General features: G+C 45.5%; 2 protein-coding genes and 1 long non-coding RNA gene across 25 annotated transcripts in view; 2 read left to right on the top strand and 1 right to left on the bottom strand.

The window, feature by feature from the left end:
* Positions 1–3,077, top strand: part of SYNCRIP (synaptotagmin binding cytoplasmic RNA interacting protein) — a 509,168-nt gene extending 506,091 nt beyond the window's left edge. For all 19 annotated transcript variants that reach the window (XM_085611064.1, XM_085611075.1, XM_085611073.1 and 16 more), the window contains one exon: positions 1–3,077. This exon is cut by the window's left edge. The gene's annotated coding sequence lies outside the window, so the exon portion shown is untranslated.
* Positions 3,078–113,105: 110,028 nt separating this feature from the next.
* On the bottom strand, positions 113,106–114,094 carry LOC146817558 (uncharacterized). The gene is made up of 3 exons (XR_014962551.1): positions 114,033–114,094; positions 113,860–113,921; positions 113,106–113,397 (listed from the first exon to the last, which is right to left on the bottom strand). It is a non-coding gene; the product is annotated as an uncharacterized LOC146817558 (long non-coding RNA).
* Positions 114,095–298,006: 183,912 nt separating this feature from the next.
* SNX14 (sorting nexin 14) lies at positions 298,007–907,686 on the top strand. Of its 5 annotated transcripts, none has more exons than XM_085611046.1 (29): positions 298,007–298,284; positions 362,020–362,140; positions 363,961–364,037; positions 364,125–364,203; positions 399,239–399,282; positions 477,730–477,817; positions 482,397–482,481; positions 488,068–488,224; positions 508,367–508,442; positions 529,526–529,570; positions 529,864–529,944; positions 530,118–530,232; positions 534,091–534,246; positions 542,516–542,640; positions 548,769–548,827; positions 550,000–550,023; positions 558,886–559,021; positions 572,695–572,881; positions 611,236–611,319; positions 611,506–611,606; positions 612,376–612,487; positions 690,958–690,998; positions 744,429–744,548; positions 773,352–773,475; positions 774,041–774,205; positions 788,895–788,990; positions 855,660–855,751; positions 885,870–885,926; positions 907,432–907,686. In XM_085611046.1, exons 1-29 carry the CDS (start codon positions 298,118–298,120, stop codon positions 907,471–907,473), a joined length of 2,856 nt encoding a protein of 951 aa, XP_085467172.1. In that variant the 5' UTR covers positions 298,007–298,117; the 3' UTR covers positions 907,474–907,686. The 5 variants fall into 5 exon arrangements, with proteins under 5 accessions (XP_085467172.1, XP_085467173.1, XP_085467171.1 ...); XM_085611047.1 differs by having other exon boundaries at positions 549,997–550,023; positions 907,435–907,686; XM_085611045.1 differs by having other exon boundaries at positions 549,997–550,023.
* Positions 907,687–1,007,769: the final 100,083 nt, after the last annotated feature.

Genomic DNA, 1,007,769 nt, shown 5'->3' with positions numbered 1-1,007,769 from the left:
AGTAGCAGAGGATTGAACTATACCCTTACTGTACTGTACATAGAAAATCTTTGTAGATAAAAGCAGGGCTTGTTTTATGTTCTATGAGGAAATTACTATTAAATATACCAAATGAAACACTCTTAGTTGCCTTTAGTTTCAGAGGCTCACATAACTTCCTCATAGTCTTATTAACTGGCCTTGCTTTTGTCGTATTTTGTGGCTGAAAAGGCAGCCTTGCTTCTTCAGATATTGTAGTTATTTGGATGTATAATAGTTTAGCAAGATGTTACTTTTGTAAAACATCAGATGTTCAAAAAGTGCATCGGCAACTTGTACTAAATACTGCAGTGTCCCTTTTATAAAGGTCAGACTTAAACTGACAATTGTACAGTGGAGCCTGACATTTGGATATTTGAAGTTTTTCATAATTCATAGATAATGGCATATGGCTGTAGTTTAGCTTTTTAGGTAAAATATAAGATATGTTTTCATTAGTGCATTCTTACTGCTGATCACTAAAGTGTTCAGCATTCCATTTCTTATGCAGATCATGATAACCTGTAGAGTAGGGTACAATCATTTTGTGGTATGTTTTTAATTTTTGAAGCACCTTGATAAACCGTGAGTGTTCAGTGGTTAAATGTCCTTTATTGAAACATCCTTAACAAAAAATGAGCGTGGAAACTTTGTCTTCTGCCTCATTTGCCCCTCCCAATGCTCCCTAAGGGATACTGCAGTTAATCTACATACTCAATAGGCACCACAATGAAACCAGATCTATTATTGCCTAATAAGGTTTTATACACACTAGTTTCCCCAGTAAATACACATTTTAACCAGGAAAATAAATGGCATATGTTTAAAATGCTCATGACAAACAATCATTTTGCATTCCTGCAAATAAAATTGTTTTATACTGTAAGCTGGAGGCGAGTGTAACTTATTTTTGTAATAAAGTTTTTATTTTTTTTTATGTGTCATTAATATAAATGTGTGTTGGTGCAAAGATGGTTTGGTTTAAAAACTTAGTATCACACATTTGAACATGTTTACTTGTATTTACATAACTTAGTATAGTGGTTGCCAATAGCCTGTCTGTGTTTACATAATTGTGTCCATGTATCTACATAGATATATATGTATATCTATATAGATATGTTGATATAGCCTAATAAACCATTTTAGTATGTTGTGTCAATTTCTGGGACAGCTGGGATTTAAAGTGCAACTTAAAATACCAAGTTATAATTCAAATGTTTGTAAATGTAACAATGCTGGTTTTTGCGGTTTCATCAAAATCAACAGACTGAATAAATTACAGGTGAAGTTGATGAATTCAATATTCAGGGAGATGGTTCTCCATTTACTTTTCCAATAATATTATATGGCTTTTGTCCTTTAGCTGCAAGCTGGACCTAATTTAATGAAAAAATAGATTTCTAAACTTCAATATTCTATCTGACGTCTCAACCATAAATGGCTACATTAGGGTTGCATGTTTTTAAAGAAAACCATGGTTTCTTTAAATTTGTCTTGCATTTGATAAACAATGCCCTTGTCCTCTTGATAAGTGATATTGGCATACCAAACTTCAGTTCTCTTGCTTAGAAAACATTAATATTTTCGAGTTAGAACATTCTTTGAAGCCTTTTTCGCGCATTTTCTAGCTGCATTCCATATACTTAGCCTAACCTCGTGAACAAATGCATTAGGAAAAGTGAGCGAAAAAGGCAAATTTTAAGTTGTTTAGTAATCTACAACAAAATAAAAGAATACAAAGATTTTTTTTAAACATTTCTGAGCGAATATGGACTTTCCAATTAAAGTTGTTTAATTGGTGAATTTGGTCTTTGTTTTCAGGGCCTCACTGGAGCTTTTTCTGTGCATGAAAATGTGACTATTAAGCAGGTTGTCTACCTAAAATTTCCAGGAGATATTTGCTTAGTGTAAATTATACAAAATTGTCTAGATTTTTTCTTCTAGTTAAGCAAGCGGACTGCTTCATGGATTGATTTGGTAAGGCGTAGAAACCACATTGTATTAACCTGTAATCTTATTGTCGCACGGGAACAGATTGACTACTTCAGACTGGATCACCATTTCAAAAATAGGTCCATCTTGGCCATGATACTTTGAAATCAGCCTTCTGTTGATTGTTTCACATATTTGATAAGGGTCTGCTTTGATAGATTGAGATTGATGTTAGTTTCCATTGTAGCAAATTATGTTGAGTTTAGGGTATTGGACACCTGAATAATTTGAATGTAATTTCTTCCTGTGCCTATTGCCATATGTCTTACATTTAAAACAATACTGTACTGCAACAAAATGGTTCCAAGCCATACATTTGAAAAACATAGCAGAAATCTAGAGGTGTTATTCCTTGCAGGATATTGTATTGGGATAAAATGTCTCTTGAATAGGTTTTTAAGTGGAGGATGATTTTGTCTAAGCTGATTTGGTGAAACTAGTGGGCAGCATAATCTGAGCACCAATGCCCTTAGTGACTCAATTATAAATATCATGTTTTATTTTAAAAAAAAGTTACATTATCTTGTAATTGGCATTTTAAATTTTACTTTTGTTGTGTTTTCTGGCATGTTTGGTTAACTGCTTGACAAAAAAAAGCATGTCACCAACACCATATAAAATTCTTGTAGTTATTCTGAAGGTAAAATGCTGGAGTGTTACATTGTATTAATCTGAAAATGAAAAGTTTAAGATATAAAATTGAAGAAAAAAGATTTGTCATTGTATTACAATTAATAGTATTTAGTGTGTTTAGATATTGTCTCAACTCCTCCCTCACCTAAAACATTTGATGTTTTCTTGGTTGTGGAAGCTTGGATAGATTGTTTAAAACGAAAAAGAAAATAGAGCGTCTGTATCAAACCTGAGGACTGTTGGCATAACTTCTGTCACATTGTTATTCAACTTGCCATTTAACAGTGGGACATCTTTGGGAAGGTAGTGTACAGATAAATTGAGGGAATCCAATTTTGGGACTGCACCAGTAAATGCATTTTACTGGACATGAACTATCCAGCATTTTTTTTAAATATGTGTACAAAAATAAAGCTATTTACAAAATAAAATACAACCTTATGTGTATATATGTACAGATGACTCATTCAAGAAAAGGGCATGCAAGGTTTGTTATGAATTTCTCAACATTTTATCGAAAAACAGATGTTCTGTTATCAGCAGCAGTTTGGCAATTTGAAGATCTCTTTTCCAATAAATTGAATTTTGCAAACATGTTTCATACTTAGCTATTTTCAAAATATTATTAGTTAAGTCAAAGAATTGCTTATTCAATGTGAATGAGAGAGGTGCCCCCACACACAGATTAACTGTAGTATGGTTGTAATTCCATTGAAGAATTCTAGTAAATGAATGAGTTGGGAAAGGTCAACAAAATCGAAGTTGACATTGTGGGAACCTAATAAAACTGTCAAGTTCTTTCATTTCATTTTTGTTTTGGTTTAGTTGACAAAGAGGGTTTTTATTGAGTCATTCTACTATATTGTATAGATTTTTCTAGCAGGACTGAATGGAATTTTCCAAGATCTACTTACTATTATTTGTAGAGTGTCCTCATGAAATCTGGTAACCTACAACTTGATTGTGCGGTAATGGCTCCCATATCTCTGTGAATCACTCTTGGTCCCACCTGGACTTAGTACTTAAATCCCCCTTAAGCCAGATTTGAAGGCAAGCTTCCACAGCCATTTTTTTTTATTTTTTGTTCCCCTCTATGTTTTTCCTGATGTTTGTAGGAAACCAGCTCCTCACTGTCAGTTCTAGCCACCCTAAAGTTACTCACTGGTTGCCACCTTGTGGTTATATTTGTTTAATAATGATTTGATGTTGACCTCAATTTAAGGTCTGCAAACCACATTACAAAGTTAGAATAGCAAACACTGACCACAGGGTGTCTGGCATTGAGCCCAGTCCCAAAACTGCCACCATCGAGCGCTGGCTAACACCGAGCCATGGCCTCAGAGTAGAGGGGAGACTCAGCCAGACTTTAAAGATGCCCATTGTCCTCAGAGCCAAAGTCTTCATCAGCACCCAAGCCATCATGTATTGAAGCAGTTTGTCCCCAAGCATGTTGCCTCAAAATCGAGGAATGCCCTAGCTTCTAGAAGCTTTAGCACAAACTGGATGAGAGACAAGAAAAATTGTGTTTGAAGCATGTGTGCTGTAGATACACATGCTTTGCATACTCCTGCCATCTAGTGTTGGGTCCGGATGTTTGCAAGTTGTTTTTGCTTCGAAGAAGTCTTTCCTAGTCACGAGGTAAAGTGACTCCTCCTTTTGGTGATAGTGCACATGGTCATCGACTCCATTGTAGATTGCTTTTTCCTGCCATCGGGTTCGGACGTGAATTGCTGCACTCCGGTTCGAATCCGTTCTTCGGGTTACCTTCGACACGCAATCCTCTCTACCCTCAACGGTATTGTTTCCGTATGCGTTTCCCACTTCTCCGCGTATCGTTCAACATCTGATTTGACTCTTGATCTGAAGGCTTCTTGGACAGCCTTCGAGGTCTAACAGCGCTCGTGCAGCTCTCCGTTGATGGATCGGACTCTGTTTAAATTCTCTCCTCGGTGCCATGCAAAGTATCCACGCACCTTCTCTCACGAAGTGTGCAACTTGTCTTCAGAGCACAAGAAAGAAGACTGGGACGCTTGCACATCGTTCCGATCAGAGAAGACTCTTTGCGATCGTCGGGGTTGATGTCGTGAGATGCAGTTTCAAAGCATCGAAGACATGCCAGGCATCAGCGGCAGGAGAGGAGGAAGCCTTCTCCGAAGCAAGACTCGGACTCGGAGCTAAAGATAGACCTCAATGCCAAAGAACTGCTGCAGGGACAAGGTGACATGAGTACTGAAGACCCCTTGCCCCCACAAAAATATGGTAAAAAAACACATGGCTTCAACACCACCTCTGCCTCCTGGCCAAGGTCGGCACCGAGACAGCGTTTCTGAGACTCCGCCTTCGGGCCAGGCACTGAAACTACCAGTCAAGCTTTCCGGATCGGTACGAAGTCCACGAAAAGCCTCCTCGGAGCTGAAAGCCTCCGGTTCGAATTGCAAGTCCTGCTCGAAGCGGATATCCTCCATTCCGAAAGTCAAGCAGCCTTCGTAGACGATGGCCAGGTATAAACTGGGGTGGCATGGTAAGCAAAAGAATGATGGATTTAACCCAGATCTCTTGACCGGTGGTGAATGTTTTGATTTGTTCTGCATTCCATCCATCAATTGTCTTTTGCTCTACGGAGCCGAAAGGTCAGCCTCTGTCGCCACCGAAAACTTCGGCGCTGTAGACTTTCGTGCCGAAACAGAGACCCCTTCGAATCCGAAATTGGACACTATGGCATTACCACCCGATCCGAAGCAAAAGAGGCTTCATATTAACTCTGACACTGGCCCTATTCACATAAAGCTACCTCAAACGCAAGATTCAAGAAGAGGAAACTTACTAAATCCCCTTGAAGAAAGACTGTGGCTACTAGTCCTTTTCATATACCATCGCCTCCACCACCACCTGAGAATCCTTTGCAAATTACACTTCAGGGTTCTCCTCAATCTCGTATGACGATGATCATGCAGATGAGGGAATGGATATTCCAACCGATCCGTGGACGAATTGCACAGTGGATCCCCCAGGTGATACTGATTAAGACCTTTACCCAGCCAAACCATCTCCTCTAGACGACTATGCATCACACCAAGAACTCATTGCCAGGGCTGCCCATTACCATGGGGTAGAGATCTACAAAGAATTACTAGAATATTTTTTGTTTGAGACTTTAGCATCCACACACAGGTCATCACAATCACTTCCAATGCTTAAAGGCATGATGCGACATGCTGATGAGATTTTTAAAGACCCAGTCAGAGCACGCATCTTAACTACTAGAGTGGACAAAAAATATAAGGCCTCGCCTACAGACCCCATTTTTATCAAGAGACAAGTTCCATTAGATTCCCTAGTCGTATACAATGCTCGTAAGAGCAAATTCTCAAACATCAGGGGATGCTCCTCGGCCAGATAAAGAATCAAAACAAATTGATGCTTCTGGCAAGCGCATAGCTTCTCAGGCAGCAAATCAATGACGCATTGCAAATACCCAAGGCCTTTTAGTTAGATATGACGGAGCACACTGGTACGAAATGGAGCTATTGCTCCAATATCTCTCAAACGAGCATAAGGCTAAAGCACAAGACTTAGTAAAGGGGTTTCCAATTCCTCTATTCGTTGTGCTCTAGATGCAGCAGACACCGCAGCTAGAGAGGTTACCAGTAGCATCCTCCTTAGGAGACATGCTTGGTTAAGGATTTCAGGTTTTAAACCGGATGTCCAACAATCCATCCTTACTACACCATTTGATAAGGAACACCTATTTTGCCCTAGCGCTGACAAGACGTTAGAAAAAATGAAAAAGGACACTGAAGTTGCGACATCTATAGGAGCGCTTCAGACAGCATCCCAGAGAGGTTCCTTTTGTTTGTCCTCGTACCAAAGCGGGTCAAAAACCACACCCCCATATCAAAATACCTCAGCTTACAGAAGTAACAACCAGTCCTCTTCTCCCCCCCCCCCCGCCCCCCCACCCCCCTCCCCCCCGATTATACCACACTTGTCGGGGGAACACTTAAAACAATTCCTCCCCATTTGGCAGTCCATAACATCAGACAAATGGGTGTTTGGAATTATCCAACATGGTTATTGCCTGGAGCTTACCAGCAATCCCCCAAACATTCCACCTCGATCTCACAAGTTATCTACAGAACACATACACTTGCTAAAACAAGAGGTGCAATCACTTTTACTAAAAGGAGCTATAAGGCCAGTTCCAATACAGTACCAGGACTCAGGGGTTTATTCTCTCTACTTTCGTATCCCCAAAAAGGATGGTTACTTAAGACCTGTTTTGGATCTGAGAGAGCTAATCCATTACATACTGTCAGAGCACTTCAAGTCCTCCCACTTTTACAAAAAAGCAGAGTTTGTCTACTCTAGACCTAAGGACGCTTATTTTCATGTTCCAATTCATCCAGCTCATCGCAAATATCTCAGATTTGTGATAGAGGTAAGCACTATCAGTTCAAGGTGCTTCCCTTCGGAGGGACTACAGCGCCCAGAGTTTTTACCAAATGCCTGGCAGTAGTCACTGCTCATCTCAGAAGACAACAAATTCATGTCTTCCCATACCTAGACGACTGGCTCATCAAAGCCAGCACTCACCAAAACTGTCTGCGGGACACACAGATCGCAATAGATCTACTTCATCGACTGGGCTTCATCATCAATGTACAAAAGTCTCACCTGTATCCCTCACATATGCAGTCTTACCTAGGAGCCACTCTAGACACAGTCAAAGCTCCTGCCTCCCAATGTAGCCAGAATACACAATATTCAAGCTGCCATTCAACCGTTTCAGCCCAACCTACCAGCCATAGTGTTCATGCAACTACTGGGAATGATGGCGTCTTGCATAGCAATTGTACCCCATGCTAGGCTTCACATGCGCCCCCTACAAGAGTGCTTAGCACGTCAGTGGAATCAATCACAGGGTCTATTAACCGGTCTAGTGTTGGTCGACGGCCGTACACATCGCTCACTGCAGTGGTGGAACCCACAAAACTTATCAGCAGGCTGGCTTTTCATAGACCCTGTTCCACAGATCGTACTCACAGCAGACTCTTCTCTAACAGGTTGGGGGGCTCATCTCAAAGATCACACAATACAAGGCTTGTGGAGCAACAAGCACAAGACTCTCCACATCAATTATCTGGAGCTCTTAGCTGTCTTCCTAGCACTAAAAGCTTTTTAGACTCAACTTGTAGACAAAACGGTCCTTGTCCGGACAGACAATATGACAGCAATGTATTCTGTGCAGAAGCAAGGGGGGACACACACTCTCCCAACTGTCAACACTCGCTCAAGCCATTTGGAATCACATTTATCTCATGGCAGAACATCTACCAGGAGCAAACAATCAAATTGCCGATCTCCTTAGCAGAAGAAGGCAACTAATTCACGAGTGGGAACTTCACCCCCAGGTTCTCCTTCTGTATTTCCATCAGTGGGTATTTCCACAAATAGACATATTTGCCACAGCCGAAAATGCTAAATGCCCAAACTTCTGCTCCAGGTACCCACACCTGCAATCAAAGGGCAATGCCCTATTTACAAATCCTTCAGAATAAATATAGCGCGAATAAGACCCTTGCGGGTATCAGAGCGCTTTACAGGGCATATATAGGTGATAAACATGTACACAAAAATACTATAAGTTATGTTATTACAACAGTGGTAACTATTACAGAGTAGCAGATTTCTACAAGAATGTATAAAATAGTTCAAGTGAATTTGGCCAAGAGAATCGATTTCACTTCTTTTTAGGTCGAGCCTAGCGCAGCGTGCATGCGTTGCTCTAGGAAAAGGACCTCTTGAAATCACTCGGGGCTTACCACACGCTTGTGTGTTTTTTTTTTTTTGTTTGTTTTTTTTTTTGCTCACACGCTATTGGCCTTTGCGTGCATCTTTCTAAAAAAAAAAAAAAAGACAACACGCAATTGGGCTAGGTTAGGTGCATGTCCCACCTTTGTATTCGCCTACGGCTTGCAAGAGCGAGCATCAGCTCCATCTGTTTCCAATTCTCGCGCCCGCGTCTCGCAGTCGCATTATTTGGAAAGAAATGGCGGTCGCGTTGGCCCTGGCTTTTTTTTCTTTTCCTTTGAGGGCGATTGTGGGCTGTCTCCGCCAGGCTCTACTGTCCCAGGATGAGTCAACTCACATAGTACCCCAACACAACCCCTCGCTCTGTTGTCACATGCCCGACCTTCGAAATCTTTCAGCTACACGATGACCTGGCAAAAGTTAAGACCACAAACAACTAGAAGATGGTCCTTCCAAAATAACTACCCTGTAGCCCAGTCAATTCTCCCAAAACTGTACCCAAAAAGTCCTGGGGGAGGGCTGCAAGTGCCTTGAGAGCCAGGAGAAATGTTCACATTTATTCCACTCGCCATCAAATGGATTCACAACCTCTTAAATGTCACTGGGGCAACATGCTTGCATTAATGAGGCCGGGGCAGCTGACAATTTGTTATACACTGTTGCTTACTTCATGTCCTGCCGCCAATGATTTTTTCTTACCTGGAATCGGATGGGTCCTTGTCCTTGCACCCTATTCTCTCTTGCCTGGCAGCGCAGTGGGTAGCCGCAGGGGCTCCCTTCCCTCCTGGGAAACAGGTATCTTAGGTTCTTGGTTGACTTTCCGGGGCACCATGCAGCGTCCCCTGCTAATGGCTGCTGCCTGCTACCACAAGCTCAGAAGGAGGCGAAGACCCGGCTCACTTCCTCCTCCTTCTCAATGAACCCCTCCTATCCCTGCATCCTTCTGTCTCCATCCCCCCATTCGAACACACCCATCTCTGTCCTCCCTCCCCCCCCCCCCCCCACCCTTCTGCCCAGCCCTCTCCATCACCATAGCCAGGGTAGCAGTTGTGCACATTATGCCGTCCAACACCTTGCTGTGCAAGTCGTAGGGACTTGCATGACATATGTTACTTTGCTGCACATATATTGTCAAACTCCTAGAAGAAGATAGTGCAGTATCATTTCATTTTTATATATTGCTGATAACCATATAGACAGCACAGCACACAGAAGGACTAAACTGTTTAGCAGATCTCAAGTCAAACTTATTTTAAATTATTGTAAAAACGCAGCAAAAGGAGGAGGAGCCTAGCGCGCAACCAAGATGGCCGCGTAGGTGCGAGGCTCCCGTGGACCTCCGCGACCTCCTGAATAAATCCTGGAAATATCCTGTCCTTGTTAAGGGGACTGTGTCGGGGAACCCGAGCTGAGGCATTACCCGTTTTTTGGGCTCGAATCGGACCCCGAACACCGGTGGGAACATCGCCTGAAGATTGCGGCCTTCTCCTCGCCGGCCCCCCGGATTGGAGTAGTGGCGTGATCTGGGGACAAGGTGAATAACAGCGGCGAGCGGGGCTGGGCGACTCGCGTACCCCGCACTTTCACTTTCGCTTTTGCGCCCTCCTTGCTCTCTGGCGAGGTCGGGCTGCGGAGCGGGGTGCGGTGGTGTTGCCTTGTCCCGGTGCCCAGCTGACCCGCCTGCGGTGGATCGACCCGCAGCTCTGTGGTCGCCCCCCCTTGACACCCGTGATCTGGTGTGACGGCCCGTTTGGAGATCTTGGCGCGACGGTGGAAGGGCCAGCATGGCCACCAAACAAGATGGCGACCGGGCGAAGGTGAAGACGACCCGCCGTGGTACGGCGCACCAGGCCAATAGTATGGACCGCTACACGCTCCAAAGGGGTTCTCCGGAGACAACGCGGTCATCCCCGGTGGGCCCGACGGAGGCACCCGCCCATCCAGTGGATCTAACCCTCCGGGACGTCATGGGCGCCATCGCTGAACTGAAGGCCTCAGTGGACCAGCGTTTTGACACCTTGTCGCAGAAAATTGACTCGGTCCTGGTGGATGTGGGACTTGTGAGGGCGGACTTGTCAAAAACGAATGACCGAGTCGACTCCCTGACCCACACCACAACGAGCCTCACGACTGACGTGGTGGCCCTCCAGAAGGAGGTGCGCCGGCTTGGCCAGGCGAGCGCCCTGATGGACCGGCGACTGGAGGATTCTGAGGGTCGCGCCCGGAGGAATAATATCCGCATTATTGGTGTGCCGGAGGGACGTGAGGCGGAGGCGGCGGACCTCTTCGTGGAAGACTTGATCCTGACCCACCTCCAGCCCCGGGGGCTGAGTAAGTTTTTTGCGGTGGAACGTGCCCACCGCGTCCCCGGGGGCCGCCCTAAGACCGGTGCCCCGCCACGGCCCCTTATTGCCCGAATCTTTAATTTTCGGGACCGAGATGCCATCCTCCAGACCTCCAGGCAACAGGGACCGGTCAGGTTGGACAACATGGACGTCAACTTCTACCCAGACTTTACTCCGGCGGTCCAGAAGCAGCGGCAGAGCTTTATTGGCGTCAAACGTCGTTTAAGGGACCTAAATCTTAAGTACTCAATGCTCTTCCCGGCTAAGCTGCGGGTGGAGGTGGATGGTCGCACGCACTTCTTCGACCGGCCCGAGGCGGCTGGGGACTGGTTGGACGCCTTGCCTGGGGATCGGGGCCGGGGGGGTGGGGGGAGCGCGGCTGGCGAGGAGGGCCCGCTGGATCAGAATTGAGGGATGATTGTATTGCCTTGCTCGGGACATTGTTCCTTCACCACATACTGCTTCTGTAGGTTCCCCTCCCATGGAGGTCGTGTGGGGCCTGCTGGGGGCTTCCCTCCTCCTCTGGGGGACTAGTTAGTATTTAGCTATGGGGCGACAGGCACACTGCACTTTGGGGGGGCTGTCTGGGCTCATGCAGGGGTGCAGGGAGGGGGGAGTTTTGTTGGGACCGGGGGGTGGGGGGGGTGTGTTGTTTGTTTGTACCGCAAGGCAATCCTGCAGCTGTTTTGTTGTCTTTAGACTGCTCGGTGGGGGACGACCGATTGTTTCGACGTATGATGGGGGGTAGGGACTTGACGGTGTTGTCATGGAATGTTAACGGTCTGGGGGATAGGATTAAGCGTGGTGTGGTCCTGCAGTATATAAAACGTATTTCACCAGATGTTGTCTTTCTGCAAGAGACGCACCTTATAGGTAACACCTTTCATGCAATGAATCGGAGGGGATATCGTTTGGCGGCCCACTCTGGCTTCACCTCGGGCTCGCGGGGGGTGGGTATTATGATTAGGAACTCGCTCCCGCTGGAGATTGATGAGGTGCACCACGATGAGAGGGGACGTTACACTGCTCTGGCGGGACGTATGGAGGGTAGAGTGTTCAGTTTTGTGTCGGTGTACGTCCCGCCTGGGCTACAGGCCACTACATTTGCGGACCTGGGGCGCCTCCTTCTGGAACTTCCGAGTGGCCTCTTGGTGGTGGGAGGGGACTTTAATGCGGTTGTATCTGGATCTATGGATCGCCATCCCCCTAGGGACCTCCCTCGGGCACAGGCGTGGCTGCCAGGCCTGTTAGACACACTGGGCCTGGTGGATTGTTGGCGCCTAAAGCATCCCGTATTGCAACAATACACCTTCCACTCGGGGGCCCATGGCAGTCTCTCGCGGCTTGATTACATCCTTGTCCCAGCGGCCCATGCGGGGAGGGTGGGGGAGGTGCGCCATCTGGCACGGGGTATTTCAGACCACTCCCCATTGTTGTTGCATTTCGATGTCATCCCGAGGGGGGATGGCAGGGTGGCCCCGATTAACGCCTGGTATCTGCGCGACCCCTCCATTCGTGCAGACTTGATCACATCCTTGCAGCGCTATTTCGAGGAGAATGAGGGGTCGGTCCCATCTGCCCTCTCCCTATGGGAGGCTTTCAAAGTGGTTCTTAGAGGGGAGGCCCTCTCCTTTATTGCCAATGCCCGGCGGCGCGAGCGGGAGGAGGTGACCCGGGTGGAGGCCGAGATTGCGGAATTGGAGGGTGACCTGGAGAACGGGGTAACAGACGCCAAGTTACATGTTCTGCAGTTAAAGCAGGCGGCCTACCGGGCCCTCGTCACGGAGGCGGCCAGGGGCCTTGGTAGAGAGCAGCAGGGGCGCTTGTACGATGTGGGTGATAAGGCCGGTAAATTGATTGCGTGGTTGGATAAGAGAGAGAGAGCGAGCCGAGTGGTGCCTTTGATTGAGAGTGTGGATGGTGCGTGTGCCACGGAGCCGGAAGCCATTGTCTCCTGTTTCGCGGATTATTTCCGCGGAGTCTACTCCCCTGTTTCTTCCTGTTCGGAAGCGGACTCCGTTGCCCTGCTTCAGGATATTGCACTCCCCTCCCTTACGGCGGAAGACAGAGACTCGCTGGACGTCCCCCCCACCTCGGACGAAATTGCCTCAGCTATTCGCTCGATTTCATCTGGCAAGGCCATGGGCCCCAATGGCATTCCCATTGAGCTATATAAGCTACGCCCGGATGTGCTGGCGCCCCACCTGCGTGCGATGTTCCTCGCGGCTCACTCGCAGGGCTCCCTCCCGCCGGACCAGCGTTTGGCTACAATTGTGGTGATCCATAAGGAGGGAAAGCCCCGTGAACGGGTCACATCCTATCGGCCGATTTCGCTTTTGAACGCGGAGCCCAAAATCCTCGCCAAGGTGTTGGCTAACCGGTTGGTTGGCGTGGTGGGCGATTTGGTCCACCAAGACCAATCGGGCTTTATCCCGCACCGCAACACGGCGCTTAATCTACGGCGCTTGCACGGCGTGCTTGCGCGTGTTCCATTTGTGCGGGAGCCAGCCATCTTGGCGTCCTTGGACGCCACCATGGCGTTTGATACGCTCGAATGGCCATATCTCTGGGCGATGCTCGCGAAGTTTGGGTTCGGCCCGGGTTTCATCAGCTGGGTCAAATTACTATATTCGGGCCCAATGGCGCAGGTGGTGGTGAACGGGCGTGTGTCGACCCCGTTCGCGCTGGGACGGGGCACGCGACAGGGTTGTCCCCTGTCGCCTCTTCTGTTTGCCCTGGCCCTGGAGCCCCTGGCGGAGTGGCTGCGGTGGCACCCTTCCATCCGGGGTCTCCGCTGGACCCCCGAGCACGAGGACCGTGTGTCCCTCTACGCGGACGATATCCTTTTGTATCTCGCCTCCCCGCGCAAGTCCCTGATCGTCCTAGTTGATGTGCTGCGCTCCTTCGGTCGCAACTCAGGCCTAGTCATTAACTGGGCGAAATCCTGTGTCTACGTACTCTCCGGGGAGGCTCCGGTCCTGCCGCGGGACTGCCCGATCCAGATTGCCTCCCAGGGTTTCCGGTACTTGGGTATATATATCACTCTTGACCCGGAGGCCCGCTATGAGCGGAATCTCCTGCCCCCTCTCCAGCGTTTGAGGGAGGATGTGGTGCGCTGGCGGCGTCTCCCGCTCTCGCCGCTCGGTCGAGCGGCCTTGTTTAAAATGATGTCCTTGCCGCGCTTCCTCTATGCCCTCCAGAACAATATGGACATGGTCCCGGCAAGCTACTTTCGTGAGGTGGAGGGCCTTCAGCGGCGCCTGTTCTGGGACGGGAGGCCGCGTATTGCTCTGGCTAAACTGACGCTCCCGTGGTACGATGGAGGGGTCGCCCTCCCGGACATTAAACGGTATTACTGGGCCTCCCAGCTAGCTGCAATTAATCATGGCCTTTACGGGCCCGCCCTGAACCCGGCATTCGAGATGGACAAGATGCTCCTTCCCGGTGGCGATTACAATCGAGCACTGTACTCTGGCGCGCCCGACTCCCGTCTGACGGGACCGACGCGTGTCATGGTGCGGGTTTGGCACGCGGCAAATGCAGCTATGGGGTGGAAGGACCGTTTGACCCGGGCGTCTCCACTGTATGCCTCCGAGAGGCTGGGCTCCCTGTGGACATCAAAGGGCTTCGAGAAGTGGGACACGATCGGAATCAGCACAGTGGGGGATCTCTGGACGAGGGGGGGATTCAAAACTTTTGAGACGCTGCAGGCGGAGTTCCAGCTGCAGGGCAGTGAGTACTTTCGGTACCTACAAGTCCGCCATGCGCTGGGCTCCGTCTTCCCGGATGTTGCATCCATTCCGGAGTCTTCCCCCCTGGAGGACAGAGTGCTAGATGGCCATGTCCCGGACAGCACGATCTCCCTCATATATAAGAAGCTGATTAATGATAGATCGTGCCTGTTGACTAGTCTGCGCGAAGCTTGGGTGGCCGACGGGCTGGAGCTGGACGACGAGGATTGGATGTCCGCGGTGGCCTCTCCAAAAGAGGTGGCCATCCCGGCTCGCCTTCGTTTCGTCCAGCTCAAGATCCTTCACCGGGTCTACGTGACGGGGCCACGGCTTCTACGTATGGGTTATGCCGTGGACGGACTGTGTAAGCGTGGCTGTGGTGCGTTGGCGACTTTTATGCATATACTGTGGGAGTGCCCGAAGGTGGAGCGATTCTGGCGTGGTGTGCATGAGGTCCTGCGTGTGGTCACGCGTGTAGCGCTGCTGCCTGAAGCGAGGAGGTGCTTGTTGAATGTATGGGAACCGAATGACTATTTGGCTCCGCAGACGCGGTGGGTGACTCTGGGATACATGATAGCGAAACGTGATATTGCTCAATTGTGGGGATCCCAGAGGCCCCCTGCGGTGTCGGCCTGGAAAGAGCACATGGATTGGTGTATGTTCCGTGAAAAGGTGGTGTATGTGGCGAGGGGTAAGCCTGGGGCGTGGGTGAAACTCTGGGGCCCCTGGAACGCCTACCGTGGGGGCATTTGTGAGCCGCCACAGCTGCCGGCTGCCTCGCCTGCTCCGTCTCCCTAGCTGGACCCCCTTGCTCGGCCGCGGGCACGCGGCCCCCCAGTCCCTGATCTCCTCCCATCCCCCTCTTCAGATCTTTCCTGCCACTCTGGATCCCCCACTATGGAGCAAGTGTTGTCACCTTGAATCTTGGGTTGCCTTGCGGTTGTGGTTTTTGTTGTTGTTGTTAGTCTTTAAAATGAAACCGTATTCTGTGGCAGGACGCCGTGAGGCCTGCACCGTTGATTACTCCTGTGTTTCTATTGTGCACCGCTGAGAGACTTTTACTGTCTGTGTGTACTATATTTGTGATGCTCTAGCGGCCGGCCGTGCGGTTGTAGGCCCATAACTGTAACCTTTTTATGGATGTAATAAACGGTTTCAAAAAAAAAAAAAAAAAAAAACGCAGCAAAAAAATAAAACTCTTTCCTGCACCTAGATAAAGTCCTCACTAAACTAAATATGTAAATTTTAAAAAAGTAACGGCACACTAGAAGCCGCTAAACTACATTTTGGACGTTGGTGTCCGGAAGAGAGCAGTAAATCTATTTATGTTGACTTGCATGTAGTACGAGAACATCTGCACATGCGTTCTACGAAGACTAACCCCGTGGCGGAGATGACGTACGCAACCCGAAAGCATTTCTGACCAGACTAGTTGTACCGTGAGTGGAATAGGATGGCGGACCCGGCGCAATGGAACCACTTGTGGGTAGGAACAGAGACCGGTATCTTACAGACCAGTAGTTAGTTACGTCATTACCGATCTATGTTGTGGCTGCAGCCAATCCTGCGCTTGGAATGCACACAGAAGGAGTTGGCACAGTTCAACTATTGTATTTGTATAGAGCTTACGCCAACTGACCAGAGTCTTGAAGCATTTTTAGGCAAACTCTGTTTTAGTTGTTAGTCTTTTATAATATATTAACGCCATCACACTTTGTCGATAGTTCTCCTCCAAATTGGTTATAATAGTGAGCGTTGTTGCATTGGTCACTGGTGATTAACTGTGTGCAGTGACGTGGTGTATCTGATGCAACATGAGCAAGTTGTAGAATGTTTATACAGCAGAGCTTAAAGACATAAGCAAAGTCAATATCTCTGGCTAAACACTTATAAGGTCCCAAAGGCAAGACCTATTGGCTATGCCAATGCTTGTTTGAAAGATGCCACGGCTGGGTTCTGTCTTGTTTCTGGGGGTAAGGCATGCCAAATCCTGGGGCCATTCCTGAGAAGGTACGGTTATATATTTTCTCCTTAGTAAATCCTTGTGGTTTCAGTAGAAGATTATAGGAACTCCTAGTGGTTCTGTTACCACCCGATAGTACCAATTTCTCCGCTAGGTATCTCGGGGTTTTGTCATGGAACGCCTTGTGTGTCATACAGGCGATTTTCAGATGGATTCTGCCTCAAAAGGTAGCCAGTTGAGTGCACGAAGGTCCGGGGAGATATGACGGGTTCTTTTGATGAGTCTGGCAGATATGTTGATTGAAGCTCTTATTCTTAGCGATTTAGCAGAGTCGATAATGAGAGGTTGACCGTCGAGTGCTGTTGGGTGCTTCGTCCACTCGCGGAAGATGGTTTGGCTGCGGGGAGCGATTAAGATGACTTCTGTTTTGAGGGTGTTTAGTTTTAATTGTTTTTTGGCCGACCAGGTCTTCGTTTTTTGGAGCGTTGAATTGAGGTACTTGATGTCTAGTGAGTGGACCTTAATGTAGAGTTGTGTGTAGTCTGCGTACATGTGATAGTGGACATTTGAGGAGTTGAGGCGCTCAGTGAGTGGTTCCATAAACAAATTGAAGAGTGTCAGGGAGAGGGAAGATCTCTGGGGTAATTAAGTGACTGGAGTGGGCTTGGATAAAGATTGTTTGATCTTGAATCTTTGTGTTCTGTTTTGGAGGAAGAAAGTGAACCAGTTTAGAGCCGTACCAGATAGTCCCATTCTATGTTTCAAGAGGTCTAGTAAGTTGTCACCCTATGGATGAACTGGTCAGGGATATTTGCCTATGGTTTTCCGTCTCACTTTCACATTCCATGGGTGGTTTGGAAGCTAAGGCAAGCATCCCTCAAACTAATTCTGCTGGCTCCCACTTGGGCTCGACAACCATGGTACACTGCTCTGTTGGAGCTGTCACTAGTTCCACATCAAAAACTACGCCTGAACTAGTCTTCTCACACAGAACCATAGAGAAATCAGACATCCAAATCCCAAAGAACTGAATTTAGCGATTTAGCTCCTGAAGTCGTAGTTTGGGTACTTAAATTTACCACCAGAGTGTATGAGTATTCTAAAAGAAGCAAGAAAACCTACCACCAGAGCTTGCTATGCTGCAAAATGAAAAATATTTTCAGTATATTGTAATAACAAAATCAATCATTTTGACGCTTCTATGCTAAACATTATTGTTACATTTTCAACAAACAGGACTGGCCTACACGTCTATTCGTTTTCACCTTTCAGCGGTAGCTGCGTACTTACAAGATAGGCAACATATGTAACTATTCAGAGTTCCAATAATCAAGGCCTTATTTACGAAAGGTTTAAAAGGGGTAATGCCACCAAGGATTCCTCCTGCACCTGTCTGGAATCTCAACATTGTCCTCACAAGGCTGATGGGTCCACCTTCTGAACCATTACACAAATACCTTTTACAGTTTCTCTCATGGAAAGTCCCTTTCCTCATTGCTATCACATCACTGAGGAGAGTTGGTGAGCTACAGGCATTAATGCTAGAAGATTTCATCTACACAAAGACAGAATTGTTCTCTGCACCAATCCCAAATTCCTTCCCAAGGTAGTTTCTGCTTTTCATATAAATCAATCGGTTGAGTTATCAGTTTTCTTTCCTAAACCTGGTTCCGTAGCAGAATGCGCTCTTCACACGCTAGACGTTAAAAGAGCTTTATTTTACTACATAGATAGAATAAAAGACTTTCACAAAACAGCTATTGGTAGCATATGCTCCACCTCAAAAAGGCAATCCTATCTCTAAATCTGGTATTGCGAGATGGATTGGTAAAAGCATTCAAACACGCTATGCTAAAGCCAAAAGGACTATGACTATACCCCTAGAGCGCATTGCTCTCGCAAAATGGGGGATTCTGTTGCCTTTTTAGGTAACATCACTCTAGCTGGTATATGTAAAGCAGCTACATGGTCTACACCACACACATTTACCAAACATTATTGTGTAGATGTGTTAGCACGAAAACAAGGTAATGTAGGCCAAGCAGTACTTAAAACACTATTCCAACAACTGCAACGGCTACAGGTTAGCCACCACCTTGGGAGAATGCTGCTTTATAGTCTATGTAAAACATGTGTTTCTACAGCACACATCCCTCAAACGGATAATGTTACCTACCCAGTAAGCATCTGTTCTTGGCATGTAAAGCTGTAGATTCACATGCACCCACCCACCTCCGCGGGTACCTGTAGTTGTTGCAGTTCTTTATTATACATTTATACGCATGGACATCTCTATACTACACTTACTCCGTTCTCACCCTCTTGAGGGAAAACAATCAAATAATGTAGTTGATGTCCATTGGACTATCACCGAAAGGAGTCGCCGCCTTACCTTGTGACTAGGAAAGACTTAATAGAAGAAAAACAACTTGCAAACATCCAGACCCAACTCTAGATGGCAGGAGTATGCAAAGTATGTGAATCTACAGCTCTACATGCCAAGAACAGATGCTTACTGGGAAAGTAACATTATCCTTTCCACTAAAATTCGGACAATTGCAGCATCAGACAAGGTTCTGCCTCAAAAGCACAAGCTTGCCATGTGGATTCCAACCATCGGACACTAATGTGCCCCTCTTGCCTACCAAGATGTCTGATGACAAATCTCCTCCTCCATCATCATCATCATCACGACCACCTCTACCATCACCTTCCACCTCTGCTATCCTTTCTCCTCGAAGTTCCTGGGAGTCTTAGACACCTGAAGTCTTTATTCATCAGCTAAGGATTTTGCCTCAGGTTACCTCTGTGCTTTAGGAGACCCTTGGGAGGATTACGATGTGGATCTTCCCTCACATTCTGAATATGAACACATTCCCTGTCAGGGCCTCGCCCCCAGATGACACTACAGTGTACCACAGTAGCATCCATTGCGACTCAACCTTCCATAAAGCGAATATATATATACCACCCTTGAGAAAGCGGACTTCCTGCTGGAGAGACTCTCTAAAACAGAGCGGTTTGTTCCGTACTTCTCAAAGGGATGATTAAATCCACTCCTGTCCTATTTAAAGAGAAAGTCAAATCTCGCATAGTTATGCCACACATTGAGAATGTACAAACCTGCATCCTCTGACCCACGCTACATCAGAGGTCATGTCCCACCTGACTCCCTAGTGCTCATCGCTGCTAGAAAGAGCAACAGCCCAGGCCCCCGGGAATAATCTGCTTTCTGACAAGGAGACTAATTGGTTCAATGCTGGTGGGAAGAGAATGGTGGTAGATGTGGCCATCCATTGGCACATCGCTGACTCTATAGGCCCCCTTTTTAGAAAAAATAGAGCCCACTGGGAGAAGATTGATGGGCTCTTGACGCACCTCCCTGTGCAGCACCGGGGGAGGGAGCTGGTTGAGTAAGGCAAAACCATCTCTAATGCCAACCTTGGGTGTAATACTTTGGATCCGGCTGATAGTGCCAAAAGTCTAAAAAGGCAGTGAGACCACCATTGCGATGGGTACCTTGCTTGTCCCTTCCAGCAGGGCTTCCTTTTGAAGGCACCAGTCCAGAGGGGGGGCTCAAAAGCTACTTCCCCAGAACCTACCCACTCCTACCAGAGGCAGATTGTAGAGGTTTTGTGCAAGGCTCCTTTAGAGGAAACCGCTACAGAAGCACCCCCACAAATAGAGACCTCGCTAGACAGTCGTAAAGATTCTAGATGGGCCAGGCATGCCTTTTTAAAGCGCTTCCTCGGTATTGTTGCAATTGAGGGAGGGAAAGAATAGTACTGTGGCATGCCAAGGTCACTAAAGAATTTGCTTACATACGCTATCCATTTGATCTTTCGGGCTTTATCAAGCGATATACAATCCTCAATAAATTCCCGGCAAAGTGTTGTTTCATTGGTTGATCATATGCGGTGCCACAAGAGAAGGGGTTGAATCTTTATCAAATCTGTTATGCATGTCAAACCTGTTTCCAGGTGGCATGCGTAGGTCGAAGTCCCCTGCGGGACTCAGAGAAGAAATCTTAAAAAACGGTTCTCTACCCTTCGCAGTTCCTCAACCTTGGTAAAACCCCATACCCCAGCCCCGTATATTGCACTAGAGACACATTTTGCTCTATATATCTCAAGGAGTTCAACAATGGGACGACTACCTAACTTGTTTGCGAAGTTAACCACAGCAGCTGTTGTCCTCTTGAAGGTAAGTTGCCTAGATTCAATAGCAGGCTTCCAAGAAGATTTGTGGTAAAAAACTACGCCCAAGTAGGGATAGGTTGTAGTGCGCTCTAATTTCTGGGTTTCAATATACATGGGCTTCATATTCTTCGCCCTTAGCCCTGCAGACATGACAAACGTCTTTTTGATGTTTATCTTTAGGTCAAGATTGGCCATAAAAGTGTGGTACTTTGCTAGGGCGCGCTGCAACTCCATGGGGGTACGAGCTAGAATTACGTCGTCCGCGTAGAGTAGAATCGGTATTGGGCGCTTATTTATAGTGGGGAGGTCCTGGGACCCCGAAACCATGGCTTTTTCCAGGCCATTGGTATACAGGTTAAATAAAAAAGATGCGAGGACACAACCCTGCCTTACCCCACGTTCCACTCTAAACGACTTTGCTAACTCACCCCCCACACCAAATCTGACTCTAGCTGTGGCATCTGAGTATAATTCACGCAGAAATGTTAAGAGAGCTCTCGATACCCAGGTCTTCTAAACTGGCCCACAAGTTAGTGTGATTAACGCAATCAAATGCCGCTGAGAGGTCAACGTATGCCATATAGAGTGCCCCCCCCCCCCCTTTGCGTTTACATATTTACCAATTAGTAGCGATAGATTAAGCGCTTGCTCTATAGTACCCAAACCCTCGCGAATCCCACCCTGTAGGTCAGACAGAACTTTGTCTGATGCCCACTGCTGAAGTCGATCTAAGATAACGCGACCGGCCACTTTCCCCAACGAGTCCAGCAAGGAGATAGGCCGGTAGCAGGATGGTGACTCGAGGTCCCCTTTTTTTAAATATAGGAACAAGAATAGATTAGGACCATGAGTCAATAAGACCCACATCACATGATGCCTGAAGGACCCTAGTTACGATTGGGGACCAGAGTTCCATATTCGATTTAAAGAAGTCAATTGGAACCCCGTCAGGGCCTGGGGCCTTACCAGTTTTACTGGCCTTCAAAGCCAGTTCCACTTCCTTGTGTGTTATGTAGATAGGCATGGGAAAGGGAGTTAGGTTTGGCTCAGAAAGGGGCGATTGAGTTGCGGATGGAGGGAAGCTGAATATCTGCTCAAAATAGTCAACCCACACCTGTTCGTCAATCGCAACATGAAGGCTAGGATTCACCGTAGAATCTGCTAGAAAGGGTGATTTCACAACCTTCCAGAAAACAGCACTATCCCCCATGGAACATGAAGTATGTAATTGAGTCCAGAGATCTTTTTTCGACGTTTTTTTCCTAGTTTTTTGTACCTGTTTGTACTTCTTCCTAAGAGCAGCAATTTCCGTGGGAGTTCTATCCTTTTTATTTAGTGCTACTTTTAAGTTCTGATAGGCTTTCGTACAAGCACTATCGAACCATCCCTTCCTTCTAGAATTACCTGTTTTTGTGTGGACAAAGAGGATTTCGCTAATTGATGTATTCAGTAACAGAAAACTGGCCATAATTTCCTCACTAGTAGCATCTAAGTCAAGACATTTATCAAGAGCTGGGAATATCAGTTTTTGTGAAACCAAGGGGGGTGGCCCAGCCCAGCCTCTGTCCCGGCACCACCTGCGCGCGTCACACGACGCGGGGGCTCCGCTCTGATTTATGCGCCAACGGGTGTGGTGAGGGCGGGGGCGGCTTCCTCCGCTAAGGATCCTGGGTCTTGTGGTCCTCTACCCCACGCTGGCCGCGCTGTGTTGTTGTGGGCTGCGGCGGCGTGAGGGAACCAGGGCAGTTACCGGCAAGGCGAGGGAAACGGCAAGAAAAATATCCCCACAGGCAGGTTTTCTGTGCTCCCGCTCCACCAGGGCTCCGATCTGATTTGCGCGGTGAGGGCGGGGCGGCTTCCGCCGCTAAGGATTCTGGGTCTTGTGGTCCTCTACCCCACGCTGGCCGCGCTGTGTTGTTGTGGGCTGCGGCGGCGTGAGGGAACCAGAGCAGTTACCGGCAAGGCGAGGTAAAAGGAAACGGCAAGAAAAATATCCCCACAGGCAGGTTTTCTGTGCTCCCAGTAGTTTGAAGACACCTTCAGAGTAGCCCGCAGCCTTGAGTCCATTTTTAAATAAGGACAGGGTCAAGCTTTCCTTTTAAAATTAAGGGAAGGCTGTTTATTTTACACTTTTATCAGGCTGCAGATAGCAGGGCCCGATAATGATCAGTGCTCAGTCAGTTTTATGACCTAGGCTGGGTCCCAGAGGTGAAGAATTGACTCACTGAGGTTTTTAACTCATCAATAAGTCCTTGTCAACTCCTTATTTGAGTGTGAAACCAAAATGGTGTTTCTGAATGTTTTTAAGTAGACAAATATTCAAATGAAAAGTTACCTTAATTAAGTTAATTATTTATTTCAATTTTCTCCCATTACAAAGTGTTACATGTACAAACAGCAGGCCTATTGCTCCTAGTGGCCAGTAGACACTACCATATTTAGAACTGAAAAAGGGTATATCCAGTGCTAAAAGTACATATGACACAGGCTCTCAGACACCCATACACACTTATATCTCATTCATAGGTACACATGTTGATAAATCTGAAAAGACCACACTCAGTGACACACATGGCAGCCCTGTCATCGTGCTCTTGCTCCATGTATTTTGTCCTAACTATAGTATCTTGCTCTGTGGACATTAGGCTTAAAGTCGATGAAACTGGGCGGGGTGGTTGTCTGGTAGCAATGCGCGGGTTGCTTAGCCTTCAGTAGCTCATGATGATTTACATGTATCTGGAGTAGGTCTCAATACAGAAAAGGCTCTAGACCCCTGCCCTACAGAGACTGGCTGATCAAGAGCCCAAGTAGATAAGAATGCCTTGCTCATACCCGGGCTATGGTCTCCTACAGAACCTTGGGTTCACAGTGAGTGCAACAATATCTCACTTGGAACCTTTTCAAGTCCAAACCTTTTTAAGGGTATTCCTCAACGTACTCTTGGTGCAATGCTGCCCTCAGTGAGTGAAGGTGTTCCATCATCTTCTGCCTCCTTGTTTCAGCCACTCCGTTAGCTCCCAATCCTCACTGTTATTCTCCTGTAATGAATGATGGCCTCATAGTGCCCATGGCAAGCTTTATGTGCACCTGCTTCAGAAATGCCTTTCAAGCCAGTGATCACAAGCATAAGGTCTAGTGTTGGTACACCCATCGATCTCTGCAGTGGTGGGACAGTACAAGCAGTTTGCTGGGCAGGCCTTCTGTAGACCCAGTTCTGCAAGTGACTGTCACCACGGGGAATGCACCTCAATGGAATTACTTTCCTAGGTCAGTGGACGCCTCCATATCTGAGGTCTTTGAATCAGCCACTTAGAGCGGTTAGCTGTTCATCTAGCACTCAAATATTTTCTTGTACATATTCAAAGCAAGGTAGTCCTGGTATGTCCAGACATGACTGCAATATTCTATCTTCAGAAACTAGGAACACGCACACCTCACCGCCCCAGCCTCACCACCCCAGCTCAACAAATCTGGCATTGGGAAATCCATCACCAGGTTCACCTAAGAGCACAGTACCTTCCAGGGGTGGGCAATGACTGACCTGCTCAGCAGGATTCAGCAATAAGTCCACGAGTGGGATCTCCACCCACCCGTCCTGATCCCTTACTTTTGGAGGAAGGGCAACCCAAACATAGACCTTTTCACTGTGGCAGAAAACGCGAAATGCTAAAACTTTGATGCCTGGTTTCCACACCCCCCTGCCTGTGGGCAGTGATCAATGGGAAAAATAGATAATGGATCTTTGCCTATGCTTTTCCACCTTTCTCACTGATTTCCTACATGGTCATGAGGTTGAGGCAAACATCCCTCATCCTGGGGGCTCCAACGTGGACCAGACCACCATGGTTCTCAACCTTACTCGATATGTTGATTGTCCCGCATCAGAATCTCCCCAACAGCTGTTGGTTCTCACTTAAAACCATGACAAGGTCAGGCACCCAGACCCCCAGCAGCTCAACCTAGAAGTTTGGCGGCTGAGATCCTAGAGTTTGGTGTCCTTGGTTTGCCGCAGGAGTGCATGGACACATACCAAGAAGCCTGTAGGCCCACCAGGCGCACCTGCTATGCTGCTAAGTGGAAGTGTTTCGTTCACTATTGCACCCCAAACATCAACCTGCTCTCAGTTCAGAATGTGTTACCCCCTACATTTGAAAGTCGGGAGGGTTTACGCCTTGGCACCAGTCTGGCCTCACCTTGCCACCATTACTGCATATATGCAGAACAGAGAACATTCTTTCCTCTTCAAAATCCAATATCAAAGCATTCATGTGGGGCCTTAAGTTTGTAATTCCACTAAGTGTGCTCCCAGTACCAGTCTGGAACCTCACCATTGTCCTTACTAGAATGAGGCCCCCTTTTGAGCCACTACATACATGTCCTCTGCAGTTACTTTCTTGGACAGTTGCCTTCCTAATAGCAGTCACATCATTCAGGTGCACCAGTGAGTTGCAGCCCTTCACACTTAACCTTTTGTTTTTTCCACAAGAGCAAAATAATTCTTGGAACCAGTCCTGTTTTTCCCAAAGTGGTCTCCCCTTTACACCTTAATCTATTGAGCTCCCAGTCTATTTCCCTCGACCTGGCTCAGCAGCTGAAGACCACCCCACACTCTTGACAGTAGGCTTGCTATTTTGTAGTACACAGATTCAACCACTCTTCTCCCGGCCGCATGAATGCTGTCCCATTTCAAAGGCAGGACATGCCAGCAGGATCATCCAATGCATCCAGACTTGTTATGCTAAATCTAAAAGAACCATTCCTTCCCACATCAGGCCACACTCCACCTGCAAATGTGGCATCACTATGGCATTAGTAAAGCTGCCACATGGTCCACTTCACGCACTAGCAAAACTGGGCCTCTGGTCAATAGACTTGCTTTCTCCCCAGCAGCTCCGCCGGCTGTGACACCGCTGCTGACCTCCAAGACCCCCAGTAGATGTTCGAGGCTGCCCAGGCCCTGCTGATGGTGCCCCTTCTTTGTTCTATGCCCATCTTCAGTTAATTGTGCCTGCACTTTATCCTGCTCGTTTTTTATTCATTATTGCCTGTTTACTGTTATTGCTGTGCCCGCTCTCTATTTGCCTGTCTTTAGTTACCATTGCCTGCTTACTGTGATAATTGTGCCCTCGCTTAGTTTTTAGTTACTGTTGCCTGCGTATTGTATTTATTGTGCCCGCCTGTTTGTCCCTGTTGGTGTGCCCTGCCCATTCCTCCCCGCCGCTGCTGCCCCTATGGCCCCTCTGACTTCCGGTTACCGCCTCCCAGCTGCACGTCCCTCCCCCCTCCTCTTTTTAATGGGGGCCGCTGCGCAGTTGTGCAGCGGGTGCGCAGTTGGCGTGCCAAAGGCAAGCCCGTCTGCGTCCGTCAGTGACCAGCGCCAGAGACCCTGGCCCATCCACTGCGACGAAGCATCCGCCCTCCTCGCACTCAACCCAAGAAGAAACAACGATGGTCAGCAGTCCACACTGAACTCTACCCACGGCCAGACCTTCACCACTGCCCCGGCCGCCAACACCACCGACGCCTTAAAATGCATCCTCCTCAACGTACGCTCCTTGCACAGACATGCCGTGGAGATCTGGAACCTCCTGGACTCACTCTCACCCAATGTCTCCTTCACGGAAACCTGGACCAACGCCTCCTCCGCCCCTGCCAACGCGATCTAACTGATAAAAGATCCAGAGGAAGGACCACTCCAACCACCCGGGAGGCGGCCTCGCCATCACACACAAAAGCTCACTGCCTCACCACCTCCAGCAAAACCTTCCCCGCCGCTGAACACCTGCACTTCCAGGTCTAGACCAGCCCCAACTCCACACTCCGCAGCACCCTCGCCTACAGATTCCCTGGCCCACGGGCCCTCTTCGCGGACACCATCACGACCTCGTCCCACGCCATCATCACCATGGACTACATACTCATCGGAGACCTAAACTTCCACCTCGACAACCCCAGCGACCCTAACTCCACCACCCTCCATGACAACCTCGTCAGCATCGGACTGAAACAACTCGTTACCACAGATCCACAAAGCAGGACACACCCTCGACCCCATCTTGGCAGGAGGAAACCACGTCCACTTCAGACACCACGCAACCCCCATGGACCGACCACCACTGCTTACACTTCCTTGTGGGCAAACCAAAGCTACCCAAACCTGCTCCGCACCCCTCGCGAAGAAACCGTAGCAGAGTCACCGAGGAGCAACTCAACTCCAACCTCAATCGCACAACCCCCACCGCAGCAACGGATGCCAATCTTGCAGCCAGGAAATTCCACACATGGATCTCCAACTGCACAGACAAGCTTGCCCCGCCACGCAACCCCTACAAACAGTGCCCCAGGAAAGCCGCCTGGTTTACCACCGACCTCCAAGAAGCCAGACACACCTGCAGACGCCTGGAGAAGAACTGGAGAAACACCAAGACACCTGAAAACTACACCAGCTACAAGGACGCCATGACAAAACACCACCAACACATTAGAACCACCAAAAGGACCTTCACAACAATATCCTCGCCAACTCCAGCAACTCCAAGGAACTCTTCAACGTCATCCAGGAATTCACCATGCCCTGCAGCGAAACCACGGACATTACCCCCTGCTAGGACCTCTGCCACAAGCTCGAATCCTACTTCCACCTGAAGATCAAAAACCTCTGCGACAATATCCATGACAACACGCCCGACTCCACAGCCATCCCGACCGCCGTCAACACCAGCCAACCCACCATATCCTTCTGGACACTGATCACGACCAAAGAGACAGCCTCAACCATGAAAGGCATCCACTCAGGGGCCCCCACAGACCACTGCCCACCACACAAATACCAGAGAGCAGCCTCCACCATTGCACCTGAACTACACCGCTCCATCAACACCACCTTTTGAGACCGGCACCTTCCCCGACGACTGGAAATGCGCAGAAGTCTGGCCCCTTCTCAAGAAGCCCTCAGTAGACCGGTCGGACCTGAAGAACTACCTGCCCATCTCGTTCCTCCCCTTTGCGGCGAAAGTTGCGTAGAAGACCTAACAAGGTTCATCGACTAAAACGCCATCCTCAACCCTTCCCAGTCTGGATTCCGCAGCAACCACAGCACCCAGACTGCCCTACTAGCCGCCACAGACTATATCTGCACCTTCCTAGACCAAGGCCACACCGCAGCCCTGATTCTACTTGACCTGTCAGCAGCATTTGACACAGTCTCACACTCACAGCCAGACTACACATCGCTGGCATACAAGAAACCACCCTCGACTGGATCTGGTGGTTCATCACCGGCTGAAGACAAAGGGGCAGACTGCCACCCTTCCTCTCCGAACCCACGAAAATTAACTGCATAGTCTCACAGGGATCATTGCTCAGCCCAACCATCTTCAACAGCTACATGCCCTCCTCTCCGCCATCGTCCGTCAGCACGGCCTCAATATTGTACCCTACGTGGACGACACCCAGCTTATCCTCTCCCTCACCAAGGACCCCACCACCACCAGACTCAACTTCCATGAAGGAGTGCAGGATGTCGCAGCCTGGATGACCAACAGCTGCCTAAAGCTCAACTTAGAGAAGATAGAACTCCACGGAACCACCCCATCGGCATGGAACACCTGGTGGCTCACTGCTCCTCTGACCCCAACAGACCACACCAGAAACCGCGGCATCATACCCCACTCCTCCCTCTCCGTGAACCGTCAGGTCAACGCCGTCGCCTCCAGCTGCTTCAACACCCTCTGCCTCCTCCGTAACACCTTCACGGATCCCCTTCGAGTCAAGAAAGACAGTCACCCACGCACATCACCAGCAGGTTGGACTAAGGAAACTCCTTCTACCCCGGCATAAACAACTCTCCTCGGCAAGCTCCAGACGATACATAAAACAGACGCCAGACTAGTCCTCGGTGTCCCTCGACACGAGCACATCAGCCACCATCTATGAAAGCTCCACTGGCTCCCCATCGAGAAGTCACCTTCAAGATACTCATCCATGCCTACAAATGCCTACAGAACACCGGACCCCAATACCTCAACAACAGAATCACCCTCCACGTACCCAACAGTCTCTTGTGGAAGCCGATGGGGCAGACAGGAGGGACTCCAAAGGAGGCCTGAACCGAAGCGTGTGAGCCGGAGGATCAAAAACACCATCCCCAACCGGGTATTGAAGAGTGCCTATGAATTGGAGGTCCTGAGATGGAATGAGGTGGGACTTGCTAAGATTGACAAGGAACCCATCGGTCTCAAAACAATTTCGCACCACATCCTGCTGGGCCTTAAGAAAAGACGAGGAAGAAATTGGACAGTCATCAAGGTAGGGAAACTAAAGCACCCTTGTGCATGCAACAGAGCCACCAGGGGAGCCAGGACCTTCGTGAACAACCGAGTGGTGGAGGCCAAACCAAAACGGAGGACACAAATTTGCAAATGTTGTCCCAGGGCAAAGAACTGCAAATACCTCTGGAAGATAGGATGCACAGGAATATGGAAATAAGCATCCAAAAGGTCCAAGGATATCAGAAAGGCCTCAGGAGAGACAAGGGGCAGAATCTTTTGGAAACTCATCATCTTGAATCTCTAGTAAGGCACATAGGTATTCACGGACTTGAAATCCAGAACATGGCTGATCCCCCGTCCCCGATACCTTCTGTACCATTAACATCAGAGATTAGCAACCCTTAGCCAACTTGTTCACCGGACCATGAATGATGGCACCCTTCTGGAGAAGTTCCAAGATCCACTGCCTTAAACCCAGCAGTTTCAGAGGATTCCGAGGAGTCTGGGTTGGGACGAAAGGATCTGAAGGCCGAGAGAAGAAGTCGATAGAATAACCTTTGTCCACCAAGCGAAAAACCAAGGAATCTGTGACGTCGCTTGTCCAAGCGGAAGAATAGGGTCCAATTCGACCACCCACCGAGACCATCAGGATTTTGGTGTGGAATTGGCAAGGACAGCTCCCGCAAGCTGGTGCCAGGACTTGGAGAAGGGGGTGCCACGTCCACAACCCCTCCCACAAAAGGGCTGGGGGCACTGTTCCCATTGAGGTGCGCGCGCGCACCTCTTAACGTGAGCGTGCACTGCCGTATGTGCAGCGCGCACTCACACAGGACATCCCGCAAGACGGTCGCGCCGCTGCTTGAAAAAAGCGAGCGGCACGAAAATGCGTCACTTCCTGGATGTGGTGATGTACCGGAGGAGAGTCGGGACTCGGGAGTGCATATAAGGAGGGCTTGCGGCTGTTGGCACTTGTGGGGCAGATCGTGGACTTTTGTTTAAGTATTCATGTTAATCACAGCTCCTAAAGGGGCTGTGATTAACATGAATACTTAAACAAAAGCCCTCAACCTTCCCCGCACCGCGCTTTACAAACCAAAAACACAGCGTGTACTTTCTGGCAGGACACGCTGTGTTTTTAAACTTGATCTACTCTTTTGTTTGTAAAGCGCGGTTGCGAGAGAGATTGTGGGCTTTTGTTTAAGTATTCATGTTAATCGCAGCTCGTGAAGAGACTGATTAACATGAATACTTAAACAAAAGCCCACAATCTACCCCGCACCGCGCCTTACAAACGTCAAGCAGAGCAGGCAGAACACCGGCACCAAGGCATCAAAGTCTTTTTATGCAACTTCTTTTCTTTGGCCACTGACTTTTTAGCTTTTTATTGCGAAATAGGAAAGTGGTTAATATTACTCCAGCTTTCTTAACACTGGTGTATTGCAACATCAACTCATGGGGAGATGTTTTTGCTTTTGCAAACACATGTCGCCCTTTAAACTTGATGTTAGGAGGTGTATGCAGTACTTCACAGTTCACATAGGAGACATAATCAAATTGGCACAAGGTGTAAGGACAGTGAACCAGAGAGCCATGTTTTTTCTTTTTATTTAGAGAGGAAAGGACCGACTGGGGGAGAGGTGAGTGAGAGGCAAGAGAGGGTGTTGCAATAGAAGACTATGGTGTATTTGTATTCTTAGCAAGACTTCACATAGACATTATTTGGGCTGCTTCATGTTTGGTGGGGGCCCATTTGTCCTCCACTTCCCTATCTGTCTCCCCTTGAAACTGTCACCAGAGGACTTTGCGTTATATAGCTGTTATGATCACTTGTGTAGCATTTTGTTTTTGAAAAGGGGTGGGGGGTATTTTTGAATGGGATGTCAGTGATGAGGTAACCTTTTTGGTGCTTGTGTGGGAGGATTGCCTACAGGGAGGCGCTTCCAAGGTTTTTTCCATATAAAATCCCAGCCTGGCCCGTGTAATCTTGTGTGCAGGTGAGGTGCTAAAGTATTTCAGCTTTCATTTTCTTTGTTCACCTGAAAAGGTCAGTTATATACCCTGTCTTCCCTCCCCCTCAGGGGGGGAAAGCAATAACCATCTCAGGTGACCGGAATACTGTTTTCTTGCTAGTGGGTAAAGGCATCTCCAGCTAGCATGAGCAAATGCGTACAGATTGTGGGGTTAGTCAACATGCCCCGTTCCCTTTTTAATGTAGACTTGAAAGATTGGTTAGAATTTGTCCCAGAATTTTCAGATGCTTGATTTTGAAGATGGTTTTAAGGCCTCTCAGTAATTGGTGATCTAAAATTCATTCCTGGTTGTATTGATGCTCTTTGTAATGGTGCTCTTTAGTTAGTTAGTAAACCTCATAGCTGTGAATTCTACAAAATAATGTATTTGGATGAATTTAGCACTGGTAAAGCACCACTACGCTTAGATAGGGCTGCAAATTCAGATTGGTAGGAGTGTCACAAAAGGCCATTCAGTGTGATTGACACACAAAACGGGAAAGATATTGAAAGGCTTTTCAATTCGCTAATACGAAGTTATCAAGCCCCTTAGGATGGTAACCTGTACAGCTCTGAGGAAATAATCAGTGCATATTCAAAACAAGAGAATGTCCTCAAAAAGTACTTTAAAGTTAGCTGTTATCTATACTGAATGTTCATGCAGTATCCTTACTGAAATACCTGAATGTTATGTAGCACAAGTGGCCACATTCCCATGTGCAAATCTAGGGGCGTATGAAGTAGAAGCAGAAGTGTGTGACAGGTAGGCCCATGGTGGCAAGTGCTCGCTACTCTAAGACATGCTCCTTATTGCGGTCTCTATGAAATGATGTGGCTTAGGATAATGACGTTCCTGGTGGTGATCATCTTGCTTAACAAAAAGAACATCCCGTTGTTTGCCCATTTTTGTGTGATTCTAGGGAGACCGGATGTCCCAGATTTGCTGGGCAGTCCTGTTTTTCACCATATTTCCTAGCTTTCAGATCAAGTCCGCTGAATACAGGGGGAGAAAAGCTTCACTGTTTAGTTCCAGTGCATGATTAGTTAGCAGCACTTAGCAGAAAGCCATTTAATCGGACGTATCCATGTTAGAATGACCAAATGTTAAAAACCAAAAACTGGGACAGTTAGCAAACCTAGAAGAACTACTACACTTTTACATTATCTGTGGGGCACAAAATGACAGCACACATCAACACAGACAATGAGGCACTACGGAACTAAATTATAGGGAACTTTTGAACGAAGCCGCATGGGTATTACTTAAAGCGTGCTCTAAGAAGAGCTGCAAACTCGTCCTGCCTTAGAGCACATAAAAAACTGCTTCTCCATATCTTCAGTCGATCTTCTCCCCAAAAAACAGATTTGAGATACATTTCTCAAAATTTGCTGGGACAGCTGGTGAAAAATCCAGGACGCCTGGTCACCATTAATCTATTGGTATTTATATAGCACAAGCTTAGACAAAAAGGCAGCAGAGTGCTGTACTGCAGCAAAAACAAGTCAACAAGCCAAAGGTGAGGTAGCTGGGTTCTAGGAGCAGAAGTATACTATTACTTCATTGAGATGTAGTGTTCTTAAAGAGTCAGTCCTTCAACTATTTCTTACATTTGTGTAGTGTTTGGGGAAGTCCTGATGGATTTACTCTTCTTAGCATCCAGCCTGATGGTGTTCTGGCTTTAGATAAGCCAAGAGTGATACGGCATGGTGTGTTTTTCTGCTAGATAAGCGATCATGATGCCGTTGTAAATGGTGCAGCTGATTTTGAAAGTGGTGTGGACCGGCAAAGGGGGCCAACGGAGTTCCATAAGGATGGGGTGATAAGATCATATTTCTTTAAGCACTGGATGGGACAGGCTGTGGTGTGTAGAATGCCCTTAACAGGAGTCTATGTGGAGTCTGGGGGAGCAGAAGTAGTGAAACATGTCAAATTCAAGCATGGATTTTATGAATGGACTCCAAGAGAATCATATTTTATTTGTGTTTTACTAAAAAAGGCTTTTTGAATAGAAAGGATTAATCAATAAAATAAGTAGCTTTATGTAATAATCCTAGCTCCCAGCTGAAACGCATTGTATGTTGTAAAGAGTATGCCAGAAGGGTTTTTGGATTAGGTGGTTTGGCGCTGCACACGTGCGCTGTCTCGTTCCTGGCGCACATAGACATAATTGCAGTGCACAGAGACCCTCCACTGCCGCAAACAGAGGAAAAAAGTTAGAGGGAACATTGGCTGGGAGGACCCCTTTCCAGAAGAGGGGGGATTCCCAAATGCTTGCCGATAACCAAACCTCCGACCTCTCACTGCAGGCAGCAGAGTCAGGAGCTTACGATCCTCCACTCATATCTTCAGCAGATCCTCCAGTTGAAGGCCAAACAACTTGGCCCCATCAAAGGGCAAACGTGACAGGAGAGACTTCTGGGAGGCCTCCACCTTCCACAACCTCATCCAGATGTTTCGCCAAGCAGAAACAATGGAACCAGAAATGGCCGCCGCAGTGGACCAAGAATCAAATGTAATGTCTGAAGAAGCGCACCTGCAAATCCATAAAAGTCAGACATGAATTGACATCCTCCCCTTGCTGAAGGTCCTCTTAAGGCCTAAAAATCATGCAGGAGCGATTGAATCATATACGAGACATGCACCAGCCCTGATGGAAAAGTTAGCAGTGGAGAAAGCCCGCTTGGCAGTACTGTCCACCTTCTTATCAACCGTATTGCTAGAAGAGGCCACCTCTGAGATGATGGAACCACTGGAAGCCAGACCCACCATCGGAGAGTCCAACTTCACTTGAGGGGGGAACTCTGTATGAAGAGGGTACTTTGCGAGGAACTGAGGAAACCCAGCCTTCTCGACATCAGACCATTACCTGGATAAAAGCCACTGGATGGCCTTATGGATGGGAACAGCATCAGGCTGCTTCCAGGGGTACTGAGAGAAATAACCCTCCTCCTCCTCATCCAGAGGAACCACAGTTTGAAAGGCCAAATTGTTCTTCAATTGAGTCATCACTACTTCAACTCTGTGCCCTTAACAAAGCGTCCCCGCTGTTCCTCATCTGAACCATCAGTCTTGGTCAGGCTGCGAAGAAACTCTGGTAACTAGGCACTTGCCCTTCCCGACCCACAAAAGCAGAATCCACTGCCTTATTGATCATGGCCTGAAGGACATCAAGATCCATGCCCACATGCTGCTAGGAGGAAGCAGGTTCAGTCTCCGATCCAGAGGAATGGTGCTTACGCTTCTCAGAGCGTTTAACCTCCATGGCCGCCCACAAAAACACAACTGCCGACATGGAAGAAGAACAAACCTTAAATACACGCAAGAGACACCGTTGCCAAGCAACCGGCACTGCCCCCATGATGCGGCACGCCGAAGACTGAATTCCCACACCCATAACCTCCCCAGGGAACCACATAACGAGAAGTAAAAGCCTGGAGGACTGCTATTAAGGTAAACCGCAGGCAGGTAGACCCTTGTCCAAGAAGCGGAAATGTCCAGGCGCCGGGTGTGAGAGCCGAGATGCACAACCGCCATAAGCAGTGACCACGGCTCCTGACCACTAAAGCGCAGGAGCCACGCATGGACAAAACACACCACCGCCGCTCCTCAGTCGCTCAGCGCAGGAGTGGTGGTGAAAATATAAAGCATAAAAAAATATGAAAGCACACCGCCGCTCTCAAACGCTCTGCGCGGGAGCGGAGGGAAGGGGGGGGGGGGAAGAGAAAAAATGCTGCACCAACGCCCAGTGCGGGAGCGGCGGCCCACTTGGGCCTCTGCGTTCTACCTTGACCGCACAAAAGAATTCCAGGTGGATACCCAACTCTTCATACGGTACGTTGGTGCCAAAAAAGGGAAGGCCCTGCAGAAACAAACTATTGACCAATGAACTGTTCTATGCAAAAACATCTGCTACGCATAGGCCAAAAAGCAACCAGCTCAATGCTTGCGGGTTCATTCTACCAGAGCCAAAGCTGCGACTACTGCATTAGTGAAGCCAGACTGTGAAGGGCTAACTGGAATCACTCATGTTCTTTAGAAGAGCCCTCACTCACCAACCTAGTTGGTGACCTGCTTCATCATTGGGCTCCCACCAGAGAGGCCAAGTGCCTCTCCGGTGTGCAACGACGCCTGACTACAGCGGAGCAGTTTTTTTTTATTTCTGTGAGAAGTGCTAGTGATGGTGCAAAAAGATAAAATTGCCTTTACTAGTCCAAAAGGATTTTTAATGGTGGAATAGTAAGGCAAGATTAAAATGTGTAGTGGATGTTAAGACGGAGTAAATTGGTCAGTCACATCCTAAGTGAAAATGAGGTCTACATGTTTCAGCCTCCAAATGCTTATCTCTAGGCTTTCTTCTGGACCAGGGTCCACGGCGGTATGCCCTCGCTAAGGTGCACCCTAACCAGTGGCCTCAAATAGAAACGAGTTACTCACCGTTCACAACTGACTCCTTCAGGACCTCTGAATGCGTGAATGACTAAGGAAAAAAAGACAAATAGGCAGACAGACAAGAGACATGACCATTCACATGTATATTGTCTAGTATTAGGTCAAAATATGAGTCACTGTTCATGCTATCGGGTGCAGGGGTGCCTTTTGGGGTCGGATTTTCCTAGCAGCTCCAGATCGCGGTTAGGGGGGGCCTTTTGGATTTAGGCTGCCGGTGTCTGCTGGAGGCCTGAGGCAGGTCTGGGGTCACCGGTTCAGAATCACTGGGGTGACCTACTCGTGGCATTTGCCCACTCAAACTCAGGCTGTGGACAGCGGGTGCCGATTGGGGCGTAATTCAGTCTCCGGCTGCTGCCAGAGGTTGCAGTTGAACAAATCTGGTGTTCACGGGAGGAACAGTCATTAGAAGTGAAGACAGGCAGGTCCTCTGGGGTTTTGGAGGTTGCTGGCTGCAGGGCACACTGGGATTTTGCAGAAGCAGGTTCGAGGGGAGACAGGCCAGTAGGGCCGGGGCTCAAGTCAGTGGGCATCTTCCTCTTGTTAGCTGGCTGCACAGCTGGTCAGAACTTCTTCTTTTCTTCTTGTCAGCCTGGATCTGAGGATGCCAGGTTCAGGGTGCCCCTAAATACTAGATTTAGGGGTGTTACATGTAGGTAGAGGGCAGGGACCAATGGAACCTTTCCCTGGGGTGGGTACACCCCGTATTATGCCACCCTCCAGTGGGAGGGGGGCATGAGCCTGTCCCTGGTTGGTTGGGTCCCCCCATCCTCAAGATGGCGGGGACTGAGTTGTGCTTCACCTCGCCTCCCCCACTTGTGGGGTGGAGTGGGCAGAGGTGGGCACACCTCTCTCCCTCACTTGTTTTTCCCGCCGGTTCTCCTGCCCAACGTGAGGCTCAGAACCAGTGGGGACCAGTTGCTGAAAAGCGGCAAGTGGTCTGGGAAGCTGACAAAGGCAGCATGCCTTTGAAGCTTCCCCTTTGTGAACCCTGCCCATCCTGGGGGAGGAGACTTGGCACCTCGTCCCAGGATGTGCATTGTTTCAGGCCCCCAAGAGGCACATGCTCTCGACCCAGGGGTCCAGAAACATGTCTGATGATGGCAGCCTAAGCAGGCACTCAGTCTGGACACTAGTGGTGGGTTAGTTTTCAGGGGGCATCTCATTAAATCCCATACTGGCATCAGTGTGGGTTTAATGTGCTGAGAAGTTTGATACCAAACTTCTCAGTTTTCAGTGTTGCCATTATGGTGCTGTGGAGTTCGTAATGACAAGCGCCCAGCACCATATACTCTTTATGGCAGCACTGCACTATCAATGTCTAAGAATGGACTTAGACACTGTAGGGGCACAGGGCTCATGCACCTGTACCCTCACCACTGGTATAGTGCACCCAACTAGAGGGGTGACTGATCTATGCCAGGGCAGTGGGTTGTAGGCATGGCACGGATGTGTGCCATGTCGACTCTTCACTTTGTTCTGCACTAAAACACGCATCCTGCAAAGGCAGTGTGTGAGTGTAGTGGTACAGGACCTCCAAGGGTGGCGCGATAAGTGCTGCACCCCTTAAAAGCCTTCTGTGGTCGCATTGCCCTGGGTACCAGTTGTACCATTTACCGGGGGCTGACCTGTGGCCAGAGATTCCATTTGAGTTTCGTTTTGGGGAACGAACACCGGCCCTGGGAACGTGATTGGCAGGAACCCAGGGCACACCAAGTAAAAGTGCATCAGTAGAGGAAGTGGTTTGAAAGTTGCAGGGCCTATTCTGTCATACATCCTTCTGTCCAGGTCAGTCCCTTTGGGGAGCTGGCCTACCTCAACAGTTTCAGGACCTAATTCTCAATGCTCCTTTCCTAGCTCTTTAGTGTCTTCACCCCATCATTTTAGTTTAAGTTCAGAGGTCTCTACCTCTGCAAATTCTAACTTAGCTAGGGCAAAGCCCAGCTTACCCACAGAGGTTACCCACAGTTTGAGCAACCCCATTATGACCAATAGGGTCAGGGGGCCTAACTTGCTATTTAGCAGGGGGCTATGCCACCATGCCAAGGACAGTGCTGCAATGAAGGCTAACACTCAGCAGAGGCAACTGACAGCTGTCAGTGCCCAGCACCACACCTTTAGCTCCTTACTGGTAAGTGAAGGGGCTACCTTACAGGCTTCTTTGGGTTCTGGTTGCCTGTCTGCTGTTTTAGGGTAGGGGGTCACTACACTGGGTAGTGAACACCCTTCTTCCACCCTCTGTTCTGCCAGCTGAGGAGCCACCAACTCAGGCTGGACAGTTGCCTGACTAGTCAGGTCTTTTTGTTGGCATGGGGGGGGGGGGGCTTCACCAGTGCCAATTTTGGAGTTCTCCCTTACTGGGATAGAATCACCCTGGCCCACTGGAAATGTAGGTAACTGTTGCCCACCTTTCCTACACTGTTTATTTATTTTCTTTTGGGGCTTAGCTGCACTAACTGCAGGTTGAGCCCCCCAGATTTCTTGGGTGAGGTCTGGCATTGGACTACCACCCCTCTTTAACTCAGACCAACCTCTGTGTGATCATTCCCCAGCCAGGAGACAAAGGGGGAGGTTTTTACTGACTATCACCTTTCACCATCTAAGGGACCCATCTACTTCTAGGAGCATTATAGCCATAGGCCTAAGAGTGACACCCCCTGGGACAGTCCTTATGTTTTTTTGTTTCCGCTGGGACATGCTGGCATAGGAGTACCAACCTGTCATGCACCACAGTGTGACTGGCACAGGTATCTCTCGGGGCAGTGGCTGGGATTTCATTCACCGGTAGGTGGTGGAAGTGTCTACATCCCCCTCTGGAATTTCCAGGGCAACTTTTAGGCCCATTTTCTAGTTGAAGGCTAGGAGGACTTCCTCATCTGAGGAACCATCCTCCAAAGCTACACTGGCAACCTCTGGAGCTACACTAGTAACCCCGGGAGCTGCACTAAGGGCTTTGTTTTTAGGACAGCTAGGGTCCTTGCTGTGGTGTCCTGCATTTTGACAGTTGTGACACCATACTCTGGGATCCCAATTCTTACCTTGGTACCCTGTTTTAGTTTGGGAGGTGTCTTTGGACCCACCCTCCTGGACAGGTGTTTGAGGGGCTAACTGGGACTCCTCACTTCTATCTTTAAGGGGTTTACAGTCTTTCCTCTGGGGAGGCTTTGTAGCCCCTTTCTTTTGGTCACCCCCAGTGGACATCCTAGTTACCCTTGTTTTGACCCAGTACTCTGCCTACCTCCAGTGGATGTCCTAGTTACCCTTGTTTTGACCCAGTGGTCTGCTTTCTTTCCCAATTCTTGGGGGGGAAAGTGGACCTAGGTCTACCAGGTACTGATGCAACTTTTCATCAATGCAATTACTTAATGTGTTCCTTCATAAACAGGTTGTAAACTCCATTAAAGTCATGCACATTGTTTCCAGTTAACCAGCCACCTAGTGTTTTTACTGAGTAGTCTACAAAATCAATCCAGGACTGGTTTTGCGTTTTATGAGCCCCCTGAATATAATTCCGTACTCCTCAGTTGTGAGTCCAAATCCCTCAATCAGAGTTCTCTTCATGAGGTCATAAGACCCAGCATCTGCCCCAGAAAGGGTCAGGAGTCTGTCTCTGCAGTTACCAGAGAACAGTTCCCAAAGGAGTGTCCCCCAGAAAGTTTTCTTCACCCTTCTGGCCTCACAAGCCCTCTCAAAGGCTGTGAACTGCTTGGGGATATCACCCTCCTCATATTTAGGGACAATCCCTTTGGGAATTTTGGGATCATAAGATTGCTCTCTATCCTTATTATTTTGATTGCAGCCACCACTGATGGGTGCTAAATCCATCTCCTTTCTCTAGAGCCAGGAGTCTGGTCTCTAAATCCAGTCTTTTGGTTAACCTTGCTAAAAAGCTGTCCTCCTCATTGAGGCAGTCCTCATCAGAACCTGGGCCACCTGTGTGGCCTCTGTCCCCAGAGGTTGACTCTTGGAAGTAAGGGTACAGAGTTCCTTTCTTCCCTAGGAAGTGGTGTTGGTGGGCACCTATCTCCATCCTCCTCGCCTCCTTCTCCCTCTGACTGGTCATCACCATTTTCAGAGGGGTGGACCTTTGCATACTCAGCCAACAGCTCCTGGAGCTTTTGTTTGGTTGGATGGGGACCCATTGGTATGTTTTTAATTTTACTTAAGGACCTTACTTCCTTGAAAGATAAGTGAAGGTAAGGGGTGAGGTCAAGCTCCTCAACCATGTCCTGTATGTCGTTATGGTTATCTTAACTAGTTGCTGGGTTATTTTGAGACATTAGAACAAAAAAAGTTCTAACCCCTCTACCCTTGATTTCAGTGACTTTTTTTATTTTCTAAAATTCTAAAGGGTCTTAAGCAAGGCCCTAACAAGACTTTTAGTAGTTTTTGCAAGAATGGCAATTTTAAATTGCTTTTAGAATTCTGATTTTTTTCAGAGTTCTGTCATGTGATCAGGTGGTAACCAAGTAGTCCAACAAATGCAAGTTGTATATCCCACCGCTGATCCTCCGATGTAGGAAACGGTCTATATATACTACACCAAAATTAGGTATAGTGTGTATAGAGTCTAGGTGACTCCAGAGGTAGGCAGAGGTTAAAGTTAGATAGATCCTTACTCTCTATTTGTAGTAGAGTGGTCGAGCAGTAAGGCAGTATCGGAGGACAGTGTTAAGCATTTGATGTACACAGTCAGCAAATGAATTCACACACTCAAGGACTGAACTCGAGGTCAATTGTTTTTGTATAAAAAATATACTGTTTTATTTTTAGAACCAAGCAAGCCTGGCACAGGTAAGCATTAAATACTTTACAGTAATAAGTTGTTTATTGTAGAACAGTTTGAAAATACAATAGAAATTGCACTTTGATTTACAGGGGATGCAGTAGGTTGCAGTACTTAGCAAAAACAGAAATGAATAGGCTTTTTCAGTAAATTACAGCCAAGTTACTTTTTAGGTTACTTTTAACTCCGTGCTGGATACCTAGGTTTAGCACTGAGACATTTCCTGCAAACAGGTAAGTAAATAAGTTTTGGTTATTCGTGCGATTTTTAAAGAATAGTTTTAGATTTCAAAACTCCACCCTTAAACTTTTTGGCAGAAAATTGTCAATGTTATCCCATGGAGCGAAACAAGGTTATCAGTTCACAGGTCAGTTATGGACTGTGGGAGTTAAGGTTCTGGGGTTAGACTCGGGGGGGGGGGGGGGGGGGGGCACCCAAGGGTCAGTGACGCACTCTTGTTACACCCAGGGCGGCCGGGTGCAAAGTGTTGAGGCGCAATGTTATCCAATGGGTGATATGTTGACTCCGGTTGGTGGCTGCTGGGAAGCAGGCCACTGGGTGGTGGGAGCAAAGCTCCTGGACGTTAGCCCAGGGCAAATAGGGAAACAAAGTAGCACCAAAGGTGCACCCTCCGCCGCACTAGGGCGGCAGGGTGCTGTTTTGAGGTCAGGTGCCATGTTTCCAATGGAGAACCTCCGGTTTGCAAAAGCACTGCAGGCTGGGAGACAAAGGACTTCTGAGTGCGACCACCACTTTGAGAGGTACGTTGGGAAGTTAGGGGTTGGTTAGGCACCGTCTGTTTGGGCACTCAAGGCTTTGGGGCGTCGGGTGCAGGGGTGCCTTTTGGGGTAGGATCTTACCAGCTCCGGGTAGCGGTTAGGGGGGGCCTTTAGGATTTAGGCTGCAGGCGTCGGCTGGAAGCTTGAGGCAGGTCAGGGGTTGCCAGATCTAGGTTCAGGATTGCTGGGGCGACCTCGTGGGGTTTGCCCGCTCGGGCCGTGGACGGAGGGTGTTAAGTGGGGCGGATTTGCGGTCTCCGGCTGCTGCTAGAGGTTGCAGTTGAACAAATCAGGTGTTCACGGGAGAAGCAGTCTTTGGAAGTGAAGACGGGCGGGTCTTACGGGGTTTTTGAGGTTGCTGGCTGCAGGACACACTGGGATTTCGCAGGAGCAGGTTTGAGGGGAGACAGGCCGGTAGGGCTGGGGCCAAGTCAGTGGATGTCTTCCTCTTGTTAGCTGGCTGCATGGCTGTTCTGTTCTTCTTTTCTTGTTGTCAGGCTGGATCTGAATGGTCAGGGTGCTGTGGAAATATGGATTTTTATGATCAGTTATGTCCCCTATCTTGGACCCCAACGGTTTCATGTATAAATCACAAGTACATGTATGTTCCCTCCAGTTCCAGTTATGAAGACGCAAACACATGTGCGTCCACCGTCAACATGTCCTCTTTCAGATCCGCCATGAATGGGCCGGATATTCTATTCCTAAGTATGAAAGGCCACCGGCTTTATATGGTTCATTTATCCCATTTTACAGTCCAGGCGAGTAGGCCCTGATTCTGCCATTAAGCCTTTCCCTGCCTTCTGCCTCTGAAAGCTCCAGTCTGAGCTCGCATCTGTATCCATGAACTTTGTCCTACTCCCTGCGCGGCTAACGGTGCCTGACTCGACCTGTCTGCTTGCCAAAAACTATTTCACCTTCGAGATTATCTGCTCCGCTCCCCATCCAATGCATTCCTGTCTAGTAGTTTAAGTAAACATTCTTCCAGCTACCGAGCAAAAGGCCCGGCTCCTCTGTCTTTATGCAAGTGATTCATAGCCCTGTTACTATGGAAGATTTCTGCCCTCGCATCTAGTGTAGACACTTAGACGCTTGTACACGCACTCACAGTCAGTATAGAATAGATTTTGTTCGAAAGACCTTTCTTTTTGGATAACATAGTTCTTTAAACATAGGATGTTAGATATGATTTGGGATTAGGTTGACTTGACCCCCCAGACTTCTGTCTCCACATGTAGAACTAAATGTCAAGTCCCCTTCACCCCCTAGTTGCACGTCAATCACACGTCATGCTGCTGCGCGCGCATCTCTGCCAAGTATTTCTGCTGACATTGCGAAATTCTTTCATGGTGCCACCTACTTGTGACATCATACCTAATGACGTTCTTTAGTTACGCCCAGTTACACCCACTTTAGTTACGCATGTATGTTTTATCTTTGTTATCAATTGTTACGCCTCCTGCATCTGTTTCACTGTAATTCCTATTGTATAAAAATGATTACCTGTCAATAAAGTATGGTCCTTCACTTCCTGAACCTTCGTGGTGATGGAATATGGAGTCCATCAATTCGAATTGATTTTGGAATAAAGCCCGTTCCGAACCTCTAATACCACGGATTCTGCCTCTTATTTTACTGAGCTGCTATTATAGATTTTCCGCATCAAATTAAGTACCGGTAATTAAATTATTTACCACATATATGGCGCCCGAACAGGGACCTTTCTCATCTCACGCGCCGGAGGTGCGTTGCAGGCCCGGTCTCCTGTCACAGCTGGACGGACAACAACGCGTACCAACAGGATTTCCTGTATCTCCCTCCTGCCGAGCGGGGGTAACTGAGGCTGCGATCAACACCCAGACGAGGCGGTGAGAAGTGCGAAGTATCCCGACCAGAGCCTAGCTGAGAGAGCAAGATCCGAGGTATACAGAGGCCCACCAGTTTCCGAAGTTTCGAGTCGAGTCCAGTCCGGTTCAAGTCCAGTTCAGTTCAGTTCCGAGGCCTTCCGTTTCGAGCTACCCGGTGAGTACCATTGTCGGGGAGGCGTTCTGACGTGCACATAGTTTGTGCCGGTCAAGACGGGTTTGGGTACACAAATCCGGTCTGCACTGTTTCAGCAGTGTATCTGTACTGTTTAGCAGTATATCAAGTATGTCTAGTATATAATTCAGAATTACCGAGTATTATGCTTAGTGACTAGTTCCCTAAATGGCCATCATTGTTGTTCATTAAATGTTAAATGTTAAAATGTTTTTAAATACGTTCTGCATATTGTGGTGTGAATGACTGTTCATTATTGTATTTTGTTGTATTAAACGTGTTCAAAATTAGGTATCAGATCAGTTCTCAATATGCCGCTCTTTTCGAAATTAAGACAGATCAAAACTAGAAAAGGGGTACTCGAAGAAGCTGTTCCCATTCCTCCTAGGGACACTCCAGGGTACTTCATGTATCATAAACATGGCCTAGACGCCATATTATTTCTTGATTTATGGGTAGACTACACCAAGGAATTACCAGAAAGTCCGAGGTGGCCCGCAGCTGGGACCTGGGATGCAGATTGCATCATGAAAGTAGAGGAAGAATTATGGAAAAAGAAAGCTAGACAGTCACAGAAAGATGCCATTGAATTATGGCGTAAAGAATCATATAGACGTACAGAAAAAGCGCTCAGACAGGAAGAGAAAAGTAAGGAGAATTCAAATAAAGTTCGAGAAAATCTATTAATTGAAGAAGGTACTCGAGTAAAATCAGAACAAATAGACAGACAAAGAAATGCCCTTATGAATGGTATGTATCCTCTTCTGGCCGAAGGGTTACCTAAGGCTACTCCGGAGATACCAAAAGACTTGCCACCCCCATTGTTTCCGATAAAAGCTCATCCCAAAGGGCATCCCAGAACCGCAGAAGATGTTTTCCTTTCCTCTTATTTAGACGACGCAGCTCCCGAGTATGCTAATACTGCACCACATAGACCGCCTGCCGAGGGGGTTCAACGCCAAGACCCTCCTCCGTCTGTACCTCCGCAACAGCAAACTCCGACACAAGTTCCGGCAAGCACATCTGTATCCACACCTATGGTTGCTATATCACGTTCAACGAATCCTTTCACATCCAGCACCCCAGGTGGTGCTACAGGAGGTACATCAAACATTTTTTCCACGCCACCCAGAGTAAATAAACTTTCCTTTCAAGAATTAGCCCACCAACGTACGCCCAAACTAGTAACTCCCAACACGCTCAAGGAACTTCTAATAGATTGTAGATATGACCCTGTGCCCGGAAAAGGGGACGAAATGCTGCTGGCATCATTACGTATCCGACGAGCTGCAATATATTTAGGGAGGCTACCAGGAATGACTACACATTTAGAAAATATATATCACTTTGTCCAGTCAGGGCGAGATTCTGAGAGTATTAACAGAGCCATGGAGTACCAGAAAGTGGAAATACAGGGGGAACTGTTACGTTTCCTCATAAACTGTGTGATCAGAAATCAAGACCGACCAGGGGTAAATCCGGAAGAAATGCAAATTCTTACCACATGGAGTCGGAATATATCAGAGGGGAGACATGATAAACGATCATGTATAGTAGCTATGTGCCGCAAGATCCGCAAAGAAGTCGAACGAATACACGAAGAAAGATTAGCAGTAGACGAGCCTGAACAAACCGAGGAGGAGGAAGAATTAGAACTGCCCACAGGACAGTTAGAAACCATGGCCTATGTAGGTAGAGGAAGATCTTGCAATAATACTAGATGCTTTACTGATCCGATACGTCCGATACGTCCAGATAATAGCAGAAATTTCCAAACCCCTATAATAAATATAAGGTCCCCCGAACATTCGTTCCAAGCCGCTGACAAATTACTCCGAGAACGAAGGGGTTATCATATACTCGATTCTATGGACGAACAAGAATTAGCCAGGTCAGCCGTTCATTGGGTTGATAGTCCCGGAAAATATAGTGATGATACATTAGCGCACACGTTTTTGAACCTCGCCCCAGATGAACAGCGTTTAGCTGGTATCTATATGATTCAACAACTCCTTATATTATATAAAAGCCAACACTCCGATCCTGGTCCATTACCTGATATATTGACTGAATTACTCACGAATAAATGGAGAGGTTCAGGTATTGAGTTAATTAGAGAAATACTAGAATCCAGAAAGCAGTACATTCTTTTTGTATGCCCCGAACATGTCTCACTGCCCATCAAGGAAAGAACGACGTATTATATGGATAGACAGAATCCCTTACGCGAAGTCCACCCGATAAAAGGTGAGGACAATCAGTTTAAACGTGTATTTGTATATACACCTATATCTAAAATAGAACTATTAGAAATGAAGAAAGTGGTACCCAGTCATGACAAAGACCCAGCGGGTTTCCACCGTGAAATTAAAGATATGTTACTCATGGGAGAATATACCTACCCCGACATTATGACAATATTGAAGGTATTAATGCCTGCGGGCATTTACGAAAAACTCAAGGAAAAGGATTGGGAGGTGGGAGACCAGAAGATAGATTGGACAGCATTAGAAAACGAAGAAAAAGCTCGAGGTCCAGGTTCAGGGCTTGGGGAAAAGACCAAAACACTACCAGGTTTACTAGTACAGGTACTGCCACGTTTATTAACTACGAAAAAGGAAGACTGGGGTGCAATCTCAGCCTGTAAACAAAAGCACGATGAGGACACTAGTGATTTCTATGCCCGATTCGAAAAATGTTTTGGTATAAATAGTGGAATAAAAGCAAGTAGCGAATCGTATCCACATCTGTTTGTGACAAAATTTGTTGAAAATTCCTTGCCCCAAGTTAAGAATAGAGTATTGAAATTCGAGAGTACCTGGCAAGGTAACACTCCGTCACAAATGTTACAAATGCTACAGTACCATCACAATAGAATTAGAGAGGAACAAGAACATGAACAAAGACGCATGAAAGACACGAAAATGAAAATGCTAGTTTCCCAGACAGTTCCAGCTGACGGTCATAAAAAGGGTATGACACAGTCCAGTGTCTCAGCAGGTCCTGTAAAAGGGACATGCAACTATTGTAAACAGCCAGGTCATTATGTACACGATTGTCCAGTTTTAAAACATAATATCGCCATAGGGAATACAAAAGAAAGACCACGGCCACTTAGACAGGATCAGAACCAACAAGGAGCTCCGCAGCATGCACAGTCCATGCCAGCTCCGCAACAGTCTATGTCAGCTCCACCACCGCAGCCTATTGCTGCCACACAAACAACGACACAACAGATGTACCAGACCGCACAGTATGACTATCCTGATTATCAACGATACTCATGAAACAGCCTAGAGAGGGAAGTTGGCTTACCCCTTATCGAGGTCCCTGTAGATCAAGAAGGACCTTATGTACACAGTGAACTATTTGGCCAAGATAGAAAATTTTTACTTGATACAGGGGCAAGCCGAACAACAATAAAACGTAGTGAAGTTCCAGGGGCACCCCTCTCAGGCTCACAGAATATTTCCCTTGGCTTTTCAGGAAAACCTATCATTAACGAAGTATCACAGCCTCTTCCACTTACGATTGGTCCCTTGACACGAACTACAGATTTATTGCTTACTAAATCATGTCCAGAAAACCTGTTAGGCATAAAAACATTGAAAGCTCTAGGAGCTATAATATGTTGTTCTCCGGAAGGAGTAAGATTGTTTTTACGTGATTTCAAAGGGCACTACGTGTCCCGAGACATGGATCACCGACTGCAGACTTTACCCACACGTTTATTGGCACAAGGCCCTACAGATGTTGGTTGTATGAACATTACACCATATCGAGTCACACTAAAGACAGGAGTGGTACTACCACGAATGCGACAATACAAGTTACCCCCAGATGCTGTAGTGGCTTTACTGCAAATCATTGACGAGCTCATTACCCAAGGAGTGGTTGTGGAAACCGACTCCAATGTATGTAATTCACCGATAATTCCGATTCTTAAACGAACTGACCCAAAAGCCCCGCCAGTATATCGATTGGTTATTGATCTGCGCGAATTAAATAAATGTATTGTACCACAATACCCCGTAGTCCCAGACATTTCTTCATTACTGACAGCCATTGATTCCGAAGCAACATTCTTTACTGTAATTGATCTCAAGAATGCCTTTTTCAGCGTCCCAATAGATCCGGAAAGCCAATACTTGTTCGGATTTAGTTTAAATGGACGAAGCTTTAAATTCACACGCGCACCTCAAGGATTCACAGAAAGCCCCAGCATCTATAGCCAAGCACTAAAACGAGAACTTGACAGTATCCACATGCCAGTCAACACTGCCCTGCTTCAATATGTCGATGATCTGCTGATCACCGCTAGAAGCGAACCTGAATGTGAAAAAGCCTCACTGACGGTTTTACAATTTTTGGCCGAAAAGGGGCACAAGGTGTCCCCTTCTAAGCTGCAATTCTGTGTCCAGCGAGTTGTTTACCTTGGGCACTCGCTGTCCAAGGAGGGAAGGCAGCTTACACCCGATCGCATCCAGTTAATTACTAACATGCCAATACCCAAGACACAAAAGGAGGTGCGGGCTTTTATAGGCCTCACTTCATATTGTAGGCAGTGGATCCCTCAGTATGCATTTCTAGCAAAACCACTTATTCAGTTGACAACGCAGGAGGCAGCCACATCGACTGTCCTCCCTTGGACTCAGGAACATACACAAGCTTTTGAAAGCCTAAAGAAAGCTTTATGTCAAGCACCTGTTTTAGCAACACCATGTTACAATAAACAGTTTACACTCTTTGTTACAGAACGCAAAGGTACTGCCTTGTCAGTACTCACACAGGAACAAGCGGGATCACACAAACCATGTGCTTATTTTTCTAGTACATTAGATCCCGTAGCTCAGGCTCTGCCTGCGTGCCTGAAATCAGTGGCAGCAACAGCTTTAGCAATCAGACAAAGCGATGCCATAGTGTTAGGACACCAATTGACAGTACAAGTACCACATGCAGTAGAGGTTCTCTTGAACCGCACACAAACACAACACTTGACTATAGCAAGACTCACTGGTTACGAATTAACATTGTTTCAGCCACACATAGAAATCAGACGTTGTAGTACATTGAATCCTGCCACACTGTTACCAGTAAACGGAACAGACCCACTAGCACATGATTGTATTGAAGTTATTACTATCACGACGAAACCCAGACAAGACTTGACAGACGTCCCATTGTCAGACCCAGACCTGACGTTGTATGTAGATGGTTCATGTATGAGAACAAGTACAGGAGAGCTAGTGGCCGCTTACGCAGTCACAACAGACACTGAAGTCATTGAAACAAATTGCATAAATACCTTGTCAGCTCAAGCAGCAGAGCTCATCGCTCTGACACAAGCCTGTATTCAAGCTACGAATAAAAAAGTCAACATATACACTGATTCACGTTATGCATTCGGAGTTGTACATGACTTCGGCGTGCTGTGGCGAGAGAGAGGTTATTTCACTTCTCACGGTGCTCACATTCAGCACGGACCCCTCATTCATGCCTTATTAGATGCAATACATCTACCCACTGCAATATCAATTATGAAATGTAAAGCTCATACGAAAGTTACTGATATCATTTCCCAAGGCAATGATCTAGCTGACAGAACAGCTAAACAGACTGCTCAAACTCACACATCTGACATGACAAAGACAATAGTCCCGACACCAACACATTGCATGATGGTTAAGGATCCCGCTCTTGACGTAATTGACATACAGACACATGCTACACCAGAGGAAATAAAGAAATGGACTGAATTAGGAGGGATCCAAACGGATCAAGGATGGATGACGAAGGAAAAATCTGTATGGTTCCTTCCTGATTCAATGGTCCAAGTTATCATTAATACTGTACATAGTCCAGCGCACCTAGGAGAAAAAGCTATGCTAGACAGCATTCAACACATTTGGTTCAACAAACATTTACGAGCAGCAGCTAAACAAAAAGTTCGTACCTGTATGATCTGTTGTCAGTTTAACCCAGGTAAAAGCATTCCCGTAGAACAAGGTGGATTTCAGCCTCCTGATCACCCTTTTGAAGTCCTCCAGATGGATTATATCCAGATGGAACGATGTCGAGGATTCAAATATGTTCTCGTAGTTGTCTGTGCTCTTTCCCGTTGGACAGAGGCATACCCGGTTTCAGATTACACTGCCCCGACTACTGCCAAACAGTTGGTTCGAGAATTCTTCCCACGGTACGGTTTACCACGTGTTGTCTACTCAGATAACGGCCAGCCGTTCTCATCCGAACTAATGAAACACGTTTCACTTTTGTTAGGCTATCAGTGGAGATTTCACTGTGTCCGACACCCCGAGGCAGCAGGTCTCGTGGAACGACATAATCAAACCCTGAAAATTAGATTGTCCAAAATATGTAGAGAGAAAGGTGTCGACTGGGTAGTAGCCTTACCAGTTGCACTCTTTTACATGAGAATGGTAGCGCACTCTCGAACAGGGCTATCCCCTTATGAGGTGATCTTCGGTAGACCACCAAATATGTGGGGGACGCCTATACCACGCAAAATAACTGATGTTGACTGTAATATGCTGACAGATTACCTGGCTTCCTTGATGTCTGCACTACAATCTTGTCGTTCACAGGTAGCTGCAGCCTTTCCCGACAACACCGAGGTGAAACCCCATGACGTAATTCCCGGGGACCTGGTGTTAGTGAGGAACTTTGACCGGAAGTCTCAGCTGGATCCTAGGTGGAAATCGCCTCAACTCGTACTGTTAACCACGAGGACAGCCGTGAAGATCGAAGGTCGCAAAGGCTGGATACATTCAAGTCATATCAAGAAATTTCATGGACTACCGTCCGATGTAAACGACACACCTCGCGTGTCTTCACCGATTGACTCAAAGCTTCCTTTGGTTGAACCGAGTAATCAGGAACAATATAAACTAAAACTAAGGTCTAATAAGTCAGACAATTTGATTGTTTAAGTCCTCTCCAAGGTGAATCGGTCGAATTTGTCTCTGACATGAATCCCTTTGACCTGAATAGAGAAAGAAACCGAAGGATGCAGTTGAAACAACATGCGTACTGTAAATCACTGCGTAGTCATTGCACAGTGACGTTATTAATTTTGTTTTTCTTAAGTCTTTTAATAATCGCTGCAAGTATATTGTTGCACATATATTATCCTATTTCTAAACATGTTTACAATGTTACTGCTGAACATTCTTTTAGTGAATTACCGCTGCATGAGTTGTCCTATAGATTTGCGCTGCGCAATAACACTTTCATTAGTATGTTACATCATTCCCATCAGGCTAGCAATGCTACAAATTGTTGGATATGTGGCCGACTCCCTCCCTATCAGAACTATAAGGGAATTCTGCCTCTCTTTCCATATCCGTTCACACACAATGGCTCCTGTGGAGCATGGTTTAGTTTAATTAATTCCCTAGATTCGAATTCTGCAGTTTATCAAGACAACTGGGTATGGGGAAACCTGAACTTAGTTTTGCTTAAAGTCTGCTACCCTAACAAGGAGGGACTTCCCAAAAGAACAGGAACTGATCTAGAAAATGAAGTATATGGATTAGGGAATTTCACGCTTAATCTCATGATCCTGAATGTCGAATCCGAAGCTGCACCAATTTTGCCCGCTATGTCAGTATTTCCAGTTAAAGGTGAATTATGTGTAAGAAAGAATGGTTCCATACATATGGGCCATAGTAGATGCACCACTGTAATAGAATTCAGTGATCAAGGCAAGTCTACATTTAGAGCTTCTCGCCATTCCTACTTCATATGTGGTCAGACTGCATATATACGTTTGCCTCTAGATTGGGATGGTACCTGCTACATCGGATTCCTTTTGCCACCTGTTTTCCTAGCTCCTCCTGATTATCACAGAAATACTCATTTAGTACACAATAGAGAACGGAGAGATCTCCCAATAGTCGACTACACTGAGACAGCATGGGAAAAATACACAGATTTCAATAAAGGTCTCTTTCCCTATATAGGTACAGTTACCAATAGTAAGCTGATACGTAGATTAACCAGAACCCTTGAAGCAGTAGTGAACGAAACTATTTCCGCCTTAGGCAATTTAACAGAAGAGCAGTCTGCTATGCGGATTGTTGTGCTTCAAAATCGTCTTGTCCTTGACGTCATCCTGGCCGATAGGGGCGGAGCTTGTAGGGTCATCGGATCAAGTTGTTGCATTTTCATACCAGAAAATTCGCCATCTGTATATAAAGCCATAACTCGCCTTCATAAGATTGTAAGCCAGATACACCAGAATCCAGGCACCTGGACTTGGTCCGGTTGGTTTTGGAGTGTATTATCTACCTTTGGATGGAGGGTCCTATCCTTCCTAGGTATTGGTTTTCTCATACTATTCAGTTGCTGCTTATGCCTACAATGTGGACCAGCGATTTGTGGTCTGTGTGCCACATCGTGTATTCCACCATCAAGATTTCATTCATCCCGGAAGAAGAAAGAAGAACAAATGATGCTATATGAACAGATCAACGGATTGATGAAGATTGATATCTCTTAAGGGCAAGTAGGGGACAAGGAGGGAATGTGGAAATATGGATTTTTATGATCAGTTATGTCCCCTATCTTGGACCCCAACGGTTTCATGTATAAATCACAAGTACATGTATGTTCCCTCCAGTTCCAGTTATGAAGACGCAAACACATATGCGTCCACCGTCAACATGTCCTCTTTCAGATCCGCCATGAATGGGCCGGATATTCTATTCCTAAGTATGAAAGGCCACCGGCTTTATATGGTTCATTTATCCCATTTTACAGACCAGGCGAGTAGGCCCTGATTCTGCCATTAAGCCTTTCCCTGCCTTCTGCCTCTGAAAGCTCCAGTCTGAGCTCGCATCTGTATCCATGAACTTTGTCCTACTCCCTGCGCGGCTAACGGTGCCTGACTCGACCTGTCTGCTTGCCAAAAACTGTATTTCACCTTCGAGATTATCTGCTCCGCTCCCCATCCAATGCATTCCTGTCTAGTAGTTTAAGTAAACATTCTTCCAGCTACCGAGCAAAAGGCCCGGCTCCTCTGTCTTTATGCAAGTAATTCATAGCCCTGTTACTATGGAAGATTTCTGCCCTCGCATCTAGTGTAGACACTTAGACGCTTGTACACGCACTCACAGTCAGTATAGAATAGATTTTGTTCGAAAGACCTTTCTTTTTGGATAACATAGTTCTTTAAACATAGGATGTTAGATATGATTTGGGATTAGGTTGACTTGACCCCCCAGACTTCTGTCTCCACATGTAGAACTAAATGTCAAGTCCCCTTCACCCCCTAGTTGCACGTCAATCACACGTCATGCTGCTGCGCGCGCATCTCTGCCAAGTATTTCTGCTGACATTGCGAAATTCTTTCATGGTGCCACCTACTTGTGACATCATACCTAATGACGTTCTTTAGTTACGCCCAGTTACACCCACTTTAGTTACGCATGTATGTTTTATCTTTGTTATCAATTGTTACGCCTCCTGCATCTGTTTCACTGTAATGCCTATTGTATAAAAATGATTACCTGTCAATAAAGTATGGTCCTTCACTTCCTGAACCTTCGTGGTGATGGAATATGGAGTCCATCAATTCGAATTGATTTTGGAATAAAGCCCGTTCCGAACCTCTAATACCACGGATTCTGCCTCTTATTTTACTGAGCTATTATTATAGATTTTCCGCATCAAATTAAGTACCGGTAATTAAATTATTTACCACAGTGCCCCAAATACTAGATTTAGGCTTGTTACAGTTAGGTAGAGGGCAGGGACCAATGGGTCCCTTCCCTGGGGTGTGTACATCCCCCTATTATGCCACCCTCCATTGGGAGGGTGGCATGAGCCTGTCCCTGCCTGGTTTTTGATCCCCCCCATCCTCAAGATGGGGACTCGGAGTTGTGCTTCACCTTGCCTCCCCCACCTGAGGGGTGGAGTTGGCAGAGGTGGGCACACCTCTCTCCCTCGCTGGCTTTTCCTGCCGGTTTTCCCACCCAAAGTGGGGGGCCGAACCATTGGGGACCAGTTGTTGAAAGCAGCAAGTGGTCTGGGGAAGCTCACAAAGGCTGAATCCCTTTGATGCTTCCCCTTCGTGAACCCTGCCCAGCCTGTGGGAGGAGACTTGGCACCTCCTCTCAGGATGTGCATTGTTTCAGGCCCCCCGAGAGCAGCAGGCTCTCAACCCAGAGGTCCAGAAACATGTCTGTTGATGGCAGCCTAAGCAGCCACTCAGTCAGGACACTAGAGGTAGGTTAGTTTTCATGGGGCATCTCTGAGATGCCCTGTGTGCATTTTTCATTAGTGGCATCAGTGTGGGTTTAATGTGCTGAGAAGTTTGATACCAAACTTCTCAGTTTTCAGTGTAGCCATTATGGTGCTGTGGAGTTCGTAATGACAAACTCCCCAACACCATATACTCTTAATGGCAGCACTGCACTTACAATGTCTAAGAATGGACTTGTTGCGGTCCAGGGCTCATGCACCTGTACCCTCACCAGTGGTATAGTGCACCCAGCTAGAGGGGTGACTCATCTATGCCAGGGCAGTGGGTTATAGGCATGGCACACAGATGTGTGCCATGTCGACGCTTCACTTTGTTCTGCACCAAAACACGCAGCCTGCGAAGGCAGTGTGTGAGTTTAGTGGTACAGGACCTCTAAGGGTGGCACCATAAGTGCTGCAGCCTTTAGAGACCTTCTCTGGTCACAGGACCCTGGGTACCTGTGGTACCATTTACCAGGGGCTGACCTGTGGCCAGAGATGCCAATTGGGTTCAGTTTTGGGTAAAGAACTCGGGCCCTGCAAACCTAATTGGCAGGGACCCAGGGCGCACCAAGTAAAAGTGCATCAGTAGTCGGGCAAAAAGTGTGGGGGGGTTACTGCAACAGAAACCCACTTTCCTACGCTTCTTATTTGCTTGAAGATGCATTTTGTCTCAAGTGGAGTTTAGGCCTCCTATACACCTTTCAGCTAATACCACTCCAGTCCAGAGTTCTCAAAGATCAGGAACGACCGGGCTCAATTCATTCTTGAGGCTCTGGACTGAGTACGAAGAGTCTGGTATCCTGAGCTGTTACGCATGGCAATCGGTCCTCCGATCAGGCTGCCCCTTCGGGAGGATTGTGTGTCACTGCAGCAGGGGAGGGTTCTCCCCTCGAACTTGTCAAAGCTCTGTATTCTGGCGTGGAGATTGAGCAGCGACAGTTGACAGCTTTCAACATTCTGTCTGAAGTCTGCAATGTTATTCTGGCATCCAGACGTTCCTCGATACACTGTACACCTGCCGTTGGGGGCAAGTTTGTGGCATAGTGTGCAGAAAAGCAGATTGACTACCTTTCTGCTTCCCTTTCTCAAGTTTTTCTCTTTCAATTACCTAAGGAATCTGTGGTTAGAACTCTATCAGATGAACAAGTTACTTTCAGTAATGCCTTTTCTGATGGATACATCTGCCTGTGGATTCCTCACCTTCTCTAGTATTGAATCTTTCATAGATTCACATGCTTGTATCTTCCCCGCAGTAAAAAGAAAAAACTGCATAGATTTTTTTTAATTGACATGTTTTTATTAGGGTTTTTTCATGTAATGCATTACAAGTAATAATCATCATTATTATCGTAAGTTATTGTACTACGGCACAACATAACATTAGGGATCTATAAGGAAGTTAGCGTGTGTGTGTGCTGTAGTCCGTCAGTGGCTAAGATCTCCCGTGGTGTCTTGAGAGGCTCGTCTTCCCAGTGGTCGGCTCCATCTGGCCCCCATGTATGTCGTCCTGGTCGTGTCTACATTTTCGGCCTCGGTCGGGGGACGGTTGCCCCTTCCTATCGAGGTCCGAGCTGCGGTCCCCTCCTTCCTGGATTCCCTGTCATGTCATGTAACTACAAACAACGGTGTTGAGACCGCTAACTGGGGTTCTTGCTGCCTACGGGGCGGCTTGAACAGGGCCCTTGAGTAGGGGAGGGGTCTCGTAACTGGGTAGAGTAGGGGAGGGAGGGAGGTGATGGGGGAAGCGTGGGGGGAAGAGGGAGTGTGGGGGCGGCAGACGAGAGAATCTCGTGGTGGATTGGGTATGGACTGGTGGTAGGTGTGTGTGGCGTGCCCCGGGTTTCCCTGGGTGGGGGGCGGCGGGTCCGCTACTTGACATTAGGCGGGGGGGGTCGGGTTCATACGTGCCCTCGCGTCTAGGCATGTTGTCTGCCTTATGGGTTGCCTGTGTCTCTTGTCGCATCGGGGCCGTCGGGGAGGGCCACTGGGGCGCGGAATGGGTTAGGTCTGGGGTTTCCCCCGTTGCTCCTGTTTGCTTAAAAAGGATGAGGAGCTGAGCCCACTCCATAGATATCGGGTGTTTGCGGGCGCCGTTCGCCTCCTCCTCTCGCAGTAGCTCCTCCTCTGCTGCACCCCACTTGAGCACCGCGCCCACCTATGCCTGGCTGGAGGGCCCTGCTGGGGCCCTCCAATACATCGCGACGTTCCTCTTCGCGAGGAGGAGGGCCAAGGAAATAAACTTCCCGGATACCTTCGCGGATTTTCTCCTCGGGGACATCCCCAATGCGCATTCCTCCCATGTGGTGGCGGGCGGGAGTTCGGTCGTTGCTTGAAGGGCTTGGTGTACTCCCCCCCCCCCCCCCCCCCCCAGAAACATTGTATGGACGGGCAGGCCCAGAACATATGTTTGAAATCGGCATCTACCTGGTGGCATCGGGGACATTCGAATCGCGTATCGGGGTAAAATCGGTGGAGCCTGTCCGGGGTGAGGTATGCCCGGTGTAGGATATTAAATTGGATATTTTTAAAACGCGCGTTCCTGGACACCTTTTTAGGAGATTCCAGGGCTTTGCGCCATTCCGCGTCGTTGAATACTCTGCCGGCGTCGTTTTCCCATGTTTCTCTGAGTTTGTCTAGGGAGACTTCTGTGAGCTCCTGAATCGCTTTATATAGCCAGGTGATGAGGTGGTTGCCCGCCCCCATCCGTAGCACTGTGTGCAGCACTGGGTGCGTCGGTGGTTCCCCATCGCGTGTATGCCAGAATTGGCCGCTACTCTCCAGCAGCTGTCTGTGTTTCAAGAACTGCCCCTGGGGGAGGTCATGCCACTCCACCAGCTGTCCGTACGTCCGCAGTTGTCCTTCTTGGAACAGCGCCTCCATCTCAGTGACCCCGTGATCCGTCCACACCCGGAGGGCCTCCACGGTGTAGTATCCGCTCCGTCGGGGGAAGCCCACAAGGGGGAGCAGAGGGGAATATATTGGCTGGCCCCTCGACATGCGGTGTATCCGCATCATGCATCTGCGGGCTATAGCAACCTGGAGCGGGTGTGTACGTGCCGGTTTGGAGCCCGGCATGAGCAGTCGGCGGATCATCGGTAGAGGAAGTTTGCCGCCCTCCGTGATCGTCTCCCCCACATGTCGTTCCGCCGCCCAGTGTGACAGCCACTGGAGCTGCGCCGCGAGAAAATACGATTCAAAGGATGGCGCTCCCAGGCCGCCTGCGGTCGTGGGGAGGTACAGTGTACGCAGCGCCACTCGGTGGCGGCCGCCCCCCCCAAATTAGGGTTGTCAGCAACACGTCTAGTTCCCGGAAGAAGGAACGTGGCGGTATGATGGGGAGATTCGCGAAGTAGTAGAGCATCCTTGGGACCATGATCATTTTTGCCAGAGCGACGCGCCCTATGGGGGCTAGCGGCAATGTCTTCTAAAACCCTACCGCCGAACGCAGACCCGTCAGCGCTCTTCGGTGGTTCCCCTCAAAGAGGTCACTGGGGGAGTGATATAGGCGTACCCCTAAGTATCTGGGGGCCGTCCCGTCCCATCGTAGCGCCCGATCGCCCAACGTGATCTCTAGGGGTTCCGTGCGGGCGCTCAAAGGGAAAATGGACGATTTCTCCCAGTTGACCTGGAGTCCCGAGAGTTCCCCGTATTCTCGCAGCGTTGCCCAAATGGGCGTGAGGTCGGCCGAGATACCACGGACATATATCAAGAGGTCGTCCGCATATAGTGACACACAGTGGGTAACGTCCGCTATGGGTATCCCCCATGCGTCCCCTTCCCGTCGTAGTCGTATTGCCAGAGGCTCCATTGCTAGGGCGAAAAGGAGAGGAGAGAGGGGGCATCCCTGCCTGGTTCCACGGGTCACCGGAAACGGCGCCGATATGAGTTTACCGAGTCGCACTCTGGAGGTGAGGCTGTTGTACAGCAGCCGGGTGTAGGCCAGCAGCGTGGGCCCCACACCCACGAGCCGCAGAACCTCAAAGAGGTACGGCCACAGCAGGGTATCGAACGCCTTCTCCAGGTCCAGGACCAGACATGCCGCCCGGGGATATCGTTCTTTCGTCTGATCCTGAATGTGGAAGAGGCGACGCAGATTATGTGAGGTGTTTCGCCGGGGAACGAATCCACACTGGTCCGTGTGGACCAGTGCGGGTAGAATTTGGCTATAACGATCCGCTAAGATTTTCCCGAGGATCTTGCAGTCCGTGTTCAAAAGTGTTATCGGCCGATAGGACGCCGGGAGCTCGGGGTCTCTATATGGCTTCAAGAAGGTCACTAATATCGACGTCCGCATCGAGTCCGGGAGCATTTGGCGGGTCACCGCCTCTTCGTATATGGAGACCAGCCGCGGTGCTAAGAGCATCGCGAACGTGTGGTAGTACTCGACCGGGAATCCATCCACGCCCGGCGCCTCCCCGCGTGCCAGAGCTTTGATCGCTTGTTTTACATCGACCGGTTGGAGTTTCTTGTTGAGGTCTTTTCCGATCTCGGGGAGGATCCGGGGTAGGGTCAAGCCATCCAGGAATCCGGTAAGGTCTCCCGAGGGCTCGACCCGTGGGGAGCGGTACAGGGTCGCGTAGTACGTGCGGAAGACGTGTAGGATATCCGTCTGTGTATTTTTGAGTTGCCCGTCCTGGGCCCGGAGTTCAGTGATTGGGCGTGACACTGTGTCTTGCTTGGCTAGCCAAGCCAGCAGCGATCCCGCCCTATTCCCCTCTTTGTGTGTCCGAGCTGCATATGCTCGAAAGTAATATTTGCGCAGATCTCGCATCGCCGAGGCATGGGAGGATTTGGCTGCTGATAGTTGCGCCTCGGTGGCGGCTCCTTGGTCTACTCGCCTTGAGAGTTCCGCGAGCCGGGTCTCCGTCCCCTGTAGTGTCCTATCTAACATTCTTCTGACCCCCACTACTTGTTGAATGCAGTGGCCTCTGGCGCTTACTTTGAACGCATCCCATTCAAACGATCGTGCGGTCGCCGTGTTATCATTTCGTCTAAAGTGGCCTTGCATAAATTCCTCTAGGCTTTGGCGGAATACCGGGTCTGTCAGGCATTCTCGGGGCATCCTCCACGTTGGGATTGGGGGGTGAGGGGGTGTCCATCTGAGGACCGCCGTGTGCGCGTCGTGATCCGACACTACTCTGCCTAGGTAGTCCGACTCTTGTACCGAGGATAGGAGCGACGCGGAACATAGGAATCTGTCTAATCGGACCCTCAGATCGTGTGGGATCTAGTGAAAGGAGTATAGCTTCGTGGTGGGATGGCGTGCTCTCCAAATGTCGGTCAGTCCCCATCTGTCTGCCCAGTTGCGTAGGTCCGCGGCTTGTTTGTATGCCGGCGAGTGGGCCTGTGGCGGGTGTGAACGGTCGAGGTGTGGATCCAGGGTGCAATTGAAATCCCCTCCCAGGAGCCATGGGACCGATGTGGGGGGGGCCAATGTGTGGGTGAGCTTGCCCCAGAAACTCTCCTGCTCTGTGTTAGGGGCATATATACTCCCTATCAGTAGTTGTCGGCCCTCTAGCAGTCCCGTCAGTAGTGCATAGCGGCCCTTTTTATCCACAAGTCTGTTTTGCTCTTTAAAGGGTACCCCCGGTCTGATCCAGACGAGCGCACCCCTAGCGAACGCTGAGTAGGTCGTGGCACAGATGATGCCTCGCCATTTTCTCTGTAGTCGGTCCGCCTCTCCTGCCGTCAGATGTGTTTCTTGTAAGAGTGCTATCTGGGCCTTTTGTCGTTTGATGTAGGCATAGACGGAATAACGCTTGCGGGCTGTATGCATCCCCCGAACATTAAGTGTCAGGAATTTTATGTCCGTGTTGGGAGAGTTGTGGGATATGTTGTGGGAGGTCATGTGTGTACGTCCTTGTAATAGTGTGGGCCCTTCGGCCGTCTCCCCCGGTCGCGCGTCCACCACCCACCATCCGTCTGTGTATTGCCTCGTCTGCGAAGGTTATCTTGCCCGCTCTGGGAATGACAGGGAAGGAACATAGGGGATAAGGAAATGAACCGTAACAAGGGTGGGAAACAGTCCCGATGCTGGGGGCACATCGTGCGAAGCGATGCGCCCAAACTGGTTGCCTTGGCGTAACTTTAGTTCGTAAGCGCGGGGGTGGTGAACCTAGTGGCTGCCGATTCCTGCTCCGGCTGTCATCCGTAAATTATTGAAGTCTATACATGTCCTGCCCAGTGTCTGGCCTCGTGGTTATACTGTTCCTCGTGGTCTGCCGGGCTGGTCGTGCTTGTTTTGTCGCCGACCCGATCCGTGTGTCCCTCGTTAGATGAGCGTGTCCGCGGTCTGGGGGGTCACCACAGGGGGTGTCACCGAGCCCCCTCGTGATCCTGGCGTTGCGCTCTTTTCGTCATCTGAGCTAAAGATGTGAGGGCCTCGCTCCGAGTCCGAGCCCCTATCCTGGGGACTCAGGGTGGCCACCGCCTGGAGCGCCCTCCGTCGCTCCGCGATTATCTGAGCGAGGTCCGGCGAGCTGGCGGTGGTAGTTCCTGTTTGTCGGTTAAGCGGTGTGGAGGACGCCCCACGGGTCCGGATAGGCGAGGGCCGGGCCATCTCCGAGTTGTCGTGTGTGCTGCTCCGCCCAGACTGCCGCGGCGTCCGGGTCCGTGAAGAAGTGTCCCACCCCCATAGATGATCTTGAGGCGGGCCGGGAAAAGGAGCGCATATTGTATGTTCTGCGAGCGCAGGGTACGCTTCACTGCCAGGAAGGTGGCCCGTTGCTGCTGGACTGCACGGGAGTAGTCCGGGAACAGCATAACTTGTTTGTCTTCCAGCTGTAGCCGTCCCCGCTGTCTGGCTGCCCGTAGGATAGCGTCTCGGTCCTGATAATGGAGGAGTTTAAGCAAGAAGGGGCGAGGGGGCATACCCGGTTGCGGTCTGCGAGCCGGCACTCTGTAAGCCCTTTCCACGGAGAAGAACGCGGTGAGTGCGTCTGCGGGTGTGAACGTGGCTATCCAGTCCGTGATGTATTTGACCGGATTGGGCCCTTCAATGCCTTCCGGCAGGTTCATGATTCGGATGTTGCTTCGCCTGGATCGCCCTTCCAAATCATCGGTCTTAGTCTCCAATACCTTTACCCTAGCAAGTAGGTCCTGGAGCGTGGTGTCGTGCTTTTGCACCTGCGGTTCCAGTGTTTGGAGAGCGTGCGCGTTGTGCGTCACTTTGTCCGCCAGTTTTCTGTGGTCGTCGCGAAGGAGGCCCAGGTCCGATGACAGCTCGCCGAATTTCCCTTCTAGTGCCACTCGTGATTGTTCTATGGCTGCCAGGACCTGGTCCAGTTTTCTTGACATGGGGTCATCTTTGACTGACTCCATGGCGTGGGGGGGTCTCGCCGGTGTCGACTCGGTGGTCCTAGTCTGATGAGAGGCCGGCGGCATCCCCGCCGTTTTTTGACGGCCCATCGGGGGAGGGGTCCTTTCGCGTCTGTGAACACGTCCACTCACCGATGCTCACACACTGGTTCGTCCGGTAGGTCTGCTCTTCTCGCCGTCGTGGCACGTCAGGCGGCTATCCCCATCGGGTCACGTCTCACCGTCTCATCGGGAAGTGCACTACCCGTGGTCCTTCTATCCTCGACTCGGTCACGGGGCTGGTGTATGGGGCGCTGCGATCCCGCAGCACCCGCTGATCCCGCTTCTAGGGCGGAGATGTGCGTGCCGTCCTCCTCTGTCTCCAGGTGTTACAACCAGGCCCGTCGAGTCCGTTGGGCCTCTTGAATTCAGGGCCACATGCTGCACGCACCCCCCGATCTGCCAGTCCCGTGGAGTTCGCGCGGCCCGCTCGACAGGACCAGTCCAGTGCCGGCACACGGTCGGGGCGCCCCTCTCTCCCCCGTTGGTGTCCCAGTCTGAGGTTTCCCGATAGGGTCGTGGTTGGGGTCCCTCGTCGTGAGTTCGCTATGCCGGGCCACCCCTCGCACCCCCGTCCAGCGCTGCACCAGCTCCCTCCCTTATATAGGACGCTGGGAGGGGGGGGGGGCCTTGGAGTCTCTCTGGTGTCCGCGTCCCGCTCGGGGCTCACCTGCTAAGTGGGTCGTCCCGTCCGGTCGTCCTCGTCCTGGCTCGAATCCCGCCTGGTATCCTCCGGTCACCGCCACTGGGGGGAAGGGCAGGGGGGTCAACGCCGCCTCTCTCTCACGGAGCCGCTGGGGCCCCCAGATCGACCCTCCGGGTCCCGCTCCTGCCTCGGTGGCGCTGCGCACCCTCTCGGGTGGTCGCGGTCTCCGGTCAGGCTACACACCTCGGCGCAGTACACCCCTCTTGTCGCCGTTACGCTCCGCTCCTTCCGCCATCTTGTGTGTAACCCGTCCGAGGTCACACATGGAGCCTCTAGCGTCGTTCCAGCCTTGACCGCGTGGAGTCGCAGCTGGTCCGGTGGGTCGCCGCTGTTATTGTACACTGTGCGTTTCGCTGCAGGGTCAATGGACGTCCGGGTAGGCAGGGTCGATGGTAGTATGGATCGCCGAGTACCTTCTATCCACTGCCGCAGGGGGGAAGGGCAGGGAGAGCAGCGTTCTCCTGTCACCCCGCTCCCGGAGCCTCCGTGTCTCGCTCCTGCTTCAGCGCCGCAGTGCACCTCCACGGGCGGTCGCGACCCCCAGCCAGGTCACATACATCGTCTGGGACACTCCGGCTCCCTCCTTTCCTCACCGCTGCGCTCCGCTCCGTCCGCCATCTTGTGTGCAGCTTGTTCGCGGTCACACACAGAGCCTTCAGCGCCGTCCCAGCTTCGATCTCGGGGATCCGGAGATCGTCAGGTGTGTCGCTGCTGCGGTCGGATTCAGTGCGCTTCGTTGCGGGGCCGATGGATGCCCGGGGCAGGTAGGAATAAGTGTTTTACGGGCCGCCGAGCAGGAGCCTTAGGAAGAGGAGTCCGCCATCTTGGCTGGCTCGGCCACCTGCCGAAAAAACTGCATAGATACCATAGATAAGCATAGACTTTGGTAGCCCAGTACCATCTTTATGTGGTCCAAATGCCAGCCAATGAGACGCCAGCCCTGAGACTACACTCCCCAGCAGAGCCAACATACCTCAGATTCCCAACTGCCGTCGTGTGAGAAGGAGTCTCCCTGAGCTTTGCTCAGTTTGTTCCTTTGAACTTTTGACCTGTAGTTACAGCATTTCCTCTGGAACGGAGGTATTGTTTTTTCTTCAAGCATTCTTCAAAAAGTCTGAAGGCTCTAAAAAGAGGCTTTTCAGATCCTGTAGGTCTTGTGGGAAGGCCAGGTTGTTCTCCGAGGACCCCCACAAGGATTGTTTATACTGCCTCTATCCAAAGCACGTCCCTAAGGAGTGCAAATATTGTAGTTCTTTTTCAGCTAAGACACTTAAGAATAGAGAGGCACTTTGCTATTGTGGCTCCAAAAGAAAAAGGCCACATAGGATTCTGAGGATATGACTAAGGCTCACTCTTCAAAACTCAAAGGAGGAGCTTATGAGGCGCAATCTGTGAGAAAGTGGCTCTGTATATACTGTTCCTTAATAGGTACAGGGTGTACAGAGTCCACAGTCCCCAAGGGTTTGACAGAGGCTAAAGTTAGATATAACCTTACTCTCAAGTGGTAGCTTGGTCGAGCAGTAAGGCAGTATCAGAGGACAGTGTAAAGCATTTGTTGTACACACAGTCAGCAAATGGTCTCACACACTGAAGAACTGAACTCTAGGCCAAAAAATATATGCTTGTTGTATTTTAGAACCAACACTTGGCATTAAAATATACTTTCTCAGAATGAGATGCTTTATATAAATACTTTTGCAATATGCAATTGACTTTTGTGAACAGTTACAAGTGGCTGCAATAGGCAACACTATTTTAAACACAACAATGCATTGAGCTCAATGGAAATTTCAAGTTATTTGCAACAGATTACTTTAAGGATTACTTTTGGAATTCCAGGACTGGATCCTAGATCCAGTCCTGGGTCAGCACTTGGAATCAAGTGAAAAAAGTCGACTTAATTACTGTGATTTTTAGACAATATTTTGCTATTTTAAAAGTTGACACTTTGAAAATATTTCATAGAAAACAGTCAATGATTCCCTATGGAAGAAAATTCAAGTTGCAGGTACAGTATGTTCTCGTTACTTTTGTAATCCAGTACTGGGTACCTAGACTCAGTACTGGGACCTTTATCCAAAACAGGTAAGTAATTACGTTTTCAGATATTATACGATTTTTAAAGAATATTTAAAGATTACAGAAATTGACACTTGGAAGTAATTTCACAGAAAAACAGTCAATGATTTCCTATGGGAGAAAATTGGGTTACTGGTAATACAGTTGTAAGTATTTTTCAGAGTCAGTGCCGGGCACCAAGATCCAGCACTGGGAGCTCACCTAAGAGCAGGTGAGTATTTACGTTTTCGTTACTCGGCTGATTTTTGGTGAATATTTTAAGATTTGAAAAGTCCACACTTAGAAGAAATTTCAGGAAAAAGCCAGTCAATGTTACCCTATGAAGAAAATAGAGTTATTGGTTTAAAGGTAAGTACTCGACTGGCAGAGTTGAGGTTCTGGGCATAGACTCAGGAGTCCCCCAGGGTCAGGTAGGTACAGTTGGTTCACCCTCGGCGACTCTGGGGCGGCCGGGTGCAGAGAGAGTTAGGCCCAATGTTATCCTATGAGGGATAGGGGGGCCTTGGTTGGTGGCTGCTGACTAGCAAGCCACGCGGCTGTGGGAGCTGGGCTCATGGTCACTTACTCAGGGCAAGTGGGGAAGTAGGTAGGTGTAGAGGTTGCACTGCTAGGGCCACTCGGGTGGCTAGGTGCAGGGTGCTTTTGAGCCTTCGGGCGCTCAATTGATTTCAATGGGAAATCTCCGGTTTAGAAAAAGACTGCAAGCTCGGGGACGAGGATTCTTCAGGTGCCACCATCACTTCGAGAGGTAAGTTGGGTAGTTGGAGGATAGGTAGGTACCCCGGGATTGGGCACAGGGGGCCGCGGGGCACCGCGTTCAGGGGTGCCTTTTGGTGTCCGGAAATCTTACCCTCTGTTGATCGCGGTAGGGGGGAGGCACCTTGTTCTAAGGCTGCAGGCTTCTTCAGGAGTGTCGAGGGAGGTCCTTGGGTGCCGGACTCGGGGTCACATTCGCCGTGGGGTCGTCCTCGTGGTCTTTGTTCACGCCGGCACTGGCCAGGCTTGGCTGGTGCAGAGTGTGCTGGGTTCGCGGTGCCGGGCTGCTGCCAGGGATTAGAGGTAGGTTTTGAGTAGAGCCTCTACTCATGGGAGTCCCAGGGGCTTAGAGCCAAAAGGTAGCCAGGTCCTCCGGGGTTTGTGAGGTTGCTGGCCACAAGAGATGCCGGGTTGGAGCAGGTGCGAGGGTCGACAGGCCGGTAGGGCTGGGGCCAAAGCAGTTGGTGTCTTCCTCTTCTTAGCAGCTGCAGGGCAGGTCTTCTTTCTTCATGCTCTTCTTTGTATTTCGGAATCTGGGGAAGGAAGGTTCAGGGTGCCCCTAAATACCAGATTTAGGGGCGTTACAGGTAGGGGAAGGGCAGGGACCAATGGGTCCCTGTCCTGGGGTGGGTACACTCCCGATCCTGCCTCTCTCCTGTGGGAGGGGGGCAGTAGCCTAGTCCTGATAGGGTAGGGTTCCCTATCTTCAAGATGGCGTTAGCACGGAGATGTGCTTCACCTCGCCTCCCCCACCTGAGGGGTGGGGTTGGCAGGCTGGAATATCCCCTGTCCTTATTTGGGGTTTCCGGCTAAGCTTCCCTCCAGAGTGGGGGGTTGCAGTGGCCTGGGGAAGCTCACAGAGGCGGCATGCCTTTGAAGCTTCCCCCTGCCCATCCTGGGGGAGGAGATTTAGCACCTCACCTAGGATGTGCATTGTTGCAGGCCCAGGAGAGCAGGGGCTCTCCCACCAGGGGTCCAGCAACGTGTCTGCTGTGTGGCAGCCTGGGCAGCCTCAGAGCAGACGTGGATTGTAGGTTAGGTTTAAGGAGGCATCTCCAAGATGCCCTCTGGGGTGCATGGTACATTAAACCCACACTGATGCCAGTGTGGGATTTAATGTGCTGAGAAGTTTGATACCAAACTTCAGTCTTGCCATTATGGTGCTGTGGAGCTCGTGTTTGATGAGCTCTCAGCACCATGTACTCTTAAATGGCAGCACTGCACTTACAGTGCTCAGGAATGGACCTGGGTACTGTAGGGGCACAGGGCTCCTGCTCCTGTGCCCACACCATTGGCATAAGGCACCCAGCTAGAGGGGTGGCTGATGTATGCCATGGCAGTGTAGGTGATGGGCATGGCACCCAGGGATGTGTGCCATGTCGACTTTGTTTTGTCTTGCACCCAGGCACCCAGCCTGCAAAGGCAGTGTGTGTGTGCAAGAGGTGTGGAAAATGTTATGTTGATAAGACAAAGTCCTTTCGAAAGACAAGTCGGCTGTTAATAGCGTTTGCTGGTCCCAGGAAAGGTTTGTCTTTATCAAGGACTAGCATATCCAGATGGATAACCTCAGCCATTACTTTGTGTCACATGAAAGCTGGAAGTCCTGTACACTTGACGGTTCAAGCTCACTCAACCAGAAAAATGGCGACTTCAGCTGCATTGTTTGCGAGAGTATCGCTTCCGGATATTTGCAGAGCGGCAATATGGAAGAATGTCTACATGTTTACCACGCACTACTGTCTGGACACAGCTTGGAAAGCAGATTCAGCAGTGGGACAAGCCGTGCTACGTCATCTGTTTCATTAAGGTATTTACCTGACTATGTTTTCTCTTAAAAATGGTTTCTTGTTTCATGCGAATATCTTTTTCTCAAATGCTACATTGAGTAGCTTTTTACTATGTCATTGAAATTTGCCTAATATATGGTGTTATAATCCATGTCGATGCATTCAATCTTTCTATCTTCTAGAGGATATTTAATAGCCTCAGAAACAGGAAGCAGAGCCTGAGAGAAAAAGGTGCTTTCCTGGAAACACTTACTTGTAAGCTTACTGCTTTCTATTCTGATACAAGCATGTGTATCTATGAAAGATTTAATACGGGAGAAGAAACAAGTTTTACCTTACACTATGATTCTCCAGTATTGTCTAATTTCATAGATTCACATGCGACGCGCCTGCCTCCCCGTTTCTCAGGTAGGCCACTTTTTATCTCGGATTACTTCCTTGGCTCTCACTCGGAGCTGGAAATCTGAGGTATGGTGGCTCTGCTGGGGAGTGTGATCTCAGGGCTGGTGTCTCATTGGCTAGCATTTGGACCACATGATGATGGTACTGGGCCACCAAAGTCTTTGCCTATTTGTGGTATCTAGGCAGTTTTTTCTTTTTACTGCTATGTATTTCCTTTACCGTGAGACTCCAACCATGACGGGGAAGATACAAGCATGTGAATCAATGAAAGATATCAATACTGGAGAACCATGATGTACAGGTAAGTAACTTGTTGCTTTTGAATTAGCCCAATGCTCAGCATTCCACTGAAACTTTTCTCCTACGCTGTCCCACGTCGACGAGGACGTCACAATGGAACGGCTCCACAAGCAAGACTCCACGTGACGTCATCTGAGTCATCAGAAGACCTCATCGGCATGCTAACGTTGGTTCCCTTTTTTCTGCGCCTTCGACTCATAATGGTTTTTCCCCAGGCTCTCCATTTCTGGGAGTTTTTGTTGATGTTATCGCAACTTTGTAGCCGTTGAAGATGACTACTCCGTGCAAGTCTGGTTTCAAGCCATGCAGAGAATGTGGGGGCCAGATGTCCATCACTGACCCCCATGAAAATTGTTTATGGTGTCTCTTTTCGGACCATGACGTCTGGACATGCACTTCGTGCAAGCGCGTGAATCTAATGGCGCTGAAGGAGATGGAGACCAAATTATTCATGACCAAGGCCAAAAAGCAGAAGAGAGGTCGCAGGAGGTCACAGACCTGCTGGGAGTCGACGACTCCACACACTTTGAGGTCATCTAAAAAACACAAGAAGCTGTGCCATGGTTCTCTTCGAAGGATGTGGCTCTGGAGTCCCAGACATCTTCGCAGAGATGAGATCTCTCCTACTCCTTCACCCGGGGTGGATCCGGCTCTGAGAGATGCAACACCTCCACCGTTGCTGAAGTCAAACACTCCACCTCTGGGGTCTCCGGCGCTGCAACTGGAGCTGAATTTGGTGCCTCCTCAAACTGCTCCAGAGCTTGTGGTACCTGATCCGGCATATACTGCTTTCCCCGCTCTGGGATTGGATCCATTGCATTTTTTAAATGCGATGTTTGGCTTGTTTGCCAGAGCTGCGAACCCTACTGGTGCGCCTGTTGGCCCCATGGATCCGTTGGCATTTTTCCTGCAAAGTTTGCCACCCTAACTTTCCTGAGGCATGGCTCATTCGTTTCGTGCCTATGGCTCCAGGGAGTTGGCCTCTTCCAACACCGAGATTTTCTACGCCATTGCAGTCCTTGGAGGGATGAGCTCCTCTAGATGGTTCATTCCCGGCGCCGCCTGGTTCTGAACCAGCACCGACTTGACTGGCTTTGATTCCTGTTCCTGTGGACCTCTCTTGATGCCAATCCCAAGGTCTCTAGCATTACTGATGCCGGTTCCAAGGATGAGATCCTATAGCGGAGTTGAGATCTAATATTCTTACGGAGGTGCTGCATTCCCCTTACTCTGTTTCAGAACCTTTGCTTCCCTTCAAGAAGGCGTTGACAGAGCCCATTCTGGATGTCTGGCAGACGCCAATGTCCACTCCAGCCGGTTCTTGGACTATTGCAAGGAGGTACAAGGTGGCTCTGGGGGATCCTGCATTTCTGTCCACCCATCCTTCACTGGAGAGCTTTGGTGTCCAGGCTTCGTGCTCTTCAAGCCAAGTGTAAGTGCAATGGTGATGAAATTGTCTGTGGCAACTAGGAGACATGCATGGTTGCATGGTTCAGGATTCTCACTTGATGGCCAGGCTACTTTGCTGGATTTGCCTTTCGATGGATCTTGCCTATTCTGCTAAAGCGGATTTGGCGCTGCGGCACTTTAAGGACAGCAAAGCCACAGTGAGGTCTTTAGTACTTCAAACTCAACCCAGGAGCTTTGGACAGTTCTGTACGTTTTGTGGCTTTGGAAGAAAATTGTCCTTTTGTGCCAGGCAAATCCTTTTTCCAGGTTCTACAGGGGAAAAAGGGCAGAGGTCGTCTGCGGGGTGTGGCACAACATTAAGTAGTCTGCTCTTCTGCCCCTCCAGCTGGTGAGGCAGGGAAGCAGCTTAAGCTCCACCATCCTAGAGCATACTTGTCCCGTAGGAGGACGGGTGCCCCATTTTCACCAGCATAGGAGGTCTGTTACTACAGATCTCTGGATTATAACATCGCAGAGAATGGGTATTCCCTACCCTTCTAGGACTGGTGCCCTCTCAGCGCAGCCTGTTTATAGGGGCAGTACTGAATACTACTGTAACTCGTGTCTTCCCGCCTCTACAGAGGATTCAAGACATTTCCGCTATGATTCCACTGAATGGAGTGGCTGTTCCAGTCCTGAAAGTCTTACGCCTGCTCGGTTTGTTTGCTTCCTGCATACTGTTGGTCAACCATGCACGCGGGCATATGAGTGCCCTCCAGTAGTGCCTGTGCAGCCCGTGGTTTCAATACAACGGGGATCTCGAAGAGGTGGTCAGAATCTCCAGAGACACTGCAGTGGATCTGCTATGGTGGAGTGTTTCAGGCAACCTGTCTCAAGTGAAGCAGTTTCAACCTCATTCTCCAGTGGCCACCGAAATAACGGATGCCTCCACACTAGAGTTGGGAGCCCATCTAGGGGAACTGGAGGTCCAAAGTCTCCAGAGGAAACATTGCTTCACATCACTCTTCTGTTAATTGCGGGCAATATGTTTGGCTCTCAAGGCCTTCCTCCCTTCCCTTCGCAGTCAGTTGGTTTAGGTACTAACGCACAACACTACCGCGATGTGGTACAGAGTAGGTTGTATCTTCTCTGCAGAGAGGCTCTGTGACTGTGGTCCAGGGATCAGGACCATCAGATTTACTAAATCGCAAATCTGGCCGTAGAACTGAATGTGCATGCGGACAGTCTGTCGGCAGTATTTGGATGATCACAAGTAGCCTCTACATCTAGCGGTGGTCCTTCACATTTTCAGGATGTGGGGGTTATCTCAGTTGGACCTGTTTGCCACTCACAAGAATGTGCACTGCCTGGCATTCTGTAGTCGCCACAGAAAAAGTGGTAAAGTGCACGCCGGTTTCTTCAAACGTTCCTTGAACTCTTAAAATCCAATTGGCCGCACTCTGCTCGTCCTACCAGCATGTTACCCCAAGGAATTGTGGTCCATGTAGTGGTGACGGCGATTACGCCTGTGCCAAAAGTATTCGAAGAAAGTGTCGCATTAGCCATCCCTGGACACGTGTTTCGAGGTAGTTGCCTCTCGTCAGCAGGGAGTAGGTGTGTGGGGTTGCCGCGTAGACTGCCAAAAAAGTATTCTCAGGTAAAGTACCACTCATGGCGCGCAGGTGCTGATCCGGGGCTCGTCAGCCCAATGGCTCAAGGGAGCCTTAATACAAAAAATCCAATTGGCCGCACTCTGCTCGTCCTACCAGCATGTTACCCCAAGTTACTGTGGTCCATGTAGTGGCGACGGCGATTACGCCTGTGCCAAAAGTATTCGAAGGAAGTAAGTGTCGCATTAGCAATCCCTGGACACGTGTTTCGAGGTAGTTGCCTCTCGTCATTTTCATTTTAAACTTTAGGCATAGGCGTACCCGCCGACGCTACTTCATGGATCACAATGCTTTGGGGTAACACGCTGGTAGGACGAGCAGAGTGCGGCCAATCGGATTTTTGTTTATATTCAGGCTCCCTTGAGCCGGTGGGGCTGACGAGCCCATGGCTACGCACCTGCGCGCCTTGAGTGGTACTTTACCTGAGAATATTTTTTGGCAGCCTACGCAGCAACCCTACACACACACCTACTCCCTGCTGACGAGAGGCAACTACCTCGAAACACGTGTCCAGGGATGGCTAACGCGACACTCATTTTCATTTTAAACTTTTGGCATAGGCGTACCCGCCGACGCTACTTCATGGACCACAATGCTTTGGGGTAACACGCTGGTAGGACGAGCAGAGTGCGGCCAACCGGATTTTTGTTCCTTGAACTCTTATTGCAATTCTTTCACTTGTGTGTGCAGCCTGGAAGCACGATCTGCCCTAGTATCACGCATTAAGAACACAACAAAGCTGAAGTGAAGTAACCCTCCTTTCCAGATGCACAGCTTGGGCCGTTATTCATAACCAATATACCACACTTTTGTCCACATTCGATAAACTTTATTCCATGTACTCCAATCTTTCATATTTCTCATTTCTTTTGTCTTGTCACATGTGAGGTCCTTATGTATTTCAATGTTTCTGCTGCGACCGATATGCCAATCCAGGCCTTTTTCTGAGGCATGAAGCATACATAAATATTCCTCGGTCAGTTGATCTTTGATACCCAATGCATTTCAGACTCTTTTTAGTCCTTTGTCAGGGGTCACTACAAGTTTAAAAGAATACCATTAGATTAAATGTTCAGAACTGTGTACATTCACATTAAAAAAAAAATACACAAACTAATTCATGCCTTGTTTTGCAACTATCCCTTAATCAGCGTTTTTTCCTCTAAGCGCAAAACTGCACACTGTAACTGTGTCCAAACCAGCCTCTCCCGACCAGCATAGCCATCCCCATTTCACCAACACATTCTTATGTAAAACCACCAGTAAATGTTTCCCATCAACTCATGTTCTATGTTACTCCAAATTGACCAATGCCCATAATGAAAACATCAGCTTTCTCCCATACCTTGATCGTCTGTTACAATGTAATCGGTTCTCCATTTTATCTCTCCTTCCATGAAAGCAGTTTTCTCCTCCCTCCTACCGTTTCTCTTGCCACTTATTTACTGTGTCCCCACCCCTTAGGTCGTCCAATCATGTTCAACTCCGCTTATTCAAATCCCCGACCTACAAAAATACCACACCCATAATCCCCTGCTTCAAACACCTCCTTACTCCCAACTGGTTGTCTAGCCACTAATTTCCGATTACATTTATTCACTCGCTGTTGGCAGAAACTCCTAAAGCAACATACTAAAATGCCCCGTTCGAACGCCGATTCTGAACGTGCATTTCTTGCTACAAACATGAACGGTATCTTTACACTGTGTTTTACGATATTCCCAATACACGTTTTCATACAAAATGTGTGCTTATAGTCCAAATAAAAAATCTTCTGTGTCTTTAAACATAGTTCAAGAACTTCTCCTCCTGAGGTCACATGTGACAGATGGTCCTCTTTCACTGATAGTTCTGTGGGTGCAATTTGCCGGCAGGGCAGTCAGTTGATACTTGTCACAGAAAAAAGTGGTCAAGTGCACACCGGTTTCTTCAAACGTTCCTTTCTTGAAATCTTATTGCAATTCTTTCACTTGTGCATGCAGCCTGGAAGCGCGATCTGCCCTAGTATCACGCATTAAGAACACAACAAAGCTGGAGTAAAGTAACCCTCCTTTCCAGATGCACAGCTTGGGCCGTTATCCATAACAAATATACCACACTTTTGTCCACATTAGATTAACTCTGTAGTCGCCAGCCAGTATCTGATGCGAGAGCATTGGGGGACATGTTAGATTGGGGCTCACAGCTTATTTTTGCATTCCCCCCCCAAAACCCATAATTCCTCGAGCTCTGAGGAAGATTTGCCAAGACCGGGTCCAAGTCCTATTGATCGCCCCAGATTTACCACGAAGAGTAAGGTACACAGAGTCCTTTGCCTCTCGTTGCACCCTCTGCTCCATCTCCCTCTCAGGGCAGACCTCCTCTCGCAATTGCAAGTTCTACAACCCTACCTCCAGATCCTGCACCTTCATGCCTGGAGATTGAATGGAGCAACTTAAGTTCCTTCTCTCTCCCACTGGATGTGGTAGACGTTATATTATCAGCCAGAAGACACACCACAAATCTGTATTTTCTGGTAGGTGGGTTAAGTTTGTTAAATGGTGTGGCGAGATATCGATTGATCCTTTACAGGACCATTTATCTAATGTTCTGAGTTTCTCTCTTTCTCTAGCGCAACAGGGTTGTGCAGTAGCTACTGGTAAGGGCTATTTGTCTGCCTTGTCTGCTTTTCTCTGTTTACCAGATCAACCCTTGTTTAAATTTCCCATAGTTATGAGATTAATTAAGGGTCTCATTAATACGTTTCCTCCCTCTTCTTTTATCATGCCTCAGTGGGATTTGAATTTGGTTCTCACATTCTTGATGGGTTCACCCTTTGAACCATTGCATAGTTGTCCCTTGAGGTTTCTAGAATTTATAACTATATTTTTGGTTGCAATCACTTCTGCTAGGAGGGTGAGTGAATTGCAGGCTCTTAGTTCCAAGCCTCTCTTTGTCTTTCCATGCGGATAAGATGGTTCTTAGGACAAGGGCTGCTTTCCTGTCTAAGGTAGTCACTCCTTTCCACTTGTGGCAGTCCCTCTCCTTACCCACTTTCTACCCTACCCCTCACCCTTCTAAGGATGAGGAGAGACTTCATCGCCTGGACCCCAAGGGGGCGGTCAGCTTCTACTTGGACTGAACCAAGGACTCTGGTTGGACGATCAACTCTTCATTTGTTGTGTGTCAAGAAGAAGGGCAAGACTTTCCACAAAAGAACACTGTCTGGGTGGATCATCCTGAGTATCAAGATCTGTTACTCCTCTGCCAAGAAGGAGCCTCCTGAAGGTATTCATGCTCATTCTACCAGAGCGAAGTCTTCTTCTTCAGCTAGAGGTGTTCCTCTGGTAGACGTCTGCAAAGCAGCAATTTGGGCCTTCCTCCACACTTTTGCGAAGCACTATTGCATGGATTTGGAGGTGAGGAGGGATGGCCTTTTTTCTCGTTTTGTGCTGCATGATTTTTTGGTACAAGCAGGCACCCTCCTCTGAGAGCGGGACTGCTTGGGGATTCTTTTCAAAAGAGGAGGAATCCACAGGCAGATGTATCCATCAGAAGAACATGTTACTTACCTTCAATAACACTTTTTCTGTTGGATACAGTATCTGCCTGTGGATTCCTCACTGACCCACCCACCTCCCCATTGCCTGTCAGCTTATACCGAAAAATTATCAATGTATATTTTATGTGATTTACTATTGGAATCATGTGATACTGGTCACTGGGAAATGTCAATTATGAAGAATTTCCAGGTATGGTTGTGTTAGTATACTTGTGAAAATGTTGTCGGTTCACCCGTTCGCCTCAAAGGCACAGATAAAATGGGTGAAACTGACGTCAGCATGCCGATAAGGTCTTATGACTGCAATGACGTTACGCGGTGTTGTGCGGAGCCGTTCCATTGTGACCTCCTCGTCAACGTGGAAGAGCTGAGGAGAAAAGTTTCCGTGGAATGCTGCGCTTTGGGGTGATTCAAATGGTGAGAAATCCCCAGGCAGATACTGTATCCACCAGAAAAAGCATTACCGAACTCAAGTAATTTGTTCATCTGGTAGAGGCTCTAGCTGGCTTCAGGTTATTTACTGACCCACCCATCCTCCCCACTCTGCAAATGGATTTCTAAGTACACTGCTTTCCCCTTTCAGAGACCTAGTTTTCCGCACCAGTGTTCTTTCTGGCTCCGCATGCCTGGCGTGGAAAGTCGTGAAAAACTGTCAGCATGCTGGAGTGGCGCCTATATAGTTACAGCACACGTCACTTCCTGTACAGATAATGCCATATGGAGCCGATCGACGTAGCCTACTGGCACGCAGGGTTACTGCTCACAAAAATAAAATCCTGACCAGTCTGAGTTCTATGTTAAGGAATCTGCTGATAGATGGAGTCTCTACCAAATAAGGTGTTACTGAAGGTCAGTAACCTGTGTTTTGCCACTTCTCATTTTCTTCTACAGGGCTTACTTTTCGGGATCTCCTATTTGCGTTCTTGAGAAGCACTCCGTGAAAGTGTATGTTTTCTAGCAGTGTTCCCAGTGTGCTCCATGTCAAACTGCAGCGGCTTCTAGGCATGAGAGATGGGGTGCCCGCCCTTTAGGTTTTCCCCAGGGTACTGGTGAAACTGAATTCGTATTTTAAGCTAATGCAGGATTGCAATTGCAGTGCTTCTTTGAAGAAAAAAAAACTCACTTGCTCCATTCAGTTGGTTGGCCTAGGGGCTGCCACACTCTCCTCAATCGTACTTCTCCTGTGCACACTGGGGCATGCCCAAAATCTGCCTGCAATGCCAGTACTCTTTGCAAGGCTGATGATCTTACAGCCCTGAGGCCTTTGAGGTTATCAGCTTTGCAAAGACATTGCCTCAAGGACTGATCTTCACCCCCTGATGATGTGGGGGAAAAGTTCGCCCCAAGCGCTTTAGGCTGAAGCCCTGTATCGCCGGTGCCCCACATGCATCAGGGAGTGGAGAGTTTGTGAAAGAGAATTTTATTAAAATGCAAAAGATAAAATAGCCACGTGATATGCTTACATGGAATTTATATTGAATTGACACTACATTTAAAACGTGCAAAATGCTGCATACCTATTGGCACTAGGCTTCAAAATGCCTAAAGCAGCCTTATTTTACTAGTGGCTTAAGCAAATGTGGTAAGATGTGCATAAAATGTTTTTAAATTGACCTTACCCTGACATATTTCTACTGAAAGCTTCACCTAACACTGCAGGATGTTTCTGATAATGTTTTGGAAAGGTTTGCTAGACACACTTTATCGTTGAATAAAATAGTTCACACAAAATACAATGCATGAATAGAAATGTTGACTCAACCTATTTTCCTCATTTTATAATAAAAAGATGTGGTGCTGAATAATATTTTGTTGTAGCTGACGTTTCTATTTCCCATAGTCCAATGTTAGCTAATATACAATTTGCTTTATTAGAAGTTCACAAATGTAGTTCCGCTCATGGGGAAAGATCTAGAATCAAAAGGCCTCACATGTAGACACAATTTTAATATTGTTTCACACTGCATGATAATATTCTGTAGCTTATTGTGTGAGATCGTGGGAAAGGACCAGGAGAATCGGTTCTTTAAATAATACTGAAAGCTGTTTGGCCAACGGATGATACAACCTGCACTGCAACATTTCTTTCGACTCTTTATATTAGTGTGTTCCTAGAGTAGGTTAGTGCATTTTTCCTAACCTTACTCAAGACACTGTCCCCATTTTCCCTCAAGCTGAATGCCAACAGGTCAATGCTAATTTGCCATCCTTTTCAGAACCTGTTTTTGATTGCAGTTTGCTACTGAATGATTATTTTTCCTTATTGCTTGGGATTTTACGGAGTTTCATGAACTGCTCTTAATCAAATTCTGCAGAGATTAATTGAATTCGAGCTTCATGCAGTCTTTCTTTGCCTAAATTTGAATACCTTTATGGGTTCCCCCAAATACAATTTTTCCCCCCATTTATTAAATAGGGATTCTTTCCTTATGGAACGCGCTTGATGTATTATTGATTATTTGATCAAACCATAATTTTATTATCAATTTTGTTAGTTTATCGATCTAATTGAACTTACTGAATAAATGGAATTTACTAAACTCTTAATGAAAATAGAGCTCTTAAAACTTCTACTTAATACTGAAATTTATACATTATTGATTGAACTTAGAATAGCTATTGTAATTATAATTTATGTAATGCATAGTGTAGGAAGCTGGCTCTATGCCAAAGTGAGGTATAGTGTGTACAGATTCCAGGGGAACCCCAAAGGTAGGCAGAGGAAAAAGTAGATGGCACCTAACTCTCTATTTGTGGTAGTGTGGGTGACCGGTAAGGCTTTATTAGAGGGTAGTGTTAATCATTTGTTATAGAAACTCAATCAGCAAATGATTGTCACACACTAAAAGACTGAAATCAGACCAATCTTATTTGTATAAAAAATATTCTTTTAGTTATTTTCTAGAACCAAGCAAGCCTGGCACAGGTAAGTGAGTTATACTTTGCAGTAATACAGTTTGCATTGCAATTGTATATACGCTTTGGTTTGATTACAGTTGAAACAATGGTAATGCAATGCTTTGAAATAAAGTACATATACTTTGTATTGACTTTTCAATAGGATGTCATGGAGATTACTTTACATCTACCTCTGTACAAAGCATGGGCATAATCCATCCTGGATATGACCAAGGCCAGGCATACTGTTTTCCTTGCAGGGACAAAGAGGAAATGCAGAATTTGTTTTTGCAGGGTGGAAAAAGGCCAAAACACGTGCCCACTACTATGTTTGATTATAAAAGGTCAGATGATTGTCAGCCGTGACTCCCAAGTTTTTCACAGCTTCGACTTGCAGGTTGGGAAGAGAGGCTCCTTCTGGTCAGTGGATTTGCAAGCTAAAGTTGTGTCCGAAGATAAGAACCTCTGTCTTTTGTGCTTTGCACTTAAGTTGGTTGTTGCACATCTATTGAGATACTGCAAAAAGACAGTGTTTAATGGCTCCAGGGGCAATTAATTCTTAATAAAATTTTTAAAAAAAGCTGTATGTCACCTGCGTAGGAGATAATCTTCGCCCCAAAGGACTTGACCAATGCCGCTAGTTCGATCATATAGATGTTGATCATCGTTGGGCTGAGGGCCGAGCCTCAGCTCACTCCTACAGAGACTTTCCTAATACCAGAAGAATGGGGGGGCAACCAGACTTCCTGTCCCCTATCTTTCAGAAAAGAATTAATCTACTTTCATGCAGTATCTCTAATGCCTATATCATGTAAGCAAGAGAGCAGCCAGGATTGGGGGACGTTAAAAGCTGTTGACAGATCTAATAATACCAAGACAGCCTTTCCTCCTGTATCCAGAATGTTTCTGATTAGTTCTGAGACTTCCAGGAATTTGGCCCTGAAACCTGTCTGCTGGGATGTAGTAACTCATTCAATTCAATGTAATCCGACAGCTGCCTGTTAACAAACTTTCTAATAGTTTGGAAAGCGCTGGCAACAGAGAAATAGGCCTGTAGTTACCTAGGGTGTGGCCTGTTTCCAACAGTAAGGAAATATGGTGGTAGCAAAAGACTCATTTAGCCGTGAGTTCATCACTGGATTAATGACGTCGACTCCCAAAGCTAAAAGAAAGGGGAGCAGGGGCCCGAGGGGGAGCTTGACTTTAGGCTTAAAATGGCAGCCATAGTCTCTTCCAAAGAGATTGAATTGAAGGAAAATGGAGGGCAAGACACAATATTTGAGCACATGACTGAAATGTAAGAGCCTACTTCCAAAATCCTTGTCACATGCTTAAGCTAGTTTGGGTATCCTGGATTTTAGTATGAAAGAAGGTGACCAGTTGTTCACACCACTTAGTCGAAGGAACCTTACTTCTCAGGTAGTCCAATCTGAGAAGTTTTTCCACAATATTAAAAATGTATTTGGAATTGTTCTCTGCACGCTCAATTCTGTCCTCATCGAATTCCCAGTTAGTGGAGTTGAGCAGAGCCTGATATTTCTTAAGGGCCTGAAGTACTTTAATCTGTCCTGAATGAACATTTTTGCAGTTTTTTTCTCTTGTTTCAGATTATCATTGACCCAGGGACCTGAAATATTGTTTCTTCCTGGCATGCATCTGGATAGGGAAGCCAGCCTTGCTAAAGAGATGCGAATTCAATCATCAACCTCCTGGGCAATTAACTCAATTGACCTCACAAGACTTGCAGGCACATGCATCGAAATTTGCGAATTCTTAATTGCGAAAAATAAGGAATCGCAATTAAAAATGAGCTATCTGGAATGCATGAAGCTACTCGCGAATAAATAGCTAATCGCTATTAATCGCAAAAACGGTAGCGAGGACACAAGCGACTCGCAAAACCACAAAATCTCAATCTCGCTATTTGCGAAATCGCTAATAGCAAAAAGCGTGTCGCATTGGAAGCAGGCTGATGACATCACAACCAGGAAGTCATCCAGTTCATGCTCCATTCAGTGCCCTGAGGAGCTCAGAGGAGGAGGCAGAGTACTGAAGTTGACCTGGAACACTTCCTAATCTGTATCCAGCTACTTTGTCAGACACAGGATGGACAAAACAACATCAGGGGAGAGTGCCACGCCCAGGAAGAGGAAGATTAAGACTGAGTGGGAACTGGAATATCTAATTGAGGAGGTCAGCAGAAACCAAGATAAATTATTTGGCAAATTGTCTCTGAAAGTGCCAGAGGCAGAAAAGAGAAAGATATGGCTGCGCATCAAGGCAAAAGTGAATGCTGTGGGAGTCACACACCGCAGCATTGATGACTTAAAGAAAAGGTGTGCGACCTGAGGATACGTGCCAAAGAGCGCATAGACGAAAGGCTGAAGGAAGCAGGTGCCACAAGAGGGGACCATCGGCTGCACCCACCAACACAGCCCTGGAGGACCTTATTGAGGCGACAATCCAGCCTGAGGCAGTCGTTGGAGTCACACAGCTGGACACATCCGGCGCAGCAAGTACCACACAAGGTAAGATTCATGCAAACGTTAATCCTTTGCGTTATGTATAATCGTGCACATACCCCCAGGCAAATCAGTGTACAGATCAAACTCCAGGCCATATTTCCCCTCATACACTAAATGCATCATGGGAGTTGTCATGTGAGCCAAGTGGGCATTCAAAAGCAACAATGGCAAGCAAAACACACCAACACTGCATGGCAGCCAGTTTTTCTAGTCAGTGATTTAATCTGAGCAAAGTATGACAAATAAACCCAAATGTAGGATTAACCAAAATGAACATACACTGTTTCACATCATAGATGCAGCTGAGGCAGACTCTGAGGGTAGTGACCGCCTCCACATCTCAGACACCTGCTGAGACCGATGTAGACTCCAGTGGCCCCAGCATGCACACCACCACCAAAACGCAGGGCACATGTACCCTCACTGCAGCCAATGGAAGCCGAGCTGACTCAAGCACCCACTACAGGCTCGAGCCAGCCATGTGTTGCAACACCAACTCCACCACAAGCACAGGTCCAACCAGGACAACGGCGCAGGTCCAGGGCCCGTATTGCTGCCCGTGATGAGCAGGCAACAAATGTGTATGGTGGCGTAGAGTCACAGATGTTACGCGTGCAGCGCCTGCAGGGGAGACACATGGGCACAATTAATCAACAGATTTCCATGCTGGCAAAGATCATCGGCACCATGGCAGACAGTGTGCGTGAGCTGACAACAGTGGTTGCTGAGGGTAATTGTCAGACACACTTGAGCCTACAGAAGCTCACCCGGGCGGTGCTTGTAGGACAAAGCAGTAAGCGGAGAAGGCATCGCTAGAGCTTCATCCGCATGTCGGCGAATACAAGGGCCATCAACAAGCTCAGCAACACCACTGCGCTATTGGCACGGTGCTCTGTGGCAGTCCAAATCGATCTTGGACATATCTGTGGGGATGTTGCCAGGGCCTTATGGCAAGTGACCACTGCTGTGGAACACATCCAGTCCAGGTCTGTGAGTGCCATCAACTTGGAAGGGGAGGAGGGCAGTGAGGAGGCATCGAGCCTCAGTAGCCTGTCGGTGCCAGTGACCACTGCCAGGAGGTGCAGTTTGCGCAGCACCACATCCACAGTCACACATCAGGATGATGTTGCAGAGGCAGGCGAAAGGAGGCTGGGGGTACGTGGCAGGAGGCGCTAGCCATGCATATCCTCCTATTCTGTAGTAGGGGATCTCGGTGTATAGTCATAATCATGTGATTAGTCCTGCCCATGTGCGTGGACCCCGGAGCAATCGAAATAGTCTCTTAAGTTGTCCTCTTCTGCAATCCTGCATAGACACTTAAGAGAAAATAAAGACAAATAATGCAGCCTGAAATAAACAAGGCTACTCTGGCCAGTACTTCATCCTGAAGTGAAAAAGGATAGCCAGATAATACTGATTTTTAAACATTTTGCTAAGTTTCACACACAGAGACACTTCCCTTCACAAAAATCCCTTGTCATGATAGAGAGGAAGGGTTGGACAGACAAGCCCCATAGGCTGCTATTATGTGTCTGTAAAAGGATACCGTGCCTTTAAGGAACCCTCCAGAGACCCTCTGTATCCCATGATGCACAGCCAAAGGCTAGTTACTTTCATTTCTTTTTTCCGGCTCCTGCTAGCAGGACCCTGGAGCATTGAGCTCTACCTTTAGTGGTATATCTTCTAATATTTGAGCTTTTTTGATAATTTGAGTGTTTCACTCGACGTCTGAGGCCTTTACCTTGCTTTTGCTGTCTTTTTGGGGCAGTTTAGCCACTTTTTTGACAAGTGCCCAGAATGTGGCAGAAAGAAGGCCAAATCGGACTCTCACAGGGTTTGTATACTCTGTCCTCCTTCATCTCATGTTCCTGACTCCTGTGTCATCTGCAAGTCATTCTACGGGATGACCCTGCGTGACAGGGAGAAGATTTGTCTTCAAAGCCTGGAGCAGAGAAGACAACCGGCTGCAGGTGAGACATCTGGGCATGGAGAGAGCCTTTCCTCTTCCACAACCCATGCGTCTGCCTCTGGGGGGCTCCCCAGTCGAAAGAAAGCTCAGAAACGACGCAGGTCCCGGTCGACTTCGAAGGCATAGACGTCGAGGCCAGGTATGATTACCATATGCTCCCCGTCAACCAAACGACGTCGAAGAACAACGTCGAGGGGAAGGACGTCGAGACCTCGCACAAGGTCGACGTCGCGGACTTCACAGACGATGTCGACGCATCATCGCCGTCTATCTGAGTCCAGGAGACATCGGCGCTCGCCATCAGGGCGACACCGCCGTTCACCAGAAGATCAACGCCGTCGAGGAGAAAGTAGACGTTGAGAGTAAAAGCGACGTCGCAAAGACGGTCGACGTCAAGTAGAAAGTAGACGTCGAGAAGGAGCTCGTCGTCGAGAAGCCTGTCACCCTCTGTAGTCAGCATCTCCACGTCTGGGAGTGCAAGGTCAAGACGGCATCGACTTTCATCGCCCAGGGGCACTGCTTCCAGAGCTTCCTCTTCGAGGCCTGCCCGAAAGCGGAGGAGGGGGATTCATACTTTGGACTCGGAGTACTCCAGTACCTATTCACCAACCAGGTCACCGGAATCAGCTCGGCTTGTGGCTCCTTGTCAGTCGCCGCTGCGACCTAGGATGCCTCCTCCTCCTCTACGTCTGCCGACGCCTCCACCTCCGCCGCTTCCTCGGCCGCCGGCTGCTCCACCTGTGCCAGTGTTCCCGGCGGTGCCAAGAAGGCCAAGATCTCGGTCCCGGCCGAGACATTGCTCTCGTAGCCGGCACCAGTCTTCAACCAGATTACGCCATTGTCACGACCGGTCACGTTCCAGGTATACTAGGGACACGGAGTCCTCTAGTGCAGGAAGATATTCGCCAACTGTCGGATTCCCCACCTCCGAGGGTGTCACCGGTTGATGACATTACCACGTTTCAGGAGGTTCTGGTAAGGGGAGTGACAAAGCTGGGCATTGCACTGTCAGTGCATACCCCGTCCATGTCTGTGATCTTTGAGACGCTACAAAGAAAGCAAATCTCTCGTCCTCTGCTTCCTCTGTTACCCGGTTTGGAGGAACCGGCAATGGAATTGTTCCTGATGCCTGTCTCAGTGAAGTCGGCTCCCTCGAGACTTCAAAAGAAATACAGGCCTCTGGACTCGGACCCTGCATTCCTGCGGGTGGATCCCCCTCCAGATTCCGTCATAGTGGTGGCGGCGAAGAAGAAGCGCGCTACGGCCCCTTCAACCACGGTTCCACCGGACAAGGAAAGCCGTAGACTTGATTCTGCAGGGAGAAAAGTCTGCAGCCACTTCAATGAAGGCAGCGAGCTTGACTGCTCTCTTGGACCGGTATGACCGCTCCTTGTGGGAGTCTCTTCAACAGTTCGTGGAGCTCCTGCCTAGAGACAAACGCGAGGACTTTCAGGAGGTTCTCAATGAGGGTCTGTTGGTCTCCAATCAGATCATCAGTGCGGCGGCGGACACCTCCCTCCTGGCAGCTCATGGATATTGTCATGGCGTGAGACTGCGGCGCCATGCATGGTTGCGTCTCACCTCCCTGAAACCGGAGGCCCAGCAACGCATAGCTAACCTGCAATTCTCTGGTTCCACCCTCTTTGGTTCCCATACGGATGAGGAAATGACTCGTATGAAGGCGGAAGTTGAGACCCTCAAGGCTGTTGGCTTGGAGAAGCCGAAGGAACAGCGTAAGAGTTTCCGCCCCTACCAATGGCGATCATCTTCCCAACAGTTCCAACGCGGACGAGGAAGTCGAGCTGGACAACAGCAGCAGTTTCAGAGACATCAGAGGCAGGGGCAACCAGCAGTCCACATCGGGGAACAAGGACCCCGCTGGTTCTAAGCCCTGAGGGATTACTTCCCCCTCATCTGTTGCCCACTCCGGTGGGGGGGAAGCATTCAAAATTACCTGGCAGAGTGGAGAAAAATAACTCAGGACAATTGGGTGCTGAATATTGTTCGTAGTGGATACTGTCAACGTTTCATCCGTCCTCCTCCATCTATTCCACCAGTTCGTTCACAATACCTGTTGCGCGAACTTCAAGTGGAGGCCGATACCCTGTTAAGAAAAAGGGCGATAGAACTGGTTCCTCCTCCTCAAAGGGGAAAAGGTCTATACTCCAGGTTCTTTCTGGTGCGCAAACAGGACAAAAACGAATTCAGACCTATTCTAGATTTACGGTAAGCAAGCAAATGGATTCGCAGAGAAAAGTTACGGATGCACCAGATTTACCCTCAGCTACATCAAGGGGACTGGCTATGCGCCATAGATCTGCAAGATGCGTACTTCCATGTACCCATTGCAAGGAAGCATCGGAAGTTCCTGCGGTTCCTAGTCTGCTCCAATCACTACCAATATACAGTGCTTCCATTTGGCCTGAAGTCTGCGCCCTGGACTTTTTCAAAGTGCATGGCGGTGGTTGCAGCGCACCTGAGGAAGAACAAGGTGTTCGTCTATCTGTACCTGGACGACTGGCTGATCAATGCGTCCACGTTTCAGGAAGCGCAGCTACATTTCAACAGGACGGCTGTTCTATTGAACCAATTGGGCCTTCACATCAACATGGCAAAGTCTGTCTCGACTCCTGTTCAGTGTCTGCAGTACATGGAAGCCTCCATCGATGCACTCCAGGCAAACGTGTGTCCTTCGGAGGAGCGACGCTTATCGATCCTTCGGAAGGCTCAGAATCTCATGGCTGTTCCTTCGGCGACGGTGAGGACGGTGTCCTCTCTTCTGGGTTCGATGGCCTCTTGCATTTTTCTCACTCCACATGCACACCTCCACATGCAGCCTCTGCTGGAACGTCTGGAGGAACAATGGAACCAGAAACGAGGCAACTGGGAGGACAGGATCCAACTGTCGCAACACGCCGCCCAGTCCCTGAAGTGGTGGTGTTCACCTCATCTCCTCAGAAGAATCCCGTTCCACAAAAAGATATGACTCAAACCATTGTGACAGATGCATCTCTCCACGGCTGGGGAGCGCATTCGGAACACCTTCAAATACAACGGATGTGGTCCCAGACGGAGGACACGTATCACATCAATTTTCTGGAACTCCGAGCAGTTCACTTGGCCCTGAAAGCCTTCCAGCCATCGTTCCACACCAGTTCCCTGCTTGTACAGACTGACAACACTGTAATACCTCAACAAGCAGGGGGGCTCCAGATCGCGCACACTGTCTCGGGAGGCGCAGACTATCTGGTATTGGCTGCTGGCCAGGGGACTTACAATCCCGGTGACTCATCTGCCAGGTGTGCAGAATGCGCAGGCAGACGCGCTCAGCAGGCTTGTTCAAGAAAACCACAAATGGGTCTTAAACGACGAGGTGTTAAGGGGCATATTCGCAAGGTGGGGCACTCCAGACCTCGATCTGTTTGCCATCGCAGAAAACAGCAAATGCAGAGACTTCGCATCCAGGTTTTACCAACCAGGGACGCTGGGGAATGCACTGTGGATCAACTGTTCGAACAGATTTCTCTACGCTTTTCCACCCATTCCCCTGATCCCGGCAGTGTTGATCAAACTGTCCCAGTCCAGGGCCAGGATGATCCTCATTGCTCCGGAATAGCCTCGGCAGTGGTGGTTCACCGACCTTCTACACCGGTCTCTCCTGCCGCATCTTCGACTTCCGTGTTCGGAGGGTAGATGGTGTATCCCAACCTCTCGTCGTTGAGTTTGGCAGCATGGCTCCTGAACTAGTGCAGTATGGACATTTAAATCTGCCTCAGAACTGCATGGAGATATTAAAAGAGGCAAAAAGACCGTCTACAATAACTTCCTATGCATACAAATGGAAGAGATTCTGCATTTGGTGCACGTCTAAGGGTGCAGACCCTACATCCTGCAAGGAGGATGTCATCCTCGCATATTTACTGCATTTAGCTCAATCTGGCCTTAACTTTCCTTCCATTAAGGTTCACCTAGCAGCTTTAACTGCGTATAGGAAATGCCCTTCACAAACTTCCTTTTTCCAAATCCCAGTCATCAACGATTTTCTAGAAGGTGTTTCCTCCCATTAGGCGTCCTTCGCCTCCATGGGAGGTTAATGTGGTGCTGTCTAAACTAATGAAAGAGCCTTTTGAGCCTATTCATAACGCTTCTCTACAGCATCTATCCTGGAAGGCAGTTTTCTTTGTAGCTATAACATCGGCTCGCAGGGTGAGTGAGTTCCAGGCTCTTTGTTGCCAAGAGCCATATACTGTGTTTCATGCATCTAAAGTGGTCATGAGAACTCCCCCAAAGTTTCTTCCTAAGGTTGTGTCCGATTTCCATGTAAATCAAACAATCACGTTGCCCACGTTTTTCCAGCATCCTTCCTCTCCGGCGGAGAGGTCACTTCATTCTCTCGATGTGAGAAGGGTGTTGAAATTCTACTTGGATAAGACTAAGGAGATTCGTAGGTCGGATCAATTATTTGTAAATTATGGATCGGTCAGGACTGGTCTTGCTACCTCTCAACAGTCCATCTCTAGGTGGATTGTGTCCTGTATTCAACGGTGTTACCAGAAAGCTAACAAGACTCTAGGGGGTAATCTACCAGAGGTAAAGCTGCTACAGCGGCTTTGCTGCGCAATGTCCCCATTGCAGACACCTGTCGGGCTGCCATTTGGAAGTCAGTCCATACCTTTGCTAAACACTACTGCCTGGACTCTGATGCCAGGGCAGATGCTCAGGTTGGGCAGGCTTCGCTGAGAAATGTGTTTTCACGGTAGTGATTTTGTCTGTTTCTTCCACCGCTGGGTTTGGTTTGTGGGGATGGGCTTGCCATTCTATTCACATGATTATGACTATACACAGAGATCCCCTACTACAGAAGGAGTAGTTTCTTACCTGTAACTCCAGTTCTGTAGTAGGGGTATCTCTGTTATAGTCATAAGCAACCCGCCCTCCTCCCCGGTGGATGAAATAATATCCTGAATGCAACAGGCCTGGCTTTATACACCTTCAAAAAGTACTGAAAGTAACTACCCTTTGGGCTGTACATCATGGGATACCGAGGGTCTCTGGAGGGTTCCTTAAAGGCACGGTATCCTTTTACAGACACATAATGGCAGCCTATGGGGCTTGTCTGTCCAACCCTTCCTCTCTATCATGACAAGGGATTTTTGTGAAGGGGAGTGTCTCTGTGTGTGAAACTTAGCGTCTCTGTGTGTGAAACTTAGCAAAATGTTTAAAAATCAGTATTATCTGGCTATCCTTTTTCACTTCAGGATGAAGTACTTACCAGAGTAGCTTTGTTTATTTCAGGCTGCATTATTTGTCTTTATTTTCTCTTAAGTGTCTATGCAGGATTGCAGAAGAGGACAACTTAAGAGACTATTTTGATTGCTCCGGGGTCCACACACATGGGCGGGACTATTCACACGATTATGACTATAACAGAGATACCCCTACTACAGAACTGGAGTTACAGGTAAGAAACTACTCCTTTTTGGCCATGGCGGTGTAACCATGGTCAATTACAACGTAGTGATTGCCATCCAGTGCTTTGAACTTTTTCATTTGACTTTATACCTCAATGCAATCAGTCCTAATTTGCACTATTCTCTCAGTTGATTAACATGTGCTCATGTTAATAAAACATTAACGTTCACCATTTAGTTGTTATGGCTCATTATTACCTACCTCAGAAATTATGTGTGATGTGTGCACGTCTCCTTTGCCCTTCTGCAGAGTTCACAACATGTGCTTGTTGGTGTTGTGCGGGTGGTTTCTCGTCCCCATCAGACTCCCTGTCGGACATCTCGATGTGTGTGCCTCTTCTGGTGGCAATGTTGTGCAACATAGTACATGCAGCCATTATCCTGCAGCAGGTCTCTGGACGGTACTTCAATGCTCCACCAGTTTTGTGTAGAATACGAAAGCGACTTTTCAGTATTCCAAATGTGCGCTCAATCGCAGTCTGTGTGGTGATGTGTGCCGCATTGTACCTCTGCTCAAGTGGTGTGGCCGTGTTGAGGTATGGTGTCAAGATATAGTCCCGCACCGCGTATGCGCTGTCACCCACAGGGTGGAAAGCAAAGGGTTACCCACAGTTATGCAATTACATGTGTTTGATGTAGCAAATAGGTATATGTGTGTACCAAGTAGATTTCCCTCCCCAAATCTACCCCTGAGCAGACACCTGTGGATGCCCGTGTGCCGGAATATATAGGAGTCATGGGTGCTTCCTGGAAATTGTGTCACGATGTCCGTTATGATATGCTTAGCATTGCACACAACTTGCACATTAATTGAGTGATAGGATTTCCTGTTCCTGAAGATGTATTCGTTGTCTTCTGGGGGACAGATAGGGACAAGCGTACAGTCCAGTCTATGCATCCGATCACTTGAGGGAATTGTGCTAACTGGTAGAAGTCAAGTTTTGTCTTATTCAATTCCTGTGGGGTTGTGGGGAAGGTGATGTGGGTGTGGACCTTGTCATCATGGCGTCAAGGAAGTTTTTGAAGAAGCGTAAGAGTGAGCTTTGTGATACCGCTACGGCTGCTACCCCCTGGAAACTGCCTGACGCTAGTAGGTGCAGGCAACATAGGACCTGTACATGTGCGGGGATAGCATGGGTCCTACGGGTCTGGTGCTGCAATAGGGGTTCCAATTCTGCAATTAGCTGCATGATCATTGCAAGGTTCAGCCTGTACTTATAGTAGATTTCATCCTAATTTTGGCCCAGCAATGTAATGGGCATTCTGAAAATCCTCTCCTGTGTCATCCTCCTGCGCTGGGCTGCTGCATTGATCCTCATCGGCAGCACGTAGAGGGCTGCCATAGTGAAAGGCTTCAGGGGTCTCCCAAGTCATTTTTAAAGGGTTTCAGATTAGTGGCACCTCTGCTAATTGGTTTTTTTTAAACTTTACCACCTGATTGTGATTCCCCTTATTCTGCAATTGCGAATTTGCGATTTTCTTGTAATTCGCAATTTGCAATTTTTTATTGCGATTCTTTAATTGCTAATCGCTATTTGCGGGTGCCGTTGTAGGTTTCGCTGTTAAGGATTCGCAATGTAGCTTCTCGCTAATTTTGCGGCTGGGTTTTTTGCGAATTTCTTGCATTTGGTATTTTGGTTGCTGCATTGGGAACTGTGGGTCGCTGTCGCAAACGGTCTATTGTACCGATTCGCAGTTTTTGCGAGTTGATTTTGGCTTGATGTATGTGCCAGTTGGTGCTGTCTTTTCCCGAGTGCTCAGCAAGCTGTTCTGAGTTACCTTGAAAAAGGGTCTCATTTGGCCAGGCGTTCGGCAAGCATCAGTGCTTCAAAGTGCGGAAGTAGGTCAACTAAATTGAATCATGTGGTGATCTGTCCATGGTAGTGGAAAAGGGTCTGGCAAGCACCGCACAGTCTTTTGATGGAGAATACATAGATCTATCATATGTCCTCCATTATGAGTGGGTTTGGAGATAAATTGGGAGAGGTCGAATGGAGACATAATGTAATTTAGAGTGGTCATTTCTTTACCAGAATGTCAGTCCCAATTAATGTTGAAATTGCTTAAACTGATGCAATGAGAGATCAGCACAAATCCACACAATACTTCAATTTTAAACAGGTAAGTAAGACCAAATACAGTGGTCCCCAGGTCGAAATCAAATAATATACTAAAGAAATGAATTACAAACTGCGACCGAAGTCGGGACTTGGACCTGAAGACTCAGAAGAGCTGGGGGCACGAGGAAGTAGAATCGTAGCCTGTGGCAGTCACAGTTCCTCTTAGACAGAAAGTAGAGTAAGAGGTGGAAAGGTAAAGTAGTTCTTAGATAATAGTGCTGGGGGACAGTATATCCTTATCGTGGTGACCTCAAATACCATGAAGGATGCCATGCTTAATCATAGGGTGGTGCTCCTCGTCCGGCCGGCGCTGCAATGCCCTACAGGTCCCCCGAAGGGTCACTTTTTCAGGGTTCTTTTGGGTAAAAAAGCCATAAGGGTGAGTGCCAGTATGTGAGGCAATGGTCCTAGTATGAGATTAAAAGATGGCTGGAGGGGTGACTGGTGAGTTTTAATAGAGAATAGCCCCTCTGTTCCCAGTAAAAAACCAAGAGGTTGTGCTGCTTTGAGGTTGATAAAGGCCCTCGGTAGCTAGACAGGTGTCACCCTTATTGGGCATGTCGGAGGTCAGCATGTTTCACGCTTTTAGTGATCTTGGGAGGAGATCCGTAGCGCTTCTTCAGGACCAATAAAAAAGGTGCAGTGAGTAATAGTGTGGTGTGGTGGCCTCTCGATTGAACATAGTGCCACTTTCAGGAGCAGTGTAATCTGGAACGACAAAAAGACATAACAGGAATAGAATACATGTATTTGTACTTGCTCATATTAAACCTAGTAAAGGTAGAGCGAGGAGCAGAGGTCCCCCATTGGTCGACCATGTGCTCGTGTTATTAACCAACTTATGTGAACAATTAGTAAGTCATCAGGTAGTGGGTTGTCATCATCTAGTATGGTGGTGAAGCTTAGTCTGACGGACAAACAAGTAAACAAGCCAGTGTTCGGTTAAAAACCATTATAGATTAATGATTTATAGGCATAGACAAACCTACATGTAAATTAAACAAGTTGTGCCAAGGAGGATAGTCCTGGGCCGGTCACATAGGTAAATCAACCAGATAAAATACCCAACTGGGATGGTAGCGTAGTCTTATATCGCAGTGAACTATGCAAAAACATATAAGTAATCAAGGTAGACCATTGATGGCAAGACCTCAAGTCACTGTGCTCAAATGAGCTAACTGGCGTAGTTAGTGCTTACCTATACAGAAAGGGGAAATTGTCCCATGAGGTACAGCTGAGGGAATCCTCAAAGTCTGCACCTGCACCTTGGAGCACTGTGGCTGGGCCCTGGGAAGACCGGCCTTTATCCTAGTGGCGATTGCTGAGGGAGCCGTTTCCTGGAGCAGAGAGACATTCACCCAGCGGACGGATCACCGGGCTGACTGCAGGGGCTGCACCCGGCTTAGCCCACTGGAAGACGGTGACGCCCGGTGAGTGGGGGCGGGGGCCGGGGTTTGGCTGTCACGTCGGGCAGCAGTTGCGGAGGTCATCGTTCTGGCTTCCTGCCCGCCCCCCCCCCTCCTTTTCCCGGGGCAGCGGCGCACTGACCGCAGTGGCTGAGACGACCTGTTATACCTGGGGCCTGGCTGGTCCGATGGGGTGGTGAGGGCCTGATCGTCTGCTTACTTCGCGCAGCGGGCATCCCAGTTCCTGCTTCCGGCCTGCGCTTCCCCGGCCCCCGCGTTGTAGGTTCCTGGGGCCGGGTGGACCGGAAGCCCTAGTGACTGTGATACGGCAGGGGGTGGTCCTTCTCCGGGCGCCCGCCTGGTGTTGTCATCCTGGGCTAGCCGCCGCCCCCGCCCCAGTGGTCCTCTGGGACAAACAAGTACCAGGCCCCGAGTAGGCTGCACCGCTGGTGTTTGCACCGGGGGAGGCCCGGTTCCCAGGCGCCTGTCTCGGCCTGGTGGAAGTGGAGCGACCCCATTGCTCTCTCTACTGCGACTTCGAGCGGGGGCGTGCGGAGCAGTGCCTCTCTGCTCTTGGCCCCTCTTGGACGCTTTCCTTAGGTTGACTGGTCCACCCTTCTTTAACTCACTACCGGCGGACAGGAACCTTATCATTCTGTGACATCTGGCTGGAGAGCAGGTGGAGGTGAGTTGCAGTCATGCCGCGATGGGGGCGCCTGGCACACAACGTGGGTGACCAGAATGGAAGGCGAATCAGCTGCATTGCTTGAGCAGCGGTGGACCCCGCAAGCTGGCCCCCCCTTCTGCCGCTAACCCTCCTAAAGTGTCTCCCCCAACATCCATTTACCCTTATTTGTAGCCAATGACCTTGAAGGACTCACGCTACATCGCTTGGGGTGCCTGACCACTCTGGGCTGCTGTGGCCTTGTGACCTCCCTTCCTAGACTCTGAGCTCTCGCTGGGGCGAGTTCTGGCATCGATCATGGGGAGAGACCGGACCTCCAAATCTGCGACCGCACCCATGCAAACGAAAATGGACCGGTTCACTACCTCGGACCACGACCCATCTGGCCACGCGGAAGCGCCCCCCCCCCCCCCCCCTCCCCTCCCGGGCAAAGATTTAGCAGGCATCCTACAAGCGATTAGTGCTTCGCAGGCATCGGTGGAGGGGAAGATCGGGACAGTTAAGGTCGATGTGTCCCTTCTTCGACAAGACCTCCGCAACGCCACCGCCTGAATTACAGAGGCTGAATCTCGCATCTCTAGCGCGTAGGATGATATCCACCAGTTAAAAGAACAAGTGGCCAGTCTCCGCTCGTAGGAGTTGCACCGGCGTGCAGAGGATGCGGAAAACAGAGCACGCTGCAACAAACACCGCCTGGTGGAGTTCCCCAAAGGGGTCGAGACAAACCAGGTATCCACCTTCATCGAATCCTGGTTCTCATAATGGATGCCTAAAGGCACCCTTTCTGCGTGGTTCATGGTGGAGAAAGCCCATCGGTCCCTTGTGTGGAAACCACCACCTGGGGCCCCACCTCGTCCCATCATACTGAAAATCTTCAATTTCAAGGACTGGAGCACCATCTTACGCGAGGCACGCTCTCAGGGACCTCAAGTTCCAGAACCACACCATCATGGTTTTCCTTGATTACAACAAGGAAGTGTAGGACCAACGCCGCTCCTACATGGATGTCAAGAAGAAACTGCAGAATCTGGGATTGCAATATTATCTCGAGTTCCCGGCCTGCCTCCGCATAATTTTTCAGGGAAAAACCTTTTTCTTTGACTTACCCCAAGCGGCCTGGACCTGGCTGACGGAGGAGCGCCCCCTCAAACAGCAGCGCCACGTGTCTCCCGAAACTCAGGGTTCTCAGTCCTCAAGACTGCGATCGCCTAAACGACAGCGCCGGAGGCGCACACAATCTCGCAGGAGGCGCTTGTCCCCCACAGACATACCTAGATCGTCGAGCCTGGCTGCTCGCGGCCTCTGTGACTCCTCTAGCCACTCAGACTCTCCTCCCCGCCTCAGGCATCACTCAACTGGCTCCCCATCCAATGCTCCTCCATCACCTGCTCAGCGGGACCTACCGGCTCCTGACTCCAATCTATCCCGTAGCCCAAATCTCTGAAGCTCTTGTGGGTGCTGCCCTGTGTGCGGCCTCCCCAGGGATGTGCCCTCTGCCTCTGCGAGGGCTGGGACCCATGGCAGATCTGTTGTTCTAATTAGTTGTCTTTCTGCTGGTACATTACATATCCGTTTCGATGGAGGGGTCCTCCACGCAACCCAATCCAAGCTTTTTAGTTTGGTTCTTGTTGCTTTTGTTGGGCCGACAGATGCTTCTGCTCGTGAAGTGTAGGGTTGGGGAAGGGGTTGGGTTTGTTTTTTCCTTGGTGGTTGTTCTTTGTTGTTTTGCTACACCAGCTTCTCTGAGGCATGCGGCGAGATCACCTCACGCTATGCACACGGCCCTTCTCGCCAGCGTGTTCCTGCGCCTACCCTGGACCCCACATCTACCAACGGCTCTCCACGGTCTGACCGGCCACTATACTGACCTCCAGCCCCCATGATTGACATACCCCCTCCAAGGGCAGCACTTCTCATTCTATCCTGGAACGTTAATGGTCTCTTGGACCGTCTTAAATGAACGGCTGTCCTGCGCTATGCACAAAGCCTCGGTATAGAGATGCTCCTGCTTCAGGAGATGCACCTGTTGGGTCCCTTTCTAGCACGCTATGGCTAAGATAAAGTTTGGCACTTGGGCTTCGCTCGAGGTTCTCGTGGAGTGGCTATACTATTGAAGCGCACCCTTCCCTTTGTGCTCTCGCAATCCGCAGGGCACGTCTGTGACCATCTGTGGTACAATGTGTGGCACTCCCCTCAACCTCGTGTCCCTATACTCACCCCCTCGATGCTTGCGATGACCCTGAAACACTCCACCACCCTGCTGGCCACCCTACCCCTGGGGTCCACTATTATCGGGGGTGACTTAAACGTGGTTTCTTCTCCACTCCTCGACGCTGCAGGCCCCCCGTCTACCTCCAGGTTGGAGCAAGTGAAACAATTAACAAACTGGGCTGAATCATTGGGCCTCTGCGATGCATGGCGAATCTGGCACCCGCACACTAAACAGTTCACTAATACCTCCGCAGCACACCACATGCAGGCACGCATTGATATAATCTTCATCCCTTCTAATGACTGCACCGCGATCCAAGACGTCCGTATACTCCCCAGGGGTATCTCCGATCATTCCCCGTTGCTCCTTAGCTTGGGGGCTCCCCCACCTCCTCAGCACACCCAACATGGCGGATGAACGCTTAGTTCCTTCAAGACAAGGAATTTAGAAAGCCGTGGGGTCAGAGCTTAATCAGTATTTTCTAACCAATGCTGGATCGGTTCCTTCTCCAGGTACCCTGTGGGAGGCGGGCAAGGCCACTATTTGCGGCTTTGCCAAAGGCCAACTCAAGCATCAGCAATAGGCCCAGCTGCAACAGATCGCTTTGCACGAGGCGCAATCGCTGTACCTCGAACAATCCCCTCTTATTGATGGCGATACTTCCCGCGAACGGCAACTCGCTCACATTCGAGCTGAAATCAAACAGCTGTCACTGGACGCCACCAAGCTCCTTTGGAGATCTTCCGTAGCAAGAGTATATGGCTGGGGCGATTAAAAACGGCACGATTCTTCATAGGCTCGGACGGGTCGATACATTGATCTCTGTTGGCAATGGCCCGCGCCTTTGCTTCCTACTACCGTCAACTATACGTGGCAAGGACCCCAGTACTTTCACTCCTCGAGTTGCTGGATGTGGGCAGTGCTCACCTCCCTCAGCTGGACTCTGCCGCTCAGGACGACCTGGACTGCCCGAAAACTCATGACGAGATTAACAAGACTATTGCTGACACCTCTTCGGGCAAAACCCCTGGCCCGGATGGCCTCTCCCAGGAATACTATGCGGCATACAGCGTGTGCCTCGCTGACCTGTACAATGAGGCTTTGGAGAGTGGCTCCTTCCCTCCCGAGACGGACCTGGCCACCACCGCGGTCCTCCCGAAGTCTCAACTGCCATCTCATCATTGGGCGGACTATCGTCGCATTTCTCTCATAAATACGGAACTTAAACTATATGCTGCAGTTCTCGCCCAGCGACTGACGCCCTACCTTACCACATTGGTCCACCCGGACCAATGCGGATTCATGACCATGCGTGGCACTAGACCCGGTCTCCGGAGGCTTCATCGGGCCCTGGCTCACCGCCAAGTGCTCACTCCCTACTTGGCACTTCTTCTCATCAATTTTGAGAAGGTTTTCGACTCCGTAGACTGGAAGTACCTGGGAGACGTGCTGGCCGCGATGGGTTGTGGTTCTCACTTCCGTCAGCTGGTTGGGGTCCTGTATGCCCAGCCCCAGGTACGTATCTTGGTCAATGGCGTCCTATCCGAAGCCTTCCACATTCAAAGGGGAACGATTCAGGGATGCCCCCTCTCGCCCCTTTTATTCACCTTGGCGATGGAGCCCCTAGCGACCTCGATTCGGTCCGAGAATCGCATTCGGGGATAGGAGTGGCCCAACTCAGAAGTGGACAAGATTACACTCTACACGGATGATGTAATGGTCTTTTTGGCTGAACCCGCCCAATCAGGCCCCCTTTGTCTCCAGATCCTGCAATCCTTCGGGCAAGCCTCCGGCTGAATTCTGGCAAGTCGGTCCTGTTCCCCTTACACTTATCTAGAGATTGCTATGACTGGCAATCTACGATACCACTTTGGCTCCAGTCCTTTAAATACCTAGGGATCTGGGTCGCCCTCCTTCCGGAATTGGGCTGGTCCCTCAATGTTACCCCGCTTGTGAAGAAAGCTAAGGCAACCTCCACAAGTGGCAGACGCTACCCCTGAATCCCTTGGGGAGAGTCGCCTTGTTTAAAATGATGATTCTTCCCAGATTTCTTTACGTTCTCCAGAACACCCCTTCTGTTTTCCGCAGGCTTGGTTTCGGGAGCTGAATACTATGGCCACTAAGGCCCCAGTTGGCTTTGAATCTTTGCTGGATTCCTTCAATCGACGGGGCATGGGGATGACACACTTATATTTGTACTATTTGGCAGCTCGCCTATTGACTATACATGACTGGTTTAATGGGGGCTGGTCTGACCCGGCCTATAGGCTTGAACGGAGTGAGCTCGGTTTGCCCAAAATCTAGTCCCTAATGTACAGGGAATCCATTCCGTCTACCATGCTTGAGGTCACACACTCCGCACTCTTGGCCTGGCGGGCAGCTTTGCGTCATACCCAGTGGACACACAAGCTCACCCAACATACACCTCTATGGCATGGTACATGGCTCCGGGAGGTCAGTGAGCTACAGGGGTTCCGAACGTGGGATCTAATAGGGATCTCGCAGCTCAGGGATGTATGGGCGAGCGGCCACATGCGCTCCTTTCTAGATTTTCAGTCCAGATACTCCCTACACCCAACACAATTTTACAAATATTTGCAACTGCAACACGCCCTCCACGTACACCTATCAGACGACCCTAGGATCCCTGAATACAGTCCTCCCAAGGCGCAGACTATCCTTGGGGCAAGGGGTATTTCCCGCATTTATCGGACATTGGTTAACACCCCGATCTCACTGGACAGACTTAGAGGCCAATGGGAAGAATGGGTGGGTCCCTTGGACAAGGAAGACTGGTATGACGCCCTCATGGCACCCAAGACGATCACTGCATTTGCTAAACTCCGCCTGATCCAACTATACTATCTGCACCCTACCTACTTAACTCCGATACGCCTCCATCGGGCTGTTTTTTATCCGACTGCCACGACCCGGCAGACTTTTTCCATATGGTATGGGCATGCCCCCGACTGGCATGGTTCTGGGGAGACATTGAGGGGAGCTTACAGAAGTCCTGGGGTGGGAGGTCCCCCACAATCCACGACACTCAATTCTCGGGATTACGGGTGGGCTGGACGGGTCCAGGAACGAGAAATTCTTTTTCAACACGGCCATGGTTGTGCCCAAGCGGGACATAGCCGCTTCCTGGGAGCTTCCAACACCGCCTTGCTCCGAGAAATGGCGGAGGGGGTGGACTGGTGTGCGGCACAGGAAAAACCTATGTATGAAGCACAGGGTTGTCCTAAGAAATTTTGCAGAGTGTGGGGCAAGTGGCTGGGTGCTGTGGAGTAACCTAAATTCTGTACACAATGCTTATATTCAACACTACCTTGTGGGGTCAAATGTGCTGTTTTTGCTCTTTCAGTTGGATGTGTCATTATCATCAATATCCACTGCTGGTGTTTGTTCTTTGTCAAAAAATATAAAAATGCTTATAAAAAAAAGACGACTGACAACAAAACATTACTCTGCCATCTCCTCTGCCAGGAAACACCTCCTCATTCGGAGAACACCTCTCCGACCTGATAACTCACTCCTTACTCCGTGACTCCAACAACATAATTCTAGGCGACCTCAATCTACACTGGAATGAGGAAAACAACTCTCTAATCAAAACCTTAAATGATCTTCTAATCAATAACAACCTCCCTGAACACTGCCAGAGGTAACCCACAACAGAGGCTCAATCCTGGATGCCATTATCGCTCAAGCAGATATAGTCTCCATAGACCACACCTTGCCTGTTGACTGATATGATCACCATATCATTCTATTCCACAACAACCAAATGATCGAATGCCAGCCCCATACACAACCTCCCTCCCCCCACCGGACGAGAAATCTAAGTCAGATTCCCCTTGCAGACCTGGAGCAAAGGGTAAGCTCCCTCCTCCCATCCACACTGGTGAGCTCTCAACAGCTGAACTCACCTCTCACTACAACACCACTATGACTTCCATCATGGACCAAATAGCCCCCCTGAAACTAGACATAAATTGCGAAAGAAGACAACTAAGAGCTGCAGAAAGACTCTGGTGAAACAACCTGTCTACAATGCTACAAGCTAGACTCAAATCAGTACGCTGGAAATATAAAACACACATAAAGAATGAAAAAACTTCCTTCTTCTGTAATGCCCTCGGCAACGCCAAAAACCCACCCAAAGAACTCTTCAATCTCATTAGGCAACAAACTTCCAAGCCCCCTTCGACACCAGTTGCAGCCTCTAAAGACCTGGGAGATAACTTGGCCAATTTCTTCAATTACAAAATCCCCACAATGGAACTCTCCTTGGACGTGCCCTGCAGTCCCCCCGACAGTTAATCGCCCCCAAGGACTGAAGATATCACACCCAAGCACCCCCCAAACTTATGGAAATCTTTCAATCCCATCTCTGAAGCAGAAGTCATCAAAATGATTTCCAGCTCCAAACCCTCAGCACACGTCTTGGATCTCATACCTGCCCAACTGGCCATAAAGCTCAAACTTTCCCTAGCCCCGCACTGGACCAAGATTATAAACCACTCCCTGAGTACTGGAGTCATGCTTGATTGTCTCCAAATCGGCCAAGTCACACCTCTACTGAAAAAAAAGGGCTCCGACACAAACTATCTGAATAACTTCAGACCCGTCTCCAACCTCCCTCTCCTAGCGAAAATCCTGGAAAAATGTGTTCTCCAACTTACTCAACACTTTGACAGCACCAACCTTCTAGACCCTCACCAATAGGGTTTCAGAAAACGTTACAGCACAGAGACAGCAATCCTAAATGTAATAGATGATATGCACAAATCTCTTGATACAAGCCAATGCTGCCTACTCATACTCCTGGACCTATCGGCAGCCTTCGACACAGTTGACCTCAAACTACTCATTAAGGCACTTCAAGAAAGGGTTAGAGCGGAAGAGGTGGTCTTATAGTGGTTCACCTCTTTTTTTTACAGAACCGCACCCAAAGAATAAAAATCAAAAAACGCTCGTCGGACCTACTACCCGTTAACAGGGGTGTCCCCCAACTCAGTACTCTCCCCACAACTTTTCAACATCTATATGGAACCCCTTACCACCATACTAAAAAAAAGAAAAGAAAAAAAAAAATTCCCTTCCACCTCTATGCAGACGATACCCAGAACTGGAAACCTCCTCCATTGAAGATATTCAGAGACTGAACGATACTATAACAGAAGTCCAACACTCGTTATCACTTGAAACTAAACCAAGACAAGACGGAAATCCTCATCTCCAGCAAGAAGAACCCCCAAATCACAGAATGGCTAAAAGCTATTGACACACTCCACTACAACCCCACCCTAGCCGATTCTGTAAAATTGTCAGGAATCACTCTGGATCCTAAATTAGACATGAGCACTACAACCCCACCCTAGCCGATTCTGTAAAATTGTCAGGAATCACTCTGGATCCTAAATTAGACATGAGCAAACACATCAAGAACACCGCAAAGAGCGCCTTCCTCAACCTTAAACTACTCAACAAAATAAAACCCTTCATCCCTCCGAACGACCTCAAACAAGCCACTCAATCCCTGGTGCTGTCCAGACTGGACTATGGAAATGCAACCCTCACAGGATCAGCAAAATCTCACCTAGCTCCTCTCAAATCAACTCTAAACGCAGCAGCCTGAATGTTCACCGGAGTAAAGAAATATGAACACCTCACCTGCACTCAGAGCTGAAATGGCTCCCAATCGAAATGCGTGCCAACTTCAGAACTGTCTGCCTCATGCACAAAGCGCTGCACACTGGGAAACCCGCCTACCTGGCCTCCAAACTCCAGAAGGCCGGTCAGACAAGAAGCCTAAGGAGTACAAACACTCTACTCCTTATCCCTCAGAAAACTTGCAAACAAGAAACCGCATCCTGATCCTTCGCAGGAAATGCACCCAAAATCTGGAACTCCATATCAGGACCAACCCCTCCTACTTAAAATTCAAAAGGCATCTCAAAGACCTCCTCCTCAACCAATCTCTTCCATTTGGATAGCTACAGCCTAATTGCCGAAGCCTGCCCACAGCAGCACACAGACACTTTGACATTAAGACATCTACCTCACTCTCCTCATGACTACCTCCTCTATCTCCCCTTTCCCTGATCTAATCTCGCCAAGAGTCATTGTGCTTTTTACGACAACATTATGTGAAGCGTCATGAGTCGTTGTACATATTACTGTGATAACTTATCTTACGAGTGACATTGTGCTCTTTACGACTATATTATGCGATGAGTCATTGTACGTACTAATGTGTTAATGTATCTTATGAGTGACAATGCTGTAAAGCACTCCGATACCTTCTGGTCTGGCTAGCGCTATATAAAACTCTAAAATAAATAAGGTGAAGGTGACCAGGAGGCAGGGAAGAGTAATGACCACCGATGACGAAAGATGCAGGAGTGATGACCATGACATTTTCGCTGCAGCTGTGAACACCAGGTGATGCTGTGGAAGACCAGGAGCGGTTCACGAGCTGACCCACATCAGAATTCGATAACTAGGGGGTGAGTGTTCGGCGGGAGCACCAAAAAGTCTTAGCAGCCGCAAAAGACTGGGTAAACAAAAAAGGTGCAACGTTGGGATCAGCAAGATCCACAGGACTCACCAGGTACAGGAAAGTCAGAGCAGGCCCGAGCAAGCACAGGAATCCCAAGAAGACCCTTAAGAGGACCCACAGGCCAAAGGCACAGAAGTCACAAGAGGACCTCAAACAGCTCACCAAAGATGCAGGCCCACGGTGCAGAAGATGTGGTGAGGATGAAGATCTTAGCAGGAAGAGATGCGGGAGGCTGGAGCTTCTTGTAGCCCGGAGATCTCTGGTGTACAGAGCCAACAAGCCTTGGTAACGGCAAGTTGATGCTGTGCATAGGGGTTTTGTTCCGGTGAGGCATACTAGTCTCAAACTTGCTGAGAGGACAGGTCAGGCCTCGAGGGAGTTGCAGAACCACCACCTGTGTTGATGAGCCTTTCAGAGTCCGTGGCACGTCAGGAGCAGCAGACCAGTCCGCTTTATTGCGGTGCCTGCAGATGCAGGGGAAAGACTCCTTCACTCCGAGGGAGATTCCTTTCAATGTTTTTGATGCCCACAGGTCTGGAGAGGAATCTAGATGAAGCACAGGCACAGATGATGAAGACTTGCAAACAGCGAGACCAGGAGCAGCAGGAGTCTTCCTTGGCGCAGTCTCGGTTCCAAGTGAAGTCCAGCGTGACCTGACAGTCGAAGTTGAAGTGGTTTTGGGTTTGAATCTTGTCCCTCAAAATCTGAAGTTACCCACAGGTAAGCCTTTCATTACCCTAGGGCAAGGGTTGGAACGATTCAAGGGTCCCTCCCAGAGGAGGGCTGGACCGAGAGGGGGATACTTTTATGTCCTTTGTACAGTTTTGAACCAGAGTGGGAGCCCAATGCTCGCTGAACTGGCACAATCAGGGGTATGCAAGAAGGGCACTAAATGTGCCCTCCAAAGCAGTTTGGTGGCAGTGGCAAGTGCCCCCACCCCAATACACGAAGTCCTGTCTTGGAGGTTGTCACACCTCCCTGTGGCAGGGAACCTATTGTTCTACCTTCCTCTGCTCGACCTCAGCTCAGCAGGAGAGCAGAATCGTGTCTGGGGTTGATAGCAGCACTACTTTGCTGGCAGACCCTGGAAGGCTGTTACCGGGAGCACTGGGGGCTTCTCGTAGGAGCCCCCTGGTGCATGGAATCATACCTACAACACCGGTAACAGCAGGTCTGTAGTCACAGTTTGAGTGGTCTCATGTGTGGCATAATGCATTTTGCAGCCGATCGGAGACCCCTGGTATACCTATGCTATGGGTGCCTTAGTATCCTATTCTAGGGACTTAGAAGGGTACACCAGTAGCCAATTGGGAGGGTACCAAAGTACTAACCACTGTCAAATTTAGGGAGGAAGCACAGTGGCTGGGGCCCTGATTATCAGCATCCGAGCCTGCCTTATCATAAAACAGAATAACACCAACAAAAAGTGGGGGTAACTATGAAAGCAGATCCTACCTTCCTACATGCTTGCTTATAAATATTCGCAATGCCCCCTCTGCTGTTAGATCGATTAAGGTTCAGTATCTTATAGCCATTTGTATTACTGGTTTTGATTAAGCTGACAGCCAAGTTTCCGTTCTAAATAGCAATTCTAGCTTCTCATCGCAGAGGATATCCTGCACAAAGACCACATATTGTTTTGTAAGATGCATACATTAATAAGGAATGCTTTTATAAATCATTTACCTTTCATGGGGGGAGAGGTAGAAAGAGGGGGCCTGCTCATATTAAATGTATTCGCCTCAAAACCGCAAAGGGAGCATATGGCGTTATTACGCAGAACGTGCGGGTTCATTTTAGTGAAGCAGGGATTGGAAGAATTAAGGTCTAGCAGATCCCATTTGGGATATGTCCTTCTTACCCATGAATCTTTCGGGACTTGGGCATAGTGGCTGGTGCTGGATGCTAACGAATGCAGACGGCTTACCATAGGTGTGCCAGCGGTTCACCCGCTGTACGCATCCGCTCCCCTGTCCCTATTTTAAGGAAGCAGGGCATCCAGTTCTAACAGGAATAATGAAAACTAGAGAGTGCACTGACTCAAAATGATGCCTCTAGTTGTCCGGGAAGAGTAAAAATGGCTGCCTGGCCAAGGGCACCAAAGTAGCTGCTATGTGAGGGAGCCCCTGAATAAAGTGCTTGGATTTAAAAAACAAAACACAAAACAATGTAAAACACACAAGCAGCCCAAACTATTTTTTTGTGCAAGATTTTAGCGAGTTTTAGCAGCCCACCTCGCCCACCACTAACTGCTCAGGTTACTTTTCGGTCATGTCTGCTTTTTGGCGGTAGCCGGATTAACACATGTTTGTCACCCATTGTGATTCATTTTCTTAAGGAATAAAACCATTTGTTCTCTACTACCCCTTTCTTTATGAACCAACTGGACCTTAATTCGGTCCTAACATTTCTCAAGGGTTCACCATTCAATTCTGTGCACAGGTGGCCACTTCAACTCCTAACTCTCAAGACAGCCTTCTTGGTGGCCATTACATCAGCCAGGAGGGTTAGTGAGGTTCAAGCTTTCAGTTAACCCTCCATACACTAGACTTTACCCCGACAAACCGGTTCTTAAGACACTTACCTCTTTTCTGCCAAAGGTTGTCATTCCCTTTCATGTGGACCTTAGCATCATGCACGTTGCCGGTTTGGTCCTCCAGAATTTTTTGGGTAGAACCAGTCGCAGACCCACCTCCATGGAAGTATTGCTTGGGTGTCTGTTCTAAGATGAGGAACCTGCGGTTAGATGTCTCTATCAGAGGAACAAGCAACTTATCTTCAGTAATGCTGTTTCTGGTAGATGCTTTATCTTACTGCAGATTCCTCATTGACCGTCCCATCCTCCCCCCTCTGCGACATAGGCTCTTCCTTCTCCCTAACATTCTATTCGATTCTGCAACTGGTCACACACACGAACATGGCTATATGTTTTTGACATGGAAATATTTACTAAAGAAACTGATGTCAGCGTGCCAGGGTGGCAACAATGTAGGCACCACACATTTGTCTTCCGATGAAGACAACGCTGGTGCGCAGAGAGACTGCTCAAGGTTTTCCAGATCCAGTCAGACACCTTGGAAATATTCTAAGGTGAGCAATCTGCAGTTGGTTTCTACCAGGAAAAGGGTTACCAAAGGTAAGTAACTTGTGTGTCACCCCTAAGGTAGGCCCTAAAGGCTCAAATGGCAGGATGCATTGTATTTAAAATGTAGGATTGTGTGGTTTGGGGTCTTTCACTATCAAGACATGTAAAACTTAGTCGTGTTTCACTGTTGCAAGCCTAGCTCTCCCATTGACTAATACTAGGTTACCTTATTATACCTAATGAAAGTGATAACTTTGGATTGGGAGCAGATAGAGATATGCTGTTAGCATGCAAAGGGATTGTAATTTAAAACCCTCTTTAATGGGGAAGTTAGATTTTAAACTTACAATTCTAAAAAGAAAATCCACTTTTAGAAAGTTAGCTTTTTCTTGTCCTAACCTTCTGTGTCTTCTGCCAGTTTAATGGGTCACATGACTGTGAATGGCTCTGCTGTTGGGGTTTGTGTATTACTTCCAGACTGTAACTCAAATGGGGCTTAGGTGTGGACAGGATGACTAGGGAGGAGCAGTGACCTCACTTCAAAGGGCTTTGCCTCTTACCCGCACAAAGGAATCGGACACCAGGCCTGACTACCTTTTATCATCCCCAGACAGTTCGGAGTCTTGGAAGGGGAAGAACGTTCCAGAACCGGATGTGGGGGTAGAACAGAGAGTACCCCCCACACACAAAGGCAGGCACAGATATAAATATTTGACCTCTACAGCCACTCGTCAGAACACTCCTGGACCTGTGGAAGTTACAGAAGGACTGTCTTGCTGCTTGAGGACCGCCTTGCTGTCTGAGAAGGAAGACTGCATCTGCTTACCTTTATCCCAGACTAACCCAGAGTGACTCCAAGGGTCAGTTGGCTAGCCTCCTGTTTGAGTTACAGGGACAGAGGATTCCCTGCAACTGCCCAGCTGAGCTACTGCACTGGACCTGCAACTAGACCTGCCTGAACCCTGTTGGCCTCTGCTGAAGCGAGCCCCTGATCCCAAAGGGATGCCTCTCCAGGTCCAAGACGCTTAACGGGCATCAGAGTGCACTCTTCCTCAAGTGAAAAGGTGATATCCTGAATTTCGGTTACCTCACTACAGTGAATTGACCTGTTTGCGTCAAGACACTGCCGCTTGCAACTGCCCACGCATAGCTCCATGGAGAACTGCTCCTTGTGTCGATATCCACTGCCATCGATGACCAGCAACAAGAGAGCTGCACTTCACGCTACAGCAATGACAGCAAATGGTGACTGCCAATGCAAAGCTCCAGCAATGACTGTTCACAACAGCCAACCATCTCTTTGCGCTACAGCAACAATAGACCGTAAGGCATGGCCTGCTCTTCGTGCTACAGCGACGACCATCCGCAATATTCTACTTGCTCTTCGTGGCCTCCTCTACAGTGAACAGAACTCTTCACACTAGACTTTGAAGGTATCTTTTCAACGTAACTAACCTGATCCCTGTATCTGACCTGAACTCCATTGTGGTCGGCCTGAACTTGTGACTTTACCCCAGTCTAGCGTGACCATAAGACTGCAAGTGGCGCTTTGTACTGTTAGGTGCTATATTTAACTTAAACTTTGAAATTGCATATTTTCGACTCTACTGATTGGATTTTTGTTGTTTTGGTATAATTTTATTTATTAAAATTAACTATTTTTTCTAAGCTGGTCTGGGGGTTTTCTTGTGTTGTCACTTGAATACCGTATGTTTGCTGCATAAATGCTTTACACATTGCTTCTAAGTTAAGCCTGACTGCTTTGTGCCAGGTTACCAGAGGTTTAAGCACAGGTGCAGTTAATGACTTTTGGGGTTCACCCTGACAAGAATTGTTGCCTGAGTAGGGTACCTTCAACCAATAACCCAATTTCTTAATCATCCATTGATCAATATCTGTGCAACTGGAATACATTTTTGATGTTCCTATGTCCCTAGGATTTTCCAATTTGATAATTATCTGTGTCATCTGCATAACTGTAAAAAACTATTCCGAAACTGTTGATAAGATTTAGTAGTGGTTTCATGTATGTTGTAAAGGTGAGATGATGGATCCTTGCGGGACTCCTGTTCCTTATGCAGTAAGGATTTGATGAGAAAGGGGGTATGTGAATTGGGTACAATCTGTTCAGAGAAGAGGAAATCCAATTGAGAATGTTGCCAACTGTACCGACTTCTTGCAGTCTAAGAAGTAATGTATCATGGTGTACCTTGTCAAAGCTGCTGAATGATCCAGAAGTAGTAATGCAGCTATACCATATTTCTCAATATGTTTTGAGGTCATCCCACATTGTGATCAAACTGATTCTTTCAATCTGCCTCTCTGGAATCCATTTTGTCAGAGTAGTTGTTTTATTTTCTTAGAATTCTGAGATGTGGGAAAAGGTTGCTTTGTGCACAGGTTTGCTAAGGAATGGAAATAGGAGTCTAGTCTGTAGCGGTTGGTGACTTGGGAGTCCAAATTGTTTTTCATTTGTGGGCATATGTATGCCTTCAATATATCTGGGAATGTTCCTGTGTTTAAGGAGTTACTGATGAAATTTCTAACAGGGCTGTATGCCGATTTCATTGAAGGATATTTTAAAATGTTTGTGGAGGGCAGGAGTCCGGGCATTCCTTTGGGCTGCAAGCTTTTAGCAGGTCTTCAAATTGAGGCTGTAATTTCTTTCATGGATAAAGCAGATGGAGTTTGTGCATCTTTTGTGATTTTTTTTTTTTGTCTTGAGAGTTCTTGGATTTGAGCCATATGCGTTGAAATGTTGATTTGTCCTCTTCATTCATCCAAGAGGCCTTCTTATTTTTGTCTTGTTTTGAAGTTTTTTGTGATTAATATGTCAAAGGCAGAGGTCATCCACTCGGAGATGTTTTAATTAAGTTTATGTTAGAGGTGTGATTCCAGCTCCTACATGTTTAGTGGGTGGTGGGATTTTGTTGATATTTTATTTGGGTTTTTCAATGATAAGGTGATGATCTCTCTATGCGATAGTGTTAAATAGTTATTAGGTCTAGGTTGGAGAAAAGTGCATACAATGTATGATCTAATACGTAGGTAGGTCTAGAGCCATCTGCATGCTGCGAGTTTACTCTAGATACATCTGCATTAGGTTATGGAATATTTTTCAAACCAGAAGTTTAGGTCGCCACCTATGCATATGTTGGACAGTATAGTTGTTAGATCTGATACTGTATCCAAGAAGAAAAAGTTAATTAACTGTGTTAACGATCTTTCTGGTGAATACTTGAAGATTCCTCACCTGTAGAATAATCCCAGGCGTCAGACTGGATCCGGAAACTTCAAAGCTGCCGTGTTGTCAACTGGGGGCACTGGCTCTGTATCAATACTGGAAGTGGTGTCAAATGACTTTGCCAATGCCATTTAGCACCTCGGTGCAACAACACCCATCCATTTTTCCAAGCCTTGGAGGCAAGGGGACAGGCTGACTGATCCCCGCAGTTCCAACAGGTTGATGTGAAGAACCTGTTCTCCCAGAGACCCCTGATCTCCATATCCTCTGGGTGAGTTCTCTGTTCTAAAGTGAGGGTATTCATTACTACTGTAGCACTGTTGAAGGGTGGGTAAAGGCCATACTGCAGCTGAAGTGTGCCTTGTTCACCCATCAAGCCTTTTTCCCCTGCAGCACTGAGAGAGATTATGATGGAATGCGACAGGTCTGCCCGCTATGTAGCCACTGCCTGTGGAGGCAACACTGCAGGGCCCACATGTGTCAAAGGTTGTGCATGACTAGTTGTAGGAATCTAGCTCTATATATACTATATCAAAGTAAGGTATACAGTGCAGTGGATCCCCAGAGGTTTAGCAGAGGCTAAAGTAGGTAATAGCATACTCTCATTTGTGGTAGTGTGGTTGAGCAGTCAGGCTTATCAGAGGGTAGTGTTCAGCATTTGTTGTACACACACAAGCAAGAAATGATGTCACACTCAGACTGAAAAACCTCTAGAATAATTTTACCCCTACAATAGTGAGTTTAAGACTTTTGAAATGCTAAAAGGGACTTAACCAAGGCCCTAGCAAGACATAAAAAAATTAGAAAAAATGTCAATTTAAAAAATGAGTTGAACTAAAGGCAATTTTTGGATTCTAGTCGTGTGAGCAGGTGTTGACCAAGTGGTCCAACAAATCAAAGTTGTAGACCCCACCGCTGATCCACCAATGTAGGAAGCTGGCTCTATATATGCTATACCAAAGTCAAGTCCAGTGGATCCCCAAAGGTATAGCCGAGGCTAAAGTAGTTAATACCTGTTGGACTTTTTTTTTTTTTTTGGCAGGGTCATCACAGAACTTTTTGACTTCCTTCCTGTATTTTTTCTGACCTGTTTATGTTGGTTTTATGACTCTGGGCACTTTATCATTACTATTTTAGAAATGCCACTTTTAGACGTTGGCAGTTCTGTGTGCTTATGAGTCTTTGTGCCCTGCCTGGATGTGTATTCACCCACTGGTTTAGACTGACAGGAGAGAGGGGATGAGCATTCAGTCTAGACACATGGGGGGAGGGTGGGGGAGAGGTTGGATGTGTCCTGCCTTTCTTGGTTGACTCAGCGCTACGCTGAATAGACCTGGTCTGCTTTTCAGTGGTGGGAGGAGTTGCACCTGCACCTGAATAGAGCTGTGCCTACCTTCTACAATGCTGTCTATGCCTCTCCTGTTGTGTGTCTGGGGCCTAGGCTTGGAATGTGAATGGGGGTGTTGTGCATTTCTAAACAGTCTTTTAATTACCCCCCCACACCCCGATCAAGGACCTTTTGACTATAAGTACAGGGGCTGTGACCCCATGATTTTAGACTGCATGGACTTGTAAATAGACGCTGCTGGCTCTACACATTGCACATTGTCAGGAGGAGCTGTTGTGCTGCCAGGAGGAACCACCATGGGACTTTGTTTGCTGTGCTGACCTGCCCACAAGGATCCTGTGTTGTGAATTACTGCCTGCCTTCCTGTGCTGGTTTCCCCCCAGTGCTCTCCAAGGAGTGCTGCTATGCCCCTTGATTATTGCAAACTCTAGCGCCTGGTACAGCGCTTCATCTTGAAGCAACTGGAAACCTTTCTGTGCTTGGCAGTAGGGGAAGATTCACCAGTGTAGTTACTGGGCTGAAGGTATTGGTTGGGACCTCTTATGCTTCTAGAAGCCTCGTGTGCTGGCTCTGTATTCGCAGCCTGCGCTGCTCCAGCTCTAAACTAAACCCCCACCTGATGCTGGGCAAAGCCACTAGCAGGGAGAGCCTGCCGGCAGAGGTGTGGTTGGAAGGAGTCCCCCGGCGTTGCACTGCAACCACCCAGGAAGCATTGCCATGGGCAGAAGCGAGCCCAGCCAGGAAGTCCAGCTCCGCCTGCCTCCGAGCCAAGGGGGGAGTCGCAACACAGGCCGGAGAAAGGAGCTCTGCTCGGCCCCGCCTCAGGACAGACGTGTACAGAGGAGAAAGGGTGCCATTCACCGGCATCAGCCAGGAGGGCTGCGCAGGGAAGAGAGCCGCAATGGACCCTGTCCCGGCCCAGCCTGCCTCGGCTGCACCAAAAGGAAGCCACATGGGGGGCCACGCTTGAGAATACAGGCACCCACAAGGGCCTTAGGCAAGTCCAAGTTTGGGGCGGGGTAGCCCCACAGCCATCAGCTGTACTGCCAAGTCACGGGCAGCTCCATTTGACCCCCGGGCGTGCCAGCACCGCAAGGTCGTGGTGACCAGCCTTGGGAGTGGAGGGCTCCTGCCATGCATGATCAGTGCCGGGTGTCTTCCCTCCTTTGTTTAGGGATACCTGGCACATTGTTACTGGATTGTTGGGACGGGGTGGAACCCGCGAGAATCCACTGCATTCATAGTATAGATGTGCAGATGCTCTGCACCCTATACTCTCCTGGGGGTACTTTGTGATACTTGCGGGTACAAGTGCTGACCCATGAATGTTACTTCTGCATCACATGCCCTGATATTGATATAGGTAATTTCGGACCCTAAACGGGTTTGAATAACAAGACCAATACATGTGTCTGCATAAATATGCACAGTGAAGTGCCGCTTATGAGGTGCTGGTACCATGTGGTAATTCATCTAGCGTTCCCAGAACTGCTCCATGTTTATGCCCTGATGTAAAGATGTATGATGTGGTTATTCCTTGCAATGATAGCATAACAAGTATTCTTTCAGGAACCGCATGATATGTACAGTGTTGGTGTAGGGTGTCTTTGAAACATATGCATCCTATAATGTGTTTCCTGTGTTGAACTGCTTATGCTGTTATGACCATTTCCCAATGGCATAGTGATTTATGATCTATGTGACGTCATGACAAGTGCCTAGTGGCACAGTGATTTATGTGATTGTGGTCTAATGTGTTTTATGAACAATACAAAGGATATTTTTACATAACTTTGTGTGAAGTCTCGTTGTGGTGTGCCTAGTGTGTCACTGGTGGGTGAGTGTGTTGTGCAAACGCTTTTAACATTGCCTCTGGGATAAGCCTGACTGCTCTGCCAATCTACCAAGGTGGTGAGCAGGGGTTATCGTATGTGTGTAACTCCCTTACCCTGACTAGAGTGGTGGGTTCTGCCTGGCTTAGGTGCATACCCTAGCCAACCAGAAATCACATTTCTAACAATGCGTTTCTCTTTTTTGGTAGTGTGGTTAGGCAGTCAGGCTTATCAGAGGGTAGTGTTAAGCATTTGTGGACACACTCAGGCAAGAAATGATGAGTCGCGCTCAGACTGAATCCAAGCCAATTAATTGTTGGTATAAAAAGTTATTTTGTGTTTTATTTCTAGAACCAAGATGTACTTAGTAGCAGGTAATTTAAACTCTTCATACAATGTTACTTTTCAAAAGACAGTTAATACTAGTTTGGTAGGAACATTTAAACTACTTTTCCAGTTCAGAAAACGGTTGGTAAGCTGTTCAAAAACACTTGAAATTACATTTAGAGTACTTTTAGATTACTTTGAGATCACTTCTAGCTTGGCATGAAACACACTTCTAACACAGTTTAAGCAACACTGGACAATGGAAACTGGTTAACTCTGGTGAAGGCACTAAGTTACTTTTTATTGCAGTACAACACAAGAATTTCCAGAGAGAACACACCATTCAGTCCTATGTAGAAAAACTAAGTTTTAAGTTTGCTGGTACGTAAACAGTTTTGGGGTTGGGGTTTTGGAGGGTAGGACCAAATTTCCCCACGGTTTAGGTTGGCACTCAAGGGACACCACCAGCAGCATTAGGGTGGCCGAATGCAGGGTGACTATGTTAGCCAATGGGGCCAAGAGACACCTCAGTTGGGGGACTGCTCACGGGCAGGCCATTCGGTCTAGGTAGCCAAGCTCCATGGCAATAGGGGTCCCAGATTAGCACCAAATCCCTGCCACCAGTGGGGCATGGGCGGCCGGGTGCAGGGTGTTCATGAGGTGTCGGAGCCCAATGCTTTCCTGTGGAGGATGTATGTCACGGAATAGGACTGTTGACTCTTCAGTTTGGTCTGCACCAAAACACTCAGCCTGCAATGGCAGGGTGGGGGTGTTTTGCTGAGGGGTCTCTGAGGGTGACACAGTACATGCTCCAGCCCTCAGAGGCCTTATCTGGTCACAATGCCCTTGGTACCCGGGTTGCCTTTTACAAGGGACCTACATGTGTCCTAGAGTTGTGCCAATTGTGGGTACAAGGTATAGATTTGGCAAAGAACACTGGTACTAGGGCCTGGTTAGAAGGATTTCAGCACACACTCAGTCAAGTTGGCATCAGGCAAAAAGGTAGGGAGGTAACCATGCAAAAAGTGCACTTTCTTATACTTGGTAAATGCAGGATGCTAGCAGACGCAGGATTCTCAGGACTGGAACTGTAGCACTTTGTTGAAATGATTGAACCATTTCCTGTATGTCGGTAATCCTCTGAGGTGGAGGAAATTTATGAAGACGGGTGGTGTCCAATACTGACACTATGAAGTTGAGTCATTTGAAGGGCCTTGGGTGAGGTTGGGGATTGTTGATTGAAAATCCCAGGTTGAACAGCAGAGATACTGCTGGCTGCAGATGGTATAACACCACATCCGATTGCTCAGCTTTGATAAGCCAGCCATCCAGGTACGGGAAATTGGGGATGCATAACCTCCCAAGGTGAGCCGCCAGCACCATCACCACCATGGTAAAGACTTAAGTGGCTGATGTTAAGCCAAAGGGAAGTACTGCAAATTAGGGTGGAACCCATCACAAAGTGCTAATACGTCAGATGCATCCATAGGATGCAAATACGGAAAAACACATCCTGCAAGTCAAGTGACACAATCCAGTCTTTAGATTCCAGTGCCAGCAACACTAGGGCTAGGGTTAGCATCTTAACTTTTCCTTTTTGAGGAAGAAGTCCAGCTCTCTGAGGTCCAGGATTGGACGCAAAATCGCCGTCCTTCTTGGGCACAAGGAAATATCGGAAGTAGCATCCTTGTCCCTGTTCCAGCACTAACTCCACTGCTCCTTTCTGCAGGAGTGCTGCCGCATCTTGCTGAAGCATGGCAAGATGGTCTGAAGTAGGGAAGGAAGACTTGGGTGGGATGCAGGGGGTGGAGTCTGAAGGAAAGAAAGGATGTAACCTCTTTTTGGTTTAAATCTTTTATTGACGTTTCAAAACACACAGAAATCACCAACAAAAGAAATTATCAGCTTCCTGTGGATTCAAAATGAGTGGCCGGGCCCCTTACCACTACGATTGAAATCAAAACTGGAATTGCCCACCCCGAAGATATCATAGGAAGTTCCAACAGGGGTGCCGTCGAACAACAAATTCTAAACCACCCCCACCCCCTCCCCATGTTCCACGTCCATCAGCCCCACTCCTCGTTGTCTCAACAGGTCTTGATCCCTACTCTTCCATCTGCTCATCGGATAAGCGCAGCAAGCGCAGATAGCGAGGGCAGGTGACCTCCCGAAATTCGGAGGACAACAGCGCCAGAAAGGGTTTCCACACTTCCCTGTATTTGGAGCCCTCCCCTGCCAGCGTTAGCATAAGCTTTTCCATGCCGAGGACATGCCATAACCGGTATAACCAGCCCGTGAAAGTAGGAGTGGTGGGGGTGCGCCAGTGAAGAAGTATGTTCTGTGTCGCTGAGCCCAGTGCTATGGCTATCTGTCGACCCCTACGAGATTTAAGCGGGTAGGTCAGAGGATTTGGGAGGCCCAACAGTGTGTACGCCGGGAAGCGCGGTATCGCTGTATTAAAGTGCTTGTCCACCTCATCTAGCACCTGGGACCAATATGGCTGGATGTGCTCACACTCCCAGAGTAAATGGGTCAGGGTGCCTATCTGGTCACATCGCCTCCAACACTTCGCGTCCCTCGTCTGGTCCATAGCATGTAGACGTTCCGGGGGTGTAATACCAATATGTCGCGACCTTTGTGAGTGTGTCGGTGAGTCACATATGGTAGGCTGAATGTCGGGCCCTATAATAAATTCCCTCCCACTCCTTGTGCGTCAAAGTTCTACCCAGCTCCCTCTCCCATCGCGTCCTACCCGGGTGGTAAGTGTGTGCGAATCAAACCTGCATCATCCTATACAGATCGGAGATTAGCTGTTTGTCCGATGTGCGTGTTACAAGCCATCGCTCATACTGGGAAAGTCTTCTATTTGCAAATGGGCGGACCCGCTCGTTGAGCGCCCAGTGCCGAACCTGTAGGTATCGAAGCCGTTCCGCTTCAGGTAGCCCGTATTCCTGCTTAAATTGCTGAAACAGGCGCACACCGTCTGCGTCATGCATGTGATATAGAAAACGGCATCCGGCTGGTTTCCATCTGCCGAAGGCTACCGAATCCATCCCAGGGGCGAACTCCGGATTATCGAACAGGAGAGTAAGCGGGGAGGGGAAGGTAGTGAACTTGTGGGGGACGTTAGCGCGGTCCCATATCTCCAGAAGGACACGGGTGATATAGGAAGCGTAGAGATTAGGGGGCCTATGCTGTTTGCGTAGAAAAGGAATTTCCTGCAGGGGTCTTGCTGCTACCGCCTGATCCTGAAACAGCCAATGTTTCTCCGACTCCTAGCGGCTCCATTCCAACAAGTGACGTAACTGGGTAGCCCGGAAATAGAGCTGAAGGTCCGGAATCCCCGAGTCCCCCATTTTCAGGTGGGAGAGTGGACAACAACCGCTCCATGCGCGGCTTTTGCCCGTTCCAAGTAAACTGGGCAAGCTCTGATTGTGTCTGCTGTATCCATCCGGTAGGCGGGTGCAAGGGGATGGTGCAGAAGAGGTATAGGATCTGCGGCAATAGGGTCATCTTGACCGCCGCAATTTTGCCCAGCCAAGAAAGGGGATAATATTTCCACTGCCTGAGTTCCTGGCGGATCTTCCGGCACAAGGCTGCATAATGTAGAGCCACCACCCTTGGAAGTGTGGGGGCCAACTGAATCCCCAAGTATGGAACGGAGTCCTCTGCCCACTGGACGGGAAGCGAGCTCTGCAAGTACTCTCGGGAGGGTGGAGACAGGGCGACACTAAGGGCTAACGACGTGGCTGCATTCACCTTGAACCCCGCGACCTGCGCGAAGGTATCCAGGTCCTCCAAGCAGGCCCGCAGTGCGTCACGCGGGTTAGTTAAGGATAACTTCAAAACAAAGAGAGAGAGTGTAAAAAATTGAAGGAACCACTCTTAGTCCCCCTGGGTCATCATAATCAAACAACAAAAGTGTCTCCACATAATAAAGTTTTAAAGAGAGGGAAGGAGTCACTCAAAGTGAAAAAAGGAACCCTCACTCACCAACCTGGTTGGTGAAATGCTTCATCATATGGTCCCCACCAGAAATGCCGAATGCATTTCTGGTGTGCTACGACGCTTAAGTATAGCAGAGCGTTTGTATCTTGAAACCTTAAATGAGGTGTAACAAGTGAGAGAGAAAGTGTGATTAAATTGGGGGCCTTTTTTAATCCAAAAATAATTTTTAATTGTGGGCAAAAAGGACAACAGTTAAAATGGGGTGAAGTGGATGTCCCGAACTGGTAATTAATTGACCAGATACATCCTGAAAAAATAGTCAACATGTTTCAGCTTCCATATTAAATTCGTTGAAGCTTTCGTCAGGACCAGAAAACACCACTGCGGTATAAGCACGCTAAGGCTTACCCTAACCTGTGGCGTGAATTTATATGGCAACTCACGGTTATGTGGAGACCTTCAGGAATTTCCCGAAAGCCAATGGAATCTGAAATAGCAAAAACAAAACAAAAAATTTCATTCTAATTGAAATAAATTTAAATGTAATTACATTCAGTATTCTTAAAGTGGATATCCCCAATTTAAATAAAACTCATTTGTCACTACTAGCCTTAATATCAGTCAATAGTATGTATTCATTTGAACCAGATTTCATTCAAAAGATAACACTGAACTTTACAAAAGAACTTCTAAAATTCAATGTCATCAAGCATTGAGGTCAATGTCTAAACGAATATATAATGGGTAAACAACTTGTTTGTCTTGATTACCATAATGTTATGTCAGGCATATTTTTCCTGAACGCATTAGTGACTATAACGCTGGTATAAACAATGATCAAAGAACATGACTTGCTCGGACTACATTGAGAATGCTAGTTCGACAAATGGCAGGCAAAGTAACATACAAACGTGATGCATGAAAAAATCAGGAAGTACACAGGGCTTACATAAAAAATAGAAAAGTTCCGCTCCTTAGGAACTGCTGGGTAGCGGGAGCCTCAATGTAAATCTGAAAGTAATCACAGAGGTATTGGTATTAAGAGACCTCTATGTTTACAGAACCCCCGTTCAAACTCTGCCGATAAACAACAGCACGGTCCCATAGAGAGGAAGTACTCACTCAACAAAGGTTCTACCGCCGGCCGTAAAAACCTACTAGGTCCCTGCAGGCCTGGAGATGGACACTGATTCTTGAAACTGAAAATAAATACTAACGGGTTTTGATTAAACGCGCCAAACCTCCGTGTGCTTCCGGGGCTATGGCATCACATGACCGCTACGTGGTCACGTAATTGCGGATGGCAAAAGGTTAGTTCCTGTTAAAAAAGCTAGAACACTAACTTAGGACTGCGTTCGTGTTTGTGAAACTTTATTTAAAAACAAACCATCGAACCCGACATTCGTTCATAATAATCTCACCTTGCGTAATCATTGATGGTGAATAATTATTTTCTGTTAAAAAAAACCAAGGCACTAAATTGGGACTAAGTTCATGTCTGAAAAACTTTATTTAGACGAATAAATGAACCCAGCAATAGCACAGAAAAATCCCCAAATGATGTACAATTGGAGAAAATATTAAGAAATGTAATAATGATGTTATCAAATATTTATTTTTTTTAAAAAGGGGAGGGGGGTGCAAATTAATTGCTTGCAACCAAACACAGAACCTCACTACAGGCATTATAGGAAATGCTAATAATTAACCCAAAGCCTAATTGGAAGGGGAAAACCAAAGGTGGTATGTATGAAACTTTATTAACACTAAATATGTGTCCCAGCCCACATAGTGTGTCAAACATTCCCGCATCTGGATGTAAAGATTGGTGAATGCGCACTAGATTACAGATTGGTAATGCCTCATCACTGACCCTCATGGAATATTATCATTGAGACCATGAATATGTGTAGACAAACCATAAATCCATCGCTGTTCCTTCTCGAACAGCAGATGCGATGATCAAGTCCCTGATTTTATATGCTCAATGATGGTCCATTGCATGTCATTAGGTGTGTGATTAAACTTCAAGAAATGGTCTGTCAGCTTGGTCGTATTTTTCTTACAGCGGACGTTACTCCGATGTTCACACGTTGCTTGATTTTTCGAGAGGTCATCCCTACATATCTTAAATCACAGGGACATGTGATTAAGTACACCACGTTCACTGTATTGCAATTTGAGTGTGAACGTTTGGTCCAGATTTTTCCAGACTCCAAATCCAAAGTTTTCGTGGCTGTGGTTAAATGACAGACACTGCATGATTCGCAGGGAAAATGTCCTGTAACACGGGGTAGGCCCCAAGAAGACCGGACAGAAGAGTCATCCGTGGTGGGAAGTTTTCTTGGTCTCGTATGTACCAGAGCATCCCTGATGCGTCTTTCTTTCCTAAAAGAGAAAAGGGGTTTCTCCCACTTGATGTTATTGCTCTCCAGGACACGCCAATGTTTCTTATTCGAGTTAGAGACCGCATTGGATGCTATGCTATACGTAGTAACACAGGTAAGAGGAATCTCATCAGTTTGTTTTTGTGTATCCTCTAAAAGGACCTCTCTGTTGATTCCTGGCTCTTTTACAGCTCCTATTAAAAACAATTCTGGATAACCTCTAATCCGCAATTTTTGTGTTAAATCCTTTGATTGTGTGTGGAAATCCTCAACCTAACTACAATTACGCCGTATGCGTAAAAATTGTCCGTAAAGGAGATTTTCTCTTAGAGGTCTCGGATGGAAACTTGAAAAGGTTAACAAGTTGTTTTTTGCTGTTGGTTTGTAGTAAGTCCTTGTAAATAGATGACCTTCTGTCTTAATTACTACAACATCAAGGAATACCATCTCATGTTTGTGGAACGAGTATGTGAAAGTCAAAGTCTGATGACAGGCGTTGATCCAGCCAAAAAACTCCCAACAAAGTATGCTCAGTGCCTTGCCAGATGATCAAAACATCATCTATATATCTCTTCCAGAATATTAAATTGGAAGTGTACGGATTAGTTGGCGCCAGAATGAATTTACATTCAAAATCCTAGACGTACAGCCCAGCCACACTAGGGCAAAGGTACTGCCCATTGATGTACCGGTGGACTGGAGATATAGAGCACCTTTATATTAAAAAAAGTTATCTTTGAGTGCTAATGTTGCGCAATCAATGATGAATTGTTTCGGGGTCTGTAAAACCCAAGGAGTTGCCCCCAATGCTTTGCCAAGGACCCTGATTGTATCGGTGTTGGTGAGTGGTTTAATAAAAAAATCACAATATTTTGACAGAGGCTAAGGATAAGGATAACACATCATCCGCGTAGAGGCTTATGGTATGAACATACCCCCAAACTTGATTCCTGAAACCGCTGGGTTTTGCCTGATCCTTTGGGCGAGAGGTTCCATATAAGCGGCAAAAAGCAGAGGCGACAACGGACACTCGTGCCCCGCTCTATAGGGAAGCTGGAGGACGTGTGGCCATTTACCCGAACCGAAGCCGACGTGAACTTGTAGCAGTTAAAAATGTGGGTGCAAAACTTCTCTCCCAGTCCCATCCGTATCAACACCCGCTCCAGATAGGGCCAGTGGACGCTGTCGAACGCCTTTTCAGCGTCGATCGTGAGCAGCATGTATTCTCCCGTCGCACGTGAGGCCTTTTCCACCGGATGCAAAACACATTTCGTGTTGTCAGGTGTTTGACGCTCTGGGATAAACCCCGCCTGGTCCGGGTCAATAAGACCGGGCATATAGGGTGCTAGCCGGCTGGCCAATATTCCCGTATACAGCTTAAGATCGACGTTCAACAGCGAAATGGGACGGTACGCCCCACAGCGGGTCCGATCTTTCCCCGACTTGGGGATAACTGCTACAAAAGCCCCCAAAAGGTCCGAGGGAATTGCTCCCGCGGCTGAGAAGGAATTGAATAGTTGGGTGAGGAGGGGCGCCAGCAGACAGCAAAACTTCTTCTAAAAAATGGCTGTGAAGCCATCCGGCCCAGGGGCTTTCGCCAGTTTCAACCGGGAGATGGCAGCAATTACCTCCTCCGGGCGAATGTCTCTGTCAAGCTGGTCCGCCTGATACTTGGTCAAGGCTGAGAGCGTGACCGAATCAAGAAAAGCGGCTCCATTATCAGCAGTCAACTGGGAGCCAGCGTACAGGTTAGCATAAAAGTCACGGAATGTCTCAGCTATGTCCCTGTCCTCCGTAACCCACGTGCCATCCTCTTTACAGATCTCACGTACCCCCTGGCGTTTCCAGACCTCCCGTAGCTTATGGGCGAAAAGGCACCCGCACATGTCTTCCCCCCCCCCCTCCCCACCCGCCCCCCCTCCCCCCCCTGGTGTAGTAGGCATGCCGCAATCGCAGGGCAGCGAACTTCGCCCAATCCTGATCGAGAGCCGCAAGTTGCCGCCGTACTGCTTTGAGCTGGCGCCACACTCTGATGTATTTGCTCCAATTCCCTAGTTTACTTCTACGTTCTAAATTATCAGCGGCCGAGATAGCAATAAACTCTCCCCTGAGGACTGTCTTCAGCTCCGCCCACTGTCACTAATGTTGTATCAGTATTGGCATTGTGCGAGAGAAAATCAGTGATGGACCGTCGGAGATGCACTATTACATCGTCCCGGTGTAGCAGAGTGTCCCTAAGGCGCCACACCCTGTCAGGCCGCACTACCGGTGGTAGGGTCAGAGTAGTAAGCACCAGAGCATGGTCGGAAATGGAAGCCACCCCTATCTCAGCCCCTGATGCCATCGCCCTGACCGAAGAGGAGGCCAAGAGGTAATCCAGCCGAGCATATACGTCTTGTGTGCATGAGAATAATAAGAAAATTCCCGGCTATGCGGATGGAAGCTACGCCACAAATCACACAACCCCAAGTCGTGGAGATGGTCAAGTCCCCCCCCCCCTGAACCGCTAGGCCACTAAGATCGCCACCCCCACAGACTTGGTGGAGCCAGAAGAGAAGAGCTGTGTTGGGAACTTTCGAGATCGGAGCCGGTGACAATCTTGAGCCAAGAGGTGAGTTTCTTGGAGGAGACAGATGTCAGCCTGCGTGTTTTCCAAGCACGACAGTATGGCTCTGCGCTTCACTAAGTTATTGAGGCCCCGAACATTGAGAGTTAATTCTTTAAGCGTATGCGGGGCATTCACGTTATCCAGAAAACCCAGGGATCGCAAGGAGGGCAGCGTGTCACGGGAAGGGGGGACGAGCGGTGTGTGCTCCCAGCGCCAAAGAGGCCGCAGCAACCCCTTACAATGATGGATGTGGAACCCTATACCCCCGCCTAACCAAACCATACCCAAAAACCCCAACATCTGAGCAAGGAAAGCCAAAAACAAGTGTCCTCCACCTTCCGGTGAATGGTAGGTCAGTGACGTGGGGTCGAGTACCACAATAGGAAGGCCACCCTCCCGCCGACGGCCGGCATAGGAACCAAGGAACCAAACAGACTGAAAGCTCAGCCGAAATCAGCCAGATGGGGATTTGTTCAGCCCCGCGGAGACAGTCTCTAAAGCTGCTTGCTGGCCCCTGAGTATCTCCGCCACTGGAGGTTTCTTGGCGCGGCGACGACGTCCCTGTTGGCGCCACCCGGGCCTGGTATCCTTTGCGTCCACTGGGGAGCCATCATCTCCGCTGTCCTCCGCCGGTAGCTCCACCCCTAACAGTTTAGCTGCCTCTGACAAAGAGCGTAATTGGTATAGCGTGTTGTCGATGCGGAACACCAGGCGGAAGGGATGGCCCCAACTGTATGGAATGTTGCGCTGCTGAAGATGCGCCGTGATAGGCTTGAAAAGTCTACGTTTATGGAGCGTGAGTGCAGAGAGATCCTGATAGAGGACCGGCGCATGGTCGCGGAATACCACAGGATGTTTTTGACGGGCCTTGCGTAGTATGTCCTCCTTGGTGCGGTAGTCTTGTACGCACACTAAAATGTCGGACGGGAAGGCAGGCGAGGGTCTCGGGGGTCCCAGTCTATGCGCCCGGTCGATCCGCAACTCCGTCTCAGGTGGTCGATCCAATATGTGATTAAAGAGTTCCTTCGTGAAGCTGAACAGATCTTTCGAGTTGTTGGCTATCTTTACTCCGTGTATTCGAATGTTATGGTGCCGAGACTGATTTTCCAGGTCCTCGACATGGGTCTGGAGGTCAACCTGCTGATCATGGATCCGGATAATCTCCTGTTGCAGCGCCGCCAGTTCCGTGTCGCGCCCATCACTTTTGTCTTCTAACGCGGCGCCCCTCTCCCCGATGCCGTCCACATCCCTGCAAACTTCTTTAAGCTCCGCCGTGAAATCCTTCTGGAGGTTTTGAATGTCCGCTCTCAGGGCTGTGAACATGGATACCAGAAAGAACTTGGTGATTTGCTCAGCTCCCTCCGACTGTGCGGGTAGGGGACGGGTCGCACTCGACGCCATGTTGTCCGGCGAGGGGCTGACTTGTACCTTTGCGAACAGTTCCTTCAAGGTCTTGTCTTTACGACCCTTAGGGGGGACCATAGCTTGCCACAGGCCAGGCCAGCGGGAACCACAGTGAGCGATGTCCTCTGGTCCCCAGCTCCTTCCTTCGCCACCGGCTCATCAGAAGAGGAACCACCACCCCACCTGGGCTGCCGTCCAACTCAGGTGCCACGCCGGTCGCAGCCAGCTCCACCACCCCCCGGTCCCCGGCTCCTTGTGATCACCGACTCTCCTCCAGCTCAAATGTCACCAGGGTCCAGAGGAGGGGAGCCCCCTCTAGAGCGGCAACGCGTCCTCCGCCTCCACTCGGTAAGACTTGGCAGTCCCCCCGCCGGTGCTTCGGTGTCTGGCCGCATGCTTGTACCCCCGGGCCCTCAGCCCTCCTCTGCAACCGATGTCGCAGCAGCCTCCAGAGTGCGTCCCTACTCCGTCCGGTGGGTCACCCTCACCTCCGGCTCTCACCGTCGTCTCTCCCAAAGCCCGCCGTAGACCGTTCCACTCGGAGCTTCCGCCACACCCCAGTGTCCAGGCCACACAAAGCAGTCGTCCTCGGGGGCAGTTTAGGCGGTTCTCAAAAAGGTCACGCAGGAGGGTCGTCTAGCCTCACTGCGCGCCAAAAGACAGGGTGTATCCACGGGCGTTGCTCCCTGCGTGCTAGGGTCCGGGGCACTATGGCCTGGCTCAGGTACAGTCGCGAGGCCCCAGGCTCCTCAGCTAGCCACACCCGGCGTTGCCACGCAGCAATCCTCCGGCCACCCTCGGGTCTCCCGGTCCATCCAGAATTCAATGAAGCCTTGCCTCAAGCAAGCTTCCGCTTCCCCGCCAATCTCTAAAATGGCGGCCGTCCCCTCCGATGGTTCGGGTACCAGCCACCTCCGTCTCCACTGTCCCCGCTCACCGCCGAGCCATGGGCATCTAACTGACCGTCAAGGGAATCGCGGGTGGTGCCCCCACTAACCTGGTCGGCAGTGTCAGCAGGCCTCCCTCGGCCTGGCGCCGGACAGTCACCGCTGCTCTGGGAACTCGGCCGCCCCCCCTGCTCTTCGGCTCTGCTCCCTGTCATGAGGCTGCGCCGGACCGGCCACCAGGCCCACCGGCAGCGTCGCTTTCACCAGCAAAGGGCGGGGGCTCAAGGTCCACTGCAGTCTGTCGCACCCGTTCTTCCCGATACCAACGGGCTTCGCCAGGCCTCCTCCCCACCGACTGGGGGACATGATCTCCGCTGCTCCGCCTTCAGGGCCACCAATACCATCACACCGCACTGCTCGGCCCTCTGGTCACTGCAACTGGGGCCACTCATATGTGCCACGGCAAGGTGCTTCCAAGACCCGGGACACCCACCTCTCTGCAGGCCCCGTCTCGGCGGCCGCGAGCTCCGCGCGGCGTCCGTCTCGCAGCCTTCACTCTCCCCTCACGTCGGCCTGATGTCTCCGTTCCGGGTTCTCCGGATCACTGCTGGTCTCTGCAGAGCGTAAGGGGAGCGCCAACCCCATCCGCCGCTGCTGCCAGGCCTTTCCGCCGCCACTTCTACTCTAGGCCCCTGTGAACGAGGCCTCGCTGGGCGCCGCTGCCGCGCGTCAGATCCACTCCGCTGTAGAGCTCAGAAGGCGAGCCCCCCCCCCCCGGCCCCCACTGTCACTCCGGCCGGCCTCCCGTCCGTGTCTGCCCTCCGATGGCTCCCTGGCAGAGAGGTCGGTGAACGCTTATGCGGCCCAGGGGCAGGTGCTATGACAGGCCGCCGGCGGGAGCTCCGAGGCAGCACGTCCTTTCTCCCCGCCATCTTTGCCAAGCCCCTGTAACCTCTTAACTGTCAGAAGGACCCACTGTTCCGAAGTAATGGCCTTTCAAGACGGAAGAAAGGAGGACACTCACTATCTCATTGGCTATAAATAAGGTTGGATAAAATAACTAAGACTGCTTTATTGGGGGAGCAGTGGAGGAGGAGGAGAAGACTACTTGCTGGGGGGTCCATGGCCCTTGCCTCTTGCCTTTGCCCCTGTACTGGTGGACCAGTGGGTTTTGGGGCTGTTGTCGGAGTGTCACTGCCCTTTACCAGAACAGACATAATGCTCGCTATGCACCGGTGTGCAATAGAAGGGAACACTTACTGGAATGACCGGAGTGGCAGGAGGGAGTGAATGCGACAGGTCAGTGCACGCACACATAGGAAATGCGCTCCCTACATTCCAGAGCATGGCCTCCGTTTCCTATCAATCAATCAATCAGGTGACTTGTAAAACGCGACTACATAAGGGTTTCAAGGTGGTGTGGGGGCGGGGACTGCTGATCCGTCAAAAGGCACTGTGGTTCAGTTGAAGAGCCAGGTCTTGAGGTCCTTCCTGAATTGAGGCAGTTACGGTGATTGCCTGAGGTGTGGAGGTAGGCTGTTTCAGGTCCTGGCTGCGAGGTAATAGCAGGATCTTCCTCCTGGTGAGGTCCTGGCTGCGAGGTAATAGCAGGATCTTCCTCCTAGCGAGGTCTTGCTGATATGTAGGACTGCGGCCAGGGTCAGTTGGGTGGAGCGAAGGTGTCTGGTAGGTGTGTGGAAAGCGATTCGGTAGTTGAGGTGTGCGGGTCCCACATTGTGTAGGGCTTTGTAGGAGTGTGTGAGGAGTTTGAAGTTTATTCTTTCGTTGACTGGTAACCAGTGGAGGTCTCAGGTGGCCAGTGATGTGGCTGCAGAGGGGGATATTGAGGATGAATCTAGCGTAGTCATTCTGAATGTTCTGCAGTTTCTTGAGGAGTTTCTGGGTGGTGCTGGCATAGTGTGTTGCCATAGTTGAGTCTGCTGCTGATGAGTGCGTAGGTGTCTTTCTGGACTCAATGGGGTTCCCCTTGAAGATCTTTCAGAGCAGGCATAGCGTGTGGAAGCAGGATGATGAGACAGCATTGATCTGGCAGGTCATGGTGAGCAAGGAGTCATGGATGATGTTGAGGTTTTGTGCATGTCTGTGGTTGGGTCCAAATTCTGTGGGCCACCAGGAGTCGTCCTAGACAGCAGGGTGGAGCCATGGATGAGGACTTCGGTCTTCTCTTAGTTGAGGGTGAGGCAACTTTCCTTCATCCAGGTGGTGACAGCCCTCAATCCATTGTGTAAGTTGTTCTTGGTGACTGTGGGTTCGTAGGTGAGTGAGAGGATCAGCTGGGTGTCATCAGTGTACGAGATTATGTTAAGTCCATGGTTCTAGACGATGGTTGCGAGCGGGGCCATGTTTATGGTGAAGAGTGGGGCTCAGGAAGGAGCTCTGTGGCACTTTGCAGCTGATCTCTGTAGGTTCAAGGTGGAAAGGTGGTAGTCTGACTCTGTGTTCCACCGGTTTTGTCGCAGATGCCGGCGTTTTGGAGTCTTGTTCATAGAGTGCGAGGGAGACCGTGTCGAAGGCGGGCGAGAGGTCCATGAGGATCAGGGCTGCAGTTTAGCCTCGGTCGAGAAGGGTGCAGATGTAGTCTGTGGCTGCGAGGAGGGCGGTCTGTGCTGTGGTTGCTTCAGAAGCCTGATTGGGAGTGGTCCAGGATGTGGTTTGCTTCGATGAACTTGGAAAGTTGGGCATTGATGGCCTTCTTGATTACTTTGGCTGGGAAGTGGAGCAGAGAGATGGTTCTGAAGTTCTTGAGATCCTTCTGGTCTGCAGAGGATTTTTTCAACAAGGGTTTGATCTCTGCATGTTTCCATTCTTCTGTGCAGGTGGCAGAGTTGATGGAGCAGTTGATGGTGCAGCAGAGTTTGAGGGCGATGGAGGTGCTGGCTTTGTTGAAGATGTGGTGCGGGCAGGGGTCTGAGGGTGCTCTGGAGTGGATGCTCTTTATGATCTTGAGGGTTTCGTCAGCAGGGAGGGGAGCTGTGCAGGGTCTGGTGTCGTTGGGTCCGGTGGTTGCGAGTGAAGTGAGAGGGTCTTGGGTGTTGAGACTGTTAAAGCTGTTGTAGAACTCCTATGAGTCTCTGTCCTGGCGTGGGGGTCTTTCCAGGAAGCTATCATCCCGACAGCCGTAATTGGTTCACAAGTCTTAAAGGCATGCCCCTTTCATGGTGTCAGTATTCATCAATGTCCTCTGAATATCGGGAGAAGGTCCGCTTGTTCGTGTGGCAAGCATTTTTATACTGCCGTGTTTCTGCTGAGCCGTTGGTCTTGGTGAACCAATGAAGGGCTGCTGTGTTCCCTGAGGCTAACACTCGCCCCAGCGAGAGTTTCTGGACCTGCTTTGGGTGTTTCCTGCCGAATCTTTTCTGGTCCGGTCTGCATTTCAATGGAGACTTTGAGTAGGAGCTAGATGCTCCTTCTTGTCCTCCGGAACCTGTGGGGGTATTCCTCAACCTGGAGCATCCCTCCCAGACATTTAAGGGCTCACTGCGATGCACCAAACAGCTTCAACACACCTGAGAGGAATCCTCAAACTTGAAGTAGACCCCGGAGCGAAGTGCTGTTTATTCTCATTCTCTTCAGGATTTTTTGGCATGCGCACATAGCTATTTTTTTCTTGTGTTCTTTCTTTTCACCCGAATGTATATATCGGACAGAGGGGTGTATTCTCTGTTTCTGGCTTGACATTTGCTTATGAGCTCTACGATTTAAAGGCAAAGCATATGACATTGAATACTTGCTTGGCCAGAGGGTGAAGCAAGAGTGTTTTCTAGGAGTGAGACTCTGACCACCCTATTTATCACAACCATTAGGTACAACAGTCTCAGGGTGCATTTAGGGGTGTGTGTGTGTGTGTGTGTGTGCACACCTTTTATAGTTCCCACTTCTTTTCTACTGACTACAGGTCGCACCTGTGGAGTTGTCTTTTACTGCTTTTCCTGGAGAAGTATCCAGTTGATTCAGCAAGGGAGACCCTTCCTGGCTGCCGAGGGCCCATAGGCGGCTGCTGTTTTTTTTTTTTTTGCTTTATCCATTCTCCCTTGCCCTTGGGTGCTCTTCATGATGAGTAGTGAAGTCTATTCCTAGGGCAGTACACAGAGGGGAGTGGTTGGACTGTCATCGTCCCCGCTGGCTGAATTTCACAGGTTAGTGCTTGTACTATACAGGTGCCCAACAGAATCAAACAGAGTCTGATGCCTCTGCCAAAAGGAGAAATTAGTCACAAATCTACAGAAGCTAAGAAAGCACCTACGGTCTCTTTGGGGTTGAGGCTGATGAAGACCCAATGAGTGGGCATTTGCCTTCCTTGTTTAAATCTTTCCAGAGCAGCATCCGCTTCTTCCCTAAATAGACCAGTTCTGTCCATGGGCAGGTCCAGAAGATTACATCGCACATCTGAGTAAAAGACCAAGGTCTTGAGCCAGGCGTGGCGTCCGAATGAAAGTGAAGTATTGCTCTTACTTCCAAATCCGATGTAGTTAACCCAGACTTGGTGATGTGCCTTGAAGCATTTAGATCATCATTCAGGACTTCCTGCAAAATTGCCTGCATATCTTCAGGAACATGAGGTATCTTCTGTCGGGCCATGTCCACCAGAGCGTATATGTAGCAGGCTTAAAAGGCAATTCGCATTTAGCAACTTAAGAGCCATACTGTGATCGTAAAATATCTTCTTTCCCCATGCCTCTAACCTTTTAGATTGTTTGTCTGACAGGACTGAGGTAAACGTGCCTTGAGCCTGCCCTGAGGAACAGAATGCCTGAATTATCAAACTCTCCAGAACAAGGTGATTGGGGAAGAAATGACGGGTTGCCAGGAGTGGGGCGATAGTATCTTGCCTGTAGTCGATTACTCAAGGTGCAGAAAACTGCTTCTCCCAGGTTGCTAAGATAGGTTCCATCAAAGCCTCATTAAAAGGCAATAAGGGATCCAGCAGTAGTAGAACCTCAGAGAATATTTGCTTTGAAGGCCACCGAAGGCAATTATTGGTCAAAAACCTCAGCTACTTTCTTATAGAATGGTATGACAGATCCTTTGGGGTAGGTGGTCCAGCAGGAAACTTCATGACTGGATCCAGTGAAGTGTCCAAGCCACTGGCAGGAAACGGTCTAGGACATCATAAATCTAGGGCTATAGTTCTAAGGGGTCAGAGTCTGTACCAAAGAGACTGTGTGTTCTTTCATAATCTTGCTCTTTAATAAACCTTTGGGCTGTTTTTTTTTTTTGTACCTCTTTTGAGGGAGAAACTTTGCCATTGGAGGAGGCAGGGCCGATGGGCGTGGCTCTGGCGAAGGTGTAGGTGCCAGCATAAGCCACAGTGTCAATAGTGGACCAGAGTAGATGTGCACTGCTGTGAAGGCTGAATTAGTTTCTGGTGCAACAGGTCCTGCTCCGTTTTCATGAACATAGAGAGACTGAATTGTGCTCCTGGTCCAGGTGGTGTGCCCGAAGACTGTGAGTCCCTGGAGAAAATGCCAAACATAGCGTTAAGGAACACAGCTGAATCTGGGTGGCCAAGCCGGCTACCATGGCGGCTGCAGCTTGCTAGGGCTCTACGATCGGGCCGGACAACTGACCGACTCCAGGCATTGCTCCCGCATGAAAACGCAACCCTGGGTGTCGGAACGGCCCTGGCATCTACTGCCTTGAGGAGGCGAGGCACTGAGGGGGAGAAGAGCAACAGCGGCGTGGTAAAGCTCTGGATCGGGACTTGGTATCGCAAGATGGTGGCGGGCGGTCCCGGAGGTCCGCGATAGTGCGCCCGGAGGACGGCTGGAACACGGCTATAGTCGGCAAGCTCCCCTGTGAACCCCCATTGAGGCGACAACGGCGCATGAACGACGCTGATGGGTGGCGAAGCTCCGGAGGCTGCTGAAGAGAGCAAACGTCCCCCTACCTGCATTGGCGCGAAGAGAATGGGCGGCCATGACACCAGCAACGCACGCCCCGCGCAGTAACCAGCTCCACGGGTGAGAAGACGAGGCAGAGCGGGCGAGAGACGACGCATTCCCTGTGGGGCGCCTGGAAGCTGCGACATCCGCGGTGAGTGCGGAGCTGCGGGGGGAGCCCTGGTGTGTCTTGATGCTGGGTTGGGACGCCTGACCTTAAGATGGCGCCCGACGGGACATCGTTGTAAGAGCCTGGAGCCCGTAACGGAGGGCAGGGAAAGCCGTCATCAGTGGAGAGTGGCCTGCGCTCTTCCCCTTATCAAGCCTGGGACGCCCCACCCTGCAGGGAGGCTCACATATGGATGGCACCCAGAATCAGACATTAATAAAGGGTCCTACGAGTACAGCCCCACTGGCGATCTATTGAAGGGTGCCGAGTGGCGGAGTGTCTACCAGACCTGCGGCGGCCCGCTTCAAGGGGAGACACGAGGTGGGACGATGCCTCATGTGCTCTGATCACTAATCCCTGAGGTCGACGGACAGCGGACTCCTCGTGGCTCACAGTAGGAAGAAGAATAGCGGAGTGTCTCCTGGACCTGAGGCGGCCTGTGGCAGAGAGCAGAAGTATCCGACGTGGACGCAGATCACTGGTGAGGGCAGGACCGACAACGAGGCGACCCCCATGTCTCACTGGGAGAGAGGGAACCCGCGTCCTCGGCAGACAGGCACGACGCGCTGAAGTACCCCGATCACAGCAATGAGGAAGCCCCGGGGTACCCAACAGACGACGGTTCCCGAGACGGCCCCAGAGAAGCTGCCCAGAGCCCGGACATGGGTGGGCGCGGTGGAAACACAGCCTGACTTCTCGGTCTCCGTCAAGTTGGACCAGGTTCTGGCCGCCATTGAGCATTCCAGAGTCTCAATGGAGGAATGACTCGGGACGCTAGCGACGGACGTCAGCCTTATCCGTAACGACCATCGGAAACTGGTGGATAGAGTGAAGGACGGAGAGAAGAAAATGGAGGACATACAGCCAACGCTCGACAAGCACCAGCAGACTCTCCAGGAGGTGCTGCATCGCCTGACCATCATGGAGGAACGTGCGGACGATTTAGAAGGCCGCTCAAGACGCTGCAACATACGCGTAATAGGGCTACCCGAAGGAATTGAAGGCACGGACCCCCTGCAATACTTGGAGACCTGGGTGAAATCCTTCACTCCGGAAAAGGATCGCTCCGCATTCTTCTCTATGGAAAGAGCCCACAGGGTCCCAGCCCGCAGACCGCCTCCAGGGGCGCCCCCAAGGCCGCTGTTGGCAAAGTTCCTCCACTTCCGGGACAGAGACGCAGTACTACGCGCGGCACGAGTGGCGGGCACCCTGCAGGTCGACAACCAGCACATTATGGTGTTCCCAGAGTATGCAAGAGCAGTTCAACAACAGCGGGCCTCCTTTCTGAATGTAAAACGCCGGCTGCGTGAGAACAATATCCAATACTCCTTGCTTTTCCCAGCTCGTCTCAGGGTGGTCCACGCCGATTCCACTGTGTTTTTCACTAATGCCGCGGAAGCTCAAGATTGGGCGGACCTGCATTGCACACGGCAGTCTAGAGCGGAGATCGCAAGAGACCCACACCCTAAGCCTTCACGATTCGGAAAGCGATCACAGCGGCGCCCACGAGGTGGAGTGAGTGGCAGTGCTCGAGCACGCACCCAGGACTCTCCTGACCTAGAGCAAATAGTGAAAGAACGGAGGGAGGCCCTACAAGCGGTGATCGACTTGCAAGCATCCCCCCTGCCGGACGGCATTGACCGGCCACCGCATATCTTTACCTCAGAGGGGGAGAATGACAGTGACGAAACAGTGTCGGGGGAGGACTCCGTGACGCCCCCCCCCATGGTCACTCCGCAGACGGCGGACCTCATTCTGGATGAACAATCTGGCTCCCGAGCGAAATGAGAGGGGACTTCTGAAACTAACATCGAACTAAGTACACTTTTTCCCCCACCTGCCGAACTTCGACTTCAGTCTTGTTACTTGCTACAGCAGGAGCAATGTCCATTTTCCCTGCTAATGGCCCGATTCGTTTCTGGCCCAGTACGCATGCACCGCCGCCCCCTTCTTATATTGTTGCACCCCCCTTAATTGGGTAAACAGGTTTGGACGCATCGTCCTCGGCGATGGGCTCTAGGCATTGGGAATGTTCCCCGACCCCGTTTGTTCAGTTGCTTGTCCTAGTTCAACACTTTTCCCGCCCCCCACATGGAATGATACGGATCCAGACATCCCCTACTTATGACTACACAGCGTCGGGGGAAACAGACACCCTTAGCCAGCTAACGCGACCGAGATTTGTGCACCTCAATAGGCGTAGCCCCCGCGCATGGCGAGCAGGCGCAAAGACATGACACCTCATACACCACACACTGATGTTACCATCCTCACCCTAAATGTTAGGGGGCTTCACACTCCGCGCAAACGATATGCGGTGTACTCCTATGCAAAGTGTCACAACACCCCGATAGTCTTTTTACAAGAGACGCAACTCATTGCGAAAGAGGTCGGGAAACTACAGTCAAAATGGAGGGGTCTCATATGCGCCACAACCTATTCTGCGTATGCACGAGGGGCGTTGATCTGGGTGCGACCAGGAACTCCCTTCCAGGAGCTTCGGAGGGTGGTCGACAAAGAAGGTAGATATACGCTGCTGGAGGGTCTGTTGGACGGGCAGGTAGTGCTTCTCGGTAGCTTCCATACCATGGGTTCTGGGAGGAGACTATAACTGCACGCTTGACTTGAACCTTGACCGCTCACACCCTCCTCCACCGCACTCCCCGGCGCATAAGCAAACTGATAGATTCCGGGCTTGGATTACACACTGGTCGCTCACCGATGCTTGGCAAATGCGCCACCCCCTGGTCCGATTGTATTCCTTTCACTCCATACCACACAATTTGCGCGTCCGTCTTGACCGCTTTTTATGCTCGGCGACTATATTGCCCAAGATTACCCACACGGACTACTTGGGCAGGATCATATCCGATCACGATGCTCACATTCTCCAGTTACACTGGCGGCCCCCACACCCTGTGGTCCCCACGTGGCGCTTGCCGCGGGACTGTATCGGACCAAGTCTTTCGGCATGATCAGGAGAGTAGCATCCAAGACTAGTGCACATGCAATTCGGGTACAGCGTCATCCAAGTTGGTGGAATGGGATGCGTTTAAGGTGGTGGCCCGGGGAGAGTGCTTGAAGCAAATAACGGGAGATAAACGCGTACTAGAACAGGCTCTCACCACTGCGGAGCACAGCTTGGCGACCCTCACCAAACGGGATGTCACATCCGAAGGAGAGACGTGGAGTATAGCCGAGGCAAAAGCTGCCTATCAAGCTGCCTCCGCAGATTTACGAAAGTACAACTTCCGATCATATGCTACACGGATGCATAGAGAGAGAGACAAGACGGGCACTCTACTGGCGTGGCTGGCCAGGCAGGACATGGACGTCAAGCCCATTACCGAGATACTGGACCCTGGGGGGGTGTTAGTGCGTTCCCAGGCGGGGATTCTTGGGGGTTTTCGCGACTACTATGGAGACATATAGCGACCCTGCCTCTACCCCGCAAACTGTAGTGGATCGATTTCTCGATCCTCTATCTATCCCAACAATCACGAGGACAGAGAGGGAGGCTTTAGCCGCCGTAATAGTCTCTGCGGATGTGACACGGGCCCTGCATGCCCTGGCCCGAAATAAGGCTCCGGGACTGGATGGGTTCCCCTTAGAATATTACACGACATTCGCGGTGCACCTAGTCCCTCAATTGGTAGAGGTGTTCGCGGCAGCGCTGAACAAGGGAGAACTGCCGAAATCCATGCGCGAATCCGTGATTGTGACGTTCCTGAAACCACATAGGGACCCACAGCAAATGGCCTCCTATCGCCCCATATCGCTGTTGTCCGCCGATTGCAAACTCCTCGGGAAGACACTGGCGGATAGATACGTACAAATCATACGCTCCCTGGTCCACCCGGATCAGTGCGGATTTATACCCGGCAGATGCACGTCCCAGAACATACGTCGGGTCTTCCACATTCAGGATCAGGTAAGGGGGATATACCCTCGAGCGGCCTGTCTCATTCTAGATCTTGAGAAGGCCTTTGAGTCCCTCACATGGCAGTTTTTGTTTTCGGTACTGCAGCGAGCAGGCATTGGGCCCACCCTCCTGGCTTATACGCGCCTGCTGTACACCGGGCTGACCTCGCGGGTACGCCTAGGCCGGTACATATCGACGGAGTTTGCGGTTCAGAGGGGCACGCGACAGGGCTGCCCGTTATCCCTCTGCTTTTTGCTCTGGCGGTGGAGCCTCTCGCCATACGACTCCGGCAGAAAGGGGTAAGCTGGGGCATCCCGATAGCAGGCACAATGCATAGTGTTTCCTTATACGCTGATGACTTGCTGATTTATGTGGGGGACATTACGGTCGACCTGACCCCCCTCTGGGAAACTTTGACGGAATTTACCGCAGCCTCGGGACTACGGGTGAATTGGGATAAATCCACGATATATCCGCTGCAGCCGGAACTGCCCCCACAGGAGGTTCGCATGGGGGCTCAGCGGGTGCCCTGGAGCGCGGAGGCCCCCCGACACCTCGGGATCCGTCTTTACCACTCCTCCGCAGATATGTTCGAGGGTAACCACAGCAGGGCATTGGCGAGTATTAGGGCCACGGTCGGATTTTGGAAGAGCCTTCCATTGGCTCCAATTGGGAGAGTGGCATTGGCCAAAATGATCATGGTTCCAAGATTGCTGTATTTCTTTACCAATCTGCCAGTAATCCCGCCCAGAGCCTTTTTTCGGGACCTAGACTCCCTGCTCAGTGCGCTCATTTGGGGGTCCGCCAGACACAGAATAGCCCTGACCAAACTGCAGCTGCCCACCACACAGGGTGGCTTGGGAGCCCCCTCATTCGAGGCCTACTTCTTGGCAGCACAACTGCAATGGCTGTCTCATTGGACGGCAGACAGGTATAATGTGGAAACTCATACCGCAGGACGGATATCGGTTCCGGAGATCCGTCGCCTGCTCCTCCCTGGCACTAAACCAAAATGCACATACCCTCTACAGGTGTCAGTGGCACGCAGGTGCATGCTACGAATACACCGCATGTCTCCGGGGACTCCGTTGTACTCCCCTCTACTCACTCTGGTGGGATGGCCCAAACAGGAACACTACTACACAAATAGCGTGCTTCGCATATGGACATCGTGTGGCTTAAGGAAGGTAGAGTCCCTTTTCGAGGACGGGCAACTAAGAGCGTTCCATAGCCTGGTGGAGGAGTATGAACTTCCCCAGGACAATTCCTGCTTCACCGCCAACTCCTAGATAGCTACCGACCGTACCAGGACCTAACCAAAGGGGAACCGCACACACATCCAGTTATCCACACGATTCTACACATGGGAGCAGGACGCCATCGAACTACATGGCTTTATAAAGCCATACGGGAACTGACTAATAAGCCACTGGAGACCCTCCAAGCCACCTGGGAGGCTGAAATCGGGCGGGTGCTCCATGAGGGGGAGTGGGAGAGAGCTCTGAAGTACCCTAAGAAGGTCTCTAGAAACGCACGCTTTAAAAACATTCAATATTACATCCTGCACAGGGCCTATCTAACACCTGCACGCCTCCAACGATTCTACCCTGACACTCAGTTCCTATGCCCCAGATGTCATGAGCGGAATGCAGACTTCCGACATATGTTTTGGAATTGCTCCGTCATTAAAATTTTCTGGCACCACATTCACACTGCTTTGGGTACCCTCACTGGGCTAACTTGTATGAACACTTGGGAGGCCAGTGCCATAGGCATCTTTCGTGCAGGTAAACAGCACAGGGTGCAGACTCGCTTCCTCTCCCTTGCGGTGCTCTTGGCCAATCGCAGCATCGCCATGCATTGGCGTTCCCCCACTGGTCCACAGTTGGCGGCGTGGGTGGGAGCCACACACAAATGGGCGGTGGCGGAGGAGGAGACATTGCGGGAGGAGGAGGTGAAAGGGACCCGCAAGCACCCTATATCAATGGAATGGGCCATGTTATTATATCAGTTTAGGCAGCTCTCCCCGGGAGCAGACCCAACAGACGACCCACTTACATAGTCAGTCCCGCACACACAGTCACCGACCCTACCCAACTGATTTTTCGGAATCCCGACCACGCGAGCTCATAACAAGCCCTAGCATCTGGTATACTATCGCAGTTCTCGGTCGAACCAACTAGGATAGGCAAACATGAGTAACAGAGGTGACTTACCCACACGACGCTGCATACCCTCACTAGTGTAAATGGATATGTTCTTCCATGCCCGTCCCCTAGTTTATGCCTGTTACACCCCAGTTCCTATGCCATATCTGGAACCCGAGACAACAGGGTCTAAACATGATATCTCTGTACATTGTTTATGCTCCCGATGACGAATCATCAGTATATACAGTTGCTATGTACCATTGCTGGATGTATAATCTGATATGACTATTTGAAAGTTATGTATGATGCACAATGCGTGAAATATGAAAATGGCAATAAAAATAAGTTTAAAAAAAAAAAAAGGAACACAGCTGAATCTGTACCCAGTGCTGGGAACTCTGGAAAAGATGGTGTCGACAGTGATGCTGAAGCCAAAGCTCTGGCATGCATGGAGTAGGTGCCGGTAGCATCTGAAAGGAAGGCGTCGGCGCTGGTGGAGTCGGGTCACAGGTTTGGTCCGGTTGAGGTACAGGCTAAGGGTGGGCTTAGTTCGCGAAGTAGCACTTCGCGAAGCTACGCAAAGTGAAGTTCGCACTACGCAAGCTACGCGTAGCACTTCGCGAACTGCATAGTAACATGTTCGCACTGTGCAAGATGTTGTTATCAATGATTGCACAGTGTGGACAAGCAACCGGCACTGTGCAATCATTGAAAATGGCATCTTGCACAGTGCGAGCTGTAGTTTTCTGCTGCTCGAGTAGATTTTTACTCGAGCGGCAGCTTTCTCAACGCGAACTGGTAGTTTCTCATCGCGAGCGGTCGCGAGCATACGCGACCCCTCGCAATGAGAAACCTGACCTCCTCGCGCTGGGAATATCGCCGGGAGGTTTATTTTCCATGCTCGCGATCGCCAACTTGATGTTGCTGATCGCGAACAAGGAAAAAGTCTCGCCGGGATGTCATTTTGCTTGCTCGCGGTCGCCAACTTGACGTTGAGGACCGCGAGCAAGCAAAAAATGACCGCAGCACTACGCTACGCGTGTTCGCACTGTGCTACGTGCAGTTTGCGTAGCGCGAAGTAGCGCAAACTACGCGAGCGTAGCGTAGTGCTTCGCCCAAGCTTAGTACAGGCATAGAGCAGCCCAGAGCTTGGTCAGATGGCTAACTCCTACTCTCATGATGAAGATCCTGTAGATGTCCAGAGTCGCTTGGAAGACTTACCTCTTCCAGAGTGTTTCTTAAGCTTTTTTTTCTTAGTTCCTTGGAATGGGAGGAAAGGAACGTGGTCTGGAGGTTTGACTGTCTGTCTTCATGGGCCTAAGCCGTAAACAACTTAGCCTCCCTGTAAGATGCTGTGTTGAATAAAAAGGATCACGCAAGGAGGCAGGTTTGCAGGAGAAATCTAGGTTTATTTCTCTTAAAGAAGAACCCATCCACAGCTCCACATCCAGACAAGGCAACAGTCCTGGTCATTTGAAACATTACATTCTATCACCTGGGAGACCAGGAGCAAGTACAGAACATCAACATGTGACATCAGCTGAGAATATGCTGCATGCTGTAGCATACAGCATACCACACGCCTTTCTCTGTTAATAAAGAAAAGATAAAACAATAAAAGATATAAAAACATTTTCACTAGAAAACTTCAAAATCTACTAGAGTACATGCATCGAGACCCAATGACTATACCAAAAACAGTAAGAATGACATTCACGAAACAAAGTCTTTTAAATAGTATGGCCTTTTAACATTCCTCGATGAACAACGTGGAGAACCAGATACAACAACAGTATGTTTACTGTTTACAGATTCATCATCATCACATTTTACCACAATGTACACACAGACTCTGTTCAAATTCCAAACCCTGTTGTCCTGAGTTCTGATAGCATTCTTAAACATCTTTATAACTTGTATGGGTTTCGAAAATTTGACTTTGGCACCAGGTTGCTTGATGACAACTAAGTCACCTACCGATACCTTAGTTTCTTTAGTGGATTTTTTTTTAATCAAAATATGATTTTCTTATAGCTTCTTCTCTTTTGCACCAATCTCGAGGGACATTCCCAGATAAAGAGGGAGAAGCAAAACCTTCAAAGTGTCTTACTCAAGAGGGCTCAACCAAGGTACAGGGAGACCTGCCTCTAAACAGAACAAAAGGCGATTTCCCAGTCGTGCTATGTGGAGTCACCCTATAACTTTCAACCTTTTTTTAAAACTTCTTCCTTCCAATTAAGACAAGCACCCTTAGCCCAAGAGATGGTTTCCTTCAGCACCCTGTTGAAGCTTTCCACCATTCCATTTGTCTCTGGGTGGTACAGAGAACATTTCTTGTGCCTGATGCCACAACTTTCAAGAAAAAATTCCATTTCTCGTGAAACTAATTGACCACCATTATCAGTAAGAATGGTTTCAGGATAACCCTCTTTGGCGATGAGCGATTTCAAGAACTTAACTTGTAAAGTCTCTATATTGGCGGTAAAATGAATTTCGGGCCACCTGGAGAAAAGATCTATAAGAACCAACACAAATATTTGTTGACAATCAGAGTGAATTGGTCCAAGTATATCCAAAGCAACATCCTTCCAAGGGCCTGAAGAAAGTTCTCTTACCACCATGGGCTGAACCCTTGTACATTTTGACTTATCACTCAAGGAACAGACGATGCAATCCCTAATAACTCTCTCAACATGTAAATCCAGTCCTGGCCACCAGTAGGAAGAGAGAAGTCTTTCTTTAGTTCTTGACATTCCAGAATGTGACTTGTGTGCCACGTCAATTAATGTTTGACGAAGTTTAAAAGGAGTAATCAGTCTTGTACCATGCAGAAGAACTCCATCACATACAGACATCTCTTCTTTAATACCCCAAAACTTGCTAGCCTCTTCGGATGCTTGCTTCTTAGAATGCCACTCATTCTGAATGAGAGAAACGGGCTCAGAAAGGACAGGATCAGCAAATAGTTCTATACTCCACTGATGTTCATCTATAATCCCATCTTCAACAACACCCTTGAATCTCATTATCATCATAATCCTCATCTTGTACATCATTTTCAACCTTTTCCACTAGTCTTGACAGAGTATCATCTATACCATTCTCTATGCTAGGAATATATCTTATGTCAAAATCATACTCTTGAAGAGCCATGACTCACTTTGTTATTCTACTAGACACAGATGCTTGTGGTCTGTCCTTATTAAAATTTTAGTACCCCACAAAAATGTTTTGGTTTTTTTTCAGCCCAGAATACAGCCAAGGCCTCCCGTTCAATAACAGAATAACGAGATCAGCATCTTTGAGACAACGAGAAAGAAACATAATAGTCTGCATTCCACCTTCACCTTCTTGCTGAAGAACAGCACCCAAACCTTTAAGGCTGGCATCAGTAGTGATAAAAGTTTTGATCCCTCAAAGACTTAGTTTAAGTTTAGGGGCACTGCTGAGTTTTCCTTTAAAACCTCAAACTCAATGTCACACTCTTTGGACCACTTGAATTCTACTCCTTTCCTCAAGAGAGATCTCATACAAAAACAGTTCTCAGCAAAATCCTCAAATTTATTATAATTTTCAATCGTACCAAAAAACTTCATGAGTTCTTCCCTAGAGCTAGGAGCAGACATGCGAGTGATAGTGTCAACAAGATTAGCCTTAGGAGCAATACCATCACTTGAGACAGTATGTCCTAAATAGTGAATGGAGGAGGTTCCAAATTGACACTTTTCTGCTTTAATAGTGAGGTTTGCCTCACTCAATTTACCCAAAACGCTGATTAGATGATCCTCATGTTCCTTATGATCATTCCCAAACACCAGGATATCGTCTTGGTAGACACATACACCTTAGCACCCCTTAAGAAGAGATTTCCATTACTCGCTGAAAGACGGACGCCGCCGACATCAGGCCAAACGTCATCCTAACAAATCTGAATGTTTCAAAGGGTGTTATAAATGCTGTGTAGTTTCTTGAAGCTTCAGCAAGTTCAATTTGATGAAAAGTCGAAGCTAAATCAATGGTGCTGAAAACTTTAGCTCCTCCTAACAATACTAACAGCTCTGAAATATTAGGTAGGGGATAAAGATCCACCACTACACATTTATTGAGTTGCCTCAAGTCTACACATAGCCGGAGAGATCCATTGGCCTTGCGGGATGCGACTACCGGAGCCAACCAATCCGTCCCTTCCACTTCCTCTATTATACCACCCTTCATAAGTTTCTCCAATTCATCTCTCACCGCCAACAGAACATTTCTGACATTGCAACAAGACTATTGAGAATCAGGACGTAGATGTATGTTAAGGTTAAACCCCTTGAGGCACCCTAGTTCATTTCTAAACACAGTAGGAAAACTTTGTTTGACCTTATTAACAATGTCAAGAGAAGGTTGTTCATAAATTGCATTAACCCTTTATTTGAGTTTTATGGGACAACTACTGCCTGGATCCAACATAACGCCTAAGTCCCCTTGGTGGAACCAGCTTATAACAATGTCCCCTTTTTCAGATACATATATTTTTCCAGAGGTGTACCTGTCCTTGTATTCAATGAGCCCATTAAAGTAACCACGCAATGGAATGGCCTCACCACCATATGCTAAAGGGCGTATCTTAGGCTTCAGAAGGGAGATTTTGTGAGCCAATTTATTTTGATAGAAAATTCTCTAAACAATAGCGAACTTGGCACCAGAGTCGAACAAAACTCTGGTGGATTTGCCTTCAACCATGATGTCATCGAGAGGACAAGACTTGTGTTGTAAGCCTGAATCAACCTGGACAACTATCTGACCTCAGACAAAGTCCTCCAGAATCTGACTGTACACTTTTAACATTCGCAGAGGGAATCTTGGTTCTGCAAACCACAGAAAGATGCCCCTTTTTTTTATACTTGGAACAAATAACATTTAAAGCAGGGCATTTTTTATCATTAGCTAAATGTCCTAATTTGTCACACCTAAAACATTTCTATGCGACAGGTTTCTTTTTTATATTAGCAACAACATCAGGTTTAGACATGGTTTTCAATTCATCTTTGACTACTTGAAATGTAGTTTGCTTATCTAGTTTATCCTTCTTTATGGTGTCAACACACTTAATGGAATGTTCGACCCTTTTTGCCACTTGAATTACTTCCTCCAAAGAGGGTTCATCTCTCAACCACAGCTCTTCACGAATCTTTTCAATATTGCTTCCAAACATGAATTGATCTCTTATTCGCTTATCCAACAAACCTGCAAACTTACAAGAAGAAGCAAGCTTTCTGAGTTGAGTGATGTATGCCTCAATACTTTCGCCTTCATTTTGTGACCTTTTGGCAAATTGATAACTCTACAAAATCGTGATATCTTTAGGCAAGTAGTGCTTGTCCAATTTTTTCATGCATATCTCAAACTCGTTTAAATCTCTCCCCTCTGCATCACTGAGTTCAGGGAGATGGTCAAAAACATCTTGCCCTTCCGATCCTAAACAGTGAAGCAGAAGGGAAGTTCTGCGCTCGGCGCGGAGACTAACCCCACAAACCTTGGCATAGTGCTCAAATACCCTCATCCATTTCTGCCATTTAATTGGTGGTTCCCCAGAAGGAGCTGTAACATTTTGCATGTTAAATGTAAAGTTAAATGATGTAATACACAGAACTGATAAAGGTACAAAATAAGTTACAGAAGTAGCATACTATGTAGAGCGACCTATAAGAAAAGAAGAAAATTGACCACTGTAAAAAAATATTTGCAAACTAGTACTGTGCATGTAAAGCCAGAGAAGTAAAAACAACAGTGTGAGTGTGTCACCGAGAAGGCACACTGATAAAAAAAAAAAATCAGCAAACACAAAATCCCACGATATTACAATTTGTTAAACTAAGATCAAATTAAATGTTACCAAAGTAAGCTTGTAGATATTCTGCCAATGGATTTCTCCCAATGTTGTGTGCGTGTCGCAGAAGAGGCACACAAGAAGAAAACTATGTTCTCCCAATAATGTGTGCGTGTCACAGAAAGGACATGCAAAATGATGAGGCGATATTTGCTAAACGAGGCGCTTAAAATGACCACGATGTGTTCTTAATAGTGTATGCGTGTCACAGAAAGAACACGCAATAAGGAAACAAAAACACAAATATGCACAAATTAAAACTTCCGGTGTGTGCGTGTCACAGAGGTTGACACGCCGCAATCCCATCCAACAATTAGAGCACATAAATGTTTTTAAAGAAAAAAATAACGTGTGTGCCTGTCACAGAAGTTGCAGGCGGACGACTTTTCCAATTGAGGAAAAACACAACCAAGATGGCTTCCGTACGCTGGCCACGTAAGGTTAATTGCGTGACGACGCATTGCTCAGATGCTTGTGTACACTTAGTGAATGCACAGGGAATGGAGGCATGGAGAGTCAATGGAGAGTTCCATACGCCGAGAGAGGATTCTAACGTTGTGGATGAAGAAAGACGCTCATGGAGACTGCACGAGGTGAGACTTGTTTCTTTCCTTATTTTAAAATTAAACAGGAATAGCGAGCATTGTGACAGTAACGGTAGCGCAGCACAACACAAGTCGGGCAGTAAACACCTTCACCGCGGCGCGAATTCCGCCGCGGCGCTGGGGGGGTTTTTAGTGAGCGCGGCGCCGCTGTGCTCATGACGGAACCACGCCGTCATGAGTCACGGGCGAGCTGTGCTCATGACGGAGTGGTTCCGTCACGGCGCCGCCCACTTACGCTACACGCCCGCACAGGCGGGGAAAAGGCGCCGCGTGGGTGGAGCGGCCGCCAACGGCCGCGGCATGACGGAACCACTCCGTCATGAGCACAGCGCGACCGTGGCTCATGACGGAGTGGTTCCGTCATGAGCAGGGAAGGGGTTAACAACAGTCTCTCCTTAAAAATAAACACGCCTTCATGTCAAGCTTTCCAATCCTTAGAAACCGCTTAAAATTAAAGAGGTGCTTGGTATTTTTTATTTATTTATTTTAAATTAAGCAGTAGTAGCAAATTTCACAAGGATGACACTTCTCAATAGCCATAAAAATATGTTTACACACTTGAATATCAACTTCCTCATTAGATTCACAGAGTTTAAAACACGAAGCAATTTTAAAAATGAAATATACGAAGAGGATAAATGCTAGTGCCTCAATGCGACTATGAAGAAAAAATTTGAAATGTTGCACAGGATGCTCAGTTAAGTAGAAGAGCAGCAATGTTAAACATAAATAAGAGAACAGTACCTGGAGTAGATGTACTACCATAAAATTAAAGCAGAAGTTGAAGTACTTGTTGAGGGGAGTGTTGAGTTCTTCTTTTCCTGTTTCTTTTCTTCTCTGCCGACTACGCCAGTGTAAGATCCTGTGTTGAATAAAAAGGATCATGCAAGGAGGCAGGTTTGCAGGAGAAATCCAGGTTTATTTCTCTTAAAGAAGAACCCATCCACAGCTCCACATCCAGACAAGGCAACAGTCCTGCTCATTTGAAACATTACATTCTATCACCTGGGAGACCAGGAGCAAGTACAGAACACCAACATGTGACATCAGCTGAGAATATTCTGCATGCTGTAGCATACAGCATACCACACTCCCTTTCCTAGAGGGCCTTCAGATGCATACTGAGGCATGATTCGCAAGAATGGGATTCATGTTCCAATCCCAAGCACTATGAACATATGGAGTGTGGATCCGTTATGGACATTTGTCCCTCAAGATTTCTACAAGGCTTAAAGCCAAATCGTTCAAGAGGTGAAAAAGTATTGCACTTAGAATAATTTTCTGCGAGGAAAACTCCCAACTCTTAGTAGAAAGCGAGCTCCAGATTTGCATCGAAGGTGCAGAGAAAAGAAAGAACTCTTCTCTGCTCCAAAGTGGGCAATTTCTGGCTTTGGTGACTTAATCAGATCACTTTGTGTTGATATAGAGCCATCTCCCCCTACCAATGACTAGAGAGCGTTGAAGTTTCCAGACCCAGTTTGGCGCCTGGAATTATTCTACATTTGAGGAATCTGCAGGAGGAAGTATCCATCAGAAGGCATCTATAAAGGCTCCGTTGTTGGGTGGAGGTCTGTATTGCAAGAGGAAGTAGCAGTTGAAAGTGGGGCTGGGTTGGCATCTAGCAAGAAGGGCTCCACAACGCTGTGTAGTCACCTCTTCCAACTTAATGATGATGTTCTTAAATGCACTGGCTAGTATGTCTCCTTTCTTCCCTTCTCCGTGTAGTTGGTCGATATCAGGGTAATAGCTTCATACAGTACCGGGTGCCATGTCTTTTCTCAACCAGGTTTCAGTGATGAATAGCATGTCTGGTTCTGAATCAGTCGGGGGATCAAAGGTATTTATTTTTGCTCGTTGAACAGGCGTTCATCAGCAAACAATTTGGATATATGTCTAGGCTCATGTTGGTCTCCTGCGTTAGGCTCTTTGAAAATATTGTATTTATTTTTGCCTGAGATTTGTTCTTCATGTGAATAAGAAGGTAGGAAGTGGTTTTCTGGAATCATGATGGTGTGATTGTTATTCCCTACCCACGCTGTCCTGCTCACGTGGGTTTATTAAAGATATGATAGGTTTTTTTCCTGGGAGGGAGAGTATGACTCGGATTGTGCATTTAAAATTGTTGGTGCAGGATTGTGTTTCGGCGATATGTTAAGCCAGAATTTAGTTCTGTGATTTATTTTTTGTTTGAGAAAAGATGAAGATGAATGACTGAGGGGTGGTGGGGTGGCATAAGAATGCAAGTTTAGTGCTCTAAATTCAGCATTTAATGAAAGTTTTGGATGGGTCGGTTTGTGCGGTGTTGTGTGATTAAAGTGATGTGGAAGGAGATTGTGAGCATGGGGCTTATGAATTCTGGAATGCTGCTGCTTAATCACGCATGGCTCGGAATCTCCGATTTCCATACTGAAGTGCAACAGCGTCTCATACGTCAGACATTTAGACAGCACTTGATGTACTGTTGGTAGAAGAGATGCTTGAAATATAACAAACACTCGTAAAACCATATACGTCTCGCCTGTTTGACCCATTGGCTTTGCTAATTTTTTTCTGATGCTGTGCAGCATCAAAAACAAGCATTTACAATGCAATAGGTCTCGCAATTGTGAGATGTTGAGCTATTGGCATTGTAAATGGCATTGCATTTTATAATTCTAAAAGGCATTGTCATTTTCAATATCAATAAAGTAAAAAAAAAATTAAACAAAGTGCGGTGTCCCTCAAATCGGTGCCGCGGTCCACATTATAGTTAAAAAGCTCAGCATGCATATTTATGAAATATAAATAAAAGGTGAAAGAACGTCGCCATTGTTCCATGAGTGCTGTGGGGCAGACACTTTTATAGCGCTCTATACAGAATGCGGCCTCTATTGTCCAGTGTGGGTGCGCTGCAAATACAAAAAAAGCCAGCCGCCATTGTCTCCATTAGTGAATAAACAAAATAGTGCTCACCCACTTATAACGCAGAGAGTGTAACAAGCTAAATAAAAGGTCCAGTCGTTATGGGAGGTAACAAATACAGGCAAGGCGGTACCAAGGAGGGACTAACAAGCCTATTTACAAATAAGAAGCCAGCATTTATGAAGGACAATGACACAAGCGAATTACAAATATGGGTGGAGAGTGGGAGGGGCTTCCAGTGCATACTCCAAAACAGCATGCCTCACAGAGCATGTGCGCTGTCCTTAGGCTTGACCTAAAAAGCACACTTCTGGATATATATATCTAGCTTTCTGACACATTTGGTGGAATTCTGTTCAGCTGTTGTTTCTGTATCCTCGTCAAATTATTGCTAGTGAAACAGCATTATAAAAAAAGCATTTCGGGATACCCCTTTTTCTTTGTCCCCGCTTGATGTATTATCCCAAAGCGGGGTGGAGGTAGATGAACTTTTTTTCTACAGTTTCGTAAAAGGTGTTATTAGCAAAATAAAAAAACACTCTTCCTAAGGAAAATCTGACTGACTCACGTATAACTATACAGAGGCACACTCTTTTTCTCTCTCTCTCTTATATTTTATTTTTATATCTATAAGTATATGAATAGATAGATATATGTGTGTATTGTCTGTAACGTAAATGTGGAATTAAGAATATTAACTTTTCTTTCCTATATGCACTTACCTCCTCAATACTTTGGTCTTTAGTATTTTGACTACAATATTAAGGTATAACAATATTTTCTACTTGATATTCTTCAGGCTACAACTGGTATCAACTGGTTTCACTTACTGTTTTAATTAGCCAATAGATCTGAGCCAACTGGATTCAATAGAAACATTGGTAACTGGTCAACTTGTATTTGCACTACTGGAAAAAATAAGTAAAGATTATAGGGCCTAAGCATAAAGCCATTTTTGGAGTAAGTAAAGAGCATGTAAGAGAGTACTCTGATAGTACTGCTTCGTGTAATCATGAATCATTTTGTGGATCGATCCCAATGTAATTGCATTTATATAGTGCTTACTACCTCTGACGTGGCGTGGAAGAGCTCTTCGGCAAGTAGCACTTTATTCCGGAACCCAACAAGGATTAGTGGTGAATTTGTATAGCAAAAACATTAAACGAATTTGAGCAGTGGACTTGCGAGTCTGGTATTTGGGTTGAAAAGAATAGTCGAGGGATGTAGAAGAGGGAGGGGTTTGCATTTATATAGCGGTTGGTACCCCTGATGAGGCATCAAAAGGGCTTCTCGTGGAGTGAGAAATGCTGGTCATTTCGTGTTTGTTTAGTACTGCATGGTTGCCTGGCAGTGCAGATCAGGAGGGGTGTGCCTGCCTGTCTCTGATGTTCTAGTGACATTCATGCCTCACCTTTCTCTGCTGAAAGCCCCCAGCCCACTTGTGGCTTTCTGAAGACACACCTGCATCCGGTTGGCCCCATGCGCCCCACGACCTTGCTAATAACCCAATATAAAACACGTTGAGTTTGTGGCGCGCCAAAATTCCTTAAATAAGAGAAGAGGCGGGGGAGAGTGCGAGATAGCGGAAGAGCACACCCTGTGGCCCCATGTTTGGGCAGCGCCGCTACTCTCCTGCGCATTTTCTCTCTGTCTGGATCCCTACGTGGTCTCTGAAGGGTAGGGTATCTAGATTCGAGCTCTAAATGTAGCCCTGACTGCCTGTTGTCCCCTTCCCTCCCACATCCTCCTGCTGTTGTGCCGTTTCTTAGATCACTCCCTGGCATCTGTTGTTGCTCTCAGCTGGGGTTGGACTGTCCCACTGCGGCCGGCCTTTTATCCGAGGGGGGCTGTGGGTAGGTGGTCAAGGAGGGGGTGCAAGGACTGTACTAGCTCCTGGAGGACGCCCCTCACCTGCTGCGAAGATGGAGGTAAAGTGCTTGTCTGTTTCCTCTTAAATGTATTGCGCTGGCCCTTAACTTAAAGCTTGCCTTCCGGTGTTGCAGAGCAGATCTGCAATACTTGTGTTTCTTTTGACACCACCACAAATTCATTGTCTTTGACAACAGTTAACTTGAATAAGATGTAGATGCTATCAGCATCCGAAGGCTAAAAGGCTGAGCCAACACTACTGAGATTTACACAGACCCTTAGATAATTACAGGTTACTTCTGAGTGAGGAAAGCGTGTATAGTGCCTTACCACAAACTGATTCAACTCTATGCGCTGAAGTGCATTAGCGGCCGCGTAGAACTATGTGGACTGGTGCGAGTATGGTGGTCACATGTATCATCTCTCCCACTTTTCCTTTCCTGGGCTTCGCTTTTACATATCATTGTTATCTGGGGTGTTGGTCTCGTTAAAATGAACCAAGACTATAACTCCCAGAATGCACTGATATGTAAATGCAAAGGCCTCAAATGCATAAGTAGTCTCACGGGGACAGAGCCTTCTGGTCCTCCTAGGTGTGAGGACAAGGAGGGCACTTTACTGGTCCCGGAAGAAGACTCACCTAGGTTGCAGGGATGAGGTTTCAGGCGGTTTCTAAGCGCTACTGTTTCGACATCCGGGCTTTGGGGTGGCAGTTGTGTTCGTGTAGCATGTCCCTCGCCTGAAGAACAGTAAAGCTCTTTACACATGAAAGGGTGGACTCGAGGCCCGTTTACAAGCACGCACTGGGTGCCGACGGTAGTGCGGTTAACTGAGAAATGCGATCATTTTACAGCAGGGCATGCGAGATAAAGAGGTCTCTCGATTTCTTTTCTGAATGTCACACTAAGAGGCTAATGTTTTGGGGGCACTAAAACCAAAACGACGTTGACAGCGACGCAGTTAGGTACTTATTAAAGCGCAGTAATAAAAATCGATATTTCTGATGCAACTTTTTAAGGAGTGTTTAGTAGGCTGAGAGCCTGCTGCGGTTATTATTGTATAAGTTGCAAGACTAAGGTCTGAACGTCATAAGGCCTACTCAGCCTTTCATCCTGCTAAGACTGATAATGTGCACTGCCGAGCTGTATAATTACAGCAGGTATTATGTAAACTCCATCAACAATCAGTGTGACGTAAATCGTCACAAGCATTGCAATTGGCCAGATTGTAATAGCTGCATGGGATCACACTTTTATATATAGTGAGGAATTGGGGAACAGAAGCACACCACCATAACGTGATTTGCCTAGGATCACATGATGTGGTTAATTGGAGAAGCAGAAGTCCTCCTTGTGTAATGTTTGGTCATCCTAAGGGGGCAGTGACCACAGTCCACGTGACTCAACATCCACTTTCTTCCTCTGCATATTTTCAAATAATGTTGGGAACATTGTATACTCGTTGTTAAAAAAAAAAAAAAATTCTTGTTGTCTGGCAAAGGTGTGTGGGTCACGGAAAATCTATTTTTTTCAATATCCTCCGAAGAGGGCTTTGTAGCCTGTAAAGCTATCACATTTTCATTTATTTTCAACTATTCCAGTAGCGGGTATCAAAACCTGAAGTATCCGAAAAAAGGGCCACACTTATTAATCCAGGTGCCCCTTTTATGTTTCACACTTTCCTCTGCTTAAGTATTGCTGCAGGAGCTTCCATGTTGATTGACCTACATGTGGCCTTGCTTCTCGCTACCCTGCATCTGTTGGACTGTCAAACATACAGGCTGTACAGTGCTTACATCAAAAATAGTGTACATTACATTTTTCAGAGCAAACAATGCAAAAGTAGGAAAGTAAAAACGCGCATGGCGCAAAGAATGAAAAAGCGTGAAAGTGCGCCTGGCGCATTCAATGTAAGAAAAGCATGAAACCCATTAAAGTAAATAGTGCACACAGACTAAATGAGACGTACGGTGTAACATCGAAAGTAAGAGGGCCAGTCGCCATGGGTGGTATCAAATAAAGACAAGGAGGGACTACCAAGGCAATGAATGAATCAGAAGCCAACATTTAAGTACAAGAACAGACTCCAATTAAACATATGGGCGGAGCTTCAAATACTTAACTCAATACTAAATGCCTCGCAGAGCAGCGCATGCGCGCTGCCCAGGCTCGACCTAAAAAAAGAATAACTGTACAATGGTGTGACAACTGATGCTGGCTGCATTATTCTTTAGGGGCTTGCATCCATCACCAAGCTTTTTTGTTTTCTCCATTTTTTTTGTTTAATTAACCAATCTAAGATGGTGGACGCCACTTAATTCGATACATTTAAAACATATATGATCATCATTAGTGAAAGTGTTTTATGGGTAGTCGAGCAGCCCAGCAAGTGTTGCGCCTCCAAAAAAAAAAAGGCGAAATTAAAACAAATGACAGCGAGGGATAGGAGAAGAAAGGAGAAGCGGGTAGGGATGAGGGAACAATAGAGTTGTGCAAAATCACTGGACTATAAAGCAGCCCAATAGCAAATGGCAGCTTTCTTGTCCCTTGAAAAATGAAAATTAAATTAAAACACTTGTTTCAAGGACCACAATGAGTCGTGGAGCAACAGAGGATTGATGAGGTGTGGGTGAGGGGGAAGCACTATGAGGGCAGATATTTGAAGGGGGTAAGCAACACGAGAAGAGAGTAAGGAAACGCATGCAGTCATTGGAGTGCTTAGTGAAAATTTTTTTTTCCCTAAATGTGCACCATGGAAGGATACAAGTCAGACAATCAAAGAGATATAAAGAAGCTATGCTCCAGGAGAAGGACAAACGCCGGAAAAAAGCAGGTCCTAAAATAAAGTGTGGAAAAGCCAACCAGTGGTTGGGCTCTAAATACACTGTACGTTTTTGGTATAATGCACAAGAGGTGGTAGGCAAGACCTAAAAATTACACTGCCAAGGCCATGGGCATTTTGCAACAACAGAAACCGGGTTTTCATAGTGCACAAACTTGTTTTGCATCTAAAGTGGCAGCCACCTTTCCAAAACAACATCAGCCCCAGCAGTGCTTTGAGGAAGAGCAGCAATAAGCGAAATAAGGACAGCACTCAAGGGGTGGCTTCAGAGGGAATTGTTGTCCCAAGACCAGAGGTGCCCAGGCTAGAGGCACATCTTCCACCAATCACTGACCTCCCGATTAATACCCTGACTTTGGGGAAGCTGGGGTTATATCTCCCACATTAAGGGAACATAAGCTCCGATCAGTAGGTGCTTTCCATCATTGCCCATGGTTACTGCTTGGAATTTCACCTCTCCAAAATCTACTATCACACAACTTCAGCAAGGAATACCGAATGCTACTCTTGGAAGCGATACAACTCCTTCTCAAAGGCGCAATAGAAATTGCACATCAGTGACTTGCTGTGTTTTTTTTCTTGCAACCACAGTGAGCAGTGGAAAGAGTACTGCATGCTAAATCAGTCATGTTGACCATAACCACTCCACTAAGGAAGCAAATCAACTATTCATTGCAGGGGCACAGCCACATATTAGTAACCCTGTTTCGAAAGCTGGGCTTGTGATTTGGATTGCTATGTGCATTCATTTCTGATGGATACTTCTAACCATAGATTCCACTCCTTGTGACAACCCCAGGCACCAGACGTGGAGATTTTCTCAACAATTCCCTCGTGCACCAGTAGGTGGGGTCATGCAGCTCTGCATCTGGTCCGTCCTGCCCTGTAAGTGACATCAGGGCCAGAATATAACTGGCACCTCCATATGTCACGGTCAGTTCCTTTCTTTTCGCCTTCTGACACGGATCCGGAGTTCGCTCCATCGATTTCTGTCATTTGACAGAATATTCTACCTTATTAAAATTTTCCAGAGTGCAAGAGACTTGTCTTCCCCCTCAAACTATGGGAGTCAAACGCTTTAAAGATTGCTCTAAAAAAGATATCAGTGATGGACACGCACAAGGTCTGTCTCTGGGCTCCTCGCATGACTCTTAGATAAATGCACATGAATGAGCCCAAGGGCCACCTGGGACTGCGAGGCCAAACTGTGTAACCAAGCTCCGGGCCAACAGTGTCCAGGCGCCTGGGGCAACAAACTACTCAATATGCCTCCCCCCAACTCTGCAAATCCAATTTAGTTTACTCTCAACAGCACACTGTCACCGGTTTGGTGGCCAGATAAGTTTTTACCTTTATGGGTTGCAAAACATCACACAGATTAGTGCTTCAATCTCACCCCTTTCTGATCACCGCCCCAGACATGCCACCTTCACCACAACAGTTTCCGGAGGACCAATTGTCCATTCTCCAACAAGAGATTTATACTCTCTTCGAGAAGGAAGACTTAGAAAGGGTACCAGCATCGAAGGTCAGGACTGGCTGATACCCTCACTACTTTCTGGTGTCAAAGAAGGACGGATGACTTTGTCCTATTCTAGACCTACGTCCACTGAACTACTTCTTCAAGATGGACAAGTTCAAGTTGCTTGCTTTGAACCAATTTTAGTCTGCCCTTGATCCAGGTGACTGAATGGTGGCATTGGATTTGCAGGATATCAATTTCCACATCTCCCTCCTGCAATCCCACAGACACTACTGCCGGTTTCAGATAGTTTACAAGCACTTTCAGTTCTCTGTGCTCCCTTTTGGCCTCACCAATGCCCCTCAGGTGTTCACAATAGTGTTGATTGTAGTCGCTGTCCATCTTAGGAGGTTGGAAATACCAGTCTTCCTAAACCTCAACAACTGGTTGCTAAAGGCCGACTCACCTCAAACAGTTTTGAATCACTACCATGCGTATGGACTACTTGTTGACATCCCTTGGATTTACCTTCAACAGGCCAAAGTCATACCTGACTCATTAACAGAGGCTCCCTATCATTAGAGCCATCCTGGACACGCTGCTGTTTCAAGCCTTCCCTCCCCCTCAACAAGTCAAGTGTATTTGGGCTATGATCCAGACAATTCGACCCTTGATCTGGGTCTCTGAAATCAGCTCTGAGGGTCTTAGACTTTTGGCCTCCTGCATCCATCTAGTGAACCGTGCCAGGTAGCAAATGTGGACTCTGCAGTAGGATCTGAGTTCTCAATGGAATCAGCACCAAGGGGAACCTCTCAAATTCCATCCAGAGGTCAGAGGAGACTGGTTGCTGAACAGCAACTGGACTGGTGGCAGACACGCCTCTCCCTACCCCACCCAGCCTTCAATCTCCCTTCCAAGTTCTTTAATGTTATTTAGTCAGCCATGTGCCCCTTGACTAAGAACATTCATGGGAGACGCACAGAAAAGTTTGTTTGGTGTTCCTCCTGACATATTCAACCTGTAGAAGCCCAATTGTCTGATGTTCTCTTTTTTCCTGCATATCACTAGTCCAGCATGGCATTGCTGTGCAACTGTTAAAGGTTTTCTAGCTGTCTTAATGACCTTTTACGATTACTTATCTGTGTTCAAATCACCTGTTGTGATGGGTTTTCGAAACGGGTTGACCCATGTATCCCCGCCAAAACTATTTGTGACACCCCACTGGGACCTCAACCTTGTCCTCAAATTTCTGATGTGCACCCCATTAGAGCCAATGCACAGTTGACCTCTGAAGACAGTGTTCCTCAATGCAATCACATCACCTTGTCACATAAGCTAGGTGCAAGTACTCTCTATCCAGTAACCGTACACCACCTTTTTCCTAGACAATGTAGTGCTAATGATTAAGACAGCATTGCTCCAAAAGGTTGTAACACCTTCCTACATGGGGGGGGGGGGGGGGTCTATTTGCCTGTCAGCTTTCTTCACCCCACCTCATTCATCCAAGGAGTGAGAGACTCCACCACCTAGACAAAGAGAGCTTTGAGCTTTTACATTCATCGTACCAAGGAACAACAGATGGACAATCCGCTCTTTGTAGTGTATGGGACAAAGAAGAAAAGAGCTGTGCAGAAAGAACCATCTCCTGAAGGAATGTCTTCCTCCTCCTATCAATCTCTGCTATAGACTGGCCAAGAAGCAACCTCAGGAAGGCCTAAGGGCTCACCAGAGTCAAAGTCTCAACCACCGCACTGGTGCACAGAGTACCTGTTTTGGACATCTGCCAGGCTACAACTTGGGTGTCCGTTCACAAACCAGAACTGTCTGGATAGCCTGGTCTGCAGAATAGGCACTTTGCACATCCAGTCCCGCATGGCTTTCTGGGCCAAACCATTCTAGAAACCCATCACCTGGGGAGGTACTGCTGTATCTATTTACAAGGTAAGAAATCTGCAGTTAGAAGTATCAGAAGAGCAAGTAACTTACCTTGGGTAACACTCCTTCAGGTGTATATTCTGTCTAACTGCAGATTCCTCACTGACCCCCCCTCCTCCCTGTTCTATGCAATGGACTATTTTAGTCAATACTAAAAAGGTTCCAAGTTAAAGATATGCACACTGGCACAATCTGATTCTAAAGGGCTCCGCATCCGACACAGCGGACAGATATCCGAAACAAACTAATGTCGACACGCAGAGGTAGTGGTTACACTGTTGCCCACCCATCACTTATAGGCTGGGACGAACCCAACACAGAGCTCCATGACTTCACATACAGGCAAAAAAGGGAGTTGGTGAGAAAAATCTCCAGATCCAGTCTAGTACATGGGAGTATTCACAAGGTGAGGAATCTGTGGTGTAATGAAATGGGTTCTGCCCAAGCAATTCAGCCAGATTTTTTGCTTTTTGATCACATGGTTTTTGCCCTTTTTACTTTGGGTGATCCTCACAACTGGTGACTCACCTACAGTAAACCCACTGGGAATGGACTGCACGTGTTTCTGCTAGTGTCTGCCTTGTAATAAAAGGCCACTGTGAGGCAGCAAGGGTAAGGGACACTTGACTTGTTATATGTGAGCACGTGCATGTGCACACGTATGTGGGCTGTGGGTGTGAGACTAAGATTGTGTACAGCCCAGTAACCACACAGGGAGCTTGCCGTGGAGGGGCTCTGAAGTGTGGGATATTGATCTGGGGTAGGCCTTATAATGTTAGCGTATACTCTGGGGAAAGTCAGTGTGGTTTTCTATTTTGTCTTAAGTGACACTTTATTATACACATAAGGACAGATGTACGTAAGTGTCACCCAACGTAACACAGCAGCCAATAATGCTGCACTGAGCTGCGTTGCATGACGGGGAGGGAGCAGGAGAGCCCCATATCTACAGAAATATGGCACTTTCCTCCCCTCTCCCTAGCGCCGGCTCACAAATTTCCAAACAAGTTTTATGCTGGAAAGTAAATAATAAAAACATTTTGCACTGGTTTGCGTACCTAATGGGGCACAAAAAACGCAAAATATTTGTAAATCTGGGCCATAGAGGGCAATGTACCTTAGAGTGCAGTTTTGCTTCCCTTTGGCCTACAAAGTCCAGTAACCTATCAAAATGGAGCGGAACATGTGCGCCAAGATCAAATCTGCAAGTTCCAAGAAGGTATCTGTACATGTTATGTGTCATCCAGAACCGTCATGTTTTTCTGGCTCAGCTGAGGATCAGAGCTCAGGCCATTTGTTACCCTGCCGGGCCAAGTTAATTGCGGTGCTCTCCAGCAGCAGGAAAAAAAGGCCTCTGCACACAAAGAGCAATTAACAGTGCTTCACTAAGGAGGAAAGGGGTGCAAAGAAGAATCTGCATCCATCAATTAGCTGTCGCGCTGTACGAGAGATGGAATAGCCCAAGCCCATTGAACAAAGGGGGAGCCCAGATCTCTGGAGCCAACACAGAAGGGGCTCCTCTTTGAAGATGAAGTGGAAAAGGCCCTGGCAGTGATGTCAGCGAGGGGTGGAGCTGAAGCCTCCAGAGGAGATATGACCAGTGACTCTTAGAAGACATCATCTTGAATTTTCCTATCATGATGTGCAGGAGGGTTGGGATAGGGGAGGAGAGGTGATGTGGCACCCTAGGGTGGGCCAGTGGAGCCTGGCTTCCAGAGCTTTCCAACCCTACTTAAAAAGTCTAGCACAAGTAAGGGTGATTTTTGTTGAAGCTGGACACTGGGACTGGACGGCAGCAGCCATGGACAGCTGGAAGGAGGAACCCTCTGATGCCCACCTGGACTAAAGACTCTGCCTACAGTTTAACCCAGGACCAGTTGGTCTCTTCCCAGGACCAGGGAAAGTTGGTCCCCTTGCACCCCCAAGAACTAGTTTGGGGAAGAAATTGACTTCTGCATCAAGGAGGAGAGGAGCACCAGAGAAGAAAAAGGAGAAAGGCTGGCATATGGAGTAGTGGAACCAGCTCCCTGCAAAGTGTGCTACCTTAGAGGCCAGGAGGGCTAGGCAAAAGTCTCCAGGTGTTTAGCGCTCACCACTAGGAGCAAAATGAGCCAAATATCAAGAAAAACGGAACCTGAGATATGTGAAGAAAAAGGATATTAAATTTGACCCTTCCAGAGAGGATACAGAGTGCTGCTGAGCCTTGGAACCCCCCTGGAGTCCGTGCAATGACTAGCTTTAATATTTAACCCCATTGGAGGGAAAGTGCATGGGGCCCCCTCTTCAGAGCTCAAGAGGCCTGGGGATCCCAACTCCTGGACCGGTCTTTATTCCAGGGCGGCCCCGGACTCCATCTCCGGGCCTCTGCCACCAAGACATTGGGGGGTGCACAGTTGCATCCCCCAGAGAAGAAGAGAAAGGGGCCCAGGATCCCAACTCCAGGTGCCTGATGCCAGTGGTGGGAGTGCTGTCACGCTCCCTGGGATGGTATCTCAACTCTGGGCCCCCGCAAAGAAATGGAGAAGGGAAAGTGCTGCCACTGTCCCTGGCAGAAAAAAATATAATCTGAGGGTTCTTGGTCCATTGTCATTTTCAGTATCTCAAGTGCCCTCGAACCTAGACCCCTTCATTGAAGAAAAACAACTGTAACATTCTGAACCGAACACTGTGTCAGGACTGTACACAGCATGTGACTCTGCAGCACTACAAGCTGCATATCAGTTGTTATAGGTGATTAACATTATCCCTACCTTTTTCTAGTTTTAAAATTTGGGGATAAAATTGTGGAGGACTACCCAACACCTTATTCTGTTCCTCCATTAGAAATAGTGATGACATTCTTTCTGAAGTCGTAGCATTAACTCACTGGCTATAAATACTTCAACACCAGTGTTGGACCGGGCCCTTTCTGCAGGGTCAACCCAGATTTTTGCCTTCCTTTGCTGAACCTGTTTTTATTGGCTTTTAGAACTCTGTGCACTTTACTCCTACTAAGCCATGGTAAAGTGCTTGTACTCACACTTGACAACATGGTCAAATTGGCCTACATCTGAACGAGTATTTAATTTATTTGTAAGTCCCTTGTATATGGTACAACATGTTACCCAGAGCCTGTAAATTAAATGCTGCTAATGGGCTGCAGCACCAATTGAGCTACCCAGTAAAGCAGGCCTGTAAAACATGTCTCAGGCCTGCCACTGCAGCCTGTAGTGCGTTTCTAAACTGCCAATTGGGCCTGGCAAAATAAACCTTTTGCCACACCTAAATCTTAATTTTAATACTTATAAGTCTCCCCTAACGTAGGCCATAAGGGCTCATATTCTTCTATTATACATGTCCTGTCAGTGAAACACTCCCGAAGTCTTTTTTCATTTTAGCAGGGCTATCTCTCCCATAGACTAACAATGGGTCACCTTATAAAACTTAATAAGTGATAACTTCAGTTTGGGGATTGATAGAGAAATGCTTCTTCTACTCATGTAATGGTAAAGTCTGATTTTAAGTTACTATTCCGAAAATGCTACTTTTAGAAAGCTTGCATTTTCCTGCCCAAACCAAATGTGCCTTTCTGGCTGTGCAGAGGGTCATAGGACTGTGAATGGTTCTCCTATGGTGTGTTGTGTATTCTTTTCAGACACAGAGACAAAAGTGGCCTGGGTGTAGAGGCATTGGGTCTTCCTGACAGGTTAGCTGGGGAGACACAGAGACAAAAGTGGCCTGAGTGTAGAGGCATTAGGTCTTCCTGACCGGTTAGTTGGGGAGGAATTCTGCCCTGATTACACTTTGAAGGATCCTGCCCGCAGCACATACAAAGGATCCGGACACCAAGCCTGTCCTTGCCTTTCTCACCTTAGACAGTTTGGAGCCAAACCTAGGGGAAAGGGAAAGAACCAACCTGAGCCGGTTTGGAATTAGGCTAGTGATTGCCCCCACACAAAGTCTGGTACTAGGTATAAATGTGGCTACTTCAGAACCTCTCATCAGAACACTCCTGAACCTTTGGAAGATTCAGAAGAAGGACTGCCCTGCTATTTGAAGAAAAAAGACTGGACCTTCTTGCCTTGAACCCATGCTCCCAGAAGTGCCTCCAAGGGACGGTTGGCTGACTACCTGTTTGAGCTACAGGGACACAACAAGCTTCCAGAGGCCTTCCATGCCACTGTCCAGTTGACCAGCACCAACTGGACCTGCCTGAGCCCTGCTGCTGGCCTCTGCTGGAGGACGTCCTGATCTCCAAAATGTGCCCCACAGGTGCTGGATGCTTGGCTATCATCAGTGTACTCTTCCTGAAGTTCAGGTGAAAATCCAGAAGTTTTGGGCTCTTTACAAAGTGAATGGAGCCCTCGCCTTGAACAATGACCGTCTGTGAAATATTCAGTGACAACTGCTCTTCCCGTCAGCCATGACAGTCAACATCAGCAGTGACAGTCTGCTTCGACTGTCAATGCTCAAGTGATGACCAGCTTTTTGCTCTACAATAGCAACTGTCTGAGAAGTCCAACCTGCTCCTCACACCGACAACAATCTCCTCATATTTGACTCCAACATGAAACGCCACCTGCAACTCCTCACGTGGCCTTGGACTTGACAAAGTAAACTCTTTAGCAGGATGAATCTAGTCCCTGTATCTGACCCATGCTCCATCGCCGTTGACCGAAACTTGTGACTTTAACCTGGTCCAGCGAGACCAGATAACTGCTAATGGGTGGCACTTTGTGATTTTTGGTGCTATTTTCACCTGAAACTTTAAAAACTCCTAACTCTGTTCTACGTATTGGATTGTTGTTGTTTTGGCGTCATTGTATTTAACAAAATTAACTCTAGGTTTCTAAATTAATTTGGGATTTTTTTTTGTGTTGTGCTTTCACTTCAATACTATTTGAGGGCTGAATAACCACTTTACACACTGCCTTTAAGTTAAGCATGACTGCTTCTATGCCAAGCTACCAGAGGGTTATGCACAGATTTATTCAGTGACTTTTGTGGATCACCCAGGCTCCCACCCCTCTCAACTAATAACCCAATTTCTTACAACCACAATATTCCTTCCACATGGTTTGACCGCTTTAACCTAGCATATCAGTCATGTTCTTGACATATTGCTGCCCTAAAGGCATGTATGCATTAAACATTTCAGTAGGATTTTAAGTTTTACCCCACTGTATGTGAATTCTTCAAATGACCGAGCAGCAGTAGTAGTATCCAAAAGTATAGTGAGATGCAATATGTTCATATGGTTATGGCTACAGCTGAGCAACTCCCTTCTCGATTGAATTTAGGTTTCAATTAATGTTTCAGCAAGCAATTCCATGCTACTTCAGGATGGAAGCCATACCACTTTTTTTCTCTATTCGCTTTTTCAGCAAAGAGAGCTCAGGGAAGCATAGCAGCTTAACATCGAAGTCATTAGGGGGCTTGCCCAGAGAACTATATACAAGAAAGACTTTATTTACTACTATATTTATTGTTGATGTTGATATAATTGTGGTAAAATATTAGCAGTTTTTTTATGTGAGCTTTGTTTGGTTTTTTAGTTTTGGTAATATGTGAATATTGACAAAATGGATACAGAGTTATTACAATATGAGGATTATTACATTGCAGGTGCAAATGAGGTGAAGCCACATATGAAGCATACAGCAGCAGAACTGTGGTCAAGAAATTTGAAAAATGCTTAGTTTCATGCACATAAGATAAGCCAAACGAATTTTCAAGAAATGAAATTTAAAACAGTCAATAAGGAGGCACGTAATTTTGCTCCAAAAAACACATTTGGTATCGACCAATGACGGTAAATCCAGGATATTTCCTTTTTAACTTTATTCCACAGCCCGGACTACAGTGAGGGGTACCGCTAGCTTGTTTAGAGTTGGTACCCACTTTTGAATATGATCAACCTATAGAGATAAGGAAGGTAGGGTGCTAGGAGTCAAGAGCACAATATATAATACACTCTGCACAATTATTTCCTTCTGTGACCCAGGTGATAATCTATGGCAGTGATTTCTGGGGATGAGTGAAACCTACTCAGGGGGTCCTCATCCGCTTAGAAAATTAAATATTAACAGATTAATAAAGTGTATATAAATAAAGAAGCAAAATGTAAACTAGAAAATGTTAAAATGTTCTGTAAATGTGAAGGAATTTGAAATTGAAGGCTAAAAACTAAGTTAGTATCCTCAGATTAATCGTGAGAGCAGTGCAAGTGCTTCTTTCTGTATTTTTAGTGTATTTGTTTTGCAGTTCAAATCATTAAAAATGCTTAGTCAAGGGTCCAGTAATAATTCTATGGGGGTCCCTGGATTCCAGTAATGATTAAGTGAGGGTCCACAGAAGTCAAAAGGTTAAGAACCACTGATCTATGGGATAAAGAACCCCATTCTGTACATTATACAAATATTGCAAGTCACTGAGGAGTTCCATAACCAGCAGGAATTGTAATATCCTATTAATGTACTGCATTGGGTATGCGATGTAGCTTTTGATCGCCATTTGGACAGATCCACCAGTGGGGGCTCCTCCACCATGTTGGAGGAGCGTCCTACCACTGTTTTTAAGCAGTGCAAATAAAGGAAACATAAAATGATAACTTTGAGTTAACATTTTATGTTTCCGTGCTGCTTGGTGGACAGGGTGGTGCTGCTCTGATCTTGGAGCAGGGCAGGGGAGGAGTGGTTTGCCCACTCCTAAGTGCACATGACTGTTTTTCCGGCCCTCTGGGACCAGCCAAACAGTCATTCCCACTTTCCGTGTTCTCCACGCAGGCTGAATTACAGGCTGTGTGGAGAACATGCCCAGGCACCCATTCCACGACACTCAGACCATTCACAACACTACATTGCATCTTTGTGATTGGTCAGAGGAGTCTGGGTGCTTACCAATCACACTGCTGCATCGCAGTGTTGTGATTAGTCAGGGGAGCTTGGCTGTGGTTCCTGTTCCTAGAGTCCGAAGGAGGAGAGCAGGAGCAGAGACACGGGACCCGCCGGTAAGGCTTTTTTTTTAAATTTACATTGCACCTTCGCCCGCCCTGCCACCTGCGATCTTTCTCGGCTACCACTGAGATCCACCATCTCATTGCAACCAGGACCATCTCCGTTTCTATCAGCGGTAAACTCTTCTCCCACACAGCTACTTTTGTGAGACTGGCAAAAGTAAAAAGGGTGGACCTTGAAAGAGAAATATCTTGATTGTAGCTGACATAAAACAACTAGCTCTCAACAAACATAGAGAACTATGTCTTATAAGAGGGGAACTAGAAACTATGTTAACTAAGGATGAATATATACAAGCATTGAAAGAGGAAAATGGGAATACACAGATATGAGATCAAGGATGCCTTTGTACAATATTATACAGGCCTCTATGAAGCTGAACTCCATGACCCCAAGCTCTAACATGAATTCCTCTATGATGTGAAAGTTTGTTGTGGCCTCTTGCTATCTTATACATTTTCACCACAGTCTTGGTGTTCCATGCTGCTTTGCCACTGAGTGAGGTCATTGTATGGTTGGAATGTTGAGAGTACTTGAGCTTGGATGAGTGGACAGTTGGAGTGAGAAGGGCTGAGCAGCAGGATGCTGCTCTTGGGTGGGGCTTTACTTGTAATCTGATCTAAATATTTTATAACCTACGAGTATTCATCCTTGATTGTAACAAAGATCCTGCCTTTACACTGGAAGAAGTTTATAAATTAGAAGGGCCGATCACGATAGAAGAGGTTAGACAATCAATAAAATTACTCCTGAATAACCAGGCTCCTGGGCCTGATGAGCATTCAATGACATTGTGGTGGACTCATTTGCTAAAGTTTTTTACTCTCATATGGGATCATGGAGTTCAGCTTCATAGAGGAATTATTGCAATCTGGTCAGGCTTCACAGAGCCACTGTTGCCATTTAAAGATGCAGTTACAGACCCTCTTTTGGGCTCTTGGTCAAAGCATTGTTTAGGTCTGCCTGTTAACAGTCAGGTTGCTCAGTGCCATTTCTCTGCACATTGGGACCCTGCCTGCCTTACTCAAAACCCAACACCAGAGAGTATGGTGGTACACACTGTCCACCATCAAAAGTAATCCGAATTCCTTCCCAACTACTCTGATGTTGAATTGAAATGTTTGAAAGGAGGATTTTCTCATTCACAAACCTGGCCCTTAGATCTGTGAATGGCAGCTGCCTCTTAGGCTACTTCTGTCTTGCCAACTGGGACTCTATGGCACACGTTTTACCAGATTTCTAGGCCACCTTCAGCCATCTCTTACCCAGGCTATTCAGGATGGTCGCAATGCGGAAACATTTGTCATCTGCTCTGGACTGGACACAGCTGACTGTTTAGGACATGCGATCAGTAGGTGTGTGGCTCTTAGGCACCATGCCTGTATGAGATCTATGGGCTTCCCCAGACATGCACAGGAATCCTAACTGGACAAGCCATTTGACAGTTCTCGCCTTTTTGGTGCCAAAGCAGACTCTTCCTTGGAACAATTAAAGGACAGCAGCATCACAGTGTGTTCCTTGGGCCTTTCTGCTCCCACAAGACAATCCCACCAACAATGTTACACTCTCCTTGGCTATGGTATAGATTTTTAATGTTGCCAGCGCCAGACTCCTCCTCTAGCCCAACAGGCCTTTCAGCCTTTTCAAGACAAAGACCGCAATTCTCAGAGACAAAGAGGACAGCAGGGACAGTATGCAGCGCAGTCCTCTGCCCCTCTGGTAACCTCAACACTGTTAAATGTGTTTTTGATGGCACACAGCCACCCTGATGGAGGCAGGATCTGATATTTCCTCCTGGGGCGTCAGGCCCACAGACAAGTGGGCCCTCCAAATTGCCCTGTGGCATTCTATTAGTTTCTACTCCGCCGCACCTTCCACCACCTTCAGGGTGGTTAGTCGAGAACCATCTGTCCATCTTGCAGCAGGATCCTGGCCTCAGAAGTAGGAACTGGATGTTAATCCCACTACTTCCTTCTGCTGAAGAAGGATAGAGGCCTTTGTCCTATTTTAGATCTTTGTCCTTTCAACACCTTCCTGTGGAAGGACAAATTCAAGATGTCCATGCTAGTCCATCTTCTCTCGACCCTTTAAACTGAATTGTGACGTTTGACCTGCAGGATGTTTATTTTCACATCCCCATCCTGCAGGCCCACAGACAATACCTTTGGTTCAAGGTGGGCCAAAACCTTTTTCAGTTTGCAGTACTCCCCTTTGGCCTCACCAGTGTCCCTCTGGTGTTTACGAAAGTGATGGGGTGGTCATAGCACACCTTCGGAGGCCGGGGGTACCAGTCTTCACCTACCTCAACAACTGGATGTTGAAGGCGGGCTTCTTCCAGGCAGTCGTCAACCATCCCCTGATGACAGCAAAGCTCCTAGCATCTTTGGGGTTCACTATAAACATGCCATAGTCTCAACTAACTTATTGACAGACGCTCCAGTTTAACTGTTCTGGAATGGTACAATTTTGTACCTTTCCCCCAGAGTGGAGAGTCCATGACATTCAGCCTATGTTCTCGATATTTCAGCCTCCGCTCTGGATCTCATTAAGGATGACTTTGATGGTCCTGGGGTTGTTGGCCTCCTGCATCCTGCTGGAAACTAATACCAGGTGGCACATTTGGACTCTGCCGTGTGACATAAAATCCTTGTGGGTTCAACATCAGGAGAGTCTGTCTCATTACATCCAGATTTCGGAGGAGATGCGAAAGATCTGCAGTGGTGGCGTCTCGACCACGAATGGGTCAGTAACAGTTCCCTTTCTTTATTCCTCTCAGAACTGACATTGGTCATGGATACATCACTTCTGGGTTGGGGAAGTCATCCAGAGAGTGGAGGTCAGAGGCTTGCGGCCTTTGGTAGAGACTCGACTCCACATCTGCCATGTGGTACTACAACAAGCAGGGCGGGGTATGGTGCTTGGGTTCTGTGTCCGAAGGCTCAATTTTTCTGGAAGTGGCTGAACTATCAAGTATTTCCTTGATGCTAAACCACCTGATGGGATCTTTAAACGCCAGGGCAGCCTAGCTTAGCTGCAGACACTTAGCAGATCATAAATAGCAGTTGCACCTGGAGGTGGCACAGGGTGTCTTTCAGCAATGTGGACAATCTTGGCTCAATCTCTTCACCACTGTTGAGAACACATAATGTCTGCACTTTTATGTATTGCAGTTTCTAAATCAGCTCTCTGAGATGTTTTCCCTTCTAGAGCAGAGTTTGAGACTCCTGCATGCCTTCCTGCCAGTGCTTCTTCTGCTCAGAGTTTTGAAGATCAGGAAGAACCAGGCCCAAGTCATACTAATGCCACATAATTGGGCCAGGAGTATATGGTACTCAGATTTTCTGACCATGAGTATCTGTCTTCCAATCCAGCTGCCACTTCCGGAGGATCTTCTGTCCAACAACAGGGCAGGGTGCCACACTCGAGCCTGCACAATTTGCATCTCCCTGATTGGAGATTGAGCAGCTGCAGTTGGTCTTTTGACCTGTCACCTGAAGTGGTCCACTGCAAAATCATTGTCTGCAATTTGGTGGGACAAATTTGTGGATGGTGGTGGCATCTGACAAATTGACACATAAAGCAAAATTGTCTGAAGTTTTGTCGTTTGTTCTCTTCCTAGCCTAGGACTTCATTTGGGCACTGATAAGGGCTACTTATCTGCTATTATGGCTTTTTTGCTGCTATAGGATCAGCCTTCGTTATTTAAATCAACTGTTGTGATCAGAGTTTTGAAAGGTTTGCAACATTTGTTTCTGACAAAACCCTTTCTTATAAACTTAGTTCTAATTTTTTTGATGTGCCCCCAATTTTAAACCAATGCACCATTGCCCATTAAGGCTTTTGGCATTGAAACCATTCTTTCTCATCCTCATAACATCGTCTGGTCATGTGAGTGAGCTGCAGGCTCTTTCTATCAACCCACCTAATGCCATTATCTTCTCAGATAAGTTTGCTTTGAGGACCCAAGCTTCCGGTCTTCCAAAAGTAGTTACTTCTTTTCATGTCAGGCAGGCTTTCGCCCTTCCAACACTCTTTGCCTCACCTCAACCTTCTGTTTAGAAAAGGAATGCAGGTGTAGACCATCTATAAAACTTGATTAGGCTCCGTTTGTTAATGAGGTCCGCTTAGTTGAAGGAACAGAAGGATTAGGGATATAATGTTAAAATATTTTTTGTTGTTCAGCCTGTTGTCAAATATTGTTAGTGTTGTAATAAATGATGCCTGGTCCATGTAGATATTAAGATGGTTGATGTATTCAAGATAGATGTTACAATGTAGAGCCCCACCAGGAGCAGCCTTCCTGCTGCTCATCCCATCTTCCAACTGACTCTCACTCGCCAACATTCCACAGCCACCTCTCAAATCAACATTCCACACCACAGTCACACTGGCTGAGCAGCAGGTATAACAAATCTCCTTTCTTTATAAAAATCACAATGGAACTCTATAAAGAATGACATTTAAACTAATGCACACAAAAGAATGACATTAGAACTAATGCATGCAAAAAAATAGCATTAGAACAATTGCGAGCACATAAGCAATGTAGCAAAGGACTAATGCGAATGCATGAAACTACAGATGGAAACATTTCACGCACAAGAAAAATAAAATTAAACCAGCAAATGAAACACAGTGAAAGGCAAAGAGGACACACATACGCCATCTCCCTTTCTGACCGGACGAAATACGCACACTACCTCACCACAGAACCACAAACCACACCCAGATACCAAAACAAGCTGGCTGGCCAGGCCAACAAGAAAGAAGTAGGGTACCAACTTCAAGGCGCGGTAGGAAACCAACCACACAACAGCAACAAAAACTAAGAACCCCTAGTTAGAGTGGTAAGTGTGGATAACGCTCCACACCAAACATGTCCAACTACACAAATCTACACCCAATCACATGGAAAGGTAGAACAGCAAACACTATTGGTAAAAAACACTCACTCTTCAAAAATATGGCATGCTCTCTGCCCTTCACCCAAACCTGTAGTAAGGGTGTTAACCAAAACTCACAAGTAAAAGCACTCGCACTTCAAAAATCTGGCTTACTCTCTGCCCTTCACCCTAACCACATAGGCAGGGTGGAAAAACCAAAAAAACACTCGCCAAACACCAGGAAATCGGCATACACTCTGCCCTACACCCTTACCCCATAGGTAGGGTGGAACAACCAAAGTAAACCTGCCCTTAACAACTGCAGCAAACCCAAATAAGCAAGAAACGTTTTCACGGCACCATCCCACGACTGCAACTCCACACACAGTACAAAACAAACATCCCGGGATGGGACAGACATAAACTGCACAACACCAAGACATATTAAGGAAGAGATTACCACTCTGAAATATACAACATGGCACTCTTCCAACACAAACTCAGACGTGCCAGTGAAGAAAGTGTAATGCAAACAAACATTGCAACCTCTGGAACCAGAAAAATGAAGTAAGTACCACACCATAGGAAACAATACGAACACACGGTCCGTAAACACAGACTGTGAAAGAGAAAGTCTTGGATGAACATTTCCTCGTCATAGGGAAAGTTTGCATGTACCATTAACACCAGGAAACATGCCCCTTGAAATTCCTTAAAGCGAGACTGTTAAATCACACTAGAACAGGGAGAAAACAAGACATTGAAAATAAGTGGATATGGTAAAACTGAGGAAGGACATGTGAAACACACCGTTGAGCGATGTCTCACCCGAGACCCCTGTAAAGTTTTAAACCTGTACCGCTGTTTAAGTTAGACATAATCCTTTAACATATACAAAGTAATATCCGTCTTATACGGCCCGATTATGTTGTGGCAACGACAAATCGCTAATCGTAAACAAAGTCAGAGCAGGCTGTACCCAAAACAAAGTTATTAATAATGGTCAAATGCATTATACAGATTGCGCACAAGGAAAGACTCGAAGGTAACGCTGAGGAAGAGAAGAGACACTGACGTCTATTCAAGCCAGCCCTTTCTCTCTGAGGAGGAGTGTCACTGGGATGAAAGTGCGAAACGCAAAATATTTTTCGATTAAAATCGGCAGGTGGCTCCAGTCGCGTACGTGCCGCTTCATCACTTTTTAGCCACACCGTAAGAGCGCAGGCTCGGGTTCCAATGTCGCAACCTTTCAAATGCCGCGCTACGGTCTCCTGAAGGTGAAAAGTAACAACAGTTCCAAATGTTGGATATCACATTAGCAACAATTTCCTCACCATGTAGTCTGGATGCCAGCATGCCCTTGGTTTAAGCTCTCCTCCACAGTGACTCAGAGGTTGTAAGTGACACAATCCAATACTGATGGTACCACGGCACATCGATGTTCTTCTTGTGTGCGATAGACTTTTCCAGCACACGTAACATGACAGAGCAGTCAAATTCCCATAACCTGGATGGCAGGAAGGCACATAGATGAATACTGGGAATGACACTGTCCCAAAGCGCCTGTGAGGATGTATAAGGTTTCAGCATGTTATTTTATGAGATTTTATTGAGCGCATAATTCACCCGAAGGTCTCTGCATTAGCCTATCACGGGAAACAGAGAAAGGAGAGGAGGGACGACAGAGAAAAAAAAAGAGACTTAAAACAGCCAGGTTTTGAGCGCCTTACGGAACTTTCTGTGGTCGGCATGCCCTGGCTGTTAGGCTGCTCAGGGGATTAGAACACTGGTGCGGCTAGAGGGCATATTGTCTTCTTCAGCACTACACGTTTCCAAGGATCTTTAAGTTTCTTTCTTCTTTCAGTAGATTCCTCAGCTTTGTTTTATGTAGGTTCAGTTTTGATAGTTTCCTCTCTCAGTCCACTTGCACACGTCGGTCTTGAAAAGGGATTTGGGTCCACTAACTATTCCTGTGACTCTCACAGGACTGATCACTAGGTAATCTGTTTCTCTTTCCCATATTGGTACACTGACCAAGTTATTGATACCAGAGGGTCTATAAAACCTTCTCTCAGCCTGTGTGCTGGCAGAGAAATCTAGAAAATGTATCCTAAGCATCAGATTTTGCCAGTTATTACTAGCAACGGATAACTCATTTGTAATAGTGATGTCCTTCAGTTCAGACAGATGCTCCCTCTCTGCTGTAGATTTATCAGGCACTTGACCAATAAAAAGGTTAATTCCCTATTTTGATTTCGGTTTTGATTCTCTTGCCTTGAATCTGTTCAACAATGGTACTGCCACCTATTCTGAAAGCAGTATATTTTAGGGAAACATTTTTGCTAGGGGGTTTTCCTAACTCCGAGGGTGGGGGTACCTTTCTTTGTAAATGCACATGCTGCATACCCCTTTGAAATACGTTACTCATGGGTGGAGTTTGATCCAGTAGATCCTAAAAGAGAAACGTTTCATACCTACAGGGCATCTGCTAATTATGAACCCTGTCTAGATTTAAAAGTCCGAACATCAAGCATGGTTTGTTGGACAACTATTCCACGTAGTTTAGAATGGGCCCCTTGAGTAAGGAAGTGGCTACCTGGCCCATATTAGCCGCATCAACACCATATTCTGATACAATAAATTAGTCCGCTTCAGACTTAAGACATCCATTAAATCAGTTCGTAAACAGTTATATGTGACTTCCAACAGTTTGTGTTACAATCAAATGCTTCAGGGGCATTTGTGCCTGGACATGCACAACAAGTGCATCCAGCCGAGCAAGCGATGAGTCCACAGACTATTTAAGTTATCATGGACAAAGCGAGACAGTATTTTTTTTTGGATTGCTAATAAAACTAACCACCTAGAGGTGGTCTGTCCCCATATAAAACCAGACGATAAATATAGGATGCTAACACTCTGTTCCGCTTAGTTTGGGACCACCTGTAGAAGAGTGTACTACAAGTGAAACCATCTTTGTGGGTGGCTATACTGCACATGGTATACCCTCATTGGCGGTGATACTGGAGTTACTAAAATAAATAGAGAATGAGCACAGAGCTGCACCAGCTCTTGATTAAGAAATTCAATTAATAGGAAACCGTTTCCTCACTAGTTCTGAATAACATTCAAGGAGAAGCCCCAGTTCTGGGAATATACCAGCAGTTTGCAGCGAATCCTGTTCAAGACCTGAACAGGAGATACCGAAAGTTATTTCATGAGTTTACACCTCTGTGGGATGTGATACTTTAGGTTCTAAAGCCACAAAACAACAACTCCAAGTAAAAACTGCTTAGAGCTCCAGTAAAGTGAAAGCTACACCGGAGTTCAAGAAGAAGCAAAGAGCAAAACTGAAAACAGGACTGGATATCCTCCATCAATGGAGTTCAGTAGGGAGGGGGGGGGGGGGGAATAATTGGCCTATGAGAAAATCAGAAGGCCTGGATCGGTGTCCATAATCTACTAGCCGTACTTCATGTACTGTGCAGGACTCTGGGGACAATAAGTGTACAATGTAATAGTGTTTGGTTCAGATGGAGTAGTCCTACTACATCTGTCCCACGTACTCCTATGTATATACCAGTTTCTGTCAAAAGCTGCTGGGCCATTGCCAAACAGGTCAGATCCCAGACAACATATATTGCCCCATGACTGAACTATGCACTGTGTAGGATATTTATGTCCGAGATTAATGTCTCATTCTAGTTTGAGTGCTGTGAAAGAAAACCTGTCAAAGCTTAGGGATAAGATGGATTTAAGCTCTTTTGTGCTATGGGTGTGCTGGAGACATCCTTGGCACCAGCGCTCAGGTACTAGGAACATGTTCAACACATCTATGGACCCATCTGCGGGGGAAGCACTGATGGTCTCCCAGTAGGCCCCCCCCGCCTTATACCTTCAACAGAGATGGCAGAGGAAGCACTCAGCCACTCCTCAGTGTGATGATGATATCCGTGTCAGATGGCAAGCCGACATCTTCATTACTAACCGGCGACAAGCTGGAAGCAAGTTGTTTCCAGCATGTCAGTGAAGAAGGACCCTTCTGGTAAGTCCTCTTGCCTGGGGGATCGGGCAGGAGGAGAGACACTGGGGGAAAGTAACGCATTTCCTTTCCCTAAGGAAAAGGAAAGTGTTTTTCCTTTCCCCCAGTGTCTCTCTTGTGTGCATCCCTCCTGCATGATCGTGGGTGTGGCCGCGATGGCTCAGCAGGAATTCATGCAAAACAGTGGTTCATGCACACCTAGTTTCTGGTTTATCTTTTGCTTCTTTTTTTCAAACTCATAAAGTTGTGTATGCAGATAGGGTATCGCTCAGTGATCCATGAGCGTGGGTAACCACTGTGGATAGCACCCCACTTGGGAGGGTGTCCCCTCAATGCACAGCGTGATCCTTTGAACTACATTAAATCAATTCAAAGCATATTAGTCTGTTTTCATGAGTTTTCTTTTATTCACTTAGAATGTTATTTTTCATCCGTAACGATTCTGTTAGAAATGGTGGTCTCTGGTTGGCAGTGGATGGCCACTGTCCAAGCAGGGACCCTTCTTTCTAAGTCAGAGTGAATGGCTGCACACCTTTGACAACCCCTGCTCCACCCTGTGGTAACGTAGCACGAGCAGTTAGGCTAATCTCAGAGGCAGTGTGTTAAGCGTTTATGACCATACACAGTAATACAGTGAGGAACACTACAAAGGGACACAACACAGGTAGGTATAAAAAAATAGTTATCTTTATATAGAGGCTTATCACAAGACCAAATAACGAGGAAACCACAATACTGTACAAAAATAATTCTCTCTGGATGCTGCAAAAATAGTTCCACTGGGGAATGCAAAGCTCAGTTCAGGGCAATGGTCTCTGCGACCCTTTTTACTCAGTTCTGAGATGTCAAATAATCCACAAAAAATGCCGCTCCGGCGGGTTAGCGATGTTTTTCCTCACGCTCTTGGTCGCAGCCGCTCGCTAACGGGGGGGTAGCGACAATTTTGGGGCCCGCAACCGGGCAGGGCGATGATCAGGCCAGCGAGCCTTCAGTGGCAGCGATGCGGTGATTTTCTTGACGCTCCGTAGCTGTAGCGATACTTTTTAGGCCCGCAAACGTGCGGGGAGATGATCAGGCCAGCGAGCTCTCAGCGGCAGCGATGCGATGATTTTCTTGACGCTCCTCGGCTTCGGCGGCTCACTAACAGGCCTTAGCGACGAAAATGAAGTCTACTGGCCCTGAGACTTCAGTCAGGGGGCTAGTTCTCTCTCTAGCCCTTGGGTGATTGCAGGTTCAAGATTAAAAAGTTCTCTTACAGCTCCTTTTCCCTCCTTTTTCCAGTCCAATGAAAACTACTGCAGGCCAATCCAGGGAACAGCACACAACACCAGGACAGTCCTCTCCTGCAGCTTTCTTCAGTTCCACGGACAGAGGTTGGTCTTGAGATCCAGGGGCAATACAAATTGTAGGGGTTTCAGCACAGATATTTATACCCCAAAAGTCTTTGTTCTCAGAAGCTACAAGTCACTGAACCCAGCCAGAACCAGTTCTGCCCAGCCCTGGAGCACTTTGTTTACCAGGCTGCATACTTCCTTTCAGAAAGATGGGGTCTGCCCTCAGACGCACAGTGGGAGGTGGAGCCAGCATTCACCTTGCCAGGCACAGCCCTATTCAAGTGCAGGAGCTACCCCTCCCCTCACTCCAAGGCAGATCTCTCTATTCATCCCTGGTCTGACTCAGCCTGCCCTGTCCCTCCAAAACCAGACAGCCTATACACATAACAGCAGAGCACACTGGAAGGCTTATTCAAGAAAATACCTACTTTCTAAAAGTGGTATTTTCAAACACAGAATATAAAAATAGACTTCACTAAAAGATGTATTTTAATATTCTGAGCTCGGGCATACTAAATTCGTTTTTCTACCATGTTCTATGGGTCAGTTAGGACTATAGAATGTAATAGCCAAAACCTCCCATTCTGGCCTATGGAGAACAGGTAGCCTTAACAGTAGTGAAAAACGAAATTGGGTGTAATTCTCTACCAGGACATGCTACATACATCAGAGCATGTCCTACCTTACACATACAATGCACCCTACCATAGGGGTGGCTTACATGATGCCAAGGGAAGGTTCAGGGGCTGGGAAGTGGGTGCACTTCACAGCCAAGATGGCAGTTCTAGACTGCACACAGACACTGCAGTGGCAGATCGGAGACACACTTTACAGGCTGCTTCTGTGGGTGGCGCAAATCAGCGCTGCAAGCCCACCAGCAGCATTTGGTTTACCAGCCCTGGGCACATACAGGCCACATTACTAGGGACTAACAGGTAGACCAAATAAGCCAATCAGGGATACACCAATTCATATGTCATCTTTATACAGGGAGCATCCGTGCTGCGGTACTGAATGGCAGTGGCACAGCGCCCAGAGCATCTATCACCAGAAAAACAGAGGAGGCACAGCAAAACAAATGGAAGGGAGACTCACGCCAATGGTGCCAGGTCTAACAGATTCAAATTGAAAACAATGAAATTAGGAATTCCAAGTTTTGTTCCAAATTAGAAATCCAAATGCATTTCAGGCTGCTGGGAGCCCTTCATCAGGGGAAGTTAATTCCGGTGTACTGATTCATGATGATGATGGGTTGAAAGGTCGTTTCCTTGGTGTAGAAGTTGCTCCCCATGTTCGGGAAAGTATCACACCGTGCATTGAGTGGATACCCTCCCAAGGTGGGGTGCTATCCACAGTCAGCAGGAATTCAGCCACTAGGCCGCCAGGGATTTTTTTTTTGCTAGGGGTGTGATCCCTTTGGCAAGGGTCACTCCCAATTTGCCCCGTGTACGTTTTAGCCATTTTGCTTTTCACCCCCAAGGTGGGCAAATTTGCTGTTTTTTTAGGACAATTTGCCTTCAGGAAGATGAAAACACACTAGACACCATTGATCAAAATGATAATTATGTTTATGGTGAACAACCCCTTGGGCAAGGGTCGCTCCCCTCAAAGGGGCAATTTTCATTTGTTTCTGCCATTTTTTTAGGCCAATCTACAACCGATATGGTAGAAACCCACTAGAAACCAGGGATTGCCTTTTGGCTATGTTTTTGTGGGAAGCAGCTCCTTGGGCAATGGTCGCCCTGCTAACGGGGCATTTTTAGTTAGTTATCACCCTCCCTGAGGTGAGATTGGCTGTTTTTAGGCTGATCTGTCCCCTACAGGGATGGGAACCCACTAAACACCAGGGAATTTACGCCTATCTGTTTTTTGTGGAGAATTGCCCTTGGAAAAAAAGGTCCGCTCCCCTGAAGGAGTGCATTATTTCTTTTGTGTCCACGCACCCTGGGTGAGATTAGTCGTTATTTTTTTAGTCATGGGGAACATGGCGGCCACTAGCTAACTGGCCATGAGCTCGACGGGAAAAGCGTTCCACTTTCTCATGCTGTTGGAGCCCCTTCCCCCCCACCCTTTTCTTTCACGCCTTGGCATTTTTTTTTTTTTTTTTTTTTTTTTTAACCCTACCTGTGGCTGGAACTGATCCCCTAGATGGTGTGGCCGCGTCGCGCATCAGCGGAGATTGAAGTGGGTATCAGCCTGAAGTTCTCCCCAAGGGAGCTGCTCTGGGAGATTACAGCGAGGGAGCTGCACTGCTGCAGAGTGGCTTGTGCGTTGCTGTTCCCGGGGTTTCAACAGTGGAGTCAGCACAGGATGGATGGCAGTTAGAGTGGACTGCCAGCAGCCTGTAGCAGGTTTTTTCGAGGGAACCAGTAGGATTTAGGAGGGAATTCTCCCACAGGAGGTAGGAGAGCCACATATTGTTTCTAATGGTGAGCTGGCAGTGCAAAGGAATGGAGATGTTCCTGGGTAGGCAGGAAAGGAAGTCTGCTGGGTTCTGTGCCCCTTGCCCATGGAGAAGGGCAGTCAGTAAGTAAGTGGATAGTAAAATAACAGGCAAAATCTTTAGGTGTACTTTCCACACTAGAGGTATAACAGCAACAGTATGAGCATGCTCAGGGCCTGAATTCCCCCCTGTTGTAGTGATTCCAGGTGCTAGGGATACCACAAAGGGGCAAAGCACCGTAACCAGACGGTTCACAGATGGGGCCTCAAAAATAAAAGTTAGGAAAATAGCAAAAGTGCCTACAAAGAGCACTCTGGGTAGGGGGAAAATGAGTGGCTCCTTCCCAGGTTAAGGTCAACCCCTCCCTTAAGTCCTTCTATAGAGTCCTTGCTTCCCCGGGCTCTCAAAGTGAAGGGAGACTGGTGGATGTGGGTATTATCAGAAAGTGCACCACTACGGATAGTGTTGCCACGAGTCTGTAATAGATGTGGAAACAATAACAGAGTAGATCGACTCCTGAAATCAATAAAGGACCTACAGATGACTTGAATATTTTAGCCCAGGTCCCCATCTCTAATAGTTTTTTTTTTTATAATTCTTTTTTTATTAAACATTAACTGGTCACAACTTCACACAATCACATACATCAAGTTGTACAGTTATGGAGATATGACAGTTACATTTTATAACGAAAAGAACAAGGGGACCCGTTTTGGTAGCCTAGGGACCTCGGGTAATAACTTATTTTAAAGAACAAAGGTCCTTGGCATAAGAGGAAATAATTCGAATGTTTCAACATAGACTACAATGAGCACTATGGAGGTTCTTCCAATGTCCAGCCGGACAGAGGAATATTTATTCAAGTGAGATAACAGGATGGGCAAAATACAAGGCACAACAAAGATGGCGAACGGCACAGTCCTGTACCGAGCGTTTGGAAAGAAGGTAAAAGTGGTATAGATGCAGGAAGGAAACAACAGGCAAAAAGAGGGGAGAGAGCAAAAGGCGGCTTACATTTACATAATAATACTATGTAAGCTCAAACCAACAAACAACACACTCATTTTGTCACAATGGTTAAATAGTGGTGTTTGTTACATAGGCCTTGTATTTTGCCCATCCTGTTATCTCACTTGAATAAATATTCCATAGTGCTCATTGTAGTCTATGTTGAAACATTCGAATTATTTCCTCTTATGCCAAGGACCTTTGTTCTTTAAAATAAGTTACATTTTATAAAACACCTTTTCTGTGAAACATGATAAGTTATTCTAATTATGGTGATGTTGGATCGTCTTGGGAAGGAAGAACAGGAGGCTCATTTATATACCCACAGTAAGAATTCCATTTGTCCCAAATAGTAGTCCATTTTTTAGGGCAGACACGCGCAACGCAAACGTTTTTTTCTCTGATCATACACCAGTCCATATCCGCCTTCCAAGCTTTAAGTTTCGGCGATGTTGCTGCCCCCCCCCCCCCATAGTCGTGCGATGTTTTTCTTTGCTACCATTTGACCCAGAGTTGCCCATAGTTTATCTTTACTGTTAAGATCTGTGGGTTCCCACACGTTTAAGAGACACCTCTTTGCTTCAGGCCTAATCACGATTTCCAATAATTATAATGATAATAGTCATGTACCTCCTTCCAATATTTCTGGATACACCCACACTCCCATATGATGTGCATAAATGAGCCCTCTAGGCCACACAGTCTCTTAGATTGTCCATTTGTCGCCCTACCCATTTGTGCTAATCTGGGTCCAGAGACATGGACTATATGTAAAAATTTTAGTTGGACAAGGTGTAATCTGGACAAAATCGCCACTTCCCGTGGGGAGGCCTACGCCTCCTGCCACTCCTCATCCTCATCATCCATCTCCAACCCGTCCCTCTCCCATCGCTCCCGTAGTGGTGCAAGAGGATCTGCAGTGTTGTGGATCAGTTTTTTTTTTTTTATAGGTAAGGGAGATTACTTAATCTGGCAGGTAACCATCAAGCAATCTGTCCTCTATTGGAGAGGATTCTGGGGGGGAGGTTCCCTCTGACAGGTTCGATTGGAGGGAGTGTCAGACTTGCAAGTATCTAAAATATTCAGTGTCTGCCAGTTGATGTGTGCGCTGGAGTGAAGCAAAGGCCACCACTGTGCCTGCTTTCCATAGGTCGCCGATTTGTGATAACCCAATGAAGTCCCATTTGTCAAACCCCTTTGACCTCCCCAGGGTGCCCAGTTGTTCTGAGTCCCATAGCGGGGTGGCCAGTGTGAGTTTTCGGTCCCACCTTAAGCTACGGGTCACTGCGTGCCAGACTTGGACTGAGTGCTTTGTTGGTCCCGTTAAAAAGTATCTGCGGGGTTTGGAGTAGAGCGCTCTATGGAAGTTCCCGCCAGGGAGTATCCATCTATCCATTCATTACCCCGGGTCGTCCCTGAGACGATAGGTGCAGTGGTTTATGGCTGCAAGGTGGGCAGCCCAATAGTACTTTCTAATATCTGGAAGCCCTATACCTTCATCATACCACCCAAGTGTGAGTTTGTGTAAAGCAATTCAGGGTCTACCATCCCGCAGCAGTTCTCTCTGGATGCTGTCTATTTCCTTGAAGTACCTAACCGGGACCAGGTCCGGGGAGTTCTGCAGGACATAGAGGAAGCGCAGCAGGGACATCATTTTAAAGAGTGCTGCTCTTCCCAGTAGTGATGGCGGCAACGCCTTCCAGCTCGCAGTATCGCGCTTCAATCTTTGCAGTGGGGTGAGGAGGTTGCGCTCGTAGCGAAGTTTAGCGTCAGAGGTGATAAAGATTCCCAGATACTTAAAGCCTACTTGTGTTATTTGAATAGTGCAAGCTCTAGGTGGGGTGGGAGGATCCCCATGCAGGACATAAAGCAGATACTTGCTCCAGTTGATTTTATACCCAGAGTTTTTCCCAAAGCTCGTAAAAATGTTAAGAACTACATGAAGCAATGTTTTCGGAGAGGCAAGATATAGGAGAATGTCATCAACATACAAAGAGATACGGTCCTCTCACCCCTCCGTCCACTTAAGCCCCCATATCATTGGATCTCTGCGTATCCATGCCACTAACGGTTCCAAGTAGAGAGCGAAGAGCAAGGGCGAGAGTGGACAGCCCTGCCGAGTCCCCCGACCCAGGGTGAATATATCCGACTTCTTGTTGTTAACTACTACTTGTGCCAGAGCGGCTGAGTAGAGGAGCTTTACCCACCCAATGAAGCCGGGGCAGAAGCCCAACTTCTTAAGGACTGCAAATGGGTATGGCCATTCAATAGTATCAACCGCCATTGTGGCATCCAGTGAGACCACAATCGCGTATTCCTGGATCGTGTTCAGTCGTCCCAGCATGCCATGTTACCTACGTAGGTTTAAAGCTGTGTTCCAATGGGGCATGAAGCCAGATTGATCTGGGTGTACCAATTTGCACTTAACCTGAGTCAGCCGGTTTGCTAGTAGCTGAGCTAGGATTTTGGGTTCTGCGTTAAAAACGGAGATGGGTCTATAGGATGAGCATTCGTCTCTCGGTTTACCTTCCTTATGTATAGTGACCAACGTTGCCACCCTCTGGTATCTCTAATAGATTTAACACCCTCGCAGCTATGGATGAGCCTAGCTCAGCAGAGGGGTATCCCCTGCAGGGGATGGATACTGGGAGAGCAGCCGGGGGGCAGCCAGAGGAGTCATTGGCTTCTATCCTATTAGGTTTGAAATAAGAGATGAGAAATAGATTTAAGATATCTGAGAACAATCAGGCAGACATCCAGTCCTCCTGTGTGGTCTTGGCTCAAAAACACGAGGAAGTGGCCTCTCGGACAGGTGCATTGGAGGAAGAGGCGGCATCTATGAGGCAGGACCTAGCAAAAAACACCACTGATTTAAGTTTCCTGGCAAAACAAAACCAGGTAATAAAGGAGGACCCAGAGAGAATTAAAAATCACTCCCCTAGGAACAACCTTAGGCTTTTGAATGCCCCAGAGTCCGCAGAGGTCTCTGACATCAAGGCCATTGTAATTTCACTGTTGCGAGATACAGCTCTGAAAGACAGGTCAGGCATCAATCTTGACACTGAGATTCAGCGGGTACATAGAGATCCCTTCAAAAGGAATCCCCAAAGGCAGCGACCAAGGAAAATACTCATAAACTTTCTTTCATATACTTTGAAAGAGGCGATCCTGACACTAGCTTTAAGGAATGGTCCCTACTTGGTCCGCTCTTACTCTCTTTCCCTTAGATCTGATGTCTTTCGGGCCACTGACCAAAAGCAGTGAGAACTGGGTAAGAGGATGGAGGAGTTGAATAAGCTTGGAGCGAAAACACAATTGAAATATTCAGCTATGCTTTGGAAAATGTGAAACAATCATATGTACAACTATCGATCAGTTGAAGGAGTGGATGGATTCATTGACCTCGCTAAAAAAGGTGTTGCGCCTTGAACTTCATCGGATGGAGGCATGTGGGAGGGGGGTTGGAACTGATATAAATGTAATCAAAATCAAGCGCTCCTCCTGGGGGAAGCTCATTAGGTCTCAAATGCCTAATACTTTTGGGAGGGGTTCCCAGGGAGGGATGGGGGGAGTGGGAATGGTTGGGGAAGGGCACTGGGTGGGGAGCAGTGAGAAAAAAAATACAAAATAAGTCCTCAATATCGCCCAGATATAAGTATGCAATAAGATGGTCTAGAATGTCGCAAGTAGGGTCAGATATTGAATTTAGTGATAACAATGGGGGGGAAATAATATGCTCTCTCTGATCTTATGGAATGTAAGTAGCCTTAGGTCCAAAAGTAGGCAGAGGTTGGCTATGAGGTATCTAGAAGAGAGCCAGGCTCATATCATCCTCTTACAAGAAACCCACCTTTTTTTTTTCTGAGTATCACATATGATTTACAAATCAATAGCACCAGTGGTCAGCATGTTGGAAATAGTACCAAAAGTCATTTGGAAGACATCACGTTCACACGTTGTACCCCAACAATTGAAGAATACCAGCAGCTCACAGAGAATACAACAGTTCTTATAGCAGAAATGAACAAACTGCTATCCCAGGCAGCTAGTAACAATTCCAATAAATGCAATCTAGTGCAATACCCATTTCACCCCCCACCCACAATAACCCTCCCCCACCCTACCTCAACAAAACCATTAACCTAAGTGCCACTCTATGGCAAACTCACCCCGCTGATATACCTGCGGCCGGTGTGTGCCAGGTCTAAGAGCCCCAACAAGGGGCCTGTGTGTTTGGGGGGCAAAATCGAGGGAGGGGGAAAGAGGGGGGGGACAAGGAGTGGGGTAAGAGGGAGAAAAGACATAAGGGGGGCAAGCGGGAGGGATAGGATATAAAACCCAGCCGGCGAGGGGGGAGCACTAGGAAGGCAGAAAATCAATTGTGCCAGTAAGGTGCCTGCCCTATCCGCCTTAGAGTGCGTACACTGTGTATAAGCAGCAAAGTCCAACAGGCGTAGGCGCTCTAACAACTCCGCATATTTAATCCTAGCCGACTGTAACGGTTCTGCACCGTCCGCACCATCCTGAGCCGCTACCTCCAGAGCCTGCAGTTTCCCTTCCAGGTCAGTAATGTCTCTGATCGTTTCCCTCCATGACCCCGCCAGAGTCCCCATGGCAACCCCACGTATCGTCACCTTGAAGGCCTCCCATTCAATAGCCCTGGACGAGGCCGAACCTTCATTTTCCACAAAAAATGTGTCCACAGCTGTAGACAAAGCCTTTTCTTGCATTTTCTGTAGATGTGCCTTGTATAGAGGCTTTTAGAATACAAGTATGTATCTGTGTCGTGAAGAGACTTCTGCTCCCGGGAATGTTTAAGACATTTCTAAAGGTACCCAAGGTTTGTGAAGCCACCTGAAGCGGGTTGAGAGAGTAGCTAAAATACTCCCAGCTTTCAGGAGAAAGCACAGTTGTATAAAAAAAACTATTTTCTTGTCACAGTTTTTACATTCTTCTAAGAAGTAGTGCATTTTCTACATTTTTAAGGTTTCAACCTTCAGTTTATGGTGAAAACAGGCCTAAACCCCATGGGTGATCACAGAAAACTATACAGTTTTTTAATGTAGGCAAAATGTATGGATTCAGCAAGGGATCATTTGTGTAGACCCCCCCCCAAGGTTTTCCCAAAAAGACTAACTGCTGAAATAAAATAATATGAACATTTGTAGGAAAAAAACAGCCATTTGTGGCAACATTTTTATCTGATAGACCCTCTGGTCACAGCAATATAGAGGGTTTATAGGTTCCCCCAAAAAATGAGATACCCAGAGCCAACTACGGAGCTGTACCTTACAATTAATTTTCATTGTGTACCAACTACACAGAAATTCATATGGTAAAATAAAAAAATGAAAAATGAATATGAAGGAAACATTTGTGTTTCTGAAATGTAGACAGGATACTGAGTTTAGGAATAGTGGTTATCTGTACACTTATGAATTTGGGGTTACTCATACTATTATGTGAATCAGATGGTATTTTGCTAAATGTTTTTTTCTTGCACACTGGCTTATGTTTGAAACCACAAAGGCAGGGAAATTCAATTGGTAGTAACAAGTGTTTTACTATTCTGTGTTCCAACATATGTCCCAATAAAAACAGCCATTTGGTGGCTGGGCTTAGAGCCTGCAACACAAAATGCCCTGAAATGCACCTGGATACCAGTGGCGTAACAAAATGTGAGGGGGCCCCCTGCAAGAAATGCTGAAGGGGCTTCCCACACTCACACTAGTAGGGGCTGAGGGGGCCACCTGCAGTATGGGTAATCCTTGGGGCCACCTTGCACCTCAGGGGTTTTGGTACTCCCCTGTTGGATAAATCATATTTCACCCAGCAGAAGTCAATTTTTTTTTCACAATGTGGATAGCAGTGGCGTAACAAAAGACCCCGCAGCCCTCGCTATGCGTGGAGGCTCCGTGCTCCTTGGGGCTCCCTCAGCCTGAGGGGCCCTTAAGTTTTGTTACGTCATTGTTACCCCAGTTGTGGATTTTGGGCCCCAGCTAAGCCGGCACCAAGGTAAACCTAAGAAACCCATTCATTTCTGAAAACTAGACACCCAGGGGAGTCCAAAAGAGCATGACTTATGTGGCTCTCACCAGCATGATCTGAAATGTGCCCTGGCAGGATACGGATTGCCTTAATATTTTCCACCAGGGTTCTAGTCGCATAGATGTAATCCAATCTAGAAAAATTGCCATATTTTTTGTTTGCTCTGAAACGTATATCCCTGTCTAGCCTCCATTATATACCTCCATACATCTACCAAGGCTAAACACAAAGCATATTTTTCAGGGCCTGTCTCACACGAGGGGCATAGGCATGATTCTTTTGACAGGGCCTTTCCAAGATAGGGTCAAAGAGAATGTTAAAATCCCCCTGACAATCATTGGAAATGTAGCCTTTACTAAATTTCACTCCAGATTAGATAAATACTGGGGATCATCAATATTCAGTCCATACAAACTGGCACAAACAAACTCAACATCTCTATATCTCAACATTGCCATAACCCACCTTCCAGTGCTATCTGTTTTTGAAGATTTTATCTCGACCCCAGCTACCCGCCTTATCAGGATGGCCATTCCCTTACAATGCTCTGTTTGGTCAGAAACTACGTAACTTCTCACCCATCTACACTTCAAGTAAAGGGCTCTACTCTCACTAACCATAAGGTGGGATTCGCGGGGGCGTGGTCTGCAGCCCAAGTTGGCAGTCGCATAAGCGACGAGCTCCGGGCCGGGGCAATCTATCCGATAATATATCCGACGCTCCCTACCTTGTCTAGCGGTGGACAGAGAGTGGCTGCCGTGCTTAGTCGGCGGAGCAGTCTTGTTGGAGTTTTCCGGCCTTTCCTGTGGACTGGCGGGGCTGCGAGGGCTGCTTTATCCAGGCAGCGCCCGCGCGAGACCCTGGCTTTGGGCCTGGATTTGGCCATCGGCGCGGATTCCTCATGAGGGTGCTGGAGAGAGGAGGACCCCGGTTGTGACCTGCTACGAAGGGTGATACAGGTACGGCCAGGAGGGAGCTGCAGTGACTGACGCGGGAAGGAGTTCCTCATAAGGGGGGGCCCCGGGCGAGAAGACTGCATAGCGGAACGACGGGGGTCCCTTGCCGGATCTCAGGGGCGCTTCCTGGTCGTGGCAGATTGGGGGCGTGAGGGGGAGTGCTGTATTGGTGCACCCCCTCCCCCACAATCGCTGCAGTGAGAAGGTCGTGGACGGCACTGTGGGTAAGTGCGGAGTCAATCATGGCAGTGGACTGTGGGTTCCTCCCCCCACGCATGGGTTTGGTGCCTCTTCGGCTGGAAGAACTAAACAAGCGGCGTTCATCTGCTAGTCGGAGCCCTGCTGGTCCTTATTGCAGCGGAGGTGCTCTGCCTGGTCCGGTGGCGAATGGAGGGGAGATGCGCTTGGTGATGCATTGAGACTGGCATGCACCGGTGACTGGGGCATACGAAGCGGATATCTGGCTGTGCCAGGGGCGGTTTGAGCTGCTTGGCCTGAATGCTACAGGAGTGGCCTGGGCTCCGGAGCAGGGTCCTAGACGCCGTTTCTGGACTGGGGTGCTAACAGGGGCTCACTGTCCTGCTGGAGTGCGAATACCATAGTCGCGGCACTTGGGTTGCTCCTGCGCACGACCCGGGGGCTTCCTTATCATAGCCTTAGACTGTTGACCCGAGGGGGCCGCATATACGGACACTTGGCGTTGGGCCCTGGCACCCTGCAGACTGTGGGAAAGGGAAAGCCTAGGGTGCCGCCGTGGTCTGGGGGAGCGGGGTCTCTCTCACCGGCATCGGGGCACTCTTCTGCCATGTCCCATCAGGCAGAGGGGGTAGCAGAGACAGACGCGCCCAGAGATAAGCTGGACATGATACTGCGGGAGATTCGTGATTCCCGTTCTGTATTGGAGGCACAACTGGGCATAGTAGGAATGCCGGAGGGGACGGAGGGATCTACGCCTACAGAATATATTGAGAACTGGTTAAAATTGGTCGTGGCCCCCACCGGACTATCTGCACACTTCACAGTTGAAAGGGCGCATCGGGTCCCTACACGTCTCCCAATTCCTGGAGCTAACCCACGTCCTATCCTGGCCAGGATATTAAATTATAGGGATCGGGATCATCTACTGCGGGCAGCACGGGAGCGTGGCCCACTGCAGATCGATAATGCCAACGTTTTAATATTCCCGGATTACACTCTCGCAGTTCAACGAAAAAGATTTTGCTTCATGGAAGTGAAGGCAAGGGCTCGAGCGGTGGGCCTGTCCTTTGCGTTATTGTTTCCTGCAAAACTGAAAATCCTATATGAACAGCGATCCCTGTTTTTCAATACCCCTGATGACGCGTGGGAGTGGCTATACAAGACATTTCCCGATGTACACCCCATGCGGGGCATGGACTCCTCACTGCCCAGATCACGAAGGCGTAAGAAGGGTCCTCGCACACAAAGTTCGATCTCTGACACCTTGGATCCCCAACAGATTCTGGAGGGCAGGCGGGGGCTCTCCGCGCTGCCTCCACTGTGCGTGCCTCTCGTCCTGACATCAGCACTAGCCAGTCTGAAGGTGTGCATACGGACACTGACTCTGATGGCAGCATTGCATTGTTTCCTTCTGCGGCCTCGCGGCTTAGCAATGATCCTCTAGTCTCAGCAGACTCTTAATTGCATGTCTTAGACTTTGTGAGATATGTTTAATCTATTATTGTTTTCCTGTCTGGACAAAAGAGTCGTGTGTTACCTGTGCCCTGCCTGTCAGGCAACGCATCATAGTCCATGAACACTGTCATGACAGGAGGGAACAGATGAGTAAGTCCCTGGCCCGGGCCCCGTACTCCAAGAGCCCAAACAAGATATTGTGGACTATGTACTAGGCCTAAGGTCCAGAATGGCAGAGTGCATGGAAAATGCTTCCAAGAATCTTGAGGCCAGCCAGGAGCTCCAGAAGCACTGGTATGACCAAAGAGCTGCACTGGTGGAGTTCCAACCATGGCAAAAGCTGTGGGTTTTGGAGCCAGTGGCACCAGGACTCTCCAGGACAAATGGAGTGGCCCTTACCCGATCTTAGAAAACAAAAGGGAGGTCATCTACTTGGTTGACCTGGGCACTAGCAGGACCCCAAAAGGGAGATCCAGGTGAGCCTTAAGCTTTTCCACTACAGGGCTGATATCACCATGCTGATGGTGAATGATGAGGATCAGGAGACAGAGAGTGAAACTCTCCCTGACCTCCTCTCTTACAGCCCCAAAGATGGGCCAGTGGATGGAGCTGTCTACTCAGACACCCTCTCTGCCCAACAGCAGGCTGATTGCAAGCAAGTCTTACAACAGTATGCTAAGCTTTTTTTATTTTTTTTTACCCCTGGTCAGACAAACTGGTGTACCCATGATGTGGACACTGGGGACAGTGTACCTGTCAAGAACATTTATCGACAGTCTGATCAAGTCAAAGAAAGCATCAGGGCTGAAGTCAGCTAGATGCTGGAGTTAGGGGTTATTGAACCCTCTGAGAGCCCCTGGGCCAGCCCAGTGGTTCTAGTCCCCAAACCTCATCCACTGGGAGGAAAGAGAGAAATTAGGTTCTGTGTGAACTATAGAGAGCTCAACTCTGACACCAAGACAGATGCTCACTTTATCCTAAGAGCCGATGGATTGATAGATAAATTGGGTGCAGCCAAATTTCTAAGTACCTTTGACTTAACTGCAGGGTACTGGCAGATTGCCATAGCACCAGGAGGAAAAGAAAAGACAGCATTCTCCACACCTGATGGGCATTATCAGTTTACTGATATGCCATTTTGGTTTATAGAATGCCCCCGCCACCTTCCAAAGGTTGGTGAACCAAGTCCTTGCTGGATTGGAATCCTTTAGTGCAGCTTATCTAGATGATATGGCTGCCTTTAGCTCCACCTGGCAGGATCACCTGATTCACCTGGGGAAGGTTTGCAGGGTTTGAAAGCCCTGCAAACTGCAGGCCTAACTATCAAGTTATCCAAATACCAGATAGGGCAGGGAACAGTGGAATACTTGGGCCGCCTTGTTGGTGGAGGCCAAGTGCAACCCTTACAGCCCAAGATCCAGGCCATCCTGGGTTGGGCAGCTCCAACAACCCAGACACAAGTCAGGGCATTCCTTCGCTTGATTGGGTACTACAGGAGGTTTGTGAAGGGATATGGGTCCATTGTGACTCCCCTCACAGAACTCTCCTCCAAGAAGATACCCAAAAAGGTAAACTGGACAGTTAGCTATCAAAAGGCTTTTGACACCCTGAAAGAGGCAATGTGCTCAGCACCAATTGTCAAAGCTTCAGACTATACCAGGCAGTTCATAGTGCAGGCTGGTGCATCTGAGCTAGGGATAGGAGCCGTCCTATCCCAGACAAATGATGAAGGCCAAGACCAACCTGTTGCTTTCATAAGCAGGAGGTTTCTCCCCAGGGAGCAGCGTTGGAGTGCCATTGAGAGGGTGGACTTTGCTGTGGTTTGGTCCCTGAAGAAGCTAAGACCATGCTTGTTTGGTACTCGCTTCCTAGTTCAAACTGACCACAGACCTCTCAAAGGGCTAATGCAGATGAAAGGTGAAAATCCTATACCTTTTTATGGACTTCATAGTGGAACACAGACCTGGGACTGCCCATGCCAATGCAGATGGACTTTCCAGGTTCTTCCACTTAGACAATGAAGACTCTCTAGGGAAAGGTTAGTCTCATCCTCTTTCGTTTGGGAAGCTGGTGTGTGTGAGAAAGTGCCCTCTTTTTGCATGGTCCCCCCCCCCCCACACTTTTTACTAAACTGCTGATGTACTTTGGCTGAGTGTGCCCTGGGTTCCTGACAAACAGGTACCCAGGGCCTATGTTCTTTCCCTAAAACTGCAATAAAAACAAAAACAAATTGGGACTCTTTGGCCACAGGTCAGTCCCTTGTAAATGGTTCCATAGGTACCAAGGGCACTGTGGCCAGGGAAGACCTCTTAGGGCTGCAGAACTTATTGTGCCACCCTTAGAGGCCCTATACCTTTACACACACACTGCCTATGGAGGCAGCATGTTTTGGTGCTGAACGAAGTGAAGAGTCGACATGGCACACATTCCTGTGTGCCATGCCTACAACACACTGCCCTGACATAGTTCAGCCACCCCTCTAGCTGGGCGCACTATACCAGTGGTGAGGATACAGGTGCATGAGCCCTGTACCCCTACAGTGTCTAAGCCAATTCTTAGAAATTGTAAGTGCAGTAATGCCATTAAGAGTAAATGGTGCTGGGGGTTTGTCATTAAGAACTCCACAGCATCATAATTGCTTTACAGAAAACTGGAAAAAGTATGGTACCAAACTTCTCAGCACATTAAACCCACACTGATGCCAGTGTGAGATTTAATGAAAAATTCACTCAGAGGGCATCTTAGAGATGCCCCCTGAAAAACAACCTAACACTAGTGTCCAGGCTGAGTGGCTGCCAGCCAGCTGCCACCACCAGACATGTTCCTGCACCCCAGGATCGAGAGCCTGCCGATCGGAGGGGAGGGGGGGGGGGGGGGTGTAAAACAATGCACATCCTGGGACGAGGTGCCAAGCCTCCCCCCCCAGGATGGGCAGGGTCCACGAAGGGGGGGTTTCAAAGGCTTGCTGCCTTTGTGAGCTACCCCAGCCCTTTGCTACTTCCAGCAACTGGCTCCTACCAGTTCTGACCCCCGGTTTGGGCGGGAGAATCGGCTGTAAAACCAAGTGATGAAGGGAGGTGTGCCCACCTTTGCCAACCCCACCCCTCAAGTGGGGGAGGCGAGGTGAAGCACAACTCTCGGTCCCTGCCATCTTGCAGATGGGGGGGAACCAGCCAACCGGAGTGAGGCATATGCCCCCATCCCGCTGGAGGGTGCCATAATAGGGGGTGTACCCACCCCAAGGAAGGGACCCATTTCCCCCAACCTTTACTTACCTGTAAAGCCCCTAAATTTAGTAACAACCCTGAACCTTGCCTCCTCAGACAAGAATCGACGAGAAGAAGGACCGAAAAAATTGTGTAGAATTAAGAAGAGGAGAATTCCCACTGACTTGGCCCAAACCCTACTGGCCTGTCCCCACCTCGAACCTGCTCCAGCAAAATCACAGTGTGCGCTGCAGCCAGCAACCTCGAGCACTCCGAGGACCTGCCCTACCTTCCAAACTAAAGACTTTGTCTCCTGTGAGCACTGGATTTGCTTAACAACAGACTCTGGCCCCAGCCAAAATCGTTAGTCTGCACCACTCTGCGCCCGAGATTGAGTGGGCCCCCCCACCATGAGGAGTTCTCCCCAGCGATCCTGACCTGAGATCTGGTGATCTCTGACCTGCCTCGACCCTCCAAACTACACCTTTAATTTCTTTCTGGAGGGCCCCCACAACTGCAACCGGAGATGGTAAGAAAACCCAACGCCTAAAGACACCCCTTCACCCGACGGCCCACGCCCTTGGGTGACCCAATCAACAGTGTCCCAGCATCCCCAGGCATCCCAACTTACCTTTCCAACCGGTGGTCACCTCCAGAAGATCGTCGTCCCCGAGTCTGCAGTCTTATTTGCAACCGGAGAATCCCCATTGAAAACAGGGCACCCGAAGCCAAAACAGCCCCCGGTATCCAGCTGCCCCTGTGTTGCTGCAGGCATACCTTGGGTGCTTACTTGGATCCCCCTTTGCCCTGAGCCTAACACCAGGAGCTTTGGTCACGCAACCCTGTGGCCTGCTTGTGAGCAGTCACCAACCGGAGGCCCCCTATCGCCCTTTGGATAACATTGGGCCTCAACACTCTGCAACTGTCCGCCCTAGTGCTGCTGAGGGTGTTCCAAGAGTGCATCCTTGACCATGGGGGAAACCTGGTTCTAACCCCAGAATACCAACACCCACATAATAGCATTTACCTGCAAACTGTTAACTTCATTTTTCTCCGTAGGAATACAGTGACGCTTGAAAATTGTTCTAAGTGTGAAGTTGGTTTGTATGGAACATTGAAAAACGGTCTATGTACTGTAAGTGAATTACTTACCTCTTGTCTTGGAGATGTATCAGTGTGATATCTAGGCATATCACACTGATTAGCAAAAGTAATCTCAAAGTAACATACATGGTAATCTGAAAAGTAATTTCGAAACCTTGACTTACCTGTAATTCAATCAAGTGCATTTGAACCTGCATTCAATTGTAAAACATTGCATAAGATTTTGCAAAGCATTTATTTCACTTACCTGCACCAGGCTTGGCTTGGTTCTAATTAAATAACTAAATAATATTTTTGAAACAAACAAATTGGTCTGAGTTCAGTCTTTGAGTGTGTGACATCATTTGCTGCCTGAGGGTGTACAACAAATGCTTAACACTACCCTTTGATAAAGCCTTACTACTCACTCACACTACCACAGAGAGAAAGGTGCTATCTACGTTTACCTCTTCCCTTCCTACCTTTGGGGTTCCACTGGACTCTGTGTACACTATAACTCATTTTGGTATAGTATTTACAGACTCAGCTTCCTACATAGAGGGAGACAGAGAGACGAGGAAAAACAGTGAAAGGTAGAGAAAACGCAAAATGAAAAAACAGGAGTGAAAAAACAGGTCATGTAAAGAGTAGTGTGGAAAAGAAAAGGGGAGTGATTGGTGAAGGGTAGAGAGTTAAGTGTGGTGTGGAGCAAAAAGAGGAAGGTGAGAGAAATACATGAAATAGAAAAAGAGAGGTGAGGTTGACAAAAGTTGTGAAATGGAGAAAGAGATGATGAGGTAGACAAAATGGGATGAGTTAAATTGGAGACAGTCTTGAGAGAGATGTGTGTGTGTGAGAGAGAAGAGCTGATGACAGAGAAAAATAGGTATAAGCAGAGAAATAGATGAAGACAGAAAGGAGTAAAACATTTAGAGGAATGTAGGAAAGGGAACAGATTTAGAAAGAGAGAAGAGGTGAGGTGAGGTAATGAACTAATGGAGAGGTAAGCGTGAGATGTTTAGTTGTCAGAGAAAGAACAATGGGGTAGAGAGATGTAAGGGAGATTAGAGGTAGGAAGAGAAATGAGATAAACATGAGGGGATGTGGGGGCATATCAAGGGTAATATCGCCGCTTTAGCGGCACTTTTTGCCGCTAAAGCAGTGATATTTTTATCACCCTATCAGCAAGCTGTCGCTAACAGCTTTTCGCAACAGTTTACTGGCAATAGCGCCCCTTGTTAGCACGCCTCCCATCGCATCGCTAATGAGATGCAAAGGAGGCGTGCCTGACAAGACTCCCTTGGGAAAATATCGTTAACCCAGCTTCGTCGTATTGACCAGGAGGGTTAGCGATATTTAAAATCACGTTAAGTATGCCTTAACGCAGGAATTTAACGTCTGTTAAATTCCTGACAAAGGCATACCTAACATGGGGGATGGATTGTGTGGCTAAGACCACAGGCCCTATCATCTAGGATATTGCTAGTTTCCACCATGGAAAACTGTGATATCCCCACTATCTCTGGAATTTTTATTGCCTTGGCGATGCGCGTTGTTGATAACTCGCTAACCGGGCGATAAATTCCAGAGATAGCCGGCGATAAATATGCAAGCACTAAGCACGCTTTGCGATACTTCTTGCCGGACCCTGATAATATGCCCCGTGGTGAGGTAGAGAAGGTATGGTAGTAGAGACATGGAGATAGTGATGTAAAGAGAGTCAGTCTGGGTATCAATATGGTTATGAAAGCAGGCCCTGATTTATGTGCAGCAGACTCTGTTTACAGGCTACAGTCCTGCGTTTTAAGATGATTTCCAAAACTACAGCCCAAAAAAAGGTTTTAAAAAATATGGAAAAATGTGTGAATTTTCCTGTAATCCTTAATAAGTCCTAACAGTTGATACATCTAACTTTGTGACAAATAGCACACACAAATTCCACTTTGTCTTCATTTACTACACAGAAAATCAACCAATATGAAGAAACCTTGTGTGAACCTTTACTCTTTCAGGCCAATTGAGAAGGTCATTAGAATCATGAACTATCAATCAAGTGCACTCAGTTATCTGATCAGCAGGCGTTGCTACCACTTGATATAAAAGAAGAAACTGTCCGTTTGGGCTGTTCCATTCATGTTTGTTGTAAATCATCTTTCTTCTTTCAGAAGATATGTGATGGTCTCAGCTGCTTAAGTTCCAGAAAATTCACCCTAAGATCAAACCCTATGATGCTACTTGTGATCATGTAAAACGTCAAAGGTGCATAAATTGACAGTAAACATTAGAGTCCATGATGCTTCCATCAGGAAAAGAGTGACTAATTATGGTTTTTGTGGAAGGGTGGCCAGAAGAAGACTCCATCTTTCCAAAAAAACATTGCAGCATTGCTTAGTTTTTCAAAACATCAACTGAATAAATGCAAGACTTCTGGAGAAATGCCCTCTGAACATATTCCACCAGATTGGAGTTGTTTGGCTTTAAAGTAAATTGGCATGTTTTTGTTCACTACAAGAACCTCATACCTACTCTCAGCCATGGTGGAGAAGAGGTGATGATCTGGCCTAGTTAGGAGCCACAGTACTTGGATGGCTTACAATAATTGAGACCACCATGACCAATGCAATCTAAAGGAAATTCTGCAACCATATGTCAAACAGGTAATGGTTACAGCAGTCTATCATCAGGACAAAGAATAATAAGGACTTTATCCTTCAAAAATAAGGAGAGAAATCCTCCCCCGCTCCCATCCTGATACTCCCTACGACATTGTCCTGTGTTATTGGAAAGGGCAGTCAAGAAGCTTGATTTGTCATTAACCTTGGTGTGGCAACAGTATTCTACGGATGGTTTTAAGGCGCAGCCTAAGAAGTCCAGCCCAATCCTGGACAATGTCTGGAAAGCAGAATTGGAGTATATGACCAATCCTGCTATCATTTAGGCAGTCATACTTCACCTCAAGAAGACATACAGGGCACCAGACAGAGCTCCACTCAATAATAACTGTTACAGTGCAGATCGGCTTTAAGAACTGTATCCCCCTTAGTTTCAGGACAGCAGATGAGTAAGTTGTATGGCAGCTATACTCATTAAGGCTACACACTCCTTGGACAGGAGAAAGGAGGACAATGCCAAATTCAAAGAGGGAGCTACATGCATCTAGTGCTGGCTTTCACCAGTTGAGAGGAGCAGCAAGGAGGCAAAGTTGGTTTAGGTCTATCTCTTTCAGCCAAGAGGTCAAAGCAAAGATACTGGACATGCCCTTCGAGAACAAACCCTTTTCGGTAAACATGTAGAGGACACATTCCATTCCATAAAAACACACACAGACATGGTGCACTCTCTAGGTGCTCTATAATACAGAAGCCCCCCTTGTCTTCCTTTCATGCATCAAGTCTCTTACAGGGGACGCTATCACCAATATTGTGGACATGGTTGGACAATACTACCCATATAAAGAACCTGGATACAACCATGGTAACTTAATTGAAACAGGTTAAACTATCAAAAAGCATCAGTAAAGAAAAGGTGTGCTTCTGTGTTGCACTCCCAGGATAGGAACAAGAATGCATGACTCCTCAATCCTGCCCCATTACGCTGACTGCTCCCTCCACCCTGTTGATAGGAGAATTGAAAATAATACTTTGGAGTGGGCCAAGATTGCAAGCAACTGATGGGTCCTATAAATAGTGCATTCAGCACACACACTAGAGTTCCTGCAGAAACCACCATGCCACCCTTCCAGGAAGTGTCATCACCTACACCTACATGAGCTCCAGTGAGAGATCCTTCTTCTGCGACTCAAGAGGGAAATCGAGCAGATTTTCAACACCCAGAAGAACCTGTGATTCTATTCCAGGATCTGCATGGTCGAGAGGCAAATAGGAGAATGGAAAGCAATCCTGGATCTGTGTGTCCTTAAAAATGTTTAGAGAAAATAGTCCTTTCGGATGGTTACCCTACAAGAGGTCCTTCAGTTGCTGCAAGAATGTGGGATTTTCTTTTACCTCCCTGGGTGTACAGGATGCCTATCCTACAGGTTCTTGGGATGACATTGTGGAAGTCTCGCGACATTTAAAGCAGGTCGTCTTCTTATGGTTGAGATTCCCTGAAAAAAAATGCAGGATAAGCCTATCAATAGACTGAAGACAGGCTCAGCATGCCAAAGCAACAGATGCCTCAATGGGCGGTTGGGGCTCTAATGGAAAAACTGCCAACAAGAGGGCTGTGGTCGCAGGAAGACAAGTCACTTCATATCAATGGCCTGGAAGGAAAAGTGATCAAGATAGGCCTCCTGGCATTCGTGCCACAAATGTTAAACAGAGTTGTACTCCTCATCAGCACCGACAACACAACTTTGATGGGGCATAAGGTTGTGTACCTTATCAGAGGAGGCACAACAGCTGTGGGACTGGGCCATATCAAACAAGGTGGATGTTGCTGTAGACTACCTGCTAGTCATTCATAAAGATCTTGTGGATGCACTCAGTGTATCATTGTTGAACTGCCATGAATGGGAGCTTCCCCCAGGATCTACTGAGGCATATCTTCAGTAATTGGGGGTCATCCATGCTAGACGTCCATTGGCCCTGGTTGAGTTAATATTGTGGCTGTAAAAGAAATGTAATATAGGTTGAAGATTATGTTTAAGATTTATGCTCCATTTTAATGTGGTTTTAAATGTTATTCAAATAAAAATAGTATTAATAAAGGATATATTTTCTATTGATGGGAATCTGAATGTTTAGATAGATATAAATGATTATTAATATCGATAAGAATAATTCTCAGTGCAGCCCCACCAGTTGTTGTCATATTTGCTTTTGCTCACCAGAGACAGTCTAAAATGTTATTCTATAAGGCTACATTTGGCAGCAATCGCAAGACTCATGAGGCTAGTTCAAGCTCTCTCTTTTACTAGACAATTGTTGAGCAGTTCATGAAGGGACTCTTCAGAGCCTTCCTCCGGTCGACAGGGGTTCTGAACACTGACCTTCGCCTACTAATGCTGTCACAATTCAAACCTGTTCATGGGGCAGACCTCCTTTTGTATTTAACATCAATGAGTATGGTGGGAGGACCGGCGTCAAGCTGTCGTGATTAGAGAATCTTTTTTGCTCTTCACAAAAGACTAGATAACCTTACACGCCAACCCAAAATTCATGCCCACGGTTCCTTCTGATTTTCAACTAAATGAACATGTCATTCTACATTATTTGTGTCTCCAAAACCATCAACAACAGCAAAGAGGGCACTGAATTTACTAGATGGTTGTAAGCGCCTCAGGTTTTACATAGGCCAGAGTAAGAACGTTAGAACAACTAACCAACTCTTTGTCTCTTTTGGGAGCCCAGACACAGGACGACCCATTTTGGAACAGGATACTGGCCATTCACTCTCAACCTGCATACCATTCTGCCAAAATAATGTGAAGTGCCCCTGAGGAGACAGGATTACTGCACATTCCACCAGAAGTATGTCTGTATTAGTTGCACTTTCACACCTGAGTGACGCTACCTGAGATATGCTGAGCAGTAACATGGGCTAGAAGGCATATGTTCATGAAGAACTACTGTCCGGATTTAAAAGCAGCTACAGATGCCTCAGGGGTCAAGCAGTTCAGCATAATCTGTTCCATTAAAGGCGAGTGGTGAGCCTGCTTCTCAGTAGTAAATGTTTATAATATGCTTGCTATTCTGATTCAAGCATGCAAATCTTTGAAATATCCAGTGCTGGAGAAAAAATACTTATTTTCCTGTAACTCCAGTTCTCCCATGCTGATATGGTTGTATTGTATTATAATTGTCTTTATATACTGCTTACTACCCCTAACGAGGCATCAAAGCACTTTTTGGCAAGTAGGACACTACTCCAGAACCCAAAAAGAATTAGTGGTGGATAAGTATAGTGACATTTGAGTTAATTTGAGCGGTGGACTTGTGAGTCTCTTAGTTGGATTGAAAAGGATAATTGAGGGATGGAGGAGGGAGGAGTCTAGAAAGCGTTTTTTGGGAGATCATAGTAGTAAGATGAGGTTTAGGATGAGTATAAGGAGGGATGGAGGAGGGAAGAATCTCTAGAAATGGGTTAGGCAGATCAGAGTAGTAAAACGAGTTTTGGGATGAGTCATAGGAGGGATAGGTGAGGTAAGAATTTAGAAAGGTTGTTTGAGAGATCATGGTATTAAAATCACATTTGAAGTGATCCAAGGAGGCATAGAGGAGGGAAGAGTCTAGAAAGGGGTATTTTGGAGATCATAGTATGAGGTTTGGGATGAGTCAGAGTGGAGGTAGAGGATATATATCGAGAGAGGTATAGGGTGAAATATAGGGTAGTACATTAGAGAGACAATTTGTTTTTTTACAGTAGGAGTAAAGTAATAACTATATAGATACATAAGTATATTTTATTATACATATTCATAGACTCACATGACACTCTCTCGTCCCCTGTCCAAGGCAGACTACATAATCTCACTATACCTCACATTTGTGCCATGAAATCTGAGCTATGGTAGCTTCTAGGAGTTGAGCTCAGCACTTCCACCTCATTGGCTGTAGTATGATTTGTTACAAATTAGGTCAATTTGCCATTAAACGAACACTTGTTGCGACCTATGGCCAGTCTAACACTGTTTGCTATTTAAAAAATACTGGGGGGCTATTGCTAGAGTATGTACTTCTTCAACGGCCCCGTCTGTGGAGGTGTGTATTAAGATCATGGACTGTTGTGGCAAACTGGAAGAACCTATTTATGTGGCATGGGGTTGCCCCCCGCAAATATGAGGCCATATGGAAGAAATAGTGGAGATATCACTGCCTCTAGAGCTAGAAATGGCACCGAAGTACTCTCCTACTATTAAGCTTGGAGGGGAGTGAATGTAGGGTCTGGGTACTATCTGATGCTGTGTTTTCACTGTATGTACATTTTAGAGCAACTGTGTTTGCTACTATTGTTTTCAAACAATTAAAATGTTTCTATAAAAAAAAAAAATAGGGGATTCCCAACCTGAATGTGGAAAATGATTCAAACACGTAAATCTATGAAAGATGTAAATATTGAAGAACTGGAGTTACAGGCAAGTAGCTAGATAACAAGTATGTCAGATTTGGAGCTGAAAATCTCAATGTGAGCAAATCTCTGAGCCACAGGAATGTGTTGTGCCAAGGAGATATCATTACACCATAACTTTTCCCCTCGCACACAGATAATTTCTTACAACATATATGGATGGGAGGGCGGCACTGTAATCTGTGTCCAGGAAGCCTACCATAGAACAGGGATGGCACCTTGATAGTCTGGAGCATTTTTTTCCAGCACTGGAGCCCATGGAGGCGCAGCACCAGGAGTTGTCACAGCTAGAGCTGCCAATCCCCAGGACCATGCTCCAGTTGGGGGTAGGTCCAGTGCATGCAGTAACCGTTATAAACAGATTTCATAGCAGGCAGAAAGCCTTCAACCTGTGCAGGGTAAGTCGATGGATCTAGAAATTCCGGTCTGATTTTTGTCAGTGTCAAGATCTGTTTTGATGACAAAGAAGAACTCAGTATCTGGAAGTGGGGTCAAGACTCCAAACATCACATTAAATGGGACTGTTTCCTCAAGAAGAAGAGTACTTTTCCTTCATATGGTTCCTCTCAAGTGTCTTTGTGGGAAGAGCTTCTGGAACACTGTTTCCTTACAGGAGATTTACCCATGGTGCAAGGGAGAACATTCAAGCATCTCCCTGCAGACTTTAGTCAGAAACACTTTGGACCTGATAGCCTTTGGATGAACAAGTATTGTAGTTTGAGGCATTGTGTTACAACCTGAGACTCCAGATGCAGTTGTCATGTGGATACAAATGTGACCTCTTCTTACAACATCTGTGACAAGGCTTGAAACCTGAAGGTTTTGGAGGATACACTTGAACTAGTCGCTTCTGAAATGCTAGGGAATTTCATTGGTGAGACACCGAGAAAGAGCTCCAGAATCACGGAAAAATAGGAACGGACACTGGCATGCTGACTGTTGCCTAATACACTCTGTTGTTGTCATGCCTGCGGGTAATGTCACTGAGGTCCATATATACAAAGGCATTTTGCATTTCTTAATGGCGCGAATCGCAGTTAGGAAATGCAAAATGACATTTCGGTATGGCCGAAAGGCATTTTCGGTGGTCCAAAATGCAATTTTCAACATATAGAAATCGCATTTCGGTATTCCCTAAATTAGGAATCGCAAACTTGGATTTCCAAATAGCGAATCGCTAACACTAAGTAGAAAGGATTTCCTAATTGCGACTAGTGGCAAAATGGCAATTTCGGAAATGCAATTATCATCAATCTCAATCAGGTGGTTACCAGGTGTAAACTATAAAATGGCAACCAAAATGCTTCCGGCTCTTCAGAATGGCAGCTTTGTATGTCCTGGCAAGGAGGATAAGGATTTTGGCTGGTAGGTCGAGGAGGAGACCGGAAAGGATATTTATGGTGAGGGTCGCCCTTTCTGAACAGACTGAGGACGAGGCCTCTTTTTGACAATGTAGTGGTACAGCATGTTTGACAGGTTTGCAAGGTTTACATAGAACAATTGATGTGCACTTCAATGGGCGAAGGCAGGAGGCCAAAACAATTGTCATGTATCTAATGTCTGGCTGCTTAGACTGCCTAAAACTGGATTTTGCTGGTGTATGAGGATTCTAGGATTACCGTAGTACGCTCCTTGCCCTCAGAGCCCGTGTTTAATGTGGCCGAAGAGTTCAGCCATCTTGAAAATGCTCAAAGTGGGTAGGATTAGCTCCGGTAACCTTTACCCCATTGGTTAGGGCATAGCCAGGAGTTATATCCAATCACTAGCTTGTGCCAGGCATATATGTGGCATCTCCAGACACCCACTTTGGAAAACACCTGGACCTGTGGAAGATCAGAACAGGATGGAACCTACTGTCTGAGCCCTCTCCCTCTTGTACTCAGGACAAAGAAGTGGACTCTAAAGGTCATAAGACTGAGCTCTTGTTAAAACTACAGGGACACATCAAGCTACGAGAGCACTTCTCATTAAACTGCCTGGTGGTAGCTGGACATCGACTGGACCCTGCTGTTGCCTTCTGCCTGCTATTCTGTTAGTCTTTATTTCCCTTCTCTGAGGTCCTGGAGGATGGATATTTAGAAGTTTACTCCCGTGGTGGGTTGGGACTAAAAGCACTAAAGTCAGAAGGTAAAACCTTTGAACAGGATGAACTTGGTTAATGTATCCGAACGACGCTCTATCGTGGTCAGCGTCATATTGTGCCTAGGTCCTGTTCTACTGCGACCATTGACTGTCGTTGGCACACTGTGCTTCTTGGAGCTATTTGTACTTAGAACTTTAGAAATTCATATATCCTGTTCGACTTATTGGATTTTTGTCATTTTGTTTATTAAATTGTACTCTCTTTTTCAAAAGCGTTTTGGGATTTTTAGTGTATAGCATTTCAACTTTACTACTGTTTTAGTACAGTATAAATACCTTACACTGCCTCTAAGTTAAGCCTGTCTGCTGTGTGCCATTGCTACTAGGGGGTTGAGCTCAGGTTACTTTAGTGACTTTAACATAAAGGTTCACCTCGACAAGGGTTGTGGTTATTACTTGGGTTAGGTATTCACCCCATGCAAATAATATCCCAATTTCTTACAACTAGAAAGTTAAATAGACCAAGAGTCCAGTTGCGTGGAATGAGATTTCCACTAATTTATTTAAAGTTTTGTTATGTTTGCATTGTTATCATAAAATCAAAATAAAGAAATTTGGAAAAAAGAATATTTTTCTAGAGAGGACCCTTTGTTGGCAGTTCACAGAGAGGTTTTGGTAGTATACCAAGCTTTGGTTTCATATAGCAGTGTGGTGTTTAGAAGGACAAATTGGAATTTTGAAGGCTGGATCTCCTCAGGCCAGATACGATGACCTGCAGAACTGTGGGGTACGGGAGATGCTGCAGGGTCTCTCCACAGTTACACAGAAATTAACAAACATTGGTGCAGAGGAGTCTGCTCATCAGCCCAAGAAACTTCTCATAGGGTAGTTCATTTGCACCTAAAGAAATATTATCAGCTTCACCATTTCTTCTGAGGTCTGCCTTGAATTCAGGCATGATAGGTCAGCTCTTGGGCTGGTTGATTGGTTCCTATTCAGATATATGTTCAGGGTGCAGACAGACTGAACCGCAGGTTACAGGTCAAGCGGCACATTGGCTTCAAATGTTCAGGAAGACACTAAGGCAGAGCTTGGCAGGACTCACAGTGAGTTTGAGCTTCATTTTTCATGCCCTGTCCCTAGCAGATGGACCAGCAGCCTACTGCCAATCTAGTTCAAAGTCTGGGCTGAACAACGAGTCTGTGATTAGCTTTTTCCCCTCTCTGGACAGGCAGAAGTGCATTTCATCCAATATCAAAAAAACAACTAAAAGGGAGAGATGATATTTCAGGATGTGCAGGTCTGGTCTGTTCTGATCAGTTTTAATTCTTTTCTAAGATTATGAGCGGTCAGGCTAGTGAATGATCAGGGAGAGCAGCTCTGGTAAGAACCCTTGTGTATTCCAGACAAACAGTTTCATGTTGAAGAATGAGTACAGGATGGTTGACCTTGTCAGTTTTTTTTGTGAAAACAAAACCTCAATGTTGCACATCTATACATACAATAATGTGCAGAGTTTGGGGTGGGATATATCGCTGCTGCAGTGAGGAGAAAGGGGGCCCAAAGCACCTGGACGTATCCTAGATATCCAGTAGTCCAGCTCCACCTTCTAAAACTAGCAACGCTACCATCATCCAGCACCCAGCATCTAGAATGCATCTTTTCCTAAACTGTGATTTCTCATTTGGAAATCCCAATTTTGCAATTTCCAAATTAGCAATTTCCTAATTGCGATTACGAATTGGTAAAAATCGTTATTACTGAAATACACTTATGCATACATCTCATTTCGCTATTTGGAAATCACAAAGCCTTAGTTGTGTACATATGGCCCAGCAAGAGCTGCAAGGCATCACTTGGTGGTACTGGAGAGCCGTTGCTGGGGAAAGGTTTTCCAGGCCAGTGTGAAGCCTGCAGAGATAATTCCTATGGTGGGAAATCTGCAGAAAGATGTATCCATCCGAAATCCTAGGCAAGCTAGGTGGATGCTATTCTTTTCAATACTTCAATATATAATTGCATACAGACCAGGAGAAAGAGATGGAAAAGCAGATGCTTTGTTTCAACAGTAAGAACTAGAGAGTCGAGAAAATATTGTTCCTTATTGCCACAGAAACTGCCGCAAAAGATGAATCAGGCTCCAGTGTGCCAAGAGGTAGGTCAAGTAAATGTGACAGAAGTGTTACATGATATGCCCTTTAGCCATCACAACACTTTTATTCCTTCAAGAACATCTGTATATACTTCAGAGATACACAAGGAAGAAGATGTGGCCTTGGTGTCTCGATTGACTTGTTGCAGGATATGTGGGAGAACGCAAGACCCATGATTCAGCCAGACAACGCTTTATTGGCCAGTTTGCAAATAAAACACAGAATTGCAAAAAGGTTGAAATATTGCTTCACAAGTAAAATCTAAACGAAAGAAGCTCACAGATTTTCCTAGTCCATTACCCACTCAAAGTCAGACTTCGCCATCCATCTGTATAGACTGTATTGTAGAACTGCCAAAATCAGTGGACTACACAACTCTTCGAGTATTAGTGGATTATTTAATTAAATATCCATGTTTGGTCCAGCTAAAAAGATTACTATCTTCTCTTGAAATGGTTGCGGTTTTTTCAACAAAATTATCTGCCTTCATGGCCTTCAACAGGTCCTCATTTCAGACTAGAAGCACAGTTTATTTCCATATGTTGGAATCTGTTCTTATCTCATTGTAGTAACTTGCCGGACCAGAATATCAATTAATGTACGTTTATTTCAAATTTCAAATACAGAGACCGCATGAGAGGAACAACTAGTTCTGGCAACTTCTCCCAAACAAATGCCGTTGCGCATATAAACTGCCCCATAGATTCCCATAAAGAACACTGAGACATCATACTAACATTCTAAAACACAACAATGTAACATCATGACCTAGAACACTATATTCTCATTTCCCTCTATTAATTAAAGAACTTCACCTCTTACTGATAACTATTAAAGAAAACTTAACAAAACTCAATAATGTTATGAATACTTAACCAAAAGGACATAGTGTATATTAACTAGCAATTGTACTAAATTACAACTAGCTAAAAATTTTGAAATAAAGAAATTGCTCAAGTTCCATTTCTGAAGACCTGTAAACAGAAAATATAGGCTGCCTCCCTTTTGATTTACGGCATCTTGCATATATTATTAACGAGATCTGATGGGTAATTTTTGTTGTCGGTTGCTTCTACGAACCTGCACCGAACTGTCCATCAACCTACTTTGGTTTTCCATAAGATTGTTATATTCAGAACGTCCTTGATCTGTCAGGATATTCTCAGCAGAACCTAAACAGGTATTTTGCACTTCCACAACTTTATCAACATTCCACCAATTTCGCTTATATACTCTTAACTACATTACCACGTACCTTATCAGTAGTCAATGGCTCAGCATATTTTATCTGTCCTTTTCTTTTATGGACCAGATTTTTTATGCATATTATATCACCTACTTTTGATTGGTGTGTCAAAACTCTCTTTTTTGAGTCTAAATAAGTCTTTTGATTGAGTTGCACTTCTTGAACATTTTGTCTCACCACACTGTCAACATCATTCAACACATCCTGTTTCACCCACTTTGACATCCACCCTGGGCAGATTTTTGAAGAAGGTTTTCTGCCCCTCATTAATTCAAACGGGAAGACTGTCGTGAGGGTTTAAGGGTGCCAGCGGACGTTGCTAAGTTAGCATTAGTTTGTGCTCTGCATCACTGCCATCTTGCCGCTTAGGCACACGACACTACATGCCTTGGTTCCCGTAAACACCTCTGCTCGTGCTGCTTCACATGGGAACTGTCTGCCTTTCACTATTCCGGTTGTACTTTGTGTTCTAGTCTGTACATCGTGTTCAAGGACAGAAAACAACTTCACTGGTTAATCGGCTTTGGTGCGTCCCCACACACATATAGACATAACATGGAACACAGCTGTGCTACTGACTTTTCAGGTGTTTTTAACATGGCACGAGATGGTAGTTAACAACACTTGGGAGAAAACCTTTCCAGAGGAAGAGCTGTGCTTGTCCGGAGATGTAAATCCTATCATCTAAGACTTGAGGTAGGGGGTTCCGCTGTCCAAGCCCAGAGGTCTTCCACTGATATAATAAACATAGCTTGTAGCACGGGGAGGGTGGTAAAGCGCTATAAGGCTTCATCCACTGTCATTATAATATGCTGTCCCCGTTCATATTATATGGAATTGTAACAATGCTGATTATATTGTTTTTATGCATTTCACGTGCTAATGCTAGCACGTGTACTACATTACAGAGCATGTTAGTTTAAATAAACATTTTAAACTATACAGTGTCTCTGGTTACTCACATTGTGAACAAGTATGAGTATCTAAGAGAAAGAGTGTCTTGTTCATACGAATTCTGAGAGGACCTGAGTCGCTTGTTCTAGGATATCCAATCATTGGTAGCTCAGCTGTAGTACGGAGAACGAATGGGATACTATAGCTAGCCGGATAGGGGTTCTGGGCACTGAGGCATGTTTTTGGTACACCACAATACACCGAGGTTCTGGTTTCCTGTGCATAGTTCTGTGTATGTGCAGAATCCCTGCAACATGGTGCACCTAACGTTTGGTCTGGTACTTATTTACGAGGCACTTTAGTAGTTCTCAGTACTTATTCACAATCCCCTCACATCTGTTTCCGGAAAACATTGGTGACGGTTTACCTACCTATATTGTCGCTTTTATAGGTGATTCAAGCTTGAAATTTACAAAAAGGTATCGTTTGTATTTTGAATTACGACCCAACATTGTCTTGCCGCCATTTTCCCTTAGTATTTCCTTTTCAGGTTTCTATATGGAAGTTGACATCTCGGCACACAGCCGCGTGGTGGTCCGGCATCATTTGCAAGCATGTGGGGTGCCGGACGCAGGTGTCAATCTGATCTTTGTGGGCCAAGCCGACCCAGTATACACATATGAGGTGATTTATTCCTGGGTCACGTTTCCAGCAGTTGAAGGGGCAGATAATTTGTGGCATAAATACAGCCATACCGCACTTCCTGCTGTGTATCGGCCATATAGAACTCTCGAAGTTCCGTTGAGGGCATGGCAGCATCGCATTTGGCTTGATGGCTCCCTACCCGTACCACTGACACCTGTCATGTTGGGTCCGTTGTCGATTGATGGGGCCACTTGGCCCGTGTTGGTGGGTTACACGCCGCATCCACGGCATTTAAGATGCGATGTGGCGGCCCTACGTCTCATGCACACTACTCTAATCCGTGTGTATAGGGCATTGGTTCAGTATGTGAACCGCAACATCCAGGCGGTAGCGCCTGGAGTTGCTCAGCAACCAGCTGGTGCAGGCGGTGTTACTATTAGCCCCGCAATGGTTAATTCGGTTATGGGCAAGCCTCCCCCAAATAAGGAAGATTTACCTTATTGGCTTGCTGAGAAATTTGACCAGCTGGAAGCGGTGTTTCCACATACCACTCCGGTGGAGAAGCATCGAATTTTGATAATTAGTTTGCAGAAAGACTTAGTACCTGAAGTCACTGATTGTGAGAGTTGGGGAAAAATAATCGTGGCAGTTTATGCAAAGTGTTTTGGCACACCGTCCATGACGGTACTGCCCTCTGTAATAAAACGTGTTCAAGATGAACACGGACAAGAGGCGGCAGTTAAATTGGGGATGAGGTTAGTTGGAGGGTATGACATGGTTGCTGATCTAATCCTTGCTAATGTTAAGGGGGATGCAGTCAACTTTCAAGTGTCTAATGCTTTGGAGCTTGTCCCAGATATGGACAAGCCCCGCGAATTACCTAAGATTATTGCCCAGGCTTATAAAACAGTTGGGCGTAATAGTTTGGGTGTCAAGTCTTTTGCTAAAGTGCCTGCACAACCGCAGGCGCAACTGACGTCTCAAACTGATCAAGGAGGCCATCCTCAATTCTCGAAAAAGAATTGGATGAATAATAAACAGGGGAAGACACAACAAAAGCAAGGGGGACGGGCATCACCCCCTACACCTTCGATCCCAGAACGCACTTATGAACTGCGTGACCGCGCAAGAATGAAATCTCCTGATCGATTTCAGGTTCCTGATACGCGTTCTCCTCGTTCTTCACTGGAAGCATCATGCTCACATGCCTGTGGAGGTGATAGGAGCACGGTAGAGTTTGAGGTGCCCCGCAGGGACGTGAGTAGCCACGGACAAGTGACGGAAAGGGTAAACAAGAGGATTTCCATTGTCAGCGCCCTCCATTCCAGAAGAAAAAAGTGGCCGCTTTAACTGCGAGGTATGCCACGGAGGGTGAGGACCCAGCTCCGGAATCTAACATGGGCGGTAACGCTGCTAGACAGCGAAGCGAAGGTTACAGTAGTGCGGCAAGCACTGCGTCCATTTATGGAGGCGACAGCAACTGAGACTTTGATTACAGTTGAAACTGCTGACACCCCAGTGGCTCCCCCTGACAGACTATATGAAATGAGTATTCTCATAGAAGGTGACATAAAACGCATAATCAAAGGAGTTTTTTGGGAAAATCTGACTTCTTCGTATGACATCCTGTTAGCGGAGGCAGACTGGCCCCCGCCTATTGTTCTGGCTGCTCCGAGAGGGGAGGAGGTAATCCTCCCTAGTTTTTCACACAGTGTCTCGAAAGAGCATGCGCAATATTTTGCATAACAATGGGCTTCGGTGCTTGTACCGGCTTTATACCGTACTCCGGTGGGATGGGATACAACATCTCACCATGAGATTCCATTGCGGTCCATGCCACAACACAACCCCAATATCCCATCCGAAGGGAACCAAAGGCTCCTGTAGCGGAAATACTCGACTGTTGGACTTGGCCCTTTTTGCAGGGTCATCCCTGAGCTTTTTGCCTTCCTCCTGTATTTTTTCTGACCTGTTGTTGGCTGTTTTATGACTCTGGGTACTTTACCACTGCTGATCAGTGCTAAAGTGCATATGCTCTCCCTATTATAAATTGATGTATGCATTAGTGACTCCATGATTGGCTTGATTGGTTTACTTGTCAGACCCTCGTACAGTGCACTGCGTGTGCCCAGGGCTTGTAACCAATACTGCTGGTGGGCTTGCAGCACTGATTATGCCACCCACCGGAGCAGCTTGTAAAGTGTGTCTCAGGTCTGCCATTGCAGAGCCTGTGTGCAGTCTGGTACTGCCATGCTGACTGGGCGAGTGCACCCCCTTGCCAGTCCCTAAACCTTCCCTTTTATGCATATTAGTCATCCCTATGGTAGGCCCAAGGGCAGGGTGCATTGAAGGTAAAAGGTAGGACATGCCCTGATGTGTGTGGCATGTCCTAATAGTGAATTACAGCGATTTTCGTTTTTCACTATTGCAAGGCTACCTGTTCTCCATAGGCCAGAATGGGCAGTTTGATTATCACATTTCATAATCCTAACTGACTCAGGGAACATGGTAGGAATTCGAGTTTAGTATGCCTGAACTCAGAATGATAATATACATCTTTTAGTGAAGTTGGTTTTAACATTCTGTGTTTGAAAATACCACTGTTAGAAAGTAGGTATTTTCTTGTCTAACCATTCAAACCTGCCTCTGCTAGGGTGTGTATTCCTTGTCTGGAGTTTGAGTGGCAGGGGCTGGGGGATTCCAGGAGACAGGGTGAGTCAGCACAAGGCTGAATAGAGAGATCTGCATCTAGATGGGTGGGAGGGGTTGCACCTGGGACCTGAATAGGGCTGAACTTTCCCTCCACAATGCTGGCTCCACCTCCTGTGGTGTGTCTGATGTCCTTGCCCTGCACTGTGAAAGGAAAGTAGGAGACATGTCAACAAAGTGCTCCAGGACTGACCAGAACTGGTTTGGACAAGGCAAAGGCCTCTCTGCCTTCAGAGAACAAAGAGAAAAGTAGTATAAATATTGGGACCCAGACCCAAGAACTTTAGATCACTTCTGGGAATCAAGACAAACCTTTGCTGAGGAGAAGAACCAGGAAGCTGAAGGAGGAGAATACCCCTATGCTGTGCGTTTGGGGGTTGGCCTGCAGTGGTTGCTTCATTGCCAAAGAGAGGAGAAAAGGACTGAGTGTGCTTTCTATCAACTTGAAGAAGAATCTCCAAGGGCTTGAACTAGAGCTTGCCTCCTGCCTGAAGTCTCAGGGATACAAGACTTCACCAACCAGCTCCCTCCCTGAATTCCCTTGCTGTGAATTGAAGTGCCTGCTGTTGTGCTGGGCCTTCTGAGAGACTGCGTGTCGCTGGGAGCTGGAAGCGTGACGCAACAACGAGAAGCGTGTCGCCTCCGCAGCCACTGTCATCACATCGCCGAGGAAGCAAGCAGCCGCTGTCATCATCGCATCGCCGAAGCGCGGCGCATCGCCGGAAAAGCGGGACGCTGTCACATAGGTCATCGTCGCATCACCGGAGGAGCGCATCGCAGGGCCTGTAGCGGCTCCAAAGTCAATTGAGGCGCTGCACAGCCGTCGGGCGTGCATGCATCGCACCAACGTTGTCGCATCGCAACCAGGACGCCATTTAGTCGCATCGCACCGGAGAAGAGTATCGCATTGAGCTGCCAGCGTGTTGAATCGCACCGGAGAGCAGTAAGACACCGACGCATCAACTCCCCACACAGTAAGGAAGCGGGCATCAACTCCTCTGCGCAGCAGTAAGGAACCGACGCATCCACTCCCCTGCGTGTAAGGAACGGACGCATCACCTTCCCCAGACCCTTTTGTTTTCTTTGCGTTACGCATCTAAGGTACATTGAGAGTAAGGTGTCGCATTTACAACTTGAGAGAACTGAGCTATTTTATAACATTTGAGCGACTATTTTTGAGTATAGTATTGTGGATTTTTGTCGTTTGGACTTGTGTTAAGTCTATATAAAAATACTTATTTTTATAATACAACCTGTGTGGTGTCCATTTGTAGTGTTGTCACTGTATTACTGTATGTGTTCACAAATGCTTTACACACTGCCTCTGAGATAAGCCGGCCTGCTCGTGCCAAGCTACCAAGGGGGTGAGCAGGGGTTATTTTAGGAGTGTAGCCCCTTACCCTGACTAGACACAAGGGTCTCTATTTGTTACAGGTTCCTACCTATGCCAACTAGAGACCCCCAAATCTAACATCGACCAATTGGATTATCAAGGGGTAATTGAGACATGTGTGTCACCTATGAATAGGCTTTCCTGTTTTCAGTTTCTAGTTCTGGTAAATTCTGGTGGGGTTTTTTCAGTGTTTTCAAGTGATTTCAATACTTTAAAAAAACAGTGGTTACACATTTTTGCACCAATAAAAACTACAGAAAGTGTTTTTCCGGTGTTTATGGAACATTTTGCTTTTATTGCTTGCTTTCTGCACTGATAGCATAGGTATATAGACAGTGTAAGTATAGTGTATATGATGTCTAAATAGATTTTTACAAATTAAACTTATTGTAGTACACCATACAATACTTCTTCAGTGAGTCTTTGGTCAAGTGCGCTCTCTCTTTCCTTCCCAAAAGGCCCTCTCAACATTGGCACTTGAGATGTGTAACCCCAAACCAGCCGGTACACAATTTGTTAACTCTGGCTACTGACATAGCTTTCCATGCCAAGAGTGGTTCATTTGAAGATTGCGATTCTCAGGGCAGGTTCTGCAACATTTGCGCTGATCTGGGCACTTGTGCACTCAGAGATATTGAAGGGTCAAAAATGAAGCAACACTTTTGAAACTACGGAAGAAATTCCCCTTTACGGAAGGGATCTAGAATAAATTACCACAGCGAGGTTTCATTGACTTCAATTGCCATTGGTGGTGAGGGACACTTCTATGCATCACTGTAAGCCATTTCTCATACATTGTAAAATAAAAGTTCCTGAATTGCTCTTCACCATTGCTTTGCTTACCAAGTGGCAAGCACTCTAACATGGAACATGTTGCAGGGCCAAAGGCACTAAAGGTGTCACCTAGCCTACTCTCAAGAAGATGTTTCACATCTACACCAATTATGCTGAACAATTGGCAGACAAGGGTGTTTTCAGACTAATCTTTGTTGAACTTTGAAATAACCTTTTTTGCAGAGCATTCCAAGTGACACTGCGTTCCCTGTTTTCCAAAAGTCTGATGTCATGTTTTAACCACTATCCCAGATGCTTGGTGATAGCCCTCTTTTCACATATTCTTGTCACTATACCTTGCATTGAATGTTTAAAGCCTGAGGTGTTGGCAATTCGCCTACTGTCAATACTGACTCACCAGAAATTTGGGGCTGATGTATTAAGGGTTTTTACCTATTCTCTGTAGGTAAATGTGATGACACATATTTTGAAAGATTCTTATGAAACCAGCCATTGTACCCATCAGTGAAAGAATCAAACGCAGCCAAAATATCAAATATGATTTTGATGTTTCCTGATCCTCTACAGTTTATAAAATAATTAAACAAGACCTATAACATGCTTCTAAACCCTGCATCTTTAGACCAAAGTCCACAAAACTAAAAAAAATGAAAGGAAGAAGAAACAATATTTTAGTGGCATCCCTAAACAACAAAACTCAAGCAGAATAATGTTAGCCCAGACTTTCTTACTGCTAGCTTGTATAACAAAATTACATTGTATTGGGCCCTTGAGGAAGAAAAAACATGACTCTTTCCCTCTCTCTTTCCTTTCTTTGAATGGCATTTAGTTTGTGGTTGTGCAGGTGTTTTTTCAGTGTTTATATGTTTTCACTGGTGAGGGCTGTTTCTCCATCAGTGGGGTTTTATCAGTTATTATAGGTTTAAACCTAAAACCGGACAGCCTACCTATGAATAACCCTCTTTTTACAGTAACAAAGCCAGACGGGTCGTACTGCATAATTTTGGATTACCGTCATTTGAACTCTCATTGTCGGATGAATGTGGTACAGAATACCCATAGTTCAGCTCTAGTGGACAGTCTAGTTCGTAAAAAATATAAGACAACGCTGGATATATCCAATGGCTTTTTTAGCCACAATCCGTCCCCCTTGTCAAGTCAGTGGACAGCTTTTACACACGGCGGAAAACAAAAACAGTTAACAAGATTAGCAATGGGCTTTAAACACAGCCCAGGTGTTTTCGCCGCGCGTGTGGTCTCATTGTTAGACACAATCGACCCTGATGCATATTTGTATGTAGATGACATTTATCTCACAGATTACGAGTTATATCTGCATCTTTGTCACGTGGACCACATCATTGTGGAGTTTGCAGACTACGGTTACAAATGTACTTTTGCAAAATCACACATTGCTGAATTTGCAGTGTTTTTCCTGGGCTACAAGCTCAATAATGAGGGACGCGGATTGGCACCGCACTTCCTAGAGAAGTGCGCATGCTTGCGTCCTCCGACAACCCTGAAAAAATTACAATCCTTTCTGGGTTTCTTAAACTTTGGTTGCACTTACGTACCAGAGTATGGCCAGTGTATCAAGCCTCTCTATGCTTTGATACAACCAACATTTGCGAAAGCATGCTGGCTTCCGGAACATACAAATATACTGCACTCTTTGCAGTCTGATTTACTTGATTCTAAACTCTTGCTAACTCGTGAGAACCATACTAACCTGGTGATAAGAATAGTCCCAGGCGCAGTAGGTTTCACACACTTGACGTTTGATGAAGGAGACACAGTTCCTATTGCTTATAAGTCACACTTGTACACTTCAGCAGAACTGCGTTTTTCGTCAGTTGAAAAGGTATTGACGGCAGTCCAGATGGCGATTCTGAAAGAACGCGCCCTGGCTCAAGGAAAACGCATGTTGGTGGTAACACCATATCCTGCTCTGGAAGCAGTGACAAAGGCGAGTGTTCCTAATTCCAAAGCTTTACATCCGCGGTGGATACAATGGGCTACGTCATTCACATCCCCAGATGTCACATTTATCTATGATTCTTTGTTACAGACTCAGGAGTCGTTGCAATATGAATTTGTTCATCCAGCTCCTCTGTCCATGTGCCCGCTCGAGGAATACCATTGTATCATTTACACTGACGGTTCGGCGCAACCGGCGATTGGATCTAAACATTCTTATTCTGCAGCCTATGCGATTGTGGCTGGTTCCATAGTGAACGGCGAGTTTAAGTCCAGTGTGGTCCACACACAGGCACTCGGCGACTGTACCACCCATTTGACTGAGCTGCGTGCTTTGGTGCTCGCACTGAAGTTTGCAGATCCTAATGTGACTACTTTGATTGTAAGCGATTCCTTTTACTGTGTACAATCTTTTAATGAAAATTTATTCTTTTGGTCACAAAATGAATACCGTGATTCCAAAGGCAAAACAATTAAGCATAAGATGCTGTGGGTTCGGGTGGCAGAGCTGAAAGAACGCCTGCCGCTCACACAAGTGATTCATACTCTTGGCCACCAACGTGTAGGAGTACACGCGGTTGGTAACAGCTTAGCTGATGAAGCAGCTAAGTCGGCAGTGGACACGTGCTTAGTAGCAGCAGTTACAAGATCCATGAGTAAGATTGATGATGACATCTTGGCATATATAGCTGCTACAGAAAAGGGAGGTAATTATCCGAAAGGATTCCCTTCCAAATACTGTTATCATTTAAACCCTGATAACGTTCCCTATGTGACAATTAATAACGTTGGCGAGAGGTTGATTCCCAACGCGACACGCAGGCTTACACTGATAATCACAGCACACGAGGGCATGGCCTTGGCGCATGCTGGTGTGTCTGCTACAGTCAGTATCCTGCAATAACGTTACTGGTGGTGTGGCTTATATAAACAAACACGTACTTATGTGCTTTCTTGTGACATTTGCCAGCAAATCAAGCTATTTACTGTGACTCGTCCACCACAAACACCGTTATGCATATCCAATAGACCATTGCTTGTGTTTATTTGGATCACTGTGGTCCATTTTCTTCTGATACTGCCTATAAATTCATCTTAGTTGCAGTTGATTCGTGCATACGTTTTCTATGGATCTGGCCACAACGCAGCGCTGACGTTCGAACTGTAGTCAGGGATTTGCGTGTCTTTGTGGGAATTTTTGCAGTGAGCACCCTACATTCGGACCAGGGTCCGACGTTCGCCTCTAAGGCGTACAAAGAATCCATGCGGTCTTTGGGGGTGCAAGTCAAATTTTCGGCTCCATACCGGCCTGAGGGCAATTCTGTTGTGGAGCGAATGAACCATGACTTAAAGCAATCCTTAACAGCTAAAGTCCTAGGCACTGACAGGAACTGGCTCGCCCATTTGTATAGCGTACAACGTGCACTTAATAATCTCCCTAGAAGACCTCTGGGTGGGCGGACCCCTTACGAATTGCTTTTTGGCATGAAAATGTTTGTGCCAGACCTTGATGGTCTAGACTTGGCGGCTGCAGCCGTCCGTTTTGACGTAGATGAACATTGTGCTGTATTACAGAACCTACAAGACACAAGAGACAGTCTAGCAAAAGAACATTAACCTGCCGCTGCTGATGGTGCACTGCAGATTCCAGTGATCAACTGGCTGCCTAAAATTGGAGAACTGGTCCGAGAGAAGGTGGAGAACAAAAAAGAATTTGGTCCATCATATCGAGCTCCAGTTCCAGTGCTGGGCGTGCAAGGAACTGGTACAGTAATTTTACCACCACTTCCAGGTCGCAAGGACAACAGATACGTCTCAATTCAAAATGTCAAGCTACACCATCTGGCCGATTCTGAATAGTTTGCCTCCGGCTTCATCATATGCCACTATTCCAGGGAATCCTGAGACTGCGTAGAGATGGACTCTGTTGCTATTCCTGTGCTGGCCCTACAATCCTCAGATGTTAATGATGAACAAGAATATACTTACCGGGAGGAGCCTAGCGTGCAACCAAGATAGCCGCGTAGGCTTGTGGCTCCCGAGGGCCTCCGCAACCTCCCACGTCTATCCTGTCATAATCCTGGTTTTCTAGACGGGCTTTTGTCTATGATCTTGCGCTAAGGTGCCACTCGTTTTCCAAATCGAAATCGGACTCCGGGAACCGGACTGGTGGCGATCTGAAGTTTGCGGCCTTCTCCGGCCTTGGTCCCGAACTCGAGTTGGTGAGGTGCCCGGGTGCGAAGTGAACAACAGCGGCATGCCAGTCTGGGCCTGCCCCGGATCCCGTGCTTTCACTTTCGGTTTCAAGTTGATCTGCGGGACTTCGGGTTAGCAGCGCCGAGGACGGAGTGCATGGCCTGCTTCTCGAACTGTAAACGGGCCTATTTCAGTTGGTGGCCCGGATCTCCTGCATTGGTCGCCTGGCCTTCCTCCGGGTGCTGGAGGGTGCTGACCTTGGTGGTCGCTGATGATGGCGGCGAGAGTGGACGGCGACAAGCTGAAACCCAAGTCTACCCGGAGGGGAGCTTATACCCAGGCCAACAACATGGACCGCTATGCGCAGCCAAAGGGATCCCCTAGTGGATCACATAAATCGCCTGAGCGGCCCAAGGAGGCCTCGGGCGCATCGTCCGAATTGACTCTGCTGGATGTCATGGGGGCCATTGAGGAGATGAAGGCGACTGTGAACCAGCAATTTGATACCCTGGCTAATAAATTGGACTTGGTGTTGATTGATGTGAATTTGGTCAGAGCGGACCTGTCCAAAACAAATGACCGGGTCGACTCATTGACTCAAGCCTAACTGTGGATGTGGCCGCTTTGCAGACGGAGGTTGCGGCTCGCCAGTGACCTGACTGATCGTCGCCTTGAGGATTCCGAAAGCAGGGCCAGGCGGAATAATGTCCGTATTATTGGGGTGCCTGAACGATCGGAGGAGTCTGCTGCGGATCTTTTTGTGGAGGATCTAGTGGTGACTCATCTAGCACCCAAGGGACTGAGCAAGTTCTTCGCTGTGGAACGGGCCCACAGGATTCCGGGTGGTGCGCCCAAGGTGGGTGCTCCCCCGCGGCCTATCATTGCCCGACTTTTTAATTTTCGGGATAGAGATGCTATCCTTCAGGCATCGAGGGTGGCTGGGCCATTAAAGTTTGAGAACTCTAATGTTAGCTTTTACCCAGACTTCACGCAAGCGGTTCAAAAGCAACGGTTGGGATTTTTGGCCATCAAACGGCGCTTGAGGGACATGGAGCTGAAATATGCGATGCTATTCCCGGCTAGGCTGCGGGTTGAGTTAGAGGGTTGCTCGCATTTCTTTGACCGGCCAGAGGCGGTTGGAGAGTGGCTGGATGCCCTACCTAGGGGTCGAGGTCGGGAAGGTCGGATGGCGGAGAGCGGAAAGTGCTCGACGGAGTAGGAATAGAACTGGGATCCTGGCTATGGACCGGACTGGTAACGTTTTGCACCTGTGGCTGCACTGGACTCCAGTTTGTAACACTTTGCCCTTTGGTATTTGGAGGTTGCGGGGGGCTTGCTGGGGCCCTTTTCTCCTTCTGGGGTTTTTCTTGTCTTCTTTGTAGTGAGTTTCATATTGGAGCGACAGGCACACTGCACGTTGGGGGGGCTGTTTGGGCTCACGCAGGGGTGCAGGGAGGGGGGAGTTTTGTTGGGGTTGATGGGGTGGGGTTGGGGTTTGTTTGTTTGCATCACAAGGCGGGGTAATGTTTTCTGTTGTGTTATTATGATTGTGCTCTCTGGGAGGGGGATATTTTGTGCCGGGGGGGATGGGGGGGTAAGGGGTTGAGACTTCTTTCATGGAATGTGAATGGGCTGGGGGACAGGATAAAGCGGGGGGTGGTCCTGCAGTTCTTGAAACGTATTTCGCCTGACATTGTGTTTCTGCAGGAGACGCACCTCATAGGGAACTCTTTCCATGCCATGAACAGGCGAGGATATCGCCTTCTGGCCCATTCTGGTTTCACCTCTGGCTCGAGGGGAGTGGGCATTTTAGTTAGGACCTCTCTCCCGTTGGAGGTGGATGAGGTGCTCCACGACGACAGAGGGCGCTACACTGCGCTGGTGGGGAGATGGGAGGGTAAGTTGATTTCGCTGGTTACTGTCTACGTGCCGCCGGGCCTGCAGACGGCCACCTTTGCTGATTTGGGGCGCCTGCTACTTGGGCTTCCGGGGGGGGTTTTGGTCTTGGGGGGGGATTTTAACGCAGTGGTTTCCGGAGTTGAAGATCGACACCCCCTAGGGACCTCCCTCGGGCCCAGAACTGGCTGGGGGGCTTTCTGGATACCCTGGGACTGATAGATTGTTGGTGGTTGAAACACCCTGGACAAGCACCATATACCTTCCACTCCGGGGCCCACGGTAGTCTTTCGAGGCTTGACTATATGCTAGTGCCTGCGGCCCAAGCTGGGATGATTGGGGAAGTGCGACACTTGGCCCGTGGTCTGATCACTCCCCTCTTTTGCTACACTTAGATATCGCCATGGGGGCGGTGGGGAGGGTGGCGCCGATCAACCCCTGGTACCTACGAAACCCCACGATCCGTGCAGACCTGGTTAGGTCCCTGGAACACTATTTTAACGACAACGTCGGGTCGGTGTCTTCCGCCGTCTCCCTTTGGGAGGCCTTTAAGACGGTGCTCCGGGGCCAGGCCCTGTCTCTCATCTCCCATACCAAAAAATGCGAGGCGAAAGAGGTGGTTCGACTAGAAAATGAGATCACCGAGTTAGAGATCGATTTGGAGCAAGGTGTTACGGATTACAGACTGCATGTGCTGGGGCTTAAACAGGCCGACTACAAGGCGCTGGTTACTGAATCTGCTAAGAGTATGAGCAGGGAGCAACAGGGGCGTTTGTACGATATGGGTGATAAGGCGGGGAAGTTGATTGCCTGGTTGGATAAGAAGGAGAGAGCGAGTTGAGTGGTGCCGGTTGTTGAGAGGGTGGATGGTGTGTGTGTGACGGACCCCGGTGATATTGTTGATTGCTTTGCGGAGTATTTTCACGGGGTTTACTCTCCGGTCTCTGAGCGATCGGAGGAAGACTCTCGCCTGCTGCTTAAAGACATTGCTTTGCCATCTCTATCTGATGAGGATAAATTATTGATGGACGCGGCCCCGTCGCCGGATGAGATTGCTTTGGCCATTCGCTCTATTGCTTCTGGCAAGGCCATGGGTCCTAATGGAATTCCCATCGAATTATATAAGTTGCGCCCAGATAAGATTGCGCCGTATCTCCGGGACATGTTCCTTGAGGCACAGGCGGCGGGCTCCCTCCCCCCTGACCAACGTCTTGCTACTATTGTTGTTATCCATAAGGAAGGGCAGCCGCGGGATCGGTGTACTTCTTACAGGCCTATCTCTTTGTTGAACGCGGAGCCCAAAATCCTTGCCAAGGTACTGGCCAATCGCCTGATCCGGGTCGTGGGCGACCTGATTCATCAGGATCAATCCGGTTTTATACCCCATCGCAATACCGCTTTGAACCTGCGGCGACTGCATGGCGTCCTCGCTAGAGCGCCATTCATGCGTGAGCCGGCCATTTTGGCGTCCCTGGACGCTACCATGGCGTTTGACACCTTGGAATGGCCGTATATTTGGGCAGCATTGGCGAAGTTTGGGTTCGGCCCGGGGTTCATCGGTTGGGTGAAATTGCTTTATGATAACCCACTGGCACAGGTGGTGGTCAACGGACGGGTGTCGGCTCCTTTTGTTTTGGGTAGGGGCACGCGACAGGGATGTCCGTTGTCGCCTCTTCTTTTTGCGCTTTGTTTGGAGCCCCTTGCGGAGTGGCTGCGGTGGCACCCTTCGATGCGTGGCCTTAGATGGACGCCGGAGTACGAGGATCGTGTCTCCCTATATGCGGACGATATCCTCTTGTATCTTGCATCTCCGCGCAAATCGCTCGTTGTATTGGTGGATGTGTTGAGCTCCTTTGGTCGCAACTCCGGATTGGTCATTAACTGGGCTAAGTCTTGTGTGTACGTTCTCTCCGGGGAGGCCCCCCCCTTCCGCGGGGGTGCCCTATCCAGGTTGCGCAGTCGGGGTTTAAGTATTTGGGAATCTTTATAACCCTAGACCCGGTGGCCCGGTATGAGCGGAATCTTCTCCCCCCCCTTCAGCGCCTAAGGGCGGATGTGGCGGGTTGGCGGCGGCTGCCGCTCTCGCCGCTTGGCCGGGCGGCGTTGTTCAAAATGATGTCGCTGCCACGCTTTTTGTACGCCCTACAGAACACTGTGGACGTAGTGCCGGCCCGCTATTTTCGGGAGGTGGAGTGTCTTCAGCGTCGATTGTTTTGGGATGGGCGGCCGCGGATCGCTCTTGCCAAACTAACCCTACCGTGGTATGATGGGGGGGTCGCTCTCCCTGAAATTAAACGATATTATTGGGCCTCCCAGTTGGCTGCTGTCAATCACGGGATGTATGGGCCTGCTTTGAACCCGGCTTTTGAGATGGACAAATTCTTATTGCCAAGCGGGGATTATAATCGAGCACTATACTCGGGGTCCCTTGATGCGCGATTGACAGGCCCGACGCGGGTCGCGGTGCAGGTGTGGCATGCAGCCAATGCGGCGATGGGGTGGAGGGATCGCTTGACTCTGGCAACGCCATTGTACGCTTCCCGGCGTTTGGGTTATCTGTGTACTACGAAAGGCTTTGAGAAATGGGATATGATTGGTATCAGCAAGGTAGGGGATCTCTGGACGAAAGGGAAATTTAAGACGTTCGACATGCTGAAAACCGAATATCAGTTGAACGATAGGGAATACTTTCGGTACGCTCAGGTTCATCACGCCTTGTGTTCCGTATTCCCGGACGTTGCGGCTATTCCGGAGTCCTCCCCGTTGGAAGATAGAGTATTGGACGGCTATGTGCCGGATAGCACCATTTTGCTGATTTATAAGAAGCTTATCAATGATCGAATGGGTTTGCTGACCTCATTGCGGGAGACATTGATTGCCGACGGTTTGGAACTTGACGACGAGGATTGGGTGTCAGCGGTGGCCTCCCCGAAAGAGGTGGCTATCCCGGCCCGCTTGCGTTTCGTCCAGCTTAAGATACTTCATAGAGTGTACGTCACGGGGCCTGGTTTGATGCGTATGGGGTATTCGGTGGATGGTCTGTGTAAGCGAGGCTGTGGACTACTGGGGACTTTCCTCCATATCCTGTGGGAGTGTCCGGAGGTGACTCGGTTTTGGTGTAGAGTGCATGCGGTGTTAGAAGAAGTCACGCATGTTGCCTTGTTGCCGGAGGCACGGAGATGTTTGCTGAATGTCTGGGAGCCGACTGATTACAATGTGATGCAGATGCAGTGGGTGACTCTGGGCTATATGGTAGCGAAGCGTGACATTGCACAACTGTGGGGCTCCCAGAGGCCACCAACGGTCTCAGCGTGGAAGGAACACATGGACTGGTGTATGTTCAGAGAGAAAACGGTGTATGTGGCGAGAGGCAAGCCTGGGAAGTGGATTAAGGTGTGGGGTCCCTGGAACTCCTATCGTGGAGGTATTTGCGCCCCGCCCCAGACGCGAGAGATGGATGCTGCTCTGTCTCCCTAGCCCGCGCATTCCTCTATGCTCCTGCGACATGTGCATTTGGTTTCTTCTGCCTGCCCCCCCCCCCTCTTTCTCCCTGGGTTTGTTTACCCCTTCGATACGGGGAGCACATGTTACTACTATTGACCTCCTCTGCCTTGTGTGTGTGATGTTTTTCGTTTTCCTTAAAAATATGAAACCTTTCTTTGCTTGTCTATGGACTGCGGCTGCGGCTGGCTGAGTTGATTGGCACTCCAGTAGCTCTCTTATTGCTTCACCGATGTGGTTGTTAAGAGGTGTCTATGCTTATAGTGTGCATTAGCGGCCGGCCTGTTGGTTGTAGGCCCATACTTGTATGTCTCTGAAACTGTAATAAAGGTTTTTCAAAAAAAAAAAAAAAAGAATATACTTACCCTACAAGTGAATCTTTGCCTGGGTTCAATTCTGCAGCCAGGAACGAGTCACGTTTTCCTTTGACTCTCATTCAACATCGACTTTAACCCCATCAAAATTTGCAATTTTTATCTCCTGGTTTAAACGCACTTAGGGGCATATCAGCAAGGGCCGGCAATAATTATCGCTCAGCACACTTAGAGCGCGGATAATTATCGCTGGCTAACGCTGAATTTTATCGCTGAGATAGCACAATCTGCCAAATGTGCGATTATCGCTGGAAATCCAGCGATAATCGCACAACGTTTGGCGAAAGCTTGCTGATAGGGCAGGGCAGACTCAGCCATGATATCCACCTTCCATTGGATATCATGGCTAAGTCAGACTGAGAGCAAGCGTAAGGAAAGTAGCCATAACCGCGGTTAGCGCTACTTTTCTTATCTGCATGTTAGCGTCCAGCTTGATAATTGGTGAAATGTCGGTTAGCGGCATTTCTCCAGTTAGTTTGGGGCAGAACGCCCACTTTGCATCTCATTAGAGATGCAAAGCTGGGCGTTAAGGGAAAGGGTGTTGAGGCATAGAAACACGCGTTAGCATGTCCATGCTGATAGTGCGATAAAATTATCGCCGCTTTTTGTCCTAAAACGAACGCTATAGCGGCGATAATTTTATCGCCGGCCCTTGCTGATATGCCCCTTATTTGGTTCCCCCATGGATATATATTTGGCTGGTGCTCATTCTTACTTTTCTATTTATGTCCATTGGTTTTGTGACAGTATTTTTTCTTTTGATAAATGGACACTACCTTAAAGAACGCTCTGCTGTACAACTGGTGGATGGAACTTTGGCTCCGCATTCTTCATCGCACATCATAAAGAAGGACCATACTTTCATCAACATTACAGCCTGGCCAGTTATGGATGGAATAGTTTGGGATACAGTCCCATTTCAAATTCATGGTCCGACCGAGATTGTTAATGTTCAAAATGTACTTCGTGTCTCAATGGGTGATGTGGTTAAATATAACATACGTTCGGATGACTGGGATGTGCGGGCAATGCACTATCTGTTTTCAGATTTGAAATATTATGCAGCATTTGATGCTGAAGACTTGTATTTGAATAGTGCAAATTATGCTGACTTGTTTTTCTATCAGCATTATGGCCACCATTATTTGCACAAAGCATCTACTTTTAGAGCTATTGTTAATTACATACAATGGGGACATTGCCCCGTGCCACCGATAGGGAGTTCCAAAACCCTGTTGAATAAATGTACATATTTTACGAGTTTTGATCAGTCGCACCCTGGATCTTACTATTTTAAATTAAATTCTAAATCCAATACAAAGGTTATGCTTACCCACACTAAATTGTTATACTCTGATTCCTTCATCCTTAAATTGGCGGTGGGTGGTTATGATCATTGGAAAGATACAGTTGATTTGAAATCAGTTTGGGGTTCTAAAACCTGGCAGGTGCAAGGCACAGAAGCTTTGTATCGTGCATGTCTTATACCAACACAAATACTGTTTTTAAACAATTCTATCTATCAGACTACTTGTCTGGGTTTAGCTACGGCTAAACAACTGAAGACTCCTGCTTTGCCTTCCATTTCCGTATATCCAGACTGGAATGATACTACCAATTACAAATTTGAGGAGTTGCAGTCTTTATTTACAAATGCAACATTTAATATCTCAAGTCTTGACTCTATGGGGTGGTTGGTTTGGTAGACCAGTGCAGATGCATGCCAAATGCATTTCCATAACAGAGCTCCAGGTTACACACAGGTTAGACCTGATCCACGATTTACAGCAACACATACTGTTACAACGTATTCTGTTGGTAAATTATGTCAAACTTGGTTGCAACACTCTACCTTAGCTTCTGTTAAGCAGCATTTGTCAATGTTTTCGAATGATGCGGATTTATCAGATTTCATAAAAGGCCCGATTGGCCCAAGGCCTAAATGATGGATATACACAGTTTATAATGAAATTTGGAAAATGTCTCAAATTAAAGCCGCTTCACGTTTAAGGGCTATAGACCAAGCTAATCTTGAAAAAGTTCTTGCTGTAGTGGATAACCGTATTAATACCCTTTCTTACAGGATATACACATTGGACAATATTGTTTCTTCTGTTGTTAATATTGTGCAGGATGATGTATCTGTGTTATATCATGGCCAGTACCAATTTCGCTCTATTAGGCAGTTAGCATGGACCTTGCTGACACTTAAAATGGGTCGCGTGCCATGGGACTATGTAAACGCGTCCTCTTTGTTTTTGCCTTTTAATTTGACTGAAAGACAACAGTCTATGTCCATGAAAGATGCCACGTATACCCTTTTACAAATAAAAAAAGTAGACCCTTTACCATTCTCAGTAGCGGAAACAAACACTGCAGTTTGGCTCGTTCACGGGGTTATAACACTGCCGTTCTCCTTATTCAAATTTACATCATGCATGAAACATTTTCCCCTAGGATGCTATGAACCATTAGGAAACTCGTTCCTTCATGAAGTTTGGTCACTCCTCTGCACGTTTAGATGTTTGCGTGATGACACAGAGGTGTATCTGACTGGTGAGTCCTGTGATTCTTCCATTGGACACTCCCAAAAATATACAATTGCATGCGCTTGCAATTTAGAGGTGCCTAATTTGGCGTGCATTTTAAATGGAAAACTCATCCCCTCGATTAAATCAACATTCAAACTGTTGTCTAACGGCAGTTATTTACTTCTGAATAATGAAAAATACTGCGGCATGCTGATAGGCATACCGTAAAATGTGACTGTGTCACAACGTGTAGTTTGCTGCAAAAATGTGCTGTTTCCTCCACCTCGTGGGAGTCCCGATATCTCAATTTGGCCTTCCATTCCGACCTTGAAGGCAGAGTTCGACAAGCTGAGCCGAATAAGAGCTTTATTGTCCCAGAAAGAAGTTTCTCTCACTTCTGCCCGTGAGACCTATGTCCTGCAGGTGGCTAATACAAGAACAGAAGTTCAAGCACTTTTAAACACTGACCTCTCACAATATTTTGGTGAGCTAATATATTCTATCTTCAATGCTTCGTATACAACGGGCTTGGCCCATTTTTTCTAAACTGTGGGATCTGGCCTTGTAACATCTTTTCAAACTGTTTTTGGTGTGATCCCGGCTTTCATTCATTCTATTTTTTCCAGCGTCTTCGGCGGGTTCCCACTAATACTCGCTTTAGCTGCTGGGGTCTTCGTGTTGATCTGCCTACTCTGAAATGGCTGCCCCTCTTGTGTTGGTTCAGAACCCGGGTTGGCTACAGCTGCTTCGTAACCGCATGCTTCAGTGCTACAGTACTTTGCCACTGGCCACTCTAAGCGTGGCTTGTAATCTGTCTTTCCGATTTCCATGGTACACTTGCGTGCAACCAGTTTTCTCATGCTTGGGGTGTCCTTTTCAATGGGCTTTGGATCTCTGCCTCACAAACACAGCGCCTCCTGAACCGGACTTTGCCTTACTGATGAGAACCTTAGTGTCTCATGAGCAGGACTGTTCCGGTATGGGTCTGATGGCCTGTGCAGCTGCGCTCGGAGTGCTAGCTCAGTGGGATATCGGTGCCGCAGCACATGATTTCCTGCAACGGAGTTACATAGAGTAACACGCAAGTTGCCCACCGATGATGCTGGAAGCACCCATCGTTAATGAGCATGTGTGCTCTTTTGAATTGCTTAACTGGATGGCGTCTACTTTTTCAAACAATGACAATGATTTCCTGTTGGAAGCTGTCGCCACTTTTTGCGCTTACACACTGATGGATTGATTAGACCAGGCCACCCAGACATTTTTTTTTTAAATGTTTTTTTCTTTTCTCATTCCATTTCATTATTTGTATTTTTTTGTTTTACTTCCAAAAGAATACTTTTAAAACTAGATGACCTCAAATATCCCACCCTATTGACATTCTTCACTTCCTGGTCGCACAAGCTCTTGTTGCTCGGACTTTTTGAACTCTGTGTTCTAGTTCGATCGCTGTGTGTAGGACTGCCCAAGGGGAGGGTGTTGTGAGGGTTTTAAGGGTGCCAGCGGATGTTGCTAAGTTAGCATTAGTTTGTGCTCTGCATCACCGCCATCTCGCCGCTTATGCACACGACACTACATGCCTTGGTTCCCGTAAACACCTCTGCTTGTGCTGCTTCACATGGGAACTTTCTGTCTTTCACTATTCCGGTGGTGCTCTATGTTCTAGTCTGTACATCGTGTTCAAGGACAGAAAACAACTTCACTGGTTAATCGGCTTTGGTCCATTCCCACACCATATAGACATAACATGGAACATAGCTGCGCTACAGACTTTTCGGGTGTTTTTAATATGGCATGAGATGCAAGTTAACACTTGGGAGAAAACCTTTCCAGAGGAAGAGCTGTGCTTGTCCAGAGATTTAAATCCTATCATCTAAGACTTGAGGTAGGGGGTTCCGCTGTCCAAGCCCAGAGGTCTTCCACTGATATAATAAACATAGCTTGTAGCACGGGGAGGGTGGGAAAGCACTATAAGTCTTCATCCACTGTCATTTTAATATGCTGTTCCCGTTCATATTATATGGAATTGTAACTATGCTGATTATATTGTTTTAATGCATTTCTTTGCTAATGCTAGCACGTGTATTGCATTACAGAGCATGTTAGTTGAAATAAACATTTTAAACTATACAATGTCTCTGGTTACTCACATTGTGAACAAGTATGAGTATCTAAGCGAAAGAGTGTCTTGTTCACACGAATTCTGAGAGGACCTGACTCGCTTGTTCTAGGATATCCATTCATTGGTAGCTCCGCTGTAGTATGGAGAATGAATGGGATACTATAGCTAGCCGGATAGGGGTTCTGGGCACTGAGGCGTGTTTTTGGTACAACACAATACACCGGGGTCCTGGTTTCCTGTGCATAGTTCTGTGTATGTGCAGAATCCCTACAACAAGACCCTTGTAGATGAATGAGGTGTTGTGCGATAATACCATAACATTGATCGTACAGCATGCTGTACTACACACTTGCTTGCCCGTTGAACACAATTACCAAAAACACGGTTCATGCGCTCAACTAAACTGTTTGATTGTAGGTGATCAAATGAACTATTAAAATATTTGATGTCTCCTTGTTGAAGAAACAACTTGAATTCCTCACTGACAAATTGTACACCATTGTCAGATGCAAGAAAAGATGAAAACCCTTCTCGTAAAAACACACCCTTCAAAAAGTCAATAACATTCTTTGACATAAGATCCCCAATAAAACGAACCTCTGGCTATTTTGAATAGTAGTCTATCAACCCTGTCGCAAATCTAGAAGATGTCTGTAAAGCATTAAAAGGGCCAACAAGATCAATTCATACTTACTCCCATGGTTTGGAGGGTAATTCAAACGGTCAAGGGTACAAATCTTTCTCATCGCATTAGAATACCATATTCCACTGAAAGTTCATTAGCAGCTTTCACAAACATTTTAAATGGATAGGGTACATTTTCCACCTTAGGCCACCCCTGCTTTAAAAAATTCATGACTTGAACCAAAGACACATCTTTGCCTAGTTCATTTCTCTATTCAGTCTTACCAATAGCACGCATATATTACAAGTCGAAAGAAGCTATAAAACAATCTTCTTGCTCTTTCTCTTCAGTGATCCATACATCTATTTCTTCAACAAGAAATCTCGATGTTTTTAGTTCCAGAAATATACAAAATCTCAAAGTCATAGTGTAATAATTTGGCAGACAGTCTGAAAATGCAAGGAGTATGATTTTTAATCTGATCTCCTGACGAAATGGATACTAGAGGGCTCTGAGCAGTACACAAAATAAACCAGTTGCCCAGTATTTATGCTGGAATTTCCTAATAGCCCACCAACAGGCTAATAACTCCTTTTCAATTACTGAAAATGTATTTCAACCCCTCTCAGTACTCTAGAGGCATTCTCTGTGTTTTCCACCCAGTCTTTAACATTTTTGGACTGCTCCTAATCCGAAACTGCGATCATCCACTGTGATTGTACACTGCTCCTTGGGATCAAAAGGCTTCAGTATTCTTGACCCACACAATTGAGACTTGATCCACTCAAAAGCTTCCTGACAAGCTTTGTCCCACACAAAAGTCATTCTTTTCTTTGACATGTTGGTCAATGGTTTAACTCTTGCAGCATATTCTGATATGAATCTGAATAAAATTCACAAAGACCAATGAAAGTCTTTGACAGTCTTTTCAAATGGCGGAGCAGCATCAATCATGGCTCTGACTAGTTCAGGTCTTGGCTCCACCCCCTGCTCTGACACTACATGACCTAAATAACTACCTTATCTTGAAAGAACTGCCATTTATAAACTTTCAACACCACACCTTTTTCTTGCATTATACTCACTATCTTGTCTAAAAACTTGTGGCGCTCTTCTCTTGTTTGCCTAAAAAAATCAAAACATTGCCTTGAAATACTGCCACCCCTTTAACATCCTTCTACATCTGATGAATTACTATTTGAAAAACCGCTGCAGCTGACGCCAACCCAAATGGCATTCTACAATATTAAAAGGTTCCTTTGGGTGACACAAATACCATTAGATGTTTTGAGGATGGATTAAGAAAAATCTGATGATATGCCACTGCTAAATCGAACTTTGTAAACTACTTGGAACCTTCAATCATGGTACACAATTCAAGTATCATAGGACGAGGATGTGAATCTATCCAAATATGTTTAATCATGCTTCTTAGATCCACACATAATCTTAAATATTCATTCTTGTAATGTGCCACCACTAGGGGTAACAACCATAAAGAGGATTCAATGGGCTTAATCATCCCTTTATCACACAGCTCTGTGAGTTCTTTCTCCAATTTCTCTCTCATGCTATATGGCACACTTCTCAATTTGTATTTTACTGGGATCACCCCTACTTTTACTTTGATCCGCTGGGTGAATCCTTTAATTGTGGCCAACTGCCCAGTGAAAACTGAAGGAAATTGCTTAACTAGATTTTCTGTGAAATCATCTGATTCTACAACAGATACTTGCTCCTTAGTACATGGTCTCAATACCATTTAGAACAATCCTTGGTTATTAAATAACTGCACATAATCCAAATCCAAAATAAAATAACTTGTCTAACAGAAGTCTACTATCTGGCGTGCCACCCTGCCTAGTGAACAATGTGCAAGTACCTTTAAAAGAACAAAGACACAATGCAAGTAGTACTTTACACAGTAATTTAAATGATAACCAATTACAATACAGGACTTCAGAGCCTATACTTTAGTATACATCTTATAAATACCACATCACAAATATCTATTGAAGGTTGACTGTGTCTTTGTAAGTACATACACAACACACATGCATATGATAAAATAGTTGTTTCTAAAGCTGTGTTCCTTACAGCCACATCGGAAATGTAAATGTAAATTTAAAAAGAAGATTGTGGCACAAACATCTCCTTAAGGCTCACATAACATTAATATATGTGAAGAAATACAATATTAATGTATTATAGGAGTATGGGACTTTTGGGGAAACATTGTTCTTTACAATGTGAACAAATGTAAAATAAAATCTTTCAATTTAAACTGTCCTTACTTTTATGTAAATTAAAATCTGGAAATTTTCCAGTATAACATTTAACCATGTGCAGATGTCACAGCTCTTTCTACATTATGCAGATGTTCACACCTTATTAAGATCTACATATGCCTTAACTCCATTTCCTTTTACATGATTGCAGTTGTACAGCTGAATGGGGCACAGTGGAGTGGTGTAGACTGGAGTGGCGTACATCGTAGTAAAGTAGAATGGAATAGCGTAGACTAGAGTGTATTTGTGTACAGTGGAATACCGTATAGTGGAGTGGCATTGAGTGGAGTGGGGTACCGTGGAGTGGTGTAGGCTGCAGTGGCATACAGTGGAGTAGTGTAGAGTGGAATAGAGTACAAGGGAGTGACGTTGAGTGGAGTGGGATATAGCAGAGTAGGATGGAGTGGAATAGCATAGAGTGGGGTGGCATAAGTGTAGTTGCAGACAGTGGAATAGTGTATAGTGGGATGAGGTATAGTGGAGTGGTGTACAGTAGAGTGGCATTGACTGGAAGAGCTACCAGTGGAGTGGTATAGGGTGGCGTGGCATAGAGTGGACTGGTGTAGAGTGGAGTGGCAATGAGTGGAGTTGTGTACTGTGGAATACTGTAGAGTGACGTGACTTATAGTGGAGTGGCATAGACTCTAGTATTGTAGAATTGAGTGCGGTAGAATGGTGGGGCGTGGAGTGTAATAATATACAGTGGATTGGTGTAGAGTGGAGTGCCGTACAGTAAAGTGGTGTAGAATAGAGTGGCGTACAGTGTATTACCAAAGAGTGGAGTGGTGTATAGTGGAGTGACATAGTGGTGTGCTGTATAGTGGAATAGTGTATAGTGGAGTGGTGTACAGGGGAGGGCTGGGGTGGCATACATTGTAACAGAGGATAGTAGAGTGGCGTACAGTGAAATAGCATAAAGTGGAGCAGCGTACAGTAAAATGGCATGGAGTGGTGTACAGTAGAGTGGGGTGGTGTAGAGTGGCATAGGATGGAGTGGGGTACAGTGAAGTGGAATACAGTGGATTGGTGTAGAGTGGAATAGCATACACTGGAGTGGCGTGGAAAGACATATAGTGGAATGGCGAACAGTGGATTAGTGTAGAGTGGAGTAGCATACAGCAGAGTTGCGTATAGCGGAATAGCATATAGTGGAGTGGTGTAGAGTAGCATGGCATAGATTGGATACCCGTAGACTGGAATAGCATAGAGTGCATTGAGTGCAGTGGCATAGAGCGGAAGGGGCTTAGTGGAGTAGCGTAGAGTGGAGTTGTGTACAGTGGGATAGTGTAGAGTGAAGTGGCACACAATGGAGGGGGTTACAGTGCAGTGGTGTAGACTGGAGTGTTGTAGAATGGAGTGGCATAGAGCATAATAGCATACAGTGGAGTGGTGTAGAGTCGAGTGGCATACAGTAGAGCGGAGTGCCATACATTGGATTAGCGTAGAGTTAAGTGGCATATAGTGGAGTGACGTAGAGTGGAATAGTGTACAGTGCAGTGGCGTACAGGGGAGTGGCATGCTGGATGGCATGCAGTAGAACAGCACACATCAGATTGGTGTACAGTAAAATAGCATAAAAGTGGAGAAGCATAGAGTGGAATAGCGTACAGTGATGTGGGGTAGAGTACAGTGGCATAGAGTAGAATAGCGTGGAGTGGTGTGTAGTTGCATACAGTGGAATATCGCATAGTAGTGTGGCGTAGATTAGAGTGGGGTACAGTGAGGTGGCGTACACTGGAGTGGCGTGAAGTGGTATAGAGTGGAATAGCGTAAAGTGGAGTGGTGTATAGTGGTGTAGAGTGGAGTGGCATACACTGGAATAGCGTATAATACAGTGACGTAGAGTGTAGTTGCGTACGGTGGAGTAGTGTAGAGTGGAGTGGGGTTCAGTGCAGATGCATAAAGTGGAGTGGCATGGAGTGTTGTTGCATACAGTGGAATAGTGTATATTGGAGTGGCGTAGAATTGAGTGGGGTACAGTGGAGTGGCATAGAGTAGAATAGCATAGAGTGGAGTGGTGTAGAATGGAGTGGCACACAGTGGAATGGCGTATAGTGGAGTGGCATAGAGTGTAACAGCATACACTGGAGTGGTGTATAGTGGAGTGGCATGCAGTAGAACGTCATAGAGTGTGGTTGCATACAGTGGATTAATGTAGAGTGGAGTGGCGTATAGTTGAGTGACGTAGGGTGGTGTATCACAGAGTGGAATAATGTACATTGGAGTGGCATACACTGTAGTGGCATACAAGGAAACAACGTACAGTAGAGTGCCGTACCGTGAAATAGCATAGAGTGGACTATCGTACAGTGGTTTCCACCTGTGATAGCAAATACTTGTTCGACTACTAGAAGCGATAGGAGGAAAACCTCGTATCGCTGTAATAGAGGGGATGCGGATGGTAAAAATGGAGAGAAAAGAACAAAACAAAAAAAAAGCGGGGTCTCACCCGTTCTTTTAAATGAGGCCCCTGGTGGGTGGGTAATGTTCCGTGGCCAATCCAATTATGATATTGCGGGGTCTCTGTAGGACTGGGGATCTTAATGTCACATGTAAATTAGGCGCGAAAGGGCACAGAGACGTTTTGCAGCCTAGGGGAGTGCCACCTTCCCGGGTATTGTTTACTAATTGTTTGGGGGGGTTCGAAGCCAACTGAAGTCCGGGGATCGCCACAATCCGGGTCTTTATTTAAATATGCAGGGTGGGCCTCGGCAGTCCCTGAAGCCTCGGTGGTCCTAGGCAGTGCCTTATTTGTTCTGTAATCACACGGGCAGTACTTATGGTGTTATAAAGTGATACACTCATAGAACTCTTGCAGTTGTACAATTACCCAGGCTTCATTTGTCTAATAGTCAGTTAGATTATGTTCGGTAGGTGCACTCTAATATTAAATAATGTTGTCCTTAAAATCTCCTATAAACAGATGATTTTTTACAATAAACAATAGACCAGTGACAGAAAAAGAAGACATATACACTCAGTTATTTATTTGAAAAAATAAGTAACCTTATTAAAACAGAAATAAATAGAAATGTAACTTTAATAGAACAGTATAATAAAAAAAAATGTGGGTTGGTCTCCAGTAGAAGCAGCGTAGGAAATCTGCAAGACAAAAATGAAACATAAGTATGTGTGCTATATGGAAGAGGTAAAGAAAGGTAGTCTGAATGAAAGGACCATAGTGAGAATGGAAGGGGGGGGAGTGGGTGGAAGGGAGAAGGGGAGGGAGAGTCAAAAGAAGAGAGGGAGGAGGAGACAGAGCGTTGGCCTATTGCACCCAGCCCTTAGTGTTTACCCTCCGTCACCCGTTTGTCTAGGACACTGAGGTCTGCGAGAAAGAGTGTGGTTCAGCAAGTCCTTAAAATTAAATACATGAGGCCAGAGATTATGGGACATTATCGCCGCTTTAGCGGCAGGACACTGCCGCTAAAGCGGCGATAAGGGGTTGATAATATGCCCTTGTGAATTCCCTTAGAAGCCCAGGTTCTGGTGTGAACCTGGGCTTCTATGGGAATTTACAAGGGCATATTATCAACCCCTTATCGTTGCTTTAGCGGCAGTTTCCTGTCGCTAAAGTGGTGATAATGTTATCGCCGTTGTTTGATAATATAGTTCTGCATTATTAGCTACGGGAAAATCGCTTGCATGCACCTGTGCACCCAGGGTGCTGCACCCCAACCCCTTCCCCTGCACTGTGCTCAATTGTAGGTCTTGCACACCGAGGCTTCACTGCTCACCTGCCACCACTGATGTGTCCCACGGCGTATTGGTGCAACCTCCTAGTCCGGAGTATGTTTGTCCGATAGACCAGGTCTCCGGTCGAGGACGGTGTCTTGATACCACGATGGAAGGTGTCAGAATGCCAGGGCATCATTGCGGGATCAGCTCCCGCTCCGCCCTTCTTGTGGCAATCAGTGGAATGTCTGAAAAGGCAGAAATAATTTAATGGTGGAAACGCCTGGAGGTAAATGAAGGTTTATTTCAAGCTTGATAGAAAATAGGAGTTGAGTGCATCCTTCGTTTTTCAAGTACGATCTACCAACTGTTAGTAGTAATCGTGGTTCAAAGAGGAGTTGGAGTGCACGAGAATACACAAATTTAAATAATAATATGTTATGCCAACGTTCACATACAAAGGAACAGAGCGCATGCTAGAAGCATAATGTGCGCGTGTAATGCAGTGGCGGGAGCCTGTGTGCATGTAGACTTAGTAAGGAGCTCACTACAGTGTCCTAAAAGCCAATGCCACGTGTCTGTAGGGCAGCGCTGCCCGCTGGCTCAGGCCTACAGTACGGTCCAGCAGGTCCTTAAAATTAGACCGATGTGACTGAATGAGGTCAGAGATCATATCACTACACACGGCAACATCGCTTTTTCGCACGTGCGCACTCAGGGTGATGCATCCCACCCCTCCCGCAGAACCGCCCTCAACAGGTGTCTGTAGGGAAGCGCTGCCCGTAGGTTCAGGCCTACCTTATGGTATAGCAGGTCTTTAAAATAAGACAGAGATGTGACTGAATGAGGTCAAAGATCACATCATAACACATGGCAATATCGCTTGTGCATGCGCAGTCTGGCTGATGCATCCCATCCCTCCCACAGCACCTGCTCTGAAGAGGTGTTTGTAGGGCAGCGCTGCCCACTGGCTCAGGCCTACAGTACAGTCCAGCCCAGCAGGTCTTTAAAATGAGACAGAGATGTGACTGAATGAGGACAAAGATCACATCATAACACATGGCAATATCGTGTGTTCGGACCTGCGCAGCTAGGCTGAAGCACCCCACCCCTCTAGCCGCAGCACGCTCAATTTGAGGCCCTGTGCACCCAGGCCGCTCTGCTTACCTGCTGTCATTGTTGTGTGAGCAAACACTACTAGCAGCAGTGCTCACAATTCAGATGGAGTGTTGATTGCAGGAGTGTGTACACCTCATGGATCCCTTTCGTAGATGACGGACAGTAGGGCTCACAATTTAGAGCGCATGTTGATTGCCAGGATGGAGTACACCTCATGGATCCATTTCTTTTTTTTATTGCGCATTGTGATATGCAAGGTGGATGCGGCAAATCATTTGAGGTAGTGTGGAAGAAGAGGGATGTGTGGCGTCGTGGTTATCCTATTTATACGTACGCAAAGTGGGCTGGGCTTGCGTACGCCAGGCCAGCGTAGGGGTGTGAATAATTATTCCGGGGACTTGGGCGTTGTTCAGTTCCTGCCTGGCCAGGAAGTGTACTTATGTGTGTTTCTTTTGTAGTTTTGACCTCGCAGAGTGTGCAATTTAGATTAGTGTAGCATGTGTCGGGAGGGCGGAAACTATCGGTAATGAGATGGCATGTGATCTAGTATGTGCAGTCTGCCCGTGGCTGATGATGCTCCTTAGAGCCAGCAATACCCAGGCCGAAAGGCAGCACAATAATGTGCAGACACACACACCAGGTTCATCGTGTAACACATTTGTTTTTTGATGGAACGTTTGAGATGCATGGCAATCACACGTGGAAGGCTAATGTACAGAGCATGAATATTGATCAAGATGATCGTTGCATGTTGTGTGTAGTATAAGATATGTGTATACATGAAAACACTTTTCAAAAAAGCTTTCTAAGCAGAAGAGGTGTCTCTCATCAAACACTGTAGAGAGAATGAGTAAAATGGGTGGGGTCGTACAACTGTTACAATGGGAAATGTTATGAACCAATCGAATGCTTTTTTTTAAGGTCACATGGCAATCGCGCACCGAGCGCGCAAGGAGGCCGCACCCGACGCGATTTTGACAAAATATATTATCATAATATAAGTTTATTACAGTTAGAAATATATAAATGTTTAAAATAATTTAGATTTTCGCATGCTCTCATATACTGTTTAAAGTTATTTAGATATACTTTTGAGACAAAAAAAAAGGGAATGGCGTACCCGGCGCGATACTATACATCTGTGACATAATACAGGGCCTGGCAGTGTGTACTCGTCGAATACGCAACGCACAGCAGGCGCAACCCCATGCGTAAATGACGTAACGCGTGGCTTGGTACTGCGTACCCGTCGGATACCAAAGTAGTACCTGGGGTGACTTCATGCGTATATGATGTTACGCAGGACGCGGTGCCACAAACTCGTCGGATACGAAATTCGCATCATTTACGAGTTTAGCAATATGGCGGATAGAATTCGTGTGGTGATGGAGCTTGGTACGCTACCGGTATGGGAGTGCAGTTTTCTCCCCAGTTGTCTGAGTACCTATATGAGTGTCTGTGTGGGTGGCTGAGGGGTGTGCATGGATGGATGAATGAGTGGGTGAGTCAGTGGCAGTATGGGTTAGTGAGTGTGTGAGAGGGGCTTAATGGGTGAGTGAGTGTGCATATGGCTGAGTGGGTGAGTGAGCGAATGAATCAGTGGTATATGGGTGAGTAACTGGGTATGTGAAAGGCAGTATAGGTGAGTGATGGGGTATGTGAGTGATGGTATGGGTGAGTGAGTTAATGTGAGAGTGGGTGTATGGATGATTGTGTGTTTGTGTCAGTGACTGGATAGGTGAGGGAGTACGTGTTAGTATATGTATGAGTAAGTAAGTGTGTGTGTGTAACTGTATGAGTGAGTACATTGCTGTGTGATTGACTGTATGGGTGAGTGAGTAGGTATGTGAATATCTCTATGGGTGACTGAAAGTGTCTGATAGGCTGTATGGGTGTATGAGTGGATATGTCAGTGGCTGTATGAGTGCATGAGTGGGTGTATGAGTGGCTGTGTGGGTGGGTGAGTGAGTGGATTTGTGAGTAGATCTATGAATTAGTGAGTGGGTGTGTAAGCACTGGAATGGGTCTGTGAATGGTTGTGTGGGAGTGGGAGTAGGTGTATGAAAGGTTATATGGGGTGTGAGTGGGTACGTTGGTGATTTTGTAGATGATGTCATCAGTGATGTCATTTCAGATGTCATCAGTGATGTCACTGACCATGCCATGAGTTATGTAATATGTGAGGTCATAAGCAGTGCATTGAAGGGGCGCAGGTTTTAGTTAGTTCATCTAACTATAAATGCTGAATTTCACTGGTTTTGTACGACTGAAATCTGAGCCTAACTATAATGTCCTTGTAACCTTTGGTTTTTTTCAGTCAATTTCTAAGTTTTTTTCTCAACGTAAAGTAAGATGCCCATCGCAATGGACAGTGGGGGTGGGGTTGAACGCAGAGCCTGGCCTGTCATTGTGATGTACCCACCCAAGCTTTCTGCTCCTGTCCCCCTCCTCCTTGCAATCCACTGTCCATGACCCTGATCCCTCATTCCAGCCATGATTGGCTATTGTTCTGCCCTTCCTGCCTGCCCTAAACAGTTAGCTTGCTGCCCCATCCAATTCCGTCCTAACATCTGTTGTCCGCTTCAGCCCCTCCCTCCTGCCCTGCATGGTCCGATGTGCTGCCACTGCCTTCCATTTAGCTTAATGTTCCTGCCCACTCCTCCTGCCCTCCATTCCCCAATTCTAAGCAGCATCGTTATCCTCCTACTTGGCCTCCGTGCTTATCTTGCTGTCCTTCATCTCCTTCCCCCTGCCCTTGCCTTATGTCTGTCGTGTTCGCGGTGTTTGCCGGCGCTCCCGCATCCACACACACAGAAACGATCGGGAGACTCACTTCCTTGTGGAAGTTGGGTCCCGGTCTAGTCCTCACCACGGACATAAGGTCATGGGAAACACTTCCGGGGAAAACGCATATCATCGCGTCTTCCCGCCGACTCACTGCTTCGAATTCTTGCATGATTCCCGAGTTGTGAGGATTGTTTCCGGAGCCCAGCCGCGTCGATCAAGATCCGACTCATCCTGCTGCAGAACCGTTGGGGAAGCCTTCTGTCAGCTCAACGCCGAACATCTAGGCGAGGTATTTCTTCTACTTCGCACCTGGAGCCGTGCAGACACAGGGTTGTTGCGGGGCTTGTCTTTGCTTTCACCGCGCAAGAGCGCCTTAAGGTTGTTTTGTTTTTTCACCGCGCAGGAGCGCCTCATAGTTATTTCGTTAGTACCGCGCAGGAGCGCTTTATAGTTATTTATTTTGCTTCGCGCTGGATGCGCCTTACAGTGGTTTTGCTACGCCTTCTGTAGACCTTCAGAATCCACCGTGCAGGAGCGCTGAAGAATCCTCTAGCTTCACCACAACATACGGGGAGGTGCCCGTCCTTACTTGTTTCCCTAGAGCCGAAGTGCGCCTTCAGAAGTGAGGTACAGTTGGGGGTTATTTGGGAGTGATACCGTGCCCCATCGCGCTTACGCGCTGAGGTGGGACTGAGGACCACAACATACTTCAGGTCGTGCGCTTTTCAGAGGAGCCAAGCGTTACAGCCCCTCGCTTAGACGTTCTTCGCCCTGAGCTGCAAGAGGACTGAAACCCGTAGCCTGTACAGCGCTGGTGAGTCCTCAGAAGAGGAGACACGTGGTTCTTCTTTGTGTGTGGATTACGGGGTGTGGAACAAGAAGTAGTGGGGGTTACTTGCTAACTGGGTCTTTTTCCCTGTCTTCCAGTCACCGTCCAAAGACCCAACACACCGCCTACTGCCTTCCTTCTGGCTCCCTTCCCTGCGTCCATCTCATCCCTGCTGGGTTCTACTGTCCATAAGGGGTAGGTGGGTACAGGGGCGGGCGCTCTTGTCGTCTCTGCGGAATCACTCCACAAGCAGAGGTAAGCATTGTGGGGTACACGACAGAATTCGAAGCCCACGTTTACCATTCCGCCTGGACGACATGGGCGACCCGGAGGTTACGTTAAACGACATAGCCGTTATGCTGGCTGCCATGCAGGCAGAAAACCTCAAATTATGTCAAGACATGACCGCCCTACAGGGCCAGGTGGCGGCTGGGGTCACCAGCCCGTGGGGAACCACCCCTAGTCCTAGGGTCGTGCAGGAAGGCCTTTTGAGACAGCCCACTTTCACCTTTGAGGGGTCCTCCACTACCACCAACCCGAACAGTGCCATTCAAGTCATCGCCCCTCATCCCGTACAGCTGGCACCACCCGAACGCTTCTACGGTGACAGCACCAAGTATGGTATCTTCATCCATCAATGCCACCTTCATTTCATGGCCAGAAACGCTGCCTTTCCTGATGACACGTCCAAGGTAGCCTACATTCTGTCGTACATGGGCGGAGACGCTGCTCAATGGTCCATAGCGCTGGTTGAACATGATGATCCCATGCTACACCACCTGCCAACGTTCAAAGAAGCCATGCGATGTATGTTCGCTCGTCACACCTTTGTGCAAGCAGCGGACAATGAGTTGCTGAACCTAAAGCAGGGCAACCAGGACTTGCTTCATTACATCACCATGTTCAGCAGACTGGTGATTGAGTCCCGCTGGCCTGAGGATAAAAAGGTATCGGTGTTCTATCGGGGACTACGCGATGACCTGAAGGATCTCATCTCGCAATTACCCAACCCACCGGACGAAATTGGCCCCTTCATCGATCTTGTAGTGAAAATGAATTTCCGACTCCAGGAACGAAGATCAGAGAAGGGAAGGGGCAGTGACAACCGGTTCTTGGCCCTTGGGGACAGAGGAATGGACAAAACCAGGGAGGAGCCCGTTCCCCAGGGAGAGGCGACGGAACCCATGCAAATCGGGGGCGTAAGAGGGCCCTTGACTAGTCAAGAACGAGAACGGAGGAGGAAGCAGAACCAATGCCTGTACTGCGGCAAAAGCGGACATTTTGTCAGGGAATGTCCCGTAAAGCCATCAAAACCTCGGGGTCGAAGGCCCTTTGCCCTGCCCATCACCAAGGTCGACCAGAAGGGAAACGAGGTAACCCAGTAGACAAAGGGATCCGTCCTCTGGGTTCTCAATATTGCTCCATAGCGATCCCTGCCGTTTGAGTGGGAGTGGAAGTTTCCTTACAGAATCAGGCGGGCAGAACCTGGCAGGTAACGGCTATGGTGGATTCCGGTGCTACAGGCTGTTTTATAGATGCCGTTTACTCGAGGGCTTTGGGCATGAACAAGGTGTCGAAGGCCCAACCCGAAAACGTTAAGGCTGTTGATGGAACGGACCTGACCTCCGGCCCTATCAGACATCAAACCGAGCTCATGACTATGTCCTTTGCAAATCACCACGCTGAGTCCATCAGCTTTGACGTCATTGACGCTCCTCAATTCAAGGTGATATTGGGTTTACCATGGTTGGTGAAACACAACCCCCGCATTGATTTGGTGACCAGAGTGATACGTTTAGATTCAGAACATTGTTGTGGAACCTGTTACGCTACGGACAACATCCTGGGGGATCGCTCCATACAAGCACGCTCGCTGCCGTTACAAGGTATGGGGGTGGTGTCCCAAGCAGCTATACCAGAGGAATACCTGGACCTAGCCGATGTGTTCGACAAAAAGGGGGCCAACACTCTGCCACCGCATCGGTCATTCGATTGCCGAATAGACCTGATTCCCGGCTCTACGCTGCCATGCAGCACAATATACTCCCTTACAGAGAAAGAGAATCTCCACCTACGGTCATACTTGGACGAGTATCTGGACAACGGGTTCATTCGCCATTCCAGGTCTCTGGTTTCCTCTCCTCTTTTCTTCATGTCGAAGAAGGAGGGTGATTTGAGACCCTGCATTGACTTTCGAGCAATGAACACCATTACTGTAAAAAACCGTTACCCGCTACCATTGATTACCAACCTACTGGAACAGGTGAAAAACGCCTCCATATACACGAAGCTGGACCTGCGGGGTGCTTACCATCTTGTCCGAAAGGGTGACGAATGGAAAACCGCCTTTCGGACGAAGTTTGGTCTGTTCGAATACCAGGTCATGCCTTTCAGACTCTGTAATGCCCCCGCAGCATTCCAGTACTTTATAGACGAGGTGTTGAGGGACTTCATAGACATCTTCTGTGTTGTCTACATAGACGACATCCGGATTTTACCCAGTCCACCGCAGAACACGTACAGCATGTCCGTTCCGTCCTTCAACAACTGAGAAAACACCGTTTGTACGTAAAACTGGAAAAAAGCGCTTTTCATGTCACCTCTGTTGAGTTCCTGGGGCACATCATCACTCCAGCGGGTATCCACATGGACGACAAGAAGGTGGAAGCCATCCTATCGTGGCCTCCTCCAGAATCCGTAAAGGGGGTTCAACGGTTCCTCGGTTTCTCCAACTACTACCGGAGGTTTATCACAGGTTTCTCGGAGATGGTAGCCCCGATTACACGCTTGTTGCGCAAAGGAGTGCCGTTTGGTTGGGATCAGGAAGCTGACAACGCGTTCCGAGAACTAAAGAGACGTTTTACCCTAGCCCCTGTTCTGATGCACCCTGACACCGAACAGCCCTTCGTGGTGGAAGCAGACGCCTCAAAAGACGCCTTAGGGGGGGTCCTCTCCCAACGGAACACCAGCACAGGACTATTACATCCGGTGGCTTTTTATTCCAAGAAACTCCAACCCGCGGAACGCAACTTCACAGTCTCCGACCGGGAACTTCTGGCTATCAAGACCGCGTTCGAGGAATGGCGCCACTTCCTGAAAGACGCAAAACACACGGTAACCATCTACACTGACCACAGGAACCTCCAGTTTCTACGATCAGGGCGTGCCCTCACTGCCCGACAGCTTCGGTGGACCCTGTTCTTCAATGAATACGACTTCGTCATCACGTTTCGCCCCGGGAGGGAAAACGCCAAAGCCGATGCCCTATCACGCCTAGGGGAGTCCGACGAGGAAACTGAACACACCGAGCCAGGTCCCATACTCTCGGAGAACCACTTCCAGGGCGTTGTAACATCCTCAGAGTTTCTGGCTCAGGTGGAAAAGGACACGGAGCAGTCAAACCGGGAAGCTCTGGTGGAAGAACACGATGGGGTAACTTGCGTGGACGGATTGCTGTACCGAGGAGACAGGTTATACCTTCCTGGGTTTTCCAGCCAGCAGAAGGCAGTCAGTCTGTGCCATGATCATGTCTTATCAGGCCACCCCGGCTTCCATAAGACGCTTGAGCTCGTACGGAGACAGTTCTGGTGGCCGTCTATGGTGTCCGACACAAAGAACTATGTAAAGAACTGTACCATTTGTCTTTTGAGTAAAAACAGATCAGAACCCCCGGTTGGTCTTCTGCGTTCCATCCCTGTGCCGCCATACCCGTGGCACACAGTCTCCATGGACTTCGTGGTGGACCTACCCCTCACCAAGACAGGGCATACCACGGTACTCACCGTTGTCGATCACCTATCAAAGATGGCGCATTTCGTGCCCTTGGCAAAGGTACCCACGGCTGCGGAGCTGGCTTTGATATTCGTACAAGAGGTGGTGCGCCTCCATGGCATCCCTTCGATCGTTATAACGGACCGGGGATCGCAATTTGTGTCCCGCTTTTGGAGGGAGGTGTGCAAGATCCTCGACATGGAGGTGCGCTTGTCCTCTGCGTACCACCCCCAGACCGACGGTCAGGCCGAAAGAACGAATCACACCATGGAGCAGTACCTCCGTTGTTTGCTACTAATGGTCGAGAAGGAATGGTCCGAGGTACTCTGGATGGCGGAATACGCCTACAACAACGGCAAACATTCAGCCTTCGGCATGTCTCCCGTCTTTTGTCTCCACGGCCATCACCCCCGCACCTCATCGTGGGAGGTACCCCGGGCCAGCCTGTTGCCGACAGTGCGTGCCTACCACGATGCCCTGTGCAGCCTTTGGCAGCAAGCACGGTTTGAGTTGGCCAAGGCGAAAGACTCGTACAAGACTCATGCTGACGCTCATCGTCAAAAAGAACCAGTGTACAGCGTAGGAGATCAGGTGTGGCTCTCTGTTCGGCATCTCAACGTGCATGGTCCCAAGAAACTGTTACCCCGTTTTGTGGGTCCCTTTATCATAGAAAAAGTGATTAACCGCGTGGCTATGAGGCTCTCTCTGCCTCCGCACATGAGGATCCACCCAGTCTTCCATGTGTGCCTTCTTCAGCTGGTCCGCTCTGGTGGCGCTGTTCTCTCTCCGCCTTCTCCGGTGGTAGTGGAGGATCATGTTGAGTACGAGGTCAGGGCCATCCTGGGGTCCCGTCGTACAAAGGGTAAGCTGTACTACCTGGTGGACTGGAAAGGTTATGGCCCGGACGAGCGGTCTTGGGAGCCTTTTTCTCATTTTCGCCATGCTCCCGTTCTAGTCCGTGCTTTCCATCTGGGTCACCCCTTGAGCCCCCGTCCTGCTGCCTCTTTCTGGGTTTCTGGAGGTACGGGTGGGGGACCTGTTTCGGGGGGGGTGCTGTCGTGTTTGCGGCGTTTGCCGGCGCTCCCGCATCCACACACACAGAAACGATCGGGAGACTCACTTCCGGGTGGAAGTTGGGTCCCGGTCTAGTCCTCACCACGGACGTAAGGTCATGGGAAACACTTCCGGGGAAAACGCATATCATCGCGTCTTCCCGCCGACTCACTGCTTCGAATTCTTGCATGATTCCTGAGTTGTGAGGATTGTTTCCGGAGCCCAGCCGCGTCGATCAAGAGCCGACTCATCCTGCTGCAGAACCGTTGGGGAAGCCTTCTGTCAGCTCGACGCCGAACATCTAGGCGAGGTATTTCTTCTACTTCGCACCTGGAGCTGTGCAGACACAGGGTTGTTGCGGGGCTTGTCTTTGCTTTCACCGCGCAAGAGCGCCTTAAGGTTGTTTTGTTTTTTCACCACGCAGGAGCGCCTCATAGTTATTTTGTTAGTACCGCGCAGGAGCGCCTCATAGTTATTTTGTTAGTACCGCGCAGGAGCGCTTTATAGTTATTTATTTTGCTTCGCGCTGGATGCGCCTTACAGTGGTTTTGCTACACCTTCTGTAGACCTTCAGAATCCACTGCGCAGGAGCGCCGAAGAATCCTCTAGCTTCACCACAACATACGGGGAGGTGCCCGTCCTTACTTGTTTCCCTAGCGCCGAAGTGCGCCTTCAGAAGCGAGGTACAGTTGGGGGTTATTTGGGAGTGACACCGTGCCCCATCGCGCTTACGCGCTGAGGTGGGACTGAGGACCACAACATACTTCAGGTCGTGCGCTTTTCAGAGGAGCCAAGCGTTACAGCCCCTCGCTTAGACGTTCTTCGCCCTGAGCTGCAAGAGGACTGAAACCCGTAGCCTGTACAGCGCTGGTGAGTCCTCAGAAGAGGAGACACGTGGTTCTTCTTTGTGTGTGGATTACGGGGTGTGGAACAAGAGGTAGTGGGGGTTACTTGCTAACTAGGTCTTTTTCCCTGTCTTCCAGTCACCGCCCAAAGACCCAACACACCGCCTACTGCCTTCCTTCTGGCTCCCTTCCCTGCGTCCATCTCATCCCTGCTGGGTTCTACTGTCCATAAGGGGTAGGTGGGTACAGGGGTGGGCGCTCGTCGTCTCTGCGGAATCACTCCACAAGCAGAGGTAAGCATTGTGGGGTACACGACAATGTCTGTGTGCATGCCCTTGCTCCCTCATTTTTGCCTACCATATTCCATGGACCTGCCACCTTCCAATCTACTCTGAGTGTTCTGTTGAGCTGCCACGGCCCCTCCCAACTGCCTAGCATGGTCAGATGGCTGCCGCCTGCCCCTACCACCTCCACCCTGCGTGTCCAAGTTCCATGTCACTATCCCCTCCCACCTTTTCTCCATGGTCCATTTTGCTGCCACTCCTTTCTGCCCTCAATGCTCGGTTAAGCTGCAACTCCTCCTCCTGTCGGTCCTGCATAGTCTGTTGTGAAGTCGCTTCCCCAGCCCTCTTTTCTCTATGTCCAGCCCCTACCCCTCCCTTCTGTCCTCCATGGTCTTTTGTGCATGCCCCTTACCCTCCCTCTTGTCCACCATGGCTGCTGTGCTGTCACTAACCCTCCCACTTGCCATGCATTGCCTTCTGTGCTGCCACAGCCTTTCCCACCTGCCCTGTGAGGACAGCTTGCTGCCCCTGACCCCCTCCCACCTTCCCTCCATTGTCTCTGTGTATGCCATTATAGTCTAACAAGGGGGAACCTCTATACTAGCCTATTCACTTTTGAAAATGATCTAAATAGATTCTACATTACCAAAAGATCCTGCTACATGTCATACAATATCCTCATATAACTTTAAACAAACAATGTATTAGTCTTTTTGAATTTTAGACCACATTTTATTAATCTTTTTTTATAAACATCTTATGTTTAACATCATAACATGTACATATGAAAAAATGAATTTTTCTTTTTTTTAACAATGTAATTGGTTTTACTCACTATATTTTTACTTAGTGTATTAAATTAAAAAAAAGACATCCTAGACATATAAAAACTCATCATTCAAAGGTACTTACATACTCACTCATGCTTCCATTCATACACAAATGTGACTTGGTATCTAAAAAGAGGAAAGACAGATGGAGGAAAGGAGAGGAAAGGACCCTTAATATGGCCTCACAAATGTCGTCCGGTGAGCTAGATCATTCATTTCTCGAAGTCACCGTGATGGGAGATATCAGTCTCTGGTACCACTTTACTGGAAACAAATTCGCGGTCAACGCGCGTTTCAGTGGGAGACCACCCTCTTCAGGACCAACAAGTATTTAAAAAAAAAAAAATATATACAATTATCATTTTATCATGTTAAACATAAGATGTTTATAAAAAAAGATTAATAAAATGTGGTCTAAAATTAAAAAAGACTAATAAATTGTTTGTTTAAAGTTGTATGAGGATATTGTATGACATGTAGCAGGATCTTTTGGTAATGTAGAATCTATTTAGATCATTTTCAAAAGTGAATAGGCTAGTATAGAGGTTCCCCCTTGTTATATTTTACTTTCACTCCCTCCTCTAGGGCCTAACATTAATATAGGGAGTACCTTTTGCCTTCTTTATATGCCATTATAGTCTTACTGTTGCCCTTAATAGTGTGTTTTTCTTCCAGTGCTCATCCCACCTGCCCTCCATGGTCAGCTTGCTCCTGCCCTCTTGCCCAATGTCCTCCGTTTCCATGTGCAGACCCATATCACCTCCCGCCTGCCTTCTTTGGTCCGCTGTCATTCCCCTCCCTCTTGCCCTTCATTGTCCGTTATGCTGCAACTGTCCCTCCTGTCTGTCTGCTATGGTCCGCTTGCTGCTCTTGCCTCTTCCCCTCTGCTCTCTGTTGTCCATGTGCATGGCCCTGTTCCCTCCCTACCTTCCTAATGCTTTCCATGGTCCATTTGCTGCACTGCTGTCCCGCTTGTGATGCAGCGCAAAGGGTCAAATTTTCATAATCTCCCTATGTCATAGATTCGTAATCACAACAACACATCCATACATTCATTCATTGGTGGGGCCCATAACACTAACATGCACTCATCTCATTCGAATCCGTACATAGGAGAAAAAGCGCTGGACACGTGGGTACCTTATTACCTATCAGGAGTAATTTTCTTTACATTATATACATTTTATACACATACCCCTACAGAATCCTGACCTTAACATCAAGGCACTCCACCACTTGGTCGATGGACCAATTAGTTGGACTGGTTGATGGTGAATTAGAACCAGATAAAACACAATTAAAGCCTAGGAAACATTTGATTATTTTCTGTAATAAATTTCTTATTAATTCAATTTTTGTTTATCTAATAATAATTTTCTTTGCATTAGCATTTATGCACTACAGGTCATAGTATAAATTCAGTTTATTTTGAAAGAGAAATCAGACATTTGGTAAATAAGCATAAATTTAGGAGGCGCATTTAATTAATTACCACTTAGCAACCGTCGGCGACTTTCTGAATGAACAGAGAGTTATCCGCAATCTCTGGTACCATATACGGGATAAGCTGTCTGACCCTAGCAAGGATCAAACCCGTCAGATGAAATAACTTCCCGAAAACCAAAGAAACCTAAGGCAAACCATGGAAATCTTCACCAGCTCAATGCAGACCCAACGCCATGAAAGATCAGCCCGATGTCCACCCCCTTTGGCAGATGAGGGTGTTTTATACCCTTTTTCCCCCATTACTTCATGCTAACGTGCAACAATTTAGGGGTAGAGAAATTTTCTGATTGGACAGTTTGGGGTTATCTGAGAGTTTTTCTACAGTTCACAGGGTAAACTGGTTCTCCATGAGACTTGGCATAGGAAGGTGCAATTTGTATAATTTTCTTTTTCTCCCGGGCGAAAGTTGCAAATGTAACATTTAGAATAAGAGAAGACATTTCTCCACAGGTTCTGTATTGTCCCTTCTGCTGTTCACACAGCATCGTCAGTTGGTAGACAAACACGTTCATCCTTGACAAGGAACACGGTGTCACAGATCTGAGGTCCTTTGGAGATCTCCATAGCCATCCAATTCTGCGCAGAAACCATTGCGCTCACATGGTGGCGTTCGCGGTAGAGACTCCATCTTGGGTACTGCGGCCTAGTAGGCCTGAATGCCAACTTAAGCAAAAACAGACATAACAGTAATTAAAATATAGAAATGGAGATTCTAATGTTTAAACCCACACTAATCCCAAAATATTTTAGTATTTCCCTAGCTGTAGCAACATTTAAAGCGAGAATACTCACCATTTGGTAATCCTGAAAGCACAAACAATCACAAAGCAACATAAATCATGCAATTTCCTATTTCACCACAATCTAAAGTTAGTTTGCGTACCATAATTAATTAATTATTCTGCCATGCAATTAGCATTTTAGTCCCACGTGTATCTCGTGTTTATCAAGGTGTAAAAGTTGATTAGTAAGATTTCACTGCAAACCAGTTAGTGCAAGTTAGATTGAGAATGATTACGTAATTAATTTCATGCAATTTAGAGGAGGTCTACAAAATGTTGTTTTACCTGCTCCATCAATCCCCCCTTTGGTGATTTTTAAACATCACCACTAATCACTAAATTTTCTACATTTTTCTACGGAAATGGTTTTATTCAGTCCCACTTGAATTTGTTAGGTTACATCATTGTGTTTCCCATATCGTTCTCTTTTGTTTTCTTGTACATATTATCTTGTAACTCTTCTAGTTCTATGTCTTCTATCTCTCTTTCTCTTATTTCTTTCTCTTTCCTTTTCTTGTTTTCTCTTTTTATTTTATTTTGTATTTTTCTTTTTATGCACACACATCCTAATCTTAATATTAACACTAAAACAATCACAAAAGTCACAGGTATCAGTATTTCCCCCACAAAGGAGCTACCTAGTTTTGTTGATAAATTCTTAATAGTGGAAAAACCCTTACCAAGTTTCTCCCATACACCTTCAACCTCCAGTGGAACAATTTCTTCATGCAAATCAGTTATATTCTTAATATATTTCTTTAAATTCTGACTTTTGTCAGGAATATAAGTGCAACAATGTTGTACTTTCAGCATTCCACAGACTCCTCCCATTATCATCGCTCTCATGGCAAGCATTTCGGTATTTACCATTAAGAACCCTCCAGCTGTGCTTGTTGATAAACGATCCACAACTGTAGACAATTTTCAAATTTTATGTGCATTCAGAGATATTCCAACTGCTGGTATCAGTGCTCCAAAAATATCACCTATAATTTCTGACCAACTTTCCCTCCTTCTCCGTGTTAGTTGCCTACCTATTTCGTGCAAACCGTCATCTCCCCTTTCCACATGAAATATTTTTGGGAAGACCAGGCCTAGGTAACATGTCCCATACCAGTGGTCCGAAAACCTATAATAAGCTCTGTTCCCACAAATGTAGTATATTCCAGGGAATACTGGATCATTTCCTCCTTTAAATCCCCATCCTCCCATGTTTTTATATAAGTCATGGCATTCATTTGCACCTACAAAATAATTATCATATACAGTATTATCTCTACTAATACACTGGCCTAGGGCTGCCTGGTCCTAGACCTTGAGAAGGCATTTGATTGCCTGGAGTGGGGTTACTTGGTAGCGGCACTATTGCACCTTGGGCTAGGCCTCGGGTTTCCACAAATGGCGGCCCTCTTGTACAAGGATCCCATGGTGAGGGTGAGAACAGGGCCATATATATCGGACGCCATTCGGATATGCTGTGGCACCAGGCAGGGGTGTCTGCTCTCACCCCTCCTGTTCGCACTGGCAATAGAACCCCTTGCCGCCACGGTTTGCATGGTGCTGGCCGTTGGAATTCCGTTAGGAGACGCGACACATAAGGTATCGCTTTACGCGGACGATCTGCTGGTCTTTGTCAGGGATGTGGCACACATCCCGGCTGAATTAGAGCGAATTCTACTTGACTTCGCCACTCTCTCGGGCCTCAGAGTGAACGCTGCTAAATCATGCCTCTACGCGTTTCAAGCCGACACCCAAGACCCGAGCTACCATCTTGGAGGTGTACAGGTTAAATGGCAGCCGGACACCTTCCGTTACCTGGGTATCCAGATATATAGACGACCGGTGGACCTCGTGGAGGGCAACTTGGGCAGGGCGGTGACAGCGGTCAGGGCCCAGATGCGGTTTTGGGGCACCCTCCCAGTCACGGGGCGGATTGCCCTGGTCAAAATGGTGATTCTACCCCGGCTCCTGTACTACTTCGCTAATTTGCCCATTTATATCCCGGCTTCCTTCTTCACAACTCTCACACGGTCCCTCCGGGACTTTATATGGGGTAACGCCCGTCATAGAGTCGCGTTGCCTAAGCTACATCTTCCCACTGACCAGGGAGACCTTGTGATGCCGTGTTTTGAGCATTATTACCTGGCCGCACAGCTGCAATGGATAGCCCGGTGGTAAGCCGATAGAGGGCGGGACGATACGGCGACCACGGCGCCCCCCCTCCCTCTGGCTGGTCTCCTCAATCTGTTCCACCCGGCTGCGAAAACGGTCAGGCCTGTGCCCCTCCTTATGGTGGTGGCCTACAAGTGCTACTGGCGCGCTCTTTACCTTACGCGGGTCCGTACCCCTTATGCTCCAGCTATAGCGCTTGAGGGCTCTCCCAGCGGGCTGGGTGTGCTTAGTGCCCTGGAGCTGGCGGACTGGACCGCGGCAGATATACAAACGATGGGGGACCTTTACCGAGATGGTGTCCTCCCGTTTGCCTCTCTGGTGGAGGAGACAGGGCTCCCGCCTGGCCACTTCCTTCGCCACCGGTCCCTGGTGGAGACACTCGCGAATCGATGGGGAGATCTTCGGGAGGAACCAGAGCAGCATCTCATGATACAATACCTTCCTGTGATGGGGCGAGGGAGGCACCTGGTCAGATGGTTTGCGGCTTCCCTGTGCGCACATGTGGCGATCAGCCTGACCCCACTGCGCAGTAAGTGGGAGGCGGATATGGCCCGACCCCTGACTGATAGAGTGGAGCGGAGTGTTGCAGGGTCCGACGAAGATTCCCCGGAACATGCGCTTCCGCCAAATACAATTGTTTATTTTACATAGAGCGTACCTCACGCCCGAATCCATTAACAGATATTTCCATTGTGCAGACGCGGGCTGTCCTCGTTGTGATGCGGGATTGGTCCACATGTTATGGAACTGTGCCACGCTGTGTTTGTACTGGCAGGTGGTACACGAGACACTCTAGGCATGCACAGGGCATGCCATCCCGTTCGAATGGCGCACCTACTTGCTGCATCTTTTCCGCAGGACTCCCTCCACAAAAACCGCCGCCCGGTTTATTGACCTGGGAATGGTGTTGGCGAAGCGACTGCTCACTAAGCGATGGAAAGCGGCTGACCCGCCCCATGCACGCGCGTGGCGGGGATCATTCCTAGTGTGGGCCAAGGCGGAGGGGATGGCTCTTTCACGGGAGGAAATACTGGGCCTCAGGAAGACGCCTATAGCGCATCAGTGGGAGACACTATTGCAGGCCATGGTGAGACCAGGCGAGGGGGTTGGTCTCGATCGCGGGATAAGCACTTCCCTAGAGAGGCCTGATAGTGGGCAGCCCAGGGCTGGGGTGGACAGTGTGGCGATGAGGACATAGTCACGCGGGTGGGGCGCGCAGTGAATAGGACGTTGCCAACTGAGCAGTTACACAGGGGACTTCGGGATGGGGAGGATGGATTGGGGTTCTGAGTTCAGCGATGGGAAAACATGAGTCAGATGCTGCTGGGGCTGTTGTTGTTTCATTTGGGTATCTGATGTTCTACCCCATTATGTCCTGGTTCACTAACTGTTTATGGAATGGCTTCTGGGGAAGGTAGCAGATATGTTGACAGGCTCCGATGGGATGAAAGTTTGTTGGTGGCGAGAAATTGGCAGGCACTTTATGGTTCCCCACAGCCGAAACGCCTCGACTACTGCTTCGAGAGTTGGACATATGCCTGTCTTATGATGCTATGTGTTTCTGTCGGGGTTAATGCCGTGGACATTGTTCATGGTCAACATTGCTCTGGCTTTTATACGTGCTGTAATCCTTGAGAAATGCCAATAAACAGATTATATAAATAAAAATTATCTCTACTAATACACAACTTCCCTTTCTGGGGCCAATCTAAAGCCATTGCTGGATTTGTTTCTCCCTTTATTTGATTTTCCTTCCCAACATCCCAAAATGTGGTTTCCATCTTTTCCCCAGACACCTTCTTTTGCATTTTAACTCTCCTCCACCATGTTTAGGAAAGTTTTCTCTTCTTTTCTTAAACTACAAGAAAGGTTATTCTTAAACACTTCTTCCAAAGTTAATTCTCTTTTTTTCCAGGAAAAATTCACCTAGTATTCTACCAGGAATCACTTTGTTTAGATCAGGAACTACAGGAATCTGTGAGAAAAATGTATCTACATCAGTGTAATAGTATTCTAATTTTCCTGTTTTATAAAACAAACTAGCTAGGACACTACAAGTTACCCATATGTCAAAGGAAGGTGATGATAAGTAACACCTTCTGATACAGATGCAGGTAACTGCATGTAAACATAAGTCTCTAACCTCCATTGTTTTCACATATTCGTACAGTAATTTTGAAAAAACATTATTAGAAAAATAATTTATGGACTTATCTTTGTGAAGTTCGGTTCTATCTACCAGTTTTGTAACATGACTTTCATCAGCCTTTCCACTATTAGTTCCGTTTACTATGTGTTCATCTATATTCTCAAATGTTACTCTAAATGAAATTGTTATTGCTAATATGATCCCGACAAGCATTAGTAATCCTGTACAACAAAAACACATTTTACACCATCTTCGGAAAAATCCACATGTTGGATTTCTATTTTCATTGTTTGCCATTTTGGTAATGATCAATGTCTTTTGACTTAGCCTCTTTTCTTCAACAATTTACCTTTGTCTAAACCTAAGGCTTTTGGTTGCCTACTTGGTTCTTTTATGGTCATGTGTCTTGTCCGGGTTTTAATTCCCTTTGATTTTTCTTTGCCACTCAGTCCATGTATGAATTGTTTTTGTCTTTAGGTTTACAGTCTTTGTTCAGAATTTCCTGATCATCCGTTTCTTCTCTGGTGTCAGACAAGATAACTCTCAGGATTTCCGAATCTTCTTCTCCTTCGTCCACTTTCTGCACAGACACTCTTAGACTTTCTTGGCTATCAGCTTCCTCTTGTATATCAGGAAGTGCCACATACGTCCATTCCGGTGACTTGTACTTCTGGTTCGGTTTCTTTATCCTCTTTGCTCTTTGCAAGTGTTTCTGATCAGTGTCTTCTTGTTTTTCTTGACTAGACACTTCATTCACTTGTTCAGCATTGGCAGATTTTATTCTGGTTAGTCGATATCTCAATCTTTTGATTCTGTTGGGCCAAATGTCTTCTTTCAACTGCCTTTTTAATTTTGTTCCTTTCCCGTTTCGCTCTGTTTTCCAAGCTCTTTTCCTCAAAGTTCTTCCACCTTTGCTTTCTTCTTCACTTTCTTCAGATTCTGTATCTGTTTGAATTTTACTTTCTTTGGATTTAACCTCAAGACTTCAGGTTCACTGTCTGTATCTATCCCTCCTCGTGTGTCTTCCACACGATCTTCCTGCTGACTAACTGTCCCTTTGTCTACCTGCGTGTGTTGTGTCCCTACACATCCTCGGGGTTCTTCCGCAATTATCTCACCCTCACTTTCTGTATCTAATTCCTCACCTTCTATCTCTATGATTTCAGGGGGGATTTATCTTGTGCTTGTACTCGGGATTGCTTCTCCAAAGATTACTTGTTCAGTTTTTCCAGTGTCCTCATTTATTTTTTGTTGTAATCCCACTGGTTCTGTCTCAGATTCAGAACTTGTATCAGAAATTTCAAGGCGTCTTCTTAGTGGTATATTTTCTTGTGCAATATTTTGACTTAAACCCGCTTCTCCTGCTTCTGGGTTTTGTCTTGTTCTCGTTTCTTCTGATTCTGATTCGGAACTGGAATCTGATGCGTCTCGTTGTTCCTCTTCAGATTGATCTTCCGGATTTGGGACTCGAAGAGTGTGACTAGCATGAATCCAGTTCTTCACTCCTGCACACTTCACGCAGTCGTTGTTGTCAGGATCACTTGTCGTGGTCTTCCCCAGCATGGAACCGGGCAATTTCTTCTTCTGTGTACTTTTGTGCGTACCCAATCTCCAGGACTCAAAAGTTATGAGCTGGCTTCTTTTCAAGAGTGGTTGCATCGGGTCCAACCTGATGAAACACAGAATGTACCATATCAGCCAATCCTTTGCAATAATCCAAGACAAAGTCATCAGATATAGGCAGCAGTTTGTTGACAGGAATAAAAACATTTCTCATCCCTCTTTCCGTGATAATTTCATGAGGGCTCAGACCAGTCTTCCTATCAGGAACTGGTCTAATCGTCATGAGAGCTAGAGGCAAGCCAGCTGGCCATTTTAGACCTGTGGACAAACACATTTTTCCCAATCTGTTCTTTATGGTGCCATTTATTTGCTCCACCACTCCAGAAGCCTCTGTTCGGTAGGCACTATGCAGTTTCTGTTGTACATTCAATGCTTCACAAATCAATTTTATAATCTCATTCTGGAAATGTGTTCCTCTATCTGTTTCAATCGTTACCGGGAAACCAAACCTAGGAATGAACTCTCTCAGTAGGAGTTTTGCTACAGTAACTCCATAATTCCTTCGGGTCGGGTAAGCCTCCACCCAACGTGAAAACAGACAGACAATCACCAGTACATATCTTAGCCTGTTACATGAGGGCATTTCAGTAAAATCAAGCTGCATTCGAGTGAAAGGACCTCCCTTCTGTCCTATGGTTCCCAAGCTCACCACAGTTTTCCTTCCTGGATTAAATTGCTGGCATATGAAACATCTCTGACAAAGTCTCTCAGCTATAGGCCGAAACTTTGCATTATACCAGGTCTGTTTAAAATGTCATCCCTACCTATGTGAGCCTGCCCATGGTACATCCGTGCCATGGTAGAGATCATGCTATTAGGCATTACTGGTCTTCCATCACGATAAACCCAAACTCTGTCTGCTTCTCGTGGTGTACATCCTGATTTTATCCACTGTTTCTTTTCCTCTTCCCCTGCCTCTTCCTACAGCTGTCTCACTTCATCCCATGTACTTACGGTGTTAGTGAAAAGCAAGGGACATAAATCCATTTCCATCTCCCTGTTACGATTTAATGAAGTTTGGTTTCGTGCACAATTCTGTGCTAGGTCATTGGCAAACTCATTGCCTGCTGACACGTAGTCAGTTCCCTTTCTGTGAGCGCTACAGTTTATAACAGCGATCTGTTTAGGCAGCTGTATCGCCTCAAGTAATTTCCCAACTATTTCTGCATTTCTGATTGGAGTTCCACTCAACGTCAAGAAACCTTTTTGGGGCTAGATTTTCCCAAAGTCCTGCACCACTCCAAACCCATACTGATTGTCAGTAATTACATTGACTCGCAAATTCTTTCCCAACTTGCATGCTCTAATCAGTGCAAACAACTCAACAACTTGCGCAGATCGTACTCCTCTCAAACAAGATGTTTCCAACACAGTCGCTACAGTACATACAGCGTATGCAGCACTCAAAATCCCTTCTCCAGTTCTTAGGCAAGACCCGTCCACAAACATCACATAGTCACTCTCTTTCAGAGGCACATCTTTTATGTCAGTTTGGTGTAAAAGTCAAGCACTTCCAAACAATCATGATCAACATCATCCTTCACCTCCGCATTCACTGCATCAGGTAGTAATGTCGATGGGTTTACATTAGTGCATCTTACGAGGCTCACATTTGTAGCATCCAAAATCACCTTTTCATATTTAGTTAGACTGCTATGCGTCATGAATTGCGTCTTACTTCTTGTCAAAAGGATCGCCACATCATGGGGAACAAACACTCTCACAGGGTATCCCATTACAATTCCTTCACTTTGTTCTAAGCTTTTACATGTGGCTGCTACGGCTTTCAAACAACCAGGCAACGCTACAGCCACTGGATCCAGTACAGCTGAAAAATATGCAATCGGTCGTCTCAATCTTCCATCTCTGCACTAATACGGACAGAGCACACCCATCTCTCTCACTGCAATATAGCTCGAATTCTTTTTCATTATCAGGCAATCCAAGAGCCGGTGCTTCACATAAGCTGTCTCTCAGTTGTTTAAAGGATTTCATCTCTTCTTTGTTCAGCTCAAGGGGATCTTTCACATCACTCTTTGTCAAACGTACCAATGGTTTTGCGATCAGCGAGAAGTTGATCCACTGTCGACAATATCCCACCATTCCAAGAAACATTCTGATTTCTCTCTGTGTCATTGGTGCTCTCATTCCTTTGATTATTTTGATTCTGTCCATTATTACTTTTCTCAGGCCCTTTTTAATCTTATGACCTAAGTATTGTACTTCTTTCTGACAAAACTGTAGTTTTGATGGGGATACTTTAAGTCCTCTATCGGCCAAATGATTTAACAGTGCAACTGTGACAACCACGCATGCTTCTCGCGTGTTCGATGCCACCAATAGGTCATCGATATATTGCACGAGCACTGAACGTTCGGGCATTTTTTAATCTTCCAGTGACTTCTTTAGAATCTGATTACATTTTGATGGACTTTCTGTATACCCTTGAGGGATACGGCACCATGCCAAAATACGCTGACCGAACCGGAACGCAAAAATTTGTTGGTGATCAGGGTGCAATGGAAAAAAAAGCACCATTCTGCATCATGGGGAATCTGATATAGAATTTCCGAAGGGTTCGGTACAATGGGACAACAAGAAACAACAATTTTATTCACCTTTCTCAAATCCTGTACTATCCTAAAGGTCCCATTTGGCTTTTTCAAATCCATGATCGGAGAGTTACATGGACTACTCATTATCTCTCTAAGAATTCCTTGTTCAATCATTCAGTCTATTACAGGCTTTACTCCTGCAATTATCTCTGGTGTTAATTTATATTGAGGAATGTTCGGGTAATTTACTCCTTCTTTTATAGTTATTTTCACAGGATCTACTCTTTTCATTAATCCAACATCCTCTACTGTGAAATCCCACACTTTGGTTTTCACTGTTTCTTTCAACTCTTAAGGCAATCCTTCCGATCAAATACAACAAATGCCTCAGTAATTTCAGGTTCTAAGTTTGCCATTGTCATTCTATACAGTATGTCTTCACCTGGGGTTTCAAAAGCTATACCATCAGGGGTACAAAAGATGGTGCAATTCATTTTGCACAACAAATCTCTCCCCAACAGATTTACAGGACTAGTGTCGCATACGACAAATCGATGCATATCAGTGAATTTCCCTATTTTAACCTTTACAGGATCAGTAAGATAAGCTTTTATCTGTCTATTTGAGACTCCAACTACTTGGATTGTTTCACCCGAGAGAGGAAGATTTTTCACTTCAGCTGATCTAACAGTTGAACGAGTAGCACCAGTATCCACTAGGAAAGTAATGTTCACTTTGTTCACCTTTCCATCCACAAAGGGTCCTGTCTGGTCTACCTCTAGAGTTGTGCCAAGTACGCACTCCTCTTCCTCTCCTAGGCACCGTCAGTAATTCTCTTCTGACTCACTCTCATCGCGTTGCAGCCAATACTGCGAAACGGCACCAGCGCGCGGTAGCTTTGTTACCTGTTCTTCGGTGTAGAATCCTGTCTCATTACTGTATCTTTCAGGATTTACGTTCTGTGGAAAAGGTGGCTTTGGCACCTGACACTGTTGGGTAACAACCTGCTGCTGTCGTGGCGGTTGGCAACTCACCTCATTCTGCACCTGTGGATTCGATGATGAATTATGACCATTAGCTCTCGGTGGCAATTTACACTCGGATTTCCAATGCTCTAATTTTCCGCAATTATGATATGGCCATTTCTTTTTAGCTTCCTCTATGCTGATCTGTCCTTTTCCCTTTCCGATATTAGGCTTTTGTTTTGCTTGCCCTATTCCATTAGCTTGCTCGATTAACTGGGCTTCTTGTTGCTTGGCTACCTTAACCTGTGCCCACATTGCCTTTTCTTTCAGTTTACGCTGTTTGGCTTCAATTTCATCACTAAAATATTTTGCATGTCGTAACACTTCGTCTATCTTTTTGTTTTGCCAATCTATTGTATGCTGTTTAATCATTTCACTAACCTCAGGCCTTAAACCATAAACAAATCTGCACACAAAATGACTAAATCCTTTTCACTTAATTTCTCATCTCCACTGTATTGTTTAAAAGCCAACCATAACCTTCGTAATACGCATGCACTGATTCTTTAGCCTCCTGGTGAGTTCTGTCAATCTTTACCCAGTCAGTTTCTTTCGGAGGTACTTTATTTTTCAAAAAAGTAATTACCAGATCATATTTTTTCATTACTTCGGGATCGGGGCTCCCGTCTTAGGATCCCTAGGATATTCTTGTGTTGGCCAATCTATTGTAATTTTACATTCTGCCCATAAATCTGCAGGTACAATTATATCAAAAAGACAATTCAGATCAATCCACAATACCTTTGAAAGTTTGACAAATCTTTCTACCTGTCGGTACCATTCAACTGGTTTTTCTCTTAACCTTAGAAAATCATTAGTAAATGGCAAAACACCCTGTCTAGTCCATGGAACATGCACATATCCTCCTCCATGAATTTCTCTCATTGGACATTCTGTTACCACTGGCTCTTTTACTCTCACTGGGAAAGCTAGAGAGGCCTTATCTGTAGTTTCCTCTCTTTTTCTAAACCACCTGCTCTTCCACCGATCCACATCACCCCATTTCCTTAATAATGCAATCAGCTCTTTAATTTGGGTTAGTCTCCCTGCAGTATTCAAGTTTTCAATATCCTTTTCAGAAAAATCTACCCTATATGGCGTCTGTAATGACCTTATCTCAAAATCAATTCCCATTTCACTTGCTGTCTCTTCTAACATATCATGCAAAGTCCTCGCTCTCCAAGTTATGCTCTTGCATAAAACATTAGCTCCTCATCTTGGTAAGCTTTTATTTTTTCAGTTGGAATTGTTCCTACGATTAACTCTTCTAATGTTACTTTTAATTTTGCTACATCTAAAGGTTATGGTTCTGTATCTTTTTTCTGTAAACTTCTTAACCAATCACTTAATTCTTCTGATGTTGGTCCTACAGGGGTTGTCTCCATTCTTATTTTATGTATCATTCTCTCTGGGCTTTCAGTTGCTGATTCTGTTGTCATAGGTGTCTTACTCGCTGGACTTTGATTTACAGTTACATTTTTAGGGATACTTAATCCTGATGTTCCTGCCATAATCTTCCAGTCATTTTCTCCGGAACCACTCCTTTCTTTCTCCTTTTGCATACCGCAATGCTCACTATCTTTTTGTTTGTCAAAAACAGGTATCACTGGTCCTATAGTTACAGGCACGGTCACTGCTTCCATATTCTTAGTTAATTCTCTAATTTTCTCAGTTAATTCCAGGGTAGTTCTAGTTAACTCAGCTGAATTTTCGTTTTCAGTTCTTATGGTCTGTGACATTTCAGAATCTTTAAATGGATTATTTTTCCCCAAATTAGGTGGCATTTGCTCAAAGTTTTTATTCATTACAGTCTCCTTTGCCGGTGCACTCGGCATCACCAACGTAGAATCCTGTTGATATGGAGGTGGGTTTTTATAAAACATGTCTTCCAGCACTTCATCTTCTGATTCACTCATTCCATATCTGTAACCTTTTGGCCCTATGTTATTTCTCTTTTCTGTGCATTTTCTGCCACTCATCTCTCCAGCATTTCTCAGAGGAAACATACCATCAGTCATATTCGCATTTCTCCATCTTCTCATTCTGTCATCATGACTTTCGTGACCACAATTTCTACCAAACATATAATAATATCTTCTCCCACTCCGATGCCTTTCCCTTTCATACATCTCTTCTTCCCATTCAGTTAAAGCCTCGACTTGGGTAGGTCTGGGTTTCCGTTCGAACCTCATCATCCTTTCTCTTAAATTTCGTAATACTGCCAAACTAAAGGAACCATTTTTCGGAAATGCTAGTACTCCATCATCTTTGGTATACCTTGCCCAATTCTCTAACCAAATACATGTATGATAACCATATTTTGCTACCATAAAAGATGCAGGCGATTTTGGTGGAGGAAGCATCTGTCCTTCCCTAGTCACAATCGGCTTATCCTTCTTAAATAGGTCTTTAGTTTTCCCAAACCATGATTTTTTTTCTTTCTCGGGTGGATCGTAGTACATCATCTTTATTTTTCAAAGTTCTTATTCAACTAAGCTTTGCAAATCACTTCCTTCACGGCTTCTCCGTATTCTGTCCAATCCCAGCGCGACTCACACCAACGCACCAATCCTGGGCGTCTACGTCACTCCTGAAAATCACCAATCCCAGCGCGACTCAAACTAACGCACCAATCCTGGGCGTCTACGTCACTCTGGTAATTCTCCACTCCCAGCGCGTCTCACACTAACGCACCAATCAGTGAAAGCTTCGTCTTTCTACAGCTGACCAATCCCAGTGCGGTCTTTCTGACGTCAGCCTTTCTCACTACTCCTGCTCTTGCTGACCCCTCCTTTACAAATTTTTATTGTCAATTTTTTCTTACGTTTTCTTTAATCAAAATCTGTTAGTAACAACATAAAACATCTCCATTGCCTGTTTCGCTAAACCAAAGAGATAGCTTTCTTCATTTACACAAGAATTCTGTCTTTCCAGTAGGCAGCGCTTACCTCTACCCTACCACAGAATTTCCGTTACGCTAATAAAGTAGCACTTCCCTCTACCTTACCCTTCTATCAAGCAAATAGGCAAACTGTTTCTCTGGGGATAAAACACACGTGGAGACTACAATGCTCCTGAGAATTAAGACCAGAGTTTCACAAGAGAACCTATTACTCTGCCACCCATACACATTCACACAGAGATTTCCCTAACATAACACAATTCCGTGTTATCACAATTCTTGAAACCAGGCAATGTTCAATTCAATGTGACTTCTCTTGCCACATAAATCCACTCCCTACTTCCCGGAAGCTTCAAATTTCCGACTACATTTAACGTAGACCATACTCAACATAAAGTGTTAAACATAAATCAATAATCACCAAACCAATGCAATATAACCATCAATCTGCTACCATGAAATCTGATGCAGCGCAAAGGGTCAAATTTTCATAATCTCCCTATGTCATAGATTCGTAATCACAACAACGCATCCATACATTCATTCATTGGTGGGGCCCATAACACCAACATGCACTCGTCTCATTCGAATCCGTACATAGGAGAAAAAGTGCTGGACATGTGGGTACCTTATTACCTATCAGGAGTAATTTTCTTTAAATTATATACATTTTATACACATACCCCTACAGAATCCTGACCTTAACATCAAGGCACTCCACCGCTTGGTCGATGGACCAATTAGTTGGACTGGTTGATGGTGAATTAGAACCAGCTAAAACACAATTAAAGCCTAGGAAACATTTGATTATTTTCTGTAATCAATTAAAGAACCACAAACTCATTTCTTATTAATTCAATTTTTGTTTATCTAATAATAATTTTCTCTGCCTTAGCATTCATGCACTTCAGGTCATAGTATAAATTCAGTTTATTTTGAAAGAGAAATCAGACATTTGGTAAATAAGCATAAATTTAGAAAGTGCATTTAATTAATTACCACTTAGCAAGCGTCGGCGACTTTCTGAATGAACAGCGAGTTATCCGCAATCTCTGGTACCATATCCGGGATAAGCTGTCCGACCCCAGCAAGGATCAAACCCGTCAGATGAAATAACTTCCCCAAAACCAAAGAAACCCAAGGCAAACCATGGAAATCTTCACCAGCTCAATGCAGACCCAACGCCATGAAAGATCAGCCCGATGTCCACCCCCCTTTGGCAGATGAGGGTGTTTTATACCCTTTGTTCCCATTACTTCATGCTAACGTGCAACAATTTAGGGGTAGAGAAATGTTCTGATTAGACAGTTCGGGGTTATCTGAGAGTTTTTCTACAGTTCCCAGGGTAAACTGGTTCTCCATGAGACTTGGCATAGGAAGGCGCAATTTGTATAATTTTCTTTTTCTCCCGGGCGAAAGTTGCAAATGTAACATTTAGAATAAGAGAAGACATTTCTCCACAGGTTCTGTATTGTCCCTTCTGCTGTTCACACAGCATCGTCAGTTGGCAAGGAACACGGTGTCACAGATCTGAGGTCATTTGGAGATCTCCATAGCCATCCACATTAATCCCAATATATTTTAGTATTTCCCTAGCTGTAGCAACTTTTAAAGCGAGAATACTCACCATTTGGTAATCCTGAAAGCGCAAAGAATCACAAAGCAACATAAATCATGCAATTTCCTATTTCATCACAATCTAAAGTTAGTTTGTGTACCATAATTCATTAATTAATTATTCTGCCATGCAATTAGCATTTTAGTCCCACGTGTATCTCGTGTTTATCAAGGTGTAAAAGTTGATTAGTAAGATTTCACTGCAAACCAGTTAGTGTAAGTTAGATTGAGAATTATTACGTAATTAATTTCATGCAATTTAGAGGAGGTACACAAAATTTTGTTTTACCTGCTTCATCACTTGCCCTGTCCGATGTATTGTGCTGCTGCAACCTCTGATGCCTCCCTTTTAAGGTCATGTTTGGTGCCCCTGCCGATCTCCCTCCTGCCCTCTCTTATCCAAGTCTGTGTTGGTATCCCATTCCTCCTGCCTTTCTTGATCCAATGTACCAAACTTGCCAACATTTTGAACTTGGTAAGAGGGAAATGAAAAAAAAACCTTTTTTAATCCAGTTGATCACTTGATTATTTGTTACACCTAAGGGAGAGGATGTGCCGTTACAACCAAAGCTGCAGACTTTGTTACTGGGGAACCAGGTTCGAGTTTTGGCGTCAGCTCGGCATCCTGCGATTCTGGGCAAATCCCTTAATCTCCCCATGCCTAAAACCAAAATGAATGTGTCCCTGTGTAATGTAACTGATGCTCATGTAAAGACCTCCTATACCTTTGGGTCAAGTTCGGGCTATATAAAACTGCAAAAAAATAATTACGCGTTTTGTTCACTTCTGCCATTGGGCTACACTTGCGCTACATTTGGGTGCTATTTGTGCTATTGTGGGCTCTTTTTAGGTCTCGCCTGAGACAGCGCTTACAGCGCTGCTCTGGCGAGAGTTTTAGTAAGCAGGTTTTGGAGGTGCTAACCTAGTGGCTTTTTTCAGGCCTCCAGCTTGCGTTTGCGATGTCGTGCACACGCACAGCTGCTATCCTGGTTTCTAGCATTCCTTTCCTCACATGGCCGGCTTTCCTCCCCCTCTCTCACCCGCTCCTCCCCCTCCCTTACTGCACAGAAGAGTTTCGTGAGATGCTAAGTTCCCGTCTTACTTCTCTTCCTCACGCAAGCAAGCAAAAAGTGCTGTTCAATCACTTTACATGGTACCATAGTACCTTTATTTAGTTACTATTTTTCTTTTATTTACAGACTCTAATCGTAATTCTTTTTAAATGAATTACGCTTGTCCATGCAACGTTTAGCATGAATAAAGCACTTTAGCAGGCATTCCTTTCCTCGCATGGCCGGATTTCCTCCCCCTCTCTCACCTGCTCCTGCTCCTCCCCCTCCCTTACTGCACGGAAGAGTTTCGTGAGATGCTAAGTTCCCCTCTTACTTCTCTTCCTTACGCAAGCAAGAAAAAAGCGCTGTTCAATCACTTTACATGGTACCATAGTACCTTTATTTAGTTACTATTTTTCTTTTATTTACAGACTCTAATCGTAATTCTTTTTAAATAAATTACGCTTGTCCATGCAACGTTTAGCATGAATGAAGCACTTTAACAGGCATTCCTTTCCTCGCATGGCCGGCTTTCCTCCCCCTCTCTCACCTGCTCCTCCCCCTCCCTTACTGCACGGAAGAGTTTCGTGAGATGCTAAGTTCCCCTCTTACTTCTCTTCCTCACGCAAGCAAGAAAAAAGCGCTGTTCAATCACTTTACATGGTACCATAGTACCTTTATTTAGTTACTATTTTTCTTTTATTTACAGACTCTAATCGTAATTCTTTTTAAATAAATTACACTTGTTTTCAATTACACTGGGGGGATTAAGTGATTTGCCCAGGATCACGGCATATCGAGCCAACGCCGAGAGTTGAACCCAGTTCCAGGGTCAGCAGTTCTACCTTAGACGTGCACTCGTGTTAACCCACTAGCCCCTAACCTGCTTGCCGCCATGGTTTTTAACAAGCCCCCCTGCTTTTAAAACACCACCTCATCCTGCTCCCTGCAGTAGCATAACGGAATTTGAGCCCCCCCTAGCAAACTACGGGGTCAGTGGCGGCTTATTTTCCTATCGTGTCAGCGTGTTAGGTTTCACTTTTGTTTTTAATTATTGTGTCAGCACGTTAGGTTTCACTTTCACCGCCGCTAGTCATCCGGTAACCATCACAAGGGACGCGTAAGGGCTCAATTTTCAGCTGCTTCATTTTAAATCTGCATTCCTTGGTCCCTCCCGACGTGCGCAGCCGGGACAGGGGTTTTACAATCTGCGCAATGCCGAGAGCTTGTTGTTTACAGACAACACCCCAGCTGCTTTTGACCCACCACGTCCTTCTCCCTGCTCTGTTGTTTTACCCACCCCCCTGCTTCAGCCAGGCAGTGCTTGTTCTTTTTAAGTCTCCACGCTTAGAAGGTGAGTGTTTCAGCTTGTGTGCGCGTGTTCTTGTGAACATGTGAGTGGAGAACATTCATAAAACGCCTACAACGAAACCAACAGCATCTTGTGACCGTGCTGCATGTTGTTTGTCTGTGCTTGGTTATTTTGCACCTGTGTTTATGTCGCTTGTTGGTGCGTGTCACTGAATGCTCATGTATGTCATTTGCAAGTGCGCTGCCCGTGCTCTGGCCGCATGGTTTGTTTTTAATTAATGGTGTGTTTATCTTAATCTGGGCTCGCAGTGTTGTGTGTGTCTGGTTGCTGTGGTGTATGGGCGCTTCTCTGTATGCATGTTGGTTGTGGGTGCCTGCATGTATGATCTGTTTTGATGTGCCTGTAGAGTCGCCACCCTGCACATGTGCCAATCAGTCAGTATATGTCAGCTAGGCCCCTTGAATTTGCCAGTGCTCGTTCTTCATCTCATCCATCCCCAGCCCTGCAAGCCTTACCGTCGCTGGGCACGGGGCTGAGCCACAAGTACGCGCAGTGCACGTGATCCTGAACGCATCCCATGCCTCAAACCCCAGGGGAGCCAGGCAGAGCGCGCCCTCCTCTATGTCTGTGGTCCCGCGCGTGAAGGAGGGGTCAGTGATGCTGACGAGGGCCCGCGCTATACATCCCTAAGCAGCTGATGCCGCGAGCTGGAACAGGGGTGACTGCTACTCATTTGCACCGAGTAATGGAATTAACCCTTCCGATGTCTATGCTCAGCCGAAGCACTGGTTTTGGATGTCAGTGGGTATCATTTGTATAGCCCCTGTGTGCAGCTGGAGACTCCTACAGAAGGAGCACATAAGGGTGGCCTATCTTAGCATAGCTGCCCCTGGCTGCGTGCTCTCAGTGGGGCAGAACTGCTCCAGTGACAGGGGAGCAACTTTTAAGTTACTGCCCTCAGTTGCATACCTCAAAATGATGGGGCTCCCCTGCAAAATCCAATGACGGACCCCATAAACTTTCGTATCCCACCCAGTGCTACACATAGTAAAACATGTAAATGTTAAGCACCCAGAATAATGTGCTGCATGGCTAAAAACTTATACGGTCCCAAAGGCGAGACCTATTGGCTATGCCTCCGTCCGTAGGAAAGTTACAACGAGCGCTAATGTATTCTTTTTGTAAATCAGACAGACCCAATGTCTGTGTATTTCCTTCCTACATGGACACCCTAATGGTTAGCGGGAGTTTATCCCAGCGAGTACGATTCAGTAAGTGCGAGTCTCGGGTTTCGTGAGGACCGCTGGGGGTCCAATTGAAAACGGTGTAATGATGGTGATGTGGCCGGGAGGACGTCGGGCTTACACATTTTTAAAGATTCGCACATGACTGTCATGACATAATTCATCATGTCTGATAACCCAAGCACTTCCACATAGAAATGATAACAGAACATCAAGGCACAGTTCCCTGAGTCAGCCACAGCATTCAATAAACTGTGTTTTATTGCAGGCAGGAGTCGGTAGGGCAGTAAGGGTGGCAGGCACCCTTGTACAAGCACACAAAATGGACACCCACTCTGCTTGTGGGCTATAAAGAAAAAAACCATAACTACAGTTCAGGTGTCACCTAAGACTCCTGCTACCCGGTGCCACTGCACCTGATGCACCAAATATAGCTCCGCCCCGGCACGTAAGCACTCTCTCTCTAAATCTCTCTCTCTCTCTCTTTTTCTAAATCTCTCTCTCTCTTTCTAAATCTCTCTCTCTTTCTAAATCCCTCTCTCTCTCTAAATCTCTCTCTCTCTCTCTAAATCTCTCTCTCACTCTGGTCGGTTGACATGCTAGCTGTCTATTTGGGAGTAGGACGTTGCTGATACTCAACAGTTACTATGTAAACAAGCATTGGCATAGCCAATAGGTCTCGCTTTTGGGACCTTATAAGTGTTTACCTATGCAACAGTTGATGTTGTTGCACCAAGGATATTGTGCTGCATAACTAAATACTTATAAGGTCCCAAAAGTGAGACCTATTGGCTATGCCAATGCTTGTTGCTGTTGCGTAACAAAACCAGGACTGATGGGCCCACCTGATGTCATAGGCCCAGTTTAAACATATCCTCCATCAGTTACTTGCTTGATGATTTAGTGTTCATAAAATATTAATGCTGTCGAACAATAGAGAGTAAAGGATTCCATGACAGTGCAAGCCTACTCACACTGCCCACCAGCGCATAGCACCCCTATTTCCCTTTTTCAGTCTGATGGGAATGTGCTCATTCAGTTTGTGGCCTCTCTCGCAAGTGTCAGTTTCGTGTCTCTTGTGAGAGTGAGTCTGGCAGGGAGAGGTAGTCCCAACAATAAATGGTGTCTGTAGATTAGCAGATTCACAAGTGGTAGTAACCACACAACCCTACAGTGCCATTTTTTCCAGCTGGGGTTGAGGGAGGGGGTAGAAGTAGCTGCAGCAGCATGGATATGGCTTACTATAAGCAATGATTTTCCAAACTGTGGGTCAGTCTGAGGTCACCGAGAGAGGACAGCAAGCTTTGGGCCTGATGCATAAAAGAAACATGGGTCTGAGCTCTGGTGGGACAGGAACAGACACTACTGCCAATGACTGCTCCCTCTGCCAGTTGGACAGCATGACAAAGGGGGGGTGCTGTTGTGCTGGGTACCCAGAGTATGCTATCAGGTAGCCAGCCGTGCACTCATATTATAATGAATCGATTTCTGCAGACTGTGAAAGCCTCATGGCACAGTTCAGTTATTATGATGGCCTTGTATTGGAATGTGCTGCATATGAAGGCTGTATTGTGGCAGATGTGAAGGGGTTTGCTGTAAAACTATTGTGGGGGAAAAGTATACTGAAAATAAATCTTATCAAAAATATTGTCTGCTGAAAACATAGAATGAAAAAAAGATGTGGCTGCAAAAAAAGCAAAATCGAAAAACGTGCCTTATAATGCATTGGGAACTGGGGCAATTGACACCCTTCTGCTAAAGTAGAAAGGAGCATTTACAGTGAAGTGGGAAACGGGGACTTGTAGAAGGTTTTTAGGATTTTGGGAAGGTTAGTGTTAAGGGGTTAAGTAGGTTGTTTGACAGGGTTCAGGGTTTAATAGCTTTAAGGAGTAGTTAGGGGCTTTTAAGATTTGTCGAAGGATAATGTTAAGGGGTAGTAGGGTTTTTTAGGGTTCAGGTAAAGTCACCTTTAGGGTTTTTTAGGGCTCATTGAAGGGTAAAGTTAAAGGTTAGTAAGGGTTTTTAGGAATCAAGTAGCATTAAGGGGTGGTTCTATGTTTTAAGGGATCAAGGAAAGACAGCATTAAGAGATTATTAAGGTTCAGCGATGGGTAGCATTAAAGGTTTTTTATAATTCATGGTAAAGTAGGGTTGAGGGATAGAAAGGGTTTTAAAGGTTCAGGGAAGGGTAGCTTGAAGGGGTATTCAGGGTTGGTGCTTTCAGAGATTGGTAGTGTAACTTAGTAATAAGCGGTTATCAATGTACAGTTAGATACGTTAAAGAATGCAGTAATAAAAACAACTATAAATGCAAACATTTTGGGATTGTCATAGCTAATAATGAAGTACACGTCAATATGCAGTCATTCTCAACTTTACTTTCAAGACTGATTTGCATATGGCTGGGTTCAAACTGGAATGGCATGGTGAGCAAAAAAACGATGGATGTAGGCACAGATCGCTGCACTGGGGTGAATGTATGACATTGTTCTGCATTCTGTCCATCAACTGTTGTTTTTGCATTTGTCACCCCGAGTGGGACGGGCATGCTCAGACGTGAGTCCCGTGCTCTCCATGCCACTGGAATCAAGCTATCCTGGCTGAAGAGGGGTGGAACCCCGAAACCGGTCCAAGGATGCTTGTTTCCAGTCCAGGGAGGACCTTGCTTGGCAGTTCGGGCTGGACTGTTCCCATGAGGCACAGGGTCAAGACTGATTTGCATATGGCTGGGTTCAAACTGGAATGGCATGGTGAGCAAAAAAACGATGGATTTAGGCCCAGATCTCTGTACTGGGGTGAATGTATGACATTGTTCTGCATTCTGTCCATTAACTGTTGTTTTTGCAGTTGAATTTATCACGTACAGCCTGTGAAGGCCTGCAGCCCACACTGTTTTGGACGTTAAGGCTGGTGGGCACTGTGTGGTGTGATTGAAGGTTGTGGTGTGATGGATATGATGACGTGGGAGCTACATTGCAGTCGAAGAGAAGACATCTTTTTTGTTTTTTAGACTTTTATATAGCGCAAACTAGACTCGAGGATATCGGGTATCAGAGTGCTTTACATGAGCACCCGTTTTGTTATAGATGGACACATTCATCCTTGACAAGGCAAACAGTATTGGATGTAGAGACACAGAATTGGGTATTGTGTATGTGACATATGTGCTTAATTTGAGCCAGTGGTTTACGGTGCTCGGCACCACCAGTCATTTGTCAACAACAGCACTTATGACAGCTGCGCAGTGGCGCTGTTTGTGTAATTTATAGATGAGCAGAACAGTAGCTGTTAATGTACATTTAATTCTTATTGCTTTGTGAGCCTCAAATAATGTGAATTGACACACTTGTAGCAGTGTGATGGTTTGAAGTTGTACAGGTACTGTCATTGGCAGCATTGGCACGGCCAATGAGTAGTACAAGCTGCAGTGGCCTCCCGACAAGGGCCCTGGGACTTACCTTTTTTACAAATTAGGTACTGCTGATGGGCATGGTGTAAAGAGATAGCTGCATGGCAGTTTGGTCTGACTCTCAAAGATGGAGCAGTACGGACGCGGACATACTCTGGGTACTTTAGGCTGACCTTTATACATTGTTTTGCCACGGGCACATGCCAGGGCAATGCATACACATTACTTTGCCAAAGCTCACATGTAGGCGACATAAGGGGCGGACCTAAAACTAAAGGTAAAGTACCTAAAATGTGGTAATCATAATTGTATTTATAAAGCACATTCTACCCCTGACGGGGCATCAAAGTGCTTTTCGGCGAGTAGCACGCTACTGCAGAACCCAACAAGCATTTGCAATGCAATAGGTCTCGCAGTTGTGAGAGAGTGAGCTCTTGGCATTGTAAATGGTAATGCCTTTTATTTATGTGTTGGTTTTTAAAACATAAATAAAAGGCATTGTAATTTACAATGCCAATAGCTTAAACTCTCGTAAATGCGAGAACTATTGCATTGTAAATGCTTGTTTCTCTGGTGACCATCTTCGGAGACTTATTTGTAATGAAGCTCCCTAATTTCATGATTTACTGCAGTGTCCTCAGTAGAAATTTTTTCCAGTTTTCTACTTTGATTCCATCAAGATGGCGTTCAAATGTGCCACACCTTTGGCAAAAAATACAGAATGTTAGCACTCTAGTTGCTCATTAGAACACTATAGTAAATCTGCTGATCACCAGGGAGTTACTTGGCAGTCTGGTGTTGAAAATGTATGTTTCAGTCTACATGTCAGAATGTTTTAATGAAATAGAAGAGGAATATATTTGTGAACTCACTCAAAATGTGTCCTAATTTTTCTTTCTACAGCACTAACCATAATATCTATGACAAACTGACCCCCCCCCCCTCATTTTGTTCCTTTCGAAATTAAATGTTTTAGGTTTTACCAGTTTGATTCAATCAACATGACCTCAGGTGTGCCATACTTTTGTCATAAATAACAGCTTTAGCACTCTAGTTGTTCTTTGGAACACTCTAGGAGGCTTCAGTAGAACGCATGGGAATCAACTGTCAGACTTCATTTTCATATGGCTGAGAAAGATATCATGAATTTACAGCAAATATGCTCTCATGTTAGCTTCTGGAGCACCTTCCATATCCTCTATGGGGAAATCATGAGAAAACAGTTTTCTCTCAAACATGGCTCTTGAAATCACAGCAGCAGGCTTTTCCACAGGGTAAAATCACCTTAGAACACACCACACTTCCTAAACCTAGTATAGTACCATCAACAAATTATTGATATTTTAACAAAAATCTGTTCTCACCCTTTGTATGTCCTCCTTTTTGTGATCCTCACAACCTGCCATTCACCTCAATGCATTTCAGTAGTGTGCTACCATGGATAGTGGTCCCAAGATGGCTGCCAACACTTCCTGGTTGAAGTGTTGTCAGCCAATCTAATTTCAGTACTATTTCAGTAGGAGTTTGGGCTCTCATATATCTATATTATTTAAACCAAAATATCTCTGAAACTACTGACATATTTACACCAGATCACAAAAAGCACGCTTTCTGAACCAACATCTAGCTATCTGCTAAATTCGGTGTATTTCAGTTTAGCGGTTCGGGCCGTAGTCGTGTTCACAAAATGAAAAATCCCCATAGACATAACATGGGGAAAACGTGTTTTGGGACCCCCCTTTTTTCTTAGTCTCCGCTTGACAAATTATCCTGAAACTTTCAACACAGCATCTGAACCAAAAAAGGGAAGTTTTGTGAAAAGTTTGTGAGGATTTGTCAAGTGGCGTCAATGTTCTTGGCAAAACAAACACTTTTCCTATGGAAACTTTGGTCCTAACTAGAACTACCTATTGGCTATCGCCAGTAGGCAATATATATATTTTGTGTGTGTATATATATATATATTTTTTTAAGTAGATTTCATTAACAAAAACTATGCAAAAATAAATCTCTATAAATGTATTTTTAAAGCAGCATTTGTTGGTTAGGATTTCAACGTACTAGCAGAAATTACTGTAACAATTATTTCAGCATGTTCACACACTTAGAATAGCAAGATGTAAATGTTATAAAGCAATACTACATATCCTAATTGTTAAAAAATGAGGGTCTCCGGTTGGCCGATTTGTACCCTGTCCAAGTAGGGACCCTTCCTTCTAGTAGGGGTTAGGGGGATTACACTTCTAAAATAACCCCTGCTTACCCCCTTGGTAGCTTTGCATGAGCAGTCAGGCTTATCTCAGAGGTAATGTGTAAAACCTTTTCACATAACACCCAGTAATATAATGAAAACACTACAAATGGACACAAAACCAGGTTTAGAACAATAGCCATAATGTATCCGTGTAAAACACGACCAAAACGATATAAATCCAACATACAGTAATAAAGATATGAATACTGCAAGAACCAACTTAAAATACAGTTCCTTTAAGTCAATAGCACCGTCTGGGGCAATCATGAAATCGTGAACAAACAAATCCAACAGTTCAGGCCGACCACCAGGTCATGGGCCAGCTCCAGTGTCGGGAAGACCCGCAAACAGTAACCTGGAAATGCAGGGCTACGTGGACCTTGGGATAAGCTCCTAAGGGGCGTCAGCAGGTGTCGGTTCCGGAGGTCGGTGCAAGAGTTGTAGGACCCTTGAAGTCACACATGTTGCAGATCGAACACAGTGAGGTTAAAGTCAGGAAGTTGGGGCTGCGGTGTGAAGTGGAGAAGTGACGCGTGCGGTGCCCTCAGGTTGCAGTGCTGGCAGTGGCTCTGTGACATTGATTCAGCTGTGTCGGTGAGACCAGGGTTGGAGTGTGAAGTGGAGCGATGCTTGTTGCAGTGCTGACAAGTCATGGTGCAAGCAGCGGCATTGTTATTGCTGAAGCGCTGTAGTCGGTAAACGATCTAGAGTAGACGGAGCTGGCTGCAGTGTGGGATGGCGCAGTGCATTGTGTAACGAGCGGTGCTCCCAGACCACGGTGTAAGCAGCGGCATCTATGTCAGCGTGGAGTGGCATAGTCGCTGAGACCAGGGCGGTGATGTTGAAGTGAGGCCGTGTCCTAAGGTCACGGTGCAAGCAGCGGCGGCGGATGGCGTCGTCAGTGAGACCATGGTTGTGGTGCAAAGTGGGGCGTTGCTCTCTGAGGGAATATCATGTCACAGATCCAGCAGCAATATCGTTGATGGCATCATAGTGGTTTTTCTTCTGTTGCGGCACAAAACACACAGTTCCCAGTGCTGTTGGCAGATGAACCTGAAGTCTTTGATGATCTTGAGTATTCTGGAACAGAGGGCAAGCTCTACCTCAAGCCCTTGGAGAAACAGAGGAAATAAGTTGCAGAAAGTTCAGAGACCAGTCCTTTCACTGCCCAAAACAGAAGCAGCAACTGCAAGCCAACCCAGAAAAGCAACAAACAGCGAAGGAGCAGTACTCCTCTTGGAAGCTCGTCCAGATATTCTTCTTGGCAGGTTCCTTAGTCCAAAACAGTTCTAAAGTTCTGGGGTCAGGGCCCGAATATTTATACTACTTTTCTCTTTGAAGTCTTGGGCAGAAAGTCCCTCTTGCTCAGCAAAAACCAGTTCTGTCCTCCCTGTTCCAGCTTCACTACAGGAGGTGGAGACCGCATTGTGCAGAGCAGCCACCGCCTATTCAGGTCTCAGTGACGACTCCTCCCACCACTCCATCCCAGGATGGCCCATCAGCATATGTAGGGCGCACCTCAGATCCCTTTGTGTGAGTGTCTGGAGTGAATGCACAAACAGCCCCTGTCAGTCTAAAATGAGACTGGGAATCCACAAGAAGGCAGAGGTATAAAAGATGGTTAGGTAAGACAACCTTCCAACAGTTCTGCTGTGTGGGACTTACTGGAGGTAACAGGAGATCCTTGGGGGCCAACTACCCCTCCTGTTACCTCCAGTACGTCCCACACAGCAGGATTGCTTAGAGGTTTCCAGAGGCCTCGCCCCCTTTCTCCACCAATCCGCAAACGTAGCTCCTGGTGCACTACTGGTTGGGGGATGAAGTCCACTTTACTCCTAAGGGACCTTTGGGCCAAGAAGCCCTCCTGGTACCTCCTGTAAGTTCTATACAGAGGGATTCCTGAGAGCACTTTGGAGGCCCCACCCCCTTTCTCCACTACTCTGCAAATGTGACTACTACTTAAAAAATCATAGAAATTAACTGAAAAAAACTAAAGGTTACAGGGACGTTATAGTTAGGTATTCACATTTAAATAACCTTATAAATTCAGTAACAAAAACAAAGGTTACAGGGATGTTATAGTTAGGCTCAGGTTTCAGTTGTGAAAAAAATCCGTGCTGCGGATTGTGGGGGCATGACCCGCATCCCTCTTTGCCAGACCAACGGACTTCCAAAGTATTTCTGGCGCGAGTGATGAAAGGGAGAAAAGAGGGGTCACACCTCTCTTGGACAGTTTCCTATGCCAGGTATTTCTAAAAAACGATGCTGCAACTGTGATATCGTGCACCCAAGAGACAATACTTACTCTGTTTTCCAAACAGGAGATGACAGCACAAGGCAGTACTGAAGGCTATTTGGGTCGAAATTTACATTAAACTGCCAGCGCAGTCCAAATGCCAAACAAATGCATCTTGGAACTTTGAGTGCAACGAGTGAAAGTCACATGACTGTTTTATTAAAGGAGCACTTGCTTTTTACCATGATGTCACCCACCTGTGATCAAGGCGAAAGCTGAAACGCGTAGGGTTAGCGTGCAGCAAAATGCAATAAATACCTGCGCAATTGAAACCGGGCTTGGCATTTCTTTTCTGTGAGATTTAATGACGGAGTCCTCCATCTCCGTTGCCTGCCGGAGCCGCCCTGCAGGGTTGGGGGCCCCCAGTATGGAGACATGAACTTTGCCGTGCTGCGGATTGTGGGGGCATGACCCGCATCCCTCTTTGCCAGACCAACGGACTTCCAAAGTATTTCTGGCGCGAGTGATGAAAGGGAGAAAAGAGGGGTCACACCTCTCTTGGACAGTTTCCTATGCCAGGTATTTCTAAAAAACGATGCTGCAACTGTGATATCGTGCACCCAAGAGACAATACTTACTATGTTTTCCAAACAGGAGATGACAGCACAAGGCAGTACTGAAGGCTATTTGGGTCGAAATTTACATTAAACTGCCAGCGCAGTCCAAATGCCAAACAAATGCATCTTGGAACTTTGAGTGCAACGAGTGAAAGTCACATGACTGTTTTATTAAAGGAGCACTTGCTTTTTACCATGATGTCACCCACCTGTGATCAAGGCGAAAGCTGAAACGCGTAGGGTTAGCGTGCAGCAAAATGCAATAAATACCTGCGCAATTGAAACCGGGCTTGGCATTTCTTTTCTGTGATATATATATATATACACACACACACACGCACACGCACACATACACACGCACACATCCCCACCCACCCCTCCCACCCACCCACCTCTCAGCTCGGAACAGTTTGTTTGAAAACATTTCCCAATATGTTGATTACTTTCTCCAAGAGTATGTGATTAAATTACATTCATACCTTAGGGACACTGGAGATTTTCTAAAGAAAGTGAACAACCTATCCTGGTCTCAAGATTGTATATTAATGTTGTTGGACATTAAATCTCTCTATACAAGCATCCAACACAATGATGGACTGAGAGCATGTGAACACTTTCTTAAAGACAGACCAATTCAATTTTATAACCACAACAAAATGATTTTAGCAATGATTGATTGGTGCTTAAATAGTAATTTCTTTATGTTCTGCAATGAGACTTTTCAGCAACTCAAGGGTGTGGCTATGGGAGCCGGCTTCTCCCCCAGGTACACGTGTCTGCACGTGGGCTAGTGGGATGAGCGGGTTCTCAGGTTAAAACATCAAAGAGAGTCGACAGAATACATTATAACCTGGCTGCGCTTTATTGACTATGAATTTGTTGTTTGGAAAGGGACTGAAGAGAGTGCAGTGAAATTTGTGACTAATCTAAATGAGAATTATATGAATTTGAAATTTACTGCTAAAATCAGTGCCACTGCTATTGAGTTTCTTGATGTATTAATCTATCAACAACGATTCACTTAACTCTAAAGTATTCCACAAATCTACTGCAGGAAACTCTACATTGCATGAATCAAGTTTTCCTCAGAAGCATCGGATAGAGAGCATACCCTATGGAGAGATGCTTCGATTACGTAGGATTTGTAGTTTGGAAAGCGATTTGTTACAATGTCAAGCTGAAGCTAAACAAAGATTTAGGGAAAGAGGATACACAAAACACATACTTGACAATGCCATAACTAAAGCTAATGAGATATCCAGGGAAAAGATTTTGTTTGGGGAGATTGAGTTGAGTGAGCCACAACAAAATGCTGTTTCTCAAATCAGTGGGACTGAAATGATAGATGTGTATTTAATTACCACCTTCAACAAACAGGAGAGAGCCATCAGATCTATTTTAAACAAACAATGGCCCTCATTTTGACAGATCCAGTATTAGGTACCATAGTACCAAAACGTCCAGCGATCACTTACCGTAGAGCATATTCAATGAGAGATGCTCTTGTTAAAAGCAGTCTGCAGGAAAGGTGCAGTACATGTAGGGCGTGTTGCTTTGGAACCAACACCACTGAAGTGACTAAACCATTCCGTTCTAAACCAGTGGAAATAAAAAGATTATACATGTGTAGAATGGAATATGCAGTATATGTATTGGAATGCACCTGTGGGCTTAGATATGTGGGCAGTACTAAGCTCCAGGTGCATATGAGAATTCTACATCTGAGGGCCATAGTCAACTCTGATCACATATACCAGGTGGCGTGTCATTTTAAAGTTTCATAACAACAACTTACATCAACTCAAATATTTTGTTATTGATGACGTTCCTGTTTTGAGAAGAGGACGTAACCGTGAAAAGCTATTAAGACAGTTAGAAACGCGTGACATATTGGAACTCGACTCGAAAACACCCAATGCTCTTACCATTAGTGTAGATTTGTATAACTATTTATAACAACATCTACACAATTCTAGATCGCTTTTCTGTATTTAATTGAAATGGTTTGTCCAAAATGAACTTTATGATAATGGGATAACAGAAGAATAGTGAAAGCCACAGTGCAAATAATGAGTATGGGTAAGATCCCAAGTAAAGGGAATGTAGATTGATATACAAATATGATATGAGTGATTTTGGTACAACAGCTGCTGCATTAAGCACTTTATGATCTATATCTTTTTAGTGATTTTATTGCACAATTTTAGATGGCATTAGCACTTTGATTCAATGGTGTCGATTGGTAGGATTTCATCAAGTTCTATAACAAGACAGTTTTACCCTATACTGAGCTTAAACTATTAATATAGATTTTAAGTTCAATTAATTTACGAAAATGCCAAATGTAAATATCATGCATATATCATTATATATTCATATTGCCTAGTTTGTTACAGCATTTCTAATAATAAGTTTTTGAGTGCAATTAGGAGGCTGTTAAACGTGTTTTCACATAAGATTATAATCATTTTAAAACGGAGGTTTAAATGTGCACTAAGTAGTAAGAAGTATTTATAATATATAAATAATATACAAAGTAATTAATTATGTATTTGGTAAAACCTATGAGGGTAGTCTTTTTACTATATCCATAGCCTATTGCCAAGAGGTCAAAATCACATTTGGTGTAAAAAATGCACATAAAAATGACGCGATAGTGGCGCAGCGCACTCAAATGACCATCAAGGTCGCGGATGGCAGCCAAAACGCGTCATATGGACATGTAACAGCAAATAAAGTACTTATTTATTTGTGCATGAGACTGTGAGCAACATCGAGACCCACTGGAGTTTTATTTTATTTTGCAGCACTACAAGCACCAGACTGCTCGGAGGCCTGTTGGGGCGGGACATCTTTGAAAGAAAAACATGTGACTGCAGCTTTCGCTGTTGACTCTTTGCCTAGCCTGTGAACAAGGGTGTGGAAGCCAGAAACGTGTCTGCCTGTGATTTTAGGCATCTTGTCTCTGCTTTGCTTGCTGCACCTTCATTAAAGGAATTTGAATCCACCTGAGAGGCTTTTCTGTATGGGGCAACACTTGTTCTGGATTTAATACGGCTGGCCCGGTCGTGGAACTGCCCGCCGCGGAAGTGCGGCTCTGTGGACCACGACTGCGTGGTACCTGGGACTGGTGGTTTTCCTGATGAAGGCTACAGGTATTGGCAGGGAGCAGGTTGGAGACATGAATGCCAACCCACTGTGGTAATAATGTGTGCATTAGACTGTGAGCAACATCAAAACCCACTGGGGTTTTATTTTATCTTGCAGCACTACAAGCACTAGAATGCTTGGAGGCCCGTTGGGGCGGGGAATCTTTGAAAGAAAAACATGTGACTGCAGTTCTTGCTGTTGACTCTTTGCTTAGCCTGTCAACAAGGGCGTGGAAGCCCGAAACGCGTCTGGCTGTGATTTCAGGCATCTTGTCGCTGCTTTGCTCGCTGCCTCTTCATTAAAAGAATTTGAATCCACCTGAGAGGCTTTTCCATATGGGGGTAACCCTTGTTCTGGATTTAATACGGCTTGCCCGGTCGTGGAACTGCCCACCGCAGAAGTGCGGCTCTGTGGACCAAGAGTGCGTGGTACCTGGGACTGGTTGTTTTCCTGATGAAGGCTACAGGTATTGGCAGGGAGCAGGTTGGAGACATGAATGCCAACTCGCTGTGGTAATAATTTGTGCATTAGACTGTGAGCAACATCGAGACCCACTGGGGTTTTATTTTATTTCGCAGCACTACAAACACCATAATGCTCTGAGGCCCATTGGAGTGGAGCATCTTTGAAAGAAAAACATAGGACTGCAGTTCTCGCTGTTGACTCTTTGCCTAACCTGTAAACAAGGGCGTGGAAGCCCGAAACACGTTTGGCTGTGGTTTTAGGCATCTTGTTGCTGCTTTACTCGCTGCCCCTTCATTAAGGGAATTTGAATCCACCTGAGAGGGTTTTCCGTAGGGGGGCAACCCTTGTTCTGGAGATATATGGGATATGCTAATACAATCTCCAACAGTGTACCGGAAAGTTCTTGCAAGTGGGATTTTTTTTGGGGGGGGGGGACAAAATGAACCAAAATCCCACTTGCAAGAACTTTCCGGTACACTGTTGGAGATTGTATTAGCATATCCCAAGCCACCTTCTCTTGTGTGCTATAATAGCAGTTCCCTACTGCAACGACAAGACACAGAAACACTTATAATTCCCTCATGAAGTGAAAAGCTTGAACAAAAACAAGTGAAACCCTTATGTCCATGTGAACAGGGGTATCAAGTTATCCTTTGAACAAGTATTCACATGGAACTCATTCTTGGGAAGGTTTTATAGTTTCACAGACCTTACTGTGTAGGATCAATCAATATGACAAAGCTTCGATTAAATCAACAATGTTATTCAATAAGAATTTGTGAGAAAGTTAACAGCACAGCCAGTATTTTTTATGATGAGTAACCAAGCATTATTAAACAAGAAAACATTTTCAATGAACAATTTTGTGAGTGTCTTTCAGGACAAAAAAGGAGAAAGAATGAATGAGTAGACCCCAGTTGTGAAACCCAACCAAAACCGAATTCAAAGAAGGAAAGGTGAGGTACAAAATGAACATATACGGTGTATTGGTTGATTCAAAAGACAGCAGTTTATATTCAGTACATTTTGGGATACAGGGAATCAATCATTGTTTCACAATTTTGAAAAGTTGTCTGTCTTTGTACTTTTCATAATCATGATAAAATGATTGATTTCCTGTATCCTAAAATGTACTGATCTAAACTGCTGTCTTTTTATATGAATCACCCAATACACCGTATATGTTCAACCACGGTGCTCAGACCAAGCACAACCCTGCATTGGAGCATTGCTATTGGCTATGGGGTGCCTGGGTGTGCTTCCTGTTCCTGGCCAGAGCAAGGGGTGTGATTACTTTGCACATTAAGCTCAGGTGTGTAATGTCCTTCATTAAGACAGATGGATAGCCCAAAGGAAAACACGTCTGCAACATAATTACTCAGTCAGTATACTGCTGCAAGGCCGACTATATTACTGACACATATAAATATGGAGGGCAGTAAATCATCACTCCAATGCAGAATATAACCGCAGGTTTGATGGATAAATCTCTATCAATGCTGATGGAGGTTCTTCCGTCAAATATATCAGCATGACAGAGAGAGAGTGAAACCTCTGTCACTGGGAATGGACAGAAAAAACACCAAGAAATAAATTGGGCCATATGTTGGCCCTCTTGCTGATTTATATTAGACTCTTCCTTGACTTACAAACTGAGTAGATTATGTTAGTGCCTTGCTGAACTATATTCTAGGTATTGCTTATTCCCTTAAATTAGGACCTTAGGAGTTGGCTTTATCTTTATGAATTACTGATGCTGATTTAAATCTGACTATTTTTTGTTTTCTGTGATGATTCTTAATTTTGAATAACCTTTATGATTTTGACTTTGAATTCTGTCTTGTGAAGGTTTTCTTTATTTGTTCTAGAGCCTCCATTTTATGGAACTTACACAACCATGATACTGCGTATCGGCACTTTACATTTATCAGTGAAAGCTCTCACAATGGTGCCCGAGCCTTCGATCCATGTTGCAGCAGTACCTACACATAAATGTGCATAAGTTTTGGGTGGTAGGCCTTGCCCTAAAGGCATATCTTCCTTCCATTGAAAAGAAACATATTCAGTGTCTATCACACAACACCATCACTATCCATTACATCATCAACCAACTAGGCTATGTAGGGTTATGGACCCTGTTATGAGGAAGCTTGTGGAAGTGCACTCAACATCAGGGAATCTTCTGTTGGATGCTTTGGAAGGCCATAAGTGGTAATTACACCTCAAAGTACCAGAGGTGATCTTCTCTAGATTGGGGTTTTCATTCATGCCGTGGCTCAGAACACGAAGTATCCTCAGTTTTATCCAATCAGACAGACAAAAGTTTATTTGGACCAAATAGTCCTTAAACACACAAATTCTCCATAAATACAATCTCATATAAACCATAGCTTAATACAATCTCACATAACATACATACAGAATACCATGTATCATATACATATTTATTGGAGAAATATTTGATTCTGTTCATCTTTAAGGTTTTTTTTTTCAACTATTTGAATAAATTTCCCAAAGGCACATTCTATATCCAAATTATGCATTTCAATTAAAAGGTCTACTGCTTGTGACCGGTTTTCATTCTCATACTTTTTAAATATTGGACATAAAAACATTTTCCTTATATCCAAGACCATCCAGCAGTCCAATAAGACGTGCAATATGTCACACGTGGTGCCCAAATTACAAGTGCACTTCCCTTTTGTATCAGTCGTAGCTCTTTTTACCCTGTTGTTAGCATAAGAAGGGTTAATACCAAATCTTAACCTTAATAGTTCTCTTCTAATCCAACAACAGGGGAGTGCATCCATATATGGGAAATGTTGTTCCTTTTGCCAAGAATTAGCCATGAAACTGACAAATTTTTCCTCATGAGATACCGTTGATCTAGATCTTGAGAAATTTCTCTCCCTAATGCCCTACGTTTCCTCTTGTCTACCCTAATTTGTAATTTCTGTGGGCACAACTTGATCCTCATAACACTACAGGCTTTATAGTTTCCCTTGTGCTCCTTGCCCACTTCAGCTCACTCTGCAGTATCTCATTTCTATAACACTGTGATATTTTGTACTCTACCCCACAACCCAGGCGTTGTCAGAATCTTAATAGTGCCATACATGCCATTATATCCCATGATATCTGTCCGGTGTCCAGTCTTACTGCCTGAAACATTGAGGACTTGGGCAATGATAATTTTTTCAAACATTTCCCTTCTTCAGCGTCCCGCCTATTTTTACCACTTAAATATAACACTCTGCCCCATTATGAATCTGCGGTGGTATTATGGCTGTGTATGCTTTTAATGCTGGTTTGTCTGAACTATCTCCATAGTCCCTATTGAATTTTTTCAAGCCACTGATGGAACAAGAGCCCTTACTCTTAATGCCTCAAGGTGAGTATGCCAATTTAGATTTTTCTAAAACCACATCCCCAGGTACCTAGATTAATTTACCTTTTCAAGCTTAGTAGAGCCCAAAACTCAACTGAACTTTATTATTCTTTTTCCAAAGCTCAATACCTTTGTCTTTTCCATATTTACCACAAGTTTTTTAAGGCTGCAGTGTCCTTTAAACGTATTCCGCTTTCTTTGCAGACCTATCTCTGTTTGATCCATTATTACGAAGTTGTCTGCATCCAGTAAACTTGCAATATATTTGCCATCTAGCCTTGGGCTGGCACCCCTCACAGCACCCAAAACTGAAGGCAAATCTGCAATGAATAAGGAAAAAAGTAGGTGGGCTAAAACACACCCCTGTCTTAGCCCATATTCAATTGGGATTTTCTGCGATAGGGTCCCCTCTGTATCCAGAATCACATGAGCCCAATTACAGGTATGTAGCGCTTGAATTATCATCAATAGATCTTTAGGGATGTTCTATCTAATTAACGTCTCCCACAGTTTTTCGATCCACTAGATCAAATGCTACGCGAAAGTCTAAGAAGCAGCAGAACAAACTGCCCCTCTGCTCCATAGACTTCCAATGGACCAGAGCGCAAAATAGTGGTCGACTGTAAGATGACCCTCCTTAAAAAAAAACTTGTTCTGGGGGCACAATCTGATTTACTTCTACCCAGTCCTTGAGTCTTTCCTGAATTAATTTAGCAAATACCTTTTCTCCTACATCCAGTAGGTTTATTAATCTATAGTTGTTCTGGGCTTTTATAACTCCTCGTTTGTGAATTGCTCTTATAATTGCTCCTCTCCAATTTTCTGGTATATGACCTGAGTTAAGTATACCAAGAAACATCTTTGAAAAGAATTCTGCCCACCACTCCGGTCTGATTTTTATAATCACTGCTGGGAGATTATCTAGGCCTGCGGCTCGAGTCAGGGTTACATTAGCTATGATTTTGTTTACCTTACTAGTTGTAAAGATATCCTCCTTCACACCTGGCCAGATTGGAGTTTTCAACCTCTCTGTTTCCTCCCTGTATTTTGCCAGAACTTTCTTGGACCAACTTCCAAAATCCTTTTATATCTTTGGATTCTATTGCTGCCAATAATTTTATCCAACAACTCTCTTTATATGTTCTTTTTTGTTTCTGATGGTCATTTTTTATATGTTCCTTAACTAAAGGAGGTTGTGGATCATCTTTATATCGTACTTTCCCTGAAGTCTTCTTTCCCCTTTTCTTATACTTGCTTTTAATTTACGACATTCTTCATCAAACCAGGCCTTCTCTTTGCTCTGGTTTCTACTGTTCCTACTGTCAGCCAAACTATTTGTTTTCATTATAACTCTTAAGCATTCCACTAGTTGGCTAATTATATTTTCAAACCAACCATATCCTTAATGTTAAGGATATGTCCTAATGTTTGGTTCTGCTGAACAGCGACTCATTTTTCGATGTGCTCCCCTGATATACGAGTTGTGAGTTGCCTTGGGTAATCAATATGCACAGAGTGAACTGTATCTCTCTTTTTTTAAGATGCTCCAAATATTTCCATCTTTAATGGGTAGTGATCACTTTCCTCCACCTTTGCCACCTCAAAGCTCTTAACTAATTCAAAATCCCAGACATGCAAAAACGCATAATCTATTGGGCATAATTGTTGGCCTGTCTTAAATGTGTGATTTGCTGGTCAGTCTGTCTCCATTTTACCATTAATACAAACTAACCCTATTGAGCCCAGATTTTTTTCCTAAAGCCATATCTTGTACTGACACATCCACCATAGGAAAAATTGCATCATTTGTCTTGTATGAAGACAGTATCTCCTTACACCATGGGTCGATCCTACGAGGGTCTAGTTTATGATTAAAATCACCCAGCACAATAAGTACATCTCTCTGGAAGCGACCGGTCAGAGCCAATATGTCTTCTTTGAGTTTTTCCAGTTCTGGCTTATATTTCTTCACTTTCCCCTTCTGTATGTAAACATTTACAATAATAATACCTTTGTATCGTGGACCTGGGCCTAACAGGAGCACTCTACACGACATTGAGCAGTTGCATTTTACTTCCAGGGGGTTTACCATCCTGGCAATTTTTGTAGATATCAACATTATTTGCCCACTGGAAAGCCGTCCAAATTGCTTCTTCTTTGCTGACTTATTCTGTTGGACGAACCCTTTGATCATTGGGGTTTCGTCGCACAGCCAGGTTTACTGCAAACACACAATCTCGTTTCCATTAATATTTTCCAGTTTCATTATTCTACTATATCCATTATGTTCCAGGACAATATAACCAGGCTATGTGCACCCTACCTCCTAATCAATCTCATTTATCCAGCCATTTTCCTCATTTACAGGGGATGCAAGAACCCTATATCTATTTGCCATGAGTAAACCCTCGCTAAAGCTATCTGTTTCACTGCCTCTTATTGTAATTTCAAGATCTTCCTTGGCATTCCACTCCTGATCAATCAACCTTACCTGTCTTGATCCCAGCCCTGCATGATTCACAAGGAGTGGCATATCATAGTTGTTACCGTCTGGCATTTCTGTCCATTGTACTAGTCTGATTACTTCTTTATGTAACTTGTGCTCTGCATTTACAAGTGCTGACTTCACCAGCCATTAGTATAGAAGCACTTTGGTTACTTTGTTCCCTTTCCTGTTTACAGAAAATCACACTTGTTTGAGATCTTCAGAACCTATATTCCGTAAACTTGCAAATTTAGATAGAGAAAATAGCAATAGTGCCCGGTTTAATTTCCTCACTTTTTTGGCATCTTTTCCCTGGCACATCGGCTCAAAGAATAACCATAAATCCTGACTAGGTCTATTCTCAATTTCTAACGGGCCCCCCTTGGCATCCTCCCACTTTCTACCTGGTTGTTTTGTTTCCTTCCCTCTCCCCGTTTGATCTTTGCAGGATCTTATTCCTCTTTGCCCACATGTCTCCATACTCATATCCTCGTCAACCTCTTCCTTCCTCATAGAATATTTCTTAAAACTTTATTTTCTACTCTTGGGTTCCCCCCTTTTCTCTCATTCGGCTCCACGTTTTTTGAGTTACAAGTAGCTTTGCCTCTGACAGGGGTATTTTCCCCTGAGCTTCTACAACAACCTTTGTTGGACACTGTGAAAAAGTGCCATCCTTCTTGCATGGTATGCCCCCACTTTTTGCTGAATTGCTGAATGTACTTTGACTGAGTGTGCCCTGGACTCCTGCCAATCAGGTGCCCAGGGCCTATGTACCTTCCCTAAAAACCTAAACCCCCAATTGGCAAACCCTGGCCACATGTCAGCCCCTGGTAAATGGTACCCTAGGTACCCAGGGCCTTGTGACCAGGGAAGGCCTCTAAGGGCTGCAGCACTCATTGTGCCACCCTTAGAGGCTCTGTACCCTAACACACACACACTGCCCTTGCAGGCTGAGTGTCTGGGTACAAGACAAAACAAAGAGTCGACATGGTACACAACCCTGTGTGCCATGCCCACCACCTACACTGCCCTGGCATACATCAGCCACCCCGCTAGCTGGTTGTCCTATGCCAGTGGTGTGGGCACAGGAGCAGGAGCCCTGTGCCCCTACAGTACCCAGGTCCATTCCTGGGCACTGTAAGTTCAGTGCTGCCATTTAAGAGTACATGGTGCTGAGAGCTTGTCAAACACGAACTCCACAGCACCATAATGGCAACACTGAAGACTGAGAAGTTTGGTATCAAACTTCTCAGCACATTAAACCCGCACTGATGCCGGTGTGGGATTTAATGTACCAAGCACCCCAGAGGGCATCTTTGAGATGCCCCCTGAAACCTAACCTACAATCCACGTCTGGTCTGAGAGGCTTCCTAGGATGCCACACAGCAGACATGTTGCTGGACCCCTGGGTAGGAGAGCCCCTGCTCTCCTGGGCCTGCAACAATGCACATCCTGGGCGAGGTGCTAGATCTCCTCCCCCAGGATGGGCAGGGGGAAGCTTCAAAGGCATGCCGCCTCTGTGAGCTTCCCCAGGCTACTGCAACCCCCCACTCTGGCGAGAAGCTTGTCCGGAAACCCCAAATAAGGACAGGGGATGTGCCAGCCTGCCAACCCCACCCCTCAGGTGGGGGAGGCGAGGTGAAGCATATCTCCGGGCTCTCGCCATCTTGAAGATGGGGAGCCCTGCCCAATCAGGACTAGGCTACTGCCCCCCTCCCACAGGAGAGAGGCAGGATAGGGGGTGTCCCTGCCCTTCACCTACCTGTAAAGCCCCTAAATCTAGTATTTAGGGGCACCCTGAACCTTCCTTCCCCAGATTCCAGATTCCGAAATACAAAGAAGAGCAAGAAGAAAGAAGACCTGCCCTGCAGCTGCTAAAAAGAGGAGGACACCAACTGCTTTGGCCCCAGCCCTACCGGCCTGTCGACCCTCGAACCTGCTCCTGCTCCAACCCGGCATCTCTTGTGGCCAGCAACCTCACAAACCCCGGAGGACCTGGCTACCTTTTGGCTCTAAGCCCTTGGGACTCCCATTAGTACAGGCTCTACTCAAAATCTGCTTCAAATCCCTGGCATCAGCCCGGAACCGCGAACCCTTCACACTCTGCACCCGCCAAGCCTGGCCTGTGCCGGAGTGAACAAAGACCACGAGGACAACCCCACGGCGACTGTGACCCCGAGTCCGGCACCCAAGGACTTCCCTCGACGCTCCTGACGACGCCTGCAGCCTCAGAACCAGGTGCCCCCCAACCGCGATCAACAGAGGGTTAGATTTCCCATCACCAAAAGGCACCCCTGCATCCGGCGCCCCGAGGCCCCCTGTGCCCAACTCTGGGGTACCTACCTATCCTCCAACTACCCAACTTACCTCTCAAAGTGGTGGTGGCACCTGAAGAACCTTCGTCCCCGAGCTTGCAGTCTTTTTCTAAACCGGAGCTTTCACATTGAAATCAAGTGAGCGCCCGAAGGCTCAAAAGCACCCTGCACCCAGCCGCCCGAGTGGCCCTGGCAGTGTAACCTCTACACCTATCTACATCCCCATTTGCCCAGAGCAAGTGACCAGGAGCCCAGCTCCCACAGCCGCGTGGCCTGCTAGTCAGCAGCCACCAACCAAGGCCCCCCTGCCTCCCATAGGATAACATTGGGCCTGACTCTCTCTTGGTACCCAGCACTGACTCTGAAAAATATTCACAACCATGCTTACCAGTAACCCAATTTTCTTCCATAGGAAACCATTGACTGTTTTTCTGTGAAATTTCTTCTAAGTGTCGATTTCTGCAAACTTTAAATATTCTTTAAAAATCGTATAATATCTGAAAACGTAATTACTTACCTGTTTTGGATAAAGGTCCCAGTACTGAGTCTAGGCACCCAGTACTGGATTACAAAAGTAACGAGAACATACTATACCTGCAACTTGAATTTTCTTCCATAGGGAATCATTGACTGTTTTCTATGAAATATTTTCTGTCCACTTTAAAAATAGCAAAATATTGTCTAAAAATCATAACATTAACTAAGTCGACTTTTATCACTTGTTTCTAAGTACTGTCCCAGGACTGAATCTAGGATCCAGTCCTGGAATCACAAAAGTAATCCTAAAAGTAATCTATTGCAAATAATCTGGAAACTTCCTTTGAACCCAATGCATTGTGTTTAAAATTGTGTTGCCTATTGCAACCACTTGTAACTTTCTACAAAAGCCAATTGCATATTGAAAAAGTATTTATATAAAGCATCTCATTCTGAGAAAGTATTTTTAATACCTATTGTTGGTTCTAAAATAAAACAAGCATATATTTTTTATATATAAACCATTGGCCTAGAGTTCAGCTATTGAGTGTGTGAGACCATTTGCTGACTGAGTGTGTGCAACAAATGCTTTACACTGTCCTCCGATACGGCCTTACTGCTCGACCAAGCTACCACTTTAGAGAGTAAGGTTATATCTAACTTTAGCCTCTGCCAAACCTCTGGGGACTGTGGACTCTGTACACCCTGTACCAATTTGGGAACAGTATATACAGAGCCACTTTCTCACAGACACTTATCCGCTTTTTCTATGGCATCCTCCTTTTTCTTCCCTGCTCTTTTGTAGTTAGGCTCATCTTAGGGTATTTCCTCCGTCTCCTTGGTTGCAGTATATACTGCTTATAAATCACCATTTCTCCCTATTTCTTTATGATCATTGGGTATCGTGATATAAATATGCTTTGCTCCTCTCTCCGCGTAGGGGTACCATTCTTCTCTCCGCTAGTTGGTCCCTACCAACTGGCCTGACTATGGAGGGCATGGGATCTTTAATTTGTTTCAATTCCCCCCACCATAGTTTGAAGCTGTTCTTTTTTGAGTTTTTAAAATGTCATTATTCATTACTGATACCTCCAATAGGCCTTGTAGTGTCTTTTGCAGGATTAACGTTACTTCTAGCATTGAGGTACTTGTGGTTCCTGTGACCTCAAAGTTAGACATGCATGGATCCGAAGAGTCATTTACGCTATCATGAGGCATTTCTGCTCTTTTTAAATCTGTTTTTATTTATTCAAATTTCGAAGATTTACAGACACTTGAAAGACATCATGAATTGTGTACACTTCCTACATGATGGCATTTAAACGCAATAAGTACAGGATTTCACCACATAAATGCTGGGTCTTATCCCCGTCCAAGGCACAGTCACTACACCAGATTAAACATAAGAATAGCGTTCAGTTCTTGCTGTGTCTGGAATACATCCCTTTTCAGTAACTGCTCAGTGTCGAGTGTCCAATATATAAGTCCTTCCATTAGTGCCATATGGACTGCCAAACAGACGTAGCGGAATAAAAACAGTGAACCCCCAACAATCCCAACTCAGACCGGCACTGGTGATGGTGTCCCCATTCCGCCCCTCAACTTGCCTTCCCCAGTAACCTCGTCCAGCATGTCAGTTAGATTATTATCCCCCTATAGCTGCATTTATCATTTTCTCCATTGATAGTGATGCGAAATCAATTCATGCATGGAACATGACACATAAAATATAAAACATGGAACAACACGGCCACACCCGATTGCAGACCCCAGCGCCTACCCTGGACCCACGCCTCTCCCCTCAGATTGTCCCCTCGTATGTTCTTCCTCAGCCCTCTGGAGCGCCTGAAGTAGACCTCCCCACTGAGTCACCATTGGTTCCTTCCTTAGTCCCAACGTTTCCTCCTTTCTAATGGCGGTCCCTTCTGCCCTGACCCAGGCATGGAGCGAGTGTCTCCACGTCTGCACGTGGGTGGGGGGTCCTGCGCCTTCCACCTTTTGGTGAGCAACCGCTTGGCAACCGCTATTCCCAGATCCAGAAACCGGGATGTCACCTTCGTGGCCGGAGTTCTACGAAATTGGTGCAGTAAATATACCTCCCATTCAAAAGGCAAGCTACGACCGGTACTTATATGTAGCAGCTCCCTGATCATGCTCCAATAAGTGTATATCCTATGGCAGCTCCATAGCATGTGGACAAGTCCCACCCCAGGTTCCATGCATCTGGGACACACTGCATCTACTCGGTGAAAGTACCTGTTGATAGCCTCCGGCGTAAGGTACGCCCTGTGTATGATAAACAACTGAACCTGTCGGAGCCTCATATTCCTGGGGATGCGCACTGACCCCTTCAATACCCGTTCCCATTGGCCTCCCTAGATCAGTCTCCCATTTGTGTCGGAGTGGTTCTAATGTGATCGCTGCATGAGTGCGTAAAGACGCTACAAACCAGCGGACCAGATGCCTACCTCGTCCCATAATGTGGAGATACTGTATGGTAAGATGTTGCTTTAGCTCCGTGGACATGTCCCCCCATATAGCTGTCAAAGTTGCCACTAAGGAGTGGTGCAATTAGAAATTGCCCTGGCGGGAGCCCCTCCTCCTCCACCAATGAGTCGTACGATGCCAACGAGCCATCCCGGTACAAATCTCCTAGAGTATGTATGTCCGCATCCCTCCAACATGTCAAGGCTAGAGGAGTAAGCGCCCGTATCCTACTGGAGGGAGCCCTCTAATGGTAACGCAGGTGCGTAAGGTGTCAGAGTTGTGGTGATAAATAGACTTCTGCGAAAACATTTGTACGCCACCTTTAGGAGAAGCGGTGCTGGTGTCGCGTGTTTGACAGCTGGATGAAAAAGTGTGAGAAGCCGCTCCAGAGAATATGGGGGCAGCATAGTCGCCGTGTCGTCCCGGCCTCTATCTGCAAACCAGCGGCCTATCCATTGCAGCTGCGCTGCTAAGTAGTAATGCTCAAAACAGGGCACTGCTAGTCCCCCCTGATCCGTGGGTAGATATAATTTCGCCAGTGACATCCTGTGACTGCTACTCCCCCAGATGAAATCTCGGAGCAGCTTAGAGAACGCAGCAAAAAAGGCCGCTGGTATATATATTGGCAGGTTGGCAAAGTAGTTACAATAGCCTTGGAAGGATCACCATTTTGGACAATGCCACCCTACCCGTGACTGTCAGCGGCAATGTACCCCAGAAACGCATCTGTGCCTTGATGGCCGTAACAGCTCTACCAACATTTCCGTCAAATATGTCCTGCGGTTGACGGTATATCTGTATGCCTAAGTATCTGAAGGTGCCCTCTTTCCACGCCACTCGCGTTCCGTTAAGAGTGCATCCCGGATCTTGCCTTCCCCCTCCGAACGCATACAGACAGGATTTGCTGGCATTTACCTGAAGCCCTGACACAGCTTCAAAATCCCGCAGCACAAGGGCTAGCTGGGCTGGGATATTCTCGATATCCCTCACGTACACCAGCAGATCATCCACATATAATGACACCTGATGTATTGCGCCCCCCAGCAGTATACCCTCTCCCACCATTGCGCGAAGTTCCGCCGCCAGCGGTTCAATCGCTAATGCGAACAGAAGTGGCGACAATGGGCGCCCCTATCTGGTGCCCCTGCACACCGGCACTGCTTCAGATATGTAGGGGCCCAACCTTACCCGTACCGTGGGGTTTCTATATAAGAGGCCTACCATTTGCAAAAATTCTGCCCCCAGATCATAGCGCTGCAACAATGTTGATAAGTACCTCCATTCCAGACAATCAAAGGCCTTTTCCAGGTCCAACATTAGGCAACCCGCTTTTGGCCATTCTTTAACGCTTTCTTCCGCAACTCTAAAGAATCTCTGCAAGTTCAGGGACGTACTCCGCTTAGGCACAAACCCGTTTTGATCACTGTGAATGAGGGCCGAGGCCGCTGGCGCCAAACGCTCCGCGAGGACTTTGGCGAGTATTTTATAATCGGCATTAAGAAGCGCCAGCGGTCTATAAGACCCCAAGGTTGTCGGATCTCGGTCTGGCTTCAGCAAGGACACCAAGTACGCCTCGCACATCGAAGGGGGAAGCGTGCCTTCCTCCAGGGCCTTTGAGTAGAGCGCGTGTAGTTGCGGCACCAAGGACTCCCGATAGGCTTTGTAGAATTCGGCTGGTAGGCCATCCGGCCCTGGTGCTCTTCCGGATGCCAGGGATGCAACTGCCTCTCCTATCTCCTCTAGGGTGAGGGGGCTGTTAACGCTCTTTCATCCTCTTCGAGATGTTCCTCTATGAAGTTAGTCAAATCCTTACTTTGTGAGTCACCGTCTATGCCTCTCCCCCCACCCTCTCCTTCTGATTCTTGGTCGCCAGAAGGGGAAAGAGTTGGGGTGATGAGGATAGTCTTGGGTCCAAAAATATCTCAGATATGTCAGGATGAGTTTGGTATGGTTAATCCAAGTCCAGGGATACCAAACTGGTGGATATTAGCTGTTTTTCCCCACTTAGCTGCCCTTCTACTGGTGGTTGGTTCCTTTTGAAATGTTTCCCCACAAAGTCTTCGATCGACTTTGTGACTGAAGACCCTCCTTTTACCCCACCTATCTCACTTAGCTGGGAGTTTTATTCAGAGGCAGCTTTTTCCTTTGTGTGGCTTTTTTACATGAGCTTGCTTCTCCTCAGGGGCAAATAATTCCTACCATCTCTCTCTGGTTCACTTCCATTCCCTCTGCCCCCACTTTGTAGCATCCAGCTTTTTATGACTCTTTAATCCTTTACACGATTTTGTTTACCGGGGTGTCATTTTTTTTTAAGGTTCTTTTTATATCTCCTTAGTTTTTAAAGTCCACGGGTGTTTCTCTTATCCTTGTGCTTTCCAAACGGGGCTCTTCGGGCACACTTTCTGCCCAATTTTCCTAAAGTAACCCTGGACTCTTCCCCTTTAGTTGACAAAACATTCACTCCCGCCCACTTACCTCTGCTCACCAGCTACGCTGCCCTGCTGAGTGCTACCAGCATCAATGTCCATCAATCCATGTTTTTAATAATTTTTCTTAATTTCTGTCTCCCAATTTCAGGTCCTCTTTTGTTACTCTTATTCACTTGATGCAGTTCCATAGAGCACCAGGGGGTACCCTGCCCCACATTGACCCTACCCACCCTATCCACAAGGGGCCCCACAGGGCCACGAGGGGCTGACACAATCACACACTCTATAGCACTTCCTACCAGTTTGGTTTTTCCGGTGGGAAGTCACTGACTCCAGGCAGCAGTCCTCTCAAAACGCTCCGCTCAATGTTATTTTAGGTTTCTGTCCCTTCCTCCGAGCATGTCTAGGCACCAATGTAGCTGCTCCTCCTATAGCCTCTTCTTCTGGTCTGATCCTTCCCCCGTCGCCCCCGTATCTGCATTCTCATTGCATTGTCCCTTACACAGTAGGGTCTGGTGGCGAACTTAAGGCCCTGTTAGCTTTCACAGTTTTCTACCTGTATAGGTTGGTTATTTACACCTGCTCTTACTCAATGTTCTTTCTGCCTTCCATATGGCCTAGTCTATTACCTTTCCATCTTTTTTCCTCTACCAGTTCAAACCAGGGAAGAGGAGGGGCCCCGAACATGCAGTGTCTTACTGCATTAACCACACATCATGCCAGAGTGAATAATGAGCTATTTCTGGTGACCTAGCACATAATTTCGTGCTCAGTCAACCTCTGTATCAAGATTTGCTTTGCATGGTCAAGAAAGATCTGTGGAGGGCATTCATGTCCATTCCACTAGAGCCAGTGCAGCCTCCATGACTGTCTCCAGAAATATCCCAATTACCAATATCTGCCATGTGGTTAGATAGTCATATTTCCATACTTCAGCAATTTCTGGTGTCTCACATCTCAGGCATGCAGTAACGGGTACTTTGTCCGAGCTGTGTTGCATGACATTCTATGTTAACTAGTTATGTTGCTCTGTAAACCAAACAGGAATCATGGGCATATCAATATTACAGCAAATTTGGGTGATAACAACTAGAGTTATTCAAAATATAATTATTTGCAACCATATAAAGTCAATTAAGGAATAAGCAGCTATTGGAAAAATAAAAACAAATTAGTAGTGGAGCGTAGGAAGCTGTTTTTTATGTGATAGTGCTAATGTAAGGGCATACCATGCAAAAAATACAGACTCTAAATAGTATACAGAGTTTAAATTAATAATCCTAAGTGCTCTATTTGTGGTAGTATGGTCAAGCAGCTTAGGCTTATCAGAGGGCAGTGTTAATTAAGCATTTGTTGAACACACACAGTCTATAAATGAGCCATACACTCAAGTAGAAACTCAAGACCAATTTAGAAAAATAATACAGATTTTTATATAATTTTAGATACCAATATCATCGGAATCAGGCTAGTACTTTTAGAGTTATAGATTTTTTTAGTATTAGAAAAATACAGTCAAATAATGGTATTGAGGTATGAGCCTAAAACGAGGTAATGTTATCCTATGGTAGAAACATACACTGCATAGGTACAATCAATCAATCAATCATAGCATTTGTAAAGCGCACTACCTACCCGTGAGGGTCTCAAGGCGCTGGGTGGGTGGGGGAGAATGCTGCTATTGCTCAAAAAGCCAGGTCTTGAGGAGTCTTCTGAAGGTCAGCAGGTCTTGGGTCTGCCGTAGATGGATGGGGAGGGTGTTCCAGGTCTTGGAGGCGAGGTGGGAGAACGATCTTCCTCCGGAGGTCGCTCTTCGGATGTGGGGGACTGTGGCGAGGGCAAGGTCGGTGGAGCGAAGCTGGCGGGTGGGGGTGTAGAAGCTGAGTCGTCTGTTGAGGTACGCTGGTCCGGTGTTGTGGAGTGCCTTGTGTGCGTGGGTGAAGAGCTTGAAGGTTATCCTCTTGTTGACGGGGAGCCAGTGCAGGTGGGGTGTGATGTGGCTGCGGCGAGGTTTGTCGAGGATCAGGCGTGCAGAGGTGTTCTGAATGCGTTGGAATTGTTTCAGGAGTTTGGCCGAGGATCCTGCATAGAGGGCGTTTCAATAGTCCAACCTGCTGCTGACGAGGGCCTGGGTGACCGTTCTTCTCGTTTCGGTGGGGATCCACTTGTAGATCTAGCGGAGCATGCGGAGGGTGTTGAAACAGGAGGGAGAGACGGTGTTCACCTGCTTTGTCATGGAGATGGTGGAGTTGAGGATGACCCCTAGGTTGCGTGCGTGGTCGGTGGGTGTTGGAGCTGTTCCCAGTGCGGTCGGCCACCAGGAGTCATCCCAGGCCGAGGGGGTGGATCCGAGGATGAGGACCTCCGTCTTGTCCGAGTTCAGCTTCAGTCGGCTGTTCTACATCCACTCGACGAAGGCTTTCATTCCTTCATGGAGGTTGGTTTTGGCGGTGTGGGGGTCTTTGGTGAGGGAGAGGATCAGCTCGGTGTCATCGGCGTAAGAGAAGATGTTGAGGTCGTGCAGTTGGCCGACGTGGGCGAGCGGTGCCATGTAGATGTTAAACAGCGTTGGATTGAGGGAGGAGTCCTGGGGTACGCCGCAGATGAGCTTGGTAGCTTCGGGGCAGAAGGGGGGGGGGAGGCTGACGATCTGTGTTATGCCGGAGAGGAAGGAGGTGGTCCAGTCCAGGGCCTTCTCTTGGATCCCGGCGTCGTGTGCATAGTGTGCGATGGCAGACCGTGTCGAAGGCAGCTGACAGGTCCGGGAGGATGAGGGCCGCGGTTTCTCCGTTGTCTAGCAGGGTCCTGATGTCACCGGTGGCGGCGATGAGGGCAGTTTCGGTGCTGTGGTTGCTGCGGAACCCGGACTGGGATGGGTCCAGGATGCTGTTTTCCTCGAGGTAGCGGGTCAGTTGTTTGTTGACGGTCTTCTCGATGACTTTCGCCGGGAACGGGAGCAGGGAGATGGGTCGGAAGTTCTTGAGGTCCTTGGGGTCCGCCTTGGGTTTCTTGAGTAAGGCGTTGATCTCGGCGTGCTTCCAGCTTTCCGGGAAGGTTGCTGTCTCGAAGGAAATGTTGATGGCTTTCCAGAGATGGGGTGCGATGGCGGTGCTGGCTTTGTTGAAGATGTGGTGTGGGCATGGGTCTGACGGCGATCCGGAGTGGATGGTGTTCATGATGTTGATGGTGTCGTCGTCGTTTATGTTGGTCCAGGAGAGCAGGCGGTTGGTGCGGGTGGTGGTCATGGGGGCGGAGATCCCAGTGGTTGTTGGGGCGGTCCTGGCGTTGAAGATGTTGTGGATGTCTGCGATCTTGCGATGGGAGAAGGTGGCAAGCGAGTCGCACAGGTCTTGTAAAGGTGGGATGCCGTTGGTGTTGGAGCTGGGGTTGGAGAGTTCCTTCACGATGTAGAAGAGCTCTTTGCTGTTGTGTGCGTTGTCTGGGCGGTCTTTGAAGGCGGCCCTTTTGGCGGATCTGATGAGGTGATGGTGTCTGCGGGTGGCACTCTTGTGGGCTGCGAAGCTGTCCGGTGTTTGTTCACAGTGCCAGTTCTTCTCTAGCTTTCGGCAGGTTTGCTTGGAGGCCTGGAGGTCTTCAGTGAACCAGCTGGCTTTCTTGCTGGTGTGGCTGTTGGAGGGTTTCTTGAACGGGCGAGGGTGTTGGCGCAGTCGTCGATCCACTGTCTGAGGTTGCGGGCGACGGTGTCGGGGTCGGTGGGTGGGCTCCGGGCGGTGGTTAGCTGGTCTTCGGTGACTTTGCTCCAGCAGCGGCGAGGGATCTGTTGGGTGCGGTGGTGCATGGTGGGTTTCTGGAAGGTGAAGTAGATGCAGCGGAAAGGAGGATGACTTCTAAGACTTAAGGTGCTTAGAGGCCAAGGCCCAAGAGACAACCAGCAGTTCGGGTTTACCTGCCCTGGGGTTTCCAGATCGGGAGGCACTGGTCGCGTTGGTAGACTCGAGTGATACACAGTAAAGTCAATGGCAAAGCACCTGTGGAAAAAAAGGCTGGAAGGGGGGACTTGGGGACAAGTCTGGCAGAAACCAAATGCTGGCTCATCTCTTGAGGGTCTGTGGAGCACAGGGACACAGCTGGTTTATGTGACCCAGGGCTGGGGGGCTCGAGTGCAGAGGTGTTTTGTCCGGTGGGTCGCTGCAGTTAGAGGCTCTCACTTGGCTTTGGTGACCTGGAGAGGGAGAGAAAACAGGACAGCAAGGCCACTCTGGATGAAGACCTTGTGGATCCTGAAGTCACTCAACGGTGGGTCAGTGTCGGTGGTGTCCGGACTGGACACGCAATAAGCCTTGATAGTTGCAAGGGCTCTGGTACCCAGGGTATTGGTGCGGAGAGGCTCTGGGAGGAGTCAGTGGCTCAAGACTTAGTGAGAGCAATAGGGCTGTCCTCCGGGAGTCATGACAACCTCTTCTTGGCGAGTTGCTCCCTCGATGGACCTAATGGCCAGCAAGATGAAGTACTGGGTTGGTGCCTGAAGATGCAGGGGGCTGGCTCGTCTACCCCTTGAGAGATGCTGCTTGTATTTTGAAGGTAAGAACAGTCCTCCAAGGGTTTGGGGAGGCTGTTCAGCTTCTGGATGAGTCGGTCTTTGTGATTGTCGTGGTGCAAGCAGCCAGGCAAGGTTTGGCACCAATTTTGGTGAAGTATATCTGTTCTCACGACCTCAGCTCCTCGTTGTCTTTCCTTCGGTTCCCAGTTGATGAATATGAGTTCCTGGTGTAAGGGGACCCCCTAAATACTGTATTTAGGGGCGTGTAGGGTAGTAGCCAATGGGCCACTTACCACTGGGGTGACTAAACTTCCCATATGACCACTTCCTAGTTTTACCAAAAACAAGATGGTGAAACCCTTCTTTGACTATCTACTTCAGGTGGCCCACCTTAGAGGTGTGCCTAGCCGGAAAGTGTGACATGCCTTCTGACTAACAAATTTTCCCACCTGCTCTGGTGCCAAATGGGACTCAGTGCAGGGCGTGGCATTCACCAGGTCCGGGGGAAGCGGTTGTCGCATATCTAAGGCTGCAGAGGCTTAGAAGCCTCTGGCCTTGACATGCTAATTTATTAGCCATCCTGCTGGAAGAGATGTGAACACCTTTCTCCGGAGCCGGCATTTCTTCTGGCCTCTGAGATGGCGGGTTCTCATCTACAGCGGTCCGAAACTCGCCTGTGGTGGCAGCCTGGATGATACCAGTCAGCCAACACACTAGAGGACTAATAGGTTTTCAGGGGGCATCTCTAAGGTGCTCTCTGGGTGCATGTCATAATAAATCCAGTACTGGCATCAGTACAGATGTATTAAGTCAAGGTGTTTGATACCAAACACCATTGGTTTCAGTGCAGGCATCATATAGCTGGGTAGTGTTATGGGTAATAGGGTGTAGGCGCCAATTGGTAATTTCACACTAGCAAAATCTATGGTAGTAACCAACTTCAATAACCTATCAAGTGTGTTGAGCAAAAGTCTCAATAGACACTGGCATATTCTGAAAGAGGACACACTAGCCGGGTCCATCAACAACAGACCAGAAATTACATATAGGAGAGGGATGTGTCTCAGGAACCTTTTGAGCCCAAGTTACCCCACACCCAGAACTGATACTAACTGGCTCACAGCACTCACGGTGGGTTTTTATGAGTGTGGGCACTACTCTGCATGCAAATGGGCTGCTAATAAGAAACTTGACTTTACAGGCCCTGACGACAGAACCTACAAAATAAATACAAACATTAATTGCAATACGAAATTTGTTGTATATATAATTGAATGCAGGTGCAGTAAAAAATATGTGGGTAGCACTATCAGGACACTTCGTGAGAGGATTGGGGAACACATGAGGGTGGTCAAACAGAGCGATCTCAGATACCCTATCGCGACACACATTACCGACTGCCCTGCACAGGGACAGCACAAAGACTTCTCATTTTATGGGATTGAACAGACTCTCAGACACCCAAGGGGAGGGAACAGAGAATTGAGATTATGCAGGAATGAGGCATCATGGATCCTCAAATTACGGACTACGGAATTTGGGATGAATGTTGATCACGAGATGCATTACTTCTTCGGGGAATTAGAACCACAAAAGGAGTGATGTGCCTTACATGAATCAGTATATTCACGTGTTGCTGATGTGCTCTAATGCAATTTCACATGGAATGTATGGTATAAAAAGTGACAGATGTCAATCATAATTTACTAGAAAATCGTTGTTTATGCTTTGTTGTTTTTGAGTAAATTGTATAGCCATTCACATGATACATTAGTCACTGATATGTATAGGAACTGAATTCTCAAGAACACACACATAGTCTTGATACTAAGGACTTACTGCTTACCCTTAGCCATGGGTGCCTTTATGTAATAACATTGTTTTTTCTATACTGAGCAGAGGAGCTTACAGATGGCATGGTACTTCTGATTATTAGAAATTAACACTTCATGCGATGAATATATAGACCACGCTCATCACACAATTGGTGACAGCCTTCGTAATCTTAACTTTGAGGCATATGAGAGAGACATCGGGACCTTTCCGAAATTGCCGCTATATCAACGAGGGTATCGGTCACTGGTATTCTCCTATATATTGGGAAATACTTGTTTCTGACGGTCAAAATATTGCGCACGGGAAAGGGGAGAAGGAAAAACAGACAGCGGGACCATTCCAAGATGGCCGCTTAGATGAGCATGATATCGGGTACTGGTAGTATCCAATATACTGGAATATATTTGTGCAGGACGGCCTAAACATTACGCACGAGAACTGTGAAGGATAAACAGATTTAGACTTAATCATACTCTGTTAGTCTCCTTGAGAGCAAATTTTAAAGCAGCCAGATGATCCAGCTCGTCTCACATAAGCTGTATTGTGCACCTTCCAAGATGGCGGTGCCTTTACAATTACGGGCTCACGTATACGCTGACGCGATCATGAGGCTCTGGTTACAAATAGCGCGGATATCGGAGATGCCGGCTCTTGCACTCGAGGAGAGACGGCGTGAGGGGCGAAGACGCGGATCGGCATTTCGACCTTAAGGTAGAAGTTTACAGAGCGATTTTTACTTGGGCCGTCACAGGGCTTATTGTCAGGGCTTGACAGTACATACAGGGTGGGAACATACTGCAACCCCCATCTAAGACTAGTTTGCATTATTTTTTATCTTCTATAGAATTTTGAACAAGGATACTGGGAAGACATTGGAAACTTAATTAGATGCCCAGAAAATTATCATTTACCCTCACGCCACAGGATTAGTGTGGCCCGGAATTATCGCCACATTATATGTACGTATGTAACGCAAGTTTCCGAGGTCTTTACAATACTTTACAGTATAGACTGCAGAAATACATGGAGGTCTAAATGGACATTAAAATGCCTTTATGTCCCTGTGTTTGATTTTCAGACTGCTATTCAGTCAATCCATTCAGGTTGGTTTTACCGTTTTGTAGATCTCGACTCTGTGATCTAGACACTAGAGAGGTTTGAAGTTTGGAGATTGCGGTGTTGTCTCACTTTGTCACTGGGTGACACGGAGATGGTCGAGGTGGCTCTCTATTAAGATATACATATAGAACTAGATGCGCTCACATAATCTCACGATATCACGTGAACCGTGTGTTTTGTTCTAAAGATGGACTAAATTTCAATTGTGTTCACTATATCAGTTTTTGACACACATGTCACAACATAAAATGTATATGCATGCACAAACACAGATTGTGAATGTGCAAGGACGTGGCTTTTACACAGTCACCGGTTTGTTCCCTGGGATCACCTTTTGTTTTTAATCTAATGGATGCATACAAACAAGTAATGATAGTCCTTATGTTATTATTTCTTACCTAGCAGTGAACAAGTCCCATGTACAAACATACTGAGGCGACGAAACAAGCGTTGGCTTTGGAAGATTTCACTCATTAAAATACTTGAAAAAAGAATAAGAAGAAACAAATGACTGCTTGATTTAATGTGTTTTTAATCATATGTGAATAACATCAGAAATGGAAATGTACTGAAAATACGTGTGCTGGGGAATGTGTACTAACATCATATAGCTGGGTAACTCGTAATGACCCGTGCCCAGTAAATGTCCTTAAGATGGCTGGCTGATCACTTGCAATATCTAGTAATAGAACTAGAAATCTCAGGGACCTAACTGCTCATGCAGTAGTGCCCTCACATCTAATGTACCCTGCCTTAGGGCTCTGAGGCCTGCTGTAGGGGTGACTTACATATAGTATATACAGTGTACCTTGGCAAGGCACACAGGGAGTGTGCTATGTCATGTTTTCGGAATGGTTCGCACCATTTCACGCATCCTACAATGGCAGTCTGCATGCAGTTTATGTGTAGGTCCCTTTGGGTGGCATAATACTTTTTGCAGCCCATTGGGACCCTCTTTATTACTCCTGTTAAAGGGGTGTAAAGTATCGAAGGGTAATAAGTAAAGTACTGGAGATTTTAGTAATGTTAAAATTGTATTTATTTAATTACTAAAAAGACCCACAAGCAGTCGGCAAGGAGCGCAGCTGTCAGGTGAACAGCTGACGGGGAAAGACCAGCATGCATTCAATGACGTCACATTTATACCTTCCCGAAGTTCCATTGCATGTCACAATGGAACCAGCAAGTATTAACATTGTGTGGTGCTAGCAAGTGTGATAGAATATCGTTATCAAACACATAGTGGTACAACATCTCCCTTTTCCAAACAGTAACAAATGACAGGTAAGTTTAAAACATAAAAGTGAGTAACGTTGAAGAATTTGATGAGGAGATAAGTTCGAACATTGTACTTACTGTTGAGGATAAAAATAGTGTTGTCAAAGGACCTATTAGAGTTGCTCACATTGGTGAAGTTGAACTGAATATAATGGCAGACTCCGGGTCTCCCATCACAATTGTCTCTGACACAAAATATGAAAATAACTGGTCACATGTTGGACTTATAGCATCAGATGTCAATCCAAAAGCATATGGTGACTTTGATATAAATATGTTGGGATATTTTCAAGATTATTTAAATGTCAAAGGAAGGTCAATTTCCACAAAAACTTACGTCGCTGAGCGGGGACGTAATATTGTAGGGTGGAAGGACTTAGCACGTTTAGGTATTATCCTCAAACCTGGTGCAGATGATCCTATAATTTTGAGTGATATCTTGGTTGCTTCTGTCCAGTCTTGTGTCCATTCTTCTTCTCAATATAGTTTAGATGCTGTTCTTGGAAAATACGAGTCGTTATTCGAAGATCGCATTGGGTGCGTAAAAGGTTACGAGCATTCTATCAAGATAAAGAAGAATGCCATACCTATCAAATATAAGGTCAGACCAGTAATTTGTCAATCAGAAAAGATTTGCAAAGGTTACTTGATAAATTAGTTGAGGAAGAGATCATTGAACCAACGGATTCTTCCGAATGGATTTCGGCTATTGTTATCATTAAGAAAAAGAATGGCGAACTCCGCCTATGTGCCGACTTGAGATCGCACAACAAAAATATTTTGGTGGATTGCCACCCATTGCCTAAAATTCAAGAGATCTTAGCGGCTACCTCTGGATCCAAATATTTTTCTCTGATTGATCTCAAGTCGGCCTATCATCAAGTTAAACTCTCTGATGATTCCAAAGACTACACTACTTTTGTGACCCCGTTGGGAGCATTCAGATTTATTAGACTTCCCTTTGGATTGGCATCATCCGCCAGTGTTTTCCAAAAATTGATGGAAAATATCCTCAAGGGTGCGAAGGGTGTTGAAAAATTTCAGGATGATATTTTGATTCATGCTTCTACAGTTGATGAACACAACTACATTCTTGATACCGTTCTTAATAAGCTCAATGAGAGAGGTATGAGGTATTGGTCATTTCCAATTGGGTTACAACTAGACATGTATTGTTTTAAGGGCAAGCGCACTGGCACTAGGGGCAAGGTTGGTATGGTTCTGGTACACTATCACAGTTGAAAACCAGTTCAAATGGGGGCTAAAAGTAGGGGGCAGCTGCAAACAAATTCCAGTTTCCTATAGGTGTGTGTAAAGATGAGTAGTCAGGAGTTATAATATATTAAGTAGTTTATTAAGCTCAAGGACGACACACTCAACTGGAGGCTCAGTGCATAATGAGTCATTGTCAATACAACCAACTGTCTAAACTGTCACCCTAGAACGTCCAGCTGTCAACATTCCAGCTGGTGGCTCCCGCGCGCAGGAGGGGGGGGCGCGCGGTGAGAGGGAGCAAGCTAGATGTAAACAAGGTTAAGTAAATAACACAACACATCTCCTTCCCTTAAGAATCGAAGAACTAAAGGTATGAAAGAAAAACAACATAGGCAGATGTCATACACAGTTGACTATTCACAAATAAAGTCCTTATATTTGCTGGGTTTCACCACGCTGCGACCACATTTACTGGTGGTGGCCACCTCTTCCAAAGTGTTTTTCTCCGGCACCAGTTCCTGACTCGGTACCGGACTGTCACTTGACTCTAAGGAACTACTAGTGGCACTAGTAACAGGATAACTCTTTTCACCACTAGGCTCCACAGCCTCTTGGTCCTCCACAATCACAGTATCACTACAATTGCCAGGGGATGCCTCAGAGGCGCTTGTGCTAAATTCTCTGATCCCCCACAATGGTTTCGATAATCTCACAACCTTGACTGCCTCTGCTGTTTTGTCTAATAGATTGTGCAACAATGCTATCACCTTCTCCGTCAGAATCGGATGATTCCTGTTGTATCCAATCATGCCTGTCTAGCACAATCCCTTCCTCTTCTTCTTCCTTTTGTTCCTGTCCGGTAATGTCTTCTTGTACATTCTCCAGTCTTTAACAAACAGACAATGCGGATGCGTGCCACACTCTACCATCACTGAGGAGTGCAGAGTTGCAAAACACTTTTTCCACCCATAGCGGATTACTAAACCTACTTTGTCCTTTCACTACATTACCACTCCTTCTTACTCTCACCTTATCTCCTTCTCTTAGGTTGATTGCTTTGCAGTTATACTTGCTGTCAAATTTACCTTTACTCTGGTCTTTTGCCTCTTGAATTCTCTTTCTAACTGTTTCTACTGACTACTCTGATTTCCTTGCACTTTTTGGCCATTCAATATTATCTTTTGATACGGGAGTTCTGCCTCTCATAATCTCAAATGGACTTACTAAAGTTTTATCTCCTGGAGTAATCCTGTACCCCCAAACCATTTTGTTCAATTCCTTTCTCCAACACTTTCCATTGTTGTTGGCCAACTGGATGATGCCTTTTATAACCCTATTAAATCTCTCTACGGCTCCATTGCCAGCAGGGTGGTAAACGGAAGTAGTTTTGTGTGTAATGCCGTTCCTGTCCACAAACTTTTTGAAAATCTCAGATGTGAACTGACTTCCATTATCACTGACAACTGTTTTTGGTATGCCCTCTCTAGTGAAAATTCCGTCCATAAATGTGATAATGTCAGAGGCTTCAACCTTTCTACAAATCTTTATTTCCGGCCATTTTGAGAAGTAATCAACTAAGACTAGTACGTGCACATGTTCCTCTTTCCATCTTACCGGACCCATTATGTCGATTCCCACCCTCTCCCACGCCATGTTGGGACACTTCAATGGTTGGAGTGGGGGTCTAAGGGTCGTTTGGGACTTATCTGAATTTCCACATTGTATACAGTTTCTCACAGCTCTCTCAATTTGGACGTCGCACCTAGGCCACCACTAATAATTCTTAATTCTTTGTTTGGTTTTGTTTATGCCTAAATGACCCTCATGGCAAAGGTCATAAGCCTCTCTCTTAATGTGGTAGGAGGTATAACCTTCCCCTGTCTTAAAACCAGTTCGTTTTCCACGGATAGCTCATTCCTCAATTCCCAGAAAGGCCGCAACTCATTTCTCAGAAATCTCTTTTTAGGCCATCCTACCACAATAAGTCTTCTAACCTCGTCTAAGGTTTCATCTTTTTTCTTTTCTTTTCCCCATACCTCCGTTGTTATGCTTGGGAATTCTTCATTGATGCTTGCAACACATAGTTCGGGCACTGCATCATCTTTAAGTTTAATTACGTGTTGGAACCCCTCAAGTTTACCTATTTTCCCATTAAAAACTTTTGGGAACTTGTTAACCAAATCACAGCCCGATAACACCTCCTGTTGTGTAACCAGGACAGGTTCAGCACTGTTAGGGTTGAGAGTAATCCCAAGTTTTCCTTGGTCCTTCCAACCAAGCACCGAAGGGCCAGTGACAGCTACATACAACTTGCTGCTAGTTTTCCTTTCCTTAAATGCAAATGTAAGTTCCTTGAAACCCATAAGTTCAATCAGTTCGCCCGTGAATGTTTTAAGTGAGATGTCAGGTTTCTCCAATTGTCTCCCCACTTTACCTCTAAATTTCTCTCTCCAAACATCACGGTTAACTATAGTGCATGGTGATCCAGAGTCAGCGACTATATCTATATTCACACCTCCAATTTCAACTAAGCACATGGGTTTCTTCTTTTTGCTCTTCTCCTCATCCTCTTTTGCTGTCGCCTCTGTTACACTCAGTACACATAAGTTGTACTCCGAGTCATCCGAGGAGTCTTGCTCAAATTCCTCCTCTACCTCATCCTCTACAAATTTTACCTTTTCTTTTATTTTCCTTTTGCAAGCTTTTTCGAAATGACCAATGATCCCACACTGAGTACATTTGTTGTTCCTTGCTGGGCATTTCCAGTCATTTGCCAAATGCTTACTGCTACCACATCGGTAACACTTCAATTGTTCATACGAACCAGCATTTCCTTTGAATCTGGGTGCATCCTTCACTCTATTTTTTTAATTTTTCTTGCTCCCACTTATTTTTGCCACCACACTTGCTTCCTCTGTTTTACTTTTCCCTTCATTGATAACCTCCTTCGCACAACGACCAGTCAGTTCTGCTTTTTTCACGATATCAATAACCTGTTGAAGAGGTTTTTCCCCTTTAGCCCATAAGGCGTCCTGTATGTTAGAATTTGCAGCACACATCACTATCTGATCCCCAATTAAGTCATCATGCATGTTTTCAAATTTACACAAGAGTGCCAAGTTCTTTAACGTAGATACGTAGTCATCAATACTCTCTTCCTTTCCTTGTTTTCTTCTGTAAAATTTATACCTGTGCACTGCTACACAAACTGTTGGTTTGTAATAACCATCTAAGTCCTCCATTGCCTCATCATAAACATTTTTAGTAATATTGTTATACACCTTTAGACCTCCTGCACCCAAACAGTGTAACAATATTTTTTCTTTTCCTCCTGTTTGAGTGGTTCATCCTCTTTATCAAATGTGAAAATGTAATTACAAAAATATTCCTTCCACTCGTCCCATTTCACTGTTGGTACGCCAGTACCTTTCAAAAACGCTTCAGGTGGCTGTAAATTGTATACGTTGCCTGATGCCATACTTAAACCTTCTCAAATAAAAACAAACTTTTTTTCCACTGTATACTGTTTAGATAAGGCGTCACAGTCTTTATCTTCCTTCGCTTCCTTTTTCCAATAAAGATGACAATTTTTAAAAATTTAACTCTCACCTGCTTTAAGACCACACAATCTTTTTAAATTTTGATTCTCGCTAAATCTTTTGAAGTCCCAAATTCCTCCGTAGCGAAATGACGGTGAAATCCAGCTTTGTTTACTTTGTAGACTTCCTCAAAGATGGTCGCACGCAAGCTTCCTGTACGTAAAAGCGTGAAAGGACTAGACCGTAGACTCTACTTCCGGTACATCGTCATTTACCCTTCACGTCACGACGTTCCAACAGCAGCGCCTCTGAACTGAGGAGATTTCTCAACGATGTAATTTACTTCTTCATTAGGTGAGTTCCTTTACGATTATGTCTAAAGGTCACCTGCGAGAGTCGGATGGCTGCGCACAAAATATTGAGAGTCTGCAGGCAGTAGTATTACTTCCAAATTCGCCACACCAGTTCGTCTCCCATGCAAGCTTCACTAGACAGCGCATACCACTTTCCCCGCTACGCCACTTCTAGCAATAGACACTTTACAGTTTTCTCGCTCAGTAGCGAGAGTCAGCAGTTTGTTCTCTTCGTTATTACTTGCATTACTTGGCAGCGCATACTGCTTCTCCTTGATCACTTCTACTAGTAATCCTCACTTCTTTTTCAATCTTATTCTTTTCAATTTCAAATTTATATCAACTTCTCTTCCATAAACCTCCGTTTAGTTCTTCTTCTATGTGCAACTAATGTCCACACATTATCCGCCGCACTTACTTCACGTTACGTTGTCTTCTGTCAATGGACTCCTTCTTTCTAGTGTTTCCTTAAATCCGTCACCGAATTCAACTTATCATCAAAGTCCCGACAAATCTTCATTTATTTTTCTCCTTTTTCATATATTTCTCTCACGTGGGTTCATCCGTGCGTCGTCCAACCATAACTCGGCGCCAAAATGTAAAGATGAGTAGTCAGGAGTTATAATATATTAAGTAGTTTATTAAGCTCAAGGACGACACACTCAACCGGAGGCTAAGTGCATAATGAGTCATTGTCAATACAACCAACTGTCTAAACTGTCACCCTAGAACGTCCAGCTGTCAACATTCTAGCTGGTGGCTGCCGCGTGCAGGAAGGGGGGGCGCGGTGAGAGGGAGCAAGCTAGATGTAAACAAGGTTAAGTAAATAACACAACAGTGTGACAGACCACAGCAAAGATACTCAAACGGAGGCCTGCTGGCCTCTTAAATTCGGCCTTAGGCCCAGCTGTAATTTAAAATAACAAACCCCTTTGCCGACTGACTGCACGATGTTGCTCAGAAGAAAAGCAGACAACTGTCCAGGCGCTGTTGAATGTGTCCCGTTGTCTGAAAATTACACCGGGACCAGTTGAGAATAGGGTGACCAACCGTCCGTAAATTTCACGGACAGTCCGTAATTTCGTCCGTCTGTCTGTTGTCCGTGAAGGATTCTTTAACGGACGCCATTTGTTCGTAATTTTAACCGGGCACCGGTCGCACCACCCTTAAGCCGGCACAGCTTCCACCCACCTCCCTTCTTAACTCCGATGCTGTTGAGGTCGGGTATAACAGACTCTGATGCAGTACCAAAGCTCAGATACCCTGCAGCATTGGAGAGGCACAGCGATGGCAACCCTCACACCTTCCGCCCTTGATGAGCTGTTAAGAGGTGCTTGAAGGTGACAGAGGGAAGGGCTGCAGCTTCAGGGGCATCTATTCAGATGCAAACAGCCCTGAATACGTCGTGTCTCTGCAATTTAGAGGGGCCTCACACATTCCCTTTCTGCCCAGGGCCCCAAACATCCTAGAACCGGCCCCGATTACCCCAAGGCAGCACGTGGTTCTCTTCACAGAGCTTAATTACTGTCACTAAATTGTAAGCAAACCTCGGTTCTTCAAACATGCAGTCTATAATGTAATAAAATAATGAAATGGCACAATCGCCTCCACACTGAATAACAAAGCATGGAGGACAATCAGTTAAATCAGTTCTCTTGGAGTATCTCCTTTAAGTACTGTACATCACAGTGGGGGATGGCAAAACTAACATTTTGGAAAGAGAGCCTGTCTTCTCTTTGTCTTGTCCAGGAGGGGGTGAGGAGCCCTACCCCACCCTGGAAGAGACCAGGATTATACTAGAATACTGCATGCCCACCCTGGTGAATCCTATTCCCCCTCCTTTGATGGCTCCTGCCCCCCCCCGCACCCCAGTGATGGCTCCTGTCTCCCCATGTGGTGGCTCCTGTCCCCTCCCCCCCCTTTGATGGCTCCTGTCCCCTCTGTGGTGGATCCCGTCTCCGCCCTGGGTGGCTTCTGTCCCAGTCGTGGAATGGCTCCTGCAGCGAGGGTGAAGTTCTTGATGGGCCTCTCCTCAAAAAGGCTCAGCTCAAAATTAATATGAAAAGGTGGGCGAATGAGTAAGTGAAGGGATGGGTGGATGGCTGGATGAATTAGTGAAAGGGTGAATGGATGAATGAAAGATTGAATAGATGGATAATGAGAGGATGGATGGATTGATGAGTGAGTGGAAGGATGGATGATAGAAAAGGTAAATAGCTGGATGTATGGGTGGAAGGGTAGCTGGATGGGTAAAAGGGTGGATGGATGAGTAAAAGGATGGATGAGTGAAAAGGTGGATGATGAGTGAAATGATGGATGGATTGATGAATTGATTCGTGCAAGGGTGAATGGATGGACGGATGAGTAAAAGGGTGGCTGTAAGGATGGATGAGTGAGTGAAAGGGAGAGTAGATGGAAAAAAGGATGAATAGATGAGTGAAAGGATAAATGGATGAGAGAAAGGATGGATGAGTGATAGGGTCAATGGATGGATTCATGAGTGGATGAGTAGATGGATGGGCGGGTGGATGGAAGGAAGGATGGCTAAGTGAAAGGGTCGATGGAGAGAGAAAGGGAGGATGGATGGATGACTGAAAGGGTGGAAGGATGAGAGACTGGGTGGATGGATGGATGAGTAAGTGAAAGGATGGCTGGATGGGTGAAAGGGTAAATGGCTGGATGGATGGATGAGTGAATGGATGGATGGGTAGAAGAGTGGATGGATGAGTGTACAGATGGATAGGGTGAAAGGATGGATGGATGGATAATGGATAGATGAGTGAAAGGATGGATGAAGGGATGGATGAGTGAAATGATAGATGGAAGGATACATGATGGATAGGTTTGCAAATGGTTGAATATGTTTGGATATGGCTGGGCTTACTTATATACTATTGCGCGACCTCCTCTGATTTGTTTGTAAAACTTACCTATTGTCCTGAAGTTTTGTCCTGAATTTTGACCTCCTGTCCTGAATTTGTGTCCTGAATTTTGACCCTTTGTCCTGAATTTTTACACTCACCGTCCTGAATTTGCACCAGTGCAAGTTGGTCTCCCAAGTTGAGAATATATTTCAGTAGCGCCCAACTTCTTGGGAGAGTACAGGGAGCTCGACCCTGCGAAAAGACTGTATACGCCGTTTACGGAGTGTACAACGATTGCCAAGATGTGACGTGAGCTGTTACACGCTATACAATGCCTATTCTGTTAGCCATCGAATCGAGGTTGTAAAAAGTAGTTTGCTGTTGATGAAAATGGCAATAAAACCGAAGAAACATAAAAGAAGGCACGCACAAAGATGGCTGCGATTCATTGAATACTATGCTAGTCCTTCTTCACTTTCACTGGCCGGAATAGCCGCGTCAGGAATATGGGGAGGTAGAGTGGTTTGAAAGGGGCTGTGTCAAAACACCTTCAACACTTGGTCGGCTGCAGGCTGCGGGCTCAAGTGACCCGGCCCGATGTCGGGGACACACGAGTCCCCAACACGGGGGACAGCTCTGAAAGAGCTTCGGGAAAAGCTGAAGCAAAGGCTACGCGTAGACGCTATCAGGGAAGCGTGCCGCCAGTATCCAGTGTTCTGCTGCATTCTCTTCTTCTTGGCACTCTCTACGCTCCTCCTCAATAGGTAGGTGGTATGTGTGATGCTCTGAAAACTCTATAAAAGATTCTGATCCGGCTTTAGAGGTATGGTCGTTGGCTCTTCTCCCCTGCTTACAATAAAAACATGTAGAGTACCAATACCGGGCATGTAAACTGGACACCTTAATAACAGTGGCCATGATGGAGTCAGGCAGCTCATTGGTGGTTTATGATTGGCCCACGAGTTAATCCAATAGAGGAACTGCGTTGTCTGACCCCCCTCTCATCATCTCATTGGACCACGCGGCAGAACTGGGCGTTTGTCGCACTGTGTATCTGTCATCTTTGAATGTTCATGTTTATACATTTTGGTATATTTTACGACGAGTTTTCTATAGCGTGCTTCTATTATGTACATTGGTGTGCGTCCCACCATTATACTGGAATGCCCCTGGAAGACAGTCACTGGGTTGGAACGTGCAAGCAAGGAGGATACTTTTCTACGTTTGCTTTAGAGACTAGTATAACATCAGGGCTTCGGTGTGTCGAGCCTTGGGGTGATGGTAGTATTATTACTTGTACGATCACGCCGGCTGTGTACACCAAATTGCACATGCTACACCTTCTGAATCACTAACTGCTTTCACTTAAAACGAAAGCAGTGCGGCTGTAGAGCGCTGTTTCTGTGCGCTTGGTGGACCGATGGACTGATGTGCTTTGTTTTGAGGTGCTTTGTTTACAGAAAACGTTGATATAGTGATCTATTTCAAATCTTAATCTTACCTAACAGGAATACTTAGTATAATGACGCCGAGTACAGGGCAAACCAAGAACGTGTCTAACATTATAATTACTATGTATTCTCAGGAACACATATTTATGCTTAGCTTAGTCTTCATCTGTGAGGGATAAAGCCAATAATTGTGTTATCCGCGATCCAAGTTATCTATGTTTAATAAAGTGTATGTGTATGCTTGGGGAAATTTTGGTTTCTTGTTCGAGATGTTATACCCCTGAGAGCCGGTATGAGAGCGTTCAAATTATCAGGACCAAGCAAATAGAATGGAAGGAAATGAGATGTGCACAGGAACGGTTAGCTTTTACTAGAAGGTGAAAGTTAGTTTAATGTATGACACTGTATCTGGATATTACCTAATATAGGGCAAGATAGTTCATGGGTCGCTTATTGGTTTAGACACAATAGTGAGGGGTTTAAATAATGTTTAGTTGATGAATGGCCAGTTTACAACCTTTACCTAGAGCTAAGATTTCAGCTAAGGAGGCACAAAATAACACAGGTGCCAAAGTATTGTGACACGAGCTTCTTTCATATTGCGTTTTATTCTTTATCTATGCCTTACACTAACCATCAGAATTGTTAGAGCAGATTTATTAATTAAAATTATGTTTCATTAGCAGTCGTTTTAAGTTAACGTCACTAAACCTTGAGTTGACATTTACAGACTCCCTCTACTGACATGCACATTTGTAATTACGAAAAGAATGATGTTTTATTCTTCATGTTCGAAAGGCCTGCTGGAGTTCTTTTCCATTAGCAGAAATGGGATTTATTTTGTGGTGTGCTGAAATGAAATGTCATTTCTTTTGTAGCTTTGGAAGAAGATGTGTCCTATCTGGACTTTTCTTGCAACAAATCAAGGACTTTTACTGGTCCTGTGGATGATTCTTACCCAGCGAAAATCACATTACTCTCTGGCATTTAACATCTTCACCTAGTTGGAGTGACAAGGGGAGGGTGATAATCTCTTTAGGGTGTGGTTCTGCATAATTGTGTTTTAGGCTGTTTCTTTTTTTTTCTCCATGTAAATATGCAGAACGTAACAGCTCCACTCTTCTTCCTTTCTTCTGTGGGTGATCCAATAGTTCAGTGGCAAAGGTGGAAGAAAGTTTTCACACACTATGCTGGGATGTGTGGGACTTCCCTGGGAGCGGAGAGAAAAATGTTGTGATTTATGCCCTGCATGGCCCAGCGGGACAAGAAGTGTTGGAGCACTTGCCAGAATTATCTTCTGAGGATGCCAATGACCTCCATGAATATTAAGTGTCTAAAAAAAAAAAAAACTTGCATTACTTGCCACAAATCTGCCCTTTTTTTTGAAACACTGTCGTTTTGGTTGTAGGATGCTACATGTGGGAGAGTCGGTTGAGACTTCTATAACGGCAATGCAAAAACTAGCAGCCATGTGCAATTTTGGCACAGCAACCGATGATGAGGTTACGCTATCCGTTCATGTTAAGCTGCATACTTGATAAGGCAAGGGAAGCTCTCTGGTTGAAGGACAACCCTACTCTCTCTGAGGTGTTGACAACTGCTAAAACCTGTGAGCATTCCCTGGCATGTGTCAAGGTCGTATTCAATCATAAGTCAGGGGACGAAAGGAAAGAAGCAGTGCATGTGGGGAAAACAAAGAGTATCCTGCTGCTTCAGGGAAGCAACATGAGAAGGTGGTGAAGATACCTGGAATCACGTGTTTCAGATATGGCAATAGTGGGCATGTTTCAAAGAATGTCCGGGTTGGAAAGCCTTATGCAAAACCTGTGGTAAAAAGGGTCACTTTATGTCTTGGTGCAGGTCTGGAAAGAGTATGAAGAAAGTGGGAGAAGTAATTTATGACTCTGATTCACAGTGTGAGGAAATTGTTTTACAAATAGGAACTGGGGAATGTGATGGACAGTCCAGGTAAACTGTTCCACTGTAAATATGCCTTTTGACTCTGTGGCCAAAATAACACTAATTCCAGAAAATTATGCGAGGAATGTTTAAAAGATTCAATTGCTTTAAGGAAGCAAAATATAAAGCCCAAAGCATATGGTGGGCTGCCCATCAAGCTTATGGGCTACTTTTGGGGAACAATTGAGTTTTGCGACAGGTTGATCTCTGCTAAGTCATGTAGGGGTGACTCTTTAATTAGCTGGGTTCACCAAACCGCTCTAGTTGTATTTTTAGACCCGAATAAAACTCAGTCAGTAAAACTATAAGATGGCTGGGTCACGAAGGAGAACAACACTGTTGAAAGTAGAATGTTCATATGAATCTGTTAATTATGGAGCACTTGTCCCTGAGGTATTCCAAAAGGAATTAGGCCATCTATAAAACTATGTGCATCGTATAAGGCTAAAACCGGGGGTGGATCCCAAGACTGGCAAACTAAAGTGTTCCTTTAATGGTAAAGGAGGCTATGAAGGATGAACTGGATACATTCCAGAGGAGTGGTGTGATTCAAGAAGTAGAGGCGACCTAATGGCTGTCTCTTGTGGTCATAACAAAAGCAAATGGAGAAGCTAGATATGAGAGAATTATACAAAGCAGTGGTGGCAGATCGCTATCCCTTGCCCAATATCACAGTGAAGTGCTGTTTGGAAGGTGCCAAGTATTTCACCTCATTGTAACTCACATCAGCATACCATAAAAATATTGTTGCATCCCCAATCACAGGAATTAACATCGTTTATTACACTCTTCAGCACTTACAAATACATGCAGAAGCCTTTTGGCTTGATTTCTGCTTCGGCTGTCTTCCAAAGGGCCATGAAGAATGTCTTGCAGGGCGTTGATGGGGTGAAAGTATATCAAGATGATGTATTGGTGTATGGCAGGACTCGGAAGGAACATTATGCCATGGTTTGTGGGGTGTCGAGGAGACTGAGTGTTAGTGGCTTGACACTGAAACTTGAAGAAGTGCAGGTTCAAGGTCACAGAGAGAGAATACCTTGGACATCTTATAACCGCTGACTGTATTTGCCCCAAAAGAAGCCTGGTTCCTTGCGATCAAAGAGATGCCAAGTTCCACTTCTAAGGAAGAGTTCGTCAATTTTTTGGGAACTGTGGATTTTATAGTAAATTCATACCTGATTTTGCCAAGAGATGTAGAAACATGAGGCAGGTGCTGAGAAGGGGAGTGGAGTTAATGTAGACGGAAGAGTGTGTGAAGGAATTTGAGAAGGTCAAAGAAAATCTGTCAAAAGCATCTAACCTATATAGTTTTGAACCAGGTACAAAAACCATTTTAATAACAGATGCTAGCGCGAAGGGGTTAGGAGCAGTGCTGGAAGAGGAATCTGCAGGCAAAGTGAGAACTATTTAGGTTTTATCTAGGACATTACGTGAATCTGAAGCAATTTGTTCTGTTTTAGAGAACGAGGCTAAGGCAGTTTATTGGGCGGTGACTAATCTAAACAAGTTCTTCCGGGGCAGTTTTTTAGCAGTAAGAACAAACCACAAAACTTTGGAAGAGGCTTTTTACAAAAAAGGATTGATGCCATTTCCAGCAGGATTAGAAGGTGGGTAGTAGCATTTCAGGAGTTTGATTTTGTGGTGAATTACGTACCCGGAGTTATGAATACTATTACTGATTATTCCTCCAGGTTGTGGGGACCCAGTCGAGAGGCAGACGTGAATTTTGAGGATGAATTTGGTGATGAAACAGTGAAGGTCTGCGTGATATCAGAAGGAATCATTCAGTAGAATGAATGGAGAAGGGAACAGATGAATGATGCACAGTTACAAGAGGTACTTTGTAGGTAGAAGGAAGGCTGGTCTTACTGGGCTAGTGTGTGTGAAGGGATGAAAGGTTTTTCATAGGTGAAGGATGAACTCTTGTTGGAAAATGGTCTAATAAGGAGAAGGGTTAATTCCACCGGAAAAAGTAAGGATGTGACTTATTGAAAATGCTCATCAGAGTCATTCAGGGATATCCAAGACGAAGGAGAGGGTGCAAATGAATTATTGTTGGCCAGGCATGGATTTGTTGATTGAGAGGGTGGTACGTTCCAGCGCAGAAATTGGAACAAGATCTCTGATGACCAGCTCACCGCCGCCCTCTGGAGCTACGCTCCCACCGCCACCCGCACCCTACACAACTGGATCACCGAATGCGCCATCACTATTGCCCCCCTCAAGAAACCTTCCAACCCTCACGCCAAGAAAGCCAGCTGGTTCTCCACCGAACTTCGGGAATCTAAGCGCACCTGCAGACATTTCGAAAAGCTATGGAGGAACTCCAAAACCCCAGCAGACCTTGACAACTTCAAATCAGCCACCACCACTCACGACAAACACATCAGATACTCAAAGAAGAAAGCACTCCAGGACAGAATCTCCTCCCACGCACACAACAGCAAGGAACTTTTCGGCATCATCAAAGAGTTCGCCCTACCCAACAGCAAGATGACCAACATCCCACTCTCCTAGGACCTCTGCAACGACTCGGTGCCTTCTTCCACCACAAAATCAACACCATCTATGGCAACTTCAACGACAACATCCTCCACATGGAACCCTCACCCACCGTTCCTGACACTGGGCAGCTGGACCGCCCTCAGCATCGAAGACACCCTAAAGACTATGAAGACCACCCACTGCGGGACCCCAACAGACTCCTACCCCCACCACATCTACCACAGAGCCGCTGACATCATCGCCCAAGCTTTTTTTTAAGTTTTATTTTTTAAAATATTTTTATTGGCATTTTGTATGAAATTACAAATAATAACACAATTAAACAGCAGTACAGTGCTTAACAATCGGTCGGTCAGCTATTCAAGGATATCAGCATATATTACATATCATTATTATACCTCCACAACACTTTGTGCGTGATACAGTCCAGTAGTTTACTCCGCAAACTGTATATTTACATGTCTAGGCAAACAAAGCAGAAGAAGGAAAAATATGTCTTATAATCACTGTAACAGGAAACCCTCACCCAATGGCCCAGCACAGACCAGAGTCCGCAACCTAGCGATGCTCCTCTTGGGGGTCGTCTGCATCCGCAGAACTCAACCAGGTCACAAACGGGCCCCAAGGGCGAGACTGCGTAGGCATTAGCTCCCAGAAGCCTGCCAATTGGACCCTACAGTAGGTAACGTCCCAGACCCACTCCTTTGTTGTCGGGGCGGGGGGGGGATGCAGCGCCCCAGTGGAGGGCCACCTGTCGCTTAGCCATCCGCAGTAGCATAGCTGGTAATTTCCTCTACTTCGGTGGTATATCAGAAATCGCTCCCAACAGCGCCGCTAGTGGTGTGCAAGGCAGATCTTGTCCTGTTATGTCCTTAATATGGTGCAGTAATTTTAGCCAGAAGTTGGCAATAGGCCCACGTTGCCATGCCAGGTGTATGAATGACGCTTGGGGTTCCCCACATCTCCAGCAGTTATCGTCAGAACGCAATCCCATCCGATGGAGCCGCATCGGGGTGTGATAGTCGGTGAATGTATTTGAAGTGGAGAAGTCTGAGGCGGTAGTTAGGGGACAGCTGCTCCAGCTGTCTACAGCTAAAATACCACTGCTCGTCTGTGATGTTCTCCCCCAGATCCACCCCCCACGGGACATCAGCACAGTTAACGGATAATTCCTCTGTGATAGTATAGATTCTAGTGATCAGCTTGTGACCCAACTCCACAGTGAGTACATTTTCTAGTGCATGTTATGTCGGGGGCGGGTTTAGAAATGTGCCAAAATTGCTTCTACAGGATGCCCGCAGTTGATAATATAACAGCGTGTCCAGCGCTGAGGGAGGCGTGGGGCCACACATCTGTTGTAGTGTTAGAAAGTTGTCCCCCTGGTAAAGGTCCCGGACCACTTATTTATGGTGTAAGTGTGCGCGCTCCTGCGCCTTGCTGTCCATAAGTGGAGGAATCAGTGGATTATTTGCCAATTGCATGGAGGGGCGTAAAGTATGTCAGTATTTGCGCGTTTACAGAGCCCCCCCCCCCCCACACATGCCCAGCACAGTGCCTCAACAGTGTCCACTTTGTTACGTGGGAGTTTATACGTTTGGCAGATAGCAGTGTTTAAGTGAAGGGGCGCTACCTTGTCCAGTTCAATAGCTACATGGGGCTGAAAAGGTGTTGGGTGTATCCAGTAATGTAAAAATTGTGCCTGGGCACTGTAGGCATTGAGAGCAAAATCAGGAGCCGCTAGCCCACCTTGTGCCTGTGGTAACGTGAGCACTTCCCAGGAAATCCTAGTCTGTCCCCCTCCACCGCCCGCCCGTATCAGTTCAATCATTAGAGATCTGAGTCGTTTGAAAAATTGCATCGTTAGAGGGACAGGGACGTTTACAAATAGGTACAATAGTTTAGGCAGGATTATCATTTTGGCCACTGCTATGCGGCCAATCAGGGAAAGGGGAAGTGTTTTCCATCCCCGCACTCTGTCCTCGATCCAGTCACCTACCCTGCCATAGTTAGTCGTCCACGTTTCCTGTTAGTCGCTACTTATCCAGACGCCCAGATATCGTGCCGGGCCCGTCGCCCAGACAATGGGGTAATCCGTGTCGAATGTCTGAGTTTCAGATGTCGGGGGAATTATGACAGATTTGCTCCAATTGACCGCCACTCCATATAACCCTCCATAACGCACTACCTCTCGTGTCATAGGTACAAAGTTGTCTTTGGGGTTCGTCAAATATAAAGTGATGTCATCTGCGTACATTGACACAGTAAGTCCCTTGCGGTAAACCCAATTCCTCGATTCGTATGGTGCTGCCAGATTCTGGCCGCTAGTGGCTCTGTCGCTATTGCAAATAATAAGGGCGTCAAGGGGCAACCATGTCTAGTGGCCATTGTAATAGATATTGGGTCCGAAATCAGGCCAGTAACCTTCAGGTGCGCTGTGGGCAGAGTGTATAGCAACTTAATCTGTTGAATAAAGAGAGGACTTAGACCCAACCTGTATAAAAGCGGAAACAGGAACCCTCATTCTAGGGAATCAAACGCCTTGGTGGCGTCCAAAAGCGCTGCGATCGCAGGGATGTGAGGGGCGAGATAGTGTATTAGCGCGAACAACGTCCTGAGGCTATGGGAAGTGGACCTCCCCGGTATAAAAGCGGACTGGTCTGGTCTGACTATCAGGGGAAGCAGTGGTTGGAGTCGGGTAGCCAGGAGCTTTGCAAATATTTGGGCGTCCACGTTTATCTAGGAAAGTGTATGGTACGAGTCTCACTGCGTGGGGTCCTTATCAGGTTTTAGTATAGTGATCATGATGGCCTCACGCATAGAGCTGGGCAAAGTGCCAGAATGTGTGGCCTCCTGGTAGACCGCTAGGAGCTGTGGTGCCAATAGCTCAAAATATTCTTTGTAAAATTTGTCTGTAAGGCCGTCTGCCCCAGGGGCTTTGTCGGCAGGCAGGCTACCTATGACACGCCGCACGTCTTCCACTGTGAATGGAACGTCCAAGTAATCCCGATGGGCCCTGCTAAGCCATAGCAGCTCAACTGAGTCGAAATATTCCTGCAGGATAGGGTCCGGTGGGCTGGACCGGGAGGTGTACAACTGTGCGTAGAAGTCTCTCATTGTGGCAAGTATAGTGGGTGGGGAGTGCGCCATGGCGTCATCAGAGGTGGCAAGCTCAGTAACAAATGTAGACCCTCTAGGTGCTCGCAAGAGGTTCACAAGCATCCTGCCTGGCCTATCTCTCTCACGGTAACGGCGCTCAGTTGCAGATTTATGTAAAAAGTTAGTCTCAAGTGCCGCTTCCTCCTGAAATTCGGTCAATTTATTACGAATGTCCCCTAGGGTTGCTGGGGAGGGCGAGTGAAAGTATTGTCTCTAATGTTTGTATTTCTTTTTCCAGTCTTCCTAAACTGCCCCTAATGTTGCGGAGCACACCCGACTGCCCGGCTATGTAGGATCCCCGTATCACCACTTTGAACGCCTCCCACAAAGTACCTACTGCATCTACCGACCCTGTATTGTGCTCAAAATATTCAGTGATTTGCGTTCTGATACTTTCTCGGAAGGCCCCATCTAAGAGTGTATTAGGGGTTAGGCGCCAAGTGAATGGTTGTAGGTAGGGTTTAGGCACCGATAGGACCAAAGTAACCGGAGCATGATCCGAAAGTGTGCGGGCGTGGTGCTTCGCCTCTATAACCCAGGCGTGTAAGTCCTTTGTTGTTAACCAGAAGTCAAGTCTGGACGATGCATGATGTTGCTGTGTAATGCACGTGCCTTCTCGGGCAGTAGGATGAAGCGTGCACCATGAATCAATCAGGTGATGGTCCAGCATTAAACTATTCAAGACCTCCGCGGCTTGCGGGTGATGTGTACGCGACATGCCCGCTCTGTCCTTTGAAAGCGACAGGACAATATTGAAGTCCCCACCCCAAAGTATTGCAGCGTCCCCCAATGACTGTATCTTATGCCAAACTTGTTGGAAGAAAGTGGGGTTGTCCACGTTGGGGCCAAATGTGTTGGCAATGATAACCGGCTGGTTGAATAATGTCCCCCTTAATATTATGTACCGGCCTTCTGGGTCACTTAACGCCTGTTGTGTCTGCCATGGACGTGTGTACCTCACCCCATCTATTGCTTGTTAGTCTAGAACGAGCAGCTTCCATGAGGTGGGTCTCCTGCAAGAGACAATTGTCTGCCGTATGTCTGGCCAGGTATGACTGAACCAAGCGCGCTTTCTGGTGGTCGTTAAGGCCACGGACGTTCCAAGTGATACAGGTTATTTTTGACATTTAGACGCACGCACCAGTATATTGGACATGGGAAGGTCTCAATCCCGTAGCCTCCCAGCACTTAACCCAGGTTTTAGTGATACACTTTGGGAGCTAACAAAGTGCGTGGCTGCTATGCACCCTAGGTGTGTTATGCTATCCATAGAAGGAATCAATAGCGACAGGTCTGGTGAGTACTGCATCGAACAACTAACAACCCCTACCTACTCTCCACCCACACCAACACCCCCCCCCCCCCCCATCAGGTTGTGCATCCCAGAGTGAACATCCCACTACAAACGTAGGCCCTAGGAGCTTAGGGCTGATGGGAATCATCCCAGAGGGGCGCAGATTCGCCGGCATACTGCCCTGTCGCATAGCAACAGGGTGGCTGAGCATTTTTGTTTTGGCTACCAAGTTACGTTGCCTGAAAAAGAAGAAAGAAACCAACATACAAAGAAAGAAAGATACTGCTGATCATGTGTCTGCGGGCTATGTACCGCACCTCCGGGACACCACCCAATGGGCACATAACATTGGTCGTTGTCACTTAGCTGGCTATTCGGAGAAGCAGCTGCCGCCGAGTCTCTGCTGTGTTGCTTACTCGCAGTCTGTATGGCAAATTTCAGAGCAGCACTGTCTTCAGTAAAGATGAAAGGCTTGCCCCGTCTGTACTCTTAGCTTCGCAGGATACAGCATTGCATATTTTGTGCTAGTTTTCTAAAATAGTTTTTTGGCTGGGGTAAACTCGTCGTGCGGCTTGAACTGCTTGAGTGAAGTCTGGGTAAAACGCAATAGTATTGCCCTGATGTTGGATGTCACCCCTCTCCCGGGCCAACCTTAAAACAGTGTCTCTGTCCCTATAGTTTACTAAACGAGCCAAAATCGGTCGCAGCTGTGCGCCAGGGTCGGGGGTCCAGGCCCCAGAGTGCGGTGAGCCTGTTCCACCAGGAACATCGCAGATTGATCAGAGCCGAACAAATCCCTCAGGAGCCCTTCAACGTACTATTTTATATTTGTTATGTTTGTGGACTCTGGAACACCCGTTATGCGTACATTATTCCATCTCGACCTCGCTTCAAGGTCCTCGTTACGGGCCTTGATCTCTTCTAGCACTTTGTCCATGCAGAGTAGATGTTCTTGTGTCTCCACTTGGTGCTCGTCTGAATCCGAGACTCTAGTTTTTAAGGTGTCAATCCGAGTTTCATGCTTGTCCTACTTTTTGCGAGACATGGTCCTTCCTCAGCACTAGGGAGTCTAGTTTAGAGTCTATTGCCCGCAAGCTAACCTTCACCTCGCGCTGCATAGTTTTAATATTTTCTTTCTTGCTCTTGTTCGAGCTGCGTTTCGGGCACCATAGTTATCGGCGTCGCATCTACGTCTTGCATTCTTCTAGTGCGTTTCTCAAAAGTGATTTTGGCTTGCTTATTGTCTGTTTTACCCATGGTGTCTATCCGCCTGTGGCGCTTCACCACAGTGCGTGAAAATTCGGACTCCAGCCCCGTCAGTACGCCCAGGTGCGACAGCGGCGCAGGTACGGAACCAGTGTGTCAACCAGGTCCGGTTTTAGTGTAGTCCCACCAGTGCCTATGCCATTAGTTGCTCATTCGCAGGAGCGTCAGAGGAGATTGCAAGCTGTCGTGCGCTCTTGTACTTTCTTCCTTTGTTACATGTAGCTGCAAAAGGATTGCAAGGGCTATGGAAGTGGCCCGTGTTTGTCACTGGCATCGGAGGTTCCATACACCCTTCCTGCGTACGGCTGAAAGAGCATAGGCTGCGCTAGTTCTTTCATGGCGACTGTGTTGTTACCCTCCCCATCCCCCCCCATCGGTTTGCCAAGCCAGAGAGAGTCTCCTCTCCTCTCCTCTCCAGAAGAAAACAACATCCTCGACTCCCCCAATCAGGCTTCAGAAAGAACCACAGCACCGAAACTGCCCTTCTCGCTGTGACAGATGGCATCCCTCCTTGACAGAGAAGAGACTGTGGCCCTTATCCTCCTGGACCTCTCTGCGGCCTTCGACACAGACTCTCATCGTACCGTATCGCGCAGACTATACGATGCAGGAATTCACAACAAGGCCCTCGACTGGATCCGCGCATTCCTATCCGGCAGAACGCAACGGGTCAGACTCCCTCCTTTCCTCTCGGAACCCACACCGACCACCTGCGGAGTCCCCCAAGGATCCTCCATTAGCCCGACCCTGTTCAATGTCTACATGGCCCCGCTCGCACCCATCGTCCGATCACAGGGACTCCACATCGTATCGTACGCAGGCAATGCCCAACTCCTCCTCTCCCTATCCAATGAACCCTACATCTCCAAACACAAGAAGTAATGGAAGTAGTCGTCTGGTGGATGAAGAACAGCTGCCTACAACTCAACACAGACAAAAAATGAAGTACTCATCATGGGCCCACACCCCGATGCCTGGAACGACACCTGGTGGTCCCCCACTCTCGGGAACCCTCCTGCTCCAACGGACCACTCATGCAACCTCGGACTCATCCTGGACTCCGAACACAAAATGGACCACCAGATCAACGCTGTCACCTCCTCCTGCTACCACACCCTCCGCCTACTTCGTAAGACCTTCAACTGGACTCCCCTCGAACACAGGAAAACCGTCACCCATGCCCTCATCAGCAGCAGATTGGACTATGGCAACGTGCTGTACGCTGGGATCAACAAAAACCTCACCGCAAACTCCAGAACGCCGCTGCCAGACTAGTCCTTAACCTACCGTGCCACTGCCACATCAGCCCACACCTCAGACACTACACTGGCTCCCCGTTGAGAAGAGAATCGCCTTCAGGCTCCTCACCCACGCCCACAAGGCCCTCCACAACACCAGACCCGCCTACATCAACCATTGCCTCTCGTTCTACGCACCTCAAAGATCCCTCCGCTCAGTCCAGCTCTCCCTTGCGACAGTACCACGCATCAAGAAGACCAGAACAGGAGGACGCTCCTTCTCCCTCCTCACTGCCCAGGCATGGAACTCCCGCCCTCTCCACCTCTGATAGACTCCATCACTCCCCAAGTTCGTGAAGAGCCTCAAGACCTGGTTCTTCGACGAAGCACCGTAAACTTCAAGGAGCTGCCCCCCCCCCCCCCCCTTTCAGCGCCTTGAGACCCTTCGAGTGAGGAGCTGCGCTTTACAAACCCTTGAATGATTAATCGATTGATTGATTGATACGTGAATGTGTGAAATGCAATAGTAGTGACAAGATTTTGAAATGCAGAACACAACCCATGGTAATCAGAGAGGCGATACACTGACCATCGGTAGAATTTGCTTTGGACATCAAAGTGGGACCAATCGGGGTCTCAGGTGGCAATAAGTTCATCATTACTTGTATCAACATGTTTCCTCTGTGACCTGAACTCAAAGTGATCAACACTGTAGAAACTCGTGATGTGATTATGTAGTTAGAAGAGATTTTTGGAAGGGAAGGATTTTCTATGTCGTTAACCGATAATGGGGCACAACTGAATTCTAAGATGATGGAAGAAATTTTGAGTGAAAGGGGCATTAAACACAAAATCACATCATTCTATTTACCCAGCCGCAACAAGGTTGTAAAGGAGTGAATTCAGCTTGCGGTGGCGAATGGCACAAATTGGGTAGACTAACAGAAATGAAATCCAGTATTTGTAAAGCGCACGATTACCCGAGGGTTTCAAGGCGCTGGGGGCCGTCGGGAAGATTAAGCGAGCTTTTGCCCAGAGTCACATGGTGCTGGGCTTACCTGCCGCCGGAACCAGGGATCGAACCGTGAACCCTGTGGTCCGGAGTCAGGCACCCTGGTCGCTGCACCACACCTCTTTCACAACATAAGAAGAAAGTCTGTATGTACAGATTGGCTCCCCATTCCTCAACAAGAGTCACACCATTCTTTCTATTTAAGAAGAGGAACCCTAATGATCGGGTTGGTCCAACTTGAATAAATAAAGTGAGAAGTTCTGGTACCAAATTGATCTCGGGGAGTGAGTAGTTGTGTGAAGAGTTAAGGGTGAACAAGGGGAAAGAGGCTGCGAGAAAGAGGAAATATTTGACAATAGGATGGCTGTAAAGGAGACTAAGATCAAACTTGGAGATTGAGTCAGGATAAAAAACACAAGGAAAGGTTTCACAACCTTTGAGAGGTAGTAAACCTTTCAGAAATGCAATAAGAACTGATGATCACAGGATTTGGAATTTGGGCAGAGTTGCTTTGTTTAGGGTCATGTGGTTCTACTCTGAACGACATGTGATTGGCTCCCCTGCTATCACCGAACATGTTTTAGGTGGCCCTATTCCTAGAGACAAGATAGTATCTTGCTCTTTGGATTCCAGAGTTGCTGGCAAACTGCAAATAATCGCAAGGAAACATTTGTGCACAAGTAAGTGGCCTGCGCATCTCTGGGATTTTGTGTAACCTTTCGCTAGGATTCGTATAATTTACATTTTTGCTGTAATGTATGTAAATATAGAGATTCATTATTTGTCTTAACTATGCCATTGATTGGCTTTCCTTGTTTAAAAAAAAAAAAGTTTGTATAACATTTTTTACTGTTTATTGTAGTAATGGGGGGAGGCTTGTGGCATGTTGTACTTGGTCCTTTGAGGTGGTCCTGTAGGGTTCTAGTAGGGCTGAGCATGGAAAGCTCCATGGGGAATGTTGGCATTCAAACGGAGTGGAGGTTGAGCCGGGACTAGTCGCTGATTGATGCAGTTGTTAACCTTGTACTTAGATAAAGAGTAGCTAAACTTGATTACGTGGTCCTGAGTACATTTTCACAGGGACCCCATCCCTGTGGCTTGATACTAAACCATGTTCCGGGGAACCCACCATCCAGGACATTGTGGTTTCCTGCCCGGTAGAGTACAAGCATACCCTTCCTGCATTCTCTCGGGCAGTTAACTCAACATCGCTTCTGCCTGGCGGGAGCAGTAAAACAAAAAAATTGTTGCTTCCACCCAGGTGGGAGCAAAGAGAAAGTACTGGCTCCCACCAGCACCCAGTATGGTGCTGACTGCGGTCCCCGGGGTTTGGAGTTCCTTCCTTTGGACCCTAATGACAATGATCCTTGCAGTGTGTGTGCCCCACACACTGCAGTGGTAGTGTGTGGGCACAGGGCACCCACTTACACTACCATGCACTGCTAATTACCCCACATATTACAACACTCATTACGTGTTCTATGACCCACTGACAACATCACTGCAACATCTGAAATGACATAATTGATTACAAGGCTATGCAAGGTGAGGGCGCAAGGTGTTGTTTTCTTAGGGCACAGTTATAGATACTTGAGCTATCTATAACTGGTGAATTTCAGTAGTTGATTTAGTTTAAAATGTTGTCACTGAAATTTCCACCTAACTATAACATTACTTCAGCCTTTTGTTTTTTTCAGTGTGTTTGTGTGTGTGTGTGTATATATATATATATATATATATATATATATATATATATATATATAGTGTGTGTGTGTGTATGTGTATATATATATATATATATATATATATATATATATTTTTTTTTGTTTGCAACAAAGGACGCCGCACTCTGGAACTTGTATTTCTAGATTTTATTGTACAGAGCCCAGTCTGTCACACCGATGCGTTTTGACCTAGACGGCCTTTCTCACGGTAGGTGGCACTACATTTTGCTTCTGTTTTATTATTCTTATTGGAGTCTAAATACATCATTAGACTGCGTACAAAAAATCCTAAGGGAATGAACGTGGACGAAGAACTTTATGTTCATTTATAAGAATATTACGAATGATCTAGACTGATCTGTGTAATTGCACTCTCGGAATCATGAATAAAATCCCACAGTACGATCTGTGAAAACAGATTTTCGCTCAACCATGATGCCCAATATGTAGAACAATTTGGACAGCATCGAGGGTACTATACCCGTCACAGTTGGACTTATAAAGCCTAAATCCCAAAGTACACAGGATGGTAATGAATTTTACAAACGTACTCCACATACAGTTTTTGTTTCATACATATGAACCATGGGCGAATTACACGAATAATTGGCCAAAAATATTTATACTATGATATCTGTGTAATTGGGATATAATGCCAGCGAAACTTGACCGGTAATTGTGAAATATAAACATCACTGTGTTTTATATATATATATAAAATAACGTATCTGTCACAAGGTGATCTGTATGGAACAATAATGAAACTACAAATTCCAGAAGTCAATGGGATGTCGTAATGACAGGAAATGTAATAAAACAGAAGCAAAAAGTAGTGCCACCTACCGTGAGAAAGGTCGTCTAGGCCGAAACGCGTCGATGTTACAGACTGGGCTCTGTACAATAAAATCTAGAAATACAAGTTCCAGAGTGCGGCGTCCTTTGTTGCAAAATTGATTTTGGCCATTGGTTAGGCCCAACGCCTGCACCCGCTGCTGAGCGATCCAGCAGTAAACCACATTGAGGAAAAAAAAAATATATATATATATATATATATATTACCTACTGGCGGTCGCCAGTAGGTAGTTATAGTTAGGACCCTGTTTCCATAGGAAATCCGCAACATTCTATTTTGAATAACTTTTGCGCCGGTCGACGAATCCTCGCGAATTTTTCAAAATAGGTGGGGCGCTACGCTCCGCTCCTACCCTGAAAGTCTCGGGGGGTTTCTTCAAGCGGGGGCTGAGATAAAAGGGGGGTCCCAAAACGCGTTTTTCCCATGCATTTTTCCATAGGACCTTTAGACACAGCTACAGCCCAAACGGCTGAACAGAATTACTTGAAATTTGGCAGAGAGGTAGTCCTCAGGTCAAGGAAGTGCCTTTTGTAGGTTTGGTGTAAATCTGTTCAGTAGATTCTGAGAAAATAGCCTTTAAATCAATATATATATCTGAGCCAGCTTACGGTGCGCTTACGGTGCGCTTACCGTACGCGTACGGTGACGTGCGCGAGCGCGATTCTGATTGGCTCTTAGATCTTAGTAAACATTCGAATCGGCCGAAACCAGGAAGCGGCAGCCGCCATTTTCTCTCTCGCACTCTGAGTAGGGCAGCATAAATGAAGCCCAAAAATGGGTAAAGGGGCAGTATATTGAAATAATAATCACCCAGCAATGATATACGGGCCCCCAAACAACCCACAAGGCGCAAAAAAATTTTTTTTTTTTTTCAAAAAATCGCCGATTACGCTTACCGTACGCGTACGGTAAAAATAAAAATAAAATAAAAAGTATCCACACTCTCCCCACCCCATGTGCAATTGGTGCCCGAAGGGCACCATTTGTGCATGGCTTATGAAATAATTGAAATTAATAAACAAAACATTTCACAACGATGCGCATAATATGTCCCCCATGTGCGCACGGTGCGCGAAGCGCATCGTGCGTACATGGCCCATCTCGCATAATGTGCGTGCATGGCACTAAATGCGTAAAGTGGGCGCGCGGTGCGCGAAGCGCACCGCGTGCTCACTGTGCGCGCACGGTGCGCGAAGCGCACCGTGCGCGCACGGAACGAACTGCGTTAAGTGGGCGCGCACGCCACGAATGGCGCAAAGTAAGTTAGCATTTAAAAAACCGTACAAATTCACTGAAAAAACCATAGGTTTCACACACGTTATAGTTAGGAATTAGCATTTAAAAACCTTGCAAATTCACTGAAAAAACCATAGGTTTCACACATGTTATAGTTAGCTGTACATTTTACTGATAAAAAACCAATGAAATTCCCCCGTTATAGTTACTGTAGGCAACTATAACTCACGCGACCGTAATCCTCTGCTGATGACATATGTGTCTTTATGAAAAAAAAATATTTGTAATATATGTATAGCTAAAATTGAATGGAAGAAGACATGGGCAAATAAGTGTCTAAATACAGTATTAGCATCAGCAGAGGATTGCGGTCGCGTGAGTTATAGTTGCCTACAGTAACTATAACAGGGGAATTTCATTGTTTTTTATCAGTAAAATGTACAGCTAACTAGAACATGTGTGAAACCTATGGTTTTTTCAGTGAATATATATATATATATATAAATGTTCTTTTGCAGTTTTTTTTTATGTAAAACGTATTCACGTTTTTAAAAAGTATTAAAGAAATTATGGTTTTCTATATAAAATCGTGCCCTTTTTCTGATCCTAAAATGGTGGCCACAGCATTATTTTGATTGTTATTGCGCAGATTCCTTCTATGTCATTGTGTCACATTTCACACCTCTGACTGCCCCCAGCACTCTCTTGGGCCAGCCACTTCTCATAGGCCCCCACCCCCATGCCGTCGATTGTTGTGGAAATGTTTTTTTCCAAAGCACAGTCACACTAGACCGAAAATTGATATGTGATTAACAGGGTTAGAGATTAACCGTAAATCAGGTTTAGCAGTTTCTGCTGCTGGTACAAACAAAGTACCTCCCTTAACACTGCCCTCTTAATTTTTTTCCAAGCATGAACCTGTAGAAAACTTGGAAAGCTGGACCTGACCGTAGCTGAGTATTTAAGCGGTTGGCCTATTTTGTGCACATCTATCAGTGGTGGTGAGCAAAGTCATAGGCAAATCTAAAAATGCCTTTTCAATCTAAAGTGTTGCTGAGCCATAACTACAGAGTAGCTAACTCCATGGAGTTAAAAACAAAAAACAAAACAACCTATATGCACTCACCCACAAATTAACATTGGTGTTTAAATACCCATTCCAAAAAACAATATGTACCAATGTTTCCATTGAGAGGTTGAGGGAAATCATTCACCACGAGATCGAAGGCAGAGTGCTTTATGAATGTCACCAGAACCCTAAGATGGGGTTATAGGACCATATTACACACATTACCAGCCATGTATTGTTTATCTTGAGGGGCTATAATTTGAAAATATTGTTTTCTTCAAAAGGCTGTTAAAGTGGGCACTAATTGGAATTTGAAAGTTTAGGTTGCATTATCTTTCATAAATAAACTGTTGCTAAAGAATGCACAAACGTTAGGGCCACTGGATGTATATAGTTATATGGATACACTGTTTACTTCATAATTATTGACGCACAGCATTTGCCACATAACTTGTACATTTACAAAACTGTTGTTTTTAGCACATGTGAATGAAAATGATGCTGCCAGACCTCCATTAGGTGCACTTTCTGCTGCATAATTTGTCACCTTACTGTAAAATGTATATCGCTGAGCCGCATACTCCTGGTATCCCTGACAGTGGTGACACTCTGCAGAGTCGTTTTGGGAGTTGCAGTTATCACGATCCAACCCCTATTTCACATGAAACTAGAAATATTTATTATCTTGTCATTCTGGTAGGACAAAGTTTTAATTCGGCCTGCCTCAGTTCATTCCCAGAAGTGCTGTGCGTTTTAGTGGTCCCAAAGTTCAACCTGCCATTGCTTTGGGCCAATGGCATACCAATTTCCACAATGGTAAGGTTTCTGTTCAGTTTGGTGAGGTTCCTTGGAGATGTGACTTGTACTGATTGAAACTTAAGGGTATTCGCCTTAGCAACGTACTCCCTTATGAGATCTACTTGTCTTCGTCTAATGGTTTAGGACTAGGCACCACAAATACAGACTCTGTCAATCACCCTCCCCTCCTCCCCCACCTCCATGTTACTCCATTCTCTTTATCATTACGTTGCAAACGCTTGGTGTTTTTAAGTAATTGTATTGATTTTTCCGGTTGCTGTTTCATGTGAAACAATCGACTACCTGAACATGGTGATGTCTGCATTTTATCTGAACTAATTGTATAAAAACAAGTTATCATATTAAATATCACGCAAATAGGTGCTTTATGCTGTAGCTTTTCTGTGCACTATGCCTAGTAAAACCTGCACAATGGAAATAAGCTACTTCTTCATTTTCCAGAATATCACTCCTGTCACAGAAACAAGAGTGCATGCTATTTGATAGAAAAATGTGTTCAAAATTCAAAGTATTATACTGAAGTTCTGACTTTGCCTCCTGGGACCTGTGTGGCAAGAGTTTCCTTTGAAAGCTTTCAAATCTCAAGTAAAGTGTTTCTGTTTGATAATACAGAAACAGATATGCATTCTGCGAGGAAATGCAGTTTATAGTATGGTGTGCGACTTCACCGTGGAATAAACTCACAAACCCTTTTTGGGTCCAGTCAAGTTCGTTTCTAAGACCTTAGCTCAACTCTAGGTAGCTGCTGCTTTGAGCAGTCGGGGTTTGTCAAAGGATCAAGTGCAAATAAATCTTATTTTTATGAATTTTTAAATACCACAATAAACAAAATCCTCGGAGGATTCCTTAGACCTGAATTACTAAGCAAATAGTAAATCACTGCTTTTCACTCCATTCGCAAACAAGCATTTTCAACTACCACAGTTAGTGGTTACTTTGAACACTTTTGTAAAGGTGTGTTTGGGTACTCCAGGCCCACTTTGAGTGACCAACTCCAACAGGGAGCAAGTGAAAGGGGCCAATAAGGCTTAGCAGGGCAGTTAACTTGCAGTCAAAGCAGTGTCTATTACAGTTCCAGGCTCTGTAGGCGTCCCGCCGTAGATCTCAATGAAGTTGTCCTGATGCAAAGGATACAGGATGCTGTGGATGCTGTTCTGGTTCATGGGGCTCTTCCTGGGGCCACCCCTCGGTCCATGAACACTATGGGGTGACGTTGGTGTCCCTTTAAGTACGGGTGAAGTTCAACCAAAAACCAGTTGCCATTGGTCTACTGGTCTCCAGTCACTGTGAAACCAGAGGTTAACTGAGGCTAATGTCCGCCTTGAGCAACCAAACTGCACCCCAACTACTCTCCCAGTTCCAGCATACTTAGGTGTAACTTTTGAGTTTCTGTACTCTGTCTGCCACGTTGCGCTTTAGCAGTTAGTGGTGAACAAGCAATTGTGGCTGCCAACTTGCCAAGGCAAGCGTCTTCAGCTTTTGTGACCTTGGAGCTGTATTGGAAGTCCGCCAACTGGCTGTTTGAGTTCACCTCTTCTGTCTGGGGCTTGGAGACTACTTTCCTCGAGTAGGGCACTACAGGCATAGGCTTCTCTTTGCTAGCCCAAGGTTCAGCAGGTGCGGTAAAGTCTTTTGTGCAGTCTCTATTAGCCGGGTCCAGGAAATAGCATAGCAGCCATTCTTCTGTCCTCTCGCTAGTGCAGATGTGATCTGATGTCTAGGTGCTAGGGTTGCCACTTTTATCGTCATCACATGCCCTCAGGGATGCAGTGACTACTAGTTAATGGGCCTCCAGGTCCCCTCCCGCCTGATGAGGACTTCCTATGTGTTGCATCTAGCTATCCCAAAGTGCAATATTCGGCCCACTACCAAGATGACAGAAACCTTCTTTTGGTCTGTGGAGCTTGGTAGCCCACCCTACAGGTGTGGCTACCTGGGTCTACACGCCCACTGGAAATCCGGCTTGGCACCTGTTTCCCCCTCTATATCTCTGACGCCTTTTACTCAAATGTTACATTAAATTCAACTTGAGCATCAAGTTGGTTTTAATGTAACAATTCTTTTGATAGCATAAAGTACCAACTTTAGTAGTCCCATTCAGACGTTAGCACAGCTGAGTTGTCAGTGTGTAACCCTGTACTTGTCAGGGGAGCTACTAACTTTTCTACAGACAAAAACGATTATTTGGGGGCATTTTACTGTTAAATAATTTAAAGACACATATCTTACTTTTTAATGCACAGCACCCTTCATTGTGTCTCGACAGGCCTAGTTTAGGGGTGACATATATATATTAAAAAGGAAGGTCTGGTCTTTGACATTAGTTTAAATGGCAAAGTCGACTTAGTAGTTTTAAATTGTTCTACCAATCTGCGGTGGCAGGCTGGGAGACATTTTTAACTTTATCACACTTGTGGCAACACAATAAGTGTTGCAGCCCCCAAGGAACACTTTAATTTACAGGCCCTGGGTACCTCCATGTACTGGGGACTTGTAAGTAAGTTAACTTATGTCAATTGGGTATAAGGCAATTTAACATACACGTTTTAAGGTCAGGGCACTGGCACGGAGGTCTGTTTAGCAGGCCTCAGTTTACTCTCCGAGTCGATAAACCAGCAGTATCAGTCCAAAACTTTGGGGTGATAATGCGAGGAAAAAGGCATTTCATTCCAGATTCAAGTTGCATTATGAATCTTATTCGGTTTGTGATCAGTAAGAGAGATTTCTAACCATTTAGTCATTTCAACTTTTCGAAATTCATGTTTCACCTTTGGTTCCTAAATTATTATTTATTTCCCTGTGCAATTAAGGAAGTAGGCTATCCGATTATAGTTAGCAATATATTTGGGGGAATAGCAATTTGTCTGTTTTTTATTTATTTTTTACTCCATATTCATGATCCTGAAAGAACTTAAACAAAAATGTTAATGTACTTAATTGAACATTTGCACTGATGCTGCCACCTTCTCATAGTTTCATCAGCAGCTCTATTTCTTTTCCTAGTCTCCTCTACTTTCTTTAAATAAGAGTCTTAACCTAGCCGTATCACTAAAAGAAATAAAACATCAGTACTGTAGGGGCTGGCTTTTTATGTAGTGGATCAAAATCAGGCACGCTAAATAAACAGTGCAGACAACCCTTATTGGTTTACAGGGCTTAAATTAATAATCCCTAATGCTCTCTTTGTGGTACTGTGGGCAATCTGTTTAGGCGTAGCAGAGGGTAGTGTTAAGCCTTTCTTTGTGCACACTGAGCCAATAAATGAGACCCACACTGAAGAAGAAACTCGAGACCAATTTAGAAAAATAACATAGATTTGTATATTTATTTAGATACCAAGATCCTCGGTATCAGGTTTGTACTTTTTGAGTTAGCGATTTTCAGAAACACAGTAAATACAGATGTCAGATTTAAGGCATGAGCCTCGAACTCGGTAATGTTATCCTATGGGAGAAACCTACACTGCATAGGTGTACTTGCAATCGAGTTGCAGGGTTGTTCTTCTGGACTAAGGGTAAGTAGGGGCTAAGGTCCTTAGAACCACCAACAGTTTCAGTTTACCTGCCCTGGTGTGTCCGGATGCGGCGGTGCTGGTGGCAAGGGTAGCCTTGAACACTACAACTGAGGTCACTGGGGAAACCTGTAACAAGAAAAATGCTGCAAGTGGGGACTAAGTGACCAGTCTGGCAGTACCCAAGGGGGGCTCGGCTCTTGAGGGTCTCTGGAGCAAGGGGGAACCATCGGTTGACTCAGATTCAAGCTGTTGGGCTCTGGTGGAGAGATTTATTTGTCCGGCAGGTCGCTTGCGTTGGAAGCTCTCACTTTTTAGGTTGACCTGGTGATGGGGGCACAACAGAACAATGGGGCCACTCTTTACGATGGCCTCTCTGATGTTGACGTCCCATGTCAGTAGGTCTGTCTTGGCAGAGTTGCTGTCCAGGCTGGACACTGAACACGCCTTGGCTGCTGCAAGTGCTACTGTACCCCGGGTATTGGTGCTGGAGGGCTCCTAGAGGGTCTAGGGTCTCAAGACTCGCTGGAGAAACAAGACTAACATCAGGGAGCTTTACGAACCTTCTCCTTGTCTGCTGCGGCGTCGGTGGACCCGGTGGTCAGCAGATCGGTGACCCGGATGTTGCAGTTGGTAGCGGCAGGGAAGTGGCTCCTCCTCTTCAAGGAAATGCTCGCTGGTTGGCAAAGTGCTGGCAGGCCTACAAGGCTCTGGTAGAATGCACAGCTGCAAGATGAGTCGGGTCTTTGAAATGTCAGGACAGGAGCAGTCAGAGTTTGGCTCCAAAGTCCACAGCTAGACCACAGTTCTCACGTCTTCGGCTCTTCTTTGTTCTTCTTTTTTCAGGCAGATGAATCTGAGTTCCTGGTGTTGGGGCCACCTAAATACTACATTTATGGGCATTAAGGGGAGTGAAGGATAGTAGCCAATGGGCTACTTACCCTTGGTGTCACTACACCCCCTATATGACTACTTCCTGTGGGGAGTTGGCATAAGCCTGTCCCAGAGTTCCTAATTCCAATGAAATTAAGTTGGTGGAACCCTTCTTTCCTGGAGCACATCAGGTAGCCCAACTTAGGGGTGTGACTAGCCTGGAGGTGCAGCCCGCCTACTTGCATAGCTAATTTGCCACCTGTCCTGGTGCCTAATGGGCCTCAGGCAGGGGGTGGCATCTTCCAGGACTGGGGAAAGTTGGGTCGTAAATCAAAGGCGTCCGAGGCTTTGAAGTCCCTGGCCTTGATATGCTAAATCACTAGCTATCCTGCTGGAGGAGGTGTGAACACCTTCCCCTGGAGCAGGCATTGTTTCGGCCTCCGGGAGCGTGGGCTCTCACCTGCAGGGGGTCAGAAGCTTGTCTGTGGTCAACAGTACAGATTTGTTAAGACAAGGTGTTTGATACATAACACCATAGGTTTCAGTAAAGCCATCATGGAGCTAGGGAACTCGTAATGACCATTGCCCAGTACATAGACTTAAGATGACTTCCTTGATCAATTTTACCAACTAGTAATTGAACTAGACCACACAGGGTAGATATGCCCTAACATGTAATATACTACACCCTGCCTTGGGGTACAAGGCCTGCTGTAGGGGTGACTTACAGATATTCCATGCAGTCTCTTTGTCATGGCACCCAGTAAGTGTGCCATGCCATGTTTTCAATCATGGTTTGCACCATGACACACAGCCTGCAATGACAGCCCGCATGCAATTTGTATGGGTTCATTTAGGGTGGCATAATACATGGTGCAGCCCTTAGGAACCCTCTTTGGTACCCATGTCCTAGATACCAGAAGTACTACTTACTAGGAACTTAGAGGAGTGCTTAAGTGTGTGCCAATTGTGTTACGATTAGACCGTTTTATCTTGTTTTTAGGGAAAGAGCACTGGCACTTGGGCCTGGTTAGCAGGGACCCAGTGCACATCAGTTGAAAAATATCTGTACCAGTGGCAAAAAGTGAGGGTGACTATGAAAACAAGCATTGGTAATGCATCAGTTTCGACTCTGCAGTGAATAAAGAGCTATTTTCATCAATCTTTGTCCAGGAGAAGGAAAGAGCTTCCAGACTGATAACAAGGAAGTGGAGAGGATATGGCGCTGCGGTCAGACCTGCTGACTCTACAGCTGGGGATCCCATTTCGAGTCTCGGTAGCGCCGCACAACATCCTGTGATTCTATGCAAATCACTTAATCTCTCCGGGCAATAAATTGTTATATAAACATGCTGCAAGTATTTAGGCGACTAGAAACTGATAAGAGAAGCAAGCGAGGAACAAGCATTGGTAAATACAGGAAAATAGCCAATAGAAATGGAATCAAGGTAAGTGGCATGCACAGGAACCATTGTGAAGTCAGGAAAGAGGGTAGGGAGTATTTAAGTCCCTTTTAAGTTTATATTAAAATCAATAGATTTCACAAGCGCTGTGCAGGCGAAACCTAAAAATGTGCTCTTTCCTACAAGTACCGATGGCTTTAACTATGGAAATTAGTAAAGTGAGACCTTAGAAAGAAATTGCATGTGTTGTTGTTTTTAATTCTTTATTTACAGATAATTATATGCAGTTTTGTATTTTTCATGTTCTTTTCATGTTTCCTGTCCCTTTTCTTGCACATGTCGTACCACATTTTCCTCCACTAAATATTAAGGCACTCGTTTTCTCCACCATTTTACTATGGTGATTCTTGTAGTTTCTTGAGTCATCAATATATTTTCAAGACATTTAAAACACACACACACACACACCCACACCATCTTTGTCAACCTTATCAATCAGAACATAATCTCTCCCAATTTCTGTAAGATTTCTGTCCATAATGAATTTGATTGGTACCAGAAACTCTTTACAAAACTGTTTGACAGTCCCCACATTGGAAATTCCAAGAGCAGTATGCATTAATGGGTCTCTCTTCCCATAGTTACTACCGTAAAAACCAGAGTAATTTGGTTATTAAGTCCTCATGTGTGACGAAGTCAGCTACTGTTGGTAGTAAATCTATGTGACAAGTCCATCATTTGAACACAATAGGACGAGGTCTCAAACCAATTGATCGTCGTCTTCTCCTATATGTGATTTTGTTTCTATTTCAAAACATTTTAAGTATCCAAGGTGCGTGTTAGTCCTCTCTGGAGAGTGGTATATAAATGTTGGGTTGTAGCTTTTTGAGTTCCACTCCTCCTTCTCCACATCCTTTAGGTCCTTTACTTCTTGCTTGCTAGATGCTACATTGGTTAAGATAGTGCTACAGTTGACAGTGCCTCAGTCATACCCAGTTAAATACGCTAATTTTTTTGCAGGTGATGAACATGTCATCTGTGTTTTTTTGTTTAATGAATTCCTTGAAAGTTGTTGATTTGCCTTTGCACTAAAGTTACCTTATGGCAGTCATTTCCCTTACCGGGCTGCATTTCAATTTTGAAGATAGTGATGCTTCCACGGATGCTATACTATTTCGCCAACCCCCGATAGTGCTCTTTTGGAAAAAATTTTGAGACCATGACACATTGCTCACCACGCTTGTTTGGCATTATCTGCAGCTCCCTCCTGATGGGGGCCTAAGCGCCTAACTTTGAGTTTTACTATTTGGCTGTCTCTCTTCTCACTTTCTTGAGGATACATTGCAAATAACAAGAGGAGGCAGTTACTATCAGTACACTAACAGGCCTCTATATACAATGACATGCATTGACTTCTGTGACCTACGCTTACAGGTTTCATCAGCAGCATGGCATGAGAGCGGAATAACCAAAATTACAGATTGGAGTGTGGCACTCCCAGGAATACACTCAGAACACAGGTTGGAGTTACTTGCACTCCCAAGGATCAAAGTCAGAACACAGGTTGGAGTTCCTTTCACTCTCAAGGATGAAACTCGAAACGCAGGTTTAAGTACAAGGTTCATACATGTATCAAGCAATCTGAAGTGCTTTCTCTGGGCACTACTGTTCATCAGAGAAACGCAGAGCTAGAGTCTTTAGTTCTTGCATGATTACAGTTCTAGCAACTAGGTTGCAAGAAGGGTCCGGAGCTTAAACACACAATAAGTGCTGGAGAAAATCACAGAGAAGGCATAGAGGAAATGTTTATAGTCTTTGAAGATGCTGATACTCAGTCCTCCTTACTACTACTGGAGGATTTGTGCACACTAACCTGATATCAAGTACTTAGCCTAGTTCTTCCGCTTGACTGAATTTCGAAGAAAATCTTGAGGCTTTGACTCAGGGAGTCACAGGGGATCCGGAGTAGCTGTGCAGGAAGGAGAGGTGAGGAAGAAGTCAAGAGGGCTGGAGCCACGGGAACCATCGGTTCACTTGGACTTGAAGGAGACTTGAGCACTCCTTAGTTCCGGCAGGATTCTTCAGATGATTGGGAAGGGTGAAGCTTGTTCTGCAGGGAGCAAGGCCAAGCCACGACTCTGGATTGGATGGGGTTTATACCCTCTTGAAGGCTCAACGGATGTAGCTATATCATGTGGGGCACATGGCCGTCTGGAAGGTTCTCAAACCCTTGAAGAAAACATGTGTTAGCACACTCGCTTTGAGCTTACAAACGGGGCAGGTGCAACTTTTGGGACCAAATAACAGGAAACAAATGTATCGTTTTTGCTCGAATGTCCATAATGGAAAACCAAACCAAGGCGTTAGTAACAGTGGGAGCCAGGCTTGCCATGGCCTCACGGGATTTTGAGGGAAGCTTGCAGAGACTCCAGCGCAATGGAATTACAGGTTCTGGGGACGATTGCAAATATTCAAGCACAATGTAATCACAGGTTTTGGGGAGCATCTGTTGTGGTACCATATTATGCCATAAAGCACCACTGGGGTAAAACAACGTGAACCCTGCAGGCTAGACCGCTACGCGGGGGACGCAGGAGGGAGTTGTTACACTTAGTGCAGTGATTTCTCTGCTTTCCATCTGATGGGGTTTCTCTTCTTAGATGTCATTTTAACAAGCTATTTGTTTGTATTAACCCCTTCGGCGCTCATGACGGAACGGTTCCGTCATGAGCGTCGGTTGAGCTGTGCTCATGACGGAACCGTTCCGTCATGACCACGCCCGCGCAAGAAACGGTCAGCGCTCAGCGGGAATCGGCGCCGCGTCGAAGGGGTTAACTGTCATGGTGTAGCATACCATAACTATTGAAATCCATAAAAAAGATTTTTTTTAAATGTTGATTTGCTGAAAGTATTAAAAAAACAAGCACTTTCAATGCAATAGGTCTCGCATTTTTCAGAGCTAAAGCAGTTGATGTAATTGGTAATGCTTTATACATGTGTTTTGTTTTTTAGTGTATGTATGTGTTGTGTTGTGGAAATATGTTTATTTTTTAGTTGTGTATTAGTGTGTGGTGGGAATTCTATTTGTTGTAGTTTAATTATGTGGTATGTTGTTTATCGGCAAAGGATTATGGTGTAACCAGATAGTGGCAGTTAAAGAAAGTATGAGTGGATAAAGTAAAGTGAGAGTGAACATAAGTAATGTGTAGCAAGATCTATCAAATTTGTGCAGTTGAGAGGTTATAAGAAAACCTGGACGTAAATACCCCTAGAAAAGAAGGTAGTTATTAGATGTGAGTGTGTTGCGCACGTGAGAGAGAGAGCAAGTATTTCAAATAGATAATAGAGGGAGGCTGTGGTTGTACTTTAAAGAGGAACAGAGCCTGCGGTTTGTGTAAAAAGAATATAAGTTGGAGGAAAGTGCTGTTCTGGGCTGTGGAAAGAAATAATAGGCTTTTGACAGAGAGAGATAACTTGTGCTTTTGAGAGAGAACGAGGTAGAGCGGGAAATATGTGTTTATGTGAAAAGAAAACGGAAATCAACTGGGAGTGCAGTTTGTAGCGAATGAAGATGAGAGAGAGAGAGAGAGAGAGAGAGAGAGAGAGAATCAATGGGATAAGTGTGTGTGTGAGATTATTCTGAAGCAAAGTGGAGTGGTGCAGGGTAGAGCGCAGTGGCATGGAGTAGAGTGCCACAGCACTGATTGAAGTGGCATAGAGTGAGAGTAGAGATTAGATTGGCATAGAGTGCAGTGTTGCACAGTAGGGTAGTGTGGAGTGGTGCAGAGTACAGTGGCGCATAGTATAGTAGTGCGAGGTAGGATGCATTTGCATAGAGTAGAATGGAGTGGTGTAGCATAGAGAGGAGAGGAGTGGAGTGGTGAAGAGAAAAGTGCAATGGAGTGGAGTGGTGCACAGTAGAGCGCAGTGACGTGGAGTGGGGCAGAGTGGATAAGGGTGATTTGGAGTATGCTTGATATGGTAGCGTACTGCCATTACAGATAAATCATCTTCAATTGAAATGACCCTTACATTTGCACTCACATACAGTTTTACTAATAAGTTTACAGAGCACAAATGATAATTTGTGGAAATGTCATTACTCAATGTATTGATTCGCTCATCAGCACATTTTACAGACATTTCAATTTTGTTGTGCGCTTGAAAATAAAAACAAATCTTTACAGCCTTCCTCAAGCATGATTGTTACATAAATCCTCTCACTTTGAATTCAGAGATTTTAAAAATCTACACTAAGCTCCTCGGAAGGCAGCGCCTGACATTTGACCTCTGTCTCTGAATGTCCAGCAAATGTGACAAGAACAAGATTCAAAGGAGGGTTTAAAGAAAGCAGGTTTGTAGAAGAACACAGTAAATAAGAGTTAGGCAATGGGAAGGAGTAACCCGAGCTGGGCAGTCTAAAGCAAATAAAGCCAATAAATGGAAAGCCAGAAAAGTGAGTTACAAACCACAAAGCCAATGGTAAGCAACAGGCAGAATGCGTTTCTAGGCCAAATTCCTGAATGTCCCCACAATGTCTTTAGCAAACCAGACATCTGTGTGTCTGGTAGGCTGTGACCTAACAAAACCAGAAGCATTTGTGTTAAGTCACTGTGACACTAAATTGAGAAAGTACCTAGGGTTTTCCATACATCTCTCATCAGCTCATCTTTCATTAAGGATCAACATAACCATACAGGGGAAGAGGAGCAGGGGCTTTCAAATCAGTTCAGGCTGAACTTTAAGATCACAGCTGGGAAACACTTCCTGGGTCGAACATGAGGGTGCCTGCTGAGAAACTATTTTACTGATTGCGAGAAGAGTGATTTTCCAAGCGCTCCAGTTGATGAGAAAGCCTATGCACAGAAGAAAAACTTTGGTGTGGACAAGGGGGAGACATGCCATTTTGAAGTGAACTCTAGCAGTGTTTGAAGTAGTGGACAAGAGAATTCAAGCTATCTCCTCTTACTATCAGTAGAGGATGCTGGCCAAAGAGACATTACAGTGGTGCAGAGAAACTCAAGACACCAAGTGCCACAAGCATGCCTTAAAGAACGCTGAAGCAATGACAGCTAGTAAGGACTGCATAGTACAGTAATAAAGCAGCACTCCTTGTCAGATAAAATTGTGCTTGCTGACAGACATCGGACAGATTTACTAATTTTTCACGTAACTCACTGCAGCAGCCACAAATGCTGCGCTGTGTTACGTGAAACCGAGAGAGGAGAGCGCCCTATTTACTTAAATAAGGCACTCTCATTACCTTTCACTAGCGCCGGTGCTGAAATCTGGTATTGTGTGCCAAGGAGACACCTTTGCGCCATGGTGCAAGGGTGTCTCTGTGAGTTAAGCATAGGTTTTGTACTGGCAGGAACCCTTCCAGTACAAAATACTATGCACAGACTCACTTTAACCCTTTTCCCACTTTGTATCTGTGCTGGAAAGCGCAGCACACGTGCAAAGTCGGAAAAGGAAGGAAAAATGAAAGCATTTCTCCTTCCTTGGGCCTACTTGAAAAGGGTGCAATTTTCTCATACTAAACCCAATCTAATTTAATTAGTAAATTGGGTTTAGTATGAGAAACCTTGGGTGGTTGCATGGGAATGCCCATGCACCACCCTTGGTAAATTGGGGGAAAAAGACTTTGAACCGATTTGCGTCACTTTTGTGATGCAAACATGTCACAAAATCTTAGTAAATCTCCCCCATTGTCTTATAAACAGACTAAGTGACATCCAGAGTACAATGCATGCACATTCTTGCAGAGCACTGCACAAGATCCTTTGTCTGGACCAGCATTGAAAACCACTTGTGTACGATTGGAGCAGCACAGAAATAGTCTTCTTCGCATTGCTTTCTTTGGGAATGTGGAAGAGTGTCTCAATCTGTTAAAATGTCTCAATCTGTTCAAAGGTAGCATTGTATTTTAGTTGTAAAACCTAGAACAACATCACATTTACCGAATGAGACAGTACTACTTGTATACATGTAACTCTGACAAAGTGCCAGTCACCTCCCTACTCTTACCATGTCTGCCACCAAAGTAATTTCAGCTTACCCATCACACAGCCTCTAAACACAATGGAAGGAATTATGCAAATGGAATCTTCTAATTACTTTGCGAGATGATCCTTTTCAGGTCCCTCCATTTTGAAGAATTCTCAACTTAACAACCATGTACCATCCTTCTACTCTTTCGACCAACCCCTTCCCTCCACTGAGGGATAACTGTCCCACACTATGGCTACAGTATCAAATACTGTTGATGGTGACTCAATGTAACCTGTCCATTCACACATCTCTTTAGGACTAATATTTGGCTAGCTGCAAATCTTAATGTAGTGTACAGCAATGCCGCTCCCAGGGTTGTGAATGGCTTGTTGGGTACAAACCTGGATCATGCAGCTCTGCTACAAAACTGAGGTTGCACGGGCAAATTTGCAGTATTGAAGGTGAGACTGCATGTGTTTTGTATTGGCCCAGATACTGTCTGTGATGGAGAACTGCGCTTCCAAAGTGTCCTTGATTCTCCGGTCAGCCCTAATTAAGAAGTTGGGGGTAGCTCATGGGAGACTGAGTGATGGTTGAGAGGAGATAAAGGTTAACATCATAATTATTGCCACAGCAAAGAAGAAGGAATGTCCAGTCAGGATTTTTTTTTAAAAGGATGCAGCTTTATTAAGACCTTAGCATTGTCACACAATAGAAAGTAAAATAAAGCATGGAAAGGATGCTCACATGTAAAAACTAACAGGATGTGAAGAAAACATCTGTCAATGAATCTTTTGAGAAGTGTAACTGAAATACCATCTTTCCTAAGGTCAGGCTATTTCCTTCTCAATCTTGACTAAGAAAGAGAGGAGGCGATAAAAAAACCTCTGCTACATAACATTCCATAACATAACCGATCCTCAATGTGATGACCAGCACGGCCCGTTTTCTCATCACATGTTTGTAACAAGGGCTGCTTCATACACTAGAGAACTTCCTAATCAAAAGAGTGATATCCTGTGAAGTAGCACCTGCTCTGTCTTCAGGGCTCCGAAAACATGGGTCAGTGATGTCCTTCTCACGAGTCAAAAGCAGCAGACGGCGACAGTGGGTTAAACAAACACTGCTTCCACCAATGCTGAACAAAATCTTTTTTTTCCAACACTTGTACTCTTGCCTCATAGACTAAATCATCAGTAAAAGGCTTGCCAGTGGCACAGGGCACGTGGTTGGGCCAGTAGGTGGGCTCATAGAAGATACGCCACAATTTAAAAAGACTACCTTAAAATGCAGCTTCCAGAAGAGGCCAAATTATTTTACATTTGTGTTTCTTTTCCTAATAAACATTTTAAGTTAAGATATTAGGGTGCCGTGATGTGTGTTAAGCTATGGCACTCATACTGCTGATAGTTGAGCGGAATGGGCTTGTGTTCAGAGAATTCCAACTGGCCAATAAAAATAAGAGATTCTTTCTTTATTGTGGGGCCTGCTGTTCCCCCAGGTGGGCACTATTCAGACCACCAAACCCAAATATGTTCTGTTGAGGAGCTAGCGTGAGGTCTTCCAGCACTCCTAGTTTGTGAATAAAGCGTGTATGTTTTGTAGTCGATTATTCAGTAAAAATGACATGCTTCTATTACCATGATGCATCAAAGGCCGATGGCAGTCATCCTCTTAAGTACGCCTGGCCAAGAGTGCGACATGATCAACGGAAGACTGCTTATGTACACATGAATAATGCAGACATGCACAAAGGGCACTGCCATGGCTTTATAGTACAGCATGCAAATAAAAAATGCATTGCGGTCAAACCTCTTGGAGAAGCACTGACTTTTCACCAGTGCGCTGCCTGCCCATTTAAAAGAACAAAAGCACAGAGCAAATCCGGAATGGTGGAAAATGAGGAAGTCCTCTTTCTAATGGCGTGTTATGTGCAGGCACGAAGGAAACCACACGAGCTGGACTTACCTCACGTGTGCAATACTAAACTCGGCAGACTGTCAATACGCAGTTTAGGTTCATACGAGGCCCAGCAGGACAGTATAATACAGTTATGCTCCTCAACTGTAATGCAAATTAAAAACCGATTTCCAATGCACTGTTTATCTGTGAAATATTCAGCACATTGGTATACAATGTAAGAATTCTACATCGTATGCAATTCCAACACACAAATAAAGGCTGTAATAAACACACGCACCAAGCTCGCTTTTTAGGTCGAGGACCGTCCGGTCTGCCGAAGGTAGAACCGGAAGTCGGAGATTTAATGTTTCTGAGAGTGGCTCCTTAGCCCGCCTCTCTTTTTGCCTCTCCTCCATTGGCTGGCTTCCTAAACGGAGGCCAGCCATTGGAGGAGAGAGCCGTCCCTCCAAATAGGCTCCGTCTTTTTCAGATTCGGGGGCGTGTTTCTTGCTGTTCTTTCCACTTTTTAGCAACGCCCTTTTTTAGGCGTGTTTTTCTCACCTCTTGCCAATGGCAAGAGGAGAGAAAAAGAAACACGCCCCCGAATCTGAAACCGCCGCTGCGTTTCTCCGAGGCATTTCTTCTTCGCCTCGGAGAAAGGCAGTGGTGTGCTTGTCCTCTCCCCCTGCCTGTCCTCTCCCCCTGCCCCATCACACTTCCCTGACACATTGTTCATATAATTGGAGTTACATTCTCAGCGATTTCTAAGGCCTGACGGACGTCCCCACTGGAAGGCCAAGAGCTTGACGGGAGGTAGCACAGCGAGCTGTGCACTTGCGTCCGAGATGTGTGAGGAACCTGAAGAGACTCCGCATTTTATTTGTCTGAGCCCGATGAAAGCAATGCGATTGGCTACTAATATCGTCACTTTCAGCGCTTAGAAGCTTGAATGGTAAAGCGCTATGCGACTATTTGATTATCAACAGCGCTTGTTTTTCGTATTACCGCGACAACTGCCCAGGGTCACACAGTTTGGTGAAGCTGGGATTGAAACAAAATTCTTTGGGGCAGGGGCTCGTAACTCATTTTTGGCCGTCCACCACAAAAGCTTCTCGCTGCACGCTGACACTGGCCACCCCACCGAATGGATAATTGACCTACGTTGGGCCCTTTTCACGTCACCTTAGAGATGAGCTGGTGAAGCTGAGCTTCGGACCCAGTGACTGCAGCCCATTCCCCGTTAACTAGCAGGGCTCGACGGATGCCTGTTTACAGCACTTGCCTTCAAGGTCTGGGTGGATCACAGTGAAAAAGAGTGTTTTCAGTAGTATTGTGTGTTCACCATGGCTGTGTGGCTGCGAGGGTGTTTTCTGGGCGCGGCAGTGCCTGCTTGTGTTTGTGCGTGGTTGTCGTGTGTCACTGGATGTTCCAAAGGAGGCTGGAGTGGGGGCGTTGGGTCTGTGCACGCGGATGAGTGTGTTGCACGGTGAGGACGGCTGTGACAGCCCATGCACAAGCGGCGCATGGCTCCGCGAGTTGGTCACACACGACAGTGCTGTGTAAGAGGCTTGCTTGTTGGCACTGGTGTGCCCGAGTTGTGTTTGGGCATGGCGATAAGACCATGGTGATTTAGGTACTGGTGTGTGGGAGAGTTGTGCTCAGTTGTGTCTCCGAGAGAGCTGTCTTTTGGCACCGCCGCATGCGCACTGCTTGCGTTTAGGTGTGAGAGTGTTCTGTTTGGGTTGGGCGTGAGGGGGCTCTGCTTCAGGGCACGGGCATGTTTTATTTGGACTCGGGTGTGTGTCGTGGTTGTCTTGGGCCCTAGTTGGGAGCTGTGACTCGGGCAGCATTGAAAACTGTTTGGAGAGGAGTGTGCGAGAGCTGTATTTGGGCAAAGCAGCTGGATAGGATGTGATGTCGCCATGGTGACACCGATGTATCATTCACACATGCGTGTGAGAGTTTTGTGCATTGCGGGCTTGCTGCTGCCCGGAGTAGGAGATAAAATACAGAAGTTGTGAATCCTAAGAACTCCTGCCTGCACACCAGCTCTTCCGAACCCCCATCAGAGTGACCTGTCTCCTCTATCTGTACACAACACCCACGGACTGATACTTACTGCTCTGTATTACCCACCGCAGATTGAGTACTTTCCCAGGAACAGGGACACACGGCAGCGATATAAACTACCCTTGTTACTTCCCTATATGCAGCGATTGAAATGTAACAATAAAACTGCAGGTTCTTACTGTCCCTGGCTGCTAGTAAGTACTGGCAGTGCTTAATTTGCGAACGGAAGAGTGCCGGTGCCCGAAACTGTGGTCACAAGTCGGCAGCCGGTGCACTTAAACGTCGACGCATACAAAGGCTGTTAGTCTTAAATCCACGACCAGACGCCCACTGCTCTCTTTCTCGCTCTTGTTGGTACCTGCTTTCTACCTTTTGTGACGGGTTTGCCTCTAAGCTTTTCACATTATACTTATTGCATCCGTGCAGAAAGGTGCAAGTACTTGCCCTTCCAAATGAAATAAGTGCCGGCACTTTGAACTGCGTGAATGTAGTGGTCCTCCAGACAAAGCACCGGGAGCAGATGGGTTGGAAAAGGCTTCGTGCACATGTAGTAAAAGAAGAGTGGCTTATTAAATGTTTAGCCGGAGCAAAGGAATCCACCACAGCTCTTCTGTCGTCCTCGGTGTAACTGGCGCCAAGAGCAGTTTGAGCAGAACAAGGGAAATCTGAGACTGCAATCCGACAAAGGGCCGTCCGAGCGTGGACTGCCCCTTTCATTTGCACTGATATCACATGCTGCATGACTAACACGTACAAAAGCTCTTTTCATTACACACTGCAGGCGAGTCAAGAGTTAAGGGCCCCGTGTTACGAATCTTTACTAACAAGAGGCGCGCGGTCCCTGGTACATCAGGAAGGGCTGGTGCGAGAAGGTGTCTCGTGTAACACCTGCTTGCCAAAACACGCATTTGCATTGAAATCGGTCTCGCATTTACGCGTGTTTAAGCGATTGGCATTGTGTAAATGACAATGCCTTCTATTTATGCTTTAAAAACCAAAACATAAAAGGCATTGTGATTTACAATGCCAATAGCTCAAAGTCGCGTAATTGCAAGACCTATTGCATTGCGGTAGACTAGAGAGAGGGCCGGGGAAAAAGAGTAAGAGGAGGTGAGTGTAGCATGGAAAGAGCAGCTTTGCTCATTCATTTGCTGGTCGCTGAAGTAAAACGCCTGAAGGCGTATTCTCTCGCTTGTGACTTCTTCAGAGGGCTGCCGCGACAGAGTGTTATCTATTTCTGTCTCACTCTGGTGCATGTACCTCTCTCTCTATCTCACTACATCACAACATCACTCTATGCTTATATATCACTACCTCACAACATCCCTCTCCCTCACTACCTCACTCTCTATCTACCTCACTCTCTATCTCACTACCTCACTCTCTATCTACCTCACTCTCTCTCACTACCTCACTCTCTATTTCAATACCTCTCTCTCTCTCTCTCTCTCTCTCTATCTCACTATCTCACTCTCCCTCTGCTAATGCAATAGGTATCACATATGCAAAAAAAAAAGCTAATGCCAATAGAAATGACAATGCCATTTATTTAGGGATACAAAAATGATAAAAAAATAATGAGCAATACCAATAGCTCTACCTATAATATTGCCGAGACCATTGCATTGTAAATGCTTGTTCATGCCTTCGATGATGAGGCTAACTTCCAAAAGCAGACCAAGACCCAAAAAGAAAATTTAATATTGCTAGCGCCAAGACGCCCACGGGCATTCGTCGCGCTTTACAAATACATAAATCAAATCTTTAAGTGATCAGTACATCGCTAATCTGATTCTATCAGCCTTGAAAAAATGCCCGTCTGAGGCCTGTCAGTGGTAGACTGGTGTGTCAGAAACTGAATGCATGCACAAGAGCAAACACACACGATGTAGGCACCACAGAGGATGCTTGTTTAAACCTCAACATCATGTAAATACCAGAATTATTGAAATGGCAAGAGGACGTGCAGTCGAAAGTCCCATAAGGATCAGCTGTCAATAATGGACATATTGTGATTGGCTGAAAGTATTTCTGTATAGGGATGCAGCATAACAAACGGAGCTTGGGGAGCGGGGTTCGACTCCCTGCTTCTGCTTTATGAAAAACAAATAAAGATGGTAACAATTAAATTGAAATACATTTACTGCCAAATGAACAAACTTCTGGAGCAAAACAAAACCAGAGGGAGAGGAAAGTGTATTGAGCAGGCGCCCTCATTACACTCTGATGAAAGAAATGCAAATATTGCTCAAAAGCCAAAGCAGGAAGTGGACTGTGGGAAGTGCATGGATACACGGAGAAGGACCCTGTGACCTAAGCATAACAGCACAAGTAAGAGGGGCAGCCCTCATACGAGGTTACAAAAGAAACAAGCATTGGTCAATGCAAGAAAATATGCTACAGAAAATAGAACTGGAGGAAAAGTAAGTGGCCTGCACAGGAATCATTGAAAAGCCAGCAAAGAGAGGAGGCGGGATGTAGACCCTTTACAGGCCATACCTAAAAAAACAAGCCCAATCCCCCTTCAAAGGAAGCCCAAACCAAGCAAATATCAGGCTAGAAAAAGCCCAACTGAGGGGGGAGATTGAAAAGTGCAAAAAGCCTAATATAAAAAATAATAAGCATTGGCATAGCCAATAGGTCTCGCCCTTCGGGACCTTATAATTGTTTAGCTATGCAAAGGTTGATGTTGTTGCACCAAGGATTTTGTGCTGCATAACTAAATACTTATAAGGTCCCAATTGCGAGACCTATTGGCTATGCCAATGCTTGTTTTGGTACTTGGCATTGGGTCACTTTGCCTGTGTTTGTAGTTAAACATCGATCATAGTTCTGCATGGAGACCTTTTGCAGGCATGTGACCCAGGGTTTTCTTTCTTTTTGTCTCTCTTCATGTAGTCATGTTCACTCACATGATAGCTGTCATTAGTCGTCTGTGTGAAATTCTTTGAGGCCTGTAGCATTCTCTCTGCATTGTGACTGTATTGAATGATATATGGTAGTTTCAGATGTGGGTCTGTGAGATTCTGGTTAAATCTTGGGCGATGTATGTTGGTAAGTCAGTAACCACATCTGAGGGTGTATTGTGGTGTGGTGGAGCAGGAGCCCTGCAGAAAATCAGCATGGATCCTGGTTCTCTAGACCTGCTGTTTCCACGCCTTATTTACAGTTGGTTGAACTACTAGGTTTCCTATTGTCGGAGCTTCTGCTGGCTCTGCTTTTAGAAAATTTTGACCTGGCGGACACTACAGAGCTGCCAGATCAGTAGTTCGGAAGGCCAGCCCAATGTAAGATGGGATTTCAAATGCAGATTTTTTCCCAGCTCAGGAGCACCATGTAAAACCTGCTACTCCTCGCCATTAAAAGCGCGGGTGCCGCCATTATAGCAAAAGTAAAGAAATAGATGTTTTTTTCTATTTCTTTACTTTTGCAGCAATCGTGGCACCGGCGCTTTACTCATGGTTAAAGGTAAAGCGCCAGTGCCGCGATTGCTGCAAAAGTAAAGAGAGAGAAAAAAAACATCTATTTCTTTACTTTTGCTATAATCGCAGCACCGGCGCTTTACTTGGAGGTAAAGCGCCGGTGCCGCAATTGTAGCAAAAGTAAGGATGTAAAAGTAACTCGACAACAGGAGGGGGCGGGAAAGGCAATAAAAACACGCATTTAAGGGTGCCCGCGATGCGCTTGAGCGACGCGATCTGTGGTGGGGGGAAAGGGAGGGAAAGTGAAAGTAATGGCGAGCGATACGGGAAGAGATGAGAAAGGCAGATGGCGGCTGCGCGCGTGCACTCACTCGTGAATGCAAGCTGGAGGCCAGCAAAAGCCTCTGGTGGCACTTTTAAAAGCCACTTACTAAATGTCTCGAAGAGACCGCGCATGTGCTGTCTCAGGCGAGACCTAAAAACAATGGAGTGGGGACCATGGTGGGGGAGGCAGCAGTAAAAGAGGCAGCAGTTTCACAGCTGTGGCATTAAGAGGTGGTGGGAGGAAGAATGCTATATTTGAAGGTAATCAGCTAGGGCACTTAAGCTAAACACAGGCAAACAGTAACAGAGCAGAAAATCAAGAAAAAAATAGTCCCCCAGAGATCAAATATAGAATCATAGTGGAATGAGACAGTACTAATGTATCAAGAAAGCGTTTAGCGAGTCCTTAATAGTGAATTTTAGCGATTCACTATTAAGGACTCGCAAAAGGCAATGTATGTAGGATTCGCAATATTAATTGCGATTCCTACGTATTCCTTAATTGCGTATCGCAAATTGCAATTTGCAATTAAGGAATACCTTCCCATTCATTCCTTTGGGCCTAGAGGCCAATAGGAATGAATAGGAAGACATTCGCAATTTGCGAGTACCCATTAGGTACTCGCAAATTGCGAATGCAATTTAAAGGGTGCATGGAGGTCAAAAGGACACCCTGTTGCACCCCTGAAATATGCATGTGTGCACATGTGGTGCACATACATGCCCTAAAGGCATGTATGTATGCCATATGGCACTTTGAAAAATGCTAAAAAGTGCATTTTTCTAGGAAATCGCAAATACCACCAACTTGAAGTTGGTAGTAAGTTGCGATTTCTTAAGGCAAATTCGCACAACTTGGTTGCTTCCAGAATTGCATTTAAGGAATCGCAATTTGCGATCCCTTAAATGCATCCGCAAAATAGGGAATCGCATTTTTTGCCATTCCTTATTTTGCGATGGCCTTTTAGAATGATGCATCCCAAAAGGCTCTTTCCCGTTCGGAAACGGGCCGAAACTGAGGATCGGCCCGTTTGCGAAGGGGAAAAGGACTTGATACATATGCCCCTAAGTCCCTGCTCTGTGGGAGGAACAGAGGAGGGACAAAGAGGCAGGAATGACCGCTAGCAAGTGAGGATTTATAAAGGACACTGACATAAACAAATTAAAAGCAATGGCCAAAAGGGGGGTGGACTTGAAGCCCACATACTGATTACAGCAGGTCTCGAAGATACAGCTCATGCGCAGTATGGCTCTACCTAAAAAAAAAACACTAGGACTAATCCTATGTGAGCATATTTCATACTTGTATTCCTTGGCCTTTAAATCGGGGGTTTAATGGAAAACCTTCTAGCTACAGTGAATCAAAGTTTCAGTTGTATTAACGATACAGAGTCAAGTATTATGCATATCTTTCTCCTTTGTTCTTTCTCCAGCAGCATCTTATAACAAAGAAAAAACAGAAGCTACATCTCCCAAGTAAAAGTAAACATCCAGTCCAGCCAACCCAATGTCCCTTAGCCTTTGAAGATGTGTATGTATTTCCTGTTTCTTCTTTTTCTTTGCACAACAACCACAATGACGTTAAATTATTTTTATTCTTAATCAACCTTCTGGTCATTTACTATTAGTTAAAAGAACTATCATCACTACTGTAAAAATGAATATAGTTCTGCTACTTCTTGATCTACTAGGAGTGTATCCTCTTCTGAAAAGACCAAGGGCCATGGGTGGATGGCTGGATTGTAGGAGTTTTGAAACTCGATGTGGAAACCTATGACAGACTGGATTACCACTACATCTGAAGTAAATTGCTTCCAGCTGTGGAGAAACTTTGCTAATCTGCCTCCTCATATGTACTCGGGGTGAAAAGCAGACACTTACTGGTGTATGATCCTGTATTGGGCATGCCTCTGGATAGGCCTCAGTTGCCACCCTCTCTTCATGCTACTCTGGAAGTGAAGACGTTTATGAATCATGCCTGGCCTTGTTATTGTTCCCTCTTGATAGATTGCTCTCATTGGGAGTGTGTTTGGAAGGACTCTAAGCCAAGTGCCACCTACGTCTGCCGTCCCCAGGAAAAACCTTAGTGGAAAAGACCTTTATGGATGCTTGTGTCTTGTCTAGGGAGGTAAAAGTGGATATAAACGAACCCAATTCCTTCATAAAGGGATTTCCAAAGAGGCGCCCTAGAGCAATGGAGCCTGCTTCCGATAAAGCCAAGTCTCCTAATGTCTGGGTGGATCTGCAAAGTTCTGTCGAAATCGCACAGATAGCCCCAGTAAGATAATGGCCCATTGGCCCAACCAGACAAGATGTCAGGTGAAATGAGGGACCTGGATTGTTTAGCTTCTTCCACCATAGCCCAAATTTTGGTTAGGGTTTCCGCCATGCCGATCAATTAATCCTAAAAGACACACAATTGATGGACGGAATGCAGAACAAATCGAAACATTCACCCCAGTCAAAAGATCATTCTTTTGCCAACCATGCCACCCCAGTTTAGACTTGGCCATATGCAAATCAATCATGACCCTGTGCCTCATGGGAACAGTCCAGTCCGAACTGCTAAGTCAGGTACTCCCTGGACCGGAGACAAGCATCCTAGGACCGGTTTCAGGGTTTCATCCCTCATCAGCTAGGATAGCTTGAATCCTGTGGCACAGTGAGCCCGGGACCCATGTCTGGGCATACCCGGCGCACTTAGAGCGAGAAAGCAAAAGACACACAATTGATGGACAGAATGCCGAACAAATCAAAAAATTCATCCTCGCACGAGTGACTGGTGCCCTGCTCAGGGTCTTCAATGTATTTTGCTAAAAATCTAGCCATTTTGGCATCAGTCTCTGGAGTAAGTGAAACATTTTACACCTTGATGGGGCAAGGCCATTCAACTCCCAGCCTCGTTATGGACTACCTTGCCTAATGGTTTGCAGAAGCAGCCTGCCACATAAGACACTACCTTCACTGCCAGGCACCCATTCTGTGGACTGAGGATGATAGATATCTTTGGTATGAAGCATGTTTGAGAGAATGGTGTTGCTATCATTTGGGGCAACTTTGGCCAGAGTGGTATCACAGGGATCCGACCTGGGGCACGAGGACCTGGAGGAGTCCTTATTGCCATTCGAATCAGGAGGGGAGTCATCAGCTGGTACCTAACTCTGGGGCTGAGGTCATTCTGGAAAAGAAGAGAGGTTCGAGATCCCGGAGTTACCCTGGGTTTCTGTGCCCCTGCTGGGTTGCCTTTCTCTAGGGAAATCATCTCCTGCCAGGAAGACCTTCTTTAAGTGGTCAAAGGCATTGCAAGTGGGGTTGGTGTCCCAAGGGCACATGGCCTTGGGTTTTATTGAAAGCGGCCTCAGACGTTCTAGTAATAACGAACTACCTGCATGATTCTCCCTCCAATAGAAATGTTCCAGGCAGCTGGCTACCAATTGGTGTCATTTCCTCTCCAGAGGCACCAAGATGCTAGAGAAGTCATTTTGAAGGAAGCGTCCTCTGCTAGCGAATCATTCCAAGGCATGATTTTCACTGCCTCCTCCTGGAGGAATGAGGATTTGATAAACTTCATTAGAGAGGCACAGCAAACCGAGGACCAAGTCCAAAATTAGGCCTCCTAGGGATATAGGATAGCGAACTGCTGGGTTTTTATAGGGGACCAGTGGTCCTATTGGGGGTAAGGGTGATATGCAGCACATGTATGTCTACAACGGCTGGCCCTGGGGTATCCCGTGAAATATAGGTGACTTTGAACAATCAATATGGACCCCTGGTGGGACATGGAGTTCCAGGCCTTTTGGGTTGGTTCCTAAATTTTTTGCCATCCGCTGAGTGGCGAGTTTCTTATTGAGCACTTGCTGACCGTTTCCTGCGAAATGGTCGCGAAACTGCTGTTGACTGAAGTGTGATCAGGCTCCGCCCCAACGTGCAGGTAGAAGAGAGTGATTCAGGACCTGGGCAGTGAGGAGTGCGCGCCCTCTAGCGGTCTGGGGCCAGCACCGTGCGGGCACGCAGACTTGCGTTCTTTAAATGGAACCACTTATGGATTGAGGAGAGCTGAACCTGTGATCCAAACTCTGGGAAATAAAGAACGTTAACAAAGTCGGATCGCATACCTGCAAGAATAAACCAGTTCAAGGGCATTGCAATGATTCAGAGGTACTTATCTCTTGCTGGATCAGCGAAGAAAGAGGGGGAACAGGAAATACATGGCCTGTTCAAGGGATACAGGACGCAGGATTGGCTGGACTGGTTGTGCTCGCTACCAGTGTTCTTTTGAAACTTATTTTTCTTTTTGCTTGCTTATTGGATGCTGCTGGAGAAAGACTAAAGAAGAAATGCACACAATCCTCACCTCGGTCTTGACATGGAACTAAAAATTAAATCACTAGTCCATAACAGACTACAGCTAAGAGAGGGCCATGGGAAATGTAATGTATGTTTTATGCTGGAGATTTGACACCTCAGGCTGTTAACTAAGGCTTAAACACACTGTCTGCGTGCCATTTGCTGTGTTCTTTTCCTCTGTTAGCTTTGTATGGAAAAAGACCAAAGCGGAATTGTGCTTGTTTAACAGTCCGGGCTATAGACCGCTTTAGCTGTGCGGCAGAGCTTATCAACACATTCAGCCGTTTGTGTTTTTGAAGGGTTTTTCAGTTTGTATCGTGCCACAGTGTATTGAGCAAATATGTTTTAACCCCGTCTCTAGATAGCGAAACGTATGAAGTTATAGCAACTAAGCCATGCCATGTTCTATTTTGAGCTATAACCTCAAAATATTTCCGACAAGGGGTGGCCTTGAGAATAGAAGGTGCACTATCAATCCCTTTTTCCCTGTCCTCTGAAATCTCTGAAATCTCTGAAATATTTAATTTGTGAGTGTATATGACGTTGAAAAGATCCCAGGACATTCTGGGTATGCAAACGAACTCTGGCATGGATGCTTTCCAGACATTGCGGTGTTGTGACCTACTCGTGGAAATGAAACAAAGATCTGAGCGCTCACACTGGCAGGGCGCATGAACATGCTGAACACCGGCAATAGGTTCCTCAAGTGGTTGGTTGCATTTTTGGCATAATTAAGGGCACTTTTAAAAGACAACTATACGATATTGTTATGTTGGTATTTGTGTTGATTTCCAACATATTGATTCTGATTCAACACAATGCACAACCATTTCTCATTACAAAACACATTTCTGCAACACACACAACGTAATAGGTATCACTTACTGTACAATTGTGGGAAAAAGTGGTTGAAACATAAATTAGGTGGAGAAATGCTAATTTGATAATGATTAAGCTTTTCTGTGTACAATGATTTTGGATCTATATCCAGAAGCCCTCTAGTCATTCTTGGCTCCTTTCTCACTGCCACACAACGTCCACATGAATCCATGGAAAATACCAACTTCCTCTTCTGATAAAGGTACATTTTTAGACTGTTGTTCTAAAGGTAAAACCCCTACACACACCATCTAGCACAACACATGCCAATTTTCTCTTTTCTAATGAAAATTAATCTAAAGAATTCATGATTGTGCAAAAGGATTGTGGGTATGCAGATTTTATACACAAGACGCAAATGCCTGGTTCTGCCTGCCCCAGCCTAGATTTTCCCTGCTAAAATCTACCATTTTGATTCTGTTCCCTATTATTTTAGCTTGAAATATGGTCTTTCAAAAAGTATTAGTACTGCATCTATGCTCTACCACCTATGACTGGGCCAGTGCTTTTGCAGAGAAAGGTACTGATAGCGCATCTTATAGACCTACATGCATCCTCACAGCGCTTATATATGCTGTAAAGGGGACTAGAGTGCTTGCTATGAGCACAGGCCGATACCCTGAAGGTAGCATCTGTAGTACCATTGTGTTCAACTATCTTCGTGTATATATATATATGCCTCAGGAGCTGCTGGATGGCCTTCCTCCCATTCACTCTGGACCTTTTTGCATGACTATTACCGGAGGTTTTACTACATTTTAATAAAAGCACCGTATATAGAACATGCAACTTCTTTTCTTTGCATATATATCAGCGCAGGTCTGCCTACCTTTTAAAGATTACAAAATAAGAGGCATAAAAAGAAAGCACATAGGGAGCAGGACTCTGGAAGGGGGTGCAGAGGGTGGGAGAGCCCACCTCTGACCCCGGTGCAACCTGAGGGGTTAAACCCTAGGTTGGGAGACCAGTTCTCAGGGAGGGGTCCTGAGCTGGTTGGTGAGTTATGTTACGGGGTCGCCTCTCAGAGGAAGAGAGGGCGGAACCCTAGGAGAAGAGGTAGGGGGAGGAGAGCCTCACCCGTGACTTTTGGTCAGCCTGAGGGTACGGACCCTAGGCTGGAGGATCAGTGGCAGTTTAGAACTGCCCTGATGAGGGGTAGAGTGGAAAATGGTCACTATGTGCCAGGGGTTACTACCCCCCACTCTGTGGTTAGGCACGGACCAGTGGCGCCTAGGCGGTCTAGGGCCTGGTCCGGGCCACGGACAGCTGAGGAGTACCAGGGGGGTAGCCCAGTTGGTCCGCCGAGTTTTTTCAGAGGAAACCATGTGAGTTCAGAGTGGCGTAAAACCGGAGAGTGTCCCTGCCGTTGTGGGCCTGCGTCCGTGTTTTATCGCCCCAAGCAGGGAAGACCATCACGGTGGTGATTGGCCTACCCTGCGTTTTGGCTGGAAGGGGGTTGTGTTGGACTTGGCCCTTCTGGCAGGTTCACCCCCGAGACTTTTTGCTTTTTATTGGTAACTTGGTGTAGTGATTTTTGGTTTAGGCGCACTTTACCGCTGTGTCCCAGGGTAAAGTGCGTGCGTGTGTTGAGGTTGGCCTGCCCTCCCATAGGAATGCATGGGGGAATGTATGTGTCCTGGTAGTATCTGATGCGTGGGGTGTGCAGGCCCGAGTTTGGTATGTGCGGACTCGTGTGAGTGAATGCTGCGCGATGATGTGTGTGGCGTGCATGTACCTAGTGTGGAAGTGCCACTTCTAGAAGTGAGCACTTCAGTGTGCAGTATGAAATGTGTGGCTTGTCTGGCGATTGGCTGGTGGAGGTCATGTGACGGGCTAGGGATTCCCCAGAGTCAGGAGGAGTCACCCAGTGGTGAATGGGGAGTTAGCATGCTGATGGCTGGGGAGGAGTATACCTGGGTCCTGAATAGGACAGGGCTTTCCCCACACAATGCTGGTGCCGGCCCCTGTGGTGCGTCTAATGACCCTAGCCCTGCCAGTGAATAGGGAGAGGGGCTGAGCAAAACAAAGTGCTCAGGAACCTGTTGTAACTGGTTCGCCCCTTCCCTGCACCTTCAGACAAAGACTTTTACTGTATAAAAAGGGGCTGTGTCCCCTTACAATTTGTTCTCTTGCAGGATCATCTGAGGGGGGGGGCCTGCTGCTGCTGGGCGCCAGGAGAGACCGCCACTGGGGACTGCCTCCCTGCTGGAGGGCCCTGTGTGCTGGCTCTGGGCCCAGCCTTTGCCCCCCTGTTCTTGAAGGACTTCTTACTGGACCTTTTTGTTGTCTTACAGCGCCTGGGAGCGCTCCTTGAACTTTGTAGCGCTGTGCGCGCTGTTTTCCTGGACTTTGCTATCTTGATAGCGCTGGGAGCGCTGTTTTGCTTTAGAGCGCTTTGATTGTACCTGCGGGTGCCCACCCCGCTTATTTGGTTATCCTTACGGCGGGTGCCCACCCCGCCGGACATCGCATCATTGAGGGAGCCTACCCCTCGTTGCCGCTGAGAACGTCACCGCCGCGGCCCTTGGGCCGATCCGGAAGTCAGGCGGCCCGTGTTGTGACGTGGGCGGGGCCTCGCCTCGACCCGGAAGCCGACGGGAGCCTACCCCGCGCTCCGGTCCACGAAGCAGGAGAAGACGAGTCCAGGCGGGAGCCCACCCCGCGCTGGACGGCGCCGAAAGAACGGAGGGAAGCAGCAGTGGCTGGCGGGGCTCCCGTGAGGAGAGGAGAGCCCCGCGCCTATACCGGAGGAGGCGCCCCTGCCGTGAGGAGTCCCAGCGTCAGTCCCGGTGAGTGAGGGGGCGGAGGGCTCGAGTTACGAGCCGACGAAGGCTCCAACGTTGGGGGCATTGTTTCCAGAGCCCCGTGGCTCCAACAACAGGGGGCATCTTGTGTCTGAGCCCGTGTGGCTCCAACGTGGGGGACATTGCAGTCCTAGAGCGCGGGCGCTCCAACGAAGGAGCACAATATTATTTAGAGCCCGCGAGGCTCTAGGGGGCCTGTTATCTTGTTGAGTCCCCCGAGAGGGACTCCAACGTCGGGGGCATTTCTGTCGCACCCAGAGCGGCCCCGGAAAGCAGCGGGCCGCTCCCACGAACGGGGGCAATTTGTTCAGAGCCGTGAAGGCTCCAACGAGCGGCAGATATTGTTCAGAGTCCAGAGGGGCTCCAACGACGGGGCATTGTCCGTTTAGGGCCACGAAGGCTCTAGGGGGCATTTTGAATGGTCAGAGCCCAGAGAGGGCTCCAGAGGCACGCCGGTGCCTGAATTTCGCTCCACAGCTGCCCAGCACTTAGTGGGCAGCTGCCACGTTTAGGTTGGGGATAATTTACATTTTGGCTGGCGCAGCTTTACTGGGACAGAGCGTCCTAGCCCCGACAAGGCCAGTTGGCCCAGGGACTGCCACAGGTGGTGGCTTATGTGAGTTTTTGCGCTGTTGTTCCTACCTGCACCTCTGAATGTGTTTATGTATCATGTGCCTTGTTCTTACACCGCTGAATGTTTTTATGCATCATGTGTTTTCCTTCCCTACACCTCTGAATGTGATGCATCATGTGTAACGTTCTATTACCCCTACAGGTATTGTGATACTTAGGTGGTTGGTTGCTTTCTCCTAGTACAGGTGGTGCTGGTGAGGTTCTAGTTCCCTGCGCAGTATTCTCCTAAAGTGGTTAGGGTTGCGTAGGTGATACTTTCTTGATACCAGTAAGTACTGGTTGTGTGCTATACCTATTATTTTTGTGCTACAGTAATTTTATATATTTCTGTGCTAAGTTCTAAAAGTGCTAATTCCTGACAGTGGTCCAGGTGGCCCTGTCTTGTACATATCCCTTGTAAATTCTGCCCGTGCCTGTTGGCACATTGTAAAGTGTGTGTTTTTATCTAATGTGTTGTGTATAATACAAAGGCTATTTTTATAGAATACCTTGTGTGGAGTTTCCTTTGTGGTGGGCCTTGGGTGTTGTTGCTGGGTGCGCGCGCAAACGCTTTACACATCGCCTCAGAGATAGGCCTGACTGCTCGTGCCAAGCTACCAAGGGGGTGAGCAGGGGTTATCTTTGGCGTGTAACTTCCTTGCCCTGACTAGAGTGGGGGTTTCTGCCTGACTTTGGCGCAAGCCTTAGCCAACCAGAAATCGCCAGTTCTAACACTCCTGATTTGGGATGGGTTAGGCTTCTGATTCCCCAGGGAATCTGTTAACTGATTATAGTATTTCACCTTTTTGCTAACTTCAATTTTACTTTGTACACCTTTAAAAGCACAAAGACTTGCACTCGCGAGTCTGGTATTTGTGCATTATTGAGTGTGTAGTGGAATTCTATCTTTTCTGTGTGATAAGAGTACTTGTCATTTCTACAAAGCGACGCCCTGTTCTGGACTCTGATTTTACTGTGCTGCTAGGCGGTGGTATTGATTCTTGGATCCGAGTGCCCCCATACTAACCTCCCTGAGAGGCCTGTGACTGCTCTCCTTGCTACCACTTACAGTCAAGTGCAGAAACGGTTACTTGTCCGAGTTTGCAGAGCCATATTAAGACTAGTCCGGGATAGCAGAAGCAAAAGGCCTCAACCCTGGGGGCTGTGGCCCAGAAGTCCCTACATGTCGCTAGCATCCTGAAAAGGGGTCTGACCTACCTGCAGCAATGACACCCTTTCAGCTGACTTAAGAAAGAACTCCGGTTATGAACTGTGACACTGAGCCGTCTATGCTTACTTCAGTGAAGACATGTAGTAAAAACCTGTGGTACTGCACCCTTGTGAAGTTGACAGAATGAGGAGGAAGGAGCAGTGAAAGAAATCAGTGTTTGGGAAGGATGAGGTTGCACTGCTGTGTCATAAGCATCAAAACGGCTTATTGTAATGTCAGGAATGTGCCTTTTTCAGGCCTTGCTACAGGCAGGTTTAATTGTTGGCAAGACCTTATGCAAACTTCCTTACACCGCCGCGACACACCTGCAGACGGATTCGTTCACCTTTTCACAATGACTAAATTCACCTGATGAAGGGCTGAGCCTGAAATGCATTGGGACTGTTCCCATTAATGTGCATACTTGGAGTTTATTCATCTAACATGTTTTGAATGATACGTTGCCTTTGAAATGAATTGGAAACCCCGACTTTGAAGTTATATTGAAAATTAAAATTTACTATACCTTAGAGAACTTACTTCGATTTATTGGATTAATTAGCTCACCCGGAGGTGGGCTGTGCAACTGGGGGACGTTACCTGTTTGGATAACGCCTTCTTATACGTCTTTGTCCTAGGTTGGAAATCAGCTAGCGATATCCTGGCTGCGCACAGAATTTGTTTACCAGTTGGTTTACGGACTACATTTTTTACAGCAGGTGTGCATCTACCACATACTCACCTACATGCCTAGATATCACACTGAGACATTTCCTAGAGAAAAGGTAAGTAAAAACAGTTTTGCACAATTGTACTTTTTTGGGTTTCCATACAAATCAACTCCACACTTTTGAATTTTTTTTATAGAAAAACAGTCAATAGGTTCCTACAGAGCGAAATGAAGTTAACGGTTACCAGGTAAGTACTCGGTCATTGGAGTAGAGTTCCTGGGGTTAGAACAAGGATTCTCCCAGGGTCAAGGATGTACTCTCGTTATACCCTCGGGACACTTGGGCGGCCGTGTGCAGAGTGCTGAGGCCCAATGTTATCCAATGGGGGATAGGGGGCCTCCGGTTGGTGGCTGCTGACGAGCAGGCCACTAGTTTGTGGGAGCAAAGCTCCTGGTGTTAGGATCAGGGCAAAGGGGGGGATCCTGTTTAGCACAAAAAGCGTACCGGCATCAGCACAGGGGCAGCTGGGTGCAAGGTGCTGGTTTGGTGTTGGGTGCCCTGTTGGTTTTAATGGGTATTCTCCGGTTTCAACAAAGACTGCAGGCTCAGGGACGGAGATCTTCTGGAGGTGACCACCGGGTGGAGAAGTAAGTTGGTATGCTGGGACACTGTCGGTGGGCCACCCAAAGCCGTGGGGCTTTGCGTGCAGGGGTGTCTTTAGGCGTCGGGTTTCTCTTACCAGCTCCGGTCGCGGTCGGGGGGGTCTCTACAGAAAGTGGCTGCAGGCTTTGCTGGGAGATTCGAGGCAGGTCAGAGATCACCAGATCTCAGGTCAGAATTGCTGGGGAGACCTCCTCGTGCTCTTGAACTTGGACCGTGGGCAACGGGTGCAGAGTGGTGCAGACTTTCGGATTTTGCCAGAGCTGGAGTCTGTGGTTGAAAGAATCTGGTGTTCATGGGAGACAGTCTTTTCTTTAGAAGGCAGGTCCTCGGGGTTCTTGAGGTTGCTGGCTGCAGGACACATCAGAGTTTCGCTTCTGCAGGTTTGAGGTGGGGACCTGCCGGTAGGGCTGGGGCCAAGTCAGTGGGCGTCCTCCTCCTGTTAGCTTCGGCACAGCTGTTCGGTCCTTCTTCTTCTTGGTAGCTGCTTGTCTGAGGAGGCAAGGTTCAGCGGTGCACCTAAATACTAGATTTAGAGGCGTTACACATAAGTAAAGGGTTGGGACGAATGGGTCCCTTCCTTGGGGTGGTTACACCCCCTATTTTGCCACACTCCAGTGGGAGGGAGGCATATGCCTCACTCTGGTTGGCTGGGTCCCCCCATATGCAAGATGGCAGGGAGTGAGAGTTGTGCTTCACATCGCCTCCCCCACCTGAGGGGTGGGGTTGGCAAAGGTGGGCACACCTCCCTTCCTCACTTGGTTTTCCCGCCGGTTCTCCTGCCCAAAGTGGGGGTCAGAACTGGTGGGTACCAGTTGATGGGAGCAGCAAAAGGCCTGGGGAAGCTCACAAAGGCGGCAAGCCTTTGAAACATCCCCTCGTGGACCCTGCCCATCCTGGGGGGAAGAGGCTTAGCCCCTCGTCCCAGGATGTGCATGTTTCAGGCCCCCGAGAGGCGCAGGCTCTCGACCCAGGGGTCCAGAAACATGTCTGTTGGTGGAAGCTGGGGAGCAGCCACTCAGCCTGGACACTAGTGTTAGTTCATTTCTCAGGGGGCATCTCTACGATGCCCTCTGTGTGCATTTTTCATTAAATCCAACACTGGCATCAGTGTGAGTTTAATGTGCTGAGAAGTTTGATACCAAACTTCTCAGTTTTTAGTAAAGCCATTATGCTACTGTGGAGTTTGTAATGACAAACTCCCAGCACCATATACTCTTAATGGCATTACTGCACTCACAATGTATAAGAATTGGCTTAGATACGGTGGGGGACAGGGCTCATGCACCTGTACCCTCACCATTGGTATAGTGCACCCAGCTAGAGTGGTGGTTGTTCTATGCCAGGGTAGTGGGTTGTAGGCATGGCACTCAGGGATGTGTGCCATGTCGACTCTTCACTTTGTTCTGCACCAATACCCGCAGCCTGCAAAGGCATTGTGTGAGTGTGAACGCGCAGGGCCTCGAAGGGTGGCACAATAAGTGCTGCAAGCCTTAGAGGCCTTCCCTGGTCACAGTGCCCTGGGTACCTGTGGTACCATTTACCAGGGACTGACCTGTGGTCAGAGAGTGCCAATTGGGTTTGGTCTTCAATGCAGTTCTAGGGAAAGAACATAGGCCCTGGGTACCTGATTGGCAGGAGACCAGGGCACACTCAATCAAAGTACATCAGCAGTTCAGCAAAAAGTGGGGGCAATCATGCAGAAAGAGAGCACTTTCTCACAGGTGGTAGTTTGCAGTGCAGATGTGAGTGGTAGAGAAAGTCGTTCAGGGCTTTAGTATGAGAGGAGGAGAATCTTATTCTCTGTTCTGCCAGGATATATAAAGGAATTCCTTTTTCTCTTGTGTTGACTTTTAGGTAAAAAATCTGGAACCAGCAGTCCATATTTTCTTTAACCATCATCACAGTGGCATCATTGGCTATATGCTCTAGCTACAAAGACCCATATTACCAAGCAATACATCTTGAAAATTAGTAGAAGTAATGTTCTAGGGCCGTATTACAGAGAGTGCACATGGGGCGCAACAGGCATGTGCTCACGCTTTGTGCACACCGGGGCGCTTTGGTATTACAGAAGGGGCTGCAGAGAGTTGTGCAGCCCCTTCTGTAATACAGATAGCGCTGGCGCACATGTAGCGCCAGTACTATATCAACAGTGCGCTCCCTCATTTGCATGGGAAGCTGTCAGGAGGCACACAGTCCGCCCCCTGAGGGCAGCTCTGTTGAGAGATGAAAGGTGGTTCCCAAGGACATCCCCTCGCAGGCAGGTGCAGTCACTCACTGCATCTGCCTGCAAGGAGATCTCTAATCCCTCTTGCAAGTGTATGCGGATTGCTACCTGCACTGCGAAATACAGAGCGGCTTTGAAACAGCTGCTCCATATTCCACTTGATTGCGCTGCTCCTAGGGCAGTTGGAGTTTGCAGCTGCCCTGAGGGCTGCACGTTCAACATAATAGGGCTCACTCTCCCCATTTGCACACGGCACACATGTGAGAAGGTATGGCGTGGCTCAAACAGGAAAAGTGGGCGCTTATCGTAATACTGCCACTGGTGCTGTTGGAGGGCATTTACTGCTTGGAGGGGCAGGTATTTGTGAGCAGGACTCGACCTTACAACAACTTTGTTGCTCAAATTGCAGCTTATTTTGATCCCAGTGCTCGGTCACCTAGTCTGGCAGTAGTTGTTGCTTCCGCAGGAACGGCTGCTTTGCTGTCCCTCCTAAAGACCTGCCAATCTTGAACAAAATCTCACCGCTTGAGGGCAAAGTACCAGGCATGGGTGGAGTCTGGGGACGGGGTGAGGCCTTGAGTCCATTGCCTCTGCAGTAATGAAAGTGTTTTGGAGGGGGCGTGGCCATTTAGAAAGGGTGGGGCTTTGTTCAGGTCACTGTCTGTAACCTGTTCTAACACCCACCCTTAAAAAAACACTCACACAAATGAGGCTTCAAATGCTACCGCTGATGTCCTGGGAGATTGCAAATCCTAAATGGACAACATCTGTGCTTAGCCTTCCACACAATAAGAGTTGGAAGCCTCCTCTGCAGGAGTGTCCAACTCACATTGTTTATGACAGTGTGATATCTGCTCCTCACCAAGTGACCGTTTGAAAGGAGCCAATACCGTGGGACACACGGTGGCACCGTGTGAGTGGACAGGTCTGATCCCAGCACGTGGCATTCTGCTGAAGTTCCTCCTCCAGTTTGATAGCTGTTCGAGCACCCTTTCACATTCATGGGCCTCCTGCAGCAGGGTGCTTCTGTGGTTTTTAAGAGTTGTATTTGTTGGTGTTAGGTCTCCACCTGCAAGAACCAGAACATGTGGTCTTCCACTTGTCTCTCCGTTCCTTCAGTATCACCTACTTGACTCCTGCAGTTGGATAAACTCCCTGGCCAGGTCCTTTGCGTATAGAAGAACTGCACGTCAGCATCCTTGATTCTCAGCCACTTCAACAGGTCCTTCACTTACACCAGGGAGTCGGTCAGCACTTTCTACAGGTTCCAATCATGCTACAGCTTCTCTTGCAGCGCCTAGAGATGTCCCAGGGTCAGGTTCAGCTCCTTGTCTCCTTTTAGGTCCGACTGTTGCTTGTGTGCCATCTGCTGCGGCTTCCTGATTGTGGCACATGCCTATGCACTGCTGCCCTGCTCTTGTCCTTAAGCCCTAGGCATTTGCTGATGTTGCTCCCGCAGCTTCTCCAGACTGGTCGCAATGCTCGAGTGGCCATAGCCTTATCAGAGGCATACCTTCCATGGCTGCTCCTCTTTAGGAGCTGGCCTGGCTGATGAGTGGTGTTACCCTGAAACCAGGCCCTGGATGCTCTTTTCCGATCAAGGGAAGACCTGACGTGGCAGTTCAGGCTTGACTGTTCCCATGAGGCACTGGGTCAAGACTGATTTGCATATGGCTGGGTCTGAACTGGGGTGGAGAAGTGAGCTAAAGAATGATGGATTCAACCGAGATCTGTGACTGGGGGTGAGTGTCTGAAAAGTTTCAGCGCTCCGTCCATCAACTCCTGGTGTTTGCTTTGCTCCTCTTGATGTGCCTTCAGCATTTTTAGGTGCTGGTACAGCTCTTTGTTTTGTTGCAGCAGCCACATTCCTGGCAGTACGTTGAGATTCGTGTCGTAGAGGAATTGTCATCTCGGCCCACTTGTTATAAAAGGCCTACTCGAATGACTGCTTGGAGGCCTCCTCTTTGAAGATCATGCCATTGCTGGTACACAGCCTAGACACACTGCGTCTAGTGCTCCTTTGGGAGGCCCAGGGCACGCTGTTCAGTACTTGTGAGTAGAACACGCACTGCAGTGCCAGCCTATGTACTGTTAGGTCGAGAGACGTGTGTAGTTTTAGTGCGCAATGGGGATATCTCTCCGATGTGAGTGATGTGTTGAATAAATCCACCACTTAGTCTTCATCTTTTTCCCTTAGAAGTGAACTTTCGATGATCTGCTTATTGATCGCCTCTGAAAAGCCATACTTGCAGTTGAGACATATCCACATCATTGGCAGCGAGGATAAACTTCAAAAGACCATTTGACACATTTTCTTATCTGATGACATCGCAGATGTCAGCTTGCTCATTCCATGGCACTGACTGATGGAACACGAAAAAAAGGCATATGTCCATTTAACTACCTGCTTTGAGACAACCCCATAGTGAATATTGAAACCAGAGTGTTCGAGGCATATGAGCTGCAGATCACACACTAAGGATAAGATCGCCATCTGGTGTTGGGCTCGGATGATTGCAGGTTGTTGTTGTCTTCGGAAGAAGTCTTTGGTCACGAGATAGGTGACTCCTCCTCTGGACAACAGTGCGCATGGGCATCCACTCCATCCTCAGATTGTTTTTTTCCGCCATTGGTTTCGGATGACCTTTTTTCCGCTCCAGCAGAAAACTTCATAGCAATCACAGCAACTCTTAAAACATATAACGCGACGTCGAAATCCCATCGGACCGACTCCGGACGCGGCTGATGGAAAGGACACCCTTTAAAAAATGCCCCCGATGCGGAGCAAAGTTCCCCCACAGTGATCACCACGAGGTCTGTAATTTGTGCCTCTCACCAGACCACAACGAATCAAGCGGTCCAGCCTGTGCCACATTCCGGTCGTAGAAGACGATACGGGACCGAAGAGCTCGACGCCATATCATGGCAAAACCGGTACCGGAACCCGAAGACATCTTTGCACAGGATGTCCCTGACGACGAATCAGAAGACCTCCAGATCGTGTCCGAGGCCGACGATTATGATCCGGGGCAGTCCGTGAGTACCAACTCCCCTACCCAAAACCCACCACAAAAGACATTGGTCAAGACTCTGCCAGCTGGGCCCAGTCGCGATTCAAAATCATCTTCAGAAGCCCCGCCCCCGGGCCCGGCTCCGAAAACTTCTAAGCCTGCAGGTGGCTCGGGATCGAGCAAACCTAATTATTGTGCCTACAACACCTTCGGCACCGAAGCAGGCTCCGAGGCCGAAATCTCCATCGGCACCGAAACGTCACTCGGCACCGACGTCTCCACCGGCATCGAAACGTTCTTCGGCACCGAGGTCCCCACCGGCACCGAAAGGTTCGTCGGCACCGAAAGGTTCCTCGGCACCTAAAACATCCTCCGTGCCAAGAAAAGTCCAAAAAGAACCTGCCGATCCCACAAAAACCAGATCGGAACCGAAAAAGTCGGCGCCAAAGCCACCATCGGACACTGAGGAACTTTTTCGGCCAGATCCAAAGCAAAAAAGGATTTACATCAATCCTAATACAGGACATGTCACAGCAGTACCTTATAAAAGAAGGAAACTGGACACACCACCTCCTCCAGCTCCTCCAAAGAAGGACTGTGCCACCTCACCCATATGTCCTTCCTCTCCTGTCTTACCTCCTATCCCATCCCCCCCACCGCCTTCTCCTCTACCATCTCCTTTTCGCACACTATCTCCACAGGATAATGATGAATCAGGAGGAGGGGGAGACCCGGATTTCCCGAATAATCCCGCTGATCCTAATGATCCCTTTACACTCCCGGACACAGCACCCATAGACGACTGGTCTTACCCTATGCCTGACATGCCTGATCCCACTCCATACCCCTCAAAACCATCCCCGCCTGATGACCATCTGGGGTTTGGTCAGCTTATAAACAGGGCTGCACTGTTCCATGGCGTCACCATGCACACAGACACTCACGAGGAAGATTTTCTCCTCGACACCTTCGAGCAGTCGCAAAAAAGCGTTCACATACTACCCATGATTAAGGGAGTGATAAAGCATGCAACTGAGGTTTTTAAGGACCCTGTTAGGGCCAGGGTTCTTAACCCCCGGATAGAAAAAAAATACAGACCGGCACCACAGGATCCTGCGTACATCAAAGTGCAGCTCCCCTTAGACTCTTTGGTCGTGTCAAATGCCAGAAAGCGGGCAAACTCCCAAACAACCGGAGACGCACCGCCCCCAGACAAAGAGTCTAAACTCTTAGAAGCTTCCGGCAAAAGAGTTGCCGCACAAGCTGCTAACCACTGGCGTATTGCTAATACACAAGCCCTATTGGCTCGCTATGATAGGGCTCATTACGACCAACTGGAGGACCTCTTGCAACACCTGCCTGATCAATACAAATCACAGGCCAATGACCTTATCCAAGAAGGTAAACTAATATCAAATGCCTCCATAAAATGCGCATTCGCCGCAGCGGACACTGCCTCTAGAACAGTCAACACAATCGTGCTACTTAGACGACACGCATGGCTCCGCATTTCCGGCTTTAAGCCGGAAGTACAAACCACCATTCTTGCTCAACCCTTTAATCAGGAGCAACTATTCGGACCCGCAGTAGACACTGCATTAGAAAAAATGAAGAAAGATAATGAGACTGCCAAATCAATGAGAGCATTACAGTCTACTCAAGCTAGAGGCTCCTTTCGTTGCTCCTTTTATAGAGGGGCCTCCAAAAATGTGGGAACAGACACCTCTTCCACCTTCAAAACATCAGGTCAAACATCCCCCAACAGAGGATATTTTAGAGGAGGTTACAGGGGAAACAATACCAAAGGCCGAGGGCGGGGCAACAACAACACCCGCACCTCTACAGCCACTAAACAGTGACTTACCACCACTCCCCCCAGACCATTCCACTCCGGTCGGGGGAAGACTTCAACAGTTCCTACCTGTCTGGAATTCCATCACAAAAGACAGGTGGGTAAGACAAATTATCCAGTCTGGCTACTGCCTCGAACTCATAAACACCCCCCCCCCCCCCAAACATACCACCCAAACATCGTCCCATGTCGTCTCACCACCTCACACTCCTCGAACAGGAAATTCAGTCTTTGCTTCAAAAACACGCAATAGAACCAGTTCCACTCCAACATCAGGGCACAGGAGTATATTCTCTATACTTCCTCATTCCCAAAAAGGACAAGACCTTAAGACCCATACTGGACCTCCGACTACTAAACCAGTATATACAATCAGACCACTTCCACATGATCGCTCTCCAGCAGGTCCTTCCATTACTCCAACAAGGCGACTTCCTTGCCACATTGGACCTAAAGGACGCATATTTTCACATCCCTATGCATCCTGCACACAGGAAGTACCTACGATTCGTGGTAGACGGTCAGCACTATCAGTTTACAGTTCTCCCATTCGGAGTCACAACCGCACCCAGGGTATTCACAAAATGCCTAGCAGTAGTGGCAGCGCATCTCAGAAGACAACAAATCCATGTCTTCCCCTATCTGGACGATTGGCTCATAAAAGCCAATACTCTCAACCAATGCGTTCTCCACACTCACCGCACTATTCAAACCCTACACAACCTAGGATTTACAATCAACTATCCCAAATCTCAGCTCCAACCCTTCCACGTACACCAGTACCTGGGAGCCACCATAGAAACATCCAAGGCCATAGCTTACCCCAGCACAGCTAGGATAGCCAACATACAAAATCTCATCAAAAAATTCCAAACACAACACTCTCTTCCAGCAAGAGTGTTTATGCAACTCTTAGGCATGATGGCATCATGCATCTCCATAGTACCCCATGCACGCCTTCAAATGCGTCCCCTACAGGAATGTCTAGCACAACAGTGGAACCAGGCCCACGGACAGCTTACCGATCTGGTGTTGGTGGACAGCCGCTCACTTCGTTCACTGAAGTGGTGGAACACCATCAACCTGTCCAAAGGGCAGCCGTTCTTAGAGCCTCTTCCACAGATTGTGCTGACGACCGACGCATCTCTTACGGGATGGGGAGCCCACCTCCTTCAACACACCACTCTGGGCAGGTGGACCACTCAACAGAAACAGCTCCACATCAATCACCTAGAACTTCTAGCGGTGTTCCTAGCACTGAAGTCCTTCCAAGTACACCTAAAAAACAAAACTGTCCTCATCCGCACGGACAACATGACCACAATGTATTACATACATAAGCAGGGGGGGACACATTCTCTACAACTGTCCCAACTTGCACAACAAATCTGGAGATGGCCCATTCCCCAGAACATCTACCTGTTAGCAGAACACCTCCCAGGGGTTCAGAACCAGGTGGCCGACCTCCTAAGTCGACACACACAGCAAATACACGAATGGGAACTACACCCCAAAGTCCTACTCCCATTCTTCCAAAAGTGGGGACAACCAGACATAGACCTGTTCGCCACACAAGAAAACGCAAAATGCCAACCTTCGCCGCCAGGTTTCCACACCCGCAGTCAAAGGGCAATGCGATATGGATGAACTGGTCAGGCAGATTTGCGTATGCTTTTCCGCCTCTCCCGCTCATTCCATTTGTAGTACACAAACTGAAACAACAGTCGCTAACACTCATCCTAGTAGCTCCCACTTGGGCACGCCAACCTTGGTTCACCACATTTCTGGAACTATATCTAGTTCCACATCAAAAATTGCGTCTCTCCCCGGCCCTATTAACCCAGAACCATGGAGAAATCAGACACCCAGATCCTCAAACTCCGCTCCCGAAGTCTTAGAGTTTGGATACCTCAACCTCCCTCCAGACTGTATGAATATCATTAAAGAAGCAAGAAGACCTACTACTAGGGCGTGTTATGCAGCAAAATGGAAAAGATTTGCCATTTACTGCACTAACAATGACATGCGTCCATTGGATGCGTCCATCCAACACATCATTTGCTACTTGCTCCACTTGCAAAGATGCAATTTAGCGTATTCCTCTATACGTCTATACCTAGCGGCATTAGCCGCCTACTTGCAAAATAGGCAACACCTGTCCCTCTTTAAGATACCCGCCATTAAAGCATTTATGGAAGGTCTTAAAAGAATTATTCCTCCAAGATTACCACCCTCACTAGTGTGGAACCTTAATATTGTTCTAACAAGGCTCATGGGTCCCCCATTCGAACCAATGCACAAATGCGAACTGCAGTTCCTAACATGGAAAGTGGCTTTCCTTATCGCTATCACATCTCTGCGAAGAGTAAGTGAAATACAAGCCTTAACTCTTGAAGAACCCTTTCTACAACTACATCGTAACAAAGTGGTTCTTAGGACAAACCCAAAATTCCTCCCTAAAGTTATCTCCCCTTTCCATCTAAACCAGTCAGTTGAACTGCCAGTTTTCTTCCCTAATCCAGACTCAGTAGCTGAGAGGGCCCTTCATACCTTAGATGTTAAAAGAGCCTTGCTTTATTACATCGACAGAACCAAACCTTTTCGAAAAGCCAAGCAACTGTTTGTTGCTTTCGCACCACCACATAAGGGCAACCCCATTTCCAAATCGGGTATAGCCAGGTGGATAGTTAAATGCATCCAAATATGTTACCAGAAAGCTAAACGTACTCTTACAGTTCCCCCTAGGGCGCACTCCATGCGTAAAATAGGGGCTTCTATGGCATTCTTAGGGAACATCCCCTTAGAAGACATTTGCAAAGCAGCCACATGGTCTACTACACACACATTCACTAAGCACTACTGTGTCGATGTGCAATCCAAACAACAAGCTTCAGTAGGCCAGGCTGTCCTAAAAACTCTATTCCAAACTGCTGCAACTGATACAGGTGACCACCGCTAGGGGAGACACTGCTATATAGTCTATCCTTAGTGTGTGATCTGCAGCTCATATGCCTCGAACCGAATATGCTACTTACCAGTATGCATCTGTTCTTGACATGTAGAGCTGCAGAGCCACACACGCCCACCCGCCTCCCCGGGACCTGTATCTGTTCCAGCATTGTCTTAATTAGACACTACACATGGACATCCTTTCTCTTTACTTCTTATACACTCCATCATTTCCCATCATGGCGAAAAACAATCTGAGGAATGGAGTGGATGCCCATGCGCACTGTTGTCCAGAGGAGGAGTCCCCTATCTCGTGATCAAAGACTTCTTCCGAAGACAACAACCTGCAATCATCCGAGTCCAAAACCAGATGGCGATCTTATCCTTAGTGTGTGGCTCTGCAGCGCTACATGACAAGAACAGATGCATACTGGTAAGTAGCATATTCCTTACCACCACCAGCGCTGCATAAGTTAAACAAAATATATATCTCCCAATTTCAGTAATCACTTGTATTTTAAAACCTGAACTGGGCCACTTTTTTAATTGGCTTAATCTGAAGCTTATTTAATGCCCTGCTTATATTTGGCTATAGTAGAGAAGACTCACATACTTCCATAGGATTTCCTTTATAATTGTTTTGAAACCCTGTTCAAATAATTTTTCATGTATTCTTGCGGGTATTATTTTTTCATGTTTGCTGAAACTTGTTACATGCAGTAGACTATGATTCTGTTTCTTATTGCTCCATTTTTTTTATGCAGTTTGTCCTGCCTGTTTTCCAGTACTACTGCCTTCTTAATGCCCGACACCTATTCTTCACCCCACCTCCTCTTCTATTCCATTGTGTATGTCTCGTTATCAGGAAAAGGCAAAAATTGTAATGTGTGCGTATATCATTGCACAGGTTCCCAAACGTACTTGTAATGTATAACTGTACGGTGACATTAACTGTTCTGTTTTACCCTTGGTGGGAAGTCACATGTTCTATGTGCTGGGGTTGTAAACCTGGCTCCAGTATAAGTTGGTTGTTTGGTTCCTGTCAGGTTCTTTTTAGGGTGTAAATCCCGATCCGGGCTTAGTATGAATGACTCCCCTCGCCCAAACATAGCATTCTTCTGCTACTTCTGGGCTTATCATGCAGAATCTCTCAGGAGTAAATAGACAACGGTTCATGGGGCAGGTTGAGATAAGTGAGTGTTTTCAGAAGGGCTGCAATCAGAGTTGGGTATTTAGCATGTGAATGGTGGAGAATTGAAGGTGAGGCAAACTTTGTCCTGGCGTTGCTGTAGATACTATTTATTTGGTGTGTGGGCCATGTTTCCAAGGGTGAAGGTGGGGATTACTGGCACACTTGTCTAAATCTTCTGCAACTATTAGGAACATGGACTGATTTGATGAAAGCCCATGTGAGAACCCACTTCCTGGGCTGCTCTTAGCAAATTCTTAGAGCGCCGCCTCCCCCGACAGTCTGGTCATGGGTGCATGTTCCAATGTGTTCTGTGGAACTTGTTATCCTGGGCAAATTATGCAAGCCTCATTCATTAAAAATCAGAAGATGTACACAGGCGAGCAAATAGACACAACAAAGCCAAAGGTAAAAGGTTCCTCGGTTGTGAGCAAAAAAACCATGACAAACATTCAGGGCATTCTGTGCCATATTATGTGCCTTTAATCCTCCTACCCCCAACAAACTCAACCATTCATTGTAAACCTTACCTCCGGTGACTGAGGGAAGTATCTTGAGATGGCAAGTGAACAGAATGTTGAGAAGTTCTGGAAATTGCTGAAAGTTTAACTCCCGAAGAGGTATCTTTCCTGAGTGGGTCATGAAAAATGAAGGAGACCCCCTCTTGAGAATATGATTTGTGCCCCATTGAGTCTTCTTTATTTCACATATATTCATTGGCTTGGTGGTAGGGGGAGGGCGGGCGGGGTGGCGTGAAAAGCCCCCCCCCCCGCCCATGCCGCAGGGGCTTCCATTACACCCATGCCCTTCCAAGATCTGGGAGCAGTAGCAGGTGCATTTTCAGTGTTCTTGTTCCTTATTTGTTGTTTGTAACCGCGTTCAGTAGGTGCAATGCAGTGCGTTTTAAGCAGCATTTTGCACCAACATTCTTTTTTTTGTTCGAGCAGCCCTGCTGTCATCTACTGGAAAGATAGTGTCCCAGACCCCACTCATTCACCCTATTTTGACAACTATGATTTGTACAGTTTGGGATGTATTTTCCAATTGCATGCATGTTCAGGGTTATAAAATTACCCTTCTCAGTAGGACTTTTCAGTGGTCTAGCCTGGCCTTTATTAATAATTGTAATAACCTGTACTTATGTGGTGCTTCATGTGGCACGTTTGTTATTTAAAGCATTGTAAATAATACGTGTTAAGGGTATCCAATTTTTGGACCTCAATTTGCCTACCTTGAAAGGCAGCAAGGGTGGACGAGTGAGTGATTCAGTTTTGTGATTTGCTGATCATAATGTATTGTAAAGGTGAACATGCCTCTCACTGAGCCATTCTGCTGGCTCAGTTATGAATCATTGTTATCAGCTGTTGTAATATAACTGGCTAAATTAAATGGGACAACTTCCACTATGTCCACTGAAAGCACAGGGCTGGAAAAGGGAATGTCTGATGAGCTGAGGTCATCTGATCACCCTACTCGAGTCAAATATCCATTCTGCTCAGAATGCAAGTTATGTGGAGCTGGTGGTCTTTGAACTCCATGCCCTTTAAAACCACAATTCATCATTTTCTAATTGTCTGATGTTGGTGGATTTGTAATTTTAACCTTGGAAAATTTGAAACTTTAATAGGGGGTTTTCCAAAAAGGGGATTTTCCAATACACACACCTCTCGGCTTTAGATAGGGAAAAATAGTGATAGTATGGATGCATAACAGAAGATTCTGACATACTCCATATAGATGTGAACTCGTCTGTTCAGAATTCACTGGTATTATGAGATTGAGGTGACAGCGGTGGAAGCTTATGGGACCTCTAGTAATGGTGTAGGGTACCGCACCAAGCATTTGTGTCTGATTGAAGGGGCCAGTACTAATGACCTTGGGTACCATTTTTAAGTGCACTTAAATGTGCTATTTAAAAAATTGAGACTTCATGGCTTTGTGAATGCTTGTTTTACACGTTTACCATTGGAATGTGGCATTATTACTGTGTAAGGGGGAAATAAGCTCAAGTATTGAGTTTTAGTGACCTGATGAAAATGACCACAAAGTAAACGCGCAAATCTCAACATGCGCTAGGATTAATGAGTGATGGTGCAAATGTGCCAATGTAGCCAAGCCTGCTCAGCAATTTTTTTAGTGCAAATCTGAGCAAGCATTCAAGATGAATGAGTGATAGTGTGAATCTGAACTTGCACCAGTGATTGATTACTGGACGGTGAAACAAATTTAAACATGAGCTAGGGATTACTGAGTCAAAGTGCACACCTGATCATGCAATTTGGATTAATGAGTGATGGTAGAGCTCAGAACGTTCACTAAGGATTACTAAGTGATGGGGCAAATAATAAAAAAAACATAATGGTAATAATTGGTGACCTATAGCGGCATCCTTCGAATGTTTATACTCAGTCCTATGTAGGGTTTGCACTGGAATAAGAATGGCAATTCTTGATATTTATAGAGGTCCGTCCTTGCTGCTGACAATGGCCTGTAATACTAGTGTAACTTGTCTAAATACATCCATGGACTCATTAAATTCATGCACTCACATTTCATCCACCGTGCTCCCCTGGTGCGCTCACTTACTCAGCCATTTATCCATCTGGTCACTCACCCAATACTTTTTCCTACACCCAGTCACTTACTGATTTGTCGACTTGTGCACTAATAATCTACCAAACAGTTTATCACAATCCCCCTCTTTCCCATCCGTGTAATCACACACACAAGCTCACTAATAAATGAAGAGTTGTGTTCACTTGTACTTAACCAGAATTGGTGACTTTGTTTTTCTAGTACTTGTTTTTTATTTACTTAACTATGATGAACACCAAATGTATCGTCTACTCCTAGATCAGGATGCCACTTTACCAACATAATGAGTATTTTCTCCTTAAAGAGCATCTTACAATGTTTCAACCCTTCATCTGCTAGAGAAATGGCATGCTCTAATTTGTGATGTACCTACCTTCATATGTTTTGTCTTTTCTTTCTCTCTTATTAGGTACCTGCACGTTTTGATGATCTTCTGGTCATTTGTGGCTGGCGTTGTTACCTTTTACTGTACACTTGGACCAGATACCCTTTTACCAAATATTTTGTTCACGCTTCAATATAAGCCCAAGGTAATAAAAAACCCTTAATTTAGCCTTATTGCCTTGCCATTGGCCTGCTATAATTATCTCTATGAAGTCTTTGTATTTAGCCTTTCTTGTGAACAGAAATATGGATTTGTTGCTTATCGTGTTTTCATTGTCATGTTGTTTGGAAAAAAGCTTGAATAACTGAGCAAAATTGTAATTTACTTTGTTCTCTTCTAATCTGTAGGATATTTTAAATTGCAAAACTGTTCAGTAAGCTAGTGAAGTACAAGATGAGACTGGTCATTTTGTCTTACTTATTTATTCATTAACTCACTTGTGAAGCGCCTCTCATCCTTGGGAATCATTGCGCCCTAGGCTAAGAGAAGCTGCTAGCTGCTTCTTGTGTAACACACACAAAAGAGTTCGTAAGAACAACAGAAAAGACTAATAAAAGAAGTGTGCCTTCATGCTTCTACTAAATTTACTATTATCCAATGTGTCAGCGTCCAGTCCGAAGACCAGTCCATACCTTGGGTCTAGGCATACTGATAGCTCTGTTACCATGAACACACTTCAGTTGAGGACACTTTAACAGAGCCAATAAGATCCTAGGGGCCCAATGTGATTTAAGTCATCACAGATTGGTCAGGAAGGCCTTCTGGTCTTATGTAGGCCTGGATGAAATTTGCAGTTTCCTTTGCAGAAATTACGAGAAATGCCCATCAAATATGCGAAACTATGCGAGATTAAACAAATGGCAGAAATTACATGAGATTACGATAGCATAGAAGAAATTTGACCCCGGCCTATTCTTACAGTAGTCACAGTGAACAAATCAGTCAGGTTTGAATAGCAAACTTCCCTGGGGGGAAAAAGCACCACATACCTTTGGTTCTTTTGTTGCTACTTTGTATCAGAGACATTAGAGTGTTGATGGACATCTTAGATTTAATCAGTCACCCTGGCTCATCACTGACGTTCTGTGACAAACAGGACTGACCTTATCAGGAGTGATTCAGTTCTGGCTGGTACATGCAGCCACCCCAAGACACATTGCTTTGCACACTAATTGAGAGTAGGAGAGGTAGTGTTAATCATTCAATTGGCTGCTTTCCTTAATTTACACTATAATTTGTCAGTTGATGTACACTAATATCACACCACATTTTTAAATACAATTGTGTTGTCTCTGTACACATCACTTGTGACGCCATATCTGGATTATCCTGTCCAGTTATGGAGGTTGGAGTTTCCTCTCTGGAAGCTAAAAGTCTTGATATTTACAATCTTAATTAGTTGCATCAATGTTTTTTTTCCATTGGCTTACCTAAATAGGTCATGTTGCTGTTGATAAAACACGTAGTCTTGCTCCCATGGCACAGTAGGGATCAAGTGAGGGTCCATGTGTCTTTAATGACTTGCTGCAGACATGTTCACTCAGCCTTCTTTACATGCACTAGTAAAATGTTATGAAATCTACCTTCATAATGTTTTGGTTTGTTCCCACTGGCTGAGACCATAGACCGTCTTTCCACATGTGTTATCCCTCACCTGTCACACCAAAGACCCCTGTGTTTGCAACAGTCATAGCTGAACTGAGAACCAAAAGTAGCTGTGACAAAATAAAATGCTCAAACTAGCACAGCTGTCTTCTTTGCAAGTCTCTATCTCTCTATCCATCCTTTTATTCGTTGTTTCTCCTCCCTTCTCCCGCTATGGTTTGATTCTGCCCCTGCCCTTCTCTCAAAGCCTTCCTGTGTCAGCAGGAGTTACCCTCACGGATCTGTTTATTTTGTCCTGTGCGTCTGTTAAAGTTGTACGCTCTCTGCCTCTATCAACATTGTACATTTTCCCTTTTTCAGCAACTCGAAATACAAGAATTATTTCCCCAAGGCCACAGCTGCGCAGTGTGTGGAAACAACAAATGCAAAAGGCACAGGCAAGTATTAGCCATTGTTGAAGTACTCCTGGAATCTGTTTTGTACCAGCGTTATTTACTATCATTCTATTCTCTTGCACACTGTAGGCCTACGTTGCTGCTGGAGAACTACCAGCCTTGGCTGGATCTGAAAGTGCCTTCAAAGGTGGATGCATCTCTTGCAGAGGTACTCTCTCCTTATTAAATAGCATGCAAATCGCTATGTGCTTTATCTCAAAGAAAGCTCAGCAGCCCTGACCTCGAAGTGAACACCCTCAAAAGGGGGCAAGGTTTCAGATAGGAGTGGAAACCCCTCCAATGGCTTGTAACGCCTGCCAACAATCTCAAACCTCAACTTCTCTGATGAATGTTGAAGCTTTGATTGTAAGGGAACTGAGGAAATGTCCATGACTTCAAAGAATTAGAGTGAGAAAAGGTTTGCCGCCTGCAAATATTTAATTCCCACTTACTTGGTTACCTCGATAGGAAAACTAAAGCAAGGTAACGCCATTCTCAAATTGAGATCTTGTGTATTTTCTGAGGGATGTATTCGATCAGGCCAAAAAATGCCTACATTCGTGATTAAATGTAATTTTAAATAGTACTGCATGCAATTGAAATGTCTGTCTCTGCTGTCGATGGTTGTCTACTATTTTAAAAAAAAAGATGTATTTCTTGAAGCCTCCTTAAATAGCAGTAAGGTCAGTCCTTAAAAAAAAATCTGAAAGAAATGGGAACCGTAGGCATAGAAGGTCATTGAGGGTGATCTAGAGGCGAATTCCTAGAACAAAGGCAATCCCACCGTCGTAAGGAATGGGTGGAGGGAACGATTTGAGAAGTGATGGTGGCTATAAGAAATGCAAAGCTTTTTATGCTATGCAAATTTGTAGCGCGCAATATCACACGGGAGATGGTGTGAGTCTAGCCAAACCTAGGGCCTAGCGGGGCTACTCGAAAACTGAAGACAGTTTCTTGCAGAATTTAAGAAGTTAGGAGGAGCCTCCTATGTGTTGTGGAAGGTCGCTCCACACTTTAGTACAGTGTAGGAGAAGGCTCAACCTCTGGATCTGGTTTTTCATATGCGTGGGATTTGTCAAATGGAGAAGCGGAGTTATCTGGAAGGTTTGTGAAAGCAAATGCAATTGTTAAGGTATGGACCAGTGGGCGGTGCCTTGAACATGTGGATGAGGAGTCTGAATTGTGTTAGTTTGTGTATGAGGAGCCAGTGAAGCTACTTCAAGGTTGGCGTGATGCGAGTGTAGCAGTGGAGGTTGAGAGTGAGGTTGGCTGCCGAGCTCCTAATGGTCTGCATCTTCTGGTGAGTTTTTTGGTGATCTCAGCATAGAGGGGGTTCCCGTAGTCCTGTTTGCTTGTGACCAGGGCATACGTGATGGTTTTCTGGGTGCTGATTGGGAGCCATTTGGAAATCTTCCTCAGCATCTTCATGGTTTGGAAGCATTAGATGCCTGGAGATAATATGTGCTCTGTATATTTTACTAGCTTGATTCAATATGTATGTTACATCGTGAAGTTTATTAGATATTCCTTTTTTTATTTATTTATTGGTTTTTCAAGATCAATACAGCTCATATCATATACAACAACAAACTAAATGGGTGTATAGTTGCCAATTGCACGACATTACAGAAAAGCATAACGGCCTTCTATATCATCATGTATCGAACACAGCAGCGTTCCCACAAACACAAAGCCAGGATTTAATTAAAAGTAAACATTAAGATCTAATAATGCTAAATCCGACAGTGGTATACAATGCCCCTCCCGTGATACCCAACCTAATCTCGCATCAATTCTCCCATAGTATCCAATCGAAATACACATTAAATCTCCACAGTTGATGAATCAGACAGTCCCAGTGCTAGTTTCATTTGCCACCTCATCTCAGGGTCCACTTGTCCTCTCCTGAACCCAGGTAATAAATGGTGCCCATATCTCTCGGGGTCTGGAATTGGGTGGCATAAGTTCCCAGAACGTGGCCAGCTGGATTTGGCCATACGTAACCGCCCTAATCCATTCCAGAATCCTGGGTTTCCTGCTTCTCCTCCAGTATATAGCTATTTGTCATTTGGCGAATAGTAACAATAGCGCATGCAATTTGCGTTTTTTTACGTGCGTGTCTCTGGCATATCCCAACAATCCCAATAATGGGGATGGGGATAATGTCAGGCTCAGGATCTGATTTATAGACTCAAAAATTTGGGACCAGTAATCAGCAATGTCCGGACACTCCCAAGCCATATCGAGAAAAGAGGCAGAGGCCACACCGCAGAGCCAGCAACATTCATCTTCTCTGAGCGCCATGCGATGTAAGCTAATGGGTGTTCTGTTGTATCTATGTAAGAATTTGAAGTGGATAAGGCGAAGCTTGCAACTGGGAGATAACTCAGTCATTTGAGGACAACAGTACGTCCACTGGTCGTCAGTCAGAGGGGGCATTAGCTCAATCTTCCACTTATACCATGCACTGGAGGCCGTCACGGGGGCATCAGCCTGCATATGTGTGTAAAGTTTAGTGATAAGTCTACGTGGTGATGGTGTACGCAGTCGATTTTCCAAAGCATTCAATGGGGATGGTTGGGATGGGAATTCGGCGTGCAATTTACGACAGGCAGCCCGAAGTTTGTGATATAAGAATGTCCCACCGAAGGACACCTTCTGACCCTCCTCACCTGTCGGAGGCCCTCTAAACATCCCCCCCCCCGGGTAAAGATCTGCAAAAGTATGAAGTGACGTAGTCTGTGCTACCTTGTTGTTTATCTCATCTCTGATGTCATAGGGTTCTGTGCTAGTGGGATGGAAGGCGCATATAGTATCTCTGCTCCCGCACGCCTACGTAACCCATCCCAAGCCCATCTTAGAGTTTCAGAGGTGTCAATGTCCTCCGTAGGCCGTTTATAGGTCTGGTACACCGCCACATGAAGAGGAACTGGCGCCACCGCATCCGTCTCCACAGCCACGTGCGGTTGAAAGGGGGTTGGAATAGTGCAGGAATTGTGCCTTTGCGCAGAATGCATATAACGTCATATCAGGTGCGCCCAAGCCACCCTGCTTAATCGGCAAGGACAACACCCGGGCTTGGCCACCCGCCCACGCCAAAAATATTAACAGTGAGCGCAATATTCTGAAAAAATATTGGGTAAGTATGCTTGGCAGATTCACAAAAAGATATAGGAATTTAGGCAGAACAATCATCCATCAACGCAAGTTGTCCTGCTAGGGACAACTGAAGTTTAGCCCACAGAACCACCTTTTCCTCCAACCAATTAATGGCTTTACCGTAATTTAAGTTCCACACTTCTTGTATATCCCGGCGGATCCAGATTCCCAAATATTTCACTTTATCTTCTTCCCATTGTAACGGGAATGCCGAAACCTCCCCCTTCGCGTTATCAGTTAGGGGGAATATCACTGATTTGGCCCAATTTATAGATATGCCTGAAAGCCCATCAAATTTGATGAATTCTCTTAATACTGTGTCTAGATTTTGCGCAGGGTTCGGAATGTACAAAGTGACATCATCTGCATAGAGTGATATCAAAAGATTCCGAGCACTAAAGCCTATACCCTTGTCCGTGTGGTGTTGTCTAATACGTGCAGCCAAAGGCTCCATCGCAATGGCAAACAAGAGGGCGGACAGCGGGCACCCCTGCCGCGTGCCCCGCGTAATCTGAAACGGGACAGATACAAGGCCATTTACTCGTACCCTAGCCATCGGCTCAGTATATAGCAGCCTGTTCCATCTAACAAAAAGGGCGCCAAATCCCATCCGTTCCCAAATTCTGAACAGATAGGGCCATTCAAGCGAATCAAAGGCCTTTGTTGCGTCTAAAAAAACGCCGCCGCCTGTACATCAGGATGTAAATAATGTAGGACCTAAACGACTGTTCTGAGGTTATGAGAGGTAGACCTCCCGGGTATGAATCTCGATTGATCTGGTAGGGCTATGAGTGGGAGCATGGGTTGCAGCCTATTCGCTATTAATTCCGCCAATATTTTAACATCTACATTGATAAGTGACAATGGTCTGTATGAGTCTACATCAATTTCCAATTTTCCCGGTTTTAACAAGGTAATAATAAGAGCTTCCCGCATAGTTTGTGGTAGTATAGCTGTTTTGTGGGCTTCTTCATATACCGCCAGCTCCTCCACGTAGGTTTTATAAAAGGTGGTTGTCCGACCTAGGGGCCTTATCTAATGGCAAGCTTTTGATTACTTGAGCTACGTCTTCCACCTTGAATGGTAGGTGCATATACTCCCTGTGTCGGTCATTAAACCAAACCAATGCCATGGAATCTAGAAAATCCCTCATGCCCTCCGGACATTGTCTGTGTAGCCATATATAAGTGGGCGTAGAAGGACGAGAATTCATTAAGTATGGCCAACGGACCCCTAATAATGCCACCCTCCTTGTCAATGAGTTTGGGAATGTAAGCAGTGGACCGTGGGGCCCGAAGCATTCCTGCAAGCATCCGTCCCGATCTGTCACCCTCTCCATATCTGCTCGCTTCCGTATAGTTTCCAAGAAACTTCACCTCCCTCTGCGCCTCCTCATCATACTCTAACAATGTGGTTTTCAACTCAGCCATTAAAGCAGGCTCGCCTTCAGAATATATTCGCGTCTCTAGATCTCTTATTTGAGCCTCGATATTGCATAAGGTGAGTCTAATGGCCTTAAGGACACCCGCTTGTCTGGAAATACACTGTCCCCTGATTACCACTTTAAATGCCTCCCATAACGAGGCTGCAGTATCGACAGACCCCGTATTGAGTGTAAAATAGTCCGTTATATCAGTACATATTTCCTCCTTAAATAACTCATCTAGCAGCGCGTGTGGGGGTAGCCTCCAAGAAAATGCCCGCTGTGTGGTGTTGGGAAGTGAAATCGTCAAGCGGCAGGGGGAGTGATCCGATGGCGTTTTCGGTAGGTGCTGCACCCCCACCACCCAGCTGTCCACGTCTCTCGTCGTCAACCAATAATCCACTCGGCACCAGGCTGTATGATGTTCTGAAAAGCAAGTACCTTTCCTCGTTAACGGATTACGTAGGCGCCAAACATCCACCATGTCTCTGTCCTCTAATAAAGCATTCAGGACTTTACCGGCTGCGGGGTGGTGTGTCCTCGACGCGCCCTGTCTATCCAAGTCATCACATAAAATGGCATTTAAGTGCCCTCCCCATATAATTGTGGTACATCCAGTTTCTTTAACTTTGGCCCATATATCCTGAAAGAAACCAGGGGAGTCTGTATTAGGTCCATACACAGCTACCAAAGTTAATAAAATACCTCCCAGTGTACCCAGCAAAATAATAAACCGTCCTTCAGGATCCGTGTACACCTCCCTCTCTCTCCAGTCAAGGCTACACCTAACCAACACCTCCACCACGCGGGAGTAGTTTGAATATACCGACGTGTATGTGGATCCCCATCTCTTATGTTTAATTTTCGAAGATGTCTGGGCATGTAAGTGAGTTTCCTGTAGCATGCATAAATCTATATTGTATCTTGTTAGGTATGCATGTACCAACCGGGTTTTCCGACTCATTTAGCCCCCTTATGCTCCATGTCAAACAGTTTACTTTGGTCTGGTGGTGTATTTGAGGGTCGTTTGTACGTCACCACTGCGCCTCACACGCAACACGATGATCTGAAGCCTTCCTATGCACTCCCTCCAGTGGCATGGCAATACACCAACAAAACAATTAAGAACTTTCCCTACCCTCCCTCCACCCCCCCCCCCTGCCCACACAAACCCCACAAACAGGTTGAAAAGTTTCCCCCCCCCAATAGAACATGAACCAACATAGTGACAGGAAAAGTCCCATGGGGACGAAAGATCACCGGCCTACTCCCCTACCGTAGCAGGGTGGCCAAGAAACTGCAAGGAGAAAATCCTGCAACAGGACAAAACAATAAGTGTGCGGCTACTACATAAAGATACGTGTCTCCATCTCACATCTTTTTTTTTTTTTCTTTTTTTTTAACTCTTTTTATTAACATTTCCATTTTCAACCAATACTGCAATACCATATCGTGCTTTATCAAGTACATCACAGTTTGCTCGTGTCAGCCCCCATCTCATATCTTACGGTTACAAGCATACATCCCACCCCCACAGCCACAGCAATCAAACCAACTATTTAAGTAAAATGAGGCAATAGTTCCCCAAGGCAAAGTATGACCTCGTACACTTCCAGTACGTATCCACATGTAAGGAATGCCCCTAGTCACAATCCCAATCAAACGATCATCCAAAGTTGTCAATGCAAAGGAACAGAATAATGAATTGTCACCGGTCCACAAATATTCTTTCCCACCCAAACCCAAAATGTTATGCAAGAAGTATTATGTACGTTATGCAGAGGAATAGCAAAACGGTACAATCGCCTGCTACTCAGTCATTATCACTTAGCTGGTGTTCAGTTGTATCGTCTGTTCTAGGACTGTTCTTTGACCGCCTACCACCCACATGTTTCGCAAATTTCAGAGCGGATTTGGCATCCGTAAAGAAGTGGGCAGAGCCATCATGAGATACTTTGAGTTTAGCGGGATAGAGCAATGAATAGGGGATCCGTGCCTGCAACAGGATACGCTTCGCCGGCAGAAATTCCTGCCTGGCTGCTTGCACCGCCAGGGTGAAGTCTGGATAAAAGGCGATCTGGTTCCCCATATGCATTATTTTCCCCATTGTACGTGCCGGACGCAGTACCACATCACGGTCTTGATAGTTCAATATTCTTGCCAATAGTGGCCGTGGAGGAGCTCCAACCGGAGGTCTGGGGCCTAAAGCACGATGGGCCCGTTCCACCGCAACGATCGGTGACAGGTGCGTAGCAAACAGGTCTCGCAACAGATCTGCTGCATACACCTATATTTTGGTGATCGCAGTCGTCTCCGGAACTCCCGTGATGCGTAGATTGTTGCAGCGGGTTCGCGCCTCTAAATCATCATTCTTGGCACGGATCACACCCAAGAGCTTATCCATTTGCGATATTTGATCTTTAGTTTCCACCTGAAACTCATGAAAGTCATGCTGCTTATTTTCAAGCACGTCCAATCTATGTTCATGAACCCCAACCTGGGTTTCCACAGACTTCATTTGGGCCGTTAACGTGTCCAATTTAGCATCAATGGTGCGGAGGCTGGAGCGCATTTCGAGCATAAGCGTGCGAATGTCCTCTCCCTGATCACCTAACGGCCCTTCCGTTGACCCACCAGTAACTGATTCTGAGTCTGACTCCGTCTGCCTAGTCGTACGTCGTTGATCAAAACTGATTTTCGGCTGTTTGTCATCCTGCTTGCCCATGCTTAGCTCGCAGTCAGTGCGCCTCAACAGCTACCCAGGGGACTGGTGGTGTCTTCCCTGCCTATTGCGCCTCGTCCCCCCACGCACAGCACGCGGCCTCGTGCCACACGCCCGCAAGTGACTTTTATATGGCAGTCTCCTGTTTAGCACCAGCACCCACCTGGTCGATTTGCTCGGGCGTAGGCAGAGGATGTGGAATCAGTCCTCACAGCACAGTACAGCAAAAGGTAAGAAAATCAGCAACTCAAGGCAGGTAGCAAGCAGAACTAATAAACATCGCCTCCACAGTACGCCTCACTGCACGGCTGGGCAGCCTCTCCTCTCTGGCCACTGCTGATATATTAGGAGGTCAAACACGCCTTGCGATCAATCGTGACATCTGGGGATAAGTCTGCCAACCACCGCAGTCCAAATCATTACAGTGCATCAGGGGCTCAGGATCTGCAACGTGCCCCGGTTTCCTGTCTGGTCTCCTGAATTGAATGCACATGTAGGGCAGATGGGACAGCACCCTCCTTCAAGAACGCGCTCCCCGTCCAAACGGCCACAAATGGGCACAGCGTTCCACTCCCGCCGCAGCGGCACGTCTTTACAGCAAGGATTAGCAGCTAACACCACTGTGGCGGTCCAGACGGACTCCCAGCCCCCGCATCCAAAATGGCGTCATCCAGCAGGGGGAATTTCGGCCCGCACTTCGAGTACTGGCCGGCGTCTGTAATGGTACTCACGAGGCTGCTTCAGTGTCGACATGTCCGCTCCTGTTCTCCCTCCGATCCACACTAAAGCGCATCAGCGACTGCGCACAGCTCAGCACAGGCCTTCAGCGGAGCCTCGGATTCGAGTAGAGTCTGCCGCATCCTGCCTCCTCCATCTCCTCCATCTCCTCCCTCGCAACTGCTCACAACGCTCCGGGGCTCATAACTTGGCGATTAAGCAGCGCCGGCGACTGAAAAACACACCGCTTGGTGCCGCAGGTTTGCCGCTTCCAAGGAAGCGATGTATGCAGATTTTCGTCTCTTGTAACTGTTCGGATCGAGGAAGGATTATGTCTCGATCGGTGGATCTCGCTCACTGAGCGGCCATTCCGCAGCACGGCAAGCCACGCCCCCACAGTTCATTAGATATTCCTTGAACTAATTCTACATTGTCATATTTATGCTTGTATGATTCTCATGCGACTTGTATTTACATGTTCAAAGAAGAAAAATGTCAATAGAAATACTACCCAATAAAGCCTTGCATCTTTTGAGACACATAGAACTAAGTGTCTAACTGTTGGCAGTGGCTCTAAAGAGCACTTCTGGAGGGATCCTACTCCATAGCACAAGTGATAATATTAAATCTCCATTCATTTGTCAGTGCATCCTTACAACATTAAAGAATGCAACGTCTGTCTTCTGTTCTGGTTCAAATGTCTCCAAGTTGGCCTTTGTGTTTGTGAGCATGGGGTCACAATAAATAACCTTATCTCCAAGTCTGCGCACCTGCAATTCTGCTAACAGAACATCAGTACCTTAATATTCTTCTGGTCTGTTCAGTCTCAAACCCTAAAGCTTTTGTGTCTTTGGTCCTTGTTATCTGTCTGCTGTATGGGACCAATCAATAGGGTTTACTATGCTCTAACATTACATTATGAACATTTTTGCTTGTGTAGGGTTAGCATAGTTGTTGAGACTCCTTTTTTTGTTAAATATTGTGTGCCAGGCTTGTATTCAGGCAGAAATGTGTTTTATTTTGAGTCCCTACGTCTAGCACGGCATGCATCACTAATATACCATGTTACAGCCAGACCTGCTTTTCAGGTCGTTCCTTCCATATGACACTGCACATTGAATCACCTTTTTCATGGTGCTGCATGCTTATGTAGTCACATTGTTCCAGTGTGCTGTTGTTTTGTGAAAAACCATGGAAGCTCGTATGTACTCTTCCGAGACCCGAACGTTTTCAACAATATTTTGTCTATGTATCTAAACGGTATGTAGTAAGTCATTCCTGGAGCCCGTCTCATGGTCTCCCAAAAAATCTTAATAAAAATGCCCCTCTATACACATATTTGGACTTTCGGTCAAGCCTCCTTATGCAATAGTCTGTTAAAGGGAACTGATGGATTCCTGTTTCTTTTCTTGCCTGGTGGGTGGAATTTGTGTAATCGCGTTACGCAAATCTCCGCGAAACGGTAAAAAATCTCTGCGAACACGCAGAAATTCCACGAGCACGCGGAATTGCTTGTTCGCGATGCTTCTTTCCTGTTCGCAATCGCTGTCTGCGTGCTCAGGGGAAATATCTCGCGAACACGCATTTGGGGAACATGAACAAGCAATAAATTTCGCGAAATCGCGGAACGCAGCTTTTTGTGCAATTTCGCGATCTACCCGGAACGCGAAATTGCACAAATTCCGCAAATTCCGCGAGCGGAACGGAATTTACCGCCCAGGCCTATGTGGAATGCTGAGTCATGCGGAATGTGTGACGTTATCAGTGTGAGGGTTCGGTCCCTGGCAGTGAAGGTGAGCAGCACTGTACTGCTGGGCGCTTGTGGTACGGCTGTACAGTGACGGGAGCTATAAACTGAAACAAATGTGCGTTGTTATGTAATTACAAAATGCGAACTGTATAATAAATATTCAAAGAAAGCACAGTGTAGCTTTAAACGTGCTTGTTTATAAGCACTTACTGAAGTTCTTCCACCCATGGATTTTGCGGTCACTTTGTGTTTTTGGAGCCTGGCTAGTTGTACATGACCTACTGGAAAAACAAACATCAGTGTCGTTGCAGAATGTGCGCAACTTACTTCTGCTGATGTTTGAATTTACGTGCGGCACTGTGTGTGCTCACCTCTTCTGGTGTGCAGTGCTTTCTCAACGCAAACAGATGCCACGTGTATCATTACCGAATATACAATCAGCGTTCTGGACCTCAAGTTCTTGTAATTGGAATTAAGCAAAAAACATAAAATAAAACGCACAGTACCCAGACTATCAAAACTGAAGTAGGACTGACCGGTTCTTATTCATCACCATCAAAATGAACTATTGTCGAGTCTTTATTGTCATTTGAGAAACTGCCTACGATTAGAGAGCAAATATCCGATTTGAAAAGAATAATGAAACTGGTGTTCAGCTTTCCACATATTTCACATATTTCTTTCCTGGTCAACGTACAATACCCGTCACCATTAAAAAACAATGACAATAGCTTACACTCGCATAAATGCATTACATTGCAAATGCTTCCTTAACTTAAAACTAAGCGCGGTGCCGCTTCAGGGACACCACGCACGTTCTTTTTTTACTTTTTTTTACATTTAGACTGAGCGCCGTGTCCTTGAAGCTGGCGCCGCGCTCAGTTTTAAAGTTATAAAACAAGCATTGGCATAGCCAATAGGTCTCACCTTTGTGAGGTGTTATTATTTTTGCTGAATATGAGGACTCTATAAGTAATACGTTGCAAAGTGTCTTGTCAATGTAAAATAAGTACCCAGCATTCAACGTTTTTTGCTCTGGATTTAAAGATTTCACTTCAAATCGGTGTTTGCGCACTCATGTCCACAGGTGCTTAACAATTTCCGGCAAGCTTTATGCTGAAATTTATACAAAAAGTGTACCTACGAACTACAGGCTAAAAGTAACACCATATTGCTCAGAATACCGTTTTGGGTAAAAATGCCAGTTTATGCATCATTCGGGAGTTAATGTTTACTCCATGCGACTCCTTTACCAGCACTGACAATTCATATTAAAACGGGGCCCATTAAATGTTCATCCTTATCAAGTGCACTTGTTTGATAAGTTTGACAATTCCCTTTTTGTTCTACTACAACTTCAACGAGGTCGTGTCTGTCTGCCAGCCTATCTAATTTTGTAGATTCTATATCTACATTTCATACCCGTAAATGTCTTTAAAAGCAGTTACTCAGAAGTAAAAATATTTTTATATGGCAAACATGAATTTAAGTCTAGGACCACCTAAAAACCCGTAAAATACCAAAACTAAACATGCCGCATGAATAAGAAAAGGAAAAACTTCCCTTTAATTTACATTTTTTAATACTTTTAAATACAAACATCAAAGAATTATCACCGCCTGCTCCAGTTGCTGCGGGTGTAAAAAGGTAATGGCAGCTCTCATGCCCCCTTGTGTTAGCCTTCCTCAGCGCAAGGTGGTTGTTGTAGTGCTGTTGTAGGTGAGGCAACCAGTGTCCCCAAGCACAACACCATGCATCACTTGCTCTTGATGGCTTTTGGGGCAAACTAGGGGGTTGACAGGGGCGTAGCTGTCAATAGTGTAGCGGGTGCAGTGGCACCAGGGCCCAGGGGTGTGATGGGCAATTGTGGCTTTTTCACTACCACACCAGGTGGTGGCAGCGGTGTCTGGGGGGGGGCTCTCCTTTTTCGCATGAGGGTGGCAAGGCACCCATGCTACGCCACTGCCTTTCGGCACTTGAACAGATGACAGAGGAACCGCGGATGCCTTCAAGGGGTAAGGTGTGCCAGGCCCGGCTGCTGGTGGTCAGACTGTCTGTTGGTGCCCAGGCTCCGGTCTGCACTTCCCGGCCCATTGTTCATAGGGAGATCTCCAGGGCAGAGCGCACCTGCCACCCGTCTGCCTGAGAACGGCTCATCTCCAGAAGGGGTTGGGGGATTCCGTGCGCAACATTTACTGAAAGAGCGAGCCTGGACAACACCCGTTTTCGATGGCACCGGGTCACTCGACTTACGAGGGCGTGTGCATATGTTTTGAACAAGTGTGCACTATCAGATATGCATGATACACGTATGTGTGCATCTGTTGTGTTGTATCTTGTGTGTGTATCGTGTGAATTTTCTAAATGCTGTGCTGAGGCTCTTGTGTGACAGGCAAGATGTATTGATCAATCTGGGAGTGTTCTGTTTTTGGTATTTGTGTGCATCTACTGTGTGAATGTCTTGTTTGCGCAATGTATGGGTTTTCTGTGTGTATGTGCGAGGTGCCTATTGTACTAAGCGTGCTTTTCCGGAGTTTCACATAAGAATGCCGTGTTTGTACATTGCGCTTCCGAGTGTGCGCAGGGGTGAGTGTGGAATGCGGTTGATCACGTGATGAGTACTGGGTGTGGATCTCTTCGGGGTGTTTGTGCATGCCATTGAAGTGGTGTGGATCTGCTGTGCTATGTTGTGTGTATTGGACCTTGCTTGTGCCGTTGGTGTTCGTGCACTAAGTGGAAAGTGCTTTTTGTGTGTTTGTGAGTGTGTTTTGTGTGCATTCATGAGGGTGTGTGTGTTTGAGTGTCTCTGTGTATGTTGTTTGTATGATTTGTGTTAGCGTGTTTCCGGTGTCAGGGCAAGATGCAAGTGGGGTGCATTTCATATTCTCGACAGCTAGAGCCATGTTAGCCCCGAAAAGGAGCATAGTGTGAAATTCACATACACTCCCTGTATTTTCCTGTAGCATGGTGCTCGCCCTCTGAGCCCTCACTTGTGCTGCTAACTTTGGGCTGTACTAAGCGGGCTGGTCTCCTTTGAGGAATGCGAACCTCCAGTGGGGCTGCGGAGGGGTAGATTTTCGGCACAGTGGTGGGAGGTGCGCGGCCTTTTGAAATGACAGGAGCTCTAAGCACAAGCATTGGCAAAGCCAACAGGCCTAGCCTTCTTGACCGGCTTACTTTCACTGTTTTTTGCCGATGAGATGCAGCTTCAGCATAAAACAAGCATTTACAATGCAATGGTCTCGGCATTGGTAAAGTTAGAGCTATTGGCATTGCTCATGACAATCCCGTTTCTTTAAATATTTTAAAAACAAAAACATAAACAAAAATAATGTCATGAGCAATGCCAATAGCTCTAACTTTACCAATGCCGAGACCATTGCATTGTAAATGCTTGTTTGTTTGCACTTCGCCCACAGCGCTTGGAAGTCGCCTTCGGACTGGAAGACACTTCACAGAGAAAAGGCGGCATGGCATGACATGAAAGGTGGGGAAACGAAACTGAAATGAAGATAACTGTCGGAGTCGGTCCTAACAGTGGAGGGCGGGGGAGGGGGTGGGGGGAGGAGGGTGGCGCGTGAGGGCACCACAGATAGAGGACCTCGGCAGAGAGCGCGTGCGTCTGATATGAAGCGCAGTGCAAAGGTGGACCGCTGCAGCCAGGCACAGAGGAGGGCAGGGTGGCAGCGAGGGATGAAAGCGGCCCTGCTCCCGGCGTTTCTACGGTACCTTTCTTTACCCCATCCCGCGGGTCTCACGGGCGGCGACACCACTGGGCACAGAGCTGGCACGGAGGGTAGCGCCGGGCACACGTCCTCAAGGCGCAGGTCTGAACCCACGCCGGGTTTTTGTGCAGTGTGGAGGTGGGGCTCCCAACCCCCCCCCCCCTCCGCCCCACCTTCCGCCCTGCACGCACCGCCTTCTCACTAAGCGCTCACAGCGACCGGGTGCGCCTGCCCCAAGGGAAATTTACAGTTTCAGTATCCATCATGTATGCGGAAAATGTAGCGGCAAAATCACCGAATTCAAATACGGCGCTTCTTAAAGAGCTGTCTTCAACTCACTCCTAAATTGCACCAGGTTTGGTTGGGGCGCTCCTCCTGACAAACACAGGGATGCGCTTCAACATCCGGGGTGCAGACATGAGCAGCCTGTTACCTTTTTTGCACCCCATCTCCACTCTGATGGCGTGCTGCCTGTGGGTGTGCCGAGAGCCCCCAGAGATGGTGAGCCCAGCGCACTCGGACCCAGGCAGGAGTTCCTTGGGTGGAATAAGGACACGAAAGGCACAGATTACTTGTTGAGTTTACATCTTCATTATCGAGTCTGAGAACATTTCAATGGGCCCACCCTTCCTTTGGGGTCGAAAGGTCAACACTCTGTTCCTTCGAACTGTCGTAATAATATTTTTTTTAGGCAAGGCAGCACTCGTACAGTGAAAAACAAGTAAAGAGAAACAAGCCGAGGGCACCGGAAGACACCACCGCCTTTCTCCTAGGCAGAGCAGAAATGCCTCGGAGAAAGGCAGCAACATTTTCGGATTCGGGGGCGTGTTTGTCTTTTCTCGAGAATGAGACTTTTTGCAAAAAACACGCCCCCCGATCCGAAAAGGACAGGGCCTAATCGGAATGACTGACCTCTTCTCCAATGGCTGGCCAGCATTCAAGAGGCCAGCCAATGGAGAACAGGGGAGAAGAGGGGCGGGTTCAAGCCCCTCTTCTCCAAGTCATTAAATCTCGCGAGCGAGACTGCGCAAGCGCAGCCTTCGCTAGCCGAGACCTAAAAAAACAAAATGATAATGACTGGATCGATGAAGCGGAGGATGTAATTTCAGGTTTCATTGAATTCCCGGAGGGGAACTGGTTTTGGAGGAAGTTTTGAGTCTCGTATCTATTTGTGAATGGGGTAAGGCGCTGGCTCAAACGCTGCCATACCTCAGAATTCAGGGCAAAGAGAAAAAGAGAAACGGACGAAAAATTCTATAGCAGCACCCAGCAGTTGCACCCAAGGTGACAAAAATCACACGTGCAGCCACCTCCCCCCTTTTCCATCGTAGCCCCCCCTACACACACACACACACACACACACACACGCTCCAGTCCCCATGCTAAGATACTTTAATAATTCACAGTCGAGCCTCTTGTTTGGTTCTGTATCAGGAGCATCCCTGATTCAGTTAAAAACGTTTTTACTTTTTCAGCGAAGGTCTTTAAGTGGCCTCCTGCTAAGGAACCATTGATCCACCCAGGGGAGTTTTTCCAGTCACACCCGAAAGCGGTTAACACTTCACAAGTGAACACTAAGTGTTAAGTGTCTGTGTACTGGAACAAGACTGTCTGGCATCTGTTTGTGGGGCCCTCGGGGGCCACAGGGCGCTGTGAGAAATAGTGGGTTCACCAGTGTCTCGTGCTGGAGAATAAAGTTCAGTGATAAATTGTGGTAGCTTGCAAGAGCTTCCGACCTCAGAATTTAGCACTCCGGTTTGAGTATGTGGCTCAAATTCCTGTGAGTTTGTGCAAATCACTTGATATACTGGCCTGTGACTAAAAATAAATATTTGTGATTAAAAAAATAAATATATATATATATATATATATATATATATATATATATATATATAGCCTTGTATGAAAGTGCAAAACAAAATGTATTTGATGGAGGTGAGGAAACGCAACCTGCTGGCATTTCTGTGTTTCAGGCTTTTCCTCTCTGTCCGGCTGAGCAGAAGCAGCCCCTCGGCCCTCGCAACAGGCTGGTGGACCGCGCCACTCCCTCGTACAAAGCGCACAAGTCCCTCGGTCCTGCTCCCTTCACTTCCACATAAACCCTGTGCATCTTTCCCACCACCACTGACAGCATTACAGTTTTGAGAGAATACACTGCTCCGTGGCGCTCTCCGATTGGCTGCATTGAGCATTAATGCGGAGATACTGGTCGTAGAGATCCTAGCTAGCGCCCCCTGCTGGCGCATGAAAAGGCGGTGGGGGTCATGACATGGCTGCTGTAGCACGGCGTGGATAGGGATCGTGGTCTAACCATGTAGGGTGAGGTTTGAAAGAAGAGGGTAAAACTGCGATTGCAGTGATAGGTCAACAGGATGAAAAACAAAACCGAACAAGCTTTTCAAAGAAAAGCAGGGCGGCGCGTTAACATCAACATCAATTAGTAACCTGATACAGGATTCAGGAATAGCCAAACATGCAACGAAAGCTATAGCTGGCTGGAAAGGCAATAAATTGCTTTAGCAAATAACAAGCGAAAGCATGTGACCCAGGAAGAATGCATCTGCTAGCCTGCTCGCTCCCGAGAGCAAAAGGCCATGGGAGTGAATATTTTAAGAAGAGGTGGGACATGCACCCGCCTTTGGCCAATTGCTTGCTTTCATTTTTTGAAAGATAAACAACAAAATGCCAATGCTAGTCTCTCTTGTGTACCTTATTTCAAGTAAATCACTAAGAAACAAAACCAAGTGACCAGTAGAGTTTTTTTCTTTTTCAATTAATGAATAAATACGTATTTATTTGAACAACAAAACCAATTGATAACCTAATCAAAACATCCTTATACTCTTTTTACATATCACATACCTCCCATATTTCATTAATACACAATTTCTTGCATAGTCACACTCATACGTTGAAAAGCATTCCCTAATTGTATTCACACCCAGCAAACAAACTTGTACAACATTGATCTACAACCATACACCAATCATTCATGCACTCCCTCATCATATACAAAACTACTAATAAGTCAGTTGACCTGTTGGATTTCAGACCTTTTGAGTGTTTTGTATATGTTCTAAAATTTGTAGAATTGTGGATAACTGATTTTGAAATTTATTCACCTTAGGTCTTGTTGTTTTTGAGTATTGTTCTTTTACTCATTGTATAATTAGTAGTTTTGTATATGATGAGGGAGTGCATGAATGTTTGGTGTATGGTTGTAGATCAATGTTGTACAAGTTCGTTTGCTGGGTGTGAATACAATTAGGGAATGCGTTTCAACGTATGAGTGTGAGTATGCAAGAAATGGTGTATTAATGAAATATGGGAGGTATGTGATATGTAAAAAGAGTATAAGGATGTTTTGATTAGGTTATCAATTCATTTTGTTGTTCAAATAAATATTGATTTATTCATTAATTGAAAAAGAAAAAACTCTACTGGTCACTTTGTTTTGTTTCTTAGTGATTTACTTGAAATAAGGTACACAAGAGAGACTAGCATTGGCATTTTGTTGTTTATCATTCTATTTGTGGCTCTGCCTTGCTGTCTATGAGTCGTTTCTACTTCATTTTTTGAAAGCCATACGCAAAGGCCAATAGAATGTGACAACCACACACACAAGCTTTCTGAAAGCTTTCAGAATGTCTGGAGTGATTCCAAGGGGTCCTCTCCTAGAGCAGCACATACGCGCTTCGCTAGGCTCGACCTAAAAACGACAAATGGAACACTGTGTCCCTGAAGCGGGCACCGCACTCACTCTAAAAAAATTATTATTTTTTTTTTTAAATTAAACAGAGCGTGGTGTCCCAGAAGTGGACACTGCACTCGGTATCAAATTAAAATAAATAAACTGAGTGCAGCTAAAACACATTGGCAAAGGCGAGACCTGTTGGCTTTGCCAATGCTTCTTTATTTTGGTTATTCGGTATTGGATGATTAAGAGCGGTTTAGGGGCTAAGAAAGGGAGCAAAAAGTATTCTCATGGGAGACACTTTGGCCAGTCACACACTAAACTTCCATTGTTTTAACAAAGCGGATGATACATAAGACAAACAATGTGAACTGTAATTTTGTTCTGGTAGTGTGTTAAAGCTGATGTTTAAATATATTCCAAAGCCATTCAAACATATAATATACAGTGTGCCAAGATTTGGTTAGATGCATTTGAAGGTTGATTCATATACCCTAAAACTTATCAATGAATAAAATATTCCTTGCCATTGTATGCTACGACTGGTCCATAAATTGTTTGCAGATGTTTGTCGTTATTCTTATATATTCTAACACAACTCACTATTACGTACATGGTCTGTTTACCAACCTCCTATACTTGAATATGCACAATACTTAAAACAAATGTGCTAAACTGTATTTAAAAAACATTAGCAAAGCCAAAAAGTTAGCTAACGCCTTTCAATGGTGAGACCTATTGGCTTTCCCAATGCTTCTTTACATGTTTACATTGCACGCCTTTATAATTTCAGGCACAGAGAGATAACGTGATTAGTACAGAATTACATTATTTTTTGTGCTAAATGTTTCGAAGGTCAGCGGCTCCCTGACTAGGCCACAATCAGGCCCATTTAATCCTTGCCAACTCTAGAAGGAAACAGCCGTTCGACCTACGTTGGCCTCTTTTGGGAGTGCTTAGCTCCGAGATGGTCACCCGGACACCACACTTTCCTTTAGTTGGTCTTTTTTTTTCCTTTCAGGCAACATCACGTGCTATGTTGGGCTTCGAGTTCGAGGCTCATACTTTCAATCCAAGACTCCCAAATGCAATTGGCTAAAAAGCAAGGATCAGTTGAAGAGGGCTCACATGAGATGGGGCCAGTTGTGATGGGGGTGTATGGCTTTTGCGGGCTGCTTCTAGGACCTACAGGCCAGTTCTGCCTTAATGAGACCCCCAATCCCTTCTGGTAGAGCGGGGTGTCGGGGACGCAGGCTTTCCGAGCCGTGTGATCCTTGGCCGTCCAGCACTTGTGATCTCCTCTGCGGGGTGAGGGCAGCTCAGTTTCACCTCACCTTCGACCTGCCCCTCGGATGCCCACAAAGGTCTGTGATGGTCTTAACAGAGCTAAACCCCACATTCCTTTCCCAGACCAGCGGGGCATGCTGTGTGCAGCTTGTCAGGGCGAGGCATCTGGGAGGCGTGAACGGCTGATGCATGGTCCATGGGTTCCCTGCTGACCCTTTCCGGCAGCAAAGCTTTCTTATATCGACCAAAGAGGTGAACGCCTACTTGTAAAATTATTAACGTGATGCCAGAAAGGGCAGCTCTCTGTTTTCCAGCAAGCATTTGCAATGAGATAGGACTTGCATTTACTCGAGACCTATTGCTTTGCAAATGGTAGTGATCACGGACAAGTGGTGGGGGGGTGGGTCAGCACCGACAACATGAGTGCGAAGGCACGGTAGAAATGACGACAACGGGAGTGATGGCCGGGGGTTATTTGAAGGCACGGACAACGGGAGGGGGGAGAAGGCACGAACAACAAGAGGGGGGGAGTAAAGAAGGCACCAAAGCACGTTGTGCCTGCAGTAGGACAGCCGCCATTGTCAATAAAGTAAATAGTGCTCACCCACAATTATAAAGCATGCCGTGTTAGGAGTGAAGTAAAAGGTCTAGTCCTTATGGGGGGGCGGCAGCAATTGGAGACAGGGCGGTAACAAATGGAGACCGGGCGTTACCGAGGCGGGACTAACAACCCTCATAATGAATAGGAAGCCAGCGTTTATCTAGGACATTGACACCAGCCAATTACAAATATGGGCTGAGAGTGGGCGGGGCTTCCACAGCACTTCCACAACATACCCTACTACAGCATGCCTCGCAGAGCAAGCAGCGCATGCACGCTGCAATGCTAGGCTCGACCTAAAAAATGTGGTGTTTAGTTTTGAGCTTAGTTCTTGTATGTTGTGTGCATGGTTGATAATGTTCTATTTTGTCAGCAATATTTGTATATTGTAAGTCAATTAAGTTGTTTTCTTTTAGGATGGCCGTTATGTGTTGTGTTTCTTGTATTATTTTGTTATTGTAATTTGTTGTTCAGTTTTTCTTTGTGAGGGGGTGAGATGTGTGGTATCCTGTCTTCTTTTCTAGCCTGATCTGTATTCTGTTCTAGCATGGTGTTGAATGTTGTGAGTTATGTGGAATGTGTGATCTCATTCGTGTAAATATTTTGTCCCTGTAAGTTGGAGTATCTATCTATACCTGGTGCTGGGCTCGTTACATCCTAGCTCCTGCTGGAGTTATCTCACTTGTGACGTGTTACTTAATAAAGCACCCATTCCTGTACTTAGCTTCCTCCTGGATCTTCCAAATAGCATGCATCTTCAAAATGCAACAGAACCTTTCAGCCATATTGTAGGAGAGTAGGATCCGCTTCTTATAGTTACCCCCACTTTTTGCTGATGTTTCACTGTTTTTGACTTAGTCTGGCTGGGATCCTGCTGTCCAGGACCTCAGCCTAGCTGCTTTCTCTCTAAATTTATTGCATGTACTTTAGGTACACCACAGCTTGGATTCTGGGATACCCTTATAAGTCCCTAGTATATGGTATACTATATACCCAGGGCATAGTTACCCTAGAGGCCTCTCAGGGGCTGCAGCATGTATTATGCCACCCCTGGAAGACCATTCAAAATGACACCACAGGTCTGCTACAGCAGCCTGTGTAAGGTGGTGCATGCACCCCTTACTTAGATATAGGTTCACTATATCTATCCATATCACTGCACATATAAACCTATCAGTCACTATGGCAGGCCTTGTGAATCCTGAAGGCAGGGTGCTGGGTTTTATGTGAGAGGGTGCCCATGCATGAGCAGAGCCCGTCTGCAGCCTTCAGAACCTCTATTCCCGGGTTGTTTGTGATGCAGCCAACCATATACTCTTAAGTGCATTATAACCTCGCTGTAAATGCTAACTTTAAAACGGCTGCATGGAAACATGTTGTGTTTGGTGTCGAAAACCTTGGAATCATACCTCCATACCAGTAACTGTTGTGGGAGGTATGATTCCACCCTACTAGAGGGAGAAATATGACCGCACCGGTACACCCGGTACCAGCTTTACAAGCCCTGGCATCACAAAATGGATGCTGTCAGCCACAGACACAAGTCTGCCCTCCTGCTGCTGGATGAAACTCGGGCAGGGGACGGCTGGACAATAGGTTTCCTGTCACAGGGAGGTGTCACCACCTCCCAGACAGGCTTTAGTGTTTTGGGGATGGGTGGGTGCACTCTGAGAGTGCGTTGATGTCTGCACTGGGGGCACATTTGGTGTCCCTGTGCATAGTCCAGCTCAAACCGGTTGCAGGGGCTATCAGCCCCTGCTCTGGTGCCAAACTGGACTAAGGACATGGGTGTAGCCACCCCGCTGTCCTGACCCTCCCATAGGTGGGTCCCCAGGGTTTGTCCCACCCCTTCCTTGGGTATAAAGTAGGAACCCCTGGCTACAGGACTTTAGATTTACCTGGACGAAACTCTGCTACAGAAACCAAGTACTTCAACTATCTACACTAAGCTGGATGACCGAAGAATCTCCCTTGGAATAAAGGAGTTACTCCCCTGCAAGGCAGGCACCAAAGACGCATCTGACCGGTTTGCATCTACGTAGCTCCTGAAGGACTCCGAAGATTTTGCAACACAGGAGGTGGGCTCCTAAGCTTCCCAGAGGCCGAGCAGCGCTCTCCGCAAACCTGAGACCCGCAGCCCTCGTGGGGACCGTGCAACCCGTACCCCTGGACACCGTGCACATTTGCAGCAGCATATGCTTTTTGGCGATCCCTGAGGCTGTGCTTTGGGCTACTTGTAGCCCAAACCCGAGCAGTGATTCCACTGTAGATTACTGGTCTACACTCCACGAGTGTTCCGTGGGCTGGTAATTTGTGATTCCTCTCGAGGTCCCTTCGCGATCCCTGGTCTGTCGACCTGTGGGTCCCTGAGACGGGTACTTTAACTTTCAGTGGGCTTTCCTGGTTGCTCCAGACGTGCCCCGACTCTCCATCGCTTTGTTAGTCCACAGGACTTTGCTGGTCCACACCGAAGCATCTTTTCTCTGACCGCGTGGGTGGCAGTTGCCAAGGCTTGTTGGTCTCCAATCCGGACACTGACTCCCCAGCACTCGACAACCTTCGTGGGACAGCTTGCCTGCGGACTTTGGTCATCAAAGTCTCCTGGTCCACGTGGCTGCAGAGTCAAGCTTCACCTCTTCGCACAAGAAACATCCAACGTTGGTGGGCATTCATCTACCGAGCCCCTGGTCACTGGCAAGTGACACAGACTCTGTCCCATCTGCTTTCAGGTTCTTCTCAGCTCCGATCCAGGCTTGGATCACACCGGACACTTTTTCTCTTTACGGCAGCAGCACTGTGCAGCATCACGCCATTGAAAACGACGAAGATTCCTGACACCATTTGACACCTATGCACCTGGCTTCCTTGGGTTAGGTAACACGAGTACTCCGGTGCTCACATGGGTGCTGGCCATAGAACCTTCTAAGTTTGAAAGGGTTTGCTCAGAGTCCTCTCCTAAGTGTCCTTAATTTTTAAAATTCCAACCGCGACTTTCCCATAGGATTGTACAGAGCTCGCGGCTGTGTTCTCACACTGCACTCGTCCCCCGTGGGTCCCCTGTGTCACTACCTTGGGTGGTTCCTTGGGGTCCCAACAATTCTACGTGCTCTAGGCACTGTGTCTAGTCAAGTCGTGGTTGTTATACCACTTTCTTAATCTATGGTTTGGTCTCCCCCTGGGGCCCACTGTGTATTGTGCTATTCACTGTCGTTCTAGTGTATTAATATTGTGTGCCTTGTTCTCTAATCTCATAAAGAGGTTAGTAGAGAGTGTTTAGTAATGAATACATATATTTTATATATATGTACCTTGTGTGGTTCTCCTTTCATTTGGTCATTCAGGAGGTTAAAATCTGGTAAACCAAGCTGCTTTACATTCCTTCAAGACTTAGCCTGAAGGCTGCTCTGCATAGCTACCACTAGGATAGCTTTCAATAAAGGTTGTCTTTAACCTAATCATCAATAAGGGTTGTTAGGACTGGTGCAAGGTGCCCACTTTAACTAGTGGACAGCATATACCAGGCCAACTTCTCACACATATTTTACAGAGGTACTGCCACTAAAGTTAAAAAAAGAATATGCTCGGCTGTGATTTGATGAGTTTACAGCAACACGAAATACAGCAACAATGAAGAAAAAACAGACTGCATTAGGGGTCTAGGTTTTTCGATTATAGTCTGAAAAACCGAACTTCCATATTGTGCTGGTACCCAATCTTCAGGCAAGAAAGAGTTCACTGTTAAAACCATCAGTACGGCATCGGGGAGTCAAAAGATGCTCCATTGCTGTAAGTGAGAGTTTTAGTACCTCAGGCAATAAAGTAGTGGCCTATTAAAGATCATGAAAATTGTGATGGAAAAGTTCCACTTTTGCGCACAAACTGAGTGCTCGGTAAGCCTCCAGTCACCGATTAGCGAATCCCCAAATATCTAGTGCATGATTATTAGTCTCAGTAGTATCAGGGTTAAAAGTTAACACCAGGGGTTAAGTTAAAGTACAAACACTTTGCTGTTTTTACACATCAACGTGATATAACAATCATACCACAGCCATAAAGTCTTTCAAACTTCATACGATCTTATTATTAAACAATGGTGTTTTATTGGATGTTAGTTATTTATTCATAGGAAATATATGTTTGTGTTGCTTTACAATGGTTTCTATTAATTACGCAATAATACATTTAATTTCAAGTGTGTCAGAAATTGCCTCTTGCGTGGTCATCCCAATTTGTTGTCGACTGACGTTATATAACGCTATGTTTATTTGTAAAGTGTGCTATCCCCATCGAGGGTATCCTGATGCTGAGCAGGTATTTGTGCCTAACCCTGCCTGGTTGTTTAATTGAAACGCCAGGTCTTCAGCTTCTTGTGAAATTCAAGAAGAGAGGGGGAGGCTCTGATGTAGAGTGGGAGGTCATTACACACATTAGGAGTGATGTAAGAGATGCAACTGTTGAGAAATGTAGGGCATGAGTTGTGTAGTGTTTTCAGTATGGATATTGAGGAGTTTTAAGTGATTGCGTTTGTGTATCCGGAGCCAGTGAAGCTCCCTGAGGAGTGATCTGGTGATCCTGGTGTAGAAAATGTTCAAATAGCCCATCTTGCTGGTGACTACGGAGTGAGTCCAGGATCATGCGGATGATGTCTGTAGCAGTGATGAGTGCTGTTTCTGTACTGTGTTTGGGCCTGAATCCGCATTGTGTGGCGTCCAGGAGCTGGTGGTTGCTGAGGTGTTTAGTGAAGTGCACATTGAATAGTTTCTCTAAGACCTTTTCCAGGTATTGGTGGAGGGAGATGGGTCTTCAATTAGAAAGCAAGGCTAGGTCAACAGTGGAATGTTTCCAGCTGTCCGGGGATTTGTCCGAGCCGGTGGAGGCATTGAAGATGGGTGTTAGTGGTTTGCTGATTGGTGGGAGTCCTTTGGTGAAGGCGTGGTGGGGGCAAGGGTCAGATGTTGCCCCCAAGTGGATCGTCCTCATGATAGCCACTATTTCAGTGGTGGTGATGGCAGGCCATAAGGTCAGGGTTCGTTATTCGGCTGTGATGGGAAGATGAGTTATTACAGCCCGGGTCCAGTTGAGGGTCGAAGTTGCTGTACATGGAGGTCATGTTGTTACAGAACAATTCCAAGAGCTTGTTGCAAAGGTGATGTCGTGGGAGGCGCTGTGAAATTTCTGAAGGCTAAGATTTCCTTGCTGCTGTTAGTGCTGGTATCAATGTTATATGCAAGAGCTGTGTGCTTGGTGTTCCATTCTTTCTAGTGGTAGCGTCTTAGAGCTGATTTGAAGATGTCTTAATATGCGGTGTCTTGATTTGTTCACTATTTCTGCTCCCGTTGCATGCAGTGGTGTTTCATCAGCCTGATTTAATCTGTGGCGAGCTGGCCTGTGGTCGGGCTCCTGCCGTGGGGTTTCACTTAAGGGGAGCCAGGGTGACGGGCTTGCATTGATATAGATGTTTAGGTTCTTGATGGCTTTTGGCAAGTTGCTGGTGTGCTTGGGCAGGTGCTTGGAGAAGGCAGAAGAAGTCCACTCCTTTTATGATTTGCTCTTCCAGCTGCAGCGGGCAGTTCTGATGGCGGTAGGTTTGTGGTGGTGTTGGGTATGTATAAACTGAGGCGGGCATGGTCTGTCCAGGTCACAGTTGCCGGTTTGTCAACTGTGATATTGCTGATAAAGGAGAAAATCGGTTCCAATAGGTGTCTGGTGGTGTTTAGTAACTTGCTGAGTGAGGCAAAGGTTTCTGAGGTTTTTCTAGAATGGCTGTAGAGTTTGAGTTGGTGCGGTCTTCTAAGTGAAGGTTAAGGTCTCTGAGGAGGATGAAGGTGCTGGCGATGATAAGGGGTGTGACGAAGTCCATGATGTCACTGTCGAAATTGGTGCAGGGTCCGGATGGTTTGTATATGAGGGTTCTGCCCATGGAAAAGTTTGCTGTGATGCTTATTTTGAATGTAAGGTGTTCCATGTAGCTGGTGGCGGCGGGGTTGTCAGTGTAGGTGGTGCATCTGTTGGTATCTTTGAATATGATTGCGACACCACTTACGGCTTGTGCCGACTGTCCTGCCTAGCGATCTTGTAGCCAGCGGGTATGGCTGTTTCAATTTCCAGTGCTGAGGATGTGTTTAGCCGGATGTATGTCGATACTTCGCATACCATTCCTTCGCATGTTTTTACTTAGCATAAACCATTACTTCTAAAGTTTTATCTGCGCATGCATTTATAACGCAAATGGTTATAAATGTACTATGGTTTATGCTAATTAAAAACATCGCACTAAAATCATGCCTACACTACACTACCTTACACTACTTAAACATCACTTCTCTACCCGAAACCCTAATATACTGCCCCCTACACGACCATCCCCCTTCCTGGACCCTACACTCCAACACTACACTTCACCACCCCCCAACACTACCCTAAACCCTATAACACTACCCTACGCTACACAAACACCACACCACTACCCTAAACCCTAAAACACGACTCCCTGCACGGCCCTCACCCTTCCCCCAGTCCGCTCCCTACACTACAACACACCCTGCACGACACCCCAACACTACCCTAAAACACTACCCTACCCTACACTACACAAACACCACACCACTACCCTAAACCCTAAAACACTACCCCTGCACAACCCTCCCCAACCCCAGTCCTGTTCCTACAGCTAGGCACTACCGTGCACTACACCCCGACACTACCGTAAACCCTAATACATTACCCTACACTACACTAACACCACAACACTACCCTAAACCCTAAAACACTACCCCCAGCACGACCCTGCCCCTACCGCCAGTCCCTTCCCTCCACTGACACACTACACTGCACAACCCCTGACACTACCCTAAACCCTAAAACACTACGCTACACATACACCACATCACTACCTTAAAACACTAGCCCCAGCACGACCCTACACTACTCAAAGACAACCCTACAACCTAAGAGAATACAGCTGCACGACCCCATAAAACTACACTTACCTCTCTCTCCTTTGTGGTTCCTCTCTTCTCCAGCGGCTTCCAGCGACGTCCGATCTGCAAGTCGTTGTTTAAAAAAGGAAGCTCCTTCCAAACAACAATGTGAATAGCGCATACCATTACAACGCTTGCGATGTAACAACTTGTGTACTTATGGTACGCGTTGTAACATCGCAAGGGTAGTAACGCTTGCGAAGTAATGGTATGCGCACTAGCAGCCGCGCATTAAAGGCTCTTTACCGTTTAGCCATGTTTCCGTGAGAAAGAGCAGGTCTGGAGATTGGTCGTGCAGTAGGTCCTGTATCACTGTGGTGCGTTTGGTAATGGAGAAAGTGTTGAGGAGAATGCATATGAGTGTGGCATGCTGTTTGGGTGGTGTTTGATCTGTTTGAGTGGGTGGCTTGTTGGTGTGAGAGTGGTTGATCTGGGGTGTGAGAGAGGTTGATCTGGGGTGTGAGAGAGTGCATGAGAATTTGCAGGAGGCGCATGTGAAAGCTCTTTGTGTGGCAGCAGTATGGTGAGTGGCGGCTGGGGTTAAGAACACGTAGGAGCGCAGCAGTTAGAAGTTGGTAGGGAGGATAATCCGTGTTCACGGCATTGGGCACGGTTCAGGGACGGACTGGTGCAGAAAGGCTTGCTTTCGGCCCGCCCGCTGTGTGTCTGAGCAGCAGACGCCATTAAATTAATTTTAGGTGGAGGGAGGAGTGCAGGGTATCGTGGCCGGAAAATAAGTTATGTCACTTCCTTTTCAGATAGAGGATTGGAAATCAATGATGTTACTTCCTGTGAAGGTTGATGATGGGAAATTGAGTGATGTCAATTTCTGTGCAGCTGGATGATGGGAAATTCAGTGTTGTCACTTTCTGTGCAGATGGGCATGCAAATGAGGTCCTCTTACTTGGTTTCTTCTTTTAAAGATGGTTTTGCTGTCCAGTCCCCATTGTATGTGTTCTGACCCCTAAAACATGTTAAAATTGGCTAATCCCCAGTTGGCGTGTTAGACTTTCCAGTAAAATTATATGATGCAGGAATGTACACTATTGGCATATATTGTTCAGTGTCATCTGTGGACTGCAGCACGTATTATGCCATTCCTTAGGCTGACAAGGAAAACTGACTTCAAGCGTGCATGTGTAGCCTGACTGCTGCAACCTTTAACCTCTTCTGTGCCCATGACGAGAGTCTCGTCATGGAGCACGGTCGCGCTGTGCCCATGACGAGACTATCTCGTCATGAACCCCACCCACTAATGAAACGCCCGGCACAGGAGGGGGAAAGGGCGTGGCACAGAAGGGGTTAAACCTGTATGCAAACATGTAAAAATTACCCTTTTTGAAAGGATGAAACGCTACTTTTAAAGACTGGATAAGTCAGCCTCAAGTAGATTCTTATAGCCCACAGGGTAGGGTGCCTGGTATTTGAAAAGACGCACGTAGGCTAAATAACATTACCCTGTGTTGCAAAGTGACCACATTCTGGGTGTTCACCCCCAATGTTTCATTCTTTGCGATTCACGTGCTCGATGTCTTGAACTAGAACTCTGGGACACTGCTATCCAGTGCTCAGAGTATGTGCTCTGATCCCTGAAACATGTCAAAATTGGACTAAAACCTAATTGGCACATTTAACTTTTCTATAAGGCAGTGGTTCCCAAACATTTTAGAACCACAACCCACTTTTTAGAGCAACAAACCTTATCGAACCACCTATTAATGGACATGAGGAAGGGTGATTTTTTTAATGGAACTAAAGCATCATGTGGTAGCACATTGTCATTTACAGACCACACATTTTCCATTGAAATGGTCACTAACTTTTCACAAACCTACAGTTTTTCTGATAAAACGAAGAAAGATACAGCACTCAAATTGTATAATGAATGTAAATAGGGTTTCTGTGAATATTTATCATTTGTGTGCATCACTAAAGTGGCTTTATTTATTTTGTTCCTATCAAAATCTGTTCCCAGCATACTTCAGACTTACATAACAAATTGAACGTCTGTTTTTGCTTTCCTAACTACTGAATGCATACAGGTTATTTATAGGTTTTTACATTTTGTTGTGTTGCAAAAACAACACCCTAAGATTGTTACATAATTCACCTCAAAAACTCCTCACACTTTGCAGTCCAACACAGAAAAGTTAACACCAATCCCAGGTTAAAAGAAAAGCAGCAACTTGTCAGAAGACATAGATTGACATTTGACCTCTGTCTTTGAAGCACCGCAAATGTGACAATATACCATATAGCATTTAAAGACATGATTATTTATCACTCAGACTATCCCAACCCACCAAAAATCGGCTTGCGACCTGTAAGGGGGTCACGACACACAGTTTAGGAAACACTGCTATAAGGCCATAGTATATGGTGCAGAAGTACACTTGTGCCATGGAAAGTTAAATGCGACTTGTCGACTGCAGCACCTGTTGTGCCATCCACTACAGGGGCAGTGCAAACATGGCTTCAGGCCTATCCTGTGTAGCAACTTGAACTCTTCTGCACAGACCTGTCAAAAGCGCCCTTTTGACAGGTAGAAAAACTGATTTTAAATATTAAATATGTCACCCCTAAGCACACCTTGCTGCATTTAAGGTAGAGTGCATAATATTTGAGAGTAGAACATGTGTGACATTAGAAATGGCATGTAAATGTAAATGTATGTGTCTTGTAAAGCGCACTGCTGCCCTGAGGCGTCGTGGCGCTGTAGACCGCTGGGGAACCCGTCCTGGCTATCCCTGTGAGATGGTCCCTCCTGGGTATCTCCAAGGTGAAACCAGGCATCCCTGGCGAATGTGGGGGGCCGTTGTGGAGATGAGGCAAGCTAATGCCCAGAGTTGCCGAGTGTGTTCCTGGTTAGAGTAGGTACCGAGGCGAGAATTATCGAGTCCGTTTTGACCCTGGTCCACGACCCTGCCGCGTCGGGAATTGAACCCTGGTCCCTGGCCGATTCTCTGCTTGCGGATCTGCCGCCTCTAACCAGTGAGCCACACCTCTCCACATCTAACCAGTGAGCCACACCTCTCCACTCTAACCAGTGAGCCACACCTCTCCACGATGCTCCCACCAATGATTTGATCCAAGATTACATTTACTGGTCGGGTGGCTCAGAGGAGGAAACCCTTGCTCTTGTCCTCTCCTACAACTCTACTCTTGCCGTTCCTGGTTCGCTTGACCTCACTGAAATGGAAATCCTTGCCATCCTCCGGGACTACAACTCTACTGCAGCTACCCCTTATCCTCTTGACGTGAAGGCCGAACATGCCATCCGCACAATCACTATCAACCCCAACAGACCAGCAACCCTCCGCAACAGAAATGTGGTCAAAAGAAATCTAGCGCCTGTTCACTTGTCCGCCCAGTCTCCCGAAACTCCCTCCAAATCTTCTGTCTGGTCTCTTAATCAACTGCCGATCTGCAGCTAAGCACGCTGCCGATATTGCAGACCTTATCCTGTACAAAAGTCACGGTTGGAGTCCCTCAAGGTTCAACCATGTCCCCCATCCTCTTCAACCTTTACGTAGAACCGCTGTCCGAAGTGCTATGCACTGAAAATGTCTCCTACCATATGTATGCTGATGACACTTAGATCTACATCAAAAGCTCATACCTCAAAGAGATCCTCTCCCTGAATGAAGCCCTGAAACTCACTGTCCAATGCATCGCCTCCAATCATCTTAAACTCAACGCTAAGAAAACTGAATTTCTCCTAATTTCCCCTCCTAATACCAACCACGAGATTCGAACATGAATTAACACTATCACAGCTTTAAATTGTCCACCGACCATCGTGGACTCAGCCAAATCCCTGGGAATTACCCTTGACAGCAACCTGAACATGCGGGACCACATCAATTCGATGGCCAAATCAGCCAGATTCCACCTGAGCTACATTAGGAAACGGAAACCCTTCCTTGATGCTCCTGACTTGAAAATGGCTGTCCAAGCACTCGTCCTCTCTAGACTGGAATATGGCTGCTCTACCCTCTCAAGTTTACCCAAGATCTCCCTGGCACCTTTAAAAGCCTGCCTCAATGCGGCAGCCGGACTACTTACCTGCACAAGGAAATTGGACCATTTTTCCCCACACCTGAAAGCGCTGAATTTGCTTCCCTTTGAAGCAAGAATACAGCTCAAGCTAGCATGCATCACACACAAGGCTTTATACTCAAACTCCCCTGCATATCTTGCACGGAAACTTGTGATTTCCGGAGGAATCGGAAACTCCCGGGCTGCCAGAGACCCTTGCTCCAACCTGCACGCTTTTGGGAAAAAAAAACGTACAATTGGGCATTCTCTGGAGCCGTTCCAAGGATATGGAACTCTCTCCCACCTGACGTCAGAAAAATCCCCTCTCTGGCCCGCTTCAAAAATGACACCAAGACCTTCCTTATGAGTAAATTCCTCGTTTAAACTTTGCCCTCAACACCCCACTATGGCCCTGATCTACGTCTTTCTATTGTCTCCCCTCGGGTTACCTAGTCACCCCACCAGAAACCTGGAATCTTGCCTTGAGTAATGGTAAATGTAATCTATAAATATGTGTCTCATCTTGAGTAACTGTAAATGTAATTTGTAAATATGTGTCCTTCTATCTCTTATGTATCCTATACCCCGCCCCCTACTATCCGTTTTTTTTTTAACTTGATGATTCTATGCCTTTCTGTACAATGCTATGTTCCCTGTAAAGCAATCTGATACCCTAATGGGTCAAGTTTGCGCTCTATAAAACACAGTAATAAATAAATAGGTGGTAACTGATATCCAGGGAAAGTCAACGTATAGTTTATATACTTTATAATGTTTGACCGGGACCAGCTATAGACACCATTCAAAGACTTATTTTTGTATTTATTAAAAATCCAATCTGATGGTAAAGTCAGATGTTTATTAAATATATATTGGAAATGTAACCTTTGAGTTTTCCTTTACCTGCTTGAACATTTAGAGGGCTAATTAGCATGTGCCTCCTCTGCCAACTCCCAGCCTGTCCTCAGTCCATAATGAGATAAAGAATTTCTCCTACGAACCACACAGTAGGTCACTGTGATTTACGGGACTCCCTGAATGGGCAGAGATGACCCATCTGAGCTCAACAGAAGGGTGGGGAAAGCCATCCTGATGGCAGAACAGTGTCATATCCTTCCTTATAGGTCTCTCCAAGCCACATGTAAAACTTTGGCAACTTGAAAGGGAGCTAACAGAATGCCAGAGCTACTTTTGTATCCTCTGTCTGGGGGCTGCAGGGGGCCCTGATTTTGCCCAACCAGACTCCCGTCTTCTGGTTTGTGATCTGGGTGTTGAGCCTGCTTCAAACTAGATTTTAGAACTAGATGTGGGAGGAAACTAGTGATTGCTAAAGTGCACTCACCTATACACCCACAACCCTTAGAGCCCAAGTTTAGTGTGACCAAACAGCTGTGCCGTCTAGTCTAGTGTTTTTGTATAGTGCATGGCTATCCAGAAGCCTCCCTACACTGCAACAGACACAGTAAAATGATATGGCTTCAAGGGGATCAGTCACGGAAAAGTTAAGACTTCAGGGCCTTTCGGAAGGAAAGTTTGAGCTCTATTGAGCGCAGGTCCAGAGGCAGGGTGTTCCAAAGTTTAGTAGGCAAAAACAAAGTGGAAAACCCTCCCCATCGAGATTTTTTGATCCTAGGAAACCTTAGTGTGTGAGCTGAAGTGGATCTGTGGGTTCTCTCTGGCATGTATGGGGAGGCAAACAGTCTCAACAGAAAGGGCCCTTTATTGTTGAATGCCCTATGCATAATGAGAAGTATCTTGAACTGCACTCGGCGTTCAACTGGTAACCAGTGGAGAGCCTTAAGAGCCGTCTTAGCAGACTGGTGTTTGTGGATTTTCATTGAGACTCAGGCAGCAGCAATCCGCACAGTCTGCAGCTTTCTAATGACATACTGGGGTAAGCCGAGATACAGGGCATTTCCATAACCGAGGTGAGACAACACGAGTGCCTGGACGATCATTCTCCTAGGTATGAACCGGAGAAGGTTGAGAAACTCTGTTAACAGTCTCAGGATGCCATAACAAGTGGTGGCAAGCTTTTTTGCTTGATGGGCCATCGTAAGACTGACATCTAGCCACATCCCAAGGCTCTTTATTTTGTTTTTTGGGGCTAGCAACCTGCTCAGGACATCAAGTAGGGGACTTGAAATGTTGCTACCAAAGTTATTACCAAGCAGCATCACTTCTGTTTTGACCTCATTAAGCTTTAATTTGCAGCCGGCCATCCAACTGGCTATCGCTTGGAAGCAAGGGGCAAAAGAAAGGTGACTGGAACTAGGGTAAGGAGAAATTGAACTGAACAACTGAGTGTCATGGGCATATGAGACCAATGACAAACCAAATGAATGGTCAATCTCTGTGAGACGGAGTATATAAAGGTTAAAGAAAGTGGTGGGGCTTAGGGAGGAGCTGTGAGAATCCCCACAGCTCAGAGGAAGAGTGGCTGTATATCAAGACTGATAGCAAGACTGATCCAAGACCCAGAAAGACTCATTTTGCCAAAAAGAGGTGAGACATTCTAGTGCTCTGCCTTTGACACCGGCCTTTGAGAGTCTCTGAATGAGAGTATGATGATCCATAATATAGAAGGCTGCGCTAAGGTCTAAAAGAATAATCTTGAAAATACTCTACCGCTTGACATTTTGGGACTGTTAGCAGTAAGTGCAAACTCTGACTACTAAAAAAAAAAAAAGTGGCCGTGTTGTCTTCGTTTTACCTCATTGGTTAGTGAGTGCCCAGGAGTCACCCCCGTCCACAAGCTGGTGCCAGGCATACATGTGGCATACCCAGGAACCCTCCTCAGAGACCTTTATGAACTTGTGGAAGATGAGAAGAGTACTAGATCTGCTGACAAGCTCTGAAGTGAACTACAAGGGTCATTTGGCTGACCTCCTGTATGGCTGCACGAATACAACAGCTTTAAGTGGACTTTTCTTGGAAGTATCGCAGCTTGATCTGGACTAAACTTCGGTGTGGGCATCTGAGTGTCTGTAAGCGCTATCCCCTGGGGTCCTTAGAGGTATACTCCTGTGGTTGTTAGTACACCAGGAGAAAGTTTAGAATTTTTGAAAACATTTCCTACAGAACTTCTGAGTACTTACAGAAAGAAAAGTATCCGACCGGCAGTTCCACGGCGTCCGATTGAATTTCAGCTTCGACCTGGTCAACTTTCAAACATCTCCGAAAGTATGACTGAGTCCCATTCTGCATTGGGGCTCAAAAATATTTTAGCAAGAAATCTTCAAAGCTCTAAAAGTTCTTTGGAACAATCCTGCTTCAAATATCTGGCCTTTGGTTCAACGGTAGCGCCTACAATTTCAGTGGTGGCTGTTTTTTGGTGCTTTTCAAAATTCGTATCTCAAGTTCAGCGTGTTGGATTTTTGGTATTATTTAACTAGTAAAGATTTCTCTTTATTTTACAATTGGTTGTGGAATTGTATTGTGTTTGGTGTGTCTTTTTCTACTGTGTATGCACTGTTTAAATAATTTACGCATTGCTTATGATTTAATCCTGGCTGCTTCATGTCACGTTTACAGGGACTTTGCACAGGTTGGTTTATTTAATTTGTCGACGTCAAGCACTTGCTCACCCCAAATAATAATCTGTTTTCCTACATTCTATCTGCAGTTGACCTGTCAGTACTGCGCGCTTTGGGGGAGGCAATACTTTGGGTGTAGGTGTATGGCTCGCGGAGGATTGTGACACAACTGTATCTAAGAAGTACAGTTAAAGAGGGTCGAGGAATTTCACTAACTTGCAGGGGCCCAGTGGAAGACCTGTTCTTTTATGGTTTAGTGATCAGGCAAGCCTAGAGAATGTGAGTCTTTTGATTCCAAAATACACCTTAGCCTCCAGGCGTTGGTTTCAGTGGCAACCTTGACTCCCATTAGCAACCGTCAACACATTGATCAACTTATTGGCCCCTCCCTGTTCCACAACTATTACAGCAGTCTCTAGCAGGTGTTGCATTATTCATATAGCCTAAAAGAGTTTTTTTTTAAAACATATTTTTATTAAAGTTTTCATGAGCCATCTAGGCAACAGCAAATACCTAACCTATAATATGACACTGTTTAGACATGCTGTATATTTTAGTGATCTCTGGGTAATAAACAGGAAAATCTCCAAAGGCTTCCGACAGACCAAACATACATGAACGTCGTCAACCACCTGACAATAGCACACCCAGCTTTGCACTATACCTGCTGCATTCCCACTAATCACCACATCACTACTGGCCCCTTCAATACTCAAGTTTGTTGCACAACCACTGTAAACATTGAGTAACCACTACCAGCATTGCACTTTATATCATATCACAAGCCAAAGTGCCACTTGCCACTCTGGGGCGACTATCTCTGGTTGGCCGCAGTACATTGCAATCTCACCACCTCATTAACACAATACTGCATTACAGCTGTGCACTTCCACATCCTACATCGCTCCACTACCGTCTAGGAATCACACTTGACAACAAAAGATTGCACGACATTTACTCATAAGTGCAGAAATGTCACCAGAACTACACTGCCACCTCCCGGGATATTGCTACCACAGCACTGTGCTATAAGCATATACTTCCCCTACCCTGCATAAGTGCCCCCTTCTCTCAGTGCCTTACTACCATACCACAGCACCATACTGAAACCTCCACATTAATTAGCACTCTGGATCTTAACACTGGTATATGAAACAGATTTTCATGCTCATCTTCCAGAAGTTTTTCACTTTAAAAAGAAAATCAGACCTATTGGTTTGGCTATTGCTTGTATTGGTAGTTGTAGCAAGACACAACCTATTATTGAAAGTGGTATAAACTTTCTCTCGTGTTTTTATTTATGGGAAATGTACTTGTGGTGACAAAATTGGCTTGAAAAATTGGCCTGTGTTGCTTGGAATGACGCCTGCATTCGACTGTTTGACAGAAATGATCTTCATAAAATGTTAAGCCCATTATTGTTGTTGTTTGTATCTTGTGTACTGTTTTTGAATTCCAAATGAGTTTTATGTCTGTTGTGTTTTAGATCAATGTTGTTCTCCACGTACGTCTGTGTTATACTGCACTAATTTGTAGTTGAATGAAATCACATTCTAATATATTTTTCTGCAGGTTCTAGAACTGGTGCTCGAAAACTTTGTTTATCCATGGTACAGGTAGGTGTGTCCTGCGTATATTACGTTTTGTTGTTGGGGGGAGAATACAAGATTTCCTGTCTCGCTGGGAGGATATCAAATCAGACAAGTGGGTTTAGCTGTGGTGTGCAATGGTCACTGCATATGATTTCACACATCCCCTTCCAACATCCCACCCTTCAGAACTGTCCTCAGCAGAGACCATCTCCTTGAGGAAGAGGTAGAAATACTCCCCAGAAAGGTGCAATATAGATAGTGCCAACACAACAGCAGGGAAAGGGAATCTGTTCTCTTTATTTCCTCATCCCTAAAAAGCACTGCTCCTTCAGGCATATCTTAGACCTCAGTCCTGTAATCAAAGATATCTTGTTGGAATATTTCCATATGACATCCCTGGATGGCGTCATCCTTCTGCTTCTACAAGGTGATTTCATGACCGCACTCTACCTCAAGGATACCTACTTTCACATACCCATCCAGCCTGCCCACTGCAGCACCTTGCCTCTGTGGACATCATTACAAATTATGAATTCTTCCTTTCCGGGTCTCTGCAGCTCCTATGGTGTTCACAAAGTGCCTAGCGGTGGTGATCGCACATCTGTGCTGGGTACAGGCACCCACATCTTTACCTACTTCGAGAATGGCTGATGCTGCCCAGCCCATACTCGGGCAGTAGTTTCCCTGCTCCACTGCATGGAATGTGCAAAAAATACTGCCAGGTCCCGCCTCCAACCTTAACCGATCCTACCCTTCCTCTGTGCCGTGTTGAATGCTGTAATGGGAAATCCTACCCCAACTCCTCTTCGCCTCCAGTTGGTCAGGGATCTTTGCTTACACGTTTCCTCCTCTCCTCTTGTATGTGGTGAGGAGGATAACAGAAACATCCCTGACTCTTATCCTGGTGGCTTCCACCTGGACCCGGAAGCCCTTGTACTCCATGCTCTTGGAAATGTCAGTCAGCCCCCTCAAGAAACTCCCCACTCAGGCTTGAACTTCTCACACAGAGACAAGGCCAGATCATACATCCAGATCCCAGACCGCTCGGCCTAGCGATCAGGCACCTGACAAATACATGACCATTCTGAGGGAAGCACACTGCCCCACTACACGGACTGGCTGTGCTGCAGGGTGGAAGACGTTTGTCCATTGCTGCAATTTCAAACACCTGAACCCACTAAACCCTTAGGTCCACAACACCATCTGCTATCTTTCACATCTACAGAAGTCGGGCCTCGCCTACACCTAGAGTTTGTTGCATCCTAACTGCAAAACATTCATTCTTGTTTAGGATCCCAATAGTCAAAGCATTCATGGGAAGTCTGAAGAGGGTGTCATACCTCCTGTCCCTGTGTGGAACCTTAATGTAGTGCTCACAGGGCTGTTGGGGCCACTCTTTGAAACTTTACACTCACACCCTCTTCAGTGCCTTTTCTGGATTGTGGCCTTTCTGGCGTCCTTCAGAAGCTCTCGCCTTACAAGAACCTTTCATTCCGTTTCACGAGGATAGTGTGGTTCTCTTAAACAATCTTACATTTCTCCCCAAGTTGGTTTCCCCATTATATCTTGATAAGCCTATAGAGCTCTGATTCTTCTTTCTGCAGTCCGATTCTGTAGCGGGAAGAGCTCTACACTTGTTAGAATTTAAAAGAGCTTTTAACTATTACTCGATAGGTCCATGCCCTGTTTCAAGTCTGACCAACTCTTTGTAGCCTTTGCAAAACTTCACAAAAGCCATCCTTTCTCTACATTGGGTATAACAAGATGGATAGTCAAGTGCATTCAAACTGCCACCACAACGATAACGGAGCCCTACATGTTACCTCTAAGAAAGGTGCAACCATAGCTTTCTTTGGTAACATCCTGCTAGCTGATATCTGCGAGGTAGCTTCCTGCTCAATACCACACACTTTTACCAAACACAACTGTATGGACATCCTTGCCTGCCAGCAGACTATGGTTGGCCAGACAGTCTTAAGGACTTCATTGCAGACTTCTGCATATTCTAATCGCTAACCTTTGCTTATGGAATGTACTGGTTTACTGTCTATGTAAAGCATGTGTATTGACAGCCACACATATAAGAATAGAAAATGTTACGTACTATGTAAGCATCAGTTCGTAGTGTGTTCTGATGTAGATTAACATTCTCCCAGTCTCCTTCCCAGAAGGATATGCTATTTGCAGATTGATTCGTTTTGCCACCTATCTGACACTTCACAATATGCATGGTGCACTATACTACGCTCACTCGGCACTCCATATACATTCTCACCTGCTGTGCCAAAAACAATCCAAGATGGATTCAGTGCTAAATAACGTGCATTGTCCATCACAGTGTGCATTGGCACTGCACATCTTGTGAATCAAAAGACTTCTTCGGAGTTCAACAACTAGCAGATGCCTGAGCCCAACACTAAATGGCAGGAGTATGCAGAGCATGTGAATCTACATCGCTATACGCTACAAACTGATGCTTAAAGCATTAGTCACATTTTAGTTATGTAAAAACAAAATCATGTAGTGTTCTTTTTGGTAACTGATAATCTTGTTGATTGTTTTTTTTATCATAAATTTTATCTGTGACTGCATTATATGTGAAGCTGGAAAACAAAAAGCAAATAGTAGCCTTCCACAGTGTTTGGTTACCAATTGTAAAGCATGTGCAGAGTACACAGCTGCTCAAGCTGTGCTGGAGAAGATTGATCCTTTGATTAAAGAAATTAATGAGTTATTCTACAAGGTCAAAATGATGGTCAGTAGGGCTCCTGTCTGGTGGGAGCAATGACAGCCTCTTCTGTTGCCTCAAAGAAAGATGCCATACACAATCAATTGAAAATAAAACTTAATTAACTAGGTTTTGTGAAAAACAGATTAGACCATCAACAGTATTGTTTGGAGCAATACAACTTCTTTGGTGTTGAATCATCCTCATTCACTGAGAATCTTGGCAGAATAGTAGTCTTGGTTCATGCGAGAATAGGGTCAACCCTTTACTTCCCTTTGAGGGAATTAGTCATGATGTTCCAGGGGAGAGAGCGAGATGTAAGTTATTGGTGGGTAGGCCCCAGTCTGTTACTGCCCTGAAGGAGACCAACATGCTTGTGTCAGGTGTGCTGTTGAAAGAGTATGACTGTCTGTGGAATGAAATAGTATGTCTGAGAGCAGAGGAGAAAGAGTTCAGTTTAACCACTGAGAATCACTATTTTGGCACCGAAAAGAGAAATGGGTATAAAGGTGGGAATGGGGGAACAAACCAATACGTTCTTGGCATACCTAATCAATTTGGACCATGCAGAGAATGAACAGCAGAAGATCCTAGAAAATAAAATGCATCATGTTGAATAAAGGAGATGGCTGGGGTTTACGTGCAAATGTCCATAAGGGAGATCAGTTTGAGCAAAGCAAAATCATTTATTAGAGGCTAGTTTGCTCCAGTAATGTAATTCAAGAGACAAGACTAGATGATACGTGTACTACAGACCTTAAATTAAGATTTCTGATGGCTATTTGAGATCACGTTTTAAGCTTATTAATGAAGTGCATAGTTACTGAAAACCATTGCACAAAGAAATAACACATTAGAACCATTACGGTAAAAACGACTCAAAGTAGTTAGTGTATTAAGCTAAAAGGTTTTTTTACATCCTGTAGGCAAAATATTAATATATCCAATTCCTGCAGATGTTGCCAAGTTCTAATGGTCTAACTAATTCATTTCATATAAGATTTCCTGACTTGCTCTCACCGTTGTAAGCCTTTACCTCAGCCACAAATTGCTTTACAATTGTAACCACCCTTATGTTCAGGTGTGTGTGTGCTGGGTTGAGGCCTTGGGTTAGTGCTTGTCTACAAGTTCTTATTGCGATCTGAATGAAGAGGCCCCTCAATTTTCCTCTTTTGAGGAGTAGCGCTGGACAAACACAAACAATATGTATCATTGCCTTCTCTTTTACCCCGGAGCTTGCACTCGTTTCCTTCAGTTAGTCTAGACCAGGGAGGAGTCTGGTCCAGAGTTGGCTTGGCCTCAAGAGGCGGGTGCATTAATACTAACTTTAAATGGTTGGATATCCATGATCAAAATAAGACTGGGGTCTTAGGAGCTTGTAAGAATTTATGACTTGGCATGCAAAAGCTTTCCTCACAAGGGTTGCTTTATCATCTTGTGAATAATGTGACTTGGTAATCCGGTTAATGTATTTGTTGAATACTTTAGGTGAAACTTGAAGATTCCATAAAATTCCTGCATGAAGAGATTGGATTGCCTCTTGTAGATAATCATTTAGCCTGATTTTGATTTCAGAGTTATTTCCTGATAGACCTGGGCTGATGAGATGTTTTTTTTTCGGCCAGGTGAACCCAGCTGTCTTTTGTGAGGCCAAACTCTAGGCGTAGCTTGACCTGTAAAGTATAGTTTGGAAGTTTGATAGTTGACCGATGGGTATTTGCAGTTAAAAGGTCCAAGAGTTTTACTGTCTTCTCTACTGCAAGTTCAATGCCATATGCTAGTGTGGGTAAGTGTTGAGCTGGCATCACTATCTATAGGGGTCCCACAATGGGACGGTGCATGGTTTTTACAAGCTGACTGAATCCTGCTGTTAAGAAGGTGCCATTTGACTTCATGGCCTCCATATGCAGAATAAAGGAGCCTCTAGAGTCAAACACCACTCCGAGATTCTTGTACTGAGATCACCAATAGTCCAAGCGCCAGGTGTTCTAATTCTTTTTGTGAATTTAAATACTTTCATTTTCATGAGATTTACTTCTAATTTTTCCTGTTGCGTGTAAAGGAAGAGACTGTTTAAAAGATGCTGCAGCCCTATGGGGGTTAAGCTCGGTAGCAGCAAATTGTCGGCGTATACATCGTGAGTCATAGGAAGGCCACCAAGTTTTGGCGAGTGTGTATTCAAGGAGTTTAAATAATATGAAAGATCTGAGATATATATGTTAAAACAGCAACGGGTGAGAACACACCCCTGCTTCAGTCCTGTTGTCATATATAGCTTCCACAAGAGTTTAGTACCATCTGCCAGCTTTAGTCAGAGCCATATTTCAGTATACAAAAGTTGGATTGCTCTCAGGATGGTTGTTGGGATCCCATTGTTTGTTAATTTCTGCAATAATATGTCACTCTGGACCCTATCGAAAACCACCTTGAAATCAACAAAACCGTTATAAAACGTAGTTTTGGAAGCAAAGGCGGTTGTCACACAGATGTTAAGGACCGCAAGATTTGATAACATGCACTGCCCTGAGTGACAGCCTGATTGATTCCATGGAATGAAAACCAAAGTGTTTACCGATGCTCCTAAGTCATGCAGAACTAGGCTTGCGAAGTATTTGGAGTCTAGATCTAATAGTGCAATTAATCAATAGTTGTCAGGATTACTCCTATCGCCAGCTTTATAAATTGGGGGAATTATGGATCCATTCCATGAGTCAGAAATCAACTGGTTTTCAAGCACTGAGTTGTATAAAGTTTAAAGATTTCTTGCCCAATATTCTGTGTTGACCCTAAAGACTGCAGCAGCCAGCCGTAGGGACCAGGGGCCCGGTCTTCCTTGCTCTTTTTTTCATATTTTCTAAGATTCTTAGATTTTGATCAGGAATCCCTGAAGAGCACCTTTCTAACATGGATCCGACATTAGTTTCGCCTGAAGGTGTGCTTGTCGGGCTATGAACTTCTTGTATGCACTTTTTTCTGTGACAGCACTAGTGGCCAGGGCTGTTATATAGTTCATTGCCAAATACTTTTTCCTTGTCCTGTGTTGCCTGTGTGATGGAATAGAGCTTCTTCAAACGCTGCACCATTGATTTTTCAGAAATGTTCGTATTATATTAAGAGGATTGATCTTTATCAATTTCATTTATTATTTTCCAGATGTCTTTAGGGTTTCTTGTTTTACATGTGTGGAGCACCCTAGTCCAGAACGTTTCCCAATGGTCTTTCTTGGCTGTCCACACTGCCTGCTTATAATTCTGATGCATTACTCTTATTTTCTCCTCCTGGGTTGTATAAGTAGTGTTCTTTTTCAATTTACAGTATTCTCTTTTTAATGCTGAGATACACTGTTTAGTTACCCAAGTGTAGGTTATCCTTTTGATGTTTACTGCGTGTGCCGAGATCCTATTCTTACAGAACTGTCTTAACAGCATTTCTCAGTATTGCTCCCACTTTGTAATCGCATAGTCTGCTGTAAGGTGCTGCTCTTCTCAAAGCTCTGTGCAGCCTTAGTCTCTTCACATCACCTGCTTTGGTATTGGCAATAAAGATATTGGCAGAAGGATGTGCGCATGGACAAAGATCTTATCTGGATGTTATGGTCGCTATCCTCCCATTCCTCAATCTAAAAGCCGCCAATGTATTTGAAGAGAGATAGTGGGGCAGCTGAATAGTCTGTTATGGCCATCGACTTGTGAGAAATGAGTGTCCTGGATGCAGGCTTGTCTTCTATGAACCTTCTGTTCAAATTGTGGAAACCAGAGCTTACAAGTAAGCACGTGAACTTAGAGCGCCAGCAGTCTTTTTGTCTTGATGCAGTTTTTGTCTGTACTGGAATATTCCAGTCTACGTTTTTAGGTGCTATATTCGTATCTTGTGTTTCCAACTAAAACAGATTTGAACTAAAGTATCCAGATATTATTATGTGATATGCATCATGCTCTGTCGCCAATTTGGTTATTGCTTCTTCCAGATGTTTCTTTGTGATCACCTTTGCTCTGGTGTTCGGGTTGATATACACATTAAGTAAAATAAAAAGATGTGTTTTAACCCCTGCGATCAGTTCTCTATTTTAACCACCTGTAGCCAGTTCTGTTGAATGTTGATTTGCTGTACTTTCATTTTTTAGGAGAACTGAGATGTATATTGCAAGGCCCCCTTTTAGACATCCTTTGGAACTTGTTCTTTGCGCATACTTGTTATATTCCAAGTACCATATCAGCAAGCAGGTGCTTTTGGACCATTCGCCCTTCACCACCTTCTTAGTGGCAAACTGGTACTAGTGCGAGTTTCCTGCAGAAGGTCATGATTCCTGCCGACTGTGGCAAGTCAATACTCTGGCAACATTATGTTCCTCCTAAGCCCTCCAGGTAGTAGAGATTCTTTGTTTAGCCCAAGTGATGCAGAAGAGGACCCTTGAGGTGGAAAGTTTCTCTGTTTTAAGATCTGCTGTGTCCCGCCCAAGAAGCACCAGCTCCTGAAGGGCTGATTCCACCAAGGCCATGGCCGCAATGAACGCTTTGTTGCGAGGGGTACTGGTTTTAGACCTATATGAGGCTCTGCTACTTTACATCTGAGGTGGTATGGAGTCACCTTGGAGCCACATGGCGCCACCTAAAGGCATGTGGGAGCATCACTATAGATCTTACAAAGCCAGACTGGCACCTTTTGATAGTTTAAAGGTGATAAATCGTGGTTAAATAGTGTTTATTAGAAAAAACGTTACTGAGGGTAGGTAACTTGTTTGTTTGGTAAACATCTGTTATAAGTGCAGATGTGTGGTATAAATCTGCAGTACAAGCTTTGTACTCCATTCTACTTTTTGAGGATGTACCCACTTTAGTGGGAGGTCAGTTGGATCTGTTATTCAATAATTCATCTTGTAAGTGCAAAGGTATTTACCCCTCAGTGTTAAGCTCTGTTTTTTGTTTTTTTTGCAGAGTTTTATATAGCGCGAACTTGACCCGAATCCAATCAGGTATCAGAGCGCCTTACATAGCACCAGTTATGTTACATGAGGACGCACATTTTTGTTAGGCACGGGGAGATTAAGTGATATGCCCATAATCACAGGATGTTCAGCATCGTTACCGAGACTCGAACCCAGTTCTCCAGGTCCGAGGTCGAGCGCCCTAGCCGTTAGGCCAACTCTTGATGTTGTGTGGAGTTTGTGCATAGTCCTTGATAACTCTTTTTCACATAAGTTATCCAGGTCAAATTTGTGTTCTTTTTTTCCTACATGTAGGGGATTCGAAAGGTAACCAGGAATTGTGGATTGCCCTGGAAGCAGCCAAGAAAATAACCAAAATATAGCTACAACTTGCAGAAAAGAGTGCTGTGCCCAAGAGTATACATTTTCTTTCTCAAAATGACATCAACAAGGAGCGGGTTCGTGCAGACCTTAAGTCCTAGTCCCGTATGCCCCTGACATTGTTTGGCAGATTGGCAATATTCAAGATTGTGGCACTTCCCCGGCTCCTCTACCAGCTACAGAATCACCCGTACCCGATCCCGTCCAGAGGGTTCCGGCTGGTGAATTCTGTGCTTGGGCAATTTTTGTGGAAGGGGGGAAAGGTGCGCGTAGCACTGCGTACATGCTTCCTGTCCACCTATTGTGGAGGTCTCGCGTCCTCGGACATTCTCTCGTACTACAAGGCCTCGCACCTACTGGTCCTTAATGAGTGGTGGTATGGTGATAGGGGAGACCCAGCGTATGCACTAGAACGACAACTCATGGGGCGCCACTCATTACACACACTTTGTATTCGGCGACGTTGCGGGGTGCGATGCCATCGGCCACGCGGGTGGTGTTCCTGATTTGGAGGCAGGCACTGCGGCATATGGGTTGGTGGAATACCCTGACTCGAGAGACCCCTCTGTGGAATAATGGGCGCTTGCCCCAATTGGTGGCCCTGCAGGGTTTCTGGAGATGGGACGACATCGGTATTTCAACCCTGGGTGATGTCCTGAAGGGCACGACACTCAAGCCCTTCCAGGACCTTCAGAGGGAATTCCTTAAGCCACAGTCACAATTTTACTGGTACCTCCAATTTCGCCATGCCCTGTCCCCTAGCCTGGAAGGTCTGGAGTCTCTCCCTGAATTTAGTCCGCTGGAAGCGAAAGTCTTCATGGGGGACTTGCAGGAAAAGAAGATTTCCCGGATCTATCAATCCCTGGTTACACACTGCTCCCCCACACTGCAGAAGCTATGGGGGGACTGGGAGGAAGATGTGGGCAATGTGGAGGAAGAAGACTGGAAGGATGCCTCGGCAGCTCTGCGGGGTGCGGCCATAGCGATGAGACTCCATCTGGTCCAGTTCAAGTATCTCCACAGGGTCTATTTTACTAGGGCACGATTGTAGCGGGCGGGGCTGTTCGCTTCCCCAGAGTGTCTTCGCTGTGGTCAGGAGGAGGGCACTTTCATACATACTGTCTGGCGGTGTACATCCTTAGATCGCTTTTGGAGGGGGGTCTTTGCATGCCTTTCAGAGGTCCTGGGGTGGGGGCTCCCTCGTACGCCGCAGTTGGCCCTGCTTCATGTCATGGAGGGGATAGGGGGCAATGTCTACAAACGACACCTCATGCTATTAGGCTTCACATTGGCGAAGCGAGACATTGCTAAAGCATGGAAGGCGACGCAGGCCCCCTCGGTGGCTGCATGGAAGAATGGATTGGATTTTTGCATGGGGTTAGAGCAACCTATATTTGTGGCCAGGGGATGCCCACGCAAGCACTATAAAATTTGGAAACGATGGGCGGACTATCGGGGCCTATGGTTGGAGCCGCCAGCGGTAGCCGAGATTCATTCATTGGGGTAGTTTCTTGTTCTGTAAAGGCGCGGGGGGGGTGCACAGGACTATGCGGACTTAGTGCGATTTCAAGGGGGTGGGGTGAGGGAGGGAGGGAGTTGGGGGGGGGGGTTCTATATCATTTAGTATGTCCTTATGTATTTTTTGATCTTGCTCACAAAAGTCGATTGCTTTCATGGTTACATATGGTCTGATGCTTTCATGGTTACATATGGTCTGATTCGGCAGATGTCTCTGGTGTGCAGAGCCCTGCGATGTATATGCAAATTGACGAATAAAAATATGTTTTCAGGAAAAAAAATGACATCAACAAAAGGGTTGCCGTGCTAAAATCGCCCTCGTCCCAGCTTTCAGGAAGAATTGTTAAAAAAAATACTTTTTCTACTGGTTTTGCAATTTCTCAAGTTTAAATTGGTCCTATTTTTGTGGTGGAAACAAGTATGAAACCCCAGGGTGAACTCAGCAATCTATTCACTTCTGAAAAGAAGGTCATTGAAAAGCATAGTTTTTTTGTGTAGATCATGATATTTCATAAGAAAATATTTGTTTTATTAAAAAATAAGTCGATAAAAATAGCAATAGGTGACAATGTTTTTGTCTGTAATATTTTGCCTTGACTGGCGAATTGCAAAAGTAATAACAATAACTTATAGGGTGGCCTGAGCTTATATCAGTGCAGCACACCACAAAAATTTCAATGTTTAATAATTGTGGTAATCTCAGAGTGCTCAAACAGAAATAAGGTGGGCAGCCACTAGAGTGCTCTCCAGTTCCAGGAAATTCCCCAAATTCAATGGTGATTCTCTGAAAGCAGAATCAGGGATCACACCCAAAGCCCTAATCTTTGTATAAAAACAACTCTTTTTATCTTTTTTCTGGGGACTCATCCGGGACGAGCCTCCAGAAAAAGAAAAAGAAAAGGAGCTGTTTTAACACAACGATAAGGACTTTGTGTAATCCCTGATTGAGCTCACGGAGATTAAACATTGACTTTATAAATGGAATATACCATTACTTTAGTCACACCCGGGTATCAGACAGTCTTTCTGTCACCCCGGGAAACCTGTTGGGGTCTTTAGGGCTGGAGGTGCGGCCCGATACCAGTACGAGCCAGCCTCGAGCTCATTTTTTTAACAAATCCTTGACCTCTAGTAGGCTTTCTGCCTCCCCAAACAGGCAGAAAGACTCATGATGCTCTTTTATTTTTTATAGGGGGGGCTCTTGGCCATGGCAAGGGGGCTCTTGGCCATGGCAAGGGGGCTGCCCTCTCACCCCCGACTTCCAGCCTCCCTAGTGTCTTGTGAGTGGATCCCTGCTTGGGTACAGCCTTTTTGTAGCAACACCAGGGCAGGAGTCTGCTAGGGAGAGGCACCGTTATAATGGGGATATTCTCCCATTTCCATGTGCCTCTCCTCTGCTGATGGTTGCTCAGGCAGGTGTATGTGGGAGGGAAGGCTGAAGCGCCTCCCTTGCTGCTCAATATTTTAAATAAAATAGAAAATCCATTTTGTGTATGACTCAGAAGCATTTACTGACTTCAGCGCCTAGGTGAAACGTTCACATCCCCTCCACTGATTACCTAGTGGGGAGGATATGAACATTTAGTCCTCACCACTGAAGTGGTAAATAAGGCTTCATGGTATATGAAAAGTAAGAGAGTGTTAGTCTCTCATAAAAGATGATATTTTCGTGCCAAAGAGAATTGGGCATAAAACAGGACACCTGTTTGTTGGTAATGTGATGCTGTTAGACTGGCATTAATAGTTACATTCCTTAGGGACTTTATATTTATGGAACTTAGAGGTGTAAATGATTCCGTTTCAGAAATTCAAAAGTGTAGTTATCCCAGCCCTCAACAATAAAGGTACCGAACGGATACCGCTCTCTACTGCCACTAATTATTATTTACATCTATCCTCTTGTAGGGACATTACCGTCCCATCTGAGCTAGTTAGTACTAGTGAACCAAATATCCATCAATTCAGTAGCAAGGTGATGATGTTGATGCTTCGTTGCACCCAGCCAATTAAGGATCACTTTTTCAGGACACAAATCGTTTAACCAAGATGTACTCAAGAAGGACACGTCATTGTCTTGCTTCGGATAAGCTGAATCATGGGTAGAATGCCATCCTGCTTCATGGCCCATTAACACTTGCCTTTGAGTTCCTGGTCTATGTTATGATATCTTTGTAGCAATACTGTTATAAAATACATTGGTATGTTGATTAGATAACTTTCTTTTCTCATAAAGGGGCGTGGCCGATGTATATAAAGGGTGTGGCTTACAACATATAAACTTAAAATCTGTGCTTAGCATAGTGTGCCGCCCGACTTTTATTTAGCTGTTTGTCATTGCATCCAGATATATGATACAACAAGTAACATTATGCCTACAAACATTGGGGACTATTGGCTTTGTCAATGGTTGTTAGTTGCATAAGATAAATAAGCAGCAACTTTGGCATGTATATAATATTGAAAAAAGGTTCCACTTACAGCCGTGGTGACACCACGACAATGTTGCTGCTCATGAGTTACAAAAACAGAAGGTCAATCCAGAGAGAAAATTACTCTCTTTAAAGGATTTCCCTTCCACCTACAACGCTCACCTGGCATGACGACATGCCGTAACTTCTCCACTAGTGAGAAGTGAGCAATGTGCGCACGCGCACATGGATGTGCCTGCTGTCACTGCAGTCAGAAAAAAAGAAAAAACGGACCGCCTGTGCCAGGGCACAAAACAGAGCCTGATAGAGACCCGTTTCGAGGCCCCCTTTAAAAAAACTGCCGGTGCTCAGCACCGGTAAGACTTGGCCCACTTAAAGCCCTGGGTAAAGTAATCCTTTAGATTACATTTTCACAGATTGGTTACTGACATGACCCTTGCCAGATAGGGGGTGCTCCATAATTGTCTCTGTCATTAGTCCTGATGAAGACTGAGTAATTAACCAGGGTTGAAACACCAACAACACCTATGTTTTAACTGTTTATTTTTAAGGAATTCAGTGTTTCCACAATTACAATGCAAAAAAAAAAAGAAAGAATATAATATTCCTACTGTATTATAATACCCAACCAAAAACATGTCAATGAGTATGAATTATGCTGTGAATTAATCTGATGAAACCAGTGTGTGTGCATATGTATACGTATATATAAAATTATGCAGCTTTTGGCGCTTAAAACCATAGAGAATACAAAAGTGTTGATCAATATTTTTATTGTTGCCTATAAACCATCTTTTTCTCTGCTTCCTCTGTGTCTTTAATAAAAAATGTATTTAGGGCGAAGGCATGGTGCAGTGTTTCTATATGTATAATGAAGGGGTACAGAAGCAACAAACAGAATAAATGCCCTTCTCTAAAACTGTTTCCATTGCTGTGTATCATAGTGCAGTGACCTATGACGAAGGTATGCCATAGTGAGTCCTTGGATTCAAATGAATGCATTTGCTTGTTGGAACTGGAGGAATTTCCCCTTCCTCCCTTCAAGGAATCCACATTATAGAGTTTGGCAGAGGGATGCTCTGCAAAAGTTCGGCACCTTGGGGCCCTATGCCTACTAACATCTGCAGTGGTATCCTTTCTCACTGTATCCCTGTGCTAGAAGCTAAGGGAGGAGGTATAGATAGAGCACCACAAGTGGTTTCCACGGTGCACTCCTGAAGTGTCTGTTCAGTGCTGTAGCAGGATAGAACAAGGTCAGGCCCAAGACTTTGTCCAAACGTGGTGGAAATAACATTTACTTATATTTCTAGAAGTGCATGGTTAGAGTTTCTCATTCCTGCCCATTGGTTTGCTTTGCATTTTTATTGGTTGAGGGGAGCAGACTTCTGAACGATACAATCTTATTTTTGGTTAATAATAAGGGGCTTCAGTTTCTTCCATCATTCTTTGATGGCATGTTTCCCTTTCTACACAACAAGCACCAATGTGGGTTGGAGTCCGCATGTCCGGTGTGTGTATGCAGGCGGCACTATCACCAGTTCTCTTCTACCACAAATGTATTGAATTCTTCAAAATCACAGATTCTGTATCCCCATTGTAGGAATAGAATAGGCCCTTCCTTATCTATGTTGAATCAATTGAAGTTAGTATATGAAGAAATGTAATACGGTTGTAAATCACCGCCATTCATCATGTTAAATAAGTACGTTGATTTTTGAGATACATCTGGCATCTTTACTATACAGTGTATAACATATTATGTTGTCTTAAATACTCTACATGAATATTTACACTTTCTTTTATAGTCCTGACATTAATTATCCCCATCTTATTAACACCAAGACAGAAAGGGGCGACTACCCTTACATCACTTCCAGTTGCAGAGATGCTCAACCATAAGTCTGCTGCTTCTTCTAAAGTAAAAAAAAAACATAGGGCCTCATATAGGGTACGGGTGCAACTCAAAATCATTCATTTATTGCTGGAAACATTAAATGCAGAGTACAATTAACTGGCTGAATTTGCAGCATTCCAAAAATTGAAGAATTTTCAGTTCCCTCCGAATAAGACCCTTGGACACTGCTAGGGCCCCCAATTCACAGTTAGCAATTGACTGTAAGTTTCTATCCCATCTTTATACTCCAGTTGCAGACAGGCTTTCTCCATTTGACAGAAGGGCCTGCACACAAATGTGATTGCCATCTGTGCAGAGGTAGGGTTGAAAAGCACTACAGCTTGCTAAGTCTAAATTGACACAGGGGTGCATGCTTTCCAGAGCCTTTCAGTGGACTTTCCTTGTCCCATCAGCAGCGGCCATCAGTTTGTAGCTAGCTGAATCTCCCTCTATGGCCTAGTCGGAGTTTAAGAAGTGGTTGTTAAATCTGGTCTGTATTCCTAGAGTCAGACTTAAGACCAAAGAGGGCAGAGCTGTCTCATCTCTTGGCCCATCTATCTGAAATTCTTTACCCCAGAAATCAAGTTACTCATCCGACCTTTACACTGTTAAAAAATAAATAAAACCTAGCTGTTTTAAAGTATTGTTTAAGACCAGCGCCAAAAGTTTGTTACAGTACTGTGTGCAAAATAAATGGGCTTCATCAGTCAAGCATTATAGGGATTTCTTCTTAACTTGAACATCCTTTATACCACTAAATCCTACTAGCACCATATATACACATTCACACCATAAAAGTATTTTAGTTAGCCACTTTAAAGCTGTGGGTGATCCATTGAGGTGTAGCACGTTACACTTGCAGTGCGAGGACATGAACAGGTTGTTCTGGGCATTAAACCTGAAAATGCTTCCAAAGAAACACGAGATGCATTTTCTTTTTAATAAAATTCAGGACACAAGGGAAGAGATTCCTCATGTCCAGAGATGCTTTTTTTATTAGTCAAAGTGTAATCCGACTGTGCCAATAGGCGTGTTCTACTTTCACGTTGGTCTGTGGCAGGGAGGCATAGCTCTGCCCCAGTGCTAGAATGGGGACAATGTCCTCTTTCCAGAGCTGCCTCTCCCTATTTGATGCTTGCTTGCGGATTGCACCTGGAACGCAATCCTCCAATAGGGATACACCTACTAGACACCGGTGAAAGCTCTATTTGTGGGGGAGGGGGTGGACCCTTCACCTCAGAACAGGAATACTTGATTTTTTTTGGGTGTAGTTTTGACATATGGGCCAGCAGAGAGGGGGTAAATCACAATTTCATCTAACCTGCATTGATGACGAATATTTAGGCATTGGGTCAGTGGGCAACCATGAAACCCTACAAACCATGGGCTTTTCTGCAATTTAGGGACTAAGACGAATCCAGGGTATGGAGGGCTTGCATGAATCCTGCTTCATGACAGGTACTGACCAAACCAGGAACCCCGCGAAGACCATATTGATTTTATATGGTTACAGTTTTCCTCCATTCCTGTCTCTAGCGTTAGGCCTCACCACACAAGTGGCATTGCATTTTTATCAGGAAATGTGAGAATGCTGGGAGATAGGAATTTTGTGGATTTGTGCAGCTTCTTGAATGGCCCTTACAGAAATCGGAGGAAAATGCGCAATGTTAACCCAAGTTTGAGATTTGCTGGGCATTATGGGTAAGAAAACAAATGGAATATATGCATGTTACATCACCCTGTACTCCCCTAGATGTCTAGTTTTCAGAAGTATCTGAATTTGATAGGTTTTCTTGGGTGAGCCCAAATCTAAGCTAATCCAGCTAATATCACCAACCAGGGTCATTTTTCATTCCAAAAATGTTATGTCTGCAGATAGAGTTTTGAAGCCTTTTATGTTGTGTGAGTTAGGCCCAGCCACAAAAGCCAGTATCATTTTTATAAAGAGAAGTGTGGGAATTTGTAGAAAGTTTATCAATTAGATTTTTCTCCATTTTTGGCTTGCGCCCTCTGAAGCACCCAAATTCAGAGTTTTATAAATAACCACTATTTTAAACTCAACATCTTGTGCACATTTCAGAAATACTGAGGTTTCCTTCATGCCCATTTTTTCTTCATTTAATTATTCCATATGAATTGCTTCATGGTTAGTACACACTGAAATAAAATCATTATAAGCTGCAGCTCAGTTGTTGTCTGTGGGTATAGCATGCTTTTGGACAACCAACAAATTCTATATATCCCTGCGCCAGAAGGATTTCACAAACGGTCTCCTACTTTAATAAACCCCACGTTCTGGGTAAAAAAAAATACAGATGAATTAGAAAATGCAATAACTGTATTGAAAAATTGGTTTTTCTTTTACAACACTGCTCATTCCTGAAAACTGGGAAGATGGTGATCTTAGCAATGAAACCTTTTATTAAAGCCATTTTTAGGAAACAAACCTACACTTTATTTGCACTGCAGTTTTTACCATTTTCTCCCAAAAAAACAAAATGTTGTTATATTTTATATATTTCAAAGGGCTCAGCACTGGAGCGGGAAAAGCCACAGTGACTAAGAGGTTGAACAATGATGGTGTTAAACACAACACTGAAAACAAGGATGTTGAGATTTTCAATACATTGTGGCTCAAATTCTTTAAACATGTCAAAATCCAGCAATGTCTGACTTTATGCCAGCTCATAACCGAAAATCTTCAACACCTGAGTTTTAGAGAGAATGGGTTCTCAAGATGTATAATTCGAAACTAAATGGAACATTCTTCTCATTTAGGAACTAGTATGTTGTATTCCAGAAATTTCCCAAAAACAAAACTATTGCTGGTGCTTCGTTCTTGTTTTTATGTGGGCAAGAAAGTATTACTTCTCTCCATCAGTGATTAATTTGAGCAGGTGGGGGCTACTGGCACTCATTTTTGAACAGCAAAACACTTATTTTTCCACACCAGGTATTCACTAGAGCAAGTGAGGGGAAAAACACACAAATCAGAAAGACGGAGGAAGAGAAAGATGGAAAAATAGTCAAAAAGGGAGAAAACGGGAATCTGCAGCAGTGAGATAAATGGGCAGAGAGGGTCTGGTAGAGGCATTAGGTGGATTTAACACTACGCACCCTTGGTATTCGGCGCACCTATATTCAATTGCACTGGCTGTGAGCTTCTCAGCAGAGCCTGGGCACGGGCACTCTTTTTTTTTTTTTTTAACAATTCAAGTCCTGTCCTCCTTTTATGCGTGCTTTGTAGTATATGCAAACAATCAAGGGGAAGCAGTGTAAATGATCACAGCCAGAGAGCAGTAGCATCCCGTGCCAGCCTTCGCCACTTTTGCAATTATGATGCAAATCAGCTGCAAAATGATACTGGGTCAGAATTTGTTACACGGGAAGCACGACCCAAATGCTCCCCTCTACTAGACTGGTTGCGGCGCATTTTGGAATTGCATCAATATTAAATGCAAATCTGTTGTGTGTGTGGACCAATTCTGCCAGCGCCAAGCTAACTCAGAAGGTGGCCATATTACCAACTCTAAAGGCCGCTGTGTGATGGTTCAAGGTAAATGTGTAAAGTCAAACTTCCGCATTACAAATCATTTCCAGAAAGTGACCATAGAATTCTGTTGGAAGAGTTTGAAATTTTCAGAACTATATATACTTTTTTTGTTAAATACATTTTAGCGCTTATTGGTGCACTACAGCTTCAAAGTGCTGTAAGTGCTATTAAATGGTACACTTATTAACTGTGGCTGTATAAAACCTGTGTTGGTGCTTCTTAAAATTTAATTCAAGGTCTGCGGGCCACAGCACTGGTCAGCAGCCAGTGCTTAACCAGCTGAGCCATCTTGCTGGCTAAAACATACCACCCCTTTGTTAGAAGTTGCGAGGAATGACCTGTGCCAAATCATCATATCGGAAGTGCGTAACAAAATCCTATTTTTGTAGTTCGGAGTGTCACACCCCGTTTTCAGTGTCTGAAATTCCTTATAAAGCATTTGCAACATATTACTTGTTATATTTTCTACAAGAGCAAACAGAGTGGGCCTGGTTTTCTTATTGTTCATTGAGATGCCAAAGAACAGGGGTCTTCAACCTTTTCTATAATAGGAGCTACTTATTATCAATGAAAAACACCAGAGCTACTAATAGTATTAGTGTTGTAATAGTGACATCAAACAAGATTACATTAGTAGCCACACCATTCAAGATTACTAGCCATGATCACCTCAGTACATCAGGCAGAGTAACCAGCAGTAATGTAAAAAAGGCTTTGTGAGTTTGAAATACATTTATATAGTTAATGCATGTTAACAATAGCTTGAGTGACACTGGCACCAATGTTATAATATTAGTAAGTTTGAATATATTTTGCACATTTAACTATTTTTCTCCATACGTCAGCTTTTGAGGTCTGAAAATACACTCATCGCATCTTAAATACAAAATGTTCAATTTTGATTGGCTAAATTAGTATATTAATCTATCAAAATCTTCTAATTTAGTAGGCTGGGCAAAATGAGAGCTACCTACAGGTAGCTGGAGAGCTACCCGTTGGAGAAGCCTGCCAAAGAATAAGATGCACATGTACCGAAGAACAATGAATGATAGGTGTCCTTGGTGAAGGGCATGCATGGTTCAAGTATATCACTGGGTGAGGTTGAAAAGTAAATGCAATTGCTGCGTATCGTGGGCTGTGATAGCGTTTATTGTTATCGCTACTTCGACCTACAAACCTGCTGTCTAGCACACAGAGCAACAAACTGACCAAAAGAAGTGTTTGAGTAACTGTCATAAAAGAGAACAGTTTGTATAATAGTTCAGTTTATTCCTCAATGGATTACTTTTTTCTGTGGTGCATCGATTCGAGAACAACCCCGTGGAGAGGAGGAAGGAGCTGAGGTTGCCGATTTTCCTCTATAATGGTCGAAAACTACGTGATTTCGATCAGCGAACCAAAAGATTAACAGGGCGAGCCATTGGTCTGGCTTCGCTCCTAGAGCCAGTGCAGGACCTGAGCCCTGAAAATATTTGCATGTAAAACGTACAACAAACATCACATAACATGATAGTCACTTCAAAATTCAAAAAAGTGTATTTCTTCAACATGTGGGAGTTTTGACATTAATATGTCACATTATAGCACTGTACTGAGAAGTACTTATTAAAAGTGAATGTTTTTAAAGATGAACTTCGAACCCTTCCTGCCCCTCACTGTGGTGATAGTGCCATTAGTGAACTACGAGCAAGACAGTTGTCATGTGAACCCTGTATGTGGCCCAGATTCTTATAGACAGAGCAACATTATAATCTATTAAATGAATATCAATAGGTTTTTGGACAGGTGTATTCTGGTCCTACATACTTGAAGTTGCTGCCATATGAGATAGTGAAGAAAAAGGAGTATCAGTAAAATATAATATTTAAGATCACACAATTAGGTTAAGCAAGGAAGCTGTTACTAATCCAGATTTTCTGGTTTTACGTTGTACACATCGGCCACTAAATGAACATTTGTTTGTCTCTCATTTTTACCTCAAATGTTAATGCTTTAATTTTACTTCTTTGTGCATAAGGGGAGAGCTTGTGTAGCAGGCAGAAGTCACATGAAAGCTTATGGGCTCGAGGCAGGCATCTTAAGGATTTTGGGGTCCTTGGGTCAAACATATTTTGTGGGCTCCAGTTCAGAACCGCTTTGAATTTATGATCCAATTTCAGCTCTTTTATGCCCCCCCTTTGCCAGGTCACTGACAGTGCACAGGTTCACTTGCCCAAATTCTAAATGTGTTTACATCTAGTATTCAGGGATAGTGACGTGTGTTTTCAATATTGCAACACAGCAGCAGCTCACTAATATTACTGCAAATAATCTTTGTGACACCCTACCATTTCTCATATGTGAGGTCCTGTTTTGAACTAAAAATACTTTGTTTTAATGGATGTTGCATGAAACGTAAACATAACATATCTCTGCAAATGTCTGTATTAGACTCTCACACACCACCCACATTAAAAATACATGAGAAGAAAATGGCATTTAAAACAATCTCTTTAAGAATCATTCATGGTTATCCAGGCTATACTTTCTGCAGAACAGAGCTAGCTCTATCAGACGGCCCCCTGAAAGCCTGGGGCCCTTAGCCAGCACCAACTTTGCCCGTACCCTAAAAAGTCTCTGGCTTGAGGTTCCAACTGTACCTCTAGCTGAGCCAGAGCCAGGCTTCAGGCACGAATCTGGCTTGAGCTTTCAGTGGTTTGCTTATTTGTACTGTATGAGGGTACCCACACCACTTACAGATAAATCCTCTCACATGAAACCTCACCCTCAAGCAACATCTGTCTCATCTAGCGGGCCATGCCTCCTTAATTGTACTTTGTTTTATTGACATTTATAACTCTGATGAGGCATAGACACAGCTGTCGCATAGAATGGCACATGGGTGAGTGCCTTGTTTAAAGAGTTGTGAATTGCAGCATGGCGTGTGTGGGAAGTGTTATGCAGTGTCTGCATCATCATTTAGGAAAGAGCCAGGTCTTATCTACTACCTGAATTTCAAGTAATCTCAGATGTTTTCTATTTTTACGGAGATGGACGTCCTTAATTTTAGGGCATGTATGAAGAAGGAAGTTCAATCAATGCTTTCCAGTATTTATTCTATACCACCTTATTCTAGTTCAGTGGTTTTAGGAAATAGGGTTGTTGGTTAACTGAGTTGTTGGCCATGGTCGAGCAACAACCCTAACCCTAGTCAGGGTGAGACACAAGCAAACCCCAACTTAATCTTTGCTCATCGCCCTGGTAGCTTGGCACAGAGCAGTCAGCTTAACGTAGAGGCAATGTGTAAAGTATTTGTGCAAAACCTTAAAAAGCAAAACAGCAAAAACGATACCCCAAAATATCCCACACCAACTTAGAACAATAGAGCAAAATGTAATCAATAAAACAAGACTAAAATTACAAAAATCATCCTATCAGTAGAACAGGAGTTATGAAATCTTAAAGAATAAACTGTCAAATAGTGCCTAGAAACAGAAAGTCCCAACCCCTGCTATCTGGTAGCGCTGGAGCAGGTCAAAGTTAAAGGTTTAGGCTGACTGTGATGGAGCACAGGTTAGATACAGTCCCATAATTAGTCCTGCTGAAGTTTTACCTTCTCAAGTTTTAAACCAAAAGTCCCTTTCATATTGGGGAGGATCATGAGGAGCAAAGGGAGCATCGCGTGCGGCAGTCGGTGTGGTGCGAAAAGCAGGCCGGGCAGTGCATTGTCGTTGCTGCTGTGTGAAGAGACGGGCTGGCGGCAGCTACTGCTCCAAAAATCAGCGAGTGGCACAGTTCAGGTGGGAACGGGCCTGTTTGGAGTCCTGAAGAGCCCAAAAGCTTAATATCAAGAGCTCAAGAGCCACACGAATGGTCCATGAACTGAGAAGCACCACTTGGGGGTCAGAAACTCGCTGAAGACTGGTCCACAAGGTGTTAGAGAGACTTTTATGTCCCTGAGGCTCAAATCAGGAGGCCAGCGGATTAACCTTTTGAGTCACTCTGGCATCCTGGGTTCAAAATGAAGTTGCAGGTCCAGTTCAAGAGGGCTGCAGGTAGCAGATCAGCACAGCAGGGCAGCAGTTCCTTTAGAACAGCAATCCTGCAGAGTGGCAGCCCTTGTACCAGCACAGCAGTCCTTCCTGGAAGAGTATCCACAGGTCCAGAAGTGCCTTGAAGTGATGGTGCCTGAGGTCCTTATTTTATACACAGTTTTGCTTTTGAAGTGGGGAGAAACTTCTTGAGGCATGCCTTTTGAAGTGCATAGATGCCTTGCCTTCCTGGACCTGGCTCCAGACTAACTACAGGGGCTATACAGCCCTTTGTGTGAACAGCCTATTCAGGTGTAAGTGAGGCTGGCCCAGTTCCTCCCTCTCATTGTGCCAGTAATGGCCAATCCACACCTAAGCTCCCACTATTTGTGGGGGTCTAGGAGGAATACACAAAGCCCTACTGCCAACTACACCCAGTCATGTGACCAGAGAGAGGCTGCCGGCATCAAATGACTAAGGTAAGAAAATCCCAACTTTTTAGAAGTGGCATTTTCAGAATTAAAATTTAAAGTCTGACTTCACCAAAAGTTAGGACTTTACATTCAGATTCCAGAGACATAAAGCATGTACCAGTTATCTCTTCCCATTTAAAAATTACACTTTTAAAATGCAATAAGGCAACTCCAATATTATCCTATGGGAAAGACGGGCCTTGCAGTAGTAAAAAACGAATTTAGGAGTTATTCACTACCAGGTCATGTAAGACTTACCAGTACATGTTCAACTTTTTTAATACACTACATCCTGCCCTTGGGGCTTTCCATGGCCTACATTAAGGGTGAATTATATGTATTACAAAGAAAGATTGAAATAGCAGGTTAAAGCTGCACACACATGCTCTGCAGTGGCAGGCCTGAGACCTGTTTAAAGGGCTACTTCAGTGAGTAGCACAATCAGTGCTGCAGGCCCACTAGTAGCATTTAATTTACAGGCCCTGGGCACATGTAGTGCACTTTAGTAGGGGCTTTTAATTAAATTCAATATGGCAATTGGGTATAAGCTAATGTTACCATGTTTTGAGCAGAGAGCAAAAGCACTTTAGCACTGGTTAGTAGTTGTAATGTGTGCAGAGTCCTAAGGCCAGCAAAAGCGAAGTCAGCAAAAACAAGAGATCTGAAGTCGAAAAGTGAAAGGGGAAAACCACTCCAAGAATGCCAGGTCTAACAAGTGAACTGTACATTTTTTAATGCTGAACCCCCAGTTTTTAGAGATCACCTCAGACCAGGAAACTACTTTAAAAAATGTTTTTACTAGCAAGATGTAAAATTGCAAATATGTACCTAATCAAGGTGTAAAGTTGCAAATATCTACCTTGCCATAGCGTCTGTGCCACCAGTACATCCCTTTGTGCCCTCCACTGGGGGTCAGCCATACACAACCTGAAGACCACCTGCTTGGTTATTTCAACCCTTTTCTTTACTTTCTCTGCAGTCTGTATCCATTCGTGTCAGAAACTGTGTGACTATGGGCTTCCAAACCCCAGCATACTGGTGTTGTCAAAAACAGCCAGGATTTATGAAAGGTGTCTGGTCTGCCATGGAGTAACTTGGCAGCTACAGTAAAACATTTTAAAAAGCTGATTTTCATTAAGAAAATTTGCCTTCATGTTTTTGGTTCTACACATGTTTCTGAACATGGTAGTAGTTGAGAAACATACCCCTTGTTTAATTAAGTTGAGTCTTCTGCTTCTTAGGCTTATACTGCTGCAGTCTGTGCTCCACCTGTAAGGAGTACATTAAAGTGTACAAAAACGTGATGGGTGGTGCACTTGAATTCATCTCAGCCAGTGGGAATTACTCAGGGCCGCATACCATTCCATTGTGATTTTGCACACCATGCAACCTGAGCTTGTATACAGACATATGCAAATCAGTCTTGACACTGCCAGGCCAGTTCCTCACTGAACTGGAACACAAGGTGGGGGAAAAACAATGGACTGGAGTGGGGCCAGGGCGATTGCCAGTGGCTGAGATTCATTCAAGCATTCCACCCATCACCTTATTGTTGCAGTTGCTGCCCTAAATGTGACGTGGATGACTGAAGACTGCGCAGCCGCGGACATGGAGACATCTGCGCGCCGCGCACCGATATGAAGAGGCCACAGTGAGGTGCTGGTGCAACGAACGATGGTGTTGTGCTGAGCCTTTTTTAAATTATCAAATAACCCGACGGATCTGTAGTGCTTGCTGGCTCCGCTGAGGGTGCTCCTGGAGCGTGGAGCCTGCTGGGCCTGTGTTACGCCCCTGTCTGCGCTATCATAGATGAGTCATAACTGCCACCAGACAAAACTCCCATCTCTCCCCGACAGGTACATTTTTCACTGGAGTTATCGCAACACTTTTATTGGGGGAAACGCCTGATGCCCGTACGGCCAAGCCTAGTTTTTCTTGGCTTCTACGACATATGTGAAGCAAGGTTACAAATCTGTGTAGCAAACCTTCATGTAATGTACACAAAATATGTTTGGAGCACAACCTGTTAGCCCCATTTTTTCGTGTGCAAGCAAGGAATATGGACCCCTGGCCAATTGTCGCTTAGTATAATTTGGCAACAATCAGGTTTCAGTGGCAGCTCATGCCCCGGCACCACTGCGTCTGTTGCACCATTGACAGCAGTGCCCCTGAAGCGAATTGTTGGCAATGGACACAGATTGGGGATGGCGATATTTGACATTCCTGGGGGTAATTGTTGTATTTTCGGCTGCCAGCTGTAAATTGCACACTGCTTGATGTTGGTGTCCGTTTTCTGATCACAACAAATAGGGTAATCCTGATTTGACAACAAACGTGTTTGCCACTGAAACGTGATTCCGAGCGGTGACAGGGACGAGCCGCTTTCAAAAGCTCCTTTCCTTGTGCAGATTTCATGACGTGAAACATGAGTGGTGGGGGGAGGGGGGATTGGTCCACATGGGGGAGAAACATATTAATCGGTGCGCGCTCGAAGCTCACATCCACTAACAAAACCCTGTTCCTAAAATGCGACAAACCCCAGCAGCAACCAAGGGGCAGATTTACAAGCCCCTTGTGCCACGTTTGCGTCACTTTTAACATGGGAAAAGTGACGTAAAAGTGGCGCAAGGGGATTGTAAATCTGCCCCTAAATTCCCATGACCGGAAACTGCGCCATGTCGCCATGATGCACCGCGCTTGCGGCAATTTGGGGCGGGACGGGAGTCTGGTGAGGTGTTAGTTTACCCCCATACGCGATTAAGGAAACAATCAATACACGTGTGCCGTCAAAAAATGCTGTAGTTCTGATCTCATCTTCTAATCGCTTTTTGCCATTAAAGTCTTTGCTTGTGCTTAAAGTCAGTTTTTACGGTTCCACCGGTTTCTTTGCTTTTAATGGACATTGAGGCAAACGATCGTACAGAGAGGCCCTCAAATGTCTGGTCATTGCTAACCACGTGTTTTCAAATGAAATCCCCATCATGACATTTAAAAAAACAAGCATTTGCAATGCAATAAGTCTCGCATTTACGTGAGTTTGAGCTATTGACATTGCAAATAACAATGCCTTTTATTTTTGTTTTCGTTTTAAAAACATAAATAAAAGGCATTGTCATTTTACAATGCCAATAGCTTTAACTCGTGTAACTGCGAGACCTATTCCATTGCAAATGCTTGTTATTCTCCTGAGGCTGTATGAAACAGAGCGCTCCAGGTATACAATGGGCGTTTATGCTCACGTTTTGCAGCCCTGGGACACTTTGCTATCGCAGAAGGGACCATAGATGCTTGTAGAGTTCCTTCTGTGGTAATGAGCATGTTAAATGTGTGCCGGAGTGTTCTTAAGGGGGTCTAACCTCATTTTCATTGCAGCGTAACCCATGCAAATGAGGGGGTCCTTTGCCTTTGCGCCCATGCCATATTAGATGCAGGTGCAGAGGCAAAGAGGCCACCTGGAATAGAGGGGGCCCATAGTCTGTGTTGCCCCCAACCCTCCAACCTCAGAGCACCCCATGTGAAGCCCCAGGTGTCCCAAGCACTCCCCTATGGCTGAGAGCAGTCACTCCTTCCAAAAAAACTCCCCACCCTAAACCCTCCACTAATTCTAGGAGGAATCCCCTCCCCAACTGCCCAGGCAGGAGTGAAACTCTTAACATTTCCAGGGTCGGAAGGGGTAGGGTTTGTGGTCGTTTCTGAATTTTCTAGGAAACTCTGGCTTGGGACAGAAGCTAGTCATCGCGTTAGTGGGATTTACTCTGTCCTATTATTAGTTCATCATTGGTAATATATCGCATGACCTGAGAATAGCACATTCTCCTTTTATGAATATCTGCAGTTGTAAATCAGTCTTTTGTGCAGGCAAGTCAAATCCACATGCACAAGTGGCTCTGCGAATTGGACCTCTAATATTTAAATTAACATCTGGCACGAGATTACTGTAAACTGGTGCATGGTTCTGTTCTGCAATGACCACACTTTGATTAGGAGTGTCAATTGCAGACAGATCCAAAATTGCTCTCCCCTGACTGGGATCCTTTGCCAGATTACAAAAAAAAATAATTACCCTCCTCAGTTACGAACTCCAAAAGTCACTTCTTGGAAAAGAACATTAGTGAAATATGGAGCAGCTGTTTCAAAGCGTCCCTGGTTCTTCACTTCCAGCAGACTTGTCTTTGCTCTGAAATTGGGTCGCCTCCCCTCCTATCCACATGGCTGGTTGGGTATACTGTGTGAAGGTGGATTTAGGATTAGGATCATAGCAACATATGCTCAAACAATACCACCGTCTACACCATCTATGGCTGTAGGTACATGCCCAAAAAACAGATCCACTTGGCAAACAGATGGCACATTTTGCCAGAATGGCACTAAGTTAAGCCATATGTGCAATCAAGAGTGGGATGCAAAAAGATGGGCAAACACAGTTGACGTCCCAAGTCTATTCCTTAATTTGAACCCTTGAGTCATATTGCGGCATACTGAAAGATTACATCAGTTACACTTGTGTCTGATTAATATTTAAATGATCATGCAGAGTGACTATAATAGTTAGTGAAGGTCATTTCCTTACAGACATACCTTCTCACGTATTCACCTCTCTCATGAAATATCTGGCTTTAAAGAAGAGAGGTTTTTGATGTGAAAACTCTTCTTTGATGAAATGGCAACTGAATATTGGGAGTGAGCTCTTGAGTGCAATAAGAGGGTGGAGTGGGCAGAGATTAACCTTTGTTATATGGCAGATGCAGTTGAAATGGCACTCTGTTGCTGCATTGCCGTTTGTGTGCCTGTGCAGTGGTCTAAAAATAGGTGGATGGGATTTACCGAAGGATTAGCGAGCTCCTGGTGTGTCTTCTGTGCTTCGATGTGAGGAAAAGTCTTTTCTTTTAAGATTTAAAATTCGTACCAGTGTTTAGCCCCCCTACCAGTTGACTACAGTTTTGTTGTTGCACAGTGGCGCCTTTTAAACAGAGCTAACCTTGTTGAGAATTGTTAAGCATTTTATGGAAGCAAATGAACGCAATTCCACTCCTGCAGAGAGGGTAAAAGCGAAAAAAATTGAAAACCACCAGGACGGTAACTATGTACCAAGAATGTAAGCTTGCTCTTTACTCGCACATGAATCCATAATTTATCCTTTTCTCTTCAGTACTTTCCATAGGAAGGCATCAGCTGGTGCGGGTTAGGTATACACGGTATTTCTTTTAACAGGAAAAGTTGCTTTGAGTTTTCAGAGGCATAGTTTGGGGGGAGGGGTGTTTAGGGTTCTACACCCCCCCCCCCCCCCCCTAAAAAAAATGTGCTTTCAGTCTGGTATGGTGAGGTGTCTGTCGGATTTCATCCTGGATTTTTACATGTCCACACTGCCAAAAATACTCACTTATTTCTGCTGCCCCCTAAGCCCCCCCCGCATGTCCTGCTGCTCATATAATATATTTTTACATGATACGCAGGAGTGATTGTTGGGAAATCTGATGCTCAAAGCTCCTCCCCCCCCCCGCCCCCCCACAATCTAGGTGACCCAACGTATACCCCTGGTTTTCACACCGCAGTGTTCCTCGTTTTATAAAGATTTAGTGAGTCATCCAGTTGGCAAACCTGGGTTCTGTTCCTGGCTTCATCATTTCCCCAAATATTGTGTGTTTGGGCAAATCGCTTTATCGCTCTGCCTCAGATTATAAATACTTGGGATTTTGTTATATTTGAAACAAACAGCTGTCCAGTGTACTGTTGCATTTCCCATCCCCTCTTTGCATAAATTCCTTTTTTATAATGTGTCTCTCGACCAGACTCCCCAAGGTTACCACTCTTTAACACTGCACCCGCTTCTCCTCCTACTTGAGATTCTCCTTCGACAATAAAATTTTTCCATGCTGGTTCTTGGTGTGCGCTATATCAAATACATTCTCAAAGAAGAAGTTTGAAAAATCAAACGTTTTTAACTTCTACTTTTTTTTAGCAAGCATTATTAAAACATGCCTTCTGTAGAAATTGCCATTGAGTGTTTTTAAGCTTCATTTATGTGTGACAATTTAAGAGCAGTTGGAGGAGCTCGGCCGTTCCCCTATATTGTTTGAAACCCTTCATTGTGCTGAACAACAGACCATTTAGATAACATATTTTGTCTAACGTCTTTCCACCAAGTTTTTTCTGACAGGCCTCCTCTTAAATCCATGTCTTCATTATCTGCCTCCTAAAAATATGTTCTTGTAGGAAAACGTGATTTTGTTGACAAGCACACACGCACACACACGCACACACACACACACGCACACACACACACTCACACTCACACTCACACTCTCTCACACACACACACTCACACTCTCTCACTTTTTGCCTGGTATATAATGCAACTTTGACTGAAGTGTACTGGGTTCCTGCTAGCCAGCCCTAAAAAAGTTCAATTATTTCCTCCAATTGGCAATACCTTTAGCACCCTCTAAGTCATTAGGAAATGGACACCCTGGTGCCTGAGGTACTAAAGATGGCCCCCAAGGGCAGCAGCACAAATTGTGCCACCCTAAGGGGCCCCTCACCAAGAACATGCAGGGTTGCTATTGCAGGCTGCGTGTCTTGATGCAGACAAATTGAAAATACATTTCATACATCCCTGTGTGCCATGTCCCCTAAAACTGCATGTAATATTTGTAATTCACCACCTACAGCAGGACTGATTAGCCTTCCTTGGGCGGCAAGCCTCAAAGGGCTGCCGCCTTTGAAATGCCAATCTGGCTCCCCATCACAGGAGAGGAAGCAGACTCCTTTTGTCCAGGGGCCCCTTGGCACCTGGACAGGCGGGAAAATTAGCCAGGTAGGTGTGCCACCCCTAAGGTGGGCTACTGTGTGGTGGACACGATTTTTTTTAGAAGTAGCCATATTTGTGATGGCATACTTAGAAATTCTGGGGCAGGGTTATGCCCACTTCCCACAGGAAGTGGTCCTATACGGGGCGTAGTGACCCCAGTGGTCAGCAGACCATTGGCTACTACCCTAAACTCCCCTAACGCCCCTAAATTCAGTGTTTAAGGGAGCCCCTAGAACCAGATCCTGATGACCTAAGAAGAGAGAGGGCTTTGAAGAGCCGCAAAAGCAGAGAGGAGAGAAGAAGCAACTGACCTGGTACCAACCTTAACGGCCTGTCTGCATTTCTCGTTGAAAACTGCACCAAAGTAGACTCATCCTGCAGCTGTTGACTCCAGAAACCTGGGAGGACTGCCTGTCTTCGAAAAAGACTCAAGACCTCCCGTGAACAGCTGACCTGTTCTGAAGAAACTTTGGACTCTGAGGCCTCCGGAACCGCCAAAACCCGACACGCGAAGACCCCCACAGCAACTGTCGCCTCTGGCCCGAGTTGAAGTGGGCTATTGGTGTCAGCAAGAAACCCCGACCCTCCAGAGCTCGAGTCCATTGTGGTTTCACCCCATCCTGGACTAACCAATGTCACCTACAGCCTCTGCATGCAGGCCCCTTCAACTGCTACGGTAGGAAAAAACCTGATGCCTAAGGACACCCCTGTACCCGTTGCTTCTGGGCCTCGGAGAAGAGGCCCAAAGATGTCCCCCCGTCCCCAAGCATCGCAAAGCGTGAGCCCACTTGCTGGTTCAGCCCTCCTGGCCAGAGTCTGCAGCCTCTTTCCACAGTGACCAGTGTCCATTGAAATACATTGGGCTCTCGATGAGGTTCTGCACCCTGCACCCGGCCGCTCCATGCGGCTGGTGGTGTACTGCTGGTGCTGCCTTGGACCTGTCCACCACTCACTTTAACTCCTGGAGAATGGTCTTGTAAGTCGCTGTACTATACCTGTTTGCAGAACTTGTTCTTCCTTCCATAGGATAACTTTGCCGTACTCAGAAATTGCACGAAGTGCCCACTTTTTAAAGTGAGAAGAATATATATTTACCTGAACGATTTTTCTCTGATGCCTAAACCTATATAAAGATACTGACAATTTTTTTAATGGTGTGGATCTCCTTCTTGAGTCGTGTGTGTCATTTAGTAATCATTGTGTGTATTTGCAAATGTCTTGCACTCCTCTGTGTTAATTTGGGAAAAAGGGGGTGGTGATGGACAGAGCTTCTGAATGATTCTTATACTGGGAGAAACTCTGTCCATCACCACCCCCTTTTTCCCAAATCGATTTTATCCACACTCAGTGTGGGAGGGTATGCTCAGACTTGAGTCCCTTTCTCATTGCACCATCAGGATTCAGGCAAGCCGGGCCGACGAAGGCTGTGATGCCAGAAACCGGTCCCCGGAAGCTTGTTTCCTTTCCAGTATAAGAATTGGCTTGGTAGTTTGGTTTGCCCTGTTCCCATCATACACTGGGACAGGTACAGACTAATTTGCATGTAGCCAGGTTCTGAACTGGGATGGTGCAGTGAGCTAAAAAACGGTGATGGATTAAAACCATGATCTCTTGACTTGGTAAGAGTATTCTGCATCATTCAGAAACTCTGTCCATCACCACCCCCTTTTTCCCAAATCGATTTTATCCACACTCAGTGTGGGAGGGTATGCTCAGACGTGAGTCCCTTGCTCATTGCACCATCAGGATTCAGGCAAGCCGGGCCGACGAAGGCTGTGATGCCAGAAACTGGTCCCCGGAAGCTTGTTTCCTTTCCAGTATAAGAATTGGCTTGGTAGTTTGGTTTGCTCTGTTCCCGTCATACACTGGGACAGGTACAGACTAATTTGCATGTAGCCAGGTTCTGAGCTGGGATGGTGCAGTGAGCTAAAAAACGGTGATGGATTAAAACCATGATCTCTTGACTTGGTAAGAGTATTCTGCATCATTGAGAAACTCTGTCCATCACCACCCCCTTTTTCCCAAATCGACTCCTCTGTGTTAAGCCTTAGGCTGCTCGATCACACTGCCCCCTAATAGGCCACTTTGGTATTGCATATAAAGCCCCTGTCCACTCCTAAGCAAACCCCTAGATCCTTTACACGGTATATCAGATTTTTGATAATCCCATAAAGAGGCAGTTTCCTACAGTACTTTTCTACAGAAATAATAATCATTTTTACCGTCGCAAACACTGTTATTCACTGTTCAGTTTACGACCAGAAAAATGTTTTCTCTAATGTACAATCCAATTTTAGGAGTCAGCAAAAATTTACCAACTCCTAAAATAGAATTCCAACTGATTTACTAGTTGGAAGGGGTGTTTTGTAGGTATCCCTTTGAAATACCAATGTGGTATGCCATATATCAACATAATGCGACCGTAATCCAGTCACAAACCATTGAAAAATTACCAACTCCAGTGTGGAGCGGTGACCCACTTTCAAAGAGGAAGGGGTCCACTTGGGACCCATTTAGTTTTGTGAATATTAAAATAAGTATGTTGGGGGGGAGGCAGTGGTCCAAGGGATCATTGCCAACTCTCAGTCAAACTTTTTCTAAAAGTACTTTTTAGGTCTCGCTGGCGTTGCAGCGCGAAGCGCTGCCGCCAACGAGAAACTATTGTTGCCGTGATGCCTCTCAAGGGAGACAGACCTGTGCACGAGCCGATTCTGGTCCGGGCACGAGCCGATTCTGGTCTGTGAACGCGATTCACGGTGTGCCCGGACCAGAATCGGCTCGTGCCCGGGTCTGTCTCCCTTGAGAGGCATCACGGAAACAATAGTTTTGCCGGCAGGTCCCTTTCACCCTCCCCAAATATAATTTTCTGTTTCTTCCCCCTTGCACTCACCTGCTGTTGGACTGCCCTTCTCCGGTGATGCTCTTCACCCCCTCCGCGGCTGCTTCCGCTGCTCCGGACCCTCCATGCTTCTTTCCTTGGGTTTGTTTTGTTGAAGTCCTACCTGGCGGGTTCCCGGAAAGCGCGTGACTCTCCCTGGTCACGTGTGACTCTACAGTCCAATTACAAGACCCCGGCAGCAGGCGTGGGCCAATCACTAGCCGCATGCTTCATGGGCAGCCAATCACAGACAGACTGGGTGAGTGTTGCGCGCACGCCGTGGCGAGTCTTTCGAACGCGCTGTTTTCTACAGGGCCGCGGAGTAGGGGTCCGAGGCAGGTTATTTGTGCCTTTCTGCCCTCTGCTCCTCTCGTCTTTTGTGCCCTTCTGCGCCACTCGTTTTTGTGCCTTTCTGCCCTCTGCTCCTCTCGTTTTTTCTGCCCTCTGTTCCACTCGTTTTTTTTTGCCCTTCTGCCCTCTGTGCCACTCGTTTTTCCCTCGTGTATTGTGCCTTTCTGCCCTCTGTTCCTCTCGTTTTTTTGTGCCCCTCGTTTTTGTGCCCTTCTGCCCTCTGTGTTCTTTTATATGTCCAAACCTCAGTTGGCCTTCTCAGTTTTTCTTTTAATGTCGAAAAAAGGTGTTCTCCATTATATTATAAATATCACGAAATTCTGTAAATGACTGAATACGTCCCATTTACAAGTTGTTGTATAATTAGCAATAAAAAATACCGTAACTCATTTGTTGAGTGCTTTCTTTGGAGGGCACATCATTTGTTTTCAAAGATTGGCCCTCCACTGTTCTCATTCCACTCTAAATCTTGGCTCGTCAGTAATTTTCCAAGAGTCAGTCGTGTCTGGTGGCGTCGGAGCCCTACCCTTTGTGTCTGTGTAACATTCCCCTGGGTGAGAGTCCTGCGAAAGGGCTGTATGTGTTTTCCAATTGCGGTGGATTTCTCTGCTTGCTAGTGATGCTGTCTGCTGCCCAGGGGTGTTCACCATGTTTTATCACTGCTTCTTGTCTGGACGCTGCCGCCCGGCCCACCGTCCTCGCGTGACCGAGGCTGATGCCCTGTGAAGTCATTGAGATGTCAGAACATGGGCGGGGGGAGAAGATATAAATAGATAGTATCTGCCTGTTACATAATGTCGGCCTTTGAAGAGCCGTGCTCCGGTCACGCAGTATGTGCAGACCGCACCATTTGCCTTTCTGCCCTCTGCTCCTCTCGTCTTTTGTGCCCTTCTGCGCCACTCGTTTTTAGGTCTCGCGTGAGCCAGCGCTTTAGCGCTGCTCTCGCGAGAGCTTTTGTAAAAGGGGATCTGGAAGTGCAAACTAGTGCTTTTCAGGCCTCCAAATACAGTGCATGTGTGCCGGGCGCGCGCACCATTTGGCAGCCTGAAAGCACTAGTTTGCACTTTCAAATCCCCCGTTTACAAAAGCTAATTTCGCGGCCGCTTTGATGAGAACATCAAAGCTGCCGCGAAAGTGCTCACCATTTGCCACCCCCTCCCTTATCCCACTTCCCTCACAATGGCGACAGCTTGTTTACAATGTTGGGTTGATTCTTGTGTGGTAAACTGCCTATAGTAGCCTAGAGACAACTTAGCTCGAAAACTGAAGATACCTGACGTGCATATATACAATGAAACCAGAGGCTGCAGCAACTCTATCAATAAAACAGAGCGACAAAGGGAAGGGATTTTTACCGTAATGAAGCTATATTACGCAACGTGGCATAGTAGCGTAATCTCTGGCTTTTCATTTAACAATCAAAATGTAAAATGCTGAAAATCACATGAGATTACGCCAGTGTAAGCAACATTTCACCCAGGGTTAGCTACAATCGTGCTTCTGAAGTGCTTGCTTTTGACATCTGATGTGCCAGGAAAGTCATGAATTTCAGTCCTGACAACACGAACGGAGACTTTCATCCTCCAGAGTTCAATAAATTGAGCAGCATAGGAATGAAAAAACTCTAGTATGACGTACTATTTAGAAACAAGTTACTTATACGTTTAGGTACAACCAATGTGTCAATTCAATAAACAGCTGAACTGTATAAATAAAGAAGCATGTTTAAAAACAGTGATGATGGCTCTTAGAATTTTCTGTTTAAAAATATATTTCAAAACTGTGACATTATTAAGTGCATTACTAAGTGGTTTTAGACAACAAGTAAATAATAGCATGTTGAGTCCTTTATCACTTTCAGCGCATTTGAGAGTAAAATATGCCTTAGCTTCCTGAAAGCCAAATCTGTTGGGCCTAGTCTTGTTGGTTATATGTTGCCCAGATGAATGATACGACCGGCTTACACCCCAGAGGGCTTACAGAATTCGTAACTGACTTCACTTGTTTTTATCCAGGTGGCATATGACATGGCCCAGCTCTGCACAGATTGTTACAATAGACGTCTTTCCAAGGTGTGCACCAATAGTGTGCAACAGGTTCAGGGTGAATTCCTATAGCATACGAGGCACGTGACCATAATATGCATATGTACATCACTGTGGCTTATTGGGAACACCCTTTTATGATGTATGTATATAGGGCAGTAAAGGGGTTAAGGGCCTGATTTAGTTGTTGTAGGATGGATTACTCTATCACAAACACGACGGATATCCCTACTGATGTATGACAGGTGCCATAGACTATAAAACGTTTGTAAAATTGAGTTAATAGTGTTTGGGTTGAGAGAGGAACTCTGAAAACATCCCCTCTGATCTGATTTCATGGCCAGTGTCCTGTCCCAGCTCAAACAATTAAGAGGTCTCGGACTTATTTTAGACAACCAGTTAACCAAGATTCCACAGGAAATGCAGGTTACAAAATCCAGATTTGTTCACCTCAAACTATTAAAGGAGGCACCGAAACAGGTATCTCTTATTTATAGCAAGTGTTTACATAAGCCTTGGCTACACCAATGCCACATACCCGAGAATGTGGCTAAATCTTCTTAATCTACTATGGTGAATTCAGAACACTGCCCCCACATGCTCCCAGAGTGGGCAATATAGGCCATGACCCACAAGCCCTGCCATGGTACATTGGCACCGGATTGAACAAGGATTGGCAAAGCTTACAGGTGTGGCTTGCGTTTTGAGTCGTGACTTCAATATTTTTACATGCATTTACAATGCAATAGGTCTCGCATTTATGCGAGTTTAAGTTATTGGCATTGTAAATGACAAAGCCTTTTATTTATGTTTTAAAAACCAAAACATAAATAAAAGGCATTGTCATTTACAATGCCAATAGGTCAAACTCACGTAAATGCGAGACCTATTGCATTGTAAATGCTTGTTGTGCCTTTCTGCCCTCTGCTCATCTCGTTTTTTCTGCCCTCTGTTCCACTCGTTTTTTTGTGCCCTTCTGCCCTTTGTGCCACTCGTTTTTCCCTCGTGTTTTGTGCCTTTCTGCCCTCTGTTCCTCTCGTTTTTTTGTGCCCCTCGTTTTTTCCCTTTTGTGCCCCTTTTGCCCTCTGTCCCACTGGTTTCCCCGCCGCTGTGGACCCCTTCCAACACTACATATTCACCAAAGGATTGTGTGTGTGTGGGTCGGTGTGTGGCTCTTTTGTGCCCTTCTGCGCCACTCGTTTTTGTGCCTTTCTGCCCTCTGTGCCACTCGTTTTTCCCTCTTTTTTGTGCATTTCTGTCCTCTGTTCCACTCGTTTTCCCTCTTTTCTTGTTCCTTTATTCCCTCTGCTCCTCTCGCTTTTGTGCCCTTCTGCCCTCTGTGCCACTCGTTTTTGTGCCTTTCTGCCCTCTGTGCCACTCGTTTTTCACTCTTTTTTTGTGCCTTTCTGCCCTCTGTTTCACTCTTTTTTGTGCCTTTCTGCCCTCTGTTCCACTCGTTTTTGTGCCTTTCTGCCCTCTGTGCCACTCGTTTCCCACTCTTTTTTTGTGCCTTTCTGTCCTCTGCTCCTCTCGTTGTTTGTGCCCTCTGTTCCACTCGTTTTTTGTGCCCTTCTGCGCCACTCGTTTTTTTCCCCTTTTGTGCCCCTTTTGCCCTCTGTCCCATTCGTTTCCCCACCGCTGTGCCCCCTGTGGACCCCTTCCAACACTACATATTCACCAATGGATTGTGTGTGTGTGGCTCGGTGTGTGTGTGGCTCGGTGTGTGTGCATTGATGCAATAGGTCTCGCCTTTGCGAGAGCTAAAGCTATTGGCATTGTAAATGACTATCACCCTTATGCATCAAGCCAAAATCCAGTCGGTAAAATACCGATTCCTTATTAGCTCCCGGTATTAAGTTAAAAAATACCCAATCCCAATGCATCAACCCAAAAGCAGAAATCGGTATTTAAGGAATCCTTAAATAGCGATTCTTTAAATAGGGATTCCTTAAATACCGATTCCTTAAATAGCGATTGCATTTAAGGAATCCCAAAGTGAGATTCCTTAAATGCAATGCATCAAAGTTAAAAAATTGGCGATTTCGCTAATAAGGGGAGCAAATTACCATGAAGATGAACTGCATGGTAATTTGCAAAAACTTTGAAAAATGCACTTTTGTGCATTTTTCAAAGTGTCATGTTGCGCACACACATGCCCTTAGAGCATGTGTGTGTGCAACATATGTGCACATATCATTTTCAGGGGTGCAACAGGGTGTCCTTTTGACACCCTGGCACCCTTGAAAGTGCTCCAGCTATTAGCGATTCGGTAATACCGAATCGCTAATACAGAATGGCTTTACATTCATTCCTATGGGCCTCCAAGGCCATAGGAATGAATGGGTAGGTATTCCTTATTACCGATTCGGTATTACCGATTCGGTAATAAGGAATGTTAAAGGAATCGCTATTTGAATAGCGATTCCTACATGCATAGCCTTTTGCTATTCCTTATTAGCGATTCCTTATTTTTCGCTAATAAGGAATCGCAAATGCTAATGTTGATGCATATGCCCCTTAGCCATTTATTTGTTTTCAAAACCAAGCCATAAATAAAAAAGTTTGTCATTTACAATACCAATAGCTCCAACTTATGCAAAAGGCGAGACCATTGCATTGTAAATGCTTTTTTTTTTTAATGTAATTGTTCCGTTTCTTTTATACTTGGGAAAAAAACGCCTCGCTGTTATATCAGATTAAACCCTTTGTGTTTCATATTTAAAAAGTAATAATAATAAATCCGTGATTTTTAATGTATGGTCCTCGCGGGCCCACTAGCCCTGGTAGTTGTTTTTGTTATACACAGACAGCAGGAGGAATTATTCTCCTGATGTGAATTTGCATAATAGAGCCCGATTTTAAGCAATTTGCTAGTAGGAACTGCATTAAACGTGCCAAGGTGGTTAATGATTGGAAACAAAGTTACATGCAGAAGTTTAGATAATAGTTTAGCAAATGTAACATATTTATTAGGTCCAGTCAGTACATCCTTCCTTGCTGAATAAAATGAGTACCACTGAGTGTTCAGTGCTTCACAACGTTTACTGTGATTTAAAGCTGAAATGCTGTTTCACCGAGTGCTCTATAAGTAGAGAGGTATTATCATAATGAGGATGATGCGTTTGCTATTTGCTGTTGTTGGAAATCTAGAATATCAGACGAAATTCATATGGGCAATAAGTACTGTTTAGTAAAGCATAAAAAGGAACTCGCTGCACATTACTCGACATATGTTAAGCTATGGGGTCTTCCATGACATGATAGAAGACAATGCCATTGGCCGAGGCCTTCTGTTCTCATTGACTTTCATATGCTCGCAGAATATTACAATGTTGGAAAAGTCAATTTACTCCTAAATTGACAACGCATGGCAGTCGACGTTGTTTGGATGCCGAGTAGTAATTCCAAACACTGTATGTTGACCTATTATACTCAATCAAACTAATTGAATTCTGGTTTGCCCTGCTTGGATGGGTGTCTGTTCTTGTGACTGTACACACACACGTACAGTATTGCATGCTACTTTACTGGGAATGTAACATAACCATTCTTTAGTAATTACCCGAATAATTAAGTTATAGAGCAGTCATTATAAAATCTGTAAATCGCAGCTGGAAGCTGTATGTGAGATGCTGATACAGGTTACAGAGTATCAGGATATTCAGCAAGGGGTCATAATGTTGTATAATTACATTTTCAATCAGTTTAAATCGTATTGGCACCCTGAATGGAACGCTGGGAGCTGGTCAGCTAATCAGACCTCTCCCTTTGCTGGCGGTAGCCCTTGTTATAGTTCAGCTGAGGGGGTATTTTTCAGGTCCCAGTGTCCCTCCAGTGTGCTGTGGCCCCCTGTTTTTTGACTGATTGTACTTCTGTTGTTTTATTATCGAAGGGCGGAGTCCAGACAGCGGTGCCAACAGGCTAGTCCTGGAGTGGCTGAGAGAGCGCTGCCGGAGAACGGAGCTGTGTGTTACTCCCAGTCTTCCGTTATGAAATTGCTCCTTCTACGATCATTTTAAAAAAAAAATTAAGGATTCCAATAGCCTTGTTTCCTTTACCTGCAGGCCAATAACTACTCTTAATGACCCCCCTGTTATACGTCCTTGCCTACGGCCCGGGCCCCTAACTAAGAGTTATTAACAGCTATTATTGCAAGCATCGTTATCTGACAGTGCGGGCAGTAACGGTTAATTAGAAAACTGAGATGTTGGGACCTCCAACCAAGACATGGGCTCAGCAGCAGGCCACAAACACCAGCATAACCACACTATCAACATGTCAATGCTGCATTTCACATCCCCTGACTCCCTCTCTCTTCTCTCCTGCCTCACTAAAAGGGTAGTTATGCAGAGGAGTGAGGGCGACAGAGGCTGTGGGGGAGAGAACACAGTAGAAGAATGAACAGCATAGAAGGCGCACTGATAAAAGCAGAGATGAAAGCTTCTGAGATGTGCGATTTAAAAAAAAAAAAAATTAATGACAATATTCTAATAACTTTGTAGTCTGCCACAGTGGGCTGTGGAGGCCGTTATTGGCCCTCGCCTTCTGCTCGAGCCTTTAGCACTGGAGCAGGCATTTGTTGCTGAATATAGTCTACTTGGGAACACTGTCTCCCCCACTCGAATCTCTCACTCCCTCTCATCATCAGTGGTAACAGATGCAATTCCTGGTACAAATATGCACCAGACCAGGCAGTACCTCGGTTGGTCTTGTTCACCAGGCATGGTGCTTACTGAAGCACCTGGCTTCCAGTTGTATAAGTCGTGCAGATAAGTGGTGCACCAGCCTTGTGTTTTGCCGGACAGGTGTAAGGAGTGGGGCGCATATGGGAAGTAATTTAGCTTAGGCAAAGAGTTGTGAAAACAGTTTGCAGATACCTAATTTTCCTGATCCTAGAAGCGTGTTTTGCTTGAGTTTCTTACTGACCACAGCTATACAATATCTTATGATGGAATGTGCTTGTGGTTGTTTGATAATATTTCCTGAGCCCTGCGGAAACTTGTATGTTTTTTCCTGTGCCTCTAGTGAGACAATTTTATCGCTTGAAATTAGGGCTTTTCCAAGTTAAAGGATGTACTTTTATGTTGAAATGGAATCTCAACACAGTGAAGGGCATGACTGTTGCAGTTTACTGTATGCCTTTGTAGACGTGGATCATACTTTGCCCAGTCACTTCTGTGCCATCCGCTGTTGAGAGGATGTCCAAAGTCACGTCAACACCTGCTGTGGTTGTTTGGAATCTACATTTTATTTGATTGAAGGCCTACGTGGATTACATATATTGGTTAACACCAAGTAACGCATCTACACCTGCCGATATCTTTTGGGACTCCACTTTTTAGGTGATGCGGGTGTCCATCCGGTATTCTATAAATGCTACTGGCTTCCTTGACCATTACTGCAATGTTGAAATAAGATGGTAACAGATTTTAAACATTACTAAAGCTCAAAAATCCTAATACGAGCTTTACATGAGTACCTAAGTCTTCCTGAGGAGGTTCAAATACACTGTCAAAATCTGGGATGTCCATTTTAGGTCTAGGAGGGCTGGATCCGTGCCTTAACCCCAGTATGTCATTGTATATTGCCCTCTTACCTGCAATTAATCTAAATCTAACTTATTTAGTTAGCCAGTAGTTATCAGTATACCGATAATGTGGACAAGGAACCAGCCTTCTGGACCTAACTTGGATAGCCATGGTTTAGATCCTTTAATATCTCATTGCAGGGAGCTACCTAATGCAAGCTTCACCCTCTTGCTGTGAGTTTGTACTCCATGGTGTTCTACATAAGATGCACCCAGCGGAACCTGGCCAATACTGGGACATAACCGCACCAACAACGAGTTTCGTTTTCATCTCTTTTAAGCGGTCGTTAGAAAAAAAAATCTTTAAAATGTAATATTAGGGCAGGCCCTGATCCGTTACCTCCACAGGTTCTCCATGGACCCAAGGGCGGTGAAGAAGTGGGAGCTGATGGTTCATCATCTCCCTCTCCTCCTGCATCTCTTGGTTACCCATTGAGCAGAGGTTGACAAGGGAATGTCAGTTGCACTCTGATACCATCTTCACTGTGATCCATGGGGCTCATCAGACACCATTACGATAGTAGCTTACACAGGCCAGTGCTTTTGTCGACTCCATGTTACGATGTTTAGTGGGGATTCCCAATACCTTGCATTACACTGAGATCTGTAGTGACTCCCTTCATGTGCACGGTTTGTTTCACGTTCTGCTGTGATTATTCTATGAATCACTTTGTTCCTAGTGACATGTAAATCTTTTTTTTTTTTTAAAGAAGCTGCCCCGCTCAGTGCTCTAAAAAAACACAAACACTCCTTAAATACCCTTTATTTAATTATTTTTGGGATGGCTTTAAACACGTCGCACTTTGAGGTGTCTTTTTGTTTTGGGTGTTCAGTTGTTGAACAGCATTAACAAAGCCAAAAGGTGAGCTCTAATGACTTTGCCAATGTTTGTTTATGCTTTTCCGATCAGGCTTCTTTGGGGAACGTTGCTGTTGGTTGCATGGTATTTTTGTAGGCTCTGTGGTCTTTGGCTTTGCCAGAAACGGTAGGTGCATCGAAGTCACCGAGTTTGTAGAAAGTCCTTCTATTTTCTTTGATTAATCATTTACTGTGAAATATAATACTCTGAGGTTGCCTTTATGTTTCCTCAAATACTTTTTCAAAATGTCATGATTACTTGAATTTTACATCGTTTTATCAGATCGAAGTCCAGATTTCTCTATTTCTATTTTCTTTATTAATTCTTATATATTTACATACTTGGAATAATAAAGAGATTCCATTTACTCATCAGAAAAGCCCTGAAAAGATCAAATTCAACCTCTCCATTTAAAAAAAAAAAATGATACTTATAAACTTGTGAACATATTTTTATAACGTGAGTATTTTCTATGCTTAGATATTCTGGTGCGTCAATATCTTTTTAGGTCTCGCGCCTAGCGTTGCACTGCGCAGCGAGAGTCCTTTTGTCCGGGGTCCAGAAATGGACCCTGGAATCGTACACGCTCGTGCGTGTGTTTTTTGTTTTCTCTTCTATTATTGGACTTTTAGTGGCTGTATTTTTTTAGACAGAGCACGTAATAGGCCAAAGGCGGGCGCATCGCTCCGCCCACGGCCTATTGGTGTCTGTTACGCGCACTAAAGCCTATCTGGTTTCAATTATAGTGCCCAGACACGGGCGCGATAATTGAAAGCATATGGCTGTCTGTGGCGCGCGCTCCATTGGCGGCTGTCTCTGCTTCCAAAAGCGATTGCTTTCGGTTTCGCGATCGCTTTACTTGTGGCTTTGCTTTCAGTTTTGCGATCACTTTACTTGTGGTTTTGCGGCTGCAATACATTTTGTTGCTTAATTGGGAGGAATACGTGGCTAATCTTTACGCGGTTACATTGTAAAATAAATGTAGGCGGTTACAAGGCAAAGTAAATGAAAATGCGCGGCAAATATTTACTTCGTTACAAGGTAAAATAAATGAAGGCGGTTACAAGGTAAAAAAAAATGAAAATGTGTGGCAAATATTTACGCGGTTACAAGGTAAACAGTGCGTGCCTAATAATTGCACTATACTTCTCTGTTTCGAATCTCTCGTCAGGCTTACTGAAATAATTGACTGTATCTGCTTGGCTACAAAACAAGGACTCGTTGGGGCTAAGTCATTCTTTCTGACTGGACTGAAAACGTGTGATTTTGGATAGAGTTCTTTCTCTTTCCGTTACCCGATTCCCTTAAGTTGTGTGTGGTTGTGTGTGTGGTTGTGTGTTGTTTGTGGTTGTGTGTGTGGTTGTGTGTGTGGGTGCGTGGTTGTGTGTGTGGGTGCGTGTGTGTGGGTGCGTGGTGTGTGTGTGGGTGTGTGGTTGTGTGTGGTTGTGTGTGTGGTTGTGTGTGATTGTAAGGTTGTGGGTGTGTGTGGTTGTGGTGGTTGTGTGTGTGGTTGTATGTGTGGTTGTGTGTGTGGTTGTATGTGTGGTTATGGTTGTGTGTGTGGTTGTGGTTGTGTGGGTGTGGTTGGGTGTGGTTGTGTGATTACACATCACATAATTACACTGTATTCAATACAACATATATACACTCCACATACCACTCAGTACTACATAATTGCACGTCACATAATTACTCTCTACTTAATGCAAGGTAAATACACTCCACACAATACCACTCTGTGCCACATAATAACACAACATATAATTACACTGTACTCAATGCAACATAAATACACACCTTTCACTCAAGTTCGTGCAATATAAAAAAAAAAAAAAATACAATTGCAATGCAATAGGTCTCACATTACTGAATCTTTGAGCTGCTATTGGTGTTGCATTATTATTAGCAATGCCAACAGCTCAAACTTTAATAATGCAAGACCTATTGCATTGAAAATGCTTGTTTTAAATGCCGCACCATTTCCTTTAAGGAAAATGGACTGCAAACAACCCCCAAAAACGTACTTTACTAAAAGGTGATTGATTAGACATGGTATTCTGACACTAGGAGGCTAACATCCCCATGATGACGTTCATTCGAAGTGAGTATCAGTTTTGCGTCCTACCTTATTAACATTCATGAGGTAGGTCAGATTATGACGCACTGCGAATCTAGAGTTTACAAAATGGCTTAATAGTATATAGGTTGGTTTGTCAAATTTTGTTACTGCTTGCAAAAATACTGTTTGCAATTTGCGACCAGTTTTTTAAGACCAGTAAATTGTACACCTGACCATGTGTTCTGTTTTGTCCATGTTGAAATTAATGTGCCAACATTTGGATTTTGTTTGAAGGAGCCTTTGCTCCTTCAGACGATCTAAAAGCAAGGTATGAAGTTGGTGGAAACAGAAAGGTCACTATGTCATGTGCCAAGATGACCTGAAGAGAACATTCTACAAAAGAGAAAGTTCTTAAATGTCAAACTATTCCCTCTTCACGTGTGCCTTTTTCTGTAACAAACACAAGACGTCAGTCAAGTTTATATCTAAGTAGAAAAACAAACCCTGACTTCTTGGAGTTGGCAATCGTTTATTCTTCTTCTTATTTTTTTCACGTGTCTCTTTTCATTAAATGGCAGTTTTACAGTAGGCACTATAGGCCTGGTCTTCGATAAAGCCAAAAATGTAGTCCTGTGGACATGCATCTACGTTTGGAGTAAATTCTCAGTTTATTTCAGAATTCGTAGAAGACTCCAGGAGCAAACAAATGATGGTGCAACAGTCTCAGTTTCTGCAGTGTAGTTCTGAAATTCTTTTGTAAATTTCAGATTCCCCCTCATGCAGAAGCATTTTTCCTATTGTAAAAGTAGTTGCTGCACATTGTGTGTTACCCAAGTGTTTTTGCATTTATTAGCTTTTTTCTTTTCACCACAGGCAAAATATGTTTCCCCATAAGGAAAAATGCTTCACCCACACCACACCAACAGTTTGGATGTGTTTCATCCCCATTAACACAATAGATAAGGATTCACTGCTGTCCTTCCACAGGTGTCCCACCAGCTGTATCGAGCATCGGAATATGTATTAAAGGTTTGTGAATACCCTCCAACATGCACATTTGTGGGTGTTCACCAATTCACCAAGCAGTCATTCTTGCACTGGAAAACTCACACTCTAACCCCTGGACCAGATTTTTTTCACATGTAATATCACCCCTCTCTGGTGGACACCAACTGGACACCTATCACGGCTGAAGACACCGCCTCGACCATGAAAAGTATCCACTCTCGGGCCCCCACCGACCTCAAGAACTATCGGCCCATCTCGCTCCTCCCCTTCGCATCCAAAGTTGCAGAGAAAACAGTCAACAGGAAACTGACATGTTTCATTGAAGAGAGCGCCGTCCTCGACCCGTCCCAATCTGGATTCCGAAGCAACCACAGCACAGAGACCACCTTACTTGCCGCCACAGATGACAACCGCACCCTACTGGACCAAGGTCACTCCACAGCCCTCATCCTACTCGACCTATCAGCGGCCTTCAACACCGTCTCCCACCGCACACTAGTCGCCAGACTACACAACGCAGGCATACAAGGAACAGCCCTGGACTGGATCCGATCATTCAACACCCGAAGAAGCCAAAGGATCAGACTCCCACTCTGCCTCTTCGAACCCACGAAAATCACCTGCGGAGTCCGACAGGGTTCATCCCTGAGTTCCACCCTCTTCAACATCTACATGGCACCCCTCGCAGCCATCGTCCATCAACACGGCCTTAACATCGTATCCTACGCCGACGACACCTAGCTCATCCTCGCCCTCACCAAAGACCCCACCTCTGCCAAGCTCAACTTCCAGAAAGGAATGCAAGACCTTACAGTCTGGATGACCAACGGCTACCTGAAGCTCAATGCCGAGAAGACAGAAGTCCTCGTCCTCGGTACCACCTCTTCTGCATGGGACAGCACCTGGTGGCGGACCGCCCTCGGAAACCCACCTACCCCCTCAGACCACACAAAGAACCTCGGCATCGTACTCGACTCATGACTCACCATGAACCGACAGGTCAACGCCGTCACCTCCAGCTGCTTCAACACCCTCCGCATCCTCCGCAAGACCTTCAAGTGGATCCCCCCTGAGTCAAGGAAGACAGTCACCCAAGCACTCATCACCAGCCGACTGGACTATGGAAACGCACTCTACGCCGGCATCAACAAGTCCCTACTCCGCAAACTCCAGACAATACGGAACAAATGCCACCAGACTTGTCCTCAGCATCCCCCGACACGAACACATCAGTCAACACCTACGAAGTCTCCACTGGCCCCCAGCGGAGAAAAGAGTCACTTTCAAAATCCTCACTCACGTCTACAAATACCTACACAACAACGGACCCAAATACCTCAACGACGGAATCAACTTCCACGTACCCAAAAGAAACCTCCGATCTTCCAACCTTACACTGGCCGAAACCCCGCACATCCACAAAGCCAGAGCAGGCGTAAGATCCTTCTCTCACATTGCAGCCAAGACCTGGAATGAGCTACCGGCAGACATCAGACGCGCCCCCTCCCTGAACACCTGGAAGACCCTCCAGACCTGGCTCTTGAGCTAAACAGATCTGCGGACCCCCCCTCAGCGCCTTGAGACCCTCACGGATGAGTAGCGTGCTTACAATTCCCTGATTGATTGATTGATTGATTGATTGACTGAAGTTCCTTCCCACTCTAGCTGCATCCCTAAAATGTTAAGACCAGAAACAAACCCGTGCAGAAACGCCATTGGGTCAGACTGACTCTATAATAGAAGACCGAGAGCCAGTTTTGTAGGGTGTGGAGGGCATCTTAGTTTTGCGAGCACGTGGTGATAGGCGGAGGATTTTGTAGTTTGAGTAGGGCCACTCCTAACAAATGTGTATCACCAACACAAAAGGAGGGTGGAGGAAGGATGATCACATTAGTATATGAGGCAGAGCACCCAAAGCCTGTTGGGCTGTAGAGGGGACCAGCACACAAGTCCCCTTTTCTCCTTACAGGTGAGGGACTGTGTAACTCAAAGACCTGGGATATAGTATGGGGACAAGACCGGAAATAGGCTGGCACCAGGTCTGGGCTATTGTAAAAGGGGTGTGCAGAAGTTACCAAAACACCAGATTATCCTTACCCGTTTTCACCTACACAACACGAGTGGGCAGAATTCCTGTGGAAGGCTATACCTCCAATCCTTATGCTCCCAGGAATCTCAAAGGGGGCGCTCAACAGAAAGAGAAAACATACACAAATTGGAAGAAAGATGATCTGAAGGAGCAGGTCTAGATATTGGGAGAGAGAAGACCCGGACACAAAGATCGGACATTACAAAGTGCATTTATACAGCTTTGAACACTACCAAGAGAGACTCTAGAGGGGAATATTGATATGATGTCAGTGCTGGCTGATGTTTTGTGAAGAAACAGAACTTGACAGAATTTTGTCTTCCGTTGTGCGTAAAAGTGTTTATGAATAAAAAATAATAAACCAAGGTTCTACATAAAATGCACTCCTGGCCTCTCACTTTCAAGTTATTACATAGCCCTACCTTAAGTGAAATAACATGAAACTAACTTAAATAAAAATAGCAAGAACCTTATTCTAACCCTATGGCTAAATTGCACTTACCTTAAAGGTTGTCATTCAGACGATTTTCTCAAGGGATGGTATATCGACCAAAGTAATAGTGTAGTCAAAGTGATGACGGAAATGTAATGGTCAGAAGAATTAAAGGGTCAGATTAGTGGAAGGTCACCCTTTGCAGCAGATGTCAATTGACGATCTCCTTGGGGCAACACTGATGAAGCCCCTTCCTTTTGTTGATTCTGATTGGCCTGGCAGTAATCAGCTCTGATACCTTGTGGCATTGTTGTTAGACTTAAAAGAGGCATTTTTGTAGAGCACAGGTTTTCCCTTAGGAGGTCTCTCTAAGTTATTGACTGATCTTTAGGTCTCTCCTACGCAGCGAGCATGCGCTGCATAGGTGGACCTTTAGCCGTCGCTCTCTTTTTCGAAGCACATACCCGTGCTTGTTGCGGCATCCACCTTGCCGAGCGCGCAGGGGCGTGCCACAAGCATGAGTATGTGCTTCCAAAAAGAGCAGATTGCGCACGCACACCCGCACGCACGACTCCCGGGCCAGCAAACACACAATTGCAGTGCCAGCAGTGTGCCCATTGCCCCTCGGCTTCAGGCTTAAACTTCTTAATTAGGTGAGAGATGCTGCAAGGACACGTTGGGAGGCATTCCTCAGTGACTCACTCCTCAAACAGCCACTGGAGCGTCCTCAAGGGCAGATTTCGCACTTAAGTCACTACGTGTGCTGAAAGCAACGAGCACATGCTCAGCCTATTTTGCGCACGAGCAAATGCCATTTGTGAATAATAATCTGACTTACTATTACGCTTTATATTAATTATTGGGTTTATATAGAAGAATCCTTGCCATTGCAGACATAGGTCGGAGTGTTTTACAGTTACACACCAGCCACTCCTTTGTTCTTGAAGAGAGCGCTTGCAGCATGCAGCTTAAAATGTTAGCGCTGTCTTCTTCAGATGCAGCTGTGTTCTGTTTTATATCCAGCCCAGCGACAATTCACAGCAGTCTAGATAGGAAAAACATTGATTTCATATTTGCAACTTTTACGTATATAACTATCTTGTAAACTTGGGCTGCGGCCTCACATGATTATCATTTTTAATGGATGCATGTTTTAACATATTACCTATTTGAACTTTATATCAATTATTTTAGGCTTTGAATGAAAGGCTTAGGCTGAAAGTTTAACTAATACAAGTCAGTAATCACAGGCCTGCATTACACCGGCTGCTCTAATGCAGAGCTTCGCTTCGTTGGCCCAGGCCTCATATTGCCCCAATGGTTTATTTTGGTTAATGAACCCCAGTGATCTCTTCGTGTACGTTCTCAGTCCTTTCGCCTCATGATATTTTCAACAGGTTAGGGCTGTATATTATTGCAGTGCAGGGGCGCCACCTAGAGGCATTCCTGCCTCTTTTTAGTATCAGGTTTTTTCGAGTTCAAAACTTGCTAATTCATTAAAGATCGTGAGCCGACTAACCATAACACTTAGACAGCTGGGCATATAAAAGTTCTCGTAAGTAGAGTCAGAGATAAGACACATTTCAGTAGTACGATACCCTTGTGGGTGAGTGACTTGGGCCATTCATCTATGTGGAAATAAAAAATAGACCGCAGAGTAAAAAGCAAACCCAAGAACAGCACAAAATGCATAAACAGACTATGTGTTGGGGGCCTTGGAAATGATCTTTACACGAGCACCAGATTACATTCCACATTTTTTTAATCGGCAGCTCTGGCCGTTAATTTTGATTCTCTCAGCGGAACGGGGGTCTCGCTTTGTCTGACGTTTGGGTTGTTCCAAGAGTTTTGCGCGCATTTGGAAGTGGTCTTGATAACAATCGTATACGTGCACAAGATTTTTACCATTATATTGTAGGAATCTGCACGAAAATAATCGGACTCACGGTCATCAAATTATGTCATGAACAACACGCCCTGACTCCTTAACTCACTGCCGCTTGAAACTGCTTGCTGTACTCATTGAAAACTGCATGTCGTCTGTTTCTCGAACTTTCGATACTTACTAATGGGTTTGCTCACTATTTCAACAAACTACGCATTGCATCTTTTTTCAGAAAATAGCAATCCCCAACCTGTACTCTTATCTGTAGCAATGACCTTCAAACGTTTTGATTCTACAAAAAACTTCATTGGAGAGCCCAAAATAACAAACATGTTTTCACACAATTACTGGATCAAGTTGGCAGCTCCGGACATATTTAACAATCCAAACACTGCACTTAAGTTTATTTATTGTTTTAAAAAATGCAATAAAATACACGATTGCTTACATGTTATTGGCAGCTTGGTGTCCTTTATAGTGTAATGGTATATCCAAAATATAGGTTTGGGGAGGGAATTTGAGGGTTATTTGGAAACCCTCTATCCCTCACTTTGACACCTACTCCCAGCCAAGCCATGAATGTAAAAGCCGTTCCTGATGGTCCCCTAGGAGAGTGACTCACTGCCACTCTCCATTGTTTAACTGAAAAAACACACGGCTGTTTTCAGCGTTTTATCTGTCTCTGTTCCCCAGGGGCATAATGTGTGCTGCACGTGGCCAGAGGGTGGTGCCTCCTATCAAATTAGACCCCTGAGGGGGCCCGCCCGACCTTTGGAAGATCTCTGATCTATAACTATCATCTCTCTATCTAGAACTATCATGTATCCCCCCCCTCATGTCTCCCCAGCACCTCCCATGCGATCTATTTCCACCATGTCCCAACTACTCCCACCTCAAACTTACTATGGTAATTCAAGCGAACGTGAACGTTAATGTTGAGAACACAAGACCAAAACAACCAACCACAAGCATTGGCACAGCCAATAGGTCTCGCCTTTGGGACCTTATAAGTGTTTGGTTATCCAGCACAATATCCTTGGTGCAACAACATCAACTGTTGCATGGCTAAACACTTATAAGGTCCCAAAGGCGAGACCTATTGGCTATGCCAATGCTTGTTATTGTTGCCAAGCTCAGAAGTACTCATGTTATTGATATTAGTAGGATGAAAGCTCTGTAATCAGGGGGTTAAATGTAGGACCTTGAGGCGGATGCATTTGTCCATTGAGCATCTAGACCCAACCAGTCATTAAGTAGACTTGGCCTCTAGACAGTACGTATTTCCAACTTGCATGAAGTAGAGTAACCAGCGTGCATTGGGATTTTTATCCCCCCCCCCCCCCGTGCTGCTCTGCAGACACTGTATTTAATTTTATAATCGTGACATTCTTCCTATGTGATGCAAGTCTAACCATTGAGTAGAATTAAAGCATTCACTTCAACAATCCCCTGCCAGTGATTTTTTTGTAAAAAAAGATTTTTACATATTTTTATTGAGTTTCTATCCATCCAAAATCATAAAACAATTGTGACAACATTTACAGCGCTTACTTTTGTTTGCAAGTAGTAAATACATAGTACACATACAAAAAGATCTCCCCTGTCAGTGATACTCCTTATAGTCTGTCATGAGGTGTTTTCATCACATATTTGAGCCAGAAAGTAGACCTATTCACAAATTGCATTTTGTAGTACATTTGTTGTACTAAATACGTACTACAACATTCTATTGACAAACAATGTGCAGGGAGGTCTGTTCCCCCTGCCTCTCCTTTCTCTTTCTGTGTGGAGATCTTGCCCCGACTGTGAAGTCTCCGGAGATGTACGTATACATGTTAGTAGTATCTGTGGGAGGAACAGGGAGAGTGACTGGAAGATGGGGGAATTTTTGCTACTAAAGAAGAGGATTTAAGGGAGGAAGAAAGCAGGGTTAAGGGAGAGTCAAAGATCCACACAAAAAAAGTAGCCCACTGCTAATCACCAACTACATGGCAATACGTAATATTGCAATTAAGGAACTTAAAACAATAGTGAATGTACTGCCTCACAGAGCTGGAGTAAGTCCAGCAGCACACATGGCTTTTTGCAGGTATTGTAACATAACACTCACCTTTAGAAAATAAGGGAGCCATAAATAAATGGTGAAATATGTGGAATATTTTCTAATGTTAGGTTCTTTTAAATATCACAATTAGTGAAAGTTTGTATTAAAATCTGTGCAAAGTACTATTTATTTTTTCCTTTATCCTCAATTGTTTTGAAACGTTTTTCATGGAAATCATGGAGAAGTAGTATTCAAACTGCCAATATTTTTGGCAAACTGTTTTTTTTATTTCACAGAAAATCCTGCTTATTTTTAGCATAAGGGTAATGTTTGTCACATTTTTTCCTTTTAATAGTAACATCTAAAGATCTATATAACAAGGCTACAACACACCTGGAAATAAAATGTATGATTGTTCTAAACTCTACCACCCATGTACAGCTGAAACTCATTTCAGCACCAACCAGACGCAGCGAGGCTGACAACATAAAGAAAGAACAACTACCACATCACTTTGGCTACTTTCACTATGTTGATGAATGTGTTTGTTGCTTTGCCCCTTATTTTTAAAAAGTAATTATTTGAAGAGGAGGCGGAGAGAGCGGATTTGCAGGCAAGGATCAACATCTTTAGGATGTCCAGAGGAAGCTCTCCTTGTTAGATGCCGCTTTTCACCTGATGTAATCCTGGACATGGTTTCGTACTGGAACCATGAGCTTGATACTCCTACAGCCCACTCCCAGGCTGTCTCTGAATCTTTCCAGAGGGTAAGCTCAGACAACATTGGTATCTCACATGCAAGCCAGTCTTAATGCTTGAATCAGGTACTGAGATGCATCGACATAATAGTGAACCAGTTTATTACCATGCAACACTCACTCTCAGAAAGGCAAAGGGTGGCAAGGGAATTCTATGCCTTTGCCCACTTCCCTCGTGTGGTCGGTGCAGTTGACTGTACCCACGTGGCCCTTCAGCTAAATCAACAGATGGTACACCTTTTCCACAACAGACACCGCTGGCTCTCCATCAATGTGCAAGCTGTCTGCAATGCCAGGGGCTGCGTCACTGATTTATACATTGCCTTTCCTGGAAGTATACACAACAGCTACATCTTCTGATAGTCAAGTCTTGCACGCCACTTGGCTTCTGGGTATTTCAGTGACATATGGCTCATTGGTAAGTAACAACACCTGATACCGGTGCTGCATAAGCACCTGGAGGTGCCATCTCTAATATACTAACTAATCAACACAGCAAAATACACACACACACACTAGCCTCACATTCACTGCTGTTTGTAGGCATGGCATGTTACATGTAAAATAGAGGCCCCTTTTAAAACATTTCATGTGTCTTTGTTGCACGTTATGTTGTCCCTCCCCATTGCCTCATGCCCTACAGATGTTCAACCACTACCTCAATAGAGATGCAATAGGGCACACATACGTACATGAGCCATCATTGAACACAACTTTGGGATCCTTAAACCACAATGCTGATGTCTTTGACTGTACTTTGGGGTTGCTAGTGTACTCATCAGAAGTTGTGTGCAAGATTGTTGTAACCTGTTCATGTCGCACATCAACATTTAACGGGATTTACATTTAGAACTTGACTCTGATCTGTGCCCACATCTGGGTACTCTGGGTGGGGTACAGAATTGAGCTGCTAGTTTGCTAAGTTTATGTGGTTGGATGATGAATTGTGGACTACTAACACAATGTCTTTCTATACCATCCTGAGAAAATTATGTTTATTTCTCACGAGAAGGTAGATGTTGGGTCACCTCCTGGCCTTGAGCAAGACCAACAACCTGTGGTGTACGAGGAGCAGATCCACACCATCTGGGTCTGTGTCCAGCCCCTCTGTAACTCCTGAGTCCCCCTTTCCATTGGACCTCCAGCTGCATTCCCTGTCCAGCCATCAACTCCTCCTGTGCCAGACCAACCCAAATTGAGGGAAACTTATGTCCTCAACACCCCACACCTTGCTTGTGCAGCCCACTTCCTTCCCCTCTGATTATGTGCCCTTGACTGCTCTCAAGGAGGCCAAGAGGTAAATCAGAGCAGTTCAAAGAGTGATCTCTCAGGATATCTGAGGCTTAGTTTTCAAGGTCCAGAAACACTGAGAGATGGTCACTGAGCTGCTCCAAATGTTATGTGGCCTCATTACCTCCTTGATAGCTGGTCTAATGTTGTATCTGCTTCTTCATCCCACCCCACTTCCTGCTATCTAATCCCTCAGTTTGTATGTGATCCGTGTTTCTGCTGCTACTCCTTTGTGTTTATACTTCCCATAAAGTGTCTGGTCCTGCCACGGCCAACCGTTTGACGCCCACACCCGAGGAGGACTTCAGTATTGTGTATGAAGAAAAAAGCGAGGCTGTGCATGAAATGTCTTCCTCAAGCCAGTACCTTGAGACTTCCACCCCCCTCTCAGTTGGGGAATGACTTTGTTTGAAATTGGGATTTTGGACTCTTGATTTGGGACTTTTTTTTGGCTGTGGACTTTGTTTTTTCCTTTTTGATGTTTCTGGGTGTGGTTTTATTATTTGCCCAACTCTTTCCTAATTAGCATTTCCCCTCTGATGTAAGACTCTGTTTTCTTTAGTTTTGGCACCTTCCCAAGGATAGTGTTTTGTTGCCCCCCAAATCCGTTTATGGAAAAATAATATATATTATATGTATTCATTATAGAGTGGCGGTAGCCAGTCGGTAGTTATAGTTAGGGTTATCAGAGATTGGAATTCCTCAGAATTTTCACGATTAGTAAATTTGCACCCATTTGACTTATCTCCACAAAACGTTGCACAGCTATTCTTTCTTCTACATTGGTGGATGATGCAAAGGCTCGTGGTGATTGGTCAAGGGGGTGAAAAGTTAACAGGGGAGGTCCCAAAATGCATTTTTCCACAAATGCATTTTCCATAGAATTTGTATCTCACGTAGCGCGAAAATGGCTGAACGAATATACATGAAATTTGGTAGGATTAGACATTATGGTGCACAGATGATAATTTTGGGTATTAGAAGTAAGTAGGCTAAGTATTGTTTACATTGCAAGGCATTTTAACTTAGTAATATCTTTGGCTGCATTATTTTAATCCAATTCTGCTGTATTTTGCGGAAGTACCTCGGTACACAATGATGACAGGTTGTTATGTGATTGATAAATGACAGCCTTTAAAAAAATTAAAAGCAGCCTTGTTGTTTTTAGGTACTGTTAGCCTGTGTTCTGCATTTCGCCCTTAGATGTAGGTAAGTATTAGGTTTGATATTTTACCCCTACCAATCACCACATTATTTAAGTGATAATAGGTAGGGGAAAACATTTAGAAGTTTCTATATAGTTAGAAAAAAAATGAACCTAAAATAAAATACTAAATGTATTAAAAAGTAAAAAATCCAATGTAGTACCCTATATTTTGCACATATAGGGTACTGCAGTGTATTTTAGTTTTTAGCATATTTAACTTTTCTGTAAAAAGTCTACAGAGTACCACTGTACCTACAAATTACTGCACTACTAAAATATATTTTTTTAAATGCACCGTTCTCACATTTATCTACCTATTAACACTTTAATAAAGTGGTAATAGGTAGGAATCAACAGTAAAACCTACTAATTACCTTGATCTAAGACCCAGAATGCAGTGAAATGCAGACAAAATGTGCTGAAAATGACATTGTTGCCTGTTACGTTTGTTTAACACAGCCATTTACCAATCACATACTACCTTTTGATGCGCATGTTCTGCAGTATACTGCAAACTTACCATAGTATACCGCGACATAACACAAAACTAAGTTCTCAAAAAATTATAACTTTAACACTATTTCAACTATTCAATCATACTACCAAAAATGATCATTTACCCCAAATAATCTATATTGTTGCCACATTACATCTACATTTGTTAACTCACTTTACGCTATGTCTGTTTCAGTTGCCACACTCCACTGTATGCCAGTGCCCTCTTTGCCACTCCACTAAATGCTATTATACTCTACGCCTTTCCACACCACTCCACTGTACGTCTCTTGACTCTACGCTAATCCACTACATGCTATTCCACTCCACTGTACCCCACTCCACTGTACTCCACTACACACGGTTAGTATATGCCACTCTATTTTATGACACTCCTGTGTATGCCAATACACTGCACGCCCTTCCACTTCACGCCACTCCACTGTACGATATTGCACTGTGCACAACTCCACTCTATGAAACTATACTCTACGCTATTCCACTCTCTAGCACTACACTCTACTCCAATTCAGTGTACACCACTGGATTGTATACAACTCCACTGTACGCCTCTCCACTGTGCACCAATCCACCATTTTCCACGACAATTCACTATGTGCTGTGTGAGAAAATGCCATCTTTCTTGGATGGTATGCCCTCACCTTTTGCTAAATTGCTGATGTACTTTGACTGAGTGTGCCCTGGGCTCCTGCCAATCAGGTACCCAGGGCCCGTGTTCCTTCCCTAAAACTGCATGAAGCCTAAACCCAATTGGCATCTCTGGCCACATGTCAGCCCCTGGTAAATTATACCCTAGATACCCAGGGCTCTGTGACCAGAGAAGGCCCCTAAGGACTGCAGCACTTATTGTGCCACCCTTAGAGTCCCTGTACCCTAACACACACACACTGCCTTTGCAGGCTGAGTGTCTTGGTGCAGAACAAAACAGAGAGTCGACATGGCACACATCCCTGTGTGCCATGCCCACAAAACACACTGCCCTAGCATACCTCAGTCACCCCTCTAGCTGGGTGCCCTATGCCAGTGGTGTGGGTACCGGTGCATGAGCCTGTACCCCTACAGTACCCAGGTCCATTCCTGGACACTAAGTGCAGTGCTGCCATTAAGAGTATATGGTGCTGGGTGATCGTCATTACGAACTCCACAGCACCATGATGACTGCACTGAAGACTGAGAAGTTTGATATCAAACTTCTCAGCACATTAAACCCACACTGATGCTGGTGTGAGATTTAATGTAAAAATCACAACAAGGGCATCTTAGAGATGCCCCCTGAAACTAACCAACAACCAGCGTCCTGACTGAGAGGCTGCCTAGGCTGTCACCCAGCAGACATGTTGCTGGACCCCTGGGTAGCGAGCCATCCGCTCTCGTGGGTCTACAACAATGCACGTCCTGGGCGAGGTGCTAGGTCTCCTCCCCAGAATGGGTCGGGGAATCTTCAGAGGCATGCCGCCTTTGTGAGCTTCTCCAGGCCACTCGCTGTACTCTGCAACTGGCCCCTACCGGTTCTGACCCCCACTGTGGCGGGAAGATCGGCGGGAAAACCTAAGTGAGGAAAGGGGGTGTGCCAACTCTGCCAACCCCACCCCTCAGGTGGAGGAGGCGAGGTGAAGCACAACTCCAGGCTCTCGCCATCTTGAGGATGGGGAGCCCTACCCAATCAGGACTAGGCTCCTGCCCCCCTCCCACTGGAGAGTGGCAGGCTAGGGGGTGTACCCACCCCAGGGAAGGGACCCATTGGTCCCTGACCTCTACATACCTGTAACACCCCTAAATTTAGTATTTAGGGGCTCCCTGAACTTTCCTTCCTCAGATCCCGAATACTAAACAAGAAAGAAGAACAAGAAGAAAGAAGACCTACCGTGCAGCTGCTAACAACTGACTTGGCCCCAGCCCTACAGGCCTGTCGACCCTCGAACCTGCTCCTGCTAAAACCCGGCGTCCCCAGTGGTCAGCAACCTCGAAAACCCCGGAGCACCTGACTGCCTTGCTCATCTTAAGACTGGGACTCCCACAAGCAGTGGTTCTGCTCAACAAGCAACAACCCTTGGCACCAGCCAGGAACCGCGACTCCAACACACTCTGCACCTGCCGAGCCCGGCCTGTGCCTGAGTGAACAAAGACCACGAGGACGTACCCCCGGCGACTGTGCACATGAATCCAGCACCCAAGGACCCTCCTTGATGCTCCTGCCGACGCCCCCCTGAGGGTGGTACAACTGTACCTACCTGACCCTGGGAGACCCCTGAGTCTATGCCCAGAACCTTAACTCTGCCAGTCGAGTACTTACCTGAAAGCCGATAACTCACTTTTTCTCCATAGGGTAACATTGACTGGTTTCACGTGGAAATTCTTCTAAGTGTCGAGTTTTTAAACTTTAAAATATTCACTAAAAATCAGCCGATCAATGTAGGAAGGTGGATATCTGACTATGGTTACCCCCAACTTTTTGCCTAGTGTCTAGCTGGTTTTTCGACTTAGTTGGCCTGAGATCCTGCCATTCAGGGTCTCAGGCTGTCTGCTCTCTCTTTAAAATGGACTCCATGTACCCTAGGTATATTCCCAATTGGTAAGGATCACCTTATTGGACCCTGTACAGTGTACCCTAGGTACCCAGGGCATAGGTGTACCCTAGGCCTCCCAGGGGCTGCAGCATGTATTATGCCACCCCTGGTCTGGCCTTCCAATCAGACACAACTGGCTGATCACTCAGCTGGGGCAAGGTCGTGTAATCACCCCTTGCTTAGATATAGTATACCTATATCTACCCTTAAAATAGACACATGTGTACCTATCAGCCACTCCTATGGCAGGCCTTAACAATCCTGGAGGCAGAGTGCTTGGTAACATGTGAGATGGTGCCCTAGCATGAGCTGAGCCTGTCTGCAGCTTTCGGAACCATGTCCTTATAGCTGTTCTATGATATAGCCTACCATATACTCTTAAAGTGCCTTATAATCTTAAACGGTTATGGTAACTATGGTTTGGCTTTATCAAAACATGTCGTGTAAGGTGTCTAACACTTTGGAATAACACCCCCATACCATTTCTGGTGATGAGGATATTATTCCCCCCTTCTAGAGGGAGAGACATGTTAAAATCCTACTTTGCTGTTTAACTCTAACCAAAGCCTCAGCATCACAAAATGGATGCTGCTGCCACAGACACAAGTCTGACCTCCTGCTGCTGGGAGTGATCCCGGCAAGGGAGGCTTGGACAATGGGTTTCCTGCTTGGGGAGGTGCTAGCACCTCCCCAGACAGACTTTAGTGTATTGGGGCAGGGAGGGCTGAAAGGAATGAGACATGCCTGGGGCACACAAGGTGTCCCATGCATAGTCCAGTTCAAACCGGTGCTGGGGCACTCCAGCCCCAGTCCTGGCGCGAAACTGGACAAAGGGAAGGGGGTGTAACCACCCCCCTCCCAGGTCCCACCCATAAGGCGTGACCTAGCAGGTATCCCAGCCCCCCAGATTAGTATAAGAGTGGGAGTTGGGCCTCAAGAGATTAGATTATCCTGAACCTGCAACTTGAACAGAAACTCTGGACCTTCGACATTCGACGAAAGAAGAAAAGAAGAAGACTGAAGAATCTCCCTTGTGGCCAAGGAGTGGCTACCCTGTGCAAACAGGCACCATCAAGAGACTACCCTTTGCTTTGCTAAAGTTCTACGAGGGACCGACTGCAGAGCCTGACCAGAGCTTTGACTTCCAGACTTCTCCGACCCTGATCCACATCCACAGCCGAGCTGAGATCCGTGGAGGCGACGAGAGACGTGGGACCGGCTACCTGGGAAAAGTGGCTAGTATCTTCAAGCGCAGCTTCTGAGGCACCCTCGAAGTTGTGCACCGGGGATTGAGAAGCCCCAACCCCAAGCACCATCTGCACCGAAGATCAGCCCCCCACACTCCACGAGTCCTGCGTGGGGCCCTTCTGCATTTTCCTGCTTGTCGCGTCTGTCCGGTTGCTTGCCCGCTGGCTAGTGGCTTTTGAGACAACGCACCCTGAAATCTTCAGCGCTGGTTTGGCTCCTCCAGACTGGCTCCCGCTTCTTTGAAAAAGAGAAGCACCCCAGACCTTCCTGGTCTGCACCAGAAGCAAGTCCTCCGTTCTTCGTGGGTTCAGCTTGCCAAGGCTTGGTGAGTCCTAGTCCAACTTCGACGCCGCCGACAGCAAGAGCCTTCGTTGGACAGCTCGCCTCCTGGTCCTGGTCGTCCTCGACGTTCCCTGGTCCTCGTGGCTGCAGCGACAAGCTTCACCTTCACCTGCAATCTTCACGACATTGCCTGGTTCCTTCCTGGTTCCACGTGGTCACTGGCTAGTGACCTTGACTCTGTCCCCTCTGCTTGCAGGTATCCTTTCTTCCTGATCCCAGCCTTGGGATCCACCGGACACTCTTCACTGACTGCCTGTCAGCATCTTTCTTCAGGCATCCATAGGAGTCGACGACGAAACCCGACGCAACTTCACACCTATGAACCCGCAGCCTGTGGGCTAGGTAACTTGGGTACTCCGGTGCTCATCAGGGTAGTGACTATCCTAGTGTCTAGTTTTCCAGTCTCGACTTCCTAGCTACTCCGGAAGTGTCCTAAATCTATTTAATTCAAAACTGTACTATTTCTATCGATTATACGCATTACGCGTGAGTGTTTCCACTCTGCACCTGAATCCCGTGGGCCTCCCACTTCCTAACCTTTGGTAGTATAGTGTAGCCCCAGCGATTCCCTAGGCCTAGGCCTATCCTATTTCCGTGACAGTGGTCCTTATACCACTTACTTAGTATATGGTTTGCGTGGCCCCTAGGGCCTAACTGTATTACTTACCTGTGTGACTTAATGTATGCTTAAATAAGACTGTGTTGTACTTACCTCTAATCTCATAAAGAGTGCTGAGGGTTTGTCTAGAATAAATACACTTTATTTTGATATATATCTGTTGTGGTGTCCTTTCATTTGGTATTCAAGGGATTATATATGGTATCACAGCTGGCTTCACATGCCATTCAGAGTTTAGCCTAAGACTGCTCTTGTCCATGCTACCACTAGGATAGCTGGTCTACAAGGTTGACTTTACAACCAATCACCATAAGGGTTGTTTGGACTGATATAAGGTGTACACTAGAACTAGTGACATCCTTCATCAGGCCAACTTCTCACAATCAACGAAAACGAAATTACTCACCTGTTTTGAGGAGAGATCCCAGTGCTGAATCTTGTTGCCCAACACTGACCCTGAAAAGTAATTACAACTGTACTTACCGATAACTTGATTTTCCTCCATAGGATAACATTGCCTGGTTTTTGCCAGAAATTCTTCCAAGTGTCGATTTTTGAAACATACAAATATTCCTTAAAAATCGCATGTGTAACAAAAATGATTTCTTTCAACTGTTTACAGGAAATGCACCTGGGCTGAATCCAGGATCCAGCCCTGAGTAAGAAAATCATACACAAAGTAACTAATGTTGCATTTACTTAAAAATCCCCATTGAGCTCAATGTTATAATTGTGTTTGGATTGTGTTGCCTATTGCAAGAACTGTAACTATTGCATTCAAAAGTCTATTGCCTATTGAAAGTATTTAACTAAAGCATCTCATTCTGAGAAAGTATATTTTGATACCTACTTGTGGTTCTAAAATAAAACAACTATATATTTTTATATACAAACCATTGGCCTAGAGTTCAGTTCTTGAGTGTGTGCGACCATTTGCTGAAGGAGTGTGTACAACAAATGCTTTACACTGTCCTCTGATACTGCCTTACTGCTCGACCAAGCTACCAGTTTAGAGAGTAAGGTTATATCTAACTTTAGCCTCTGCCAAACCTCTGGGGACTGTGGACTCTGTGCACACTGAACCTTACTTTGGTGCAGTATATACAGAGCCACTTTCTTACATTCGACAATTCACTATGTGCTGTTACACTGTACATCACTCTATTCAGCGACACTTCACTCTACGGCACTCTACTTTATACCAATCCACTATACCGTACTACACTCTATGACATTCCACTCTACACCACTGCACTCTACCCAGTTTCACTATATGTCACTCCTTTCTACTTCACTACACTGTACTCCAGTAACACTCAATGTTATTCCAGTCCACACTACACTGTAGGCTACTCCACTGTATGCCACTCCACTCCATTCTACGGCACTCCACGCTAGTCCACTGCACACCACTCCACAGTATGCTATTAAACTGTACCCCACTACACTGTACTCTTCTCCACTCTGCAACAATCCTCTCTATAGTATTTCACTCTACAACACTTCATTTATGCACTCCACTCCACTCCACTGTACCTCACTTCATTCTGTGCCAGTCCACTCTACAATACTGCACTATACACTACTCCACTCTATGCCAGTCCACTATGCGTCACTCCACTATGCACCACTGTACTCAATGCTATTCCACTGTACAGTGCTCCACTAAATGCTATTCCACTCTGCACCACTGCACTTTACGGCACTCCACTGTACGGCACTCCACCGTGCAAAACTCCACTCTACTCTGTTGTACTGTATGCCACTACAGTGTACCTCACTCCACTGTATACCACATCACTGCACTCTATGCTACTCCATGCTATGCTATTACAGTCCGCCACACTCCACTCTACGCCACTCCACTCTACGCTAATTTATTGTACGCCACTCCATTCTACAATACTCCACTCTGTGCTATTACACTCTAATCCACTCCACTATCCGCCAGTCCACTGTACCACACTTGACTGTATGCTATTCCACTATGCGCCACTCCACTGTACCACATTCCACTCCACTCTGCTCCACTCTGGGATATTATACTCCACAACAGTACGTGTTACTACACTCTCCTCTCCTCCACTCTACTGTACCCTACTCCACTTAATGACACTCCAATTGATGACAGTAAACTCTACGATTTCCCCATTTTTTTTATTGAAAATAAAAGACCATTGAAATTTTATGAGAAAGACAAAGGTTGAACCTATGTTATAGTTAGAAAAATGTTATTTATTCTTTCTGTACAAATCAAACTTAAAATACACAACCATTAGAAATTCTTCAGTTATAGTTATACCCTAAATTTATAATTTACGCACCACCTTTACATGAATATAGCTTTATTTATTCTTTCACTGCAGACGAAAGTTAAAGTAAAAATAAATGTTAATTTCTAAGCTTATACTCCTACCTTTCATTTATAATTTACACAACACCTTCAAATTATTATAACTCACACCCCTCCATACACAATGTATTCAACTCATTAGCCACACTACATTAACTATAACTTGCCACTCTACCCTGCACTGTGTTCTCACAAGAGATTTGATTTGTGATGTCATAACTTTTCTTGTAAGTGCTATTATTTAACCTTACTGACTTAGGTCAAATAATATAAAACGGTATAAGCAGTGCACGAAGAGGGCGCGAGTTATAGTTTATGTAGTGTGGCTACAGAGTTAAATACATTGTGTATGGAGGTGCACGAGTTATAATAATTTGAAGGTGTTGCGTTAATTATGAATGAAAGGTATAAGTTTAAAAATCATCATATCCATCAGGTAGAAAGAAATGTTATTCCGTTAATGTCATCTCTTTATAAAATTCATCAGGAGAACAAATGTAGACACGTTAGACATGCATAAAAGAAAGGTAAACAAATCACACCAGTAAACAGACTGTTAAATTTTTTTTTAAATGACAGAATTGAGGGCAATGAGTTACTGAATGGAGCAATGATGAGATACAATAAGAACCTACATAGATCTATGACTTACCTGACTGACTAATAGTAGAGGGCCTAGAAGATTCTGGCAGGATGTCCCCTGATGTCATTGTTGATGTTCGGACTAGGATACAGCAGTTGCTGTTGTATGACGGAAGCAGACAAGAAAGAGCGAGAGGAATACACAGGCGAGAGAGTCATACAAAAACGTACACAAAGATCCTTTATGAAGTTTAAAATGCTATTTTGGAGGCCTACAAAGTTTGCTTTCCAGCCAGTTAAGATAATGAGTAACCTATATCTTACTGCCCTCTCATAGGCAAGTATAAGGGCCATTTGATAAGACAATGCAAAATAAATAGCACAAAAGCTTAACATATTGATCATGTTGCCAGTAGGTATATGTAACAAAAGACATACAGGTATCCTGTCAATAATAAACAAAGCATTTAGAGCCAAAGGGAAAAGAACAAACATGTAATTTACCATTCTCTACCATCTGTCTGCTGTGCACTGCCATTCCTGGTTTAACAGTACTGCTAGGAGCAGAATTTGGTGGTTCAAGAGGTGGATTGGACAACATCACAGTGCCTTAAACCAAATAAAAGAGAATTATGAGTATATAACAGTGTAATCTTATAATTGTCAAGGTTAGATTAGACAGCAATGCAAAGAAAGTCAAAAAAATATTATGAAGTATATTATAAGGGTGTATAAAAACACCTGATACAAGTAACCTGCAGTGTGTTTCTAAGACTGTAAGTTTAAGTGTGTATGTAGATGGGATGTTGCAACATCTGCCCTGTCTATTGCCCTACTGCTGTTGTAATGACTCCTGCCACAGCTGAAGCGATCAAGCTCCTAGAACAAGTAGCTGTATTGAAATAAAATGATAAAAAATAACTCCATTATAAAAATAGTAGTTGATGGGGATTGTGTTAGAGGGTATTTTAGAGTAGTACATTTGTGATCTTTGCCTAACATTACAGATATGAGTGAAGGGTGAATGATCCTGTTTACCACTTCCCACAAAAATTTTGGGAAGGGTTATTAATGAAGACTTGGTGACCTATTTAGTATCTAATGATCTTCTTGACCCATCCCAACACGGTTTTCGACCCAATCATTCTACTGAATCTGCATTGGTTATGGCCAAATAAGGAAATTCGCATGCAAATGGATAGTGGTGGGAAAGCTGCACTCATCCTACTTGATCTCTGAATTTGACACAATCAACCATCAGGTGTTAGTTAGGCGGCTAGAAACAGTAAGAATAAAAGAGGCTGCCCTAACACTGCTCACCTCTTTTCTCTCTTATAGAGAGCAGAAAGTGACTTGGGGAGATTTCACCTCTGACTCGTTTATCTCCCTTGTAGAGTTCCTCAAGGTTCATCGCTGGCTCCTACATTATTCAACATCTATGTCACCCCTTTGGCAAAATTAATTCGAGCCTATGGTTTCTCTGTTATATCTTACGTGGATGATACGCAGATAAATATATCCATTACATCTGACGTAAACTCCGTGGTTACTCAGTTTAATAACTGCCTGGCACATATTATTAGGTGGATGCATGGAAATTACTTAAAGCTAAACACAGATAAAACAGGACTAATATTGTTTGGGAACGGCCCCTCTTTCTGGAATTATTTCTGGTGGCCTGCTGACGCTGGTCCGAGTCCTGATCCTGTAAATAAAGAAAGGAAAAGGTACCTTGGAGTACTGTTTGTCAATCAACTCTGTTTTTCAGAACAGATTACCCACATTACATCCTCGTGCTTTTTCCTTCTAAAAATCCTGAGAATGATTTTCCCTTTTATTCCACTAGTATTACAAAAAACTGTGATAGTCGCCTTGATTCTGTCCAGGATAGATTATTTATTTATTTATTTATTTATTTATTTATTTATTTATTTATTTATTTATTTTTTGTCCTCATTTATGCAATCCTGTTAATTAAGCAATAGGGTCTCCTCTCAAGTGAGCCACCCTCGGGACAGAGATAGAAACCATGACTTAAGTCCAACAAATCCAAGGTCTAGTGTGAGTGTCATCGCCCCTCTAGACACAAGAGTTGTATTGGATCGCGATGTTTAAATCATTGAACTACCCTCCCTACCGACTATACTGATCCCATAATTCCCAATATTTTGTACGTTTACAATCCCCTCTAGCTTTATCCAAGTTCCTAACTTTTTCAACTGAACGAACCCAATCATCAATCGAAGGAGGAGAAGGAAGAATCCAGTTTATACAGATCTCGCGTCTGGCTAAGAGCATGAATGTAAATAAAAGGTATTTCTGTTTTTTAGCTAGGTTAATATAAGTAGAATTATTATCAAGAATACCAAAAATAGGAGGAGCCTAGCGCGCAAACAAGATGGCCGCGTAGGCTTACGGCTCTCGAGGGCCTCCGCAACCTCCCACATCTATCCTGGTAAATTTGACGGGCTTTTGCTGATGCATTTGCGCTGAGGTGCCACCCGTTTTCCGAATGCAGATCGGACGCCGGGAACCCGAATGGTTGCCCTCCGAAGTTTGCGGCCTGCTATTGCCTAGGTCCCGATCTCGAGTTGGTGAGGTGCCCGGGTGCGAAGTGAACAACAGCGGCATGCTGGGCTTGACTTGCCGCGTGCCCCGCACTTTCACTTTCGTTTTCAAGTCTGTTTTTTGAGATCGGCTGAGGGACCCTGGTGTTTCAGAGGAGCGCGGACAGCGGAGTGTCTGGCCTGATCTTCGGACTATACACGGACTTCCTGTCTGCGATTGCAGTGTTCGCTTAAATTAGCCGACTGGTCCCTGTCCCTGGCGCTGGCGGGTGCCAACCTTGGTGGCCTCCGAACGATGGCGGCGAGACTCGACGGAGACAAGTCGAAACCAAGTCAACCCGGAGGGGATCCTATGCCCAGGCCAACAACATGGACCGCTATGCGCAGCTAAAGGGATCCCCGCTGGCCTGCATAAATCGCCTGAGAGGTCTAAAGGGCCCGCGGGCCCAGCGTCAGAATTTACCCTGCAGGACGTCATGGGCGCCATTGAGGAGATGAAGGCTGCTGTGGGTCAGCGGTTTGATACCCTGGCACATAAATTGGACGCGGTCCTGATCGATGTGAACTTGGTCAGGGCAGACCTGTCCAAAACCAACGAGCGGGTCGACTCCTTGTCTCAAGCGGCGTCGAGCCTAACTGTGGATGTGGCCGCCCTGCAGACGGAGGTCCGTAGGTTGCGGCTTGCCAGTGACCAGACGGATCGTCGTCTTGAGGATTCGGAAAGCAGGGCTAGACGGAACAATGTCCGTATCATCGGAGTGCCGGAAAGATCGGAGGAATCTGCTGCTGATCTTTTTGTGGAGGATCTGGTGATAAATCGTCTCGCGCCCAAGGGATTGAGCAAGTTCTTTGCGGTGGAGCGGGCCCACAGGATTCCGGGTGGTGTGCCCAAAGTGGGTGCTCCCCCGCGGCCTATAATCGCCCGACTTTTTAACTTTCGGGATAGAGATGCTATCCTTCAGGCGTCGAGGGTGGCCGGGCCGCTGAAGTTTGAGAACTCCAATGTCAGCTTTTATCCGGACTTCACGCAAGCGGTCCAGAAACAGCGGCTGGGATTTTTGGGTGTCAAACGGCGCTTGAGGGACATGGAGCTGAAATATGCGATGTTATTCCCGGCGAGGTTGCGGGTTGAGTTCCAGGGTCGTTCCCACTTTTTTGACCGGCCGGAGGCGGTTGGTGACTGGTTGGATGCCCTGCCACGGGGACAGGATCGAGACAGTCGGACGGAGGAGAGCGGACGGGATGTGGTGGAGCAGGACTAGAACTTGGTTCCTGGCGATGGACTAGACTGGCTACGTTTTGTACCTTGGCTCAATTGCACTCTAATCTGGCACACCATGCCCTTCAAATGCCGGGGGTTGTGGGGAGCTTATTGGGGTCTTTTCCTCCTTCTGGGGTTCTTTTTGTGGTATATGTTAGGGCGACAGGCACACTGCAAGTTGGGGGGGCTGTTCGGGCTCAAGCAGGGGTGCAGGGAGGGGGGAGTTGTGGTTCTGGGACTGTGGGGGAGGGGGGTTGTTGGGGATTGTTGTTTTTTCGTTTTGCAAGGCAATGTGAAGTTTTCTGCTGATTTCTCCGGGTTGTGCTCTCCGGGATGTGGGTATCATGTGCGGGAGTGGGATGGGGGGTAGGGGATTGCGAATCCTTTCGTGGAATGTGAATGGTCTGGGGGACAGGATCAAGCGCGGGGTGGTGTTGCAGTTCTTGAAGCGGATCTCGCCCGACATTGTTTTCCTGCAGGAGACACATTTGATTGGGAACTCCTTCCAGGCCCTAAATAGGAGGGGCTATCGCCTTGCCGCTCACTCTGGTTTCACTTCTGGCTCTAGGGGAGTGGGCATTCTGGTTAGGGCCTCTCTCCCATTGGAAGTGGACGAGGTGCTTCACGATGATAGGGGGCGATATGTGGCACTGGTGGGGAGATGGGAGGGCAGGACCATTTCGCTTGTGGCTGTGTATGTGCCCCCGGGGTTACAGACGGCTACATTTGCTGATTTGGGGCGTTTGGTCCTGGGACTCCCTGGGGGGGTTCTGGTGTTGGGTGGAGACTTTAATGCCGTCGTCTCTGGATTGGAGGACCGTCACCCCCCCAGGGATCTCCCTAGGGCTCAGGCCTGGTTGGGGTTTTTTTTGGACACTTTGGGACTTGTAGATTGCTGGAGATTGATGCACCCGGGACAGGCGCAATATACCTTTCACTCGGGGGCCCATGGGAGTCTCTCGAGACTTGATTACATGCTTATGCCGGCGACCCAAGCTGGGATGATTGGGGAGGTGCGTCATGTAGCCCGAGGTGTTTCTGACCATTCCCCTATATGGTTGCAATTGAGGGTTGTCCCTGGGGCAGAGGGAAGAGTGGCACCCATTAGCCCCTGGTATCTTCGTAACCCTAAGATCCGCGCGGAGCTGGTCAAGTCCACTGATCACTACTTCACTGATAATGTGGGGTCGGTGTCGTCGGCCGTCTCCCTATGGGAGGCTTATAAAGTGGTGGTCAGGGGGCAGGCCTCGTCCCTTATCTCCCATACTAAGAGGTGCAAGAGAGCTGAGGAGAGCTGAGGTGGTTCGCCTGGAAGCTGAAATAACTGAAATGGAGGAGGACTTGGAGCGTGGAGTTACTGATGAGAAATTGCATGTTCTCAGCCTCAAACAATTAGATTATAGAGCGCTAGTAACGGAAGCTGCTAAAGGGATGTGTAGAGAGCAGCAAGGGCGACTGTATGATGTGGGGGATAAGGCCGGAAAGTTGATTGCTTGGCTGGATAAGAAGGAGAGAGCGAGCAGGGTGGTGCCCGTTGTGGAGAGAATGGATGGAGTGCGTGTGACTGACCCTGTGGAGATTGTTGACTGCTTCGCGGACTATTTCCGCGGGGTATACTCTCCGGTTTCTGTGCGTTCGGAGGAGGATTCTCATCTGTTGCTTAGAGACATTGCACTGCCAACCCTATCGGAGGCTGATGCAATATTGATGGAGGCGAAGTTGTCGTCAGATGAGATCGCTTTGGCCACTCGCTCGATCGCGTCTGGTAAGGCTGTGGGTCCTAATGGTCTTCCCATTGAACTATATAAGTTTCGTCCTGATAAGATAGCGCCGTATCTTCGAGACATGTTTTTGGCGGCACGTGCGGCGGGCTTCCTCCCCCCTGACCAACGCCTCGCCACCATAGTTGTGATACACAAAGAGGGGAAGCCGCGGGATCGCTGCGCCTCCTATAGGCCCATTTCGCTGTTGAACGCAGAACCCAAAATTCTGGCTAAGGTGTTGGCTAACCGATTGGTTCGGGTCGTGGGCGACTTGATTCATCAGGACCAGTCCGGTTTTATACCCCATCGGAATACCGCTCTAAATTTGAGGCGGTTGCACGGTGTGCTTGCTAGAGCGGAATTTATACGGGAGCCGGCCATCTTGGCATCTTTAGATGCTACTATGGCGTTCGATACTTTGGAGTGGCCATATATTTGGGCCGTTTTGGCGAAATTTGGGTTCGGCCCTGAGTTTATTGGTTGGGTAAAATTACTATACGCTGACCCACTGGCTCAGGTGGTGGTGAATGGTAGGGTGTCGGCTCCCTTTGCACTGGGGAGAGGTACGCGGCAGGGATGTCCGCTATCACCCCTTCTCTTTGCACTTTCTTTGGAGCCTCTCGCCGCCTGGTTGTGTTGGGAGCCGTCGTTGCGAGGCATTAGATGGACGCCGGAGTTCGAAGACCGTGTCTCCCTTTACGCGGACGACATCCTTCTGTATCTCACTTCTCCCCGACAGTCACTAATGGTATTGGTGGACGTATTGAATTCCTTTGGCTGCAACTCCGGCCTGGTCATCAACTGGGCCAAGTCGTGCGTCTACGTCCTATCGGGGGACGCCCCCCTCCTGCCACAAGATTGCCCTGCTCAGATTGCTACCCTGGGGTTCAAATATTTGGGAATCTTTTATCTCACTGGATCCCGCGGTCCGCTATGAGCGAAACCTTCTCCCTCCCCTCCAGCGACTGAAGGCCGACGTCGCGAGATGGCGGCGACTTCCGCTTTCGCCGCTCGGACGGGCGGCATTGTTTAAAATGATGTCGCTGCCTCGCTTTTTGTACGCTTTGCAGAATACTCTTGATGTCGTGCCGGCCCGTTATTTCCGGGAGGTGGAGGGTCTTCAGCGCCAACTGTTCTGGGACGGGCGGCCGCGGATTGCTCTCGCCAAGTTGACGCTCCCTTGGTACGATGGGGGGGTCGCCCTCCCCGATATTAAACGATACTATTGGGCGTCTCAGTTGGCGGCGGTGAACCACGGGATATATGGTCCTGCCTTAAACCCGGCCTTCGAGATGGATAAATTCCTGCTCCCGGGTGGGGATTATAATAGGGCGCTGTACTCGGTGACCCCGGACATGCGGTTGACGGGACCCACGCGGGTGGCGGTACGTGTGTGGCACGCGGCGAATGCTGCGATGGGGTGGAGGGATCGCTTGACTCGGGCGACGCCGCTGTATGCCTCTGGGCGGTTGGGCTGTTTGTGGAGATCGAAAGGCTTTGAGAAATGGGATATGATTGGTATATGTAAGTTGGGTGATCTGTGGGCGAAGGGATCTTTTAAAACTTTCGAAATGCTCAAGATTGAATACAACTTAAACGATAGAGAGTACTTCCGGTATGCTCAAGTCTACCATGCGCTGTGTTCGGTTTTTCCGGACGCTGCTGCTATCCCCGAGTATTCCCCACTGGAGGATAGAGTGTTGGATGGCTACGTGCCCGACAGCACTATTTCCCTGATTTATAAGAAACTCATTAATGATCGTGCAGACTTGCTGCTCCGTCTGAGGGAGGCATGGACGGGCGATGGCTTGGAACTGGATGATGAGGACTGGGTATCGGTGGTGGCCTCCCCGAAAGAGGTGGCGATCCCGGCCCGCTTACGGTTTGTACAGCTGAAGATCCTCCATAGAGTGTATGTCACGGGGCCCGGTTTGCTGCGTATGGGTTATTCGATGGATGGACTGTGTAAGCGTGGATGTGGCCTGCCGGGCACCTTTCTTCATATCCTGTGGGAATGTTCGGAGGTTGTGCGGTTTTGGAACGGTGTCCACACCGTTATGGAGGAGGTCACGCGCGTTGCCCTGTTGCCAGAGGCTAGGAGGTGTTTGTTGAATGTTTGGGAACCGAATGATTGTACTGCGGCACAGACGCAGTGGGTGACCTTGGGGTACATGGTGGCTAAGCGCAACATTGCACAGTTATGGGGCTCCCCCGAGGCCGCCCACGGTCGAGGTATGGAAGGAGAATATGGACTGGTGTATGTTTAGAGAAAAGACGGTGTATGTGGCGAGAGGCAAGCCAGGGAAATGGACTAGGGTATGGGATCCATGGAATTTATATTGAGGACGTATCTGCACCCCGCCTCTGCCATTAGAGGTCGATATTGCTTTGACCCCCTAGCCGCGCATTCTGCGGGAGGGTGTGAGGTGTGTTCCATGCTTTGTTTTCCCGTTGCCCCCCCTCTACCGCTTCCGGACAAGCACTGCTTTGGACACTGTATGTTATTCCCCGTCCTGGGAAGAGCACGCTGCTATTTCGAACTCTCATTGCCTTGAGTGTGTTTTATATTTAATAAAAAATGAAACTGTTGTTTTCAATTGCTCCTGGCCTATGGCCACGGCCTGTTATATGTGCTTACGAACTGCCGGGCGCTTTGCCTCTGGTTCATTTGACTGTGTGGCGTTACACTGCGGGCCCTCGGGCTCTATAGCGGCCGGCCCTGGTGGTTGTAGGCCCTTGTCTGTCTTTTATTGTGTGCTAACGGTTTCTAATAAAAATATTTAAAAAAAAAAAAAGAATACCAAAAATAATAATAAAAGGTCTTACCTTAATAAGCGGATTTAAACTTTTATCGATAATCTTACCGATTTCGTTCCAAAATAAATCAAGTTGGTGACCAGAATAAAACATGTGGATATCATTTGCATCTTTCTCCCCACATTTTGGAAATGTTTTCGTCACCTGGGTGTTCATTTTTGAAAGCCTTTCTGGGGTCCAGTAAGATCTGTGCAGAGTAAACAAATGATTCTTCCTAAGAGGTGCAGAAATTATAATATGCCATAAATAAGTACAAGATAGTTGCCAAACTTGTTGCAAGTCTTCAGCGGGAAAAGTCTTCTTCCATTTGCGGTCTCCACAAGACGCCAGTACCACCTCGCTACTTCTTTCTTTCCGACCTTTTTATGAAGTTCGCCTTCCAAGTCCATAAAATCATCCATCGGCCAGATAGCTTGAGATTTGGCCCAGTTGGTCAACTGATAGAATTTAAACCTTGAGATTTCATTTGACGTCATTACCACCAGTTCTTCCCATGTTATTAAATTTCCATTTTCCAAGAGATCACCCCATTTAGTTATTCCGGCTCTCCTCAGTGGGAGTGATAATGAATCCTGTAAACATTCGGGCGTCCCTGGGGAGTTCCATATCGGGGCTTGCGGACTATAATACGGGTAATGCCATAACTTCCTAATATCTGACCATAGTTTAAAAGCAGATATTAATACCTTTAGCTTTACTTTTTTGAAATATTTTTGATGGCCAAATTTATATAAACAATGAGTCTGTTTTGTTATTGCTTTCCAGTATACAGGATATGAATCATAGTCCTGAAAGAGGTGTCTTATATTCTTAAAATTACAGGCTTTGTAATACATAGAAAGGTCCTAACTGGCTATCCCTCCTCGATGTTTTTTCAGAGCCAGGTTTTTCCAGGCTATTCTGGGCATTTTTGACGACCAAATGTAGGTGTTCATTTCACTTTGTATCCTTTTTATCTGTAATGGATTGAACTCTAAGGGAATTGCATTAAAGACAAAAGTGAACTTTGGTAAAATAGACATTTTTATTGCGTTGACCCTCCCAATAAAAGAAAGGGATAGACAGCTCCAAGATTTCATTAATTTCCTCGCTTCTTTGGCCTTGATCTGTAAATTAACCTGAGGGATGTCATTAAAGCTTTTAATATTTGGATCCCGAGATATCTTATTTCTTTTTTAGATTCAACTTGGGCATCAATTAAGCTCCAACGCATTACCTCCGTTTTTTGGGTATTTACTTGATACCCTGACATCTCCCCAAAATCTGATAGTAATTTAGTTATACTTATGGATGTCTCATTTAAATTGCTCGAGTAAATCATTAAATCGTCTGCATATAGTGCCACTTTTACTTCCCAATTATTAAAACTAAATGGAATAATTTCTTTTGAATTCCTAATCATGTTGGCTAACGGCTCTATGTTTAAATTAAAAAGAAGGGGGGAAAGAGGGCACCCCTGCCTAGTGCCTCTTCTAATTTGAAAACTATTTGTTATACTACCATTAATGAGTATTTTACCCGTTGGGGCCGAATAGATATTCGCTATTGCCCTAGCAAAATGCTGACCTAAATTATTATATGTAATAACCTGTTGTAAGTAATACCAGTTAACTCTGTCAAAAGCTTTGGCCGCATCGAATGTAAAAACTGTTAATGTACAGCAATGTTGATGGCTCCTATCAGTTGGTGAGTAAGATCGTGCAACTGTCTACCTCTAATAAAGCCCTTCTGATCCTCATGAATAAGCTTGTCAGCAAGAGAGCCGAGTCTTTTTGCTAAGACCTGAGTAAAGATTTTATAGTCCGCATTAAGAAGCGAAATTGGCCTGTATGATTCACAATAGGTAGGATCTTTGCCAGGTTTTAAAATCAGGGTAATCGTTGCTTCATTCCAAGATTTTGGAATTGAAGACCCTTCAAGAAAGATAGTATTAAATAAATCAGTCAATGTAGGTCCTAAGTAATCTTTTAGGCAATATAAAATTAATTTGGCATAGCATCGGGACCTGCTGCTTTACTCTTTTTGAGATTATTTATTACATCAAAAACTTCTTTCTGTGTAATTGGGCAATTTAAAATTCCACAAGAATCCGCATCTAATTTCGGAGTTTGTGATTTAATTAAGTAGGCGTGAACTGCTGAGGGCGGAGGTACTAAATCCTTCTCGTATATTAGCTGGAAAAAACGCTCAAATGTTTCTTCAATGCCTAGCTTGTCTTCTACTGACTGACCCCTGTTCCCCTTATGAATAGCAATTATCTTATTTATATTAGAGTCAGTCTTAAGCTTCCAGGCTAAAAGTTTACCGCTATTCTCTCCCCATTCATAGTTTGATAAAGAGCTAGCTTGCCATTTCTTCCTTAGCTTTTCCTCCAAAAACTGGGACAGATCTTGTATTTTGTTCATAATTTCTTTTTTCAGGGTATTTTGATCGTCTTCTGAGGTTGAGAGTTCTAGCTCTACTGGTTTCTCTAATAGTACAGCTTCTAGCCGTAATATTTTGAGACGCTTCCGTTTATTTTTGCCTGATGCTATGCCGGCTAGTGTTCCTCTAATGACGGCTTTATAAGCCTCCCACACTGTCATTTCTGAAACTTCACCCCCACTATTTTCCTTATAGTAGTTCTCCGTTGTCTTCCCTAGAGTGTGAATAACTTGTAAATCTAATAGGAGTGTCCGGTCTTAAGTCCACCTTCTTTCATTCTGAGGTAATTCATACTTTATAACTAACTTGACCAAGGAGTGATCTGATAGGTGTGCGGGTGAATGATAGACTCTCCTAACTTTATTACTTACGAGTTTATCAACCAAAAAGAAATCTATTCTTGAGGCGTGGCCATATTTATAGTTCCTATAGGTAAATTTATAAGATTGGTCACCTCTGGAATTCCATATATCAACTAGGTCCAGATCTTCTTTGAGTCTAAACAAGCATTGTCGCATTCTAGGCAAATTGAGAACTTTACCGAGTGGGTGTCTATCTTTCTTAGGATCTAGCAAAATATTAAAATCACCTCCCAATATAATTGGTAAAGGTAGCAAAATCAGCTGTGCGTATAGGGACTGGAGGGGTACCGGATCATCTATATTGGGGCCATAGTAGCCTGCTATCAAAAATGAAGTATCCCTGTATTTTATAGTTGCTATGGCCCACCTCCCTCCTGAATCTACAATCTGACTGACCAACGTGCAATGTGAAGATTTTTTAATTATAATGGCTACACCCTTGGTATTACATGATTGGTTTGTACACACCGACTCTCCAATCCATGTCTCATACTTTATAGCTTCAAGCCATTCTCCTCTAAGGAGATGCGTTTCTTGTAGAATAATTCTATCCATATTTAGATGTCTAAGATATTCAAAAAGTTTTTGTCGCCGCCTTCTCGTTCTTAACCCATTCACGTTCCATGTCGCTAATTTTAAATCACCCATTGATTTTAAGATGTTCCTTGCTTTTGGACTTCAACCCTATTGCTTTACCATTTACATATCGGACAAACTTTTTTTTTATTTTTCCCCCTATGCTCCCCACCCAAACAAAACGTGCAAAAAAAATTCTAAACCTATGTGTACCCCCACCCTGGAGAACCCTCCCCTTTGTCATGGGCAATCCTTGTTACCCAGTTAGAGAACCGCAGTTGTGGGCATATTTTAAATTGAAGCAATAAGGCTAATAAAAAAAGCTACTTATCCCTATTGGACCTTATACGTTCTAGAAGGAGCTCCACTTCCTTAGGGTCTCTAATGTTGTAAGTTTTATTGCACCACATTATACGTAAGAGAGCTGGGATTTTCATCAGTACAGTGGCTCCTTCCGCCCTGAGGTCTTGCATATGTTTCCCTAAGGCCCATTGTCTATCGGCTGTCGCTTTGGAGATATCCGAGCGAATTTTATAATTATATCCATCTTTGGACAGGATACCAGAGTTCAACGCCTTATTCAAAATGCGTTCTTTTACTGAATAGGATTTCAATTTGACTAAAAGTTTTTCCTATCCCTATTAAGTCTGAAGGGGTCTCTATGAGCCCTTTGTATGTCATCCTCCAACTCTTTTCTGGGCAACTCAGGAACGAGGTCCTTTAAGAGGTCTACTACAAAGGTCCTTATATTCTGACCTTCTTGGTCTTCGGGGATATTTAATAAACGTAGATTGTTTCTCCTAGAGTTATTTTCTAGAATCTCGATTTTTTTTCACGAAGCTCTCTCTCAGTGGTCTCTACCTTTTGGATGTTGCTTTGGCAGAGTTTAACATCATCTTTAATTTGCTCCATTGCAGTTTCTACTACTGTAACTCTGTCTACCAGTGCATTAACTTTCATCTCTAGTGCCTCACAAGTAGTCTGAATTTTTTCCTGATTTTTTTCGGATTTAGCGAATCCCATTTTCATCTCCTTTAATAGTGAGGCTACTAGGTCACCTATGTCTCCCCCAGTGGGAGTGCCCGTGATATGATCACCACTTAGGCTTGCACCAAGATTGCAAGAAGTTAAAGGTGGTTGATATCCCTCAGGTTGTGGGAGCCCTTCAGATATGTTTCCACTGTTTAGGTCAATGTCAATGTCATCTCCCACTTCATTCAACATAAGAGAATGAAATTTATTAGGTGATTCTATTGCCATCAGTGAAACTGCGGGTGAGGGTGAAGGCATTATAATAGGTGAACCGTACTCTGGTACCGACTTATCTTGAATTTTAAAAAAGAAGCGCAGTGAGGGGGTGGTTTTAAAATTTAAACCCTTCTTCAATTGCTCCTTTTTTGCGGTTTTTGCCGCCCTTGTGGAGACCACCACCGTGCTGATAGTTTTAATAGCTGGAGCCTTCTGTTCCTTATTTGTAAGTTCAGATAAACCTTTAGCCTGTGATGTACATAAGGCCTTTTCTTGTTCCCGTCCAATCCATCCGGTAAAGCCCCCGATTTGATCTTTGAAGAGTTTCCCCCCTACCTCACCTACTACCGACACTGACACCGGAAATGTCTCATGGATATCCTTTTCTAAAGAACTTAAAATGTCATTTGCGTCGGTGAGGTTTGAATTCAAGTTCTTACCCCCTGTAGGTGATGCGGGTGACTTGGTTATGGAGGTGGCCCTCTTCTTTCCGCGACCCTTTTTCCGAGTTGGATTCATACAGGCCCCCCCAAAGTTAGATAAATGGTAGTGGAAATCAGCCGAATAGATATTCCCAAAGTTATTGAAGTTGTTTCGAACATATCCAACAGAGGTAGGAATTAAAGACCTCCAAAAACACTCTGGAGATTGTAAAAATCTTTGCGGAGGCCCCCGAAAGACTTGCCTTGATGTAACCCCTCGAAAATGTTGATATTTATAGGCTGCTTTTGCCCAGAAAACCATCAGTTTTATTATTGATATTAACGAAGAGTTGTGAGTTATAAGTTGTGAAGGTATACAGCTGCTGTCTCTGCTGTCTCTGAGTGACCCCCCGTGTGCCCAGAGAAAGCAAGGGGAAGAAAAGGGAACAAAGGGAACCCCACTTCACTCGGACGGCAGTAGGTTCAGCCCATTTACTTCACATCAACAGTGCAAGAGTCGAAAATAAAAAAAACTCCCTTCCAAACTACTCTCAGCTTACTTTCACCCTTGTCTGATGAAGCTGCACAGCACAACAACTGAAGGGGGTTTACTCACCGACGACACACCAACGAGCTGCTAACCCACGTCCCTCCCGCACCACTTCCTCCAAAGCACCACTAAAGAGGTTGGGCGGGGTTCCTCCGGTGAGAGCACTCCGAGCCTCCAAGACACCGCCGCTGCGAGGCTCCGAGACTCCTCAGCCGTGTCCTCCACGCCTCACTCCGCCCTCTTTACGCCAATACAGCTGCAGTCGAGATCCGCAATCCCGTCTCTCGTCTAGCCGCACGAAAGACCCGAAAAAAATACGCTGGAATCACTGGCGGGCTTCCCCCCGAGCTATACACGGTAAGGAAAGCAGCCTTAATTAAGCCTAAACACTAAACATCCAAGTCATGATGCCGATTAACTGCGGGACTCGCGACCTAGGCGTTCAGCCGGCCGCCATGTTCTCCAGGCTAGATTATTGTAATGCTTTCTATTTGGAACTGATAAATGTTTACAGTCAAAATGAAAGTCTCTGCAGAATGCTGCAGCCCTGGTGCTGCTGGAAATTCCCAAATTCAGCTCCATATCGAATAGTATCAAGGACCTCCATTGGCTGCCAGTCCAAGAGAGGAGTACAATTAAAGCTCTTTTTTTGGTTCACAAGGCTTTGTATAGTGGTGGGCCATGTGGCCTCTGGAAATATTTTGTCTGGTAAGTCCCCCAACACGACTTAAGGTCTGCAAATACTTGTCTTGTCCCCATCTCCGGGATCAGAAAGGCAAAGTGGGGTGGCTGGAGCCTATCATACCGGGCGGCTAAACCTTATAATGCTTAGCCCGCCTCCATTAGATTTCAACAGACGATCTTTTAGGAAGTTGCCTTAAACCTGGCTCTTTTCCCCCAAGCCGAAGTAATTCTTCTCCAAGCATAGACATAGCATTGCTTTTTAGCGCCAAGACGCCTTGACATACATTGCGCTTTAGTAATGTTTTAATTACTTACTTGCATTCTTTCCTGGCACCACATTATTGTGTTTTAAGCAGGCAGCCCATATTGCAGGTGAGGGTGTATTTTGCGGAGGACAGCATCTTCAAGGGGTTGAGACTGAGGCAAGACAAGTCGGCCCTCCAGATGCTACTGGAGCCAACTGAATCCTGGAAAACGTCTCCTTCACCTGCCTCTTCTCATCCTGCAATTTTTCTATGCCCTCCACTGTGCCGGCCATCTCCTCCTGCCATAAGGCTGCTCACTGAGGATGATGTAGTAGTTTGTAGTGTTTAACTACAAGGGCTGTTTCCTCCTCAGTAAAGTTCATTTTCCTCTTGAGCGTGGTGGTCTGCACCCATCTTTTTAAGTGGGGTGCATGCAGGCTGAAGGAGTTGAAGAGGAATAAAACTGATCCTCTGGTGTGACCAGTATATATATATTGTTGGAAGTGAATGAGTTGCAGGTGTATAGGATTGGTTGCAGGCATATGCAGTTCTCCTATTCCCTTTCATACAAAGGTCCCTCAAAGTGTGCAGAACTTAAAATATGGTTGTAAATTCACTAGTAATAAATATGCAGTATTTTATGTTTTTCCCGACCGGGGTGGAGACATGTAAGTCAATTCATCATCTTGTCATTGATTGTTGTTACTTTGAACTGTACATTAACTTTGGGATGCTCTTTTGCAAGTTGGTGTTCTACCTGCTGCTTTTAGAAGTAACCTCTATTTTTATTACATTTATTTATTAGTGCTATGCCTCCATGTGGTTTCACTTAAGCGAAGGTTACCCTGCTCTAGAAGAAATTTTATATTAACAGTTTTATTGCTTTATTTTTATTGAGAAAGGTGGGAGGAGCTCAGTAAAAAATATTCTCTAATGTCTTTTAAGTTTCGATTTTTATATGTGGATTGTAATAATTTAATTAATCAAACAATAAATATGTTATGTGTGCCCTAAGTTCTTATCCCTTGCCTGTTTTACTATCTCACTGGGATGTGTTTTTTGTATCTGCTGTATTATGTGCTGTACCTTGAAATTTGACCACTGTCTGCATATTGTTTAGATTTTTATTTTACCTGCATGTTCCGCAGGGATTGTTTATTTTTATGGAAATGGTTATTGATGCACATATTGCCCGAATGATTCAACGAGCTATTGCAGGACTGCTGCCTGATGTATCGCAAAATGACCAAATAAAATCTGTTGTTAAAAAAAATATATGTTACCATGTTACTCAACACTTTGTAGCAACTTTACACTTGCACTTTGGAAATAACCACAGAGTAGTAAAGTTACTACAAACTGTGAAAGCAAACTTACATCTGAGTAATTTACATAAGTTTACGTTACCTTTGTGAATATCCTCCAAAGTGTGCAAACATTCGCTAAGGCACAGCCATTTTACAGCATCAGAAGCTCCAGGCAGAAGCAAAGGTCTTTGTTGAAACAGGATTGATTAAAAATGTCTTGCCACTCTATAATACAAATCATTGGCTTATGTATTTTTCTAATTAATCTGTTTGACAACTTCCAATCTAAAAGAAATATTGAGCAGAAACAAAGTGTCCAAAGTGACACCAAAGTTATGGCAAGTAAAGAAACTGATTGAAAAACTATTTTTATTGTGTCTTCTATGACATAGCTGACACCCACCCCACCGTTGTGTGGCTGGGTTCCCGTTTATCCACAGTTTAAAGCCCATGATCATTGTATCAGTGTTTGGCAGCTTGGCCATGTGTGGAAATACTGACAAATGGTCAGTGAATAACCTTTTCGGAGAGCGGTATTCAATATTTTGCCTAAATGTTTATAAAATATGCTGCAGTTCTGATAATTACTGCTGGTGTGCGTCCCTTTGATGACTGGTCCATGGTACTTCCCTATTGCCCTCCTTTTCCACAACATGGTATTGAGGTTCTTCTGTCTCGTAGCTCTTCTACTTTGTGGACCTAAATGCTGTCGAATGTTTATCTTTTATTTGATGTAAACTTATTAGAATACATATTACTTCAGTAAATCTCTAAATTTCTGAATAATCTTATTTTTCAATATTTCAGGAACATAACCGATGATGAGTCTTTCGTAGATGAACTCCGAGTCACCTTACGCTTTTTTACTTCTGTGCTGGTTCGCAGAATTCAGAAGGTAAACAATCATTTGTGTAGATATCTCTTTGAGAAGCAGACTTTGATTCACAGCAAATTAAAATCACAAAGTGTAAAAACTGAGTAATTTTGTATGTCGTATGCAGCCTTCGCTTTAGATCCATTTTATGGCAAGCGTTTGGGGATATATATAATTTTGTGCTTCTGTGAGTTGCTTTGTTTTGCGTCTGGAAATCCCAGCATGAGCTAAGGTGTCCTTCGCTTGTCAATTGCATTTGGTTGATGGTAACCTAAAAGCAGATCCACTAACCATAAAATGAAATAAAGTGCTTTTTTCACAAAACATCACTTACATTAATGACCCATGTGAGATAATGCCCAGTTGACCATAGAGTCTACTTCCCAGTGAACATCCGATTATGAATGCCTAATGTTTTAGCATTTCCTGCATTTTATTTCTAAAAATACATTGTTCTATTTCACTTCATTTATTTTCACTGTGCCCTATAAGGAGCTGAGAATTGGTAGGACATCTGAAACTTTGGAAGATGGATAGACAGAGACGGTGCAAAGATGGACACATGCCGCATATGGACAGTCCTATTCATAGCTGAGCCTCCAGAAATCCTTTGGAGTTGGGGATCTAGCCAGGTAGTCTGTGTTTCCTGGCAGCCTGCTTGACTTGTGTTGCCACTAGTCTTGAGCTGTTCTCTGTAGTCTTATGGAATGATGCTCTGATGTAGGTATCCTATCTGCAAAGCATTCTCTATGCACAAGAACATCAGGCACATTTTGGGCAGTTCTAAAACCGTCCAGTCTACCTGGCTGTCAGATTTTAGCATACATGTACAGGAGCAGTTATTGTGGGCTGTTGGTTACTAGATCAAAGAAAGTGAACCTTTATGATCCTGCTCTCATCTTTTTAGCAGTGACTGGCCATGTAGGAAATTTGGATATAGTGGGTTTCAGAGTTGTTTAAGGATGGTAGGGTAGTACCTTTGTATGTTAAAATGTATCTGTATGCGGTAGAAAAGGGCTGCATAATACAGCTAAATGTGCAGGCTTATAAATCGTAGGTCATGTAACTTTGAAACAGATTATTGTTTGTGTTGACAGGGGTTAATAAATCCCCAACGGCAGAAAAGGACAGTACTGACCTTTTAGGGATATGTTTTTTTAGATCTGAAACAAGCATTGAATTCGATCTTCTGATCTCAAACGTTAACTGACCAAGAGAATAGACTTTGAAAGTCTCTTTTCAGGTGTGGCTTTAAGTTTATATCTATATTAATTAATAACGTATGCAGTTTGACACAAGCAAATATAAAAACTAGTGAAATCCCCTGATAAGACTGATGAGCGCTCCTTCTGGACCTGGCTCTCAGGTAGGTAGTGTCAGATGGGAAGTCAAGGATTCCTCAGGGTGAAGCGCAGAGGCAGATCAGTGAACACTATCATAAGTCAATATTCAAGCGGCAAAAACAACAAATCAATGTCGAGTCAACTGCTTGTTTTTATATAAAAAGAAGTATTCTAATTCTTCACATGCTAAGGTGAACAACATTCAAAAGCAATAACACAGTCCCCGTTAAGGTCGGGGCTCTAGTAGTTGTCGGCCACTCATTGTCCCACTAACTTTAGTTCAGTGGGTTCAATGTCATTCCCCATTCACTGATGGCACTATCCAGGGAATGTAAACTAGTACGCAGAAGTCAAGAGTTCTATCCTCTGAGCCAGACTACTGGCAGGTTCTAGTGATCAGGATTGTTCTTGCACCAGTGAGCGCACAGTTAGTCACACTTCCCTTCACGGGAAGGGGGAGAGAAGTTAATCTCCTTGCTCTGATGGGGTCCGGCGATGTTCTTTGTTCCTTGGGCTTCGTTTGGTGCATCTCGCAGTTTGCGGGCTGGACCGGCCGTGGTAACAGCAACAGTTTCTCGGTCCCGGGCAATGGCCCGAATCCTTGGCCACAGAACCCCCGGCACCCCCTCCTGGTTTATGGAGTTGCCGACCATGGCACTTACAGGTCCTGTCCCGCTGACCTGGCGATGATGTTCATGGTGGCTCACTCTCAGGCACACGGAGTCACCCACCATGAGGTTGTGCAGGTCGTCTGGCTCCCTCCATACAACCCTCTCTCTTTTGCTCAGACCCCAGCGACCTCTCCTGGCACACAGGGCTCGCTGAATAAATCCAACACATGGCTATGGCCCAATCGGTAAAAGAGCAGATTTCTCACACCTCGCACAGGGAGTCTTCATGATGGGGCTCCCCCTTGGACCTTGCTCCTTCCAATATCCTCCTCTTCCTCACAGGGCACACTGGTCTTGGCGAGCAGGCAGGCACTTGTGCTCCAGGGCAGGTAGTCTTGGTTTCCATAGGTGATGTCCCCTCACTCAGCAGGGAGACTTGCAGGTCTGGACCCCCTGACCTGATCACAGTCAGAAGTTTTTCAGAGCTTCCCCTCTTCACACAGCCAATCTGGCTGCTCGCCAGATGACAAGTATGTGGTGCTGGCCAGCATCTCCTGGCATGGGGCCACATGGGGATTGATTATGCTTTTCCACTTAATATGCCTCAAAGGGTCTGAAAGGCCCACTAGACACCAGTGAAAATTGAAATAGATAAGAAAAAGCGATACATATACACTCTGGTATTCCACTAAGCGCATCTCCGCATGCACACAAAGTATTTCTTTTCTGTGCCAGGGACCACCATGACTATGTATGTTTTTTTTTAGACCAAAATAATCTAGCTTTAAGCCAGTGTTTTATTTTAATATATTGGTGAGGACCCATCAAAATATCCTTCAAAATAAAGTTTTATTAAAACCATGATAAATAAAACAAGTGTTGACAAAGCCAAGGCTGCCACACCCCACCCAACCTATTGACTTTGCCAGTGCTTGTTTTATAATACAGTTAACAAAAGTTATTGGCATCTGGAGGAATAAAGTGTATATCCCCAAAATGTTTCCCTCAGGTGGGCTGGAACTGCTTGCGGCCAAAGGAGGTTGACCGTGCAGCATCATGCCAAGAGGGGCTGCCCACACCGCACATATTATTTTGTTTATAGTGCTCTTAAAAAAATCCCTGCTTTCCGGTGGGCAGTTTACCCCCCTAGGTGCTGTGCGACGTGGCAGTCCACCCGTGACGAAGGAGCTATGGCCCATGCTGGGGGAAAGAGGCTCTCATTCTGAGAAACAACATCTCTTGTGGCCCAGTTGCACTCATGCAATGAACCCTGAGCAGGAATCCATTGCAGATCAGCGCCATTGGAAAGGGTAGTCTCTCCCCACTTCCAACAGTGCCCTTCCCTTGTCAGTTGGTGCTTGAGTGGTTGTGCTATGCCTGTGAGCATCACTTCTCCCTTCCGGTTCTGAGACAGTAGCTCCGGTGGCTTCCAGGAACCCGATCAATTATGTCGGCATACTGTACATGCTGCATGTTGTTATTTTAAAAATGCCCATCATCGGGGGTTGAAGTGATTCTATTCCTGCTTGGAGTGTGGGCACGGCTGAATAAGCCAGTAGGTATGGTGTGCATGGAAGGCTGTCCCATTCCCTGGGTTTTAGTACATGACCTTCGCATTGAGAGCACCTGACGAGTAGCACTGTTGTGGAGGTCAGGCCCATAGTATTCAAGAAGTAGAAACTATGGGCAGTAGGATGAAGTGCAGAAATGCTAGAGGACATTCATGGGTGCATAACAAAGACTGAAGAGGATATAGGAAAAGGCCACATGGACGTGGTGCAGCAATGGGAACACAAATTGCAAACTTGGGTAGTCTTGCTCAGCATCAATTGCTGCTCAGATTTAATGTACGAAAGAAAGATTTGGCTTGGCCTGCGACTAGGATCAACATTTTCCCAGATATGAGTCACACTACCCTTCTCATGAGATGAAGGAAAGCATGACATACATAAACACTTAACTGATGCCCACTTGGGCTGAATTTATGCCCTAAATATGGCTCGGGGAGCTGTCCTGAGGTGTTGATACTTTTGATAAATAGGTTTGTCCCTCATCTTACATCTTGTTTTAGTATTGTTTGCCTTTTGGTCTATCTCCTTTACCTTCCCTTATTCACGTTTTATCATTCTCCCTTCCAGATATGTTTAATAATTATGAAATTGTGTAGTGTGTATTTGAGTATTGTTGCGACACCAGATGTTATGATTCTAATTGCCACAATATATTAAGACTGGTGTCGGGATGGAAGGATGGAAAGAAGAATGTGAAGTGGAACAATCACAGACGTGAAGTGCCATACTGGAATATAACCTACAGGATCACTCAAGTTCAAAACAGGGGATCCATTTTCTGTCTCAGGGCTTCAAACTGCTTTCAGTTCCCTCTTTTGTATTCCACCATAGGACGCCTCACTAGGAATCAGGCCCTTTCTGGAGGCAAATACTTCCTTAATTCTACACCAAGATCACAAGTTGAACTGTTTTATACTACTTTTCGAGCACAGCATGGAGACATTTATAAAATAAATGAAAGCACGGAATCTCCTAACTATTTTGTTTAAATTCTGCCATGAATGCGACCCAAAAAAGTCTTTAATCTGATTGTTTACAAACATGCTGTTTTACGCTTTTTTTCTCAACCTCCAAGGTGGATGGTCCTACAATTATTACCAGAAAACTGTTGAAAATGGCTATGAAACACCTAGAAATCATCGCCAAGACGAGAAGAAAAGGTACTGTGTTGAAAAACAACTATAAAGTGTTTCAAGCGACGTGGAGTGGTCAGAGCGGTTTCCTTTACCCGCCCTGCATTACTTTGAGATATGGATGGCATTCTTCTAGTTGTGTCACTTTAACTAGATTAAACACGAGCAAGAAAAATGGGACTTATTGTTGTAGAGTTGGCAGTGGCGTCAAAAGGAGTGCAACTCACGCTGTTCAGCTTTGCTCATTACTCTGCGCAGGGTTGTGCAGGAAATTGGCTTCTGGAAGTTGGTAGCATAGAATGTTGCCTGTTGTTGGATGTAGTCATTGCTTTCATTCCACCAGAAACATATTTGTTTATTCAAAGTCCATATGTGGCCAAAATGAAGTGCTCAGTGATATTTTTTCAGTACATATCACAAATGATAACTCTATTGCTGTCTTTTGTGGTAGTGTGGGCGAGCAGTTAGGCTTTTCAGAGGGCTGTGCTAAGCATTTGTTGTACACACAGGCAATAAATGGTTACACACACTAAATCCGACACCAGCGGTTTGTAAAAAATATTTCTTTTAGCATATTTATTTTATAGATCCAAAGACACTTTGTTGCATGTAAATACGTTTTGCAATATCAATGCTTTTCAATGTAAAAAGTGGACACAATGCATTTTTCAACAATAGAATGTTAGCCTATGGGCGGAAACACAATCAGGAATATGTAGGTAAGTAAACAATTTACAATATTGAGTTTGTGGATAAAGAATGAGTACCAGGTAAGGTTCATGTAGATATAAAATTGTACCACCAGCGACAATGGGGCGGTCGGGTGCAGAGGTCAAGCTCGGGATCTGGTGTTAATTTATCCATCGACCTATCTATGGTGGCTTGTCACCTTCAATCAGCCTTTCAACCCTTTTGTGGCCATACAGGGGGTGCACAATCACGGCTATTCCTGCGCAGCCACCCGGGGCACAAGTTTACCAGGCTCTGCATGGCTACTGTTCCTACCAGCTCTGTTGGTCGGGTGACCAAATGTCGGATCAGTCGACCCCTCCCTCCACTCTCCCCCGCAACCTACAAACCCTTCTAGTCTGCCCACTTATCATCATGGACACTCAGTCTGCAGCAGGATTTGCTATCATCTGCCCCGCTGGCAGTCCATAACATGGGACAGGTGGGTTTTACAGATTGTCCGAAGGGGCTACTCTCTCCCCTTCAAGACAATCTCTCCCTCCATGCCACCTTCTTACATAAGGATGATCGAGGACCACCTTTCTCTTCTCCACCAGGAAGTGACGGCTAATCTGGCCAAAGGAGTCATAGAGAGAGTGCCGGCACCAGAAGTATGTTGTGGTTGCTATTCCTGCTACTTTCTGGTAGCCAAGAATTACGGAGGCCTTCGTCCTATTCTCAACCTGAGCTCTCATCTTTTTCCTCTAGAAGAAGAAATTCAAGATGCTTAGATCCTGTCTGCCCCGGACCCTGGAGACTGGATGGTAGCATTGGACTTGCATGATGCATAATTCCACATCCTTGTCCTGCCTGCCCACAGGCGAAACATGCAGTTTATGGTGGGCCACAAGCATTTCCTGATCTCCTTTTTGCCCTCACCAGCGCCCCTTAAGTGTTCACCAAGATGATGGCAGTGATTGCAGTTCATCTGCGGAGATCAGGGGTGGCTGTCTTCCCCTATCTCGACGATTGGCTGTTAAAGGCTGGCTCACCCCAGGGTCTTTTCTCCTACCACCAGGCTATGGCAGACCTCCTGCATTCGCTGGGCTTCACTATCAATGTGACAAAGTCACACTGGACTCCCTCTCTGGTCAGTGGCAGAGACCTCTCCCTACCAGATTTGACAGTAGTGACAGATGCATCAATCCAGGGATGGGACTGGTGCAGATCGGGGTGTACAAATTCTCCCTACTTCCACGGATAGAGTAATTTCACAGATACACGCACATGCACTCATCATACACTTGGGCCCATTTTACTAACATACGCTCAAATACTCTATCAGCACTGAACCTGTGGAAAGAAAGAACTCCTAAACACCCTGCATCTACACTGAGGTCGATAAGACCTAATTGTAACTGTCCTGAGTCATGATCTAAACAATCTATACAACAATAATCAAAATAGAGTACTCAATAATTGACAAGAAATAACCACCAACACTGTATTTAAAATTATGATGCTTTATCTAAAATTAGTCAAGGAAATCAATCAAAGTAAATCATTATTCTCATAATTACCTATTCTAGCTGAATGTCAGAAATGGGTCAGGACAGGTCTCTCAGTAGAAGTCTCCCAAGTCGCCGTCCTTACAGCATCGATCCTCACCAACGCAGGTTTGGGAAGAAGTGGCCTAGACCCTCTCTAGGCTGACAATATTTATAATAAATTTAACAAAAGAAGGCAACATAAAATGTTTAAAACGTCCGCTGAACCGCTGAGCAGAGCGAGAAGGAAAGGATGTAGCATCGCTACATTTGGAAAATCTCCGCTCAGGAAAATCACAAAAATAAAAAGACGGAAGAAGAGGACTCAAATTTGCAAATGTTTCTTTTTGAAATGTACTTCCTTAGAATCATCACGAAGCCACCGCTATAATCACAAAGTTCATTGTGGCTCCTTTGTCCTCCAAGGACACTTGGATGTCCGCCCAGAGCTGCTGTCCTCACGGAAAATTTCTAAACCAGGCGAAGACTGTGGTCAGATGACTCTCGACCAGGTTCAGCAAGGCCTTCTCATCACAAATCGACTACCCGAATGCAGGCTTTAAACGGCAGCCATTTTTAACTAGGCCAAAACGTACCATCTTAATTAAAAGAGACAAAAACAACGTTACCACAGCATAATGATTAAACAGTGTTAACCCCACTAATACCCTTATGTGTATGTAATTATCTAGCCTTTGCAACACAAGAAAAGCATTAGTACACGACAATTCAAAAGCGTTTTGTGCTTTAAAATAAACAGCACTCAGCAACATTTATTTAATAAACATGCACATTATTAGTAAGCAACACGAACTCATTCCCACGTGTCGTTTTCTCTTGTTAATTCATATTGGTTAGTCAGAACATTTACACAAAACAAATAATTAGTAATTACAAATTAATATTTTTTAAATTATTGACAAATAGACAAACCAGAGCTTAAAAAACCCAATAGATTTTCAACAGAAAACTCTGCTCCAGCAGGACTGCCATCGGGGAGAGGTGAAGATCAGAGGAGTCAACTTGTTGGAGCTCTGATTGATCCAATTGGCATTAAAAGCCTTTCTACCCTCAATGGAGGGAAGGCTAATGCAGGTGTTCACTGACATGCGGTGCTGCCACAAATAGGGTGGGGTGGGGTCGGGGGACCCTTTGTCAAGAGGCCATTTGTCTCTGGACATGGCTGGCCTACAGACAGTTTGTTGGGGGTTCAACACCTGGCAGGCTCTCAGAACACCAGGGCGGACAAACTCAGCAGAAGATGCCTAGCGGATCACAATTGAGGTCTCCGTCTAGAGGTGGTGCAAGGTCTCTTCCAGCAGTGGGGAGAGCCTTGGTTAGATTTGTTTGCCACCTCCAAGGATGCACAATGTCAGCAGTTCTACACAGTGGAGTTTCCAAGGTGGCTCTCGGTCGAAGACAATTTTCGTCTCAAGTGGAACTCATGCCTCCTGTACGCCTTTCCACTCATACTATTCCTGCCTAGAGTTCTCAACAAGTTCAGGAACGACCAGGCCCAAGTCATCCTTGTTGCTCCGGATTTGGCATGAAGAGTCAGGTATCCCGAGCTATTGAACATGGCAATCGGTCCTCTGATCAGGCTACGCCTTCAGGAGGATCTTCTCGCAGCAGCAGGTTAGGGTTCTCCACCCGAACCTTTCAATGCTCTGTCTTCTTGCATGGAGATTGATCAGCAACAGTTGACAGCTTTTGACCTTCTGCACGAAGTCTGTAATGTTATCTTGACAGCCAGGTGTCCCTCTCCCAAGACTGTGTATGTCTGCCGTTGGGCTTAAATTGTGGCATGGTGTTCTGGTAAACACATCCACCCTTTTTCTGCCCCTTTTTTTCAGTTACTTTTGTTTGTTCTGTCCCTTGGCCTTCAGGGATCTGCTGTAGGTACTGTTAAGGGATATCTTTCTGAAATCTCTGGTTTCCTTTGGTTGCCTGATCAACCTTCATTTTTCTAATATCCTATTGTACATACGTTTTTAAAAAGATTGCAGAATATGTTCCCTCCCACTCCTTTTGTTATGCCCCAGTGGGATCTCATCTCTTCCTCACCTTCCTTATAAGAGCTCCCTTTGAGCCTCCACACAATTGTCCACTCTGGCTCCTCACTATCAGGACTGCTTTTTTCGTGAACGGATTTCTAGGAATAGGGTGTCTCCCCTTTCAGGGTGCTAGTTTTCCACACTAGTGGTTAGTGTACTTCGTGGCTTTGCGCTTCTGGCGTGAAAAGTCACGAAAAGTAACTGACACCTATATAGTTACTGCAACCGTTGCTTCTGGCGCAGACGACGCCACACGGAGCCGAACGATGCCACCTACCGCTGCGCAGGTACTGCTCACAAAACTTTTTTCGGATCCAGTCTGATGCCTGGGGATAATTCAAAGGTAAGGAATCTGCGGCTAGATAGTCTCTACCAAATAAGGCATTACCGAAGGAAATTAACTTGTTCATTAAGTACTGTTTCAAGTGACATAAATTAGTTTAAAGTGCAAAATCATTTATCGGTGATGACGCTATGCATTATTAAAACCATTCATTTCCAAAAATAGTTTTCACAAAATTGTTGCATTTAAAAAAAATATATATTTTGCCTTTTTATCATGAATTTAAAGAAACTGTATACCATGGCTGTTCACTTATCTGAATGAAGCCTTGATAAGTACATATACTGTGGCAGCTGATGGGTTTTCGTGATTATGTTCTAACTCAAATATTGGCTGATGCACCATTGGTGCTGCATCTAAAAGAACTGATTTGGAGGCAAAGGGGATCACCTTCTTGCCACTTGATGTTGTCTCCTCGCAAGGATTGCCATATTACTGGTGCCATCTGTTTACCATGGCCATAGAACATCCAGCATGACATGGACACTGTTGTATTTCTAGCCAAGACAGAGTAAGGTAAGAAGCACTAGGTGGCGTATCCATCTCCTCTAGTCCTCTGAAGTTTGATAAGCTAGATCTTGCAGGAGGAGTGTCCTAGTCCATGTTTGAAGGCATGCCATCCGCGGTGCTGTGCACCCTATATTTGTTATAAACGTTTAGAACAATTTCACTGAGCAACCTCCAGTGTATACTCTTGCACTCTGCATCTCCGTGCTGCTTGACCACTTTCTGTTACAAAGAAATAGGTTGAGTGGCGGACAGAGTGTGGGGGCACTTGACCTGGTCTTTGAGAATGAAGGTAAAAAAAGGCATATATTTTTCCAAATATGAAAATTTATTCTGCCTTCTGACAACATGCCATTCCAAAAACATCTGCATGTGTTAGCAGATTTATATTTAGAAATCCATGTCAAGTATGTCAGTGTAATTTTTCAATATGTATAAATTATACCCATGTATATGTGTATTTTAAATAAATAGTGATGTACATTTCTTTCAGTAAAAAATACAGAGTATCTCCAGCAGGCTGCATTAGAAGAGTATGGACCAGACCTACACGTGGCTTTGAGAAGTCGGAGAGATGAATTGCACTACCTTAGAAAACTCACTGAGCTTCTTTTCCCTTACATTCTACCACCCAAAGCTACTGACTGCAGGTACAATTGACTTCATAGTTCCTAGTAGTTTGTACAGTGTTAAACACATTTCAATGTATTCGTGTTTTAGAGGTTTTCTGTGGTTATATGTATTTGGGAGAAGGTGTTCTTAATTTCAAACTTAGGGTATTTTACACTGTGTTGCATTGAGGACTACTTTATACAGGTGACCAAAACACTGAAAAGCGACTTAGCCTTTAGCTGGGGAACACTGTTGATGTGTCCCTGTTCATTGCCTTTGCAACATATTTTGTGATATTAAAGTATTTATAATAACATCGACCAAACCACAAGGTAACAAAGTGCTGTATAGAGAATGCTAGGACCTGCCAATGTTACATTTGAAAATGAGGCAAATTAAAAAGGCAACGAAGTAGTGCTTGATGGGGTGAACCGTATAGCTCTGCAATACAGTGTAGAGCTCAAACTGCTTATAATATATATAATGTGAGACAGATTGTGTCTGGTAGATCGACCCATATTCTGTGTTCTTATCACAAGAACACCTTTTTAGAAGTGTTTGTGTTTTTGTTTAGTATGTGGGAGGTCCAGCTGTGTTCCTTGTGCGTTTTGAGTCACCAGCGTTAAGTGTCGAACAGATTGTGTTCTGTAGATGGAGCTATATTCAGGGTTCTTATCACAAGAAAACCTTTTTAGAAGTGTTTGTGTTTTTGTTTAGTATGTGGGAGGTCCAGCTTTGTTCCTTGTGTGTTTTGGGTCACCAGCGTTAAGTGTCGAACAGATTGTGTTCTGTAGATGGAGCTATATTCAGGGTTCTTATCACAAGAAAACCTTTTTAGAAGTGTTTGTGTTTTTGTTTAGTATGTGGGAGGTCCAGCTTTGTTCCTTGTGTGTTTTGGGTCACCAGCGTTAAGTGTCGAACAGATTGTGTTCTGTAGATGGAGCTATATTCAGGGTTCTTATCACAAGAAAACCTTTTTAAAAGTTTTTGTGTTTTATTAGTTTGTGGGAGGTCCGGAAAGAGGCAGGTTTGTTCCCAGTGCGTTTTGGGTCACCAGCTATCGCCAGATTTTCTTTTTGGTGAGTTGTTCCATGTCTTATGCTTTATATGTAAAGCAGTATATTTTAAAGATGTGAGCTTTAAAATTTAGCGAAAGTAGGGCGATGACGAGCTCAGGTTATTGTCACCCCCAAATAAATGTGCTGCTGTGTGAAAAATGGGTTTCATGGGAGAAGAGAAGATTTTTGACTTTTCTTAAAAGATGGAGAATGGGCTGGTGAAGTGTAGTTTTATAGATTCTGTTTGTGTGGTCGCAGTGGTAGATTACCATTGATGGAGAATGTGTGATAAGGATAGGGCCTAGGTAATTTAAGTAGGTTGGAATTTTGGTTGTATAGTGGTTGCTTTGTAGTAGGAGGAATTATGTTCAGTGGTGATTAGGCTTGAAAGAGAAGTGCCAATCAAGGTGTCCGGCATCTCCAAGTACAATTTTGGACTCGAGAAACCTTTGGAATTGCCATAGTCGGTTTTCTGCATACTGGTGGTTGGAGTCAGCAGGCAGGAACCAAGTCCCTCGACTTTTCCACATATGGAAAAGAGTAGGTGACACACTGGGACCCTGAGGAATTCCACAATACAGCAAATATTGGACCTTCAGCCTAGAAGAATCTATCCTAATGAACTGAAGTCTGTCAGAGGGAAAGACCTACATCATTACAGTCCCATGCCTTTGGTTCCCATTGCACAGAGCAAGGTCTGATGAATAAGATTAGGACGTTCAAAGTACAGAAATTCTGTAGTCACAGAGCAGCAGTTTTTGATAAACTAGGCTCTTTTTCTGGCAGTCAAGTGTCTTATCCTGGGCATAAATTGACATTGTTGTTCAGTTTTACAGAGGTGACTAGTATGGATTTTAAAGTATTTCTTAAAGATGCGCTGAGGCTTTGTTGCGAAAGATTCCAAGACAAGCAAGTGATCGACTAAGATTGTGACCTGAAGCAGTGCACAGATTTACAGTATTAACACAATGGGTTACAATTGTGATCTGTGAAAGGAAAATTATGTAGCTGCTAAGAAAGAGGCAGAATAAAAATGTGATTGTGGAAAATAACAATGTGATGCACTAATTATTAGTGTTTTTACTGACGCACAGCAGACTATTTTGAATTTTCCTGCACCCTCAAGATTTCTTCCCTTTATTATCTTCCTTTCCGGATTGGCTCTATAATTAATACTGGTATGTTTACTAAATAATTTGTTTTCTTTTTTATACTATCCTGCCCCAGATAGGCCCCATTTCTCCAGACTTGAAATCCTCCTGCATTTTAGGTTTTTGATTAACATCTTGTAATATATCTCAGGCATGATTTTGAATGTCCTGATGATTATCCTCTAATTATATATGGATCAAAACATCATCAACTTTGACACACTGACTCCATTTATCATGTATCATTTGTTGTAGTAGCAGTAGTGTCTCATTATGTATATTTTGTGACCTAGCAATTTTGAAATGTTTGCCCTATTTAATTGCTTGAATCACGGTTTGTAAGCTGATGGTGTGTGCCCCTTGTGGGTTCTTCCCACTCAAAACAAATGGTTGTTCAATTTTTTTCATTAATAAATGTATCTTTTTAACTGGAAGTTGAACAGATTGGGATTATTTGTTTCCCTGTACATTTGTGGATGTATGACTCGTCGAGGGACCTTTGTTCCTTTAAACATGAGTTACCCCAGTCCCCTTGTTACAGTGGTTTCCTTTATGCTTCTAAAACACAAAATAATTACTAGTAGTATAACGTTTGATTCCTGAATTGGGCAAAATGATGATCTCACGATTTTTATTGTTGGTTTTGTCTTTACCATCCTGTGTTATTTCTGTCACAGATAATGTACAGCTAAAGATAGTGGGGCCGATTCCGATCGGAAGGGCTCCGACCGACGGTCGGAGCCCTTCCGACCGATTCGGATCGTGTCGGCCAGATTCCTTTCCGACCGAGCCATTCTGATGGGCTCGGTCGGAAAGGAATCCGACACGAATTTCTGGATTGCGGACGGCAGGCTCGGAGAGCCCGTCCGCCATCTGGAAATCCCTCAGTACTCCCCCGGTCGCCTCTTTGCGACCGAGGGAGTACGATGGCAGTTTTTCACTGCCTTTTCATGCCGGTTTTTCCGGCACGAAAAGTCAGTCGGAAACTGTCTTTGGGGGCCCCCAGTAGGGCCCCCATGGGTGCGAGGCTGCCGTATGGCGGCCTGGGGGCACCTATGGTGCCCCTCTGTGGATCCCTACACCCGGTGGCAGGCACCTTGAGGTGCCACCCACAGGGTGCAGGGATGAACTGCACCCCTGCTTTCCACGATGCAAGCATGCATTCTGCTTGCATTGTGTTGTATACGAGTGCGACCGAACCCTGTTCGGTCGCATCGTACTAGCAGGGCCGTAACAGACGACAGCAGGTCGGTCGGTTACGGCCCCTGACCGATGTCAGACGGACCTGAGTCCGTCCGACATCGGAATTGGCGCCTAAGTGCTAGCTCGGAGGGTATATCAACAAACTAGTTTATTTTCAGTAAAAATATCTTATACATTTCTGAAAGGTATGCTGCAGGAACAATGACCTCTGTTTTTGCACTGTTTAGGGGAAACTGTTTTTCCCATATAATTTGAGCTGTCCTTGCCGTAATTCCTTTTGAGCTGGTATAATGCTTCTCCATCTTAGATTCAAGTCACACCATGCATACAGCAGTGGTTGTGTGAGAAAGAATTGCTTCCATTTTACAATTCACACTCTCCTTCAATGATTGCATGAAATAAAAAGCTCTGAGAACCTGTGTCCAAATCAGCCAACAGTGCAACATAAAACCATTCTTCCCACCAACAGCTTCCGCCCTGCAGTCAATGCATGTGAGAAAGTGCCCTCTTTTTTGCATGGTATGCCCCCACTTTTTGCTGATGTTCTTTGACTGAGTGTGCCCTGGGCTCCTGCTAATCGGGTACCCAGGGCCTATGTTCCTTCCCTAAAACTGTATTGAAGCCTAAACCCAATTGGCATCTCTGGCCACATGTCAGCCCCTGGTAAATGGTACCACAGGTACCCAGGGCACTGTGACCAGAGAAGGCCTACAGCACTTATTGTGCCACCCTCAGAGGCCCTGTACCCTGACACTCACACACTGCCTTTGCAGACTGAGTGCCTTGGTGTAGAACAAAGTGAAAGAGTCGACATGAGACACATCCCTGTGTGCCATGCCCACAAACCACTGCCCTGGCATACATCAGTCAACCCTCTAGCTGGGTGCCCTGTGCCAGTGGTGAGGTTCCAGGAGCATGAGCCCGGTACCCCTACAGTGCCCAAGTCCATTCCTGGGCACTATTAAGTGCGGTGCTGCCATTAAGAGTATATTGTGCTGGGAGTTTGTCATTACGAACTCCACAGCACCATAATGGCTACACTGAAGACTGCGAAGTTTGGTATCCAACTTCTCAGCACATTAAGCCCACACTGATGCCAGTGTGGGATTTAATATAAAATGCACAACAGAGGGCATCTTAGAGATGCCCCCTGAAATTCGACCAACTACTAGTGACCTGACTGAGTGGCTGCTTAGGATGCCACCACCAGACATGTTTCTGGACCCCTGGGTCGAGAAGCTTGCTGCTCTCGGGGACCTGAAACAATGCACATCCTGGGACGAGGTGCCAAGCCTCCTCCACCAGGATGGGCAGAGTTCACGAAGGAGAGACTTCAAAGGCCTGCCGCATTTGTGAGCCTCTCCAGACCATCTGCTGCTTTCAGCAACTGGTCCACACTGGTTTCCCCCCCACTTTGGGCGGGAGAACCAGCGGGAAAAACAAGTGAGGAAAGGAGGTATGCCCACCTCTGCCATCTCCACCCCTCAGATGGGGGAGGCGAATTGAAGCACAACCTTGAGTCCCCACCATCTTGAGGATGGGGGGGACCCAGCCAACCAGAGACAGGCTCCTGCCCCCCTCCCACTGTAGAGTGGCAGAATAGGAGGTGTACCCACCCCAGGGAAGGGACACATTGGTCCCTGCCCTTACCTACCTGTAACGCCCCTAAATGTAGTATTTAGGGGGCACCCTGAACCTTCCTTCCTCAGATCCAGCCTACCTACAAGAAGAAAAGAAGAAGGATGAAGAGCAGTGCAGAGCTAACAAGAGGACGATGCCCACTGACTTGGCCCCAGCCCTACAGGCCTGTCTCCCCTCGAACCTGCTACTGCGAAATCCCAGCGTTTCCAGCAGCCAGCAACCTCACAAACCCCGGAGGACCTGCCTGCCTTCACTTCCCAGACTGTTTCTCCCGTGAACACCGGACATGTTTAAACTTCAGCTTCTGGTGCCAGCAAGAGACTGCGAATCCAGCCCACTCTGCACCCGCTGAACCCGGCCTGAGCTCGAGTGGAAAAACACGAGGAGGTCCCCCGGCGAACCTGATCCGAGATCCGACGACCCCTGACCTGCCTCAAGCCTCCAGACCACGCCTGCAGCCTCAATCCAGAGGACCCCTCCTACCGCGACCAGAGCGGGTTAGAAAATCCGACGTCACAAGGCACCCCTGCATCCAACGCCCCACGGCCCCATGCCCTGAGCTTAACCCTAGGAGCTTTGCTCCACAACCCAGTGGCCTGCTTGGCAACAGCCACCAACCGGAGTCACCCTACCCCGAATTCGATAACATTGGGCCTTAACACTCTGCACCCGGCCGCCCTAGTGCCTCTGAGGGTGCAACAACAGTGCATCACTGACCCTGGGAGACCCCTGACTCTAACCCCAGAACCTTAACTCCCACAGTCGATTACTTACATGTGAACCATTAACCTGTTTTCCTTCCATAGGATAACATTGACACTTTTTCTCCAAAAAAGTGTGGAGTTTTGAAACCTAAAAATATTCTTTAAAAATCACTCAAATAACCAAAACGTGTTTACTCACCTGTTTGCAGGAAATGTCCTGAGTTAGAAAAGTAATGTGAAAAGTAACTTACCTGCAATTTACTGTCGAAGCTCATTCATTTCAATGTACTGCTCCAAAAAGTTTTTAAGTGTGGAGTTTTGAAAACTGAAAATATTCTTTAAAAATCATGCGAATAACCAAAACGTAATTACTTACCTATTTCTAGGAAATGTCCCAGTGCTGAATCTAGGTATCCAGCACTGAGTTAAAAAAGTAACTTAAAAAAGTGTTGCATACTACTGCTCCCCTGTAAATCAAACAAAGTATAATTTCTATTGCATTTTCAAACTGTTCTATATCCGGTAACATATTACTGAAAAGTATTTAATGCTTACCTGTACCAGGCTTGCTTGGTTCTAAAAATAAACAACAGTATATTTTTATACAAACACATTTGGCCTAGAGTTCAGTTCTTGAGTGTGTGAATTCATTTGCTGACCGAGTGTGTACATCAAATTCTTAACACTGTCCTCTGATACTGCCTTACTGCTCGACCAAGCTACCGCTTTAGAGAGTAAGGTTCTATCTAACTTCAACCTCTGCCTACCTTTGGGGACTCCTGGACTCTATACACACTGTACCACACTTTGGTGCAGTATATATAGAACCAGTTTCTTACAATGCACCTCTTCTTTCTCACTGCAACAGGGGTAACGCTTTATTTATTGGTCCCCAGATGTCACAATGCTTCCACTAAAGATTTTCAGCATTCAGCAAGCCACTTCATCACGAGCTCTATAAAAAAAGGGCTTACTGCAGCTCTAACGCAGCTTCATTGGCTACCGCTTTAAGCGTGCACCAACTTTAAAGCCTATGGATAATTTTCAAGGCTGCCCGCTGAAATAGGTTTGACAACTCCGCAAATAAACGTATAGTCTTGGCTGGCAAGTGTGTAACATGTAGCTCCTCGATTTGACATCCAAAAATTGACAAGATTGCATCTGCAAACGGGTAACTTCTTCATATGCACACAGACTATGGCGCAACTTCCCTCTGCTCATGAGACTTCCTCCCTACAGTGCTTCAGGAATTGATCTCATCACTACCTCTTTAACAAGGGTCTTCAAGGGGTAGCTCGTGAGCTACTAGTAGCTCATTATTACTCTAGAAAAAGCTTCCTGAAGTGCAGCCCAGCACAGAGAATCTAGCCATATCCAAGAAGACAGCTACATCTTCGAGTTCTTTGAGTGATCGCCACCCAAACCAATTGCAGGGCGACATGTTTACACACAAACACACACTATAACTGCCTGCAATACCTGCAACATGACCACCTGTCACCACTTTTGGATTAGCATAGTCACATGGAGAATGACCACTTTGCAAGCCCCACTCTACCATCCATACAATGTATATGAAACCTAGGCCAGAAAAGAAGTGGCAGCAATATCCAGACTGGATTTCCCTGATTGTGGACATCTCCAGAGTTGTTCACCCATTCTGGGCCTTAGTCTTTAGAATCTCCTTGTTGCTTGACCTGAAGAGGGAAGCTCCCTTTCCTCTTCTGTGTTTATTAGTAGCTGTTCCCAATGAAGACCAAGCAAGGCCTTGCCAATTGGAATGAGAACATCTTGCAGAACAAAGACTGCTTAGGAGCCACAACGTAATCCTGGTCTAGTTATCCTATAGACATAAGAGAGACATCAGGGTCAAGGGATTACTTAATTGTCAAGAACAGAAAAGTGTGAGCATGAATTTGTAAAGAATTGCTTTGTGTCCTGTTGGACCTGTCAGCCCTAGGGTGGTCTCCCCGTCTATTTTTGATCGTGCCTCATTTTTTCCACCCTCATTTTTATGTTGGACTAGGTCTCCGGGCGCCTTTTCATTGCCAATCAGTGTTTTTTTTTTTTTTTTTTGAAAAACCTTTATTACAATTTCAGAGAAATACAAGTATGGGCCTACAACCAATAGGCCGGCCGCTAAAATGCAGTGTGACCCTAGGTACAACTGGAACATTCACGTCGATAAAGCCATGAAAGGGGGTCACTGGAGTGTAAATCCTTGCCGTCGGCCGCAGTTGCAGTCCATGAACAAACAAAGGTTTCATATTTTTAAGAAACGAAAAACAACAAACGCCAATCAGTGTTAAGGTGCAGGTGCTCCCTTCTCCCAAGATGGCTGCCACAGGCCCCTGCTACTGCAGAGTGGTCTTTCATAGTAGCACCCTAGCTGCCAGGAGCTGGCTGGAACCCCACAACAATGTTGCGACTCCAGCCCGCCTTTTTGTCCCATAGGTAGAGTGGGGAAGCTCCTGGAATGTGCTGGAACCTTCTAGAAGGGAGGTGTGGTTTTTCTTTTGCCGCCTTGGCCAGAGGTCACCTGACCTAGGGCTACTTAAGTGAGGGGGGGAACTTTTTGTGGTGAGTTGGCCAGTGGGGTGAAGCAGAGCTGGAAGAATCCACCAGGAGTATAGGCGGTAGGGCCTAGCCAGGGACTTATGCCTCTGAGAGTGACAGGATTTAGGTGCTGCCTCTTAAGTGAGTGAGGGACCCTGTGAAACCCACTGATCTTGCCCAGCAGTAGGAGGACCCAGAGAACCTCTGCCCAGCCTGACTAGGAAGGACCTAGTCGCCTTCTCCATCCCTACCCCCCTGTAACAGAACCCCTTTAAGGGCGCCAGATACATCTGCGCCAACAAGACTTCATCCACCATCTGAGACCAAATTGAACCAGAAACTTATATGCCAAGCATTGAGACTGCGTGTCCAGATTGAACCCTAAACTTAGATACCAAGCACTGAGACTGCGTGTCCAGATTGAACTCTAATCTTATATACCAAGCACTGAGACTGCGTGTCCAGTCTGACCCCTGACGCTGTATGCAAAGCAGATTGAAGAACCACCGGGGATCGACCAGGTATTAGCGCTGTGACCCCTGCGCTCCCTGACCTGGCCTGGGACCCCCGGCAGCGTGCTCCGCTGAGCGCGGAACCCCCATCCTTAACTTGAGCACCCCCTGTGACGTGGAAGCCAGCGCGCTCACCGCCGCGGCCCGGAGGCCGGAAGAAGTGCCCTGCCGTGTCGCGAGGCCCGTGGAGAAGCCCGGGGCCCCGCCGCTGCCGTCGCAGCTGCGTGAGAAGGTGCGCGAGGCCTGGGCCGAGTTCCCCCATCGTCGCCAGAGCGGACGCCTTCAGACGCCGAGATCGAGGTAAGCCCGGAGGCTGGGATTGTCCCTGGTGCGCCCCCTACTGGTTGGGAGCCACACCGCACCCTTAGCCCTGGTTCCCTCTCCGTGGGAGTCCCCCTGATCCCCCCGACAGAGAGACCCCGCCGAGGGATCCTTTCCTGGTGCCCCCCCTTGACTGTACTGAAGCGTGGTGCCCTACGAACTGCACCGGAGCCCGAGAGACTCGCTCCGCAAGTCCCGTGTGCTCCCTGCTAACAGCCCCGTGTGAAGCACTACATGCTATTGATTACGAGTAGCGTACTGTTATTCACGCCCATATTGAAGTACTACATGCTATTGATTACGTGTAGCGTTCTGTTATTCATGTTCCATATTGAAGTACTACATGCTATTGATTACGAGTAGCGTACTGTTATTCACGTTCCATATTGAAGTGCTAAATGTCATCTGTTACGAGTAGCTCTCGGTCCTAGAAGCCCCGTTCTGAGGTCGTCACCAGTTAGCGCGCCCAGTGCTGTAGTCACCCCCCTAAGGCGCTACAGGCAAGTGAAGCGCGCTTGGACACCTACGTGAATAGTAGTTGTCCCGCAGGCAGTACTGATATTTCTTGACTTGTATTTAGGGTATGACCAACTTTTATAGCTCCTACCTAATATGTGTATCGCTAGGAATTGTGTGATCAGCTTATGAAATGTACTGCTACCTCATGAACTGCATCTAAAGTGATCTACTTGGATAAACTTGAGTATTTACCTAACTCTTACAGTGTGGCGTCACTTATTGTGTGTGTCCCTCGTCCCATGTGAGGTGCGTGTTGTATGGTTGCTTTACACACAGATCTTTGGTGGCCCGACCGCTCGTGTCACGTTACCGCCCCATAGGGCCTGGAGACCCCAGGTCCTACATGTCCGTAAGGTATCTTTACCTATTTTTTTCTTTACCACAGAAAAACTAGGAAATAAGGGTTGAGATCCCTGGCATGAGACTTCGTCCCTTGGGCAATAGAAGGTTGTTCTGATTCTAGGTCATTCATACCTTGCGTTTCTGCATTATCGCTGATTAAAGGTGTGGTCCCATTTATCTCCTGTCTAGCCAGTAGCTTATGGCAGCACCCTAAACGTCTGTGGGCGTTGAAGGTCATGAGGGCATCCCATCACCAGAAACTCTACCGGCGAATGGTAGAAATGAGAGAAACCTGAACTTTTTGTGTTTTCCTCTGCGACAAATGAGTGGGATCTGGCCCACTGTTTTAGGTCTCAACTATAGACAGCTTTTTGCTGTCTGTTGTGTAAGACCTGTTGTGGACAATAAAAAATATTACACTTGGCTTTGGGTCAGTCCATTGGTTACTCTTATTTTGCTTTCTTGTCAGTCTCATTTGCTTGCTTGCTTATTTGATATTTTTCCTTCTTGCGTTTTTGCCTCTGTTGGAGCATAGCTTCTTTATCATCCTTTTGATTGGATGTCTTGTATTTTTCTACTGCTTATATTTTATGAACTACCTGTTTCTTTTTCCATCAGTACTCCATGGCAGTGCGTGTTTTCATGGTTTCTCTCCCTCGTGTGTTGCAATCACCTCTCAAATCCCAGCACCCTCTTATGCTGTCTCGCTTATGCTTCCCTCATCCCTCCTTGTTCAGCTTTTAACTCCTATCCCCATTCTCCTAATGTCACTCCTGCACCCCACCTTATGGCATGCAGTCCCACACAACCATGCCCTCTTTTGCATTGCTCCCTACCCATTCCCATTTATTCTTTTAAAGAAAAAAATGCAATTTGTTAGGTGCTGCTCTTTTCACCTATTTTCTAACCATAGCGCTCCAAAGTTAGTCTGCTGTCTCGGAATGGTATATTAAATGTAAAGTGAAATGGCTGCCTTGCCATTACGCATACTTGTCCCTGCATGATGACGAATACTTACGTATATGTCATAATACCAGAACAGCTTTTAAAAAAATATATATTTTACTGATGCTTTTTCGAATCTGTAAATACACATTTTCAGTATGTATCATTTTTGTCCATTAAGAAACACCATCGCCAAAAGCGCTGGCAAAGCCAAAAGGTCAGGTGATTCCATTGAAAGGCGAGGCCTATTGGCTGTGCGAGTTCTTGTTCTGTTTGCCCTGATTGCAAGCCAAGGGATTGTTTGGGCCCTTAATTATTTTCTGGACTTGAGGAACTGGACTCCAACCTCTCTGTCATTCGTTGCGTGCAAGGTAGCTACCTTGTCTGTTATAGAAGTCTAAAAAAACTTGTCCATTCCCTTTTTTTCTTTTAAATAAAAAAAAATGCAATTTTTTAGATGCTGTTCTTTTCACATTGACGTGTTTTCACACTGGTTTTTCTAACCATTACCACTCCACGGTTAGCGTCTGCCATCTGAGTGGTATATTAAACATAAAATAAAATGGCTGCCGTATTATCATTACGCATACTTGTGCATGCATGATGATGCATGCTTATGTATATGTCATAATGTAATGACAGCTTTTTAAACATTTTTTTTTTTACTGATGCTTTTTTGAATCTGCAAATACACATTTTCTGTAATTATAATTTTTGTCCATTATGGAACGCCATCGACAGAAAGCATTGGCAAAGCCAAAAGGTCAGGCGATAGCATTGAAAGGCGAGGCCTATTGGCTTTGTGAGTGCTTGTTCTATTTGCCCCGATTACAAGCCAAGAGGTCAGTTTGACCCTTAATTATTTTCTGGACTTGAGGAACTGGACTCTGACCTCTCTTGGTGTCATCCGTTGCCAGCAAGCTAGCTACATTGTCCGTTGTGAAAGCCTAAAAAAACTTGTCTGTGATTCTTATTTGTAGGGTGAGTCTTAGGGTAGATAATTTTAAAGGCTGTAAAGATTTATGGGAGTTGCATCCTTTTTTCCAAGAACATCCTTGATTTTCACATGCTTCTGTATCAGTGCAAAGCTTGGGGCTCTTTATCCCTGCTTCTATGGCGTCACTAAAGCCTATTTTTAAACCGGAGCACTTCTACTTACTATGGTCGAGCTATGAAGATATTTTGAGTCATATCTTGTGCTCTGAATATTTTCTGGTTTAAGCACAGAAGGACTTCTGTTTTCAATGTACATTATATTTGTAAGCGTACTGTTGAACTGTAATTAAAAAACATTTTCTTTTAAAAAGTAAAGCACTCACTGGGCATTCAAGTTCTGTAGTGTTATCTATTGGGTCACACTAATTCCACATCTCTAAGCTCCTCAACATTCTGGCCTAAGCCTTGATTTCCCACTCTCCTTACCCTGAGAGAGCCAATTGGCTATAGAGAGTCTCTAGGCTATTCATTTTAGAGTGAAGCATCTTTACCCAAACAAGGTAAGGCACAGCACCCCCGGAATGCCACAAGACCCAAAGAAAAGGCCTCATACTTGGATAGGAAAATAAACCTCTAACAAACCTGCTTATCTGTAAACAATACTAGGAAAGGCACATTATTGAAGTAAGTCATCGGATAAAAGAGATGACAATTACAGTATGACTATAGTCCGTTGTAAACTAGCAAATGCTCATTTAAAAGCAGGCATTGGCAAAGCCAATTGGTTGGGTATTGACCATCCACCTTTTGGCTTTGTAAATGCTTGTTTTGTTTCTCCATTTGTTTGCCAAATGTTATTGTTGGCGAAAGCTGTGGGCCCTTGTCAGTCTAAAAAACAGAAACAAATATTGGCTAAAAGCAAAAATATTTTTGGGGTTCCAAAAAGAGACATTGTTCCTGGCCCTTAAGGAAACTACTTTTGGTGTGGATGTGCTCCTTGTGAAAGGGCATAAAGCAGTCACTCACTGTAAAGTTAGTGAGTGTCTAAAGTGATCTGACCGATTGTTCCATGCTTTATGCTGTAGTGGCCAGAATTAAAATGTGAATGATGCAGTAGCAGACCAGTGGATGGAGAGGACTGACTAAAAGCCTCTGCAAGAAAGTATATTATACTTAGAGCAGCAGCAATAATGAAGTTTGCCACCTACCTGATGTGAGGTCATACAGACATTTATCCTTCCTGAACTCCTATTATAAGATACTCAAGAAGTAACTAGCTACTAGACTGGCTCCAATGGCTTGTGGAGTGATATACCCAGATCAGAGTGCGTTCATCCCAGGGAGAAAAACACACATAAACCTGAGATAACTCTTAAGTTGTGAAGAAAATCCCAAGACTATCACCGAGGCCAGTGGTGGCCTCTTTAGACATTGAAAGGGCCTTTGATATCCTCCAATGGCCATTTCTATTAAGGGATCCTATGGTCAGTGGATATCAGGACAACGTATTTAAATTGGATAAGAATGCTTTATGCAAATCCCTTGTCTGGAGTCAGAACGGGAAATATCTTTCCAAGCGAGTGGCTTATATACAGAGGCACATGTCAACGATGCCCACTTTTGCTCTGTTGTTTGCTATTGCTATAGCTGCGTTGGCTTGTATGCTTTGTAATGAGGCACTGGGATAGGGCATTAATTTGGCACACGGTTCACACGTAATATAGCTATATGCTGATAAAATACTGCTATTTCTACCTGACTTGATGGTTCTCTTCCCAAAGATAATAGAACGCGACGTTGCATGAAACCGTGTTGTGTGGGGCGAAGGGTGTGGATATATGTATATATGTGTGTGTGTGTGGGTATATATATATGTGTGTGTATATATATATATATATATATATATATATAATATATAATATATTCACTGAAAAAAACATAGGTTTTACAGATGTTATAGTTCGGAATTAGCATTTAAAAAACCTTAGAAAATTCACTGAAAAAACCATAGGTTTCAGGGACGTTATAGTTAGTTGGACATTTGACTCATAAAACCAGAGAAATTTGCCCATTCTAGTTAGTTGAGCTAACCATAACTCGCGCGCCCGCAATGCACTGGTGATGACGTCACATATTACATCACTCATGACCTGGTCAGTGACATCACTGATGACATCACTGATGACATCTCAAATGACATCACTGAAGACATCATCCAGTGAATGTGTGTTTCTGTTCAGTTTAAATATTTTTTATATATATCTATGCCAAGGTGTATTGAAGAATGAGTGGATTTACAAGTGCCTGAATGGATTATTTAGTAGGTGCGTGACTGACTGTATAAGTGAGTGATTGAACATGTGTTACTGAATGTATGGGTTAGTGACTAAACTGTGTGAAAGTCTGTATTAGTGTCTCAGTTGGTGTATAAGCGGCTGCATGGGTTGGTGAGTAGCTACATGAGTGTCTATATGGGTTATTGATTTGCTGTCTGAGTACCTGTATGAGTGCCTGAGTGTCTGTGTGGGTGGGTGGGGGTGTGTGTGACTCTGTGCATACATGTCTGAGTGGGTGATTCACTGGTTGTATGGATTCAAGAGTACATCTGGGAAGGGCTGTATGGGTGAGTTAGTGTGTGTATGGGTGTGTAGGTGAGTGAATGAATGTCTCACTGGTATATGTGTGAGTAACTACATATGTTTTAAGGCAGTATATGTGAGTGTTGGAGTATATAAATGACTATACGTGAGAGTAAGTTATTTGAAGAGTGGGTGTATAAAAAAGTGTCTGCTTGTATCAGTGATTGTATACGACAGTAAGTATGTGTTAGTATCTGCATAAATAAGTGATGTGGTGTGTGTATAATTAACGCAGTTGGTGTGTATACTGTATACATGAGTAAATGGGTATGTGATTGATTCTTTGCATGACTGACTAGGTGTGTGAGTAACTGTGGATGAGTGGCGGACTGTGACTGTATGTATAGGTGTATGAGTGCATATTATAGTACTGTATTGATGAGTAACTGCATGTATAAGTGAGTGGATGTGAGTGTAGACCTAGGAAAATAGTGGGTGGTATGTAGTATCTGGCATTGTTGTGTGTATGGTTTCAAAAATAGTAGTCTGTATTTTAGAGTGCGTGTATCATAGTTTATATTAGGACATAAGTATGTGCATCAGATGATCACGTGGATGATGTCATCGGTGATGTCATTTGAGATGTCATCAGTGATGTCATCAGTGATGTCACTGACCATGTCATGAGTGATGTAATATGTGATGTCATCACCAGTGCATTGTGGGCGCGCGAGTTATAGTTAGCTCAACTAACTATAATAGGCGAATTTCTCTGGTTTTATATGAGTCAAATGTCCAACTAACTATAACGTCCCTGAAACCTATGGTTTTTTCAGTGAATTTCAAAGGTTTTTTAAATGCTAATTCCTAACTATAACGTCTGTAAAACCTATGGTATTTTCAGTGAATTTTGAAAGTTTTTTAAATGTTAATTTCATATTTTAATATTTATAAAACCTATTTTTTTTAAAAATATTTGGGAACTCTATTATCCTTTTTTTAAAAAAAATAAATTAGAAAAAATATGTAATGTTTTATATCATCAAAAAAAAAATCTATAGCTATTTTTTTTGGTTGAGAAAGCTGAAGTCCCGTACCGGTAGTGTACCAAGCTCCATCAGACGAGAATCCTATCCGCCATATTGCTAAACTCGTAAAGGATGCGCATTTCGTATCCGACGGGTTCGTGACCCCGCATCCTGTGTAACATCATATACGTATGTGGTCGCGCCAGCTGCAACTTTGGTATGCGACGGGTACGCAGTACCAAGCCACGATTATGTCATGTACGTATGGGGTCGCGCCCGCTGCGCGTTGCGTATGCGACGAGTGCACGCTGCCAGGCCCTGTGTTACATCATAGACGTATGGTGTCGCGCCGGGTACACCATCCCTCATTTTTTTTGGGTCTCAAAACTATACCTAAATAAGTTTAAAGTGTATATGAGAACAAGCGATAATCGAACACATTTTAAACATTTATATATTTCTAACTGTAATAAACTTATATTATGGTAAATATATTTTCTCAAAATTGCGTCGGGTGCGACCTGCTTGCGCGCTCTGTGCGCGATTGCCATGTGATCTTAAAGAAAAGCATTTGATTGGTTCATAACATTTCCCATTGTAAAAGTTGGAGGACCCCACCCATTTTAGTCATTCTCTCTACAGCGTTTGATGAGAGACTCCTCTTCTGCTTGAAGAGCTTTTATGAAAACCTTTTGCTACGTACACATATCTGACACTACACACAACATGCAACCATCATCTTCATCAATATTCATGCTCTGTAAAGTAGCCTTCCACCTGTGATAGCCATGGATCTAAAAGCTACATAACAGAAGTTTTCCCCACTGCCAGAGGTAACATGGTTGCATACGCTGTCTACAGCACAATGTAATGTGGTAAGGCCCAGGGGCAGTATCATGCATAGATAATGAACACACGGACACAGATAGATAGTGGAAGTGGGTACGGGCATGTGCGCTCGACTCCTTTTTATTACCAGGGTCACATATCCAGTGACGTCTGTGCTGAATGCGTATGGGGTGAGTGTAAACCAACCCTCAGGGAATGGTTGCTGCCAGCATCAACTACAACAGTAATCATTGGATCACACGCAGAGATTCAATAATAAAAGGGTCAATAGTTTGTGCTGCAGTAAGCTAGGGACACTAGATGTGAAATAATATAGAAAAGATTCTATCGTAAAAGAACCATAACTTGTGGTATACTGAGATACAGGCAGTAGATCTGAAATAATACACAAAAATATTGTATCATAAAGGGTCCATCAGGTCTAGTGCACTCAGATAGCCACATCAAAAGCATTCAGCATGTGCACAGCCAGCAATGATGCGTGCTGTGGGCGGGCCGTACTAGGAACAATGTCTGTTGCCTACAGGACTGCCTCATCTGCAATAGCGACTCGATCTGAATTGTAAACACTGCTGTCTGCAGTGTAGGCCAGAGAGCAGTCAGCAAGGGCCCACAGCCACGTGGCGTTGACTTGAGCTGCCCAGTTTGTCATACGCGAAGCAACAAAAAACGTGTGCGGACCCTGCGATGATGCGTATGCGTGGTGCGGACAGAGCGCACTGGAGCAATGTCTTTTGCCTACAGGACTGCGTCATCTACAATAGTGACTCGATCTGAATTGTGAACACTGCTGTCTGCAGTGTAAATTGAAGGCAGTAGTGAGCACAGTCATCCATGGATACTTTTTCTCACTTCCTCGACACAAAATACAACAACATAAATTACAAAAAACTCTGCAATAAATAAATCAAAACAATTCGAATTGCGATCTCTGCTGTCCACTGTGTAGACTGTTATTCAGTATTCTTTACCAATACCAAGAAGAATGTGGTCATTGTGCTAGACCTATAAGTCATCTAAAAAAAGTTCTTCAACCAAGTATACTAAAAGGCTATTGTGTATATTTCAATAGACGTTGTAGTTAGTTGCCTACTGGATTCTGTAATTAAACAATCACCACTCGATCTGAATTGTGAGCCCTGTAGACCACAGTGTAGGCCAGAGGCAGTGGTCATTAACGCCTCACAGCCACTTGCCGTTGGATTTGAAAGCACGGAGTTGGTTGCACCGGATTGGAGGGGGTACACACAAATCATCACAGACTTTAACTTTTGACATCCTCAATCACAGAATCAAGACCCCGTTTCACTGTTCCGACCAGCTGTACCGCGGTGTACTCCACCCACTGCAGTCAGCCAAGCCCAATAATCATGTGCAGCAGTTAGCTACGGAAGCACAGAGTCTGATGCACCTCAATGGACCGAGTTCTGTGAAAACTTAAGCTGCAGGTAATATCGGACATCATCCATTCTGGTATCAAGACACCGTTCCACTATTGGGACCTAGAGTTGGTTGCACCTGGTTGAAGGGAGTACCTTCATCTCCACTCTCAGATGCAGTTCTAACATCCTCAATTGTGGGATCAAGACACCGTTCCACTGTTCGGACCTGCTGTACCACGGTGTACTCCAGCGACTGCAGTCAGCCAAGCCCAATGATCATGTGCAGCAATTAGCTACGGAAGCACAGAGTCTAATGCACCTCAACCGAGGGAGTTCTGTGAAAACCAAGCAGCAGGTAATATCGGACATCGTCCATTCTGGGATCAAGACACCGTTCCACTGTTGGGACCTAGAGTTGCTTGCATGTGGTCGAAGGGAGTACCTTCATCTCCACTATCAGATGCAGTTCTAACATCGTCCATTGTGGGATCAAGACACCGTTCCACTGTTGGTACCTGTTGGACTACTGTGTTAGTAGTATACAGAGCACTCCATGGTGCTGGGCCACAGGCTGGGCGCTGTCTGCCTGTGTCACGGTAGCCAGCGTTGATCTCAGGAGCCTTCCCAGCTCGCAGACCTCGGCCCAAAAGCTTACGCCGGCATGTGGTGGGCCCTCTTTCACATACGGCAGTGTCGAAAGGTGAACTGTGGGGCTTATGTGCATCGTAGCGGCCATGACGCTTTCTGGGTACCAGCAGGCTGAGAGCATTATTCCCGCAGCCACCTTGGCTCACGGCGTCAGCCTCGTGGCAGTGTAAGCTGCGCAGACCTGACAGACATGTTCGCCATTCCGGAAGAGAACCACACCCAGAGAAACGTGTCTTTTATTCATACCCCTATGCTAGCCTTGCGTACGCCGAGTCAGCCCACTACGCTAAAGATTTGGGGGGGGTGGGGAGGGGGCACGTACGTGCTATGTTTTCGTATTCTTCCATACTGACTGTACTATCACTGTCCACTTCACTCAATAGACCATCAGTGTATGTTGACATGTACATGTCTGTGCTCTGCATACTTAAGTCTGTCCGGGACATCGCCTCAACACTTTGCATTGTATACTTTTATAATCGAGAATCACTTGCCACCTTCGCACATACTTTGCTCCCATCTCTCCCCGCATTCTGCATTGTGTGGCAGAGGTGCTATGTTTGGTTTGTGTACCTGGCTAGCCACGGTTCCCACGGTACGTAGTGTCGTTGTGTCTGCTTGGTGTACATGTTGTTTGTCATGTTGTATGTGATTATATAAGGTAGCACATTTATTTACGAGCAGTGGTTTCTCCCATTTACATATCACTGTGTTAAAGAGGATACAGAACTTTCTCACAGGTGAAAAGTGGGACCACAATGGCAGTCATTCATTACTATGCAAGAATGTCCAACTGCACGACGCTTCTAACCTTACAGCCCCCAATCTTGCGTGCTTTCTTAAAAGCACACCAACTCCCACAATCAGACCAACATTCACACAGCTTTCTAACTGCCATTATCTGCTTCTTAATAACATGGACTGCTACGCAATGTGAGCTGGCATACCATATGTCCTTACTGTTTCAAACCGGATAACTTCCTGTGGCAATCTCTAGTCTCACCCACACAAAGTAACTCCCAAAGTTCAACTTGGCCTTCAATACCTACTTTGAAAACAGATTTTATTAAACGGAGCGAACTGAAAGCGCTTTTTTTTTTCAAACAGAAGTGTCCCTCACTTCTCCAAAAGTAATTTATCGACTGCAGATAGCACAAACTTCTAGTAATATACACTCCCTTTTAAATACGAACCTCCCATTACACTTTGTGAATTGTTACACAATTTTCAACAAGAGTGTTTTTTTTGCTAAAATGCACACTGACCTTCACATTAGTCGGGTGTGCGTTTATTTAACTGTTTGACAGCTAATATGACCTGAAAGAGATTTTTTTTTATTTCTGATTCTTGACAGCTGCTAAACAAATGTAATCTTGGAGAGCAATTTTGATCACATTTTTTAAACTATAACATTTTAATGGTACAGACCTTATTCATTTTGGAAGGGGGCTAGACAAAACAGACAGTGCAAGATGGCGCAGCTTTTCTAATCCACACACTTACGCATAGTAAGGGCTGTTGTCCTTAAAATACCAGATTGTTGAAATTAAGGTTTCTGGTAAGACCCAACATTGAAACCTGACCAGTCAGCATGCTTGTTGAAGGGAAGTAGACATCTGTTAGAAACAAGGTCTTCTAGCTAGCTTGCTATAGGAGGCTATTTAATTTGTAATACGTGTTTGAAGTAATAAGGCATGCTGTACACAGAATTGGTTTATTCTCTCTACATTTTTAAGCAATAATCTAATGTGCAGTCCCTGAACACTAGCATCTCATTTGTATTGACGTGTTTGTTTTTATTACCAGGCCCCTGACCTTGCTGATAAGAGAGATTCTGTCTGGTTCGGTTTTTCTTCCCTCCATGGACTTTCTCGCTGATCCGGTAAGAGGCCGCCTTGTGGTAAAGTAAGAGTTGTTATTGGTTTGTTCATGTATGTGTCATTATTTATTGTACAGCAGTGAGTGGAATCTCTTCATTTCTCTTTTGTGGATTGTAAAAGAATATTGTGTCCTCATGGTAGCCGTTTTATGGTCAGGTATGCTGTAATGCTCTTGATATGGAAAAGACAGCAGTGCATGACTTCGATATGGCGATAGGTGCAGTTGTAACCTCATAATTTTATAAGTACTGGTATTTGGAAAGTTGCAGTGTGTCTGTCGCACTGTCCTTGATGCACAGTACTGATTGTCAAGCCCAGCTTGATATTGTAGCGAGTGTGGGTAATGGCCACTCCTGAGAAATGCTTTTAAGCTCGTATAAGGCGCAATCTCATCCTGGATTCATTTCATATTAGATTTTCTGATGAATACTTCTGCCTGCAGATTCTACACCTGTTGAATTATCTCAGGTGTCAGACTGGATCTAGAAATCTTCAAAGCTCTTTGATGCCAGTATGGTGCACTGGCTCTGAGCCTGAAATGGTGCCTAGTGATGCCACCAAAGTCATTTAGTGCCCATCCCGGATGCAATTATGCCAGGCCCCTTTTTTCTGAGCCTTTGATGCGGATCCTGAGCTCGCTATCTCAAGAGAGTTTCGCTGCTTAGTGCTCTAAATATCTCAAATCTGCATAAAGTACAGTACAGTGCTGTGATGTCTTTTCCAATGCGTTTAGACTTTAAGCCCTGTAGTGACTGTGAGGGACAGATGTCGATCACTGACCCTCTCTTAGTTTGCCTGGAGTTAGACCATGTTGCTAAATCAAGTGAGTCTAGCCTCAGTGTGCCCCCTAAGACAATTAAAGAGAGGGAGGCAAAACTTTCCATGGTGTGTGCCTGCAACAACAAAAAACACTCCTGGGTCCTCTCTGGGCCCGCTTTAGGACACCATCTTCACAGACCTCCAGCTGATGGAAGAAACACCTTTCGAACCGGCCTCACCAGCAAATTCATGCCCGGTGCCTCCACAGGAGTCTGTGGTTGAGCCAGTCCAGTGCGAGCAGACTCTGGCACCTATGCCACTTTATACTGACTTTCCAGTGTTGGATCCAGTGGCGTTTCTTAATGCCATGTTTGCATTTTCACCAGGGTAGCAGCTTCTGATGCGCTTCGAGCCCCATGGCCTACATGTGTCTGTTCATCCCATTAATTATGTTTCTGGCACCATTCAGAGCTGACCCATCAGCATATGGAGTTTTCAGGCCCCTCTCTTCACACTGGCTCGAAGGGAAACTCCATCGTCTTACTGTTAGTCAGTCCACCTCCAAGGCCCCCCCACCTAAACCTTCTTGATTGAGTTTGGCACTGTCAGTGCCAGTACTAGCTCCTACAGGGTGACAGCCAGTGTGCTCCATGGAAGGGCACAAATCTGACAGAGAGAACCATAGATTGTTGGAAGAGGTGAGGCAGTGCCACAGCATCCACAATCTATTTGGGTCCGGTCCTGAACCCCTAGATCCTTATGTGATGGGTGTCGGTTGGACTAGAGTCCTCTTAACCTAGCTGCTTATTTTGCTGGACTCACTTTGGCAGTGGCCTTGCTATCTTGCCTAAAATAGAAATGGTGTTCCTTTAATGCCGTCTTCCTCCTGAGGTTACTTCTTTCCAATCTGAGTGAAGAAGGTGGCCGATGTTCTGGAGTTACTCTTGCCCTCAATTGAAACAAAAATAACTGTGCTTACTGAGTTTCATCAGTCTGCAGTGCCAGCATCTAAACCATTGCTTCCTTTCAACTAGGACTTACTGGATCTGGCATTGTCAGTATGGTTAAAGCCCACTTCTGCTCATGTAGTTAATAGATTGGTTGCAAGATGCTCGCCCTGCCCAGTTGGGACTCCCTTCTTGTCCACTCTTCCTTCTCAGACACCTTCTCATCCACTCTGTTGGACAGAGTCAAAACCCCTGGAGGCTTGTGACAATACATATTTTTCACAAAATCTACATATTTTGGGAAGTGGAACAATTTTGTCAAGGCCCGGGTTGTTACCCCACAGGTTAACAAAAAGTACAAAGCCTCACCTTCAGACCCCATCCATGTTAGGGGCCAACTGCCATCAGATTACCTCGTGGTTCATACCACTCTTAAGCAGGCGAATGCCTCCAAGTCCTTCCAACACCAGCCTGCACAACCAACCAACTTCCACAAGGGGATAAGTCAGGAGTGCCTATCATGGAAATAGCACCATAGATAGAAGCAAAGGTAGCTCTGTCAAAGGAATCGCCCAACCCAAACAGTGTCTTGGCTCACCTTTCTACAATTACACAACACCTGCCAGGGGAAGATTTCAGATGTTCTTCTCCGCCTGGCAACATGTCACATTTGCTTCGGGAAGAGGTTCAAGCACTACTCCTCAAGGGAGCCATAGAGCCACAATACCCACAGGGTCAGGAGTGTATTCCCTCTACTTCCTCATCCCCAAGATGGACGGGTCCCTCAGCCCATTTTGAACTTCAGACCCCTGAACGTGTACATCATATCAGAACACTTGCACATATCACTCTTCAGGATGTCATACCTCTGCTACAGCAAGGCGACTTCATGGCTGCTCTCGATCTCAAGGACGCCTAATTCCACTTCATGGTTCATCCGGTGCATCATCGCTACCTCTGGTTTGTGGTAACTAGTCAGCATTACCACTTCAAAGCATTGCCCTTCGGGGTCACCAGCATACCCAGAGTTTTTACCAGATGCCTTGCAGTAGTAGCTGCGCACCTGATAAGACAGGACATCTATGTTTCCCCCTTCGTACGCAAACAACATCGGTGTGAACACACCCAGTCACAATAGACCTCTTGCACAAACTCGGCTTTACCATCAATGCTGTAAAGTCTCATCTCCATCCCCTTCAAATTCAGCCCTATTTGGGAGCTATCTTCAACGTGGAGGTTGACAACATCAATTCCAGTGTGGCAAGAGTCAAGTCCTTCAAGCGTTACTGCCTCTGTTTTAGCCAGCCGGTCATAGTACGGACAGTCATGTGCCTCCTAGGCCTCATGGCTTCCTGAATCGCCATAGTACCCCTTGCAAGATTGCACATGCACCCACTGCAGGAATGCTTAGCACATTAGTGGTCTTGAAAGGATGGTCATTGAGAAAATCTAGTGTTGTTTAGCCACCATATTCCTTGCTCTCTGAAGTGGTGGAACACCCAATAACTTTTTGCGTGGGTGGCCCTTCCTCAATCCAGTTACGCAGATCAGTCACAATGGACGCATCCCTCAGTGGGTGGGGGGCACACTTAAAATCTGACAGTCCATCACCATTGGGGTCCCATCCACAGGGATCTCAACATGAACTATCTGGAGCTGCTAGCTGTCCAGTTATCCCTTTAGGCGTTCCTTCCCCGCATACAGGTCAAATTAGTCCTCAGACAGACTACATGACAGTCATGTATTACATTCAGAAGCAGGGGGGGCAGTTGCTCCCCTCAGCTTTTCCTCTTAGCTCACACGCTGGGCACTTCACAACAGGATCCACCTGTTGGCAGAATCGCTCCCAGGAGTGGACAACGACTTTACAGACCTTCACAGCAGGATAAAGCAACAAGTCCACGAGTGAAAACACCACCCGGCAGTCCTCCTTCGCTACTTGGATGTGGGTTTCCGGACCTTAACCTCTTTGCCGCAGCAAAAAATGCAAGATGCCCAAACTCTGCCTCCAGATCCTCACACCCACAGTGCACTACGGATGAATTGGTCAGGGATCTTTGTTTACGCTTTTCCACCTCTCACTCTCATTCCATTTGTGGTTCGGATGCTACGGTAAACCTCCCTCTTTCTCCTAGTGGCCCCAAGAGGCTCCTAACCGGCAGGACCTTCTCACACAGAACCATGGCTAAATCAGGGACCCCAACCACCTGAGTCTTAACCTTGCAATCTGGCTTCTAAAGTCTGCGAATTTGGTTGTCTCAATCTACCTCCAGAATGTATGATCATTCTTAAGGAAGCACGCAGGGCAACTACTCGTGCTTGCTATGCTGCCAAAGGAAAAGGTTTGTCAGCTACTGCCTCTCAAACCACATTGACCCCCTGACAGCCACAGTTCAGAACATTGTGTTCGAGGCATATGAGCTGCAGATCACACACTGTGCATAGATCGCCATCTGGTGTTGGGCCCGGATGTTTGCACTTTGTTGTTGTCTTGGAAGAAGTCTTTGGAAGTCAGAAGATAGGTGACCTCTCCTTTGGACAATAGCGCGCATGGGCATCGACTCCATCGTCGGATTGTTTTTTACCGCCATCGGGCTCGGATGTGTTCATCGCGCTCCAGTTCGGTGTCGGTACCGTTCTACTTTTTCGACGCACAATCCTTCACCCATTCTTCGGGAATGTTTCGATCGCGTTCCCATTCGATGCGCATCTCTTCAAACTTGAATTCTTCGATTCCGGTCGTCGACGCAGGCCTTCGGGCCTACCTGCGCCATTAGGCCTTTGGCTCATGGAAAGGACTCCTTTCAAAAAGTGTCCTAAATGTGGATCCAGGTTTCCACATGTCGATCTTCACCAGGTGTGTAACCTCTGCCTTTCACCTGAGAACGAGGCCAAAGACTGTCCAGCTCGTGCCTCTTTCCGCTCCAAGAAAACAATTTGAGATCGTCGAGCTCGAAGAACCATGGCTCGATCATCGACATCGATACCGGACGATACCTTCCAGGAATGCATCAATGTGCCAGAGCATGAGCAGATCCAAGAGGGAAACATTAGTGCCTCCGAAACTGACGACTCAGACGTCGAAGACATCACTCCAGGGCAGCAGGTCGTAAGTACTGACGTCGACCCCTCCCCCCACCCATTCCCAAAAAGGCTTCGGTTGCACCTTCACCTTCGGGCATAGGTGCACACCACATCCTGGGCTATTAATACCAGTGTCCTTTTACGCAGACATGCGTGGCTACGCATTTCGGGCTTCAAACCTGAGGTTCAAACTACTATATTAAACAAACCGTTTGACCAGGAACACTTATTTGGGCCCACTGTAGACTCATCTTTGGAGAAGATGAAAAAGGATACTGACACTGCCAAGTCAATGGGAGCTTTGCAATCACAAGCTCCCAGAAGTTCCTTTCATTGCTTCTCTTATAGGGGCGCCTCTAGAAGTTTTACCACTGATAACCCCTCCACTTCCTACAAGAGTCCCACCCAGACCTCATCTACCAGAGGCTATTCCAGAGGATGCTTCAGGGGCAATAACAACAAGGGTAGAGGCAAAACTACCAATACTCGCACCGCCTCCACCCCTAAACAATGACTTCCCTCCACTCCCCCCGGACCACTCTACTCCGTTCGGGGGAAGATTAATACAGTTCCTACCTGTCTGGAACAACATTACCACGGACAAGTGGGTGAGACAAATTATCCAATCGTGTTATTGCCTGGAGCTCACTTCAACTCCCCCAAACATACCACCCAAACAGCGTCCTATGTCAACAGAGCACTTAACGCTTCTAAAACAAGAGGTGCTTTCTCTCCTAGAAAAGCATGCAATAGAACCAGTTCCCCTTCATCACCAAAACACAGGGGTTTACTCCCTGTACTTTTTCATTCCAAAGAAGGACGGAACCCTGAGACCTATTTTGGACCTCAGAACATTAAACCTCTATTTACAATCAGACCATTTTCATATGATCCCTCTTCAACAGGTCCTCCCTCTACTCAAACAGGGCGACTTCCTTGCCACCTTAGATCTCAAGGACGCCTACTTCCACATTCCCATTCACCCTGCTCACCGAAAATATCTTCGGTTTGTAGTGGACGGTCACCATTACCAGTTCAAGGTTCTCCCATTCGGGGTCACCACAGCACCCAGAATCTTCACAAAATGTCTGGCAGTGGTAGCAGCCCACTTAAGAAGACATCAAATTCACATCTTCCCATATTTGGACGACTGGCTCATAAAAGCCAGGTCGCATACCCAGTTTGTAAATCACACACACGCCACAATCCAACTACTTCACGACTTAGGGTTTACCATAAACCTCACAAAGTCTCACCTCCAACCGTCCCACATCCAACAATTTCTAGGTGCCACAATAAACACCTCAAAAAGCCTTGCATATCCCAGTCCAGCCAGGATTGCAAGCATGCAAGCCCTTATAACAAGATTCCAGCCGCAACACTCACTTCCAGCTCGAGTGTTCATGCAACTAATAGGAATGATGGCCTCTTACATATTCATAGTACCTCATGCAAGACTCCAGATGCGCCCCTTACAGGAATGCTTAGCACGTCAGTGGAACCAAGCTCAAGGTCAGCTAACAGATCTTGTGTTGGTGGACGGCCGCACACATCGCTCTCTGCAGTGGTGGAACACCCAAAACCTTTCCAAAGGGCGACTGTTCCTAGAGCCGGTTCCACAAATTGTGCTAACAGCAGACGCATCGCTCACCGGCTGGGGAGCTCATCTACTTCATCACACCATACAGGGCACATGGACACTTCAGCAAAGGCTACACAACATCAACCATTTGGAGTTACTAGCAATCTTTCTGGCATTAAAATCATTCCAGAAACAGCTATCATGCAAAGCTGTCTTAGTCCGCACGAACAATATGACAGCAATGTACTATCTACAAAAACAGGGGGGGACGCACTCTCTGTAACTCTCTCAACTAGCATAGAGCATATGGAGGTGGGCTATTCCTCAAAACATATTCCTTTTAACCCAACATCTCCCAGGAATTCAAAATCACATGGCAGATCTGTTAAGTCGTCCGACACAACAGATTCACGAGTGGGAACTTCATCCACAAGTTCTTCAACCGTTTTTCCAAATGTGGGGACAGCCAGAGATAGATCTCTTTGCCACACATTACAACACAAAATGCCCAAGCTTCGTCGCCAGATATCCACACCCATTGTCCAAAGGCAATGCGATATGGATGAATTGGTCAGGCACATTTACGTACGCTTTTCCACCTCTCCCACTCATTCCATTAGTGGTGCGCAAGCTGCAACAACAGTCACTAAAATTGATCCTAGTTGCTCCAACATGGGCCGGACAACCATGGTACACAACATTGCTGGAACTGTCAGTAGTCCCGCACCAAAAACTACACCTCTCCCCACAGCTCTTAACACAGAACCATGGAGAGATCAGACACCCAGATCCAGCACAGCTCAACCTGGCGATCTGGCTCCTTAAGTCCTAGAATTTGGTTATCTCAATCTTCCACCTGATTGTATGGACGTTATCAAAGAAGCTAGGCACCACACCACTAGAGCCTGCTATGCAGCCAAGTGGAAAAGATTTGTTATATACTGTAAAAACAACATCAATCCTAGATGCCTCCACTCAACACATCATATGTTACCTGCTGCATCTTCAAAGATGTAATCTAGCATACACATCAATTAGATTACATCTTGCTGCCATAGCAGATTACCTACAAAATAGACAACATCTGTCATTGTTCAAGGTGCCAGCCTTTAAAGCATTTATGGAAGGCCTCAAAAGAATAATTCCTCCCAGGGTACCACCCTCTCCAGTGTGGAATCTAAACATCGTCCTCACAAGATTAATGGGTCCTCTATTCAAACCTCTGCATAAATGCGAGCTACAATTTCTTACATGTAAAGTTGCTTTCCTTGTGACTATTATATCTCTTGTCAGTGAGCTCCAGGCACTAACTATTCAAGAACCATTTTTACAACTCCATCATAACAAAGTGGTTCTCAGGACAAATTCCTTCCTAAAGTTATCTCTCCCGTCCATCTTAACCAATCTGTTGAGTTGCCAGTGTTCTTCTCGCAAGCACAAACAGTAGCAGAAAGAGCTCTTCATACTCTAGACGTAAAAAGAGCACTCCTTTACTTCTCACCACCACATAAAGGCAATCCCATTTCAAAGTCTGGGATTGCAAGATGGATTGTCAAATGTATACAAATTTGCTATCACAAAGCAAAACGTACACTGTCTATTCCCCCTAAATCCCACTCTACCCGCAAGATAGGGGCTTCAATGGCATTTTTAGGCAACATTCTCTTAGATGACATCTGCAAAGCAGCTACATGGTCTACACCGCACACATTCACAAAACACTATTGTGTAGATGTGCAGGCAAAACAACAAGCTAGTGTTGGACAAGCTGTACTCAAAACGCTATTTCAAACTACTGCAACAGATTCTGGTGGTCGCCGCTAAGGAGGAGTACTGCTAAGCAATCTATGCACAGTGTGTGATCTGCAGCTCACATGCCTCGAACGGAAAATGCTACTTACCAGTATGCATCTGTTCTTGGCATGTAGAGCTGCAGATTCACACACACCCACCCACCTCCCCAGCTACCTTTATCTGGTCATCTTATCTTAATGAGATACAACATACATGGACATCTATTTCTGTTTCTCACAAAACTCCATCATTTCCCTACTTCGACGGAAAAAAAATCTGACGATGGAGTCGATGCCCATGCGCACTATTGTCCAAAGAAGGGTTCACCTATCTTGTGACTTCCAAAGAATCTTCCAAGACAAAAACAAAGTGCAAACATCCGGGCCCAACACCAGATAGTGATCTTTGCACAGTGTGTGAATCTACAGCTCTACATGCCAAGAACAGATGCATACTGGTAAGTAGCATCTTCCTTTCTCCCTTCTGCACCTCCAAACATGTTGTCTATCTGTCACTTCCATTTGGCTTCACCTGGCTGCTATGATTGTGTATCTCCAAAATAGGCAACATGTGTAGCTCTTCAGGATTCCGGTCATTGAAACTTTCTTTGAGGGGCTCAAAAGAGTAATTCCTCCTTGGGTGACTCTGGCCCTGCTATGGAATCATAATATTGTTCTCCTGGGACTTATGGCTTTCCCATTCAAGCTCTTCCAGTCATGTCTCTTAAAATGTATTTCTTGTAAAGTAGCCTTCCTCGTCACTATCGCATTACTGAGGCATGTTAGCGAGCTCCAGGCTTTAACTTTGGAAGAACCTTCCGTTGAGGTCTACACCACACATGTTCACTAAGTACTACTGTGTGCACAAATAAGTCTGCCAACAACCAAATGTTGGTCAGGCTGTACTACATACACTTTTTCAGTCTTCTGCATCATTCACAGGCTAGCCACCACTTAGAGGAGTACTGCTTTACAGTCTGTACACAGTATGTGTATCTACAGCCACATATGCCTCGAACGTAAAATGTTACTACCCTGTAAGCATCTGTTTGTCATGTAATGCTGTAGATTCACATGCACCCCCCTCCTCCCCAGACGCCTCTGTCTGTTGCAGGTACCAATACTTTGTACTTCTCTTGCATGGTCATCTTTATCTCTCTCTCTCTTTCCTGTGTTGCTCCGCTCTAGTCTCATCCTCACCCATTGAGCAGGAAAAACAATCTTAACAATGGAGATGATGACCATGTGCATTGCAAGCAAGAAATGGAGTCGCACTACCTTGTGACTTGAGAAGAATTCTTAAAAGAAAAACAACTTGCACACATCCGAGTACAACACTAGATGGCAGGAGTATGCACAGCATGTGAATCTACAGCACTACATGCCACAAACAGATGCTTACAGGTTAAGTTACATTTTCCTTTTTGTAATTGAAGAAGTGCCTGATTTGTTTATCTAGATTTTATATCAAGGAAACTCCATAAGTTAAGAAAATATTTCTTAAATTGCCCTCTTGGGATAGCCATAGGTGATAAGAAATTAGCTGCACATAAAAACTGTTGTGAAAATGTTCCATACCTGAGATAGTAGGATGCTTTTGAATTGCATCTGGTAGTGTCTCCAAGGTCAACTCCAATCCTATAGGGAAAAAACAGCAACCTGAACTATAACTCAGGTTACAATCAAACTTTTTCAAGTGAAAAAGTAGCCATACATAGATAAATGTGTTCCAAAAGGCCATTGCAGGATATTCAGCGTTTGAGTCCTGTCGCATCGACTCTTGTCTCTGAAGACTGCAATTATACAAAAATGTCTCTCACATGAATCTCAGATATTAGACCAAGCTTTTGATTCAGATATCTCATGAGTCTTAAACGTTGCAAATATTTTTTAAGGCCGTGCCCAAAGGTCAACTTACCTATGGGGTGATAACACATTCACTTAGGTCCAAGTGGGCAGTTCTTGACTCAGAATCCAAAATGTATCTCCCTACGCCCACCCTAAACACAATGGGCACCTGTAGATGATGTGTCAGTTGGCTAAACCAGGCATAATGGTCCCAACGGGTTACCTCCCTGCAGCATTTATGGGACACTTGGGAAGCCGAAATCTGGCATTCCATGAATTGTGCGGACTAGAGCACTGGAGTATCCTCATTCTGCTACCATCAATGCATCGTTCAAATGGATTGAATTATTTTTCCATGTAGACTAGCTCTCCTCTGCTATGATTAATTAACATTTTTCTGAGTGCTTTGGCCTTCTAGCCATGCTGTTCATTTACTCCTCCGGATTTGTACTGAATGCTGTGCAGCTGCCAACGTCTGCTTAGCTTTTGGTAGAATATTCTTTGGGATTTTGCAACTTGCACGAGCATTCCTTTATTGATGTCTTGGGAGGCGTGTTCTCTAGGCTTATTCAAACGACCTGAAAATAGCAGAGTAGCCACCTGATTCCTCGATTTAGGTATCCTCCATTGCCTAAGCAATGGAAAGCGGCCACACCTCCTTTGCCCGCGTCCTGGCGTACCGTAGTGTAGCGCTGGGCCCAACCAGAAAGTAAAGCCTTGCATAGGGAAGAGGTGAAAGCTCTCCCTAAATAGCCGATTGCCGATGATTGGGATGGTTTCTGGACCATCCTGGGGGACGGACCCAGGTATGACTCCTTAGCTCCTTGAGCAAGGGTGGATACCACACACGATTTTGGCCTCTAGTTTATGGGGCCGTATTGTCTGAATCCTCTCCAACCCCACAGATATGACCGATAGCAGTTAGTTCTGCTCCCACAAGGCTGCTATGTCTGAGAAAACGTCCCTCATTGGGAGTGAACTTTGCCGATAACCTCCCCGCCCCTTTATTTGAGGCTTAAGCTGTGATTCCTCCCTATAATTCCACTCGTGGGTTCTGAACATAGCCCCTCAAGCCCCACTCCCCAGCCTCCAAACCTCACCCCCAGATTTTACTGCCTGATGGCGCTTTCTCAGTCCCTAATTAACATTGAGTCCTTGTCTTCTTGTTTCACCACATTATTCAAAAAATAAGGGACCCCCTGCAGTAAATAGGTCAACGGGACAGGGAACACAATATAATATGTCAAAGAAGAACCCCCGCCTAACCTCTCAAATTTAGTGACCTATGTCCACGAATAGTAAAGTGTGCAGAGGCTCAGGACTTCTGTGTTAAGATTATATAAAAGTTTATTAAACCAGTTCATGTCTTTCACATCTTATTTACCTGCAATAGGGGAAATCTCTCCCTAAATTGTCCTCCAAGTCATATGTCATGAACAGTCATGTGCCTAGAATAATGCAAATAGTGTTAAAACAGAAAGAACCATATGCTCCATTCATACACAAACCTATTGCATTCAATCATGTCACACCACTCTAATATCACAAAAATATCTTCATAAAAAACAGATTTTAGTCAATCTTTAAGGGTCTTGTTTAACACATCTTACTATAGACATGAATGGCATATTACAATATTAAAACTGTTTTATAACATCTTGCGTTCGATAGTCTGTTACATTGGATTATCACATCTCGTATATTCTCGTGTGGTATTCAGTTGTTATCCATTCAGTTATTATACTCTTAGTTATTCCGCAATATATTTGTATTTATTATTTCTTGTTGTGGCTTAATTAATAATCATTAACTCAGCTTTCGACTACGAGCCTTCCTCAGGAGTGCCACAAGTTAGACCCCACAAAACATGCAGATACCTACAAGGACATACAGAGTCCTACTGAGCTGCACAGGAATAATGTATACAATCTGAAAGAGATTCCTTACCTTTAGAATTACCCTGAGGCGTCAGACTGGATCCGGAGAATTTTTTTGTCAGCAGTACCCCTGCGCATTCAAAGGTGGCATTGGTCGGCTCCGTGTTAGTTGTTGGCGTCGTGGTTGACGCAATGACGTTGCGGTAACTACTTTGATGCCGCCGTCTTGCACTAATAAATTGCTGTTTGGAAATGAAGCCCTATATACACCTGTTCCAAATAGTGATTCTAAACAGTTTCCTAAACCCATTTAGCGATTTGATAACACCTTACTGAATTGCTAAATGGGTTTAGTGCAGTAAAATAAAACACATTTTCGAATCACAGAGTTTGCGACCAGAAAAAGCATTCGTACACCTGGCACCAAGTTTTAAGCCGAACGTCTGGAATTTCATTGAGAAGTAAAGATTTCTTTCTTAGACTCCACATACATATCTGAAATGTGCCCTGTGACACCAATTTCATACCCTGCACCAATGAGCTCCACCAACCCTCCAAAAAGCCCTTGAAAGCTAAAAGTCTAACGTCACATCGGCCTACAGACCAGACTTGAGCATGACTTGAGTTTGCAATGGAGAATAACACGTGGATGCGGTTTTACCAAAACGTGCATGCTTTTCCAAATATTGACCTATTTTCCCAGTGCAAATACATCCAGGTTATACGTTGCCATACCACAGGGCATGGTTAGTCTGAACAGATGCCTACAGGACCTGTGCTGAAGCTCACAGGTGAACTGCACAATGAAGTCAAAAAGGTGGCAATGCATTCGGCATAACGGAGCAGTGCCACAGGAGTTAGTGAGCCACCAAAGTTACACATGGGAAAATTGCAACATTTTAACAGTCAAATAGAGCTGTAGCTGAGTTGCACCACATGGGGAAATTGATTTGCACAGCAACTGAACAGAGCTTCATTACAGGGCATAATTGAATGAAACAACGGGATATCTGAGCAGCAGCAGCTTTCGGTGGCATAACTGAGCAGCACCACAGCCGCCAGGAGCTTCTGAGCAGCATCAGAAATACACTGTCTGGCATACAATAGCAGTAACTTCACATCTAATGCCAGCACAGTGGCAAATGTTTGCAGCAATATGGGAAAGTATGTTATTTTCAGGGACAAAAAGTATCAGGTTCTCGACAGACATACACTGGCAAAGATATAATGTGCATTACATATTGAAAAAAATATTGCAAAACAATCTGATGTGTTTTTTACCTGGTTAGGTATCATGGTCATTTCCCTACAGGAAGCCGACTGCTAGGTAAGCTAAACTCTCACTGCTTACTTCTGCTGTGAGTTCGAACAGTGACATGGCCAAACATCCTACACAGATCGTTAAACGAAGTACCACCGAAATGGAAGATAGTAACGCGTGTTATTTATAACACTTACAAATAAAAGAGGTATGGTGTGAAGTGCTGCAAAACCAACAACAACGTTCTCTTGCTGGACACTTGTTATCCATCAGCCCAAATACAAGACACGTACTTTCCTGACGGATACAAATGTATTTCCGGCTGCTTAAGAATAATGCTTTTGAAAAATGTGGCTGGTCTTGAAAGATTGACTCATCTGATGCACTATCCGTCCGAAATGTGTGTAAAACAGGTGGCTTATTTTTTTGCCAGAAATGCATTATTTGACAATTATTCAAAATGTCTTTAAATGGCGCACCATATGCATCTTGAGAGTTGCACTCCCACCAACAAGCCTGGCTGCTACTGCTGCGAGTAGAGATAGTTAGCACTTACTTGCAATAGTTAATACACTAAAGAACAGCGAGTACTCTGTAGCAAACAGAAACCATTTAGTAATTTTTAAAACAAACATTTATTGTATATATGCTAGGCCTGGGCTAAAAGTCCGTTCCGCTCGCGGAAATTGCGATAATTTGACAGTTTCGCGTTCCGCGGAGAGCGCGAAAATGTCAAAATTTCCGCAATCCGCATTTTACCAGAAATTTTTTGCTTGCTCGCGCTGTAAAATAATACATTCTCGCGTGCGCGCGATCGCCTTACCTGAATCCCCGCGTTCGCCAACAAGTTTTCCCGATCCGGTCGCGTTCTCCACGAGATGTTGGATTGTTGGTAGCCATTTGCGCTGTCTCGCGACAGTTCACGCCCGCAGTAACGTCATTCGTCGCGCGATCACGTCTTTCTTCTCGCGATCATGCACAGCGAGACAAGTGAAAACAAGTTGGCGAGCCGCGACCACGCAGAAAATACCGCGAACGGGCGGGAAAGAAACTTCCGCATCTTCGCAATATTTCCGCGTGTTTGCGGAGAATTTTAACATTTTCGCGATAATTTGCGAAAGTGAATTTCGCAAATTCCGCCCACCCCTAATATATGCAGCTTTAACATTTCATCCTTCAGCGGAGCCTCTCTTCCTACTGCACAGTGCATCTGTCAGAGTTACGAGTTTTCCCTTCACGCGAGTGAAACTCTTTCAAACAGGTTTCTTTCTGTTATATGACGCAGCTAGCGCGGACCCGCGCCGGTCCTTCCTCAAAGCTGTGAGTGGGAACCCCCTCGAGTCGACACCTGACTGGCTGGCATAAACTACTTCGGATCATGGGGTCATGACGTCCGGCTATCGATCATCGGCGCTGCAGCGAGGAATCTGATGAAGTGAAGTTTATCCATTATCACACCCACGGCAACACAGCCAGTAACGCAAAGACTGCTGAGGGCAGGCCCTGCCCCGGGACGAAATGGCTCTAAGTGGTTGCAGGCTGCGCGGCCGCGGAGGGGGCCCCTGCAGCGCAAGGCCCCCCCGCACCACGGGGGCTGTGGGGGCATGTGTTAAGCCCCTATCTAGTGAAAGACAATCTAGATGCTAGGAGACTACTATCACGGTGGAAAAACATGACCGCCATATTTGTCAAAGGAGATCTAAGTGGAGAAAGATTTGAACTTTCAAATAAAGCAGAATTAAGAAACAAAAGAAGAAACCTCCAATGCAAATGGGAGCCGCTTGCCATAACGAATATCATTCTCCCATGGATCTCATTATTTAACCCTCAGGGCTGAGTTTGAAGTGAAAAAATCCCCCCAAACTTCCCTCATTTTGTTGACTTTACATACATCTTTCCCTCCTTCTGTAAGTATTTCGTCTAAATGAGCCATCATTTTCATGTTTTGATGGCAAATCTATGTTCACTTAGGCATGTTTGAAAACTTTGACCTGTTTCACCAACATAGCCCTGACCACAAGGACATATCAATAAGTATATTACATTTTGTGTTTTGCAATTTGTCATCGTATGTAGGTGTATCGTATATCTGTTATGTATGAAAGTATCTATTCTATGGCGCTGTCACAGGCCATACATTAGCCCATTTGAAATTCCCTTTGATGGGATTACTTCCATCTATAGTTTTTTGCACAAAAGTGTACTCTTTTTAAGCCGTTATCTAACTAGCTTGCCCTTCAGATTTTTATTTCGGCGGTGGGCAAACAATGGTTTTTGGATCCTGGTGAAACTGTCTGCATTGGTATTCAGAATATGCCAATTTGAATTATTCACCTGCATACCTTTTCATTCACCACTGAATGTCTGGTGACACATACCAACTTTGGGCTGCTTTTTATTTTATCGTGCCAGAGGAGATGGTCTCTATTGTAAAATGTTGCCGTCTTATAGGACTCTATGATTAGTCTCCATGGATGTTAGTTTGATTGAGAGCTCCTGGGACTACTGCCACATTCCTCACAACTGGGCACTGGAGATTACAAGGTGTAATCTCCAGTGCCCACTGTGTGTGTACAAAAGCACCATTTTGGCTTGGAACAGCCTGTCCAGTTCACATTCTTGCCATATTATTAGTAAAGGAAAATGGTAATGCATAATAATGCATTTTGCTTTAGATGCATCCTATAACACCTTGAGGAATTTACTGTTGCACGAAGCATCACGATCGGTAAATATATAGTTCCTACTGTACTCCATGGCAGTGCAATGCACTCTGAACAGTCTGGCAAAGATGTACATTTTCTAGGCCAATCTAGAATGGATGAATGTGGGACTTCAGAAAGTATAGAAAGCTACGTATTTCAGAGCCTTTATGTGGCCCCTGCTGAAATGGCAGAATTCTGTAATTCCATGCTTCTGAGCATGTTCAGGACTAGCAAAGCAGTTTTATGCATGCACACAATAACAGAATTTGGTTCCAAACCGATCGCATACTCTTAACAATGTTCTTAGAGTTTACGGAATTAAGGTAAGTAGCTTTGGGCAATCCGGCCCAGACACAGTAAATATAATATTAATATGTTAAAAGTTAAGAGGAGTAAATCTTGCCAATGCACATGCGGTTTTAGATTGTTTTAAGAAATTGCATCTGCTCGTGAAAAATACGTTTCCAGCCTTTAAAAATCCTGAATAAGGGCATATCCCTTTAAACAAGAAATATGGATAGGTTTTTTGCAAGACTGTATTCTCTTAAGTGACTTATTTAATTCCATGTCAGTAAAAAAGCCTTTGTAAAAGGGTTGTCGTAAAAAAAATTGAATACATGAATCGGTCAAGGGTTACTTGCTTGAAGAGGCCTTCCCACTACAAGTGTCCCTTAGGCATGTGTAATTCTACAGCTTGGAGTCTAACCTGGAAAGAGCCAGCACCTAGAGGATAGTTGTAAGATCTGAGACACTGGAATCGAAGTGTTAGTATAAGAACATTTGGAATTGTGGCTGGCTAATTATAATCACATTTTTTCTTTAAGAAAAGGTATTTATTACGACTGATCTTCTGTGCATTTCATATGTTACTTTTGGTCGAGGCCATTGACTGAAAAGAAAGAATTGTGATACTGATCCAAATAGTGACCATTTATAATATTTTGAAAAAACGTTTTCGGTTTTATTTCTAGTGGCCTATTTCCTTTTATGCTTCATATAGTGCAGCTGATGACAGTAAAGCATATATAAAATAAAAAGAAAGATAATTGCCAAATTAAAACTTTAGACTTACGATGGTGCAGAAAGCACTGCTTCAACAGTTTCGAATGAATCCGTAGAAAGAATAGTCTCACTGTGTAGTGAGTGGATTGGGAATGGCACGATGAGTGCTAAGAAAAACAAGGAAAATGGCCCACTCATCCCCTAATTCAGAAGTAAAAGCCAATCATAACTGATGTGCAGTGGTCCCACTCATGTCGCGAGTAGTACTCCACCTGCTGTATTGATTTGTTTGCAGTCCTTCTCGTAACTCTAGAGCTCCACTGAAAGTTGGAATTCATGCAAACAAGGCAGGTGGTAGAGTGATTGTGTTTAGGTGAGGCAAAGAGATTGTTGAAAAAATGTGGTTTTAGTCTTCCAGTCTGGAGGAACACATTGGTAGATCAAGGTTGCAAATAGAAAAAAAAATTAAATTGCTGGACGCCTGTCTGTTGTTGAAACGTGAAATCAATGAAAACAAAGCTGTCTTTCATTAATGTGATTTGAATGAAACGCAATTAATAATAGATCTATTTTGGTGGTACAAAAATGAAAATAATCAATCCAAAATTTCTGAATTGAATATATTACTGTTGAAAAAAAATGTACATGAAAGCTCCTGTCTGTACAGTTTAGTTTTTAAAAAAAATAATGTATTGTCCTTCTCTCATCGTTGTAATAAAACCAGAATTTATTGTAACTATTAGTGATCTTACATATTAGAGACAAAACACAACTTAAAATATCTTCACACAAATATGATTAGACTTGTAAAGCCTCTGATTATAGTTCGGAGGCTTCCCGAGTCACACCATGGGTTTCACTTTCGACCACCGAATTACAATGCATGCGGTAGAAAGTGAAGCCGGCCAGTTATTCAGTCTGGAATTTGACGGGCTCAAGGAGCCCGTCAGCCAGTTGGAGGCCTAACCGTAATCCCAATGGACGGCATTTCAGACAATCAGGATCTTTATTACTATTTCGTCGTCATTTTTTAAACACTTTAGCGCATTACGTTCTTCCAATGTTAGGTTATGTATATGTTTTGGGGGTTTTAGTTGGTGTAATTCTTTGACTGCTGCTTCATGGAAGATTTTGATTTATTTCAATTGCAATTGAGGGTAAAATTTTGAATTAGTTTTTTTACCACTGGTTCCTTCCCCTAATTAAGGGCAATACATTTCCAATTCCTTGCATGGTTCATTGATATCTTGATCCAGTTCCATTAATGTTACAAAGTGTTCTGCGTCTATAGCTTTAAATCCAAGGTTGGTATTGATTTTGGTCTGGTGTAGTCTATCAGGTTGGAATTCTCCTCAAAGGTTTTTGCAAGTATCAATTTTCTGATATATTTATATATATCTATTCTGGTTTGTGCTAAATCCATTTCATTTGTTGGGCAAAAAGGTAGACCTTGTTTAAGTTTCTGAGTTTCCATTTCAGTGATTGTTCTTTTCGATCTATTGATTACTTCAAGTTCTTGTGAGTTGTCATCTAAGTCATCTTTTGTCTCATACTCCTTGTTGATGTTCCAGTTTTTCGGGGGTCTGCCACTGCATTTGCCTCTTCGTGTGGGTTTGTTTTTGGGCGACCTCTTCCTCTGTTTGTTCCTGCCTGTACCCCCATACTCTTTTCCCACTCCGTTGTTGTAGGGCCAGCCTCATTTCCCCTAAAAGATTGCATTTAGGACGTGCCCCTCCTTGTTCCGTCTCATTTTCACTAGCATCAGTAGAGGTTAGTGATGATAGACTTCCAGATGTGTTGGTTGCCAGATCCAATTTATCAAGTTGTTTTAAGATGTCAAATGTCCTTACATATGTGAAAATGCGACCTTCTAGGTAGTCTTCCTTGTCCCTTTGAAATTTCATCTGTTTACGCAATTGTACTGACTCTTCGTGTTTTTCAATTTGATGTTCTTTGAATTTCAAGAGTTCTTTATTTAAGTCGATTCTTTCCAATTCCTTTTCCAATTCTCTTAATTGTGCTGTTGTTCTTTCTAATATAATTGTGATAAGGATTTCCATTAGACCCATTGAGGATCTAAGAATATGCTCTCCCCATTCATTTAGTAATTCGTTGCTTGTATCTTGATGGTTGGGCATCAAGTTTATTAGTAGCCCTCTGGGTACTCTTTTTACTTCTAGATACTTTTTCAGGGAAGTGACCTCCCACCATTTGTTGATTTCTTTTTTCGATAATCTTTCCCACAGTCTTAGTTTGCCTCTAACATCCATATTTCGTGGGTTTGGTTGTGCTCCATTTCCTGTAGTGGGAGCACTTTGTTCCTCAAAGAAAGATTCCAAAATGTAATTTCTTTTGGCCTCTCTTTTATCCATAGTTGAGCTAGTCGTGTTGCCATATTGCTAAGTTTATGTGTATTCGTATTTTTGATTTTGTTTGCAAATTTCCCGGTTCCTTTGTTACTTGTGGATTTTGTTCACAACTCAGATCGGTCTGGGGCATATAGATTTATTCCTCTTGTGTTTCCATCTTACGCTTTCAGCAATGGGAAATCAACCGGCTTTAAAAGTTCAATCTTTGTGACAATGTGAATGATACATTGTATCTCGCAGTCACCTAATCCGAGGTTTCTGCGTTCCCCGCTGCCCTCCGGCTTCAGTTCCGGCGTCCTCCTCTTTTCGGCTTCAGCGCGATTTTGATCCAATTCCCACTTTCAGCCAGCGTTCGCCAGTGTTTGTTTCAGTTCCATCCCACATATGTGGCTCAATTTCCAAACACCTGGCGCCCTGAGCCGGTGAGACTCTGTGGATACGGCGGAGCTAAGCCGTTAAATTGCAGCAATTATTCCTTTTGGAAAAAATCCACAAGCACTCACGGGTAATCTTATGTTGCTCTTTTAGATTTTATTCCGGGAACAGCATATACAGCGACCAGCTTGAGTAACCCTACGCATTTCGGTCTGTCCTCAGACCTTGATCACGGGTATAGCGCTACAAACAGTTCTCGTATTTTAAAGGAAATTACACATAGGTCACATGATGTTACATCACATCCTTTGTTGTGGCGCTTTGCTTTCTGGTAATTGTAGTAACAACATTTCTATGTAGTTTTTCAGTGAGAAAGTGACAAGTGCTAAATTTTAGTGAGTTTCAAATAAACACATATGAAAATTAATGCACACATAATGTGACGATATTATGATTAGTTAATTTTGGGCTCATAAGTTATTTACGTTATAATCCTTATCGAGTTAGATTCCAATTTGTTTATGATTTAACTCACATGTTTTGCTTATATATTTCGATTTTATGGAGAATGCCAGACCTCTAGTGGGATGGTATCCCTTTTAGTAATAACCCCTGGTTTTTACTGTACAGTGACTAGTATTAACCTATTGTTATCATATATATATATATATATATCTCCCACAACAAAGAAAATGAAACTGTTTTAGATGGGAAGGCAAAACTTTTTTTTTTCTTCAAGTGATGGATAGTGTGCTTGAATTAATCTCAGCCACTGCTAATTATTCCGGTTAGTTGTATTTTTTTGCACACCGTTCGGCTCCAGGCTAAGTCCAGTCAAATACAAAGCAGACTTGGTCTTGCTCCAGTAGAAAGTCCGACCCAAACTGCCAGGCCCTGGGTTCCCTTTATACTGGAACTCAAGCAAACCCATTAGTCAAAAAATGCATTAACATGACAGAAGAAGCACAGAAATGTGCTGGGTTATTTGTTTGTATTTCGTACCAAATTGTTTTCTGATCACAATAGTGACGGCTTGGCACTCGTATTAAATGTGATTGATTAAACTATAGTGCTACTGTTCAGATCACTCATTTTCAGTGAGGAAGTAGGTGTGGAAGCGCCTTAAACGTAAAGTTATAGCAAGATGTGTTGCGGACTGTACACTACTCGCCTACCCAGCTGCTTGCATTAGGAGAACTACGGAAAGTACTCTGATTCATCGTAGGAGATTCTGAACTGCGCATGTTCTTTTGCAATTTTTAGAGTGCAATCTTGAGAGTTTGTTTCCTATTTATTTCTTGCTGCTCTTATTGCTGGCATTTTTAGAATAAGTGCAACAGACCTAACGTCCTGGGTCTTAAAGTAGTCATAATCGGGTGCTTTTGCATGAGTTGTATTCCCATTTCAAATTTATTTAGAAGTTTGAGTTTAGTTAGTTCTTTGGTCATTAATGTCAATATTCCTACTGTTTTTTTCCTTGAAGGACACTGTGAATCGCTTGCTGCTCCTCTTCATCGACAATACTCCGGTGAGTTTTCTTTGTACTGGTGGGCAGGTGTGGGATTCTCAATGCACACATGCCAAGGGGCTTCAAAGTCTATGGGGCACCACACGATCTGCTGTGGGAGATGTGGTTGTGAGTGTTATTCTCACTGAGCAGGGTTTGAGCGACAAGCTGAGAGTGGCAGCATATAGGGGGATCTTATTTACTGTGATCTTCGGCACAAGGTTATATTTGGAGTAGATGGTCGATTACAAAAATCACATTTTTTGTCTATTTTTTAGTTTGTCTATCTCAATTACCATTTGTGCTTCTTCCAGCCTGAAAAGGCTTCTGAGCCAACATCCCCCCTGGTTCCGTTCCTGCAGAAATTTGCAGAGCCAAAAAATAAAAAGCCATCTGTAAGTAAATACAGTGAAATTATTTTTTCAGGTACATTTTAGTTTCAGTAGTTATATGAATAAATATGCCTTCTTTGTCGCACTGTGGATAAAAAAGCAACTGCCTTTTAAGTGAACATGTTGAATCTTAAGTAATCCATAGTGATGACCATGTTATTCCACCTTTTGTCAAGGTACTGAAGCTGGAGCTCAAAGAGATCAGAGAGCAGCAGGACCTTTTGTTTCGATTCATGAAGTTCCTGAAACAGGAGGGAGCCGTGCATGTCTTGCAGTTTTGCCTCTCAGTGGGTAAGACCACATGCCCATTAATGTTCTTGTCCATTATTTGAAGCCTGCTTACCATTGAAAAATATTATGAAATCTGGGGTACATTAGTCTTTGAATTTCTCTATGGGTTTAGAGGAGTTGCCACACTAGTCAGAGTGATTGAATGGCATTGTGTTAAACAACGCAACAATAAAGGCTAAAGTAATAAGAACTGTCAGCCTGCAGGGGTGATGCACTCTGGGAGATTGATCTTCGTGCCCTCTGGGATAGATCTACAATACATAAAGTGTACTCGTGGTGGGAGATCTCCAGGGTGAAATATACCATCTGAGAGGGACCCGAAGGATGAGAAATGTCCTCTAAGAGACATCTAAAGTGAGTAAGTGAAGTCCCTGTAGCAAGAGGTTTGCAAGACTCAGATGTGCCATGGGATAGAGATCTGCAGGATGCTGTGTACTAGGGAGGCATGAACGGGGTAAAGTGCTTTGAGAGAGGGACATGCACTAGGTGAGAAATAAAGGATAAGATTATTAGTAGAAAGCTATCTACAGAGGTGAGTGGACAATAAGCTAAAGACGGGCGATGTGCCATTGATGTGAAACCTGCAGGTAGTAAAATGTGCTTTGAGAGAGATATTGACTGTGATAAAATGAGCTGGCCGATATTCATGAAGGATCATATGTGCCCAGGGATAAACATCTGCATGTTGTTTAAAATAGCTTTGTAAAACTATCTGCAGTAAAATATGTCGGAAGCTCTCTATGGGTGCTAGTTACCCTGGGAAGAGATCTGCAGGTACCAACAGATGCCACTGGAGAGAGATGAGGAACATCTTAGATGTGTTCTGTTAATAGGGTCTCATATGTGACCCGCGAAGGTGGTGAGATGTCCTGTGGCAAAGATATGCAAGATGTAGATATGCTGTCGCAGTGAGATTTGCATGATTGCGATGTGCCTCGAGAGAATTAATTGTGGGGGATTATGTCTTCTAGGAGAAGTGTTTAAAAGTGGTCATTATGTGGTCAAGGAATAATGTGTACAGTTTTGCACAGTTACTCACAAGACCCTCTTAGTCCTGAAAGAAGAAAAGTGAGTGTACAGTCTGTGAGTAGGAGGTGGTCAGGTGGGCACTCGGTTCGCACCGCCAGCTGCTCAGAGGTGGCCGGATGCAGAGTGCAGGGACCACACGTTAGCCAAGGGGCTATGCAAGGTCATTGGCTTGGGGACTTCCATAGGGTAGGCCAACTGTTTGATAGAACAAAAAGCTCCTGGGGTCGAGGTTAGCACTGAAGGGCCCAATGGGCAGCACATGCACTACAACATCAGTGGCTCCGAGGCGGCCAGGTATAGGATGCAGTCGTCGGGAATCCCAGGGTTTCTCTTTTGAGACCGTCAGTATTGGTCTCGAGCAGCAGAGTCGGTCGGGGATTTCTGAGAGTCGGTCAGCGACCAGGGCAGTGAATGGGGTCTTTGCAACCTTATGACCGCAAGCATTCACGGACGGTCGCGATTGGGTTTTTCGGACCGCTTCGGTCAGAGAGACGGTCTGAGTGTTGCGTTCGTCGTGGTTAGAGGGATCTCCCAGATAAAGACTGCAGGATCGGGTTAGAAGCTTGTGGGGGTTCAGGGGTCACTTCAACCCTGGCTAGGTTCTCTGGGGTGACCTCCTTAATGTGTTGGGCCACTCGAATTCGGGCTCAGGGTACCGAGTGCTGAGTGGTGGGGGACTCACAGAGTCGTCCTGAGTTAGTCGGTTGATCTTGAGCAAGTCCGATGCTCATGGGAGACAAAGTATTTGGTTATTGAAGGCAGGGCAGGTCCTTCTAGTTCTTGGGGGCTGCTGGCTGTAGGACACACCAGGATTTCGCTGTAGTTGGTCGAGGTCGAGTCAGGCCGGCAGGGCTGGGGCCAAGTCGGTTGGTGTCCTCCTCTTCAGCACGGTTCTTTAGTCCTTCTTCTTCTTTCTTCTGGTCTGTTCTTGTCTGAGGAGGTAAGGTTCAGGGTTGCTCCTAAATACTAAGTTTTGGGGCGTTACAGGTAGGTACAGGTTGGGACCAATGGGTCCTTTCCTTGGGGTGGGGTACACCCGCTATTATGTCACCCTCCAGCGTGAGGGGGGCATAAGCCTCACTCTGGGTGGCTGGGTCCCCCCATCTGCAAGATGGTGGGGACTGAGAGTTGTGTTTCACTTTGACTCCCCCCACCTGAGGGGTGGGGTTGGCAAAGGTGGGCACACCTCTCCTCTTAACTTGGTTTTCCTGTCGATTCTCCCACCCAAAGTGGGGATCAGAACCGCTGGGGGCCAGTTGCTGGAACCCAGGGCAAACTCAGTCAAAGTACATCAACATTAGGCAAAAAGTGGGGGAAAACCATGCAAAAAGGGGGCACTTTCCTACAGGTGAAGTGTGTCGTTGAAACTAGATGGGAGCGCGTGCCCTGGGGGAATTATCAGCAGGATTCACCTGCACTACAGAGACTGGATTGGGTAATGTTCATTTTGGGGTTTAATGCACCACAGGGAAGTGCTCTGCAGAAGGTGATGGACCATGACAGAAAGATGTGCATGGGGTGTTATTTCCAGGGAGACACACAGGCTGGGGAGCAAGATCTGCAAGAGATAATATTTTCTGTGAAATAAATCTTCAAGGGATTATTTGCTCTTAATGATGTATCTGTAGATGATGATTGGGTGCCAAACCGGCAACACTCCCGTCCTCACAACTTTAGCACAACCATTCATGAGTCCTTTTCTGAATTTACCCAATCACTGGGTGCAAGAACAATCTGCCCAAATTAAGTTAGCAAGCCTTCATTACATTGATATGCTTTGTGGCAAGCATGCGTTCTTTGAGATTTGGTTTAGCTGTTATGAATACTTTGCACATTTATCCCCCTAGTTTAATACCAATAGCCTATTTTAACTTAAAGGCTGACTACAGCTGAAGGAAAAATTTCGAAGATGGCGTTGGTTGAAATGCAGTATTGATTTAGGTGTTGTAAATTGCAGTAGTTACTGTCACAGGATATATGGGGTCATTAAAATCATTACCTTATGCTAAAAAGGGATCTAAGTGTGATTTGGAAATGCTTCACGAATAGGAGTTATACATATATTGCTTGTCATCAGTTCCCACATGTTGCACCTGTCCATGCATAGCACAGTGGTGTGTGTAATAACACATTAACAATTTGCACAAGTACTGCTTGCATGCGTTAGTTGCCATTATAACTCTCATCTGTAAATCAAATACTAAAGCACCGAAAACACTGGGTGGTTATCTCTCCAAAATAATCGAACAGGCCTAACTGGCCCTGTTAGTTGGTGGCCCTTCGCAGCCGGTGAAGTTGCTTATTTTGTATTTTTTTAGTATTTGCATTTAGGAACTGTACAAAATATATACAGATTGAAAATTGGATAATTAGTGGTGAAATAAACCTAATCGTGTCATGTTCTTAGTCCTCTTCTGAGTGACCACTCAATTCGGTCATTTCTCTAATGTTTCTGCAAAACATCTGCTGTTCTGCCATTAATAAACACCCTCTGTTGACTTCTGCTCTCTCCACCAATTGATCCATATTTTAATCATTACTTTCCTCTCCACACACACAATGTGCTATCTTGCTAACGGTCACTCCACCCAGTGGAAATGACCTATTTTTTCACAGGAAACTTTCATGCCCAGACCCCACCGGAGCTTCCAAATCCTCCATTCTTAAATTACTTGACCATTTCTTTTGAGCCATATATTTCAAGGCTTTGTACAGCATTTCTGATAGAAAGTCTAAATTGGGAATGAGCAAACCAAAACACTCGCAAACTCTTAAAGCTTGTATGACACATGCTTAATTGAAGATGAGAGCTTCTCTTTCTTTTTTCAGAGGAATTCAATGACCGAATTTTGCGACCCGAATTAACAGAAGAGGAAATGAGGTCTTTGCACGAAGAGGTGAACAAGATATACAAGACATATTGTCTGGATTCGAGCATTGACAAAATTCGATTTGACCCTTTCATTGTGGAAGAAATTCAAAGAAGTAAGTTGAGAAGATTTTTGTTAAGTGCGTACCAAGGGCAAAATTTCACTTGCAAACAAAGGTAGCAGTGGAATATATAACTCGCACGTCTCTCGAACAAAACGTTTTAGGGTTAGTAGGTCCAATTATCTACTTGGAGTGATTAACGATTTGTAGAGAGTGCTGCTTACAGTACTCAACCCCCTGCACAGTACTCAACCCCCTGCACAGTACTCAACCCCCTGCACAGTACTCAACCCCCTGCACAGTACTCAACACCCTGCACAGTACTCAACACCCTGCACAATACTCCACACCCTGTACAGTACTGAACACCCTGCACAGTACTCCACACCCTGTACAGTACTGAACACCCTGCTACCTTAAGTATGTTAAATATGACGTAGCCCCACTAGGTTATGATCCACATTCAACCATAAGATGGGACTGGCACACTCAACATCTGATAGAACAAGGAATAGCTCCTCCTTGCTTAAACAAACAGTCCAACAGCTCATATGTCATCTTGGAGTTGTATTCCAGTGATTTCCAGTAATCCACAAATGCAAACCGAAAATAGTGTAAGAACTACAAGTTTCCAGCAAGCATTAATTTAATGTACAGCCGACGTGTTTCGTCTGAAGCAGACTTTTTCAAGGCTCATGTTTTCCAATTGATGGTTGCCAAGGTATTGTATATAAAACAAATAAACTAAAAAAATTGACTTTTTATTTAAGCTACAAGGGCTATTCCTTGTTATAACAGATGTTGAATGCACCAGTTCCATCTTATAGTTGCAAAACGTACACTTGATTTGCATTTCAAAATGTGTATTTCAGAACTTGTCTTTTGTGTCTTTTACCATAAAGTCACTTTAGCTAATGCACTGTCATTTTTTTAACACAGCAATATTGCACACACTCTTCCCCAAAAAGTCATAAATGTAGTCAGAACTGTGGGCCAGATGTATGAAACGTTTTGTAGTCGCAAACACTTTGAAGTTTGGACTGCCAAAAATTGTGGCCAAGTACGAAACCCATTTCAGCAGTTTGTAAAGTTGTATTGATGCTTAAGATAGATTTGCAGCTGGATACTGATTTGGTATTTGCAAAGGGCATGCTTTGGACGCCCCTTCCAAATATTGAATAGGTATCAATTGTATTAATAGTTTGCGCCTGGGATTCCGGTCATAAACCATTGAAAAGTTACAAACTCAGCTTGGGTTGGTAACATACTCGCAGAGACGAAGGTGCCCCCTATAAACCTTTCTACTTTTTGAATTATGTTAAATGTTTCATAGGCAGTGGTCCAGAAGACCACTGGCAACTCTCAATTAAACTTTTTTCTTATGAAACCCATTTCATTTGAGGAAATTGGGCTGCTTTAAAAAAAAAAAAAAGGTTTTCTCTGTCTAAAGGAAATGATAGGCTTGATGGTCTGTTAACCGTTGCAGCCCACCCTTGTGGTCAATTGGAGTGAGTTGCAGTTTGTGACCTACCTAATAAATATTAATTAGGTAGGTTACATTATGAATAACTGCAAATCCTTATTTTGCAAACTGAACTATTAGTCTGTTGCGGTAGGATTGCCGTGGCGCTGTCTCTTACTCGCTGCTTTCTAGAAAAAGATTGTATTGCTGCTATACCATTCTATTCTGAACAATTTGAGCTGATATTTAATCACATATTGTTTTTAATTGTGTACCGATGTGCTCATTCGGTTTTTAAAATTTACTTTTAAAGTGTACTGCACCTTTGCACCTTCTTCTGGTGGATCTTCCGCCTTTCCACCTGCGCCCTGTTCCATCACGGCAAGTGCCGATTGAACGGAGGGCGTTCTCTGGGCTATTACCTTTCTTTTCTCACTTCCGGTGATACAGGCATTTCCGGGTGGTGAGCGGGCTAGTTTTCCCACTGCACACCCTACATAACCTGATGCCAGAGCAGACGCTCGCAGCGGGCGCACCAAAGGCAAGCCCGTCTGCGACTGGCCCACGCCCAGCGCCATAACCCCTGCACAAATTACTTATACTAGAAATGATTTATTAAAGCTTAAAATAAACCCCTGCTGCCCTCTTTTGGATCTGCAGAAAGAGCCAGAGCAGTGTGAGCATTGCAAGATGCCGTTCAGTCTCACGAAAATTAACGCGCTAAAACCGCAGCAAAAACCTTTACATAAGAACACCAGAAAAGACTTCCAAGCGGTGTTAATTAATTCACGCTCACTATTGAAACATAATACGGAGGTTGCCGAAATGACTGAGTCACATAAAGTTGATCTGGCATTCATTACGGAGACCTAGGCAGATGGTGCCTCAGACTCTGAAATAGCTCTGGCACTACCGGCAGGCTATTCCGTTAAAAGGGCTGGTAGAGCATTTAAGCGGGGGGGGGGGGGGGGGGTGGCCTAGCAATTATTTTCAGAGAAGAGCTGCAAGCAAGGGGTTCTGCAGTTGGAAGCTCCCATGATTGTGAAATGTTATCCTTTCAGATTTCACTTACGAACAGTTATACGTTAAAAGGTCTTTTGCCTTACAGACCTCCGAGGGCACGGACCCCTCTGCTGAATATCTTAAGCCCTTTTTTAGAATCCAGTTGGGATGGATTCGACTATACAATATGAGGAGATTTTAGTTATCATTGAGAAAAATCAGCAGACCATAATACTGCCTTACTGGTGGATGCAATGGCCAGCTTTTCACTGGAACAGACCGTTAAACACAATACACACGTTGCCGGTCACACCCTAGATGGGATTTTCTCTTCTAATTCCACTCTCAAAATTGTTGAAGTTATTCCCGTACCTTTGTCAGACCACAAAGCAATCATGTTTACTGTGAGTGCGGACCAGTTGCAGCCAATTCACACAAATACTCCTATGCTAGTCACCCACCAAGACTAGGCCAATATTAGTTCTCTCTCACTACAGCATTTACTGTTCAGGACGAAATCAGATCTTGTGGCAGAGCCCAATTTAGCTGTCGATAGATTATCCTCTTGGATTAAATCAGCAGCCGATGTTGTAGCCCCTACAAAAAGTTTTATCACCAGGAGGAAAAAAACATCAGAACCATGATTCACGGATAAACTCAGAGCACAAAAACAAGTGTGCAGAAGGGCAGAAAGGAAATGGAGAGCAAACTATGATCAGGGCAGGAAAACTGAATATGCATGCACGTTGGCAGACTACAAAAAATTGGTTATAGAGGAAAAAAGAAACTATTTCACAACTAAAATTAGTGAGGCTAAGAACTCCTGCAGGGATCTCTTCGCTACAGTTAAAAAATTAGCTAATCTTCCTGTTAGAACCCAGATGGATAGTAGTGTTGATCTTTGCAACACCCTGGGAAAGTTCTTTGTAGATAAAGTTATATCAGTGTACAAATCTTTTAAGGTGAAGGCAAACGCTCACTCTACAGCCAAGCTCACTAAGCCAGGTTTGGATATCTCCACTTCCAACAAAGGCTTCTGGTTCTCTCCCCCCTCAGTAGAACAGATCATCCAGGTGGTGAAGACAACTAGGTCCGGGGCCTCAATGGACCTGTGTCCACCTAAAGTTATGCATTTGTTTCCAGAAATGCTAAGTGAACAACTAAGTCTAGTGTTTAAGGAGATAATTCAGTCTGGCCTCTTTCCAGATGATTGGAAAATAGCCTCAGTCCTCCCCCTTCTAAAAAAAAGTTGGACCCTAAGGAACCTAGTAGTTATCGTCCAATAGCCAGAATTCCTTTTCCAGCTAAAGTATTAGAGAAACTGCTTAGCAAACAGCTCACGGCATTTATCTCTTCTAGGAACCTTTTGGACCAATCACAATATGGGTTCAGGGAGGGGCATGGAACAGAGACAGCTCTGGTCATGGCGGCAGAAGGTTTTAGGATTATACTAGATGCAGGAGGGAAGGCCACCTTGATTTTATTGGATTTATCGGTGGCTTTCGACTAGGCCTGGGCGGTAAATTCCGTTCCCCTCACGGAATTTGCTGAATTTGGGTAATTTTGCGATAAGCGGAGAAAGCGGAATTGCCAAAAATTCCGCGATCCGCGGCTTCGCGGAATGTTTTGCTTGTTCGCGCTTTCAAAATGCATAGTCGCGAGATATTTTCCCCCCCCCCCCCGAGCATGCACACAGCGTTCGAGAACAAGAAAACAGCATTGCGAACGGGCGAAACAATTCCGCGTGTTCGCGGAACTCTGCGTGCTTGCGGAGATTTTTTACCGTTTCACGGAGCTTTGCATAGCACGACTACTCAAATTCCGCCCACCCCTAGTTTCGACACCGTGAACCACAAAATACTTTCCAACCATCTAGCCGAACTGGGGATCCAAGACTCTGCCCTCACTTTACTATCTTCATACCTAGCGGATAGAACTTTTTCGGTCAAACTGGGAGCTTTTGCCTCCAAGTCTTTTAAGTTGGCTTGTGGGGTACATAAAGGCTCCCCTTTGAGCCCCACACTTTTTAATATATATGTGGCTCCTTTGGCCTCGATCATTAGGCAGTTTGGGTTTACAGCTGTCTCTTATGCCGACGACACCCAGTTAGTGGTGTCGGTCGTAAGCAACGTGGAGGAAACAACCGACAGCTTTATTGAGTGTATGACGCAGGTTAATCAACTCATGCTGTTAGGTTCAGATGCAGCCTTCTGGTCACCTAGATGGTGGCCTGCCAGTCTGGGCGATTGCCTAAACCCAGTATCCACGGTTAAAAATCTGGTATTCATATTTGATGACAATCTGGCTTTTAACACTCAGATTAATAAACTCTCCTCACCATCTGGTACATTTTAAAAATGATCAGAAGAATTCTCCCATTTATTCCCCCTGACACATTAAAAACAATAGTTACAGCATTGGCCCTATCCAGATTGGATTACGGAAATGCTCTAGATGTGGGGATCCAAGCCCAGCACTTCTTAAAACTGCAGTGTCTGCAGAATGCAGCAGCCAGACTGGTATGGGATATTTCGTGGTTTGAGCCAGTCTCCCACAGATTGAAAGCCCTCCACTGGCTGTCGGTGGATAAAAGGATCATATTTAAATCACTTTGTCTGGCCTTTAAGGCTCTTCATGGCATTGGTCCTCAGTTTCCGAGAATGTACTTGAAATGGTATATGCCGGCAAGAAGCCTTAGATCAGCCCACACAAAACTTTTACAAGTACCTAAGTTCAAGCAGGTTTGGTGTGGGGGAAGAAGTTTTCTGTTTCGGACAGTTAAAACCTGGAATCTTCTCCCTATCACGATAAAAAGCAGCACTTCGCTTATGTCTTTTAGACAAGCCTTGAAAACCTGGCTGTTTGCTTGTTAATTCAGCTTATTTACCATATCAGCAATCATCCTACTCTATTGATTCCAGCGCCAAGACACCCCTGGGCATTCGTGCGCTTTACAAATTTACTAATCAAATCAAATCATACATCGGTTCGCAAAATACACTTTTTGGTGCATAAAGACTAGTAACTATTTGCAACCACTTTTTGGGAACAGAATAAAATGACATCTAGCACGTCATTTTATTAAATTGTCTTTAAAAGGGTAGAAATCAAAATATATTTTTTTAAAAAGTAAATAAGCATTGCGCTTTAGCAGTCAAAGCACACTTAAATTTGAGCATACATTTGGTCGTGTATACGAGCACAAGACTGTTCCAGTCCAGTACAAGCACTGGCATATACAGTTTGAGACAAGAGTAGGTAGAACTGAGGAATTACACAGGCTAAGTCAGTGGTATATAAAATGCATTCCAGTTAGGGGACATATGCATACAACATTAGGCAAGTGTTTTGAGCCATTTGGTGCCAATGTGTTGCTGAGCTGAAGGTGGTGGGGGAATAGGATGCAGGTCGGACTCCTCTGAATGCTGACTTTATAGCACTAGGATGTCGCGGCTTTTGCTCTTCTGCTTAATAGCTTTTGGCCTATTCATTGCATGTGTCTGAATATTTTAGGCAGAATTGTATTTTTGGGGGTCCTTGTGCCTAGATTTAGCTATTCTGGTATCTACTTGTAATTGCATGTATATAACACTTATTACCCCTGACCAGGCGTGGAAGTGCTTTACAACAAGTAGCATGCTGGTTATTGGGAATAGTCATGTGTTCTCAAGGGGAAAAAACATTATTTGCCTTTTCTACAGTTTCTTTGTGGTAGATTGAAATTAATGCCAGTTACGTTTGATTGTTCGTGGGTGTGGTATGGTTTCAGACAAATGATAGGTGAGATAAGCAGATAAGCTGGCTGAAGTTAGATATTGCTAAGTTGTAGGGCTTGAGTTCTAAAGAACGTGTGGTTGCAATTTATGAAATGAAGTGTGAACCATTTAAAGAATTACAATAAGAGATTGACAGACCGGCATGAGCGCGAGAAGAGGGTATTCTTTAGAAGAAATCAAGAGGATGGAAGGTAAGGAGAAGGTCACTTGGAAGAAAGAAAAGAGGAGTTAATCGGAAGTAATTCAAGGTAAATTTTTCATGCAGGGTTTTAGGAATATAGTATAAGAAGGCCATCAGAGATGGAAAGCTATCTAAGAAAGTAAGCGGTTGAAAGAATATAAATATAAATAAATAAAAAAATATATATATATATATATATTTTTACTTATTTATTCTCCATTCACCTTGTAACAACAAGGATGACGATGTCGTGTATGGATGCAAAAAATGGTGTATTCACCGGCTCCCATTGGACGCGTTTCGCCTGCCCTGCAGGCTTGCTCACGAACGCGGAAGTACATTTTTACAATCACTTTTAAACACATTTTTGTGTTGCTTGTCACCTGAGAACTACTGTGTAATTACAACTGAAGACAGACTGGTAGTTTTTCAAGCCCATAGCAGCCCTTTTAAACATAGACTAGAATATCACAAACTTGGCACAGGGTCTGTATGCTGTATTGGGGAGGTGGCACAGAAAAAAGAAAGTCTCATTTAATGATCTTCGTTCATTATCCTGTATTAAATGTTATTTCAGTCACTCACAAAAAAATGTGTTATTTGGTACTGGCTAAGAGTATCTCACCAGTGCACACAAGGTTTTTTTTACCTCGTTTTGTTACCTACTCCTACTCTTGGGTGTTCCTATGGCTCAGCAGAGGAACCGTAGATACGAAAGGTAGCCGGTGCTAACATCCTAAGTGTATGTGGTACGTGTTTGTGTATTTGGCCAGTGCGGGACATGCATTGTAAGTATAAGTGAAGAAGAGTAATGGAGACTTCTGAGTTTCATTTTGGAAGCCCTGCGCTGTCCATTTGTACAACATGGGAGGGGGGTAGGTTGTTTTAGCAGGCATGGAAGTATTTTGCCGATACTCCTGAAGCAGGAATGACAAGCCCCAGACACCGCAGAGGAGACTGGGTTCACATAGCAATTCAATTGGGTTTGCTTCGGATAGGGCTTTCTTTAATAATCCCATGGTGCTTGTTGTGTAGCACTGTGGTCGAGCAGCCCCAGGCGTATCAAGGAGGAGTGTCAGACATTTGTTGCATACACGGCTGTGACTACTGCCACCACCATCAGCACTCTCCTCACCATATCCAACACCATAACCACTACTAGCACCACTTCCAATATCATCACTGTCATAACTACTTACACTTTGCAACCATCATCATTAATGCCACCCCCAAGACTACCATAATCTCCACTCATATTACCATGATCACCACTATCACCATCCCCACTACCACATCAGCACCACTGCCACCACCACTGTAACCATTCCAGTACCACAATCACCACCATCCCTATTGCTACCACCAGCATTACCAATAGTACCATCACCAATATTATCGGCAATACTATCATTATCACTACAACCGCAGCTAACTCCACCACTACTTCAATTACTGCCAATATATTCTTGTTTGGGTAAGTGCATTAGGTGTGTTGGAGGAAGGATGTTCTAGCCATGTGTGTGAGAAACTCTTTGCTGTCGATTATAAAAGAAAGACCAGGCGTTTTGCCTTTACAAATGCTTGTCTTGATTTTCCTTCATTTTGCAACTCCTAATGTTGCAAAAGGAGTAATTTGATGCCTCGTCTCCTCCATTACAGATGAATCTGTTGAAAGTGTACATAGTACATGCACAAATTGCATATTGTTGCTGGAGTGAAATAAATGTATGTTTGAAATGGGGATTATAGTTCTATTATGCTTTCTGTGCAGTATTAGGCAGTTGTGCAACATCAGGTCTGTATTTTCAGATCTTAGCACGAGAGGCAGCACAGCTTTTGCAGTTTTGAGTTAAACCTCAATGTGTCCAATAATAGAATGTAACATCCTTTATCCCCCTACAGTTTCAGATGGACATTATAGCGAGGTTGTGAAGCTCCAGACCATGCCGTGCCTCTTTGAAGCCTATGAGCACGTTCTTTCTCTCTTGGAGAATGTCTTCACGCCCATGTTCTGTCACAGTGATGAGGTAAATAGTGGTAGTGACTGAGGAAGGGATGAGGTATATAAAAGGAAAGAGCGTTGTCTTAAAACCGAAATTTATGAGGCATGGGAAACAGCAAATACTTCTACAAGCACTTGTTTAGAAAAACAGTGCACTGCTTCTTTTGGAGAGAAAATTATAAACAAGTATGTTGGTAAGAAGTGCCTAAAATATTTTCCCATTGACATTTATTGTATCTTTCTTATTTGACATCACATGCCCTGCAGCAGTGTCTCCATTTGTGAATTCTGTGTCCTACCTGTCCCATAAGATACAGAACAGTGGTAGCCAATGAAAGACACCCTGTGGTTGTCTACAATAATGATATTGATGTAGGATGAGTAGTTGCCTCCCATCCACCCCCTTCAACCCCTTTTGGCACTGTCCTTTAACATAATGCCTCATGTTTAGCTTAAGATGCTTCCCAAATCCTGTCAAATAATATCCTAGGTTGAGGGTAGCTAGCGCCTTCTTTCTTGCACTGCAGAATACATCCTGCTCAATGTTTTCAGTGTTGATTAGAAAGAAGCTAGGGTTTATTGGTCCCAACAAACACACTTAAGCTGACTTACTTAAATCTACCAAACAATAGTCCTAATGTAAACCTGATAGCAGAAATAAACACCCACGACACAAAACAATAAGCGTAAACAACACATGACCCAAGGGAGCGTCCACGAACCTTCATCTCGCACATTCAAAAGTAGTAAATACAAAGTGAAAATTAGTAGTCACTGAAACTAAGGTTTAAATTGTGGAACTTGTACTAGACAGGTTTGTATGGGTAAATGCTCAAAATGTCGACTCATTTGTTGTTGTTTTTTGTTAATTTGTAATGATGTCAAAAACTAAAAAGATGTACAAAAAAGAAGAACAAAAATTGGGTATGCGGTTTTATCTAATTGTACTCGTCTGGAAGAGACAAAATATTCAGCTTATGTAACTTACTAAAACATTACATATACAAAGAAATTGTTTACTAATTTAGTTTTCACATGAACCGGGTTTTATTGCCAGTGTTTATTAGAGTATTCAACATATAAGATGATGTTAAATGGTTCAATTCACTTTAAATTGCGACATGTTTAAAAGTAATAAGATAGCGTTTTGTCGATTTTTGCATTTACGGTCTCCCCTACTCTCCGCTGTAGTGTGTAGAAACAGTTCCTTCCCTCTCTCTTTTACAGTAGAAAGTGATACTACATTTGCAATTCCACCCACAACTGGCACTGTAATGTAAAATACGTGAGATCCGCAAATGAATAAAACCCGCCAAGACTTCTATACGTAGTACAATAAAATATGTCCAATATTACGGGATAGTAGCATGAGCACTATATCAACGTACTGCAGAGTACGGCTGGATTAAACAAAAAGTAAACAGTCACAAATAAAAACAATTCCGAAGGCAGCACTTAAACAAAGCCCGCAAATAACGAGTTAAAGAAGGCAGTTGAAGCTGATTCAGAGTCGTCCATAACCTAATTTGTTGCACAGCCTATGCTGTGAATCCAGAATGCTTCATGCTGGTGCTTTTTTAGCTATCTTGCATCCATAGGGATGAATGCTACATTTTTAGGCCTGCTGAATATTCACTGCAAGGTAACAGATTGTGACATATCCTCCCTAACAAAAACGCAACATTGTGTATGGTTAAAATGAATTAAGTGGTATTGCGTTTAATTTTCAGTAGTAATATTACCAGTAGTAGAATTACCTTGAAATTAGCAGCACATTATGGATATATTCGTGCCAACCACTAATCCATTTATTCCAATCCAGATCATTTACAGACATTTTTGCTTAAATTATTGTCTAAAAAATTGCATAGCTTACAGCACTAAAGGCTCCCAATGCGATTACTTCTATTTATAAAAGTAGTATGCTTCCAAGCCATTAAATACAGCACAAAAAACGTGATTTTATCCTTGGAAAGAGTCATTAACTCTCCATGCCACGGTAATGCCACTTGCCACCCAGCGGACAGTTACAATGCAGCAGGAGAGGTAGGCTTAGTGTCAGTTAGATGGGGATGTGTCCTCTCTGCAAATGGCTGGCCTTACATGCTAAGTAGAATTTGCTGGCAGTAATGTCTGCCAGATGTGTACTTTTCCTGGCCGACTGAAAGCATGGCTGCAGGTCCCAGCACTTTAGGGCTGACAGTTGCACCCTGTCTTATCCCTGGAGCTCACTGAATTCCCAGAGATTCCCCATTCCATGTCACATATATGCTGTAAGTCCCCAAGGATTTCTGTAGCTTTGTGGAGGAGGGGACCGCTTCGCCCATCCCATTATCCAAAAGCACAATCGTAATCACACGGTTTTTTACCATTCCTGTGGTGCTCAATCTAGTCTCCTGTCATAAGGGGAATGGCATAGATAGGTTTTCTGAAACCTCAAGCATGGATTCTGAGAAAGATTAACTGTCTTAGCAGAATTTTCTCTTCACTTGCATCATGATCAGGTGAAGGAACTCTTTTGACATTGTGACTTCGATGATGGTTCTTGCATATTCCAGCCATTGTATTACTGTACTTCTTGTATACAAGTACATAGCATTATGTGTTGGCACATATTCTGTCTGTCCAGACCAGTGACAGGAAAGAGTGCTGTTAATCTGTATCTCTTCTTTTCTGTAATTCCTGAGAAGAGTCTTAAGGGGTATAGGTGGAACCCACTTTGCTCCAGGGAGGATGACAGCCAGATTATTTTCATACACTCTCAAAGAAATGGTTTGGCTTTCATCCTGTCCCACCACTCTGCTAATTTAGTAGTAATCAGAGTTTATCATTACATCTTATTGGACACATGCTTGTTTTTTTTTAAAAAGGTTTTCCACTTATGTCGAAACACGTCATTTACCTCATACATTTGCACTATCCGTATGAAGCTGGCCTGGAACTCACAACATTAAATAAGACAAATGTCTAGTGAGACAAACCTAAGTACTTCAGTAACCGGACGAGATAGACCGGAGTTTGCAGCAGCCCACACCCTGAATATTCTGCTGAGCTCAGATGGGTCATCCCTGAACATTCAGGTTGGCACGTCAATTAAAGTGGTCGTTTGTGTAGCTCCTTGAAATAAATTCACGTTTCATTACAGACAGGACAGCAGCTGCAGATTAAGGCTAAGTAAAATAGAGTGGCTCAGGCAAGTGAATATAACATTTCTGAAAGCTTTATTTCCTAACTAGTTTGAAAAAAATCTGCCTTTACCAATAATTTGAGCTCTTAAAAACAGGAAAAGTTCTAGAACTTTTTCTGTGGCTGTTTCTACTGGATAAAACACATTTAATCTGCTTTACCAGTATTTCTTAAGCATACAGCTAAACTGGCCTTTGATGATTTATTTACTGTAAATAAATGGTAACATTAATATAGGCATGTACCACCTTTAGGCAGTGTACACCCTACCTTATGGGCAATAAGGTAATTTTAGGAGCAGCTTATTTTTCAACTTAATAGCAGTGTTTAGACTTGTAAAAACAGCTTATTTTTACAGGTCTGTCTGCAAAGATAAGAGTTTGCTGGCTGCAAGGGACTAGGCCTCGACGGATGCCTGTGTCATGTTTTAAGAGTCATAAAGTGGATGGCACAATATGGTTCTTCAGTTCATGTGACATTTAATTTTACATGCCATAGGTATGGGTTTTCACCATGCACAATGGCCTTATAGTAAAATTAAATATGCCAAATGGGATTTTAAGACAATTTCGACTTTGTTTTAGATGCAGGGCACATTCACTAGGCACTGGTTAGAAGTGTACCAGTGTTAGAGTTCAAAATTACTAGCATATGAGCCCAAAAAGAAATTAAGAATTATGGGTGACCTCCCAAAAAGGGGTCACTTTACATCAGCAACGCACTGTTTATTCTTGAAATTGGCAACAAAAATCAAAGGGTGGTGCACAGCGGCAAACTCCCTTCTCAGTTAAAATGTCTACTCTAACATACAGAACACCGCTCCTACTAGAATAAGACTCCTTCCTAGCCACCTTGAAATCCAGAGAGCATTAAAAACCTAGCTTTTCCCACACACACAAGTAATATGAACCATATCACTCATAAAAAAGATAGTTAGGTTTTAGCATGTGCAACTGTGTCTATTTCCAGACTTTCTGCAGTACCTCGTGTGTAAACTTGTGAGTTGTTCATGGCACCATGTTTAGAGCATGTCTCCTAACCTCACACACTTTACCCAATGCCTTGAAATTTTGGCTTTAAGACCTTGCATAATAGCCACTCCCTGGTGGGGTGGAATGAAGTTGGTGTAAGAGCCACTGTTTTGCTAAATGTTCAAAATCTATTCATTTTGGGGCTGGTAATTTGTTTGAAGTTTGTGAGCATCCAACCTTTGCTAGAGATTGGAAAATGTCCAGGGCTTAATTGCTGATTGTGTTGGTTGGTGATGTGGAGGTAGAGTTCAGTATTTAACTTAGTATGAATGGTGTAGGTGGCATTTATTGCTGATGATGTGTTGTAGAATTCAGAAGATATAAAAGAGGAAAATGGAAAAGCGACCCTAAGGGCATTTCACATAGGACCTGGCAATAGACAGAATGTGAAGAACTTCATTTGAGGTATTGAAGAAAGGAGGCAAACCATGGGAGCTAAAAGTCTGGGAGTTGGTCTACTTTCAGAAGACAAAAGGTCAGCGCATTGGGATGTATAGGAATTTAAGCTGTGCTTTTAGCGAGCAGTGCCACGAGATGAGCATCTTGTTCGTGGGCAATTTTAGAGTGTTTGTTGTTAAGACCTATTTAAAGACGGAAAACTTTGGATTGTAGTCGTGGCAGAGGACATGCAAGAGTATGACTTTTGGGATTGACGATTGGCCAGTCAGGATTGACCCTGTAAGATTGACTGGGTAACAAAGGCTGTTGTGCATCATTGCTGATTTTGGTAATTTTATTTTAAGAAAAATGAAACAATTTTTTGGTGTATACTTGCAGTTCTTTGGTTGATATGCATCACAGTGGCGGAATCAATTTGGACTACTTAAGGACAAAGTAATTTTGCATCATAGATTTTATGGAGATTTGTTTTGTTTTGGCTGTGGAGGGTGATTTGTGGTATTGTTTCGTAAGGTTTGAAGTGGAAAAATCATTTTTCAAGGTTTATTAAGCCCACCTGTATTTCTGCTATAAGTGAGACAATCATTGGCTCAAACAGAAGATGTTTATGCATCAGTCCTTTCATTAGGGCATTAACCATGACTTTATTTTACAGATAGCTCTGTTGAATAAGTGACGAATAACTAAGAGGTTGTTTGGTTGCGAACTGCTATTGCTGCACAGGATAACTTGGAAGACCGACAAGTAAATTCTATCTTTTGCTGGGGCATTGATGCCCTCCCGCCTCCCTCCTCGCCTACCACCCCCAAAAGTGGGGCAAGCAGCAACATATCCTCACACATTTGCACTTAACTTCTAGGTCTCTGACAGTGTGGGGAGCACCCCATTATGTCGACATACACTGTATTGAATTGTAATTGCATTTATATAGCGCTTACTACTCCTTAGGCGGCGTCAAATCGTTTTTTCGGCGATTACCATGCTACTCCGGAACCCATAAAGGATTAGTGTTGGATTAGTATAGTGAAATATGAAAGTAATTTGAGTGATGAATAGGTTAGTCAGTCATTTAGAGTCAGAAGGATATCGGAGGGATAAAGGGGGAAAAAGGTTTGCATTTAGATAGCGCTTGTTACCCCTGATGGGGTGTTAAAACGCTTTTTTGGTGAGTAGCACACTACTCCGGAACCCATAAGGATAAGTTACTCACCTGTAATCCTAGTTCTCCTCCAGGGGTATCCTCTCAAAGTCACAAGCACTGAACATTGCGATAGTGCACTTGTCCGGGAGCCCATATTTTGTGTCTGGTGAGGTTCTGTTCCTGCATACACAAACTGTTGACATGTAATTCTCCCCCAGTTGCTAAAAGTTGAGCATTCTGGGGTGCCCCTCACAATATTGCTCTTTTATACTCTTGAAACAAAGCCATTGTTAATACAGGAGTGTCAGTATTCATTATGCAATTTAGACACATCCGTCTAATGAGAATTATCAAGCACATTCTAGTGATAGAACGTAACTTTTTTTTGTGTTTCAGTATTTTAGACAACTGTTGAGAGGAGCTGAATCTCCAACACGAAATTCAAGACTGAACAGGTAAGCTACCTCTTCTGCCTTTTTGTCCAGTGAAGGTGGTGAGATGTGATGTCCCTAAGATTAATCTGTGGACTCCATTAAAGTGGATAGGGTTCCTGCCTCCTTCATGCCAGTCTGGCTCAGGAGCCCACCTTCACCTGCTTGATACTGTGCCCAGATTTTGATCAGCAAAATGCTGGTTTATGGCTATGATATGCACACATTTCTACCACTAAATTTATAATTCCTAACCTGAATTTGAGCTGATTGTGGAAAGTGTCAAGTACCCTCTTTAGATATGGTTCGGTTTCCTCCAAATGTGCTGCTATCCATAGGCGATTATGTATAGAGATTCTAATCAGAGACCTTTTCCCTTTGTAGCACATGGCCATCACCCCCTGACATTGCTTTAAGGGCAGCCTGTGCCACCTGACAGTGAGTGACCTTAACATCCGGCAATACAGATATCCTTTCACCCCATCTTTGTAGTATGGGCTTCTCACTTTCCCAATGGCTGGACAATTGCATAAAAAAGGAAACAATTTATTAAAAAGTAGCTAGCGCCAGGCAAATGAATATCATCTAATTTTGCCCACCACCCCAATAAAATAGCCTCGAGCTAGATGGTTTACTTCATGAACTGTTATTTATTATTGCTTCCTGGAGTGCAAATGCTCTTCTTTGGTCGAGTAGAATTTCTACCAATTGTCCGTGGTTCCTACTAAATCCAATTGTGTCATATAGGTTTTTGGACAATGATCTGTAAGCAAAATAAGTTATTAGTAGCAAACAAAATACCAGCTGCAACCAATAAACACCATTGGGGAACAAATGTTACCTGCAAGACTTACCTAGAAACAAGTAGAACGTTCTTCATTGTAGTTCTGTAGCTCCCAAAATACCTATAGGCTGTCAACTGGAGCCAGTAAAAAAAAATTTGTTCTCTTTTCTGCTCACTGGAATTACCACCAGGGCTCTCTTAATTTTACTTTGTCCTAGGTATTGATTACATCTGTAGTTAATTTATTCCTGGCACTCGCGGTGGCTACTCATTCAGATTTTTACACATGAAGACGTGGCTTTTATGTTGGCATTGTATGAATGCGTTTGTACTAGTCTAAAATATTTTGTGTCATTGTGCACCTGCATGTCATGGCTTGTGGTGTAATTCCTTATACCTGTTGTTACAGAAGTAGCCTGAGTTTGGATGATTTCCGGTAAGTCTTTAGCCAGCATGTTGATAATATTTCAGTGCAAGCTGCTTGAGTGGTGTTGGTCTGCACACGAGAAGGCGTTACAGCATACTAACTTACGTTTTAACCACATACTGCCTTTAGGATCCATCAAATGATGTGGAATTCACTTTGCACAAATTAATTCCTTTCAAAACCGAAACTCTGCCTTTCTAGATGAAGTGAATAATGTTGTTTTTAGTTTAAATTATAAAGTTAATTAGGAGTATTTAAATAATATTAATAAGATAGGATATTATTTCTTAGAAAACCTAAAAGAATTCTATAATAAAAAATGAAAATTAAAACCAAAAAGATAAACTTGAATTTTTTTTCTATAAATGTTTGAGGTTTGAATAGAAATACAATGTGTATATAAGGTATTTGTCTAGATACACACATATATGAATACATAGACGTGTTTAATGTATTCGTAAAACTGCTTGTAGGTGTGCCTTTAAGGCATTAGTAACATAGGGGTGTGTGTGCATATATATTAGGGAAGTATCATCAAATGGCCCCAAAGTTATTAGCAAAACAAAAAACACTCTTCCTATTGAAAGTCTGACCTAACTCAAACTATTAACATACAGTAATTATATATTACTTTGGGGACGATTCCGATGCAGGTCGGAAGGGCACCGAACGCGATCCGGCCGGAAAAACTACGAGCCGTACGCGTGTTTTCCAGCCGACTCGAATAGCTGTACGAGCGAGCAAGTACGATACGAGCTACATGAAATTCACCGACCGAGTCGTTTCCGGGTCCGAACCGCTCCATATGTCTCGGTCGGAAGCTAACAGTGGCGTGCAATGGATGCGATTTACGACCGGGCCAGTATGATGCACGCGTCGGATAGCCTGTGCGAGCCGAAGTTTCCGGCTGGCAAAACATCTGGGTGGTTGCCTTTGGGGGTCCGCGTTGGACCAACTGACACCTGCAGCCCTACGACTCGGACCCAGGGGGAGACCCATGGGTCTCCCCAACACAGGCATGTACGGTGCGGAAGGCACCGATGCATACCCACTGCAGGAGGCGCACTTGTCTGGGACGTACTCATTCAGTCAATGGGAGCCCATGTACGCGTCGTACGACCGGCTCCCATTGACTTCTATGGGAGTCCGACTGAACCGAGTCCGGCAGCATACGGCCGCATCGTACTCGCTCGGTCGGACTGCAGGACTCCGGCTCGGTCGGAAAACACTCCGGATCCGGCTCGGTCGGTGTGCTTTCCAACCCAGATTGAAATCGGCCCCTTTATGTTAAAAACACCATAGAAATTCACTGGAAAAAAAAAAGCTTACAAGGACTTTATAGTTAGGTTGACGTTTTACCCACACAAAACCATAGAAATTCAGCAGCTATAGTTATACATAAGTTAAGAAACTCTAATTTGTGACCTAAAGTTACTAAACGGCACAAGTTATAGTTTCTTCATTTTTTGGAAAAAGCATTGGTAGTGCCAATTAGTCAACGAGGTTAAACCTTCTGGATTTGCCAATGCTTGTAATAAAAGCTTAACTGTGTACTGTGAACTGCAACCCGCTGTAAAAATAAGTGTATAATCATTATGACCTAACATATCCCGAAACAGAACACAAATACACTTGAGAGAAGTTGCAGCAATAAGAATTCCTGCCCTGGACAAATTGTTTTGTTTGGATGCATAAAATCATGCACTAGAAATATCTAACTATTCTGTGAGCATCGACTTTCTGGTGTTATCCAAGTTCCTCTCAGCCCTTTGCTTGTAAATTCTCCCAAACCAAAATTGAAAGACTATGTGGTGCATAATATTTTGTATGCCAGACTTTCAAAGCAGTGGGTACTTCACAATATTGCAGAAAAAACTGGTAAATACATATGTACTATTTCTGCTGCTTCTGTGGTACAGAATGAAGTAAACAGTTTTTACTCCAGTCCATATTACAGAAAGATTTATACACAGTGGGAAAAACATGGCAGAAATTGATTCTGAAACCACATCTAAGACATGCTATTGCATAATTTAAAATGAGCAATATGCACTTTATCAAATAAATCATAGTCCACGAATGCACCTTTAAAAATAAAGCATACTGAGCTAGTGCTATTTTTGCTATTTGTATAATACAAATGAAAGAAACAAACCGCTTTTGCTCCCTTCCATGTTACACAAGCAGCCCTAATGATATCTTAAAATGGCCCCAGGAAGCTATTTATGGGGCATCGATTTCTCAAATTCCTATAAGCATTTATTAACTTTTAATGACTAATTCATTCTTGGTGTCCCCACAAACAAGAACATTATTGTACATATATGTCGATTGAATCAATTGTTTTAGGTTCGCTTATAGTGGTAGGTGAGGGGGAGTCTCTGCATCCAATTTAGCATCTTATCATTGTCAGCCTCATCATAGTAGCCAATACCCACTATTGTTATTAAGTTAGCAGTTAATGAAGGAACATTTCTGTTGTGTGTTATTTTTATTTTTTATGTATTTATTTTTTACGAAATTATTTTCCCAAGAGTAAGTTAAGAAGGGAAAATAAACAAACACAACATGCAGTGCATAAAATAACTTGTTTGTTTTTCACGTTGAAGGGTCCTAAAGGCAGTATCGACAGCATGACCGGGAGATATGCAGAACACAAATGTACCAATTCCATACAATAATGGCTGTAGATTGAAGAAGAATGCCTAATCATGCCTAATGTCTGTCTGTCTTTTTTCACTTACAATTGCTGCCTTTTGGATTTTTTTTTACATTTCTGTATACATAAGTTGTTCTTGCTCTGATCAAGATTGCAAGCACTGCATCGAACTGACCGCACTAGAGCAGGCTGGGTTGTCACGCCAGGGATCATCATCTTCATCTGTTTCCCCTCATACTCAGTCTGCCCCAACACCCCCATCTGGCATTATGCCGCCTCTCCCTGGAGCTGTACAGTAAGTTAGGCCCTGTTTTAAAGCCACTCGCCGCTATGGGGATGCATGAACTACTGCTTCAAAGAATTTGCAATCATTATTTCCCTGCTATTCTGTTGTTTGTCGTTCTGGGCACAACCTGATAAAACATATTTTTTTAACGCACTTTAACCCATTTTTAAATGCAACTGCATCAGTGTTCTCCCTCAATTTGAGCATGCTATACTTGTTGAAATTATGTTTATGTTAGGAATATGACGCAAAATCTTTTTAATATTGTCTTTGCTAGTTTAATGTTAAAATTATTTTGACCCTTACTTAATGTTAACTTTTTTAATCCGAATATTCTAGCGTTCCATCTGCTGCAGCAAAGAGACACTATAAACTCAATGTTAAACGGTACCAGGTTCTACAGCTAGTTCTTTGATGTCCCTGCTAGAACAATGGTCTCACTTAAGCAGATTTGCTGGAAAATTGGTCCCTGACTTGGACTGCCGGCAAAGAACCTGACTGCCGTAATTGGTTAAAGAGCAGCTAGAATTTCAGTCCTATTTGCTATTATAAATTGCTGTCTCCACATGTGTTCGCTTCCATGACTCGATTCTTTCAGTGACTGATGAAGACGTAACATTGAAGTGAAAACAGATCATGGTGACAAGTTGTGTTTTGAGCCTTTAATGATTGCACAACTTTCCCATACTGCGTTCCATTCTTCAAAAATAAATTCAAAGCTCTGTGTGAACTATTTTTAGCAGTTTAACCAAAATGTAAACAAAACCGGTTGTGTTTACTGTCCGTTTGTTGCATAGCTTGCTATTGTGGTGTATCTTTGAATAATTAGACCCCGTTAGGTAATATCCTAAAGTGCTTCCTGGAACATAGTTGAGCCCATCCTGATTTATTGGTATTAGGATGAGACCAAATGGTGAAGCATGCCAATATTAGAGTGGGTCAATTCCTTAAAAAGAAATAAACAAGGATTCCTGATAAAGATCTTTTTCAACTCATGCTTCATCTATAGACAAGTAGGACTGTAGGATGTAAGTAGTATATTTGAATAGCCATTAACTTCAGAGTCCTGGAAGCATTTCCAGAACTGTGGTAGACCTCATCTGAATTTAGCTATGTATGCAGCTTTTTCAAAACTGTTCCCAGGGGTGCCTGGGTAGTTTCAAAATTTGTAAAGAGTCCCAAATATTGATTCATTACTTTACAAACCCATTTACATCCCAATTTCATTGATGTCGAACATTGTTCAGCAGTGGTCAATTTTATAAATCAATACATTGCATGGTACTTAGTTTGTAGATATTAATTTCTAGCTACTTGATACTATTACATAAGCGGTGATGGAGGGGAATTAAATGAGTCCACAGTCTTAATCAGTCGTTATTCCTCATGTAGTGCGCTCTGATTCACATATATACTGCTTCAAAAGGCCCGAATCATTACAGTGGTTTGTGGTGCAAATCTCACTGGCTTGTGGTGGAAGTCACGTCTTGGCACTGCAGGGAGAGGCAGTCAAGAACAAGGACCTATCATCTTTGCAAATGAGACAGTATTCAGGGTTCAGGTAGATTGGAAGTCCCATGAACATTAAATTGGGGTCATGATTGTAAGTCTGCGTTCCACATGTCTCAGTGTGTTGATGGAGGAAGAAAAACCTCCTTGAAAAGATAGGTTTTGAGCTTTCTGTTGAAATGTATTGAATGATAGCAGACCTGATTAGTGCCCCCAGCATTTGGATTGATCATTCCCCATTGTTGATACTATTGAATATGGATTGCATACTTAGGATTGCCTTGTTGGCTCTCAAATTGGGATTTTCCTTAGAGGAAAGAAATTAAGCCAGAAGTTATTTCAGAAATCCGCCCTCCCATGCCTTGACCGTGATGCAGAGTAACTTGAATTCTCTCATCTGCCCCAACTGAAGAACTAAATCAGAGCCTTGCTACTTGATTTTGTAGCCACCATAGTTCAATAATGTCTTTCTTGGTGACTGGCAGATAGATGATGCAACAGCATCTGAGCCCAAATAATACTAGAGCCCTTGCTAATCTTGTGTGATGTCCTATTTATTAAGAATATTAATTAGTATAATACCAAGGCACCATTTCCTCTTATAATTGCCGTTACCACTTTATCTTTGAGCCGAGTATTAAAAAGTTGAAGGACAGAAGATTAACAGTGGGCTACATCAGAAGATGTGTTTTGGGAACAATAGGTGTAATACTGTTGTACAACATCTATTTCTTATTTCTTCTTTGGGCTGTGTGTGAGGGATGTGGCACTCTAGAGTATCTGGTTTCCCATACTTGTGGACTGGTTTTGACTGTATGACTTTACATTGGCTGTAACTTGATCACTCTTGTTCAATAAGTAAGTTATGTTTTGGTCTAGAGTATTTTTGTACTGGTCTTGGTCTAGAAACCTGACTGAAAAATATCCACCGAATGAACAGCCAAGGAAGTCTGAAGGCAGCTGGCCAGGCGGTTCGAGGTCCCTCGTGTGGAGAACAGAAGTTTGAATATCTGTTGATAACTTACTAGTCTTTGCTGCTTTTAGCATAGTTTTTGTCACATAAGTAAGAGTGGGACAAACCTGATAAAGGTAGGTATAAGATGAGAGTTTCTTGGAATCTGAAGCGAAGTCCTACAATTCAGAGTCCAGCATGGCTTGTTGTACTTTCCTGTGTGCTGAGGAAAGACTAACCAACCTAATGTAGTCTTCGCACTAAGCACAAGCATACGTTGGTATCTTATTATTGTGGCAGGAGCACAGAGCATGAGGAAGTGTTCATAAGCTCTTGACTATCTCAGAACCCGTGTAATGGGACAGTGGTGACCGTTAACGCTATACAATGTATTCAAATGACGATTATTCTGTAGCCTTCTCTTTTAATGCTCTCCTGCTACAAACTGTGAAACATAGTGGGCTGTAGACCTAGGTGCTAAGTTCCAAGTCAAATGGTCCAAAATTTCAGTCAAACACCCACCTCCCAATAAACAAGATGCTCACACAAGTCAAAGTATATGAAGATTTGTAAGGTACCAAGAGTCTCAAGGTCCTAGTCGCTCCCAGTTATTAGAAGTCTTTATTCAGTCAAGACCCGGTCCAGGCGGAAATGAGACCAGGACCCTGCTGGTCATCTCGTTTTTTGAATGGGGGCAGATGTTGCAGTGGATTAACACCCACTGTGAAATCTCTTATTAGTATCCAACTTGAGGGGCTTGTATCCCTAAAAGAAAATGCAGGTCATGGTCATGATTTTCGATTGGCAGAGGTCCCTAGGTGATGGAATCGGAAGGCTTCGTCATTACCTTCCCATTAGAATCCCCAACACTAGTTATATGTATCCAACTACAACTTGAAACTGTCTTATCTTTGGAAAAGTAAAAACCAGAAATATATATGTAGGGAGGGTGGCTGATACATGCAGCCTAAAGAAATGGGATGGTGTGTGGTGCAGGCTCACCAGAGAGATAAAGCAAAAACATGTCTTTGCAGATCCACAACTAGGCAATCCCTTGTTACTTTGTATCTAGGCCAACTGGACTGCATGAATGTTGTGGCTCCTTGGCTTATTTGTCTATTGCCGTATCATTTCCTTAGATCAGTAAGTCAGTTGGTCTGTATGTAGGTCTGGAGACAGTGTCATGGATTAGATGTTGTGAAGGTCTACGAAAGAGCGAACCCTGCCATTAGCCAGGGTGCCATCCCACACTTAATAGTTCACGTGAAAGGAGTCGCCTATCTTCCTGAGATGGTCCCGGATAGGAGGAAAACGACATCAGTAAAAACAAATCCTCTTTTTCAATCTTGTAACTCTTGGTTGGATATGAAGCTTAATGCAGAGAAGCAATGGATCATCTCTCCCTGACCCTAGGCCAAGGAGAACCGTCAATCCAGAACATAATGTAGAATGTCCAAAAATTACTATGGCTGAAAGGACCAAAAAGCAGAGACAAATATAGTAGGAAGTGGGTAGTGAATGTGATAAAGTATTGTTAACAAATTTGTTGTAGGATTAAAACAGGCGATGCCATTACAGGAAAGCTATGACTTCGTTTTGGTAATCTCCTGTCGTAATCCTCTGACAGACTACCATTTTGGAAAGAACATTTTATGAGGCCCAGCCACACCCGTTTATTCCACGCGTCTTCAATGGTGGACATTACTGCAGGAATGCATGTTGCTCAGAATACTTATTGCTTAGACTTCACTGATTGGTGGTGGGGTTTCCTATCTCTTTCATTGGTAGCATACTTTTAACCCTGCTCAGTGCAACTCCCCCAACTCTATTTTCCCATACAGTTGGTTGAGCACTGTGAGTGAACTAGTCCTGAGTCCAATCAACGATCTGATATTTACCAGTTCTGACTGCCCTGATGCTACCTGCACGTAAAGCCTGCAAAATGTGGACAAAGAAAAAAAACAAGTTTAACATTCTTTGAATGTTGAACTTTGCAGCCTGCAGTTCTTGCTTGACGGTCCTCTAAACCATTGCAGAGCACCTCCTCAGATTGACCACGATTTCTTAACATCAGCTTGGTCTAAGTATGCCCAGCATTGTCCTGCAGCATGCTGGTCTGGCCATATGAAAAGCAGAATGTCTTCCCCTGTATGTTTCCTTCTCATGTAATCTTCCGGTATACATGTTAGTTTGCTCCTTTCCTCTCAGGGCAGTTCAGCTCCTAATACTCATTCTGGTGGAAATTTCAAGGAGTTCAGGAATCTGTGCTTGGGTCAAGCCTGTCATTGACTGAAGGTGACCTTTATTTAGCAAACGTTGGGGACCCAGGTGTGAAGCATGAGCCTACCAAAGTCAAGCTTTGTTGAAAAATGTACATTATCTTCTATCAGGGGAAGTGCATCTTGACCCTTTGACTAGCTATTGCGGGCTCTACATGTTGTACGTATCATCAGGTCAGTCAGAATTGGTCAAAATCATGGGGTGGATTGGACTCTGGACTAGTTCATTCACAGTATTCATCCAACTGTACGTGATTATGGAGTAAGGGGATTTGTACCGAGCAGGATTGAAAGTATACTACCAGTGAAATAGATGGGAAGCCCCACCACCAATCAATGAAGTCTAAGCAGTATGGATTCTGAGCAACATGTGCTTTCCTGCAATAATGTCCAACATGGACACAAACAGACTTTAGGGAAAATACACCAATTTGTCTAGCAATGCACACGGTATCCCTGAGAACAGGCCCCAGCTCTATCAAACACAGTGACACACACATATATATACATATCCCATTCAAGTGTAGTCAAGGGATTCAGTTATGTGGGACTAAATGGTCCTTAAACCGGCAGAGATAGTAGTCAATCTTTCTGACATGGTTGTATGTAAAATGGGCTTGAGCTCTTGTACTATAATCCCACTGCCAACGACCCCGGTCACATCATAGTCTATTATCAAGGGACAGCATCCATCTCCATTGATGAGGATGCATTTTGGGTTTATCTTCTTTCGAAAGAGCTAAAATCTGTTAAATGTAGGCTTGTGAAATAGGCAATGCGTTCCATTGGGCTCACAGATTGAGTTCTCCTTGGAGTAAATCAATAAGATGCCATGCCATAGAAAAAAGAACAGGGCAAGACATCTCATCTTTGCAGAACTTTAAAGGAATTGCATGTGGCAAGTCGCATTGGAAAAAGGAAATCTATCGTCCTCTCTCCTTCTTGAGAACATTGGATATAAACTTGCTCAGCATTGAGTTTACAGTGTCTCCTTCAGTTTGCATTACGTTACGTTTATAGCTCCTTTTACTGAGCTATAAAGGCACTAAAATATATATAAAACCCGCTGTAGTTTGATGTACGAAATCAGCGGGCCTAATGATTTTTTTTCCTGCATACAGCTGCTTTCTAAACCAGTGCTACATTTTACTTTGGAATTATATATTCTTTTACATATGACTTCTAGGAGCACACAGAAAAGAGGAGAATCATTTGGAATCAGCAAAATAGGAAACAAAATCAAAGGTGTATTTAAAGGTGCAACAACGATGGAGGGCGCTATACTACCAAACCATGGTATGACTGAAACAGAAAATGACATGGTGAGTCGTGAGATAATATTTTCATGTTCTGTCATGTTCATTTTATGAACCCTAAAGAGAGGCGAGCTGTTATAGTCTTATTCACTTGCTGTACATTGCAGTGAAAATATAAAGTAGGAATAAAAATGTGTTCATTTCTACTTAATTCCTTGGAATTATATTTCCCTATTACAGTGGCACATATGGAGTGAGTGTGAGGCATGTATTGGAGGAGGCAATGAAGGAGTACCTACTCCTGAAAAGTGTCAGTCTTTAATGTGTGCTGTGTGACTTTATGCTGTGTAACGGTGCTGCAGCAAAGTAGATTAGGTAGAAATTAAATAACCAGAAATGAGCACTGGACAAGTAACTTCTCCTTGAAAAATAAATATAGTGCAAGTCGCAGTTTTCTTATGTATGTAATGCAGCTACTAAATAAGTGAAAAGGTTGAATTAGTGGCCAGGCATTTTTACTTCTAGCTCAATATCAGATTGATAGCTGTTCTTCAAATATGTAATATTTCATTGATATTGGTGTAGTAATATTTGCATACTTTTGCCAGAAACTCAAATGTATAATACAAGGAAATCCAAGGCAGAGACATTCCAGGGATGATTTTCTTCATCTAAACCATTTCAAGCAGATGAGACTAAAGTGTCCTACAGACTGAAGCTGAGGGGTGCACTTTATTTTACTTTGGGTATTGTATTTATTTTCTCGAATAAGCTATTACATTGGTTGACGGAGAAAATTCTAATTAAACAGCTGTGCAGTGCAGTTCTTTCATTGGGCAGGTGCAGGTCTGCGTGCCACAATTCTGCTGTTGAGGGCTTCATCTGCAGCACCCCTGGCTTCCTCCCTTGCCTAGCCTTAGTGGAGGTTGAGCCGGTTGGGTGACTCTGCAAAATAGAGAGGAGTTTGGGTTGGTATTGCCGTTTATCCTGTGCAGAAGAAGTCGCCAGTGCCGTGTTGCAGACGTCCAGTAGGAGAGTGGAGAGACACTACAGGATCAGCTGTGGCAACGCCAACAGAGGTTGTGTCGGTACGTTGTTTCAGTGCAGAGTAAGCTGTGCCTCTCGGAGTTGTCTGACTTCTTGCCCAGTCGAGGAGCAGAGCTGGCAAATAACGGTGCAGCGGCTGCTGCCACTTAGACTGCACGGTTAAAGGGAGAGGCAAGCCAGGGTCCGAGCAAAGAGGTGGGGGACCCTGTAGGGTTGGAGCCGGCCTTTCTACAAGAAGGAGCTACCTGAAGGTTTACAAACCCATTTGATCAAAGCTCAGCTGCTGCAACATCATTAAGAAGGGGAGTACCTGGGAATTGGTGCACACATTCACAAAGCAGTACTGCCTTGATAAATTGATCTGCAGAGTGGGTCATTTACCCCGCTCAGTCTGCAGGACTTTTTGGTTTGAATGTACTCCTTAGAACCTGCAGCTTTTGAAAGGTACTGATTGGGTATCTTTCCTAAATGTGAGGAGTCTTGTTAGAAGTATCCATCAGAAGAACAAGTTACATACCTTCAATAATTCTCAATCTGGTGGATAATCTAGCTATCTGGTGATTCTTCATCGCCTTTCCATTCTGCGGAGTGAATGTATATATATTCTAAAAAGGTCCCAAGTCAGTTTCTATCTTATTTTAAATGTGATGAGTCTGCGGTTTATTAGAGTTAGGTAAGTTACATGGCTGACCACACTCCTTCCCCTTTTATCATACACCCACCTTCCTTTCAGATGAAACATCCAGTGAGGTGGGGGATATACTGTTTGCTTATAAGCTCAAACTGAGTAATTCAGTTACAATGTCCATCCTGCTTGGTTAGTCTAATACATATCCCGACATGTCTTTAAAAGGTTTGCTGCCAAATAAACTTAATTCGTGGGGTTTGTGGTAAGGGTGTTTTCCCGAGATTTATAAATAGATACATTATTTACATATTTTAAATTGTAAGTAAGGTTGAAAAATTATACAAATATATAATAATAAAATATATTTTAGGTTTAGGTTGTTACATGAAAACATCACAAATTAGTTATATACATTTAGAGCGCAAATATTAAAATATATGTTTACAAATAAAAAAGAAATAATTAGGAAAATAGAATTTAAAGAAATTATATGGGCACAGGTAGGGATTGTGATCACTTTAGTGGTGGTCATGATAGTGGTAAAACTGATGGAAAACGTACCTTGAAATTGTGTGGGAGTAGACGCAAAGACCCATAATCTAACGGAGATCAATAATCTATTGGAGATTGATGTATTAACTTAAATCCCCACCTATATATTCAGCTCCTTGTAGGAAGGTGGATATCTGACTATGGTTACCCCCAACTTTTTGCCTAGTGTCTAGCTGGTTTTTCGACTTAGTTGGCCTGAGATCCTGCCATTCAGGGTCTCAGGCTGTCTGCTCTCTCTGTAAAATGGACTCCATGTACCCTAGGTACATAACCAATTGGTAAGGATCACCTTATTGGACCCTGTACAGTGTACACTAGGTACCCAGGGCATAGGTGTACCCTAGGCCTCCCAGGGGCTGCAGCATGTATTATGCCACCCCTGGTCTGGCCTTCCAATCAGACACAACTGGCTGATCACTCAGCTGGGGCAAGGTCGTGTAATCACCCCTTGCTTAGATATAGTATGCCTATATCTGCCCTTATATATAGACACATGTGTACCTATCAGTCACTCCTATGGCAGGCCTTAACAATCCTGGAGGCAGAGTGCTTGGTAACATGTGAGATGGTGCTCTAGCATGAGCTGAGCCTGTCTGCAGCTTTCGGAACCATGTCCTTATAGCTGTTCTATGATATAGCCTACCATATACTCTTAAAGTGCCTTATAATCTTAAACGGTTATGGTAACTATGGTTGGGCTGTATCAAAACATGTCGTGTAAGGTGTCTAACACTTTGGAATAATACCCCCATACCATTTCTGGTGATGAGGATATTATTCCTCCCTTCTAGAGGGAGAGACATGTTAAAATCCTACTTTGCTGTGTAACCTCTGACCAAAGCCTCAGCATCACAAAATGGATGCTGCTGCCACAGACACAAGTCTGACCTCCTGCTGCTGGGAGTGATCCCAGCCAGGGAGGCCTGGACAATAGGTTTCCTGCTTGGGGAGGTGCTAGCACCTCCCCAGACAGCCTTTAGTGTATTGGGGCAGGGTGGGCTGAAAGGAATGAGACATGCCTGGGGCACACAAGGTGTTCCTTGCATAGTCCAGTTCAAACCGGCGCTGGGGCACTCCAGCCCCAGCTCTGGCGCGAAACTGGACAAAGGGAAGTGGGTGTAACCACCCCCTCCCAGGTCCCACCCATAAGGCGTGACCTAGCAGGTATCCCAGCCCCCCAGATTAGTATAAGAGTGGGAGTTGGGCCTCAAGATTTTAGATTATCCTGAACCTGCAAAACTGAACAGAAACTCTGGACCTTCGACATTCGACGAAAGAAGAAGACTGAAGAATCTCCCTTGTAGCCAAGGAGTGGCTACCCTGTGCAAACAGGCACCATCAAGTGACTACCCTTTGCTTTGCGAAACGTTCGACGAGGAACCGACTGCAGAGCCCGACCAGAGCCTTGATTTCCAGACTTCTCCGACCCTCATCCACATCTGCAGCAGAGCTGAGATCCGTGGAGGCGACGAGCGACGTGGGACCGGCTACCTGGGAAAAGTGGCTAGTAACTTACAGCGCAGCTTCTGAGGTACCCTCGAAGTTGTGCACCGGGGATTGAGAAGCCCCAACCCCAAGCACCATCTGCACCGAAGACCAGCCCCCCACACTCCACGAGTCCTGCGTGGGGCCCTTCAGCATTTTCCTGCTTGCCGCGTCTGTCCGGTTGCTTGCCCGCTGGCTAGTGGCCTCTGTGACGACGCTCCCTGAAATCTTCTGCGCTGGTTTGGCTCCTCCAGACTGGCTCCCGCTTCTCTGCAAAGAAGAAGCACCCCAGACCTTCCTGGTCTGCACCAGAAGCAAGTCCCTTGTTCTTCGTGGGTTCCGCTTGCCAAGGCTTGGTGAGTCCTAGTCCAACTTCGACGCCGCCGACAGCAAGAGCCTTCGTGGGACAGCTCGCCTCCTGGTCCTGGTCGCCCTCGACGCTTCCTGGTCCTCCTGGCTGCAGCGACAAGCTTCACCTTCACCTGCAACTCTTCACGACATCGCCTGGTTCCTTCCTGGTTCCACGTGGTCACTGGCTAGTGACCTTGACTCTGTCCCCTCTGCTTGCAGGTTTCTTCTCTTCTTGATCCCAGCCTTGGGATCCACCGGACACTCTCTCCTGACTGCCTGTCAGCATCTTTCTTCAGGCATCCATAGGAGTCGACGACGAAAACGACGCATCTTCACCCCTATGCACCCGCAGCCTGTGGGCTAGGTAACTTGGGTACTCCGGTGCTCATCAGGATAGTGACTATCCTAGTGTCTAGTTTTCAAGTCTCAACTTCCTAGCTACTCCGGAAGTGTCCTAAATCTATCTATTTCTAAACTGTAACATTGCTATTGACTTTTACGCATTACGCGTGAGTGTTTCCACTCTGCACACGAATCCCGTGGGCCTCCCACTTCCTAACTAACGCTAGTGTAGTGTAGCCCCAGCGATTCCCTAGGCCTAGGCCTATTCTATTTCCGTGACAGTGGTTCTTATACCACTTATTTAGTATATGGTTTGCGTGGCCCCTAGGGCCTAACTGTATTACTTACCTGTGTGACTTACTGTATGCATTAATAAGACTGTGTTGTACTTACCTCTAAACTCATAAAGAGTGCTGAGGGTTTGCTTAGAATAAATACACTTTATTTTATATATATATCTGTTGTGGTGTCCTTTCATTTGGTATTCAAGGGATTATATATGGTATCACAGCTGGCTTCACATGCCATTCAGAGTTTAGCCTAAGACTGCTCTTGTCCATGCTACCACTAGGATAGCTGGTCTATAAGGTTGACTTTACAACCAATCACCATAAGGGTATTTGGACTGATATAAGGTGTACACTATAACTAGTGACATCATACATCAGGCCAACTTCTCACACTCCTCATTTAAAGAAGGCTCAGTTCTGACATTACCAAAGCATGCCGTAATTAAAGCTCTGCTGTAGAAATACCAACTGCATCCAGGATTACCTACCATCTATAGATATAGTGGCAGTCTTATTTTAATATCCAAACTTGTGGTGAAGGTGGTGGTGCAGAGTTACTTTTCTTTCCTTTCTGGAGATATCTTTGCTTCTGGGTGGCCATCTGTTAAGGTGTTGATTCTAAACATTGTACAGGACCTGGTTTTACTGTCATCCATGATGAAGAGCATCTGACCAAGGCAACTTGTCTTTGTTGCTGTTCTATTCTGTAGCTTTAATACAGAGACCATCATATTCTGCTATAATGCTTTCAGTGAGTGGTCTACATGTCCCTATTAGCTAATATGTCATGGAACCAGTTATTTCAGCTACAACCTCTTAACTTCATCTAGGTGACAAACTTGCCAGTCGTTGGAGCTTGAGCTACTCGAAAGATACATTTGACTTCCGCAGAACCTGATTCACCAAGCAGAGGGACTTTGTGAAACCTTTGCTGACAGATATCAGGTCTCTTTGTTCCTTATGTAGCATTTCTGACACAGATTGAGCAATTTGTAGAGAAATACTGACTCCAGCTAAATTGAGCTATAACTGACTCGCTTATAAAAAAATGTTAGCTGCTAGAAGAAACTCCATCTTTCCCATAAATGATAACATTGAATATGTCTTGAAATGTCCACTCCAAGCATATATTAGGTCACAATCACGCCAGGGTTATATTGAAATCAAGTTATTATACATCTTCCAATTTGCAGTCATTCAAGAAAATCAGAGTTGTATATGTATGCAATTCAAAGTGAGTATTGTTGGAGCCCTGGTAAACTCTGTCCTACATTATGCCAACTCTGTACACAAAATACTGAAGTCTATCCGTACAGCAAACTTGGTCCTTGGACTTAATAGAGGGCAATTTAATAGGATCCTTTATTTCCTGCCCATCCGTGATTAGAATATCAGTGCCCTCATGAATAAGGTCATTTTTTAGTTGACATCTGTATCCCTTAGTCACTGAGTTAATCTGTTTGTGCCGGATTGGCCTTTGTGTTTCCTATCGACAGCGCTGCCTAATACACTTTGCTTGGAAGGTGCCATGCATTTTATTTTGCTGGCCCTTCATTAATCAAAGCTTCTTAATGTCTAAGAAACGAACTAGCTGCAAGAAATTTTGATTGCTGCTGAAAGAGAAGGGTCTCCAGCACTACTCGCTGCGATCAACCTTCATTCTAAGGTCTGATAGGTATTTCATGGAGACTGTTTGTTTTGCCTGATTTGGCACCACTTCATCACTTACAGCAGCTCACATCCTAGATCTGCTCTCTTAATGTCCGCAGAACCTTCCCACGTTCCATTCTGATGACCTCACACATACACTACACGTCTTTCTTCAAGTGGTGTGCACATTTACAATCTCATTTGATAGTTGCAATACATAAACAGTATCTCATGAGAGAGAGCAGCAAATTATCATTTCAACTATCAGTCATCTATTTTATTTTTCTGTCAAGGGATGATGATCACTTGTTCCTCGAGCAGTGGGAATGTTTGCTCTTTCTTTGAGTGGGAGAAACATTCCTAATGCCGAGGTGTGATCTATACAATTGTCGAAATGTAGCCCCATGCTTTAGAGCACTTGGGTCTGATGTTTCGTCATGTGATCTCCCACTCAACCACGTTAATGAAATGGTGATAAGTCATTTGATGTATTTATGGTATTTTAATTTTCTGCCAATTTGATCAGCTGGGTTCTTCACATCAAAGTAGGAAGGAGAGTGACAATGATAAGTCAGCAGGTCCTGTTGGAAGAGAGACATTGAAGAGCAGGCAGCCAGTTAGGTAAGTAGAGAAAAGTTGAGCCTTGAGTGCCCTGCAAATGGTTCAAGAAGCATGAAGGTCGCAAACTACTCATGGTTCTCTGTGGTATGTCTGGAGAAAAATTATTCTGTGGTGAAGAGGTACTAAGAAAGAATTCTAGAATGTTTGGGAGGGATTCTAACTCTTTGGGAAATAAGATTCTGTAGTAGGGGATCTCTGTGTATAGTCATAATCTAGTGAATAGTCCCGCCCATGTGCGCGGACCCCGGAGCAATAAACAATAATCTCTAAAAGGTGACAAATCATGCAGACCTGCATACACCTTTAAGAGAGAATTTAATTTAAAGACAGATAATGCAGCCTATACCCACAGGCTACACTGTCCAGTACTTCAACTAGAATTCCACCAAAATCCACAAACAGCACTGCCTGTCCAGTTTTTCTCCACATAGGAAAAAACCCTGCCTCTACCAGCAAAAGCCTCTGGAATGATAGAGAGGAAGGAGTGGACAGACAAGCCCCATAGGCTGCCATTATGTGGCTTGGAACAGGATACTGTGCCTTTAAGAAAACTTTCCAGTTTTCCAGAACTTTCCCCAGTATCCCAGAATGCCCAGCAGGTCCCATTTACTTTCAGTTCTTTTTTCCGGCTCCTGCTAGCAGGACCCTGGAGCATTGAGCTCTACCTTTTTCAAGGTTTTCATTGAGATTTTGGCAATTTTTGTCACTTTTTCTTGTGTTTAGTAGCTGGTACTGTCAACATGCCTGGCTTGTTCGACAAGTGCCCGGAATGTGGTCGACAGAAGGCTAAAACTGACCCACACGAGGTGTGCATAGCTTGCCTTCCCCAGTCCCACGTGCCTGAAAGCTGTACCATCTGCCACTCGTTTTCAGCAAGAACCCTGAGGGACAGGATGAAGAGCAGGCTTCAAGCTCTGGAGGAGCGAAGACTGAAGGCACCAGGTGGGTCTGGAGGGGCTGATTTGGCCCATACTGAGGCCTCTGGGGGGCTCCCCAGGGGCAGGAAGACCAGTAAGCGCTCCCGCTCCCCGTCGACGTCGAGGGCGTCGACGGCGACGTCGAGGAGGATGACCACCGTCTGTTCGCCGTCTCCCCAGGGCTCTGGGGAGAAGCGGCGTCGACGATCGCCGTCGAGGGACCTGAATAGGCCGCCGTCGACTACATCGGCGTCGTCGGCGACGACGCCGTCTTCGGCTGCGTCCAGCGGTCGACGTCGAGAGAAGACCCGGCGTCGGCGTTCGGCGTCGAGGGATCGCAGCTCGCCGTCGATGAAGAGAAGGAGATCGCCATCGAGGCGAAGATCACCGTCGAGGCGGAGATCGCCTTCGAGGCGAAGGTCGCCGTCGAGGCGGAGGTCGCCGTCGAGGCGGAGGTCGCCGTCGAGGCGAAGGTCGCCGTCGAGGAGAAGGTCGCCGTCGAGGCGAAGATCGCCGTCGAGGCGAAGATCGCCGTCGAGGCGAAGGTCGCCGTCGAGGCGAAGGTCGCCGTCGAGACAAAAGTCGACGCCGAGGAAGAGATCGACGCCGAGAAGATCGCCGTCGAGGCACAGGTCGACGTCGAGGAAGAGAGAGTCGCCGGGATCGGTGTACTCAGTGGTGTATACCCCGCCTCGGAGGTCTCCGTCGCCTCCTCCTCTACCACCTCTGCCACCGCCTCCTCCACCACCGCCACCTCCTCCACCACCGTCTCCACCTCCTCCACCGCCTCCTCCGCGGCCGCGGACTCTGTCTCCGCCACCCCGGCCTCTGTTGCTGCCAAGCACTCCTGCGGTACCGCCGCCGGTCCCCCCAAGGTCGGTTTCCCTTCCACGGTACCCGACTCCGCCGCAGGGGACCCCGAAGCCACGACGCCCACGGTCGCCTGGACCAGCGAGACCGGCGGACAGGCCTAAGCCGAAGAGGTCGCGCTCCCGCTCTCACAGGAGGCGACGATCGCGGAGCCGAGGGCGATCCTCGTCAGACTCTAGACGACGCCGCAGAAGGTATAGGTCCAGGTCGCGCTCCTCGGACAGGGACCTTTCCCCGATGCTGTCGGACTCCCCGGGGACTAGGGTGTCGCCGGTGGACGACTTGGTCTCGTTCCAGGAGGTGCTGTTGCGAGGGGCTGCGAAGCTGAATATCACGGTGACGGTTCCAACACCCACGACGTCCGTGATATTTGAGACGCTTCATAAAAGACACTTGTCTCGCCCCCTCCTGCCTCTCGTGCCTGGACTGGTGGAACCAGCCTTGGAACTGTTCCTCACTCCCGCAACAGCGAAGGCCGCTCCGTCCAGGCTCATGAAGAAATATAGGGCCCCGGAGTCGGATCCGTCATTCTTGAGAGGGGACCCGAAGCCGGATTCGGTTATCGTGACGGCGGCGAGAAAACAACATGCGACCGCCCCGGCCTCCACGGTGCCACCGGACAAGGAAAGCCGCTGGCTGGACTCTGCGGGCAGGAAGGTGTGTGGTACCGCCGCCACCACGATGAAGGCGGCGAGTGCAGGGGCGTTGTTGGGCCGTTACGACTGGGCCCTGTGGGAATCCCTGCAGCAATATGCGGACCTCCTGCCACGAGACAAGAAGGAGGACTTCTTGGAGACGGTGCGCGAAGGCATGCTGGTTTCTAACCAAACGATCAGCGCAGCAGCGGATATATCGCTATTGGCCGCCCACGCCTACTGTCATGGCGTCCACCAGCGGCGCCATTCCTGGTTGCGCCTGACGTCCCTCAAGCCGGAGGCGCAGCAGAGAGTGGCCAACCTGCCCTTCTCGGGGGAAACCCTGTTCGGGAAGCATGCGGACGATGAAATGGCCCGCATGAAGGCTGAAGCGCAAACCCTGACGGCCGTCGGGTTAGAGAAGGCCGAGAAAAAGAAACGACCGTTCCAGAGGAGGTTCGGGTCGTCGGGCCGAGGGCGTGGGCAGGGCTCGGGACAGCAGCAGCCACAACAGCAGCAGTTCCGCAAGCCCTTCCAGAAGCGCCAGAGGGGTAGAGGTGGCCAGCAGGCTACTACCACAAACAAGGGCCCGGCCGGGTCTCGGCCCTGAGCTGTTACTTCCCCCTCAACCGTTACCCACTCCAGTGGGGGGAAGCATTCGATTTTTTCCGGCAGAGTGGAGAAAAATTACTCAGGACAAGTGGGTGCTGAATATTGTTTGCAATGGATACAGTCTTCGGTTCATCAGCCCGCCTCCAGCGATTCCGCCGGTCAGCTCTCGCTTCCAGCTGAGGGAGCTCCAGGCGGAGGCAGACATCTTGTTGAGAAAAAAGGCGGTAGAAGAAGTACCTTTGTCTCAAAGGGGAAGAGGTCTGTACTCTCGGTTCTTCCTCGTTCGCAAGAAGGACAAGAACGAGTTCAGGCCCATTCTGGATTTGCGACAAGCAAACAAGTGGATTCGCAGAGAGAAGTTTCGCATGCTATCGTTGCACCAGATTTACCCTCAGCTGCAACGGGGAGACTGGCTCTGTGCCATAGATCTACAGGATGCGTACTTCCATGTGCCCATAGCACAAAAGCACAGGAAGTTCCTGCGATTCCAAGTCGGCGCCAATCACTATCAATACACAGTACTGCCATTCGGGCTAAAGTCTGCTCCCAGGACTTTTTCGAAGTGCATGGCGGTGGTGGTGGCACACCTGCGGAGGAACAAGGTGTTTGTCTACCCGTATCTGGACGATTGGCTGATCAAGGCGTCATCCTTCGAGGAAGCGCAAGAACACTTCCGTTGGACGTGCGAGCTCTTGAACAAGCTAGGGTTACACGTCAACATGTCCAAATCGGTCCCATCTCCGGTACAGTGCATACAGTACCTGGGGGCCTCCATAGATACGCGGTCAGCAAGCGTGTCTCCTTCGGAGGAGAGACGGTTATCACTCCTTTGGAAGGCTCAGGACCTCAGGACTGCTCCATCGACGACTGTGAGGAAGGTGTCGTCTCTACTGGGATCGATGGCCTCCTGTATCTTCCTCACTCCGCACGCACGTCTACAGATGCGACCACTGCAGGAGTGCTTGGAGGATCAGTGGGATCAGAAGACAGGCTCTTGGGACGACAAGATCCGACTGTCTCTACATGCTCGTCAGTCTCTGAAGTGGTGGTGTTCGGCGGAAAACCTCCTCCAGGGGGTTCCCTTCCACAAGGACATTCCCACGACGAATGTGGTGACGGATGCTTCTCTCCAGGGCTGGGGTGCGCATTCCGGGGACCTGCAGATTCAAGGGAAGTGGTCTCCTTTGGAATCGACGTACCACATCAATTTCCTGGAACTCAGAGCTGTCTTCCTGGCACTGAAGGCTTTCCTTCCGTCCTTCCAGACCAACTCGCTGCTGATACAGACGGACAATACAACCACGATGTATTACCTCAACAAGCAGGGGGGTCGAGATCGCGCACTCTGTCGCAGGAGGCGCAGGCGATCTGGCGCTGGCTGCTGGCCCGAGGACTGACGATCACGGCCACGCATCTGCCAGGGGTGCAGAATGCTCAGGCGGACGCCTTGAGCAGGCTGATTCAGGAAAACCACGAATGGGTCATGAACGACGAAGTACTAGGAGAAGTCTTCGCAAGGTGGGGGACTCCAGACGTAGATCTGTTCGCCACCGCCGAAAACAGCAAATGCCGAGACTTCGCATCCAGGTACTACCAGCGGGGGACGCTGGGGAATGCGCTATGGATCGATTGGTCGAACAGCTTTCTGTACGCTTTTCCACCCATTCCCCTGATTCCGGCGGTGCTCATCAAGCTGTCCCAGTCCAGGGCGCGGATGATCCTGATCGCCCCGGAGTGGCCCAGGCAGTGGTGGTTCACGGACCTTCTTCACCGGTCTCTCCTTCCTCACATGCGGTTGCCGTGCAGGCCGGACCTTCTCACGAAGTTCGGGGGGCGGATGGTGCACCCCAACCTCTCGTCTTTGAGTTTGGCGGCATGGCTCCTGAAATAGTGCAATATGGTCATCTGAATCTACCAGACGATTGTATGGACATTCTGAAGGAGTCTAAGCGACCTTCCACTAGGACATCCTATGCTTACAAGTGGAAGAGGTTCTGTATCTGGTGTAAGTCCAAGAACTTTGATCCGACAACATGTAAGGAAGATGTCATCCTTCCATACCTTTTGCATCTGGCGCAGTCTGGCCTTAATTTCCATTCCATTAAGGTTCATCTGGCTGCTTTGACTGCTTACAGGAAGTGCCCTTCACAGACGTCCTTCTTTCAGATTCCTGTGGTTAAGGATTTTTTGGAAGGCTTGAAGAAGGTGTTCCCTCCTGTCAGACTTCCCTCGCCTTCTTGGGACTTGAATGTGGTGCTGTCCAGACTGATGAGAGAGCCTTTTGAACCTATTCACAAGGCTTCATTGCAGCACCTATCCTGGAAGGCGGCGTTCCTAGTGGCCATTACATCGGCCCGCAGGGTGAGTGAACTTCAGGGATTATGTTGTCAAGAACCTTATACTGTGTTTCATGCTGCTAAGGTTGTGATGCGTACTCACCCTAAGTTCCGTCCTAAGGTTATCTCTGACTTTCATGTCAATCAGACCATAACTTTACCTACGTTCTTTCAGAATCCCTCTTCACCAGCGGAAAGGGCTCTCCATTCCCTGGATGTCCGAAGGGTGTTGAAATTTTATCTGGATAAGACCAAGGATATTCGTAGGTCTGACCAATTGTTTGTTAATTATGGCTCAGTCAGGACTGGTCTTGCGACCTCTAAGCAGTCCATCTCTCGGTGGATTGTGTCCTGCATACAGTTGTGTTATCAAAAGGCTAATAAGACCTTAGGGGGTAAACCTAAGGCTCATTCCACCAGGGGAAAAGCTGCCACGACGGCTTTGCTGCGTAATGTTCCGATTGCGGAAATCTGTAAGGCGGCCACGTGGAAGTCGGTCCATACCTTGCTGCGCATTACTGTCTGGACACGGATGCCAGGGCAGATGCTCAGGTTGGGCAGGCTTCGCTGCGAAATTTGTTCGCACAGTAGTGGTAGTGTCTTATGCGTTCTCCACCGCTTTTGTTGTGTGGGGATGGGCTTGCCATTCTATTCACTAGATTATGACTATACACAGAGATCCCCTACTACAGAAGGAGTAGTTTCTTTTCTGTAACTCCAGTTCTGTAGTAGGGGTATCTCTGTTATAGTCATAAGCGCCCGCCCTCCTCCCCGGTGGAGAGATACTTATTCATATGTAGAATGCTACAGGTCTGGCGTGCTACGCCTTCAAAAAGAACTGAAAGTAAATGGGACCTGCTGGGCATTCTGGGATACTGGGGAAAGTTCTGGAAAACTGGAAAGTTTTCTTAAAGGCACAGTATCCTGTTCCAAGCCACATAATGGCAGCCTATGGGGCTTGTCTGTCCACTCCTTCCTCTCTATCATTCCAGAGGCTTTTGCTGGTAGAGGCAGGGTTTTTTCCTATGTGGAGAAAAACTGGACAGGCAGTGCTGTTTGTGGATTTTGGTGGAATTCTAGTTGAAGTACTGGACAGTGTAGCCTGTGGGTATAGGCTGCATTATCTGTCTTTAAATTAAATTCTCTCTTAAAGGTGTATGCAGGTCTGCATGATTTGTCACCTTTTAGAGATTATTTTTTATTGCTCCGGGGTCCGCGCACATGGGCGGGACTATTCACTAGATTATGACTATAACAGAGATACCCCTACTACAGAACTGGAGTTACAGAAAAGAAACTACTCCATGTTGGTTTAGAGACCAGGAAATCTTAGGATGCTTGATAAAAGCTTGCAAAAAGTATCTTTTATCAAAGTTAAGAAAGTTATGGTTAATGCTTTGCAGATCGAAGAAGGAATAGTAGTGCTGGAAGATGATTCTCCTGAGGATGCTGACATTGCTACTACACCCAACACTCCCCGTAATCTTTCCGCATGGAAAATAAGTATTCCATATGTTGACTTCTTCGATGACCGAAAGGAAAAAATCCCTGTGTTTTGCATAGATGTGGAGAGGAATGACCGGGTTGCGGGTGAGTAGGTCGTAACTGCTTTACATTAATTATTGCACATCTCAAAAATACATTTACCTCTAAACGTAACATCTAGATTGGTCTAAGTTTACCAATCAATTGCAAAAAACATATACAGTGAAAATAGAATTACTGCTTTTCTTTCCATATATTGTGCTATATAATTTCCATGCCTTGTAGTTTTAGGGACCCATGTATAGTTGAGAGCTATCAAAAACGTTACCATGAGTCACATGTAAGAGGTTCCCATCTCAGACTCTGGGTCAGGTACCACTTGTTCAGTGTCCTCCACCAAGCGAATAGCCTTAATTGCTGATGTCTCTACTGGGATTATACACAGCAGAATCATTCTAGGTGTGAGAATATTCTCATCATATGACACCCTCTGCTGCCCAAAGTAACGCTGACACTGAAGATTCCATTAATTTCCACTGCAGGGTTTCGGCTTACACCTTCCTCAGAACAAGATTGCTTTGTCACTTCTGCTTGGCTGAAAATTCTGCATTTTCTAAAAGCATCATTAGGGATCATTCCACTTGGAATACAGGATCAATGCAGTCTTCCCATCTTTTGAAATATGCAGTGATCATGAGCTATTGTTACTGAAATTGGGAAATATATCTTTTTTGCAGTCTGTCTGTGTGCACGCTAACTATAAAGCACAACCTGGCATATGCTCTCTGCCCTTAAATCTTCTGAGTGGTGGGAGGAATGGAGTTAATCGGTTGTGTGGTTAAAACTGGGGCATTGGTGGCAACCTGCGAGCTTCTAGATATCTTCCCAGGATGGCATTTTTACAGGGGTTCATACATGCACCCACCCTCTTTCTAACAAAAACACATGTGTTTATTGCAATTAAAAGTTTCATTGTTTGCATAGCGCCAACATGGACATACTTATGTCTTGGTGCATGAATGATATGTTTTGTCACGTCTCTGTCCACCCTAGAAGTATACAGCAAGATTGAGATGTCTTATATTAGTACCTAGGCTCACTACTTCTTAGCCCAAACCAACACCTTAAAATGCCTTTTTTGTTCCTTGCTTTCTTGAGGTCTGCTTCCTTCCAAGTATGCAGATATATCAAAGAGATATTTTTTCTGTTCAATATACCTGAAAATGTGACCTTGAAAAACCTGTAAAATAAGCATATTTGACAAAACCTCTGTGCTTAATTCAAAGGATAAGGGTTTTTCTTAGGAGCTCACCCGCTGGTGCTGTCGAATTTTATGGTTGCTGAATATCAAGGCTGATTAGTCGTTATTTCCCCCTCCTGCACATTTCTTCCACCGCCGTACACTTTGTCTCTATCGCAACCTTACAGATTTGTTTTCATCCTTAATTTTTAGGTCTCGGCTAGACAGCCCATGCACTGTCTCTTCAAGCCACTTGGTTTACACACAGTGAGCTTACAGTCTGCCCACAGCTTTCATTGGTTTGCTGCAGCATCACTCTCATTTTCTTAATTCCGGTTTGTGAAGGCATTCCTATGTCATGTCCTCCCTTTGTGTTTGGCCCTCCCCTGGAGTAGAGGCCAGGTACTTGTGTCCATCCACTGCTCCCGTTGTTGGAGCTACTTTTTTTGCGTTCAGCACAGTGCTCGTGTTTTCCCCTTTGCCGTAATCCATTTCTTATCCCCCACCCACCCACTCCCTGCTTTATGAACTCCCCCACGCTTCCCTTCTTGACCCCCCCCTTGTGACTCCGCCCTCTTTTCGAGAGCTGTTTGGTGCCATCATGCTTTATGATTATCATTTTTTTTTTACTTGAGGAATCCTTGGTGTGTTTTACAAGCATCCCCTTTCAGACAGAGAAAAGAGTGGGGGGAGTGCTGGTCATATGGTGGCTCATTTGTATACAGCAATGAGCAGCTCCTGAATTGGTCTCATTTTTGTATGTGTTTATTTGCTCCATTATGCTGGGTTTCCATGCCGAAGCTGTCCTCGACAACGTCACCTGTGAATGAAAACAGATGATCCCGGAGGTCTATTTAGGTCACTTAAAATTAATTGGTCTCCCCATAGAATTTCTTTTTTTTAAAAAATATGATCCGCTTTGTGCCCATGTCTACCACCCCCCACCAACTCTCTTGGCGTTGGCTCAACATCCTGTGATTCTGGGCACATCACTTAACCTCCCCGTGCCTATAAACAATGCTTGTGAGCTCGGGTGATGTAACTAGTAATCATGTAAAGCGCTCAGCCTTCAGTCGAGTTTGCTGTATTAAAAAACTACATAAAGCAGTGGGCTCGTTTTCGGCGGGCAGTGTCTCGGGTAGGGAAACCTTGTTAAAAATTGTTCACTACTAATACTATACACCCTTCAGAATAGCTAAGTGGAAAAGGGGAAGCGATGATAGATGCTATAGACACTGAAACCACTCAGGCTCACTATCCCACTCACTATGGCACTGCCCCAAATTACACCGATACTGGTCCGAAAACCTCACAGATGTTGATACAATGTTTGATGCTGAGATACCTTGCTTTTCTAGCTATGTCCTACCAGGATCACCCAACGCGCTGACGAACCCTTTGTGATCAGCAGGGGGGATTGCCATCACATTGGCCCTGCATGCAGGCAAACAGGTATTGCTCTCATGTTGGGCACTGATTCCTTACCTACACATACGGACTGGGTACATAAGCAATGGGACTTGCTTACTATGGAGAAATTGACAGCGGTAATGGACCACACACTGACTAAATTCGAGAAAACATGGGGACCCCGTTTGAAATTCTTGTCTGATCCTTTTAGGGAACTCACTTGCCCGATATATCTGTGGATACTGCGTCTCACAGCAACCACCACACCTGACTCCTAAGTAATGGCATAAGGGGGAGGGGTACAGGACATATTGGAGGTTTGACATGTCGAAACATGGAGTAACTATTAGACTTTTATATGCAAATGTTTGATATGTGATTGTTCCCCCCTTTCTCTTCCCTAGTTTCCCCCTCTCCATTCCAACCCCCCACCCCTCCAACTGCTATGATACGATGTCAAATGTGCATCTAGTGATTGCAAGCACTGTACCTTGTCTTCAATGGAAAAAAAAAACAGATACAACCCTAAAAACGACATAGAAATGAACTAACATGTAAAAAGAAAGCCTTAAAATCATGCTTTATTGTGTATGAAAGCGCTTTCAAATATGAGTTCAGAATACCATTTGGACAAAACTATCACTTTTAATACATACTTCTCATTGCAGTGCTATAATGTGCCTTAGTAATGTCACAACTTATCTACACGCCAGCCTGCTCTGCACTCTCATCTGAGTTCAGGCGAGTGAGTTGGGGGTACAGAGGTGTGGATGTTGTATGCCAGCAACAGGTTGCAACACAGGCGCTCTAGAGGGAGGTAAAATTCTCAATCAGTCAGCATTTGTAGAGCTTGGCCCTGTCACCCCTTGTGATATCTGGGCGCTGGGGTGTGAGGTCTCTGGCGAAAAGCCAGATCTTGAGGAAATGGCGGGAAGAGAGAAGAAACAAGCAGAGAAAGGCAAAATAGAGGGCAGAAAAACGAGCGAGCCGAAAAGGCAAAACAGAGGGCAGAAAAACAAGCAGAGAAGGCAGAACATTTTGCGGAAAAACAAGCAGAAGAGGGCAAAACAGGGGCAGAAAACGAGTAGAGAAGGCCGAAGAGTTCAAAACAGAGGGCAGAAAAATGATCCAACAATGCAAAACAGAGGGTCGAAAAACAAGGATAAAAAGGCAGAATGGAGGGCAAAAAACGAGCAGAAACAGGCAAAGCAGAGGGCAGAAAAATGAACCAAAAAGGCAAAACAGCAAGAATCGAGCAGAGGAGGAAGAAACAGAGTGCAGCAGGTAGACAGGCAGCACAGGGTAGCGGACTGCAGAAACGCTGGATAGGAGAACTGTTGCAGGGGGAGCTGGCACGAGGACCTGACACTGCTCAGTGACCAGGCTTGCTTTAACTAAGGACTGGGCTGATGACTGCAAACAGCAGACACGGAGCCTAGACTTGTAGTCACGGAGCAGGACTGCCTTTTTTTCCCCTGTATGCTGCTGTTGTGTTGCTTGACTCTCTCCCCCAGTGTTTTGTTTGTTTACCTTCTCCCCAATCGTCCTCCATCCCCTACTGTGTTGTGTTGCTTGACTTGCCTTCAGTTGTGGCCAGCCAGTCAGAAATCGGCTATGATGCGTACGGCGCTGGCTTCAACATAGTGCTTCTTTCAATGATTCCCAGCCATGCTGAACAGCAGCTGTGCTATTCAATATGGCTAAAAGACATTGTCAACGCCATTAGCTCTCGAATTGCTGAGACCTATTGGCTTTGCCAATGCTTGTGTCCCTTTGTCACTGCTCTCCTGTCTTTCCTTTCCTCGCTTGTTGAAGTCTGATTAGGAAAAATGAGTACCAGTACCAATCCCCTGCACAACGTATGCAACACACACACACTCACCGATGCTCTCACAGCATGTCTCTATCTCTTTTGCTCTCTCCCCCTCTTACATTCCATCCCTAGATTTCAAAGTCTGCTGGCAGCCCTAAAAGAACATGGAGAATAAGGCTCAGGGCTTCATCTTTTTGTCTTGCATCTTAGCCACCTCTCCAACATGCCTTCTAATAGGGGAGGGTTGAATATAGTTACTTAGACCATTTCCGAAGTTGGCTTTCATTCTTGTCAGTCCGTGCTGTTCGAGGCTGGGGCAACATGTCCTCTACTGCCTGGATATTCGAGGGAAGTTAAAATTAAATGTGCCCGGCAGTGGGCCAAGAAGGAGCAATGTACAATTTAAGTGTTATAAAATAAGTTTGTTTTTAGGAAGTAAATAAGAACCAAATACAGGTATAAATCCAATTGTTTGACGCTCTCATCTTGAGGAGCTCTTCACCACTCACAGTTAAACAAATGGAGGTTGGATTCAGTCGACTAGTTGTAGGTGCTTCTGTCACCAGCTCTGGACATCCGGTGAGAATCTAATACCCCCACCAGTATTTGTAAAAAAGTGTAATTATGTCTTATCAATTGCCTGTTCTTTGATTGGTGGCTAAAACCTGTACTTGTTTAGTTTAACCTAGTAAAACTTAGCCCACAAATAGCTAAATACTTGCCTCGTACCACAGGCTCCTCCTGAGACGATAGTCACTGGGGAAAAAGTGCCTATCTTTCAGGTGCTACTGAGTTGAAAAAAGAAGGCTGGATGTGGACAGTTGCCCATCTGTTTTCTTGTCCATCTCCAGTTTCTCCTATTTTAACTCGTTTCTCTTCTCTGTTTTCTTCCACCCCCACCTCTCATCCCATATCCCTCTGGTTCTTCGCTTCCCTAATATATTCTGCTCTGCCAGGCAACCTCTTTAGCCCGGTACCTCTGTATTGCTGTCTCCTCACTGCATCATTCATTCCTTATTTAACATGAAGGATGGGCCTAGGGACTTTCTTTGGGGTTGAGTTTCTTCACTCCACCTGCAAGGGTAGTGCACAATCATTTATTTGTTGTTGGAAGCACGCTCCTCTGACCCTGGATTAGCCAGCACACCACCACTTTCCGAGGCAACAGGGCTGACCCGGCCGGTACATGCCTTGACAGATAAGCAATCCCTGGAGCCCTAATGATGCCTCATCACTTGTGCAGCTGACATGAGCATTTGTACGCTCCTAGCACAGGCCATTGACATGGAAACTACCAAGTCAGTCAATTTGCTTTTTCTCAAGGTGAGAATTTGCTCAAAAAAAGTAGAGCAAAGCAATGTCAACAGCATGTTATCAACTCTTGAGTTGTACCTTGCCTCAAATAATAACATAGTTCCAGAGAAAACCTTGAATCCTATTAAAAAACAGAAGCCAAGGTGTAAGATAACAAAGTGAAGTTAGTCATGCTGAAACGTTGGCGGGCTGGCCTAATCACTCACACGGAATGTCTGCTGTTCTTCTGTCATTTGCCTTATGTGTTTATGGTATTTTAGGCACCTTGAAATAAACAATTACCTGATCAAAAACCTTGTAGCCAAGCAAAACCAATATTAGACCGGAGTGTTGTAAAGAGGGTACAGTATAGCCTGCTGTTGAGAGCTATGCTAGTTTTGTCATTCCTGATTTATAGGCCCGAAGACATAGACGAAGGCCTAAAATAGAAGATGGGCCTTTACCAACCCGTTTAGCCCAAGACAGAAGGCTGTAGTGTGACTAAAGCATTCCAGAAATAAATATTCAAATAAAATTAAAGAGACCAGATCAGAAAGAAAAACAGTGGGTTGTAAATTCAAAATGTTGTACATGCTGGTGTAGCTCACGTGCTTTGCTTTATCCCCCACTGATTAAAACTAGATATGCCTGCTGAGAAAGCAATAGTCTACCGCCAAAACCAATAGAATTGCCAAACAGTCCTTACTGGCAGACCTTCACACAGCCACCTAACACCTCCATCCCTACTTACCCCATCACTCTCTGCCTGGTATGCTGCTTGAACATGGAATTACAATGACCCAAGGAGCTGAGTGATGGGCCCCAGCGGATACAGCTCGCAGGTTTAAAAGCAGCCTCCATGCCCCCAGCCTCCTGAGGGTTTGCCTAGCACATTAAATTGCCAGTCCGGCCATGGACTAGAAGAGCTATTCTGAACTTTAAAATGGTAATGTACAAGGACAGCTCATATAGGTGCACTTCTTGGTTTCTTTCAAGGTAATTCACATCCCTTATCAAAGATTCCTGCAGCACACCATCACCTGCCACCCCTCACTTCAAGTGACACTTGTTCCCTGATAGATACTCCTGGCACATGCTCACTGTTTTTTTAGGATGAAGCCTACAAGACAGCAAAGCTGTCTGGATGCAAAGACATAGTCGGGACATGCTGAAAGCATCCCTAGGAATGCATTCCACCCAATACTTACCATTGTCTTTGTTTTTTGTAACTCACATTTTCTTCCTTTCTGTTTGCTGGCTTTACTTATCTTAGGATGTCCAGCATGTCTTTCTGCCTGCGAAAAACCATGTTCTGTCAACAAGCTTATTTTGACTACTTGGCGTGGCTGTCTTGTGTGCCTCTTGCTCAAGGTGCTTGCTTGCAGGTGCAACTCCCCTGCTCCCTCTGCTTCACAGTCAGTCAGTCCTAGGAACGTAAGTGTGACTCATACAATACTATCAAGGCCTTCTTCGATGAGAAATGTATTCTGTTTGTAGCCTTGGCCATCTCCTCTCACCAGGCCACAGGTACATTCACAAAATGGAGTCCAATTCGGTCTTTAGAAATAGCCATGCCGGGCTCTAATATCGCCATCAGTGATGCACTTGTCAAGTTTTCTGCACCTCTGCCAGTTCCTCAGCACCTCCAAATTGATCAGCCTTCACTAAAGACGGGGGTGTGGTCAAGGCGTGTTAATCTTGATTTACAGAGCTGGAGCAGAGCTCAAGACCCTCACTCACACCCATTCCATTCCTCGGCTAGACCACACCCCCAGTCTAAGTTTAAATTGGTTTCATTTAATTTCACAATGTCTTGAGAGTGAGTTGAATTTTCATGTTCTGATAGCGAATTATAACTGCAGATTCTTCTCCTTAGAATATTCCCTTGGTGTCAGACTGAATCCGGAAAACTTGAGCAGTACCTCTGTGTGCTGGTAGGTGCTATTGATCAGATCCGCATCCGCATCCGCGTTGTCAGTGTCAGAAGTGATGTTGCAGTGCCTATATAGGTGTCAGCCCAGCATGCTGACATCAGTTCCTTTTGTTCAGTGCAGCAGTGAGGATAAGGAGAGCTACCTCTGTCATTTGTTGACCAACTTTTATCGACTTTGCTCCCAGTTTGCTGGGTCATCATGTCCCCTGCAAAACCTTCAGGGTTCAAGCTTTGTGGGAATTGCCACAGGCAGATGTCTGTGCCTGATCCCCACCTGGTTTGTCTCTTGTGGCTGGGATTGGGGCATAACCTAAAGGCTATGGTAGATCGTGGGCAGTTCCCATGGACAGTCTTCCTCCCTCTCCAAGACCTCCGCTGTGAAGATGCGGTAAGTTGAAAAAGCGCAAGAAGAATAAGTTGAAGCATGCTTCAATTTCATCTCCTCTACATTGTGCTTCTAGGTCTTTTACCAGCACTCTGTGGAGCTGGTGTCCTGGCCCGCTCTGCGCTATCTGGAGTTTCCCTGCGCCGGAGCGTCACCTGCCCAACTTACGGAGTTTCACAACGGCATGACGGCAGTCTTTGGGCCACCAATACCCTCTGGTGTGCTTTCCAGCCCCACAGAGCGAAGAGGTGCCCCTGCTGGGTTACTCTCAGCGGGTTCGCCCTCCACACCAGCCAGGACCTCTTTCTACGGATCCGGACTGACACTGCCATGGGTGCTTCCATCTCCCCCTACTCTGTGCCATCCAGCGCCGTACTATGATGAACCGATTGTTATCACCTGGATTTTCCACTCATTGACACTCCTGTAGGAGGAGGATGAGAAGGAGGTGTATGGTTCCCTAGAGGACTCTTATGAGGAAAACTGGTATGAGGAGCTGGGTGACACCATTGGCTTGGATACCTCCCAACACTCTGGCATGGTTTCCACTCTGGGCCAATCTAAGGAGGAAGGCACATCCTTTGCCTCCATGATGCACAGGGCAGCACAGGTCCTTGGCCTCCGGCTGTCAAAGTAAAAAACAATATCCTGACATAGGTGCTTTACCGAGGAGCAGGGTTGGCCGAACCCTTGCCCCACCTTCAACAAATCCCTCTCAGACATTCTCCTGGGTGCCTTGGCCAAACCTTGCACAGCAGCTCCTGTGGATCACATGATTGCACAACACCATTGTCCTTCCCCAGGAGATTCTGCCTTTTTCTCCCAGTACCTTTCACTGAAAACCTGGTAGTGCAGGCCTCGAGCGTGCTTCCTACCATAGCACCGTATAGGGAATCCAAGAGGCTGGACAACTTTTAGTAAGCTCATATTTTTTTTCACCAGTCTTGCCCTATGGTCAGTAGACACCACAGTGCCTCTTAGGCTGCTATTCCCATGCATTGTGGGATTCGGCTGCGCTTCTGCTTCCAATGCTGCCTGAGAAAGTCTGCGCCATCCTCACTTAAGTGTTGGCGGATGGCAGGGATGCAGCAAAGTTTGCCATCCGGAGAGGACTAGCCGCCACAGACTCCCTGAGTAGAACCTTCGCTTCTACAATGGAGCTGTGTTGCTATGCCTGGTTACGGTCCACTGGTTTCTTGGGGGATATCCAATCACGACAAATTGACATGCCCTCCAATGGGTGCCGTATCAGGCAAATCTTTCTAACCTGCCCAGATATCAAAGGAAATTGCAAAAGAACTCCAGTGGTGTCTGACAAACCATGGATGGGTCCATGGCAGACCCTTCTCCTTTCCCCACCCAGAGCTCACGGTGGTGACTGATGCATCACTCCTGGGTTGAGGTGGCCATCTAGGAGAGGTGAAGATCAGAGGGCTCCGTTCTCTACCGGAATCTCAGCTCCACATCAACTTGTGGGCTATTGGCTTGGCTTTAAAAGCCTTCCTTCCATCCATCCAAGGAACGCTGCTTCAAGTGCTCATGGCCAACATCACCCCCATGTGGTACTGCAACAAGCGCGGTAGGGTGAGGTCGTGGACCCTGTGCCAGGAGTCCCTATGCCTCTAGACATGGCTGAAACATCAGGACATTTTCCTGGTTGTACAGCACCTCGCTGGATCTCTGATCATAGTTGTGGCTCTGGATTGGGCACAAGAGAGTATGGTATCCAGAAATCCTGAGCTTGAGCATCTGTCCTCCGGTCAGGCTGCCCCTTTGGGAAGATCTCCTGTCAGAGCAACGGGGCAGGGTCCTACACCGGAACCTGCTAACTCTCCATCTTCATGCATGAAGATTGAGCGGTAACACTTGATCTCCCTCCTGAGGTTTTTGATGTCATCTTGGCAGCGAGGCATCCCTTTACTATAACTGTCTACGCCTGCCATTGGGATAAGGTTATGGTTTGGTGTTCCTCATGCCTGTTGGACTTCCTTTCTGCACACCTTTTGGAGGTTTTGTTGTTTGTTCTTTCGTTAGCCCAGTAAGGCCGTGCGCTGGGCATCGTTTAAGGTTACTTGTCAGCCACTTTGGCCGAATCAACCCTCCGTGTTTAAATCACCCATTGAGACTACTTTTTTAAAAAGCTTACAACATTTGTTTGCACCTACTTCCTTTGTGATTCCCCAATGGGATCCTAATGTGGTAATTTTCTTATGTTTTCTCCCTTTGACCCCTGCATTGCTGCTCTTTGCGGCTCTTGACTATAACAATTGTTTCTGGTGGCCATTACATCGGCCAGGATGGTCAGTGAGCTTAAGACTCTGTCGGTTCACCCTCCATACACAAACTTCTATCCTAACAAACTGGACTTTCATACTTGTGCCTCTTTCCTTTCTAAGGTGGTCACCCCCTTTCTCATACGACAGAGTATTAGTGTTTGCTACGCTCCATTTCATCTGTCCAAGAAGGAGTAGAGACTTCATTGTTTGGACCCTAAAAAAGCTTAGTCATACTATATTGATCGAACCAAAGATCATCAGGTGGATGATCAGCTCTTCATTGGGTTCACACGAGTGAAGAAGTTCAAAGTTGTGCAGAAATCAACCCTCTCCAGATGGATAGTACTCTGCATAAAAATTGGCTTCGCACTGGTGAAGCAACCCCTTGAGGGCTCACTTCAACAGGGCCAAAGCCACCACTACTGCGTTAACGTCTGAGTTACCTGTACTGAACATCAGCCGAGCTGCTACATGGACAGTCAGGTTCGTCATGATGAGCATTTTGCCCGTTCGGTTCTCCAGGACGTTCTGGTCTAAGCCAGTTTGCAGACCCACATCTAGGAAGGTATTGTTTGGGTAACTATTCTAAGGTGAGGAATCTGCTGTTAAAAGTCTTTATCAGAAGAACAAGCTCCTTACCTTCAGTAATGCTTTTTCTGATGGAGACTCTAACCGCAGATTTCTCACTGACCCTCCCATCCTCCCTCTCTGAACTGGGGTCTTTACCCAAAAGATTCAATTAGACACTGCACACTAGCAAACAAAAAAAAGTAACATTAATTTTTACGTGGCTCTTCATTTTTGACACCAAAAAAGTCCCAAAAGAAAGTCATGTCAGTGTGCCGGAGTGGCGTCTACATAGGCATTGCGATGCCACTTCCGACGCAGCCAACGTGGAGCCTATCGATACCACCTACTGGCACACAAAGGTATTGCTCAGGATTTTTAGGATCCAGTCTTACACCTGGGGAATATTCTAAGGTGAGAAGTCGGAGGTTAGATAGTGTGTATTAGAGAAAGCATTACCAAAAGTAAGTAATGTGATCTAATAACTTACATTTTATTAATAAAAGGTAAGGCCCTCAATTATTTCAGAACCACCACTTACTTAAGCACCAAGTTCCTCTTACCCTACAAGGGATTGGAACATGCACCCTCCCCTTTGTGATAGACTTAGTGTCTAATTTTCCCCATCTCATTAACCACTTTACTCTTGATTAATTACTGCTCCTTTATTCAAAGATACACTACCCCACATACTAACCATCAGTCCAAATGGAGTAATATTTCAGTTCAGAAGGTGAAAGATTCAATAGACTAGTTGACCATTATAAAGTTTCACATTCTTGCTTACCATTCATGATTTCAAGTTCCTCTCTCCTTTAGTAAGCACCGGGTTTTCCACCGAGGCAATCACAATGCAAGTCTGATTAAAAAGATTAGGAAATAATTTGATAAATTTAAATCTTTTACAAAGACTAGAATGTCTGTAGAAAAGACGGCAGCCCAACAACATCTCTTTCATACACTATTTGTCCAGCCGTCCCTCTTCCACCAAAGAATTGCAATTTAGTAGTCCATCTACAAAATGCAAAGCAGTAATCGAGAATACTGAGTGCCGCCAGTTGCCTACAAGATAAAAAAACGAGAATGTGCAGTATCCTTTGTGTGCCAGATAGCTTGAACCACAAAAGCAAAACCTATAACATTCCTAGTCATGTATTTTAAAACTAAACACAAGTACCACAGTTGCCAACTGTGTTCTAACTACAAATTAAAAATAAAAAAGCACGCAATTCTCTAAAAATAATCTCACTAGCTGATGAATCTGAAAACTGAGGATGCGCCAGTCCCACCACATCGCTCCTCCAGCCCTTGCAACAAAAATCAAGAACCCTCAATTTGTCCTCCCGTCCCTCCACTAGCATTTAAAACAAAAGCCAAGAATCCTTGGTTACAAACACAACAAAATAGTTATATATATATATATTCTCAAAGAATCCCTCCAGCCGGAAGGACAAACGGGACACACTCTCTGCAACCTTTTTGCGCTTTTTAAAATTTTCTTAATTCCTTTACTGCACGGGATACAGGCATGAACAGATCTACGCGTTTCGGTATCCCAGATACCTTGCTCACGATCAACTGTTTACTTGGCACCACCCTCTTTAAATTTGACTGGTTGTTACATGATTTCCTGGCCGTGACCCAAGTTCCCTTTGCATTCTGGAGAATGTAGTTTTATCAACAAGTTTTTGGATTTACTTTTTGTACCATGATTCTTTAAATTACATCGGAATCTTAACAATAAGAACTTAATAAAGATTATATAAAGATAATATAAAGAAAGACTGGAAAGAGGTCAATATCTCAATTTCATATGCTCAATTCGCAAGTTCATTTTCTGTTGATATTCCTTCTTTTTAATCCCTCCAATGGGATATGTCATTTTTGATCCTATATCTAACGTCATTCTCTGGGATAGACAATTCAATCATATTTCCATTGTTTCTCCATTGTTACCCCTCTGGTGGGGATTGATCTTCTTAATGTGTGATGACACCAGTTTCAGATTCATCTTTACAAATCATTTCCCATCTTTTTACATGTCAAATTTTCCTTTTGTGTATTGTTCTTTATTGTTTTCATCCGTTCATTTTGTTTCTTATTGTTACCGTTTTTTATTTTCATCTTTTTTATATATTTCTATCTTGTATGTGTTCATCTCTTGTTTTTTTGGGGGGGAAACTGTAGTTGGTTATAAATGTATGTAGAGCTCTTCTGACTGATTGAGGCCATACGGCTGTAATGTTCGTAATTTCAAGATGTACCGTGACTCTTTCTGTCTCAATTGTTTCTCTCGATCTCCCCCACGTTCTTTTCTTGGTATGGTTTCAATTCCATAGAATTTCAAATGCTTCCAGTCTCCTTGATGACATTGCTCCATGTGCTTGGCCACTGCATTGGATTTATCTTTGTGTATTGTTGCTCTTATGTGTTCCAATATTCTCTTTTTCAATTCAAAGATTGTACTCCCGACATATTTCAATGGACAAGGACATTCCAATATGTAGATTGTATATTGCGTCTTGCATGTTATCAATTGACGAATCTCCCAGATTTTATTGTCTGCCATTTTGATTTCTTTTGTTTGTTGGGCAATTTGGCAGGCTTTACACATATGGCATTTTATAAAGCCTTTTGTCTTCAACCATGTAGTTTCTTTACTTTTTCCTTTAAAGTGACTGTGAATTAGGTGATCCTTCAAGTTTTTTGCTCTCCTGTATGTTACCGTTGGGTGCTTCCCTACTAATTCCTTTACAGTAGCATCAAGCTGTAATATCTTCCAGTTTCTTCTTAGAATACCCACTACTTGATTACTCTCCAGTGAGTAGTCCATTATGAGTCGAATGGTCTCCTGCTCTGTTGTCTTTTGCTTTCGGGATAGACACTCTTCTCGTGTTTTACTGTTTGTTTTTTCCCAACATTTTGTAACTATGTTCGCATTGTATTTCCTTTTCTTAAACCTTTCCATGGTGTTATTTCCATGTTTTCGCCATTCCTCTTCTTCACTGCAGATTCGTCGAATCCTCAAGAATTCTCCATAAGGAATCCTTGAGATTAGGGTTCTTTGATGAAAGCTGGTTGCTTCTAAGGTGGCATTGGTTGCCGTGCTCTTTCTGAGTAATGTTGTTTGTATATGGCCATTTTTTATATAGATTTCTGTGTCCAAGAATACCACTTTTTCACTGCTGATTTCATATGTAAATTTTAGATTTGTTTTGCTGTTGTTTACCAGTTCAAAGTATTCTTGGAATTCCATTTTTGTTCCATCCCAAATGATGAATAAGTCGTCTATAAATCGTTTCCAACTAACGACTTTATTCACCATTCTTTCATTACTTGCACACAATGCCACCTCCTTTTCCCAGTATCCCATCGCTAGGCAAGCATAACTGGGACTAAATGAAAATCCCATTGCAGTCCCGTTCCTCTGGCGATACACTTCCTCTCCGAATACAAAGATATTTTTGTTTAGACATATAGATATCATTTCTAGGAGCATCTTGTTATGTTCCCAGTATTTGATGTTACGATCTTTTAAGAAGAAATCACATGCTTCCAGGCCCATATCATTCCCTATATTGGTATACAGGGATATGACATCCATTGTTACCAGTTGATATGTATCCTGCCAGGGAGTATTTTGTAGTAGCCTTAACAGGTCCGTTGTATCCTGTATGTAAGAGCTTAATTGGGTTACATAGGGGTTTAAAAAATAGTCAATGTAATTGGCCATGGGTTCCAACAACGATCCCTTTGCTGACAAGATAGGTCTGCCCGGTGTTTTTTTTTTTGGTCCTTATGAAGTTTAGGCAGAAAATAAATTGTGGCTGTAATAGGATGAATCACTGTTAGATATTTTCTTTCATCCTCATTTATAAGTTCCCGTCCTGCCCATTCTTGAAGCCTGTTGTCAACTGCTTCTTTTATTTCCAAGGTGGGGTTCTTTCTCAATCTTTCATAGTAATCCATGTTCCATAATTGGCGATGTGCTTCCAAGGCATACGCTCCTTTTTCCAGAATCACTATATTTCCCCCCTTGTCTGCCATTTTAATTTCAATCTGATCATCCGTTGTTAGGTTCAGCAGGGCATCCCTTTCTTGTTTAGTCAAGTTATCTGTGAATTCCGGACCCTTAAGTTTGTACAGATCTTGAATGACCGCTTCCTGAAACAAATCTATTTTATTTCCTGATGTCAATTGAGGATAAAATTTTGACTTTGGTTTCATCCCGCTTAGGCCTGCTCCTCCTTGCGTTATTGCCATGCTCAATGGAATTTCCTCTCCCTCTATGGCATCTAGGTTTAATAGTGTCAGGAAGCTCTCAGAGTCTTTCACTTGTACGCTTGCTGTTGTTTCTTCCGATAGTGTGATTTTTTGTTTGGTCTTTTTCTCTGCAAAGAATTTTGCTAACTTTATTTTCCGGATATATAGGTATAAGTCTATCCTTACTTGTGCTAAGTCCATTCTTCTTTTTTTTTTCTTTTTTTTTTTTTATATTCCTAATATACCAAAGAATAAAGGGCATTCCTGAAGGGAGGCCATAACCTCTCCTCAACGGTCATCCTGTCCCAGCCCTGGTGTTTTAAGACCGATGTGGAAAGAGAAAGGCTCAAACCCTCAAGCAATCACCACTACCACTGTCCACTTCTTTTGTGCGACTTGATGACCCAGTGTCACTTAGAAGGGACGAGACGAGCAGTGCCCAGGTGAAATCATTGGAATATTCTCTATCTGTTCCGCCATGCAACCAAGTCTGCCCAGACTCTTCCGTAACTGTTACTGTCACATGCTATATCTGATTCGCTGGTATAAATTATATGTTTCAGACATTCCATAAAGGTTGGGGCATTTATATTCTTCCAGGCCCTACAGATCTCTCGTCTTGCCAGGATGATCACATAAAATATAAATTTAGATAGTGGTTCATTAAGATGATAATCTGTATGTAGTCCAAACATGATCAAGTTTGGGGTAATTTCAATCTGTTTATCTAATACCTCGGCAAAAAAAATTTGCACCTTTACCCAATAACCTGCTATTTCAGGACAATCTATAAACATATGGAGATCATCTGCTGCAGGAAATTTGCATCTTGGACATTGATGGTAGAGGCCTGTAATCCTAACTTTTTTGGGGAGATATAGACTCTGTATGTGGTGTATAAATGATTTCTTTTAAGAGGAGCTGATTTAACCACAGCATGTAACATAGTGAAAGAGTCTCCCCATACTTTCATAAAGTTATTTGAATCCATACTGATAGCGTTGCCCCAAAGTGTATGGAGTTCAGATTCTGTTATACCTTCTATCTCAAGAATAGCCGAGTACCAAAAAGAGACCTCCTGCTTCCACCTGCCCCTTCTTAATACATAGTCAAACTTAGGGTTCAGTGAATCAAAGTCCCAAGTTTTGGTTGCCCACCATCCTGCCAGCTTATAGTACTTATATCTAGATAAAGTTCCACCTGTCAGGCTGGATAACGACTCCCAGTTCAACAACTGCGAGTCTTTCTGCAAATCCTGCCAATAAAACAGACCAGCCATTTTTAGAGGGCGAGATAGATAGTCATTGAGGCATTCTGGTGTGCCTGGAGAATCCCAAATTGGAGCTTGAGGTGCATAATTAGGGATTTTCAAACTTTTCCTAACATACACCCAATTCTTAAGAGCAGTTTCCAGCACCTTTAGTCTCACCCTCTTGAAAAACCTTGGGTCACCATACGTGAATAAAAAACATTCTTGCCCCTTAGGTATATCATATAGTAAGGCTTGAAACAAAAGGCCTTGAGAAGAGGCATCTATCTTACCAGCTAGCAATCTGAAATTTTTAAAGTGGAATGAGTGACAGTAGACGGATATATCCGGCAGGGATAACCCTCCCGTTTTAAGGCTTCTCCTCAGTTTTTTCCAGGAGATCCTTGATATCTTAGCGTTCCAGATAAAGGAACCGATTTTCCCCTGTATTTTGGCGATATCAGATGCTGGAAACATCAATGGGATGGAATTAAACAGAAATGTGATCTTCGGCATGATAATCATCTTGACTAAGTTTACTCTGCCAAAAATACTCAGAGACAGGCCAGTCCATCTTTGTAGTAGGCCACAGATGTCCTTATAAATCCTCATCAAATTTATCTTGGCTATTTCTGAAATGCTTTGGGACAGAATTATACCGAGATACCTCATACATGTCTTAGTTTCGATTGTCCCTCCTGTCTGATTCCATTGCATAGTCTCTGCTTTTTCTTTATTTACCTTGTAGCCCGAGACTTCTCCGAACAATTCTGCTTGTTCAAACAATCTCGGGATAGCCTCAACTGGATTAGTGGAAAACATGAGGAGATCATCAGCGTACAAAGCAAATTTTAATTCAAGATCTGCAATTCTAAAAGGGTGTATCACCGGATCCGCCCGGAGCAGACAGACAAAGGGTTCGATATAGAGATCGAACAGCAGGGGTGACAGAGGACACCCCTGCCTCGTTCCGCGTGAAATAGTAAACCAATCTGAGAGTACGCCATTTACTAAGACTTTTGCCCGAGCTAAAACAAAATTAAGGGGAAGACCAAATCTTGACAGAGCCGACCACAAATAGGGCCAGTATCCTTGGTCGAAAGCCTTAGCGGCATCGATGGCCGTGAGGGTCAATGGAAGCTTTTTAGCTACTGCAACATCTATTGCTGCTATGACTTTAAAAGTTACCTCATTTAACTGTCTGTCCGGGATAAAGCCCTTTTGATCCTGATGGACAATCGTTTTGATTACTTTGGCCAACCTTGCTGCCATGACCCCTGCAAAGATTTTATATTCTGAATTCAACAGTGAAATAGGTCTATACGACTCTATTTTTAGGGGGTCTTTATTGGGCTTCAGGACCAGGGCTACTGTAGCTTCAGACCAAGAATCTGGGATAGTATCACCCTGCAAGTATATTCTATTAAATAAAACCGTCCTGGCAGAAACAGCTTCTCCTGATTCTATCTGATATATTTCAATTTGGAGCCCATCCGGACCGGCTGCTTTACCTCTAGCCATTTTCTTAATCTGGGCAAGGACTTCTTCTTCCCTGATAGCTGAGGCCAAGGCCGTACTATCGATTTCCGATAGCTTTGGTATCTGTATCTGATTTAGCCAACCCTCTATATTTCGAGTGGGTGGAGATGTATACTCTTCATATAAATTTTGCATATATGACCTAGCTTCCTCTCGGATAAGGGTATCATCATGAGTAATTAAGCCTGTATTTTGGAGACAAATAGATTTGATCTGGTTGTGGACTCTGTCCGTTCTAGCCTTCCAAGCAAGAAGTCGACCACATTTTTCCCCATAGGAAAAATTCTGGAGCTTGCTTGAGTCCCACCTATCTTTTAGAATTTTATCCAGACTTGCTTGGTATTCTGCCCGCAGAACGTCTAATTTCCTTTGGATATTGGTTATATTACTTTGAGAGTCTGCTGAGGCCTGTTGTAGTTGCTCTTCCTTTTGCTTAATCTTAATAAGACTCTCCCTTTCGGTCTGTCTCCTTGCCTTATTCCTCCTGATCATCCATGTGCTTAAGGTCCCTCTAATATAGGCCTTAAATGCCTCCCATGTGATCTGAACGTTTGCTGTCCCAGAGTTGAACCTAAAATATTCCTCTATACCTAATTTTAGATTACTTATGATCTCATCCTGTGCTAGTATAGACCTATCTAGTTTCCACCTCCTCTGCTGGTTTTCTATCTTAAAATTTATAGTCAATTCCACCATAGAATGATCAGAAATTATTGCTGGAATATATGCGATGGAATCTACTTTAGAGTAGAGGGCTTGATCCAGCAAGAAGTAATCGATCCTCGAGTGGTGTCTATACTTATGACTATAGAAGGAAAAATCCCTCCTGTTGCCATTTTTGACCCTCCAGATATTTATGAGGTTGAAATCTTTAGAAATATTTTTCAACTTTGCTAACGACTTCTGGGGGGGTGGGGGGGGGGGGAGTATATTTAGCCCTGGAAGTAAGATCTAATTTTTCATCTGAAACTAAATTAAAGTCCCCTCCCAATACAACTGGTGCTGTCAAAGCTGAAAGACTAGTTTTTAAGCATACTAGTGCTCCAGGCATGTCCTGATTGGGGCCATAGTATACTGCACATGTTAGTGGAGAGCTTTCAACTACAAGGGATGCAACCAGCCATCTCCCTGAACAATCTGTCTCTAAGTTATCTACTCGAATCCCCTTATTGGATCGAATTATAACAGCCACAGAAAGAGTCACGGTACATCTTGAAATTACGAACATTACAGTCGTATGGCCTCAATCAGTCAGAAGAGCTCTACACACATTTATAACCAACTACAGTTTCACCAAAAAAAAAACCAAGAGATGAACACATACAAGAAAGAAATATATAAAAAAGATGAAAATAAAAAACGGTAACAATAAGAAACAAAATGAACGGATGAAAACAATAAAGAACAATACACAAAAGGAAAATTTGACATGTAAAAAGATGGGAAATGATTTGTAAAGATGAATCTGAAACTGGTGTCATCACACATTAAGAAGATCAATCCCCACCAGAGGGGTAACAATGGAGAAACAAGGGAAATATGATTGAATCGTCTATCCCAGAGAATGACGTTAGATATAGGATCAAAAATGACATGTCCCATTGGAGGAATTAAAAAGAAGGAATATCAACAGAAAATGAACTTGCGAATTGAGCATATGAAATTGAAATATTGACCTCTTTCCAGTCTTTCTTTATATAATCTTTATTAAGTTCTTATTGTTAAGATTCCGATGTAATTTAAAGAATCATGGTACAAAAAGTAAATCCAAAAACTTGTTGATAAAACTACATTCTCCAGAATGCAAAGGGAACTTGGGTCACGGCCAGGAAATGATGTAACAACCAGTCAAATTTAAAGAGGGTGGTGCCAAGTAAACAGTTGATCGTGAGCAAGGTATCTGGAATACCGAAATGCGTAGATCTGTTCATGCCTGTATCCCGTGCAGTAAAGGAATTAAGAAAATAAAAAAAAGCGCAAAAAGCTTGCAGAGAGTGCGTCCTGTTTGTCCTTCCGGCTGGAGGGATTCTTTGAGAATTTGAAGCGGCGTTGTGGAAATATGGATTTTTATGATCAGTTATGTCCCCTATCTTGGACCCCAACGGTTTCATGTATAAATCACAAGTACATGTATGTTCCCTCCAGTTCCAGTTATGAAGACGCAAACACATGTGCGTCCACCGCCAACATGTCCTCTTTCAGATCCGCCATGAATGGGTCGGATATTCCATTCTTAAGTATGAAAGGCCACCGGCTTTATATGGCTCATTTATCCCATTTTACAGTCAAGGCGGGTAGGCCCTGATTCTGCCATTAAGCCTTTTCCTGCCTTCTGCCTCTGAAAGCTCCAGCCTGAGCTTGCATCTGTATCCATGAACTTTGTCCTATTCCCTGCGCGGCTAACGGTGCCTGACTCCAGCCTGTTGCCTGCCAAAAACTGTATTTCACCTTCGAGATTATCTGCTCCGCTCCCTATCCAATGCATTCCTGTCTAGTAGTTTAAGTAAACATTCTTCCAGCTACCGAGCAAAGGGCCCGGCTTCTCTGTCTTTATGCAAGTAATTCATAGCCCTGTTACTATGGAAGATTTCTGCCCTCGCATCTAGTGTAGACACTTAGACGCTTGTACACGCACTAACAGTCAGTATAGTCAGTATAGAATAAGATTCTATCCTAAGAGACCTTTCTTTTTGGATAACATAGTTCTTTAAACATAGGATGTTAGATATGATTTGGGATTAGGTTGACTTGACCCCCCAGACTTCTGTCTCCACATGTAGAGCTAAATGTCAAGTCCCCTTCACCCCCTAGTTGCACGTCAATCACACGTCATGCTGCTGCGCGCGCATCTCTGCCGAGTATCTCTGCTGACATTGCGAAATTCTTTCATGAAACCACCCTATTGTGACATCATACCTGATGACGTTCTTTAGTTACGCCTAGTTACACCCACTTTTAGTTACGCATGTATGTTTTATCTTTGTTATCAACTGTTACGCCTCCTGCATCTGTTTCACTGTAATGCCTATTGTATAAAAATGATTACTTGTCAATAAAGTTGGCCCTTCACTTCCTGAACCTTCGTGGTGATGGAATATGGAGTCCATCAATTCGAATTGATTTTGGAATAAAGCCAGTTCCGAACCTCTAATACCACGGATTCTGCCTCTTATTTTTCTGAGCTATTATTATTAATTTTCCGCATCAAATTAAGTACCGGTAATTAAATTATTTACCACATATATGGCGCCCGAATAGGGACACTTTCTCATCTCACGCGCCGGAGGTGCGTTGCAGGCCCGGTCTCCTGCCACAGCTGGACGGACAACAACGCGTACCCACAGGATTTCCTGTATCTCCCTCCTGCCGAGCGGGGGTAACTGAGGCTGCGATCAACACCCAGACGAGGCGGTGAGAAGTGCGAAGTATCCCGACCAGAGCCTAGCTGAGAGAGCAAGATCCGAGGTATACAGAGGCCCACCAGTTTCCGAGGTTCCGAAGTTTCGAGTCGAGTCCAGTCCGGTTCAGGTCCAGTTCAGTTCAGTTCCGAGGCCTTCCGTTCCGAGCTACCCGGTGAGTACCATTGTCGGGGAGGCGTTCTGACGTGCACATAGTTTGTGCCGGTCAAGACGGGTTTGGGTACACAAATCCGGTCTGCACTGTTTCAGCAGTGTATCTGTACTGTTTAGCAGTATATCAAGTATGTCTAGTATATAATTCAGAATTACCTAGTTAGTGCCGAGTATTATGCTTAGTGACTAGTTCCCTAAAAATGGCCATCATTGTTTGTTCATTAAATGTTAAATGTTAAAATGTTTTAAATACGTTCTGCATATTGTGGTGTGAATGACTGTTCATTATTGTGTTTTGTGGTATTAAACGTGTTAAAAATTAGGTATCAGATCAGTTCTCAATATGCCGCTCTTTTCGAAATTAAGACAGATCAAAACTAGAAAAGGGGTACTCGAAGAAGCTGTTCCCATTCCTCCTAGGGACACTCCAGGGTACTTCATGTATCATAAACATGGCCTAGACGCCATATTATTTCTTGATTTATGGGTAGACTACACCAAGGAATTACCAGAAAGTCAGAGGTGGCCCGCAGCTGGGACCTGGGATGCAGATTGCATCATGAAAGTAGAAGAAGAATTATGGAAAAAGAAAGCTAGACAGTCACAGAAAGATGCCATTGAATTATGGCGTAAAGAATCATATAGACGTACAGAAAAAGTGCTCAGACAGGAAGAGAAAAGTAAGGAGAATTCAAATAAAGTTCGAGAAAATCTATTAATTGAAGAAGGTACTCGAGTAAAATCAGAACAAATAGACAAAGAAATGCCCTTATGAATGGTATGTATCCTCTTCTGGCCGAAGGGTTACCTAAGGCTACTCCAGAGATACCAAAAGACTTGCCACCCCCATTGTTTCCGATAAAAGTACATCCCAAAGGGCATCCCAGAACCGCAGAAGATGTTTTTCTTTCCTCTTATTTAGACGACGCAGCTCCTGAGTACGCTAATACTGCGCCACATAGACCGCCTGCCGAGGGGGTTCAACGCCAAGACCCTCCTCCGTCTGTACCTCCGCAACAGCAAATTCCGACACAAGTTCCGGCAAGCGCATCTGTTTCTACATCTGTATCCACACCTATGGTTGCTATATCACGTTCAACAAATCCTTTCACACCCAGCACCCCAGGTGGTGCTACCGGAGGTACATCAAACATTTTTTCCACGCCACCCAGAGTAAATAAACTTTCCTTTCAAGAATTAGCCCACCAACGTACGCCCAAACTAGTAACTCCCAACACGCTCAAGGAACTTCTAATAGATTGTAGATATGACCCTGTGCCCGGAAAAGGGGACGAAATGGTGCTGGCATCATTACGTATCTGACGAGCTGCAATATACTTAGGGAGGCTACCAGGAATGACTACACATTTAGAAAATATATATCACTTTGTCCAGTCAGGGCGAGATTCTGAGAGTATTAACAGAGCCATGGAGTACCAGAAAGTGGAAATACAGGGGGAACTGTTACGTTTCCTCATAAACTGTGTGATCAGAAATCAAGACCGACCAGGGGTAAATCCGGAAGAAATGCAAATTCTTACCACATGGAGTCGGAATATATCAGAGGGGAGACATGATAAACGATCATGTATAGTAGCTATGTGCCGCAAGATCCGCAAAGAAGTAGAACGAATACACGAAGAAAGATTAGCAGTAGACGAACCTGAACAAACCGAGGAGGAGGAAGAATTAGAACTGCCCACAGGACAGTTAGAAACCATGGCCTATGTAGGTAGAGGAAGATCTTGCAATAATACTAGATGCTTTACTGATCCGATACGTCCGATACGTCCAGATAATAGCAGAAAATTCCAAACTCCTATAATAAATATAAGGTCCCCCGAACATTCGTTCCAAGCCGCTGACAAATTACTCCGAGAACGAAGGGGTTATCACATACTCGATTCTATGGACGAACAAGAATTAGCCAGGTCAGCCGTTCACTGGGTTGATAGTCCCGGAAAATATGGTGATGATACACTAGCGCACACGTTTTTGAACCTCACCCCAGATGAACAGCGTTTAGCTGGTATCTATATGATTCAACAACTCCTTATATTATATAAAAGCCAACACTCCGATCCCGGTCCCTTACCTGATATATTGACTGAATTACTCACGAATAAATGGAGAGGTTCAGGTACTGAGTTAATTAGAGAAATACTAGAATCCAGAAAGCAGTACATTCTTTTTGTATGTCCCGAACATGTCTCACTACCCATCAAGGAAAGAACGACGTATTACATGGATAGACAGAATCCCTTACGCGAAGTCCACCCGATAAAAGGCGAGGACAATCAGTTTAAACGTGTATTTGTATACACACCTATATCTAAAATAGAACTATTAGAAATGAAGAAAGTGGTACCCAGTCATGACAAAGACCCAGCGGGTTTCCACCGTGAAATTAAAGATATGTTACTCATGGGAGAATATACCTACCCCGACATTATGACAATATTGAAGGTATTAATGCCTGCGGGCATTTACGAAAAACTCAAGGAAAAGGATTGGGAGGTGGGAGACCAGAAGATAGATTGGACAGCATTAGAAAACGAAGAAAAAGCTCGAGGTCCAGGTTCAGGGCTTGGGGAAAAGACCAAAACACTACCAGGTCTACTAGTACAGGTACTGCCACGTTTATTAACTACGAAAAAGGAAGACTGGGGTGCAATCTCAGCCTGTAAACAAAAACCAGATGAAGACACTAGTGATTTCTATTCCCGATTTGAAAAATGTTTTGGTAGAAATAGTGGAATAAAAGCAAGTAGCGAGTCGTATCCACATCTGTTTGTGACAAAATTGGTTGAAAATGCCTTGCCCCAAGTTAAGAATAGAGTATTGAAATTCGAGAGTACCTGGCAAGGTAACACTCCGTCACAAATGTTACAAATGCTACAGTACCATCACAATAGAATCAGAGAGGAACAAGAACATGAACAAAGACGCATGAAAGACACGAAAATGAAAATGCTAGTTTCCCAGACAGTTCCAACTGACGGTCATAAAAAGGGTATGACACAGTCCAGTGTTTCAGCAGGTCCTGTAAAAGGGACGTGCAACTATTGTAAACAGCCAGTTCATTATGTACACGATTGTCCAGTTTTAAAACATAATATCGCCATAGGTAACACAAAAGAAAGACCACGACCACTTAGACAGGATCAGAACCAACGAGGAGCCCCGCAGCATGCACAGTCCATGCCAGCTCCGCAACAGTCTATGCCAGCTCCACCACCGCAGCCTATTGCTGCCACACAAACAACGACACAACAGATGTATCAGACCGCACAGTATGACTATCCTGATTATCAACGATACTCATGAAACAGCCTAGAGAGGGAAGTTGGCTTACCCCTTATTGAGGTCCCTGTGGATCAAGAAGGACCTTATGTACACAGTGAACTATTAGGCCAAGATAGAAAATTTTTACTTGATACAGGGGCAAGCCGAACAACCATAAAACGTAGTGAAGTTCCAGGGGCACCCCTCTCAGGCTCACAGAATATTTCCCTTGGCTTTTCAGGAAAACCTATCATTAACGAAGTATCACAGCCTCTTCCACTTACGATTGGCCCCTTGACACGAACTACAGATTTATTACTTACTAAATCATGTCCAGAAAACTTGTTAGGTATAAAAACATTGAAAGCTCTAGGAGCTATAATATGTTGTTCTCCGGAAGGAGTAAGATTGTTTCTACGTGATTTCAAAGGGCACTATGTGTCCCGAGACATGGATGACCGACTGCAGACTTTACCCACACATTTATGGGCACAAGGCCCTACAGATGTTGGTTGCATGAACATTACACCATATCGAGTCACACTAAAGGCAGGAGTGGTACTACCACGAATGCGACAATACAAGTTACCCCCAGATGCTGTAGTGGCTTTACTGCAAATCATTGACGAGCTTATTACCCAAGGAGTGGTTGTGGAAACCGACTCCAATGTATGTAATTCACCGATAATTCCGATTCTTAAACGAACTGATCCAACAGCCCCGCCAGTATATCGATTGGTTATTGATCTGCGCGAATTAAATAAATGCATTGTACCACAATACCCCGTAGTCCCAGACATTTCTTCATTACTGACAGCCATTGATTCCGAAGCAACATTCTTTACTGTAATTGATCTCAAGAATGCCTTTTTCAGCGTCCCAATAGATCCGGAAAGCCAATACTTGTTCGGATTTAGTTTAAATGGACGAAGCTTTAAATTCACACGCGCACCTCAAGGATTCACAGAAAGCCCCAGCATCTATAGCCAAGCACTGAAACGAGAACTTGACAGTATCCACATGCCAGTCAACACTGCCCTGCTTCAATATGTCGATGATCTGCTGATCACCGCTAGAAGCGAACCTGAATGTGAAAAAGCCTCACTGACGGTTTTACAATTTTTGGCCGAAAAGGGGCACAAGGTGTCCCCTTCTAAGCTGCAATTCTGTGTCCAGCGAGTTGTTTACCTTGGGCACTCGCTGTCCAAGGAGGGAAGGCAGCTTACACCAGATCGCATCCAGTTAATTGCTAACATGCCAATACCCAAGACACAAAAGGAGGTGCGGGCTTTCATAGGCCTCACTTCATATTGTAGGCAGTGGATCCCTCAGTATGCATTTCTAGCAAAACCACTCATTCAGTTGACAACACAGGAGGCAGCCACATCGACTGTTCTCCCTTGGACTCAGGAACATACACAAGCTTTTGAAAGCTTAAAGAAAGCTTTATGTCAAGCACCCGTTTTAGCAACACCATGTTACAATAAACAGTTTACACTCTTTGTTACAGAACGCGAAGGTACTGCCTTGTCAGTACTCACACAGGAACAAGCAGGATCACACAAACCATGTGCTTATTTTTCTAGTACATTAGATCCCGTAGCTCAGGCTCTGCCTGCGTGCCTGAAATCAGTGGCAGCAACAGCTTTAGCAATCAGACAAAGCGATGCCATAGTACTAGGACACCAATTGACAGTACAAGTACCACATGCAGTAGAGGTTCTCTTGAACCGCACACAAACACAACACTTGACTATAGCAAGACTCACCGGTTACGAGTTAACATTGTTTCAGCCACACATAGAAATCAGACGTTGTAGTACATTGAATCCTGCCACACTGTTACCAGTAAACGGAACAGACCCACTAGCACATGATTGTATTGAAGTTATCACTATCACGACGAAACCTAGACAAGACTTGACAGACGTCCCATTGTCAGATCCAGACCTGACATTGTATGTAGATGGGTCATGTATGAGAACAAGTACAGGAGAGCTAGTGGCTGCGTATGCAGTCACCACAGACACTGAAATCATTGAAACAAATGGCATAAATACCTTGTCAGCTCAAGCAGCAGAGCTCATCGCTCTGACACAAGCCTGTATTCAAGCCACAAATAAAAAAGTCAACATATACACTGATTCACGTTATGCATTCGGAGTTGTACATGACTTCGGCGTGCTGTGGCGAGAAAGAGGTTATTTAACTTCTCACGGTGCCCACATTCAGCACGGACCCCTCATTCATGCCTTATTAGATGCAATACATCTACCCACTGCAATATCAATTATGAAATGTAAAGCTCATACGAAAGTTACTGATATCATTTCCCAAGGCAATGATCTAGCTGACAGAACAGCTAAACAGACTGCTCAAACTCACACATCCGACATGACAAAGACAATAGTTCCGACACCAACATATTGCATGACGGTTAAGGATCCCGCTCTTGACGTAATTGACATACAGACACATGCTACACCAGATGAAATAAAGAAATGGACTGAATTAGGAGGGATCCAAACGGATCAAGGATGGATGACGAAGGAAAAATCTGTGTGGTTCCTTCCTGATTCAATGGTCCAAGTTATCATTAATACTGTACATAGTCCAGCGCACCTAGGAGAAAAAGCTATGCTAGACAGCATTCAACACATTTGGTTCAACAAACATTTACGAGCAGCAGCTAAACAAAAAGTTCGTACCTGTATGATTTGTTGTCAGTTTAACCCAGGTAAAAGCATTCCCGTAGAACAGGGTGGATTTCAGCCTCCTGATCACCCTTTTGAAGTCCTCCAGATGGATTATATCCAGATGGAACGATGTCGAGGATTCAAATATGTTCTTGTAGTTGTCTGTGCTCTTTCCCGTTGGACAGAGGCATACCCGGTTTCAGATTACACTGCCCCGACTACTGCCAAACAGTTAGTTCGAGAATTCTTCCCACGGTACGGTTTACCACGTGTTGTCTACTCAGATAACGGCCAGCCGTTCTCATCCGAACTAATGAAACACGTTTCACTTTTGTTAGGCTATCAGTGGAAATTTCACTGTGTCCGACACCCCGAGGCAGCAGGTCTCGTGGAACGACATAATCAAACTCTGAAAATTAGATTGTCCAAAATATGTAGAGAGAAAGGTGTCGACTGGGTAGTAGCCTTACCAGTTGCACTCTTTTACATGAGAATGGTAGCGCACTCTCAAACAGGGCTATCCCCTTATGAGGTGGTCTTTGGCAGACCACCAAATATGTGGGGGACGCCTATACCACGCAAAATAACTGATGTTGACTGTAATATGCTGACAGATTACCTGGCTTCCTTGATGTCTGCACTACAATCTTGTCGTTCACAGGTAGCTGCAGCCTTTCCCGACAACACCGAGGTGAAACCCCATGACGTAGTTCCCGGGGACCTGGTGTTAGTGAGGAACTTTGACCGGAAGTCTCAGCTGGATCCTAGGTGGAAATCGCCTCAACTAGTACTGCTCACCACGAGGACAGCCGTGAAGATCGAAGGTCGCAAAGGCTGGATACATTCAAGTCATATCAAGAAATTTCATGGATTACAATCAGATGTAAACGATACACCTCGCGTGTCTTCACCGATTGACTCAAAGCTTCCTTTGGTTGAACCGAGTAATCAGGAACAATATAAACTAAAACTGAGGTCTAATAAGTCAGACAATTTGATTGTTTAAGTCCTCTCCAAGGTGAATCGGTCGAATTTGTCTCTGACATGTATTCCCTAGACCTGAATAGAGAAAGACACCGAAAAAAGCAAATGAAACAACATGCGTACTGTAAATCACTGCGTAGTCATTGCACAGTGACGTTATTAATTTTGTTTTTCTTAAGTCTTTTAATAATAGCTGCAAGTATATTGTTGCACATATATTATCCTATTTCTAAACATGTTTACAATGTTACTGCTGAACATTCTTTTAGTGAATTACCCCCGCATGAGTTGTCCTATAGATTTGCGCTGCGCAATAACACTTTCATTAGTATGTTACATCATTCCCATCAGGCTAGCAATGCTACAAATTGTTGGATATGTGGCCGACTCCCTCCCTATCAGAACTATAAGGGAATTCTGCCTCTCTTTCCATATCCGTTCACACACAATGGCTCCTGTGGAGCATGGTTTAGTTTAATTAATTCCCTAGATTCGAATTCTGCAGTTTATCAAGACAACTGGGTATGGGGAAACCTGAACTTAGTTTTACTCAAAGTCTGCTACCCTGACAAGAAGGGACTTCCCAAAAGAACAGGAACTGATCTAGAAAATGAAGTATATGGATTAGGGAATTTCACGCTTAATCTCATGATCCTGAATGTTGAATCCGAAGCTGCACCAATTTTGCCCGCCATGTCAGTATTCCCAGTTAAAGGTGAATTATGTGTAAGAAAGAATGGTTCCATACAAATGGGCCATAGTAGATGCCCCATTGTAATAGAATTCAGTGATCAAGGCAAGTCTACATTTAGAGCTTCTCGCCATTCCTACTTCGTATGTGGTCAGACTGCATATATACGTTTGCCTCTAGATTGGGATGGTACCTGCTACATCGGATTCCTTTTGCCACCTGTTTTCCTAGCTCCTCCAGATTATCATAGAAATACTCATTTAGTACACAATAGAGAACGGAGAGATCTCCCAATAGTCGATTACACTGAGACAGCATGGGAAAAATACACAGATTTCAATAAAGGTCTCTTTCCCTATATAGGTACAGTTACCAATAGTAAGCTGATACGTAGATTAACCAGAACCCTTGAAGCAGTAGTGAACGAAACTATTTCCGCCTTAGGCAATTTAACAGAAGAGCAGTCTGCTATGCGGATTGTTGTGCTTCAAAATCGTCTTGTCCTTGACGTCATCCTGGCCGATAGGGGCGGAGCTTGTAGGGTCATCGGATCAAGTTGTTGCATTTTCATACCAGAAAATTCGCCATCTGTATATAAAGCCATAACTCGCCTTCATAAGATTGTAAGCCAGATACACCAGAATCCAGGCACCTGGACTTGGTCCGGTTGGTTTTGGAGTGTATTATCTACCTTTGGATGGAGGGTCCTATCCTTCCTAGGTATTGGCTTTCTCATACTATTCAGTTGCTGCTTATGCCTACAATGTGGACCAGCGATTTGTGGTCTGTGTGCCACATCGTGTATTCCACCACCAAGATTTCATTCATCCCAGAAGAAAAAAGAAGAACAAATGATGCTATATGAACAGATCAACGGATTGATGAAGATTGATATCTCTTAAGGGCAAGTAGGGGACAAGGAGGGAATGTGGAAATATGGATTTTTATGATCAGTTATGTCCCCTATCTTGGACCCCAACGGTTTCATGTATAAATCACAAGTACATGTATGTTCCCTCCAGTTCCAGTTATGAAGACGCAAACACATGTGCGTCCACCGCCAACATGTCCTCTTTCAGATCCGCCATGAATGGGTCGGATATTCCATTCTTAAGTATGAAAGGCCACCGGCTTTATATGGCTCATTTATCCCATTTTACAGTCCAGGCGGGTAGGCCCTGATTCTGCCATTAAGCCTTTTCCTGCCTTCTGCCTCTGAAAGCTCCAGCCTGAGCTTGCATCTGTATCCATGAACTTTGTCCTATTCCCTGCGCGGCTAACGGTGCCTGACTCCAGCCTGTTGCCTGCCAAAAACTGTATTTCACCTTCGAGATTATCTGCTCCGCTCCCTATCCAATGCATTCCTGTCTAGTAGTTTAAGTAAACATTCTTCCAGCTACCGAGCAAAGGGCCCGGCTTCTCTGTCTTTATGCAAGTAATTCATAGCCCTGTTACTATGGAAGATTTCTGCCCTCGCATCTAGTGTAGACACTTAGACGCTTGTACACGCACTAACAGTCAGTATAGTCAGTATAGAATAAGATTCTATCCTAAGAGACCTTTCTTTTTGGATAACATAGTTCTTTAAACATAGGATGTTAGATATGATTTGGGATTAGGTTGACTTGACCCCCCAGACTTCTGTCTCCACATGTAGAGCTAAATGTCAAGTCCCCTTCACCCCCTAGTTGCACGTCAATCACACGTCATGCTGCTGCGCGCGCATCTCTGCCGAGTATCTCTGCTGACATTGCGAAATTCTTTCATGAAACCACCCTATTGTGACATCATACCTGATGATGTTCTTTAGTTACGCCTAGTTACACCCACTTTTAGTTACGCATGTATGTTTTATCTTTGTTATCAACTGTTACGCCTCCTGCATCTGTTTCACTGTAATGCCTATTGTATAAAAATGATTACTTGTCAATAAAGTTGGCCCTTCACTTCCTGAACCTTCGTGGTGATGGAATATGGAGTCCATCAATTCGAATTGATTTTGGAATAAAGCCAGTTCCGAACCTCTAATACCACGGATTCTGCCTCTTATTTTTCTGAGCTATTATTATTAATTTTCCGCATCAAATTAAGTACCGGTAATTAAATTATTTACCACAGCGTGGTTCTGCCGCAGGGACAAGCACCCACGAGGAGCGCTGCAATTACCCGATGACTGGGAACCGTAAGAGTGGAGATATATATATATTTTTCAATAAGAACAAAAGCGCCGCCTCTCGACGGCCGAAATTGTTATGAAGGATGCACTCACTCGTGTGTTTTATGATTTCAGGGCGATTTTTATTTCAATAGCGCTGCTTCACCCAACGCGTTTCACCTCTCCTGAGGCTTGATCACGGGATGTTGTTAGATTTACACAGACATCTTTTATTTCTACATACACCCATGTGTTTACTATTTTTCGTATGGTGCATTGTGGTTAATGCAGTGTGAACATCAATTAATCTGCCAATGTGTAAATTTTTTGTCAAAGTTGTAATTTTTAAAGTGCTTATTTTACCAGTGCTCAAAAAATCTTCGTTCTGTGTGTGATTATTATGTGTTTGAAATAAAATCGCCCTGAAATCATAAAACACACGAGTGAGTGCATCCTTGATAACAATTTCGGCCGTCGAGAGGCGGCGCTTTTGTTCTTATTGAAAAATAGAAACCGGTGTGTCCCTGCCGTAATGGATGCACCGCCCTAGAGGAGAGCGCCAGCGTCAATATATATATATATATATATATATATATATATATATATATATATATATATATATATCCAAAAACAACCGCTATTCCAAACCTCCTGGCCGGCGAGAGGAAAGCACACAAACCCACAGATATGTTGGCAGAGATGTTTTATTCTTCCAAAGGCCTCATTCGTGACGCGTTTCGAGCAACAAGTGCCCTTGATCTCACGTTACCACAAACGCTAAGGCTGTTTTTTTCAATTTTAAAGATGCAGTGCTACACCCGATCACATGTGATAAAAATGGAAAACATACTATTAACTTTTCTTAACCACTTTTTTTTCTTCAAATCTGAAGGATGTTGCACAGTAGAGCAGGGTACAACACTCATACATACTTATTATAAACTTCTTGTACGCTGAGCAAAGCTTGTGGATAATAAAACAAACACCATGTTGACATAAACTCTTCAACAAAATTGTCCGCGTTTTGAAATTACGTTGACTATGTACAGATCTATATGACACAGCTATAACTCCTCTCAGACCTCTATTTCTTTTACCTCAGATTAAATCTGTGCATGGGTTGTCCATTACTAATGTTGCATAGTCATTTTACATTTAAATTGATTAATACATAAACTTTTTGTTTTTTATAAAAATTTTATTTTGTATATTCATTCTCTATATTTAAACTTTTGTTATAATTGTCCACCAGATAAATTCATTTACTGATGCCAAACATTTCATTTCCTAAATTGATAAACGTACAGTTTTTTAGACAGAAGAAAAATTATATAACTGTTATATAAAATCAAACAACCCTACTCAGCCAAGACTCAAACAGCACTCATAAACACACTCGTAACTCAATTATACTTTCATGCATACATAACACTTATACTATATGGGTGTCAGGAGTATCAGAATAATAAGGACATCTCCAATAGTTGATAATGATGACACAACTCTTATTGGGTTTGGGCGCACGTGGTCTACGCGCGTTTCGGTGGGATAGTATGGAATGAAACCACCTTCATCAGGACCTCGCCCACCTAGGATATGGTGTCAACAGACTTGTACTGGGCAGGGATACCTAAAAATACAACAAAAGGATATACATTTATTTTTTAATCTACCCATGCTTGAACGTTAAACTTTTAATTTTAGGTGATGTATCAATGCGTAGTGGGTGAAGGCCTCGAAATGGAGGAAAGAACAACCTCAATAACTGCACCCATCATATTGTGCATTATAGTCATAATTAAAGTGATCCATGCATTTAAAAATGAGTGAACCGTGAAAGATAGGATTAGAAAGCAAGGGTTTTTTGCCCGGTAACACTTTTGTGTCCCAAAAGAGAAGACATAGCTATGCACTTTCGATTACTTATAGAGGATATCTACTTTATAATGAACTATAACAGTACATTATCCCTTACTGTTCAAAGGTCAAACAGAATGTTCCTAATCCAAATTTCAACTGAAGCAATGTGGCACGTTATGTCTAGAGCGGCAAAGGCAGACGTCAATGCTGAAAAATATATGAGCGTAAAAACCAGTTTGTATACAGTCTGTTTGTCGTAAAGACACATTACATAGATAGACATACTTATGAGAGAGGTATCGTGGTAAGATGGTAAAGATACCTAAACGAGTTGCAAGGCTTGATGTCGATTTAAGCTGGTATAATTTCATCAAAAGACCAAGAATTTGTTGTACATCAGCGCAGAATTGATCTGAAAATATGGGAGGGGATGCCACGCGTAAATATTGCATGGTAGTAGTGCAATTATGAACACATAGTATAATTATGCAATATGTGGCATTTGTCAGTGCTTCTCAAAATAGATTGCATACTCACTCAAGTGTGTAGGGTGCCTTCCGTTTTTTAAGACCGATACGGGACCCCCAGTTCAAAATAATGATGGAGCGTTGATAAAGTATTCTCTTAAGAAGTTCGCAAATTAAGGCCTCCTAAAGATGAAACATATTTTTAAGAAGGTTAACAGGGCCAATATGTCCCGAAACAAACATTCACATGATGTTATATCTGTCGTTAATCTGAAAGAGTTTAATCTATCACATATGAAACCCATTTAAATCCAAGAGAAGGGCTCATAAGATGTCTATACAAACTCCGGAAACCGGAGTTGTCCGACAGCGATACAGCTATCATCTAAGTCAGGCAAGGGAAAACGCCCTATATGTGACGTAAGAATAAATACATAAAACCAGAGTGTATAGATAGAACTATCTGTTAGAGTCTGTTTAGCGCAATATTGGTCCAACACCAATATCTTATAGCAGGGGTGCTGCGACTCCGTGATATCCCCGATGGTCATGTGTGTCTAAGTTTCCGAATTACTTGCTTGTTAGTAAACGAGTCTCATATATTGAAGCTCAACAAAGCCTACTGATATGCTCAGAGTATGTGCCCATCTGCATATGATAATATGCTTAAAGTTTTTACAATACAGCAAAGAGACTAAAGGTATTACCCAATATATAAGGGATAGTGTGTCCGTGAACTGGTTAAGTCAATAGACTCGCATGAAGCAACCTAGCATATGTCGCTGATCTGCTCACCTATCAGTCGGGCCGGATTGTTTCTCCTGGTTTAACAAACGTCTCTCACAGCAGTCTGGAATGCTCGTCTTTCGTGTTTCTAAAACCCATGCGTTTTAAAGTAAATGAGGAAGACGCCACGCATGCGTGTTGGCTGTGTGACTTCAGCGTGAGGTCAGAACGTCCTAATAGTCATCGAAATAGGACTCCGGAAGTGCCAGCAAATATTTTCGTAGATAGTGATTCATAACGCACCTCAACAGATATAGAAACGGGACTGACGGTTCCACTAGTGTGCCGTGGATGTGGCCAAGAGTATGTGTATGCAAAAGGAAAAAAGGATCTACAATATGCGATCCCTCAGTTATTGTGGCATGTCTGTCACATAATAATTGTGTCTTAATTAGTAAGAGCAGACATTATAATTAAGAAAAACTTTATGCATATAATATATCAACAATTCTCGTGTAGGCAATAAAATGCATTTGGGATAAAAATAAGAATATTATCATTAGGAGGATAGTAAGCTACAAAGGGCTACTGCTGATAACCATACTATCCAGAAATAATGTTACAGACTGGTGTGGGACACAATCGATATATATATATATATATATATATCTATATATATATATCTATATATATATATATATATATATATCTATATCCAAAAACAACCGCTATTCCAAACCTCCTGGCCGGCGAGAGGAAAGCACACAAACCGCCAGATATGTTGGCAGAGATGTTTTACTCTTCCAAAGACCTCATTCGTGACGCGTTTCGAGCAACAAGTGCCCTTGATCTCACGTTACCACAAACGCTAAGGCTGTTTTTTTCAATTTTAAAGATGCAGTGCTACACCCGATCACATGTGATAAAAATGGAAAACATACTATTAACTTTTCTTTACCACTTTTTTTTCTTCAAATCTGAAGGATGTTGCACAGTAGAGCAGGGTACAACACTCATACATACTTATTATAAACTTCTTGTACGCTGAGCAAAGCTTGTGGATAATAAAACAAACACCATGTTGACATAAACTCTTCAACAAAATTGTCCGCGTTTTGAAATTACGTTGACTATGTACAGATCTATATACCTTTTGAATGACAACCTTGTAATGCATTCAACTTAAAAGGTTTTGCCATATATGATTTAGACTTAATGTCTTAAAGGAGCTGTCACAAATTACCTTTAATGTGTGTATAAATACACCATGTCATATTTAAAACGCTGAAACACCCAAACTGTTTGTCATATAACCTTAGTTGTTGGCTAATTGCAAATATCCGTATTGACAGCGATACAGTAATAGTGTATTGTTTTATCTATGATGTTGTTTGAACCCCCATCTTGTATTAATGGCATCTGATATTCAATCAGTGTTGATGCTGATTTATCCCTCCGGCTACCTCTAGATTAGACAATGTCTAAATCTATGACATGAGGTAGTATCAGTGTAAGTTAAAAAGTATGTGCAAATAACGTGTTCTCAATAAAGTGCCAAGTGCTAAAAGTGCTTAATTAACTAAAGTGCTTCAATGCTTAGATGAGTAGATCAGTATTGATGCTGATTAATCACTACAGCTACCTCTAGGTTGGATAATGTTTAAATCTATGACATGAGGTAGTATCAAAATAAGTTAAAAAAGTCTGTGCAAATAACGCGTTCTCCATAAAGTGCCAAGTACTATTAATGAAATGCTTGATTGGCTAAAGTGCTTCAATGCTTAAATACATACATGTGACCAACATGATAAGTACTGCTAAATACTTAAAAATAGTTGTTTGAAAAGTAAAGAAACCTTGCTAAAAAGGATTTCATTCCATAATAACCAATTATTAAAATTAGTTAAAAGATATCGTAAATTTCTGGGGTGGTCAAGTTGAACTGTTGTTTACCAATACTAAGATGCAGTCTCATTATACAATACATAAGGAATCACAATGACTTGTCTTATTTCTCAAATATAGCATGGTACTTAATAAAAAACACATACAAAACGTATAATTCATAAACAACCACGCCATAAAAAATAGGATCTCATAAAAAATAATGCATGTCCTCAGTTGTGTTTAGGCCATTGGGGTATTTACTGTCCAGCTCTAAGATTATTTTGGACTCCAATTGTCTTAATGAGCGTTCTCTGTCTCCCCCTCTTCGTTGTTTTGGAATGGCTGCAATTACAAAATACCTTAAATCTTGAAGGTTGTTATTGTGTTGGGTTTTGAAATGCCTAGCTACCGGATAGGCTGTATCATTGTTCACGATAGCTCGCAAATGCTGTAGAATTCTGACGTGCACCTGTAATTTGGTACTGCCCACATACCGAAGGCCACAGGTGCACTTCAGAACATACACAGCATAATCTGTTCTACAATTGTAGTTGCCTCTAATCGCCTTTTTCTCCTTGCTGAATGGAGTGAGAAAATGGGTGGTATTCATCCCAAATTTGCAGGCCCGACATGTGCTACACTTAAAAAAACCCAACTTAGGTTGTAGCCATGACTCTGTTTTGCCTAGTTCAGGACTGCTTTTAACTATCTGTGATCGCATTGTGATCCCTTTTCTGAAGGTAATAGTAGGAACAGTCCTGACTCTGGGTGCTAGGATTCCATCTGTTAAAATGATTGGCCAATTTTTATTAATGATTGATCTCAATTTTCTTTCTTGTTGATTGAATGTGAGAATCAATCTAGGTCCCTCATTGTCAGTAGTATTAACTATTTGTTTCTTCTCCAAATTTTGTTCTAGGAGTGAATTGCGTGACCTTGAGTTTGCTTTATTGACTGAAGATGTTAAAATTGCCTCTCTATACCCTCTCTTTCTGAATCTACTCAAAGCTTCCTCGGTGCATGACTTAAGATCTTCCTGTGTGCTGCAGATTCTTTTTAAACGTAAAATCTCACCATAAGGGATATTGTCAATAACATGTTTTGGATGTGCACTTCGGGCATGGAGTGTTGAATTTCCTGCCGTGCTTTTCCGGTGGAGAGTGGTAGCTAATTTTCCTTCTTTCAAATACATTTTTACATCTAGGAAATCCACCTCCTTCGCACTAATTACTGATGTAAATTTAAGATTCTCATCGTTGGTGTTGATGGTTTCTACAAATTCCAGTGCACTGGCCATGTTTCCTTGCCATACAACAAAAACATCGTCTATAAAATATATATATCTATATATATATATATATATATATATACATATATATATATATATATATATATATTCCATTATGCAGTCAACCGGCTCTTCCTCACCCTACTAATAGTTATACTGTCCTGCTTTTCACATTAACTTTTTTTAAAGGATGGCAAAAAGAGCTACAGGCGATGATAAAAACATTTTAAATGCATGCATCTATAACTAGACCTATTTAATTTATCAGTGCTTGCTTTTAAGAGCAGCTAGTGATTGTTTGTATGTGTGCTTTGGATAAATAAATGAATATCAAAACCAGCGATGGCTCTGCATCTCATGTTGTTGGTGACTCTCTGTACATGATCTTGAAACACAGTAGGTCTGCCAATCAGCAAGATATTTACCAAGGGTAACATTCTCGAAACTGACAACTAGGTCACGAGTACCCTTCTCTGCTTTATTTTAACCATATCGCACGGACCCAAGAATAAAATCCTCTGAGGGTACCAGTACGATATTTTTAACTCACTTGTGCCAATCCCCACACACCCACACTCACCACTGCGGCGTTCCTCTAAAAAGATCTCCATCAAAGAGCCCTCTTGCGGGGACCGTGGGGGACAGCAGCACCACCCCCACAAGGAGCATGCGCCCAATGATGAAGCATGACATCCTTATGGGTGTGTGAGGGCACTTCTCCAGTTAGGAGGAATCCCCGCCCTTTTTTCTTTTTATCCAACCTTCAACTAATTAAAAAGTTAGGTATCCCTTCACCTACACTTCGAGTACTCTGTGTACTATGTATCTTAGTTTTAAACAGATGAGAAAATAATATTTAATTCTGCTTTTAACTTTTTAGACGGGCACGCACCTGAGCATTGGTCGGTTTATAGAAGATACCTTGAATTCTACGTTCTCGAGTCCAAACTAACAGAATTCCATGGTGAGCTCTCCCAAGACCTATTTGTATGCAAATGATATAAAATTATTTGGCAATTTTTAAGGCATTGAAAATTGGTGAAAAATTCTTCAAGCGTGGTGTTACTGATTTAATGCAAAATTGTAAGCTTGTGTCGGTTTTTTTCATCATATTCCATACCCTTACTTTGTGCCCATGTTCTACCATCAGGAACATTCCCTGACGCTCAGCTACCATCAAAGAGAATTATTGGACCAAAGAATTATGAATTCTTAAAATCTAAACGGGAAGAATTTCAAGAGTACCTGCAGGTGAGTTCTAAAATACTCGAACAGTAACACAGATGCACGAAGTGCAGTTTTTCCTTTTCTGCCTGCCTGCTCTTTCCAGCGTGGTATTCAATGTGGACCACCCACTGTCGCCACCATACAAGAAAATATGATCTCAGTTGAATATCAGAAGATTCTAGGAATGTGTGTCCAATCTTTTCCAACAGCCTTTCCTCTGTCTGACCACCCCATTTTGTAACTCCATTCCAGAGGCCCAGGATACACTGCCCACCTCCTATATTTAGAAGCCTCACTCCCACACTTACTTCTCATTGTCGCTATAGTCCCCATTAGCTCCCTTTTCCACATTGTTGTTAATGGACTGCATTGGTGTGCACGGTACTTTGAATTGGGCCAGCAATGGTGCCTACTTTGCCGAAATATATTTTGGTTTTTCGCAAATGCGAAGTAGTCTATTCATCATAGTGGTATTTTCTCAAAATGTAAGAGTGCTATTTGTATGTAAGGTGCAGAGAAACGTCTTTATCATGCATATTACAAGTTGATGATCTACTATTAAAAAAAAAGATATTTTCAAGGAAATTCGTTTGATTATGCTAAAGAACAGCTGATATGTTCTCTCTGTCTCAGTATAAACACACACAAACGTGTATAATACATACACTCTTAATTGGAACCAAAAATACTCAATATTTATTTAGAGCAAAGTTAAAGTTGGACTTCATGTATTAAACTTGTTGCATTCGTTTGTGTTAGTGTTTTAACTGATAATTGCATGTTTTCCATTCAGAATCTTGTTCAGCACCCAGAGCTGAGTAACAGTCAGCTTTTGGCAGACTTCCTGTCCCCCAACAGTCTGGAGACCCAGTTTCTCGATAAAATGTTACCCGACGTTAACCTTGGTAAGTGTTATTCCTAATCATGCACTCTTAAATTTTGGATAGTGACGTGCTGTGTAATAATCACTCTTGGACGTGCAGTGAGCGGCCTGCTGAAGCTTTGTCATTTATCCTTTTTCTTTCAAACCCTTTTGGAAAGTACGACTCGTGGTGTACTGTATACTCTGTGAAGAGGGTATGGTAGGTTGCAATGACGCAGCGAGACTGGCAAGCATTACTCTGATATGGTAACTGGTACATTGTGCATGCCCTGAGTGGACACTGAGGCACCCACTGACCAAAAACAATTGTCGGTTCTGTCCAGCACCGGTATGGTTGCTGGTGCGAAGCCAATGGGGGCCTTGGGGCTCTATCGGCAGCTCTCAATGAGGGCTGTATTGTAGGTGCCCCAGGTGGACACCGTGTTACCTACGTACCAAAACTATTGCTGGTTTTGGCACCAATATGGTTGCTGGTGGTGAGCTGGCAGGGGCTACAAGGCTCCCCCCGTGGTCCCAAACTTTCCAAAATGACATGGGAACCTGGGTGGCCACCGAGGCGCTCAAAAAGATTAAACATTAAGAAAAAAGTCTAACAAAAGAATTAACAAATGAGTGGTAGCAGCCACATTTATTATCACTGCTCCTTTAACCAGTCTGAGCTAGAGTTGCTCTTCAGCTGAAGTGCAAGGCCCTCTTGTGTTGGAATTTATGGCTGCACTTAATGGCCTGAAAAAAGTTAAAAGAATGACTCAGACACGTTGATGTATTTTTTTAATAAGGCTTTATTAAAATAAGTATGGCAATAACTTTTATTTAACATTGCAATGTGTGAATTTATAAAATTATAAATAATATATCTGTCATCATGTTTTTGTGATAGGCATATATTATTCATACTATTTTTGTGAATGAATAATAAATTTGAGATTTAGTATTCAAAGAACCTGCATTTGAAGAATTATTTTGGGGTGTCTCCTCCATTAAGAAATGTACAAATAGAAATGTTTGTTGTTCATGCTTCTGATGATAGTGGACAGCTGTAATCTTGGGGTGCACCTTTACGCTGGTCAGATTATCCCTATTACTTGCCCAGTATAATAATATAATATTACATTTATATTACTGTAGGGTGTTAATGTTATAGCCTGCCTTATTTTATTTCTGTGGGAGTGTTTTGCAGTAGCAGTGGTTCTCTTACTACAAAGCTGGGCTGGAGTACATTTAATCCTGTTTTATCACTGGTGGGGTTGTAATAGAATTAGAAGTGTATTTTGTGAATTTCAGTGGTTTTACACTTAGGTAGGTGTGTGTTTTATATTAGCTTGCCTCTTGGCAACAGTACCTGCAGCTAACCTCTAGATGGAGACGAATACGCATTGCATTTTAACTTTGTAGAGTGGCTAGAGAAGCATGTGAAATCTGTTCAGCAACAAGAAGATGCTTCTCCAGGAAGAAGGCCGCCAGCTTTTGAATGCTGCAGACCTGGTTGGCTCTAGCATCCCATCTTGGCCACCAGAATGTATACAAGTACTGATCTGATAGGTACTTGTAACTGCAGATTCCTCAACATGCCGTGAAATTTGCAGGACCAAATGGCTAAAACAGTCGTAGGCTAAATGCTTTAGACATGCCATTTAACAGAAATACAATAGCAGGCGTTCTTGGGAATTGCTGCAATACCCTGTATACTTTGCATAGGAGGATCTCATATTGTGGTATTTTGATATGGAGATTCTTGCCATTCCCTAGAGACACAAGGATTTCTATGCAGCCTTCTGTGTTCTCCAATAGGAATTACTTCAGTGAGCTGAAGACTGTCTGTGTATATTTGATTATGATCTGCTACATTGCTGTTGACCATGTAAAGAAATGTTGCTACATAGTATGAACCCCCTCCCTCGCTGTACATGTATCATGTACATGAATCTCTCATTGAGGCAGTGTGGGCATGTTGTATCATTATCACTGTGGAACCAACAGAGCTCCCCACAAGCCTGAGTAAACCACATTACCAATATCCTGTAACCTGTACTTCATTTTCCCTGTCCGTTTAAAACCTAGAAAATTCGGTATTTAATAGGACATGTCTTCTATACAGACATACCCTATTAGTGTACATGGGAGGGACCATGCAGAAAAAGCTGTTCTTGTTTGAGAATGACACCTAAGAATACGTTTTTCTACCAGGTTGCTTTCTTGTGAAATAATGGATACCCTTGGAAGGTATACAGGTTCTTACAGAAGTTGTTTGACTAGTTATTCACGTGAGATTCTCTAGTGCAATGATATTAAGGCGCATCCTATACTTTTTGAAGGGGCTTTAGTGCAGCCAAATTTAGCCATTGGCTTCTATTGCATTCAGACCTTCAACCATTGGCTTGACAAAACTATTTTGGTGTCACCAGTTGCAGTTTGTTTCTTTATGTTTTGGAACTCTGATGGAGGTCCACATAAAAAGTGCAGATTATAGCCATAAAAACATGGCACGAACATTATTACAACAATGGTAACGGAAACAGGATTAAAATAACAGCATTTGAGGTGCAAGTAGGACCTGTAAACTACATAATTTGAGTGCGATACATGAATAACGAAATTCACAGCAATGCCCATTTAAAGTGCAGAAGTGCAAGCAGAATTGCACCTAATAGTAACACGAAAAATAATTAAAACACATTTAATAAACATTTAAAGAAGTTAAACATTTTAGTGCAGCCCTTCTCGTGGGGGGCAAATAAACATTGACGAGCCTTGGCTGCTGAATTTGTGTTATACTTAGGAATAATTAGTCTTAAAAAGTGGTGTTGCGCAACGTGCAAATAGAGGCACGCAATGACCACATGATTTAAATCTGTACATATTTAGAACATAATTCAGAGTCTTTCTTACTTTGGAGTCAGTCTTTTTGTTGGCTGTTTAGGTGTGTCCTTCTGTCTGCATTTACTGTCTGTGGGATACCAGGAAGCACTTGGCAAAGGCCCCTGCAAAATGGATGCTACAGAGACCAGGGTTGCTTTTTTTTTTGTGGTGTCTCTTTTTCTTTCAGATGCATTTTTCAGCGTTCGCTCTAAAGTACATAAGTAAGCACTGGGGCACAGTACATCAAACCCATTGACCGTTGGCAATGCTTGTTTTCATCTAGCAGTGAACAAATTGCATTGCCTTACTTCCATTTGGTTTGGATAGTGAGGTCACTGTGTGATCTATGCAGATGGCATTTATTATGGCCCATACTCAGGTAGGACTCCCAAACGTATTAAAGAGACCGTAAGTTATAGTGCAGAAAATAATTGTACATGTAACAAGATTTTGATCTTATCTTTGGTAAGAGTAAAGGAAATGAAGGGATCAATTCAATTTTTCTTTGCAAATATATAAATATATTTAGGTGTTGCAATCACTCTGGTAAAATTGGTAGTCACATTCAGTTGGGCAGAAATAAAAACTGCACCAACTTTGTGTACGGTCTTAAAAACCATAAAAGCAACTTAGTGGGGTCTTGGTTAATTCTCTTATTACGGGTTTGTACACACAACTTATGCCCGTGCTTCTGTACAGAAATAGTGCCGCGGCTGGACATTGATATGCTATTTTACGAATCCTTATAAACAATATTTGGACTTAACAATTCGACTTTTCAAGCTCACATCAGATAAGAATGAGATCTTATTTGGATCTAGCTAGCAGAGTGTTAATGCATATTTTTAGGATTTGACATCAAGGGATTTTTAACAGATAGTTGCATGGAAGGAGGTGTTTAGTTGACACGAGAACCAGAGCAATCCCATATTTACTTACTTGAATTTCTCCCGTGTGTAGTTTAACGCTGAATCACAGTGGTGTCAGAAACAAACCAGTGTTAGTATTGCAAAATAAAACTGCTCTTCTGCCTTGGGAACTCGGGGATTTATCAGAGTTTGATATAATGTTTACATTAGCAGCTCAGCGGTATTTTGCAACCACTGCCAACACCAACGAGCATTTGGCAACAGCTCACATTGGAATATATCACTTGGCAGTGATTTGAATCATGGTGGACAGCGTGTTGAATATGGGCCATTTCATAACTCTAGTTTCACTACCAGCCTTGCGGGCCATGGTCAAACTGTTCTTTGCTCACGTTTTATTATACTGTTTTATCCATCTATACCTACACATAGACCTACGACGTGGGAGTATTCAATGGAGAGTATTGCCTAGCCAGTGATGGCACTATACCACTCTGTAGGAAGCTGGCTCTGTATATACTATACCAAAGTAAGGTATAATGTGCACAGAGTCCAGTGGAACCCCAAAGGTAGGCAGAGGTAAAGTTAGATAGAACCTCGCTCTCTATTTGTGGTAGTGAGGGCGAGCTCTAACGCACAGGGTAGTGTTAAGCATTTATTATACAAACTCAGGCTAGAAATGATGTCACACACTCAAAGACTGAACTCAGACCAAATTTGTTTGTATCCAAAATATTATTTAGTTATTTTATTTCTCGAACCAAGCCAAGCCTGGTTCAGGTAAGTTAAATAATACTTTCCAATATTTATGCAGTAAATTACAGTTGAATGCAGGTTCAAATGCAGTTGGTTGAGATACAGGTAAATCAACTGTTCGAAATTACTTTTCAGTTACTTTACAGATTACTGTGCACGCTACTTCTTAGATTACTTTATAATTTATTTTTGCTGACCAGTGTGATATGCCTAGATATCACACTGGGACATCTCCTAGACAAAAGGTAAGTAATACAGTTTTTGCATATTTGCAGTGTTTGAAGTCTTCATACAAACCAACTCCACACTTAAAAGATTTTTCAAGGAAATGCAGTCAATGCAATCTATGGGAGGAAACTTTTTTATCGACCTAACAGTACATACTTAGTTTTGGGAGTTGGTTTTCTTGGGTTAGAACCAGGGTTTCCCCCATGTATAAGCATGTACTCTTCAAGCACCCTCTGCGGCACTAGGGCGGCCGGGTGCAGAGTGCTGAGGCCTGATGTTATCCAATGGGGGATAGAGGGCCTCCGGTTGGTGGCTGCTCGTGGGCAGGCCACAAGGTTGTGGGAGCAAAACTCCTGGTGTTAGGCTCAGGGCAAAGGGGGATCCGATTTAGCACCCAAAGTGCACCCGCAGTGACAGCTGGTTGCAGGGTGCTGTTTTGGTGTCGGTGCCCTGTTGTTTTTAATAGGGATTCTCCGGTTGTAACAAACACTGCAGGCTCGGGGACGAAGATCTTCTGGTGGTGACCACCGGTTGGAGAAGTAAGTTGGGATGCCTGGGGATCCTGGGACACCGTCGGTTGGGCCACCCAAGGCCGTGGGACGTCTGGTGCAGGGGTGTCTTTAGGCGTCGGGATTGCTTACCAGCTGCGGTCGGGGGATTTTCCAGAGCGGGGCTGCAGGCATCGTTTGGAGATTCGAGGCAGGTCAGAGATCACCAGATCTCAGGTCGGGATCGCCAGGGAGACCTTCTCATGGTACTGGGCCACGAGAACTTGGGCCGTGGGCGTCGGGTGCAGAGTGGTGCAGACTCACGGATTTGCCGGAGCCAGAGTCTGTGGGTGAGCACATCCGGTGCTCACGGGAGACAAAGTCTTGGTTTTGGAAGGCAGAGCATTTACTGTCCGAGGGATGCCAGGCAGCACTAGGAAGTGAGTGTTGGCAAAGGCCCCTGCAAAATGGATGCTACAGAGACCAGAGTTGCTTTTTTTTTTGTGGTGTCTCTTTTTCTTTCAGATGCATTTTTCAGCCTTCCCCCCAAAGTACATAAGTAAGCCCTGGGGCACAGTAAATCAAACCCATTGATCGTTGGCAATGCTTGTTTTCATCTAGCAGTGAACAAATTGCATTGCGTTACTTCCATATGGTTTGGATAGTGAGGTCGCTGTGTGATATATGTAGATGTCATTTATTATGGCCCATACTCAGGTAGGACTCCCAAACGTATTAAAGAGACCGTAAGTTATAGTGCAGAAAATTATTGTGCATGTAACAAGATTTTGATCTTATATTTGGTAAGAGTAAAAGAAATGAAGGGATCAATTCAATTGTCTTTGCAAATATATAAATACATGTTCGAGGCATATGAGCTGTAGATCACACACTTGTGCATAGATCGCCATCTGGTGTTGGGCCCGGATGTTTGCACTTTGTTGTTGTCCTGGAAAGTTTTTGGAAGTCACGGGATAGGTGGCTCCTCCTTTGGACAGTAGTGCGCATGGGCATCGACTCCATCGTCAGATTGTTTTTTTTTCCCTCCATCGGATGTGTTCATCGCACTCCAGTTTGGTGTCGTTACCGATCATCTTTTTGACGCGAAATCCTCACCCATACTTCGGTATTGTTTCGATCACGTTCCCCTTCGACGCGCATCTCTACCAGACCTTCAAATCTTCGATTCCGGTCGTCGACGCAGGCCTTCGGGCCTACCTGTGCCATAGGGCCTTCGGCTCATGGAAAGGACTCCCTTTAAAAAGTGTCCTAAGTGTGGATCCAAGTTTCCACACACAGATCTTCATGAGGTGTGTAACCTCTGCCTTTCACCCGAGCACGAGGCCAAAGATTGTCCAGCTTGTGTCTCTTTCCGCTCCAAGAAGACGATCCGGGACCGTCGAGCTCGAAGAACAATGGCTCGATCATCTACATCCATTCCCGACAACATCTTCCAGGAAGGCATCAATGTGCCGGAGAAGAAGCAGATCCAACACAGCACCGTCCGCTCCTCTGAAGCCAACGACTCTGACGTCGAAGACATCACTCCGGGGCAGCGGGTCGTAAGCACTGACGTTGACCCCTCCCCACCCCCCCTTCCCAAAAAGGCTTCGGTCACACCTTCCCCCTCTGGCCTAGGTGCACACCGGGACGAAACTTCTCACGCCCCTCCTTCCGACTCGGCACAGAATCCAGTACAAAAGCCTTCAGGCCACTCGGGATCGAGCCAGCCTGCAGTCAGTGCCGAAACTCCATCCCCGGCACCAAAAAAGAAACCAATGCCTTCCTCCGCGCCAAAGCCTACTTCCGCATCGACTCCTTCGGCGCCAAAACCCACTGGCACGGACGCCCTGGCTCCGAAAAAATCCTCGGGACCGAGCAAACATCCGGCTCCAAAAACCTCGGGCTCTCAGCCTTCGGAGCACGGGCCTACGGATCCGAAAAAACCACCGAACCAAAAAAACAGTCTGTACCGAAACCACTATCGGGATCAAAGAAAATTCCCGATTCCCAGGCCTAAAGAACACAAATACACAACCGGCACCCAAAAAGTCGGCGCCGAAAGAACACACGTCTGTGGAGGAACTTTTTCGACCGGATGCTACTCAAAAAACACTTCAAAAAGACCCTAAAACAGGGCAACTCATACTTAGCCCTTCAAAAAAACGGAAATTGGACAAACCTATACCAGCTCCACTTCGCTTGAAAAAGAGAGACATTGCTACTTCTCCATTAAGGATTCCTTTTCCTCCTCCTACACCTCACTCTTCTATCCCATATTCACCTACCCCACCATCTTCTCCACCTCCAGATGATGATGACACCTCTGATGACATGGGGGATGATCACCCTTTAGGGGAACCCAGTCTCCTGGTCCCCAAAGGATCCATGGGAAGATTACGACACACCAGATGTCCCAGACACACCTCAGGACGACATCTACCCATTTAGGCCATCCCCTCCCGAGGACACTATAGGGTTCACTCAACTAATACACAGGGCAGTAGAATACCACGGGTAAACCTACATACAGACCCTATAGAGGAAGATTTCCTCATGGACACTTTTGAACCATCACAAAGGTCCAGTGCCATTCTCCCCATGTTAAAAGGGGTACTCAAACATGCTCCCGAGGTGTTCAATGATCCTGTAAGGGCCAGAGTCATTAACTCCAGGGTAGAAAAGAAATATAAAGCTGCCCTATCTGACCCGGTTATATTAAAGGGCAAATACCCTCAGATTCTTTAGTTGTCTCCAACGCCAGGAAAAGGGCCAATTGGCAAACCACAGGAGATGCCCCGCCTCCTGATTAAGAATCAAAACTGCTGGACGCGTCCGGAAAGAGAACAGCGTCCCAAGCAGCTAATATGTGGAGGATTGCAAACACACAGGCTTTACTCGCAAGATATGATAGGGCACATTACGATGAACTAGAGACCCTGCTACAACACCTTCCAGATCAATACAAGGCACAAGCTAATGATCTCATCCAGGAAGGCAACGTCATAACAAACACCTCCATTCGTTGTACCCTCGATGCTGCAGACACAGCCTCCCGGGATATTAACACCAGCGTCCTTTTACGCAGACATGCATGGCTACGCATTTCCGGCTTCAAGCCGGAGGTCCAAACCACTATATTAAATCAGCCATTTGATCAGGAACACCTTTTTGGACCCAACGTAGACTCATCTTTAGAAAAGATGAAAAAGGAAACAACACTACCAAATCAATGGGCGCCTTCAAATCGCAAGCTCCCAGAAGTTCCTCTTACAGAAGCGCATCTAGAGGTTTTTCCACAGAAAACCCCTCCACTTCGTACAAAAGTCCAACACAGACCTCATCTATAAGAGGCTATTACAGAGGAGGCTATGCATCTTTTTATTGGCAGCCAGTGTAAATCCTTGAGTGCCATTGACACAGATTTGTGTCTTGGGATGTTCAGCAGGAGCCTAGCTGCAGCATTCTGTACAACTTGCAATTTAGATAGGCACTTTTTCCAGAGGTTGATAAAAAGCCCATTGCAGTAGTCGGCCCTTGAGAGGACAAGTGCTGAGACCACTAATTTACGGAGCTCAGCTGGGATAAATGGGAGGATTTTTCGTAGAAGTTTTAACGTATAGGAAGAGAGGGAGGTGACCTGGTTGACGTGGTTTTAAAATGAAAGTTTGGAGTCAAAAGTGACTCCCAGGTTCTTAACCTTAGTCACTGGCGTTGGTAGTGGCCAAAATTCCATGGGCCAGATATTGGGGTTGACCAGAAGTTAATGTGAGCACCAAAAAGTAAGACCTCCGTCTTACTGGAGTTAAGTTTTAAGCAATTGGCAGCCATCCACCCCTAAACAATGACTTCCCTCCACTCCCCCTGGACCACTCTATTCGGTCAGGGGAAGATTGCTACAGTTCCTACCTGTCTGGAACACCATTACCACAGACAGGTGGGTGAGACAAATCATCCAATCCGGGTATTGCCTGGAGCTCACTTCTCCCCCACACATTCCACCCAGACAACGTCCAATGTCCGCAGAACACTTGGTGCTTCTAAAACAGGAGGTACTTTCCCTCCTACAAAAACATGCCATAGAACCAGTTTCCCTTCATCACCAGAACACAGGGGTTTACTCCCTGTATTTTCTCATTCCAAAGAAGGACGGAACCCTGAGACCCATCTTGGATCTCAGACCTATTGAAGAGTGACCATATGGAAATGGTCTGAATGTATGTACATACATTCAGACCATTTCCATATGGTCACTCTTCAATAGGTCCTCCCGTTACTCAAACAAGGCGACTTCCTTGCCACATTAGATCGCAAGGACGCCTACTTCCACATTCCCATTCACCCTGGTCACAGGAAATACCTTTGGTTTGTGGTAGACGGCAGCATTACCAGTTCAAGGTCCTCCCGTTCGGAGTCACTACGGCACCCAGGATCTTCACAAAATGTCTGGCAGTGGTGGCAGCCCACTTACGAAGACAACAGATTCACGTCTTCCCATATTTAGATGACTGGTTCATAAAAGCAAAGTCACATATCCAGTGTGTAACTTACACACACGCCACAATACACCTACTTCACGACTTGGGGTTTACCATAAACCTCCCAAAGGCTCACCTCCAACAATCCAACAAAATCTGGGTGCAACAATATATACCTCAAAAAGCCTTGCATATCCCAGTCCAGCCAGAATAGCAAGCATGCAAGCTCTTATAGCAAGATTCCAACCGCAACACTCACTTCCAGCTCGAGTGTTCATGCAACTCATAGGGATGATGGCCTCTTGCATATTCATAGTACCTCATGCAAGACTTCAGATGTGCCCTTTACAGGGATGCTTAGCACGTCAGTGGAACCAAGCTCAAGGTCAGCTGACAGATCTGGTGTTGGTGGACGGCCGCACACATCACTCTCTGCAGTGGTGGAACACCCAAAACCTTTCCAAAGGGCGACCGTTCATAGAGCCGGTTCCACAGATCGTGCTAACGGCAGACTCATCGCTCACCGGATGGGGAGCTCATCTACTTCATCACACCATACAGGGCACATGGACACCTCAGCAAAGGCTACTCCACATCAATCATTTGGAGTTACAAGCAGTCTTTCTGGCATTAAAATCATTCCAGAAACCGATATCAGGCAAAGCTGTCTTAGTCCGCTCGGACAATATGACAGCAATGTACTATTTACAAAAACGGGGGGACGCACTCTCTCCAGCTCTCCCAACTAGCACAAAGCATATGGAGATGGGCCATTCCTCATAACATTTTCCTATTAGCACAACATCTCCCAGGAACTCAAAATCACATGGCAGCTCTGTTAAGTCGACAGACACAACAGATTCACAATTGGGAACTTCACCCACAAGTTCTCGAACCGTTCTTTCAAATGTGGGGGCAGCCAGAGATGGATCTCTTCGCCACACACTACAACACAAAATGCCCAAGCTTCGCCGCCTAGTTGCTCCAACGTGGGCCAGACAACCCTGGTACACAACATTGCTGCAACTATCAGTAGTCCCGCGCCAAAAACTATGCCTCTCCCCACAACTCTTAACACAGAACCGTCAAGAGATCAGACACCCAGATCCAGCACAGCTCGACCTAGCGATCTGGCTCCTGAAGTCCTAGTGTTTGGTTACCTCAATCTTCCCCCTGATTGCATGAAAGTTATCAAAAAGGCTAGACGCCCCACCATTAGAGCCTGCTATGCAGCCAAGTGGAAAAGATGTGTTATATACTGTAACAATAACAACATCAACCCTCCTAGATGCCTCCACTCAGCACATCATATGTTATCTTCTGCATCTTCAGAGATGTAAACTAGCATACACATCAATTAGATTACACCTCGCTGCCATTGCAGCTTACTTACAAAATAGACAGCACCTATCACTGTTCAGGGTGCCCGCCATTAAGGCATTTATAGAAGGCCTCAAAAGAATAATTCCCCCCAGGGTACTTCCTTCCCCAGTGTGGAACCTAAACATCGTCCTCACAAGATTAATGAGTCCTCCATTCGAACCTCTGCACAAATGCGAACTACAATTCCTCACATGGAAAGTCGCTTTCCTTGTGGCCCTTACATCTCTTAGGAGAGTCAGTGAGCTACAGGCACTAACCATTCAAGAACCATTTTTACAACTCCATCATAACAAAGTGGTTCTCAGAACAAATCCCGAATTCCTTCCTAAAGTTATCTCTCCCTTCCATCTGAACCAGTCTGTTGAGTTGCCAGTGTTCTTTGCGCAACCACAAGCAGTAGCAGAAAGGGCTCTTTATACACTGGACGTAAAGAGAGCACTCCTTTACTATATAGACAGAACAAAAGCTTTTCGTAAAACAAGACAGCTTTTTGTATCCTTCTGAATGCCACATAAAGGCAATCCCATATCAAAATCTGGCATTGCAAGGTGGATTGTCAAATGTATACAAATTTGCTACCACAAGGCAAAATGCACACTATCTATTCCTCCTAAAGCCCATTCTACCCGAAAGATAGGGGCTTCAATGGCATTTTTGGGGAACATTCCCCTAGATGACATCTGCAAAGCAGCTACATGGTCTACACCGCACACATTCACAAAACACTATTGTGTAGATGTGCAGGCAAAACAAGCTAGTGTGGGCCAAGCTGTACTTAAAACACTATTTCAAACTACTGCAACAGACACTGGTGGTCGCCGCTAAGGAGGAGTACTGCTATGCAATCTATGCATAAGTGTGTGATCTACAGCTCATATGCCTCTAACGGAAAATGCTACTTACCAGTATGCATCTGTTCTTGGCATGTAGAGCAGTAGATCCACACACGCCCACCCACCTCCCCGGCTACCTTTATCTGTTCCAGTATTATCTTATTTAGATACAACATACATGGACATCTCTTTCTGTTTCTTACAAAACTCCATAATTTCCCTTTTTGGCGAAAAAACAATCTGACAATGGAGTCGATGCCCATGTGCACTATTGTCCAAAAGAGGAGCCACCTATCCCGTGACTTCCAAAGACTTTCCAGGTCAACAGCAAAGTGCAAACATACGGGCCCAACACCAGATGGCGATCTATGCATAAGTGTGAGGATCTACAGCACTACATGCCAAGAACAGATGCATACTGGTAAGTAGCATTTTCCTTAGGTGTGGCAATCACTCAGGTAAAATTGGTAGTCACATTCAGTTGGGCAGATATAAAAACTGCACCAACTTTGTGTACTGTTTTAAAAACCGTAAAAGCAACTTAGGGGGGTCTTGGTTAATTCTCTTATTGCAGGTTTGTACACACAACTTATGCCCGTGCTTCTGTACAGAAATAGTGCCGCGGCTGGACATTGATATGCTATTTTACGAATCCTTATAAACAATATTTGGACTTAACAATTCGACTTTTCAAGCTCACATCAGATAAGAATGAGATCTTATTTGGATCTAGCTAGCAGAGTGTTAATGCATATTTTTAGGATTTGACATCAAGGGATTTTTAACAGATAGTTGCATGGAAGGAGGTGTTTAGTTGACACGAGAACCAGAGCAATCCCATATTTACTTACTTGAATTTGTCCTGTGTGTAGTTTAATGCTGAATCACAGTGGTGTCAGAAACAAACCAGTGTTAGTATTGCAAAATAAAACTGCTCTTCTGCCTTGGGAACTCTGGGATTTATCAGAGTTTGATATAATGTTTACATCAGCAGCTCAGCGGTATTTTGCAACCACTGCCCACACCAACGAGCATTTGGCAACAGCTCACATTGGAATGTATCACTTGGCAGTGATTTGACTCATAGTGGACAGCGCGTCGAATATGGGCCATTTCATAACTCTAGTTTCACTACCAGCCTTGCGGGCCATGGTCAAACTGTTTTTCGCTCACATTTTATTATACTGTTTTATCCATCTATACCTACACATAGACCTACGACGTGGGAGTATTCACTGGAGAGTATTGCCTAGCCGGTGATGGCACTATACCACTCTGTAGGAAGCTGGCTCTGTATATACTATACCAAAGTAAGGTATAATGTGCACAGAGTCCAGTGGAACCCCAAAGGTAGGCAGAGGTAAAGTTTGATAGAACCTCACTCTCTATTTGTGGTAGTGAGGGTGAGCTGTAAGGCTTTATCACAGGGTTGTGTTAAGCATTTATTGTACAAACTCAGACTAGAAATGATGTCACACACTCTGAACTCAGGCCAAATTTGTTTGTATCCAAAATATTATTTAGTTATTTTATTTCTAGAACCAAGCCAAGCCTGGTTCAGGTAAGGTAAATAATACTTTCCAATATTTATGCAGTAAAATACAGTTGAATGCAGGTTCAAATGCAGTCGGTTGAGATACAGGTAAGTCAACAGTTCGAAATTACTTTTCAGTTACTTTACAGATGACTGTGCATATTACTTCTTAGATAGCTTCATAAGTTACTTTTGCTAACCAGTGTGATATGCCTAGATATCACACTGGGACATCTCCTAGACAAAAGGTGAGTAATACAGTTTTTGTATATTTGCAGTGTTTCAAGTTTTCATACAAACCAACTGCACACTTAAAAGATTTGTCAAGGGAAAGCAGTCAATGAAATCTATGGGAGGAAACAATGTTATCTACTTAACGGTAGTTTGGGAGTTAGTTTTCTGGGGTTAAAACCAGGGTTTCCCCATGTTCAAGCATGTACTCTTCAAGCACCTTCAGCGGCACTAGGGAGGCCGGGTGCAGAGTGCTGAGGCCTGATGTTATCCAATGGGGGATAGAGGGCCTACGGTTGGTGGCTGCTCACGGGCAGGCCACAAGTTTGTGGGAGCAAAACTCCTGGAGTTAGTCTCTGGGCAAAGGGGGATCCGATTTAGCACCCAAAGTGCACCCGCATTGGCGGCTGGTTGCAGGGTGCCTTTTTGGTGTCGGGTGCCCTGTTGTTTTCAATAGGGATTCTCCAGTTGTAACAAACACTTAGGGCTCGGGGAAGAAGATCTTCTGATGGTGACCACCGGTTGGAGAAGTAAGTTGGGATGCTGGGACACCGTCGGTTGGGCCACCCAAGGCCGTGGGATGTCGGGTGCAGGGGTGTCTTTAGGCGTCGGGTTTTCTTACCAGCTCCGGTCGCAGTCGAGGGATTTTCCAGAAAGGGGCTGCAGGCGTAGTTTGGAGATTCGAGGCAGGTCAGAGATCACTAGTTCTCAGGTCAGGATCGCCGGGGAGACCTCCTCGTGGTGTTGGGCCACGAGAACTCGGGCCGTAGGCGTCGGGTGCAGAGTGGTGCAGACGCCTGGATTTACCGGAGCCAGAGTTGGGGTGAGCACATCCTGTGTTCACGGGAGACAAAGTCTTGGTTTTGCAAGGCAGGGCAGGTCCTCCAGGTTTTTTGGGGGCTGCTGGCCGCAGGACACAGCGAGATTTCGCTGGAGCAGGTTCAAGGTAGGGGCAGGCCGGTAGGGCTGGGGCCAAGTGAGTGAGCGTCATCCTCGTCTTAGTTCAGCATGGCTTCTTCTGTACTTCTTCTGGTCGGCTCTTGTCTGAGGAGGCAAAGTTCGGGGTTGCCCCACAATACTAGATTTAGGGGTGTTGCAGGTAAATAAAGGTCAGGACCAATGGGTTCCTTCCTTGGGGTGGGTATACCACCTATTATGCCACCCTCCAGTGGGAGGGGGGCATATGCCTCTCTCTGGTTGGCTGGGTCCCCCCATTTGCAAAATGGCGGGTACTGAGAGTTGTGCTTCACCTCGCCTCCCCCCCCACCCAAGGGGTGAGGCTGTCAAAGGTGGGCACACCTCCCTTCCTCACTTGGTTTCCCCTCCGATTCTCCCACTCAAAGTGGGGGGTCAGAACCGGTGGGGGCCAGTTGCTGGAAGCAGCAAATGGCTGGGGTAGCTCACAAAGGCGGCAAGCCTTTGAAGCTTCCCCTTTGTGGACCCTGCCCATCCTGGGGAGGAGGCTTCGCACCTCATCCCAGATGTTCATTGTTTCGGACCCCCGAGAGCAGCAGGCTCTAGACCCAGGGGTCCAGAAACATGTCTGGTGGTGGCAGCTGGCAAGCTGCCACTCAGCCATAACACTAGAGATAGGTGCATTTTTCATAAAATCCCACACCGGCATCAATGTGGGTTTAATGTACTGAGAGGTTTGATACCAAACTTCCTACTTTTCAGTAAAGCCGTTCTGGTTCTGTGGGGCACGTAATGACAAACTCCCAGCACCATATACTCTTAATGGCATTACTGCACTTACAATGTCTAAGGATTTGTTTAGACATTGTAGGGGTACAGGGCTCCTGTACCCTTTCCACTGGTATAGTGCACCCAGGTAGAGGGGTGGCTTACCTATGCCATGGCAGTGGTTTGTAGGCATGGCACACAGGGATGTGTGCCATGTTGACTCTTCACTTTGTTTTGCACTAAAACACGCAGCCTATAATTGGGGTGTGTGTGTGTGTGTTAGTGTGTTAGTGTTAGTTAGTTAGTTAGTTAGAGGCCTTCCCTGGCCACAGTCACCATTTACAAGGGACTTACATGTGGCCAAAGAGTGCCAATTGGGTTTCGTCTCAATACAGTTTAGGGAAAGAACATTGACCTTGCGTACCTGCTGGGCAGGAACCCAGGGCTCACTAAGTCAAAGTACATCAACAGTTTGGCAAAAGAGTGGGGACAACCATGCAAAAAGAGGCACTTTCTTACAGCCTCAACAGAGTTCTCTGCTCCTGTTCCCACTACTGCAAAGCAGCAGACCAACACCTCTGTTTCACATGTGACAGGCATGCACTTAGCTGACAGAGGGACTCCAAATAGGTGCTGCATTAATGGCTGCATGATGTACACCCAGCTAGCTATAGCAGCTCTGCTCTCGTCTTTGCAGTAGTGGTGTTGTTGAGTGCCAGAATAGTACTGGGCTTAGCAGAGTCCTACTTCTGTGGTACTTACAAAAGCCTTATGCGGTGCCACTAGTTACATATGCCTAGGCAGATTATTGCCTTTTGTGCTGCACTGGCAAACTTAGCTCTTTTGGATGGGGGCACTCTGAGGGCTTTGTTTACTGGACTTTTAATAGAATTGGCATCCTTCATTGTCATATGTACATTCAAGGTCTTAGAAGTGTGTTTTGTGTGGCTCCACCCCCAACCTGCTCCAAAAGGAAAAAGAAAAAACAGGGTGTATGTAATGAAAGAGTTCACATTTGAGTGGATTTTTCTGCTCAGTTGTTGGTGCATTTAGATGGGGAAATAACTTTTCGCAGGGCTCAGCATGTGAGTAATCTTCCTGCAGAAGTCATTTACTTGTTGGATTCAGTGTTTCTTTACCCGCGTGGTACACACCTTCAGAAGAATTTGCCACTGCGACTAGTGCTAGTGTTGTTTTTTGTGAGATCTGCTTTTCTTTGAGTGAGGGTGTGTGCAGGGTGGATTTCTCTCAGGAAATCATTTCTATGGTGAGAGGTCACCACAAAGGAATGTGATAGCTCTGGCTTAGCATTTATTGGAATTCAACGTAGAGTTTTTCATGGTTTGCAGAGCGCCGTATGAGGCTGACTGTCTTCTATGTTGCTGTGTCAATGATATCTGTCTGTAGCTGTATAAAAACCAACATTTTATTTGATTCACTCTGCAAGTGCTGTCTTATTCATCAGAACCAGTTTGCGTGGATCTCCTTCTCAAATGTCCCGTCCACGCTGCTTTCGAGGCACAACCTTTGTGTAATGATCCCCCTCACAGCAGGGTAGTGTCCATCCTGGAGCACCTTCTATAGAGGCACAAAGCGTTGTGATGTTTCTGCATCAGTCCAACTGAATGTGTGATCAAGGAAAACAGAAGGCTGGGTCTCACCTCAAAAGCCCCTTTACCATACATCTCAGAATCTACATTTCTACCCACATCTCTATTATTTACCAAGGGGCAGTGCTTAGGAAGTCTATCAGCAGTCCCTTGCTATCAGAGACTTCAGTGAATTTCTAAAGTGGGGGTCACCACCTGCCACACCTCAGTGTCTGTTTCTTCACCCTCCAATCATAGAATGCGGGCAATACCCTTCCACTATCTATGGAAGTTATACCCATCCTTCATCTTGTACCTGTACTATGTCAAACCAGACACATCCAAATGGATCCCACTTGCTTTTGTAATTAATTCTCTGAGCCAAACATGAGGATGTCCATCACCAGACATCGGCTCCAGCATTTACATTGGTTGTATTTGTTACCTTAATATTTTCCTACATTGCTATGATATTAAGATTACTGTTTCCTTTGAGTGCAGCCTAGAGGTCTCTATCTATCTACATATCCACCCAGTCATTACTTTTCGTTTTCAGCCCTTGAGCTTATCAGCTGACTAATAGTACTATCTTCACGCGCACATAAGTTGTTTCTTTTTACTGTCTTGCATTCCTAAATTGAATGCTGTTGCAAAAAACTCCTTTATAACCTTTATAACCCTAAACTTTGGGGTGAAAAACTGACTTTTACTTAAAACTTCTGACTGTCGCTGTTCCTTTTTTTATTTTTTCTTTCTAACGGCCCTCTCCTTCCACTCCATCATCTCCATGATCCCTTAACCTGTGCACAGCTTACTGTAACATTAATGTTCACCTTAATCCCTGATACTGTATTTCTGCAAACTGCCTATAGCTCATTTACAAGATTACAACTTCTCCTCTTTTGATTGTAGTGCTAGAGACACTCCTATGGTTTGAAACCAAGTGATGACCTTTGACTACCATCATTTTAATTGACTTTTGGTGTTTTATTTTACTCTAGCCTGAATGTACGGTCATTTCCCTGCATGTGCATGTTTCCCTTGAAGATTTCTTTCGTATCTTGCAGTTTTAAAGTGGGAGCTGTCACAGAGTAGAACAGCCTTGCCAAGAACAGAACATGTGGAATGTGCTTTTCAAAGCATGAGAGAGAGGTAATGAATATACTTCTTGGTCTCGGAGTGCAGTGTTATGAGCAGTGGCGCTCAAATGTGCATTATGTTGTACATTGGGAGATGAAGTGTGTGATGCGATAGGCAGTGGTGCACAAATGTGCATTGTGTTGTACAAGTAATATGAAATTCTTACTATTGGCTTTGACATGCCCTCATGTCATCTTGAATTCTGACTCTATCTTGCTTAAGCTTTTTGCGCGTGGAGGCAGGCCCCCAGATTACTAAATTTTTTAGGTTATTCACTTTCAAGGTTGCTTTGTTATTGTTGAATGTACTGTCGGAGACTTTCGTAACCTTTGTTACGATAAAGGCTGGAACACATGAGAATGTAGAAAGGATGCTTGCATGGAAAGTGGCCAATTCCAGTAAGTTTCCTTGGTGCAGAGGGAAGGCCTCTCGGAACCTTCTAGTGTGTTTTGAGACTATAAAGTTGAAGCTTGTTGACTTGGAAACCAGGATTTCGAGCCTGAACTGTGGACACATCGTCCGTGCAGGCATCTGGTTGCTGAGTCTCTTTTCTCCGGCTGCGATTCCCCTAGTCTGGAGTGGGCCAGGATGAAGATTGCACCAGGTGAATTGTTTGATTTTTGATTGTTGCCATTGTGATGTGTGGCTGTTTGCGTGCATATTCAGTTTCCAGTGGCTATAACAGTCATTGTGATGCACGACTGTCAGTGTGCACCTTCAGTTTCCAGTGGCTATAATCACCTGAGGTGTATTCTTTGAGTATTGACTTCTTGATGTGTGAGTGAGTCTGAGTGCGCATCCAAGTTAATTATATATATATATCTAAGCATTGCATAAATAAAACCCCAAGCCTTATTCTGAAAACAGTCTTGGATGTGCTTCATTTTGTTAAGTGAAATCCCTTTCCAGGGGGTGTTGTGTAAGGCTTATTGCGTCGTCGTGTTTGAGCGACAGTGTAGGAGAGTGGTATTCTGTATTATCTGGAAGTGCAAACCAAGACACTCCTCAATCCCAGTGACCATGTGCTTGTGTAACATTCCCCACTATTAATCACAAATCCTATTCATTTAATCACCACATCAAACAGGAGTGAATGCTTGTAATGGTTTTTTTGGGCACACAAGACTAATCCCAGTAGTCAACAATAGCCAATAATAATGGACTAACCACAAACTTAGTGTTCCGGAGTAGCATGCTGCCTGGTGTAAACCACTTCAACGCCTCATCAGGGAGTAGTAAGCGTTATATAAAGGCAATTTCAATTACAGAATATCCGCAGGCACCAGACAGGATCCGGGAATCTTTCACGACGGGGATGACAATGGAGATAATAGCGATATTATTTCCCTACATTATTATGAGGACAACCTATATATGCACCTACTTGAGGCCAGTGAGCTCAATACTTCCGCTGCTACTAGGTTTTTTTCGCCGAGCCACAAACAGAAGAAAGAGCATACTTTGCTGTGGTGAGTAGATGTGATGCTCCCTTCTCTGAAAGTTAAAACGAATGTGCATACAGCAGTTTTGCAGCCTGGGCAGGCCTTACCAGAGCTCTTACTACCATTAAGTTAAGCCCTACCTGATACAATAAGGGCACCTGGTATAAACCATGTTCTTGTCCAGTGGTGAACAGGTGGGTAGCCAGATGCCACAGATCTGATCAAGGTGACCCTGATTCTTTGACTTGATCAGACATTTCCTCCGAGTGTCCAACTCTCACATACAACAGATGGGCCCTTCAGTTCATTCAGTGGAGCTATGCCCTTTCTTTCATTTCCAGCCCGCTGTATCGTCTCTTCACATCAGAGCAGTTTTCAGAGGAGCACCTTTCTTACACTCCCACAGATGTTCCATGTGGTTGAAGGTAGGCTAGGTGCATTGCCAGCAACCCTACGTAGTTCTCAAAGTGATGTTTATGGTCGCTGCACATCTTCGGAGGATGGGAATACCAGGTTTCCCCTAACTCGAGGACTGGCTGTTGAAAGCGGGCTCACCACAGTTGTTCATAGACCGCCTGTTAATGTTAAGTGGCATTTGTATTGCACATAATCACCAACGGTCTCTTAGCACTTATGAGAGAATTACAAAACCATGCCAGCAGTTATTTATCACTGAGCCAACCCGGTCAGAGCTCATCTTGACCCCAGGCCTGTGTGAACAAGAAAGTTTTTAGGTTTTTCCTGAATGGAAGGAGAATGGCTTCCCTACGTAGACTTTCTGGCAACTTATTCCACAGTTGAGCAATCAGAATTGAGAAAGCTCGTCCGCCCATGGTGACTTTGTCAAACCATGGGCAGGACAGCAGGCCTGCCTCGGAAGAGCGGAGGCCACGACCAGGCACGTTTCTCCCTAGGCAGTCCTTAATGTATTACGGTGGCAGCCCAAAGAGAGCTTTGTGTGCAATACATAGGCCCTTAAACCTGGTCCTCTGCTTAATTGGGAGCCAGTGGAGCTGCTGCAGTAGTGGAGTGACATGTGCACGTCTTGGTAGCTTAAAGATTAATCTCGCTGCATCATTTATTACTACTTGCAGCTTACCTAACAGCTTGTCTGGTAACCCAATGTATAATGCATTGCCGTTGTCCATCCGTGACACAATCAGTGCCATCACCGCAGTGCGCAGAGTTGGTAGTGATAAGAGGGGTACCAGTTTCCTGAGTTACCTCAAACGGCCCACCCAGGTCCCTACCACAGTGGTCACTTGACTTGACAGTGTAAGCTTAGCATCTAACTTAATGCCAAGCTCTTCACGACAGGCTCCGGTGTGGGTGTAGTATCCAGCTCTTGTGGTCAAAATAGATTACACCAAGGGTTACCTCCTGTGGTGATGACAAGTACCTCTGTCTTATTGGGGTTTACTTTAAGTGAGTTGACAGTCATCCAGTTCATTGTAAAGCTAAGGATGTCCTGTACAGGAGACTGCGCTTGAGGAGAGCTGTTGATCGGGAGGATCAATTGAGTGTCATCCGCGTAGTTGAACACTCAATAGTCCATTTGTGCCAAGGTCGCCACCAGTGGCTGGAGGTAGATGTTAAAAAGTAGTGGGGATAGTGCGGATCCCTGCGGAACTCCACAAGACAGTGCACCTTTACTGGACACACAGCCCCTTGGCTGAACCTTTTAGGTCCGGCCCTTCAAGAAGGAGGAAATCCATTGATATGCTACACCAGAGATTCCCAGCTTCTGAATACGAACCAACAGTTGGGCATGGTTCACGGTGTTAGGTCCAGCAGGATCAGCGCAGAGGCCTTCTTCTTGTTGGCCACAAGCCTGAGCTCATTCAGCACTGCGAGCATCACCAACTCTGTATTGTGGTTGGCCCTAAAACCCACCTGTCGCACATGAAGCAACTGATGTTCCTCTATGAACAGGGAGAGGGATCTGAGCACATGTTGTTCCACTACTTTGGCTAGGAAGAAGAGCCTAGATATAGGTCGATAATTCTTCAGGTTATTGACGTCTGCCCCTGCTTTCTTCAGCAACGGGGTTACCACGGCTTCCTTGAGATTGAGTGAAACCTTTCCAGTTGTCAAGGATTGGTTAATCAAGGAAGAGGAGAGGAGTAGGCCTAATGGCTAGGGCGGTCGACCTCGAATCTGGGGAACCGGGTTCGAGTCTCGGCAATGACGCTGAACATCCTGTGATTCTGGGCAAATCACTTAATCTCCCCGTGCCTAACAAAAAATGAATGTGTCCTCATGTAACGTAACTGGTGCTATGTAAAACGCTCTGTTACCTGATACCGGGTCAAGTTTGCGCTATATAAAACTCTGTTAAAAATAAAAAAAATAAAAAAGGAGAGCAGATTCCTCCATAGCAGGGGAAGAATTATCTTAAATACCGTTGGTGGGCAGGGAGCATCTGGTGACCCAGACTTAACTCTGGCCATAATACGAGATAAAGAGTCTAGGTCCAGTGTTGGAAATGTGGAGAGCTTCTCACCCCGAGCGATTAGTGGTTCTTCCACTAACGGGGGGCATGGACTGATATGAGTGTCACTTATTGCCATTAAAATGTCCTTGACCTTATTTAGAAAGAAAGTCTGTATCTTATTACAAACCTCTGAATTGGCAGTAGCCTTCAGCTCCTGCTTTTGGCTTAGTTCTATCAGTACTTTAAAGGTCTCCTTCTGCATTTTAATCACGTCCCTAATCCTGACCACATAGAACCCAGACTTCCTTATGATGATGGCTTTTTTGTTCAGGGTTGACATAGCTTTATATTCCTTGAGAGCCTCTGGGTCATACGACTTTCACCACTGCCTTTCGTACTGGCATAAGATTTGTTTCTTTCCTCTTAATTCCTCCGTAAACCAGGGGGCAACCTTGCATCTGTTCCTTACCCTTTCCCTCTGTGCAGGAGCCACCTCGTCGATGGATTCTCTCTGCCTATTTTTGAACCTCTCGCTTTACAGCTCAAGGTCTTCAAGCCGAATCTCTTGACATAGCTGATGTTCACAATCAGGATGCTGAAGTCACACTTGACTCCTTCGCAGAGGCTTCCTTTCATAGGAGCCATCTTGGATGCAGTGTAGTTTAGGGACTTCCCTCAGTCATGATGAGTCCAGGACATTCGGGCTATGATGCTGAGGTTTCAGCCCTGGTCCTGGGTCTCAGTAATCGTGGTTGTGAGGGTTCTTGGCCTCATAGCCGCCTGCGTTTTGTCCACCTTCTATGCCATGTTGTATATGCAGGCTCCACAGTGAAATCTGAGGTCTCAGTGGACCCAGCACCAAGGAAACTTGGCAGATTCAATTGAAGTTTCAGAGGAGACTGTTGCACATCTGCAGTGGTGCCTGCTCAACCGCAATTGGACCAGCAGCAGACCCCTATCCCTACCCAACTCCGATTTGACAGCAGTGACAAATGCATGATTGTTGGGTTGGGAAGTACACACCAGAGAGGTGGATATCAGTGGACTCTGGTCCCCAGCAGAAACCAGACTCCACATCATTCTCTTGGCATTGCAAGCCATTTGCCTGGCACTGAACTTGGGTATCAAGGCACACGTTCACAAAGCACTACTGCATTGCTAACCATATCCATTTGGTCCTGCATGACTTTCTGGTCTGAGCCCATTCCACAGACCCTCCACCTTGAGTGGTACTGCTTCTGTATCTATTCAAAAGGTGTGGAATAAACAAGAATTCATTAGAAGAAGTTACCTTCAGAAACGCTCTTTCTAGTGGATTTTATATTTTATCTAACTGTAGATTCTGCACTTCTCGCCAGCTTCCTCATTTTGTGTAGTGGTCTCTCTATCTAAAAAGATTCCAAATTAGACATCGGCACACTGGTACCTCCGATTCGTTTTGTGCTCCAGGTTAGAGGTTCGAGATAGAGGCAAAAAAAAAAACTGATGTCTGCACTCAGGGGTGGCACCTATATATGCGACCCCGCTCTGTCACTTCGGGAGGAGAACAGAGTCACTGCGGAGTCGCACTGCTCTTCCTCTGGGCACGCAGACGCACTGCTGTGAAAGCTTTCTGGATCCAGTCTGGTTCATAGGGATATTCTAAAGATCAGGATTCTGCGGTTAGAGTATCCGCCAGAAACAACATCACTGTTCGTCTCTGCTGCCAGTACTTGGTTCATTTTTGTCACTGGGAAAATTTTAAAGCAACTGGTAGAACCTTTGATATAGGCACCTTAATGTAAGGCACCTTAGGGACCATATAGTTGGATATATCACAAAAAAGGGAAGACCAGGAGTGCTTGTAGGTCCAGCATACATGCTCCCATGAAGTATCAAGTCTTGTTGATAGACCATATAGTTGGAGACAGCCCTCTATTTTCTATTGCTCTTAGATTCAAGGAAAATGGTCCAGTTGGGCCCCTACTTGTCCCTAGACACTAGTAATCTGGACTGTGTCCCAAATCAGACACTGGCTCACCTCAACATGAATAGTGCATCTTATAGACATTTTATTGGTGAAGATGTTTGGGTGAGACTTCGTTTTTTCTATAGATTTGACATAGACTGTTTTTCTTTTCAGCCAACCTTTGAGTACCATCTGACACATCAAAGTAAATTTGGATGCCAGTATCCCTAACGGTATTCCCGTCAGTCACTTGAAAAATATGACCCAAATACTTCAGAAGATCACTTAAGTAGATTAGAACCAAGGCCCGTAGAATAATATTGACCATCAAGCAGGCCTATTTATTTACCTACTAATTCAAAGTTTTTCGTTTTACAAAGTACTGACTGGGTGTGGTTGTTACAGAGTGCTATTTATTGTGTCTTGTATTGTGCGTCTAGCTCCGTCTTGTAGTAACTTTTGAGTGCAAAATTGATAATGCGCTGTCCATTTGGAGTTTACCTGTGTTGTGGTCCAGTAGCATCAGTGGTAAACAATAGTAAAGTCATTGGACACGTCCATGTTACCTCTGACTGTCCGAGGACCCCAAAAAAAGGCCTCTGAGTGGGGTTTGCACACCTAGCAGCATTATTGTTCCACGTTTTGGATTTATACCATTCTTGTTCACATGACTGAATCTATTTTGCAGTTTTATATAGCACAAACTCAATCCGAAGGTATCAGAGCACTTTACACGAGCACCAGTTGCATCAAAGATGGTCACTTTTTTTTAGGTCGAGCATTGGCAGCGCAAGCGCTGCTCTGCGAGGCATTGTGTATTCAGGTAGGGACTTGAAGCTCCACCCATTTCCTGGCCATCTTTTCAATTGCCTCCTGTTACTGTCCTTTCTAAATTGTTGCATTTTATTCATGAATAGGCTTAGTAGTCCCTCCTTGGTACCGCCTTGTCTGCATTTGTAACCTCCCATGAGGACAGGACTTTTTACTAGTGTTGTTACAGGGTCTACTTTATCTAGTCTGTGAGCACTATTTTCTCTAATGATTTTCTCTTATTCCATCCACAACGTGCTTTGTTACAAGGCAGCATGCCGCCCACTTTTATATTTTAATTTGTAATGGCGATCCGCGTTAACTTTAGCGGCTGCGCTACAAAACCTTTTTTTTTTCCTTTCAGTGAAAGTGCCCCATAACATGTTTTCACTTTAATAGTGGCCACGGCCCTTTCTTTAGATGCTGTGCACCATATTCAGGTTACAGGGAGCTGCTTCCAAACAAAGGAGCGCGGTCGCCATTAAACTGAGAGCACCTCATGGGGCGCATTTACTACTACAAAAAAAAATTGGGAACTTTACAAACAAATGTTTTTTTTCGTAAAAGCACCCCATGCCTTGCTTTCACTTTAATGGTGGCCGCGCCCCTTTCTTTAGACGCGATTCGCTGTAAATTGAATACTTTGAGTAGCGTCTACAGAAAGAGGCACGGCCACCATTTGCGAGACTTTGAGCTATTGGCATAAGAAATGACAATGTATTTTATATATGTGTTGGTTTGCAAAACATACATAAAAGGCATTGTCATTTACAATGCCAGTAGCTTAAACTCTCGCAAATGTGAGACCTATTGCATTGCAAATGCTTGTGTTTTTTTAGGCCCAGGAGATTAATTGATTTGCCCAGGATGCTTGAGCCTCCTACCAGACTTTAAACTGGTTCCCCAGCTCCAAAGTCGGCCGCTCTAGCCGTTAAGAGTAAAACACAAGTGGCACGCGTGAGCAGTTTTCAAGGAGACAAACTTTTCAGCTTACAACTTCCAGTGCAAGATAATTCAGTGGAAAATCATCGTCTCCAGCTTGAATGTGGAATAATTTATTAATTATCGTCATTGCGTCAAGGCAGAGTTGTAAACCAGTCACGCATGCACTGCCATTTATATTTATTTGGAAGATGTTATTAATGAATAGAGGAACACTCTATGCTTTATAGTTTTATAAAAGACGCAAATGAGGCTAGTTAATTGCACTAAAACGATCCCTCTATTTTTAGGAATCTAAAAATAAACGCGAAGCTGGGGAAGAGCTTAGTGGGAGCTACACAAAGCATGCACTGCCATTTATATTTATTTGGAAGATGTTATTAATGACTAGAGGAACACTCAATGCTTTATAGTTTTATAAAAGAAGCAAATGAGGCTAGTTAATTGCACTAAAACGATCCCTCTATTTTTAGGAATCTAAAAATAAACTCGAAGCTGGGGAAGAGCTTAGTGGGAGCTACACAAAGCAATTCGGGCCGAATGCCGCCACTATATCAGCAAATGAAATCCCCCAAACAAAAAGTGTGTTGCAAATTTAACTTCCCGGAGATGTGTTTTTAAATAGCTGTTTTCTAAAGGAACGCTAGGAAACCACATTTCTAAGCTACATTTACTGGCCTTTTTCTTTGAAATGTGATGATATGCTCAGGCTAAAAATAGTGTCAGCAACATCCTTTCATAAACATCTCGTACAAAGTGAATAAGCATTGGCAATATGTCTGAAGTTTTAAAACAAGTGAAATGATTTTGTTTAGAAGTACGGTTCTGCGTGAGTGGTGGAGCTGATTGGTGGATGGATGAGTAGCTAGTGAATGGGGAAGTGAGGGAAGTTGAGATGGGATGGATGCTTTACTGGATGAATCGGTGGATGACTAAGAGTCAGTGTATGGATTAAAGGATGGATGTGTAGATGACTAGACGGATGGATGGACGAGGGAATGGATGGGTGACTGAGTGGTTAGTTTAGTGACTGAATATATGAGTAAATAGATGGGGGAGTTAGTGGATGATTTATTGAACGGATTGTCTAGTCAATAAGTGATCATGTGAGGAAGTGTGTGGATGGTTGAGTAGATGGACGGAAGAGTGTGTGGAGCGAGCAAGTGCATGGATGAGGGAACTAGTGGATGATGCGGTGAGTGAATGGGTAGGGTCTGTGACTCAGTAACTGAATGGAGTAAGTTATTGATTGGATGGAGTGAGCGAGTGGATTTATAGGTCGAGTCATTGAGCAAATAGATGGACGCGTGATTTTGTAAGTGGATCGATGAATTCATGTTTGAGGATACATGGGGGTAAGTGAGTGGACAGGCTGGTGGATGAATGGGTTTGATTTGTGCTGAGGGGAAAGTAACAACATTTGTAGAGATCATAATAAGGCTGCCTGACATAAGTCTCTGTATGCTTTGTTAGTTGCACAGTACCACAGAAGTACCTTCTACCCAACTTCCTGAAATCCTTCTACCCCTCTTAGTCGTCTATCCTGCAGGTACTGTAAGACTCTGCCTGTTACATCACTCTCTGGCATTCACCGAAGTCACCACTCACTGCCGCCCCTGCTAGCTCACCTTTGTTCCCTCACTGGCACTTATCCTTCCTTGGAACTTGTATGAAGAGTGTGGGGATGCTGTGCTGCCAAGGCCACTCAAACCCTCATTCCCACTGCTGGGAACTCCCAGACTCACTGGCCAGAATCTGAGCCTACATGAATATCCCAGGTCATTTTGTGTGACCTCTTAAAAGATGTCATAGTGATACCAAGGAGAGCAGATTCAGGGAGGCGCTACTTTATAAACTACCCATTCACAGAATGTGGCTAAGATTACAGCCTGCCATTGCGCTTAATAATTCTATAAACCAGCGAAAGCCTATTGTAAGAAACTGGCTCTATATATACTGCACCAAAGTGAGGTACAGTGTGTATAGAGTCCAAGAGTCTCCAGAGGTTTGGCAGAGGTTAAAGTTAGATAGAACCTTACTCTAAAGTGGTAGCTTGGTCGAGCTGTAAGGCGGTGTTAGACCTGGCACCTTGGCGTGAGTCTCCCTTCCACTTTTTGTCGCTGTGCCTCGTGTTTTGCTGGTGTTAGCTGCTCAGAGCACTGTGCCACTGCCAACCAGTGCCACAGTGCAAGTGCTCCCTATTTAAAATGTATATGTTGGTTGGATTCCATGATTGGCTTATTTGGTTTACTGAATCATAAACAACCTGAGTTTCCAGGTAAAAGAACTTAGCTTAAAAAATGAGGTGTCAGAAATCAATTTAGTTCTGAGATTCAACAGAAAAGAAAGAAAAGGATTCTTTCTTTCTTGAGTCCCCTCACTCACCAGGGTTTCCCCACGGTGACATGCTTCATCATTGGGGTCCTCCCAGTCCTCTACGGACTGAGGCGTGCTGCGACTTGCGGATTACGTAGGAGCACTATAGTACCAATTATGTGAAGTGCAGGACAAGTGGAGTGGAGTGGGGTGTTTGTGAGTATTTAAAATAATTAACTAGTGGGCCAAATAATTTTATTCTTGCTCCTAGCTAATAAGATTAAAAACAGGGTAATATGCTGAAGGCCCTAGCTATAATGAGATAGGTGTACCTAGCATATAGTCAACTAGTTTCGAGCGTCCCCCAGCTCTTCCTCAGGACTACGCAGGGACCAGCCCTGTGTGAAAACCACTCCTAGTCGACCTGATTAAGGTGCAAATGTGAGACGCTGCGACTAATAAGCATGCGTTTAGAATATACATACGTAAATAAACGTCAGGTAGTATATTTTAAGAAGCAACAATGTGCCCCATGGTCATGGAGGGGGTGTGGAAATCTCGTACACTTGTACGTGGACACCCACACTCTTGTAAACCTGTTAGCAAGAATCCCTCTCGGACCGCATACTGTTATTATTATTATTATTTGGTTTACTGTCAGACCCCAGTAAAGTGCACCAGGAGTGCCCAGGGCTTGTAAATACAAATGCTGCTGGTGGGCTTGCAGCACTGGTTGTGCCACCCACAGAAGCGGCCTAGTAAGATGTGTCTAAGGTCTGCCATTGCAGAACCTGCGTGCAGTCTGGTACTGTCATGCTGACTGGGCAAGTGCACCCACTTCCCACTTCCCAGTCCCTAAACCTTCCCTTAACCTTATATTAGTCACCCCTATGGTAGGCCCAAGGGCAGGGTGCATTGTAAGCATAAGGTAGGACAAGCCCTGATGTGTGTGGCATGTCTTAATAGTGAATTACAGCCATTTTCGTTTTTCACTATTGTAAGGCTACCTGTTCTCCATAGGCCAGAATGGGCTGTTAGAATTGTTACATCCTATGATCCTAACAGACCCCGGGAACATGGTAGAAAATCGAGTTTAGTATGCCTGAACTCAGAATAATAAAATACATCTTTTAGTAAAGTTAATTTTAATATTCTGTGTTTGCAAATACCAATTTTAGAAAGTTGGTATTTGCTTGCCTAACCATTTCAGCCCGCCTCTGCTATGATGTGTATCTGCCTGTCTGGTTTGTGTGAGTGACAGGGCTCGGGAAACCCAGAAGGGCAGGGCTAGGTAGCCTGGTGGTGAATAGAGGGATTTACATCCAGATGGGTGGGAGGAGAGCACCTGGACTCTGAATAGGGCTGTGCTCTGCCATCACAATGCTGGCTCCACCTCCTGTGGAGCGGTTGATGTCTCTGCCCTGCACCCTGAATAGAAAGGCAGAGTCATGTCATCAAAGTGCTCAAGAACTGGTTTGGACTGGGCAAAGGCCCCTCTACCCCAGAGGAACAAAGGAATTAGGGGTATAAGTTTTGGGACCCTGCTCCCAAGAAATTAGATCCTGCTTGACAAGAAGAACCTCTGCCTGAGGAGAAGGAACTGGGAAAGCTGTAAGGAGGAGTACTGTCCCTGACCTGGGGGATTGGCCTGCAGTGGTTGCCTTGCTGCTGAAAGGAGAGGAGAAAGACTAAAAGATCTCCAAGGGCTTGTGCTGAGCTTGCCCCCTGAACGAAGTCCCAGGACCAGTGGACTTCACCCCCCAGCTCCCCAGAGTCTTTTGGAAGTGCCTGCTGCTGTTGTTGGGCCTTCTGAGGGACTGCGTGTCGCAAGGAGCTGGAAGCGCGACTCAAGAAGGAGAAGCGTGCCGCCGTCGGAACTGCTGTCGTCGCATCTCGCAAAGGGTGTCGCCGCTGTAGCATCGCATCGAGCGGAAGCGTCTCGCATCATTCCTGAAGTGTCTCGCAACGCCGAAGAAGCGTGTCGCCATTGCAGCCATCGTAGCTGACGCATTGCACCGCATCAAGAGAAAAGTCTCGCATCGAGGAAGAAGCGTGTCGCCATCGTAGTTGTCGCATTGCACCGCATCAAGACAAGCGCCTCGCATCCACTGGGAAGTGTGCCGCCGTCGGAGCTGCTGTCGTCGCATCGCGTAAAGGGGTGACGACGCCGCTGCAGCATCGCATCGAGCAGAAGCGTCTCGCAAACGTCGGAGAAGAGTGCCGCTGCCAAGGCCGCTGTCGTCGCATCACGTAAAGGGGTGACGCCGCTGCAGCCGACGCATCGAGACGAGTCTTTTCGCAACATCGGGGAAGCGTAACGCATCTGGAAGATCTTCACGTCTTCATTTCTTTGCACCAAAAACTTCATCGCATCAGCATCGTTGCAACACTTTCGTTGCCCTGCGTGTCGCATCTAAGGTACTTTCACTCAAAGTGTCGCATTTAAGAACTTAAGAGAACTAAGCAAACTTCTACCATCTAAAGTAACAGTATTGCGTATTTTAGTCGTTTAATGGCTTGTGGTAACTCTATATAAAGAATCCTTATTTTTAATGTAAAAACCTGTGTTGTGTCCATCTGTAGTGTTGTCACTTGGTTGCTGTATGTGTTCACAAATGCTTAACCTATAACGCTTTGAGATAAGCCTTGTCTGCTCGCGCCAAGCTACCTAGAGGGTGAGCAGGGGTTATTTTCGGAGTGTAACCCCTTACCCTGACTAGAGGAAAGGTTCCCTGTTTGTCACAAGTACCTACCTGTGCCAACCAGAGAACCCGGATTCTAACATTGGTGGTCAGCGGTGAGGATTCTGGACTTGCATTTGTGACTCATGTACAGTAATTGGTGAACACTACTTAGTGAGTGCAGACCTTAAACGCAATCAATACTTGTTGGTAGATTTCTTTTGGGACTGTCTATTTTTGAGCACTGCCAAGCTTAACCATGGTGGAGAAAGCAGCATCCATAGTCTCTGTGAATACTGAATTTGAATGGGAAGAAGAGAAATTGGATAGCTACACTGCCAAGCAGCTGAAATTCTTCTGCAAGAAATTAATGTTTCTACAACTGGATGTAAAAACAAGGCAGAGTTCTACAAGGCGCTGAGGGCCTGAGTAGAAGCAAGGAAAGCCACTGATGATAGTAATGCAGATGAGCAGCTTGATGGGCCAGTGGGTCCAAGAGGAAGGAGAACCCCTTCCCCTGCAGGTAGCAGTGTTTCTAGTAAAAGTTTATCTCCAGAGGAGTTGGCAGACAGGAAGGAAACCAGAGCTCATGAGATAGAGATGGCGAAACTAAATGGACAACTGGCAAAGGAACAAAAAAGACTGGAAATGGAAGAGAGAAAAAGCCAAATGGAGCATGAGATGAAAATGAGGGAGCTGGAGTTGAAAGCCCAGGGCTTGGGAAGCACTCCCTCTGGTGGCAGCACACCCCCAGTGCAGGTAGAGTCCAGAGTGTACATACCCAAAGATGTAGTGAAGGAATTTTTTTAAAATGACGACATAGGGCAGTGGTTCAAAGCCTACGAAGTAGCCATGTCCTCCCACCGGGTCCCTGAGAAGGATTGGGGAGCAGGGTTGTGGGGGCGGTTCTTGAGTGAAGGGCGGGACACACTGCTAGATTTGCCCTCAGATTTGCATAACTCTTACCCCCATATGAAGGATGCTTTAATGGCTAGGTATGGGTTAACCCCTGAAATGTATAGACAGAGGTTCAGGGGTTGCACTAAGATTCCCAATAGTACGTATGTGGAGAATGTGACTTTTTTTTGCAGAGCACTGAATGGTTGGGTGAAGGGTAGCAAGGTTGATAATTTTCAAGGGCTTCTTGATTTAATGGCATGGGAGCACTTGTCCAGTAAATGTTTTCCTGAGCTACGCCAGCACCTGATTGATAGTAGGCTGACTAACCCTAGGAAGCTTGCTGAGGAGGCAGGCCGCTGGGTCAGTACCAGGGTCCACAAGGGTCCCGTGGGAGACTCCGCCACAGGTGGGCAGGGTCCCCAGCAGAAGAGCGGGGGGGACAAGGGTAAACAGAGGGAGTTCCAGAGGAGGCCCCAAAATAATCCCCAAGGGAAAGGTTCTCAGCCTCCCCCACCCCAGAAACCGACTGGGGCCCCGACAGGTACCCCTGCTCAAAGAGGGCCCCCAACCTGTTACAGATGTGGTGAGCTGGTTAATTTTGCCAATGATCCCAAGTGTCGCCAGTTTGGTAAACCAGCAACCCCTGGTGCAACCCCCCGGCAGACGGCTAGTGTAGCCCTGGGTGGAGAGATGGGTGTCCAAGGTGGGTGGGGTTCAGTAGAAATGTCCCTGGTCTCATTAGGAGACCGTGAAGTGGTCCCCAAAACCCAGCTGCCTGAGAACACTAAAAAATACAGGCAGTGGGTGACCATAAATGGCCATAGGGTGGAAGCTCTCATAGACACAGGAGCCAGTGTGACGTCTGTCAAGCGCCACCTGCTATCTCAGGAGCAGGTTGTCCCAGGAGCATTCTATCCGGTTGTTGCCGCCGACAACACCGAGAGTCACTGCCCGGTGGCTCAGGTTCCCTTTGAGTGGGGGGAGGGGGTCTCTGGTACTCTTCAGGTAGCTGTGAGGCCCGCCATGCTTGTAGACTGTCTGTTAGGGAACGATCTGGAGAGCTCACCTTGGGCTGAGGTGGAGCGGAGTGCTCACCTGGAGATGTTGGGTATGCCAGATTGGGCGTGTGTCACCACACGGTCCATGACAGCGAGTAGAGGTGCTCAAAAGGACCTGGAGCCTGAGAGGGAGGCCAAGGAACCGGCCTTAGGGAGAAGAGGCAAGGGGCGCGGGAAACCGGCCCCTGAAGTTCCCAGGGTCCAGGAGGAAGCAGACCTTGAGGGGGATGCCCTGGAACCTACAGGGGAACAGATAGCTGAACTGGGGGACTTGCCTGAGCTGACCCATTGGCAGCAAGGAGGAGGACCATCCAGGGAGGAATTCTGCAGGGAGCAGAAAGAGTGCCCTTCTCTCGTGGGTATGCAGGCTGCAGACCAGGCCAACGGTGATCAGTCTGGAACACATTTAATTTACTGGGAGAACGACCTCCTGTATTCTGAGCCTAAGGTTGCTGATCCTGGGTCAGCCCGTGTGCTGGTGGTACCCCAGCGCTTCAGAGCCTTCCTACTGGGGCTGGCTCACGATGTGCCATTGGCAGGACATTTGGGGCAGGACAAGACCTTTGAAAGGCTTGTCACCCACTTCTTTTGGCCCCAAATGCGCAGTAGTTCAGACACTCATTGCAGGACCTGCCAGACTTGCCAGGCAAGTGGGAAGAGTGGAAGGAAGCAGAAGGCTCCACTCCAGCCATTCCCTGTGGTCGGTACCCCATTCCAGCGAGTGGGGATTGACATTGTAGGGCCACTGGACCCCAGGACAGCGATGGGCAATAGGTTCATCCTGGTCCTGGTGGACCATGCCACCGGGTACCCGGAAACCATCCCTCTGAGGACAGTGACGGCCTCCGTGGTGGGACGTGCGCTGATGGGAATTTTCTCCCGAGTGGGATTCCCTCTAGAGGTGGTGTCTGACCGGGGTACCAATGTCATATCTAAATATATGAAATCCCTTTGGCAAGAGTGTAGTGTAACCTACAAGTTCACCACACCTTACCACCCCCAAGGAAACGGGTTGGTTGAGAGATTCAACCGAACCCTAAAGGGCATGATAATGGGTCTCGAGGAACCCATGAGGCGTAAGTGGGACGTCCTCTTACCACTCCTTCTCTTTGCTTACAGGGAGGTGCCGCAGAAGTCTCTAGGGTTCAGCCCTTTTGAGCTTCTGTACGGACACCCAGTGAGAGGACCTCTAAGTCTGGTCAAGGAAGGCTGGGAGCAATCTCCCAGGAAACTTCCCCGAATGTATATAGCTACATGCTGGCCTTCAGAAACCAGACTAGGCGTTTCAGGGAACTTGCTGAGGCAAACCTGGAAGCCAGCCAGGAGGAGATGAAGCGGTGGTACGACCAGAATGCCACTCTGGTAGAGCTTCAGCCTGGACAGAAGGTATGGGTCTTGGCCCCAGTGGAGCCCTGTGCGCTCCAGGATAAGTGGACCGGTCCCTTTGAGGTTGTGGAGCGCAAGAGCCCTGTCACCTATTTGGTGAACTTGCGGTCTCCAAGGAACCCCTTGAGGGTCCTTCATGTCAACCGCCTCAAGCCCCACTTGGAGAGGTCCCAAGTGGGCATGCTCTTAGCGACAGATGCTGGGATGGAGGAGGAGACCGAGCCTCTTCCTGACCTCCTGTCATCCAAGGAGCAAGATGGGTCAGTGGATGGTGTCATCCTCTCTTCCACCCTGTAATGTCTGATTTTTCCCACAGATCGCCTATTCGTGTGATACCTATGAGATCCCATTTGTCGAATCCCCTACTTCTCCACAGATTACCCAGTTGTTCAGAATCCCATAGTGGTGTTGCGAGCATCAGCCTGCGTCCCCAACCAAGGCGTTTGATGGCCGCATGCCAGATGTGCACTGCATGTATAGTAGGGCCCGTAAGCGGATAGCGCCAGGGCCTAGAGTATAGGGCTCTACTGAAGGTCCCACCAGAGAGGATCCACCTATCCATGTTATAACCTGGGTCGCAAGGTTGGGCATAAGTGCAGTGATTAATAGAGGACAGATGAGACGCCCAATAGTAGAGTTTAATATCAGGGAGGCTGATGCCTCCATCATACCAGTTCAGGGAAAGCTTGCTGAGAGCAATGCGGGGCTTGCCGTTCCACAATAGATCCCTTTGAAGGCTTTCGACCTCCCTAAAGTATGACGCGGGTATCTGGTCCATGGAGTTCTGGGGAGCATATAGGAACCTGGGCAAAGAAATCATCTTAAAGAGGGCAGCTTTCCCTAGCAAGGAAAGGGGGAGCGATTTCCATCTATCGATGTCTTTACGCAGCCGAAGCAGAGGAGGTTGGAGGTTGCGAGAGTAGCGAAGAGAGGGATCCAGAGAGAGGAAGATACCCAAATATTTAAATCCATCGGTACATGTTTGAATAGGACACCCACGCAGCGAAATCAGCGGCTCACCTGCTACCACGAACAGAAGGGATTTGCTCCACTTTATGGAGTAGCCGGAGTATCGTCCAAAGATCGTAAATATATCTAAAACCACTATCAAAGACCTCCTCAGAAGGATGTCGTCAGCATAAAGGGAAATACGGTCTTCCCAGTCCGGAGACTAGCGCATGCCCCTAACCATCAGATCCTTACGTATCCAAGCTGCCAGTGGCTCAAGCGCCAGGGCGAACAGGAGAGGGGACAGGAGGCAACCCTGGCGGGTCCCCCTACCCAGCTCAAAGGCGGCCGACTTCCTGTTAACCACCACCTGGGCCATGGGTCGGGTGTACAATAACTGCACCCATTGAATGTATTTCGGACCAAACCCCATTTTCTCCAACACTGCGCACAAATATGGCCATTCGACGGTGTCAAACGCCATGGCAGCGTCTAGGGAAAATAGAGGCTGCCCTGCCCAAAACCCCGTGAACCCTGCGTAGATTCAGTGTGGTATTGCGGTGAGGTATGAAACCGGATTGGTCTCGGTGGACCAGGGTCTCAACCACCGTCAAAAGTCGAGTAGCAAGCAGCTTATCCAGGATCATGGGCTCTGCGTTTAACAGGGATATCGGCCGATAAGACCCGCAATAGGTCTTGGGCTTCACCTCTTTGTGGATGGTGACAATAGTGGCCGTCCGTTGGTCTGAGGGCAGGAGTCCAGAATGCCTTGAGTCCTCATACATAGCTCTTAAGTACGGGGCTAATCTTTCCGGTTTGAGTTTGTACAATTCAATCGTCAGCCCGTTAGGGCCAGAGGCTTTACCCGACCTGAGGGACCGCACCGCTGCCGCTATTTCTTCATTGGCTATGTTACTTTCCATGAAGTCGTGATCGACCAACGACTGTTTGGGTAAGACTATATCAGTGAGCATCTGGCGGGAATCTTCTATGGGATATGGGGGAGCCAAGGTGTAGACTGCCTCAAAGTGGTACGCGTTCTCATGAAAATAGTTATCAATTGTCGCGAGGAGTTTGCGACGAATATGAGGATCCCGAAGATTCCATGGATTGATGGGGGCCACCCGTCCCACTTGTTGATAATTAAGCGCCACCTGGAGCCAAACCGGTGTGTGATCGGAAATGCCTCTAGCCAGGTGTTTCATCTCCCGGACATGGGTGACTTGAGATGCGGGTACCAGAAAATGGTCAATCCTAGATAGGCTCACATGTGCCCCGGAGTGAAAAGTGTATTGAAGAGTGTCAGGGTGAAAGGTCCTCCATCCATCCACCAGCCCTATGGATTCCAGGAAGTCAGCCAGCCAGCATTGTGAATAAGAGCGAGGTCGCGTGGAGGGTTACGATCTAGGCCACCAGAGACCACAGAATTCAAATCTCCTCCCAACACCAGGAGACCCTCCGGGAAATTCAACAATAGTGCACCCAGGTCCCTGAATGTGGTTACCTGGTGGCCCGGGGTCACATAAATCGAGAGTAAGGTGACAGGATGGCTCTCCCAAGTGCCCGAGACTCCAATATACCTCCCTCTCACCTGACCAGGTATTCTGCACTACAAGGGGGAAGGACTTTTTCATCAGTATGCCAACTCCACGGGAGCCTGTGGTGAAACCCGCGTGGGCCAGCAGTTTGTAACCCCCTATGTGCAATGCCCTGCAAGCGTTACCAACTAGATGAGTTTCCTGAAGTAGGATGATATCGGGGGCATAGCGTTTTATATATTTTGAAGAACGACACTGCGTTTAACTTTGTCCCCCAGCCAATTGACATTCCAACTTAACAGTTTAACCCCACTGTCCCCAACTGACGCCATGACAAAGTATACATTTGAAATTTGCAGGTTGTGTTGCCACTCCCCCAATCAATGTAACCATAGCAGGTCCTGATGCGATAAGAACTTCAAAAACATAACAAAACACCCCCGCACGTAAGAAGAAAAATGGGGGAAATTAAAGCGCACCCTACCCCGGCCCCAAAAAAGAAATGTACACCCACCCAAATGCAAATACCTCAGGTCCAAATGAGTCCACGTACCCCAACACTCTGATAGTTGAGACCCCCCAGCCAAACCCTACCCCCCTCTGCCCCAACACTTAGTCCAGAATCCACCTCTGAAGGCTCACCACCTTAGTAGTAGGGTTAGTATAAATTTGTTTTAAATAGATTAACTGATATAAGTGGGCTAGTGATATAGTATAGATGACGTGTATTTGCCTCGCATAGGTCCAGAAATGTGTTACAAAGATACATCCCATATAGTAGGAGACTACTTATTTCTTCGTAAGAATTAGAAGGGCATGTTATTCTCCTATTAAATTTGATCCAAGGTTATTAGCCGATTGGTCATTTTTAGTACGGTTATAGTAGATTGCAAACGTCCTCTTCTTAACGGAATAGAGGGTTGCTATATTCTACAACTTGATTTTAGGAGTGTTGAGCTCAGTTGAGTTTAGAGACTTTGGATTGGATCCGACAATTCATATGAATTTATACACAATTTAATTTTTGCAAATGAATAATTATTGCCATATTGACTCCCAAAAACAATTTTTTAGATTGGTTTTTAATTGGTATATGTTGTTTTGTTGTTATTTTCCACATATAGTGTAAAACTCTGAGCGGGTTCCTGACGAAGGCCTAGCCGAAACGCGTTGTGTCAATCGACCGCCTATGTGCTCATTTATCATCAATAGAGTACAAATCTGATAAAAATACGTTTTCACTGTGTTTTTTTTAAATATTGTTATTGTCTATTGAATGTTTAAGGAAAAACAATCATAGTAAAAGAAATGAGAAATTATTGTGATAACATCAGCAGGCAATGTAAACTTATTATGAAAAACTAATCATAGTTTAATCAGAACCTACATACTGTATATAGGAATCAACTTGTATACATATTAGTAACATGATGACATATTGATATATTGCTGTCCATAAATATATATGTTGATATAAAGAAAATAATTCATTGTAAAAAAATATATTGAAAACGAAAACCAAAAAAAATATATTTATATTTTGTATTAATTAAAGAGATATATCATACACTCATTAGCCTGTTTGTTTATCCATATGTAAATCTATGTGTGTTAGGCATGTTTGCTATCTGTTAGTGGAATTGGAGATAACTTTGTCCAATTGGGAGTCAATTTGCAACTAGTTTTTACCCGACACTGTGCCCGGTGTTCACCTTTTCCCTTATTGGCTCACCACCTTAGGCCAGTTGACTGTTCTCATTTTCACCGCCGTTCCGATCGTCAGGGCCCCTGGCCCCATGGCTCTCTATCCAGTCGCCGCGGCCTCAGGATGCTCAAAGAACCACACCCTCCCCTCCGCCTTGACGTGAAGACGTGCAGGAAACAACATGGAGTACTTCAGTCCCCGCTCTCTGAGGATGCGCTTAACCAACCGTCTCTGCCGCTGCACCCTCTGTGTGAAATCCGGAAAGAAGGAGATGTCCGAGTTTTCGCACCGTCGGGGCGCGCCCGCCCTGGAGTTTTGGAGGATAATGTCTCTGTCGTGGAAGTTCAAGACTCGCGCAAACATGGCCTGCGGGGGAGCGCCCGGTTTGCGACGGCCGCCCGGGACCCTGTGGGCGCGCTCGATGACAAGGAACTTACTGAGGCCCTTAGGTTGCAGATGTTTCAGAATTAGGTCCTCAATAAAGAGGTCAGGGGACTGTCCCTCCGCTTTCTCCGGAACCCCAAGAATGCGCAGGTTGTTGCGCCTAAGGCGGCCTTCGTAATCGTCCAGCTTGAGGTCAGTGAGCCTGCGAAAAGTCCCGAAGGTCGCGGATCTCTCCCTGAATTTGTGCAGCGTCTCCTACTAAACTGGCAGTGGTAAGTTCAACTTGCTTGACCTTCTCATTCAGTTTGCCCATGTCGGCCCTGATGAGGTTGACATCGATCGCCACTGTATCTAGGGAGGCCTTGACGCCCGTGATGGCATCCATGACATGGTTTAAAGAGATTTCTTGCTCTTCCTCACCCAAGCCCCCTGAGGCCGAGTCCCTAGGCGTCCGGGATTGTTGCGTCTCTTTTGGCACTGTGTAACGGTCCAATTTGTTGGATTGCGTGGCCTTCGAACCCCAAGCCCCTGCGGTCTTGACACGCTCCATCTTAGTCTCCTCCTCCTTCCACTAGTCTGTCCACCCGTGTCGTGGCAGAGCGGCCCCACCACCACTAAAAAACTGAGCCAGGATTCGATGGGTGTGAAAGGAATCGAAGCGCCCCCATGTGTGGCCACTTAGTTCTCAGTAGGGCCAAACTTCTAGAGGAAATCCGACTCCGCCTCGGATGCAGAGGCGGCAGCAACACAAGGGACCTCCCAGAACAGTCCAAGTTCACGCGCCCTCTCCGATGCTCCCAGGAGGCCGCTGCCCTCACTGTCCCGAGCACCGGGGGCCCACCACTCATTTGGCGCCAGTACGGGGCCTCAGCAGTCCTGTCTCCCCCTCTCCATGGGTAGCACCAACACCATAGGGGACGTGTATGCACAGCTAGGGGTCTTCGGGAGGCTATGCGTCTGTCCAGAGGCCACTGAGCGCGGTCTACGGATCCGGGGAAAGGCAAGCAAAGGGGCGCGCAATGCAGAGATCTGTCCCCGTGTTGGGTCAGGCAGCAATCCAATGCAGGCCTGTGACTCACTCACAGCACAAATAGCAATACAGGGCCGCTCCCGCTTACCGGCAAATTGGAGGAGCTCCAGTATGCAGAAATGGGTGCGATCCCCACGCCGTAGCGGCGGCGCCCTCCAGACGCGGCGCCACCGCAAGCTAAGGCCACACCGGAGCTCCCTCTCGGCTAGACATGACACTGGAGAACCCGGCGAGGGTCCTGCGTCTAGGCACCACCCCTGCAGTGGATGGGTGTTCGGCCTCCAGTGCAGAAAACGGGCTCAGAGCAGCGAGCCAGTATCCATTTCAACGCCGGCACATGGGGCCATGCATGCGGCCGCGGTCACACTCCACAGTTCGGGGGGGGGGGGGGGCAGCTGGGGAGCAGTGCAGAAGAGACCCGGGGGCAACAGGATACGCCCTCGGGTCCGTACCGATGGCAAAACTGAGTCGGTCGGGGTCAGCACACGAAACACAATGCGGATCAGAGCTTTGCAGCCAGATCTGGGGGGCCGCCGTGTATAGTTACAGGATTGCTGTTCTCGTCACACCGGCGGCGCCACCGCAGACTCAGGCCACGCCCACTGGAGCTCCTTCACGGCCCCTCGTGACACTGTGGGTCCCGGTGCGGGCCTCGCCTCTAGGCCCCACCTCAACAGCGGCTGGATCATCTGTCTCTGACGTCGTAGACGAGTCGGGTTTAGCGGGTCCGTGTCCGCGATGATTTCGCCACACAAGGCTGCATTCAGGCCGGCCGGATCATGAGCAGGATAGATGCAGGGACGGGGCCAGTCCCGGAGCTGCGCCTTACACGGCCATCTTGCCTCGCTGCTTGGCCACGCCCCCAAAAGGTACGATTTTTAAAGAATATTATTGCATTTCAAAAGTTGACACTTGGAAACTTTTTCACATAGAATCACCAATGTTATCCTATGGAAGGAAATGTAATTCACAGGTAAGTTACTTTTTAGTTACTTTTCTTACTCAGTGCTGGACACCTGGGTTCAGCAGTGGGACCTTTCCTGCAAACAGTTGAGAAAATTTGGTTAGGTTATTTGTTCGATTTTTAAGGAATATTCTTAGTTTTCAAAAGTCGACACTTGGAAACAAGTCAAGTCAAGAAATACTTTATTCGGTTCATAACAAAAACCATAAAAGTATAGTTCATAGTACATCGGAGTCAAGACCGCTATTAAAATATAACAGAACGATTGTACGAATTTTTGCAAACCATGCAATACAAATACATATATATATATATATATATATAAAAGACATACATTTTAAATATCATTAAAAAGAACGATACAAACACATTAAAAAAAAAGAAGCAAAACAGTCGGTCATAATTCATAAATTTCCCACTATGTACACTATAGCCAATTGATCTTTTTCCTCAGTCTCATTGCTATTGCCAAAAAATTTGCTATATTTAAGATCTCCCAGGTATTACACAACAGCTGTAGGTACAAAAGAGCAGGTTTAACTTGTCTAAAGCCCTTATCTTTAATAAGAGGAATAATGAACTTTTTACGAATGGGGCACAAATATTTACAAAATAAAATGCACAGTGTCTTTAATAGAGAATCTATCACAAGAACAAATCTCCAAATCCAACTCCTTCGTCCACCCTGGGCGTTCGGTAAGCAGAAGGTGGAATTTGTTCAATCTAAACTTAGTCAATAAGTAACGATGATTCATATTGTTGACGATTCCCAGGTAGGGTTCTATGCCACTGGAGGTAATTAACAACTGGTAAGCCCTTACTGTTGGTTTACATAATTCCTTTTCTTCTCTTGCTAGATATACCAACTGCTTGTATGTATCTTTCACCCATTTCACATCCCCCTTTAGTAAATTATTTGGGTGATCAAACAATTCTGGACGACCCATTTCTATTGTTAGTTTTTTAACATAGTTCAACCAGGGGATGGTATTACCATACTCAAGGGCTAAACAATCCCTGAGAATCTCATGATTCAGCTCTAATTCAGGGTTTAACCATATTGAGATCCATTTCAATAGCGGGGCTAAGGCTATGCGGTCTACTAGATATTCTACCCCGCACTCTTGGTGAACAATATATCCAGTTGTTGACTGGGGAACGGATAAGATAGATTTCAAGAACTTATCCTCTGCCACCTGCAACGGCTTTACATTTTTGAACCCCCACAGATCAGCTCCGTACATAGCTATTGAGGTGCATTTGGCGTCATAAGTTTTCAACAAAGCCAGTAAAGGTTTCACCCCTAATTTACGGGCGAAGTCCAAAACAGCCAAGATAGACCTAGCAAAGGCATTACGTTTGGCAACTAGTTGGGGCAACCAGGTGGACTTATCGTCAAGAATAACCCCCAGATATGGAAATCTTGTAACCCTAGATAAAACATACCCTTCACAGTGCATAGTCTTGAATCTTTTGGGCTTGCTGCCCACGATCATTACATGAGATTTTGAAAAGTTCACACTTAAGTCCAGCGCTTTCATAAAATTGGCAAATCGGTTTAAAAGACATTGCAGCCCCACTGCTGTGCGTGCTATTAAAGCGGCATCGTTCGCATATAGTAATGCCGGAATGGAATACTTGCCAGCCCTTGGAATATCTTTGCACGCCTCCGTTAAAACAGCACCCAGGTCATTAATATAGAGGGTAAAAAGTAGGGCGGCTAAAATACACCCCTGCCTAACCCCGTTAGTGATTCCAATCTTGCCCGTACAGTTACCTAAGCGGTCATATCTAACTGTGGCTGTAAGGTCCCTGTGTAAATCAGCGAGAAAATACACAATGTTTTTATCAATGCCAAGCTTAAGGAGCAATCCCCAAAGTTTGGACCTATTCACTCGGTCGAAGGCCGAGGAAAGGTCCATAAAGGCTAAATATAGCGTACCCCTTTTGGCAATGGTGTATTTTCCAATTAATAGCTGAAGGTTGAGGCTTTGATCTATAGTGCCTCATCCCTTCCTAATCCCATATTGCAGGCATGAAAGGGTATCTGTAACCTCCAACCAAGCTGTTATTTTGCCTAGAACCACTCGCCCTAGCACCTTCACCGCAGAGTCAATGAGAGAGATAGGGCGATAACAACTGGGATCCCCTCTATTGCCTTTCTTAAAAATGGGTACGATGACAGATTCAGACCAGGTGTCCGGAATACCTGCAGTACATACCCTGTTAAAAACATTTGTTAAGACTGTGGACCAGGTCTTGACATCTGATTTAAAGAGGTCTGCTGGAACGCCATCGGGACCCGGAGCCTTATTGCTCGTCATCTTCCCGATAGCATCTGCCACCTCAATCTTAGTGACCGTTAAAGTATAGGGATCAAAAATAGGGGTAGGCATATTCACCTCCGCACAGTTTTCCCCTTCATAGACTGACTTAAAATGGGAGCACCACAACTGTTCCTGAATACCACAGTCTAATTGGTCATTACAAGGGTCATGGAAAAAGGGTTTGTTTACGACAGCCCAGAATTTGGCGCTGTTCCTGAGCACATCCACGGAGGTTAATTCTTCCCAGGCATCCTCCCGAATCTCCCGTCTTCTGGTTTCCAGAGCTTTATTATAACTTTTCCTTAATAAGGCCACAGTAGCCCTATTCACTGGCTTGCAGTTCAGGGCGGCCTTCAGCTTTTTATTGGCTGATGAACAATTTCGGTCAAACCACCCCATCTCAGCAGGATCCTTAGCTTTCCCTGTACGTCTAAGGTCTGCTGAGACCTGGGTACAAATTATTGAAAAAGCCTCTAAAACCTCCTCATTCCTTGCTTCCAAATTCAAACACGTGTCCAGCTCGGAAACTTTTTGGGAGAAAAAGTGTCAATGTTATCCTATGAGGAAAAGTGAGTTATCGGTCGCGAGGTAAGTAATCGGTCTTTTGAGTTAAGGTTCTGGGGTTAGACTCAGGGGTCTCCCTGGGTCAGTGATGTACTGTTGTTGCACCCCCAGTGGCACTAGGGCGGCCGGGTGCAGAGTGTTGAGGCCCATTGTTATCCTATGGAGGTTAGGGGCGGCTCCGGTTGGTGGCGGCTGGCAAGCAGGCCACGGGGTTGTGGGAGCAAAGCTCCTAGGGTTAAGCTCAGGGCAAGTTGGGTACCAAGTTAACACCAAAGGGGCACCCTCAGCAGCATTAGGGCAGCCGGGTTCAGGGTGCTGTTTTGAGGTGGGGTTCCCTGTTGATTTCAATGGAGATTCCCTGGGACAAAGAAACACTGCAGGCTTGGGGACCTTCCAGGAGTGACCACCACTTCGAGGGGCAAGTTGGGATGTAGAGGGATGGTTAGGCACCACTGGGTTGGGCACACAAGGCCCTGGGGCGTCGGGTGCAGGTGTGCCTTTGGACGTCGGATTTTCTTACCCGCTCTGGTCGCGGTAGGGGGGTCCTCTGGATTGAGGCTGCAGGCATTGTCTGGAGGCTTGAGGCAGGTCAGGGGTCACCGGATAAACGGTTCAGGATCGTCGGGGGGACCTCCTCGTGGTGTTTGTTCACTCAAACATAGGCCAGGCTCGGAGGGTGCAGAGTGTGCTGGATCCGCGGTTTCTAGCTGGCACCAGAGCTGCAGTTCAAACACGTCCAGTGTTCACAGGAAAAACAGCTTGGAAGGTGAATGCAGGCAGGTTCTCCGGGGTTTTTGAGGTTGCTGGCCGCTGGACATGCCGGGATTTCGCAGGAGCAGGTTCGAGGGGGGGTAGGGCTGGGGCCAAGTCAGTGGGCGTCGTCCTCTTGTTAGCTCTGCACAGCTTTTCGTCCTTCTTCTTTTCTTGTTTTTGCTGGATCTGAAGAAGGAAGGTTCAGGGTGCCCCTAAATACTATATTTAGGGGCGTTACAGGTAGGTAGAGTGCCGGGACCAATGGGTCCCTTCCCTGGGGTGAGTGTGCTGCAGATCAGGGCATACAAATTCTCCCTACTTCCACGGATAGAGTAATTTCACAGATACACGCACATACACTCACTACACGCTTGGGCCCATTTCACTAACACACACTCGATTACTCTATCAGCACTGAACCTGTGGAGAGAGAAAATTCCTATCACACCCTGTATCTACAGTGAGGCCAATGTGATCAGCTTGTTACCGTCCTGAGTCATGATTTAAACAACAATAATCAAAATAGAGTACTCTATAATTGACAAGAAATAATCACCAACACAGTAATTCATAAATGAAATTTTATCTAAAATTAGTTCAAATGAAAGTCAGTCAAAAGCAAAATCATTATTCTCATAGTTACCTATTCTAGCTAAATGTCATAAATGGGTCAGGACAGGTCTCTCAGTAAAGTCTCCCGAGTCGCCGTCCTCACAGCATCGATCCTCACCAACGCAGGTTTGGGAAGAAGTGGCCTTAGACCCTCTCTAGTCTAACAATTTTTATAGCAAATCTTACAAATAAAAGCAGCATAAAATGTTCTGAATATCCGTTAAACCACTGAGCGAGCAGGAAAGGATGTAGCATCGCTACATTTGGAAAATCTCCGCTCAGAAAAATCACAAAAATAAAAAGACAGAAGAAGGAAACTCGAGTTTTGCAAATGTTACTTTCACGCACGTATTTCCTCAGAACCATATTGAAGCCACCGCTGTAATCACAAAGTTCATTGTGGCTCTCTTGTCCTCCAAGGTTATTTGGACGCTTCCCTGGAGTCGCTGTCATCACGGAAACTTTCAAAACTCCAGCAGAAGCCATGGTCAGGTGACTGTCAACCATGTTCAGCAAGGCCCTCTCATCAAAATTCGATCACTCGAGTGCAGGCTGTAAAAGGCAGCCATTTTGTTACAGGCCAAAATGAACCATCTTAATTAAAAAAAAAAAAAACAACGTTACCACAGCATAGTGATTGAACAGTGTTAACCCCACTAATACCCTTATGTGTATGTAATTATCTAGCCTTTTGCAACACACCAAAGCATTAGTACACGTTATTTCAAAAGCGTTTTTGTGCTTTAAAACAAACAACACTTAGCAACATTCATTTAATTAAACCTGCACATTATTATTAAGCAACATATATGCATTCCCACATGTAGTTTCTCTCTAGTTAATTCGTTAGTTAATCAAAGCTTTCACACAAAACCAATAATTATCGTTTTTAAATTAGTTATTTTAGTCACGACTTATAGACAAAACTGGAGCTTAAAAACCCGATTAAATTTTCAACAGAAAACCCTGCTCCAGCAAGTGCACCCCCTATTCTGCCACTCTCCAGTGGGAGGGGGCCAGGAGCCTGTCCCTGGTTGACTGGGTCCTCCATCCTCAAGATGGCAGGGACTCGAAGTTGTGCTTCAACTCGCCTCCCCCACCTTAGGGGTGGAGTAGGCAGAGGTGGGCATAGCTCTCTTTCTCACTTGTTTTTCCCGCCGGTTCTCCCGCCCAAAGTGGGGGGTAGAACCAGTGGGGAACAGTTGCTGAAAGCAGCAAATGATCTGGAGAAGCTCACAAAGGCGGCATGCCTTTGAAGCTTCTCCTTCCCGAACCCTGCTATTCCTGGGGGAGGAGGCTTGGCACCTCGTCCCAGGATGTGCATTGTTTCAGGCCCCAGAGAGCAGCAGGCTCTCGACCCAGGGGTCCAGAAACATGTCTGGTGGTGGCAGCCTGTGCAGCCACTCAGTCAGGTCACGGGTAGTGGTCATTTTTCAGGGGGCATCTCTAAGATGCCCTCTGTGGTGCATTTTACATTAAATCCCACACTGGCATCAGTGTAGGTTTAATGTGCTGAGAAGTTTGATACCAAACTTCCCATTCTTCAGTGTAGCCATTATGGTGCTGTGGCATTCGTAATGACAACCTCACAGCACCATATACTCTTCATGGCAGCACTGCTCTTACAGGGCCCATGAATGGACCTGGGTACTGTAGGGGTACAGGGCTTATGCACCTGTACCCTCACCACTGGCCTAGGGCACCCAGCTAGAGGGGTGACCGATGTATTTCAGGGTGGTGGTTTGTGGGAATGGGATACAGGGATGTGTGCCATGTCGACTCTTTGTTTGGTTCTGCACCTAGACACCCAGCCTGCAAAGGCAGTGTGTGTGTATCAGGGTACAGGGCCACCAAGGGTGGCACAATAAGTGCTGCAGTCCTTAGGAGCCTTCTCTGGTCACAGTGCCCAGGCTACCCAAGGTACCATTTACCAGGGGCTGATATGTCGCCAGAGATGCCAATTGGGTTTTGTTTTGGGGAAAGAACACAGGCCCTGGGGTCCTGATTAGCAGGGCTCCAGAGCACATCATGTCAAAGAGCATGAGTAGTGTGGCAACAAAAAAAGGGGGGGAGCTTACTGCAACAGAAACCCACTTTCTCACACCTATCACTCGCTACTACACGGCACTTTCTGACACAGCACACTAGTTGTTGTTCTAGAGTATAAAATTTACAACTGTACGTAGTCAAGGCTACATCTGTAAACTGCACCTCAGTATGTGAGAAAGTGTGAGTTTGTCCTTACGACCAGCCAATTAAAGACAAAACCAGTTATTGTAATCATTTTATGGACTAATCAAAAGCTGCCACAGAGCAATCCGGAGACCGTGAGTCTTTAGATTAAAACTCATTGTACCAGAGCATGACCTGCACATGTCTCAGCGAGACAACAGGATCCTGCCTTTAGAAAGTACTCCAGAGGACTCTGAAAGCATGTCACTGTACACCACCGTATGGGCCCGGCAAAATCTGGTCATTGATTACCTCATGACACAATGAGAGCCTGTCTCTGCACTTCAGTCCCCTCACTTGACTTCAGCAGTTGAATGAAAGAAAGCAGGCCATCAATTAGCTTCCTACCTGTGTGAACTTCTAAATAGGTCACTTCCCGCAGTCTCTGACAGACCCATGGACACAGACATCCAGCCCTCTCTCACTCCCTGTCAGATCTTAGCTTTCTCCTGTCATCCCTGGTGCTCACACTGCACATCTCACCAGAAGAGTGTTGGTTTCATTGTACACCTGTGACTCCCCTATTTGCATGACTCTGTAGGAGCGAAGTAGCAGATCCACTACTGTTCCTTGATGAGCCGTTGCTTGTGAGGCCTTTGTGACCCTTCCTGATCTGTAGGGTGTATGAGGCAGATCAGGAATCGGCTGTGCAAATGCACCATCACGCACTGTACTCATAGCTGGCAACGCTATAAGTCAGATTTCAAGTAAGGATTGGTTTATCACAAGGAATGTGTTGTTTTTAGTGGGGGAAAGACTTTGTTTCGAGATGGCTTCCTTGCTGAAACACTGGACTCTGTGATGGCGGATCTGCTCCTAAGTACAGTGTGCATCAAGCATTGCAATGGAGCATGGGCTAATCTACCTCAGGGTTCTTGCCCCTTCATAATGACTGAACCCCAGTCACCAAAAGCTTTCAAGTGGACTGATCCAAGATGTGAATGACACTGCCAGAGCAGTGGCTGAAGAAGGCAGACCCTCTTTATGCATTACTTACGTATATCAATTTCAAAAGATCTGATGGACAGCTGACGCTCTCGTGCCAGTCACAAAAACATTTGATGATTTGATCCAAAAACTGTTTTGCTACACTTCATGCACAATGCTATTCGACTTTTCTGCCGACCAATACAATAAGCCCATTTTATCATACATTTGTGTGCTCGGTTTTTTCTACAAATTATGTAGTTGAGTTACCTTACATGCAGGGTAGTAACAGGGTGTATGGTTGTTTGGGCTACCATCTATGGCACTAGTCCCAGTCACCTCCCTGTGATAGTTTTTACCCTTCTCCGTCTGTGTTTGACCCCCGGAAGTATACGTCCCCTCCCTTTAGGAGTAACCAGGTGGCTCACAAGTCCTGTATTAACGTAGATTTATTGCTAACAAAACAGTCCTGATAGTGGGTTGTACCAGAGCATACAAAGTTCACATAATTGGCCGTCTATGATAACTGTCCTTTATCCGAGAGTCTTCGGCTCCTTCCGGCTTTATTCTTCACCCAACAGTGCCTGGGCCGGCGCTCCCCAAAAGGCCAACCGGAAAACAAAAAGAAACAAAGGACACTACTGTCACAAGTGGTCTACTTGGTTTATAGCTTTACAGGGTGCTCCCCTTCACCAATCTCCCTAGGTCACCGGAGTGAGTGCAGGGTAGTTAGGGCTTGTATAGCAGAAAGGAGAGGGTGGTGCAAAGGTCTTTTCAAGTTGTGAGGGTTTCTAATTCTTCCACAAACCCAAGAAACCCTTTCCCTCCAACCTCCTTCTCCACCCTTCCCTCCACGTCACTTGCCTGGAGCTACGGTCCCCTTGGACCGTAGCAGTGGGTATCTCGGCGTCCTGGTGCCTCTGGGGACTACCGGATACTGGCGTGTGATTTGTCGAGTGCTTCTTCCTCAGTATTGCTGGACCGTCCTCCTCGGGTCTCCCGCCGGTGTTCTTCGTCCCGCCGGACTCTGCTACGGTGTTCAAGGAGTGAACTGCCGTCCACCTCTCTCCTGCACGCTCCCTTCGCCCTTCTTCCTCCGCTCGCTCTTTCTCTCCCGATTCGCCACCGGCGTGCTCCTCTTCTCGCGAGGCCGCTCCTCCCCTCAGCCCGGAAGCTAGACTGCTCACGGCTGACTCGAAGGGCGTCCCGTTGGGCGCCATCTTGAAGTTCTCGGCGTCCGAACCTCCCATATCACACTCCCATGGGCAACTTCTTTAGTAGCGTTGGAAGAGATTAGGATAAACTGAGTTTAAAGAGCAGAGATGAGTTTAGACTAACCCAGTCATTCTGCAGGATTGGAAATAGGTGGGTCAAGGGCTTGTCAAGTAGGGAGAGAGCACATATTGAAACCTGGTTATGTAGATACATCCTGTGAGAAAGTTCCATCTTTCTTGCGTAGTATGCTCCCACCGTTTGCTGAATTGCTGATGTACTTTGACTTAGTGTGCCCTGGGCTCCTGCCAATCAGGTACCCAGGGCCTATGTTCCTTCCCTAAAACTGTGTTGAAGCCTAAAGCCAATTGGCATCTCTGGCCACACGTCAGCCCCTGGTAAATGGTACACTAGGTAACCAGGGCCTTGTGACCAGAGAAGGCCCCTAAGGGCTGCAGCTCTTATTGTGCCACCCTTAGAGGCCCTGTACCCTGACACACACACACTGCTCTTGCAGGCTGAGTGTCTGGGTGCAGAACAAAACAGAGAGTCGACATGGCACACATCCCTGTGTGCCATGCCCACAACACACACTGCCCTGGCATACATCAGCCACCCCTCTAGCTGGGTGCCCTGTGCCAGTGGTGTGGGTACAGGTGTATGAGCCCTGTGCCCCTACAGTACTCAGGTCCATTCCTGGGCACTGTAAGTGTAGTGCTGCCATTTAAGAGTATATGGTGCTGGAAGATCGTCAACACGAACTCCACAGCACCATGATGGCTACACTGAAGACTGAGAAGTTTGGTATCAAACTTCTCAGCACATTAAACCCACACTGATGCCAGTGTGGGATTTAATGTACAATGCACGACAGAGGGCATCTTAGAGATGCCCCCTGAACCTAACCTACAATCCACGTCTTGTCTGAGGGGCTGACTAGACTGCCACACAGCAGACATGTTGCTGGACCCCTGGGTAGAGAGCCATCCGCTCTCCTGGGCCTGCAACAATGCACATCCTGGGCGAGGTACTAGGTCTCCTCCCCCAGGATGGGCAGGGGAAGCTTCAAAGGCATGCCGCCTTTTGTGAGCTTCTCCAGGCCACATGCTGTGCTCAGCAACTGGCCCCCACTCTGGCGGGAAGACTGGCCGGAAACCCCGAAGAAGGAAAGGGGGTGTGCCAGCCTCTGCCAACCCCACCCCTCAGGTGGGGGAGGCGAGGTGAAGCACATCTCCGGGCTCTCGCCATCTTGAAGATGGGAAGCCCTGCCCAATCAAGACTAGGCTACTGCCCCCATTCCACAGGAGAGTGGCAGGATAGAGGGTGTACCCACCCCAGGGAGGAGACCCATTGGTCCCTTCCCTTTACCTACCTGTAACGCCCCTAAATTTAGGGGCACCCTGAACCTTCCTTCCTCAGATCCAGATTCCGAAACAAGAAAGAAGAACAAGAAACAAGAAGACCTGCTGTGCAGCTGCTAACACGAGGAAGACACCAACTGATTTGGCCCCAGCCCTACCGGCCTGTCGACCCTCGAACCTGCTCCTGCTAAACCCCGGCATCTCCAGTGGTCAGCAACCTCAAAAATCCCGGACGACCTGACTGCCTTGTGACTCTAACTAACTGGGACTCCCACGAGCAGTGGTACTGCTCAAAGCAAGTAACAAGCCCCTGGCATCAGCCACTAACTGCAACTCCTACACACTCTGCACCCGTCAAGCCTGGCTTGTGCTGGAGTGAACAAAGACGACGAAGACGTCCCCCCGGCGACTGTGACCCCGAATCCAGCACCCAATGACCCACATCGACGCTCCTGAGGACGCCTGCAGCCTCAGAATCAGGGACCCCTCCAACCGCGACTAGCAGAGGTTAAGACTTCCCGATGCCAAAAGGCACCCCTGCACCCGGCGCCCTGCTGCCCCCTGTGCCCAACTCCTGGGTGCCTACCTATCCTCCAACTACCCAACTTACCTCTCGAAGTGGTGGTCGCACCTGAAGAATCTTCGTCCCGGAGCTTGTAGCCTTTGTTCGTCCTTGAGCTTCTCCATTGAAATCCATTGAGCACCCGACGGCTCAAAAGCACCCTGCACCCAGCCGCCCGAGTGCCCCTGGGAGTGCAACCTCTGTCCTAATCTACTTCCCCATTTGCCCGGAGCAAGTGAACAGGAGCCCAACTCCCACAGCCGCGTGGCCTGCTAGCCAGCAGCCACCAACAAAAGGCCCCCATAGGATAACATTGGGCCTACCTCACTCTGCACCCGGCTGCCTCTGTGCTGCTGAGGGTGTAACAACTGTACCTACCTGACCCTGGGAGACCCCTGAGTCTATGCCCAGAACCTTAACTCTGCCAGTCGAGTACTTACCCAAAAGCCGATAACTCACTGTTCTTCCATAGGGTAACATTGACTGGTTTCACTTGTGTCGAGTTTTGCAACTTTAAAATATTCCTCTAGAATCAGCCGAATAACGAAAACAAATTTACTCACCTGCTATCAGGAGAGATCCCAGTGCTGGATCTTGGTGCCCAGCACTGACCCTGCAAAGTAATTACAACCGTACTTACCGCTAACTTGATTTTACTTCATAGGATAACATTGCCTGGTTTTTGCCAGAAATTCTTCTGTCGATTTTGCATACTTACAAATATTCGTTAAAAATCGTCTGTATAACAAAAACACATTCTTTCAACTGTTTACAGGAGATGCACCAGTGCTGGATCCAGGATCCAACACTGAGTAAGAAAAACTAACAATAACCCTACTTACCTGCTAAGTAAATTTCCTCCCATAGGATAACATTGGTGATTCTATGTGAAAAAGTTTCTAAATGTCAACTTTTAAAATACAATAATATTCCTTAAAAATCAGTACTATAACCAAAATGTTTTTACTCAACTGTTTACGGGAACTGTCCCAGGACTGAATCTAGGATCCAGTCCTGTGGTAAGAAAAGTAATCCAAAACGTAATCAATTGCATTTAACTAGAAATTCCCATTGAGCTCAATGTTATATTGTGTTTAAAATTGTGTTGCCTATTGCAACAACTGTATCTATTGCATTCAAAAGTCTATTGCCTATTGAAAAGTATTTATCTAAAGCATCTCATTCTGAGAAAGTATATTTTGATACCTATTGTTGGTTCTAAAATAAAACAACTATATATTTTTATACAAAACCATTGGCCTAGAGTTCAGTTATTGAGTGTGTGAGACCATTTGCTGACTGAGTGTGTACAACAAATGCTTTACACTGTCCTCTGATACTGCATTACTGCTCGACCAACCTACCACTTTAGAGAGTAAGGTTATATCTAACTTTAGCCTCTGCCAAACCTCTGGGGACTGCGGACTCTGTGCACACTGTACCTTGTTGGGAACAGTATATACAGAGCCACTTTCTTGCACATCCAGGAACTCAGGCCATCATCCAACGAGACGAGCTGGGAAAGGAACTTAGAAATTAAGATATTGGAGGAAACCTGGTTGGCAATTTGGAAAAGAGCGGCCAAACTATTCATTTGCACGAAACGCAAGGAAGATGTCTATGAACCAGATGATACCTCTCTCCTACAAGTTTTAACGCTGTGTTTTGGGGGGCCTGATGTATGCTGGAAAGGTTGTGGCGATAGAGGTACACTGCTGCATATGAGGTGGTCCTGTGCCCATATTCAGACGTATTAGTGAGAAATTATTTTGCACACTAGGGTGATAACTGATGTCTCACTGCCACTAGGCCTGCTCACAGTCCTAATTGGAGATCCTGGAAAATACCACGTATATCCCCCTGATCACCCCAAGAGGGAAATTGATTTTGCACTTTTTCGTATATGCCAGATCAGCTCTAGCACAAATCTGGACCTGCTCACCGCTCCCTCAACAGAGTGACCAGAAGTCCCAGATTTCCTTGGACAATCCTGGTTTTCAGAGGTCTGACCAAGAGTCCTTAAGCTTTTTTGCAGTTTTAGGTCGCGCCTGACCCAGCGCATGCGCTGGTCTGGCGAGACTTATTGAGAGGGCTCCAAAAAGTGCTACCAGGCCAGCCTAGAGCTACAGTGCATGTGTGCGGGCGCGCGCGCCGCGCGTTACCGCGATTACTTTCACTTTCGAACGCAATGTTTGATCGTGATCACGATAGCGATCACTTTCACTTTTGCGGCTGCACGGCCTCTTTGCATAGACAATAGGTCTCGCTTTTGGGACCTTATAAGTATTTAGTTATGCAACTGTTGCATGGCTAAACACTTATAAGGTCCCAAAGGCGAGACCTATTGGCTATGTCAATGCTTGTTTAATACTTGTCCCGGTTTTTGGAAAGAGTGTTGGATGATGCGGAGTAGAAGCATTGACACTTTGAATACACCCTTACTTCCATAGACACCTTTAAAGTCCAAAACAACTTAATTAATGAATCCCCTTTTTGAGGTAATGTAGTGGGAGATCAGCTGGAGCCTCAGTTCTTGCTCTTAGCGGAGAAAAGAAGGGTACCGGGGGGCATAGAGGAGGTCATACCACACTACCATAGCTGATGCTCTAAAAATGATTTTTTCTTGTAAAATGAACAAGAGCTTAAAACCTTCAGAACAAGTCTATGCTGGCCATTGTTATGCTGGGTACACCAGGTTCACAATATGTAGCAAGATGCTAAGTGCTCTATAGGCAAATGTAGCTTAATTCTGTTCTCTGGTACATCTGTGAGAGTAGCAAAGCTTTAGTATGGAAAATGGCTTTAACCTCAGCCTTTGGAACAATTTTCAGTTTGTTTGAATGTCACTACCACCACACTCTGTGCTTGTGTGCGCACACAATTTTTCTTCTATGCCCATTTCATTTTCATCGTCTCCCTGTAGTCTTAATTCTATGGTTGGCCTGTCTCACTTTTTAGGTGGAGCATTTGAGAACTCTTGTATATATTTTAGTATATGCTTATATGTGTATGTACTTTGTGGGCTCTAGAGATCAGCCCTAGGATTTGTCTGCTTCTGCTTAGGGACTTTTTTTTTCTTTTCAACTTCCTCTATTTATCTGTTTTGATTTGCTTTCTGCTGAGGGACTTCCTTTTTTTTTGGCTGGCAGCTGCCTCTATTTAACTTTCTTGGTAGAAAACGACCAGCAGAGGTCATTAAAATACCAGAATCACTTTAGCATTCTCTAGATTCCAGTCAATAGAAATTGTCTTCCACAAGCACCCGTAGACAATAAAAACAAATTCCCGGGATGGAGGGTAGTGTCGCTTTAAAGGGATCAAGATACTGCTCCGACTTTGCATTTAACAACATTTGTCACTTGTGAATGTCACTCATGGGATTGTTTATCATCTTATGCCTCCTGCATCCGTGCTTTTACACCTTAAAAAATGTAAATACAGTTGTTAATAAAATAATTTGCTATTAGAAAATATGGATGTGGAACATTGTTGTATGTCTTGCTCTTCCAATCTCTATTGCTAGGCATAGGTGCAATGGACACTGGGTATTTTTCCTAGCTCGTTGTGTGAAGGCTGTGGTCGCTCGCCTTCCCTCCACAGCAGAGGTTTGCATTGTTCAATTAGTTTCACTAGGTTTTGTTTGTAGTTTGCACACAGGCATTGAAAACAACCCCTTGACTTTGCAGCTCTAACAGGGCCATGTAAAGCCTGGCACTGAGGCGTGCTGTTCTGGGCAGGCTGCTACATGTTTTGCTGCTTGCTTATACATGTGAATCCTAAGCATGAATGAGCAGCATATGTGGGCAGCAGGTGTTCCATCCCTCACATGCTTTGCATTAATGAACACACACACCATATTTGCAATTCAACCTTCAGCCTATTAGATTTGGTACTTACTATTTCTTATTTCATTCTCCTGATATTTCTGTGTCAAGTTACTCTTCATCTTTATCTAGGGGAGTGAAACCCAGCAAAAGAAACACAAATAGCTAAAGAAAAGTGACAGTATTGGTGTATAGTGCCTGCATTATCATACTACACATTATGTCTTAAAATGCCCCCATATTGTCCTTCGTGCCTTCTCCATTTACCCAAGAATAGTTCATAGCTTACCTTTAAATTCAGAAAATAAACGTTTTTATGGGGCCAAATGGTCTCATTTGTGAATTACCTGTTGGAACAAATTCTCCTCCATGGTGTATAGAATAGTGCACAAACGTGCCAAAAACCCGTGCCCCTTCTTCATCTTTTTATTTAAGTATTATATTCATATAAAGTTTTCTTAATCTTTGTGCTGTACATATTTCATATAGCACTATTGGATATGGTGTAAGGAGGGCCCGTATCCTCAAGTATATTTGGTTCCTATCACTTCGATCAAAATACTAGTGTTATTCAGCAGTAACATATCACACTGAGTTCCCTTGCGTTGCGCAGTAATTAATAAGCTCCACTTTTAACCACTTTTAAAGCACATTACACATTCTGTACTGCAGTTTCCTTTATACTGGGCCAGGTGCAACTCAGAGTTGGTAGCAGGTTTTTACTGGGCTCTAACATATTGGTCCCAGTTTGATCAGGTATTATCTGTGTGGCGCGGAGACTCAAGAAAGGTGACCTGTAACCTCAAATTGGACCCTACGTGGCCTTTCCAGGTGCAGGCTTTCAGGCAAAATGGTGAGTGTGCTTGCATTTCTTTCAATGAGAAAAGATGGACTCAGTGTACCCGGTAAAGCTGGGAATGTCTCTTATGTGTTGAGAGGTCTGGGCAGGTATATTTCGAAATTTACAAACATCAAAGTCCTAGAAGTGGAAACAGACAAATCTAACTGATGGACTTGCAAAAAGCCTTCAGATAAACTTGTATGCTCTGATCACATCAGTTGACGAACTTCTAGCCCCCATACGTAATGCAAGGGATATTTGCAGAATGTTGAAAATGAGAAATGGCACAAGATATTTTGTAGAAACTGGTGGTGATAGACGATGTGGAGGAGCATGCTGTTTATACTCGAGACTTAAGACATAGCCAACACACACCCATATAACTTTGTTATTCATCCCCTCATGCAAACACGGTGAACATCCCTACCTATATTTGTTTGGAATTGAAGGGACAGATAATACCATTCTGTAGGATCAAATTATGTCTGTGAATCAGACACAGTCTAGGTGCCCAGTCCTTCTAGAACAACAGTTTCATTTTCTGCCTACATCTGCGAACAAATAGTTTGCCTCGGTCAAGTTTCTTTTTTTGCTAAAAGGTCTTCCTCCAGGTGCAGAAGAGACCTTCTCATTCAAGACAATACTGATGGGTGTCAATGGTGTCAAATAAAACTTCAGTAGTTTACGTTTTGAGGAGTCTGCATCCATAAGCAGTGACCACATAGAAGCACATCGTGCATTTGCCAAGAAGAGAAGCAGCGCTGTGAACGGTACACTTATTTTCTCCCAATTAAGGAAGCTTCTTGAACTGGGTAAAATTACCTCATATGTCTTTTTTAGGTCAAGCCTGCCACAGCGCATGCACTCACACTTGCTAAAAATATTGTTTTCTACTGGAGGTTTGGATCCCACCCACTGCTTACCCTTCGTTGTCACTCTTATTTTCAGCCTCACAATTGGCCAAGGAGTGCAGGATTCACTTCCTCTTCTTTTGTGTGGAGCATTGACCAAGTACTGATTGCTTCATATTGACTAGCATCCTAATTGGGAAAGTCAACAGTTCTCGCATAGGCAAGACCTATTGGCTTTGCTAGTGATTGTTTTCAATAACAGGTGTAAGTATGAAATCACGTAAGTCAGAGAAACTTAGAGCAGGTGGCTTTCAAATATATGTACAAAGAAATGAGGCTTCTACAAACGCAACAGTCTTCGAAATACACTCTTCAGGTGCCTAGATATTAATCCTATCTAGGTATGAAGCAAGAGTGTTCCGTTAAAAGTCTAACAAAGATGACTACACGCATTAAAACGCTATATGCGTACGCTGAGAAAGAGATGCTGCCCTCATCAGCTAAAAACTATAAATATTCATCTGGCTATGGCCTGGGAGGGGCATCTGTGAAATATGTTCTATGTGTTTCATGTATTAGAGGAGTAACCTATTTGTGCAAACCAAGAAGAGCTCAGAAATGTCATTCCTGCCACAACTTCACATTGCAGATCAGAATTAAGAATGTGTTTGTCATGACAGAAAAACCTCAGTGTGTGACAAAGTAATCCAAGCCTCAAGCCCTTTAAATCAGTGCTTCCCAAACTTTTTGGAACCACGACCCACTTTTTAGTATGACAAGCTTTAATAGACATGAGCTGGGCAATTTTTAATGTAATAAAGCGCATTGTTATTTGCAGACAGCAAATTTTCTATTGAAATGGTCACTACATTTGCACAGGCGTACAGATTTACTGTTAAAACAGTAGTGCACACTAATGATACTGTGTGGAAACCGTGTTTCAGTGAATATGTATTATTTGTGCATCACCAAGTAAAGTGTCTTGATTTGTTCTAATTCTAGTGAAATATTTGTTTCCTTCACACTTCAGGATTACAAAAAAATGTGCCTCATTTTGCTTTCCGAACTGTTGAATGTGCACAGTTCATTTACAAGTATTACATTAGTTTTCCTATCACACTCACTCCCTGTACCCCGGGAGGAATGTCACATAATTCACTTTCTCTGACTGCAAAGTGAGAGTAGTTCCTAAACAAGCATTGGAAATGCAATAGGTCTCGCATTTGTTGTTGGGGCTATTGGCATTATAAATGACAATGTTTTTTACCTATGCAATAGAAATGCTCTCCACACCTTCATAAAATAAAGAAATCATTTGTGGTTTATTTTTATGTAGTACACCTGCAATAGTGCAGTAGCGCTGGGAGTGAGAATGGCAATTCCAATTCTACGTTGAAAATAGACACCCATAAGGTTTGCTGCTGCAGAGAAATGAAGCTCCTTGGTGCTGTGCCAGACCCGGACATGTTGGAAAATTTTGAAACTACCTGAACAACCAATGGCTTTTGCCCACTATGTTTTACATGTGCGCTGTACAGCCAATCACTTGTCCCCAGTTTGACCTTCCTTTTGCCAAACTCCAATCTGCAGCTTGCTTCCTCTGATGCTGTGGGTGGAGATCAGACCTCAACAGAGCAGCCAGATACACCCTCCAAGTAACCTTTCAGTAAATTACAAACACAGGCAGCTGTGGTGCAAATGTCCCTCACACAGACCAGTTCCAGTTCAGGCCGCAATAGTGCAAGGCTCCCCCTACACAAAATAGTTCTAGCGGTCACAACTATACATATTACTCAGGAAACAAGTCCAGAACTGTTTGGCTACAGGTTATATTTTTTAATAATAACTTAAAATAACCGGTATATTCAGTGGTTGTAATGAATGTTTAAAGCAGGATCTTTCCAAACAAAATGCTTTTTTTGTAAACAGAGCAGCTATGTTATTAGCTAAACTAAATCCTAATAATGCCTAAGGGTAGGGGTGCAATAGATGATTGATCAGAGGATGGCCAGCCAGCCATGCAATCAAAAGATTTAAGGCCAGAAGGTTGGAGAAGAGGCCAGGCACCTGCGAGAATGACTCTTCCATCGCCATAGAGGATTTTAAGAAGCAGCAACCTCTTAGGACATTTAATAGCCTCTTCTGAAATCTGACCCTGGTACGTCCTGCAACATCACATAGCTTAACCCAAGTGGGTGCAGACAAAATGAACATGTTTCTAATACTAGAAGTAAGGGGGTACCGGGTGACTCCATGTCATCAGCACCACCAGTCTAGGGTTTCCTTTCACAAATGACTGTTTTTCAAGTGTGTTAGTCCACCTGGTTCAATAGACCAGAACCAAAACTACAATTCCCAGAATGCACCAATGTTTTTTAAATTAACGCCTAGTGCTGGAAAAAAGTGTGTAGGGTGTGATGACCTGCCCTCAGATTGTTAGTGCACTCACTCACAGTTTGACGTTTATCGCAAACTATCGTTTTCGCAATCTAAAAAGATAAGTCACAATTATATCCAATAAACTAAATGGGAAACTGCACAACAAAAGGGTAACATTTATAATCAATCACTCTGCACATTCAAAGAACGTGCAGAGTGATTGATTATAAATGTTACGCTGTAATACATTATTCACTTGTAATAATGTATCACAGCGTGCGAGTGACTTCACTATGTTCCCGTTCTGGGCGATAGAATCGAATAACAAATTTGATGTGCAAATAAAGAAACCAATACAAGGAAATCGATGATACTTTGTTCATACGTCTATTGCCATCATTTGTTTTTTGTACAACTTGGGGCATAACACACCCCTCCACACCAGACACTGTTATTTGATACTGGGCTGCAATTAGCAAATGCAGTTATGTAGCACTGCATCCTAAAGGCGTCAGGAAAAGGCGCCTTGCGCCAATCCTACCCATTTAACAAGACGACTCCTTCTTGGTAATGGATTGGAGATTTTTATAAAATGCCCTGACAGTAGCCACTACGCTGAGGTCTTGGGGATAGGCGCTACATGGCGTGCCAAATGCTAAAGCTGTGTATCAGCAACCAGTTACTGCATCTGGGCCCCAAAGGGAGTGCCTGGGAACTGAAAAGAATGTGTCTGTAATGCAACGGGTGATAGTGTAAAGCACTCTCATACCTGTCGGTTGAGTTTGCGCTACATAAAAATGCAACAACAAAAAAAAGTGTTGGGAGAGAGGTGTTGCCCCAAACAAATGTAATAGTAAACAAAAACAAGCATTTGCAATGCAATAGGTCTCGCATTTGGGAGAGTAAGACCTATTGGCCTTGTAAATGGCAATGTCTTTTACCCGTATGTTTTTGTTAGGAGTGGATGGATGCATGTGGTGTGGAGTGGAATTATGTGAGTTGAATTGGTTTTGTTAGTTGTGGAATTGTGTGGTGTGGATTTGTGTAGTGGAATTATGTGGCATGGTGTGCAGTGGAATTATGTGGATAGTAATTATGTGTTATTGAGCCTAATGGAATTATATGGAGTGGGATTGTGCGTCATGAAGTGGAATTATGTGGAATGGTATTTTGTGTTGTGGAGTGGTATGTAGTGGAGTTTAATTATGTGGTGTGTTGAATTTTGTGGCATGATGTAGAATTATGTGGTATGGATTGGATATATGTGGTGTGTTGTGTAACTGTGTTGTTGAGTTGAATGATGTGGGTTGGTGTCCAGTTATGTTGTGTGAAATGTAAATGTGTGGAGTTGAATTGTGTGGCGTGATACTGTGTGGTGTTGAGTGGAATTATGTGGCATGGTCTGGAGTATCTATGTGGATTGTTGCTATGTGACAGTGGTTTTATGTGGGGTGTATTGATTTGGTATTGAGTAGAGTGTAATTATGTGCGGTTGAATGATGTTGCGTGTAGTGGTATGATGGCTGTTATTTATTTCATGCTATAACCTCACTTTAGGTTAGGTGATTTCACGCTATGTTATTGAAGCCACCTTGTTATATATTCAGGGCCGGACTGGCCGTAGCGGGCACCTGGCAATCCCCCGGTGCGCCGCATGGGTGGGGGCCGGTTTTGGGCCCCTGGGGGCCGTTTTTGTTACAGGGCCAATCGGCCCTGTAACAAAATCGGGCAAAAGCCGGCCCTGGCAAAGAGCTCGGGAGGGACGGCCAAGCACTTTGCCAGGGCCAGTTTTGGTTCCTAGTCCTGCCCTGTATATATTACTAACTGGTCACAGTCTCTAAGTTGAGGCCACCACGAGAAAACACGGACAAAACACTGGCAGCTCTGCAGATTAACCTGCTTTTCATGTAACCTACCACTGAGCTTGGTAATGCTGTACACATACCTCTGCTACACAGAGACCCAAACCAGAGTAGAAGAAACTTACCCCTCGCGCCTAATAAATACCCTCTACCCGTACTTCAGTCTACAGACAGTACCATTTAAACGTGAAGCGCGTATTAGGTAAAGTTTTTCCTATGTAACTTTTAAACTATAAAAAAACAAATAAACGAGTCCTTTCCTACAGTCAATTTATATGGCTGTTAACAGTGGCGTAGGAGTGCTTCCAACCCATCTATTTTTCGCAGGTAGGGGACACGATGCTCAAGGAAATGTAGTGATCTGTCCAGTACCGCACATTTTAGTTAATTGAGTAAATGCGGAGCAGAGTAAAAAAAAGGTATTGTTACTGAAGACCTGGAGGCTAAATATGAGTTCGGCACGTACACAAATTGTGTGACGAAAGGCATATTGCTGTTTGTTTAGCAACCTATCTTTTTGTATATGTGCTCACAATCAGGTTACGTGACAGTATCGGGTATATTAGAAATTAGTGTTACGGTGTACATGCCCAGCCCTCCTGGAGTTAATAGATTCATTAGTTCTTTATTAATCGAAGTTTAGGCGCAACTTTCAAGCATGCACCAAAAGTGGATGCGTGGCTTTCTCTGTGTGATGCACGTCTCGCTGTAAGACCACATGCAACAAAGTGGTCATGAATAGGCCACAGAACCCATTTGATTCATGTCTCCATGGAATTGCCATCTCTCTATGTGAGAAGGACACGAATACTCCAATTCTGGGCTTTTCTTTTACAGAACAGGGAATTCTGGGACTTGCAGTGCTTGATTTGATTTCCCTGTACCCAAATCACCAAGGCCATCAGATTAGAACCTGGACAGGAACCGAATAAAATACCAAAACATTGTGCTGGTAATTAAAAAACACAAAAACAAATGCACAGCAGATAGAATGTCAAATACGGAGCAGAGCTAGAAACACAAGAATTTCCGCAAAAATAAGGACCGTGATGAACGAAAACATGTAAGTAAGCTTGGGTCATGAGCAGGAAACAAATTCAACAAAAAATGTGCTGGTAATAAAGGAAAACAGACGGCAAACAGATAAAGTGCCAAGTAGGGAGCGAAACAACTAAATGTTTAACTACAATTTGCGACAATGTTCTTGATTTCACAAACTATTTAAAGCTTATACAAAGGATTTACGATGTCCGTTTGCAAGAATATGAAGCTAGACGTCGGTGCACATTTTCAATTAAACCACATGAATAAAACAACAATAAAAATAATAACAAGTTAGGCAGGAGGGTCCGGGGAGTGATGGCAGTGGGAAGGAGAGAACCACCGGATGGAGGAGGGAACCATATCGGTCTAGAGTGGACCACCCCCAAAACCCCGAGAGTGGGAGTGAGAGATAGCTGTGGGAAGCACCACATTGCGATGGCCTAAACTGGATGCAGACACTAGGAAGTGCTACAAGTGATAACCCGGCACAGACACAATAAGAACCCTGATATAACAAACATTGCCAAAATACATCGGTTTGGAGAGGATGTGGCGCAGCGACCAGAGCTGCTGACTCGGATGCTGGGGATCCCGCTTTGAGTCGCTGCGCCTCAACATCGTGTGATTCTGGACAAATCACTCAGTCTCTCCATAAGTTGCAATATTAAATCTATTCAAATCAATACTATATCTACAACGTAGTCCTTTATTTAAAGTCAGGGTTGTAATAACTGACAAGTCTAGTGTTTCCACGTAACATGATTGCACGTCATCCGCAGGCCAGGCGTGGCCTGCGGAAACCAATAAAAGGAGCCGGCCCGCTCGGGGGCGAGGTCTCCGACAGAGCCCAAGTGTGTGCGTGGTTCTGTGGTCGGCGCTGCGGTAACTGCGCGCCAAGCGTAACCGCCCATGAGACCAGGAGCGTAACGCTACACTGGCGATGAGGGTGGGGGAGCGGACATCCACCGCGTGCTCCCCGCTGCTTCGCCCGGCGACGCCTCTCCCCTGTGTTTGCTCAGCATCGCGAGGCCGCCCGCGCGCACGTGCGCGGAAGGAATCCTGAGGCCTACAGCCACGTGGGAGTGCTTACCGGCCGGCAGCTCGTGGTCTGGGCACACCCGAAGGTGTTTGATGATGAGCAGCTGCTACCTCAAGTAAGGAACTCCCTCTGAGCCCCATCAAGCATTGGCAACACCAAGCCCCTCTGAGCCCCATCAAGCATTGGCAACTCCAAGGCAGGGACCTTCGTCCTTCCTTCCCACTGGTACCACGAGGAGTGACGGGGTTGCCCACAAGCGAGACTTGAGCCATGTGCAGTGCGTAGGGAGGCACCCGGGGCCAATACACCACACCAAGGAGAAGGCTTCCGCGCTCAGGGCCCCGAGGGGGAAAAGGAGGGTCATTCCTTGCGAAGACACAAAACGACGTAGGGGAGTGACGCAACCTGAATTCACAGCTCCACCCCAGCTGCACGAGCAGGCACAATGAGCGACGGAGCCCAGGCGGCCGCGCCAGGCCCTGGAGCAGCACCTGCACAAGCAGCCATGCCAGCCCCTGCCCCGTTTCAACATGCAGTGTCGGGGGTGCTACCCCCTTTCAGCGAGCTGGAGGACCCGTCGACTGCGGCGCCTCGTTGGAAGATATGGATTGAACGCCTCAACAACTATTTCATCGTCACACGAGAGACCGACAACGCAATAAAAAGATCGTTGCTGCTACACTATGCAGGGGATGAAATATTCAAGTTGTTCAAACATCTGCCCAACACAGGTACAGCTGCGGACTACGACGCAGCAGTGGCCGCTCTCGATGCCCATTTCGACCCACAGCTCAACCCAGACTTCGAGCGCTTCAAGTTGCGCCAGGCCCGGCAACGGGAGGGGGAGTCGATGGACGTTTTCTACGCTCGGCTGCGCGAGCTGGCAAGTACCTGCACGGAGGATGACCAGCCGAAGGAGATACGCGCCCAGCTCATACAAGGGTGCAGAGACAAGACGCTCAGAGGCCTGATCCTGCGCCAGCCAAAGATCGCGCTGGAGGACATGCTAATTCTGGCAAGGTCGCACGACTTGTCAGCAGCCCGGGCCAACGAGATGGAGCAAGCCCTGGTCAAGGCCCCAGCAAAAACGGAGACCATCAAGATGGAGCGGGCGGGCGCCCTCCGCACCCGGCCACGAGGAGACCCGCCGAAGGCACCACACCAAGATGGATCGAAGCACAAGTGTGGATACTGTGGGCACGAACCACACGCAGCAAAGGACTGCCCCGCGCAGGGGAAAACGTGCACCACCTGCGGGATCCCCAACCATTTTGCATCCGTGTGTCGAAGACCACCGACAAAGGCGGTGCGACAGCTCTCAGTGACGGAGAGAAGGCCACCGGTGGAGCAGACGAGAGGGAGGAGGTATCAGGACGTGAGCGAAGAGTCGTCAAGTGATGGTGAGGAAGAGGTACACCTAATCTCGTTTGCGAGGGAACTCAAGCTACGCCGCAGGCCCCAACCGACATGCATAGTGCACGTGGCCGGGACAGAGGTGCACGCCGTGATCGACACGGGAGCCACGGTGAACGTAATGGGCCTCCAGCAGTACAAACGCCTGAAACCCCGCCTGCCGGTGCAGCCATCGACGACGAAGATATATGCGTACGGAGCCGACACCCCCCTGCCCCTAAAGGGGAAAATCACAGTCCCGGTCCAAGCCGATGACCACGAGGTGATGACGACAATCCATGTCATCGACAGGGAAGCTGACACTCTCATAAGCAGTCACACAGCCGAAGACCTCGGCTGTTATCATTTGCAAGGAGAGTGCAAACCCACCAGGTGGAGGAGCTGCTTAACCAATTTCCGGAGCTGTTTCGAGGCCTTGGACGCATCAAGTGCAACCCCGTGAAGCTGCACATCGACAAGACGGTTGTCCCGGTCGCGTTGAGGCACAGGAGAGTTCCGTTTCACTTGCGGCCGCTAGTGGAGAAAGAACTGGAGAACTTGGAAAAACTTGGCGTCATCGAGAAGGTCTCGGGCCCGACGCCGTGGGTGTCCCCGATGGTTATAGTGGAGAAACCGAAACAGCCGGGAGCAATACGGCTGTGTATTGATATGAGGCTTCCCAACAAAGCCATAAGGAGGGAACGGCATATCACGCCGACAATGGATGATATTATAGCCGACGTAAATGGATCGAAATGGTTCTCGAAAATTTCGGGATATCCTCGGCGGCGGAAGTATTCCAGAATACAATACGAGAGATGCTATCAGGGCTCCCAGGAGTGCTGAGCGTAAGTGACGACATCCTCATTCATTCAGCAACAGTGGCCGACCACTACCGACACCTCCGCAGTACCCTGGCGCGCCTGCAGGAGCACGGCGCCACACTCCACAGAGAGAAGTGCCAGTTCTTCCAACCCTCCCTGGAATTCTTCGGGTATATATTCAATCAGGAGGGCATCCAGGTGGACCCGCGGAAGTCTCAATCCATCAAACAGGCACCTGCGCCCACCTCACCCACGGAGGTGTGCAGCTTCCTGGGAATGGCGACGTACTGCGGAAGGTTCATCCCTGGCCTGGCCACGCGGGCGGAGCCCCTCAGAGCCCTCACCAAATCGGACGCCCAGTGGCAGTGGGGACCGAAGGAAGAAGAGGCGTTCCAAGGCATCAAGGACGCCCTCCTGGGAGAAGCCACGCTGGCGTACTTCGACCCCGCAAAGCGGACAGAAGTGTTGGTGGACGCCAGCCCCGTCGGACTTGGTGCTGTGCTAACACAAGAACGTGAGCCCGGCCGGTGGGCCGCCCTGTCCTTCGCCAGTAAGTCCCTCACGCCCACCGAAGCACGGTATGCCCAGATAGAGCGGGAGGCCCTGGCCATCAAGTGGGCCTGTCACCACTTCCACTTGTACCTCAAAGGATAGCCGTTCACAATGGTGACCGACCACCAGCCATTCGTGCAACTCTTTAAAGGGACATCGCCAAATCCCCCACCGCGTATCGAGAGGTGGGCGGTCCAGTTGCAACCCTACGAGATGGAAGTGGTATACCGCTCCGGCGCTAAGAACCCAGCCGATTTTCTCTCCCGACATCCGGACAAGACAACCACGTCAGGTGACGAAGACGGCACCGACCAGTACGTGCAACTAGTGTCGGAAGCAGCCTGCCCGCTGAACATGACCCTGGAAGACATGAAAGAAGCAGCCCGGACTGACGGGGTGTACTCCCGAACGCTGAAGGCAGTCCAGGATGGGTCATGGGCACACTTCCTGAAACCAGCCAACTCCTGGGGCCCAGAAGAGCGAGAACAGACGTCGAAGATGTGGCGGATCAGACACGAGCTCAGCGCCACTCCGGACGGAATCCTGCTGCGGGGGTCTCGGCTGGTAATACCACAAGCGCTACGACAAAAGGCCACGCAGCTAGCCCACGGGGGACATCAAGGGATCACGAAAATGAAGTCCCGGATGAGAGAGAAGGTCTGGTTCCCGGAACTGGAGAAGATAGTCGAGGAGTACGTAAGACGGTGCCCGCTGTGCCAGCTGACAGGAGGCCCGGAACGGCCAGTACCAGTGATAACGGAAGACGCATGCACAACCCCGTGGTCACGAGTCAGCATAGATTTCGGGAGCTTCCCGGGGGGAAGACACACCCTGGTCCTGGTAGATGGATTTTCAAAATACCCCATAGTGGAGCTGGTGGCGTCCACGGCCTTCACCCACGTGGCACCCGTACTGGAAAAGACATTTGCTATGTTTGGGTTCCCGGAAGAGATCCGCAGTGATAACGGACCGCCGTTTCAAGGAGCTGAGTTCGCAACCTTCCTCGCACAAAGAGGAATACACCATCGACGCATAACCCCCCAATGGCCGCAGGCCAACGGAGACGTAGAACGTTTTATGCGCACCCTGAACAAGGTGTTCCGGATCGCGGAGGTCGAACAGGTAGACCCAGAAAAACGCCTCCACGAATTCCTTCGGGAATATAGAAGTTCTCCACACTGCACCACCCAGAGGAGCCCATGGGCACTGATGCTCCAGGGCCCACGACGAGATTTGCTCCCCACGTGTCCCGGCTGGGCACCGCCCCCGCTGAGAGCAGAAGACGCACAAGCCCGACGGACCCGCCGCAACAACCACGCGAGTCACCGGCGCCACGCCGCGGAAAGAACAATCCAGCCAGGGGCCACAGTTCTCATACGAGATCGCCGCCCAGGAGGGAAGTTCAGGACCAACTATGAACCCGGGAGTTGGACAGTCACCGCCAATCAAGGGACCATGGTCTCTGCTCAAAGAGGAGGCGAAGAGGTGTCCCGCAACATCTCGTGGTTCAAAGAAGTACCCCAGGACACCCCGGTAGCAGCCACGGAAGGACCCCACCCCTCGCCAGGTCGGGGTTAAACGCAGGCCCCACGAGTCCTCCGGCAAGTCCTACCCCAGCTGGCGGGTCCCTCGCTAGTCCCTGCCTGCTGAGTTCTCCCAGAAGATACCACCTGAGGCCCAACCCAGGGCCCAGCCAGAGACTGAGAGACTTTGCCTGCTGAGAAGCATCCAGAAACGGCGGACGAGGGGCACGCAAGTAACACCACATATATGACTGGGCCAATGTGGGGGGGGTAACCATGTTATCAGGCATAATGTAAGGAAAGAAAACAAAGTGTTGTGTTTTATATGAAGTTGGATAGGGATGTAATAACTGACAAGTCTAGTGTTTTCACGTAACATGATTGCACGTCATCCGCAGGCCAGGCGTGGCCTGCGGAAACCAATAAAAGGAGCCGGCCCGCTCGGGGGCGAGGTCTCCGACAGAGCCCAAGTGTGTGCGTGGTTCTGTGGTCGGCGCTGCGGGAACTGCGCGCCAAGCGTAACCGCCCATGAGACCAGGAGCGTAACGCTACAAGGGTCACAGTGTCTACCCTTTCGGAGTAGTAAGTTATCCGGTAACCTTACCAAGGAAATGAACAAATGTCCCAAGAGACACCATGGACCTCAACCGTTCACAATCAAGCAGGATATTTTAACTCCCGGTTTTCGATAGATCTCAGACATCTGTCTGGCTATACTGCGCTTCCGTCTTAATACAATGTGGGAAAACTAATGTTGGCTGCACTGTTTTTACAGCCTAAAACTTGATTACACCCAATGAGCAAGTATTGAAAGTACATGGGTTTACAACACCCTGAACGGCAAATACAAAACAAGCATTTGCAATGCAATAGGTTTTGCATTTGCGAGAGTTTGACCTATTGGCATTGTAAATGACAGTGGCTTTTATTAATTGTCATTTAAAATGCCAATAGCTCAAAGTCTATTTGGGAAAAAGGGGGTGGTGATGGACAGAGTTTCTGAATGATGCAGAATACTCCTACCAAGTCAAGAGATCATGGTTTTAATCCATCACCGTTTTTTAGCTCACTGCACCATCCCAGCTCAGAACCTGGCTACATGCAAATTAGTCTGTACCTGTCCCAGTGCATGATGGGAACAGGGCAAACCAAACTACCAAGCCAATTCTTATACTGGGAAGGAAACAAGCTTCCGGGGACCGGTTTCTGGCATCACAGCCTTCGTCGGCCCGGCTTGCCTGAATCCTGATGGTGCAATGAGCAAGGGACTCACGTCTGAGCATACCCTCCCACACTGAGTGTGGATAAAATCGATTTGGGAAAAAGGGGGTGGTGATGGACAGAGTTTCTGAATGATGCAGAATACTCCTACCAAGTCAAGAGATCATGATTTTAATCCATCACCGTTTTTTAGCTCACTGCACCATCCCAGCTCAGAACCTGGCTACATGCAAATTAGTCTGTACCTGTCCCAGTGCATGATGGGAACAGGGCAAACCAAACTACCAAGCCAATTCTTATACTGGGAAGGAAACAAGCTTCCGGGGACCGGTTTCTGGCATCACAGCCTTCGTCGGCCCGGCTTGCCTGAATCCTGATGGTGCAATGAGCAAGGGACTCACATCTGAGCATACCCTCCCACACTGAGTGTGGATAAAATCGATTTGGGAAAAAGGGGGTGGTGATGGACAGAGTTTCTGAATGATGCAGAATACTCCTACCAAGTCAAGAGATCATGGTTTTAATCCATCACCGTTTTTTAGCTCACTGCACCATCCCAGCTCAGAACCTGGCTACATGCAAATTAGTCTGTACCTGTCCCAGTGCATGATGGGAACAGGGCAAACCAAACTACCAAGCCAATTCTTATACTGGGAAGGAAACAAGCTTCCGGGGACCGGTTTCTGGCATCACAGCCTTCGTCGGCCCGGCTTGCCTGAATCCTGATGGTGCAATGAGCAAGGGACTCACGTCTGAGCATACCCTCCCACACTGAGTGTGGATAAAATCGATTTGGGAAAAAGGGGGTGGTGATGGACAGAGTTTCTGAATGATGCAGAATACTCCTACCAAGTCAAGAGATCATGGTTTTAATCCATCACCGTTTTTTAGCTCACTGCACCATCCCAGCTCAGAACCTGGCTACATGCAAATTAGTCTGTACCTGTCCCAGTGCATGATGGGAACAGGGCAAACCAAACTACCAAGCCAATTCTTATACTGGGAAGGAAACAAGCTTCCGGGGACCGGTTTCTGGCATCACAGCCTTCGTCGGCCCGGCTTGCCTGAATCCTGATGGTGCAATGAGCAAGGGACTCACGTCTGAGCATACCCTCCCACACTGAGTGTGGATAAAATCGATTTGGGAAAAAGGGGGTGGTGATGGACAGAGTTTCTGAATGATGCAGAATACTCCTACCAAGTCAAGAGATCATGGTTTTAATCCATCACCGTTTTTTAGCTCACTGCACCATCCCAGCTCAGAACCTGGCTACATGCAAATTAGTCTGTACCTGTCCCAGTGCATGATGGGAACAGGGCAAACCAAACTACCAAGCCAATTCTTATACTGGGAAGGGAACAAGCTTCCGGGGACCGGTTTCTGGCATCACAGCCTTCGTCGGCCCGGCTTGCCTGAATCCTGATGGTGCAATGAGCAAGGGACTCACGTCTGAGCATACCCTCCCACACTGAGTGTGGATAAAATCGATTTGGGAAAAAGGGGGTGGTGATGGACAGAGTTTCTGAATGATGCAGAATACTCCTACCAAGTCAAGAGATCATGGTTTTAATCCATCACCGTTTTTTAGCTCACTGCACCATCCCAGCTCAGAACCTGGCTACATGCAAATTAGTCTGTACCTGTCCCAGTGCATGATGGGAACAGGGCAAACCAAACTACCAAGCCAATTCTTATACTGGGAAGGGAACAAGCTTCCGGGGACCGGTTTCTGGCATCACAGCCTTCGTCGGCCCGGCTTGCCTGAATCCTGATGGTGCAATGAGCAAGGGACTCACGTCTGAGCATACCCTCCCACACTGAGTGTGGATAAAATCGATTTGGGAAAAAGGGGGTGGTGATGGACAGAGTTTCTGAATGATGCAGAATACTCCTACCAAGTCAAGAGATCATGGTTTTAATCCATCACCGTTTTTTAGCTCACTGCACCATCCCAGCTCAGAACCTGGCTACATGCAAATTAGTCTGTACCTGTCCCAGTGCATGATGGGAACAGGGCAAACCAAACTACCAAGCAATTCTTATACTGGGAAGGAAACAAGCTTCCGGGGACCGGTTTCTGGCATCACAGCCTTCGTCGGCCCGGCTTGCCTGAATCCTGATGGTGCAATGAGCAAGGGACTCACGTCTGAGCATACCCTCCCACACTGAGTGTGGATAAAATCGATTTGGGAAAAAGGGGGTGGTGATGGACAGAGTTTCTGAATGATGCAGAATACTCCTACCAAGTCAAGAGATCATGGTTTTAATCCATCACCGTTTTTTAGCTCACTGCACCATCCCAGCTCAGAACCTGGCTACATGCAAATTAGTCTGTACCTGTCCCAGTGCATGATGGGAACAGGGCAAACCAAACTACCAAGCCAATTCTTATACTGGGAAGGAAACAAGCTTCCGGGGACCGGTTTCTGGCATCACAGCCTTCGTCGGCCCGGCTTGCCTGAATCCTGATGGTGCAATGACCAAGGGACTCACGTCTGAGCATACCCTCCCACACTGAGTGTGGATAAAATCGATTTGGGAAAAAGGGGGTGGTGATGGACAGAGTTTCTGAATGATGCAGAATACTCCTACCAAGTCAAGAGATCATGGTTTTAATCCATCACCGTTTTTTAGCTCACTGCACCATCCGAGCTCAGAACCTGGCTACATGCAAATTAGTCTGTACCTGTCCCAGTGCATGATGGGAACAGGGCAAACCAAACTACCAAGCCAATTCTTATACTGGGAAGGGAACAAGCTTCCGGGGACCGGTTTCTGGCATCACAGCCTTCGTCGGCCCGGCTTGCCTGAATCCTGATGGTGCAATGAGCAAGGGACTCACGTCTGAGCATACCCTCCCACACTGAGTGTGGATAAAATCGATTTGGGAAAAAGGGGGTGGTGATGGACAGAGTTTCTGAATGATGCAGAATACTCCTACCAAGTCAAGAGATCATGGTTTTAATCCATCACCGTTTTTTAGCTCACTGCACCATCCCAGCTCAGAACCTGGCTACATGCAAATTAGTCTGTACCTGTCCCAGTGCATGATGGGAACAGGGCAAACCAATAGCTCAAAGTCTGGCAAACACGAGACCTACTGCGTTGCAAATGCGTATTACTACAGTGGCAGCCGAGGAAAGCATGCCTACAGGAAGTCAAACATCAATTGCGACACGTTCTGACTTGGTGCAGCTGTGTTGCCCTGAAGAGCTCGGCCCCTGTGCCCCGCCCTCTCCCTGTAGCATCGGCCAAACAGCCGGCACACAAAATGAAAATGGCGTTAACCCCTTCGCTGCTAGGCCTTTTCCCCTCCTGTGCTAAGCCTTTTTTGGGCTATTTGGGGTAGTGCGTGCTTAGGCCCCTGTAACTTTTTGACCACATTAGGTATCGACGCCAAATTTGTGTCCTTTTCTTCCAACATCATGGGGATTCTAAAAGTACCCAGGGAATGTGGATTCTCCTAGAGGGTTCCCAGAAATTAGTAAAAATACAGCAAAATGTTGGTTTTTTTTGTGAAAAATGGGAAAAACGGGCTGCAAATGAAAGTGTCTGGCTTTTTCTCTGCAAATGGTATCAAAAAAGGGTTTGTGGGGCTTAAATCACCATTTCTCCAGCTTTTAGGGAATGACAGAATTTTGTCAGAAAACCAACATTTTTTACACAGTTTTGGCATTTTTCTGAAACCTACCCTATTTTTGCTATTTTTTTGTGCTTTCAACCTCCTTCCAGTTAATGGTAGAAATGGGTACAAAAGCAATAATGGATCCTGGAAACCTATACATTTTTGAAAAGTAGACAAAATTCTGAATTCAGCAAGGGGTCATTTGTGTAGATCCATCAAGGTTTCTTTATAGAAACTACCAGTTAAATATAGGAAAAATTAAAACTTAGTTGAAAAATGCAGCCTTTTGTGTCAACGTTTTCACCTGTAACTTCTTCTAGTTATGACATCTCTTTGAAAGCAATGTACCGTTACATCCGCTGGACCTTCCTGGTTGTGGGGATATATAGGACTTGTAGGTTCACCAAGAGCCCAACGAACCCAGAGTAAAAAACTGAGCAGCATTTTGTAATGGTTTTTTATTATGTTCCGGGTATATAGCAATTATTGTGGGAAAATGTATACATGGAAAAATCGGTATGAAAGACACCTATGTATTTCTGAAATGGAAACAAATTTCAGAGTTTAGAAACAGTGCATATTTGCACATTTTCGAAATTGGGAATACTCATACTAGCATGAGAATTATTGGTCATTTTTCAAAATGACTTTTTTTTTTACTCAATGTCCTTCATTTGGAAGGGAGAAATGCATCAACAATCAATAGGTAATAACAGTTGCTTTACAAATCTGAACTACCCTAAGTCTCCTGATAAAAATGGTACCTCACTTGTGTGGGTAGGCATAGTGCCCACGACAGGAAATGGCTCAAAACCTAACGTGAACACACCACATTTTCACAATGAAAATTTACACATTTTTTGCGAAGAGTCTAGCTGTAGTTTTTTAACCCTAGCTCTGCCGGCACCTAGGGAAACCTAGCAAACCTATACATTTTTGAAAACTAGACACCCAGGGTAATCCAGGATGGGGTGACTTGACTGCCACCCACCATGATCTGTTACCTAGAATCCCTTGCAAACCTAAAAAATTGACAAAAAACCCACATTTTTCCCACATTTCTGTGGTGGAAAGTTCTGGAATCTGCGTGGATCCACAAATTTCCACCCACTCAGTGTTCCCCAAAGTCCTACGAGAAAAATGGTACCTCACTTGTGCGGGTCGGCCTAGTGCCCGCGACAGGAAACAGCGCAAAACGCAACGTGGTCACACCTCAATTTTGCAGTGAAAAATGACCTTTTTTTTGCAAAGTGCCTAGCTGTAGTTCTTGAACCCTAGTTCTGCCGGCACGTAGGGAAACCTACCAAACCCACACATTTCCAGAAACTAGACACCCGGCGGCTTCCAGGGAGGTATGGCTTGTGTGGATCCCCCAACGTTTCCTTACCCAGAATCCCCTGCAAACCTCAATTTTAGCTGAAAAAATCACTTTTTTCACACATTTCTGTGTGGGAAAGTTGTGGCATCACCGGGCTCACACAAATTTCCCACCACCCAGCGTTCCCCCAGGTCTCCCGATAAAAATGGTGCCTCACTTGTGTGGGAGGCCCAAGTACCCGCGACAGGCAAGGGCCCAAAACGTAGTGAGGCAACATCAGCATTGCCTATCTCAAAACCACCTGGTTTTGCAAGGGGGGTCACCTGGGTTTTTGGCCTCGTACTCGGAGGCCATCTAGGGAAACCTACCAAACCCACACGTTTCTGAAAACTAGACACCCGGCGGCTTCCAGGGAGGTATGGCTTGCGTGGATCCCCCAACGTTTCCTTACCCAGAATCCCCTGCAAACCTCAATTTTAGCTGAAAAAATCACTTGTTTCACACATTTCTGTGTGGGAAAGTTGAAACATGAGGGCACACACAGCCCAGGATTAGAAGGACAATCGGCACATTGCATACGAGTCTCCTTCCGCACACCTCTTCGCAAGCAGACTCTACATCTCTTACAGGGATTGTTTTTTTGGGGCGTGGGAGGAATTAAATCAGGAAAATGGCGATCTTTCAATCTAGCCACATCCTCCACCACTCCAACTCTAGGAACTCTTGCCTGTTCCACAACAACAAGGCTTCCTATCACAGACTGCTGAAACCGAACAAAAGTCAACTTAGACTCAGGTGAACACTCCTTGTACACAACAAAAGCATTGAAAGTTGCTAAATTGAAGAGATGGATGGCCAACTTTTTGTACCAAATGTACGCCTTACGAATAGCAGTGTAAGGTTCCAACCTCTGATCTACTCTATCAACACCACCCATGTGCTTATTGTAGTCTAAAATGCATACCGGTTTGCGTAGTTCAGCAAACTGACCCCAAACAGCCACAGGTGAAGTACTCTCATCATGGATGGTAGTCAGCATGTACACATCCCTCCTGTCCACAAATTTCACAGCAAGTAGTTCATCACTACGCAAGGAACTGCTCTGCCCCCTCTGAAGTTTTTTGGAAACAAGCTCTTTGGGATAACCTTTACGGTTAGAGCGGATTATGCCACAAGCAAAAGTGTCAACTTTGAACAATTCCTTAAACAACTGCACAGCAGTGTATAAGTTATCAAGGTACAAATGTTGGTCTCTGTTAAACAGTCTTCTAACAAGATCCCACACAATTTTCTCTGAAACTCCAAAAGTAGACGGACAACCAGGGGGGGTCAATAGTGGAATCCCTCCCAGTGTACACACGGAAATTAAAAACATATCCTGTCCTACTCTCAGACAACATATACAACTTAATTCCATACCATGCCCTCTTGCTAGGGATGTACTGCCTAAAAACCAAACGGCCCTTGAACAGGACCAAAGACTCATCAATAGATTTTTCTTTCCCATGAGTATAGATTTCTGAAAATCGATCTACAAAGTGATCAAGTACAGGCCGAATCTTAAAAAGACGGTCACAGTCAGGGTGATCTCGTGGCAATGCCAAAGTATTATCAACAAAATGCAGCATCCGAAGCAAAAGTACATACCGATCACCGGACATAATTGCAGGAAATATGGCTGTTGCCATCAAGGGACTGGTAGACCAATATGAAGCCATGGACGGTTACCTTATCAAGCCCATCAAAAAAGTCAAACCCAAAAACTGCTTTATCTCATCCAGATTTGTGGGAGTCCACCGGGTAGCTCTAGAGTGGGGCTTAAGTGTGGCACTGTGGTCCCTCAAAAACTGTTCAGCATACAAATTAGTCTGCTCAACAATCTCAGCCAAAAATACATCATCCATAAACAACTGAAAGAACTGTATAGGCAAAAAAAATTCACAATCCACTCTACACCCTGCATCACCACTAAAGGTAGGCAACACCGGCTGCACCATGTTTGGATCAACCCACAGTCCAGCACTTCCAGTAGGAAGCCTAGCAGCCTCAGGCTGCAATCCAGATGCCTCTTGTACCATCGGCACAGCAGTATCCTCCTCTAAAACAGGCACTTCATCCGCACTGAGAGTAGCTTCATCTGCACTGAGAGTATCTTCATCATCCGATCATTCCATGTGGAGAGAAAACTCACTGCCTGAATCTTCCCCTCCCTCCTCTCCCTCAGAAGCACTGTCAGTCTCATAATCCTGCTCAGAGAAAGATTCAAGCAGCATACCAACAACCTGCTGAGCAGTCATTCTACGGCTAGCCATAATCCTTACTAATAAAGGTAACTTGTCAAACCAGTCAACCACAAACACTTTGAAAAATAAGTTATAAACAAAATGCCTCTTTATCACAAAGACCTAAATACTCCAAAACGATACCACTCACGTGCCAGAAGCAGCTAGACTCACCACCACCTACTCTGCACAGACACAGTAACGATCAACAATATCCCACTAAAAAAGAAAAAGAAAAGAAAATTACACATAAGACATTCCAAAACACATCGCAAAGAATTACATGCTCAAAACACTAACAAAATATGCTGCCATTACGAAACCACTTACAAAAAAATTCATTCATGCATGACAATAATAATCATTTGGAGTAAATACAACAAAATGTTTTTCTTACCAAAAAAAGTCAACTACGTAAAACTGCAAAACAACCACTGCCGAAACCGCAAACATGAATGAAAAGCTTTACACTAGAATAAAAAGGAGAAATAAAACATTACAATCACATATACAAATAATGCACTAGTCCACAAACTAACCATAAAGGGGAGCGACCCTTGCGCAAGGGGCTGCTCCCAACAACAAAAAAGCAATCCCTGGTGGCCTAGTGGGCATACAATAAAATTAATAGTTGAATCTGCCCTTCCAAGGGGTCAGAAACGGCCAAGAAATATGCTCCCCAGAATGGAGAGACCCTTGCCGAAGGGGCCACTCCCCAAAAACATTTTGCTCCCCCAAGGAGAGCAACCCTTGCCCAAGGGGCCACTCCCCAAAACAGCTAGGGCATTTAAAAAAAGAAAAATCATCATACTGGCCCAGTAGGGCCACATACACCGATTTTTTAAAAAAAATAACACTACATGTTCCCCCCCCAAGGGGAGCGACCCTTGCTCAAGGGGCCGCTCCCCAAAACAGATTGGCCATAAATGGTGAAAAAAAATTAAAAAAGGCACAGTTGGGCCACACACCTTTTTTTTATTTTTTATTTATTCAAACGGATCTGCTCCCTTCCAAGGGGGGCAGATCCAACTTTTAATTTTACCCCCAAAGGGGAGCGGCCCTTGCCCAAGGGGCCGCTCCCCAAAACAGATTGGCCAAAATTGGGGGCCAAAAAATAAAAAAAGGCCCGGTTGGGCCACACACAACTTTTTAAAAAATATTTTTTCAAACGGATCTGCTCCCTTCCAAGGGGGGCAGATCCAACTTAAAATTGTACCCCCAAAAGGGGAGCGACCCTTGCCCAAGGGGCCGCTCCCCGAGACAAATTGCGCCCCAAACACACAAAAATGCATTCCTGCTGCACGATCGCGCCCCAGGCGCGAACGAGCAGCAGGAATGCATTTTTCAAAAGACATCGGAGGAAAGGAAAACCCTTTCCTTTCCTCCGATGCCTTTGGAAATACACCCCCACCCTCCACGAGGCAAAACTTACCTCTTACTTTCCCAACGCGCTGGAAGCAAATGGCTTCCAGCGCGTTGGGAAACTAAGGGAAGCCTCCAATGACGTCAGCGCGCCTTACGTGCTGACGTCATTGATGACGTGGAGGGGGGTGGCGGGGGGAGGCAGGGGAAGCCCTTCCCCTGCCTTCCCCAGTGCAGGAACAAAGATCGGTGTCCCACGGGGGAAGCCCCAGCGCTTCCCCCGTGGGTGGGTGTCACGACGGCTGGGAGCCGTTATGAGCACACGCCCACTGTGTGCCATGACGGCTCCCAGCCATCGTCAGCACCGAAGGGGTTAAACAAGGGGCACTGAAGGAACGGTCCAAAAATAAAACAGGAAGTGAAACACTTACTTGCAAGTGATGCCTGTCACAGCGGCCCTATTTTGTAGTGGGAGGTGGAGGCCTCTTCACCGGGCTTGTCACTGATGATGTACACAGAGGAGCTGGAGAACAGGGTTCGAGCCTCGGCTTGGGATGCATTATTTAATTATAAAAAATAAACAGCGATCTCGGACGGGGTGGGTGGGGAGAGATAGATTAAAAAATATTATACATGGTGGGGGAGACAGATACAATTTAAAATAAACACGGTTGAGACGAACAAATGTAGCATTTGAAACCTAGTACAACAAATGGTGCGAGGAGGTGGCTCAACAAATAACGCTGCTGACTTTGGAGCAGGAAAACAGGGTTCGAGCCTCGGCCGGGCTGCATCATTTAAGTGTAATGTAATTATGAATAAATTAAACGTAATTAAATAAACAGGGTCGGGTAAGTGCAGGAAGCTGCCAGATGTGGAAATGCCAGCAGCAAAGAAAAAAAGTAGTCCCTAAATAAAAAGAAAACAGCCAGGAGAATAAGTTAACTGTAGTTGGTCGATGCTGCTTCCTCCAGAAAGGGAAGGAAAAGGAAGTGATGTATCGGACCACAAGCCAACAATCAGCAAGATTAGATCAGCAATGCCAGATTCCACCAATGGCAAGCGACAAAACGAAGACAAATGCAATGAGTGGAGTTTCAGTAGTAATAGTGATTACTTAATGCCTCGTAGAGGCAGCGCATGCAAGACCTAAAAACAGCCCTCTGTTGAAAAATAAGCACAAGACATAGACTGACATTTGACACAATAAATACAGAATGTAAAGGAATCTTTATTTATTGCCTGGACTTTGCCGACCCACCAGTAGGTCGTAACTCACAGTTTGGTGGGAAGCACTGCTTTAAATTATAAAGGTATCGTCTAATGGAAAATCTTGCTATTGAAATAATGGCAAACATGTATAGTGTTGTGATTATGGACTTTGACTTGAGATGTGTTTTCTGGATCTGGTTGTCTGTAAATGTGTCTCTTTTTCTCAATTGCAGGGAAAATGATAAAGTCTGTTCCAGGAAAGCTAATGAAAGAGGTCAGTAGATGATGCGCTGAAATGCTGCATGGATTGATTTGTGCACTGTTTGGATATTTCTATTCCATTGCTTCGCTTGTCCAGAAGTCATGAAGTCCCCTTAGTTAAAGTTCTTGTAGGGAATACCACACTTCTTTAAACAAAATGTGCTTCATACTGAAGTTTTCCGCCGTCTGTTTGCAGTTTGCTTCTACTGGATCGAGTTAAGACTCAAACGTTTTCTGACGTGTGTGGCAATACGTTCTACTGAGTAAATCAACTAACTAAAACCAGTAGCAGCAATAACTAGTTCAAGATGCCAAAGGAATAAACTGGAACAATCAAAGGATGACATTGAATATTGTTTTTGATTGTATTTTTATTCATTGAGCTTCAGATACAATACATTAGCATCCGTAAATCGGTCTTAACATCTGAAATATATTTTCACACTTAATTTATTTATAGCAGTTTGCATATTTCAGAGTCTAATTAATTCAGTACTTCCAGGTACCGTCAAATCTCATTTTCAAACCCGTTCCTTTAGAATATACATATTCCGTATGCATAATAATTTCATATTCCCTGCTCAAAGCTGGGAACGTTGGTGGAAGCTTAGTTTTCTAAACCTAGATGAAAAAAGATATTCTTGCAAGATTTACATTTTATATTAATAGCTTCCAGTCCACCTAATAGTGCTACTGTTTTGTTGATGTGGTGATATAGTTAAATAGACATGTCCTAAAAACCAAGTTACCCATTTCTTTGAATTTACAAATATCCCAGACTTCATGCTTGGAAATCTGTGATATGCAGTTAATGGATTACACCAAGTGGCATAAACCGATTTCGACCAACATGGCTACATTATCGTCCAGAGTGGGTCCGTGTGAGGAAGTGGGGTATATTATATGGTGTGGTAGTGCGACCTTGCCATGTAATATGCTTTCCAACCCTTTTAGGACCAGTAGTTTTCGTTTGTTAAACCGTTCGCTCCACTCTGGCTAGCTGTGGCTCTGACCAGTCAGACTTACACAAAGGAACAAGTGTAAAGCATTTAAACAGCACCAAAACGCTTGAAGAAATACACGAGACTGTCAAGTAATCCGACTTCAATTTATATAGTTTTGGTTTTTATGTAATTTTTGACACCGAAACAAAAAAGGTCCACCGGAGGGTTTGTGAGAAAGTGCCCTCTTTCTTGCATGGTATGCCTCCACTTTTTGCTGAATTGCTGATGTACTTTGACTGAGTGTGCCCTGGGCTCCTGCAATCGGGTACCCAGGGCCTGTGTCCCGTCCCTAAAACTGCATTGAAGCCTAAACCCAATGGCATCTCTGGCCACATGTCAGCCCCTGGTAAAAGGTACCATAGGTACCCATGTCACTGTGACCAGAGAAGGCCCCTAAGGACTGCAGCACTTATTGTGCCACCCTTAGAGGCCCTGTACCCGGACACACACACACACTGCCTTTGCAGGCTGAGTGTCTGGGTGCAGAACAAATCAAAGAGATGACATGGCACACATCCCTGTGTGCCATGCCCACAAACCACTGCCCTAGCATGCATCAGCCAACCCTCTAGCTGGGTGCCCTATGCCAATCGTGAGGGTACAGGTGCATGAGCCCTGTACTCCTACAGTGGCTAGGTCCATTTCTGGGCCCTGTACGTGCAGTGCTGCCATTAAGAGTATATGGTGCAGGGAGGTTGTCATTACGAACTCCACAGCACCATAATGGCTGCACTGACGACTGGGAAGTTTGGTATCAAACTTCTCAGCACATTAAACTCACACTGATGCCAGTGTGGGATTTAATGTAAAATGCACGACAGAGGGCATCTTAGAGATGACCCCTGAAACTCGACCAACTCCCAGTGACCTGTCTGAGTGGCTGCGCAGGCTGCCACCACCAGACATGTTTCTGGACCCCTGGGTCGAGAGCTTGCTGTTCTCAGGGGCCTGAAACAATGCACATCCTGGGACGAGGTGACAAGCCTCCTCCCCCAGGATGGGCAGGGTTCAAGAAGGAGAAGCTTCAAAGGAATGCGGCTTTGTGAGCTTCTCCAGACCCCTTGCTGTACTCAGCAACTTGTCCCCACTGGTTCTACCCCCCACTTTGGGCAGGAGACCCGGCGGGAAAAACAAAGTGAGGAAGAGAGGTGTGCCCACCTCTGCCAACTCCACCCCTAAGGTGGGGGAGGCGAGGTGAAGCACAACCTCAAGTCCCCGCCATCTTGAGGATGGGGGGACCCAGACAACCAGGAACAGGCTCCTGAACTCCTCCCACTGGAGAGTGGCAGAATAGGGGGTGTACCCACCCCAGGGAAGGGACCCATTGGTCCCTGCCCTTCATCTACTTGTAACACCCCTAAATTTTGTATTTAGGGGCACCCTGAACCTTCCTTCCTCAGATCCAGCAACTACAAGACAAGAAGAAGGATGAGAAGCCGTGCAGAGCTAACAAGAGGACGACGCCCACTGACTTCACCCCAGCCCTACAGACCTGTCTCCCCTCGAACCTACTCCTGCAAAAACCCGGCGTGTCCAGCGGCCAGCAACCTCAAAAACCCCGGGGACCTGCCTGCATTCACTTTCCAAGCTGTTTCTCCTGTGAACACCGGACGTGTTTGAACTGCAGCTTCTGGTGTCAGCCAGAACCCGCGAATCCAGCACACTCTGCGCCCGCCGAGCCCAGCCTGTGTTTGAGTGAACAAACACCACGAGGAGGTCCCCCCGGCGATCCTGAACCGAGATCCGGCGACCCCTGACCTGCCTCAAGCCTCCAGACGACGCCTGCAGCCTCAATCCATGAGACCTCCCCTACCGCGACCAGAGCGGGTAAAAAAATCTGAAGTCCAAAGGCACCCCTTCACCCGTTGCCCCACGGCCTTGTGTGCCCAACCCAGTGGTGCCTAACCATCCCTCTACATCCCAACTTACCCCTCGAAGTGGTGGTCACTCCTGGAATATCTTCGTCCCCGAGCCTGCAGTGTTTCTTTGTCCCGGAGAATGTCCATTGAATTCAACAGGGCACCCGACCTCAAAACTGCACCCGGCTGCCCTAGCGTCGCTGAGGGTGCCCCTTTGGTGCTAACTTGGCCCCCAACTTGCCTTAAACTTAACCTTAGGAGCTTTGCTCCCACAAACCTGTGGCCTGCTTGCCAGCAGCCACCAACCAGAGCACCCCTATCCCCCATAGGATAACATTGGGGCTCAACACTCTGCAACCGGCCACCCGAGTGCCGCTGAAGGTGCAACAACAGTGCATCACTGATCCTGGGAGACCCCTGAATCTAACCCCAGAACTCTAACTCAAAAGACAGATTACTTACCTTGAAACCGATAACTCATTTTTCCTCTTAGGATAACATTGACACTTTTTCTCTCAAAAAGTATGTGTCGACTTTTGAAAACTCAAATATTCCTTAAAAATCAGCCGATTAACCAAAACGCATTTTCTTAACTGTTTTCAGGAAATGTCCCAGTGCTGAATCCAGGATCCAGCACTGAGTAAGAAAAAGTAACGATAACCTAACTTACCTGCTAAGTGAATTTCCTCCCAATGGATGACATTGGTGATTTTTTTATTTTTTTATTATTGTATTTTATTATTTCAATACAGTTAAAGAAAATGAAAAGAAAGCAATCCTACAAAAAGCTGACATAACAAGAAAGAAAATTACAAAGTCAAGCAGTGAAGGCATTAATTTGGATCACCAAGGTCAAAAAACCAATAGCAAGGTTACGGTTGTAATACAGAGCACAGGTGCATGATAATATGAGTGGCAGCAAAGGTGCATACAGTACATTAACAGACACTCAGTAAATTAATGGCGAGGTAGTGCGACAGAACCATGTGGGCGCCAAGAGCTGAGGGCAAGATGGAGGCCGTGTGTCAGAAAGAACAAGGAGGAGGGTATATGCAAAACTATCAAATGAAGAAGTGTAGCGAGATCGTGCAGTCACACTTTAGACATCAGGATCCTCAATTGCTGACTTAGCAGCAGCTCGATATTGAGCAAATAGCCCGCAAAAACTTTTAGGGCGATTACAAGGGGGGAGCAGTTCGCTGTAGACATCAGATTGAGTGTTGCAACACAACATGTCTCACTCCCACTCCGCAACTGTAGGTAGCGGGCCCCTCCGCCATCGCATCGCTAATCAACGCTTATGTAAAGTCCATAAGAATCCATAACACCTCCAAAAGGTTTAAGTGAGATTTATTCCAGTAATAGTAGTAGAAAACCACCAGTCCATAGAACAGCTAACAGCCTCCACCAACACCAACTTCCACTCTGCTCTCTCTGCCAATATTCTGTTGCCAGGACAATGACAATCAGAACATGGAATGCAACTAGCTGCACTGGCAAAAGAGCAGTGGAAAGGAGACAGAGTTATATACATAAGTAGAACCACAACAGCTTAGCAAGCAGGAGGCCCATGGCAACCAATTTGCTTACAGCATTATTAAGGGGTCTGGTGTAGCCAAGAAGCGCCAGCAGGGAGTCTGGGGCGAGGGGTAGCCCCAGAATATCACTAAGCTTCTGGAAAATTAGTTCCCAATAGTGAAACACTGACGGGAATTGCCATGCTAGGTGGAAAAAATCTGCATGTGGGGCATCTCTCACAATCGGCAGTGTCTTACAACCCATATCTAAAAAGCCGTAAAGGGGAGTAATATACTCTATTGAGAAATTTAAAATGAATCAGTCGGTGGCGGCCATTCAGGGAGATGCTACGAGTAACCTCACAACAATAAAACCAGATGTCGTCAAAGATGGGAGTTCCTATGTCAGCCTGCCAAGCTCGTCTAACACCGCTAAGGGAAGACGCTTTTTCACTATGTGCAAGAGTGTAGAGCTTGGAGATGACACCGCGCGGGGAGGGAGCACTTAGTAAAGTTGTCAGAGGGGGGGTCGCCAAGGGTTCCTGTAAGTCATCCCCCAACACCACCTTCAAAGCGTGCCGAGTACGAAAAAAAGGAAACTTGGTGAGGGCTGAGTGTACGCCGTCCGTGCCTGCCACCTCATCCCAGGTGCCCAACTGTCCTTGACGAAATAGATCGCCCATTTGATATATGTGTAGTTTGTGAAGGGAATCTAGGGTACCTCGATCTGAGCTGAGCACAAACCACTGGCACCAGTCGATATACATACGGGGCGAGTATAGTTGCGCTCCCTCATGCATTCACAGCAGAGCATTCCACGTGTGTACTACGGAATTAATGGAGTCTAATACGCCACTTCGTCGAGTAGGGGCCTGTGTCAGTAGTCGAGGCAACGAGTAGGGGGCGGCGACAACCCTCTCAATGTGGAAATGGGGCAGAGCTCGAGGACCATGCACCCAGCTATGAGCGTGGGAGGCCTGCGCAGCCCTGTAATACAATTAGAAGTTGGGGGCGTTAAGGCCGCCAGCGGCATACGGAAGCATTAGCGTGTCAAAGGCAACTTGTGGAGTCTTGCCTGCCCATGCCAGTTTGATCATCAGAGATCGCAAGTCACAAAACAGCTATGGAGGAACCACGATCGGTATATTGAGAAACAGAAAAAGTAGGCGAGGTAGCACAACCATTTTCATCAAGGATACTATGCCAAATAAAGATAATGGGAGACGTATCCATCTGTCCACGTCATCACCTATCTTCCCCATCAATGTGCCATAATTGGCCCTAAGGACCTCCTCGGCATCCGAATGAACTTGGATACCTAGGAACCGCACCGGTTCGGTGGTCCACTGGAGTGGGAAGTCAAGCGGAAAGTGGACCGTGGTAGGTGTCAATGGGAACAAAATAGACTTATCCCAATTGATCTTCAGGCCAGACAATCCCAGGAAGCGTAATACCTCCCATTACACAGGGGGTAGGTGGGTCTCGGGGTCTATGATGTACAACAGCGTGTCGTCCGCATATGCCGAGACAATGAGGTTGTAATGTGGAAAGCGAAGCCCTCTGTGATTGTGATATTCACGTAATGCCCCTAACAGGGGCTCCACAGCTATCGCATACAGCAGCGGGGAGAGTGGAGAGCCTTGCCTTGTGCCACGGCGGATTGAAAAATGGGAGGAAACCACATCACCCGTGCAAACCTGAGCCACAGGGGAGTTGTATAACACCGACACCATTTTTATGAATACCTCACCAACTCCAACGCGCCGAAGCACAGCGTACATAAACTTCCATTCGATGGGATCATAAGCCTTTTCGGCATCAAGGAATAGCGCAGCGGCTTTGACCTCCGGACGGATATGTTGCAATGCGCCAAAAACTGTGCGGATATTTTGTGTGAGCGTGCGACTTGGGATGAACCCAGCCTGTTCAGGTCCAATAAGTTGGGGAAGGAGCGGGGTTAGACGATTGGCAAGGATCTTTGCGTACAGTTTAGTGTCCACATTGATCAGAGAGAGCAGACGGTCAGAAGGGCATCTACGGGGGTCCTTGTTAGGCTTCAAAAGGGTGATAATTAAAGCCTCACGCATAGATGGGGGCATGATGCTGTTCGCTGCCATATCGTGGAACAGCGTTTTGATATGTGGGATGAGGAGATCACTGAAGGCTTTGTAAAAGGTGACTGTGAGGCCATCAAGCCCAGGTGCGCTGCTCTCGCGCATCGATCCAAGAGCTAGTCGAATCTCCGCCGCTTCGACCGGGCGCATCAAGAATTCCCTATGCGAATTTTGGAGCCAGGGAAGTTGTATATATTCCAAGTAATTGGTGATGTCATCGTCACTCGGGGCAAGTTTGGAGCTATATAGGTCCTGATAGTAAGATAAGAATTGCATACTGACATCAGTGGGGTGCGTCAGTCGTCCCGTCATCGCCTTCTATCTCAGCAGCATCTCGCGCGTCCAGTCGTCTGCGGGCCATTGCCGCCAAAACCGAGCCGGGCCTATCGGTTTCGCCATACGCTCTGGCGGTAGCGTATTTACCCATGTGCTTGACCTCGTTATCTGCGGCCTCATGGAATTCGGCCAATGTGGACTTAAGGAGTTCTCTCAGTTCAGGGTCATCTGAAAGAAGCAGGCGTGACTCTATATCTGAAAGCCGGGCCTCCAGCAGTGTAAGGCGATCACGAATAGCGCGAAGCACTCCCGCATGTTTACTAATAGCAATACCCCAAATGAAAACCTTAAATGTTTCCCACACCGTCATAAAGGAGTCGACCAAACCCACATTTGTATCGAAGGAGGAGACAGCCTCACGCAGTTCAGAGTGAAAAACAGAGTCCAGCAATGAATAGGGTGGGAATCGCCACAAGAATGGGGGCGGAGTGCGGGGAGGGATCCCAACCGTGACCGGGACCGGGGAGTGATCTGAAAAAGAGCGAGCTTAAACAGTACACTGCAGCACCTTAGGCAATAGGGATTGTGAGAGAAACCAATAGTCAATTTGCGTGTGGATATCATACTGTGCGGAATAGTGAGTGTACCCTCCACTAGTGGCAGAGTGGGTGCGCCAGACATCTGCCAATTGAAGCTGCAGGGCAATATCCTGCAGCCTCTCTTCGCCGGGATCTTGGTGCCGCAGGGCAGTCCTTCTTCAGTCCTCTTCTTCAGCTCAATTGGATCTGAGTTCTGCCTTCCCATTTTAATGGCCAAAAACTACCGTCAAGGAAGGTTGCAGTCTCTAGCCAATGGGCTACCAGGTTCCCTCGCGGGTGATAACATCCTGTGAAATGTGTCTAAGAAAGTGCCCACTTTTTGCATGGTTACCCCCACTTTTTGCTAAACTGCTGATGTACTTTGACCGAGTGTGCCCTGGGTTCCTGCCAAACAGGTTCCCAGGGCCTATGTTCTTTCCCTAAACTGCATTGAAAACAAAACCCAATCAGCACTCTTTGGCCACAAGTCAGTCCCTTGTAAATGGTACCACAGGTACCACAGGCACTGTGGCCAGGGAAGGCCTCTAAGGGCTGCATCACCTTTTGTGCCGCTCTTAGAGGCCCTGTACCTTTATACACACACACACACACACACACATTGCCTTTGCAGGCTGTGTGTTTTGGGGCAGAACAAAGTGAAGAGTCGACATGGCACACATCCCTGTGTGCCATGCCTACAACCCACTGCCCTGGCATAGGACAGCCAGCCCTCTAGCTGGGTGCACTATACCAGTGGTGAGGGTACAGGTGCATGAGCCCTGTACCCCTACAGTGTCTAAGCCAATTCTTAGACATTGTAAGTGCAGTATTGCCATTAAGAGTATATGGTGCTGGGAGTTTCTCATTATGAATTCCATAGTGCCATGATGGCTTTACTGAAAACAGGGATGTTTGTTATCCAACTTTTCCGCACATTAAACCCACACGGATGCCAGTGTGGGATGTAATGAAAAATGCGAACAGAGGGCGGGCATCTTTTAGATGCCCCCTGAAAAACGACCTAACACTAGTGTCCAGGCTCAGTGGCTGCCCGCCAGCTGCCACCACCAGACATGTTTCTGGACCTCTGAAACAATGCACATCCTGGGACGAGGTGCCAAGCCTCCTCCCCATGGTGGACAGGGTCCACGAAGGAGAAGCTTCAAAGGCTTGCTTTCCCAGACCTTTGCTGCTTCCAGCAACTGGCCCTCACCAGTTCTAACCCCCACTTTGGCCCGGGAATCGGCGGGAAAACCAAGTGAGAAAGGGAGGTGCGACCACCTTTGCCAACCCCGCCCCTCAGGTGGGGGAGGCTAGGTGAAGCACAACTATGTCCCTGCCATCTGGCAGATGGGGGGACCCAGCCAACCAGAATGAGGCATATGCTTCCCTCCCACTGAAGGGTGGCATAATAGGAGGTGTAACCACCCCAAGGAAGGAAACCATTGGTCCCAAACTTTACCTACCTGTAACACCCCTAAATTTAGTATTTAGGGGCAACCCTGAAACTTACCTCCACAGATAAGAACCACCAAAGAAAAAGAGAAGAAGGACTGAGGAGCCCTGCTGTAACTAAGAAGAGGAGGATGCCCACTGCCTTGGCCCCAACCCTACCGGCCTGTCCCCACCTCGAACCTGCTACAGCGAAATCCCAGTGTGTCCTGCAGCCAGCAACCTCAAGAACCCTGAGGACCTGCCCTGCCTTCCACAAGAAAGACTTTGTCTCCTGTGAGCACCGGATTTGCTCACCAACAGATTCAGACTCCAGTCAAAACCGTGAGCCTGCATCACTCTGCACTCGTCGCCTACGGCACGAGTTCGAGTGGCCCAACACCACGAGGAGGTCTCCCTGGCGATCCTGACCTGAGATCAGGTGATCTCGGACCTGCCTCGAATCTCCAAACTAAGCCTGCAGCCTCTTTTTGGAGGATACACCCCCTCCCTCCCTGACCGCGACAGGAGCTGGTCAGAAAACCCGACGCCTAAAGACACCCCTGCACCCGACGCCCCACGGCCTTGGGTGCCCCAACCAACGGTGTCTCAGTATAGTCAGGCATCCCAACTTACCTCTCCAACTGATGGTCATCTCCAGAAGATCTTCGTCCCTGAGCCTGCAGTCTTTGTTGCAACCAGATAATCCCCATTGAAAACAACGGGGCACCCAATGCCAAAACATCACCCTGCACCCAGCCGCCCCTGCGCCACTGCGTGTGTACTTTGGGTGCTAACTCAGATCCCCCTTTGTCCTGAGCCTGACACCAGGACCTTTGCTCCCACTGCTCGTGAGCAGCCACCAACCGGAGGCCCCCTATCCCCCATTGGATAACCTAAATATATGACGTTACATCGCATGCCAACACAACGCATGCCATTAAAATGCGGTTGTAACAACACAAGTGCTGTTACAACGCATACTTTTACATCGCATTTGTCTTTACCACACATGCCATTACAATGCAAAGGCATGCGTGGTAACCGCAAATACTTTGTAAAAGGGGTTAAGGTAAGGAATGATATATAAATAAATATATATATGTATTATGAAATTCACAATTCGCAACCAGTTGGTAGGAATTCAAGAGGCGGCACACCAGGAAACGGCACAATAATTTTATTGTGCTCTAAACTTCAAGGACGACGCGTTTCGGCGTTAGCCTTTGTCAAGTTACTTCCCATACTTCGAATTTCCATAATAATAGACTTCATAGTTAGACAACATAGAAGAAATATTCAAAGCGTTCAGTACAATTCATTCAGGCAGTTGATGTTGCAACACTACTTAACATATATCATTATCATCATACATTATGAAATGCCAGAACATAAATTGACATCTTATGAATCAATTTTGTGGTGCGCTTTTCAGAGTGTTGCAGCGTTCGTACGTATAATTATAGGGAAAATGATGGAAATGAAAAAGTTCTTTGCACACTTGATGCATCAACTTCAAGGACGACGCGTTTCGGCGTTAGCCTTTGTCAAGTTACTTCCCATACTTCGAATTTCCATAATAATAGACTTCATAGTTAGACAACATAGAAGAAATATTCAAAGCGTTCAGTACAATTCATTCAGGCAGTTGATGTTGCAACACTACTTAACATATATCATTATCATCATACATTATGAAATGCCAGAACATAAATTGACATCTTATGAATCAATTTTGTGGTGCGCTTTTCAGAGTGTTGCAGCGTTCGTACGTATAATTATAGGGAAAATGATGGTAATGAAAAAGTTCTTTGCACACTTGATGCATCAAGGAAATACATGATAATTATATTCCTTTGTGGCAGACATTCATAGTGCAATCAAGTTTGATTACATGTTAATTTTCAAGCACACATTTCATTAAGAGATAGATGTCCCATGTATGGTTCAGATCAGACTTCATGTGATTACACGCAACATGCGTAACGCTGAGTGGCGATTCATACAGAGGGGGATACTTCAGTGTGTGCATTTTTAATATCAAAGCCTTCATAAATGAATTTAATAATCTAATAATTATTCGGAATGTGATCCCTTTCACTTTCGAGTATTTACTGCCATATTAAAATTCAATGTTCTGAATTGCTAATTTAATGCAATTGCATTGGCGAAGTATGGGTCGCATCCTTTAAGTGCTGGGTGTGCAGAAGGTGAAGGGAATGTGGTGAGTAAGTGTCCTATTATATAATGTGTATTAGTGTGTAATCAATGGGAAAAGGGGAAAGACCGAGTAATAGCAACTGGAACCCTGACCGGTTCCATTGTGCAGTTCCACAATTGTGGTTAACATTTACTGTTGTTCCCAAATGGGAATCATGTTGCTAAATACAACTGCTTGCCAACCTGTTCCCTTTAAAAAGTGAATAAGGAAAAAGAACAAAACTACTCAATCTAAAATTAAAACTAATTCAATGAGAGATTTAGCAGCTGTTCACAGATAGGAACATTATTGACCTATTTGTGTGGCGAGCTCCTCATCGCTGTTAAGCCCTCTAGGGACCTTACAATCTAATTCCAGAATAAATCTAGACTCAAGAATCCTGAGACGTCTTTCACGGTCACCTCCCCGTATGTGTTTGGGTATTCTATCCACTCCAAAGAGTTGTAGGCTGGTGTTATTGCCGTTGTGAAACTCTGTGTAATGGTGTGCCACAGGATAATTGTGATCACAATTTGAGATGGCATGTAGGTGTTGCAGTATTCTTAGTTTTAAGGGAAGCTTAGTACTGCCCACGTACTGGAGCCCACATGGGCATTCCAGCACGTAGACAGTAAATTCGCTATTGCAATTAATGGCCGGTTTTATCGATCGTACTTGGTTGGTACTTATCTTATATTCTTTACAGTTCTTGCCATTAAGACATGCCTCGCAAGTCCCACAAGTGGGAACCCATTAGGCATTTTAAGCCATTGTGAATGCATATCATCCGAGGGATAACTGTGGACTAGGCGGCCCCGTAGGGATTTTGCTCGCTTGAAAGTAACCTGTGGTCCGGCTCCTATGCGTTTGCCTATTATAGGGTCTGCCGCCAACAGGTTCCAATGTCTTTTCATTATTCTTTTCAGTGCCAATGCACCTCTACTGAACTGAGTTATCATCCTAGGTGCATTGCTATCACTTTGCTTGTTTTTATTGGGGGTGCTCTCTGATGGTTTAAACAGTAAGTCATGTTGTGATCGACCTTTTAGTTTCTCTATAGCTTTTGTTAACGTTGCTTCCTTGTAGCCTCTCTCTTTGAAGCGAGTCATCATGACCTGTTCTTTCTGTTAATCTTCATTAGTACTGCAATTACGGCGTGCCCTCAGTAATTCCCCATAGGGTATGCTTTGTACTAAGGGGACCGGATGATGACTGGCCTCATGCAGTACTGTGTTCTCTGCAGTTAATTTACGGAACAGGCGAGTTGTAATCTTCCCTTCTTTGATCTTTATTGCTGTATCTAAGAATTCACACTAATTGGGACTGATGACGTGTGAACTGTAAATTTAAGTCATTATCACCCAGCTTCTCAATGAACTCCCTTGCCATAATTTCTGGACCGTCCCATATAAGGAATAGGTCGTCAATATATCTGATCCATACAAGTATGTGATCAGTATATTCTTCCAAGAGATCAGTCCAGACAATTTGTTCCTCCCACCAGCCTAGGAAAAGATTCGCTAGGCTGGGGGCAAAACAATTCCCGATGGCAGTGCCGGATCGTTGCCGATATACGGATTTCTCAAAGAGAAAGATGTTCTGTTGTAAACATAAAAGCATCATGGTTTCCAACATGCTATTATGTACCCAATGGTCAATTTGTCTACTCTTTAGAAAATACATACAGGCTACTACCCCTTTGACCTGGTCGATGCAAGTATAGAGAGAGCACACGTCCAAACCAATCATCAGCTGTCCCTCCTCCCACTGGATATCATGTAGTCTACGGATAAAATCTGTGATATCTTTGCAGTATGATCTCAAATCTAGTACATATTTAGATTTAAAAAATCCAAAAATATGGATGTATTCTCCAGTAGTCCTCCATTGGAGGTGACAATCGGACGCCCTCGTGGTGAAGTGGCATTCTTGTGTATTCAAGGTTTGTCAGTTCTTAAAAAATTATATTCATCAGTGTCCAATAGTCCTTGATGGTACCAGTTTCCCAGAAGTCCATGATATCGCTGGATTGTTTGTTTGTATGTTTCCAAATTAATTAGTTCATAACAAGTCTCATCAGATAATTGCCTCATTGCTTCCGCTTTGTAGCTTGTGGTACTCATGATAAAAACGTTGCCCCCCTTGTCGGAGGGCTTGATTACGATGTTAGGGTCCTTCTCTAAGGCATTGATGGCTTCCCTTTGTACTTTTGATAAGCTGTCCCAATTGGAATTGCAGGATTTTATTCTTGTTTTTTTCAGCTCCAAAGTGTCTGCAGAATTGTATGACTCAATGTTATCAAATGGAACATTTGGATTATATCTTGACTTCATTTTTAGACCACTGTGTTTCTGTAGGTTATTTGTAATCAGTGCTTAATTTGTGCCGAGGCTTTCCGGTGCTCAGCGCCGGCACTTATTTCACCGGGCCGGGTCTATATGATTTTTAACCTCTGGCAGATCGATGGTTCGGTAATTATTTTAATACATTTCTGCTCTCCTTCTGTGGCTGCTGCCTGGTATGTCGACTGGTATGTCCTCATTGGCAGTCCCACCCTGGTCCAAGCATACTGCAAGAGCGTCGTCATCACGTTAGTGATGTCACGTCCGCAGATTGCGTATGTCTTTTATTGAACATTGTTTAATTTCAGTTGCAGAATGGCGGAGGGCGGGCTTTTGGCTAAGCTGGGGCATGGCATGCTGGAAGTGTGCAGGATTGTCAATAAACGTTTTAACATCCAGGAGAAGTGAATATACACGAGTGCCGGCGCCCGCAATTAATACAGGTATCGTTTTTATATGTTCGAGACATGTGGGCTGCTGAATTCATATCTGTGCATAGATCGCCGTCTAGTGTTGGGTCCGGATGATTGCACATTGTTGTCCTGGAAGAGTCTTCGATGTATCACGAGATAGGTGGCTCCTCCCCTGGACTACAGTGCGCATGGGCATCCTCTCCATCCTTAGATTGTTTTTTTCCGCCATTGGGTTCGGATGTGCTTATCTTAGCTCAAGTTAGGAAAATTTAGTTTAAGGCCAAAAGGCCTTTAGTTCTCATCGGTACTGTTCCTGTTCGGTATCGACCAGTTTCTTTAGTGCTTTAGCACCTTCTTCAAGCTTTTCGGATCCGCTTGGTCCGAACATCGAACTTCGATCGACGATGGAATCGAGGACTCCCTTCAAGAGATGTCCTTTATGCCACGCGAAATACCCACACATCGACGTCCACCCGGTATGCAACAAATGTCTCTCACCGGATCACGATGAGTCGAAATGTATGGCCTGCGCCCGGTTCCGATCGAAGAAGACTCTCCGGAATCGACGGGCAGCGAGATTGGAGGCGCAGCAATCGGCGCCTGCCCAGGCCAACATCTTTAGCACCGAGGACGAAGACGCCGAGAGCGTGGAAGACTTAGACTCCAGCCCCGTTTCTGAACACGACTCCCGATCGGAAGACGACGATGTGGTGATCTTTCAGGGAGAAGAAGTCGTCGAAGAGGTAGGAGACTACGATGAGGCCCTTGGGGCCGAGGAAGATAGCTCCAGCGAAGAGCTAGGCCAACCCGGTCGATACGGAGGCCGAAAAAGTTAGTCGTCATAAGGCTCAGGTCGAGGGATCGCCTACGGGCCTTACCCAAGACCAATCTCACGGTTCTTCGGCCCCGCCTCCAGGCCCAGCCTCGAACATTTCACAGGAGCCATTACTATCGAAGACGACTGGCTTCCCTTCAGCGAAACCGAAACCATCCATCGAAACCGAAAGTGAAAATGGTTGCGATCGGCTCGAAGGCCTCGAAGCCCTCCACTCCTTCGACGCCGACAAAGGTCATCGGCTCCGACCGCGCCAAAAGAGATTTCGGTGCCGAGCTCACCGCAGCGGATCGGGGCGCCGAGCCGAAGAAGAAGGCCCTCGGCCCCCACACAGCACCTCGGCCTCTGGCACCGAAGATTACGGCCCAAACCACCAAAGCCAAGGTGGCCAACCCGTCTGCATCGACGTCGAAGACAGCGGCGCCTGCCAAGTCATCGACTCCGACGAGCGTTGATACCTCCCTTCGGATCGACGACCCAAAGACTGCAAAAAAGTCGGATGCCGCTTCGACGCCCACCTCTAAGGTGCCGATCGGTTCCAAGGCGCCATCAGCGTTCACCGTGCAACAGGTCTCAGAATCGTTGCAACGCATCAGGGACCGGGCAACCCTCCACTCTACGTCGGGTCCCGAAACGCACAAGAGCGCAAAATCACCCTCGGCGCCGGCGAATATCACGTTTGGATTGCCGCCACCCACTGCGCCGAAAATGTTTGAGATTCGGACACGTGTCCGCCAAACACAGTCCCCATCCACTGGACAAACCGATATTGAGCCTTCACGGGCACACTTTATCGACGCCGACACTGGTAGGTTGATGCTCCGCAAGCGGAAAATCACGCCAGAGAGGGGATTGGACTCCTACAAAATTCCTCTCAAATACAAATAGCCGGCAGGATCAGAAACAGTGCTTCATGAACACTTACAACCCTTCCATCAGGATCCACCGTCCTTTTCTCCTACGCATTCAGAGACAGACGCAGGAGAGGACTATGTAGGGGATGATACCACCTACCCTGGGGATATCGATCCTGATGATCACTTGCAAGACCCAGATCAGGCATGGGATGACCCCACCGACCAGGGTACCGCACCAGATACTCCTGACACGCAGCTTTATAACATAAAGACATCTCCCACAGAGGACACTGCTGCCTTTAATGCCCTCATAGAACGGGCTGCTGCCAATCATGGAGTGGAACTCCATTCTGACACTGTGGAAGAAGACTTCTTAGTTGACACTCTCGCCTCCTCTGAAAAAACTGTCAAAACTCTGCCAATGTTAAAAGGAGTTCTAAAACCTGCAAAAGACATTTTTAAAGAAACAACCAGGGCACGGGTGCTGAACCCCAGAATCGAAAAGAAATACAAGCCTGCACCCGGAGACCCTATGTACATTAGGGGTCAGTTACCTTTAGACTCCATGGTTGTTGCTAATGCTCGCAAAAGAGCCCACTCACAAACAACGGGTGATGCTCCTCCCCCAGACAAGGAGTCCAAAGTGCTGGAGACATCAGGCAAACGGATTGCAGCGCAAGCGGCAAACATCTGGCGCATTGCCAACACACAGGCACTCCTGGCCCATTATGATAGGTCCCACTACGACACACTAGAATCACTGCTACAACATTTGCCAGATGAATCTAAAGAGGCAGCGGAGCTCCTTATCAGAGAGGGACAACTCCTTACCAATGCATCCATCAAATGCGCACTGGATGCAGCCGACACTGCGGCCAGGGCAATCAACACAAGCGTCATGTTGAGGAGGCACGCATGGTTGAGAATCTCAGGCTTCAAGCCTGAGATTCAGAACAATATCTTAAATCAGCCGGTCAACCCGGACTATTTATTTGGCCCTGAAGTTGACACTACCCTCGAAAAAATTAAGAAAGACACTGACACTGCAAAATCAATGGGGGCTCTCCAAACGCAGCAGTTTCGTAGTGGCTCCTTTTGTCGCCCCGGGAATAGAGGAACAGCTAGAGGTCAGGGGACACAGCAGTAGTACAATAAAGGGGGCACACAAAGTAACTATGATAAAACCACCAGAGGTGGATATCGTGGATCCAGCACCAAAGGCAGAGGACGTGGGTACGGCAACACCAGGTCCTCCCCCAAAAACAAACCGTGACGCCCTCTCCCTGCACCCCGACCACATAACACCTGTCGGGGGGAGACTACAACAGTTCCTGTCAGTCTGGAAAACCATCACCACAGACAGGTGGGTCAGGGACATTATCCAGCACGGTTACTGTCTCGAATTAACGTCCACTCCACCCAACATACCGCCAAAGCACCGTCCTATGTCCGTAGAGCACTTGGCATTATTGCAGCAGGAAGTGCTAAGTATGCTGCAAAAAGGTGCAATAGAGGTCGTGCCCGTCAACCATCAGGGGACAGGGATGTACTCTCTGTACTTCTTAATCCCAAAAAAGGACGGTTCGCTCAGACCTATACTAGACCTGAGACCCCTCAACCAATACATTCTCTCAGAGCATTTCCATATGCTCACCCTACAGCAGGTTCTACCGCTCCTCAGTCAGGGAGACTTCCTAGCTACACTGGACTTAAAAGATGCGTATTTCCACATACCCATACACCCTTCACACAGGAAATATCTCAGGTTCACTATTGAGGGGCATCACTATCAGTTCAAAGTTCTCCCCTTCGGAGTAACAACAGCACCCAGGGTCTTTACCAAGTGCCTAGCAACAGTGGCTGCACATCTACGGAGACAACACATTCACGTCTTCCCTTACCTGGACGACTGGCTTGTTCAGGCAAAGTCAGCCCAGCAATGTGCCAGCCACATGTCCCCACCATTCACCTTCTTCACAGTCTGGGATTCTCACTAAATTACCCAAAATCACATCTCCAACCCGCACACGTACGACAGTACCTGGGCACGACCATAAACACTCTGGCAGCCACAGCTCAGCCAAATTTAGTGAGGATCAACAGCATGCAACTGCTGATCTCAAAGTTCAAACCTCAACACTCCCTTCCTGCGCGAGTGTTCATGCAGTTGATAGGCATGATGGCCTCCTGCATTTTCATAGTCCCGCACGCGAGACTACATATGCGCCCGCTTCAGGAGTGCTTGGCACGTCAATGGAATCAGGCTCACGGACAATTAAAAGACCTAGTGTTGGTGAGCGGTCGGGCATACAACTCTGCATTGGTGGAATCCACAAAACCTTTGCAAGGGCCGACCGTTCCACGAGCCTGTTCCACAAATAATACTGACAGCGGACGCCTCTCTCCAGGGTTGGGGAGCTCATGTACTCACTTACACAGTGCAGGGACTATGGATGACACAACAAAAGAAGATGCACATCAACGTTCTGGAACTGATGGCAATCTTCCTAGCCATGAAGGCATTCAAAGTACACTTGTGCAACAAAGTCGTGTTGATCCGGACGGACAACATGACTGCCATGTACTACATACAGAAGCAGGGAGGAACACACTCTCCACAGTTGTCTCATCTGGCTCAGAGCATGTGGAAGTGGGCCATTCAGAGGAACATATTCCTCATGGCGGAACACCTCCCCGGCAAGGACAACCAGATGGCGGATCTGCTCAGCAGACACAGCCACCAGATGCACGAGTGGGAGCTACATCCCGTCAGTACTCCAACCGTACTTCCAACAGTGGGGTCATCCAGAGATAGACCTATTCGCCACAAACGAAAACGCAAAATGCCAAAGCTTTGCCGCCAGGTTCCCACATCCGCAGTCACAGGGCAATGCGATATGGATGAACTGGTCCGGCAGATTTGCGTACGCTTTTCCCCCAGCGCCATTGATACCGCTAGTGGCACGCAAACTGCGACAACACTCACTGACACTCATCCTAGTTGCTCCCACATGGGCGCGCCAACCATGGTACACCACCTTTCTAGAACTTTCCGTGGTGCCGCATCAAAGGCTGCGGATCAAACCCGCACTTTTAACACAGAACCATGGCGAAATTCAGCACCCAGATCCGCAACAGCTGAACCTGGCAATCTGGCTCCTGAAGTCTTAGAGTTTGGCTACCTAAACCTGCCACCTGACTGTATGGATATCATCAAGGAGGCCAGAAGACCCACTACCAGAGCTTGCTATGCGGCTAAATGGAAGAGGTTTGTCATTTACTGCAACAACAATGACATTAACCCGCTGGACGCATCCATTCAAAACATCATCTGTTACCTCTTACACTTATACCGATGCAATCTGGCATACAACTCAATACGTATCCATTTAACCGCGATAGCAGCCTATCTTCAAAACAGGCAGCACCTCTCTTTATTCAGAGTGCCTGCCATCAAAGCCTTCTTGCAGGGACTCAAACGAGTAATTCCCCCAACACACCCACCGGCACCGGTGTGGAACCTCAATGTGGTCCTCACCAGATTAATGGGTCCACCCTTTGAACCTCTCCATTCTTGTGAGATTCAATTCCTCACCTGGAAAGTAGCTTTCTTAGTGGCAATCACTTCGTTAAGAAGAGTTAGTGAGCTCCAGGCACTAACCATTCAAGAGCCATTCATACAGGTTCACGCAAACAGAGTTGTACTACGTACCAACCCCAAATTCATGCCCAAAGTGATATCGCAGTTCCACATGAATCAAACTATTGAACTGCCTGTTTTCTTTCCAAGTCCAGAAAATGTCGCAGAGAGAATGCTCCATACACTAGATGTAAAGAGGGCCCTCATGTACTATATAGACAGAACTAAGGACTTTAGGAAAACAAAACAACTTTTTGTTGCCTTTTCTCCACAACAGAAGGGCAACGCCATTTCCAAAGCAGGGATAGCCAGATGGATCGTTAAATGTATTCAAATTTGCTATCAAAAAGCTAAACACACATTAACGATTCCCCCACGAGCCCACTCAACACGAAAGTTAGGGGCGTCCATGGCTTTCCTAGGAAACATTCCTTTACAGGAAATCTGTAGAGCAGCCACATGGTCCACTATACATACATTTACCAAACACTACTGCGTAGATGTACACTCAAAACAGCAGGCAGCTGTAGGACAGGCTGTTCTCAAAACTCTTTTTCAGACTGCTGCAGCTGGCACGGGCAGCCGCCGCTAAAGGAGGGACTGCTATATAATCTATGCACAGATATGAATTCAGCAGCCCACATGCCTCGAACTGAATATGCTACTTACCAGTATGCATCTGTTCTTGGCATGTAGGGCTGCTGACATTCATATCGCCCACCCTCCTCCCCGGTGCCTGTAGCGGCTGCAGCACTCAGAATTACTATATAAGCATGGTCATCACTTTCTGTATCTACTCCATCACTGCCACAATGGCGAAAAACAATCTAAGGATGGAGAGGATGCCCATGCGCACTGTAGTCCAGGGGAGGAGCCACCTATCTCGTGATACTTCGAAGACTCTTCCAGGACAACAATGTGCAATCATCCGGACCCAACACTAGGCGGCGATCTATGCACAGATATGAATGTCAGCAGCCCTACATGCCAAGAACAGATGCATACTGGTAAGTAGCATATTCAATTCGATTTACTTGCTGCTTAAAAGCAACTAAAGCCGCAGTACTACTCCGAGTTCCACCACGTCACCACCCTCGACGAGAAAGAGAGCACTGTGATGACCATCCCGCCATCGCCATCTGCAACTACAACCGGTTCCTCTGCCATCACCAAAAAATGACATTCTGTGGGCTGGCCTGCTCCTGGGCTTAGAGGAGAGCTACGGTGTCTACTTGCAGGCACTAGGCCTTGCCGACAACTCCCCCAAATCGGCAAGTCCTTCAGCATGTGGGACTTCTTCCAGCACACAGGTCACAACATGGAGAACATGCTGCTCTGCTGGCAGTACTGCAATGACGAATGCGGCGCTACGAACCTCACCACCGTGAGTAGTCATGTGGCCCCGAAAAACGTAATGCATATGCATGTAAGTTTATTAATATGTATACACTGGTGAGCCCTAGCTTCCTTGGATCACCTGTGTAACACTGTAGAGCAGGTCAGGCCTTAAGCACTAGTATGCCACAGTTGTCAACAGTCCATTAGCCACAGTTATCAAAAAAGTCAGTAAGCCAGAGGCATATTCTTTGTAAAGGAAAAAATGGGCAACGAGCCTAAAGTGCGCGGACAATGAAATGGATTGAAGAAAACGTAGCGTTTCTAGCACTAAATGTTGTTAGTTTATGATCTGAAATGGTAGAGTAAAGCTGGCGACCCTACACTACGGGAAATAATTAGAACGGTGTTATTCTCTGTGTGCAGTGCTCTTCGGTTGCAGTTTAGCTGAGGGAACAGAAGTGGGTGTTCTGATGGTTACATTGGTGGGCAGGACAGCATCAAGGTGCGCACTGACCATGTACATTCTTAGAGGAAGCTACCTTCTTGCCTTTGGTAATTACTTAATTTGAGCTGGTGGTTTTCGGTGCTCAGCACCGTTTCTTTTCAAGAGCACCAGTTAAGGACATTTATGCACGAGGAAATGAAGTGATTTGTTCAGAAAGAGGATGTTGAGCCGACCCGAGAATCGAACCCCCGCTGCCAAGTCGACAGCTCTGACCATTACGCCACATACTCTCCCCACTTTAGTGGTTGTTCTATTTTAGACGGCGCTAACATGGGAAAGGGGCTGGTGCAAGCTTCCTCCTGGCGAGAGCCCCGGCACTTACATTTTTTTAAATTAACCACTGTTCGTAATCCCACATGATTGTAGCAATGTATGGTCACTTATCTCTTGATTTTCACCCATTTCGAGTTCATGCATGATCCTTTGTAACTCTATGTCCCGTACTTGTAGGCCCGAGGTTTTGGGACCTTCTGACATTGTGTTTGTCGATTGTTTGGATTTGCTACGTATTTCGTATAATTTCATCAATTTCAACTTGCGAAGGAATACATCAATTCTTTTGTCCGTATAGTGCAGATTGTTACTGGGACAGAAGGATAGCCCTAATATGTATATATATATATATATATATTATCTTATATATTATCTACTGGCGGTCGCCAGTAGATAGTTATAGTTACAACCTAGTTTCCATAGGAAATCTCAAAATTCTATTTTGAATAACTTTGGCGCCGGTTGACGAATCCTCGCGAAAATTTCAAAACAAATGGGGCGCGCCGTTCAGCTCCTACCCTGAAAGTCTCGGGGTGATTCGTCAAGCGGGGGCCGAGAAAAAGGGGGGGTGCCAAAACGCGTTTTCCCCATGCATTTTTCCATAGGACCTTTAGTCGCAGCTACAGCCCGAACGGCTGAACAGAATTACGTGAAATTTGGCAGAGAGGTAGCCATAAGGTCAAGGAAGTGCCTTTTGCAGGTCTGGTGTAAATCTGTTCAGTATTTCCTGAGAAAATAGCATTTAAAAGCAATTCTGATTGGTTGTTAGATGTCGGTAAACATTCGAATCGGTCGAAACCAGGAAGTGGCGGCCGCCATTTTGTCTCTCGCAGTCTGAGGGGGTGAAAAAAAAGGTGGAGAACGTGAAAAGGGGGCAGAGTGGACAGTTCCTGACCCCCTAGCCTTGGTCAGGGGGTCACAGAAGGACCCCCAAGGGAGAAAAAAAAAAATGTTTAAATCGCGAGGTGCGCGCACCGAGAGCCCACAGCGCGCGCACGGTGTATGCAGCGCACAGTGCGCGCACTGTGAAAAACCTGGAAAATTTTTTTATAGATACATAACTTAGCATTTAAAAAACCGTACAAATTCACTGAAAAAAACCATAGGTTTCACACACGTTATAGTTACGAATTAGCATTTAAGAAACCTTGCAAATTCACTTAAAAAACCATAGGTTTCACACATGTTATAGTTAGCTGGACATTTCACTCGTAAAAAACCAATGAAATTCCCCCGTTATAGTTAGTGCAGGCAACTATAACTCACGCGACCGCAATCCTCTGCTGATGACGTCAGATATTACATTACTGATGACATATGTGTCTTTATGAAAAATAAATATTTGTAATATATGTATAGCTAAAGATTAATGGAAGAAGACATGGGTAAATAAGTGTCTAAATACAGTGATGTAATATCTGACGTCATCAGAAGAGGATTGCGGTTGCGTGAGTTATAGTTGCCTGCACTAACTATAACGGGGGAATTTCATTGGTTTTTTACGAGTGAAATGTCCAGCTAACTATAACATGTGTGAAACCTATGGTTTTTTAAATGCTAATTCGTAACTATAACGTGTGTGAAACCTATGGTTTTTTCAGTGAATATATATATATATATATATATATATATATATATATATATATATATATATATATATATATATATACATATATATATATATATCACTGAAAAAACCATAGGTTTCACACACGTTATAGTTAGGAATTAGCATTTAAAAAACCTTGCAAATTCACTTAAAAAACCATAGGTTTCACACAAGTTATAGTTAGCTGTACATTTCACTCGTAAAAAACCAATGAAATTCCATGTTATAGTTAGATCAGGTAACTATAACTTGCGCGACCGCAATCCACAATGTGTAATTTCAGATGTCATCATTGATGTCATGAGTGATGTCACTGACCATGTCATGAGTGATGTAATATGTGACGTCATCAGCAGTTTATTGTGGGCGCGCAAGTTATAGTTACCTGATCTAACTATAACGTAGAATTTCAATGGTTTTTCACGAGTGAAATGCCCAGCTAACTATAACATGTGTGAAACCTATGGTTTTTTTAAGTGAATTTGCAAGGTTTTTTAAATGCTAATTCCTAACTATAACGTGTGTGAAACCTATGGTTTTTTCAGTGAATTTGTACGTTTTTTTAAATGCTAAGTTATGTATTTATTTATTATTTTTTTTTCTGGTTTTTCACTGTGCGCACACCCTGCGCGCACGGTGCGCTTCGCGCACCGTGCGCGCGCTGTGGGCGCTCGGTGTGCTTCGCGCACCGAGCACCCATGTTGCGCAGTCCATGCCGTGCGCGCCTCGCCTTTTTTTACACAGTAACATATGTTTTTTTCTCCCTTGTGGGTCCTTTAATTTATTTAATAAATGTGATTGTTACTTCTTTATTTTTTTATTTTTGTTTTTTTTCCCGTGCGCGTACGGTAAGCTTACCGTACGCGCACTCCGCGTTTTTTAAAAAAAAATTATTAAATGTATTTTTCGTACTTTTGGGTCCTTCTTGGACCCCCTGACAAACACTAGGGGGTCTGCAACTCTCTTCGTTGCCCCCTGTTCACGTTCCCCACCTTTGTTTCTCAGTGCGAGAGACAGAAAATGGCGGCCGACACTTCCTGATTTCGACCGATTCGAATGTTTACAGTCATGTAACCACCAATCAGAATTGAGCTCGCGCACGGCACCGTACGCGTACGGTAAGCTTACGGTAAGCGCACGGAGCGTGCTTACAGATATATATATTGATTTAAATGCTATTTTCTCAGGACCTACTGAACAAATTTACACCAGACCTACAAAAGGCACATCCTTGACCTGAGGACTACCTCTCTGCCAAATTTCAAGTAATTCTGTTCAGCCGTTCGGGCTGTAGCTCGGACTAAAGGTCCTATGGGAAAATGCATGGGGAAAACGCGTTTTGGGACCCCCCTTTTTTCTCAGCCCCCGCTTGACGAATCCCCCCGAGACTTTCAGGGTAGGAGCGGAGCGTAGCGCCCCATTAGTTTTGAAAATTTCGCGAGGATTCGTCGACCGGCGCCAAAGTTATTCCAAATAGAATGTTGCGGATTTCCTATGGAAACCCGGTCCTAACTATAACTATCTACTGGCGACCGCCAGTAGATAGTTATATATATACTAAAACCCCAAATTACCCTTTGCACCTCAAAAACCATACACACCCAAAATTCTAAGATTACCCTTGGCACCCCCAAACCCACCCTCATCCCCAAAATTACCCTTGGCACCCCCAAACCCAAATTCACCCTGAACCCTAAAATTACCATTGGCACCCCAAACCCAAATCCACCCTGAATCCTAAAACTATCCTTAGCACCCCAAAACCCAAACATATCCTGAACCCTAAAATTACCCTAGGCACCCCAAACCGCATACCCACCCTGAACCCTAAAATTACCCTAGGCACCCCAAACCCACCCTGAACCCTAAAATTACTCTATGCACCCCAAACCCATACCCACCCTGAACCCTAAAATTACCCTTGGCACTCCAAAAGCCATACCCACCCTGAACCCTAAAATTACCCTGGGCACCCCAAAACCCAAATCCACCTTGAACCCTAAAAATACCCCTACACCTCAAGACCCACCCTGAACCCCCAAATTACCCTTAGCACCCCAAAACCCAAATCCAACCTGAACCCCAAAACTACCCTTAGCACCCCAAAACCCAAATATATGCTGAACCCTACAATTACCCTTGGCACTCCAAAAGATATACCCACCCCAAACTCTAAAATTTCCCCGGGCACCCCAAAACCCTTACCCACCCTGACCCCTAAAATTACCCCTGGCACCCCAAAGCCCATACCAACCCTGAACCCTAAAATTGCCCGGGGCACCCCAAAACCCATCCCCAACCTGAACCCTAAAATTACCATTGACACCCCAAAACAAAGCCACCCTGAACACCAAAATTACCCATGGCTTCCCAAAATCCAAATCCACCCTGAACCCTAAAACGACCCTGGGAACCCCAAAACCACCCTGAACCCTAAAATTACCCTGGGCACCCCAAATCCCATACCCACCCTAAAACTTAAAATTACCCTGGGCACTCCAAAACCCAAATCCACCCTGAACCCTAAAATTAACCTTGGCACCCGAAAACCTATACCCCAAAACCCAAATTCACCCTAAATCCTATACTGACCTTATACTGACATGTAAAATACGTATGCCTTTATCATTTATGCCTTTAAAACGAAATTCGTTATAAAGGCATGTGTGATAAAAGCATTTGCATTGTAATGCCATGCGTTGTAATGGCATTGCAATGTAATGGTTATTGCGTTGTGTTGGCATGAGTTGTAATGTCATGCTGTACAGTTTTCGTTGTAATGGCTGTTTCCTTGATCACATTGGGCCTCAGCACTCTGAACCTGGCCACCCTAGTGCTGCTGAGGGTGCTTTGAGAGTGCATCCTTGACCCTGGGGGAACCCTGGTTCTAACCCCGGAATACCAACTCCCACAAACTTGTACTTAACTATAATATTTTTATACAAATCAAATTGGTCTGAAGTTCAGTGTTTGGATGTGTGACATCATTTGCCATTGAGTGTGTACAACTCTGATAAAGCCTTACTGCTCGCCCACACTACCACAAATGGAGAGTAAGGTGCTATCTACTTTTACCTCTGCCTACCTTTGGGGTTCCACTGGACTCTGTGCACACTATACCTCATTCTGGTATAGTATATACAGAACCAGCTTCCTACAGTGTGGCATTTAGATATCCCAAGAGTCTCAATTTTGCCCTCTCTCAAGATGGCAGAATCCCTTTCTCAGTGTGTAGAGCTCCCTAGCCCAATCCAGAGGTGTAGCTACCATGGGGCTAGATACCTCTGAAAAAACGATTTGACAACTGGTTTCCCATCTCTGTCCCCGGTGCCGGCTTGTCTGCCTGAACAATAGAGCAGCCCCTCTCCCAAGTGTTTCCCATTTTCCCTTCAAAGGCGGCTTCTCCTTTGAAGCTTGCCTTTTGGGCTAACACCTATGTGACTTACTGCCAGGGGGAGGTAACACCTCTCCCCTAGGTCGACTTCTATTGTGTCCGTAAAGGAGGGCAGAAAGCTGTCTTAGAGGCAGACCCCATGTACAACTGTGAACAGGCACAGGAGACTTTGGGCAGGGTATAGGAACCTGGCTTTCTATGTAGTGTACCAAAATGAGGTGCACTGTGTAGACAGACCAGGTATCCCCTACTAGTATACAGGGGCTTGCTTTAACAATCCCAGGGTGCTCTATTTGTGGTAGTGTGGTCAAGCAGCCTTAGTCTTAACAGAGGGATGTGTCAGGCATTCGTTGAACACACTGAGTCAATAAATGAGACACACACTCAATAAGGAAATCCAACACCAATTTGTAAAAATAACACAGATTTGTATATAATTTTAGACACCAAGATCTTCGGGATCAGGTAAGTACTTTTTGTGTTAGCGATTTTGAGAAATAGAAAATACAGCTCTCAGATTTGAGGCATGAGCCTCAAACGGGATAATGTTATCCTATGGGAGAATTATACACTGCATAGGTTCACTTGCAAATAACGTATACAACTGTTCTTCTGGACTTAAGGTAAGTAGGAGCCAAGGGCCAAGAAAGCACCAGCAGTTCAAGTTCACCTGCCCTGGAGTGTCCGGGTGCAGAAGTGCTTTTCACAGTGGTAGCCTCAAACGCTACATGCTGAAGTCAATGGAGAACAGTACATTCAAAGAAAGGCTGCAAGTAGGTACTGGGAGACCAGTTCGGCAGAACCCAAAGGGAGGCTCAGCTCTTGAGGGTCTCAGGACCATAGTGACACCGTCGGTTTGAATGGACTCTGGCTTAGGTGCTCAGGTGCATAGGTGTTTTGTCCAGCAGGTTGTCAAGTTTGAGGCTCTCACAGATCTCAGTGCACCTGCAGAAAAGGGAAGAGAAACACAGCAAGGCGACTTCTGGTGTGGAGCTGACCTCTGTTAAAGGCCCTCGACATGCAGGTAAGTTTAGGAGGCGGTGTTGTCCGGACTGAATACAAACTTGGTGCTTACAACAGCCTCCAGTACCCCTGGTTTAGGTGCAGGGAGCCTCTGGGGTGGGTGAGTGTCTCAAAGACTGGATGTATCGACGGGGCTGACCTCCTGGACACTCAGTGACTTCCTTCTGAGCTGCTGCTGTGTCTTTGGATCCAGTGGTCAGCAGATCGGTGAAGTGGACTGTGCGGACGATACCTGCATGCTTCAGGGAAGTGGCTCCTCCACTTCAAGGGAGATACTGGCTGGTTGGTGAAGTGCTTGCAACTCTCCAATGCTTTGGGAGGATGTACAGCTGCAGGACAAGTCAGGGCTTTGCAATTGTCAGAACAGGAGCAGACAGGACTTGGCACCAGGTCCGCAGTTCTTGCGTTCTTCGGCTCGTCTTCGTCCTTCTTCTTTAGTCAGTCGAATCTGAGTTCCTGCTGTCCAGGGGCCATCTAAATACTAAATTTAGGGACGTTAAGGGGAGTGAGGGGAAGTAGCCTATAGGCTATTTACCCCTGGGTTCACTACACTCCCTGTATGACCACTTCCTATGGGGAGTGGGGATAACCCTGTCCCAGAGTTCCTAATGCCACCAAAAACAAGGTGGTTGAATCCTTCTTTCCAGGAGCACATCAGGCAGTCCACCTTAGGGGTGTGACTAGCCTGTTTGTGCAACATGCCTACTATGCCAAATGGGTCTCGGGGCAGGGGGTGTCATCTCCCAGGTCTGGCGGCAGACAGGGTTGCATATTAAAGGTGGCAGGGGCTTTGAACCCCCTGGCCTTGAAATGCTAAATCAGTAGCCATCCTGCTGGAAGAGGTGTCAACACTTTTCTACGGAGCAGGCATTGTTTCTGACCTCGGAGAATGTGGACTCACCTGCAGAGGGTCAGAAACTTGTCTGTGGTAGTAGACTGAACAATACCAGTCAGCCAGCACACTAGACATTGCTAGGTTTTTCAGGGACACCTCTAAGATGCCCTCTGGGTGCATGTCATAATAAATCTAGTACCAACAACAGTACCGAGTTATTAAGGCAAAGATTTTGATACCAAACACCATAGGTTTCAGTAAAGCCATCATGTAGCAGGGGAACTCGTAATGATATGTACCTCAAGATGGCTTCCCTGGTAACTTGTACTGTCTAGCAATTGAATTAGACAGCACAGGGGCATAGCTGTTGATTCACATATGCCCTCACCTGTAATATAATGCACCCGCCCTGAGGGCTTCATGGCCTGCTTTAGGGGTGACTTACATATATTACATGGAGTGACTTTGGTATGACACACAGTGTGTGTACCATGTTGTGTTTTCAAACACAGTTTGCACCATGTCACGCAGTCTTCATTGGCAGTCTGCATGCAATTTGTATGGGGAGCACTTATGGTGGCATAATACATGCTGCTGCCCTTAGGGAGCCTCTTTAGTACCCCTGCCGTAGGTACCAGGGGTACCACTTACTAGGGACTTACAGGGGTGCTAAAGTGTGTGCCAGTTGTGTTACAATTAGACCATTTTACCTTGTTTTAGGAAACAGCACTGGAGCCTGGTTATCAGTATTAGAGGATTGCCTGAGTTGAAAACCAGCACCTAGTTGTTCTAATTGGGCAAAATGTGAGAGGACAACTGCAATAAAATTCCAGTTTTCATATAAATGCAGTAAGAGGTATCAGGAGGCTAAGGATACACGTGCCGCCTTTCTGGAAATGGGGAAGAATCACTAATCCATGTGTTGTGCATCTGTAAGGAACTGATCCCCCTGATAAACATTTGGCTCCGCCCCATCTCGCGCATCTCAAACGTTCGGACCTGTCAAGAGGCACCAGGAGAATGCATGAGAGGGGTCTCGGCACAATTGGCTGCCCGTTTTATGAAGATTATGACAGCGACAACAAGTTTTTTTTTTTTTGTTTTTTTTTTTTTGTTTTCCAAAACCTTTATTGTTCCATCGAAGAGTACACCGCTATTCAGCCAACAACCCGGAGGCAGGCAGCTAGTTTGCGAGGCGGAACTCCGCCCAAGCATTTGAGGACGTACATTCGAACAGCAATACAGCATTTTACAATGGAACAAACAAAACAAAACTAACAGAGAGCCCGAGTCGAAAGGAAGCAAATAATGAATAATCGAAATGTCATAATCACCTTCACGCTGCGCCCACAGCCCACCCAGCCAATGCAAACGACAGACAACCCCCCACAGAGAGCGAGCCCCATATCCCAGATCACTTATGCCAGGCGGATCACCACGTACAGCACACCACAGTCGAACTCCAACCTCGCCACGTCACCAAGGCCACAATCAGACCGCTTGGTCATCTTCCAACGCTGTCGTACTAGCCAACCAATCCACCAGTGGCTGCCAGATATCTACAGGCCGCGAGCGCTGTGGCAGCTGGTCCCAGTATGAGGTCAGCTGCTCCCTACAGTACACCGCCGATCTTATCCAGGCCGCCACTTTTGGAGGCATCGCCTTCTTCCAGTGTAGCGCTACTTGACGCTTAGCAAGTAATAGTAAAAGGGCCACAAGCCTACGTGAGGCCTTAGGCACATTTCTAACGAATCCCAAGAGGGCCACAAGTGGGTCCGGCTCCAGTTCCACCCCCACAATCTGCCCCACGGTACTGAAGACTGCAATCCAGAAGTCGCGTATGGGACCACACACCCATACAAGGTGATAGAACGCGGCATCCTTCTCACCGCATCTCCAACAGTGCGCATCACACCGCAGTCCCATCCTACACAATTGCATGGGCGTACGGTAAGTCCGGTGCAGATAGTTGAAGTGTACCAACCGCAGCCTATAATTAGGGGATAGGTTTTCAAGTTGGGAGCAACAGTACTCCCACTGTTTCTCGGTAATAGATATACCCGCTTCATGTTCCCACGAGGATCTGGAGTCAGTGTGCACAACCGGAGCCGTGTTTTGAGTAGCTCTATAGATCCGTGTGATCAGTTTGCGCGCGGAGGAGTTCGAGAGTACGTCCTCCAAGGCCGCAATCGTCGGCGGAGCATCTGGAAACATAGGGTACCTGCCCTTGCAGGCAGACCGCAGTTGATAGTAGAGAAGAAGCTCCGAGGCCGTCGGTTCCGGCGCTGCCGCCATGTCCCGCACTGTAAGGAAGGTATCGTCCGGGTACAAGTCTCCCGCCACCTTCAGGCCGCAGGCCTGCGCCCGCCGCACCACTGCCGCGTCCATCAATGGCCCCAATAGTGGATTATCCGCGAGGGGCATACTCGGCGCATATAAATCATCAACGCCCGCACGTTTGGCAATGCTTGCCCAGGCCCAGCGTACCATTTCAACAGTATCAATGTCGTCCCTGGAGCGTCTGTATCTCTGATATACCGCTGCACGAAGGGGGCAGGGGGCCGCAACGTCCATCTCGATAGCCACGTGCGGCTGGTAAGGGATCGGGTGCTGCCAGTAGTGCAGGTATTGGGCCTGAGCACAGTACGCATATAGCTCCATGTCCGGGGCCGCGAGTCCTTCCTGACGGAAGGGAAGTGTGAGGAGGTTCCAGGCCACTCTGGGCTGCTTACCCGCCCAGACCAGTTCAATCAAGGCGGAGCGTATCCGGCGAAAGAACGCCTTAGTGAGTGGCACGGGGATGTTTACGAACAAGTAAAGAAACTTAGGAACGACCACCATTTTAGCAATTGCTATGCGGCCCATCAGAGATAGCGGCAGCGCCTTCCAGCGCTTCACTTTACACTCCAGCCATTCCACGGCCACCCCAAAATTGGCCAGCCATATGTCCTGCACCGATCTGCTAAACCGTATGCCCAGGTATTTAATCTCATCAGTGACCCAGTCAATCGGGAATTCCGTATGGCATTGGCTCGTACCGTCCGTCAGCGGGAACATCGCCGACTTCGACCAGTTGATATCGATACCCGTGAGGCCACTGTACCTTGTCACCTCACGCATCAGTGGGTCAAAGTTTTCCGATGGATTCAACATATATATGGTTATGTCGTCGGCGTACATAGAGACCAGCAGGCCACGCGACGTGAAGCCGATACTGCGATGAGTGTGATGTTGGCGCAAACGAGCCGCCAGCGGCTCCGTCGCAATGGCGAACAGCAATGGCGACAAGGGGCAGCCCTGCCGAGTCCCTCTGGTTATGGGGATCGGGGCAGACGTCTGACCATTAACCCGCACCCTAGCCGTCGGGTGATTATAGAGTATTCCAATACGCCTGGCAAAGGAGGGGCTGAAGCCCATGCGAGTGAATAACGCCCGTAGGAATTTCCACTCTAATGAGTCGAACGCCTTAGTGGCGTCAAGCAATGCGGCCGCGGCTTGTACCTTGGGATCCAAATAATGCAGGAGCCCAAACAGCACTCGTAGATTGTGGGAAGTGGACCTCCCCATTACAAAGCCCGACTGATCGGACAACGCTATCTGTGGCAGCATAAATTTCAGGCGATCAGCGAGTAATTTCGCGTAGATTTTGGCGTCAAGATTAATTAGCGAGAGTGGGCGATATGAGTCCGGGGTAACAGGATTCTTGCCAGGTTTAAGCAGCGTAATGATGAGGGCCTCTCGCATCGAGGTAGGGAGGATGCCCAACTCCATCGCTTCCTCAAAAACACTGTGCAATCGCGGGACCAGTAGGTCTGCGTATTCCTTGTAGAAGGCTGCCGTCAGCCCGTCGGGGCCTGGTGCCTTGCTGAGCGGCATAGCGGCTATCACCGCTCGAATGTCCTCCTGCGTGAAGGGTAGGTCCATATATTGTCGGGCATTATTACTGAACCACGCAAGTGCTATGGTGTCCAGGTAGTCACTAATAATAGTGTCGTCAGGTGACACCTTAGAGGTATACAAGTCCTTATAGTAATCTGTCATCATCGTCAGTATAGCCGGAGGATCTCGAATCCCTTCACCCCCCGACCCTTGTAGCTCAAGAATATGCTCCGACCCACGTGGCGGGCGCAGCATGTTTGCTAGTGTTCGGCCAGCTGGATCCCCCTCTCCGTAACGTCTGGCCTGAGAATCTTTGGACAAGAACGTGACCTCCCTCTCCGCCTCCTCTTGATACTCGGTCAGTTTCGTCCTGAAGGCTGCACTCGCACCACCAGAAGGGGCCGCCATCATCGCAGCTTCAAGCCGGGCTAGTTCAGATTCCAACTTGCTGAGAGTATCTCTAATGGAGCGCAGAACCCCAGTTTTTAGCGCCATGCAGTGACCCCTGGTTACAGCCTTACAGGCCTCCCAGAGCACACCAGGTGAATCCACTGAGCCCTCGTTGAGTGCGAAGTATTCCTCCAGTTTTTCCCGCAAAGAATGCTGGAAGACCTGGTCGCGCAGCGCCCGGGAGGGGAACCTCCAACTAAACGGCTGAATGTACTGCGGCGGGGTGGATAGCGTCAAGCAAACCGGGGCATGATCAGAAAGAGACCGCGGCAAGTGTGTCACCTCTAACACCGATGAGTGCAAATCTCTGGACAGCAGCCAGAAGTCCAATCTGGACCAGGCCGCACGATGAGCTGTGATACACGTACCGGCGCGGGCCTCAGGGTGCAGTGTCCTCCAGGAGTCCACCAGCCCTGCCTCTTGAATAATATGGCCAAGCGCCTCCGACGCCCTAGGGTGATGTTCCCGAGTTGTGCCCTGTCTATCTTTAGTATCTGACAGTACCACATTATAGTCACCTCCCCACAATATCGCCGCAGGTCCACAGTTCCGCACCCTATGCCACAATCCCTCGTAGAACTCTGGATTATCGTCATTCGGGCCATACACATTCACCAGAATCACTCTCGCGCCGCACAGCGAACCGACCAACAGAACATACCTGCCCCCTGTGTCCCTGATTTCCTCATGCGTCCTCCAGTGAAGCCCCTTTCTGATAAGTATCGCCATCCCTCTAGAGTAGTTAGAATAGTGTGCGTGGACTACCTCACCCCATCGATTGTGCCTGAGCAGCTGCGCAGCATTGGCCGTCAGGTGCGTCTCTTGCAGAAGGCAAATGTCCGCACCTTTCCTAATCAGAAAGGCCTGTATCAGTCTCACTTTCCGTCTATCATTCATGCCCCGTACATTCCATGTAATACACTTTATGCTATTCACAGCACCAGGCGTGTTAACAGAGTTCGGGCAAGCATCATACATACACCTACCCCCCAGTCACCCGGCCAAGTCCCGCCAAATCTCGAAGCAAGCATTTCCAATCTAGCGGGGCTCAACATATGGGGGCGGCCATGCCTCAGCAATCTGTACGCCCGCCGACAAGGTAGGGAACCTCCACACGGCGCCAAGCATTGAAATAAACCTCGATCAGGCCACGGACCTGTTCCTCGTTGCATCACTTCCTGCAACCCGTCTCTGACAGACAGCACACATCCCACCCGGCCATCTGGGCAGCCTGCCCGGCAAATGCCAGAACACCTCTTGCTAGGTGACTGTCGACATGGCAGCGTGCAGTGCACAATGTGCGATTCAATAACAGTTTTCGCCTCCTCCGACCCAGCTCTGAAACTTAAATAGAACACAACAAAAACCCCCAACCACAACCAAACCCCTATCCCACCCGCTCCAACCCCCCAATCAGGTTGTGCAATGACCTCCCAGGTCCCCCTCCCAACTACGACAACTGTAACTACAGTCTCTAGATGTGAACAATGAATGGGAATCATCCCTTGAGGTACGCAGGTTGGCCACCCACAAGCCCTGTACTCGTGACAGGGCGATCGAGCGCGGGCCTAGTGTACCAGCTCAAGGACCCTCCCCCCCCAATCCCGCAGTCCTGCTCAGCTCCCTTCCAGCATCTGAAAATGGTACTCCAGGGAATTAAACATTCTCTCTATGGCCCAGCACAGCGCAGACAGGCAATACCCAGCGATTTAGCAAGAAGCATACAGGAGCAGTCATTCAACATCACTTAGCCTGTCCCGCTGGTCCGGGTCATCTGCAGGTGCCTGAGTCTTTTGGTCCTTTAACAGTTGTTTGGCATATTTCAGAGCCGCCTTCGCGTCAACAAAGAAGGACGGCTTACCGGGACCCTGGACCCGGAGTTTAGCAGGGTAGATGAGGGAGTATTTGGTGCCCGCCTGTTGAAAAAGTTTCTTCGCCGGCAAAAATTCCCTTCGAGCGGCTTGAACCTGCATCGTATAGTCCGGATATAGTGCAATGTGGTTGCCCTTGTATTGCACGTCTGATATGTCTCTTGCCATTCGTAAGATCACGTCCCGGTCCCTATAATTTAAGATTCGTGCAATAATAGGCCGGGGCGGTGCACCTGGTTTAGGCCTGGGCCCCAGTGATCTGTGAGCCCTCTCGACCAGGAACATCGTAGACAAACCCGACCCAAACAGATCCTTACACATTTGTTCACCAAAGAGCTCCATGTTGGTTATGTCCGTCGTTTCCGCCACACCCGTGATGCGGACGTTGTTGCGCCTCGAGCGCGCCTCCAAATCCTCATTTTTCTGTTGTATGAGTGTCAGGATCTTATCCATGCCCCGCAGTTGGCCGGCAAGGCCGGTCTGATTTTCCTCCGTGTCGGCCACACGTGTTTCGAGCGATTCCACTCTCCCTTCTTGTTTGTCCATGCGGGACGTGATACCGTCCATGCGGGCAGCCAGCGCATCCATCTTGCCATCAATGCCATGTAAACTTGTTTTCAGTTCCTGAAACATGGCTTTAATGTCCACATCCTGAGCACCACTCCGGTCTGCTCGAGAAGACTCAGCCTCACGGAGGTCTGGGTCTGGGTCCGGCGGCTTCTGCTTGGATTTGTCGAAAGTGATTTTCGGCTGCCGCGTGTCCGGTTTGCCCATGGCCGCTCACCGGACGCCACCCGGCGCTGGTAGTATGCGTGGGCGGCCGAGCCGCGAACTCCTCGCACTGCACCAGTCGCCGCCAGTCGCCAACCACCAGCGTCTCGCCGAGGGCAGCAGGGCGGTTAGGCCTAGTAGGTAGGTAAGAGGGCTGGGCCCCCAGTGGCGGGGCACGCACCAGGCACAGAGAAGCGGACCAAGCGGGGAGAGAGACAGCGCGGGCCGTCGGAGCAGGCCAACACTAGTACAGCCGTTCACTGTCCACATCCCAGGTCAACGCTCCAACCTCACTGCAGTACGGTCGGGGCATGCACGGCAGCCGACCACGACTCTCCGATCGTCGCCCTGGCACCTTCGACCATAGAACTGCGGCTTCAGGCAAAATGGCCGCCACTGCGATCATCCGATCGGGCCCGTCACTGTTCAACGGCATGCAATCCAGGGGCAGACGTTCGGCGTCCCTCCACTCCAACCGCCGCTGTCTCAGCTTCACTCTGTCAGCCGTAGGGGGTGAACCTCCGGCGGGGCGCGCGTCTCCTGGGGCGAGCGAACAGCCTCTGCCTCACCCCTCGAACAGGTTTCGGGCACTCCACACGCAAGGCCCCGGCTCTCGCGAATGGTGTAGGCCGCCACGTCTCCGTGCTGCCCGCGGGCCGCTCTCCGCCCACGCGTCTCCGACGGGGTCAGAACAGCCAGAGCACAGGGCGGACACCCTGGACTACCGTCTCGGGCGGGGAGGTCCGAGCTCGCACCCCAGTTCAGCAAATAATTGAAGGATTTCTGTGCTCGATCGGCGGAGCTGCGGTTTCAGGCAGCCATTCCGCTCGGCAGCCAAGCCACGCCCCCCGACAGCGACAACAAGTTTGATGAAATTGGAACATTCCCAAGAATCTTAATCATTCCGAATATAAGTGCGGGCGCCATTTTTTAACCTTGGACTAAGATTTTAACATTGGTGATCTGACAAGAAATAGGATTATAAGGGGATACTTGTTTTTATAAATTGCTATTTACATGATCTTTTTATGTACTTATTTGCAATGATTTTAATTAAGTGTGCAAAAAAAACGTAACTATCTAGTTTCCTACAGTGAAGTGGAGAACTACTCCTTCCACAGTACCATTTTGGCAAGAAGACAAGAAGTCAGGGAGAGGCTCACTCTCCTCTTCCTTTCCCGAACATGTCACCATCAGCAGGGTGATGTCATCCCTGTCATGGTGCAGTTTGAGCCTGTTCAAGTAGATGACCCTGTGAGTGTTCCTGGAGTTCCCTAGGTCCACCCAGTAGCTGACGTCCCTCTTCTTTTCCAGGATTGGGAATGACCCAGTCCATTTGTCTTGCAGTGCTTTAGGAGCTACAGGCTCTAAGACCCACCCCAACTGTGCTAGTTGATATTCCACCAGTGATGACCTTTGGTCATACCAGTGCTTCTGGCCTCCATTTTGTTATTGGTCTTCTTCATGTACTCATCCGTTCTTGAGGGAAGGCCTTGCACACTGTCCAATATGTCTTCATTGAGCTCCTTGAGGGGTCTCTCCCAACCCTCTCTCACCAAAGCTTATTGGACCCCTTACAGGATGTCCAAAGAGTAGCTCAAAGGGACTGAAGCCTACTCCTTTTTGTGGAACCTCTCTGTAGCTGAACAACGGGCATGGGAGGCGAACATCCCATCTCTTCTTGAGTTATCAGGCAAACCCATAATCATGCCTTTTAAGGTCTTGTATTTCAACAAGACCATTTCCTTCTGGGTGGTGAACTTATAACTTACACCAGACTCATCCCACATTGCTTTCAGATAGGCAGACATGAAATTCATGACTCTATCTGGGATGACCTCCTTAGGGAACTCAACCCAGTTGAAGATTCCAAGGAAGGCGTTAGCTACTGCAGGAGCAGTGGCTGTCCTAAGTAAGGTGAATAGCATCAGGATATCTAGTGGCATTGGGCACTACAACTAAGGTAAACAAGCTCCCTGAGACTCTTGGGAGTCTAGGGGACCAACAGTGTCAATCTTCGCCCTCTCTTAACAGTATCAGAGGAGCCTTTTGTTTTCCCCCAGCCTACCACTGGCTTGGTAGGTTACACATGAACAACAAACCTCCTTTACCATCCTTGCCATCTGGGGACAGTAGAAATGGTTGACCTGCCTTTCCCAGGCCTTGGTCTACCCCAGATGCCCAGGACATGTTAAGGACAAACTCCCTGCGCTACTGGGGGACCATCAGTCTTCTGGTTGCCCCTGGGTTGGGGTCCCATGTTTACTGTCAAGGACACCCCCTCTCATTATACCTTATGGGTACTACTGGTGTCCCCTTGTTGCTGTCTGACAACTAACTGTTGCAGATCTTCAAGAGTGGAGCATGTCCTTTGCTCAGATCCTCCCTGAAGAGACCCCCTGCTCCCTTGAGTCCTGCTCCCTGGAGTTCGGCCAGATCTGGCAAGTCACTTAGGGAGGCAGTCTCTTCTTCAGGTATTGGACCTTCCCCCTGAGGGTTATGTTCATTCTGACCTTGCGGATTCTTGGAAGGTGGGCGGCCAGCCTTCCTGCCCTTTCTCTGGGTTCTAGTGACCTGGTCCATTATTTCAGTCTCCAGGATCCCTGGACTTTCCCTTAGGGCCTTCTGTGCTCTTGTGGTAATTCACACCCATTCAGGAAGACCCAGCATTGCTGCATGGGTCCTTCTTCCTACTTATGACCAGGTAGACATTTCCAGATAATTGCCCAGCAGACTCTCTACTGGGATGGCAGGGTTCGCAGCTCCCTTCTATGAGCCAGTAACCTCTCCCGACTCAAAGTCTACCTAAGCCATGGGATGGGACTTTGTGACATTGTCAGCATTGACAATTTGGTGCACTTCCTCTGGATGTATCTGGTGTGGGCAAACAAGTTTGTCCATAACCATTTTTACACAGGCATCTGTATCCCTCAGAGCCTTCACCACCACTCCATTGATTTCTAGTCACTGCCTATATTTCTCCCTAATGGGAGGCCAGTGGGCCAAGGGTTAAATGTTCTACCACCCCTGGACACTAAGGTGACCTCTATGTACACTTTGGATCTCTTGGGGCAACTTACATCCCCATCCTTACACTAGCCGTATCCTTGGACTGGTCACCAGTGGGTGGCTTCATGGTGGACACTGCACCTTCTCTCTGGTGCCCTGGTGAAGCACACCCAAGCGTTGGTAGGGTCAAGATCTTTCCCCGATACCTCCTCCCTTTAGAAAGGGATGTGGCTGTGGGGTCCCTGCTTTTGTCATCTTTTGGGGACTCTTTGGAAGTTTCCTTCTTTTTATCTTTGCCCCCTCTTTCCCCTGGATGGCCCTGGCCTCCTTTCTTTTGGTCACTACCAAGGAACTTCTTGAGGACTCTCGTATGAACCCACTCATCAGCTGTCTTGCCCAGTTCCCTGGAACAAGACAACTTAGAGTCCACCAGATGCTGGTGCAATATCTCTGATGAACAATTAGTGAAAATGTGCTCCTTAACAATTAGATTATAGAGCCCTTCAAATGTGTCAACTTTGTTGACCTAAATCCAGCCATCCAGTGCCTTAACTGAAGTATTAAAGAAGTCTACCCACGTCTGTGTTTCTCCCTTCTGTCCTAAGCTTCTGCCTGAACACTTCAGGAGTAAGTCTAAAGAGTTACATAAGTGCTGCCTTCATGTGTTGGTAGGATTCGGCTATCGCATCCTCAAGTTTGAGTAGTCTATTCCTACCAGCTACACGCACTAACTCCCAAAGAAGTGTCCCCCAGCCTTGCTCATTTTGAGAGCTCTCTAATATGAGGCCAGGCACTTATCTATATCATCCCCTGGACATAACTTGGGACAATCCATCTGGGCAATCTGACATTTTAAGCACTCCAGTCAGATAGCTCAGTTGCTCTTCTGCTGCCATGATCATCTCTTGGCCCCAAAGCCCAATCTGGCCCTCCTATCCTCATGGGTCAGTCTTCTTTCTTCCAGGGCTATGGATCTGTCCTCCGGGTCCAAAGCTGCCTTATCCTCTTGGAGGGACCTGTGGCTATGATGGAGCCTCTTAGGCTGCTGGCTCTGGAGGCCACACTTGGCTGGGTGTTGGGGGCTAGGTTCTCTCCTGCCCCTGCTGTTTCCCCAGTGGCATTCCTACTGACATCTTCTTCATCTTCTTCCCCACTGCTTGGGTTAGTTCCTTTTCCAATCCTTGAGGAGTTCTGTGGGCCTCTTCCCAAGCTTTGTGGGCTTTAATTAGGTCATTCTTCCTGGCCTCAATGTTGATCCTTCTGTCCCTGAAAAGTGCCCTCAACTAATTTCTCTTGATATTGAACAGACTTGTCATGTCAAGCTTGATGTTTTCTTGCTGTAAAAGTGGCTCCCGAGATTTTTTCAAACTTTGGAAACATTGTCCAACTTTTCTCAACTGCTTGAAAATTTAGCAAACTCTTGGAAACAGTACTTCAGGAGATGACAAAACTGCTTAGGAGGCACAAGAACATTTCTCTAGGTTTCACTCTTGGTGGATTCTCAGTGGTCTCAAGCTCCAACAGCTGTATGATACTGCTAACACAAGGTCTGATGCCCCGCTAGGCACCAATGTGAGAAAATTGAGTATAGTATATGGCGTAGTTGTGTGACCTCATCGTGTTATACACTTATCAATCCCTGTAGGGCCAGTAGATTGTTTGTTCATCTGTAGCTCAACCTGGGTTTCTGTGGATCTGAGCAGTCCGCTTACACAAAGGAGCAAGTGTAAAGCAGTTAACCAGCACCAGAACAATTGAAGTAGAAATACATGAGCCACTTAAGAAATCTGACACCAATTTATAATAATAGTTTGGATTTTTATATAATTTTTGACACCAAAACAAAAACAATCCACCATAGATTCCAGAGATACTGAATTTATAACATACAGTAAATTGACACTACTTAACCGCCAGCAAGCATTGACAAATTCAACAAATTTCTCACTTAGAAACTTTTTCAGGAAAAACTTTGGTAAGTATGAATGTGGTTAGTTAGTTATTTTAGGCAAACAACTCCATTAGGAAGCCTGTCAGGCGGACCAGCAAGGTCCACAGAAATAGTTACCGCTCCAGAAAAAGCAGTCTTCAGTTCAGTTCCAACGTCCGTACTTCCTTGCCATTGACTTCTATGGAGTGATCCTGATTCAAGGGATACAGGATGCTGAAGATGCTCAGGGATACTGAAGATGCTGTGCGGTCAATAGTGGCTTACAGGGGCTACTCCTCGGGCTTGATGAGGCGATCCTGGCCAAAGGGGTCGATGTCCCTCAAAGTCCTTTGGAGATTGGCAGAAGTCCAGTCACACTGGGCTTCCAACCCAGGCCATGTGGCCAACCCCATGCTGAGCATGACCCAGGGCCGTACACAGCAGGGGTTGGCTGCCTGCTGGGGGCCACAGGTCAGGCCCTGCATTCAGCTTCACCCAGTCAGCCAATCCCTGGCCAGTTAACCGCAGGGCATTACGGGATGTGGCAGGGGTTTGACTTGATGTATGGTATTAAAATATTACTTTACAGAATAAAAAAAAACTAGCAGGTCACTGAAAAAAATAAAAGTGATAGTGACATTCTATGACATGATGGATTACATCAATGCAAAATTTGAAATAATGTCATTGACGACAACAGTGTGCATGGTGGGGGCACGAGTAATAGTTATCTTGGGGCACAAGTTATAGCTACTACAGATAATATAGCCAGTGTATTTCAGTGTTTTGTTTTTAAGGTTAAAACGTTATGTTGTCACTGAAATTTTCATCTAACTATAATGTCACTTTAACCTTTTGGTTTTTCAGTGAGAATATAGTTAGTTCAGAGTTTCCTTAGGAAGATTATTTATTGGTTTACTAATACCCTTGTCATAGTTTGACGAATCTACACAAAACTGTCAAAAAAACCTTCATCTACCTCATCTCCTTCCTGAAAAGTTTTGGCATAGGAATCTTAGAAAACAATGGCTGAACAGAATTAGATCCGTTCTGGCAAAAGGCTAGATCTTTACTCAGGAAGTGTGCTTTTTGAGATTTAGTGTAAATCTGTTCATCTACTTTTAAGGTCCAAATGTTTGTGCTATGTGGATGGTTGGTCCCGCTTGAGTAGTGTTGTACACCAGTGGTACCGTATTTTTTTTTATTTTTTAAATAGAACAGTCTGGTTGGTCGATAGGGCTTTTTCCCCGTCTGCTGCTTAGGTACTGTCCCGCGGTACCGAGGAATCTGATTGGTTGGCCACATCAACAGAAATGTTGCAGCCACGATTACAGGACACAGTCAGTCCCTATGAGGACTGGGGTGTATTTTATGGTATGGTTGTACGACCTTACCGTGTAATTTGCTCGCATAACCACCTTGGGTCCAGTCAGGCTCGTTTGCAAAACCTTTAGCTCAACCCTGTGTAGCTGTGGCTTTGAGTGCTTACACAAAGGAACTAGTGTACAGCATTTAGAAGTAGCAAACAACAAAATGAGAAGGCCACACAACATTAAAGAAACCAGACACAGATTTATAAAAATAGATTATATTTTAAGGACTTTTTAGAGTCCAAGATGTAAAAAATCAATCAGAGGGTGCTGAAGACATAGAAGTAATTGTAATTGTCAGTACTTTTAGTCACAATCACAAACAAGCATTGGTAACCATAAAGTTTGGAAACTTTTGAAAAGTTTGAAGGTCAGGCTGAGTCCTGTCTTTGCTATCCCAAGGTGCATCAGGTGTAATCCTGCAGACAGTGCAGCCTCTCTTTATCAAGTCCACGTGTCAGCACGGCTTTCCTTCTTTCTCCATTTCTATAGTGATTGGAGGTTCACGGTGCCAGGGGTGCCATATTTATGCCACAAAGTGCTTTGGCGGGATGAAGCAGTCACTAGCCCATGGGATACCAGGCTCCCTCCTGCCCGATGACCTTCGGTAATGAGTGGAATCTAGCAATTCCAGAGTGCACTATTCTGCCCACTCCCAAGATGTCAGAGATGTTTTTGGGATGTTAGGGGCTTGGTAGCCCACCCTAGAGGTGTGACTACCAGAGGGCTATCCGCCCACAGGAAAACCATTTTTGGCACTGGTCTTCCCTTTCTGTTCCCGCTGCCAGCCTGTCTATCTGAAGAAAGGGGCAACCCTTCAGGTGTATGATCGCCAAATGCCCACCAAAGATGGCTTCACTCTTGAAGCTCGCCGTTTGGGCCAAAACCCTGAGTGGCTTCCTGCAAGGGGGAGATAACCCATCTCCCTGTAGCAGGCTTCTATTGTTCCAGAGCCTGGGAGTTATTCACACAACTTCCCAGGAGGGCAGAAGGCTGTCTGGTGGCAAACAGCTGTATGAGGCCACTGGACAAAGTAGACAACAGAGTGGCAACTTTCTAAAAGTTGCCTTTCCTTAATACATTACATTTGCCTCGGGCATCAAGTTGACTTGAATTAATTTGCTACATCAAAATACACATTTTTTTAGTAGTCCCAGTCAGAAGTGAGCCGTACTGAGAGCACCAACAACAATTTGGAGCTTTTTCTGTTGGGGCATATTGAAAATATATGTCCTACTTACTAATATACAGTTCCCTGCCTTATAGTTCAGTAGGCCTTCCTTAAGGGAGGCTTACATATATTGTTAAGGGAAGTGGGGGCTTTGCTATTGATCTAAATGGCAAAGTCGAAATAGCAATTTTAAAACTGCTCCTCCAAGCTGCAGTGCAGGCTGGGAGCCATTTTGTAGTTTGTCACACACAGGGCGACACAACCAGTGCTGCAACCCTGGGTGGACATTCTGTCTTACATGCCCTGAGCCTGAGTCCCATATACTAGGGACTTATAAGTAAGTCTGTCTATGCCAGTTGGGGATAGCCAATTCAACATTTATTTTGTAATGGCTTAGATCACTGGCATTGAGGTCTGGTTAGCAGGCCTCTCTGCACTCTGAGTCTAAAAGCAGCATCAGTCCAACACTTTGGGGGTGATCACTCAAAAAGAGGCATTTACTTACAGTCCCTGTGTCCTGAAGTTAAAAAAAATGAAGGAGGGCAGGGACGCAATGGTTCAGCACCTAAAATTGTGTAGATCAAATGACTTAATATTAGGTAGGAGTTCAGCAAAACACTTCATATAATCTGCACACAAATAACATGTTTCTCAATACAAAATATTAATTGGACATGTTCAATTTATAATCCTTTATTCTTTTATCTTCTTTTTTCACATTCGATTAATAACCGTAGCCAACGTGTTTCATCCTCTCTGACTTCTTCAGGTCTACAAAAACACACATAAATATTTCATTTTATTTACAAATCAATAATACAAATATATAGCATTGTCAGTTCTAACATAACAATCCCTATACAGCATTTATTTTAAAGATTAATAGTATAACATATTGTTACCTATAAATGAAAAAAGGAAAATAATCAATAAACATAATATTAGACAGGCCTAACTCATCTATCAAACGCATGTACACTAATATACGGTGATATGGGGGAACTTGTTTGTCCGTTTGTGTCTAGATATTTAACTTGACTTAACGGTGAATTCAAGTTACTTTACCGATCTATCCTATTTTATATTGAGGAGATGAAGCTGGATATACTCAGTTATGCAGATCCCTTACCTCCAAGCAAAAGTCTTCTCAATTTGGCTAGACGGTACAGTTGTGTTAATCCTTTTGTGTGTGGTTTGCATGTAGAGCGAGCTGTTTGTCCTACAGAGAATTTGTAATATGAGAATTGGACAAATGAGCAGGTCCTACTTAGTTATTTTTTCTTAGTGTGTTCTTTAGACCCTTAAAGAGGAAGAGCCTTTCTGTGGGGTCCGGTAGAAATACCACAGTACGGTGAAAAAATGAGGGGTAGGTGTCCATGGGGGGTTGGCAACAATAGGAGGTTAGCCAGTAATGGGGCATTGGTTGCCCACAGGGGTTGGACGCTGGGCTTAGGCACTCACCAAGCCATGTTGCCACCCCCATCTCATGCCTGGTCAAAGACCCAGCAGCCAACACCATGCCTGACTGTGACAGGGGGCTGGTCTCCCTCAGGGGGTTGTGTTCAGGCTTGGCCACAGGCCAGGCTCTTTGGCCAACCCCATGCCTGACCGACAGCGGTGGGGGTTTGACCGCTCGCAAGGAGTTGGGTGCAGGGCTAGCCCGTGTGACCAACGCTACACCGCACACGGCATCACTGATAACTCACTAATCATGTGGGCATGTGCCTGCGTTAAATAGTTGTAATACTGTGCAGGAGACATATTTTGAGTAGCAAGAACGTTTATAAGGTGTCGATGTTTGTTGAACTTTGCTGTAGATTTTTAAGCGTTGCAGCTTGCTGACTAATATAGAATGTAGGGGTGTTCAATTTAGATGTGTTTTATCTCACGCTACCATTGTAAGCATGGCTGTAACATTGTATGCCACTGTGCCAATCCGAAAAATAAGTGCATTGCATTTCACCAAACTATGGAGGGTTGTCCATAGGGACTGGCAGAAGGTTTCTCTTCAAGGCAAATGCATTTTTGTCAACCTCTTAACTTAAAATGGTGTAACTTGTGAAATCTGTAAGCGGGTAATTCCATTAAGTTGTATAGAAAAAATGGCCACAGGTGTAGCTTGTTGAATTACTTAAAGTCCACAAACCATGTAAGACTATGTCACATTGACTGGATGCTGTCATCAGGGATGCCAATTGAGATGGGATTAGTGATGTCCTCAACTATGCCATTTAACATGTCCTGAGTGATGTAATATGTGAAGTCATAAGCAGTGCATGGCGGTTGTGCAAATTCTAGTTAGCTCAGTAAACTACAACTGGTGAACTTCATGTTTTTTGTGGTTTTTAAACATTAGTTTTTATCTCATTTCAACACCTAACTATAACTTCACTTTCACCTTTGCTTTTTCAGGGATTTTCATTATTATTATTTTTTTTAAATGTCAACTAAGGTGTTATCACTAGACCTATCTATAACGTCCCTTTAACCTTTGGTTTTTTGCCGTGAATTTCTGGGTTTTATGATCCTATTAAAACTTAAACATACACCCCACCTTTTCAGGCCTTGTGCCTAACCCGCCACAGATTGCCAGCCCATATTTTCTACTCCTCGTTTTATTTTTTCTTCAAAAAAGGAAATGTTTTGGGGTACCTGCTTCGCAAGCTCCCACCCCTTTGTACTGTGGTGCCACAAAAGCTTCCCCAAGGATTATTCTACCATGCTGTAGTACCATGGGGTAGAAGCTTGTGCAGTGGTTCCTGCTGGAGTGTCAGGGTACCCTACGAGAGTGCCACGCTGGGTCCTGCAGGAGTAACGTGATATTGACAGCCTGAATTTATATTTTTTATTTTAACCATCCACCTCCTCCTGCCACCCACAAAGATTTTTATTTTAACCTCCCCTCCCCACCCACGCAGGTTCTTGAGGGTCAGGATGTCTCAACATGCTGGCCACTTATGCTTTCTTTTAAAAGCTTTCCCAGGATAAAGAGACTGAGTCCCCAAGTCCTATAATGGTGGCCGCATATTTTGTTTAGAGTTGCAGCAAGCCAATCCGATCACTCTGTCCCACTGTCCTGAAATGGCAAACAGGAAAAAAAGCTCCCTCAGTCAATCGGAAGGCCATATTCATTGTTATATTAGGTACCATGGGACCCCAATGGGTCCAACAGTCCATCTATATCTAACTTTTTAACCACTACATGCCCACCCCAAGCCACTCTTTAAATTCCTTGAAAATGGCAGAATAGATTAAAACCACACCTCAAAAAGCATGCTTTCTGATTAAAATTCTAACTTCACTTTTTTCTTGGTCCCTGCGTGGTGGATCAGGGCGAAAATGTCCATGTTATTGGCAAAACAAAACAAACTCTTTCTGTAGAAACTCTGACCTAACTACAACTCTATACTGGCAGGCATAGAAAATTTTCTCTGGCAGAATCTTTTACACACCAGAGTCTTTGGGTCTGCAAACCCAAAATGTATGATAGGAGTAAAATGCTTCCTCATCCAATCAAATTTAATTCTTTTTTAAATTTGTGTCCACAAACTGTCCTCAAACTTTTGACTGTTTCAAACCCACCCAACATTTTTTTGTGACACAAGCTTCTCAAACGGATTTACACAAAACCAAGCAAAGGCCCTTCTTAAGTAAAGTTGTACTTTCATGCTAAGTTTTGTTGAATTCGATTTAACCATTTTTTCTGTAGCAAGGATTTCTTTGCAAGTTGGAGTGGCAAAGTATTTTTGCCAGTTGCTTCCATCTTATCTTTGCTTAGATACATGAGGCACTATTTCGTTTGGTTTTATTTTGCATACTTACTGTCATTTTCATAGTTAAGAAGTAATTTGTATTGTACTCTTGTAAATAATTCAAGAAAATATTGCTTGTAAAAAGGTCATATAACTAAGACATTTATTTCATTTTACCCTTAGCTGACAGAAGCTTTCTCTCCTCATTCCCCACCACATCAAAGTCCATGGGGGTTTTCAGAATCATTACGATTGCAATGTGTCATATATGGGAGTGAGATGACATCTCCCTCACAGTAACCGGAACCTAAATGTTGGCACATTTGGTACTGTACCCAAATTCATAAGATGGGCTGCAGATCATCCTCTAGTGAGAGAGAACCTGTCTACAGGCTCTCCACAGCACATTACCAGCAGTTGTCGCCCACATTAATCGCGGGTGAGAGGACGGGGGGGTCCTGCGGGGAGGAGTTAAAATAATAATAAAGAAAAAACGTACCTGTCTACCTGCCGGGTCTCGCATTTTCTCGGCACTGGCTCCTGCTCTCCTGCCTCTGGCAGGAACAGGGAGCAGGCAGCCTCCCTCCCGTAAGCCAATCACAATGCTGCAATGGCAGCGTTGTGATTGGTGGGGATGCCGCCCAGCCAGGGGCTTACGGGGAGGCCATTTTCTCCATGTAGGCTGCATTGCAGCCTGCATGGAGAAAGGTCAGAGTGTGCATGACTGGTTTGGGCGGCTTAGAGGGCTCACCAAACAGTCATTGCACCCTCAGGTGTGGGCACACCACTGCTCCCCAGCTCGCAGAGCAGCCCCACCCACCTGCTACTACACATAAAATGGTAATAACGGGAAGTTATTACCATTTTATGTTTCTGCTTCTCGTACTACGAGAAAGCAGTGGGGCGACGCTCCCCCGCCCTAGTGGAAGAGCCACCCCTGATTACTAGTGAGAAATTATTTGGAGCACTATTTGCTTGTTGAGGAAAATCCAGACAAACCTCTTCACATTAGAAAACGAGGCAACATGCCAGAGTTGTGCATTCTCTGTCCCATATGATCAGTTTTCTGAAAAATGCCCTCTCTATTAGCTTATGTAGGTGGTGTTGGTGTTTGCCATTTTCTCTTCTTCTTTACGTCAGTATGATGTAAAAGAGTAGAATAAAATATAAATGGCTCCAATTACTCTGACTTGATCGGCATCACATGTTTGGGCCCTCAGAGGTTATCACGAGGGCAGCGTCTCTCAAAGTGGGAGAAAGAGTAGTTTTTAAACCCCACCCAACACAGATGACCTTCCCAACCTGGCCTCCGAAAGTTAAAATACACAGGAGGGTAGGGAGGTAATGGAAACCGGATGTCTAGTTCCCAAGAAATAGTCTGGCTTAAAATAGGTTTGTTAATGTTCTTATGAACTGTCCTTATTTTTTCGGTCGAGCCTAGGCAGCGCTTGCGCTGCCTTTTTCAAGACATGCTGTATTTACTTTGTGGGGTTACAGCCTGCCCATTGCCTTTTTATTTGTCCCTTCAATTGTCGGTCAGAAATGCTCGCTGGTGGCTAATCCTTCCTCTATGTCCGTCCTTTTTGTGTTTGGCTTCTTCCCATAGTGCACTGCCCAATTACTGTTAACATTATGCTGCTGTGTTGTGTTCATTTGCGGGACAATATTTTAGTTTTTTTGATTCCTGGTTGTGTCACTGTTTGCCAGTCTTTGTGGTTTAACTTCTGTGCCCACCTCTTAATCTTCCTGTCCCATTCAAATATTGAGATGAAATGTCAGAAGCTTCCCCCCCTGCTTCGCTGCTTGTTGCTTTAGTGAACCTAGGTCACCTGATCTTCAGCAGTCCAAACTTGCAGCACAGTTTAGGGCAAGGCTTGGGCAACTCCTGTCGCATTCTCTCTGATGCTTGTTTATATAATGTGAACTTGAGCGACCCGAAGGTGTTGGATCGCTTTACATGAGCGCTAGTTACATTACACAATGTCAGATACATTTTGGGGGCATTTTTATAGAATTTGAACTCGACTGCCCTAAAGGTATTGAAACTTTTGGTTTTAGGTGCGCGGAGATTAAGTGATGCCGCCGCCGCCACCTCTGTTTATTCATTATTTCCCCTCTACTCGACAAATGGGAGCAGCATTAGGCGCTCTCATTTCGTCCCATGTTGCTGCATACCTGCCCCGCTGCTTCCTCCTTTCATCCTCCTCCTTTCAGAGCTGTAATTTCAAAGCACATTCACGGCATCTCCCCAGGGACTGTGAAACATTTTTTATTGTATAATGTAAACTTGAGCGACCCGAAGGTGTTGGATCGCTTTACATGAGCGCTAGTTACATTACACAATGTCAGATACATTTTGGGGGCATTTTTATAGAATTTGAACTCGACTGACCTAAAGGTATTGAAACTTTTGTTCTTAGGTGCGCGGAGATTAGGTGATGCCGCCGCCACCTCTGTTTATTCATTATTTCCCCTCTACCCGACATATGGGAGCAGCATTAGGCGCTCTCATTTCGTCCCATGTTGCTGCATACCTGCCCCGCTGCCTCCTCCTTTCATCCTCCTCCTTTCAGAGCTGTTATTTCAAAGCACATTCACGGCATCTCCCCAGGGACTGTGAAACATTTTTTATTGTATAATGTAAACTTGAGCGACCCGAAGGTGTTGGATCGCTTTACATGAGCGCTAGTTACATTACACAATGTCAGATACAGTTTGGGGGCATTTTTATAGAATTTGAACTCGACTGACCTAAAGGTATTGAAACATTTGTTTTTAGGTGTGCGGAGATTAAGTGATGCCGCCGCCACCTCTGTTTATTCAATATTTCCCCTCTACCCGACAAATGGGAGCAGCATTAGGCGCTCTCATTTCGTCCCATGTTGCTGCATACCTGCCCCGCTGCCTCCTCCTTTCATCCTCCTCCTTTCAGAGCTGTAATTTCAAAGCACATTCACGGCATCTCCCCAGGGACTGTGAAACATTTTTTATTGTATAATGTAAACTTGAGCGACCCGAAGGTGTTGGATCCCTTTACATGAGCGCTAGTTACATTACACAATGTCAGATACATTTTGGGGGCATTTTTATAGAATTTGAACTCGACTGCCCTAAAGGTATTGAAACTTTTGGTTTTAGGTGCGTGGAGATTAAGTGATGCCGCCGCCACCTCTGTTTATTCATTATTTCCCCTCTACCCGACAAATGGGAGCAGCATTAGGCGCTCTCATTTCGTCCCATGTTGCTGCATACCTACCCCGCTGCTTCCTCCTTTCATCCTCCTCCTTTCAGAGCTGTAATTTCAAAGCACATTCACGGCATCTCCCCAGGGACTGTGAAACATTTTTTATTGTATAATGTAAACTTGAGCGACCCGAAGGTGTTGGATCGCTTTACATGAGCGCTAGTTACAATACACAATGTCAGATACATTTTGGAGGCATTTTTATAGAATTTGAACTCGACTGACCTAAAGGTATTGAAACATTTGTTTTTAGGTGCGCGGAGATTAAGTGATGCCGCCGCCACCTCTGTTTATTCATTATTTCCCCTCTACCCGACAAATGGGAGCAGCATTAGGCGCTCTCATTTCGTCCCATGTTGCTGCATACCTGCCCCGCTGCCTCCTCCTTTCATCCTCCTCCTTTCAGAGCTGTAATTTCAAAGCACATTCACGGCATCTCCCCAGGGACTGTGAAACATTTTTTATTGTATAATGTAAACTTGAGCGACCCGAAGGTGTTGGATCCCTTTACATGAGCGCTAGTTACATTACACAATGTCAGATACATTTTGGGGGCATTTTTATAGAATTTGAACTCGACTGCCCTAAAGGTATTGAAACTTTTGGTTTTAGGTGCGTGGAGATTAAGTGATGCCGCCGCCACCTCTGTTTATTCATTATTTCCCCTCTACCCGACAAATGGGAGCAGCATTAGGCGCTCTCATTTCGTCCCATGTTGCTGCATACCTGCCCCGCTGCTTCCTCCTTTCATCCTCCTCCTTTCAGAGCTGTAATTTCAAAGCACATTCACGGCATCTCCCCAGGGACTGTGAAACATTTTTTATTGTATAATGTAAACTTGAGCGACCCGAAGGTGTTGGATCGCTTTACATGAGCGCTAGTTACAATACACAATGTCAGATACATTTTGGAGGCATTTTTATAGAATTTGAACTCGACTGACCTAAAGGTATTGAAACATTTGTTTTTAGGTGCGCGGAGATTAAGTGATGCCGCCGCCACCTCTGTTTATTCATTATTTCCCCTCTACCCGACAAATGGGAGCAGCATTAGGCGCTCTCATTTCGTCCCATGTTGCTGCATACCTGCCCCGCTGCCTCCTCCTTTCATCCTCCTCCTTTCAGAGCTGTAATTTCAAAGCACATTCACGGCATCTCCCCAGGGACTGTGAAACATTTTTTATTGTATAATGTAAACTTGAGCGACCCGAAGGTGTTCGACCGCTTTCCATGAATGCTAGTTACATTACACATGGTCAGATACATTTTCGGGGGTATCTTTATAGAGTGCACACCCGACTGACCCGAAGGTATTGGAGCGCTTTACAATAGCGGCAGTTACATAACACAAGGTCAGGTTCATTTTTTTCTTTTTAGGTGTGCAGAGATAAAGTAATGCTGACACCGTCCCTGTTTATTAATTATTTCTACTCTACTTGACAAATGGGAGCATTTTGTTGTTATTGCTATGTCCAGTGCCCCCATACCCCGAAGGCTGGTTTCGTAGGCTGTTCAATACTCTGGTGATGCAGTCACACACAGAATGTTATAGTGCTGTTGACTTGCATCGAGGCACTTGTCTTTCTGTTTGTGTGTTAAAAAACCTTGGAATGTGTCCATAAATGTTTCCTGAGGCAAGCATGTATTCTTGAATCAGACTGTATTGCTCAGTGTGTAGTAATTGTACAGCTCCTCAATACGTTGCTGATCAGCACCCAGGATAATATGCTGCATGGCTAAAACACTTAAAAGGTCCCAAAGGCGAGACTTTTTGGCTATACCAATGTTTGTTTTTTATTATTGTGGTATGTTAAAAATAAAATGTTCTGGCTTATTTTTTTCTTCCTTGAAATTTTTGATATGATTCACTCTGCAGCTGTTACTTTCTGTGGTAAAAACAGTAACCAGTGTTATGTCTTTATATTTCTCTAATTTACATTTGTCTTGAGAGAATGACATTTGTATTTTATTCTCTTATGCTTTTCTACACCAGTTTGGGAAGTTAATGTGTTTTTTAGGCTTGGCTTTGACAGCTCTGATGTAGTGTCTATTGTTCCCAATACATAGAGTGGGATATAGCCTCATTAAATGATCTTTCTCACCTCATCCTTTTGGCTGTTTTGTATAACATTTCACCTTCTAGTGAGTGCTTGCACTGTAATGCATGAGGGACTATTTTACTTCTTAAAAATACACAAAAATCATCACACATTAAATTCTTTATCGCATAGAAACATTATATTTATATTCAGACTGTGATCACTTTTTTTGTATTTTCACCGCAGCAAGCTTTTTAATTTTTTTATTGTTTTGTTTAGGACTCAAAATGCAAACCCAACCTCTTGGCTTTGCCAATGCCGGTTTACAGTTGTTTATCTCTGCGTATGCCTAATGTGTGTGCACATTGTACAGTTCTATAATCCACTTGAGTAGGTTCGACATGGGTATTTCTATAGCGCCATCCTAGCCAAAAGGCAGTGGAGCGCTATACATGGCTCCTTCCATGAAGCAAACAAGGGCTGTTAACGTATGCAAGCTTCAGATTTGCACCCACATCATTGTGACCCAGTCGGGTTGTATGCACTCTCCAAATGTCAGTCACTCAGCAGTTACGTTTCCCTGCATGGACCTTAAAAGGTCAGTCTGAAAATGTGATTCTTTTAACTGTTGGACACCAGTGCTAATGTCACTCGTGAACGATGATGTACACAATTTGGGCACGGGACATATTTTTCCACTATCCGCAGTGTTCCACTAGGACCGGCCTAGCTCAAAGGAGAAATGAGGGAGTGTGTAGTCTCTCATCATATCCCCTGGCACTGTTACATACACTCATTTTACTCATGACCGGTGTGCACGTGCACACCTCCGTTGCTCAAATGCAGCCCTTTTGCTTCAAAGAGCAGTTGTTCATTCATTTATTTATTTTCAATTGTATCCTTTCCATTTGGAATTCTATGACGCTTGTTTGAGATTTTCGATGCCAACTTTAAAATAAGTTATTTTACTAGGTTCATAAACTGATGCATCAAATTCTGTGATGAAAATGTACATTCAGGTATTTCAGAAATTCCATTCCATTGTCATACTTTTAAACTAAATTTCTCTCCAAACAACAACGGTGTTGAGTTACCCAGGTGTGCACGAATACATTATTTTAATAATTGCTATTGCACTCCTAAAATTCACCTGATATGTCACAAGAATGCCTCACAGTTTTGTTACCAATGGCGTGAAAACGTATCCACCTGCCTTATACAGGACTCTCAAAGGGACTTCTTGATCGAACAGGATTCCAGGACACTTCACAGTGTTGTGAGGTGTGTGAGCCCTGTGACAATTATAGTTTCATGCCTGCTTTGAGAACAGTTGATATCTCTGAGAGATTGTAAATGTCCCTCAGGCTACTAGGTTTTAATGACACACTTTGTGTAAACCATCCTAGACACACATTTTTCTTCTTTGTGCTTTATTTGTCAAGTGTTGTCATTTTACATGGAGAACGCATAAAGTTTGTTAATATACTCTTTGTACTGATTTTTAATAACACTTCAAATACTGTTCTGCTGAATAATTCTTCCTTTTAGCTGGTAGGCCAATACACCTTGGTTTAAATGCATTTATATACTGTATTATGTGCTTTGTTTTTTGTAATTCTTTTATTGTATAATTGTAATCAGTATTGCAATAAATAAGCCTGCTAGTGCAACCCTCAGTGCCATGCACTCCTTTATAGTAGACACCTTTTTCTACACAGTTTCTTTGCCATTTAATCTTGAATATTCTCAGTTTTAGGTTTCCCCAGAGACTACATTCATCATTATTGTGTGTTTTGTGATGTGGAACAGATTTAAAGAGGGTCTTTTCCAGGACAGAACAACTGGACAGATGTGTATTTGGATAATTATTTTGAGCCATCTGCATAACACATTTCTCCACTGCATTTACTTACAGAAAGGACAACATTTGGAATTATTCATCATGAACTTTATTAGTTCTTGCGAGTCCCCAAAACCCAAGCCAAGTAGACCGGAGCTGACCATTGTCAGTCCAACGTCTGAAAACAATAAGAAGGTATGTCTGAGCAACAGTGTTAAAGAAAAGTTTTAACTTTACGTCAGAGTACACTGTGAGCGATTCACTGGGCTCTGGAAACTGGCAATTGTTTTGCATAGAACAATGGTAGCATCCCTGTGGAATTGGAGTCTGGGAACATGTTGTGAAAAACACTCCATTGATGGTTAGGAATGGGACTATGGTGGATCAAATAAAATGTTGGAAGCACATCAAGTTTCTGAAATGTTTCTCTTTTGTGTTGGCAATTGAACCTAGCTCATCTGAAGTTACTTGACTTCGTACGTGGTCATTATTCTGACAATCCACCGTCCTGATATTTTGCAGCCGCGGAGTCTTTTCCCCGTTTAAGCTCTTGAATGACCTTTTAACTGTCTAATTTTTCAGAGGCATGCTTATCTTCTGATCCAGCGCGGGAAAAAGGGGGGCAAATTTACATATCCTCCCTGCGTCACAGACCCGTCATCACTCTTACTCATTCACACACACATTCATTGGTGGGGCCCATAACACCAACACACATAAGTTTTCTCTCACAACTCTGCGCACAGGAGGAATCGATGTATCCCGCTGGACATGTGGGGGGGGGGGGGGTACCTTATTACCTATAAGGAAGAAAAGTTATATTACAGAATATACATATTTACATCACCACCTATAGGATCCTAACCTTAACATCAAGGCACTCCACCACTTGGTCGACGGACCAATTAGTTGGACTGGTTGATGGTGATTTAGAACCAGCTAAAACACATTAAAGCTTCAGAATCCTCTAGTCACCTAATGGAAAAACCACAAACTCATTATTTCTGTTAATCAAATTTTTTGTTTATCTAAAATCTTGTCAGCATTTCGGTCAATCAAATTCGAAGTTTCAGTCAATCACCACAAATCGCATGACAATTTATATTTACCTATTCTTGCTATCGGGGTCTTTTCTAATTCAATTGGCTCTGCATAAACCAAATTCTCTGCTCAATTGTCCCAATAGAAAGCAGGCCAAGACTCAAAAGTCCGGCAAAGTTCTTTGCTCAGCACGACACAGCCGCAAAGATCTCCAAAGGACCAAAAATTGTGCAAGCATGTAGCTCATCCGTCATCGCCTGTGGGGTGAAAGGGGGTGTGTGATAACTCCTCCCTATTCTTCTATCCTTTTTATAATAATATTCTGAGTAACATGAAACATTGCTTTGGCAATAATTAATTTTGATTGGTCCATTTGAAGAAAATTTTAACATCATCCGACTTACACAGAGATTTTGGTTCTCAGAGAAGTGCTGGGTCACTTTCTCGGTTTAGGTCATAATCATGTAACATTGTTGTTTCCTCGTTGTAGAAGATTGTTTCCTCGGGTGATTTTCACTGACTGAAGTTTGGCTGTCCTCCATGTTCCTATCCTTGACCAGGAACACTGTGCTCTGAATTGAGGATGCCTGGAGATCTAAGGAGCCATCCGAGTCTGCGCAGTAGACATCGCGCTCACGAGACAGCGGCCACTTCCGAACTCCATTTTGAATGTCATGGCTTGGTAGGCTCGAATGCCAACTTAAGCAAAACAAACGCAAAAGAGTAATTAATGTGCGGAAATGAAGATTCTAATGTTAAACCCTCACTAATCCCTTTATGTATTAGTATTTTCCTAGCTTATAGCGACATTTAAAGCAATAAAACTCACCATTCGGTCCTAACAGGAACGCAAACGTCACTAAAGCAACATAAATCATGCAATATTCTATCACCACAGGTACTACTGTTAATAGGCGTACCACAATTAGTTATTAGAGCTGTTTTGCCATGCAAATAGCAATGAGTCCCGCGTGTAATTTGTGTTTACCAAAAATGCTAATTGTTGGTTAGTATAACACAGCACCCAGTTAATTCAAATTAGAATATAAATCAATTACGTAATTAGTATTTTCATGCAAAATAGAGAAGGTATAAAAAATTTTGCTTTACCTGCTCCATCACTTCTTTGAACCATTTGGACCTCCTTATGACCCCTGTCAGTGGTCACTGCTGAAGGTATGCGTGAACTTCTTAGCACCTCAACAGTTCCCATCACTGGCAGCTCTCACCCTGGAGCACCTTCTGCATGTGCTGCACCTGTTAACAGTAGACTGCTTGTGGTAGGTGCTGCATTTGAGAGTCGTTCAAAACCTGGTTGAAGCCTGGAAAAGGGAGGAGATTCAAAGGAAAAGATGTTTATATATAGAGGTAGAAGGAGATAGAGAAGGCAGGAAGAGATGGTGAGAGTGAGGAGCAAAGACAAAAATAGCAAAGAGAAAGAAGGAAATGGGGAAGCTCATGGAGGCGAGTCATAAAACAGTAGAAGGGGAATGAAGCCAAGGAAGGAAAACAGCTTCAGAAAGAGGAGAGTTGAGAAAGGAAGCAGGCCAGATGATCGCAAAAACAGAAGGGTAGGCAGAGAGAGGAAGAAAGTGAGAGCAGGAACAAGAAAAAAGACATACGATTTAGATAAGTTCAGAGCAGGAGCTAGAAGGAAGATGGAGAGGAAGGGAATGACAAAGAGGGATCCAGTCTTGGAGTATAAACAGGATGAAGGAGGAGGAAGAGATGGAGATGGTGCTAGAGAGTGACAAGGGGAGGGAGAACCTTGACCTTCGAGGTGGAATGCTATTGCAGAGGCAAACATTTCAGATGGTGTCCTTAAGGAAACACAGGGTAGTAGATTGACAAATGATAGTCGGATTCTTGGGACAGGGTATTGACTAATATAAATAAAATGTGTTTGCACTTGAACAGATCAGCATTCCAGTGTCTCCTTGCTGTATACCACTTAGAATGGAGAGGAAAATCAGCAAGAGCAGCACTAGCATCCTCGACACGTAGCATGCGTACTAGGAGAGCAACCCTCCTCTAAACACTTGTATTCAACATTAAGAAATGCTTCCACATATCATGATCAGCGGTCGGGGAAGCTTTATCTATTGTTACATTGAGCAGTAGTATGGTAACGTATGTACATGGACATTCTCCACACACTCACACATTGAGCACATATATACAACACACACAGCCAGTCTCCAAAAGCGGCGGTAGAGCAGACTTTCAGCCCGTCAAAGAACCTCCAATCCGCGGAGGTTCAAGAGCTGTTTGGCTGTATATTCAAGATGTTTGTTTATACCCCGATTAAGCGTTGCTAACTGCACTTCCAGCACTTGGAAGATGCAGTGTAGTATTTCTGGTTTGCATCCCTTCCTACAAATGACGACACACTCCGGAGAGATGAATAATACTTCCACAAATGCAGCCCACTCTTTACAAAATAACATAGTAGTCCCTTATCTTTCTCCGATCAGTGCCGGGATCATTCTGTAACGGTCTAGTTGTTTAGAACAACTAGCAGCCCCGGAAGGACATTCACACACTGTAACACTCTCTAGCCAGGCGTGGCCAGAGAGAGCATAAATAAAGGGGCCGGGGTCGCTCGTGACCTTCCGGCCCGTACCAGCATACGAGAGTGACGTGTCATTATTGCAGAGCCAGGTAGCGTACACTCCCATAGCCGAGGCCTACCTGGGTCCCGCTCCAGGGACTCTACACATTCCTCAACTCAAAAGTGAAAATAAGGGAGGTTGAATTGAACCAGGCATGGCTGAAAGGGTAGGGATAAAAAAAGGGAATGGGAAGGAAATTGATTACAAGTTTTCTTTTTCTTTTTCACCAAGGTGTTGCCCATGGTTGCAGGACTCCTGCTTGGTCAGTGAGTCGTTGTTCGCCCCTTCTTGGATAGCTGGCCCATCAAAGTACATATGCTTGCATGTGTAGCTGCTCAATTTCACCCAGGGTGCACCAATCGCCGCAAGCTTGATGAATCTCTTATTTATTAGGAAAGTGAAGAAGATGCTGATAATAAAATTTGCCCCTTCGTAACCTAAATATGTCCATCTAATTTCACGTGTTTACACTCCATCTAATACCACAGAGAATGTGTCTTTATAGTTTATCCTTAATTAAGGTCACTGATTCCTCTTGACACACATCACAGCCCACTATAATTTCTAGATTTTATTTATCCAGTTTTTGGGTTGGCTCTAGAGTCTTTAAATTGTCAGCTGATGCCCGTTTCCAGTGAATAGCAGCATTTCATGCTCATTTTAATTTTCATTTTGTATACACATTCCAAGAATGTTGGGTTTTTCCTAAATCTCCATCTTTGGACCAACAAGGCAACCTTTCTGCCAGTGTATGAATAAACTCACAAAAGGGGTACAGTTTAAGACATTCCTACAATATGTGTATCCAGCTTCCCAGGCAAACTCCGATCTGTTGTATGAGGCTATGCAGAGTCACGAAATAGTTTAAAATATTGATTTTAACTAACGTGACCTAACATGCAGTATACGTGCCACAACAAGCAGAAAAATGTATAGTACAAATATAGTCAGCATAGCAGCTAGTCCATAAATCATGAAGGGAGATGTCATCATCAAAAAGGACAATGGAGCCTAACCTCCCTCCCCTTGCTAAGAAAAAGTATTATTATATGTTAGAAGATCTCTGGGCTGTGTCAGCACCCCATACCTATCCTATGGATGGTAGATCACATCATAGGTGCGGTCTTGCTCTTCTCCCTGGAAAGGTCCCTCTCCAAATGTCCCGCACCTAATTTGTGTACCCCACTAAAAACCAAAGAACGTTGTCCAAACAACAGCTGCATCTGTATGTTTTGTCTAAGGGCTAAGGTCTGGCCAGAACAAAATAACAAAATAACATTGTTGTTCGACCTTGCACATAATGTTCAATCAAAATCCCAGGAACATGCAGAGTGTGAACATAACGATGAGTTCACGTGTGAAAGCAGTCATTGAAATATTGCAAAAATAAAGACATGTAGTAACGTATGCAAAAACAGCAGGCAAGCTGCAACGTGCTCATGCTAAGTTAGTTGAAAATGACAATGTCCCTATGTCCCTTTTTGTTCTAGATTTTGTTTACTTGTTTTTCGCTTTGCCAGTGTTTTTTTCGCATTCCCAATGACTTTTTTGTTTTGGTCTTGCGTTAGCCGAACCTTTGGATTTTACAAAAATTGTATGTATAATATATTTATTTGTAGGGACTTTCAGCCAGTCCACTTTGTTCATTGGTCTATTATTGTTTCAGTCACATTTTTAGGTCTCGCCTGGCGATAGCAGTGCATGCGATGCTCTCGCCATGCGAGTGCCTTTTGCAATCAATTCTCTCAAAGGCTTACATGCACGCGTAGGGATGGACAAAGATGGCTGCTCTTGCCATTTGTGCAAAGCTAATAGCATGCGCGTGTACGTACGAACAATGGACAGTCGGACGCCATCTTGCAAAGCTTTCAATGTCATGGCAACGAAAATGCCGCTTCGCTTATGCAGCTTGCTGGAGTTTGCTGTATGCACACGCATGGAAAAAAGATCAGATGTGGACAGCCCGACGCCATTTTGAGCACGGCGCCGCTTCACGGACACCGCGCTCGGATTATTTATATATTTCTTTACTTGCAGGTCGTTGAATGCTGCACTATGCTTTAAACACATGCCAATGTAGATAAGCTTGAATATTTTGTAAGAGTACACATCGCTGCGATTCACATTGGTTTCCTCAAATAATCTTTCGTGCAGAATGGCTGACAAGGGAAAGAGGAAACCTTGTCAAATCCTCTCATTACCACACGCAAAGGCAATTAAAGCTGCACCACACACACCTCTATGCGCGAGGAGACTCTGAGCTGAAGCAGTGAGCTCGAACTCAACATTCTAATGAGGCCAATGTACAGATACGACTCATGACAGTGGCAAAAGTAAGAGTATGGTCACTTTGAACCAACGTGACATCACAGGGTTTCACCCCTTGCCACATCTTTGTGCATTCAGTCCCATTATATTTGCTTCCGAGAGGTTAGGAGAAGGACAATACGTTGAAAACTGACAACAAAGGGGGCGCTTTCTAGTCCTGTATGGCCCTGCAATCATGCCAGCGGCAGGGCGGGATGCCCCGGGGGTGCCACAGGACAAGCCATGTAGAGCAGCTGCACCCTCTGGCTCCCGCTCACTGAAGTCCATGTCACACCGCTGTGGCCTTGCTTAGCCCAGTGCATAAAGTGCACGAGAGTGGGTAGTGCAAGCGGCACCTCCGGAGGGAGCTGAGTGTCTGAGGCATTGATTTATCGTCCTGTCAGCGGTGCCAGGGGTGTTTATTCCTCACATCTCATTTCGGTTTTATGTATTACAATAAAACACTTCAGTAACGGATGGGTTTTCGGTGGGAAGGAAGAAGGAGGACACTTTTTAGAAGCTGTGACTGCTGGGGCTGGGGGTCCTCAGAGGGTCTGTGTTAAGGATGGGGGCAAAGATTTGAGAAGGGGGTGTTTGAAGGGGCGTTTGACCTCCGGGTTATAGTAAATCTTGAGAAGGGCCTGGCAAGTAATGCAGGGTCACCTGGCACAGACCTTACCGTGTGGTGCATACAGGACAGAGGTGGTGAACATTAGAATATGAAGTGGTCTTAATCAGTGGTACCGCTTAATTTTACACCGCTCCTTCAAGTTCCTTCATTGGAGCCGGTTACTCTCTCGCCATTTCTTTCTGCCTCCCATTTTTCTCTCCTTATCTTTCATCCTCACTCTCTCTCTCTCCTGCCAACCTTCTCTCCACACTTTAATCCTGTCCGTTTCTTCTCCCCTCCAGTATTCCCCTACCTCTCTCCACCCTCTAGCTTCTCATTGCTTTGCCTTAATTTTCTCCTTTAATTCTCTACCTCCTTCACTTCAAACCCGCTGTACTCCTGCTTTCCATTCTTGCTCTCCCCTCTCCTTGTCTTCCCTTTTTCCTTTCATCACGCTGTGTTCCCAATCGTCTCTCATTTTCATCCCGGCCTCTCACTTTGTTCTTCTCGTTCTCTCTGGTAACCATCATTCTGTCCCTTCTATACCTCTCCGTCTCTCCTTTCTCCTGCTCTTGCCAACACTTAACCATCTAGCTCGCATTCCTCCATCTTCATTGCTCTTCTTTCCTCATTGCACACTCTAACCCTCACCTCCTTTAACTTTTATCCTCACACCTCTACATTGCCTCAGACTATGTTCTCCCTTCAGAGGAAAGAGCGAGATGCTTTGTCGCCAGGTACTTCCTGGATCAGGTCCTCCGAATAGGTTTAAGCTCTGTGGTGTCCCTTGGCCACCTGGACTCCCGCCTTCCGTTCCTTTAGGCTCGCTTGTGCCTCTTTATCAGCCAATACCAATTCCCATATTGGCACACGCAGTGCCACGCTACTAAACGAGAGTTCTACTGCAAGTTACAGTATGTTAACCGAACGCGTTTAAAACTGTCTCTGTGCACCTCACTTCTCAAACATCCACTAATGATGCGGAAATACTACTAGAAAAACACTACTTACAGCGTTTCTTCCTGAAATACCTTCCATTTTCTCCATGTGGCCAATACTGCAATGACGAGCCCTGCACTTTTGGGGCCTCATGTAGGTAGCCAAATACCGGTCGGTAACGGCCGATTTTCGGTAATTATACCGTTACCGACAGGTATTTTGGCTTTTGGTATGTAGGGGGACAATTTCTGTATTCGGAATTTACCGAATCGGTAAAATTACCGAATCGGTAATTTTACCGATTCGGTAAATTCCGAATACAGAAATGAGATGTAGGGGGAGTGTGTGGGTGTTGTTATGAGTCGGTATTTACCACCAACTAATAGTTGGTGGTCAATGAAGAATGGATGTGAAAATGCATTTCCAAGCACCTACAAGTGTGCAATGTGGCAGACATACATGCCCTTCGGGCATGTATGTGTGCCACATGTGCACACATGGCCGTTTCAGGGGTGCATGGACACCCTGCCACCCTTGCATGTGTTCCCCCCATTACCGAATCGGTATTTACCGATTCGGTAATGAGGCATACCTTCCCATAAATGGGAAGGTATGCCTCATTACCGAATCGGTAAATACCGATTCGGTAATTACCGAATTATTCCGAATCGGTAATATTTACCGAGCAATTACCTACATATCATTTACCACTTCATAAATACCGAATCGGTAAAATTCGGTATTTATGAAGTGGTAAATGTGTCCCTACCTACATATGGCCCTTGATGTGAAATAAACGTGTTTATTAACATGAGCACGAACACGAGTAACGTCTTGTGCTAACGGGCACAGAGTGTAACTGTCACTTGGGAGGCATGGAACACTTACATCACAAGAGCTGCCGATGTCATCGTGTTCCATGCTATCCAACTGACATTACATAAACCTTTTTTCAAAAGTTTGGGAAAACGGCGTTTGGTCAGGCAGATCTAGCCATTTGATGCGAGACAACTATTATTAACATGCGCCATTGGTTTTCTGACACTCCATCAATTTGACCCCTTTGCTCATTAACTGTCCATCAGCTGACTTAGGACTGAGCGTACGGTATGTAGCATCAATCAATAATCTGTTTTTCCAAAAATAGGAAAAGGTTATTTTGGAATGGTTAGGGTGTTGAAGTGACGCAACAAAATTGAACAAGCATTAAAAATGCAATAGGTCTCGCCTTCATTAAGTTAAAGCCATTTGCTTTCCTATACAATACCATTAGCAAAGCAAATGGCTTTAACTTAATCAAAGGCGAGACCAATTGCATTTTCAATGCTTGTTAATTCCTCCCACCACACTACAGAGCATAGGTCACACAGACTAACTTCTCTGTGATTTGTGGCATTCAGCTGATTCACAAGGAGCACATCCACATATAAAGAGCGGTTACTTATCTTCTATGCCAGGGATAATGACAATGTGTGCTTTTTGAGACACAAATATTTTTTCTTTTAGCGGTTTAAAAAACTTTTTTATTGATGAAACCCGGCACATTTCCCAACAACATCTTGCAACAAACGTGACAAAACAAGCAATGACAAAGCCAAAAGGCAGGCGGCCAACTTCAGAACTATTGGCTTGGCCAATGCTTGTGTTTTTGGGGGGGAGGGTAGGCCTGCAGCTAGCAACACGCTGCTGCCACTTGCTTGCTTTTGCCCTCTTGTACTGTCTCCTTTGCCCCCCAGATAGCAAGCGCGGGCTTACTCTTCACACTGAGTGTATTGTGAAACAATATGGGCTCTTAGACTCGGAATAACTTTTTACATCTGTTGCTGTGCAGTGCTTTAATGCAACATCTTGCGTCCTTCTTTTTGCCACATAGTTCGAACTAACTTGGAAGTGTACGCCTGCTGAGCACAGCTCTAGTTAGTAAATGATTTCCAGGACCCCATTAAGGAAGCTGCTGCTATATATAGCACATCTGTCATTCCAGCATTGCTTGAGCGTAACAAGAGTACATTGGAAGGACTAGATTATTGTTTTCGAGACCCAGGAGAGGGCATGTTTTGTGAAACTGACTTGGGCATTTTTAGCACGAATAAAAGCTTTTCGTTTTGAATTAATTTCCCTCCTTGGGAAGAGTGTGCTTAACTTATAAAAACAATTTGTAAAAATAACACACACACATATCTTTCATAGAGCACACAGATATATAAATATACAGATGCATCGACCTCTTGTTTCACAGATTCAGCTAGTAAATGATTTTTGGGACTGCTTCCAGAAAGCATTTGCCTAGCGAATGGTTACTACCATTTTGTGCTTTTATCTCAGCAGGAGACATGTTTTGTATAATTGACTTGGCAACTTTTATTACGAAAAAATGTTTTCATTTTGAATTAATTTGTTCTTTGGTAAGATTGTGCTCAGCTTCTGGAAGCACATTGCAAAAATCCCGAATTGTTCACAGCCCACACACCTGCTTTCAAAACTCAGCCTCCCCAGCCTCCTGTTTCTTAGCACAATATTCTTAACCTCATTCACAAAGGAAATACTATAGTTTAGTGGGCTGTTTCTTAGTTTAAGAAATGTCTAGTAGTTGCTGTCAAGGGTTGAATTTCAGTGCAGGCAAAGATTCTATTACTTACCTGTAATCTTCATTAACCTGAGTCATAGGGCACCTCGTCCCCACACTGCGAGGTGGCCCCGCCCTCAAATAGTCCATTTTACAAGCACTTAAGTCATAAAGCTTCTTTTAGTCCTTTTACAATGTTTAGTACCATATTATGTATAAACACAACAGAATAGGGGGTCTATTGGTAGACAGCACAAGATTAGAGAAAAAGGAAAGTAGTGTGTGAAATATCAAACCCATACACAGTCAGAGCAGAGCACGGAAAACCATCAAACCGACTCAACCAAAGAGACCGAAGTTGAGAGCAAAGTCACCTCTCACGATCAGTTTATATCATGTGGTCTCCACCAAGAGCTGAGGTATGCCTCTTGATCATAGAGACTTCCTCGTTGGTGTAAGGCTCTCTTGCTCATTTGGGTTGATAAAGAAAAGTCCAAAAGTCACGTGACAGACTGTGACCACCAGACTGTGGCCTCCCACCCTGCTTAGGAAAGCCAGGGGCAACGACGGACAGAGCGGTGCCTCATTAACCTGAGCCAGGTTCCAGGGTAGGTGAGGTGCAATCCCTAATCACGTTGGGTGATGCTAGCACCCTGTGATATAGAGGATTAGGACAAAGTGAGGTTGTATTGATTACTTCTTCTTATGCTAAATTTTCACATTTTATATTTGCACCTTTTTGGAATCCATCAATTTGAATGCAGTAGCACTAATCCTTATAGGTCCTGAAGAAAGCCGTGGGCCATAATCCCGTGAAGGCTGAAACATGTTGACCCTCATTCAACAGTGACTAGTTGGCACTGCTTGGTATATATTTTTTGTTCACACACCCTTTTAATTGAGATGTGTAGAAATGAGTGAACTATATCGTACTCTTCACACAATCTCTTTTTAAACTTCACATTTTCCTTTGCACTGCACTTCTTCTGTCTGGTGGTCACAGTCTGTCACGTGACTTTTGGACTTTTCTTTATCAACCCAAATGAGCAAGAGAGCCTTACACCAATGAGGAAGTCTCTATGATCAAGAGGCATACCTCGGCTCTTGCTGGAGACCACATGATATAAACTGATCGTGAGAGGTGACTTTGCTCTCAACTTCGGTCTCTTTGGTTGAGTCGGTTTGATGGTTTTCCGTGCTCTGCTCTGACTGTGTATGGGTTTGATATTTCACACACTACTTTCCTTTTTCTCTAATCTTGTGCTGTCTACCAATAGACCCCCTATTCTGTTGTGTTTATACAGTCTTGTTATGGGGATTAGAATTTGGGCAGGTCTCTAAATATTTCTCCCTCAGACCCTTTATCCAGGTGGTAGTTTTGGTAGTACCATATTATAACAGACCCTCCTCTCCTTTTTTTAATTTTTTATAAATGTTCCACAAAAACAAACAGTTACAGAATAACAACCAAAAAGAAAAAAAAGAAAAAACGTATCATGCCATAATACTCATCACATCCAACAAGACAGAAAAAAATTATTTACTCATTAAAATAGTCTCTTAACGGGCGCCAAATAGCAAGACCAAATTGCCTTTTGCGTGATTTTTTCAACAGATACATACTAATTTCCAAGTTATACAGATTGAATAACTTAGTACGCCACCAATCAAAACTTGGTGCCTGAGGCTGAAGCCAGGCTGTGGCTATTGATAATCGTGTCACAGCTGCAATAATGAAAAGAAATTAACGAAATTCAAAGAGAGGATACCCTTGAGTTACATCTTCACCTATGCCTAATAAAATTATACTCGAGGACAATGAAATAGGTTTACCAAGAACATAAAACAAAAAGCTTGTAATTTGATTAAAAAAAGGTAACAAAGAAGGGCAGGAAAAAAAAACATGTATTATATCGGCATTACAAGCTCTACATCGGAAGCATTACCCAGAATTAGAGTATTGAGAAGAACTGCCCCATTTCATTATCACAGCCGAAGTGCGGTATAAATTAAAGATAGTTTTATAATGTTGGGCCTTTAATGAGGCAGAATAAAAAAACATATGGGCCATCTTAATAGATTCTTGAATACTAATAGACGAGGATGAAAGCTGAGATGACCACTTCTCATTTGTTTTATCAATGTCATCTGATCGACATTCTAAAAGCACCTGATAGATAGATCCTATTCGTAATTGAGACCTAACAACATCAATAATGCGAATAGAGGAGGAGGAGCTTAGCGCGTGATCAAGATGGCCGCGTGAGCCTAGAGCTCCCGAGACCCTCGCTCCCTCCGGCATCTATCCTGTCTATTATCCTGTACTTGATGCCCGGACTATTGGAGGGGAGCTGCTGCTGAGGCGGGGGCTGCTGTCCGGGTCGAAATCGCCCACCGGAGACCGAAGTTATACCGCCTGGAAGTTTGGGGCCTACTCCCCGCACGGTGCCCGGGACTTGCGTTGGCACAGTGCCCGTGCCCTAATTGAACAACAGCGGCCTGGTTGGGGAAGAGTCGGCGGAGGGGAGGTGATTTCACTTTCACTTTCACTTTCGCCTTCCAGTCTCCGGAGCGCCCGGGACGGGGCGTGCGTAGCGCCAGCCACTGGTTGCATGGCTGTTTACCCAGTACGGGCCAGGAGATTGTCTACACGGCAGATTGCGATGTCGACCAAATCGGACGCCGAAAAGCAGAAGCCCAAGAACACCAGGCGGGGCATCTACACCCAGACTAATAACATGGACCGCTATGCCCATCAGAAGGGGTCCCCGGGCGGATCGGGCCCGACGTCGGAAGCCTCGAAGGACGCGACATCCCCCTCCACGGAATTAACCCTGCAGGACATCATGGGGGCCATCGAAGGGATGAAGTCCTCGATTGGGCAACAATTTGAGACCCTGGCACAAAAAGTGGATGCCATATCGATTGATGTCAATCTGGTTCGGGCTGACCTTGGGAAAACTAATGAGCGGGTTCAGTCCTTGGACCTCAAGACTGCCGGCCTCCTGGGCGATGTCTCCGGCCTTCAGCAGGAAGTCCGTACTCTCCGGACGGCAAATGATCACTTCGCCCGACGGTTGGAAGACTTCGAAGGCCGTGCAAGGCGCAACAACGTGCGCATCATTGGGGTCCCGGAAAATTCGGAGGAGCAGTCGGTGGACCTGTTCGTGGAGGACCTGGTGGTGAACCATCTGGCACCCAAAGGCCTTAGCAAGTTCTTTACCGTCGAACGGGCCCATAGAGTTCCTGGCGGGAGGCCCAAGGTGGGGGCCCCTCCAAGGCCGATTGTCGCCAGGATCTTTAACTTCAGGGATCGAGATGCCATTCTACAAGCATCGCGGATGGCCGGCCCGCTGCCATTCCAGAACACTACTGTAAGCTTCTATCCAGACTTCACCCAGATGGTGCAGAAGCAGCGGCAAGGCTTCCTGGCGGTCAAGAGAAGACTACGTGAGATGGGACTAAAATATGCCATGCTTTTTCCGGCAAGGTTGCGGGTGGTGTTCGAGGAGCGGACTTTCTTTTTTGAGTCACCCGACATGGTCGGAGACTGGCTGGACACTCTGCCCCAAGGACGGCCTGGCGTGGAACGCTCTGGTGGCGCAGATGGTGGTGGTGACGAACATTGAACCAGGACTTAAGTACCAGGACTCCGGTTCCTCCGGGAGGTTGATAGTCCGGGGGGTGGCGGGGGCAGTAGGGGAGCTTTTTCCTCCTCTGGGGTTCTTTCCGTAGATTAGTTTCTATAAGGGGCGACAGGCACACTGCAAGTTGGGGGGCACTTTAGAGCTTACGCAGGGGTGCAGGGTGGGGGGTGGGTGGGGTTTGTTGTTGGGGTTGTTGTTGTTTTTGGTTCTGCAAGGCGTCAAGATGCAAGCTCCTGTGACTCGGGTCGGATTCCACGCGGGTGGTGGTGGTCTCCTTACATGTTGGGATGGGGGGTAGGGGCCTCAAAATACTCAGTTGGAATGTAAATGGCTTGGGGGATCGTATTAAGCGTGGGATTGTCCTGCAATTTCTGAAGAGATGTACCCCTGATATTGTCCTCTTGCAAGAGACGCACTTGATTGGTAACACGTGCTATGCACTCAATCGTAAAGGTTATAAATTTGTCGCACATTCCGGGTTCTCCTCGGGTTCCAGAGGGGCGGGAATACTAGTCAGGTCCTCTCTGCCATTTGAGGTTGACTCCACTACTGTAGACGATAGGGGGCGCTTCGCGGCAGTAGCGGGACGGTGGGAGGGCAGGACGCTGGTCCTGGTGTCGGTTTATGTCCCCCCTGCACTGCAGCCCTCTACACTAGCAGACTTAAAGAGGACATTACTGGATCTCCCAGAGGGAATGTTGGTGGTGGGTGGTGACTTTAATGCGGTCGGCTCAGGCCTGCTTGACAGGCACCCGCAGAGGATTTCTGGGGGGGCTCAGAAGTGGCTTCCTGATTTTATAGATACCCTAGGGCTGGTTGATTGTTGGAGACTGTTGCATCCCACACAACGACAGTACACTTTCCACTCAGGTGCGCATGGCAGTCTCTCCAGAATTGATTATGTCCTTACTCTGGCTGCGCACGCTTCCCTTGTCTCTGAGGCCAGGCACATGGCACGAGGTATTTCTGACCATTCTCCGGTGTGGATCTGTATGGATGTTGGCAGAGGAGTGGGTGGTAGGGTGGCCCCAATTAACCCGTGGTATCTTAGAGACCCTGTGACTCGTAGTGAGGTACTTAAGGCGATTGACCGTTATTTTCAAGAAAACCTCGGCTCGGTCACGTCGGCGGTGTCCTTGTGGGAAGCATTCAAAACAGTGATTAGGGGTGAGGCCCTCTCCTTGATAACAGCGGCCAAGCGTCGGAGAGACGCGGAGGTCGCCCAGCTAGAGGCGGAGATCGCAGACCTAGAGTTGGCCCTGGAGGGGGAGGTCACGGCGGAGGCGCTGCACAAATTGAGCCTTAAACAATCGGAGTACAGGGCCCTCGTGACTGACGCGGCCAAGGCTCTGAGTAGGGAACAGCGGGGCCGTCTGTACGACGTCGGGGACAAGGCCGGGAAGTTGATCGCGTGGCTGGATAAGAAGGAGAGGGTCAATCGAGTTGTGCCGGACCTAGTGACGGAGGATGGCGTCATGGTCACGGAGCCGGATGGCATAGTCCAGTGCTTTGCGGATTACTTCCACACGGTCTATACATCCGTGTCGGACAGGCCAGTGGAGGATTCATGTGCACTCCTGCGCGATCTCGCCCTGCCTTGCCTCTCCGACGTGGACAGGGACGACCTTGATGGCGACATCACGGTCGATGAGATTGCGGGGGCGATCCGTTCTTTGCGTCCGGGCAAGGCCTCGGGTCCGAATGGTCTGCCCATTGAGCTCTACAAACTCCGGCCGGACAAGATCGCTCCGCATTTACGAGCCATGTTTGTGGAGGCGCGGGAGACGGGTTGCCTCCCGCTCGACCAGCGCCTGGCAACGATCGTGGTCATCCATAAAGACGGCAAGCCTAGAAACAGGTGCAGCTCATACAGGCCGATCTCGCTCCTTAATGCTGAGCCGAAGATCCTTGCCAAAATCCTCGCAAACCGGCTAGTCAGGGTGGTCGGTGACCTGATCCACCCCGACCAATCTGGATTCATCCCACATCGTAATACTGCGTTGAATCTTAGGCGCATTCATGGTGTGATCGCAAGGGTCGGGACGATGCGGGAACCGGCCATGGTGGCTGCGCTCGACGCAACGATGGCATTCGACACGGTGGAGTGGGCATATTTGTGGGCTGCGCTCGCGAAATTCGGCTTCGGGCCCGGATTTGTGGGCTGGGTGAGGCTCTTATACGAAGGACCTCTCGCCAAAGTTGCAGTTAACGGGAGGGCCTCCAGTCCCTTCGACTTGGGAAGGGGTACCAGGCAGGGTTGTCCCCTCTCGCCGCTGTTGTTCGCTCTCGCCCTTGAGCCGCTAGCGGCATGGATACGGTGGCACCCAGACGTGAGGGGGATTCGCTGGTCCCCCGACCACGAGGACCGCATTTCCCTCTATGCCGACGACATTCTGCTCTATCTTACCTCACCCCGGAAGTCCCTTATAGTTGTCAGCGACATATTGACTTCCTTCGGGAGGAACTCGGGGCTCACCATCAACTGGGGTAAGTCATATCTGTACGCCCTGTGTGGAGACGTTCCGGTTCCCCCGCGGAATTGCCCGATCCAGATCGCCCGGGAGGGTTTTCTGTATCTTGGGATTTATATTTCGGCCGACCCCACGGTACGGTATGAGCGAAACCTGCTCCCTCCGTTGGCGCGCCTGCGGCGGGACGTGGCAGGCTGGCGGCGGCTGCCGCTCTCCCTCCTCGGCCGTGCGGCGCTATTCAAAATGATGTCTCTTCCCCGTTTTCTCTATGCCCTGCAGAACACCCAGGAGCTGGTTCCGGCCAGCTATTTTCGGGAGGTTGAGAGTCTACAGCGTTCGCTGCTGTGGGACAGCCGCCCGCGTATAGCGATAGCAAAATTAACTCTCCCTTGGTACGACGGGGGTATCGCGCTTCCCGACATCCGGAGATACTATTGGGCCTCCCAACTGAGCGCGATCAATCATGGAGTCTACGGTCCTGCGCTTAGCCCCGGCTTTGCTATGGACCGGTGGTTGCTGCGGGGTGGTGGCTACTATAGAGCACTTTATTCGAGGCCCCCGGCTGGGTCCCTCACGGGGCCGACCGGGGTGGTGGTGCACGTGTGGAAGACAGTCACGAACTCCCTGGGGTGGAAGGATAGGCTCACACTGGCCACTCCGTTGTTTGACTCGGACCTGCTGGGGAAACTCTGGCATTCTAAGGGTTTCGACAAATGGGACCTGATTGGTATCTCCAGGGTGGGGGACATGCTGGCCAAGGGGCGGATTAAGTCATTTAAAGAGCTGCAGACGGAATATGTGCTTGAGGGCACGGAATGCTTCCGGTACGCGCAGGTACGCCATGCGCTGCAGTCGGTCCTCGTTGAGGGGGAGAAGGTGCCTGAATCCTCTCCGCTGGAGGACCGGATCTTGGACGGCCATGTGCCGGAGAGCACAATCTCTCTCATTTACAAGAAGCTGGTGAACGTTCGTACCGATCTCCTCCTGGGGGTGCGGGACCAGTGGACTAGAGACGGTCTTGAGCTGGACGATGAGGACTGGCAGTACGCTGTCTCCTCCCCGAAAGAGGTTGCCATCCCCGCCAGGCTGCGGCTGGTCCAGCTTAAGATACTCCACAGAGTCTGTCACTGGCCCCCGGTTGGTCCACATGGGTTTCTCCGAGGACGGGCTGTGTAAGAGGGGCTGCGGGATGGTGGGCACCTTTCTGCACATTATATGGGAGTGTGGTGTGATTGCGGAATTGTGGAAGCGGATTCACGTTGTGATGCAGGAGGTCACGGGTATTGTGTTGCATTCAGAGGTGCGGCGCTGTCTTTTGACTGTGTGGGGCCCTACAGACTACGATGCTGCGCAGACTCAATGGGTGACCCTTGGTAATATGGTGGCTAAGCGGGATATTGCAAGATTGTGGGGATCCCCTAATCCGCCCACCCTGGATGCATGGAAGGACAACATGGACTGGTGCATGTTTCGGGAGAAAACGGTGTATTGTGCACGGGGGAGGCCCAAGAAATGGCATAAGGTGTGGGGAGGTTGGAACCAGTATAGGGGGTACATATGCTTGCCTCCTGCCACTGACCCACCAGAGGAGCACCTTTCCCCCTAGCCCCACTTCCGACTTGAGTTTTGCTGATGAAATCCGATAGAATGTTAGTGCCTCTGCTTCTCCCTCCCCTCCTCACTTGAGGGTTGATCTGATGTTGGATATGGGGCCGCCCCCTCGGTGGGAACTGACGCGAACACATGATGTATACTGCCTTGCTTGTTATGTTTACTTTAAAATTGAAACCTTTGTTCTTCTCCTGCATGAAAGCTATAGAAGACTGCACATGTTGATTGACGAGCTGCCGAACCTCCGGGTTGTCGGCTGAATAGCTGTGTATCTGAAATATCCGAATAAAGGTTTTCAAAAAAAAAAAAAGTACCTCTAATATTTATATTAATATTTATTAAACAATTTTATATACTTAAAAAAAAATAAAAAATAAAATAAAATAATGCGAATAGAAGTCAAATGAGTAGTGCGTTTATAAAGAAAATCGCGAATCTGTAAAAATTAAAAAAATTGGTTGTTAGATAAATCAAATTTCTGTCTAAGTGTATCAAAAGAAAGACAAACACCCTCTGCTGAGATAAAATAACCCAAACATGTGATCCCTTTTGAATACCAATATCGCATAACTGAATCACCAAAGATGGAGGGTAAAAGATGTAGTGCAGTAAGAGGAGTATATACAGTATATTTAGGAATATTACAGATTTCTTAACAGATTTCCAAACATTAAAGGCAGAAATAATAATTTTAAACCGAGTGTGTTTGTAATAACTACTGTTCAATCTCAGAAATCAAACATTTTTTAGCAATCGTACCAAGCGCAATTTGATAAATCGAAGGAGCTTCTGCCAAATTACCAATTTCCTCACCAGTCAAAAGAATACGCATCCTAAGAAGTAAACAAGAGATCTGATATAAAGCAAAATCCGGAATTCCCCACCCTCCTCGTACGGACGGTAACGTCATCAAAAGTGAAGCTCTGCGAATTTTCCCCGGAGCCCAAAGATATTTTTCACAAACCGACTGTAGCTGGCGGATCTGAGATTTAGAAACCAAAAGAGGAACGGCTCGAAAAAAGTAAAGTACTCTGGGTAATATAATAATTTTTAATAAATTCGATCTACCAACAAGAGTAAGATGAAGACTCTGCCATGAGTCCAAAGCATGTTTAGTTTTATCTAAAATATCCTTCCAATTAACAGTAATCAAATCATCCAAATTAGGTCTAATCTTTATACCTAAATAAACTACTTCTTCCACAATCCTCCTGTCAGAAACTATAGCTCGGTCCGTACATAAGCATTGTGTCTTGGCATTATTGAGCTTATACCCAGAATATCTACCAAAACACTCCGCTAGTTGTTCTATAGCGGGCAAAGTGATATTTAAATTTGACGTGACCACAGCTATATCGTCCGCATAGGCGAGAACGCTATACTGCGTATCCTGAACTATAAAGGGGGAATTTGTAAATTAAGATCAAGCATTTTAATGAAAGGATTAATATAAAAAGCAAAAAGAAGTGGGGAGCAGGGGCATCCTTGACGGGTCCCCCTGCTAATCTGAACCTCCTCCGATTTAATACCCATGGCACATATCTTAGCCGTAGGGGTCTGATAGAAAACCTGAAGGGCGCGAATAAAGCCAGAGCTAAAACCTGAACGTACCATAATCTCCCATAGGAAACCCCAGGAAACCCGGTCAAATGCCTTCTCGGCGTCGAGCAGGACAAGACCCAGAAACCTGGATTCGACCTGCGCGGCGTCGAGAAGTGCAATGACCCTATTAATGTGATCAACCGTGCCCCGGCCTGGCACAAAACCATGCTGCTGCGGCGATACCAATCCGGCAACGAGCGGGGCCATTCGGTTTGCCAACAATTTAGCATACAATTTGCCATCTCAATTGACCAGGGATATCGGGCGGCAAGATCCTGGCTGATCAGGAGGCTTCCCCTTCTTGGGGAATATAACTACATGTGCTTCATCCCATGAGTGGGGGGAGAATCCCAGTCTCGCGGCCTGAAAAGTGTTCAACAGATCTTCACAGAGTTCCGAGAAAAAAACCTTATAAATCTCAATCGGGAGAGAATCTGGTCCGGCCGCCTTACCAGAGGGCAGTTTAAACACTGCTTGCTCAATCTCTTCACTAGAAAATGGCTTAGCCAATCTCTCCACAGCTAAAGAATCAAGCTTATCCCAATCTAATGCCGGTAACCCAAGATCAGGAGGAAGATCTCCAACATCCGGCTGGCTATACAAATCAGAATAAAATTGCTGAAATACTTTCATAATAGCCTGGGGATCATGAATTAATACATTTTGATCATTATAAATGGAGTTACTTTTTGATAACTGATTTTTCGCGCGTATTCTTTGAGCTAAGTATCTCCCCGAAGATTCCCCAAACTCGTACAGTTGCCTCCTATAGAGATGGTGTTTAAGCGAAATCTCTTGGTCCCATACACGATTAATCCTTGCCTTACAGCATGCTAATTTATCAAGACTATCCTTAGGATCAGCCGCTGCCCGAAGTTGAGTTGAAAGATCTAACTCCGCATTCCTCAATTCAATAAATAGCTGTATCATATTTTGTTTACGCAATTTTTGTGCATGTAGACCATAACTAAGAACTTCACCCCTAAAGCATGCCTTAAAAGAATCCCAGACTACCGCGGGGATCAGCTGTACCACGGTTAAGCGGAAAAAAGTCTGGGATCCATTTTTTCATATGGTTCAAAAAAAGAGTATCGAGCAGAAGCTTCCTATCAAAAGAATAGTGGCAAGATGGCGGCCGGTGTTATGGCCGAGTGAGCTGGACCTGAGCGTTCCCCGCGGGTGATCCCTCTCTCCTGCATGCCACGACCATGATTCGGATCTAAAGTCTGAGGTCCTGGAGCCTGGAGCCCCGATGTTGCAGGAGAAACTGACAGCGTTATACTGAAAAGCGGAGGTCGTGGAAGTTTGTGGAAGTTACCGGCGATGAGTATACTTACAGCGGCATCCTTTCTGGTCTGGACACGCAGAGGCACTTGGCGTCTCAGCTCTCCATATTGTGGAATTCAGCGCTTTCTCTTTCTCGCTGCCTCAGCTGCTTGTAAATCTTGTCGACCAGACGGTAAAATGCCGCCGAAATCAGCTGTCAAGACCTCAACAAAGAATTATAAATCTCGCAGCGGTCAACCCCCAAAGAGTGCAGAGTCTGTTGCCGGGGGATTGGTGAAGGTAGCGGCTGCTGATATTGGTTTTAATGCTGTTACTAGTTCTGCTACTAGCTCTGAGCCTCGCACGAAGATCTCTCTGGGTAAGACTTCTTCTACCTCCTCTGCTGCTGTTATGGCTCCGATAAGACATACAGCCCTGCTGTTTGTTAAACGCTCAGCCAAAACCTCGACACAGTCTATAACTAAATCTGTTGATAGTGGGATACTGCGACCCTTAGACTCTACCCTGAACTCTCCATCTGAGGGAAATAAACTATTTGATTTGGCGGTGGAAACTGTGGCGATCCCCCATGATCAAGAGCCAGAGGGTGGAAGTGTTTTGAGTCCGTTAGCAAACATGGATTTTGCTGTTGCCTCTCACGTTGACCCGGCTGGCTCATCAAGGTGCATTCTGGGACCTGAAGTACCCCCCATCAGGCCAACAGCAGCCTCGGGTGACTCTTTGGGAACGGGCTTATTACAAGACGGCGCCGATTGTGGCAAAGCGGGGTCTAATCCAGATAATGACCCATTAGATAATTTCTTTTCTCTGTCAGATGCGTCTACAACTTCAGATGATGATGATGACGCGACCAGTAGGGATTGGTTTGAGTACGAGGCTGGGTCAGCCAGTCAAGGAGAGATTGATGATTGTGTAACGGGAGGATATATGAACCTGGTCCACCCGGGTGGTACAGTACGGAAAAGTAAGATTCCGAGTAGAGAAGTGACCTCTCTGGGCTCCATTCTATCTGATAACATCTTGGATTCTCAGGGGGGGAACTTGGCTTGGGATTATTCATTCTCGGCTGTAAAGCCTTCTGTCCCGGATCAAGATGAGGGACAAGGGATATCTGCCACAGTTAATTCTTCTGTTCCTGTGAAACCAATCTTGCTGGTAATGATTTACGACACGATGGTGTCGCATAGGGCGGAGACCAGGCTCGAGAACGCTAGAACACAGGGGGCCTGTCGCAAGTTACAAAATGCCATAAGACGTATAAACAAGACAAGTGCTGAGATTGGTACCAGAGTAAATAAGACAGAAAATCGTATTTCTGTTTTGGAGGATGAATTATCGGCTCAGAAAGGAGTGGTTGATGAGCTGAAGAAGCAGAAAGATGACGCCATCTGGAAACTGTCTGAACTTGAAAATCAGATGCGGCGTAATAACTTACGAGTTTTGGGTATCCCTGAGGGGGCAGAGCGGACTGATGTGAGGCAATTCATCATTCAATTATTTACAGAGGCCTTCCCGGAACTTTCCCTATGGGACTGGGAGATCGAAATACAGAGAGCACATCGATTTCCCTTTCACATTAAGCAACAAGTAACCCGCTACGGGCACGAACCTGCCCATTCTCGTGCCATCTTGATCTCAATTAATAACTTTTTAGCGAGAGAAGCTGTTTATGATTTGGCTAGACCAAATCAAAAGAGATTGGCTAAAGGTGTTCATTTTTTTGTTAGACCTGATTTTTCTCATGAAACAGTTACTCGTAGATGGCAGTTTCGCCAGTTAATACCTCTCTTCCAAGCTAAGGGGGGGGGGGGGGGGGGCAGGCGTTCTTATTGAATCCAGCAAAGTTAAAGGTTGTGTTTCAGGGCCAGAATAAGTTTTTTTTCTCTGAAGTTCAGGCTAAAGAATTTTTACAGCAGCTGGGCCCTACGAGATGAAGATGATGATGATGATGATGTGGCATATGTGGCATACTGGGATTAAGTGATCATTTTATGGTTTGTTTTCTTTAAGGAGAGGGGCACCGTGGGTTGAGTGTCATCAGCTCCCCATCGTTAGGGACCGCGGTCCTATTGCCTCATTAATGAGAGGGGGAGGGGGTGGGGGGGAAGGAAGGTGGTTGGGTAGGGTGATGTTTTGGGAGGAGGGGGTGGGATCAGGGGGGAATTGGGGGAAAAAAAGGAAAATTATGCTCCACAAAGTGTTTCTAGATTTATATCTTTTCTATATACCTGTTTTTCTTGTTCTTTTGTTCTTTCTTGCTTTTGTCTAATATTTGATGCACTTATGATCTAGTTTCTGGGGGGATTTTCAATTTATGAAGTTAATGGCTAATTTGAGCTTAAAAATTGGTACATATAACGTTTGTGGTCTTAACAATTATGATAAACGGAGGAAGGTGCAAGCTGAATTAAAATTCATCAATCCTGATATTATGTGCATTCAGGAGACGCATATTTCTTGGTCCCACAGGCAAAAGTTGGATGATTTAGGATATGTTACCTTGGTGGCCTCTAAACAATTGGATACGACAAGGGGAGTTGCCATATTGGCACGTCCCTCCTTAGTCAAGTCAGAACGCTCTTTGGTAGATGTACATGGTCGCTGGGCAATTCTTGACTGCTTAGTGGGAGAAAAGCGGTTTACCCTTTGCACTGTATATGGATCTAACCTGGACGAGGCAAATGTTTTTGATCATCTAAATGGGGAGCTCGCTTTATGGCCTTCACCATTAGTGTTTTGTGGAGACCTTAATATCCATTTGGACAGTGACTGGGCGAGCCCCTCCTCCCAGGTATACAGGGGTCGTAAGCCTAAAGTTTTTCAGGCGTTAAGGAACTTGATGGTTGATCATGGCTTGGTTGATGGTTGGAACTCCATATATCCTCAATTTCCTGGATATACATTTTTTTCCTCCCCTCATAACAAATTATTTCGGTTGGTCTATCTTTTTATACCTGTAGCCTGGGCCTCTTGCAGCCAAATCCAAGTTTGTCCTAGACTTCTATCCGATCATGCTCCTGTAGTTATTTCTTTGTCAAATATTGCTATTACCAGACCCTCCTCTCCTAATGGCAAACTGCACTTTAAAGTAGCTTGTATTGTGGGTGCTACATCAGCTTGGGAAAGATGGTGGGTCCTGGACTATTACTCATGTTAGTAAGTAATGGAATCATTACCCCTTTGTTAGTGCTCTTTGTCCCAGTCATTACTCTACAAGGTCATACAAGAGCTAATAACCAGGCACCAAGACTATCAATAGACAAAGTTTATTAGTATTATATGATATTACAGAATCCAGAACATCAGATGAAAAAACAATGCATACTACAAAATGTAAGTCCAATCTGTAATGAGACTCAAAGGTATTTGGATTGGACCAAGTCACTGCCCTACATATTTCTTATAACAAAACACTAGCCGCCTCAGCCGCCTCAGCCCATGAATTGGGAACAGTCCTTGTAGCAAAACGTCTATAGGAACATCACATCCTGCCGACCAAAATATGCTCAGGATTTGGCGACCTTGACTCATCTACTCAGGGTTTCTGTTGATACCCTTTTTTGTTCGTTTTGCTACCCCTTGCGAGAAAAACAGACACTTTGATTCCCTAAACTCCTTTTCTATCTGGAAATAAACCAGTATTGCCATTTTGATATCTAATTTGACAGGAGTTGAACAAGACAAATCTTTACCAGGAACCATAAGGATTAGCTTTTGTGAAAAATTGCACTTTTTTGGGACCTTTGGCCTAAACATGGGATCTGGTCCAAGTACTACACTATCCAATAGGAATTTAAGGCGAGGGTACTTTATTTTCAGATAGCCCAGTTCCCCTAGCCTTCTGACAGATGTTTTAACCAGAAATGCCACATTTGGCCATAACCAAGAGGTAATGTGCAGACCCCAAATGCTCAAATATTACCCCTTGCAAGCCCTTCAAGACTACGTATAAATCCCAATTTGCAAACCAGTTTCTTTAATCTGAAACTTTTCAAAAGTTTTAATGGTATTGGAAATACTTTGGAACTATCCGAAACCTCCTCTCTAAAGACTCTTAATTGGTGTCCAATGTGCCAGCAAGGGAAATGATGCCAATCTTAATAAAAATCAGTCTGTCAAACAATCCAAGATTTGGAACTGATCACATGATGTAGCTTTCAAACCTTTAGCCAAACACTATTTTCAAAATGAAGCCAATGCTTGGAATAGGACCTGAGGGTCATATTTAGTGCCACCTCCCTAGAACACTTCAAGTTTGGCAGGGCACGTCTCTGTTTCCATGCCATGAGATGTAAACTCACCAGTTGTTTCTGTGATAGCACTGGAAATCGAAGAGGCAGATGAATCCGTGGAAGATACAAGTATTGTTTAACTGCAAGTCAGTAGAGTAACTCAATATGATGGGTCCTCCTTCATATAAGGAAGAGAGGCCCCAGAATCTCCCATATCTCACAGATATTCATTCACCTTGGGCTGAATGGGGACTGAATGGTTGGGAGGCTTGCAAAGGGATTGGGGCTCTCTGCAACACTGGGGATGCAGGGGCCTGTGTTACACCCCTGCTGTAAGCTATTTGAGTAGGGAAAACCACAGTCTGCTTCACCTCCACCCTCTGCCTTTTAGTTTTCTGTAGTACCCTTCTAAGGAGAAGTATCGGATGAAAGGCATACAGTATTCTGCTCATCCAAGGAATTATCAGCTCATCCACTGCCCAAACATTCAGGTACCATTAGTCTGAGCAATAGAGGTAAAGTAGGGCATTGTTCAGAGATGGAAATTAATCCAACCATAGATTCCCACAACTCTATTATTGTTTGCACAACCACTGGACTAAGCTGATATGATATGGAAGTTGGTAAGTTGTGACTGTGCCTGTCCGCCTGAATGTTGTCCCTTCCAGGGATATACATTGTCTTCAGGAGCAACGAGTGGATTTCTACCCGAGTACAACTAAAGTATACAAAAAAGTGATGGATAGAATGCTTGAATTAATTTAAGCCACTGGTAATTAGTCAGGCCGCTCCCAATCCTTCTTTATTTTGCAGACCATGTCAGCCCAGTTTGGATCCAGCTATAAGCAAATCAGTCTTGACCCTGCTCCAATTGAAACAGTCCTGCCTGAACTGTCAAGCCAGGTCCTCACCTGGAACCCCAAATGGTTTCGCCCTAGTTATGGGCTCATCAGCCGGGTACAGCTTGGTTCAAAGTACAACTAGCTTTCACTAACTCTGCTGGAGCTCTGATTGCCTTTTGTTTATGAGAGAAGCAACTATGCAGTGAGATGTCCACTTGAATCACTTTTTTTCTTGAGCACTACTGGCTAAATTCCACCAAACATTTTTTTTATTCCTCCAGAGCCTTTTGAACTAGTTCTTCACTAGACCCTCTGGTTTAACCAAAACTTACTGCCAAAATGAGGGTCAATTCGAATGGGAGTAGCAGCAGACTTTGATATCGGGAATCCACCCTGATAGTGCCCTCTTGGTCTTTTCCAATTCTCCAGACTTATTCCTCATTGCTTTTTTGTTACTTTTCATGAGCTGGCCCCCTTTCACGTTTTACAGTTCCTTCCTCACTGACTTCTTAGCAAGTGTATCATCAGGTTTGAATAGAAGACAAAGTAAAATAGTACGGCTGACTATTAAGTATCACTTCCTGCAACCATTTAACTACTTATGTATTTTCAACAGTATTTATCAAGCATTCATGGTTCATGTCATTATTGTTTAGTTTTATATTCCCTTGGTAGGAAAGATGTGGCCGCAAGCATTTGATGGCTCAGTAATTTTGAATACTGCATTCCCTTAGTATATAAGCTGTACACTTGCTTTTTAGGTCTCGCAGGCGTAGGCTGCACACATGCGCAGGCTCGCTGGCGAGATTTAACGTTTTGGGGATTTTTCAGTAAAGGGCCGGCGTCACCGTTTATGCTAAACGGCGGCCAGCCATTGGGAAAGAGCTGTTGGTGACGTTTTCGCTCTGCTTTTTCTGCCGTCCCACTTGGACGGCCTCGCCTGCTTTCCTTCTGAAGTAAAAGGTTTCTTATCTTTATGGGGCCACACACATTGCCCCATAAAGATAAGAAACCTTTAAGCAGGCAAGGCAGTCCAAGTGGGACGGCAGAAAAAGGCAAACGAAAACGTCATGGCGAGCACTTGTTCTTCAATTTGTGCATTGGCAACTTGAGGGAGCGCAGCATGCCGAGCTGTAGCTTCGCATATGGAGGGCGGCGCCCTTCCTTTTGTTCTGCACACGTTTTGTGTGCGAGTGTGCCCCGAACCATTCGTGCCCTGAGGCTGCTCCAGAGAGCCCAGTGCACCCGCCGGCAGTGAGTGCTGCCTAACTGCCTCGTCTCCACTCTGCTGGGTGAGGGGGTGTGGTGCGTGATGTACCTCTGTGCACTGCTGGGGTGTGAGCCTCGTCACCGCTCTGCTGGGGGGGCAGTGTGCACTTCTGGGGGTGTGTGAGCCTGCATGCATGCTTCTCTTCTGCTGCGGCCTGCATGCATGTCTACGCTCTGCTAAGGGGTGCCAGTGTGTACTTCTGGGGGTGTGACAAATGTATTGAGTTGTTTGCAGCTCAGTCGGTTGCTCTCCGGTTATAGAGGTGTGTGTGTATGCGATTGTCTGTCCCCATGAGGTTAAACGTTTAATCCCGCTGACCCAGCCTTTTGTTCCTTACAGGGGCATGTAACTAGACACTTACTCTCCCACAGTGTTGTACGTGTCCTTCAGGGACACCATTTTGTATCATTGTGTGGCGCTGTGAGTAAAAACTGTTAAATATGCCCCCTTCTGCGGTGCCAGTTACAGCGGCCCCGGGAGACTAAAACTCTAAGTTGGCTTTGCCAGAATTGAAACCTGTGACACCCCCATTCTCTAGCGTGAATAAACGCGTCCCCGAGTTTTATCACTCGCTAGCCTGCCTGCCTGCATGCCTCGTCTCCGCTGTGCTGTGTCGGCTTACCAACTCTTGGAGTTTGAAAATTCAGTGTCATTTTTCTAGCACCATTATATTTTATGTTTTTAATAAGCAGCACGGCACATAAACCATGCTGCCCTGCTTACTAAATGCATAAAGTATTGAAAAAATAAAGTTTAATGAGCCGTGCCTTTCTTTTACACGGTGCCGTTCACCAAACTCCTTTTGGGCTCTCTGCAAGCCCTGCCTCACCCCACTCCAAACAAAGGTGCGGCTCGCCAAACTACTTTTTCAATATTTTATTATTTTAATGAGCAGTGCGGCACAGGCAATATGCTGCCTGCTTACTAAAAGTATAAAATATTGGAAAAAAGAGTTTGGTGAGCCACGCCTTTATTTTATTTCTTTAGCAGCCGATCGGGATGGGACAGCAGAGGAGCGTGGGCAGGGCGGGGATAGAGGGGGCTCGGAAGGGGAGGAAAGGGCTGGGTCGGAGCAGAAGATCTGAGACAAGAGGTGTGGCGCCGCGGCAAGGGCGACTGACTCCGGAATCTGGGGATCACACTTTGATCGCCTGCAGCAGATTAGCCCAGCACCATGTGACTCTGGGCAATAGCTTGCTTAATCTTCCCGATGGCCCCCAGTGCCTGGAGACCCTTGCGGGTGATTGTTTGTGCTTTATAAATGTGGATTATTATTATATTATTATTATTATGAGTAGTTGCATGATGCTGGGTGGTAGAGGGGCAACAACACTTGGGGAAAGCTCAGATTACGGGTATTGGCACACATTTTGTTTACACTTTTGGTCCCCCACCCCTCCCCCCCAAACAGGGGTTTGCATTTCCAATGAGGCCTTTGCTGTGACTGTGCAGTAACAGATCCGTGCGAGTTAACTACAATGGCCGACCAGGCACATAACAACACACCCAGCCAGGCACGTATCACCGGGCCTGCCAGCAGCGCCAGCGAGAACGCTCCCTTCGAGAAGAATACCTTTTTAACTCCTTCCATTGATAATGACGTGCAAGAGTGATGCCACATAATTTTCTCTTTTTGCCATGTTTGATATGGATGCCATTTGCTTTAATGTTATACTTACCGAACTAATACAATGGCAATAGCTCAAACTCGTATTGATGCAATGCAGTAGGTCTGGCATTTACCATAGTTTAAGCTATTGGCATTGTAAATGACAATGCCTTTTATTTATGTTTTAAAAAAGGAAAAAAAAACATTGTCATTTACAATGTCAATAGCTTAAAATAACGTAAATGCGAGACCTATTGCCTTGCAAATGCTTGTTATCTCTTTCGACTCTTCTTATCGCCCATTTCCTTGTGTTTTGTTTTACTTAAACTAATGTAACTGTTATGTATTGCAGTTATTTAATGACCTCTACAAAAATAATGCGAGCCGCTCCGAGAATGCAGAAAGGAAGCACATTCAGAACTACTTCCTAGAGATGGTCACAGTAGAGGGAGTTTACGACTACTTGATGTATGTGGGTAAGGAATCCAGCTGTGCTTACTACAATATGTGATAGAAATAACAGGGGAAGGTGAGACAAAATAAAGGTTAAATTGCATCATTATCGCATTGGCTGATTTAATTTCTCCTCCTCATGTGCTTCCTCCCCTGCATGCCTTATGGTTGAGTTGTGTGACGTGCTTAGAAGGGAACCCAGTAGATTTATGGGTGCTCCTGTTGCACTTCAATTTGGAGGTCACAGTCCTGTCCTAGCTCCTGTCTTTGTCAAGACTGCCAGTCTTGTCTCTAACTTAGCCAAGCTGCGACATATAGAAATGTAGAGATCAGAGTTCATTTCAAAACAAAGATTTTTTTTTTACATACTTTGAGCCCATCTTGAACCTTAATTTGTGCGTTTTTTCTAACAAATTGCTTTTGTGTAGGGATCTTTACTGATTCATGGGCAGAAGCAAACTTCACACAAAAAGTTGCTTCTGATCAACAGCAGTATGTTTGAATCATTGCTTGTTTTATAATCCCTGCTTCGTAGTATTGTCTTAAAAAGATGTCCTGCATGACCCAAAGGTATATTGCAATTTTCAGGTCGTGTCGTGTTTCGCATACCAGACTGGGTGCATCACCTCATGATGGGCGGTCGGATCCTTTTCAAGAATACCCTAGAGACTTACACTGACTGCTACCTGAACGATAAATTACATCAACTGGTTGAAGAGCACCGTTTGGTTTCCCTGATTACGCTTCTCAGAGGTTAGTGAACCTTGGTTAACTCATCCTATTGAAGTGGTACAGGTAAGTGGCATGGTAGCAGAATGCATGAGGGCAGAAGTATGGAAAGGGCATTGTTACTTTTTCTGTGTATAGTTGTTTTTTCATGTTACTCATTTATAATACTGTGCATTGTCACATTATTTATGTTGTGCATTACTCACTGGTTGTATGTTTTTGCTCTATTAAATTGAATGTTCTATTGAACACCTTCAAAAGATTTGTTAGAAGGTTTGATGAACCACAGAACGTACAACTGTGTACACCATAAAAACTCACTTGCTACACTATATGAACTTCAAATTTAATGTTTAGTAGATTCATGAGGTTGGGCTGGAGAGTATCATTTCAATCACACTAAAACAGCGAAAACTGAGAAATGATCGTCAAACTCATTGTCTTAACCACTGCACTGCACTTTCTTCATGATGATCCCAGGATGCTCACATGACCTCTTCTCATTCCTCCTTGGAGAAAACTTTGCTGCAAAAGCACTGCTTTGTGAGGTAATGGCTAAAATACGTGAACTCATATGTTTAATATATAGAGAATGTGAGGTCAAAGAAGTTTTAAAAAAATTGTGAAATAAATTACAGAGTATATTGTGCTTTTGAGAGCATATGAAGGGAGTTTGGGAGTATTCCTTAGTGCCTGCTGATGTACGTAGGTGTTCTTCTTAAGGAAGCACTTGTGCTTTCGAAAGCTCCCTTTTTTATTCGAGCTGTCAATGAATAAGTCGACAGCATTTATTTACTCCTTTCCTGATGTTATGTCGAGACATTTGCATCTCAAAAGTACTTGGTCAGGAAGGTGTACCAACATCATTCATTGTGGTTCAGTCAGGCTACTGTCGTTTCGTTTTTTACCATACCAAGGTCAGGTCCTGTGAATGTATTTTAGTGATTATTCATCCACCTACAGGACAATTCCCAACACTTCTTAGAAGGCGCTCTTTGCATCTCTTTTGTTGGGGATGCTTGGCTAGTATCTTTGGTCCTTTCCTTGTAAACCCTCAGTTACATACCAGACTGCCTCTTTGATGGCAAAGTCCTCTTTTATCTATCCCTGATTGATTGGCTCTCATGCCCGGGTGGTTAGATAGCAGTATTTCCTCCTCATTTCAGATTTCGCTTCTCCTTCCTTCCTTAGGTGCATGTTTGTGTTGCAGTCAATAAGATCTCCTGCATACTTAGTGTTGGAAATACCCACTCCCGCACTGGAAGGGTGGTGGTGGGCTTCCCGAACACACTGTGGTAGCTTGGCTCGAGTGGTCAGGAAACAGGCACCGTGCTAAGCCTACAATATACCCATACAACAACCATGCGTGCATCCGTTCCAAAAACGACTCTACACCGTAAAAATTATGAAAATATCTTTCTTTATCTTCTTTTTCTCTTAGTTGCTGATTAGAAAAATAATTACACAATCACAATATACAAACTTTTTAAATAGTGCAGGTCAAATAAATACTGGCTTAATGATTCAATAAATAGGGGTGATCATAAATACTAAAGACATAAATATAAGTGCAGTTAATACAGGCAATTAAATATTCTGAGGCAATAAATACTGTAAACCAATAAGTATTGTGCATCAATAAATACTGTGGACCAATAAATACAGTGAAGCAATAAATAGGTTAAATACAATAAATACAGTGCCCCCAATAAATAATTGAACGCTGACAGTGACACTCAGATAATCAGATCACATTTGAGATTACTATGGGCTAATTTGGCCCAGGCACAGCTTGTGGGGATGTGGAAGGCTTGAGGGTGTCTACTCCCTGGCTTGGACAAGGCTGAGGCCTAAACTGAGGTAGATCAAGGGGGGGGAAACCAGAGACCTGGCTCTCTCACTCTACACAACCCCTCTAAAGTAGTCTCAGCTCACCCCTGGCACAGTCCAGCTGGTTCCAGCACCTCTCTAACCCCTAGAGTAGTCTCTTAGGATTCCACAGGGCCTTTGGCGCCCTCTATTCCACTTACTGCCCTTTTTCTGAAGTTCCGACGCCGCTGGAGTCGTGTCGACGCCGTGAGGCGGATCCGGTTCGATGTCGGCGGCCTCGGCACAATGTCAGTTCCTGACGACGCCGGAAGGCGGCTCCGGTTCGATGTCGGCGGCCTCGGCTCGATCTCGACCTCCGATTCGATGGCGTCGGGCAGTCTTTACTCGATGTCGACTTCGGGCGGCTCCGGTCCGATGGCGACCTCGGCTTCGATGACGTCGGCCGGCCTTGCCTCGATGTCGACTTCCGGCGGCTCCGGAGTGCGATCTCCACTCCTGACCTCCGGTGCTCCTCTCCTCAGGTTTCTGGCGACTCCGGAGTGCGACCTCCACTCCCGACCTCCGGCACGATTCTCTCAGGTTCCGGCGACTCCGGAGTGCGATCTCCACTCCCGACCTCCGGCACACTTCACCTCAGTCTCCGACGACTCCGGAGGGCGGACTTCACTCCCCCGTTGACGCCGCTCTCTCGACCTTGGTTAACTTCCTCCTCGACCTCTGTTACACCTCACGTCCTCAGTCAACGCCCCCTCACGATCTCTGGCGGCTCTGGGCACGACGTCTGCTTTTCCAGTCAGCGCCGCTTCTCCACCTCAGGCTCCAGGTATCCAGGCTACTCGACGTCCGGCTCCAGGGAAACCAGTATCCAGGTCAGGATCTTGCTGTTCTGGGTTTCTAAGGCCTGTTCCTGCTGTCCAGGTCCTTAAGATGGTTTTTCTTACTTCTTCCCACACAGGGCTCCAGGCTGGGCTCAGTCAGTAGGGACTAGTATCAAGGGTGGGTTTATGGACCCCACTCCAGGCACAAGTTTCCACCCCTGCTGCTTCACTCCTTCCTCCTTCAGGTTTCTGCTGCTCACTCTTCACCAGTCAGGTGCCAACTGCCAGCTCCAACTGCCAACTCTCTGTCTTAGCTTCCCAACATTCTAAACCGCCTCCAACGGTCACAGAGTTCTGGAATGTTCTGGAAGGTGCTAGTAGGTTCCAGTGGATGCTGGTGATGTCACAGGTGGCCACCATTTTGTGCTCCAGGCCCTCAGACAGAAGTTTCAGGGGTAGATAAAATGGCTCCCTGAATCTGCATCAACACTACAAAAAGTCTGGTGGTTCCCAAAAAGGAAAAATACTAACAGGGCTTGAGGCAAAAGTGGGACAAAATAAATAATGATGAGGAGGGACCACCCAAAGGGCTGACAGGTCTAACACTTAGGTTATTATTGATCTAAGAATTCTCTCTCATTATCCTTCTCTTGTGCTCCATCCGAGTAGTTTTGTCTGGTATGAAATAGTTTTTCGCCGCCTTCCAGTATGTTAGAGATGTTTTATCTTCCTGGTAGAAAGTGTACTGGACCTACCTGTAGCTCTCGTAGGGAATCCTCCAGATTACCCCTCCCTTTTCTAAATAGCCACTGGCCTTGCTTTTGTCCTGGGTTATTGAAAGATAGTGTGGGTGATACGGAATGGGGACTGGGGTTTGTAGGGCTGAGTCAGAACTCTTGCCTTTTTTTTTGTTAAACCATTATAGTACAAGGTAAAGCTCCTCTATACCTCAGTCTGATGGTCTGTTACAGGTTAGACACTTATTTGGTGGGCTTATATGATTCAGCTTCCATAAAAAAACAAATGCCTGCTTAGAGCATGTCTGATGTGGTAGAGAGGGCGCTGTACTTGTAAAATTAATAAACAAGATTTTCCGTAAAACTGCAAGGAAACTCAAAAAATGCATATCCATGGGGCGTGGTCTCGCTACGAATGGAGTGAGAGGCACGCTGCAGGAGCTCCAGCAGGCCGCCGCCTTTAGAAGCCTCTGTAGCGGAGTTGTGGCCCTTTCGGCACTGCTAATCGAGGTGCATGGGCAGCGGAGCAGGCAGGGCACCTCCTGAGCTGCGGATGGTGGCTTTGGTGAGCCCGTTGAGGAGACGCAGCTCCTATACACTCAGTGCCTGGGCCTGAATGTAGCGGCCGCCATCTTGCCTGTTGCGGCCTTGAGCTCCGACGAGCTCGGAGCACTGCTGATCGCCCCCATGGGCCCCGCTGGGGACTTTGCCGACCTGAGGGGGGTGCCTAGCCCGGAGTAGACGCTCGCCGCGGCTGGGGTGCGGTTGAGCCGATGGGGGCTCACTCCGGCGGCGTTGTCTGCAGCGACCGCCATCTTTGGCCTGCCCGCAGCTCCGGTCGGGACTGGGCCGATCTGCTAGCCGTGGTGCTCCTCGGGGACCTGAAGCATTCCTCCATGCCACTTGGTGAGCCTGTGCGACCTGCGACGCCCAAAGGGGGCACCTGGGGTGCGCTGGCCTCCGGGAGAACGGCTACGTCTTAGCAGCGGCCTGACCAGCGATCAAAAAAGACCCCCTTGACACCGGTGAGTTGGCGGCCGATCAAAGGCCTACATCACCTTCTGCCCGCCCCACACTGACTCTGTGTTGGGCCCCCCATGACGCTGGCGCTCTTTGTGGGCGCGAAGTAGTGGCAAGGCTCGCCGCACGTGATAGCTTCACCTGGCAGTAATTCCTGGGTCGGACGCTGCGGATCTCCCGCGGAGGCCTGCTGCTCGCTGGCTGCCCAATCCACTTGAGCGCCGGGGATGGGCTGAGGCCTACTTTGGCGGTGTGTTGGTGATTCCCCCTGCAGCCTGCTGCCTGGACTCTTGGTCGACTAACTGCCTCTGGAACTGTGAGTCTCTGCATCTCTACGCTTTCTGTTGCTGGGGGGCCCCTTGCACGCTTCGGACACCTGGGGCCACGCTTATCTGGGCTGGGACGCTGAGGCCTTGCCGGTTTGCCCTGAGGTGGCGCTGTCACCCTGACATGTGGGTGCCGGGCTGCAGGGGCTTGCTGGAGGCGACTTTGGTAGCTGAGAGGGACCTGCGGTGCACTTAATTCTCAGCCAGCCACCAGCGCTGCTTGGGCTGGGGTTTTCCCCTCTGCCCCTACCTCACATAGGGCGCCCGCTGCTGTGGCCTGTCCTGTAGCCACGGACAGTGTGGTTCTGAACTTGCACTCGCCTCCTAGATCCCCTCTTCGACTTGCCTGCAGTACGTCTGGCGCGGGGCCCTGCGGCGGCTCCGGCCCTTCAGATTTGTTCACTTGGGAACTGAACTCTTTGGTGACGTGGCACTTACGGCGACACTGACTCTTGCAGGGGCGCCTGCCCCCCTCCTGCCTTCCTGTGACAACAGGTGCAGCTGTGCGATCGAGGCCGTGCTCCAGGTCACAGTCGTCAAATTCTTTGGACAAACAGAGGAAGCTCAAGAAACATAAGAAGCACTCATAAGGTAAATCACTAAGGCGCAGTCCCTCTCCTACAAGATCTTCATCCTCTGAGTCAGAGGTGGTCGTCGTGGAGCTAGCAGATTCTTTTCCGAGTGGCCAGGCACCAGCGTCTCCACCAGACCTGGTCCCAGAACCACCCCGATCATCTCCTGCACCACCTCTGGTGCCTCTGGCTCTACAAACACTGTTTCCATCAGTGCAGAATTTCCTGGCATCGCCACAATCTTACCAAGAGTATCTGACGCCAAGCTCGGACCTGGCAACATCCCTTAACGCCATGTATGCCATTTTTGCTTGGACCACAATGCCATCTGGTGCACCCCGACTCCTTACAACCTGCCCATGTTTATGCTTTTGGCCCGGACTCTTATGCCTATATACTCCACTCCTTTAGAACCGGCATTGGCTCCTCTTTCTTTCTGTCTTGCGCTCTGCTGCATGCCACCATGTCATGGCTGACTCCGCTTCATGAGCCACCTCTTACACCGGACACAGATCTTCTGGTGGCACCACATTCTTTTCCTGGGATTGTTCCTCAAAACTGGTCCAGAAGAGAGGCCGAGAACTCTTCAAAAGGGAAGAGTACATGCTCAGGATTCACGACCTGTTTCGATCAGACTCTCATCCTTTGAACCTTTATGCGTGCGATGATGATGACGATGAGGGAGCTCAAAACTGCAAACAGGCAAGGTGCCCATCGGCCTGTGCACTGGCCACCTCCCCTAGAAATGGAGATGGAGAAGGGGCTCCCTACAGGACCCCACCACACCAGAAGTGATGTCATTCCACTCAGTGATTAAGAAAGCTGCTGAGTGCTGGCCCTGCAGCTCCTGGCGGAAGTCAAAATTAATGTTCTTACCAAGGTTTTCCTTCCAACCACACCAACGTTAGAGCCCCTATTGCCATCAATGAGGCTTTGCTGGAACAAGTCATGGCAGTCTGGTAGAAGTTCTTCTCAGAATACAGCGATCAGCAGACTAGTGGCACAGCGTTACTGTCATGCACCGGGCAATCCGCCTTTTAGCTCTACCCACCTGTAACTAGAAAGCTTGTTCATTCCTAAATCCTGCTCATCTGGACAGTGGGCAGGCACCTTCCCTTCGCCCCCTGCAGAGAGTGAGTCAAAATGTCTGGAAGTGAGGGGAAAGAAAACGTTTTCAGCAGGCAGTCTGGCACTCATATCCCTCAATGACTTTTGGTGCAGTAAACCAGTGCTTTATGGGTCATGGCCCACCTCTTTAACCCCCTCGTCCCAGAGGCAATGATGACCCACTTCCAAGAGGTTGTGAGAGTCGGACAAATAGTAATGCGCCACATTATAAAACCTAGCCTAGACTCTGTTGACTCAGTGGCATTTGCCATAGGTACCTCGTCTCTCTAGAACGGCACACCTGTCTTTGAACCTTCGGCTTCTTCTCAGTTGTGCAAGCCAATTTGATAGACCTCTCCGGTAGACCACGCCTGTTGGGGACAAAGCTGACTTTGGTTTGGAATGCTTCAAGGCGAGCAAGTTTACAGCCCTGTTCTTGGGACGCCAACAGCCTCAGCCTACAGTGGACTAGTACCAGTTTCTGCGTTTTTGAGTGTTCTTGAGAGGGTTCACCTTCCATCAATGTTAGTGCTTCCAGCCCCAGACACAACAGCTGGTCAAACCATACAAGGGTAAAACCAGAGATATGTTCTGCAAATCCCTACAGCAAGCCTCTTTTTCTTCATCTTCCTCATCCTCCTCTTCCTCACATGCACCATCAGCAAAGCAAGTCTAGTTTTCCAGTCTAAGCCTACTTCGAGCATGTGGGGGGGCTCCTTTCTGCCGGCATGGAAGTCAAGTCCTACGGATCAGTGGGTCCTTGACATCATAGAAAGAGGGTTATTCTTTCCCTTCCTTTAGCCTCCACCCCGTTTCTCCCTCATCCTCTTCCCTTTCCCCAGACCACCTTTCCATCCTGCAACAAGAAGTGGTAGCATTCCTCCTCAAAGGAGCAATGGAGTTATCAGAAGATTGGGCAAGGATACTACTCTCAATGTTTCCTTGTCCTGAAGGATGGTGGTCTACGTTGGATCCTGGACCTCAGGGACTTTCGTTTTTTCTCAGAAGGAGAAGCTCAAGATGCTGACCCTAGCTCAGGTGTTGTTGGCATTGGAAGCTGGAGACTGGATAGTGTCACTTGACCTCCTAGATGATTATTTCCACGTTCCCGCCCTGCAGTCTCATCGGAAGTACTTGAGTTTAGTGGTGGATTCTACACACTACCAGTTTGCAGCTTTCCCATTTGGTTTGACATCGGCAACTCCAATCTTCACCAAGGTGATGTTGTTTGTTGCCTCCCATCTCAAAAGGTCAGGTATCCCAATCTTCCCCTATCTGGATGACTGGTTGATCAAAGTTGGTTAACCGGAGGTGCTGACACATCACCTGCAGTTGACAGTCTTGTTACTATTCGACTATGGCTTTTCATTCAACAGGCTCAAATCTCATATGGAGCCCTCTCAACTCCTTCAGTTCATAGGACCAGTCCTAAACACAACCCTCCTCCATGGCTTCCCTCCATATCAGATAATTGCCGACATCCAGGAATTGGTCCCATCCTTTCTGGAGGGCATGGTAGTCCTAGTCCAGAAGTTCCTACACCTGCTAAGTCTGCTGGCGTTTTGCATTCTCCTATATTCACATTTTAATATGAAGGTGGTGCCTCCACAGACAGTGTTTCCAGCACTGTAGAAACCTGTCAGACTTTATTGTAATCCCCTGAGCACTGTAAAAGATGTGGGTTGGTGAGGCAGTGAAGTAAACCTGCATCGTGGGATGGCTTTCATTCCCCCTCCGATCATATCCGTTGTAGTGACGATCGCCTTCACCTTAGGGTGGGGAGCTCATCTGGAGGACCTGGAGATCCAAGGCTTTTGGTCTCCAGAGGACCAGGTACCTTCACATCAACCTGCTAGAACTGTAGATGATTCGGGTACATTCAGATCTTGACAGACAATTCAACTACTATATGATACGAAAACAAGCAAGGTGGATTATGGTCTCAACTTCTTTGCCTAGAGGCATTGAAGAGGTGGTCTTGAGCACATCATTAAAGGAACTGGTTAACAGCCAATCACCTGGTGGGTTAATTGAATATCAGAGCCAACAGCCTCATCTTGCTGGTCATGATGAGTGGAGAATCCTACTGGAGGTAGTTCAGGACATCTTCGCCCAATGGGGCGCTCCTCAAGTGGATTTGTTCACCTCCTCAGAGATGCTCAATGGCAGCAGTTCTGTACTCTCACGAGAGCCTTAGAAGACTTGTTTCAGTTGAGGTGAAGCTTTCAGCTGCACTCCATGTTTCCCCTCGTACCCTTGATGCCTCGAATACTCAGGAAAATTTCCCAAGACCAGGCAGAAGTCATTTTAATTGCCCTGGATTGGCCAAGGAGTGTGTGGTTGGCGGACCTTTGACACTTCTCCCTAAGTTTCCTACTCAAGAGGTCATTCAGTCTGGACCTTCCCTACCAGTCGGAGTGAATAGTGCTGCACCCCAGTCTCTGAGAACTACACCTTCATGCCTGGAGATTGTGCGGGGACAACTACACTCTTTTCAGCTGCCACTGGAGGTGGTCAACATAATCCTGTCCCCTTGTCGCTCCTTCACAAAATCTTTGTACTCTTTGAGATGGAAGAGCTTTGTCTTATGATGCGCAGACAGCAACGTAGGCCCTCTACAGTTGGAGCTGCCACTGCTTGTGTGTGATAGGCACTGTAAAAGGGTATGTGACTGCATTGTTGACACAACTCTTTCTCCCAAACCAGCCTTCCCTGTTTACATACCCTATTGTGATGTGTTTTCTAGAAGGATTGACTAACCTGTACCCTCCAACTCCCTTTGTTTTGTGCCAGGGGGACCTTAACTTGTTTTGACATTTTTTATATGGTCCCCGTCTCAGCCCATTCTCAATTCCAATTTACTAATGTTACTGGTGGAAATTGCCTCAACAAGGTGAGTCAGTGAGTTACTAACATTAAGCTCCTGTATGCCATTGACCTCATTTTTCCCTGACAAATTGGAGTTTCCAACCAGGGATGCTTTGCTGCCAAAAGTAGTGACTCCCTTTCGCTTAGGCCAGTTCATCACCCTACTGATCTTCCTTTCCCCAGCCCACCCCAGAATGGGCTGGGGAAAAGTGTCCCCAGGGGAACAAGTGCCATTATTGGTTGGATTCTAAGTGGGTGGTCAATTTTCATCTAGACCGCACTAAAGACATAGAACTGCAGCACCAACTCCTCATTAGGTATTACAGTTCTAAGGAATGCAAAACGGTAGAGGAGAGGACACTGTCTAGATGGATTATTCTCTACATCAAGACCTACTACGCCTTGGCTAAGAAAGACCCCCAGAAGTAATCAGGGCTCATTCAACAAGGGCCAAATCGACAGCTACAGTCCATGTCAGAGGGGTTCCAGTTACAGAAATCTGTAAGGCAGCTACATGGGCATTCCTACACACTTTTGCTAAGCGATACTGTCTGGATTCCAAAGTGCATAGGGATGGCCACTTTGCCAGATCTTGCGGGACGTATTCATTTTACCATCCATCAGCCTTCCTCCTAACTGGGATACTGTTTGGGAAACAATCCTACAGGTGAGGAATGTGTAGGTAGAAGTATCCATCTGAAAGAAACCATTAGTTATAGAGTCCCTACCTTAGAATTATCCCCAGGTGTCAGACTGGATCCAGAGAAATTATTTTGTAGCAGTACCCCCTCCGCGTCGGTAGGTGGCGTCGGTCAACTCCGCGTTTGTCATTGGCGTCGTGCTTGCTGGGATGATGTTGCGGTGTCAAATTGGCCACCGCCCCTGCACGCTGACGTCAGCTCTTTCTTTTTCCGCTCCAGCTAGCACAAATCAGGAGAGACCGTGCCCCTTAGTCGCTTTTTGACTAACCTTTTCCAACTTCTTGTCAACGTCTTTTGAGTCTTACGACTCCTGGTGCACGAGGGAAGCCATCGGCCCGGTTTCAAGCCTTGTGACTCCTGTGGTCAGTCACCAATCCGCACCTCGTGTATCCTTGGTGCCTGGAGCGCGACCACGTCCCGAAGTCGTGCTTCGACTGCCGGCCCCTGAACAAGAAGTCTTTGTGGGAGTGGTCCCGAAAGCTTTTGGAGGCCCAGCAGTCTGCTCCGTGCCGCTCGAGGTCCCGGTCGAGGGAAAGGTCGCGGGACCTGTCGTGGAGCCATCACCACTCGTCATCGAAGCCTTCGCAATCATCGGGTAAGACCAGAAGAAGATGAGAAGCATCGTTGCTCTTTGCCTTCTCCCCGTCTGTCGGCCGACGCGACTCCGGACCCGGAGCATCGTCGCTCTCCGGCTCCTTCCTCGGAGCCCGCTGGGACGGCTCTGCGCTTCCCTCCCATTCCCAGAGCTGGAGCATCCCCTGCCCAGCTTCGAGCTTTTTACGAAGCGCTTCACATCATCTTTGGGCAGCCAGACTCCGTTGGCGCACCTTCGGGCCCCGCAGACTAGGTTGGGGGCCCTGGGCCTTCGATGCCGGCACTGCAGGGCCCCCATGGATCCAGGCCTGTATCCGGATCTGTGCCGGTCGACCTCATGGTATCTTCTCCGACACCAATCCCGGTGACGACGCCCTCGACCGGCGTCGACCACATCCTCATTCCTGATGTGAAAAGAAAAAATGATGGACAGAATGCAGAAAAAGACACAGAGGACAGGGTTTCAATGTATGCGGTAGGAAGTGGCGCCTGCAACGAGTGTACGTGTTATGTATCTTTAGTGTGCGTAGGACAGTGCCACAGAACGGGGTTGACCCTGAACCCCCTAAATCACAGACCAATGGTCATACACAATCACAACGAGACTGTGCACATGTCAACAGTATAACTTTTCACTGCCAAAATCATCTGGCCAAAACCTAACAAAATGAGGATGATGCTCTCAAGTAGTAGAAACAGGAGCACCTAAATCTTCATAATCTTAAATGAAGATGACACTTCAACAAAGGCTGCTGCTGTATGCTTCCTTTTCGTAAAGATCTTTGGTGCTGGGGTGGTATTCTATTGCCATCTTCAGGTAGGGTATCCTGATAGGTGCCATATACTTTCATATGCTCCTTGAAAAATGTAATTGTTGTTGGTTTTGTGTGTATAATTAACTTATGCATATTTGATGCTACCTTAGTGAATGTGTTTCTCATGCCATGAAGCCACTATTGACTATAAATATTTCCTGCGGTAATCAAGGGTCATTTTCAGATTCCTGTCCATGCTCTTTCAAAGTCACTTACCTAATGGTTGAAGTATGGGCTTTGTTTATAATGTGATCTTGATTTGTCCTCAAAAATCGTAATCCTTTGTTAAAAAAGAAAACGAGTTGAGTGCCGAGGCTAGCATCTTAAAATGGTTTGGTGGAGTAGAAAGATTGCTGGGTATCATGATTTCTACTTTTTTCCTTATTATTTTTGCTAAATTGTTATTGTGTTTGAAACTCCTGTAGCAAGTATATTTGAATGCAACCATTAAAAAGTATCAAGTAGCGCCAGTGATCAAATGCTCTGTTAAATTTCTCGTCCTGTCTACTATTGATTACAGTTTGTTTGTCACTGCCATCAGAATCAATGGCTAAGATTTTATAAATATTAATTTTGTTCACATGACCATGTACCCTTATTGCTGTGTGTACTTCATGTATCATATGCATTAATTGTACATCTGCTATCAAACTGGAATAGCTCCTTCATAATACGAGGGAAATGATTCACAAATGAACGTTTTCTTGTCTGTCTGCTGTATAGTTTGTAACCCAAAATCAGTTTTCTTGATTGAGACTTTCACTGAGCCTACATGAATAATCGAGTTGCCTCCTACGTGAGCTTGGCTCACAGTTACCCCCTTTTTTGGACAAGTTAGGTTGCATGAAATATAATGGAAAACAAGGGTAAGATCTTTCTGTATTAGAGACAGAGGCACAAGTTAACATTGTATCAGATTAGGGGTATGTGAAATTTGTGTAATTTCCTTTTGCATAATTCCGTGAGATTTCAGGAAATATATAGGCCTGGGCGGCAAATTCCGTTCCGTTCGCGTAATTTGCGGAATTTGGGTAATTTCGCGTTCTGCGGAGAACGCGAAATTGCCCAAAATCCCGTTTTCCGCGACTTCGCGAAATTTTTGCTTGTTCGCGTTCTCAAAATGCGTGTTCGCGAGATATTTCTCCCCGAGCACGCAAACAGCGATTGTGAACAGGAAAAAAGCATCGCGAACAAGCAATTCCGCGTGTTCGCGGAATTTCTGCGTGTTTGCGGTGATTTTTTACCGTTTCGCGGAGATTTGCGTAACGCGATTACGCAAATTCCGCCCACCCCTAGAAATATATACAAACCACAATCCATGTATCTAGTGCTATTTTTGGTACAATATGTGTTATTGTCTGTTTTGGATGCAATGGTGTATTTTGAGATACAAAATAGTGATAAATCGCACATGAAGTGAAAGCCACTTGCATTTTGTTCATTCACGTTGACGCCATGTTCCCACAATAGGATTGTTTCCCGAACAGATGGAAAAATATGAACTAGTCTAACTCGAAATGGCAGGAATTATGTGAGATTACATTGGCGTGACAAAAATGTTGCTCAGACCTAATGGATATGTATTGCATATAAAGTCATTCAAATGAAGGGAGCTACCCACTAGCACAATATATGGAGACACAACAAGTAAAAAGATTCTAATAGACCTTGGTTGGTGATGAATTGCATAAAGCAATGGTATATCTGGATTTCGTTTAAGCTCTGTATCAAGCTTGCAGGTAGATTGGCCAGGCTGTTTGCCTACTGTCAAATTCCATATCTCTGTAATTCATTCAAAAGGTTTAGGCATCTAAGACAACTGAGTTGCATTATCAAATGAGTTGGACCATAATAGTTTTTCATCTAGTCGTGGGGTGTTCTTCGTAAATAGGTGGGCGACAGGGTAAACAGAGACATTGCAATATAAATGGCCAACCTCTAGAAAATTTCTTTGCTGCTTTGTAACTTTTTTTTTTTTATAAATCTGTTTATTGAACTTAAGCAACACAGTCATGCTTTACAGGTACATGTGCCATACGTCACAGTGGTAAACATAGTTTAAAGGCTGACATACAGTTTTCCCGCTATGACGGACATCCCTACCATTTCATGTAGTGGTATTTATATCATACAATGTTCTTCGGGTGTTGGGACATTTGGGGGTTCGCACAGTCCTCCCCGGTACACATTCCATTTAGTCCATATTGCAATCCATTTTTTGGGGCACCCCCGAGCCACATAGACTGTTTTCTCTCTCAACATACACCAGTCCATGTCCTCTTTCCATTTCTTCAGTTTCGGCGGCACGGTGGCCCCCCATGCCTGTGCTATGGTACGTTTAGTAATCATCTGCCCCAGAGTGGCCCATATTCTCCCCTTCACATCAAGATCTGTGGGCTCCCAGACGTTCAACAGGCATCTTTTGGCCTCGGGCATAAGAGGGACTCCCCAAACCTCGCTCATACATTTTAAAAGTTTTCCCCAGTAACCTTGAATTAACGGGCATTCCCAAAGAATATGTGTGAACGCGCCTTCCATCCCACACCGTCTCCTACACTGCCCGTCTGCGCTTTTGCCCATCATCATTAATTGCTTCTCTGAGAGGTACGCCCTGTGTAGAATCTTGCGCTGGACTAGCCTAAGTTTAGCGGATATGGCCACTTCCTTTGGTGACGAGATTGCCTCCTGCCATTCCACATCGTCCATTTCGAGGCCATCTCTTACCCATTTCTCCCGAAGTGCAGTGAGGGGATCAGGGGTATTATGAATAAGTTTCTTATATGTGAGCGATATACTTTTTTCCGTCGAGCAGCCGGTCCTCGAGTGGGGACGACTCAGGCAGCGCCGTACCAGATGGGATATTCGCCTGCAGGGAGTGTTTAATCTGTGCAGCTCGAAAGCGCTCCGAGTCAGCCATTTCGTATGTCTGCTGTAATGTTGAGAAGGGTATCACTCCCGCCCTCCCCCAGAGGTCCCTAATGTGCAAGATACCTATAAGGTCCCACCTGTCAAACCCTTTTGTGTGCCCCAATGTTCCCAGCTGTTCAGCATCCCAGAGAGGGGTGGCCATAGTGAGCCTGCTGGCCCATCGCTTTCTAACTTGTTAATGTCCAGAGAAATACCCTGTATTTCAACATGGTTTTAGATTCAGTTTCAGGGGAAGTTTCAGCCAAGAAGTAGACACTTTAGTTCACAAACTATAATTTGGCAAGTCGTGGTAAATTTGAACCATAATCACATTTCAGTAGTTTGAAATGTTGCCCGACGTATGATTTGTTTAGGCAAGCCATTTATGCATTTGATTTATTGTTTTGTTTATCCCCAGATGCTGTGTTCTGTGAGAGCACAGAGCCACGCTCCCAGCAAGAAAAGCAGCATCGAGCGAAGCAAACCTTTGAGGAAATGATGAAGTACATTCCAGGTGCAGTATTCCCATCATGCCTCCATATATCCATGTTATAATCTGGTGTGAGGGTGTGCTTTCTGCTAAGGCAACTACTTTCTCTGCATTTATTCTGTTTGGTCCAGTACTTTCATGTGAGTTTCATGTTTCACAGGTATGGATTATCTTTACCATTTATTATTTATAGAATGTTTAGCACTGTCATCAAAGCTAGATTATATCATTCAGGACAGAAATGCATAGAATCTGAGTTAAACTACAACATCTGATAGAGACTTGTAGCTTCAGATTCCTTACCTTTGAATTCCCCAGGCGTCAGACTGGATCCAGAAGATTTTTCGTGAGCAGTAACCCTGCGCATAGTTAGGTGGCTTTGATCGGCTACATGCTGCATCATCCACGCCGGAAGTGATTTTCATATCACCTAAATAGACGCCACTTCGGTGCGCTGAAGTCAGTTCTTTTATTTCCGCGACAGCCAGCGCTGATCCGGGACAGTTTTTGACAGGACTTTTGGGACATTTTGACAACCTTTTTTGAGGTTTTCATAGATGTCATAGATGAAGCCAGGTTTCAAACCCTGTGGTGCCTGTCACCAAGCCATGTCTGTGACTGACCCACACCTCGTGTGTTTGTGGTGTCTAAAGCGCGACCACAACTCCAAGTTATGCTCTGACTGCCGGGTCAAGGTGCCAAAAACTTTGAGGGAGGGGTCCCTGAAGGTGCTAGCGGCCCAGTATGTGACTCCACGGAAGTCACGGTCCAACTCGAGAGGAAGGTCTCAGAATCGTTCCAGGAGTCCGAAGTCCTTTTCATCCCATTCAAAATCGTCTGGGCATTCAGGTAAAAGGCATTGGTCGACGTAATGAAAGAACATAAACATTAGAGACCTGGTTCCTCAGAACTTGCGGCTCAGCTGACTCTGTGCCTCCTCAGTTTTCAAAGAGCTGGAGCGACCACAACTCAAATTCAAGAGTTTTATGAGGCCATGCATCTCATTTTTGACTGCCTGACCCCTCCGAGGTGCCTAACGGACCGCAGGATCGGAGGGGGCCCATCTGGCTCCACGCTCGCTGCTCCAGTCCTGGCTCTGATGGGCCCTCATGGATCCGGTCATGGATCTGGACTTGCGCCTGTTATGCCACTTTGACCTTCTCCTCACATGATACTGATGCTCCTGATGCCGCTGGCCAGCCCTATTGTGATCTCAATATCCTGGAGACCTATTCCGAAAGGCTAGGCCTCGGGGAGGAATGTTTGTGGTCACTGAATCCTTTAGAATACCAGCCTTATGATCAGTATATGGATTTGTGTGAGGAACTGGGTTATGCCAGCAGACTTAATAAGTCTCCAGATACCAGCATACCTTCTCCTCTTACCATGGCTACGGAGAAGGGAGCTACATACGCAATGGTGGTGAGGAGGGCGGCTGAAGTCCATGACCTTCAGTTGCCCTCGATGGCAGACAAGACTAACATCTTGATGGAGGCGCTGCAACCAGGAGTCTCCTCCTCTGAACTCCTACTCCAGTTCAACAAAACTCTCACTAACGTCTTTCTGGGGACCGGGTCCAAACCCAGCACAGGTTACTTAGGATTCAAACAGCCTTCCTCATGACAATTGCATCTGCCTGGAGGGTGAGCAAGCTGCAGGCATTAACTTCTAAGCTTCCATTTGTTACAGTTTATCTGGACAAACTGGTGCTTCTAGGGTCTCTTTCCTGCCAAAATTAGAAACACCATTTCATGTGGGTCAATATGGCACCTTGCCCACCTTCTCCACTTCTCCACATCCCACTAAGTAAGAGGAGCGACTTCCCCTTTCTAGACCCAAAAAGAGCATTGTCATTCTATCTTGACCGCACACAAAAGTTGCGGTGGATGACCAACTCTTCATGTGGTATGTTAGGGAGAAAAATGATGGGGTGGTGCAGAAGCAGACCTTCTCTCGATGGGTCATTCTCTGCATCAAGATCTGCTACACACCGGCAAAGAAGCAGCCTCCTGAAGGCTTATGGGCTCATTCTACCAGAGCTAAAGCTGCGACCACTGCATTAGCATGTGGAGTCATTTGTGAGGCAGGAACTTGGGCTTCCCTGCACATGTTTGCCAGCACTACTATCTGGACAGTCAGGTACGCAGGGTTTGCCATTTCGCCTTTTTGGTCCTGCAGGACTTCAGGTTTGAATTTGTCCGCATACCCACCTACGGGGATGGTATTGCTTGGGTACCTATTCAAAGGTAAAGAATCTGTAGCTATAAGTTTCTAGAAGATGAACAAGTTACTTACCTTTGGTAATGCCTTATCTTACAGAAACAATAACTAGCAGCAGATTCCTTACCGACCCACCCATCCTCTCTGCTGTGCAGATTTCTAGGGTCAGGGATGATCCCTTTCAGGGCCCTAGTTTGGACACACCCGTGTCTGCAGTTCATGGCTCCGCAGTTCTGGTGTGGAAAGTAGTGAAAACTAACTGACATCAGCGCGCCGAGGTGGCGCTTATATATACGATGTGGACATCACTTCCGGTGTGGAGGACGCCTGGGGCCTATCGACGCCACCTACCCGCTTGCAGGGGTACTGCTCCCGAAAAATCTTACAGATCCAGTCTGATGCCGAGGGAAATTCAAAGGTAAGGATCTGCAGCCAGATATTGTCTCTACCAGATAATGTGTTACCTAAGGTAAGTAACTTGTTCAGTATGTTAATGGTTGAAGGTAGAGAGTTAGAAGGATAGGCTTGAGAAAGTGGAAGGGTTGTCAGGCGAGTCTTTGGGATTTGCATGGAAAAAAGATTGAATAATGGGGAGATAATTCCATAGTTTGAGAAATAAGTCTAAAACAATGAAGTTAAAATGGCAATAATGGGGAAGAGTGGAATCTCGGAGGGCGTGCGACGATGAGTGAAATTCTCTAGGTGGAGAATTGGGGAGGTAATCGGAGATCAAAGCTGTGGGGAGAACAGGCATAGAGAGTGTGGGGGAAAAACAAGTGAAATTTGAAACCATAAAGGACATAAAATGAGGCAATCAAGGCAGCTGCTATGTGGTACACAAAGCAGATAGAAGTTGGAATAGAAGATGAACATTAGTCCTGTGAAAAATAATGATCAAAATGCATTGTAGTGGAGAAAGTTGAAGCCCTTTTTCTCGGGTATAGGGAATGGGAATTTTTGATCTGCATGGACTACCCATCTCAAGTGTTTTGTCCCTCATTTTTGGAGTCACAGAAACCATATAAGGTAATCTTGCACCTAGAAAACCTGAAACTAAGGGAAGTAGTGATTTGTTGGTGCGTCTTTACTGCACTATTGAGTTTTCTCTTAGGAATGTGATTAAGCGCAGGAATCTGTGTTTCCACATCGATTCCAGTGTATTGTTCCTCAGTTCCATGCAGTTTCCCTGCATAGAATTCAGCATCTTTTCCCCTGGTGAAATGTATAAAGAGAAAACAAAATATCAGTGTGGCGCTCCTGTACAACTTGTAATCCTGTCTTTGTCTCTATTCCACAGTCTCATAATGATGGCCTAAGTGTTTGCTCTCTCTCTCAGTGCTTAATTTTGCTTTTGGATGCAGGTGGTGGGTTGGCACAAATTCTTTTTTTTGGGGAGGGGGGGGGGGGCTAGAACTGTTTTTTTTATCATCCGATTTTGATCCCAAGCAAGAGAGAGAAAGGAAGAAAAAGGGCACAGAATGTGGAAGGTAAAGATAGTACAACTGTGACAAAGGAAGAAAGCAGTACCAAAAAAGAAGCAGCATCACTGAGATAAATAGACAGGAAATGTGTGGTGGTGGTAGAAAGAGGCCTTGTTGTTCAGCAAACTCCACTATTCGAAAGAGCCAGCATCGGACAACGAAGAAATACTATGGGCCTCTGCACTTGACTTTATTTTTTACAAATTAAGCATCAACCATGCAATTGAAGTGACTGGATGCTCGATCAGGAACACCTGTTCAAGCAGAAGCAGATTGTTCCACCGGAACTAAGGACCACAGCTAGAACCAAACTTTAGAAGGGGCATGGGGGTCTATCAGGTCAAACAAAGGAGGCGGGATGACACTTCAACCAATGGGGTGGAGCTATCTTTGGAGTCAGGTTAAGAAAATGAAATGATAAATTGCATATTTTAGACATATTGGTGAAACCTGATACAATTACAACAAATTTTAGTGGATTTGACCATGGTGAGAGGCTGCTAACATCTTCAAATAGCAGCTTCTATAGATTTAAGTACAACTCACTTTAGAACCAGTTTTCTTGAAGTTAGTTCAATATGAAGACCCTTTTTGGCACTTCTCTAAAACTTCCTTGTATGAAATGACAACGATGTCATGAAATATTTGTAATTCAGTCTTCAGACAGACGCTTCTGTCTGACAGTTGACGAAAGGTACCTTTTCGTTCTTCTCAATGGGATGTTGCAATGTATGCTTGTTTGAGGCTGCACATGTGTACCTGTTTCAGAATATTTAGCATACTGGGTTAATGCACCCGATTTCGGGATGTGTGACTTCCAAGTCTTTTTTTTTTTTTTCTAACTTTATTTATGATTTTGTAACATATAAAACGTATATCTCTACAGAAGGATATCATTCCCAGATATACAGAAAAACGGAAAAGAAAGCAGGCATTAAGTACACAATGCTCTTATTGGCATACGTTATTCGCAGATACTCAATACTGCCCCCCTCCTCGGCCACAGGTGTGCCATCACTTTACAGTTTTTGGTCTCTGTTGTCACAGTCCACAGATATCATAACTCTACATAATACTTCACTGGAGATCAAAGATGCGACAACACGGTCAGCAGATGTCTGCTTTAAGCTGCGTTGTTCACGTCGTCCCAACAACGTGGCCACATTCTTCCCAGAGCAGCATGGCCTAGAGACTCCTCCATTCCTCATCCCTTAAAACTACACTGTGGTATGGGGACCACCGTCCTCCGCGGTAGAACCAGATGTGTCAGGCGGGTCACCCACCTTGTGTGTCAACAAGTAGTTTGTGAGGGGGCCCCAAATATTACTAGGCCTTGAAGCGCAGGGGAGCATTTCCGCGTGAATTGTCAGTTGTTCCTGACAATAAATCATGTCATTCATCCATTCCTTAAATTTAGGGGCTCGCCCCCTCCCCCACCTACAGGCTACTCTGCGTTTTGCTAACAAAAGGGAAAGGGTGGTGTAGCGGCGATATGCTTTAGGGATTTGTTTAGTGTAGCCTAGGAGCGCAATCAAGGGATCACAATCCAATGCCATGGACGTCATGTCAGACAGATCCCCAACCACCTGCACCCAATAGTCTCTCACCCGCGGACATTCCCAGGCCAAATGCAGGAACCCCGCCCCGGTGGTACCACATCTGTCACACCGGTCCGAGTCCCTTAACCCAAAGCAAAACACCTTTGCAGGGGTACAGTACATACATTGCAAGAATTTGTAGTGAATTATGCGTAGACGGCAACTAGCAGATATGTGCGCAGTTTGTGAGCAACAATATTGCCACTGTTCATCCGTTATGGCAGCGCCCAGATCCGTGGACCAGTGTGCTAGGGCAGTACTCCGTGGTTGCGTGCGCTCAGTTCGAATCGTCCAACATAAGTTGGACACCAAATGTCCCGGGCTGGCCGCCTGTACCAACTGATGAAGTGGTTTGAAGTTTGCGGGCTCCTGTGGAAAGTGCGGGAGGATGGCACGCATGCCCTGTCTTAGACGCACATACAAGAATAGATCCAAAGATGTGGGACGTAAATCCCTAAAAAATTGTTCTGGCGTGCTGAAGATACCACTGCGAAACAGATCGCCCCAGGTCTCAACACGCACACGCTTACATAACTGTCGAAATCCCGTCTACTGCAGCAGGGATAGCTGTGGGTGATACGATAGGGGTAATAGCGAGGAATATAAGGATGAGTCCCCCAGGGCACGCATAATATAGTGCCAAGCGTCCACCGTGCTTGTGGTTGGTGCAGTGTCGCGCGAGCGAGGTGGGGCGTGTATCAACCTGTCAAGCGGGATAGGATCTGCTAGCCAGTGTTCCGCCGTGACCTGCGGCATGCACGCAGGCGGGTGAATCCAGAAATATGCATAGTGGGCCTGAGCACAAGCATTGTATAGTTCAAAGTCCGGGATATCGAACCCGCCTTGCTCATAAGGTCGTGTAAGTATCGCCCACTGCACCTGTGGCTGTTTGCCCCCCGAGTACAATCGTATCAGCTCGGATCAAAGCATTTTGAAAAAATTACGACCTGGATTATAGGGAAGGTTCAAGAAAAGGTATAAGGATTGAGGGAGGATCACCATCTTAATCAAGGATGCTCTCCCTGCCATTGACAGGGGAAGAGATATCCACCTTGTGATATTAGTAGTAAGACGATCCAAAGCAGTTCCGTAGTTGAGGCGGATCATTTCATCTCTGTCCCCGGAAACTTGAATCCCCAGATACCGCAAATCGGTATCACACCATTCTAGCGGGTAGTCCAGGGGAAATTTGGGCACCGCCGCCGTCAAAGGTAACAACTGCGACTTTGCCCAATTAATGTGAACCCCGGAAAGTTTGCCGTAGACAAGGAACTCACGCAATAGAGGATTGAGGTTATGCTGGGGATCACGGACATATAGCGTCAGATCATCTGCATATAGCGAAATCAATATTTGTCGCAGAGGGCAACGAAGCGCTCTGTCCTTATGGTGCTGACGCAGTTTGCATGCCAGGGGTTCAATCGCGAGGGCGAACAATAAGGGGGATAATGGGCATCCCTGTCTAGTCCCTCTAGTGATGTGAATCGGCAAAGACCGGCGACCATTTATCAGCACCCTGGCAGTGGGTTGGTGATACAGTAATTGTATCCAGGACACAAAAAAAGGGGGGAAGCCCATACGGAGCAGTATGCCAAATAGATAGTCCCACTCGACGGAATAGAACGCCTTAGTGGCATCCAAAAAAATAGCGGCCAAGGGGAGTTCGGGCGACACGGTTTGTACTATTGAGAACAGCGTTCGAAGATTATGTGTAATAGCGCGCCCCGAGATGAAGCCCGCCTGGTCCGGTAGAACCAGATTCCCCATCAAGAGAAGCACCCGATTCGCGATGAGTTTTGCTTATATTTTAGTGTCACAATTAAGGAGTGACAACGGTCTGTAGGAGTCACAGGAGGAGGCCACCTTGCCTGGTTTCAGGAGGGAAGTTATCAGAGCCTCTCTCATGGAGGAGGGAAGTACGCCACATTCCAGAGACTCTTCATATAATTCCTTCAGTATAGGGGCTAGTATGTCTATGGAGGTTTTGTAAAATTCAGCCGGAATGCCATCCGACCCCGGCGACCTACCAGACTTTTGCTGCATAATTGCTTCGCGTACTTCATCCAGCTCGAATGGGGCGCAGAGGAACTCTCTATGATGGTCCTCCAGCCAGCCCAGTGCGACATCCCCTAAGAAAGTATCAAGTTCACAATGATCCAGGCGTTGCGATGTGTACAACGTGGAGTAGTGTGATGTGAATGTAGCTAATATACCTCCCGTATCCCTGTGCGTCTCTCCTTGAGGGTCAGTTATTTCTAAAATATAGCTGGAGAATCGGGGTTTCTGTAGAACTTCAGCTAGTGCCTTCCCCGGGCGTTCCCCCTCCCCATATCTCCGGGCCTTCCAATATTTCCCCATAAACTTGGATTCACGAAGTGCAGTCTCTGTGTACTCCGATAGTTTAGTACGAAATTCTAATTGTGTCTGCTCCCCCTCCCCCCCCCCCCCCCCCCCCCCAGCCATACGGGTCTCCAACGTTTTAAGGTCTCTCTCCAATTTGTGGAGAGTACCGCGAATATCTCGTAACACGCCAAAGCTCTTAGAAATACATATGCCCCTGACCGTAACCTTGAATGCCTCCCATATGAATTCCACCGAGTCAACAGACCCCTTGTTTTGCCGGAAAAAGTCCTGTATCTCCTCCGACATTTCAGCATGGAACACTGTGTCCAACAGGGCAGTGGGCTGCAACCTCCAGCGGCAACGAGGTATCTCCCACCCGGGCACCGCCAGTAGCAGCCGCACGGTTGAGTGATCAGAGTAAGTGCGAGGCAGGTGGGTCACCCCCATAAGGGCCGGCCCCAGCCCTCTCGACACACGGCAGTAATCTATACGGGCCCAAGAGGCAGCACAGGACACATAGTGTGTACCCTCTCTGGCAGTGGGGTGCATGTGACGCCATGTATCGATGCGGCTCCCTTCTTCGAAAATGCCCTGCATCACGGCTTGTGACCTATTATAGTGATGTGGTGCTGCATTGGACCTATCATGGAGTGGATTTAAGGCCACATTAAAGTCTCCGCCCCATATCTCATGCGTGGTACCTACATCCATTATTTCCCCCCAAAGTACAGTGAAGAAGTCCGGTGCGTCGGTATTCGGGCCATAGCAGCACACCAGCGTGTGACCATAGCAGCCCCCAATCGTCCCGATAAGATAACAAATCGTCCCTGCGGGTCTACAATCTTCCCCTGGGGGACAAATGGTGTGCGTCTCTTGATGAGTATCGCTACACCTCTTGCGTAAGAGGAATACGAGGAGAACAGCCTGTGCTCCGCCCATTTGCCCGCAAAGGAGATGTGGCCCTGTGGGCTAAAATGCGTTTCCTGTATAAATGCTATACTAATGTTATGGCGATCTAGGTAGGTGAGTATCTGCCTTCGCTTCCTGGGATCTCCCAACCCTCGCACATTCCATGACAGGATTCCTAGGCTAGCATTAGGGGTCGACTCAGCCATAGTCCCCGTCGGTGACAACATGTGCAACCTGCAAGAGTATGCCTACCGTGTTAGATGCAAACACAACAATGTTACACTGTATGTCTGTAATTATGAAATACCATACTAAACTCTGAACATTACCCTCCCCTACCTCCCCCTCCCACTGCAGCATCCCAAACATGCCAGAAAATCTTTCTCCTCCCCATCCCAACCACCCCGAGTTACCAGGGCCATCAACCCTTTCTGGGTATATGCAAAACAACAAAGGGGGTTCTCCCAAGTGGGGACGTTATCTAGGTGGCTCACAAGTGGCACTCACTCCCTCCGGGCCCCACAGAATGATACCACCAGCCCCAGTAAGGGAGCGAGGGTGCCCGGTGAAACAGTACTTCTCATCTCCAACGCCAGTTCTGAAATAGAAAAATTATCTAATTAAAGATCTGCTAGATAGTGCAGCCATGTCTCTAGGGTCCACTTCAAGGAGTATAACCCCGGCCGCCACGGGCATATCAGCATCCGCCGATGAGGTTAGTTAATCAATGTCAGAGGTGGCTAACGTCGATGAGTCATCCGGAGAATGCGATGCTTTATTTCGCCTCCTTAATTGCTTCAAAAAATCCTCTGCCTGTTGGGGTTTCGTACAAAAAGTTTGTTTACCCTGATAGGTGATGCGAAGACGGGCAGGGTATAACAGGGCATAATCTATTTGGGATTGTCTCAACTTCTGTTTTACCGGGAGAAATTTACGCCTGTCCTCCTGCACAGCAGCGGTGAAATCCGGGTAAATGGTAAACGGTACCCCTTCATAGTGCAGCTGCTTTTGTTCCCGTTCCACGCGGAGGGCCATGTCACGGTCTCCGTAGTTGAGGAGACAAGCTATAATAGGGCGCGGAGGGCTCCCCACAGGGGGTCTGGGGCCCAGTGAGCGGTGCGCCCGCTCCACCACGAATTGAGAGGAAAGGGCCTCCACCCCCACCACGGCTAGCAGAAGCTTCTCAATGTATAACTCCATCTTGCCTGTGTTGGTGGTTTCCGGAATACCCAAGACCCTTATGTTATTCCGTCGGCTCCTCGCTTCGATGTCCTCATTTTTGGCAGCTATGACCTTCAAGAGCTTGTCCATTTGGGCCACTTGTACTCTGCATGTGCGTGTTGGTGTCTTCTGCGTCTGAAATACGGCGTTCAGTTTCCTTAATCCATCCCTCATGACCATCAAGCTTGCGGACGATGCTGTCCATGCGTGCATTCATCCCATCCATCTTGTCGGCCAGCGTTGTAATGTCCTGTCGAACCTCAAGCAAAATGGCTTTCATATCAACCTCTGGTGCAGCGGAGGGCTCCCGAGTGGTCCCTGCCGCACCAGCCTCATCCCCCTCCAGGTTAGTTTTGACATTCTTTTAAGCTTCAAAGTGGATTCGAGGCTGCCTGGCATCCGGTTTCCCCATGATGGCAGCGCAGCAGGGGGGTATTTTCAGGCACTGTCAAAGCGCACAGCGCAGCAATGTGTTGCGCCCGGTAAGCTGTGTGTATTCAGTACTGTAGCCGGGTGGGGAAACCGTACCCCACTCAGGGCAGTGTGTCACGTCCGACACCGACCCTACCTCAGTGTCTATGCAGCATGTTTCCCCTTCAGAATGTCAGACCCGGCATACACATTACCGACCACAGCACCCAAGGCAACTTCGATTTCGGTGCAAAAGCCTCCCCGCGTCTTCACTGCTCAGAGTCCACAGTGCAATCCCGCAGCCTCTTCGCAACTCGTGTCGCTAGTAACTTGCACCTTACATATGCCTTTATTTCAGTCAGAGTATCATGCCCATACCATCAATGAGCACTCATAGATGAGTTCTCTGCGCCCTCCACTATTCACGCGCCGCTCATTGAGTGCCAGTCTATAGGGCCAGCAGCGTGCAAACCTCCATCCACAGTAGGCGATGACCCTTTCAGCACCGCCACCGCAGGCCGCCAAAGACAGCAAAGACGCGTCCACAGTTAACAGGGGGGCTCAAAGACACCGACCTGCCATCCGGCTCCGCGCGTTTCGCCACTATTTGCGACAATGCCAGTCCAGTGGTATGTCCAATCGCAGCAGGGCCTCGCAGCCCTCACCAACACTCGCCGCCAGACCCTCAGCGCTGCAGTGTGCAGTATGTTTTAGCCAGCCTGTGGGGTATTCTCTAAAGGTTGCAGATCAGCAGGCCCACTGGCTGGGGATCGCCACGCGCCCCAGGGCAGGAGAACATCAATCAGCAGCGCACAAAACCAATTACCCGCTTAGCAGGGAGTTCGACAAGTCTCCTCCTCTTTCTCTTTGTGTTGTTTCTCTTCCTTTTTTCTTTTTTTTTGTTCACTTTTGTAGGGTGTTTTCTGTTTTACGTTTTTGCCCACCCTGGTGTTGTTTCTGGGTGTTGATGGCCGCTCTGCCACCCGAACCGCCCTCTATATACTTGTCCCTCTGGATCGTGGGCGCCTCCGCTGCCCGAATCCCGCGTCTCTGCTTAGTAGCGCTCACCCTATGATGCGAGGCCTGTGGGCGTCGCGGTCTCGCGTAGGGCACTTCTGCCGGGTCCCTGCTCCGGCCGATCCAGGCTTCGCGCCGGCCGCATCAAACACCGCCGCCACCGTTCGCAGCCAGGTGCCTACTCGGCTGAAACTTTCACCGAGTCGGCTGCTGTAGATCATGAACCCAAATCCGTCACCCGTAGGCGGCTACGGACGGGAGAGGAGGATCTGCTGCCGGATTATGTCACTGGGCGACGGGAGCCTCACGCTATGGCGGCCATTCCGTACTTGCGCCAACTAGCGCCCCTCCTGACTTCCAAGTCTTGGGTTTAATTCCTAATGCGTATTCCATTCCTCCTGAGATTAAATAAGTGAGTTCCAATCAGTTGGCAATATTACTGCCTTTTAATTACTCTACCTGGAATCTGCACTATTCCAAATCAAAATAAAATAGTTGTTGTTAGTAGCCTGCATTGAGCACTTCTCATATGCAATGACTGAGCAATATCAATGCAGGAAGCCATCAGGCCTAATGAACTGGCAAAAAAGGTAGTTGCCTTGAAATAACTTTGCAATGAATGGTGTTCTAGCGTGCACCACTTACAAGTATTCCTTCAGGGCTCAGAACGCATACAGTGTGTGGCTGATGAGCAATGTCCTGGAAAAAGATAATTCCAATAGAAATGGTGCCTCTTAATAGCATATACTATGACAGGAACTATAATGCCTTCAATTCTGTTCTGAAACTCCCAGCACTGAAATTTCAGGAAGCTGTTTCTAACCCCTGCATGGGCAATCAAGGCCTATGCAAGTGGGCTTATTAGGCAGAGAGAGCATGACACCATAAGGCAGGAGAGCCATTTAAAAATGAACAAAGCCTCATCTACCTGTAAATGACTTTTGGGTGACCTCAGGAGTTGAAGTGTGCAGGATTTCCCCTACCTTTTGTTAAAAAAAAAAAAAACAATGTTCCAGAACAGATCATATGGATCTTCGGGTGCCTCTAGCCGAAAGGGAATGCGGGGGCTGTCTCCTGTTCTGTGAAGCCAACTTAGAGGAATACAGCAAAAGAAGAAACGAGCCTTCTCTCCATGGTGCCTTCCATGTGAACAAAATGGAACCATGTGCAATTGGATCAGCGAACTTAAAGGCTACTTGGGACCCAGTGTATGACTTTAATTAATGGAGTTATTTGAAGTTTCATGGTGACTATGATTTATTCTTTTTGAGAAGTAATGTAAGGATTTTATCATCTGAGTTCTGGAGTGTGTTCTTCTAATGGAAACATAAAAACAGGTTACTATGTACAGCATTAATGCCCACACTTGTTTTGTCTTAAACACTAAGGCTCTAATTCAGGGTTTGGCAGAATCGAGGTGCTTTTTTTCACACCAGATAAATAACAACACAGTGGAGGGTGTTATGTATCGGTGCGATAAATTGCACCTATTAGAAGATTCTGCTTACTGCACCGAAATCTGCTTGTGTCTTAAATAATGTACTCTTTTCCTCTGTTAAATTCCGGAAATTTTGACCTGCTGAAATTTAACAAAGATATTTAAAACACCTGCTGATTACCAGATGTGGTAAATACCACTGAACTCTGAATTCTGGCCCTGCACAAACAGGGATTTACGCAGGTGTCGGAAAATACCTGCTAAGTTTCAATCATTGTACATTTTGCTGCAGCCTATCTTATACTGTGTGGAATACAATTTTAAAATAATTACTTGCAAGTTCAGTGGTTTCGATCAACTGTAACTGAACTGGTCACTTACACACTCACAGACATCAGCAGTGACGGTATTAATCAATTGAGCTTTCATAACATAAAATAATGCACTTTCAACTGATTAACTTGCATTTATATTTTGTTTTAGTTGTGTGCGTTATACTGTATTTATTTTTTAAACAAATGTTTAATGAGCATTTAGTCAATCAAACTAACATTGTTTTAGTTGTGTGCGTTATACTTTAATTTTTTTTAAACACATTTTTATTGAGCATTTAGTCAATCAAACTAACATTGGCATACAAGTATCATTTCAGTTAGGGTCCTTCTGTTTTGCAACTCGTACTCTTTCATTAACAGTATCATTACTACCTATCCGTCTTTACAATAGTGCTTATGCGATCTCTCCACCACATTAAATACCCCAGCCTTCCTACTCCCTCCCTAATCCTTCTTAGAATTCAAATTGTTATCCCTCTCGCCTTGTCAAGGGCCATATTACAACTCAGAAAAACTAACAAACTCCCCTCCCACCCCCGCTCCCTACCCTCCCCCAAGCTTATAATGTATTGTAGCATTCCTGTGTTCTCTATTTGTGAAGGATGTCCTGGTTACCTCCATCTGTTACGTTATACATTCGCTCCTATGGCCGTATACGGGAGAGGGGTCCCTGCCTCCAACTCAACTTCTCACTGGCTCAACCCTGCAATGTCAAGGAGTATGAAGTTCTGCTACCTCCCCCTGGGTCTTCTTCCGTCTCGATCTCAGGGTTCTTTAATAGGTCCACCAGTGCAATCCATGCTCTCACTGCTTCTAGTGTTTTTTCGCTGCCATTTTTCTTCGCTGTTCTCAGTCTGACTGCTCCCTCCATTTCATAAATTCTTTCCTCCACCTATTGTATATTAGGGCTCCTCTGTGATTTCCAGTGGCTAGTGATTTCCCTCTTTGCTTACAGTAAGCCCAGGTCTTGAAATTTACTTGTAATTTTATTTTTGGAGGTGTGGGGGAACCATTGCAACAAACAGTATCCCTGCCTTGTTGCTACATTCTTTTCTGTCGTCTCCGCTAGTAATGTAGTTACTCCCCTGCAGAAATCTCTCAAATCTGGGCAAGTTCAGAACATATGAAGGGACTCTGCTCCCTCTGTGTTCCTGCGTTGACATGCCACCGTTTGTATGTGGAAATACCTATTGATGCAACCTGGCGTAAGGCACGCTCAATGTAAAATGTAAAAGTGTACTAATTGAAATCTAGCATTTCTTGTACTCTTACTCGCTCTCCCCACCAACTCTCCCCATGCTTTCTCTGCAATCGGCTCTCCTAAATCCTCTTCCCACTTCGGGTGTATTTTACTCAGGGAAGGAAGGTTCTCACAGCGAAGCCTCCTGTATAGGCAGGTAACTGTTTTGTACGTTCCCGCAGCGGTCACTACATACTGACAACTCTCCGACGTAGTGGGTTCTGTTCGTCCTCCTCCCCAATGTTTACGTATTGCTGCTGTGAGAGCAATATGCAACAGGAAATCTCCCCCGGGTATGTCATGTCTTTCTTGAAGGTCTTGGAAGGGGATCAAACTTTCGTCTTCGTATAGGTCTCCCACTGTGGACTCTCCTGCATCCTCTCAGTCTTCTAATCTTTGCCAGTCCTCCCCATGTGGAAGCACTTCACATATGGTTAGTGGGATCTCTGGGGCATATAGACGCGTGGTACCCACCCTCTGTAGACTTCTATTCCAACATCTGCACGCCACTTTTAGCTCAGTAGACAATTCTTGCTCCTGAATGGGGAGTCTTAGTACCACTAGGGAGAGGAGTTCTCTGCTGGGTGTCATGCACTCCTGCTGCATCGCTCCCCGTACCTGACTCGCTATCCATTTTGTGAGCTAACGCAACAAGGCTGCTATATAATAATATTCGAAGTCTGGAACAGCCTACCTCCTGCTGCCCTAGGTCTCGTTAGGTTGAGAGGGCTGCTCAACGCCTACCCGCTCCCCACAAGAATTCCGTTATCTGCCCCTGAGGCTGCTTAAACATCCCCGCTGGGATCCACACCAGAAGTACTCCCAAAAAATATAGGAGCCTCGGTAGTGTCACCATTTTCAATAATGCTACTCTGCCTGCCACAGATAGAGGAAGGGTCCCCCAAAATTCGAAGCTGGTCTTCACCCCTCTCAGTGCTCTTCCCACGTTGCCCTCCAAGAGGTCCCCTTGATCATGGTATATCGGAGTTCCCAAGTAAGATGAACATCTATTTTCTCACTGAATCCCTTCTACCTCACATGCTCCCTCTCTGCCCTTTTTTGCAGGGAAAAGGCATAACCTTGTGCAGTTCACTTTAAGGCCTGCCACTCTTTCCAACGCTGCAAGCAGTTCTTTAGCTCCCTGCAGTTCCTCATTCACATTGCCCAGGAATAAGAGCAGATCATCTGCATATAGTGCGATGTGGTGCATGCAACCAGCGAACTCCAGTCACCGATAAAAGTATCCTTTCCTTGCTCTGGCCGCCAGCTGTTCCATAGCCAGAGCAAAAGGTAGTGGTGATAGAGGGCACCCCTGGAGTGTTCCTCTTTCCACCCCATAGTTATCTGCTATAAGCCTGCACGTTTTAACCCTGGTCGTAGAGTTCACATACAATAAGTCCGTCCAAGCCACAAAGTCAGATCCCAGCCCAAACCGTCTCATCACTCGGAACAAATAAGGCCATTCAAGGCTGTCAAATGCTGTCTCTATATCTACCGCAAATATCACAGCTTTCTCTTTCCAGTAGGAGTCGTTCTCAGGAATCTGTATCAGTTGTCTGATGTTCAGTGCTGTGTTCCTGGATGGTACAAAACCTGCTTGATCATGGTGTATGAGGTCCACCATATGTGGAAGGAGGCATGTGGCTAAGATTTTGCTCAATTTTATAGTGCAAGTTTATCATAGACAGTGGCCTATACGCCGCCCTATCGCCCAGGGGTTTTCCCCGGCTTTAACAGCGGGAAAATCACAGCCTCTCTTGTTGAACCAGGCAGCCTCCCTTCCTGCTTCGCTTGATTATATATGACCACCAGTCGAGGAGCCAACAGGTCAGCGAACGTGGAGTAAAACTCTCCTGGGAGTCCGTCCGTCCCTGGAGTTTTATTTCTGGCCATGCATTTAATGGTGCTTCACTTCTTATATGTCTTTCTCCAGGCCCCCGTATCTTCCTTCTCAACTGTCGGTAGGTCTATGTCTCCCATGAACTCGTCAATTTCCTCGTCTGTGGGGGATACCCTGCTTTTATATAGGTCTGTGTAGTATCTCATAAAGATATCCTTGATATCCTGCTGCCTGTGCCAAGTCTCCCCTCCATCCCCCCTCATTTCCAGTATGACCGACCCTTGCCTGGCTGGATTAGCTAACCAGGCCTACAGTGACCCAGTCTTGTCTCTCTCAGCATGAGCCCTTGTCGTGTAGTTTTTTTTCAAACATGTTTTATTGAAGTTTCCGATACATACAACCAAAACATTTTGCATCAGATCGCTCATCGCAGTGATCTATTGTATAGAACTGTTAGTAAGGGTTTGAGCACTGACACATAACAAGGCATTTGTCCCAGCCAGATCTTCATATAATGCGTAGAGGGAGTATACAGTGTCTAACATTATAATGACTTGGAACAGAGCGCCTTGCCTAATGAAAAGGGAAGTTGTCGGCTCAACCCAGCTTTCTTTTGCAATGGGATTTTGTTAATTTCCTTCCAACGGGAAGGAGCTCTTTAAGTCTAAGTAGATTTCCCTAAAATAACTCCCCTGGAAAATAAATAACAAACCCTCCCTTCCCGAATTCGGGCCGCGCTATCCTGTGGCCTTCCGCTCTCTTCCTTGCTGCTACTTGGCCTCACTAGTACCTGCACAACAGTCGCAGTCTTTCTGGTCTTTGCTTCGCTATTACGCCCTCAGCTTCATCTTCCACCTCTCCAGTCTGCCACAGATCTCTGGCGCTGGCGCTCCCATTTTCGCTGAGGGGAAGGAAATCTCCCAGTATGCCGTTCCAATTCCCAGCTCCACTGTCCGCGCTCCCCACAAATCCTCGGTGGGTGGCCTGATTCACTGCCAGTCGGCCCACGCCATACGGCATCTCCCACTAGCGTCCGGGTCAGTTGCGCTCCTCCGATGTCTCCTACCTCAGCTGGCTTCCCTTCCGTCTTTCTCTACCCGGCTGCAGGGTCAGGAGGCTCCCCTCCGAACACTGTTTCGGCTAAATAGGCAGCTCAGCTCCGCTGCCTCCTCTGATGCCGCACTCTTGCGTCTTGCACTCCTCCCAGCGGTTGCCAACGTATCGTCGCCTGATTCTGGTGGAGCTCCTGCCCCACTTTCTGTTGTCACCCTCCGGGTAACCTGGGCAGCCACTCCTGATCCTTCCTCCGTGCAATTACTTCACACTTCTATCTGCTGCGTCCCCTGGTCGCGACCGCTCAGGCCCTGTCACCTTTCAGTGCCCAGGCCGCCATCTTATGTATTGCCTCACGGGGCTCGTCTCCTGTCAGCTCTTCTCTCGGTTCAATCCGCGGCCTGCAACTTCTTTCTTGGTGGCTATCTGCACTCCAGGTTGTTTCCACCACCCAGACCAACCGTAATTACCGGGCCTGGGACTCAGGATTAAGGGGGATGGGGGATGTCGGGCCGGAGCTCCGTGGATCGCTCCTACCTACATCGGCATCAAGCCACATCCCCGTGTGCATTATACTTTATACGTATTTACCTGTAGGTGAAGAAATAGTTATAGAATATTATGTTCTGTTTTTAGCCACGTCTCTGGCCTCATCCCCTTTGCACTCAGGATCACAGTTTCCATAATTTAAAAAAAAAAAAGAAACATTGTATTGAGTTTTTTAAACAGACCTAAACTTGCCAGCCATTGTTGCATGAGCTCCCCCCACTACACATCCACAAAGAACTAAAGGAGACATTTTCTTACTCTCTTTCCGCTTACTCAACGTAGTTCCCATACATGCATATTCATCTCTGGATGAACTACAAAATACTTTATGGGAGGCCATCACTGATACCACATTTCTAGCACACTCCAACAGACATCAGCCAAAGAACTGTGTGTGTCCTGGAAGTTAAGATGAGTAATGTTTCTGTGAAGCCATTTTAGCCCAGTGGCGTTGTGCGCCTGACTCGCACCTGTTCCCCATGAGTTTGCTCTAATTGAGGATGCAGACCTTCCAACTCACCAGGTGCCATGGCGTGTCATTGTCACACGATATCGGCTCCCACAACACAGTCACCCGGTGAGGAGCCGATATCACATAGTGTGGAAAAAAATAACTGGAAACAACTGCAGAGAGCAGGTTTCCTTTTAATGGTTTGGAGACTCTGCTCAGCTGATTGCCATTACGAGGTGTAAAACCACACCAGGACATCAGCAGCAGATTCAAAGGCTTTGTTTTTGGTGTTGATAGGAGATGGATGGCATTTTTTTGAGGTGGGGAGGGGTTAGTATGCAGTGAATTAACAAGTGTTGTGCTGGGTGCTAAGCCCCGCCCCGTCCTCGCAAATTAAAAATTTTCACAGACTGGCAGGTGCGAGAATGCGACAAGATTGTTTCCTGTATACCCGGTTTTAAGAGGGGTGGGGGGCAAGTGGTCTGAGTGTCCACCCCCATTAGCAAAGAGTAACAGGTTAGGTGCGTTAAAACAGTTTCAACATTTTAATCTATCTCTTTGTTCTTGCGTCGATGATCCTTGAGAAACGGTGAGCGGTGTTAAGAAAAGCTGTTGCCGCCGTTAATTGGTTACTGTTCGGTTTTTTCCAGTTACATACTTGCAATACATGTCAGGAAACCCTATAACCCTATACTGTGGGGCTGATAGAATATTTTAGTATACACTATAACATTTTTAGTTTCAGAGAGTAATGTTTAGAATACTTTCCTATACATATATTTGTATGTTAGGTGTGGGCAATATCGACGTATACCCTACTGTACTACGTGAAGAATAGAGAGCCACAAACTAAGTTGGTCATCTCAGGAAGCTGGCTCTGTATATACTATACCAAAGTAAGGTATAGTGTGCACAAAGATCCCCGGAGGTATAGCAGAGGATAAATGAGATAATCAATAACCGCTCTCTTTGTGGTAGTGTGGTCGAGGACTTGGGCGGCCAAGTGGAGAGTGCAGGGGCCCAATGTTAGCCAATGAGGCTAAGGCGGCCTTCGGTCAGGGGCTTCTTAAGAGCAGGCCTCTTGGGTGTGACAGCAAAGCTCATGGGGTTAAGACTAACACTGCAGGGGTCAACAATTAGCACAGGAGCTGCACCACCAGCGGCACTGAGGTGGGCAGATGCAGAGTGCCAAGAAGACATTGGGAGCCCCGTGGCTTTCAGTGGAGTTCTCCGGTTTGAAGAAAATGCTGCAGGCTCAGGCAAGGTAGGTTCCTAAAAGCGACCATCGGCAGAAGAGGTAAGTTGAGTTCTTGGAGTGTGCCTGGACACTGTCAGTTGGGCCCCACAAGGCTGCGAGGCATCGGGTGCAGGGGTGTCTTGAAGCACCGGATCTTCTTACTAGCTCTGGTCGCGGTCAGGGGGACCCTTCAGGTTGAGGTTGCAGGCGTCGGCTTGAAGCTTGAGGTAGGTTGGGGTCCTCGTGGTGTGGGGATTCTCGAACTTGGGCTGTGGGCGTCAGGTGCAGAGTGATGCAGAACCGCTGAGCCACCTCGTTCTGGGTTGGAGTCTTTGCTGTAGGCAGGTCAGAGTTGGGACAGGCCGGTAGGGCTGGGGCCAAAGCAGTTGGTGTCCACTTCTTCCTGGGTCAGCACAGCTCTTCAGTCCTTCTTCTTTCTTCCTTGAATCTCAGGAGGCAAGGTTCAGGGCTGCCTCATAATACTACATTTAGGGGTGTTTGCAGGGGTGTGCAGTTTGGGACAAATAGCTCCCTTCCTTGCGGTGGGAACAACCCCATATTATGCCCACCTCGTAAGCACTGTAGCACACCAGAGCAAAGTTATTTGAACAATTCAATTGTTATCAATGCTCTGTCCATTCAAAAAGTGTGCTAAATGACACAGAAAACTCCACAAAGTGATCCGAATCTACGCAGAGATTTCAGTGATCAATCTTTATTCAAAATTCACACAGCAGCCGATGCGCGTTTCGCCCGGCAGGGCTTCCTCAAAGCTTTTAGAATGAAAAATTCTTTCTTTGATATAATCAGTCTGTCAATTGTAAAACATCTGTCTTTGTTGAGATCACATCTTTAGGATTCAAATGTAAAATATGATATGCATGGTGACAGATCCAATCACCATCAATCCTAACTTGTAAGTTCCGAACCGTTTTGAAGTGAAAGGGTCATCACTCATAGGACCATGTTACGTCCTCACTGCGGTCCCGCGTCCCGACAGTTTATCCCGTATATGCCTAGCGTATTATGCCAACCTCCAGTGGGAAGAGGCATGAGCCTCTTTTTAATTGGCTGGGTAACCTCATCTTCAATATGGACGGTACTGAGATGTGTGCATCACCTCGCCTCCCCAACCTGAGGGGTTGGCAAAGGTGGGCACACCTCTCCTGCTTACTTGGTTTTCCCGCTAATTCTCCCACCCAAAGTGCGGATCAGAACGGGTGGGAGCCAGTTGCTGGAGGCAGCAAAAGACAGGGACAGCTTAAAAAAGCAGCAGGCCTTTGAAGCTTCCCCTTCATGGTCCCAGCCCATCCTGGGGTAGAGTCATAACACCTCTGCCCAGCCTTGTTTCTGGAGCAAGAGAGTGGAGGCCCTCCACCCAGGGTCGCAGAAACTTGTCTGGTGGAGGCAACTGGTGGGCAGACATTCAGGAACCACACCAGGACTGGTCGTTTTTCAGGGGACATCTCTGATGCCCTCTGAGTGAATTTTACATTAAATTTTACACCGGCATCAGTGTGGGTTTAATGTGCTGAGAGGTTTGCTACCAAATGTCCCAGGTTTAAGTAAAGCCATTATGAAGCTGTGGAGTTCGTATTGACCAATTCCCAGACCATATACTCTTTATGGCTTTACTGCACTTACAATGCCTAAGAACTGACTTGGACACTGTAGGGGTACAGTGCTCATGCAACTGTGCCCTCACATGTGGGCTAGTGCACCCTGCTAGAGGGGTGACTTATTTAGGTCCCAGGCAGTGAGTTGCAGGCATGGCACACAGTGATGTGGGCCATGTTGACGCTTCATTTTTCTCTGCACCAAAACAATGGTAGTGTGGTTGTGAAGGTGCACGGTCTCTAAGGGTGCCACAATAGGTGATGCAGCCCTTAGAAGCCTTCCCTGGTCACAGTGCACCTGGTACCTTTTACAAGGGGGTTACCTGTGGCCAGAGATATGCCAATTGTGGGTACAAAGGTACAGTTTTGGGAAAGAACACAGGCCCTTGTAACCTAATTGGCAGAGATTCAGGGCACATCATTTCTAAGTGTGTCAAATGTCAGGCAAAATGAGGGTGGCAACCATACAATACGGGGCACTTTCCTGCAGTCATCTCCAGAACTAAGTGAAATGTTATTACCTAGGTTGCGCCTCCGACTTCATTGTCATATGTGATCTTGAAAACAGTTCTTTCTATTATAATGATCAGTGCATTTTAGTTTTTCAGGTTAACCCAATTCCAATAACGTCAGCTGAATATATGCCATTTCGGATATTAAACGTTCAACTGCACACCTACACATCATGACATGGGTTTAAACTAAGTCAAAGAAGTTCTCAGAATCAGGTACAGCTCCTGAATTGTGCCCTTGTAAGGTTTTTTTTTTAGGTCATTTACATTTTATGACCAAAGGCAACCTTTTCTAGTATGTGGCCTTTGGCACGCTCCTGTTACAACAATCTATTTATTTATGTAAAATGCTTAATAATGAAGCCAAACAGAATTTTCCCTTTAGAAAGTTTGTCAAATGGACAAAACACTATTTGGAGTGGGGGGAGCTTTTTTGTTGACCTGCCGCTTTTGGAAAGGCTGAACTGAAAAGAATAAAATTAATTGAATGTAACAAAGTAGTGGTTTGAAGTTGACTTCTGAATTATAGTTCAAGGTGAAAACGTAGTTTTAAGATTACATATAATTGTGCAGAGTGCCCCAGACGGAGGATGGGATCTCACGAAACGCTTTTGTTTCATCTGCGTGTCCGTGCGCTCTCCGTTTTTCCAGTACATTTCCTGGTTGTAAATCTTTCCGGAAATGGTTCAGCAGTTAATGCACCAGTCTGGACTGCCCGGCACCTTTGATTTACCCCCATTAACTGGTAGAGTGTATTTTGTTTACAAAGGTGGTGTTTGTGCGCTATGCAGTGTGGCTTTCCAGTCTGGAAACGAGGGTTGCGCAGGAACAGCTGACGGTAAATGAGATTAATTGTAGACTCGGGGAAATAAGCCCACAAAGGCATGGGCCCGGCTGCTCGTCCCGACTGACCTGGGGAAGAGCTTTCAAGGTCGAATGACGCCTCGGGATTCCAGTTGGACGCACAGAGCGGCCTGAACAGTAAGAGTGATGTAGCTTAAAAGAGAAAGAATCAGTGAAGAAAACATTGGTGAATTATCGAAATTAAGACCCAGACAATGACAATAAATCTCACGTTTTCCAAGAACAAAATACTAAAAAAAATCATCAAAATGTTTTGGAAGAGACTGGGGACCCTGGGGCGAGCGACTGTCAAGCCTCCACCCTCCATCCTCCTTTCCCCTTTGACCTTCCCTGTTGGGGGAGAGGCGGGGTGTACTGTGGAGGAACCTATGCTGGTAGTGTTAGTATTAGGTTGGGTCACCCCTTTTTGCGTTTGGCTTGAGCTGGTCGGCAACTGCCTGCAACATTTTCTTATTTTTACTTGATTTACCTTTTATGTGGGTTTGCATCATCGTTGGGCTTAAACTAGTGAGTGCGCTTTGTTCTTGTGGTTGGGTGAGATGGTGTCCAACTTTGGGTGGACCATTGATCGGCGAGGGTCTGACATCTGTCCAGTGGGTGGTGAAAGTAGGTTTCAGAGCCCTCGTTGAGGTTTCCGCATTGCTGGGAGGGTTCTTGGATTGGCAGCCAACTGACTTGGGGGTTCGCTATGTGCAAGGTGGGTGTCGAGAGAGTGGTTCGCCTACGGTTGACTGGGGTGGGGGGCTGGTCGCCGCTAGACTTTCATTGCAAATTGCAACTTACCATGAACAAAAATATTACTAACATGGAATGTCTAGGGCCTAAGTAGTTGCCCTAAACGGTATAGAGTATACTTGTACCTGCATCGTTACAAAGTCCAGACCCATTTACTTATGGTGGAGGTTTCCAAACTGATAAAACCTAGAGATGCCATCTGAATGCAGCGACTTACTCCAATTATGCTGGAGGGTTCATGACCTGGATTGCAGCTGGCTTTCCATTCTTGGAGCGTACCATAATCGTGTACCCACTCGGTTGATATGTGATTGTGACTAGGATCCTTGATGGGATAGAGACATGTCTGGTAAACACGTATGCACTGAATGTGGATGATCACCCTTTTTTCTGATATTAGGGCCCTCACAGCACCTTACTTGGACATACGATTTATTTGGTCTGAGTACTTTTATTGTGTGCTGAACTGGCAGATGTATAAACAGCCCGAGGCCGGGAGCCAAGCCCAATATTGAGGCGGCGCTCCAGGGTTTTTAAACTGATCTTCACTTTTTGGAGATATGGCTGCACCAGTACCCTGGGGATAGGTCATTTTCTTTCTACTCTCCGGTCCATGTGACACATAGCAGGCTGGACTTCCTGCTTGAGTGCAAGGACGACACTGACATTTATAAACACTTTGGTTATCTCGATAGGTATCTCTCAGACCACTCCCCACTTCTTGTGACAATGGCGTGGTGTAGACCCAGAATGCCACTGTGGTGCCTGAAAACTGACACACTAACAGAAGTGGCATTCTGAGTGCTTATTCAAGGGAACACAGTATCCCTCTTTCGGGAAAGCCTAGGCATGGTGGGCAGCAGAGCCATGTGGTAGGAAGCATATAAGTTGGCCCTCAGGGGAGAATGCTTGGTGCACTTTCATGGTGTGCATAGGCATCTCGAGGCTGAACTGACCGACCTCAAGGGCAAACTGGCTCACCTGGACAAATTGAAGCCATTTCCGCCGCATGATCTACAAGACCTCACCACAGTGGAGGCGGCGGATAAGAGAAACATGGGCAAGATTGGAGAAGTACACTAGTACACCATAAAGGCAATGCCTGTTCCTCAAAGCCATAAATCAGGGAAGTTGCTGACATGGTTGCTAAATCAGGGCAGACCCCACACACACATATCACTCCAGGTAGATGTACGCCCAGACATTATTGATAGGGAAAAGATAAATGACGCTTGCTCTTGCTATTTGAAATTGTGGTTTGCATGTGCAGGAACCACTGTGCAGGATGATGAACTGCTACCTCTCAGATTGGCAACCTGCTGTGACTGGAAGAGTTTGAATCCGCTCTTGCTGAGATGCCCCATAGCAGGGTGCCGCAAGGTGACTATTACCCTCTTTAGCTGTACCAGTAGCTGGCCACCTCTCTACTGGAAAAGCTGTTGGGGGCAAATGAGATGGGGATATTGCCACCTTACTTGAGGGAAATATTGATGGTCCTTATTCCCAAGGAGGGCCGGGTTCTGTTGGTTCTAGCTTCCTATAAGCAACTATCAATGTGAAACACAGATCTCAAATTTTTGTGCAAGGTCCTGGCCGTGAGGCTCCTGCAGGTGGTGGGACCTTGGTGCACCCAAATGAGACTGGTTTTATCCTGGGCAGGAGGATGATGTTCAACATCAGGCACCTGAACTACATCCTGCATATTTTAGCGGCCTCCAAGGATGCCTATGCACCTGTAGTTTTAGTCTTGGAAAACACTTTTGACACAGTGGGATGGCACTATATGTGGGCGGTCTTCCGACAAATGGGTATTGGCCAGTGGTTTATGCAGTGGGTGCAGCTATTTTATACAGACGCAGTGGCCGGAGTGTGTACTGGCAGTGTTGTCTCCGAGGCCTAGACATTAGGCAGGGGTGCCCACTTTCCACAGTACTCTTCGTGCTTGCTGTGGAACCATTGGCGTGTAAGCTGCAGACGAGACGGAGACCCTAGAGAATTCGACTAGCTGCTGCGATGCATGTGATGTTGATGTATGCAAACAACTCCATTGTGTATCTACGAGAGCCCTCACAATTGACCCCCGCCTGTTGGAGGAACTAGGGGCCATATGTATCAACACATTTTCCCATAGACACAGAATGGGTAAAACCCTTTGATACATCTGGCCCTTGGTGTCTGCACGAATGTCGGGTCTTCACACAGAGCGAAATGTAAGCTGTTCCCTCTTGGCTGTCTAAGACACTCACAAGCGGTCATCCCCAAAGAGTTGGGACTGCAGTGGGAAATGCACAGATTCTGATATCTGAGCGTTTGTGTAACGCACGACCCTGCAGCCCATAATAACTTAAATGTGGGGAAATTAACAGTCCTCGATCGTTCAGTTGAACTGTGGACTACCCTACCACTGTCAATGATGGGCCGCATGGCACTGGCAAAAATAGTTATCTGATAGAGACATCTAGCCGCAGATTCCTTAACTTCGAATATCCTCAGGCGTCAGACTGGATCCGAAAAATGGTTTGCAGCAGCACCTCTGTGCTCCGCCCTGATGTCGTCCATGGACATGACGTCAGCGGAGCCATATATGCCCCTCCGGGCGCGCTGACGTCAGGTTTCTTCTTTTCCACGTCCAAGCACAGATCCTGAAAAACCAGCAGTTCCTTTGCCTCGTTTTTGGTCCTTCTCGACACCCTTGGGTGTCATGTTAACAGTGTGCAATGCCTTCCGGCTTTAAGGCTTGTGAAGCCTGTGCGCGTCAGATGTCTGGCACTGACCCGCACCTCATCTGTATGTGGTGCCTCGGCGTGCACCACGACTCCAAAGACAGTGACGCCTGTCAGAGGATGAAACCAAAGTCCTTGAAGGAGCGTCGCATGAAATTGCTGGTCGCACGGCTGTCCGGTCCGGCTCCCTCCCGTCGCCGCTCTTCTTCTCGAGATCAAGCTTGTTCCCAAGGTCGCTCCTGTGACCGCCGTGCGATGACAGGTAAGCGTAAGAACAGGCGTCACTTACGGAGATCTTCCTCTAATGTTCGTGCCGCTGCCGCCCATTCCTCTCGCCCTGTGCCGGGTACGGGCGCACGGCAGCCTCCTCCTCCGTATCCACCCTTTCCGGGTGTTGGGGCAACGCGTGCCCAAATGGAGGCTTATTCAAAGGCACTACAGACTTGTTTTGAGTCGCCCCCTCTCCCTGGTGCGCCTTCGGGTCCCACAGAGGTAGCAGGCACTCATGCCAGGTCCTCGTCTGCGGATGTTTACCCGGCACTGGCTGCGTTTGTCGACTCCGATTCCGGAGCCGACACAACGCCACCGAGCCAGGACCCAGGGCACAGCCCTCCCCGTCTGTCAGCGCATAGACCCGTGCGGCTTCCTGCGCCGACATCGGAGGCGACGCCTGGGCCAACGCTGGATACTACACCAGACTCGACGCCGGATCCGGCACCTCGTGCTTCCTCCAGGCAGGTTGCACTGGGATCGACGTTGGTCGGCGTTCCTGTCGCGTCCTCTGTGGAGGTCATCGACATCCAGGTGACTCCGATGCGGCATCGATCGACGTCGGTACCGGCGTCAATTCCGCTTCCCTTGGTGGCTGCCCCCCCCCCCCTCGACCCCTTGGGATGCGATAGGTCTCCAACTCTGCATCTGTCTTCGCCGGTTCTACCATTTACACCTCCTCATTTGGAACCTGATGCTTCCCTGGACTCCATGGATCAAGAAGCCAGGGTGCAAGTTCCCTGTGTTGCCTGGCTTCGGGTCAGTCGCCAGCTCCTCCACTCATCATGTCTAGTGGCAGGATTAGCCTTCAACTCTCTCCTACTGACGGTTTGTTATCACCTACACGGATGGCGACTGAATCTGGTGCTGCCTTCGTGCGCGCTATTAATGTGGCGGCTGCTGTACTCTGCTTTCAGCCTCCTGTGGTGCCTTTACTTTCTGATCCTTTATTGGATCTGCTCCATTTGGAGCCTGTTGAAGTAGAACCTTTGCTGCCCTTCGGGGACTCTCTGATTGACATCCTGCATGGCACATGGTCAAGACCCTCTTCTGGTGACCCTGTTGATCCGGCTATTGCTCGTAGGCACCGCCCTGCTCTGGGTGATCCTCTTTGTCTGTCTCTTCACCCAACAGCTCAGGGCCTAGTTCTTCAAGCGGCTTTTAATTTACAGTCTTCACCCTCTTTGCCATTGTTACCTCCCACCAGGGAGTCTAGGTGGCTGGATGATTGTGGTCGCCGGCTTTTCGCCTCTGCCAGCGCAAGCGTCCGGGCTTTAAATATGGCCTGTGTGTTTGCGCGTGCATCCTCCCCTCTTTGGGACTCAGTTGCTCACCTTCTTTCTTCCATTCCAGAAGGGCCATGGACAGAATTGCTTCGTCTTCTGCTGCATGGCAGAAGCATGGCACAATTCTTCCTTGGGTCTAAACTTGATGCAACTGACTCTATAGGACGGGTCCTTGCTCGCGCTGTGGCTTTACGCTGCCATGCTTGGCTGCGCAACAGTCGCTTCCCAGATCATATTCGGGATGCCCTCAGGGGTCTGTCGTTCAATGGAGTTGATCTTTGTGACCGCCACCCGGATTCGGCGGTCTCCTGTCTTTTGTCCGAGCTACAAAAAATCTTGGTGCCATATTCTCTGCATTATTTTACAGCGCACATCCTAATGCACAGGTTGATATAGTGACCGGTTAGTGTTCATGGCTGGTTAGCCATCTCTATGTTCATTCAGTACAGCCGTTTGGCTGATTCTCTTGTTTTTTCAGTCCTCTGACTGTGTGCTTATCCCAAGAGGACGCCCCTCCTGGGTATTAGCCTTACCCTATGTGGGGTATTTGCTGGCATTAGGTTCTACCTTTGCCTTGGTATGCTCCTATGGAGTCTTTGAGCGGACATCCTGCTGGGAGCCACTTGTCTCTTCCTACAGTGATCCTTGTATTGCTTTGCTCTGTTACGCATTTGGGTTGGTCTGTCTGTAGTGCATCGTGCACGCCTGGTGAGACACCTTGTTGTCGCAGTTCTTTCACGTATGACACCCTATTTGCCGCTGTGCGGCCTGCTTATTATTGTTCTTATTGGTGCAACTTGGACGTACAGCCTCTTCTCGGTTTGTCCTCCATGGTAGTGGATTAGCATATGTTCTCTGCTATGCGTGGTCATGGCCTCTTTCTGGCCGCTTATCCTACAGCAGTGTCCATATCCCTGCTGTTTCTGTACGAGTGTTTCCGCGCTTTTGCTTGGGTTCATACTGTACACTCTCAAAGGGGCGCGTTTTCCTTGGAATACTCGCTCCTGGCGATCCAGGGCCTTTAGATTCGTACTCCCTTTTTTCCACTGTCGTGCCTGGCTCTTTCTCCTACTCTGCCTTGCAGGGGACCATTGTTCCTCCCAGGCAAGGGGCATATGTTTCTTACTGCCCTGGATATTGTCCTATCCAGTTTACACATGTCTGCGGGTAATTTTAGCGTACCCTAGACTCTTTTTGTGTCACGCTTCTTTTTTCTGCGTTGTTTCTTCCTGCTCGGTATCTGCTCTGTGTTCTTACCCAGCGGATCCATGCAGGCTATATCATTCATGCGGTATCCGGGGTTCCTGACCTGGTCTGCTTCTACCACCAGCTCTTATGTGGTATCCGGCTTGCTTGGTGCCCTTTTGGGCCGTTGCATTCTTGTTGTTGTGCGCCTCTGAGCTGCTCCCGCTACCCTACAGGGGGTTCTTGCTTACTTCGTGTGGTTCCAGTGTCCACACGGTATACTTGGATAGCTTCCGGTATGCTTAGGAACCTTCCGGTCTTTGCTCTTGTTTTTTGACGCTCGACTGCTTGTCATCGGCCATTTCACATGTTGCGATGGACCGCCTAGGTCATGGCGTATCTTGTGCTTTCGTACTACCTGCACCTTCCGTCCGTGGATTGGCATCCTGCCACAGCTGTCACTTGTGTCTTGCTGGTACCGGTTTCCACAAGAGCTCCTTTTCGCTGTTGTACATATTGGGCCGGTGTGCGATGTCTCTGTCATACCAGTTTCCGTCTCTCGAGGCTTTGCTGCAGTAGGCACGCTGCATCTGACGGATCTCTCAAACCCTCGGTTCTGCTCCACTTCTTGCGAAGTCATGACCTTCCTTTTTACTCCAGCATATCTAGTATATGGTTTCTTCTCCATGCTGGCACTTGCTGGGTAAGGGTCAGCCTCTTGTCACTGCTGCCCCACGTGCCTTTGCAGGTTCCACACTGCTTTTTTCCAATGTTCTGCTTGGTCGACCGGTAATTGCTTTTGTTTTCTGTCGCCACCTCGGATCCTGTGGATCCCTCAAACCCTGGGTTGGTTCATCTCCTTTTCGGAAGTTATGAACTCTCACTTCGACCACGGGCATTCTGGCTCTGTGCTTTCCGTCTCTCAACCCGGTATACACAACGGGGTTTTCGTACTGTTCTTGACGGCTTCTGGTGCCTTGGCCTCCCATTGTTTCCACTCTCTTTAGAGCTTCATGGTCTGGTGGTTAACTGCGCTATCATTACTGTCCTCATTGTGGTTCGTTCCAAAGGTTGACGGTGCTGTTAAGTCACCTTATGGACGACTAAGTTCTCTCGGGAACTTGGTGGGGTTCTGTCTCAGACCGCCTCCTCCATGGGTATGGCTTTGGTATCTATTCTAAGTTAAGGAATCTGCGGCTAGTCGTCTCAATCAGATGAACGAGTTACTTACCTTCGGTAACGATGTTTATGGTAGAGACCTAGTCTAGCCGCAGATTCTTTAATGCCCACCCGTCCTTCCCGTTCTGCGAGGACCTTTTCAGGTTGAGGCTTTCTATACTCGCCTCCCTTTGGGTGGCTCACCCTTTTGCAAAGTAATACCCTCTCACTCCAACACAGACTGCTTTGTTCTGTTTCTCTGCTCCATTCCACCCATTCTCAAGATTGGGCGGTATGTTGACAGATCATGTGTTCTTTCCAGCCCTCGGCCTGGATTGTACGGTGTGAAATCTATTCATGCTTTTTCCCACCTTCCCTTCTCCATTGCTTTGTGGTCTTTGCCACCCCTGCGGCCTTTTACTTCAGATCTCTTGGCTCTGTACCTTTATGGGTCCTTTATTGGGGTTGCGACGTCTCTTTCTAGTGACGCCTTGTGGTGACCTCTCCTTAATCTGGTGTTCCCGACTTGTTCTCCTTCACTGTTTTACTTTCCGGATGCGGACTTTCTGTCCTCTGCCAGGCTCTTTTTCCACATCCTTGTCTCCCTTTCACGTAGATTGGCCTTCACTCTTGCGGGGTGGCTTTTCAGAGCACTGCTCTGTCTCACCTGTCAATTTCTTCCTATCTTTTCATCATTGTTGCACACTGTTCCTGTTAGAATCTGGGTTCTCTGGTTGGCACAGGTAGGTACTTGTGACAAGCAGGGAACCTTTCCTCTAGTCAGGGTAAGGGGTTACACTACTAAAACAACCCCTGCTCACCCTCTAGGTAGCTTGGCGCGAGCAGACAAGGCTTATCTCAGAGCGTTATAGGTTAAGCATTTGTGAACACATACAGTAACCAAGTGACAACACTACAAATGGACACCACACAGGTATTTCTATTAAAAATAAGGATTCTTTATATAGGATTATCACAAGACCATTAAACGGTTAAAAATACACAATACGGTTGCTTTGTTGGTAGAAGATTGCTTAGTTTCTCTTAAGTTCTTAAATGCGACACTTTAAGTCAATGTACCTTGTTGCAGCGATGCAGATGCGTTGAAGTTCTTGGTGCAAAAGAAATAAAGACGGGATCTTCCAGATGCGTTACACTTCTCCGATGTTGCAAGAAGACTTGACTCGATGCGTCAGCTACAGCGGTGTCACCCTTGACGAGATGCGACGACAGCGGCCTTGGCAGCGGCACTCTTCTCCGACGTTGCGAGACGCTTCCGCTCGATGCGATGCTGCAGCGGCGACACCCCTTCTGCGAGATGCGACAGCGGCTCCGACGGCGGCACGCTTCTCCATGGATGCGAGGCGCTTTTCTGGATGCGGTGCAATGCGACAGCTACGATGGCTGCGATGGCGACACGCTTCTTAGGAGTTGTGAGACACTTCCGGAATGATGCGAGATGCTTCTGCTCGATGCGATGCTGCAGCGGCGACACTCTCTGCGAGATGCGACGACAGCGGCTCCGACGGCGGCACGCTTCTCTTCCTTGCGTCGCGCTTCCAGCTCCTTGCGACACGCAGTCCCTCAGAAGGCCCAACAACAGCAGCAGGCACTTCCAAAAGACTCTGGGGAGCTGGGGGGAAGTCCACTGGTCCTGGGACTTCGTTCAAGGGGCAAGCTCAGTTCAAGATCTTTTTAAAGCACAAGTTGAAGCAAAGTCTTTAGTAGTCTTTCTCCTCTCCTTCAGCCGCAAGGCAACCACTGCAGGCCAATCCCCCAGGTCAGGGACAGTACTCCTCCTACAGCTTTCCCAGTTCCTTCTCCTCTGGCAGAGGTTCTTCTTGTTTCAGCAGGATCTAATTTCTTGGGAGCAGGGTCCCAATACTTATACCCCTAATTCCTTTGTTCCTCTGGGGTTGAGGGGCCTTTGCCCAGTCCAAACCAGTTCTTGAGCACTCTGTTGACATGACTCTGCCTTTCTATTCAGGGTGTGGGGCAGAGCCATCAGCCGCTCCGCAGGAGGTGGAGCCAGCATTGTGGTAGCAGAGCACAACCCTATTCAGAGCCCAGGTGTACTCCTCCCACCCATCTGACTGCCAATCTTCCTATTCACCACCAGGCTACCTAGCCCTGCCCCTCTGGGTTTCCCCAGCCCTGTCATTCACACAACCAGACCGGCAGATACACATCATAGCAGAGGCGGGCTGAAATGGTCAAGCAAGCAAATACCAACTTTCTAAAAGTGGTATTTGCAAACACAGAATATTAAAATAAACTTTACTAAAAGATGTATTTTATTATTCTGAGTTCAGGCATACCAAACTCGAATTTCTACCATGTTCCCTGGGTCTGTTAGGATCATAGAGTGTAACAATTCTAACAGCCCATTCTGGCCTATGGAGAACAGGTAGCCTTACAATAGTGAAAAACGAAAATGGCTGTAATTCACTATTAGGACATGCGACACACATCAGGGCTTGTCTTACCTTATGCTTACAATGCACCCTGCCCTTGGGCCTACCATAGGGGTTACTGATATGAAGTTAAGAGAAGGTTTAAGGACTGGCAAGTGTGTGCACTTACCCAGTCAGCATGACAGTACCAGACTGCACGCAGGTTCTGCAATGGCAGACCTTAGATCATTTTACCAGGCCGCTTCTGTGGGTGGCACAACCAGTGCTGCAAGCCCACCAGCAGCATTTGTATTTACAAGCCCTGGGCACTCCTGGTGCACTTTACTGGGGTCTGACAGAAAACCAAATAAGCCAATCATGGAATCCAACCAACATATACATTTTTAAACAGGGAGCACTTGCACTGTGGCACTGGTTGGCAGTGGCACAGTGCTCTGAGCAGCTAACACCAGCCAAACACATGAGGCACAGTGACAAAAAGTGGAAGGGAGACTCACGCCAAGGTGCCAGGTCTAACACGTGTCCCCTCCAGCTGAAAAGTGGGGAGAACTACCCTACCCCAGGGAGTTCCTCATCACTAAGGCGGAAAATTCTGGACAGACCGTAAGCATTGGCGTGATCTGTACCAGGGCGATGTTCCACCGTGAAATCCATAAGCTGTAGGGAAATGGACCACCTCAACAGCTTTGGATTCTCACCACTCATATGCATCAACCATCTGAGGGGCCTGTGGTCTGTCTGAACCCGGAAGTGAGACCCAAACATTTATGGTCTTAGCTTCTTCAGCGCCCAGACCACAGCAAATGCCTCACGCTCAATAGCACTCCATCTCTGTTCCCGTGGAAGTAACCTCCTGCTAATAAAGGCTACAGGTTGATCTAGGCCCTCTTCTTTAATCTGTGAAAGAACAGCCCCCACACCATGCTCTGAAGCGTCTGTCTGAACGATGAACTCTTTGGAGAAGTTGGGAGCCAAAAGCACGGGCGCCGTGCACATAGCAGCTTTCAGGGCCTCAAAAGATTTCTGACAGGGGTCAGTCCAGATCACCTTCCTGGGCTGTTTCCTTGAAGTCAGCGCCGTCAAGGGGGCAACAATGTTGCCATACCCCTTGACAAACCTCCTGTAGTACCCGGTGAGACCTAGGAAGGCTCTCACCTCCGTCTGGGTTTTGGGGACTCCCAATTCAGGATGGTTTCTATCTTGGGTTGAAGGGGTGCCACCTGGCCACTCCCAACTTGGTGCCCCAAGTACACCACTGAACCCTGCCCGATCTGGCACTTACTCGCCTTGATCGTGAGGCCTGCCCTCCGCAGCGCCATCAACACTTCCCAGAGGTGACGCAGGTGTTCCTCCCACGTGGAGCTGAACACTGCGATGTCATCCAGGTATGCTGCACTGAACGAATCCAGCCCAACCAACACCTGGTTGACCAACCTCTGGAAGGTGGCAGGGGCATTTTTCATCCCAAAGGCATAACCCGGAACTGGTAATGCCCATCAGGGGTGGAAAATGCTGACCTCTCTTTGGCCCCATCGGTCACGGCGATCTGCCAATACCCAGACGTTAGATCAAACGTGCTGAGGTAGTGGGCAGCCCCTAGCCGATCTATGAGCTCATCAGCTCTGGGGATGGGGTGTGCGTCAGTCCTGGTGACCGAATTGAGTCCTCTTTAGTCCACACAAAACCGGAGTTCGGATGTGGCTCCCGGCGCTGCAGCCTTTGGGACCAAGACCACTGGGCTTGCCCAAGGACTGCTTGAGGACTCAATTACCCCAAGGACAAACATCTTGGAGACCTCCTCCTTGATGCAGGCCCTTACCCGGTCAGTCACAGTGTAGGCCTTGTGCCTCACAGGTGTACTATAACCCAGTGTCCACATCATGGACGCACCAATCAGTGACACCGGGAACCAGGGAAAACAGGTCAGAAAATTGTCCCAGCAGCTGGCGACAATCATTCTGTTGCTCAGGGGTCAGGGTGGAAGAGAGGATCACACCATCCACTGACCCATCTTGCTCCTTGACTGACAGGAGGTCAGGAAGAGGCTCGGTCTCCTCCTCCTTCCCAGCATCTGTCGCTAAGAGCATGCCCACTTGGGACCTCTCTAACTGGGGCTTGAGGCGGTTGACATGTAGGACCCTTAAGGGGTTCCTGGGAGACTTCAGGTCCACCAAATAGGTAACCGGACTCTTGCGCTCCACAACCTCAAAGGGACCGGTCCACTTATCCTGGAGCGCACAGGGCTCCACTGGGGCCAAGACCCATACCTTCTGTCCAGGCTGAAGCTCTACCAGCGTGGCATTCTGGTCGTACCACCGCTTCATCTCCTCCTGGCTGGCTTCCAGGTTTGCCTCAGCAAGTTCCCTGAAACGCCTAGACTGGTTCCTGAAGGCCAGCATGTAGCTATATACATTCTGGGGGGGTTTCCTGGGAGATTGCTCCCAGCCTTCCTTGACCAGACTTAGAGGTCCTCTCACTGGGTGTCCGTACAGGAGTTCAAAGGGGCTGAACCCTAGAGACTTCTGTGGCACCTCTCTGTAAGCAAAGAGAAGGCATGGTAAGAGGACGTCCCACTTACGCCTCATGGATCCTTCCAGGCCCATTATCATGCCCTTGAGGGTTCGGTTGAATCTCTCAACCAACCAGTTTCCTTAGGGGTGGTAAGGTGTGGTGAACTTGTAGGTTAAACCACACTCTTACCAAAGGGATTTCATATATTTAGATATGAAATTGGTACCTCGGTCAGACACCACCTCTAGAGGGAATCCCACTCGGGAGAAAATTCCCATCAGCGCACGTCCCACCACGGGGGCCATCACTGTCCTCAGAGGGAGGGCTTCCGGGTACCGGGTGGCATGGTCCACCATGACCAGGATGAACCTATTGCCCATCGCTGTCCTGGGGTCCAGTGGCCCTACAATGTCAATCCCCACTCGCTGGAATGGGGTACCGATCACAGGGAATGGTTGGAGTGGAGCCTTCTGCTTCCTTCCACTCTTCCCACTTGCCTGGCAAGTTTGGCATGTTCTGCAGTGAGTATCTGAACTACTGCGCATTTGGGGCCAAAAGAAGTGGGTGACAAGCCTTTCAAAGGTCTTGTCCTGCCCCAAATGTCCTGCTAAGGGTACATCGTGAGCCAGCCCCAGCAGGAAGGCTCTGAAGCGCTGGGGTACCACCAGCACACGGGCTGACCTAGGCTCAGCAACCTTAGGCTCAGAATACAGGAGGTCGTTCTCCCAGTAAATGAAATGTGTTCCGGACTGATCACCGTTGGCCTGGTCTGCAGCCTGCTGTCGCATACCCACAAGAGAAGGGCATTCTTTCTGCTCCCTGCAGAACTCTTCCCTGGAGGGTCCTCCTTCTTGCTGCCAATGGGTCAGCTCAGGCAGGTCCCCCAGTTCAGCTATCTGTTCCCCTGTAGGTTCCAGGGCATCCCCCTCAAGGTCTGCTCCCTCCTGGACCGTGGGAACTTCAGGGGCCGGCTTCCCGCGCCCCCTGCTCCTTCTCTTTAAGGCCGGTCCCTGGGCCTCCCTCTCAGGCTCCAGGACCTCTTGAGTACCTCGACTGGCTGCCATGGACCGTGTGGTGACACACGCCCAATCCGGCATACCCAACATCTCCAGGTGAGCACTCCGCTTCACCTTAGCCCAAGGTGAGCTCTCCAAGTCGTTCCCTAACAGACAGTCTACAGGCATGGCGGGCCTCACAGCTACCTGAAGAGTACCAGAGACACCCCCCCCCCCCCCGAAAGGGAACCTGAGCCACTGGGCAGTGACTCTTGGTGTTGTCGGCGGCAACAACCGGATAGAATGCTCCTGGGACAACCTGCTCCTGAGACACCAGGTGGCGCTTGGCAGCCGTCACACTGGCTCCTGTGTCTCTGAGAGCTTCAACGCTATGGCCATTTATGGTCACCCACTGCCTGTATTTTTAAGTGTTCTCAGGCTGCTGGGTTTGGGGGACCACTTCACGGTCTCGTAAGGAGACAAGGGACATCTCTGTGGGACCCCACCCACCTTGGACACCCATCTCCTCCCCCAGGGCTACACTAGTCACCTGCCGGGATGGTTTACCAAACAATGGACACTTCACATCAGAGGCAAAATGCCCCATGTTACCACACTTGTAACATCTAATGGGCCCCTTCTGAACAGGTGTACCTGTCGGGCCCCGGTCGGTTTCTGTGGTGGGGGAGGCTGAGAACCTTTCCCTTGGTTCCCTTGGGGATTACTTTGGGGCCTCTTCTGGAACTCCCTCTGTTTACCCTTGCCCCCCCCCCCACTCTTCTGCTGGGGACCCTGCCCACCTTTGGCGGAATCTCCCACTTGACCCTTGTGGACCCTGGTACTGACCCAGCGGTCCTCCTCCTCAGCAAGCTTCCTAGGGTTAGTCAGCCTACTATCAATCAGGTGCTGGCGTAGCTCTGGAAAACAATTACTAGACAAGTGCTCCTATGACATTAAATCAAGCAGCCCTTGAAAATCATTAACTTTGCTACCCTTCACCCAACCATCCAGTGCTCTGCAAAAAAAAGTCACATATTCAACATACGTACTGTTTGGAATCTTGGTGCAACCCCTGAACCTTTGCCTATACAACTCAGGGGTCAACCCATACCTAGACATCAAAGCAGCCTTCATATGGAGATAGGAATTATAATCATCTGAAGGCAAATCCAGCAGTGTATCCCACCCCTCACTAAGGAACCGTCCCCACAACCCCGCTCCCCAATCTTTCTCAGGGACCCGGTGGGAAGACATGGCTACCTCATAGGCCTTAAACCTCTGCCCTATGTCATCATTTAAAAAAATTCCTTTACTACATTCTTGGGTATGTACACCCTTGACTCCACCTGCACTGACGGTGTGCTGCCACCAGAGGGAGCCTTTTCTAGACTCTGGGCTTTCAGCTCCATCTCCCTCAAAACCTTTTCATGTTCATATTGTAGCTTCTTTTCTTCCAGGGCTAACTTTCTACTCTGCATTTCCAATTCTATATGCCCACTTAACGTGAGCTTGGCCAGCTCCAATTCATGCATCCTACACTCTTTTCTATCTGCCAGCTCCTCTGGAGATAGACTGTGGTTAGAAACACTGCTACCAGCAGGGGAAGGGGTTCTCCTTCCTCTTGAGCCCACTGGCCCATCCAGCTGCTCATCTGCATTATCATCATCAATGGCATTCCTTGCTTCTACCCAGGCCCTCAGCGCCTTGTAGAACTCTGCCTTGTTTTTACATCCAGTTGTAGAAACTTTAAATTTCCTGCAGAAGAACTTTAGCTGTTTCAACGGGTAGCTGTCCAGTTTCTCTTCTTCCCATTCCCATTCAGTATTCACAGAGACTACGGATGCTGCTTTCTCCACCATGGTTAAGTTTGGCAGTACTCAAAAATAGAAAGTCCCAAAAAGAAATCTACCAACAAGTATTGGTTGCGTTTAAGGTCTGCACTCACTAAGTATTGTTCACCAATCACTGTACATGAGTCACAAATGCAAGTCCAGAATCCTCACTGCTGACAACCAATGTTAGAATCCGGGTTCTTTGGTTGGCACAGGTAGGTACTTGTGACAAGCAGGGAACCTTTCCTCTAGTCAGGGTAAGGGGTTTAACTACTAAAACAACCCCTGCTCACCCTCTAGGTAGCTTGGCGCGAGCAGACCAGGCTTATCTCAGAGCGTTATAGGTTAAGCATTTGTGAACACATACAGTAACCAAGTGACAACACTACAAATGGACACCACACAGGTATTTATATTAAAAATAAGGATTCTTTATATAGGAATATCACAAGACCATTAAACGATTAATAATACACAATACGGTTGCTTAGTTGGTAGAAGATTGCTTAGTTTCTCTTAAGTTCTTAAATGCGTCACTTTAAGTCAACGTACCTTAGATGCGACATGCAGGGCAACGAAAGTGTTGCAGCGATGCAGATGCGTTGAAGTTCTTGGTGCAAAAGAAATAAAGACGGGATCTTCCAGATGCGTTACGCTTCTCCAATGTTGCGAGAAGACTCGACTCGATGCGTCAGCTACAGCGGCGTCACCCTTGACGAGATGCGACGACAGCGGCCTTGGCAGCGTCACTCTTCTCCGACGTTGCGAGACGTTTCCGCTCGATGCGATGCTGCAGCGGCGACACCCCTTCTGCGAGATGCGACGACAGCGGCTCCGACGGCGGCACGCTTCTCCGTGGATGCGAGTCGCTTTTCTGGATGCGGTGCAATGCGACAACTACGATGGCTGCGATGGCGACACGCTTCCTCCTCGATGCGAGACTCTTCTCTCGATGCGGTGCAATGCGACAGCTACGATGGCTGCGATGGTGACACGCTTCTTCAGCGTTGCGAGACACTTCCAGAATGATGCGAGACGCGATGCTGCAGCGGCGACACTCTCTGCGAGATGCGACGACAGCGGCTCCGACGGCGGCACGCTTCTCTTCCTTGCGTCGCGCTTCCAGCTCCTTGCGACACGCAGTCCCTCAGAAGGCCCAACAACAGCAGCAGGCACTTCCAAAAGACTCTGGGGAGCTGGGGGTGAAGTCCACTGGTCCTGGGACTTCGTTCAGGGGCAAGCTCAGTTCAAGATCTTTTTAAAGCACAAGTTGAAGCAAAGTCTTTAGTAGTCTTTCTCCTCTCCTTCAGCCGCAAGGCAACCACTGCAGGCCAATCCCCCAGGTCAGGGACATTACTTTCCCAGTTCCTTCTCCTCTGGCAGAGGTTCTTCTTGTTTCAGCAGGATCTAATTTCTTGGGAGCAGGGTCCCAATACTTATACCCCTAATTCCTTTGTTCCTCTGGGGTTGAGGGGCCTTTGCCCAGTCCAAACCAGTTCTTGAGCACTCTGTTGACATGACTCTGCCTTTCTATTCAGGGTGCGGGGCAGAGCCATCAGCTGCTCCGCAGGAGGTGGAGCCAGCACTGTGGTAGCAGAGCACAACCCTATTCAGAGCCCAGGTGTACTCCTCCCACCCATCTGACTGCCAATCTTCCTATTCACCACCAGGCTACCTAGCCCTGCCCCTCTGGGTTTCCCCAGCCCTGTCACTCACACAACCAGACAGGCAGATACACATCATAGCAGAGGCGGGCTGAAATGGTCAAGCAAGCAAATACCAACTTTCTAAAAGTGGTATTTGCAAACACAGAATATTAAAATAAACTTTACTAAAATATGTATTTTATTATTCTGAGTTCAGGCATACTAAACTCGAATTTCTACCATGTTCCCTGGGTCTGTTAGGATCATAGAGTGTAACAATTCTAACAGCCCATTCTGGCCTATGGAGAACAGGTAGCCTTACAATAGTGAAAAACGAAAATGGCTGTAATTCACTATTAGGACATGCCACACACATCAGGGCTTGTCTTACCTTATGCTTACAATGCACCCTGCCCTTGGGCCTACCATAGGGGTGACTGATATGAAGTTAAGGGAAGGTTTAAGGACTGGCAAGTGTGTGCACTTACCCAGTCAACATGACAGTACCAGACTGCACGCAGGTTCTGCAATGGCAGACCTTAGATCATTTTACCAGGCCGCTTCTGTGGGTGGCACAACCAGTGTTGCAAGCCCACCAGCAGCATTTGTATTTACAAGCCCTGGGCACTCCTGGTGCACTTTACTGGGGTCTGACAGAAAACCAAATAAGCCAATCATGGAATCCAACCAACATATACATTTTTAAATAGGGAGCACTTGCACTGTGGCACTGGTTGGCAGTGGCACAGTGCTCTGAGCAGCTAACACCAGCAAAACACATGAGGCACAGCGACAAAAAGTGGAAGGGAGACTCACGCCAAGGTGCCAGGTCTAACAGTTCCCATATTCTCACAGTTTTTTGGTGATGGCTCCGCAAAAGTTTCTCCAACGAAAACTTACATCAGCGCGCCGGGAGGAGCATATATGGCTCAGCTGAAGTCTTGTCCGTGGACGACGTCAGGGCGGAGCCAGACGGCGCCGCCCCCGGCGCGCAGAGGTGCTGCTGCGATAGATTTTCCAGATCCAGACTGACGCCTGGGGATATTCTAAGTTAAGGAATCTGCGGCTAGACTATTTCTCTACCAGATACATTGTTACCAAAGGTAAGTAACTCGTTCTTCTCCTGTGCTGCTTGTATCTGCTACAGAATGCCATGTGTTCAATTCTGCTGGGAACACTGTTGTGGGTTGGAAAATGAAGCTGAGTAAAACTTGATACCCTAAAGCTCCTGTGGTTGGAGGGAGGGCTTGGTGGACCTGTTCCTCTACTATGTGGCCGCCCAGCTCCAGCACACGGTCAGCTGGTTTCATGAGGGCCTCAATGGGGAGAAAACCCTGATGGTAGTCTCCCACGGTGAATAGACCCTCCTGGGGCTCCATTTGATGGGGAAAGGTTTTCCCTAGGGCCTGCTCATACCTTGTGCAGCTGATAGCAGACATGTGGCACAGGGTGGTGTATAAGATTTTACAGAGGGTCCCCTTCTCAAAGGTTTGCCTCTGTGGGGTATCAAGCCGCTCTACATACTATGGAAAGGCATGAATTATACGGCATGGCTGGCAGGGCGTTGCCAGACTGTGGGCGACCTGTACTTGAATAAAAGATTCATCTATATTGCGTAGGCACAAGAGCAATTTGGTCTGGGAGCTGGCCTGTTTTTGCACTATGCCCAAATAGCACGTGGCCCGTAGGATGTGGCTGTCTTTCCATGATGAGCCACACGAGCACACTACAATCAGGCTTTTGAGTTGGGATGATCCCTGCCCTTGAGAACCCACTCACATGTGGCCCTGGTGTGTAACAAAGGGGGTATGGCGGACCATGCTAGAGAAAGGTGGTGTGTGGAGGACCTGATTGTTTCTGACTGAAATACTGCATGTGAGCAAGTGAAACTGGTGTCCTCCAATGCTAGATTTAAGCCTATTCAATTCCACTACCTGCACAGGACGTGCATGACACCTTACAAGCTGTCCAAGATCTTCCCCAATGACCACACGGCCTGTCCGCGCTGCAAAGTTCCTGAGACTGACTTACATATGATGTGGACCTGCCCATGATTTACGGAAATCGGGACGGAAGTGTTGTTTTGGTTGTACCACATAGTGGGATCGGAGTTGATGGGCACTGACAGGATGTGCCTACTAGGGGTGCTGCCACGATGCAGGAACTTTAAAATGCAGACCCAAATGGCGACACTGAGCTTGGTATTGGTGTGACGACGCATTGCAATCCACTGGTTGTCAGCAAGCGACCCCGAGATCAACGGTGGGTTTCGGACCTCTTGGAGTGGGCTATCACTGATTAACAGTATATAAGACATACCCGATGGGACAAGAGGGTGGCGGGTGATTTATTGGTGTGGGGTGCCATGCTTGGCAAGATCACAAATGCCTGCTCCCCGTGGGTAGCCAGAACACCACACCCGTGATTGAGAGGAGTGGGACGCCCGTATAAGCTTTATGGCCAAAAGAGATTAATGATGCAGGCAACGGACCACTATGTTTTATGTGGATCAAGTTTACATCTACGAGTAATTGCATGTGGCAGGGTGGCTACTCAGAGGGGAACGGTTGTTTAATGTTTGAAAATTGAATAAACATATCTAAAAATCTAAAAAAAAAAAAAAAGAAAACGAAACCTTTTATGGATGGAAAATGCAGAGGTGTCTGTTTTTCGTGCTTGATACCATGACATTTTAAAAAGGCCAACATTTCTTTTCCGGGGACAAATAGTATTCAATTGTCTGAACCCATTATGTCAGGAACCACCTCTAATACAAACACTTCTTCTAAGAACGTAAACACTGGTTCCGTTGTAGTGTTGTTCACAAAAGAGTAGTGCATGGACTGAATAATAATCTGTTTACAAAATTAAATCTCTCATGTTCTGGGGCAGAAGATTGATCGAACGTTTAATGTCTATAGTAGTTCTCTCTCACTGCCTACCCAGCAGAGATGCAATATTGATGAGCTATTTAAATGTCTTCCAGTGCTAGTCAGAAAACAAGCATTCCTTACACTTACCCACAAATGATCTCCCATGGAATCTATGCAAGGCAGCCAATTCATCTTTTTCTGTAGTTTTTAGGAGCAGTCATCCAGCATGACCACAATGTGCGATCTGTATCAACTTATCCCTCAAGCCTCCAGGCAGAGCAAATAGTTCAGGTCGCACCACCATACCATTCTCCAAAGTTAACTCCAATGCAGTTTGTGTATAACTATTCATAATCTAGTTCATATTTCTTTCCTGAAGCCAACCTTCACACAAATACTTTTTAACTACCATACATTATGCATCTTTGTCACATGCTTTCAATCACTCTTAAGTAATGTATCCAGTTTTGTGTGGCATCAACCACGGCAGCCATGCACTTCTAATGCACACCCTTTGTGTAATGCAAATATGATTATTCTTCGTTACAAATTTACTGACTCAAGACTCTAACTCGACAAAATTAGCATCAACAATGAGAACGAACCTAGCTTTACTATGGAAGGGATTCAGAGCAGGGATACTCATTATAATTTCTTCAACTGATTCAAAAGCCACATCTGGTTTGTGTACCCACTTAATATGCTCCCTTTTCCTCAGTAACTTTGTCAGTGGTTCAACTTTAAAAGCATATCAGTAGAGAAACCTTGCATAATATCTGCTGACACCAGGAAATCCTTATCCTTTGGTCTGATTCAATTACCACACCTAAAGCTTGATGTCCCAAATGTCTTGTGATGCAATTAGCATGCCTGAAACCCATTCGGAAGAGTTTGTGAGTTCTATAATGGCATTCTTACACAACTCATCCAGTCATTTTTAGGTCTCGGCTAGACTGTGCACACCTTGTCTAGAAGAGACATGTTTGAAATACAGTGGGCTTCAGCCTGCCCATAGGCTTACCATTTGTTCACTCCTTTCTCGATCTTGTATCCTGCATTCCAGTTTGTCCATAGCATGAACGCGTCATGCCTCTTCCTGTGTTTGGCTATTCCCCAGAGCATGGACCAAGTACTTGTGTTCAGCCACTGATCCCGTTTTAGAAGCTACTTTTTTCTTCGTCTTTCAGCACTCCACACAAGTGCTTGTGTTAACTTATCTCGCTCATTTGCTAAATCGTTTTACTTCATCTGCATTGTTTCATTTCTTAGAAGCACTCCATGAGAGTGCATGTCTTTTGCAGTGGTTTTCCCTTTTATGGGTTGCTCTCTTCCCCCTGTCGCTCTTAAGCACCGTGTGCTTCTCTGCACCCTAGTGCAAAATTTTATGGTTCACCATCTGTTTTGGCTCCCCTCCCTCACCTGCACTGCTATTGCTCCACTAACCCTGTGTGCTTCTGTGTTTCCAGCTCTCTCTATTCCTAGCTCGTTCATGTGTTTATCTGCGCAAACTCAGATCACAGAGTTCAGCTGTCAAGAAGACTGAGTACAGCTCGTATACCAGACGGGTTCTGTATGATGAAACAACTGCAGTAACCACAGAGTGTTTAAGTGGCAGTGAATGCCAGCACTCAATTAGCAACATGAACACATACTTGTGTGCATGTAACATGGCATAAAAACAGCAAACCCATCTTGATGTTGTGTTAATAATCAGATGAGTAATTACATTGCTTTAAAATATACATGAAAGCTTTCGAACAAGATGGAATGCAAACTCTAAACAGCATGGTTTCCTGGTAAGAAACACACAAGGTATCTTAATCAGCTTATAAAAACCATCAGCAGTTGAAAGAGCTTACGAGCAGTGTACCAGCGCGTTGCAGAAACTGAAGCAGCCCTCACAACAAACCTGTATTCCCAAAGCTCAATGTACAGCCAGAGGTTTCCTGTTGGGCATATTCCTGCTGTATCTTGAGTTGACTCTCCCATTGGAAGCATCCACAATTCTCACACTTATAACACCTTCTGCCTCTCACTGGAAAATTTAAATTGTTACTGGGTTGTGTTTTCTACCCATCTTTAAAACACATTACGTGTTTCGTATAACCAGGCCTAAAATGTTTCTTTGTCCGTTACTGCACACCCCATCGTAGCTTGGCTTGAGTCCTCTGTAGAAAAAGATTTTGCAGATAATGTTGATTGTTCAGTTCCTTTAGCAATGTCCAGAACATTAATTAAGGTTGGGTTGTGACATGAAACACTCGCTTCTATATATTTCTTTACAAAAACAGTTATGTACGAATTGGTATCTAAAATAAGCATCCAAGTAGTCTCAAATTTGCAAGGCACCTATTAATAAAAGCCCTACTTTTGAAATGTTCTAACTGCAGATTCCTCACCTCGCAAATATTCCCAAGGCAACAGACTGATCTGTAAACTTCAAAGCAGTACACCTATGCAGCATGTGGCTTTGTGAAGCTCTGCGCCAACGTCGTTACACTCCAGAAGTGATGTGTGGAACTGCATATAAGTGCCACCCATGCACGGGGATTTTCTTTCTGCGCCTTTAGACATCGTTCTGGAGTACACCCTTGGTCTTTTCAAGACTCTTTTAGCAAAAAATGTCCAGTGTGCCAGGGAAACTGTCACCTCCTAAGATAATGGTTCAAGCTGTGTAGAGACTGTCACAGACCCTCACAAATTATATCTATGGTTTCTGAGGTCGGGGCACGATTCCGGGGTCTATGACTACTGCGCTCAGATGAATCCAAAGACCATATAGGGCTGTGAGACGAAGCTGTATGTCACCAAACATTGGAAGACTCCGGCCATGACCAGTCGAAGTCTTAAGGAAGGTCGCAAGCTGACTCCAGAAGTTGTTGCCATGGTCACACTATCAGCGGTCAGGGATACCAGTCTTCCACTACCTTGGCTGCTGAAGGCAAGCTCGCCCCAGGCAGTCATCAACTCATCCCCTTCAAACAACAACCAACCTTTTAAAACCCAGAGCAGAGAGTCCAGGACGTTCAGGCTTCTGGTCCTAAGGTTTCAGCCTCTGTCCTGGTTTTTCGGTATGGGTGACATTGAGGCTGCTGGAATTATTTGCCTCCTGCATCCTCATGGTGCAACATACCAGATGATATATATGTAGTGGGACCTAAAATCCCAGTTCGCAGAGCACCAGGGAAATCTGTGCAATTATATCCAGATTTCGGAGGAAATTGCAAAAGACCTGCAGTAGTGGCTGCTAGACAGTGATTGGGTCGGTGGCAGACCCCTCTCCTACCTACCCAGATTTTAAAATTGCAACTGATGCGTTGCTTCTGGGTTGAGTAGGCCGTCTGGGAAAGGTGCAGATCAGAGGCCTCTGGTCTCTGGAACAAGCTTGGCTCTATATCAATTAGTTGGAGTTGAGGGTGATTCACTTGGCATTGAAGGGCTTCTGGCCTATAATGAGAGTAAGGCAGGTGCAGGTTCTCACTTTCCCTACCACTGCCATGAGCTATTGCAACAAGCAGGGCGGAGTAGGGTTTGGATCTTGTGCCCTGTGGAAGTGGCTTGTCTGCCAGGGGATTTCTTGATGGTGAACCACTTGAAGGGATCTCTAAATACCAGGTTGACAAACTCAGCCATCCACCCTTAGCGGATCACAAATGACAGTTGCGCCTAGAGGTGGGCAGGGCATTTTTCATCAGTGGGGGAGATCCATGGCTCAATCTTTTCATCTCTGCCACGAATCCACAATATCAGCACTTTTGCATGTTTGATTTTCTCTCAGAGACCCATTTCGCCTAGAGTGAAACTCGGGAATCCAGTATACCTTCCTGCTGCTTTCTCACCGGCCCAGATTTCTGTAACGAATAGACAGGAATAACTGGGCCCATGTAATCCTAGTGACTCAGTATTGGGCCAGGAGAGTGTGGTACCTGGAAATTCCTGGGCATGATCACTTGTCCTCCGATCAGATTGCCACTTCAGTAGGATCTTTTGTTGCAGCAACGGAGCAGAGTGCTGAACCCTGACCTATGCTGTCTGCATCTCCATACTTGGAGATTGAGAGGCAGCAGTTGAACTCAGTTGACCTTCCTCTTGAGGTCGTGGATTTCATCCTGGCGGTGAGTCATGCCTCTGTAAAATCAGTGTATGCCAGTCGATGAGACATATTTGTGGCTTGGTGTGGCACCCGCAAAATTGATCCATTGCAAGCCAAGTTGTTGAATATTTTGTTGTTTCGCCCCTGACCAAGCAAGGACCTGCTTTGGGCACTGTTAGAGGCTATTTGTCAGCTCTTTCAGTATTTTTAGGATTGCCAGATCAGCCTTCTTTATTTTAATCACCAGTTATGATAAGATCTTTTTGAAGGTTTGAAAAACGTTTTCCACTTGTGCATGATTTTCACACATTAGTTTATGGTGTTGTCTGACGGCCAAAGCTGCCAACCTTTGATCTTTGTAACCAGTTTCAAGTCCCAGCATTGACTCTGGGTAAATCACTTAATCACTTATGTTTAAAATAAAATTAATCTGACCTTATAGGATGTAATCTGGCTCATGACTTATCCTCTCTGGGATACTGCATATGGGCATCAACTCCTTTGTAAGATTGTTTTCCCGCAGGAGGGTGAGAAAGAAGTGTAAGAAAGGTGTAAAAACAGAGATGTCAATGGTAAAATATGAATGTATCCGAGCGATGTGTCAAAACATATATGCAAATCCACAGGCATCTGTGGATGGGGGGGGGGCGCATGTGAATCGACAGCACTACATGAAACGGACAGATGCTTGCAGGGTAAGTAACATAAACTGTTCGATGACTCGTAAGGGTTGTAGATACACACACTCTGTATAGATTGTAAAGCAGTTTCTCCTTAGAAGTGGTGGCTAGCGTTTGGGAGTTTCAGTAGTTTGAAAAAGGAAAAGTAGCACTTCCTGGCCTACATTAGCTTGTTGGCATGCTGAACCATCCACACAATAGTGTTTAGTAAACGTGTGTGGTGTAGACCATGTAGCTGCTTTACAAATATCAGCTATTGGTATATTTCCAAAAAAAGCCATAATTGTTCCTTTTTTACGAGTGTGATGTGCTCTGGGAGTTACATGTAAAGGTCTTTTAGCTTTTATGTAATAAGTCTGACTGCATTAGACTATTGACCTAGCTCTGCCTGATTTTGATATAGGGTTGCCTTTATGCGGTGGAGAAAAGGCTGCAAAGAGTTGTTTTGTTTTCCTGAAAGTTTTAGTTCTATCTATGTATAACATAGGAACCCTTTTTACATCTGCAACAGAATTAGGGTTAGTGGAAAAAAAGAGGAAGCTTAATGGATTGATTGAGATGAAACTGGGAGACTACTTTTGGTAGGAATTTAGGATAAGTACAAAGAGACAGTTTGTCTTTATGTATTTGAAAGAAAGGTTTTTCTAGGGCAGAGATCTTCAAACTATGGGGCCCGCCCCCCCTGAGGGAGCGTTGAGTCAGCTGAAGGGAGGCACGAGAATGTGTTTCAAAAGGCATTTGAGTCTCACAACAGTGAAATGTACACATGGGTTTCACTGATGCATTTTGTATCCAGTTATTATCTTTGCAGCTTTTTGGGTTATTTTTAAAAGCAAGTGGGGTTGCTTGGTCTCCATTTGGCTTGATCTTGCAGGCTTTTTGCAGAACAATCACTGGAAACTCGGCAAGTATGGGAAAGTGGGCAGTAAGGCTGAATCACTGTGCTTTGAAATCCCTTTCCAATCATTTTGTAGCTGTCTACAGACCTTTGAGTCTTATTTTCAGTACTTACAAATACACTGTGACTTCTTTGGGATTTTGCCACTGTGTTAATGTACTGACAGCTGCAGTCTAAATGGATTGAGAAGGGAGGGTAGCCGCTATGAATGATGCTTGAAGGGAAATTATTCTTTGAAGTGGAGTAGAGGTAGCTTTCTACTGGGTGATCTGGAGGGTGCTTCGCAACCCTGTCAAGTTTGCCAATTCTGTTCATGATAACTGGTCAGTCGTGTAGTAGGGTGCCAGAGGCCCTTACGCAAGCAAGGAAAATAATCCCCTCACCACCCCAACTGCTGTGTTTATAAAACGAAAGAAAATGAAAATCTGGGTTTAATGGGCCCCTGAGGCCTCTGGGGTAAGGTGTCACAGCACCTGGTGCACCATTGATAGCTATATCTATATATAGCCTTACCACACAGTACCCCTACCAACCCTGACCTCAAAATATACCCTTACCACCTTTGCCCCTACCCACCCTAGACACTTAAAATATGATAACCAACCTATGCCCCTATCCTAAACCCGAAAAAATACCCTTGCCACCCTATATCCCTACCTACCCAAAACTCTACTAAAAAGAAAAAATGTGCAACTTACCTCCCTTAACCACCCCAAACCATAAAATAAAACTACCCTTACTGCCCTATACCCATACCCACCTATGAACCCTAAAAATACTGTTATCACCTTATACCCTTACCCACCCCTCAACCATAAAAATACCCCTACCAGCCTGTGCCACTACCAACCTCTAAACCCTAAAAATACACTTACCAGCCTATACCCTACCCACCCCAGAATTACCCTTACTATCTTATACCCTAAAATACCCTTAGCACATGTGTGTGCGTGTGTATATATGGTATTGCTTGATGGTACTTGTAGTGCCTTTCTCTTGTTCCCTTAGTAGGTGAGAACAAAAGAAAGGCACTACAAGTACCATCAAGCAATACCAATTGTTTCTACCATAGAGGCCCACTAGAGGGCTCCTGAGCTAATAAATTAACGGAAATCTATGCCTTCCTGATGACCGCGTCTGCATGAATGTACGCCTATGAGAAAGGAGCAGAATGCTCCGAAACGTGTTAGGCGAAATGCAAATGTTCCAACGCAGAGATGCCGGTGTGCTTCTAATGAGTTTGCCACGGAGTGCACTTTCAATCTAGGACGATTTGTTTTACAAAATTATGGCGGCGGTCCAGCCGTGTAAATTGCACCACCCCAGGGATGCGAGGGGGACTGCGAGTGTGTGGAATTTTCCGGAGCTCAGTTGTGGAGTGACCGACAGCCAGTAATGACCGGCAACTGTGAGTGGGAAACCCACTGGAGGCTAAAGCAATAAAGGACTGATTGCATTACGCAGCACCTACTAAGGGAACAAGAGAAAGGCACTACAAGTACCATCAAGCAATACCAATTGTTTCTATCATAGAGGCCCACTAGAGGGCTCCTGAGCTAATAAATGAACGGAAATCTATGCCGTCCTGATGACCATGTCTGCATGATTGTACGCCTGTGAGAAAGGAGGAGAATGCTCCGAAACGTGTTAGGCGAGAAGCAAAGGTTCCAGCGCAGAGATGCCGGTGTGCTTCTAATGAGTTTGCCACGGAGGGCACTATATATATAGATATATATATATTCTTATTAGCCAAGAAGAATACCAGTTCCCATGAATAGATCATCCCAATACACCAGTATTGTATCTGATGCCCAAGGTGCATAGGGATAGCCCGTCAGGCGTTCTATTATTTCAGTCTTGGGCAGTGCATTTGAGAATACCTCAAAATATATGGACCATTTATTGGGTGATTTTGTTAGAAGTCTGCCATCCTATATACAGGATACTGGGAATTTCCTGTGAAAAATCTATGTTCTCCTTTGGGAAGATGATTACATTTTATTGGCAATTAACGTGACAACACTCTTTTGAAGTATCTAACATAGAGATGGGTTGAATGCAATGCATCATTTCTGGGTGCCAGACCATTGAATTTATGGAAGCAAACTGGGATGTCATTTAGAATGATATTAAGATATTTGGAAAGTCATTTTTAAATTTTTAACAGTGAGTTGTTCCACCAGATATGCGGTACAGCGATGAGGACCTGATTCACCCCAGCTATGCTAATTTGCATATCGGCTGGTGGGAGCAGTAGGTGGTCACCGTAGAACATCATTGAGACTGGGAGGAGAATATTATACACTGGAGTAGGTTTATTGATTACCTTTTCGTGGTATGGAAGGGTTCAATGCAGAGTGCAAAACGTTTTTGGTACAGAATTGCGGTCAATGATCTCAATTTGCACATTACTGTTAAAATGAGTAGCATTGGGGTGAATTTTCTTGACCTAACAGTATACAAAAAAAACAAGAAACCTGAAACCAAACTATATAGAAAGCCTACTTCAGGTAACACTGTACTTCATTTATCCAGCTTACATCCCTAAAATGTAATCAGAAGTATCCCTTTTGGTGGGAGCTTGCTTATCAGGTGCAACTGCAGTGAGACAAGTGACGAGAAGAAAGCACTAGATTATTTAACATAAAGATTTCAGGCCAGTGGTTATTCACAAGCCTGTTCTGAAGAAGTGAAAACTGAAGCGAGATTAGAACCCAGAGAACAACTTCTTTTCAAACACAAAGTCGTAAAGAAACTCACCAAAATTGTTTCCCACTTCAAGCTAATTACAACCTTCAATAGAGAGGTAGGTGCAGTCGGGTCTATTATACAGAAATACGTGTAGTTTATCGAGAACATTCCAGTTTTGGGAAGTGTGGCACCACTTAGACCAGGTGTCACTTTCAGGAAAGCTAAATCAATGAAGGAAGATCTGGTGAGAAGTAGCCCCGAGAGCAATAAGGTAACCACGACAACCTGGCTCAGTCAAAGTGCAGACTTCAGGACATGTGGCAGGAGCAAGGTGTGCCACCATGGAAAAATGTAAAAGAATACAAATCTCCATTGTTGATAATTATAAAGCACATGAAAGGTAACTACAATTGTGAGACAGACTATGCACTCTACATTCTTCAGTGTCCCTGTGCATTAATATACGTAGGCAGTACTATATTGTTGGTGCACAAAAGAATCCTCCAGCACTGTTGTGCTATAAAAAAATATGGACAAAACGTACCCGGTAGCATGGCACTTTGAAGAACAACACAGGGGCGAGGTGCAAGCTTAGCTTATTTTGTAGTGGATGCAATGGGGGGAACAGAGAAAAACTATTGAAGCAACTGGAGTCACGGTACATTATAGAGCTACATACAAAGACCCCAGGAGCAGTAAATATGGAAGAAGACCTTCATATACATTTGTAGTTACACAAAGACTTTCTCCTATTAAGTAGAGGCCGTTCAGGATTTTTAATAGCACACCACACTTTGAATATCACACGGTGTACTGGTATTACATTTTGAGCAGATTGTGATACGAGTGTTTGTGTTATTAAATTATCACAGTGCATGATAGAATTGGTCAATAGAGAAAATTAGGAGCAATGCCCACTTGGGCTTTATTAAAAAAAAATGCAGTTGCGTGATACTGCCCAAATGGGCGGTAGTCCGATCTTTGAGAGGGAAAAAACTAAAATCTTTTAAAATTATTTTAAGGATTTTTAACAATTTGTTGGATACTAATGTAGACTTTAAGAATTTGTACTTTGATAATAATCCAATGACTGCTTTTGATTTGCTTATAATGTAATAAATTAATTGAAATTGTATGTTCCATGTTAAATACTATATTTTAGCATTCAAACCATAGCGACATTAGAACAAGATGCCTTTATAATGTTGTGTGTATAATATTGTGATCATTATGAGAATTATTTGTATTTTAAACATTAAATGATCAATTTCTATTTCACCAACAACATGGGTGGGGGATAATACTGTGATAAAGCAAACAGTCTTTTTTCACTTAGTATGATGATGTTACATGCTAAGCAAAGTAAATAGAGACTCAAAATTGTGCCTCACTAACTGTGAACAAGGCTACTGGGCAGCCGAAACGCAATCAGTGTAGCATAGCACTTTAACTAAATAAAGTATATTTCGTGCAGTTCTTCAAGAAGAGTCGACTTCCTTGTGTGAGGAGAAATGAGGTTTCGAACATATATAAATACTTAACTAAAGTATACTTACCTTGTGTGGTAAAGGCACTTACGTGCTAAAGCCATCTGTGATAAATGATTTGTAGTAAAGGATGTTTCCCAAATTTCCTCCTGCTTTCCATGGTGAATACTTGTGCTCTGTCACCCAGGGAAACCAATTAATCTCGGACATTTTGAAAATTAGGCACACAGGATACTCCAGGACTGTGTGACTTGCATGAATCTGATGATGTTTTATAACCAATAACACCCTGCAAACCTCAAACATTGCCTAAAAGCACACATTTTCCTCATATTTCTGTGAAGGAAAGGTCCAGAATCTGTGGGTAATCACAAATGTCCTATTACCTAGCATTGCATCACTTGTCCCAATAAAAGCAGCACTTGTGTGGCTGTGCCTAAAACCAGCAACACAAACGGCCTCAAAATGCAACATGGAGAAATCAGGGTTACAGCGGCAGTTAGACTTGGGCTGGATGGCCACCCAGGGTAATCTACACAATCCAGACAATTCTGAAAACTAAACGCATGGGGGACTCCAGAGTGATGTGCCTCACGTGGATCACACAACATATTCTTACCCACAGTGCCCTGCAAACATCACCTAAAATTACTGATTGTTTTTTGCATTGCTGTGACTTAGACTACCACCAAGTTTTCCTCCTGCTTGTCCCGATAAAACGCTACCCAACTTGTGTGGCTGGATCTAGTGCCTGTGACAGAAACGGATCTAAACAGAGTCAGTGGGAGTCCTTGTGGGGGTGGGGACTCACGTTGACCCTGGTTTGATCCATTCCTGTTGCAGGCACTAAGCTCACCCACACAAGTGAGGGACCATTTTCAACAGAAAACATCAGGGAACGCTGAGTGGTAGGGAATTTTCTGGCTTCTCACAGATTCCAGAAATTTCCCTCACAACAATGTGAGTAAGCTGTGTGTTTGTAGCCAAAGTTTGAGGTTTGGAAGGGCTTCTGGGTAAGAAAACCTCATGAGATCCATACAAGACATGCCACACTGGGCGCCCCTGGGTGTCTATCTGTCAGACATGTCTGGATTTGGTAGGTTTCCCTGGGTGCCAGCTGAGGTAGGGTCTAAATTGCAAAGCCAACAATGTTGTAAAAAGGTTCAATTTTGAGTGGAAAAATTTGACCTGCGCGTGTTGAGTTTTGGGCTCATTTCTGTTGAGGGCGCTAAGCCCACACACACAAGTGGGGAACCATTTTTATTGGGAGACATCAGAAACACTGAGTGGGGGGAAATTTGTGGCTCACTGCAGATACTAGAAATGTGAGGAAAATGTGTTTTTAGCCAAAGATTTTACTTTTCAAGGGCTTCTGGGTAAGAAAACCTTGTGAGAACCACATATGTTTCACCAACCTGGACACCCCAGGTGTCTGTTTTTCTGAAATGTCTGTGCATGGTAGGCTTCACTGGGTGGCAGCTGAGCTAGGGCTAAAAATCCACAGCTAGGTGAAATATGATGTCTTCAGGTCATGTTTAGGGGCATTTTGTGTCAGACACTAGGCCCAGCCACACAAGTGGGGTACTGTTTTGAAACAGAGAACATCAATTATTGCCAATTTGGATTTCTCTGCATGTGTACCATCCAAATATTTGAGAGTTTTACATAGCGCTAGCTGGACCCGAAGGTATCGGAGCGCTTTGCAACAGTAAATGTTCACAACATGGATAACAAGTATATACAGAGCTGCTAATTCATATGTAACAGCAAAAACATAATACAGAGATATCACATGAAGTGCCCCTTGACCCACAAAAGCATTTAAATACAGTTTCATAGACAACCAAATATGTTTAGAAACTGGATAAATTCTACTCCAGCAAAATGCTGAAGAAACTCTGCCTGGTTAGGAACTTGGTGGTGGTGTGGAAAGGTAAGTAAGACAATTGTATTGTACAGTTAATTAAAACCATAACAAACAAGCATCTCATTGGTACATAATCAAAACAGAAGTTAACATCGGGAACCCATTATAAAAGCCGGCAATTCAAGATAAAGTGTCAATTGCAAAGCATCCTTTTTGATAAATTACAAGTATGTTAAGATAGTCTTTTTTGCACCAGACAAAAAGTACAATATAAGCCATCGTGCAGGAAACAATACATTTTGTAAAATGATCTCTGAATCACATGATTGTATGGGTAACCACAAATTCTGAGCTGTACAAATAACCACTGTTCCTAAACTCAGTATCTTGGGTACATTTAAATAATACATAGGGTTTCCTATATCCCTATTTTGCATTCTTTGTGTTTTTACCATATGAATTGCTGTATAGTTGATGCACAATGAAAAATCATCATAAGGTGCAGCTCGGTTGTTGGCTATCAGTAGCGTGTTTTCTGAGAACCTACTGACTATATTCAATGACCAGAGGGTCTGTCGGACGTAACAATGTTTTGGTTTTCTAAATCGGCCACAGTGACATGAAGTTACTTATGAAAATGTCTCTAATGACTGATTTTTTTTCCTTCTTTTTTTCATTATTTTATATTTCAACAGTTAGTTACTTTGGGAAATCTTGAGGGATCTAGACATGTGACCTCTGAACCCAGAATGTTGTCTATTGTTCAGAAATGTATTGTTTCTGGGATCACCAATGGGTTATGCATCTGTTTCCACCACAAACTGCAAGTAGGCAAAACCATAAAAATTAGGAAAATTGACCACCTTTTAAACAAGCATTGGCATGGCCAATAGGTCTCGCTTTTGGGACCTTATAAGTATTTAGTTACAATATCCTTGGCGCAACACCATCAACTGTTGCATGGCTAAACACTTATAAGGTCCCAAAGGCGAGACCTATTGGCTATGCCAATGCTTGTTCATAATTTCTACACTTCGACCACATAGAGGTGTGAATTGGCATATCATGGGCAGTGCTTCTTAGCAACAACCAGCATATATGTATAGTAGTAATGCATCTGACATCAGTTGCAAGTACTCCTGATTTTGTCATTGTGTTTTAGAGCTTAATGGCATATGTCACTTGTACTCATAAAATACTGCATGCCTAAATGCATTCTCGTTATTTCTGTAAGCAAGCTAACAAAGAAGAATCAACGTTATGTAACCGTACTGTAACCGTACTTGATGTGAAGCACTGTAAATGACAATTCTGCTGATCATAGTATTTAAACCATACAATAATATATGGCAAGTATACATGCTTGCCTTTTTGGACAACCATGATTTGCCAGGGCACTTCCCGAAAACCGCAGTTCCTAGACAAATCGCAAAACCTTCATTGAATCAGAGTATTTCTGAAAGTTAATGAAAGGCACAACAAAAAACGTATGCAAAGATTCGAACGAAGGCCGAGTGTGCATCTTTCAGAGAGTTTGTTATGCTGTACAGTGTATACCAAGAAAGCAGGGTGTATGTTATGTTGTATAACAAGCAACAACATAACTACTGTCCTCGGTAAACGTACACAACAACATGGACAAAATGTCTTCATTTGGAACTCCAGTTAGTCAATAAACATCCTTAATGGCCTGTGCGAACTCCCCATTGTCTCCTGACCGCAAACTGAGAAAATGCGTCCTACTAAAATAGCCGTCAGCCAGCTTATGTCAGGTTTCCATGTTAATGAAAAAACACCCCGTTTCTATATGGCCGCCAAATTCTAGGCGACAAAAAGAAAAGCTATTGTCTGTTTTCTATGTCAATGAACCCAAAACAAAACAGGGTGCAACAAGTTCACAAATACTGGGTTCATTCGAGTACACAATTTAAAAAAGAACACAATCCTCTCGCGTTTGGTTGAACAGTGATCCTAAAGTACAAATTACTTCAAATGTTTCTTTGTGACCCGTTCCTTACCTGGATTTCCCCACGCCGCTCTCTCCTATCATAAGAAGCTTCAATGTAGTAAGCGCTACCTCTTCCATACCTGCAGGTCACTCTCTGTATCCCACGGCTAAAGCAAGAATTTTTTTTGCTATTTTACCTGAGACTTTCAAAAGGTCAAGTCCGGCTTTGACGTAACCCTGTGTATGTGCGCACTCACGGCATATACATGGGTCGGGACTTGTCTCTCATTTTAGAGTCAGGTAATGGCGGAGGATAGCAATGCTAAGAACACCCTTGCCTCTCTCCAAGATGGCTCCCCTCGGACATGTTTGTGGCTTTTAATCAGAATAACGTCAGTGCATTCCTACATGTGGCTTTAACCCTGTCAAACTGTTCCCGTTTGCCCATGCTCATTGCTCAGCATTGAGAAGTCGTGTCCATTCAGGATGCGATGATGATGGCGCAGTTACGAATTGCGAAGCAGTGTAATTCATGAGTAGTGTATATTTTATAGACCGAAACTGTCGTTATTAACTCACCCACGATGCATTCGTTACAATGTTTGGGGGCAATTTATAGTCGTGATTTATGCATATACCTTACCGGTTGGCACGGAATTTGCTAAAAACAGCCATGTTATTAATTTAGCCCAGTGGTGAAAACTTATCATGGAAGACGAACGTTTGAATATGGGGTTTACGAATAATAACTTTCGCAGGTTAAGATTTATGTTTTATGTATTAGTGCTGGAAAAGAATTAACCGCTGCTGCTCTTGTTGGAATGGAGATGGATGAACAGAGCTAGAAATTATAACAAGCATTGGCCGCGCTCAGTATAGAGAGACGGGGAGGGGGGGAGTGGAGGCCAGCAGAGTGACGCGATAGGGGGAAGGAATTGAAGCGTGGAGAGAGGCATGCAAGGCTTAATGAGCCTTGACAGAAACCCACATGGCGGCTGTGCGCGTGCACGCGCACGTGCACGCAAGCTTGAGGCCAGGAAAAGCCTCTGGTAGCACTTTTAAAATTCCTGTTTACTAGATTTCTCGCAGAGCAGCGCATGCGCTGGCTCAGCGAGACCTAAAAAATGCAGAAACCGTGGTAATTGTTTTTGATACAACAATCTTGAAAGCTGGGAAGATAGTGATCCTAGCACAGCAAGCCTTTAGTTGATGCAGTTTCTAACAAAAAAATATAAGCTTTCTTGCACAGCACTTTTTTAATGCACCTATATTTTGGCGGTTTCTTGGGTCCCTGCAGGGGAGTCCCCAAACCATGGCTACCAGAATGCAGGAGCAAAAAAAGTCACATTTTGTATGGAAACCAGTCACGGCTGCTGGGTGGGGGCGAAGGGACTGGGGAATTAGTTTTGTGATTGGTCTGAGCACCTTGACACGGCACTCGCAGGGCTGGAGGGGTGGGCATGTACTCCATGCAGGCTGCAATGCAGCCTGCATGGAGAACAGGGAAAGTGCACATGACTGTTTTGGTGGCCCTAGAGGGCCGACCAAACAGTCATAGCACACTTAAGAGTGTTCTACCACTCCTCCCCTGCTCTGCAGTCCCCCCCACGCATGCTCCTGCAGCAGGAGGACAAAATAAAATTATACTAACATTAAGTTATCATTTTTTTTCCTTTCTTTTGCTGCTTCCTGGCAGTGGGGCAACGCTCCTCCGCTAAGGCAAAGGAGCTACCACTGATGGTGACCCTATGTGGGGGAAGAAGTTATGAAGGTTTAAGAGCAATGTACTCTAAATAGCAACAAGCATTTGCAATGCAATAGGTCTCGCATTTACGCGAGTTTGAGCTGTTGACATTACAAATAATAATGCCTTTTTTTTTTTAAGCATAAATAAAAGGCATTGTTATTTACAATGCCAATAGCTGAAACTCTCGTAACTGCGAGACCTATTGCATTGCAAATGCTTGTTATCTTTATGTTGTCGGTGTCTAGCTGTTATGGATACAGCCTCTGAGCTGAAGGGTGACAGGAAATGCGAAAGGGCACTGGAGCCGTGAGCAGTCAACTGTTACGGATAGTCTTAATTTGGTGCCTGGAGGAAAAGGCACACGTGCCTTCTGAGGCAGTAATTGGCAGATAAGCAAAGAACACTGTCAAACAACACACACGTTCATTGAAACGTCAATCAAAGTGTGTTTGGGGCGCATTTGTTTAAAGACAGTGTGCCGATGCTTGTTTGATAGCAGTCGCTATGCGGGATAAACACAGGCCTTAGGGCTCCTTAGATGACATCACTTCAGCACATACAGGAAACTCCATGCCATTACTGCACACCACATTCCAGCCCACACATTTCCTGTAAAGGGGCATACCTTTAAAGATCGCCCAAAGAGAGACAATGTGGAAACAGCTCTCCTTCGTAAAAAAAAACGCGAATTCAATTTAGTAACTGTTGTGGTTTGAAGCTGGATAAAGAACTAGAGCAGGAAGCAAACACACATTAAGATCAAGTTTAATGTTTAAGGAATACATCCTACACAAGTTGCCTACTCACTAAAAGCCGTGTAAACATGCAATTTCTAAGATTCACCTGCCTATTTAAAAATGTCACTTTCCGCCTTTCACGAGCTTATTTCCCAATTGAAATGTGGAAAATATAGACGTTGTGTCTAAAAAATATAACAACAACAAATTATTATAAGGGCATAAAACCACTTATTGTGATGTCATTTCCTGCGATGCGATTGTGATTTGCATATGATAAGTAGTCCCCCGACTATATGTGTGCTCTGGGCAGAACATTAAATATAAACAAACTAAAATGTTCAACGGAGCCGCTGTTCTACGACCACGTGCATAAAGTATCCAAACATTAAACTCGAAAAAGGGCGCCGCGATTCCGAAAACGCTACGGAATCGCACAAAGGCGCTATACAGACGCACGTAGTGACATAAAACGAATGTTTCCTATTGTAAATCTTGGAATGCTGGTACTCCCCTCCCGCCGCTGTGAACCATGTACACAAAGTGCTGTGCTTTACCCTAAGCTGTAAATCGCCCTGGCGAGGCCCCTTTCTATCTGAGCTTCACAAAGCTACTTTAAGACACCGCAGGAAGGGGGTGGCAAATGGTGTGCACTTTCACGACCGCTTTGATGTCCTCAGTGGCCGCGCGGCTCACTGAGGACATCAAAGCGACCGTGAAAGTGATCAGGCAGTGCTTTTCAGGCTGCCAAATGGTGCGCGCGCCCGGCGCACATGCACTGTATTTGGAGGCCTGAAAAGCACTCGTTTGCACTTCCAGATCCCCCTTTAACAAAAGCTCTCGCGAGAGCAGCGCTAATGCGCTGTCTCAGGCGAGGCCTAAAAACAGTGGCACAGCACTTGGGGCGGAAAATCCTTAGCAGTTAAGGGGTTAAGAACGTTCAAGTAATTTAAAAATAAGCGCTGCATATTAACATTATCTTGAACATATTCTTGACACTTGGAATACCAAAAACGTCTCTGGTTGTTGTCCGTTCCACAAAACTCTGCCAAAACCGCACGGTCCTTAATAAAAAGTTTAGTTTCACTGAATCAATGGTCCTGTCCTCAAATAAACCAGAATGCTTATCAGCCAGATGTAGCAAAGCACAGGAATACTCATTGCCAAACTGTAGTGTGTCTTTTCAGTAAAACACGGGCTGAACAGGAACAGCTGATTAAAATTCATTTATTTTAGAATCGAGTAACAAGACCACAAGGGAGCAGATACCTGTCCGGACTGTCTTCCAAAAGCACCTCCACGGTCAAATGACGCTTTGGGATTCCAGCTGCACGCACAGAGGGTTCTACATTCTCACAGTCATATAACTCAAAAGTGAAATAAGCATTGAACAAAACCGACACAAGTTTATACTCCAGATGTTTTTTCTGTGGTCTTTGGACACCAGCCTTATGTTTTGTTTCCAGGTTGACAATTTCCAGTTGTGAGAGTGCTGTTCTTTAATTTCTGACTGTTCTCTCCACCCTTAAATTTACAATGACTGGACTTCCTCCTAGTCACACAGGGAAACGGGAACCACCATAGTGTTTTATGACTACTGGGTCTACCAGCACCCCATCATCTGAAGGACCACCTTGTCATCCATCTTCACTAGTCCGTCAATGCATAGATGAAAAGAATCAAAAACCTGAATATGGAGGAAACCTAACACGTATGTAGAATGCAGAGAGCCGAGTAAAACATGCACTGAGGCTCCCCTTCCTCTAGCTACTTCAGTTTCCCACTTGTAGAAAGAAGGGGTACTAAATTCACCAGTAAGTTACGTATCTTTTTACCCCCTACACTTTCCATTCCCTTACAGGTGCCTATAAAAACATAACTAAACAAGTCCATTATCTGGAGCCTCCGAATCATACACAATACACTTTCCGAAAGGACTTCTGTAGTGCAGTAGCTAGAATTTGTAGCTGTAAGCAAATCCAGACTGTTTAACTGATCTCTAAGCCAGTTGTATACAAGATGACTCATTTATGCCAGTTAATAGATGATAAACAAGTCTGTACAAAATGCTACGCCAATCTCATCTGTCTTTTAAATAGCACCCCTCTTGTCAGGTAAATAAAACTCTCACAGATTTTATTCCCGACATTGTAGAATGAGACGTAGTCTAACCCACTGTTTGCTTGCTTATGTGTGTTTTTGTTTCAGGGTACAGTTGGTCTGGTCCTACATATTTTTGTTGTTGTTGTTTAATCTGGGTTGAGTGTGTACCTGTGGGGTTAGTGCCTTAAAGGTGCCGTTTTCAGGTGTGGCCTGTCAAACAGCTTTTAGTGGTCTGTAGGCGAAAGCCTCCTATGAACCATGTCAGAAATTTAGACTGGGCTTACATTCAGTCCATTGCTCACCAGTGTCTGGCTTTATTGTCACTCTTCACTGCAGCATAGCCTCTGTACCATTCTTTTGACTGGCTGACTTGTATCCTTCCCCTGTTCACAATTCGAAAACTATTTTTTATTTTTCTTTCTGCACTCAATGGGAGCACATGTGTTTTCTAACTCCCTTGTATGCTGCGTCCTTTTCCCAAACACCTGCCATCCTCTGAATGGTCCATGTTGCTCCCTCCCCTCCAAACTGATCCATTGCTTTTCCCACCCACCCTGGCGTTTTTATAATTGTTTTTTGGGAGGCCTCTCCCGGCCCAGGCTTAAATGCCTCTGTTACTTCCTTGCCCCCCACCCAATCCCCATTGCTCCCTCCACGAGCTCCTCCCTTGCTCTCCAGGACCCTCACGGTCCATAACACTTTTTCAAATTAATTTACTTCATTTATTTATTTTACTTACCAATCCAAACGGTGTCTGCCCTCTGGGACCAGTAAATAAACAGTGGCACTTAGGTTATTTCCTGGGCACTCGCATGCATGGTGCTACATGCACACGTTTCAGGGAAAACGCGGTCATAGCACTTCTTTTTTTGCTTCTTCCGCAAAACCAATAGATCACAAAGGTGGGACCTATTGGCTGTGGTAGTGCTTGATCAGTACTGTTGCTAATGCTGTGACCCAGTCACAGAGTGCTGCTTCTGAGATGCTCTAATGAAATGTTCCTGCTGTATAATGTTGATTCCGTCTTTGGGGTTAACTAACAATAAGGTTATCTCAGGTGGTTCACTAAAAACAGTTGGTTTAGTCAGTTAGTGACCTGTAGGAGGAAATCCTTCAGGTAAATTGTACAAGGTAGCTTTTACATAAAGGCACTACTGGGAGTTCCTTTCATTGTTAGCAAGAAATGTTTCCTGGAGCCACGCCTAAGCTGATAGGTCGTATCCTTAGTGTAGAGCATCACTGTTAATTAGAGGAAGAGGCCAATTACATATGCATCTGGTGTTCTACCAGTATCTTAAGAAGTTTTCCTGCCACAAGGGGTCACCCATCGCTGATTGGTGACTAGCAGCAGGTAGGATAGATGATAAGAAGTGGATGATGCTGGATACACAAAAGGAGGATACAATGACACCAAATTTCAAGGTGTCTTCCCCTTTACACAATCACAACACAATGATGATAAGACTACTGATCTATCCCCTTGCACTTAACCACATTGACAGTAATCTGTCATCCATCAAGAACAAAATAAAGACCATAGTTCCCTTCATAATCAATAAAACCATTCCTGAACTTTAGAACATCATTCATTCATAAATCAAGTCAAATGTAGGCAAACTCTCAGGATCTGTTACCCTCACAGTTTCTCATTGCCAGCATTACAAAGTGACCATTGATGCAGTTGTTCAAAAATGCAGTTATTCCAGTTGTAGTATATGTAGTTTGTCCAGCATACTAAACCAGGAGCTAGCATCATCTCTCTGCGGTATCTTTGGATACTAATAGGTACATAGGACACTCACGTACACCGCACTCCATGACATCACAGCATAGCTGAAGTCCCAGGCTCACATGTCATACAACATTATTTTAGCTTTGTTTTGTTAGTTCTCACACATTCTCTGCTCATCAAACTGGCACAAAGGAGAGGCAGAAAGATCAATAACTTTCCTCTTTAATCGTTCTGTACAACCATTTCTAGTTTTCTTTGAAGCAGCCAGTCATTTTTTGGGGGTCAAAGGCAGTTAACGTTTACTGTTGTTTACCACTATAGACCTGAGGTAAAAACTCTCAAATTCAAATTGAACGACCGTGCCAACTCCACTGGTATCAGTTCTAAACCTGACACCAGTCTCTGACTCCTAAACCTGCATCGGCACGTGCTAAGTCTTGTGTTGCATTACTAAAAAACCAAGGTGCAGCCAGTGTTTTTGCAACTTAATGCTCAATTTCAACCTTTTGCATGACACCAGTGCTATCAGAGGTTGGATGCCTTATTGAGATGCTTTTCTAATGTGGCCCAGGGCCTACAAAACAGCCCCGCAACACTGATGATGACAAGGAGGCAGACTTTTTGCTTCCCTCTCACTACATCTGTAGAGAGTTTTATCTAGACCTACAGGTGTGGGCTAGACACCATCCCAGAGACTAAACTGGACTCACAATCTGGACCTATAATTAAGGAAGTGCTTCATTTGCTGTGGTGGTGCATGATGGACGTGATGGATATGCAGCTGCCTGCACTTGAAATTAAAGCCAATTTACTGATTGAATTTCTCCCACAGGCCTGAAATTCTCCCACAGGCCTATCTACATCTGAGCTAATATTACCATGTATTGAGGATCTCAAGCATACCATCATGGCTACTGGGTCAATCCCATGCTTAGGTCTTCTGGCCATTTGTTATGTGGTCAGGCGACTAGACCAGCCACTGATGACACTGCAGTATGGGTCTTGGCTGGTGAGATCTTGCTGGCTGTTCCGGAAGCTCTTAGGGTTCAATACGGGCAGGAAGCAGTGAAATATTTCCTTGAGACTACTGACTGCGTAGGCTATGCTATTGACACCAGTGTAGTATTTAGAATACACACTTGGGTGCCAGCATCTGGATTTTCAGGGGATATTCAGCAGTCCCTTCCTGAATATCATAAGAAGATTCCAGATTTGAATTTGATAGACTCTCAACTGCAATTTTTTTAATTGATCTGCGTCTGAGAATGCGTAAGGAAAAATATGAAGATACTGATCAGTCATTTCCAGGGTGGTAAGAGGTCACAGCGAAGCAATATGTTGTCATCTGGTGGCAGGCTGGAGTATTGCTGAAGAAAGTCTCTGGATGAAGTCTGGTACCTGTGGATATTCTAAAGGTGTAGATCCTGCGACTTTATAAGTATTCACCTGAAAGAGCTTTTATGGAGCCTTTTCGCCAATGTTAACCTATGAGAATAATTTTAGTGAAAATTTGGTGCGGTCGTAATGAGGCTCTTCAGTAAAGTCAATAGATGAGGATATCCAGACAGAAAGATACAATATTACACTATTGTAACTAATCAGTCTGATCTCAGTCATTGACTGAGATTGGCGTTTAAAGAATGTTCAATAGAATGCCCTATGTACAAATGCTACAGTACTAAAGTGAAAAAGTGATCTGGTGTCAGGTCACTACTAACAAGGTGAGAGGGGTTGGGGGCACAGTGCTTTATATTGAAATCCAGAGCCCTGTAGTTCACAAGGCTTTGTGTTAAGTAAACTGGCTGGCTAGTCAGGGGTTGGGGCCTGTATCTTGTAAAGCACTGTTCACAGTCAAGATTTTGCATTAGCGGAACACTCACTGGTTAGGGGCATCAACAACGGCTCCCATGGTATATAGTGATCTGTTGACAACTGCCTTGAAGGTAGTGTTTACATGACCTTCAGTTAACAATATCACAGGAATGTCCACATCTAAGAAGATGACTGCAAAAGTTCCAGCATGAGGGCAACCTACTCCAAGTGACCAGATGGTATTCCATTCGAAGTCTGGATTGCCCTAGTCCCCAGAGGGCAGTCGAAGTACAGCCACCAAACGTGTACAGGAAGGGTCACTAGTGGCTCCTCCTTCTCAATGTCTGAAGGTGATGGAGCTCCTCCTTGATCTGGATGTCATTGTTTGCATCCCCCTGCTCCTTGGCAAGAGCGACCTTGTGGCTCCTGAGGAGTCTTGGGTCATTGAAATGTTCTCCATGCATATCCTTCGAGTCAGCTGACTGTTCTAACTTGAGAGCAGGATCAAGACTGATTTGCATATGGCAGGGTCCAAACTGGGGCAGCGTAGTGAGCAAAAGAACGATGGATTTAACACAGATCTCTTGACTGGGGTGGAGAGTTTGAAACATTTCAGCACTCCCTCAAGAATGGCTGTTCATATAAGCCTCAGGGACCTGCTAGCACCTGGATACCCTATCGGGTGATTAGCTGCACCTTCTAAATCCTGATTGATTGATTGACTCGTACATTATCTTGTTGTATTTGCTATTCTCACCATAAGTGGCGAAGGGTATGCTCAGACGTGCCCCTTTCTTGCTGTGCCACTGGATTCAAGTTAGCCTGGCTGATATGGGTTGATACCCCGAAACCGGCCCCAGGATGCTTGTTTGCTGTCCAGGGAAGACCCGGCCTGGCGACTCAGGCTGGACTGTTCCCATGGGCAGCAGAGTCAAGACTGATTTGCATATGGTTGTGTCCAAACTGGGGTGGCATGGTGAGCAAAAGAACAATGCCTTTAACCCATATCTCTTGGCTGGGCTGAGTGTTTAAAAAGTTTCAGCACTCCATCCATCATCTCGTTGTGTTTGCTGGACTGTTCTAAGTGGATCAGGTCATTTCTTCTGGCCGGCACACACCAGCTCTTCATTTAGAGAGGTAACTTCTTTCTTCTCTCCACAGGTCCAACAGCAAGATTACTCTGCAGGCTTCCCAAACTTATGCCCAGTTCGAGGGAGAGTGGCAACCATGCAGAGGTTTCACTTCTAATTCTTCTATTATCTTATCTCCTGTACAAGTACACAAAAGATGCTCGGTGATGAGTCACATGTTAAACAAAGTACTGGCTGAGGAGGCCACTACTTATCTGCCTCTTGTGGCCAAGTCTGGCTTATCAGTGAGGTTGCACCTTTTTACTGTCTGGAACCTCTCAGTCTTGGAGGAACATGTTCCCTGTGGCATGTCCACATTTAGTGAACAGGCATGAAGCCCTCCTGCCCCCTTAAGGACCAGTTAAGGCTTGCTCAGATAGGGGTGGAATGACTTTTGTATGGCAGGTCACCTTACGGAGGCATGTTAGTTTGTTTATTGCCCTGGTATGAATAACACAAATGGAAGGGATTAGCTACATTCTCCAACCCACCAGGCTTATCTCGTCCTGTTGGGGAACACAAGAGTTGTGCACCTAGTGGCTTCTACTTATTATATAACAGCACTAGCCTTTCAGAGTGGCACACATATACTCTAGCATGAACTAATCTTTTGACAGATTGTTAACCCAGATTCACACACTGAATACTTGGTATAGCCGTCCCAAATATGATGAATTCAGAGGACTCCAGAAATGGGGGACTGAGCAGACATTACACAGGGCACCTGTGAGGCAGTACCCCCACTGAGGTACGGTTGAAAAGGTCTGTGTCCCTGGCTTGAAGTTTTGCTGCTGCCACCATCACTCACACAGTCTGGATAGAGAGGGCAATAGCCATTCACAGAGAGGGGTGCGCATCTGGTGATGCCTCGACATCAGAATCCTGCTCTGATATCTCAAATCAATTAAGCCGATTGGGCTTTCATTATTGTCAAGCTTACTAGGGAAAACACATTTAGGGCTGTCCAGGAACATAGCAGGAGAGGGTGATCGAGCTTCAGAAAACTGTGCAAAGAACTTTCATCCCATAATTTGTCCTACCGTATCCCCACACCTCTTGGTCACTTTTTCCCAAAGTGTTGAAATGTGAAATGCTCTGGTGAAATGGATCACAGTCAGGTTGGAATTGCCATTCACCAAATCACATTAGAACGTCTTACATTCAGAAATGTGCATTGAAGCAATTGAAAGGAACAATGAATATGTTAACTTTTATGGTCAGGAGGTTTCTGAGATGTCTTTAGCTTGATCAACTTTAGGTCTGTGGATGTGTCTTCTGCACGGTCAGACTGGCCTATGGGGCATTCAAGCAGTGCCTAACAGGCTGATCCGACAGGTCAAGGTGTGGGTCTGTGTTTTGGCTGTTTGTGTGTCTGTTTTATGGTCTGCTGGACTGGGTTTTATCTTTGATTTCCCTGATATTAAAACAAACATTGCCTGTAGTAAGCTCAGATCCATGCAGTCTTCCATAACTTGAAAAACACTTAAACAGCATGTCTTTACAAGTTCAAAACAGCCCCAATTTGCAAACATGGGCCACTTTTTATCTTTCTAATTCTCTAATGGGGGGCCACTTTAACTTTGGTGCCTGTACCTATTTTACTGTCCCAGTATGACCCAGTAAGGGGATATTTGCAGTTTGAACTTAAGGTTGTGGGATATGCAGCCGTAAGCTCCACTTAATATTCATGAAATAAAATTCACAATGGTAGTGCATTTGACTGATATCAATTAACATGCAAATCTATTATGAAAATCTAAGTATGTGGCATTGACTAAAGTGTGCATCTGTGCTATTTTAAATAGATTTGATGGGAAAATGCATTGGTGATGACGCCAAATATGAAGGCATTCGACTGCTCTTCGATGGGCTGCAGCAGCCAGTGCTGAATAAACAGGTAATAAATACATTCATTGGACTAACAGTGTTTGATTTCTAACTGAAAAAAACTACACTCCTGGCATTGTCTTTTGAAAGTGTGACCATATTTTGACCTGAAGTGAATGAAATTATGCTCCATCCTGCAAAGCAAGGAGACTGCTATTTTGAAAACAGACAAGTGTATGATTTGCGATTCAAATTTGCATTTCTCTGTGAAGGGACCTTTTTAGTCCTGACTTTAGCAAAGATCTTTTGTTTTTAATGACAAATTGTTCACTAGACATACTTACAGGGGCTTTCAGCTATTCCTCTTCATCAGTTAGCTGCTGCAGTGTCATTCATGTTTTGCTTCCAGGGTCAACCCACTGCAGCCATTGGCTTAACTCAGGGACGGTTCCTCCGTGAGGGCGTTTGGGCGTCCCTCCCCTCATTATTTTGCCGCAGGCAGCTGTGAGCAGTGCTGTTTTATGAAACTGAAAATGTGGTATTTAGTAATTACTTTAATATGTGTAGTGTCTACTTACACTTCACTTAGACCGCCCGCAGCAGTCAGCAGTTTCAGCCGCGGGTCGGTTCCTTTCCACGTCGTGTGTGTGATGATGCACGTCGGCTTCCCGGTTTGGAAGGGTGGGGTTAGGAGCAGTCAGTAAGTGCAGTCAACAAAAACTGCGCATGTCGGGTTGGTCGGTGCTTTTCTCTGACCAGCCTGACATGCGTAGTTTACAGCACTTTTGCCTCTAGAATGAAGGAGCTGGGGCGCTTCGAAGCTGCATCCCCCCAGTCTCCTGATGAGCGGCAAGTTGTCCTGCCCAATCCAGTCAAAGCAGCACCTGGATTGGATGCTTTAGCGTCTCTAGGCGGAGAACGCAGAGTCTGTGATTGGGCATGTCGAGGGACCATATTCACCAATCACTGCACAGCTTTATTGTGAAGCCGTGCAGTGATTGGTCAATCTGCCCTACCTCTCAGACTCTCCCTCTCCCCTCTTCATGCGTAGGTATCACCATTACACAACAGGGAGCGTGGAGAGAGGGAGTTGAGAGGAGAGCTCTGGGCCTGACCTCGTGTCGTGGTGGCCCCTTCCTTGAGCCCATGCAAGGCCTCATCAGGATTCAGACGGATCCGACCGACTAGTGAGTAGAGAGATTCTGTTTTCAGTTGTTTATAGCGTAAACTTGGAGCGCTTTACATGAGCACCAGTCACCACGACATATTATATGTCCTGGTAACTAGTGCTCATGTAAAGCGCACCAAGTCTGCGCTACATAAAACAGAAAAACTAGTCTCTTTGAGGTTACATCAAAGGCAGTTATGACGCGTTGTACAGTACAACCCGTCACTGCCTTTGATGTAACTTGAAATAGACTCGTTTTACAGTGTAAACTTGGAGCACTTTACATGAGCACCAGTTACCAGGACATATAATATGTCCTGGTAACTGGTGCTCATGTAAAGCGCTCCACGTTTGCGCTATATAAAACTGAAAAACTAGTCTCTTTAAAGTTACATCAAAGGCAGTGACGAGTTGTCCTATTGCAGAGTTAAGGTTTCAGACATATTTATGTTTTGAATCACAGGATGTTGAGCCCACGTGAGGCTCGAACCTGCTTTTCAGGTGGAAAGTCGGCAGCTCTAGCCTTAGTCACAAGCTCACCCACAAGGATGGAAGCATTTTCAGTATTATACACAATGAAGTCATAGTCGTTGCTTATTTATCTTATGCAATTTACAACCATTGACAAAGCCAATAGTCCTGGCTTGCTGTAGGTGTAATGTTACTTGTTGTGTTATATACCTGGATAAATGAGAAGCAACAAAATATCAGTGGGGCACTCACTATGCTAATTACAGATTTTTTACCTAAGTGTTTTAAGCCACGCCCTTAAATACAGTGGCCACGCCCCTATGAGAGAACCCCTTGTTTTTTTTTACTTAAAGCCCTGTGTGTCACCGAAAGAAAATGAGTGGGCATTCTCAGGGAGGCAGAGAAGGAAACCATGAAGAGGTTGGATGTTTAGGCTGGCGTAAGAGCGGTGGTCCGGCTTATGTAATAACTTGCACAATTGGTTTATTAACCTTCCTTACGAAAATGTTCTCGGGGGGGGGGGGTGGAAACCCCCCTTAGGCCATTCAGCCTAGCTCGCTACGCTCGCTTGCCGCTGTGCGCTCCATCAAACATTTTACGCTTCACCACTTTCAAATGGAACCAGCCACCACTACTTAACTGATCATGAGTGATGGCATTCTGTTGTTACAAAATGTGCACACCCACACGAAAAATTAGTTAGATTTAGTACCAGTGGCTAGTAGTGCAATGTGGGCTATTGCATTACACAAACAATATCAATTTTGTCTTTGAATCAATGCTTTTTTTACTTAAGCGAGTAATTGGCACCTCCTCCAAAATTGCTACTGAGCTGCTGGTGTGTCATATAAAAAACATTCACAAATACATTGAGCATTGATACGGACAAAAGGTCTGTAGCCAACGCCAGACCTGTTGACTCTGCAAGTGCTTGTTTATTATAAAGTCAATACTTAGTTGTATTTTTGAGGTGCTCTCTAATGAGTCGAAATGAAAACGCACGCCGATCCTGGCTGTTTAGAACATTGTGTCTCATCTAAAGATCAATCTGCATTACTGAATATTCCGTAAGATAGGGCTAATTTAGTCTTACTTCAGTTTTATCATGATATAGGAAGATGTTGGAGGACGAGACTGGGTTTCATTTTCACATGATGGACTGGCTTTATGTTGTGTTGTCAATGTTAGCCAAAACATACTTCCTAAATGTGACATAGTTTTTCAGTGGATTGAATGCTGTTGTACATAGCCTAATGTATATTTTCATAAGAGAAAGAAAAGTATTCCTTTGAGATGCTGTTGGTGGCTTAGCTGCACAGCACGACGTTCTCGTTGTTTAACCTACTTTCTTAATGGATACAAATGCAGATTAATTGTTAGAGACTGTTTGAATATTTAGCGTAGCCTGATTCTTGTATGACTTTCAGGTTCAGCAAATCAGTCATTCCATTTAGTGTCACCGTGTCTTTATGCTGATGGAATAATGATAGAATTTTTTCACCATGGCATGGTTTTTAATGGTGGAGTGTGTGGATAATTTTAGGATGGAGTTAGAGGGAGACGTTCTTGGAAACCCTTTAGGGGGAAGAAATAATTTATTTAGTGAAATGTCCCATTACACGTTTGTGAGAGCAGATTGGTAGGAAAGTTTCAAATGATTTTTGCCATCCGTCATGAAGCTATAATGATTCTTGCCATTTTTTTTATACTGAGGGCAAATTAATGAATAATATCAATTTAAAATCTATCTTATCTATGTTCGCAGCTTAGTCCTGATTGTTCTTACTGTATCCCACCCCTCTTCTTTAAGTGATCTAGGAACTTCCTCAACAATATAAGATTTGGCAGGAGTACTTTGTTCACATCAGAAAGGGAAAGGTTTGGAAGACTGCATATTTAAGTATCATTACCTCCAGGATGCCACATGCTTCTTTAGAGGTTGGTCCCTTTTCTTCACTTGAGGTGATAGTTCCCTTTTTAGTTCAAGCCTAGGCAGTGCATACGCTGTCTCTCCGAGACATGCTGTAATCAGTATATGTGTTGACACTCCACCTATTGGCTTTTTATTGGTTGGTTCGCTTGTCTTGTTAAATCGCTTTGTTTTTAGTGGTTATTATGTGTTGTAGTTCCTCCTTTTCTTTTTTTTGTAACGCCCATGCAGCACCGCCGAATTACTGTAAACTTGCTACCGGTGAGATGAAGTATTAGCTTTGGAACTCTTTTGTTTTTGGTTGCTTAAGTTGAACGTGTATGCTGTTTGTTTTTGTGTTTTTGGACCGGTGGGATGAAGTCTGTCGTTTCTTTGTTTTGGAACTGATTTGTTTTTGGTTGAATAAGTTGAATATGCATGCAGTTTATTTTTTGGACCGGTGGGATGAAGTCTTTGTTTTTTGCGATGCTGATATTTATTTGTAAGGAATGTGTTTTTATTTTGTTGAAGTCTCATTTTTAATAAATGTGTGATTTGTTTGAAAAAATTATAGAGCGTGGTGGATAAATAGATATATTGAAGAGATTTTTTTTTAAATAAAGCTGTTTTATATGGTGTTGTATTTATAATAATTCAGTGAACGTAAATGCCTGTTTTCAGTCGAGTTTCTGTAAAAAAATAAATTGTTCATTGTTGTATTTGTAATGTTCTTTCTACATGTCTTGCCAACTTTAGCAGTGATCTTTGACATTTTGCTTTTTCTGGTAATTTAGTTAGTGTGTATCCCACAGATGCTGTAGACATAAAGATAACAATCTTTACTACAAGGGTGATTTGCGCTTCACTATCTCGTCTCTGTCTCCTTTCATAACAAATCTAGAAAACATGCTAATGTTTCACACTACATCAGACTTTGTCGCACGTTTTCCATTCTTTCAAACAAATGTGAATACCTTAGAATTTACTTGTAAAACCAGTGTAAAGCAACTTTATTCTTTTTTATAATTAAAAGCGTATTTAAGCAAAAAAAGTGTTACTTTCATTTTAGGGTGGAAATTACATTTGTGCATAGCCACAAACACGCACCTTTAATATTCGAGCACACTTTTGCACATCAGCCACATGCACTATACATTATTGCAATTTATCATTCTGTCCTGCACCCAGTATATATATTAAAACGGTTACCTCCATATAGCCGGCCCCTACCCCTAAGCGTACAAGGCACTTCACATCTAAATTACTACCATTCACATTACTTTCCTGCCATAGCTATATTACCTCTCTATTTCTTACTCACACACTGCAAAAACCACTTCTATTTAAAATTAAACATTCCCACCATACCTTTTCACCTCTAAACACAGTTGCAATCAGGGGAAGCACACCTGATATCAGTCCCAAAAACATTTAATACGCAACTTTTACTAGGCTTCAAGTTGCGCCAAACTCACATCTACAAACTAGGCCCTAAACACTATTTCCCCTGGATCTATTCCCTTCCAGAAAACCAGACGTATTGTACACTTCCCCAATTATTACTTTCAAAACCCCTTTCCCCTGGATCAACTACAACCATCCCAAAAGCATTTCTTAACCTGTAAACGGGACCAAGGGATACACCAGCACCTTACAAGCAATTATATTTCCACCCCTTCCACAAGTTTTACTTGTCCTTAAATACCTTACCAAGCCTCACCACATTTAAATCAAAGCAACAGGTACGAATTTTCACCTAAAGACCTCCCTCCCGCACCCATTTAAAATCGAGCAAACTTCAACCACAACTAGTCACAAACACACCAAATTACAGCCTAACCGTATAAAAAAAAATACTATATATATATATATATATATATTACCTACTGGCGGTCGCCAGTAGGTAGTTATAGTTAGGACCACGTTTCCATAGGAAAACCTCAACATTCTATTTTGAATAACTTTGGCGCCGGTCGACGAATCCTCGCGAATTTCTCAAAATAGGTGGGGCGCTACGCTCCGCTCCTACCCTGAAAGTCTCGGGGGGATTCGTCAAGCGGGGGCTGAGATAAAAGGGGGGTCCCAAAACGCGTTTTTCCCATGCATTTTTCCATAGGACCTTTAGAACGAGCTACAGCCCGAACGGCTGAACAGAATTACTAGAAATTTGGCAGAGAGGTAGTCCCTAGGTCAAGGAAGTGCCTTTTGTAGGTTTGGTGTAAATCTGGTCAGTAGATTCTGAGAAAATAGCCTTTAAATCAATATATATATCTGAGCCCGCTTACGGTACGCTTACCGTACGCTTACCGTACGCTTACCGTAAGCTTACGGTGGCGTGCGCGAGCGCGATTCTGATTGGCTCTTAGATCTTAGTAAACATTCGAATCGGCCGAAACCAGGAAGCGGCGTCCGCCATTTTGTCTCTCGCACTGAGTGTTGTTTATCAAACATGATGGCCAAAAACATGTTACGGGGCTGTTTTGACAACTCCCTCCCACATAGTCATGTTGAGGGAGTCCCCAAACATCCCCCAAGAGCAAAAACGGTTTTATTTTTTTTTCGGCAATTTCGCGGGGTACGCTTACCGTACGCTTACCGTACGCTTACCGTAAGCTTACCGTACGCTTACGGTAAAAAAATAAAAATAAAAAAAACACTATCCACACTTACCCCACCCCCTGTGCTTTTGGTGGCCGCAGGCCACCAAATGTGCAGGGCTTATTAATAGAGAAAAAAAACGTAATTTTGGCAACATGAAATTATAAAATCGAAATAAAAAAAACACTATCCACATTGACCTCACCCCCTGTGCTTTTGGTGGCCGAAGGCCACCAAATGTACAGGGCTTATTAAAGTTGATAAAAACCGTGCACGGAACGAACTGCGTTAAGTGGGCGCGCACGCCACAAATGGCGTAAAGTAACTTAGCATTTAAAAAACCGTACAAATTCACTGAAAAAACCATAGGTTTCACACACGTTATAGTTAGGAAATAGCATTTAAAAAACCTTGCTAATTCACTGAAAAAACCATAGGTTTCACACATGTTATAGTTAGCTGGACATTTTACTGATAAAAAACCAATGAAATTCCCCCGTTATAGTTACTGTAGGCAACTATAACTCACGCGACCGTAATCCTCTGCTGATGACATATGTGTCTTTATGAAAAAAAAATATTTGTAATATATGTATAGCTAAAATTAAATGGAAGAAGATATGGGCAAATAAGTGTCTAAATACAGTATTAGCATCAGCAGAGGATTACGGTCGCGTGAGTTATAGTTGCCTACAGTAACTATAACGGGGGAATTTCATTGGTTTTTTATCAGTAAAATGTCCAGCTAACTATAACATGTGTGAAACCTATGGTTTTTTCAGTGAATATATATATATATATATTCACTGAAAATCCATAGGTTTCAGGGGTGTTATAGTTAGCTGGACTTTTCACTTGTACAAAACCATTGAAATTCCCCCGTTATAGTTAGTTCAGCTAACTATAACTCGCGCGCCCGCAATGCACTGCTGATGACGTCACATGTTACATCAATCATGACATGGTCAGTGACATCACTCATGACATCACTGATGACATCATCCAGTGAATGTGTGTTTTTCTGAAAATTAAATATGTTTTATATATGTATATCTCAAGGTCGATGGAAGAATAAATGGGTATATAAGTGTCTAAATGGATGATTTGTTTTTGAAAAATTGATTGTGTAACTGACTGATTAAGTGTATCATAGTGAATACATGGCTTAGTGAGTAATGTTTAAATATGTAAATATCTGTATCAGTCTCTCACTTTGTGTATAAGTGGCTGCATGGGTTGGTGAGTAGCTACATGGGTGTCTATATAGGTTATTAGTTGGTTTTTTGAGTATCAGTCTGAGTGTCTGCATGGTTCGGTGGGGGGTATTACGTAGTGCATAGGTGCATGAATGAGTGACTCACTCTTTGTATGTGTTGAAGACAGCATGTGTGCAGGATTGTATGGGTGGATGAGTGTGTGTATGGGTGTGTTAGTGAGTGAATGACTGTCTCAATAGTGTCTTTATGAGTAACTACATATGTTTTAAATTAGTATATGTGACTATTGGTGTATATGTGAGAGTGAGAGATTGAAAGAGTTCCTGCATGAATAAGTATGTGTTTCTATAAGTGATTGTTTAAAAGACTAAGTATGTGTAAGTTTCCGTAGAAGTAAGTGTGGTGGTGTGTGTATAACTGTATATGCAAGTAAATGTATGTTTGATTCTTTATTAGCATGAGTAACTATGTGTGTGAGTAACTCTATGGATGAGTGGCATTGTGTAACAGGATGTATAGGTGTATGAGTACATATGATGAGTGAGTACATGTATGAGTGACTGTATAGGACTGTTGGTGAATGAGTGGATGTGTATGTGGATCTTAGAATTACTGAAGAGGTTGTTGTAACTGGTATTGGTATGTCCATTGTTTTGAAAAGTTTAGTCTCTATTTTTGAATGTGTGTATCAAAGGTTATATTAGGGTGAGAGGAGGTCTGCCACTCTATCACAAGGATGATGTCATCAGTGATGTCATCAGTGATGTCATTTGAGATGTCATCAGTGATGTCATGAGTGATGTCACTGACCATGTCATGAGTGATGTAATATGTGACGTCATCAGCAGTGCATTGCGGGCGCGCGAGTTATAGTTAGCTGAACTAACTATAACGGGGGAATTTCAATGGTGTTGTACAAGTGAAAAGTCCAGCTAACTATAACACCCCTGAAACCTATGGTTTTTTCAGTGAATTTCAAAGGTTTTTTAAATGCTAATTCCTAACTATAACGTGCCTGAAACCTATGTTTTTTTCTGTGAATTTCAAAGGTTTTTTAAATGCTAATTTCTAACTATGCCTACAGAGATAGGACATGTGAAGAAAGAAGAAAAAATGCACAGAAAGAAAAAAAAGAAGTGCAGAAAGAAGCAACAGAAGTCCTCAAAGACGAAGAAAAGTGCAGGAAGAAGGATAACGTGCAGAAAGAACAAAAAGAAGAGCGGAAAGAAGCCTTGTTGCAAAATCATCCTGTACCCTCAACTTTTTCAGACGGATACTGGTGGTAACTTAGTCTGACTAACCAGTCCTAGAGCCAGTGCTATGTTAAAAGACACTTAGAATACAGTGAAAACACCTACATACACTAGGGAACATTATGCGTTGGGGTCCCCCTGTGATTAGCATGACCTCCTCTGTAAGCCCCTAGTATATAATAGGGCAGGGGGATTAAAACTACCTCTTAAAACAGGCCACAGGGCGTTTTTGCACACGTTAACTCAGGCCCTGTCCCCTCCCTTCACCACTGTGTAAACACGCCCTGTGTCCGTTTTTAGTTGGGAGATTAAGTTCATTTGAATCCTGAGGGTCCCTAGGGTCCAACTAGCCCACTAGGTACCTCCAGTAAGTGCCACAGAGCTGCGTTGCAGAGAGGTGTAAAAAGTGGCACGGCCTGGACCACCTCTCTGCAATGCAGCACAGTGGCGCTTACTGGAAGCACTTGGTGGGCTAGTTATCCCCCAGGGGCCCTCAGTATTGAAGGAAAATTATATCCCCAATTTAAAACGTGCCATAGTGCGTGTTTGCACACGCCACCTCACGCCCCGTCCCCTCCCTTCACCACTGTGTAAACGCGCCCTGTGGCTGTTTTAAGTTGAGAGATTAAGTCCCCTTGAATCCTAAGGGTCCCTAGGGTCCAACTAGCCCACTAGGTACCTCCAGTAAGCGCCACAGAGCTGCGTTGCAGAGAGGTGTAAAAAGGGGCTTGGCCTCAGAACACCTGTCTGCAGCGCAGCTCCCTGGCGCATACTGGAGATGCCTGTTGGGCTAGTTGGCCCTCAGGGACCCTCAGTATTGAAGAGGAATTAATTCCCCAACTTACAACTCGCCAGGGGGCGCGTTTGCAGAGTGCTGCAAGGAGGGGGCGTGGCCTCCGGCACGATGCCAGTCTTTTATTTATTTTAATTTTTTAAGAAGGGGGGCTGTGTGGTTCCCCTTCTTCTTCTAATTTATTGGCCCTGATGACCCCATCCCCCAGGGCCTGTCTCCTAATTATATTTTTTTGACCCCAATCCCCAGGGCCGGCCACTGTTTTTTATTATTTTTAAAAAATATATATTTATAGACACACCTAGGTCATGCTGGACAAACCGTACGTACCTATCACCATGACGATTTGCGTGATATTCATTAAAAGGCGACTATGCATACAATGAATCCACGTGGAATGTATTTACACCACTAGTGAAGCTCTGACATGTCTGATGCCCTACCGTGCCTAATCCCGGTAGACACCCTTGTTGTTTATTTATACAAACATGGGTAGCTATTGACGGGCACATTTAATACACATGCACACCGAGCCATTCAAAGGGGATTCGACAAAAATTCGACCAAAACTATGCAAGAAACCCCCCTCACGGTTAATAAAACACACATCCACTGCTGGATGTGTAATACTTTTTATTTTACTCTCTGGAAAGGGGACGAACATCACTTGAGAGTCACAGCGCGCTCCTGGCAGAGCCCACTGCTGTGTTACACCCACCATTGCCTGCCGAGTGCCACACACCTCTGTGTTGTATTCCACCAGCTAGTGCATATGCTATGACACTCTCTAGCCCATGTGCACTGTAACACCACCCCGTGAATATGTCATGCCACACTTGTCTTCGCACGGGTTATATTGCCCCATCTAACGTGCCTTCCTCGATGCCTATGTTATAACGCACAGTGCTATGCCATACATATTACAATCTGGGATCCATATCTTTGTCACAGTGCATATGCAACGTTACACTCCCCAGCACATATTTTATATTACAACTTAAGAGACAAGTTAGGTTACACAACACTGCCCTGTGCATGTTACACTCCAAGGTGCATATCGCATAGCACACGCTAGTGCCTGTGCTATCTCGCGCTCTCCAATGAATCTGTCATTGCACACAATGTATTGCATATTATATTTCACGCCCGGTTCATCTTATATCACACTTTTTGGTGCATAGTTTATACCATACACTATATCTAGTTTTCATTTTCAATCGTGCTCTCAGGACTATGTTCTATATAACACTGTGTTCACTCCGTGAGCCCGGAGTCACAGTCACAAACGTCCTCTTCTTCCTGAATAAAAGTGAGATTATGCTGCATACTTGTTCATATTTTAAGTAGTTCGCACAGACACACGTTTTAAAAACAATAAAGTTCCTAATACCCGCCTTCTCTGAACAGTTAGCTTGCTGCCCCATCCCCCTCCTCCCTATCCTCTGTTGTGTGAATCCATGGACTAGCCTCCTCCCTCCTGCCATGCATGGTTTGATGTGCTGCCACTGCCCTCAATTTAGTATGATGTACCAGTCCACTCCTCCTGCCCTCCATTGCCCAATTCTATGCCCCATCATTGACCTCCTGCTTAAACTCTGTGCTTAGCTTGCTGCCCCTATTCTCCTTCCCCCTGCCCTCCGATGTCTTTGTGCATGCCCCTGCTCCATCCTTTTTGCCCACCATGTTCCATGGACCTGCCACTCCTATCTACTCTGAGTGTTCTGTTGAGCTGCCACTCCCCTCCCACCTGCCTAGCATTGTCAGATGACTGTAACCTGTCCCTGCCACCTCCACCCTGCCTGTCCACATGCCATGCCCCTATCCTCTTCCTCCTGTCCTACATGGTCCATTGTACTGCCACACCCTTCTGCCCTCCCTGGTCTGTTGTGCTGCAACTGCTCCTCCTGCCTGCCCCGTGCGGTCTGTTGTGAGGCCCCTTCCCCTGAACTTTCTTGTCTGTGCACAGGTCCTGACCCTCCCTTCTATCCTCCATCGTCCTTTGTGCATGCCCCTGCACCCTCCTTCTTGCCCATCATAGCCATTGTGCTGCCACTAACCCTCCCACTTGCCATGCATGGTCTTCTGTGCTGCCATGGCCCCTCCCACCTTCCCTGTGTGGTCAGTTAGCTGCCCCTGACCCCCTCCCACCTTCCCTCCATGGTCTGTGTGTATGCCATCACAGTCTCACTGTTGCTCTTCATGGTGTGTCTTGCTTCTAGTGCCCTTGTCTTGCTTCTAGTGCCCATCCTGCCTGACCTCCATGGCTATCTTGCGGCTCCTGCCCTGCCCTCTTGCCCCCAGCCCTCTGTTTACATGTGCAGACCCCTACTCCCTCCCTCCTGGCTTGTCTGTTCCATTGTAATGCCCCTGATCCGTCCCTCCTGCCCTTTATGGTCTGTTATGCTGCAGCTTTCTCTCCTGTCTGTCCATTATGGTGAGCTAGCTACCATTGCCTCTTGCCCCTCTGTTCTCTGTTGTCCATGTGCATGGTCCTGTCCCCTCCCTCTTGCTTTCTATGGATTGTTGTGCTGCACTCCCGTCCCGCATGCCCTGTGTGGTGTATTGTGCTGCTGCAAACCCTGATGCCTGCCCTGCAGGGTCAGTTTGGTGCACCTCTCCATGTCCCTCCTGTCCTCTGTTATCCAAGTCCATGTCCCTACCTCATTTCCTTGCATGATCCAATGTACCATACTTGCGAACATTTTGAACTTGGTAAGAGGGAGATTTTGAAAAAAAACTGGGGTATTGATTTTCCCCTTTGAGTTACATTGAAAAAGAGGAGATTGTAGACAGGAGACAGATCAAATAAAGCCCATTTGAGATTAAAAACATTGGACGTTTCCTGGCTGAATCGGGTCTGTTGGCATGTATGGTTGTACTATCATTGCCTCTTCCTTCTGCCCACAATGGTCTATTACATTGCCACAGCCTCTCTTGCAAGTCCTGTATTGTTGGTTTGTTGCCCCTGCCCCCCTTTCCACTGCCCTCCATAGTCTGTTGTGCTGCCACGGCCCTTCCTGCCTGCTCAGTGTGGTTAAATTGTTGCCTTTGCACCCTCCTACCTGCCTTCAATTTTCAGAGTCCGTGCCCCTGGCCTCTGCCTCTCAACAGTATCCTAATGAACAACTAGATTGCTACCATTCTATATTTATTACAAAAGTGTGTAACGCCTGACGTCATCTTGATGTAATCAAAACTGTAATACCTAGAGCATTTCCTTTAGAAATTACATATATGAGAGGGTCTTATTGGCATCAAAATTATGGTTAGTGCTCTAAAAGACTAAAATAAGGACATATTTTCTGAGTTTTCAAATAGCGACAAAGCACTTTTAAATTATTTGTTATCTTTATGTTTTTTTATCCAGTTGACCACTTGATTAAATGTGAGAGGATGTGGTGTTACTTCCAGAACTGCAGACTTTGCAACTGGGGAACCAGGTTGGAGTTTCTGCTTCAGCTCGACATTCTGTGATTCTGGTCAAATCACTTAGTCTCCCCATGTCTACAACCAAAATGAATTTGTTCATTTGTTCTTGTGTGATGTAACCAATGCTCATGTAAAGCACTCCAATACCTGACAAGTCTGCACTATATAACACTGCAAAAACACAAAATAATACGTGTTTTGCACACTTCTGTCATTGGGCTATGTTTGGGCTACATCTGGGGGATTTTGGGCTACATTTGGGCTCTTTTGTCTCCGGTGGCCATCTTGGGAGATTTATTTGTTATGAAGTTTCCTAATTTCCTCATGTACTGCAGTCTCCTCAGTAGGAAATGCTTTCAGTTTTTTACTTTGATTCCATCATGAAGGTATTCAGATATGTCACACATTTGCCCTAAATTCTGAAAGTTAGCACTCTAGTTGCTCATTAGATCACTGTACTAAAACTACTGTTCACCATGGAAGTCTGCTCCTGGTATTAAAAGTGCATGTTTCAGTCTGCATGTCAGAATTTTTTAATGAAATAGAAGAGGATTTGAGAAGTCACTCAAAATGTGCCCTCATTTTCTTTCTTCAGCATTAATCATAATTTCTATGGCAAAATGAACCCCCTCATTGTGTTCCTTTTTAAATTAAATGTTTTAAGTGTTACCAGTTTATTTCAATCAAGATGGCTTCAGGTGTGCCATACTTTTGTCATAATGAGGACAGTAAGCGCCCTAGTTGTTTTTAAGAACACTCTGGGACATTCTGTCATTGGGCTATACTTGGGCTACATCTGGGTGATATTTGGGCTACATTTGGGCTCTTTTGTCTCTGGTGGCCATCTTGGCAGACTTATTTGTTATGAAGTTTCCTAATTTCCTCATTTACTGCAGGCAGTCTCCTCAGTAGGAAATACTTTCAGTTTTTTACTTTGATTCCAAAGGCATTCAGATGTGTCACACATTTGCCATAAATTCAGAATGTTAGCACTCTTTTTGCTCATTAGATCACTGTAGTAAAGCTGCTGTTCACCAGGGAAAACTGCTGCTGGTATTGAAAGTGCATGTTTCAGTCTGCATGTCAGAATTGTTTAATGAAATAGAAGAGGATTTGAGAAGTCACTCAAAATGTGCCCTAATACAGCACTAATCTTACTTTTTATGGAAAAATGAACCCCCTCATTTTGTTCCTTCTTAAATTAAATGTTTTAAGAGTTACCACTTAAATCCAAGCAAGATGGCTTCAGGTGTGCCATACGTTTATCATAAGTAGGACTGTTAGCGCTCTAGTTGTTCTTTGGAACACTCTGGAGTAGAACTGCACTCTGCAGTAGAACTCAAAGGAATCAACTGACAGTCTCTGCCCTTGTTGGATGTACATGTTTTACTGAGAATGTCAGACTTCATTCTCACATGACTGAGAAAGATAATGTGAATTTACAGAAAATAAGCTCTCAGTTTAGCTTATAGATCACCTTCCAAACCTCTGTGGGAAAAGCATGAGAAAATATTTTTCTCTCAATCATGATATCCCAGCAGAAGGATTTTTCACATGGTGAAATCACCTTAGAACATACCACAATTCCTAAAATGAGTATGGTACCATCAACAAATGATTTATAATGTAACTAAAGTCTTAAAACCTTCTATTAACTGCAATGCTTTTTAATGAGGTGCTATCATGTATATTGGTCCCAAGATGGCTGCCAACACTTCTTGGATGAGGTGCTGACAGCCAATCAGATCTCAGGATGAGATGTGTGGTTAGGCTCCGCCCACATATATATATGATTTTACTTTTGATTTCCTCAGGAACTACTGAACAGATTGACACCAGACCTGCAAAAGGCACATCCCTAACCTGAGGACTACCTCTCTGCCAAATTTCAAGTAATTCTGTTCAGCCGTTCGGGCTGTACCTTGGACTAAAGGTCCCTATGGAAAATTGCATGGGGAAAACGCGTTTTGGGACCCCCCTTTTTTCTCAGCCCCCGCTTGACGAATCCCCCCGAGACTTTCAGGGTAGGAGCGGAGCGGAGCGCCCCACCTATTTTAAAAATTTCGCGAGGATTCGTCAACCGGCGCCAAAGTTATTCCAAATAGTATGTTGCGGATTTCCTATGGAAACACGGTCCTAACTATAACTATCTACTGGCGACCGCCAGTAGATAATATATATATATATATATATATATATATATATATATATATATATATATATGAGGTCCGCAAAGCAATAAAGACGCGCTCTCAGGACTCTTAGGAGGATATTTATTGCAGGTACAGGTTACGCGTTTCGGAAGACAAGCTTCCTTGGTCACACGAAGAGCCAAATACACACACCCCTTACATAGTGAGAAAGTACTAAACATAGACATGGGACAGCGTTGCAAAAAGTCTACTTCCGTAATGGAAGTGTGTCGGCCATCTTGTAAGGTCCACAGGTACAACACGTCTATACGAAAATTGGCATGTAAACAAGTAATTGCATAGTGCACACGAAAAGCATGGAAAGTGTCCTAGCTCGTATTCGCCCAGTACAGACAAATACTAATACCTCATAGTGAGAAATAGGGAAAATAACTGCCAAGTGACTCGACGCTACTAAGTGAGAACCCTCAATCTATGCCAATAATGTACCGGGAAGTGGAGTAAGCACAAAAATGGGATTCAAAAGAAAAGCAAATAGCCCATACTAGCGCCAAGTGGCATAATGCTACAGCTGGGGGGGAAAGTTATCCCAAATGGGTTATAACACTCATACTGCTATTGAGACAATAGAGATAATGCAATGTATAAATGAATCCAGGGCTAGCACTATACTCCATGCAGAAAAAACACTGTCCAATATTCTATAAAATAGTGAAAAGAAGAGCTTATCTATACGTGATGATATTCTCTTCAGAGGATAGTGAAGAAAAGGGTAGGTGACCCGTGACGTGCACAGAATACCCAAAGGGCCCCTTCCTTTCCTCCTGTAAAGAAAAGAAAGAGAACATAGTTTAGAATAATAGAATTAAAACATTGCAATTACAGTTATTTGTACATAGATATGCATGCTATTATGCAACATTTACGCTTTCATGAATATCAGAACATCAAAAACCATTCGATTATGCTCCTAAACAGGAAAGACCCAAAACACAATACTCTCATATCTCAGGGTTCCATGAGATGTGTTGATAACTCCTCATCTATATTATGTCCTAGCGGGTACTTTGTCTCGAGATTAAGAATCCATTTAGATTCTCTCTTTCTGAGTACCAGCTCCCTGTTACCACCTCTAACACTGCTCAATACCTGTTCAATCACAAAGTACTTCAGTAACGAACTGTTGGATAAATGGTACTCAGCGAAGTGTCTAGCAACTGGATAATGAGAATCTTTGTTGTTAATGGCCCTGAGGTGTTCAAGGACCCGCTTCTTAGCCATATGAGTAGTGCTCCCCACATACCATTTCTGGCATGGGCATACAAGCACGTATATGGCATAGGTGGAACTGCACGTGAGGAACTGTGAGATGGTGTTTTTCTTGGAGGTATGGGGTACACTGAATTCGTTGACCATATGACTGGTTTTGCAGGCCTTACAGTGACCACATGGGAAAAAGCCTTTAAGGTTGTGCAAGGATGTAGTGTTGGATTCAGTGATATCACTATGCATCAAGATGTTTCTAAGATTACGTCCTTTTCTATATGTGATTTTGGGTCTATTGCTGATGGAAGGACCAACAATATTGTCACTTTTGAGGATGTTCCAGTTATCACTGAGAATTTTCTGGATTTTACTCGAGCTGTTGTTATATGTAAGAATCACTCGTGTTTCTGACGATTCTACAGTCTTCTCCTTAGGTTTCAGGGTACTTTTTCTGTCTATGTCTTTAAGTTTAGAGACAGCTCTATCTAATACCCATTTAGGGTATCCACGCTCTCTAAACCGATTCAGCATAATAGCTTCTTCAATTTTATAGTTGTTCTCAGTGCTGCAGTTTCTTCTCGCTCTCAGTAACTCCCCGTAAGGTATACTCCATTTCAGAGTTTCTGGGTGGTGACTGTGAGCGTGTAGAATACTGTTACCTGCAGTTTCTTTCCGAAACAGCCTGGTCTCCAGTGTGTTATTCACAGCTCTAACTTTGACATCAAGGAAATCTATTTCTTCCTTGTTGATATTATATGTCAATACAATGTTGAGGGTGTTGATGTTTAGTTGCTGAATGAATTCTACTGCCTCTTCCTCACTACCTTCCCAAATAACAAAGAGATCGTCTATGTAACGCAGCCAAGTGTTGACTTTTTTGAGGTATTGGGAGAAGTCAGCATCTTCTCGCATGTTTTCTTCCCATAGGCCCAAGAAGAGATTGGCGAAGCTAGGGGCAAAGGAAGTACCCATGGCAGTCCCTAGGACTTGTCTAAAGAGTTCACCATTAAACATAAAGATGTTATTTTGTAAACATAACAGCATCATATCAATAAGCATCTTAGTATGTTCAGAATACATGATATTTCTATCATTCAGAAAATGGGTACATGCACTGATCCCCTGATCATGATCAATGATAGTATATAAACTGGAGACATCCATAGTAATAAAGACATAGTTGGTTTGCCATTGTATGTTCTCCAGTTTACATAAGAAATCTTTGGTGTCTTTGACGTAAGAGGGGAGTTTGGTGACATAGTTTTGCAGGAAATAATCCACATATTTAGAGATATTCTCGAACACACTCCCCACTGATGAAACAATAGGTCTCCCTGGGGGAACAATGGGATTTTTGTGTACTTTTGGGAGGAAATATATGATTGGAAGTTTAGGATAATCTTTTTTCAAATATAAATATTCCTCCCATGTGATTATTCCTTCTCCTTGCCAGGCTGATAGTTTTTCCCAGGTTATCAGTATACTGTCATTGTATGTCTTGGTGTCTGTTTTTTCATAAAATCTGCTATTTTTCAGCTGTCTGTGTGCTTCCGTTATATACATGGACTTACTGAGCAGAACGATATTACCTCCCTTGTCCGCCGGGCGGATAACGATATCTCTGTCGTTAGCCAATGAGGAAATGATAGATCTTTGTTTAAATGTGAGATTACCACACACAAAATTGTGATTGTATTTCCCATGTTTGTATTCAATGAGAGCTTTGGTAACAACCTCATGAAAAGTATCTACGTTGTCGTGTGGAAGATTCGGATAAAAGATAGAACGGGGTTTGAAAGGTGTAACAGCTGCTCTATCTGTAACAATATCTTGAATTTCATGGTTGTCACTCATATTATCACCTTCCTCGTTCTGTTCAAGATCTTGCATGGTGAGTAGCATGTTGGTATCAGCTATTGTTAGGGCAATTTGTTCGGTAGTAGTCCTAGCCCTGGCAACATCCTGCATGTTTCCCTTAAGTTCATGCCATTTTTTTAATTTAAGCTTTCTTATGAACTTAAAAATGTCTATTCTTGTGTCAGAATAGTCAAAGGCAGCAGTAGGGCAAAAGGTGAGACCTAAACATAACGTTTTCTTTTCTAGATTAGACAGGGTACGGCTTGTGAGATTCACGATAGTTTTGTTTACCATAGTATCGTCCCACATGTTTATGTCTTCTTCTGCAAGCCCCCTTGTCTGGTTCCCATTGGCTTTGTTTCGTTTCTGTATCCTGTGTTTTCGTTTGCTCCTTCGTTGTTTGCTCCGCCCCTGCCTCTTCCTCTTCCTCTTCCTCTTCCTCTTCCTCTCCCCCGATGTCCTCTCCCTCTCGGTGTTGGTTGGGAGGCACTCGTTCTTGTCGTCTCTTTGTTTCTCCTCAGGGTCCGGTACTCGTCTAAAAAAGTCGCAGGGCGAGTTATTATTTCTACCTCTGAGGCTGTGCTTGAAGTTTGATCTGATGCATCATTGTCTGAATCGCTGGTTGTGGCAATATTTATGAGTGTATCATTTCTTCCTTCTCCAGGGACAGTACTTGGTTCTTTTGGCTGGAAATTATAGAGATGGTCATACTTTCTGCTGTATGTCAAAATTCGACCACTTTCGTAATCAGTGCAGTCGCGATGAAGTTTGCGTTGTTTCCTCAGTTTGATATCTTCTTCATACTGACTCATTCTATTTTTCATTTCTTCTATAAATTTAGTGATGGTTGCTTGATCAGAGTTTTTCTTAAAGTCTTCTTCTAATTCCAGGATATTCTTAATGGTAGCTTCCCTGTCTTCCCATGCGTATTTAATAAGGATACATAACATGTTTTTAGAGCTGACTGCTGAATTTTCAGCCCATTCCTCTAACATACGCGGGTTTGGTGATTCATAAGAGGGTGTTGTGTAAATACGTAATCCTCGTGGGACCATTTTTTTATCCACATAATCCTGGAGGGAAACTGCCTCCCACCACTTTGATATTTCCATTTTCTTGAGTTTTTCGTACTTCCTAAATTGTGCAGTTAATGTATTGTCCTTGTCTCTGGATGGTATCACACTACTTTGCGCTCTTCCCGGCGCTCTAGCAAGTAATGTCTGTGCTGCTAGCCGTCTTGATGTTTCTTCTTCCATGATGTAAATGCTGTACAACTGAGTTACTATTCATATGGCATGCATTACTGTTGTGCCAATGTCTGGCTCCTCTAATACCTTTGTATCCTCCAAAGACTCCCCCTCCAGAATAGAGGTTCCGATTGCTGCCTCTATTTCAAAAGTACCCCAGCACCACGAAGGGAATCCAAAGCACTCGGATTCGAGTTGCTGTCAAGTATGCATAGAAGCGCTTAACGTGGTAAAGGGCAAATGCCGTAACCCTTCTAGACAAAGAAGCCCACCCAATCAGCCAACCAGAGACGCCCCCACAGCCGGTACAACAATCGAAGGGCTCACGATTGCAAAACCCCCCGAACGTCGCCACAGCGTTAGGCTTACCTCTGGGGCGCTGATCCGGGTGTCTCGTGTCTGCGCTGGGGTATTCGCACGATATTTCCGTCGTCTCTTGTCACGATGAGGCCGCCGGCCGAACTTCCTCCGTAAAGTAATATAATGAGTTTCGCCTTTCCTGGAAGCTCCGCCCGTGGATCGGTGGCGCGTGAAGCCAGTAAGGCACAGCTGGCAATTTCAGATGAGGTCCGCAAAGCAATAAAGACGCGCTCTCAGGACTCCAAGGAGGATATTTATTGCAGGTACAGGTTACGCGTTTCGGAAGACAAGCTTCCTTGGTCACACGAAGAGCCAAATACACACACCCCTTACATAGTGAGAAAGTACTAAACATAGACATGGGACAGCGTTGCAAAAAGTCTACTTCCGTAATGGAAGTGTGTCGGCCATCTTGTAAGGTCCACAGGTACAACACGTCTATACGAAAATTGGCATGTAAACAAGTAATTGCATAGTGCACACGAAAAGCATGGAAAGTGTCCTAGCTCGTATTCGCCCAGTACAGACAAATACTAATACCTCATAGTGAGAAATAGGGAAAATAACTGCCAAGTGACTCGACGCTACTAAGTGAGAACCCTCAATCTATGCCAATAATGTACCGGGAAGTGGAGTAAGCACAAAAATGGGATTCAAAAGAAAAGCAAATAGCCCATACTAGTTTAGTACTTTCTCACTATGTAAGGGGTGTGTGTATTTGGCTCTTCGTGTGACCAAGGAAGCTTGTCTTCCGAAACGCGTAACCTGTACCTGCAATAAATATCCTCCTTGGAGTCCTGAGAGCGCGTCTTTATTGCTTTGCGGACCTCATCTGAAATTGCCAGCTGTGCCTTACTGGCTTCACGCGCCACCGATCCACGGGCGGAGCTTCCAGGAAAGGCGAAACTCATTATATTTTATATATATATATATATATATATATATATATATATATATATATATATATATATATATATATATATATATTCTCTCCCAACAATGTCTCCATATGTGAAAACAAAATGCTGCGTACTGGGGCTCGATATGCTTTTAAATTAGTTTATTCCAACACGCTTCGGGAATCAGGAAGCTATCACACACGTTCTGGCCACCTGGCCTTCGTCAGTGTTAGTTAACCCATAAAACATCACCTTATATCGAGCCCGAGTTTGCCGCATTTTGTTTTCACGTGTGGAGACATTGTTGGAAGAGAATATTATCGCGGACCGCCTCCGCGAGCTGCTGCACCTGCACCGCTGAGAGCAACGAAAATTGGGAGGTTTTTGTGTGTGGAATATATATATATATATATATATATATAATTTCCCACAGCGCGTCGAGCTGAAGATGGGACACGGACACCGGTTACGTGCTGGTGATTTTATTGAATTATTCTGTAAACGGCAAGATGACGCATTTCGTCCACCTCCTGGGCTTGTTCACATCACAAGACTAACTGAGAAAGCCATTTTTATACAGACTACACCATGTGATTGCCTGTCTGCACCGTGGAACTAAAAAACAGACTACAAACTGATTATCTCTCAGGTAACATACCTATACAGCGGATACAAATAGCACAGGTTACAGAAGTGAAATACTTGTACTGCAGTTAAAATAGTATTAGTATATATATATAATGTACAGATTATCGTCTTGCCTACTTCTCATCTGCATGTTGTATACATTTGTATACATCTGTTTTATACTACTTAAATAATAAACATAAATATTAGAAACCAAATTTGTTTTTTTATTTCCGTTGTACTTCCCTCTCATTCTCTCTCTTACTCACACACATGCACACAGCGGTCTCTTTCTCACTTTTCTCTACAAAATCTATCGCTCTCATCTCCCTTATAACTCCCTCTTGTTCTCTTACTTTCTCTCTCTCACACATACATGCACACAACTGTCTCTTTCTCACTTTCTTTAGAATCGGTCTCTCTCTTTTCCGTTGTAGCTCCCTTTTATCCCTCTCTCTCTCTGTCATACACACATACTGCTCTCTGTCACTAGTCTCTTCAGAACCGATCTTCGCACAGTTTAGATTAAGTGTCACCTATTATCCCAGGGTGGAGTGATAAATTATTTTGTATTTCTAGTCACTAAAATATGAAAATTCTGTTAGCACTATGCACACCCACAAATAAAAATTGCATTAAAGCCTTAAAATTATCCAAGTAAGCTATTAACTAAAAGCCTCCTAACACTATACAATTAATAAATATTCACCCTTGTGAACTAAAATAAACAAAATCCTTTGCCCATATGCCCCTATACATAGCACATCAAAATGCTCTCTATAAAAAACAAACCAACATTAATTAGGGGCACTAGTTGCATAAACAAGGTATGCGCAAATTTGATTTTCATTTTTAAATCTTAACATATTACTTCACCATATTTCCTCCTCTCGCTTTTACTTCACGCTCGTTCTCTCGCTTTCTCTTAAACATGAACACAACTGACTCTTTCTTATTTGTCTCTTTAGAATATGTCTCTCTCGTCTCCCTTATGGCTTCCTCTCCTGTCACTCTTACTCTATCACACACACACATGCAGACAGGTGTCCCTTTCTCACTTCTCTCTTTTAAATCTATCTCTCTCTTTTCTCGGTTCTAACTTATTCCATTCTTTCCCTCTCACTCACACACATGCACACAGCTCTATCTTTCTCAATTTGATTCTTTTAAATCTGTCTCTCTCGTCTCCGTTGTAGCTTCCTCTTGTTCTGTCACCTTCTCTCACACGCACACAGCTCTTTCTCATTCATCTCTTTAACATCTGTTTCTCTCATCTCAATTATTACTCCCTCTCGTTTTTACTCTTTCTCATACACATACACACACCTATTTATTTCTTAATTATCTCTTTTCAGTCTGTCTCTCTCATCCCACTTCTAGCTCCCTCTCCTTCTCTCACTCTCTTTCTCATACACACATGCACGCAACTGTCTCTTTCTCACTTGCTTGTCTCTTTAAAATCTATCTTTCTCATCTCACGTATGACTCCGTCTCTTTCTCTCACTTTCTCTCTCTTACACACACATGAACACAACTGTCTCTTTCTCACTTCTTTCTTTACAATCTGTCTCTCTTGTTTCCGTTCTAGCTCCCTTTCTCGCTCACACACATACAGCTTTCTATCACATAAAAATTGCATTAAAGCTATATAATTAACCAATTACACTATTAACTTTAAGTCTTCTAATGTCATACAATGAATACTTCCACATCATACTACAAATTGTGAATACACACACCATAAACAAAAAAACACAATACACACTACTATTCAACGTAATTAAACATAGTTAATTACACATAACACACTATACCTATACATAACTCCAAAACACGTTAAACTATTTAATTACAATCCACACACAACTACACCACACAATACCACAACTAACAATAACATTACAATGCACCTATCCCCTAAATCTCTCTATTCTACTAAATCTCATTAATCTATCTTCCACAGTTCTACACTATTCCCACATTACTAACATAATGAACTTCAAATATTCACCCATATTTTCTAATACATCTATTTTCAAAAGTTTATTTAATAAAAACACAGGCTATTCTCCTCTTCTAAACTATTCTCTTACATACGCAAAACAACACTCTTTAAACAGCTATACCATCTTCTCCCTTCTTTCACAAACACTATTTCTACTCCTTTTTCTCAGTATCAATAACTACATCATAAAATAACTATCCCTCACATTCTTATTTTCTATCTTAACAAAACAACCATCAACACTATCTATTCACAAAACACTTAATTCTACTACGCAAATGCAATAAACACCCAATTCAGCAACACATGGTATAAACCACTAACAATTGTAATACTACACACATAAATACATTATACACCACATACATATACTAACTACCCATTACCTATTAATAATACCACACCTAACAATAACATTACAACACACCTACCACCAACCACCAATATTATAACTCTCTCTTATACTACCACTACCTACTCATCTCATATTAGAACATTGGATAGTTGGAAGCTCCATTGAAAACAATGGAGTAGCTCCAGGCTTATAATGGCTGGTATAAGCTCGGAGCGCCAACATTCCAATGTTTCTTTGTGGCTGTGAACAAAGGCTTCAGGGAGCCTGAGGGGATTTTAGTCCCCTCGTGCTCCCTGAAGCCTTTGTTTAATTTGTTAGAACATTCTGCCCTCTAGTGGCAGAGTGTTCTAATAGCCTTATAGCCCTTCGTAGCAGGGCTATACTGGCTATTAAAGTCCCGCTGCCTTGTTAAAGTCCCTCGCCTTCGACTCGGGCCTTTAACACTGCATCGGGCCTTTAATAGCCGGTATAGCCCGCTACGGCGGGCTATAAGGCTATAATAACACTACCCCTATCAACACTCCCTCTAATTACATATCTACTATACTAACATAACCTATCTTGCTTTACCTTCTCACACTGCACACTATTCCAGCTCTCCCATCCCCCAATACCTCCATATACCCCTTCAAACGATCCCCTATCTCTCTCTGTTCTACTACTTCTCATTACTAACATCATTAACTACAAATATTCACACATATTTTCTGTTAAATCTATTTTCAAGACTTCATTCAATAAAAACACATGCTAGCTTCCTCTTCTAAACTATTCTCCTACAGACACAAAACACTCTTTAAACAACTATATCATCCTCTCCACTTCTTTCTCTCTTTCTCAAACACTATTTCTACTCCTCTTTCTCAATATCAACAACAACTACATCAAAAATAACTATCGCTCGCATTCTTCCTTTCTCCTGAAAGTTAACAACTATCAACACTATCTATTCACAAAACACATAACTCTACTACGCAAACACTATAAACACACAATTCATCAACATATATTTAAACAACTGACAATTACAATACTACACACACAAATACATTACACACCACATAAAGATACTACATTACAAAACAAAACACATAGATAAACAACATTATCATTTACAACACTAATGGCTCCAACTAACATAAATGCGAGAGCTGTTGCATTGCAAATGCTTATTTTTTGCAGCATGCACAGTCTGTGCTAGTGCAGCATGATCTCACCAGCACTAGTTTCTTCTGCAACCACACCTTCCATTATGCCCTCCAGCCTACTTCCACATCATTTCTTGGCTCTCACTTATGCCTCAAGTCACTTGATTCAAATAATGCTGTTTAAGTATGCAGTTCATAGAAACTGAATCCTATGTGTTTTTTACTAGAATTGTAGGGATTTATCATCCAGTACACTCGTTTTTGTGTGGGTGCTTTTCAGCGGAGACAAAGGGGGTCTGACATCTTCAGTAATTTTGTTAGCATGCATTTAGAATGTCAAGAAGCATCTTTTTTCTTACCATTGTGATCTGTTACTTCTGCACAAAAATATTTGCTCTGGAAAGGGCTCATGAGTCAGAAGATCGATCATTCTGCTGTCACTTCATCAGTGGTGCCTTGCTGCTTACTGCAAAATATTTGTAAGGAAGATCCCACATGGCCCAAGTCTGGTTTTCCACTTACAGGTAATAAAGTTGACTAACACTGTAGTCCACCCAGAGTTGCGGGCATTGTCTTTTCCATGATGCTTAACCTCCAGGCCCTGAATTGTGCCTTGGTGCCACAAATACTTCTCCTCACCTGTGACCTTCTCTGAACATTAGGTACCATCAGACATTCTATTATAGGGAAAATAATGACAGGCACTTGAGCCACTGTCTCCAAGCATGTATACTGACTTGCTGCTTTTGATGCTGCAATTCCAGGCTCCAGCCATATTGCACATTAAGTCACAATCCATGTGAGGCGAAACAAACACAACAGTGCTACCAAAGTAGTTTGGCTTTTGTAAAGCCTGTCCATGTTTGGAGAGGTCTCATGGTCCCAAAACCTTGGTCCTAAGGATCTGTGGAAGGACAGGTTGACTTTAGTCCACACTATTGTTACCCCTGAACCCCTCCGTGAAAATCATTCATTCTGATGGAACTTCTTCTGGATCTGACTGGTGGCTGGGGATATTCTAAAAGTGAGGGATCTGCGATGACCTATTGTTTCCAACAGAAAGAGAGTTACAGAAGTTACCTTGTTTTTTATTCATAAAGAGTCACCAGACCAGGAGTCTCCAACAGGTCGCTTACGAGCTGCCAGTAGCTCACAGGTTGCTATAGAATAACTCACTCATGATAATTGCAGGCTTGAAAATATATTGCTGCCCCCCTGATAAGGCAGCTATTTAAAATATTGTGTCTTTTGCTGAGGCTCAAAAGCTGACTGCAGGATGATGAGCCTTTCCTCATCTGAAACATTATTTTTTCTTTTTACTTCCTTTTCTTCTCTCCTGCTTTCTATATTTAATTCTTGCTTTAATCTCTTTCTTTCCTTTCTTATTTTATCCCCTCTTTCTTGCTCTCTCTCTCTTTATTTCTCTTTTTCTCCCTATATTGGTTTACTTCTTTCTTTCCCAGCTCCTTTTTTCTTTCCCTCCTTCTTTGTTGGACATTCTTTATTAGTTTTTGTTTATCTTCCAGTAGTTATTTTTCACTTGCTACTTTTCCCTATTTTTGTAATCATTTGCACCTCTACTTTTCTCCTGCTCCTCCATTACCCCTTCTTTGTTTCGGTCTTACTTTTTGCTTTCTTCTCCTTACATTCGCTTTATTTCCCTTCGGTTTTCCGCTATTTCTTTTTTCTCTCCAATCTTTTCATGCTTCTTTCCATTGTTTTTTTTATTCTTTCATTGTATCCTCCCCTTTGTCTTTCTCCTTTCTCAATTTTTCCTTCATCTCCTCCTCCTTGATTTCTCTCCTTCTCTCCTTTTTTCATTTGTCCGTTCTTACTCTATTTCTTCCTTTGCATTTTTCTCTTCTTCCCCCTTTCTTTGTCTTATCTTGTTTGTCAACATCCTTTTTCCCCTGTGTTACTCTTTCTTTTTCTTGTTCTTATTGTACATGTTCCTTTCTTCATCCACTGCTGTCCTTGTCGCATCTCTCTCCTTTGTTTCTTTTTTATTTTCTTCTACTCCATCTTCCTCTTTCTTGCCTTCATTTTCTCCATTCCACCCTTATCTTGCTCTTTCTTTCTTTTCCTCTGTTGTGCTCTTTCTTTTTTCACTTGTCCTTTTCTCATTCTTTCTTTCTTCCTCTAATTTCATTTATTCTTTCCAATGTTTTTTCTTCCCTTCATTTTCCTCTTAATCTCTTTCTTCTTTCATTCGTTTGCTCCTTTCTCTGTTCATTTTTCATTCATCCTCTACTTTCTTTTGCTCTTTATCTTTCCCAGTCATTCTCTATTTCTTTTACATTTTTTCTTTCGGTCTCGCTTCCTCTTCTCTCTTCCTCTCCTTTTTTTCTCTCATGTTCTATCTCCCTCTCTATTTCGCTTTCTTTTTGCCTTTCACTGTCTCAAGGACCAAGGGACAAAACTGATCTATAGAAACACCAAATGTAAACCTTTTGTGAAACACATCTCGTGTCATTAATACAGTATGATCCCTTTAGCACGATTGGGGTACTCTAGGGGCACTGTTTAAGTTAATTGGCCTCTATGTACATTCATTGAATCTCTTTTATTAGGCAGTAGCTCACACTGATTTTTAATGATCAGAAGTGCTGTCGCTATAGGAACGGTTGGAGATCCCTGCACTACACACTATCTTTGCTCTTGTGCTAAATCTTTTTTTATTTCAATATATATATATTTTTTTACAACATATAACATAAACATCAGCGCATTGTCGTTACAGGGTTGCAGCCCTCATTGGCTGTGTTAATGGTAGTACAGTTTCACAATAATATTAGCTTGGCTGCCTCCCTATCCACTGTCACCATAAGAGGAGAGGAGTGTGAGGAAAGGGGAAAGGATAGGAATTAAGGTAGAGCGAAAAAGAGGTAGCATACAGAGGTTTACTTTCTTCTCGTTAGTGTCTTGATCCTGTGGAATCTTTATTCCTCCAACGTCCATTGTACTCTAAGCCCGACATTTTCAAGTTAGGGTTTGCTTTCTCAAACATGTACATGTATTCATTAACTTTTTTATTGCACAGTAAATGCCAAGCTCTTAGATATGACAGAGAGATCAGTTTCTTATGGAAGCAAGTTAAACATTGACAATGGTAACAATACAAGTATCATTGTAGCAACCTGTTCAAAGTAGGGAAGAGCGTGGTTAGAGAGGCGATAAAACGGGCAAACTCAACTTTGATAATAGTATTCACTACAAGTATTGTGGAAATGTGTTCAAAGGGTAGAGAGGAGGTAAACTGAGGGGCATAGTTGGCAAATGAGCGTGGCCACGGGACATGCTGACAGAGTGAAAAGGTGATTGCAAGATAGGATTGATCAGCAGATGGATTGTACTATTTTGTAGGAAGTTGGAGAGACCATAGGGTCGTGCGGCATAGATCTCAAGGCCATGAGAGCATACGAAAAGACGCAGGAGGACGAGTCAGTTATTTGGTTTTCTGAAGTGGTTTGGATAGATCATTGCCCTGGGAGTAGCAGTTGTTTTAGTGAGTTTTTGAAGGATGTGTAGTCATTCAGGGACCTGATTACAATGGTAGGTTGTTCCAGAGTTTTCCTCCAGGCACTTACAGGGATTTTCTTTTTAGACTGCATTTTGGAATGATTAGTTTTGTGCTCCGATGTGGAGCATAGCACAGTTGACCCTTTGCTGGATATGGTGTTCAATAGTTTGCCAAGATAGCTGTGCACTGAAGGAGGAGACGTGGTCCTCTTGTTTCAGTCCGAAAATTATCCTTTTGCCTTATGTGATTATGCTACTTGGTGGTTCCGGTGCTCATTATAGTTTTTTTTATGTTCTCCACCTCATTTCAACCCACATCAGGATGCGCCTGAAGTGCTCTCACATAATTCAAGTATGCTCTCCAGACCCCAGCTATAGCTTGAAAGACACCGCCATATTGTGTAGCGCTGCACACACTGTCCTAAATGAAAGCACTTGTTTTAGGTTGAACACAGAGAAGCACAAACCTATGTGCCCCAGATAAGAGGACTTTGCAGTCTCCCCACTGGATGCAAAAAAGATCTGTATCCCTGAGCTATAACCCACTGCCACTCACATCAGAGCCAGGTGAGATGGGGCAGGACAGATCCTTTCTTTTGCTTCAGATTTTGCTCTGGGCGCCCTTCATTTTGATAGAGCAGTGTTCTGTGCAAGATGCTTCTTGTTTAAAGGCCCCCATTGGGTTTATGGATAGTTGAATCCGATCAGGGGAAGTTACAAGGTTTATCAGAAAAAATAAACAAGGTGTCACAGCTTTTCCTAGACATACATGCGTCTTTTGTTCCACCATGTATGAACTCTTTCTCGTTGATTGATAAGCAGCAAAGATGACGAATATAACACATGAGAGCCATGTGTAATGGGTATGTAGAAAGAGCTGAAGCTAGCAGTGCTCTGTACATGAGCTGTAGGCGTTGTACTAAAAAGAGACGACTTTGCCCATTGATGGTTTTCATAAAGATGAAACTGAACCTTCTAACTTCTGATTACCGTATCCCTCTGATAACCAGTAGACCAGAATGAATTGGTCCTCTGAGTACTTATAAGAATAGCGTGCTGTGTGGATGAGACAGCTAAAGTAGTTTACAGACATTTTTCCTGAGCACGGCCTTTAAGAGCCAGTTGTGTGCAGAAATCATAAACGACTTTTTTCTTCGAAGATACAGTTCAATCCGAGATTTTTTTTGTATGTGTTTGACTCAAACTCTCTCTCACAGTTCTGCTAGTTTGATTGGTGCTTTAAAAACACCCATTCCAGAGAACAGAACAGGGGAAATAGGGTGGCGTGTCTCCCACTGCACTTAACTGGAATATTGAGTTCTCATGTAGAATTTAGGCAAAATATTTCAGATAAAATCATGGGACCAGTCCTTGTGGCATAAAATAGACTTTCACGTTGAGATGGGCAAGGATATATATGTTTCCCGGTTGCATTTATTAGCCTTATGCAGATAGTTCCAATCAAATACAAAAAGAAAACGCCTTCTGTGGCCAATTGATGTTACTTGGAAAATAGCTTGCTTTCCCAAAAGAATTTGTGTGACCAAATCTTTTTAACAGGATTAAAATACCAGAATGATTTGTTCTTCGAGCATGGTTCTCGTGAGGGCTGGTTGTTTACAATAGTGTTCCTTCATCACAGCTCGTTTATACAGTTTTCATGTGTATACACGGAACACATTAGAAACTCCTTTGCAGACGTTGTGTACACAAAGGTCTGCAAGAATTGTCCATTTTCATGTGGAAAAAAATGAATATTGACTGTTTAACGTTGATGGTTTTCACGCAGAATGAAATAACATGAACCGTGTTAGGCTAATGAGGAATTACTTTCCCAAAACTACCGACAAACTCTAGTCTACTCATTGGCTTGGTTTTGCCAGTTACTAATTTAAGCATCTGTCTCTCTTTCAGCTCTCTTACGTTCTGCTAGATGTTGTGATTCAGGAACTATTCCCAGAACTTAATAAGGTATGTAGTGTAAACACAATCTAGTCTTTGCCCCTTGCTTGTGTAGAATGTGCACTAAAAGCTTCCCAGGCAGTGGTTGGTGGAATATTTATATCCGCCTGATTACCGGAGCAACAGCAGCATGGTTTCTTAGGAAGGTCATGCCAAACCAAGGTAATATATTTCTTTATCAATGTGACTTTTGCTCAGAACTAAGAAGGGCAATGGAAGTGGTGCACTCCTATTCAGCAGTGTTGCTTACACAGCTGCACACAGAGGACCCATGAGCATAATGAGATGGGTATATGTCCTACCATGATATTTTAGAAGTGAAAACGTGTCTTTGCTGTTTGGCAAGTTTGTGTGTGAATTGCGAAGTGGGTAAATGTGAGAATTAGCCTTGGATGAAGGTGCATGTATGGATTCATGGCTGAATGCATGGTTCATTAATGGTTGAGGGACTGCATGGATGAATGGTTGAATAAGAGTGTCTGGGAAGGATGGATCTCTGAGTGTATGTATGTGTGGATAGTTGCATGAATGAATGTTATGGGTCACATCAATTTACCACGGGGAGGGTCCAGACCGCAGCAGAGATAATGTGAAACTTTGCTCTTAGACTCTGCTTTCTAGAGGTGAAAGCTTGTCCCCGAGCAGCAGAGACCAGGAGAAGGAGTGGATTGGAGAGGTTTTGGCCTCTGACTTAAAGGCCTTGCCATTAGTAATTTGGGTGTTACCTATGGTGTGCACCAGTATCTGCCAACACCAACATCAGTGTGTTTCACAGCTTATCAACGTCAAACACTGATATATGGATGCAATATGTCTATCTTGTTTTGTCCGATTCTTTCCACATGATTGTATGTACACACTTTAAAGACCACGACCCCAGAAATTCCACAAATTCGATCAAACTGCATAAATGGAAAACCTGAGGATGTTAAGTATATATGAATGAAAATAGAGCTAAATATTATTGAAATGGTGAGTTTTCAAAAATGCGCAAATAGAGCTTTTTGTGTAGTTAATACTACTAAAATATGTTTAAGAATATTTAAAAAACGTAACCTTTGTTCCTTAACAAAGTATCTACTAGATTGTGCCCAAAATGAGCTGTAAAAAAAGTTTTAAATTGCTTTGGGCCTGGTCACTTTTGAAGAGATGTGTGGGACTAATGTTGTCTGGGCCGATTGCAGCCATCTCTAATGCATCATGTTGGTGCTGCAGCGAGATCTAAAAGGAACAAAAACATTGGTGTTTGTCAACTAAACATATGGAAGTGGCAGGAAAGAAAACATTGTTGCTTTACAAAACCTTTAAACACATAAATGAAGCTAGTGACAAGCTTCACAGTGTATGCTTTCCATTTTCCTGAGGCACAATGTGCGCGAGACTCCACCGGGCATGCCTACTTCATTCCTTAGTATTTAGTCAGTGAAGATCCCATCATAGAATGTTGTGAGTGCTGAGCCAGAGCAGTGACAGGCGACAGGGGTCAGACAACAGCTTTGCATGACCAAGAGTTGAATTAGCAGTAAGTGCACATCAGTTGCTAGGCAAAGCTCCTTCACTCAATGCCGGGTCAAGAATCTCCAACTGACTCCCCCAGTGAATATCCTCCACTGATCCAAAAGACTTTAGGGACAGATGTTCCAATGTAGGCCCTGTCAGTATGCCAGCATGTCTGTCTTCTATCAATGAGCAAATGGTAGATTTACCGACAGACAAATGAGCGCAGAACTCTGCTAGCATTTCAGAAGTCCACTTCTAGCATTAGACCACCAGCTTCTGAACAGTGAGCGAAAGTGCTGTGGAGCCTCTACCCATTTCATTGGTGCCTCCTAACCAAACAGCCCCACTCAGCTCACCTTGCAGACCCTTGAAGGACAAGTGTGAATCGTGTAGACCCCACTTTCCAACAGCACCAGGGTCCTGCGCTCGGCCAAGACTTTGTTGAGTCAGCAGCAGCACCGATAAATTATGAAGCAGAGCCATTTCCAGCAGGGCAAAGATCTCATAAATGTTCAGCAGACCAGAGTAAAGGTCAGGAGTGAGATGACCCATAACAGCATACAGACAGACAGAAGTAAGGTATGCCCAATGTAGCAAATGAGTTCCACCCAGTTAGTCTTGCTGGATTTTTGCATTTGACTACCTGGTTTTTGGACTATTACTGTGAGTGAGTCTCACTAACTGTAAATTCACAGTAAATGGACTTAGAGTGCTAACCACAACCATCCACCTTTTAACATAAGGCCACTGCTGTTCAGCTAAGGTAAGAGGCTTTGGGCTGGTAACACATTAACTTATAAGCACACATGTTAGCGAGGTGCATGTGGTGTGAGACTACTGTCTTGCGCAGCCCAGTATCTGCACACAGGTATCCTGTTACAGAAGTGACTCTTCAAGGATTGGTATTGACCTGATGTAGGCCTTGTAATATGAGTGGGCATTCATTATGTTCATCTGTAGTGCTTACTGAAGTTCTGCGGTGCTCACATTGTTATACACATTTGTACTACTTAGGCCTGCAGGGTTCACAAGGTATCAGTCTAGGTGTAAACATGCACCCGAGTGTAGATTTACAGCCTCAACATTATACACTCCTAATGGCACTTTTTTAAACGATTTTCTTATTTCCGTGGATTAGCTCATTATAAGATTTGAAGCCTTTGTCCCCCCTACTGGGCCAAGTTAATTACTCTGCTCTCCAACAGGAGGCTCAAAGGCCTGGAATGGAGGGTTGGGAAGGAAATCTGCTCTGGTTAATTATTCACAATGAACCTGGAATGGAACAGCGCATGCCCTCAGACATAATGGATGAGGGCCAGACCTCATGAGCCAAAACAGGAAGTTCTTGCATTTGAATTTTTGGTGGAAAGGAATCAGACAGCTGTGTCAGCTAGGGGCAGACATGAGGCTCTCAGGGGAGCTCTTTCAGGACAACTTGAAGTCACCATATTGTAATGTCCCAGAATCCTGTGCAAGAGGGTTGGGACAGGGTGGAGTGACGGTGAGGCACCCTAGAATTTGGTAAAGGGTGCCTTGATTCTAGAAGTTTTTATCTCCAATGAAAAACCCCTGCGCAAGGGAGAGACAGACAAGAAGATACTGGACCTGGGAGCAACACAGGTGAAATAATGCCCTGCTGGAAGGAGAAACCACTGGATGCCCTGCAAGAATGGACTTTGTGACTGACTTCAGATGACCCCCAGGACTAAGATGGGTCTCTCTAGGGCCAGTGGTGTTATTATGTCCACTAAGGAGGAAAAGTTGGCGGAATGGGCCTGCTGGGGGACAAAAGAGTGTTCCCCGGAGGCTACTATGGACCGACCCCTGACTCTGCTTCTGACACATAGGTGCCAAGCAAGAAGGCCAGGAGGCCAAGGCCTGGGGAGTGTGCAGAGGGTGCTCTGCTAGGTGGATGTGGAAAACGACCCCAAACCAGAAGAAAGCCTTAGAAATGAAGGCAGAGGACAGGTCTGGCACACTGAACTAGAGAATCCATCTCTCCGCAAGAAGCACTCTTTAACAGCCAGGAGATCTGAAGAAAATACTCATGGTGGAGCTGGCTGGCCACCAGCAGCAAAAAGAGTCCATGAGATGAGCCCTACGGGGCCCAATCGGCCTTTAAAGTTCAGGCAGAGAAGTGAACATAACTCAAAGATATTGTCCCAGGAGGCTAAATCCCCAGGGTTTGCGCAATGACTTTGATTTGTGTTCAGAGTTGAAGGCGTGTGCATGAGGCGCCCTCCATGAGCAGAGTGTTCGAGGCATGTGGGCTGCTGAATTCATATCTGTGCATAGATCGCCGCCTAGTGTTGGGTCCGGATGTTTGCACGTTGTTGTCCTGGAAGAGTCTTCGAAGTATCCTGAGATAGGTGACTCCTCCCCTGGACCACAGTGCGCATGGGCATCCTCTCCATCCTCAGATTGTTTTTTTCCGCCATTGGGTTCGGATGTGCTTATCTTGACTCAAGTTAGGAAAATTTAGTTTCAGGCCAAAAGGCCTTTAGTTTTCGTCGGTACTGTTCCCGCTCGGTATCGACAGCTTACATGCTAGTTTAGCAACCTTATCAACTTTTTTAGGATCCGTTTAATCCAACCATCGACCTTACATCGACGATGGAATCGAGGACCCCATTCAAACGGTGTCCTGTTTGCCACGCCAAATATCCACATATCGACGTCCACCCGGTGTGCAACAAATGCCTCTCTCCGGATCACGACGAATCGAAATGTATGGCCTGTGCCCGATTCCGATCCAAGAAGACTCTCCGGAATCGACGAGCAGCGAGATTAGAAGCCTAGCAATCGGCACCGGCCCCAACCAACATCTTCAGCACCGAGGACGAAGATGTTGAAAGCGTGGAAAACATAAACTCCAGCCCCGCTTCCGAACACGATTCCCGATCGGAAGACGCAGATGAAGAGCTTTTTCGCAGGGAAGAAGCCGACGACGAGGTAGGGGACTACGATGAGGCCTTCGGGGCCGAAGAAGATAGCTCTGGTGAAGAGCAGGGCCTACCCGTCCAAACGGAGGCTATTAAAGTGCGTCAGTCTACGGCTCCGGTCGAGGGATCGCCTTCGGGCCTTACCCGAGATCAATCCCGCAGTTCTTCGGCCCCGCCCTCTGGCCCGGCCTCGAACATCCAGCGAGAGCCATTATTACCGAAAAAGACTGGTTTCCCTTCAACGAAACCGAAACCAATCGTCGCACCAGTTCAACAGAAACCGAAAGTGAAACTGGCACTGGTCGGCTCGAAGACCTCCACTCCTTCGACGCCAGCCAAAACCATCAGCTCCGAACGCACCAAAAGGGATTTCGGCGCCGAACTCGCTGCAGCGGATGTCGGCACCGATCCAAAAAGGAAGGCCATGGGTACCACCAAAGCGCCTCGGCCCCCGGCACCGAAGCAATCGGCCCCGACAACCAAGGTTAAAATGGCCGCTCTATCGGAACCCACTTCAAAGGCAGCGACTACGGTCCACTCATCGACGCCGTCGACCGCTACTACCTCTCCTCGACTCGATGACCCTGTGGCTCCGAAGAAGTCCACGCCTACCTCTACAGAACCACTCGGCACCAAAGAACCTTCGGCGTTCTCGGTGCGACAAGTTGCAGCGTCCTTGCAACGTATCAGAGACCAGGCAGCCCTCCAGTACACGTCGGGCTCCGAGCCGAAAAAGGCTCCAAAGGCACCTTCGGCACCAACCAACATCACTTTTGGTTTGCCGCCGTCCACAGCGCCAAAACTATTCGAGATCCGAACACGTGTCACCCAGACAAGGTCCCCATCTACTGGACACTCTCCTACTGGGCCTTCGCCGTCCCAATTCATCGACGCCAACACCGGCAGGCTCATGCTCCGAAGACGGAAGGTCACTTCCGACCAGGCTTTGGACTCTTACAGAATCCCTCTAAATCAAAAACTGCCAGCGGAATCGGAACCAGTTCTATATGAACGCCTCCACACCTCCTATCCAGATCCCCAGTCCTTTTCTCCGACGCCCTCCGACACGGACGCAATGGAGGATTACATGGGTGATGACACCACCTACCCCAGGGATATAGATCCTGAGGAGCACCAGGACCCAGATCAAGCTTGGGATGACCCTGCAGACCCGGGTGCCACTACAGATACCCAGGACACGCAGCTTTATGGCGCCAAAACATCTCCCACAGAGGACACTGCTGCCTTCAATGCCCTCATTGAACGTGCCGCAGCCAATCATGGAGTGCAACTCCACTCCGACACAATTGAGGATGATTTCTTAGTGGACACTTTCGCCTCCTCAGAGAGGACTGTCAAGACTCTGCCCATGTTAAAAGGTGTCCTCAAGCCAGCAAAGGACATTTTCAAGGAAACAACCAGGGCACGGGTGATAAACCCCAGGATCGAGAAAAAATACAAGCCTGCGCCCGGGGACCCTATGTACATTAGAGGCCAGTTACCTCTGGACTCCATCGTGGTTGCTAACGCTCGCAAACGAGCGCACTCGCAGACAACTGGTGATGCTCCTCCCCCGGACAAGGAGTCCAAGGTGCTGGAGACCTCCGGCAAAAGGATTGCAGCCCAAGCAGCAAACATCTGGCGCATTGCCAATACACAGGCGCTCCTGGCTCGCTACGATCGCTCACACTATGACACGTTGGAGTCACTACTCCAACATCTACCAGACGAGTACAAAGAGGCAGCAGAGCTCCTCATCAGAGAGGGACAACTTCTCACAAACGCATCCATTAAGTGTGCACTGGATGCCGCCGACACAGCTGCGAGGGCAATAAACACCAGCGTCATGCTACGACGACACGCTTGGTTAAGAATCTCCGGATTCAAACCTGAGGTTCAAAATAACATCCTCAATCAGCCTGTCAACCCTGACTACTTATTCGGACCAGAAGTTGACACCACCCTAGAAAAGATCAAAAAGGACACAGACACTGCAAAGTCAATGGGGGCTCTGCAAACGCAGACATTTCGTAGTGGCTCCTTTCGTCGCCCCGGAAATAGGGGAGCGGCTAGAGGACAGGGGTCACAGCAAACATACAATAAAGGGGGCACACAGAGTACCTACGATAAAAACACCAGAGGTGGATATCGTGGCTCCAGCACCAAGGGCAGAGGACGCGGTTACGGCAACACCAGGTCCTCACCCAAGAACAAACAGTGACGCCCTCTCCCTTCCCCCCGACCACATAACACCTGTCGGGGGGAGACTCCAGCGGTTCCTGTCCACGTGGAATACCATCACCACGGACAGGTGGGTCAGGGATGTTATCCAACACGGTTACTGTCTCAAATTAACCTCCACTCCACCCACAATACCGCCAAAGCACCGTCCTATGTCCTCAGAGCACTTAGCATTATTGCAGCAGAAAGTGCTAAGTATGCTGCAAAAAGGTGCAATAGAGGTCGTGCCCGTCCACCAGCAGGGGACAGGGGTGTACTCTCTGTACTTCTTAATACCGAAGAAGGACGGGTCACTCAGACCTATACTAGACCTGAGACCCCTCAACCACTACATTCTCTCAGAGCATTTCCATATGCTCACCCTACAGCAGGTTCTCCCGCTGCTCAGACAGGGAGACTTCCTAGCCACACTAGACCTCAAAGATGCGTACTTCCACATCCCCATACACCCGTCACACAGAAAATATCTCCGGTTCACTATTCAGGGGCAGCACTACCAATTCAAAGTCCTCCCCTTCGGTGTGACAACAGCACTCAGAGTTTTCACTAAGTGCCTAGCTTCAGTGGCTGCACATCTACGGAGACAACACATTCACGTCTACCCTTACCTGGACGACTGGCTTGTTCAGGCAAAGTCAGCCCTGCAATGTGCCAGCCACATGTCAATCACCATTCACCTTCTTCACAGCCTGGGATTCTCACTAAATTACCCGAAATCACATCTCCAACCCGCACATGTACAACAGTACCTGGGTGCGACCATAGACACTCTGGCAGCCACAGCTCAGCCAAATTTAGTGAGGATCAACAGCATGCAAATGCTGATCTCAAAGTTCAAACCTCAACACTCCCTTCCTGCGCGAGTGTTCATACAGTTGATAGGCATGATGGCCTCCTGCATTTTCATAGTCCCACACGCGAGACTACATATGCACCCGCTTCAGGAGTGCTTAGCACGTCAATGGAATCAGGCTCAAGGGCAACTAAAAGACCTAGTGTTGGTGAGCGGTCGGGCATACAACTCTCTGCATTTGTGGAATCCACAAAACCTTTGCAAGGGCCGACCGTTCCAAGAGCCTGTTCCACAAATAATACTGACGGCGGACGCGTCTCTCCAGGGATGGAGAGCTCATGTACTCAATTACACAGTGCAGGGATTATAGACAATACAACAAAAGAAGATGCACATCAACCTTCTAGAACTGATGGCAATCTTCCTGGCAATGAAAGCATTCAAGGTACACTTGTGCAACAAAGTCGTGTTGATCCGGACGGACATCATGACTGCCATGTACTACATACAGAAGCAGGGAGGAACACACTCTCCACAGTTGTCTCATCTGGCTCAGAGCATGTGGAAGTGGGCCATTCAGAGGAACATATTCCTCATGGCGGAACACCTCCCCGGCAAGGACAACCAGATGGCGGATCTGCTCAGCAGACACAGCCACCAGATGCACGAGTGGGAGCTACATCCGTCAGTACTCCAACCGTACTTCCAACAGTGGGGTCATCCAGAGATAGACCTGTTCGCCACACACGAAAACGCAAAATGCCAAAGCTTTGCCGCCAGGTTCCCACATCCACAGTCGCAGGGCAATGCGATATGGATGAACTGGTCCGGCAGATTTGCGTACGCTTTTCCCCCAGCGCCATTGATACCGCTGGTGGCACGCAAACTGCGACAGCACTCACTGACACTCATCCTAGTTGCTCCCACATGGGCGCGCCAACCATGGTACACCACCTTTCTAGAACTTTCCGTGGTGCCGCATCAAAGGCTGCGGATCAAACCCGCACTCTTAACGCAGAACCATGGCGAGATTCAGCACCCAGATCCGCAACAGCTGAACCTGGCAATCTGGCTCCTGAAGTCTTAGAGTTTGGCTATCTAAACCTGCCACCTGACTGTATGGATATCATCAGGGAGGCCAGGAGACCCACTACCAGAGCTTGCTATGCAGCTAAATGGAAGAGGTTTGTCATTTACTGCCACAACAATGACATTAACCCGCTAGACGCATCCATTCAGAACATAATCTGTTACCTCTTACACCTATACCGATGCAATCTGGCATACACCTCAATACGTATACATTTAACCGCAATAGCAGCCTATCTCCAGAACAGGCAGCACCTCTCTTTGTTCAGAGTGCCTGCCATCAAAGCTTTCTTGGAGGGACTTAAACGAGTAATTCCCCCAACACACCCACCAGCACCGGTGTGGAACCTCAACTTGGTCCTCACCCGACTGATGGGTCCACCCTTCGAACCTCTCCACTCATGTGAGATTCAATTCCTCACCTGGAAAGTAGCTTTCCTAGTGGCAATCACTTCGTTAAGAAGAGTTAGTGAACTCCAGGCACTAACCATTCAAGAGCCATTCATACAGGTTCACGCAAACAGGGTCGTACTACGTACCAACCCCAAATTCATGCCTAAAGTAATATCGCAGTTCCACATGAATCAAACTATAGAACTGCCTGTTTTCTTCCAAAATCCACAAAACGTAGCAGAGAGAATGCTCCATACACTAGATGTAAAAAGAGCCCTCATGTATTATATAGACAGAACTAAAGTCTTTAGGAAGACAAAACAACTTTTCGTTGCCTTTTCCCCACAACACAGGGGCAACGCCATTTCCAAAGCAGGTATAGCCAGATGGATCGTTAAATGTATTCAAATTTGCTATCAAAAGGCTAAACGCACATTAACGATTTCCCCACTAGCCCATTCAACACGTAAGTTAGGGGCGTCCATGGCTTTCCTGGGAAACATTCCTTTACAGGAAATATGTAGAGCAGCCACATGATCCACTATACATACATTTACCAAACACTACTGTGTAGATGTACATTCAAAACAGCAGGCAGCTGTAGGACAGGCTGTTCTCAGAACTCTTTTTCAGACCGCTGCAGCTGACACTGGTGGCCGCCGCTAATAGGAGGTACTGCTATTTATTCTATGCACAGATATGAATTCAGCAGCCCACATGCCTCGAACTGAATATGCTACTTACCAGTATGCATCTGTTCTTGGCATGTAGGGCTGCTGACATTCATATCGCCCACCCTCCTCCCCGGCGCCTGTAGCAGCTGCAGCTCTCAGAATTACTGTATAGCATGGTCATCACTTTCTGTATCTACTCCATCACTCCACAATGGCGAAAAACAATCTGAGGATGGAGAGGATGCCCATGCGCACTGTGGTCCAGGGGAGGAGTCACCTATCTCAGGATACTTCGAAGACTCTTCCAGGACAACAACGTGCAAACATCCGGACCCAACACTAGGCGGCGATCTATGCACAGATATGAATGTCAGCAGTCCTACATGCCAAGAACAGATGCATACTGGTAAGTAGCATATTCATTTTCGCCCGAGGACCTCGATTTCCCAGGAAGGTGGTGCATAAATTAATGATCCCAGAGATCCAGCACCGAAGCAATTCCAGGGCTAGGTGCCTTGCCTGCCCCTCTGTACCTGTGTCAGGAATGGGATTGGGGTGGGGCACACCAGCCTCCCTACCTGGGCTTCACTTGGGCTGTTCAAGAAGAGAAACTGCTCCCACAGTGCAGAAGCTAAACAGGAGATGTGTTGGCTCCAGCATGCTGCACAGGAAGTGCGTGCACTTGCAGACAGTCGGCTGGAGGTGCAGGTGCCTTGGAGCACTTCCCCATAGCCCCCAACGACCACCAACTCTGGGTGCCCCGGGTAATACCAGGGCAGCACGAATGGGGGAAAAAAGGGGAAAAGGCTGCAGCACAAGATACCCATGAGACTGAAGGAAAGCAGCAAAGCGGCTAATAATATATTCAAGGTTTAGGCAAATCGAGTGCTCGATAATACCCTGTGAGGGTGTTAAAATTTGCATAATTTTTATGTGGTGGCCCTATGAAGATCACAGGGGCACCACCAGCATGTTTGAGGCATGTTGTGCAGGAAGTGCAGCAGCTCCCCAGGAATGTTTCTTAAAATAAAAGCCAAATGGCTTACAGGGGGGTGTTTGGAGGACCCAACGCCTCATTGATCATTTCAGCAAACACTAGCTCCTCGACAACACAGTCTGGATTCAGACCCAACGACAGTACAGAAACAGTGCTCATTGCGGCCACAGAAGACATCCGCATCATCCTTGACACGGGAGGCATGGCAGCTCTCATTCTCCTGGACCACTTTGCAGAATTTGACACAGTTTCACGCCCCATTCTCATCAGGTACTAGCACAAAATTGGCATCCAAGCACCCGCTGTCCCCTGGGTCTGCTCCTTCTTAATCAATATTACACTGACTGTCAGCCTAGCACCTTACTACTGGAAAGCCTACAAATTTGTCTGAGGAGTGCCTCAGCCCCACCCTCTTCAATGCATACTTGATCCCTCTGGCCAACGTCATCTGCGCACACATCTAGAACCAATCCTACACAGATGACACACCACTCATATGCTCCTTCTCGGGCAAGACCCTCAAGCATAAGAAACAAGTTCACCACCTCCTCTCTTATTGAATTGTGCAAGAAGATGAAGACCTGGCTTTTCAACTAACCAACCTACCATAGACAGTCCTAGGCACACACACCTGCTCCGCACCAGGATACCCTTGCAGGTGATAGTGCGCTTTACAAATACATATAACATGCCATGACCCTTGGAGAGCCACAGCACAGTTTCAGATCACTTGTGGCTCTTGAGCTTTTGTACTGGGGTTCTGGGGTGTAGGGACCTCTAGTGGTTGATCTTATGCCTGCAGCAAAAGCATAATACAAGTGAAAGAAAGTCTTTGGGACACAGGTTAGTAATTCAGTGCTTTATTGACAATGTTGGAAAATGACAGCACAAGCTTCCACAGTATAATAAATGCTACAGAATGTTGGTATTACCCCTATTGACATGTAATTCGTATTCGTACTATTACCATTGAATTCAATGGTGTTGCAGTGGTGAAGTATAGCATGGTCTCTGCTTTTACTGACACACAGACAAAGTCAGTGAATGCTGTTTTGTCTGACAGCATGCTGCAGTCACAGTAAGGAGCTACTCAGTGCCCCCATCACCAAAGGCATAATATAAAGGCAATGGTAAAATGTATCTATAAAAGAAATGCCATGGGCTTGATTGACAGGCCATCCAAGTAATGCTTAACAGGAAAAAGCAGGCACGCCAGTGACTGAAGGAGGCTGACTCCTAAGCCCACTCTTTCTGCCTGATTCTTCATTTTTTTCCAAACAATTTATGACAGATGTCATTAGAAACATCTAAAAAGGGACGTAGCCTGTCAGTTATTTTTGATATCATGTGCTCTATAAACATAAAAATGCTCTCTTCTTTCCTGTGTGTGAAAGGGCGTATACGGTTGTCCATCTGAGACAGGAGGCCCTCTACCATTGGTAGCTTCAGGCTGTTCTTAAAGAATTGTGACATGAAGTAAGGATAGTTTATGGGCCTCTCAATATTTAGTCTTTTATCTTGATTAACTCTGTCCATCAGCATTATTGGCAGCACTTACCAAAACCTTAACTTGTTTCAAGATTAAATATCTAAGTTGAGATAATGTAGTTCTTTACATTAAGGCGAGACTTCAATTTTCAGATACCCTTTTAAGAATCAGCAGTTTGGTGCTCTTTAATTACTAGGGAAAAACAGCAGCTTAAACATGAACCATAATTACTCCGACCTTACTTACGTTTCAGTTTATATAAATTTCATTTAGAAAGAAAAGCCTGTTGCCTCATCTTCAACAATAATGAAAAAAACACAGGTTGCACACTTTGTTGTGTGGAAACCTTGCATTTAACATAGAATGCTACATAGGATACCATCCAGAATGAATGCTGTTCACCATCACAGGATATAAAATCATGAAATTTTCCCAGGGGCCTGTGGAAGAATGTCCAAGAGGTAAAGGGTGTGGACAGAGAGGAGTGTATTTTGGGGTCCCCAAATCAAGTCTTCATAGGAAGTAGAACCCCATAAACGCAATAATGGGAACCAGACCTCAAATAAAGTCTCTCTTAATACTCACCTCTAGCATCTAGTCAGAATATCAAGCAGACCAGACCATGAGCTTCTCTTACCAAAAGGCAAGATCATCATGATGGATTCGTTTTAGCAGTCTTCACTATGTGATTCTTTTGATGTTTGAGAAACTCACAAGTAGCATTAAGATGAGAGGATATATGCAGTTTCCCATCTTGTTCATTAAATCACTTTTCTCACACAGAGTTCTGATACCCATATACTGCTCAGAGATAAAGCCACTCTGGAGCTCCCAGGTCATCCTGTTGCGTGGCTATCTCCCCATCCCCAGTTACATTTTTTCAGCTTGTCTTAAATTCTTCCGAAAAATGTCTATAGTTTTATTAATTATTCTCTAAGTTTTCTTTCATAATTAGTACAGCCTTTTCAGTGTGTAGGTGGCTTGTGAGGAATTGTATTGATAACTAGGGGAAAGAGGATTCCGTCTTGATCTGGAACTAAGCTCCCACAAAGCAATCTAGTTCCTAAAAAGTAAAAGCAGAATTCTTGAGGAATCCTGGATTGACACTTAGTGGCTTTGGATCAAGCAACGGGAATCTCCAGAGTGCATGTAAAATATTTTAGCTCCACAGAAACAGCATTCAAGTAAATAAAAAATATGATATATGAATGTTTAAAGAAAATTACAAAATCATCCATAAAAAATAATGTAGTATAGAAATGTTTGCTACGGGCGAGTAAGTGCTAGGTGCCTTTTCAGACTTAATGCAATGGATGGAGGGTCAAGTAAAGACTAGCAGTTCTCCCCAGTGAACAGTTTCACCTTCTGACTTAATTTGCAAGATGGAAGTCGAAATGTGTTGTTGTGCGCGAGGGGAGTTTTACTAGGTCGGGCACCTTGTTGCCAATGTTCTGGTAAAAACCTTGAACATTGGCTCAAAGTGCTCTGAGCAGGGCAAACTTGAAAAATGTAATCAACGAGAGGTAGACTTCAACATGTCAAAATAATTGCCTGACATATCTGATAGACTTCTAGCCACAGATTTCTTACCTTGGAATTTAACCAAGCATCAGACTGGATCTGGAAGATTTCGAGCAGTGTCCCTGCATGTCGGTGGGTGGTGGTGTTCAGTTCTGCGTTTGCAGTGGAAATGACGTGCTCGCTACCAATGTAGGCCCCACCTCGGCGCGTTGACGTTAGGTTTTTCCTTTCCACCCCAGATAGCTCCGGTCCGGTCTGAGCTACCACTCAGTCATTTTTTGACTGGTGTTTTTCGAGTTTTTGTTGACTCATTTTGAGATTTTTCATCTCCTGGTGTGAGCATGTCACCAAAGAAACCTGCTGGTTTCAAACCATGCGGGACCTTTCATTGACAAATGTCTGTGACCAACCTTCACTTGCTATATTAGTGGTGCCTGGAGCCAGGACATGACTCCAAGGTGTGTGAGAAATACCGCACCTTGCACCCCCAAGGCACCGAGAGAGCAATTCCTCAAACTCCTCGCTGGCCGACGTTCGTCAACTCTCTGATGCTGGAGGTCCCGTTCGCTTGGGAGGTCTCTAGGACCAGTCACGGGGCCCCTACCAATGTTTATCGTCGCATTCAAAGTAATCGGGGAAGTCCTACAAACACAAGAATTTGAGGAAGTCCGAATGCCCTTCAACTTCACTCTGCCTGCCAAAGTCATCTAACGAGATAAGGGAGTGTCAACACTCGGGGCCCTGCAAGTCGGCAAGGCCTGGGCCAGGGTTTGCTCCGTGCTTCCCCACTTTTGCGAGAGCGACCGCTGCCCAGCTAAAAGAATGTATGAGGCCATACACCTCATCTTTGGGCGGGCCAGCCCCTCTGCAGCGCCTTTGGCCCCATTGGCATGGGAGGGACCCCTACTGGGACCACGACGGCGGATCACCCGTAGTGCCAGTTGGGCCCCAGGGATCCCTCGCTGGATCCAGAGCAGAGCCAGTGATCAGACTGCTCCAGCTCCAACACACCTAGGCAGCACCATCCCCATTGTCATTCCCAACTCCGACACAGAACCGGATAGGAGTCATCCAACGCCGACAGAGGATATTCTTCCCAGAGCGGAGCCAGAGCCTTATTTAATGGTCTATGGACCCTTATGGAGGCGAACCAGCTGAGGAATAAGACAACTGCTATGAGGAACTGGGTGAGGCCAGTGTGTTGGACACCTCACCTCACACTGGCCTGGTTTTCCCTCCTACTGTGGCTACAGAAGAGGGAGCCTCATTTGCAACGGTGGTATGCAGGGCGGCTGAGGTCCTGGATCTTGACCTACCCTCAGTGGCAAAGAAGACTGTCTTGACGGAAGTACTTCAGGCGGGAGTCACCCCTACAGAACCCTTACTCCCATTCACTGAAGCCCTTCTGGACGTCCTACTTGGGGTCTGGTCCAAGCCCTGCACAGGGGCTTCTGTGAATAGGATAATTGCCTGCCGCCATCGACCAGCTGCTGGGGTTCCTAGTTACCTTACATAGCTCCCTATCCCTGATAGTGGTGGTCCAAACCTCCTCATCCCGTATCCACCCTGTTGTCTTCCCTATCACTGCACCGGATTGGAAACCCAAGAGGATGGATACCTTCAGTAAGAGAATGTTCTCTTGCAGCAGCCTGGCACTGCGGTCAGTGAATACCACATGCCTATTGAGTCGTTATTCAAATACAGTATAGCATTCTGTTGCGTAAGTGCTTCCTGTGGTCCTGGAGGAGGCCGGGCCATACTCTCTTAAGCTGTTGCCGATTGGAGTGATGCGGCAAAGCTGATGTGGACTTAACACGACTGACTCGCTGGACAGAGCATTTTTATCATCTGTGGCCTTGAGGCACCACACCTGGCTGAGGAAATCTGGCTTTTCAGGGGATGTCAGGTTCCCTCATCGACATACCTTTGATGGTTCTCACCTTTTTTAAGATGAGGCAGATTCAGCGCTGGAGCACTTCAAGGACAGCATGGCTGTGGCCAGGTCCATGGGCAAGTTCTCTTGACCAAGGGGGAGCCATATAGAGGGTGCCTGCATCAGAAGTAAGTTGTGGTTGTTATTCTCCCTATTTTCTGGTGCCAATGAAGGACAATGGACTTCGTCTTATTCTTCTCCACCTCTTCTGGAAAAAGGAGAAGTTCAAACTGCTCATTCAAGTTTTGTCTGCTATAGACCCAGGAAACTGGATGGTTGTGTCGGACTTGCAGAACTCATATTTACACATTCCTGTCCTGCTGGCCAACCGACGCTATCTGTGGCTCACGGTGTACCAAGAACACTTTCAGTTTGCTGTGTTATCTTTCAGCCTTACCAGCGTCTCCCGGGTGTTCACCAAGGTGATGGCGGTGGTCACAGCTCACCTGTGGAGATGGGGGGAGTTCAGTCTTCCCCTACCTTGATGATTGGCTGTTGAAGGCGGACTTACCCCAAGCAGTTTTCACCACCTTCAAACTACGGTGAACCTCCCGCATTTGCTGGGGTTCACTATCAAAACGCCAAAGTCGCACCTGACTCACACTTAGATGCTCCCTTTTATCCCAACTGTTCTGGACCCGGTGCAGTTTCGTATCTATCCTCTCAAGTGGCAAGTCCAGGATATTCAGACTATTATTCTATTGTTTCAGCCTCTAACTTGGAATTCAGTGAGACCGACTCCGAAGCTGTTTAGCCTCATGGCCTCCTGTTTCCTGCTGGTGACACATGACAGCTGGCATATGGGGGCTCTGCAGTGTAATCTGAAGGCCCACTGAGAGCAGCATCAAGGGAATCTCTCCGACATGGTCCAGAACTCGGACAGAACTGCAATTGGCCTACAGTGGTGGCTAACGAAACACAACTGGGTCAGTGACATACCCCTCTCAGTTCCCTAACCATATTTAATGGTAGTGACAGATGCGTAACTCCTGGGCTGGGGCGGCCATCTGGGAGAAGTGAAGATTGGAGGACTCTGGTCTCCGACCTCCTCAGAAACCTGCTGGAGCTTTGGGTGTTTCGCTTGGCTTTAAAAGCCTTTCTTCATTCGATCAAGAGAAGGCTGGTGCAGGCATTCACAGACAACACCACTACCATGTGGTATTGCAACAAACACGGTTGGATGGGGTCGAGGACCCTGTGTCAAGAGGGCCTGTGCCTCTGGACATGGTTGGAACGTCAGGGCATTTCTCTGGTGGTTCAGCATTTGGCGAGATCTCTCAATGCCAGAGCCGACAAACTCAGCCAGAGATGCCTAGCAGATCACGAATGACATCCCCAATAGGAGGTTGTTCAAGGTCTCTTTCAGCAGTGGGGAGAGCCTTGATTTGATCTGTTCGCCGAGAACGCACAATGTCAGCCTCTGAGATACTTTTCGTCTTGAATGTAGCTCCGGCCTCCTGTACACCTTTCTGCCAATACCACTCCTGTCCAGAGTTCTCTAGAAGATCAGGTACGGCCAGGCCCAAGTTATTCTTGTGGCTGCGGATTGAGCATGGAGAGTCTGGTATCCTGAGCTGTTTAACATGGCCATCAGTCTTTCACTTAGGCTGCCTATTCAGGAAGATTTTCTGTCACAGCAGCAGGGCAGGGCTACGCACCTAGACCTGCACACCCTCTACCTGCATGTGTGGAGATTGAGCTGCGAGAGTTGACAGCGTTCGACCTTTTAACCGAAGTCTGTGAAGTTATTCTGGCAGCCAGGCCTCTCTGCACCAAGTCGAAATACGGCTGCCATTGGGATAAATTTGTGCCATGGAGTACTCCTACAATGTTGAAACCCTTTTTGCATCTCTATCCAAGGTTCTTTTGTTTGCCCTATCTTTGGCACAGCAGGGCTCTTCTACTGGCACTTTCAGTGGGCAAGGGGTATCTTTCTGTAATCTCTGCATTCCTGCAGTTGCCGGGCCAACCATCTCTTTTCAGATTTCCTTAAAGGTCTGCAGCACATATTCCCCCAACGCCATTTATCATGCCTCAGTTGGACTTCAACATTGTTCTCACTTTCCGGATGGGTGCACCATTCGAACCTTTGCCCTCTTCGGCAGCTGACCATTAAAATCGTCTTTTTAGTGTCCATTACATTGGCTAAGAGGATCAGTGAATTGCAGGCCCTCTTTTCAGTGTTCCTGCACCTCCTTTTACCCGGACAAACTGGTCCTCCAGACAAATGCCTCCTTCCTTCCGAAGGTTGTTACTCTCTTCCACGTAGGCCGGAGATTACCCTGCCTACCTTCTTTGCTCTACCTCATCTTGCCAAGGAGGAGGAGATAATCCACCGTTTTGACCCAAAAGGAGCTTTGTCGTTCTACCTCGATCGCACAAAAGAGTTCCCAGTGAATAATCAATTCTTCGTGGGTTAGGTCAGAGCCAAAAAATGGAAGGCTGTGCAGAAGCGGACCAACTCACAATGGATTGTCTTTTGCATTAAGATCTACTATGCATTGGCCAAGAAACAGCCCCATGACGGCTTGCACGCTCACGCTACCAGATCCAAGGCCCCGACCACTGCATTAGCGCGCAGCATTCCTCTCCTGGAGATCTCTCAGGCGGCGATGTGGGCATCACTACACATGTTCACAAAACATTACTGCCTGGAAAGTCAGGTCCGTCACGATGGGTCCTTTGTCCGTTTGGTCCTACAGGACTCTTTGGTCTAATCGGGTACTCCGTCCCACCGTTTGGAAGGTATAGCTTGGAATCTGCAGCATTAAGTCTCTTTCAGATGAACAAGTTACTTTCGATAATGCCTTTTCTGGTAGAGACTCTAGCTGCAGATTCCTTACTGACCCTCCCATTCTCCCCTTTCTGTGAACTGGTTAAGGTATGACCCCTCTTTTAGGGCCTTATTCTTTTTTTCACCAGTGGTCAGTTCTCATCGTGGCTCGGCATTCCTGGCATGGAAAGTTGTGAAAGTAACTGACGTCAGCAGGCCGAGGGTTGCCTATATAAGTAGTACGCCCGTCATTTCTGATGCAGAGCTGAATGGCGCCTCCAACCGGCATGCAGGGGTACTGCTTAAAAATCTTCATGATCCAGTCTCCCACAAGATATTCTAAGTTAAGGAATCTGTGGCTAGATGGAGTCTACCAGATAAGGCTTTACTGAAAATAAGTAATTTGTTCTTTAGCACTGCAGCTATAGCTGCATTTACATTAGTCTGCTTTGCAGACCTTTTGCTATATTTTAGTCACACAAGTGGGTGGCGTATCGACCACACTATATCCAACATTTTGGCCTACCCATGTTTCTGCTTAAACGTCTTCAAATGATACAGAACCAGGCAGCTAGATTGATTTTCAAGCAACCTAAATGGCATTCCGCCAGCCCCCTTTTGGCTAATCTACACTGGCTCCCTATTGCTCAACGGGCAGCCTTCAAGATCGGCTGCCTCCTCTTCAAATCTCTGCATTGTAAGAGCCCTAAATTTCTCAGCAACTTGATCATAAAATACATACCACGACGCTCTCTACGGTCTGGCAACCTCATGCTACTCGCTACTCCAACCATTAAACGGAAACGCCAGGGAGGGTGTAGGTTCTCGTACCTCGCACCTGGCCTCTGGAACTCGCTACCTCTTGACATCCGTATGCAAAACAATCTTCTGAGCTTCAGAAAGGCCCTAAAAACACAGCTGATTGCACTATCTTGAAATTAGTTTGTCCGCTGCGCTCTATCATGACAATTAAGCGCCATGAAACCTCCGGGTGTACGTGCGCTATATAAATTCCTTTTAACATAACATAACATAACATTTGGCTATTCAACCTTTCAGTTTTTACATGTTTTTCCTGTAGACTAACCTAAAAATCCATCTGCTAATTGGCATTTGCCTAGCGCCATGTTTTAACTTTAGAATACATACAGCGATACACTGGATAGCAGCTTCTCACTCTCCAGAGGTCCAAATATGCCAGTCCTCTCTCGAACAAATGATGGAGCTGCGCACAAACATTTCCTTCAAGTATGCCAAAATAGATACAGTATTTCTTCGATTTCTTTCTACCTGAATCTACAATGGCTCCAATAATACTGCCAAAGAGCTGGAACACAGAGGGCAAGTCTCCTTTATATTTACTTAACCATCTTTGGAGCTGATTATTATCAGTTCCTTTTTTGACCCGATATATATTTTTAACACAGACTTGAAAATGAGAAGAGAAATTAAAACCCATTAATACTACTCTAACTTAATTCCAGCATTGCAGTTGAAACGTTTTTCTGTCTTTAATAATTCATTAACCTTTGGTATATTTTCCGCTTTGGCATACTCAATTGCATCAATATAATATTGCATTCATTAGATCCCATCAGATGTTTAAAGGCAGTGGAATTGGCTGTTAGAAGTCGACGGATAATACTTGACAGGCAATTTGATTAACTTCGCCAAAAATAGTTTCATCTGTATTTTGGAAGTTCTGGGGGTCAGGGTTAGTGATTCCTGGTTGTTATAGACAGCACTCACTTCCATGTTGAAACTAATATTGGCCAACAGTACTTTGACAACACTATGCTAGTGCAGCCATATGTGTGCTTGGAGCAGTGTTCACTTTGTATTAAAACAAAGTGCCAAACCCTAAAACCTTTCTAGGCGGTATGCTACCAGCCACTACAGTTCCTCTCTAAGAATATTCTCACATTTGGGAAGAGGTTTGAAAGCATAGATGATAGACATGTAATGGAAGCTAGGTAGGAATTTTTACAATTCGGTCTAGCTATAGATTGCTTCTAGGGCCTTAGTCACAGGTGCCCTTGTATTTCTGATGGGGCCATTGGTCACTCTTGCCACTGGACCCATCCGTATCAGTCACTGGTAATGAGGCCCCATAAGTCTAGCACAAAATACTTCTTGTATGGTTGGTCAATTACAAGTGATGACAGCATAATAGGTTTGCTCCTTCGGCTTAATACTAGCAAGCATCCCACGTATTGGTATGGACCACTGATGTACCCTTGAAAGGATGGCATATACAGTGCAAGGATATCTGTCTAAACATGATAGGCTATGGGGACCATGAATTTTGTAATCTTAATAAGGTACGCCTTCCTGCACAAAAACAATCCTGAGAGGCATTTACCTCTTTCTATATGTGATTCAGAATACAGCACACATACGAAGAGGAAAAAACAAAGAGAAATAGACATATTTCTCCTCATTACGACTCCCCTGGGGAAGCTTAGCTTTTTAATGCATTCGCAGATCTAACTCTAATGATAAATCTGGGAATGTGCCAAAATCCATGGGTGAATGTGTGGGGACACCCACACTCCGTCAATAGATAGCCTCCCTGGGGCAGAGTAGCATAAAGCAGCAATTTCCGCTGCCTTGCATTACTCCAGATTTATCACGCCATGCAGGGCCACGCAAGGTGGGCTTGCGCGGCTTGATAAATCTGACTTTAGTGCTGCGTTGCCCTTGCGCCCCGCCCCTTGCGTGGCTCAAGTGCGACGCAACGCTATGATTGATATGCTCCTTGATGATTATGGAGACATCTTGAGAGTTATCACAACACAACCTGCTGTACTATTCCTTTGGCATATGCGGGTCTTTTTGTATATGAATTGTACACTGTGATGTAATTTATCTTTATTTATAAAAAAATAAGAATGGAAAAAACTGATATAAGCATGGTAAAAAGAGTGGCTGTGCCGTGTGTGTGGAAACGGGGTAGAATCGTGAAAGCATTCCTCGACCAGAGAGAATGAGTGATTTCGTTTCATCTTAATACAGTGTTCCAACTACATGAGACCTTGTAAAATCAGTGACAGCGGCTGTTAAATGAGAGATTTACCAGTTCCCTTTTTGTGTTTTTATTAGGCCTTGTATTTAATGTTGACACACGTAAAATACACTGCTAATTCTAAATACTGTTTTTGTCTCGTAGCAGGTGCAGAAAGAAGCTACTTCAGTTCCATCCTGGATTTAACCAATTGAAAGACGGGTGGATCGCATTTTTGAACATCTGCTGAATTCTTATAGCTACTCAAAACGAGGAACTTAAGACTTTCGTATTGTATATTTACTGTAAATACCTGTAAAATCGAATGCTGAATTTTATGGTTTCAACAAAAAATAAAAGTGAAACGTCCTAAAAATACTTTTTGTGTGCTATGAAATAAATTGGTTTTGACGAATCCAATTGATTTTGTGATGGAAGTGTTTTTAGAAGTATGTCTTTATCAGGAGTTATTTAAAATTTAGAATTTTTCTCCGTACCGTCCTTAATTTAAAGGAGCATTACATCTTATGTATGTCGTAATAATGAACCTGGTTAGTAACGTGGCCAGTGGTAAAACGTGCTTGGGCTTTTGAAAAAGGATAACCATTAAGATGTGTACAGTAGGTATCAATGCGGTGTTTTTAGCTCTCCAATGTAAAGATGGTAATAATATCCAAATTATCCGGTGAAATAAAAACGGTAGGTTGACTTTAATCCAGGTAGAAGTTTATTTAGTTTCCCAGCAAAACACGGGAGTACTGCTGCTCTGGATAATGTTCAACCGCTCAATCCAAATCAAACTGTAGTATGTTTAACCGAGCAGACGCGGCACGAGAGATGCACCTTCAAACATAAACATGTTTGAAGATACACTCTCGAGCAGCGTTACAACAACGTGGAATACGCACCATGTCACAGTAATAAACACAAAAGAAATACTACAATAAACATGACGTGAATAATAATGAAAGAATGTGAGTAACTCCTTTACATCAGCTCCATTCCCATAAAAATGAAAAACAAAGTCTAAAAATAAAAAGATATTTTAAGACATATAGTAATCTTTGAATCTTGCAGGAATGGAACAATTGCGATAAGATTTATGTGAGTCAGAAGTCGTACTTGAAGAAGGACCAATAGGTTGAAACGCAGGAGACGCTTGTGAAGAAGTAGATGTGACAATTTAGGAGGATAAATCCTGAGTGACAACATTGTTCACATTTTCCTTTAGGAGCTTCATCTGACAGTCATAGTCATCTGTGGTAGAGCTCTTTCAAATAAGAATTCTATTGGCCTGTGCATGTGAAATTTTAACAACTGCTCTTTTACTCCACCACCCTTTCCTTCCCAAGAAAAGTGAACCTTTTGAAGTGTTGACAACTTGAACAGGTAAAGAAAATTTAGAGTCTCCATTCATAACCTTTTTTGGATTCTTGAGCAAAACCCAATCTCCAATCTGAAAATCCTTTGTGAATAAAGAACATGGCGAATTAAAATATTTCTTTTGAACGTTCTGTTTGATGAATACATTTTTCTTCAGCATAACTTTGTCCTGACAAGCCAAACATGAAGTATCATCCTTCTTGATAAGTCCAGTTATCCAGTTAGGACAAATGTTTCCATTTGGATTTCTCTTTTTAAGCAGTCTGAAAGGAGAAATACCTGTTGTGGAGTGAGGGGTGACCAAATAGGACCAAATTTTCTTTCTTAAAAATAATTCAACAGGAAGGTTGCAAGCTAAAGCTGATTGAATACCTTCTTTTATAAATCTGTTCATCCTTTCAATGAGTACTCACAAAAACGGACCTGCCCAGCAAAGTAAACAGAGTGAGCAAACTTTCGTCAGTAACCCATACACATTCAAAACTACTTTGTTTTGATTTATCATGAGCGGCCAAATTTTATGCCGTGCATAGATAGGGTCTGATGTCACTAATTTCTTTGAAAAGACCGATATCGTGTCTGTGTGTGTGTGTGTGAAGTGTTTCCCTTGTTATCCCATTTCCTAAAAACATATAGAAAAGGAAAAGGCGGAGAGAAACCATGTGCGTATGGTATCCACTCAAAGACAACAGTGATAGAAAAAAGGTGGGTAAAGGATGGCAGTGCCTCACGGAAGTAACACCATGGAGGATACGCAGACAGGTACTCGCCTGCTACCTCACGTTCTCATCATTAGCACCTGCCACCCGGAAAGGAAAAAATGTTATTTAAATCAAAAATCCTCTTATCAATCCCATCATATGGTGCTGCATGTGAAAATTAAATTCTAATTGGTGTATCTGTGTTCAAAAATAAAAATAATGTCAACCCAAAATAGGAGAGACGGGGTCTGATCAGAACCCGCGTCAGTCCACGTTAAAACCGAGCAAAACAACACTAGCTGTATGATTGTTTATTCTGTGCTGTGTGTCTGCTCATTTAAAACCAACATGTTTCATTGCCTTAATTACTTTGCGGCAACTTCATCAGGGTAGGGTTGACTGGCCACACTGCACTGCTAGTTCAGACCAATGAACTTTCTGTCGGCACCTGAGGAAAACACAATTCATAAACACACTATCAGTTTTTTCACCCGCATTAATCATATGTTTCTTCCATATGTATGAGAACTTTCTCTTAGCTGATTATGCTATTAGGACCCGGCGCCTGCAACACCAGGAATATTTCCCATCAGATTGCTCGCGTTTAGCATACCTAAACCTCTCTTGTAAGAAGGTGTATGCTACGTCCAGGTATACTTGTCCGCTCTTTTCCTGGTCGCCCACTGGCCACGGTTTTGTATCTCTAAGGGGCACACAAACATCCAGTTATTACCCATACTCCAACATCGATGTCAATAAACACTGGGCGTATAGATCAGGTGCCGCCTGCCCTATTGCCCAAGGACAATTACTACAGACATCTACTTATAATAATTCCTACTGCAGCTCCCTAATCGTACATTCCACGCAGACCTCTCCTGTATTGTGTTGGCCTCCGTTCGGTCACCTTATATGCTGCCTCTCGTTTTGAATATACAATTGCTCTAATCCTGGTCATAGCTGCCATCTCCCCAGTCAAATAGGTTAATTATAATGGCTTCCATCTAGTGGTCGCGCCAAAATGATGCCGCCAAATGTCTACGTGTACCCATTCCTCACTGACTATCGGTAATCCGCTAGTTTCTATTTGGTTAGAAAATCATCTATGGGAACCTCTACTTCTTCCATGCTGTGTTCGTCCACTCACCTTGTTAGCCTGCTGGTCCTGCTAATATTCGGCCTCAGAGATGGGACGAATACCTACGTTTTAAATATGCGCCGCGCGCCGCTTCCGCGCATGCATAATGGTTTATGAATGTATTGAAGTATCCGGCGGCCATATTGTGTAAGCTGTTATGTGCCCGCCAAGGAGGACCCTTTGATTCAGTTTATCAATAATAAGGGGAGTTAAAACATATACGCCGATATGTCTTACAGGAGCAAGGTTTTTTTATATAAAAAATCCTACGATAACTAGGGGTCAAAAGGCAACTATATTTTTCGAACACGGGGGTTTTCTTTTAAAAAAAGAGGGGAGCCCACTGTGCATGGTTCGTTATTCACAATTGAGTCCATTAGTAAATTTAAATGGTCGAAGTTCTAATAAGTGGACTAATAGGTCAATACCTTATGCCACTCAATATAATCATTTAATCCCTGTTGGTCCACTTTCTCCTGATAGATCCAAAGTAGTTTTGAATGTGTATGGGTTACTGACGAAAGTTTGCTCACTCTGTTTACTTTGCTGGGCAGGTCCTTTTTTGTGAGTAGTCTATGAGTGGGGGGCGACCTGCCCATTTACCCCCTTAGCTCCGTATTGTTGATGGTCATCCTTTCAATGAGGCCATTAGATGATGGGGAGTGAAGAGCCACTTTTAGATGTTTGACATCGTGAGCTTTGAAGTAATCTTGTATGGTTGTTGAACAAAAGTGCGAACCATTATCTGTAACGACCTCTTTGGGAGAACCTTCTGATTGAAAAACTCTGTTTAGGAATTTTATAACAGCAATTGAATTAGGAGAATCACAAAAATCAAAATCGACCTATTTGGAGTGATAGTCAATGAGTGCAACGATGTAACGTTCACTGTTAGGAAGACGATTGAATGGGCCAGTAAAGTCAATTGCAATTTTAAGCCATGCCTCCTCAGGTACAGGTACAGGGTGAAGAGGAAGTTGATCTTCCAATGTTTGTCAGAAAGTAAACAAGTTTCACATGCATCAATCCACTGAGTGACATCTCTGTCTAAAGCAGGCCACCAAAAATGTTCTTTAAGTTTTCTACAAGTCGCTCCAACTCCCAGATGTCCATCATGAGTGGATTCAAACAATTTAGTGCGGATAGAGGAGGGAGGAATACATTGGTCTCCACGCATTAAAATATCATTAACACTAGAAAGATCATCTGAAACTTGAGCATATGACTTTAATGAAGTTCTCTAGGCCAGCCAGAAATAATCATGTTCCTGACTGCTTGAAAAATTTGTTCATTATCATATGCCTGAAGCCAATCCGATTGTGACAAGATGGGAAAAGTGGACAAAGAGTCATTGATAGATGCCACTACGCATTCTACTTCATCAAATTTTGGGTCAGGAAGATCATCTTTTAAGGGAAGTCTAGAAAGACAATTTGCTCTGACGTTGAGACCAACAGAAATATGTTGAATAGTGAAATTATATTCATGTAGTATGGACAGAATCCGTACTAATCTAGCTGAAGCTTTACCATTGCCGTTGAGAAGATGGAATAGGGGTTTATCACTTAAGAGTATGAAATGGCACCCCCAAATGAAACTTTTAAACTTTTCTACTGCCCCGGAGCAGGCTAGTGCCTCTCTCTCTATAGTGATGTAATTCCTTTCAGCAGAAGAGAGAGACCTGGAGGCAAAACCTATGGTGTTCTCTTTTGCACCAAACCATTGACATAACACAGCTCCCAAACCCAATTGACTGGCGTCTACTGAAATGGAGCACTTAACCCCAGGGGTGAATGAAGACAAAACTGGGGAATCAGAGATTACCTTTTTGATAAGATTGAAGGAAATATCCAACTCAGGAGACCAAATAAACATCACATTTTTCTTTAGAAGATTACGTAACGGTTGTACAATTTGAGAATAAGCTTGAATGAACCTTGAGTAGTATTCTGTCATGCCCAAGAAGGATTTAAGAGCATCTTTATCTTTGGGTACTTGAACATTAGAAATGGCCTGGGTAAGGGAACATTTTGGCTTGATACCATTTGAGGAAATAGAATGACCTAAGTAATCCACCTCAGACTTGAAAAATGTAAATTTGTTTTGACCTAAGGTGATGCCTGCATCTCTAAAGCGTGTAAGGACTTCTTTGAGTGTTTGAACATGTTCATGTTTATTTTTAGAAAAAATGAGGACATCATCTTGGTAAGCCTCAACGCATTTGATATTTTGAAGTAAACAATCCATAAATTTCTGAAAGACGCTGGCCGCGGAGGCTAGCCCAAGAGGTAGTTTTAGATATTTATAGGCTCCAAAAGGGGTAATGAAAGTTGTCAAGGTGGTGGACTGAGGAGACAGGGGAATTTGATTGTATGCGCCACGAAGGTCAAGTAAGGTGAAATATGTTGAACCATTAATACCAGGTAGTAGATCTTGAATTTTGGGAAGGGGAAGACAATCAATGAGTATATTTTGATTGAGGGAGCGAAGGTCAGCACAGAGGCAGATACTGGAATCTTTCTTCCTTACAATCACAATGGGACTAACCCACTGGGAAGAGTCTGTTGGTTCAATAATACCTTCTGATACCATTTTGTCCAATACATTTTTTAAGTCATCTCTTACGCTAAGGGGAGTGGTCCTGAGTTTATGTGTAACAGGTGTAGCACCTGGTTTAAGTTTAATCAAATGCTCACATTTTTTGATTTTGCCTATCTTGGAATTAAAAACTTCAGGAAATTGTGTAACAATGTCATTAATAATCAGATCATTGTCATCTGAAATAGATGAAATATCGGTATTGTTAACTTGAACCGGATTTTCTGGTCCAGGAACAAGTTTCAAACCCATTTTTGCTAGGTCCTGCCAGCCTACTATGTTTTTACCTTTTACAGCAACATATATTTTGGTAATAGTTTGCCTACCAAGACACGAGATATTTGATATAAAAAATCCAAGCATGTCTATGTCTGTGCCTCCGTATGCTTCAGGAACAATATCAAGTTTTGAAAGAGTCATAGAGGCAGACCATAATTTATCAAATATAACGTTAGAAATGATGGTAACAGGAGCACCTGAATCAGCCATCATGTCAATTGATTTGTCAGCAATAACAACTACACATGTTGGATCCTTAGCACGTTCATGGTTAGTTAAATCCTCACAAGAATCGATGGCTAAAATTTCCCTTTTTCCAATATTAAATCTATAGTATTAATATTCAGATTTTGTAATGATGACTCAAGGGGAGCAACATCAAAAGAGGAGGCATTAAGTTCGGAATGTTAAAATTCTTGTGAGGAAATAGAACCAACATGAATTGAGTGTTTGCTTCTACAAGCTGAGCTAAAGTGCCCTATTTTGTTGCAATTTGTACATTTCTTACCTAATGCAAAACACATGGGGCTATTGCTAAGATGTGTTCTAGAGCCACATCTGTAACAAATAGTGGTAGGTTTCTTATGGAAGGGTTTTGAGAATTTGTTCTTGACGGCAATAGCATTCACGGGCATGTCATTTTGAACCAAATTTACAGGTGAAACATTTTCATTTGCAATACATTTTGATGAAATAATGCTTCTTTCAATGCTTTTAGCCATAGCAATGACTTCTGAAAGGGTAGGATCTCTACAGCTTAAAATACGCTCCTGAATTTTCTTGTGATAACAACTATATACAAACTGATCCCTAGTGTACATATCCAATGAAGCACCACAATTACAATCAGCTGATAAGTTTCTAAGAACTGAAATAAAGTCTTCCACAGTTTCATCACAATTTTGTTTTCGTTTCATAAAGTTGAAGCGTTCAAGCATAACATTTGGTTGTTCTAGAAATTTTTTGTTGAGTCTGTAAATAGCGTCAGTATAAACATTGCAGCCATCACCATTTCCAGGAAGGGGTATCGTGGTTGGTAAATTATCAAAGGTCTGAAGACCAGCTTTTCCCAAATGGCTATAAAGTATTGCTAATTTCCGTTTGGCCGAATATTCCTCTGCGTCAATGGCAATCAAATAGCTTTCAAAGCTGCGAAACCATGTCTTCCAAGGTTCAGCAGGTTTGCCATTAACGGCGAGAAAATGATTTAAATGTACAATCTGCTGGTTGCTAGCCATGTTAAATAAATGTTATCAGCTCTATTTCTTACTTTATTTATAAATATATATATATTTTTTAATTTCTATTTTTTATATATTTTAGAATATAATGTTTTATTTACTGTGAGAACCAGTTGAATAAATATTTTCTTCCTTTATGTTCCTTTAGTTTGGTAGAATGTTAATTTCCCTTTTTATTCCTTTTGGAGATTAAACTTTAAAAATTTCAAAAAGTACATACCATGTCAGGTACTTTGTGATGAGAAAATTAGCTCATTTCCGTGTTGAAAGCAAGTTTAGGTTAAGGAATGTGCTAACCATCTGTTTGACAAGTAGAACGAGTGAGCGTTCGTTTGTGAAGCCTCTTTTTTTTTTTTTATTGAGATTTGTAAAGATGGACCCCACCGCTGCGTGAAACGCAATGATGTGGGAGGTGCACTGATGCAATGCCTCACCTTTGAAGATCAGCCTCGATACGTTTAAATCAGTTTCCCTGTGTTGCATGATGACGTCATCACGTTCTTTGGGAACATTCAATCCGGTTGTCTTTCGTTGCGGAAGTCGACCAAACAGCACAAAATTCAGTATAAACTTAACCACTGGTCGTATTCCGTTCGAAAAAAGCTCAGTGAGTTCCCCAAATCCAGGCGCAACGATGAAGACAGCAATACAAGGTACTTCAACTCTATTGCTACCACGAATCCGTAATGAATGTAGCCTCTAAAATTTGTCTGATGGTGAAAAGCTGGGAAATCCCGTCGCCAAATGTAAAGATGGTAATAATATCCGGTGAAATAAAAACGGTAGGTTGACTTTAATCCAGGTAGAAGTTTATTTAGTTTCCCAGCAAAACACGGGAGTACTTCTGTTCTCAACAATGTTCAACCGCTCAATCCAAATCAAACTGTAGTATGTTTAACCGAGAGATGCACCTTCAAACATAAACATGTTTGAAGATACACTCTCGAGCAGCGTTACAACAACGTGGAATACACACCATGTCACAGTAATAAACACAAAAGAAATACTACAATAAACATGACGTGAGTAATAATGAAAGAATGTGAGTAACTCCTTTACACTCTCCCAGGCTATTCGCTGTTACACTACTTCGACTTTAAACAGGTATACTGGCTATCCATTTTCACGTGCAGGATAAGATCCGTTGATTTTGCCCAGCACAAAACGTTACTAAAGACCTAGTAATGTTTTCTTTCTCAAGTTCCTCATTTGCATTATCTGACGTGCCAGCTCTCATTTCTACACTTCAACTTGTTCACGTTTGCATTACCATCTACCTCTCTGCTGATTTTTAAAATAAAATGATTGACTCTCATAAGTACTTTTTAGTTCTGTGTGAAACCTTTTTTTAATTTATTAATGTACGCATCCAGGTCCAGTCAAATAATGCAGGAGATAAAAAGGGATACCACAATTATGTTTCAAGATGATTAACAAAAATGTGAGAACATTGTGAGTGATATTCCGTTCTGCACACCACATGTCAACGAGTTTCATGCCAATTATTCAAACAAGCACATATAACATCCATTGTTATAATGCATATAGTAGTCATTACGGTGACCCCCAACATAAAACAATGCACAATAACATTGTTAATTACTCACTGAGATCCCTGTGGAACCCAAGATACCCACATTCACACAATGCAGCCACATGGCCATCTTCAAAAGGCCTGTACTATCATGATTCGCCGTCATTCTCAATTACTGAATTTCATCTTCTCTTTGGAGGGCCAACAACAGCCTGAATGGACCTTGTATGTCTTTGGGTCTGGCGAGGATGATTCAAGCTCTCAAAATGTGTTGAGTTGTTATTGCCAATATGCGGTGCATCCAGTTTGATTCCAAACGGGGTGGGGGTGTATGGGAGGGAAGGGCCATAGGGCCAGGGGTGCCTCTCCCTGTGTGAAACCTTCATTGATTCGGTGTCACAGTACAAACTAGAAGATGATTTCTATTGAATTCAGGTGTTTCATAGTAACTGCACCTTTGGTGAGTAGCTGACAATATACTTTTTAAGAATGTGTCTTCTTTTTAAGCCTTTCACATCTTGTTTTGTACAGTGAGAATATGATCAGCCCATCAAGCTTCTCTACCACACAGTACAGTTACAGCATGAGGACCTGGCTTGGCAGTTCGGGCTGGACTGTTCCCATGAGGCACGGGGTTGAGTCTGATTTGCATATGGCCAGGTCTAAACTGGGGTGGCATGGTGAGCAAAAGAATGATAGATTTAACCCAGATCTCTTGACTGCGGGTGAATGTTTTGATTTGTTCTGCATTCTGTCTGTCAATTGTGTGTCTTTTGCTTCCTCGCCCTAAGTGCGCTGGGTATGCCCAGACGTGTGTCCCGGGCTCACTGTGCTACTTGATACAAGCTATCCTGGCTGATGAGGGGTGAAACCCCAAAACCGGTCCTAGGATGCTTGTCTCCGGTCCAGGGAGGAACTGTCTTGGCAGTTCGGGCTGGACTGTTCCCATGAGGCACAGGGTCAAGAGAGATTTGCATATGGCCAGGTCTAAACTGGGGTGGCATGGTGAGCAAAAGAACGATGGATTTAACCCAGATCACTTGATGGGGGGTGAATGTTTTGATTTGTTCTGCATTTCCTCCATCAATTGTGTGTCAGTTACAGCATAAGCCACAGCAGTGCAAGCTTCCCAACACAACAGTTATAGGGCAAATGACAGCTGTGCATGCTTTCTCACACTCACAGAACAGATTAATTTCTTTATAGATTTTACAAAGCAGGGGATTGCCTGTAAGGAAGTCCTTGCGTTAAGAAATCTGCGGAAAAAGCCTACAACATAGTCTTCAACTATTGTTTAAAAAACTTAGTTTTAAGTGCTTTCCTGAAATTGACATTTTTGGATGCCAAGTGCATTTCCACAGGAATACATTTCCAAATCTTGGCTACTTCGAAAGAAAATGCTTGTCCTCCTAGACGCAGGTTTCTAACATAATGCAGAACCAGTAAGTGAGGAGAGCCTAGGGACCCGATCCGGAGTGTACCAGGTGAAAAATTGACGGATAAAACGTGTAGCAACAGAACATAAATGCTAGTATGTAGGAGATGAACATCAGCTACATCTACCCATGCGCTAGCTACCTCTTCTGTATATTACACAATTTTGTGACATCTTTTCGATCTCTATCTCAAAGTATTCTTTCAACTTTAGGTTAACAAATGTGTGCTTTCCAGAAACTCTTGCACATAAATACTTGACCAAAAATAACACATCGTTTAATGTATGACAATATGTGTTTCCACATACACTCTCTGTGAGAGAGTGCCCTCTTTCTTGCATGGCATGCCCCCACTTTTTGCTGAATTGCTGATGTACTTTGACTGATTGTGCCCTGGGCTCCTACCAATCAGGTACCCAAGGCCTGTGTTCCTTCCCTAAACCTGCATTGAAGTCTAAACCCAATTGGGATCTCTGGCCACATTTCAGCCCCTGGTAAATGGTACCACAGTTACCCAGGGCACTGTGACCAGACAAGGCCTCTAAGGGCTGCACCACTTATTGTGCCACCCTTAGAGGTCCTGTACCCTGACACTCACCCCCTGCCTTTGCAGACTGTGTGTCTTGGTGCAGATCAAAACAGTCGACATGGCACACATGCCTGTGTGCCATGCCCACAAACCACTGCCCTGGCATACATCAGTCACCCCTCTAGATGAGTGCCCTATGCCAGTGGTGAGGGTACAGGTGCATGAGCCCTGTCCCCCCTACAGTGCTCAAGTCCATTCCTGGGCCCTGTAAGTGCAGTGTTGTCATTAAGAGTATATGGTGCTGGGAGTTTGTCATCACAAACTCCACAACACCATAATGGCTACACTGAAGACTGAGAAGATTGGTATCAAACTTCTCAGCACATTAAACCCACACTGATGCCAGTGTGGGATTTAATGTAAAATGCACGACAGAGGGCATCTTAGAGATGCCCCCTGAAATCCGACCAACTACTGGTGACCTGACTGAGTGGCTGCGTAGGCTGCCACCACCAGACATGTTTCTGGACCCCTGGGTCGAGAGCCTGCTGCTCACGGGGGCCTGAAACAATGCACATCCTGGGAGGAGGTGCCAAGCCTCCTTCCCCAGGATGGGCAGGGTTTACGAAGGAGAACCTTCAAAGGCATGCCGCCTTTGTGAGCCTCTCCAGACCATTTGCTGCTTTCAGCAACTGGTCCCAGCTGGTTCTACCCCCACTTTGGGCCAGAGAACCGGCGGGAAAAACAAGTGAGGAAGGTAGGTGTGCCCACCTCTGCCAGCTCCACCCCTCCGGTGGGGGAGGCGAGGTGAAGAACAACCTCGAGTCCCCGCCATCTTGAGGATGGGGGGACCCAGCCAACCAGAGACAGGCTCCTGACCCCCTCCCACAGGAGAGTGGCAGATTAGGGGGTGTACCCAACCCAGCGAACCTACCTGTAACGCCCCTAAATTTAGTATTTAGAAGGGCACCTTGAACCTTGCTTCCTCAGATTAGAAACCACAAGAAAAGAAGATAAGAAGGACCGAAGAGCCGTGCAGAGCTAACAAGAGGATGACACCCACTGACTTGACCCCAACCCTACAGGCCTGTCTCCCCTCGAACCTGCTCCTGCGAAATCCCGGCGTGTCCTGCAGCCAGCAAACTCACAAAACCCGGAGGACCTGCCTGCCTTCCCTTCAAGGACTCCATCTCCCGAGAACACCAGACGTGTTTAAACTGCAGCTTCAGGTGCCAGCCAGAAACCGCGAATCCAGCGCACACTGCACCCGCCGACCCCAGCCCGAGCTCGAGTGAACTTACACCACGAGGAGGTCCCCCTGGCGATCTTGACCCGAGATCCGGTGACCCCGGACCTACCAAGCCTCCAGACGACGCCTGCAGCCTCAAACCAGAAGACCCCCTTACCGTGACCAGAGCGGGTAAGAAAATCAGACGCGAAAAGGCACCCATGCACCCGACGCCCCACGGCCTTGTGTGCCCAAACCAGCAGTGTCTAGCCAACCCACAACATTCTAACTTACCCCTCGAAGTGGTGGTCGCGCCCAAAAGGTCTTCATCCCCGAGCCTACAGCCTTTTTTCAAACCAGAGGATCTCCATAGAAAACCACAGGGCACCCGATATCGAAACAGCACTCTGCACCCGGCCGCCCCAGTGCTGCTGAGGGTGCACTTTTGGTGCCTACTTGTTTCCCCCTTTGCCCTGACCTAAACCCTAGGAGCTTTGTTCCCACAGCCGTGTGGCCTGCTAGCCAGCAGCCACCAACCGGAAGCCCCCTATCCTCCATAGGATAACATTGGGCCTCAACACTCTGCACCCTCAGCGGCACTAGAGCGGCCGAGTGCAATCTCAGTGCATCACTGACCCTAGGGGACCCCTGAGTCTAACCCCAGAAACTTAACTCCCACAGTCATTTACATACCTGCAAACCGATAACCTGTTTTTCTTTCATAGAATAACATTGACATTTTTCTGTCGAAAAAACGACTAAGTGTGGAGTTTTGAAAAATTGAAATATTCCTTAAAAATCAAAACAATAACCAAAACGCATTTTCTCAACTGTTTTCAGGAAATGTCCCAGTGCTGAATCTAGGCATCCAGCACTGAGTTAGAAAAAGTATTATAAAAGTTACTTACCTGCAATTTATTGTAGAAGCCCATTCATTTCAATGTACTGCTCCCAAAAGTTTCTAAGTGTGGAGTTTTGAAATCTGAAAATATTCTTAAAAAATCGCCCTAATAACAATAACGTGTTTTCTCAACTGTTTTCAGGAAATGTCCCAGTGCTGAATCTAGGCATCCAGCACTGAGTTAGAAAAAGTACCGTAAAAGTAACTTACCTGCAATTTGTTGAAAAAGCCTATTCATTTCAATGTACTGCATTTGCTAAGTGTTGCATACTACTGCTCCCCTGTAAATCAAACAAAGTACAATTCCTATTGCATGTATCAACTGTTCTATATCCAGTAACTTGTTACTGAAAAGTATTTAATGCTTACCTGTACCAGGCTTGCTTGGTTCTAAAAATAAACAACAATATATTTTTATTCAAAAACAATTGGCCTAGAGTTCAGTTCTTGAGTGTGTGAATTCATTTGCTGACTGAGTGTGTACAACAAATGCTTTACACTGTCCTCTGATACTGCCTTACTGCTCGACCAAGCTACCACTTTAGAGAGTAAGGTTCTATCTAACTTTAACCTCTACCTACCTCTGGAGACTATTGGACTCTATACACACTGTACCTCACTTTGGTGCAGTGTATATAGAGCCAGTTTCTTACACTTGCACATAAATACTTTACCAAAAATAAAAAAAATATCTAACAATATAATGTCCATATAAGAACATAAATATATTTAAACTACCATACCTTTTACTTAATTTGTATGTATATTTGCTACTTTTGTAGCTGTTGCATTACAAATAAGACAATTAATGATGCATGTTGTACTATTATAACAATATTAGCATGCATCACTACATATATGTTGCCTTTTTCTTCATTAAGGAGTACAGAGGTGCTTTGTTGTGCAAGCCTAGCGTGGAAGCAAAACAGCATTGAATGGCGCCAAAACTGTTTACAAAGAGCGATGCAACAAGTACCTTTTTTTTGTTGTGATCCCAGGCTCAACTGCTTGTACATGGCAAAGTGTACATTTCAAGGTCATTCTCCTAAACTTTAAATCTAAAAGGTACACGCAGGAACTTACTCTTCATTTATTTTATGTGTTCTATAATAATCAGTAAATCCGGACGATATTAAGAGGTTTTCAGTGAATGCCATCTTTTTCTTTTTCTCTTGTGTCTAGTTGGGTTATGTGAGTGCGCTTCTGTGTGTTTGTGCCCATCTGCGTGAGGCGTGTGATGCCTGACTACGCTTACATGTTTCCTGTGAGTACCAGGAGGGTGGCTGAGTTTGTGTCCATGGGGTTGTTCAGGTAGAAGTTGAGGTCTCCAAGGAAGATGTAGTGCTTGGATTCAAAGGCAAGTGGGTCGATGAAGTGTGTGTTGGTGTCGCAAAAGTCGGTGTGTGGTCCTGGGGGTCTATAGGCGAGGGTGCCTTTGATTGTTGTTTTGTCTCCGGTGTGGAGTTGGAAATTAAGGTGTTCCATGATCAGTGTGGTGTTGACTTCGGTGGTGGTGCGGCGGATTGATTGTTTGTAGATGATGGAGTTGCCACCTTCGTGTTTGTTGGTGCAGTCCCTGTGTGTCATCTTGTAGCTGTTAGGCATCGGGTGGCAATGTTGGGGGCTGAGGATGGGTTGAGTCATGTCTCTATGATGAATGTGTTTCTGGAGTAGTTTCGGTCGGTGGGGTGGGGGTGGTGCAGATTTCTTTGTGGACGGGAGGTCCTAAGTTGCAGCTGAAGTGACAGTGATGGCAGGGGAACTGTCCTGCTTTGGAGCGAGGAGATGCGAGGTAGCAGTTGTTGACCGTCCAGGGCTTGGAAATCTGCGGAGTACCACTGGGTGCCCCGAGGGCCAGGGCTCCTGGCGCTTGGTCTGGGCCAGGTGCGGCCAGGCGCTAACAGCCTTGCCTTTGGCGACTGCCCACTTCATGCTCCTGCACTGCAGCCACCATTAGGTAGGTCCTGGGAGGAGCGCTGGGGAAGCAGGTGACGAAAAACAGGGACGCTAAATAATGGCAGCAATAACTAAAACAAGAACCTGATTGACAAGCTGGCTGCCAAGGACTGATCAGCACAGGGCAGGAGCAGCCCTGTCAACAGTCCAGAGTGCGAAGGCCCATGGAGGAATGACGTACTAGCAATCAACGTGGTGGAGCTAGTGAGGACCTGCTCAATGGGAGCCGGGGAGGGGCACTGGGGAGGCGGGTGACAGGAACAGCGCAGTGGGTAAAAAATAGCAGCAACATCTAAAATATGAACTTGATGCTGTATTGACAAGCTGACTGCTAAGGACGGATCAGCCCTATCACCAGTCTAGGGTGTGGAGGCCCACGGAGGAAGGAGGCTCTAGCGATCAGCGAGGGGGAGCTGTTGAGAACTATCTTCAAAGAGATTTCCTAATGAAAGATGGAAGAGTCCTGTCTTCATAGGAGGGGACCTTCAATGCGCTTAGGGATATTTTTGAGCTCAGTGTGTGGTAAGCGGTTGAAGGTGCTCTATTTAGGGGTAGAACAGTGGGTCATGAGTGGTAGTTTAGATTTTTGTTATGTTTTGAATGTGTGGAATGTATTTCTGTTGATCTCAGTAAATAATTTGTTGATGGTGTTTCATTTAACTGGTTGTAGGACTGGAGGATCAGAAAGTGCATTAATTGCAGATATCAGTGACTTCGTTGATGGTTGTCTTGTAGAAGCAAAGTTTAGTAATGGTGATGAGGGATCTGCATGTCAAACGGAGTGCTTTGAGTTGGGTGAGGTCATCTAGATCATTAGTGAGTTTCCATTTCTTACCTGTGTATGGCATACATTGTCTCTGAGAGCGCTTGAGAGTTACGGTTTGTAGGACTGTGTTTTCAACAGGACATTGATTTCTGTATGTTTTTTCAGGGTTGAGTTGTAAACATTTAAAGCATCCTCAGACGACTTTGTATACATCAGGGTCAATATCCCACCTAACTTGCTGGTGGTCTGCACAGCGAGGAAAAAAAACTCAGCTCGGCGACTGCAGAGGCTTCTCCCCCAGAAAAAGAGAGAAGGCAAATATTGGTGGAGGATACCATGCCAGGGAGAATTGCACCTCTCTCGGCTTACTCTCATGTTAAGTTTGCCACCATTGGGAGTAAATGGAGGAGTAGATTGAACACTTTTTTAAGGCCCCCTGGAAAAGGGTCCAAGACCAGGCAGCAGAATGAAAGTTGATTTCCAGTACCAACATTGAGTTTTCTTTGTGTGCTGTGGAAATTGCCTCGAGGAATATAAACTCCACGAGCCCTTTGCTACACCATGCTAGGCTACAAATATCTGATTTCCAGCCCCAAGTTATGGAACTTCTTTTGAAAGGGCCATTCGAGTGCCAGCATCTTTGCAGTCTTCAGGTTGGTAGGATGCTCCAAATTAGTAAGAACGACTCAGAAACTGCTAAAGCGATGATCATCCTGCAGACCTCCCCTCTCAGGTATGCCTTTCACAACTTCCAGGCAAGTGGGGGGCGTGGCCTGACAAGATGGCCGAGCAGACGTGCTAAAGCAGAGCTCCTGCCCCTAAGCAAATAGTCCTCTACTTATCCTGGCGGAGCCAGCGAGCATACCACTCCAAAACTAGCTGGAGGGGACACTGTCCCAGGGGAACCAAAAACAGAGGGCAGCTGCCGCGAAACGGACCCTAAACAGAGCAAAAAGACATGGCGAGTGCCGTGCCTGACCCCATAATGGAGTTGCCTGACCTCCTCGTTGGGAAAGATCGAAGCGACCGGTGAGGCCCGCGTAACGCTCCGCGTGAGGGCTGGCTGTTGCTACAGAACTATGTAAAGAGTGTCTGACCCCTGAACAGACCGTAGAGAGCCTTGTGGGGGATGTCGGGTGGGCCTCTGAATCGCCATGAGCAGTGGGCAGACAGGACTTGCTGGAAGCGGCCAACTGCGAACTGCAGCCGCGTGTTGGCCGAGAAGAGTGTGAAGCCCCACGGAGGCCTAGAACATGCATGCGGTCAGTGGGGGACTGGGAGCCCAACGAAGAGGGCGACGGGCCCTTAACCCTGAGAAGGAAGCAGGGAGCACTGTCTGCAACATTAATTAACATACTTGCAAAGCAGCGGCAGCGTACCCAGGGTGCTGCAGACTGGAAGGCCATAGATGAACTTAGGCAACGGAAGCGGCGGCGGCGAACAGACACGGGTGGCGGTGCTGGGGGCATTGATAGGAAAACCTGGGGCCTCCTCCCCTGGAGCAGTTCCAGAAGAGGGGCAGAGTCAGCTATATGTGAAAAACAGATCAGAAGACTGGTGGCAGCCCTGGGCCCCCCTCACAAAAACAGACCAGCCAGTAGCCTGAAGGTAATACCGCTTGGTCCGTACTAGGCCGCTGCCACAAATATCCAAGATCCCCCTCCCCCCGCTGTTACCAGAAGGTAAAGACTGTTTGACACTGTGTCTTTGCAGGAGTGGACTAGGTGGAAGTGACCTGCCGCAGAGGAGGAATAGTGAACAATCGAGTAGGGGAGTCATGCCCCCCCGCTCCCTCACGTCAACAAAAGCATCACAACAACAGTGCAGAGAAGCAAGACAAAGTGCACATCAGAGTGTGAGAACGTGCAGCCCCCAAAAGAATATTACTGCGTAACCAGAAAATGGTCAAGGAGAAGTCATCGAGAGGTGGGCAAGCTAATAAACTTGTCAAATACACAGTACAGGGCCCAGGAGCACCAGAGCAGCCCAGAAGAGGCGCGGAAGATACGAACAATCAGGGCACTATGGCACGCGATAAGGCGGACATACTGGAGGCCATCAGAGAATCCCGAGTGGCACTGGAGAAGAAGATGGGCACAATGGCAATGGACATAAACCATTTACGCCTGGACCTGCACAAGGTAGCCGAAAGAGTCACAAACACTGAAGAGGGGGTTGTGACACTACGCGAGGAGGTTCAGAGGCTCCACACTACAGTCACTACCTTACAGGCCCAATCAACTCGCACAGAAGACAGAGTGGAGGATGCAGAAGGGCGATCAAGGAGGATCAACCTCAGAATTATTTTCCCGAAAAGGCAGAAGGAAAGGCAGTGGATTTATTCCTCGAAAATTGGATCACCACAGCCCTTAATAACTTCAAACTCTCAAAATTCTTTGCTATAGAAAGAGCTCATCGGGCCCTGGCCCCCCTGCCAAGACCTGGATCGCTGACCAGAGCTATGAATACCCGTCTGTTCACCTACAGAGATAGGGATATAATACTCCAGCACACCCACACTAACGGCCCACCACTTAATGAGGACCGCGCCATCCAAATACTCCCAGATTATACCAGGAAAGTACAAGACCTCCGCAACGATTTCCTAGGAATCAAATGGTGCCTGCGGGAACATATCAAATACAGTCTGATTTACCCTGCGAGACTCCAAGTGCAATATGAGGGGAGAGTTCATTTCTACGAGGCACCCCAAGACGCAACAGACTGGATGGACTCTTTGGGTCTGACTGGAACTGACCAAAACCAAGGATGGAACGAACAACGGAAAAACATGGGCAACAGCGCGACCGGTGACGGGAGGCAGAAGACAGGAGACACAGTTCACTGGAAATACCGAGCACAGGTTGCATCTTGGTGGGTGCGGATGGGACCTTACAGACTGAACTGCCAATGATACAGCTGCAGAATCAATTTTCCCCACTTTGCCTGGTGCAAGAGACCCAGACCCAGACTGATGGTCCCAGAAGAGTAATGGGTGGGAACGGCCGAGAGTAACTAGCCCCATGGGGGCAAGGAAGACGGGAGACTGTACTGACGACCTGTGTGTAGACAACACTAAGGGGGACCAAAGGCGCAGAAACGCTATGGATATAAGGCAACATGGCGGGGGACGGGGTAGGTGGGGGGGACAATGGGGGAAAGAGTGGAGGGGCTGAGGTCCGCCAAATTGAATCCAGCACGACATTCCAGCCACCACGCACATGGGCGGTCTCGCTGAGCCTTAGTGGCCTTGTGGGATAGCACGTGTCTGACTGGCCACACGATAGAGACTACCTAATTGAAGTGAATTTGCCTTATATTCCTTGTATTTGGAAAATTAAGGGTGAAGTATAAGGGAGGGGGACGGTTAACAGCTGCTCTGGGGCAGAGTCACCAGTCCTTTAGGCCACTTGGGGAACTAGGGGAATGCAGAACTACTGCCTGTGGGTGGGGAGAAGCGGTGTTGTAAATGTTTGTTACAGTTGTGATAGGAAGTTACAAACCAGCAAAAAACAAAGTGTCATGCTATACAAGGGAAGGGATACAGTGGCACCAAAGTCAACTACAACTCTAGGCAGAATCCTCCCCTGGGAAGTAGCGATGAACCAAGCGATGAACCAGTGACATGAAGGGTAATGAACAAAAATACAAGTTTGTAACATGGAATGTCCGAGGGCTCAATAATTATGTTAAACGGAATAGGATAACAGCTTACCTCAGAAGGTATGGGGTCTCCATTGCATTCCTTCAGGAAACACACCTATGGGGCGATAGTCTCAAATATATCCAATATGTATGTCACTAGAGGTGGGGGTGTAGAAAACAATTGAACAAGACCTACAGAGACAAGAACGAGTCTTAGCTAAATTAGAAGCTGCACTCCCCACTTGCGAAGAGGGCTCCCAGAGATGGTCGGACCACTGCCAGAAAGTAAGGGAACTGTGGGATAGACTAGATAAATACAATAGAAATATCAACAGACGGCGATAGTACACAGAGGGGGATAAAACTGGACGCTTACTGGCGCGCCTGATTAAAATGGAAACACAACCCAAGCCAGTACTAGCAATATTAGACAGACAGGATAAAATGGTCTGCACCCTGTACGAAATTAACGATGTGTTCATGGAGCACCTAGCCGAGGTATACACAGAACCCCGAAACACGGCACGCACCTTTAACATTGAGACATACTTAGAAGGGATATCAATACCCAGTCTGGACCAAGAAGCCCAAAAGGCCCTCTGCGCACAAATAACCAAAGCAGAATTAAAAGCTGCAATCATACACATGAAAACAGCAAAATCACTGGGCACGGATGGCCTTACAGCTGAATTCTACAAACACTACCTGGGAATGGTAGTAGATAGTGACAGAGATACTAAAAGAGGCATGGGAGAAAAAATTAGCTGCCGGGTACAATTCAAGAAGCGCTTCTAGTGGTAGGCCTGGAAAGAACCCAACATTACCGAAATAGTATAGGCCACTATTTTGTTGAATTTGGACCTTAAGCTCATAAGCTACGTCCTGGCCAACAGATTGCTACCATACCTCCCCCAACTCATACACTAAGACCAGATTGGGTTTATACCCCGTAGGAATACCCTTAGGAACATCCGACGACTGCACACGTTATGCATTCCTTGGGCACGGGCACAGATGAATGCGCACTGGCCTTCCTGGACATAGAACAAGCATTTGACTCAGGTGGGAATATATTTGGCTTTTGTTGGAAAAAATGGGTCTGGGCCCCCAGTTTATTCAGTGGGTGAAACTGTTGTATACAAAACCAACGGCTAGAATCCGTACAGGGAGATACGTGTCTGAAAGTTTACCGCTCCAAAGAGAGACGCGACAGGGCTGCCCGTTATCCCCTTTGATGTTTGCCAAAGCGATAGAGCCTTTGGCATGTCAACTAAGAGTACTATTGAAGGGACAGGGTATAAAAGTCGGTGAACAGGAACACGTAGTGTCGTTTTATGCGGATGATGCCCTTGTACACCGAGTCGACTGACACACTCTATCCCTGTGCTAATATAAGCATTGGGAAAATTTGAGGAGGCATCAGGCCTCCGAATCAGTAAATACAAATCTCAGCTATTCCCGATAGGCGGAGCGGGGGGACTTACGGAATCTCAGCTTCCGCGACTGGACCTCCCCTGGGAAACAGAAAAGGTCCGGTATCTAGGGAGACAGATCACCAGAGAGGAAGGCCGCTTCCATGAATTAAACATGGGCAGGATAGTAAAGGGATTACAAGGGAGTATACCGTTTTGGAACACACTGGAGCTGTGTCTGATGGGAAAAGATGGTGGTCCTCCCTAGATGCCTCCACGTTATGCAGGTGTCCTTCTATGAAATACCACGTAAAGTGTTTAAGGAACTGGATGCCTTACTTAAATGGCTGCTGTGAAATGGGAGGCGTAGCAGAGTAGCATAGAAGTAATGAAACGGCAGTGGGGAAAAAGAGGTGCTAGAGATTCCGGACTTGGAACTATACTACCTGGCATCGCAGTTGCAGATCGCAATACAGTGGCTAGACACAGACCCCTCATGGCAGAGATCACTACTCGTGGGCACTTATGGAAGACAGCAACTGGGAGCCCTGCTAATGAAAGGGCGAGGGATCCAAAAGACGCACCCGCTGCTGATCCATTTAGCAGCTATGATATGGAACAGGGCAGTACGAACAGACCTTAAGAGAGTACCCTATGCGCTGATGCAGACTTCTGGAACATCCCGCAGTTTGCCCAAGTAGCACAGATAATGTCAGTGGAGAAATGGAAAGAGGGGGGTTGCCTAATGTTGACAGACTTGTCCCCAGGGGATAGGTTCATGACGTACCAGGACGCAATAGAGGTATTTGCGTTGGGCGAAGGACAATTTTTGCAGTATGCAAAGATAGCAGCTACTGCCCAACACCAATGGCCAACATTCCCAGAAGCACCAGAACATTCACAAACACTAGCCAATATGATCACAATGGCAGGGGGACGGAAATTTGTAACACACTTATACAGGGCATTGAGGGCGGACAAACAACGTAAGTCACTTAAGATAGAAGAGAGAAGGCAAAATGCCAGTGAAGAGCCACTGACGCCTGAGGACTAGTCCAAAATACATGAGGAGGTCCGTAAAGTTTCAGTAAGTGCTAGATTTAAGTAGATACAATACAATATTGTGCCCATGACGACTGTAAAGTGAACAATGATTGCTTAAAGAAAACAATGAAGAAAAAAAACACCTACATTCCCCTCCACCCCTGAAGCAAGGCTACTAGCAGTGGCAAAGTTTCCAGGAGACCCAACCACCAAAATCCTTTAGCAAGGTGAATACAGGGCAGTTGAAGAGGCAGGGGTAGAGGTGACTCCAACAGGGCTGCCCCTGTGCCAAAAACTGCCTTTCTCTTGATTTCTCCAGATGACACAACACCTATCTGAAGAAGAGAGTTTTTCCCCCAGCGAGAGGAGAAATTGGTGCTCTCCGTAGTACAGCAGAGCTAATACCTAGAGTTCTGCACCACTCCCCTACATATTCAACCTCAATGCCACATCCTCAGTTGGTACCATCTGGATCAGCGAAAGGAGGAAATACAGGAACTCCTCTACAAAGGTGCCATCATACTGGTGCCCCCACATCAATATGGCAAATTAATGTACTATCTGCACTTTTTAATCCCCCAAAAAGACGACATCCCCCAGCAAATTGTCAACCTTAGGCTTTTAAACCCCTATATCCTGTCAGAGCACTTCCACATGACCATCCTGCAGGACGTCGTCCTGTTGCTCCAAAGTTGGGTCTTCCTTGTGACTCTTGATCTCAGGGAAACATATTTCTACAGCCCCATACATTTAGCCCACCTCTGTTAACATGGACAACCCTACTAATTCCCAATACTAACTTTAAGGGTCACTGCTGCCCTAAGGGTGTTTACAACATGCCTAGAAGTGGTGGCAGTGAATCAAACATTACTGCCTATCACACACGCTGTGAGCACACTATTGCCAAAAAGTCCTACCGTCTGCCCGAGCAGATCCAGCTCTTTTTGGGGTTTTCACAGGTAAGGCCCGCTTAACCAAGAGAGGGTGATGGTATTCCAAAAGCTGCTGCCTCTTTTTCATAGAGGACGTCTCCATACTGTAAGGACAGTGATGAGATCTTCAGGGATGATGGCTTCATGTAGTGCAGTATTGCCACACGCAAGGCTATATGTGTGCCCTTTGCAAGAGTGTCTAACAGGGTCTTGTCACAAGCGGACGAATATTGGGAAGATATAGAATTGGTAAAGACAAAAATGCAAAGCACTTTCCTCTGGTGGAACAGCATCTATATGTTGCCAGGCAAGCCATTACCTTACCTGGTCCCGAAGTGACCATTCTCACAGATGCTTAACCCATGGGTTGGGTACCAAATCTCTACAATGTGATGGGCATGAAATATGGATGCCACAGCCACACGATTGGCAAAGCAGTTACCTAGAACCTAGCAAATTGCCTGGTACTCAGAGCTCATTCAAGGGAAAACAGTACACTTAAAGGCAGAAAGTATGACAGCCATGTACACCCAGAAACGGGGGAACACAAGTCTCCAGCTGTCTGTATTAGCTCAGAAAATATGGCGTTATGCCATTCACAGCTAGATTCTGCTTCTAGTGGAATTTCTCCTGGGCAAGGAAACTACTTTGCGGACCTGCTATGCAGGACACTTCACAAGTGGGAAATAAATCCTGGAGTCCCCCGCCGTTACTTTTGCAAGTGGTACACTCCATTGCTCACCCTGACGAAAACACAAAATGATGAAACCTCACCTCCAGGTACCCACACACACAGTAGATGGGCAATGTAGTATGGATGTACTGGTAAGGAATATTTGCCTACATTTTTACTCCACTTCCTTGATCTCACATGTGATAAGGGAAACGAGGAAAGTGTCAATGACTCTCATTCTAGTGGCATCCATGATGTGGGTGAGACAACCCTGGTACTCCAGTCCTTCTGGATATGTCCATGAATCTGCACTAGAAGCTTCCACTGAGGTCTTTTATCTCAGCATCTGAGTTAGCTGAAGCATTCAGACCCCAGACAACTCAATCTAGCTATCTGGCACCTGAGGTCTTAGTGTTTGTGAAGCTCAAATACCCAGAAGAGTGTGTGTAAATCTTGCTTGAGGAGCATAAATACACTGCTTTGCTGCAAACTGGACAAAGTGTATCCACTACTACATTAAAAAGCACGTAGATCCCTTTAAAGGGTCTGTGCAGGACATCATCTGCTACTTGTTACATTTGTAGAAAGCAGTATTAGCATACACCTCTATCCTTTTATACATAGCTACAGCCTACCTGCAAAATAGGGAACAGTGTCCTTCTTTAGAATCCCTGTAATTAAGACCTTCATGGAAGGCATGAAAAGAGTCCATCCCAACAAGCACGGCTCCAGGGCACATTTGGATACTGAATGTAGTCCTAACTGGGCTTATAATGACTCCGTTTGAAACATTACTCTCCTGTGCAATACAGTTCATGTAATGGAAGGTAACGTTTTTAGTGGCCATTATCCCTCTAATACAAATATACATCTTCGCTATAGAAGAGCCTTTTATTCAAGTTCACAGGTATAGGGTAGTCATCATAACTAACCCAAAAATCCTATGAAAGTTGGTTTCCCCATTTCATGTCAGCCAAACTGTTGCTTATCTTCTTCCTGGATAAAGGCTCTGTGGCGAAAAGGGCACTTGTTTTACTTTGATAGACCCTAATCCATTTGTTAGACAAAGCAACTATTTCTAGCTTTTCCAAAGCCAAACACTGGGTATTCTATTTCCAAGGTAGGCATTACCAGATAGTTTGTTGACTGCATAGTGACTTGCTATGTTAAGGCCAAGCATACGCTTCTTGTACCGCCTAAGGCATACTCCACATGTAAGAGAGGAGCCACTGTGGCTTTCTTAGGAAAAATTATATTTTCAGACATCTGTGAAGCTGCTGCATGTTCACCAAATACTACTGTGTGTACAGCCAAGTCCACCAGCAGACCTTGGATGGCCAGACTGTTTAACAAAGTTTACTTCAAACATCTACATCATCTCCTCACTAGCCACCACTTAAGGGATAAACCTGCTTTACAGTCTATGCTGACCATGTGTACCGACAGCCATATATGCTACGGGCGGAAAATGTTACACTGTAACCATCTGTTTGTAGCGCCTAGTGCTGTTGATTCACATATACCCACCCCCCTCCCTGGAATCCACCGATGATCAGAGATGCTTTCAGCACTTTGTTTCCACAGTGCGCACAATATCATCGACAGGATGCTCTATTTACATCACTCGTCGCTCAGCAGAAAACAATCTGAGATGGGGTCTTTGTCTTGGTGCATTGTGGACTAAGGGTGGAGTCACGAAAGGTATTGTGACTCAAAATAGCTTTGAACAAAAACAACTTGCAAATGATTGCACCTAACATTAGATGGCAAGAGTACACAGCACTACATGCTACGAACAGTTGGTTATAGGGTAAGTAGCATTTTCCTTTTACACCCTCAGCCCAACTCATACTTTACTAGTGTGGGTGTGAGGAACCCCTAATCTCTTACACCCCAACAATACGCCTATGGGGGGATGGAAAAGGGACGGTGTTAAACCTCAATTTCATGAGGCAATGTGTCCCAAAATAAGGCACAACACAACATATCAAAAATACAGTCAATTAAGGACAGACTCAATAAATGAGCTCCAGGGCAAAGTTATACAATTTAGAAAGATTTTTTTCAAAAACTCAAAGGGTACGCTACAGAAATGATTGCCATTGACATGAAGGCTCTCATTAATAGGGTAATACAGAGTAATAGGCAAAGATAAAACCTTTGTAAATCCCAATGAGCAGCAATATCAGTAAGAACCCGGACAGCATGTCTAGCAGCATCAGAAAGTCATCTGGATCACCCACAAATTTGAGAGTGTATATAGGAAACCTCATAAGAAGGAAAGCTACAGAATTATTATGGTGTGAGCAAACGAATTACTATTTCAGCAAATCGGACTACAGTAAATTAAAACATCATACCTCCTTAACACCTAAGCACTATCCCAATACATGAATATTGATTCAGCTAGAAGGGGCTGCAATCTTCTGAAGATGGCAGTACAAACTAGTTACAAAACAGCAGAAAAACATATGAAACCCTGAGAGTTGTCATTTAATTGACTCCAGGTTAGAAAGATTTCTTTGAGAACGTTTTAATTTGGAAATACCAAACATAACTTTACTTGATTGTGTGCAGCAGAAATAATCAACAGTGAATGTGCAGAGTGAGACGTCCATTTTGAACAATATGGTGTCGATGCCTAGCTGATGCCTAGTTTACATAAGCCAGGAAAATGCACTTTAACAGGTCATAGCAAAATACTTTTAAAGGGAAAGACATCAAAATACATGTATACATGTAAATTCAAATGTCGATCCATATTCTGTATGTTGTTAATGCACAATTTAATAAATGCACAAAAACATCCACACTAGTCGCTGCATACATATGCTGACTGACCTCGCACAGCTGTAGCTACACTTGCCATAATTTGCACATCTTGAACCGATCCCTGCATTCTCGCTGACAAGCTTCATATACCCTTCACTAGACTCTACTTAGTCTCATCTGTCCCATGAATAACCTCGAGCATGCTGTGCCCGTGCTAGGCCGTGCTCTGTCCTCCCTCAGCATTATTTATCTGCTCTTCACAGGCGAATAAGAGGAGGCAACAAAAAAAACAATAATTCTGTACTAGTGTGTTCGACAGAAAAGCTGACTCGAAACCTGCTGCTGTCCATTAGTGAGGGGGTCAGTAGGGCAAGAGAGAACAGAAAAACAGTCTGAGGAACTCTTGTGAGTAATTGCTCCACAACGTGTAGATTGAACACACCAGCGCGGGCCAGCCACAAACTGACTCGTGTGGAACTCCCCACGCAAAGCCCAATCCAAACATTCCATATAAGATACATGGCATTCTTGAGCTGGAATGAACCTTTTTCCAGCTCCGGATAGAACCGGAACCTGTGCCAGGAGGTCACTCGTAGTCGCTCGTGTCCAGTGTTTGCTGGAGTTGAAGACGGCAGGCAGATTGACAGTCACTTAATCTTCCAAATGCACTGACATCGAATGCAGGGGCATATTATCAATGACGGCGTTAAAATTATCGCTGGTTTAGTGGCAGAAAACTGCCGCTAAAGCGGCGATAATGGGCTTGATAATATGCCGCAGAGAATTCCAATAGAAGCCCATGTTCACACCAGAACATGGGCTGCTATTGGAATTCTCTGCGGCATATTATCAAGCCCATTATCGATAATTTTAACGCCGTCCTTTTAATATGCCCCTAAGCAAGTATTATTGTCAGGATTGGGGTGAGGTATACAGGGTAGAAACTCTGACCTGATGTTGACCGTGCAGTGCCTTTAACTTTTGTTAAGGAATGGGGGGTGGGAGAGGCTATTGGGCTCCCAGCACTGGCACCTGGCATGGGAATCGAATGAGACCGGGCTCCAAGTCCATTGCTAATTAATTTAAAACCTTGCATTTAGCAGACCAGGCCAAATGTGCGGTTTCTGTATGTCATTTCTATACTTGGAGGTATATTAGAGGCAGTAATCATCAATTCCCAAATGACTCACATTTCTGGTTACCAGCAACTACTCTACTTTGTGTACTATAACGTAGCAATGGAGGTTGACAGCCCAGCTGCTGGATGGTTAATAAATGTCTTGCGCCTCCCAGAAGCCAGGCAGTTCTTCTATAGGGATGAAGTGACATGGCTTTTTGAGATCCCATCTTCAATTTGTACCTTTATTTAAAGAGTGAAAATGTGAATAACCTCAATTTTGTAGCTCAGTTCACGGTGACAATAGGGATAATAGTCCCCAAGGTGACTAAAAAAGCAAATGGTAATACAGAGAGACCAAATAACGTAAACACTGGCCCTAGAGTACCCCCGCTCTGGTACAGGGCGCAGGCAGCATTGATAGATCTGGAGTGGAAAAGGTTTATATTTGGGGTCTCTATGGATCAGTCTTGTACCTTTTCTTTTGAGACAGCGTAAGGGAGAAAGAAAGAGCGAGGAATACAGAGATATAGAATATGGGAGAAAAAATGAAAGGAAGAGAGAAAGAGAAAGGAAAGAATGACAGAAGGTCTGCCTTACAAAGCTATGGCAGACAGAAAGTAAAAAAAGATGCAGAGAAAGAGGGAAAATAAAGTACAAAAAAAAGTGGAAAAAATAAACAAGGAGGAAAAGAAAGGACAAATATGAAGAAAGAAAGAAATTAAGAAAACATAAAGAGGAAGTAAAAAGAAGAAAGTAATGAATGAAAGGAGAGGAAGAATAACAAAGGGAGAAGTAGAACAAGAAGGTAGAGCGTGAAAGAGAAAAGAAAAAAGCAAGAGAAAAGAAAAAAGAATGAGAAAAGGTTGGAAAGGAAAGATAAAAAATGAGAAAGAAAGGAAAAGAGTAAAAGTAAAAAGAAAATAAGGAGAGACATGGAGTAAAGGACAGTAGTGGAGTAAGAAAGTAAATAAGCTAAGGAAAAGTACAATAAGTAAATGCTACAAGAAAGAGAAAGAATAACAGAGAGGAAGTAAGACAAAGACAGAGAAAGTAAGAGAAAGGACAAAAGAAAGGAAGTTTAGAAGGAGACAAAGAGGGAGGAAGGAAAAATGGAGAAAGACAACGTCGAGAAATCAATTCAAGAACAAAGGAAGGTATAATTCAGAGAGAAAACTGAAGAAAAAAGAATTAGAGAGACAAAACAGCAAAGAAAAAAAAAAAGAAAATGAAATGAGAAGAAAGCAAGTAGTAAAAAAGAAGCAAAGAACAGGAAAATGGAGGAACAGGAGAACAGTCGATGTAAAATTGAAAACATAAGGAAAAACATAACACGTTAGGGAAAAGTGGCAAGAGTCAATTAAAGACAAGAAAAATAGAACTAAAAAAAGAAAGAGAGAATGAAACTAAACAAATAAAGGAGAAGGGAAAAAAGATTTAGTTAGTGTAAAAGAAAGAAAGAAAAAGAAGGAGAAAAAGACAAAACAAGAAAGCAGGGAGAAAAGAAATCGAGAAAGGAGAGCAAGGCATGAAAGCAGGGAGAAAAAAAGGAAAAGGCAAGAAAGAATGGGGAAAAAAGAAGTAAAGCAAAAACTTTTACCAAAAGGTTGGACTTCATCATCGTGCACTGTCAGCTATCGAGCCCTTAGGGACACAGGCACAGTGTTTTAAATAGCTGTCTTATCAGGTGGGCAACTGTGTATTCTCAAACCTCTTGACAATTGTCAAGCAATTATTACGTACAAGCCACTCGGTGGCAGACTGCGAGATACTGGTAGCTTGCAATAGACCTGTTGGAGTCCCCTGTTGCAAACTCCACGATTGTGCATGAATTTAATAAACCAGTCGCACACTACAGTGCACAAACGGTTTTGCCCATTTCCAGGGCTTTGGCCTCGCCATGTGAAACGGGGCACATTCAATACCTTTTTCCTGTGTTGTGCTCCAGAGGGCTTCAGAGAGGAGGTCGAGCTGTAGCTCAGGAGCTGTGCTCTTAGCGTTTCAGTGAGGCTTCTTACCGGCCCACTGCAAAATTGACCAAGATGGACTCAGTAGGGGGAAAAGAAGCCCAGCGTGGAGACCCTGAAGACTCTACCCCTGAAGGCAACATAAAGCCCGGCTAGATAACTCATGTTCTTCAATTTACATACCACCGGTGTGCTGAAATGAGCAGGCTACACGGATGCTGCATGGCAAGAGAGAAGCAAGAGGGCCGTGCATGCTTGCCTCAGAGACATATACTGCTCACCTGCTCCAGAGCAATCCCTGTGAGCAAGGGTGGGCAAGCTAATGCCCGGTGACACAACAACGCTGGTGGGCTATCATGGACAGACCACCTGGCCACCAGAAACACTGGCAGAAGCATTCCCACGATCTGGAGCCAGCAATGCGACTGAGGTAGAGGAACAGACTAGCACGTTGGGACCCAGCAGAATCAGGAGACTATCATGCGATCAATCTCCTGTTGTAAAGCAATGGTAGTAGGAAAGGGATGGTGAAAAAGGAAGCATGTTGGCCATATTCCACATTCAACGATGGTGCCTTCATAGTACACACCCATAAATCTAGTCTTAAATTCCACATCATGAAATATATTGGGACAATCGGAGGATACACCAGGGGAAAAACTGGAGGAGAAATTCATATCTACTATAATAAAAGATCCCACGTGGAATGATAAAATGAAAAAAACAGAATTGCAGAGCAAACACACGTAGGCCTTATTCAACGTCTAGCTTCATATGGTGTATTGAAAACTAAGCAGCTTTAAAGACAAAGAAACAACCAGAGGTTTAAACCTAAGCCAGCAAGACAATGACTTTTTATGGAAGCAATCGCTGGCAAAATGCAATAGCTTGCAAATGATCAACATCCAACAATGTCAAAGGAAATCACGTTGGAGACCATTATGAGAGAACTGATATCTATAAAGCTGCCAATGGGAACAGTGTAGGACCATACAAGTAAAGCAAAGAATGAAGTCCTACCTGTAAGGAATGATTTTGCTTCTCTTAATTCACAACTTTCTAGATGCCATGGACATACCATTGATGGAAACACCACCGCCACCGCAGTTTATACTCAACAAGCAGCAGAAGATGCTCCTTACACATTTCAAACAGGTGAGCGCAATCAACCAGAAGTAGTCATTCACCACTGGCCCTCAGGACAGAAACAGTTCACAGAAACACACAGGCAATAGAGATAAATCACTGCGCAAAGACCCCTGAGCGATTATACTACCAGCGGGCACCCCACGCACACAAAGTGAAAGATAACTGTTTATAAGTAAAGTTATTCTTCTGTAACCATTATGGTCATGGGGTGTGGTAACAATCTTCAGAAAACATCAATAAGAAACAAGGGGTGGAAACAAGTGAACAAACATAAGTATGTTATTAGGAAAACATGTCTCATATTTCATGGCAATTTTTAGAGGTATCGAAATGCAGATGGTCATATGCAGAAAAGAGAACACAACAATAGAGACAAACCCCTACAGGAAGTTAATAGGGTCAAACTGTCACTCCACTACATCATTGTGCATACCATTGAAAGATAGTTGCCAGATGGGCTTGCGGCTTTGGTCGTCTGTAGCCCACCCAGCTAAAGAGTACGACTGTACTGGTCCACTCAAGCCAAAGTATGTATCACATCACTTGTTCCATAGTTTTATAACAACAAAAGCCAAACATAGTGCAAATATCAATTGAAGGACCGAGCTGCTAAATAACACCAACAGACGCTAACTTAATACATATGGATCATTTGCCCCCCAGACCAATTTGATTTTGTACTTGTAGATGCCACATTATACAACCCTCTTCTCTGTCTGCACTCTGGGGTTAATATTATTAGAACTACTTCACAAGGTTAATTCCCTTTCACTACTTTAGACTAACATATCTGAAAGCAACACGTTAGTGATAGATTTCTTACCTTAGAATATCCCCAGGCGTCAGACTGGATCCGTAAAGTTTTCGCCAGCAGTACCCTTGCGCGTCGGTAGGCGTCGTTGTGCGGCTTCGCGTACGTCGCTGGCGTCGTAGTCGCCGAGATGACGTTGTCGGAGCTACTTAGACACGCATCGCGTGCTGACGTTAGTTCTTTCTTTTTCCACGCCAGCAAGCGCAGATCCAAGAGAGAGCGGTACTCATAGTTAATCTTTTAACTTGGTTTTTGAGACTTGTTTCTCTTGTTTTGTCGAGTACTCAACTCCTGGTGCAGTAGGGATGCCCGGGTTTAAGTCCTGTAGGTACTGCCATCGGACCATGTCGGTGGCGGACCCGCATAACGTGTATCTCTTCTGCTTGGGACACGCCCATGACCCCGAGGCGTGCCCCAATTGTCGGGCCATGGCGCCGAAGGCTTTGTGGGAGCGCTCCCGAAAGTTGTTGGAGGCCTGGCAATCCCCGCTCAAGGTCCTGCTCCCATGGGAGGTCGAGGGACAGGTCGCGGGGCCGACACCATCGTTCGTCAGAATCGGGGACAGGTAAGTCAAGGGGCCATAAGAAGTCGAAGAAGCGACGTTGCTCTTCGTCTACCCCTCACCGGTCGCGAGACGCGGTGGAGGGGGCGGGTGGTCTCTCCCCCACGGCTCCGGTGGAGCCTCCGTTGTTGCCTGCGGTCTTCCCGCCTTTCCCGGGCCCACACGCGACTTCGGAAGAAATACAGGTGTTCCTGTCGGCCATGCGCCATTTGTTTCCTACATCGGATTCCTCCGGAGCGCCTTCGGGCCCCATGGACCCGTGGAGTGGTTCTGGCTTTGGCCCTGGCTACGCTGGCAAGATACCCTGTGGCGCCGTCGGCTCCGGCCTCGGCACCACCGCCACCGGGCCCGGCGCCGCCACAGGCGCCGCGCCTGACGCCACCTCCGACGTCGGGGCCGACACCGGACACAACGCCATTGCCTTCTGGGTTGAACTACATCAAACCTGGATTGGTCTATTATCCTCCGATTCCGATTCTAGGTGGGGAGTTTATTCCCTTTCCCCGGGCCCCTTGTCCATGCCGGCCTCTTACACATCCGGTGGACGAAGGGGAGTACTGGGAGGGGTCTGAGGACCCTCTCATAGCTCAATGCGAGGATGAACCAGAGTGGGAGGGTGATATGGAAGATCCAGGTGATCTGGATTTCTCTCCGCACCCTGGCATACTGTCCCCTGCTTCCGGATCTACCAAAGAGCTTGGGACTTTTTCTGTGGTGTTGCGTAGGGCGGCTGAGGCTCTTAACCTCGAGCTCCCACCTGTGCCTATCAGGACCAATCTCCTGACTGAGGTGCTGCAGCCTGCAATCTCCTCTGCAGAGCCGCTACTGCCCTTTAATGACGCGCTTACAGACATTCTGTTAAGCGCCTGAAGGAATTTTAAAAACTGGATCAGTTTGGGAAAATGATTTTCACCTCTGCCAATTCCGGCTTGCGGGCGGTGAATACTGCGTGCCTGTTGGGCTGCTATTCCCACTCCGTGTGGGACGCAGTCGCACAGGTGCTGCCTCAGTGTCCAGTGGAGGCTCGGGCGGTGCTCTCCCAAGCCATTACCGAAGGGAGAGATGCTGCGAAATTCACTATTCGTTGTGGTCTTGACACAGCCAATTCCCTCGGCAGGGCAATCGCCACAACAGGTGGCGCTACACCGTTAAGCTTGGCTCAGAACTACTGGCTTCTCTGGGGATGTCCAGAACACTTTGTTGGACATGTCCTTTGATGGCACACGCCTCTTTGGTGATAAAGCGGATAGCACTTTGGAGCGCTTAAATGACTCTCGGGTTTTGCCACCACGCGCGCTCCCTTGGGATCTACTTTTCGCTCCTTTCGAGGTCAGGGTCATGGTGCCCAAACCCGTTCCTTTCAGAGCCGCCGGCCTGCGCAGCCGCAGTCTCAGTGCAGCCGGGGTTGGGTTGCCCGCTGAGGTGGGTCACGGGGCCAGCGGGCGGGTCAGTCCACCACCGCCCCTGCTGCCGCTGCCTCAAAACCTTCCTAGTCTGGTGTTTCAGGCCCACCAGATGCCAGTGGGCGGCAGGATTCGCCATCACCTCCCCCACTGGCGCACCATCACTTCAGACAGGTGGGTTCTGTGGATAGTCCGACGGGGCTACTCCCTCCCCTTCGAGACTACCCCTCCAGCCATGCTTCCTCAGTACCACCACATGTCGGGGGATAACTTGGCACTTCTCCAGCAGGAAGTTGCGGCCCTCTTGGCCAAGGGGGCCATCGAGCACGTTCCGACGCCAGAAGTAGGTCGTGGTTGTTATTCCCACTACTTCTTGATTCCAAAGAAGGACAAAGGCCTGCGTCCTATCTTAGACCTCCGGAACGTCATTCGCTTTCTCCGGAAGGAGAAGTTCAAGATGCTCATGCTTGCTCAGGCATTGTCTGCCCTAGACCTGCAAGACTGGATGGTAGCGTTGGACTTGCAGGATGCCTATTTTCATATCCCCATCCTGCCGGTCCACCGGCGTTACCTGCGGTTCACAGTAGGTCACGAGCACTTTCAATTCACCGTGCTCCCTTTCGGCCTTACCAGCACCCCTCAGGTGTTCACGAAAGTGATGGCGGTGGTCACAGCTCATCTGCGCTGATCAGGGGTTTCAGTCTTCCCCTATTTCGACTACTGGCTGTTTCAGGCAGGCTCGCCCCAAGCAGTCATCTCCCACCTCCAGACTACGGCCGACCTCCCGCACTCACTTGGGGTTTTCCATCAATGTGCCGAAGTTGCATCTGATTCCCTCTTAGAAGCTCCTCTTTATCGGAGCGGTTCTGGATACGGCGCAATTTCGGGTTTATCCTCCCGAACAGAGAGTCCGGGACATACGGGCTATGATTCCGATCTTTCAGCCCTGGTCCTGGGTTTTGGTCAGGAAGACCCTAAGACTGCTGGGCCTCATGGCCTCCTGCAGATCAATCATGCCAGGTGGAATATGCGGGCTCTGCAGTGGGACCTGAAGTTCCAATAGACACAGCATCGGGGAAACCTGTCCGACTACGTCAGATCTCGGAGGGCACTGCACAGGACTTGCAGTGGGGGCTCACGGCCCAGCGTTGGGTCAGTGGCAGATCCCTCTCCCTTCCCCAACCGGAGCACACAGTGGTGATGGATGCGTCCTTCCGGGGATGGGGCGGCCACATGGGAGAGGCGGAGATCAGAGGCCTCTGGTCTCCGGCGGAGTCCAAGCTACATATCAACCTTTTGGAGCTCAGGGCGATCCTACTTGCACTGAAAGCATTCCTTCCCTCTGTCAAGATAGAGTAGTGCAGGTGTTCACGGACAACACCACCGCCATGTGGTACTGCAACAAGCAAGGCTGGGTGGGGTCGTGGACCCTATGTCAGGAAGCTCTGCATCTCTGGACATGGCTGGAACGTCAAGGCATTTCCTTGGTGGTTCAACACTTGGCAGGTTCTCTGAACCCCAGCGTGGACGAACTCAGCCGCAGGTGCGTGTTGGATCACGAATGGCGTCTTCACTCAGAGGTGGCACAAGGTCTCTTTTACCAGTGGGGAGAACCTTGGTTAGATCTATTTGCCACCGAAGAGAATGCGCAATGTCAGCAGTTCTGCCCGTTGGAGTTTCCAAGGCGGCACTCGCTCGGAGACGCTTTTCGTCGCGAGTGGAGTTGTGGTCTGTTGTACGACTTTCCGCCTATACCACTTCTACCCAGAGTGCTGTAGAAGATCAGGCTCTTCGGGAGGATCTCCAGTCGCAGCAGCAGGGGATGGTCCTCCACCCGACCCTGTCCAGAACACTTTGTTGGACATGTCCTTTGATGGCACACGCCTCTTTGGTGATAAAGCGGATAGCACTTTGGAGCGCTTAAATGACTCTCGGGTTTTGCCACCACGCACGCTCCCTTGGGATCTACTTTTCGCTCCTTTCGAGGTCAGGGTCATGGTGCCCAAACCCGTTCCTTTCAGAGCCGCCGGCCTGCGCAGCCGCAGTCTCAGTGCAGCCGGGGTTGGGTTGCCCGCTGAGGTGGGTCACGGGGCCAGCGGGCGGGTCAGTCCACCACCGCCCCTGCTGCCGCTGCCTCAAAACCTTCCTAGTCTGGTGTTTCAGGCCCACCAGACGCCAGTGGGCGGCAGGATTCGCCATCACCTCCCCCACTGGCCTCCGGCGGAGTCCAAGCTACATATCAACCTTTTGGAGATCAGGGCGATCCTACTTGCACTGAAAGCATTCCTTCCCTCTGTCAAGATAGAGTAGTGCAGGTGTTCACGGACAACACCACCGCCATGTGGTACTGCAACAAGCAAGGCTGGGTGGGGTCGTGGACCCTATGTCAGGAAGCTCTGCATCTCTGGACATGGCTGGAACGTCAAGGCATTTCCTTGGTGGTTCAACACTTGGCAGGTTCTCTGAACCCCAGCATGGACGAACTCAGCCGCAGGTGCATGTTGGATCACGAATGGCGTCTTCACTCAGAGGTGGCACAAGGTCTCTTTTACCAGTGGGGAGAACCTTGGTTAGATCTATTTGCCACCGAAGAGAATGCGCAATGTCAGCAGTTCTGCCCGTTGGAGTTTCCAAGGCGGCACTCGCTCGGAGACGCTTTTCGTCGCGAGTGGAGTTGTGGTCTGTTGTACGACTTTCCGCCTATACCACTTCTACCCAGAGTGCTGTAGAAGATCAGGCTCTTCGGGAGGATCTCCAGTCGCAGCACCAGGGGACGGTCCTCCACCCGACCCTGTCCAGCCTCCACCTCCTTGCGTGGAGATTGAGTGGCGACAGTTGATTCCATTTGACTTGCCTCCTGAAGTCTGTAATGTGATTCTGGCAGCCAGGCATCCCTCAACTAAAACTGTATACGCCTGTCGGTGGAACAACTTGGTGGCATGGTGCACAGCGAAAGCTGTAGATCCCCTTTCTGCCCCTCTTTCTGAGGTCCTATTGTTCCTTATCTCTTTGGCCCAGCAGGGCTCTGCTCTGGGCACTATCAAGGGCTACCTTTCTGCTCTTTCAGCCTTTCTCAGGCTGCCTGATCAGCCCTCTCTTTTCTAGTCCCCTGTTGTCAATAGGTTTCTCAAAGGCATTACTCACCTTTTCCCTCCTATTCCTTTTGTGATGCCTCAGTGGGACTTGAACCTGGTTCTCACATACTTAATGTGCGCTCCCTTTGAGCCTCTTCATAACTGTCCTTTGAGGTTACTAACTTTAAAAAACTGTCTTCCTGGTGGCCATCACCTCTGCCAGGCGTGTGAGTGAGCTTCAGGCTCTTTCATGTAAACCTCCTTTCCTGGCGATTCATCCGGACAAGGTTGTGCTTCGGCCACGTTCCTCCTTTCTACCGAAAGTAGTCACTGCCTTTCATCTCGGGCAAACTGTCACTTTGCCCACTTTCTTTCCGCCTCCGCATCCTTCAAGAGAGGAAGAGAGGCTCCACCGTCTGGACCCAAAACGTGCGCTTTCATTCTATCTCAACCGCACACAGCAGTTCCGGGTGGATGACCAGCTCTTTGTAGGCTACGTGGGTGTCAAGAAAGGTCACGCTGTGCATGAGCGGACTATCTCCCGATGGGTTGTCTTGTGCATTAAAGCCTGTTACTCTCTGGCTAAAAAGGCACCTCCGGCTGTGCTGCGTGCCCATTCTACCAGGGTGACAGCAGCTACTACAGCATTGGGACACGGTGTCCCCCTGCAAGAAATCTATCAGGCAGCTACGTGGGCCTCGCTGCATACTTTCACTATGTACTATTGCCTTGACAGTTAAGTCCGGAGAGACTGCTTCTTTGGCCGGTCGGTTCTCCGTGACTTTCTGGTGTAATTTCATTTCGCAGACCCTCCTCCGGGGTCGGTATTGCTTGGGTATGTATTCTAAGGTAAGGAATCTATCACTAACGTGTCTCTTTCAGATGCACAAGTTACTTACTTGTGTAACGATATATCTGTAAGAGACATTAGATTCCTTACTGCCCGCCCATCCTCCCCATTCTGCGAACTGTTCTCTAGGGTTCAGGTCATCCCTTTCGGGGTCCTAGTTCTATTGCACCAGTAGTTGGTCTCTGGCATGGCTCTGCATTCCTGGCATGGAAAAGTCGTATATAGAACTGACGTCAGTGCGCGTGGGCACGTCTAAGTAGCTCCGACAACGTCATCTCGGCGACTACGACGCCAACGACGTGGAGCTGCACAACGACGCCTACCGCCACTCAAGGATACTGCTGACGAAAACTTTCCGGATCCAGTCTGACACCTGGGGATATTCTAAGGTCAGGAATCTATCACTAACTAATGTCTCTTACAGATATATCATTACACAAGTAAGTAACTTGTGCGTTAGCCACGACTTCTACTGGTTCAAAGAATCATGCAAATAAAAAGGAAGAAGATCCTTTCATTAACACCAACCGCTCCAACATAGTTTTAATCCATCAAATGTACCTCTTACTTAGGGAAAACAACAGACAGTGGCGGCTCCTCGGCTAAGGCAGTGGAGCGTCGCCCCACTGAACAAAAGGAACAATAAAATGATAATAACTATTGTTATTATCATTTTAGTTTTCCTGTTGCAGTCAGTGGCTCTCTGGGTGAGGCGGGGCTGGCCAGAGCAGGGGGGGGGGAAGTGGTTTACACTCCCTAAGTGCGCACAAATTAGGGCCGGCTGGCCGGCCAAACACTCATGCGCACTATGCATCTTCCCCCACCAGGCTGCATTACACAGCCTGATGAGGAACATGCAAAGCCTCCCAGTCTGAGTGCCGATCCACAGCACTCAGACCAATCACAACGCTGCATTGCACCATTGTGATTGGCTATGGGCAGCTTGGGAACCCAGGTGCTTCCTGCTGCCAGCCGAGACTGGAGGAAGAAGGAAGAGGACGGAGGAGAGGCGGCTGCCGGCCGTTGGCTTTTTACGATTACCATATTTGCCTTTTTTATTTAAATCACTTGTTGCCCTGATATTTTTGAAAAGTTTGCAACACTTGTTTGTGGTAGCACCCTTTGTCATGCCACAGTGGGACTTGAAATTAGTTCCCACTTTTTGATGTGCACGTTGCTGCACAGCTGTCCATTAATACTTTTGACATTGAAAATTGTATTTCTCATCGCCATAACATCGGTCAGGCATAAGAGCAAGCTGCATGCTCTTTCTGTCAGCCACCTTTTACAGCACACTCCCTAGATAAGTAGGTGTTGAGGACCCGAGCTTCTTTTCTGACGAAAGTGGTCACTCCTTTTCATGTCGGGCAAGCTTTAAACCCTCTGCCATACTTTGCTCCACCTCATCCATATAAAGAAAAACGACTCCCTCATTTGGGCCCTTGGAGGGAATTAAGAGTTTATGCGGATTGCACCAAAGAACATCGAATGAATGATCAGCTCTTTGTGGGGGTTTTGGAAGCAAGGCAGTCCTGATGGGTCGTGCTCTCCATAAAGATCTGCTAAGCGCAGGCTAAGAAGCAGTTTCAAGAAGACTTACGGAGCAGTGGTGGTAGCCAAAGCTGCTACCACTGCTCTGACATGTACCCATCCTGGATATTTATAAGACGGCTACACAGGCAATGGTGCATACATTCACATAGCCCTACTGCCTAGACAGTCTAGTCCATCAAGAGGGGTATTTTGCCCATTTGATCCTGCAGGACTTTTGGTCTGAGCCTGTTCACAAACTCACCACCTGGAGAAGTACTGCTGTGGTATCTATTCACAAAGTAAGGAATCTGCGATTTGAAGTATCCATTAGAAGAACAAGTTTGGTAACAATCTTTCTGGTGGACACTGCTGATTTCTCACTGACGGCCCCATCTCATAGTTCTGTGAATTGCATTTGTTTTTCCCTAAAAAGGCACCAGTTTAAACATCTGCACTGGTCATGCCAATCTGCCAATAGACTGCACACTGGGGGGGGGGGGGCGGACAGCCTAAAAAAGCAACTGATGCCAGTGTGCAATTGCGGCTCTTATATGTGGCTCTGCATGTCACGTGGGTGTGCAGGAGTATTGCTTTGAAGTTTCTAGAGTCAGTCTGATGCCTGGGGAATATGATGGATTCAAGCCAGATCTGTGACTGGGGGTGAGTGAAGATTTTGCAGTTAAATAAATTATCAACTACAAAGATTGGCACTGAAGGTATGTATCTTGTTCATCTTGGTTATGCATGCTAGAGAGCACACAATAGGGATGGGGTAAGTGGCAGGGCACATTAAGGAGAGTCATTGTGGTACAATGACTACATCTACGGAGATGGATCTGAATTAATATGGTCGAAATGGGAAAACATAAGCATACTTTTATTGGAATGTCTGGTTAAATCCTTCACAGAACCACAACAGCATTCCAGACTGCAAACACAAAATTCTGGAAAAACTGTCAATTATCACACTGCTCAAGGAAAACAGTGGGCCATCTACTGACAGATATGACCAGTCATCTATACCCAATGGATACCTGCAGGTACAAGGGTATGGCATCCGGCCTCTACAGACTAATCTTAGACCACAGATTCTCGTACACTATGGTCTACAGTCTAAAAGACTGGTGGTTAAATTGCCTCCAAGTTGACTACTCAGATGAGGACTTGAATTACTTGCTTATAACCCTTGACAAACAAATGAGAAAAGTGAAATTGAAGCTCGGTTATATATTACATAGATGATGCTGGTCCTTGCTGAAATTACTAACTGCCTGACTAAGTCTGTCCTCATTATGCTGGAGATGTAACCACTCTGATAGTGATATAGTACACCTACTGGTTGAGTGCCACAAATTGAAACAATGCTGGGAACAAATTTAGGGGAAACTGAGACATTCATTAGGGGTAGCAAAAATTCTATCCATAAAAAGAGCTCTATTACATGACACAGAAATGATACCTTAAATCACCCACCAACGTGAGAGATGGTTTTCCACCTTCTTGGTGGTAGCTAAATTGGGGCTACAGATATTATGGTAGAGTAATAAAGTCCCCTCTTGTGACAGGTGCATATAGGATATGTTCAACAAAGCCTCCTTTGAGAAAATTATCTACCAAATTCTGGGGTAGCATGGGACAACTTTATTGCAAGATAAGAATCAAGCTTCAATTTTTGCTTGTATGGAGTAGATTGTTCATGATGACACTTCATTTCCCCCCTTTCTATTATATCTGAATTTCAATACAGAATGGTTAAACACAAATGACTTTAAAATGGTGACAGCATCATTTATGATCTCACCACTCCTCTTCAAAGTATGTGCTGATCCATCACCCTTCGACTCCTCAAGATCGCCGTCTCGTCTAGTGTCTCCAGTGGTGATATTTAGATGGAAGCCTTTGTTAGAATATCCTTGTCTTCTCTATATTCCAGACCTTGTCTTGGCAGTTTGACACGTTTATATGCTTCAGTGTAATTGGATGGCAGAGATAGCAAGAGAAATTGGCTTTCTTTTCTGCCTGCCACGCCCTGTCCATACTTCACTTCTATCAGTTATGACCCAGTGTAGTATATTGCCAGGGATGATGATGTATCTGAATAAACACATAAATAGTTTCCAATGTTATTAAAGAACTACGGCTTAAATGCACAGTGTAGTAGGAGGGTTATTCTCATAGCTTTTTTGGTGCTCTGTGTTTCTTTCCAGTTGTGTTTCCTTCAGCCGGATAGCTTCTAAGTACAGCATTGCCAGGACTCTTTCAGGTCCTGGAGCATGAAGTGGAGATCTGCTTTTTGGTCAGAATCCTCTTCTCAGGACTTTTCCTTTGTTGGAAGCAGTCTGGTGAAATGAATAACGAGAACGAGAACAGATTAACTTGCAGCCAGTACATTTACACCTCCTCTCTCTGACGGACTCGACTTCCTTATGCACCCCATCTTCTTTAATGTCTGTCTGCATCATGGCCATTCTTACCCCTTCCCTTTCTGCAGTGCTCACGTAGATAGGCTCTTGCTGGACAAGGGGAATGCAGGTCTTGAGGAAAGGGCCCTTCATCTTTTCTCAGTGTATTGTGTTTGATTTCCCTTGTTTTTCCATGGCTTCCTCACTCCTGAGGAGAATGAGCTTGCCCAAACTATGCATGGGTCCAGTATTTGGCATGTTTTTATACTGCCCCCTCTGCATTGGATTCCTTCTGAGCTTCTTTATCTAGTCTAATATTCATACCTAACTGAAGACTAACATTGGGCGTAGTTTGCGTAGTAGCACTACGCGTAGCTAAGCGAAGTGCACTTCGCATTACGCAAGCTATGCGTAGCACTACGCGAACTGCGTAGAGCGGTAGGAAAATGCTGTTCGCAATGATTGCACAGTGCCGGATGCTTGTCCGCAATGTGCAATCATTGCAAACGGCATCTTGCACATTGCAAGCGGTCGTTTTCTGCCGCTTGAGTAGATTTTTAGTCGAGTGGCAGCTTTCTCAACGCGGACTGGTCGTTTCTCATCGCGAGCGGTCGTGAGCTTACGTGACCACTCGCAATGAGAAACCTGATCTCCCGCGTTGAGAATCTCACTGGGAGGTTTATTTTCCACGCTCGTGATCGGCAACTTGATGTTGCTGATCGTGAACGAGGAAAAAGTCTCGCCGGGATGTCATTTTGCTCGCTTGCGGTCACCAACTTGACGTTGAGGCCCGCAAGCCAGCAAAAAAGGCCAACTACGCTACGCGTTTTTGCACTGTGCTGCGTGCAATTCGATTAGCGCGTAGTTGCGCAAGCAAAGCAAACTACGCAAGCGTAGCTTCATTTTCCGCCCAGGCCTACTGAAGGCCTAATTGAGCTGCATTTCCTTCAGGCAAGTATGATTTTCTCCCCTTCCCATTCTGTCAGAACACACCTCCGTTCCTGCTCTTTCTAATGGACTCGGATCTGTAGGTTCTATGCAGTACTTCCTCTCTTGCTGAGTGAGGACTCATTTTGAACTGCATAGTCACTCTTCCCATCCACAACCAAAATTCACACATTCTTTATTTCTGACTCATTGTGTAGTCAAAAGCCACTCCAATATTCACTTTATTTCTTTTGAAGCAACATCTGTTTAAGCAACAGCCATGAATTGCATTGAATGCTGACCGCAGATGGAAGAAGCAACATGTTGCAAAGCTTCAGAATGTCTATAATAATGTGTGTTCCTAGAGTAGGTTACCACACTTTTTGCCATCCCTTCCCAGACCTTTATTACCCTGCCTTATTCCACGTTGCTCTGAGAATCTACTGAGTTACTTTAACCTCTCTTTATGGAAAGTTCTGCTTTGATTGATGTGCTCTGCTAAACAGACTGTCAATATATGTCAAAAGTTCAAGTTCATGTTGATAAATTGACAAGGCATGCACAGCAAAATAATTGTTGTCAGATATTTTTGCTCAAAATGCCATTCATGATTGATTGATTGAAATAATAAATTTAGAAAATTCAGGTGTCAGTAGAAGCAAGATAAATAGCGGTACAAAGTTCCACACCTCAACTAACCTCCATGTAGATAAAATAAAAAAATGTGTTAACATTAAAGACTTGCCATAAAAACCTTGGCGAAGTGGAGTGCATCACAAGTTACTTTTATGGAAAATCTCCAAGATCACATAAATTGGTTATGTAGTACTATGAATAACATGCACATGCGGAGACAGAGGTGCTGTTAGCAGTGGGATGCCAAAGCTAACTACAGCTGCGTCAAACAGAAAAGGCTCAGTATTTCTGTTCAATCAAGATGAAAAAATACACTGTGTGTTTAAGTGGATGGAGATGAAAAAAATACAAACTATAGCTAGATTAACTAATAATTTGCATTGGGATTGAGTTCTTGCAGTATTTTGAAATTTACAAAGCCATCCAAAGGTCAATTTGCTCGCACACCACTGCCTTGCATTTCCTTGCGTCACGAAGAAGTTACATGAGTGGAGCATCGTGTTACCGTGCATCCACCCATGTACTTTGATGCAAACCTAGACAGTAAACATTGGTTTGCATCAAAATGGTGCGGCTACCGTAGGCTAGAGTAACAAGGAGAAATATCTTGGTCCACCCTAGCGAAAAATGTCTTCGGGAGGTAGAGAGATTTGCATCTAAACAAATAAAGATAACGGGGTAAAATAGTCATTTTAATAAAGTTACACCTCCCGATTAGGTACAAGTGGAGTCTATTCCACTTGTTAAACATCTCCCAGAATTTCATGAACAATTGACCATAGTTTAGTTGAATGATCTCCTCCATTATGAGGGACAACTCGTCCCAGAGATAGATTTCTGAGTGCACCCAGCGTTGGTCCTGACTCGGGGGCACAACATTAGACAAGACTTGAGTCTTTTCAGTATTAAGCTTATGTATGGAGACAGAGCCATATGTGCTAACAATTGTGTCTCACGGTCAAAACTGCAATAGGCGCAGATGTCAAGATGGCAACATAGTCTGCCTAAGTCAGAATCTTGATCTTTTGCCTATGTACCTGCAGCGGAGAAATGCCCTTAGTCATCTTCAATGCCTGAATAAGGTTCGATATATATTGCAAATAGTTGGGGCACTAAAGGACAACCCTGCCGGGGGCCCCCGAGTAATGCCAATAGGATCCAACAAATACCTGAACACAGGACCCTCGCCTTTATGTTGTCATATAGCTGTTGCACCCAATTGATGAACCAAGGTCCAAAGGGAGCGGCACCCATCATTGACCATAAGTAGGACGAGGAAACCACATTGAACGCTTTTCTAACATCTAGCATTGTCATTCTGACCAGGTTCCCATCAGCTGACCCCACATCTATGGCTAAAATAGGCATATTAACATTGGCGGTGGTATTGCAGCCCGGTATAAAGCCTTTTTGGTTCTCATCCACCAGGCCAACAGCCTATTTGCAAGCATCTGAGTATAAATCCTGGGGTCACCATTGATCAATGAGATAGGCTGATAAAATCCACATAGTCTAGGGTCCTTCCCCTTCTTAGGAAAAATGACAATGTTAGTTTCAGACTAGGCCTGAGGGACCCACCTGGGATACTGGAAAGAGTTAAAAAGCTGACAAAGAAGGGGCACAAGAATTAAAGTGGGATTTGATCATTATCAGCCGCTTTTTCCACAGCGATCCACGTAACCACATTCTCAACTTCCCTCAGGGAGATTGGGCACTCCAAAAAAGATTGCTGTATCTCAGTCAGCGTGCAATTGTAATGCTGAGAGATTTATTGGTCAATTACATCTATTGGAGTGACCCCTCCTTGCGGTAAAGTTTTTGTTATTAGCTAAAGAACACCTCACGGCCAGGGGTTTTGTCGGTGACCAAATACCCCTTTTCATCAGTAATTGCCTGAATTTCATTCATGCTCATTGCATCCTTGACCCGAAAAGATAGCATACAACCCACCTCTTCATTATTCTCAAAGGTGTTGATTTGTTTTGCTCAGATCTTCTTGGCCATTCTGTCCCAAAGTCTTTCTCTGAGCACAGCTTGAGCGATTGTAAGTTGCTCCAGAACAGAAGTGAAAGTCTCCCAATCCTGATTTGACATACTACGTGCTACAGCACTTTCTTAAATGCTAAGAGAAGATCTTATATGACCCTCTTCCTCTGCTCCTTTCATTGGTGATCAGAATATTTCAGTGTGTAGCCTCAAGAACAAGCCTTCAATGTACCCCAAATCGCCAATAGAAAGGCAGAGCATACATTAACCTGCATATACTCTCTTAGATCTTTATGCATATAATTAATATAGCCCTCATCGAGTAACATCTGTCTATCAAAAATCCAGCTTCAAAACAGAACAATGAAGGCAGGTTTATCCATTGGAAGAAATAGAGATAAATAATTATGGTCTGAGATCACCCTGGGGTTCAGCTGAACCCTCAGAGTAGATGCTAACAAGTGGCTTACAAGAAACATATCAATTCGGGAGAGTGAATTATTGGGCGCAGAATAAAAAGCGTTCCCAGGTTAATTAGGGTGACAGTTCTGTCAGGCATCTACCTATGAATAAGATGTCAAGACCTGCTTCAGTGCCTTCCTAAGGAGTTTCTTTTATCTAGGGACTCCACTCGATGCACCAACCAGCAAAGAGTCCCGGCCGTGGTGGAGAGTAACAAAGTCCTCACAGAGTGTAAGTGGTTCAGACCAGAGATGCAATTCCCCCACAGCTGATTGAAAACCAAGGGATCCTCCTCGTTAGGCCCGTATATAATACTGAATGAAAATATGGCATTCTCCTGAGAAATTGTAATAAGATGCCAGCGACACTGAAGATCAGTGTGCTGGTCCACAATCGACCAGTTAATGTCTCTAACAGAAAAAGCATCTCCCCTTAAAGCAGAGGAGAAGCTAGCTGTAGAGAGTGTATGACAACCCAAATAATTCAACAATGGAGTTTCAGAGTTAGAAAGATGGGTCTCCTGTAAACAAACAATATGTGGGCGTAGATGGAACATCTCTTCCCTGATTAGTTTACGCTTACAGGGTGCTTTGATGCCATTGACATTCCATGACAAAATCTGTAGGCATTGGTCATGACCATTAGAATTCCTATCCATAAGCAGAGCCCATCCTAAGCCAGTTATCACCCTCCAAAAGCTTGATGGTCCTCTGCTCCAAACACTGAACACCCTGAAAAGCCAGGGTACAAGTACTTAGCTCCAAAGTTTTTTGCCTATCCATTCCCCCTCAAACACACTTACTCCTATTTCTAACTCACCGCATGGGTCCATCGTGACCTCCCCCACCTTCCCCCGAGCCACACAAAGACTTATCCAGGGCCACTACCCCTACCACTATGGATACATGATGCATTATCCCACCTGGGATCTATGAGGATCAGAGCCCCCCCCCCCCACCACCAGAGCCTCCCCCAAGACACCCTTGATAGTCCATTGGAGAAAAAGGGTGAAAGAAGCCTGAGTAATGGTAAGTCTAGACCCCAAAAGATAAAGTTCATGCTGCCATAAGTGAAGAACCCATCAAAATCAATAAAGAAAAAGAGAGATCGAGGAGAAAAAGAAGAACAGAAACAGGCACCAACATCTCTCCCTCCCAGGAAAACAAATTGTCTTTTAATCTAATTAGTAGTCAGTTTTAGGGGTCCCCATTTTCTCAGCAGCTCAGCAACCTTTGTGGCTTTGAAACAATGGTATGTTTGATCTTCATACTTGAGCCACAGTGTAGTGGGTCCCATTAGGAGAACAGCGGCCCCCAGTTTCACAAGAGCAGGGATCTGTTCCCGGAGTTGCCATCCTTGGACCACCGTCTCATGGTAAAAGTCCAAACAAACAAAGAACTGTACCCCGCCTACTGTAGCTGGGGACCGAGGCTGGGCAGCACATGAGATCTCTTGTCATAAGATGAAATTACCAACATAGATCAGAATATCCCATGGGTAGCGAGCCATTCTACCTTCCCTAGGGAGGCAGAAGAGAAACCGGTGAGCTCTTTGGATACCCTGTCCATATCCTAATAGTGCAGGGCTAGGAAAGCCTCCTTAAAGAGACACACGATAAACCTGCGGGGATCGTCTACTTCTGCTTCTTCTGGTATACCCAGAACTCGAAGATTGTTCAGTCGGGATCTAGTCTCCAGATCATCATGTCTAGAGGAGACAGTTCCCAGCTGAGTTTCATGTTGGAGAGAGGAAGATCTAACCTTCTCTACTACAACTTGTAGGGACCCCAGAGTTGTCTCCACATTGCCAAGTTGAGAATGGAGAATATCCATATTTTATGATAATTTTCTCAGCATGACTTGTGGCTTTACGTGGGCAGCTTTTAACACCAAAGAATCCATAAGATACTCCTACTTGTGTTTTTGTAAAAGATAAAAGATCACAGATAGTGTTGGTTAGGCAGCTTTGTTGGTGCCCCCTTAAGTGATGGCTGAATTCAATCCTGGTTTCCGGTCAAAGAGTCTTGTGCAGTCAGGATCATGGATGAAGTAAATGCTGGCACCCGATTGTGAACAGGGGGATAACATTTGTGGGGGTAGATTCCATTCCATCAGAGTCCAATAAGAGCTCATCATCTGATGTCGATGCTTATGTTATAGGATCCAGAGCCCCCAGTTAGAAAGCTGCCTTCACAAGCTCCGTCCTTTGAGTATTTGTCAAAAAAGCAGAGAATGTACCCAAGCTACCATTATTAGGAGCTATTTGCTCGAGTGTCCCTCAATATGCAAGATGCTGCTCAGATAGATATTGAAAGGATTTCCTAATGCTGCTATTGCCACCAAAATAAGCTCCCTGTCTGAATCAGACTGCCAGAATCTGACAAAGAGAAAAAAGCCTCAGATGTTTCAAGTGGGGCAAATGTGGGCGGTAAGGAGTGTTGGACCACGTTAAGGATTCTTCTGTGGGTCCATGCTCCCAGCGCCACAGATCCTACTGTTATCATCAAGTATGGGGTGTCTCCCATGAGTTTCAGGGGCCTTTCCTGATATGGCCCAATCTACACCTGAATGGCACTGCTGGGCGATACCCCTACTGTCTCCTCAGGTGTGACCATTACGGGCAGTGTCTCTGGGGGAGCACATTGGTAGAGCTCTGACGTCTCCAACTGTTTCTGCTGCCACCTGTGCTGCTCTAAAGTGGGAAATATATTGATCAATGGTCCTTCAGAGACACTATTGAAGCTACTATCAACAAAGGGCGACTCCCTGATCTTCCCCAACATTTGAGGTACCTGGTTTCACGCCGCCACACCCGCCACCATTGCAGACAACCACGTTGCCCCACAAAAGACCTTGACCGCTGGACCCCATTCGCTACAGAGGACACACTCAAGACCATGTAGAGCATCCACTCAGGGGCCCCGTCTGACCCATGCCCGTACCACATCTTCTATAGAGCAGCTGCTGCCATTGCCCCCCAGCTCTGCCGCACCATCAACTGATCCATTGAAACCACCACCTTCCCCAATGACTGTAAACATGCTGAGGTCAACCCCCTGCTGCAGAAGCCATCCTCAGACCCGACAGACCTCAAGAACTTCAGACCGATCTCCCTCCTCCCTTTCCCAGCCAAGGTCATAGAGAAGGCCATCAACTCCCAACTCTCTGAGTTCATCGAAGCGTACCACGTCCTGGACATCTCCCAATCTGACTTCCAATGCAACCATAGCACAGAGAATGCACTCCTCTCTGCCACAGATGACATCCGCTCCCTCTTCGACTGGGGCGAGACAGCAGCTGTCATCCCACTAGACCTCTCGCCGCATTTTACACGTATCCCACCGCACCCTAATCACCAGACTCCACGACGCCAGCAGCTGCGACAGGGCTCTGGACTGGATCCACTCATTCCTCACCGGCCAGACCCAGTGAGTCAAACTACCACCGTTCCTCTCAGAACCCATGGAGATCAGCTGTGGAGTCCCCAAGGGCTCCACTCTGAGCCCCACCCTCTTCAACATCTACATGGCCCCCCTTGCAGTCATCATCAGAAGCCACAGACTCAACATTGTCTCCTACGACAATGACACCCAGCTGATCCTCTCCCTCACCAATGAACCCTCTACCGCCAGAATCAGCTTCCACAGTGGAATGAAGGCCGTCGTGACATGGATGAAAGACAGCTGCCTTAAGCTCAACTCAGACAAGATCGAAGATCTCATCCTGGGACCCACCACATCAGCCTGGGACGACTCCTGGTGACCAACTGCTCTGAGTGCCCCCTCCCATCCCACGGACCATGCACGCAAACTGCATCATACTGGGCTCTTTGCTCACAATGGACCGCCAAATCAACGCAGTTTCCTAAGCCTGCTTCCAGATGCTCCGCCTGCTCCAAAAGACTTCCAGATGGATTCCCACAGATTCCAGAAGGACGGTCACCCATGCACTCATCACCAGCAGACTTGACTTCGGCAACGCACTGTACGCTGGCATCACCCAGAAACAGCTCAATAAGCTACAGTAGGTCCAAAACGCTGCTGTCAGACTGGTCCTCGACATCCCCCGCCACAGCCACATCACGCGACACCTCCATCAACTCCACTGGTTCCCAGTCAAAAAGAGAGTCACTTTCAAGCTCCTCACTCATGCCTACAAAGCCCTACACTACGAAGGACCAGCGTACCTGAACCACCGCCTCACATTCCACGCACCCACCAGACAGATTCGATCCTCCCAACTCGCCCTCACCTCCATCCCCAGGATCCAAACGACCAGAACCGGAGGAAGATTGCTCTCCTACCTCACCCCCAAGACACTCTATGCCAGCTGCTGGTACATCCTATGGGGTGTGAAATCTGACAGCGTAATCCTATTGAGGTAAGCCGCAGCCTCCTTCGCCCTGTCTGTTATCCATGTGATATATCATCCTGGAGGCGGATGCACAGTTGGACCCGCGTCCTCCCGCAGCTAGCTCTGTGCCGCCATCTTTCTCAAAACACACATACATATCAAAGCAATACCCTTTTAGTGCTGCATAAATTATGCAAAGAAGGGAGTCAGAGAACACCCTACAACACTGTAAAACTTCTAGCAATCATATTAATTAAAGAGTGTAAACTCCGTTGTAAATTGGGTGATTGGAGTTTGGTTGTCCGAAGTGCTTCCTTTAGGAATATTTTCTGCTCCAACAGTAGGACAATAAGCATTTTGCTTTTTTTATTGTGCTAGAAAATCTCTAACCATCTATTTTGCATGAACACAACACAGCCACATATAAGAGTGTATATTTACTCTCTATACTGTTGTTAAATTAATTTCATCTTTGGTTCGTAAGCTGCAGATGCTCGGGGATGTAAAACATGCCACATGCTTCTGTTGGTTTGAGCTCAGCTGTATTTTAGTGCAATCAGTGACCTGCCAGAAATATGGCTGCACTGCAATTATGAACCACTGTGGAGTCTGCATTCCTCTAGTGTAAAAGTGTAAACAATGTAGATAAAATGGGAAATCTGTAATGCGGGTGGAGCCGTTTAATGCATCAGAAAAGTTTAATTTATGTGCAATATTTGGTAGAAATCCATCTCATCAGTTGCTGGAGCAGAAGCAATGTGATACCAATGTAGCCAAGTGTGTCTTTAGAATATACTGAACTGTGGTTGTCAATTACTATTGTTTGATTATTGTCACTTTAATACTCTCAAAATAACTGATCAAATGGTGCTACTGTGTTCGGCGTGTATGTGCCTGGGACGGGAAGCAAAACAATTGTGCATTAGTTTATGTATGAATTAGCAAGAGACACCTGCTCTTATTAGGGACTTCTTGAATCACATTGCATGACCCAGTGTGTAGTAATTGTATAGCTCTTCAATCCCTGGTTGTACAGCAAAAGGATAATGTGCTGCATGGTTAAACACTTATAAGGAGGCAAAGGCGAGACCTATTGTCTATGCCAATGCTTGTTTAAATAAGTTTTCTCACTGTGGAACGATTGACTTTGTACTGTCTGGAAACGGCATTATAACACTTCTCAGACTGATGAGCAGCAACGATTTGTATTCTGAGACTGTCACAGTTATCGTTTGGCCTAGGCATGATGTGTTAGCACAAACCCAAATGTTCCAGAACACACTGTCAAGTGTTCTGATTTTATATACAGGTGGTAGCATTTCCTCATTCAGAAACAATGTGCACTTGTTTAGAAACATCTAATGTTTAACTAATATGGAAGCAGCAAAGGTGCAATTATTTTTCACACAGTTTCTTAATGTTGGTCCATTTGTTTACCAAAAAATGACAAAGTCAACTTTATAATATATGTCACATGGGATTGGATTTATTTAGTGTTGTGGCTTGGTAAGAACTATATGAAGGTCAGATAGATTCACCCAGACCTCACCAGGCCCTAAAACTCTGGTCCGCTAGTGGGGTCAGGTCGTAGAATGATCAACAGTCCTGGTGATAGGGAAATTTGAGCCATATATACATCCTTGAAAACAGAGTACAGCGAGACCATGAACGCTGCAAAAGCTGGCTTTACTTCTAGGGAATGGGGAAAAATAATAGTTGTTTCAGGTTTAGGGAAAACCAGAGAATTGTTCAACTTTAGTTGCAGGTGGTGGTGTAAATTCTGAAGTAGATTCACACTTGAGGACTCTACTAAGCTATATGTGGAACATCTCTGTGCAGAAACAACTTGTGGTGCGATGTCACAATGGATGGAGTGCTGAATTAAAGTGCACACATTTGTATCAAACCGATTTTTACATAAGTATCAATATGAGAATAGAGTTGATAAAAAAGGCAAGGAATGCGCATATTCTGGGCATGAATAGAGTACCATTGGCAACTTAATTCTTACTTTTGGGAAGCCCTATTGCATCTTTTATTTCTGTGGAGTTGCATGCCACTCCACAGAAAAAGGCTGCAAATAATCTCCAGCTAATTATCGCCCTCTCACACTGCTCGACTGTAAAGAGCTATTATGTGCAAAACATGTAACCACTTGGACTGAACTGAATAATGTCTGTCCAATCGAGCTGTCAGATTTTCAGTCGAGTGCATCAGATGTGGATAGCATACTTAAATTAGCACTGTTTGTTCAGAAATAACTGAGAAGTGATAGCAGCCCATAAGTTTGCATGATTCATCACTGCTCTGCATTTGTGGTGCAAACTTTTCAACGTGGGCATCGATGCAGGTCTTATACAAACTGTGCAGGGATTTCCTTCCAACACCTGAGTTAAGGTAAGCAAAGCTAGTGGAGCAGCTGTAGGCAATGCCCCTAGACAAAGAACTGGCGAAACAGGGTTGTACTTTTTTGCAAATTTTTATCAAGCTGATGAACCTACGGTTGTATGACAAAACCATGCACACAATTACAGCTCATTTCTTTACCAAGCACCCATTACCAGGCAATGCCTTCACCACACATTGCATTTACAAAGCAATCGTTTACCACGCATATGCCGCTTCAAAGCAAGGTAAATATATATGTTAAGTGAAACATATATACACACACACACACACACACACGCCCACACACATATATATATATATATATAAACATATACATATAGACACACACATATATATACATGTGTATATATATATCACTGAAAAAAACATAGGTTTCAGGGGCTTTATAGTTAGCTGGACATTTCCCTCGTACAAAACCCTAGAAATTACCCTGTTATAGTTAGTTCAGCTAACTATAACTCGCGCCCCTGCAATGCACTGCTGATGATGTCACATATTACATCACTCATGACATGGTCAGTGACATCACTGATGACATCACTGATGACATCTGAAATGACATCACTGATGACGTCATCCAGTGAGTGTGTTTTTGTAAATTTTAAATATGTTTAATATATATATAAGGAAAAACCTATGGAAGAATGAGTGGGTGTATTCGTGTGTGAATGTATGATTTAGTAGGTGCGTGACTGACTCTATAAGTGAGTCATTAAACGTATCTTACTGCAGACTAGTGACTAAACTGTGTGAATGTCTGTATCTGTCTGTCTGTTGGTGTATAAGCGGCTGCATGGTTTTGTGAATAGCTATATGAGTGTCTCTGTGGGTTATTGATTGGTTGTCTGAGTATCTGTATGGGTGCCTGAGTGTTTGTGTGAGTGGGGTGTGTGTGACTCTGTGCATACATGTGTGAGTGGGTGATTCTATGGGTGCATGGTTTTAAGAGTGCATCTGTGATGGACTGTATTGTTGGGTGAGTATATGTATGGGTGTGTTACGGATTGAATGTATATCACAGTGGTACATGTGTGACTAACTACATATGTGAAAGGCAGTATATATGTGTGTAAGAGTATATAAGTGGGTATATGTGAGAGTGTGTGATTGTGAGAGTGGCTGTGTGGATGAGTGTGTGCTTGTATCAGTGATTGTATAAGAGCGTAAGAATGTGGTACTATTTTTATGAGTAAGTGAACTTGTGTGTGTATAACTGCATAGGTGAGTAAATGGGAGTGTGATTAATTATTTGCATGACTGACTAGGTGTGAGAGTACCTCTATGGATGATTGGTGGTGTGTGCGTGTCTATGTAGGTGTATAAATGCATATGATAGTCCTGTACTGAGTGACTGTAAGTATGAGTGACTGTACAGGTGAGTGAGTGGATGTGTGTGTAGATCTAAGAGTCAATGAGTGGGTATGTAGGTATTGGTATTGGAGTATCTATGGTTTTTGAGAATGGACGTCTGAAATTTTGATTGAGTATATCAAAGGGTGTGAGAAGATGCACTAATTTATCACATGGATGACGTCATCAGTGATGTCATCAGTGATGTCATTTCAGATGTCATCAGTAATGTCATCAGTGTTGTCACTGACCATGTAATGAGTGATGTAATATGTGACGTCATCAGCAGTGCATTGCAGGGGTGCGAGTTATAGTTAGCTGAACTAAGTATAAAAGGGGAATTTCTAGGGTTTTGTACGAGGGAAATGTCCAGCTAACTATAACGCCCCTGAAACCTATGGTTTTTTCAGTGAATTTCTAAGGTTTTTTAAATGCCAATTCCTAACTATAACGCCCCTGAAACCTTTGTTTTTTTCAGTGAATTTCAAAGGTTTTTTAAATGCCAATTCCTAACTATAACGTGCATGAAACCTATGGTTTTTTCAGTGAATTTCAAAAGATTTTTAAAAGCTAATTCCTATCTATAACTTATCTCTAAAGATATCATGTTTAATGATTTTCATTGGATTTCTATATTTTTCAAATTCAGTGTGTCAATTTCATTAATTATGTTTTTTTGAAATTCTTTTTTAACACTATTTTTTTAACCTATTTTTTCATTTAAATCTTTTCAAAATTAAAAAATATTATTTGGTTTTATTGGGTTTTTCAAACATATTTTTGTTATATTTTTTAAAATATTTTTTTAACTATATGTTCAAAACTTTATTTTATATATTTTTTTCCATGTTTTTTGGATCCGCGCACCCTATGCGCACCGTTCTCGATCCCTACGTGCTAGCATCCGTGCATGGTATGCGGTGGATACGTGTTTTGTGCGCCGAAATGCGACCGGTACGCGACTTCCAGCCTATACGCGACACGTTCGATGTACGTAACACGGTGTTTACGCGCTTCTACGATGCGTCATGTGCATCTATGACGCGGTAGTTACGCGGATCCCGCGAAATATTTCACATTTAAAATAACATATATATGTATTTCATGTGACTATTAATTGAAGACAAACTCTAAACTAGTCTTAAAAGTAATATATTTTTACATCTAATCCTATATTTCCTTTTAATTCAATTTCACGGATGTGCGCTGGGTGTGTGCTGCGTATGCGCAGGGTGCGCGGATCCCATGTGACCTGCAAAAAAGAGATTTGATTGGTTCATTACATTTCTGTTCTAACTATTGAAAGACCCCACCCATTTCAATCATTCTTCTTTCACCTTCTTTGGAGGAGCATCTCTTTGCAGAGAAGAAGATTTTTTAGACTAAGTTTACACTTAGCTCTAACTTTTTTCTCCTAAAAATGGCTTCAGGGCAGCAGGCATCACCTGCATTTCCTCATACATCTGAGGATGAATTTTTGGAGGAGCCAGCACGCACACCACGTTTTTCTTCATGGGTGTGGAAATTTTGTACTTTTCCTGAGGGGCAAATGAAGACCAATGCCACCTTGGTCACGTGCAAGATACTCGTGTGGGACGGCTAGTATGATGAAGCACCCGAGGACCCTTCATCCTAACAATCTTGTACAAGAAGAATGCTGACGGATGAGAGACACTCCTGCGCCTTCCACCTCATCGTAGCCGAGCACTTCAAGAGTGCATCCGTCAGCCCAAAACTTGGACATCCGTCCTCAATTTAAATTTTTAAAAGTGCTCTGCACTAAGTGCAATGCGACTTTGTGCTACGGAGAGCAGTCGATCGATCTGATCTGCCACCGGCAAGAAAGTCACCATTACTATTTTTTTTTTTTGTTCCCTGAAGTTCATTGTTTTGTTCCTCCTGGTTTTTTTCTCCAGAAAAACCAAAAAAACCAAAAAAAAATATAAAAGAGGAAAGAAGAAAGAACAAAGTTCTTCTAAGAACTAACTTTCCTGGTTTAAAAAAAGAGCTAAATTTCTTTGTTAGTGTGTGAAAGTTTAGATGAATGTATGTGTAGTACGTAATTGACTGAATTAATGCATTAGGAGTGTTTGGTGAATGGATAAGTGCAGAAATATGAGGAAGTGCTGCAGCTTCACACAGTAACCTCTTTAACTGCAGTGTGCTGTAGTACTTCCGAAGCACAGGGATGCAACATATGTACATAAATATGTTGCAAATCTATGCTTCTCTCTGCATGGCTGCTTAAACTGCAGCCATGTGGTGACACAGGCACCCTTGCACCATAGTGCAAGGATATCTGTGTCATGTGCTGTTTGTTTTTCTGCAGGAAGACACACCTTCCTGCACAAAAACAATGAGAAAATGCATTTTTCTCCTTCAATGTATGCTGAACATTTTAGCATGCATTGAAGATATAAAAATGTAGAGAAATGAAAACAATTCTCCTTGTTGTGCTTTCCTACACCAATTTTAGAATGGTGCAGCATTCACACACATATCGAGATTTATAATTTCTGATAAATCTAGAGATGTGTCTTGTTCTATGAGTATTCAGTGCAATCATGCACAACAACACTTATAGAACACCCTTTCAACGCAAAGTGGTGTGCATGATGAGGATGTATTTACATGGAGTAGAAAAAGTGCACAGAGTGCCTTTTCCTCTCTTTGTAAATATGAAAGAGTGTCTTGCGCAATAACTATGTTACAAAAAGTGACATATTTCCAGTTTTAAAATTCCTTGCGAATGATAGAAGGTAAGCACAGAGTTTTGTCTGCAAAGATGTTCAAAGAAGAATGATTGAAATGATTGCGGTCCTTCAATAGGTACAATGGGAAATATTATGAACCCCTCAAATCTCTTTTTATGCAGGTCACATGATATCTGATTATGGTCAGATTTCAAAACCACATAGGTATAAACAGAGTGTTTTTAGAAACGTGTTTCAACTTTGTAGCTTCTTGCAGACCTCCTCATTCTGCATATTGAGACTTAGTTAAACTTACCTTCACAGTAATAGGAATAAAAAATGGTAAACATTTTTTTCAGCTTTTTATTGCAATCTAAATTGATATAAACTGCTTATTTTAAAATTTGGATCTGTGAAAGAAAAGAAAAAAAAATTATAACATGTAATAATAATTTTTTTACAACACAGCATAATTTCCACAAAGTAATTTGTTTGCATTTTCTGCTGTTCTCAGAATATATTGAATTTCACTAGAAATAGTGATTTCAATCGTACTCATCACTTAACAGCGGGCAAAAAAAAAACAATCAGAAAGATTGTTAAAAAAACAACAACATGCTATTCTCAGTAAAATACCAGAAAATGCAAATCACACATATATGAAATGCTTACGGCTTACAAAATGTTATAACTTTAACTTATAAAAACTGTAAATATTGCTGCTTTAAAATATTCACCGAATCAATGACCACCAAAAAGTCCATAATTCAAACATATACCTTTCCTTGAGGCCAAATGGTATTTTTGCACTCCTTCTTTATATAAATTGTCTAATGGTAGTCCTATTAAATTATAATAATAAATTCCTCAGAGAATGAATTATCTTCCTAAAACTTTAACTTTAAAAATATTAGGTAGGAATTTTGTGATTCCCTAGGCAAACGTTGTTTAAAAGCCAACTGGGAATCATTACAAAGTGTCCAGCCTTTATCACATTTTAGATAGGCAGTGTAATGTCCAGATGTGGTGGAAGGACCATCATGGACAATTATTGCAATTGCTACAAAAGTCCTTCCTATTATTGATAGTTGTGCTGCTACGAATTGCTTTATTAAAGTATCAAATTTTCTTCCGTCAGCTGTACAACATTGCATCATTAAAATTATGTATTTTCCATATTTTGTTAAGAATAATGTGGATAACATTTCTGATTTACATTGGCTACACTCCATGTTTTGATTTGCACCTTTAACTAATTTATTGAAAGACACTGATTTACAGTCTGGTAATGTTAAATACAGAAATCTCTCAGTGTCTACATTGGTGCTACATGTATACATGCAATTTTCACAATGATGTTCCCATTTGTAAGAAAGGCCAAAAATATTTTCTATTTCTACACCTTCATTTTCAAAAATGGTAAGCATATACATTAAAAATTCCTGAGCATCTTGTTGGATAGTTTGTGAAAATTGTGTAGAACCAGAACACACATCCAAAAGACTACGAACATCTGAAACAGATTGTATTTTACTTGTATCTGTTGTCAATTTTTCATAAACAGAATGCAACAGAGAACAAAATCTTTTTTCCCGATTCTGCATAATTTGTTCTCGCAAACCTTCCAGATAAAAAACAACATTGACCACTACATTAGCATAGCAGTTGACACCAGAACTATTTTCAAACTGATAACCAACAATCTCTTCAACAGTGTCCAATTTTTTTTACCTGCAATCACAACATTATCTTGTTCTTTTCCCTTCTTGACACCTTCAGAACAGATATTCTCTAACCTTCTTTTTCGACCAACCACACACTTTTCAAATACAGGATATTGACCTACATTTGGAGCATACACCCTTCTTAACCTATTATACTCTTTTACACAGTTTGCATCTGCAGTAACCTTCGTCTCATCAAAATCAATCTAAAACAAACCAGATAATGTTCTGACTCGCGACAAAGCAACATATGCCATACCCTCTTTAAATACGGTAGATCCAATGTTCACCAATGCACTGTCTACACTTAATCCTTGAGATTTATGAATAGTCACTGTGTATGCCAGAGAAAATGGAAATTGTTTCCTACGGATATATAAATCTTTAACAAGCAAAAAACGAACTGAACAACAACCAATTTCTTTAACTACATCAATCTGATCAAATTTAATTTTTAAAAATTCAATTCCTTCTTTTTTCTGATAATTCACAAAATCCACCACTTTACCCATTGCACCATTAACTAAACCTTTCTCTACATCCAAATTACGCCTTAAAATTACCCGACAGTTTACACACGCATATAGTGTCTTTTCTAAACCAGCAGTTTTTGATATTTTTTTTCTAAACAATCCAGTTTTGATCTCAACTTTCCCATCAAAATAATAGTGGTTCCTTCATGCTGTATTTTATCGATGGCTTCCATTTTTACAATTCCTTCATTTTCCAGTTTCAATAGTTCTTCGTTGAATATGGAACACTCGCGCAGTGTTGGCATTAAGCAAATCACTGATTTATTTTTAGCAATTTCCACGTACACTTTTCCAGGAACTGCATTTTCATTTGGAAAGACATTGCAAAGTAATCGACTCTCCAAAGCTTGTTTGCCTTGTTTTGAAAGAATTCCAATTCTTATATCTTGAAGAATACTTCCATATTCAGCATCATTTGCCTGTCGCATATTTGTTGTTAGTTCTTTGTATTCAGAATGAGTCCAAATGTTCACATTACCAACACTGCCAAGAGACTTTCTGGTATCTTCATGGGCTAGTGTTTTAAAGACCGGTTGTCCTTTTACCGGAGTCAGTTGCAGTACATCTCCAAAAACTATTACGTGTTTTCCTCCAAATAACACGTCATACTCTGTTTTAAGAATTTGCTGCTTTCTTAAATGCACAAAGGCAAGCATCAAGTTTGAGACCATGCTCACCTCATCAATAATGAGAAGTTTCATTTTCTTCAGGACTCTTGAAACTTCACAACAAGCTTCTCCAGATAGCTTGTGGTATTCCAATTTGTTCTCATGCTCTACTGGCAGCATTAGTAAACGCTATAAAGTAATTCCTTTAATGTTATGTGCTGCCAACCCAGTTGGAGCAGTGACAACCCAAGACAAATGCGAATCAGTTGTTTTCTGCAGATAACTTGTAATTACTTTAATTAAGAAACTTTTTCCTGTTCCAGATTGACCACTCACATACATTCGGATAGGTTGAAATGATGTAAATGAACACCCTCTCTTTTCATGAAGTAATCCATGGTCAATCTGCTCTTTCACTTGCTGATATATTTGTTTCTGGTCAACATTTAGTTGTTCTTCCAAGTTTCCTAACTGTATTGCATCTTCTTGAGCTTGATACATTGCTGTTTCCACCTCATTCATTGCAATCGCTGCTTCATTTTCAACAATTGGTTGTCCTAGTGGATCTTGACTCAGTGCAGCAGAACTTTGACTGTCTTGAGAACTATCTCTAGCAATCTCAGCTGCAATTGTAGCTTCTTGATCAATTTCATCATTCAACATTTTTACATAATTTGCAAAAGCACTGCATTGTATGGTATCTTTACAAGCATTAAATGAATCTTCATAGCTCTGAAAATCTCCAAGTAATTCCAGTTCTGAATGCCACGGTTTGAACATTTGCAAAAGGGCTAAATAGTAAAATTCCCTTTTATCAGCAGTGTCGCAACTCAGTTTCCCGTGATTAATTAAATTTCCTTTCCTTTGTTTCACCAGGCATCCTTCGGAACCCATCACTGCATATTTTTCATCGTTGATGTTCTCTGTAGTATTCCGTTTAAAATTGTAGTTTTGCAGCACTTCATAGAGACACATGTTCTCAAGATGATGACTTCTATTTGGATAGTATGTGTCCAACATATTCGTTTTCAAAATATCTGTACTTTCTGGTTCATTTTCTGCTAAATATTCAATTTCTTGAACAGATTTCAGTACCCGATTTCGCATTCCTGCAAGACCTAGACTCACCCAAATGATTCTTCTACTTTTGGAATATAGACTTGCAGATGATAACCGATATGAACATTCATATGCTCCAATTTCACGATGCGATAACATCTTCAAACTGAAACTGTATAATTTCTTACTTAGAGTCTTCTCGTGAGAAATCTCTTCCCACATTTCTTTCAATTCAGTCTTTTCTGATTTAGTAATGTAAGATGTTACATATCGAGCAACAGCAATGGAATTGTCCGCAACATACTGAATATCCATGTTAGCGTTCCATATGGATAAAATAACTGGATTGTAGTCATTTATGTATTTCGATTCTTCGCTTCTTCTTAAGTTGTAGGTGTTTGTCAGAGACTTTCTTGTGATGGTATGTCGCATAGCTGACATAAAACTGTTCACTCTTGCTTTGGATAATACAGGACGTGGAAATCCAAAACGACATTTAGTATAGAACTTATGCTTTGACTTGTACTTTCGTCAACAGTATTTTCCACACCTGTGGCTTTGAAATCGTAAGACTTGTTGTTTTAAGTTTTTATCTTCTCAGCTATTGGGAAGAGCACATATAGCATAATCTTCAATGAAAGACAAAACAGTTTCATCTGAATCTGTTCCAAATTTGGGGGCGTCCTTGATCCATAACAACATATGTATATGAGGAGCACCTCTTGCTTGATACTCCTTTCTCCAAAAGAAAGCCACAACTTCTCCAAGAGGAGGATTCTTTTTATTGCAGATGAAAGACGCATACATTGACAGGATCCAAAGAGCACAATTCTCCAGGTGTCTTGTATTCAATATTTTTTATATTGGAATTTGCCTCTCGAAGAAATTCAAGTAAATCATCCCAAGCATACTCAGCACAGCTTAGTGTAACAAACCATGTAGGAGTTCCCAATTCCGTAGCATACATTTCAGTTCTCTATGTCGACGGTACCAATATTCATTAGTCCCACGCTGACATGCCATCAGATTAATCAACTGAGATTGTAAATGATCATCTCTCTGATGCACTTTATCCATAAAATCCTTTACAGTTACATTTTGCAGATGCATTCCAGTTTTTAAAATGTGATTTAGTGCATATGAAAGTCCAGACAAGTCACTTTCAAACTGAAGATGAAACATATAAGGGATACATTGTCGAAATCTTGGATCTTCTGCATATAATCTTGTTCATCATATCGTTCACCTTTTCCTGTTAGAAACAACTGCGGGAAACAACGAGCTTCCAAGCTCTCTTCCCATACACTCATGGGACTTCCTGTTGCTTTTTTCATTTGAAACAACTCAATTGTATTCCCCATCACCTCTTTGGAATGAAGTGGATGTACACTGTAATGTTCATAGATTTCTTCACATCTGGACATGTCCACTTTTTCTATTTGTCCACTTAATGTTTCAGTATCTTCTGCTAAATCTATTTCTTCTTCTCCTACAAACACATTTCTATAGTACTCATTATCTTTTAACAAATACAATGATGCCTTTTGCACTTTTCTAACATCCACTAACTCTTGCCAAATTTTCTTATTCTTAGTAGGAACACCATTAACTAGAATGACTAGTGGCTCATTTTCTGCATGGTCTACACCAATAGTTTCAATATTTTTCCTTAAATCTAACGGTAAATACACAACTCTTCCTTTCAATCCTCTTTGCAACTCTGATGGAGGTAATTTACCTGTTTTGGCCTCCATACGAACAATAGCCTGAAACGGGTGAACACATTGTATGAGAATAGACTCATATGTATTTAAATCTATCAGCTCTGGTGGAATAGCAACCAATTCTAGATTATTATGAACAGCTCTTGCAGGCATTTTATTCTCATCTAATTTGTTATAACAATATTTGCAAATACGCTGCTCAGATCCCAAATCAAAACAATCCCCTACCAACAAATAAGTTGCAAATTCCATCCACTTATCATTATCTTCTATTTCACTTTTTAAATACAAATTGACACCCCTAGTCTGATTTTTATAGTGACTTCGCCGACAACAAATACAAGAAACATTTGGTCTTTCACCAGAAATTACCTTAAACTTTGTGATTTCATCCTCAAATTTTTCTGTAATTACGGGTTGTACATTGTCTTCAACATTTTGTTCTACTAATGTGTCAGTTTCTTCACTCTCTTGCTGAGGACCAAAGTAATAAAACTCAATATCATCACAGACCTGCTTCATATCTGATAATGACCCACGCAAAAGAGCACTGTTCAACTCACTTAACTTTAGTGCTGGACTTTTTGCATAATACAACCTTCTCACTAACTTCCGCATTTGAGTATGATGTACTGCCAGCATTCTGAAATGATGAAAAACACTATGACAAACTTTCCTAGAAAGACAAGCCAGAGAATGACCTTGCAAACCAGTATGTTTTCTCACTCTGCAAGGGTCTAGTCCTTGCAACAGCTTAACCCCTTCAGCGCTGCGCGGATTCCTCCGCGGTGCTGAAGGGTTCGAGCGCGGGCGGGGCCATGACGGAACGGTTCCGTCATGAGCACAGCTCAACCGATGCTCATGACGGAACCGTTCCGTCATGAGCATGGAAGGGGTTAATCTTTTGTTTTACACTTTTTTTAGTATAGGCTCGTAAAAATCTACATAATTTTTCAATAGATTCCTGTCGTACACTGCAGATACTACTGCAATCCCAAGTGTACACAGGGTTTGTAGCACGTCTCCCTAAAACCTCATCAGCTATCACTGCTTCTGCATTTCTTTCAACCATTTTCTCTTTCTCAATTGGACAACCGTCGCTAACCGCATAACCTCTACCACTGGTGTCAACTGCATACAATAATTTTTCACTCTGTGAATAACTCTCTTCGTTAAAAAAAGGCTCTGAACTGGAACTGTGTTTCCATTCTCCCAAAAAAAAATCACAATTTTTTTTTTATTAATAACTCTTTTCCTCCTACTTTTGGCCTTCATTACATGGATTGGTTTATCTAGTGATCAAATTCTGTTTAACACTAAAATAAACAGTTTCCTTTTTACTTAAAAAGGCTTTTCCATAATGTTTTCAATATGCTTCTTCTTTTTATAAAATAAAGCTCTCTTTTTATATTTCTTCACATCTTTCGGCAAATTATGCACTACTCTCTTGTAAAATATTTTTTTGCGTAATTCCTTATACTGATTTTGCCTTCTTTTACCATACTTTATCTCCTTTGACTGACCATTTGCTTTTTTACTTTCCCTCTTATTTTGAATTTTTTTCTTACTTGAAAAATTCTCAGTAGTTCCAGCATTATCTACATTCTGTTTGGTCCTACAAACATTTTTCATAAATTGCTTCGTGATCTTCCCAGAAGATTTTTTCCTTTTAGCCACATTATCTTGTACATTCAATACTTTTGGTTGATGTTTCTTCAAATAATCCTGTTCTTTTCTTTTTCTTTTTTTTTCTGGCATGATTTCTCTGTTTTAACGTTGAAAAACAGTATCTGTAAAAAAGAATCACAAATAAATGTATATTAATATCTTTCAAATTTATACTATTCCATTACTGTACAAACACATTTTATATAAAAACTGACTAAGAATCTATAGCCCTGAAGCACAAGTGTGACAATGGTTAAAACACTACATGCATAGTGCATACTACTTTGAAGCAGTTCATGCCCTAAAGCCTACCTCACTAAAAGACTGCATGCTAACTGACTGAATGATTACAGTACTATAAGGAGACACACTGGGTGAGTAACAGGGTGTTTGCTAGAAATGTATGAATACTAACTGGGGAATTGAAGGTGTGAAAGACAACTGTGTAGGTGATTAGAGGACTGCATGCATACTGGATAGGCATTTGAAGCAGTCCATGTGCTAAGGCCTGGCTCACTGCATGAGTACTTGGGTACTGACTGAATGATTAGAGTACAGCAAGGAGAGTGCCTGGGTGAATTTATAAGTGGTAGGCTTTTGGCGCAGGGAATGGATTAGTACTTGGTACTGAATGGGTCACTAGAGGAGTGCAAAGGGAGTGACAGGGTGTTTCCTGGAAGTGTATGAATACTGACTAGGGAATTGAAGGTGTGAAAGACAAGTGTATAGTATGTTAGAAGACTGCATGCATACTGCATAGATATTTGAAGCAGTCTATGTGGTAATGTATGGTTCACAACATAAGTACTTAGAAACTGACTAAATCATCAGACTACTGCTAGGACAGTTCTGGCACAGTGAAGAGAATAGTACATGGTACTACACCTTAGTGTCAAACCCTGACTCATTTTATCAATGCATAAGCAAAGACTAGCTTCTAATGCTACTAAAACTTGACAACATGACCGGATTTAAAAGAGTTATCTGTCAGAAAATACACGATGTTACCCAATCCTCTCACAGTGGTTCCCAAATGCACACACACTCAGTGTGATTCTAGACAAGCACCACTATTCCTAGGAGTTTACCAAAACTCATTCACTACAGTGGAAGTAGTAAGGAAACTGCACACAATCTACATATTTCACGACTGCACTTTAGTGTCAATGCCTGACTCATTTAATCAAAGCATAAGCCATAGCTGTCTTCTAATGCTACTAAAACTTGACAACAAGACAGGTTTTAAAACAGTTATCTGTCAGCAAATACACGATGTTACCAAATGCTTCTCTCACAGTGGTTCCCAAATGCACACAGACTCACAGTGTGATTCTAGACAAGCAACACTATCCCTAGCAGCTTACCAAAACTCATTCACTACTGTGCAAGGGGTAAAGAGACTACACACAATCTACATATTAAAGTACAACACATTAGTGTCAAAGCATGACTTATTTTATCAATGCATAACCAAAGACTGGCTTCCAATGCTACTAAAACTTGACAACATGACAGGTTTTAAAACAGTTATCTGTCAGCAAATACACAATGTTACCAAATGCTTCTCTCACAGTGGTTCCCAAATGCACACAGACTCACTGTGTGATTCTAGACAACAACCACTATCCCTAGGAGTTTACCAAAACTCATTCACTACTGTGGAAGTGGTAAGGGAACTGCACACAATGTACATATTTCAGGACTGCACTTTTGTGTCAAAGCCTAACTCATATAATCAACGCATAAGCAAAGACTGGCTTCTAATGCTACTAAAACTTGACAACATGACAGGTTTTTAAACAGTTATCTGTCAGCAAATACACGATGTTACCAAATGCTTCTCTCACAGTGGTTCCCAAATGCACACAGACTCACAGTGTGATTCTAAACAAGCACCACTATCCCTAGGAGTTTACCAAAACTCATTCACTACAGTGGAAGTAGTAAGGAAACTGCACACAATCTACATATTTCACGACTACACTTTAGTGTCAATGCCTGACTCATTTAATCAAAGCATAAGCCATAGCTGTCTTCTAATGCTACTAAAACCGGACAACATGACAGGTTTTAAAACAGTTATCTGTCAGCAAATACACGATGTTACCAAATGCTTTTCTCACAGTGGTTCCCAAATGCACACAGACTCACAGTGTGATTCTAGACAAGCACCACTATTCCTAGGAGTTTACCAAAACTCATTCACTACAGTAGAAGTGGTAAGGGAAGTGTACACAATCTACACATTTCAGGACTGCACCTTTGTGTCAAAGCCTGACTCATTTAATCGAAGCATAAGCAAAAACTGCCTTCTAATGCTACTAAAACTTGACAACAAGACAGGTTTTAAAACAGTTATCTGTCAGCAAATACACGATGTTACCAAATGCTTCTCTCACAGTGGTTCCCAAATGCACACAGCCTCACAGTGTGATTCTAGACCAGCAACACTATCCCTAGCAGCTTACCAAAACTCATTCACTACTGTGCAAGGGGTAAGGAGACTACACACAATCTACATATTTCAGGACTTCACTTTTGTGTCAAACCCTGACTCATTTAATCAAAGCATAAGCAAAAACTGCCTTCTAATGCTACTAAAACTTGACAACAAGACAGGTTTTAAAACAGTTATCTGTCAGCAAATACACAACGTTACCAAATACTTCTCTCACAGTGGTTCCCAAATGCACACAGACTCAGTGTGATTCTAGACAAGCAACACTATCCCTAGCAGCTTACCAAAACTCATTCACTACTGTGCAAGGGGTAAGGAGACTACACATAATCTACATATTAAAGTACAACACATTAGTGTCAAAGCATGACTTATTTTATCAATGCATAACCAAAGACTGGCTTCCAATGCTACTAAAACTTGACAACATGACAGGTTTTAAAACAGTTATCTGTCAGCAAATACACAATGTTACCAAATGCTTCTCTCACAGTGGTTCCCAAATGCACACAGACTCACTGTGTGATTCTAGACAACAACCACTATCCCTAGGAGTTTACCAAAACTCATTCACTACTGTGGAAGTGGTAAGGGAACTGCACACAATGTACATATTTCAGGACTGCACTTTTGTGTCAAAGCCTAACTCATTTAATCAACGCATAAGCAAAGACTGGCTTCTAATGCTACTAAAACTTGACAACATGACAGGTTTTTAAACAGTTATCTGTCAGCAAATACACGATGTTACCAAATGCTTCTCTCACAGTGGTTCCCAAATGCACACAGACTCACAGTGTGATTCTAGACAAACAACACTATCCCTAGCAGCTTACCAAAACTCATTCACTACTGTGCAAGGGGTAAGGAGACTACACACAATCTACATATTTCAGGGCTTCACTTTTGTGTCAAACCCTGACTCATTTAATCAAAGCATAAGCAAAAACTGCCTTCTAATGCTACTAAAACTTGACAACATGACAGGTTTTAAAACAGTTATCTGTCAGCAAAGACACAATGTTACCAAATGCTTCTCTCACAGTGGTTCCCAAATGCACACAGACTCACTGTGTGATTCTAGACAACAACCACTATCCCTAGGAGTTTACCAAAACTCATTCACTACTGTGGAAGTGGTAAGGGAACTGCACACAATGTACATATTTCAGGACTGCACTTTTGTGTCAAAGCCTAACTCATATAATCAACGCATAAGCAAAGACTGGCTTCTAATGCTACTAAAACTTGACAACATGACAGGTTTTTAAACAGTTATCTGTCAGCAAATACACGATGTTACCAAATGCTTCTCTCACAGTGGTTCCCAAATGCACACAGACTCACAGTGTGATTCTAAACAAGCACCACTATCCCTAGGAGTTTACCAAAACTCATTCACTACAGTGGAAGTAGTAAGGAAACTGCACACAATCTACATATTTCACGACTGCACTTTAGTGTCAATGCCTGACTCATTTAATCAAAGCATAAGCCATAGCTGTCTTCTAATGCTACTAAAACCGGACAACATGACAGGTTTTAAAACAGTTATCTGTCAGCAAATACACGATGTTACCAAATGCTTTTCTCACAGTGGTTCCCAAATGCACACAGACTCACAGTGTGATTCTAGACAAGCACCACTATTCCTAGGAGTTTACCAAAACTCATTCACTACAGTAGAAGTGGTAAGGGAAGTGTACACAATCTACACATTTCAGGACTGCACCTTTGTGTCAAAGCCTGACTCATTTAATCGAAGCATAAGCAAAAACTGCCTTCTAATGCTACTAAAACTTGACAACAAGACAGGTTTTAAAACAGTTATCAGTCAGCAAATACACGATGTTACCAAATGCTTCTCTCACAGTGGTTCCCAAATGCACACAGCCTCACAGTGTGATTCTAGACAAGCAACACTATCCCTAGCAGCTTACCAAAACTCATTCACTACTGTGCAAGGGGTAAGGAGACTACACACAATCTACATATTTCAGGACTTCACTTTTGTGTCAAACCCTGACTCATTTAATCAAAGCATAAGCCAAAACTGCCTTCTAATGCTACTAAAACTTGACAACAAGACAGGTTTTAAAACAGTTATCTGTCAGCAAATACACAACGTTACCAAATACTTCTCTCACAGTGGTTCCCAAATGCACACAGACTCAGTGTGATTCTAGACAAGCAACACTATCCCTAGCAGCTTACCAAAACTCATTCACTACTGTGCAAGGGGTAAGGAGACTACACACAATCTACATATTAAAGTACAACATATTAGTGTCAAAGCATGACTTATTTTATCAATGCATAACCAAAGACTGGCTTCTAATGCTACTAAAACTTGACAACATGACAGGTTTTAAAACAGTTATCTGTCAGCAAATACACAATGTTACCAAATGCTTCTCTCACAGTGGTTCCCAAATGCACACAGACTCACTGTGTGATTCTAGACAACAACCACTATCCCTAGGAGTTTACCAAAACTCATTCACTACTGTGGAAGTGATAAGGGAACTGCACACAATGTACATATTTCAGGACTGCCCTTTTGTGTCAAAGCCTAACTCATTTAATCAACGCATAAGCAAAGACTGGCTTCTAATGCTACTAAAACTTGACAACATGACAGGTTTTTAAACAGTTATCTGTCCGCAAATACACGATGTTACCAAATGCTTCTCTCACAGTGGTTCCCAAATGCGCACAGACTCACAGTGTGATTCTAGACAACAACCACTATCCCTAGGAGTTTACCAAAACTAATTCACTACTATGGAAGTGGTAAGGGAACTGCACACACACAAAAGAAAGCTTCGCTATCTCGAAAGATGCTGGAGGAAATCCAAAAAGGATACCGACAGGGAATCATATAGAACATCGTTTCAAGTATATAAAAAGCTTATTACATCAGCCAAGAAGGATTATTATGAGAGACGCATTAACAACGCTACTAACATTCAGAGAGAGACCTTCCAAATTTTGAAAGAGCTGACTAAGAAGGAGGAAAAGGCAGATATCCTGATTGACTGCGATACCTTTCAAGGATATTTCCTCGAAAAAGTAGCAACCATCTTGTCGGATATCAAGAAGGATAACCTAGTCCCTTACATCGAACAACTGCCTCTCTCAGACTCTTTAACACCGATTTTTACCAGCTTCCCCGAAATTGACTCCACCACTCTGAGACAACTTGTAGCATCCATCAAATCTGGCTCCCCCGCCGATCCCTGCCCGCCCGACATCCTTCGGCTAGCAATACCGATTCTAGAAGACCAGATTTTAGACCTCTTAAACACCTCACTAGCCACTGGATCATTACCATCTGTCTTCAAAGAGGCACGCGTCAGACCCCTGATAAAAAAGCCTGGAGCTGATCCAACTAGCCTGAAGAACTACAGGCCAATTTCCCAGCTTCCACTTCTGTCAAAGGTACTAGAACAGCACGTATTAAAATCCTTGTCATCCCTCCTGGAATCTCACCATCTTCTCCAGGAGCGGCAAGCTGGTTTTCGTGCCCACCATAGCACAGAACTAGTAATGCTGTCGGTACTGGACGAGCTAAGATGCATGGCTGACAGTAAAAAGCCAGGCGCCCTGATATTATTAGATCTTTCAGCGGCGTTTGATACTGTCAGCCATGCACTGCTCCTGGACAGACTGGCTGGGTTTGGGATAGGAGAGCAAGCCCTCAAATGGTTAACAGCCTTCTTAACAAGAAGGACGCAGAAGATCCAGTTGGCAGACCAGGTCTCAGGTGTGGGCATGTTAGCCTGTGGAGTCCCGCAGGGATCGGCGCTTTCTCCGCTCCTATTTAATCTTTATTTACAACCATTGATAGAGTCCCTGGCAAACATGGAGTGTAAAGTTTTTAACTATGCCGACGATACTCAGCTGTTGATGAGTATCGATAATACACCATCGGCTCAATCAATGGTCCAAGACATACTACGATTTACAGTGAACTGGATGTCGTCCAATTTGCTGAAAATCAATCCAGACAAAACGGAAGTCCTTGTAATCTCAACTTTTACTTCCCCCTGGAACGATTTGTTTTGGCCACAAGAACTAGGACCTACTCCGAAACCATGCCCTAGTGTCAAGAGTCTTGGGATGAAAATCGATCAGGAACTCTCGATGGCCAACCAAGTATCCGCTGTAGTTGGTTCCTGCACCAATCTGATCAGGCAACTACGTAAACTCGCCCCCTTGCTCTCGAGGAATATGCTGCGAACCATTGTTTCAGCCACAATAGTGTCTAGAATAGACTATGGCAATGCGTTGTACCTCGGCCTTCCAAAGAACTCCATCAACCGTCTTCAGATCATCCTGAATGACGCAGCACGTCTGATTTTTGGAATGCCGAGGAGAACTCATGCTTCCCCTCTGCTCCACAGGCTACATTGGTTGCCTGTGGTGCAGAGAGTTGAATTTAAAAGTATGTGTACCTGCCACAAAGCAATCCACGGACAGGCGCCAGCCTACATAAAAGAAAGGCTCGAAATACACGAACCTAAGCGCGCCCTGCGATCGTCCGGATCCTTTCTGCTATACCGTCCACGTTTTAAGCTAACGACAAAAGGAGGCAGATCTTTTTCAGTTCAGGCTCCTACCATTTGGAATAAGCTACCGGAGGCACTTCGTAGAGAACCCAATCTTCTCCATTTTAGGAAGTCTTTAAAAACTTTACTCTTTAAAAACGCATTCCCGCTTCAATAGTCGGTTACTAGATCAGACACCTATATATTCTTAGTCCATCTTTGGTGCTGTACTTGGTCAGTAGCGCTTTGAGACCTGTCGGTGAGTTGGCGCGATACAAAACCCAGTTACAATTACAATTACAATTACACAATGTACATATTTCAGGACTGCACTTTTGTGTCAAAGCCTGACTCATTTAATCAACGCATAAGCAAAGACTGGCTTCTAATGCTACTAAAACTTGACAACATGACAGGTTTTAAAAGAGTCATCTGTCAGCAAATACACGATGTTACCAAATGCTTCTCTCACAGTGGTTCCCAAATGCACACAGACTCACAGTGTGATTCTAGACAAACAACACTATCCCTTGTACCATACCAAAACACATTTCTTCATCTAGAAGGAGTACTACATTTTAGTGTAGAAACATAACTCATTGCACAAATTCATAAACAATGACTGGTTTCTAATTCTACCAAAATATAAAATCAGCACAGTTATCTGTCTACAAACACATGAAAAACACAAATGCTTACCACAGAATGGTTTCTACATGCACACACACTGTCAATAAGATTGTAGAGAAAAAAAGTACTCCCTAAACTTTAGCAGGAGAAATACATTAGTCTGATTAAAATCAAAATAGTCTACATACATCCCCCTCGACATATTAAAGTTTTTTTGTCTTAAGGGGCCAGGTCTTTTTTAACTCACAGTTATATTTACCCCAGACCATCCTTTTGCATCACACATAGCACTTTATCATCAGTGCTCCCGCGTAGTCGCAGGTCGTAGCATGCCCCGTCCTGCAGCGGGGCGGGAAGACCCCTATGATGAAGCATGACACCATGGGTCATTCTTGGTGTGTGAGGGGTATTTAAACAACTCAGTGTATGTCCAACCATTGTAGGACACGCACACTCCACCACCCCAGTGTTTTTCTGAACCCAGGTTTTTTTGTTTTCTTCAAGAGGTGGATCCTTATGTTTGGTAACTTATTCTGAGTGGAGGACGTATCCACCTCGAGTGCCCGTGCAGGGCTTTTCCTCTACACTCCCTAATCCTGTTATTATTAGAAATTCATTGATACACAGGGGATTTTTGATCTCTCTCAAAATGGGTTTCGTGCTGGTCACAGCACAGAAACTGCACTCATTGTGGCCACTGGCAGCATCCATGCCCAGGTTGATCAGGGTGTTGCGGCTATCTTGAAAAAAACTCACGGCTAAACTACTGCAACGCGTTGTATCTGAACATTAATAGTTCTTCCCTGACTAAACTACAGGTTGTGAAGAATGCAGCAGCTCGTCTCATTCTGAACACTCCTAAGTGACACTTCACTAGGGTGGGGATTCGTTCCTTTCACTGGCTTCTTGTCAGAAAATTCATTGTTTTTAAGGAATTATACATGGCTTTTTTAAGGCCCTGAATCACAAGGGCTTCTCCCATCTGAATACGCTCTTTCAATGGTACATTCCGGGGAGGACATTGAAATCCTCTTCTTGCAAAAAGCTTAGGATCCCTAGATTTCGTAAGAATAGATGGGGTGATCGCTCTTTCTCGGTAGCAGCCGCCAGACTATGGAACGACCTACCTATATTTCAGATGCGGACTCCTTTAGGTCCTTTTAAAAACATCTGAAAACTTGCCTCTTCACATTTTACTACCCTTTCTCTTGGCCGCCTCGCTTCGGCTGACTCTTTTGTTCCACGCCAGCGCCTTGACTTTGTTTTTGTTTTTCACTTGAGCCAATTCTCTCCCACAGGAGACACGATCCGGCAGGATCAAGCTCTCTGATTGGCTGCCTGCAGCATGGGTAAAAGTGGTGCAGGCACCTTTTTCAGTCGGAGACTGATTTGCGTGTCCTGAGTTTTTTAATGAAAAAAAATATAAGGGGGCAGGGTAGGAATACCCTGCCGCTTTAGGGAAGGTGGTGACATTTTTAAATTATATTTTTAAGGACTTAAAAAACAAATATTGTATTATAATAAAGGTATTCTTAAAAATGGTTTTGGTAGGTTTAGGGCTAGTAAAGGAGTTGGGTGGGAAGTTATTCATTATATGTGTTTTCATTGTTTCCTTATTAATATTTGTGGGTATGATTGCAGTGGGAATAGTAAATCTGATACCTTCAGAGCCCAACACTTTCTCAAATGAAGTTAAGTTTGGAGTGAGGATAGAAGGTGCAACCTTTTTTAGAGTCCAATACTTTCCCAGTTTAGATAAGTTTGGAGTGGGAAAAGTAATATGAACCCTCTAAACCCTTTAGAGTCCTATACTTTCACGAATTTTGTTAAAGTTTAAGTAGGGATAGCAATATAATAATGTTACAACTTTATCAATTATTATTAAACTATACTAATTATGTTTTTATATCATCTTTTAAAAAATAAACCATTTACATTTGCTAAAAAATACACAGACAACGTTTGGTTATTTGACACTTTATTTTGCTTCTAAATTTTTGTATTTTAATTTTAAGATATTTAAGCGTCCTTTGAGAAATCAATTGATATAATTTTATTCTAGTTATACAAAATATGCTACAAATCTAACACTTATATGTAAGTACGTTTTGTAAGGTAATATTTTATCCCATATTTTAAGAACATTATTGATGCTTTTCTCCATTACCTGTAATGTAAACATAGTCTTTTGTCATGCCATTTTTGCTGTTGTGTGTTTTTTTTATATTTGTAGTCTTTTTTCTTCTTATGTCTTTGGTGGCAACCCTCATGGTTGGCAATTCCTGGGTGTGGTTTTTCAATTCATGTAAGGTCAATATGTTTCTATTTTTAACCTATGCTACTGGTTCAGGTGGTTTGGAGTTGTTAGATTAGTATGTGATGGTTAGTATAATTTTAATGTTTCTGTTAGATGGGATTGGGATATGGAGTTAGTTACATGAGTTACATGAGTGTGGTGGGCCTGAATGTCTAGTGTAGTTTGTGTATGTATACTTTAGGTTTGCATATAGTATATATAGGTTTTATGACTTTTGTTTTTACAGATGTTTAATATTTTTCTGCTATGGGCATTATGTGTTTTGTGGGTTGGTATGTATACTTTCTTTTGTTACAAGTTGTCTAAGGTATGTAACAATGAATTGGGATCCCAGACTGAGATTTTGTAAGACGTTAAATATGTTGGAGTTGTTTTATTTCCAGTACTTTTAAATTATTTTCCTCCATTTTTTGGATGGATTCATTTTATTTATATTTTTTAATGTTTGTTATTTATGTGTCAATAATTTAAATGCTGCTGGTTTTATTTCAGCAATAATCTTTATTGAGTCCTTAATATTTAATTTTTAGAATTAATTTATTGTTGGATGCACTGGGGGCAGTGGGTCTTACGCAATTGGTTCAGACACCCACTCACGAGGTGGGGCATATACTAGATGATATTTTTACATAAGCTCATGGCCTCATTTGCACAGAGACCTTGCCTCTGACATGGTCTGATCACTCCCTCATTAAATTCGACCTCCCTACTACCTCCTCTGGACCCGGTGGGACCTCCAAGACCGCAGCCGTGATCAGAAGAAACTGGAGTTTAATGGACAAAACAACCCTCCACTCTCAGCTGGAGATCTCCCGCCCTCAGTTACACGGCCACCCCGACACAACAGTCCCTAAATATACTGATTGGCTTAACGAGGCGTTGAAAGCCTCTGTACCTATTAAAAAAAACATGGGTAACAGGGTGAATCCTTCAGCCCCCTGATTTTCTGCGCTCTTTGGAAAGAAAAAGAGAAATGTCGGCAGTTAGAAAGGCGGTGGCGTGCAAATTACCTTTCCCCTGAGGAAAGAATATACAAGACAGCCCTATCACAGTATAAAAGTCTACTTATTTCAGGAAAAAGAGACTATTTCACCAAACAGATTGAGGATGCTAAACATTCCTCTAAAGCACTCTTTTCAGTAGTGAACAAATTTGCCACTCCCAAGACCTTGGGGGTCAAAAGTGATCAAAAGATGTGTAATGACATAGCAGCTGCTTTTATAACCAAAGTGCTGAATATTTTTAAAGTCTTTAAAGACACGCCAACCCATTCCCCTCTCATCCAACCCCCTACTAATGATCAGGATACCAACATGTTGCTTACTTTCTCGCCTGTCTCTTCGGAAACCGTGGCTAAATGCATTCATTAAGCAAAATCTGGGTCCCCTGCCGACCCTTGCCCGCCAGCACTTCTCAAAGAAGTTGCAGACTTGGTGAGTCCTGGGCTGACAGAAATCTTCAATTCAATGTTTATTTCTGGCAATTTTCCATGCATGTGGAAGGATACTTCAATCCTCCCGCTGTTAAAAAAACCCTCGCTGGACGCTTCTGACCCTAATAACTATCGTCCTATAGCCCGACTACCGCTGCCTGCCGGTCGACAAGTATCACTCTGAGTCCTATACCCTTCCATGCGGAGTGCCTCAGGGCTCTTCCCTGAGCCCGTCGCTATTTAATGCTTATGTATGTGAACTGGCCCCGCTGATCCGGAATTTCAGTTTTAATCTTACATTTTACGCTGACGACGTCCAGATTGTGGTGGCGGCGTATAAAAATCAGATCCCCCACCCAGCAATTTCAAAATTTTATGTATGCCATTAATCAATGGATGAACACACATTGTCTCAAACTGAACTCTGATAAAACAGAGATTTTGATCTTTGGCAATCTGCAACCTAGCTGGAGTAGTCTGTGGTGGCCAGCAGAGATGGTAGAGCCACTAAAACCTGCGGTGAAGGCCAAGAACTTGGGAGTATGGCTCGACAATAAACTCTCACTTACTCAATACACTAACGCTACTGTCTCTTCCGCCCACTAAAAAAGTGAGGAAGATTCTTCCTTACATTCCCACAGATACCAGAAAAACCGTGGTCACATCCTTAATCCGATCAAAATTGGATTATTGCAATGGTCTCCTGGTAAACTTGCAGAAGCAGTGCCTGAAAAAACTTCAGAGCGTACAGAATTCAGCGGCGCGGTTACTGTTAAATCTTCCTAGGCACAAATCTGTTTCCAAAGAAATTCACAGTCTGCATTGGCTTCCGGTTGCACAACGGATTAAATTCAAGGTGCTCTCCCTGGCTTGCAAAGCACTAAACCACACAGGTCCGATCTTCCTGCAAAACCTCTTCGTTTGGCATGAACCGACCAGACATCTTCGCTCTTCAGGAGCTAAACTCCTGCAAGTGCCAAAAATTCAATCTCTACGTTGGGGTGGCCGCAGCTTTTACTTTGGTACCTCCAAACTCTGGAACTCTCTTCCGACCGAGCTCAGAAGCGCAAGCTCCCTCGCCTCCTTCAGAAAAGGTCTGAAAACCTGGCTGTTCCAGAACTAGTTGCCAGAACAGGTTCTCTTCCGTCCACTGCGCCAAGACACCTCCGGGTATACGCGCGCTTTATAAGTCACAGTAACATTAACATTATTTTATGGTATTCCGTTCTTCTCAGATGGTGCTAACACAGTAGTTCAAATTGTCTAAACGTTTCTCTGTGTCCCACTACCGGGACCACTGCACTAGCTGCCAATCCAGAACAGAGCGACATTCAAATCCCTTATGATTGCGCATCGTGCCTTTACACTACTGGCCACAAATCCCTCAATTAGAGGATCAATGAATACGGCCCAACCAGGGCTCTGTGTTCCAGGAATGTAAATGTAAATGCACAGATGATTGCTGTACCTCATTTTAGAAAAAAGCTAGGGGGTGCATCCTTCGTGTGACTTGCAGCCAAGCTGTTGAGCCAGCTACCACCTCAATTAAGCGCCCTTACGGAGAAGTGAACTTCCAGAAAGCACTGAAAACACATCTGTTTAGACTATAAGGCTGTCTCCAATCCGATTTTCTTGTCGTATTACCAGTTCACTCATTGAGTAGCTGTGCGCTATAAAACCTTTCATTCATTCTGCCTAGGTTGTTTAGGTACTTTTGTTTTTCATTTTATTACTGATTATGTTAATCATAGTTCTTAGTAACTTTGCACCTTTTTTTTAGCATTCCAATAAATTGGTTGAGTGTTGGGGGACTTCTTTTAAGAGAGCCTTTGAAGGAATTGTGCCACTCTCCTACAGACCAGTGCAGGGGCAAAACCAAATTCTCCTAAAAATAATCTAATTACATTTCGCCCTTAAATTCTACTGTGGCTGTAGCCATCCTTAAAGAAAACACCCCGCCCAATAGCATATCGTTCGTTAGTTGCAAAGTTCAAATGGCTTACCAGTGCTTAGAACTGCGCCAGAGTTCTTCATTAACAGTAACAAACGTGAGTGAGGCTCTGAAACCTTCCACCTCTCTCTTTGGTAACCCCAATTCCTACTTCATCAAATCCAATTCATTCATAGAGAATAACAGTTATGTCATTGAACCGTCACGCTTCTTGGGAGCACAGTCTAACAGCCATCAGCAATTGGAAACAGGCCACCTGTTTCTCACACTCCTCTGATCCTGCCTTGTTTAAAAACTAAAAATCCTAAAGGTAGCATTTAACTCCATCCAGCCCAGTCTCCATCTTATGTTGTCTTTCTAGAAAAGGATTAAAAACTATGCAAAAAAACTCCACAACCCTGGGGAGAGAACCTAGAACTTTCTGTCAGCTGCAGGACCCAATAGGAATTAGTGTTCTTGAAGCATAAGCACTAAACAAAATAACAAGTTACACCAAGATTTACTAAGATTTTGGTACAGGCTTTTGTCACTTTTTTGTTGCAGGCCTGATGCTAAATCTATTTTGGGATTTACAAAGTCATGCACAGCCGAATTTGCCAGGCTTTGGAAAAAAGAATGTACAAAGGCCGTGTATAGCACGACTTTGCGCTACCTTGCATCAGGTTGACAGTACATGGGTGGAGAAGGGGCATTCTTGGGCATTCACCCATGCATTTTGACACAACCCCATATTTAGAGAGACTGTAAACATGGGTTTGCGCCAAAATGGTGTGCCTACCAGAGGCTAGCAAACTAAGGAGAAATATCTTTATTTTTCAGCAGTTCCTCTGTGCACGTGTGAGGAATAAGCCTCAAAGCACAAAAGCTATCCTGACCTTAGTGCAGGCTCCCTTGCACCACAGTGCCTGCATTGGCACTAGGCAGCCCAAAGTGCACCAGCACAAGAGGAGAGCTAAACTGCGCGGTATCTTTATAAATATGGCAGAGTTCTGTTCTCCCTACTTGCAGGAACTTCCCTTGTTGTGCTGCGTTGCTTGAAATCTTAGTAAATCTGGGGCCTAGTGTCTGCCTTGGCTAACAGGTTGTTACCTCACTGTTTTCTCAGATGCCTCAAAAGACGTTTATACAATTGTGCATTCTTCCCTCACAAAACTATTCCGAGTCACCCTGTGAATAAAGTAGATGGAATATGACCCACAACTTGCCTTGCTCTTTCTTTGGTACTAATCCCAGGAGTGGTAGTGATGGTACCCTAAAATTGCCCAAAGGAGCAATTCGAAAGAAACTGCAATGTTTCCCAAAACCAGACTCCCATCTAATTTGTGTTTCAAGGTCACCAGTCAATCTATAGCAGATTTAGAATTAGGGACAAAGCTACTCACTTCTGGGTTACTAAATGGTAACTGAAAACTGTGTAATAATCCAAACTTCGAAATCAATACCTCTTCTCATAAACCTTCAGGAAGGCAACAATATAGCTTGCATACTATCTATCTTTACTTTGTTTTTCTCTTGAGGCTCCTTCACTTTAGAACCACTTTATTTTTCTGGATTTTCCTTACTTCTTCTCAGCTCAATCCAAACGTGAGAGGAAGGCATGTCCTTGCATTCAGTTTTCAGATGTCCCCTCTACACAATCTGCATTTGTAAACAAATCCACAAGATACCCCTGCAAAACAGGTTTCCTGATTGTACAATCAGAAATACCTTCTCTCTTCAACCTGTCTTCTACCTAGCCCTCTGGATTTCCTCTACAAAATTACTAAATTAAAAGACCTCAAGTAACTCTCTCACCACTAAGCAATAGTCAGAATGCATCCTAACCTCACTCAACTCCAGGTGCTTCTGTGTATACCGTCTGAATTGTTCATCATAGCACAACTATGTGGCACTGCTCGTTTGCTTCATGTAGCCTAAGCACATCTACATCTTGTTTAGGAAGGCCAGACACCAAAGAGGGCCATTCCTCCCACATTGAATTTATTATAGCCACACAGGATCTCCAATTTGCTAAATATATATGGGCCAGCAGTCTTTGTGATTACTGCCCAAGGTCTGCCTACTGGCCTTCAAACTGCACCACTACCTTCTCTGCCGCGTCAACCAGCAGGAGCATGAACACGGGAAAATAATGAAGGTTCAGGGCTTTCTCCTGCAATTACCTAACAATGTGTGCTGACAAATCCACTTCATCATTCTTGTTCATCAACTGCAGCCTCCTTTACTCGTCGGCAAACTTATATCCCGCACACCCTTTTTACCACATTATCCTCAACCTGTTGACTTCCCTTTCCATAACCCTTCCTTCTTACCTCCTTCAGTGTCATTGTCTTCCTTGCTAGTCTTATTCCTGCCAACCTTTGTTTCGCTCACCTCTAGGGCATCCAAAATTCTGCCCAACTCGTTCCTCTTCCTACTGTCATCTCCCCTGAAGGCATTGCCCCTACACCCTCAATGTCCTAACTTAAAGAACCTCTTGTGCCTGCCCCATATATCTTTTTCCTCTTTCCCCTTTAGAAATCTTCTTCCTGTCCCCTCTTCGTGCTCCCTTCAGTTAAGTCACCTCTCCTGTTACTCTCCCATTATGTTCTTGTTCAATACACCTTACTATGCCTCTTCCCCAGCACTGTTTCTCACCACTGCCACTTTTTCCTGTTCCACACCTTCCCCATATCCTTTGTCTCTCTCTCTTTCTGAGATGGCATTCTGTTCTCTGATGTGGTGGTGCTCAAAAAGCATTCCTCTTCGATCCACCCTTCTTCTACCACAGACTTCGTCTGCTCTTTTGATTGGAAGTGGTCCCTTCTTTGGCCCCTGTACCCCCTTGCCTTTTTAACTCTCCTCTCTCTTTTACTTGGCCAGCTGCTAACTTGCTACCACGTGGAGCCAGGCCCAGTCATACTGGTGGCATGGCGGCAAGAGGGGCTCCATGAGGTCTGTCCTTAGTTCTTAGCCTTGGATCACAGATCACAAAGGTATCTTGGTTCTAGAAGTGAAGAATAAAGTGATTCATTTTGTGAAGGTGTGTGTTGAGGATTTAGTCATAACAGAATAATAAATGGTGTATGTGCGCAGCACCTGCTGATCTAAAGGAAGTGAGGAACGTCACTCCACTGCATCATATTTTGGCTACTAATTAAAGGTAGTGCTGGCTTTTAAGTGGAACTTCTAACATTTCTAAATTACAGCTACCATTATACATTCTGTTTTAAAACGTTTTTAAATATGTTTTAAAACATGAAGGACTACACAAGACAGTTCAGGACAAAGAGCACCAGAATCCTTATGAGGGTTCATATTAGGGATTTATGGTCACCACCATTTTTCTTTTTTTAGCTAGGAATCTAGACATTTCAAAGTAGATAATAAAAACTATTGACCAATAATACTATAATGGTGAAAATAGCAAGTGTGAAAAATAAGAAGACGGTGGAGGATTTGTTATGTATTTCCTTAAACGGATGAAAGTTGGACATAAGCAAGCATAACATGTCCATTAATATATAATTGAAACCTCTAAGAAATAGAGACATACAAAGAAAGCTAATAATACTCGTTAAGGATCAAAATCAAAAGTAAAAGTAATAATTAAAAGAATGTTGAAAAGCAAAATGATTAAAATGGAAGTTACCTTGGTTTAAAAATGTAGGTGATTAGAATCATGCATTTGTCACCCCATGTAGTAGTAATTCCTACTTAGCGGATTCCAATTAAGGGATTTTATCGGTATCATGGGACTGGGGGATGTATGGTCAGGGTCACACATGCGCTCCTTTCAAGAACTTCAACAGACATATACCCTCACACATACCCAATTTTATAAATGCCTTCAACTCAGACACGCTCTTTACACTCACTCCTCGTCGACCGACACCCTCCAGGAGTTCAACCCCCTGGAAGCTAGGCTGTTTATGGGGAGCTTGGGCTGTGGAATAATTTCTCAGATTTATCGCACCCACATCATTAACTCCCTTGACTCATTATACCACCTTAGAACCCGTTGGGAAAATTGGGTGTATCCTATGGAAGATGATTATTGGTGGGTCGCACTGATGGCCCCTCGTGAACTTATGGTTTCCTCCCGTCTAGGGCTTATTCAATCATATTACCCTTACTCTGCATACCTCTCTCCAACCCGCCTGTGTCGAGCAGGCCTACGCCCCACCTCTACCTGTCCCTGATATGGAGATGACCCAGCACATTTTTATCAGATGATGTGGACTTGTGCAGTGGTGCATCACTATTGGACCAGAGTGACCCGAGATTTGTCGGAAGTCTTGGCTTTGGAAGTTTCTCTCTCCCCCTATTGATTCTCCTTGCGGTGTTTGAGGGCTCTGGAGGCACGAGGGCCGAAAATGCCCTCCTGGGCATGGCCCTCCTAGTGGTGAAGCAGGACATCGCTGTAAGATGGATGTCTTCTAATTCCCCGACCCTGTCACGATGGAGTCAGGGTGTGGTTTGGTGTGCGCAACAGGAGCGTGTGGTTTTTGAGGCTCGTGATTGTCCCCAAAATCTTGGGCGGTTGTGGGGGAAATGGTTAGCCAACTTGCTTACAGAGTCAATGATTTTTAATTGTGAACATTCCCTATGTTTACTGTGACACTCTGTCTGGGTGTCCCTAACTTATATCAATTGGGTATTCTATTCTGTATTGTATTACACGTGTGCCATCTGTTCATTCATGACATCCTTGATGGCTTCAAACTCAATAACATGTGTTTATCAAAACAAAATGGCCCTGGGGTCTGATGGGCTTTCTGCTTCCCCAGGGCAGGGCAGCTTGAGGGTAATCGCCCCCATCCACCCCCTGGTGGTCAGAAAGACTGTCAGCTTATTTTATGGGGAGCGGGTGGGGGCACAGCCATGCCCACAATGGGCAACCCCACTCATGTTATTTGTTTTAGATGACCCTGGTGTCTAGTGGGCTTTCTGCCTCCCTGGGGGTCAGATATGGGGCAATCACCCCATCTGCCTCCTAGCTGGGCAGAAAGACTGCCAACATATTTTGTTGGGGGGTAGGGGCAGGGCCAGATCATGATGGGCAGCCCACTCATATATTAAACAAATTAAGTCCTGGTGTCGAGCGGGATCCTCCTCCCCTGTTTGGCATATTCGGGGAAACCACACCCATCTGCCCCCAGGAGAGTGCATAAAGACTGTCAGCATATTGTATGGGGGGGTTGGGCATGCCCATATTGGGCAGCCCCCACCTTTATATTTTTTATATGTCCCTAGTGGACCTTCTTCCTCCGGGTGGGGAGGGGGGCAGATTGGAGGTGATCACCCCATCAACCCCCTGAGGGGGCAGAAAGAGTGCTAGCATATTTTGTTGGGGGGTGGGGCCATGGCCATGCCCACGATGGGCAGCCAACAGCTCTTATTTTTTATATATATTGCTGGTGTATAATGGGCTTTCTATCCCACCCGGGGGGCAGATTGGGGGTAATCACATATTTTTTTTTTGTGTGGGGTAGGGACATGGCCATGACCCCACTTCTATATATATATTTTTATTTTTCCCTGGTGTCTAGTGGGCTTTATGCTCAGCGGGGACATATTTGGGGTAATTACCCCTATCTGCCCTCCAGGGTTAGTAGAAAGACAGCAGTCATAATATGTGGTCGGGGGAGCACAGACCCATGCCTAGGAGGCCATTCCCCCATTCCTGGTGTCTAGTGGGTCGCACTGGGGATTGCTCACTAGTGTCGATCCCCAAGCAGGAATCAACTTGGCAGAGTTATCATCGGAAAAGGGGATTCTCCCCTTTGCAAAGATTTCTCGCCCTCCCCAATCAGTGCTCGTGGGAATGAGATATGCCTGGTGTCTAGTGGGCTTTATGCTCAGCGGGGACATATTTGAGGTAATTACCCCTATCTGCCCTCCAGGGTTAGTAGAAAGACAGCAGTCATAATCTGTGGTCGGGGGAGCACAGACCCATTCCTAGGAGGCCATTCCTGGTGTCTAGTGGGTCGCACTGGGGATTGCTCACTAGTGTCGATCCCCAAGCAGGAATCAACTTGGCAGAGTTATCATCGGAAAAGGGGATTCTCCCCTTTGCAAAGATTTCTCGCCCTCCCCAATCAGTGCTCGTGGGAATGAGATATGCCGCCCAAGCACTGATGCAGTGAAAGTAAAACAAGCTCATCTGCTCATTTTACTTTCACTTTAATGTAATGAGGTATGCGCGCCCTGTGGGCTGATTGTCAGCATACTAAAGACAAAATAAATCTCTGGCTGCTCTGTAAGTTCTTCCTGAGCAGTCACAGTTTAAAATATAATAAAGGAATCACCTTGATGCTCTCCACCACAGGTGTCTTTATATGCCTCCTAAGTGTTGGCCAATGGCTGATAGATGCATTGAGGAGGTAGTGTGGATCTTGGTCATTGGCTGACACCTGTGCTCAAGGGGTTAAGAGAAATCCTACATGTAAGCAAAGTTCTGAAGGTGGTTTAGTAAACTAAAGGGGCAACAAAAAGAAAATTAACTTGTCTTAGGAGAGAAATCATGGACTCTACAATGTAGATCTCTACAGTTTGAATATATACTCACGCAAGATGATGGAGGCTATATGAATTGCTCAAAGGTAATTGGAATTTCAAAATCTGCGCTAAGGATTCCAAATATTAGAGCGAGTGATAACATATTGGTATAATTTTTGAAAGATCAAAATGGCTATGATTTATTGCACAAAGTCATAAATGATTTAAATTCTTATAAAACAGTCAATAAAACTGGTTCAGTCATTGAACACATCTTTTACTCTGTTATTTAATAACAGTGATAATAGCAATCAAAAAATTACAATGGATCAAAAAATAACTATAATGAACAACTGATTTAAATAGAGTCATACAAGTGGAACAAAATAATATTCCTGAGAATATGGACTGGACTTGGATTTCTGTGACAATTAACTCTAAAATGACGTTGCAAAAACCTTGCTCCTAGCAGTGAAACCTGGAATATAATCTCATGAAATATTGCTGGAATCCTTGGTAGAAGTGGATCAATTGAGGATATTGGTACTCCAAGAGGTATGGGCTACGTCAGATTTGGAATTTCCCTCCAGTGTCATATTTCATTAAATATATAAAATGTATTATCAAGCCAAAGCAAGGACAAGCAGGGCACCCTGTGTGGGCATGTAGATGCTTTTTATTTATATCAAGTGAATAATAATGTTCAGATTTAATGTGTAAGCTTTAATGAAAAATATAAATGTGTTCAAATGCAAACATTGTAGTAGGCAACTACTCGTACTAGGCCTCAAATGGCTGAAGCAACATTGCCTGATAAGCTGATATGACTAGAAAATGCTTAATGTACATAAAATGTTTATTTCTTGAGCTTTCCATGGATGCTTTTCATAATAAATAATAGTTGCATACATTTTTTCATGTAACTCTGCAACATGTTTCTACTTAAAAAGATCACTGTTAACACATGATTAGAGATTTGTCGTTTAGTGAGATAATGAAGACATTCACACATAGAGATATAATACAGCATTTATAAAGAAAATGAGTGGTTGCTGCGAAGAAAAAAAATCTTCGTTATACAGATGTTTCAGCTTCTACATAGACCATTGTTATAAAAGAATAAACTTGATATATTAGAAGGTTAGAGAATAAGTTTAGACATGGGAAAGTAGACTTGAGTGGGAAAATGTCTTATCTGAAACTTACCTCGAACCCTTCATCAGGGACAAACCTGTAAACGCAATCAAAATGAGGAAGCTAGTAAACGTTTATAAGGAGCTGTGTAGTTTATCAAAACATTAGCTGTCGTTTTGTCGATGTGCGGGTGTCTTGTTGGAAATTATCTATAGGGGGGGGGGAGTTGGATTGTCTCGATTCGTTATGTGATGCGTGAATTAAATGAATGCTATGTTTTTCAGCTGACACCGGATGATTATTAAAGGTCTAAGCGTTTTGTATGAAGCTACACGTGAGGCTTCATGGCGGTGTCGAACGCGCTATAGTTAGCAGTCATAAATGGTAATGGTCTGGTCGTACTGTTTTTAGAATATTTCTCAGACCGTTTTTTCGTATTCTATTGGTACCCTTAAGAAGCTAATATATACGGAGTGGTGCTGTGGTATGTTGCATCCTTAATCCCGTGTTCTCCCGGTAAGATTAGTGAAAATTACTTACGTTGGATGCACAAGGCGTAGATAAATCTCTCTTCGGGTGGCTGTATATTTGAAAACTACGTGCTGAATGTTAGTCATAAATAACGGACTGTTTGTTGTAGCGTGTTAACTTGGAAACTGAAAGAGGACTATTATGGAGATGTTTTCCACAATCGCCTTAGCGGCCATTTTGGATTGGTGAGAGAAGCGTTACAGCGGATCGTATATGTGTTAATGTAGTTAAATGACATGATGTCCCCAGATGTTAATGTACGTGTCATTTGTACAGGTATACGAATTAGAATATATTATACTTTTATGTTGTTAAACTGTGAAAAATTGGCAGTTACCTGGAAACATCGTTGATAATATAGTTGTGCATTTCAGGAGTGGAATAAACAAATTATTGGCAGTTACCTGAAAACATCGTTAATAATATAGTTGTACATTTCAGGAGTGGAATAAACAAATTAAAAATATAGACTCAGAAATGCATTGTACATCGTTATGAATCCCAAAATAATTATGACTAATGATTTCAACTTTTTGCTGTTTCCAAAACAGTGAATTAATGTCCAAGTATTAGCTGTGACCTCTATAGGTAGCACTGATATTCCATGCGATCGTTAAGACCGTGTGGTTTGAGTGAATCCATTCTTTTTATCCAGAAATTTTCGCGTTGTAGTAAAAGTTTGTTATTGTCTCTACCTTCTTTTCTTGTGATGGTTTCCAAAATTTGGAATTTCAATTGGCAGATATTGTGGAAGTGTTCTGAAAAATGTACTGCAATGCTGGATTTGATGTTGTGCGTACGGATATTGGATTTGTGCTCGTTCAACCGTGTCTTGATTTTTCGTTCCGTTTTGCCTATGTAGACTAAACCACACGGGCATTTGAGTAAGTATATCACATTCATCGTATCACAGGTAGCTGTGACTTGTAATTTGATTGTTTGTCCTTTCCGCGGGTGCGTGGTGAATGGTCCTTGAATGATGCTGTTACAATTGCTGCAGTTGAGACATGGTATGGTCCCTTTGTATGTGGTTTTTGTTCTTACATCTTTGATCTTTAGGAGTTCCCCCAGATTTTTTGTTCCTTGTGAATGCAAAAATTGGAAGTTCATTGAATATGTTATTGAAATCCTGTTCTTGTTTTAAAATTGGCCAATTTGTTTGATTAATTTTTTTGAAGTTATTGCTGACCGTGGAATATTTAGATATAAGAACATTCCGTTTGTTAATGCTCTTGGTAGATTTTAGTAGCAGCTGGTTTTGTGTCTTTTGTTGGGAACGAGTGATGGCTTGTTCTATGATGTTGTTTGGATAGCCTCTTTGTTCAAAACGTTCTGACATTTCTTGTATCCTTGCTTTAGCTAGTTGTGGTTGTGAAACTATGCGTTTGACTCTGAGAATTTGTGAGTAGGGTAGGTGGTTTTTGAGAGATTCCTGATGGAAGCTGCTATAATGTAGCATGTTATTACGGTCTGTTGATTTTCGATGTAGATCAGTGTGTAATATGTTGTCGATCTTAGTGATTGTTACATCAAGGTAGGAGATGCTTGTTTCTTGTATTTCATAGGAAAATTGTATTCTTTCATTGATGGCATTTAGATCTTTTAGAGCTTGAATTAATATGTTCTTGGATCCGTTCCAGAGAATAAAAATATCATCAATGTAGCGAATGAACATTTTGTTGTATATGTTCCACGGAGCTTTAGATATTATGTGCTCTTCCTCAAATTTGGCCATGAACAGATTGGCATACGCTGGTGCGGCACAATTACCCATAGAAGTTCCTGTCATTTGTAGAAACCAATCTTCTTTCCATTTGAAATAACTTTGGAATAGGGTGAAATGCAATAATTCCATGAGAAAAAGCTGCATGTCTCGGTTGATGTTTGAATGTGTTAAAGCATATTCAATGGCTTCAATCCCTAAATTGTGTGGGATTGACATATACAACGTTTTGACATCGATGGTACATAATAAGACTGACTCGTGGGGTTCGATCTGTATTTAGTTGATTAATAATAGCAATTCCGTAGTGTCCTTGATGTATGTTTTCATTTTTATCACACTGGGTTGTAAGTATTTGTCAAGGAATTGACCAATTGGCTCATGAACGCTTCCTCTTGTGGACACGATTGGTCTGAATGGAGGTTTATGTAAGTCTTTGTGGATTTTAGGTACCATGTGTAATGTTGGACTTCTAGGATTGTTCTGTATGAGAAACTTCTTGGTTTTGTCATTGATGATTCCATTGTCATATGCCTTATCAACAATTGTTACCAGCAGGTTCAAGAATGATTCAGTGGGATTGTTATCAAGTTTAATGTAAGTTGTTTGATCATTAACATGTTTCATTACTTCCTCTTCGTAATGTGACGTTTTCGAGAATAACAATAGCTCCCCCTTTGTCTGCTTTGGTGCAAGTTATATGAGGGTTATTTGCCAGGTTTTTAAGAATTCCAAATTCTTTTTGTGTAAGGTTGTTTTATCTTTTTTTCTCATAATTGATTTTCGTCAGCTCAGATTTCACTATGTTCTCAAAGGTGTCAAATGTTTTGTGGCTGACAGGTGCCATGAATGTGCTGTGAGGTCTCAATCCAAGGAGTTGATCTGGTTCTTCAGGACTTTGATTTGATAATACGTTTTCAAAAAAGTGTCGTAGTCGAAGTTTCCTCATGAATTTGAATAGACTGATTTCTAGTTCCAACTGGTTAGTTGATGCTGTTGGTACAAAAGATGTACCCTTTTGGAGTACTTTTATTTGCTCATGGTTAAGGCTGTGTTGGGATATGTTAATTACAAGGTTTAGTGTGTCCCTTTCTTGCCTTTGTCCTTCTTGGTGGTGGCCGTAGTGCTTCTGGTGATTGGTGTTCCTTTGTCTTTTGCTCCTCTGGGGTCGTCTTTTTCTGGGTGTTCTACATCTAAAAAAGGCTCCACTGATGGAGGTTTGGATGTACTTGTCGTTGATGTAGACGGTTCTTCTTGACCCATCGTGTTATTCACTTGTACTGGAGATTGTTCTGGTCCATGTGTAGTTGTATGTCTGTGAAATCTTGGTTTGTTGGGCATCTCACTGCCGGAAGAAGATGTGTCTGTGTCATGGTGATAGGGTTTATTCTGTCTTCTGCGGGCATATATTTCAGCCCAGCTGTATACCTCTCCTAGTTTGTAGACGACTGTGTCGCGTCGAAACTTGCGGATCTTACGTTCATTTATTTCTTGCGAGTGCTTAGTTAATTGTTCATTGATGTCTTCTAGAACTTTAGTCCATTCGTCAGATGACATGGAGTTGGTTAATTCATTGGTAACTACGACAATTTCTTTTGATAGTTCATCAAGGATGCTGGAAAGTTCTTCAATGATTAATAGGATGAGATCCAGAGAGCACTTGTTAAGTATAGCGTACCATCGGTCTTTAAATTTTTGAGCGTTTTTGCATAATGAAGGTTTGAGTGGGATTCGTAGTCCCCTGGGAATTCTCTGAGCTCGATGGTATTTTATAAGGGTGCTTGCATGGAGACGTTGATTGATTTCTCTTCTTGATAAATATAACAATTGTTTAATGTTTTGCTCCTTGTTTCGGTTTGTACTTGAGTGTGTTGTCTCCTCATGTATGAGAGCGTAAATTCTACTTGCCTCATCTTCACCGAAAGTGAAGGTATCTGCTCTGATATCGGTGATGTTCGAAATCTCCTCATATGCCATTTTTTGTGGTGTGCTGCGCAACTTTTGCCCGAAAGACTCTTGAAGAAAAATATGTATGCGCGCGACAACTGAAGTTGTTTTGTGGATGTTTCGGTTTAAAAATTCTGAGGTGCTCCTGGGGAGACGTATCGGTCAACGTACGTCGTAGATATGATCCAAGGAATAGCACAATCAAGCTTGAGTGTGTCCCCCTGGGCACACTGAAAAGAACACAGCATTCATTTAATTCACGCATCACATAACGAATCGAGACAATTCAACTCCCCCCCTATATATAATTTCCAACAAGACACCCACACATCGACAAAACGACAGCTAATGTTTTGATAAACTACACAGCTCCTTATAAATGTTTACTAGATTCCTAATTTTGATTGCGTTTACAGGTTTGTCCCTGATGAAGGCTTCGAGGTAACCCGAAATGCATTGGACCTCAAGTAAATCATTGAGTAACAAGATGTTACAAATGCTTTGAAGATTAAAATGAATTCACATTGTTGAAAATCATACACATTGAAATAAGCAATGAATAAAATTGCCAAACAGATGAACACTTGAACTGTGTTCTTTTCAGTGTGCCCAGGGGGACACACTCAAGCTTGATTGTGCTATTCCTTGGAACATATCTACGACGTACGTTGACCGATACGTCTCCCCAGGAGCACCTCAGAATTTTTAAACCGAAACATCCACAAAACAACTTCAGTTGTCGCGCACATACATATTTTTCTTCTTATCTGAAACTTAGAAATTATTAATTTTTTATTGCAAACTTAGAAATTGCTGTCTGTCTGTGGACTATTGTGTTCCGGTGAGAAGATGGGGAGTGAATGTGTGTTTCCTTGAGAGCATTGGAAGCTGATTGACTGGCATAAGAAGCAACAAATAAGACTGCAATATAATTTTCATCTGTTTATAATAGTGCGTGTTACTAGAGTAGACTACCACTTGCCATTAGGACATCTTGAGCCATATTCCTTACTTGCCCTTATTCCATGCTGCTTTGAGACTCTAAAGAGTTTCCTGAATCTCTCTTTATGAGAAGTTCTGCTTTGATTAATTTTCGATTTATAGAACTGACTTTTATATGCCGAAGCTTTATGCTTGAATTCTCAATCTCTCGAGATAGAACTCTTTATGGGTTCTGACGGATACCATTTTCTCGGCCTCATTCCTAGAATAGAAATTATTTTCTTTCTGGAACATGCTTAAATGCATTTTATTGTGATCATTTGATTGAATAATATTGATTATTGATTTCTGTTCATATTTGATTATTGAGTTTAAAATGAATTAACTTGTAACCTAATAAAGATGACGTACTAAATTTTTTAAATAATAAAACCTTCCAACTCATACCAAACTCTCATTATTGACTGAACATAGATTAGAAATTGTGATTATAATTTATGTTTTGTTCAGCCCCTGATCTTCTCTAAAATAACGGCAAAGATCCATTGCTTCTGTGAATTAGCCCAGACGATGGGAAAACAAAATTTTAATTGATACCGATTCCGGTTCCAGCAAGCTTTGAAGCAGAGAGACAGCTTACGTTATGAGAAGAGGAGCTGCAAGTAATTACCTTAAGTTAGAGTAATGCCTGAGTCCCCTACCCCAAGGCTTGAGTTTTGAAGACTGCCGGGGTGCAGTTTATAAGGCAGTTGCCATACGGAAGGTATAATTATCCATAGGGTTATGCGTTGCAGTTGTGCTGAGTGTTTTTTTTGTTCACATGTTGAATACTGTTGAATGAATTGGTGATGTTTATGTTCTTATTGTGAAGAAGTTATCAGACTCAGAAGTAGTCTAAGATCCTGGGATATTGAGAGAAGTGTAGAATACACTGTATGGTTTTTCTTGTCTGCTAAAGATTTGTGGTGTAGGTGGACGGTACCTTTGAATACACAATTGAGATAGGGATTATAACAAATTGTTGTGAATGTACTAATATCGACTGGTGTTGGTGGAACCTATTTGCGCAAAAGGTGAAGCTACATTGATTATGGTGATTTCCCGCTGGTCGAGATTTCATTCATGTGTGTGGAAAATACTTTTGTGTGGAAAAGTCGGAAGGTATCAAACCTTAATATTCCGATTGTTGAATTGCTTTTGTTTTCTTTAGAGGAGCAGACAACAATTGTTTATTTTCATTTGCTTTGAGTTGTAGAATTGTATGTACGAGAAAATTGTAAAGGAGGGTGAACCGCAGCAAGGAGTGAGAAAATACGTTATAGTATGCCACGCTGAGATTGGTTGGTTGGTTTACTGTTTCGCTGCTATCAGTTGATGACGACACAGAGAGTTGCACTGGCATGGGTCAATTTTTATGTAAATGCTGCATTGAAATTAGTTAACAAATCTTCAAGTTTTAAAGCTATGACAGAATTGCAGAACAGAGTTTGATGTGAACAAAATGTATAGAATCGAAGGCAAAACATTGAAGTAAAATTGAATCACTGAACACTTGTTGTTGAACTTTTCTAAAATGAAATGCTTTAACATTTTTACAAGCCTTGTGAGAGGAGATGTTACAATTTCAGTACATGGAGGTGAAGAGGCACTTCCCAGGGGTCCACCAGCGCATTATATGTTGGTGAATATGGGGTTGCATACAAGTTTGTGGCTTCATCAATTGTGCAAGATCACTGAAAATGAGGATTCTTTGAGTTTTCCTAAATATGGTACATTTGAATTGAGAATAATTGACAGATTAAGAGAAAAGCTATATGAAATGAAGCCACCACCTAGACCGACACAGTTAGAAGCATTAGATATTTGGGAGAAAACAGCACATTTTAAGGTGAGAGAGAAATATGAGAATAGAACTAAAAGAGCAGTTAGAAATTATTCAGATGCTAAATGGGATAAGGAATAAGAGAGGTGAAGGAAAGCCATAGTTGAGGGGACTAGACTGTATCCAGCCATTACTTCTGAAAAACCTGAGAAGTTGAAAAAGAATAAAACACAGGAAAATGAAGACAAAAAAGATTAAAAGAAATCAGATACTGATAGCGATTCTGGTGATGAAATTTTGCATGCACTGTTAGCCCCGCGTCCACCACTTTATTTGGCCCCTACAACAAATACTGATAGTGATACAACTACTAGGGCTACAGTGGCTACAGCCACTGTTGAACCAAGCGTAATCAAGATTGAGAGACAATTTCAAACATTCCAAATTGTACCTGCAACTGTTGGTATAGCACCAACAGTAATCACACTATGTGTTACTGGTTCTATTGTGACTGTTCCTGTACCAATACCACAAGTTGTGAAAGCACAGACTGTGGCAAGGACAGTTACAACTGCCTTACCATATATTGTTCCAAATCTAGAAGCTTAAGGAGCTGTAAGAGGTGTGGTTGCAATGGGTTCATCCTGATATCGCAGAATTCACACATTGTTGCCCGAACACCGTCACAAATGATTCAACCATTGAGAAAAGGGAGGAGGATTGTCTTTGCAACACAAGTAGCACAGGGTGAGACAATTTAATTTGAAGATGTCATTTTCCCACCAAGGTTTGAAGAAACCACAGGGAATAAAAAGCAAAAGATGTCAGAACTTCAAGTTTCCCCACACCTGAAAAAGAGAGACCACTAAATGTTTCTGAGTTAAAGGTTGAATTGGAAGAAATCATTAGGGAATGTTTAGATTTTGAATATGTGAACCAGTTTCAGGAGAAGGAACTGATTTACCTGAGTAAAGATTACAAGGCATGCAGCAATTACACACAATAAACTAATTGATTTGGCACAATAAGATGAAGTTTCAGAGTACAATTGGTTGATGAAGCTATTGAAACAACACGTTCTTCGGGAATGCAATTACAAATTACTGAATTAGTGAAATGCATTTGTAAATGGAGTGATTTTGAGAGATTAGGGAGCAAATGGGCAAAGAAGCATGAGAAGAAAAAATAAACAATCAGAGGCAGTTAAGGCAAATAAAAGCCACCAACAGGTTCCCAGGATGAGGGAGAAGCCTTGGCTTTTGTGCTGAGGGAAATACCAGGTGGAGTTTATGTTCATGTATACGGGGGTAAGTAATCTTGCAGCATTTATGAATATTTTTCCAAAATTGAAAGAGAAACCAATACAGTGGTATACACAAATTGTCAGATTTGTGAAAATGTTGAAAGTGTTGTGGACTGATTTGAATACATTTTTTGATACTGTAGTGCCAAGTGACTTGTGGGCAGAGAGTACAATTGCTGCACAATGGCTACGTGCAGAATCAACAAGATATGCCCGCAATAACACACCATTTCCTGTGGTGATGAATAAATACGATGAGGTGATTACATTTCTGAAAGGGAAAGTTCTCCTAAAAGATATTGATTGGGTAAAGATAAAAAGAACCTCACAATAGCCAAAAGAATCAGTGCAATATTTCTATGAGTGACTGCTTCAGGTGTTTCAAGAACATAGTGAACAGGAACATCCCGACTAGAGTGACATTGTTTTTTTGTGTCATAGTTTGTTCTTGGGTTAAGACTGGGGATCAGAATGCACATAAAATAGAGTGTGATTGCTGGCAAACAAAGCCGTTAGATGAGATTCTGAGGTATGTAAAATATTGTAATGACAAAAAAGACATGTAACAGAAAAAGTTCAAGGAGAAGTTCCTGCTTGCCCAGACGAGGTTGGCTCAGAAAGGCTGTCTGTCGGAATCATTCTTTTTGCAGGCAATCAGACTGGATGCAAGGTGTTGGTTTGCAGACTCAAGGTGTTTAAGGAGGTGTTTAAAGTGTTTCACAAGGTAGAAGCAGAGGTGTTCCGATTGTTCTGAATACTGGTGTAGATGTTGCACTGCTGAAGAATGATGACCCCCTTGTCATTTCTGTAATAAAATCAGGCATTGGAGGAGGGATTGGTATCTGAATCGAGATAGAATGAGCATAAATGATCACATGCGAGGAGAAAATGAAGGGTATGTTCAGCAAATGCACAGGCCAATGCAGAACAAGATTCTAATGATGCAGGTTCCACTAGCCTTGATGGTCTCACAGAATATGGGAAATCCTAGATTTAATGTGAATCAGATGTCCAAGGCAAATTCAAACCCATTTCGGAACCAGAATCAGAATCCATTTCAACAGTATTCTATGCTAGATAATAACAGTTTCAACTCCGACAATTCCCAATGAGGGTGCACTAGGTGGGAGGAAGATTGTGTGCTTGGTGCAGTCTTAGATGTAGACCAGAGTGAACGATTTATAGAAGGCAAAGTTAATGTCTACCAAGTGTAATTTTTGATCGACACCTGAGCTACCCGTTCCACTGTTAGAACAGCGGAAGTCCCAGACCTACCTCTCTTGGGAAAGACGACCAAAGTTGTAGGAGTTTCTAATAAGCAGATGACCAACCCAGTTTCAGAAAGGTGTTCTGTGAAAATAGGTTCATTTGAGGAAAACCATCAATTTGTTGTTTGTAAATCTAGTCCTGTAAACCTGTTAGGGAGAAAACTGTTGTGCGAGTTCATATGCACTATTTACTGCACAACAGAGGGTGTCGAATTTAAAATGCATGATGAAGATGTTGAGTTTAAAATGGCAGACAAGAAACAGCTGTAGTATTGTACCCAGTGAGAACAGTTGAATATTTACCTCCATATTTAAAAGAGACAGTGAACCCAGAAGAATGGAACTTCACAGGTAAGTATATCGGACGGATTAAAGGTGTAGAACATGTCTGAGCCACAGTGAAACCTAATACTATATATCCGCGAACACTACCATACAATTTGACCCCTGAGACAGTTACAGAAATAATACCAGTAATTGAAGGCATGCTGAGGAAAGGGACTCTAAAGGAAATAGTAACATCCTTGTAACTCTTCGAAAATGGGTTTGCAGAAGCCTAATGGTAAATATCAGATTGTTGAAGACCTTTGAAAGATTAACAGCATTGTTCCATGTTGTCCTATGGTTCTGAATCCAGACACCATCCTTTTCCAAATTCCGTCCACAGCAACAGCCATAGAACGCCCCTTTCACGCAGAGTAATGTGTGAAAGGGGCCCACATTTACAAGGCCAAGAAAAGTCAAGCCGTGCGACTTTATATAACCTTGTAAATATGGGCAGGCGCACTGTGCCGAGGGTGCGTCAAAAAAAGTGACGCACCGGTGGTGCAGTTGCCTTGTAAATGATGCCCAAAGGCTCTCCAAAAAGAAGTCTAGTACTAGGGACACATCATTGAGAAAGGTACGAGGAAGGTGTCACAAGAGAGAGTAAGACCATACTCCAGATGAACCCACTATGAACACAAAGAGAAGTCAGAATGCTTTTGGGGATGGTTGGCTACTGTAGACAGTGAACACCAAATTTTTCCCTAGTGGATAATCCTTTACTGAGGCTGGCATACAAAGATGTTCCTGATATGCTTGCATGAGGCGATTGCTTGAAAACTTTCCTAGAGCTGAGAGAAAGTCTCTGTCATGCCCCGGCACTAGGAATGTCTGGTTACAGTAAAAATGTCACATTGTTTTGCAGTGAGAGGAAGGGCTGCAGTCTCTTGGTGCTTACTCAGATGCATGGAGATTCAAGAAGACCTGTGGCTTATTTTCCGACTACCCTTGACCCTATAGCTGCAGATTTGGTGTCTGTATTGAAAGATGTGAGAACATAATGATGGGACATCCCTTAACTGTTATCATCTTACACTCTGTAGAATATTACTCACTTGATCAAAGACCCAGTACATGACAAACAGCATTCTTACAAAGCATGAGCAGCAGATCCTCGCTGCCGAAAATATTATTCTTAAATGCTGTCAAATTTTGAACCCATCAAATCTGTTACCTATTTATGAAATTGCCAGTGGAGATGAGGTTGAACATGATTGTTTAGATGTCACTGATTTATGCACCAAGCCAAGGCCAGACATAAAAAATAAACCCTTTATTGCGCCTGATTATGTAATTTTTGTGGATGCCTCATGAGAAATAATAAGGTTGCCTGAGGGCTGCTTACTCTGTACAATTCAAGAGGTTGTGAAAGTTTCATGGCTTCAAGATGTTTCCTCAGCACAGGTTGCAGAACTATTTGCCCTTACATGAGCTTGCAGTCTAACAGCTCAATTGAGAGTGAATATATTTACAGATATTCACAATGACATTGGTGCTGTCCATGACTTTGTAAATTATGGTTACAGAGAGGTTTCATTACCTCATCTGGCTTGCCAATAAGAAACGGCTAACATGTGAAAAGATTGCTTGATGCCCTGAAAATGCCTACAGAGGTTGCAGTGGTGAAATGTGCATATCATCGAAGTGGAAATCGATATATTATAGTTGGAAATAGATGTGCTTATGAAGTTGCATTTTATTGTGCACGTGTAGCTTGTACATGTAATGGGGCTTACACAATGTTTTTGAAGAGGACACTACTTTTTTTATGTTATCAGTATCTGAAACATGGGAAGCGCTCAAGAGAGTGTAGGAAAGCAGAACAATAGGGATGGATCAGAGCAGGATGTGATAAAAATGCAAATGACATTTGGATGTCAGCAGGTGGAAGACCAGTGTTACCAGACAGATTATTGTTTCACATGACACAACATTTCCATGTCCCAACACATTTAGGAGATTCAATGGTGAGATTATTTCAACAGAACTGGTTTAACCCTAGATTTAGGATACTTGCAGAAGAAATGTGCCATTGAGGTGTAACATTTCAGCAGAGGAACAAAGGGAAAAGATCACCAGTAGCATTGAGTCGCATAAGGAGATCAGGTGATCCCATCAACAGAATACAGATGGAATTTATCAAGATGCCAGAGTATTGCATGAAAAGGGCCCATATTTAGAAGTGAAAAATCACACAGGGTGGCTTTACGTGGCCTTTTAAATATGGTCAGGCACACTGTGCCGCCGGTGCGTCAAAAAAGTGATGAACCAGCGGTGCAATGTATTGTAAAGGAGGCCCTTGGGGTTTACGTACTGAAAGGAAGGGCCTGATTGTAGTAAATACTTGAGTGAAGGAAATGTTATCTACTGCGCTTCTACACATCGCTTTCTAGGGTATTCACATTCTCTTTCAGCAGGCACAGTATGTATAATTTTCTGTTTTCTTTTGTTTTATTGGCCTGCTTTCCCCCTTCTGTGATGGTGGTGTTACTACTAGGGAGTAAGTGCCACAGTGGTATCGCTAAGTATATTGCCTACCCAGACTGCCACTGCCAGGGTTGCGGATTCTTGGCGGGTGTGGCGGTCACATGTCGGTCCGACTGCCAAAGTTGTAATTTGGCGATCGGACTGCCGGTGTGGCGGCGACCGCCGCACCACCACGTGTTTGGCGGTCCTATGAAGCACCAAACTAGTAATCTAGCCCTTAGTAATTTACCTTATATTCTGGAAATCCGGATTGAAATTTTGGCTTCCACATGTAACCAACAATCATGTAATTCTGAGCAAATCCGTGTTTCTAAAATTTTTAAAGTATGACATTGTGCCATGTGCAAAGTCTGCATTGGAAAATAAAATGTAGGGTACTATCTGAATTATTTTCATTTTCTGTACTATGGTTCAACCACACCTGTCCACCCCTCTGAAAAACACACTATATTCTACGTACATTGTCTCACGTTTGAGATTCTATTGCTGCAATATAAACACTCTACGTAAAGCTCTTTACTGCCCCTTAATCTAAGTACATGTAATATCAAATGCTATCAATACATAAGATAAAGGCAGTTCATTCCAGTCAGGCTCACAAGGGCTTTGAACCATTCACTACAGTGATGACATCTGATACAACGAATTATAGCCTTCTGAATGCTCTTATCGCTGCTTGCAGACAGAAAGAGCTTTATCCACTTTTTGCAGAATAACCCCCATAGGGGTGCTAAGAATAGGGGAGGGGTTTCGACATGCGATCACGGAGCAAAATTCATTATTTATTTACTTTTCCCTAGTGGTCGTCTGTCGAAACCCTCCTCCCCAACCAGGTACCACTGCTCTTACCTGCACGGGCCGCTGCTGCACGTTATGGTGGTTTATGGCAGAACCTTTTGAGGTTTTACCACTTGCACACCCCTCTTCCTAGTCCTCACCCTAGTTTTGATATGCTTGAGAATTATGCCAGAATTAAAGAGGAAGGCATGCAGAGGATGTGGAAGGTTGTGGTACTCACAGCAGTGATTCTTGTACTTCCTATTCCAATGATGATCTTCCTCTGTGGAACAAAATCAACCTTCTCGGTTCTATGCATCGATTGGAGTAAACTGAGAAGAAAAGAGCCAACTAGTGGAGGCCAATCAGGAGTGCTGGATGGGGATCCCTGTATGCACTCATGATCTAAGAGCTTTTTCTTCTTCCTGTGCAAAATACTCCATTTCCTTTCACCACCTCCGCTTCGAAGGACGCCCCAAGGGTAAAGCAGGAGGGACTGGTGGACTGGAAGTGCAAAAGCCATCATAGTAAGCAACATAATATGGCAAAAGAGAAGGCAAGTCAGAAATGGAAGACCAGCCCGAGCCTGAAGGCAACCGCGGTGGACTAAAAGGCACACCGCGGCCAACATATCTTTGAAAATAAAGACTACAATGGTTGGAAAAATATTTAATTTCTATTTAGACATTATTTGGCATTTTTAAACACGTCTTGCAATTATCTAAAAACTGTTCTCCATGATAAATGTATCAAAACCAACTGCTATCATTTCAGAAAAGCAATTCCTCAATGCAGATTACATTTGAAAATATGGAAATCTTCACAATGCGAGCAGTTCATCTCTTCTCGGAAGAACGAGGTAAAATACATTCAACACTTTGGTTTCATTGCTGTCATGCAAGGGACTGCTGATGTCTACACGAAAGTAATACATTTATAGTGCCCTATATCGTGCAACATATTGGCAACAGATGTATTTAAAATATATCACATGTAAATTTGGAGGAAGACAATGCGGCACAACACAATTCTGCGAAGTTTTCAAATTGCTTTGATTTGAAATACTATTACTTTTGCAACAATTAATGTACAAAATATCCATGTTTAACTTTAACAAGATATGCTTCGCAGAAAACGAAGATACATTTTCCTCTGACGTGCGTACTGTGCGTAGAAAAGTTCCACAAAATGTACGTTTACGGCGAAAAACTCCCTTTTCTTGCATAGATGTAGGATGCAAATATGTAAAATAGAGTGACTGGCACTCCACTGGGAACGTCTTGGCAAGATTCAATTGCAAGTGAAGAAATAAAAAAAAACTTTGCACAGGCAAAGTAAAACTGGGAGGTCTGCTACCTATGCGAGGTCTGCTACCTATGCGAATGCCATGATTTAAGGACTTAATAGGCGGAAACACCTTTTTGCACACCCCTAATGAAAGATGCTCTTGCGAGGTGCTCAACAGGTTAACTTATGTTGAATTACTCTCTGGCAATGCAACGTGCGCATAGTAACCGGAGTTCCCCCTACTTATCTGTGATTGTAGTATGATGAGAGGGTAGAGAGGGGCAAAACAGTTAACATGTCTGTCCTTGAAGTAGAGATTGGATGACACATGGCGAATTGGCACCACTGATTTTGGAGAGAAGGAAGACACCAAAGCACAGATTTACTAACGCTTTGCACCAAGTTTGCGTTACTTGTGTAGGACAAAACTGATGCAAAGTGTTATGTTGGGATTTACTATTCAATGCAAATCAGGAATTGTGGTAGATAGTTTCTTAAAGTAAAGCAAAGTTGCGCTGTACGCTGATTAACGTTACTTTATGTCAAGAGTCCGTTCCATGGGTGCTGCATGGGTGTTAACATGAAACCACCCATGGGTTTTAATCCAAATCCCTACCTACAAAAAAAATGGAGACAAAGATTTGCACCAAAATCCTACACCTCTTTGAGGAAGGCATAAGAAAGGGAAATATTTTCATTTCTCCTCGTTTTTCCTACTTTGCATGGGTGCTACAATGTACAGCACACATACAAAGCAGGAAAAGTGTTAAAGGATAGTTTTTGTATTGGAAGGGTACCCTTCCAATACAAAAACTATTCATTACAGAACGCGCTCACTCTTGCACTGTGGTGCAAGGGTGTGCGCCTGGGCACATGGAAGCCAAAAGTGCACCAGTGAAGGGACAGAGGAAAACAGCAGCACCTCTCAGTAGATATTGTGCTGTTCGTCCTTTAACATTATGCAGCAATTCAACTTTAATTGCACGGCTGTTACTCTCTAGTAAATCTGGGCCCAGGTGTAAATATCTGTAATAAATCTGGAAACATCTTTGGATTCAACCCACAGTGTTATGCTTGTGTGATGTCAGTAGACCCCTTGAAATGCATTGCGCCTTCTGAGGTAATTTTGTGTTTCAAGGTATGCAGAACCAAACAGGTTTGGAAAGAACTTGCAGCAATTAGTCCCAAAAACCTCTATCTGTGCCTCATGTACATTAAGGACTTGCTATCCCCATCCAAATGATGTAATGTTGCTGCTGTTTTCTGATCCCTAAAGCAGAAGTCTTATAAAATGAAAATCAATCAGTCTAGATATTAATCCTTCTTTCTTGAGCATTATAAAATTAATTAACTTCGCACTAAAGACAATTATACCAAAACAGCTAGTCAGTCCTCATCCTAGAAGTCTAATTCAATAAAATGTTTAATTTTCTTTGGATAAAAAATGATTAACTATTAAAGTCAATCTCGCTGACGGGAGATTTAGTCTGGCCCCTGAAACTTGAAAGGCTCCCAGTCCTTCTAGCAAAAGACAACCTAGGGAAGGTAAGCTCTCTCTTAATTGTTACAGAAGCTGGAGAAGCAGACAGATGAATGGGGAAGTGGCTGAGGAGAGATTCAGGACAGCCCCAAGTAAAGCTGGGCGTGTGTGTACAAATTAACATGAAAGTCCCTAAACTGTATTACCAAGTCAACATTTATTCAAAGGCATTTGATATATTATCCCGAAAAAAGACTCTTTCATACTACATTAGTCGACTTTCCACCCCAAAAAAGAGGAAAAGTTCCACGAATGCAGAACCTTTGTCAAATCCTCTGAACATGAGCAATTAATTGCAAGTGTGGGAATGATGAGGTCTGTTGCAAATCACAATGTGGTCAAAGGTGCTGAACCTGGCCAACAAATCGGTCATCATTGATAATCTGGGGACGCTGATCAGGCATCAATACATCACATCACACTATCTGAAGGG

The sequence above is a fragment of the Triturus cristatus genome, chromosome 6, assembly GCF_964204655.1.
Source record: "Triturus cristatus chromosome 6, aTriCri1.1, whole genome shotgun sequence".
In the NCBI taxonomy this organism is placed as follows: domain Eukaryota; kingdom Metazoa; phylum Chordata; class Amphibia; order Caudata; family Salamandridae; genus Triturus; species Triturus cristatus.
This window is presented reverse-complemented; position numbering and strand designations above follow the sequence as displayed.

Excerpts from the sequence above, each read along its gene's own strand:
- SNX14 (XM_085611045.1), top strand. The coding sequence starts at position 298,118 with ATGTCGGGGACACACGAGTCCCCAACACGGGGGACAGCTCTGAAAGAG. Across the intron at positions 362,141-363,960 it reads CGCTTCAATATAAGCCCAAG|CAACTCGAAATACAAGAATT; the intron begins GTAATAAAAAAC and ends TCCCTTTTTCAG. Across the intron at positions 529,571-529,863 it reads TCTTCATCGACAATACTCCG|CCTGAAAAGGCTTCTGAGCC; the intron begins GTGAGTTTTCTT and ends TGCTTCTTCCAG.